The 1,153,433-nt window shown below is 45.4% G+C and overlaps 1 protein-coding gene, 2 long non-coding RNA genes and 2 pseudogenes across 5 annotated transcripts; 3 read left to right on the forward strand and 2 right to left on the reverse strand.

The window, feature by feature from the left end:
• Positions 1-297,580: 297,580 nt before the first annotated feature.
• On the reverse strand, positions 297,581-813,014 carry asic2 (acid-sensing (proton-gated) ion channel 2). Its single transcript, XM_070864453.1, has 10 exons — positions 812,990-813,014; positions 811,120-811,957; positions 499,109-499,259; positions 395,918-396,045; positions 377,928-378,078; positions 368,752-368,808; positions 360,899-361,049; positions 348,792-348,883; positions 340,718-340,797; positions 297,581-298,969 (listed from the first exon to the last, which is right to left on the reverse strand). The coding sequence occupies exons 2-10, from the start codon at positions 811,807-811,809 to the stop codon at positions 298,829-298,831; spliced, it is 1,641 nt and encodes a 546-aa protein (XP_070720554.1). The 5' UTR covers positions 811,810-811,957; positions 812,990-813,014; the 3' UTR covers positions 297,581-298,828.
• On the reverse strand, positions 704,711-705,214 carry LOC139233854 (gem-associated protein 6 pseudogene; annotated as a pseudogene).
• LOC139233855 (uncharacterized) lies at positions 752,976-790,333 on the forward strand. Its single transcript, XR_011588228.1, has 3 exons — positions 752,976-753,057; positions 789,650-789,805; positions 790,117-790,333. It is a non-coding gene; the product is annotated as an uncharacterized lncRNA (long non-coding RNA).
• A 192,870-nt stretch (positions 813,015-1,005,884) lies between the features above and the next one.
• On the forward strand, positions 1,005,885-1,006,122 carry LOC139234244 (U2 spliceosomal RNA; annotated as a pseudogene).
• A 109,174-nt stretch (positions 1,006,123-1,115,296) lies between these two features.
• Positions 1,115,297-1,139,337, forward strand: LOC139233857 (uncharacterized). Of its 3 annotated transcripts, XR_011588230.1 has the most exons (6): positions 1,115,297-1,115,528; positions 1,126,635-1,126,759; positions 1,133,075-1,133,236; positions 1,133,352-1,133,514; positions 1,133,754-1,134,385; positions 1,137,298-1,139,337. It is a non-coding gene; the product is annotated as an uncharacterized lncRNA (long non-coding RNA). The 3 variants fall into 3 exon arrangements; XR_011588229.1 differs by lacking the exon at positions 1,126,635-1,126,759; XR_011588231.1 differs by lacking the exons at positions 1,115,297-1,115,528; positions 1,126,635-1,126,759 and adding an exon at positions 1,126,802-1,126,859.
• Positions 1,139,338-1,153,433: the final 14,096 nt, after the last annotated feature.

Here is a 1,153,433-nt window from a genome sequence, read left to right on the forward strand (position 1 = left end):
ACACATAGCAGGCCAGGCAGAGGTTGATTTGAAGGACCACGATGAAGGATTTAGCTTCTCCCTCGCGTGTGGGCCCAGCTTGTGCAGTACTGATTGCTTTTCTCCAGGCAGGACCCATCAAAGCAGTGACCCTCTCTTCCAAGGGTGTCAGTTGGTGCAGATTTGGCGGGCCTCCTCCTGTTCGATTTCTTTCCCCTTTGTTGAGGGACAATTTCCTCTGCAAAGATGAAAATGCAACTTTTTAGCGAGGATGTCTTTCTGCTGGGTGGGACATATACAGCTGGTCACATTTACAATTGCAATTGCATTGAATAAATGAAAATATTACTTACACTAACTACTTGACCAAGGTCCTGCCATTTCTTTTTACACTGGCTTCCAGATCTCTTGGTGTTCACCAATGCGTAGAAATCTATTACAACTTGCTTCCAGCATTTCTTCATTTCTTTGGGTGGCACTTTTGTGCAACCTCTGCTGGTATCGAGCTCCTGCCATCTGTTCTCAATGACATTAACTTGCATCTCCACTTCGTCATGCAAGAAATTCTTTGTTCTTGGTGCACTTTGCTGCAGCTGCAGCTGCTCTGAGACACTCACAGCACTTTTCCAATGCTCTTAGACACACAGTGATTTTTCCAAACACACAGTCCTTATTTTGCATGCAGCAGTGATTTTTACAAATACAGCACTCCTTCTGACACTTTTGCAGGCATGCAGCACTGATTTTACCAAACAGAGCACTGCTTCTTGAACTCAGGAGTTAATTTCATACCACAGCACTCCTTCTGGCACTGAAACACAAGCAGCTAGCTAGCTCTTTAAAAATGACCGATTGACAACTTTCAGTGCTACTGCGCATGCGCGGAATTCGCCAGCGGACTCCACTGCGCATGTGCAGATGTCCCGGCACAGTTTTCGGCGCAGAACGCTGGCTCCACCCCCGACTCGACTGGCCACGCTGCACGACTACAGGGAAGAGGCCAGACAGCAGCCAAAGCGGGAAGAATATTTTTCGGCGCACCTCGGAACGGAGAAAAGCGGCGCAACTCCGATAAGAGCGCCGAAAAATGGGCTGGGCCAAAATTGAGCCCCTTGTGTGGCCAACAGGGCAGCTGTAGAATAATCCATCATCTGCCTGAGCTTTACTGCAAGCGCCTAGATTTATGTCTGGTTAAAGCAATGCATGGCTGACATTTGGAGGTTGGTTAGTGGCATCATGAGTCAAAGTTTCATAGAATCACAGAATCATAGAAATTTACAGCACGGAAGGAAGCCATTTTGGCCCATTGTGTCCGTGCCGGCCGACCAAGAGCTATCCGGCCTAATCCCACTTTCTAGCTCTTGGTCCATAGCCTTGTAGGCTACGGCACTTTAAATGCACATCCAAGTATCTTTTAAATGTGGTGAGGATTTCTGCCTCTACCACCCTTTCAGGCAGTTAGTTCCAGACCCCCACCACCCTCTGGGTGAAAAAATTTCCCCTCATATCTCCTCTAAACCTCCCCCCAATTACTTTAAATCCATGCTCCCTGGTTGTTGACCCCTCTGCCAAGGGAAATAGGCCTTTTCTATCTACTCTAAGAAAGACCCCTCATCATTTTATACATCGCAATCAGATTTCCCCTCAGCCTCCTCTGTTCCAAAGAAAACAAACCCAGCATCTCCACTCTTTCCTCAAAGCCAAAATTCTCCAGTCCAGGCAACATTCTTGTAAATCTCCTCTGCACCCTTTCCAGTGCAATCACATCTTTCCTGTAATGTGGTGACCAGAACTACACACAGTACTCCAGCTGTGGCCGAACCAGTGTTTTATACAGTAAACATAACCTCCTTGCTCTTGTATTCCATGCCTCGACTAATAAAGGCAAGTATTCCATATACCTTCTTAACTACCTTATCTACCTGGCCTGCTACCTTCAGGGATCTGTGGACCTGCAATCCAAGGTTTCAATGGATAATTATAGTCCTCCAAAAACCTGGCTAAATAAGTGACCAATACACAACTGTTTCATGATGACTACATCATATGTAGAGCATAGCTACATGGCAGACACCTGGAGGATTATTTTCATGGTATCATGGTGGAGATGGGGGCACAGAGTACCTTATGGCTGATACGTGCTGCTAGATTGACTTAGAAGACTCATATCTCCACATAGCTGATCACTCCCAACATCCTGAGAAAGCTAGGATCAGTACAAATCATTGCTACGCCACCAAGTGTTTGTCCTCATTCTCGGTGGAATGAATGAACCTTGTGTCAGCTGTGGCTCAGGAGGTAGCACTCTTGTCTCTTAGTCAGAATGTCATGGGTTCAAGTCCCACTCCAGAGACTTGAGCATGAAAAATCTAGGCTGACATTCCAGTGCAGTGGTGAGGGAGTGCAGTGCACTGTCGGAGGTGCCGTCTTTCAGATGAAACATTAAACCGAGGCCTTGTCTGCTCTCTCAGGTAGATGTAAATGATCCCATGGTACTATTTCGAAGAAGAAGAGCAGGGGAGTTATCCCTGGTGTCCTGGCCAATATTTATCCCTCAATCAACATAACAAAAATAGATTATCTGGTCATTATCAATTTGCTGTTTGTGGGAGCTTGCTGTGTACAAATAGGCTGCCGCATTTCCTACATTACAATAATGACAACACTTCAAAAAGTACTCCATTGGCACGTTGAGATGTCTGGTGGTTGTGAAAGGCGCTATATAAATCCAAGTCTTTCTTTCAACCTTCCGGAAGATTGCATTACTTATTTCCTGAATGTAGGTAGATGTGTATTAACACTAAGCCCAGAGATTCAGATTCCTAGCAAAGAATCTTTTGCTTGAATGCTGAGGTTGAGATGACTTTAACAGCCTAATTCTAGATAATTGGAATCAGATGCCTGAATGCTCTGGATGTCTGATATATCCTGGGAGTTCATTGTGACTGCCAAGCCCTTTCTCTTCAATAATGTTAGTTTCATAAGGCTCAGGTTTCCCCCACCCCCCCCCCGTAAAAATGGCGCACTTCTATCTTCGGCCTCGGCGTGGTGCAGCACATCCAGTGGGGGGGGGCGGTGGAGCCAGGTCCTGGTGCTTAAAACAGTGCCAGGACCTCTGCACATGCGCACTAGAGTGTGCGCGCATGTGCAGTAGCTCCTCGCAGCCCGAATCTCTGTGATGCTCTGCAGGCTGTGTGGGAGGGGCCCGAAGCACGCCGCCCCGAGCCCTGGCCGAATGGGCTCCCTCATCGGCGGCTCGCTGCATTCCCTAAGGTAGGACTTCTATTTTTTATTTGTTATTTATTGATTGATTGATTGCTTATTACTTTGGTCTTGGTGCTTTAGATGCAGGGTTCCTTCTATTTTTTATTTGTTAATTAATTGCTTATTACTTTTTGTGCTTTGTAAGTCTTGGTGCTAGGTGCAGGTCCTCTCAGCTTCCTTGTATTTTTTATTTGTTATCGAATGCTTATTTTTGTGCTCTGTTTAGTGTTTGGTGTTTTAAATGTATTTATGCTTCTTTAATGTTGTTGTGAAGGTGCTTAGTGTTTTGCAAGGTCCTCTCAGTTCCCTCCCCTGCCACTATCTCTGGCTACCTACGCTAATTTCTTAGCTCACCACAATGTTTTTCTGTGCGAACACGTGGCCACATACACTGGCCTAATTTGGTTTGGAGTAACTTTTAGCTGTCTAAACTTGCTTAAAAGACCAAAACAGACATAAGTTGCTGGTAATGCCCCCTTTTGAAAAAAAAAACAAAACTTAAAAAAAAAACCTAACTAACTCACTTACACTGGAGCAACTTAAATGGGCAGAATTGCGATTTTTAAGATACTCCAAAAAAATCTAGTTGCTCCAAAAAAAAACAGAGCAACTCCTGTGGAAACTTGGGCCCTCAATCTCCTTCTCCACGGGCACATTCCAATTTCCTCCTGCTCCTCTGAATCTACAAATATGATTGTCACGTCTGTGAACTTATCTGTATTTTGACCTTCACACTGGAGGATATCAGTCCAGTAGTGGTATTAAATTTCAGTTCCCCTGATGTGCTGGTGCTATAATTGAAAATGACATACATACTTAATTGGATTGGATTTAGCCCTTACTGATTGGCTTAATTATTGTTTATGGCCCACCAATGCTGAGGGCTTACTGCTTCTTTCAATCTACATGGCATCTATACCGCCTATACCAGGAGTGCTATTCTCTGCCTTGCGTTAATCAGCATACCAGCGCTTTGAAAGTGAGATTTCTTCTGGCTTATAGGTAGTGGGAGTTAATTGTTTTTTTCATACACTCACAATAATGCACATCTTCATTCTATGCTAGAAACAAAACAAGAATTCCACAGCAGGCCCATCGCCATCTGCAAAGTGAAAAGACAATTAAGATCAGAACTGTGGGGACACATCATAGGTGGACGTGAGATCTGTTCATCAGGGGTGTACTCGGGTACGGAGAGGTGGGGGAACTGGACAAGATGCGCCTAAACCAAGAGTCAATGTTTCTTTAGATTTCAGAAATTGAGAGAGAGATAAAGGGGAACATCTTTGTAGAATTTGTTTCTGGTTGTGCATCGTGTATTTAGTTGAGTCCCGCCGCCCTCTCTGACTTGTGATCAAAAGCTCAGAAATGTGCAATGTACAACCTGACTGTGTCCTTATTATATCTGATAAAATATGATTTTTTTTTATCGTGGGAGACATCCAACAGAAGGTAAAACAATTGAATGAAAATTCAGTCATGTACTTAACACACAATCATAAAATATAGATCCTTTATATAATAAATACATGCTACCTGCAGCGCACAGCATCTATATTCTTAGAGCAGGGATTTTGAGTCAAATGAAAATATTATACCTGCATCTTTTACTCAGGTTAAATGTATCATGAATATAAAACTACTGTTTGTTATTTTTGGGTTGAATTTGATGAAAAGGTCACCTTTTTAATTAAAAAAATAAATTTGTTCTTGTTATTTCTTTGAGTTCCTTGTTGCTAAGCCATGTGTAATATGTTTGAGTGTGTGGCAAAATATCCTGGGTTCACAAGATGCCCTGGGTTTGTGTTTGCTGTGGGGAATTGCAGGCGACATGAGCTGCTGGCTGGAGAATGAGCTTGAGGACCACATCAGCTGCTGAACCCAAGGATTCTTATGCCACATGGCTTGCGTATTGTTGTGCTCTTAGATGCTCTAGTAATGACTCCACGAGGCAATGTGTTGTACTTGAACCGTGGTGACCTTAGTCCGTTATTTGTTAACTCCAGAGTGAGGATCACACCTGGTGGCCTGCCTTTTATACTAGGCCAGGCACACCTGTACAGGTAACCCACAAGTCTCCCACTGCTGTGTCCTCTGGTGGCACACCTTGAGATAGTACCAACAGTAGTCATGTAGGATACATGACATCACTCTCCCCTGAGCCTTTAATGCAAATCGCCTCTGCATTGACTGTTCTGGGCTTAGCTCTATGTGGGCTCTATCTGGTTGACCCTTGGCAGGTCGTTTCAATCTTGGGTGAGTGGTTGGTACAGTAGAGTGCTGGTGTACAGTGTGTCCCCCTGACCACTCCATTCTCCCCCCACCACACGCACATATAGATTATGTCGGAGGCTCATAGCATTCATATACATTCAAGTTCAGGTGCTGGCAGTGGGAGCCTGGTTGGCTCGAGTTGCCAGCGCTTGGGGCTGTTGCCGTGGTCCCTAGCGTCGGGCCAGTTCACAGATGCCTGTGACCTCTCTGTCCTTTCTTTGTGCCCTGGGTCGCTGCTGCTTCTTGAGGAGCTGTTGCCTAGCAATGCACAGGGGACTGCTGACTTGCTGGCCTGGGCATTGTTTGGTTTGGGATCCTGGCTGGTCCCGGTCCCCTTTGGGGGAACTGTGGCGGTTGACCCTTCGTTTACGGGTATGGCTCTGGTGGCGATGAGGTCTGGGGGCTGCGCCTTAGCACCGTCTGCTCCTTCAGGCTCGTGGCAGTCGGTGCCATCGGGTGCCTGAGAGGTAGAACCAACCAGGAGCATGATATCGATACCGGTGCCATTGCCCTGCTGAGGTCACTTGCTCTGCAGCTCGTGTGTGTTGGCTGCTTGTGGCCACACTCCATGGTGCATGACTCTGGTCCCCGGGATGCAAGCTACAGCATTGGGTAGCTCGCTGGACCTGTGTGCTCCCGACGGGTGTCTGCCCGCTGCATTGGCTGCATGCAGTTGAAATCCTGCATTGCATAACTTTTCCTTACTTATGATGGACACTCTGTGGGTCCGATCGCGATTGCGCGACTTTTCCTCGCTGGTTGCATGTGCACAATTCAGATAATCAATTACACATTTTACATAATCGCGCAACTTTTCCTCACTGGTTGCATGTATACAATTCAGATAATCTGTTACACATTATGGGCCCAAGTTTCCACATGATAAAAAACGGGCGCCCCTCCGAGCTGGGCGCCCGTTTTTCGCGCCTAAAACAGCGCCGGAAAAAAAACGCGTGATTCTGGAGCGCCCTGCAGCTCCTTGTCTGTTTGGCGCGGCGCCCAGGGGGGCGGAGCCTACACTCGCGCCGATTTTGTAAGTGGGAGGGGGCGGGGACCATTTAAATTAGTTTCTTTCCTGCCGGCAACGCTGCGCGTGCGCGTTGGAGCGTTCGCGCACGCGCAGTGTGAAGGAAACATTGGCACTCGGCCATTTTTGTAGTTCTTTGTAGCTGTTTAATTTTTGAACATTTTTTAATAAAAGCACATTTCCATCAGCACTGAGAAGGCTGCAGGAAGCCTCAGAAAGTTGAGGCAGCCATTTCCCTCCCCCCTCCCTGTAGAATTTACCAATATCTCGCAAAGATTCCAGGTACCTTTCCCCTACAGAGGAGAAGAATCCCTTTCTGGGCTTTTAAAATGAGTTTAAAGGGGCAGACGAAGCCTACGGGGGATAAAAGGGGATGCATTCATGGAGACCCCCCCCCACAGTGTTTGGACTCATAGGAAAGGGAATTCAAAATGGACCTAAATTACAGAAGTTTGAGATCCCCTAAACATCTATGGGAAGGAGCATATCAATTTTAAGATTCTACAACATTTTGGCTGCAAAAAGAAAGTTACCAAATACAGGAGGTGGGGCCAAATTCGTGTATTAAAGACCCCAGACTGTCTGGGGGAACTATTCACCCTCTAAGAGATAATCGAATTACCCAATCAAGCACAATGGAAATCATGGTCAAGAAACTGGACAATTCTAAAACAATGCAAAACCAGTGATAACACATTCTCACACCCTAATCGAGTTACTGCTGACAAAGGAGACATTTGAAAATCAGAACAGTTCAAACAGAGCCCAAGAGATTTGATGGGAGATAACGGAGCCTTTTTTTGGAATATATCTATCCCCAGTTTTACAATGAAAGACCAGCAAGGAGCAGCACACAGACTGGAACACAGGCACAGACACAAGCAGCCGGAGCTGGGGAGTGAAGAAATGGAGCAGTGAAGGAAACTACTAGAACTCATCAAGAACTGACCGAGCACGAGGCCCATGAAATGGAAGGTTGTCAGCAACCAAATTAACAAACCCGGGCTACTACAACCAGCGAAACGACCAACCAAAATCAACTCAGCAAAAACTGAAGAATCGACCTTTATTTCCACTCTACAATCTACTTTGGAATGACCAACGGGTGAGAAATTACCAAAAGGGACTAACTAAAACTATTCCTAACCAAAGAAAGTGGGTACTTACCCCATACAACCAAAACGCAACTTACCGCATCAACGGATGCACCCCAACCGAAGACTACGCAGTCCGAAGTCCTCTCCTCCGACCGGGGTACGGCTCGCCTAGAAGGCCAAGTGCAGCGAACCCCGAAACCGCGATTCACCGGCAACTGTCAAAAAGGGGATTGGTGAGCATGGCCCCTGAACCCACAGAGCTATAAGTTAGTTAGTTAGTTAGTTAGGGGAATTGGGGGAGGGAGGCTGGGATAACTTGTGTAAATGTATCTGCATTCTCCTCTTTACCCCATTTAGAGTTTAAGCTGTATTCTTTTCCCCACAGGCTGCAATTTGACATTTTATTCAATGTGTTGCACCCCTCAGTGTGTATTGGTCTGTGTGTGTTATTAAAGGTGTGCCTTTTACTTCTTTTTAAACACAATAAAGCCATACCTGCTTCCTACCTTGAAACCGATTGTCTAAGTCTGTCACAGTCCCTTCATAATTCCAGTGTCTAGAACCAAGGGTGTGGGAGCTATTCGGAACCGCTCATATAAGGTCAGAAGGGAAAGCTGACCCCCTGCAAACCACCCCTTACATCCCCGCCCGCCGTCGGGAACAAACGGCTGCCTCCTCACCCCCCCGCGGGAACGAATGACTTTCTCCTCCCCCCCCGCGGGAACGAACAGCTTTCTCCTCCCCACCCCCGCGGGAACGAACGGCTTTCTCCTCCCCCCCCCACCCCCGTGGGACTGACTTACAGTTACTATTACATTGCTTGAGTGTGTGGAACTGTCCCTTTAATTGTAGTGGGTTGCAGGCCTCCTTTAAGAGAACCTTGCTATCTTTACCCCAATCCGCTTCTCAGTTTGGTGCCACGTGTTGCTCCATCAGCGCTGCATCTCGTGGTCTGGCTGCCGCCATCTTTTTCTTCAGCGCATCACCTCGTGGTTTGGGCGTCATCTTTCCTCCATCCACGATGTCGACTGCGGTGATCCTCTTCTCCCCGGGTTCTGCCTCCGAAGCTGGGAAGTCGCCTCTGGATCCGATTTTCTTCCTCTGGAATCCTGCCACTGGAGCCTGGAAGGTGCGTTCGGGTTGTCTCAGCTGGATCACCTCCATGCAGTCGTGCTGAGCGGTCTGTGCCTTGGGTACTGTGCTGGTCTGCTCTCTGGTGCCGGGTCCACCCTCAGGTGAGGGCTTGCTTTGCCTCTGAGCGCGGAGGACGTCGAGCGCTGGAGGGGTGAAGTCTTCGCACTTCCAATGGATCTTCTCCATCCACCTTCTGTCGAGCAGCATTGGCCCATCACCTGCAACAATCCTCAGAGGTACCTTTACATTTGCACTACCAATGACTGGGATGATTTCATCGGTGTAGGTGCGCAGCTTTGCCTGAAGCGGAATCAACTTGGTTTGTTCAGCTTGATTGTCCCATAGCCTCTCAAAGGCTTCTTGATACTTCACTGACTGGCTCACCCTGTGTCCACTTCCATGAAGACTGAAACGCCATCTATCTCGACTTCCACCTTCAGCGGGGAACATTCGGTGGTGCAGGTAAACATGCTATGTACCGTCCCCTGGGGCTGGGCTGCCTCTCTGCCTATCAATTCATAATCCGCACTGGATTCCTGGCCATCTGCAGACTCTTCATCGACACAGTGAGTCATATTTCTCTTACACATTCACTGGAGGTGGCCCTTTGTGCTGCAGCCTTTACATACACAGTCTTTAAAGCAGCACTGGTGAGCCCTGTGATTCCTTCCGCAATGTCAGCATGGAGCTACTCGTTTAGCTCCCCTCCGCGGACTCTGAGATAAGGAACTCGGGGGCCTGTTCTTTCTTCCCTAAGAGGGTTTGCGGTTTACAGTCCAGCCTCTAAATGGCGCCACTCTGAGCACAGTACCTGCCGGGTTTGAGTCCTGAGGGTGAGTCATCTGCCTAGAGCCACAGGTCGAGGTCGTGAATGCCCGGCTCACAGAGATGGCCTTCTGCAGTGTGACTGTGGTATCCGCCGACAATAGCTTATGAAGAAGGTCCTCATGGCCAATTCCAATGACAAAAATGTCCCGCAGCATTTCGTTGAGATGGTTGCTGAACTCGCACGGTGCCATCAGCCTCCTGAGGTCTGCGGCATACTTTGCGATTTCCTGGCCTTCGGGCCGTCGGTGGGTATAGAACCGGTGTCTGGCTGTGAGGATGCTTTCCTTGGGCTTGAGTTGCTCATGGATCAGAGTTATGAGCTCCTTGTACGTCTTGGTCGTTGTCTTCACTGGTGCCAGCAAGTCCCTGACGAGGCCATAGACAACTGGTTAGCAAGATAGCTCTGCGCTTATCAGCCAGTGTGGCCAGGTTGTCTCCTGCCAGGTCGTTTGCTGTGAAGAAATGTTCCAGCCTCTCCACAAATGCGTCCCAATCATCACCTTCGGCGAACTGCTGCAACGTACCAAGGGTAGGCATTTTCGCATGAAAGTTCGTAATCTTGTCGCCAATTGTTATATCCTTAGATGCTCTAGTAATGACTCCACGAGATAATGTGTTGTACTTGAAATGTAGTGACCTTAGTCCTTTATTCTAAAGAACTAAGAATGAGGATCACACCTAATGGCCTGCCTTTTATACTAGGCCAGGTACACCTGTAGAGGTAACCTACAAGTCTCCCACTACTGTGCCGTCTGGTGGCATACCTTGAGATAGTACCAACAGTAGCCATGTAGGATACATGACACGTATAAGCATAGAATTATAGAATCATAGAAACTTACAGCTATGTAGGAAGCCATTGGGCCCGTCGTGCTTGTGCTGGCCCTTTGAAAGGGCAGTCGTGCTTAGGCCCAGATCTCTGCTTCTTGTCCATAATCCTATAGGTTCCTCATCCTGAAATACCCGTCCAACTCTTTTTTTAAATTATTGATGGAATCAGCTTGCACCACCTTGTCAGGTAGAGCGTTCTAGATTCCGACAACTCTCTGGGTGAAAACATTCTCCTCATCTCCCCTCTAGATCTTTTTCCAATGATTTTGAATCTGTGATCTCTAGTTATTGACCCAGTCGCCAGAGGGAATATTTTTTCCTTACTTTCTCTATCAAAACCTCTCATCATCTTGAAAACCTCTATTAGGTCGCCTCTTAACCTTCTCTGTTCCAACCTCTCCTCATAAATGAAGTCCCTCATCCCTGGTAACATCCTGATAAACCTCCTCTGTACAATTCCTAAAACCTTTACATCTTTCCTGGTGTGGTGCCTAGAATTCTCCATAATACTCCAGCTCCACAGGTCTACCCAGTGATTTATAAAGTTCCAGTATGATCGCTTTGCATTTATATTCTATTCCTCTACCTACAAACCCAAGTAACCCATATGCTTTTTTAACCACCTTATCGACTTGCCCTGCCACCTTTGTGTTTGTGTATATGGACACAAAGGTCTCTCGGCTCATCTACACTTTTCAAAAATTGTACATTTATTGTGTACTGTCTTTCTATATTAGCCCTCCCAAAGTGTGTTACTTCACACTTCTCCACATTAAACTCCATTTGCCATGCTTCTGCCATTTCACCATTCTGTCTATGTCATCCTGAAGTCTGTAACTATTCTAATCACTATCTACTACTTTGCCAAGTTTCGTATTATCTACAAACTTTATTATGCTGGTTCCTACACCCGAGCCTGGGTCATTTATAAAAATTGCAAAGAGTAATGGACCCAAAACTGGCCCATTGGGGAACACCACTGCAAACCACCTCTCAGTATGACTATCTTTGGTAGGTCAACATCAGCATCTCTGATTCATAGTAGTAGGCAGCCTGCATAGTTTAGACCGTTTGTGAAGGAATCCACAACCTGCATCTGTGCAATGTTGCATGACCGCTTGTAGTTGAGCTGCAATCCACCATGGAGAATGTGGTCACTCCAGGGCCCGCTTCAGCAGAGTCCCTTACCTAGGCTGAGGTAGGGAGCTCAGAGGCAGGGATACTGCCACAAATGGTCTAATTGTAGCTCTAGAGTTCTTGAGTTCCAATGTACAGCAATATGTCTACATAGCATAAACTTTACAGCATTTTACAGCACAGAAGGAGGCCATTTGGCCCATCTTGCCTGTGCTGGCTCATTGAAATCACCATCCAATTAGACCCACTCCCTTACTCTTTCCCCAGAGCTCCTGCAAATTCTCTTCCCTTGCACTTTGGGCTTCTCATACTTATGGACAATGAGGCCATCAGTAATCTAATTCAGTGTGTTGGGGAATCAGGTTGAGAAATCCACTGAGCAGGGCTTCAACTTAATTGTTTGCAATGGCCTCTTCTCACACAAATCTCTAGCCATGCTGAGCAAGTGCCCACTCGCAGGAGAATGACAGGACAAGAGGTGTCCTTGAACGTACAGGCCCAGCAAGCACCACATCCTTTGCCACAGTGCCTGCAGTTGTCAGCCCATCTCCTAGCCCAGCACCAGGAGGCACTGAACCACCTCCATCCCTAGCTGCACAAACCAACAGCAAGATTACCATCCACCTCTCTTCCTCCTCCTACTCGGAAAATGCTTAAAAAAGCACATGATTTGCACGTCAAAGCAAACAACTTCACTAAGGGAAGCTCCCGGACAAACATATTGAACAGGCTTGCTGCGTAAAATTTGGATTGAATGAACCTCTAAGCTACCTTGCCAGTTCTTTTCAATGAAGATTTGTTGTGGCAAAATGATGTAACAATTATGGAACTAGCCTTAGGGATAGACACAGTGGAGGGAAGGTTTGATTTAGCCAGGATTATACATCATATCAAATGTTAGAATATACATTGTAGGGTTGTATTTTTGACTTTATACCCCATGTGGGATATCTCGCCTGCTGAGATCACATCAGGAATCAAGGGTGCATTGTTCACGGTTTCATGTAACGTACATCTGACTACAAGGATCACATCTGGAAAATTGGTGTTCAGGTTCTGCATTCGGATAATTAGCCCTCAAGCGTATCTTATTAAACATGGTTGAGTGAAATATAGTGTTGAGCGTGTCAGTAAATATTCATACAGACCTTGATCTGAAAAAAAAGGACCATTCCTCTATAGAGGAAGCTTTAGTAGAATATTGTGAGAATTGATTCCATAACAGTCAGCAGAAAAGACAGAACTAAAAAGGTTTATCAAAAATAAATGGTAAACTGTTCTGCTGAAGCACAATGGAAAAATGGGACTGGGATATTGAGATAACAGAACTAATCATCTCTTCTTTCATGCTTTATTTCTATATCCCTCAGGCCACTATAAAGCCTAACTCCTCCATTTACTTTAGCCTAGTACTCAGCTCCAGCTCGATGGTTTAATTGGCTTTGAGACTCCTCTTCCAGCATCGAAGTTGTAGCAGTGCAGCTCCTTTGACAGTTCACATGATCACATTATTGTGCGGATCAACTTGTGAGACAGAATTAGCAAAAGTCTCCCGGTCCTCAGCTGGGGGGGCGTGGGACTCTGGAGAATCAAGATGTAGTTGCATCACAAAGCTCACCAGAAGAACTCTTATTTATAATGTCAACATGCTTAGTGACTGGAGGAGGCTGTTGCAGATGCAGTTCGCTCCAAATATCGAATTTCTCCAGACAGCCAATTTTGACTATTAACCAATTTGTCAGGAGAAAATTCAGACATACACAAATATCCCTTCTGAAGAGTGTGTGTGTGTTCGATTTCTGCATGGCTAACAGTAAAACAAAGTGTGGCATATTCAAAGTAGCAGTTATTGCTAAATCTGAACTGGGATTCACAAGGCCTTAATGAATAGAAGAGTAAACTATGACTATAGCCATAGGCCAATATCTATAGAGTCTGCTTAATATCTTTTCTTGCTGCGCAGAGCCTCATTTTGCCCCCAGTACTTGGATCAAGCAAGCGGAGCGACAAAGCCTTTGCATTCATCCAGATATTCTATTGCAACTAGCCCCGGGCCCAGGACTGCTTTGTGAGCCTTTCTGAAGCTGAGCGCTTGACACTGAAAGAATAAGCACTGCCTCGACAAGGTGCCTATTCCTAAAACACAAGAGAGCATTAAGATAAGCTGTGAGTTTTTACTTTGACATTTGGATAAGACTGGAAACTCAGAAAATGATTTCAAGTGATAACCCCACCAGCAAAGCTCTGATTTTATTGCAAAGCTCTAAGGACTAATATAATTCTAATTCATGAGTTTTGCCCTCACTGGTACTTTTTATGTTAACTGCATCCATGCATCACATTGTGGCTGTACAGTTCCACAAGGTGCAAAGTACAGGACACCATCACTGTTGAAAAAAAGTAGGAGAGAAGATACTAACCAAGAGGTAATAATTTGGTAATGCCAAGCTCGAATTTTAAAATCCTCTTGATTGTAAAAAGAAAATAATACTGAGAAAAATACACAGATGAAGAGTTCAACAGTATTGCCAACCATATAATTTCACAGTATCAGACATAAACACAAACATTATCACGCCATTGAATGCCCAATCCAGTTGATCTCAAATCCAACTCTCAGTAAGAACCTTTATTACCTCCATTCCTTGTTCCACATGTGGGAGGGGTTGCTGAATTCAAGATTCAGGTTATATTTTCCTCAGGTAGAACTTAAAGGTTTGTGCAATCTCTGCACAGAGGTCAATAACCAGGGGGCATAGATTTCAAGTAATTGGTAGAAGGATTAGAGGGAAGTTGAGGAGAATTTCTTTTACCCAGAGGGTGGTGGGGCATCTGGAACACACTGCCTGAAAGGGTGGTAGAGGCAGAAACCCTCACTGTATTTAAAAAGTATTTGGATATGCACTTGAAATGCCATAACCTGGAAGGCCACGGACCAAAAACTGGAAAGTGGGATTAGGCTGGATAGCTCTTTTTTGGCTGGCATAGATACGATGGGCCGAATGGCCTCCTTCTGTGTCATAAATTCTATAATACTATGAGTAGTCTGAAAGGCCTCTATATAATGGCTTTCACTTTTCAAATAAACTAGTCAATGAAAATGTTCCTGCATTTGTTTACGATGTAGTTGGAGGTGATCATCCCCATTGATGAGTAGATGCAGTTTTGGATGTATAAGGGCTAATTTACCTGCCCCCCCATCCTGACCCCTGCCCTGGTGCTAGATAGGCACAACATGGAAGGATTTCCTACCTAGGGTTGTGTACATCTGCCGGCAATGCTTCCGATCCAGGCCCAGCTCCAGCAGAGCCAACCAACAGCAGTAAGGAGCAAATGTCAGGAGAAGATGCAGGCCTTTGAGGCCTACAGTGATGTGTCTGGCTTTGGTGATCAGTACCTTTAAACTTCTGTCGCTTAACAAACCTAATCCCCTTTATTCCGACAGCACCAGCCTTTTTACTCTGACAAGTTACTTTTGTAAGTGTCTCTTCTGGAAGTAAGACCAAAACCCCAACTTGTTTCCAAACTTATGGTCGAAGAGTTTACCAACCAGTGGAAGTCCCCCCCCCCATAAAGGTTTTAGTTGCAGGGGTGGGGAGGGGGGTCGGGTGCAGGGAGGGATAGTCACACGCTCACACAGCGGGCTATAGTTGGAGTTAGAGGAGGTATTGATCGATTAGAAGCTACACCTCTGTAGTCAGTTGCAGTGTCAGCTGTGGCTCAGTGGCTAGCACTCTCTAGGTGGGAGGGGCTAGGAAACGAGCAGGTGCTGCTGATTACTGCAGGAGTTGGAGTGAGTTTGTAAAAAGTTGGTGGTGGGTTTTTGGGTTGTTTTTTTTCAAATTTTAGGGCCTTTTTGGCCCATAAGCATCAGCCAGATGGCTGCTGAGGGGCCTGGAGTGCCGGGCCCCTCTGAGGACAATGCTCCCAGTATGAATTTAACCAGGGGAGAAAATGTCTTGAGAAAGGAGAATACATGGCCCAAAGATTTGGGCAGGGACCCCAGGAGGTTTGGAACAGAAAACACAATGGTGGTTCACTGCCAGGATAAGGAGATATGAGCTTGGCATATCATACAGGCAGTACACGAGGACTGCGGTGAGGGAAGTTGCTTTGCTTGCTGACCAAAGTCGAATGTTGGATTCGAAGTGACGGTCAGTGGCCGAGAGGAGGTGGAAAAACTTTTACTGAGCCTGAAGGTTGGTGAGAAGTACTTGGATGTATCTTTGCTGTATTCCAAAGAGGTGGTAGTTTCATTCTTAAACCTGCCGGTTTATGTTGTGGACAATGTGCTGATAAAAAAGTTGGAGTCGTGGGACATTAAACTTTGCTTAGTAATAAAGAGGAGAGATTAGCCTGGAACGCAGGTAGCCAATGGAATCCGTTATGTAAAAGTGTGGTTCCCAGAGGGGGTGAAGTCATTATCCTACAGTATGAAATTCAGGACAATTGAAGGAGTGCAGTACTTCTGGGTTCTGCATAATAACCAGGTGAAGGTTTGCTATTATTGTCTTGGGCACGACCATCTTGTAAGAAGCTGTCCAGACCTGTACTGTTATAACTGTGGCAAGTCTGGACACATCGCTCGGAACTGCAAGGCAGAGAGCTGTGCGGTTTGTCACAAAGACCCCACCTGCTGGGAGTATGAGGCAGAAGGAAGCTCCTTGAGCGATGAGGAGATGGGAGAAAGAGCAGCAGGTGTGAGTGGAGTGGCCAGAAGAGCGGAGCAGGCAGAGGACACAGTCGCTGAACAGAATGAGGAAAGAGCGCAAGAAGAGGCAGAAAATTGCAGAGCAGAAAACCGGATGGAGATGGTGGAAAACACACCAAGTATGGTGGAAAAGGACAAAGTCAGTGGAGGACATCATGGGTCAGGGACAGAGTCGAGCCATAATATGCCTTGCCTTCAGTTGTCCGTGGGGGGAGCAGAGGGGGGGTGCGGGGTAAGTGTAAGTACTCCAAAGAAAGATGGGGAGTTGTACACCTTGGGGAGCAGGAGGGAGCAAGACCAGGAGAGGGTGCAAGAGACAGGAGCCTTAAAGGGGCAGCAGGATGGGAGCGGGGAGACAACGACGCCAAAAGGGAGCAAGATGGGTGGAGACGTGCCATTATCCTAGAGAGAGAGAGAAGAAATGGGGAGCAAAGGTCAGCGGTGGAGGTGAGGCCGAAGGGAGTGGCACTGTTGGAGAAACCAGGTTAGCAGGAGGACTCTCTAAGGGAGATTCTGTATCTGACAGAGAACAGGGACGGGAGATTACAGAAGAGCTCGAGAGTGAGGAGTCAGAGGAGGAAGGAGACATGGAATTGAGGTGTGGGGGGCATCATATGGAAAGGGAAAGGTTAGTGAGGGGCAGGAGAAGGGGCAGTTAAATTTAATGTAAGGAAGAGGCTGAAACTGCAGGGAAAGTTCAAACTGGAGGCGAAAAAGAACCGGAGGCTGCAGGAGAAAGCAACAGCGGCCCAAAAGGTTGGGATGGAGCATGAGAGGAGGGTAGAACCAGAGATTTAATGATGATGGGGGGATTATCAGGCGCACTTCTTTTATTAGGAGCAATGATTACATTGGTCTCGGTTAATGTGAATGGACTGAGGGGGGAGAAGAAATTGCAGCAGTTGTTGCAGTGTTTTAACGGCACGGACCTGTTGTGTCTGCAAGAAATTTTTGGGATGAGGAGATCCTAGAAAGAGTTCGGAAGGTTTGGAAGGGAGAAGTGTTTGCAAGTTGCGCAAATAATAACCGTAGAGGGGTGGCTGTTTTTGTGAGTTTGTCCATAAGAGAACATTGCATTGGTGGACAAGGACACTGAGGGGAGATTTTTACAGCTAATGGTACAAATGGATGAACTGAATTGTGAATTCTTTAATATCTATGTGCCGACCATTGCAAGCGTTGTAAGTTTTTTTCGGTGGTTATTCACAGAAGTGGCAGAGGCGGTAAACCCTTGTAAAGTGGGGGATTTAATGTGTTTTTTATCTCGGATGGACATTTCAGCCTAGATGACCTTTAAGGATGATAACTCCAGAGAGATGATTGTAAAAATGATGGCAAATTTAAATTTGAGAGACTTATGGAGGGATCGGAACCACATTAAAAAGGGAGTTCTCTAGAAGAGTTTGTGTGAGTGATGTTTTAAAACAGAGCCAAATAGATTTTATGTTAATGTGGGAAGGGTTAAGTTCTGAGGTGATGGAGATTTATTATAAAAAATATTTTTTAGTGAGCACTCGGCTTTGGTTCTTAAAATTAGGAACAGTAGAGTTAAGATCAGTCCAGGGGTGTGGATTTTAAACAATCAGTATCTGAAATAAATTGCTTTTAAAGAAGGGATTTTAAATATAATAAAGAATGCTTGGAAGGAAACGTTATTCTTGAAAGAAAAAACGAGTTTGGTAGGACAATTTCAAATATGAGGTAAAAGTTTTTTGGTACGTTATGGGAAAGAAAGAGCAACAGCTAACCGGCATCAAGAAGAGAATATAAACAGAAGGTTTACAGGTTGACGGAGGGGATAAGGGAGCAAAGACGAAGTGAAAGGTTTTAAAGGAAGAGTGGGAATTATTGCAAGCTGAAAAATGCAAGGGGATCATTCTTCACGCAAAGGCTAAAGAAGCATTGGTGGGAGAAAGATGCACTAGATATTTTCTAGAGCAAGAGAAGTTACGACAAAGGTTATCATTAAATGGAGAGTTGAAGGTTGGGGAAAAGGTCATTAATGAAAGTGGGGAGATTATGGAAGCGGATAGTAGCTTTTATCAAGAGTTATATACAAAAGAAGACTTTTCCAAATTGATGATGGAGAAGGTTATTGCTTTTATTGAAGAGGGTTTAAAGGAGGATGAGAGAAGCATGTGTGACAAAGAAGTAAGATTAGCGGAAATAAAAGTAGCAATAAGTGGAATGAAGGGAGGGAAAGCCCAGGGTTGATGGACTAAGTGCAGAATTTTATAAATAATTTTTTAGAGGTTTTAAGTCCATTGGTCTTCGAGGTTTTTAAGAAGATTAAAACAGAGGGAAGCCTGGCCCCATCTATGAAGAGAGGTATCATAAGCTTAGCTTATAAAAATAAAGCGATAGAAAGGATCTGAAGAATTGGTGGCTCATCACATTATTAAATGTGGATTATAAGATCTTGGTGAGGGTTATGACAAATCGTATGAAGGAGATGATGCCGCGGATAGTTTTGCTCTCCCAGTCCTATGGAGTCATAGGCCGGGACATCGCAGACTCTGTGGTCTCACTCCGAGATGTGATTGAACTCATGGAAGAGAGTGGGAGGGAAGCTTATGTGCAAAAGATGGATCAAGAGAAAGCCTTTGATAGAATCGCTTATGAGTTTTTATTGATGGTTTTGGAAGCATTTGGTTTGGGGGAAAATTTCATTAAGTGGATAAGGACTTTTTATTCAAACACATTTAGCTGTGTTAAATGTAATAGTTTTGTATACAAGTATTTTCCAATACAGAGATCAGTGAGACAGGGTTGTCCCCTGTCCCCAGTGTTGTACACATTGGTAGCAGAACCATTAGGTTACATGATGCGAAAGGAACAAGGCGTGGTCGGGATTGCGGTTCCCAGTTCCAGGCAGGTGTCGGTGATACACCAATATACAGGTGACATGACTTAACGTTGAGAGATGGGGAGTCATTTGAGGAAAGCGATGGGAGTAGAGGGGGAGTACTGTAGAGCTCCAGGAGCCAGAGTAAATTATACTAGTTGTGGGAAGGAGTAGAGGAGGGAGTGGTTGGAGGAAAGCCCTTTTAAGGCGGTGGAGGCTTTAGAAGTTCTGGGGGTGCATATGGGGTGCAAGAAGGATAGGGATGAAGTAGATCGATTAAATTGGGAACCGAAGGTTATGAAAATTAAAAAGATTTTGAGAAGCTGGGAAAGAAGGTGGCTGAAAGTGTAAGGAAGAACAACAGTGGTGGCAGCTCTCCTTCTATCTAAACTATGGTACTATGGGACCATTTTCCATACCTCGGAAGCCTTTTATCAACAAAAGAAGACATTGATGAGAAGATTCAACAGCTCCTCCAGTGCACCAGCGCAGCCTTCTGCTGCCTGAGGAAAAGAGTGTTCGATAACCAGGCCCTCAAATCTACCATCAAGCTCATGGTCTACAGGGCTATAGTAATACCCACCCTCCTGTATGGCTCAGTGACATGGATCATGTACAGTAGACACCTCAAGTCGCTGGAGAAATACCACCAATGATGCCTCCGCAAGATCCTACAAATCCCCTAGGAGGACAGATGCACCAATATTAGTATACTCATCCAGGCCAACATCCCCAGCATTGAAGAACTGACCACACTTGATCAGCTCCGCTGGGCAGGCCACATTGTCCGCATGCCAGACACGAGACTCCCAAAGCAAGCGCTCTACTCGGAACTCCTTCATGGCAAACGAATCAAAGGTGGACAGAGGAAACGTTACAAGGACCTCCCTGATAAAGTGCAACACCCCCACTGAAACCTGGAAGTCCCTGGCCAAAGACCGCCCTAAGTGGAGGAAGTGTATCCGGGAGGGCGCTGAGCGTCTTGAGTCTCATTGCCGAGTGCATGCAGAAAACAAGCGCAGGCAGTGGAAAGAACATGCGGCAAACCTGTCTCACCCTCCCTTACCCTCAACAACTGTGTAAGGGATAAATTGTAAGAGTTGCAAATAGGTAGTCAGAGTTATGCTGAAGGTAGTGAACTTATCAGTATTAGGATGGTCTGTATAATTGCCTATGTATGTAACATTTGCTTATGTAGGTATAGCATAAATGTATAACGCATTAAGCGGAATCCGTAACCTCTGTAATACTTAAACAGCAAAATCAGCAGTTGTTGATCAGAAGTCTCTGAGGAAGAGATAAGGAAGCCAGTTTAGGCGTCTATTATACTGTAGCAAAGTGCAAGTCATGGAACAACATCATAGAAGATGAGCAATTGCATATACCACTCAGAGACAGTTAAATAAGAGTCGAAAAATCAATGTAACTTCACTGATAGAATTAGACCTATCGAGGATTTTGTAGGAGGGTGCTCCTCTCCAAAACCCGTATAAATTGTATTGCGGAGGTTCTACGGTTGAACCTTCCCGTGCATTGCTCGTAATAAAACCGGTAAACCTGAGGTTTCATTTGTTTACTTCCATGGTCATTATACAGTGGGAAGCCGGGCGAGGTGTCGATTAACTATATCAGTTAGTTCACCTTGAGGGAGAGAAGTCTCCTTTTACCCCAACAGACTGTCTGTCCCACCTGTGGCAGGGACTGTGGTTCTCGTATTGGACTGTTCAGCCCCCTAAGGTCACATTCTAAGAGTGGAAGCTAGTCTTCCTCGATTCCGAGGGACTGCCTATGATGATGGTGACTTATTGACGGTGGAAGAAATTCCTGAGTGGGCAGAAACGTCTATGAGAGGCTTGTGTAAAGTTTTTATGGGAAGGGAAACCAGCCTTGGTTGCTTATATTACCATCATTGGACAGCAAAATCAAGGAGGACTCAATTTCCCAGATATTGATTGGAAGAAAAAATCCTTTAGAATTAAATGGGTGAAGATATTTCTTCAGAAGTCAAATACAAGTTTTTGGAAGAGTTGTTTCCAGCACTTTTTAAAATTAGGTGGGATAGGAGGACAGGGAATATTTTACATGGAATACAACAATATGTTTTTGAAATCAATTAAACCTCTCCCTAGGTTTTATAAGGGGATTGTAGACACTTGGGCCCAATTTTTTTAAAAGGGTGCAGTTTATGTCCAAAGGTGCTGAGGAATTTTTAGAACACCCCTTATTTCTGAACAGGTGGATCAACATTGAAGGAGAGGTATTATTTAATCAAGCTTTTATAAAAGTTGGTATTATATATGTAAAAGATGTATTATATGAGATAATTCCAGGTTGGTTGCCAGAAGCAGTAGTGAGGGATATGGTTTGGGAGGAGGATTGGGAGGTAGAGGTAAAAGCAATTATGATCATGTATAAGAAGATTGTGAGGGCAATGCCACAGGATTGGATGGAAGAAATAAATACGCAAATCTCCAAAGGAGGTATAATGCGTCTCGCTTTTGCAAGCGTTCTGCTGGAGAAAGGGGAGGAGTTGGCCCAACTGTCATACTCGAGATTTTTACGGGGTATTTAGAGAATGGAGATTTAAGACACCTGCTGGTCAGGAGTTTTGGCAGAATATATACCCACAACTGGACTTCAACAGGATTTGAAAGGGAGTGTGGGCATATTTTAAATGTCCAGAGAGGATCGAACTGGATTTCAATTTGCTCATAATTGGATTTTTACCATGATAGTCTTATGTAAGATTGGACGAGTAAAGGTGGCAACTTGCCCAGTGTGTGGCACGTGGGATGAGACTCTGTCCCATTTGCTGGTGTTATTTCCGCAGTTACAGGATTTTAAGTCCTATGCTTGACAGTTGTGTGAGGTTTTCTTGCTGGGTGAGGACCAAAGAGCAAGAATGGGAATCCCGTGGGACTCAATTTTGAGATGGGGATTGTAAGAGTGTCTGTCCAAGTTTAGTGGAGCGGCAAATAATTTAATGTTCAGTTTGGCTAGATTTGTGATTGTGCAAAGAAGGAATGCTTTATTTTTTAAGGGGAGGAGAATAAACCTAAAAAAGTATTTTAAATATAAACTAAAAGATCATTATAAGACGTTGTGGATGTTTTATTCAGAAAAGAATTTAAAGATAGTATTTTATAATCAATTTGTAAAATACAATAGATTATTATATGTTACGGGAGACAAATTAAACTTCAGGTTTTAATGTTAATATGTGTGGGGGAATGGCTGTGCAGAGGGGCGGAATGGATTTGTATGATACAATGGAATGATCACCATGTTATAAATGTTCTTAATATTCAATAAATATTAATTATAAAAAAAAGTGGGTAGCACCCTCGCCTCTGAGTCAGAAGGTTATGGGTTCAAGTCCCACTCCAGGAACTTGAGCACAAAAAAATCTAGGCTGACACTCCAGTGCAGTGCTGAGGGAACGTCACAATGTCAGAGGTGCAGTCTTTCAGATGATTATCCTCCTGGCCAATATTTATCCCTCAATCAACATAACAACAAAAACAGATTAGCTGGTCATTATCACATTGCTGTTTGTGGGAGCTTGCTTGTGTGCAAATTGGTTGCTGCGATTCACACATTACAACAGTGACTACACTCCAAAAATTTTTCATTGGCTTCAAAGCTCTCTCTCTCTCTCTCTCTCTCTCTCTCTGTTTCTCTCTTTTTCTTTTCTTTTCCACAGGCTGTGATTGGAGAGACAAACTCACAGAGGATGGGCTACAGGATTACTGGAGAGTTCCATTATTCTGACAGTTAATTACTTGGCACCGTGTTTTAATGCGAATGTCGGTGAAACGTGAAAGACAATCATTACGAATGTTGCGCTGTCATCAAATAACAGATGGGATTTATTTCGCTCCGTTTTACCATGTTCCATTGAGAATGTACGTTTACATTTCTTTTCTGCATTCAAACTTGAAAAATTTAACAGAATTGCAATTGACAGAATAATGAGGAATATTATTAAAAATGTGGCCTGTGTTTCTGCCAGATAATGGAATGCTCCTTTTATTCACAGCTGTCAGCATGTTTTGAGCGTTGTTTTATACCTATACAGCGGGTACACCAGTGGGTCTATTCTGAAAATGTAACAGCATCAATTAGGCATTCAATGTACTTACAACGCATCACAGCAACATCAAGTCTTATGGGATCAGGACGTTGTAAGTATCCATTGTCAAATTATCATTTAAAAAGAAATATCTTAAAATAGAGACAGAGGCATGTCAGCGTGGTGGTGTGAAGGACTCCTTTGACTATTGCAATGCACTGCTGGCCTCCCACATTTTACCCTATATTGGCTCCCGGTTAAGCAACACCTCGACATCAAAATGATCATCCTTGTTCTCAAGACCCTCCATGGCCTCGCCCCTCCCTATCTTTGTAATCTCCTCCAGCCCCACAACCCCACCTCCCCCCCCCTGCTCCCCGAGATGTCTGCACTCCTCTAACTCTGCCCTTTTGAGCATCCCTGAATATAATCGCTCAACCATTAGTGGCCATGCCATCTGTTGCCTAGGCCCCAAGCTCTGGAATTCCCTGCCTAAATCTCTCCGCCTCTCTACCTCCTTCAAGATGCTTCTTAAAACCTACCTCTTTGACCAAGCTTCCTCCTCATGTGGCTCGGTGTCAAAATTTTTATCTCATTACACTCCTGTAAAAAGCCTTGGGATGTTTCACTACGTTAAAGGTGCTATATAAATACAAGTTGTTGTTGTACGCAGGTGCGATAGCATGACAGGTTGCTAGGGGTAAGAGTGCAATGATCCTCCGTGAGTGGGTGCGATGCTGTAAGGTGTTCCTCACTGTGTGGATGCATTCCTGTAAGGGGCTCTGTACTGGTGAGTGTGTTTGTTTTAATACACGCCATAAAGCATTTGCATTTAAAACCACCTTTCACGTCCTCAGCATGCCCCAAAGTGCTTGCCAGCCAAATGAATTATCACTGCAGCAGCAGCCACAAACAGTAATTAAAGAAAGAAAGACAGGCTTGGATTTATATAGCGCTTTTCACAACCACCAGATGTCTCAAAGCGCTTTACAGCCAATGAAGTACTTTTGGAGCATAGGGCCCAAGTTTCCCCAGGAGTTGCTCCATTTTTTTGGGGGCAACTAGATTTTTTTTGGAGTAACTTAAAAATCACAATTCTCCACATCTAAGTTGCTCCAGTGTAAGTGAGTTAGTTAGGTTTTTTTTTCAAAAGGCGGCGTTACCAACCACTTACCCCTGTTTTGGCCATTTATGCAAGTTTAGACAGTTAAAACTTACTCCAAACTAAGTTAGGCCAGAGTAAGTGTCCAATTGTGTACGTTCTGAAAAACCTTACCTAGAATTAAGAGTTCAGCGCAGGTAGCCAGAGACAGGGGGTGGAAAGCATTAAACACAAAGGACTAAAGCATTAAACACATCACTTTAACCAATAAAGAACCATATAAATCATAACAATTAATAACTAATGTAAAATATAAAATAAATCAAGTAATAATAAGTAAAGAGTCTTACCTTCCCGACTGGAGCACGCTCCGGCAATGTCCTTCGGTCAGGGCTAGGTGCGGGAGCCGACTGCAGCAGCTACCAAGCACCAAACATTGCAAATAAAAGTTGAAATAGCTAAATAAAAATAAAGAACTCAGGTAAACAATTGAATAACAAATAAATAATTGTCGTAAATCTTACCTTGAATTGAACTCGGCCGGGGAAGGCAGCGGGCCGGCCTGTACGGGAGGCCATTTGGCCTGGGAAAGGAGCAGCCGGCAAAGACCAAAGATGCATTTGGAGGCTGAAGGGAAAGGGGGGGGGGGGTGGTGGAGGAAAGGCTGGGCTGGGCTGGCTGGGCTCGGGCGACTCAATTCTCTAATACAAAACAGAAGATCCACTGGATCTGATAAACAATAAGCTGCAAAGTTGCTTTTTGATTCTGTCTGTGGCGGGGGGGGGTAGCGGTGGGCAGTGATTGTTGTTGTGCTTATTGATTTTCCTAACTTCTCCACTAACGGCAGCCCGATTCTACTGCGCATGCGCGATCACGGCAATCCCGATCCGATTGTGCATATCCAGCGTCCCGGCACAGTTTCCAGCGCAGGACATGGGCTCCACCCACAGACCCAGTCACCACGCCATGCCAGCAGCTGGAAGACCCGGGACAGCGGCCAAAATCATCCCGAAGATTTTTGGCACACTTTCACACATGGAAAACGAGCGCACCTCTGGTAAGTACGCTAGAAATCTCTAGTGGCCGAAATTGTAACTTAGGAAACGCGGCAGCCAATTTGCGCACAAGCAAGCTGCCACAAACAGCAATGTGATAATGACCAGATAATCTGTTTTTCTTGGTTATGTTGATTGAGAGATAAATATTGGCCAGGACACCAGGGTTAACTCCCTTGTTCTTCTTCTTAAATAGTGCCATGGGATCGTTTACATCTACTTGAGAGAGCAGACGGGACCTCAGTTTAACATCTCATCCGAAAGACGGCACCTTTGACAGTGCAGCACTCCCTCAGGACTGCACTGGAGTGACGGCCTAGATTTTTCATGCTCAAGTCCCTGGAGTAGGACTAGAACCCACAACATTCTGACCCAGAGGCAAGAGTGCTACCCACTGAGCCACAGCTGACACCATTAGGTAAATAACCAGTGATGCTGGCTGAGGGAGGAATGTTAGAGAGGGCTAGAAGAATGAGAGGTGATCTTATCGAAGCGTATAAGATTATGAAGGGGCTTGACAAGGTGGATGCAGAGAGGATGGGGGAGACTAGATGGGGGAGACTAGAACTAGAGGGCATGATCTTAGAATAAGGGGCCGCCCATTTAAAACTGAGATGAGAAGAAATTTCTTCTCTCAGAGTGTTGTAAATCTGTGGAATTCGCTGCCTCAGAGAGCTGTGGAAGCTGGGACATTGAATAAATTTAAGACAGAAATAGACCGTTTCTTAAACGATAAGGGGATAAGGGGTTATAGGGAGCGGGCAGGGAAGTGGAGCTGAGTCCATGATCGGATCAGCCATGATCGTATTAAATGATGGAGCAGGCTTGAGGGGCCGTATGGCCTACTCCTGCTCCTATTTCATATGTTCTTATGGGATACGGAGAGAATTGTCTTGCTCTTCTTGAAATAGTGCCATGGGCACTACATCTATCGGAACAGCCAAATAAGTCGTCAATTTAACATTTCACCAGAAGGACAATGCAGCACTGTCTCGGTACTGCATTGAAGGAGCAGCCTACGTTACACACTCAAGCTCTAGAATGGGGCTTGAGCCATTAACCTTCTGATTCAGAGGCAAGAGTACTACTACAGAGCCAATCTGTCACTTACATGCAAAAGCAAAATACTGCGGATGCTGGAATCTGAAATAAGAACAGAAAATGCTGGAAATCTCAGCAGGTCAGGAAGTGTCTGTGGAGAGAAAAACAGTTGTTGCTTGGCCTGCTGAGATTACCAGCATTTTCTGTCACTTACATGATTAGATAGGAAAACATGGAACAGGATAGAAAATAGGCTCAATTAGAGAAAGTGAAGGGTGGCTGTGAATGGAGGAGCATTGAAGTGGCAAGGTGGGGTAGCAGACTGATCCGTGCTGGCTCTATTGCTGTTAATAGTGTACATAAAATGATTTGGAACTGGGGACAGAAACAAAGCTGTCTAAATTTGCAGTACATACGGAATTGGATGGAGAAGCGTGAGTTTCAAACATTGAAGAACAAGCAAGCTGAATACAAAGAGATCTAGATAGGTTGGTTATTGAATGGCAAAGGTATTTAATGTGGACAAATGCAAGGTAATGTGATTAGGGGAGGGGAAAAACAGTAACAATATAAATCATCATCATCATAGGAATCGAGGAAGACTTGCTTCCACTCTAAAAATAAGTTCTCAGGTGACTGTACAGTCCAATACGAGAATTATAGTCTCTGTCACAGATGGGACAGACAGTCGTTGAGGGAAAGGGTGGGTGGGATTGGTTTGCTCTTTCCACTGCCTGCGCTTGGTTTCTGCATGCTCTCGGCGATGATACGCGAGGTGCTCAGCGCCATCCCGTATGCACATCCTCCACTTACGGCGTTCTTTGGCCAGGGACTCCCAGATGGCAGTGGGGATGTTGCACTTTATCAAGGAGGCTTTGACGGTGTCCTTGAAACGTTTCCTCTGCCACCTTGGGCTCGTTTGCCAGGAAGGAGTTCCGAGTAGAGTGCTTGCTTTGGGAGTCTTGTGTCAGGCATACGAACAATGTGGCCCGTCCAGTGGAGCTGATCGAGTGTGGTCAGTGCTTCAATACTGGGGATGGTGGACTGGTCGATGACACTAGTGTTGGTGCGTCTGTCCTCCCAGGGGATTTGCAGGATCCTGCGCAGACATCATTGGTGGTATTTATCCAGCGATTTGAGGTGTCTACTGTATATGGTCCATGTCTTTGAGCCATACAGGAGGGCAATATAAATAGCAAGGCTCTCGGCCACAGGATTTAACCAGGAGAGGAACCTGGGGATGTTAATGGATTGTTCACTGATATCAGCAGCACTAAGTTTGTGGCAGTACTAAGGAAAGTTAACTAGATCGTAGGATGTTTAGCCAAAGGAATATAACTTAAGTCCCAGGAGTTGATAATCATTCTGTACAAAGCACTGATACAGCCACACCTGGAGCACTGTGTACATTTCTGGTCATTGGACTACAGTAAGGTGTTGGAGGCAGGGCAGAAAAGGGTAATCAAACCAATATCTAACTTATTATTATTGATTCCAAATAGGACAAAAATTTAATTTTTAAGAAAGCACTTTAGGGTGAAGTAACAATTGCACAGATTTCAAACAATAGGGTAAAGTTTGCATGTCCCCGGCAGGCTCTTGCACGGCCCACGCTATTGGTTTGCTCTTGCATGCCCCAGCTATTGGTTGGCTCTTGCATGCCCCAGCTATTGGTTGGCTCTTGCACGCACCACGCTATTGGTTGGCTCTTGCACGCTCCACGCTATTGGTTGGCTCTTGCATGCCCCATGCTATTGATTGGCTCTTGCATGCTCCACATTATTGGTTGGCTCTTGCAAGCTCCACGCTATTGGCCTGCTCTTGCACGCAGCCAGCGCAGATTGAGAAAATGTGGATGAAAATACATGGGGTTTCAAAAATTCTACCCTCATATCTCAGCAGGTTGCTCCTCCCAAGTGTCTGCAGAGCTTACTGGTGGTCTACACATTTGCTCTGTCCCTTACAGTTCACAGCACTGTTCCTTGATGAGCTTTGGACACTCATTGGGTTCTTGATGGAACTTTGTTGATTTATGTGGCATTAATGTTCCAATCACAGCATGCTTCAATAGAAGGGTTTGATGTCTAGAAATAATATAATTTGTAAAATGTTTTATGAGGATGTGTAAAACCAGTGTGGAGCACTTAGGTTTCAGTTATGTGTCTGCTACTAATACTGTTCTCCATCTGTTACTGGTTTTATGGACTGAATAAAAAAACAAGTCATTAGCACAGGCCAAGTGGGTTAAATCTAATAGGTAAGATCGTAATTGCCATTGATTATCACTGAATTCTTAGTGAAGGTTGCATTTTCTGTTGGTGAAATGTTTGAAGGTGTTGTGGTGGCTAAATCCACACAGAATGCAAGAGAATGAAATGTCAGTGGAATATCTGACAAAAGTACCCACACTGCATGTACCCTACAAAAGTATCATGGAAAATAACCACCAAAAGCACAAAATAAATAAAGTTACATGCAGTGTGAAAGCTGTACCCATCCCATTCCCACCCCACAAACCACTGCGCAAGGAGATTATTCAAAAAGGACTTAGTTAAAATGGAGTCCATGCCAGCCAACAGCTTTCAAATGCATCAACTCTTTACAGTCAGTCGGCACATTAACGGCCATCCACTTTCTAGAAATTCCACATTCAATTCTCCTTCGGCAGTGGAAATATCTTTAATAAACTCAATTAAAGTTGATAAAAGAGCTGGCATTTTGAAAGCCCTCTGCTGTGCTGTCCCTGAACTAATTGGCAATTGTTCCAATTATGTTGGCACATCTGACATCATTGTCAGAGATGGCACTTAATTTTGTTCTTTTTTTCTGTAGGAACAAGAGAGGTAACAATTTTCTTGCTGCCATTCCCTCCAGGACAATACATAATGCCACGTTGAATTTTAACTTTTAAGCTCTCGTATAGCACTTTATTTTACTATCACTTGTGTTTTGTTCTCTCTGCCCTTCATCTTTTTGTATTGTTGATAGTATGGTAGTGGGAAATGTGTGAGCACGCTAGGTCTGTAGTCGCCTTGGGTAATCCTTGCCACTGGACCAAGACCTAGCTCTGTCAAGCCCGTGTGGTGGCTGGTGTGCAACGGCCACCACACGTTAAACAAATCGACGCACAGTCATCTTCCACCCTTCAACATGTCGTTCAGGATCTGGAATATTAGTCCGGGATCTGGAACATTGAAACACCTGTGAACTCATCCCTTTTTGGCGTGGAAGCAAGTCATCCTCGCTTCGAGGGACTGCCTATGATGATGGTGGGAAAGGATTTTCCACTGCGCCAAGAATATTTAGGCAATTTACCACTCCATGCAAACTGAGATTTAGGGCAGGAGTTCAAGTTTGCTCATCACTTCTGTCTCTTCACGATTTGCATTGAGGTAATTCTACATAGTTATGGCTACCAAGAAAGCCCTGAAGAAACAGTCAAACCAATACCAACCGAGCATCTGAAATTCATCCAGTTACTATTTTTCTCATGCAAGGGTCAGTAAATGCAGTGGATTAGAGAAGCTGAGGTTGTTCTTCTTAGAGCAGAGAAGGAGATTTGATAGAGGTGTTCGAAATCATGAGAGTAGATAGAGAGTAACTGTTTCCATTGGCAGAAGGGTTGTGAACCAGAGGACACAGATTTAAAAGTGATTGGCAAAAGAACCAAAGGCGACATGAGGAAAAACTTTTTTACGCAATGAGTGGTTAGGATCTGGAATGCACTGCTTGGGTGGTAGAGGCAGACTCAATCGTGGCTTGGAGCCTGCTTGGAATTTGATAATAAGCCTTGGAATGATATTTAGTTTAACAATTCCAACTCTGCTGAGGAAGGACATGGGCATGAATGACTGCTCTAGACCAGTATACAACAGTTCTCCTGTAGCAAGCAGGAGAACGTAACTCGAAACAGCCTAAAAGGCATGATGTGATGTTAATACCAAGTTATCAGAAACGTACTATCTGAAGTGATTTCCTCATTCAGCGCATGTGTTTTTTTGTGTTAAACTGCTAACCAAAAGTCTGTCAGGACCCTACATCACATTGGAAACCAAGGTCATAGCCTTGGTGGCACATAATAGGATCCCGAATGCACGGAATGAATTGTGATGCTGTGTATTCCATGTGCAATTTAGGGTCTATTGGGCAGTTCCTTAGCAAATTGGGCGATAAATTTAAAAAAATCTATTTAAAAAATCTATAAAAATTTACCCCGAGGCTGTGGGTTGGGCCAAATGGCAGAAAAACAATAAAAATAATTTTTCACAAAACATCACCTAACAAAAATAGAAAAAACATTCCCAAGACAATTTTAAACTAAATAACTACAACAGATTTCTAAAATAATTACTAAAAAAACAATCATTAACCTTTTCCTTGGAGAGCTACTCACCTACCGCCCAGCTCCGCTGATCCTCATAGGCATTTAAAAAAAAAAACTCAGCTACGGGTCACCGCTGAGCCAAATATCGCGCTGGGCGATCTGAGAACAGTGCACACCGACGGTCTGCTCCCCAGCGGGTGCTTCGAAACCGCCGGCGTAACTCAAGGAATTTCTCACTTACCTGATTACCGCCGACAATCATAGAAATTTACAACACGGAAGGAGGCCATTTCGGGCCAATACCGTTCAGAAACCGGGCGGTAAGCCACTGCAAATTCTAGCCCTATGATTTTTGTAGTAAACAAATACAGCTCAGTCTAATGTAGATTGCCCAAAGCCTAGCCAAGTGCATTTGACTTTCACAATCCTGCAATCCGTCCAATCAAAATATATCTCAGCGTTAAGGAAGAGTAACAAACCCAACCCAATATTTTCCGACCTAGGTGGAGTCAAATGGAGGATGTCATGTTTTAAAGTTGATTGCCAAGTGTCATTATAGTGTGCAGGATGTGATTAAGAACTTCAGCTTGTGGTTATTGAGATTCTGCTGTTTTTTGCGATTCTGTTGGCAAAACGTGTTTGACACCAATTGAAAGCTTTCCTGCAGTTATCTGTTACACGATGTAAAATATTTATAAGCTGATAAAAGAAAAGCAGAAATATGGTTGTCATTTGCCCATTTTGAATGGCCACTGATCAATGTGACTTCACTCATCAGTGTATCGCTCTATCCGAAAGGCTGTAAGGAAACAAAGAAAAATCAATGACTGACTCATGAGAATTGGTGAGTGGTACTCCAATGTGACACCATAGTACTCTGAATATAGCATGGCACACAATATGTAACCCTGCGCCTGCCTGCTCAGAATTTGTCAAAGTGATGTGCGCGAGTACTTGGATGATTGATTATTATACCATTATTTATAGAAAAATCCAAGGCGTAGGAGTCACAGCAAATCAGCTGTCGGGAAACAGAGGACATGAGCAGCAGTAGGAATTTGTGAAATACTCTTGACCCCATAATAAGACAGCACATCGGAATCTTTAAAAGAGTACATCGGCTCAATGCTAAGGCCAACCTCACACGGCAGATAACTGTGAGCAAGAATGATACAGAGATTGGTGTGCAATCCAGCTACACGGAATATAGTAAATTAGTGTCAGAAACATAGAAACATAGAAAGTAGATGCAGGAGTAGGCCATTCGGCCCTTTGAGCCAGCACCACCATTCAATATGATCATATGTTCAATATATCTAACGAACTGGCCTCAACAACTTTCTGTGGTAGAGAATTCCACAGGTTCACAATTCTCTGAGTGAAGAAGTTCCTCCTCATCTTGGTCCTAAATTGCTTACCCCTTATCCTTAGACTGTGTGCCCTGGTTCTGGACTTCCCCAACATCGGGAACATTCTTCCTGCATCTAACCTGTCCAATCCTGTCAGAATTTTATATGTTTCTATGAGATCCCCTCTGATTCTTCTAAATTCCAGTGAATATAAGCCTAGTCGATCCAATCTTTCTTCATATGTCAGTCCTACAAACCCAATCATTATTCTGGTGAACCTTCGCTGCACTCCCTCAATAGCAAGAATGTCCTTCCTCAGATTAGGTAACCAAAACTGTACACAATATTTAAGGTGTGGCCTCACCAAGGCCTTGTACAACTGCAATAAGACCTCCCTGCTCCTATACTCAAATCCTCTCGCTATGAAGGCCAACATGCCATTTGCCTTCTTCACCGCCTGCTGTACCTGCATGCCAACTTTCAATGACTGATATACCATGACACCCAGGTCTCATTACACCTCTCTTTTTCCTAATCTGTCACCATTCAGATAATATTCTGCCTTCCTGTTTTTGCCACCAAAGTGGATAATCTCACATTTATCTACATTATACTGCAACTGCCATGCATTTGCCCACTCATCTAATCTATCCAAGTCACCTGCAGCCTCTTAACATCTCCTCACAGCTCACACTGCCACCCAGCTTAATGTCATCTGCAAACTTGGAGATATTACATTCAATTCCTTCGTCTAAATCATTAATGTATATTGTAAATAGCTGGGGCCCCAGAACTGAACTTTGCGGTACCCCACTAGTCACTGCCTGCCATTCTGAAAAGGACCCGTTTATTCCTACTCTTTGCTTCCTGTCTGCCAACCAGTTCTCTATCCATGTCAATACATTACCCCCAATACCATGTGCTTTAATTATGCACACTAATCTCTTGTGTAGGACCTTGTCAAAAGCCTTTTGAAGTCCAAATACACCACATCCACTGATTCTCCCTTGTCCACTCTACTAGTTACATCCTCAAAAAATTCTAGACACTTGCATTTTCTCTCGGCTTGGGTTGTGAGGGAAGAGACTCCTGCAATCAAAATAAACTAGACTAGCTACATGGTCGCAATGGAAAGCAAGGATGCGTTTTCTAGGGTACAAACATCTACAGAGCGAAAGCTTGTTTTCTCCATTAGCCATTGTCATCTTCAGCTCCCAGGATATATCCCCACAAAATATTTAAATCCTTCATTTCACCATTGCATTTGTCTCTATTACAAAAGAAACAATGACTGCACTGTTCCAAATGTGACTTGTCTTTAAACTGGTGAGGGGGGCGGGGAACAGGGAAGGGAGAAGGCGTGGGGGGAGTGCGCCAGTGACTCAGTTGGTAGCACCCTCACCTCTGAGACCTACGCCACAGACTTAGGCACAAAAATCTAGGCTGACATGCCAGTGTAGTGCTGAGGGAGTGCTGCACTGTCGGAGGTGCCATCTTTCAGATGAGATGGTAAACCGAGGCCCCGTCTGCTCTCTCAGGTGGATGTAAAAGATCCCATGGCACTATTTCGAAGAAAAGCAGAGGAGTTATCCCCAGCGTCCTGGCCAATATTTATCCCTCAATCGACATCACTAAAAAATGACACAGATTATCCCATTGCTGTTGGTGGGAACTTGCTGTGCTGCATTTCACATTACAACAGTGACTATAATTCAAAAAAAAAAGTTGTATAATGCTTTGGGATGTCCAGTGGTTATGAAAAGCACTATATAAATGCAAGTCTTTCTTTCTAAAGGAGAAACCAGAATTGTAGCCTTAACAGTCTGAGTTCTAACAAAGAGCTCAGGGAATATGGGTTATTGGAAAACCATCTCTCAACAGGAGGAAGACTGGTATGTCATGTAAGAAGCTGAAGACAAAGAGCAGATGCATTGGAATAAAACTCCAGCTGCTCTGTTTTGTTGTGGGGACCACGTATTGTGAGAGGAAGAATTTCTATCTGCCAATTACATGATGTTTCATCATCCCCTGCTGTCCTGTATGTTTCCATTACTGCATCAAATGCACAAAATGAGGGGGAACTTTTACACTGCTGTGAACTAAACTTCCAACTATCTAACTGGCATTGTCAGGTTGAGAGTTTACTAATTCTAACTGTAAATTCATCACCGCATCAATATACTGAAATATAAGAGCCAGATATCAGCAACTATTATTCCAAGGGCCTAGGAATGATATGTTTTTAACTAGTTACAGTGACTAAAATAACTTTGAGATATTGCTTTGAAGAACACCATTCCATATTTTCTCTCAAGATACACATACATTCCATGCACCCTATCCATTACAGTATACTGTATGCAACCATGTGATAGTAGCAGTCAATGAAAAGTAACTACTGATGATGGCATCACAGCATTGATGGTAGCTGCACAATCTTGTTCCTCTGTATCCCTCAGCCAAGCTTCTTCATCTTCCAGTGATGCCCTCACATATCTTGTTGCCAAAATACTCACTCACCACCTTCAGTGTTTTGATCTGATTTCCATGTAATGTAATATTTGAACTTCTTTAATTCCTCAAAAATATCACAACCCGGATTTTGCAGTCAGCAATGAATGAATGCTGCTTGCTATTCATTACTCATACAGCTGCCCGCACACTTTTGTGGGCTTTTGAGCAGCAACTTATGGTCGTCAGGAGTGTGACAGTGTGGTGCCCTCTTCAGGGGATCTGGGACCTGTGTGAACCAATCTCCAACCAGAGTGAAGAATCCTTACTGAGGCACGCAGAGTCTAAACCAGGCAAGTACAAGTTAGAATATTTAATTCAATGTAAAATCATGTACAGAAAGTGAAATAGATAGAGCAAAAGAAAGATGGGATTAAGAGAGAAATAAAAGAGATAGAAAGAAAAAGTTTAAAAAATATATTTTAATTTTTAATTTAAAAAATCTCCAACAATAATTAAAATCTGACTGAATGAGACTCCACACTTGTAAAAGTAAATTTTCAGTTCCAGAGAGGTTGTTTAGTAGTAATTAAAAATTCACTTACATTAGAATGGACAAGCACTAACATTTTCTGGTGTGTTTAGTGTGTATCTCGTGGGTAAGTACTGCAACTTTACACCTCCATGTGTTTGAATGCAAAGTCTCTCGGCAAAGTACCAGTGCAGTGAAGCTTGTGGATTAGCAGGGTAACTTGGACAGAAACTTCCTGATTTCTGCATTTAACTGTGCATGGCTGAATGCCAAAAGTTGCTGTCTGATTTACTCCTTAACAACAGTGAGAATTGATAGCCTCACCATTGCTAGGATGTATCCAATCACTGATAGGATGCTCCAGCTGCCGGGGTGGTCTTACTGATTACAGTGCAATACTATTATTGGATGTGTGACAGTTAAACATAAACAATGTCCTTTGCTTGTTCCAAACTGGTAGTGATAAATTAGTCCTGGCCCTTGCTAGTCCAGTCATCTCCCTGAGCAAAGTGATGGCAACTTGAGAGACAAATTTATTCTCTGCTGTCTGGAGCATGTCAATATTTGCTCTACTGCAGGCTTGAAATGTGCTGCAGTGAACATTTGTAGGGTGGCAAATCGTATTTTATTTGGAGAGGGAGAGCAAGGTGCCATTTTCGTCAATATGGTGCGATGGGAAAGTAGTACCACGATGTGAATCAGCACAATTTATGATACACACAAAATATGTTGTGCGTTTAAATACAAGGTGAAAAGTAGTTCACCACTTTTTCACAGAGACAGTGTCCATTTTAATATGAATTATGAATACACTGAGGAATGATGTCAAGTACTGTTTCCAATTATAAGTTATATAGCAGGTATTATAACATAGAATTTACAGCGCAGAAACAGGCCATTCATCCCAACTGATCCATGCCAGTGTGCATGCTTTACATAAGCCTCCTCCCACCCTACTTCATCTAACCGCATTAGCATATCCTTCCGTTTGGTAATCTTAACTATTCACTGCTCACATCCCAACAAACTAGGGGATCGAAATTGCTCTATTTAGCAATTCCCATTAGTGCCTCTGAGGGGGGTGGGTGTGCTACCAGCTCCCAAGGAATTGCGTCATCGATGATGTCATCACTGTGCGCGGCGACTCCTTAGCACTGCGTGCCATTCCCTTTCCATCCCACGGCGGACATTGGCCAGCGCGCCGCGAGGCTGTCATGAGCGGTGTCAGTGCCAGCCTCACGGGTCGCGAACCGGGCCGCCATCCGCTCACGGGGCGGGAGTTAAAGGGGAGGTCGGGAACGTCCTGCGCCACCATCTTGGCGGTTTGGCCGACTCACCGGTCGGCTCGACTTCTTCCTCTGTTGCGTGGTCCGGGCCGCCATCGTGCAGCCCAACACTCCATTTTGGGGGCCGGCTGCGGTCTCAGCACCATGCCATCCTCGTGGTCCAGTGGAGGCCATCAGAGGCCCCGCAGAGTGTGCTGCGGCCCTCCCCTTTAAACGAAGGGGAGGGGCATCGAAACGCGTCTGTACTACATGGGGCAGCCATGTCGCGCTGATGAACGTGCCCCAGTAGCGCCCCGGATCCCACCTGAACAGGGAGTGGAGCACGCAAGATTGCACTCCACTTCCTGTGAGGGGCAGTAACCGCAATTCCGCGTCAGGGCGGGGCTTCCGGGCTGAGTGCAGGAAGTCCCACCCCGTAAGGTTACAGTCCCCAAAGCTCTCCACCACTGGAATTTTCTAATGTTAACTCTGGGTCTGTTGTTAGACTAATTGATAGCGATTGATTGCCATGATGAGTGAATAACTGCATTATCATTGTATCATGTGACTACCAGAATGGTAGTAGGTGAACGAGATGAACCGTGGTCTTTTTTCATCTGGCAATTCTTATATTCCGATGTTCCTATAACTTAGACGTCATAGTGCTGTCTGGCTCTTTTCCTCTTGGAGTAGACTCTTACAGTCTTGGAATATTTCACTAAAACATCATACAAGGCCTTACTATATGGCATATGTATTAACTATTGGCTCGCAATATACCATAGCAACAAACAGACCTCACATACAGCATATAGTCTGTCACTAACCAAAGCAGTTCACATATGGAAAGTAACCACACCAGAAGAAAAAAAGAAAGACTTGGATTTATATAGCGCCTTTCATGACCTCAGGATGACCCAAAGTGCTTTACAGCCAATGAAGTAATTTTGAAGTGTAGTCACTGTTGTAATGTAGGAAATGCGGCAGACAATTTACGAACAGCAAGCTCCCACAAACATGATAATGACCAGACGATCTGTTTTTTTAGTGATGTTGATTGAGGGATAAATATTGGCCAGGACATCAGGAATAACTCCCTGGCTCTTCTTCGAAATAGTGCAATGGGATCTTTTACATCTACCTGAGAGATAAGACAGGGCCTTGGTTTAACGTCTCATCTGAAAGGGAGCACCTCCAACAAATCTCTGGAGTGGGACTACGAACCCACAACCTTGTAACTCAAAGGCAAGAGTGCTAACCACTGAGCCATAGCTGACATTAGCAGAATTTGGACGTCGTTATAACATACACGTTTTCTGCAAGAAATAAGGAAAATGCCTGCAATTTATACCATAATCTTTCACTAGATGAGAGATAAAATGTGGGGAATATCAGCAGCTTTAAGTTGGAACAAGTCTGTGGCCCACTGCAGTCACTTGTCATGGGCCCATATTCAGGGCTGTTTCGGAGTTGCCAGCTTTTCTGAAGATGTTTTGGCTTTCCTGAAGCTGTTGGTCAGCACGTGTATAGCAATGTACCACAGCGGCACACAGGCCTCAGTATGGGTTGGCAGCAATCCAGCTCACTGACGGGCAGTATTTCTAAAGCCAACAATGGCCGAGACAGTGGTGACACCAAAGAATTACCATGTTAGCATTTTATTCCACACGACAGACCAGAGCTGACAAATGATTTCTTTAAAAAGCGCAAACCGAGTAATTAGACGGATAGTTGAGTAGGTCAGTAAAGCAGCAGGAATGTTATTATAAAATATACAGACTATTTAAATGACTGATATGTCACTTCCATTTGAAAACGGCTCAAATACTATCTGCTGCAATGCTGTCCTACGAAGTTTAGTTGGCTCCTGGTCACTGTGTAAATACATTTATTTTTAATGAGTCCACTGTCGGAGTTGAATTAGGGAAGCAACATTTCTCGATATAATTAGGAATGACAGTACTGCAACAGGAAAGGACATTTTTCTTTCTGGCAGAATTACGGTGGACCCCATTAAGTTGTATATATTCAGTGAGGCCAAAGTATCTCGTTCTATCCAGAATATAGTCGCAACAACAATTATTACTCCACCATTTACTGGCAAAGTTGAGGCGGGTATGTGTAGTCACTGTTGTAATGTAGGAAATTTCAAGACTTGTCAGCGATGAACTTTGATCACATTTATGGGGGTTGTGTGACGACTATGTCAGTAAAAGCCACATGGGATGGCACTGATCCATACAGATCAGAAAGCTCCCAGGTTCAATCTGTTCTGTCCTGAATTAGATGGATTGGAAGCAAGACCCTGGAAATTATGGCCCCAAGTTTCCACATGATTTGCTCCTGATTTTTAGGAGCAACTGGTGGAGAACGGAGTATCTTAGAAATCGGAATTCTCCACATTTAAGTTTTCTGCAGTTCTAGTCAGGTAGAACAGTTTCACTTTTGAACAGAATTTTTTTTTCAAAAGGGGGCGTGTCCGGCCACTGACGCCTGATTTGAAAGTTTCCACAGTGAAAACGTACTCCAAACTAACTTAGAATGGAGCAAGTGAAGATTTTTGTACGCTTGAAAAAAATCAGGCGCAGGTTACAAATTAGGCGTCGGGAACGAGGTGGGCGGGGGGGGGGGAAGGAAAGTTATTAAATTCTACAATCAATCCTTAGTTATACTTATACAAATATTATACAAATAAATCCAACCTGAATAAAAATTTATAAGCAAAGAAAAGATTAAATAAACCATGCTCCTACCTGTATGAAAGTGCTTCAGGCAGGCCTTTCAGGCAGTGGTGTGGCGTCGGTCCCGACGGCAGGGGCAAGAAGCAGCAAGCAGCCTCAGTGCTGATCCTGGAAGGGCAATGTGGTTTTATTAAAAAATGTTAAAAATTGAACAGCTACAAAGAATTTGAATAGTCTCAAACAAGTGCATGTGTCCCGTTTATCACAGTCTATCTTTAATTACAGAATGAGTGGTGGAGATTGAAACGGTAACGAGTTGTAAAGGCTGAATTAAAATGCACAGTTGCTGCAGTAACACTGGTTAAAGAGCCAACATTAATTCAGCAGGTGATTTATTCAGCAGTGCTGCTAAAAGCACTCCCTCACACACAGAAATATCAAGAAAATTAAAATACAAGCCTTTGCAAGGGTTCAATAAACAAATTTTCACTTTTTCTGCAGCACTTTTTAAAATGGCCGAGTGCCAATGTTTACTTCAGACTGCGCGTGCGCGAACGCTCCAACGCGCACGCGCAGGGTTGCCGGCACCAAAAAAACTCAATTTAAATTGTACCCGCCCCCTCCTACTTACAAAATCGGCGCGAGTGGTAGGCTCCGCCCCCTGTGCGCCGCGCTAAGCCGACATCGAGCTGCAAGGAGCTCGAGAATACCGCGTTTATTTTCAGGCGCCGTTTTCGGCGCGAAAAACAGGCGCCCAGCTCTGAGGGGCGCCTTTTTCACCGCGTGTGGAAACTTGGGGCCATAAGGTCTGTAAGCCTGATATCTACAGAGGAAAAAAAATACTGGCAACTATTACAAGGGAAGCATTTCAAGAGCATGTAGTGAGAGTAAAGGCAATACATCTATGCCAACACGGATTTGGAGAGTCCCACACTGCAATTTGACCCAAACCAATGATTGTTTCATTAAAACTACAAAGATCAAAACACTAGCCAGGAGAAACTGATAGATCAGTAATAATGGACCGTACAAGGTCAGGGAATTGAGAGTCATGGACCAATCAAAGGATAAGGCCCATCCTGACTCTGCAGCACAGTGCAGCCCATTATTACTCGATTATGCAGTGACAAGTATATCTGCAAAGAATGTGGTCCAAAAGATCGAGTTGACTGAGAGCTGATCTCAGTAGGACTGAAGGAGGAGGAATGAGAGAGAGTGCAAGGGCTTGCTCCAATGTGATTTTGCCTCGTTATAATGGAACTGTGTTCCAGTGCAGCAATCCAACCTTGTGTAAAATCCGAACATGCTATTAAAGGCGATGGCTTCTCTACTGCTTTAAAACCTCTAATCAACTCACTGGATTAAAATCAGACCACTGGCCTATAGAATGGCTTCTTTATTGTTAAAGGGCCACTGACTTCATCAGAAATAATTAGTTTACTCACTTCCACCATGATAGCATGGAGCAATGATGCATTACAACACAGCACAAATCAATGTATTGCAAGGAAACAGTTAATTCTCAATATTAACTTTTAGCTTCTGCCTGCTAAGCAAGTTTCTGTTAGAAATATCAATTTCCTTTCCAGTGAAATTGAAAGTTACCAGACAGACTTTAACTGATAAGCTACAAGCATTCTTTGTCCAAACCTCATAGATATCTCAGCTGTCCGCCCAGGGATTAACTCCTCCAAGGGCACATCTGCGCAAGGCAAGTGATACTCACCTATTCGAGAGTCTTGGGTCCCTGAAACTGTCTCCAGTTGAATGACTTAATTGACGGTCCAGACAAGGCGAAGGATTGAGAAGTGTTTCTTGTTAAAACTGAAGTCCAGCTAATTGGATGAGGTAATATTTTGAAACAGGCGGATTCTCATGTAGTCAGAGTGAAAGAAAGGTATAAAAAGACAGGTGTTAGAATCGATATTTCAAAATTAGAATTGGCCAACCGTTCTCCTCGAGCTGGAAACTTATGACCCGATGTATCGGGTACGGTAGCATAGTTATGTCACTGGACTAGTAATCCAATAGGCCTGGACTAATGATCCAGAGACGTGAGTTCAAATCCCACCACGGCAGCTGGGGAATTTAAATTCAGTTAATTAAATAAATCTGGAATAAAAAGTTAGTCTCAGTGATGGTGACCATGAAGCTGCCGGATTGTTGTAAAAAACCATCTGGTTCATGAATGCCCTTTAGGGAAGGAAATCTGCTGTCCTTACCTGCCCTGGCCTATATGTGACTCCAGACCCACAGCAATGTGGTTGACTCTGAACTGCCCCTCTGAAATGGCCTAGCAAGCCACCCAGTTATACCAAACTGCTGCAAAGAAGCATGGGCTGCAGCGGTTCAAGAAGGCAGCTCACTACCACCTTCTCAGGGGCAATTAGGGATGGGCAATAAATGCTGGCCTTGCCAGCAACGCCCACATCCTGTGAGCAAATAAAAAAAAAAATACTTTTGAGGGAAGATAAGAACCCTGAAAATCTTGATTGTGGCTGCTAGCACTTGGGCCTCTGATCTTTTCATATGGATTAGGCTGTCCTACATCATCATCATAGGCAGTCCCTCGGAATCGCGGAAGACTTGCTTCCACTCTTAACATGAGTTCTTAGGTGCCTGTACAGTCCAATACGAGAACCACAGACTCTGTCACAGGTGGGACAGATAGTCGTGAGGGAAGGGGTGGGTGGGACTGGTTTGCCGCACGCTCTTTCCGCTGCCTGTGCTTGATTTCTGCATGCTCTCGGCGACGAGACTCGAGGTGCTCAACGCCCTCCCAGATGCACTTCCTCCATTTAGGGCGGTCTTTGGCCAGGAAATCCCAGGTGTAGCACTGGGGGGATGTAGCACTTTATCAGGGAGGCTTTGAGTGTGTCCTTGTGACGTTTCCGCTGCCCACCTTTGGCTTGTTTGCTGGGCAGGAGTTCCGAGTAGAGCGCTTGCTTTGGGAGTCTCATGTCTGGCATACGAACTATGTGGCCTGCCCAGTGGAGCTGATCGCGTGTGGTCAGTGCTTCGATGTTGGCCTGGTCGAGGACTCTAATGTTGGTGCGTCTGTCCTCCCAGGGGATTTGTAGGATCTTGCAGAGACATTGTTGGTGGTATTTCTCCAATGACTTGAGGTGTCTACTATACATGATCCATGTTTCTGAGCCATACAGGAGGGCGGGTATTACTACAGCCCTGTAGACCATGAGCTTGGTGGCAGTTTTGAGGGCCTGGTCTTCAAACACTCTTTTCCTCAGGCAGCCAAAGGCTGCACTGGCGCACTGGAGGCGGTGTTGGATCTCTTCGTCAATGCCTGCTCTTGTTGATAGGAGGCTCCCGAGATATGGGAAGTGGTCCACCTTGTCCAGGGCCGTGCCGTGGATCTTGATGACTGGGGGTCAGTGCTGTGCGATGAGTACAGGCTGGTGGAGGACCTTTGTCTTGCTGATGTTTAGCGTAAGTCCCGTGCTTTCGTACGCCTCAGTAAATATGTCAACTATGTCCTGGAGTTCAGCGTCTGTATGTGTGCAGACGCAGGCGTCCTGTCCTACAGGAGCCATTAACAATGGCCCTAATTTAGTTCAGAATAAGCAGAGGTTTTATTGGCATTGCACCCCACTTGGCTGCATCTATAGTCATCTGGCTGTTACACTACTGCAGAAATAACCTGAGATTCCCCATCACAGAAGGTGCAGTAAGTAAAGGATTCTGAAACTTCTAAATAAAATAGCTGTGTAACCAATTATTCGGGAACGGGCAGTATTCAAGTTTTGCAGCAGTAACTAAAGAAAATGCAAGTCACAACAACCGTTTATATCTAATAATAAAATAAATGTAAAATATACACACATTTTAACAACATAGTAGCACTTGCTGTATGGTAGTAGTGAGAGTTTGAATGTCTTAGGTCTGAGCTTTCATTTCCTTTTTTTAATGTTAGTTAAAAAAATTCTCATGGTGAAAGCACAGCTATAAATGTAACTGAAATGGTGATCAAATATCAGGCTGCTTCACAATTAAGTCTGTGATTAATTACGACAAAGAATGCAGGACTAAAACATATATAACCCGCTATTGCTTTGAAACAGGGCTTTCTGTTCGTATTATATTAACAACCTAGAAAATTAGTGAGTTCTGGTCATGGTTTTGCAGGAAGCTCGATTGCAGCATCGTCCAATCTGTACAGGTGGCACTGTTGTGATGTGAAGCACCTTAGGATGTTTTACTACATTAAAGGTGGTATGTAGATGCAAGTTATTGATGTGTTCTTTGAGAAAAATATTACCTAGATTTATAGTGATTCAGGAATTGGGACAGTATCAGGGGAGGAAAACATGGAAATAGAGTAATTGTTTATATAGTTAACTCACAGTCTTCAAAACCTGGATTGTAGTAAACCTGTTGGGTAGCCATGGACTTGGACCACAATTAGCTATGTGTACGCTGGATTGGATATTTAATTAAAACCAATGTCCTGCACCTAGATCTGCATACCAATAACTAGACACCTTTTACCTCTTCATTTAAGAATTTATTTAGCTTCTCAACCAAACGTGGTTCATACTTTTGAGTTCTTTGGCCATCAGAAGGTCTTTTACCTCGCCACTACAAAAACAAAGGCCTCAACTTAAACTTGCCCTTCGGCAATCTTTGCTTCATGTAATCAAAGGCACACTGGTTAAAGACCATCACATCTGTAACTATTGGCATTCCAGTCATTTTTTTAGACAATTCTATATAACATCCTTTGTGAGAGTTGGCTTATCTATAAATAATTCATGTGATTTATTGAGCACCAACATAGCAATGTCCAGAATCTAGGCATACAACTATTCACCTTTTCCGCCATACATTAGCTAATCTAAATCCAACCCTTCTCATCTGGTACTTTTCCAGTAACATTTCCAGACTTATTCCTAGTCGCCTCACTGACAGGATCTGAACCCTGAAAGCAAACCAACTCCCTGATCTGAGCATCTCCATATTGTTACATTGTTGGTAGGATGTCGTGTTGATTAGGGAAAAAACTATTTATCTAATTTAATGTTTGGAAGATATGCACTTGGAACTGGAGAACGTATAGGGGAGCTGTCAGTTTTGAAAAAGTACCTCTGCTTTGCTTCATTAAGAGGAAGTTTTTTTCACTGCATTATTTAAGTTTGTGACGATCAAAACTCTTGGATCACCTCATCCACTCCATCAATCAGCAGAGGAAGAGAAACTTGCTCATGACAATGAAAGGTGCCATAGGTAAATGATAAGTTGTAGAGTGCTGACTCTAGTAAAAAGCAAACACAGTATAGCAGAATTCCATTCTCTGCTAAGTCCCTATTTTAATGATTCTGTAGGAAACGAGAGATCTCACCTGGCCTTTAGGCTTATCAGTGTCTGAATGATTGAGAGCAATCGTGCATGGTACTGCTTGTTAGAACTTAATAAGAAAATGGTCTGGTGACCTCGAGGAACAATATGCTTACTTCAGCCAAGCTAAGGGGATTGAAAAGGATGATTGATGCATCAAGTCATCTTTACCCATGTCACAAGTATTGGGAATCCCTGGCCCAAGACCGCTCAAAATGGAGGAGAAGCATCCGAGAAGGTACCGAACAATTCGAGTCTCTTCGCCGGGAGCACGTGAAAGTCAAGTACAAACAGTGGAAGGGGCGGGAATGACAAATCAAGCACCCCACGCACCCGTTCCTCCAACCACTGTCTGCCCCACCTGTGACAGAGACTGTAGATCCTGCATTGGTCTCAGCAGTCACCTGAGAATTGATTTTTAGTGTAGAAGCAAGTGATCCTCGACTCCGGGGGACTGCCTAAGAAGAAGAAATTATAACTGATCATGTACACTAGTTTAGAAATGTAGAATTGCATGTGAATAAGGCGTGATCAGTTCATGCTGAGCATTATAAGGGCCTTATTGATAGAAGCCTAGCTCAGAAAGGTCATTGACCTTAAAACCCGTTACATCTCTAACTTTTTCCAGTTCTGACGAAACGTCATCGACCTGAAACGTTAACTCTGTTTCTTTCTCCACAGATGCTGCCTGACCTGCTGAGTATTTCCAGCATTTCCTGTTTTTATTTCAGATTTCCAGTATTGTGCTTTTGTATCAGAAGTTTAAGCAATGTAATGCGAATTTGGATTTGAAAATTTGATCAACCTGAACACTGAGTTCAGAACTATAATGCATTAGATTCCCCAATCCTTATCGCCTGGTGTGGTTGTAAGTACTATTTTAAGTGTGTGCTCAAGTACTATTGTATATACTTAATAAATTGCTTGACCATAACATTTCAAGAACCTTATTGATTATGATGATTGTTTATGAGGAATAGATAAAACATCTAACTATTAATAATTCAATCCTCTAACAACTGCTTCATCTTGATCCACTTAATATATCCACACGGCCAATCAAATTTACCAATCGCAGATTACAGTTTTGTGTCTGAAGTAACCATAAATGGCATAATCTCAATTCCCCACATGACATGTGACAAAATCTCATCTGTGGTGTCAAAGGACTGGAGAGAACGAAATAAGTGGCAAAATAATTTTGGAAAATGTTCATACACCTCCGAGCAGCTGGCTCGAGGGGCGGGAACAGGTCATCGGGCTTCATGGCATAGGGAGACCTAAGAAGTTGCAAAATATGTTAAAGGTAAGATGATAGATAAATGAATAAAGAACAGCGTCGTTCCTATAAGAGTAAAGTGGGATCTGGGAATTGGAATAAAACAAATCTAAATTTACTACTCATCGGTTATTTAGAAGGCTCTATCACATCTGTCATCAGTCCACACTGCTTGCCCCTTCCAAAAGAAAATGTCCTGCTGATGCCCATGTGTATGTGAACTAAACACACTAATAAACCAATGCAGCTAGTGTACCCAGAAAAAGGGTAGGTCCACCCCAGAGTCCAATTTAATGTTTTCCTGTCAGCAGGAAAAATGAACAGCCTTGCCCAGCTGGAAATGCCTTCAATCTTGCTGTGTTGATGTTAACATAGAAACATAGAAAATAGGTGCAGGAGTAGGCCATTCGGCCCTTCGAGCCTGCACCAGCATTCAACATGCAACTTCAGTACCCCATTCCTGCTTTCTCGCCATACCCCTTGATCCCCCCAGTAGTGAGGACTACATCTAACTCCTTTTTGAATATATTTAGTGAATTGGCCTCAACTACTTTCTGTGGTAGAGAATTCCACAGGTTCACCACACTCTGGGTGAAGAAGTTTCTCCTCATCTCGGTCCTAAATGGCTTACCCCTTATCCTTAGACTGTGACCCCTGGTTCTGGACTTCCCCAACATTGGGAACATTATTCCTGCATCTAACCTGTCTAAACCCATCAGAATTTTAAACGTTTCTATGAGATCCCCTCTCATTCTTCGGAACTCCAGTGAATACAAGCCCAGTTGATCCAGTCTTTCTTGATATGTCAGTCCCGCCATCCCAGGAATCAGTCTGGCGAACCTTCACTGCACTCCCTCAATAGCAAGAATGTGCTTCCTCAAGTTAGGAGACCAAAACTGTACACAATACTCCAGGTGTGGCCTCACCAAGGCCCTGTACAACTGTAGTAACACATCCCTGTCCCTGTACTCAAATCCTCTCGCTATGAAGGCCAACATGTCATTTGCCTTCTTAACCGCCTGCTGTACCTGCATGCCAACCTTCAATGACTGATATACCATGACACCCAGGTCTCGTTGCACCTCCCCTTTTCCTAATCTGTCACCATTCAGATAATAGTCTGTCTCTCTGTTTTTACAACCAAAGTGGATAACCTCACATTTATCCAATTATACTTCATCTGCCATGCATTTGCCCACTCACCTAATCGATCCAAGTCACTCTGCAGCCTCATAGCATACTCCTCGCAGCTCACACTGCCACCCAAGTTAGCGTCATCCGCAAATTTGGAGATACTACATTTAATCCCCTCGTCTAAATCATTAATGTACAAAGTAAACAGCTGGGGCCCCAGTACAGAACCTTGCGGTACCCCACTAGTCACTGTCTGCCATTTACTCCTACTCTTTGCTTCCTATCTGCCAACCAGTTCTCAATCCACGTCAGCACACTACCCCCAATCCCATGTGCTTTAACTTTGCACATTAATCTCTTGTGTGGGACCTTGTCGAAAGCCTTCTGTAAGTCCAAATACACCACATCAACTGGTTCTCCCTTGTCCACTCTACTGGAAACATACTCAAAAAATTCCAGAAGATTTGTCAAGCATGGTTTCCTTTTCACAAATCCATGCTGACTTGGACCTATCACGTCACGTCTTTCCAAATGCACTGCTATGACATCCTTAATAATTGATTCCATCATTTTACCCACTACCGATGTCAGGCTGACCGGTCTATAATTCCCTGTTTTCTCTCTCCCTCCTTTTTTAAAAAATGGGATTGCATTGGCTACCCTCCACTCGATAGGAACTGATCCAGAGTCTATGGAATGTTGGAAAATGATTGTCAATGCATTCGCTATTTCCAAGGCCACCTCCTTAAGTACTCTGGGATGCAGACCATCAGGCCCTGGGGATTTATCGGCCTTCAACCCCATCAATTGCCCCAACACAATTTCCCGACTAATAAGGATTTCCCTCAGTTCCTCCTTCTTACTAGACCCTCTGACCCCTTTTATATCCGGAAGGTTGTTTGTGTCCTCCTTAGTGAATACCGAACCAAAGTACTTGTTCAATTGGTCTGCCATTTCTTTGTTCCCAGTTATGACTTCCCCTGATTCTGACTGCAGGGGACCTATGTTTGTCTTTACTAACCTTTTTCTCTTTACACATCTATAGAAACTTTTGCAGTCCATTTTAATGTTCTCTGCAAGCTTTCTCTCGTACTCTATTTTCCCTGCCCTAATCAAACCCTTTGTCCTCCTCTGCTGAGTTCTAAACTTCTCCCAGTCCCCGGGTTCGCTGCTATTTCTGGCCAATTTGTATGCCACTTCCATAGCTTTAATACTATCCCTGATTTCCCTTGATAGCCACGGTTGAGCCACCTTCCCTTTTTTATTTTCTTACGCCAGACAGGGATGTACAATTGTTGTAGTTCATCCATGCGGTCTCTAAATGTCTGATAACCTTAAATAAAATGGCTGATGATACTTTCCCCTATCTAAATCATGCATCTTATTTTCTCTTATCCTTCCTTCTTCCTAATCTCTGTCAGTATTCTCTTCCTCCAACAAATAAACTTTTAAAAGCAAAAAGATGCTACCTAACCACTATTTCTTGATTTACGTCATCTTGTATGCCTTGGGTTCCAATTGCTATTGAATGCTAGATATTGGAAAGTAAAGGTAAACTCCTGATTACAGGGAACTGGAGGTACCATCAACAAGGTTCACACTGTATACACTATGCTGGCACCACCAGAGGGTGCAACTGGTGGAGGCCCAGAGGTCACCTGTACACCACAGGTACCCAGGTATAAAAGGGAATCCACCATGTGTTATCCTCACTCTGGAGTTATATTAAATGGACTGAGGTCACTACAGTTCAAGTGCAATACTTTGCCTCGTGGAGTCATTATCAGAGCATCTAAAGACATAACATCTAGCCCTGTAACTTTTAGGATTGAAGTGGTTGGCTAGACCATGTGTAATTTATTCACTCATATTGGCTCCTTTCAAAGCATTTGAAGATGGTGTCACATTGAAGAATCGAAGAACAGAGTCTGAGAGGAAGAATTTGGAATCGGATGAAATACAGGAGTTCTTTCAAAGACAAATCACATGGGAAGCACAGCTGCAGAAGTAGCAACAGGATAATTGAACAAGTAGACTGATTGAGATCACTAAATATTTATCCCTGCAAAGCTCCCCTGCTTAGGCATGAGCAAGCATCTCAAGGCTATCATAAGCTTTTAGTGATTTCTTGATAAAGAACAAATGTACCCAGCAGTCAGGCATAAGGGAAGTCTGACACATAAAAGGTAATTTTGAGTTAAAGTACAGAAAGAACAAGCAGAATTCAGAGACGTCCTATGGCAACTACATCAACCATGTGCTATGTTATATGATCAAGAGTCCAAATTGATGTTTATCACCAAGTTTCAAACCAAATCAGAAGAAGCCAATGAAGTGGCTTTGTGTAAAGGTCTGATGTATATGATGATCCTTGACAGCAGGAGGAGGTATTGAACTGACCACTAAAGTAGCTGCATCCATCTTGAGAAGAAGTTAATTCTCCATCTTAATTAGTGCCCTTTTTTAAACTAAGTTACAAGGGGTTGAAAAGAGTAGCATACAAGATGACGTAAATCAAGAAATAGTGGTTAGGTAGCATCTGTTTGCTTTTAAACATTTATTTGTTGGAGGAAGAGAATACTGACAGAGATTAGGAAGAAGGAAGGATAAGAGAAAATAAGATGCATGATTTAGATAGGGGAAAGTATCATCAGCCATTTTATTTAAGGTTATCAGACATTTAGAGACCGCATGGATGAACTACAACAATTGTACATTCCTGTCTGGCATAAGAAAATAAAAAAGGGAAGGTGGCTCAACCGTGGCTATCAAGGGAAATCAGGGATAGTATTAAAGCCAAGGAAGTGGCATACAAATTGGCCAGAAATAGCAGCGAACCCGGGGACTGGGAGAAATTTAGAACTCAGCAGAGGAGGACAAAGGGTTCGATTAGGGCAGGGAAAGTAGAGTACGAGAGGAAGCTTGCAGAGAACATTAAAATGGATTGCAAAAGCTTCTATAGATTTGTAAAGAGAAAAAGGTTAGTAAAGACAAACATAGGTCCCCTGCAGTCAGAATCAGGGGAAGTCATAACACGTCTCCATCTTATGCAACTATACAGTGACTACACAGAGAGTATATCTATAGTATACATATATAACACTAGACTTGCGCCTTCATTGTCGACGATTTTCTCGGCGGTATAGCTGTTTTTTTCACCTGGTGAAAGTTTCCACTTAAGTTTTTTCCTTGGTATCACCCATATCTGACCACGCCCGCTGGGACCAATCTCGCCAGCGTTACTCACCGAACGTTAGTGGTTCTTCTCAGCGGGCAATCAGGCGTTGAGGGGCTTTAGGGAAAGTCTAGCTCACAGTGTGAGATAGTTCTGGCACTGGTCTTTGGAATAGGATTTCTAAGTTTCTGTTGATTAGATTCATTCTAACATACTTTTACTGTGAACTTTAGGACAGTGGTGACAGGAGAGCCTTTTGAGGTTTGTGAACCATGCTGACATTTTCTGCAGCATAGCTACCGAGAAGGACCAGGTTAGATCAAAGTTTAAATAATGGAAGGAGACAAACAAATGTAGGCAATCTGTTTATATACAATCCTCTGACTTGCGTAGGCTGTGCTCTCCCCCATTCTCTCTCTGGATTCTGCTTTAGGTTGATCTGAGCCAACACAACAAGTGATCGGTATCAGCACGCTCGCCCATAAGCGGTCCCTGCGTTCCCTGTAATCAGGAGTTTACCTTTACTTTCCAATATCTAGCATTCAATAGCAATTGGAACCCAAGGCCTCTACAACAGCCATCTGAGTATTCATAAGAGATACTGCCACTGGGTTTTTAGGACCTGTATTAATGGGGCTCTACTGCGGATGACCCAGAAATTGCTGTGCAAGCCATGATTGTCTGATGCAGGCTTGGAAGTACTCATAGAGCAAGTGAGCAGCAGGAAGGATGTTATCTTTCCCTCCAAAGGGCACGAGGTGCCCAGAAAAATGAGGCAGTAGCAATGTAGAATGGTATAAGAGTATATCAATGCTACCAGCATTGTTTCCAGGATCTGGCGGTAGTTTAGGAACATATTTAATGACTTCACCAGGACTACCAAAGTAAGGGACCACTTCATATTGTTCTTTCTCTCTACATTGTTCTGCATTACCTTACTTTAGCCCCAGCACAATTAATCCTTCCCTCTGCTGCTTCCTATGCATCCCCTCCATTCACAATCGGACACTTCACAGCAACCAGTTCTGCTTGCAATCACACCCTCAGGATGTGTGACTACTTTGTTGTGGTAAAAAAATAAACCACTCTCGAGTCTACTGAGTCCAGCAGGTAAAGGGGTTATTCGAGCACATGCAAGGGAGTTCAGTTGCCTGAGATACCACACTCAACAATACAGAGTTTGCAGCATAATTTTATTATACACAAGTTATTGTAATTTGGGTTGTTTTGCAGCAGTCATAAATCAGTACACACTGTATCAACACTTATACTCCATCAATAGAGTTAGTCCAATCCAGCAAGTGTCTCCATAATCTTAACACAAGATAAAAGTTCACAGGGTTGGGGGTAATATATTAGCATGGATAGAGGATTGACTAATTAACAGAAAACAGAGATTCAGGATAAATGGTTCATTCTCTGCTTGACAAACAGTAACGAGTGGGATGCCGTAGGGATCAGTACCGAGACCCGAACTATTTACAATCTGTATTAACGACTTGGAAGAAGGGACTGAGTATAACATAGCCAAGTTTACTGACAATACAAAGATGGGAGGAAAAGCAATGTGTAAGGAGGACACAAAAAATCTGCAAAAGGACATATACAGGCCAAGTAAGTGGGCAAAAATTTGGCAGATGGAGTATAATGTTGAAAAGTGTGAGGTCATGCACTTTGGCAGAAAAAAAATCAAAGAGCAAGTTATTATTTAAATGGAGAAAGATTATAAAGTGCTGCAGTATAGCGGGACCTGGGGGGTACTTGTGCATGAAACACAAAAGGATAGTGTTATATATGTGGACTTGTATTTACTCTGTACAGCCACAGAGGACTCATCCTCTGGAGTCCCAAGGGATCCCATAGTCCCTTGGGAGCACAGGTATTTAAGGAGGCTTCACAGGTTGGAGAGGCACTCTGGAGATCTGCAATAAAAGACTAAGGTCACACTTTACTTTCAGCTCACAGTGTTCAGTCTGATTCTTTCTCCATACACAACAACTGGCGATGAGATACAGATAGTGAACCCAAAGATGCAGAGAACAGTGGGCATCCTGGAGAAATTTTCAGAGCGAGATGATTGGGAAACTTTTGTGGAGCAACTCAACCAATACTTTGTGGCCAACGAGCTAGATGGGGAAGAGAGCGCTGCCAAACAAAGGGCGATCCTCCTCACCATCTGTGGGGCACCAACGTATGGCCTCATGAAGAATCAGCTCACTCCAGCGAAACCCACGGAGAAATCATACAACGATTTGTGCACACTGGTCCGAGAGCATTTGAACCTGAAGGAAAGCGTTCTGATGGCGAGGTACGGTTCTACACCTACAAAAGGTCTGAAGGCCAGGAATTGGCGAGTTATGTTGCCGACCCAAGATGGCTTGCAGGACATTGCGAATTTGAAGGACATTTGGAGCACATGCTCCGAGACTTTTTCGTACTTGGCATTGGCCACGAAACCATACTTCGCAAACATTTGACTGCAGAGATCCCAACCTTGATTAAGGCCATAGCGATAGCCCAGGCATTCATTGCCACCAGTGACAATACGAAGCAAATATCTCAGCACACAAGTGCTACTACAAGTACTGTGAACAAAGTGATGTTGTTTTCGAATCGTAACGCACAGGGCAGGTCACACATACCTGCAGCTGCACGTCCGCAGATGACTCAGAGTCCACCATCAAGGGTGATGAATGCAAGGCCATTAACACCTTGTTGGCGCTGCGGGGGTGATCATCGTTACCATTCATGCCGATTCAAAGAGTACGTTTGAAAGGGCTGTGGAACAATGGGACACCTCCAGCGAGTGTGCAGCCGAGCTGCTAAGCTTGGTAAACCTGCAAACCACCATGTTGCAGAGGAGGACAAATCCACGGAGGATCACAACGAACCAGAACCTCAGATAGAGGAAACAGAGGTACATGGGGTGCATACATTCACCACGAATTGTCCCCCGATACTGCTGAATGTTGAACTAAATGGACTCCCGGTGTCAATGGAGCTGGACACGGGTGCGAGCCAGTCCATCATGGGCAAAAAGACTTTCGAAAGGTTGTGGTGCAACAAGGCCTCAAGACCAGTCTTAACTCCAGTTCGCACAAAACTAAGAACTTACATGAAAGAACTGATTCCTGTAATCGGCAGTGCTACCATAAAGGCTTCCTACGATGGAGCGGTGCACAAGCTACCACTCTGGGTGGTACCAGGCGATAGTCCCACGCTGCTTGGCAGGAGCTGGCTGGGAAAGATACGCTGGAACTGGGACGACGTCCGAGCGCTATTGCCCGCTGATGACACTTCGGGTGCCCAGGTCGCAAACAAATTTCCTTCGCTGTTCGAACCAGGCATCATGAAATTCCAAGGAGCAAAAGTGCAGATGCATCTAATTCCGGGGGCGCGACCCATCCATCACAATGCGAGAGCAGTACCGTACATGATGAGGGAAACGGTAGAGATTGAGCCAAACTGGCTGCAACGAGAGGGCATCATTTCACTGATCGAGTTCATCGAGTGGGCCAGTCCTATTGTCCCAGTCCTCAAGGGAGACAGCACCGGCAGAATCTGTGGCGATTACAAAATAACTATCAATCGTTTCTCCCTGCAGGAAAAATACCCACTACGAAAGGCTGACGACCTCTTTGCAATGCTGGCGGGAGGAAAGTCATTCACGAAGCTGGATCTGACTTCAGCCTACATGAAGCAGGAACTGGAGGAATCATCGAAGGTCCTCATCCGCATCAACACGCACAAGGGTCTTTGTGTTTATAACAGATGCCCGTTTGGAATCCGATCAGTGGTGGCGATATTCCAGAGAAACATGGAAAATTTTCTGAAGTTGGTCCCGCACACCGTGGTCTTCCAGGACGACATCTTGGTCACAGGTCGGAACACAGTTGAGCACCTGCATATCCTGGAGGACGTTCTTAGTCGACTCAACCGAATGGGTTCAGGTTAAAACACTCGAAGTGCATTTTCCTGGTGCCTGAAGTGGAGTTCTTGGGAAGGAGGATTGCGGTGGATGGCATCAGGCCCAACAATGCGAAGACGGAGGCAATCGAGAACGCACCGAGGCCACAGAACGTGACAGAGCTGCGGTCGTTTCTGGGACTCTTGAACTACTTTGGTAACTTCTTACTGGGTCTCAGCACCCTGCTAGAACCATTACATGTCTTACTACGAAAAGAGGGCGAATGGGTTTGGCGCAAAAGCCAAGAAAATGCCTTTGTAAAAGCCAGAAAATTATTATGCTCAAACAAATTGCTTGTGTTGTATGATCCATGTAAGCGTTTGGTACTAGCATGTGATGCGTCGTCATATGGCGTCGGGTGTGTATTGCAACAAACTAATGATTTTGGGAAACTGCAACCGGTTGCTTATGCATCCAGGAGTCTGCCTAAGGCTGAGAGAGCCTACAGCATGATTGAAAAAGAAGCGTTAGCGTGTGTCTATGTGGTAAAGAAAATGCATCAATACCTGTTTGGGCTAAAATTCGAATTGGAAACTGACCATAAGCCACTTATATCCCTGTTTTCCGAGAGTAAAGGGATAAATACCAATGCATCGGCCCGCATCCAGAGATGGGCGCTCACATTGTCCGCATACAACTACGCCATCCGCCACAGGCCAGGCACACAAAACTGCGCCGATGCTCTCAGTAGGCTGCCATTGCCCACCACGGGGGTGGAAATGTCGTAGCCCGCAGATCTAGCCATGGTTATAGAAGCGTTTGAGAGTGAGCAATCAACCCGTTACTGCCCGGCAGATCAAAACATGGACAAGCCAGGACCCCTTATTATCTCTAGTCAAAAGCTGTGTGTTTCACAGGAGTTGGTCCAGTGGAAATGCAGGAAGAGATAAAGCCGTTCCAGCGGCGCAAAGCTGAAATGTCTATACAGGCAGACTGCCTTCTGTGGGGCAATCGAGTAGTGGTCCCCAAGAAGGGCAGAGACACCTTCATCAATGACCTCCACAGTAGCCACCCAGGCATCGTGATGATGAAAGCGATAGCCAGATCCCACGTGCGGTGGCCCGGTATCGATGCGGACTCAGAGTCCTGCCGCTAATTTTATGGTCTTGGCCCTCTAAACCATGGTCCAGGGTACACGTTGACTATGCAGGCCCGTTCTTGAGTAAAATGTTCCCTGTGGTTGTAGATGCATATTCCAAATGGATTGAATGTGAGATAATGTCGGCTACACATCCGCTGCCACTACTGAAAGCCTGTGGGCCGTGTTTGCCACACACGGCTTACCCGATGTCCTGGTGAGCGACAACGGCCATGTTTTACCAGTGCTGAGTTCAAAGAATTCATGACCTGTAATGGGATCAAACATATCACATCTGCCCCATTTAAAGCAGCGTCCAATGGTCAGGCAGAGAGAGCAGTGCAAACCATCAAGGAAGGCTTGAAGAGGGTAACTGAAGGCTCACTGCAGATTCACCTATTCCGAGTCCTGCTTACCTACTGCACGAGACCCCACTCACTCACTGGGATCCCACCTGTTGAAAAGAGCATTTAAGACAAGGCTCTTGTTAGTTCACCCTGATCTACATGAACAGGTAGAGAGCAGACGGCTTCAACAAAGTGCATATCATGAAACTACAAATGTGTCACGCGAGATTGAAATCAATGATCCTGTATTTGTATTAAATTATGGACAAGGTCCCAAGTGGCTTCCCGGCACTGTTGTGGCCAAAGAGGAGAGCAGGGTGTTTCGGGTCAAACTTCCAAATGGACTCATTCACCGGAAGCAATTAGACCAAATCAAACTCAGATTCATGGACTATCCTGAGCAACCCACCTTGGACCCTACCCATTTTGATCCCCCAACATACACACCAGTGGCAACCGGCACCACAGTTGACCACGAAGCAGAACCCATCATCCACAGCAGCCCAGCAGGGCCCAACACACCAGGCAGCCCAGCAAGGCCAACTGCACAGCAGCCCAGCGAGGGCCCAACAAATGATTCAACAACACCAGCTTTCACACCGAGACGATCAACCAGGGCAAGAAGGGCCCCAGATCGACTCACATTGTAAGTAGTTACACTATTGACTTTGCTGGGGAGTGTTATTATATATGTTGACTTGTATTTACTCTGTACAGCCACCAGAGGGCTCATCCCCTGGAGTCCCAAGGGTTCCCATAATCCCTTGGGAGCACAGGTATTTAAGGAGGCTTCACAGGTTGGAGAGGCACTCTGGAGACCTGCAATAAAAGACTAAGGTCACACTTTAGTTTTTCCAAGCTTCTAAATAAACTAGCTGTCTCTAAAGATACCTGTTGTCAAATATCCCAGCATGCCTTGGTGAAGAACCATTACCATCGACAGCGTTTATTTCAAAGATACACTTTACTAACAATTTAAGCATTGTAATAATAATGTTAGCCAAGCCCCACTTGTCCCACTTCAACCCTTACAATTACTTCCACCTCCTATCCACATTTGCTGCTGCTTCCTCTCATTGTGCATACTATGCCAAGCTGCAACAGGCATCTTCAAAACTATTCAGCAGACCAACTTGCGTGGGGTTCTGGCTTATGGCATTTTCAAATAAAAAACGAAATGAATTTTTCACACCTCTCTGAAGTAGCGGAGTCTTTGCTGGGGTACAATTGCACCGGCACTGTCAGCCCTTCAATATCTCATAGCCAAGCATGATCCTGTCCTCATCCCTCATCCACATACTTGTTTCCAGCAATGATTATTGGATGATGATCAGGAACATGACCTCAGCTGATATTTCTCCTGCCCTAAACTATGTGTCTGAGAGCAATTGTAGCACCCCTATCATACGAGTGTAAGCTAGGTCTAAGATAGGTTTACAGTGCATGTGTGTAAACGCACAAAACGTGGTAAATAAGGTTGGTGAGATGCACGCGCAAATAACCACATGGGAATATGATATTGTGGCGATAACGGAGACCTAATTCAAAAAGGACAGGATTGGGTATTAAACATTCCTGGATATAAGGTGTTCAGGAAAGATAGTGAAGGAAAGAAAGGAGGTGGGTTGGCAGTATTGGTAAGGAGAATGTTATAATGCTGGAGAGAGTGAATGTCCTAGAGGGGTCAAGGACAGAATCTATTTGGTTAGAGTTAAGAAATAATAGAGATACCATTACACTACTAGGTGTATTCTATAGGCCGCCAACTAGTGGGAAGGATATAGAGGAGCACATTTGCAGGAAAGTTACAGAGAGGTGCAAGAACAATAGAGTAGTGATTATGGGGGACTTCAACTATCCTAATATAGACTGGGATAGTAATAGTGTAAAAGGCAGAGAGGGGGAAACACTTCTGAAGTGTATTCAGGAGGACTTTCTTGATCAGTATGTTTCTGGCCCAATGAGGAAGGAGGCATTGCTGGATCTGGTTCTGGGGAATGAGTTGGGGCAAGTGGAGCAAATGTCAGTAGCGGAACATTTAGGGAACAGTGATCACCATAATCATCATGTTTAGATAAGCTATGGAAAAGGACAGAGAGAAATCTAGAGTAAAAATACTTAATTGGAGGATGGCCAATTTCAGTGGGTTGAGAACGGATCTGGTCAGGTAAATTGGAATCAAAGATTGGCAGGCAAAATTATAATCAGACAACGAGCTGCCTTTAAAGAGGAGATGGTTCGGGTACAGTGTTAGAAATAACCTCTTTATGGCAATCTCTGGTCATTTTCATTATCTCAGGTTCAAATGCAAATCAATATGGTGGATATATTGTGTTTAATCAGAGTTTAAGATGGAATATAACACATTAGTTATACAGCAAAAATATACGACCGTAACAATAGTTGAAATCGATCCACTTGAACAGAAGGTTGACATACATGAGCAATTCTGTTGTTCCTTTCATCTAGGACTTCCTTCACTCTCTCTCTCTCTTTCTTTGTTTTCTTCCATCTGTGAGTACGAGCTTCCAGGAGGTCACTTTTAACCTATCTTTAGGGGTGGGACTGAACCGGAATATTGACAAGACCTTTTGACCAATAGTGGTCCCCCTAAAAACTTGCTATCCAATAGCTTATCGTGGTCTTTGTCTTCATTCTTGTTTCAAGAACCTGCCCAAAAGATGTCTTACGATTTTGGGAACATGTCATCGTATATACATTCTCGCAGATGCTTTTCTGTGGAATTCCTTCAGTCTCTCTCTGTCCCTATTCTCTCGGGTACAATCAATACAAAGCATGGTGCTCTATCCTTTCAGTTTATGAAGCCAAACCAGAACTTTCTTGTCTTAAAGATACATAAACAAACTGAAGCGTTAACATGAAAACCACAGTTAATGGTTGTCATAGTGCAGAATGCTATAACATCTCAGCAGGGTACCAGAACATTAGCAACTCTAAGCATTTCCTATAATTCTAAGGAGACACCTTGTCTCTAGTTCAAAACAATGATCTAAAACACAGCATTCATATCAGTTTTATACATTTTTAGTTTCTAACAACAGTCGAGGTACATTCCCACGAGGGAGAAAAGTAGGGCAACCAAAGACAGAGCTCCCTGGATGACAATAGAGATAGAGAGTAAGATGAAGCAGAAAAAGAGCATGTATAACAAATGTCAGATTGAGAATATAAGTGAGAATCAGGCTGAATATAAAAAGTTCAGAGCGGAAGTGAAAAAGAAAATAAGAGGGGCAAAGAGAGATTATGGGAATAGATTGGCAGCTAACATAAAGGGGAATCCAAAGTCTTCCATAAATAGGTGCAGGAGATCTTCGAAGTGCTCCTTCCAGCGGGCCCTGACTGCCTCGGTGTCCTTGATGAGTGTTTCCCCGTTCTTGGCCAGCAATGGGGTGGGGCCTTGGGTATTTGGCCCGTAGGTGACCTTGACTGCGATGAAGAATCCTTGCACATCATGGTTGTCGGCCAGCTGCTGTATCTCCTGTGCTTTCTTCATCCACCACCTGTTCTTTACGTCCCAGGTTTTTTGTTGGACCTCAGCCTTGAGCCGTCTGTAATGCTGCTTTGCTGTTCCCGCGTTGGATTGTTGTTTAAGGCTCAGAAATTATCTGCGCTTGCAATCTATTAGCTCTTGGATCTCCTGATCATTCTCATCAAACCAGTCCTGCAGTTTCCTGGTTGAATAACCGAGTGTCTCTTTGCAGGCACTGCTTAAGGAGGCCTGGAGGGCAGACCAAGCGCTGTCTGCGTTTCGGGATCGTGAAGGCACGCCAGGTGGAATTCTGCATTAGGATGGAGAATGAAACAGTAAATTCAGAGACCATGGTCCAGAACTTAAAGAAGGGTAACTTTGAAGGTATGAGGCGTGAATTGGCTAGGGTAGATTGGCGAATGATACTTAGGGGGTTGACTGTGGATGGGCAATGGCAGACATTTAGAGACCGCATTGATGAATTACAACAATTGTACATTCCTGTCTGGCGTAAAAATAAAAAAGGGAAGGTGGCTCAACCGTGGCTATCTAGGGAAATCAGGGATAGTATTAAAGCCAAGGAAGTGGCATACAAATTGGCCAGAAATAGCAGCGAACCTGGGGACTGGGAGAAATTTAGAACTCAGCAGAGGAGGACAAAGGGTTTGATTAGGGCAGGGAAAATGGAGTACGAGAAGAAGCTTGCAGGGAACATTAAGGCGGATTGCAAAAGTTTCTATAGGTATGTAAAGAGAAAAAGGTTAGTAAAGACAAACGTAGGTCCCCTGCAGTCAGAATCAGGGGAAGTCATAACGGGGAACAAAGAAATGGCAGACCAATTGAACAAGTACTTTGGTTCGGTATTCACTAAGGAGGATACAAACAACCTTGCGGATATAAAAGGGGTCAGAGGGTCTAGTAAGGAGGGGGAACTGAGGGAAATCTTTATTAGTCGGGAAATTGTGTTGGGGAAATTGATGGGATTGAAGGCCGATAAATCCCCAGGGCCTGATGGACTGCATCCCAGAGTACTTAAGGAGGTGGCCTTGGAAATAGCGGATGCATTGACAGTCATTTTCCAACATTCCATTGACTCTGGATCAGTTCCTATGGAGTGGAGGGTAGCCAATGTAACCCCACTTTTTAAAAAAGGAGGGAGAGAGAAAACAGGAAATTATAGACCAGTCAGCCTGACCTCAGTAGTGGGTAAAATGATGGAATCAATTATTAAGGATGTCATAGCAGTGCATCTGGAAAATGGTGACATGATAGGTCCAAGTCAGCATGGATTTGTGAAAGGGAAATCATGCTTGACAAATCTTCTGGAATTTTTTGAGGATGTTTCCAGTAAAGTGGACAAAGGAGAACCAGTTGATGTGGTATATTTGGACTTTCAGAAGGCTTTCGACAAGGTCCCACACAAGAGATTAATGTGCAAAGTTAAAGCACATGGGATTGGGGGTAGTGTGCTGACGTGGATTGAGAACTGTTGTCAGACAGGAAGCAAAGAGTAGGAGTAAACGGGTACTTTTCAGAATGGCAGGCAGTGACTAGTGGGGTGCCGCAAGGTTCTGTGCTGGGGCCCCAGCTGTTTACATTGTACATTAATGATTTAGACGAGGGGATTAAATGCAGTATCTCCAAATTTGCGGATGACACTAAGTTGGGTGGCAGTGTGAGCTGCGAGGAGGATGCTATGAGGCTGCAGAGTGACTTGGATAGGTTAGGTGAGTGGGCAAATGCATGGCAGATGAAGTATAATGTGGATAAATGTGAGGTTATCCACTTTGGTGGTAAAAACAGAGAGACAGACTATTATCTGAATGGTGACAGATTAGGAAAAGGGAAGGTGCAACGAGACCTGGGTGTCATGGTACATCAGTCATTGAAGGTTAGCATGCAGGTACAGCAGGCGGTTAAGAAAGCAAATGGCATGTTGGCCTTCATAGCGAGGGGATTTGAATACAGGGGCAGGGAGGTGTTGCTACAGTTGTACAGGGCCTTGGCGAGGCCACACCTGGAGTATTGTGTACAGTTTTGGTCTCCTAACTTGAGGAAGGACATTCTTGCTATTGAGGGAGTGCAGCGAAGATTCACCAGACTGATTCCCGGGATGGCGGGACTGACCTATCAAGAAAGACTGGATCAACTGGGCTTGTATTCACTGGAGTTCAGAAGAATGAGAGGGGACCTCATGGAAACGTTTAAAATTCTGACGGGTTTAGACAGGTTAGATGCAGGAAGAATGTTCCCAATGTTGGGGAAGTCCAGAACCAGGGGTCACAGTCTGAGGATAAGGGGGAAGCCATTTAGGACCGAGATGAGGAGAAACTTCTTCACCCAGAGTGGTGAACCTGTGGAATTCTCTACCACAGAAAGTAGTTGAGGCCAATTCACTAAATATATTCAAAAGGGAGTTAGATGAAGTCCTTACTACTCGGGGATCAAGGGTTATGGCGAGAAAGCAGGAAGGGGGTACTGAAGTTTCATGTTCAGCCATGAACTCATTGAATGGTGGTGCAGGCTAGAAGGGCTGAATGGCCTGCTCCTGCACCTATTTTCTATGTTTCTATGTTTCTATGTTAGCTGTGAGGCGCTGGCTGTATACGGCTCTCTTAGCTGGATCCTTAAGTGCTCCGGCATTGACTTTTTTGCAGCACTGCTTCTGTTGCCCACTCCGCTTTGGGGCTATGTTGATGCCGATGATGGATCGCATTAGGTGGTGATCCGTCCAGCAGTCGTCGGCTCCTGTCATGGTGCGGGTGATGCGCACATCCTTGCAATCCCTGGCTCGGACGATGACATAGTCGATCAGGTGCCAGTGCTCGGAGCAAGCATGTTGCCACGATGCCTCAATCGAGACTGTGCCTTTGACTCGAGTGTTCTCGACTCCATTCCTCAGCATGCTACCCGCCACCACCTCAGTGAGACCCCAACACTGCACAGGTAGAAAAAGCCATAAGACAGCTTATAAACAACAAGGCTACGGGTGCGGACGGAATCCCTGCTGAGGCACTGAAGTACGACAGAGAGGCACTGCTGGCGCGAATACATGACCTCATCTCTCTCATCTGGAGGGAAGAGAGCATGCCGGGAGATCTCAGAGATGCAGTAATCGTGACCATCTTTAAAAAAGGGGACACGTCTGATTGCGCAACCTCAGAGGAATCTCTCTGCTATCAGCCACTGGGAAAGTCGTCGCTAGAGTCCTCCTCAACCGACTTCTTCCTGTGGCCGAGGAGCTTCTCCCGGAGTCACAGTGCGGATTTCATCCCCCTACGGGGCACAACAGACATGATTTTTGTAGCGCGACAGCTACAGGAAAAATACAGGGAGCAGCACCAGCCCTTATACATGGCCTTCTTCGACCTTACAAAGGCCTTTGACACTGTCAATCATGAGGGTCTATGGAGCGCCCTCCCCTGTTTCAGATGCCCCCATAATTTCGTCACCATCCTCCGCCTGCTCCACGATGACATGCAGGCCGTGATCCTTACCAACGCATCCATCGCAGACCCAATCCACTTCCGGACCGGGGTCAAACAGGGCTGCGTCATCGCCCCAACCCTCTTCTCAATCTTTCTCACCGCCATGCTCCAACTCACAGTCAACAAGCTCCCCGCTGGAGTAAAACTAAACTACCGAACCAGTGGGAACCTGTTTGACCTGCGCCGTCTCCAGGCCAGATCCAAGACCACCCCAACCTCTCTCGTCGAGTTACAGTACATGGACGACGTGTGCGTCTGCGCACATACAGAGGCTGCACTCCAGGACATAGATGACGTATTTAGTGAGGCGTACGAAAGCATGGGCCTTACGCTAAACATCCGTAAGACAAAGGTCCTCCACCAGCCTGTCCTCACCGCACAGCACTGCCCCCGAGTCATCAAGATCCACAGCGCGGCCCTGGACACCGTGGACCACTTCCCATATCTCAGGAGCCTCCTATCAACAAGAGCAGGCATCGACGACGAGATCCAACACTGCCTCCAGTGCGCCAGTGCAGCCTTCAGCCACCTGAGGAAAAAAGTGTTTGAAGACCAGGCCCTCAAAACTGCCACCAAGCTCATGGTCTACAGGGCTGTAGTAACACCTGCCCTCCTGTATGGCTCAGAGACATGGACCATGTACAGTAGACATCTCAAATTGCTGGAGAAATTCCACCAATAATGTCCCTGCAAGATCCTAAAATTCCTCTGGGAGGACAGGCGCACCAATATCAGCGTCCTCATTCAGGCTAACATCCCCAGCATTGAAGCACTGACCACACTTGATCAGCTCCGCTCGGCAGGCCACATAATCCGTATGCCAGACATGAGACTCCCAAAGCAAGTGCTCTACTCAGAGCTCCTTCATGGCAAACGAGCCAAAGGTAGGCAACGGAAACGCTACAGGACACCCTCAATGTCTCCCTGATAAAGTGCAACATCCCCACTGACACCTGGGAGTCCCTGGCCCAAGACCGCCCTAAGTGGAGGAAGTGCATCCGAGAGGGCGCTGAGCACCTCGAGTCTCAATGCTGAGAGCATGCAGAAATCAAGCGCAGAAAGCGGAAAGAGCGTGCGACAAACCCCTTCCTTCAATGACTATCTGTCCCACCTGTGACAGTGTCTGTGGCTCTCGTATTGGACTGTTCAGCCACCAAAAAACTCACTTCAGGAGTGGAAGCAAGTTTTCCTCGATTCCAAGGATCTGCCTATGATGATGATGATGGATAAATAGGCATATAAATAGTAAACAGGTAGTAAGAGGAGGGGTGGGGCCGATTAGGGACCAAAATGGAGATCTACGTATGGAAGCACAGGGCATGGCTGAGGTACTAAATAAATACTTTGCATCTGTCTTCACCAAGGAAGAAGATGCCAAAGTCGTAGTGAAAGAGGAGGCACTGGAGAAACTGGATGGGATAAAAATTGGTAAAGAGGAGGTACTATAAATGCTGGTTGTACTTAAAGTAAATAAGTCACCAGGACCAGATGGGATGCATCCTACGATGCTGAGGGAAGTTCAGGTGGAAATTATGGAAATACTGGCCATAATCTTCCAAGCCTCCTTAAGATACAGGTGTGGTGCCAGAGGATTGGAGAATTGCAAATCTTACACCCTTGTTCAAAAAAGGGTGTAAGGCTAAACCTAACTATGACAGGCCAGTCAGTTTAACCTTGGTAGTGGGGAAGTTTTTAGGAATGATAATGCGGGACAAAATTAACAGTCACTTGGACAAGTGGGGATTAATTAAGGAAGCCAGCAGCGATTTGTTAAAGGCAAATCGTGTAACTAATTTGATTGAGTTTTTTGAAAAGATAACAGAAAGGGTTGATGAGGGCAATGCAGTTGATGTGGTGTACATGGACTTCCAAAAAGCATCTGATAAAGTGCCACATAATAGGGTTGCCAGCAAAGTTGAAGCCCATGGAATAAAGGGAACTGTGGCAGCATTGATACGGAATTGGCTCAGTGACAGGAAACAGAGAGTAGTGGTGAACGGTTGTTTTTCGGACTGGAGGAAGATATACAGTGGTGTTCCCCAGGGGTCAGTACTGGGACCACTGCTTTTCTTGATATATGTTAATGACTTGGACTTGGGTGTACAAGGCACAATTTCAAAATTTGCAGATGACACAAAACGTGAAAGTATAGTGAACAGTGAGGAAGATAGTGATAGACTTCAAGAAGACAGACAGGCCGGTGGAATGGGCGGACATGTGGCAAATGAAATTTAATGCCGAAAAGTGCAGTGATACATTTTGGTAGGAAGATCAAGGAGAGGCAATATAGACTACAAGGTACAATCCTAAAGGGAGTTCATGAGCAGAGAGACGTGGGGGTATGTATATGAGCACAAATCGTTGAAGGTGTCAGGGCAGGTTGAGGAAGCAGTTTAAAAAGGCGTACGGGATCCTGGGCTTTGTAAATATACGCAGGGTACAAAAGCAAGGAAGTTATGATGAACCTGTATAAAACACTGGTTCGGCCTGAATTGGAGTATTGTGTCCAATTCTGGGCACCGCACTTTAGGAAGGATGTTAAGGCCTTAGAAAGGGTGCAGAAAAGATTTACGAGATGGCTCCAGGGAGGAGGGACCTCCGTTATGTGACTGGAGAGGCTGGGGTGGCTTTCCTTAGAGCAGAGAAGGTTGAGAAGAGATTTGATAGAGTTGATCAAATCCATGAGGGGTCTAGACAGAGTAGATAGCGAGAAATTGTTCCCGTGGCAGAAGGGGCCAGAACCAGAGGATACAAAATTAATGTGATTGGCAAAAAGACCAAACGCGACATGAGAAAAAACCTTTTTTCGCAGCGAGTGGTTAGGATCTGGAATGCACTGCTGAAAGGGGGGGTTGGAGGCAGATTCAATTGTGGCTTTCAAAAGGGAATTGGATAAGTACCTGAAGGAAAAATATTTGCAGGACTATGGGGAAAGGGCAGTGGAATGGGACGAGCTGAAGTGCTCTTGCAGAGAGCCTACATGGGCTTGATGGGCCGAATGGCCTCCATCTGTATTGTAACTATTCTATGATACCGAGCTGAAATCAGATAACCCTGTGTAGGCCGGGGTTTGAACTTGCTACCTTCCTAACATAATCAGCTAAGCTAATCAGTGCTCCAGCTGAACCATCAGGGAACCACAACTGTATCTTTCTTCAATGAGTTATGTATTCAATGCCATTTTCTGCCTGATGTATGCTGCCACCATATTTTTCAAGGCTTGAACTGTATGTACAGTTCCATTGTATTAACTTGCTCCTAAATGGACTGATGGGCAAGTGCACTCAGCTATACAGAGTAGGAAAGTACGATGTTCAGTCCCTGGTCTTTACTAAGTTATTTAAAATAAAGTGTTAAGGAAGTACCTCAGGTGGCCCCAGCATCCTCGAGCTGGAGGAAATTCAGCCAAGCCTCTTGCTACTGATCACTATCCAGTGATGCTCCTACACGTGTGACATTCAGATAACAACAGGCTCCTATACATATTGAGTGTGATAACTCTTCTTTTCTTTTCTACACAGTTTGACTGTAATAGCTCTGCTCGTTCCCCCACAATCTAGTTTGGTCGTGAAGCCTCTCCTCCCCTCCCCATCTGATTTGCTTTTATGGGATTCCATATGCACACCAACCCCACCACCGCCCAACCCCATTATCAAACAGCCTGTGGATAATCATTGCCTAGACTTATACACGAACAATGTTCCATTCAGGTGCTGAGGTTTTCGGATTGCTGTAGTTGGAGGCAAGAGAAGGACGGAGGGTGGGGGGAGGGAGAAAATTGTAAATAACAATACTACTTCCGAGAATTTTTTTTTCTTCGTTCCTGGGATGTTGGCATCGCATTTATTGCCCATCCCTAATTGCCCTTGAGAAGATGGTGAACTGCTGCAGTCCTCGTGGTGAATATACTCCCACAGTGCTGTTAGGGAAGGAGTTCCAGGATTTTGACCCAGTGACGATAAAGGAACACCGATATATTTACAAGTCAGGATGGTGTGTGACTTGGAGGGGGACGTGGAGGTGGTAGTGATCCCATGCGCCTGCTGCCCTTGTCCTTCTAGGTGGTAAAAGTTGCGGCTTTGGGAGGTGCTGCCGAAGAAGCTTTGGCGATTTGCTGCAGTGCATCCTGCAGCCACAGTGTTTCGGTAGTGGAACGAGTGAATGTTTAAGGTGGTGGACGGAGTGCCAATTAAGAGGCTTGCTTTGTCCTGGATAGTGTTGAGCTTCTTGAGTGTTGTTGGGTCTGCACTCATCCAGGCAAGTGGACACTATTCCATTACACTCCTGACTTGTGCCTTGTAGATGGTGGAAAGGCTCTGGGGAGTCAGGAGGTGAGACACTCACCACAGAATACCCAGCCTCGGACCTGCTCTTGTAGCCACAGTATCTATGTGGCTGGTCCAGTTACGTTTCTGGTCAATGGTGACCCCCAGGATATTGATGGTAGAAGATTTGGTGATTGTAATGCCATTGAATATCAAGGGGCGGTAGTTAGACTCTCAGCTTTTGGAGATAGTAATTGCCTGGCACTTATGTGCCGCGAATGTTACTTGCCACTTACTAGTCCAAGCCTAAATATCGTCCAGGTCTTACTGCATGCAGGCATGGACTGCTCCATTATACGAGAAGTTGTGAATTGAACTGAACACTGTACAATCATCAGCAAATATCACCACTTCTGGCTAAATGAGGGAAGTTCATTGATGAAGCAGCTGAAGATGGTTGGGCCTAGGACACTGCCCTGAGGAACTCCTGCAGTGATGTCCTGGGGCTGCAATGATTGACCCCCAACAACCACAACCATTTTACTTTGTGCTAGGTATGACTCCAGCCAGTGGAGACTTTTCTCCCTGATTTCCATTGACTTCAGTTTTACTAGGGCTCCTTGAAGCCACACTCGGTCAAATGCTGCCTTGATGTCAAAAGCAGTCACTCTCACCTCACCTCTGGAATTCTGTTCTTTTATCCATGTTTGGACCAAAGCTGTAATGAGATCTGGAGCTGAGTGGTCCTGGTGGAATCCAAACTGGGCATCAGTGATCAGGTTATTGATGAATAAATGTCCACGACACCTTCTATCACATGGCTGATGATTGAGAGTAGACTTGTTGTAGGAGGTAGGCACCTTTAGAATATACCAGAATACTAGGCATTAGGCACCTGCTAGATATATCAAAACTCACATAAGCTTAAAATGGACACACACATAAAATGGCTGCCCAGGCATGATGGGAAATCAGGTAGTCAAGCTGTGAACTGTTGAACGTTCAATGACCAAGCAATAACCCTGTGAGGCCCACTGTAGGAATGCCTGGGATGCGGGAAGACAGAGATAAGAAGGAAACCATCTCCTGTGAACAAGGTCATAAACCAATTATTTCTCCCAGATGAAAGAACTAGGGAGAGAACCTATAAAGTCATCGATCAGCCCAAGCTGACAATAACCGAACATATGGTTCCCTGGATACTAGGGGAATTCTATTGGGTTAAAAGAACCTATATGTAATCTATAATCGTTGTGATTGGCTTGTGTCCAGCCGTGATGGGCTGTGTAGCTGTAGTAAACTGTTTTGTAACTGTTGTGAAACATATAAAGGTGCATGTAACCCTTTGTTCGGAGGAGAGAAACCTGGATACGGTCCTGAGTTTTTCCTCCCCGCTGAGCGTAATAAAAGCTGCATCAGCATTGGAACCGACTCTGAGTGTTGAGTGATTCTTCTAAGAAAACACTAACGCTAACAGTGGCGTAGTCGACGGGATTTCCCGGAGTCGCTGGACGCCCTTGGAAAAAACCCGGGTGAGTAAAAAAAAAACAATTTTTAAGTATAAAGGGTGAGGAAGCTGGTTGATCGACATGAGGAGACGGTCTAATATCTCAAACGCCTAGCCTGAGCCTGAATTAAGAGGACTTTTGTCCCACGTGACGGCCAGGAACCAAGTAGGCGTAGGGAACACACTTAGACCGTGGGATCGTGATATCGAGAGACATCTTCCGGACCCAGTAGTGTAATTTGAAATACCCCGGGGTAGAACCAAGCGGTGTACAGCGGCTAACGGAATCCAAACCTGTGAACAGGGTCGGACCAACGGGCCGAGCGGTGGTAGGTAGTCGTTAAGGATACGTAGAGCACTGCGGGAATTGCTTAAACGCGTTTTTAAGAATTGTATAAGTTTGTGTAACAGCAGAACTTGTGACCTGACAGTAGCCAAGAGACAGTTTACTACAAGTCGCGCAAGAAAGAAAGCGGACCTCTGAGAGTAGATTCCTAATGGTACTAGTCCTACCCAGGAATGGCCATGAAAACAAGTAAACTCGAGTGGGGACCAGAAGGGTCGCTTACCCGCCACCTGGCGGAAAAACAAAAGAAGCTAATTGAAAAAATGATTAAAGCAGGGTGGAATCCTCAGGAATTAGTTATGTGAGGAATTATTTAGATAAAACTACGAATTCCCTGAAAGGTGATGGATCCAAAAATAGAGCCGGCCAAAACAAGAAGAGAGACTGTTGTAAATGTCTGATCGTTGAGTGAGAAGTGTCTGTGTGATTTTTGACTGCAGAATGAATTTTTTTATGTTTTCATGTTCCGAAAGCCTGGTTGGAAGAGGAATGCAAGTGTCTGTTTATTTTAGAAACAGAGTGAAAGTCTTTTTTTTAACCCTTTGTAATGTTGTCCTGTATGTGGGAAGTTTTAAGACATTTAAGTTAGAAACGCAGGTGTGGATTTATTCGGATGATAAGTTACGGAGCTAGGAAAATAAACAAATAAAGAATAGGTTTATTGAGCAAAATATTTATTTGACATGCTCACTTACTTGCCGAAAGAAAACATGCAATGATTGATTGGGTTGAAAGACATAAATTTAGTCTCGGAATGAGATAAAGAATGCTTTAAAAAAAAAGAGCTTCTAAAAAAAAAGTTTTAAATAAAGATTGAAATTACAAAGTTTGAATTGGGATTTTGAGATATTCAGAGAAGGCACAGGAAATACTGAGGTGGATTTAAAAAAAAAAGAAAAAGATTAAATTAAATCTGATCAGGTCAAACTCCTGGGCAAGTGGCGAGCTATCTGCGAAGGTGTAAAAGGAACTTTTGGAAAATGTTAAAAAACAGCAAGCTTTAGTAACGACTTTGAAACTGGAGCATTTTGAGATAACGAAAGGCAGCACTCAAACTCTCAAAGCTGGACTCCATTCCAGTTATGGAGAAAAAGAAAAAGATAAAGACGCCACTTTGAAAGTAAACAAATGATTTTAAATTAACAACTTTATGGAGTTACGAACCCTCCGTGTAAAATACAAAACCTAATTTGAAGAAAGGAAAAAAAGATGTAACGGACTAAATGGAAAAAGACATAACTTACTAAATACTAGTTGATGTTTGCTGTGAAAAAGATATTGGTTTAATTAGAAGAGAAAAAAAAAAAATTGGAATAAGTAAAAAACACTCTACATGGATTCGAATTTTCAATTATGAAAAAGTTTCAATGCAGATTGAAAAGATTTCCAAAATGGACAGTGTTTATCAAAAATGTCCCGAACAGTCTAAACAAGCAGGAGGGTTTTGAAGATAACGAGGAGAAAGAGAGAAATAAAAAAAAACAGAATTGAATTTCAGTAAACAAAATTGCTATTGTATGTGTGGTCTTGTTTTAAAACAATTTAAAAAAAAATTCTTTGGCAAGTACTTGAATTAGAAGTTAAGAAAACATTGGAGTTTACTCTAATGATTTATGCTGTTTTTAACGGATTCCTAATTTCGAAGCCAGTTTTGAAGGCACAAAGACTTTTTTTTCAGATGATTACGTGAAGTCACGTAATGACATCAGGTCTTCTTACAAACCTGGAAAGGAGTTAACCCTTTCCATTGACAGCCGTTTTATACTGAACATTATTAATTTGGATTTCTTAATAGGAAAAAAAAAGACTCACCTAACAGAGGAAACAAAAATAAAAACAGAACTAGCTTATGTAATAATACTTGCCTGATACAATAAAGAAATAGATATTCAATAAAACAAATTGAAGAGTTAAAAGCTAAGATAAACAGGTTGGAAGAGATAACAGGACTAGACAGATAGTGCAGTGCGCAGCCATAGCACCATCACCTCTGGCAATAGAGCCAATGTACCCCACGGTGGGTAGGTGTAGTCCACAAACCCAACCTAACGGTAAAGCAGACAGCGATGTTTGGAGGAATAGCTTTGGCCTTGGTCATAGGAGTTTGGGTAATATTTAAGTGGGTAAAGACACGGGCGCACGCCTACAGATTCAGCTCGAAATGGTTCGATTATAACCTTGTCCTTCTGATTTTGCAGGGTGACAGGGACACTCGTAGAGCAAAAAACTTAACCCCTGGTGACGACCAGGCCGTCTGTTTAAAATTACAGATAATACTTACCGGAATGGGAATACGAACGGCGCTACTCGTAATATGGATAGCCCTGCGACATGCACGTACCCTGGGCAACACCGACGGACAGCAGAGCACGCTGGAAATAAACAACTATATGAACTATGGAGTCTTGTTTAATTTAACGGACGGAATGTGCATCCCAGCAGCCAAGGACTGGAGCAAGGACAGGACTTATTTTAATGCATGGTTACAAGTGAATCCTAATAAGAATCCTAATAAGAATAAGAGTATGTGTACAGTGCTCCACAGGTATAAGGAGCAGATGCATTAAACGGAGGGATGTCAAAGGGCCTGATGAATGTACTTTCGGCATAATTTGCACGCCTCCGGGACAATCCCAGCAATCAGTCATCCGCAAGAAGGGAATGGGGCTGTGTGGGTATTACGAGGAGGCGGGGGCGGCTGCAATATCATTGTATGTATGTTTCTCACCCCCTCCGACACCGCGCCCCATAAGAATCACTACATTGCCCGAGGAACTGCCTTGCCCCATAACTACGAAGGGACCAGAGAATGGGATTGTAATGTACAGCGAGGGGGAACTGTTGTATGATAATGTTAGACATGAAATTGTGCCTGTTCTGATCAATATTTCAGGCATCCAGATGCCGGAATACTGTACAGAACAGTCAAGGAAGATGTACAATGTATTAAGTAAAGTTGTAATGCAGCAGGCTGCCGATGCAGTGGGTGCCAGTAGGTTCCGGGGACAGGGGTTAGCCCCCAGGATGAAGAGGGAAATAGTTAATGATGTTGCTATCGTTTTCAATACAGGGACCTCCGTAGTGAACTCGATAGACATACAAGGATTAAATGAGAGGGTGGAACAGCTTAGAGGGGTGATGAAGGGGTTATTGGAGAGGGTGGAGCAAAACCAGGAAGACCAAGCCAACCTAGGAAAGGAGGGTGCCAAAATCCAGCTGGATGGCATCTCAGTCCTGGAAGCTCACGCCAGAACCATCAATCACCTCATTGATAGAGAACAGGAAGATTTAGCTCAGTTGGCTAACCAAAGGGGGACACTGGATAATTGTACTCTGAAGAGACTGACCAGAGTATACCCAGCAATTCCAGATTGCCAGATGGGTAGGACTACCGGGATAGGGACAGTCCTGATGATCCCTATAGCCACGCCGGACTCAGGGCCGTTCCCCCTATACCAACGAGAGAATATCGGAATAATACGGGAAAATGTCTCCATACGCTACTACCTGACCACCACCTCTGCCGTTCGTCGAAACAACATACTTACCGGGATTTCCCTAGCAGATTGCAAGCAAAAGGGGGAAATCACAGTATGTCCTCACCCGGTGGGCAGAGGGGAGCGAGACGAGTGCGGGTTTAACCGAACCGACGGGTGTGTACTAGAAATAGTGCCCGCACACATGCACTTCGCGAGGGCAGGCTACGGAGGGAGGGGAAGATACTGCGTCTCTACCACAGAGCGTTCATACCGGTATAATGACCTGCAGTGCCCTATACCGCAGCCAAACTTTTGCTTTACACCACTACGACCTGTCGCGATCGGGCAAGCGCATATCACCCAGGTTAGGCGCCGGAAGTCCGAAGTTATCGAGGTAACCGATCAGCTCCATGATCATTTACAGGATTATGACGAGCCAGAGCAGGTCCCTATCCCACATCTAACCGAAGTATTACGAGAGTTGAGGCTCAGAGTGGGTCAATCTGTAAAACTATATCACCAACTGCAAACTAAAATCAAAGTACTGGAAGAAGATACCGAGGTAGACTTACAAAGTCAGAGTTGGTGGAGAAAGGTCTGGGACTGGGGAATAAATGTGAACATCCACCCATGGATTCGAATAATTTCACATATACTGGTCGGGATACAATTGATCTTAGCAATAACATGGGGCGTAATGGCCTGCCAGGCATGCAGACACCACGCACAACGAAGACGGACAAATCACCGTTCCCCGGATACTAAACAAGCCTGTTTTATAAGGGGGCAGGAGGATTTGGCCTTTGTCAATTCGATTTAAGCAACCGGGACTCCTGAAACCGCGTGACTGGCCAGCACGTTGAGGCAGGGAGTACCGGGCTGTGCACAAAATCTAATAAAGGTCCAATGGTCGGTTAAAAGGGGACTAGGACTAGTCCCTTTACCGAAAGGGGGAGTTGTTGTAGGAGGTAGGCACCTTTAGAATATACCAGAATACTAGGCATTAGGCACCTGCTAGATATATCAAAACTCACATAAGCTTAAAATGGACACACACATAAAATGGCTGCCCAGGCATGATGGGAAATCAGGTAGTCAAGCTGTGAACTGTTGAACGTTCAATGACCAAGCAATAACCCTGTGAGGCCCACTGTAGGAATGCCTGGGATGCGGGAAGACAGAGATAAGAAGGAAACCATCTCCTGTGAACAAGGTCATAAACCAATTATTTCTCCCAGATGAAAGAACTAGGGAGAGAACCTATAAAGTCATCGATCAGCCCAAGCTGACAATAACCGAACATATGGTTCCCTGGATACTAGGGGAATTCTATTGGGTTAAAAGAACCTATATGTAATCTATAATCGTTGTGATTGGCTTGTGTCCAGCCGTGATGGGCTGTGTAGCTGTAGTAAACTGTTTTGTAACTGTTGTGAAACATATAAAGGTGCATGTAACCCTTTGTTCGGAGGAGAGAAACCTGGATACGGTCCTGAGTTTTTCCTCCCCGCTGAGCGTAATAAAAGCTGCATCAGCATTGGAACCGACTCTGAGTGTTGAGTGATTCTTCTAAGAAAACACTAACGCTAACAGACTGATGGGGCAATAATTGGTCGGATTGAATTTGTCCTCCTTTTTGTGGCCAGCACACACCTGTGCAGTTTTCCACATTGCTGGGAGATGCCAGTGTTGTAGCTGTACTGGAACAGTTTGGCTAGAAGCACAGCTAGTCTTGGAGCACAAGTCTTCTGCACGACAGCCGAGATGTTGTTGAGGCCCATAGCCTTTGTTGTATCCAGTGTAGTCAGACATTTCTTGATATCATGTGGAGTGAATCGAATTGGCTGAAGACTGGCTTCTGTGATGGTGGGGACCTCAGGAGGAGGTCGATATGTATCATTCGCTCGACACGTCTGACTGAAGATGTTTTAAAATGCTTCAGCCTTGTCTTTTTCACACATGGCTGGGCTCCTCCATCATTGAGGACAGGGATATTCATGGAGCCTTCTCCTCCTGTTAGTTCTTTTATTGTCCACCACCATTGACGACTTGATATGGCAGGGCTGCAGAGCTTTGGTCTCATCCGTTGGTTGTGGGATCACTTAGCTTTGTCAATATCATGCTGGTTCCGTTGTTTACCATGCATGTAGTTGCAGCTTCCCCAGGTTGGCACCTCATTTTTAGGTACGCCTGGTACTGCTCTTGGCATGTTCTTCTGCACTCCTAAATGAACCAGGGTTGGTCTCCAAGCTTGATGGTAATGGTAGAGTGAGGGATATGCTGGGCCATGAGGTTAGAGATTGTGGTGGAGTATAATTCTGCTGATAGCCCACAGTACCTCATAGATGAATAGTTTTGCGCTGCTAGATCTGTTCTGAATCTATTCTATTTAGCACGGTTATAGTACCACACAACACGATGGAGGGTGTCCTCAATGTGAAGATGGGACTTTGTCTCCACAATGACTGTGGGGTGGCCACTGCTACCAATGCTGTCATGGACAGATGCATCTGCGACAGGTAGATTGATGATGACGAGGTCAAGTAGGACTTCCCTCTTGTTGGTTCTCTCACCACCTGCCTCAGGCCCAGTCTGGCAGCTATATCATTCAGAACTCAGCCAGCTCGGTCAGTAGTGGTGCTACCGAGCCACTCTTGGTACTGGACATTGAAGTCCCCGACCCAGAGTACATTCTGTGCCCTTGCTACCCTCAGTGCTTCTTCCGTGTGGCGTTCAACGTGGAGGAGTACTGATTCATCAGTTGAGGGAGGGCAATAGCTGGTAATCAGCAGGAGATTTCCTTGGCCATGCTTGATCTGAAGCCCTGGGACTTGATGGGATCTAGAATCAATGTTGAAGGCTGCCAGGGCCTCCGAAGTTCTGATACAATTGAATAACTATTAATCTAGATTCTTAACTAAGAAACTGGAAAACAAACTGTTCTCTATTTAGCGACAGTGACTGCCCTGAGTTCCTGCTCGAATCAATGCAATGTAATGAAGATGTAATAAAAAGATCTCTATTGGATTCCAAGCCTTTAATGATCAGAAGTGAAGCATTCATTAGTTGGGGAGAAATAAATGCTTCTAGCTAGTGGTGCAAAAGCCCATGGAGTAGTTAGTGCCAGTGGGACAATAAATATACATTGCAAAAGCACAGGTGAAAACAGCCACAAGGATCTCTTCCTATCAGACTAGATCAATGAGGAGGCAATAATGTAGCTTTTTATATCATCTTTCTTTCAACAAGCTGCCAGTCCTTTTATTTGGAGAAGAATATGTGGGACATCAGTTGGCTGGGATCTGAGGCACTGGTCATTGTTAGTTTAACTCCTGCATAGCTATTGCCATGCAAAGCCAACACAGCGGCCATTTCTCATGTTAACCTGTGACACAATTTTCAGGTTCTTGTACTCGGTATTCTCTTGGTTTCACTGTCACTGGTCACTCCTGTAATCAGACCTTACATCCCCTACAATCCAAAGTGCGCCCTTTCCTGCTTAATAGTTAGTTAAACAACAACTTGCCTTTATATAGCATCTTTAACGTAATAAAACATCCTAAGGCGCTTCGCAGGAGCGTTATCAAACAAAATCTGATACTGAGCCACCTAAGGAGATATTAGGACAGGTGATCAAAATCTTTGTCAAAGAGGTAGGTTTTAGGGAGCATCTTAGACGAGGAGAGAGAGGTAGAGAGGCGGAGAGGGTTGGAGAGGGAATTCCAGAGTTTAGGGCCTCGGCAGCTGAAAGAATGACCCCAATGGTTGAACGATTATAACCAGGGATGCTCAAGAGGCCAGAATTGGAGGAGCGCAGAGATCTCGGAGGGTTGCAGGGCTGGAGGAGTTTACAGGGATCGGGAGAGGCAAGGCTTTGGAGAAATTTGAAAACAAGGGATGTGAATTTTAAAATTGAGGCATCTCCAGAACAGGAGCAAATGTAGATGGGCGAGCACAGGGTTGAAGGGTGAACAGAACTTGGTACGAGGTAGGATATGGGCAGCAGGGTTTTGGACGAGCTGAAGTTTACATAGGGTAGAACGTGGGAGGCCAGCCAAGAGAGCGTTGGAGTAGTCAAGTCTAGAGGAAGCAAAGGCATGGATGAGGGTTTCAGCAGCAGATGAGCTGAAGCAGAGGCGGAGACGGGCGATGTTATGGAGGAAGAAGTAGGCGGTCTTCGCGATGGTGCGGATATGTGGTCGGAAGCTCATCTCGGGGTCAAATACGACACCAAGCTTGTGATCAGTCTGGTTCAGCCTCAGACAGTTGCCAGGAAGAAGGATGGTGTCAGTGGCTAGGGAATGGAGTTTATGGTGCGGACCGAAGACAATGGTCTTCCCAATATTTAGTTGGGGGAAATTGCAACTCATCCAACAGTGAGTCGCAAAGATTGCAACAGTGAACTCTTGCTTCATTTGCCGGATACTGAAAGGTATCATGTAAATTTTCTTCGCTTTATGGAAACTGGACTGAAAGAGCTCTTCACTGAGATGAGACACAACTTCAAACCATGTACTCATTTATTTTGCATAAAATGTAACTTTTACAGTGAGAACAGGAAACCTTCCTATGCTCCATGGTTATGAAAAATAATAAAGATGCAAATTATGATCTCTATAAACATGGGCTCATTTTACTAGTTTAAATTCTTTGAGCAACATTGCTTCTTTGAAACACAGGCTGCGAGAACACAAATTAGAGATACAACCATTTCAGATAATTGATGTCCCGGACTCTTCCCATTCTTTCAAAGCTGCGGTAACTAGCCTGAGCGAAGAAAGAACTTGCTTTTATATAACGCATTTTACAACCTCAGGATGTCTCTCAACCAATTAAGTATTTTTTTTAAAAGAGAAATCACTGTTGTAGGAAATGCAGCAGCCAGTTTGCGCACAGCAAGTTCCCACAAACAGCAACGTGATAATGATCAGATCATCTGCTTTTGTGACAAAAGTAAAATACTTTGGATACCGGAAATCTGAAATAAAAACAGAAAATGCTGGAAATACTCAGGAGGTAGGCAGCATCTGTGGAGAGAGAAAATGAGAACTGGATGAAGTTTGAGATGGAACCATTTGTAGGCAGTTCAGAGAAGGTTCACTAGGTTGATTCCGAAGATGAGGGGGTTGACGTATGAGGAAAGGTTGAGGAGATTGGACCTCTACTCATTGGAATTTAGAAGAACGAGAGGTGATCTTAGCGAAAAGTATAAGATTATGAGGGGGTTTGACAAGGTGGATGCAGAGAGGATGTTTCCACTGATGGGGGAGACTAGAACTAGAGGGCATAATCTTAGAATAAGGGGCCGCCCATTTAAAACTGAGATGAGGAGGAATTTCTTCTCTCAGAGGGTTGTAAATCTGTGGAATTTGCTGCCTCAGAGAGCTGTGGAAGCTGGATAATTGAATAAATTTAAGACAGAGATAGACAGTTTCTTAACCGATAAGGGAATCAGGGGTTATGGGGAGCGGGCAGGGAAGAGGACCTGAGTCCATGATCGGATCAGCCATGATCGTATTAAGTGGTGGGCATAACCAGTGTCTGCAAGGAGACACTTGGTCACTCAACCAGGAAACATCAGGACTGGTTTGATGAGAATGATCAGGAGATTCAAGAACTAATAGACTGCAAACGCAGGGCATTTCTGAGCCTTAAACAGCAACCCAACTCGGGATCAGCAAAGCAGCATTACAGACGGCTAAAGGCTAAGGTCCAACAAAAAACCCGGGACCTAAAGAACAGGTGGTGGATGGAGAAAGCACAGGAGGTACAGCAGCTGGCCGATAGCCATGATGTGCGAGGATTCTTCACCGCAGTCAAGGCCACATACAAACCAAACTCCCAAGGCCCCACCCCACTCCTGGCCAAGAACAGGGAAACACTCATGAAGGACACCGAGGCAGTCAGGGCCCGCTGGAAGGAACACTACGAAGATCTCCTCAACCGAGACTCTGCCTTTGACTCGAGTGTTCTCGATTCCATTCCGCAGCATGCTACCCACCACCACCTCAGTCAGACCCCAACACTGCATGAGGTAGAAAAAGCCATAAGACAGCTAAAAAACAACAAGGCTACAGGAGTGGATGGAATCCCTGCTGAGGCACTGAAGTATGGCAGAGAGGCACTACTGGTGCGAATACACGACCTCATCTCTCTCATCTGGAGGGAGGAGAGCATGTCGGGGGGATCACAGAGATGCAGTAATCATGATCATCTTTAAAAAAGGGGACAAGTCCGACTGCAGCAACTACAGAGGACTCTCTCTGCTATCAGACACTGGGAAAGTCGTCGCTAGAGTCCTCCTCAACCGTCTTCTCCCTGTGGCCGAGGAGCTTCTCCCGGAGTCGCAGTGCGGATTTCGTCCCCTCCGGGCCACAACGGACATGATTTTTGCAGCGCGGCAGCTGCATGAAAAATGCAGAGAACAGCGCCAGCCCTTATACATGGCCTTCTTCGACCTTACAAAGGCCTTTGACACTGTCAACCGCGAGGGTCTATGGAGCGTCCTCCTCAGTTTCAGATGCCCCCAAAAGTACGTCACCATACTCCGCCTGCTCCACGACGACATGTAAACTGTGATCCTTACCAACGGATCCATCACAGACCCAATCTACGTCCGGACCAGGGTCAAACAGGGCTGCGTCATCGCCCCAACCCTCTTCTCAATCTTCCTCACTGCCATGCTCCACCTCACAGTTGATGAGCTCCCTGCTGGAGTGGAACTAAACTACAGAACCAGTGGGAAGCTGTTCAACCTTCGCCTTCTCCAGGCCAAGTCCAAGACCACTCCAACCTCTGTCTTCGAGCTACAGTACGCGGACGACGCCTGCGTCTGTGCACACACAGAGGCTGAACTCCAGGACATAGTCGATGTATTTACCGAGGTGTATGAAAGCATGGGCCTTATGCTAAACATTAGTAAGACAAAGGTCCTCCACCAGCCTGTCCTCGCCGCACAGCACTGCCCCCCAGTCATCAAGATCCACGGTGTGGCCCTGGACAACGTGGACCACTTCCCCTATCTCGGGAGCCTCCTATCAACAAGAGCAGGCATTGATGATGAGATCCATCATGGCCTCCAGTGTGCCAGTGCAGCCTTCGGCCGCCTGAGGAAAAGAGTGTTTGAAGACCAGTCCCTCAAAACTGTCATCAAGCTCATGGTCTACAGAGCCGTAGTAATACCCGCGCTCCTGTATGGCTCAGAGACGTGGACCATGTACAGTAGACACCTCAAGTCGCTGGAGAAATACCACCAGCGATGTCTCCAAGATCCTGCAAATCCGCTGGGAGGACAGATGCACAAACATTAGCGTCCTCGTCCAGGCCAACATCCCCAGCATTGAAGCACTGACCACACTTGATCAGCTCCGCTGGGCAGGCCACATAGTTCGCATGCCAGACACGAGACTCCCAAAGCAAGCGCTCTACTCCGAACTCGTCCACGGCAAATGAGCCAAAGGCAGGCAGAGGAAACGTTACAAGGACACCCTCAAAGCCTCCCTGATAAAGTGCGACATCCCCACTGACACCTGAGAGTCCTTGGCCATAGACCGCCCCAAGTGGAGAAAGTGCATCTGGGAGGGCGCTGAGCTCCTCGAGTATCGTCGCCGAGAGCATGCAGAAATCAAGCGCAGGCAGCGGAAGGAGTGTGCGGCAAACCAGGCTCCCTGCCCACCCTTTCCTTCAACGACGATCTGTCCCACCTGTGACAGAGACTGTGGTTCTTGAATTGGACTGTTCAGCCACCTAAGAACTCATGCTCAGAGTGGAAGCAACTCTTCCTCGATCCCGAGGGACTGTCTATAATGAAGATGATGAAATGGCGGAGCATGCTCGAGGGGCCGTATGGACTACTCCTTCTCCTATTTCTTATGTAACCGGTTCTGACGAAAAGTCAGCGACCTGAAACATTAACTCTGTTTCTCTCGCCACAGATAAATATTAGCCAACACACTGGGGATAACTGGGGATAACTCTTCTGCAAAATAGTGTCATGGGATCTTTTATATCCACCTGAGAGGGCAAACGGGGCTTCGGTTTAACGTCTCATTCAAAAGACGGCACCTCCGGCAGTACCATTGCTGTCATGTCCAGGATGATGTACCTCATCCCTCTGAGAAACCTCGGGCGATGTATCATAAACCAGTTTTGAACTGATCCGAGTACGACACAAATACAAAGAAAATCCTGCTCAGGTTCCCACTATAGATCATTTCATTTTTGTGAGCTTTCCTTTCTCTTTCAATAACAATGTTACCATGTTTATAATTCAGCTGTACAAAATTCATTACTTGAAGTCTCCAAGAAGTCAGCTTTAGTGAGATTGTAAAATAAAGAATGCAAAGCTTTATCTGTTGACCTTGGGCTAGTTCTGCTGGTTTCCCCGTGTATATTTGCATTTGTTGACCTCATTTGAAAATTATGAATAATGTTTCAATGGAGATGGAGCTATAAATTTTCCATTTAACTTTTGATTTCCTATGACATGGCTGACAGATGGATTGAGGCACGCATTGTTTCTGCTCTGGATTAGGCGAAAGTGAATGATCCACAGAGAGAAAGAACAAATGCCAAACATCTCACGGCACTCGCGCGATATTGCACAGGAGTTAGTGGAAGTGCTAACACAGTAGCGTCGCACCCCGCTACTGATGACATCATCAATGCCGATGCAACTACCGATGACATCATCGCCGTGGACGCTGACCCCTTAGCGTCCCGCGGCGACCCCTTTCCACCCCGCGGCGGAAATTGTCCAGAGCCCTACAAGGCTGCCGCGAGCTGCGTCAGCGCCAGCCTCGCGGGTCGGGAACCGGTCCGACCTCCACTCGCGGGGCGCAAGATAAAGTGTCGGCGTGCTGCGACACGCGCCGCATTTTTTTTCGGCCGACTCACCCGTCAGCCTGTTCTTCTTTGCTGTTGCCTGGTCCGGGCCGCCTTCGTGCAGCCCGGCACTCCGTTTGGGCCTTTTTTTTTGGCCACGGCACCACGCAGCCCTGGTAACCCAGTGGAGGCCATCGGAAGGCGAGGCTTCCCAACAGGAAGTGGAGCATCCCCAACAGGAAGTGGAGTGCACAACATTGCCCTCCACTTCCTGTGAGCGGTGGTAACCACAATTTCGCGGCCGGGATGGGACTTCTGCGCCAGGCACAGGAAATTCCTCCTCCCCTTGGTTACCGCCCATAAACAGGACGTAACCCAATTTCGCCCCCTTTTTGCAGCAACTAACTTACGTACCAGGGAGCAGGGCAGGAAATCGGGAGGAGGGCCGATTGGAGCTGGCAGCAATTGTCAGGAGTGCTGTGTTGTTGGCTCTACAGAAAGGTTTATTAAAAATCGAAAACAAAAACTTGCTTTTAGTTGGTGGTCACTGAGGCTGCTGAAGAATCCCGATCGGGGTAGGCCCCTCATTGCAAACCAATTTCTGTAAAGGGGCCTAAATCAGGCGTTAGATCCCAAGGTTACGGCTGTTTTTGGTGGCCAGCTGGAATGCCTGAAACATGGCCTGACCCAATTTTGAGGGTACAGGATGTCAGTCCCTGAACTTGAGCCACATTGTGCCCATTTTACGCCTATAAGATGATGCCACGAGGTCCAATTTCTACTCCATAGACTTTTAATATTAGGACATTTCTCAATGGCTGATTCCCTGATTGAGCTCTCCCGGTAAGAAGCAACAGGCAAACTGATCAGAAACCTATGGACTTGCAGCCCCAATGTTCCATTTATGAACGAACCTGTGATTTTCCAACCAGCACTCCTTTTCTCGGGACTGCTCAATTGATGAATCAGCCTGACAGAAACGTGATAGATGTTTGAACTATGCAGCCCGAAGTCAGGGGATAGTTGGGATTAGAATAAAATGTCAACTCAATTCCTGTGGCGATCACTGATCTTGCAATCTTGGCACTTACTAGCTTCGGAGATGACTGCTTTCGATCGCCTTGGACCCCTCACTCCTAGGGAAGGTGCACCCTCAACATCTTTGAAGGCAGACACAGATGGCGGCTTTGAGTTGCCACCGGAGCTGACTTCCTCCATCTTTCCCAAACCCTTCCTTCATCATCTGGCCCTCGCTAAGTGCTTGTGCTCAGCTTGAGTCAGTTGAATTTAACCTGTTTTTAGCTTCTGTGCTAGCACCTATTTCATCCAGAACTGTACAAGCACCATCAAGATATGTTCCAACAGTTTTAGACTAATTATTTAATAGATGGCTATAAATTTGACAGCAGATTATCAAGGACTAATGAGCTCAGAGTCATCTTGCCTCACCGGGAAAGCAGTCTGAAAAATGGTTTGTGGCTCATAATGTACCTGTTGCTAGGCAAAAACTAAATTCTGGTAGCCTCATAACTGCATAATTGAACAACACTCCTATGGTTACCAGTAACCAATAAGAACAGGATAGAAGCTGAGACCCTGGTAACAACATCGTTCAAAATCACCAGTGACCAGGGAGACCTGATAGGCAATGCTCACTGAGAGATAAATAAATCTGATAGTCACATAATTCTCATGGACCAGTCAACATTACGAAAAGGTCATACAGCAGATGCTATTTTATCAATGATGGAGATCGACACATCCTGTAAGCCTGTGCTGCTGTGTTTCAATGTGTATTAGCAGCTTATCCCACAGGTTGCAAAGTATCCCTGTCCAAACTGCTCAGTAGCTGGCAGAACACGTCCAGCACACGTGCTGTAGGTTCTCTGAGGATTGGCAATTATCTCTCGCAGTGTCTTCAAATTCGTCATTGTTAATTTTATTTCAATTAAATTTGACCTGTCAAATTTTTGTTGCTGAATTTAAATTCCTTCCATTGTTCTAAATTAGAATCAGACAAGCATGGAGAATTACTATTTTTTAATTTATTCATTCACAGAATGTGGGTGTCGCTGGCCAGGCCAGCATTTATTGCCCATCCCTAATTGTCCTTCAGCAGATGGTGGTGAGCTGTCTTCTTGAGCTGCGGCAGTCCTTGTGGTGAAGGTACTCCCACAGTACTGACTTTGTCATAGCGGGTTGGGACAACTGAGTGGCTTGCTAGGCCATTTCAAAGGGCAATTAAGAGACAATCACATTGCTGTGGGCATATAGGCCAGACCGGGTAAGGACAGCAGATTTCCTTTTCTAAAGGACATTAGTGAACCAGTTAGGTTTTTCTGACAATCCGGTAGTTTCATGGTCACCAATACTAGCTTCTTAATTCCAAATGTATTTAAAGAACTGAATTTAAGTTCCCCATGAGAGGATTTGAACTCACGTCTCTGGATTAGCAGAGGGGTCAATAGCCAGGGGGCATAGATTTATAGTAATTGTTAGGAGGTTTAGAGGGGTTTGTGGAGGAATATTTTCACCCAGAGGGTGATGGGGGTCTGGAACACACTGCCTGAAAGTGTGGTTGAGGCAGAAACCCTCATAGCATTTAAAAAGTATTTGGATATGCACTTGAAGTGCCGTAGTCTACAAGGCCACGAACCAAGAGCTGGAAAGTGAGATTAGGCTGGATAGCTCTTTGTTGGCCGGCATGGACATGGTGAGCCGAATGGCCTCTTTCTGTGCTGTAAATTTCTATGGTTCTATGATTCTATGATCATTAGGTCCAGGTCTGGATTACTGGTGCAGTAACATAACCACTATGCTGCCATACCCTAAGATGAGATTATATGTAATGATTTTTCAAAGTTTCGGATACTGATCTAGATGAATACATTTGATTCCTTCGAAATAAACTTTCCCCTTCCACCCTCTCACCAAAAACAACTGGATAATTCTCACGTATCTTTGTTTTCAGACTGATTGGTAATGTAACTTCATCTGGGTTTAATTGAATTTACACTAGTCTGTAGTCAGGTCAAATGAGTACCAATCAGCATGGATTCGCGCTCAAGATATTCCGTCAGCAGTATTGTATTTCCTCCTTAATTGTGCGGTTATCAAGTTGAAGGATACTGGCCAATAAGTTCCTTAAAAGTAAATGCTGCCTTTTCTCATTTCTTGATTTTAATTTCCCCGATCTTTGAGAGAGAAAAAAGGATAGCATTTTTAAGAAATGGAAATGGTGTAAAATGTTTATCTTATAGTGTTTGAAGTTACTGTGTTTAAAAAAAAAAGAAGACTTTTGATGTTCTTGAAGAGACTGTGAAACTAATGCTGCAAAAGATAAATGAGAAGAGATGCAGCTAACAGCGATGGACGGGGAGCGAAGCAATGAATTAGAACAATCGCTGTGGGCACTGGAATGTCTGAAGAGGGAATGGGTTCAGCTGCTAAGCTTTGATTGTATGAGGGTGGATTTTCTTATCGGGCCTTCAATCAGTTGGCGGTGTGTAATTAGCTCCCACGTAACTACTGGCATGCTGCTTCCAGATGATTTTGTGGAGACCATCCGATTTGCATAGTGTGGGTCTGGATCTGGCATTGCGAGCTCACCGAGGGGGCAGCAAAATCCCGTCCAAGAGACACATGGGCCGCTCGTGAGGGGGCATGGGTTTATTTAACTGGATGCAGCTACTATATGCTATGTAACTGCATAACGGGGATAAGCACGTTGACAGCAACTACAAGGGCCGCTAATACTTTTGACAAGTATTTCAGCCTTTGTAAGAGGTTACTTGAACAACACTAATGTCAGGCAAGACCTAGTGGCACAATATGAGTGGAGGCAGGAAGAGTTTAATGGACCGGTACAATACTCTAACCCCCTGTTTAGTGGCTGGTGAAATGAAGGAGCTGCTGATTGAGGTGGTAGTGAGGAGAGAGGGCTTGGTTTTCTATCCTGGGACATCTCCACCCCAAGGACAGTAGTGCAGCATGCCTTGAAGGAGGTGGAGGAAGGGGATTTGAGGGTGAAGCAGCTACAGCCATCGGCAATGCTACTTCCATAGTGTGTGTTAGCTTCACATGTCTTTGCAACAGGTTCCACGTATATCTGTCTGCAGAAGCAGAGCCCGATTAGCCAGAAAGGTGTGCCTCTACTTGTAAAAGCGGGTACAAAGGTAACTACTTCTACGGGAGCACCTCCCAAACCCACAACCCCCGCTGCCTAGAAGGACAAGGGCAGCAAGTGCACAGGAACACCATCACCTCCAATTTTCCCTTTAAGTCACACACTACCCTGACTTGGATGTATAATCGCTGTTGCTTCATCATCGCTGGGTCAAAGTCCTGGAACTCCCTTCCTAACAGCGCTGTGGGAGCACCTTCACCACACGGACTGCAACGGTTCCAGAAGAAGGCAGCTTACCACCACCTTCTCAAGGGATAGTAGAGATGGGCAATAAATGGTGGCCTTGCTAGTGACGCCCACATCCCGAGAATGAAAAAGAAATGGGTGAGTTCTGGCCTGCCTGGCATCTCCTGTTTTCTTTTTCCTCAAAAAACGTAATTAAAGGAGGCTTCCCCATCGGAAACCCATTGGCAGTACTTGGCACAAAACCTCCAGACCACCGAAGTGGGAAAAACAAGGTCAAAATGAAACAAAAAAAAACTTCAGAATAATCTCAAACTGCTGCTACAAATTTATGTTGGAGGTCTATAAGAACTTAAGAAATAGGAGCAGGAGTAGGCCATCTTGCCCTTCGAGCCTGCCATTCAATAAGATCATGATTGATCTTCGGCCTTAACCTCAATTTCCTGCCTGATCCCCATACCACTTGATTCCCTGAGAGTCCAAAACTCTGTCTATCGCAGCCTCGATTATACTCAGAGACTCAGCATCCACATCCCTTTGGGGTAGAGAAGTCCAAAGATTCACAACCCTCTCTGTTAATTAATTCCTCTTCATCTCGGTCATAAATGGCCGACCCTTCATCCTGAGACTATACCACCCTAGTTCTAGACTCTCCAGCCAGGGGAAACAACCTCTCAGCATCTGCCCTCTCAATCTCCCTCAGAACCTTATATGTTTCAATGAGGTTGCCTCTCATTCTTCTAAACCCCAGAGATTATTTCCATAAACAGCTCACCACAGCAGCCCAGGATGCCGATTTGATAAGGGTGAGTAAATGACTGAGTGCCATATTGGTATAAATACTGGGACATTGCATGTTCAAATATCATCATTAGGGACTGATTTTAATTTAAAAAATCACTGCACACTTGTAGTCCCTTCTGGTGCCAGTACAAAACCTGACTGGCAAATAAGGTGGGGCACAAAATGTGCAGAAATCTGACTGAATGAATCTCTGCCCGTTTTTTCCCACTTGATTACATCCACTATATTCCTATTAGTCAGGCAGAACTAATCACAATCCCTGGCTGTGAGCTTTGGGTTCTGATGCCACCTGAAGCTTTAACCTTTATAAAATGCTAACTAACCTGCTGTGAATTTCCAGCACCTCCTGTCCTTATTTCTGATTACATGTGGTGCTGAGAATGTGTCCAGCATGTAGGGCTGCTGTGGTGAGCTGTTTATGGAAATGATCTCTGGGGTTTAGAAGAATGAGAGGCGATCTCATTGAAACATATACGGTCCTGAGGGGGATTGACAAGGTAGATGCTGAGAGGTTGTTTTCCCTGGCTGGAGAGTCTACAGGCTCGAAATTGGTGAAGCCTCCGCCCGCCCAAGTGCCGATGGCTGCCGCGGTTCCTGATGGTACTTTCGGCGGGATTTTCACCGGAGAGGTCCCTCGAAGGTCGGCGAGTGGCAAATGAGCGACTTACGTTGTCAATCTAGGCGGCAGCCGGCGGGAGATCTTATTCTCGGCGGCAAAGGCGCTTGCCGCCCAAGTGCCGCCGAGGATGGAGTCGGGGCCACGGAGGATCGAAGAGCTGAAAAGTTTTTTAAATCATCTGAAGACCTTCAGGGGACCCCATCCAGGTAAGTACCTGTGAAGAAAAAAAATTACAAAAAATGTACTAACCTTTTTTTGCACCATCTTCTTACCTACCATCGGCGATAGACCAGCCTCCAGCCAGCAGTCCACCCCGGTTCTCCCGCCCGCATCAATGCCGCAGCTCGGTGGGCGGGAGAACAGCTGTGCAACTCGGCCAGCCGCTGACGTTGGCGGCTGGAGCGGGCGGCTCTCAGCTCCCACCCGCTCCAGCCCGCTCCAGCTCGCTCCAGGCCACATCGAAAATGGCACTAAGCGGATGTTGCAGAGGAATGTCGGTGGCAATGGGTGGCAGTCGGCGGTAGGTTCTTCAATTTTGAGCTCTAGAACTATGGGGGTATAGTCTCAGGGTAAAGGGTTGGCCATTTAAGACTGAGATCAAGAGGAATTCATTAATTGACTTTTTTTTTGTTTGTAGCCATTACAATCACTCCATTAAAATGCGGTGAAAAAAGAGCACATTGTCTGGACTCTTTTGTTCCAGTGATCTGTTCAATTTATGTATAACTATTCATGAACTAAGCAAACCTGCAATCCTTGTAGAGCCTGTGTGGACCAGTACCACTTCTGGCCATTGCATACCCTGACCTACCAATTTAAATTGGATGAGCAGAAATTTTCTCCAATTAAATATTGGGAAGACCAAAGCCATTTTCTTCAGTGCCCGCCACAAATTGCTTTCCCTAGCCACTGACTTCATCCCTCTCCCCAACATCTGTCTGAGGCGGAACCAGACAGTTCGCAACCTAAGTGTCATATTTGACCCTGAAACGAGCTATATCCGCGACATAACTAAAACCACCTATTTCCACCTCTGTAACATTGCCCGTCTCCACCCCTGCCTCAGCTCATCTGCTGCTGAAACCTTCATCCATGTCGTTGTTACCTCTCGACTTGACTACTCCAATGCACTCCTGGCTGGCCTCCCACATTCTACTCTACGTAAACTTGAGGTCATCCAAATCTCGGCAGCCCGTGTCCTAACTCGCACCAAGTCCCGCTCACCCATCATCCCTGTGCTCGCTGACCTACATTGGCTGCTGGTTAAGCAACGCCTCAATTTAAAATTTTCTCAACCTTGTTTTCAAATCCTTCCATGGTCTTGCCCCTCCCTATCTCTGAAATCTCCTCCAACCTCACAACCCCCCGAGATATCTGCGCTCCTCAAATTCAGCATCCCTGATTAAAACTGCTCAACCATCGCTGGTCATGTCTTCAGCTGCCTAGGCCCTAAGCTCTGGAACTCCCTCTATAAACCTCTTTGCCTCACTACCTCTCTTTCCTCCTTCAAGACACTTCTTAAAACTTACCTATTTGATCAAACTTTGGTCATCTGCTGTAATTTCTTCTTATCTGGCTCATTGTTAAATTTATTTTTTGTCTTCTAACACTCCTGTGAGGAGCCTTGGGATGTTTTACTACTTTAACGGCGCTATATAAATACAATTTGTTGTTGTTGCCACAACTCAGTCAATGTGCCGTCTTATCTTTTACTTCCTTGGAATCTGGTCTCAAGCATTGGATTTGTGGATTTGGGAAAAAGGTTATAATTGAGTTAATATTTAGGTGTGAACCTGAGATCATGTGTAATTTTGAGGTTGAAAAGAACTCGAGCTTCGGGCAATCAAAATATAATTCTATTTAATATCTTGCAATTAGTCTGTGGAAAATGATAATCTAGTGGACCATATTATGATTGAGCCAATTTTAAAGTTATTTGGAGGAACGGGGCAGGAAAACTAGGCCAGCACGATGGAATACTGTCTGGAGAGGGTGAAACTGGAACAGAGAAAAATGAAGTTATATTAAATTAGATTAAATTAGTTGCTAAGAAAATATTAAGGGTTGAAAATGAAATAAAAAAGAAACCAAACTAATAGGTATCAGGGGAAATAATGAGAGTTCGTTGAGACTGGCAGAACCATTGCTAAGGGATGGCGTAACAGTGAAAGGTGCAGTAATTGCATGCAGGAGGAGGGCAGAGGTGGCAGAAGCAATTTGGGTAGAAATTAGCAGTGATAAGGACAGCAATTCGTAATAAATGCCAACTGCTGCCAACTGTCAGTTCAAGGTGAGCAGGCAGGTAATGAGCTGTTTGGACAAGTAAGAGAGTTTGAAGGAAATTGCAATATAATAGACATGGGAGAATATCAGCTTCGTGGAGGGCAATTCTGGGATAGCCACGAGAGAGAGGTGAAAGCAGAAATAGTTTTATTGAGGTAATGTCATTGCTTCTGAACACAAGTGAAGCTGGGCACAACTGACAGCAATAGAAAGCAGAAGCAGAAGTAATAACTGCTGAAGTTCAGCATACTGCTTATCCTATTTATAAGTGGAATTCCCGACATGAACCTCTCCACCTTTCATTCCTCCTTTTAGATACTACTGAAAACCTACCTCTTTGTCACCCTGTCTTAATGTCTCTTTCTTTGGCTCAGTGCTGACTTTTGTCTAATAACGCTTCTGTGAAGCGCTTTGGGGTGTTTCACCATGGTAAAGGCACTATATAAATGCAAGTTGTTGTTGTAGTCTTCGCCTCGTCTTGACTGCACTGAAGTTTCTTGGAGGAGCAAGAGTGGGTGATTCTTGCATCTGTCCTGGTAGGAGTTAACCTGAAAGTACACTGGGGTCACTGGCATCTCATAACTTAAATTGCTTGTCTATCCATCATTGCATCACTTTTATTGCAGGAGGAATAAAGCTGAAGTAGACAGACGTGTAGTTTGCAGTAGTAGTGCATTTAGACATTACTGAAGAAGGAAATACATTCTGAACATATAAAATGTATTTATTGGGATGGTCTGGGAATATCCCCTCAGAAAATTTTAATTTTTGTCAATTTACTTGATGCATTTTCCAGCATTTTGAAGCCGACATTTTTTCTTTATGTTTCTGCTTGGGTGAGGACTGAAAGTCGATAAATCCACTGGACCAGATGGCGTACATCTGAGGGTTTTGAAAGAGGTGGCTATAGAAATAATGGATGCATTGGTTGTCATCTTCCAAAATTCCATAGATTCTACAATGGTTCCCACCGATTGGAAGTGGCAAATGTAACCCCACTATTTAAGAAAGGAGGGAGAGAGAAAATGTGGCACTGCAGACCAGTTAGCCTGACATCAGCAGTAGGGACAATGCTAGAATCTATTATTAAAGATGTGGGAACAGGGCACTTAGGGCTGGAAATTCCCCAACTTTGCACCGGGTTTTTCGGCGATATTGCGCCATTTTGGGGGAAAGGCGGTGCGGCGGGAAATTCGCTGAAGTCTTACGGCAGCGGTTTTTAAATACCGCTGGGGAGCGGACCACTGGCGTGCAAGACTGGAAAAAGCGCTTTCGCCCGATATTTGGCTCGCAGGGCACCCGTAGATAGGACCAAAAAACCGCCTGGGAAAAACCTGCGTTGCAGCCCTTGGAACGGCGGTAGGGGTGAAGGCCTGCAAAAAAGGTAAGTTAAAGTTTTTATTTTTTAATTCTTTTGCAGCAATTCGATAGAAAAGGGTCTTGTGAATGTTTTGTGATTTTTTAAATTTTTTGTTCTTTGGAATTTTTGGGGGGGTGTTTTCCCCACGGCTCCCTAGGCCCAACGCGCCTTGGAGAAAAGTTGCAGAAAATTTGCGGTTTGCACCGTGAATCCTTGTGCAATGCTGATTTTTACCGCTGGGCGCAGTTTTTACCAAATAGAGCATAAGAACATAAGAATTAGGAACAGGAGTAGGCCATCTAGCCCCTTGAGCCTGCTCCGTCATTCAACAAGGTCATGGCTGATCTGGCCGTGGACTCAGCTCCACTTACCCGCCCGCTCCCCGTAACCCTTAATTCCCTTATTGGTTAAAAATCTATCTATCTGTGATTTGAATACATTCAATGAGCTAGCCTCAACTGCTTCCTTGGGCAGAGAATTCCACAGATTCACAATCCTCTGGGAGAAGAAATTCCTTCTCAACTCGGTTTTAAATTGGCTCCCCCGTATTTTGAGGCTGTGCCCCCTAGTTCTAGTCTCCCCGACCAGTGGAAATAACCTCTCTGCCTCTATTTTGTCTATCTCTTTCATTATTTTAAATGTTTCTATAAGATCACCCCTCATCCTTCTGAACTCCAACGAGTAAAGACCCAGTCTACTCAATCTATCATCATAAGGTAACCCCCTCATCTCCGGAATCAGCCTAGTGAATCGTCTCTGTACCCCCTCCAAAGCTAGTATTTCCTTCCTTAAGTAAGGTGACCAAAACTGCACACAGTACTCCAGGTGTGGCCTCACCAATACCCTGTACAGTTGCAGCAGGACCTCCCTGCTTTTGTACTCCATCCCTCTTGTTCCATTCCATTCACCTTCCTGATTACCTGCTGCACCTGCAAACTAACTTTTTGGGATTCATGCACAAGGACCCCCAGGTCCCTCTGCACCGCAGCATGTTGTAATTTCTCCCCATTCAAATAATATTCCCTTTTACTGTTTTTTTTTCCAAGGTGGATGACCTCACATTTTCCGACATTGTATTCCATCTGCCAAACCTTAGCCCATTCGCTTAACCTATCTAAATCTTTTTGCAGCCTCTCTGTGTCCTCTACACAACCCGCTTTCCCACTAATCTTTGTGTCATCTGCAAATTGTGTTACATTACACTCTGTTAGGCCTTGGAATCATAGCGGAAACATATTTGGTGGAAAAATACCGCTATGACCAAAAATGGAATTTCTAGCCCTTTAGAAAATAATAATAGGATTGGATAGAGTCAACATGGATCATGTTTGACATATCTGTTAGTTTTATGAGGTTGTAACTGGCAGAATAGATAAGGGGGGACAAGTGGATGTGGTGTATTTAGATTTTCAGAAGGCATTCAAAAGACATAAGAACAGAAGAAAAAGGAGCAAGAGTAGATAATTTTGCCCTTTGAGACTGCTCCGTCATTCAATAAGATCATGGCTGATCTGATCTTGGCTTCAACTCCACTTCCCTGCTAGCTCCCCATAACCCTTGACTCTCTTATCATTCAAAAATCTGTCTGACATCAGCAGTAGGGAAAATGCCACACAAGAGGTTATCAAACAAAATTAGAGCTTACGGGATTGGGGATAATATACTAGCATGGATTGAGGATTGGTTAATGGACAGAAAACCGAGAGTAGGAACAAAGGGCCATTTTCAGGTTGGCAGACTGTAAGGATCAGTGCTTGGGGCCTCAGCTATTCACAATCTTTACCAATGATATGGATGAGGGGACCACATGTAATAGGGCCAAAATTCAGGGTCTCAGAAAGACCTGTTGATGTCTGTTTGCGGCGGCCATGCATCAGAATCCCGTGGCTGCCGCTTTGTGGTCAACTGGCCGACCCAACCCAAATTCAGGTCGGGGATTTTTCAGCCTGGACCTGGTACCACCCCGATGCTGATGACCGCCACAAGTGAGTCATCAGAATGTGACCACCGCTTTCCCTCACCTTAAAAATCGTCCGTCTGAAATTTAAGTTGAAAACTCGATCCCCTGCTGCGCGGTGCCCCTGACAGACCTTATCCCCATTGAGTGCGGCCCAGCAGTGCGGCGGCCCTTCAAGGGGAAGGCCCACTGCCGCGGCCACCGCGTAATAATCTTCCCAATCGGCCGGCAAGATAGTACCCACGGATTCGGCCAGGCCGCCAACGGTCAGCCTGGCGCCCCCTCTTGGGTGTCAGGCTGCTGCTGCCTGGCCGAAACCCTTCCTTGGTGGCCCAGTAGCCGAAGATGAAAACTGACAGATTCTCTCCTCTTTAACAAAGGGGAGAGCGCGTGGTGGCGCACATGCACTGTGACATCACCACCGCTCCACCGCTGAGTGACAGCGGCGGAGTCCCGGTCCCGACCCAAAATTTAGTCCCTCAGCCTGCCTTCCTGTCGATCTCCTGCCCCCATTATGACCGATTTCCTTTGGGACTTTGAAAAAATCTCAAATTCCTGAAAATCGATCCTCCGACCACTTCATGGATCCGTGTGGTAAGAACATAAAAAAATCATAGGTGTGCCAGCTTTCTTGCGCTACTAAATTTTGGCCCCAATATATCCAAGTTTGCTGATGATACAAAGCTAGGTGGGAATGTAAGTTTTGAGGAGGGTGCAAAGAGGCTTCAAGGGGATATAGGCTGGCTAAGTGAGCGGGAAAGGACATGGCAAATGGAATATTGGCCTGGATATTCCGGCCTCCCCGGGTCCGTACGGAGTGTGTATGGACCCGGGATGGCATCTCAAATAATCTGCAGTCTAAAAGACCGGGTGGTGTCGTTATTATAGTCACTTGTTTCAGCTGTAACAGAGATATTATTTCCTCCTTGTAAATGCTGCACTTGCATCCATGTCCAATGTGTGCAGTCCAAATATTCCAGTAATGCATTGATACATAGTGCACTGTGCACCAGTGTGAGTGAAATTCCTCATATATATATATCAATATGGTATATACACTCATTTTTTTCTGATTTGTTGTGACACATTTTTTTTTTAAATGACTTCAATCGTGTTGGGTTTGGCTAATTGTGTAGGTGAGGCCTGGACTGTGTCACGTAATGCTGGCAGGGTAAACCATGCAACAGTCCAGAATTTACAGCATAAATTAATTCAGAATTTTCAGTTTAGAATAAGTTAATTGGATGCCCTCAGCAATAATTTTTTTTTAGCCCACTCATTTAAAACCTTTACTGCTGTATTAATCCTACATCAGAGTTTGCAAATTGGCATTTATATCAGCCACTACACTCCTAATGCTTACAGTACTATAATGACAATTATGACACTGCCCTCATATATACCACAATATCTTACTGAGGATTTCTGCCCTCTCTTCAGATTTCATTCTGCAGATAATATATCTCTATGTGATTTGGCTTCTAGTCTTTTCTGCCTTCATAGCTCAAGTAATAATGGCGAGATGCCCTCTCCTTCTAGTCCAACCTTGAACTGCTGTAGGATGATAGTCGAGAATTCCTGATGCTGTTTGTTGTGTCAAAAACATAATCACTGAATACTTAGCAATTGTGCTATCACCCAGAACATCTCAAACCGATGTAGACAGTCCCACGACAGGCCACACTAGAACATAAGAAAAATCAAGGACATGAAAAGGTCATTCAATCCATTCAAGCTCAGCCCTCCAGTATATTAACTCTCCCAGTGCAACATTCAGCCTCTTGAATATTTACCACTGCTATCCTGTTCGACAGAAGATTCCGAGGGGGGGCTGAAATTGCCCTCCGTCCCATTTCGGGTGGATAATTTGAATTATCACCGCCTGGTGGGAGTCAGAGGGAAAATTCAGCTCTTTAACTGCGATACCGCCTCCTAGCATTTTGGGGCGCTGTTTGGGGCGGTGTCGGGGTGGAATTGGGTCGGGAGCAAGGCGGTTAAAGGGGCCTAGTAAGGCCTCCGTGGCGCCCACTGGGCCAGCAGGGAAGGATTCGGGCAGGTCAGTGGCCTGGCACCCAAGAAGGGATGCTGGGCTGCCTGATGGCAGCCTGGCCGAATCTGCTGCCACCATTGTCGGCTGACAATGAAAAGAAAATGGCAGCACCATTGATGCACTCTCCCCTTTAAGAGCAGACGCACCGCCCAGCCAACTGGCAGCTTCCCGCCTGGCAAAGCTGTCAGTGGCACCGAGCGATGGCAGCTGCACTCCCACGGGGCAATTTCCCCCGCCGGGCGCAAAAGGAGTCAGCGCGCAGCCGACAAGGGGTTGGAGGGCCGGGGGTGGAAAGTCAGGTCACAGCCCGGTTCAGGGGCAATTGTGAAAGGGTCGCACCCTCCACCAGCCCCCGGTCGGTAAGTCCTTACCGTCCCGTTACCACTGGTAACGGGCTGTAAAAAGGGGCAATTTTGGCCCCCAAATCTTTAGCACTCCATCTTTCACTAATTTAAATTTATGTCCTCTGTTCCTGGTTTATTTGTAAGTCTGTTTACCATTTCATTTTTTTTTTCTTTCTTCAGTGATGTCCTCCTTAATCTCCTTTCGAGCTTGTGGAATTGAAGCTTCTCTAAGATTCCTAATAGCCCACCCCCGTTATACCTGGGATTGTCTGGATAATCATTTCTCAATCCTTTCAAATGCTTGCATGTATTTTTTTAATTATACCAGAAATGAACACAATACTGAACTGTAGACTAACTGATGTACAGTCCCAATATAAATCTCTGGAGAGTATGCTACTGTTCTGGATACATAGTCCAGCATTTGGATGCTTTTTAAATGCTTTGCCATATTATCCATATATGGAAAGTGATGAATCAATCATTACTTCCAGATCCCTTTCTAAATCTCCTGCTGACTCAATCCTATTCACGGTAAATCTCTGGTGCTCATTCTTACAGCCTATATGCAAATTTTGGATTACATATGTCAAAATTCCTAAAAAAATGCTTTGTAAAAAAAATCACCTTTGATTACATGCTATTCTCAATTATTATCACATCTTTAAACTTCTGTGGCTGAACTTTTCTTTCATGATCACTGTCCCTCACTCCCAGTGTAATTATATTAAACAGGATCAAAATCTATCTGTGGCTATCACCTGGCATTAAGTGCCTATTCAGATCTTTTGTGAGTAACTTATACATAATGGGTTTTACCCTCAAACACATTGGATGTTACGTGGCCATGCATGACCAGAAAAAGATAACAGATAAGAAAAGCCCATTCAACTCATTAAAATTCCCTGTCATATTGGCACATTTAGTGGTGATGCTGTTTCCAGTACAAGAATGACTTGCATTTGCAGCTTATTAGCTCCTGGATCTCCTGGTCATTCTCATTGAACCAGTCTTGATGTTTCCTGGTGGAGTGACCAAGCATCTCTTCACAGGATTGGCACATTTTTAAGACTAATATAGGCCATTTTCCTATACCTTTCTAGAGCACAAAAAATAGATCCTTCGACTCCCTGTCGCATCAGGTAAGTGCCCATTATTTTCTGACGTTTTAAACCAGCTGCATTCACAGCACCAGAGCACCCATCACTTAACAATAAATGAGAAGTAACTTGTTTTTAGGTTTCAATTAGTTTGTTGGTTTATGTCACACCTTCCAGCAGAGGAAGAACCACTGTGCATCCCAGTGAATCCCATCATGATTCAGCAAAACATGGATCATGTTCGCTCCTTGGAGTTCTTTTTTACACTGCTTGCTGATGTAAGACCTGACATTCATGCTACTGAAGACTGAATGGGGGTGACATTTTTCTTGGGCTGAAGCACAGTAGCACATTGGCTTCAATGGAAAAACAAATTGGGCAGGGTGTTGTTTTGTTTCGTTCATGTGGGAGTCGTTGGCAAGGCCTGCATTTATTCCCCATCCCTAATCAAATTACAGCCACCTTGAGAAGGTGGTGGTGAGCTGCCTTCTTGAGCTGCAGAGGGCAGTTAAGAGTCAACCACATTGCTGTGGGTCTGGAGTCATTTGTAGGCCAGACCGTGGAAGGATGGCATTTTTCCTTCCCTAAAGGACACTAGTGAACCAGACGGTTTTTTGTTAATGACAATCCAGAGTTATTTAATTAACAACAGCTTGTTAATTAAATAACTCTGGATTGTCATTTATATACCGCATTTAACGTAGTGAAATGCCCCAAGGCGCTTCACACGAGTATTATGAGACAAACAATTTGACACCGAGCCACATAAGGCGAAATTAGGGCAGGTGATCAAAGGCTTGGTCGAAGAGGTCGGTTTTAAGGAGCACCTTAAAGGAGGAAAGAGAGGTAAAGAGGTTTAGGCAGGGAGTTCCAGAGCTTGAGGCCGAGGCAACAGAAGGCACGGCCACCAATGATGAAACGATTATAATCAGGGATGCTCAAGAGGGCAGAATTAAACGAGCTCAGTTATCTCAGGGGGGTTGTGGGGCTGGAGGAGATTACAGAGTTAGGGAAGGGCAAGGCCATAGAGGGATTTGAAAACAAGAATGAGAAATTTGAAATTGAGCCGTTGCTTAACCAAGCGTCAATGTAGGTCAGTGAGCACAGGGGTGATGGGTGAGCGGGTCTTGGTGTGAGTTAGGACATGGGCAGCCAAGTTTTGGATCACCTCAAGTTTATGTAGGGTAGAATGTGGGAGGCCAGCCAGGAGTGTTTTGGAATAGACAAGTCTAAAGGTAACAAATGAGGGTTTCAGCAGTGGATGAGCTGAGGGAAGGGCGGAGACGGGCGATGTTACAGAGGTGGAAATATGCAGTTTTAATTATGCTGCAGATATGTGGTCGAAAGCTCATTTCAGAGTCAAATATGACACCAAAGTTGCGAACAGTCTGGTTCAACCTCAGACAGAAGTTGGGGAGAGAGATAGAATCAGTGGCCAGGGAATGGAGTTTGTGGTGGGGACCAAAAACAATGGTGTCAGTCTTCCTAATATTTAATTGGAGAAAATTTCTGCTTGTCCGAAACTGGATGTCGGACAAGCAGTCTGTCAATTTAGAGACCGTGGAGGGGTCGAGAGAAGTGGTGGTGATGTAGAGCTGTGTGTCATCAGTGTACATGTGGAAACTGACGTCGTGTTTTTGGATGACGTCACCAAGGGGCAGTATGAAGATGAGAAATAGGAGGGGGCCAAGGATCGATTCATGTGTTCTTTATCGAACTGATTTTGCTGCAAATCTTCCTGCATTGTTGCTTCTTGTGGCAGGATCAAGTCACGTGCTTGTATGGTGCAATTACACCGCGAGTGAGGCACGGTATGTATTGCTTAAGGGACTGTTTCTGTATCAGAGCTTCAAGTATTTCTACCACTGGGTTTAAAGCCCAGGCTGAGGTAGTGGTTAGGGAATGGAGTGGCCAGCTCCTGTTTAAATTTAGCACCTGTGTGATGTTGAAAGGATCATTGTGTGTGCTGCACAACAGCTGACGGCCACAGCTGGCTTGTGCTGGTGCTTTGGACAAAAAACAACTGTGGGAATAAGCCCTTCAAAACATCTCAAAAGAATAAGAAATTGGGAATAATCAAAGAAGAATTATCGTCTGCAACTGCAAATAACAAACGGAGCTTGCAGTGGACCGTTTTACTGATCCAAAACATTTTAGCAGTATCAAGAAGGAACTAAATCATTTGGATAGTTATAATGCAGCATGAAACACAGGCCACAGGAGGGCCAAGTAATTTATACATGGGAACAATTTGCATAATGCTGGCGAGCTGTCACTTCTGCAATCAAAAAAAAACCGAAGCCACTGGTGAAAAGACATTTCTTTAGTTGCATTTAAAGTAAATTTATTCGAGAATGGAGTTGCTATTGGAAAAAAAGTAAGGCATTACTTGGGGGAGAAAAAGACAGTTGACAGACATAGGCTGGGGGATAGTCAGCTATAGGAAAATCAAGAATAATGGTTTTGGAGCAACTCCAAGCAGGCTCGGAACAAAGCATCAAGCATGTCTGATACAGTCAGAAAGCAATTTAAGCTTTATATTGGAAAAGAAGCACTTTGAAGAGGAAAATATGACTAACCGTGAGGGGTCAAAAGTAACAAGAAGCCAGCATCCCTTCCCTGAGTTGTATGGAAAGCAGTGTGAGACGAGACAATTAAGGAAGGATTTTTAAAGAATTTATGGTGGAATGTCAGCTGGAGATTTCTCAGTGCAGAAACCATTGAATTTAATTAACTTTCTGAAGGTAGTCGGTAAAGTAAACAGGGAGCTTTATTGAGAGGATGCAAACCCTGCAATGGTAGAGCACATCGAAATTCTACTATTGCTTTGGACAGACCAGACTGAGCCTTGATAAGAGCACAAATTCACAGACGCAATTACATTTTAAGAAAATAGCTCTGGGAATGCCGTTTACTATAATCACTGATTGCTGTGATAAGCAATAGGTCAGAGCGACTAAACCACTACTTAGAAATAGATTTGTGTCTGATAGGGAACAGTTTTAAAAATTTGTTCATGGGATGTGGGCGTCACTGACAAGGCCAGTATTTATTGCCCATCCATAACTCAGTTATACTAATTCAGAAATCTCTGTAAAGCCATATACATTGTTTTCTGATATTTAGCTATAAATCGTCCTATTCATAAATAACAGAGTTTTGCTGAAGCCTTCGTCATTGTGGATCCATTGCAAAATACTTCCTTTAGCATTCACGGGGAGTCACTCCAACAGAAATTAGTATGCAAGAGCTATTCAGTACACTTTATGGTCTTCCAAAGTAGCACTCTGAAGGGAATCAGATTGCAGCCACCTCTAGTTCTTACTGTTTGCATTGTATTAGTATAAACAATGCGCTGTAATGGGACTGAGTCCACAAAGGAACCAAATTCTTTTTTATATACAATGAACAGATGACAACAAAGTGAGCAACATTAGGAAACAATGCTTCTATCCTCCCAAAAGACTGCTATATCCCTGAGTTATCTTTCAAGAGCAGACAGATACAAGTCATTGGGACATAATGGATAAAGCAGAAAGTGCTTCACATCTGTGAGGATCTTGAAAGAGAATTTTACTTCAATATACTTCATACAGTCCTGCATATGCCTGCACATCAATAAAGAAAGAATGATTGAACGTGGCTCTCGGAGGACATATCTGGCATAATCCAGACATATGTGCTACACTGTTGATCTCAGGTGACTGCTGATTGAGGAACATTTTATTGTCTATAGTTGATTTGGTTAATGGAACACATCCGAGATGACATTTACAAAAGCAAAATACTGCAGAGGCTGGAACCTGGAATAAAAACAGAAAATGCTGGAAATACTCAGCAGGTCAGGCAGCATCTGTGGAGAGAGAGGAAGCAGAGTTAACGTTTTGGGTCGATGACCCTTCGTCAGAACTGGAGAGTGTTCGGAAGGAACAGATTCTTAACAAGCACTGAAAGGGGGAGGGGAAGAAAGAACAAAAGGGAAGGTCTGTGATAGGGTGGAAGGCAGGAGAGATTAGAGAAACAAAAGGGATGATGGCCCAAATTCAAATGCTCATGTCAAGAGTTAGAAAAACATTAATCGAGATAGGGTGTGAATGTTGGGATAATGACCAACTGCCATTAGAGACAAGGAGAAAAAAAGAAAGAAAGAAACAGGCTCTTCATTTACCAACAGGTTTCCCAAATGCAAATGCAAAGGATGCAGTATTTCTTGCTCTTACTAGACAGAATGTCTTTCCCCAGTAGCCTGGGCTGATGTACCATTTTATTCTTCATACACTACTTTAGGAGATCCCACCTTTGCTCAAAGATAGACAGTTTTCAGGATATGGGCATTGCTGACAAGGCCAGCATTTATTGCCCATCCCTAATTGCCCTTAACTGAGTGGCTAGCTAGACGGTCCCGGACTCATAAGTGAGATAAACTCCCACCTTCTCGGGGATCTGGCGGGCAGGGACAGGGGATCGAGGGGGGAGGAGTTTACATTAAACTGATCATCATACCGTCTGATGGTCCAGATTCCATTCTCCGGGCTCAGTCTGACCCAACTCTTCCTCTCCACAGACTCTGTGGCTATTCTCAGACTGCACCACCGATTCCCCGCCACCTCAGTAATGTCTCTCCGATGTGAATCCCTCCGATCCCAGCACACACCACATGTCTGTAAACATCTTCTTGGTGTCAGGGAGATTCCTCCAGGTCCAGGTTCATCGCACACTCTTCAGATCCTCAGACAACTCGAGCCATGGAAGCGCTGTTTTCACATCCAGGGTCACAGACATAATCTATATCCACTTCATCATATCCTTCTAAAGTGCAAAACAGCTGTAGTTCTTTAATGTTTTTATCTTCATTTCTGTGGACCATTATATCAACAGCAATAGCTTGCAACCACCCAGAAAATTACCAGCCAGACATTGACTTTATGGAAAAACTCATTTGATATCTGGATATGGACCTCTCTTTTTTGTGCAAGAAGCGATTTTGCATGAAACATGAAAACTTGTTTACAGAATCACTTGTGACATCAATGTGACTCTGGACAACAATAAGGCCTCTTCAAGAAGACAGGGACTTTGGAAATCTTTGGTTTAAAGGGCTGAATGTTCTTTTTTACGGCCGTGTGGGCTGTAAAACTGGTGGTCGATCCGCTAACGGCTATTTTGTTCCCGGTGGTAAAAGTGAAAATTCACCCCAGAGTGTTTAACGTTCCCTTGCAGGTCACTGTAGTGCCACTCAGCCGGTGCCGGCCTGCAAGACCATCGGCAGCCTGGGGCCATTAGAGGGAGCAGCGTGTGGCAACATACCACTGCAGGGAGCAGCGTGTGCTGCTGTAGGAGGGCAATGGCTGATTGCAGTGCGGGCAGGTACAGCAGGAGCGGCAAGGTTGGGGCAAAGGAGCGGCAAGAGTTCATAGAGGGATGTGATCGGGGCCCAGGAGAGGCAAAGGTTCGGGGCCCAGAAGAGGCGAGGGCCCAGGGCCAGCACGGGCCAGCCCACACTGCAATATGTGTGCGCATGTTAGGTCTGTGCAGCAGAGCTGGTCTCCAGCCATCTTGGGTAATCCTTGTCACTGGAACAAGACCTAGCTCTGTCAAGCCCGTGTGGTGGCTGGTGTGCAACGGCCACCACACGTTAAAAAAATCCACGCACAGGCATCTTCCACCCTTCAACATGTAGTTCGGGATCTGGAATATTAGGTCCTTCAGTGAAACACCTGTGAACTCATCCCTTTTCGGCGTGGAAGCAAGTCATCCTCATTTCAAGGGACTGCCGATGATGATGAGCTAGGCAAATACAGAGGGATGTTAAGAATCAACAACATTGCTGTGGGACTGGAGTCACATATAGGCCAGACCAGGTGAGGACGGCAGATTTCTTTCCCAGATGGGTTTTATGACAATCCGGTAGTTTCATGGGGCCAAAGTTTCGGGCCGTGCCTAGAACGGCGCAGCCCTGACCTGGACGCTCGTTTTTCGCACCACAAAGTGCGCCTAAAAAAACGTACCTATTCTCCGGCTCCCTGCAGGCCCTCTGGAGCTGGGCGCGGCGCAGCACGAGCTGTGGGGGGCGGAGCCAGGTCCCTGCGCTGAAAACAGTACCGGACCTCTGCACATGCACGCTACAGTGGGCGCGCATGTGCAGTAGCTTCAGGCGCCCAAAACTGTGTGGGAGGGGCCTGAAGCACGCAGCCCCTAGCCCTGGCCAAATGGCCTCACTGGGACTGCGTGGAAAAGGCTGCCTCCCACGCCCAGCTCCTGCTTCCTCCCGACCAGACCGGACTCGACTTGACTCCAGCTTTCCCCCCGCCCCCGCTGGACCGGACCCGACACCACCCTCCCCGCAACCCGACCTCCACCCACCCCCCCCGACCCGACCTCCGCTCCCCCCCGCCCCCGGACCGGATCCGACCCTCCCCTCCTCTCCCCCCCGACCCGACCCGAACTCCCCGCCTCTTCCCCAACCCTCCTGACCTCCTCCGACCCAACCTCCGCTCCCGACCTCCCCACCCCGTCGACCTCCGCTCCCGACCTCCGCACCCGACCCCCTCCGACCTCCGCTCCCGACCCCCCCGACCTCCGCTCCCGACCCCCCCCAGACCTCCGCTCCCGACCCCCCCCAGACCTCCGCTCCCGACCCCCCCCAGACCTCCGCTCCCGACCCCCCCCCAGACCTCCGCTCCCGACCGACCACCCGACCTCCGCTCCCCCCCCACCCGACCTCCGCTCCCCCCCCATCCCCCACCCGACCTCCGCTCCACCCCCCCCACCCGACCTCCGCTCCCCCCCCAACCGACCTTCGCTCCCCCTCCTCACCCCCCCGACCTCCGCTCTCCTTCCCCCCCGACCTCCACTCTCCCCCCCCCGACCTCCGCTCTCCCCCCCGACCTATCCCCCCCCGACCTCCGCTCTCCTCCCCCCCGACCTCCGCTCTCCCCCCCCCGACCTCCACTCTCCCCCCCCGACCTCCGCTCTCCCCCCCCCACTCTCTCCCCCCCCGACCTCCGCTCTCCCCCCCCGCTCCCACTCCCCCCCCCGACCCCCACTCCCCCCGACCTACGCTCTCCCCCCCCCGACCTCCGCTCTCCCCGCCCCCCCCGACCTCCGCTCTCCCACCCGGCCTCCGCTCTCCCCCCCCGACCTCCGCTCGGCCCCCGACTCCCGGCCTCCGCTCTCCGCCCCCCACCCGACCACCTCCGCTCTCCCGACCCCACCCGACCCCCGCTCCCGACCCCCTGGACCCCGAACCCCGGACCCGACGCCACCTACCTGTCAATCCGGTAAATCCAAGCCCGAAGTCTTGGGCCCGGCCCGAGCCCGGCCCGTTCAGCTTCCCTCTTCTTTCTTTCTCTCTCTCTCTCTCTCTCTCTCTCCCCCCACACTCTCTCCCTTCTCTCCCCCCTCTCTCCCCCCTCCCCCCTCCCTCCCTTCTCTCCCCCCCTCCCTCCCTTCTCTCCCCCCACTCCCTTCTCTCCCTTCCCTCCCTTCTCTCCCCCCTCCCTCCCTTCTCTCCCCCCTCCCTCCCTTCTCTCCCTCTCTCCCCTCCCTTCTCTCTTCTCTCCCCTCCCTCCCTCCCCTCCCCTCTTCTCTCCCCTCCCTCCCTCCCTTCTCTCCCCTCCCTCCCTTCTTTCCCCTCCCTCTTCTCTCCCTCCCTCCCTCCTCTCCCCTCCCTCCCCTCCCTCATCTCCCCCTCTCCCCTCCCTCCTCTCCCCCTCTCCCCTCCCTCCTCTCCCCCTCTTCCCTCCCTCATCTCCCCCTCTCCCCTCCCTCCTCTCCCCCTTTCCCCTCCCTCCTCTCCCCCTACTCTCCCTCCTCTCCCCCTACCCCTCCCTCCTCTCCCCCTTTCCCCTCCCTCCTCTCCCCCTTTCCCCTCCCTCCTCTTCCCCTTTCCCCTCCCTCCTCTCCCCCTTTCCCCTCCTCCCCTCCCTCCCCCTTTCCACTCCCTCCCCCCCCTTTCCCCTCCCTCCCTTCTCTCCCCTCCCTCCCTTCTCTCCCCTCCCTCCCTTCTCTCCCCTCCCTCCCCTCCCTCCCTTCTCTCCCCTCCCTCCCTTCTCTCCCCTCCCTCCCTTCTCTCCCCTCCCTCCCTTCTCTCCCCTCCCTCCCTTCTCTCCCCCTTTCCCCTCCCTCCCCCCTTTCCCCTCCCTCCCTTCTCTCCCCCCTCCCTCCCTCCCTTCTCTCCCCCCTCCCTCCCTCCCTTCTCTCTCCCCCTCCCTCCCTCCCTTCTCTCCCCCCTCCCTCCCTCCCTTCTCTCCCCCCCTCCCTCCCTCCCTTCTCTCCCCCCCTCCCTCCCTCCCTTCTCTCCCCCCCCTCCCTCCCTCCCTCCCTTCTCTCCCCCCCTCCCTCCCTCCCTTCTCTCCCCCCTCCCTCCCTCCCTTCTCTCCCCCCCTCCCTCCCTCCCTTCTCTCCCCCCTCCCTCCCTCCCTTCTCTCCCCCCTCCCTCCCTCCCTTCTCTCCCCCCCTCCCTCCCTCCCTTCTCTCCCCCCCTCCCTCCCTTCCTTCTCTCCCCCCTCCCTCCCTCCCTTCTCTCCCCCCCTCCCTCCCTCCCTTCTCTCCCCCCTCCCTCCCTCCCTTCTCTCCCCCCCCTCCCTCCCTCCCTCCCTCCCTTCTCTCCCCCCCTCCCTCCCTCCCTTCTCTCCCCCCTCCCTCCCTCCCTCCCTCCCTCCCTCCTTCCCTTCTCTCCCCCCTCTCCCCCCTCCCTCCCTCCCTTCTCTCCCCCCTCTCTCCCTCCCTTCTCTCTCCCCCTCCCTCCCTCACTTCTCTCCCCCCTCCCTCCCTCCCTTCTCTCCCCCCCTCCCTCCCTCCCTTCTCTCCCCCCTCCCTCCCTCCCTTCTCTCCCCCCCTCCCTCCCTCCCTCCCTTCTCTCCCCCCCTCCCTCCCTCCCTTTTCTCCCCCCTCCCTCCCTCCCTTCTCTCCCCCTCCCCTCCCTCCCTTCTCTCCCCCTCCCCTCCCTCCCTTCTCTCCCCCTCCCCCTCCCTCCCTTCTCTCCCCCTCCCCTCCCCCTCCCCTCCCTCCCTTCTCTCCCCCTCCCCTCCCTCCCTTCTCTCCCCCTCCCCTCTCTCCCCCTCCCTTCTCTCCCCCTCCCCTCCCCTCCCTCCCTTCTCTCCCCCTCCCCTCCCTCCCTTCTCTCCCCCTCCCCTCCCTCCCTTCTCTCCTCCTCCCCTCCCTCCCTTCTCTCCCCCTCCCCTCCCTCCCTTCTCTCCCCCTCCCCTCCCTCCCTTCTTTCCCCCTCCCCTCCCTCCCTTCTCTCCCCCTTCCCTCCCTCCCTTCTCTCCCCCCTTCCCTCCCTCCCTTCTCTCCCCCCTTCCCTCCCTCCCTTCTCTCCCCCTTCCCTCCCCCCCTTCTCTCCCCCCTTCCCTCCCTCCCTTCTCTCCCCCCTTCCCTCCCTCCCTTCTCTCCCCCTTCCCTCCCTCCCTTCTCTCCCCCCTTCCCTCCCCCCTTTCCTCCCTCCCTTCTCTCCCTCCTTCCCTCCCTCCCTTCCCTCCCTCCCTTCTCTCCCCCCTTCCCTCCCTCCCTTCTCTCCCCCCTTCCCTCCCTCCCTTCTCTCCCCCTTCCCTCCCTCCTTCCCTCCCTCCCTTCTCTCCCCCCTTCCCTCCCTCCCTTCACTCCCCCTTCCCTCCCTCCCTTCTCTCCCCCCTTCCCTCCCTCCCTTCTCTCCCCTCCCTCCCTTCTCCCTGCCCCCTCTCCCCTCCCTTCTCCCTACCCCCCTCCCCCGCCTCCCTCCCTCCCTCTGCCCCCCCTCCCTCTGCCCTCCTTCCTCCTACCCCCCTCTGCCCCCCTCCTCCCTCCCTCCCTCCCTCTGCCCCCCCCGCTCCTCCTCCACACCCCCTTCCTCCTCTCCCTCACCCCCCTCCTCCCCCTCCCCTCGCTGTCAGAAACACAGACACTGACAGACAGAGCGTGAGAGACACACACAGACAAACAGAGAGATAGAGACACTGACAGAGACACACTGGGGGGGGCCATCCCAGCACGCTGTTGGAGGGCTCCCGGTGCTGCAGTCAGTAAGTAGAAAATGTTTTATTTAATGATTTTTAAAAAAAATTATTATTTATTAATTTTTTTTGATTGATTTATTGGTTGATTTATTGATGTATTTATCATTTATTATTGATGATGGCTCTTTATTTGTAAAACTGAAGTGTTTAATGTTTGTAAACTTCCCTTTAAACACCCCCCCTCCCCCCCATTTCCTATGCCTGATTTGTAACCTACGCCTGATTTTCTAAGTGTAGACAAGGTTTTTCTGAGCGTACAAAAATCTTCACTTACTCCATTCTAAGTTAGTTTGGAGTATGTTTTCACTGCCTAAACTTTCAAAACGGGCGTAAGTGGCTGGACATAGAAACATAGAAACATAGAAAATAGGTGCAGGAGCAGGCCATTCAGCCCTTCTAGCCTGCACCGCCATTCAATGAGTTCATGGCTCCTTTTGAGGTACGCCCCCTTTTGAAAAAAAAAAATCTGTTCCAAACTGAAACTGTTTTAACTGACTAGAACTGGAGCAAACTAAATGCTGAGAATTGCAATTTCTAAGGTACTCCATTCTAAACCAGTTGCTGCAAAAAAACGGGAGCAACTCAGGCCGAAACTTGGCCCCATGGTCACCATTACTGATACTAACTTTTTATTCCAGATTTATTTAATTAACTAAATTTAAATTCCCCAGCTGCCGTGGTGGGATTTGAATTCATGTCTCCAGATCCATTAGAGAGGATTTGAGGGGAAGCTTCTTCACGCAGAGAGTTGTGGAGGCCTGGAACTCACTGCCTGGAAAGATGGTAGAGGCAGAAACCCTCACCACATTAAAAGGTGCTTGGATGGGCACTTGAAGTGCCGTAACCTGCAGGGTTACGGACCTAGGGCTGGTAAGTGGCATTAGACTGGATAACCTCTTGTTGGCTGGCGCAGATATGATGGTAAGTACTTCAGGGAATGTAATACGGCCAGAGTGATCTCCTGGACTAGTTTCGATCGCCTGGATGGGTCGGAGAGGAATTTTCCCAGATTATTTTCCCCAATTGGCCTGAGTTTTTATCTTTTTTTTACCTCTCCCAGGAGATCGCATGGCTCCAGGTGGGGTGGAGTGTAAAATGTTGTCATACATGGGGTAGCACAGTTGTGTGAGGCGGACTGGTTGGGCCGGATGCTCTTTACCTGTGTGCCATTGTTCATTGTTCATAAGTTTATATGTAACCTTCAGGGCTGCTGACCGAGGGCCGCGTGGCTCTTTGTCGGCCGGCCGCGGACACGATGGGCCAAAATGCGTTGTAAATTTCAATGTTTCTATCATTAGTCCAGGCTCCTGCATTACTAGTCCAGTAACATAACCAGTGTGCTACCGTGCCCCCAATGTCAGACCAGCCGCTTACTTTGCTGCCTGGGATTCCAGGGATTCCCAAGAATCGCGAAGGGTCACCTATTGTGAACTGTAACAACTGAAGCCCTGCGTTCCACACCCATCACCAGCATCACCCCCCATCTCCTCCCTTTGTATTAAACTGTCCTTTAACCACTCATCCACCCATTGCACATTCACCCAATGGGTCCCGTCATGTATTGACATTTATCAGGAAACTGAATATCAGGTGGCCGTTCCATTGATGTCCATTTCACTGGCCAAAGAATTCTAAACTGTGAAAGGGAAAAAATTGGGAATAAGAGGAAAATTGCTTTCGACTTTCAAACATTTACCTGCATTTTAATCAAATTCCCTGCTGCCAACTACTCACTTCTCTAATTTGCAGTATTATTCAGATTATCCATTTATTCACTCCCCTGTTAAGACAATTTGCTCTGCCCACCCAGCCAAACACACTTAATAATCTTATCATTGCTTCTCATTTGCAGAAAACTCATTGAAACCACAGAACAGCAATTCATTCCATTAAGCAGCAGAGGAACAAAACATTTTGTCAATATCAAGAGGATTTTCATTAAAATAAACTACAAATGAAGCAATGCTTCTCCATCTGCAATGCTCAATAAAATGTACTGTCAATTTTTCTAATACAGAAATCATTTTATTTGTCTATTGAAGTTTTAGACAGAAGTGTGAGAAGTGGTACCTTTGGTGAGATCACATTGAATATCATTACTTTCGTCATCTGATTGATATTGGCAGTACAGCTCGAACACATCAGTCGGAAATGTGCTAATGTGCAAAATATAATCCATAGTGTTGGAATTCCATTTTTGCATAATTCTGCTTATAGAACATTACATTTCATAGGATATAAGGCACAGAAACAGGCCATTTTGCCCAACCAGTCCTTGCTCCACTTGAGCCTCTTCCTATCTTTCCTCATCTAAATCTATCAACATAACCCGCTATTCCCTTCTCCCTCATATACTTGTCTAGCTTCCCCTTAAATGCATCTATTCTATTCGCCTCAACCACTCCCTGTGGCAGCGGGTTCCACATTCTCACCACTCTTTGGGTAAAGAAGTTTCTTCTGAATTCCCTATTTGATTTATTGGTGATTATCTTATATTGATGGCCTCTAGTTGTGTTCTTCCCCACAAGTGGGAACATTCTCTCTGTATCCACTCTTTCAAAACCTTCCATAATTTTAAACACCTGTATTAGTTCACCCTTCAGCCTTCCTTTTTCAAAAGAAAAGAGACGCAGCTTGTTCATCCTTTCCTAATATGTATACCCTCGCACTTCTAGTATCATCCTTGTAAATCTTCTCAGCACTCTCTCCAGTGCCTCTATATCCTTTTTATAATATGGTGACCAGCACCGAATGCAGTACTCCAAAGGGGCGAAATTGGTCGTCCGCCCATTTCTCGCTGGTATGCCGGTGCTATGTTGTTTCATACCGCCGGGTACCACTGGGACGGAGTGCGCGTGATTTTCGTCATTTTTTCTCGGCGAGTATGCCAAGCAGAGTTCAGCCGGCGGTGTGCAGGCGATGAGTCTTTTTCACTCGGGAATCTACCGGTCCCGAGATGTACGCACGGGCATGCTGCTGCGAAGCTCCGCTCCCCCCGAGAGGCACCGATCAGAATCGACAGAGACTGCCGACCTGAGAGCGATGTGCAGGTATGTGGGGGCGGGGGGGGGGAAATCGCTACTGTGGGGAGAGATCACTGCTTGGGGGTAGATCGCTGTGGGGTGGGGGGGAACAGATCGCTGTGGGGAGCGGGGGTGGGAAGAGACTGGGTGGGGGGGAAGAGATAAACATTATTTTACAGATGCATACCGCCGACTGAAGATCGATTTAAAACCTTTTCCAGGGCGGTCTGCAGGATCGGCGGTATGTTGGGAGTAAGTGATCAATTCGGCAATTTTGAGCGGTATGTTGGCGATGTGCATGGGTAGACAGTATGCATACCACCCGGCGGTATATCGCTGATGAATTTCCCGCCGAGTGGTATGTGGATGATATGCAGGTATTTTTCAATCAATTTGGTGATTTTGGGCGGTATGTCCACCAATTTCAGGCCCCAAATGTGGACTAACCACATAACATAAAAATGTATTGCTTGTCCCATCAAGTGTGCTCTTTTCACAAACCGTACAATCTACTCTTATCATGGCCTTTATCTTTCATTGGTTCTCTTTCATCGAAAACGAACAACTTGAATTTATACAGTATAAATGTCCCAGGCAGTGGAGTAAACATACAAAAATAGATGCCAAGCCAAATAAGGAGAGTTGACCAAAAGCTCGGTCAGAGGGGTGGATTTCAAGGAGGATATTAAAGGAAGAGAGGGAGATGCACTGACAGAGAGGTTTATAGAGGGGATTTCAAGGCATCTCAGGGGAGTATACCAGTGAAGTTGGGGAAAAGACCAACGTGTGATTAAGTAATTAGGGTCGCACCACCAAAATAATGGTTTGGGGTAGTGATTATTGATTGGCTGGCAGTGTCCAAGAACGGTGAACTGGACAACCCAGTGCATTCTAGGCAATGGTCCATACAAATCAAAGACTTTGGAATTCACCTAGATGGCTCACATGCAAATACAAAACAGTATACGAGCTGCAACGTCGCCTAAATCCGATGCACAAGTGCAAAAGTTATGTGTTGTAGCTTTCAGAGAATGTTGCTGGATGTGCACCGTTCTTGCGTACGTGAACACATTTCGTGCATCTGAGCCACATAGTTCAAGTCTCCAATTTCTGCAGAACATTGCCTTGAATGCCTTGGATGAAGGAGAACAACCATTGTCATTCCCAGCGAGGATGACATTGGAACACAGCAGCAGACATTCAGAAGACTTGGCAGCGGTTCACATTTGTGAGTAAACTATCACAATTTATTATTTCTTGCAAGTTTAGGTTCTCCCTAAGAAGGCGGATTAATGGAGCCGACTACAGCAGAGAACAAGGTGGCTTTATACTGCACAGCATCCACTAATGCAAACCCAAGCCTCAAATGCATTTTCAAAAGTTTACCTTTTCTTCCAGCCAAATGCTTATTTAATCACCAACCACTGTAGGGATGGAGTGGAAGGTTTACATAGCCTTTTGATAAAGCTATGGAATTCATACAAAGCCCATCGATGCATTGTCGAATTTATCCAGAGCCCACAGATAAGCCGTGGAATCCTTCAGGAGGATTTCGATATACTGCACGTGGAATATGTGGAAGCATGTGTGTGGAAGCCTTCTGCGGAGTGGCTGAATTCAAAGTGGTCTCGCCACTGAATTTCCATACACAAAGTAGTTTCCCTGTAGTGATAGTGGGCTCAATTTTCTCCAGTTATCTACGCCGATTTTTTGGCGCATGCCGCTTTTTTTTGGCCTAAATTAAAATATCCAAGTTTCCCCAAAGTTTGTACACCAGCATAACTCAGTTAGTTACTATTTTTTAGGGGTTTTTTTAACCCGCTGTCTGCGCCAGTTTTTTCAAATTCATACAAGTTTGGCCAACTTACATTTCTCCAAGGGCGGCATATGTGACCACTCCCAAAAACCCTTCTGTGCACTTAAGAAAATCTAGCGCACATTAAAAAATCGCACAGACAGATGCCATTGTTTTTATACGAAGTTTTGGAGGGAGTCAAGAAGATTTTAAATATGCATCATGAAGCTTAATTTTTTCAAACTTAAAGCGGAGAAAATGGAAGTCGAATGCAATTCTTTAATTTGAAATTTTTTCCAAAGTGCCACGTCACCACCGAACGTCTCCTCACCAGGCTCGAGGCTCAGAGCGTCGGCCGGCAGAATCGTTCCTTCGCCAGGACACAGGAGCTCAGGGCTTTGCTTCAAAAGAAGCCCGGGGAGGGGGGTTGGTGGGGTGGAAGCCGAACTGAAGGCATGAGAAGCCTTACACTATGCAACAGCTTCAAAAGAAGCCCGGGGTGTGGGGTGGACGCCGAGCATACAAGTCCGGGTGAGGGAGCGATTCTGCCGGCCGACCCGGTGAGGGGATGTTCGGTCGATGGTGGGTGGTACTTTGAAAAAAATCTAAAATTAAAGAATTGCATTAGAACATAAGAACATAAGAACATAAGAATTAGGAACAGGAGTAGGCCAGCCAGCCCCTCGAACCTGCTCCGCCATTCAATAAGATCATGGCTGATCTGGCCGTGGACTCAGCTCCACTTACCCGCCCGCTCCCCATAACCCTTAATTCCCTTATTGGTTAAAAATCTATCTATCTGTGACGTGAATATATTCAATGAGCTAGCCTCAACTTCTTCCTTGGGCAGAGAGTTCCACAGATTCACAACCCTCTGGGAGAAGAAATTCCTTCTCAACTCGGTTTTAAATTGGCTCCCCCATATTTTGAGGCTGTGCCCCCTAGTTCTAGTCTCCCCGACCAGTGGAAACAACCTCTCTGCCTCTATTTTGTCGATCTCTTTCATTATTTTAAATGTTTCTATAAGATCACCCCTCATCCTTCTGAACTCCAACGAGTAAAGACCCAGTCTACTCAATCTATCATCATAAGGTAACCCCCTCAACTTCGGAATCAGCCGAGTGAATCGTCTCTGTACCCCCTCCAAGGCTAATATATCCTTCCTTAAGTAAGGTGACCAAAACTGCACGCAGTACTCCAGGTGCGACCTCACCAATACCCTGTACAGTTGCAGCAGGACCTCCCTGCTTTTGTACTCCATCCCTCTCGCAATGAAGGCCAACATTCCATTCGCCTTCCTGATTACCTGCTGCACTTGCAAACTAACTTTTTGGGATTCATGCACAAGGACCCCAGGTCGCTCTGCACCACAGCATGTTGTAATTTCTCCCCATTCAAATAATATTCCCTTTTACTGTTTTTTTTCCAAGGTGGATGACCTCACATTTTCCGACATTGTATTCCATCTGCCAAACCTTAGCCCATTCGCTTAACCTATCTAAATCTCTTTGCAGCCTCTCTGTGTCCTCTACACAACCCGCTTTCCCACTAATCTTTGTGTCATCTGCAAATTTTGTTACACTGCACTCTGTCCCCTCTTCCAGGTCATCTATGTATATTGTAAACAGTTGTGGTCCCAGCACCGATCCCTGAGGCACACCACTAACCACTGATTTCCGACCCGAAAAGGACCCATTTATCCCAACTCTCTGCTTTCTGTTAGCCAGCCAATTCTCGATCCATGTTAATACATTTCCTTTGACTCCGCGTACCTTTATCTTCTGCAGTAACCTTTTGTGTGGCACCTTATCGAATGCCTTTTGGAAATCTAAATACACCACATCCATCGGTACACCTCTATCCACCATGCTCGTTATATCCTCAAAGAATTCCAGTAAATTAGTTAAACATGATTTCCCCTTCATGAATCCATGTTGCGTCTGCTTGATTGCACTATTCCTATCTAGATGTCCCGCTATTTCTTCCTTAATGATAGCTTCAAGCATTTTCCCCACTACAGATGTTAAACTAACCGGCCTATAGTTACCTGCCTTTTGTCTTCCCCCTTTTTTCAACAGGCGTTACATTAGCTGCTTTCCAATCTGCTGGTACCTCCCCAGAGTCCAGAGAATTTTGGTAGATTATAACGAATGCATCTGCTATAACTTCCGCCAACTCCTTTAATACCCTGGGATGCATTTCATCCGGACCAGGGGACTTGTCTACCTTGAGTCCCATTAGCCTGTCCAGCACTACCTCCCTAGTGATAGTGATTGTCTCAAGGTCCTCCCTTCCCATATTCCCGTGACTAGCAATTTTTGTCATAGTTTTTGTGTCTTCCACTGTGAAGACTGAAGCAAAATAATTGTTTAAGGTCTCAGTCATTTCCACATTTCCCATTATTAAATCCCCCTTCTCATCTTCTAAGGGACCAACATTTACTTTAGTCACTCTCTTCCTTTCTATATATCGGTAAAAGCTTTTACTATCTGTTTTTATGTTTTGCGCAAGTTTACTTTCGTAATCTATCTTTCCATTCTTTATTGCTTTCTTACTCATTCTTTGCTGTCGTTTAAAATTTTCCCCATCTTAAAATTAACCTTGGCCACTTTATACGCATTGGTTTTTAATTTGATACTCTCCTTTATTTCCTGGTTATCCACGGCAGGTTATTCCTTCTCTTACCGCCTTTCTTTTTCACTGGAATATATTTTTGTTGAGCACTATGAAAGAGCTCCTTAAAAGTCCTCCACTGTTCCTCAATTGTGTCACCATTCAGTCTGTGTTCCCAGTCTATGTTAGCTGACTCTGCCGTCATCCCACTGTAGTCCCCTTTGTTTAAGCATAGTACGCTCGTTTGAGACACTACTTCCTCACCCTCAATCTGTATTACAAATTCAACCATACCGTGATCACTCATTCCGAGAGGATCTTTTACTAGGAGATCGTTTATTGTTCCTGTCTCATTGCACAGGACCAGATCTAAGATAGCTTGCTCCCTTGTAGGTTCTGTAACATACTGTTCTAAGAAACAATCCCGTATGCATTCTATGAATTCCTCCTCCAGGCTACCCTGTGCGATTTGATTTGACCAATCGATATGTAGGTTAAAATACCCCATGATTACTGGCATTCCTTTTTCACATGCCTCCATTATTCCCTTGATTATTGTCCACCCCACCGTGAAGTTATTATTTGGGGGCCGATAAACTACGCCCACCAGTGACTTTTTCCCTTACTATCTCTAATCTCCACCCACAATGATTCAATATTTTGTTCATTAGAGCCAATATCGTCTCTCACAACTGCCCTGATATCATCCTTTATTAACAGAGCTACCCCACCTCCTTTCCCTTCTTGTCTATCCTTCCGAATCGTCAGATACCCCTGTATGTTTAATTCCCAGTCTTGGCCACCCTGCAACCACGTTTCTGTAATGGCCACAAAATCATACCCATTTGTAGTGATTTGTGCCGTCAACTCATTTACTTTATTTCGAATGCTGCGTGCGTTTAGGTAGAGTGTTTTAATACTAGTTTTTAAACCATGATTTTTAGTTTTGACCCCTCCTGCAGACCCTTTATATTCATACATATTGTCCCTTCCTATCACCTTGTGGTTTACACTTACCCCAGTGCTACTCTGCTCTGTTGCCTCCTGCCTTTTGCATTCTTTCTTGGGGTCCTGTTCATCTGCGCTCTCACCCACTCTAACTAGCTCAGAGCCCTCTCCTGGGTTCCAAATACTCCTCGCATTGAAGCACCGAGCTTTCAGGCTTGCCTTTTTATTACACTTTGACCCTTGAGAATTTTGCTGTACAGTGGCTCTTTTTGATTTTGCCTTGGGTTTCTCTGCCCTCCACTTTTACTCATCTCCTTTCTGTCTTTTGCTTCTGCCTCCGTTTTGTTTCCCTCTGTCTCCCTGCATTGGTTCCCATCCCCCTGCCATATTAGTTTAACTCCTCCCCAACAGCACTAGCAAACACTAGACTTCATTGTCCCAAATGTCCTCATTTGAATGCCTAGCTTCCTGTTCTAAACAAGTCTATTGCGCATGCGCAGACCAGGGTGTGGTCCTTGGGGCGGGCGGGGGGAGAGAGACAGAGAGCAAAGCAGCTTTAACTCCTTGTCCTGCTGTTTGGAGCTTCTTGCAAAGGTGCAATTTAATTATTGGGGCAATATTGACAATGCCATATCTCGTGCAAGCCTTCTGCATGATGATGCTGCGGAGGAGATGATTGATTCGATGCCATTGCATGAGGAACCTCAGAGGGGGGAAAAAAAGCAAAGAAAAGAAAGGAAGAAGTGCTGCTGGATGCTTGCAAGGCATCAGGTGGTTAAGGAAAGCCTCTGAGAAAAGAGAAAATGCTGGAAATACTCAGCAGGTTAGGCAGCATCTGTGGAGAGAGGAACAAAGTTATGGTTTCAGGTCATGACATTGCCTGATGTGCTGAGTATTTCCAGCATTTTCTGCTTTTATTTCAGATTTCCAGCATCCGCTCGCAAAGTGAAGAGGAAGACACAGAAGAGGAAGGTGCAGAAGGAGAGATGCAACCCACACAGCCCCTTTATGGCCACAATATCTGGGATCGAATCATCTGCCTGCAGTACCAGTGACCACAGCCCCAATTCCCCTTTCAACACTTGTGCCACACCTTCCCTTCACTCTGTTACTGACCATTACAGCAGTCTCTTGGCCACACTGCTAAAATAAAAGCCACCACGAAGCAATTATTTCAGTGCAACTTTATAAATCTATCCATCCAACAAGACATCAAGAAACCAACTCATCACCCTTATGCATTTCCTTAGTGACTATCTTGTGTGTGCCTTTGTCACGCTGATGTCACGGACTCCTACCCCAGTGGCAGCAGCATGGTTTGTGGAAGGCTGTTGGCTTTCAGTGCAGACTGACAATGCAAATAGCTTTGCAGGGTGACCTTGAGGAGCTGGGAAGTGGGAGTGATGATGTTTCTTCTTCTTCTTCGCTCTCCTCTCTCTCTTTTTGGCCAACCACTGACTGGGCAGGCTGCATTTCTTGGGTGTGTGAAATGAGGATGGCACAAGGATGGAGTTGTGGTGAGGGGAGGGCGGGAAGTTAAGAGATGCATGCCAGAAGGAGGATAATGTATGAGGCTAGCAGCATCTTGTATCCTTTCAGCCCCAAGAATGGCCAGCACTATCTCCTCCGAGAGGGTGAGGTGAAGCTCGGAAAGGGAAGTGTGTCTCGTGATTGATCGAGATTGTTGGTCGGTGAGTTTTGGGAGGGGTCGTGCATTGATCAGTGTGTGAGGCTGGTGGTGCAGTTGGTAGGAGATGGCTTTTGAAGATGCATTCACTGACCTTAACCAATGGCCTGAGGTCATGAAGCTTTTTTGGGCACTGGAGCCAGGTGGTGAGGGCAACACTGCTGGCACTGATGGCCTCGGTGATCTGGTCCCACGTCGTACTTTCTGTTCTGGAGGCCTCTTGGCCCCTATGGGTAGAGGACCTCTCTTGCAGTACTCACCCCCTAGAGTGCTGCGTGCGAGACTCTGGGTGCCCCTTCCCTGGCTTATTGAGCCATTCGTGTTGGCGCTGAAGCACTTTTACCATTTTTATTAGGTGTGGAAGGAAATTCGGCTTGAAGAGTTGAAGACTGCCATTTGGTAATTATTTTTAATGTTTATTTTTTTCAGAAGGCAGTTGAGCTCTACGATCTAAAATCTGCATATTTTGAAATTATTTTTACTTTTATAATTTTAGAAGGCAGTTCCCCTTTAAGGGACCAACATTGCTTTCTAAAATAACAGGTTAACTTTAAGATAACGCTGTTCTTGCTCCAGGGATGCTATGGCCAATATTGGGCCCGCTGCTGAGAGTAGCACCTAAAAACCAGCCTTGCATGATAAGTTTAGCTCTGCACTAATGTTAAATATCAGACAGCACCAAAATACTAGGCTGCCTGCACTATTAATTCGTGCGGCCGTTAACTGCGCCCACGGTGGAACTGGATGCTTTTCAGCGCACTGGAATTTCTCGGCCTATATTTCTTACTAAATTGATCCCTAAGCACACAGTTCAATGATAACTATTAAGGGTCCATGGAGTGCAATTTTGATAAAGCAGAAATTTTCCTTATTTCTGAAAACTGCTCAATTGGCTCCACAAGAGCAACACACAACCCTTTCAGAAAACATTTTTCAGCTCAAAGTGGGCTTGTACCGATCGCCCAACACATTTCAATCCTTGTAATGTAAAGCCAGCAATCAGAGAAACAATATGATTGATTGGGCCACTGATTGCATGTTGTTCCAGTACATCAACCACGCTATTGGTTCCAAGTTTTACTGTGAAATGTCAGGACACCCGTAGCAGCAGACAGCTGTATCGACTCCATGGTTAGTGTGGCAGTCAATGCTGGTGATGGGTTGCCTGCATTTATGACTTTGTTTCCGAACTGTGAAGTTCAGGCCATAAGCCAAAGGGTTCAATGGTTCCCTGGCTGTTCAGTGATTATTCTCGTTAGCTGTAAATATCTGCGGCTTGAATTCTGCTCCTGTCTGGAGGTGGGGGAGATCTGCCACTTGAGGCATTTTATTTTTACTGTTGGCATTAAGAGCAATTTATAGAGAGCAAAATGATTGCCTGTGATGGTGGCCATTGATTATGTCCACTCAGCGATGGGTGGGCATTAGGGCGTCCCACCTGTGACAGAGTCTGTGGCTCTCGTATTGGACTGTTCAGCCACCAAAGAACTCACTTCAGGAGTGGAAGCGATTCCGAGGGACTGCCTATGCATTGTCCTGGAGTCTCCAGGAATTAATCTCCTGGACACTGCTGTGAACAACCCAAGTATAATGTATGTACTTGTGAGTATGACCACAGGTTGGTAGTTCTGTTGAGTTGGGAGTGGCTTAGCCAGTCACGTGATGTTCACAAGACTCAATAAAACCCCAGCTAGTTGAGTTTGGGGGATCCACGATGAGGCAGGTGGTTGTGAGCCTGGTGGATGAACTGGTAATGTGCTGTGTGATTGTTAAACCTTTGCTAATAAACCAACTAGTTCTTAATAGCAATGTGCTGCTATGAATTCTTAAGCAAAGAACCCGTGAAACAAATACATTACACCAGGATAAAAACATTGGCATAAATTGTAACCCTCCAGGACAGGCGGGGTATGGGTTTAAATTGGGTAAACCGACCCCAACCGGTCGCCAATTCGCTCACTTCGGTTTAAGCGGGGTGGGTGGGGGATCGAGTGATTAGCCAGCTCTGAGAGGCAGGTCATTAATTATTATATTTAAATGAGGTGGTGCACCTCAGATTTTAGCAACCATTTAGATTTAACGGCTGCGGGCCAAGTTTCCCAGGGCTCGGGAAACCTGGGAGCTCAAGGCAGGTGAGAAATGCCGAATTCAGCAGGTAAGTGCTTTTCTAGCACTGTTTGTGGGCCAAGAGGAGTAGGAGTGCTTCCCGCCGGCCCCCAAGCTAACCAAGATCAGCCGAACACCCCCCCCCCTTCCAACAGCCACCATCGTGTTCCAATGTCACCCCCCATGACATCTCCCTCCTCCCTTGTCGATCCCCAGCTGCGGCCTGGTACAGCAAGCTTTTCCATCCAGCAACCAGCCAGCCTCTCAATCTGATTGGCTGCAAACCAAAAGACTGAGTAACTGAGGAAAAAAATGTTCAAATGAGGTCTCACCATAAAATCTCACTATTTGACTGGCTGAATGACCTATTCCTGATCCTATGTTTCCATTCCTCTGTTCCTAAGGCAGCTCCCAAACGCGGGCAGAAATCCTGCTGAGAGTCTGCCACATAAATGCTAAATTATCCTGACACGAGGGAGCACACCAGGGTCACCGCTGGGCCTAGTGTGTGGGCAGAAAGCCCACCTTAACACTTGAAGGGAAGCATCCTGTGAGATATTGGGAAATGGGGATGTAGAGATTATGTGTGATTAGCTTTGATTCTGAGAGGTGGATGTAGTATTTAGGATTTGATGCAGAGAGAAGAATTTACCTAATCTCAATGCCAGACTGGTTTGCCGCACGCTCTTTCCACTGTCTGCGCTTGATTTCTGCATGCTCTTGGCATTGAGACTTGAAGTGCTCAGCGCCCTCCCAGATGCACCGGATCCACTGAGTCAACTGATTTCACACCAAGCAGCTGGTGGTGGGAGTTGTATAATTTGCCCAGGGCTCCGAACCTGGGGGGAGATGTTGGATAGCACCGGCTATTACAAGGACACCCTCAAAGCCTCCCTGATAAAGTGCGACATCACCACTGACACCTGGGAGTCCCTGGCCAAAGACCGCCCTAAGTGGAGAAAGTGCATCTGGGAGGGTGCTGAGCACTTCGAGTCTCAATGCCGAGAGCATGCAGAAATCAAGCGCAGGCAGTGGAAAGAGCATGCGGCAAACCAGTCCCACCCACTCCTTCCCTCAACGACTATCTGTCCCACCTGTGACAGAGTCTGTGGCTCTCGTATTGGACTGTTCAGCCACCAAAGAACTCACTTCAGGAGTGGAAGCGATTCCGAGGGACTGCCTATGATGATGATGACTATACTTTGAACCAATCATGAACAACAAGAGGAAAACCCATGCTTAAATGAGCCAATCACTGGGGCAAACACGGGAATCTCACAAGAAGAATTTGAGCACAAAAGAATGTAAGAACTGACACAATACCTAGTTATTGCAGTCGGTCAGGATAAATGTATACCTGGTCTGATAAAGAGAAGACATCTAAAGATTTCAACAGACTTCAAGTGATTGTTGGTTTTGGCATTGGGCACTTGAAGACTCTAAGACATGCTAAGTTGGGTTCTTATTTAATCCGTGTGTTAGTGGTTAAGTAAAAGATCTCTGGGAGATAATGGCTCTGAAATCCCGGTCCTCTGCTTCACGCGGGTGTTTGACATAAAAAGGTAAAAAAGATGTGCACCTACCTGTTCCTGCTGCGCCCACCAGAGATCCCGGTCCTGAGGCCTCCTCTCCCGACGCATCGGAGCACGTGCTCGTCTGGACGGACATAAAGCTGGAGCTGGAGTCACATGGCACTGGGCAGCCATTCCAGGTACAGTATTTTCTCATTCATAATAATAGGAACTCCGTAAGTAGCAGTTCTCATTATCATGATTGAAAAACACCCCCCAAACACCCAAATACAAATAAAAATAGAAAAAATACATCACATATTTAAGATTAATTTAAATTAAAGTCTTAAAAAATATATATATTTTTCTGATTTTTTGAATTATTGTTTAAAATAAACTTACCTTAGTGGGCAGGGTTTTCAACATTAAAATTTATTTTTAAAATTTTATTTTACTATGTTTTTGTATGTTTTAAAACTCTTATGCTGGTAAAAGTAGGCTACGTGCCTGCTTTTACCAGGCGCAAGAGTTTTCAGGACATATGCTGGGCAATAGATGGGTAAATACCGCAATCTCGCCCATGTGACTGTCCTGTCTGTGGGGATATGGAGGATCTGCCAGAGCTTGATAAATCCGGAAAAGCCAGTTTTCAGCGCATGCGCATTGCGCGCTGAAAACCAACTTTTGCGAAGCCTTCCCGGGTCCATACACATTCCGTACGGACCTGGGGAGGCCGGGATTTCTGCCCCAGTGTATCTGTGGGGTTTTATTTTAAAGTGGATTCAGGCCTACAAACCCTAAACTAATACCTAATGTGAGAGGTGTGAAAGTCATAAATAATTCCTACACATTCAATACCACCCTTTTTGTTTTTAACTTGTTTCACTTGACATTAATCCAGTGACTTCACTTGAAACAATTATAACTGTAAGGGATTAGCCAACAGTACTGCTGATGTTACTTCTGTAGCTCAGTTCATTGATCCATGTTTCTTGTCAGCTTCTAAAAGCAATCTGACTGTTCTTCGCTGAGGCCTTAAACATGAACCTATCATTTTGAGGGCTGTTTATGTCCATGCTCTTCTCATGTTATAAACAGGAAGAGTCTTAAGGCAGACTCTAATTGACAGCTTAAGTGCCTGTTTTGCCTCATGTGTTCAATAAAGTGAACTAAAACACTATCTTCATCATTTCACTTTGCCTTGTAGCAATTGCCGTCTTTCGAATGAGACGTTAAACCGCGGCCCTGTCTCCTTTGTCAGGTGGACATAAAAGACCCCACGGTACTATTTCGAAGAAGAGCAGGGGAATTATCCCCGGTGTCCTGGCCAATATTTATCCCTCAATCAACACAACAAAAACACAGATTATCTGGTCATTATCACATTGCTGTTTGTGGGAGCTTGCTTGTGCACAAATTGGCTGCCGCATTTCCCACATTACAACAGTGACTACACTCCAAAAGTACTTCATTGGCTGTAAAGTGCTTTGAGATGTCCGGTAGTCGTGAAAGGCGCTATATAAATCCATGTCTTTCTTTTCTTTCTGCCATGGCTACCAGTTCATGTTTCTGCTCCTATCTTATTCCAGCCTATCGGAAGTAAACTCTGAGGATACAAGTGACATACAATAAATTCATTTTCTTCCGAATACCATGAGCTCCATATGTGCTCAGTACATTTGTGAAAGTGTATGGTGTATGTATTTTATTACTAAACTGATGCTCCATCAATGTGATTCCCCATTGGTAGGAGTACATATGATGATGGTTGGCTGCTGGGTGTCAATTCATGGCTCTTGGGATGAAACTAGTCCACACCTTCTGCTGGGTCATGAGAGCGTCCTGTAACTGTTGGCACCACAGGTAATACTACAGTGGTTGTCTGGTCCAAACTACTCTCTGGCACAATTTGCAAGTCACATGACTGAAATGGCTGGGGGGGACAGATTCGGTGTTGCCCTGAGAAACAGCTCCATCATCCTTGCCAGTTCCCACCATTCCCTTGCTGTGGGTCATTTGTTCAGCATGTCAAGCAATCCGTGTGGGAGCGGGTATGATAATGTAGTGGTTATTTTATGGGACCAGTAATCCTGAGGAAGGTGAGTTCAAATTCAACCAAGGCAGTTTGAGAATTTGAATTCAGTTTTGTTTTAAAAATTCATGAAGTTAAAAGCTGCTTTCAGTAAAAGTGACCATGAAGCTGATAGAACATAAGAAATAGGAGCAGGAGTAGGCCATACGGCCCCTCGAGTCTGCTCCGCCATTTAATACGATCATGGCTGATCCAATCATGGACTCAGCTCCACTTCCCTGCCCGCCCTCCATAACCCCTTATTCCCTTATCATTTAAGAAACTGTCTATTTCTGTCTTAAATTTATTCAATGTCCCAGCTTCCACAGCTCTCTGAGACAGCGAATTCCACAGATTCACAACCCGCTGAGAGAAAAAATTTCACTTCATCTCTGTTTTAAATGGGCGACCCATTCTAAGATTATGCCCTCTAGTTATAGTCTCCCCTATCAGTGGAAACATCCTCTCTGCATCCACCTTGTCAAGCCCCCTCATAATCTTATACATTTTGATAAGATCACCTCTCATTCTTCTGAATTCTAATGAGTAGAGGCCCAACCTACTCAATCTTTCCTCATAAGTCAACCCCCTCATCTCTGGAATCAACTTTGTGAACCTTCTCTGAACTGCCTCCAAAGCAAGTATATCCTTTCCTAAATATGGAAACCAAAACTGCACGCAGTATTCCAGGTGTGGCCTCACCAATACCTTGTATAACTGTAGCAAGACTCCCTGCTTTTATACTCCATGGATTGCCATAATAACCCAACTGGTTCTCTAATGTCCTTTAGGGAAGGAAATCTACAGCCCTTACTCGATCTGCCCTACCTGTGACTTCAGTCCTGTGTCGACATGGTTGACTGTAAGCTGTCCTCTGAAGTTGCTAAATGTCCTCTTAGCTAGGTACTCGGTTGTATCAAACCGCTAAGCACCACACGGACTGCAGCAGTTCAAGAAGGCTCACCACCACCTTCTCAGGGCAAGTAGGGATGGATAATAAATGCTGGCCTTGCCAGCGATGCTCACATCCTGAAAATGAATTTTGAAAGAGAGCCGGGTAGCAATGGGACTGTTGAAGCTCTGTGCTTTGGCTCTGCCAATCTGACTTCTCACCTTCCCCCTCCCTCTATGTTAAAACCAGACAAGGCACACTGCTGCATATGTGAGCCCAAGGATGTCTATAGTCCCATTCAGAGCAGCTGGTGCAGGTGTCCATAGTTACCTTTGCAATACACTTGACATGCAATGAAACACATGTTCAGATGTGATGTTTCATTTGTAGGCAAGTCCTGTAAAGTCCTATTTCCTGACCAGTAGCTAAACCACTGGTCTTCCAGCCATCAGGTTTCTGGTCCTTCGAGTGAGTGACTGCCCATGATGGTTTACTGGAGTCAGTATGGCGGAGCTCAATATGTTCTACTCATAGAGTGCTACATTGCAGGGTTCTAGTGTGCAATTTCCCTTTTAATGAGTTATTAAACTTCAGTCATGTGACATGGGGGAGATGCCAGGCAAAGACCAAGGAAGGAAAGTCACTCCACGCTGACTTTCTGTACCTCCCAGTGAAGAAAAGAAATAATTTTATCTCTAATGTGCACTCCATGACCTAAGGCTTCATGGCCAATGAATCACTTTGTAAGTGCTGTCATTGGAGGCAAACAAGCAGCCAGTCAGTGCACAGCCAGGTCACACAATACAACAATAAGAGAAATGACCAGCGACTCTGTTTTTTTTGGTGTTATTGATCAATGTTGACTGGAACAGGGACTAATTATTGAATAGGTCAGGTAGAGGTCTCAGAGCGTGGGGGTGGCACATGATACAGAGAGACATTAAAGAGTTGCTGGTGAGAGGGTAAGTTTACCCCTGATCAAAGCATGAGCAATATTTCCTTTCTAATCATTAGAATATTGAGGTCACAATGATGATTAAGATTGGTCATAAAGTTGTCATTAATGAGTAACAGGATTAGTTGAATATTCATAAGAAGCCAGGACCAGATGGAATCCACTCACGAGTATTTCAGGGATGAGAAGGGAAGCAGGAGGGCCGAGATAGGAATGTTTTGAGGCTCACTGGGCAAAGTGCTGCAACCAGGGAAGTGGAAAATAGTGAATATTATTCCAATTTTGCAAAATGTTATGGATGAAATGATACAATGAATGTTAAACTGCTAAATAGAATCAGGAACTTGACCTGAATGTAAAATTTCAACAGCCATTGAAAGTGTTGTCACAGTGGTTGCAATGTCAGGATGTTCAATAGAAATCCAGAAATCATGAAAATGACAGCACACAATGTCATAAAAAGTTTACTGACCTCATCAGAAGAGGCAAGGTAGAATATGTTACTGCGCACCTTAAAGCATTCAGTCCCTCACAATTCTTTTGCAAAATTCTCCTGGCTTCTATCTTCTACAGCTTCCTTGCAAACCATTTATTCCCCTAACGCAACTTTCTCCCTCCCTAACCTGTGTGCCATCTCAACCACACCATCTATTTCCTATTAGCCCAACTCGTTCTTACATGGGTTTGGTGACTGGCACTGCTCACTTCAACCCTATTTTATCTCTTACAGGAGCAAGCAGCCCACAATCAAAGGGAACTTGAGGTGGGCAAGCCTCCATCAAGGAGCTCACCCCCTTTGAGGAGCGAGCCATAACGAGGCAGGGCTACTGCAATCCAGAGGTGGCTAGAGGTGGAAAAGAAGAAGGGTGATTCCCAGATGTTGTACTCTAACACAGTGTGCCAGTGTAGCTTTCGGTCACCTGAGGGAAAGAGTGTTTGAAGACCAAGATCTCAAACCCAGCACCAAGCTCAGGGTCTACAGAGTGATACCTGCCCTCCTATATGCTTCAGAGACATAGACAACGTACAGTAGGCACCTCAAAGCACTGTAGAAATACCACCAACACTGCCTCCACAAAATCCTGCAAATTCATTGGCAGGATAGGTGTACCAACGTCAGTGTTCTCTCTCAGGCCAACATTCCCAGCGTCGAAGCATTGACCATGCTCGATCAGCTTCGATGGATGGGCCACATTGTCTGCATGCCCAATACAAGACTCCCGAAACAAGCGCTCTACACCGAGCTCCGTCACGGGAAGCGGGTCCCAGGAGAAGAGATAAAAATGCTTCGAGTATGCCCTCAAAGCCTCCTTGAAAAAATGTTACATCCCCACCGACACCTGGGAATTCCTGGCCCAAGACCGCTCAATGTGGAGGAGAAGCATTCGAGAAGGCACCGAACATTTTGAATTTCTTCGCCAGGAGCATTCGGAAGCCAAATACAAAGAGCGGAAGGTGCGGACAACAAACCAAGCACCCCACCCACCCCGTCCCCTCGACCACCACCTGCCCCACCTGTGACAGCGCCTGAAGATCCCGCATTGGTCTCATCAGTCACCTTAGAACTCATGGTGTGCAAGCAAGTCATCCTTGACTCTGGGGGACTGCCAAAGAAGAAGACCCCAAGGATTGCAATCTAACATCCCATCAGAAGGACTGTCTCACAATCCTTCCAGAAATGCCTTCTCCAGGCGCAGTCAGGTGTGGACCAGGAAAGCCATACAGGAAGTACAGGTGCAGTGCTACTCAGGCGCTAAATGGGAACATTGGATAATGCTCATTTTTCATCTGCATTGCACCCATTTTACAGGCACTATTTGAGAGCATGCCAATGGAAAATTAACCCTTTCACTCCCATCAGTCTTACCTTCCTCCTCCAATTTATCGGTGTTTAAGACGCACCTAATCACCACCTGTTGATTCACCCCGCATGCGTTCCTCTATTTTTAGACTTCATGGCACCCTTCACTGCGGTTTTGATCCTTGTCAACAAAAAAAACGCAGATTCCATTTTTACATCATTCAGCTATGATTAGAGCTTAAGAAAGCAAATTCAAGTTGCGATAGCAATTGAAACACAAGGTTTAACTGGACTATTCCACAGTCCTGTCATAGTGTCAGTGATTCATTGTACACAAGTGTGCAGGTAGCATCGAGACTGACCTCGTGTGAGTTCACAAGGTCAGCTCATTTTAATAATCATATGGCTGATGAACTGGGAGAGCACTGGCTGTGTGTGGGATATCTGGCAAGCCAGCAGATCTTAAAGGGCCGCTGCTCACTGTTAAAGCTCTGCACAATTCAACAACAACAAAAAATGACGCCTTGCTGCCAGCAGTTAAAGATAGAAGCAAGACAGGACAACAGCAGGGTTGCTCCTTTTGAGAGTGTTGATGTGAAGGTCTTTGTTCAGCCGGTGTTACAAAAGAAGGTTGCTTTCTCACAGCTGAGGGGCACCTGATGAGCAGCTGTAATGTTAGAAATAGCTCGGTGGAGGGGGCCAACTAAGTGAACACATTATTCCATGTCTGGAGATCAGAGGAGCAGATGAGAAAGACATTTTCCAGACTCATGAAGATCGCCAAAGTATGAATGCTAAACTTTGTCTGCTTTTAGTATTTGCCCTTATGGCTCATGGCAACAAGAGTTCGCTCTAACCTTGGTACTGCTTTTGTGGCAGCTGACAAAGCACTCAGGCAAATGCATATGCATGCCCGTGTTGCTGCTGGATGAACTTTATTACTGCTGCATCTATCTAATCGTAGCCAGAGAATCACCTGCAACGGCTTCTCTTTCTCTTCCCATGCCCGCATCGTTACCTCTGGTGTCCTCCAAGGAACTGTCCTTGGCCCCCTCCTATTTAAGAACATAAGAATTAGGAACAGGAGTAGGCCATCTAGCCCCTCGAGCCTGCTCCGCCATTCAATAAGATCATGGCTGATCTGGCCGTGGACTCAGCTCCACTTACCCGCCCGCTCCCCATAACCCTTAATTCCCTTATTGGTTAAAAATCTATCTGTGACTTGAATACATTCAATGAGCTAGCCTCAACTGCTTCCTTGGGCAGAGAATTCCACAGATTCACAACCCTCTGGGAGAAGAAATTCCTTCTCAACTCGGTTTTAAATTGGCTCCCCCGTATTTTGAGGCTGTGCCCCCTCGTTCTAGTCTCCCCGACCAGTGGAAACAACCTCTCTGCCTCTATCTTGTCTATCCCTTTCATGATTTTAAATGTTTCTATAAGATCACTCCTCATCCTTCTGAACTCCAACGAGTAAAGACCCAGTCTACTCAATCTATCATCATAAGGTAACCCCCTCATCTCTGGAATCAGCCAAGTGAATCGTCTCTGTACCCCCTCCAAAGCTAGTGTATCCTTCCTTAAGTAAGGTGACTAAAACTGCACGCAGTACTCCAGGTGCGGTCTCACCAATACCCTGTACAGTTGCAGCAGGACCTCCCTGCTTCTGTACTCCATCCCTCTCGCAATGAAGGCCAACATTCCATTCGCCTTCCTGATTACCTGCTGCACCTGCAAACTAACTTTTTGGGATTCATGCACAAGGACCCCCCAGGTCCCTCTGTACCGCAGCATGTTGTAATTTCTTCCCATTCAAATAATATTCCCTTTTACTGTTTCTCATCTACATGTTGCCCCATGGCAACATCATTTGAAAACACAGCATCAGTTTCCACATGTACGCTGATGACACCCAGCTCTACCTCACTACCGCTTCTCTTGACCCCTCCACAGTCTCCAAATTGTCACACTGCTTTTCCGACATCCAGTTCTGAATGATCAGAAATTTTCTCCAATTCAATATTGGGAAGACCGAAGCCATTGCTTTTGGTCCCTGCCACAAACTCCGTTCCCTAGCCACTCACTCCATCCCTGTCCCCAACTTCTGTTTGAGGCTGAAGCAGACTGTTTGCAACCTTGGTGTCGTATTTGACCCTGAAATGAGCTTTCGACTACATATCCGCAGCATAACTAAGACCACCTTTGTAACATTGCCCGTCTCCGCCCTTGCCTCAGCTCTCTCGCTGCTGAAGCCCTCATCCATGACTTTGTTACCTCTAGACTATTCCAACGCACCCCTGGCTGGCCTCACACATTCTACCCTACATAAACCTGAGGTGATCCAAAACTTGGCTGCCCGTGTCCCAACTCACATCAAGTCCCGTTCACCCATCACCCACTGTGCTCGCTGACCTACATTGGCTTCCGGTTAAGCAACGCCTCAATTTCAAAATTCTCATCCTTATTTTCAAATCCTACCAAGGCCTCACTCCTCCCTATCCCTGTAATCTCCTCCAGTCCCCACAACCCCCCGAGACATCTACGCTCCTCTAATTTTGCCCTCTTCCATCACTGATTGTAATTGCTCAACCATTGATGGCCGTGCCTTCTGTTGCCTAGGTCCCAAGCTCTGGCATTCCCTGCTTAAACCTCTCCGCCTCTCTACCTCTCTTTCCTCCTTCAAGACGCTCCTTAAAACGTACCTCTTTGACCAAGCTTTTGGTCACTTCCGCTAATTTCTATTTATGCGGCTCGTTGTCAAATTTTTTATTTCATAATACTTCTGTAAAGGTGCTATATAAATGCAAGTTGTTGTTGCATGTTCTAAAGACTGAGGGTAGGTCTGTAACAACACCCCAGTATATCAGAAGTATCAAAAGTACAGGTTGAACCTCCCTTACCCAGCACCCTCGGGACCTGGCCTGTGCTGAATGAGGGATTTTGCCAGATGAGGGGAGGTCATCGACCCGAGGGGGGAGGGGGGTGGGGGCAGCCCGGGATGAGGGGGGGAGGGGGGGAAAGAGTTTGGCGGCCCGAGCGGGCCCCGAGAAGTGTCGGTCGATCGGCGGGCCCTGAGAAGTGTCGGTGCATGCGCCACCCGGCGGTCAGAAACAGTGCCGGACGAGGGGTGGTGCCGGATAAGTGAGTCCCGGATAAGAGAGGTTCAACCTGTATTGATAAATCCCGGTCGGCAGTCTATGTTAGTGGAAGACTATTAGATGCCTCTTAATTTCCTCCACCAAAAGCCGGATGAGGGAAGGATTAGATTGGTTTGAATATCTGGTGTTTGGAGTTTTCAGCCTGTGATTTTTCATTTACTTTAATGGGCAGAAAATTGTGGATGAGCAAACATTGAAGCTCCAACCACAATGTTTGAGTTGACTCACTTCAGACTGCTACAGAATCCAGCCCAAATTTATTCATTAATAATCAAACTAAATGAGTCAACAGCAGGACTATAATGTAACTTAAGTCTTACTTGTCAAAGACATTACTGACCAAGATGGGCAGAAAGATGTATTGCTAACACTATGTTAATTAACTACAATTGAAAAGATATGGTCAATGCCACCATGATTAAATATTGGTGATTACCGTACAGGTCAGTTCATACTTAACAATCGTTAACAGAATCCTAATCATCATAAGCATCACAGTAACAATTATAAGCTTCACAGTATCTGATTAGCTAGGTTACTCTCAATAACAATATATTAGAATGATGTTTGATATCCAGTATAGATTAACTGAGTTTCAATGCAAGTGTACTACTGCTGGGGTATCAGTGTCAAAGCTGACATGTTGTGATTTGAGCATGAAAGCATATAAGCTTTCGATGAATAGTAAATTCGTAGTAGCATCGGATAGTACTGCTCTTTTCAGTGATCCTGTAACAAAAAACTAACATCACAAAATATGTTTACTGTGGAAATATCTACCCTAAGATCCTTTGCAATACCATTCACTCAAAGATCTTATTTTAGGCTCAGTGGGTAGCACTCTCGCCTCTGAGTCAGAAAGAGTGGGTCCCACTCCAGGGACTTGAAGCACAATAATATAGGCTGAAACTCCAGTGCAGGGAGGGAGTGCTGCGCTGTCAGAGGTGCCGTCTTTTGGATGAGACATTAAACCGAGGCCCCTTTTGCTCGCACAGTGTGGTCGTAAAAGATCCCATGGCACTATTTCAAAGATTAGCAGGGGAGCTATCCCTGGTGTCCTAGATAATATTTATCCATCAATCAATGTAACAAAAACAGATTATCTGGTCATTATCACATTGCTGTTTGTGGGAGCTTGCTGTGCGCAAATTGGCTGCCGCATTTCCTACATTACAACAGTGACTACACTCTAAAAGTAATTCATTGGCTGTAAAGTGCTTTGGGACATTGGTGCTCTAAAAATGGAAGTGTTTCTTTCTTCCTTTTTATATATGGGTGGTGTATGTGTACCTATATACACAGGTGGTGTGCGTGTGCATATAAAACGTGTTTACTGAATGCACATGAATATTCCAATCATTATAACTGTAAGTTGAGGAAGGATTACAATTTATTCCCTCTAATAAAGAGCCCTATGCCTAAAGTATCGCTTCAGAACTAATGGAAATCCTCGTCCAGGCTAATATCCCCAGCATTGAAGCACTGACCACACTTGATCAGCTTCACTGGGCAGGCCACATAGTTCACATGCCAGACACGAGACTCCCAAAGCAAGTGCTCTATGCGGAGCTCCTTCACGACAAACGAGCCAAAGGTGGTCAGCGGAAACGTTACAAGGACACCCTCAAAGCCTCCCTGATAAAGTGCGACATCACCACTGACACCTGGGAGTCCCTGGCCAAAGACCGCCCAAAGTGGAGAAAGTGCATCCGGGAGGGCGTTGAGCACTTCGAGTCTCAATGCCGAGAATGTGCAGAAACCAAGAGCAGGCAGCGGAAAGAGCGTGCGGCAAACCAGTCCCACCCACCCCTTCCCTCAACGACTATCTGTCCCACCTGTGACAGGGTCTGTGGCTCTCGTATTGGACTGTTCAGCCACCAAAGAACTCACTTCAGGAGTGGAAGCAAGTCTTCCTTGATTCCGAGGGACTGCCTATGATGTTGATGGTGAGATGTTATATTTATGCAAGTACAAAGAAGAGAGTAGCTGAAGATTACGTTTCATGTCAAAGAAACAGCATGAATATGTTTGTAGAAGGGAGCTGTGTGCACTGACCTGTGCTGGTTTGATTTATGGATGAGTACTTGTGCTGAATTATTCATAATTCAGCTGCTTGAACTAAACCAAATGCTCCCTCTTTTGCCCAATTTATCAGTGTCAGTTAATAGCTAATACCTATTTATCTCTTCTCAACTAAGCCACAGGCAGCATGTGAATACCAGCAATGTGTAAAATTAGAATATTAATTCAAATGAATTTAGTTAAAATAAACTCAAGCCAGTTCTTGCTGTTGTAACATTCAGTGGAATTCTTTGTTGAGAAAAGATCTGTCTTAATGATTTGAGAATTCCGAACATTTAATTTATGGGAAATTTATTCTGAAGTTAAATGAAAATCAAATGTATTTTAGGTTGGCTGTACATACCTCACACGGAATGTAGAATCCCAAGCCTTTTGGCCATTAATGCACTGCTTATTAGCTCCATTTTATCTTTTAGTCAGTCCTTTAGAGCTCTTTACTGAACTGATTCTATTGCCCCAACTTTTAACTTCAGCGAGGGCATAATACAAGCGGAAGTGGATTGGCTGCCTGTTAAACACCAATCAAAGGAAAGGAAGATTGTGCCGAGCATCTATGGTTGGCCGATTCATTACTGCCCGTATTACAAGGTTGAAAGTTCCAGCCCAGTGACAGCATCAGATTTGGGGCTGCCCGTTTTACACCCCACCTGATTTTAATTGAAGACAACAGGAAGTAAAATGGTGTCAAACAGGTGGTCGATCTGATCCTGTCCGTTTTCCATCTGTGTCTGCAACAGAACAGCCTGAAAGTATTCCTTGGTCAATGTATCTCTTTAATAGATGAGTCTAAAAGCACTGCTCACTGAGTTGGCCCATCTATCTTTGTGTGCATCTTAGATCTGTTACACTGAGGCCTAAAGGACTCTTGATTAAGCTAACCTCGTGTCTGCAAATATGCTGCCTGAATGAACTGCTTGCTGGCTGGTCCTAATCTGTTGAGCTATATACTTTTATTTGTAGCATTCATACCTCAAAGGGTTGAACATTTTTCATTAAAAGCTACAAGCAATATGTAACCCCTGTTTGCTCACTTTCATTTCTATGATGAATCATCAGCAGTAACTTTGGCCATCCAATCAATTTTGGTTGCAATGATGAAAATTAATGAACTGCTTGGTCTTTGGAAATACATCTAACTCACACCTTCCTCAATTGTCAGGAGTGAAGAAAATGTTTACATAAAAAACCGAAGCATTTTGTGATTTGTTGTGACAGATTAAACAAATTCACATGGTTGCATCGATGGCTTTATTTGTTTTGGTAGAATTTAAGAAGTGTTCTGGTCTGCTATTTATCTGGCATTAATATCCCATCGATGAATTTAGAATTTCTGAATTGAAGTGAAAACGGTTTTAATAATTTGACAATTTTCAACCATGCAATGTTGGGCCAGAATGCACACACCGTTATTAATGTGTAAATCGTCCAGCAATTTGTGAGGCAGAAGAGTTATCCCGCAAGTTACAAATCGCCACAAGTTGTGGGACGATTTGCGCCGGTCCGCCTTTAGCCTCGTGAAAACAGCAGCTCGCCCTCAAGCTCCCCGTGAGTGTCAAGAAGTTGCTGTGTTTGCACATTAATTACCAATTAGGTGCTGACTGGAGAAAGTGTAAGAAGTTGAGAGTGGCAAAGAGTACAAAAGGGAGAGGAACACAAATTTTGAAAGCCTTTATTGAAACATATAAGATTCTGAGGGGGTTTGATAGGGTAGATGTTTTCCCTCGTGGGGGAATCTAGAACTGGGGAGCATAGCTTCAGAATAAGGGGTCGCCCATTTAAGACGGAGATGAGGAGAAATTTCTTCTCTCAGAGGGTCGTGAATCTTTGGAATTCTCTAACCCAGAGGGCTGTGGAGGCTGGGCCATTAAATAAATTCAAGCCGGAGATAGACAGATTTTTGAACAGCAGTGGAGTCAAGGGTTATGGGGAACAGGCAGGAAAGTGGAGTTGAGGCCAAAATTAGATCAGCCATGCTCTAATTGAATGGTAGAGCAGGTTCGAGGGGCCATACGGCCTACACATGCTTCTATTTCTTATGTTCTTAAGAAAGCTTCAAAACGCATCCCAATCCATGAGGAGCCTTTTCCCTTGTTGAAGGGGTCGGGGATTAAGAAGTGGCAAACAAAAATGGAGAGAAAAGAAGGCCCATGTGCAGGTTGGGTCGCAGCTAACTGGTTCTGTCACGGGTTGTGCCAGTCCTGCGGCGTGTTTTAGCGGCAAGTGTCCTTTACAGCATATAGCACAGTTCTGCATCTATTGACCCAGATTCTCTGAAGACACTTACCCATGGCCAACTCCCCACATTCGTTGCCCATTAGCTGTGACAAGCTCTTCAAATATGCTTGGTAGGATCTTGTAAGATGCAGGCAATCAAGCTATGTTGACTGATGATGCCTTCTTGATACAGTACTATGTAAATTCCGCCATGCTGTGATTGGGGTACCTTTGAAGAACCATCTTGCAGCACAGTTGGCCAGGCCTTCACAATCAGGCCTGTTGTCACAGCCTACCTTTAAAGTTAGCGTTTCCACCCGTAATGATTGTGTACCAAAGTGAGGTCACCATGGTGCATGGACCAAAAAAAAAAACAAATCAAGCCAGAAATGGCCTCAAAACTGATGCTAGACTCTTCTTTATGGCCCTTTAAATATCCTTGCCTGTACTGCTTATTGCCTAGCAACCCTGGATGCCCAGTTCTATAAACCATTCATATAACTTGCCAAATGCCTTGCATTAAGGATGCATAAAAATGCAGAATAACACTTCTGCATCATTTTCCTCTAGCTACACCGTCCCCCTCCCACCCACCAGAAAACTGTGCCATACGCAAAAGGGGCAGAGGCCCAGAGTAATGGGTCTCTGTTCCTATTTTATGCTCTGGGTGCATTGGGAATTGACAAGCACGGAGTGCTGAGGCAGGAAAATTGCCTCCTCCAAGTCTGCAACTGAAATTGTTCAGGTCATTGTCCTTTTGCAATTCCAGCATCAGATTCTACTGACAGGGTAATGGTGCGCTCTTCTGTCAAAGATTTCCATCTCACTGCCAGACTGCAAAGATTTTCTGTGACTTATTTGCAGAATGCTTACCAAAAGGGATTACAAGACATAACAAGTAGTTTAATCACAGAAGTGTCATCTTTTTAAATATTTTTATTAGAATCAAAGCTGTTGCGAACAGTCTTGTGGTTAAAAAATAAAATTAAAATAAGTGAATCTTGTCATGTATCCTACATGGTTACTGTTCGTACTATTACAAGGTGTGCCACCAGAGGGCACCGCAGTGGGAGACTTGCAGGTTACCTGTACAGGTGTGCCTGGCCTAGTATAAAAGGCAGACCACCAGGTGTGATCCTCACTCTGGAGTTAAGAATAAAGGACTAAGGTCACTACAGTTCAAGTACAATACATTGCCTCGTGGAGTCATTATCAGAGCATCCAAAGACATAACAATTGGCGACGAGATTACGGACCGTCATGTGAAAATGGCTACCCTTGGTACGTTGCAGCAGTTCGCTGATGGTGATGATTGGGACACCTTTGTGGAGAGGCTTGACCATTTCTTCACAGCAAACGACCTGGCAGGCGACAATCCAGCCACACTGGCTGATAAGCACAGAGCTCTCCTGCTAACCAGTTGTGGGCCCACTGTCTATGGCCTCGTCAGGGACTTGCTGACACCAGCGAAGACAACGACCAAGACGTATGAAGAGCTTGTAATGCTGATCCAAGAGCAACTCAAGCCCAAAGAGAGCATCCTCTCAGCCAGACACCGGTTTTACACCCACCGACAGCCTGAAGGCCAGGAAATCGTGAAATATGCTGCAGACCTCAGGAGGCTGGCGGCATCATGTGATTTTGGCAACCACCTCACCAAAGCACTGCGGGATATCTTTGTCATTGGAATCGGCCATGGGAGCCTTCTTCTTAAGCTACTGTCTGCGGATACCACAGTCACACTGCAGAAAGCCATCTCCGTGAGCCAGGCATTCATGACCTCGACCTGCGGCGCTGGGCAGATGACTCATCCTCAGGAGTCAATCCCAGCAAGTACTGTGCACAGAGTGGCGCCTTTTAGAGGCTGGACTGTAGAATGTGAACCTTCTCAGGGAAGAGAGAACAGGTCCCACGAGTCCTTTATCTCAGAGTCTGCCGAAGGTTGCTAATCGAGTAGCACCATGCTGGCGTTGTGGAGGGAATCACGTGGCTCACCAGTGCCGCTTTAAAGACTATGTGTGTAAAGGCTGCAGCACAAAGGGCCACCTCCAGTGAATGTGCAAAAAAAATATAACTCACTGTGTTGATGAAGAGTCTGCAGATGGCCATGAATCCAGCGCGGATTATGAAGCGACAGTCAGAGAGGCAGCTCAGCCCTACGACGAGGTATATAGCATGTTTACCTGCTCCACCGAGTGTTCCCCATTGAGGATGGAAGTCGAGATAAATGGTGTTCCAGTCTTCATGGAAGTGGACATGGGGGCAAGCCAATCAGTAATGAATCAAGAAGCCTTTGAGAGGCTATGGGACAATCAAACCGAACGACCTAAGTTGGTCCCGGTTCAAGCAAAGCTGCACACCTACACCAATGAATTTATCCCAGTCGTTGGTAGTGCAGATATAAAAGTACTCCATGATGGCGCAGTGCACAAGTTACCACTGTGGATTGTTGCAGGTGATGGACCAACGCTACTCGGAAGTAGGTGGATGAAGAAGATCCATTGGAGTTGGGAAGATTTCACCCCTCCAGCGATCGACGTTCCCCCGTGCTCAGAGGCAAAGCAAGCCCCCACCTGAGGTTGGATCCGGCACCAGAGAGCAGACCAGCACAGCACCCGAGGCACAGACCGCTCAGTACGACTGCGTGGAGATGATCCAGCTGAGATGATCCGAACACACCTTCCAGGCTCCAGTGGCAGGACTCCGGAGGAAGAAAATTGGATCCAAAGGCGACTTCCCAGCTTCGGTGGCAGAACCCGGGGAGAAGAGGTTCACCGCAGTCGACATCGTGGATGGAGGGAAGATGGCGCCCAAACCACGAGGTGATGTGCTGAAGAAAAAGATGGTGGCGGCCAGACCACAAGGTGCAGCGTTGATGGAGCAACATGTGGTACCAAACTGAGAAGAGGATTGGGGTAAAGATAGCAAGGCTCTCTTAAAGGAGGCCTGCAACCCACCACACTTAAAGGGACAGTTCCACATTCTCAATCAATGTAAGAGCAACTGTGAGTTAGATGCAAAATGTGCAATTGATGATCAGAGTTGTGTACATGCAATAAGCAAAGAAAAGGCACGCGATCGCGATTGGAGCTACAGGTTATTTACAATGAGTAATGAAACGTTGTGCGATGTAGGATTTCAATTGTATTCAGTCAATGCAGCGGGCAGACACCCATCGGGAGCACATAGGTCCAGTGAGCTACCCAATGTAGTAGCCTATGTCCCTGGGACCAGAGTTATGCACTATGGTGTGTGGCCACAAGCAGCCAATACATACAAGCTGCAGAGCAAGCGATCTCAGGAGGGCAACGGCACCAGTATCGATACCCTGCCCCTGACCGGCTCCACCTCTCAGGCACCCGATGGCACCAACCGCCACGAGCCTGAAAGAGCAAACTGTGCTAAGGCGCAGCCCCCAAACCCCATCGCCACCAAGGCCATACCCGGGAATGAAGGGTCACCCGCAACAGTTCTCCCAAATGGGACCGGGACCAGCCAGGATCCCAAACCAAATAATGCCCAGGCAAGCGAGTCAGCAGTTCCCTGTGCACTGCTAGACAACTGCTCCTCAGGGAGCGCAAGGAAAGGACAGGGGGGTCACAGGCGTCTGTGAACCTGCCCGACGCTAGGAGCAACAGCAAAAGCCCCGAGAGCAGGCAACTTGAGCCAACCAGGTTCCCACTGCCAGCACTGGGCAGCATGCCACCACCAGACTACCTGGACACCATCCAGCAGTTGTGGTGCTAGTTCGTCCTCACGCACCGGTGCTGACACCTGTACTGATTCCAAGTATGTATCAAAATGTATCTCACCAGTCAAATGTAATGATGTAAATGAAAACTTTTTTTTCTGGACTTGAATGTACATGAATGTAATGAGCCACCGGCGTATTCTATATGTGGGGGGGGGTGGAAGAGAATGGAGTGGTCTGGACACACAAACAGAAACCACCAGCACCTCTACTGCCAATGAAACACCACCTACTCACCCAAGATAGAAACGGCCGGCCAAGGGTCAACCAGATAGAGCTAATGCCAGAGCAGAGTCAATGCAGAGGCGATTTGCACTCAAGGCTAGGGGGAGAGTGATGTCATATATCCTATATGGTTACTGCTTGCACTATTACAAGGTGTGCCACCAGATGGCACCGCAGTGGGAAACTTGCAGATTACCTGTACAGGTGTGCCAGGCCTCGTCTAAAAGGCAGGCCACCAGGTGTGATCCTCACTCTGGAGTTACCAATAAAGGACTAAGGTCACTACAGTTCAAGTACAATACATTGCCTGGTGGAGTCATTATCAGAGCATCCAAAGACATAACAAATCTTGCACTGTTTCCAAACCATGAAAATAGTCTCAAAGCAATTCAGGAAACCACTGCTTACAAAGGGAGTGCTGGAACTTTTAGTTTTAAGGTGACGTGATTTTAGTTTTGGATCCAAAATAAGTGCTTCATGTGCGAAAGCCTGAAGACGTGTTATGTGGATGGTTCTTCAGAAGCAGCCCAGTCACAGTATGTCGTATTTTACATGGTACAGTATGAATGAGCACTTCAACAATGTTTTGATGTGATATCACAAATAAGCCCTGTAATATAAGCAAAGGTAAAGATAAAGGGGGGAGAAATTCACTATCGTCCCATTTGGGTCATTTATTTTTAAAAGTTTGCGCCAAGAGCTAACGATTTCATACTTTAAAAAAATTCGCCGTTTGCATTCCAAGAAAGAAATAGAGTGTTAAACCAAGCTTTCCACTTCCTTCTTCGAGCGCTAATGGCAGCAGGTGGGGCGGAGACATCAGCAGCGCTGCCACATTCAAAGGGCCCTTCCCTCCCTTAAAGGGAAGGGCCATCGCTGCAGGCTCTGCAATATGAAGGGGACCTACCTGAACCACCAAGGGAGTGGCGAAACCAGGCGATCAGCCCTGCACTCAAACAGAGCGCCGGCCTGAATGATCGCGGGCAGGAACCCACGAAAAAAACAGCAACAAGAAATGTACGTTTTTTTTTAAAACTTACCTCGGCTACCTGGCCTTGAATCATCGCCCCCGAAGCGGCTGGTCGCCCAATCCGAACCTCCTGCAGCTGTCGGTGTTCTCGCCCGGTGTTGCAGCGGGGGCGGAAGTCAATTTCGGGTCCGGGACGCTAACGGGGTGATGTGCACAGCGATCACGTCACAATCTCCGGGCGCCGTCGCGAAAACCCCCGCCGAACATGGCGTGAGTCGATGTCAGATCCGTGTCTGGTCGCTAAGCCATTTGCGCCCAGTTAGCGCTCCCCGGGGTTCGCTAACGGGAGGTGCAAAGCACCCAATTTCTCCCCCATGGAATCCCTCTGTGTCTTCGAGTGTATTCGCCCACACTAATACCCGCACTATTGACAGGGCGCGAGGAATCTTTACTTTGAAGTTGGATTACCTCACAGAATATAGCTCCTACTCAACCAACCATGCAGTGAGAGGAGGAACCTGTCCCCAGAAGCTCGACAGAAAAAGTTAAGTAAGTTAACACCGAGGGTATTGGGTCATCAAGCACTCTCGAAGAACTCCTTAGGCTGCAGGAGCTAAGGAATACAGATGAAGCTGAAACGTGCAGGTTGCTGGAGCAGAGATGTATACAATAACACAGATTGGCATAGTGGTAATTCAGGAAACTCTCTGCACTGAAACATAAGAACATAAGAACATAAGAACATAAGAATTAGGAACAGGAGTCGGCCATCTAGCCCCTCGAGCCTGCTCCGCCATTCAATAAGATCATGGCTGAACTGGCCGTGGACTCAGCTCCACTTACCCGCCCTCTCCCCGTAACCCTTAATTCCCTTATTGGTTAAAAATCTATCTATCTGTGACTTGAATACATTCAATGTGCTAGCCTCAACTGCTTCCTTGGGCAGAGAATTCCACAGATTCACAACCCTCTGGGAGAAGAAACATCAGCCACTCAGCAAGTTTTGCAGACTGCCCTCAGCCGGATGGATATTAAACAGCAACATTGTGCACTACTCAATCAAGTATGGAACAAATTATGCCAAAAAATTATAATTTCTGTCCCATGGGATGTGTATAAATTGCGTATGCATCATTTTCAATTTGATGATACCCTTAAACGGATGATGGACTCCAAGTGCTTTTGTAATGGAAGCCCTGAAATGCTTTTTTCTGTGTCAGAGTTTTGTTATAGCATTAACCAAATTGCAGGTTATCTTTTCGGAGATGGGACCTGGATTCTCCTTTTGTTCACAGGCTGCTGGTCCCAATGCCCGTCAATGTGAAACCATCGCAGACCCACTGCTATTTCCTGCCAGAACCCTCCCGAGCCATGCCGGGCAGATTGGAGGTTGTAAAACTGTCCTTTATTGGGCCTGCCACCTCTGGAAGGGAGGGAAAAACAGTTCCGAGGCAGCCTTTAAAAGGCTTCAGCCAGCGAAAGGGACACTTTGCTTTTACAGCACCAGATACTGCGAGACGGCTGAGAAGGCAGCAGTTGACAATGACCAGATAATCTGATTTTTTGATTGAGGGATAAATATTGGCCAGGAGCTCTTCTTCAAAATAGTGCCGTGGATCTTTTACGTCCACCTGAGAGGGCAGACAGGGCCTCGGTTTAACGTCTCACCTGAGGCAGCAGTTTTGGGCATGGCGGCAGTGCTGGGGCATCTGAGGAGGCTGTGCTGTCTGAAGGCAGGAAAGGGAGGGGCTGCCACCATTGAGGGCAGGAATCTCTATGAGTGGTACAAGCTGTCTGTATGGAGGTTGGAGCAGGCAGTCAATGCAACCTCCATCACTCCAAGAATAATCACACAGGGCTGAAATAGCTTTAATGACCTCAATAAAATAAAGATTTGCATTTATATAGCGTCTTTCATGACCTCAGGACGTCCCAAAGCGCTTTACAGCCAATTAAGTACTTTTTGAAGTGTAGTCACTGTTGCAATGTAGGAAATGCAGCAGCCAATTTGCGCACAGCAAGCTCCCACAATCAGCAATGTGACAATGACCAGATAATCTGATTTTTTGATTGAGGGATAAATATTGGCCAGGAGACCAGGGATAACTCCCCAGCTCTTCTTCAAAATAGTGCCGTGGATCTTTTACGTCCACCTGAGAGGGCAGACAGGGCCTCGGTTTAACGTCTCACCTGAAAGAGGAAAATCCAAAAATCACCATCATTGTCATCAGGCTTTAACAGCAGCAAGCTCCTACTCAATCAGCCATGCAGCAGGAGGAGGATTCTTTAAGATAACTTACAAACTCTAAGATCACTTAAAAACTTTAAGATCACTTATAAACCATTAAACTTGTAAATTTACATCACCTACAAAAAACATTTAATTTGAGAACAGTAACAACAATAATAATAACAACAACAACAGCAGCAAAGAAAGGCTGTGTCCATCGCTCCTACACCTTATTCTAAGACCGCCCGCTGCGCTTAGTCTTGGCGACTCCACCCCTGCCCACAGGCGGTGGCGCAGCATTTCTTGGGTTGGTACCAAGCTTATTCTCTCGAACATCTCGGGTAATGCGCACTTCTTGGTGGGGGTGTGGACAGGCGGTAATGTGGAAGGCCCGGCTTGGGCCTCTTCAATGGCTGGTCTGGGAATAGGAGTGGGAGTGGCAGATTCTGTCAATGGGCGAGGGGTCTGGGCTTGTTACCTTATTGCAGCAGCTAACTCCGACATTCCCTCCCTCATGTGCCCTGACAGTGTCTCAACTACCTGCGACATTCCCTCCCTCATGTTCGCCGACAGTGTATTAGCTACCTATGACATTCCCTCCCTCATGTTCACCAATAGTGTGTTAACTACCTGCAACATGCCCTCCCTCATGTTCACTGACAGTGCATCAGCTACCTGCGATATTCCCTCCCTCATGAGCTCGGACAGTGTCCCCATTTCTCGTGAGAGTGTTGTTACTTCTCCCGACAGTCCCGATACCTCATCATCCATCCCACTGATGGTGTCCAGGAGTGATCGTGTAAGGTCAATGCTCTCCGCACTCATTGCCATCATCTGAACCACATCTGTTAGATGCTGCACCTCAGGAGAGCGCGGGCGAGCTCTCCTTCCCCTCCTCGCCGTGGGTGTGGCTTGTTGCATCCCACTGGGAACGGCAGCCTCAGACTGTACGAAACCATGGAATGTCCCACCAACACTCGTACCACTCAGGAAAGGGCCTGGCACTCAATGGGCGGCACCTGCACCTCCTCCAGAGTGAGTACAACAGTGGGGGCTTCATCCATCCCTTCCCCTGCCCCTCCCCCTCATCCCCATGCTCTTGGTCTGGAAGGTGAGATTGGAAGATGTTCTCTGCAGGCTCATCTGTGTGTGAATCTTCTTCTGTATCGGCTTCAGTCTTGTCAGGGTTGGCCTCAAGTTCTGCAAAATATAACAGAGCAGACAAATGGTTAGCAGCAGAGGAGGGGGCAGGGTGGGTGGTACGAGTGGGCTCACACAACGCAGGCAGCAGGCTCATTTGAAGGACCACGATGAATGATAGCACATTGCATCAACTGAAGCGTAACTGACGGAGACATCCCCATGAACCAAAGCATGGCTAGCCCGCGCAGTACTAAATATTTAGCAAAGCCAGAATGTGGAATTTGTAGGACTTACCGTCTCCCTCGAGTGTGGGCCCAGCTTGTGCAGTGGTGGCTACTTTTCTCCAGGCAGGACCCATCAAAGCGACGACCCTCTCTTCAAAGGGTGTCAGTGGGTGCAGCTTTTCCAGGCTTCCTCCTGTTCGAGTTCTTTCCCTTTTGTTATGTGCCACCTTTCTCTGCAAAGGTGAAAATATAACTTTTTAAAGCGGGTAGGCCCAAAATTCACCGTCCCCGAAGGAGTTTGGACGGTCGATTGGAAAAATCGATGGGCCGCCGCAGTCGGGTACTTTTCCCTCCCCGAACCATATTCAGCTCGGGGAGGATTTGAGTGGTGTTCACTTCCGCCTAAAAAGGCGTGGTGAAGCCACAGTAAAGGAAGGTTTCCAGCAGTGAGCTCTGCAGCGTGTGGGCCGCTGGAAAGGGACTTTAGTATGTGCAAGCCTCTAATAATGACTCCCGAGGTAAGGGTATTGTATTTGAACTGTAGTAACCTTAGTCCGTTTATTGTAGCTCCTTGAGTGAGGACTCAATGAGGTGAGCTCGCTTTTATACTGGGTTACCTGCAGTGTGCAGGTGACCTTTAGGTCTCCACCAGTAGCACCCTCTGGTGGTACAGGTATGGTGTATTTATGTGAAGGTACATTCAGTGGTCTAGTGTTACAGTACATACATTATACATACACAACACTCCCCACTAAGTCTTGTGCCACAGGCTTTTGCACTGTCTGCTCTGGCCCTCAACTTGAGTGCCCAAAGCCCTTGCACTTGGGAATGGCTCTCTCCCTCTGGACCCCCAAGTCCTTATTGCCATGACATTGGGAAGTGGTCGGCAGTGGACGGTTGGAGGTTGTAGTGAGGGTTGAGTGGGTTCTGGGTGTGATCCATGTGTCCATGGCTACATACATCCATTTCCCCCCCCACCGTACATAGACCATGTGTGTGGCTCAACACCTGCATTGGCATAGATGTACAGAGAATAAAGAATCAGGTTGGGTATGTCACTATTTTAGAGTTCAGCAGGGGTGGAGCAAGCACATGGTGTTGCGGTCTGGCCCCTGGGGTATGGGTGCAGGTAGGTGAGGACGTTTAGTGGTGGGCAGAGCTACAGGAGCGTGTGGCCTCCTTGTCCTCCTTTGAGGGCTGCAGGGTCTCCTTGCTGCCCTTCAGCGGTGGTGAAAGTCTGGTCATAGAAACACAGAAACATAGAAAATAGGTGCAGGAGTCGGCCATTCGGCCCTTCGAGCCTGCACCACCATTCAATAAGATCATGGCTGATCATTCCCTCAGTACCCCTTTCCTGCTTTCTCTCCATACCCCTTGATCCCTTTAGCCGTAAGGGCCATAAGTAAGTCCCTCTTGAATATATCCAATGAACTGGCATCAACAACTCTCTGCGGCAGGGAATTCCACAGGTTAACAACTCTCTGAGTGAAGAAGTTTCTCCTCATCTCAGTCCTAAATGACCTACCCCTAATCCTAAGATTGTGTCCCCTGGTTCTGGACTTCCAGAACATCGGGAACAATCTACCCGCATCTAACCTGTTCCATCCCATCAGACTCTTGTATGTTTCTATGAGATCCCCTCTCATCCTTCTAAACGCCAATGTATAAAGGCCCAGTCGATCCAGTCTCTCCTCATATGTCAGTCCAGCCATCCCAGGAATCAGTCTGGTGAACCTTCGCTGCACTCCCTCAATAGCAAGAACGTCCTTCCTCAGATTAGGAGACCAAAACTGAACACAATATTCCAGGTCATCCCAGGTTCCGCCGGGAGGGCTGGAGGGTGCTGGCCTCTTGCTCCCGGTGCTGGCCCTGGTAGCCAGTGGGGGTAGGGCCGATCTGGGGCAGGGCGCCAGTGATGGTGCCTGTGCCATCCATTGATCGCTGGCCCTACAGTGGGTATGCTCCCACTGTATGTGTGGCCACTCTCCCTGGGGCATCACATTGGTCCCAGAGGCGCAGGCTGCATGATCGGGTAGCCCGCTGGACCTGGGTGCTTCCCACGAGAGGTTACCTTTGGCTTTGTCGGCGTGCATGTAGAACCCGGCATCATATATCATTTCATCATTAGCATTCATGATACATTGGTTCCAACTGCAATCAGCCGACTCGACATTGTTATTTGACTTTACAGTTTCACATTTGTCAATTACATCACTTTCCTGTGTACTATCAGCATCTCTGTGCAAGGTTACATTTGGATACCTGCATTTGTTAGTTACATTTTTTTCATTCGCATTACCAGCATGACCGTTCAACAGTACATTTATCTACTTGCATTCGTTGATTGTATCTTTTACGTTAGTGTCACTGGCATTGCTGTACCAAGAGTGGAACTGTCCCTTTAATTGTTCTGGGTTGCCGGTCTCCTTTAAAAGGGCCTTGCAATCTTTACCCCAATCCGGTTCGCTGCTCGGCATTACGTGTTGCTCCCTCAACGCTGCCCCTCGTGGTCTGGTCTCGGCTATCTTGGTTTCAGGTGCTTCACCTCATGGTGCGGGCGCCATCTTCTTTCTCTCAACAAGGTAGGCTGCGTTGATCCTTTTCTCCCCAGGTTCTGCCACGGAAGCCTGGAATCTACCTTCTGCGCCGATCTCATTGTGCGAGGCCCCTTGGGGAAGAGTGACCATAATATGGTGGAATTCTGCATTAGGATGGAGAATGAAACAGTAAATTCAGAGACCATGGTCCAGAACTTAAAGAAGGGTAACTTTGAAGGTATGAGGCGTGAATTGGCTAGGATAGATTGGCGAATGATACTTAGGGGGTTGACTGTGGATGGGCAATGGCAGACATTTAGAGACCGCATGGATGAATTACAACAATTGTACATTCCTGTCTGGCGTAAAAATAAAAAAGGGAAGGTGGCTCAACCGTGGCTATCTAGGGAAATCAGGGATAGTATTAAAGCCAAGGAAGTGGCATACAAATTGGCCAGAAATAGCAGCGAACCTGGGGACTGGGAGAAATTTAGAACTCAGCAGAGGAGGACAAAGGGTTTGATTAGGGCAGGGAAAATGGAGTACGAGAAGAAGCTTGCAGGGAACATTAAGGTGGATTGCAAAAGTTTCTATAGGTATGTAAAGAGAAAAAGGTTAGTAAAGACAAACGTAGGTCCCCTGCAGTCAGAATCAGGGGAAGTCATAACGGGGAACAAAGAAATGGCAGAACAATTGAACAAGTACTTTGGTTCGGTATTCACTAAGGAGGATACAAACAACCTTCCGGATATAAAAGGGGTCAGAGGGTCTAGTAAGGAGGGGGAACTGAAGGAAATCTTTATTAGTCGGGAAATTGTGTTGGGGAAATTGATGGGATTGAAGGCCGATAAATCCCCAGGGCCTGATGGACTGCATCCCAGAGTACTTAAGGAGGTGGCCTTGGAAATAGCGGATGCATTGACAGTCATTTTCCAACATTCCATTGACTCTGGATCAGTTCCTATGGAGTGGAGGGTAGCCAATGTAACCCCACTTTTTAAAAAAGGAGGGAGAGAGAAAACAGGGAATTATAGACTGGTCAGCCTGACCTCAGTAGTGGGTAAAATGATGGAATCAATTATTAAGGATGTCATAGCAGTGCATCTGGAAAATGATGACATGATAGGTCCAAGTCAGCATGGATTTGTGAAAGGGAAATCATGCTTGACAAATCTTCTGGAATTTTTTGAGGATGTTTCCAGTAAAGTGGACAAAGGAGAACCAGTTGATGTGGTATATTTGGACTTTCAGAAGGCTTTCGACAAGGTCCCACACAAGAGATTAATGTGCAAAGTTAAAGCACATGGGATTGGGGGTAGTGTGCTGACGTGGATTGAGAACTGGTTGTCAGACAGGAAGCAAAGAGTAGGTGTAAACGGGTACTTTTCAGAATGGCAGGCAGTGACTAGTGGGGTGCCGCAAGGTTCTGTGCTGGGGCCCCAGCTGTTTACATTGTACATTAATGATTTAGACGAGGGGATTAAAAGCAGTATCTCCAAATTTGCGGATGACACTAAGTTGGGTGGCAGTGTGAGCTGCGAGGAGGATGCTATTAGGCTGCAGAGTGACTTGGATAGGTTAGGTGAGTGGGCAAATGCATGGCAGATGAAGTATAATGTGGATAAATGTGAGGCTATCCACTTTGGTGGTAAAAACAGAGAGACAGACTATTATCTGAATGGTGACAGATTAGGAAAAGGGAAGGTGCAACGAGATCTGGGTGTCATGGTACATCAGTCATTGAAGGTTAGCATGCAGGTACAGCAGGCGGTGAAGAAAGCAAATGGCATGTTGGCCTTCATAGCGAGGGGATTTGAATACAGGGGCAGGGAGGTGTTGCTACAGTTGTACAGGGCCTTGGTGAGGCCACACCTGGAGTATTGTGTACAGTTTTGGTCTCCTAACTTGAGGAAGGACATTCTTGCTATTGAGGGAGTGCAGCGAAGATTCACCAGACTGATTCCCGGGATGGCGGGACTGACCTATCAAGAAAGACTGGATCAACTGGGCTTGTATTCACTGGAGTTCAGAAGAATGAGAGGGGACCTCATAGAAACGTTTAAAATTCTGACGGGTTTAGACAGGTTAGATGCAGGAAGAACGTTCCCAATGTTGGGGAAGTCCAGAACCAGGGGTCACAGTCTGAGGATAAGGGGTAAGCCATTTAGGACCGAGATGAGGAGAAACTTCTTCACCCAGAGAGTGGTGAACCTGTGGAATTCTCTACCACAGAAAGTTGTTGAGGCCAATTCACTAAATATATTCAAAAGGGAGTTAGATGAAGTCCTTACTACTCGGGGGATCAAGGGGTATGGCGAGAAAGCAGGAAGGGGGTACTGAAGTTTCATGTTCAGCCATGAACTCATTGAATGGCGGTGCAGGCTAGAAGGGCTGAATGGCCTGCTCCTGCACCTATTTTCTATGTTTCTATGTTTCTTCCCTTGGTGTCTTGCCACTGGAGCCCGGAAGGTGAGGTCTGGTCGTTCAGGTTGGATCATCTCGCCGTTGAGTTGTGCAGTCTGTGTCGTTGCCACGCAGTCGAGTTAGACGGTAGGATTTCCAGGTGCTGAGATGGAACCAAGTTTGGGGCCGCGTAGGAAGTCGATCGCCGGGGCCTGGAGGCTTTCCCAGCTCCAACAGATTTGGATTTGCTTCATCCATCTTCTCCCAGTTGGGCCATCACCAGCAATGATCCAAAAAGGTAGCTTGTGCATCGTGTCGCCATGGGACACTTGGACATCCACGCTGCCAACGACTGGGATGGCGTCTTTTGTGTAAGCGAGCTGCTTCGTCTCGATTGGGAGCATTTTGAGTCGTTTGGCGGGATTGTCCCAGAGTTTCTAGAAGGTCGTCTGATTGATCAGTGATTGGCTTGCCCCTGTGTTGACCTCCATCAAGACTGGAACACCATTGATTTCTACTTCCATTTTCCACGGTGAACTCTCGGTGGAGCAGGTATACACTCTGTACACCTCTTCCAGGGGCTGAGCCGCTCCATAGACTCTCTCTTCATCTTCATCAGCGCTGGAGCCCAGGTGATCGGCCAACTCTTCAGCGACTCGGTGAGTAAAATTCTTTCTACACATTCGGTGGAGATGACCTTTAGTGTTACAGCCTTTGAAAGTATAGTCTTTGTATCGACACTGGTGATTTTCTTCACAGCGCCAGCATAGGGCTAGCCGGTTGGCCCCATGTGGCAGACTTAGGGTTGCGGGACTCGGGGCAGCAGCCTTGCCTCTGAAAGGCACCACTCGGTTCACTGTACTTGTCGGGTTAGAGTCCTGGGGGTGAGTCATCATCCTCTTGGAATCACAGGCCGAGATCATGAACGCCTGGCTCACTTTAATTGCCTTCTGCAGGGTGACCGTAATGTCCGCAGAGAGCAGCTTGTGGAGGAGGCCTTCTTGGCCGATTCCAATAACAAAGATGTCCCTTAGTGCTTCGGTGAGGTGGTCGCCAAAATCACACGGTGCAGCCAATCGTCTCAGGTCTGCAGCATATTTTGCAATTTCTTGGCCTTCGAACCGCCAGTGGGTGTAGAACCGGTGTCTGGCTGTGAGGATGCTCTCTTTAGGTTTGAGCTGTTCCTATATTATTGTTACGAGCTCCGTGTAAGTTTTGGTTGTCATCTTCGCTGGGGCTAGCAGGTCCCTGACGAGGCCATGGACAGTGGGCCCACAACTGCTCAGCAGGATAGCTCTGCGCTTATCAGCCAACGAGGTCGGATCGTCTCCTGCTAGGTCATTTGCAATGAAAAAGTGTTCGAGGCCTTTCCACAAAGGCATCCCAAACTTCCCCATCAGCGAATTGTTGAAAGTTGCGCGTGGAAATTCGTAATCTCATCGCCAGTTGTAGTATATGCAAGCACTCTAATAATGACTCCATGAGGTAAGGGTTTGTACTTGAACTGTAGTGACCTTAGTCCGTTTATTGCAGCTCCTTGAGTGAGGACACAATGAGGTGAGCTCCGTTTTATACTTGGTTATCTGCAGTGTGCAGGTGACCCTTAGGTCTCCACCAGTAGCACCCTCTGGTGGTACAGGTACGGTGTATACAGTGTGAAGGTACATTCAGTGGTCTAGTGTTACAATGCATACATTATACATACACAACAGGGACTACCACAGCGACATTCACTGAGGAAAAGGTAGGACTTTTCCCGGCAGTGAGGTTTTCAATGCGGTGCTCAAATGCAACACCGCTGAGGCCCTTTGGTTGGTAAAAAGTTTTATTACTTATTATTGTTTTTATTTCATTTTCCAGCATGCATCCACAGTATTTTTCTTTTGATATAGTTTTATTAATTATTAGTGTTTTTATTTCATTTCCCAGCATCCGCAATATTTAACTTTTGATATAGTTTTATTAATTATTTTGGCTCCATTAAACCTGCTGAGTGCTGCTCAGAGGTTTGCACACACCCCTGTACTTTTGTACAACTTTCAGGTCTGACTCTTTAGTGGAGCCCTGTGGGCTGCAGAGACCTGCTTGGCAGGGTTCACCCTGAGGATGGGAGAAGTGTTGGGAGGGAGACACCTGGGGTACACCTGGTCAGAAGCAGGGCGGTACGCAGGAGAAGGCGTCGCCGTCAGCACCGTGCAGACAGGCAGCGAGCAAGATAGGCAGCAGCCATGATTTGTTCATTCTATGCCAGACCAGTGTGCCCGTCATCTTCACCGGCCCGAATCAGGATTGTGGTTGGCTGCTTGGGGACAAGGGATATCCCCTGTCCACTTGGCTGCTCATTCCTCTACGGAACCCCAGGACAGCGTCAGAACATGCATACAATGACACTCATTGTGCCACCAGGTGCATCATCGAGCAGTGCATAGGCATCCTTAAGCAGAGGTTCCGGTGCCTGGACGTTCTGGTGGCGCCTTGCAGTACTCTCCTCAATGGGCCTCCATAATCATCGTGGTCTGCTGCATGCTGCACAACCTGGCCATCATGAGGGGACAGCCGCTGGAGGTCAAGCTAGCAGTACCACCTGAAGAGGAGGAAGAGGAAGTGCAGGAGGAGGAGAAGGAAGAGGAGAAGGAGGAGGCGGATCCCTGTCGCCCCAGAGCTAGGAGGCGTCAACCCATTGCCACCCTGAGAGGGCCGGGTGCAAACTGGCCAGCACCCTCCTTGGAGGGTGCGTCCTCACATAAAGGGAGGTGCCTGACACCTCCCTTGCAATCTCCCTCCATGCATTATGTACTACCTGTCTGCCAGATCTCCCCACATCAGGAAAGAGTATTCTTCTTCTGTCCTCCACACCGTCCATCAGTGTCTCCAGCTCCATATCAGTGAACCTGTTGGCTCTCCTTGCACCTCTTACACCAGCCATCCTTCCAACCTCCTTCCCCCCTCAGGGTCTTGCTGCAAACCTTGGCCTTTAAAAAAGGCCAGGGAGCAGCTGCCTCATTAGAAACCCTTACCTGCATGCTGAATTTCTCAGTGGTGATAATGCTCAAATTAAGACAGCAACACCAATGAAAAATCCACTTTGGAAGGGTTCATTAGCACTGGAACCTATTTCTTCACTTTTGAAGCTGAATATGGGGTGGCCCAGCCACTCAAAAGTTTCGGCGCTAATGGCCACAAAAAGGTGAGGGGCAGCACCAGCTTTCCAGCGGTACTGAATTTCAGGCCTGAGATCTTTCTGCTGGGTGGGACATATACAGATGGTCACATTTACAATTGCAATTCCATTGAATAAATTAAAATATTACTTACACTAACTACTTGACCAAGGTCCTGCCACTTTTTGCTCTGGCCTCCAGACCTCAGGGTGATCACTATTGCACAGTAATCTTCCGCAAGTTGGTTCCAGCGTTTTTTCATTTCTTTTGGTGAAACTTTTACGTGACCTCTGCTGATGTCCAGCTCGTGCCATCTGGCCTCAATTAGAGTAACTAATGCCTCCTGTGAGAAATTCTTGGTCCTTGAGCTGCATTGCACATTGTATTGCAGCTCCGATTTTTCCAATGAGATTTAAAGTTCACACACACAACTTGCTCTTTAAAAACGGCCGAATGCAGACCAGGAGGTGTAGTGGGCATGCACGCCCATAGCAGTCAGGTCAAAGACGTCATTTTTTTTCCCCGCGCATGTGCAGAAGGAAGGACATCGTTTTTTTGGCACAGACATTAGGCTCCACCCCCCGAAGCTAAAGGACAGGCTGCACGCCGCCAAATTCAAAAAATAGAACGGGGAAACTGGCTAGTTATTTTTTTGGAGTAATCGGGGCCCAAAAACACTCTTGTAGTACGCCAAAAAACGGCATTGGGGAAAATTGAGCCCATGATTAGCAACTTTAGGATTTCTACTACAAATAAGTTGGTGTTACATATTTGCTTAGTATCTTTAAATGAAAACAAGATCTGATTGGCTGATCTGTTGTCTTTTGAAGACTGGAGAGAGAGCTTGTGGAAACACAAAAATAATTCCAGTAGATTAAAAATAATTGACAAGACTTTTTCTGCTCTGCTGGAAATACTAGGCAGATCAGGCAGCATCTGTGGAGGGAGCAACAGAGTTAACGTTTCAGGTTGGTGACCTTTTGTCACAACTGGAAATGGTTAGAAATGTATCCGCTTTTAAGCAAGTGCAGAGGTGGGGAAAGGGGAGGATAGAAGGAAAAAACAAAAGGGAAGATCTGTGATAGATTGGAAGGCAGGGAATGTTTAAATGACAAAAGGGAGGATGGTACAAGGCAGAAAGGGGTGGCACTGTTATTAATTGATCTTGTATGAGTGCTAACGTGATCCGAGGTGGTTGGAGGTGTAATGTCTGTAAGCTTGTAATGTTTGTAGCTCCACACTGTGGATGTGGACTTATTGTGTACTGCAACTAGAGAGTTAATAATTAAACAGAAGCAGCAGGTTCCGGAGACTTCTGAGAGAGCTGCCTGCCATGTTAGAAAGCTGTGTGTGCTGTGCACTGTGAATATATCATATTTGGTGGCGAGGTGGGATTTTTCGGATGATTTAGAGCTGAAATTTTGTTGGTGAAGGATTCAGCCAGCCGACAGAGAGACTTTGGGAGCTTCTCTGTCTTTGGAAAAAGCTACAAAATTCGAGGTAAAACACAGCACACAGTGTGAACAGCTAGAAATTAAAATGGCAGCACCCACAGGTGTAATGGGACATTTGGGTGAATATAGACACAACCGGGAACGTTTTAAAGTGTATGTGGATCGGCTAGAGATGTATTTCACTGCAAATAACATAATCGAAGTTCCAGACAATGCAGTCCAGAATCAGGCGATATTGGAATGGAAGCGAGCTATCTTCTTATCTGCAGCTGGACCGGAATTGTATGAAACCCTTGTAAATTTGCTTGTGCCTGACGAACCAAAGGATACAATGCTTAAAGAGATTTTAACGAAGCTGGAGCAGCACCATAACCCCAAACCGTTAGAAATTACTGAAAGCTATCGTTTCGGTATACGGGATCAAAGATTGATGAATGTATCAGTGATTACATTGTAGCATTAAAAAAGCTGTAATTTTTGAAACTTTCAAAACTGAGCATTGCGGGATCATTTTGTTTGTGGGCTGAAAAATGATGCGATCAGAAGAAAGTTATTGACGACGGATGACTTGACTTTTGAGCTTGCTTGTCAGACAGCGAGGTCGATGGGCATGGCTGATCAATATTCCCAAGAATTAAATAATAATTACGGTCATCAGTCAACCGAGGTGAATCGCCTGCAGATTCAAGGTAAAAGGTGGTGGCGGCCCAAAGTCTCAGAAACTGGAAATTCTAACAGAGCATCGAAGTTGTGCTATAGGTGCCTGGGACAACACATTGCTCAAAGTTGTCCACATGTGAAAGCAGAGTGTTTCTTCTGCAGAAAGATTGGGCATCTTGCGAAGGTATGCCAACTGAAGGGTAAACCAGCTTTCAAAGCTATGAGTCCAGAGTTCAAACTATGAATAGTAATCCCCAGAGATTACATAGCATGGAAGAACAACAACAGGAAGTGGAGATGTTAGAGTTACACGTCATCAGGAGCACGAGATTAATGGACAGCGATTCGGAAAGTATCACAATCCATATAGATGTTGCGGGATTCAAGATACCAATGGAAATCGACACTGGTGCATCTGTGAGTGTCGTACTGGAGTCGCTGTACCTCGACAAATTGCGTGATTTCCCACTGGAGAAATCCAAGATAGAGCTGCGAGGCTACTCGGGAGAGAAAATTCCTGTGGTAGGTCATATCACCGTACTGGTGAAATATAAGGATCAATTTCAGAGCTTGCCTCTAATAGTAGTGAAAGGAGACAAACCTGCCTTACTAGGAAGAAATTGGTTGAGATCACTGAAGCTGGATTGGAGTGAGATTTTTCGTGTTGAAACAAGATTTTGATCGACAGATGATGTTATCAAGAAGTTTCCGAAGGTGTTCTGCGAAACGGGCAGTCCGATCCAAGGCTTCAAGGTGAGTGTCAGGGTACAGAAGGACGCTAGATCGGTTTACTACAAGCCACGTTCCGTACCATATGCACTCAAGGAGAAAGTTGAGCAAGAACTCAAAAGACTAGAGACTGAGAACATTATTTGTAAGATAGATCGATATAATTGGGCTACACCCATTGTTGTTGTATCTAAGTCCGATGGTAAGGTAAGATTGTGTGGTGATTATAAAGTAGCAATTAATTAAGAAAGTGTAAACCAGGTTCTAGAGGGTAATGTCCCCTATACATTGCCGAATATAGAAGATTTGTTCACAATACTAACAGGTGGTCAGATCTTCTCAAAATGGGATCTTACGAATGCCTACTTACAGCTTGAACGAGATGAGCAGTCCATTTAGGCCTGTATCAATTTAAAAGCTACAGTTTGAAGTATCTTCCGCCCCTGCCATATTCCAAGGGGTGATGAACCAGTTTTTGCAAGATATTGAAGGGATAATATGTTATTTGGATGACATATTAATTTCAGCACCAAATAGGTAAATGCATAATAACATATTGAATGAAGTCCTTAAACAGCTAGAGAAGCACAGAATACGTGTGTCTGCTCGTAAGTGTGAGTTATTTCAAAACTCAGTGGAATACTTAGGGTACAGAGCAGACAAAGATAGTTTACATCCAACCATGGGAAAACTGGATGCAATTAGAAATGCACCCACTCCCAGGAATGTCACTGAACTTCATTAATTTTTGGGTCTTTTGAACTATTATGGGAAGTTCCTACCAAATTTGGCTACAGTATTACATCCACTGAATGAACTATTGAAAAAACAGTTCCATTGGAAGTGGTCATAAGAATGCGATATAGCATTCAAGGAGTGCAAAAGCAAATTGGTAGAGAGCACCATGTTAGTTCACTATGACATATCGAAGGAGATTAAGCTAGCATGTGATGCCTCTTCATATGAAGTTGGGGCAGTGATCTCTCATGTATCATGTAGTGGGGAGGAGATACCAATTGCTTTTGCTTCACGCACTCTCAGTGCCAGTGAGAGTAATTATGCGCAAATCGAAAGGGAAGCCTTGACATTCATTTTTGGGGTCAAGAAGTTTCACAAATACTTGTATGCTCATAAGTTTACCATCGTTACGGACCATAAGCCCCTAACAACAATCCTCCATTCAAAGTCCCCAGGTCCAACATTAGCTGCAGCCCGAATGCAGAAATGGGCTTTGATTTTGTCAGCATATATATTTGATATTGAATATAGACGATCAGCTGATCACAGTCATGCTGATGCTATGTCTAGATTGCCTTCCCCATCACAAGTTGCACCCAATAGGAAAGAAGTGTTTTATTTTTCATACATTGATGAATTGCCAGTCACAGCTGAAGAGATTGGTAGAGCAACCAAACGTGACCCAGTGATGTCAAAGGTGTATGATTATATTGCAAATGGTTGGCCAAACCATGTAACAGACAAAGACACTCATCCGTTCTTCATTCGAAGGAATGAATTATCAGTCGATAAAGATTTTATCATGTGGGGTTGCAAGAGTGGTTATACCAAATAAATTCAGGTCCAAATTATTAGGAGACCTCCATGACTAGCACTTAGGAATGTGCTTGACCAAGAGTTTTGCATGCAGTTTTTTATGGTGGCCAGGTCTTGATAAAGATATAGAGTACATCATGAGTCAGTGTATGACATGTCAATCGGTATGCAAGCAACCACTATCAGTACCATTACAGCCATGGAAATGGCCTCCCAGGGTGTGGCAAAAGCTACATATTTATTTTGCTGAGTTAGAAGGACGACATTGTGATTGATTCCCAATGTGGAAAATAACAAGTAAAACAGTGGACATTTTACGAAGATTATTTTCTTTATTTGGCCTCCCTGAAGAAATTGTTTTGGATAATGGACCACAATTTCGTTCCAAAGAATTTGCACAGTTCACGAGCAAAAATGGGATGACACATACCAAGGTTCCACCATAACACCCTGCTTCAAATGGTGCAGCAGAGCGCACTGTACCAATTGTAAAACGTGCCCTCATAAAACAAATGTTGGATCCAAATCCAAAGAAACGACAGTTGTCATTGGATCACAAATTGGCTAATTTTTTGATTACATTTCGTAATACTCCTCATACAACTACTGGTAGAACACCAGCAGAGTTGTTTCTCAAATGACAGCCACGAACCAGATTCTCGATGTTAAAACCAAATTTGGCACAGTCTGTAGAAGAGACACAATTAAGACAGAAAGAGAATCATGATAGAGGTAGCGTAAAAGAGAGAAGAGTGAAATTAAACCAGAAGGTAAGAGTGAAGAATGGTTAAAGTGGTTACTAGGATGATTGGTGAAGATATGTGGTCCTCGTACATATTTGGTAAAGATGTTTGATAATGGGCAGGTTAGGTTTGTTCATATTGATCATATTTTACCGACAGACATGGAAGGAATTGAAGGTGGGAATGATTGAATTATTTCTGACTCATCAGATAGTTTTGATATACCAGTAGCAAATCCTAAATCCTATGTACTGGAAACAAATCCAGGAGAGATTCAGAATGTAAGTCTGAGTCCAAGTCAGGAAAACAAACAACCTGAAGTGAGAGTGGGTTCAAATGAAAATCAAGGAAATTCCTTGGAGGAAAACGTTCCTCAGGATGAGCCTCGCATGAGTTTAAATTCAACACTATGTTTGGAAGGTTCTGTTCGAGAGCGAAGGTATCTTCTTCGAATCAGAAAACAAGTGGTTAAGTTAAATTTGTAAATATGAAAAAAAAATGTCTATATCCTGTGTTATGTATAAACATGCAAGTTATGTATGATGTTTGTTATAATAACTTCTTCATTAAGGAGGGAGAAGTGTAATGTCTGTAAGCTTGTAATGTTTGTAGTGCCACACTGTGGTAGTGGACATATTGTGTACTGCAACTACAGATTTAATAATTAAACAGAAGCAGCAGGTTCCGGAGACTTCCGAGAGAGCTGCCTGCCATGTTAGACAGCTGTGTGTGCTTGTGCTCTGTGAATATATCACAGGAGGGAGGAATGAATGACAGCTTGAACTGAAGTAAAGAAGGTTGACATAGAACAGGATCCAGGTTGTTCAATGCTGGGAGGCATTCACAGCATGGATGAAAGCAGTCCAATTTATTTCAACTATGTTCCCAGAAGAAGAGGTGGAGTATAAAACTGTCTTGCTTCCAACAAGAAGAGAGATTAGAATGATTTGTTCTCCAATGAAAAGTAGTTATGCGAAATAGATTCCCATCAAAGTAGCTTAATGCCAGATTTATTCACGCCTTTAAAAATAAGCTTGAAGCATTTTTGTTTAAAAAAAACAGCTTCCCTGTTATTGGGCAATTAAGGACACACATGATCAAATACTCTTTAAAAAAAAATCTTAGCTTATATATTTTGAGTGTTGATCATTTTCTTGCCCAAATACTGCAGAGTTGATCATTGCATTTTAGCCAGTATAGTTTATTTTAGTCACTCTGTATATTTGATTATAAGTTCAAACTAGCTGTCAATGATTATTGTTACTGAAGTAAAGACAGCAGTTTAAACAAACATCAGGGGACAGATCACACTTGTTTTAGTTTAACTTCTATTTTCATGTAAATTGAAGGAATGACGCAATCAGCACTGTAAGCAGATACGCCAAAAGGTCGGTGTTTCGGTGTTTTGGAGATCCGGTCTGTGTGCCAAAGTCTGCCAACAAAAATCAGAGTGATGGGACCAGTCTGCCGTCAGTGCTGCACCAACCTGAATCCTGCTGCTAGAGGAAGTGATGCTAGTCATCTGGTGTCTCGGGATCCACGGAGACTCGCACTTTTGGGCCTCTGCGAAGGCCCACGTATCCCAGGGGCGCAGGCGGTCCACAAGCGCCCCTGGGATCACATGGGCCGGCCCAGCCAATGGAAGAAGGAGGGTCCCCATTCATGCTTCTGGGGATTCCGTATGGAATCCCCATAAGCATGAATGAGGATCACATAAAAAAACCACATTTACATACCAAATTTAAAAAAAGCATTACATATTTAAAATTTATTAAAATACCATTTAATTACACATTTAAAACAAAAATTTAATTTTGTGAAAAATAAATGTAACATTTTAGAGGGGCTAAAAATAACCGTAACTTGTTCTAATGTTTAAATAATTTAAAAAAATATATTTTTATATTCATTTAAACTCTTACGTCTGCTTTTACCAGGCTTCAGAATTTTACGGGCATTCGCTCAGCAGTAGTTGGGTAAAAATAGCCCAACTTTCTGCCCGTGGATGTGCTTTTCCCGGGGTTGCTGACGATCTGGCAAGAAGATTTTTGACTGATCGCAAGTTCCGGGTTTTCGCGTGTGCACCCGCAGGCCATTGTATACTGTCGGCAGGAAGCCACACAGGAACAGGAATTGCTGCGAATGGCCAGAATCACTTGCACTGGCAGCAGGACTCGGGCAGGAGGGACAATGAAGTGAGAGGAAAGAGGGGGGCAGGGCGGGGGCTGGAGGATGTGGATGGCAATGAAAGGGGGAGGGAAGGAAGAAATTAATGGGGAGAAGAAAGAGGGGAATGAAACAAAGGAGAGGGAGAATTCATGGCAGTGAAAGGGGAAAGGGAAATGGGCAGGAATGAAAGAAATAGATGCCAATGAAAAGGAGAAGGAAGGGGATGGGAAATGGATGGTGATGATAGGGAAAAGAAATTCAGAAATGAAAGGGGCAGAGAACAGGTGAGAAGCTGAAGCAGTGCTTTGAGGTGGGGATGAGGGAGAGTGCCAGTGTACAGGAGTGGGGAGGCAGCATTAACTGATGGAGGGATGGAGGAGTTCAAGTTTGAACTGCGGTGGTTGGAGGACCATCGGCATGATCTGAGGGGGCTGGAGGGAGAAAAGAGTGGCAGTTTGAATTGAAGGGGAAGAGGCGTACTGGTTTGGATATGATTGCCAGGGGCGGGGAGCGGTGGAAGAAGAGTGCCAATTTGAACAGAGGTGGAGATAGAGAGGAATGTCAGCTTGAACAGGGGGGTGGGTTGGATGAAGAGTGTCATGTTTGAGCTGAGGAGGGAGAGGAAGAAGGGTGCCAGTATGAACTAGGAGGGTTGGAGAACGAGAGAGTAGCTCTGTGAAAAGGTGGGGAGTTGGATGTGGGGTAGTGACTATTGAGCAAAGTTTTGGGAAGTGAGGATCGGGTTGGTCTATTAAAAACCCAACCATGATTGTTTTTCAATTGTGAAGTATAAAATGCTTCAAATTAAGCATAATGCACTATTTTAATGTGAAAATTCAGAATTTCCTTGGGGACCATTCCTCCCGTACTCCATTACAATTTCAGGTCTATTATACATTCCTCCAGGTTCAGTGGTATCAATTGCTTTTGAAAACATTCTGTGCAGATTACTTTGATGGGAGTTGACACACACTGCCTTATATCTACCTGTACAATAGCAGGACCTATGGATGTAACAATACTACCTCCTTGTGACCAGAACCTGATATTCATGTCTTTCACCAATGTACTTCTTCAATCTCTCTGAGGCAGACTGAGTAAACACTTGCTGTGGTGAGGCTTAATTCCAATCGTTAAGAACATAAGAACATAAGAAATAGGGGCAGGCGTAGGCCATACAGCCCCTCGAGCCTGCTCCGTCATTCAATAAGATCATGGCAGATCTGATCATGGACTCAGCTCCACTTCCCTGCCTGCTCCCCATAACCCCTTATCCCCTTATCGTTTAAGAAACTGTCTATTTCTGTCTTAAATTTAATCAATGTCCCAGCTTCCATAGCTCTCAGAGGCAGTGAATTCCACAGATTTACAACCCCCTGAGAGAAGAAATTTCTCCTCAGCTCTGTTTTAAATGGGCGGCCCCTTATTCTAAGATCATGCCCTCTAGTTCTAGTCTCCCCCATCAGTGGAATCATTCTCTCTGCATCCACCTTGTCAAGCCTCCTCATTATCTTATACGTTTCGATAAGATCACCTCTTATTCTTCTGAATTCCAATGAGTAGAGGCCCATCCTACTCAACCTTTCCTCATAAGTCAACCCCCTCATCCCCAGAATCAACCTTGTGAACCTTCTCTGAACTGTCTCCAAAGCAAGTATATCTTTTTGTAAATATGGAAATTAAAACTGTACGCAGTATTCTAGGTGTGGCCTCACCAATACGTTATATAGCTGTAGCCTGCTTTTATACTCCATCCCCTTTGCAATAAAGGCCACGATACCATTGGCCTTCCTGATCACTTGCTGTACCTACATACTATCCTTTTGTGTTTCATGCACAACTACCCCCAGGTCCCGCTGTACAGCGCCACTTTGCAATCTTTCTCCATTTAAATAATAACTTGCTCTTTGATTTTTTTCTGCCAAAGTGCATGACCTCACACTTTCCAAAGATTATAGTCCATCTGCCAAATTTTTACCCACTCATTTAGCCTGTCTATGACTTTTTGCAGGTTTTTTGTGTCTTCCTCACACGCCTTCCAGCAATTTGGACTTTTTGCTAACAGTACTGAAATGGCCCTTATCAAAGTCACAAATAGCATCCTATGTGACTGTCACCGCATAAACTATCCCTCCTCATTCTTCTTGACCTGTCTCCAGTCTTTGATATGTTTGACCACATCATCTTCCCCCAATGTCTTTCTTCTCTTGTCGAGCTGGGTGGGACTGCCCTGTCCTGGTTCCACTCTTACCTATCCAGTCATAGCCAGAGAATCACCTGCAATGGCTTTTCTTCTGGCTCCCGCATCGATACCTCTGGAGTCTCCCAAGGATCTATCCTTGACCCCTTTCCTATTTATCATCTACATGCTTCCCCTTGGTGACATCATCGGAATGGGAACCATCAGGTTCCTCAGGTACGCTGACAACACCCAGCTCTACCTCACCACCATCTCTCCCGACCCCTCCACTGTCTTTTGTCAGACTGCTTGTCTGAGATCCAGTTCTGGATGAGCAGAAACTTCCTCCAACTAAATATTAGGAAGATCGAAGCCATTGTCTTGGGTCCCCATCTCAACCATCGACTCCATCCCTCTTCCTGGTCACTGTCTGAGGCTGAACCAGATAGTTTGCAACCTTGGTGTTGTATTTGACGCTGAGGTGAGCTTCCGACCACATACCAGCTCCCTCACAAAGACTGCCTACTTCCACCTCCGCATCATTAACTGACTCCGCCCCTGTCTCAGCTCATCTGCTGCTGAAACCCTCAACCATTCCCTTATTACCTCTAGACTTGACTATTCCAATGCTCTCCTGGTCGGCCTCCCATCTTCCACCCTCCATAAACTTGAGCACATCCAAAATGCTTCACGCATCGTTCAAAGAACAATCCTGTGCTCGCTGACCTACATTGTCTCCCGGTCCGTTAACACCTCAATTTTAAAATTCCCATCCTTGTTTTGAAATCCCTCCATGGCCTCGCCTCTCTCTATCTCTGCAACCCTCCTCCAGCTCTACAAGCCTCCAAGATATCTGCGCTTCTTCAATTCTGGCCTCCTGAGCACCCCGATTTTAATCATTCCACCATTGGCAGTTGTGCCTTCAGCTGCCTTGACCCTAAGCTCTGGAATTCCCTCCCCAAACCTCCCCGCATCCCAACTCTCTCAACTCTTTCAAGATGCCCATAAAACCTACCTCTTTGACCAAGCTTGGTCATCTGTGAAGTGCCTTGGGACATTTTGCTGAATTTACTGCATTAAAAGGCGCTATATAAATGGAAATTGTTGTTGTTTATGAGCCTGTCTGAAGCTATTGCGGCTCTTTGTTTAATAGACTGACTGAACTCTCAGCCTTCCTGTTTCAACAAACTTGTATGTCAGCCTCTAATCTTTGTTATCTTCCAATGTTCAGGCAGAAAGGGATCAAAGAACTTCCCAACACAGCGGGAGTGATTTTAACCCCCATAAACAGGTGAGTTTGGTTTGGGTAGGTGGTTAAAAGCTAAACATCTGAAATGGAATACAACTTGCCTTAAACACGCCCATTTATGGTCTTAATGGAGACGAGATGCGGGGCGGGTGACAAATTTGCACTCAGGAAGCAGGTTGGTCGCACTGGATGCAGCAAAGGCTTTGGGCCCCGACAGTATCCCGGCTGTCATGATGAAGACTTGTAATCCAGGACCGCGCCTCTTGCCAAACTGTTCCAGTACAGCTGCAACACTGGCATCTATCTAACAATGTGAAAAACTGCCCAGGTATGTCCTGTCCACAAAAAGCAGGACAAATCCAATCCAGCCAATTGCTGACCCATCAGTCTACTTGCAATCATCAGCAAAATGATGGAAGGTGTCGTCGACAGTGCTATGAAGAGGCATTTACTCACCAATAACCTGCTCATCGATGCCCAGTTTGGGTTCCGCCAGGAACACCCAGCTTCAGACCTCATTACAGCCTTGGTCCAATCATGGACTAAAGAGCTGAATTCCAGAGGTGAGGTGAGAGTGACTGCCCTTGACATCAAGGCAGCACTTGACCGAGTGTGGCACCAAGCAGTCCTAGTAAAACTAAAGTCAATGGGAATCAGGGGGAAAACTCTCCACTGGCTCGAATCATACCAAGTCAGTAGAGAGTTTTACCTGATAAGTGGCAAGCAACATTCGTGCCACACAAGTACCAGGCAGTGGCTATCTCCAACAAGTGAGAGTCTAACCACCGCCCCTTGACATTCAACAGCATTACCATCGCCGAATCCCCCATCATCAACATCCTAGGGGTCACCGTTAACCAGAAACTTAACTGGACCATCCACATAAATACTATGGCAACAAGAGCAGGTCAGAGGCTGAGTATTCTGTGGAGAGTGTCTCACCTACTGACTCCCCAAAGCCTTTCCATTATCTACAAGGCACAAGTCAGGAGTGTGATGAATACTCTCCACTTGCCTGGATGAGTGAAGCTCCAACAACACTCAAGAAGCTTGACATCATCCAGGACAAAACAGCCCGCTTGATTGTCACCCCATCCACCACCTTAAACATTCACTCCCTCCACCACCGGCGCACCGTGGCTGCAGTGTGTTCCATCTACAAGATGCACTGCAGCAACTTGCCAAGGCTTCTTTGGCAGCACCTCCCAAACCTGTGACCTCTACACCTAGAAGGACAAGGGCAGCAGGCGCACGGGAACACCACCAGCTCCACGCTCCCCTCCAAGTCACACACCATCCTGACTTGGAAATATATCACCGTTCCTTCATCGTCGCTGAGTCAAAATCCTGAAACTCCCTCCCTAACAGCATTGTGGGAGTATCTTCATCACACAGACTGCAGCGGTTCAAGGAGGCGGCTCACGACCATCATCTCAAGGGCAATTAGGGACGGGCAATAAATGCTGGCCTTGCCAGTGACGCCCATATCCCACAAACGAATAAAAAAAAACATTAAAAATATTTTAATGAGGTTGTGTGCCTTCATTTTAGCAGTGATTATATTTTTAACCACAGTCGGGCGGGTTTCTCTGGCCTGGGGAAACACGGCACGTAAAAGAAGGCGTGATGGGTCGGATCCATAATGTAAATATATTTTTTGCATGGCTTGTGGGCCAGGAGGAGCACGAGTGTTTCCTCCAGGCGCAACAAGTTTATCTCTGACCCCATCCCCCGCGATCGGCCTGCTCCCTCCCACCCTCCGACTACCATCTCGCCTGCGATCTCTCCCGCCTCGGCACTAGGCCTACCTGTTCTCAGCTCTGCTGCGGCCTTGTGCTGCAGGCTTTCCTATCCGACCATTCAGTCTGGCCGTCGGGCAGGAAACCTGCAGAAAAAAATTAAAAGACATCCTGCTTTTAATTAAACACTACGGACGTTCATAAAACCTGTACTTCCAGCACGGACACAATGAGCTGAATGGCCTCCTTCTGCGGAATAATTTTTCTAGGATCCTATGATTGCATTTTCCGTGATCCTAACACCACCCCCACCCCCAAACCGAAAGCGGCCTGAAGATAAGATCGGGGCCAATAGCTCTGATGCATTTTCTGATTACTTAGACAAGCTAACGCATTGCTTATTCTTCTGTCTCCGTGGAAAAGAACTTTCATTTAGTATATTAACCCACTTTCGTTTCAGAGTCTTTTTTTTTTTAAAAGCTTGTGCGAATACACAGTGCTAGACTGGATAGACTGGGAGAGCTGGGGTTGTTCTCCTTAGAGCAGGGAAGGTTGAGAGCAGATTTTATAGAGGTGTTCAAATCATGCGGGGACTAGATAGAATAGATAGAGGGAAACTGTTCCCATTGGCAAAAGGGTCGAGAACCAGAGGACGCAGATTTAAGGTGATTGGCAGAAGTACCACAGGCAGCATGAGGAAATACATTTTGACGCAGCGAGTGGTTAGGATCTGAAGTGCACTGCCTGAGAGGGTGGTGGAGACAGATTCACTCATGGCTTTCAAAAGGGAATTGGATACGTATCTGAAGGAAAATAATTTTCAGGGCTACGGGGAAAGGGCTGGGGAGTGGGACTGGCTGAAGTGCTCTTGCAGAGAGCCAGCATGGGCTCGACGGGCCGAATGGCCTCCTTCTGTGCTGTAACCATTCCATGATTCTAAGTTTAAAGTATCACTTGCTTTCAATTGCTTTCTGTGGAAATACCTGTATGATAGAAAAATTCCGATACCCTTTAAAAATGCACCATCCAACATCCAATACAAGGCATGTTGGGCATACCTACAGTTTATGATACATAAACATGTTCACACGTTATAGCGCTATAATCAGGGCTTTTCCTGAGTCATCAGTGTTTTGGGGCTGCGTCAGCTTTTGCTAGTTCTCTAGCTTGCCATTTAGATGCAAGTTCCAAATAAAACTTGCTGCTTGAGTTCATTATTGCTGCCAGACCAAATCTAATGTTTCCAGGGATTTAGAAAATGTTGCACTAGCAAGCATTTACTATCTCTGCGAGAATGAAGACAAATAGGAAAAGCAAGCCCAGGAGTGACATTTAGGAGTATGCTCTGTCCACAGGAAATGCTGCTTAAGCCAAGGATGAATTCTCTGAGAAACAGCGTGTGAACAAGAATTAAGCTAAATAACAAGGCATTCACACAAACATGCCAAATACAAATTTCAGATTTTGAAAGTGCCTGAGAGTCTCCAATTGCGCCAACTGTGGCTATAAAAAGGCACAGAAAACATTAATTGCTTTTGCCGCAGGTTGTATCAGGCACCAGGAAATCCGGCAGTGGTTCCACTCAAAGCACTACATCCATCTACACCGAGGAGGTGACAGATGCCATGTTCCACAGAGTGGCAGGTACATTGCTTTCTCGAAGTGCGAAGAAACAGGTGGCCACATATCTGGGCTAGAAATTCATTATCGCTGCCGCATACGAGGGGTTCTTCCCTCAATTAAAGGGAAGGGCCCAAGCTGCATACTCTGCATAAGAAGAAATCACCTACCTGGAGCACCGGGGAGCCGAGCGACACACAATCAGCCCAGCACTCAAGCAGAGTGCCAGGCTGAGCGAATGCAGCACCGACCCCATGACCAAAGCACGACCAGAGCAGCAAGGAAAGCAGCAGATGTTTTTCCGCAGCAGCCGGCCACCTCCCCTTTAAATTTCACCACAGTAGTGGCCGGCCGCCCGGGACACATCCCCTGAAACTGTCACTGTTATCGCCCGGCACAGCTTCAGAGGGTGAAACCCAATTTATGGGCCAGGGCGCGAATGGGGCAATGTGCACGCTAATGACGTTACACTCTCTGGGCGCAGGAGATCGGGGCACAATGCTGTAGCACCACCGCCTAAACTCCTGCCAAAGTTAACGGGAGTTGTTAGCGGTGCTGCACCCGGTCACAAATGCACCAAATTTCGCCCCATAGATGTGATATGTTCTCTATGACATCACAAACACATACTTACAAGATGGCTTCAACTCAGGAACTTGTCAGGTGACCTGACCTTTTATTATTCACACCAATGCCTGCATTACCACAGTCGTTCACTAGGTGGAGCAGTAGTCCACTATATGGAGGTATATATTACACTTCTTCCTCCTTAATGAAGAAGTAATTATAACAAAATAATCATTATACATAACTTGCATGGTTATAAATAACAAAAGATATGGTGGCCGATTTGCAGCAAGGCCTCCGCCCACCCAAGTGCCACCCAAAGTGCTGCCTGTCATGTATCTTACATTATTATATATAACTCTATCCTAACATGCTATACATGACTGTAATACGATATGACCTGTAACCACCAGCATACCTTACTTACCACCAGGGGTGCACTTGCAAGAGACAGGTATATAAGGACAGGTCTCAGGCAAGTGCAGCATTCCAGAGCTGTGAAATAAAGGTGCAGGTCCAGAGTGACCTTGACTTCACTATATGCCTCGTGTGAATCTGTACTGAGGGGACAGGACTTTACAGTGGCGACGAGTTACGGGATTACAGAATCCACAGAATGGCGAACAACGGATCAGATGAAAAGTACAATGCGGAAGACAATTGGGAAGACTTTATAGAAAGGCTCCAGCAAAGCTTTGTAACCAAAGACTGGTTAGGCGACGATACGGCAGACAAGAGAAGAGCCCATCTCTTGACCAACTGTGGCTCGAAAACATACGCTTTAATGAAGGACCTGTTGGCACCCGAGAAACTAGCAAGCCAAGTCATTGGAAGAATTGAGCACATTGGTAAGAGGCCACCTGAAGCCAGCGAGCAGCCTACACATGGCCAGACACAGGTTCTACAACTACAGACGCTGTGTGGGCCAGAGCATACCCGACTTCGTGGCGGAACTTCGGAGGTTGGCTAGTTTATGTGGGTTCTCTGATGAACTGAGGAGAGAAATGCTGAGAGACATTTTCATTGAAGGAATAGGCCACGCAGCATATTCCGAAAGCTCATAGAGACCAAGAACCTGACCTTAGAGGCAGCAGCACTGGTTGCACAGACATTCTTGGTAGGGGAAGAAGAAATGAGGTTGATTTACAATGCAGGTACGACAACTAACTAAATAATGGAACAAGAAGTTCACAGCATTAAACAAGCTGCTACCCCCACACACAGACAAAACCGGCAGAACAGGCTTTTGACAGCAAGCAGTGGCAACAGAAGCCATTAAGCGTCACAGGAACGGCCGTTCACACCTTATCAACCCACAATGAGAGCAATCAACTACAAACTGAGAGAAGCTCAAGAGAGATCAGCCAGACGCAGCTCATTCTTTGCAAGCAGTCTGTGCTGGAGGTGTGGGGGTGGGCACTCGTCAAGGGAATGTCGATTTCAGCAGGCTGTTTGCAGGAACTGTGAATATACAGGGCATTTGGCCCGCATGTGCAAAAAAACGGCAGCTCGGCTGGTATACGAATCGGATGGGTCGGAAAGCGGACCAGACAGGACGCCTCCTATAATGATGAGGGTCCTACTCAACGGGATATCTGTCAACATGGAGCCGGATACAGGAGCGAGTCAATCTCTCATGGGCGCTCAACAATTTGAACTGTGGCCGCATAAAAGAGACAGACCAAAACTCACAAGGGTCGACACCAAACTAAGGACCTATACCAAAGAAATCGTACCAGTCCTCGGCAGCACCATGTTCTCTGTCACAGACAAAGGGACAGTGAACCGACTTCCCCTGTGGATTGTCCCCGGAGACTCACCAGCACTGCTGGGGAGAAGCTGGCTGGCAAAACTAAACTGGAAATGGGATGATGTCCATGCCATGTCATTAGAGGAACGGACCTCCTGCTCAACAGTTATAAAGCGATTTGAACATCTCTTTCAGCCAGGTGTGGGCACTTTCAAAGGGGCCAAAGTCAAAATCTACATCACACAGGATGCAAGACCGGTCCATCACAAGGCCAGAGCTGTACCCTATGTGATGAGGGAAAAGATTGAATACGAACTAGACAGGCTTCTGTGGGAAGACATTATATCACCTGTGGAATTTAGCGACTGGGCAAATCCCATCGTCCCAGTCATGAAGCCTGATGGATCAGTACGAATCTGTGGGGACTACAAATCTACCATAAACAGAGTCTCCCTACAGGACCAGTACCCGCTGTCCAGAGCGGAGGACTTATTTGCCACATTAGCTGGAGGTAAACTTTTCTCAAAATTAGACCTTACATCTGCGTATTTGACGCAAGAATTGATCGAGGAATCCAAGCTACTCACCACCATCAACACACATCGAGGCCTTTTCATGTACAATCGATGCCCATTCGGCATCAGGTCGGCAGCTGCCATATTCTAGCGCAACATGGAGAGTCTGCTCAAGTCCATCCCGGTTGTATTTCAAGACAACATACTTATCACGGGCAGGAACACCGACTCCCATCTCCGTAATTTGGAGGAAGTACTAAAGCGGTTGGATCGGGTAGGCCTACGAGTCAAGAAATCCAAGTGCCTGTTTCTCGCACCCGAGGTTGAATTTTTGTGCAGAAGGATTGCCGCTGATGGAATCCGCCCAACAGAGTCCAAAACAGAAGCAATTCGCCTGGCACCCAGGCCCCGGAATGTCTCAGAACTGCGCGCCTTTCTCGGGCTACTCAATTACTTTGGGAACTTTATGCAGAACTTAAGCACGCTGCTGGAGCCTCTCCATGTGCAACTCAGGAAGGGGTGCGATTGGTTTCGGGGGGACGCCCAGGAACGCGCCTTCAATAAGGCACGCAACCGTCTGTGTTCCAACAGTGTTTTGATTTTCTTTGACCCAGGTAAAAAGTTAGTTCTCACATGCGATGCGTCAGCGTATGGGGTCGGGTGCGTTTTGCAACATGTCAATAGTGCGGGCAAATTACAACCCATAGTTTATGCCTCCAGGTCATTTTCGCGGGCGGAGCGCGGGTACGGAATGGTAGAGAAGGAGGCGCTCACATGCGTGTACGGTGTCAAAAAGACGCACTAATACCTTTTCGGGGCCAAGTTCGCGTTAGAAACCGACCACAAGCCCCTCACGTCCCTCCTATCCGAGAGCAAGGCAATAAACGCCAACGCCTCAGCGCGAATTCAACGGTGGGCACTCATGCTGGCGTCCTACGTCTACTGCTAGTTTCCCACTAACCTTGGCCACCTTTTACGCATTGGTTTTTAATTTGATACTCTCCTTTATTTCCTTGGTTATCCACAGCCGGTTATCCCTTATCTTACCGCCCTTCTTTTTCACTGGAATATATTTTTGTTGAGCACTATGAAAGACTCCTTAAAAGTCCTCCACTGTTCCTCAATTGTGCCACCGTTTAGTCCAGTCTACTTTAGCCAACTCTGCCCTCATCCCACTGTAGTCCCTTTTGTTTAAGCATAGTACGCTCGTTTCTGACACAACTTCCTCACCCTCAATCTGTATTACAAATTCAACCATACTGTGATCACTCATTCCGCGAGGATCTTTTACTAGGAGACCGTTTATTTTTCCTGTCTCATTACACAGGACCAGATCTAAGATAGCTTGCTCCCTTGTAGGTTCTGTTCTAAGAAACAATCCCGTATGCATTCTATGAATTCCTCCTCCAGGCTACCCCGTGCGATTTGAGTTGACCAATTGATATGTGGTTAAAATCCCCCATGACTACTGCCGTTCCTTTTATACATGCCTCCATTATTCCCTTGATTATTGCCCACCCCACTGTGAAGTTATTATTTGGGGGCCTATAAAGTATGCCCACCAGTGACTTTTTCCCCTTACTATCTCTAATCTCCACCCACAATGATTCAACATTTTGTTCATTAGAGCCAATATCGTCTCTCACAACTGCCCTGATATCATCCTTTATTAACAGAGCTACCCCACCTCCTTTCCCTTCTTGTCCATCTTTCCGAATTGTCAGATACCCCTGTATGCTTAATTCCCAGTCTTGGCCACCCTGCAACCACGTTTCTGTAATGGCCACCAAATCATACTCATTTGTAATGATTTGTGCCGTCAACTCATTTACTTTATTTCGAATGCTGCGTGCGTTTAGGTAGAGTGTTTTAATCCTAGTTTTTAAACCATGATTTTTAGTTTTGACCCCTCCTGCAGCCCCTTTATATTCAGTGGCCCTTTTTGTTTTTTGCCTTGGGTTTCTCTGCCCTCCACTTTTACTCATCTCCTTTCTGTCTTTTGCTTTTGTCTCCTTTTTGTTTCCCTCTGTCTCCCTGCATTGGTTCCCATCCCCCTGCCATATTAGTTTAACTCCTCCCCAACAGCACTAGCAAACACTCCCCCTAGGACATTAGTTCTGGTCCTGCCCAGGTGCAGACCATCCGGTTTGTACTCGTCCTACCTCCCCCAGAACCGGTTCCAATGCCCCAGGAATTTGAATCTCTCCTTGCTGCACCACTGCTTATGCCACGTATTCATCTGCACTATCCTGCGATTCCTACTCTGACTAGCACGTGGCACTGGTAGCAATCCCGAGATTACTACTTTTGAGGTCCTACTTTTTAATTTAGCTCCTAGCTCCTTAAATTCATCTTGAAGGACCTCATCCCTTTTTTTTACCTATGTCGTTGCTGCCAATGTGCACCACAACAACTGGCTGTTCTCCCTCCCTTTTTAGAATGTCCTGCACCCGCTCCGAGACATCCTTGACCCTTGCACCAGGGAGGAAACATACCATCCTGGAGTCTCGGTTGCGGCCACAGAAATGCCTATCTTTTCCCCTTACAATCGAATCCCCTATCACTGTCGCTCTCCCATTCTTTTTCCTGCCCTCCTGTGCAGCAGAGCCAGCCACGGTGCCATGAACTTGGTTGCTGCTGCCCTCCCCTGATGAGTCATCCCCCTCAACAGTACTCAAAAAGGTGTATCTGTTTTGCAGGGGGATGACCGCAGGGGACTCCTGCACTACCTTCCTTGCACTGCTCTTCCTGCTGGTCTTCCATTCCCTAGCTGGCTGTGGACCCTTCAGCTGTGGTAAGACCAGCTCGCTACACGTGCTACTCACGTCATTTTCAGCATCGTGGATGCTCCAGAGTGAATCCACCCTCAGCTCCAATTCCGCAACGCGGACCGTCAGGAGCTAGAGGCGGACACACTTCCTGCACACGTAGTCATCAGGGACACTGGAAGTATCCCTGAGTTCCTACATGGTACAGGAGGAGCATATCACGTGACCGAGCTCTCCTGCCATGACTTAACCCTTAGATACACTTAAATTGGCAACAACAATGTTAACAAGTTACTTACTGTTATAGGAGAGAAAAAAGAAAAACTACTCACCAATCACCAGCCAATTACTTACCCCCTTGGCTGTGACGTCACCTTTCTGTTTCTTTCCACTTCTTTTTTGCCTTCTCCCTGTAGCTGCACAAGTACGCCTTTTATAGGCCTCACCAACGAACCTCCTCGACGCTGCTACTGAATGAAGAGTCTGCTCAAGTCCATCCCGGGAACGGTTATATTTCAAGATGACATACTTATCACGGGCAGGGACACCGACTCCCATCTCGTAATTTGGAGGAAGTACTAAAGCGGTTGGATTGGGTAGGCCTACGAGTCAAGAAATCCAAGTGCCTGTTTCTCGCACCCGAGGTTGAATTTTTGGGCAAAAGTATTGCCGCTGATGGAATCCGCCCAACAGAGTCCAAAACCGAAGCAATTCGCCTGGTACCCAGGACCCGGAAGGTCTCGGAACTGCGCGCCTTTCTCGGGCTACTCAATTACTTTGGGAACTTTATGCAGAACTTAAGCACGCTGCTGGAACCTCTCCATGTGCTACTCAGGAAGGGGTGCAATTGGTTTTGGGGGGACGCCCAGGAACGTGCCTTCAATAAGGCACGCAACCTTTTGTGTTCCAACAATGTTTTGACATTCTTTGATCCAGGTAAAAAGCTAGTTCTCACATGCGATGCGTCAGCGTATGGGGTTGGGTGCGTTTTGCAGCATGTCAATAGTGCGGGCAAATTACAACCCATGGCTTATGCCTCCAGGTCACTCTTGCGGGCGGAGCGCGGGTACGGAATGGTAGAGAAGGAGGCGCTCGCGTGCGTGTACAGTGTCAAAAAGATGCACCAATACCTTTCCGGGCCAAGTTCACATTAGAAACCGACCACAAGCCCCTCACGTCCCTCCTATCCAAGAGCAAGGCAATAAGCGCCAATGCCTCAGCACGAATTCAACGGTGGGCTCTCATGCTGGCGTCCTATGACTATACCATAAGGCACAGACCAGGCACAGACAACTGTGCTGACGCGCTCAGCAGGCTACCCCTGGCGACCACGGAAGGGTCTGACAAACAGGACTGTGAGATAGTCATGGCAATCAATGCCTTTGAGTCCACAGGTTTGCCCATGACAGCTCGTCAAATCAGAGCCTGGACGGCTAGCGACCCCACGTTATCCTTAGTAAAAAGATGTGTCCTAATCGGTGACTGGGCAGAGGCTCGCGATGCCTGCCCCGAGAAATTAAAACCCTTTCACAGGCACATGCATGAGCTATCACTACAGCAGACTGCCTGATGTGGGGCAGCCGAGTAGTCATGCCTCTGCGAGGCAGAGAGGCATTTGTCTGGGAGCTCCACCGCGAGCACCCGGGAATCGTTTGCATGAAGGCCATTGCCAGATCCCACGTCTGGTGGCCTGGTATTGACGCGGACTTGGAGCTCTGCGTCCGAAGGTGCACCATTTGTGCCCAACTCAGCAATGCCCCCAGGGAGGCTCCACTGAGCCCCTGGCCCTGGCCTACCAAACCGTGGTCGCGGGTGCATGTAGACTATGCCCCATTCAGGGGCAAAATGTTCCTTGTAGTTGTAGATGCATTTTCAAAGTGGATCGAATGCACCATTTTAAACTCGAGCACAACCTTCACCACTGTGGAGAGCCTCGCAACCATGCTTGCAACGCACGGAATCCCTGACATATTGGTCAGTGACAATGGTCCGTGCTTCACCAGCGCAGAATTCCAAGACTTTATAATTGACCACGGCATAAATCACGTCAAGACGGCACCGTTCAAGCCGACCTCCAACGGCCAGGCGGAGAGAGCAGTGCAAATCATTAAACAAGGCATGCTTAAAATCCAAGGTCCCGCGACTGCTGCTGGCATACAGATCTCGTCCGCACTCACTGACTGGGATCCCCCCCCCCCCCGCACAACTGTTGATGAAAAGGACTTTAAAAACAAGGCTCTCATTAATCCTCCCAGACATGCACAAAATCATTGAGGCAAAGCGCCGTAAGCTGACTGAGTACCATGACAGAAATTCGAGGGGGGAGATGGAATGAGATAGGGGACAAAGTGTTTGTACTAAACTATGGCAGGGGTCCCAAATGGCTTGCAGGGACAGTAACGGGCAAGGAAGGAAATAGGCTACTGGTAATACAAATGGACAATGGCAAAACCTGCCGGAGGCATGTAGACCAAGTCAAAAGCAGATTTACCAACAACACTGCGAAACCAGAGGCGGACTACAATGTGGAACTCGCACCACACCTGGTGGACAGAGGGAACAACCTGAGGGAAGGGCAATCTCAACAGACAGCCCAGGCGAGTCAACAACAATCACACCAATCGAAACAGACAGCCCAGGTGAGATACCAGCAACCACACCAAAAGAGAAACAGACACCAAGGCAAACAACTGAACCACAACTCAGATGTTCCACGCGAGAGCGTAGACCACCTGAGAGACTCTACCTATAAAGACAATAAGACCTTGGGGGAGGGTGATGTCATGTATCTTACATTATTATATATAACTGTATCCTAAAATGCTATACATGACTGTAATAAGATATGACCTGTAACCACCAGCATACCTTACCACCAGGGGTGCACTTGCAAGAGACAGGTATATAAAGACAGGTCTCAGGCAAGTGCAGCATTCCAGAGCTGTGAAATAAAGGTGCAGGTCCAGAGTGACCTTGACTTCACTACATGCCTCGTGTGAATCTGTACTGAGGGGACAGGACTTTACACTGCCAATGGCCGCAAATGGACGACGTATGCCGCCAATCTGTGCGACAGCGGGCGGGAGGTAGAATTCTCGGCTGCAGAGGCGCTTGCCGCCTGAGTGCCGCCGAGGATGGAGTTGGGCCCATGGAAGGTAGAAGACCTGTAAAAAAAAACAACAGCAAAAAATTTAAAAAGTATCTGAAGACCTTCAGGGGAGCCCATCCAGGTAAGTCGCTGTTGAAAAAAAAGTATAAAAATGTTCACTTACCTCTTTTTCAGGTTCTTCATACTTACCGTCGGGGACAGACCAGCCTCCAGCCAACGGTCTGCCCCCTGTTCTGCCGCCAAGTCTCGCCCGCAGGAATCTGGGAGTTCGGCAGGCGGGAGCTCAGTTGCACCACTCGGCTGTCTGCTGACGTCAGCAGGCGGTTCCCGGCGGCTCTCCCCTCCCACCTGCTCCAGGCCACCCCAAAAGTGGCACTGGGTGGATCTGCAGGAGGAATATCAGCGGCAGTGGGCGGCAGTCAGCGGTAGCGAGCAGTGAGGTGCTGAAAATCAGCCATATGGACTTATTTTGCCACATTTACAAATCAAACTTAACCATTTGTTTTCTGTTTCAAAGAGATATCTTCACTCTCGAACAGAACGTCCCAAACTTGGTGTCAAACTTAGACTCACTCTAGGCGGAGCCTGAGGAGAATCTTTCTCCAAGGGCAACCCTTGATCGACATTTGAACTCTCTACAGCTTCAGACTGTTTGTCTGCCTGACTCAGACTGAGACTTAAATTCTGTCTTTCTCGCACTTGTTTGTAGTGCGTCTGATGTAGGATTTGCTACTGGTACTCTACTTGTAACAAGACTATCTGATGAGTCAGAAATAATCGAATAATTCCAACTTTCAACACCTTTCATATCTGTAGGTAAAATATGATCAGAGTGCACAAACCTAACCTTTCCATCATCTGACCAAATATGTGCAAGGGCCATATAAGAACATAAGAACATAAGAATTAGGAACAGGAGTAGGCCATCTAGCCCCTCGAGCCTGCTCCGCCATTCAACAAGATCATGGCTGATCTGGCCGTGGACTCAGCTCCACTTACCCGCCCGCTCCCCATAATCCTTAATTCCCTTATTGGTTAAAAATCTATTTATCTGTGATTTGAATTCATTCAATGAGCTAGCCTCAACTGCTTCCTTGGGCAGAGAATTCAACAGATTCACAATCCTCTGGGAGAAGAAATTCCTTCTCAACTCGGTTTTAAATTGGCTTCCCCATATTTTGAGGCTGTGCCCCCTAGTTCTAGTCTCCCCGACCAGTGGAAACAACCTCTCTGCCTCTATCTTGTCTATCCCTTTCATTATTTTAAATGTTTCTATAAGATCACCCCTCATCCTTCCGAACTCCAACGAGTAAAAAGACCCAGTCTATTCAATCTATCATCATAAGGTAAACCCCCTCATCTCCGAAATCAGCCTAGTGAATCGTCTCTGTACCCCCTCCAAGTCTAGTATATCCTTCCTTAAGTAAGGTGACCAAAACTGCATGCAGTACTCCAGGTGCGGCCTCACCAATACCCTGTACAGTTGCAGCAGGACCTCCCTGATTTTGTACTCCATCCCTCTCGCAATGAAGGCCAACATTCCATTCGCCTTCCTGATTACCTGCTGCACCTGCAAACTAACTTTTTGGGATTCATGCACAAGGACCCCCAGGTCCCTCTGCACCGCAGCATGTTGTAATTTCTCCCCATTCAAATAATATTCCCTTTTACTGTTTTTTTTTTCCACGGTGGATGACCTCACATTTTCCGACATTGTATTCCATCTGCCAAACCTTAGCCCATTCGCTCAACCTATCTAAATCTCTTTGCAGCCTCTCTGTGTTCCCTACACAACCCGCTTTCCCACTAATCTTTGTGTCATCTGCAAATTTTGTTACACTACACTCTGTCCCCTCTTCCAGGTCATCTATGTATAATGTAAACAGTTGTGGTCCCAGCACCGATCCCTGTGGCACACAACTAACCACCGATTTCCAAACCGAAAAGAACCATTTATCCCGACTCTCTGCTTTCTGTTAGCCAGCCAATTCTCTAGCCATGCTAATTCATTTCCTCTGACTCCACGTACCTATATTTTCACTTCTCTTCCTGGTCACCACTTTAACCATTTATGGTGATGGTTCTTCACTCTCACCTTCTGATTTAACTTCACACTTCTCTCTCCTACTCTACCTCTATCATGATTCTCTTTCTGTCTCATTTGTTTCTCTTCTACGGACTGTGCCAAGTTTGGCTTTAACAACGAGAACCTGGTTCGTGGCTGTCATTTGAGAAACAACTCTGCTGGTGTTCTACCAGTAGTTGTCTGAGGAGTATTACAATAAGTAATTAGAAAATGTGGTTCAATGAGAACTGCCGTTTATTTGGATTTGGATCCACCATTTGCTGGGTGAGGGCACATTTTATAATTTGAACGGTGCGCTCTGCTGCACCATTTGTAGCAGGGTCGTACGGTGGAACTTTGGTATGTTGCACACCATTTCTGCTCGTGAACTGTGCAAATTATTCTGAACTAAATTGTGGTCCATTATCAGACACAATTTCTTCTGCGAGGCCACATGAAGAAAATAAGCTTCGCAAATGCTTTATTGTTTTATTTGTTATTTTCTGCATTGGGAACACCTCTACCTACTTTGAATGTCTATCAATCACAATGAACAATTACTGTCCGAGCTCAGCAAAATCAATATATAACCTTTGCTACACCCTGGGAGGCCGTTTTATGGCTGTAATGGTACTGATGGTGGTTTCTTGCTTTCTGATTGACATATTGTACACTGACTAAGGATGTACTCTATATCTTTAGAAGATCCTCTATAGAAGATACTCTATAGAAGATTCACTAGGTTGATTCTGGAGTTGAGGGGGTTGACTTATGAGGATCGGTTGAGTAGGTTGGGCCTATACACATTGGAGTTCAGAAGAATGAAAGGTGATCTTATTGAAAGTTGTAAGATAATGAGGAGGCTTGACAAGGTGGATGCAGAGAGGATATTTCCACTCAGAGGGGAAACTAAAACTAGGGGACATAGTCTTTGAATAAGGGGCTGCCCATTTCAAACTGAGATGAGGAGGAATTTCTTCTCTCAGAGGGTTGTAAATCTATGGAATTCTCTTCCCCAGAGAGCTGTGGAGGCTGGGTCATATATTTAAGGCGGAGATAGACAGATTTTTGAGCGATAATGGTTATGGGGAGCGGGCAGGGAAGTGGAGCTGAGTCCATGATCAGATCAGCCATGATCTTATTGAATGGCGGAACAGGCTCAATGGGCCAAATGGCCTACTCCTGCTCCTATTTCTTATGTTTTTATGTTCTTATTTTTATCTAGACCTGGCCACCATAAGTAACTGCAAGCAAAACTCTTGGTCAAGCACATTCCCAGATGCTGGTCATGGAGGTCTCCTAATAGATTGGACCTGAATTTATTTGGAATAACTACTCTTGTACCTCACATGACACAATCTTTATCCACTAATAATTCATTCCTACGAACAAAGTATGGATGAACATCTTTCTCTCATACCTAGTTTGGCCAGCCATTTGTAATGTAATCATACATCTTTGACTTAACTGGGTCACATTTGGTTGCTCTACCAATCACTTCAGCTGTGACTGGCAGTTGATTAATGTATAAAAAATAGAACACTTCTTCCTTATTGGGTGTAACTTGTGATGGGGAAGGCAATCTAGGCATAGCATCGGCATTACTGTGATCAGCTGATCGTCTGTATTCAATATCATATGTATATGCTGACAAAATCAAAGCCCATCTCTGCATTCGGGCTGCAGCTAAGGTTGGAACTGGGGACTTTGGATAGAGGATTGAAGTCAGGGGCTTATGGTCCATAACGGTGGTAAACTTATGACCATAGAAGTATTTGTAGAACTTCTTGACCCCAAAAATTAATGCCAAAGCTTCCCTTTCGATCTGTGCATAATTACACTCACTGGTACTGAGAGTGTGTGAAGTAAAAGCAATTGGCCTCTCCTCCCACTATGTAGTACATGAGAGGTCACTGCCCCAACTCCATATGGAGAGGCATCACATGCTAGCTTGATCTCCTTAGATACGTCATAGTGAACTAACATGGTGTTCGCAACCAACTGGCTTTTGCACTCCTTGAATGCTGCATCGCATTCTTCTGACTACTTCCAATGGAACTGTATTTTCAACAGTTCATTCAGTGGATGTAATACTGCAGCCAAATTTGGTAGGAACTTCCCATAATAGTTCAAAAGACTTAAAATGATCGAAGTTCGGTAACATTCTTGGGAGAGGGTGCATTTCTAATTGCATCCAGCTTTCCCTTGGTTGGATGTAAGCCATCTTTGTTTACTCTGTGCCCTAATACTCCACTGAGTTTTGAAGTAACTCACACCTGTGAGCAGTCACTCGTGCTCTGTGCTTGTCTAACCGTTTAAACACTTCATTCAATATGTTATTATGGATTTGCCTGTTTGGTACTGAAATGAGTATGTCATCTAAATAACATACTACCCCTTCAATGCCTTGCAAAATCTCATTCATCACTCCTTGGAATATGACGGGGGCGGAAGACACCCCAAATGGTAGTCTATTAAATTGATACAGACCAAGATGAGTACTTATAATCAAGCATAACTTGGACTCCTCACCTAGTTCAAGTTGTAAGTTGGCATTTGTAAGATCTAACTTTGAGAAGATCTGACCACCTGTTAGAGTTGTGAACAAATCTTCTATGTTCGGCAATGTATTGGGGAGATTACCCTCTAGAACCTGGTTTACGGTTATTTTATAATCACCACACAACCTTACCTTACCATCTGACTTAGGTACAACAACAATGGGTGTAGCCCAATTACATAGATCTATCTTAGAGATAATGTTCTCAGTCTCTATCTTTTGAGTTCTTACTCAACTCTTTCCTTGAGTGTGTATGGTATGGGACATGGCTTGCAGCAAACCGGTCTAGCGTGCTTCTGTACTCTGACACTCGCCTTGAAGCCTTGGATCGGACTGTCTGTTTCACAGAACATCAGATAATTCTTGATGGCATCAACCTTCAATTCAAATCTCCTTTCAACATGAAAGATCTCATTCCAATCCAGCTTCAGTGATCCCAATCAATTTCTACCTAGTAAGGCAGGCTTGTCTGCTGCCACAGCTAAGAGAAGCAATCTCTGAAATTGATCCTTGTATTTCACCAGTACAGTGATAGTCCTACCACAGGAATTTGCTCTCCTGAGTAGCCTTGCAATTCTATCTTCAACTTTTCCAGTGGAAAATCACTCAACTTGTCGAGATACAGCGAATCCAGTACTATGCTCATGAATGCACGTGTCGATTTCCATGGGTATCTTGGTTCCTGTAACATCTATTTGGATGATGATACTTTTTGAATTGGGTGTTAGATACCTTTGTGCTCCTGATGATGTGTATCTATTCATTCAGTTGCTTTTCTTCTACGATATGTAGTCTCTGAGGATTTCTACTTATAGTCCTTAAAGTTGGTTTACTCTTCAGTCAGGATGCCTTTGCAAGGTGTCCTTTTTTCTTGCAGAAGAAACACTCTGCCTTCACATATGGACAACTTTGAGCAATGTGTTGTCACAGGCACCGATAGCATGACTTCAATGCTCTGTTACTTTGGCCAGTTGCCGAGGCCTTGGGGCTCAGCTGCCTTTTACTTTTAACCTACAGGCGATTCACCTCCGTTGCCTGATGACTGGAAATGGTACGAAATACTTGGGAATATTGGTCGGCCATATCCATTGACATAGCTGACTGACAAGCTAAGTCAAACGTCAAGTTCGGGGTTGTCAACAACTTTCTTCTGATTGCTTCATTTTTCATCCCACAAAGCGTTCACGCAATGCTTGCTCCTGAAAGTTTCTGAAATGGCTACAATGTACTCACTGATACTCTCGTCGGTTAATTGATTTTGTATTCCAAAATGATAACTTTCAGCAATTCCAGGGCTCAGGACTGTAGTGCTGTTAGTTAGAACCTCCGTAAGTGATGTGTCCTTCGGCTTGATAGGAGCAAGCATTTTTTTCAGGATTTCATACACCTCGGGCCTGCTTCAGTCAGGAAAATAGTCCGTTTTCTTTCTAACACCACCTGGTTATGGTTTTCATCATCGGGGATTTTGATTATACTATTCGCGGTGAAAAACATTTCAAGCCACTCCACATATGCTCTGAAAGTCTCGGCCTTGATGGAATTCACCCAAGCACCATATTATTCCCATAGGCACGGCCATCTAGGCTCTGGCAGGTCCACCAAGTTCGGTTGTAATTTACCTTGGATTTTTAGCTATTATGCAACACAAAGGACCTCTCTAGTCTCTCTGGTGTTTGGTTGGAATCATCCACCAACACAAATTTCAGCTAGGTTGTCCAGAAATCCGATCCTTCATCGCCAATGCGGTATATTCTCTACAACATCAGAAACACACACTTACAAGATGACTTCAACTCAGGAACCTGTCAGATGACCTGACCTTTTATTATTTACAGCAATGGCTGCATTATCACAGTAGTCCACTAGGTGGAGTGGCAGTCCACTGGATGGAGCTATATATTACAATAAGCTTTCCTGTCATTTTGGTTGTGGTGCACTATCCTCAGATATAGAAACCAAGAGTAATTTCGATAGTGTTTATCAATCCAAGGGCTTTCATTTTCTCAACAGGCAGGTGATTTTGAATACAGGTATAAAATGTCCTATTCAGCATCAAGTCCCTCAAGTCCAAAGGGTGCAGACTTGTGTGTATCTGGCACACAACTCATTTAACTATCGTGCATCGTGTTTGGATGGACCATATCAAGCACTATCCTCTGCCAAGACTATTTGCTACTCCATGAAAAGTGTACCATGGTCACGGTCTTTGATTGGACTGTTTCAGTGCTGTGGGAAGAGTGGAAGCTGTGGAAGCTGGGACATTGAATAAATATAAGACAGAAATAGACAGTTTCTTAAACGATAAGGGGATAAGGGGTTATGAGGAGCGGGTAGGGAAGTGGAGCTGAGTCTATGATCAGATCAGCCATGATCTTATTAAATGGCGGAGCAGGCTCGAGGGACATTATGGCCTACTCCCGTTCCTATTTCTTATGATCCTCCTGAAAAGCAAAGATAACCTCCAGCTTCTTCTCTGCACTATCAACCATCTCCTTAAACCCCTCTGCCCTGCCACCTCACCCTCACCTCCAGCAAGTGAGGAGCTCATGCACTTCTTTATCACTAAGGTTGAGAGCATCGGTTCAGCTACCTCTACCCCACCCTCCCTTCCCCTTTTCCACCAAACCAAACCTGCCCCAAGGTTCCTCCCTGCCATAGTCTTGAGCCTGTATAATTTTCTAATTTCTCTTCTATCTCCCCGCATGATCGCTCTGAGCTCATCTTGTCCAGGAGACCCATTTCCTGCTCTCTTGTCCCTCACATTCCTCACCCCCGTGCTAGCTGACATTGTAAATGGTTTGCATTCCTTTGGTACTGTCCTCACTTTCAAAACTGCCACCGTCACATTCCTCCTCAAAAAAAGTACCCCTTTGGCCTTGCAAATTACAACCCCTCCCTTTCCTTTCCAAAGTCTTTGAACATGTTGTCACCTCCCAAATTCATACCCAGGTTTCCCACAACTCAATGTTTAATTCTTTCCAATCAGATCTCCACTCCTCCCACAGCACTGAAACAGTCCAATCAAAGTCACAGATGCCATCCTCCTGTGACCGTGACCATGGTGCACTATTCGTTCTTGTCCTTCTCGACTTCCTTGCAACCTTTGACACGGTTGACCATTTTTCTCTAATGCCTCTCGTCCAATTTCCAGCTCACTGGGACTGCCCTCGCTTGGTTCCACTCTTAACTATCTAACTGTAACCGAAGTATCTCCAGCGATGGTTCTATTCTCACCCCCTGAACCAATATCTCTGCCCACCCCCCAAGGAACTATCTTTAGCCCTGTCCTTTTCCTCATCTACATGCTGTCCATGTGTTCACCAGGAGTGTAAAAGTGGAAAATGTACCCTTTAATTCCCATACACACACAAACCCTCCACCCATTGTCAACAGACTAGGCCTGCTAGTGCTTTACTGACCACTTAAAGAAGTCTGTAAGAGTTCTTTTTTGCAATGAATGACACCTTTTATTCTACTAATGATATGCTGTTAACAGGAAAATAAATTGAAATTATTGCTAAGTGTCAAACTTTAATCAGTTACTAACTTTTCAGGCATTTCTGCAATTTTTTGGAGAATTCCATCCGGTACCTTGTCAATAAACTGTCTCCTGTGCCATCACCTTCAATGCAGTCTCCTCATCAATCACTGTTTCAGTGGCAGCCTTGTTTCTTCCTCTGTCCTCGTTTAATACAAATATATTCAGCTCCTAACCATTCATCAGTCATCTGCTGTCAATCTCTCCTTCCATCTGCGATTCATTCATTATTGTGTAAGGAAAAACTACTTGCAGGATGAGGATTGATATGAGATGTCGCTAAACGTATTGCAACTGTTTCCAGTTCACAGACTATAACCCCTTGGTGCACAGTATTCATTATAATCAGCCAATCCAAATTGAATCAAAGGGGGAAAAAAAGAAGTCATCAAGATGTTGCTGGCTGAGCAGTGATCTATCAAGACATGCTTCACAGCTCTCTGATCGGATTTCAAGTTAGACATTTCTCAACTACAAACGTTTTCAATTAACCAGAGGAACCCACGTGGACCAAGTGGATCCCATGAGAAAGTGCATTACATTTAGACCCCATGACATTTCATTTTGCCTTCGTAAGGATTTTCTTCATCATTTTCCTTGCGATTTGTTATTTTATATCAAGTACCATATGTGATGCAACCACTGTGACACCTGGAATACAGGCAAGCATCAGTGACAGTTGAGGGAGAGGAACAAAATAGGTTAGATCAGTTACCAGCCAGGTGAAGAAGAAGCCCTTCCCATGGCACCTTCCTCTGCAAGCGCAGGAGATGTAACACCTTCCGTTTTACCTCCTCCCTTCCCACTGTCCAGGGCCCCAAACACTCCTTCCAGGTGAAACAGCGATTTACTTGTACTTCTTTCAATTTAGCATACTGTTTTTGCTGTTCATGATGTGGTCTCCTCTACATTGGGGATGTTATGTATAGAGAAAGAGTCAGACTGAACACTGTGAGCTCAAAGTAAAGTGTGACCTTAGTCTTTTATTGCAGGTCTCCAGAGTGCCTCTCTAACCTGTGAAGTCTCCTTAAATACCTGTGCTCCCAAGTGATTATGGGATTCCTTGAGATTCCAGGCGATGAGCCCTCTGGTGACTGTACTGAGTAAATACAAATATACATATATAACAACACTCCGCCCCCCCCCCCAAAGTCAATAGTGTAACTATTTACAATGTGAGTCGATCTGGGGCCCTTCTTGCCCTGGTTGATCATCTTGGTGTTGTTGAATCGTTTGTTGGGCCCTTGCTGGGCTGCTGTACAGCTGGCCTTGCTGGGCTGCCTGGTGTGTTGGGCCCTGCTGGGCTGCTGTGGATGATGGGTTCTGCTTCGTGATCAACCATGGTGCCGGTTGACACTGGTGTGGATGTTGGGGGATCAAAAAAGGTAGGGTCCAAGGTGGGTTGCTCAGGATAGTCCATGAATCTGAGTTTGATTTGGTCTAAGTGTTTCCGATGAATGAGTCCATATGAAAGTTTAACCCGAAACACACTGCTCCCCTCTTTGGCCACGACAGTGCCGGGAAGCCACTTGGGACTTTGTCCATAATTTAATACAAATACAGGATCATTGATTTCAATCTCACGTGACACATTTGCGCTATCATGGTATGCACTTTGTTGAAGCCGCCTGCTCTACCTGTTCATGTAGATCAGGGTGAACTAACGAGAGCCTTGTCTTAAGTGCTCTTTTCATGAGCAATTCAGCAGGTGGGATCCCAGTGAGTGAGTGGGGTTTCGTGCAGTGGCTAAGCAGGGCTTGGGATAGGCGAATCTGCAGTGAGCCTTCAGTTACCCTCTTCAAGTCTTCCTTGATGGTTTGCACTGCTCTCTCCGCCTGATCATTGTACTCTGGTTTAAACGGGGTAGTTGTGACATGTTTGATCCCGTTACGGGTCATGAATTCTTTGAACTCAGCACTGGTAAAACATGGCCCGTTGTCGCCCACCAGGACATCGGGTAGGCCGTGTGTGGCAAACATGCCCGCAGACTTTCAGTAGTGGCAACGGATGTGCTAGCCGACATTATCTCACATTCAATCCAGTTGGAGTACACGTCTACAACCACAAGGAACATTTTACCCAAGAACAAGCCTGCATAGCCGATGTGTAGCCTAGTTTGGAGGGCCAAGACCATAAACTTAGCGGCGCCTCCCTGCGAACATGTATTACATCTGTGAACGCAAGACTCTAATTCCGCATTGTTACCGGGTCACCACACGTGGGATCTGCCTATCGCTTTCATCATTACGATGCCTGGGTAGGTACTGTGGAGGTCATTGATGAAGGTGTCTCTGCCCATCTTGGGGACCACTACTCGATTGCCCCACAGAAGGCAGTCTGCCTGTATAGACATTTCATCTTTGCGACGCTGGAACGGCTTTATCTCTTCCTGCATTTCCACTCTGGGATACTGGACCAGCTCCCGTGAAGCACACAGCTTTTGACTAGAGATAATAAGGGGTCCTGACTTGTCCAGGTTTTGATCTGCCGGGCAGTGACCGGTGATTGCTCACTCTCAAATGCTTCCAAAAGCATGGCTAGATCTGCGGGCTGCGCCATTTCCACCCCCGTGGTGGGCAATGGCAGCCTACTAAGAGCATCCACGCAGTTTTCTGTGCCTGACCTGTGGCGGATGGCGTAGTTGTATGCGGACAACATGAGTGCCCATCTCTGGATGCGGGCCGATGCGTTGGTATTCATCCCTTTACTCTCGGAGAACAGGGATATAAGTGGCTTATGGTCAGTTTCCAATTCGAATTTTAGCCCAAACAGGTATTGATGCATTTTCTTTACCCCATAGACACACGCTAACGTTTCTTTCTCAATCATGCTGTAGGCTCTCTCAGCCTTAGACAGACTTCTGGATGCATAAGCAACCGGTTGCAGTTTCCCAGAATCATTAGCTTGTTGCAATACACAACCAACGCCATATGACGATACATCACATGCTAGTACCAAACGCTTACATGGATCATACAACACAAGCAATTTGTTTGAGCATAACAATTTTCTCGCTTTTACAAAGGCATTTTCTTGGCTTTTGCCCCAAACCCATTCGTCCCCTTTTCGTAGCAAGACATGCAGTGGTTCTAACAGTGTGCTGAGACCTGGTAAGAAGTTACCAAAGTAGTTCAGGAGTCACAGAAACGACCGCAGCTCCTTCACGTTCTGTGGGCTTGGTGCGTTCTTGATTGCCTCCGTCTTCGCGTTGGTGGGCCTGATGCCATCCGCCGCAATACTCCTTCCCAGGAACTCCACTTCAGGCACCAGGAAAACGCACATTGAGCGTTTTAACCTGAGCCCCACGCAGTTGAATCGACTAAGAACCTCCTCCAGGTTCTGCAGATGCTCGACTGTGTTCCGACCTGTGACCAAGATGTCATCCTGGAAGACCACGGTGAGCGGGACTGACTTCAGTAAGCTTTCCATGTTTCTCTGGAATATCACCGCCGCCGATTGGATTCCAAACGGCCATCTGTTATAAACAAAAAGACCTTTGTGCGTGTTGATGCAAGTGAGGGCCTTCGATGATTCCTCCAGTTCCTGCGTCATGTAGGCTGAAGTCAGATCCAGCTTCGTGAATGACTTTCCTCCCGCCAGCGTTGCAAAGAGGTCGTCGGCCTTTGGTAGTGGGTATTGGTCCTGCAGGGAGAAACGATTGATAGTTACTTTGTAATCGCCACAGATTCTGATGGTGCTGTCTTCCTTCAGGACTGTGATGATAGGACTGGCCCACTCATTGAACTTGATCAGGGAAATTATGCCCTCCCTTTGCAGCCGGTCCAGCTTGATGTCTACCCTTTCTCTCATCATGTACGGTACTGCTCTCGCTCCTTGAAATTTCCAGATGCCTGGTTCGACCAGCGAAGGAAATTTGTTTAAGACCTGGGCACACGAAGTGTCATCAGCGGGTGATAGCGCTCGGACATCGTCCCAGTTCCAGCGTATCTTTCCCAGCCAGCTCCTGCTGAGCAGCTGGGGCCATTGCCCGGTACCACCCAGATTGGTAGCTTGTGCACCGCTCCATCGTAGGAGACCTTTACTGTAGCACTGCCGATTACAGGAATCAGTTCTTTTGTGTAAGTTCTTAGTTTCGTCTGAACTGTAATTAAGACTGGCCTTGAGGCCTTGTTGCACTACAATCTTTCGAAAGTCTTTTTGCCCATGAGGGACTGGCTTGCGCCCGTGTCCAGCTCCATTGACACCGGGAGTCCATTTAGTTCAACATTCAGCATTATCGGGGACAATTTGTGGTGAATGTGTGCACCCCATGTACCTCTGCCTCCTCGATTTGAGGCTCTGGTTCGTCGTGATCCTCCGTGGATCTGTCCTCCTCTGTAACATGGTGGTTTGCAGGTTTAGCAGGCTTACCAGCTCGCCTGCACACTTGTTGAAGGTGTCCCATTGTTCCACAGCCCTTGCAAACGTACTCTTTGAATCGGCATGAATGGAAACGATGATCACTCCCGCAGCGCCAACAAGGTGTTAATGACCTTGCATTCATTGATGGTGGACTCTGAGACATCTGCAGACGTGTAGCTGCAGGTATGTGTGACCTGCCCTGTACGTTACGATTCGAAAACAACATCACTTTGTTCACAGTACTTGTAGCAGAACTTGTATGCTGAGAGATTTGCTTCGTATTGTCACTGGTGGCAATGAACGCCTGGGCTATCGCTATGGCCTTACTCAAGGTTGAGGTCGCTACAGTCAAAAGTTTGCGAAGTATGGTTTCGTGGCCAATGCCAAGTACGTAAAAGTCTCGGAGCATGTACTCCAAATGTCCTTCAAATTCGCAATGTCCTGCAAGGCGTCTTAGCTCGGCGACATAACTCGCCACTTCCTGGCCTTCAGACCTTTTGTAGGTGTAGATCCGATACCTCGCCATCAGAACACTTTCTTCGGGTTCAAATGTCTCGGACCAGTGTGCACAAATCGTTGTACGATTTCTTCGTGGATTTCGCTGGAGTGAGCAGATTTTTCATGAGGCCATACGTTGGTGCCCCACAGACAGGAGGAGGATCACCCTTCGTTTGGCAGCGCTCTCTTCCCCATCTAGCTCGTTAGCCACGAAGTATTGGTCGAGTTGCTCCACAAAAGTTTCCCAATCATTTCCTACGAGAATTTCTCCAGGATGACGACTGTTCTCTGCATCTTTGGGTTCGCTCTCTGTATCTCGTTGCCAGTTGTAGTGTATGGAGAAAGAGTCGGACTGAACACTGTGAGCTCAAAGTAAAGTGTGACCTTAGTCTTTTATTGCAGGTCTCCAGAGTGCCTCTCCAACCTGTGAAGCCTCCTTAAATATGTGTGCTCTCAAGGGATTATGGGATCGCTTGGGACTCCAGGGGATGAGCCCTCTGGTGTCTGTACAGAGTAAATACAAGTATTCATATATAACGAGGAGACCAAACGCAGGTTGGGGGACCGCTTTGCCCGTAAGTGTTACTCCGAACTTCCGGTTGCCTGTCACATTAATTCTCTGCTCCACTCCCACTCTGACACTGTTCCAACGCATGCTTGAGGAACATAGAAACATAGAAACACAGAAAATAGGTGCAGAAGCAGGCCATTTGGCCCTTTGAACCTGCACCACCATTCAATATGATCATGGCTGATCATGCAACTTCAGTTCCCCATTCCTGCTTTCTCTCCATACTCCTCGATCCCTTTAGCCGTAAGGGCCACATCTAACTCCCTTTTGAATATATCTAACGAACTGGCCTCAACAACTTTCTGTGGTAGAGAATTCCACAGGTTCACAATTCTCTGAGTGAAGAAGTTTCTCCTCATCTCGGTCCTAAATGGCTTACCCCTTATCCTTAGACTGTGACCCCTGGTTCTGGACTTCCCTAACATCTGGACCATTCTTCCTGTCCAATCCCGTCAGAATTTTATATGTTTCTATGAGATCCCCTCCCATTCTTCTGAGTTCCAGTGAATATAAGCCTTGTTGATCCAGTCTTTTTTCATATGTCAGTCCTGCCATCCCGGGATTCAGTCTGGTGAACCTTCGCTGCACTCAGTCAATAGCAAGAATGTCGTTTCTCAGATTAGGAGACCAAAACTGTACACAATATTCAAGGCATAGCCTCACCAAGGCCCTGTACAACTACAGTAAGACCTCCCTACTCCTATACTCAAATCCTCTCGCTATGAAGGCCAACATGCCATTTGCCTTCTTCACCGCCTGCTGCATCTGCATGCCAACAGCACCTTGTCTTTTGCTTTGTCACTTTGCAGCCTTCTGGACTCAACATCGAGTTCAACAATTTCAAAGCATAACCTCTACCCAGATTTTGTTCCCTTTCCTCCCTTATTTTAACCCCTCCACTTTTAATTTTTTTTTCTGTTTCCCATGGCAGCTGGTATTTATTCCGCCATTCATATCCCTATCTAGACTCATCTTTTTTTTCCTAACTTGTGCCATTACCATCTCAATTTGGCCCATCATCCCTTTTGTCTCTCCTGCCTTCCACCTTATCACAGCAGCATGTGGAGGTGCGTCGCTGAGTCGGGAGCAGCGTCGAGGAGGTGCGCGGAGAGGCGTGAGTTCCGGGGTCAGCGAGAGGCCTACAAAAGGCCCAACGCGGCGGCAGTCGGGAGCAGCGTGTGGAGGTGCGTCGCTGAGTCGGGAGCAGCGTGAGGAGGTGCGTGGTGAGGCATGAGATCCGGGGTCGGCGAGAGGCGAGCCGGTGCAGCTACAGGGAGAAGGCAAAAAAGAAGTAGAAAGAAACAGAAAGGTGATGTCACAGCCAAGGGGGTAAGTGATTGGCTGGTGATTGGTGAGTTGTTTTTCGTTTTTCTCTTCTAAAACAGTGAGTAAACTTTAGCATTGTTGTTGCCTATCTAAGGGTTAAGTCATGGCAGGAGAGCTCGGACACGTGATATGCTCCTCCTGTACCATTTGGGAACTCAGGGACGCCTCCAGTGTCCCTGACGACTACATGTGCGGGAATTGTATCCGCCTCCAGCTCCTGACAGATCGCGTTGCGGAGTTGGAGCTGAGGGTGGATTCACTCTCAGGCATTCACGATGCTGAGAATGATGTGAATAGCACGTTTAGTGAGTTGGTCATACAGCAGGTGAAGGGTCCACAGCCAGATAGGGAATGGAAGACCAGCAGGAAGAGCAGTGTAAGGAAGGTAGTGCAGGGGTCCCCTGCGGGCATCCCCCTGCAAAACAGATACACCGTTTTGAGTATGGTTGAGGGGGATGACTCATCAGGGGAGGGCAGCAGCAGCCAAGTTCAAGGCACCATGGCTGGCTTTGCTGCACAGGAGGGCAGGAAAAAGAGTGGGAGAGCGATAGTGATAGGGGATTCGATTGTAAGGGGAATAGATAGGCGTTTCTGCGGCCACAACCGAGACTCCAGGATGGTATGTTGCCTCCTTGGTGCAAGGGTCAAGGATGTCTCGGAGCGGGTGCAGGACATTCTGAAAAGGGAGGGTGAACAGCCAGTTGTCGTGGTGCACATTGGTACCAACAATATAGGTAAAAAAAGGGATGAGGTCCTACGAGATGAATTTAAGGAGCTAGGAGCTAAATTAAAACGTAGGACCTCAAAAGTAGTAATCTCAGGATTGCTACCAGTGCCACGTGCTAGTCAGAGTAGGAATCGCAGGATAGCTCAGATGAATATGTGGCTTGAGCAGTGGTGCAGCAGGGAGGGATTCAAATTCCTGGGGCATTGGAACCGGTTCTGGGGGAGGTAGGACCAGTACAAACCAGACGGTCTGCACCTGGGCAGGACCGGAACCAATGTCCTCGGGGGAGTGTTTGCTAGTGCTGTTGGGGAGGAGTTAAAATAATGTGGCAGGGGGATGGGAACCAATGCAGGGAGACAGAGGGAAACAAAAAGGAGACAAAAGCAAAAGACAGAAAGGAGATGAGTAAAAGTGGAGGGCAGAGAAACCCAAGGCAAAAAACAAAAAGGGCCACTGAATGTAAAGGGGCTGCAGGAGGGGTCAAAACTAAAAATCATGGATTAAAAACTAGTATTAAAACACTCTACCTCAACACACGCAGCATTCGAAATAAAGTAAATGAGTTGACGGCACAAATCATTACAAATGAGCATGATTTGGTGGCCATTACAGAAATGTGGTTGCAGGGTGGCCAAGACTGGGAATTAAACATACAGGGGTATCGGACGATTCGGAAAGATAGACAAGAAGGGAAAGGAGGTGGGGTAGCTTGTTAATAAAGGATGATATCAGGGCAGTTGTGAGAGACGATATTGGCTCTAATGAACAAAATGTTGAATCATTGGGCCCAAGTTTCCACAAGAAAAAAAACGGGCGCCCCTCCGAGCTGGGCGCCCGTTTTTCGCGCCTAAAACGGCGCCTAAAAAAATCCTCGGTATTCTCCACCTACTTACAGGTCCTCTGGCCCTCGGCGCAGCCAGCACGAGCTGTGGGGGGGGGCAGAGCCAGGTCCCGGTGCTGAAAACAGTGCCGGGACCTCTGCACATGCGCGCTACAGTCGGCACGCATGTGTAGTAGCTTCAGGCGCCGAACTGTGTGGGAGGGGCCCGAAGCACGCAGCCCCTAGCCCTGGCTGAATGGCCTCACTGGGGCTGCGTGAATGAGGCTCCTCCCACGGCCAGCTCCTGCTCCCCCCCCGAACGAGACCCGACACTCGCTCCCCCTCCCCCCCCCCGCCGACCAGACCCGACCCGACAATCGCTCCTCCCCCCCGCCCCGACCCGACACCCGCTCCCCACCCCCCCCCCCGCCGACCAGACCCGACCCGACAATCGCTCCTCCCCCCCGCCCCGACCCGACACCCGCTCCCCCCCCCCGCCCCGATCCGAGACCCGACACCCGCTCCCCCCCCCTGCCCCGACCCGACACCCGCTCCCCCGCCCGAGACCCGACACCCGCTCCCCCCCCGACTGACCCGACCCGATCCGCGCTCCTCGACCCGCCACCCCCTCTCTCTTCCCCCCCCTCTCTTCCCCCCTCTCTCCCCCCTTCTCTCTCCCCCCGCTCTCTCTCCCCCCCTCTCTCTCCCCCCATCCCCTCTCTCTCCCCCCCCTCTCTCCCCCCTCTCTCTCCCCCCCTCTCTCTACCCCCCTCTCTCTCCCCCCCCCGCTCTCCCTCTCCCTCCCTCCCTCTCCCTCCCTCCCTCTCTCTCCCTCTCCCTCCCTCTCTCTCTCTCTCTCTCTCTCTCTCTCCCTCCCTCCCTCCCTCCCTCTCTCTCTCTCTCTCTCTCTCCCTCCCTCCCTCCCTCTCTCTCTCTCTCCCTCCCTCTCTCTCTCTCTCTCTCTCTCTCTCCCTCCCTCCCTCTCTCTCTCTCTCTCTCCCCCTCTCTCTCCCTCTCTCCCTCCCTCCCCTCCCTCTCTCTCTCCCTCCCTCCCCCTCCCTCTCTCTCTCTCTCCCCCCCTCCCGCTCAGCGGCACGAACGGCTGCAGAATTCTCCCTGGCTGAAGCACTTTCACACAGGTAGGAAGATGGTTTATTTAATCTTTTCTTGGCTTATAAATGTTTATTCAGGTTGGATTTATTTGTATAATATTTGTAGAAGTATAAATAAGGATTTATTGTCGAATTTAATGAGTTCCCTTCCCACCCCCTCCCCCCCACCTCGTTCTGGACGCCTAATTTGTAACCTGCGCCTGATTTTTTAATGTGTAGAACAGGTTTTTTCAGTTCTACAAAAATCTTCACTGGCTCCATTCTACTTTAGTTTGGAGTACATTTTCACTGTGGAAACTTTCAAATCAGGCGTCAGTGGCCGGACACGCCCCCTTTTGAAGAAAAAATTCTGTTCTAAACTAGAACTGTTCTACCTGACTAGAACTGCAGAAAAAGAAATGTGGAGAATTGCGATTTCTAAAATAGTCCGTTCTCCACCAGTTGCTCCTAAAAATCAGGCGCGAATCATGTGGAAACGTGGGCCCATTGTGGGTGGAGATTAGAGATAGTAAGGGGAAAAAGTCACTTGTGGGCGTAGTTTATAGGCCCCCAAATAATAACTTCACGGTAGGGCGGGCAATAATCAAGGAAATAATGGATGCATGTGAAAAAGGAACGGCAGTAATCATGGGGGATTTTAACCGACATATCGATTGGTCAACTCAAATCGCACGGGATAGCCTGGAGGAAGAATTCATAGAATGCATACGGGATTGTTTCTTAGAACAGTATGTTACAGAACGTACAAGGGAGCAAGCTATCTTAGATCTGGTCCTGTGTAATGAGACAGGAATAATAAACGATCTCCTAGTAAAAGATCCTCTTGGAATGAGTGATCACAGTATGGTTGAATTTGTAATACAGATTGAGGGTGAGGAAGTAGTGTCTCAAACGAGCATACTATGCTTAAACAAAGGGGATTACAGTGGGATGAGGGCATAGTTGGCTAAAGTAGACTGGAAACACAGACTAAACGGTGGCACAATTGCGGAACAGTGGAGGACTTTTAAGGAGCTCTTTCATAGTGCTCAAGAAAAATATATTCCAGTGAAAAAGAAGGGCGGTAAGAGAAGGGATAACCAGCTGTGGATAACCAGGGAAATTAAGGAGAGTATCAAATTAAAAACCAATGCTTATAAGGTGGCCAAGGTTAGTGGGAAAATAGAATATTGGGAACATTTTAAACGACAGCAAAGAATGACTAAGAAAGCAATAAAGAAAGGAAAGATAGATTACGAAGGTAAACCTGTGCAAAACATAAAAACGGATCGTAAAAGCTTTTACAGATATATAAAATGGAAAAGAGTGACTAAAGTAAATGTTGGTCCCTTAGAAGATGAGAAGGATGATTTAATAATGGGAAATGTGGAAATGGCTGAGACCTTAAACAATTATTTTGCTTCGGTCTTCACAGTGGAAGAGACAGAAACCATGCCAGAAATTGCTGGTCACAGGAATGTGGGAAGGGAGGACCTTGAGACAATCACTATCACTAGGGGGGTAGTGCTGGACAGGCTAATGGGACTCAAGGTAGACAAGTCCCCTGGTCCTGATGAAATGCATCCCAGGGTATTAAAAGAGATGGCGGAAGTTATAGCAGATGCATTCGTTATAATCTACCAAAATTCTCTGGACTCTGGGGAGGTACCAGCGGATTGGAAAGCAGCTAATGTAACGCCTCTGTTTAAAAAAGGGGGCAGACAAAAGGCAGGTAATTATAGGCCGGTTAGTTTAACATCTGTAGTGGGGAAAATGCTTGAAACTATCATTAAGGAAGAAATAGCGGGACATCTAGATAGGAATGGTGCAATCAAGCAGACGCAGCATGGATTCATGAAGGTGAAATCATGTTTAACTAATTTACTGGAATTCTGTGAGGATATAACGAGCATGGTGGATAGAGGTGTACCAATGGATGTGGTGTATTTAGATTTTCAAAAGGCATTCGATAAGGTGCCACACAAAAGGTTACTGCAGAAGATAAAGATATGCGGGGTCAGTGGAAATGTATTAGCATGGATAGAGAATTGGCTGGCTAACAGAAAGCAGAGAGTCGGGATAAATGGGTCCTTTTCGGGTTGGAAATCGATGGTTAGTGGTGTGCCACAGGGATCGGTGCTGGGACCACAACTTTTTACAATATACATAGATGACCTGGAAGAGGGGACAGAGTGTAGTGTAACAAAATTTGCAGATGACACAAAGATTAGTGGGAAAGTGGGTTGTGTAGAGGACACAGAGAGGCTGCAAAGAGATTTAGATAGGTTAAGCGAATGGGCTAAGGTTTGGCCGATGGAATACAATGCCAGAAAGTGTGAGGTCATCCACCTTGGGAAAAAAAACAGTAAAAGGGAATATTATTTGGATGGGGAGAAATTAAAACATGCTGCGGTGCAGAGGGACCTGGGGGTCCTTGTGCATGAATCCCAAAAGGTTAGTTTGCAGGTGCAGCAAGTAATCAGGAAGGCGAATGGAATGTTGGCCTTCATTGCGAGAGGGATGGAGTACAAAAGCAGGGAGGTCCTGCTGCAACTGTACAGGGTATTGGTGAGGCCGCACCTGGAGTACTGCGTGCAGTTTTGGTCGCCTTACTTAAGGAAGGATATACTGGCTTTGGAGACGATTCATTAGATTGATTCCGGAGATAAGCGGGTTACCTTACGATGATAGATTGAGTAGACTGGGTCTTTACTCGGTGGAGTTCAGAAGGATGAGGGGTGATCTTATAGAAACATTTAAAATAATGAAAGGGATAGACAAGATAGAGGCAGAGAGGTTGTTTCCACTGGTCGGGGAGACTAGAACTAGGGGGCACAGCCTCAAAATACGGGCGAGCCAATTTAAAACCGAGTTGAGAAGGAATTTCTTCTCCCAGAGGGTTGTGAATCTGTGGAATTCTCTGCCCAAGGAAGCAGTTGAGGCTAGCTCATTGAATATATTCAAGTCACAGATAGATAGATTTTTAACTAATAAGGGAATTAAGGGTTATGGGGAGCGGGCGGGTAAGTGGAGCTGAGTCCACGGCCAGATCAGCCATGATCTTGTTGAATGGCGGAGCAGGCTCGAGGGGCTAGATGGCCTACTCCTGTTCCTAATTCTTATGTTCTTATGTTCTTATGTTCCCTTTTGTTCTTTCCTCCCCTACCCCTTTCACTGCCCCTTGCACTTCCTTAAGAATCTGTTACATTTTGAACTTTTGCCAGTTCTGACGAAAGGTCAGTAACCTGAAACGTTAACTCTGTTTCTCCCCACAGATGCTGCCTGACCCGCTGAGATTTCCAACATTTTCTATTTTTATATTAGTGTAGATATGGTAGATCTGCTGACACTATTAGGCTCTCTTTAGGAAATCTATAAACATAGGATGTTATTATAGACATTCTACAATGTTACTGTGTGAATCTTTAGCATAATGTTACTTGAATATAGGAACAAGTTTACTTGGGATTTATATCTGCTTTCGAGGAAGACCAAGTTTTGAGCGTTAGAAAGGTGTAACCAATTGTAACTAATTGCATTATTGCAAGCATCACATTTGTCTTGAACCTCAGACATCCATTTTGGTCTGCGTGTTTTGATGCTTATCAAGTTAACAAATGTGAATGGTGGGGAACAGAACAATTCTTCGACTTTTACAACACAGTGTCAGTGTAAACACTCCCAGGTCCAATACATCACAACCAAATTCTTTCTGCTCTGTCCTAAATATATGTTTTAACGCTGACCTCAAAAAACACCCCTAAATCATAGAATCATAGACATTTACAGTACAGAAGGAGGCCAGCTGAAAAAGAGCTATCTGGCCTAATCCCACTTGGTCCATAGCCTTGTAGGTTACGGTGCTTCAAGTGCATATCCAAGTACTTTTTTAATGTGATGAGGGTTTCTGCCTCTACCACCCTTTCAGGCAGTGAGTCCCAGAGTCCCACCATTCTCTGGATGAAAAGATTCCCCTCTATTCCTTCTACCAATTACTTTAAATCTATACCCCACTGGTTATTGACCTCTCTGCTAAGGGAAATAGGTCCTTCCTATCCACTCCATCTAGGCACCTCATAAATTTTACACACGAAAAATTCAGTCTCCTCTGTTCTAAAGAAAACAACCCCAGCCTATCCAATCTTTCCTCATAGCTATGCATCTTAATTTCCATTTCTCACACTAGCCATGGTTGTGCACAGAGTCTGTGCATGTTCTAGCCCCAGTCTCAGAGGTCAAACTAGAGGCAGTTTACCATCCAGTCCTGATGTCTTGGCAGTTACTTGATGTATTCTGATGAGGCCAGTACTTGTATACATGTGCTGAAGCTGCTCAGAGCAGTTTCTTCACATATCTACAAAGAGTCAACAACATATTTATACCAACTTGCTAGGTCAACAAATACACTCAGTAATCCCTAAAAAAAATGAGTTCTCCTGATGGCTAAGCCAGTGAATAGCTGAGCCATATAGACCAGAATGATTCCATCTTCAGTGCTCTTTATTTCATTGCAATGTTCTTTCTTTCTTTAGTTAGCTCATCTCAATCATGATGACAATACCAATTGTGCTCAGTATCCTTAAATGAAAGAAGGAAAAGATTGGGCAGGTTAATCACTGTTGGTTATCCGCCAATTGCTGCTGGATATCCATAAACCTCAAATGAGGACAGGATCATGCTAAACTCTGTGGCCTTGTACAATTGATAAGTCTTCCAACAGTCACAGACCATGTTAAACCTTGAAGATGGACATTTGGATGAGGTCTTGCCTGAAGAACTGTATTCTGACAAGGAGTGATCATCTTAAGGGGGGAAATGGTATGAAAATGAGGAAAAAATAATCAAATGAATAATTAAAGCCAACATGACAGCTACTCACACTGTCGGTGACCTATTATGTTGGATTTCTGTACCACATAGACTGGGATGTAATATCGTACACACTGGAATTCCATGTTTAGGAGCAAGGTATGCTTTCACTCGCAGTTTGACTTGAATGCAATTGATATCATTTCATGTGTTTGGGACTTGTTCTGACAGATATGATTAATACTGACATTTTTTTTTGTCATCGTAGTACCTACCAGTAATCTTTCTCATCGGATTACCATCAAACAGCAGCTTTGGCTGTTGCTGCTACTCACGTGGAAGTTTTTCCACAAAGTGCAGTGAGCTGAGTTAAGGCTGAAAATCCGGTTTGCTTCGACTCCCAAAGTTTCACAAGTGAAGGTGGATGAAAATCTCTCGGAAATCAATCCCATGGATTCTCTGCGATGTCACATCGGCTATTCATGAATGCTAATTAATCTCGAGTCTGAAACGATAATGCAGAATTTAATTTCAAAAGGTCACTGTATCATTTTGTAATAGTAATCACAATGAACTGCAATCATCGGAATTTATTTGTCACTGATATTATTTTCTGAAAAAAGCCCAGCACCAGAAAGGTCTGTAAATCAGGGCAGTCTGGCTCAATAAAATATGATTCATCGTTTTCTGCTTCTTCAAGCTGATCTTTAGCTTTCTTCTTTATTTCTTACGGTTTTATACACAGGAAATTGTTGTTTCAAAGAATGTGAGAGCGAACCTCAAGGAGACACAAAGGAGTTGAGAATTGTCCAATGATGCAAAGAAGTCTAAACAGTCTAAGTGATGTCACAATCAAAGTGACTTAATTGTTTCAGATTTTGAAATTTTAAAGGATGCGATTGCTGGCATGCGCAGTTCCAGGGTCTTGTTTGTTTGTTGTCATTGGACTTCCCAAAATGAGGAATAAAAAAAGTGGACTTAGCGAATTCTGTTAGAACCATTAATTTGAAATAAAATTCGAAATGTGAGCTTATTTTTAAAAGTTGTTGTTTGTACAACATGCTGCGGTGCAGAGGGACCTGGGGGTCCTTGTGCATGAATCCCAAAAAGTTAGTTTGCAGGTGCAGCAGGTAATCAGGAAGGCGAATTAAATGTTGGCCTTCATTGCGAGAGGGATGGAGTACAAAAGCAGGGAGGTCCTGCTGCAACTGTACAGGGTATTGGTGAGGCCGCACCTGGAGTACTGCATGCAGTTTTGGTCAGCTTACTTAAGGAAGGATATACTAGCTTTGGAGGGGATACAGAAACGATTCACTAGGCTGATTCCGGAGATGAGGGGGTTACCTTATGATGATAGATTGATTAGACTGGGTCTTTACTCGTTGGAGTTCAGAAGGATGAGAGGTGATCTTATAGAAACATTTCAAATAATGAAAGGGATAGACAAGATAGAGGCAGAGAGGTTGTTTCCACTGGTCGGGGAGACTAGAACTAGGGGGCACAGCCTCAAAATATGGGGGAGCCAATTTAAAACTGAGTTGAGAAGGAATTTCTTCTCCCAGAGGGTTGTGAATCTGTGGAATTCTCTGCCCAAGGAAGCAGTTGAGGCTAGCTCATTGAATGTATTCAAATCACAGATAAATAGATTTTTAACCAATAAGGGAATTAAGGGTTATAGGGAGCGGGCGGGTAAGTGGAGCTGAGTCCACGGCCAGATCAGCCATGATCTTGTTGAATGGCGGAGCAGGCTCGAGGGGCTAGATGGCCTTCTCCTGTTCCTAATTCTTACGTTCTTATGTTCTTATGTATTTCGAGACAGCGGTTCTTAAACCAGAAAAATCACCAGTAACATTAACCCAATCTAGTAACATTAATGAAACTTTATTAGTGAGGTGCTTCAGCGCTTCACAGATCCACCGAACACCTTGAGTCTCTTCGCCGGGAGCACGCGGAAGCCAAGCGCAAACAGCGGAAGGAGCGCACGACAACCCAAGCACCCCACCCACCCGTCCCTCCAACCACCGTCTGCCCCAACTATGACAGAGACTGTCGGCCCCACATTGGACTCATCAGTCACCTGAGAACTCATTAATGTGGAAGCAAATCATCCACGGTTCCGAGGGACTGCTGAAGAGAGAGATCCTCCGTCTGTTGTGGTGAACGTTATTTTTAAAATTTGGGCCCTGACAGTTCTGCACGGAATGCTTCTGGTAGCTTCTGGTAGCTTCCGGTTCATTGGCTCTGAAATTTAAACAGTTTTGCTTCCTGAAATGTCCATTTTGGTTGGGAGTATAATGGCCCATAAATTGCTCGAAAAATAATGGCGAGTTCACAGCGAAAAACCCTGCAGTTCGTGGTGAGGACGAGTTGTGCTGCTCTCCCGTTAGCCTTGCAAAAGCGGGACCTCCCCATGAGTGTCAAGAAATTTCTGGATTTGTGCCGTAACTATGAATGAATCTCACCATGGTTATTTAGGGCTGGTATTTCATGTCATAAGGACCCTATTAATGATGTGATTTATTGTTCTGCGATGAAACTCAACCAGAAAAGGACCAATTGAAACTCCTCCTGCAAGTCTCACTCCTGCAGGTAGCTGTTATATTTTCACAGAGCACAGCACACACAGCTTCCTAAAATGGCAGGCAGCTCTCTCGGAAGTCTCCGGAAATCTGCCTGCTTCTGTTTATTATTAACCCTGCACTTGCAGTACACAATACGTCCACATCCACAGTGTGGCGCTACAAACATTACAAGCTTATAGACATTACACTTCTCCCTCCTTAATGAAGAAGCCATCATAACAAACATCATACATAACTTTCATGTTTATACATAACACAGGATATAAACTTATTTTTTTTTCCATATTTACAAATTTAACTTTACCACTTGTTTTCTATTTCGAAGAGGATACCTTCGCTCTCGAACAGAACCTTCCAAACATGGTGTTGATTTCACACTCATTCGAGGCTCATCCTGAGGAATGTTTTCCTTCACGGAATTTCTTTGATTTTCATTTGAACTCACTCTAACTTCAGGCTCTTTGTTTTCCTGACTCGGACTCAGACTTTCATTCTGATTCTTTCCTGGATTTGTTTCCAGTACATTGGATTTAGGATTTGCTACTGGTGTATCAAAACTATCTGATGAGTCAGAATTAATTGAATCACTCCCACCTTCAACTCCTTCCATGTCTGCAGGTAAAATATGATCAGTATGAACAAACCTAACCTGTCCATTATCAAACATCTTTACCAAATATGTGCGAGGACCACATATCTTCACCACTCTTGCTGGTAACCACTTTAACCATTTATGGTGATGGTTCTTCACTCTCACCTTCTGGTTTAATTTCACTCTTCTCTCTTTTACTCTACCTCTATCATGATTCTCTTTCTGTCTTAATTGTGTCTCTTCTACGGATTGTGCCAAATTTGGTTTTAACATCGAGAATCTGGTTCGTGGCTGTCATTTGAGAAACAACTCTGCTGGTGATCTACCAGTAGTTGTATGAGGAGTATTTCGACATGTAATCAAAAAATTAGCCAATTTGTTTCCTTGGATTTGGATCTAACATTTGTTTTATGAGGGCGCGTTTTACAATTTGTACAGTGCGCTCTGCTGCACCATTCGAAGCAGGATGGTATGGTGGAACCTTGGTATGTTTGACACCAATTTTGCTCATGAATTGTGCAAATTCTTCTGAACGAAATTGTGGTCCATTATCCGAAATAATTTCTTCAGGGAGGCCAAATGAAGAAAATAATTTTCGTAAAATGTCCAATGTTTTACTTGTTGTTATTTTCCACATTGGGAACACCTCAATCCACTTCGAATGGCTATCAATCACAATGAACAATTGTTGTTCTTCTAACTCAGCAAAATCAATATGTAGCCTTTGCCACACCCTGGGAGTCCATTTCCATGGCTGTAATGGTACTGGTGGTGGTTGCTTCCTTACCAATTGACATGTCGTACACTGACTCACGATGTACTCCATATCTTTATCAAGACCTGGACACCATAAATAACTGCGTGCAAAACTCTTGGCCAAGCACATTCGCAGGTGCTGGTCATGGAGATCTCCTAATAATTTGGACCTGAATTTATTTGGTATAACCACTCTTGCACCCCACATGATACAATCTTTATCGATTGATAATTCATTCCTACGAATGAAGAATGAAGAATCTTTGTCTGTTACCTGGTTTTGCCAACCATTTGCAATATAATCATACACCTTTGACATCACTGGGTCACGTTTGGTTGCTCTACCAATCTCTTCAGGTGTGACTGGCAGTTCATCAATGTATGAAAAATAAAACACTTCTTCCCTATTGGGTGTAACTTTTGATGGGGAAGGCAATCTAGACATTGCATCAGCATTACTGTGATCAGCTGATCATCTATATTCAATATCATATGTATATGCTGACAAAATCAAAGCCCATCTCTGCATTCGGGCTGCAGCTAATGTTGGAACTGGGGACTTTGGATGGATAATTGCTGTTAGGGGCGTATGGTCTGTAACGATGGTAAACTTATGAGCATACAAGTATTTGTGAAACTTCTTGACCCCAAAAATTAATGCCAAAGCTTCCCTTTCAATTTGCGCATAATTACTCTCACTGGCACTGAGAGTGCGTGAAGCAAAAGCAATTGGTCTCTCCTCCCCACTACTTAATACATGAGAGATTACTGCCCCAACTCCATACGGAGAAGCATCACATGCTAGCTTAATCTCCTTCGATATGTCATTGTGAACTAACATGGTGCTCCCTACCAATTTGCTTTTACACTCCTTGAATGCTGTATCGCATTCTTTTGACCACTTCCAATGGACCTGTTTTTTCAAAAGTTCATTCAGTGGATGTAATACTGTAGCCAAATTTGGTAGGAACTTCCCATAATAGTTAAAAAGACCCAAGAATGAACGAAGTTCAGTGACATTCCTGGGAGTGCGTGCATTTCTAATTGCATCCAATTTTTCCATAGTTGGATGTAAACCATCTTTGTCTACTCTGTACCCGAAGTACTCCACTGAGTTTTTACATAACTCACACTTATGAGCAGATACTCGTACTCTGTGCTTCTCTAGCCGTTTGAGGACTTCATTCAATATGAATGTTATTATGAATTTGCCTATTTGGTGCTGAAATTAGCATGTCATCCAAATAACATACTACCCCTTCAATACCTTGCAAAATCTGGTTCATCACTCCTTGGAATATGGCAAGGGGGGGAAGATACTCCAAACGGTAGCTTTTAAATTGATACAGGCCTAAATGGACTGCTCATCTCGTTCAAGCTGTAAGTAGGCATTTGTAAGATCCAGTTTTGAGAACATCTGACCACCTGTTAGTATTATGAACAAATCTTCTATATTCGGCAATGTATTGGGGACATTACCCTCTCGAACCTGGTTTACAGTTACTTTATAATCACCACACAATCTTACCTTACCATCGGACTTAGGTACAACAACAATGGGTGTAGCCCAATTACATCGATCTATCTTATAAATAATGTTCTCAGTCTCTAGTCTTTTGAGTTCTTGCTCAACTTTCTCCTTGAGTGCATATGGTACGGAACGTGGCTTGTAGTAAACCGATCTAGCGTCCTGCTGTACCCTGATACTCACCTTGAAGCCTTGGATCGGACTGCCCGTTTCGCAGAACACCTTCGGATACTTCTTGATAACCTCATCTGTTGATGAAAATCTTGATTCAACATGAAAAATCTTACTCCAATCCAGCTTCAGTGAGCTCAACCAATTTCTTCCTAGTAAGGCAGACTTGTCTCCTTTCACTACTATTAGAGGCAAGTTCTGAAATTGATCTTTATATTTCAACGTTACGGTGATACGATCTACCACAGGAATTTTCTCTCCTGAGTAGCCTCGCAGCTCTACCTTGGATTTCTCCAGTTGAAAATCACGCAATTTGTCGCGATATAGTGACTCCGGTACTACATACACGGATGCACCCGTGTCGATTTCCATTGGTATCTTGAATCCCGCAACATCTATGTGGATTTTGATACTTTCCGAATCGCTGTCCGTTAAACTCGTGCTCCTGATGATGTGAAATTCTAACATCTCGTCCTGTTGTTGTTCTTCCATGCTATGTAGTCTCTTTGGATTTCTACTCATAGCTTTGACCGCTGGACTCATAGCTTTTAAAGCTGATTTACCCTTCAGTCGGCATGCCTTCGCAAAATGCCCAGTCTTTCCGCAGAAGAAATACTCTGCCTTCACGTATGGACAACTTTGAGCAATGTGTTGTCCCAGGCACCTATAGCATGACTTCGACGCAATGTAAGAATTTCCAGTTTCTGAGACTTTGGGCCCCCACCGTCTTTTACCTTGAGCCTGCAGGTGATTTACCTCAGTTGACTGATGACCGTAATTATTATTTAATTCTCGGGAATATTGTTCGGCCATGCCCATTGACCTCGCTGTCTGACAAGCAATCTCAAAAGTCAAGTCATCCATCATCAATAACTTCCTTCTGATCGCATCATTTTTCACCCCACAAACAAAACGATCCCATAATGCTCGGTTTTGAAAGTTTCCAAAATTACAGTGCATCGATAGCTTTTTTAATGCTACGAAGTAATCACTGATACTTTCATCAGCCTTTTGATTCCGAATCCCGAAACGATAGCTTTCAGCAATTTCTAACGGTTTGGGGCTATAGTGCTGCTCCAGCTTCATTAAAATCTCTTTAAGCATTGTGTCCTTTGGCTCGTCAGGCACAAGCAGATTTACAAGGGTGTCATACAATGTCGGATCCGCCTCCGATAAGCAGATCGCTTTCTTACGTTCCAACACAGCCCGGTTCTGGACTACATTGTCTGGAACTTCGATTATGTTATTTGCAGTGAAATACATTTCTAGCCGATCCACATACGCTTTAAAATGTTCCTGGTCGTGTCTATATTCCCCCAAATGTTCAATACACCTGCGGGTGCTGCCATTTTAATCTCTAGTTTTTCACACCGTGTGCTGTATTTTACCTCAGATTTTGTAGCTTTTTCCAAAGACAGAAACTTCCAAAGTCTCTCTGTCGGCTGGCTGAATCCTTCACCAACAAAATTTAAGCTTTAAATCATCTGAAAAATCCCATCCTCGCCGCCAAATGTGATCTATTCACAGAGCACAGCACACACAGCTTTCTAACATGGCAGGCAGCTCACTTGGAAGTCTCCGGAAATCTGCCTGGTTCTGTTTATTATTAACCTTGCACTTGCAGTACACAATACGTCCACATCCACAGTGTGGCGCTACAAACATTACAAGCTTACAGACATTACAATAGCAGATTGTTCCGAGAGGTATTATAAATTTAACATTTTAAAGATGGTTTCTTACTATTTCTTTTTCTCTCTCTCTCAATCCATTCTTACATTTCTTCTCTTTATTTCTCTTTCTATATCTAATTCGACTCTAATTCACCCTATTTCCTACTCTGTTGTTCCCTCAGTTTTTTTCTCTATCCTTAAATTTAATTGGTTAAGAAACTAGACCATTGGACCTGACGTTCATGAGATCCCAGATGCCTTGTTGACCTCTCTGCACTGTTTTAACTTGTGTTTCCTGCAATTTTATGTGCAAAAATAATACGACCTGAAGGGTGAGGAAAAAAACAAATTCAAGCCACAGTTCCTCAGTCGATATTTCTTACTGGGTATTATCCACTTTCAACGTAAAAATTAATAAACATCACATTTTAGCTCTTCCCATAGAGATGGCATGTTGTCATAATGCTGTCTGTCTTCAAAAGGTCAACCCTCTCCATCAGGTATTCACTATAGACACAGGAGGCTTTCCAGATCATAAAAGGACTTGAAAATAACTTACAAAATGAGTATAATTCTGTTTTGACTAAGTGGCAAAAACTAAAGAAATATCCACATAAGTTCTTCAGCCAAGCAAGAATACATTCATGACTCATAGGACTTGCTGTGGTTTGAATTGCCAACTTACAAACCATTGTAAATATTTAGGGATTCAACTGACATAGCAAATAAGATGTATCCAAATAAAAGACAATTAGAAGAAATTAGGTTTAAATAGTCAAATTTAATAACCAGTAATGTCTCAATATTTATAGGAAGAGGTGGATTCCAGCTTTGTAACTGCTGAACCTGTTCACAGGAGAACCAGCAACCATTGTAGATTGGGAGAACATCAATCATAGAGCACATAACAAAAAAATCACAAGTTCCTTTCAGACTTCGGCCCCAATATGTACGGGGAGGGAGCGGGGTCAAGTGTCAGCAGCCGGGCAAGCCGGAAATACAGGAAAGGTGGAGGCCCTGGCCAATTTAATGGCAGGACCACTTTTGAATTAATTTTCTCCATTTCCCGCCCGGCAGATGGCCAGATCGAGAGGCTGGCCGGCTGCCTGGCTGGAAGGTTGCAGGTCGCAGCCGGAGATCGGGGACCAGTGATGAGGGAGGGAGTGATCGTGGGGGGGCGGATGAGGGTGGGTGGGGGGAGAGACATCAGATCACTGGGGAGGGAGGGTCAGTTGATCGTGGAGTCAGAATCATATGTTAGCAGGTTTAATTGTGGGGCCGAGGAGGAAGCACTTGCCTGCTGGCTCTCTGGTCGTTTGCGCCTCCCTTGAGCTGCTGGGTTTCCCGAGCCCTGGGAAACCCAGCGCGCAGCCGTTAAATCCACATGGCTGCTAGAATCTGAGGCACCCACCCACATTTAAATATTATAATTAATGACTGCTCTTTTGAGAGCAGATTACTCGCCTGCCCCCAAACCCACCCTGGTTAAACCAGAAGTAGATGGGTTCACCATGGGCTGGGGTCGTGTTTCGCATTTTAAAGAATTTAACAACCACCAACCTTCTCCATAAGCCCTGGGGGAGGTTAAAATTCTCTCTGTAGAGTCTAAAGGTGTGTAAGGTATTTTTGACAACCCTGAATGTTGGCACTATGACAGAGCTTCCTGTAAAGGAACATTTAATACATCCATCATACTTACTGAGGATAAAGAATTGCTCTATCCCTCAAAATACAACGGATATCTGCAGCCTCATGGTTTAGATTCTGTACATATGTCCAAGGACTAGCGACCCACAGGACCTGGTTCTCTGGGCCAATATCGAAGGTTCACCTGACAGAACATTCGGCTGGGGTGGAGTGTTCATATTGTGATACACGAGGTATCACAATTGTGTGGGACAGGCTCAATGGGTCAGAGGGTCTTTACCTGTCTGCCATTGTGCGCATGTCCGTATGTAACTCACAGTGGTTCGATCGCACAGTTTTGTGACAGCAAAAAGGAGAGGGAAATGTGAAAAAATACCAACCAAAGCAGAACATGAAGGAAAAAAATACATTGGCAGGATCTACAACCATCATCATCATCATCATAGGCAGCCCCTCTAAATCGAGAACTTGCTTCCACTCCAATAGTGAGTTCTGAGATGACTAAACAGTCCAATACGGGAATTACAGTCGCTGTCGAAGGTGGGACAGACAGTCATTGAAGGAAAGGGTGGGTGGGATTGGTTTGCCGCACGCTCCTTCCGCTGCCTGCGCTTGATTTCTGCATGCTCTCGGCAACGAGACTCGAGGTGCTCAGCGCCCTCCCGGATGCTCTTCCTCCACTTTGGGCGGTCTTTGGCCAGGGACTCCCAGGTGCCGGTGGGGATGTTGCATTTTTATCAAGGAGGCTTTAGGGTGTCCTTGAAACATTTCCTCTGCCCACCTGGGGCTCGCTTGCCGTGTAGGAGTTCCAAATAGAGCGCTTGTTTTGAGAGTCTTGTGTCAGGCATGCGGACAATGTGGCCCGTCCAACGGAGCTGGTCGAGTGTGGTCAGTGCTTACATGGGCTAAGTGATAATGGCTGTTCAACATGTCTAGGCAAATATGGGCAGACATATGCAAACGGGGTAATAATGATGGGAATGTGTCATACGTCGCAGGGGGAATTTTAAACACCCCGCGCGGCGGGTACAGTGCGAGCGGGGAATTAAGATGGCGGTTCACACGGTCTTCCCGCCACCCATCATTTTAATTAGCTTGAAATCAGGCGCAGGAAGGCCGTCTGCCCCAGAGGAGCAGGGGCCTAAAAGGCTAAGTCATGTTCTGATGATGTCATCGGGCCTCGCACGCCATTTTAACTGCAGGCCTAACTAAGGGCCACAAAGTTGCAAACCCGCCAGAAAAAGATGGCAGCAGGCAGCATCCTGGCCACAGGAGGGCCAGACAAGTTTAATGTTTTTAAATGTGTCCTTTGGACCAGAAGGAACATCCTCACGCCTCTTGGCCCCACAAGGATACCTGGAGTCTCCCTCGTGTCGGGCTAACCCATCCCCCGATCATCAACTCTCCTGATCTGCTTTCACCACCCTATTACTTATTTACTTGCCGTGGATTATTTCCATGGGTTCCTGGCAGTAGCATCCCTCTCCGCCTCCCCCCACCCCCCCACCATGAGCTTTGACAACCTGCCCACTCGCAGTAATATCATTCCCGCCAACTTCGGCCGGGAGTCAGTTTCAGGGCAAACAAATGAGGCCCGGGAGTTAAAATCCCCTTTGGCCCCACCCCCATACCTCCGATTCCCGCCCAGAGTTATAATCAAAGGTTTGTGTTTCCCGACATTACGCAACAGCAATGGACACTGGGCACATCTGCTTCTTCCTGTGTTGCTTTGGCAAGCAAGTGGGTATTTAAATAAACAAAGGTCTGTTTCAGAGCAATCGGTTGCACTTCAGGGCCCTTGTGGAAATTTATTTTTAAAGTTACATTTTCTGTTAAATGTACCCTTTTGTAATAAAACAAAATGGAGTCTCAGTTCTCCCAGAAGACCCTGCAGCATACAGTTTGCTTCTGCATAAACATGCCAACCTTGACTGATAGCTAATTAAAGAAAGGCAGGAGCCATTGTATGAGTGAGGGAACCTTGAATTTACCCTCCCTAACAGAAAGAATGTCCTGTTAGAATTATACTCCCTTGTACTACCTTTGCTATGCTAAACCTCAGAAATACTAGATAAAGATTGTATAGATATGTAAAGAACTAAAACAAGGATGTAATGTTAATTAAGTGATTGAAGAACTCCTTATCTGTATTTGCTGACCGCAAGGGCAGAACTGATACACGTGATGGAACCATAATTTCTTTGTTTGTTCTTCTGTATAAAGATAATATAATTTTGTTCCACTGTAGAAGTCTTCGCTGAGCCTTTGACTTAGTGAGACTTTTCCTTGCAGCAAGTAAAACTATTAAAGGGACACCTACCGAGCTGTTTGTGTCAGAGTTTCATATTTTTTTTAGTTAAATTGAGAGTCGAGATTTCGACACCCTGCACAAGTTTAAAAAATAAGTTTTCATTCCCTTTGAGTTACCCCACAGGCAGCCAACCAGTCCCCGCTGCACTGGTGCAGACATTTTGGGGGTGAAACTAGACATGGGTGGGATCCAAAGCAAGCGCTATTGTATTGGTCACCCGTTAAATGCAAAATATTCAGTTCCATTAACTTCAATATACCTGAATATCAAGCGTGTTGTTTAATTCTCCACAAATCCAATTCCTCTTGTTTTGGGTCCTCCCCCCCCCCCCCCCAGGAGTCGACAGCAGTTATTTTCCCTCCTCTTCCTGAAGCTGGCTCCGTGATCCCGGCGGAAATAGAAAGATAGAAAAGATAGAAAGAAAGAAAAGAAAGAAAGAAGAAAAAGAAAGATAAAAAGAAAGATAAAACGAAAGGTAAAATGAAAGATAGAAAGATAGAAAGAAGGATAGATAGAAGGAAATATAGAAGGAAAGTGGAAAGATGGAAAGATGGAAAGAAGGAAATAAAGACTTGCATTTATATAGCACCTTTCATGACCACCGGACGTCTCAAAGTGCTTTACAGTGAATGAAGTACTTTTGGAGTGTAGTCACTGTTGTAATGTGGGAAACGAGGCAGCCAACTTGCACACAACAAGCTCCCACAAACAGCAATGTGATAGTGACGAGATAATCTGTTTTTGTTATGTTGATTGAGGGATAAATATTGGCCAGTACAGTTTAGTATGACCCTGGAGAATTCACAGTGAACCTGTCAGACGACAACAAAGCATCTCTCCTCCCCTTCCCCGCACGGACACTCTGCTCTGATTCCAGCAAAACAGAAGGTCCCAGGCCTTGCCCAGGCAATGTTGGATACCTGAGATCAGGAAACCAGTGTACTGTGTCAAATCCTAACCGTTTCTTGATATGAAAGTTGTACATGAAGTTAAATATTTACAGATCAAACTGACTTACAGCCTAGAACAGATGATTGTGTCCTACGCTATATAGAGAGACCTCTGTATAAACAGCAGCTGCACACAGTATTCAATTATCATAAAGCTCATAGTGATTGCTCTTCAATCTCATGATTAGACTCCTTCAGGCTGGAAAGTTGGAGGATTTCATCCTCCGGAGCATGACCTGGGGCTCTGCTAACAGAACCCGCGGTGGTTTTTGTCTACCATAGCCTCGTTCAACATTCAACAGACTTATAGCACCAATAGTTCTACAAACACTGAAGATGTTTTCTTTATCCTTGAAGTTTAATTCTGTAGATGTTACATGCCCACCTGCTTACTGACTTTGCCTTGCCATCTCCTATTGTGTTAATGAGCTCCCCCTCCTACTCTGGTCCTGTGCTGCTATAGGCAGACATGTTGTGAATCTCTGATACGGTTTAAATAATTGATTGTTCAATGGCATCACCACTGGACACTGCCTGCTGCTGTGATGGCGCCCAGAATGACTTAAGTACCACACAAACTGCTTCACAACATGTTACATTCCTGCCCTTTAACAATTATAGGAGATAGCACCGACCTTTCACTCTGCTCCCCCCTTCCCTTGGGGAGAATTGTGCTCACATTTATATTAATCGCCGGCACTGTTAACTTTTTAGTTCCTGCTTGTTAGAAGCACTAGTAGGAAAGGTTGTATTAAAGAATCCATTTTATATCAAAGACTCCATTTTGTAAAAAAAAAAGCAAACAGCTTTTACATCTGCTGGCATGAACATTCTGGAAAATGAGCAAAAATCAACTCAGACATTCTAGGCCTTCATAGCTGGTACAGCCGGAGTCGTAAGATTGGGGCCTGTTCTTTGTGCCACTTCAACATGCTTGTAGATAAGCTTATCTGTGCTACTTCTGGTGCCAGTACATACACACAAACTCAAACATACTCCGACTGTCATGCACCTGCGACGGAGCCTGGTCTTTGGATTCCCTTGCCGCTGGATCAAGACCTTGCTCCGTCAAGCCCGTGTGCTGGCTGCTGTGCAACGGTCACCCCATGTGAAAAGAATTCACGCACAGGCATCTTCCACCCTTTAAAATGAGGTCATCAGTCACCTAAGCTACTCGTTTTTAGTGTGGAAGCAAGTCCTCCTCGACCCCGAGGGACTGCCGATGATAATGATGATGATGTTACTTCTGGTCACCATAAGCTTGGATGAGTAAGGCCATAAAACATTCACCCGCTAATACCACAGAAATCAACGGGAGTGAAATTAGACAAAGATGAAAGACGAGTGCGGGCACCGCGATGCGCGATCTGCCCGTGCCCGTTGAAAGGAGTTCGGGCAGCACATCAAATTCAGGCTGCCTGCTACTTTACATGCGTGCTGCTGACAGGCTGTGTGCTTAGCAGGGGGCCGAAGTTCTCACCAATTGTGCGAGGCTAGCTTTACTTAAACCTGGTTTGCTCCTCTTAAAGGCAGTCGGCACCTCTTAAAGGTGAGCTGCCTTCTGGTGATGAAAAATGTTAAAAATGCATTTGCACTCACCCCAATGCCTCAACAGGCCAGGGAGGAGGCACCCGGGGTCTCAGACGCAGCACTCGAGGCCTTTGTGCAGGGGGTGAACACTGAAATTGAGGTCCTCTACCCACAGAGGACCAGGAGGCTCTCCAGAAAGAAGACGGTAATTGCCAGTAGTGTTACCCCCCCCAGGATGTGACTCCAGTGCCCAAATAACCTCAGACCACTGATCGAGGTCAATGAATGCACCTTCAAGAGCTGTCTCCGACCAACTGCATCTCTAGCCTCACACAATGCTCAATGCATGACACCCCCATCACTCACTTACGAACAATCTCTACCAAATACGAGGCACTCCTCACATTCCTAGCTTCACCTCATCCCCTTGGAGGAGATGGTGTTGGGAATTCTTGGCAGGGGCCTGGTTGGAAAGAATAGAAGATGCTGGTATCCTCATATGTTATCCTCCTTCACACATCCCACCTCCCCCTCATCCCACAATATCTTTTGAGTTACAAGCTGCACATGGTGCAATCATGCACCTCTTGCTTTACTCCACCCCCTCCCTTCGCCGCAAACCTAGCCTTGTGTCGTCCTCATTTCACACACCCAAGAAATCCAGCCTGCACAGCCAGTAGTGACCAAGATGATGGAGAGAAGAAAAAGGAGAAAAAAAACAAGTGGGAGGAGCAAGACGGAGGAAGACGAAGAAGAAGAGGGAGAAGGAGAAGAATGAGAAGGAGGAGAAGAAGAACCGTCATTTGATTTGACTCTCCAAGCCACCACCTCCTCAAGGCCGACCTGCGAGGCCATCTGCAGTGTCCCCCACTGAAAGTCAGCAGCCTTCCAGCAGCCTTGCTGCAGCCACTGGGATAGCACTGCATGACATCGGTAGGATAGGCAAAGGCACAGACAAGACAGTCACTGAGGGAATACATAAGGGTGGTGAGTTGAGTTCTTTGTGTCATGTTGGTTGGATAGATATATAAAGTTAGATTGGAAAGTTTGCTTTGTGGTGGCTTTTATTTCAGCACCATTGCCAAGAGGACACTGTGATGGTCAGTAGCAGAGGGAAGGTAAGGTGTGGGACTAATGTTGAAAGGGGAATTGGGGTGATGATCACTGGGAATGCAGACAGATAATTCCATCCTGGATATCCCGACCACAAAGTGGCTGTCTGGGATGCATCCTTCCTGTTGCTTCCTGCTCTTCCGCTTCCGCCTCTTCTCTGTCTTCCTCGTCTCTCTGTGAGCGGATGCTGTAAATCTGAAATGATAGCATAAAATGCTGCAAATACTCAGCTGGTCAGGCAGCATCTTGACCTGAGATGTGAACTCTGTTTCTCTCTCCACGGATGTTGTCTGACCTGCTGAATATTTGCAGCATTTTGTCTTCTTAGAGGCCTTCCTTTACCATCCGAGGCCCTGCAAGCATCCAGCAGCACTCCCTGCACACTTAAAAAAACTTTTAACATCTATTGCAGTAAGCCACTACTTCAATAAAATCCAAAAAAAAACAGTCCAAAAGCTTAAATCTAAACTTACTTAAAAGATGTGCGTGGCCATTTAAGAGATGCTGACATTGCCACTGCTAGTCTGCTTATATGCCAGGTATACCTGTCGTGATTAGTACCCAGCGCTAAATTCAGCACTAAGATTGAGGTTCGGAGTGGTGACGTTAACTTGGCGATGCACGCTCACTGACGTCACCACACTGCCAGTATATTTTTTTACAGTGCTGCCAGTTACATGTAGGGCAAAGGGAGGAAGAAAAATGGCAGCCGTGAGACCCGTTGGCAGCTGGCGAAAGAGCGGCGGCCATCATTTTTTCGCCATTTCATGGCGCTACAGAGTGGTGGTAAGTGGATGAATTTCTAGCCCCTAGTTTTTATTACTGCAGTCGGCCAGGATAAATGTATGCTGGTCTCATGAAGAAAAGACGTCTAAAGATTCCAAAAGTCTTCAAGTGAGCATCGGTTTGGCCAACCAGGCACGAAGACTCTAGGACAGGTTAAGTTGGGTTCCAATTGAATCCATGAGTTAGTGGTTAAATAACAGATCTCTGGAAGATAGTGTATCTGTGTGATTTTGTGTTAAAGTGGATTCAGGTCTACGAACTCTAAACTAACACCGAATGTGAGAGATGCGAAAGTCGCAAATAATTCTTACTGAAGTACACAGCGGTATTTTGTGGAATAATATAATTTGCCTGCGGCACCAAATGTGCTGATTTCACTATTCGGAAAAATCAACTCATAATGAATGCCAAAACACAGCAATGGAGGCAATTTTGACGCACCCCGCCCAACTGGAACGGGGAGGAAGGGGCCTTTAAAATGGAATGATTCGCCTTACCACCCAGTTCCCGTTGGCATCACGCTGGCCACCATTTTAACCGCTCGCTGCAGTTCGGTGGCCGAGGCCCACGGCAGGAGCCACACAGATGTACATAAATCGGGATTGCATTACAACAATGACCACGTAGTATCCCAGGCCTGACCAGGCAAGTCAGCATGGCTTTCCCACCAGGTGCAGGCCCCTCAGCAGCAGTCAGGAGGATGAAGCGGCCCTCTGAGGTAAGCCGAAATCTTTCCCATCATGAGGCTAGGACGAGCAGGAGCGCTTCTCCGGAACCCGCAATAAAAATCGCAGCCTTCCCTGGGCCGCTCTCCTCCTCTTTCCTTTCCACTTACTTGCTTGTCAGCCAGCCTTCCTGTGGTGCTAGCTGGTCTCCAGTCATCTTGGTTAATCCTTGCCACTGAACCAAGACCTCGCTCTGTCAAGCCCGTGTGGTGGCTGGTGTGCAACGGCCACCGCACATGAAAAAAATCCACGCACAGGCATCTTCCACCCTTCGACATGTAGGTCAGGACCTGGAATATTAGGTCCTTCATTGAAACACCTATGAACTCATCCCTTTTTGGCGTGGAAGCAAGTCATCCTCGATACGAGGGACCGCCGATGATGACGATGATGGTGCCAGCTGGCAGCCTCAGGCTGGCTGAACTCCCATGCCTTTCCCGCTGGCCAGCTGACACTTCCTGTCCGTTTCAGGCAGGGAGCTGATTGGCGGCATGCAGATCGTAGTCTGGCAGTTAAAATATCCCAAGCATCAAACCTTAGGCCTGTGAGTGCATGTTTGCACTTGCTCACCAATGACTTCACAATGACAAAACCCTGCAACCAGTCACCAGTGTTGTATATAGTCACCATGGCGATGTGGCTGCTGACAACATCTACCAATTGTTTCTCAAAAATCCCAGGTAAAGCAATTATGTCGTCAGTTTACAAAGTCCTATCATATGTACAATTTTGAGTCTTCCCCGTTTTTGTAACTCTGACCTTCATCACATTTGCCACTGAACTGTATCCATTCTAGAATTTCTCCTTTGCAAGGTGACCGAAATCCATATTTATCTGTTTTAAGACAAAATTATTGCAACCAAAATCCTGTACATAAATAAGTAACTATATTTGCTCAATACATGTAGCCCAAAACAGGAGGTGCCCCGTGCCCATGTGGAACATATACAAGAGATCACAATCTAATCAGAACTCCCCTTGCATTGGCCATCGGCAGTTTCATTTATTTTTAAATAGCTGTGCATCACTCTCATCATCAGCAAGTGCTAGCTGTTACTAGGATACCATCACTGCCCTAAGCATTCTGGAGTCATAACAGTGAAAGAACAAAAGGGATTAAACAAAAACCTTCATGAAAACTGTCACTGACCCACATAATAAACAAATGGATCAAATACTTAACATGCTCCAAAGCTTTTCCAAATATCGAGACGTTATCCATAACGTCTCTGCTCCCAGAAACTGTTTCTAATGATTGCATATTGTTGCTTTAATGCTTCATTTTGATGTGCCTGATTCATTCTTTTATCTAAAGTTGAATTGGCATTTAGCTGGAATCTCTCATAAATGTCTCGTTACACGAAGCTATTAGGAACCTTTCTACTGATTCTTTATTCTTCCAATAAACTGTGACCATTAAAATATTGTATTCTTCTGATTATAAAAGGAAGCTCGGGTCCATTTCAAGCTGTTTCAGATTGTTTCTTCTGAGCTTCTGGAATCGTTCTGCTGGCTAATAGGCGAATGTATTCTCAGCTTCAGCTCTCATCGATATAAGAAAGTATCGCATTTGCTTTATGTATCTTGTTCAATCCAAATATTTGTCTGGACTATATCAATGTGGCAGGCCACCCCTCTGACTCTTCTGGAACATAATTGTCTTCAGTACACATCAAAGTCAAATAGCATCAGTATCGTGGCACGCCCTCCTTTGCTCACATATTTCTCCTACAACTGTCCCTTTCCTTTTTGTCAGTGCACTGTTCCATACATTCAACAAATCTTTGAGTTTGTAGCTCATTGCAGTTGACTCTTTGGGAAGGCCCCAGCTATGACCAATTTGGTGTCTCTGGCTTGACTTACATCATCACATGTTCAACTCTTCAACAACAACAATTTGTATTGATATAGCACCTTTAACAAAGTAAAACATCCCAAGGCGCTTCACAGGAGTATTATAAGACCAAAATTTGACACCGAACCATGTAAGAAGAAATTAGGGTAGATGACCAAAAGCCTGGTCAAAGAGGTAGGTTTTAAGGAGCATCTTGAAGGAGGAAAGAGAGGTAGAGAGGTGGAGAGCTTTAGGCGGGGAGTTCCAGAGCTTAGGGCCAAGGCAACAGAAGGCACGGCCACCTATGGTTGAGCGATTATAATCAGGGATGCTCAGGAGGGCAGAATTAGAGGAGCACAGACATCTCGGGGGGTGTGGGGCTGGAGGAGATAGGGAGGGGGCGAGGCCATGGAGGGATTTGAAAACAAGGATGAGAATTTTGAAATTGAGGCATTGCTTAACTGGGAGCCAATGTAGGTCAGGGAGCACAGGGGTGATGGGTGAACGGAACTTGGTGCATTGGTGCAAGTTAGGAACCTCTTCAGATTTTTCCACGATATTAATCATACGCAACATATTTTAGTTTATTATTTCTCACAGAACTACTTGATCCTTATCAAAGTTCTATTTATATACAATAAATTTTATTTTGTCCCAACCCACAGAGCACAGGTTGATACTCCAGTGCAGTATTGAGAGATCACTGCACTGTTGAAAGTGCCATCTTTAGATGAGATCATAGAAATTACAGGACAAAAGGAAGCTAATCCCATATGTACTGATGGCAGCTCTTCAATTGGATTTATTTAGTCTAATCCACCTTCTTTGCCATATTTTTTATATTCTTTTCAAATATTTATCCCAGTCTCTGCCTCAATAGACCCCTGTGAAAATGAATTCCATGGACTCGTAACACTCCCTGTGAAAAACATTCTTCCAATTTGCCCTTATGGAGATTTTAAACTGAGGTCCTGTTTGCTTGTTCTAGTGCTTCAGATGGATGTTAAATATCCCACAGCATGTTCAAAGCAAAGCAGGGGTTCTCTCAGTGCCCTGGTCATCCCTCCCAGCCAATACCACCGAAAATAAAAGATTATCTGGTCATCTGTCTCATGGTTCTTGGGGAGATGTTATTTCTGCAGAACATTTGCCTACATATCACAAGGTACTGCAGTTCAGAAAAGTAATTTATTGTACAAAGCACTTTGGGATGTTACGATGTGAAAGCCACTTTAAAGTGCAAGTATTATTATCTTTGCAAACCATAATGCTCTATCAGGCTGTACATAACTATTATGAAGCTGTCTACTGACTCCCCTTTTTTCAATTCTCTGGTTAAATTTGCCTCTTCCAAATATCTTCTGATTAAAATATGAAAAAGCTATGAACCTTACACACATTATGTTACTTCTAATTATGAACAGAATTTTAAATCAGATACCACCAGAATGCAGAGCCTGTATTTTTCCAGTGTCATCTTCGTCATCATCATCATAGGCGGTCCCTCAAACGAGGATGACTTGCTTCCACGAGAGTTCACAGACGATTCAATGAAGGACCCGATGTTCCAGTCCTGAACTCCATTTGAGGGGGTGGAAGATGCCTGTGCGTGGATTTTTTTAACGTGTGGTGACCATTGCACACCAGCCACCACACGGGCTCGACAGAGCTAGGTCGTTATCCAGTGGCAAGGGTTAACCAGGACGACTGGGGACCTGCTCTGCTGCACGGACCTAGTGCGCACACATATCGCAGTGTGGGCTGGTCCGTGCTGCCTCTGGGCCCTCGGCTTTTCTGGGCCCCATACCCTCATTCACCGCACCTTTGCCCACGATGTTCCAGGGTCCGGCGCTCCAGCTCTATTTATAGCCCCGACCTGCGGTGGTGTTCTCACACATCGGATTCTTCCAGTGTATGACACAAGGAACTGATGCAGATCACTCTTCCGTTCCCAGTGGATAGCAAGCCTTCTTTCTTTATTCTCACCCAGTTTTAAATAAATGAATGCTTCTCTCCTTCGACAGATTCTCTTTTCTGTCTTTTTCCTTCGGTCTCCAAAACAAACTAATTACACAATACCAAATTCCACACTGACATGGCAAAGTGTGTGTCGGCCTTATCTGCGTCATGGCACATAAAATATCTTCATTTGGTTTGATTCCATTGTATTCCAGAGCTACAGCCTGCTGTTTAATTGATTTCTTATATTTATTCAAATCCAATATTTTTTCCTCTACCAACATCACTAAACTAGATTATCAGGTCATTATCTCATTACATAATAACATAAGAACATAAGAATTAGGAACAGGAGTAGGCCATCTAGCCCCTCGAGCCTGCTCCGCCATTCAACAAAATCATGGCTGATCTGGCCGTGGACTCAGCTCCACTTACCCACCCGCTCCCCATAACCCTTAATTCTCTTATTGGTTAAAAATCTATCCATCTGTGATTTGAATACATTCAATGAGCTAGCCTCAACTGCTTCCTTGGGCAGAGAATTCCACAGATTCACAACCCTCTGGGAGAAGAAATTCCTTCTCAACTCGGTTTTAAATTAGCTCCCCCGTATTTTGAGGCTGTGCCCCCTAGTTCTAGTCTCCCCGACCAGTGGAAACAACCTCTCTGCCACTATCTTGTCTATCCCTTTCATGATTTTAAATGTTTCTATAAGATCACCCCTCATCCTTCTGAACTCCAACGAGTAAAGACCCAGTCTACTCAATCTATCATCATAAGGTAACCCCCTCATCTCCAGAATCAGCCTAGTGAATCATATCTGTACCCCCTCCAAAGCTAGTATATCCTTCCTTAAGAAAGGTGACCAAAACTGCATGCAGTACTCCAGGTGCGGCCTCACCAATACCCTATACAGTTGCAGCAGGACCTCCCTGCTTTTGTATTCCATCCCTCTCGCAATGAAGGCAACATTCCATTTGCCTTCCTGATTACCTGCTGCACCTGCAAACTAACTTTTTGGGATTCATGCACAAGGACCCCCAGGTCCCTCTGCACTGCAGCAGGTTGCAATTTCTCTCCATTCAAATAATATTACCTTTTGTGGGGTTTTTTCCAAGATGGATGACCTCATATTTTCTGACATTGTATTCCATCTGCCAAACCTTAGCCCATTCGCTTAACCTATCTAAATCTCTTTGCAGCCTCTCTGTGTCCTCTACACAACCCGCTTTCCCACTAATCTTTGTGTCATCTGCAAATTTTGTTGCACAATACACTCTGTCCCCTCTTCCAGGTCATCTATGTATATTGTAAACAGTTGTGGTCCCAGCACCAATCCCTGTGGCACACCACTAACCACCGATTTCCAACCCGAAAAGGACCCATTTATCCCGACTCTCTGCTTTCTGTTAGCCAGCCAATTCTCTATCCATGCTAATACATTTCCTCTGACTCCGCGTACCTTTATCTTCTGCAGTAACCTTTTGTGTGGCACCTTATCGAATGCCTTTTGGGAATCTAAATACACCGCATACATCATAGAAACATAGACATAGAAACATAGAAAATAGGTGCAGGAGTAGGCCATTCGGCCCTTCTAGCCTGCACCGCCATTCAATGAGTTCATGGCTGAACATTCAACTTCAGTACCCCATTCCTGCTTTCTCTCCATACCCCTTGATCCCCCTAGTAGTAAGGACCTCATCTAACTCCTTTTTGAATATATTTAGTGAATTGGCCTCAACAACTTTCTGTGGTAGAGAATTCCACAGGTTCACCACTCTCTGGGTGAAGAAGTTCCTCCGCATCTCGGTCCTAAATGGCTTACCCCTTATCCTTAGACTGTGACTTCTGGTTCTGGACTTCCCCAACATTGGGAACATTCTTCCTGCATCTAACCTGTCTAACCCCGTCAGAATTTTAAATGTTTCTATGAGGTCCCCTCTCATTCTTCTGAACTCCAGTGAATACAAGCCCAGTTGATCCAGTCTTTCTTGATAGGTCAGTCCCGCCATCCCGGGAATCAGTCTGGTGAACCTTCGCTGCACTCCCTCAATAGCAAGAATGTCCTTCCTCAGGTTAGGAGACCAAAACTGTACACAATACTCCAGGTGTGGCCTCACCAATGCCCTGTACAACTGTAGCAACACCTCCCTGCCCCTGTACTCAAATCCCCTTGCTATGAAGGCCAACATGCCATTTGCTTTCTTAACCGCCTGCTGCACCTGCATGCCAACCTTCAATGACTGATGTACCATGACACCCAGGTCTCTTTGCACCTCCCCTTTTCCTAATCTGTCACCATTCAGATAATAGTCTGTCTCTCTGTTTTTACCACCAAAGTGGATAACCTCACATTTATCCACATTATACTTCATCTGCCATGCATTTGCCCACTCACCTAACCTATCCAAGTCGCTCTGCAGCCTCACAGCATCCTCCTCGCAGCTCACACTGCCACCCAACTTAGTGTCATCCGCAAATTTGGAGATACTACATTTAATCCCCTCATCTAAATCATTAATGTACAGTGTAAACAGCTGGGGCCCCAGCACAGAACCTTGCGGTACCCCACTAGTCACTGCCTGCCATTCTGAAAAGTACCCATTTACTCCTACTCTTTGCTTCCTGTCTGACAACCAGTTCTCAATCCATGTCAGTACACTACCCCCAATCCCATGTGCTCTAACTTTGCACATCAATCTCTTGTGTGGGACCTTGTCGAACGCCTTCTGAAAGTCCAAATATACCACATCAACTGGTTCTCCCTTATCCACTCTACTGGAAACATCCTCAAAAAATTCCAGAAGATTTGTCAAGCATGATTTCCCTTTCACAAATCCATGCTGACTTGGACCTATCATGTCACCTCTTTCCAAATGCACTGCTATGACATCCTTAATAATTGATTCCATCATTTTACCCACTACCGATGTCAGGCTGACCGGTCTATAATTCCCTGTTTTCTCTCTCCCTCCTTTTTTAAAAAGTGGGGTTACATTGGCTACCCTCCACTCCATAGGAACTGATCCAGAGTCAATGGAATGTTGGAAAATGACTGTCAACGCATCCACTATTTCCAAGGCCACCTCCTTAAGTACTCTGGGATGCAGTCCATCAGGCCCTGGGGATTTATCGACCTTCAATCCCATCAATTTCCCCAACACAATTTCCCGCCTAATAAGGATTTCCCTCAGTTCCTCCTCCTTACTAGACCCCCCGACCCCTTTTATAACCGGAAGGTTTTTCGTGTCCTCCTTCGTGAATACCGAACCAGTACATCGGTACACCTCTATCCACCATGCTCGTTATATCCTCAAAGAATTCCAGTAAATTAGTTAAACATGATTTCCCCTTCATGAATCCATGTTGCGTCTGCTTGATTGCACTATTCCTATCTAGATGTCCCGCTATTTCTCCTTAATGATAGCATCAAGCATTTTCCCCACTACAGATGTTAAACTAACTGACCTATAGTTACCTGCCTTTTGTCTGCCCCCTTTTTTAAACAGGCGTTACATTAGCTGCTTTCCAATCCGCTGGTACCTCCCCAGAGTCCAGAGAATTTTGGTAGATTATAATGAATGCATCTGCTATAACTTCCGCCATCTCTTTTAATACCCTAGGATGCATTTCATCAGGACCAGGGGACTTGTCTACCTCGAGTCCCATGAGCCTGTCCAGCACTACCTCCCTAGTGATAGCGATTATCTCAAGGTCCTCCCTTTCCACATTCCTGTGACCAACAATTTTTGGCATGGTTTTTGTGTCTTCCACTGTGAAGACCGAAGCAAAATAATTGTTTAAGGTCTCAGCCATTTCCACATTTCCCATTATTAAATCCCCCTTCTCATCTTCTTAGGGACCAACATTTACTTTAGTCACTCTTTTCCGTTTTATATATCGGTAAAAGCTTTTACGATCCGTTTTTATGTTTTGCGCAAGTTTACCTTCGTAATCTATCTTTCCTTTCTTTATTGCTTTCTTAATCATTCTTTGCTGTCGTTTAAAATTTTCCCAATCTGCTAGTTTCCCACTAACCTTGGCCACCTTATACGCATTGGTTTTTAATTTGATACTCTCCTTTATTTCCTTGGTTATCCACAGCTCCCTTCTCTTACCGCCCTTCTTTTTCACTGGAATATATTTTTGTTGAGCACTATGAAAGAGCTCCTTAAAAGTCCTCCACTGTTCCTCAATTGTGCCACCGTTTAGTCTGTGTTTCCAGTCTACTTTAGCCAACTCTGCCCTCATCCCACTGTAGTCCCCTTTGTTTAAGCATAGTACGCTCGTTTGAGACACTACTTCCTCACCCTCAATCTGTATTACAAATTCAACCAAACTGTGATCACTCATTCCAAGAGGATCTTTTACTAGGAGATTGTTTATTTTTCCTGTCTCATTACACAGGACCAGATCTAAGATAGCTTGCTCCCTTGTAGGTTCTGTAACATACTGTTCTAAGAAACAATCCCGTATGCATTCTATGAATTCCTCCTCAAGGCTACCCCGTGCGATTTGGTTTGACCAATCGATACGTAGGTTAAAATCCCCCATGATTACTGCCGTTTCTTTTTCACATGCCTCCATTATTCCCTTGATTATTGCCCAACCCACCGTGAATTTATTATTTGGGGGCCTATAAAGTATGCCCACCAGTGACTTTTTCCCCTTACTATCTCTAATCTCCACCCACAATGATTCAACATTTTGTTCATTAGAGCCAATATCGTCTCTCACAACTGCCCTGATATCATCCTTTATTAACAGAGCTACCCCACCTCCTTTCCCTTCTTGTCTATCTTTCCAAATTGTCAGATACCCCTGTATGCTTAATTCCCAGTCTTGGCCACCCTGCAACCACGTTTCTGTAATGGCCACCAAATCATACCCATTTGTAATGATTTGTGCCGTCAACTCATTTACTTTATTTCGAATGCTGCGTGCGTTTAGGTAGAGTGTTATAATACTAGTTTTTAAACCATGATTTTTAGTTTTGACCCCTCCTGCAGCCCCTTTATATTCATACATATTGTCCCTTGTGGGGTTTACACTTACCCCAGTGCTACTCTGCTCTGTTGCCTCCTGCTTTTTGCATTCTTTCTTGGGGTCCTGTTCATCTGAGCTCTCACCCACTCGAACTAGTTCAGAGCCCTCTCCTGGGTTTGTGGGACCTTGCTTTCTGTAAATTGGCTGCCACATTTCCTATATTACAACAGGAAGATAGAAACAGGAGTAGGTCATTCAGCCCCTCGAAAGTACTTCAATGGATGTAAAGCACTTCGGGACATCCTGAGGTTGTGAAAGGCACTATATAAATGCAAGTCTTTCCTTGTTTTTAACATGATTCTCTCCATTAAGCCCCTGTAAAAAGCAAAGCAGTTCCCCAAATAATGCTTACATACTGGTGATCTCCCATGGCATTGCATCACAGGGTGTGAAGCCCACTTGCAGCCTTAACATGAAGTAGGGTTAGAGGATCATTGGATCAGGGTGTGCAGATATAAATCAGTCCCCATTTTAAAGCCTTACATTCTGAGCGTAATTTTATGTAATACTTTGATCTTTTATTTTATAATCAGTCGCTAAATAGCCAAACCTATGACTTTTTGGTAATGCAGAGAAGTTGAGTTGGTTTGAGCCTAGGGCTGGATTTTCGGTTTGTTCATTTCGGGGCAGTAATGGCGGCGGGGCGGGAAAGTTTGCGCCCGGGAACAGTTTGCGCCTCAGTCATCAAAATTTGGCAACTGGGCCCTGAGTGTGGGGCGGAGCGCTAAGGGAGGCGTTGCACACCCCTCTTAGGGTGCGAGGCCGGCTGGGCAAGCGAAAATCCTGAGCTAAACAGCCGGTCTGGGAGCGCTCTAAGAGAGGCCTGGGGAGAATGGAAACCTAAAAAAAAAACAGCAAAAACATTCCCAATAAATAACTCACGCCACCACAACATAAATGGAAAAATAAAAATAAAATAAAATCTTTACCTGAGGTCGCCATAACTTACCACACTGCAGCCGCTACAGATCGGACCTCCCGCTTTCACAGGCGGTCCCAGCAGGGCGCTCTACGGAATGCTACGGATCGGGCGGCAGCCAAAGATCGAGCCGGTGTCGCAACCAGGGACATTGCACAGTGGCTCGCCTCTTCCGGGTGGTAATGCTCCGCGTCCTGCCGAAACCAACACCGAAAGTCCCGACGGGGTGCTGGAAGCTGGCTGCCCGCCCAGAAGAGCCATTGCTACCCTTCCGGGATGAAAACAGAGGCGGCAACAAGCCAATAATCCAGCCCCTATAGGAGTTTCTCTGTAATATGGGCTGAAGAGCTAGCTGGGAGGTGCAAAACTGAGGCCACACCATCTGCACAAACACATGGTTACATCATAAAAACATAGAAACATAGAAAGTAGGTGCAGGAGTAGGCCATTCAGCCCTTCGAGCCTGCACCATCATTCAATATTATCATAGCTGATCAAGCAACTTCAGTACCCCATTCCTGCTTTCTCTCCATACCTCTTGGTCCCTTTAACCATTAGGGCCACATCTAACTCCCATTTGAATATATCTAACGAACTGGACTCCACAACTTTCTGTGGTAGAGAACTCCACAGGTTCACAATTCTCTGAGTGAAGAAGTTTCTCCTCATCTCGGTCCTAAATGGCTTACCCCTTATCCTTAGACTTGGTTCTGGACTTCCCCAACATCGGGAACATTCTTCCTTCATCTAACCTGTCCAATCCTGTCAGAATTTTATATGTTTCTATGAGATCCCCTCTCATTCTTCTAAATTTCAGTGAATATAAGCCTAATCGATCCAATCCTTCTTCATATGTCAGTCTCGCCATCCCGGGAATCAGTCTGGTGGACCTTCGCTGCACTCCCTCAACAGCAAGAACGTCCTTCATCACCACTGGCCAGAGGATTTAATGACAGTTTTTTTTTTCTGAAGATTAGTAACCTTACAGTGTGTCATGTTTATATGGTGTGACATGGACTGGAAAGGAGTTTGGTTTAATTTATACTACGATATTGCAATGATGTTAGATTTAGTTCACAAAAAATTAACTCCCAGAGACGCATAAGCTATTCCGGGACGGGTAGTTCGATCAAATTAGTTAGAAAGCCAAATAAATCAGCCTCAAAGGTGTGTAACCTTGCTACTCCATCCGCTTTGAACCCCTGGGGAGTCATTCAAACACATCCAAGAGTTATTCACACCTGTAGCCCAAGAATGAATTCCATGTCTCGTGAGGGAGCATAGCTAAACAAACAATGTAGTTGCCATGGCCCCTACACCAAGAGAGAGTGTTTTGCATTTGAGATAGTTTTAATGGGCAATTCAGTGAGCCAATTTCTCGCCATAGAGAGCAGAGGGAACAGTCAATGGTCAGTTTTAATCTCTCTAAATCCCTCTCTGGAGAAGTTTGTCTGTAGTTAGAGTCTTTGAAAAGTCAGTGTGAATCAGAGAAGTCTTGTTTTCTAAGGTTAGTGACAATTATTAGAGGGACTGCTCACTTGTAAAGTGAGTCCAACCAATAACGGGCAGGGTCTTAAATTTAATTATTTTAATATTGGTAGGAAATAGATGTAAGAACATAATAAGAACATAAGAAATAGGAACAGGAGTAGGCCATACGGCCCCTCAAACCTGCTCCGCCATTTAATATGATCATGGCTGATCCGATCATAGACTCAGGATCACTTCCCCGCCCACTCGCCATAACCCCTTATCCCCTTATCATTTAAAAAACTGTCTATCTCTGTCTTCAATTTATTCAATGTCCCAGCTTCCACAGCTCTCTGAGACAGCGAATTCTACAGAACCACAGTTCTCTGAGAGAAGAAATTTCTCCTCATCTCAGTTTTAAATGTGCGGCCCCTTATTCTAAGATTATGCCCCCCAATTTTAGTCTCCCCCATCAGTGGAAACATCCTCTCTGCATCCACCTTGTCAAGCCCCCTCATAGAAGACTGCACTTTGTTCATTCATACCTTTTATGCAGAGGTAATTTATTCGTTCACAATTGACCTCATCTCACTAGAATGTTTACCAGTCAACCTTCCAAAAAGATAGGAGAATGCAAGTGGCAACACATGCAAGATCATTGGATCGAATGCATACAATGAGGGATGTTATTGTTTCAATCGCAGGTCATGCCATTACTTAACTAGATATTGGGCAATAAAGGTGCTCTCCAGTTTGTAAGGGACACAAGACCCACTCACGACAGAGACTGCAGATGCAAAACCCTCAAGAAGGTTTACTATAGACCTCTAAATTTGTGGCACAAAATCAGTTTACATCATAAATGTGAACACGGAAATTAATAATGGAAAAAGTTGACACTAAAGCACGACAAAAACGTGACAACAGAAAGTAGGCTTATGTGAACAGAGTGTGCACACAGACATGGGATTTATAATACGTTATAGATAAGAACTACATCAGCCATTCCCAAAAAGTACATATCTTGTCTGCTTTCTAGTTTTTCTTATTTTTTCTGGATTTTAATTTCCATCCACGATTCTCCACCCTCAATATCAGTACCAGAAGGTCAAGGTCATGGGACATGGAGAAAGGGATTCCACTTCGGCGGGGGCACAAAGTGGGTGGTAGTGGATTGGCTGCTCATTATACACCATTCTGCTCCCTCCATTGAGTCTGAAGGATGCCCATTTGAAAAGGGCATCCAGAATTATCAGGGAATCGGTGATGGTCAGAGAAACCACAATCTTTTAGATTTCAGTTACTTTCCAACCATTTTTATTAATTTTGTTGGTTTTATTTCTGCTGGCACTTAGATTCTTATGAGTCTTTGTGCCAATTGTTGTTATTTTAAAAATCCCCCTGCTCACTATTACTTGCACCAATGGGAGGAGGGAGGGAGGGAAGGAAAGGGAAAGGAAGGGAAGGGAAGGCAAGGGAAGGGCAGGGAAGGAAGTAAGGAAGGAAGGAAGGAAGGAAGGAAGGAAGGAAGGAAGGAAGGAAGGAAGGAAGGAAAGAAGATTTGAATTTATATAGCGCCTTTTATGAGGAGTGTTGTCACTGTGGGAAGAAGAATAAGACCTATGGTAGGATGCTAGGCAATTAGCCTGCACAAATCATGCTGTGGCCAGCAGCCGGTGGCAACCCACTGGCATCTACAGAAAGATGAACATATTTCACTTTGGCAGATAATTAGTGCATGCAGAGGCTGCTCATCCCAAATGAAGCTGAGACAGCAGACCCAAAATGAACATTAAGATATGTGGATGCATGACTCACTGTAATGTTAGATGCTTCCTGCTTCCTGGTACTGCACAACAGAAGGCATGTGAAAGCTAATTAGCTACATCCATCAAGATAGCTGCAACATCTCTGCCGTTCCCGGCACATCTACCTGGCAATGACTATGGATACCTCATTTCGCAGGATCCGAGTCACCAGGGAGCAGGTTGAAGAGCTATGCCAACTACTGCAAAGACTCCAGAGTCTACCTTGCTGCATAGGCTTGGAACATCTCGTCACAGTAACAGTCAGCTCAGAGCTGAAACTTGGTTCAAGCTCCTTGCAATGCTGAAGGTGGAGTGATGCAGTGGACCAACATCCTCACAACCACGTCACACAGCACCAGGAGCCATCAAACAGGGGGTGAAGTGCTCTGTTGTTTGGTCACTTGCCTGTGATTTCTGCTTGGGGTTCCTTTCACTTAGCTATTTCCTGTCACTTCTTAGCCCCACCCCTCGTCCCCCTTCAACCGTGGCAAAGGTCACTGATGGTTTCAAATGCCTTTTGACGCTCTCCAAAGACTTGCAGAATTGTTGTCAGCTTATTGTGATACTCCCTTTAATTGTCATCATCCCTCTAAATTTCACTTACCTGCACACACTCATCTGCATTGGCATCTGAAGCTATGTTACAGAGTTGACTTCGGAAACCTGGGTACAAAACTTCCAGTAGAGCCTGTCTCAATCCGGTCAATTTTCATTCGGGGCTAAACTAAACCAACAGAGGAAAATACAGGCAAGGAAGATCCAATGTGTTCTTTATCCCTTCTAAATGTGGTTGTGAAGAATTGTATCCAAGCTGATGTTGACTTCCATCAAGACCTTCAGTGACCAATACAAAAGTTGATTTATTATACACAAAAAGTGAGAAAGACAAAGTGATAGCAACAAGGACCATAGAAGTGAGGAGATAATACAGCAATGAGTCAAGGGCAAACAAAGACAGCACAGAGCACTGTCCTGAGTCAGGGCAAAACTTGGCCATGATGCTTTGGCAGTTAAGGTGCATATTTCCAGTGGGTTTATGAGCCTGTAAGTACCTAGAAGATATGACGGTAACACTTCCAAAAGGGATTCACGCCACATCCTTCAACTTGTTTAGGAAAACAATCTAGCTTCTGTTCTTGCTGTTGTTAAGATTTTATTATTTTGTTCTATTGGGCTTCTACCTATTTGGCTTTTGCTTCAAGATGTGCCACCTTCTGTTGAAAGGGATCGCATCCCTATTTCCAGTGATGACAACTCGAATGCTCAATTTACTGATACCAAGTACATTCCTGTTGTGTTCAGCTCCCATAGGATTATCAATTTTATGCTATTTTGAAACAATTTGTTTTGCATCACCTAATTTCAATAGATTTTAGGCCACTGCATTGAGAAGATGTTCTACTTCTGGGAGCAGAGACTCTGCTTGGTTAAGTTTTTCCATCTTTTTCTGTTTCAGAGGCCCGAGCTGTAGTTATTAAATCAGCCAGCCACCTCAGCTACTGGGCATCAGCACACTTAAAATGCATCCCCTCCTGTTTGCCCCTTTCAGTTGGTATCTAAGGTACACTCAAGTAAACAGAGGTATAGAGAGCTAATAATGTGTAAGCCGAGGAACCAATAACTAATCACCTTAGTAACCAACAATGATTACTTTAGATACCTCTACCTCACTCAGATTTACATCATTTGCATTAGTGATGGACTATTGAAATAAACGCTAATTTATTCTTTCTATAGGTTAGTTATTCAACATTATTCAAACACTTATAGCTCTGTGAATTAATTCAAATATTTATTACATAGTGGTATTACACAGGCCATGTTTTCTGCAGCCGAAGAAACACTGAAGCATTTCCCTCCCCCTCATGTGGCATTCTGAAGATAGTACATACTCCATTTAATGTTGAGTCAGCTCTCCGCATACCAAGCCTTATGAAGGTTTCCCTCTCCTTTCATGGAGCTTCTTCACAGTGACAGTTGAGAATTGTTCCAACAGCATCATCACGGAATGCTAAAGACTGAATTGACAGGCTATCCAGAATATTCTAAACGAACAATTATATGTCAGTCAACACCAATCAATCAACACCACTAAACCTTTAGAAACAGCCACTGACCATTTAAAAACTAGTATGAAAATGTTTTTGAAACCAGGAACTGTAGTGTATGAATAAAGAGTCTGACCAGATACTGTGAGCTCATAGTAAAGTGTGACCGTAGTCTTTTATTGCAGGTCTCCAGAGTGCCTCTTCAGCCTGTGAGGCCTCCTTAAATACAGGTGCTCCCAAGGGATTGTGGGATCCCTTGGGACTCCAGGGGATGAGCCTTCTGGTGGTTAAACAAGGTATTTACAGGTTTACATATATAACAGTAACAAACCACTTTAGCTGCCTGCTTCACTTGTTTACCATTGCAAGTTCAGCTTTTTGAGCTTATTCCAATATTGTGACCTTCACTTGTAACTTTCTACATCATACATAACACATGTGCAATGCAGTACATAATGGCATGTCCAAATTCAGAAGGACCAGTAGAAATACAAGCATGAAGCCAATGTTAGTGGTTTAACACAGAAAAAGGCACAATTTGATTGAGGAGTAGGACTTTCACTAATCAGTGGGGCAACTTCAACATAATGGAGCACTGGAGAAGTACCACCAACGCTGCCTCTGCAAGACCCTGCAAATCCATCAACGTCAGTATTCTCGCTCAGGCCAACATCCTCAGCATCGAAGTATTGACCACACTCGATCAGCTGTGATGGACAGGCCACATCATCCGCATACCCAGTACTAGACTCCCAAAACAAGCGCTCTACTCCGAACTCCAACATGGCAGGCAAGCCCCAGGTGGACAGAGGAAACGCTTCAAGGACACCCTCATAGCCTCCTTGAAAAAGTATAACATCCCCACCAACACCTGGGAATGCCTGGCCCAAGACAACTCAAAATGGAGGAGAAGCATTCGGGAAGGCGCCGAACACCTCAAGTCTCTTCACCATGAATAGGCAGAAACCAAGCGCGAACAGCGGAAGGAGCGCATGACAACCCAAGCATCCCACCCATCCATCCCTCTAACCACCGTCTGCCCTACCTGTGACAGAGACTGTAGGTCCCACATTGGACTCATCAGTCACCTGAGAACTCGTATTAGTGTGGAAGCAAGTCATCCTCGATTCCGAGGGACTGCCGTAGAGAAGTAGACTGTGGGGAAAATTGCAGTTGGAGGCTTCCTTCGTACGAACGCATCTGACCCAAAATATATCTACGAAACTACCTGTTGATCCCAGAGAAACGTAGGATTCCAGAGTCTAAGGCCTTTATTCGCTGTGCAGCACACGGGGACCTGTCTTTCACATGTGGACATCTATGTTACAATCACGTAGGTCTGGACCACCAATCACTAGGTAATATTCTCATTGATAAAAATGGGAACTCCGTTTGTCTGAGTTCCCATTACTATCAATGAGAACCCCCCTCACCCCCCCAAAACACCAAAACACAGCACAATAAATTAAAAAAAACACCTCACCTATTTAAAATTAATTGAAATTAAATGTAATTAAATGATTTAGAAATATTTTTTTTTTCGAAATTTAAAAAAATGTGTTTTAATAGGGTTACAAATAAACTTAACTTAATGGGACAGGGTTTTTAACATAAAAATGAGTGATTAAATTTAATTATTCTATGTTTTAAAAGTTTTACACTGGCAAAAGTAGGCTATGCACCTGCTTTTACCAGGCGTAAAAGTTTAAAGGACATTCGCTGGGCATGAGTTGGGCAAATAGCCCAATCTCTCCCGCCCGGACGTCCTTCTCCCGGAGATGCGGAGGATCTGTCTGAAGAAATTGTAACAGATCGGAAAAGCCGGTTTTCGGTGCATGCGCATTGCGCACCGAGAAGCGGCTTTTGCGAGGCCTCGCCGGGTCCATACACACTTTGTATGCACCCGGAGAGGCTGCAATTTTCAGCCCAATAATGCGTGTCACCAGAAACAGCGGCCCGTAATCTGCGGGCAACGGCGACGCAAAAGCGTTCACCGCTGTCCCCGCAGAAAGCTGCCCGCAAAGGTCTTGCGATCTCTGTGGAGAGAACTTGGGCTTTTTCCACGTGCAGTTGAGATCAGTGCAGTTGAGTGGGAATTCCATGGTGCGCGTTGTTGTGACGTCAACAAGCTGCCTAAGCAGCCAATCACAGAGCATAATTCTCACAGACAGGAAACCAGGAAGTGATAAAAGTGCTTTTATTCAGACTTTAAAAAAGTGTTAGAGAGAGCGAAACAAAAGATTGGAACTCTCACATGGGGAAAGGTAAACCTGAAATAAATATGAACAAACTTAAAAAAATATATATTTTTAAAAAGTTTCTTAAAAATTGTAATTTATATTAAAATGGTGAAATTTGAGGGGGTTGGGAGCCAGTGTCGGAGCAGTGAATAACTGACTGCAAATTCAGGATTTCCACATTCAGGTGCCATTTATTTGCTGTTACTCCCCATTGCAAATTTCGGGCCATTGATTTTTAAAATTAATTCACAGGATGTGGGCGTCACTGACAAGGCCAGCAGTTATTGATTTCTAGAGCATTGCACCAGTTCCTTGTGGCACCTACTAATCCACTATAAGATTATCACAATGTCTACATCACATATAGCACCAACAACTCTATGTTCCACTTTTAGTGCTACACTTATGGTCATATGTGAATGTGGTACCAGAACAGGAGTATTACTGGGGAGTACAAACTGGTCACTGTGGAACGAATCACTCTTGATCGATGATTCAAGTTGACAGGGTGGTTTTGGAGCTAGAAGTTTTGTGAAATGGAAATTAATTTGCAATCCACTTGGACAAATATCTATTGATTGGGAAAGGGTGTAGCCATCAAAGTCTGAGTTCATACTAAACTCCAGTGACTGAGGTGCCTCCTATCGCTGCTCTACAACTTAAGGCTTCATCGGACAAATGCCTTTTTAAAAAATACTACACTTTCATATGTTGCTATTTTATATTATATGATGTCACCTTACATTTAAAATGTTAAAAATAAAAACCTCCTAGCTTTGCGATGGTCTCTTTTAGTTATTAGTCAATTGAAAAATACAAGCAAGGTTTCATCATCATCATAGGCAGTCCCTCGAAATCGAGGAAGACTTGCTTCCACTCTAAAAATGAGATCTTAGGTGACTGAACAGTCCATCACAGGTGGGACAGACAGTCGTTAAGGGAAAGGGTGGGTGGGACTGGTTTGCCGCATGCTCCTTCCGCTGCCTGCACTTGGTTTCTGCGTGCTCCTGGCGATGAGACTCGAGGTGCTCAGCGCCCTCCCCCCCCCCGGATGCACTTCCTCCACTTAGGGCGGTCTTTGGCCAGGGACTCCCAGGTGTCGGTGGGGATGTTGCACTTTATCAGGGAGGCTTTGAGGGTGTCCTCGTAACGTTTCCTTTGCCCACCTTTGGCTCATTTGCCATGAAGGAGTTCTGAGTAGAACGCTTGCTTTGGGAGTCTTGACTCCCAAAGCAAGCAAGGTTTAATGAGCTGTTGGCGACAAGGGATTTTCGTTTTGAGAAAAGTGGCAGTGAGTTTGTTTAGAAGCATCCAGAAGGGTCTTAGCTCCAACATCAATATTGTATTTATAATTTGAAATACTCTCCCAGTGGAACAGATCATATCCGAGCAGTTGTATTGCTTACAAGAGTTTGGAGGATAAAGATAACAGCAAAGAGGGAGAAATCTCTTTCTTTTCTCCTTATATAAGTTATATTTTCTCTCAGTTTTGAGATTTTGCAGTTGACTCACAATCTTCTCAAGCCTGTTACTATCAATACCAGTCACGAGGAAGCATGCGGAAGCAGCACTGATTAATGGCCATGCCTTTCAGTACAAGTCCAGCTTTGCCATGTGCGAGAATTCCAACATCTTCACTACTGTTCCATTGTATCAGTGTGAGTATCCCCGACATCTACACAATGGCTTCAGCCTCTCATTGCGAGCCTCCTCAACATGTTCACCTAGCCTCGCCCTCTCAGTGGAAGTCCTCTCAGTGCAAGTCTTTAGAGCTGGATTTTCCGCTGGTGTCCACCTCTATTTTCACCCCAGAGGGGCAGCAATAGCGGTGGTGAGCACTTCCGGGCGGGCGGCCAGTTTCCAGCGTCCCACCGGGGTTTTCGGGGCCAGTTTCGGCGGGGCACGGAGCATTACCACCCGGAAGAGACTAGTCGGTGTACAATGCCCCTGGCTGCGACATCGGCTCGATTTTTTGGCTGTCGCCCGACCCATAGCACTCCGTAGAGCGCCGTGCTGGGACTGCTTGTGAAAGTGGCCGTTACAAGCTGGAGCGGCTGCAGAGAAGTAAGTACGATCTCAGGTAAGTGTGATTGTTTTTTCACGATTTAAGTTGCGATGCTGTGGGCTATGTTTTGTGAATGTTTTGGTGGGTTTTTTTTCAGGTTTTTTTTCCCTCTCCCCAGAACTCTCACGGAGCAATCCAAGGCCAGCTCTTTAGCTCGGGATTTTCGCATGCTCAGCCAGCCTAGCATCCTAAGAGAGCTGTGCAATGCCTCCCTTAGCACTCTGCCCCACACTAAGGGCCCAGCTGCCCAATTTTGCTGACTGAGGCGCAAACCTTTTCCAGGCGGTATCAGGATCACCCCGCCATCATTAACACCCCGAAATCTTGAAAGCAGAAAATCCAGCCCTTAATATCTTCACTATCAGGACAACATTTTACTGCGAGTTCAATCAATGGGGGTAATTTTGGCTTTGTGCATTCGTGTAAAACGGTAATGGCGATGGTGAGTCGGCTGCCCATTTTGTATCTCTCTTGATTTTTATTTCAATGTAGGTGAGGGCTGAAGGGATGTAGGGTAGGCTGCCGATTCGCTATCAGCTTTTTTACACTATTGCACAAAGTCAAAATTACCCCCACCATTGCACATCATTTTAGTGAAATTAGATCTAGATTTCCTCAATGCTTTGATCACAACCTCTCAATGCCATCTATTTATCAAGATTCTCATTTCAATTTTTTTTGATGTTCTCATGTTCAATAAGTGAGGTGTTCTGTAAATGAACATAGAGCCTTAGAATCATAGAAAAATTATGACACAGAAGGAGGCCATTAGGCACATCGTGTCCATACCGGTCGAAAAAGAGTTAGCCAGCCTAATCCCACCTTCCAGTACTAAGTCCGTAGCCCTGTAGGTTACATGTCTTTAAGTGCACATCCAAGTACTTTTTAAATGTGATGAGGGTTTCTGCATCTACCACACTTTCAGGCAGTGAGTCCCAGACCCCCACCACCCTCTGGATGAAGACATTTTTCTTCATCTCTCCTCTAATCCTTCTACCAACTACTTTAAATCTATGCTCCCTGGTTATTGACCCCTCTGTTAAGGGAAATAGATCCTTCGTACCCACTCTACCTAGGCTCCTCATAATTTTAGACACCTCAATTAGATCTCCCTTCAGCCTCCCTGTTCCCAGGAAAACAATCTCAGCCTATCCAATATTTCCTCATAGCTAAAGTTTTCCAGTCCTGGCAAGATCCTCGTAATTCTCCTCTGCACCCTTTCTAGTGCAATCACATCCTTTCTGTAATGTGGTGACCAGAACTGCACGCAGTACTCCAGCTGTGGTCTAACTAATGTTGTATACAATTCTAGTGTAACTTTCCTGCTCTTGTATTCTAAGCCTCAGCTAATAGAGGAAAGCATTCCCTTTGCCTTTGTATCTACCCTATCGACCTGTTACCTTTAAGGATCTGTGAAGGCCTTCTTCACAGTATTGCTAGAGAAAGGCAGAAGGTAAATCTTTTCAAATACAAACCACAACCATTGTAAGCACTCTGCAATTGTGTAAAATTTCAGCTCAATGTACAACAGCATGCTCTGTGTAACCAGTGAGCTGACCTCCAATCCCCCCACAAAGAATATAAAATGTACTTTTAACATCTGACCCTGAATTGTAAATTAGAATGATTTGAAATACAATTTCTAACTGCTCAGTCGATGCTGATTTGTTTGAGGGGGTCAGAGGGGAGGGGAGCAGATGATGCCAACCTCATAACTGCATCATTTCACTGATGTATTCCTCGGGTCAGAGAGCTCCAGCAGATTATGTCAGTTTGATGCTAAGATTATTTCATTGGTTCGCTAACAGAGAAACTCCATCTACTGCAGCATGAACTTGGTGACCTGTGTGAATGAATTCATTTCAGATCATTCCTCTATATTGCTCAAGTGTACACACATGCATAAACACACCCACACAATAAATGAATGCCCGATAATATATATTTCTATCATATACAAATAAAGGCAACTCTCCATTATCCGGGTCCCTCGGGGATTGGGCTATGCCGGATAAACGATTCCTCCATTCGAGCGAGTTGACATTATAAAGTTAAAACTTCAATGAATAAATACTGTGCAATCAGCTACAAACAGTAACAAGGCAGTTAAGTATGGACATTACCAGCATGCATGCAGGTGGCCTTGAGGAGGAGATTGTCTAGCTCTGGAGTTCCGGAGCGCACTGACTTCCCGGGCCGATAGGACTCCGAACGCACCGGCCTGATGCCTTCCCGGGCCAAAAGGACTCCGACGTCAGCGGTGGCCACGAGAGACAGCGGCTGCAGCAGTGCGCACACACACCGAATTTTAAATGCCGTTACAACAGTTTCCCATTGCATCCGTGTGCGGATAATCGAGAGTTGCCTGTACATATATCGTATGTGTGAACTTTCACTGTATGTAAGCCAGGGTTATTGAGAGCAATGCAGCGTATTGTCTGATGATTTCAGCTTGCCCTTTGGAAGCAAAACTGCAAATGTTGGAAACACTCCAGGTCAATCAACATCTGTGGGGAGAACAAATGGGTTAATGTTTCAAACGTGGACCCTTTGCCATTTGGTATTGTTTCGAATTGTTTTTTTACAGGTGTACATTGCAAACTCCGTCATGGTGCATTCCATTTATACTCAGTGGCTTGGAGAGATAAACATTTGTGTCTTGAATTATGCTATTAACACAATTTTGTGCATCCAAAGAGCATTAGGCAAATTGTGAATCTTTCCAACTGCCTGGAAATCGGTCAGCTATGGCCATGGAGGTTGTCATGTGCGGAGGGATACTCCTGAGGACTTGAGCTGTGAAAAGCTGGCATTGTTGTCCCTCCCATCCCTGAGGAACAGGAGGGAGAAATTAGATGCAGAAGGCAAAATGCAGAAAATTCCAGAGAGAAGACAAAGTTGCTGATTATTCTAAGTTTACTTTGTTCCATATTTACTTTAGAGTGGAAGCAAGTCATTCTTGATTTCGAGGAACTGCCTATGATGATGACTTTGTTCCATATACATATTTGTGGAAAACGTTGCTTATGTCGGTCTACACAATTGCCGCCTGAACGATAAACAATCAATCGGAGAGATGAAGTGCCAACAGTTTTCTACTTGTAAGTTAGGTCTAACCAAGTGACCTTTCAACTCACAAGAACACAAGAAAAAGGAGCAGGAGTAGGTCATTTGATCCCTCGAACCTGCTCCGCCATTTAATAAGATTATGGCTGATCTGATCATGGACTCAGGTCCACTTCCCTGTCCACTCCCCATAACCCTTTATTCCCTTATCGCTCAAAAATCTGTCTATCTCCGTCTTAAATATAACTCAATGACCCAGCCTCCACAGCTCTCTGGGGCAAAGAATTCCACAGATTTACAATCCTCTGAGAGACAAAATTCCTCCTCATTTCAATTTTAAATGGATGGTCCCTTATTCTGAGACTATGTCCCCTAGTTTTAGTTTCCCCCATGAGTGGAAATCTGCTCTCTGCATCCACCTTGTCGAGCCCCCTCATTATCTTATATGTTTCGATAAGATCACCTCTCATTCTTCTGAACTCCAATGAGTATAGACCCAACCTCCTCAACCTATCTTCATAAGCCAGCCCCCTCATCTCCAGAATCAACCTAGTGAACCTTCTCTGAACAGCTTCCAATGCAAGTATGTCCTTCCTTAAATACGGAAATCAAAACTGCACGCAGAACTCCAGGTGAGACCTCACCAATACCCTGTACAGTTGTAGCAGGACTTCTCTGCTTTTATACTCTATTCCCTTGCAATAAAGGCCAACATTCCATTTGCCTTCCTGATTATTTGCTGTAGCTGCATACTAAAATTTTTTTGTTTCACGCACAAGGACCCCCAGGTCCCTCTGTACTGAAGCACTTTGCAATTTTTCTCCATTTAAATTATAATCTGCTTTTCTATTTTTTATGCCAAAGTGGATAACCTCACATTTTCCTACATTATACTCCATCTGCCAAATGTTTGCCCACTCACTTAGCCTGTCTATATCCCTTTGCAGATTTTTTTGCGTCCTCCTCACAATTTGCTTTCCCACCCATCATTGTATCTTCAGCAAACTTGGCTATATTACACTCTGTCCCTGCATCTAAGTTATTAATATAGATTGTAAATAGTTGAGGCCCCAGCACCGATCCCTGCGGCACCCCACTAGTTACTTTTTCCTACCAGAAAATCACCTGTTTATCCCAATTCTCTGTTTTCTGTTAGTTAGCCAATCCTCAATCCATGCTAATATATTACCCCTAACCTGGTGAACTTTTATCTTGTGGCACCTTATTGAATGCCTTTTGGAAATCCAAATACACCACATCCACTGGTTCCCCTTTATCCACTCGTGATGCAGTGGGCAGAAAATTACTTTCACATCAGCAGTAAGGAGCCACCGGAGGAGGATATAGTCACTTACAAATTGCATTTATGGGGGGCTGGACAGAGTAGATAGAGAGAAACTGTTCCCATTGGCGGAAGGGTCGAGAACTAGAGGACAGAGATTTAAGGTGGTTGGCAGAAGAACCAAAGACGACATGAGGGAAAACTTTTTTACGCAGCGAGTGGTTAGGATGTGGAATGCACTGGCTGAAAGGGAGGTGGAGACACATTGAATCGTGGCTTTCAAAAGGGAATTAGATAAGTACCTGAACGAAAATGATTTGCAGGGCTCTGGGGAAAGGGCGGGGATGTGCGACTAGCTGAAGTGCTTTTGCAGAGAGCCGGCACCAGCTCGATGGCTTCCTTCTGTGCTGTAACCATTCTATGATTTTTAGTTTTGTGTCTATATATTTGAACCATTAAAGCTCCTAAAAGTGCAAGTTTTGCTCATTTGTAATGGAATACAAAACCTTTTCCCATGTTTAGAAACAGGAAAATTGTCTGTTGAATTTGTAAAAACTTGCTTTATGATGCAAAGTATTAGATGCAAACATTAAGTAACTGTAGGCTAAAACATGACATTTGAGACATTTTAACATTTAAGGTAAAGGTTTACACAATTTTTGATACATCTGGTACAAACTGGGGGATAGGTAAATGAACTCCATTAATAAGCTAACTTGAGCCCAGGTTGACCTCAATGTATTGAATGATTCTTGTTCTTAGCTTTGTGCAAAGTTAAACCTGCAAGTGATATTTCTGTTAATTTTACTATATACCTATTAAGTGATATGGTGACGAAGGGGAATAAATCAAACTGAGATGAAATTGGGAGAGGTTTGGAACACAACCATAATTGGAATAAGTAAATGCATGGCATGGTGATCTGGCTGTTGTAGGAGGAGAAATTAAATCAATGTTAGGGGGAGCTTCGTTAGGGGCAGTACAGAGAGACCTGGGGGTCCTTGTGCATGAAACAAAAATAGTTAGTATGCAGGTAAAGCAAGTAATCAGGAAGGCAAATGGAATGTTGGCCTTTATTGCAAGGGGAATAGAGTATAAAAGCAGAGAAGTCTTACTACAACTATACAGGGTATTGGTGAGGCCACACCTGGAGTACTGTGTACAGTTTTGGTCTCCATATTTAAGGAAGGATATACTTGCATTGGAGGTTGTTCCGAGAAGGTTCACTAGGTTCATTCCGGAAATTAGGGGGTTGACTTATGAGAATAGGTTGAGTAGGTTGGAAGAAGAATGAAAGGCATCGCCTGAGGAGCTCCTCGGCCAGGTGGCTTGGAGTCAGGAGGGGAAGGGGAAGGGGGAGATGGGGAGGAGAAGCGGGGGTGGGTGGGGAAGGGTTGATTTTTACAGAAATACTGATGATTTCAGACAAATGTTCGGTTTAAATGTTTTTTATTTAACAAGACCTTGTTGTGCATTGGCTCAGATAGCTGCACCGTTACATGCTGGTGATTCCTTAACATCAAAGGGTATAATTACACTTAACTTCAATCAACTTAAACTTTAACTGTCAGTAAGATGATGCCCACCATTGATGTGTGACCTGCATACCCAGCAATGTGTCAGCTTTGTAAATACCACCAACGCTCTTTCAAGCAAAAGCTCATTGATGAGCTCCTGGTTTAAGGCTCTTGCAGCTATCAAGCCATCACGGGCCCTTCCATGCGGTCTAGAGGGGGGTGGGGACATGGCTTCAGAGTCAGCCTGATTGTCTGGGCCATATCAGCGTCTGCCTCCTCATCCTCCTCTTCCTCTCTCTGATGAGATTGACTGTCAGATTCTTCAGATAATTCTTGTCCCCGCCTGATAGCCAAGTTGTGCAGCATGGAGCACACCACCATAAATTGAGCTACCTGCTCAGAGTGGTATTGGAACTTGCCTGCTGAGTGGTCCAGGCATCTAAAGCGCTGCTTAAGCACTCCAATGGTTTTCTCCACGATATTGCAAGTAGCTCTGTGGCTCTCATTGTATCGCCTCTCAGCTTTGGTATGGGTGTCACGCAGAGAGGTCATCAGCCAGGTGGTGAGGCCATATCCTTTGTCACCAAGCATCCAGCATTGACCTTGTGGTTGATTGTTAAACAAGTCAGATACAGTGCTCTCACGCAGGATGTGAGCATCATGGATACTACCCGGGAATTGAGCATTCACTGCCAGTATAATTTGCTGGTGGTCGACAACCAGTTGGACATTCAGGGAGTGGAATCGCTTGCGGTTCCTGAAAACCTCTGCATTCTGAAAAGATGCCCGCATCGCGATGAGCGTACAGTCTATTGCTCCCTGCACCTTGGGGAAGTTTGCAATTCTGGAGAATCCTAGAGCCCTCTCAGTCTGTGCCTCCCTGGTCATAGGGAAGCTGATCAAGTCCCTCTTGCATACGTACAGGGCTTCAGTGACCTGTCTAATGCAGCAACGTGTGGCATGCTGGGACAGACCGCAAATGTCATCTGCTGAGACCTGAAAAGAACCCGACGTGTAGAACGACAGTGCCGCGGTGACTTTAACCTCGACAGACAATGCAGTTCTGATGGTGCTGGTAGGCTACAGATCTCCCCTTATGAGCTGGCATACCTCAGTGATAACCTCCTTGTGGAAGTGCAGTCTCCGAAGACAGGTGGTGTCGGGCAAGTCGAGGTAAAACCGCTTGACCCTGTACTTGCAAGGGTTGTAACGTCTGGTCCTCCTCATCAGTCTGGCACAACTTAAATTGGGCACATAATGCTGTGGAGCGTACTTTTGGCCATCTCGAGTCTGCAGCATGTAATTGGTCATCAAGAGAGGGTGAGAAAGGACAGGTCCCATTGCAATAGCTCTCTGTTTTCCACCGATTGGGCACAAAGAATGAATGTCCTGAAAAAGACACCTATTAAATTCCAACCATTCACAGTATGGTAAAGATGTTTGTTCAGATGTTCACATCACCTCCAAAAACCTCCAGAGTACATATGAACTCCCCCGAGGTTAAAGCAGAGCAGCCTTTTAAATGATGCGACATGTGATGTATAACATGGCGTCCATAATGCTGCGATAAGTTCCGGTTAGTTCCACTTTCTCTGGGCGTTTTTTTAGGCAAGTGATATTGTGGGCGATATGTGTGCAAGGTGGTGAAAGTGATGCTGGGCGATCTCCTGGCTGTTAGTTTCGGCAAATGTGATCTTTATGACAAAAACAGTGGGCGGTCGGTATTATTGAATCTCGGCGTTAATTCCGTGTGGAAATTAACGCTGGGTGATATTATGGGCGTTGATTTCGCACATTCTGATGATTCCGCCCAAAAAAAGTGGGCAGGCAGTATTATTTTTTTCCGGCATTAAGCACATGGGGAAAGTAAGGCTCGGCGTTAAGTTTCCAAAAAATGTCCGTCAGTTTCCATTTTGTGACTAAATGGGCTAAATGGGCTAAATGGGCGTTATATGTCATTTCAGCGGTAAAATGGACGATAAGTGGGCGTTAAGCATGCAAAAAAAGTGGAAAATCTAGCCCAGAGTCTTAGATTAAGGGGCCACCCATTTAAAACTGATATAAAGAGAAATTTCTTCTCTCAGAGGGTTGTAAATCTGTGGAATTCTCTGCCCCAGAGAGCTGTGGAGGCTGGGTCATTGAATATATTTAAGGCGGAGATAGACAGATTATTGAGTGATTGGGGAATAAAGGGTTATGGGGAGCGGGCAGGGACGTGGGGCTGAGTCCATGATCAGATCAGCCATGATCTTATTAAATGGCGGAGCAGGCTAGTGGGACCAAATGGCCTACTCCTGCTCCTATTTCTTATGTTCTTATGTCCTTATTCGCTGAGCAGAAGCTGGGCAAATAGCTCAACTCTCCGCCCATGGATGGCCTTTTCCTGGGGATGCACTGGTTCTGTCAAGATCAAAGTTCTGGGTTTTCACACATAGAAACATAGAAACATAGAAAATAGTTGCAGGAGTAGGCCATTCGGCCCTTCGAGCCTGCACCACCATTCAATAAGATCATGGCTGATCATTCACCTCAGTACCTCTTTCCTGCTTTCTCTCTATACCCCTTGATCCCTTTAGCCATAAGGGCCATATCCAACTCCCTCTTGGATATATCTAATGAACTGGCATCAACAACTCTCTGCGGTAGAGAATTCCACAGGTTAACAACTCTCTGAGTGAAGAAGTTTCTCCTCATCTCGGTCCTAAATGGCTTACCCCTTATCCTTAGACTGTGACCCCTGGTTCTGGACTCCCCCAACATCGGGAACATTCTTCCTGCATCTAACCTGTCCAATCAGGTCAGAATTTTATATGTTTCTGAGATCCCCTCTCATTCTTCTAAACTCCAGTAAATACAGACCCAGTATATCCAGTGTGTCAGTCCAGCCATCCCGGGAATCAGTCTGGTGAACCTTCGCTGCACTCCCTCAATAGCAAGAACGTCCTCCCTCAGATTGAACACAATATTCCAGATGAGGCCTCAGCAAGGCCCTCTACAGCTGCAGCAAGACCTCCTTGTTCCCTACTCAAATCCCCTAGCTATGAAGGCCAACATGCCATTTGCCTTCTTCACTGCCTGCTGCACCTGCATGCCAACCTTCAATGACTGATGTACCATGACACTCAGGTCTCGTTGCACCTCCCCTTTTCCTAATCTGTTGCCGTTGAGATAATATTTTGCCTTCATGTTTTTGCCACCAAAGTGGATAACCTCACATTTATCCACATTATACTGCATCTGCCATGCATTTGCCCACTCACCTAACCTGTCCAGATCATCCTGCAGCCTCTTAGCATCCTCCTCACAGCTCACACCGCCACCCAGCTTAGTGTCATCTGCAAACTTGGAGATATTATCCTCAATTCCTTCATCTAAATCATTGATGTATATTGTAAATAGCTGGAGTCCCAGCACTGAGCCCTGCGGCACCCCACTAGTCACTGCCTGCCATTCTGCTTCCATGCGCTTCACGGAACTTGGACGGTCTTTACGGGCATGAACGCACCTCATATGCGCCCGCAGGGGCTGTAAATTATGGGCCTATGTTTAACAACAATGGAGCACTGTCTCTGAGTGACTGGCCTAATTCGATGTTGGTATATCAGGGAAGGGCAAAGAAAGGTAATTAAACCTCACTGGCTCAAAAGCAACATTTCAATATAAATCATATCCAAATCCTTTCTGCGGAAACATGCTCAAAGGCTCTCAAACGTAATATTGACTGTGAAGAATCAAAGGCCTATAGATTTTACAACCCGAGAAGCCCACAAAGGCCAGGATTTTCAGCTTCTATATAATGTGGATGGAATCCTCACAGGGTGACCTTTGCATCCACCCCTGGCCTCTCCTTCTGACCCCAGTTAACTTTTGGGATATTTTAGACAAGCATCTGTCAAGGAGACAAAAGAAATTGGCTGTGAAAGGCTGTGGTAGATCACAGCCGACTGTGACCCATGCTGAAATGCTGCAGGCACCAAACTAATATAAAAAAAGAGTCCTGCCCACCCCCCCCCCCACCCCAACACGTTAGTTTATGCAATTGATAAGAACATAAGAATATAGTATAGTATTAAGCAGTCCCTCGTATCGAGGATGACCTGCTTCCACACCAAAAAGGGATGATTTCACAGGTATTTCAATGAGGGACCTGACATTCTAGGTCCCAAACTATATAATGAAGGGTGGAAGATGCCTGTTCAGGGATTCTTTTCACGTGGGGTGGCCGTTGCACACCAGCCACCACACGGGCTTGACAGCCACCGCAAGGGTTAACCAAGACGACTGAAAAAACATAAGAACATAAGAAATAGGAGCAGGGGTTGGCCATGCGGCCCTTCGAGCCTGCTCCGCCATTTAATACGATCATGGCTGATCCGATTATTGACTCAGGTCTATTTCCCTGCCCACTCCTCATAACCCTTATTCCCTTATTGGTTAAGATTGCGCAGTAAAGTTAGTAGCCCTGTTGCCTGCCTCAATATTTTAAATATGGTGCAGGCAAAGAATGGGGCGACGCCGTGCCCTGCAGCAGATGGGGAAATTGTTTGATCCCTTGCTGCAGCTAATGCTGCTGGTTGAAGCATTTGACACAAAACTTAAAGGAATGTTTCAAAATTGCTGCTTTTTACTAAGACGTGTTAAAGATACAACCTTTTCAGCAGAAGCAAAGAACAATCACAGTGGGTAAATGGAGCACGTGATTGAGCAATTGGCTAGGAAGAGCCCATATTCAATGGTTGGTTTGTGCTGATTTAGCCAATCATGCAGGACAGCCGTTCGGAAGGTACATTGTCCTTGGCGAAGGAGAGTGTGGGAAACAGCCAGGATTCCCACTCCGCCTATCCAGTGACCAATCCTGGAGAAGCTTCATTGGGAAAGAAAGACCGACATTGCTATATGCCCTATCATGTTGAAAGGCTGCATTAGAGGGAGCAGCGTGCGGCGGCGTGGTCCCGGCCTGCAGGACCATCAGCAGGCCGGGGCCATCAGAGGGAGCGGTGTGCGGTGGCATGCCACTGCAGGAGGGTGACGGCTGCGAAGCCAGGTCGCTGATTGCAGTGCGGGCAGGCACAGCAGGAGGGGGCGAAGGAGCGGCGAGAGTTTGTAGAAGGAAGTGACCGGGGCCCAGGAGAGGCGAGAGTTTGGGGCCCAGAAGAGGCGAGGGCCCTGGGGCAGCACGGGCCCAGCCCACACTGCACTATGTGTGTGCACTAGATCCGTGCAGCAGAGCTGGTCTCCAGTTAGTCTTGGTTAATCCTTGCTACTGGACCAAGACCTAGCTCTGTCAAACCCGTGTGGTGGCTGGTGTGCAACAGCCACCACACATTAAAAAAAATCCAAGCACAGGCATCTTCCACCCGCGAAGATGTAGTTCGGGATCTGGAATATTAGGCCCTTCATTGAAACACTTGTGAACTCATCCCTTTTTGCCGTGGAAGTGGGTCATCCTTGCTTCGAGGGACTGCCTATGATGATCATGTTGAGCTTCCTTCTGTTATAGAGCTCCACCTAGAGGACTACTGATGTAATGCAACTACTGATGTTTAATAATGTCATGTGGCCAGGTCACATGATGACAGTTTCTGTTAAGGAGCCATTCGTTGTGTGTGTGTGCTTGTTAGTGATGTCATAAGGATATAACATCTTCCAGTGTACATATTGTCATTACTGACAGTGGGGCAATCATTAGCAGAGCTTGGCCTACTGTTCTATCTGTTGCATTGGTACACACTCAGGGTACTGTCTCGACTTGCCTCGGTCAGGTGAATGGTCGGGTGGAGGCTGTTCAAGACATCGAATGATAAGGGCCTGACATCAAAGAGAACTGACTGGTCTGTCAGTCCTCGACATGATTATCATTGGAACGACTCCAAAAATATCACAAGTGCTTATAGAGCCCTCCGCATTTCGGCAAAAGCACAAGAGCTACTGCAGCTTTCTGTATTAATTCAAACATTCCTCACAGAGCACTGGAAGTGAAGCTGCAGACTTATTTCTAATTATTTTATTTATTCATGGGATGTGGGCGTTGCTGGCAAGACCAGCATTTATTGCCCACCCTGCGTTGCCCTTGAGAAAGTGGTGATGAGCTGCCTTCTTGAACTGCTGCATTGCAACAACTGAGGTCTTGGATAATCTCTCCAAAACAGTGTCGAGGTGAATCCCAAACTTTATCCATGCTGGCCCTCTCTGATTAGCTCATTTGTCCATATGCTCAGTTACTGACCCTAATAAGAGTTTGTTAACTTTCCCTCAAAAGATGTTTGATTAATAAGCCTATAATTTCCTAGTTTATCTCTCTTACCCTTCTTAGCTAGTGGAGTGATATTGGCAATTTTCCAATCCAATAGGATGATTCCTGAATTGAAAGAATTTTGGAATTCATGATTAATGCATCCACAATTTCTTCTTCTACTTTTAATGCCCTGGGGTGGAAACCATTGGGTCCTGGGATTTGTCGATCTTTAATCTTATTAGTTTCTCCATCACCATTTTTTAAAACTTGTATTAAATCTAGTTAGTTACTCCCTGTAATTTATGTTTTAGCTTTTTTTCTATCTCTGGTATTTTAGTATCATTCGCTACTGTAAAGACTGATACAAAATACAAAGTACACGCAACTCTCGATTATCCGCACACGGATGCAACGGGAAACCGTTGTATCGGCATTTAAAATTCCGTGTGTGCGCGCGCTGGTGCAACCGCGGTCTCTCGCTGACGTCGGAGTCCTATCGGCCCGGGAAGTCAGTGCGGCGAACCCCGGAGCTAGACAATCTCCTCCTCGAGGCCACCTGCATGCATGCTGGTAATGTCCATACTTAACTGCCTTGTTACTGTGTGTAGCTGATTGCACAGTATTTATTCATTGAAGTTTTAACTTTATAATGTCAACTCGCTCTAACGGAGAAATCGTTTACCCGGCATAGCCTAATCCCCAAGGGACCCGGATAATCGAGAGTTGCCTGTAATTATTTAGTAAGTCTGCTATTTCCTGATTTCCAATTACAGGATTATCTGTGTCTGTAATTAAGGGCCCCTCTTGGCCAACTTATTTCTCTTCAAATATTTAGTGTAGTCCTTGATATCGCTCACAAGATTTTTCCATTACTTCCTTTTTGCAGCTCTTATTACTTTTTTTCTGTCCTTTTTTCTGTTTTTTTATATCTCTCACTGTCCGCGGGGTCTCTACTGTTTGTTGCCTTCGAATCAGCCTTTGTAGTTTTATGTTACCTCTCACTTCCCTTGTTGACCATGGTTGTTTAATTACACAAGTAGAGATCGTGCTCTTTAGGGGTATTTATAGGTCTTGTATTCTACCCAATACTTCTTTGAACACCTGCTGTTCATCCACAGTTTTATCAGTGAATAGATCTGCCCAGTCTATTGTGGTCAATTTCTGCTTTATCTCTCTAGATGAGATGTTAAACAGAGGCCTCGTCTCCTCTCTCAGGTGGATGGAAAAGATCCTGTTGTGTATGGAGAAAGAGTCAGACTGAACACCGTCAGCTCAAAGTGAAGTGTGACCTCAGTCCTTTATTGCAGGTCTCCAGAGTGCCTCTCCAACCTATGAAGCCTCCTTAAATACCTGTGGTCCCAAGGGATTATTGGATCCCTTAGGACTCCAGTGGATGAGCCCACTGGTGGCTGTACAGAGTAAATATAAGTTTACATATATAACAACACTCCCCCTCCTCCCAAGTCAATAGTGTAACTATTTACAATGTGAGTCGATCTGGGGCCCTTCTTGCCCTGGTGGATCGTCTCGGTGTGAAAGCTGGTGTTGTTGAATCATTTGTTGGGCCCTCACTGGGCTGCTGTGCAGCTGGCCTTGCTGGGTGCCTTGTGCGTTGGGCCCTGCAGGGCTGCTGTAGATGATGGGTTCTGCTTTGTGGTCAACCGTGGTGCCGGTTGCCACTGGTGTGTATGTTGGGGGATCAAAAAAGGTAGGATCCAAGATGGGTTGCTCAGGATAGTCCGTGAATCTAAATTTGATTGGTCCAAGTGTTTCCGGTGAATGAGTCCATTTGAAAATTTTACCTGAAACACTCTGCACCCCTCTTTGGCCACGACAGTGCCGGGAAGCCACTTGGGACCTTGTCCATAATTTAATACAAATACAGGATCATTGATTTCAATCTCGCGTGACACATTTGCGCTATCATGGTATGTACTTTGTTGAAGCCGTCTGCTCTCTACCTGTTCATGTAGATCAGGGTGAACTAACGAGAGTCTTGTCTTGAGTGCTCTTTTCATGAGCAGTTCAGCAGGTGGGATCAATGTGAGTGAGTGGGGTCTAATGCAGTAGCTAAGCAGAACTCGAGATAGGCGAGTTTGCAGTGAGCCTTCAGTTACCCTCTTCAAGCCTTGCTTGATGGTTTGCACTGCTCTCTCTACCTGTCCATTGGACGCTGGTTTAAACGGGGCAGATGTGACATGTTCAATCGCGTTATGGGTCATGAATTCTTTGAACTCATCACTGGAAAAACATGGCCCGTTGTCGCTCACCAGGACATCGGGTAAGCCGTGAGTGGCAAACATGGCCCGCAGGCTTTCAGTAGTGGCAGCGGACGTGCTACCCGACATTATCTCACATTTAATCCACTTGGAATATGTGTCTACAACCAATTTTATCCAAGAACGGGCCTGCATAGTCGATGTGTACCCTAGACCACAGTATGGAGGGCCAAGACCATAAACTTAGTGGCACCTTCCAGGGTACATTGCTTAACCGCGAGCATGTATAACATCTGTGAACGCAGGACTCTAAGTCTGCATCGATACCAGGCCGCCACACGTGGAATCTGGCTATCGCTTTCATCATTACTATGCCTGGATGGGTACTGTGGAGGTCATTGATGAAGGTGTCACTGCCCTTCTTGGGGACCACTACTCGATTGCCCCACAGAAGGCAGTCTGCCGGTATAGACATTTCATCTTTGCGCCGCTGGAATGCCTTTATCTCTTCCTACATTTCCACTGGGACACTGGACCAGCTCCCGGGAAGCACACAGCTTTTGACGAGAGATAATAAGGGGTCCTGGCTTGTCCATGTTTTGATCTGCCGGGCAGTGACGGGTGATTGCTCACTCTCAAATGCTTCCATAACCATGGCTAGATCTGCGGGCTGCGCCATTTCCACCCCCGTGGTGGGCAATGGCAGCCTACTGAGAGCATCGGCGCAGTTTTCTGTGCCTGGCCTGTGGCAGATGGCGTAGTTGTATGCGGACAATGTGAGCGCGATCTCTGGATGCGGACCAATGCATTGGTATTTATCCCTTTACTCTCGGAAAACAGGGATATAAGTGGCTTATGGTCAGTTTCCAATTCGAATTTTAGCCCAAACAGGTATTGATGCATTTTCTTTACCCCATAGACACACGATAATGCTTCTTTCTCAATCATGCTGTAGGCTCTCTCAGCCTTAGACAGATTCCTGGATGCATAAGCAACCGGTTGCAGTTTCCCAAAATCATTAGCTTGTTGCAATACACACCCGACGCCATATGACGACGCATCACATGCTAGTACCACACGCTTACATGAATCATACAAAACAAGCAATTTGTTTGAGCATAACAATTTTCTCGTTTTTACAAAGGCATTTTCTTGGTTTTTGCCCCAAACCCATTCGCTCCCTTTTCGTAGTAAGACATGCAGTGGTTCTAGCAGTGTGCTGAGACCTGGTAAGAAGTTACCAAAGTAGTTCAGGAGTCCCAGAAACGCCCGCAGCTCCGTCACGTTCTGTGGCCTCGGTGCATTCTCGATTGCCTCCGTCTTCTCGTTGGTGGGCCTGATGCCATCCACCGCAATCCTCCTTCCCAAAAACTCCACTTCGGGTGCTAGGAAAACGCACTTTGAGCATTTTAACCTGAGCCCTACCCGGTTTAGTCGACTAAGAACCTCCTCCAGGTTCTGCAGATGCTTGACTGTGTTCCGACCTGTGACCAAGATGTCGTACTGGAAGACCACGGTGTGCGGGACTGACTTCAGTAAACTTTCCACCTTTCTCTGGAATATCGCCGCCGCTGATCAGATTCCAAACAGGCATCTGTTGTAAACAAAGAGACCTTTGTGCGTGTTGATGCAGGTGAGGGCCTTCGATGATTCCTCCAGTTCCTGCGTCATGTAGGCTGAAGTCAGATCCAGCTTTATGCACGTATTTCCTCCCGCCAGGTCATCGGCCTTTGGTAGTGGGTATTGGTCCTGCAGGGAGAAACGATTGATAGTTACTTTGTAAACGCCACAGATTCTGACGGTGCCGTCTCTCTTGAGGACTGGGACAATAGGACTGGCCCACTCGCTGAACTCAATCGGTGAAATGATGCCCTCTCTTTGCAGCCAGTCTAGCTCAATCACAACCCTTTCTCTCATCATGTACGGTACTACTCTTGCCTTGTGATGGATGGGTCGAGCCCCCGGAATTAGGTGGATGTGCACTTTTGCTCCTTGGAATTTCCCGATGCCTAGTTCAACCAGTGAAGGAAATTTGTTTAAGACCTGGGCACAGGAAGTGTCATCAGCGGGCGTCGTACAAGTTCCAGCGTATCTTTCTCAGCTAGCTCCTGCCGAGCAGCGTGGGACCATCGCCCGGTGCCACCCAGAGTGGTAGCTTGTGCACCGCTCCATCATAGGAGACCTTTACGGTTGCACTGCTGATTACAGGAATCAGTTCCTTTGTGTAAGTTCTTAATTTCGTGCGAACTGGAGTTAAGACTGGCCTTGAGGCCTTATTGCACCACAACCTTTCAAAAGTCTTTTTGCCCATGATGGACTGGCTCGCGCCCGTGTCCAGCTCCATTGACACCAGGAGTCCATTTAGTTCAACATTCAGCATTATCGGGGGACAATTCGTGGTGAATGTGTGCACCCCATGTACCTCTATCTCCTTGATCTGAGGCTCTGGTTCATCATGATCCTCCGTGGATCTGTCCTCCTCTACAACATGGTGGTTTTCAGGTTTAACAGGCTTTGCAGCTCGCTTGCACACTCGTTGGAGGTGTCCCATTGTTCCACAGCCCTTGCAAACATACTGTTTGAATCGGCATGAATGGAAACGATGATCACCCCCGCAGCGGCAACAAGGTGTTAATGGCCTTGCATTCATCACCCTCGATGGTGGACTCTGAAACATCTGAAGATGTGTAGCTGCAGGTATGTGTGACCTGCCATAAGTTACGATTCGAAAACAACATCACTTTGTTTGCAGCACTTGTGTGCTGAGAGATTTGCTTCGTATTGTCGCTGGTGGCAATGAATGCCTGGGCTATCGCTATGGCCTTACTCAAGGTTGGCGTTTCTGCAGTCAAAAGTTTGCGAAGTATGGTTTCGTGGCCAATGCCAAGTATGAAAAAGTCTCTGAGCATGTGCTCCAAATGTTCTTCAAATTCGCAATGTCCTGCAAGGCGTCTTAACTTGGCGACATAACTCGTCACTTCCTGGCCTTCAAACCTTTTGTAGGTGTAGAACCGGTACCTCGCCATCAGAACGCTTTCATTTGGATTCAAATGCTCTCGGACCAGTGTGCACAAATCGTCGTACGATTTTTCAGTGGGTTTCGCTGGAGTGAACAGATTCTTCATGAGGCCATATGTTGGTGCCCCACAGACAGTGAGGAGGATCGCCCTTCGTTTACCAGCACTCTCTTCCCCATCTAGCTCGTTGGCCACGAAGTATTGGTCGAGTCGCTCCACATAGATTCCCAATCATCTCCCTCCGAGAATTTCTCCAGGATGCCCACTGTTCTCTGCATCTTTGGGTTCGCTATCTATATCTCATCGCCAGTTGTAGTGTATGGAGAAAGAGTCAGACTGAACACTGTGAGCTCAAAGTAAAGTGTGACCTTAGTCCTTTATTGCAGGTCTCCAGAGTGCTTCTCCAACCTGTGAAGCCTCCTTAAATATCTGTGCTCCCAAGGGATTATGGAATCCCTTGGGACTCCAGGGGATGAGCCCTGTGGTGTCTGTACAGAGTAAATAAAGTTTACATATATAACAGATCCCATGGCACTATTTCGATGAAGAGCAGGGGAGTTATGCCGTGTGTCCTGGCCAATATTTATCACTCAATGAACATAACAAAAAAACAGATTATCTGCTCATTATCACATTGCTATTTGTGGGAGCTTGCTGTGAGCAAGTTGACTGCTGCATTTCCCACATTACAACAGTGACTACACTCTAAAAGTACTTAAATGGCTGTGAAGCGCTTTGAGACATCCAGTGGTCGTTGAAGGCGCTATATAAATGCAAGTCTTTCTTTTAATGCATACGTTTAATCACAGAGTTAAGCATCATTGTACAGGATGGACACAGAATACCGAATGGGAAATCTGTTGCTTGTTTATATTCCAATACCATATTTTCCAAGCTCCGGGGTCGATTTATAGGCTGTGTATCCTGTATCCAACTGCATTGTGTTGCGGCACTACCTAAAAAGCCTGCCTTGGGCTGGGAAGAGGGAAACTATGGTGACAGGTCATGGGTGAAAAAAATAACATTGGAGTCTGTGATAGATTGCAGTACCCTTCCCTTCCCTTTAAATTTTACAGCTCCCTTTGCTGGTTTTACAACACTGGACACCAGAAATTAAAATGAGTTCTTGCTGCCCAGTGTTGCCAAGGTGCTAACAATGGCAAATATTTTTGGTGAAGCAGTGCCGTCATTAATATTGAATTTGAAATGTGGCCGAGAGTATACAGCTTCCACCATCTCATCCGGTCGGCAAGCCCAGCAATGGCACAGTGGTCAAGGAGCCCAAGGAACAACTCCCCGTCTTATTTCATGACCAGAAGTTGTTCACAAAATCCATGCCAACACATCCCACTTTGCACACTTTTTATGGGACATACTGAAATGCACACTTCACTCAGTCCAGACAAAGAATGCATGCTATTAGCATTCTAAACTTTATTTCAATAGCTGCTCTCTTATTGCACAAAGCATGTATTATTAAAAAATTGAAGTTTGACACTCAAGTGCAGTGCTGAGGGAGCGCTGCACTCAGAGGTGCCGTCTTTCGGATGAGATGTTAAACCGAGTGGATCTCTCAAGTGGACGTAAAAGATCCCATGGCACCATTTCAAAGAAGAGCAGGGGAGTTATCACTGGTGTCCTGGTCAATATTTATCATTCAATGAACACAACAAAAAAACAGATTATCTGGTCATTATCACATTGCTGTTTATGAGAGCTTGCTTGTGCGCAAATTGGCTGCCGCGTTTCTTACATTACAATAGTGACTACACTCCAAAAGTATTTTACTGGCTGTAAAGCGCTTTGAGACATCCGGTGGTCGTGAAAGGCGCTACATAAATCCAAGTCTTCCTTTCTTTACTGCTGGTGGGTCCTGATAGGAGTCTCACCCAACCAGGGCAAACCCAAAATGACCCTGCTGGATTCACTACGACCAGGTACAGGTACTGTGAAGACCAGGTAAACCAGGTAAGCTGCTAGCCTTAACAAATCCAGTAAGGTTACTTTGCAGTTACTGCTGGCTTCCAAAGACACCCTGCATTAGGAGTCAATGGCACGAGAGCCACACCTAACCTAATATAAAAGCAGGTATTAACTCACAATGCAAGTCTACTGAAGATACACGGAAACTTTCCAATTCATGGGTTGGACTTCATTTTAGAATACTGTGCCAGTTTTGGTCGACAGGTATCAAAATGTTTACATGCATTAGAAAAGATACAGAACCTATCAACAGGACAAGTACAAGTGTTAAGGGCAAGAGCGCTGAGGAAAAATTAGAGAAATTTAAGCTTCTCAGTCTGGCGAGATTGAAAGAGGTTAAGTGAACAGTCAACACTGCATTGAAGTATATCAAATAATAAATCGTATAGAGAAGATATTTCTAAAATGTTACCTTGAATTACATCAAGAAAATAGGGCTCATGATAGTAATGGGGATTAGTGAAAAGCACATTTAACACAGATACAGGTTGAACCTCCCTTATCCGGAACCCTCGGAACCTGACCTGTTCTGAATAAGAGATTTTTCCGGATGAGGGGTGGTCACGTTAAATTGGATGCTACAGGTACTGAGCAAGGGGATATCAGGGTTGGCTGGCTAGGGGCTAGGGGCTGGGAGTGCGGCAGAGAGATCATGGGGGGTGAGGGGGGGAGGGGAGAGGACCGCGGGGTGAGGCCAGCGATTGCGGGAGTCGGCAGCGAGGAAGGACTTCAATTTGTTCACGATGGAGCTCTGCGCATGCGCCACCCGGTGGCTGAAAATGGTTCTGGATGAGGGGTGGTTCCGGATAAGGGAGTTCTGGATAAGGGAGGTTCAACCTGTATAAGGAATAGTCCTTTATTCATTGGGCTAGAATTTCCATAAAGTCCGCCCCCGCCGGATTGCCGCCCAAAAGATCGCTAAGATTATTAAATTAGCGCCGGGGAAAAATTGCATGAATAAAGGAAAAAATTCCACCCGGCGAGAAAACTGGGTCTTACACGCATATTCCGGTGGAAAACGCGATCCTGGGCAAATTGGGTGGTTCTAAATCAGAATGGACGGTACTTACTCAAATTTGGACTGAGGCTGCGGGAGGGGGGAAACACAAAAAATATTTTTTCCAAAAAATTTAAAAAGTCAGAGAACATTCTCAGGACCCTTTTCCACTTAAAACATTTTTAAAAGAATTATAAAAAGCACTTCAACTTACCTTTTTTTTTGCAGGGCTGCTTATCTACCACCCAGCTCTGGCAACTTTCTTGTGGCGTTTTTTTTCTACTCCCCTACGGGTCACCGCTGAGCCCAAACTTGGGCGGCAGTGGGTTTTTTCTGCAGTACACGCCGGCGGTCCGCTCTCCAGCGGCATTTCGAAAGCGCCGCGGAACTCTTTGTGGGTTTTCCGCCGAAAATGAGCAGTACCGCCGAGAAACCCGGCGGAATGGAGTAGAAATTCGAGCCCAAATGAGTGCTAAATGTTTGGAATAATCTGCCCAGCAGTATAGTAGAGGCAACAATGTTAGGGTGATTTAAAATAAGGTTGGTTGCTATAATAAGAGTTGGGCTACCAGGGAATGACTGATTTAGATAATTGGCAAAAGAACCAGAGAGGGGATGAGGAGAACTTTTTTTTCTACGCAGTGAGTTGTTATGAGAGTCCGCTCAGGCACGATCGGCCGAAAGGACTGCTTACGTTCTGTATGATTCTATGGGGTAGAAATTCGGCTGCTTTGCACCTCCAGTTAGCCCCTGCAAGGAGCGCTAAAGGACGCTCAGGGATTACCGACTGGGCACGGTGAATTCACTGACGCCCGCGAACTCCCCTGGCGGTTTTGCGCTGGTGCTAACACTTATCGCCTCACTCTGTTGTGCCCCGTGGATCGTGACATCATCCAGTGCGCAGCACCCTGTTACCGCCCCGGATGTGATATTCATTCCCGCCCCCTGCTACATTGCAGGGCGTCAACAACGGCAGCAAAAGGAGGCGTCGTCATCTCGGCCGGCCACTTGGGGAGCGATATTTAAAGGCAGTGGTGGTCAGGTAGGGAAAATGTTATTCTTCGCACCAGTCTGATTCCTCAGCTTTCCACTCTCTTAGAGTGCTTGGGGCTGTAATGAAAGTCGCACAGGCCCCATGGCCCCACAGAAATAATAATAAGAATGTTGCAACCCATCATTCGCCCTTCCCTTTAAGCGTGCGAAGGAGCCTCTAATGCCAACAGCACTGCACTGAACATTCTTCAGCGTCTGCTGCTGCTGTCCCTCTAACTCCCTTACCAGCTCGAAGACAAGTGGTAGCGTTTGATTTAGCGCTCCCATTCCCTCTTGGAGCGCTAAAGTTAAAGTCCCCAGGATGAAAACAGGATTATCGCCTGGTGATACTTTTCTCACTTTTCATAAGTTATCATCCCAGACAGGGCTCAACAGAATTTCTAGCCCTATGATTCTCTGAGTTTTGAAGAGGTAGCCTGCAGAGACTCTACGAAGTGACACTGTCATTTCATAATGAATTATGTTAAACCTGAACATAATTTTTCTATCGAATGTAAGGTGTTACGAACACACTGGAATGAGAATGGATTTGTGAGGAATGGTGATAGTAGATTAGAGCTCCTCCATCAGTCATGCATTTATAGCCTGTGTGACTGCCTGAATGACACTGCTGTGTTTAATCCTGTCGTGTTACATGACATCTGTAATGGAAATTCTAGAAGGCAGTAAAGAGATTAAAAAATGTTTAAAGATGCAAACAGGTTTCCATGGTTTTAAACTTTAATTAATCAGAATTTGAACACCATTGTCTTCACTGCACTTGCGATCCAACCTCCATGAAATTGACAAGAATGAGTCACACACGGATTAGTCTCTTGCATGGGGAAATCTAACTCTGTCAGAAATCTGACATCAACACAGCTTCCTTCTATGCCTCTCTTGGCATTCTCCGAAGGGCCCATCATGGCACTCATCACTGACTCCTCACAAGCAGCAACCCCAACTGTCCCATCCTACTCTCTCACTGACCTTATCGCCCAGCTTGTCCTGGGAAGGTTAACCTTACAAATCTCCGCCCTGTGCCACTCATTCCTCCAACCAATGACTCCAAAAAATTCACGCACAGGCATCTTCCACCCTTCAGGACGTAGTTCGGGTCCTTCATTGAAGCACCTGTAAGCTCATCCTTTTTTTGGCGTGGAAGCAAGTCATCCTTGTTTCGAGGGACTGCCTATGATGATGATGATGTATTCTGGTAGTAGATCAGCCATCACAGATGTTCTCAAAATCTCCTTACAAAATGTCCGTTCACATTCAAACAAGGCCCTTGCCATCCATGACCTTATCATGGATGAATGCATTGACATCATGGCACTGAAGGAAACTTTAATCGAAGCCTCCCCTCCCGGCTTTACCTTCTACCACTTGCCCCGCCCAGACCACCATGGTGGCGGTATAGCTCTCATCGCTAAATCATACCTTGGTCTGGCTCCCTACTCCTCCGGCACTTTCTCATCTTTTGAACATCTCGCCTTATTCCAACCCTCCAACCTCTCATTCAAAATTCTCTTTCTCTACCGCCCACCCAAACATGATAAAAACTTTATCACAGATATATCCTCACTGCTTTCCTCCCTCAGCCTTTGCACCGAGCGACTTTTTATCCTCCGTGATTTCAATCTTCATCTCAATTCATCTTGTTCTCGCTCCTCTGAATTGACTGCCCTCTTGTCCTCCCTTAACCTCTCCCTCCATGTAAATTCCTCAACCCATATTCACGGCCCTCCCCTTGACCTTACAATCTCTCATGGCCTTTCTATTCCAATTGTATCAATTACAGATAAGGCCATCTCTGACCATGTACTTGTATCACTATTGACCCACATTCCCCTTCCCCAATCCAAACATACTTCCTTCTGCATCCGCCCCTGGAAAAAACTCTCTCCAAATTCTATTACAATTGCACTTATCAACTCGAAACTATCCAACCGTTGGCCTTCTTTTAACAATGACATTTCTTCAGTCACCGATTTGCTCAATCACACTCTCACTACCACCTTTGATGCCCTGATCCCTATTAAAATGATTACTCTCTCCCACCCTTACCGGGCCCCCTGGTACAGCCCTCACCTTCGCTCCCTCAAGTAAAAAGTGCGTAGACTTGGACGGATGTGGTGGACAACTGGTTTAACCATTCACCGCCAGATCTGGCTCAAACACATAAAACACTATCGGTTCTTACTCTTGTTTACAAAAGCTGCTCACTATTCCAGGATCATTCTGGATTGCAAAAATAACCCCACGCTACTATTCTCTACTGCTAATAGTCTCCTTAAACTCCTCTCCCCTGTCTCCGCCATACTCACCTCCAGCAAGTGTGAGGAGCTCATGAACTTCTTTGTATCAAAGATTGAGACCATCTGATCAGCCGCCTCTGCGAGTTCCCTTCCTTTACCTAGCCCACAGGGCCAAATTTCATCTGACGCTCCCACCTTCCCTAGCCCTAAACTCACATCTTTCTCTAGTTTCTCTTTAATCTCCCCTCTTAATCTCTCCAAACTCATCTTATCCATGAGCCACTTCCTGCTCTCTTAACCCTATTCCCATTAAACTGCTGACCATCCAGCTTCCTCAGGTACTGTTCCCTCTCCTTCAAATCTGCTGTCATCACCCCGTTCCTCAAAAAAACAACCCTTGACCCCACTTTGCTTGCTAGCTCATCTCCAACCTCCCTTTCCTGTCCAAAGTCCTTGAACATGTTGTTGCCTCCCAAATCCGTGATCATCTTTCCATGAATTCAATGTTTGAATCCCTTCAATCTGGCTTTTGCCCCTGCCACAGTATGAAACTGCTCTCATCAAAGTCAAAAATGACATCCTTTGTGACTGTGACAAAGATAAACTATCCCTCCTCATCCTTCTGGACCTGTCTGCAGCCTTTGACACAGTTGACCACTCCATCTATCTCCAATGCCTCTCCACATTGTCCAGCTAGATGGGACTGCACTCGCCTGGTTCCATTCTTAGCGATCTAATCGTAGCCAGAAAATCTCCAGCAATGGCTTCTCTTCCCACTCCCTCATCGTTAACCTCTGGTGTCCCCCAAGGATCTGTCCTTGGTCCCCTCTTATTTCTCATCTATATGCTGCCCCTTGGTGATATCATCCGAAAACACGGAGTCAGTTTCCACATGTACGCAGACGACACCCAGCTCTACCATGCCACCACTTCTGTCGACCTCTACTTGGTCTCTAAATTGTCAGATTGCTTGTCCGACATCCAATCTGATGAGCAGAAATGTTCTTCAATTAAATATTGGGAAGACCGAAGCCATTATCTTTGGTGCCCACCACAAACTGCGTTCCCTAACCACTGACTCCACCCCTCTCTCTAGCATCAATCTGAGGGTGAACAAGACTATTCACAACCTAGGTGTTATATTTGACGTTGAAATGAGTTTCCAGCCACATATCTGCAGCATAACTAAAATCGCCTTTTTCCACCTCCGTAACATTGCCCACTTCTGCCCCTGCCTCAGCTCGTCTGCTGCTGAAACCCTCATTCATGCTTTTGTTACCTCTAGACTTGACTAATCCTACTCACTCCTGGCCAGCTTTCCACATTCCACACTATGTAAACGTGAAGTAATCAGCAAAACTCAGTAGCCCATGTACTAACCCGCACCAAGTCAAGATCACCCATCACGCCTGTGCTTTCTGACCTGCATTGGCTCCCAGTTAAACAACACCTCAATTTCAAAATTCTCATCCTGGTTTACAAATCACTCCATGGCCTCGCTCCTCCCTATCTCTGTAATCTTTCTCAGCTTCACAATCCCACAAGATGTCTGCGCTCCTCAAATTCTGGCCTGTTGAACATCCCTCATTATAACTGCCCAACCATTGGTGGACATGCCTACAGCTGCCTGGACCCTAAGCTCTGAAATTCCCTCCCTAAACCTCTTTGCCTCTCTACCTCTTTTTCCTCCTTTAAGATGTTCGTTAAAACCTACCTCTTTAACCAAGCATTTAATCATTTGCCTTAATTTCTTCTGTGGCTCGGTGTCAAATGTTATATCCTTAGATGCTCTGATAATGACTCCACGAGGCAAAGTATTGTACTTGAACTGTGGTGACCTTAGTCCATTTAATATAACTCCAGAGTGAAAATACTGTTGTGTATGGAGAAAGAGTCAGACTGAACACTGTGAGCTCAAAGTAAAGTGTGACCTTAGTCTTTTATTGCAGGTCTCCAGAGTGCCTCTCCAACCTGTGAAGCCTCCTTAAATACCTGTGCTTCCAAGGGATTGTGGGATCCCTTGGGACTCCAGGGGACGAGTCGTCTGGTGGCTGTACAGAGTAATTACAAGTCCACATATATAACAACACTCCCCCCCACCCCACCTACCCAAATGTCAATAGTGTAACTATTTACAATGTGAGTCGATCTGGGGCCCTTCTTGCCCTGGTTGATTGTCTCGGTGTGAAAGCTGGTGTTGTTGAATCATTTGTTGGGCCCTCGCTGGGCTGCTGTGCAGCTGGCCTTGCTGGGCTGCCTGGTGTGTTGGGCCCTGCTGGACTGCTGTGGATGATGGGTTCTGCTTCGTGATCAACCGTGGTGCCGGTTGCCACTGGTGTGTATGTTGGGGGATCAAAAAAGGTAGGATCCAAGGTGGGTTGCTCAGGATAGTCCGTGAATCTAAGTTTGATCTGGTCCAATTGTTTCCGGTAATTGAGTCCATTTGAAAGTTTGACCCGAAACACCCTGCTCCCCTCTTTGGCCACGCCAGTGCCGGGAAGCCACTTGGGACCTTGTCCATAATTTAATACAAATACAGGATCATTGATTTCAATCTCGCGTGACACATTTGCGCTATCATGGTATGCACGTTGTTGAAGCCGCCTATTCTCTACCTGTTCATGTAGATCAGGGTGAACTAACGAGAGCCATGTCTTAAGTGCTCTTTTCATGAGCAGTTTAGCAGGTGGGGTCTCGTGCGGTAGCTAAGCAGGACTCATAGAAACATAGAAACATAGAAAATAGGTGCAGGAGCAGGCCATTCAGCCCTTCTAGCCTGCACCGCCATTCAACGAGTTCATGGCTGAACATGAAACTTCAGTACCCACTTCCTGCTTTCACGCCATACCCCTTGATCCCCCGAGTAGTAAGGACTTCATCTAACTCCCTTTTGAATATATTTAGTGAATTGGCCTCAACTACTTCCTGTTGTAGAGAATTCCACAGGTTCACCACTCTCTGGGTGAAGAAGTTTCTCCTCATCTCGGTCCTAAATGGCTTACCCCTTATCCTTAGACTGTGACCCCTGGTTCTGGACTTCCCCAACATTGGGAACATTCTTCCTGCATCTAACCTGTCTGAACCCATCAGAATTTTAAACGTTTCTACGAGGTCCCCTCTCACTCTTCTGAACTCCAGTGAATACAAGCCCAGTTGATTCAGTCTTTCTTGATAGGTCAGTCCCACCATCCCGGGAATCAGTCTGGTGAATCTTCGCTGCACTCCCTCAACAGCAAGTATGTCCTTCCTCAAGTTAGGAGACCAAAACTGTACACAATACTCCAGGTGTGGCCTCACCAAGGCCCTGTACAACTGTAGCAACACCTCCCTGCCCCTGTACTCAAATCCCCTCGCTATGAAGGCCAACATGCCATTTGCTTTCTTAACCGCCTGCTGTACCTGCATGCCAACCTTCAATGACTGATGTACCATGACACCCAGGTCTCGTTGCACCTTCCCTTTTCCTAATCTGTCACCATTCAGATAATAGTCTGTCTCTCTGTTTTTACCACCAAAGTGGATAACCTCACATTTATCCACATTATACTTCATCTGCCACGCATTTGCCCACTCACCTAACCTATCCAAGTCACTCTGTAGCCTCATAGCATCCTCCTCGCAGCTCACACTGCCACCCAACTTAGTGTCATCCGCAAATTTGGAGATACTACATTTAATCCCCTCGTCTAAATCATTAATGTACAATGTAAACAGCTGGGGCCCCAGCACAGAACCCTGCGGTACCCCACTAGTCACTGCCTGCCATTCCGAAAAGTACCCATTTACTCCTACTCTTTGCTTCCTGTCTGACAACCAGTTCTCAATCCACGTCAGCACACTACCCCCAATCCCATGTGCTTTAACTTTGCACATTAATCTCCTGTGTGGGACCTTGTCGAAAGCCTTCTGAAAGTCCAAATATACCACATCAACTGGTACTCCTTTGTCCACTTTATTGGAAACATCCTCAAAAAATTCCAGAAGATTTGTCAAGCATGATCTCCCTTTTACAAATCCATGCTGACTTGGACCTATCATGTCACCATTTTCCAAATGCGCTGCTATGACATCCTTAATAATTGATTCCATCATTTTACCCACTACTGAGGTCAGGCTGACCGGTCTATAATTCCCTGCTTTCTCTCTCCCTCCTTTTTTAAAAAGTGGGGTTACATTGGCTACCCTCCACTCGATAGGAACTGATCCAGAGTCAATGGAATGTTGGAAAATGACTGTCAATGCATCCGCTATTTCCAAGGCCACCTCCTTAAGTACTCTGGGATGCAGTCCATCAGGCCCTGGGGATTTATCGGCCTTCAATCCCATCAATTTCCCCAACACAATTTCCCGACTAATAAAGATTTCCCTCAGTTCCTCCTCCTTAATAGACCCTCTGACCACTTTTATATCCGGAAGGTTGTTTGTGTCCTCCTTAGTGAATACTGAACCAAAGTACTTGTTCAATTGGTCTGCCATTTCTTTGTTCCCCGTTATGACTTCCCCTGATTCTGACTGCAGGGGACCTACGTTTGTCTTTACTAACCTCTTTCTCTTTACATACCTATAGAAACTTTTGCAATCCGCCTTAATGTTCCCTGCAAGCTTCTTCTCGTACTCCATTTTCCCTACCCTAATCAAACCCTTTGTCCTCCTCTGCTGAGTTCTAAATTTCTCCCAGTCCCCAGGTTCGCTGCTATTTCTGGCCAATTTGTATGCCACTTCCTTGGCTTTAATACTATCCCTGATTTCCCTAGATAGCCACGGTTGAGCCACCTTCCCTTTTTTATTTTTACGCCAGACAGGAATGTACAATTGTTGTAATTCATCCATGCGTTCTCTAAATGTCTGCCATTGCCCATCCACAGTCAACCCCTTAAGTATCATTAGCCAATCTATCTTAGCCAATTCATGCCTCATACCTTCAAAGTTACCTTTCTTTAAGTTCTGGACCATGGTCTCTGAATTAACTGTTTCATTCTCCATCCTAATGCAGAATTCCACCATATTATGGTCACTCTTCCCCAAGGGGCCTCGCACAATGAGATTGCTAATTAATCCTCTCTCATTACACAACACCCAGTCTAAGATGGCCTCCCCCCTAGTTGGTTCCTCGACATATTGGTCTAGAAAACCATCCCTTATGCATTCCAGGAAATCCTCCTCCACCGTATTGCTTCCAGTTTGGCTAGCCCAATCTATGTGCATATTAAAGTCACCCATTATAACTGCTGCACCTTTATTGCATGCACTCCTAATTTCCTGTTTGATGCCCTCCCCAACATCACTACTACTGGATAGGCGAGTCTGCAGTGAGCCTTCAGTTACCCTCTTCAAGCCTTGCTTGATGGTTTGCAGTGCTCTCTCTGTCTGACCATTGGACTCTGGTTTAAACATAAGAACATAAGAATTAGGAAAAGGAGTAGGCCATCTAGCCCCTCGAGCCTGCTCCGCCATTCAACAAGATCATGGCTGATCTGGCCGTGGACTTAGCTCCACTTACCCACCCACTCCTCGTAACCCTTAATTCCCTTATTGGTTAAAAATCTATCTATCTGTGACTTGAATACATTCAATGAGCTAGCCTCAACTGCTTCCTTGGGCAGAGCAGATATGACATGTTTGATCCCGTTACGGGTCATGAATTCTTTGAAATCAGCACTGGTAAAACATGGCCCGTTGTCGCTCATCAGGACATCATGTAAGCCATGAGTGGCAAACATGGCCCGCAGGTTTTCAATAGTGGCAGAAGACGTGCTAGCCAACATTATCTTACATTCAATCCACTTGGAGTATGCGTCTACAACCACAAGGAACATTTTACCCAAGAACGGGCCTGCATAGTCGACGTGAACCCTAGACAACGGTTTGGAGGGCCAAGACCATAAACTTAGCGGCGCCTCCCTGGGTACATTGCTTAACTGCGAGCATGTATTACATCTGTGAACGCAGGACTCTAAGTCCGCATCGATACAGGGCCACCACACATGGGATCTCGCTATCGCTTTCATCATTACGATGCCTGGGTGGGTACTGTGGAGGTCATTGATGAAGGTGTCTCTGCCATTCTTGGGGACCACTACTCGATTGCCCCACAGAAGGCAGTCTGCCTGTATAGACAGTTCATCTTTGCACCGCTGGAACGGCTTTATCTCTTCCTGCATTTCCACTGGGACACTGGACCAGTTCCCGTGAAGCACACAGCTTTTGACTAAAGATAATAAGGGGTCCTGGCTTGTCCATGTTTTGATCTGCTGGGCAGTGACGGGTGATTGCTCACTCTCAAATGCTTCCATAACCATGGCTAGATCTGCGGGCTACGCCATTTCCACTCCCGTGGTGGGAAATGGCAGCCTACTGAGAGCATCGGCGCAGTTTTCTGTGCCTGACCTGTGGCAGATGGCATAGTTGTATACGGACAATGTGAGCGCGATCTCTGGATGCGGACCAATGCATTGGTATTTATCCCTTTACTCTCGGAAAACAGGGATATAAGTGGCTTATGGTCAGTTTCAAATTCGAATTTTAGCCCAAACAGGTATTGATGCATTTTCTTTACCCACATTATTGCTTCTTTTTCAATCATGCTCTCTCAGCCTTAGACAGACTCCTGATGCATAAGCAACCGGTTGCAGTTTCCCAAAATCATTAGCTTGGTGCAATACACACCCGACGCCATATGACGATGCATCACATGCTAGTACTAAAAGCTTACATGAATCATACAAAACAAGCAATTTGTTTGAGCATAATAATTTTCTCAAAGGCATGTTCTTGGCTTTTGCCCCAAACCCATTCGCCTCCTTTTCGTAGTAAGACTTGTCGTGGTTCTAGCAGTGTGCTGAGACCCGGTATGAAGTTACCAAAGTAGTTCAAGAGTCCCAGAAACGACCTCAGCTCCATCACGTTCTGTGGCCTCGGTGCATCCTCGATTGCCTCCGTCTTCTCGTTGGTGGGCCTGATGCCGTCCACCGCAATCATCCTTCCCAAAAACTCCACTTCAGGTGCTAGGAAAACGCACTTTGAGTGTTTTAACCTGAGCCCCACCCGGTTTAGTCGACTAAGAACCTCCTCCAACTTCTGCAGATGCTCGACTGTGTTCCGACCTGTGACCAAGATGTCATCCTAGAAGACCACGGTGTGGGGGACCGACTTCAGTAAACTTTCCATGTTTCTCTGGAATATCGCCGCCGCTGATCGGATTCCAAACGGGCATCTGTTATAAACAAAAAGACCTTTGTGCGTGTTGATGCAGGTGAGGGCCTTCGATGATTCCTCCAGTTCCTGCGTCATGTAGGCTGAAGTCAGATCTGGCTTCGTGCACGTCTTTCCTCCCGCCAGCGTTGCAAATTGGTCATCGGCCTTTGGTAGTGGGTATTGGTCCTGTAGGGAGAAACGATTGATAGTTACTTTGTAATCGCCACAGATTCTGACAGTGCCGTCTCCCTTGAGGTCTGGGACAATAGGACTGCCCACTCGTTGAACTCGATCGGTGAAATGATGCCCTCTCTTTGCAGCCGGTCTAGCTCGATCTCTACTCTTTCTTTCATCATGTACGGTACTGCTCTCACCTTGTGATGGATGGGTCGCACCCCCGGGATTAGGTGGATCTGCACTTTTGTTCCTTGGAATTTCCTGATGCCTGGTTTGAACAGCGAAGGAAATTTATTTAAGACCTGGGCACACAGTGTCATCAGCAGGCGATAGTGCTCGGACGTCATCCCAGTTCCAGCGTATCTTTCCCAGCCAGCTCCTGCCGAGCAGCGTGGGACCATTGCTCGGTCCCACCCAGATTGGTAGCTTGTGCACTGCTCCATCGTAGGAGACCTTTACGGTAGCACTGCCGATTACAGGAATCAGTTCTTTTGTGTAAGTTCTTAGTTTCATGTGAACTGGGGTTAAGACTGGCCTTGAGGCCTTGTTGCACCACAACCTTTCAAAAGTCTTTTTGCCCATGATGGACTGGCTCACACCCGTGTCCAGCTTCATTGACACCGGGAATCCATTTAGTTCAACATTCAGCATTATCGTGGTGAATGTGTGCACCCCATGTACCTCTGCCTCCTCGATCTGGGGCTCTGGTTCGTCGTGATCCTCCGTGGATCTGTCCTCCTCTGCAGGTTTGGTGGTTTGCAGGTTTAACAGGCTTAGCAGCTCGTCTGCATACTCGTTGGAGGTGTCCCATTGTTCCACAGCCCTTGCAAATGTACTCTTTGAATTGGCATGAATGGAAACAATGATCACCCCTGCAGCGCCAACCAGCTGTTAATGGCCTTGCATTCATCACCCTTGATGGTGGACTCTGAGACATCTACGGACGTGCAGCTGCAGGTATTTGTGTCCTGCCCTGTATGTTATGAATCGAAAACAACATCACTTTATTCACAGTACTTGTAGCAGAACTTGTATGCTGAGAGATTTGCTTCGTATTGTCACTGGTGGCAGTGAACGCCTGGGCTATCATTATGGCCTTACTCAAGGTTGGGGTCTCTACAGTCAAATGTTTGCGAAGTATGGTTTCGTGGCCAATGCCAAGTATGAAAAAGTCTCTGAGCATGTGCTCCAAATGTCCTTCAAATTCGTAATGTCCTGCAAGGCATCTTAGCTCGGTGACATAACTCACCACTTCCTGGCCTTCAGACCTTTTGTAGGTGTTGAACTGTTAACTCGCCATCAGAACATTTTCTTTTGGGTTCAAATGCTCTTGGACCAGTGTGCACAAGTTGTCGTATGATTTCTCCGTGGGTTTCGCTGGAGTGAGCAGATTCTTCATGAGGCCATACGTTGGTGCCCCACAGACGGCGAGGAGGATCGCCTTTCATTTGGCAGCGCTCTCTTCCCTATCTAGCTCATTGGTCATGAAGTATTGGTCAAGTCGCTCTACAAAAGTTTCCCAATCATCTCCCTCCAAAAATTTCTCCAGGATGCCCACTGTTCTCTGCATCTTTGGGTTCGCTATCTGTATCTCGTCGCCAATTGTTGTGTATGGAGAAAGAGTCAGATTGAATACTATGAGCTCAAAGTAAAGTGTGACCTTAGTCTTTTATTGCACGTCTCCAGAGTGCCTCTCCAATCTGTGCAGCCTCCTTAAATACCTGTACTCCCAAGGAGATGAGCCCTCTGGTGGCTGTACAGAGTAAATACAAGTCTGCATATATAACAGATACCACATGTGGACTCCCTTTTATACCTGGGTACTTGTGGTGTACAGGTGACACCCTGGGCCTCCACCAGTTGCACCCTCTGGTGGTGTCAGCATAGTGTATACAGTGTGAATCTTGTTGATGGTACCTCTGATAAACAAGTCTCCATCTTATGCAATTATACAGTGACCACACAGAGAGTATATCTATAGTATACATATATAACATCACTCTCCCCCAAGTCTTTTGTGCCAATACCTTTGCACTATGTGCTCTGGCTTAGCTCTCCCCAGACTTAAGTGCCAATAGCCCTTGCTCCTTGGCTGTGCTTTTGGCCTGGCTCGCTCCCTGTTAACCCCCAAGTCCTTATTGCCACAACATTGGATAGTGGTTACCTGTTGGGATGGTTCGATGATGCAGTGGAGCTTCAGTGGGTTCTGGGTGTGATCCATGTGTGTGTCCATGGCTACATACATCCATTTTCTCTCCCACATGTAGATCATGCCGGTGGCTCATCACATTCATATATATTCAAGTCCAGAAAAGGAAATTTGCATTTACATCATTGCATTTGTGAGACAAGTACATTTGACTGGTGAGATACATTGATGGGACATCTTTGGGATCAGTGCTGGGGTCAGCACCAGTGAGTGAGGACAAGCTAGTTCCAGACTGCTGGATGGTGTCTTGGTGGCCTGGTGGCGGTGCGTTGCCCGGTGCTGGCAGTGGGAACCTGGTTGGCTCGAGTTGCCTGCTCTCGGGGCCTTTGCCGTTGCTCTAGCGTCGGGCAGGTTCACAGATGCCTGTGAACCCCCTGTCCTCTCCTTACGCCCCGGGTCGCTGCTGCTCCCAGAGGGACAGTCGTCTAGCAGTGCACGGGGAACTGCTAACTCGCTGGCCTGGGCGTTATTTGGTTTGGGATCCTGGCTGGTCCCGGTCCCAATTGGGAGAACCGTTGCAGGTGACCCTTCCCAGTGTGAACATTGTTGATGGTACCTCCGGTAAACAAGTCTCCATCTTATGCAACTATACAGTGACTACACAGAGAATAAATCTATAGTATACATATATAACATAAAATTTATCTGTTTGTCTGTAACATTGTTGTGAAGCGTCTTGGGATGTTTTACTACGCCATATAAATAAAAGTTATTATTATTAACAATGCAATGATCATTGCATGTTTTCCAGTGGAGATGGGTTTGAACAGTTTCGAACCAATGATCATAATGAAAAAGCTTCACAATGGGGAATTTGAACAAACATGAAAACGCACTGCATCCTCAAAAAAGCTGCCGCCATCATATCTTTTCCCCTTCAAAGCAGCCACTGACTGTCAAGGAACTTCTCGCTTACAAGATGTTTTTTTGACAAAATTGCCCACTTAAATTGTCATTTTGGGGGATAGATTATTCTATTATCTGGTCCAAGACAAGCTAAGGCTCATTTCCTTCACGGTGAAAGGATGTTGCTTTTGTGGAGGACACCCGAGCATTATCAAAAACTGTATCAAAGTGATCTTTCCTCTTTAACGCTGAGATCTCTTAGGTCTAATGAAAGAATTACTCAGCATTTCTCCAGTCTTATCAGATCGGTAAATTTAATTGGCGTTGTATTATCCTGATTTAGTGGCCAGGATTTTATGCTCCATCAGAATCCCAGCGTAATCAGCAGGCTGGGCTCTGCCCCTGATTCTGGTCAATATTCTGAGGTCAGGCTACTTTGCATAAAACCAGCAGGCTGCCGATGTGATTCCTGTCTTTGTTTGGGCGTCCATTGTGGGGGAGGGGGGGCGAGGCTAAATAGCAGTGGTTGACAGAAAAACTAGTACAAACTGATTTCTTTTTACTAAGATTCTCCTTCAACCACTTAGGCTGTTACAATACACCCAAATTAGGATGGACATACTTTCTATCCTAGTGACCTCTGGGGACAGTCCCAGAAATGGCAGGGAGAATCGATAGTGGGCAGGACAGCTTTCTGACCAAGAACCCGCCCCCATCTGCTGGAGTTACACCATGTAAGATTATCATCGATTAGTTAGCTTTTAGAATACTTGTTTTCTATCTTCAGTGATATAAACATCAGTAATGGATTTATAATTGTGTGCAAGAATTAAATATAAAAGTCTGTAATCATCAATTGTATGCAATGATAACCTGAATTATTGCTGATATATAAAACAGTATTGCTACAGTCGTATAGTGAGGCTGTGGATGAAAGTTGGATATTAGCCAACAGTAAGATTGAGACATATTATGGACTCAATTTTCCCCAATGTCGTTTTTTGGCATGTTTGAAGAGTTACACCTGTTTTTTTTGGGCCCGACTTCGGCAAAAAATAAAGTTGAAAGTTTCCCCGTTTTAACTTGTGAATGTGGCCCGGCGCACATTGTCCGTAAGCTCTGTGGGTGGAGCCTAAGATGTGCGCCAAAAAGATCGGATTGCCACAGTAACGAGGGACACACTGCGGGCTGAGGCTGGAAAGTGAAAAATACAAGACATTCTGGCCAGCTCACAGCAACCTGCACAAGCTTTGGGGAAAATTGAGTCCATAATATGTCTCAATCTTACTGTTGGCTAATATCCAACTTTCACCCACAGCCTCACTATTCGACTGTAGCAATACTGTTTTACATATCAGCAATAATTCAGGTTATCATTGCATACAATTGATGATTACAGACTTTTATATTTAATTCTTGCACACAATTATAAATCCATTACTGATGCTTATATCACTGAAGATAGAAAACAAGTATTCTAAAAGCTAACTAATCAATGATAATCTTACATGGTGTAACTCCAGCAGATGGGGGCGGGTTCTTGGTCAGGAAACTATCCTGCCCACTATCGACTCTCCCTGCCATTTCTGGGACTTGCAGCTTACTGACATGAAAATATAAAAGAGTCGTTGTACCAAAAGTAAAGTGAATCGGAAAGCCTCCCCCCCACCACCCCGCTGGTGCTCAGAGCCACTCCGAGCCCAGGCTGAAAGGCCTTCCTCCCCTCCCCGGAACCACTCCTAGACAATGCCAGACCCAAAGCCCCAGATTAAAGTTCATTCAAGATTAAAGACAAAAAGGAGATTGTTACAGTACTACAAAACCGATAAGTAAAAGAGGTTATAATTACCCTCTTTCTCTCCCTCTCTGCCGCTGCTGTCCTGGCCGTGGAACTGGATCTCTTACCTGTGCTGATTTTGTTAACTGCCCAGAAGGTTTTTCACAGCGGACACATACGCCGTCTTAAGAAAAATCGCAGTTGGCCAAACTTGTATAAATAGACAGAATTGGCATGGGTGGCAGGTTACACCACCAATAAGGTAAAAAAAAAATCGTAGCCTAAAAAAAAACGAGCCTAAGTGAATTTCGCTGGTGCAGAAACTTTGGGGAAACTTGGAGATTTTCATTTACTCCCCAAAAAATGGTGCATGCCAAAAAAGTGGTGCAGATAATTGGGGAAAATTGAGTCCTATTATAGAGTGCAGCTAGCCTGGGAATCAAGGTCAGGTGAAGCTGCCACTGTGTTGGTATGTTATGATATCTGCAGTGAATTAAAAACAATAGGCTTCTCACAGTGAACAGCAAGGGCATTATGGGGACCTGTTCTGTTTGTGTTGCCATAACTACCCCAGATTTGAGTCTTGATGGTCAAAAACAGATGATGTAAGGGTGGCATAAAACAAGAACCTGCATAAGCCAAGGTGCTGCGTATGTGTCATCTTTATGATTGGATTTTGGGTTTGGGGTGTCAGCCAGTGATTGGTTCAGGAGGACCCCATGTGTTTTGAATGGGAGCAAGGGTATAAGAAGGGGGTCTGAACAGCCACACATTGTTGAAGATTTCAGGAATAGAAGATTTCAGAAAGAGTAGAAGAATTCAGGGAGAATCAAGGAGACACCTGGGAGACAAGGAGAGATGAGACACAAGAGATACATCATCATCATCATCATCATAGGCAGTCCCTCGAAACGAGGATGACTTGCTTCCACGCCGAAAAGGGATGAGTTCACAGGTGCTTCAAAGAAGGACCTAATATTCTGGATCCCGAACTATATTGTGAAGGGTGGAAGATGCCTGTGTGTGGATATTTTTAACTTGTGGTGACTGTTGCACATCAGCCACCACACAGGCTTGACAGAGCTAGGTCTTGGTCCAGTGTCAAGGATTAACCAGGACGACTGGAGACCAGCTCTGCTGCATGGACCTAGTGCGCACACATATCGCAGTGTGGGCTGGCCCATGCTGCCCCCGGGCCCTCGCCTTTTCTGGGCCCTGAAATCTTGCCTCTCCTGAGCCCCGGTCACATCCCTCTGCGAACTCTTGCCGCTCCTTCGCCCCGACGTCGCCACTCCTGCTGTACCTGCCCGCACTGCAGTCAGCCGTCGCCCTCCTGCAGCAGCACGTGCTGCTCCCTGCATTGGTATGCCGCCGCACGCTGCTCCCTCTAATGGCCCCGGCCGGCTGATGGTCTTGCAGGCCGGGACCGCGCCGATTTCCGGGCCGGGCCGCCGCACGCTGCTTCCTTTAAGGACCACGGCCTGTTGTCACAGGGTGCAGCTTATACATGGTTGCGGCTTCTACCCAGATTATGAGAGGTAATATAAGTCTCAATTATACTCTGTAAACTGCTGCTCGAATGTATTAAGTCTTGCTTGTGCTGAATAAAGTGAAATCACTGTCCCCAGTACAGGTCCACCTTGAATCATTTGGAACCAGGACCTCTCGGGGATCTTATAACCACAGGACCAACATAACTCAATGGAAAATCCTTCCCACTATCTCTAATACAATTGCTTCTTCTCCAGCTGCTAAACTATTCCAGAATGACAGTGCACCCAGGGTCTTCTAAAGCTTTCAGTTTTAAAATTATCTCCAAATCTTTTCATGTCGAGCAGTAACAGGTAGGAAACAGTTTGCACCATGTCAAGTTTGATGTTCAGTGGAGGGTTGCTATAGATTAATTTAAATGAATGAATTAGTGCCAAAATTTAGCTGCGTTAGATTGAACAGAACATTTTGCACCTTATTAAGTCTGCTATTGTGTAGACTGTTTGACTAGTTCTGAAAAACACATCTGTTTTTTTTTGGCAAGCCAGATGTCTGACACAAGCAGAAACCCATCATCATGTTTAAGAATTTACAAACTAAACTACACCTTCAAAAATATCTGTTTTCCTGATAGAAAGTGCACACTCTCTCACCATAAAGACACATTCCAATTATCCGGTTCCAGAGGGCTCCTTCTTAGCATGGTCCCGAACGATTGTTCAGGCTGGAGTTTTTATCTGCCAAGGTACTGATATGAATCAACAATTACGATAGAAATTCCTTGTATCTGATAATCAATACCTTTGCGATCTCCTCTTGAGCCATACAAAGCTTTAATACCATATTTGGACACACCCACCCAGCCAACTGATTAGACCACTGTTCCAGATGCTGGGCACAATGCACTTGTTCTCCAGGTGACTTTACCAACAGCACAGTAAGATCTGTGAAAAGGAGACAAGAAAACATTCAGAAATGACTAGAACATACATTCCAAGCTGCTGTTGTCTCTTCCAGGAATGCCCAGCTTCAAGAAGTTCTGCTTTGCTCCCCGACAGGATTTCCGTTTGTCTCTTTGTTAAAACCTGTGTCCTATCTCACTTTGTTAAAACCTGTGTCCTGTCTCACTTTGTTAAAACCTGCGACCTCTCTCACTTTGTTAAAACCTGAGACCTCGCTCACTTTGTTAAAACCTGTGTCCTGTCTCACTTTGTTAAAACCTGTGTCCTGTCTCACTTTGTTAAAACCTGCGTCCTGTCTCACTTTGTTAAAACCTGTGTCCTATCTCACTTTGTTAAAACCTCTGACCTCTCTCACTTTGTTAAAACCTGCGACCTCGCTCACTTTGTTAAAACCTGTGTCCTGTCTCACTTTGTTAAAACCTGTGTTCTATCTCACTTTGTTAAAACCTGTGTCCTGTCTCACTTTGTTAAAACCTGTGTCCTATCTCACTTTGTTAACACCTGCGACTGTCTCACTTTGTTAAAACCTCTGACCTCTCTCATTTTGTTAAAACCTGTGTCCTGTCTCACTTTGTTAAAACCTGCGTCCTATCTCATTTTGTTAAAACCTCTGACCTCTCTCACTTTGTTAAAACCTGCATCCTATCTCACTTTGTTAAAACCTGTATCCTGTCTCACTTTGTTAAAACCTGTGTCCAGTCTCACTTTGTTAAAACCTGTGACCTCTCTCACTTTGTTAAAACCTGTGTCCTATCTCACTTTGTTAAAACCTGTGTCCTCTCTCACTTTGTTAAAACCTGTGACCTCTCTCACTTTGTTAAAACCTGTGTCCTGTCTCACTTTGTTAAAACCTGCGACCTTGCTCACTTTGTTAAAACCTGTGTCCTATCTCACTTTGTTAAAACCTCTGACCTCTCTCACTTTGTTAAAACCTGTGTCCTGTCTCACTTTGTTAAAACCTCTGACCTCTCTCACTTTGTTAAAACCTGTGTCCTATCACACTTTGTTAAAACCTGTGTCCTATCTCACTTTGTTAAAACCTGTGACCTCTCTCACTTTGTTAAAACCTGTGACCTCTCTCACTTTCAGCAGTCTTGGCAAAAGGTCAACAGGATGCTGATACCAAAGCAAAATACTGATGATGCTAGAAATCGAAAATAAAAACAGAAAATGCTGGAAATACTCAGCAGGTCAGGCAGCATCAGTGGAGAGAGACACAGAGTGAACGTTTTTAGGTCGACGATCTTTCGTCAGAACTGGTAAAAGTTAGAGATGTAACAGGTTTTAAGCAAGTACAGGGGCAGGGAAAGTGGGGACGGAAGGAAAGAACAAATGTCTGTGATAGTGATGATGGTGTAAGGCAAAAGGAGATGGTAAAGGGACAGGTAAAGAAACAAAAGATGTGTTTGGAGGAGGTGTCAATGGGAATGGCAGAATCATTATTAGCAATTGGTGTTCAAAAAATGATTATAATCTGAAATTGTTCAACTTAATATTGAGTCCAGAAGACTGTAAAATGTCGAATCGAAAGACAAGGTACTGTTCCTCGAACTTCCGTTGAGCTTCATTGGAACAGTGTAGGAGGCCGAGGACAGAGAGTTCAGAATAGGAGTGCAACGGAGAATTAAAATGACAGGCGACCGGAAGCTCGGGGTCACACTTACAGGGTGAACTGAGGTGTTCCGCAAAGCATTCACCCAATCTGTGTTTGGTCTCCCCGATGTAGAGACCACATCATGAGCTGCGAATCCAGTATACTAAATATACAGTATACCCCATATGCATCCCCAGAACTTCCAAAGCCTCCACCACCTTAAAAGGGCTTTCCTCCAACCACTCTCCCCTACTCCTTCCAGCAACCAGTCATTGCGACTTACTATAATTCACTCTGGCTCGTGAAGATCTACAATACTCCTCCACTACTCCCACAGCTTTCCTCACTGACTCCCCATCTCTCAACATTGTGTCATCTACATATTGGTGTATCACCAACACTTGCCCAGAACTGGGAACCACAATCCCAACTATGCCTTGTTCCTTTCGCATCATGTTATCTAATTGCTTTGCTACCAATGTGTACAATAATGGGGACAGAGGACAACACTATCTCACTGATATCAGTATTGGAAAATACTTGGATAAAAAGCGAACCTTCACCTGATTATTATGCAGTACCCGGAAGTACTGTCTCGAATTTCATGCTGTAGGGTAATGACTTCACCCCCTCTGGGATCCGCACCTTTACATAACAGATTCCATCTGCTACCCATGTTTCTGGATAGTATCTCCTCTTTGTTACTGAGCAAAGTTCAATGTCCCACGACTCCAACTTTTTATCAGCACATCGTCCTCAATATAAACCAGCAGGTTTAAGAATGAGACCATCACCTCTTCAGAATACAGCAGAGATACATCCAAGTACTTCTCACCAACCTTCAGGCTCAGGAAAAGTCTTTCCACCTCCTCTCGGCCACTGACCGTCACTTCGAATCCAACATATGGCTTAGGTTGGCAACTTCCCTCACCACAGTCCTCATGTACTGCCTGGGTGATATCCCAAGCTCGTATCTCCTTATCCAGGCAGTGAACCCCCACCGTGTTTTCTTTTCCAAACCTCCTGGTGTCCCGGCCCAAATCTTTTGGGCCTTTTATTCTCCCTTTTGAAACGTTTTCTCCCCGGTTAAATTCTTCCTGGGAGCATTGTCCTCTGAGGGGCCTGGCACTTTAGGCCCCTCGGCTGCTGTTTATGGGCCAAAAAGACCATAAACTTTGAAAAGGAACAACCCAGAAACCCACCACCAACTTTTTACAAACTCACTCCAACTCCTATCAGCAGCACATGCTCATTCCTATCCCCTCCAGCTAGAGAGTGCTACTCATTGAGCCACAGCTGACACTGTCATGGTTACAGTTGTTGGAACAGTGGAACACTATTATCAATGATTCAGGATTGAATTCTGATTGACTGACCTATTTTCTGCCGGCGCGGTCTTTTATTTTGGTGGAGTAGCTGATTTGGCAGAGGTTGCAAATTTTAAATGTTTACCTTGAAAATGCAAGTTTGTCACCTGCAATTGCTGTTATTTGTCAGTGATGGTTGATCTAATTTCTTTGAATGTTTACATTTGTGCTGACCTGCGAGTGCTCTGCAAAACTGAAAAGTGGCCAGTGTCAGACTTTGTAATGTTTATAGGAGAAGGTTTATCTGATATTTTCCATAATGGTTTTGACAAGACTTCTAATTCTAATGATCAAATAATAAAGCAGCCTGCAATGTAACTGTCAGAAATGCTACACACGATTATCCCAGTAATCGAGAACATGGCTGTCTCTAGGCAGATGTGACCAATTGCTGCCTGTGTTCCCTTATCAAATTTATTTCAATGTTGGGTGGTTCAAAAGAGAGGAAAACAGCTTGGTTGATTTTCTACTTGTGCCAGGGTGAGAATGCACATACAGCTTTAACAGGGACAAACTGGATGTTTTAGCTGCAGACGCAAAGTAGAGAAAACCACAGGATGTATTGTTTTCATGGAACGTAACAAAAGTATTGACAAAGCCCTGATTAAAATGTGGAATATCTATATGGAACTTATATTCATGGCATAAGATTGTTGCTATTCTCAGCTGCATTCTGTTGCTTGAACTCAAGAGATGTTGACCATTTGTAGAAACTTACCCAAAATCGACTATGTCTCCATCAGTACCTCTCTGTATGGTTCCTGATCTTGTACTGTTAAGGATTTACAAACTCGAGTCTGCTAAAATGCATCAACATTATCCTACACAATAAACTCATAATAATATATCCAATAAAATAAGATCCCCAGTTTGATATGCTTAATATATTTTGTAATCAAGCTTTAATACCACAGTTAAACCAAAGTTCTGTGTCCATTCTATGTTTTAACAGAAAACAGATATACTAATTTCAGCTCTTGAAAATGAATCAGATACTGGACAAAATATGTTAGCACGGACTGGGCGGTAGGAAATTAAATTATTTTATCTGTGTCTTTATTATCAGTTGAGATAAATGCTTGAAGGAACACATTTTCAAACCAAGGTTGTCTCGAGTTCTACGGCCGTTTAGTGAGCATCATCAGTTTAATGCTATTGAAGATAATATAAACACGCTAAATATTTAATGGACTGGAATTGTGTTGGCAGATAATGGAAATTTGTCTCTAGCAAGCCAATAATATTGTCTCCCATTGCTGTCTCTTATTCCCTAACCTTCAATCATTGAGAAGTTATTTTTGAATCTTTCGAAGCCTGTGGTAGCCTGGCAGGTAGAATATCAGCCACAATGGGAGCTGAACTTTGACAAGTCTAACCCATGCCCGCCCCCCCCCCCCCCCAGTAGGTAGAATTTCTAAACATTCACTCGGGATGTGGGCATCGCTGGCAAAGATGACATTTATTGACCATTGCTAGCTGTCTTGAGAAGATGGTGGTGGGCCTTCTTGAACTGCAGCCTGTGAGGTGAAGATGCTAGCACAATACTGTTAGGGAGTGGCAGATTTGAGGGCCTGATCTTCGAACACTCTTTTCCTCAGGCGGCCGAAGGCTGCGCTGGCGCACTGGAGGCGGGGTTGAGCCTCGTCATTGGTATCTGCCCTTTTTGATAATAGGCTCTGTAGGGGAGGACGAAAACCCCCTCATTTTACCCAGAAGGAAAAGGGCTGTGGGATCAGTCTGTGCTGTGAATTGAAACCAAGACGGTTTGACCTTGGCAGAGCAGTGATTGGACGGGGGAGGACACCGGAGGGCCAATGGTGAGACAGAGTCAGCCCGAAACATGGGGCTTTCAAGCCAATGGGAGAGCACTTGCTCGAAAACTGGGACTGACTCATACTATCGTCTTCCCCATGTTTACACTATGGAAGGAAATTATGCAGACCTTCAGATAACTAGGGAACCCAAAACAAACCAAGGGCCTACACAATGGCTACAGGAGGCCAACCCAATTAACACCTACTCAAACCTTGAGTAGGTTTGAAAAACTGAATTGGAGGAAAATTATGAAGACCTTCAGAAACCAGGGAACCCAAGACAACCCAAGGGCCTACACAATGGCTACAGGAGGCCAACGCAATCAACACCCGCTCAAACCTTGAGTAGGTTAACATCAGTGGAAAAAATCCGCAATAATCTAAAACTGTTGCATTTTTCAAAATCACAAAGCCCACCAGTGGGAAGAATCGATTTCAGCAGGAGAGGTGGGCTGGATAATCTGGCTATAAAAAAAGGTTTTTGACGTAGTGTGAGTGGTTCCCTGCTCTCGTGATCCAACAACCAGCAAGTCTCTCGACACTGAAGGAAAACCAGTGTCCGAAGACATCGAAGATAGAAGAAACAAACCACCAGACTGTGGAAGGCACAGTAGTGAGTATAACCTCTGGTCCCTGGAACTCCCAACTCAGTTAGGCCAGGAAAGGTGGGAGGTTGGGCATTGTACTGCTAAACTTGTGTAAAGATTTTCGTTATGTCCGTTTAGTGGGATTTAGGGGGATTATTTTGTTGGTGTATTGCTGTTTGTTGAGATACACCTTGTCAAATAAATTGGAAGCCTAAGTTCCTCTTGGAATCACCTTGTCTCAGTTCTATTGTATTACATCTCCTGATCGTGAGTCTTATGTCAGAACAGTGTAAGGGAAGCTAAGAGCGCCTCGAAAACGCTCAACTGTGTGTCACAGGCTAGGGAAGAAGGGGTTAGGAGTGTTTGACACTCACAGGTGCCTCACAGGCTAGGCATAAGCTGTGGGGACGCACGAGTCTCAAAACCCCCTTCATAAGCTGTGGACACAGTCTCTCCAGGGGTGCTCTTGCAGCACTCAGGGTACCTCACAGGCCAGGCATAAGTTGTGAGGGCAGAAGCCCAGAGAGAGACACCCAAGGCACAACAACAATCCCTGAGAACCCCTTACAGCTCCCAAGGTATAGAAAGTGGCCCACGTTGTCCAGAGCCACGCCATGGATCTTGGTGACTGGGGGGGTAATGCTATGTGGCGGGGTCAGGCTGGTGGAGAACCTTTGTCTTATGAATGTTTAGTGTACGCCTCAGTGAAGGTGTTGACTATGACTCATCGCCGAGAGCATACCAGAAACCAAGCGCAGACAGTGGAAGGAGTGTGCAGCAAACCAGACTCCCCATCTACCCTTTCCTTCAGTGACTGTCTGTCCCACCTGTGACAGAGACTGTAATTCCTGTATTGGACTGTCCAGTCATCTAAGAACTTATTTTTAGAGTGGAAGCAAGTCTTCCTCGATTTCGAGGGACTACCTATGATGATAATGTTAGGTAGTTCATTCTTTGTAGCAGTTTTATACAACTGAGTGGACCAATACAGAGGGTAGTTAAGAGTCAACCACATTGGTGTGGGACTGTTGTCACATGTAGGCCAGACCACTAGCTTTCCTTCCTTAAAGGACATCAGTGATTCAGCTGAGTTTTTACAAGAATTGATAGTTTCATGATCACTGATATCAACTTTTTATGTACGATTTTTTAAACTGAATTCAAATTCTCAAACTGGCATGGTGGCATTTGAACTCACGTTCTCTGAATTACAAGTCCAGTAACAAAATCACTACTGTACCCTATTTAGAGTTGAAACTATTAATAACGATTCCATAACATTGTACATTGTGCTTCAGGGGCTTATTTAAATTGCATTTGCATGCGGCGGGTGAGATTGCAGTGAATGCTGTGGGTTGCCTTCACCGGAGTAGAGGAAAATTGCACAGGGTATTGGACTGGCGAGTAATTGGAGCTAGATCTCTCATCCTCATTTTCTTCCACTGCCCACCCAACATCTGCCACAAAACATGTGGTTAATGGGAGGAAAATCGTTGCCCAATATTCTGTTTGTTTTGCTGAAAGGCTGTCGGAATGGAAAACACAACGGCTAGCGAGGAGAATCTGCATGTTGTGTTTGGGAGACACCTCTTTGATCAATGGAACATGCTATTATTCCCACTGCATATCCTGCACAATGTGCTCTTAACCTTCTGTCAGGCAGCCAGGTGCCATCACCAGTGTATTCATGTTAGGGCTGGATTAAAGGCCCGATGGGCCTGGGACAAATTGATCCAAATGGGCCGATAGTTATGTTTGTTCATGTTCATTACATTACGTATGTGATTCTGATTCTGAGTGTGAAAACATAGGCCAGTACATTCAACAATGAAAGCATATAATCTGTATTAAGTAGGTATATATTCTGGTTCTGGTAACATTACGATACTGAATTCCAATACATATAAGCAAATTTCTCTCAATAACATGTGAAATAAAACAGGCTAGTACATATTCTCTTCACAGGTGAAGTGATAATGGGGAACAAAGAAATGGCAGACCAATTGAACAAATACTTTGGTTCTGTCTTCACTAAGGAAGACACAAATAACCTTCCGGAAATACTAGGGGAATGAGGGTCTAGCGAGAAGGAGGAAACAAAGGAAATCCTTATTAGTCAGCAAATTGTGTTGGGGAAATTGATGGGATTGAAGGCCGATAAATCCCCAGGGCCTGATAGTCTGCATCCCAGAGTACTTAAGGAGGTGTCCCTAGAAATAGTGGATGCATTGGTCATCATTTTCCAACATTCTATAGACTCTGGATCAGTTCCTATGGACTGGAGGGTAGCTAATGTAACCCCACTTTTTAAAAAAGAAGGGAGAGAGAAAACATGGAATTATAAACCGGTCAGCCTGACATTGGTGTTGGGGAAAATGTTGGAATCAATTATTAAAGATGCAATAGCAGCGCATTTGGAAAGCAGTGACAGGATTGGTCCAAGTCAGCATGGATTTGTGAAAGGGAAATCATGCTTGACAAATCTTCTAGAATTTTTTGAGGCTATAACTAGTAGAGTGGACAAGGGGGAGCCAGAGAATGTGGTGTATTTAGACTTTCAAAAGGCTTTTGACAAGGTCCCACATAAGAGATTAATGTGCAAAATTAAAGCACATGGTATTTGGGGTAATGTACTGACGTGGATAGAGAACTGGTTGGCAGACAGGAAGCAGAGAGTAGGAATAAATGGGTCCTTTTCAGAATGGCAGGCAGTGACTAGTGGGGTACTGCAAAGTTCAGTGTTGGGACCCCAGCTATTTACAATATATATTAATGATTTAGACGTAGGAATTGCATGTAATATCTCCAAGTTTGCAGATGACACTAAGCTGGGTGGCGGTGTGAGCTGTGAGGAGGATGCTAAGAGGCTGCAGGGTGACTTGGACAGGCTAGGTGAGTGGGCAAATACATGGCAGGTGCAGTATAATGTGGATAAATGTGAGGTTATCCACTTTGGTAGTAAAAACAGGAGGGCTGATTATTATCTGAATGGTGACAGATTGGTAAAGGGGGAGGTACAACGAGACCTGGGTGGCATGGTACATCAGTCATTGAAAGTTGGCATACAGGTGCAGCAGGCAGTGAAGAAGGCAAATAGCATGTTGGTCTTCATAGAGAGAGGATTCGAGTACAGTTGCACAGGGCCTTGGTAAGGCCACACCTTGAAACTTGTGTACAGTTTTGGTCTCCTAATCTGAGGAAGGACATTCTTGCTTTTGAGGGAGTGCAACGAAGGTTTATCAGACTGATTCCCGGGATGACAGGACTGACATATGAAGAAAGACTGGATCGACTTGGCTTGTATTCAATGGAATTTAGAAGAATGAGAGGGGATCTCATAGAAACATATAAAATTCTGACGGGATTGGACAGGTTAGATTTTGGAAGAATGTTCCCAATGTTGGGGAAGTCCAGAACCAGGGTTCATAGTATAAGGATATGGGGTAAGCCATTTAGGACCGAGATGAGGAGAAACTTCTTCACTCAGAGAGTAGTGGCCATGTGGAATGTTCTACCACAGAAAGTTGTTGGGGCCAGTTCATTAGATATATTCAAGAGGAAGTTAGATGTGGCCCTCACAGCTAAAGGGATCATGGGGTATGGAGAGAAAGCAGGAATGGGGTACTGAATGTATGATCAACCATGATCATATTGAATGGTGGTGCAGGCTCGAAGGGCCGAATGGCCTATTCCTGCACCTATTTTCTATGTTTCTATGTTTCTGTATATAGGTACATTAGTGTATCTAGGTACTTCTGTATATCGGTACATTAGTGTATCTAGGTACTTCTGTATAAACAAGTAAATCTATTTTCTTCGGTCTTGTTTGTCCTCTCATTGTCTATTCTATTCAGCCTATTTGGGAGGCCTTATATTTTTTTTGGCCACCGGTCAGTCTATGCCGGTCTTTTTGAGGAACCCCCCTGCCAAAGTACCGTCAGATATCTCAGCGATCTTTTGTGCGGCACTTGGGTGGGCCTTAGCTTTGACCAGGTTCGGGCCCTATATGTCCTCAAGAAGTTGAACTTCAGGACAAATTACAAATGACTATAACCCTTTTCAAATAATAACACACTTTTGTTTTCTGAAATCATGGAACCTTTGAGGACGGAGGCCCTGAATCCCACAGTGTGATATTATTGTGCATACGCTTAATGTGTTTGTGTGGAAGCCCTCCCTTTTATTTTAACAAAGGCACTAAGCTATGTAAAATAAATGAGAAAATAATTTTTGTTTTCAGCCATTCTGTAAGCTCAAGTCACCAAGGTTACCATCCATCTGCTGTACAATCATTGGAAGCGAGGGCCAGTAGCATCATTACCACTAGCTAGGCAGCAACTGCAGTCAACATTAGCACTAGCAAAGCTGGCACAGAGAGCAGCACAGAAAATTGAGCAGCAGCATCAGCAGAATTAACAATATCGGTGCTATATGTGCACTTGCTGAGCACAGTTGAATTACATCCCCAGTGAAGTTCAAACCTATTGCAAATTGCAAGATTTTCAGGCCTCGGTATCACAGGAGGAGGTACTGCATATGGAGATCATAAGTTCACAGGTAGTTAAAGATAATGATCATCTCATTATAGCTCATCCATCTAGAAAGTCCTTGCAGGCCTTGCAATGACATCTATGGGTTTCTTAAATTATTCCATGATCTTTGGCTGCATCAGCCTGCTCAGAAGTCCATTCAAAGCACCAATCATTCTTTGTACTCTCACTATTTAGTTTTAAGTAGTGTTGTGGATCTATCATCTCTATTCGGTTTTCTAGATCAAAAGCAGCTTCACAGGGCAAGAGATTTCTTTCTCTAATAGAATTTGGAAGTAGGCATTTGAAATTTACAGCAAAGTGGGATGCTACATAGATCATTTGGAAGGTTCCATCATTGATTCAACTGGTTGAAATCTATTCTATTGTCAACACTTTGACCAACAGAGGCACTGGTAGAATTAGCTGTGACATTTTTTATATTGTATAGGATGGGAACTGCACTTAATAAACATCAGAACATAAGAAATAGGAGCAGGAGTGGGCCATTCAGCCCCTTGAGCCTGCTTCGCCAATCAATAAGATCATCGCTGATCTTTGATCTTAACTCCACTTTCCTGCACTGTTCCCATATCCCCTGATTCCGTTAATATCAAAAAATCTATCTCTCTGTCTTGAATATACTCAAAGACTGAGCCTCCACAGCCCTCTGGGGTAGAGAATTCCAAAGATTCACCACCCTCTGAATGAAGATATTTCTCCTCATCTCAGTCCTAAATGGCCAACTCCTTATTCTGAGACTGTGACACCTGGTTCTTGACTTGCCATCAAGGGGAAACATCCTCCCTGCATCCACCCTGTAAGAGTTTTGTATGTTTCAATGAGATCACCTCTCATTCCTCTAAACTCTAGAGAATATAGGCTTAGTCTACTCAATCTCATAAACTGAATGATTTCTAATTTTGAATGGGTTTCTAAGTATTTGATTATGCAACATAAGCCTTGATGCAATCCTCTCTGACTATGGCTGTAACTTAGTAACATTCCAAATAGCATTGTGTGCACGATTAGCAAAAACTGGTGAAGGTTTCCAATGCAGGATTGTCAGAATTTAGGGATATTATCCAGCTTAGCCTGAACCATATAAATAATAACTTACCAATGAACAAGCAACATCAGAGAAAACTCAGGACATCAGAGGCAGCACAAAGAAGCTCAAGTGAATAATTTGTTTGGATAACAGAACGATCTATCTTTGGACCAACAGAAGCGTTCCGATTTCCCTGGAAATGATAAAAAGCTGTGTTTGTTCTGAAGATCATTCAACCATGAGTACCACTGATCCCAATCTGATGCCCATGTCACACGATGAAAACCCCAATTTGGAACGAAATACATCCACCACTGGTAGTGGGACCACAGGGCAAAAACCACACAGAGAAATGTGCCCTCAAGTGAGGAGCAGAACCTGGACATTGGAGGTAAAACCAGCCCATCATTTACTATAAATTGTAAATATTGTTCAGTGCAGTGGGACTTTTTTGCTCACAGTGGTCAGAAACTTACCAGCCCTGTGAGTGCGAGTTTGGAGACTGGCCCACTGTCAAAATGGCGGTGATTGATGGCGGGACGGAAGTCTGCTCTGAACCCGCCTCCGTGTGAATTTCCCAAGTGCTGGCCCTGCCTGCGGATTGCAGACCCGGCACTAAGCGGCGTGACAGGCAATTGAGACAGTTAAGAAGCTATTTAAGCAGCATTTTACCAGGTCCTAACCATTTTACCAAGTTTTTCATGAGTTTCGCGTCCCTTGGTGATCAGGTCAGGTAAGTGTGTCGGCCTCTCAACAACTCTCGATTGGTTTGACTAGTTGACAGCTGCAGAAGTGGTATAAAAGCTACTATTTCAAAGCTGTTCAATTTCCAATCTTAGAAGCTGGAGCCTTCAGGATTTGAAGTACACTTTTCAGCTTTAGGGGGGCTTGAAGGGTTTTCAGTGAACTCTCTATCTAGTGATACCAACACATTATCAGAAACATTAGCATTGGCGATAACATTCAAGTAGCCAACTTTGTGTGTTGTTAGTTGGTATGATTGGACAAGGATGAGGGTGAGTGTGAGGGGTGTCTAGTGAGATGGGGATGTGATAACGTAGAGAGAGAGGGATGGGTGGAGGTGTAAGGAGTAGGTAGGGTAGGGAAGGTAGAGTGATTGGGATGTGATGAGAGGCACAGTAGGATAAGGTTGAGTGTAACTTTGCAGTAACGTTTCGTGTTCTACTGAGATCATTGAAAGGTTTGCGTCACTGCAACCAGGTCCTCCTGATGACATCCCTGCTTGTGCCCGCCTGTACAACGTATCCTGGGGAGGTCTCTTCTGCCCATTGGAAGGGAAGAGAACCTCCCTGTTTGCAGCACCTCAGTGCTGCAGAACTCTGACAGCACAAATGTCAAAATGTCCCTTTAGGGAAACTGTTTCATGATGTGGCATCTGATGACATCATCAGACCCGCATCCTTTTAATTGGCCGGGAACCTCGCAGGGCGGGCTTAACAACCTAATCGGGGGAAAGTTGTGGGGAAGCCGACATGGAGCCAGGACTGGGTTTGCAGCCCAGCTCCGATGTCGCCCGCCTCTCTCCTGCCTCAGTGGGAAAAATTGAGCCAGTGGCAGCTGTGACTCAGCTGTGGCACACTGGCCTCTGGGTCAGAAGGTTGTGGTTTCAAGTCCCACTTCAGGGACTTGATCAAATAAATCTAGGCTGACACTGCAGTGCAGTGCTGAAGGTCTGCTGCACTGTCAAGCGATGCTGTCTTTGGGATGAGATGTGAAACTGAGGCCCCATGGCACTATTTCAAAGAAGAGCAGGGGAATTATCCCAGGTGTCCTGGCCAATACTTATCTCTCAATCGACATAATTAAAACAGATTATCTGGTCATTATTACATTGCTGTTTGTAAGAGTTTGCTGTGTGCAAATTGGCTGCTGTGTTTCCTACATTACAACAGTGACTACACTCCAAAAGTAAAGTGCTTTGAGACGTCCGGTGGCCATGAAAGGCGCTATATAAATGTAAGTTGTTCTTACTTTCTTTCATGCAGCATATTTCTTCTTACAGCTCATTTTATTCTGTTACTTGATATTTAGTGGAAAAATATTTAAAACCTGGTTGATTAACACACTTATCCTTTTGCTTTGCTAATTTATTTTGTAAGCATATTTGATTTGTCATAATGCATACAAGGATCTGGCATGCAGACACGTTTGTGCAATGTGTAACTTTCCATGTCAGCAAGAGAGATTCCTAGAGGCTAATTCCTTCAATGAGGATGGCACAAATCTCTCATCAATGCCAGCTCATCACTTCATGTTGCAGGCTGTTGTAGTTGCGTCTCATTTACAGGCAGCGTGTAGATCATTTCTTCAGTGAGCTTACTCTGAAAAGCCAAGTTTTGCTAACTGCAAGGAATCGCCAGTGAAATCAATGCACCGTTACTGTTGCCGAAGCATTCAAAAATTCTTTCAATAATAAATGTTAGGGCTGGCTTTAACTCCCTCCACTGGGCGGACACTAGGTTTTAGCGGTGGACCTACTGGCTCACCTCCTGTCTGCCACCTTATTCCCTCCAGTCATGTGAAGCAGTCATGTGAAACCCTGAGGGGTTGAAATTTGGTCCCGCCATTTTTGAGGTGGTGACATCGGCTGAGTGCTGATTTTAACGTCAGGCGGTAGGTGCCACCTCAAACTGTAAAATTTAGTTCTCCCGCCCAAAGATGAGAGAGCAGCGCTAAAAGTGGCATTCACCCTCACGCCAACGGAGCGGTAGCTCAGGTGGCCTACCGAATTTTCCCACGGTAGGCTGCTGGCATGCGTGATGAACAAAAATGACAAAAAAAAGTTTCCGACAATTTCCCTCACCCACACCCACATTTCCCCACTGGTCCCATTAATACATAAATAGGAAACAAAATAAACATAACCACTTACCTTGATCCCTGGGCGCTATCACCCTGGGATCCCCGATGTCCCACCAGCTTTTCCAGGGTGTACAAACGCCTGCCGGTAAGGCCATCATACTTACCTAATTTTGCAGCCACGGCGTCAAGGTGGCGTTGCACGCTCGATGACATCACCATGTGGATAGCGGCAGAGCGCACAGCGGTACCTCTTGGCGCCGTCCCCACCGCCCAATTAAATTTACCATGAGCCGAGAAACCCGGTCCGCGCCGACGGTAAGCTCTTAGCTGCCCGTTAGCTGCCCCTCTCCGCCGTTAACGGGTGGTGGCAGAAATGGAATTTCGACCCCTGAGTATTTTGGTGGAGGATCATTTTAATACTGAACACAAACCTCTGAACTTGCACTGTGTTGGAAGAGTGGAATTCAGGTCAGCACTTGGTAAGCAGAGAGTTTCCTGTAGAACTGCTGTTTTTCTCAGGCCTAATGTCAAAACATCCTAATTGAAACAATATAGTTGAGTAGAATACATCAGCATGTTGCAGAATGAAACACTTGCAGTTAATATATGGCTTTGAATTACTTCGAATTTACAGCCAGGAACATGCTATTTGGCTCAACTGGTTATGTCGGTCTTTATACTCCACATGAACCTCCTCCCACCCTACTTCATCTAACTCTATTAGCATGTCCTTCTATTCCTTTCTGCCTCATGTACTTATCGAGATTTCCCTTAAATGCATCTATGCTATTCACTCCTTGTGGTCGTAAGTTCCACATTCTAACCACTCTCTGGGTAAAGGTGTTAAGCAATTAATTCCTCATTGGATTTATTAGTGACTATCATATTTATGACCCCTGGTTTTACACTCCGCCACTAGTGGAAACATCTTTGCTACATCTACTCTATCGAGCCCCTTCATAATTTTAAAGACCTCTGTCAGATCACCTCTTATCTGTGCTATACATTCTATGTAATTACCCTTATATTTTCTAGAGAACAGAGCCCCAGCCTGTTCAGTCTTGCCTGATAGTTATAACCTCACAGTTCTTGTCCTTGTATAAAATATTTGCACCTTCTCCAGTGCCTCCATATCCTTTTTGAAATATGGAGACCATAACTGTGCACAGTACCCTAAAAAAGAAAGACTTGCATTTATATAGCGCCCTTCATGACCACCAGCCATCTCGGTGCGCCTTATAGCCAATGAAGTATTTTGGAGTGTAGTCACTGTTGTAATGTGGGAAACGTGTCAGCCAATTTACACACAGTAAGCTCCCACAAACAGCAATGTGATAATGAGCAGATAATCTGTTTTTGTTATGTTGATTGAAGGATAAATATTGACCAGGACACCAGGGATAACTCCCCTGCTCTTCTTCAGAATACTGCCATGGCATCTTTAACTTCCACCTGAGAGAGCAGACAGGGCCTCGGTTAAACGTCTCATCCAAAAGACGGCACCTCTGACAGTGCAGCACTCCCTCAGCACTGCACTAGAGTGTCAGCCTAGATTTATGTGCCATGGAATGGAACTGTGTGGTCTGACCGAGGTTTTATTTAAGTTTAACATAATTTCTCTACTTTCCAATTCTATTCATCTCGAAATGAACCTCTGTGCTTTGTTTGCAATTTTTATAGCCTTGTTAGCCTGCGGCTTTGTGAATGAACTGACTGTGCAGATACTTCAATGTGAATATCCAGTTCCCTTGGTAAACCAGCTCAAGCCTGAAATCTAGATGACTGTCAAAGTCTTTCTGCACACTTCCAGTGGTGAAACTGCCAACTTTCTCTGAACAGTGCATCTCTCACCATCCAAATGCAGATAGGCTTGGTATCATGAACAATGTTACCATTTTACATTCCAGAAAGATCCAGCAACAAACAAAACAAAAGTGGTGCAGTGACTTTCCCAGTCACGCTCGACGTCAGTAAGCAAATACAAAGCCAGAATATATGATTAAATCCCAGTGAATTCTTCCCTGGTGAGTTAATCCAATGTGAGAGATATTGCAGAAATAGCTATTTCACTTCAATGATTTGTCTTATTTTTGAACCTCAAATGCACAGATTGAGCAAATTTGGAAATCCATCTAAGCAACCCTTAAATGATAGTAGGGCTGCTCTGATTAATCTCAGCCATCTCTTCCCAAGTTAAGAAGGGGAAATGCGGCAAATGTTTAAGCTGCTGATTGCTAGAAGTGTGTGCATTCAGGTATCCAGCGAGGAAAAGCTCAGGTGAGATGCCTTCTGCCTTTTGTAATGTACGTACATAAGGTCTGCCCACCACCAGGGGGCACTACCACCTGAGGTCCTAGGGTCATAGGTACATTCGTGTTGGGCCCGGTATATAAGCTGAACTTCACCTTTGTATCTTGACTTCTGGAAGCCATTAAAGACTGATCATGTTACATCTAGCCACTGGCTCACAGTACGGAGTTCATTGTATCATTTCATACTCTACACCTTTCACCTGGTCAAATAGCCTGCTGATATGCACCATTAGGCTTATGTATAAATAATGGCCATTTGAGTACAGCCCAAGGTGTAATGTATGCATCTGTGAGGATGCTCACAGACTGGTAGAGCTGTTGAGTTGTAAAGTGGCTTAGCCAGTCACGTGATGTTCACAAGACTCAATAAAACCCCAGCCAGTTGGGTTCAGGGGGTCCACAATGAGGCAGGTGGTTGTGAGCCTGGTGGATGATCTAATAATCTGTAGTTTGATTCTTAAACCTTTGCTAATAAACCAACTAGTTCTTAATAGCAATGTGTTTCTATGAATTCTTAAGCAAAGAACCCATGAAGCAAATACATGACATAAGGATTACTGATATCTGTGAAACAACAGTCCAGCAACAAATCAACACCTTCAAGAGAGAAGTGGAAAGATAAAACTAACAGAACAAAAAGAGGAAGATGAAAGATAAACAATGCTGATTTCTTCTGTGCTTTTGAGTGGATTTTTAATATATTTTTGTTTTAAACAGCGAGTCCCAGTGACATCAATAGAGATAGTGACTTGAAGGTATTACTTAGATTGGCTGTTAGGGAACTGAAACAACATTAGCAGATACAATCGTAAACCTAGGGATAATAGCGATTTGTCTTCCAAACACTATTGAGCTAAGTAATCCTCTCAAACTGCTGCCCTCAATAGTGTCACCAGAAGTCTCAGCTCAAATAAAAAATGTTAGAAATTGACTGAAATGGATGGAACAGCACTAAAAGATATTAAAGTTCATCAAAGTTTCACTTTTGGGCAATATTTCTCTCTTTAATGGAAAAGGAGCAAAATACAATTTAATGCAACAGAACAATAGACCAGGTTAAAGAAAGTAAGAACCTGCAACTATTTAGTACCTTTCACACCCTCATTGCATCCCACAGTACCTCACAATCAATGGATTACTTTGAAGTCCAGTCACTGTAATGTAAATAAATGTGGCAGTCACTTTGCTCACAGCAAGGACCCAAAAACAAGTGTAATAAAGTGCCAGCTGTGGCTCAGTGGGTAGCACTCTTGCCTCTGAATCAGAAAGTTGTGGGCTCAAGCCCCACTCCAGTGACTTGAGCACAGCAAATCAAGGCTGACATGCCTGAGGGAGTGCTGCACTGTCAGAGATGCTGTCTTTTGGATGAGACATCAAACTGAGGCCCTGTCTGCTCTCTCAGGTGGACATAAAAGATCCTATGGCACTATTTTGAAGAAGAGCAAGGGAGTTATCCCCGTATTCTGACCAATATTTATGCGCAAATTGGCTGCCCCATTACAAGAGTGACTACACTCCACTACACTTCATTGGCTGTAAAGCACTTTGAGACGTCCAGTGGTCATGAAAGGGGCTATATAAATTCAAATCTTTTTTTATAAATAACCATTTCATCTGTTCTAACGCAGAAGAAAGCTGCCAACAGGGATCTCGCGAGAAGTTTTCCTATTTCGACGTTCAATTAATTTCAACGCTCTGCAGTGGGAATTCCCAAGAATGATGATGCTGTGACATCATCATCATCATCATAGGCAGTCCCTCGGAGTCGAGGATGACTTGCTTTCACCCTAAAAATGAGTTCTCAGGTGACTGAGGAGTCCAATGCGGGAGCCACAGTCTCTGGTTGAAGGAAAGGGTGGTCGGGAACACTGGGTTGAAGCATGCTCCTTCCACTGTCTGCGCTTGGCTTCAGCTCGCTCTCGGCGACGAGACTCGAGGTGCTCAGCGCCCTCCCGGATGCTCTTCCTCCACTTTGGGCACTCTTGGGCCAGGGATTCACAGATGTTGGTGGGGATGTTGCACTTTGTCAAGGAGGCTTTGAGGGTGTCCTTGAAGCATTTCCTCCTCCCACCTGGGGCTCGTTTGCCGTGTCAGAGTTCCACAAAGAGCGCTTGCTTTGGGAGTCTCGTGTCGGGCATGCGGATGATGTGGTCCGCCCAACGGAGCTGATCGAGTGTGTTCAATGCTGGGGAAGTTGGCGTGAGCGAGAACACTGACGTTGGTGCATCTATCCTGCCAATGGATTTGCAGGATCTTGCAGGTGGTACTTCTCCAGCGATTTGAGGTGTCTGCTGTATATAGTCCATGTCTCTGAGCCATATAGGAGGGCGCGTATCACTGAATTGTAGAACAGATGGGAATCTATTCAACCTCCGCTGCCTCCAGGCCAGATCCAAGGTCGTCCCATCGTCTGTCATTGAACTACAGTAGGCAGATGCCGCTTGCGTCTGCACACACTCGGAGGCCGAACTCCAAGTCATCGTCAACACCTTCACTGAGGCATACGAGAGCATGGGCCTTACGCTAAACTACGTAAGGCAAAGGTCCTCTACCAACCTGATCCCGCCACACAGCACTGCCCCCCCGATTATCAAAATCCACGATGAGGTCTTGGACAACATGGACCATTTTCCATACCTCGAGAGCCTATTGTCAGTCAGCAAGAGCAGACATCGACGATGAGGTCCAACGCCGCCCCCAGTGCACCAGCTCTGCTTTCAGTCGCCCAAAGAAGAGAGTGTTTGAAGACCAGGACCTCAAACCTGGCACCAAGCTCATGGTCTACAGGGCAGTAGTGATACCCGCCCTCCTGTATGGCTCAGAGACGTGTAACATCAACAAGCTGTCTGAGCAACCAATCACATTGCAGAATTCTCACACACAGGAAACCAAGAAACGAGAAGCTGCTTTTATCCGGACTTTTAAAAAATATTACAGTGAGCGAAACAAAGATTTGGACTCTCTAATGGAGATAAGCTAGAAACTTAAATGTCATGGACAATCTTTAAAAAACAATTAAAAAACATTTTTTTTAAATGGTCATTTTAATCATAATGGAGAAATTTGACATCCACAAATTTAAAAATTTGTTTTACAGAGCCAGAACATTTGTTTAGCAGCCATTGCACTGTTAAAATCCCAGTTACACCTAATCCAACAAGGTTTAACATGTAATGGGATATTTAACAGTGATATTACTGCGGAAAAGCCATGGTTATCGTCAGTTCGCTGATTTCACTGATTGCTGGCTATGGAGGGGGCGGGTTCACAGTGCAGCCCGTGTCGGAGCAGTGAATGATGGGTGCAACGCCAGGATTTCCGCAGTAGGATGCACACGCGCTACATCCTGAAGTTGCGGTCAGTTTCAAAGGGGTGATAACGGCGAACGCTGTTTGTTATTACCACCTCAAATTCCGGCCTATTGTATTTTATTGTTATTTACACAAAAAAATGTTTTTCAAATCATTAGCCCAAACATTAAATAATTTGTAACAGATGCTCGCTTCTGGTAAATGATATGTCCGAGGAACGAGCCTCAGCTGTGCAATGCTGTGTTGGGTTAGATTTAATTGTGTTGAGAGGACTCGCATTGCGTTGGAATGCAGTGGATGTTGTTGTGCTTAGCAGTGTTAGACCTGATGCATAATGTTTGGTTGTGTTGTGTTATTGGGCCAAAAATTGAGGTCAGAGACTTCCTGCGGGCGGATGCCTCTGACCACATTTTTTTACGAAAGTACCTGGTGTTCCCGATGAACAAACACTTGGGCTCCGAGGCCTAGATACGCAGCCCAGCGCAGGGTCCCACGTATCCCAGGAGCGTACGGGCATCCTGGGATCACGTAGGCCCGGGCCACCAATCACAACGTTACATTCTCATTCATAGCGATGGGAGCTCTGAGCTGGAGAATACCCCTAAAATCAAATAAAACTCAAAACATAAATTTTTTAAAAAGCCACTTTTTTAAAATGAATAGAAATTGCATTAAATTAAATGTTTTAGAGAAAATTTTATTTTTTTGAAATTTAAAATTTTTTTTAATAGTGTTAACAATAAACTTACTTTCATGGACAGGGGTTTTTAATATAAAAATAGGTAATAAGATTTTTTTTTCTATCTATTTAAACTGTTACGCTGGTAAAAGAAGGCCGCCTGCTTTTACCAGGCGTAAGAGTTTGAAGGACATTCGCTGGGCAAAAGTTGGGCAAATAGCCCAAATCTCCTCCGGCAAAGGCCCTTCTCCTGGGGATGCGTGCGATCTGTCGAAAGAGATTTGGACAGATCGCAAGTGCCGGATTCGGGCGCATGCGTTAAACCCGTAACTTGCGAGGCCTCTTCGGGCACGTGTGCACATCGTATGCACCCAGAGAGGCCACAATTTCAGGGCCATTGTCTCTGGCTTGATGCAGGTACCTTTTTAATAAAGGGAGAGCTTTACTCAGTCCAGCACATCAATCCACAATTATGATGTTTGGGTTTGGTAGCAATTTCTTTCAAAGGGGCATCAGTCCATGTAGTAACTCTCAAAATCACAGCCAGTCCCTCGAACGAGGATGACTTGCTTCCATATGAGTTCACAGGTGTTTCAATAAAGGTCCCGATGTTCCAGTCCTGAACTCCAGTTGAAAGTGTGGAAGATACCTGTGTGTGGATTTTTTTAACGTGCAGTGGCCATTGCACACCAGCCACCACACGGGCTTGGTCCAGGACGACTGGAGACCTGCTCTGCTGCATGGACCGAGGGCACACACATATCGCAGTGTGGGCTGGCCCTTGCTGCCCCATGGCCCTCAGCTCTCCTGGGCCCCTTTTTTTGGTATCAGTATAAACTCTACATGTTACACGTTGCTAAGCAGTTATGTGGTAATTATTCTTGATTGTTACGGACCTCTACACTAGTTTTAGTTCAGTTCTGGTATGCAAAGCTTTCACTGCAATAATTGCATTTCACTGACCGTTGGAAGGATGAGTTCAGTGAAGGTGACACAAGGATGTTAGTTTTAGGAAATGCCATAATGGCATTTGGGCTCGTTACTGTTGTGCCTGTCCAAAGGAATCCCAGTTAAGTGGGCAAAGTTAACAAACATTCTCCCACACAGCAGAAGAAGGAGATGACTTGGAAATTCAGAGAGACAGCAGTTCCCAAATGTCTTGAGGAAATAAGAACATATGCTTTGTAAATGTCACTGCAAATAGAAAAAAAATCTTTATTTATGGATTGTAAAGCTTTTAGTGCAAAGTTTTTAACAATACATTCTGTGGCATATGAAAACAGATGAATGATATAAATGAGACTATGTCAAAGATAGGAATAAGTACACCTCAAAAGCAATATGCAAGATGAAATATTTGCTTTTGATGTAAATCTCAGAAAGCAGTGTTGGGTTATCAAAGTCACAGACATGTGTGGATTATAACCAGATGGGCAGCATAGCCATTTCTTTTTTCTACTTTTTCTTGCTAATTTAGCCTGGCACCTTGCATCCTTATTATTCTCACCTCAGCTTTCATCCTCAATAGTGAGGAGGGAAAGATTGGCCAGGCTGAGTCCATTTACATGGTTGGTGCTTACACAGCTCACTGATTGATCTGCCTGATATGTGAACGATATAAACAGCAGACTCCCTTATTAGTTATCTATCTTTTCCAACAGACAAATTAGAATGGCAAAGTGATCACTGACAAGTTCAAGTGCAAGTGTTAATTGAGAGCCGAGCTCAGGTTCGCATCGACATTACAATTCTCTGGTGTTATCGGATAGTCTCGGCATACTTATTTCCAAAGGAGGCAAGTTTCTAATCAGAGAGAGTTAATTATCAATTCAATTTGATGACCTTTCAGTAAACCAATTGTAAATTTATAAAGTGAGAATTTAAGATAGAGAGGCAATCAGATGGACAACATAAAATGAATTTATGCAGGCTGATTAAATAGTGTCCGGATGAAGGATTTGAATGAACATACTCATTAGCAATGTTCTAGTAAGACCAAAATATCAGCGTAAAGAGTTCTGTTGTCCAGATGGATAATTAGAAATATCGCCATTAGCAACAGGATTAGTCAATGACTCCTTCTGGTCAGTGATCCAGTGGGAGGCTATTGGCCAAAAGACTAATAATTGCTTGCACTGGCCAGGGGATTGTAGCTACTTCACTATGCAGACAATAAGTGGAAACTATGATCAAAGGTGGACAGAGACAATTCCACTGTCCAGAGCGTTAATGAGTCAGCTTGATTAGTCAGAAAACGAATCAGAAAGATAGAAGAGAGTGATTCATTGGCTTGACAGGCCCATTGGTTTGACGATTAACTTCAAAGATTTGTTGAATCGTTTGTTGATGAAATGTCATATTAAGTATCAGATAACTGACACGCAAATAAAAAAACAACAGCAAAACAAATCACAACAAATCTCAATGTTCAAGTAAAGATTTCTTTGCTCTCTGGTTCATGTGAGTAATTAGCAGGTCCTAAACATATTATTCCCAAAATCTAAATGACAGACAACTTAAGTCAAGTTGCAACTGCCAACCATTTAAAGAAGATTCATTTTCTTAGAATAATTTATGGGCCAGAATAAAATAGCTATCTATCCAGGTATCAAGGTATGGAGCACTGCTGTGACAGGAATTGAAAGCCACTGATCTGATGTGTATATAATCATTTTATATGTGGTGATATAATTGTGGTCCTAAATATCTTTTTTGCCAAATATTGTTACCAGTTTTAGCAGACTTAGTCTAAAAATACTTGTGCTCATATGAAAAAGCCAAAGTGGCACGACCCCAATCTTTAAAGCTTTCAAGACTGCAGCAGAACTCAAAAAGCCTGTAGTCACCGAGGTGATCCATGTAGAGTTTTCCCTTAAGATTGGTATAAATACATGACTTTTGAAACTTGATCAAAGTGTCTGAGGGTTGGGGCTACAGTCTGAGTGATTATAACACCTTTAAACTTAAACCATACCATGACAATGCTTTATGCATAACACCAATGATAACCCTGACCTTACTAAATCTCAAGAGACCAGTCTTCAACTAAAGGTTTTACATGAATATTTTTCTCAAACTTTTCATAGAGCATGTTTTTTTATCATCTGTAAATGACCAGTGATTAATTCCAGTGCCATCTTTGATTTTATCAGCCTGATTTGTCAGCACTGAAAACATCGGACCATATTGTTCTCATAGTGTCAAGCTGTTATGTAAACTCAGTACTGTATCTCATAAAACCACGAACAGCAAAGGACATACCCATTTGAACTACGTTGAATCTCTATTGATGTTTTGCTCTATCTCCAAATAAGATACAGTAAGGGGATAAAATACGGTCACTAAAGTGGAAGTAGACAGACAGACAGATGGTCACTAAAATGGATACTGAAGGTAGTGAATTGATCTGACACATGATCCAGATTGTAGGGCTTATCAGTATTAGGAGGTTCTGAGGAATCGGGAGTTCCTCTACCTCACGGTAGAGATTAATATATCGTAAATTGACCAATGGTATGTAAAACTCACTTATGTATGTAAAGCACGCTTATAACACTCGCTTACAATGGGTTTTAAGAAGGGGAAGCAGCAAAGCTTGCTACACAGCAAAGCTTGATGATTAATGTTAACCTTTGTACAGACGGATGGAAACTTACATTCAGTACAGAACAACTTCCACCAAGGACAGTGGAGAGTCAACAGTATAGAAACATAGATTGTAGCAGCACCTGAATCTCATAGCAAACCCTGGGAGACAAGGTTAATTCACACGTCATGAGGAACTGAGGCAAAGTTGACACCACTGAACAACACTTTGCGGGAGGGTGACATGTGATGGGAGATGGACAGGTGGAGGGAACCACTCAAAGCCAGTCTGATAAGGGCCAACAAATCAATGTAACTTCGCTAATAGCAGTCGGCCAATCGGTGGTTTTGTAGGAGGGTCACACACCTCGAAAAATGTACAGCTGTAGATGTAAAACCACTGTTCTTAGAAGGTTCATCCGAGAACACTTTCCCCACATGCTTGAATAAAAACCGGTTGAACTGAGGTTTCGTCTGAGTGACTCCATGCTCACATTAACGGGCGAGTGTCGATTCCTTATATCAGGGAATCCACCTTGAAGAAAAGTCTGTTTTTCACCCCAACAAATACCACTTGTGGCAGTGAGGAGAGGCACCTACCAGGGCCAAGCACAGGCTTCTGAACCTCAAAACCAAATGGATATCTGAATGGAAAATTTGGTCCATAATCAGATTTCCTCTTGGATTGGGTAGTCTTCTTGGGTTTGCAGTTTTTTTCAATGTAACATCTTTGTGAAAAGAGTTGGTTTCTGCCCTTAATGATACAAAAACACTGCAGTTCTGATTGAATGGGATTCAGAAGCATGTCACAAGCTCTTGGACTCTCTAATTTAGGTCCTCTTTAATTAGGAACCAATGTTCTTTTCATTTGCCTTTCTTAGAGTAAAATAATAATATCACAATTCAAACATGGCCTAAGAATTATGCAATTTATTTTTCAAAATGTTAATTTACTCTTCAACAAGTTGGAGTGTGCAATATTGTTTTCTGACATATGAGGGTAGAAATTCGTTCAGGTCCATTTTTTAGTCCAGAATTGGCCACACAATCTAACCAGGAAGCCCAAAACCAGCCCGAAGTTAGACCTTGGGTCTAATTAACATTAATGTGGGTGAGCTATCACCGCCTGCCACACCTCCAGAGATAACTTGCCTATTTAAAGAAAATGAATTTTGGCCCACTTGCTTTGCTGGCTGTGGCTCGAAGGTAATTCTCAGTGTTGGGGGTGGGGGGAGGGGGTTGGAGCAGTAACGGATCGCTAATCGGGATACTGTGGAGTCAGCGGGGCACTCCTGCTCCTCTTGGCTCTGTGGGAAATCTAGCTCCTGCTTCAAAGCAATTTCTGCCAGGGGGCCTAAACAGGCATTGTGCCCTTCATTTATATATGCAAATGGCCTAACGACTGTTTTAGGTGGCTGCCAGAAATGCCTGAAAAATGGCCCGGCCCAATTTTGGGTCAGATGTTTATCAGGCGTCCTTGGGGCACAAGATGTTAGTCCCCCAAATTGGACCTTATTGCATCCATTTTACACCTGTAAAACAGGCGCAATGAGATCCAATTCTACCCCATGAGGGTTAGAATTGTTCTGGTCACTATATATCATGGCATTGTAACTTTGCTTTCCTCTGGTCATTATTTGTAGCAAAATTGTGAACCAGTTGTTTTTGAAAGTCTTCATAAATTTGTTCAAAATACTAACCATTGGAAAACCTCATGGACACATTTATAATGTTGCTACGTATAGTGACCATAATTCCTACCCTCATTATAACAGATTTCAGTAATAATCATTCCAATAGTCGGTGTAATTTTAGTTAGCATCTTTAATGTCCTGAGCAGAGATAGCAAGTCCAAGGTTTGATGAGTTTTATTTCATTCCAACAGAAGAGATTCTCTCCTTTTAATGCATTTGGTTCTCTGGCAATATTCATGTGATAGATGTTTTTTATTTTCTTTTAAATCATCTTATCCAAGAAAAAACAATTAAGAAAGACATGTTTACTGTGTGATTCTTTGGTAACCAACAGCACAGGCACTCCTCTTAGCTGTAGAATTTATTTTCCATAACATTTCATAGGCTTATCAGAAGCATACATGAAATATTCTGCAGTGCAATCATTTCATGATTTAGAAAGAGCTGTTTTAAGTGCATTGTAAAGCACTTTAAGACAATGGAAAGGGAAGCTCATTTAATGGCTAGATTCTAATTGTTATGAGGTGCATAACTGAAATGGATAAACAGTTTATACCAGTAGAAGAACAATGCTACCATTCTCATCTTCAACAATAATAAAGTATGTCTGCTATGAATAAGGCCATATACTCCAATTGATGAAAAATAACCGCTCATCTCTGTGGAAATTCTGCATTATAATCGCTCAACCATTGGCTCAACCTTTCCGCGAGACCCCCTATGAAAGCACCTCCCTTGCCTGCTTGCTTGTGGCTGGCCTCCCACATTCTACCCTATCTAAACTAGAGCTGATCCAAAACTCGGCTACCTGTGTCCTAACTAGCACCAACTCCTGCTCACCCCTCAACCATTGGTGGCCGTGCCTTCTGTTGCCTAGGCCCCAAGCTCTGGAACTCCCTGCCTAAACCTCCCCACCTCTCTTTCCTCCTTCAAGATGCTCCTTAAAACCTACCTCTTTGCTTTTGGTCTGATTTCTCCTTATGTGGCTCGGTGTCAAATTTTTAATCTCATAATACTCCTGTGAAGCGCCTTGGGATGTTTCACTGCATTAAAGGCGCTATATAAATAAAAGTTGTTGTTGTACCTTTGGTCTGATTATGGATACGAGAAACAATCTGCATGACTATCCATCTCTGTAGGCTGTCTAAAGCATCAGCATACCATAAAAATGGTCACCAAGACTCTCAAAGAAAACATACATATTAAGAAGGTCACTGACGGTGTTCTGTTGATTATAACCATGTCCCTTATCTTGGAACCTGGCAACCAGGAAAAAGAAACAGAAATAGAAATATACCGGAAGAGAAGTAAAGAGAACCGGGAAAGGCAGGAGGAGTGGGAGTGAATGCAAAGATAAACAGCAAGAGTAAAAGCAGAGAGGAAGCAAATGAAACGGCAGAAGGATAAACGAGAAAAGTAAAGAGATTGGGAAAAGACGCAAGGTCACCAGTAACGCGAGAGTAGAAAGTTATAGGTATAATGGTGTAACCCGTGAACCAAAATGTTTTCTTTGCACGAGTGGGAGAACATCAGCAAAAGTGTAAAAATGGTTTAATTGATTTAAAAAATATACACCAGAAAATAACCCCAAATATAATCTTGCTAACGGTTGTGGGGAAACGGTCAAGTTTTTGGGGGAGAAGCGTGGGCGGGGGAGGGAGAAATAAATAAGGAAACTGCATTTTATTATTTTACCAATTTCTGATAAATGCCAATTCCAAGATGATTCAAGCTGAAGGTTTAAAAAAAAATGATGCACTAATATTTTTCTTTCCTCCATTCCCTCCGATTATTTGCTTTCAGTTTCAGTGAAGGGGATTGAGTATATGAGCTATTTATGACTATGAAGACACTGTTTTGTGATTTGGATGAGAAATTGTCCAAATAAATACTGGTGTATTTGTTAATAATTGTTCAGATTAAACTGCCTGAGAGGATAGTGGAGGCAGACTCAATCACAGCTTTCAAAAAGTAGTGGAAAAATGCCTGAACGAATTAAATTTACAGGGCTACGGGGAAAGGGCGGGGGGTGGGACTAGCTGAAGTGCTCTTGCAGAGAGCCAACACGGGCTCAATGGGCTGAAGGACCTCCTTCCATGCTGTAACCATTCTATGATTCAGTGACTATTGGCCAATGTATGTCAATGAGTTAACATGCTAACCACTGACAAATAATTGCATTTTTATTTTGGAAGCATTGACTAACCTCTGTAGATTTTCTAGAGCATTAACATATTAATATGACCACCTCTGTAACACCAACCTCCTCTATCCCTGCCCACGTCCATCAGTTGCTGAAACCCTCATCCATACCCTTGGTACCTCCAGACTCGACTAATCCAATGCTCTCCTCCATAAATGATAGCTTATTCAAAACTCTGCTCATATCCTATCCCGTACCAAGTCCTGCTCACTCATCACCCCTGTATTCACACAGCTACATTAGCTCTTGGTCTTCCAATGCCTCAGATTTACAATTCTCATCCTCATGTTTAATGACCCTCTCTAATCTTTCCCCAACAACCCCCCTATCTCTGCCCCCGATCTCTCCCTGCCCCCCCCCCTGACCTCTCCCCGAACTGTCCCATCTCTGCCCCGATCTCTCACCATCCCCCCTCCCTGTGATCACCCTCCCCGACCCCAATCGTCCACCCATCCCCCTTACCACCCCCACCTCCGTGATCTCTAAACTGATCAGCACAAAACATACCTGCTCCAGGGCTGTGGCCTTTGCTGCAGTGTTCCCCACCCAACAGAGAGCTGAGCTTCTCAACCAGGCTGGCTTCCGGGTGGGGAACCTGGTAAAATAAAACGCACACTGTGGAGTTAAAACTCTACAGCGCTCAGAGTCCAGAACTCCACCATCTCGCCCGCTTGGGAATCCCGCCCCAGTAAATCTCAGAGCATACATGCTTGCTGCAATCAATGGTCATGTTGTGGTCAGTTGTACTTGGTTTTGCCCGAACTGCAGGAGGCTTATGGAACCACAAGTGGTATGGAAATCATTGGCTCCACCATATAAACAGTATTTTCTGGTTTTAACTGTATTTGAAAACCATTGCCCCTGGGTTAGAGATTCTTACTCATGTTGCAGTGGCAACAGAAACCATTTAATATACGCTTTAAAGTCAAATTTTGTCAAAGTTGGCATGATGCCTTTGAAAACCGGGCTCTTTGTGAAACACCAGAAGCTCTTGGAATCTTACGCAGGTTCTACCTTCTACTGAATTATATTTAAAGCCTTTAATTATCTGACCGGCATTTACAAATATACGAACATACAAAAATTATGGGCAGGAAAAGACCAGTTGGTCCATCAATCCTGCCCCACACTCACGATGCCTGGAACACCATGACTAGACACTTTATTTTGTTAACTCTCAGACGATAATAATATTTCTGCACCAAAGTAAAATGGTTAGAAGATGACACAAGCTTAGTAAAAGATTAGCCTACAGCAGAAATTACTGCAGGTGTTATTATCGTATGGACACTTAAAAAGAAATAGATTAACACCTCAATTAAAATAGTGGACAAATTAATACAATACAATCATGTCAAGTGTCAGCATCGTGCACAGTGGTTTCAGGAATAATAGGAATAAAATAAGATTCTTTGCTTCATATGCTCTTCTGTCATTCAGCATTAGAAACATCCCAGAAGTACATTAGAGAATATCTGCATTTTGAATGCTGCGAAGGACAGACACATTTTGGAGTGCTGAAATCTTCATTAGACTGCATCCATTTTATGTATTCTTTATTCAAGACACACATCTACATTTCTTTTAAGTACACGAAGAAATAAATCAGATGAGCAACCGCAGTGCCAGCTAATGTCATCCTCGCAGCTTTCTGTTGAAAGATATCGGTTTATATGGGTGAATGAATTAACAATTTGGAATTAGAGGTTGTATATAGACCAGCAGTCTTGATCTAACTATAACCAGAACATTTCTTTATTATTTGACCAGTACAGTTGTATTTTCATAGAACTAAAAATAAGTCTATACAATATATTCAGTACAAACCTCTGCTTTATTCTTGGCTGCCATTACAGTATAGCTGAATCCGTACTGTGTGAGGAGCCCATAACACTTCACACCACTGCTATTCTATGTGTTATTTTTGTAAATTGTCCACTCTCACAAAGGTCGCTATGGGAAAACCGTATTCCCCAACCATATTAAGGGTGTTGCATGTTCTTCAGATGGGAGATCTCACCACATAGTGCTGCTAAGATTTGATAAAAGCAATTCACACCCTATTCTGGATTTGAGATGATAGGAAATGACTTGGTGCTTAAGTGCAAAGCACTCTCTAGTTGCCATTAGGTTTCTCTGTAATTGAAATCTAAGTGATGTTGCTCATTGAGAACCCTTTCATCCATTTCATGAGTCCATTGCTGTGTTACGATCTCCACCAATTTGGGGGGGGGGGGGTAGAATAAGTTATTTCACTGTCTTAGTGAACTTTGTTAACATTGACGTTTCTCAACAGCAAAACAGCACATAATATGGGAATGGACTGATTGAAGTGGAGCACAAGTTACAAATTAGTGGCTTCTCAGTTTTTATGCTGGTGGATATTACCTCAAAAACGAATTGGTGACAATGTGAAGAATAAAATGATCAACACATATGGTGAAGGCTGGACGGGGTGTTATACTGTGTGGGCAATGCTGGTCTACATTCTGCGCTGCTGGCTACCACCATACCTAACCAAGGAGTTTACTACTATGGGTGCACTCTAAATAAAGCAAAACAAAGCGACATAAGCTCACATGTGATGGAAAGAAACCAAGAAGCGATGTTTTTAGCAAACACCTCCATCACAAACACATCTATTCAGGGTTTTCTTTTAAAAATAGACATACAGTTTACTTAATTAGTAACTTCAATTTTTGGAGCATACAAGGCAATGATTGGCTCATGCCCTGATTGAATGTCAAAATTGCAGACCAGATAACAATGCCCACCAGACAAAAAGGCATTCTTTCTGTGCTTTCCAAATCTGAAAGGCAGCCTCTTCTTGCCTGGGAAGCTTCACAGTATATTATACTTTACAAGGGATATCTTACAAGTCTTTGCAATAAAGTATTAGTTATGCATTCAACGAAATCTGCTTTGTGTATGATAACAACACTGTTTTCGTATAAAGAGTTTGGCAGACATGTGGCACGTTTAGTTCAGCTGGGAAGAGCTCGTGTCCTGTTTGAGCGGCTCATCCAAGTTAACAGAGAGTGTTACCACATTATCATCATGACTTCCTTCTTCCTCTCCTTTCTTGAAACTAGTCAGGTCCGTTAACCTGTCCTTCATGACCTGTCAAAACACAAGCAGGTCCATTAGAACGTTTATTCTGGAATTCCATACCATACCTGCTGACAACCAGCCAAACGCGAATCTCCATATTGATCTTGATTGCAATTTAACCAACTATGATTCAGTTATTTATTTTTCCTCTCTTTTAAAAACAAAATGAACAGTGAGCTCTGTTACTATCATCAAAGAGGATTCAGTGAGTCCAACAGTATTAGAGGGCTTAAGGAACATTAGGAGAGAATCAGCAGGGCTAAGACCAAGGGTACTTCAACAATGATGTCATATCAACTGTAGAATAGTTCTGATGAAGGGTCATCGACCTGAAACTTTAACTCTATTTCTCTCTCCACAGATGCTGCCTGACCCGCTGAGATTTCCAGCATTTATTACAGGATTGTTTATTCAATTCATCCACTGTTGGATTCAGGAGTCCGCCTGGTCAGTTCCTCTGGTGACATTGTCAGAACTCGCTGTTTAAACATAAATATTCCAAAATCAAATGAAATAAACAAAAGACTTTTAATGCTAGTCATAATTATTCAGAGCCGTTTGATTTGTAAACAGGGACATTGTCCTAAGTTACAAGAAATTATGTCATACATCTTGGCATTTACTTGGGGTCAAGGAAAGAGCAAGGGTAAGGGTGGCAGGAGGGTGGGTGTGGAACTGCGGACGTCCCGATGAAATCAACATCAGGACAATGTTTAAAGTTTTTCTGCAGGCTTCCTGCACAAAAGGGCGACCCATCAGGTGTGAAAGTCTGCGTGCAAGGCCACAGCTATGGAGCAGAGAGGAGGGCGGGAAGTAGGGAAAGATCATTGGGGTGGGGGGGGGGTGGTGAAGGGGAGATCACGCAGAGGGGGGGAAGGAAGATCACGGAGTGTTAGAGCGATTGTGTTGGGTGGGGGAGATCGCGGTGGGTGGGGTGATTGCAGGGAATGGAGAGATCGTGGGGGAAGATGGGGTTCAGAGGGGTTCAAGGGGGGGAGGTCGACCGATCGTTGGGTCTGTGAAGGGATTCGCTTGTTGAGCCTGGAGGAAATACTCCTGCTCCTCCTGGCCCACAAGCCATGCTGTAAATATCCCTGGAAACCCAGCCAAAATGACTTAAAAATAAAAATAATGCAAAGATGGAGGCACGCAGCCGCCTTAGAAGATATCAATGATGGACCCTTCCCCTGAGACTGAGAATGGATTGGGCGCCCGCTCCTGGCCCCGCCTCCGTTCAAACTGGAAGTGGGCAGGTTAGAGCCGGGTTTGTAATTGTTACAAATTTTATTTCCCACCAACCCAAACCCACCCGATCTTGGGGGTTAAAATTACCCACCTTGTGTTACATTTTCCAAGCTGTGATTGGGTAAGAGGCAGAGTATACAAACAATATAAAGGTTAGACACTGGCAAAGACAGCATCAACATTTAGCAAAGAAGCTATTACTGTCACCGGGGGAAAATCTTTGGCCCCAATTTTGACTCAAGACACCAATTTGGATTGTTAGCCTCACTCATTTTCAAAGTGTGTAAACACATTGCCATTGTCACTGGCTGAGAATGATACAATCATAGAAATTTACGGCACTGAAGGTGACTATTCGGCCTATCGTGTTTGTGCCAGCTGAAAAAGAGCCATCCAGCCTACTCCCACTTTCCAACCCGAGGTCCACAGCCCTGTAGGTTACGGTATTTCAAGTGCATATCCAAGTAATTTTTAAATGTGATGAGGGTTCTGCCTCTGCCAACCTTTCAGGCCCTCATCACCTTCTAGGTGAAAATAGTTCTCCTCAACTCCCCTCTAATCCTTCTACCAATTACTTTAAATCTATGCCCCGGTTATTGAACTTTCTGCAAAGGAAATAGGTCCTTCCTATCCATTCTATCCAGGCCCCTCAATTTTATAAACCTCAAATAAGGTCTCCCCTCAGCCAAAAAAACAACCCCAGCCTAGCCAATCTTTCCTCATAGCTAAACGTCTCCAGTCCAGGCAACATCTTCGTAAATCTCCTCTATACTCTCTCTCGTGCAATCACATCTTTCCTGTAATGTGATGACCAGAACTGTCTGCAGGACTCTAGCTGTGGCCTAACCAGTTCAAGCATACCCTCCCTGCTTTTATATTCTATTCCTCGGTTAAGTATCCCATATGGCTTCTGAACCACCTTGTCTATCTGTCCTACTACCTTCAAGGATCGGTGAACATACACGCCAAGGTCCCTGTGTTCCACTACACCCCTTAGTATCCTACCATTAATTGTGTATTCCCTTGCTTTAGTAGCCCTCCCAAATGCATTACCTCACACTTCTAAAAAAGGATTTAAAAAAGGAGGCAGACAGAAAACAGGAAACTATAGATCAGTTAGCCTATCATCAGTCCTTGGGAAAATGCTGGAGTCCATTATTAAGGAAACAGTAGCAGGACATTTGAAAAGCATAATTCAAACAAGCAGAGTCAGCATGGTTTTATGAAAGGGAAATCATGTTTGACAAATTTGCTGGAGCTCTTTGAGGATGTAAAAAGCAGGATGGATAAGGGGGAACCAGTGGATGTGGTGTATTTGGATTTCCAGAAGTCATTCGATAAGGTACCACATAAAAGGTTACTGCACAAGATAAAAGTTCACGGGTTGGGAGTAATATAATAGCATGGATAGAGGATTGGCTAACCAACAGAAAACAGAGAGTTGGGATAAATGGGTCATTTTCCAGTTGGCAAACAGTAAGTAGTGGGGTGCCGCAGGGATTGGTACTGGGGCCCCAACTATTTATAATCTATATTAATGACTTGGATGAAGGGACTGAGTGTAACGTCGCCAAGTTTGCTGATGGTACAAGGATGGGTGGGAAAATAAATTGTGAGGAGAACACAAAACATCTGCAAAGGGATATAGACAGGGTAAGTGAGTGGGCAAATACTTGGCAGATGGAATATAATGTGGGAAAATGTGAGGTTATCCACTTTGGTAGAAATAATAGAAAAGCAGATTATAATTTAAATGGAGACAAACTGCAAAGTGCTGCAGTAAAGAGGGACCGAGGGGTCCTTGTGCATTAAACACAAAAGGTTAGTATGTAGGTACAGCAAATAATCAGGAAGGCAAATGGAATGTTGGCCTTGATTGCAAGGGGGATAGAGTATAAAAGCAGAGAAGACCTGCTACAATTGTACAGGGTATTGGTGAGGCCACACCTAGAGTATTGTGTACAGTTTTGGTCTCCGTATTTAAGGAAGGATATACTTGCATTGGAGGCTGTTCAGAGAAGGTTCACTAGGTTGATTCTGGAGATGAGGGGGTTGACTTATGAAGATAGGTTGGGCCTATACTCATTGGAGTTCAGAAGAATGAGGGGTGATCTTATCGAAACATATAAGATAATGAGGGGGCTCGACAAGATAGATGCAGAGAGGATATTTCCAATCATAGGGGAAACTAGAATTAGGGGGCATAGTCTCAGAATAAGGGGCCGCCTATTTAAAACTGAGATGAGAAGGAATTTCTTCTCTCAGGGGGTTGTAAATCTGTGGAATTCTCTGCCCCTGAGAGCTGTGGAGGCTGGGTCATTGAGTATATTTATAGGTGGAAATAGACAGATTTTTGAGCGATAAGGGAATAAAGGGTTCTGAGGAGCAGGCAGGGAAGTGGAGCTGAGTCCATGATCAGATCAGCCATGATCTTATTAAAGGCCTACTCTTGCTCCTATTTCTTATGTTGTTATGTTCTTACTTCTCTGGATTTAATTCCATTTGCCACTTTTCTGCCCACCTGACTGGTCCATTGATATCTTCCTGCAGTCTACAATCTTCTTTCTCACTATCATCCCATGATCAATTTTTGTTTCATCTGAAATCTTCATAATCATGCCAGCGACATTGAAGTCTAAATCATTGATATATACCACAAAAAGCAAGGAACCTAGTACTGAGCACTTCAAAATCCTACTGACCACAAAAATACCCGTCGACTATAACCCTTTGTTTCCTGCCACTGAGTCAATTTTGGATCCAGGTTGCCACTTTCCCTTGGATGCCATTGGCTTTTACTTTTCTGACCAGTTTGACCTTGTCAAAAGCCTTGCTAAAATCTATGTAGACTACATCAAATATGCTGCCCTCATCAGCCCTCCTTGTTACCTCCTCAAAAAATTCAATTAGGTTAGACAGACAGACTAACAAATCCATGCTGACTGTCCTTGATTAATCCGTGCTTTTCTAAACGCCGTTTAATATTGCCCCTCAGAACTGTCTCCAATAATTTTCCCACCACCGAGGTTAGGCTGACTGGCCTGTAATTACTCGGTCTATCCTGAACTTCCTGTTTAAACAACGGTACAACATTAGCAGTCTTCCAGTCCTCCGGCACCACACCTGTAGTCAGAGTGAATTGTAATAGGATGGTCAGAGCCTCCGCTATTTCTTCCTTTGCCTCTCTTAACAGCCTGGGATATATTTCATCCAGGCGTGGCAATTTATCTACTTTCAAATATGCTAAATTGTTCTTAATTCATAATACTGCCATTAGATTAAATTCATATTTAGTTAAACAAAAGATAATAGTTCAATTTATAATATTGACGTTCCTGAATTAACTCTCTGGGGGAGAAGAAGCTGTAATGGGAGCCCACCAGAATATCAGAAGCTCCTTGATTTCTGCACTGGAAGTCCACAGCTAGAGCCTCTGAGATAGGAAACCACTGTTTCCATCCCCATGAGTGGATGGCCCAGATGCCAAATCTGACATCTACATAGGAGGGCCATCAAAGGACTCCCAAAACTCAGCCCCACTGCTGCGAATGGGAGTAAGCTAAGGGGCTGAGCTTTCTAGGAACCTCACAGCAGCAGTTCGGAATGACCTGGTACACTTGAGAGTTTCAGCACATAAAATCAGAGAATAGTTGGAGAATCACCCTAACTAAGGATAGACAGGCAGCGACTGGTAGAAATAATCCAGAGTGAGTAAAAAAGGTCTGAAATTAAATCTAGGGAAATGGGTATTAAGGGGCCTCCGTCAAGGGACCAAACCTGACTTTTGGATTCAGGGAATTGTGCCGTGGATCTGGGCAGCTGCACAGCCCAAAAGTGGGGCAGAGAAGATTCCCAGCCAGGACGGAGGCTGCAGAAGATGGACCGCATCATGATTGTTGGAAGCAAGCAATTAAGGATGCTGAGGTGATTCAGATAGATGTGGTTGCAATCCAAATGGCAGATGCAAGACAGTTGACGGATTATTTGCAGATGGTACCAGACTTTTCATTGCTAATAGGCTTTGTTGGAAACTGTACTCTTATCAATGAATGCAGCAGTGGCGGCTAATAAATATTACCTTCATTTGCAATTCTGACTTGCCCCACGTACATCTGTAGATAGTGATAAAGATGGCCAGTCATCAGGTTGCAGAAAACAGCCTTACAGAGGGATCATAGAAGAGAGGGAAGAAATTTGTTCTAGTTCTTTTACTCAAGTTGAAATTACATATTGTGATTATAATTTTTAAAAAGCAATAAATGGAGTTGCTGATGTTTGTGGCCCATATTTGGGCACTATGGGAAACAGCTTCCTAAAGCACGACTGAATTCTGGGGTAAACATGTGGTTAATACTGGAACTAACATACTTAGACTGATTCTTGTAATTTCTGACGATATATTCTAAATGCACGGGATGAATTCTTCTAATTGCTACCAACTTATAGCATCGGCCTGCCTCTTATAATAGTTTGAAATATCTTGTATATTTACATTTTATAATGGCTGGAAGACCTACTCCAGAGTTGACAACACAATTAAAACTGCACTCGGTTTAGTGATTCTCAATTATAAAGCAAGAACAACTTGCATTTTATATAGCACCTTACATCTCAAAGCACTTTACAGCCAATGAAGTACTTTTGGACTGTGGGAAATATGGCAGCCAATTTGTGCACAGCAAGCTCCCACAAACAGCAATGTGATAATGACCAGATAATCTGATTTGTTATGTTGATTAAGGGACAAATATTGGCCACGACACCGGAGATAACTCCCCTGCCATGAGATTTTTTTTCTATCCACCTGAGAGAGCAGACGAGGCCTCGGTTTAACGTCTCATCCCAAAGACAGCACCACCAACTGTGCAGCGCTCCCTCAATACTGCACTGGAGTGTAAGTGTAGATTTTTGTGCTCAAGTCCCTGGAGTGGGATTTGAGCCCACAACCTTCTGACCCAGAAGCAAGTGTGCTACCCACTGAGCCACAGCTGACACTGTATAAAGTTGTTAAGCTAAACCATGAAGTTTAAAATTTGCTGAAGACACTTCAGCAGCACTGAGAACGATAGTTCTGACACCACCGAGAGAAAGATAGCCTGCATCTGCTTCTATTATTGAATTGGCCCAGGAACCTGAAAACAGCTTCACAACCTGCCATCTTGTATATGTGCCAACTATCAGTCATTCCAACTGTCATCAACTTTACAATCCATGTGTCAGCTTGTCAATGCTTTACAAGAAAACATTCACTTTGTTCACTGCCACTGAAGGTTCATTTGGGAGATGGAATTGAAGAGTATCAGATAGGGAATGGAATCAATCAGATGTAACTTTCTCCCATTGTGTGCTGCACACAAATTTGAGTTAGGAAAATTTGAAATGGGGGTAAAAAATCTCATGTCGCTATTTCGAAGAGCAGGGGAGTTAATCCTGGTGTCCTGGGGCCAATATTTATCCCTTAATCAACATCACGAAAACAAATTATCTGGTCATTATCACATTGCTGTTTGCGGGAGCTTGCTGTGCGCAAATTGGTTGCCAAGTTTCCTACATTACAATAGTAACTACACTTCAAAATTGGCTGTAAATCGCTTTGGGACATGCTGAGGTGGTGAAAGGCGCTATATAAATGCAAGTCTTTCTTTTGCTGGTTTCTTAAAATCCAAGTTATAGAAGTATTTACCCCCAATGTTTCCTACATTACAACACACTTCAAAAATACTTCAACGGCTGTAAAGTGTTTTAGGATGTCTCAAGGTCATGAAAGGCGCTATATAAATGCAAGTCTTTCTTTTTCTTTTCTTTCAAAGACTTTATAGAAACAAATAAACTCTTAACACTGGAAATTGCCCCTCGCCCCAATTGGGGATGGTAATCTTCTGGGTGGGACTTCCAGCGCCTGACCCGGAAGTCCCACCCCTGACGCATAATTGGGCCGTACGACCCTCAAAGGAAGTGGAACGCTGTCTCCGGCATTCCGCTTCCTTTGAGGGGCGCTCCTGGGGCGGTAGCTACTTTACCAGGCGTCATGTCTGTCAACGCTGAACAAACTCAACATGCAGCCATGGATGAGGCAATTTAGGTCATTATGACCTTGTTAAAAGGTTATTAAACACAATTTTGAGGCCAACTTACCATTTCTCCAGTTATTCTACGAGGTTGCCGCTGCTCTCTCCAGTGTCACCTCATTGAAACAACCTCTGTCACCACTGACAGATCGCTTCTGTCATCTCTACTTCACCTGCCATCTATTACATGAGCATCGCTGCCCTTGAAACTATTTCACCTTGGTCCTCAAAATCCCACCACGATCAGCCCCAACACCTGCAACACCGCTCACACCAGCAGCACCAACAACACCAACCTTCGCCACCGTAATCACCAGATGGTGCACTGGACACAGGGAATCAGCACCCAACCACTGGGATGCCAGGGATGGCCTCACCATGGCCACATTTACTTCACTTGGTGCCGTACATCTTAGCTGCCACATGATGCGCCAGGTTGGCACCACCCCACACCAACACCATAAAGCATCCCTACAATGCCCAAGCCATTCCTTTCACACTAATTACCATTGGTGGGGTACCAGAGTGTCTCACCATTCACTGCAACTCACTAAGCCACTTTCAAAGGTGCACACAGATCTGTCCAAGAAAGTAAAGTGTTAAAAATAAAAATGTCAATGTCTGACAACATTTTAACAGAAACTTTACATGAACATTGGCAAAAACACCCAAGTGCCTACTCTTGTGTGTTGTTAATTGATATGCTTGCACTAGGATGAGAGTGAGTGTGAGGGGTGACTAGCGAGATTGGAATGTGATAATATAGATAGAGAGAGACGGATGGGTGGAGGTGCAAGATAAGTTGGTGTGAGTAAGGATGTGCAGGAGTAGGGTAGGTAAGGCAGAGCAATGGGGATGTGATGAGAGGCACAGCAGGATGATGTTGAGTGTGGCTTTGCAGTAACGTTTCGTTATCTACTGAGATCATTTAAAGGTTAGCGCCACTGCAGCCAGGTCCTCCTGATGCCATCCCTGCTTGTGCCCTCCTCTGCAATATGCAACCAGGCTGCGTTGGTCTCCTGTGGTGGTCTCTTCCGCCCATTGGAAGGGAAGAGAACCGCCCTGTGTGCTGTGACTCCCTCCATAAGCATATGGAGGGAGTCATGGGAGAGGCTGGGTGCAGCCGTGCACCTTTGTGCAGTGATTGTCAGTGTTTGCAGCACCTCAATGCTGTAGAACACTGACAGAACAACTGTCAAAATGAATGTGGGCATGGTCCCTTTAAGGAAACTGGCTAATGTTGCATCGTATAATTATGTCATCAGACCTGCTTCCTTTTAATTGGCCATGAACCTGTCTGGGCGGGCTTAACAAGCCTATTCAACTTAAAATCACTTCTATAGAGCGGGATGGAGCCGGGAGTGGGCTCGAACCCCGCTACCGACCCCGGCTGCACCGAACCCGCCTCGGTAGGCGAAACCGCGGCCCTGCCAAGGCTGATGTGTACCTGCATTTGGAGAGACAGGTGATTAACATGGCCCAGTCACACATCCACCTCGGGCAAGGCTTTGTGCTGTAAAAGAGGGCGGAGTGGGCGTGGTGGAGGAGGTCAACACAGCAGTACAGCTACAAGCCTGAGAAGTTTGCAGCCGCGAAAGGGTTTACTTAGCCTCAGTGCCTTTTGGCCGCTGTTGAAGATCAGTCGGCAGGAAGCCTCCTCGCCTGTAACTGCATTGGGTCCTGAAAAGAAAAGTAGAGAACTTACCCTATCAACCATCTTAACTAGCTTTCTGGTTTCCTCGAACTCTCCAAATTTGAGGGGGGGGGAGGTAGTGTCTAAGGACAGGGCAGCCTGCCAGCCTCTCTGTGGAAAAGGGTGCCCCTCTTGAATGTAACCAAGGGAAGTTGAGGTTAGAGGTCTGGAACTATCCCCACCTACCTCATTATTATGTTTGGGTTGAAGCTGCTGATACCTTGAGGGCACCCCCAGAAATCCCAAGGCAATGTAAGGGGTGGGGAGTTTGCGAGGTGGGAGGCCTTTGCTTGACCTTTGCAAATGGGAACAAAAGTCAGGAAAATTGGTTGCCCGATATCAAAAATCAAAAACGTCTGGGGAGAGAACCCTCCATGGAGAATGGTTCTCATGTCTGCAATACTTACTTCCCTTTTCAGTACATTGCAATCACCACTGCTGCTGTCGGTTCTTTCACACATTGCAATAGAAGTGATGAATTCTTAGGTTACGACAAGCCAGGTCCCACTGCACACTCAAACATCTCACCTTCACATCAAGATTCAAAGATGTTGCTGAGCTGACAGCTGTTTCAGGTCTGAGACAGGGTTTTTTTTCTGGAAGCCGATGTTCAGCTTTTGCTAGTATCTAGGTTGACATGTCTGATCTTGGATTCCTTAAAGTAATTCTTCACTTTCAGCCCAGGAGATCAGTAGTGTTGTGTTGTTTGTCACTGTATTCGCAACTTCTTTTAAACCTCCCAGAGAAGTTCGGGTTGAACGTGGTTATGGCTGGTTTTCAGGCGTACAGCCAATGGCTCGCAGATAGCGCGTGTCCAAATCCAGAGGCCTGAGGCTCGCCTTGAATTGGGCCTCGGGCCTCATTTGAATACTTTCGAAAAGCTGTCGGTGCCTGTCGCACTTCCTGTCATGTACGTACTTTAGGGATCACCAGTACTCAGTCTAACAGTTACTGCATACACAACATTTGGCGACGAGGCAACAAGAACCTTTACATGCAAAAATGAGCACAATTGGATTGTTAGAGAGATTCATGGAAGGAGAAGATTGGGCAGACTTTGTGAGCCGTTTGAGCCAGTTTTTCGTGGCCTACAAAATGGTCGGCGACGCAGATCGGCGCTGGGTGAAGTTCCTCACGGCTTGCAGTCCAAAAATTTATGGTCTGATAAAGAATCTACTCCTGCCTGTGAGTCCAACAGAGAAGACGTATGAAGAATTGTGTACACTGGTACAGGACCACCTTAAGCCAGACGAAGGCATCATCATCTCGAGACACAGATTTTACACGCACGTTTACTCAGAGGGCCAGAATGCGGCGGAATTCGTTGCTGACCTGAGACATCTAGCGGTACTGTGTAAGTTCGGGGCTGTGTTGGCAGACATGCTGTGGGACTTCTTTGTAATTGGCATCAACCATGAGATGATCCTACGTAAACTACTGGCGGTGGAGACGTTGGACTTGAACAGGGCCAACACGATCGCTCAGCCATGCATGACGACGGATAGAAGTCTAAAGCAGATATCAGTGAAAAATCAAAACCCGGCAAGTGCTGTAAATATGATTGATTCGGTGTTCAGCAGAGCGGCACATGGCAGGGCCTACCCGACTGCATATGCAAAACCTGTGGCTGCCCAAAGCCCGCCAGCGGGAATGCATCCGATTTCTCCGTGTTGGCGTTGTGAGGGAAATCACCGGCACCAGCAGTACCGATTTAAGCAATATAGTTGCAATGGCTGTCTGAGAGTGGGGCATCTCCAGTGCAAATGTCCGCAGATGAGCAAGCGTGCTGCGACACACCATGTGGAGGATGACGGTCAGACTAGCGCGGATCCGGATACGCAATCCGAGATACCAGAGGAGGAAGTGTATGGACTGTACTCGTTCCTAACTAAAAGCAAACCAATAATGATCATCGTGAAATTTAATGGGGTGCCGGTATCGATGGAACTGGACACGGGGGGGCGAGTCAAATCGATAATGAGCTAGACGGTATTCGACAAGCTGTGGGATACGAAGACTGTGAAGCCCAGGGTGAGTCCAGTCAATGCCAAGTTGTGCATGTACACCAAAGAAGTCATAACGGTGATTGGCAGTGCTACAATTAAAGTGTCGTATGACGGTGCAGTTCACGAGTTACCATTATGGATTGTCCCAGGCAATGGGCCAACGCTGTTCGGCAGGAACTGGCTTGAAAAAATCGGATGCGATTGGAACAACATCAAGGCGTTGTCGTTGGAGAAAGATACATGTGCCCAAGTACTGAGCAAGTTCCCCTCGCTGTTTGAACGAGGCATCGGCAACTTCACGGGAGCCAAGGTGCAGATCCACGTGGACTCGGATGTAAGACCCATCCATCATAAAGCTCGGGCAGTTCCGTATATGATGAGGGAGAAGGTCAAAATCGAACTGGACAGACTCCAACGTGAAGGGATCATATCACCGGTTGAATTTAATGAATGGGCCAGCCCCATTATTCCTGTGCTGAAAAGTGATGGCACAGTCAGAATCTGTGGAGACTACAAGGCTACGATCAACAGGGTTTCGAAACAGGATCATTAGTTATCAAAGGCTGATGACTTGTTTGCAACGTTAGCCGGGGGGAAGTTGTTCACCAAACTGGACTTGACGTCGGCCTACATGATACAGGAGCTGGTTGAGACGTCGAAGAGACTTACGTGCATTAATACGCATAAAGGACTGTTTATTTATCACAGGTGCCCTTTTGGAATTGGCTCGGCTGCAGCAATATTTCAGAGGAACATGGAGAGTCGACTGAAGTCCATTCCTAGAACCGTCGTGTTCCAAGATGACATCCTGATCACAGGTTGTGACTCTGAGGAACATCTGAACAACCTGGAAGAGGTTCTACATCATCTGGACAAAGTGGGACTCAGACTGAAACACTCGAAGTGTGTCTTCATGGCACCAGAGGTCGAATTCCTGGGGAGGAAAATTGCTGCTGACGGCATCAGGCCCACGGATGCAAAAACCAAGGCCATCAAGAATACACGCAAGCCGCAGAATGTGATGGAGCTGCGTTCGTTCCTGGGTCAACTCAACTATTTCAGTAACTTCCTAACTAAATTGAGCACCTTATTAGAACCACTGCACATGCTGCTAAGAAAAGGCGACAACTGGGTGTGGGTTGTGTCTCAAGACAGAGCTTTTGAGAAAGCCACTAATCTGCTTTGCTCTAACAAGCTGCTGGTACATTATGACCCATGTAAACGTTTAGTATTGGCCTGTGATGCTTCGTCATATGGAATTGATTGCGTACTCCAACAAGCTAATGAGTCGGGTAAACTTCAACCAGTCGCGTATGCTTCAAAAAGTTTGTCTAAAGCAGAAAGAACCGACAACATGGTAGAGAAAGAAGCACTAGCCTGTGTGAATGGGGTTAAAAAGATGCATCAGTACCTGTTTGGTCTTCAGTTTGAACTGGAGACAGATCACAAGCCGCTCATTTCACTGTTCTCTGAAAACAAAGGTATCAATACCAATGCTTTATCCTGCATCCAGAGGTGGGCGCTGACATTATCCACTTATGATTATGTAGTTCGCCATAGACCTGGCACCGAGAATAGTGCCGATGCTTTGAGCCGTCTGCCGTTGCCCACACCGGAGGTGGAAACGCCACAACCGGCAGACCTATTGTTAGTTGTGGATGCTTTTGAGAGTGAAAGAACCCCTGTCACGGCTCAACAAGTTAAGACCTGGACCAGCCAGGACCTGATTTTATCAGTGGTGAAGAGTTGCATCCTCAAAGGTGATTGGTCTGCCATACCCAAGCAAATGTGCAAGGACACCAAACCTTTCATTCGTCACAAAGACGAACTGTCTATGCAGTCGGATTGTATGTTGAGGGGCAATCGTGTTGTTATGCCCAAGAAAGGGAGAGAGAAATTTGTACATGAGCTACATAGCACACATCCCGGTATTGTAATGATGAAAGCCATCACCAGGTCTCATGTATGGTGGCCGGGAATTGACTCTGAGCTGGAATCATGTGTGCATCAGTGCAACACTTGCATGCAGCTCAGCAAAGCACCAGTGGAATCGCCGCTGAGTCTTGTGTCGTGGCCATCCAAACCATGGTCCAGGATCCACATAAACTTTGCAGGTCCCTTCCTGGGGAAGATGTTTTTAGTTGTGGTGGATGCATATTCGAAGTGGATAGAGTGTATAATCATATCATCCAGCACATCCACAACTACCATTGAGAATCTCAGTGTCACGTTTGCAACACATGGTCTACCTGACATCATTGTTAGCGACAACGGATCGTGCTTCACCAGTCAGGAGTTTCAAGAGTTCATGAAACTCAATGGTATTAAACATGTAAGGTCAGCACCATTCAAACCTGCATCCAATGGGCAAGCAGAACGTGCTGTCCAAATCATAAAGCAGAGTATGAAGCGAATAACCCAAGGATCACTGCAGACCCGCCTGTCATGCATACTGGTGAGTTACAAGACAAGGCCACACACGCTTACCGGGGTCTCGCCTGCTGAACTAATGATGAGGCGAGGTCTTAAGACCAAGCTATCTCTTGTACACCCTGACTTGAATAATCATGTTGAATATAGAAGACAAAGTCAGCAAGGGTATCATGATCGCGCAGTTATGTCACGCGATATTTCTGTAAATGATCCTGTATATGTTCTGAATTATGGTCAGGGTCCCAAGTGGATCGCTGGTACTGTCATGGCCAAGGAAGGCAACAGAGTATTTATTGTCAAGCTTAAATATGGGCAAACATGCAGGAAAAATATGGATCAGGCAAAGCTGCGGCACACAGACAAACCGAAACAGTCGGAGGAAAAGACAATCGACGACCAACCAACCTACTCCCAATCATCAGAGGACTCAGTGGTCATCAGTGAATTGGGACTTTCAATCACTGACATGTTCAAGGAAAATGGACTTTCAATCCCTGACATGGCCATTGCCAATCCCACCACCCAGCCACCTAGCCGCCAGTCACAACAGACTCTAACACTCATCCAAGGCTGGAGTTGAACTGAGACGGTCAACCCGGGAGCGTAAAACACCGGACCGTCTCAATTTGTAAAAGACTGTGTTAATATCTCAGAGGGGGGTATTGTCATCTATGTACTCTTGGGATCACGAGCCACTAGATGGCGTCACTGTTGGAGGCCATTGGGCTGCACGCAAGTGTGTGCAGCCCAAGTATAAAAGGCCAGCCATTTTGTATATTAGTCATTTTGGCCCTTATTAAAGCAGAGCCAAGGTCATACCTCTTGGAGTTAAACAGTCTAACAGTTATTGCATACACAACACTTCCAAAGGCAGCTCGTCCATTTCCAAGGAAACGATTTTGGCCGCCTGCTGTGATCCTCAGGTCAGTCCCAGCCAGAGCATTGGGAGCGATCGTGGGTGGGTAGCAACCCTCGGCATTGATGTGAAGCTGGGAGGAGCACTCACTTGTGCTCTTCCTGGCTCCACATCAAACTGTATTTTGTTTAAGTGACCTTTATGGTGGAGGCTGCTTGCTAGGAAAACCTGAGAGGTGCAGGCCCGGCACTTGCCCTGCTCAGGGGAGCCCAATTTGGTAGATGGGCCGTAAGACAGGCATTATGCCTCTTCTGAACATATGCAAGGGGCCTAAAACCTGTTTTAGAGGGCCGCCAGGATCGCCTGAAAAACTGCCCGTCCCGATATGGGGTTGAACGTATATCAGGCGTCCTTGGGTAATTGGTACTTTTTTGCCCTCGTTTTCCTTCTGGAAAATGGGCCGAGGACCAATCTCTACCCTTTCAGCTCTGAATCCCGGCATCACAAACTCTCTGTGACAATCTCTATCTATCCTGATCTTGCTCACTCAGGAATTATAACCAAATGACACCCATTGCTTCTGCAGTGATGCCTCTTACATACAACACACTCAGAAACTTCTTTTCTGCCTCAGAGGTTCTTCCATTTCGGTTTTACAGCAACATTGACAGGCTCCGACTGTGTCGAGGAATCAGTGTGTATAGTCATGTATTCAGACTAATGTTTACTATGACATTTTTAATTTCAACAAACAATATCATTAACCGAGGTGCTCTGTATAATTGTAGCCTGTGAACTGAGCAAAATAGTGACACAACATCTTCTCCACAGAAACCAGTATTGTGCTATAACCAATATTTATCACAGCATGTATGGGGTTAGAATGTTGTGGGAAATATCAAAATGGCCAAGTGTTCTGTGGTGATGCTGTTGGTAACTAATAACAGAATCAGAGATTGGTAGCTGCCAGTCTGCAATATTTGAGGACCAGATTAGGGTTGTATTTATATGTAGCTAATTATTTGAGACCAGTACCTGTCCATGGAGACATAGGGCCATGCGACCCGACTTCTACTGCAGATTCTGTGCTGTAGTTCTGGGCACCACATGTTCGGAAGGAGAAATTGGCCTTGGAGGGAGTGCAGCTTAGGCTTACCAGAATGATACCTGGACTTCAAGGGTTAAGTTACGAGGAGAGATTACACAAATTAGGGTGTATTCCCTAGAATTTACAAGTTTAGGGGGTGATCTGATTGAAGTTTTTAAGATATTAAGGGGAGGTAGATAGAGACTGTTTCTGCTGGTTGGGGAGTCGAGGACTAGGGGCATAGTCGAAAAATTAGAGCCAGACCTTTCAGGAGTGAAATGAGGAAACACTTCGACACACAAAGGGTGGTAGAAGTTTGGAACTCTCTTCTGCAAATGGTAATTGATGCTTGGGAGAATTGTTAATTTTAAATCTGAGGTTGCTAGCTTTTTGTTAACCAACAGTATTAAGGGATATAGAAACAAAGAAACATAGAAAATAGGTGCAGGAGTAGGGCCATTCGGCCCTTCGAGCCTGCACCACCATTCAACGAGTTCATGGCTGAACATGCAACTTCAGTACCCCATTCCTGCTTTCTCGCCATACCCCTTGATCCCCCTAGTAGTAAGGACTACATTTAACTCCTTTTTGAATATATTTAGTGAATTGGCCTCAACAACTTTCCGTGGTAGAGAATTCCACAGGTTCACCACTCTCTGGGTGAAGAAGTTGCTCCTCATCTCGGTCCTAAATGGCTTACCCCTTATCCATAGACTGTGACCCCTGGTACTGGACTTCCCCAACATTGGGAACATTCTTCTTGCATCTAACCTGTCTAAACCCGTCATAATTTTAAACGTTTCTATGAGATCCACACTCATTCTTCTGAACTCCAGTGAATACAAGCCCAGTTGATCCAGTCTTTCTTGATATGTCAGTCCTGCCATCCGGGAATCAGTCTGGTGAACCTTCGCTGCACTCCCTCAATAGCAAGAATGTCCTTCCTCAAGTTAGGAGACCAAAACTGTACACAATACTCCAGGTGTGGCCTCACCAAGGCCCTGTACAACTGTAGCAACACCTCCCTGCCCCTGTACTCAAATCCCCTCACTATGAAGGCCAACATGCCATTTGCTTTCTTAACCGCCTGCTGTACCTGCATGCCAACCTTCAGTGACTGATGTACCATGACATCCAGGTCTCGTTGCACCTTCCCTTTTCCTAATCTGTCAGCATTCAGATAATAGTCTGTCTCTCTGTTTTTACAACCAAAGTGGATAACCTCACATTTATCCACATTATACTTCATCTGCCATGCATTTGCCCACTCACCTAACCTATCCAAGTCACTCTGCAGCCTCATAGCATCCTCCTCGCAGCTCACACTGCCACCCAACTTAGTATCATCCGCAAACTTGGAGATACTACATTTAATCCCCTCGTCTAAATCATTAATGTGCAATGTAAACAGCTGGGGCCCCAGCTCAGAACCTTGCGGTACTCCACTAGTCACTGCCTGCCATTCTGAAAAGTACCCATTTACTCCTACTCTTTGCTTCCTGTCTGCCAACTAGTTCTCAATCCACGTCAGCACACTACCGCCAATCCCATGTGCTTTAACTTTGCACATTAATCTCTTGTGTGGGACATAGAAACATAGAAACATAGAAAATAGGTGCAGGAGCAGGCTATTCAGCCCTTCTAGCTTGCACCGCCATTCAATGAGTTCATGGCTGAACATGAAACTTCAGTACCCCCTTCCTGCTTTCTCGCCATACCCCTTGATCCCCCGAGTAGTAAGGACTTCATCGAACTCCCTTTTGAATATATTTAGTGAATTGGCCTCAACTACTTTCTGTGGTAGAGAATTCCACAGGTTCACCACTCTCTGGGTGAAGAAGTTTCTCCTCATCTCGGTCCTAAATGGCTTACCCCTTATCCTTAAACTGTGACCCCTGGTTCTGGACTTTCCCAACATTGGGAACATTCTTCCTGCATCTAACCTGTCTAAACCCGTCAGAATTTTAAAAGTTTCTATGAGGTCCCCTCTCATTCTTCTGAACTCCAGTGAATACAAGCCCAGTTGATCCAGTCTTTCTTGATAGGTCAGTCCCACCATCCCGGGAATCAGTCTGGTGAATCTTCGCTGCACTCCCTCAATAGCAAGAATGTCCTTCCTCAAGTTAGGAGACCAAAACTGTACACAATACTCCAGGTGTGGCCTCACCAAGGCCCTGTACAACTGTAGCAACACCTCCCTGCCCCTGTACTCAAATCCCCTCGCTATGAAGGCCAACATGCCATTTGCTTTCTTAACCGCCTGCTGTACCTGCATGCCAACCTTCAAAGACTGATGTACCATGACACCCAGGTCTTGTTGCACCTTCCCTTTTCCTAATCTGTCACCATTCAGATAATAGTCTTTTTCTCTGTTTTTACCACAAAAGTGGATAACCTCACATTTATCCACATTATACTTCATCTGCCATTCATTTGCCCACTCACCTAACCTATTCAAGTCACTCTGCAGCCTCATAGCATCCTCCTCGCAGCTCACACTGCCACCCAACTTAGTGTCATCCGCAAATTTGGAGATACTACATTTAATCCCCTTGTCTAAATCATTAATGTACAATGTAAACAGCTGGGGCCCCAGCACAGAACCTTGCGGTACTCCACTAGTCACTGCCTGCCATTCTGAAAAGTACCCATTTACTCCTACTCTTTGCTTCCTGTCTGACAACCAGTTCTCAATCCACGTCAGCACACTACCCCCAATCCCATGTGCTTTAACTTTGCACATTAATCTCTTATGTGGGACCTTGTCGAAAGCCTTCTGAAAGTCCAAATATACCACATCAACTGGTTCTCCTTTGTCCACTTTACAGGAAACATCCTCAAAAAATTCCAGAAGATTTGTCAAGCATGATTTCCCTTTCACAAATCCATGCTGACTTGGACCTATCATGTCACCATTTTCCAAATGCGCTGCGATGACACCCTTAATAATTGATTCCATAATTTTACCCACGACTGAGGTCAGGCTGACTGGTCTATAATTCCCTGTTTTCTCTCTCCCTTCTTTTTTAAAAAGTGGGGTTACATTGGCTACCCTCCACTCGATAGGAACTGATCCAGAGTCAATGGAATGTTGGAAAATGACTGTCAATGCAACCGCTATTTCCAAGGCCACCTCCTTAAGTACTCTGGGATGCAGTCCATCAGGCCCTGGTGATTTATCGGCCTTCAATCTCATCAATTTCCCCAACACAATTTCCGGACTAATAAGGATTTCCCTCAGTTCCTCCTTCTTACTCGACCCTCTGACCCCTTTTATATCCGGATGGTTGTTTGTGTCCTCGTTAGTGAATACCGAACCAAAGTACTTGTTCAATTGGTCTGCCATTTATTTGTTCCCAGTTATGACTTCCCCTGATACTGACTGCAGGGGACCTACGTTTGTCTTTACTAACCTTTGTCTCTTTGCATATCTATAGAAGCTTTTGCAGTCCATTTTAATGTTCCTTGCAAGCTTCCTCTCATACTCTATTTTCCCTGCCCTAATCAAACCCTTTGTCCTCCTCTGCTGAGTTCTAAATTTCTCCCAGTCCCCAGGTTCACTGCTATTTCTGGCCAATTTGTATGCTACTTCCTTGACTTTAATACTATCCCTGATTTCCCTTGATAGCCACGGTTGAGCCACCTTCCCTTTTTTATTTTTATGCCAGACAGGGATGTACAATTGTTGTAGTTCATCCATGCGGTCTCTAAATGTCCGCCATTGCCCATCCACTGTCAACCCCTTAAGTATCATTCGCCAATCTATCCTAGCCAATTCACACCTCATACCTTCAAAGTTACCCTTCTTTAAGTTCTGGACCATGGTCTCTGAATTAACTGTTTCATTCTCCATCCTAATATAGAATTCCACCATATTATGGTCACCCTTCCCCAAGGGGCCTCGCACAACGAGATTGCTAATTAATCCTCTCTCATTACACAACACCCAGTCTAAGATGGCCTCCCCCCTAGTTGGTTCCTCGACATATTGGTCTAGAAAACCATCCCTTATGCACTCCAGGAAATCCTCCTCCACCGTATTGTTTCCAGTTTGGTTAGCCCAATCTATATGCATATTAAAGTCACGTATGATAACTGCTGCACCCTTATTGCATGCACCCCTAATTTCCTGTTTGATGCCCTCCCCAACATCACTACTACTGTTTGGAGGTCTGTACACAACTCCCACTAGCGTTTTCTGCCCTTTGGTATTCCATAGCTCCACCCATACCGATTCCACATCATCCAAGCTAATGTCTTTCCTTACAATTGCATTAATTTCCTCTTTAACCAGCAATGCCACCCCGCCTCCTTTTCCTTTTTGTCTATCCTTCCTAAATGTTGAATACCTTTGATGTTGAGTTCCAGCCTTGGTCACCCTGGAGCCATATCTCCGTGATGCCAACCACATCGTATCCGTTAACTGCTATCTGCACAGATATGGGCCAAGGTGGGAATGTGGAATTAGTCGCAGATCAGCCATGAATGGCGGAACAGGCCCGAGGGGCTGAATGGTCTACACCCGTTCCTATGTTCCTGTGCTCCCTTGTCAGGGAAAATAGAGCTCTGTACTTACTGGCATCCAAATGCCAACTAAATGTTGTTTATAGAATCATAAAATGATACAGCGCAGTAGGAGGCCATTCAGCCCAGCGAGCCTGTGCCGGCTCTTTGAAAGAGCGATCGAATTACTCCTACTCTCCTGCCCTTTCGACATGGCAGGCCATCAATTAGCCAGGAGATCATCCATACTGCATAAATAAAGCTGTGACAAAAAAATGAAACCTTTTTGTTTATAAGTCATAGAATCATAACGCGGAAGAAGGCCATTTGGCCCGTCAAGCCCGTGCCGTCATGATACTGGGTTCTTGCCACATATGGGGCTAAGCAACCAATTACACACAAAGAAAATGGCCCAACTTGTTTTACTGCAGTAGCCCAGTGTACAGACCTTGATCTGGATTTTCCTCATTGTTGCTGCTCAATTTTGGGTGACACCTGGGAGATTCCTGTTGATTGTGGCCACTTACACATGACCATACAAAAAAGATTGGCAGATAAAGATCATATCGGGAGCCGAGTGGCTTTGTTACTGGACTAGGAATCCAGAGATCTGGATTAATAATCCGAAGACATGAGCTCAGCTGTGAAATTTAAATTCAATTAAATAAAACTGAAATGAAATTGTAATATCAGTAATGGGGATCACAAAACTACCGGATTGTCGCAAAAACCCATCTGGTTTACTAATGTCCTTTAGGGAAGTTAAATCTGCCGCCCTTACCCGGTCTGGCCTATGTGTAACTTCAAACCCACAGCAATGTGATTGACTATTAACTGCCCTCTGAAATGGCCTAGGAAGCTACTCAGGCGTATTCAAGGTGACTCACCACCACCACCTCGAGGGCAATTGGGGATGGGCAATTAGGGATGGGCAATAAATGCTGGCCTTGCTGACGATGTCTACAACGTGCAAATGAATTTTTTAAAAAGCTGGTCCATCGAGTCTGTCCCTAATCAGCTGTGCTGCAACTACCAACACAACCACCAATTCCCAATTCTCCCCACCCACCAACAGCCATGCAATCACCCAGGAGGGCATCACAACATAGTTTTTTTTTAAACCCAAGCCAGTTCAAGCAAAGAATAAGAATATAAGAAATAGGAGCAGGAGTAGGCCATCTGGCCCCTTGAGCCTGCTCCTCCATTTAATAAGATCATGGCTGATTTGATCATGGACTCAGCTCCGCTTCCCTGCCCACTCCTCATAACTCTTTATTCCCATATCACTCAAAAATCTGTCTATCTCCGCCTTAAGTATATTTAATGACCCGGCCTCCACAGCTGGGGCAAGAATTCCATAGATTTATAACCCTCAGAGAAGAAATTCCTCCTCATCTCAGTTTTAAATGGGCAGCCCATTATTCTAAGACTATGTCCCCTAGGTTTAATTTCCCCTATGAGTGGAAATATCCTCCATCTTGTCTAGCCCCTCATTATCTTTTTTGTTTCGATAAGATCACCTCTCATTCTTCTCCAATGAGTACAGGTCCAACCTACTCAACCTATCTTCATAAGTCAACTCCCTCATCTCCGGAATCAACCTAGTGAACCTTTACTGACAGCCTCCAATACAAGTATATCCTTCCTTAAATATGGAGACCAAAACTGTACACAGTTCTCTAGGTGTGACCGCACCAATACCCTGTACAGTTGTAGCAGGACTTCTCTATCCCCTTTGCAATAAAGGCCAACATTCCATTTGCCTTCCTGATCACTTGCTGTACCTGCATACTAACTTTTTGTGCATCATGCACAAGGACCCCCCAGGTCCCTCTGTACTGCAGCACTTTGCAATTTTTCTCCATTTAAATTATAATTTGCTTTTCTATTTTTTCTGCCAAAGTGGATAATCTCACATTTTCCCACATTATACTCCATCTGCCAAATTTTTGCCCACTCACTGTCTATATCACTTTGCAGATTTTTTTGTGTCTTCCTCACAATTTGCTTTCCCACCCATCTTTGTATCATCAGCAAACTAACTCTGGGAATTTCCCTGTCTGACCCCTGAGGCGATCAAAATGAGTTGCGGGAGATAATAATGACCACAAGATAAGTTACCCAACATCCCACCTAACTTTACTACACAGTAATATCTGCCTCCTCCAGGAACTTGTCTAGCGCCATTATGAATGTTTTACAGTGAATCTGGACCCATTGCACAAGCTGGAAACCTATCCCAAAGGTCAATTGTCCTCGAGGAAACGAGAACCCTCCTGACATCTAACTTAGTTCCATGCTTACATCGCTTAAATGTACATCTCCTGCATTTATCTAATACAAATAATCTGTTCACATGTACACAGTCTAGCCCCTGCACCAATTTAAATACCAATCAAGTCTCTCCAAATTCGATGTTTTCTAGGGTGAAAGGATGCAGCTTACTGATCCTATCTGGATAGCCAAGGATTTTTAATCGAGGTATTAATCTAGTGGGGCTGCTCTGAACTTTTTACAGAGCCTCTCTATCTCCCGCCGTGCTACAGGACCCAAGTGGGTACACTAGGGTAGAGATTCCACTCAGCTGCATCAACTTGCCCGAAATCGGCATACTACGCCATAGATTGCGGAATTTTAAGCACGAATTACATTCAACACGAATCGACTTTCCACGATCTTTTGCGAAGTTTAAAAAACATCGCCCACTCACAGCAACTAGCGATGCCCCAGTATGAATTGATCACCAGTGGGAGTTTCCGCTAATCGCCTTTGTTTGCGGGCCTTCGAGGAGGCTCTAAAAATTAAGCTGGTTCTTTTGGATGCAAGGACACAAAAAGGCAGGTTTTAAAAGCTTTTCAATAGAAACTGACTACTGTACCCCAATATAACTAGAACATGGTTCTGTATATTTTAAAAGTCATTTTCAGTCATTTAAGATCATATTGCTCACAAGTGCTGCACTGACACTGTGATTAAAATGTTTTATTTTTTGTGATAAACCCATTTTCAGCTGTATTAACCAAACTCCATCAAGTTACCACTCTTAAATATATCAAGGAATATTTTTTTAAAGCAAACTTTTTTTTTCAATTACATTTTAAAACGTTGCCCAATTGTGCTGGTTCATGGCAGATTTTGCATTTGGCGATATGCAAATCAGTTTGTGTGGAAACTGCAGTAAAAAAAATCCACTTCAGATAACTAGCGCAATTTGAAGCACAATTTGTGCCTGGATCACCAATTGTGTCTAAAGCAACCAGTATGTTAGATGCAGCCTACGCAAGGTCTTGTATAAGTTCACTATGGTGTTCTTTGTTTTATAATGAATCATCTAAGTTTTACATCCTAAAACCCAATTTATTTTCGCTCTAGTCTATCTGGTTATGAGAGATGTGTGTACTATAACACTCAGGTCTCTTTCCCTCTCAATAGAGTTGAATTCAAAACCCAGCATTGTATGCATGTGTTTGACATTAGCTGGATCTACATCAATCATATTGCACTCATTAACATTAAATATTATCTGCCAAATGCAAGCTCATTCCTCCATCACATTTTGATTAGATTGTTAACTTTATTTCTCCTCAAGGGTTCTGACACCAGCACCGGTCTTTGAGCCTCCGGATAGTACTCTACCCCCGGCGGCTTTCTACAGCTCATTATGAAAAGTGACAGGAGTCCACTTGTAACTGGGGTCCAAGAGGAGTCGCTACCATTAATGACATCTCTCTGTCTACAGCACCGCGACCAACTGCTGAACCAATCCTGGATGCCCTCCAATCCCAAAGGACTATCTTCTTTAACAACCTAATGTGAGGCACCTTGTCAAAAGCTTTTTCAAAATCTAAATAAGCAATATTTACCAGGCTACTTTTATCCATCAACTTAGTAACCTCCTTGAAGAATTCAACTAAGTCTCGTGACCTTCTTTTCCAGAAGCCAAGTCCCGAAGAACCCCAAGGTGGTTGCATGGAGCATCCCTAATGGTCCCCTCTAGCAACTTTCCTGCAACTGACATCACGCTAATGGGCCTATAATTTCCTGGTTCTGACTGTTACCTTTTTCAAATATTGGTTCCCTTCAGGCATCAGTAACAAGCTTAGACTCCAGCAAACCACCTAGCACAGCTCCTATTTATTTAAGCAAACATTCCAGGATTTCCTGCTGGAAAAGGCAGTGGACATATTTTGGTGGGAGTATTCAAAGTAGGTGGCAATGAAGAAGTGATATCGGTGTCCTTTTTTCCATCATTATAGCCATAGTATTGCTCGACACAAGTAATGGCAGAATGGTGCTGGTGTCCAGAGTTGCTAAAATGATGGAAGGGTCATTTTTGAAGACCCACAAGAGAATGGAATTGACCATGGGATAATTGGTTCACCCCTTCTATCTGCAAAATTTAAACTTTGGACTTCAAAAGGCCACTCTCCTTGGCCTAACCTGCACTGACACTGCATCTGAGGCTCCCATCAGCCATTTTTTCACAACCTCCCTCTCCATCCCCATCCCCTTCCATGGCCTTAGTACATCCCAAAGTGCTTTACAGACAAGTAAGTACTTTCGATGTGTTGTCATTGTTGTAATGTAGGAAAATTTAGCAGCATGATCTTATAAATAATAATGAGATAAATGAGCACATCATCAATTTTTTTGGTGTCGGTTGAGGGATGAATATTGGCCAGGACACGAGGAGAACTGCTTTGCTCTAATTCAAATCGTGTCATGACATCTTTTACATTCATGTGAGAGGGCAGCTAGACATTAGTTTGACATCTCATCTGAAAGGCAGTATGGCACTCCCTCAGGGCTGCACTGAAATGTCAGCCTAGATTACATGATAAAATCTCTGGAGTGGGGCATGAACCCACAACCTTCTGACTCAGAAGCACGAATGCTCTCTACTAAATCAACCTTGTAGGAATCAATCTGAATGACAACTGACACTGTCTGATTCTATTAACATATCATCATAGGCAGTTTCTCGGGGTCGAGGATGACTTGCTTCCACACTTAAAATGAGTACATAGGCGACTGATGAACACATTTTAAAGGGTGGAAGATGCCTGTGCGTGAATTCTTTCAACATGGGGTGGCCGTCGCATACCGGCCACCATACGGATTTGACGGAGCAAGGTCTTGGTCCAGTGGCAAGGGGATCCAAGACGACATTTATGGTGTGGATCACTGGTCGTCATTGGGTAGGTTTTCCTCCAGACAGTAATGTGAGTGAATGTTATTGTGAGTATAAAACTGATTTCCACATTTCGTACCCATACTGACCTTATTGTTCATATTAACGAATGGAAGAATATGCACCATCTTGTCTTTTTTCCCCAATATCGCTAGGTGATAGATCCAATATTCCAGAAAGAAATATAGTCTGTATCTTGTTACACGAGTTGATCAATGATGGCGTTGATAAAAGAAATGGAATAGGGCAGAACTAGGAAATCACTAAAACATAAAAACAAAAGCAGTACGCAGGAAAGGAGTGGAAAGTTACAGGTTACGATTTTAACCTTATCTGTTTAGTGGGAACGGGGCGGGGGAGTGGTTCAACTTGTGGGAATCCATTTACGATGGTTGTCAATGGTTGTCAATGGTCAGAATCTTGGGATTTGCAACAGTGGCTGGCTTCTCTCATATACAGGCATGTACCTACCAGGGCATGTACCGACTAGGACACCAGAGGATGAGCCAGGAGAGTATCTCAAGAGGAAGGGCTATCATTGGCTCAATGTCCAATCTGATCACCACTGAAGGATCACTGAGTCTGTGCCAGTTTTGTTGGAGCTGCCACAATGCTTTCATCCTGAGACACTCTTTATATCCCTCCACTAATCCACCCCTCCGGGAATATCAGAGAATGGCTGCTAGGGGCCGAGAGATGTCTGCTATATCAGCATCATCATAGGCAGTCTCTCGAAATCGAAGAAGACTTGCTTCCACTCGAAAAGTGAGTTCTCAGGTGACTGTATAGTCCAATACAGGAATTACAGTCTCTGTCGCAGGTGGGGCAGACAGTCGTTGAAGGAAAGGATGGGTGGGACTGGTTTTCCGCACGCTCCTTCCACTGCATGCAATTGTTTTCTGCAGGCTCTCGGCAACGAGACTCACTACTTGGTTGGTGAGGCAGGATTGGGTGAAGGTGAGGGGGAACTGGAAGGAGGAGCTGCACAATGCCTGGCAGCCAGAAAGGCCAGGGAGCAGTGATGTCACAGCGCTCTCTTTTGTTGACTTCCTCAATCTACCAACCGAAAAAATGACAAAGAGCCCCACTGCACCTAGTTACTCCTTTCACCACTCACTTCATTCTGCATAGCATAAGAACATAAGAAACAGAAGCAGGAGTAAGCCAGTTGGCCCTTCGAGCCTGCTCCGTCATTCAATAGGATCAAGGCTGATCTGATCATGGACTCAGCTCCACTTTCCTGCCCGCTGCCCATAACTGTTGATAACAGAAGAGTCAAACCATTCAGCCAACCTCTATATCAGTGACATTCTGACAATGCAGCAAAACAAAAAGAAACCATACACCAAACTCCCACATGTGAAGAAGGTGATGAATGTATTTACCAGCAGAAGATTGAACCAATTGACATCCAACTGCTCAATTCATAGTGTTTTTCTTAACAGGAGGTCTCCTCACTCTACTACCCCGATAAGGTGCTCCCCCAATTGTTTCAGCAGAGCTGGTGGAAGGCTGCTGTTACTCATGTGGCGAACCTTGAGATGACCATGGCCTGGGTGCTCGAGCCTGAGAGGGCCCGACTGCAGATTGCTGCACTGTAACTTCTGACAGGGCAGTGTGGCCTAGCTGGCTTTCTGGCAATCTACTGGCTATTGGTTGAGGGAATGGCAAGGGAGCAAATGTGTTGAAGACTCATTGAAAGCTCCTACCCTCTTACTCCACCAATTTCTCCAACGTGGACATCTGCCTCTCCAAGACGGAGCACAGGTTTGAGCCCAGAGTCTGCACGGCAGCTATTTGAGCTTCCATAAAAGCTGCAAAGCATTCAATCATGGACTCCTGTAGCGAGGGCCCGGTTACAATGCCCCAGGAAGTGGCCACAATCTCCAAAGTAGACCACTTAGTCCTGATGCCATTCGAGATGACACCGCTCAGGCTGGAAACGGACTCTTCCATATTTTCAGCCATGCTGGTGAAATTCCTTGGTAGGACTTCCAATAGCTCTTCCACTGTTCGAGTGAAGCAAGCAGTTTTCTTCCGAGCCCCTTGAAATCCTCATCTCTGTCCTCCTCAGCAGAGCTCTGAGATGAACACACCCTTCAGTGAGTTACCTTCTGGGCTGTCCCTGCCACCACCACCCTGCTCCTGCACACTAGTGCTGAGCCCATCATCACATGCAGATCTCTCCACCGCACTCTGCAACCCAGCCGCAGAGCTAATATATGCCCTGGTGCCTGGGAGTGATGAGGTGCGTGACGGTACCTCCTCAGAAGGATTCTTTGCCTCTGAGGTGTCTGCTTTGGGCAGATCTGGCTATTGAGGAAGACCTGGAGGAAAGAGAAAAGGGGCAAGATTTAGGATGGCATTGGGTGGCTGCACAGTTGCACAAGACACGTATCACAATGTAATTTGATGTTGTGATGCTGGCTGGCTGTGTGTTTTTCCAGTGCTTAATGAAGGGATACATGTAATGGTTGGAGACCCTGCTCAGTGAGGCCCACAGCCTCGAAATGGATGATGGCACAGCTCTGACAGGCTCACAAATTTCCATGGCTTGCTGCTCCAGCTGGCTCAGGATTGTGACGTTAGCTGGTCCTTCTGAGGTCTTGCTTCTTTCACAATTATTGTGCACCGCTTTGTCCTGTAGAAAGAGAACGAGAGCGAGTTCGGGAAGGGGCCATTGAAACGTTTTGTCCGGCTTATGCTGGCAGTGCATATGCCGAGGAAAAAAAGAATCAAGACGCAAGCAGGATGAGGAGGTGTTGAAAGGGAAGCAGGTCCCTGGAATATGAAGAGAAGGAGTTCTGAGAGATCGTGCTGATTCCACAAAGGCTACCAAGTCAAGGGAGAAAGGAGGGTGTAAATGCGTGTTTGTAATGATAATGAGAAGTAGTGTGGTGTGGCCTTGTACTGGGTGGTGATGGAGGGAAGGGAATGGCTGAGTACTGGGGGATTGGGGTGAAGTGTTCTAGAGTGAGAGGGATAAATAAAGAGCAGTACTCACCTTCGCTGCTCGAGTGAGGTCAGTGAAGCGCTTCAAGTCTTGGGGGAGACACTCCTGGAGCGGAGGACGTCTGAAATCTCTCTGGAAACCCTTCCGCCACTGCTGGGGAACAGGCACTCCCTCTTCACCCTCACCTCTTCCACAAGTATCTCCAGGGAAGCTTCAGAAAGCCTGGGGGCTTGCCTGCGACTCATTTCTGTAAAATTCCTCTTGCAGCAATTAACCAGCGAAACCAGCCAGATGGGAATTCAACCTCCCTTGAGACGCATTGCCATTTTAAATAGGCCTCTGGCTGACCCACTGGATATTGTTCCTCTGAAATGGGGCAGGTTTTAGTCAGGCCAGCCAATTCTGTGGGAATTGTAACGAATCCTGGGAGTTAAAATAGCCCGATGTCTGTTTTTTGGCTGCAATGGGTGAATTTTAAACTGCAACCTGTAATGTATTTGCCATGGGTTCTTTACTTAAGAATTCATAGCAACACATTGCGATTAAGAACTAGAGGTTGAACCTCTCTTAACCGGCACCCTCGGGACCTGGTCTGTGCCGGATAAGAGGATTTGCCGGACTACGGGAGGTCACGCCGACCCTCGATTTACCCGGTCCTGATGACAGCGCTCGTGCACCTGACCGCCTCCGCCACGCTCCGGCTCCAAAACTCCCGCCATGCTAGTTCTCCGCGCTGCCATACTGAACGTTGCTTGGCGTCCTGACTCCGAATCTGGATTTGCGCATGCGCTGCGCAGAAGGCTACTGCGCAGCATTTAGTCTCGATTCACCCACTGCTGACAACGCTGCTGACAACATGTTGTGCAGAAGCCTATTGCGCAGCATTTCGGGCTCAGCGACCATTGGGGGTGGGTGCGGGGGGGGAGGGTGCACCGGAGAGAGGAGGAAAGATTTAAACAGAAAGCGGCTGCTGTATTAAATGTCGACGAAGGGTAATGCTGACAACCAGCTGGCTGCGTTCTGCGCATGCGACCCCGCGCGCACCTCCCCCCCTTCCCCCGGGGCTGGGAATAATGCCGGAAAAGGGAAGTTTCTGGATAAAAGAGTGCCGGTTTTGAGAGGTTCACCCTGTAGTTGGTTTATTAGCAAAGGTTTAACAGTCACACTACACATTACCAGTTCATCCACTAGGCTCACAACCACCTGCCTCATCGTGGATCCCCTGAACCCAACTGGCTGGGGTTTTATTGATTCTTGAGAGCATCATGTGACTGGCTAAGCCACTCCCAACTCAACAAACAGCTCTACAAACCTGTGAGCATACTCACAGGTGCATACATTACAAAACTCAAAACTCACCCCGTCCAAAACTGAGGCAGAGCTAAAATCGGGGCCAGGGATACAGAAAAGAGAAAACTGGAAAAAAAACAAGATGGCAGATCTCACTATCCAATTCTGGTTTATTCGGTTATCGGTCCTGTAGCTATAGACAGGGTTTGTGCAGAGAAAGCTGAGAGCAGAGAAACCAGTACTTTTTAACTGTAGAATGCAAGCGAAAAATGCTAGGTGAAGAGATGATTTTGACAAATCCGATAGCATTAAGACTGTCAGATATGTTCAGAGAGTCAATTCTGTTCTCTGCAGTGTCATTTAAAAACTGCAAGTCTTTCCAAGCATAAAATTACACCCTACAGCAGCATAGTTTGAGTGCACATTAATTTCCCTGTTGACACTTATAAATCAATAATAACTGAGAAGGTAAACAAAGTACTGCACTACTGAGCATGATGCATATGGAATCTTTGTAAATGCATAACCCATGTTCCAACTAATTTTATACAAATATGAGCAACTCTACATAATGAGTCCGATTTGAAATAGAACCGAGCTCCTTGTTTGAAAGACCAGATGATGTTCCTCTGCCAGCTTGGCTCTATTGGTTGTACTTTTTCCCGTGAGTCAGACTATCGCAGATTCCAGCCCCACTCTAGGACCTGATCACATAATTTAGGCTGATACTTTAGTGCAGCACTAAGGGAAGTGCTGCTTTGCTGCAGGTGCTATTTTCTAAATAGCTGGTAACCTTCGAGATGGCTGCCTATTCAGGTGGACGTAAAGAAAAGAATTCATGGGACTATTTGAAGAAGAACAAGAGTTTGCCGGGAGGGCGGTGAGCACCTCGAGTCTTGTCGCCCGAGAGCATGCAGAAAACAAGCGCAGGCAGTGGAAGGAGTGTGCGGCAAACCAGTCTCCCCACCCACCCCTTTCCTTCAACGACTACCTGTCCCACCTGCGACAGAGACTGTCATTCCCGTATCGGACCTGAGAACTCACTTTTAGAGTGGAAGCAAGTCTTCCTCGATTTCGAGGGACTGCCTATGATGATCACTCAACAGTGTTCAGCCTACTTTTACCTACTCAACAGACAAGAAAGAAAGAATTTTCAATTATTTAGCACCTTTCATGATCTCAGGATGTGCTAAAGCACTTCATGGCCAACCAAGTACTATTTAAAATCACTATTGTAATACTGGGAAAAGCAGCAGCCAATTTGTGTATGGCAAGATCCCACAAACAGCATGTTGACAAATGAACAGATTATCTTCTTTTTGTGATGTTAGTTGAGGGATAACTGTTGGACAGGATATTGACAGAGCTCCCCTGCTGTTCTTTGAATAGTATCATGGGATGTTTTATGTCCACCTGAGAGGGTGCATGGTTTAATGTCCCCTCCAAAAGATGGTACCTATGACAGTATAGCACTCTCTCAGTACTGCATTGAAGTGTCAGCCGTGATTATGTGCTCCAGTCCTTGGGGTGGGGCTTGAACCCATGGCCTTCTGACTCAGACACAAGAGTGATACCATTGAGCCAAGGCTGGCATCTAACATTGGGAGAGTACTCTGAATAAAAAGTAGTCCCACAAATTTTTCTTCCCTTTTAATTTTCTTTTGAGAGAAAATACCCTTTAGGAAAGGTTCTTTTCTGCATTGTTCCTTCTTGGATGTTGACCTGCCATGCCTTGCTTTTAATGAACGGCAGGTTACATGACCCCAGACCTCTGCCCAAAGTTATTTAAAACTGGCACTGCGGAGATGCATGAGAGTGGCCGAAGGCTAACTGTTGATCAGAAGTTTCTTCATTCACGGTGGACACATCTTTGGTCTCCACTTGTACTGCCTTTGAGCTTGAGATTGAGAATTTGACAACTGGAGGAGCATGGACCAAAATGTGTGTCTCCTCCACTCCATGAAATGCTTCTTATTTCCCCTTCCTTCTTGTGCCAACATGAGTTACCTTCCTCAGGGCTTGGTGAAAACATGCTCATCTCTAGTGATACTGATCAGCATATCCAGTGATGCTGATATTTCCCTTAAATCGATACAAGGGAGCTAAGTCCAGACAGAAGGTACACTTACCCTTGCTCCACTTGGACCTTGAATGCGATATGTGCGCGCACTGGGTCCATGCAGCAGAGCTGGTCTCCAGTCGTCTTGGTTAATCCTTGCCACAGGATCAAGACCTAGCTCTGTGCAACGGCCACCACATGTTAAAAAAAATCCACGCACAGGCATCTTCCACCCTTCAACATGTAGTTCAGGACCTGGAATATTAGGTCCTTCATTGAAACACCTGTGAACTCATCCCTTTTTGGCGTGGAAGCAAGTCATCCTCGATACGAGGGACTGCCTAAGAGACTTGGACCTTATTTAAAAGTTTCAATCAAGAAATAAACTGCCATGAAAGAGATACTGTCTGTGGTGTACCTGTAGTCCAAGATATAAAGATCTATGTTATAAAGTCAGAAGCTATAATCAGGATTCTGCATTCCTGTAGATAGTACACAAACAGAAGTGATTTTGCGCTATTCACTGTGCTCCTTCAGGCAATCTCATATCTCCCAAAAGAGGACTGAAGGAGTCCTTGAACTATGAGGCTTAGGCAAGAAGAAGCTCTTGTACCTCTGATTAGTCACCTTCAATTGTAGCTGATTACTCTTCATTATCATAAGTAGACACTAAGCAGACAATGTCCCATCATGTCTCACCTTTAAGGAGCGGTATGCTTTAATTATGAAAAGCATAAACAAGTAGACACAACATATAACTTTTACATCCATAGTACCAACACTAGAAATAGCGAGAATACACACAAGTGCAACCCTTATCAATTTGAAGAATTTGAAAAAAGCAGTTTCCTCTTTTGCACTTGGTCATAAATAACCATCTGATTGGAGCCCCTGGAGGAAAGTTGAGTGGGAGGATTGCATGCCTGTAAAGTAATCAAAATGGATGGAACGTGTGCGATCCCTGTCTATTTGCCCAAAGTAGAAAATCTGCCCTAAAAACTTCACCCAGGTGAGAGCAAAATTTCCTAAGGGTTTCTAGTGATTGGCTGCCATAACTTTGGTGCAAAATCGGCAGAAACCACGGAAATGGGGGTTTGTGCTGATCTTCTGCCAAATTTAAGGCAGCCGAACAGGAGAGGCCTGGGGAAAATTCCAGGCACGTGTCTTCTGACTCGGTCAAGGTTTTCCCCAAATTTCCGTCACTTCTTAAGAAAATGTATCTATCCAGTTGACTTGAGGGCAGAAGCACACAGCTGCATCTTCCTGCTCAAGGTGACAGAAGTTAATCTAAACTTCCAATAATCAAAGTAGCCTCACAGAAAACTGTTACTCAAACTGGGAAGAATGGTTCGCATGTTACATCTGCCAATTTCTCCGTGAATGAAGGTCTAGCTCAGAAGGACCAAGAGTAGAAACAGGTGGAAATTACCAATATTTCATTCCTATAATACCTACACCTGAATCCATCATTTGACCTACATTCTTGAAAAAGCCAAATGGTTTTCCGTAAAGGCATTCTAAAGAGAAAATATTACCACCAACGCTTAGAAATGTAAATCAAATTGAACTATAATTAATTTTGACATGTTGTCTTCTATTTCTTTGTGGATATTTATTGTGGACATTTTTGTTTAAATAGCAGACGCTAATGAAATTACAGAAGGATTGTCTTGGTGGAAATTGCTTTGTGCTATGATGGAGCTGAATTTGTATCAGCAGAAATGGTCATTAATTCAGAGGGTTTCAGCAATCATGCAATTTCAACTGTGCATGGTCAGTAACTCTTTAGCCTTGTAAGTGTGAACAGTCCATGTGTGTGTTCACACACTGGAATCTCGGAAGGTGTGTCACAAGCAGCCACGGAAATCGGAGCAAGGAGAGAGCTGCCTTTGCAAGCAGAAAGTTGGCTTGTGAAGTGTTTGTGGTTCAGTAACTTTCATACTTGATTTGTATAGTATGAATGTCTGAATAAAAGACCTGATTCTGCATTTACTACAACTGAGTGTGTGTGTAATTTAACGTTTAAAGCAACAAAGCGAAAAGAGCAAGGCAGCCTTACAACAGAAGTGATCGGTATCCAGGAGAGGTGTGAGTTCGGGGCCAGGGGCCCGGGGCAGCACGAGCCAGCCCACACTGTGATATGTGTGCGCAATAGGTCCGTGCAGCAGAGCAGGTCTCCAGTCATCTTGGATAACCCTTGCCACTGGACCAAGACCTAGCTCTGTCAAGCCCGTGTCGTGGCTGGTGTGCAATGGCCATCACATGTTAAAAAAATCCACACACAGGCATCTTCCACCCTTCAGGATATAGTTCAGGACCTGGAATATTAGGTCCTTCATTGAAACACCTGTGAACTCATCCTTTTTTGGCGTGGAAATAAGTCATCCTTGTTTCGAAGGACTGCCTATGATGAGCCTTGTAATGTATTTACTTCATGGGTTCTTTGCTAAGAATTCATAGCAGCACATTGCTATTAAGAACTAGTTGGTTTATTAACATAGGTTTAATAATTACACTACACATTACCAGTTCATCCACTCAGCTCACAACTGCATTTTCCTACAGATTTTACTACAGATTTTTGAAATATAGTGTAGGTTAATGGACAACACTGAATAGACTGTTGACCAGAGCAGAATTTACTGATGTCCAATTTCTACAAAAAAGTTTAATGGACAGTACCATAAGAAACCCTAGGCATGGTGTTCAAAGGTCCTAGTTAGACTTCAGTGAGTAACTCTGTCATACAGATTAGGAAGATACCATGTTCCATCCCCATAAAAACAAGGTCATCTAATAGAACACCTTGAAATTCAAAACGGTCAGTCGAGCGCTATGGGCTCCCATTTGCTTGGATGGAAGATGAAAAAAATGGAGACAGACTCGAAGGCGGAGAGGATGGCGATAGAGGGGTGGGTGCTGATGTGATTTCTGCATCAATGCCACACAGTGCCACATAAGATGCCCCTTAAAACTTACTTCTTTGACCAAGCTTTTGCTCATTTGTCGTAATTTCTTATGTGGCTCGGTGTCAAATTTATTTGTTTTGTCTTATAACACCCCTGTGAAGCGCCTTGGGATGTTTTATTACGTTAAAGGCGCTATATAAATACAAGTTGTTGTTGTTGCATATCTCATTGTGGATATCCTAGACCCAACTGACTGGGGTTTTATTGAGTCTTGTGAACATCACATGACTGGATAAGCCACTCACAATGTAGCAGGTGCATACATTACAAGTCTCTAAGCCTGTATCTCAGTTATGTTACAAATAATGTTTAAAAAATTGCTAAAAAAACAGAAAAAAGTGGCTCAGTGGAACAGTATTTCTTACATTGATCACTTACTCCCGAAAAAATGTCTATAAAATATACTTCAGTTACATTGATTAAAGGAAACTTCTTTTAATCCTTGATCTATTAATACATTTGCCAGGTCAACCATTTTTACTTTTCAAGTGCTTCACTCTTACTCCAACCTCTCAAGCAGCCAGGAAGCTGTATTTCTAGCATCCCACGTGGGCAAACTTTTAAGGGATGATCCGAGCATGTGACTGTTCTTATATTCAGTGAAAAATGAAGGAACTTCCATTAGCAAAGGTGGAACGGGATCTGGGGTAATTCTTCATTCACTATTAGCATTCACTCAATGTAAAGATGTTGCCAACAAGATTAATCATTTCCTAAAATCTATCTAAGGGCATTCAAACTAAGTTATTGTAACCTTGTATAGATCATTAGTGAGCAAAGTTTAAAGCATCTATCACTGATGCTTGAAGAGTGTGTGTGGAAGGACAGGAATGATTCAGGAATTAGTATTTGAATTATGACCAGACACTCCTATGACTGAACTTATTCTCATTGAAGATAAGTAGTTTAGGAGGAACAGTTAACTTAGATGCATTTATCCTTGGTCTGTTAGTAACGAATGCAATGCAGCAGACTCCTCAAACTACAGTTTCCAACTCTGGGAAAACTTGGGAGATAGTGAGCTCCCTGAAACACACTACTGAATGTTAGGAAAGCCAAAAGGGTTAATATTGATATTCTGGGAAGTCAGGACAAGGGACTGTTCTACACACAAATCGACAGGCCATATATGGCTGGAGTGATGAAGGTTTTCAAACAATCTATTCATCAGCCTGGAAAGCTAATGGACGAGGTTAATTTGTTTGGGAAACCAGCTATGTTGAGTGCAGAGAGAGAAACTGGTTCCACTGGCAGAAGGGTCAGTAACCAGAGGGTTTAAGTTAATTGGTAAAAAAGCCAGTGAAGAGATGAGAATTTTTTATGCAGCAAGTTGTTATGATCTGAAATGTACTCCCTTAAAGGGTGATGGAAACTGATTTAATAGTAACTTTCAAAAGGGACGTGGTTACATACTTTAAAAAGAAACATTTGCAGGGCAATGGGGAAAGAGCAGGGGAGTACAGGCACGATGGGCCGAATGGCCTCCTTCTGTGCTGTCTGATTCTATGTACCAAGGACTTAAAAGCAAATGTAAAAGCCAGTTTTATGGCTCTAGCTGTGGCTAAGTAATGTGGAATGTTGAAGGAGAGAAACACAGACCAGATGGTCTGGACTCTTCAAATCATATACAAATTGACCATCCAGAATTTCTGATACATGTAATCAAAATTGTTTGAAAAATCCAGTTAAACCATAACTGGACATTGAAGTTAGAACCTGGAAAAGGTGTTGGCCGGAGACATTTACAACAACAGTAATAACTTGTATTTATATAGAGCCTTTAACATAAGATTGGAACTCCCTCCCTAATAGCACCATGGGAGTACCTTCACCACACGGACTGCAGCGGTTCAAGAAGGTGGCTCACCACCATCTTCTCAAAGGCAATTAGGGATGGGCAATAAATGATGGCCTTGCCAGCGATGCCCACATCACATGAATGAAAAAAAAATGTTTCCTTGCCGGGGAGCCAGCTTTTAAATTGAAAAAAACGGGCGTGCGTGGAATTTTGAATGGGCCACGTTGCCCGTTAAAGTGGCCGCGTAGGACCCCCATAAAATTACAGAGAACATTGGTACAGCATCTGTGTCTGATAACTCTGGCAAGAGGCAGTTAGCTCTTTTAACTCCATTGTACTGTAATTCTATGTTAATTGGCACAGGTGTAACTATTAAATCACTCTCGACTGGGGATATCACCGTATAAACCTTTAATGTACATGGTAGAAATCAGATCTAATTTATAAACACAAAGATTGATCTGATACCTCTGAATGTCCGCTGTTCCGAGAGCATATTCAGTATATATGTGATGCGCTCAACATCTACACAATCTCTTACAAGGGCGAGATGATACAAGTGCAAAACTAGTCAGCCTTAACAAACATGATTTGTAATTAGAAGGTTTTTTATTTCCCTGCAGAGAAGTAGCTATGTTAACTAGACTCCCAGCTAAAGTAGGAAATGTGTTATTAATACCGTTAAACAAACAGATGGATAGACATCTGGTGAGAAACAGAGCTGATGTTTAGGAGAATATGTACAAATAGAGATAGTCAAATGCTGAGAAATGTAATGGTTCCTGAAGTCCCAACAACAGACCAAGGATGAATAACATAGAATGTAAGATTACACAGATTTCTGCAAATTTATTTGAGTTACTTTCTTTCTGGGAGAGGTTTTGTAGGTACAAACTTTGGAGAATTGGATTTGGAGCATTATAAGCTGGAGTGTATATGGACTGTGGACGGAAGTGGCTAGATGGGCATTTTCTTTCACTGCACATGTTCTTACTCATGGTAGCCTGGAGGTGGGTCATCTGCCCACCCTCTTCACCACATTTGCGGCGTGATCCAAGGAAACCATTGAAGTGGCAAAGAGAAAATCCAAAATGGTTCCATTTTGCTTTCATTGTACTGTCCACGTGTTTACATTCATAAAAGGCTTGTAATTTGGCACACAGTACTGTGAACGCAAGACATAACAGACAGCCAGGCTAAGGGCTCATGTTCAGTACAGGTTGAACCTCCCTTATCCAGAACTCCCTTATCCAGAACCACCCCTCGTCCAGAACCATTTCCGGCCACCGGGTGGCGCATGCGCAGAACTCCGACATGAACAAATTGAAGTCCTTCCTCGCTGCCAACTCCCACAATCGCTGGCCTGACCCTGTGACCCATCACCCATCCCCCAACCCCCAAATGATCTCTCTGCTGCACTCCCAGCCCCAAGCCAACCAGCACTAATATCCCCTTGCGCAGTATCTGTATCATCCAATTTAACGTGACCACCCTTCGTCCGGAAAAATCCCTTATCCAGAACAGGTCAGGTCCCGAGGGTTCCAGATAAGGGAGGTTCAACCTGTACTAACTTCCAAATCCATCCCCCTCCCTAACATTCGATGAAGCTGAACCACACTGTTCGCAACCTTGGTGTTATATTTGACCCTGAAATGAGCTTTGTTCGCGGCATAACAAAGACGGCCTATTTCCATCTCCATAACATTGCCTATTTCCGCCCCTGTCTCAGCACATCCGCTGCTGAAACCCTCATCCATACCTTTGTTACCTCTCGACTTGACTATTCCAGTGCACTGCTGGCTGGCCTCCCACGTTCTACCCTATGCAAACTTGAGGTCATCCAAAATTCGGCTGCCCATGTCCTAACTCGCACCAAGTCCCGTTCACCCATCACCCCTGTGCTCGCTGACCTACATTGGCTCCCGGTTAAGCAAAGCCTCAATTTAAAAATTCTCATCCTTGATTTCAAATCCCTCCCTATCTCTGTAATCTCCTCCGGCCTCCTCACAAACCCCCAATAATTCTTCCTTCTTGAGCATCCCTGAATATAATCGCTCTACCATTGGTGGCCGTTCCTTCTGTTACATTGGCCCTAAGCTATGGAATTTCTTTCTTAAACCTCTGCGCCTCCCTACCTCTCTTTCCTCCTTTAAGACGCTCCTTAGAACCTACCTCACCTGTGCTAATTTCTCCTTATATGGCTCGGTGTCAAATTTTTTTGTCTTATAATACTTCTGTGAAGTGCCTTGGGACGTTTTACTACATTAAAGGTGCTATATAAATACAAGTTGTTGTTGTTAAGCAGATTTTGTCATGTATAGCGCAGCTCTGCAGTGAGACAGTTGCAGGTTTCTCATTGAGCACAGGCATGTTGCAGCAAATCTCACAATGCATCAGGGACTCTCCCAACACATTCAGTCCTGTACAATACACTTTACTGGTAATATGACTAGAAAGGCCAAAAAAGATCCCTGTAAATCTATTTGATGTACGATGGAGCCTACCTAAGGTCGTTATCTGATCCATGGTGTCAAGTGTTGTTGTTTGGGTAACATTTAATAATAACAGTGAGACATGTGTTTGGAGCAATACATCTCATAGCTTTTTATAATCACTGAAAAGGGCATCTTCAAACATATTGCAAACTCATGTCTAAATATCAGTTGTATAACACTGGAGTTGGTAATATTTAATCCCAATAATTTATGCTTGTGTACAAAAAAATTTAATATCATGTAAATGAATGCAAACAAATGCAGAAATGCTTTCAAGTCTTTCTTTTTCCACATGCGCGAAGGTCAGCAGTCAAAGCTTTGCTTCTGATTCACTAATATTGCCATAATGACCACCGTGCCGTTACATATCAAACAGTCGTTAAAACAAGACCAGAAAAGAGACTTTGGCGTAAAGGCCAACCTGTTGACATCACAGAAGCACAGACAGATCTCTCCGCGCATGGTGTGCACTGCAGGGACTATCTTTATTGCTTTCGTTCAGAAAAGGAAAAATGGGCTAGAAATTCATCAGCTGAGCACCACCCGTTAGCGCCCGCTCACCCTTACCGCCCGAACGCCGCGCTGTCAGTGCCTCCCGCGAACTTCAGTGAAGGTTTAGCGGCGGTGCTGACAGTTTGCGCTGCGCTCGCTAGCGCCACCCACATGGTGACATCATCGAGTGTGCAATGCCCCCGTAACGCCGTGGTCGTGAACTTGACTGCATTCGCTTGCCGTATGGCCTGGCGCTACTTGCAACAGGGAATCCAGGCGTCGTGGAAAAGCTGCCGGGACGATAGGTCCCAAGGGGGAGCAGGTGGGCAGTTAAAATGATTTTTTTTTCCCCCATTAATGCATCTCTCCTAAATGCTGGACACTGTTCTTTATAGCTGCCTTGGCTTTTCTTTAACTTTTCTTTAGCTTTAACCTTCCCTTTAGGCGCAAGAATGCCGGTTTCCGAGCGCAGAGCTTCCGCGGCGCTGTCATGATAGCGCCCCAGGAATCAGGGTCAGCGCCCTAAGCGGGGTGTGGAATGCTTCCCTCTTGGGGCGCTAAAAGTGAATATCCCGTTTGGAGGCGCTAAACATTGCCCAGCGCTAAAGTTAGCGACCAGCAGGTGTCACCCCCTCAAACCAGGCGATACTGAATGATTAGCCCACTACGTTTTAACTGCTAATTAACATTTATTAATATGCGGATTGGCACATTTTAACTCCATGTTGTGCTGATACCTGAAATGTCCAGAAATTGTTTTATAAATATGATGAACAGTAATCCAAGTGGAAGATGGGGCAGCTTACAAAGTTATTTGTTGTGTTTTTTTAAATCTGTTCATTCAATGTTTTCACACACTCTTAAACAAAATGCTTGGCATGTTTTGATATTACAACATTAAAAAAAAATAATCACTGTCAGGACCCCTTTTAAATAGTCACAGTGAATTAACAATTACATTTGTTATATACAGGCAACTCTTGATTATCCGGGTCCCTCGGGGATTGGGCTATGCCGCGTAAACGATTTCTCCGCTAGAGCGAGTTAACATTATAAAGTTAAAATTTCAATGAATAAATGCTGTGCAATCAGCTACACACAGTAACAAGGCGGTTAAGTATGGACATTACCAGCATGCATGCAGGTGGCCTCGAGGAGGAGATTGTCTAGCTCCAGGGTTCCGGAGCGTGATGCCTTCCCAGGCCGATAGGACTCCGACGTCAGCGGCGGCCGCGAGAGACAGCGGCTGCACCAGCGCGCACACACTCGGAATTTTAAATGCTGTTACAAGGGTTTCCCGCTGCATCCATGTGCGGATAATCGAGAGTTGCCTGTACATAAATGATTTGGACTCGGGAATTGGAAATACAACTTCAAAATTTGTGGATGACACCAAATTAGGGAGTATAGTTAATACTGAAGAAGACTGTGAGAAAATACACAAAGACATTAATAAACTCGCAGAATGGGCGTGTGATTAGCAAATTAATTTCAACATAGATAAGTGTGAGGTGATGCATTTTGGTGGAAAGAATAAGCATACCTCATACGCCTTGTAAAATAAGAATCTAAATGGGGTGGAGAAGCTAGGGGTACAGGCACACAAATCACTAAAAATAGCGACACAGGTTAAAAAGGCCATAAATAAGCAAACAAAGCACTGGGGCTCATTTCTAGAGTGATAGAACTGAAAAGCACAGTGGTTATGTTAAACAAGATGCACTGCAGCAACTCGCCAAGGCTTCTTCGGCAGCACCTCCCAAACCTGTGACCTCTACCAACCAGAAGGGCAAGGGCAGCAGGTGTATGGGAGCACCACCACCTCCATGTTCCCCTCCAAGTCACACACCATCCTGACATGGAAATATATCGCCCGTTCCTTCAGAGTCGTTGGGTCAAAATCCTGGCACTCCCTCCCTAACAGCACCTTCACCTCGCGGACTGCAGCAGTTCAAGACAACGGTTCACTGCCACCTTCTCACGGGCAACTAGGGGTGGCCAATAAACGCTGGCCTCGTTAAGGGGGTGCAAAGACCAATTGCATGCCAGTGGTGGGACTTCCGGGTGATAAAAGTCCTGGCCCCGGAACATTACTGCCCCGCATCGGAGCATGGGGCAATTTTGGCCCCTCGATTTTTAAACAAGGTGTCTTGATTAGCATATTTTAAATAACTATCGCTTAGAAATTAGGCCGTGCGAGATTAATGTTAAGTAATTTATATTGAGTGGTTTAATGACTCAATTAAAACAGCAAAGTGATGCGGTATATTTGCCACACATAGGCGTCCATGCATTAGGAGAAAGTAATTGCTAGGCTCATTTTCACAGCAACTTACTAATCATTTTAATGCGGCCCCCAATAACTGCCACTAAGAAGTGGGTTTCCTGTTGTAGATTTGTTATTTATCCTTAAATTTATGATTTCATTATAAGTAGCAGAGGAATTCTTCCTGCTAGATGGATAGTGCATGTTTTGAAAGTGTTTGAAAGTAAGCACAAAGGTAATTCATGATATCTGGAGGCAGAGCGAAGGTAAGCAACAGTTTAAGATCACTTTTGTGATGTGATTCGACCTTAAGCAAACCCTGCCAGAACATGCCATCCTTATAGGATTCTTACCTCATACAAGTAATCAAAGAGCTCTAATATCGTTAAAATGCTAGCACCAATAAACAAGCCCATCTGGCCGCCAATGTCACCTGCAAAGGAAAAAACACTGTCAGCAAAAATTATACCTCTGCACAAGAGAGGTTGCGGCTCCCACTTATACATAGCTACAAATATCTCAATAGTAACGCCCCCCTCACCCCTAATCATTGGTGGCTATATGCCTTGCCCAGAGTGCCCTGAACTTTCCAGATGAGGAACATTCCAAGTCCGATGGAACTGCAGTCGGCTTCAGTGCTGCTAAACTATGGAGGGGAAAAATGAGTCAGGGCCCCCAGAGCCCGGTGCTACCCAGTGACCCATGCTGGAAAGGTCGTACGCACAAATGTCAGGTGAAGACAGCATTAGGCTCAGCTGTGGTACTCTCCATATTTGATTAACTATCGACTACTGGCAACTTGAGTGGGCTTCTAGAGGGCTGATAGCAATAGGAGGTTGGCACCTTAGCAAATGCGATGGAGAGATTACACAAATTAGGGTTGTATTCCTTAGAATTTAGAAGGTTGAGGGGCGATCTGATCGAAGTTTTCAGGATAGTAAGGGGAGCAGATAGGGTAGACAGAGAGAAACTATTTCCGCTGGTTGGGGAGTCGAGGACTAGGGGCATAGTCGAAAAATTAGAGCCAGACCTTTCAGGAGTGAAATGAGGAAACACTTCGACACACAAAGGGTGGTAGAAGTTTGGAACTCTCTTCTACAAATGCCAATTGATGCTAGATCAATTGTTAATTTTAAATCAGAGGTTGATAGCTTTTTGTTAACCAACAATTTTAATGGATATGGGCTGAAGATGGGTTTATGGAGTTAGGTTGCAGATCAGCCATGATCTCATTGAATGGCGGAACAGACTCGAGGGGCTGAATGACTTGCTCCTGTTCCTATGTGCCTTCAGAGGAGGAGCAGAGAAAAATGATGGGGGCGGGGGGAAATTCTTAATACACAGGGGTTTATTCAAAATAATATTTCAATGCTAACTCCTTGCAAAAAGGTTCTTAACTTTTTTTTGTTCTACATATTTTTAATTTTAAACGATGCTATACAAAACAAAGATGCTGAACAGCAGTAAACCAGTAAAAAAATATGCCCGTGATCACCAACAGTGATGCACACAACACAGATGGACAGCAGCACAGCCATTGATGCTTTCAGTAATGACCTGAAGTCATGAAATACCTTGCTAGCTTGTGAACTGCACTGCACCTTCATTGCCTGTACTAATTCAAAGTTTGCTCTGCTTGCTGTACCAGCACAAGCTGCAAATCACAACATAAAAAAAATGCAAAGTGCCCCGAGTAAAAGTTCAAGTGATCATTAATATATTTAGTTATGTTGGTTTTGTCAATGTTAGTAACGATTGTAAAAGTAGCAATGCTCGAAATCCTTGGTAGTAATTTCAAGAATGATGCTGATTATCGCAAACATGGTGACAAGTATGGTTAGTAAGGTGAATAATGTGGGCAAGGTTAACTAAGTGTCAGTTGAGAGTGTGGCACCCTTGTCTCTGTGTCAGAAGGTTGTGGGTTCAAGTCCCACTCCAGGGACTAGAGCACAAATGTCTCGGCTAACTCTCTAGTGCAGTTTACTGTCGAGATGCTGTCTTTTGGATGAGATGTTAAACTAGGCCCCGTCTGCTCTCTCAAGTGGATGTAAAAGATCCCATGGCACTATTTCGACGATGACCAGGGGCGTTATCTCTGGTGTCCTGGCCAATATTTATCAATATTGTCAGACAGGAAGCAAAGAGTAGGAGTAAACGGGTACTTTTCAGAATGGCAGGCAGTGACTAGTGGAGTGCCGCAAGGTTCTGTGCTGGGGCCCCAGCTGTTTACATTGTACATTAATGATTTAGACGAGGGGATTAAATGCAGTATCTCCAAATTTGCGGATGATACTAAGTTGGGTGGCAGTGTGAGCTGCGAGGAGGATGCTATTAGGCTGCAGAGTGACTTGGATAGGTTAGGTGAGTGGGCAAATGCATGGCAGATGAAGTATAATGTGGATAAATGTGAGGTTATCCACTTTGGTGGTAAAAACAGAGAGACAGACTATTATCTGAATGGTGACAGATTAGGAAAAGGGAAGGTGCAACGAGACCTGGGTGTCATGGTACATCAGTCATTGAAGGTTGGCATGCAGGTACAGCAGGCGGTTAAGAAAGCAAATGGCATGTTGGCCTTCATAGCGAGGGGATTTGAATACAGGGGCAGGGAGGTGTTGCTACAGTTGTACAGGGCCTTGGTGAGGCCACACCTGGAGTATTGTGTACAGTTTTGGTCTCCTAACTTGAGGAAGGACATTCTTGCTATTGAGGGAGTGCAGCGAAGGTTCACCAGACTGATTCCCGGGATGGCGGGACTGACCTATCAAGAAAGATTGGATCAATTGGGATTGTATTCACTGGAGTTCAGAAGAATGAGAGGGGACCTCATAGAAACGTTTAAAATTCTGACGGGTTTAGACAGGTTAGATGCAGAAAGAATGTTCCCAATGTTGGGGAAGTCCAGAACCAGGGGTCACAGTCTGAGGATAAGGGGTAAGCCATTTAGGACCGAGATGAGGAGAAACTTCTTCACCCAGAGAGTGGTGAACCTGTGGAATTCTCTACCACAGAAAGTAGTTGAGGCCAATTCACTAAATATATTCAAAAGGGAGTTAGATGAAGTCCTTACTACTCGGGGGATCAAGGGTTATGGCGAGAAAGCAGGAAGGGGGTACTGAAGTTTCATGTTCAGCCATGAACTCATTGAATGGCGGTGCAGGCTAGAAGGGCTGAATGGCCTGCTCCTGCACCTATTTTCTATGTTTCTATGTTTCTAATCAACATAACTAAAACAGATTATCTGGTCATTATTATTGTGTTCCTAACACAGATGAGGCTGCACACAGGGAGGTTAAAGTAACAGTGACCTCAGTCTTTAATAAGACACTCCAGAGTGAGGAACAGGCCTTAGGGGCCGACTTATATACAGTGCTCCCAAGGGATGCTGGGATCCCTTGGGACTTCAGGGGATGAGCTCCCTGGTGGCGGAACATGGGAGTGCATGCTTTACAGATACACGACAATGATCACATTGCTGTTTGAGGGAGCTTGCTGTGTGCAATTTGGCTGCTGCGTTTGCTACATTACAACAGTGGCTGCACGCCAAAATTACTTAATTGGCTGTAAAGTGCTTTGAGACATCCGGTGGTTGTGAAAGGCACTATACAAATCCAAGTCTTCCTTTCTTTCTAAATGAATTAAGTTAGAAAGCCATGCAGTACACTTAACTAGATCATGTGTACTGATCTCCGTGTTCCCTTTTTATATTTGCAAAATTTGTGCAATTTAATAATTTTTATGCCAAAATATGTCTTGGATCTCGATAAAAGAACAGGAGGATGCTGGCAATCAAAGACTAACCAAATTCAGATCAGGGCCCTCAGACGGGTTGGGATAAGCTTGCAGCTTGGCGAGGCATACTCAATTGCACTTGAAAGAACCGGTGCTGTGCATCGTAAAATGGAGGCACTGTCGAATAAACTGATTTCTGAGCTAGACAAAATTATGTCCGTAATTATTCACATGAATGAGCAACATGACAGCTAACGGCTTCAACATGATTCAGGCACAGCGGATGTGCCTGTTTTCAACAATTAAATGAAAGATTGGTGTTTAAATCAGCCATGGTTCCAAGAAGCAATTTGGAGATATCTTACGGAGAGAACTGCCAAATTGTACGACATCTGAGGTCCGATTTTGTGTGACACTGCCAGTGGTGTGGAGCCACTGCAGATCTCACTGAGAAACAACCAATGGCAGCTGTGGGCCATGGGCATTTGACGTCCCTTGCCATGCCGCTTTAGCACAATGAAAAGGTTGAAAAGAGCTTGGAAAATACCTCCCAGTCTGCTTTCCCATCTTAGGTTTGGACCATCCTTGATGGACCCCACGATAACTTCGTGCAATAACAAGGAGCATACTTTTTGCATTTTTCTAGATACCAGACAACATACTCCTCGTTTCCAGGCAGGTATTAAGGACAGGAGTGACTGCATGGCCTCAGTTGGCAACCTCCTTGCAACTATATGGGATGGATTTGCCAGTCTTCTGCGCTCCGTTTTCGCCCCGGAGCGGCGACAAGGAGGTCTTCTGGGCAGGCGGTCAGCCTCCAGCGCCCCGCAGCGATCCTTGGGTCCGGTTTTGTGGCAGCGCTGAGCTGCACCGGTGTGCAACGCCCCTGGTTGCAACACCGGCACGAGTTTGAGCTCCTGCCCGACCCGTCCGCCCGGGAAATCAGGGCGGTCCAGCCATGCCATCGGCGAAGAAGTGAGTAATGGACTCCTAAGCTAAGTGTGATTGCTTTTTCTTTTAATTTTTTTTTAGTGATTTATGTTGTGGTGGCATGGGCAATGTTTTTGGAATGTTTTTGTGTGGTTTTATTTAGGTTTCTCCCCCCATCCCGCTCCCCCCCCCCCCCCCCCGACCCGTCTCTCGGAGCGCTCCCGGCCTGGCTCTTTAGCTCGGGTGTTTCCCATCCTTATGCCATGAGAGGTGTACAATGCCTCCTTTAGTGCTGCGCCCCCTGATGCCCAAACTTATCTACTAAAGCGCAAACTATTCCCCACCGTTAACTTTCCCGCCCCGCCACCATTATCGCCCAAAAACATAAAAACCTAAAATCCAGTCCTATATACCTTTACTGTTGGATAGTCATCACTCCTAAACAACAGCTTCCTCTTTAGGTGATTCTCCCACAGCAGGACATCCACCTCTTCAATGTCAAAGCAAGCAGTGTTACCCATATATCTCAGCTGTGGCATTGTCTATTACTCCACTTTTCTATTTCTACCACAACTTCCCCTTTAACAGCAAGCTGCAGCCCTTTAACAGCTGCTGCTTTGAAGGAATTCTGGTCCCCAGCGACACCTGCTACAGGTCAAGCTCTCTGAGCAAGCCTTTCCTGCATTGGTAGTCTAATTAAATTCGGGGGAAGGATTGAAAAACTGCAGGTATAGGCATGTCTATGTATTAAGACAAGTCAAGACCATTTTCCACATTATCGAAACACTGGGGCACTATGACAGATTGGGGGTCGTTGCAGATACTCCCTAAGAGCAACTGAGGTCTGTCTCAGGGGATTCAGAATTGCCTGAGCATCTAAAAGGAAAATAAAAGCATCTCAGATGAATTCTGAAGCTGGTGGTTGAGATGGCAGGAACGTGAGTGGGAGATTCTTGGCAGCCCTTTTCTTCCTCGTATGATGAAAGCTGAAGTTTCATCCAACTTTGGCAGAAAGAAAAGCAAACTCTTTCAGTTAGTTACACAGGATTCTGTGGAATGCAGAATCAAATGCCTTCTTATGGATTGGAGTGTGGTTACCACATACTGGATGAAATTTCAAGCAACTGACAGCATAGGTTAAGTCAGCATGTGAAATACACATCATTGAGCCAAAGCAGGCTTTGTTCTGTCCTTTACAAATGAGAGATATTTGAAGCTTTCAAAGATTAAAGAGCTTTTGAACAAGGATAATTCGGGGCATGTGAAACATTTAACCCTGTAGCAATGATATACGAGGAGAAGCAATTTTCTCAGATATTGAGCTGTATTTTGCATCAACCTTTCGACTTCAATGTCGGGGCATGATTAGGAAGTTTGCAGATGATACAAAAATTGGCCGTGTGGTTGATAGTGAGGAATAAAGCTGTAGATTGCAGGAAGATGTCAATGGACTGGTCAGGTGGGCAGAAAAGTGACAAATGGAATTCACTCCAGAGAAGTGTGAGGTAATGCATTTGGGGAGGGCTAACAATGCAAGGGAATACCTATTAAATGGTAGGACACTGAGAAGTGTAGAGAAACAGAGGGACCTTGGAGTGCATGTCCACAGATCCGTGAAGATTGCAGGACAGGTAGATAAGGTGGTTAAGAAGGCATACAGGATACTTTCCTTTATTAGCCGAGGCATTGAATATAAGAGCAGGGAGGTTATGCTTGAACTGTATAAAACACTGGTTAGGCCACAGCTGGAGTACTGCGTACAGTTCTGGTCATCACATTACAGGAAAGATGTGATTGCACTGGAGAGGATACAGAGGAGATTTACAAGGATGTTCCAGGACTGGAGAATTTTAGCTATGAGGAAAGATTGGATAGACTGAATAGAATATATTAGGAAGGCTAATGGGACATGATGTATATCTCATTTTGTTGTTTTCTTTGGAACAGAGGAGGCTGAGGGGAGATTTAATTGAAGTGTATAAAATTATGACGGGCCTAGATAGAGTGCAGAGGAAGGACCTATTTTCCTTAGCAGAGAGGTCAATAACCAGGAGGCATAGATGAAAAGTAATTGGTAGCAGGATTAGAGGGGAGTTGAGGAGACCTTTTTTCAACCAGAGGGTGGTGTGGATCTGGAACTCACTGCCAAAAGGATGGTAGAGGCAGAAACCCTCTTTGTATTTAAAAAGTACTTGGATAGGCACTTGAAGTGCCTTAACCTACAGGGCTACGGACCAAGAGCTGGAAAGTGGGATTGGGCTGGATAGCACATTTTAAGCCAGCACAGACATGATGGGCCGAATGGCCTCTTTCTGTGCCATAATGCTCTATGATTCTAAATCACCACTTCATTTATGTGTTCTCTGATAAGTTGCGACTTGTGGAAAACCATTAGAATTTGTTTGAGTTTACTGATGGCTTCAGATGGACACAGGTTGGATTAACCTTGATACTTTACTCATTGTGCGAAGGCATCCATCAACATTTCCCCCTCAGTAGTGCAGTGGAGACCACAATGCAGTCGCTAACCTATTGATTATAAAGAAACAAACTCTCAATTATATAGGGCCTTCCATGTCCTCGGAATATCTCAGAGTGATTTAGAACCAATTAAGTACCTTTGAAGTCTGGTCAGCATTGTTATGTAGGCAAATACTGCGGCCAATTTGCGCAAAGCAAGGCCCCACAATCAGATGTGATAAATGATGATTTCATCTGTTTTAGTGGTGTTGATTAAGGAATGGTTGCTGGTTAGAACACTGGGAAAACTTCCTAATCTCCTTCAAATAGTCCCAGAGAATATTTAACATCTATCTGAACAAGCAGATGGAGCCAGTCCCAATTTAACATCTCATCAGACGACCTCAGTGATGACATATGCTGTGGTGCCTCTTGCAATAAATGCCACTTGAATCTCCTTTGCTCCATCCTTTGGTACTCCTCCTCCTCTGTGATATTGGCACCCAAGGGAATGGCATACTGAGAGCTCCCGACTGTGGTTAGAACGTCTGAAAATCTTCCAGTGGTCTGACCCTGTGAGAAGCAGTCAGAGGCAAGCCTAGGTATGTACATGCAGAATGCTTAAAAAAAATCTTTAAAAGTATTTGCCAGATGTAGAAATCTCCAGTCTTTGCTGTGTTAAATACTCCTCAAATTTACCCGTGCCATCCGATCCTGGCAACCACTGCATCTGATATATCTTAGCCTAGCCTACCCAGAGTGCATTAGCAATGTAAGCTCAGGAAACTTGCCACTGCTTTGCCAACGTGCTTCACTTTGACCCATGCGAATGAGGTCAGTGGGCGGTGCCTGATTGTGGGGAGGCTCAAACGTTATGAGGAAACTCAGAGAAGAGTTTTTGTATCGGCGGAAATTGGACAGTAACAGCTTCCACCCAAATTTCTCGCCCCCATGGAATATTTATTTTGTAATGGAGTCAGAATTGGCCATATTGAGAGACAATGCTAAATTGTTCGTGCCATCTTCAAAAAGAAAAGTACATCAATATAGACTTTTGCTGGCGAAAGGGCTAATCCAAACTCTGTGCTTTGCTGCTTCTCAGTGGTCTGTTGGTGCTTTCTAATATCACTTTACCACAAGTTGCTCTAATGCTGCAGGCAAAGAGTAATGTTCTGTGACGGGATTGTATTTATAGCTCGCTAAAAGAGATGGAAGGTGGCCTACGTTGGCTAGGAAGGGCCAATTGCACCTTTTAAGTTGGCACTAATGGGCTCTCAGCACAGCTCATTAAATTGGATCACTCACCAAGTAAACCTGCAACCTCGTATGCTTTCTTCTGCTCAATAGTTTCATAGTTCAGGGCTTCAAAGAATACGTCCAGCACTAAAATATTCTCCCTGCAACAGCAAACAAAAAATACAAAAAGCAAATGAAATGTTTGTTGTGCGAAGGCGTTTGTGTGAGTACACAAGTGTGTCTGTAAATGTCCGGATAAGAATGTCATTGTGAATGCATGAGTACGTGCACATGTATTTAGGTGTGAATGCATTTTGTGTTGGTGCACAGGCTGGTCAATGCTTGAAAATAAAGTGAATCCTATTTGTAACAAAATGTATCTGGATCACATTTCTGATACAGTCCTGTGCCAAACTGCATCACATAACTTGCGTTAGACTGTGCAGCACAAGCGTGCAAGTGTAAATAAGCCAACTGTAAAATGCCTTTGTCAGTGCCTCTGTAATTCTTTTCCATTCATTCCCACAGTGGATGAACTGGTAATGTGTAGTGTGATTGTTAAACCTTTGTTAATAAACCAACTAGTTCTTAATAGCAATGTGTTGCTATGAATTTGTAAGCAAAGAACCCATAAAGCAAATACATTACACCCACCAATTCTGTTAGTGTCGTCCAGACACATCAATTAAAAGGGGCATTATATAACAGAAATGGCCAATTGAAAGATATTTCCTCAAGTGAGTAGGAGACGCATTTATTCTATTTGGGCGAGGTAACAGTCCACTTGGAGCTACTTTTTTTGCAAGTCGCCAACGATTAAAAATATCTGAAATAGCTATATTGGTTCTCCTAATCAGTAACTGGCACCAACAAAAATTGGTGCTAATTTCTCTGTGGTGACAACGCTAAAAAAGCCTGCTGGCGCTACCCATTTGGGGCAATGTACTAATCAAGTGTCTTCATACTGAATTTCATTGTCCACGACTGTCCTGTCAGCATCATAGTCATCAAGGTCACTGGTCTTCACGGAAAACCAGATCGAATCGCAAACCCCCAAATCCTGGAAAAGATCCTGGAATCTCATGCAACATAAACATAATGTGACTTAGTCACCATAAGCATTGGCACTAATTCAAAGTAGTCAGCCCTGTGTAGGAAACTCCACTCTAACCAGTTTATTTAAGTTTTGGCAAAGTAACATGAGAATCGTATATTGTTCGAGTAGTGCAGGTGCAACGCCCCAAATCCAGAACTCCAAAAACCGGAATTGTCCAAACAACTGACATTTTGGCAGAGCTGATGGAGTCGTCCTGAATCTGGAATTATTGTCCGAAAACTGGACATTTTTGAGACAAAACCCAAAATCCGGCACGGATTTGGTCGAGGATTCCGGATTTCAGACAAGAAAACCAAGTCTGAAATCCGGAATGCTTGACTGAATCCGTGTCGGATTTCGGGTTTTGCCGGATTTCAGACCTCGCCGCTCAAAAGCCGGCACAGATTCGCTCGAGGATTCCCGGATTTCAGACTATTGACTTTCTTGTCTGAAATCCGGAAAAAACCCAAAAACCAGAATGGATTAAGTCCCGAGGATTCCGGATTTCAGACATTGTACCTGTATACTCTATGTAATACCATGTGGGATCACAGCGCCTCCTCCACACCTAAAGTAAAAAACTTTTGGGGCATTATTCACAATGGGAGCAGGCATCCTCCTTTTGCTATTTGTAATGGAGCTGAACTTGCGGCTCCTACGGGCATGTACGAAGTGCAGAGGTGCCCGTCGGGGCTGCGCAAGTTCTGGGTTTAAGCATGCGAGGCGCGTGCACCTAAACTGGAACTTGTGATCTTTCAAGAATCCTCCTGACCGATCGCACGCATCCGGAGGAAAAGAGCCTACGCGGGCGGAGAGTTGGGCTATTTGCCCAACTTCTACCCAGCAAATGCCTTTGAAATTCTTACCCCTGGTAAAAGCAACCATTAGGCCTGCTTTTACCAGCGAAGGAGTTTTAAAAAAAAAGAAAAATAAAATGTTATCACTCATTTATATATTAAAAATTCTTTCCATTCAGGGAAATTTATTTTTAGCCCTGTTAAAACATTTTTAAAAATTCAAAAAAATTTATATTTGTATAAAATATTTAATTAAATTGCTTTTTAATTAATTTTAAATATGTAATGTGTTTCTTAAAATGTATTTAATGTGTGTGTGTGTGTTTTTGGGGGTATTCCCATTCATACCTATGGCAGCCCCGTAGAAACAGAACTCAGCATAAGTATGAATGGGAATACTTGGATTGGTTGGGCCGGCCCATGTGATCCCAGGGACGCGTATATAGCCCATACGCTCCTCGAATGCGTGGGTCTCTATGCAGGCCTTCGCATAGAGACCCAGGACAACAAGTCTCCGAACCTCCGGGACCACCAGGTACTCTTGTAGATATTTTTGCGGTCGGAGGCATCCGTCCGCGGGAAGCTTTCGACTACAAATTCTGGGCCAATATAATTGCAAACATCAGTATAAAAATTTATGTAGAATTCAGCTTCACATAGTAAACAAATTAAATTTTCCTCCCCACCAACCCCCAACTCGCATGTCTCACAAATATTTCAATTCCTGCACATTTTCTTCTAATCCCCTGTCTATTGAGATCTGTCAACCACACATTCAGCAGCTGTGGTGTCAATGCATTCTGTTCTGCTAGCTGTGGTAATGGAAGCAGTCCAATTCTGCATTGATAGTCAGAAGGGCAATGACCATCCAACAACAGTATCAAGGTGGATATTATAGCATCCCTGTCCATCGAGCCATCTCTTCCATCAGTTCATTGACTGGCAGAACTTTGTCCTTTCGAGACCTTGGTTCAAATTGAGCCAAACAAGCATTTGGGGGTAGGATTTTTTCCTTGTGTTATTCCACATTCTACTATTACACATTTCAAAATGACTTGGGGGTAGTAGAGCTCATTAAAATTTAACTCATCACTTTCATTTCATTACTGAGTATCCAAGCCGTTCTGTAAAACCCATCCAAGGCTTGTCTCCAATAAACTACTGCAAATCCTGCAAATAAGATCCTGAAAATCCCCTGGAAGGACAGACGCACCAACGTCAGTGTTCTCGACCAGGCCAACATCCCCAGCATCGAAGCACTGACCACACTTGACCAGCTCTGTTGGATGGGCCACAATGTCTGCCTGCCCAACACGAAACTCCTAAAGCAAGCGCTCTACTCGGAACTCCTACACGGCAAGCGAGACCCAGGTGGGCAGAGGAAACGTTTCAAGGACACCTTCAAAGCCTCCTTGATAAAAGTGCAACATCCCCACCGACACCTGGGAGTCCCTGGCTAAAAACCGCCCTAAGTGGAGGAAGAGCATCCGAGAGGGCGCTCAGCACCTCGAGTCTCATCGCCGAGAGCATGCAGAAAACAAGCGCAGGCAGCAGAAGGAGTGTGTGACAACCCAGACTCCCCACCCACCCTTTCCTTCAACGACTGTCTGTCCCACCTGTGACAGAGACTGTAATTCCCGTATTGGACTGTTCAGTCACCTGAGAACTCACTTTTAGAGTGGAAGCAAGTCTTCCTCGATTTCGAGGGACTGCTTATGATGACGATGATATATTTCTATTTTCGCACATGAGCAGACATTGCCATTTATCCAAACTACCAATTATTCAAATGCGATTAGTATCTTTCATTACTTTGCACTCTACCGTATATCACTGCTTCCCACATGGTATTTTTCAACTCTCTGATAGAATGGAGTCAGTAGTGCTTTAGATGATCTCCTTCGACATCTGGGACCTGGGTCTAGCCAAGGGATGAAGGTCTTCTCTGCTTGATAGTGTCGTGCCACAGACTGGTTGGCACATTGGGTTAAGCAACCTCTGTTCAAATCAATCAAAGATAGTGCTGATGAAGGTTTAAAGAGGACTAGGTTAGGAGAGGGGGGTTATTTGCCTCATCATGAAATATATTTGACAATAGATATTGGGGGGGGGGGGGGAAATTCATGTGCACCAACAGAATTGCCGGTGTGGTATCATTGGCATCTCGCTGCTGAAAATGGCCGTAGCGATGCCATAGAAAAATCTGCACTGGGGGTTGGCGATGTGGAGCGCAGCGTTAACTTACCGTGCAACGCCCTCCTGGTGGCATTAATGGAGGCCTCCAACCCCAAGTTCCCGTCCACAGTCGGCGTTACAGCTTCTTACAGCCTGTGAGAGTGAGGCCGTGGAGTTCGCAGGGCATTATGGGCAATTAAAGGGGCTATAAATTAAAGGGGCAATGCATTAAAAAACTAATAAAAATTACAATGCAGTGAAAAAAAATGCAGCTTTCAACCCTTACTGCCTTAAAGACAAAACATTAATATTAAAAAGAAGTCCAAAAGGAGTCGTCAGCACTTAAAGCTGAATTCCCTTCCGAACCTCAAAAAATAGGCAAAGTGCTTCAGCTCCAACAGAAACATTTCAGCAGGCCAGGGAAGGGGCACCCAGGGTCCCTCACACAGCACTCCAGCTATCTGCAGTGTTGACCCCCTCCACAGGGGCCAGGAGGACCTCCAGAAAGAAGGATGTTGGACCAGATCATTGAGGCTGTCATTGCCAGCAGTGCCCAAGGAAGCTTCATGATCTCAGACCACTGGTCAAGGTCAGTGAATGCATCTTCAAAAGCCGTCCCCTGCCAACTGCATCACTAGCCTCACATATTTCTCAATGCAACTCCCCCCATCCCCCACCCCCAATCACTCACCGACCAACAATCTGCACCAATGACGAGTCACATCTCCCATTCTGGCCTCACCTCACCCCCTTGGAGGAGACGGTGCAGGCCATTCTTAGCAGGGGCATGGCTGAACTCTTGGCCAGCGGTGGGGCTGAAAGGATACAAAATGCTGGTATCCTCATACAATAGCCTCCTTCTGGCATGCACCTCTTGCTTTCCTGACCTCCCATCACCACAACTGCACCCTTGCACCTTCCTCATTTCACACACCCAAGAAATGGCAGCGGCCCAGCCAATGACTGGCCACGAAGAGGGAGAGGAGAGTGAAGAAGAAGACGATAACACTTCTAGCCACCAGCTCAAGATCGACCAGCAAGGCCATTTGCAGTGTCCCCCACTGAAAGTCAGCAACCTTGCTGCAGGCAGTCAGTAGGGGAGGCAAAGGCACACAAAAGACAGTCACAAAGAGAATGCGTAAGGGTGTGAGTTGATTTCTTGATATCATATTGCATGGATAGACGTATATAGTTGAATTGCAAAGTTTGCTTTGTGGTGGCATTTATTTCAGCACTGTGGCCAAGAGGATGCTGTGATGGTCAGTAACAGAGGGAAGGTAAGGTGTAGGACTAATGTTGAAAGGAGATTTGGGGTTGTGGTCACTGGGATTGCAGGCAGATGATTCCATCCTGGATATCCCGGCCATAAAGGGGGTGTGTGTGACGCTTCCTTTCATCAGCTTCCTCCTCTTCTTCATCTTCCTCTTCTGTGTTTTCCTCTTCCCTCTACGAGTGGATGAACATAAGAACATAAGAAATAGGAGAGGAGTAGGCCATTTGGCCCCTCGAGCCTGCTCCGCCATTTAATAAGATCATGGCTGATCTGATCATGGACCGCTCCCCATAACCCTTTACTCCCTTATCGCTCAAAAATCTGTCTATCTCCACCTTAAATATATTCAATGACCCAGCCTCCATAGCTCTCTGGGGCAGAGAATTCCATAGATTTGAAGAAATTCCTTCTCGTCTCAGTTTTAAATGGGCGGCCCCTTATTCTGAGACTATGTCCCCTAGTTTTAGTTTTCCCTATGATTGGAAATATCCTCTCTGCATCCACCTTGTTGAGCCCCCTCATTATCTTATAAGTTTCAATAAGATCATCTCTCATTCTTCTGAACTCCAATGAGTATAGGCCCAACCTACTTAACCTATCTTCATAAGTCAACCCCTCATCTCCGGAATCAACCTAGTGAACCTTCTCTGAACATCCTCCAATGCAAGTATATTCAAGTCATTAATATAGATTGTAAATAGTTGAGGCCCCAGCACTGATCCCTGTGGCACCCCAGTAGTTACTGTTTGTCCACCGGAAAATGACCTATTTATCCCAACTCTGTTTTCTGTTAGTTAGCCAATCCTCTATCCATGCTACTATATTATCTTCAACTCTGTGAATGTAAATCTTAAATGACAGATAAAATGCTGGAAATACTCAGCAGGTCAGGCAGCATTTTGACCTGAGACGTGAACTCTGTTTCTCTCTCCACAGATGTTGCCTGATCTGCTGAGTATTTGCAGTATTTTCTGTTTTCTCAGAGGTCCCTTTACCATTCAAGGCCTTGTATGCATTCAGCAGTAATCTCTACACACTTAAAAAGCTTTTAACACCTATTGTAACAAACCACTACTTCAATAAAATAAAAAAAACAGTTCAAAAGCTTAAATGCAAACTTACCTGAAAGATGTATGTGTCTCTTTAAGACAGCGCCTCTGACAGTCTCTTTACAGGTTGTGTCTTCCTGGTGTGGTAACGACCCAGCGATGAACTCAATGCGAGGGTCGAAGGTGGCCGTGGTGACATGAAGTCGGCATTGCATGCTGACTGACGTCGCCAATCCACCAATGGTTTTTGCAGGATGATATACAAGAACATAAGAATTAAGAGTAGGAGTAGGCCATATAGCCCCTCGAGCCTACTCCGCAATTCAGTAAGATCACGGCTGATCATCGTCCTCAACTCTACTTTCCTGCCCGATCTCCATATCCCTTGATTCCCCTAGAGTCCAAAAATATATCAATAATCAGCCTTGAATACCTGTTACCGGCAGCACTACCGGGACGATGAAAATAGAGGACGCCACGGGACCCAACACCCATTGGCGAAAGAACGGCATTTCGCCATTTTCTGACGGCAACGGGTGGCATAAAGCCCCCGAATTTTTCGCCCCGTATGGAGTCTTCAGAAATTGTCAGAGCTGTGGTAATTTACGTATCGATGTGTCTAAATTAGGAGGGCTGCATACAGTCCGCACCTTCTCCCCCGCACCCCCCCCCCTCTCCCCACTCCCCCACCCCCCCACCAGACTTTCTGAGGCCAATACAAATGAGGCAAAACCCTCGCAGAATCGTTTTCTGGTGCAAATTCCGCCCTCAATGGAAAATCCGCCTGAATAATGCCAGTGGGCCTGATGGGGCTTTCATGTCACACATTGGAGCCATCATGACAAATGAAGCTTTGCACTTTGAAATACTGACATTGCTTATGTACTGTCATCTGTTCTAAATGGTTCGAGTAGCTGTATTCCCTCTGCAGATGTGCATCTGCAGATGTGTGAAAGAGCCCCAAAAAGAATCAGTAGAAAACAAGTTAATACGAGCAGAAAAAAGGCCAATATAACAGTGGGAATTCTGAAAAGGCTGTACCACAATTCAGCTCTACAGGGAGGATTTGAATAGAAGTCTTCAATGTTAAACTATTTATTGAAGTAAACCTATTAGTAAGCATTTAGTACTGTTGGAGAAATACACAAAGGAGAAGAAAACGCATAAATTAATTGATTATTCTACAGCCATTTTATTAGTCAATGCTGTGAAAACCTCAAACCTAAATAGATGGGATAGCCTGCTCTTCGGATATTCTGGATGAGAAGCCATTATAATTAATTTCCCTCAGAAAAGATCTGAGGGGGCACGTATTATTGTATTTTTTGTTCTAGCAACAATTATACATACAAGAAACTGGGAGGCAAAATATAAATTTTTAAAGCGGTGTTTGAAATTGAAGCAGAAATAATTTGCTTAAACAGGGAGCTGTAACGTGCCTTGTGTCGCTTAGTTTTCTGTAGTACACATTAGATAAATGTATGTTCTTATATTATATATGTGACTTTTAGTTCCTTGAGAAAGTGACTATTTTATGAATATGAAAAGCTGTGCGTTTGGTATTCCAGGTGGCACTGCTGACATGCCCTCGATAAAAGCGTCTGCTGACTGAATAAAAGCAATTGTTTGAACCAAACCCAGTTGAACCTCGGCTGACAGAAGTGATGGAGAGAGAAGCGGAGAGACAAAAGTGTCTGTGTACTAAAAATAAAATCAAAGAGCTGCCAAAATACAGCACAAAAAGCTGGAAATTCGGTTGAAGGTTTTTTAAGGCGCTAATGTCGGGCGGTCGCTAAACTTAGCGCCGGAAAATGGTTTGTGACGGCAGCCAAGGAATTCAGTGGTTGCGCCCTGAGAGTGGGGCGGAGCGTTAAGGGAAGCGTTCCACACTTCTCTTAGGGCGCTAGGTCGGGTGCGCGACTGAATATTCCCGTGCTGAAGAGCCGGCTTCAGAGCACCCTAAGGGAGGCCTCCCTGCAAAAAAAAAAAGAATCGGAACAAAAAACACAAATTCCATTCCCTATACATTACTCACCCCAAATAAAGTTAAATCGTAAAACAAAAATCAATCACACTTACCTCATTCCTTCCCATAGCGCCCCGGGACAGCTCTGCACGGCACTAGGGGGCGCTACGGGTGCAGCACAACCAAATGTTGCATCCGTGTTGTTACCGGGGGCGTTGCACACCAGCACGACGCTCCCGGGCGAAACTCCTTAGTGCCACCGGTACCAGCACACTGAATTTGCCGAATAGCGTGAATGCTGGTGCCCTGTAGCCCCCCCTAGCAAGTGCGCTATCCAACCGAATTTCTCCCCTAAAGTACCAGTGCAGAAGGGTTAATGTCCACTTTTGTCGTGTCTCCTCCCCTCTGTCACACTGGGAAGTCATTCCATTTTTCCGTGAGTTGAACGCGATAGTGCTCCAAAACACGCCATTGTAAGTTTCTCTATTCTGACTGACACTTTTTTACTTTGCAGTGATCTCTCAGACAGTGGCCCTGCCATCTCTATTCTCGGGTCATTATTCATTTTCAACATATTCAGCTTTCTGCAGGCTAAGTAACTGTAACAATTGAAAGCAAACTGGCTAAACACTTGAAATTTATGAGTTTGGTAGAGACAAATGGCTGATTTGAATGTCAGATTAGCAACCTGACCTCCTTTAAGAAATCTCAATAAATTTAGCTCTTGACGCAATAAATCTGGAAAGATTAGAATCATAGGCCCCGATATTGATGGCCTTACCGCCCACTGCCGCCGACTGCCACCGGGTTTTGCCGCCGGTCTCCCCTCTGTGCCTGTTTCCACTTGGGCTGGAGCGGGCGGGAGGGGAGTACCGCCGGGAACTGCCCGCTGATGGTTACTGGCAGCCAAGTAGCACAAGTGGCCTCCTGCTTGCCGAGCTGCCAGATTGATGTGGGCGGGAGTCGGCACCAGCAGGGGGAAGGACCTCTGCATGAAGGCTGTTCTAACCCCGACGGTAGGTCTGAAGAACGTAAAATAAAGGTTCGTGAACATATTTACATTTTTTTTTTAAACAGCGACTTATCTGGATGGGGTCCCCTGAAGGTGTTCCATTGCTGTTTTTTTTTGTAATGATTTTTATTTTTAGCTCTTTCACCCTCCCTAAGCCACGACTCCATCCTTGGTGTCACTTGGGCGGCAAGAGTCTTTGCCGCCGAGGTTGAGAGCTCCCGCCTGCTGCCTCCCAGATTGACGGCGTAAGCCGTTGTTTTGCCACCAGGCAGTACTGCCACCACTTTTAGTGGAATCTTCCTGGCAAGGTACCGTCCGGTCCCTCGGCGGCCATCGGTGCTCTTTTGGGCGGCACTTGAGCGGCACTTGGGTTTCACCGATTTTGGGCCCATAGAATGGTTACAGCGTAGAAGGAGATCATTCATCCCATCGAGCCCGTGCCGGCTCCCTGCAAGAGCACTTTAGCCTGTACCACTCCCCCACCCTTTCCCCGTAGCCCTGAAATTTTTTCTCCTTCAGGTACTTATCCAATTCCCTCTTGACAGCCACGATTGAATCTTTCTCCCCACCCTTTCAGGCAGTGTATTCCAGATCCTAACCACTCGCTATTTAAGAAAGTTTTTTCCTCATGTTGCCTTTGGTTCTTCTGCCAATCACCTTAAATCTGCATCCTCTGGTTCTCGACAGTTTCTCTCTATCCACTCTGTCTAGACAGCTCATGATTTTGAAAACCTTTATCAAATCTCCTCTCAACCTTCTCTAGGGAGAAAAACCCAAGCTTCTCCAGTCTCTCCATGTAACTAAAGTCCCTCAACCCTCAAAACATTCTTGTATATCTTTTCTGCACCCTCTCCGAAGCCTTCACATCTTTCCTAAAGTGCAGTGCCCAGAATTGGACAGAATATTCCAGTTCAGGCCGAACCAGTGTTTTATAAAGGTTTATCATAACTTTCTTGCTTTTGTACTCTATGCCTCTATTTGTGAAGCTCAGGATCCCGTATGCTCTTTTAACCGCTCTTTCAACCTGCCCTGCCACCTTCAAAGATATTTTCACATATAATTCCAGGTCTCTCTGTTCATGCACCCCCTTTAGAATCGTACCCTTTAGTTTATATTGCCTTTCCTCGTTCTTCCCACCAAAATGCATCAATTTGCAATTTCACCTGCCGCATGTCTGCCCATTCCAGCAGCCTGTCTATATCCTCTGTGAAGTCTATCACTATCCTCATCACTGATTACGACACTTCAACGTTTTGTGTCATCTGCAAATTTTGAAATTGTGCCCTGTACACCCAAGACCAAGTCATTAATATAGATCAAGAAAAGCTACCTCCTCTTTCACTATGACTTTAGAGGATCTTCTTCTTTGGTAAAGACAAATGCAAAATTCTGATTTATTACCTCAGCCCCATGCCCTCTGCCGCCATGCATAGGTCTCCATTTTGGTCCCTAATCGGCCCCACCCCTCCTCTTAATACCCGTTTACTATTTATATGCCTTTAGAAGTCTTTTGGATTCCCTTTTATGTTAGCTGCTGATCTATTCTCATACTCTCTCTTTGCCCCACTTATTTCTTTTTTCACTTCCCCTCTGAACTTTCTATGTTCAGCCTGGTTCTCACTTGTATTCTCAACCGGTCATCTGTCATACATATATTATAAATATAGATCAAAATTGGTTGAACTCACTTGACTTCTATTTGAACAATTTACAAAAGCAGAAGAGGACCAGAGGTTAACTCAACATAAGCAGTGGTAGATAACAAAGAATAGAGTCAAAGGAAAAGGAATTCAATTTGGTTGAGCAGTATGATTTAACAAGCAACAGATAAAAATATGTACCTAAATAGAACTATATCTCTTTCCTCTGTGAAGCATCTGTGGGCATTTTTTATGTTAACATCATCTAAATCTGTGTTAAAGCAAAGTAGGGGCAGGAGGTTCCTAGTATATGTGTTAGGAAAAGCTATGCATGGTTAAAGTTAGAGTGGCAGGAGTATAAATGAGTGCTTCCTGCACTGTGAAATTGGTCTCTTCTCATGTTGGGCAATAAGATCATTTCACCATGTGGGTAGGCTGACTAGGCCTAGTATTCTCATGCAATAGACCAAAATCAGAGCAAACAAAGAATGAGAAGGAAACAGATCTGTTCGAAAGGCAGGTGGGTTTCTGAAAATGGGCAAACTATAACAATAGGCATCCTATAACAATTACACAACGTTCTAAGTGCTGGGCTCGACACCGAGGGGAAGCTGTCAACTGGCACAGTGGGCAAAGCAAGGTGAGGGTGAGAGAGAGAGAATGAAAATACTGGTATCTAATTAATAGATCATTAACCAGTTACAAATGTATTAAATCTGACACATGTATGCAGCAGAGCAACATTTGATGGATATGTACCTTGTCCAGTGAGAATGAAAATACTGCTATCTAATTAATAGATCATTAACCAGTTGGCAATGTATTGTGGAAGTATTTGCAGGTAAATGACACCAGTTCCAATCAGTGTGACCAGTATATTTCTTCTCAGTTTGGGCAAATATAACAGTTTTATTTTTTCTGCATTTTCCTTAGTGGGTCATTACTCTTATTGGGAGGCAGGGATACAGGGAGATTAATGTGTGGAATGCAAAAAAAAGTGCGTAGTATACCCGAAGCAGCTGAACAGCATTGGCGATGTTGCTAAATAGATCCTGATTAAAAGCCAGAACATGAGCGCACTGTCAGACTATGGAACCGATCTCAAATGGCCTTGCCAATTTTTTAAAAAGTCAGCAGGGATGATCAGAGTATCAGAATATATACTCACGAAATGTATTTTTCGGTCTTGTTAAATTTCTTCTCAAGATACTTTGCAGAGGTCCTGCTTGGAATCTTCACCATGGACAGCTCCTTGTTGTAGCGAGTTAGATAACACGGTGTCTTGCAGAGACAGTTATTGTTCGTCTCCGCCAGCAAGGCTGGAAAGTGAAACAGGAAAGAAACATTAGCTCGTCACAGCAGCTGCTTTCTCGGATCTTATTCCTACGCAAATCCAAACTGTGATAAATTTGCCGCTTATTGTGATGTGTGTGCTCATTAAGATGTTGCCAATACTGGAGAACTGAACTGTCTTTGTACTTTGCAGTGACCTCTCCTACTTCACCCATCTTGTCTCTGCCCGATGGTCATTCTCCACATTTTCAGCCAAGATAGCAGACACCCTCGGAAGTTATTAAAACAATGGGCCGTGTGTAAATGAACCCATAACTCTGCTTCGGTGTCCGAAGCATGCTGAAGGTCTGCTGAGCATTATTTTAGGTGTAGTGGTTAAACTGCTAGTGTAAAATTCCTGTGTGTGTCTTTAGCACGGTTTAAAATAAAGAAAGAAAATATGCAGTGAATTTTCGAATCATTGCTAACAGCAGAATGAAGAAGCAATGACACTTGGTACATTGCTAATGTTAAGGCAAAGCCACACTAACACTGCATTGTCGGTGGACATATTAGGGCAGAAATTACTGCCAGCAATATTAAATGAACGCTCACCAAGATACTATCTTTTTTTCTCTCTCTCTAATTTAAAGTAGATGTTTCCTTTGGGTATAAAAATTCTACTTGCCTTTCCTTTTTATTTCTAACTTCCGAACAATTTGCATTTATACAACAGCTCCATGACCCATGGTGAACACAGGATGAAGAACAGTCAAAAATCTTGCATGGATAAACGAGAAACCCCATAGAATCATTTAAAATTATATGTTACTACAATTTATAAAAAGAAAGATTTGCATTTATATAGCACTGTTTTTTCCCACATTACAACAGTGACTACACTCCAAAAGTACTCCATTGACTGTAAAGCGCTTTGAGGCATCCAGTAGTCGTGAAAGGCGCTATATAAATGCAAGTCTTTCTTTTCTTTCTTTCATGACCATCGGACATCTCAATGCGCTTTACAGCCAATGAAGTACTTTTGGAGTGTAGTCACTGTTGTAATGTGGGAAACACGGCAGCGAAATTGCACACAGCAAACTCTCCCAACAGCAATGTGATAATGACAAGATAATCTGTTTTTGTTATGTTGATTGAGGGATAAATATTGGCCAGGACACCGGGAATAACTCCCCTGTTCTTCTTCAAAATAGTGCCATGGCATCTTTTATGTCCACCTGAGAGAGCAGATGGAGCCTCGGTTAAACGTCTCATCCAAAAGACAGCACTTCTGACAGTGCAGCACTCCCTCAGCACAGCACTGGAGTGTCAACCTAGATTTATGTGCTCAAGTCCCTGGAGTGGGACTTGAACCCACAACCTTCTGACTCAGAGGTGAGTGTACTACCCACTGAGCCACAGCTGACACAATATCTGTGTAGAATGTGCCCACGCCTTTACAAAAACCGAACATAAGACACATAAGCACAGGCCTGCTCTATTTTTTTTACCAAAATTTAATGTTGCGTTAAAAAAAATCTGTCTCTTCCTTTTGCCTGGGATTAAGCAGGAAAACAAGATCAAGTTGTTTATAATTCCTTGACACACCATTTATAAAATTACTCCTAGTTGGCCCCCTATCTACCCTGAATCAGAATCAATTGCAAAGCGACCAGTACTTAGACCGTACTATGACCCCTCCGACTGAAATCAAATGGAGCACAGCAAGTAAATTGAAACCAAGCCCATCCCAAAGTGATCATGATTCCCAAAGTACTTCTTGATTCACTGCTATTTCAGGCTTTTAAACCATGTGGCGAGGCATGATGAACTGCCCAACGACCTGCTTCACAGGGAGGCTTGCCACAACATCCAAAATTCAACTGTGAGCAACAAACTTTTGAAAAGTAATAAAAAAAGAGGAATGCCTGTCTCAAAAGAATTTGTAACTACTTTTTCATTGCCTTTGATACAGATAAAGAGACTGTTCATTGAGTGAGTTGTGTGGACCTGCATAACAATTTACATTTTTATTTACTTGTGCCCTTCACAGGTCAGGCAATGTTGCAGAACGAAAAGCCTTTGCTGATCTTGGCTCTGTCAGCCTTTTTCAACAGCACGAAACGAAAAGCATTCAGTCACTCGCTCTCTAGTACTCTCGCTTTCCCCTTTAAGATCATTGCTTAAAAAATAAATTCTCATGAATTTAACATCAGATTCAATCAGGATGCGAGTTGAGACTGGGATGGTTGTAGGTTTATCTTAGAATGTTTCCAGTCATCAGATAGCAAAAATAATGCCCTTGATTTCATTAACCTTTGGGGAAAGGATGCTGTAATTGGGTTTGCAAGGCATTTGTGTCAACACAAGACTTTTGCGTAAGCGTGCCAGCGTAAGGCATCTATTTTTAGTGTTGCTTCATAACCAAGGACTGCAGACATGCAAAAGGGGTGCACTGAGCCAAAGGCATCAAAATAATGACCCAAGTTTGCTCCGGTGGGCAATGCCAACACATGCCCAAACACCCTGGAGAGAATCACTGTCTATGGCTGTGTGTTACCATGACAGCAGGTATCCAATCAGCCCCAAAACTAACATTTAGCAAACTTGTGATTCCAGATCTGAAGTAACAAATAAGAAGTACCCAAGATTTAAATGTCAAATACTTGTCGTAAATCAGAAAATATTTAGTAACACAATTTTCTCAGTCAGAGAAAGAAAAAAAAAGAGGCGCTGAAACATGAATAAACTTGCATTTATATAGTGCTTTATAAATTAATTCATTTCCACCCCAGAGTGTCAACTTAATATAAAGGGATGGATCTGAACCCCAGTGTTGCTTTTAAAACAATACTTTTTGGCGTGGTTATAGCAAGGGGAGGACACACTCACTCCCTTGTCAGTTGGTTATGGTAATGCATTTGCTTAAGAATTCATAGCAACACATTGCTATTTGGAACTAGTTGGTTTATTCGCAAAGGTTTAACAATCACACTACACCTTACCAGTTCATCCACCAGGCTCACAACCACCTGCCTCATCGTGGATCAACTGAACCCAACTGGTTGGGGTTTTATTGAGTCTTGTGAACATCACATGACTGGCTAAGCCACTCCCAACTCAACAGCTCTACAACTATTTTGAGTTGTATCTGTAACACATAAACATTAAATCAAGTGCCCCCTTGTTTTTTTTTTGAGGGCACCAGAAACACAAATTATACAAGTGCCCCCTGGCTAATGGGGGCGGGGGCACTAAAACCGACAAACTTAAACAAATTAACATTTTACATGTGGTTCAAATTAAAATTTGGTTGCTGGGGGTGATGATGCACTCCAGTCCCTCCGGTGCCCATCTCTCGCGGAAGGTCGCGAGCGTATCGGTGGACAACACATGCTCCATCTCCAGGGACACCCTGGCTCGGATGTAAGCGCGGAAGAGAGACAAGCAGTCGGGCTGAACAACCCCCTCGACCGTCCGCTGCCTGGACCGGCGGATGGCCCACTTGGCCGTGCCCAGGAGCAGTCCTACGAGGAGGCCTTCCGACCTGCCCGCTCTCCTCTGCACAGGGTGCCCAAGGATCAGGAGTGTGGGACAGAAGTGCAACCAGAATTTGAGGAGCAGCCCTTTCAGATATTGGATGAGGGACTGCAACCTTGCGCATTCAATAAAAACATGGAACACGGACTCCTCTGGACCGCAGAAATTACAGGCGGCCTGGGAGCTCGTGAACCGGCTTAAAAACTTATTGCATGGGACTGCTCCATGGAACACCCTCCAGGTCAAGTCTCCAATAAATAAGGGGAGGACTCCCGTGTAGTGAGCACTCCATTGGGGAACCCCGCCTCCTCCGGATAACAAGATGGTGCACCATGTCAACAGCTCTACAACTCTTTTTGGGGGGACAAAATACACATTAGATCGAGTGCCCCCCAATCTGGGGGACACTCCAGACACTTTTAACTGCCCTCTTTTTTTTTTAGTTTTTTTTTTGTGATTTTCTTTTGGGCATTAAAATCATATAATTTACAAGTGCCCCCTATAAAAGGGGAGGGGGACACTAAAACCCAGCAATTAAAACAAATTAAACTTTAAAACATATAAAATCAAATTAAAATTTGGTTGCCGGGGGTAACGATGCACTCCAGCCCCTCCGGCGCCCACCTCTCGCGGAAGGCCGCGAGCGTACCGGTGGACACCGTGTGCTCCATCTCCAAGGACACCCTGGCCCGGATGTAGGCGCGGAAGAGAAGCAGGCAGTCAGGCTGAACGACCCCCTCGACCGCCCGCTGCCTGGACCGGCTGATGGCACCCTTGGCCGTGCCCAGGAACAGTCCTACGAGGAGGGCCTTGGACCTACCCGCTCCCCTCCACACAGGGTGCCCAAAGATCAGGAGTGTGGGACTGAAGTGTAACCAGAATTTGAGGAGCAGCCCCTTCAGATATTGGACAAGGGGCTGCAACCTCGCGCATTCAATAAAAACATGAAACACGGACTCCTCTGGACCGCAGAAATTACAGGCGGCCTGGGAGCCCGTGAACCGGCTTAAAAACTTATTGCATGGGACTGCTCCATGGAACACCCTCCAGGTCAAGTCTCCAATAAATAAGGGGAGGACTCCCGTGTAGCGAGCACTCCATTGGGGAACCCCGCCTCCTCCGGATAACAAGATGGTGCACCATGTCAACAGCTCTACAAACCTGTGAGCATAACACAGGTGCATATATTACAGTCACAATGAGTTCGATTTTATGTGTTCAAGAAGACACAAAACTGCAGTGATGTATAAAAGATACAGAGACATTGCTGAAGCCCACAGTGAACTGGGACCATTGAGATCGGGCTCATGTGGAGCATAGCTTCCAACATGCTCACTTCCTGTGTATAATGACTCCACGAGGCAGATGAAATGTATTTAAACTGTGTAGACTGTAGTTCTTTATTTACAGCTCCTCAAGTCAGGATACCAAGCTGTGCGCTCCCTTTTATACTGGGTTACCTGCAGTGTGCAGGTAACCCTTAGGTCTCCAGCAGCAGTACCCTCTCGTGTACAGGTAAAGTGTGTACTGTTTAAGGTACATTCAATGTTACAGACATCATATAACAATACAAGCATGCATACATAACAACGTGGGGTTCATGATATCTCAGGACTTGTTTCTTGCAGAGTACATATTTGATGGAGTACACTATTGACATCTGGTGATAAAAACTAGCATTTGCCAATCTTTATTTTAAGCAATGATCAATTAAAATTAAATTGCAGGCCACAAACAACTTGCAATTAATACACAGATACTCTGCAAGATCTCATTGCAATCTGTATCCGCAGGTACACTACTAGTGAATGACCTAGCTCTATGATGCAACTGTGGTACTGCCTCATGCTCTGCTCATCCCACAAATTGAGAACTATATCCAGTTCTGGTCACGGAGACACAGGAAGATATTGAAATGCTGGAGGTGGTGCAGAGAAGAACCTGGTGTCAAAGCCATTAGTTATTGGGATAATTGGAAGAAATTTGGGCATTTCAGCTTTGAAAGGAGGGTCCTGATATTTACGGGGAGACAGGGAAGGTATGGGGAGACTGAAAACGGCTGAAGAACCCGGCAATGCGAGGTGGTCCTGCCGAACTTAACAGCAGGACCTCATTATCATATAAAGGCTTCCTTGTGAGGCCTGAGGGGAACACTCGGCTCCTCCTGGCCCACAAGGAGTGTTGGAAAAGACACTTACTTTGAAGAGCCAGCAGTTCCCACTTTTCTTTCATTGCTGGGTTTGCCGACCCCTGGGAAATCCGCGCAACAACAGTGGATTTTAAATCGGACTGCCAATTGCACTCTGTGAGCCCGACTTAAATATCTTCATGTGCGTCCCTCTGCTCCACGGTGGGACACTCAGACGCCACCATATCCGCCATTGTAAAAAAAGGCGGTGGGTGCATGCGAGGCCTGTCGGGGGTGCGCTCCCATATTTAAGAATTGCTTGATCCTCTCCCGTTTATCCTGCGGGAGTTAATGTCACGGCCGAAGTGACTGAGAGGTGATCCAATAGAAGCGTTATAAGATATGGAAAAGGTAAATCTATAAAAGTATTTTAAGCTAAATTGTGGGAATAGGACAAAGGGACGTAGGTTCAAAATTGTATAGAGCAAATTCAGCACTGATAGTTGAAGGAAGTCTTTCTTCAGAGAAAGCGTGATCAATATCTGGATTGGACATCCAGATATCGTGCAGGTAAAAGCCTAGAATCAATTAAGAAACAATTGGCTGTTGCATTGGGGGTGGGGCTTTCGGATTTTTCTGGGTGGATGGACTGCAAACTTTCATCATCTGTAATTATCTTGTGATGCTAGAATCGCAGGAATGTTACAAGTGCATAGCGTTTGCTCTTTGGCGCAGGACTCTTACAGGTGACTGGTAATACTCGGTTTCATGAGGTGTCACAGCTCTGTTATCTGTAAGCATAGATACCACTCCATTATTTGCTCGTTGTTAGATCTCATAGATTGAATGAACAGAAAAGTTGCTATATTCACAATTGTGTGTTACTTATTAGTTAATAAAAAAAAGAAAGACTTGCATTTATATAGCGCCTTTTACGATGGATTCATCTACTAGGAAATCAACATTCATAGGTTTCGCACTTTGGATACTTGGTCTGGCACTTTGAAATCTTCATCATACAGATCATTTCTATCTGAAAACAGTGGTCCACATGGCACAAGCTCTGATCCACCTTCCAGCAGGGAAACTAGGCCAGCGGGAGTGACTGGCCCTAAACCTAACAAAGTCAGTGTCCTCAGCCATAGGACCTTTAGTAAGGCAGACAGTCCTGTTCCCATCCTACCCAAGCCCCCCACCGCCACTCTGACTAAACATAAGAACATAAGAACATAAGAAATAGGAGCAGGCGTCGGCCATTTGGCCTCTCGAGCCTGCTCCGCCATTCAATAACATCATGGCTGATCTGATCTTGGCCTCAACTCCACTTTCCTGTCCTCTCCCCATAACCCTTGACTCCCATGTCGTTCAAAAATCTGTCTATCTCCACCTTAAATATATTCAATGACCCAGCCTCCACAGCTCTCTGGGGTAGAGAATTCCAAAGGTTCACGACCCTCAGAGAGAAGAAATTCCTCCTCATCTCCGTTTTAAATGGGCGGCCCCTTATTCTGAAACTATGCCCCTTAGTTCTAGATTCCCCCACGAGGGGAAACATCTTCTCTGCAACTACCCTGTCCAGCCCCCTCAGAATCTTATACATTTCAATAAGATCACCTCCCATTCTTCTAAACTCCATTGAGTATAGGCCCAACCTGCTCAACCTTTTTTCATTAATTATCACTGCCCTCAAATAAGCTCTGTCCCAGCGCAGGCACAACTATATCAAGAAATCCAAACTAATCCTGCTGCAAGCACTGTGCAATTAAAATTGTCGAACAGCTTCACAAATGATGGCGCTGTGTGTCAACACTTGAGAATTTAATTTTCAAAAAAAGGTAAGGAGTGCAGACGCACTCAATTAGGATAATGACTGTGTACTTTCCTGATGTAATCGCTTTTAACTAAAGTGATCAAATGCTAGCAATTGTGAGGGAAGGTTTGACATTTCTGCAATACTTTCATAATCCTACCTTGACATGATTGAGCACATCAAAAATATCAGTGTCCTTTCATCTGGTAATACATGCAGGTAAATAGTGCAGATTGTCCCAGCTCAACAAACTGAGATACAGCCAACTCACCTAATGTGGGCTCTGCACATTCCTTGTACTGTTCAGGGGTACAATAGTGGGCATCACCTGTAATGAAAATCATTGGAAAGTCATCATAGCATCTTGATATGAAACTCTGAATATTGCATGGCGTGACTGATCATTTTAGATAGAGGCAAACCTAAAGCAGCAATTTCTTCAGCGATTTACTTGTACTTCTTTCAATTTACTGTATACGCTGCTCGCGATGTGGTCTCTACATTGGGGAGACCAAACGCAGATTGGGTGATCGCTTTGCGGAACATCTCCGTTCAGTCCGTAAGCGTGACCCCGAGCTTCCGGCCGCCTGTCACTTTAATTCCCCGCTCCACTCCCACTCTGACCTCACTGTCCTCAGCCCCCTACACTGTTCCAAGGAAGCTCAACGCAAGCTCAAGGAGCAGCACCTCATCTTTCGTTTAGGCACTTTACAGCAGTCTGGACTCAACATCGAGCTCAACAATTTCAGACTGTAACCTCTGCCCATATTTTTCCCCTTTTTTTTAACAACCCCCCCTTTTTTTCTCTTTCCCACGGCAGCTGGTGATGATTCCACCATTCACACCCCTTCTAGACTCATTTTTTGTTTCCTAACTTGTGCCATTACCATCTCATTTATGCCCATCCCTTTCGTCTCTCTAATCTCTCCTCCCTTTCACCCTATCACAGACCATCCCTTTTGTTCCCTCCTCCCCTCCCCCTATCACTGCCCCTGCACTGCCTTAAGAATCTGTTACATAGAAACATAGAAAATAGGTGCAGGAGTAGGCCATTCGGCCCTTCTAGCCTGCACCGCCATTCAATGAGTTCATGGCTGAACATGCAACTTCAGTACCCCATTCCTGCTTTCTCACCATACCCCTTGATTCCCCTAGTAGTAAGGACTTCATCTGACTCCTTTTTGAATATATTTAGTGAATTGGCCTCAACAACTTTCTGTGGTAGAGAATTCCACAGGTTCACCACTCTCTGGGTGAAGAAATTCCTCCTCATCTCGGTCCTAAATGGCTTCCCCCTTATCCTTAGACTGTGTCCCCTGGTTCTGGACTTCTCCAACATTGGGAACATTCTTCCTGCATCTAACCTGTCTAACCCCGTCAGAATTTTAAATGTTTCTATGAGGTCCCCTCTCATTCTTCTGAACTCCCGTGAATACAAGCCCAGTTGATCCAGTCTTTCTTGATAGGTCAGTCCCGCCATCCCGGGAATCAGTCTGGTGAACCTTCGCTGCACTCCCTCAATAGCAAGAATGTCCTTCCTCAGGTTAGGAGACCAAAACTGTACACAATACTCCAGGTGTGGCCTCACCAAGGCCCTGTACAATTGTAGCAACACCTCCCTGCCCCTGTACTCAAATCCCCTCGCTATGAAGGCCAACATGCCATTTGCTTTCTTAACCGCCTGCTGTACCTGCATGCCAACCTTCAATGACTGATGTATCATGTCTCTTTGCACCTCCCCTTTTCCTAATCTGTCACCATTCAGATAATAGTCTGTCTCTCTGTTTTTACCACCAAAGTGGATAACCTCACATTTATCCACATTATACTTCATCTGCCATGCATTTGCCCACTCACCTAACCTATCCAAGTCGCTCTGCAGCCTCATAGCATCCTCCTCGCAGATCACACTGCCACCCAACTTAGTGTCATCCGCAAATTTGGAGATACTACATTTAATCCCCTCGTCTAAATTATTAATGTACAGTGTAAACAGCTGGGTCCCCAGCACATAACCTTGCGGTACCCCACTAGTCACTGCCTGCCATTCTGAAAAGTCCCCATTTACTCCTACTCTTTGCTTCCTGTCTGACAACCAGTTCTCAATCCATGTCAGCACACTACCCCCAATCCCATGTGCTTTAACTTTGCACATTAATCTCTTGTGTGGGACCTTGTCGAAAGCCTTCTGAAAGTCCAAATATACCACATCAACTGGTTCTCCCTTGTCCACTCTACTGGAAACATCCTCAAAAAATTCCAGAAGATTTGTCAAGCATGATTTCCCTTTCACAAATCCATGCTGACTTGGACCTATCATATTACCTCTTTCCAAATGAACTGCTATGACATCCTTAATAATTGATTCCATCATTTTACCCACTACCGATGTCAGGCTGACCGGTCTATAATTCCCTGTTTTCTCTCTCCCTCCTTTTTTTAAAAGTGGGGTTACATTGGCTACCCTCCACTCCATAGGAACTGATCCAGAGGCAATGGAATGTTGGAAAATGACTGTCAATGCATCCACTATTTCCAAGGCCACCTCCTTAAGTACTCTGGGATGCAGTCCATCAGGCCCTGGGGATTTATCGGCCTTCAATCCCATCAATTTCCCCAACATAATTTCCCGACTAATAAGGATTTCCCTCAGTTCCTCCTCCTTACTAGACCCTCCGACCCCTTTTATATCCGGAAGGTTGTTTGTGTCCTCCTCAGTGAATACCGAACCAAAGTACTTATTCAATTGGTCCGCCATTTCTTTGTTCCCCGTTATGACTTCCCCTGATTCTGACTGCAGGGGACCTACGTTTGTCTTTACTAACCTTTTTCTCTTTACATATCTATAGAAACTTTTGCAATCCGTTTTAATGTTCCCTGCAAGCTTCTTCTCGTACTCCATTTTCCCTGTCCTAATCAAACCCTTTGTCCTCCTCTGCTGAGTTCTAAATTTCTCCCAGTCCCCGGGTTCGCTGCTATTTCTGGCCAATTTGTATGCCACTTCCTTGGCTTTAATGCTATCCCTGATTTCCCTTGATAGCCACGGTTGAGCCACCTTCCCTTTTTTATTTTTACGCCAGACAGGAATGTACAATTGTTGTAGTTCATCCATGCGGTCTCTAAATGTCTGCCATTGCCCATCCACAGTATCATTCGCCAATCTATCCTAGCCAATTCACGCCTCATACCTTCAAAGTTACCCTTCTTTAAGTTCTGGACTATGGTCTCTGAATTAACTGTTTCATTCTCCATCCTAATGCAGAATTCCACCATATTATGGTCACTCTTCCCCAAGGGGCCTCGCACAACGAGATTGCTAATTAATCCTCTCTCATTACACAACACCCAGTCTAAGATGGCCTCCCCCCTAGTTGGTTCCTCGACATATTGGTCTAAAAAAACATCCCTTATGCACTCCAGGAAATCCTCCTCCACCGTATTGCTTCCAGTTTGGTTAACCCAATCTATGTGCATATTAAAGTCACCCATTATAACTGCTGCACCTTTATTGCACGCACCCCTAATTTCATGTTTGATGCCCTCCCCAACATCACTACTACTGTTTGGAGGTCTGTACACAACTCCCACTAGCGTTTTTTGCCCTTTGGTATTCTGCAGCTCTACCCATATAGATTCCACATCATCCAAGCTAATGTCCTTCCGAACTATTGCCTTAATTTGCTCCTTAACCAGCAATGCTACCCCACCTCCTTTTCCTTTTATTCTATCTTTCCTGAATGTTGAATACCCCTGGATGTTGAGTTCCCAGCCCTGATCATCCTGGAGCCACGTCTCCGTAATCCCAATCACATCATATTTGTTAACATCTATTTGCACAGTTAATTCATCCACCTTATTGCGGATACTCCTTGCATTAACACACAAAGCCTTCAGGCTTGTTTTTTTAACACCCTTTGTCCTTTTAGAATTTTGCTGTACAGTGGCCCTTTTTGTTCTTTGCCTTGGGTTTCTCTGCCCTCCACTTTTCCTCATCTCCTTTCTGTCTTTTGCTTTTGCCTCCTTTTTGTTTCCCTCTGTCTCCCTGCATTGGTTCCCATCCCCCTGCCATATTAGTTTAAATCCTCCCCAACAGCACTAGCAAACACTCCCCCTAGGACATTGGTTCCGGTCCTGCCCAGGTGCAGACCGTCCGGTTTGTACTGGTCCCACCTCCCCCAGAACCGGTTCCAATGCCCCAGGAATTTGAATCCCTCCCTGCTGCACCACTGCTCAAGCCACGTATTCATCTGCGCTATCCTGCGATTCCTACTCTGACTATCACGTGGCACTGGTAGCAATCCCGAGATTACTACTTTTGAGGTCCTACTTTTTAATTTAGCTCCTAGCTCCTTAAATTCGTTTCGTAGGACCTCATCCCTTTTTTTACCTATGTCGTTGGTACCAATGTGCACCACGACAACTGGCTGTTCTCCCTCCCTTTTTAGAATGTCCTGCACCCGCTCCGAGACATCCTTGACCCTTGCACCAGGGAGGCAACATACCATCCTGGAGTCTCGGTTGCGGCCGCAGAAACGCCTATCTATTCCCCTCACCATTGAATCCCCAATCACTATTGCTCCCCCACTCTTTTTCCTGCCCTCCTGTGCAGCAGAGCCAGCCATTGTGCCATGAACTTGGCTGCTGCTGCCCTCCCCTGATGAGTCATCCCCCTCAACAGTACCCAAAGCAGTGTATCTGTTTTGCAGGGGGATGACCACATGGGACTCCTGCACTACCTTCCTTGCACTGCTCTTCCTGTTGGTCTTCCATTCCCTATCTTTCCCTGCGGTACGACCAACTCGCTACACGTGATACTCATGTCATTCTCAGCATCGTGGATGCTCCAGAGTGAATCCACCCTCAGCTCCAACTCCCCAACGCGGACCGTCAGGAGCTTGAGGTGGATACACTTCCTGCAGATATAGTCGTCAGGGACACTGGTGTCGTCCCTGAGTTCCCACATGGTACAGGAGGAGCATAACACCCGACCGAGCTCTCCTGTCATGACTTAACCGTTAGATACACTTAAATTGGCAACAACAATGTTAAAAGTTACTCACTGATATAGAAGAGAAAAAAGAAAAAGTACTCACCAATCACCAGCCAATCACTTACCCTCTTGGCTGTGACGTCACCTTTTGATTTCTTTCTACTTCTTTTTTGCCTTCTCCCTGTAGCTGCACAAGTCCCGCCTTTTATAGGCCTCTCCACGCACCTCCTCGACGCTGCTCCCGACTGCCGCCGACGCTGGGACCCGGACTCCCTGCTGTGCCTTTTATAGGCCTCTCCACGCACCTCCTCGACGCTGCTCCCGACTGCCGCCGACGCTGGGCCCCGGACTCCCTGCTGTGCCTTTTATAGGCCTCTCCACGCACCTCCTCGACGCTGCTCCCGACTGCCGCCGACGCTGGGCCCCGGACTCCCTGCTGTGCCTTTTATAGGCCTCTCCACGCACCTCCTCGACGCTGCTCCCGACTGCCGCCGACGCTGGGCCCCGGACTCCCTGCTGTGCCTTTTATAGGCCTCTCCACGCACCTCCTCGACGCTGCTCCCGACTGCCGCCGACGCTGGGCCCCGGACTCCTTGCTGTGCCTTTTATAGGCCTCTCCACGCACCTCCTCGACGCTGCTCCCGACTGCCGCCGACGCTCATTTGAACTTTTCTAGTTCTGACGAAGGGTCACAGACATGAATCGTTAACTCTGTTTCTCTCCACAGATGCTGCCTGACCCGCTGAGATTTCCAGCATGTTCTGTTTTCATTTCTTCAGATAGTTGTCGTAACAGCGCAGTTTCTTTGTGAATGAAAATGGGCCGAGAACCATCGATTTTTATAGCACTGACGGAGCCCATTTGGCCTGTGATAGCTCTTTACTAGACCAATTCAGAACTGGTCCTATTGCCCTGCTCTCGCGAGAGCTCTGCATCTTCTCTGGCTACAAATATTTATCGACTTTTCCCTTAAGAGATTCAATTATCTCTGCTTCAAAACTTCCCTGTTCTGTTCGCTGAGCTTATGGAATCTGCGTAATAACTGTCATTGTGATTCAAATCCCAGCGGAGCTTGGGAGACAACCAAATCCGCACACTGTAAATGCAATGCCCAAAGCACTGCTGCGGTCCCACCGTACCATGAGATCAAAAGATCCAGGGTCAGTATGGGAAAAAAAAAGACTTGGGTTTATATAGCGCCTTCCCTTACGGGGAGACTGAAAACGGCCGAAGAACCCGGCAATGCGAGGTGGTCTTTGGACTTTCAGAAGGCTTTCGACAAGGTCCCACACAAGAGATTAATGTGCAAAGTTAAAGCACATGGGATTGGGGGTAGTGTGCTGACATGGATTGAGAACTGGTTGTCAGACAGGAAGCAAAGAGTAGGAGTAAATGGGGACTTTTCAGAATGGCAGGCAGTGACTAGTGGGGTACCGCAAGGTTCTGTGCTGGGGCCCCAGCTGTTTACACTGTACATTAATGATTTAGACGAGGGGATTAAATGTAGTATCTCCAAATTTGCGGATGACACTAAGTTGGGTGGCAGTGTGAGCTGCGAGGAGGATGCTATGAGGCTGCAGAGCGACTTGGATAGGTTAGGTGAGTGGGCAAATGCATGGCAGATGAAGTATAATGTGGATAAATGTGAGGTTATCCACTTTGGTGGTAAAAACAGAGAGACAGACTATTATTTGAATGGTGACAGATTAGGAAAAGGGGAGGTGCAAAGAGACCTGGGTGTCATGGTACATCAGTCATTGAAGGTTGGCATGCAGGTACAGCAGGCGGTCAAGAAAGCAAATGGCATGTTGGCCTTCATAGCGAGGGGATTTGAGTACAGGGGCAGGGAGGTGTTGCTACAGTTGTACAGGGCCTTGGTGAGGCCACACCTGGAGTATTGTGTACAGTTTTGGTCTCCTAACCTGAGGAAGGACATTCTTGCTATTGAGGGAGTGCAGCGAAGGTTCACCAGACTGATTCCCGGGATGGCGGGACTGACCTATCAAGAAAGACTGGATCAACTGGGCTTGTATTCACTGGAGTTCAGAAGAATGAGAGGGGACCTCATAGAAACGTTTAAAATTCTGACGGGGTTAGACAGGTTAGATGCAGGAAGAATGTTCCCAATGTTGGGGAAGTCCAGAACCAGGGGACACAGTCTAAGGATAAGGGGGAAGCCATTTAGGACCGAGATGAGGAGGAATTTCTTCACCCAGAGAGTGGTGAACCTGTGGAATTCTCTACCACGGAAAGTTGTTGAGGCCAATTCACTAAATATATTCAAAAAGGAGTTAGATGAAGTCCTGACTACTAGGGGGATCAAGGGGTATGGTGAGAAAGCAGGAATGGGGTACTGAAGTTGCATGTTCAGCCATGAACTCATTGAATGGCGGTGCAGGCTAGAAGGGCCGAATGGCCTACTCCTGCACCTATTTTCTATGTTTCTATGTTTCTATGTTTCGCGACCACCAGACGTCTCAAAGCGCTTTACAGTGAATGCAGTACTTTTGGAGTGTAGTCACTGTTGTAATGTGGGAAACGCGGCAACCAGTTTGCGCACAGCAAGCTCCCACAAACAGCAGTTTGAAAATGACCAGATAATCTGTTTTTTATGTTGATTGAGGTATAAATATTGGCCAGGACACCGGGGATAACTCCCCTGCTCTTCTTCAAAATAGTGCCATGGGATCTTTTACGTCCACCTGAGAGAGCAGAGAGGGCCTCGATTTAACGTCTCATCTGAAAGACGGCAGCGTTCCTTTAGCACTGTACTGGAGTGTCAGCCTAGATATTTTTGTGCTCCAGTCCTAGCATAGGTACAGTATCTGTGAATCCAAAAATATGTATTGGAGGAATGTATTTGGATGTGATGACTCCAACATTAACGACTCCAAGGAACTGAAACACTTTCAAAGCAAGTTGTGGATTTTTAAAAATACATTTTCACAGTAAGTTGCGTAGATGAGTGGGCAGAAAGAGTTCAATGTGAGGTCATCTACTTTGGATATGTGAAAGACAAATTGCAATATTTTCTTAACGGTGATAGACTAGCAGCTGTGGAGGAGCACAGAGATTTGGGTGTCCATGTACACAAATCACTAAAAGCTATTGCACAGGTTCACAAGGCAATCAAAACGGCTAATGGAATGTTGCCTTTATCTCAAGGGGGTTGGAATTCCAAAGGGAGGAATTGATGCATGTGGTTCAGAGCTTTGGTCAGACCTCCATCTAGAATACTACAGTCAGCTTTGGGCCCAAACCTCAGGCAAGATAGATTGGCCTTGAAAGTGAGACAATATAGATTTACCAGAATGATACAAGGGCTTAAAAAGTCTTGCATTCCCTTGAGTTTAGATGGTTGAACGGTGATCCAAACAAAGTATTTAAAATGGTAAAGGGATTTGATATGGTAAAATACAGAAAAAACGATTTCCACTGGTGGGAAAATCGAGGGGCTGAATGGCTGATTCCTGTTCCTGTTCCAGGGGATTCTCACATGAAGAATGATCAAGTGGATACAGAACTTGAGAGCTGTCAGCACTTGTGAAACTCCATCCCAGCATAACCCAGCATCTTCAGGAGAGAAGGAGCGAAACATTTGAAGAAAAACAAATAGATGACTGACCATGTTGGCCTTCATAGCGAGAGGATTTGAGTATAGGAGCAGGGAGGTCTTACAGCAGTTGTACAGGGCCTTGGTGAGGCCACACCTTGAATATTGTGTACAGTTTTGGTCTCCTAATATGAGGAAGGACATTCTTGCTATTGAGGGAGTGCAGCGAAGGTTCACCAGACTGATTTTCGGGATGGCAGGACTGACATATGAAGAAAGACTGGATCGACTAGGCTTGTATTCAATGGAATTTAGAAGAATGAGAGGAGATCTCATAGAAACATATAAAATTCTGACGGGATTGGACAGGTTAGATGCAGGAAGAATGTTCCCGATGTTGGGGAAGTCCAGAACCAGGGGTCACGGTCTAAGGATAAGAGGTAAGCCATTTAGGAATGAGATGAGGAGAAACTTCTTCACTCAGAGAATTGTGAACCTGTGGAATTCTCTACCAAAGAAAGTTGTTGAGGCCAGTTCGTTAGATATATTCAAAAGGGAGTTAGATGTGGCCCTTGCGGCTAAAGGGATCAAGGGGTATGGAGAGAAAGCAGGAAAGGGGTACTGAAGTTGCATGATCAGCTATGATCATATTGAATGGTGGTGCAGGCTCGAAGGGCCGAATGGCCTACTCCTGCACCTATTTTCAATGTTTTCTGTTTTCTATGACCCCTGTGGAATTTGGGCTTGTGATCTTGTTGGGTGGAGAAGGACCCTCACAAATTTCCAATAGAGCCTGCTAAGCTTTACTCATTTTAAATTGTTATTGCAATTCACCTGCTGACTATCGGAATGCCTCCCTACAGACCTCAATACTGTAAGAACAGGAGCTTGGGCCCTTGCTCACCTGGCATGTGCACCATCCGACAGTTGCAGTTCTCCACTAGGTACCTTGTTTCACAGTCAATCCTGCAAGATGTAATGCTGTAGCTTTGGAAAAAGTCAGTGTTGACAGCTGAAGATTGGCAGTCTCCCCAGGGTGGCGGCAGGTATATCAGCTGAAAAACAACAACATTCAGACATTAACCTTCGAAACAGAATCGGAAAACTAAATGGGTCGCATTTCACAATCCACCGACACAACTTTATGCTTAGCATCGTTTTAACACTAATTTATTTTCTGTAAAATGTAACAAGGTTAATAATTCTAGTTGCCTTGGAGAAGGAGGTAAGTCGTAATGTTTGGGGCCAGGGTTGAATTTCAGCGTTTGCCATCAGAAAGACACTGCAAGTTCCAGGTTTCCACATGTGCTGTGCATGCACGAAAAACCCGGAACTTGCGATCTGTCAAGATTCGCCTTAACAGATCTACCACACCGACTCAAAATCATTTTCGCTGATGCAGATTTGCCCAACTACTGCCCACGAAACCCTTATGCCTGACAAAAGCAGGCATAGGACCTGCTCTCACCAGCCTAAGGATTAATATAAATCTTAAATTAATAATTTACAAATAAAAGATCACGCACAAACATTTAAAATTTGTTCATGTAAAATTTGGACCGGATTAAAATGTTTAAAATTATTTTTCAAAAAATTAAATTTTTATTGTATATGCTATATTGAAGGGACTTTTAATTACATTTGAAAATGGAACATTTATTGTTATTCCAGTTGTGTCAATTATTTAATTATTTGGAGATTCCTCTTATGCTTATGCAGATTCTGTTCGTAAATGGAATCCCCATCGCAGATTAGCAATGTTCCATTCTGATTGGAGGATCTGGCCCACGTGATCCCAGGGATGCTTCCGAACCGCCGGGGATCTGTGGGCCATTATGCAGACCTACGCCTGCAGGCTCAGAACCCAAAGTCTCCGAAGCCCAGGAGCATGAAGGTAGGTGCGGATTTAACATAAAAATCTGACCATATGTTTTCAATCTTTGATTTCACCCCGAAACTTCCGTAAACACATGAATGATAAAATAGATTGAACAGGCTGGGGCTCCTTTCTCTAGAAAACAGAAGGCCGAGGGGAGACCTGAAAGGATTTGATAGGGTAGACGTAGAGAAGATGTTTCCACTTGTGGGAGACCAAAACTAGGGGCCATAAATATAAGATAGTCACTAATAAATCCAATCGGGAATTCAGCAGAAACTTTTTTCCCCAGAGAGTGGTTACAATGTGGAACTCGCTACCACAGGGAGAAGTTAAGGCAATTAGCATAGATGTATGTAAGGGGAAGTTGGAGATAAAACATAAGGGTGAAATCAATAGAAGGAAATATTGATAGGGTTAGATAAAGTAGGGTGGTAGAAGGCTCGTGTGGAGCATAAATGGATCAGTTCGGCTAAATGGTCTGTTTCTGTGCTGTACATTCGATGTAATTCTAAAACAAATATACTCTCAGGCATAACATGTTCCATAGACCTTCACCTGTTACTGAGTATACTCGGTACCTAAATGAGTTCATAACATGTTGTCCAACTCTTGAAATATCTGCGTTAGATGCCACCTTTATCTGCCTGTTTGGAGGGTAATATAGTGATCGAATAAAACTTAGGTTTTAACTTCAGAAAATATCAGATGCCAGAGTAAAGCTTACAAATGTGATTTATGCTGTATTTAGCTTTCATTTTAAACAAGGAAGCTGTATGCCTTAATGCACTCCCTTACTCTTTATATGCACACATTAAATGTGTCAAGGAGTATACACATTGTCATCAATTTGGCAGTATTATAAACCATTGGCAGATCTCCCATGGAATTGCTTGTAGTAAGTCAGGGTGGGTGAAAGATGATGGGATGTGGAAGTGGGGAGGAGTGCACACTGAAGGAAGCTGGCAAGGAGTTTGCAAGCGATCTCCCTAGAGACAGTAAAGTCGTTTTGGTTGTTTCCTGAGACTTGAACCCACGACCTTCTGAGTCAAGAGTGCATGGAGACACAGCTGACACCGGACATAAGCACAGGCCACTGACAGAAAACACTGGTATAAGCATTTCAAACACCACAATGCTAGTGCATAAGTAAGTTTAATCATTTCCTTGTAAATGTTTTGGATTTTATGTCACAAGCCTTATTTCCAGTAATAAGGGAAATAGATAGCAACGTGAGATGGATGACAATGAACAAGGCAGGGAAATGGAAGGATGCAAAAGCTGGCACTGGCTCTATGGGGTGAGAGAAAGGAGAGTGTGTTAACTGACAGGAATAGGGAGGAAGACTGACAGCATTAATTGAATTTGAAATGAGGGGGGAAAAAAGTCATGCCAGCATGAACCGGGGATGAGGGGGAGAAAGCTGTAGACACAGACAATGTTCCCTGTAAGCTGCACTTTGTTCTGCGTGGCCTGTTTCTTTTAATGCGCAGTCTCTTTAAATTTCTGCGCACCCGCGGTACTTACAATGTAAAAGCCGGTGAGCACCCTGCGCAGGTTAGAGGGAACATTGAACACAGGGGGACCACTCTGTAGGAGCGCCACAATATGCAAATGAGCACAGAAGTCAGGCACGAGGGCTTTGCACATGGGTAGTTTTTAGTTTCCATTTGCTAACTTTTTGGAATTAAGAAATTAAGACTCATGAAGTATCTTGGTGCTTTTAGGCTTTTTTCTTAAGTTAGCTCTGGCAGCTGACGAGATTGGTGGCCCTTGCTCTTCGCTGATATCCTCATCTTGCTCCAGGTCTTTCTGCTCCTACTTCTTCCTCCCAAGGTGTCTCTAAGGCTTGGCGCTTTTGCAGGGAATAGTTTTGGAGCATGCAGCAGATGATGATGAATCTGTCGACTCTATTGGGGCTGTAGTGCAGAACGCCTCCAGACCCATGCAGGCAGCTTTGTTCCATCAGAGCTCTGGTGGTAACCTGGTTCTGCTTATACTGCTCCTCAGCGTATGTGCTCAGGTTCCTGACAGGAGTTGTGAGTCAAGTGATCAGGAGATTCCACTTGTCCCCAAACAGCCAGCATTGCACCTGATAGACTGGGCAGAAGAGAAGGGCCATTGAGGGCTGGCGCACGATAAAGACATCACGGTTACTCTCAGGAAACAAGAGCCCTGCATACTGCACTGCCTGTCGTCGCAGATGTAATGTATGCACCTGTGAGCATGCTCAGAGGTTTGCAGAGCTGTTGCATTGTGAGTGGCTTAGCCAGTCACATGATGTCCACAAGACTCAATAAAAGCCCAGTCAGTTGGGTCTAGATCATTCACGATGAGGTATGCAGTTGTGAGCCTAGTGGATGAACTGGTAATGTGTAGTGTGATTGTTAAACCTTTGTTAATAAACCAACTAATTCTTAATAGCAATGTGTTGCTATGAATTCTTAAGCAAGAGCCCATGAAGCGAATACATTTCAGCACACTAGCTAGACATTCCGGGAATGGAATCCCTTCCTGTTCATATATTTCTCCGTCTCTTCTCATGGAGCATGTAAAGCAATGTGCATTGGACAAGGTGGTTGGGACAGATCACATCATATAAAAGCAAAGTGGAAAAACAGTTAATGTACAGCCAATGTAATCGCCTGTACTAGTTTCAATTGCCTGGTGGGGTTGGAAAGGAATTTTCAAGATTTTTTTCCTCGCTTACTGGCCTTGGTTCCTGATGTTGGGGAAGTCCAGAACCAGGGGTCACAGTCTAAGGGTAAGGGGTAAGCCATTTAGGACCAAGATGAGGAGAAACTTCTTCACTCAGAGAATTGTGAACCTGTGGAATTCTCGATCACAGAAAGTTGTTGAGGCCAGTTCGTTAGATATATTGAAAAGGGAGTTAGATGTGGTCCTTATGGCTAAAGGGATCAAGGGGTATGGAGAGAAAGCAGGAATGGGGTACTAAAGTTGATCAGCCATGATCATATTGAATGGTGGTGCAGGCTCGAAGGGCCACATGGCCTACTCCTGCACCTATTTTCTATGTTTCTACGTTTCTATGTTTTTGGTCTTTCCCAGAAGATTATATATCTGCGGGGAGGGGTGAAGGGGTGGGGGGGGGAGCGGGGGCAGGTTGGCTAGTAATGGTGCTCCAGGTATCATGAGTTTATGGCAGGCCTGACGGAGCAGTTTGTAAGTTGAGAAAAGATCTGCACAGATCAGGGGCTGGATTTTTGCTATGTTGCCACCTCCATTCGCGCTCTGGAGGGGCAGTAATCGTGGCGGGCGGGCGGCCGGCTTCAGCGCCCAGCCAGCAAATTTGTTGCCAGTTTTGTGGGGGCGCTGAGCAGCACCGCCCGGGAGCGATGAGCCGGTGTGGAACGCCACCGGTTTCGACAAAGCTTCGACTTTAGATTGACTCCTTGCCTCTAGCGCCCCGTAGCGTGCCGTGGTGGGACCGCCTGGAAAAGCAGAGCTATCCCGCCGACAGTGAGTGAAGGAATTACTGAATGAGGTAAGTTTGATTGTTTTATGTTTTATCTTTGCAATTTAGCTTAATGTGGGGTGTTCAAGGTACTGGGAATGTTTTTTGTGTGTTTTGTGTCGATTTTCTTTTTTCCAGGAAAGCTTCTCTTCGGGCGTTCTGAGGCCGACTCTTTAGCAACAGGTTTCCAGTTGCTCAGCTGGCCTTGCACCCCCAAAGAGGCGTAGAATGCCTCTCCTAGCGCTCCGCTCCACACTCACGGCCCAACTGATGAATATTGTGACTGCTGACACAAACCATTTCCTGTCGCAAACTTTACCACCCCGCCGCCATTATCGCCCAAAAGATCCTCCATCCGAAAATCCAGCCCCAGGAATACAAAACTGCATTGCTGGCCCCTCTGTATAGGGTGGCTCAGTGCAGTCATGAGTGCATTAAAGCATGATACACTGCTCCATACATCCATGCTGTAGTGTGCTGGTGCTGCATACCACTATTTAATAGCCTGGACATTACTTATAAATGTACAGCCTTATAGTCAGGTGACTTTGCTGTGAGGTTCTCCACCAACCAATTACAATTATATTCTGCACAGTGCCTGAGCTTCCCTCAGCACACCTTCCTGAGATTTCATAGTGTCATGGATGTACATGCTGTTTGTAGCCACCAGATGGTGTCATTGCTGGAGGCCACTGAGCAGCACGCACATGGTGCTGCTCTGGTATAAAAGGCCAGCCATTTTGTGAGTCAGACACTTTGAGCCAAAATAAAGCACCTTGCTTTACCTTGCTTAGTTAAACAATACTCACTTTGAACCTTTATTGCATACATAACACATAGTACCTTATCCTGCTCTGAGCTGCATTCCTCTCATTCCCACTTTTACACAGAGCTTGCCCTTTGAACCTCCACAATAACTGCTTCAAACATGCCAACTTGCACTGATGCGTGGGCACTTCTGATTCTCACGGTGGAAAATATCAAAAAATCTCTCAGGTTTTATACACTGTTTTGTTGTTGAATACACAATTTTATATTTTCTACAGTAATTTATTTTCCGAAAGGAGATTTGGTCTCACTTCTGGGCCTTTGCAACCACTAATGTTATGTGTCAGAAGGCTGTATGAGAATGCAATAATCGGATTACCACAAAGTTAGTCAAAGATATGCAAGACCTCAGCAATCCAGACCAATAAGCCTGAGGCAAGAAACAAATGATCAGAAAATAGAGTTATTTACGCCCCGACATTGGTGGCCTTACCGCCCACTGCCGCCGAGTTTTGCCGCCGGTTTCCCCTCTGTGCCAGTTTCCACTTGGACTGGAGCGGGCGGGAGGGGAGCACCGGCGGGAACCGCCCGCTGATGGCCAAGTAGCGCAAGTGTCCTCCCGCCCACCGAGCTGCCAGATTGGTGTGGGCGGGAGTCGGTGGCAGCAGTGGGAAGGACCGCTGTGTGGAGGCAGGTCTAAGCCCGACGGTAAGTACGAAGACCGGCAAAAAAAGGTCAGTGAACATCTTTAACCTTTTTTTTTGGACAGGATCTTAGCTGGATGGGGGTCCCCTGAAGGTGGTCCGGTGTTTATTTATTTTTTTCCTAATGGTTTTTATTTTCAGCTCCTCCACCCTCCGTGGACCCAACTCCATCCTCGGCGGCACTTGGACGGCAAGCACATTTGCCGCCGAGATTAAGAGCTCCCGCCCGCTGCCGCCCAGATTGATGGCGTAAACTGTTATTTTGCCGCTGGGCGGTACTGCCACCTCATTTAGAGGGATCTTCCTGGCAAAGTACCACCCGGTCTCTCAGTGGCCATTGGGCAGCACTTGGGCGGGCCTTGTCTTCCACCAAGTTCGGGCCTTCAGACTTTACTTTAATACAGACTAATTTCTTTTGATTGGCTACTTTCTGATTTCTACTAGCTGTCAGCCAGCCTTGGGCCTCATTTTACATTAAAATATCTGTGACAGTGCTCAGACTAAAAGTAGTCCCGATATCTTGTTCAGATTCTCTGGAGATTCTGGCTATGTTCACTAAAATAAGTCGTTCATCCAACAGCACACCTGATCTGTATTGAAGCCTGGGGCTTTTAGTCGCAGTGCAGTAAGTTGGCCTGCCATACGGAATCCAATCCCAGTGCTCAGGATGGGCTGGGTCACACTCTTTCCAGCCCGAGGTGATGAGACACAGCAAGCTGATCTGGCAGCTGACATAAATAATTGAAGTTGGAGCATGCAGTGCCATCCTCGTCATATTCAGCGGAGGCCTCAGGTTATGAGTTGTAACACAGTAAGCCAATCTGCTGTAATCTAATTGGAGTATGCTGTGTAGGGCAGCAGAACTAAGCTGGGGGCTTGCTGCTGTTAACTAGGGCATTAATGAACTACCACAAACAGGTTCACACTTATAGTATTGTGTGTGCTATTCCTGAGGTAGAGATTACCACCCCCCTGCATCCAATATAGTTGCTTGGTTCAACATTCTTCATATTTTACAAAAGCAAAACACTGCGGATGCTGGAATCGAAATAAAAACAGAAAATGTTGGAAATCTCAGCGGGTCAGGCAGCATCTGTGGAGAGAGAAATAGAGTTAATGTTTCAGTCATCGACCTGAAACGTTAACTCTGTTTCTCTCTCCCAGATGACCCTAAGGGTCATCGACCTGAAACGTTAACTCTGTTTCTCTCCCCACAGATGCCGCCTAAGCCACTGAGATTTCCAGCATTTTCTGTTTTCAATCATATTTGACTAATCTCACTGATAGAATACACAATCATCACCGCTACACTGCAGTGTTCCCTATAAAAAAATACTGTTTTATTTTCTTTAAAGACCTCAATAATCTTCTACGTTCTGGTCAAGTCAAGTTTCAGGAACTGATTGGGGGGAATCAGGATTTTCAATTCATGCTGTTTGCTCCTGGTAGTCTTGTGTTTCTGAGATCTCCCGACTGCAAAGACCAGGAAGGAAAACCTTGATTCACAACCTCCAACATTGACAGCACAAGGCGATCCTGACCTAAGCTATCATTTCTTTAACCACCATAAACACAGTGGCTTTCATTCTCTTTTCTGTCACACTGCATGTGAGCTGCATTGCTACTGTAATGGGATACCTCAGTTCACAAAGTCTCCCTTGGGGAGAAGACATTGTCCAGGGTACTATTTACTTCTCTTTTGTGCGTTCAGGCCCTTTGGTTGGTGGAGTTCATTTCAGCTGGGCAGTGCTTCCTAGCATTCGTTGCTTCACGATAACACCAGTCCATTAAAAGAATTCATCAACAACAACAACAACTTGTATTTATATAGCCCCTTTAATGGAGTGAAACACCCAAAGGTGCTTCACAGGATGATTATGCGCAAAAATTTTGACACCGCGCCTCATAAGTAGAAATTAGTGCAGGTGACGAGGTACGTTTCAAGGAGCGTCTTGAAGGAGGAAGAGAAGTAGAGAGGCGGAGAGGTTTAGGCAGGGAGTTCCAGAGCTTGAGGCCCAGGCAACAGAAGGCATGGCCACTAATGTTGAGCGATTATAATCAGGGATGCTCAAGAGGGCAGAATTAGTGGGGGTTTATGGGGCTGGAGGAGATTACAGAGATAGGGAGGGGCGAGGCCATGGAGGGCTTTGAAAATAAGGAGGAGAATTTTGAAATCGAGACGTTGCTTAACTGGAAGCCAATGTAGGTCAGCGAGCACAGGGGTGATGGGTGAGCGGGACTTGGTGCGAGTTAGGACATAGGCAGCCGAGTTTTGGATCATCTCTAGTTTACGTAGGGTAAAATGTGGGAGGCTAGCCAGGAGTGCGTTGGAATAGTCAAATCTAGAGGTAACAAAGGCATGGATGGGGTCTTCAGCAGCGGATGAGCTGAGTCAAGGGTGGAGACGGGCAATGTTACAGAGGTGGAAATAGGCGGTGTTAGTTATGCTGCGGATATGTGGTCAAAAGCGAATTTCATGATCAAATATGAAACCCAGGTTGCAGACCGTCTGGTTCAGCTTCAAACAGAAGTTGGGGAGAGGGATGGCGTCAGTGGCTAAGGAATGGAGTTTGTGACGGGGACCGAAAACAATGGCTTCGGTCTTCCCAATATTCAATTGGAGAAAATTTCTGCTCATCCAGAACTGGATGTCGGTGAAGCAGTCTGATAATTTAGAAATCGTGGAGTGGTCGAGAGAAGTGGTAGTGAGGTAGAGCTGGATGTCATCAGCGTACACGTGGAAACCGATGCTGTGTTTCCGGATGATGTCGCCAAGGGGCAACGTGTAGATGAGAAATAGGAGGGACCAAGGATAGATCCTTCGGGGACACCAGAGGTAACGATGCGGGGGTGGGAAGAGAAGCTGTTTCAGGTGATTCTCTGGCTATGATTAGATAGATAAAAATGGAACCAGGCAAGTGCAGTCCCATCCAGCTGGACTGGTCTTGGAGAGGCCTTGGAGAAGAATGGATGGTCAACCGCGTCAAAGGCTGGAGACAAATCAAGAAGGACGAGGGGCGATATTTTGCCTAGTCACAGTCACAAAGGACTTTGATGAGAGCCATTTCGATATTTTGCCAGGCACGGAAACCGGATTGGAGGGATTCAAACATGGAATTGAGGGAAAGATGGGCATGGATTTGGGAGGTGACAACACGTTCAAAGACTCTGGAGAGGAAAGGGAGGTTGGAGATGGGGAGGTAGTTTGCAAGGATGGAGGGATCGAGGGTTGATTTTTTTGAGAGGGGTGATGATGGCAGATTTGAGGGAGAAGGGACAGTACCTGAGGAGAGCGAACTGTTAACAATGTCAGCTAACATGGGAGCCAGAAAAGGAAGTTGGGTGATCAACAGTTTGGTGGGAATACAGTCAAGGGAGCAGGAAGTGGATTTCATGGACACGATGAGCTTGGAAAGATCATGAGGGGAGATCGGAGAGAAACTGGAGAAAGATACGAGGTCAGGGCTAGGGCAGGGGGCTTCCTTAGAGGAAGTTTGGCCACGTGAGCTAGGGGAAGGGAAGGGAAGAGGCAGCCGAATGGATGGTCTCAATCTTAGAGACAAAAAGTCCATGAGCTTCTCACACTTATTGTTGGAGATGAGGGTGGAGACTAGGGAGAGGGGTTTAAAAAGACATGTGTTTGCCTTGGTAGTGGTAGCCTTCTTACTCAGAGTCAGAAAGTTGTGGGTTCAAGCTCCAGATCAGAGACTTGAACACACAATCTTGGTTGGTACTCCAGTGACATACTGAGGGAGTGGCACACTGTCAGAGGTTCCTTCTTTGAAATAAGACATTATTCAGAGGCTCCAGTGGAAGGTGGCAGGACAAGGCAGGAAAGTGGTTCAAAAGCATACGGGATCCTGGGCTTCAAGAATAGAGGCCTAGAGTACAAAAGCAAGGAAGTTGTGATGGCCCTTTAGAAAACTCTGGTCCGGCCTCAACTGGAGTACTGTGTCCAATTCTGGGCACTGCACTTTAGGAAGGATGTGAAGGCCTTAGAGAGGGTGCAGAAAAGATTTAAAGAATGGTTCCAGAAATGAGAGACTTCAGTTACGTGGATAGACTGGAAAAACTAGGGATGTTCTCCTTAGAGCAGAGAAGGTTGAGAGGAGATTTGATAGAGGTGTTCAAAAGCATGAGGGGTTTAGACCGAGAAGATAGAGAGAAACTGTTCCCATTGGTGGAAAGGTCGAAAACCACAGGACACAGATTTAAGGTGATTGGCAGGAGAACCAAAGGCAACATGAGGAAAAACTTTTTTATGCAGCGAGTGGTTAAGATCTGGAATGCACTGCCTGAGAGGGTGGTGGAGGCAGATTCAATCGTGGCTTTCAAAAGGAAATTGGTTAAGTGCCTGAAGGAAAAATATTGCAGGGCTATGGAGAAAGGGCGGGGGAGTGGGACCATTCTATGATTCCATCTGCCCTCTCAGGTGGATGCACATGATCCCATGGCATTATTTGAAGAGCAGGGGAGCTCTCCCTGTGTTCTGGTCAAATTTGACCTCTCATCGAACATTACTAAAAACAGATTACCTAGTTGTTTATCTCATTGTTGTTTATGAGATCTTGCTGTGAGAAAATTGGCGACTGTGTTTGCCTATATCACAACCTTAAGATGTCACACGGTCATGAAAGGCACGATACAAATCCAACTTATTTCTTTCTTTCATCAGTGAAAGTTTGGTTCAAAATGTGATTTTATGTTTTTCAAGTATTGCTTAAATCCATCTTCGTTAGTCTTTCATATATTGCTATACTGAAGAAAGACTGAGGATGATTAATTACCAATAGCATCATTTCCAACCTCTCAAATTGCCTATTATTATTACATATCATTACATATTGTCACCAGTGGCAAAGCCAAAGTGGCAGCTATTGTTCTCATGATCATCCTGTGATTGATCACATTATTCCCTGCAAGAAGCATGAATACTGGATCACACTGTTTCTGGTGGAGGGGGAAAATTGTAGTCGGAAGCTTCCTTCGGACCAACGGCTCCGACCCGAAATGTTTTTACGAATATACCTGGTGGTCCCGGAGGAAGGCAGGATTCGGGTTGGAGGCCTCCATTCGCTGTGCAGCGTACGGAGAGATGACTTCCCCATACGTACGGAAATGCTGGAGTCACGTGGGCCTGGACCATCAATCACTAACTAGTTTTCACATTGATAAAAATGGGAACGCCGTTTTTACGAGTTCCCATCACTATCAATGAGAAAACCCTCCTAAAACAAAGCATAATAAATTCAAAAAACACCCAACATATTTAAAATTAATTGAAGTTAAATGTAATTAAATGTTTTAGAAAAAGTATATATTTTGGGGAAATATTTTGTATGTGTTTTAATGGGGTTAAAAATAAACTTTTTTTAATGGACAGGGTTTTTAAATATAAAAATGAATGATTAAATGTAATTTTTATATGTTTAAAAAGTGTTACGCTGGTAAAAGTAGACTAGACGCCTGTTTTTACCCAGGCATAAAAGTTTCTCATTGATAGTAAGGGGAACTCGTAAAAACAGAGTTCCCATTTTTATCAATTCGCTGGGCATGAGTTGGGCAAATAGCCCAATCTCTGCCCCGCAGATGTCCTTCTCCTGGGGATGCGTGGATTCTGTCAGAAGACATGTTGACAGATCGGAAAAGTCAGTTCTCGGCACGAGCTTTCTGACTTCTCCCCACATGCTTCAGTTTGATACATTGGTGCTTTAATAACAAGGGGAAAGACTGCACCAAGGAGATGAAAATAACACAAAATAAACCTGGTATTACAATATTTCTTAGTCTTGATGATGGTCCGTGAGTTCCTTTAGATAATGGATGAGCTATGTTCTTGTGTTTGAACACTGATCCTCATCATTATAACCACCTGTACGAGCAGCAAGAATAGAATCTAGACATTGGCCCGTATTATCCGGGGCCTGTGGGTGCATCCGTGCCCGCAAGGGCCCCGCAAGCTCCAGGTTTTCGCATGCGAAGTGCATGCGCGAAAACCCGGAACTTCTGATCTGTCAAGAATCTTCTTGATTCGGAATCCCTATAACCATGAATGGGGATTCCTCCTCCTTTCATTGGTTGGGCCGGCCCACGTGATCCCAGGGGCGCTTGCGAACTGCCCGTGGCTCTGGGATATGTGGGCTTCTACATATATCTACGCCTAGAGGCCCAGGAGCGCGAGTCTCCACGGATCGGCGACCATCAGGTAGGTAGGTGCGTTCATGGGATGTCTCCGACTGCAAATTCAAGCACAATGTTAAATTTGAAGGTCCTTGTTTTAAACGTGTGACTAAAATCGTGCAAAGGAACAGTCAAAAATTGGCACTCTCCCGCATATTAAAGAATATTTTACGATTGTTAACAAACCAATGTGATTAGACTTAGAAATTCCTTTAAATGATTCTTGCTTGGAAAAAGATTTTTATTCCGTATTCTCATCAACTTTGCTCAAGATGTGCTTGTTCTTAAGTCACAGAATCAAATGATAGCAGTGTCTTGTTCCTTGTCGGCTTTCTTGCACAATTTCAAATTCTGACAACATAAATTACTACAGTATAATTCCCAAGTCCTTTTTTGTACATTAAAATGCTCGCTAGTACTTGTAATTCAACATAAGTATTTTCCCGAATTATCCTGTAGATAATTGGATAATGGAGTAGCTCTGCATATTTCCCTGTAAACGCAATGCTCAACTGGAGAAGACATTGATGGAAGACAAAACCAGATTACAGCTGTGTGTTTCCTGAAATGTCACCAACTGATTGGATCACTTACTGTCCCTGTTAGATTGAGTAATGTGGCCGGTGCAATACTTGGCACACAAGTGGAGAGCTGGATTTGTATTTTAAGTTGTGAAAATGGAAGCCTTTCTGAATCCAGAGATTGAATTCATCTAAACACTCTTAGCACAAACATAATTGTGTTTGCAATTCATTTACAGTTCTTTCCACGTAAGGCCCCTAAAACTAGAGGTGATCCAAAACTCGGCTGCCCGTGTCCTAATTCGCACCAAGTCCCGTTCATCCATCACCCCTGTGCTCGCTGACCTACATTGACTTCCGGTTAAGCAACGCCTCAATTTCAAAATTCTCATCCTTATTTTCAAATCCCTCCATGGCCTCGCCCCTCCCTATCCCTGCAATCTCTTCCAACCCCACAAACCCCCGAGATGTCTGCACTCTTCTAATTCTGCCCTCCTGAGCATCCCTGATTATAATCACTCAACCATTGGTGGCCGTGCCTTCCGTTGCCTAAGCCCCAAGCGCTGAAACTCCCTGCCTAAACCTCACTGTCTCTCTACCTCTCTTTCCTCCTTCAAGACGCTCCTTAAAATATACCTCTTTGACCAAGCTTTTGGTCACCTGTCCAGTGGCAGGAATAAGGTTGTCAGGAAAATCTGCCCACTATATCTTTATCTCCCTGTGGCGTACACCATTCTCCAACTAAGAGCGTGGGGCAAGAGACACAAAGGTTCTGCTTGGCTCAGCATGATGTCCTCTTTCCCCTGTCTCCCCATAGGCACCGGTCACATCAGGAGAAACCCAGCTGCAAACTTTTAAGAACATAAGAAATGGGAGCAGGAGTAGGCCATTTGGCCCCTCGAGCCTGCTCCACCATTCAATAAGATTATGGTGGATCTGGTCTTGGCCTCAACTCCACTTTCCTGCCCTCTCCCATGTTGTTCAAAAATCTATTTATCTCCACCTTAAATATATTCAATGACCCAGCCTCCACAGTTCTCTGGGGCAGAGAATTCCAAAGATTCATGACCCTCTGAGAGAAGAAATTCCTTCTCATCTCCATTTTAAATGGGTGACCCCTCATTCTGAAACTATGCCCCCTAGTTCTAGATTCCCCCACGAGGGGAAACATCCTCTCTGCATCTATCCTGTCAAGCCCCCTCAGAATTTTGTATGTTTCAATAAGATCACCTCTAATTCTTCTAAACTCCAATGAGTATAGGCCCAACCTGCTCAACCTTTTTTCTTAAGACAACCCCTTCATCTCAGGAATCAACTGAGTGAACCTTCTCTGAACTGCCTCCAAAGCAAGTATATCCCTGCTTAAATAAGGAGACCAAAACTGTACACAGTACTCCAGGTTTGGTCTCACCAATGGCCTGTACAGTTGTAGCAAGACTTCCCTACTTTTATACTCCATGCCCTTTGCAATAAAGGCCAACATTCTATTTGCCTCTCTAATTACTTGCTGTACCTGCATGCTTACTTTTTGTGCTTCATGTACGAGGACCCCCAGATCCCTCTGCACCACAGCATTCTGTCGTCTCTCCCCATTTAAATTATAATTTGCTTTTTTATTCTTCCTAACAAAGTGATGCCCTATCAATCTGTGGCACAGTCTTTTAGAGCTCCAACGTACTTTGCCACCCAAACAAAAACTACTGCAGCAGAAAAATAACAGGTTGTGTGGCTAAAATAACACAATCTACCTGGAATAGCAAAATCTGCACTGCTGTTAATTTCCCTCTGGCCATAAGTACAAAACAACAGAAGAGATTTTTCTGCTCCTGGCTTTTTATCAAAATCTGCTCCTGCTCATCTTCCAACATCAGCGTGAGTACGCAATTATTCTTCTATGTATTCCTGTACTCCCTGTATTTTTATGTTTATATGCATGCCTGTGAGTGGCACACTAATGCACACAATATATCTTAAGATACATATTCATTTGAATGGAAATGGGTTCCTTAATTATGTGTTTAGCTGACATTGAAAGGTATAATTTGTGGTGCAAACACTCAGTGCACTGAGACCAGATTAAATGACCTTTATTTTCGTTTTTAGTACATCTTTGTAAATGTTAATCTATTAATTTTTCAGCTTGAACACTTCATTTATTCATTAACCTTTGGAATCTCATCGGTCTGAATGTGTACATTTTTAAACTGCTCAATCAGTGGAAATATAAACAAGTACATTTCCAAATGAATATGTCTGTACTGCAGCATATTAAATATCTGTTCCCCAGTATAAATCCTGATCTAACTAGAGTCAGACTGGCCTTGCAGGAACCACCCTCCAGGATTTCCATTTTCATGGCACTAACCAGATAATTTTATTGAACAATATGCAAGGTTAGACCTATACCTGACTGATGAGCAAATGCTCCTGACTCTCATTTAGCCTTTTATTTTAGTTATTGTTTTAAGGAAAGAAAGAGTAGCACAAAAAACAGGTTGCTATCTGTAAACAATCGGAAAGAAAAATTTTTTGAACGTGCATTTATATATACCATTGAATGTAAGTGTCAGCCCAGATTCCTGGGGAGAGGTTTGAACCCATGACTCTTTGACTCAATGTGTGAGCACTGAGTCAAACTGACACTCAATACTGTGCAGATGAAGCTTTGGTTAAAAATTACATTCGGCAAGGAAGAGACATGACTTAAAAGGAGGGGTGGAAAAAAAGGGGGGTTACAGAATAAAGATTGAATAGTACTTTTACCATTCCTATAGCAGAAGCAATGTTTATTTTTTTTGTCAAAAATGTGAGGGCTTTCCCTTCCATACGGCTTCTATAAACTTTCACCTGATTGGGATACTGGTCCATGGGTATTCATGTCAGGCTATGAGCTCTTTCTGTGGATCGGTGGTATGTCTGTTGCCTTTCATTCAGACAAAACAAAGCCAGTTGATGGGGATAGTTAAAGTAGATCATAATTTCATAGAATCAGACAACACAGAAGGAGGCCATTCGGCCCATCATGTCAGTGCCAGTTCTCTGTAAGAGTTATCCAACGAGTCCCACCCCCTCCCTCTTACCCCATAGCCCTGCAAATTTTTCTTTTTCAAGTGCATATCCAATTCCCTTTTGAAAGTTACTATTGATTCTGCTTCCACTGCCCTATCAGGCAGTACATTTCAGATCATTACAACTCACTGTATAAAAATTTGTCTCCTCATCTCCACTCTTGTTCTTTTGTCAATTACATTAAATCTGTATCCTCTAGTTACCAACCCTCCTGCCAGTGGAAACCATTTCAACTTATTTACTCTATTAAAACCTTCATAGTTTTGAACTCCTCTACTAAATCTCCCTTTAACCTTCTCTGCTCGAGGAAGCCAGGAAGCAGATACTTCTGCAGTTAAGGCTTTGTGAACCAGAGCTCATGCGGCAAAACATCAAATAGTTTTCCACTTTCAAGCTTTTGAAGATATTTCACTTTCTTGTGCCTCAGTAATTTACAATATTTTTGGTACCTTACCTTGGATTTCGGATGATTTTCTGAAAATATATTGCTCAAAGACTGTACCCTATTTACAAGGATTTAACATGTAACTCTGTCACTTTAAATGCAAGGGATAATAGGTTGGGCTGAAAGCTGAAGCATATTTGCCTCCACATGTGTTTGGAGCCTTTCTGAGAATAATGTAATTTAGTGCTGACAGAGATTCCATACCTTTGGTAAGCTGCTAATAGGGTCTGTTTGCACTGGGAAATGGCAAGATAATAGACTTCCTGAGCTCTCCTTTGCCATAAAAGACTTTGCAGTTAATCTACAATTGCAGACAAATGGATTTATTATTTCAATAGTCAGGCAATTTTAATTAACAGTTCAATTATTATTCCATTACTTCAACAGATAGGCTCTTAATTGGGCTTTCTTTCTTTAGATGTGGTGATCTAGCTGTGGACTGAGATTTATAACTTCCATAAAACTTGTGTTTTGGTTGGCTGTCATCAATGTAGCAGACAATCTTGTTTGCAATTACATAAGCATATACTTAAAGGAGAACTGAAAACAGTGACACCAAATCAGCAAAAGCATTGGAGTGTTTCTAAAATTAGTGGCATTATCCAGACACAATGAAGAACAGTTTCCTGGTACAAACTGGTTGATTGCTGTTTTACACACACACATATATATATTATTTTCAAGGTCCTATGCATAAATAATGGCTATTCTGCTTGGTGTTCCCCTATCATATGCCTTGGAGTGCTAAAATACAGGTGTCATAAGAACATAAGAAATAGGAGCAGGAGTAGGCCATTCGGCCCCCTCAAGCCTGCTCCATCATTCAATAAGATCATAGCTGATCTTCTACCTCAACTCCACTTTCCTGCACTATCCCCATATCCCTTGCTTCCCTTAATATCCAAAAATCTATTGATCTCAGCCTTGAATATGCTCAACGACTGACCATCCACAGCCCTCTGGGGTAGAGAATTCCAAAGATTCACCACCCTCTGAGTGAAGAAATTTGTCCTCATCTCAGTTCTAAATGGCCGACCCCTTATTCTGAGACTGTGACCCCTGATTCTAGACTCCCCAGCCAGAGGAAACATCCTCTCTGCATTTACTCTGTCAAGCCCTGTAAGAATTTAGTATGTTTCAATGAGATCACCTATCATGCTTCTAAACTCTAGAGAATATAGGCCCAGTCCACTCAATCTCTCCTCAAAGAACAATCCTCCCATCACAGGAATCAGTCTGGTGAACATTTGTTGCACTCCCTCTATGGCAAGTATATCCTTCCTTAGGTAAGGAGACCAAAAACTGTACCCGATACTCCAGGTGTGGTCTCACCAGGTCTTGCCACTGACTCTTGTTGATAGGCTAATGGTCTCGGCTGTGTTGCTAAAGACACCAAGCAGTTGCCAAGTATTTCCACAGTGGAGAGGAACTAGACAGAGAGCAACCCTGGACCTGCCTCTAACCTTCCAGCAGTCAGCATCAGAGCAGCATTAGCAGAGGCTGAGGCACGTATCCTGCCCATCCTCTCAACTGCAGTATGGTGCGTTGCATGGGGACATCTAGAATAGTGGGATGATAGATAGATTTTTGAACGATAAGGGAGTCAAGGGTTATGGGGAGCGAGCGGGGAAGTGGAGTTGGGGCCAGGGTCAGATCAGCCATGATCTTATTGAATGGCGGAGCAGGCTCAAGAGGCTAAATGGCCTACTCTTGCTTCTATGTTCTTATGAAAATGGAGGGAAAACATTTAGAATTTTTGTAAAGAAGAGTTTTACGGATTTGAAGTGCTGCTGAGGATGAAACACTCTGAAGATTAAATGCCAGAGCTTAGCTGAATATCAGAGGAAGTGCAGTACCCGTTGCTCTTGAGTGGAAACAAACGTTTGGAAGCCTGGGGCAACCCCAAATCCCAGCTCGTGTACAAATGGTGGCTCAGACTGAGTGTGGAGCTGTACTCTTATCCCAGCTTCAAATGTAGTGTCTTCTGTAAGAGAGAGGAAACAATTGGAAACATTTAGCAACAGAGGAAACCTGATCAGAAACATGCCCTTACAGCAGACTCAGTGAATCATAGAACCATAGAAATTTACAGTACGGAAGGAGGCCATTTCGGCCCATCACGTCCGTGCTGGTCGACAAAGAGCGATCCAGTCTAATCCCACTTTCCAGCTCTTGGTCCGTAGCCTTGTAGGTTTACGGCACTTCAAGTGCACATCCAAGTACTTTTTAAATGTGGTGAGGATTACGACCTTGACCATCCTTTCAGGCAGTGAGTTCCGGACCCCCACCACCCTCTGGGTGAATTTTTCCCCTCTCACCTCTCCTCTAAACCTCCTACCAATTACTTTAAATCTATGCCCCCTGGTTATTGACCCCTCTGCTAAGGGAAATAGGTGCTTCCTATCCACTCTATCTAGGCCCCTCAATAAGATCTCCCCTCAGCCTCCTCTGTTCCAAGGAAAACAAACCCAGCCTATCCAATCTTTCCTCACAACTAAAATTCTCCAGTCCAGCCAACATCCTTGTAAATCTCCTCTGTACCCTCTCTAGTGCAATCACATTGTTCCTGTAATGTGGTGACCAGAACTGCACGCAGTACTCTAGCTATGGCCTAACTAGTGTTTTATACAGTTCAAGCATAACCTGTATTCTATGCGTCGGCTAATAAAGGCAACTATTCCTTATGCCTTCTTATCAGTTGCAATTTCTGCATAGATTTTTGTCCAGTAACTAATAGGGTGCAACTTATACATAAAAACGCTGCGGAACAAGAGCCCAATATTAACTAAAACATTGCTCGTCATACATCCCAAAACACACATGCACAAAATAAACATGTGCTGTAAATGGTGGTGGACAATTAAACAACTGATGGGAGGAGGAGGCTCCATGAACATTCTCCATCCTCAATGATGGCGGAGCCCAGCATCTGAGTGCAAATGACAAGGCTGAAACATTCACAACCGTCTTCAGCCAGACGTGCCGAGTGGATGATCCATCTCGGTCTCCTCCTGATGTCCCCACCATCGCAGAAGCTAGTCTTCAGCCAATTTGATTCACTCCACATGATATCAAGAAACGGCTGAACGCACTGGATACAGCAAAGGCTATGGGCCCCAACAACATCACAGCTGTAGTGCTGAAGACTTGTGCTCCAGAACTAGCCGCGCCTCCAGCCAAGCTGTTTCAGTACAGCTACAATACTGGCATCTAGCCGACAAAGTGGAAAGTTGCCCAGGTATGTCCTGTCCACAAAAAAAAAGGATCAGACAGTACTTACCCAACAGTAACCTACTCCCTGATGCTCAGCTTGGGTTCTACCCAGACCTCTCGGCTCCAGACTTCATTGCAGCCTTAGTCCAAACACGGACAAAAGAGCTGAATTCCAGAGGTGAGGTCAGAGTGACTGCCCTTGATATCAAAGCAACATTTGACCGAGTGTGGTGTGGGAGCGAAAGTTCGCATTACCCAAGTACCTCAAATATTCATTCTGGGACGTCTATGGAATTAGCACATGTTGTAAATTGTGTAAACAGAGCTAAAAGGAAGGACATCTTCACAGGAAAGCAAAGTAGTAGAACGTGCAAGAGTCATTCAGCCAGATCTGTAATGTGTCAGCTTGGTCAATTGTGTTTTGGGGATGGTAAGAGTTTATGACGGAAATTAGGTCACTTCTGGTCATGGCAATAATATAATTAGAAGAGTTAAAGTGCATGTTTGTTATTCAGTTGGCATTTGTATGTATCTTTGATGTACTATGATTTATTGGAAACATGCACGGAATGTAGTAATCAAAGGTGAAATTTGGTTTAAGAGATGTGAGTGATCCATTATTTAGCAGCTCATATTGGAATGGTGAAGTGTGATGTCTCACAGAGCTGTCATACTGGTTCTGTGAAGTATGAAGTTTCAGTAAAGTCCTGATGCTGCTTTACTACAACTGAGTGTGTGTAATCTGTCGTTCAAAGTAACAAGATGAAAAAGAACAACAAAGCAGTCCAACATGTGGTGTCAAGAAGCCCGAGTAAAACTGAAGTCAATGGGGATCAGGGCAAACTCTTCACTGGCTGGAGTCATACCTAGCACAAAGGAAGATGGTTGTAGTTGTTGGAGGCCAAACATCTCAGTCCCAGGACATCGCTGCAGGATTTTCTCCGGACAGTGTCCTAGGCCCAACCATCTTCAGCTGCTTCATCCATGACCTTCATAAGGTCAGAGATGGGGATGTTTGCTGATGATTGCACAGTGTTCAGTTCCATTCTCAATTCCTCAGATAATGAAGCAGTCCATGCCCGCATGCAGCAAGACCTGGACAACATCCATGCTTGGGTTGACAAGTGGCAAGTAACGTTTGCGCTACACAAATGCCAGGCAATGACTATCTCCAACAATAGAGAGCCTAACCACATCCTCTTGACATGCAATGGCATTACCATCATTGCATCCCCCACCATCAACATCATGGGGTCACCATTGACAGAAACTTAACTGGACCAGTCACATAAATACTGTGGCTACAAGATCAGGTCAGAGGCTGGGTATTCTGCAACGAATGACTCATTTCCTGATTCCCCAAAGCCTTTCCACCATCTACATGGCACAAGTCAGGAGTGTGATGGAATACTCTCCACTTGCCTGGATGAGTGCAGCTCCAACAACACTCAAGAAACTCGACACCATCCAGGACAAAGCAGCCCGCTTGATTGATACCCCATCTACCACCTTAAACATTCACTCCCTCCACCACCGGTGCACTGTGGCTGCAGTGTGCACCCTCTGCAAGATGCACTGCATCAACTAGCCAAGGCTTCTTTGACAACACTTCCAAAACGCGCAATCTCTATCATTTAAAAGGACAAGGGCAGCAGGTGCATGGGAGCACCATTACCTGCAAGTTCCCCTCCAAGACACACACCACCTTAACTTGGAAATATATTGCTGTTCCTTCATCATCGCTGTGTCAAAATTCTGGAACTCCCTCCCTAACAACACTGTGGGAGTACCTTCACCACACAGACTGCAGCGGTTCAAGAAGGCGGCTCACCACCATCTTCTCAAGGGCAATTGGAGATGGGCAATAAATGCTGGCCTTGCTTGCGACGCCCACATCAGTGAATGAATAAAAAAACACACTTCACACACACACAGACCATATAAACACACATCGCATACATGAACACACCACACACATAAGCATCACATACACACACACAGTGACTACACTTCAAAAGCACTTTATTGGCTATAAAGCGCTTGTGGATGTCCTGAGGTTGTGAAAGGCACTACATAAATGAAAATCTTTCTTTCTTTCTCATACACGCACCATATACACACACATACCTCATAGACAACGCCATATTCACACACACACCACATACACACACGCATCACATACACTACATACACACCTTATGCACACACATGCACCTCATACAGTCACATTACACACACGCACAACTCACATGCACCACATATCTGCACACATAAATGCCCATGTTTTTAATTTACAGAAAATATGTAAATTACATTTATTTTTTATGTCTTTTCTCCACCAGTTGTTGCTTTCATGCATCTTTAATCATAGTACATTTATTTGAATCTTTGATCACATTTCTTAGAAAAATTGTAAAATTCACAACACAATAATATATCACTGACAAATACACTTTTGCTCAGTGTCTTCTGCATTATAAAGACCTTTTCAGAAAAGCAGATTAGGGAGGTGCATTTCCTCAGGTTCGAACAGTAAACAGGAGACAGATAATGCTTATAACAATTACACTTAAGCTGACATTCTGAGAAAGCCTCTGAGTGATCGTAAATATTGTCAAGAACATCCATCGATTTGTGTCATATGCACTGAACAATGTAGCATGTTTAATGGCTCATTTATATTGTGAAAATACCTCAAGTAACACACTGCAATAACGCCTCTGGGTACCAGTATTATGGAAACTGCTCCATTCACAGTGCAGGGATGTAATGAATGCAATGACTCACAAGACTTGTTACTGTAAATTGCCTCAGGTGTAAACCTGATCCAACTTTATTCGCGCCCAAAGTAACCCGCGTGACATAGTACCTGCGCTTATATACCAGTGACCGCGCACGAGCGTGTACAGCCCAATGACCTCCAACAGTGGCGTCTCCTAGTGTCTGGTGACCCCAAGCATAAATACATAACATCCCCTTTCAAGATCTTAATATCAGTCTTTTTACAAATTAAGATGGTCTGGGACTTTCCGCTCACGAGTTGATCGTCTCAGTTCAACTTCAGTTCTGGGCGAGCGTTCTGAGTCAATAGTGACTGAAGGCTGAGTAACCGATCTGATGGGAGTGGTAATGACCACATCAAAGACTGGAGGTCCAGTTTCAATAATGACAGCAAAATCCTCTGATGAATGAACATTGGTTGGTTGGTCACTGACTGCATCTTCCTCAAGCGGTTCCAGTTCATCCGTGTGCCGCAATTTTATCTGATCAACATGTTTCCTGCATGTTTGCCCATTCCTGAGCACGACAATAAACACTCTGTTACCCTCCTTGGCTGTAACAGTACCGGCAATCCACTTTGGACCTTGACCATAGTTCAGTACATTAACCGGATCGGTGACAGAGATGTCATGTGACACAGCAGCACGATCATGATACCCTTGCTGACTTTGACATCTGTTTTCAACACGATCATTCAAATCGGGATGAACAAAACAGAGAGCTTGGTCTTGAGACTTCTCTTCATCAATAGTTCAGCAGGGGAGACCCCAGTAAGTATTTGAGGTCTGGTCCTGTAACTGAGCAGTATACAGGACAAATGAGTCTGCAGTGAACCTGTTTCATACTCTGCTTGATCGTTTGAACAGCACGCTCTGCTTGACCATTAGAAGCAGGTTTGAATGGGGCTGACCTCACCTGTTTAATACCATTGAGTTTCATGAACTCTTGAATCTCCAGACTTGTGAAGCAATATCCGTCATCGCTCACAACAATGTCAGGCAAACCATGAGTAGCAAATATGACACAAAGGCTCTCAATAGTAGCTGTAGACGTACTGAATGATATAATAATACACTCTATCCACTTTGAATATGCATCCATCACAACAAAAAACATCTTTCCCAGGAAAGGGCCCGCAAAATCGATGTGGATCCTCGACCATGGTTTAGATGGCCACAACCAAAGATTCAGCGGAGATTCCGCTGGTACTTTACTTAGCTGCATGCAAGTATCGCACTGATGCACGTATGATTCCAGATCAGAGTCAATTCCAGGCCACCATACATGAGTCCTAGCAATGGCTTTCATCATGACAATACCAGGATGAGTACTGTGTAGTTCACGTACAAATGTATCTCTACCTTTCTTCGGCATGACAACACGATTGCCCCACAGTAAACAATCTGACTGAATGGACAGGTCATCTTTGCAACGGTTGTAAGGTTTAGTCTCATCACACATTTCCATAGGTATTGCAGACCAATCACCACTGAGGACACAACGTTTCACAACCGATAAAATAAGGTCATGGCTGGTCCAGATCCTAACTTGTTGAGCAGTGACAGGATTTCCTTCACTTTCAAAAGCATCCATTACTAACAGTAGATCTGCAGGTTGAGGTGTGGGCAACGGCAGATGACTCAGTGCAGCGGCACAATTCTCAGTGCCAGGTCTATGACGAATAATATAATCATAGGCAGACAATGTCAATGCCCACTTCTGGATACGGGACGATGCATTGGTATTAATCCCATTGTTTTCCGAAAACAATGAAATGAGTGGCTTGTGATCCGTTTTGAGTTCAAAACGAAGACCAAACAGATACTGTTGCATCTTTTTGACCCCATACACACAGGCCAAAGCTTCTTTTTCTACCATGCTGAAAGCTCTTTCCGCCTTTGACAAACTTCTCGAAGCATACGCAACAGGTTGTAGCTTACCCGACTCATTTGCTTGTTGGAGTACACAGCCAATCCCATATGATGAAGCATCACAGGCCAATACAAGACACTTACATGGATCATAATGAACAAGCAACTTGTTTGAACAGAGCACATTCTTAGCTTTCTAGCAGGCTTTATCTTGAGACATACCCCAGACCCATTTGTTGCCTTTTCTGAGTAGCACGTGCAGTGGCTCTAACAAAGTGCTCAATCTGGGTAAGAAATTAAGAAAGTAGTTGAGTAGCCCAAGGAATGAACACAGCTCCATCACATTCTGAGGCCTGGGTGCATTTTTGATGGCCTTGGTTTTCAAATCAGTAGGCCTGATGCCATCAGCAGCAATCTTCCTCCCAAGGAATTCAACTTCAGGTGCCATGAAGACACACTTCGAACGTTTCAGCCTGAGTCCCACTTTGTTCAGATGATGTAGGACTTCTTCAAGATTGTTCAGATGTTCAGTAGTGTTGCGACCTGTGACTAGAATGTCATCTTGAAACACGACAGTTCTAGGAACGGACTTCAGTAGACTCTCCATATTCCTCTGAAATATGGCTGCAGCCGAACGAATTCCAAAAGGACACCTGTTATAGACAAACTGTCCTTTATGGGCGTTGATGCAGGTGAGTTTCTTCGAAGTGTCGACAAGCTCCTGTGTTATATAGGCTGATGTCAGATTCAGTTTAGTGAACGACTTTCCACAAGCTAGCATGGCGAACAGGTCATCAGCCTTCGGTAACGGGTACTGATCCTGTTTCAAAAATCAGTTAATCGTAATCTTGTAGTCTCCCCAAATCCTGACAGTACCATCACTCTTCAACACAGGAACAATAGGACTGGCCCACTCATTAAACTCGACCGATGATATATGACCTCTTCACGTTGGAGTCTGTCAAGCTCAATTTCAACCTTTTCCCTCGTCATTTAGGGAACAAACCGAGCATTATGATAGACAGGCCTTGCATCTGAATCCAGGTGAATCTGCACCTTGGCTCAGTAAAATTACCACTGCCCAGTTCAAACAAAGAAGGAAACTTCTTCAACACTTGAGCACATGAAGTGTCATCCACCGATGACAACGCTTTGAGATCATTCCAATTCCACTTGATTTTCTTGAGCCAATTCCTGCCGAACAGCGTTGGACCATTACCTGGGACGATCCATAATGGTAGATCATGAACCACACCATCATATGACACCTTGACGACTGCACTGCCAATCACCGGTATGAGTTCCTTAGTGTAAGTACGCAACTTGGCATTGACTGGACTCAGCTTATGTTTCAAGCTTCAGCGTCCCACAGCTTGTCGAATGTCCTTTGGCTCATTATCGACTGACTCGCACCCGTGTCCAGCTCCATTGATACAGGCACGCCATTCCGCTTCACATTAACGATTATCAGCTGGCTCTTTCCCAAGAACGAATACAGACCATACACTTCCTCCTCGGGTGGTGTATCCAGGCCAGCATTGGACTGGTCATCATCAGCAATGTGATGAGCGGCAGCACGCTTGCTCAGTTCTGGGCACATTCTCTGAAGATGCCCCACTTTCAAACAGCCATTACAGGAGTACTGTTTAAATCAACACTGATGAGGCTGATGATTGCTCCCACAACGCCAACAGGGTGAAATCGGATTCGTACCGGTTGGCGGACTTTGAGCAGTTACAGGTTTCACATAAGCAGTCGAGTAGGCCCTGCCTTAAGCTGCCAGACGATGACACAATCTTGTTTACAGTACTTGCCGTGGAGCTCCAACTCTTTGATGATATCTGCCTCAAATTATCATCAGTCGCCATGCATGCCTGGGCAGTCGCGATGGCCTTGCTCAAATCCAGCTTCTCTTTGGCCAATAACTTCCGAAGAATCACATCATGGTTGATGCCTATCACGAAGAAATCTCACAGTATGTCCTCCAACACGTTCCCAAACTTACACGGCTTAGCAAGACGACGCAGGTCAGTGACGAATCCCGATACATCCTGGCCCTCAGCACGAACATGCGTGTAGAAGCGATAGTGTGAGATGATGATCCCCTTTTTTGGCTTAAGATGGTCACGCAACAAAGCACACAAATCCCCATATTCTTTGTCGTTGGACGTCAAGGCGAGAGAAGAATTTTCATGAGGCCATAAATTTTTGGACCACAAATGGTGAGGAAAACTGCCAAACTGTGTCAGCATCTCCCTCCATTTTGTTGGCCACAAAATACTGATCCAGGCAGTCGATAAAATCCGCCCAATCCTCACACTCCGCGAATCTCTCCAGAATTCCAATAGTGCCCATTGTACATGCGAAGGTTCTAAAGTTACTTCGTTGCCAAATGTAATGAATGCAATAACTCACAAGACTTGTTACTGTAAACTGCCTCAAGTGTAAACCTGATCCAACTTTATTCGCGCCCAAAGTAACCCGCGTGACATGGTACCCGCGCTTATATCCAGTGACCGCGCATGCGTGCGTACAGCCCAATGACCTCCGACAGTGGCGCTCCCTGGTGTCCGGTGACCCCAAGCATAAATACATAACAAGGGAGGACTGCACAACAGCCAGAACAACAGAAAATTAAGTGGACACAAGACAAAGATTTTAAGTTGTGAATCACAACATTTCTTTCGAGGCTCTGTACACTCTACACCGACCTGGCAAGGCTCACATAAATAGGTGAGCAAAAAACAGATTCATTAGCCCATTCTGAGCTGCACAGCCTGCTGTTAATCAGGAAAAAATAATTGTCTCTACTTCTGACTGCAATGTGTATATTTTCACTGAAGGTGGCTCTGTCTCTCAGGGCACCCCCAAGAAACACCTCTTTCTATGGGTCTCAAATCTTGCGAAGGCATCAGCAAGGCAAGGGGGAGGTGGGACCAGTACAAACCGGACAGTCTGCACCTGGGCAGGACCGGAACCAATGTCCGAGGGGGGTGTTTGCTAGTGCTGTTGGGGAGGATTTAAACTAATATGGCAGGGGAATGGGTACCAATGCAGGGAGACAGAGGGAAACAAAAAGGAGGCAAAAGGAAAAGACAGAAAGGAGATGAGGAGAAGTGGAGGGCAGAGAAACCCAAGGCAAAGAACAAAAAGAGCCATTGTACAGCAAAATTCTAAAAGGACAAAGGGTGTTAAAAAAACAAGCCTGAAGGCTTTGTGTGTTAATGCAAGGAGTATCCGCAATAAGGTGGATGAATTAACTGTGCAAATAGATGTTAACAAATATGATGTGATTGGGATTACGGAGACGTGGCTCCAGGATGATCAGGGCTGGGAACTCAACATCCAGGGGTATTCAACATTCAGGAAAGATAGAATAAAAGGAAAAGGAGGTGGGGTAGCATTGCTGGTTAAGGAGGAAATTAAGGCAATAGTTCGTAAGGACATTAGCTTGGACGATGTGGAATCTATATGGGTAGAGCTGCAGAATACCAAAGGGCAAAAAACGTTAGTGGGAGTTGTGTGCAGACCTCCAAACAGTAGTAGTGATGTTGGGGAGGGCATCAAACATGAAATTAGGGGTGCGTGCAATAAAGGTGCAGCAGTTATAATGGGTGACTTTAATATGCACATAGATTGGGTTAACCAAACTGGAAGCAATACGGTGGAGGAGGATTTCCTGGAGTGCATAAGGGATGGTTTTTTAGACCAATATGTCGAGGAACCAAGTAGGGGGGGAGGCCATCTTAGACTGGGTGTTGTGTAATGAGAGAGGATTAATTAGCAATCTCGTTGTGCGAGGCCCCTTGGGGAAGAGTGACCATAATATGGTGGAATTCTGCATTAGGATGGAGAATGAAACAGTTAATTCAGAGACCATGGTCCAGAACTTAAAGAAGGGTAACTTTGAAGGTATGAGGCGTGATTGGCTAGGATAGATTGGCGAATGATACTGAAGGGGTTGACTGTGGATGGGCAATGGCAGACATTTAGAGACCTCATGGATGAACTACAACAATTGTACATTCCTGTCTGGCGTAAAAATAAAAAAGGGAAGGTGGCTCAACCGTGGCTATCAAGGGAAATCAGTGATAGTATTAAAGCCAAGGAAGTGGATACAAATTGGCCAGAAATAGCAGCGGACCCGGAGACTGGGAGAAATTTAGAACTCAGCAGAGGAGGACAAAGGGTTTGATTAGGGCAGGGAAAATGGAGTACGAGAAGAAGCTTGCAGGGAACATTAAGACGGATTGCAAAAGTTTCTATCGATATGTAAAGAGAAAAAGGCTAGTAAAGACAAACGTAGGTCCCCTGCAGTCAGAATCAGGAGAAGTCATAACGGGGAACAAAGAAATGGCGGACCAATTGAACAAATACTTTGGTTCGGTATTCACTGAGGAGGACACAAACAACCTTCCGGATATAAAAGGGGTCGGAGGGTCTAGTAAGGAGGAGGAACTGAGGGAAATCCTTATTAGTCGGGAAATTGTGTTGGGGAAACTGATGGGATTGAAGGTCGATAAATCCCCAGGGCCTGATGGACTGCATCCCAGAGTATTTAAGGAAGTGGCCTTGGAAATAGTGGATGCATTGACAGTCATTTTCCAACATTCCATTGCCTCTGGATCAGTTCCTATGGAGTGGAGGGTAGCCAATGTAACCCCACTTTTTAAAAAAGGAGGGAGAGAGAAAACAGGGAATTATAGACCGGTCAGCCTGACATCGGTAGTGGGTAAAATGATGGAATCAATTATTAAGGATGTCATAGCAGTGCATTTGGAAAGAGGTGATATGATAGGTCCAAGTCAGCATGGATTTGTGAAAGGGAAATCATGCTTGACAAATCTTCTGAAATGTTTTGAGGATGTTTCCAGTAGAGTGGACAAGGGAGAACCAGTTGATGTGGTATATTTGGACTTTCAGAAGGCTTTCGACAAGGTCCCACACAAGAGATTAATGTGCAAAGTTAAAGCACATGGGATTGGGGGTAGTGTGCTGACATGGATTGAGAACTGGTTGTCAGACAGGAAGCAAAGAGTAGGAGTAAATGGGGACTTTTCAGAATGGCAGGCAGTGACTAGTGGGGTACCGCAAGGTTCTGTGCTGGGGCCCCAGCTGTTTACACTGTACATTAATGATTTAGACGAGGGGATTAAATGTAGTATCTCCAAATTTGCGGATGACACTAAGTTGGGTGGCAGTGTGAGCTGCGAGGAGGATGCTATGAGGCTGCAGAGCGACTTGGATAGGTTAGGTGAGTGGGCAAATGCATGGCAGATGAAGTATAATGTGGATAAATGTGAGGTTATCCACTTTGGTGGTAAAAACAGAGAAACAGACTATTATCTGAATGGTGACAGATTAGGAAAAGGGGAGGTGCAAAGAGACATCAGTCATTGAAGGTTGGTATGCAGGTACAGCAGACGGTTAAGAAAGCAAATGGCATGTTGGCCTTCATAGCGAGGGGATTTGAGTACAGGGGCAGGGAGGTATTGCTACAGTTGTACAGGGCCTTGATGAGGCCACACCTGGAGTATTGTGTACAGTTTTGGTCTCCTAACCTGAGGAAGGACATTCTTGCTATTGAGGGAGTGCAGCGAAGGTTCACCAGACTGATTCCCGGGATGGCGGGACTGACCTATCAAGAAAGACTGGATCAACTGGGCTTGTATTCACTGGAGTTCAGAAGAATGAGAGGGGACCTCATAGAAACGTTTAAAATTCTGACAGGGTTAGACAGGTTAGATGCAGGAAGAATGTTCCCAATGTTGGGGAAGTCCAGAACCAGGGGACACAGTCTAAGGATAAGGGGTAAGCCATTTAGGACCGAGATGAAGAGGAATTTCTTCACCCAGAGAGTGGTGAACCTGTGGAATTCGCTACCACAGAAAGTTGTTGAGGCCAGTTCACTGAATATATTCAAAAAGGAGTTAGATGAAGTCCTTACTACTAGGGGAATCAAGGGGTATGGTGAGAAAGCAGGAATGGGGTACTGAAGTTGCATGTTCAGCCATGAACTCATTGAATGGCGGTGCAGGCTAGAAGGGCCGAATGGCCTACTCCTGCACCTATTTTCTATGTTTTTATATGTTTCTATACTTCTACCTTAATTGCTCTGTGTTATAAATAAAGAAAGACTTGCTTATATATAGCACCTTTCATGACCACCGGATGTCTCAAAGTGCGTTACAGCCAATGAAGTACTTTTGGAGTGCAGTCACTGTTGTAATGTGGGAAACGTGGCAGCTAATTTGCGCACAGCAAGCTCCCACAAAGGGCAATGTGATAAAGACCAGATAATCTGTTTTTTGTCATGAGGAATAAATATTGGCCAGGACACTGGGGATAATTTCCTTGCTCTTCTTTGAAATAATGCCATGAGATCTTTTATATCCACCTGAGAGGGCAGACGAGGCCTTAGTTTAATGTCTCATCTGAAAGACGGCACCTCGAACAGTGCAGCACTGCCTCAGCACTGCACTGGAGTATCAGCCTAAATTTTTGTGCTTAAGTCCTTTAAGTGAGACTTAAACCCATAACCTTCTGACTCAGAGGCGAGGGTGCTACCCACGGAGCCACAGCTGGCACGATAGATCCTCAACTAACTCTTTTTGCCATCGAGTCCCAGCTAGCTTTGTATTCCATTGGCTTCTGGTGAAGGGTCCCAAATAAAATTTAATGGCCTAGAAATTAGGCCATGTAGTGCCCATCTTTCAGGCACTTTGTGGCCTTTATGTCCCCAAAATGGCGGGCAGGAAGCGTACGCACAAACGTCTGACCAGGCAAAATTGGACTGGACAGAATTTCTAGGCCGACCTGTCCTCTTCGTTCACTGTATTTCCAGATTCTTCGGTTTTTATTTCAGATTTGCAGCAATTGCAGTTTTTCATTTCTCTGCTATTTGTAATCCATTGGTTTAGAAAATGTTGAACTTAGTTAAAAATGAGTGCTGCTACCATCAAGACAATTTGGCGTGGTGTAGTTATCACGCCTGATGGAGCAAGAGTGCTTCCCCGCAGCCCACCTAGCTACCTGTAAACCACTCCCGCGATCGTCCTGCACCCCCCTTCACCACCCCCGAGATCAGATCCCCCTTTCCCCGACCTTTCCGATCTCCCCCACCCCCGACCTTTCCAATCTCCCCCTCCTGCCTCCCACCCCTAACCTTTCCGATCTCCCCCTCCCCTGACCTTTCCGATCTCCCCCTCCCCTGATCTTTCCGATCTCCCCTGACCTTTCCGATCTCCCCCTCCCCTGGTCTTTCCGATTTCCCCCACCCCTGGTCTTTCCAATCTCCCCTGACCTTTCCGATCTCCCCCTCCCCTGGCCTTTCCGATTTCCCCCTCCCCTGGCCTTTCCGATCTCCCCCTCCCCTGGCCTTTCCGATCTCCCCCTCCCCTTGCCTTCCCAATCTCCCCCACACCTAGCCTTTCCGATCTCCCCTGACCTTTCCGATCTCCCCCTCCCCTGGCCTTTCCGATCTCCCCCTCCCCTGATCTTTCCGATCTCCCCCTCCCCTGGCCTTTTCGATCTTCCCTGACCTTTCCGATCTCCCCCACGCCTGGCCTTTCCGATCTCCCCCACCCCTGGCCTTTCCGATCTCCCCCACCCCTGGCCTTTCCGATCTCCCCCTCCCCTGGCCTTTCCGATCTCCCCCTCCCCTGATCTTTCCGATCTCCCCCTCCCCTGGCCTTCCCGATCTCCCCTGACCTTTCCGATCTCCCCCTCCCCTGGCCTTTCTGATCTCCTCCCCCGCCTCCCCCACTACCCCTCAGCCTTTCGGATTTCCCCTCCCCGCCTCCGGCCTTTCTGATCTCCGCCTGGCCTTTCCGATCTCCCCACCTCGACCTTTCCAACTCCTCCGTCTTTCCTCTCCCCTCCCCGGCTGTGGCCTGGTGCGGAAGGCCTACCAGCCCTAACAGCCAGCCAGAAACAGGCAAAACATGTTAACCAGGTCCTGGCCTGAGGGAAACCCGTTCTTCCGCAAAACTGAGCACCCCACCATCCCCCCCGGCTCTGCCCAGGCTTTCTTCCCACCTCCCCATAAATATCGGGGTCAGTGATTCAGCCACAGTTTCACAGACATTGGCATCACTCCAAGCAGGATTATACGATGGCTGCACATACAGCACAATGTGTAACCGAATCACGGAGGTCAGATTATCATTGTGCATTGGAACATTCTTTGACCTAGAAGTGCTATAGCCATCTGATTGTTGGACAGTGTGTAGAATTTTATATTTAGAATACAATTTTGCAAGCCTCCAGTGCCTGTTGCCATTTTCAGCGCTGCTCTGCTTGGCATTAAGCTTCTTTATATCATTATATAACTGGTTGTGTTCCAGAGGAAGTTGATGCACGGTATACTATGTCCAGAATTATTCAGGTCAGCGGTGATTTACAGTCACAGCCGGTCCTGGGCTGGGTTTGTGATAGACGGTACATTTGCGGCAGTCACACATGTGCAAATAACCATTTCCAGTTATGAGTGGCACCCTTGAATAAAGTGCTTGCTGAATGCTCGATTTTAATTGGATACACTGAATTGAGAATCTTTCCTAATAATACAAAATGGTTCTGTGCGGCTTTTAATTAGCCGGCCTAAATTTTTAATTTGGCATTTTGTATTCGCGCCACAGGGCAGCATTCGAAACAAGCCTGGAGCAGAGTGGAGTTCTGTTCCTTCAATCTATACTTCAATGGTTTTTAACTGCTTCACTGAAAGAGGAATTGCATACCAGCCCTGAGTCAACCAGGGACCCCCTGCTTGTCTGGAATTCATTCCTCACCATCTGTTTGCTTCCACCTTCTCTCCTTTCCTGGGTGAGGGGGGGATGCGGGCATGTTTGGGTGTGTTTGCTGCAACACGGACACTTTTAAAGAAAAATGAGGGCGCGGGTCCAAGTCATTTTTTTTCGATTGTCTATCAGTACCCCGAATAGACAGACTGCAGCTTTTCTGCATCACAGGATGGAACGGTAGAATGTGACAGCACAGAAACTGGCTGCTTGGCTCTAAATTTTGCACCAGTTTTTTCTCTCTCTGCATAAGCCATGTCATCTGATTCATACCAGATACCGAGGGGTGGAAATTCAGTATCACCTGGTTTGAGGGGGTGACACCTGCTGGTCGCTAACTTTAGCGCCGGGCGATGTTTACCGCCTCCAACCAGGATATTCGCTTTTAGCGCCCCAAGAGGGCAGTGGCGCGCTAAGGGAACTGTTCCCCACCCCTCTTACACAGCTGACCCTGATTCCTGGGGCGCTAACGTGGGAGCGCTGCTGAAATTCTGGCGCTAGGAAACTGGCATCCCAGCGCCTAAAGGGGAGGTCAGCTGGACCACCCAAAAGGTTAAAGAAAAGCCAAGGCAGCTAAACAGTGTCCAGCATCGCGGAAAGATGTATTAATGGGAAGAAGGAGATAAATGCAAATTAAAGGGAGCGTGAATTTAGACCTTATTTGTGGCCCCTGAGACTATGAGGTTCACACTGTGTATTATAAAACTTCTCTGCGTTATTATAAATGCAGGATAGTATGGTAAAATGTTATACATCTACGCTGCCCTTGAAGTCTTGGACAGCTCTAGCCTATAGCACAAAGCAGCCCCTAATTGGCACTATCATTCAGACAGCTCTAAGACTTGTGGTTGGTGGTTACAGAGGCCACATATGTGTAAATCAGATAGAGGATTGGTAATCACAGGGACCTGTGCAATTAAATGTAATATTTGGATTGCGAGCAGCATGGTTGAACTAATGCTTGTGGCAGCAGTAACATTGAATTGATCTGTTCAAGCATCCAAGCACAGTTAACATTTCAACTGGTCACTGAGAAACATTCCCAAATCTCTCAACTGGCTCGGCTGTTATTATAGAAACAAAGGTTGATGCTGTATTGAGATTCTGTCAACTGCATATTTAGTAAATACTAAATGTCATGTCTAAACATCGTCACATCGTATTTACAGTTTATGCTAAAGGCATTTAAAGGAAGATTATTGCTACTGTAAATAGTTTCTTTCTCTATTTTGAGCTCGCCAGTTGAATAATTGATTTGGTAGGCAGGATGGACTCCTAATTTCACAATATGTCCATGATTATCTTTAAAATTATGGAAGATATACAAGTTGTATGACAGCAGATATTGCAAAGCAATGTTTGACAGGGCTGCGAGGCAACCTCTCATATGACTGATAATGAACTGCTCGTGATGTGTGAGTTTCAAATCGATGTCTAAGTTTTAGAAACAGCTTTATTTTTTATAATTAGATGGAAGCTATCAAATTGCTGGGAGACAGCAGTCTCTTCGCAGCAACACTTCTGTCAAAACACTCCGTTCTGACTGTTCACGCCAAACATTAGAAGAATTTCGGAATAAAACTTTGCAAATGATGCTTTATTGTCACAATGTGAATGTTGGTGAAATTCAAGCAATAATCTGCTGTCAATATGATATACCATGCAGTGTTCCAACTGGCTGTTGCTGGGAAGGATGGGATTAATATTTTAACAGTTTACAAAAGCATTGGAATATGAAATAAGATTTACACAACAATAGGATTAGAAAACCCCTGTCTTTCACTGTGGAACTTTCTTTGGGTGATTAATAAAATGGTTACACATATTTAATATTTTCAATCCAATCTGAAGGAAAACAACTAGATGTGAGCAGACTGGTGTGGCAGCCATCTTGGAGTTGACACAGGTTAAATTATGCTGAGATTTGTAATTCACGCTTCCAATACAAATACTCTAAGGATGTTAAATTAGAAGTACTACAACATCTATTGATTCTTTGTACTGATCTGGCAATTAAGTTTCACATAAGGGTCTCCAATGTTCATTTCACATTACGGGCACCAATACACTAAATCAGGCTGACTATTCCACTGCCAATACACAAGGTAGCACAGTTGTGTGGGATAGACTGGAAGGACCAGGGGGTCCTTCCCTGCCCGTCATTGTTCGTGTGTTTGTAAACCACTTCAAATTCGATTAAATAATTTTCGGTGATGAAGTAATTTCATTATAGAAAGACTAACATAAGATTAACTTTAACTGAATTACTTGCAAGAGGAAATACATTGACAAAATGAAGCATTTTTGTCTAAGATTTAGCTTGGTATTGGCTTCCTTAAACCAGTCAGCGTATATCAGAGATTAAAAACCAGATTCATACTCAGAAGGACGTTTCCCAAACATATTGTTACTTTTATATTGTAAAAATCTGTTGGTTTTCAGAAAATAAATTGTTGGGGAAGGGGACAAGGCGAATATAAAGAACAGTCAGAACAGATTTCAAAAGGGAAGGCCATGCGTGACCAAATTATTATTGAATTCTTTGAAGAAGTAACAGAAGAGTAAAAAAGGGTAATGCAGTGGATGTCACAAACATGGACTTTCAAAAGGCCTTTGATAAGGTGCTGCATTGTAGACTCATGACTAAGGTCAGAGCATGTGGAATCAAGGGAAAGGAGCAGCATGGATAGCAAACTGGCTACCAAACAGACAAGAGAGTAGGGGTTAAAGTTGGGCTAAAGGATTGGTGGGATCAATGTTGTTTACCATTTACACTAATGATTTGGATTCTGGAATCGGAAATTGAATATCAAAATTTGTGGATGATACCAATTTGGGGGATATAGTTAATCATAGAATCATAGATGTTTACAGCACAGAAGGAGGCCATTTTGGCCCATCATGTCTGTGCTGGCCAGCAAGAGGCTATCCAGCCTAATCCCACTTTCCAGCTCCAAGTCGTTTTTAAATGTGGTGAAGGTTTCTATCCGAATCACTGCAAAAGAATTCAAAAATAAAAACTTTAATACTGAGGAAGACTGTGACAAAATTCAAGAAGACATTAACACATTGCATAATGGATGTGTAAATGACAAATAAATTTCACTATAGATATGCAATTTGGTAGGAGGAATAAGGAGGCCACCGACTCCGTGGAAAATAAGAGTTTGGGATATAGGGGTACAGTTTACAAATTATTAAAAAGAGCAACACAAGTTAACAAAGACATAAAGAGGGCAAACAGAATTCAAAAGCAGAGAAGTTATGTTAAACTTATATAGAACCTTGGTTAGACCAAGGATGATACCAGAATTGAGAGGCTGAAATGGCTGGGGCTTGTTTCTCTAGAAAAGAGAAGGCTGAGAAGTGGCTTGATAGAAGTCTTTAAAATTACAAAGGGGCTTGATAGAGTAGATATAGTGAGATGTTTTCACTTGTGGGTGAGCCCAAAACTAGGGCTATAAATATACTCACTAATAAACCCAAAAAAGAGTTCAGGAGAAAAGTTTTTATTCAAAGAGTGGTAAGAATGTGGAACACGCTACCACATGGAGTGATTGCAGCGATTAGCATAAATCCATTTAAGGGGAAGCTGGATAAGTACATGAGATAGAAAGAATAGAAGGATATGTTGAGAGCGTAAAATGAGCAAGGCAGGAGGAGGCTCGTGTGGAGCATGAACACTGACGTAGACCAGTTGGACTGAATGGCCTGCTTCTTTTTTTTTATTCGTTCCTGGGATGTGGGCGTCGCTGGCAAGCCCAGCATTTATTGCCCATCCCTAATTGCCCTTGAGAAGGTGGTGGTGAGCCTTGATCCGCTGCAGTCCGTGTGGTGAAGGTGTTCCCACAGTGCTATTAGGGAGGGTGTTCCAGGATTTTGACCCAGTGATGATGAAGGAACGGCGATACATCTCCAAGTCAGGATGGTGTGTAACTTGGAGGGGAACTTGCAGGTGATGGTGTTCCCTTGCGGCAATTGCCCTTGTCTTTCTAGTTGGTAGAGGTTGCAGGTTTGGGAGGTGCTATCGAAGAAGCCTTGGCGAGTTGCTGCAGTGCAACTTGTAGGTGGTACACACTGCAGCCACGGTGCGCCGGTGGTGGAGGGAGTGAATGTTTAAGGTGGTGGATGGGGTGTCGATCATGCGGGCTGATTTGTTCTGGATGGTGTCGAGCTTCTTGAGTGTTGTTGGAGCTGTACTCATCCAGGCAAGTGGAGAGTATTGCATCACCCTCCTGACTTGTGCTTTGTACAATGGCTTTAGGATGTCAGGATGTGAGACACTTGCCGCAGAATACCCAGCCTCTGACCTGCTCTTGTAGCCACATATATTTATGTGGCCGCTCCAGTTACGTTTCTGGTCAATGGTGAACCCAGGATGTTTATGGTGGGGGATTCGGTGATGGTAATGCCATTGAATGACAAGAGGTGGTGGATAGACTCGCTCTTGTTGGAGATGGTCATTGCCTGGCACTTGTGTGGCGTGAATGTTACTTGCCACTTATCAGCCTGAGCCTGAATGCTGTCCAGATCTTGCTGCATGCGGGCATGGACTGCTTCTTTATGTGAGGAGTTGTGAATGGAACAGAACACTGTGCAATCATCAGTGAACATCCCACTTCTGACCTTATGATGGAGGGAAGATCATTGATGAAGCAGCTAAAGATGGTTGGGTCTAGGACACTGCCTGGAGGTACTCCTCCAGCGATGTCCTGGAACTCAGATGAATGACTTCCAACAACCAACTTCCTTTGTACTAGGTATTACTTCAGTCAGTGGAAAGTTTTCCCCTGATTCCCACTAATTTTGATGCCATACTCGGTTAAATGCTGCATTGAGGGCAGTCACTCTCACCTCACTGTATGGCTCAGAGACAATGACCATGTACAGCAGCCACCTCAAGTTGCTGGATAGATACCACCAACGACGTCTCCGCAAGATCCTACAAATCCCCTAAGAGGACAAACGCATCAACATCAGCGTCCTCGACCAGGCCAACATCCCCAGCATTGAAGCACTGACCACATCTGATCAGCTCCGCTGGGCAGGCCACATTGTTCGCATGCCTGACACAAGACTCCCAAAGCAAGCGCTCTACTCGGAACTCCTTCATGACAAACGAGCCAAAGGTAGGCAGAGGAAACGTTGCAAAAACCTCCCTGATAAAGTGCAACATCCCCACTGACACCTGGGAGTCCCTGGCTAAAAACCGCCCTAAGTGGAGGAAGAGCATCCGAGAGGGTGCTGAGCACCTCGAGTCTCATCGCCGAGAGCATGCAGAAAACAATCGCAGGCAGCGGAAAGAGTGTGCGGCAAACCAGTCCCACCCACCCCTTCCCTCAATCTGTCCCACCTGTGACAGAAACTGTGGTTCTCGTATTGAACTGTTCAGCCACCTAAGAACTCATGCTAAGAGTAGAAGCAAGTCTTCCTTGATTCCGAGGGACTGTCTATGATGATGACCTCTGGAATTCAGCTCCTTTGTCCATGTTTGAACCAAAGCTGAAATGAGGTCTGGAGCCGAGTGCTCCTGGCAGAACCCAAACTGAGCATTGATGAGCAGGTTATTGGCGCATAAGTGCCGCTTGATAGCACTGTCGACAATGCCTTCGATCACTTTGCTGATGAGTCAGAGTAGACTGATGGAGCGGTGATTGGCGAGATTGGATTTGTCCTGTTTTTTGTAGACAGAACATATCTTGATAGTTTTGCACATTGTCAGGTAGATGCCAGTGTTGTAACTGTAATGTAACAGCTTGGTTAGAGGAGTATCTAGTTATGGAGCAAAAGTCTTCAGCATGACAGTTGGGATACTGTCGGGGCCCATAGCCTTTGCTGTATCCAGTGCACTCAGCTGTTTCTTGATATCATGTGAAGTGAATTGAATTAGCTGAAGACTGGCTTCTGTGATGGTGGGGAGCTCAGGAGGTGTCTGAGATGGATCATCCACTTGGCACTTCTGCCTGTAGATGCTTGCAAACGCTTCAGCCTTGTCTTTTGCACTCGCATGCTGGGCTCCACCCAGGACGCAGATGTTCATGCAGCCTCCTCCTCCCGTCAGTTGTTTAATGGTCCACCACCATTCACGACTGGATGTGGCAGGACTGCAGAGCTTTGATCTGATCCGTTGGTTGTGGGATCGATTCGCTCGATCTATAGCATGCTGCTTCTGTTGCAGCTTCCCCAGGTTGGCATCACATTTTTAGGAATGCTGGGTATTGCTCCTGGCATGCTCTTCTACACTCTTCATTGAACCTGGCTTGATAATGGTAGAGTGAGTGAGGGATATGCTGGGCCATGAGGTTACAGATTGCGTTTGAATACAATTCTGCTGGTGCTGATGGCCCATACCACCTCATAGATGTTCAGTTGTTAGCCGCTAGATCTGTTCTGAATCTATCCATTTAACATGGTGGTAGTGACACACAACACAATGGAGGGTGGCTTCAGTGTCTGCACAAGGACGGTGTGGTCATCATTGTTACGAATACAGTCATGACCAGATGCATCTGCGATAGGTAAGATTGGTGAGGATGAGGTCAAGTAGGTTTTTCCCTCATGTTGGTTCTCTCACCACCTGCTGCAGGCCCAGTCTGGCAACTATGCCCTCAGGACTCGGCCATCTCGGTCTGTAATGGTGCCAATCTTGGTGATGGACACTGAAGTCCCCCACCCAGAGTACATTCTGTGCCCTTGCTACCCTCAGTGCTTCTTCCAAGTGGTGTTCAACATGGAGGAGTACCAATTCATCAGCTGAGGGAGGGCAGTCGGTGGCAATTAGGAGGAGGTTTTCTTGCCCTTCTACACTATAAAATTCAGTGTAAAACTAATGAGCACTCATCTGCTCATGCATGAAGTGGCTTCCTGCTTGCACCTTCCGAGGAAAGCACGGTTGTCAGAAATGAACTCCCAGATTAGGTATAGCATGTCCCGATGCAGCGTTAAATCTCTGACAGCAGTGGTGTCCTCGGGAGCTGGCAACATGTAGCAGAAATCCAGTGGGACATGGATGAGACAATTGGTCATTAATTTTCTCCAAGTGAAGCAACCTTCCCAGATGTTCAGCTTCGAACTGATATGAGCTTTTGAAAATCCTCACATTATCCTTTATGGAGATAACTAATTGGGATTGTAATGAAGTCAGACAATTCGAGTTGATGAATATTATTTAAAGACATCGGGCTAGAAATAAGGTGCTAATATCAGGTGGTTGCTAAATTTAGTGCCGGGAAATGGTTTGCAAGTGGAGCCACAAAATTCAGTGGTTGTGCCCTGAGAGTGAAGCGGAGAGCTAAGGGAAGTGTTCCACAATTCTCCGAGGGCGCTAGGCTGGGTGAGCAACTGAATATTCCTGTGCTAAAGAGCCGGCTTTGTAGTGGCCTAAGAGAGGCCTTCCTGCAAAAAAAAGAATCGGCATAAAAAACATTCCCTATACATTACTCACCCAAAATAAAGTTAAATCGCAAAAAAAAAAATTATATCAATAACACTTACCTCAGGCCATCATTCCTTCCCTTCGCTCCCCGGGACAGCTCTGCATGCCAGCTTTCTCTGGCGGTGTCACTAGGGGGCGCTACGGGTGCAGCGCAGACCAAGTTTTGCTTCCCTGTCGATACCGGGGGCATTGCACACCGACGCGACACTCCCGGGTGATACGCCTCAGCGCCGCCGGCACACTGAATTTGCCGAGCGGCACGAATGCCGGTGCTCGTGGCTGCAAACCCTTTAGCACCCCAGTTATCCAACTGAATTTACCCTCTTTATTTTCGTATGTTCATCCCTAAATTTGGTGTCAGTAAACCAACACTGATATCAATGCCTACATCAACAACAGTGCCACCAGCTTCTGTAGATGACCAGGGGTATGAAGGTGGGTGTCAACAGTGTGGATGTGGCAGGCATTAAACCTATCCTGCCAATCAGCCAGGCTGTGGGGTCCTCATTTCTGATGATATGTGAATGATTGTATATTTCTCTACCCTATCCATCTCTCTAACAACAGGCCACATTATAAGTATCAAAAACAAAGAGTGCTATTTTCAACATCAACATGCCATTCACATACTGCAGCACAGGATAGCTATTAATACCATTAAGAATGATTAAGGAATGGCAGGTTACTTTCTCACTACTGCAGATTCAAGTCAATTAAATTGGCAACTGGTACGCAATTAGGTTAGCAGAGAAAACATAAAACTAGCTTTGACACCCAGTCAGGAATGGAAGTAGATGGTATTATGTTCAGAATAACTCCACAAGACTGTATAACTGTAAGTTCAAACTGTTGTGACCTCGGTCTCCTTAATGTAACTCCAGAGTGAGGAAGCAGCATGGTAGACTGCCTTTATACCTGCTTGCCTGGGGTGCAGGTGACCATTGGGTCTCCAACAGGTAGCACCCCCTGGTGGCAAGTCTTACACACTAGTAAAGTTTACAAACATAACATCACTCCCCCCCAAAGTGTTACATAGAAGTTATTTACAAGTTGAGGTGATCCAGGGCTCTACGTTCCCGGGTCGATCGCCTGAGTTGAAGTCCTGGCATGGGTGAGTTGGTCGGGCCATTGCTGCACTGTAGCGCGGCTGGTCTGATTGGACTGTTGGGCATGGTGGGTTCATCTTGTGGTTGACAGCGAGATCGGTTGCTGGTTGGGTGTGTGTTGGTGGATCAATGATGGCAATGTCCTCTTCAAACTGTTCTTGGTTGTCAGTGAATCGCAGTTTGGTCTGATCCAAATGCTTTCTGCACGTTTGTCCATTCACAAGTTTGACAACAAACAATCTATTCCCCTCCTTGGCTAAAATAGTGCCAGCAACCCATTTGGGACCATGCCCGCAATTAAGAACAAACACAGGGTGGTTAACCTCAATGTCACGCGATATAGCCGCGCGTTCGTGGTACACGTTATGCAAGTGGCGCCGGGTTTCTACATGATCATTGAGGTCTGGGTGGACTAAGAAGAGCCTGGTTTTGAGCACTCTCTTCATTAACAATTCTGCAGAGGGAACACCAGTAAGCGAGTGGGATCACGTGCGGTAGCTGAGCAGAACCTGAGATAATTGGGTCTGCAGGGAACCGTCTGTCATGTGTTTCAAGCTCTGCTTGAGAGTTTGGACTGTCCGTTCCGCTTGACAATTGGATGCAGGCTTAAACGGGGCAGACCTGACATGCTTGATGCCATTGCGGGTCATGAACTCGTTGAATTCCGAGCTGGTGAAACATGGTCCATTGTCACTAACAAGGACGTCAGGCAAACCATGGATGGCGAACATAGCCCGGAGGCTTTCAATGGTGGCAGTGGACGTATATGATGACATTATTATACATTCAATCCATTTAGAGTAAGCGTCCACTGCTACAAGGAACATCTTTCCTAGAAAGCGGCCAGTGAAATCTACGTGGACCTGGACCACGGTTTGGAGGGCCATGACCACAGACTCAGTGGAGCCTCCCTTGGTGCATTGCTCAACTGTGAGTAAGTGTTACATTGGTGTATGCATGACTTGAATTCTGAGTCAATGCCGGGCCACCAAACGTGTGACTTGGCGATAGTCTTCATCATGACTATGCCTGGGTCGGTACTGTGTAGGTCGCGTATAAACGTTTCCCTGCCATTTTTTTGGCAAAACCACGTGATTCCCCCATAGGAGACAATCCGAATGGATGGACATTTCATCCTTGCGTCAGTAAAATGGCTTAATTTCGTCTTGCATTTCCCCAGGAACAGCCGACCAGCTCCCATTAAGGACGCAGCTTTTTACGAGTGATAGCACAGGGTCCTGGCTAGTCCAGGTCCTGACCTCTCAAAAACATCCATTACAAGAAGCAAGTACATGAAATGGTTGCACCATTTCCACCCCGGTGGTGGGCAATGATAGTCGACTGAGGGCATCAGCACAGTTCTCAGTGCCTGATCTGTGGCGGATTACATAGTCATACGCAGATAATGTTAGTGCCCATCTTTGGATGCGGGATGAAGCATTGGTGTTAATACCTTTTGATAGAGAATTCAAACAGGCTGCATTTAGACAGGCTGTGAAAATTCACAGACAACAAGTCAGAGATGCTACGTGAGTGGTAGCATGTTGCATTAAGTCATCAATCAATTTGACATTTTAGGACCCTTGGGTAGCGAGCCAATTAAAAGGTTAAAAGACTATTAATTGAGCCAATAAGGTCAAAGAAGGCGAGTTCTTTTCTGTAAATTGATCCAGGTATAAGTACAGTCATTTTGACCATGTGGTCTCAGAAGGACAAAGACCTGGCTTTCTGCTGTCTGCCTGAAATAAAGTTACATTAAAACTACAATCGGAGTTCGTATTTCATTGGAAATTAAGAGATCTAACAATTTTGGCGTCACGAACAGGATCGCTGAGGAAAGAAACTGAATTTTGGACATCGGACCTACATATTGAGGTAAGGACTCCTCTTTATAAAAGTCCTCGGTCAAAAGTCTAAATTCGCTCTCCTTCTACGCGATTCCGATAGCCTCCGGTTTGCGAACCCTCTGGTTGGTAGTTGGCTCGAGGTCCCATAGACGTCTAAACTTTGGCAGTGTGTTAGTTAATTAATCACCGACCTATTGATCGGCTGGAAAGCCTACGACTTGAGACCCCAGTAAAGAAATCAGTATTATGGCAGCAGGAGATAAGAGCAAAGAATTGCCTACAACTGTTAAAGGTGGGCAGGCACCACCTGCAATTTCGCCAGATTTAATTCTCGAACAATTGAAAGAATACATAGAGCAACAATTCAATTTATCTAAAACCTATATTAAGATCGAACAAAAGTACGGACCTCCAAAGGACAATGGTCCTTGGACGAGATTAAAAAGGTCTGGGGAAAAACGACCCGTATGAAAAATAAAGAGCGAACTAGATGGTCCCTAGCTGTTATGGGAAAGATCCGAAACCGGAATGAAATTATAATGCGTTCCCAACATGATCGAGAACTGACCAGTACAAAGGATCAATCGCAGCTGCGACAGAAAAAGCTTGAACTTGAAAAGCTGGAAGCGGAAGTTAAAGATCTTTAAGGTGAAATTAAAGAATGGAAAAAATCATTCGGTCAAGAGACAGTAATAGGAAAAGGAAAATGTATTGGTCAATTCCCAGGGTACCCATGTTTGGATAAATTAAAAGCGCAAACCCGAAGACACGACCAAGGAATAGATACGAATTCTGAATCCTCCGACGATACAGGATCCGAGGATGACGAATTAGGGGTGCGCTTTGCCCCATTTAAAAAAAGACGAGTTGTAGTCAAATCAGAAGAGACTGCGAATGAGGGCGGAACCAGAAAAACGAGGAAAAGGGTGTACAAAAAATACTTAGTTCATGATCCGGCAGACCCAGAGAAAATTGATAAATGGTCCAAGGAATTGCCCAATCCAAAGAAAGGGTGAGTAAAAACGTGGGATCAATTGGACCGCTTAAGAAATATATTTCAACTTTATCCCTGGGACGGAGTGCAAATTTTGACCATAATGGTGCCAAAAACACAGGGAAGAAAATTGCACGACAAGGTAGAAGAAGCTTTGGGGCGGGATGAGCAAGAATTAGACGCAGGATGGGAGGCTGCAAGCCTTCAGTCCAGGTAAGATAGACTGGGGAAAAATTGCAGCCTGCCAACAGAAAGGAACAGAGGAGGTCCTGGAGTATGACGAGCGGTTTAGATGCACGTGGCTAGAACATTCGGGTATGAATAATACGGATGAGGAAATGGATGAACAAGTGTTTGGACCCCTGAAAGCAGCTTTCGTGGCAGGTCTAAAGCCAGAACTGTCCAAAATGCTTAAGGTAGTGTTATTGGACTGGGAAGGTAGAGGAACTACCTTTGCAACATTGGTGGATCGATGTAACCAATTAGATCGGGATATAGGAGCTAAAGTCCGAGCTGTACAGGCTATGGGATGGAAATCCCAGGATTCCGATAAACAGTTATTAGGAAAATTACCCGGAAAATGTCATTATTGTGGGAAAGAAGGTCACTGGGCCAAGACGTGCAGGGCAAAACAGAAAGGTCGCGGCTGGGGAAGAGGATGCAGCCAGGGATACAATTCAGCCAACAAGCCAGGCTTGTCACAAGATAACGACCTCATAGAAGCATTTAAGCGAGTGACAATACAACAACAGAAGGAGTTACTTGGGATAGAAAAAAACGGTTAGAGCCCACCCTGGCCCTCCTCCTCGCACTAATACAACAGAGGGGAGATGGGCTATATATAACTGTGAGGGTGGGCGATAAGGATGTGGACTGTCTTTTAGACACAGGGGCGGAATTAACATGCTTACCCCTACAATATGGAGACTTTTTGCCGTTGGATGGTAGGGCACGTACAGCCTATGGAGTTGGGGGCCATAAAATGGAAATTAAAAGGACAACACCGGTACTTATAGGGCTGGGTCCACATGAACTAACCACGCCGGTCTGGATAGGCCCAGTAGATCAACCTCTTTTGGGAATGGACATTCTAATCCAAATAGATTCATCGTTGCATTTCGAGGATGGTCGGGTGACATGGTCAATTAGAACTTTGAAGAAAGAAGAATTGAAGGAACACCCGATATGGGCTAAAGATAAGAACGATTGTGGCCTACTCCAGATGGAGCCTGCGTCATTTACCGGGACCAAGCCTCCATGCACTAAACAGTATCCCATCAGTCCAACTGCCATCGCGGGAATCTTACCGGTTATTCAGCAATTGGAGAAACAAGGGGTGCTTATTAAAACGCATAGCTCCTCCAATAGCCCCGTGTGGCCGGTACAGAAATCTAATGAGACTTGGCATTTGACTGTCGATTATAGGAAAGCTAACCAGTGTATTGATCCAAAAGCTCCTTTGGTCGCAGATCCCTCCACCATTTTTAATGCCCTCAAATCGGAACATAAATATTTCTCGGTTATAGATACGGCCAACGGATTTTGGTCGGTGCCTCTGGCACCGGAGGTTCGACAGTGGTTTGCTTTCATGGTCCAAGGACAACAGTACACTTGGACCCGGTTACCGCAGGGTTTCCACAACAGCCCTACGGTATTCCACATGGCTTTACTAAGCCATTTGCGAGAATTCATCCAATATGTAGACGATATCCTGCTAGCTTCAAACACGGAAGACCTGCATGAACAAGATTTACGAGCTTTGCTGGACCACCTTCGGCTGAAAGGACATAAAGCCAGCATCGACAAAGCACAAATATCCCAAGAAGAGGTTGTATACCTGGCACAAAAGATTTCACAAGGAAAGAGAGAACTTACCCAGGATAGAACTGTAGCCATTCGGGCTGCTAAAAAAAACACCACTATTCAGGAACTAAGGTCTTTTTTGGGATTGTGTAACTTTAACAGAAATTGGATTGACTCCTTCACACAGCTTGCTCAGCCACTGAATGATATTTTAAAGGGGAAACGTGCCTCGAAAGAAGCCATCACCCTCACTAAAGAACAGCAAGAGGCCTTCCCGAGTTTGAAAAATGCTTTGTGTTCGGCACCGGCTCTGGGAATCCCTGACAGTGGTAAGCCATTTACCCTGTTTGTCCATGAGAAAGAAGGATATATGACAGCTATACTGACACAAGAACATGGGGATCGGCAAAGACCTATTGGCTATTATTCGGCAAAACTGGATGCGGTAGCCCTTGGATGGGGAAGTTGCCTAAGGGCCATGGAAGCTACATATCGAGCGGTAATGACCACTGCGGGTCTAGTCCTCGACCAAAAGCTGATTGTCAAGTGTCCCCACACCATATACACTTTGCTGTCTATGACTAGAATGTCTCAGGTGACGGCAGCAAGATGGACCCGCTGGACAGCAGTTTGCGCCAGCCCGGTTAATCCTGCAACTATGCTCCCGATGTCAGAATCGAGAGGAGCAAGAGGGGAGAGAATGTGAAGAGCATGACTGCGTGGAGATTTTAAAAGAAACAGAAGAAGCAGCCTTAGCAGCAGAGGAGCCTCTGCACAACCCAGACCCCATCCTGTTTACAGATGGTTCCTCCTTTGTTGACAAGCAGGATGGGCAGTTACAACCTTATATGAGGTAGTGGCAAAAGGATGTTTACCCTCAGGAACGTCAGCACAACAGGCCGAGTTACGGGCCAAGTCAGAAGCATGTCGAATAGCAGAAGGACAGACAGCTAATGTCTACACAGATTCGCGTTATGCTTTTGGAGTCGTTCATGACTTTGGTCTGTTATGGCGGAAAAGAGGATTCCTCACTGCTGCTGGTACACCTATCCGAAATGGAAAAGAAGTCCGAGACTTACTGGAGGCCATACAATTACCTCAGGAAGTGTCCATCCTGAAGTGTAAGGCCCATACCAAGGAAAATACCACAGAAGCACAGGGAAATGCCCTAGCCGACCAGGCAGCTAAAGATGCCGCCTCACAGGGCGTTCCTCCAGAAGAACCAACACAGATGTGCAGATTGACATGAGACCTTCAAACAATGCAAGGCGAGTGCTCCCGAGAGGAAAAATGGGCATGGATTGAGGCAGGAATTAAGCTATGTGAAGATGGTGTCTGGAGACAAAGAGTTACCGACAAGCCAGTCGCGCCACAAGCGCTTATGCCTTTTTTAGCCCAACAGATCCACTCGTGGGGACACTTGGCCTCACAACAGATGACGGCACGGTTCCAGAAAAGCTGGTGGGGTCGGGGATTTAAAAAACATGCCTAGCTGGTAACAGACCGCTGTGTGGTCTGCCAGAAAAATAATTCTGGACCCATCACGGTAATGCCCCAACTGAGGCCCCCTGCCCCTGTAGCACCATTCCAGCATCTGCAGGTTGACTATATATCTCTTTCTTCATGCCAAGGATACACTAACATTCTTGTCATGGTCAACAGATTCTCTAGATGGGTAGAAGCTGTCCCAACTAAAAGAGCCACAGCCAATCATACTGCAAAGGTCTTGTGTAAGGATTACATTCCACGATGGGGAGTCCCGAGTAGCATTGACTCAGATCAGGGAACACACTTCACAGGTGCTGTCTGTCAAGAAGTCTGTAGGTTAATGAACATTATGTGGGATTTACACTGTCCTTATCATCCACAATCATCAGGACAAGTAAAACGAATGAATCGAACTCTGAAACAATGGCTTGCCAAATATCACCAAGAAGGAACACCATGGCCCCAGGCACTACCAATAGTGCTATGTAGCATTAGGGCAACCCCGAACAGAACTACAGGTCTAAGCCCATTTGAAATTATAACAGGAAGACCCATGTCGCTGCCAGGAACTATCGATTTACGGAAAGCTGATGTTCACTTAATGAGTGACACTTTGTTATCATACTGTCAGAACTTAACCAATGCTATTCGTTCTGTTTCCCGACAGGTATCGGCAGCTTGGGGTAATCCACCCAAAGGAGGACCCGACATCATCCCGGGAGTCTGGGTGTATGTGAAAAAGTTGCATAAAGAACCTTTGGGTGCCAAGTGGGAGGGACCTTATCAAGTGTTATTGACCACCCAGGCAGTTGTTAAAGTCCAAGGAAAGAAAGCCTGGATCCATGCTTCACACGTTAAACGAGCACCCGTAACTGAAGCTGAAATCTAATAAGGACAATTTCTTTTAGCGAAAATGTATAAATTTACTGTATTATTGATTGTAGGTATTCTAGGCATAGGCCTACTTCTTACTAGCCGACCCTCGGTACCAAAGGGAAATAGTAGAGCAGCAAGGGAATTACATGTAAATACCTTTTTATATATGTCATACATTTATGCCAAACAAGGTAACATTTCTAGTTGTTGGGTGTGTGCGCATATTCCTAGTCACTCAAAGGGAGGGATTCCCTTGAGGCCAGTTCCCTTGAATATCTCGGAAATGGCTGAGTGGATAATTAATCAAAACAAAACAGGCAATGCGTTTCAGGATATGGAAAACTGGGCACGTAAATGGAAGTCAGCAGGTTACAATCTGACTACCTTTGAAGGGGGATACAAACCGTGCAACAATAATTCCAAACTGCCCCCATTTTTTGTTATCACTAATACAACGGGAATAGGAAGACCGGGGGAATCGGTCTGTCTGATTAGAAACATCAAAGGAGGCCAAAATATGGGGTATAGTAACTGCCCCCGGAATTAGAATATAATCAAGCCACGGAACCGTCCAAACTGGGCCGATGTGGGAATTTTTAACGTAACGGGGATTCTGAATAAAACAGATGGAAAAACCTGGACAGGCTCCGGAGTGTTGCTGACAAAGAAACAACTAACCTTCATTGCCTATAATGGCACCTATTGGGTGTGTGGCCACAAGGCCTACCCTTGGCTGCCCTAGAATTGGACGGTATCCTGCTATTTAGCCTACATTGTGCCTTATATGTATCATATAAAGTCACTGTCGAAACATTTGCACTGTCCTAAGAGAGCTATCACAGGAACAGAGAGGTTCTTTGCCATTCTGATCCCCAGGTATGGGACCGCCAGACTGGCAAGGGAATCCATTAACATGGCATCTGTTGTGGAACGGGTAGCCAATGATACCTCAGAGGCCCTAGTTAAAATCAATGCAGAAATGGTAGCAATCCGCACAGTAGCCCTACAGAATAGACTGGCCCTTGATTACATCCTGGCTGAAAAGGGAGATACTTGCGCCCTACTCGGAACTGAGTGTTGCACATATATCCCAGATAGCTCTGAAGAAATTACCCACTTAGCGGAGCATATCCAAAAGGAGATAGAAAAACTTAAGCAACCCCCATCATTCACTTTGTGGAGTGGAGCTACTGAATGGCTAGGTTCAATAGGAACTTCATTGGTGGAAGGTTTAATTCTATTTGTTGTAATTGTTTTACTTTTATATTGTTTGTTTATGTTGATTAAATGTTGTTGCGACCAGGCGGCTGTAGCTGCTGTCCCGCATGTGAGACACCTTGCAGGTCCCAGCAGACTGTCTGTACGTGGCACAGGGGTATGTTATGCTTAAGGGAAGGTTGTTTACTGGTTGAACTAAGATATTGATTTGGATTAAATTGGAATAAGGTTAACTAACCTACTAAAACCAGACTTCCATTGTGGCCACGATGGAACTCGGGTTGGTGTAAATTTGTGTGGAAGCTACTAATCCGGACATGTGGCGAAATACATCAACAAATTTTAGAAGGAAACTATATTAACATGTATGAAATTATTTTGTAGAATGTTTAACCAGTGATACCTGATGTTTTATGATTCAGTTTGTGAAAGAATCAAAGGGGGGATTGATAGAGAATTTAAACAGGCTGCATTTAGACAGGCTGTGAAAATTCACAGACAAGAAGTCAGAGATGCTACGTGAGTGGTAGCATGTTGCATTAAGTCATCAATCAACTTGACATTTTAGGACCCTTGGGTAGCGAGCCAATTAAAAGGTTAAAAGACTATTAATTGAGTCAATAAGGTCAAAGAAGGTGAGTTCTTTTCTGTAAATTAATCCAGGTATAAGTACAGCCATTTTGACCATGTGGTCTCAGAAGGACAAAGCTTGTTGCTGTCTGCCAGAAATAAAGTTACATTAAAACTACAATCGGAGTTCGTATTCATTGGAAATTAAGAGATCTAACACCTTTGCTTTCTGAGAACAGCGAAATGAACGGTTTGTGGTCAGTTTCAAGCTCGAACCGGAGTCCAAATAGGTATTGGTGCATTTTCTTAACCCTGTATACGCTAATGCTTCTTTCTCAACCATACTGTAGGCTCTTTCAGCCTTAGATAAACTTCTGGACGCATATGCAACCGGTTGCAGTTTGTCTGACACATTGGCTTGCTGTAACACACAACCGACCCCGTACGGAGATGCATCATAAGCTGGTACTAAACGTTTACACGGGTCATATAATATAAGTAACTTGTTAGAATATAACAGGTTTCTGGCCTTATTAAAGGCTGTCTCTTGAGATTTACTCCAAATCCAGTCGTCACCCTTGTGTAGCAATAAATGCAAAGGTTCCAGCAAAGTGCTCAACCCTGATAGAAAGTTACCAAAATAGTTGAGAAGTCCCAGGAACAAACACAGCTCCGTCACATTCTGTGGTCTGGGTGCATTCGTGATGGCCTCCGTCTTGGAGTCTGTGGATCTGATGCCATCCGCCGCAATCTTTCTCCCCAAAAATTTGACCTCTGGTGCCAGGAAAACACACTTCAGCCTGAGTCCCACTCTGTCCAGTCGCTTTAGAACCTCTTCCAGGTTGTGCAAGTGTTCGGTGGTGTTGCGACCAGTGATCAGGATGTTGTCCTGAAACACCACAGTGCGCGGAACCGATTTCAGCAGACTCTCCATGTTCGTCTGGAAGATGGCCGCAGCCGAGCGAATCCCAAAAGGGCATCTGTGGTATATGAAGTCCTTTGTGAGCGTTGATGCACGTCAATTTTTTCGAAGGTTCAGCCAGCTCCTGTGTCATGTAAGCAGAAGTTAGATGCAGCTTGGTGAACAACATCCCCCCTGCTAGCATTGCGAACAGGTCATCTGCTTTGGGTAGTGGGTACTGGTCCTGTAACGAGACTCGGTTGATCGTTACCTTGTAGTCCCCGCAGATTCTGACCGTCCCATCGCTTTTCAATACCGGAACAATTGGACTGGCCCACTCATTGAACTCGACTGGCGATATGATTCCCTCTCATTGAAGTCTGTTAGCTCGATCTCGTCTTTCTCTTGCATCATATATGGAGCCGCTCGGGTCTTGTGATGAACGGGCCGTGCATCAGGGACTAGATGGATCTGCGCTTTGGCACCTGTGAAGTTGCCAATGCCTGGCTCAAATAACGACGGGAATTTGTTTAGCACTTGGGCGCACGAGGCGTCATCCACCAAAGACAGTGCTTTGAAGTCGTCCCAGTTCCATCGGATCTTTCCTAGCCAGTTTCTGCCGAACAGCATTGGGTCATCGCCTGGTACAATCCATAGTGATAAATCATGCACAGTTCCATCGTACGATACCTTCACTGCCGCACTGCCAATGACTGGTATGAGCTCTTTGGTGTAAGTGCACAGCTTTGGGTGAATCGGGCTTAGTTTTGGCCTTTGTGCCTTGTTGCCCCACAGTTTCTCAAAAGCCTTGTGGCTCATAATTGACTGAGTCACCCCCATGTCCAATTCCATGGAAACTGGAATGCCGTTTAAATTGACTTTCAACATTATCGGAGGGCTTTTGGTGGTGAAGGTATGTACCCCATACACTTCCTCTTCAGCCTCGGTTGAGTTGCCTCTCTGACTCGTTCAATGTGATTCACGCCGGATTGGCCATCTTCTGTCGACTCTGCCACGGGGTGAGTCGCAGTACATTTGCACATTCGCTGGAGGTGCCCCATTGTTCCACAGCCCTTGCACACGTAGTGCTTGAATCGACATTGATGGGCCCAATGATTACTCCCTCAGCGCCAACATGGTGCTAATGGATTCACATTCATGCCCCACAGCGGACTCTGAGTCATCTTAGGTCTGGCCTCTGCAGGCGTGTAGACCCTGCCATGTACAGTTCTGCCTGCTGAAGGCATTATTTTATGCACAGTACTTGCCGGTGAGCTTCGATGCTGCAAAGATATCTGTTTAGTGTTATCGTTCGTGGACATGAAAGCCTGGGCTATCGTGATGGCCTTGCTCAGATCTAGGGATTCGGCAGACAGCAGTTTGCGAAGAATGACCTCGTGGCCGATTCTAAGCACGAAAAAGTCCTGCAACATTTCCCCCAAAAATCCAGCAAATACGCATGGTCCCGCAAGGCGTCTTAGGTTGGCGACATAGCTCGCCACGTCCTGGCCCTCGGAGCGGTGGTGCATATAAAAGCAATACCTGGCCATTAAGATGCTCTCCTTCGGCTTGAGGTGTTCCCGAACCAGCGTGAACAACACTGCATATGTCTTGCCCATTGATTTCATTGGTGCTAGCAGATTTTTGACGAGGCCATATATCGTGGACCCACAAACGGTGAGGAGAAACGCCTTGCGCTTGACCGCTGTATCTTCAGTATCCAGCTCGTTGGCCACGAAGTACTGGTCAAGCCGCTCAACAAAGGCTTCCCAATCATCACCCTCAACAAATCTCTCAAGAATACCAACGGCAGCTATAACCGCGTGAAAGTTCGTGATCTGTTACTCGTCACCAATTGTTATGTTCAGAATAACTCCACAAGACTGTATACTATAAGCTCAAACTATCGTGACCTCGGTCTCTTTAATGTAACTCCAGAGTGAGGAAGCAGCATGGTAGACTGCCTTTTATACCTGCTTGCCCGGGGTGTGCAGGTGACCCTCGGGTCTCCAACAGGTGCACCCCCTGGTAGCAAGTCTTACACATTTGTAAAGTTTACATACATAACAGATGGGACACTTCGAAAATGCAGACCTCTGCCAAGCTGTACCTTAAGAATACTATCCCACCATCAATTTCATCTGGCCAGTTCACTCTTGAAGGTAATAATGGCACAGGAATGGGTTTACAGTTATGAAGAATGAAACATTACATGACATAAATAACAAAACTGTCGCTTGCCGCACAAAGCAGATTGTCAGGTGTTGTTGATCATCTCAGGTTCCAGCCCTACACCATTACTTGGGGCACCATCTAGTAGAAGTGCAAGCCACCATTCAGACCAATCTCTGCGTTACACAGTATCCTTCCTCTGTACTATTTCTCATATAATGGTTATCCAACAAGTTATCCAACCAACTAACGTGTCATCCACCCCACCCCCATCCATCCATCCACCCCACGACCCATCCTACCACCCCACAAGCCATCCATCCACCGCACAGGCCATCCACCCCACCCCACGGGCCATCCACCCCACCCCTCACCCATCCAACCACCCCACGACCCATCCAGCCACGGAACAAGCCATCTAACCACCTGCCGAGCTAGTGAAACTGAAAGAAGCCACAGCGACCAAAAGTACCACCACTGAAACAAGCGAAATCCTCTAAAACTAAACCCAAACCACCAGTGATCACAGCCTGATTAGTTCATTCAAGGTGAAGGGGCGCCATCTTTAAAAATCACAGAGCCTGGCAAGCCATTTTATTTTTATGTGTTTAGTCTTGTAAACATCATCATTATATCATAGGCAGTCCCTCGGGATCGAGGAAGACTTGCTTCCACTCCTGAAGTGAGTTCTTTGGTGGCTGAACAGTCCAAAGCCACAGACTCTGTTACAGGTGGGACAGGTAGTCATTGAGGGGAGGGGTGGGTGGGACTCTTTCCGCTGCCTGTGCTTGATTTCTCAGCGTTTAGACTCGAGGTGCTCAGCGCCCTCTCGGATGCACTTCCTCCACTTAGGACAGTCTAGGGCCAAGGACTCCCAGGTGTCAGTGGAGATGTCACACTTTATCAGGGAGGCTTTGAGGGTGTCCTTGCAGAGTTTCCGCTGCCCACCTTCGGCTCGTTTGCCGTGAAGGAACAATGATCGAAACCTCCTCGAAATACATCACCACATCAATGGTACTTCATTGATGTTGAACATTACGTGGCTCTACTTGCTTTCCAAATAAAAATAGTTTGTCAAAGAAATTTTCATGATGACAATATCTATTGAAAATTACTGAGATTTGTTTAATTCATTCCAAGTCTTTGGGCTCAATTTTCCCCAATGCCATTTTTTGGCGTATTTCAAGAGTTACGCCCGTTTTTTGTGGCCCCGACTACTCCAAAAAAATAACTTGCAAGTTTCCCCGTTCTAATTTTTAAAATTGGCACCATGCAGTCTGTCCTTTAGCTTTGCAGGGTGGAGTCTAAGTCTGTGCCGAAAAAACAATGCTTCCCCCGCCCCCGCTTCTGCACAGGCGCAACAAAAAAAATGATGTTTTTTACGTGACTACTGTGGGCGCGCATGCCCAATAGATCTCCCGGTCTGCATTCGACCATTTTTAAAGAGCCAGTTGTGTGTGAGAACTTTGAGTGCTGTGTGAGAACTTTAATTCTCAATGGAAAAATCAGAGCTGCAATATGCAACGTGGCTCAAGGACCAAGAATTTCTCACAAGACGAAGTGGAGGCACTGGTTACTGTAATTGAGGTCAGATGGTACGAGCTGGACACCAGCAGAGGTCACGTAAAAGTTTCACCAAAAGAAATGAAGAATTGCTGGAACCTACCTGCAGAAGATTACTGTGCAATGGTGACCACCCCGAGGTCTGGAGGCCAGTGCAAAAAGAACTGGCAGGACCTTGGTCAACTAGTTAACTGTAAGTAATATTTTCATTTATTCACTGGAATTGCAATTGTAAATGTGACCATCCAGCAGAAAGACACCCTCTCAATTAAATTATATTTTTTTCTTTGCAGAGGAAGGTGGCACACAACAACAGGAAAAGAACTCGAACATGAGGCGGCCCGGCCAATCTGCAGCCACTGACACCCTTGGAAGAGAGGGTCACTGCTTTGATGGGTCCTGCCTGGAGAAAAGCAACCACCACTGCACAAGTTGGGCCCACATGCGAGGGAAACATAGAAACATAGAAAATAGGTGCAGGAGTAGGCCATTCAGCCCTTCGAGCCTGGACCACCATTCAATAAGATCATGGCTGATCATTCCCTCAGTACCCCTTTCCTGCTTTCTCTCCATACCCCTTGATCCCTTTAGCCATAAGGGCCACATCTAACTCCCTCTTGAATATATCCAATGAACTGGCATCAACAACTCTCTGTGGCAGGGAATTTCACAGGTTAACAACTCTCTGAGTGAAGAAGTTTCTCCTCATCTCAGTCCTACCCCTTATGCTAAGTCTGTGTCCCCTGGTTCTGGACTTCCCCAACATCGGGAACATTCTACCTGCATCTAACCTGTCCCGTCCCGTCAGAATCTTATATGTTTCTATGAGATCCCCTCTCATCCTTCTAAACTCCAATGTATAAAGGCCCAGTTGATCCAGTCTCTCCTCATATGTCAGTCCAGTCATCCCGGGAATCAGTCTAGTGAACCTTCACTGCACTCCCTCAATAGCAAGAATGTCCTTCCTCAGATTAGGAGACCAAAACTGAACACAATATTCTAGGTGAGGCCTCACCAAGATCCTGTACAACTGCAGTAAGACCTCCCTGCTCCTATACTCAAATCCCCTAGCTATGAACGGCAACATACCATTTGCCTTCTTCACTGCCTGCTGTACCTGTATGCCAACTTTCAATGACTGATGAACCATGACACCCAGGTCTTGTTGCACCTCCCCTTTTCCTAATCTGCCACCATTCAGATAATATTCTGTCTTCGCGTTTGTGCCCCCAAAGTGGATAACCTCACATTTATCCACATTACACTGCATCTGCCATGCATTTGCCCACTCACCTAACCTGTCCAAGTCACCCTGCAGCCTCTTAGCATTCCCCTCACAGCTCACACCACCACCCAGTTTAGTGTCATCTGCAAACTTGGAGATATTACACTCAATTCCTTCATCTAAATCATTGATGTATATTGTAAAGAGCTGGGGTCCCAGCACTGAGCCCTGCAACACTCCACTAGTCACTGCCTGCCATTCTGAAAAGGACCCGTTTATCCCGACTCTCTGCTTCCTGTCTGCCAACCAGTTCTCTATCCATGTCAGTATATTACCCCCAATACCATGTGCTTTGATTTTGCACACCAATCTCTTGTGTGGGACCTTGTCAAAAGCCTTTTGAACGTCCAAATACACCACATCCACTGGTTCTCCCTTGTCCACTCTGCTAGTTACATCTCAAAAAATTCCAGAAGATTTGTGAAGCATGATTTCCCTTCATAAATCCATGCTGACTTGGACCGATCCTGTCACTGCTTTCCAAATGCGCTGCTATTTCATCCTTAATAATTGATTCCAACATTTTCCCCACTACTGATGTCAGGCTAACCGGTCTATAATTACCCGCTTTCTCTCTCCCTCCCTTTTCAAAAAGTGGTGTTACCTTAGCTACCCTCCAGTCCATAGGAATTGACCCAGAGTTGATAGAGTGTTGGAAAATGATCACCAATGCATCCACTATTTCTAGGGCCACTTCCTTAAGTACTCTTGGATGCAGACTATCAGGCCCCAGGGATTTATCAGCCTTCAATCCCATCAATTTCCTTAACACAATTTCCCGCCTGATAAGGATATCCTTCAGTTCCTCCTTCTCACTAGACCCTCGGTCCCCTAGTACTTCTGGAAGGTTATTTGTATCTTCCTTTGTGAAGACAGAACCAAAGTATTTGTTCAATTGGTCTGCCATTTCTTTGTTCCCCATTATAAATTCACCTGAATCTGACTGCAAGGGACCTACGTTTGTCTTCATTAATCTTTTTCTTTTCACATATCTATAGATGCTTTTGCAGTCAGTTTTTATGTTCCCGCCAAGCTTCTTCTCGTACTCTATTTTTCCCCTCCTAATTAAACCCTTTGTCCTCCTCTGCTGAATTCTAAATTTCTCCCAGTCCTCAGGTTGCTGCTTTTTCTGGCCAATTTATATGCCTCTTCCTTGGATTTAATTCTATCCTTAATTTCCTTTGTTAGCCATGGTTGAGCCACCTTCCCGGTTTCATTTTTACTCCAGACAGGGATGTACAATTGCTGAAGTTATCCATGTGATCTTTAAATGTTTGCCATTGCCTATCCACCGTCAACCCTTTAAGTATCATTTGCCAGTCTATTCTAGCCAATTCACACCTCAAACCATCAAAGTTACCTTTCCTTAAGTTCAGGACCTTAGTTTCTGAATTAACTGTGTCACTCTCCATCTTAATAAAGAATTCTACCATGTTATGGTCACTCTTCCCCAAGGGGCCTCACACAACAAGATTGCTAATTCGTCCTTTCTCATTACACATCACCCAGTCTAGGATGGCCAGCTGCCTAGTTGGTTCCTCGACATATTGGTCTAGAAAACCATCCCTAATACATTCCAGGAAATCCTCCTCCACCGTATTGCTACCAGTTTGGTTAGCCCAATCAATATGTAGGTTAAAGTCACCCATGATAACTGCTGTACCTTTATTGCATGCATCCCTAATTTCTTGTTTGATGCTGTCCCCAACCTCACTACTACCATTTGGTGGTCTGTACACAACTCCCATTAGCGTTTTCTGCCCTTTGGTATTCTGTAGCTCCACCCATACAGATTCCACATCATCCAAGCTAATGTCCTTTCTTACTATTGCATTAATTTCCTCTTTAACTAGCAATGCCACCGTGCCTCCTTTTCCTTTCTGTCTATCCTTCCTAAATGCTGAATACCCCTGGATGTTGCGTTCCCAACCTTGGTCACCCTGGAGCCATGTCTCCGTGATGCCAATTACATCATACCCATTAACTGCTATCTGCGCAGTTAATTTGTACACCTTATTCTGAATTCCCCTCGCATTGAGGCACAGAGCCTTCAGGCTTGTCTTTCTAACACACTTTGCCCCTTTAGAATTTTGCTGTAATGTGACCCTTTTTGCTTTTTGCCTTAGGTTTGTCTGCCCTTCACTTTTACTTTTCTTCTTTCTATCTTTTGCTTCTGTCCCCATTCAACTTCCCTCTATCTCCCTGCAGAGGTTTCCATCCCCCTGCCATATTAGTTTAACTGTTCCCCACTAGCACGAGCAAACACTCCCCCTAGGACATTGATTCCGGTCCTGCCCAGGTGTAGACCGTCCGGTTTGTACTGGTCTCACCTCCCCCAGAACCGGTTCCAATGTCCCAGGAATTTGAATCCCTCCCTTCGGCACCACCCCTCAAGCCACGTATTCATCTGAGCTGTCCTGCGAATTCTACTCTGACTAGCACGTTCCACTGGTAGCAATCCTGAGATTACTACTTTTGAGGTCCTACTTTTTAAGGTAAGGGAGAGGGTAAGTCCTGCAAATTCCAGTCTGGCTTTGCTAAATGTTAAGTACTGTGCGGGCTGGCCATGCTTCAGTTCATGGGGATGTCTCTGTCAGCTACGCTTCGGTTGATGCAAGGTGTTATCATTCATCGTGGTCCTTCAAATGAGCCTGCTGCCTGCGCTGTGTGAGCCTACTCATGCCACCCTGCCCCCTCCTCTGCTGCTACCCATTTGTCTGTTCTGTTATATTTTGCAGAACTCGAGGGCAGCCCTGACGAGGCTGAAGCCGATACAGATGATGATTCAGACACGGATCAGCCTGAAGAGGAGAATATCTTCCAATCTCACCTTCCAGACCAAGAGCATGAGGGTGAGGGGGAGTGGCAGGGGGAGGGGGAGGATGAAACCCCCATTGTTGTACTCACTCTGGAGGAGGTGCAGATGCCGCCCATTGAGGTGCCAGCCCCTTTCCTGAGTGATACGAATGTTGGGATAGTCCATGGTCTCACACAGTCCGAGGCTGCGGATTCCAGTAGGTTGCAGTCACGCATACCCAGGGCCCCACAGTCCGAGGCTGCAGGTCCCAGTGGGATGCAGCGAGCCACACCCAGGGTGAGAAGGGGAAGGAGAGCTCGACAGTGCTCTCCTGAGGTGCAGGATGTAACAGATGTGGTTCAGATGATGGAAATGACTGCAGAGAGCATTGACCTTACACGATCACGCCTGGACACCATCAGTCGGGTGTGTGATGAGGTATCGAGACTATCGGGAAAAGTAACAACACTCTCATGAGAAATGGGAACACTGTCCGAGCTCATGAGGGAGGGAATGTCGCAGGTAGCTGATACACTGTCGATGAACATGAGGGAGGGAGTGTTGCAGGTAGTTGAGACACTGTCAGGACACATGAGGGAGGGAATGTTGGAGTTTGCTGCTGCAATAAGGGAACACGCACAGACCCCGCACCCATTGACGGAATCAACTGCCACTCCCACTCCAATCCCCAGACAAGCATCTGAAGAGGTCCAAGCTGGGCCTTCCACATTACCGCCTGCCCACGGCCCCCTCCCCCCACCCCCCACCCCCCCCCCATCAAGAAGTGCGCATTACCCGAGATGCTTGAAAGAACAAGCTTGGTAGCAACCCGAGAACTGCTGCGCCACCGCCTGTGGACACAGGTGGAGTCACCAAGACCAAGTGCAGTGAGCGGTCTTAGAATAAGGTGGAGGAGCGATGGGCGCAGCCTTTCTTTGCTGCTGCTGTTGTTGTTGTTGTTATTATTGTTGTAACTGTTCTCAAATTAAAAGTTTTTTGTAAGTGATGTAAATTTACAAGTTTAAAAGTTTGTAAGTGATCTTAAAGTTTTTAAGTGATCTTAAAGTTTTTAAGTGATCTTAAAGTTTATGTGATCTTGTGAAAACTTTAAAGTTTGATAAAAGAAATGTTTTAATTAAATTTAAGTTAAGTACAAACAAGTGTTAAACTTTTGAATAAAATATATTTTAAATAATAACTGAATCCTTTCCATTATTTGTTCCATTATTACAACTTTTTGCACTAAAGAAGAATCATTTCCATTATTTGTTCCATTAACACAACACAACATTATGGGACAGGTCCAAACAGTAAACATGGTCCACTTGGAATAGTTGCCGCTGAGCCATCAGGCAGCAAAACATTCATGGATGAGCTGCTGGCGCAAGGCTCGAGCAATCGCTAAAGGGGCATGACGGCTCGCCCTCCTCCGCCATCGTACTCCGGGTTCAGGTAGTTGCATGGCTCCCTCCTCCTCCTCCTCCTCCTCGTCATCTGCATCTTCCTCCGCATCGTCAGCTACTCTCTCCTCAGATGGGTCTTCTACTACCAGCTGCTGCTGCCTCATGATGGTTAAGTTGTGCAGCGTGCAGCACACAACAGTAAACTGACTGACAATCTCAGAAGAATATTGCAAATAGCCTCCGGAATGGTCCAGGTATCGGAAACGCTGTTTCAAGATGCCACTGGTCCTCTCTATTATGCTGCGCGTTGCAATGTGCGACATGTTGTATTCCCGGTCAGCTTCCGTCTAGGTGACGCGGAGGGGTGTCATGAGCCAAGTGGCGCGGCTGCACCCTTTGTCTCCCAGCAGCCAGCTCTGCCCTTTTGTACATGGCACATACAGCGCTCTCGCGTAGGATGAATGCATCATGGGTACTCCTAGGGTATCTTGCATCAACTGCCATGATGCAATGCATGTCATCATAGACGAGCTGCACATTCACAGAGTGGAAGCCTTTTCTGTTCCTGTGCATCTCGGAATCCTTCAAAGTTTCTCGCAAGGCAATGTGGGTAAAATCAATGCAGTCCTATACCTTTGGGAAGCCAGCAATCCTGGAGAAGCCCACAGCCCTTTCACGCATTGCCTGGGCGGTCATGGGGAACTTTATGTAGTCATTCCTCCGGACATATGGTGCAGCAGTCACCTGCCAAATGCAGATATGTGTTGCATGTTAAGAAATGGCGCACACATCCCTAGTTGTGGCCTGGAATGATCCAGATGCATAAAATTAAAGTGCAGCTGTAACCTTTACGTCAACTGTAAGTTGGCCAAACTTGCTAAAATATGAAAAACTGCCGCAGATATCAGGTTACACCCCCTATGACGCAAGAAAATACTAACCTAAAAATATCGTACCTAACTGAGTTATGCTGGCGCAGAAACTTTGGGGAAACTGGGAGATTTTAATTTACGCCAAAAAAAGTGGTGGTCGCCCAAAAAACAGCACAGATAACTGGGGGAAATGGAGCCCTTTCTTTCATTATTAGATTATATTGATTTTTTGATGTTAGAAACACACATATTTTTAACATTGATTACAGATTCCAACATTAAATATGCTTATCTGAGTATTTCAATTAGAGTTAAAAGGGTTTCAAGCTTCTTAATGTAGACGTTTCAACTATTAGAGCCTCTTTACATTGTTGTCCAACCCTTACCTAAGCTCTGAACAATAGAGAGGTAATAGTGAAAATGTCTTTGGTGTTTGTCATTAATTACTACCTTCATAATCCAAAATTGTGGCTTGTAAAAGTGTAAAAAAGCTGCTTATGTTTGACTTTGTTTGGAGCTAACTTGTTTGTATTAATACTTTCTCCCCGGTGTAGAGGGGTCCAACCTATGGTCCCAGTGCTCTATGCAGCTCCAGAGTCCTGGCAATACTGTCCCCAAACCTCAGGCAGCTCTTTTTGTGCAATTTTTGGGTTGGATTATACCAACCTTGGTGGGTCCGGGGCAGGCGATGTCCTTGGTGAGTCCCGACCTCACAGCTGTGTTGATCCGGGCCTTCGACAAGATTTTACCTTGATTGGGCTTGTTAAGCACGTCCTGCAAGGTTCCCGGCCAATTAAAAGGAAGCGGTTCTGATTACATCAACTGATGATGCGTCATCAGCCGGTTTCATTAAAGGGACCATGCCCACATACATTTTGACAGTTGTGCTGTCAGTGTTCTGCAGCATTGAGGTGCTGCAAACACTAACAAACATGGCACAAAGGCACATGACTGCACCCAGGCACTCTCATCACTCCCTGCAGATGCTTATGGAGGGAGTCACAGCACGCAGGGAGGTTCGCTTCCCTTCCAGTGGGCAGAAGCAACCTCCCCAGGACACCAATGCAGCCTGGTTGCACATTGCACAGGAGGGCACAAGCAGAGATGTCACCAGGTGGACCTGGCTGCAGCGGTGTAAACCTTTCAATTAACTCAGTGGATGACAAAAAGTTACTGCAAAGCCACACTCACCTTCATCCTGCTGTGCCATTCACCCCCATCACTCTACCTTCTCTACCCTACTCCTACACATACTTAATCACATCAACTTATCTTGCACCTCCACTTATTCCGATGTCTCTATCTACATTACCACATCCCCATCTCACTAGTCACCCCTCACACTCATCCTTGTCCAATCGTATCAACCAACAATGATGCTGGTGTGCCTAGTGATCGTCGTCAGATTCTCAGGATCAAGGAGAGATTTTTTTCAAGGGCACCGATGCTGATGGAACAGATGGCAACTGAAGTTGAGATGCCAGAAGCGATCTGTCAATGGTGAGAGAAGTTGCTCCAAGGAGGTGACGTTGGAGAGTTCACTGCAAACCCTTCAAGCCTCCATAAAGCTGAAAAGTGTATTCGAAATGCTGAAGGCTCCAGCTTCTTTGATTGGAAATTGAACAGCTGTGAAATGGTAGCTTTTATACAACTTCTGCAGCTGTCAACTAGTCAAACCAATCCAGTTGAGAACCCGACACACTTACCTGATCTGATACCTGAGGGACGTGAACCTTGTAAAAGACTTGGAAAAAACTTTGGACCTGTTAATATGCTGCGTAAATAGCTTTAAGCAGCTTCTTCACTGTCTCAATTGCCTGACACGTCGCTTAGTTCCAGGTCTGCAATCCGCAGGCAGGGCCGGCACTTGGGAAATTCACAAAGAGGCGGGTTCAGAGCGGACTTCCGTCCCGCTGTTAATCACGGCCATTTTGACAGCGGGCCCGCTTCTAAACTCACACTCACTGGGCTGGTAAGACAGTCTACCCCTGACAATCCAAGGTTCTGTTTTAGCACTAAACATATCTGTATTATCCAGCAACTGAAATTAAGCGACTTTGAATCATTTGGGATAGACTATTGCTTATTTTGTGGGCCCGTCGATTTGGAAAGTGCTACATTTAGTGTTGTTGCCTCGTTAATGGCAAAATCCTCATTTAGAACATTGAGATTTATATTCAAATTAATGTGAACACGGAGATTAACTTTATATAAGCCGCTTGTGAGGCTCCATGGTATGTACCAATGTGGCCCACAAAGACAAAAGCTCAGATACCCCTGGAGTAATGTACTGTATCTTGTGGACAATATAATGCAGTACAGAAGGAGGCCATTTGGCCCATCGAGTCTGTCTGAGACCAGTCCAGTTAGTCGCTCTTTCCCCATATCCCTGCAATATGGATGGGATGTTGGGGTGGATACTGATATGCTGAAGATATGGAGGAGGTTCTTGGACACACAGCATGAGCCTTCACTTAATTTTCAAAAAGATTATGTTTCACAAGTTCAGGAGCGAGAGGTGCTCAATAAAATAGATGAGTTCAGGTTGGTTAATGATAAGTAGGATGAGGATTGGTTATTCAAGTAGGTAGGTCGGGCTTCTTGAAACTGTGGACCAAGCCTAGTTGCAAACCACCACACACTTCTCACATTCATAGAAAGGTAGATGGAAACAATGACAGCAATGGCACTGTTGGATGGAGTTTCGCTCTGGACCGCATGACGATGAAAGTGCATCAGATGTGCATCTCTGGTATGTAATGAGGTGAGGCTCAAGTTGAATGTCAGAGCTGCCTTTTACCCTGTGAACGCACAAAAGTTGACCTTAATTCTTAATGAAGGGATGAGGGCAGCCTGAGCACTGCCCACTCACCTCGTGATTGTCCGGCCAGTGACCATTCACAAACATTTCTTCGAGGATTTGCTCACATCCAAAATTAACTAAAAGGTAGCTGCTTCTATTTTATGTTGGACATGACCACATTAATTGCTCGTACTGTTGCTGCTCACAGCTGTGGTTTGGGAACTTTATATATAATTGAATATTGCAATATTAAAAGGATTAAATTTCAGTGGCAATATCTGAAAGATATGTTTTTGGGTACTAAAATATTCCATCTTACATTATTCATAACTGATTTTGATTTAATAAATATTTGAAGAGAACTGTCAGCAAGAACTCAATTCCCAGTTTGAACCTTTGTAACCATGTGGCAGAGACCGACAGCAAAAAGACAAACACAAATGTTCAATTTTGAAATGACTCCAAAACCATCTGAGCAACAGTGTGTCTTTTGTATGTATCATGCTGTAACAGTTAGTGCAATTTGGGGGAGCAATATAGATGGAGAAGGGGTACTGGGTTGGATTCAGTGGGTTATGACCAATGTTCCCCTAAAGCTGTGTGGCCGTGCAGTGCTCTACAGCTCCCATGTAGCCGGTTCACCGGCTTTGAAATAGGAAAAAACACGCATGCGCAGATTTGTGAATAGGCCACGCAGCCCCATAAAAATTAAATGGCACATTTGAGAATTGGGTTTGAAAAATGTCTTCTTTCAGTTCGAAGGGTCATATATTAAATGGTTTTGGAATAATGTCAACTCAGTTTCGAGTAGGTTTCTAGTCCACGAAGCAAAAATGCCCTCAATTCATCACAAATTGACAATTTCGCTCAGAATGGTAATGATGATAAATGAGGATGTTTTTGTTCTGACCCAATACTAAGCTGTGGATGAATCTACTGCAGAGACAAAGCAAGAGTTTTGCTTTCTGTATATTTGACCAAATCTATATGATAATTAAGCTTTCCAAAAAATCAAACCATGACAAAGCATCCATACATATGACAAAGATGCAATATGTTTTAAAAGACTTTCATTATATGTTAATTAATATTAATTATATAATATATAATGAGAAAATCCTAGACGGTTATAAACAAAGTAATTGGGCTGGTTTCATAAAATGATGAAAACTCACTGGAATCTTTAGGCTCTGTGTTCTATAATGTGAGAGCTTTACCTCAGACCAACTTTTTCTCCTTGGGCTCACATCGCTTCATAGCTCGACAATATTTTTGTTGAACTCTATATTTTGCCTGTCCATTTGATGTCCACATCTGATTCACTTCCTGCAAGATTGCTTGCAACTTTAGAAACTTTACAAACATTAGTTTTTAACCTCAGTGTATCAAGTATAGCATTGCCCGTCACAGAAATGAGCCGCTGCAAAGTGTGTAATCAATGCTGTGAGGGCTGCAGTTGAATACATTGGGCCCAAAATTGGTCGATGCATAAGGTCTGCCCATTTCTCGGTGATATGCCAACGGCGCGTCGTTTCAAGCCGCCGGCGTACCGCCGAGTCCAAAGAGGACAAAATGGTCAAAATGTTTTCGCCGTTATGTCGGCGGTATGTCAGCGGTCTGCAGCGGGCGGTATGTAACCTAGTAGTCGATCCAGATCGACTTTCTGTTCGATGGAAGGTGCGGCACTGAGCTGCGCATGTGCAATTTTTTTTTCTGTTTTTTTTACAGAAGTGTTTCATCCACGATTTGGGAGCGGGGGGGGGGGGGGGTCAGGGGTCACCTGCACATGCACAGTGACTCGAAGAGGAGGGAGAGAGAGTGAGAAGGAGCAGCAAGCTAGTCGATGGGCAGTTACTTTAAAAACACATTGCAGAGTTTAAAAATATTCCTAACAACTAATAATTCTAGAGTTTGAAGAATAAGACATATTTTACAAAGCAAAAATCATAACAACAGAAATAATAAGGAAATGTTCAAAAACAAATCCAAGCGCAGGAACATCGAGAAGGACGGGAGGTTGAGGGCGCTCGCCTTCGACGAGACAGAGTTACCTGCCCTTCTCGAACATATAACAGAAAGGTACTCTGAGCTAACGAAGGGTGGTCGTGGAAAGCCCCCGCTAAAGGAGTACAACAGGATATGGGACAAGATCGGGAGGCTGTATCCTCCACAAGTACCATGGTACGCACCGGGAAAAGGTGCCGTAAGAGGTGGAATGACCTGGTGAGGGTCACAAAAGTAATGATTTTATTTATGCACCCCCCATGTGCCATGTACCATGTAAATGTAGGTTCCGTGTCACATGTAATTTATCTTAAGGTTATGGCGATGTATTCGTGCTTTCAGGCAATGACAAGAGGATCAACGCAGTGTTTTTTTTATGTGTGTGTGTGTGTGACCCTGTGTGTGTGTATGTGTGTTTGTGTGTGTGTGTGACCCTGCGTGTCTGCAATGTTAAATGGATTGAAGATTTTTACTTTCATTTACTTTACTTTCTGCAGAAGAAGACATCTGCAATAGTAGCTGATCAGCGGCGTACGGGGGTGGGGGGGGGGGGGGGGAGAGGCGGGGACCCACAATCCAGGAGCCTCTGACTGACATCGAGATCCGTGCCCTGTCCCTGGTCGGGGATAGCAACCGTGCCACCACCGGCATTGGAGCTGACCCACTCACACAAGATGGTAAGTTGAATAAAATGCAGTCTGTGTTGCAGTCCTCTCATGTCATGTAATGTAACTGTAACTGTAATGTTGGCCTGATGTAATGAACTGTAAGTTTATTGCACTGTAATGTTGGCCTCGTGTGATGTACTGCAATGTTGGGGGCATGTAACGCATGTATGTATTGTCTGTCTGTGATGTAATGCAGTACTGCAGCAGTGGTGGACATTTAAGACAGACTGCGATAAGTCACTGTACTATGTACTCATGTAACCCTGACCCCTCCCCTGGTGCCAAGCTTTTTAAAATGTTGTTTTGTACTTCCAGACTCGGATGATTCAGACCAAACCGACACAAACGACAGACCCACTGCCTCCACCTCTGGCGTCACCCAGCCCTCTCCTGACTTCACCACTGGCAGAAATGAGGAAGGTTAAGAGGACCAGGAAGAGAAAGAGCCGCTGATCCTGCAGACAGTGGAGATGGGGGTGGACACGGAGGAGGATACACCAGCTCCTTGTGGAACATCCTCCACCACGGAGTCAGTATTCAGGGGATTCCCCCATGGCTCCTCTGATTCGGCGGGACCAAGCCGTGTGCAACAATGCACCCCCAGTGTTGCAACGCCTTTGCTGCAGCGACAGAGGTTGGTGCAGGCAAGGTCGGTTGCTGTAGGTGTGTACCAGGACATAGTGCGACTGTCACAGGCCAGCATCGACATAGGTCGAGAGCTGCTCAAGGCCATGACTACAATAGCCGCAAACATCGCGGCTCTATTAGAGCAGCAGTCGGAGGATATGTCGCGTATGATCACCGCGATGGAGCAATCGACGGGATCGGGACATGGCGTGGAACCCCCCCCGTGCCATAGTAGTCAGGTCGACAGTACTTGAGAGTAGGGAGCTGACAACATCTTCCAGCCCTGAAGCCAAGCCTTCCACATCGCGAGCTTCTCCTGAGGCCCCATTCATTGCGCCTGCAATGTCTGACTCCCAACAACAGCAACAGCACTCGGGGTGTAGTGCTGCACGCTGGCTTGGTACCAGCACAGGGAGGTCCAGGCTCAGGGGCGCTGGGAAAGGGAAGGGCGGGTGTAAGAAAAGGGGGAGAATAGTCCCAAGGGTGGCGTAGCATGCGGTCGAGGCAGGACGAGGTTATGGCCGAGGACAGTAAAGGGTTTTTTTGTTGTACTTGTGCATTGAATAATTTAAAAGTTTATTAAAGTTGTTAAAGTTCTGTTAAAGTGGTTATTAAAGTTGTTAACTTTGAAAGAGTTGTTTTTTGTTCTAAGTTTTACAAAGTTTTAAATTTGTTGTATATTTTTGAGATTTTTACATAAATGTTTGAATTTAATTTAAGCACTCTTGTACAGTGTCACACTTTTGGGGTAACAGTCATCAGGGTAAGGGTCCCCTCCTCCTCCTCATCAGTCTGCGACCCCCTCCTCCATTACCCTTATAACTCTGCTCAATAAACCTCCTCACATCTGGTTCCTCCATTAGGCAGATTGTTAGCAATACAGGCTGAGATAGTACATTCTTTTTAAATCTCCACACTATTTTTCGATGAAAAAAATATAACTAAATTGCCTTCTATCTTAATAAGTTACTCAGTAACAATAAAAATACCTTTCCCACTGTAAATCGCACTGTAAAACCACTGTTCACCTCTGAAATACAGAGGTGCTGCTTTAGCTGACTGTTCCCGATTTCCAAAATGGTGGCTCCGAGCACTACCGCCCATTCCCGCCCAGTTAACATCGCGTAAAACCACTTTTTCCAGGATGGTATGTAGCTCCGGTGGTATGTCGGTGGTATGCGATGAAGCTCGGAGTTTTTGGGCGGTATGCGGGCAGTCCTGCACGGTGGTATGTCAATGATAAATATTCTGCCAAGCGGTATGTTGGTGGTCTGCCAATGTTTTTTGACCAAAATCGCATTTGCGGGCGGTATGTCGACCAATTTCGGGCCCACTGTACTCAGGGTTCCATTATGTAGCTGCTCCACCACTCCACATTGGCGGAGTGGTTGAATTATAATGTGAATTCTGATTGGATGACTTTTCTCCAATGGAGCACTTGTTGTTGTTGATTATGACAGCAGAAGACGCCTGTACATTGCTTCCTGATAATTAGTCACAAATTGTCCGAAACCATCTTTCTCCTTGCAACTTGGATGAACCTGCTAGTTGATTTTGCCAACAAATGTCTCTGTCGTAGATTAAAAGTGCACCTTCATTATTCCTCCTAAAGACAGCGGGGCCGAAATTCGGTACCGCCCCATAACCGTGGCGAGGCGGGACTTCCTGTGCAAGGTACGGAGGTCCTGCCGCAGCAACGAAATTGGGGTTACCGCTTCCGCAATGTCTCGCGTTCCACATCCTCTTGGGAACAGCACTGGGGCGCTAACCGCGGGAATTTATTGGTGCTACGCGAAGAGCCGCTTCTTTTAAAGGGGAGGGTGGCTGCGGGCTCTGCAATGGGGAGAAGGGGCCACCACTTCGCCATCGGGGAGCGGGGTACCATGGCAGCAGCCCGACACAGAAGCGGTGTGCCGGGCTGCAACATCGCGGCATGGACACCTGCAAATTCCACAAGGCCAGGCCACGGACGGAAAGTCGGCCGTGGAAAAAAAATTGCGCGTCGCACCTCCCCTTTAATTCTCGCCCCACGAGCGGAGTGCGATCCGGTTCACCGCCTGTGAAGCTGACATGGGCATCGCCTGCAGCGGCCTCGCTGGCGCTACCGAAGTTTCGCTCCGGGACGAAAATAGGTCAGTGCGCACGGCGCTGATGTTGTCATCGGTGGCGCAGCAGCCCAGGGCGGTACAGCTTGCGCCTCAACTAACTCCCGCGGAATGCGGCAGGAGACTGTAGTGGCCCCGGGCGCGAAGTCGTTTGTGCATCATTAGCGCACTGGAGGCGCAAACGACGCAATTTCTCCCCCAGCATGTGGAAAATCTGCTCACTATTAAAAGTTGATGCTAATCAGCGAGGATATTCAACCCAAAACAGTATGGGCATAGCCTCCAATGCAGCAGTAGCAGAAACCTGATTCAACACGTACATGATAAGAACATAAAAATTAGGAACAGGAGTAGGCCATCTAGCCCCTCGAGCCTGCTCCGCCATTCAAAAAGATCATGGCTGATCTGGCCGTGGACTCAGCTCCACTTACCCGCCCACTCCCCATAACCCTTAATTCCCTTATTGGTTAAAAATCTATCTATCTGCGATTTGAATACATTCAATGAGCTAGCCTCAACTGCTTCCCTGTGCAGAGAATTCCACAGATTCACAACCCTCTGAGAGAAGAAATTCCTTCTCAACTTGGTTTTAAATTGGCTCCCCTGTATTTTGAGGCTGTGCCCCCTAGTTCTAGTCTCCCCGACCAGTGGAAACAACCTCTCTGCCTCTATCTTGTCTATCCCTTTCATTATTTTAAATGTTTCTATAAGATCACCCCTCATCCTTCTGAACTCCAACGAGTAAAGACCCAGTTTACTCAATCTATCATCATAAGGTAACCCCCTCATCAACCTAGTGAATCGTCTCTGTAGCCCCTCCAAAGCTAGTATATCCTTCCTTAAGTAAGGTGACCAAAACTGCACGCAGTGCTCCAGGTGCGGCCTTACCAATACCCTGTACAGTTGCAGCAGGACCTCCCTGCTTTTGTACTCCATCCCTCTCGCAATGAAGGCCAACATTCCATTCGCCTTCCTGATTACCTGCTGCACCTGCAAACTAATTTTTTGGGATTCATGCACAAGGACCCCCAGGTCCCTCTGCACCGCAGCATGTTGTAATTTCTCCCCATTCAAATAATATTCCCTTTTACTGTTTTTTTTTCCAAGGTGGATGACCTCACATTTTCCGACATTGTATTCCATCTGCCAAACCTTAGCCCATTCGCTTAACCTATCTAAATCTCTTTGCAGCCTCTCTGTGTCCTCTACACAACCTGCTTTCCCACTAATCTTTGTGTCATCTGCAAATTTTGTTACACTACACTCTGTCCCCTCTTCCAGGTCATCTATGTATATTGTAAACAGTTGTGGTCCCAGCACCGATCCCTGTGGCACACCACTAACCACCGATTTCCAACCCGAAAAGGACCCATTTATCCCGACTCTCTGCTTTCTGTTAACCAGCCAATTCTCGATCCATGCTAATACATTTCCTCCGACTCCGTGTACCTTTATCTTCTGCAGTAACCTTTTGTGTGGCACCTTATCAAATGCCTTTTGGAAATCTAAATACACCACATCCATCGGTACACCTCTATCCACCATGCTCGTTATATCCTCAAAGAATTCCAGTAAATTAGTTAAACATGATTTCCCCTTCATGAATCCATGTTGCGTCTGCTTGATTGCACTATTCCTATCTAAATGTCCCGCTATTTCTTCCTTAATGATAGCTTCAAGCATTTTCCCCACGACAGATGTTAAACTAACCGGCCTATAGTTACCTGCCTTTTGTCTGCCCCCTTTTTTAAACAGAGGCGTTACATTAGCTGCTTTCCAATCCGATGGTACCTCCCCAGAGTCCAGATAATTTTGGTAGATTATAATGAATGCATCTGCTATAACTTCTGCCATCTCTTTTAATACCCTGGGATGCATTTCATCAGGACCAGGGGACTTGTCTACCTTGAGATCCATTAGCCTGTCCAGCACTACCCCCCTAGTGATAGTGATTGTCTCAAGGTCCTCCCTTCCCACATTCCTGTGACCAGCAATGATAGGCCTACACGTGCTCAGCAAGCAATGATCTAAGGGCAATTTGGAGAAAAGTTACAAGTTTGGAAAGAAGCTCTCAGAAACTTCCACATCAACGTATAATGGCAGATGCGGTATAATGTGGATAAATGTGAGGTTATCCACTTTGGTGGTAAAAACAGGAGGGCTGATTATTATCTGAATGGTGACAGATTGTTAAAGGGGGAGGTGCAACGAGACCTGGGTGTCATGGTACATCAGTCATTGAAGGTTGGCATACAGGTACAACAGGCGGTGAAGAAGGCAAATGGCATGTTGGCCTTCATAGCGAGAGGATTTGAGTATAGGAGCAGGGAAGTCTTACTGCAGTTGTACAGGGCCTTGGTAAGGCCACACATTGAATATTGTGCACAGTTTTGGTCTCCTAACTTGAGGAAGGACATTCTTGCTATTGAGGGAGTGCAGCGAAGATTCACCAGACTGATTCCCGGATGACAGGACTGACATATTAAGAAAGACTGGATCGACTAGGCTTGTATTCAGTGGAATTTAGAAGAATGAGAGGGAGTCTCATAAAAACATATAACATTTTGAAGGGACTGGACAGGTTAGATGCAGGAAGAATTTTCCCGATGTTGGGGAAGTCCAGAACCAGGGGTCATAGTTAAAGGATAAGGGGTAAGCCATTTCGGAGCAAGATGAGGAGAAACTTCTTTAATCAGAGAGTTGTGGGCATGTGAAATTCTCTACCACAGAAAGTTGTTGGGGCCATCTCGTTAGATATATTCAAAAGGGAGTTAGATGTTGCCCTCACGGCTAAAAGGATCAAGGGGTATGGAGAGAAAGCAGGAATGGGGTACTGAAATGCATGATCAGCCATGATCATATTGAATGGTGGTGCAGGCTCGAAGGGCCAAATGGCCTGCTGCTAAACCTATTTTCTACGTTTCTATGTATCAATCATGAAGCGAAGGCAGTCTGTTATGCACAGCTGCACACCAAGAAACACAGCAGTTCTCTGGTGAGTGCACCATTGCTGATTAAGTGGGGCTGTGTATAGAAACTGAATATGAAATGTGAGCTCGTTACAGTCCAACACCATTGCCTCTTGTTGCAGTGATGCATTCCGTTATGCTTACAGTGGCAGTTTTAGTTTTGTTGCTCAGTCCAGAATCTAGACATGGTTGATGCTGAAACAGTTTTCTTCGTGCATGAAAAAAATCAGCTTTAAATCTCCAATACTTCAGTTAGATAGGATGACACCAAAGAATATTTTATTTGCTGCCTACTTCGCAAATGAACAAGTTAATGATCATAAGATGACGAACGTTCAGCTTACAGACAATGTACTGGCCAATTAGGAAAGCTGATTGTACCGAACTGATAATTTTTTGCTTTTAATTGCTTCAGCTTGAGACCCTGCATTGTGACAAGTGAGAGAAATCAATGCTTAACCTCTTTGTTCACTATTGTCATTCTTCAGAGATTTTGACATTAATAAGGTTTCTCATACACATTTAATTATATTTGGCATACAGAGGCTTATTTTCATTGTGTCTCAGTTACCAGCATCGTCACTTGTATTATATACTTACACTGCCATTTTCCTGGCTGTCTGAGTCTTCTATTCTGGTATTCAGAGTAAATTTTTGTTTCCTGATGAAGACTGTGTTACGCTCATAATAAAGGATGAAACTGAGTACTGTAAGCAATGAGTAAGTGTGACCTCAGCTCCTTTAATTAGACTCCAGAGTGTAGGTACCTGCTTATATACAGTGCTTCCAAGGGATGCTGGGATCCCTTGGGACTCCAACAAGTAGGCCCTCTGCTGATGGTGTGGTAAGGCTTGCCAAGGGTTAAATACATAACATCACTCCCTCGTAAAGTCAATAGTACACTTACTTACAGGGTGAGATGATCTGGGGCTTTTCGCTCCCTTGTCGATCGTCTCGGTACAAATGCAGGTGTGGGTGAGTTGGTTAGTTCTTCACTGGGCTGCTGGGCAGCTGGCCTTGCTGGGCTGCTGGGGATGGTGAGTTCGGCTTCGTGGTCAACCATGATGTCAGTTGCCACTTGTGTGTGTGTTTGATGGTCGAAGTTGGTGGGGCCCTCTTCGGGTTGCTTGTAGCTGTTCGTGAACCGCAATTTGATTTGGTCCAAATGCTTTCTGCACGTTCGTCCATTGGCGAATTTGACCTGAAACACCCTACTCCCTTCTTTGGCTATGACCATGCCAGCGAGCCATTTGGGACCATATCCATAATTGAGTACAAACACAGGATCATTGACCTCAATATCACGTGACAGAATTACGCAATCATGGTACATACTTTGTTGATGCCGCCTGCCCACAACGTGATCAGGGTGGACAAGAGGGAGCCTTGTTTTGAGCGCACTTTTCATGAGCAGCTCGGCTGGGGGAACCCCGGTGAGCGAGTGGGGTCTGGTGCGGTAGCTGAGCAGAACTCGGGACAGTCGGGTCTGCAGAGAGCCTTCCGACACGTGTTTCAAGCTTTTCTTGATGGTCTGAACTGCCCGTTCTGCCTGGCCGTTGGATGCGGGCTTGAACGGGGCAGATGTGACGTGCTTGATCCCATTGCGGATCATGAATTCCTTGAATTCAACACTGGTGAAACATGGCCCAGTGTCGCTGACTAGGATATCAGGCAGGCCGTGTGTGGTAAAAATGGCTCGTAGGCTTTCGATGGTGGCGGTGGACATGTTTACAGATATCATCACACATTCAATCCATTTTGAATAAGCATCCACGACAACCAAGAACATTTTGCCTAGAAATGGGACCGCATAGTCAACGTGGATCCTAGACCACGGTTTGGAGGGCCACGACCACAAACTTTGCGGTGCCTCTCTGGGTGCATTGCTCAGATGAGAGCAAGTGTTTAACTGGCGCACGCATGATTCTAAATCTGAGTCGATGCCAGGCCACCACACATGGGATCTGGCTATGGCTTTCATCTTTACAATGCCTGGATGGGTGTTGTGTAGGTCACAAATGAACATTTCTCTGCCTTTCTTGGGCAAGACCATGCGATTACCCCACAAAAGACAGTCCGCCTGCAAGGACATTTCATCTTTGCGCCTGTGGAACGGCTTAATCGCCTTCCGCATCTCCGCTGGACACTGGACCAGCTCCCATGGAGGACACAGCTTTTTACCAGGGACAGTAAAGGATCCTGGCTGGTCCAGGTCCTGATCTGGCGGGCCATAATGGGTGACTTTTTGTTTTCGAATGCATCCATCACCAAGAGCAAGTCTGCAGGCTGTGCCATTTCCACCCCGGTGGGCAATGGTAACCGACTGAGAGCATCAGTGCAGTTCTCTGTGCCCGGTCTGTGGCGGATTACATAGTTGTATGCCGACAGCGTGAGCGCCCATATTTGGATGTGGGCAGAGGCATTGGTGTTAATCCCTTTGCTCTCTGAGAATAGCAATATGGTCAGTTTCATGCTCAAACGTGAGGCCAATACTGGTACATTTATATCACCCCATAAATGCACGCCAGAGCTTCTATTGCAATCATGCTGTAGGCCCTTTCAGCCTTGGACAGACATCTGGACGCAATAAGCAACCGGTTGCAAAATCTCCGATAGCCTGTTGTAACACACACCCGACCCCGTATGTGCAGTGAGAAGGGACTAATTAGCAATCTTGTTGTGCGAGGCCCCTTGGGGAAGAGTGTCCATAATATGGTAGAATTCTTTATTAAGATGGACAGTGACACAGTTAATTCGGAAACTAGGGTCCTGAACTTAAGGAAAGGTAACTTCGACGGTATGAGGCGTGAATTGGCAAGAATAGACTGGCAAAAGATACTTAAAGGGTTGACAGCGGATAAGCAATGGCAAACATTTAAAGATCACATGGATGAACTTCAGCAATTGTACATCACTGTCTGGAGTAAAAACAAAACGGGGAAGGTGGCTCAACAGTGGTGAACAAGGGAAATTAAGGATAGTGTTAAAACCAAGGAAGAGGCATATAAATTGGCTAGAAAAAGCAACAAACCTGAGGACTGGGAGAAATTTAGAATTCAACAGAGGTGGACAAAGGGTTTAATTAAGAGGAGGAAAATAGAGTACGAGAGGAAGCTTGCAGGGAACATAAAAACTGACTGCAAAAGCTTCTATAAATATGAGAATAGAAAAAGATTAGTGAAGACAAACGTAGGTCCCTTGCAGTCAGATTCAGGCGAATTTATAATGGGGAACAAAGAAATGGCAGACCAATTGAACAAATACTTCGGTGCTGTCTTCACGAAAGAACACACAAATAACCTTCCGGAAGTACTAGGCGACCGAGGGTCTAGTGAGAAGGAGGAATTGAAGGATATCCTTATCAGGCGGGAAATTGTGTTAAGGAAATTGATGGGATTGAAGGCCGATAAATCCCCAGGGCCTGATTGTCTGCATCCCTGAGTACTTAAGGAAGTAGTCCGAGAAATATTGGATGCATTGGTGATCATTTTACAACAGTCTATTGACTCTGGATCAGTTCCTATGGACTGGAGGGTAGCTAATGTAACATCACTTTTCAAAAAGGGAGGGAGAGAGAAAACGGGTAATTATAGATCGGTTAGCCTATAGTAGTGGGGAAAATGTTGGAATCAATCATTAAGGATGAAATAGCAGCGCATTTGGAAAGCAGTGACAGGATCGGTCCAAGTCAGCATGGATTTATGAAGGGGAAATCCTGCTTGACAAATCTTCTGGAATTTTTTGAAGATGTAACTATGCAGAGTGGACAAGGGAGAACCAGTGGATGTGGTGTATTTGGACTTTCAAAAGGCTTTTGACAAGGTCCCGCACAAGAGATTGGTGTGCAAAATCAAAGCGCATGGTATTGGGGCTAATGTACTGACATGGATCGAGAACTGGTTGGCAGACAGGAAGCAGAGAGTCGGGATACACAGGTCCTTTTCAGAATGGCAGGCAGTGACTAGTGGAGTGCCGCAGGGCTCAGTGCTTGGACCCCAGCTCTTTACAATGTACATTAACGATTTAGATGAAGGAATTGAGTGTAATATCTCCAAGTTTGCAGATGACACTAAACTGCGTAGCAGTGTGAGCTGTGAGGAGGATGCTGAGAGGCTGCAGGGTGACTTGGACAAGTTAGGTGAGTGGGCAAATGCATGGCAGATGCAGTATAATGTGGATAAATGTGAGGTTATCCATTTTGGGGGCAAAAACACGAAGGCAGAATATTATCTGAATGGTGGCAGATTAGGAAAAGGGGAGGTGCAATGAGACCTGGGTGTCATGGTTCATCAGACAATGAAAGTTCGTATGCAGGTACAGCAGGTGGTGAAAAAGGCAAATGGTATGTTGGCCCTCATAGCTAGGGGATTTGATTTTAGGAGCAAGGAGGTCTTACTGCAGCTGTACAGGGCCTTAGTGAGGCCTCAACTGGAATATTGTGTTCAGTTTTGGTCTCCTAATTTGAAGAAGGATGTTCTTGCTATTGAGGGAGTGCAGCGAAGGTTCACCAGACTGATTCCAGGGATGGCTGTTCTGTCATATGAGGAGAGACTGGATCAACTGGGCCTTTATTCATTGGCGTTTAGAAGGATGAGAGGGGATCTCATAGAAACGTATAAGATTCTGATGGGTCGGGACAGGTTAGATGCGGGAAGAATGTTCCCGAAGTTGGGGAAGTCCAGAACCAGGGACATAGTCTTAGGATAATCGGTAGGCCATTTAGGACTGAGATGAGGAGAAACTTCTTCACTCAGAGAGTTGTTAAGCTGTGGAATTCCCTGCCGTAGAGAGTTGTTGATGCCAGTTCATTGGATATATTCAAGAGGGAGTTAGATATGGTCCTTACGGCTAAAGGGATCGAGGGGTATGGAGAGAAAGCAGGAAAGGGGTACTGAGGGGATGATCAGCCATGATGTTATTGAATGGCGGTCCAGGCTCGAAGGGCCGAATGGCCTACTCCTGCACCTATTTTCTATGTTTCTATGTTTCTATGATGACACAGCGCAAGCTCGCACTAATCGTTTACATGGATTATACAGAACAAGCAGTTTGCTTGCATGTAACAGATTTTTGGCTTTCTCAAAGGCAGGCTCTTATGAATTAACCCATACCTAGTCATATCTCTTGCGCAGTAGCACATGTAGGAGTTCTAGCAAGGTGCTTAACCCTGGTAGGAAATTACCAAAATAGTTGAGGAGTCCCAGGAACGACTGCAGCTCCATCACGTTCTGTGGTCTCGGCGCATTCTTGATGGCCTCCGTCTTGGCGTCGGTGGGTCTGATGCTGGTTGCTACGATTCTTCTTCCCAAGAACTTGACCTCCGGCGCCAGGAAAACACACTTCGAGCGATGCAACCTGAGTCCCATGCGATCTAGCCAACTTAGAACCTCTTCCAGATTCTTCAAGTGTTCAATGGTGTCCTGACCTGTAACCAGCATGTTGTCCTGGAAAACCACAGTGTGAGGAACCGACTTTAGCATGCTCTCCATATTCCGTTGGAAAATTGCCGCGGCCGACCGAATCCCGAACGGGCATCTGTTATAGATGAACAGACCTTTGTGCGTGTTGTTACAGGTGAGGCCTTTCAAAGATTCCTCCAGCTCCTGCATCATGTAGGCCGAGGTCAGGTCCAACTTGGTGAACGTCTTTCCTCCAGACCGGGTTGTAAATAGGTCGTCTGCCTTGGGTAGCGGATATTTGTCCTGTAGCGAAAAATGGTTAATCGTTACTTTATAGTCCCCACAAATTCTGACTGTGCCATCACGTTTAAGTACCGGGACAATCAGATTGGCTCACTCATTGAATTCCACCGATGCGATGATGCCTTCTCGCTGCAGCCTGTCCAGCTTAATTTCCACTTTCTCACGCATCATGTACGGTACCGCCCGTGCCTTGTGGTGAATGGGTCGTGTACCGGGAACCAAATGGATCTGCACTTTCACCCCCGAGAAACTTCCAATGCCTGGCTCCAACAACGATGGAAATCTGCTCAGAACCTGGGCACGTGAGGCGTCGTCGACGGACGAAAGCGCTCGGATGTCATCCCAGTTCCAGCGGATTTTTCCCAGCCAGCTTCTGCAGAACAGTGGCCATCCCCTGGCACGATCCATAGTGGGAGTTTGTGCACTGCTCCATCATAAGAGACTTTGACTTCTACACTGCCAATTACTGTGATCAGTTCTTTGGTGTAAGTTCTTAGTTTGGTGTGAATGGGGCTGAGCTTGGGCCTGTGTGCCCTGTTGCACCACAGCCTGTTGAAGGCCTTTTAGCTCATTATGGACTGATTCACACCCATGTCCAGTTCCATGGATACTGGAATTCCATTCAGTTCAACTTTTAACATTATTGGTGGACATTTCGTGGTGAATGTTTGTACCCCATACGCTTCTGCCTCCTCGGTTCGAGTCTCTAGTTCAGCCTGATCCACCGTGGATCGATCTACCTCTGCAACGTGGTAGTTTGCAGGGTTTGCAGGGTTTGCAGCTCGCCCGCACATTCGCTGGAGGTGTCCCATTGTTCTGCAGCCATTGCATGCATAGTGCTTGATGAGCCCGATGATCACCTCCACAACAAGGTGTTAACTGCCTCGCATTAATGATTGATGGCAGACTCTGGGTAATCTGAGGTCGTGCAGCAGCCAGCATATACATTTTGCCATGTATATTCCTGCTCGAAAACGGCGATACTTTGTGCACAGTACTTGCGAAAACCTCTTTATGCTGCAAAATTTGTTTGGTGTTATCGCTGGTGGACATAAATGCCTGGGCTATCGTTATGGCTTTGCTCAGATTTGGTGTTTCAACAATCAATAGTTTGCGAAGGATTACCTCATGGCCAATGCCAAGTACAAAAAAGTCTCTCAGCATTTGTTCTAGGAATCCATCAAATTCGCAATGTCCTGCGAGGCGCCTTAGTTCGGTGACACAGCTCACCACTTACTGGCCTTCCGACCGTTGACACGTGTAGAACCAATACCTCGCCATCAAAACGCTTTTCTTAGGATTTAGGTGCTCCCGGACCAGCGTACACAATTCTTCATAGGATTTGGTTGTTGGTTTTACCGGAGCTAGAAGATTCTTCATGAGGCCATAGGTTGTTGCCCCACAGACAGTAAGGAGGATCGCCCTTCCTTTGGCAGTGTTCTCGTCCCCTTCCAGCTCATTGGCCACGAAGTATTGGTCGAGTCTCTCCACGAAGGCCTCCCAATCGTCCCCTCCTGAGAACTTCTCCAGGATGCCAAGTGTTCTTTGCATTTTCGCACAGTTGTTCGTTATCTCGTCGCCAATTGTTATGCTCATAATAAAGGATGAAACTGAGTACTGTAAGCAATGAATAAGTGTGACTTTAGCTCCTTTAATTAGACTCCAGAGTGCAGATACCTCGTGGGTGGCCTGCTTATATACAGTGCTCCCAAGGGAGACTGGGATCCCTTGGGACTCCAACAGATAGGCCCTCTGGTGGTTGTGTGATACAGGTTGCCAAGGGTTAAATACATAACAGACTGAAACATTTTTCAAGTCTTCCTGATAACATAAAGTCAGATCAAAATGGAATCTGCTACTGAAATCACCTATCCCTTTGCTGAAATTGACATGTTTTTCATTTCTATGTGTGTACCTGCATGTGTATATGTATGTGTGTTGGTACTCATGTATGCATATATATGTGGGCTGAATTTTAATGGGGAACGCGGGTTGGGAACGGGGGTGTTCTGGAGCAATCGGGAAATCCGAGCGGCAGAGATTGGGGGCCGAAGGAGCGGGGGTGGGGGTGTGAAGGTGTCAGCAAAGAGCGGCAGCCAGAGGAGCGGGGGGGAGGGGGGGAGAAGAAATGAGGGGAAGGAGGTCACGTGAGGGGAGGGTTGTGTCCAATTGAGGGAGGTGGTTGAGGCAGTGACGCCAGACTCACACGGTTAAGTGTAAAGGCACTTACCTCCTGGAGCGAGGAGTCCTCGCCTTGCATTAGCTGGCAGGTTTCACAAGGCCTGCAAAACCCGACTAGTGACAGATAAATTCAAAATGGAGGATAAACCAGAGGCTTCCAGCCTCATTATAATATTTAAATAGACGACCCAAGCAGATTGGCTGCCCCCCTCCATCCCGCTTCCATTAAAACCTAAAGTGGGCGGGTTAGAGGCGGGGTCAGGTCGGGATTAAGATTTTTAACACTTTAACTTCTAACACGCCCCTAACCCACCTGTTTCTTTAGGTTTAATTCCCTCTCCCCCCATGTGTGACCTTTTAGTGTGTGTTGGTTTGTATTGCTGTGTTTTAGTGTGTGTTGGTGTGTTTTAGTGTGTGTTGGTTGTTTTAGTGTGTGTTGGTGTGTTTTAGTGTGTGTTGGTTTGTTTTAGTGTGTGTTGGCGTGTGTGTGTGTTGGTGCATGTGTATGAGTTTTAGTGTGTGTGTTGGTGTGCTGTAGTGTGTGTGTGTGGGTGTGTGGTGTGTATGTGGGTGTGTGGTGTGTATGTGGGTGTGTGGTGTGTGTGGGTATGTGATGTGTTGGGGTTTGTGTGTGTTAGTGCATGTGTGTGAGTTTTAGAGTGTGTGTTGGTGCGTGTTGGTGTGACTTTGGGTTTTAGTGTGTATTGGTGTATATGTGTGTTGCTGTGCGTGTGTGTTAGCGTGTGAGTGTATATCTATTTTCACTAATGATAAGATTATTGATTTGATCATGTGACATTTGATCACATGGCATTCAATCACATGATACCACTCGTGATGCTTAATCATATGACATTTGATCATGTGACATTTACCCACTCTTTGCAAATGTTATTGCATTTATATTAGTTGAGTGTCTCTGTACCACCAAGCTCCGAATAAAATATCTGACTTTTTGTTCCATAGGGACATGAATAACATCATTTATAATTTAAAGAAAGAACACAAAAGAATAGATTTATGGACAAGTATGTCTAAATAAAATCTATTTCCGTGATGTTTCTATAGTATCGACCACAATGAGAAATACCAAGTAAATACCGCTCATTAAACAAAATCATCGGTATAAGTAACTTCATACAACTTTATGACTTTTTACAACACACAGCAAGTTATAAAAATAATAAATAACCAAAACCAAACCTAATTCCCACAACCCATGACGGAATCCTAGATTCAAGGAGGTGAGGCTCAGTCCTCAGAGAGAAGCACTGAAGCTGCCTGACTCCCAGAACAAAACACATTATACAACGGCGTACATCGCAGGCTGACATGAACTCCCCCTCACTCTGATGTGTGTTTCTCTCTCTCCCTCTCCCAGTTGCTCTCTCAGGGCTCACAGGGTTTCCAGATGTTTTCCTTTTGCCATCATCCTCACAAGCTGCAATGAAGCAGTGCTTTCCGAAGAGCGGGGTGACCAGCAGGGTCCAAACAAGGGCAGTGCGGTGGTGAGCAGGCTGGAGGGGCAGAAGTGGAGGCCAGACACAGTCTCCGCCACTGTCAGTCATCAGCCTGGCGCTGATGATGTCATGAGGCGTGTGCATCACCACATCGCTGTCCTTCATTTAATGGGGGCAACCGCTGCGAGCTCTGCGATTATTTCAGTTAGGTCCACTGGGGCCACCAGAGAAGGTTTCGGCCAGGTCAAGAGGGAGAGCAGGCTGCCTGTTGGTGGCCCGGCCGAACCCGGGGGCATAACTGTCGGGCCGACCTAGCAGTCGGCCGACAAAAAAAAATAAAATGGCGGCCGCGGCAGTGACAGTGCGCCCTCCCCTTGAATGGCCACTTCACGGCCATCTTGCACACACTGAAAACATGGTGCACTGACAGAAACAGCTGTCGGGGGCACCGCTCGGCGGCCCGAAGACTTTTGTAGCTGAACTTCGGTGGAGGTGCAGGAGATCGGCGGTGCGATCTTTGGTGATGCACTTAGGACGATCGGCACCAGCGGAGCGGAAGTGGGGGCAGCTGGAAAAAGCTCCGAGGTGAATTTAGATGGCGCCGGACATGAGACTCCAAATCGGCGGCCACTGGATTCTGCCACTTGGCTGCCGTTTTCTGGCAGTATGAGGCCTTTTCGGGAGGCTGAATTTCGTCCCTGTTATCTTTAACCTGAGGTCCTTTCGGCCCACGGAGATGGACGTAAAAGATCCCATGGGACTATTCAAAAAAAAGGGGGACTTCTACAGGTCTCCTGGGCCACCATTAATATTGCAGCAAACATTACCAAAACAGTTTAATTGGTCCTTTATCATTGCTTTTTGTGGGACCTGGCGATGCACAAATTGGTTGCCAAGTTTCCCTACGTTACAACAGTGATTACACTTCAAATGAAGTACTTTATTGGCTGTGAAGCACATTAGGATGTTTTGAAAGGAGCTATATAAATGCAAGTTCTTCCTTTCTTAATATTTGAGGAACTGTGTTCTTTTCAACATTGCAGTGTGTGAGTTGAAAACTAACAAAACTGTTTTGTTCCAAGGAGACAGGAGCTCCCCATAACCTGCCAGTAATCTAACAGCTAATATAGCAGTAGCCAATGCACTGAGTGATATGACTACATTGCTGATGACAAGACGGCCACGGATAGGCCATCCATTGATCAAACGTGAGCTTTAGAAGCTTTCCTAATGGTTTGTAGCATGGCACCATACTGAGCCACATCGATCACGATTCAATCCCTGATGTGTGCTGAGCTTGCAACCTCAGCTGTGGCACTACAATTTGCCTCAGTATCCCTGAATCACAGAATCTTAGAAATTTACAGCACAGAAGGAGGCCATTTGGCTCATCGTGTCCACGCCGGCCAACAAAGAGCTAGCCAGCCTAATCCCACTTTCCAGCTCTTGGTCCGTAGCCCTATAGGTTATGGTACTTCAAGTGTAGATCCAAGTACTTTTTAAATGTGGTGAGGGTTTCTGCCTCTACCACCCTTTCAGGCAGTGAGTCCCAGACCCCCGCTGCCCCTTGCACTAAGAAAAAGAAAAAAAAAGTCAAGTTTGCATTTGCAATCACTATTCAGTCACCTCTGCTGGAAGCTGAACATGCGAATGCCAGCTGGAGAGAAGATTGGGCTCTGCTCACACACTATCCACATTAATGACCCAATCACTTGGGGCAGGTACTGGACGCATGAGTTACCAGCTTCCAGAGATGATGGGTGAAGGTGGTGGGAAAGAACAAAGTTAATTTGAGGAGAAAAAAAATGCAGCAAAGTCAATAAATGACAATTCACCATTAGCATGGTAACCAGATCTTTTTGAAAACTCGGCTGGCTGAGATGAAGCTGAGGGCGAGATTGGAGTGAAGATACACTGGACTCATTAAGCGGATCTGCAAGTTGCACTGGTCGCAATATCTTATTTACAGATGGCATTATTTGGGACAACGCTTGTGGAAAACATGCCTTTGACTAAACAAACTCATTAGCATATTAGGTCATCGACCTGAAACGATGGCCCACAAATTGCCGTCGGAGGTTCCCCACAGGCGGATGTCTCCGACCCTCACAATAATGACGAACACACCTGGTGGTCCCGGAGGAACAAACACTCCGAGGCTTAGATGCACAGCGCAGCACAGAGGCATTCGTTGGGCAGGAGTTGGGCAAATAGCCCAACTCTCCGCCCGCGGAGGCCCTTTACTTACGCATTCGTATGATCTGTCAAAAGAAATGTTGCCGGATCGCAAGTGCCAGGTTTAGGCACATCCGCAGCGTACGCCAAAACCCCGAACTTGCGAGGCCTCTTCGGGCACGTGCGCACATCGTACGCAGCTGGAGAGGCCGCAATTTACGGTCCGTTAACTCTGTTTCTCTTGCCACAGATGCTGCCTGACCTGCTGAGTGTTTCCAGCATTTTCTGTTTTAGTTTCAGATTTCCAGCATCCGCAGTATTTTGCTTTTGTCATTAGCCTATTCGTTTGGATCAGTTACTACAGGATAGTATGCAAATGGAAATTACAATGCTTCAGTTACTTAATTTGCCTCTGGCTTATTTCATTTGCCTTTAGGGAATATAATCTGAACCAGGCTGGTATTCATGTCACGGCGTGTGTCTCATGCAAATGTTTCTGTTAAGAAAAATTATTCCTGTACCTGTTCCCCGCAGACAATCTGACAGGACCAACAGATAAGGCTCAAGTTGGCCTAAATATGGAGGTTTCAGAATCTCCTGCGGCAGGTTGAATTCCCACATATAATAATAAGAATCTCCTTTAGGAAGCAGCTATAGTCTGTAAACACTCCATCCTCCTCATTTATTGTCTGATCTTAGAGGGCATCTTGTTTCTCTTGGGCAGGGTTCCTTTTGGTGACATGAGCTAATCTTGCACAGTGGACCATCTCTTTCTATATATTATGTCAAGCTCTCCCTGACCCTTTGTTGGATGTCTATGCTACTTGGCTTCAGACAACACTTTTGAATTTTTTGGGCAGATTTTCGGTTATGTGGAGAGACTGGAGAAGCTTGAATTGGTCCTCTTAGAGCAGAGAAGGTTGAAAGGAGATCTGATAGAGGTGTTCAAAATCATGAAGGGGTCAAGACAGAGTGGATAGAGAGAAACTGTTCCCATTGGCAGAAGGGTCGAGAACCAGAGGACGTAGATTTAAGGTGATTGGCAAAAGAACCAAAGGCATCATAAGGAAAAACTTTTTTATGCAGGCGGTCTGCACAGAGCGACATTGAACGGAGTGACTAAACAGAATGTTTTATTTGGAAATTTGGAAAGAGTTGGAATTTGGAGAGGCAGGGGAAGGAGTTGCTGATTTTTGCCCACACTGCTTGTAGAGCTTTGTGTTACAGGTAGATATCTAATTTCATTACCCATAGCTTAATCTAGATCAAGTAAGTAGTCAAGAAACTAAGCTGTAAATTACATTACTTAAATATGTTACCTGGTACTTATGTGATGCATATATTACCTGCTATTTATCAGCCCAAGCCTTGATGTTGTCCAGGTCCTGCTATAGGCTGACATGGAATGATTCATTGTCAAAAGTGTGAATGGAGCTGAATCCTATGGAACCGTCAATGAACAGCCAAACCCCTGCCCTTATAATGAAGGGAAGGACATTGATGAAGTAGTTGAATATGGTTGGGTGCATTCCTGAGGTACTCCTGTATCAATATCTGGAGCTACAACGATTGGCAATCATCACCTTCTTCCTCTGTGGCAGGTATGACTCCTGCTACTGGAAGGTTTGTGCTTTTTCCAAGTCGGATTGTCCATTGAGGACTTTTGGCTGATGACGCTTGAAAACAATTCCGCTTTGTCTCTTGCACTTGCGTGCTGGGCTCCGCCTCGTGGCTGAGGATAGAAATGTTCACTGAGCCTTCTCGTCCTGTTATTATTGTGATTTAACATCATGACTATCTTAATGGAGCACTAACTTGATAAAGCACAGTTGGCAAACCTTTTTCATTTGTTCACAGACAATTTTTACATGAAGGTGATGCCTCTTTAAATCTTGGCTGCAATAAATAGTTGAAGTCAGTCAGTCACAGTCATGCTTTTGTGCTGGTCTGTGAATGCTGATTTACCCAAAGACTGCATTATCCTGTCCTGCAGGCGAATTCAGTACAATTGTCTCACAAAATGCTGATGTAGATGTTTGAAATAATTCCAATCGCTGAAAGAAAACACAATGCACAAGGCAAAACTTCCCCTCCTTCACAAACCTCTGCTGTAAGATACTGGCCATGAATTTGCCTGGTGGTCCGGGAAGTACGGAGATTCACGGTCCTGGGCCTATCCAAGTACCCGGGGGTAGAAGCCCACGTATCCCAGGGGTGCACGCAGTTCGCAAGCATCCCTGGGATCATGTGGGCTGACCCAACCAATGAAAGAAGGGAATACCCATTCATGCTTATGGGGATTCCATACATACAGAAACCCCATAAATATGAATGGGACTACCCCCAAAAAACATCTAGCCATCAAATAAATGTTTTTTAAAAAACCATCACATATTTTAAATTAATAAAAATGGCATTTAATTAAATGTTTAAAACAAAAGTTACATTTTTTGAAAAATAAATTGACATGTTCACAGGTTTTTAAATCGATAACATTTAATTTTTCTGTTTTTTAAACTTTTATGCTGGAGTAAGAATTTCACGGGCATTCGCCGAGCACATACCCCAACTCTTTGCCAGCGGATGTCCTGTCCCCGGGATTCGTGCGATCTGTCTAGAAAATTCTTGACAGATCGCAAGTTCCGAGCAGCGCATGCGCAGCGTGTGCCTAAACCTGGAACTTGCGCGGGTTTGTGAGATGCAGTCGCAAGCATGGCCATCATTTATTGCTCATCCCTGATTACCCTTGAGACGCTTGCTGGGCCATTTCAGGGGGAAGTTAAGAGTCAACCACATTGCTGTGGGTCTGGAGTCACATATAGGCCAGGCCAGATAAGATTTCTTTCTGTAAACATTAATGAACAGATGGGCTTTTACAACAATCCAGTAGTTTCATGATCTCCATTACTAACCTTATGTTCCAGATTTACTTAACAAACTGAATTTAAATTGCTGTGGTGAGATTTGAACTCATGTCTGTGGACCATAAGTCCAGGCCACTGAATTATTAGCCCAGTAACATTACCACTGTGCTACTGTTCCCTTGGTAGGCTGGCAATCTGGGTACTTAGATGACCTTTCTTGAAACCACAATATAAAGCTGCTCTACGCAGCTGCCTTATTTCGATTGGGGCCTGTGTTCAGATTGGTCACCATTTTATCTTCAAAAACAAGAACTGCCGAGAAGAAAAAATAAGAAATAGGAGCAGGAGTAGGCCATTTGGCCCCTCGAGCCTGCTCCACCATTCAATAAGATCATACCTGATCTGATCCTGGTCTCAACTCCACTTCCCTGCCCGCTCCCCATAACCCTTGACTCCTTTATCATTCAAAAATCCAACTCCACCTTATATAATTATAAAGATCCAGCCTCCACAGCTCTCTGGGGTAGAGAATGCCAAAGATTTACGATCCTCTGAGAGAAGAAATTCCTCCTCATTTCTGTTTTAAATGGGCGACCCCTTATTCTGAAACTGTGACCCCTAGTTCTAGATTCCTCCTTGAGGGAAACCATCCTCTCTACATCTATCCTGTCAAGCCCCCTCAGAATTTTATATGTTTCAATAAGATCATCTCTCATTCTTCTAAACTCCAAGGAATATGCTCAATCTGCTCAACCTTCCTTCATATGACAACACCTTCATCTCAGGAATCAACCTCGTGAACCTTCTCTAAACTGCCTCCAATGTAATATAGCCTTCCTTAAATAAAGAGACCAAAACTGTAAGAAGTATTCCAGGTGTGGTCTTACCAATGCCCTGTACAGTTGGAGCAGGACTTCTCTACTTTTATACTCCATCCCCTTTGCAATAATGGCCAGCATTCCATTTGCCTTCTGATTACTTGCTATACCTGCATGCTAACTTGTTGCGTTTCATGCACAAGAACCCCCAGATCTCTCTGTACTACAGCATTTTGTAATCGCTCCCCATTTAAATAATAATTTGCTTTTTTATTTTTCCAACCAAAAATAGGATAACCTCATATTTTCCCACATTATAGTCCATCTGCCAAATGTTTGCCCACTCACTGAGCCTATCTATATCCCTTTGTAGATTCTTTGCGTCATCCTCACAACTTGCTTTCCCACCTCATCATCATCATCATAGGCAGTTCCTCGAAATCGAGGAAGACTTGCTTCCACTCTAAAAGTGAGTTCTCAGGTGGCTGCACAGTCCAATATGGGAATTACAGTCTCTGTCACAGGTGGAACAGACAGTCGTTGAAGGAAAGGGTGGGTGGATAGTCTGGTTTGCCGCACGCTCCTTCCGCTGTCTGCGTTTGGTTTCTGCGTGCTCTCGGTGACGAGATTCGAGGTGCTCAGCGCCCTCCCGGATGCTCTTCCTCCACTTAGGGCGGTCTAGGGCCAGGAATTCCCAGGTGCCGGTGGAGATGTTGCACTTTATCAAGGAGACTTTGAGGGTGTCCTTGAAATGTTTCCTCTGCCCACCTGGGGCTCGCTTGTCATGTAGGAGTTCTGAGTAGAGCGATCTTAAATTTGGCTATATTACACTCGGTCCTTTCATCAAAGTCATTAATGGTAGATTGTAAATAGTTCAGGCCCCAGCACTGATCCCTGTGGCACCCCACTAGTTACAGTTTGCCAACCTGAAAATGACCCATTTATCCTGACTCTCTGTTTTCTGTTTGTTAGCCAATCCTCTATCGACGCTAATATATTACCCCCAACCCCGTGAGCTCTTATCTTGCGCAGTAGCCTTTTGTGTAGCACCTTATCGAAATTCTCCAATGTTATGATCACTTTTCCCAAGAGGATCCTTCACTACAGGATCATTAATTAATCCAGACTCATTACACATTACCAGATCTAAAATAGCTTGCTCCCTGGTTGGTCCCACAATGTATTATTCCAAGAAACCATCCCGCATACACTCTATAAACTCTTCCTCAAGGTTACCATTGCCAATTTGATTTGTCCAATCAATATGAAGATTAAAATCACCCATGATTATTGCTGTACCTTTATTACAGGCCTCCATTATTTCTTGATTTATACTCTGTGCCACAGAATGGCTACTGTTTGAGGGCCTGTAGACCACTCCCACCAGTGGCTTATTTCCCTTATTACTTCTTATCTCCACCCAAACTGATTCTACATCTTGATCTTCTGAGCCAACATAATTTCTTACTACTGCACTGATCTCATCTTTTATTAACAGAGCGACTCCACTTTTTTTTCCTTTCTGCCTATCCTTACGAAATGGCAAATACCTCATAATATTTGATTCCCAGCTTTGGTCACCTTACAATCACATCTCTGTAATGGCAATGCGATCATACCCATTTATTTCTATTTGTGCCGTCAACTCATTGATCTTGTTACGAATGTTTCGTGCGTTCAGATATAGAGCTTTTAATTTTGTCTTATGTGTATGTGCTCTGTTCCAACTTGGCCCACTCTGGTTATCATTACCCCTATCGCTACCCTGCACTTTCATGCTAACAATTCTGTTAAAAGCAGAGTGATAAGGAATTGTCACCATGAATCTGGCAGCAAATCTATTGGAATTCTTTGCAAAGGGAATTAGTTTGGTTGCTGAGTACAATCTAGTGGATCTAAACTATTTGAATTTTCAGAAAGCATTTGATAAAGTTTCATATATGAGGCTTTAAGAAGATTAATGCACTGAATTAAAAGAATATTAGTTAATTGGATTGAAAGCTGGCTATTAATATACAGAGTGATTATTTGCACTCGTTTTTGTGTCCTTCTGCGCATGCACGCATTGGACTCTGCCCCCTTTTTGCACATGGACGCTCAATTCGGTCTAACATGTACAGTGCGACATGCGAGGGAGCCGGAAATGGGGCCAAGCCACGTGGCATTCACTGCCGCTGGAGCTACTGCTAGCTTTTGGAATATCTTCAGGACTTTTGCCTAGAATATCATTGTGATTATCTACACAAACATTTTCGCGGCCTTCTGTGGGAGAGAAAATATTGGCGGTGGGAGAGAGAGACGGGGGTAGAGAGAGAGAGAGAGACTGGGGGAGAGAGAGGACTGGGGGAGAGAGAGACTGGGGGAAGGAGAGAGAGAGAGAGACTGGGGGGAGAAAGAGACTGAGGAGAGAGAGAGAGACTGAGGGAGAGAGAGAGGGAGACTGGTGGGAAGGAGATAGAGAGACTGGGGGGAGGGAAAGAGAGAGACTGGGGAGAGAGAGACTGGGGGGAGAGAGAGAGAGAGAGAGAGAGAGAGAGACTGGGGAGAGAGAGAGATTGGGGGAGAGAAAGCTTGGGATAGAGCGAGAGACTGGTGGAGAGAGAGAGGGAGACTGGAGGGAGGGAGAGAGAGAGACTGGGAGAGATTAAGAGAGAGATGGGGAGAAAGAGTCTGGGGGGGATAGAGAAAGAGATTGGGAGCAGAGTGATGGAGACTGGGGGGGGGGGGGGGAGAGACTGGAGAGACACAGTTAATTCAGAGACTAGGGTCCTGAACTTAAGGAAAGGTAACTTAGACAGTATGAGGCGCGAATGGGCTAGAATAGACTGGCGAATGATACTTAAAGGGTTGACGGTGGATAGGCAATGGCAAACATTTAAAGATCACATGGATGAACTTCAACAATTGTACATCCCTGCCTGAAGTAAAAATAAAATGGGGAAGGTGGATCAACAGTGGCTAACAGGAAAATTAAGGATAGTGTTAAATCCAAGGAAGAGGCATATAAATAGGCCAGAAAAAGCAGCAAACCTGAGGATTAGGAGATTTTTATAATTCAGCAGAGGAGGATAAAAGGTTTAATTTGGAGGGGAAAAATAGAGTATGAGAGGAAGCTTGCTGGGAACATAAAAACTGACTGCAAAAGCTTCTATAGATATGTGAAGAGAAAAAGATTAGTGAAGACAAACATAGGTCCCTTGCAGTCAGATTCAGGTGAATTTATAATGGGGAACAAAGAAATGGCAGATCAATTGAACAAATACTTTGGTTCTGCCTTCACGAAGGAACACACAAACAACCTTCCAGAAATATTGACCGAGGGTCAAGTGAGAAGGAGGAACTGAAGAAAATCCTTACTAGGTGGGAAATTGTGTTCGGGAAATTGATGGGATTGAAGGCCGATAAATCCTCGGGGCCTGATAGTCTGCATCCCAGAGTACTTAAGGAAGTGGCCCTAGAAATAGTGGAAGCATTAGTGATCATTTTCCAACAGTCTATCGACTCTGGATCAGTTCCTATGGACTAGAGGGTAGCTAATGTAACACCACTTTTTAAGAAAGGAGGGAGAGAGAAAATGGGTAATTATAGACCGGTTGGCCTGACATCTGTAAGGTTCGAAAATCCACGACCGCATTTTATTGGAACACCCTAAGGACAAGAAATCCAAGATGGGATCGTCCTATACATTTTAAATGAACATTTTTGGCCAAGTAAAATCCTCAGACCAGGCAGGCTGGGAAACATGTGGGCGGATACAGACATTGTGGAGTCTGGCTCAGAAGCAAGACAGAGGCACTGGCCAATGGGGGAAAAGTGCATTCTGGCAGGCCAATCAGGGGTTGAGTCGGGCCTGAAGCGGGGAAATCCTCAACCAATGGGGACTACCCAGCCCAGTTCGAAAATATGACTCACCCCTAATCAAATTATGAATGTGGACCATCATCTACCTCATTAATATGGACAGTGGATAATAGTCCTGAGATCACTGTGGTGATGGCCCATCAAAGGGGAGGCCCAAACTGATTGACTCCCAGGACTGTTACAATGGACCAGCAGACTTTGAGGCACCAATGTGCACTGAAACAATACCCCTGTCCTCACACCTACCTGTACCTGTGACATCTTCTGATTAAATATTCAAAGCTATGGACCACCAACTGAGTTTGGGCGTGAAAAGGCCAGAACTAAATTGGATACAAATATAGGACCTACAGAACCACCAGGGGAGAAGCAGCTGGAGCAGTAGGAGAAGGAGTCGAGGAGCAGTAGCAGTCACAGACAGACAGAAACCAAGTGCGAACGGAGACGGACTGTTACCGGCTGGGAAACCTACCATCGAACGGGCCCTGGACTCAACTTGTGTGCAGAATATACAACCCAACTACCGAGAGGCCCAATATCGTCTCAAGAAGCCGAGCCGCACACCGAACAACGCTCCGAGGCCAACCAGCTGAAGAACCGAAGACCGAAGTAACTGGGAAAGGCAACATTCACTCCAGCTACCCCGTAAACCAACCATCCTAAGGCTGAAAAAAATAACTGTCAAAAGGGATCGTAAGTATTATCCTGGGGTTTCTTTTCCCAACTGTCAGCCTAGGTCAGTCAGGTAAAAAGGGGGGTGGGGGTGGTGTTGGAACTGTCTTGTAAAGATAAAATTGTGTAAGGTTTTCGTTGTGTCCGTTTCTTCCCATCGATTTTCATAGTTTATAAGTGTGTGTCAGATGTGTTTTGATGAAGTTTGATCTTGTTGGAAACTTACCGTGGTTAATAAATTGGACTTACCCGTTTTTTTTTCGTTCCAAGGACCACTTGTCTCTGAGTGTTTTGTTTTCCCTTGTGGAAGCTCATAATCCACCAAAATTCTGAGGTTAGAACCAGATAGGCGTGCAAGAGTGCTTCGAAACCGCCAGTTTAGTGGTCAGCGAGCCATAAACTGCTAGACCGTCCCCTAGAAGGGACAGAGAGGCCCAATACACCAACAGCCACCAATGACCCCCGTAATTGGGCAGAGCAAAAACCCCCTACAGATCAGTAGTGGGGAAAATGTTGGAATCAATTATTAAAGATGAAATAGCAGCGCATTTGGAAAGCAGCGACAGGATCGGTCCAAGTCAGCATGGATTTATTAAAGAGAAATCATGCTTGACAAATCTTCTAGAATCTTTTGAGGATATAACTGGTAGAGTGGACAAGGGAGAACCAGTGGATGTGCTGTATTTGGACTTTCAAGAGGTTTTTGACTAGGTCCCACACAAGAGATTGGTGTGCAAAATCAAAGCGCATTGTATTGAGGGTAATGTACTGACGGGATAGCGAACTGGTTGGCAGACAGGAAGCAGAGAGTCAGGATAAACGGGTCCTTTTTAGAATGGCAGGCAGTGACTAGTGGGGTGCCACAGGGCTCAGTGCTGGGACCCCAGCTATTTACAATATAAATGATTTGGATGAAGGAATTGAGTGTAATATCTCCAAGTTTGCAGATGACGCTAAGCTGGTTGATAGTGTGAGCTGCGAGGAGGATGCGAAGAGGCTTCAGGGTGACTTGGACAAGTTAGGTGAATGGGCAAACGCATGGCAGATGCAGTATAATGTGGATAAATGTGAGGTTATCCACTTTGATGGCAAAAGCACGAAGGCAGAATATTATCTGAATGGTGGCAGATTAGGAAAAGGGGAGGTGCAACGAGACCTGGGTGTCATGGTTCATCAGTCATTGAAAGTTGGCGTGCAGGTACAGCAGGCGGTGAAGAAGGCAAATGGTATGTTGGCCTTCATAGCTACGGGATTTGAGTATAGGAGCAGGGAGATCTTACTGCAGTTGAAGAGGGCCTTAGTGAGGCCCCACCTGGAAAATTGTGTTCAGTTTTGGTCTCCAAATCTGAGGAAGGACATTCTTGCTATTGAGGGAGTGCAGCAAAGGTTCACCAGACTGATTCCCGGGATGGCAGGACTGACATATGAGGAGAGACTTGATCGACTGGGCCTTTATTCACTGGAGTTTAGAAGGATGAGAGGGGATCTCATGGAAACATATAAGATTCTGATGGGACCGGACAGGTTAGATGCAGGAAGAATGTTCCCGATATTGGGGAAGTCCAGAATCAGGGGACATAGTCTAAGGATAAGGGGTAAGCCATTTAGGACCGAGATGAGGAGAAACTTCTTCACTCAGAGAGTTGTTAACCTGTGGAATTCCCTGCCGCATAGAGTTGTTGATGCCAGTTCATTGTATATATTCAAGAGGGAGTTAGATATGGCCCTTACAGCTAAAGGGATCAAGGGGTATGGAGAGAAAGCAGGAAAGGGGTACTGAGGTGAATGATCAGCCATGATCTTATTGAATGGTGGTGCAGGTTCGAAGGGCCGAATGGCCTACTCCAGCACCTATTTTCTATGTTTCTATGTTTCCATGATTGTGAGAGAGACTGGGGCAGAGTGAGAGAATGGGGCAGAGAGAGAGAGGGAGAGAATGGAGCAGAGGCAGAGAGAGAGATGGGTGGGGGGGGGGGGGGGGGGGGAGAGAGACTGAATAGAGAGAGGGGATCAGAGGGGAGAGAGGTAATTCAGAGAAGACGAATCACGTTTTTCCAGCCCTACTCCGTTAGACACACACCTGATTTATCGGAAAGGTCAGTGCATGTGTGACAAGGGACATCGTTGGCGTGGATGAAATCCGGAAGTCACGACACTGTCACTATTCACTTCATATCCAATAAACTTGTTAACAATCCATGATCCACACACAATGCCCCATCTATGGTATGGCAGGGGGGTAAGGTCAGGAAATTGGGCTGGGATGGGGCAGGAACTTGGTCTGCGGTGGCGGGGGGGGGAACTGGAGCTGAGATGGAGCATGAAATTGGGCTGGAATGGAGCAGGAGCTTGGGCTGGGGGTGTCAGGAACTTGGGCTGGGGGATGGGGCAGAATCTTGGGTAGGGAGGAGGGAGCTCCCTCCTGTCTGGAGTCAGCAGTCAGAATCACGCAAAGTACACTTTGCAAAGTCACTGAGAACTTGGGCTGGGCGGTTCTAATTACACATTTAAGAAAAACTGCTGGGTGTGTCTTATCCTCCAAGGAGACCAATCATCAATCAGGTCATATGATCAAGGGGACCCAATCAGAGCATTTTTCTGTTGCAAATAACTACGTCCATTAATATAAACAGAAGTGACAAAAAAATGGAAAAATCTCTGACTGGGACAGTGAGTAGTAGAAGTCCACAGGATCTTGCTGTTAAAGCTATTCATAAATAAGATACATAATAATATTATAAAAATTGCTGATAACACAAAGATGTGCGGCCAAGTGATGAGTGTAAGAGTGATTGAAAGTGGTCAAAGGGATGTGAATAAATTTACTGGATAAGCTAAGGAATGGCATGTATAGCAAAGCTGGAAAGAAAGGATTTGGGTATAATAACTCACCATTCACTGAAAGTATTCAATCAGTGAAAAGTTGCTGTGAAAAAGAAAAATGAACAAATGCATCTGAAGGATGTTTGTTTGTAAAGTAGATTGAAATAGTTAAATAGATTAGCTTAATTTGTATGGGGTGTTGATTGGGTGAATGTCAAGAAAAATGATGGGGAAGGTTGGGAACACTTGCCTCATTAATATAAATATTCTGGGCCTGACCCTCGACTGCCCCAGGATCAGTTATACACATTGTTGGAGCCCCACCAAACCTCAGCCAGATGAAAAGGGTGAGAGAGTTGACATAATTGGTCTCCTTTTTCCCGCTGCTCCATGTACAGTGACTCTGCAGGAAGAACCCCCCTGCTGTGTTACATGTGTTTCAGCGTATGAGTGTGGGACAGCGAGCGAGTGGAGATCCATCTCCGAGAGTGTGCAGAAAACAAGCGCAGGCAGCGGAAGGAACGTGCGGCAAACCAGACTCCCCACCCACCCGTTCCTTCAGCGACTGCCTGTCCCACCTGTGACAGAGACTGTAATTCCTGTATTGGACTGTTCAGTCACCTGAGAACTCACTTTTAGAGTGGAAGCAAGTCTTTCCTCAATTTCGAGGGACTGACTGTGATGATGATGATGATGATGGTGTGAGAAGATCACGAGAAGGATAGTTTTCATCCTGAGCGAGGGGAAAGCTTTCAACTTTGACCTCCCCTCTATACCCAATAAACTGCAAGGTTGCATCTTCAAATGCAGTCAAGGGCTTGATGTTATGTGGTCCTTTGAATCCACATTTATCTGTTCTGCAGTGCATTGACCCTCAAAGGGTTGAGAGGTTCGAAATGTTAGGAGCATATAATCATATCTGAGTGGTCTTGCTGCAGCCAATCGTGTGTTATTGTACATGCATCATATAGATTGATTTTTTTTTGCAATAAAGCCCTTTGAAGATATAAAGTTAGAAAGAACTGCATTTATATAGCACCTTTCATGATCACTGGACATCCCAAAGCACTTTACAGCCAATGAAGTATTTTTTAAAGTGTCGTCGCTGTTGCAATGTAGGAAACGATGTGGATGTGAGAACAGTCACAGATATAACTTCCTGTTGCAAAGTGTGCCCTGCTACAGAATAGGCATGCATGATAAGTATTCAGCGTAAGATAGTGTGATGAGAAAGAAACCAGTGTGGAATACATACTTTCCCCAATCAATGAGTATAATGGAACAGTGGGTACTCTTATCTTAGTTAATCTGGTCACGTCTCTGAACTTTATCCATCCTGTAGTCATGGCTTAAGGGTGACAGATTGTTAACATGCAATCTGTGCAGCTCACATATGTGGACAGTGCATATAGAACAAGAAGAACCCTCCTGTGCTGTGCTATAGCTCCTCTAGCAGCATCTCTAGAGATGTGTCAGTGAACCTTACCTGCTCTGTTAGGCCTCTATTCTATTTTCCTCATTCCGCGTAGATTTGTTCATTCAAAGGCTGTTCCTGCGGCTCTTGAAATCCCTGCAGCAACACTGAATCCTGCCCCCAAATAGTGAGCTCCCAAGGCATCCTGCGTTCCAGTGGTGTCAAATCCCACTTGACTCCATTCCCTCTCATTCCACAATGATCACAAGGGAATCGCTATATAATGGCCTTCAGAATAATCTTAGAAACATAATTGAGGTGACAGATTATTGAATGAGTCCTTTTGCCCAACTAGTTAAGTAGCTTTCATTGAAAATATCACCTTCTCGTTGCCATTGTGTTGATTCGACACTGTTCTTAGTTATTAACCTACCTCCACCAGATTTTTCCTTCCAAAACATTTTCAAGAATATTATAATACATATTCTATTTATATTTATATATGTTATACAGACACACACTCCACAGAGCAAAGCACGGTTTTCTGTGCTGTCAGTCTATCTGTCAAGTAATGCACCTGTTCTGCAGCAGTACATTCTTTCTCCTGTTGTTCCTACAGTAAATAGGTATTTCAATTTGTCCTCTTTTTCTCACGTGTTTGCTGCGCAGATACCTTACTTGGCCTGGTTGCTACTTATATCCTTTTCTTTCCATTTTCTCCTGTTAATTACTTTGAACAGAAATGTTACAGGACATAGGCAAACACAGATGGACTGGGCAGCAGAGAGATAACGAGCGGGTAGAATAATGGATCTGCAATAAGTGGATGAATTAATAAATTATTGGAAACAATAAAGAAGATAAGGAACAATGAAGGTTGAGCAAAAAGCAACTAAACTAGGAAGAAGGTCCAACTGTCTCCAGACTGCACTGAGTAGATGCTGCCTCCTAGCTCTAAGGCCAATGCTAATTCTGACCTACCTTCAAAGACTTCAGGGTAATGTAAAAGAAAGACTTACATTTATATAGTGGCTTTCACTACCTCAGGATGTCCCAAAGCACTTTACAGCCAATAAAGTACTTTTTGAAGTGTAGTCATCTCCCTGCTGGAGTGGAACTAATCTACAGAACAATCAGGGAATTGTTCAACCTTCATTGCCTCCAGTCCAGATCCAAAGTCATCCCATCCTGTGTCATTGAATTACAGCATGCAGACGATGCTTGTGTCTGCGCACACTTGGAGGTCGAACTCCAAACCATCATCAACACCTTCACTGAAGCGTATGAGAGCATGGGCCTTACTCTAAACATCCACAAGACAAAGGTCCGCTAACAACCTGCCCCCGCAACACAGTACTGCCCCCCCGATTATCAAAATCCATGATGAGGCCTTGGACAACATGGACCATTTTCCATACCTCGGGAAGCAACTGTCAACAAGGGCAGTCGTCGATGATGAAATCCAACACCATCTTTGTTGTGCCAGTGAAGCCTTCAGTCGCGTGAGGAAGAGATTGTTTGAAGACCAGGACCTCAAACCCGGCACCAAGTTCATGGTATACAGAGCAGTAGTGATACCCATCCTCCTATGTGCTTCAGAGACATGGACTATATACAGAAGACACCTAAAAGCTCTGGAGAAGTACCACCAACACTGCCTCTACAAGATCTTGCAAATCCATTGGCAGGATGGGTGCACCAACTTCAGTGTTCTCGCTCAGGCCAACATCCCCAGCATCTTAGCATTGAGCACGCTCGATCAGCTCCGATGGACGGGCCACATCGGCCGCATGTCCGATACGAGACTCCCAAAACAAGCGCTCTACTCGGAGCTCCAACACGGCAAGCGAGCCCCAGGTGGGCCGAGGAAACGCTTCAAGAACACCCTCAAAGCCTCCTTGAAAAAGTGCAACATCCCCACCGACACCTGGGAATCCCTGGCCGAAGACCGCCCAAAGTGGAGGAGAAGCATCCGGGAAGGCGCTGAACGCCTCGAGTCTCTTCGCCGGGAGCACGCGGAAGCCAAGCGCAAACAGCGCACGGAGTGCACGACAATCCAAGCACCCCACTCACTCGTCCCTCCAACCAACGTCTGCCCCACCTGTGACAGAGACTGTAGGTCCCCCATTAGACTCATCAATCACCTGAGAACTCATATTAATGTGGAAGCAAGTCATCCTCGACTCCGAGGGACTGTCTAAAAGAAAAATATAGGAAATGTGGCAGCCAATTTGCGCATAGCAAGGTCCTACTAACAGCAATGTGATGATGACCAGATAATCTGCTTTAGTGATGCTGATTAAGGGATAAATATTGGCCTGGTCACCAGAGACAACTTCCCTGCTCTTCTTCAAAATAGTTCCATAGGATCTTTTATGTTCACCTAAGAAAGCAGACAGGGCTTCAGTTCAATGTCTTAACCGAAAGGCGGCACCTCCGACATTGCAGCACTCCCTCAGTACTGCACTGGAGTGTCAGCCTAGATTTTTGTATGTAAGTCTCTGTAAGTCAATGTATGTTAAGTTTATTTAGGTGGGAGTTGTCCCATTCAGTGAAATACCCAAAGCTTTCTTTAGAGACTTACATTCATTCAAATGCACCTGGGATGAAAACAAGTGAATGATGATGTTACACTACAGATGGCTCCTGCCATTCCATCCCAAATATCAGACCCCATTTAAATCATGTCAGTCTCCTTAGAAAGCTTTGGCTATTTCACTGAATGGAGCAACTGCCACATATAGGAGCTTCAAAACCATTGGCCCTGAAATTGCAGTCGGAGGCTTCCAACCACAATAATCTTTCCAAAATACCTGGTAATCCTGGAGGTTCAGCGACTTGCGGTCCTGGGGCTCTACGCGAAGGCCAGAGGAGGGGCCCACGTATCCCAGGATCGTACGGGTTTTGTACGGATCTCTGGGATCACGTGGGCCGGCCCAACCTATCAGAATAGGGGGATCCCCGTTCATACTTATGGTAATTCTGTATGTACGGAGCTGCCATAAGTATGAATGGGAATATCCCCAAAACACACAATCACTGAAAATACATTTTTAAAAACACATTACATATTTAAAATGAAATAAAAATGCAATTTAATTAAATATTTTATACAAAAATATATTTTTTTGATTTTAAAAAAAATATGTTTTAACAGGGCTAAAAATAAACTTACCTTAACGGACAAGGTTTTTAATATATAAATGAGTGATAACATTTAATTCTTCTATTTTTAAAACTGTTACGCTGGTAAAAGTAAGCCTTATGGCTGCTTTTACCAGCATAAGAATTTGAAGGACATTCGCTGGGTACGAGTTGGACAACTCTCCGCCTGCTGGGGCCCTTTTCCTTCGCATGCGTGCGATCTGTCAAAATCTCAAGTGCCGGGTTTAGGCGCATGTGCTTCGCATGCCTACACCAGGAACTTGTGGGGACCCCACGGGCACATGCACACCTTGCATGGGGAGCCCATTTCAGGCCCATTGTTCTAAAGTCTTTGAAGGTGAAAATTAAGGAAAGAGGAGACAGCTCACTAACAAGATGCTTTGTTGCTATTTCTGAAGTTTCCACCTATGAGGTTGTGGGAGGAAGAGCCCTGTGTTTCTACTTACGTGCCAAATTGTTTTATCTCATAATACTCGTGCGAGGCGTCTTGGGACGTTTCACTATGTCAAAGGCGCTTTATAAATGCAAGTTGTTGTTGTATTATAGCCCGAGCAATTCAACCAAGCAATGTCTTTGTCACAGATAAAGCAACATTGAAATGCGAAGACACCTGTTAGAAGGTATACCATATATTACAGGATTCTTTTTGAATGATTGCCATGTAAAATATTCTTTGCAAATGATTTTGGAACATGATTATCCCCCCCGCCATTTACACACGTTCATGTCCAAAGAAGCAGGACGCAAGACTGGCCATGCAGGTAGGACAGTGAGTTACTGCATGTGCAGAGCTGGGAAGAATACCTGAGATACACTGTGCAAAGAAAAATAATGAAATCAAGGCTCTGTGCTTATCACTCCAGACAACGAGCGCAAACTGATGACAAATCCATGCCACATTACAAAACAAAATCTGACGATGAATGCCCCGGAGGACATGCAGAGAGATCGACAGTTTCCAATTAGAGGATTTGATGCTGCCACGCACACAATAACTTGTGATTCATTTTCTCTCCACAGGTAACCGTGATAACTATCAGATGGAAAAATGCACAGGCTGTGCTGAAAGAAGCCTCAGAAAGCATTGCTTTTAACCATTTTTGACTTACACACATATTTGTGGCACTTTTTCCAGCATCATGCAGGGAAATAAATTTGCACACCCCACTGCACTTGGACCCATGATGGCTCAGGAAAAATGTGTTAGGCAGCAGACTGCTCTTATTAGGATTTTGCCGGATGCAAGATGCCAGCCTTTTTTGAGCTGTCCAGCCTAATAAACAATATCCACCGACTCTCTTGTAAAGTATTATCTTAGAGTATTAACTCCTTGCTCCCAGAAGTAAAAACAAACCAAATTTCAGTGAAACAAAGGAATTTAAGAGGACAAAGTCTCCTTGAGATTGAAATGTGCCAAGAAATTAAGTAGAATCTTTTTACATTTGCTGGAGACTGAGACAATGGCCGTCCCCTTCTCACTGGGACTCAGTACTTATGTCCACTCTGAACAGCCAGTCCACTCATATCGATACACAATCATCCTCAGCATGTTTGATTGCTCAGGTGATGGGCAGATGTGTTCTGCCCTATATGCAAGTGTTAACATTGCTTTTCCACAGCACACAATTTGCTGTTTAATTAAAATCATTGCATTTGATTGTTTTTGTGTCTTGTGGAGGTTTTGCAGAGTATGTGGCCAGTCTGCCCACTTATTGCAATTTCCCTTCATTTTTTTTAACGTGCTGATTCATAAGTGACTGATATAGAGGAAGAGAGTGGAGCATAATGTGTACCGGTTTTGGTAAATGATTGAATTTGATCACTGAATTTTACTTCTTTACTGAACTGGCCTGACAAAAGCACTTAAGACTAGACGGAGCATGCAATGAAATGGAACTCCTCCAACTGGTTACAGAAAGCAGGGGCGACATTTTAGGCATGAAAGAAGCGGAACCGTGTTGTTTGTATGGTTGTTAAGATTTCAAATGTTGCATAATTTTTACATTGTTTTACATGGTGCCAAGCCAATAACACCAGTTGCTCCTGTCCACAGATTACACTCAGTTGAGGAATCCCTTCAAGTTTTTTATACTTAACTGCTTGACTTGCTGTTGGACTGCTCACAGCAAGTTGAGGGATATGGATTTGTTTAAGGAAGTGGATGTTCTATATAAGATTACATAGGATATACGGCACAGAAATAGGCCATTTGGCCCAGCCAGTCCATGCCGACATTTATGCTCCACTCGAGCCTCCTCCCATCTTTCCTCATCTAAATCTATCCACATAAACCTCTTTCCCCTTCTCCCTCATATTCTTGTTCAGCCTCCCCATAAATGCATCGATACTATTCGCTTCAACCACTCCCTGTGGTAGCAAGTTCCACATTTTCACCACTCTTTGGTTAAATAAGTTTCTTCTGAATTCTCTATTGGATTTCTTGGTGACTATCTTATACTGATGGCCTCTAGTTATGCTCTTCCCCACAAGTGGAAACATTCTCCCTGTACCCACTCCATCAAAACCTTTCAGAATTTTAAAGACCTCGATTAGGTCACCTCTTCTGCCTTCTTTTTTCAAGAGAGTGGTTTTGTTTACATCGAGTTGGAGAATACAGTCTTTTTCGTGAAGCAAAGCAAATTACATTATCAGAGCCACTGCTTTAGTGTGGCTGAATAAGTGAAATTATGTAGGCTGTAGTCGAACTGAGATAGGGGTTGTGGGGTCTAGCAGTACTATAGTGGGGTGGTTATGATTTGACAGAATGATGGGGTCTCTTGGAGCACTTGGGGTTGGGAGTTCTGGGTGGAGCACAGTAGGGTGTGGTAGCATTAGGTCTCTCACGGTGCCAGAGAATACACTAATACCTGATGTTTTGAGTTTGGCAGTGATTAGAAAGTAAGTGACATTTATAGGAAGTGGGCATGATATGCTAACTTTTTAATATATTCCCAGTGGATCCCCTATGCCCCTATGGAGTTGCTTATAGTAAATTGAAGGGTAGCATCCATGAATTCCTTTATATCTGCTGTGTGTCTGTGTCTCTGATCTATCACTCTCTGTACTGATGTTTTTGTGATGTGTTCTGCTTCTGTCTCTCTGACATTTCCCTTTTTTGAGGTGTCTCTCTTTCCTTGATGTTTCTCTTTCAACGAGTTGATCTGACTCTCTCTGTCCTATATCTGTCTCTCGCTATTTCTTTCTGCCTGATGTTGCTATCATTAGTCTTTCCCTTGATCTCTATTGCTTATGTAAATGCATGCCCCTATAGTAATTCCTCTTTGTAGCCTGTTTGGCATCTTCTGTGCACTTTTCCCCATGTGCGTGGAGCTGGATGCAACTCTTGTAGCTCAGATCTGTTGCCCTCGCTGGTGATGTGCGTGGCGCTTTAACTGGGCAGTGTGGCTGAACAAGGAAATAGTCAAAGACCCAGGCCTTGAATTTAATTGCCGGACATGTAGGCCGTAGAGCGAGAGGCGTGCCTGGCCAGGAACAGCAGCGGGTGGGCGAGGCTGGTTTTAACGACCAGGCCTCATTTGCATGCCGCTTGCCAACCTCCCGGCCAAAACTGATGGGAAATTGGTGGGAAACCAAACGTTAAATTTGTGCCAGTCGGAGGCAACCGCCAGGAATCAGAGGATCCAGTCCCAGGCACTAAGGCAAGTAGATAGACAGGGCGGGGGGAGATCCCAGAACAGTAAATGCCCAAAGTTTCTTTGTGGGGCCTGGAGAAGCATTCTTAATTGCTAATTCTTAAAACTAGAAAAAAATAACTGAACTTATTGGCCTCTCCTGGCCCTGGCTGCTGTTCCCGGCACGTTTGGTGTTATCGGAGCCTGATTTGCATATTTGAAAGGACCCAGTCAGCTTTCAGTGGGGGCTCTTGCCGCCAATGTTCCTGCTAAACGCGCGGCTGCACAGTGGTCCGGAGGTCCACTCACCGGCTTTACAATGGAAATAACCGCGCATGTGTGAAAAATTGAATGTGCCACGCAGCCAGTTAAATTACAGCGAACACTGCTTGCCGCCTGCAATTTAAAATTGCGGTCACCCAGATTGGTGAAGGAAACAAGTGGGTGAGCCTCTGCTGCATTTTAACTGCCGTAAACCAGGCCAGGGGCATTAAAATCGAGGCCTCTAGCCAGTAGGGCCACAGACGTGGGATTGTACGGACTACCACGGGTGACAGCAATGGATGGGTGGTGTATTTTGGTAGCGGATGCCTAAAAGGCAGAGGAACACGCGGGGGACTTATTGAGAGCGGAGGGCAGAGTCCAAGGAGCGAGAAAGTGGGGCAGAGCCTGGAACAGCAGCAAGAAAGGATGAGAGAGGCATTGGCTGAGTGTGAGGGTAGGACCAATAGCAGCGGGATAAGGCCAGAAGAGACAGGCACCAAGTTGGGCGAGACCACAGAGACCAGAGGTGCACTGGAGGCAACAGCAATGGGTGCTGCAAAAGGCTGAAATGATGCAAAGTAAATGTGTAAGGTTAAAAATAAAAATAAGAGGTAACGACAAAAGCAAAATTTATCTCCGGCCTGGGGCGGTACTGTCGGAAGCGAGGCGTTACCGGTTTGGCGCCTCAGCTGGACTCCTGCACAATTTAACGGGAGTCGTTAGCGGCACCGTGCCCGGGCGCTAAGTTGTTTGCACCCCGTTAGCGCCCCAATGGGAGGTGAAAACGACCCCAATTTCTCCCCTTTGTTTTAATTGGAGTACAGTTAAAATTGCTAGCACTTAATCGTTTAAATTAAAAATGCATGGCCTCATTTCAAATCAATTTGAATGTTTACGAAGCACAGTTACTGCAAGCCCGAGACCAGCTAATGTGATTGACTCTCTCCCACCCGCTAAGGTTTTGGCAAGAAAGTAGTAATCAGAAATTGTAAATTAGGTTGGGAGAAAAAGGATAGATTTGGCTCTGATTAAATAAAACAAGGAGAGAGGGACAACTTTTGAAAAGCCCGAGTTTGGTGCCACTGGCTGTGGGTCCGATCTTTTTTCTCTGCTGCGTAGAGTGTTAAAGGTTTTTGTTTCAATGTGAAAGCTAACCTTTTCTTCAGCTATATTCAATACTTGTACAGTCATTTGGAAATGCGCCTGAAGAGAAAAAAAACAAGAAGACGATTTACTTTTCTTTTTTGAATATTTTATCTGTTCGGTATTATGTTTAGCTAATAAAATATTGACCTGAATTAAGTTAGAATTAGAGAGGTTGACGGACATATTACATTGTGAAAACTCGACTTTCATTGTGGTCACAGTGAAATCCTGGCTATTGTAAATGAGATTATCAGATATATAAAAATTGGCAGTGTTGAATTTATTGTTAAATGTACGATGATTTGAATTGAAATGTTGGAATATTTGAGGCGATTCTGCTTGTTAACTGACCGATGGTACTAGAAAGCATGTAGAAAAAGAGGGAATGCTAGTGACATAACGATCTGGAGACTATTGCAGTTGTTTTATATTACTGAATTGTCTAACAGAATGTTTAAAGTTAATAGTGGCATGGCTAATTTATGCTGTTTTAACTTATTTTTAATTCCTGGGGATCGATAACATTTCTGTGCCTTCGTGGCTTATGCTTTGAAAAATTGGAAGTAAAAGAGAAGCTGAAATTTATTTCTGAATTTAACAGTATCAGGAAAGTTTGTGTACATTTGAAAAGGTACAAAGACTGGAAGAAAAAAAGTATAAAGAGAGTTTTGGTTCTTTTCATTCGAACGTGAAGTGAGGCAATTGCGTGCGTCCGATGATGTTTTGCTCCGCCTTCTTATAGACCCGCAAAGGAGTTCACCCTTTCCACTGACAGCTGTTTTGTAAAAGAAAATTCACCAACCAACAACTTCTGTGCTGCTGAATGTAAATTTATATATCGGGCATTATTAAATTTAAATTTCCTAATTTTAAGTGGATATTTCTGCATGGTGACAGAAGGAATTTTATGGATTGACAAATGAACCCCTCTGAACCAGAACCACAATGGATTCACCATGTTTCTTTTCTTTTAAATAGGTGGCTATCACATGGATACTGATGGTGCAGCAAGAGATCCAGCAGTTTTAAGAATTTAAGAACTTATCTGCAGACATCGGCAGATATCAAATGTCACAGCACAATTTAGACGTAAGATTTTGCCTTTCAAGGGCTCGGATATAACCCATTCAGTGTCATGTTTTACCTTCCGAAACATAGTGCTATGGAAGTTACCTCCAAATTAATTGCAAACAAGGGGTATGGAGAGAAAGCAGGAATGGGGTACTGAAGTTGCATGATCAGCCATGATCATATTGAATGGCGGTGCAGGCTCGAAGGGCCGAATGGCCTTTTCCTGCACCTATTTTCTATGTTTCTATGTCTCTAATGTAAAACCTCCAAGCCTGGGCGTCATTTGTTTCTGAAACTGGAATTGATAAAAAATAACATTTATATGAGTTGCTGTTTCAAGCACTCGAGAATGGAAAATTTACCTGAAGGTTAAGGGGATAATACAATATTCATTAAAAGGAGAGGAGAGCGGTATAGGTGGTTCCTTTGCATCAAGGAAGAAAGTTATTTTCCAGGGGGAATAAAATTGAACATTGCCAAAACCTATCAGTCAAACAATACTGCTATTGGATCTGGGGTCATTGGAACTGACAAGGTGGACTCAGGCACAATATTTTGGAAATGAAAAGGTCCAAGAAGAGATTTGGTTAAGTTAAATTAAAACCTGGACCAAGTGGAACCATTTGATCTATGTTTTAAAGATATTATGAGAATATTGTATTGGACAGTAAAGTTCCTCCAGGGCTCATTAATGAGATAGAAATTAATTGTTCTCTCAGCTCCAACCACAACATCGTTACTAAACCTGTTTGCAAGGGTAGTGCTCTTGTTGTTTGATGAGCCAACCTCGACCTTGTGGAGGCTGACGCCAACTCACTAGCTTCCTCCTGCCTCCACCGGACCATGATCCAACTACCGAACATCAAGCCAGTGTTTCCAAGACTGCCACTGACCTCATCGCCTCTGGAGAGCTTCTCTCCACAACCAGAAGAACTTTAAAACAAAAGAGAATTTAAATGATGGCCAAACCAGATTAAATTGCAAGCTGAAAAACGTGGAATATGGAGGAACATTTTATCTGACATTTATCTTGTCAGACAAAGGCAACAACAACAACAACCTGTATTTAAATAGCGCCTTTAACATAGTGAAACATCCCAAGGTGCTTCACAGGAGTATTGTGAGATAAAAAGATTGACACTGAGTCGCCGAAGTAGAAATTAGTGCAGGTGACCATAAGCTTGGCCAAAGAGGTATGTTTTAAGGAGGAAAGAGAGGTAGCGAGGCGGAGAGGTTTAGACAGGGAGTTCCAGAGCTTGGGGCCTAGGCAACAGAAGGCATGGCCACCAATGGATGAGCGATTATAATCAGGGATGTTCAAGAGGGCAGAATTAGAGGAGCTTGTAACCAAGGACAAATCTGGGGCTGCTGTGGGATCATCAGAACTGGTTGGTACTGTCTTGAGATAAAACCCCCACTAAACTTCAACAAGTGACATGCAAGATGAAGTAACCCCACTAAACTTTGCACCAACCATGAACAACAAGTAGAATAGCCACGCTTGAAGGAACCAATCATTGAGATGGGTGTGTGAAAATCACAAGGGAAGTCTGGGCACTATAGCCTAGAAATTTGAACCCTTAGTGCCAGCCATTAAGGGCAGTTTTAAAGAAAAATTGGTGGCCGGTTTGCTTCCGCCCACTTCTGGCACGGAACACAGCAGCCGCCATATTGGGCAGGTCAGCGGCGCTGCTATTGCCTGGGCTCACCGCAAGTATTTTTAATTACCGGGAGCGTGACGTTAATCAGTGTGCAATGCTGAATTGATGCACGCTTATTGATTTTGGATGTCGCCACTCCCTTTACCGCCCTCTCTAAAGCACGCCCATGCAGCAACCCTTGACAGCGCGTAGACCCGGGAGAGAGCGGCGGTGTACTATAACCCTTGCAGAGAACGACTGCTAAGACTATGGAGAGCTCAGACTGAGTAATTGCAGTGAAAACTGTTCCCAGTGAGATGCATCAAGTCTCTCCACACCACCCCGCCCGCCCCAGGTCAGTGAAACATTGCAGGAGGTAAATACTGTAAAACTGCACTACCGTTGTAAGAATCTGAGGGAAAAAAATCAAAGCCGCATTTCCTTAAATTTTATAAATTGGGTTTTCCAGTTTAGAAACTCATAAAAAGTTTTGAAGTCTGCTTTTAAAAATCCAAAAATTAAGGAAGGTTCAATACCCTATTGTCATCAAGAGTTCTTCAAAAGTCTGCTGTTGTTAAAAATGCAACGGAACTCTCTTCTGCACGATTTACCCCACCCAGTAAACTGGTGACCAGAAGGCTCATGTTTCCCTTTTTAAAAAAATTATTTCAATTGATTTATCATGAAACGATTTAACAACATCTATGCCACCGTCTTTTTGTGGTGTTCACCATCACAGTCCCAATGGTTCGGAGCCTGTGCTTTAAGATCTACTCACCGGGGAGTGAATCTCCGATGTGATATGCAGGCGAGTGCACTGTCACTGCTAGCTGAAAGACGATACATCCCCAGCCCCCTTCCCCTTCAGCACCAAGGTGCACCACAAACCTCCACACAGCAAGCATCTGGGTGAAATGTCCATGGACCTATGGCAGTCAGCAAAGGTGAGAGTACCAGGCAGTCCAATGCCCATTTGTGGGCCCCACACAAGACCCAGACAAATGTCCGAGAAAGTAAGAGGGGAGCCGTGGACAAACACATCCCTCCTAATGTGCCACAACCGACAATGCTCCAGCCCTACAGGCCATCATTGGACTCGATGCCTCCTGACCCAGCAAAAGCCAGGAACCGCCACAAAATGATCCCAAACAGCACTGTCAGTAGGTAACTGCCCGAGAATGCCGCCCCAATCCTCAGACCCGACCTTCAACCTCCTGCTGATGTAACCGCTGGAAAGAGGGCATTGCATAGAAGATTCTGCACTATGCCCATTTAAATCAGCGGGCAGCACCAAAGTACCAGCGCTGCCTGTTCTCTTCTTTCAGGCGGCCGTTAACCCTAGCCCGCGGTAGCACCACCCGTTTTCAGGCTTAATCGAATTTCTAGGCCAAAAAATATAAGGACATAACATTGCCTAGCTCCTTTACTGCAGTCGGCGAGGACAAAGGTGTCCTGGAAGAAAACGTCTAAAGATTTCAACACATTTCGGGTGATCGGCGGTTTGGCAACCAGGCACTTGAAGACTCCTGGACAGGTCTAAACACTTACAACACAGAAGGCAGCCATTCGGCCTGGCATGCTTGTGCTGGCAAGTTGTGTTCTTTATTTAATCCGTGTGTTCATGGTTAAATAAAAGATCTCTGTGAGAGATAGTGTATCTGTGGGTTTCTGTTAAGGCGGATTCAGGTCTATGTACCCCACTCTAACACCCAGGGTGTGATTTCGCCTACCCAGGTGGGCCCAGTACGGATGGAGTAGTTGGCGGCTTGTGACTCCGCACCCTGCTCCCTCCCGTTCTGTGAGAAAAATCTTCCGTTGATGAGGCTTGTTAAGCCCGCCCTGCGAGGTTTCCGCCCAAGTAAAAGGAAGCGGGTCTGATGATGTCATTCGATGATGCATCATCAGCCGGTTTCTTTAAAGGGACCATGCCCACATTCATTTTGACAGTTGTTCTGTCAGTGTTCTGCAGCATTGAGCTGCTGCAAACACTGACAATCACTGCACAGAGGGGCACAGCTGCACCCAGCCTCTCCCATCACTCCCTCCAGATGCTTATGGAGGGAGTCACAGCACACAGGGAGGTTCTCTTTCCTTCCAATGGGCGGAAGAGACCTCCTCAGGACACCAACGCAGCCTGGATGTATATTGCACAGGAGGGCACAAGCAGGGATGTCATTAGGAGGACCAGGCTACAATGGCGCAAACCTTTCAATGATCTCAGTAGATCGCAAAACGCTACTGCAAAGCCACGCTCAACCTGATCCTGCTGTGCCACTCATCATATCCCCATCACTCTACCTTCCCTACTCTACTCCTGCACATCCTTACTCACACCAACTTACCTTGCATCTCCCATCATCCTTCTCTATCTATCTACATTATCACTTCCCCATCTCACTAGCCACACCTCACACTCACCCTCATCTTTGTCCAACCATACCAACTAACAGCACACAAGGGTAGGTACTTCGGTCTTTTAGACAATGTTCATGTAAAGTTTCTGTTGATGAGTTGCCAAACATTGAAATCTTTAGTTTCAACACTTTGCATTCTTGAACAGATTTGTGTGCTCCTTTGGAAGTGGCTTAGTGAGTTGTAGTGAATGATGAGACATAAGGGTACCCCCGCAATGGTGATGTTTGTGAAAGGAATGGATTGGATATTGCAGGGATGCTTTCTGGTGCTAGCGTAGGGTGGTGCCAACCTGGTGCATCATGTGGCAGCCAGGGTGTACAGCATTAAGTGAAGTAAATCTGGCCGTGGTGAGGCCATCCCTGGCATCCCAGGCAGCAATGTGGTCAGGTGCTGATGCCCTGTGTCCTGTGCAGCATCAGGTGATTGCGGAGTAGGTTGGTGTTGTTGTTGGTGACGTTGGTGTTGGGGCTGATCGTGGTGGGATTCTGAGGACCAAGGTGAGATTTTTTCAAGGTCACCAATACTGATGGAATAGATGGCAGCTGAAGTTGAGATGACAGAAGCGATCTGTCAATGGTGAGAGAGGTTGTTCCAATGAGGTGAGAGTGGATAGAGAGTTTACTCCTAAGGCTGAAAAGTGTATTCCAAATCCTGAAGGCTCCAGCGTCTAATATTGGAAAGTGAACAGTTGTGAAATGGTAGCTTTTATACTACTAGCTGTCACCTATTGAGAGGAATGGAGAGTCATTGAGAACCCGACCTACTTACCTGACATGATCCCCGAGTGCCGGGAACCTGGTGAAAAAGCTGGAAAAATGGTAAGTCGATGGTAAAGTGCTGTTTAAGTGCCTTTTAACAAGCTCTTAACAATGTCAATTGGCTCCCCCCCGCTGCTTGGTGTCGGGTCTGTAAAGCGCTGACAGACCTGGCACTTGGGAAACTGACATGGGGGTGGGTTGACAGCGGGGTGTCGATCCACTGTCAATCTTTTATATTTTGACAACATTTCTACCCCAATCCAGGAGGTGTGAAAGTCATAGATAATTCCTACAAGTTTGAACTGCTGCCCACATTTTGCAGATCCATCATCAGCCTAGGTGCTGGTGCAAGGCCATAGCTGGGCTGGGAGCTTATGCTAAGTAGTAAAATAAGCTGGCTCTGCTAAACTGGGTACAGCCACCTCAGTGCGCTGGCTTGGCCCAGGCAGCCAGCCATCCCAGGCACAGATTCTGTCCATCTCACATAATCCGGATTTTGAGACCAAACTGGACCCCTGGTTTTAGCCTTGAGTCTTTCAGAGTGAGTATTATAATATGCGCGTGTGTGCATGTCTGCATTTGTGTGCATGTTTTCTCAGCACAGGTGAAGATCCATTAAGAGGGTTATATTCTCTCTTTTACTCTACTGTATTACCTTTTTCCTGTAGGCGGGATACGTCGCATCATTATCTTGCTAAGTGTGGACAAAATTATATAATTGGGAAGTCACAGGTTCAGATATTTCACATTTCACTGGAAAAAAACAGTTGCTCATTTATTTTATGTCAAGACAACTCGGGTAAACTAAGTCAACAAGAAGAGCCTGCTCTCATTAGTAGTAATGAAATCATGAAGATAGTAGTCATGTGATTAGAGCACTGGGTTCAGTATGAAGCTCGTTCCCCTTGTAATGGGCAGGATTTTATTGACAAATGCTTATCCCTCCTGGACCCAATGCTGTCACATTATATCAAACAGTTTGGTTGCTCTGTCAGCTCCATTCAGATTTTCAACACCCTGACAAAAATCTTGTAGCAGTGTAGCTATGAACCCTGCAGGCACCCATACCATAGCTCAGTTCAACTAGTGTTCACTAAGCAGCTACCCTGACAATGACATGTACACAATATCCCCCGCAGCGCTGATCTGAGATTGCACAGTAATAGTGACGGCGATAAGAGAAACACAAAGACACCTAAGATTTCCTGAGAGAAATACAAAAGAGGGACCAACAAGTAAATGATTTTTATATTTTGAAATTGTCAAAAATGTATCTTAAAAGTGAGGATCACAAGATTAACAACATCTTCTACTTTGGGTGAGGGTCGCGCGTTGATTGTCTGAGAAAGACCAGAGGACACGGATTTAAGATGATTGACAAAAGAACCAGATGCAATATGAGGAACTATTTTTCAGAGTTGTGTGACCTGGAATGCACAGCCTGAAAGGGCGGTGGAAGCTTCAATTGTAACATTCAGAAGAGAATTGGATAAATATTTGGAAGGTGAAATTAAATTATAGGGTTATGGGGAAAGAGCAGGGAAGTAGGATTAATTGGATAGCACTACCAAAGTGCTGGCACAAGTACAATGTGCTGAATGATCTCCTTCTATGCTGTATCATAGATTTAAAGTAATTGGTAGAAGGTTCAGAGGGGATTTGAGGGGACATTTCTTCACCCAGAGGGTGGTGGGGGTCTGGAACTCACTGCCTGAAAGGGTGGTAGAGGCAGAAACCTTCACCACATTTAAAAAGTACACTTGAAGTGCCGTAACCTACAGGGCTACGGATCAAGAGCTGGAAAGTGGGATTAGGCTGGATAGCTCTTTGTTGGCCGGCACGGACATAATGGGCTGAAATGGCCTCCTTCCGTGCTGTAAATCTCTATGATTTGCTGACTCTATGATCATTCTGTGATTCTATGACCACTGATGATATGATTCTATGACCACGAACCTGTTTCGATAATATACAAAGTAGATTATTGACTTTCAGCTGTAGCAGTTATCATTATCTGAATGAATATTAGATTATACATGCTGACAGATGCTGTGATAGGCAATTAGCAAAATCAAAGAAAAATCTGCCTCGAAGCACTTCCAGACAGGGGTCGCATGATCTGTCTTTCACAGAATCATAGAATGGTTCAAGCACAGAAGGAGGCCATTCGGCCCGTCGAGCTCTCTGCAAGAGCGCTCCAGCCAGTCCCACTCCCGCGCCCTTTCCCCGTGGCCCTGCAATTTCTTTTCCCTTCAGCAACTTATCCAACTCCCTTTTGAAAGCCATGATTGAATCTGTCCTCACCACCCTTTCAGGCAGTGCTTTCCAGATCCTAACCACTCGCGGCGTAAAAAGGTTTTCCCACATATCGCCTTTGGTTCTTCCGCCAATCACCTTAAATCTGGTTCTCGACCCTTCCACCAATGGGAACAGTTTCTCTCGATCTGCGCTGTCCAGACCCCTCAGGTTTTGAACACCTCTATCAAATCTCCTCTCATCCTTCTCTGCTCTAAGGAGAACAACCTCAGCTTCTCCAGTCTATCCATGTAACTGAAAACCTGCCAAAATAATTCAACAGTGTTGTCTGAAGCCATGTATTACCATTGAGCCAAGACTGACAATTACATTCGGTGCAAAACCGGGTAATAACAACAATGACCTCTTTTGAATGTAAATATGTTACAGACAGATTATTCTCTGAGGACATCATGCAGTGAAACAACCACTTGTATTTATATCGAACTCCTGATGCAGAAGATTGTGTCAGCATGGCTCGATCGAAGAGCAGTCCATAGTCACACTCCCCCGCTCTTTCCTCACATCCCTGCAATTGTTTCTCCTTCAAGCATTTATTCAATTCCCTTTTGAAGGCTACTATTAGAATCTGTAACCATCATCCTATCAAGCAGTGCATTCCAAATCCTAACCACTCGCTGCATCAAAAGGTTTTCCCTCGTGTCACCTCTGGTTCTTTTGTCAATCATCTTAAATCTGTGCCCTCTGGTTATCAACCCTTCAGCCATTGGAATTTCCCTTTATTTATTCTATCTACACCCTTCATGATTTTAAACCCCTCGATCAAATCTCCTCTCAACCTTCTCTGCTCCAAGGAGAACAACCCCAGCTTCTCCAGTCTATCCATGTCACTGTAGTCCCACATCCCCGGAACCATTCTTGTAAATCTTTTCTGCACCCTCTTGAAGGCCTTCACATCCTTCCTAAAGTGCGGTGCCCAAAATTGGACACAATACTCCAGTTCAGGCCGAACCAGTGTTTTATGAAGGTTCATCATAACTTCCTTGCTTTTGTACTCTATGCCTCTATTTATGAAGCCCAGGATCCCGTACGCTTTTTTAAACCGCTTTCTCAACCTGCCCTGCCACTTTCAACGATTTGTGCACATATACCCCCAGGTCTCTCTGTTCCTGCACCCCCTTTAGAACTGTACCCTTTAGGTTATAATGCCTTTTCTCATTCTTTCTTCCAAAATCTATCACTTCACCCTTTTCTGCATTAAATTTCATCTGCCACATATCCGCCCATTCCACCAGCCTGACTATGTCTTCTTGAAGTCTATCACTACCCTCCTCACTGTTCATTATACATGTACAGGTTGAACCTCTCTTATCCGGGACCCCCTTATCCGGCACCACCCTTCGTCCGGCACCATTCCCGGCCGGGGGTCGGGTCTGTGTGTGAAAGCAGCGGGAGCTGCTGCAGCATCGAATGCGGGATAGCCGGTGATCCGGAGAATCCGTGCCGGCCTCCTCCTCTCCTTCACCGACTCCCCCGACACTCACACCCACAGCCCCCAAGAGAGAGAGAGAGAGAGAGAGACAGCCCAACACTCACACAGACAACTGCAGCCATCGAGCTGCATGGCGCCTGCCATTTTGCAGCATTCCGGCATCGGCAGACCCGACCTGGGTGGAAGCAGCCAGGTCTCTTGGTGCGAGGTCGAGCCCAGTGGTGGTGTCGGGGCCCAGAAGAGGTCAGCGAGCAGAGGGAGGTGAGGGGTCGGCGAGCAGTGGGAGGTCGGAGAGCAGCGGGAGGTGAGGAGGTCGGCCTGAGGACTCAGCATGGGTGTTATTGGTGCCCCAGGTCAGCAGTACCCGGTAAGTCTGGGGAGGTTCGGCGTGACGTCCCGTTGTCCGGCAAAATCCTTTATCCGGTACAGGCCAGGCCACGAGGGTGCAGGATAAGGGAGGTTCAACCTGTAGTCCCAAGCTTTGTGTTATCTGCAAATTTTGAAATTGTGCCCTGTACACTCAAGGCCAAGTCATTAGTATAAATATATATACATCAAGAAAAGCAGTGGTCCCAGTACCAACCCTGGGTAACATCAATGTGTAACTTCCTCCAGTCCGATAAATAACCGTTTACCACTGCTCTCTGTTTCATGTTACTTCACCAATTTTGTATCTATGTTGCCCCTTTTATTCCATTGGCTTCAATTTAGCTTTAATAGGCTGGCAAGATCAGACCCTCCCTGGGTTGGCATCAAAGAAAGCACCTTAGTCAAAGATTGTGGGACTAGATCCTTTATGGAATAATTATAAGAATCATTAACTTTTATCTATTGGTTTAAACTGCTGAGAAAAAAAATCATCAAAAATATGAAAGTGTTGAGAGAATAGATAATGTAGATACAAAAAATTATTTAACCTGCACTGTGAGCACAGGACTAGAGTACATGAATACAGGCTATCAAACCTCAAAGAAGAGTTGAAAAAAGAAAGTAATTTTTTCCCCCAAGGGAGCAATGGTTATATGGATTCATCATCATAGGCGGTCCCTCGAACAAGGATGACTTGCTTCCACGAGAGTTCACAGATGTTTCAATAAAGGACCCGATATTCCAGTCCTGAACTCCAATTGAGGGGGTGGAAGATGCCTGTGCGTGAATTTTTTTAACGTGTGGTGACCATTGCACATCAGCCACCTCACGGGCTTGACAGAGCTAGGTCTTGGTCCAGTGGCAAGGATTAACCAGGACAAATGGAGACCTGCTCTGCTGCATGGACCCAGTGCGCACACATATCGCAGTGTGGGCTGGCCCGTGCTGCCCCTGGGCCCTCGCCTCTTCTGGGCCCCGCACCCTCATTCGACGCACTTCCGCCACGATGTTCCAGGGCCCGGCACCCAGTTAAAGCACTTACGGGGAACAATTCAGTATTGCCCCATTTAGGGGCGGTAACAGTCAGCAGGCGTGAGACTTCGTGCCAGGAGCTGAAGTTTCGAACCTCTCCAGAAATTCGGGTTGCCGCCCTGGGAAGGAAGTGGAGCGCTTCAAGCACTCCACTTCAGTCCTGGAGCACTAACAGGGCGGACACATCAGCAGCGCTGATCGCTGGGCCGTGCAGCACTGCCGTGTTCGAGGGGCCCCTCCCTCACTTAAAGGGAAAGGCCCACGCTGCCGACTCTGATAAAGAAAAAGGGTCGGACCTGGACCACTGGGGAATGAGGGTGCAGTGCGATCAGCCCAGTGCTCAGGCAGAGTGCCGGGCTGAGCGATCGCAGCCGGGACCCTGGATCAGGAGAGGGAAGGTTTTTTAAAAAATTTTGACTCGGCCACCTCGCCTTTGATTTTCATCCCGGTAGCGGCCGGCTGTGTGAGACACGCTTCCTGCAGCTGCAGTCGCCAGTGCTTTCGCCCGGCGCTGCAGCAGGGGGCGAAAGTCAATTTTGGGGCCTGGGCGCTATCGGGGCGATGCACTCAGCGATGACGTCACGCACTCCGGGTGCAGGAGAGTGGACGCAAAGCCGTAGCACCACCGCTAAACTCTTGCCCAATATGGCGAGAGTTGTTAACGGGAGGTGCAAATGAGTTGAATTTCGAGCCCGACAGAGGCAAAATTGCCCCTTTTTATAGCCCCGTTAGCGCCGCCGGATGGCGATAATGAGGAGCAAGGTCGCTTTCACCCAGGGAGGAGGACGCTTGTCATCATCTAGATACAGGGCAGCAAAGATTGCACTCCTGATCGTCGGAGCGATAAGGTCCACTTACTGGAGTGGCAGGTGATATATAGTCTAAAAACCCCACTGCAGGACTCCCCGTTAATCAGCGCCCAGGGAGCAGATGTCCGCCAGCTTCGTGACCCACGGGGCAATTTCCTCCACAGGGCGTTAAGGTGTCGGTGCGGGGCAGTGAGGAGTCACCGCGCACCGGGGCTCTAAAAGTGGGGTGCTGCACTGTCAACAACACCCCCCCAAACCTCCGGGCAATTTCATCCAGGCATCTGGGCTGGGCGATAAAGATCCTGGCCCCGGTAGCTTACCACCCCCAATCGGGGCGCGGGGCAATTTCTCCCCCTATATGTTCTGTTAAATACCACCTTTAAAGTGAACGAACTGGCTGAATATCTGGTTAGGCATGGGACTGAAGTTTATAATGATAACTACTCTCATGTTTTGGGGTTTTGACAGTAGATATTTTCATGGGTGCAGCATCATCAGCCACTCCTGTAAGTGGATTTTATAGCTCCTATGATCTGGAGTGCAATCTTTGCTGCCCAGTATTTAGATGAATGACAGCGAGGCCTAGGGGTTAAATCACAGAAATCCTTACTCTGTACACAGGTTACTGGAATGCATCAAATTCCAACCTGTGGATTTTCCTCTCTCTCAGAAAATAAACAAAATATATACTCCTAGCAAAGTGAGATGCAGGCTTTGGACAAATAAGTGGTAATGGTTACATAAAGCAGATGAATGACTGTCAGTGCTTCGATGCTGGGGATGTTGGCCTTGTCGAGGACGCCAACGTTGGTGCGTCTGTCCTCCCAGGGGATTTGCAGGATCTTGCGACGACATCATTGGTGGTATTTCTCCAGCGACTTGAGGTGTCTACTGTACATGGCCCATGTCTCTGAGCCATACAGAAGGGCGGGTATTACTACAGCCCTGTAGACCATGAACTTGGTGGCAGATTTGCGGGCCTGGTCTTTGAACATTCTTTTCCTCAGGCGGCCAAAGGCTGCACTGGCGCACTGGAGACGGTGTTGAATCTCATCGTCAATGCTTGCTCTTGTTGATAAGAAGCTCCAGAGGTATGGGAAATGGCCACATTGTTCGCATACCTGACATGAGACTCCCAAAGCAAGCGCTCTACTCGGACTCCTTCACGACAAGCAAGCCCCAGGTGGGCAGAGGAAATGTTACAAGGACACCCTCAAAGCCTCCTTGATGAAGTACAACATCCCCACCGACACCTGGGAGTCCCTGGCCAAAGACCGCCCTAAGTGGAGGAAGTGCATCCGGGAGGGTGCTGAGCACCTCGAGTCTCGTCGTCGAAAGCACGCAGAAATCAAGCGCAGGCAGTGGAAAGAGCGTGCGGCAAATCTGTCCCACCCACCCTTTTCTTCAACGACTGTCTGTCCCACCTGTGACAGGGACTGTGGTTCTCGTATTGGACTGTTCAGTCACCTAAGAGCTCATTTTTAGAGTGGAAGCAAGTCTTCCTCGATTCCGAGGGACTGCCTATGATGATGATGAATGACAGTAACCAGTATAACACAACATATAGAATTTCTATACACCTGTAAAACGACAAAGAAGCCACATATTTCCTTTATAATCATGGATCTTTTAAAAAAAATGGTTTCTTGCCGTAACTGCATTTCCCGGCTTGGTTGGAACTATTTCTTAAAACACAAACATGCTCTCTGACTGTTGACCATGAGGTTCATCAATGATGGCTCACTGAAACTGTGGCCTATGTAATTCTGTAGCTGGAAGACTCTGAGGACGTGCTGTCAATCACAGAAGGCTCTGGCCAACCAACGTGCCCGGTCCACTTATCAAAAGGTCACAGAAACAGCTGGCAATCAATGCCAGTGCCCCAGGCTGGCATAACCTTTGACCTGTGACCAGATGACTTGTCAACACCCTCTCTGAGAGTGGAATAACAACAAATGACTGTATTTCTTATAAATACATTAGAACAAGAGCCATTCATCAATAATGAAGGAAGGTTATCCTTGGCAACGGCAAAGATGCCTGTCATTGAATGCAAATGTCCCAGCCAATTGCCATCTGGCATTTATATTATCCTCAGTCTTATCAATTTGGACTGACGAAGAACAGTATAGTCAACTGATCTGAAACTGAACAGATGTTTTATCTTATTCTTGTGCCATTCTGCTTTAACCCTTAAGTGCTGATTCCAGCGATCCAAACTATAAGTTAACAAAAGATAAAACAAGATGGGAGGAAAAGCAATGTGTGAGGAGGACACAAAAAATCTTCAAAAGGACATAGACAGGCTAATTGAGTGGGCAAAAATTTGGCAGATGGAGTATAATGTTGGAAAGTGCAAGGTCATACACTCTGGCAGAAAAAAAATCAAAGAGCAAGTTATTATTTAAATGGAGAAAGATTGCAAAGTGCCGCAGTACAGCGGGACCTGAGGGTACTTGTGCATGAAACACAAAAGGATAGTATGCAGGTACAGCAAGTGATCAGGAAGACCAATGGTATCTTGGCCTTTATTGCAATGGGGATGGAGTATAAAAGCGGGGAAGTCTTGTTACAGCTGTACAGGGTATTGGTGAGGCCACACTTGGAATACTGCGTGCAGTTTTGGTTTCCATATTTACGAACGGATATACTTGCTTTGGAGGCAGTTTAGAGAAGGTTCACTACGGAGATTGATTACGGAGATCAGGGGGTTGATTTATGAGGAAAGGTTGAGTAGGTTGGGCCTCTACTCATTGGAATTCAGAAGAATGAGAGGTGATCTTATCGAAACGTTTAAGATTATGAGGGGGCTTGACAAGGTGGATGCAGGGAGGATGTTTCCTATGATGGGGGAGACTAGAACTAGGGGGCATGATCTTAGAATAAGGGGCCGCCCATTAAAAACTGAGATGAGGAGAAATTTCTTCTCTCAGAGGGTTGTAAATCTGTGGAATTCACTGCCTCAGAGAGCTATGGAAGCTGGGACATTGAATAAATTTAAGACAGAAATAGACAGTTTCTTAAACGATAAGGGGATAAGGGGTTATGGGGAGCGGGCAGGGAAGTGGAGCTGAGTCCATGATCAGATCAGCCATGATCTTATTGAATGATGGAGCAGGCTCGAGGGGCCGTATGGCCTACTCCTGCTCCTATTTCTTATGTTCTTATGTTCTTATAATGGGCCTGAATTTGCGCGCCCCACGGGTTCCGGGTTTAAGCAAGCACTGCGCATGCACAAGAATCCTCTTAACAGATTGCATGCTTCCAAAGGGAAAGGGGCTCCGTGGGTGAAGAGTTAAGCTATTTGCACAACTCCTGCCCAGCAAATATTCTTCAAATTTTTACGACTGATAAAAGCAGGTGTAAGGCCTGCTTTTGTCAGCGTAAGGCTTTTAAAGCACAGAATAATACAATTTTTTTCAATAATTTAAGCATTTCAAATCCTATTAAATAAGGTAAGTTTATTTTTGGATCCATTAAAATATGTAAATTTATTTTTCAAAAAATTAAATTTTTGTTTTAAATGGTGAATTAAATTCCATTTTGATTCATTTTAAATATGTGATGTTTTAAAAAAATGTTCCTTAAGTGCTTGTGTGTTTTGGCAGGTATGCCCATTCATAATTATGGTAATTGGAATCACCATTAAGTATGAATGGGGATGCCCCTACTCTGATAGGTTGGGCTGGCCCACGTTATCCCAGTGATGTATACGAAGCGCTTACGCTGCAGGGACATGTGGCCCGCTACGCAGGCCTTCGCATCGAGTTCCAGGATCAGAAGTCTCCGAAACTCCGGGAGCAACAGGTACTTTCGTAGAAGCCTCCGACCCCAAATTCTGGGCCAATGTTCCTGAACTGTCGAGACTTATAAATGTCATGTCTAGTAAACTAGTCAAGGAAAAATAATATAGATGTATCGCTTTGCATTTGCTTCATCCATATTTCAACTTACTTATTCAATGCAAGTGTAACCAAATAAAGGACAGCTTAGTTATTTTTCTGACCTAGAAGTCAAAAACTTCTAACAAAATCACTATTGAAATTATGGATTAGGGCAGTGGGCGGGCACTGCCTCTTCAAATTACTCATAACTGTAACACTCGCTACTGCGGTGAAGGTTCACCAGACTGATTCCCAGAATGGCAGGACTGACATATGAGGAGAGACTGGATTGACTGGGCCTGTATTCACTGGAGTTTAGAAGAATGAGAGAGGATCTCATAGAAACATATAAAATTCTGACAGGACTGGACAGGTTAGATGCAGGAAGAATGTTCCCCATGTTGGGGAAGTCCAGAACCAGGAGACATAGTCTAAAGATAAGGGGTAAGCCATTTAGGACTGAGATGAGGAGAAACTTCTTCACTCAGAGAGTTGTTAACCTGTGGAATTCTCTACTGCAGAGAGTTGTTGATGCCAGTTTGTTGGATATATTCAAGAGGGAGTTAGATATGGCCCTTATGGCTAAAGGGATCAAGGGGTATGGAGAGAAAGCAGGAAAGGGGTACTGAGGTGAATGATCAGCCATGATCTTATTGAATGGTAATGAGGCTCGAAGGGCCGAATGGCCTACTCCTGCACCTATTTTCTATGTTTCTATGTTTCACCATTGCACTTTAAACAAAGTTTTGGCACAGTTACAAATGAACTTGCAGGTATTTTTTGACAATAGTTTTTGAGAATTACAGTACTACAGTGGTAGAATTGGAAATATTGCGATAATGGTGGAAAAAATAGTGCCGCTAAACATTTAAGTAAAAATAAGTGAAATATAAAATTATTGCTTTACATCATCTCTGGCAGTCACTTTTCTCTCAGTTCTACAATTCTGTTTTAATAGGAGGGAATAATTCTTACCAGCTTCACCCCAGACCGGCAAGTAGTCATCCTGCTGAATGTCCAACATAATCTCGAGGCCATTACCTGTCCCACCCTGCACGGTGGTCAGTAAAGGCTTGTCATCACTTCCTGAGTTAAACATGTAGCACTTCCCATATCTGGTAAAAACCTAAGGGAAAGACGAAAAGACATATATAAATAATACAGGCTATGCATAAGATAGCTCTCCAATATTTGATATTTATATTGCTCTCAGTACAGTCATAAGAACATAAGAAATAGGAACAGGAGTAGGCCATAAGGCCTCTCGAGCCCGTTCCGCCATTTAATACCATCATGGCTGATCCGATCATGGACTCAGCTCCACTTCCCCACCCGCTCCCCATTATTCCCTTAGCGATTAAGAAACTGTCTATCTCTGTCTTAAATTTATTCAATGACCCAGCTTCTACAAATCCCTGAGGCAGCGAATTCCACAGATTTACAACCCTCTGAGAGAAGAAATTCCTCCTCATCTCAGTTTTAAATGGGCGGCCCCTTATTCTAAGATTATGCCCTCTAGTTCTAGTCTCCCCTATCAGTGGAAACATCCTCTCTGTAATCAATTTGTACTGATGAAGAACACTATAATCAACTCATTTGAAGGGATGTTTTCTTTTCCTTCTACAATATTTGACAAGAACTGAGGTGATTATACTCTAATCTGCTCTGCCTAATATATATAAAGAACTTTCATTAATATTACATAGGATATATGGTACAGAAACAGGCCATTCGGCCCAACCAATCCATGCCGGCATTTATGCTCCACTCGAGCCTCCTCTCGTCTTTCCTCATCTAAATCTATCAGCAGAACCCTCTATTCCCTTCTCCTTCATATGATTGTCCAGCCTCCCCTTAAATGCATCGATACAATTCGCCTCAATCACTCCCTGTGGTCGCAAGTTTCACATTCTCACCACTCTCTGGGTAAAAAAGTTTCTTCTGAATTCCCTATTGGATTTCTTGGTGACTATCTATAGGACCTTTAACGTGGTAAAACATCTCAAGGTGCTTCACAGGTGCATAATCAGACACACGGACCCAAAGAAGGAGACCTTTGGACAGGCAACCAAAAGCTTGCTCAAAGAGGTAGGTGGAGAGACGGAGAGGTGTAGGGAAGGAATTCTAGTGCTTAGGGCCTAGGCAGCTGAAAACACAGCCACTAGCAGTGGGGGGTGAAGGAATTCGGGAATGCAGATGGTACAGTATTGGAGGAACACAAGAGCTCATGGAGGGTTGTAGGGCTGGAGGAGGTTCCAGAGAAATGGATATAGTAATTTGTGCCATTCTCAAAGATCAAGGGTTTGTACACTTTTGCGCACTTGGATAAAGGTCTATCAAATTTGTCAATACAGTACTGCATAATCATACCTCACTTATAATCCATTGCTCCTATTCACCTGCGCTTTACAAATAATAACTCATTACTGCTGTTCACTTAAAAAATTCAAGTTGGCAAGATGATAATGATTCAGCATACAATACATATTTTACATAAATACTATCATTCAGAAATTAACTTCTACAAAAGGCCACCCAAGTTCCTGACTTGCTCAACATAAGTGCGAGGAAAAGGTCCTCATCTTTCAATTATGGATGCAGCTATTTGCACTCGTAAAAAGCTCTGATTGTCTCTGATAGGCTCACATGATCACATGACCTGATTGATGATTGGTCCCCTTGGAGCATAAGCCACACCCAGAAGTTTCTCTGCAATGTGTAATTAGAATCGCCCAGCCCAAGTTCTGAGTGACTTTGCAAAGTGTAATTCGAGCCATTCTGACTTCAGACCCCAGACAGGATAGAGCTCTCCCATCCCAGAACAATTTACTGACTCCCCCAGCCCAAGTTCATGCCCCCCAGCCTAAGTTCATGCCCCCCAGCCTACGTTCCTTACCCACACCCCCTGCCCAAGTTCCTGACTCCTCTCAATCCAAGTTCATGCCCCTCCAGCCGGTTTCTTCTCTTATCTTATTAAGTTCCTTACCCTGCCCCCCCCCCCAGCCCAAGTTCCTGACTCCCCCCAGTCCAAGTTCATGACCCCACCCCAGCCGAAGTTCCTTACCACACCCAGCCCAAGATCCTGATCTTACCCTCCTCCCTGCCCCGCTGCGCAATAGATGGGGCATTGCGTGTGGGTCACAGATTGTTAACAGGTTTATTGGGCATGAAGTGAATAGTGACAGTGTTGTGACTTCCAGATTTCATCCACTCCAACAATGTCCCTTGTCACACAAGCACCGAGCTGTCCGAGAAATTGAGTGTGGGTATAAAGGGGGTTAGAAGAACGTGATCCGCCTTCTCCGAGTTCCCTCTCTCCTCTCCGATTCCCCTCATGCTTCCCCTCTCTCCCCCAGTCTCTGTATCTCTCCCTCCCCAGTCTCTCCCTCCCCATTCCCCATAGCCGGTGCAGGCTAGAAGGGCTGAATGGCCTACTCCTGCACCTATTTTCTAATGTTTCCCCCCCAGCCTCTCTCTCCCTCTTCCCCCACAGTCCCTCTCTCTCCCCCCCCAGTCTCTCACTCTCAGCTCAGTCTCTCACTCTCCCTCCCCAGTTTCTCTCTCTCCCTCTCCAGTCTGTCTCTCTTCCTCCCCAGTCTCTCTCTCGTCTTCCCCAGTCTCTCCCCATTCTCTCTCTCTCCCCCTTCCCAGTCTCTCTCTCTCTCTCTCTCTCTCTCTCTCCCTCCCTCCCCAGTCTCTCTCTCTCTCCCTCCCAGTCTCTCTGTCTCTCCCCCTCCCCAGTCTGTCTCTCTCCCTTCCCAGTCTCTCTCTCCCCCTCCCCAATCTCTCTCTCTCTCTCTCCCTCCCCAGTCTCTCTCTCGCCCTTCCTTAGTCTTTCTCTCTCTCTCCCTCCTCCATCTCTTTCTCTCTCTCCAACAGAAGGCCACGAAAATGTTCCAAATAATCCAAAAGCTAGAAGCAGCTCCAGTTGTATGGCCCGACTTCTGACTTGCCCGTATGTCGAACTGCGCATGCACGACCGAATTGAGGGCCCATGCTCAAAAGGGGGGCGGAGTCCAATGCGCGCATGCACAGAATGACACAAAAAAACTAGTGCAAATAGTCACTCTGTTCAATTGTAGCCTCAACTTGAGTTCAACAACTTTAGATCATAACCACTGCTGACGTTTTCACAGACAGCAGGTGCTGGTAATGGTTCTGCTATTGCCATTTACACCTCCTCTAGACACATCTTTTGTTTGTTTACTTGTCCCATTACCGCCCTCTTTTGTCATTTAATCACTCCTGCCCTCCGCCCTATCTGACCTTACCCTTTGTTCTTTCCTTTCTCCCATTAACCCTATCTCTGTCTCTGGACTTGCTTAGACACTGAAATCCCAAACTTCCTTCGCTTCTGATGGAAGGTCATCGACCTGAAACGTTGGGGCCGAAATTCAGTGCAGCCAGAAAGCTGGTGGTGTTAAGGCATTTTTCCTCGATTAGTGAAGCAAAGTTTGCGCCGACCATTGGATCCAAATTCAGCTGTTTGACTACAAAAATGTGTTCCAGTCTTATTAGCCCTTCAAACCTGAAAGTTTGCATTCTTAATTGGGGCGTTATTCCCACGGGAAATTCACCCTTAGAGTGATGTGGCAGCTGCCATTACAGCACAAGCGCGAGGAAACGAGCGTATTGGTGCTGCTTTGGAGAGGATGGCCTCAGCTCTGCAAGAGTCGACGGAGCATCTAAGTGCTGTTGTAGCTGGTGGCTTTCAGACTGTGGTTGTTCACATGCAGTCTCAGCTGGATGCCCCCAGAGACCTCAGTGTTGCTGGGTCCACCACGGGCCACGGGGGACCTTCCGGTGTGGTGCCGCAGCACCGACCTGAGCTCCCTCGGATTGGTGGTGGTGGTATTGTGCCGCCCCCGGTGAGTGACTCAGGCTCCTCGGGCCAGGATACGGATGATTCACTCTCTCCGGCTCGCGGCATTCCTGGCCCCAGACCTGTCACTCCGCCAGTGCCTCCACGCATGGCCTCGCCCCGAGCAAAGTCAGACTCAACCCTCCCAGTCTCCAGCCGGCCCTTCCAGGCCCAAAGCTGCTCGAGGGCGTCCTAGAAGGACATCTGCAGCTTCCACACAGGGACCACAGCAGCCTTCCCAGATCCATGAGGCAGCCACAGGGGAGACACTGAGACGAAGTCACAGGTTAGGCACGTGTAAGATCATCATAGGCAGTCCCTTGAAGTCGAGGTTGACTTGCTTCCCAGGTCTCAGGTGGCAGAACAGTCTAATATGGGAATTACAGTCTCTGTCACAGGTGGGGCAGTCAGTGGTTGAAGGAAAGGGTGGGTGGGGAGCCTGGTTTGCCGCACGCTCCTTCCGCTGTCTGCGTTTATTTTCTGCATGCTCTCGGTGACAAGACCCGAGGAGCTCAGCGCCCTCCCGGATGCTTTTCCTCCATTTTAGGCGGTCTTGGGCCAGGGACTCCCAGGTGCCAGTGGGGATGTTGCATCTTATCAAGGAGGCTTTGAGGGTAGCCTTGAAGCATTTCCTCTGCCCACCTGGGACTTGCTTGCCATGTCGAGGATCCGAGAAGAGCGCTTGATTTGGGAGTCTCGTGTCAGGCATGCGGACAATGTGGCCCGCCCAAGGGAGCTGATTGAGCGTGGTCAGTGCTTCGATGCTGGGGATGTTGGCCTGAGTGAGAACACTGACGTTGGTGTGTCTGTCCTCCCAATGGATTTGCAGCATCTTGCGGAGGAAGCGTTGGTGGTATTTCTCCAGTGCTTTGAGGTGTCTGTTGGAAATAGTCCACCTGTGAGCCATATAGGAGGGCGGGAATCACTACTGCCCTGTAGACCATAAGCTTGGTGCCAGATTTGAGGTCCTGGTCTTCAAACACTCTCTTCCTCAAGCGACCGAAGACTGCACTGGCACACTGGAGGCAGTGTTGGACATCGTCATCGATGTCTGCCCTTGCTGACAGTAGGCTCCCGAGGTATAGAAAATGGTCCACATTGTCCAAGGCCTCACCGTGGATTTTGATAACCGGGGGGGCATTGCTGTGTGGCGGGGTCAGGTTGGCGGAGGACCTTTGTCTTACGGATGTTTAGTGTAAGGCCCATGCTTTTCTACACCTAGGTGAAGGTGTTGACGATGGTTTGGAGTTTGGCCTCCAAGTATGCACAGATGCAAGCATCGTCTGCGTACTGTAGTTCGATGATGGAGGATGGGACGGCCTTGGATCTAGCCTGGAGGCAGCGGCGGTTGAACAGATTCCCATTTGTTACCGGGCGGACTGCTGAGCTGGGCGACGTTTCCAGTCTGAGCCCCTGGATTGAGATTTCAGTTTTCTTTCTGTGAATCTCGGGATCTCTATTTCTCTCTCTTTCTCTCTCTAGTTTTTTTTCCCCTTTTCTCTTTCTTTATTCCTATTTCTCTATTTCTCTCTCTCTCAATCAAATTTTCTCATTCTGTCTCTCATTCCCTTTCCACACTTCTATCTCTTTCTCCTTTCTCTTTTGCTCCCTTCCCCCTCTCTCTCTCACCCTCTCTCCTTCTCTTTCTCTCTCACCCTCTCTCTCTCTCTTTCTCTCTCTCTTTCTCTGTCTTGCTCTCTCTCTTTCACCCTCTCTCTCTCTCTCTCTCTCTCACCCTCTCTCTCTCTTTCTCTTTCCCTGTCTCGCTCCCTCTCTCTTTCACCCTCTCTCTCTCTCTCTCTCTCTCTCACCCTCTCTCTCTCTTTCTCTCTCTCTCTTTCTCTTTCCCTGTCTTGCTCCCTCTCTCTTTCACCCTCTCTCTCTCTCTCACGCTCTCTCTTTTCCTCCCCCTCCCTCTCTCTCTCCCTCTCATTCTTTCACCCTCTCTCTCTCGCCTTGAGTGTGGATTCTGTGCCGAACATCCTCAGGTTTGGATCTTACCTTCTTGTCTCTCTCTGCCCCCATGGCTCCGTGATCTCTGCCACTCTGCAGCAGCCCTAAAAGCTGGCAGGGGCACCGTCAGCTGAAGGACCGGCTTTTTCACGCTGAAAATGGGTCCGGGGCGGAGCGGCAGCAGTGCGCACTTTTAGCACATCGCTACTGCCGCAAGACCCGCACCGCCACGAGAGTCGCCGGTGGCCCAGACCACTGCAAGACCTTCCGGGCTGAATCTATGTCGGGGCAGCCAGTTGAGCCCAAAGCGGCAGTCATTCGATTTGATGAATAGCCGCTGCAAACGGGCAGTAACGGTCCTTCCCGGGACTATGAATTTCAGGGCCGTTAACTCTGTTTCTCTCTCCACATTTGCTGCTTGACCTGCTGGGTGGTTCCACCATTTTCTGTATTTATTGCAAGTTCCAGTTTTTCCCAGAGAATAATACTTATTCCACACTTAAATAAAACACACTCTAGTGCAATCCTAACATAATTAACACCAACTTCATACATGTTTGTGGAAAGGTGTTGCTAATGAGGTTGATTAAGATGTGCCTCCAAAAACTCGAGATCCAAACATTCCATTTTCTTTCTGTGAAGTACTTTGCCCAATCAAAAACCTTCCATTATTGAACTAATCAGCTGAATTTTCAACCAGCTGTACAACATTTGTAGCCCTCATAAAATAAATTGTCAGCCTTTATAGAGCAGAAAATGCATACTTTTCCAACAATTTGTCACCCAAAACTGACAAGAGATTGGATTATGCCACCCATCATTAGCAAAATTGCAGAAACCTTGTCTTACCATATCAGTGGTTGAATCTAGCAGCCTCAGAACTTTCAAAATTCTCCTTGATTATTAGCACAATAGCACATGGAACCAAAGAAGATAGGAACAGGAATAGGCCATTCAGCGCATCGAGCCTGTTTTACCATTCAATTAGATCATAGTTGATCAATACCTCACTGTACAAAAGAAAATTCACACTGTTCGTCACAGATCATGTCAAGGCAGCATTTGACCGCGTGTAGCATCAAGGAGCCTGATTAACACTGAAGTCAATGGGAATCAGGGGGAAAACTCTCCACTGGCTGGAATCATACCTAGCACAAAGGAAGATGGTTGTGGTTGTTGGAGGTCAATCATCTCAGCCCCAGGACTTCGCTGCATGAGTTCCTCAGGGCAGTGTCCTAGGCCCAACCATCAGCTGCTTCATCAATGACCTTCCCTCCATCATAAGGTCAGAAGTGGGGATGTCACTGATGATTGCACAATGTTCAGTTCCATTCGCAACTTCTCAGATAATGAAGCAGTCCATGCCTACATACAGCAAGACATGGGCAACATTCAGGTTTGGGCTGATAAGTGGCAAGTTACATTCGTGTCACACAAGTGCTAGGCAATGACCATTTCCAACAAGTAAGAGTCTAACCATCTCCCCTTGATATTCAACGGCATTACCATCATTGAATCCCCCAGCATCAACATCCTGGGGGTCACCATTGACCAGAAACTTAACTGGACCAGCTACATAAATACTGTGGCAACAAGAACGGGTCAGAGGCTGGGTATTCTGCAGCAAGTGTCTCACCTTCTGACTCCACCATCTACAAGGCACAAGTCAGGAGTGCGATGGAATACTCTCCGCTTGCCTGGATGCGGCAACTCCAACAACACTCAAGAAGCTCGACACCATCCAGCATATTTGATCGACACCCCATCCACTACCTTGAACATTCACTCCCTCCACCATTCATTCCCTCCATCTACAAGATGCACTGCAGCAAGTCCATGGTTCCTTCGGTAGCACCTCCCAAACCCATGACCTCTACCACCTAGAAGGGCAAGGGCAGCGGGTGCATGGGAACACCTGCAAGTTCTCCTGCAAGTTACACACCATCTTAACTTGGAAATATATCGGCATTCCTTCATCGCCACTGGGTCAAACTCCTGGAGCTCCCTCCCTGACAGCACCGTGAGAGTTACTTGAGCACAAGGACTGCAGCGGTTTAAGGCGGTGGCTCACCACCACCTTCTCAAGGGCAATTAGGGATGGGCAATAAATGCTGGCCTTGGTCCCCAGAATCCCACCATGATCAGCCCCAACACTAACAGCACTAGGCACACCAGCATCAGCAACAACAACACCACCCCACACCAACAGCATAAAGCATTCTGACAATATCCAAGCCATTCCTTTTACACTCATCACCTCTGCGGGTGGTACTGTTATGTCTCACCATTCACTGCAACTCACTTAGCTACTTCCAAAGCTGCACACTGATCTGTCCAAGAAGGCAATGTGTTGAAAATAAAGATTTCAATGTTTGACAACATGTTAGTAGAATCTTTACATCAGCATTGTCGATAACACCCAAGTGCCTACCCTTGTGTGTTGTTAGTTGCTATGATTGGCCAAGGATGAGGGTGAGTGTGAGGTGTGGCTAGTGAGATGGAGATTTGATAATGTAGATAGAGAGGGATGGGTAAGTTGGTGTGAGTAAGGATGTGCAGGAGTAGCGTAGGAAAGGCAGAGTGATGGGGATGTGATGAGTGTCACAGCAGGATGAGGTTGAGTGTGGCTTTGCAGTAACGTTTCGTGATCTACTGAGATCATTGAAAGCTTTGTGCCACAGCAGCCAGGTCCTCCTGATCACATCCCTGCTTGTGCCCTCCTGTGCAATGTGCAACTAGGCTACGTTGGTGTCTTGGGGAGGTCTCTTCCACCCACGGGAAGGGACGATAACCTCCCTGCATGCTGTGACTCCCTCCATATGCTTTTGGAGGGAGTGATGGGAGAGCCTGGGTGCAGTTGTGCGCCTTTGTGCATTGACTGTCAGTGTTTGCAGCACCTCGATGCTGCAGAACACTGACAGCACAACTGTCAAAATGTATGTGGCCATGGTCCCTTTAAGGAAACTGGCTGATGGCGCGCCATCAGATGACATTATCAGACCTCATTGCTTTTAATTGGCCAGAAACCTCGCAGGGCGGGCTTAACAAGCCCCATCAGGGGAAAATTGTGAGGGAAACTGAAATGGAGCCAGGAGCGGGGTCACAGCCTGCCTTGGAAGTCGACGGCCTCTCTCCCGCCAGCCCACACTGCGATATGTGTGCGCACTAAGTCCGTGCAGCAGAGCAGGTCTCCAGTCGTCCTGGTAAACCCTTGCCACTGGATAAAGGCCAATTCTGTCAAGCCCGTGTGGTGCTGATGTGCAACGGCCACCACACATTAAAAAAATCCATGCACAGTCATCTTCCACCTCTGGAGTTCAGGACTGGAAAATCGGGTCCTTTATTGAAACATCTGTGAACTCATCCCTTTTGGTGTGGAAGCAAGTCATCCTCGTTCGAGGGACCGCCTATGATGATGCTGAGTGTGTGTTTGAGAGAGTGTGTAAGTGAGTGTGTGTCTGTGTGTGTGTTTGAGTGTGTATGTGTGCGTGTGCATGTGTGAGTATGAGAGAGAGTGTGTGTGTGAGTGTGTAGGTGTGAGTGTGAGAGTGTGTGAGAGAAAGTATGTGTGTGTGTGTGAGAGAGAGAGTGTGTGTGAGAGAGAGTATGTGTGTGTGAGTGTGTGTGAGTGTGTAGGTATGAGTGTGAGAGAGAGAGTGTGTGAGAGAGAATGTGTGAGTGAGAGTTTGTAAGTAAAATCAATTCCAAGTTTTGAAAACAGAAATAATGTTTAAACTGAAAATTTAAGCTTTAAAACTTGTGTACCTTGTCTAATTACATAGTTTGCTTTGAAAATGTATTTTAATTAATTTCTTGATTAACTTTGGTCGACGTAGGAATAAGTAAGTCTTCAATTTTCCACAGAAGACAATGAAACATCCTGTGAGCAATATGCTGGGGCTTTTAAGCTGTTTACTGCTTATCTGTTTACAGTGCCTATGGATAGAGCGCTGTTCAGCTTTTTCTTAAGTGCTGGTAAGCCCCGCCGCAGTGAATGGTTTGAAAGCTCTGAACAGCAGCTACAGACTGTGTGCTTAAACTCTAGAGGAGCCTGCGGTCTTGGCCAGCTGGCTCTCGCCAACAGCCAGACGATACCAGTTATTTTAACGGCAGTAGCAAATCCTCTGTTCAGCGGAGACGCTGCCAAATAGTCTCGCTGCTCTGTTGCTGAATTACATCCAATGTTACCTAATCTGTTGAATTTTCCCTCGTCGACAACTGCGATATCATTCTCGAAAAGCTCATTAACAAGGCCTCAGCATGCAACAGCCGATTTTTCAAGAAACTATTTTGCTACAGAATTAACCCCCTGATTTATGCTTGGAAATTCAGGGCTTGTGCAGAAAAAAAGAGGGGGAAAAACATTGGTACTTCAGCTTATCTCAAGGATTTCCATCAGAGAATTAACATTTGTCTCCATTGCTGTTGGATGATGGTGGAAAACATCTCCATTTCTAGTTTAGTATTGTACCTTTTTTTTGGAATACTACTCATGTAGTATATGGGACTGATTTTGAACCGGTTACCACTCCGAGTTTGATGGGATTGGGGTAACAAGATCAAAACTGCTTTAAAGACCCGCTGAGCACAACCCGCTTCGATTTCAGTCCAGGCTGGGAAACAGGTGGCCAAATCTCCTGCCGGAAGCAGATGCAGCTTAACCAGGTTGCTCCAAAAGCATTAAAGATAAGTTTGTTTTTTAAAAATTAGCCTTGTCCACTGCCGAACCCTCTACAGCACCACGAAAACTTCCCACCACCTTCATTAGAAACAGTCGGCTCGGCTCTTCACAGAAACCAGTTGATTTCCTGCCTTTGCCGTTTCCCCCCCCCCCGGCCCCAATGAGCTGCCCAGCAGCGCCCCAAACGCACAGGCTACTCGCCATGAATATTAAATTAAAGCCTGGAGTAACGTGTTTGCTTCATGGGCTCTTTGATTAAGAATTCATAGCAACACATTGCTATTACGAACTAGTTGCTTTATTAACAAAGGTTTCACACGACACATTACCAGTTCATCCATTAGGCTTGCAACTGCATGCCTCATCGTGGATGACCTGGACCCAACTGACTGGGGTTTTATTGAGGTTTGTGAACATCACGTGACTGGCTAAGCCACTCACAATTCAACAGCTCTACAACTATTTTGTTGCACCTGTAAAAACAAATGTAAATCAAATGCCCCCTTATTAAAGGTGCACTAAAACCGACAAATTAAACTTTGGATGCAAAACAAATCAAATTAAAATTTGGCTGCCGGGGATGATGATGCTCTCCAGTCCCTCTGGTGCCCAACTCTCACGGAAGGCCAGGAATGTACCGGTGGACACCGCATGCTCCATCTCCAGGGACTCCAGGATGTAGCAAAAGCTCTACAACTATTTTTGTTACATCTCTAAACAAGTGCCCCCTGGTTAAAGGGGGGGGAGGGTGTCACACTCCACAAACTTTCAATCAAGTGCCCTCTTGTTTCTTGGTTTTTTTTTTTGAGGGCATTAAAACACAAATGATACAAGTGCCTCCTAGCTAAAAGGGGGGGGGGGGGGCGGAGGAACTAAAACCGACAAACTTAAACAAATTAAACTTTAGACACGTGGTTCAAATCAAAATTTGGTTGCCAGGGGTTATGATGCACTCCATTCCCTCCGGTGCCCACCTCTCGCGGAAGGCCATGAGTTTACGGGTGGACACCGCATGCTCCATCTCCAGGGACACCCTGGCTCGGATGTAGCAACAGCTCTACAAACCTGTGAGCATACTCACAGATGCATACATTACACCCGGCTATGAAAATGGTTGTGCTGAAGAAGTTTATCTGGCAGCCATTGGGCTCACTCCACCCATTACGCCCCCTGCCCTGCCCCGCACCCCCCAACCCCCCACCACCAACAAAAGTACAGAAGTGTAGTAGTGTAGTGGTTATGTTACTGGACTAGTAATCCAGAGTGCCTGGACTAATGCTCCAGAGACATGAGTTCATAATCCCACTTACAGCAGCTAGGGAATTTAAATTCAGTTAATTAAATAAATCTAGACACCGTCTGTCCCACTTCCTTTATTTGGCCAGCAAGCGCACTGGGCACGCTCAACAAGCCCAATCGAGGAAAATCATTTTGGACAGCGGGCTGGATCCAACAGCGAGGCCAGGACTTGTCACCAACATTGCCCGCCACAGACTTGCCGAGGTTGGTAAAATTCAGCAACATGAGTTCCAATCCCACCACGGTAGCTGGGGAATTTAAATTTGGTTAATTAAATAAATCTGGAATAAAAAACTAGTATCAGTAATGGTGACCATGAAACTACCAGATTGTCGTAAAATCCCATCTGGTTCACTAATGTCCTTTAGGGAAGGAAATCTTCCGTCCTCACCCGGTCTGGCCTATATGCGACTCCAGACCCACAGCAATATGGTTCACTCTTAACCGCCCTGTGAAATGGCTCAGCGAGCCACTCAGTTGTACCAAACCGCTACAAAGAACAATGTTTCAATAAGGCACCTCACCACCAAGTTCTCAAGGGTTATTAGGGTTGGGCAAGAATTACTGGCCTTGCCAGCGACACCCACATCGTGTGAACGAATAAAAGAAAGAAAGACTTGCATTTATATAGCACCTTTCACAACCACCGGACATCTCAAAGCACTTTACAGCCAATGAAGTATTTTTGGAGTGTAGTCACTGTTGTAATGTTGGAAAGAAAGAGGTCACATGACAAATCAACCCCTATAAATTAATACAGATCCTATACTGGAATTAATATTAATGGCACTCTATACTGTAAATTAGTATTAACAGTGTAACTGGTTAGTAGAAAACAAAAGAATTTGCTTTCCATCCTCCAGACTCTGAATTTCGCACTAAATTCATTGAATGAGGATCATTAGTGGTATACCAGGCCAGTGGTGTTTAATGTCTTTCATCATAAATCATCCCTCTCTCCTCACACAGCTTGTGATCCTGAACTCTTGCGAGTTACTTCCGCAGTGGTTCATCTGTAGAAACCCAGAGAAACGCCATTAATGGTGTTTACACAGTTTCTCTGGGGTTTCTGTGGATCTTTCAGCAAAGTTCTGGCGGATGTTGGAAGAACCTTTGCAGAAAGTCAACCCCTCTCAGTCTATAACATCATCCAGCAAACAACACTGCTTAATAATCTCTTGTCGTGCATCAATTGCCTAATCCAAAATATTTTATCTGAACCAATTTATTCATGATGTTAGCAACAAATTCAGTGCGAGTTAAAAGCATGATGTTGCTGGAAAATAGTAACAGACCATCTGAGCCGAAAGTTGGTTAATGACTGTTAGCAAAAAGCAAGAGAACTGCCCATTTTGTTTGTTAATGGCATTAATAAGGAACTTGTGTAGCTTTTCTCAGCTACAGAAGTAAATATTTACACCCTATCTTAACTCATCTTTTGTTTCTTAACTTGTCCCATTACCATCTCCTTTTGTCTTGCACCATCATCCCTTTTGTCTCTTAATCTCTCCTGCCTTCCATCCTATCACAGACCTTCCCTTTTGTTCTTTCCTCCCCTCCCCTCTTTCCCTGCTCCTGCACTTCCTTAAAAACCTGTTACATCTCTAACTTTTTTGAGTTCTGACGAAGGGTCACTGACCTGAAACGTTAACTCTCCTCAGATGCTGCCTGACCTGTTGAGTATTTCCAGCATTTTCTGTTTTTATTTCAGATTTCAACGTCTGCATATTTTCCTTTTGTTTTAGTATATAATTAGGGTTGTATTCCCTAGAATTTAGAAGGCTTAGGGGTGATCTGATCGAAGCTTTTAGGATATTAAGGGGAACAGATAGGGTAGATAGAGAGGGACTATTTCCGCTGGTTGGAGAGTCTAGGACTAGGGGGCATAGTCTTAAAATTAGAGCCAGACCTTTCAGGAGTCCGTGTTCCACATCTATGTTGAATGTGTGAAGTTGCAGCCCCTCTCCAATATTTGAAGGGTCTGCTCCTCAAATTCTGGTTGCACTTCAGTCCCACACTCCTGATCTTTGGGCACCCTGTGCGGAGGGGAGCGGACGGGTCAGAAGGCCTCTTCATAGGACTGCTCCTGGGCATGGCCAAGGGGGCCATCAGCCGGTCCAGGCAGCGGGCGGTCGAGGGGGTCGTTCAGCCTGACTGCCTGCCTCTCTTCCACAGTTACGTCCGAGCCAGGGTGTACCTGGAGATGGAGCACGTGGTGTCCACCGGTATGCTCACGGCCTTCCAGAGGGACTGGAATACATTATCACCCTCAGCAACCAAATTTTAATTTGAACCATTATTGTTAAAAGTTAATTTGTTTAATGTGTCAGTTTTGGAACACCCCCAACCCCCCTTTAATCAGGGTGCACCAGATTTACTTTTGATTTACAGGTGCAACTAAAATAGTTGTCGAGCTGTTGAACCTCCCTCAGGTGCCGGCATCTCACAACTTGCGCCGCCTCTGGAAAATCCCCTCCGTGCCTTTCAGTTCTGCGTGGAGGGGATACCTGTATGGGCTGCTCTTGCACACTTTCCATTTTGCCATCCTCGTCTGCCATCCGGACACCATCTTGCCTTGCAGAGGAGGCGGGAGTCCCCAATGGAGTGCTCTCTATACGGGAGTTCTCCCTCTATTTATTGGGGACTTGGACTGGAGGGTGTTGCACGGGGCAGTCCCGTGCAATCATTTTTAAGTCGGTTCACGGACTTGCAGGCCGCCTGTAATTTCTACGATCTAGAAGAGTCCGTGTTCCATGTTTATATGGCGTGTGTCAGGTTGCAGCCCCGTTCCAATATTTGAAGGGGCTGCTCCTTAAATTCTGGTTGCACTTCAGTACCAAGCTCCTGATCTTTGGGTATCCTGTGCAGAGGGGAGCGGGCAGGGCGGATGGCCTCCTCGTTGGACTGCTCCTGGGCCTGGCCAAGGTGACCATTAACTGGTCCAGGCAGCGGGTGGTCGAGTGGGTTGTTCAGCCTGACTGCGTGCCTCTCGTCCATGGTTACGTTCGGGCCAGGGTGTCCTTGGAGATGGAGCACGCGGTGGATGCTGCGGAGGGACTGGAGTGCATCATCAGCCCCGGCAACCACATTTTAATTTGATCCATTAATGTTAAAAGTTTAATTTGTTTAATTTGTCGGTTTTAGTGCCCCTTTAATAAGGGGGCATTTGATTTATAGGTTCAACAAAATAGTTGTAGAGCTGTTGTGAGTGGCTTAGCCAGTCACATGATGTTCACAAGACTCAATAAAACCCCATCCAGTTGGGTCGAGGTCATCCACGCTGAGCTTTGCAGTTGTGAGCCTAATGGATGAACTGGTAATGCGTAGTATGATTGTTAAACCTTTGTTAATAAACCAACTAGTTCCTGATAGCAATGTGTTGCTATGAATTCTTAAGCAAAGAACCCATGAAGAAATACAGTACAAAAGCATTCTGTTAACCAAAGATATTAAGGGATATGGACCAAAGGCGTTATCTGGAGTTAGATCGCAGATGAGCCACGATCTCATTGAATGGCAGAACAGGCTCGAGAGGCTGAATGGCCTACTCCTGCTCCTATGTTGCTATGTTTATTCCAGGCCATTCCTGGCTTTACCACAACAGTGACAAAAGTGAATAGCGCAGAGCCAATTCACTTTGACTCTTTCCCTGATCATCTGATCTGCTCAGACTCTGAGGGTTGCAGAGAAAGAAATTAAACAATTTATTATTGGTTGCTGTTTTCCATAGTTTAAAGGGAAATGTAAAAAACTAGCTGTCGAGCGATTAAAAATTGCTTTGTATAATAAGCAGCAGTCGCAAAGAAGCCATATATTTGGTAAACAGTCCTGAAAAATGTGTGTTCCCACAGCTTATTTAATCAAAAATAATCTGCCAAGGAATCTGATAGGAGTTGTGAATGCATTTATTTTGATTTTTAAAACAAAATGTTTTCTTTTCTACTTTGATTATCGAGAAAGAGTAATCGAAAAACAACACCCATAAGACATCCACTATGGCTCAACTTTAAAATTAGCAGAATCAGGCACTGGGAGAGAGTAACGTCATTGGAAAACAAGGCACCAGCTGAATCCTGATCATGGATTACAGAGAGAACATAAACGGAACAAAACTTATAAAATGTGGACCACCCGCACCCTTAGAAATACATTTTTTCTTAAATAAAATTGCCAGATATTTTAAGTTCATGATATAGGTTTTTTATAAACAAAAATTTTAAATTAGAATATATTCTTTATTTAATCATATTTCCTTATGCTGGGTCGACTGGATCCTTAACCAATGTAGGTGAATAAAACATAACTTACACTTTAAGGCTATGAGTGGTATAAATAATGATATCATGACTCTAATTACTGTAAAATATAATTCAACAGAACAAAAGTTTGAATATTCTTTATTTAACTTGTTTTATTCAACGGAATTACTAGTGTGTTTTATTACATTGCAAATGAATAATGAAGTAAGATTAATTTCGATCCATGATTTAACAGGAATTCATTGCTTTAATGATGCAGGTCATTTTGATTAGTTTGTTTAAAAAAAATGGTGTCACTGATTCGTATTAACCCTATGGGTGTAATATTTTGCCTTCTGTGCACAGGTGGTAATCTGGATTGGTTGCCTGTTATTGAACACATACGATTTTCATTCTACTGAAAGGAATGGAATGAAAATTGGACAGATTCTACAATAGGCAGGGCTATAATGGGCAGGACTATAATGGGCAGGTGTATAATGGGCAGGTGTATAATGTGCAGGTGTATAATGGGCAGGTGTATAATGGGCAGGTCTATAATGGACAGGTCTATAATGTGCAGGTGTATAATGGGCAGGTCTATAATGGGCAAGTGTATAATGGGCAGGTGTATAATGGGCAGGTGTATAATGTGCAGGTGTATAATGGGCAGGTGTATAATAGGCAGGTGTATAATGGGAAGCTCTATAATGGGCAGGTGTATAATGGGCGGATGTATAATGGGCGGGTCTATAATGGGCAGGTCTGTAATGGGCGGGTCTGTAATGGGCGGGTCTGTAATGGGCGGATCTATAATGGGCGGGTCTATAATGGGCGGGTCTATAATGGGCGGGTCTATAATGGGCAAGTCTATAACGGGCAGGTGTATAATGTGCAGGTGTATAATGTGCAGGTGTATAATGGGCAGGTGTATAATGGGCAGGTGTATAATGGGCAAGTCAAAAATGGGCGGGTCTATAATGGGCGGGTCTGTAATGGGTGGGTCTGTAATGGGCGGGTCTATAATGGGCGGGTCTATAATGGGCGGGTCTGTAATGGGCGGATCTATAATGGGCGGGTCTATAATGGGCGGGTCTGTAATGGGCGGGTCTGTAATGGGTGGGCCTATAATGGGCGGGTCTGTAATGGGCAGGTCTATAATGGACGGGTCTGTAATGGGCGGGTCTGTAATGTGCGGATCTGTAATGGGCGTGTCTATAATGGGTGGGTCTGTAATGGGCGGGTCTATAATGGGCGCGTCCATAATGGGCGGGTCTATAATGGGCGGCCTATAATGGGCGGGTCTATAATGGGCGGGTCTATAATAGGCAGGTCTATAATAGGCAGGTCTATAATGGGCAGGTCTATATTGGGCGGGTCTATAATGGGCGGGTCTATAATGGGTGAGTCTATAATGGGCAGGCCGATAATGGGCAGGCCTGTAATGGGCAGGTCTATAATGGGTGGGTCTATAATGGGTAGGTCTATAATGGGCAGGTCGATAATGGGCAGGTCTATAATGGGCGGGTCTATAATGGGTGGGTCTATAATAGGCGGGTCTATAATGGGTGAGTCTATAATGGGCAGGCCGATAATGGGCAGGTCTGTAATGGGCAGGTCTATAATGGGTGGGTCTATAATGGGTAGGTCTATAATGGGCAGGTCGATAATGGGCAGGTCTATATTGGGCGGGTCTATAATGGGCGGGTCTATAATGGGCGGGTCTATAATGGGCAGGTCGATAATGGGCAGGTCTGTAATGGGCAGGTGTATAATGTGCAGGTGTATAATGGGCAGATCTATAATGGGCGGGTCTATAATGGGCAAGTCTATAACGGGCAGGTGTATAATGTGCAGGTGTATAATGGGCAGGTCTGTAATGGGTGGGTCTGTAATGGGCGGGTCTGTAATGGGCGGGTCTGTAATGGGCGGGTCTGTAATGGGTGGCTCTGTAATGGGCGGGTCTGTAATGGGCGGGTCTATAATGCGCGGGTCTGTAATGGGCGGGTCTGTAATGGGCGGGTCTATAATGGGCAGGTCTGTAATAGGCGGGTCTATAATGGGTGGGTCTGTAATGGGCGGATCTATAATGGGCAGGTCCATAATGGGCGGGTCCATAATGGGCGGCTCTATAATGGGCGGGTCTATAATGGGCAGGTCTATAATGTGCAGGTCTATAATGGGCAGGTCTATATTGGGCAGGTCTATAATGGGCGGGTCTATAATGGGCGGGTCTATAATGGGTGGGTCTATAATGGGCAGGTCGATAATGGGCAGGTCTATATTGGGCAGGTCTATAATGGGCGGGTCTATAATGGGCGGGTCTATAATGGGTGGGTCTATAACGGGCAGGTCGATAATGGGCAGGTATGTAATTGGCAGGTCTATAATGGGCAGGTCTATAATGGGTAGGTCTATAATGGGCGGGTCTATAATGGGTGGGTCTATAATGGGCAGGTCGATAATGGGCAGGTATGTAATCGGCAGGTCTATAATGGGCAGGTCTATAATGGGTAGGTCTATAATGGGCGGGTCTATAATGGGTGGGTCTATAATGGGCAGGTCGATAATGGGCAGGTATGTAATCGGCAGGTCTATAATGGGCAGGTCTATAATGGGTAGGTCTATAATGGTCAGGTCGATAATGTGCAGTTCTGTAATGGGCAGGTCTATAATGGGTGGGTCTATAATGGGTGGGTCTATAATGGGCAGGTCGATAATGGGCAGGTCTGTAATGGGCAGGTCTATAATGGGCGGGTCGATAATGGGCAGGTTGATAATGGGCAGGTCTGTAATGGCAGGTCTATAATGGGCAAGTCTATAATGGGCGGGTCTATAATGGGTGGGTCTATAATGGGTAGGTCTATAATGGGCATGTCTGTAATGGGCAGGTCTGTAATGGGCAGGTCTGTAATGGGCAGGTCTATAATGGGCAGGTCTATAATGGGCGGGTCTATAATGGGTGGGTCTATAATGGGTGGGTCTATAATGGGCAGGTCTATAATGGGCAGGTCTATAATGGGCAGGTCTATAATGGGTGGGTCTATAATGGGCAGGTCTATAATGGGCAGGTCTATAATGGGTGGGTCTATAATGGGTAGGTCTATAATGGGCAGGTCTATAATGGGTGGGTCTATAATGGGTGGGTCTATAACGGGTAGGTTTATAATGGGCGGGTCTATAATGGGTGGGTCTATAATGGGTAGGTCTATAATGGGCAGGCTCTGTAATGTCCAGGTTCTAAAATGGGCAGCTGATTCATTTTGCCAAACGAAAAATGATCACATTGTGTCATCCGATCCCATTTTCTCCTCTAATTTAAAATCAATTATCGCACTGATTTAGGAGGTGATGTATAGATGATGAGGAGCTGGTGATAAGGTCTAACACACAGTCATCAGGAGCACTAATTGATAATGTCACCATAGGCAGAAGTGTTAGCTACGCAGAGGAAGGACTGGACAAACTTAAACTTGAATAAGCAGTACAGTAGAGGGCCAATATAGGCCAGGATAGCTCCGTTCATTCCGCAAGTGTGACTCTGAGCTTCCGGTCGCCTGTCATTTTAATTCTCCACTCCACTGCCACTCTGGCCTGTCCGTCCTCGGTCTCCTACATTAAATTCCAACGAAGCTCAATGCAAGCTCGAGGAACAGCATCTCATCTTTCATTTAGGCACTTTACAGCCTTCTGGACTCAACATTGATTTCAACAATTTCAGAGCGTAACCGCTGCCAATCTTTGGCTCCCTTCTTCCCTCTGGGCATATTTCTTTTTTTCTCCTTGCCCCTAATGACAGTTGGTCATTATCCCGCCATTCACACCCTATCTTGACTAATGTTTTTCTAACTCCTGGCATTACCATTTCAATTTGCGCCATCATCCCTTTTGTTTCTCTAATCTCTCCTGCCTTCTATCCTGTCACAGAACTTCCATTTTGTTCTTTCTTCCCCTCCCCCTTTCAGTGCTTGTTAAGAATGTGTTCTTTCCGAACACTCTCCAGTTCTGACCAAGGGTCGTCGACCCGAAATGTTAACTCTGCTTCCTCTCCAGTTTTTAGGCCAGGACAGTTCTTAAGCAGGACAGACAGAACTGCGGCAAGGCGTCTAAACACTTGCAGGCTCTTGTAGATAAAACAGGATTATTTCAATTTGAGTTGAGCCATTACACATAGCTACCAACTCCACTGCTGCATTAAGTTATATAGTTTGTTAACTGCCTCAGGCGTATTAAAGGATCATTGGTATAACTGCATTGTGGTTAATAGCTTCTTGTTACCACTAAATAAATGTTGTTCTCAGGAAGTGCACGTATGCATGGAAGTAATCCAAAAAGGTATTAAGGGATATGCGCCAAAGACAGGTATATGGAGTTAGGTCGCAGAGCAGCCATGATCTCATTGAATGGCGCAACAGGCTGGAGGGGCTGAATGGCCTCCTCCTGTTCCTGTGTTACAGGCTCGAGGGGCTGAATGGCCTACTCCTGTTCCTGTGTAACAGGCTCGAGGGGCTGAATGGCCTACTCCTGTTCCTGTGTAACAGGCTCGAGAGGCTGAATGGCCTACTCATGTTCCTGTGTAACAGGTTCGAGGGGCTGAATGGCCTCCTCCTATTGCTGTGTAACAGGCTCGAGGGGCTGAATGGCCTCCTCTTGTTCCTGTGTAACAGGCTCGAGGGGCAGAATGGCTTCCTCCTGTACTTGTGTAACAGGCTCTTGGGCCTGAATGGCCTACTCCTCTACCTGTGTAACAGGCTCGAGGGGCTGAATGGCCTCCTCCTGTTCCTGTGTAAAAGGTTCGAGGGGCTGAATGGCCTCCTCCTGTTCCTGTGTAACAGGCTCGAGGGGCTGAATGGCCTACTCCTGGTCCTGTGTAACAGGCTCGAGGGGCTGAATGGCCTCCTCCTGTTCCTGTGTAACAGGCTTGAGGGGCTGAATGGCCTACTCCTGGTCCTGTGTAACAGGCTCGAGGGGCTGAATGGCCTCCTCCTGTTCCGGTGTAACAAGCTCAAGGGGCTGAATGGCCTCCTCCTGTTCTTAAGTTCCCACAAGTGTGTTAGCAAGTTTGTAAATTATTATAACAAAATAGGTCCTAAGTTATTTATTGTTTGTCATTCTCCTTGGTAACACTCTAATTACAGTTGCTTTCCTGTCTTACTGATGAGGTAATTATAGTTCCAGACCAACCTGGTCAGCCCATTTGTAACACTTTTACAGGAGCTGTGGAACATAACATTTGGGATTTTTAGATTTATACATATATGTATTATATATATTATATATAAATTATCTGAAAATAAACAGCACTAAAATCCATACGTAGAGACTTTATGGATACCAAACCAAATTGTGCAAAGATTGAAAAACATGTGGTCTTGAGTTAAATATCTTTCCCTCATTTCTCAGCACATCACAGGCAGCAGTCAATGCATCCATTATTATTTAATTTGAGATGTCAGTGTGGATAAGTCCTCAGACTCTTGCTGTATGAGTAAAGTCATTATAATATACAGACCATAAAAACTGCCTGCTCCACCAGCCAAAAAATGTCCGTACATAGTTGGTGGGCAGTTGCTGGGCACTTAGCCCAACTCTGTGCCAGCTTGGGCTTTCGGTGGTACATGGTGACAGACCACAAGTTCGGGATTTCGCCCATGTGCTTGAACTTGCGATGGATTTCAAAGGTGGTATGATGGTGTACTCTGAGAGTAAGCCGTCATACTCACTACAAAATCCGAGCCATTTTTTTAAACCGTTCAAGACGTGTGTGGTTTGTAATATCATCCGAATCACAGAGTCCCTTGTAATTACAGCGACACTGATTATACCGTCGCACAGTGCAGCAACTATTGTAGCACCATTGCTGCTGAATACCTTCAGCTTCTATGTTGCGATTCTCCTTAATTATCTATCACTTACTTTACTAACAAGATTTGGAATTGTTTACCAAAATATAGTACTGCAATGTAACAAAACAAACTTTACACTGCACAAGATGAAGAACAACGTGTCTGGCAGTGGTTTGAATGCAATTTGATCTCAGGAGGCTCGTGATTGTAATAAATGGCTCAAACTTCACTTTTGTATTTTATGAGATTATCAGAATCACTTAACTGAGTTACTGCTCTATACCTCCCTACATTGCCAGCCATCCATCATTCTCTATATAATTCACAGTTACCCAATATCCACTATATAATTCACTCTCCATCTTCTCTTGTGTGCTCTGTGTAACTTGCCTCACTTGTGTAATTCACAGCCAGCTTTCTATTATCATCCATTAATTAATCTTGTGAGTTATTGGTCACAGACAAAAATGTTAAGAATCATCGAGTTACATTGAGTCTACAGCACAGAAACAGGCCATTCGACCCAATTGGTTTATGCTTCATACTAGCCTCCTCCCACTTGTCTCCATCTAATCATGTCAGCATAACCTTCTATTGCTTTCTCCCTCATGTGCTTATCTAGCTTCTCCTTGAATGCATCTCTGCTACTTGCCTCAACTACTTCTTGTGGTAGCAAGTTCCACATTCGTACCGCTCTTTGAAAAGAAAGACTTGGATTTATATAGCGCCTTTCACGACCACCGGGCGTTTCAAAGCACTTTACAGCCAATTAAGTACTTTTGGAGTGTCATCACTGTTGTAATGTAGAAAATGCGGCAGCCAATTTGCGCACAGCAAGCTCCCACAAACAGCAATGTGATAATGACCAGATAATCTGTTTTTTTGTTATGTTGATTGAGGGATAAATATTGGCCAAAACACCAGGGATAACTCCACTGCTCTACTTCAAAATAGTGCCATGGGATTTTTTACACCCACTTGAGAGAGCAGACAGGACCTTGGTTTAGCATCTCCTCTAAAAGACAGCAACTCCAACACTCCTCTGGAGTGTCAACCCAGATTTTTTTTTGTGTTCAAGTCCCTGGAGTAAGACTTGAACCCACAACCTTCTGCTTCAGAGGCAAGTGTGCTATCCACTGAGCCACAGCTGACTTTAGATAAAGAAGTTTCTCCTGAATTCTCTACTGGAGATATTAATGACTATCTTACATTTATGGCCTCTAATTTTGTTTTCCCCCATAAGTGGCAACATTTTCTCCACGTCGATCCTATCAAACCTTGGTCACCCCTCACTCTTCTCTTGTTTTAGTTCAGTCTTTCCTGATAGTTATAACCTCTCAGTTCTGGTATTATCCTTGTTAATCTGTTTTGCACCTGAACTAATGCCTCTATATCCTTTTTTATAATATGGAGACTAGAACTGTTCACATTACTCCAAGTATGGTATTATTAAGGTTCTATATAAGTTTAACATAACTTCCCTGCTTTTCAATTCTATCCCTCTTGAAATGAACCTTGGTTTGAGTTTTTTATGACATTAACCTACGTCGCTACTTTTAGTGATTTGTGTGTCTGTATCCTTAGACCCCTTTCTATAATGGGGACATTTATTATCCAAGCAGTCTGTGGCCTTCTTATTTTACCTACTAAAATACATCACCTCACACACATCTATATTGAAATTCATTTTGCCAATTAAATGCCCATTCTGCAAGTTTATTAATGTCTTCTTGTATTTTGTATAATTTTTCTTTGTACCCCTCCCCCATTTGCAGTTGTTTGCAGATTTAGAAATGTTACTTCCGATTCCCGAGTCCAAATCATTAATGTAAATTGTGAACAACAGTAATCCTAGCACCGATCGCTGTGGAACACCGCTTCCCAGTCTGAGTAGCTAACCTTAACCCCACTCTCTGTTTTCTGTTTTGTAGCCAGCTGGCTATCCATTCTGCTACCTGTCCCTTGACTCCGCATGCTCTGATATTAATCATGTCAGGATATTTAGATATTTAGTGTATGTATATATACACTAGGTTAGGTTACGTGAGTGGGCAAATGCATGGCAGATGCAGTATTATGTGGATAAATGTGAAGTTATCCACTTTGGTGGCAAAAACATGAAGGCAGAATATTATCTGAATGGCAGCAGATTAGGAAAAGGGGAGGTGCAACGAGACCTGTGTGTCATGGTACATCAGTCATTGAAGGTTGGCATGCAGGTGCAGCAGGCAGTGAAGAAGGCAAATGGGATGTTGGCCTTCATAGCTAGGGGATTTGAGTATAGGAGCAGGGAGGACTTACTGCAGTTGTGCAGGGCCTTGGTGAGACCTCACCTGGAATATTGTGTTCAGTTTTGGTCTCCTAATCTGAGGAAGGACGTTCTTGCTTTTGATGGAGTGCAGCGAAGGTTCACCAGACTGATTCCCGGGATGGCAGGATTGACATATGAGAAGAAACTGGATTGACTGGGCCTGTATTCAAAGGAGTTTAGATGAATGAGCGGGGATCTCATAGAAACATATAAAATTCTGACGGGACTGGATAGGTTAGATGCAGGAAGAATATTCCCAATGTTGGGGAAGTCCAGAACCAGGGTCACCGTTTAAGGATCAGGGGTAAGCCATTTAGGACCGAGATGAGGAGAAACTTCTTCACTCAGAGAGTTGTTAACCTGTGGAATTCGCTACCGCACAGAGTTGTTGATGCCAGTTTGTTAGATATATTCAACAGGGAGTTGGATATGGCCCTTGCGGCTAAAGGGATCAAGGGGTATGGAGAGAAAGCAGGAAAGGGGTACTGAGGTGAATGATCAGCCATGATCTTATTGAATGGTGGTGCAGGCTCGAAGGGCCTACTCCTGTACCTATTTTCTATGTTTCTGTGTATATATATAAATATTTGTATTGTTTCTGCTATCCTATTACTCACCTGCCTTTACTACATATTGGTATTATATTTCTACGTATCTCCTTTCCCAATTTATGTTCCACTTATTAATCATAACACATTGTTGAAGTAACCTTTCGAATAGTCTAATAAAAGTCTGTTGAAACTGCTCCATGATGTCACCTTATCACTATGATGCCATTCCTGGTTATGTTCGCATGGTTACTACAGAGCAATGGAAGACGAGATTTTTCAGTAGCATTTTTCCACCACTCAACAATACAAAACAGTGCATACCATGGACACAGGCGCTTGGTTACTGCAGCACGGCGGCCCTGAGCTGCGAGAGATCATCAGCGGCAGGTCGGGCCATAAAAGGAGTGGCGAGCGGTGGACAGGGGCAGCGTGGTGGTGTAGCACTGTAGGATACAGCGCGAGCTGGTGTAGGAGAGCGACGGCAGCAGAGAGGGACGTCATCAAGGTTCAGGTCGGTGATTGGAGCGTGGGCAGATACAGCAGGAGTGGCGGGAGCTTGTAGCGGGACGTAATCGGGGCCCAGGAGAGGCATAAGTTCGGGCCCAGAAGAGGCGAGGGCCCAGGGGCAGCACGGGTCAGTCCACACTGCGGTATGTGTGCGCGCACTAGGTCCGAGCAGCAGAGCAGGTCTCCAGTTGTCTTGATTAACCCTTGCCACTGGACCACTCTGTCAAGCCCGTGTGGTGGCTGGTGTGCAACGGTCACCTCACGTTAAAAAAATCCATGCACAGGCAGCTTCCACCCTTCAGGATGTAGTTCAGGACCTAAACTATTAGTTCCTTCATTGAAACACCTGTGAACTCATCCTTTTTTGGCGTGGAAGCAAGTCATCCTCGTTTCGAGGGGCTGCCTATGATGATGACGACCAGCGAAAATAAGGTCATGACTAAACAAACAGAAACCCTACCTTGGGGCATGAACTGCCTTTACCATTAATGGTCCAGAGCCCTATCGCTTACCCACTTAACAATCAGGCCACTTACATGCTTAGTTAGCTATTGAGACTGTCGGAAAGCAACAGAAACAGAATAAACACATGATCACTATTGGTCAATGAGATTACTTAAAAGTGACACTAATATGTGAAAAATCAAGCGATCACTATTGTGCAATGGGATTCCTAAAAAATCGTGCCCAGAACTGTAAAAGTCACATTAGCATTGACCAATGAGATTGCTGAAAAAGCATACAGAATATTTTTTAAATTATCTTCTATGTAATCTTGCTCCCCTTTAGTCTCATGTAGCCAATAATTGACTATTCCACAGCTTTATGTTGATCCAGCTCAGAAGAGTTAAGAAAGAAGTCTGTTGCATTTATATAATGCCTGTCATGACCTTTTATGAGCAAAGTGCGTCACAGACAATGAAGTATATTTTTTTTAAAGAGTAGTTACTGTTGTAACATAAGCAAATATAGCAGTCAATTTGTGCAAAGCTAGGTCCTACAAACAGCAATGAAATAAATGACTAGAATTTGTTTGTTTTTCAGTAATGTTGGTTGAGGGATAAATATTGGCCAGGACACTGGGAGAACTCCCCTGCTCTTCTTCAAATAGTGCCATGGGATCATTTACATCCACTGGAGAGGGCAGACAGAGTCTTAAATTAACATCTCATCTGAAAGACAGCAGCCCTCAGTGCTGCACTGAAGTGTCAGCCTACGTTCCACGCCCAATTGTCTGGAGTAGAGTTTGAAGCTACGATTTTCTGACTTCGAAGTCAAAAGTGACATACATAAATTGGAGAGGGTGGAGAGAAGAGCAACAAAAATTATTCCAAGTGTTTAGAGGATCAGCTTGGAGGAAAAGATTAGACAAGCTTAACCTCTACTTCTCTAGAGAGAGAGAGAGAGAGTTAAGCAAGGACCTTATCAATATGTCAGTATTAAACAGTATAGTTGAGATGTACCCTGAAAATTACTTCAAGATATGTCAAGCTAGCAGCATCAGGAGATGTAAATTTAAATTGGTGAAAACAAATTTAAATCAGATATAGTGCAAAAAAAACTTTGAAATAGTTCACCAGGTTGGGTAGTAAAGAGATTAAGGGCATTCAAAATGCAGTTGCCTCAACACTTGCATCATCATCATCATCATCATAGGCAGTCCCTCGAAATCGAGGAAGACTTGCTTCCACTCTAAAAGTGAGTTTTCAGGTGACTGTACAGTCCAATACGGGAATTACAGTCTCTGTCACAGGTGGGACAGTCATTGAAGGAAAGGGTGGGTGGGGAGCCTGGTTTGTTGTACATTCTTTCCGTTGTCTGTGCTTGGTTTCTGCATGCTCTCGGCGATGAGACTCGAGGTGCTCAGTGCCCTCCCGGATGCTCTTCCTCCACTTCAGGTGATCTTGGGCCAGGGACTCCCAGGTGTCGGTGGGGATGTTGCACTTAATCAAGGAGGCTTTGTGGGTGCCCTTGAAACGTTTCCTCTGCCCACCTGGAGCTCGCTTGCCGTGTAGAAGTTCTGAGTAGAGTGCTTGCTTTGTGAGTCTCATGCCGGGCTTGCGAACAATGTGGCCTGTCCAGTGGAGCTGGTCATATGTGGTCAGTGGTTTGAGGCTGGGGATGTTGGCCTGATCAAAAACACTGACGTTGGTGCGTCTATCCTCCCAGTGGATTTGCAGAATCTTGCGGAGGCAGTGCTGGTGGTATTTTTCCTGTGCTTTGAGGTGTCATATGGTCCACGTCTCTGAGCCATATAGGAGGGTGGGTATCACTACTACCTTATAGACCATAAGCTTAGTGCCAGATTTGAATTCCTGGTCTTCAAACACTCTTCCTCAAGTGATTGAAGGCTGCACTGGCACACTGGAGGCAGTGTTGGACATCGTCATCGATGTCTGCCCTTGCTGATAGTAGGCTCCCGATGTATGGAAAATGGTCCACGTTGTCCAAGGCCGCGCCATGGATTTTAATCACTGGGGGACTGTGCTGTGTGGTGGAGTCAGGTTGGTGAGGACTTTTGTCTTATGCGTGTTTAGTGTAAGGCCCATCCTTTTGTACGCCTCGATGAAGATGGTGACAATAGCTTGGAGTTTAACCGCTGAATGTGCGCAGACGCAAGCATCTTGCATTCTCCCAGCAGCCCCGGGACCACATTCCCCACAACATTCAATCATCTCTGTAATTATCCTTATAGCCCAACCTCTCATAACCAGATATTGATCGAGCTCTTTTTAGAGTGTTAATCACGAAGTATTACATGCATCCACTAGACTGTTGTAGAAAACCTGTTTCCGTGAGCTGGCTTTCTGAATGAAGTTGATATCAGGAAATTTCAGATGCACCCCACAATTTTGCATCCATTAATTTTAATTGCAAGTCTTGCTTGATGTTTGTTAAGTTTGCACTGATATCCTTTAATTCTAAGCTCATTTATCCAAATTAAATAACGTGCTTGCATCTACATACCTGAGGATTAAACTTGTAAAACAGAAGCACCCAGTCTCGGTCTTACTTACACAGACAGCTGTTAGAGAATGGAGCACATTGCCACAGGGAGTTGTGAAGACAGAAGCCATTGTATCTTTTAAGAGACAAGTGGATAAACATTCGAAACAGAAGAAAATACCAGGCTATGGGGAGAGAGCAGAGAATGGGATTAGTTTTGGATTGCTCTGGCACCAAAATGATGCAAGATGGAGGAAGCAAAAGACAGCTCTATGGCTTTTTTAATGTATTCATTCTGCGGATGTAGGCGCTGCTGGCAAGGACAGCATTTATTGCCCATCCCTAATTGCCCTTGAGAAGGTGGTGGTGAGCCGCCTTTTTGAACCGCTGCAGTCCGTGTGGTGAAGGTGCTCCCACAGTGCTGTTAAGGAGGGGGTTCCACGATTTTGACCCAGCGACGATGAAGGAACGGCGATATATTTCCAAGTCAAGCTGGTATGCGACTTGAAAGAGAACTTGGAGGTGGTGGTGCTCCCACGCACCTGCTACCTTTGTCCTTCTAGGCGGTAGAGGTCGCGGGTTTCTGAGGTGCTGTCGAAGAAGCCTTGACGAATTGCTGCTGTGCATCTTGTAGATGGTACACATTGCAGCCTTGTTGCGCCAATGGTGGAGGGAGTGAATGTTTACGTTGGTGGATGGAGTGCCGATCAAGCTGGCTGCTTTGTCCTGGATGGTGTCGAGCTTCTTCAGATGATGAAGCTGCACTCATCCAGGCAAGTGGAGAGTATTCCATCACACTCCTTACTTGTGCCTTGTAGATGGTGGAAGACCTTTGGGGAGTCAGGAGGTGAGACATTCTCCGCAGAATACCCAGCCTCTGACCTACTCTTGTAGCCATGGTATTTATGTAGCTGGTCCAGTTAAGTTTCTGGTCAATGGTGATCCTCAGGATGTTGATGCTGGTGAGTTCGACAATGGTAATGCCACTGAATGTCAAGGGGAGGTGGCTAGATTCTCTCTTGTTAGAGATGGTCATTGCCTGGCATGTGTGTGGCACAAATATTACTTGCCACTGATCAGCCCAAGCCTGCATGCTGTCCAGGTCTTTCTGCATGTGGGCATGGACTGCTTCATTATCTGAAGAATTGTGAATGGGACTGAACACTGTGCAATCATCAGCGAACATCCCCATTTCTGACCTGATGATGAAAGGAAGGTCATTGATGAACCAGCTTAAAATGGTTGGATCTGGGACAATGCCCTATGAATACCTTGGGGCTGAGATGATTGGCCTCCAACAATCACAACCATTCATTTGTGCTAGGTATGACTCCAGCCAGTGGAAAGTTTTCCCCCTGATTCCCACTGACTTCAATTTTACTAGAGCTCCTTGATGCCTCACTCGGTCATGTCAAGAGCTGTCACTCTCACCTTACCTCTAGAATTCAGCTCTTTTGTCCATGTTTGGACCAAGGCTGTAACAATGTCTGGAGCTGAGTATTCCTGGCGGAACCCAAACTGAGCAATTTTTCACTTTGTCGGGTAGATTTCAGTGTTCTAGCTGTACCGGAACAGCTTGGCTAGATATGCGGCTCGTTCTGGAGCACAAGTCTTCAGCACTACAGCCGGGATGTTGTTGAGGCCCATTGCCTTTGCTGTATCCAATGCACTCAGCCATTTCTTGATATCATGTGGAGTGAATTGAATTGGCCGAAGGCTGGCATCCGTGATGATGGGGGCCTCAGGAGGAGGCTGAGATGGATCATCCACTTGGCACATCTGACTGAAGATGGTTGTGAAAGCTCATACTTCCACTCACGTGCTGGACTCTGACATCTCTGAGGATGAGAATGTTTATGGAGCCCCCTCCCGTTAGTTGTTTAATTGTCTACCGTCATTCACGACTGGATGTGGCAGGACTGCGGTGCTTTGATGTGATCCGTTGGTTGTAGGATCGCACAGCTCTGCCTATAGCATGTTGCTTCCACTGTATTTCTCAGTAAATGGGAAAAAAAACAAGGCAAACAGACCTGGGCCTGGGACTGCTCCAAGTGAAGCAAGTTGGGGGGAATTCATGCTTGAGAGACACTTACTTCTCAACCATCTGGGCGAGTGAGTCACTCCGCTGTGAAGCATTTTATTAAAAATAAAAACCTAATTTGTATAAAAGGTGCATTTTGTTATAAGGCATCACAGCCAAAATGTTAAAAGAGAATGTGATTAGCGAAATAGTCCAACAAAATTAACAGATTTAATGGGATTTACATTTTTTCATGCATCAAAGAAGCTTTATTGAATATTCCATTGTAAAAGTGGAGATGTCCCTGAGCAAAATGACAAGAAATTAAGCTTCTATTTATCTGGTTTAAGCTACCTACTCGTATTGCAGGGATGTATATGTATTATCTTTCCACATAGATTGAATGTTAAATTGGCTAAAGTCAGCGTTCTAGCAGAGTTGTTTGAGACTTTGAATAAGGATCCAAGCACACTTGGCGCAGACGTCGTACAGATGTGCTGTTAGCCCTCAGTAATCGCAAAGATTACAGAGTGTGGTATTAAAATCTCATCGTTCCTTTAAGCAGAACATTGCCATATGCACATCCAACAACTGAATGCCCAGAATGCTATTACACTGCAATTACTTCATCCGGATTACCAATTACAAGATGTGTTGAGCCTCACATTTCCTCTCTTATGACAATTCTCCAACTTATCTCATGCATTATAAATCTGACTCCAACCTTGAATGATGCCTATAGCCACACTTCACTTTTTAAAATTTCATGCATAATGAATTGTTCTGACCTTGCAATACATGCAATGCAAAGTAACCCCCGTGCTGCAGAATCTGACAGTTATTGCATGTGTAGGGAGGAAGAAAAATAATTTGTTTTATAGTCTCAATGACAACATTCGTTTCATTAACTGCCAGAAATCTTGTCTACTTAATGGGCTTCTGTGCGTGTTTTAATCAAAGGGCACCAAGTAAGATCAAGCCTGCTCTTTTAGTCACCTAGATACATCTTCCTATTGCAACTCACCTTGTCTGGCACCTCCATTCCCAACTGAGTGGCATAAACCCTACTGCAAAACAGAATTGTGGTTGCTGGTGTTGTTCGAGAAAGGTGCAGAGAGAAGAATGGCAGAAATAGAGTGCTTGCTTAGAGTGCCAACATCAAAATTATCCTGACCCTCATCCATACTTCTCATCACTGACAAACTGCAATAAGAGAGCAGATATGGGGATCAGACTGGAAAGTGGGAGTTGAAGTCGATGATCAGCCATGATCTTATTGAATGGCGGAACAGGCTCGAGGGACCGTATGGCCGACTCCTGCTCCTATTTCTTATGTTCTTATGCAGAGGGCTGGTTGATTTTCTGAGATCTGTTTTTCCTTTATCCTGCCATTGAGGTTACTGCTGGGAGGGATTGAGGCCTGTCCCAAACATGGCAGATCTCCTGGTCATAACCTCTTTGATAATCAGGCACCATTAGACTGGCATTCTTTTTCCTGGTGTTGTGGTTGACATTTTCTGATCAGCTCTGCTGCTTAAGCCCCACACAGTGACCTAGGAAGTACATGCTCAATTTCCTGCTTGCTTAGCTTCTAAACGGTTATCAGTGGATGAATGTGTGCCTTAGCGTACTGTGTCTCAGAATATTCCTAATTGGGTTTAAGCCAACTATGATTCTGTAACATGCCACTGCAAAACTGTCCAAAGTGCCATTATACCCAACATAGCTGGGGTGAAACTGGGCAGCGTACCCATTTTTTGGTCAGAAATACGTGTTGTGTAGTCAAATTTTGGGTGGCGACATCTTGTGCCTAATCTCCTCCCAAAGAGTGCTGGCTGCTAAATTGGAAATGGGTGATTTCCTAGTTTGCAGACACCCACCTGAAACAGGCTGTAGGGCCTTTGGAAATGCAAATCGGAGTACAAATAACAGCAGTGTTACATGGTTAATTGCCCCACATGGATGATGTGGTTTTCTTTTTGTTGGATACACCCTCATTGTGATATGAGCTACAACTTGCTTAAAAATCACATGGCTCCAGTTGGGGTGGAGTGTAGAATGTTGTAGTGCATGGGGTGTCGCAGTTGTGTGGGGCGGACTAGTTGGGCCGGATGCTCTTTACCTTTCCGCCATTGCTCAATGTTCATAGGTTTATATGTAACCTTCAGGGCTGCTGACCGAGGGCCGTGTGGTTCTTTGTCGGCCGGCATGGACACAATGGGCCAAAATGGCCTCCTTCTGCGCTGTAGATTTCTATGTTTCTAATTAATTTCTTGACAGTGACCTTTGGCTCATTTACCACACCTTCTGCTTTGCTTACTGATAACTCAATTGACCACTTAATTCAGATCATGTTGTTTCTCTAAAGTGCCAGCCGTGGCTCTGTGGGTAGCACCCTCGCCTCTGAGTCAGAAAGTTGTGTGCTCAAGACCCACTCCATGAGACTTGAGCACACAAATCTAGACTGACACTCCAGTGTAGTGCTGACAAGGTGCCGCACTGTCGGAGGTGCCGTCTTTCGGATGAGACATTAAACCGAGGCCCCTTCCTGCTCTCTCAGGTGGATCTAAACGAGCCCATGGCATTAATTCAAAGAAGAGCAGAGGCGTTATCTCTGGTATCCTGGCCAATATTTATCCCTCAATCAACATAACAAAAAAATACAGATTATCTGGTCATTCACATTGCTATTTGTGGGAGCTTGCTGTGTGTAAATTGGCTGCAGCCCTTCCTACATTGCAACAATGACTACACTTCAAACAGTACTTCATTGGCTGTAAAGTGCCAATGAGAGCGTCTGGTGGTCATGAAAGGCACTATATGAATGCAAGTCTTTCTTTTTGATGCCAATCGACAGAACTGCTTTGCAGTGCAACATTTGACATTATGGTTGGTGTTTAATTTATGTTCTGGAATACACACTTCACTGCTAAGTGTGATAGTCATATATAAAGCAGATCCTCCTCCTCTATTTTTAATTGAGCCAATATAGGAGATTATTTTGTAGCTTGTTTTCTTGTGTGTAAAATGATTAATTAATGCCATTCTTACACTGTTGAATTCATCACTTTTCTTGGTATTAATCACACGATTAAAAATGCATTGAAACACCTCCTCATTGTAAGGACCTTTGCACTCAGATTCAATAACATTATATTCAATCATTGCCATTTCGGATTTCATTCAGTCAATCATAACTGAGGACGTTTCCAAATATGTGTCTAGTACAGACAGGATAGACATTGTTGAGGTCATATACTTGTCAGCAGATTCACAGACTATTCAAGCTAAATCTATTTTCTTCCAACATTTTTTTCCTTCCAAGCAATTTTTTACCGATCGTGGCTTTGTTTTACCAACACCAGCATTTATTGCCCATCCCTACTTGCCCTTGAGAAAGTGGTGGTGAGCCATCTTCTTGAACCGCTGCAGTCCTTGTGGTGAAAAAACTCCCACAGTGCTGTTAGGCAGGGAGTTTCAGGATTTTGACGATGAAGGAACGGTGATATATTTTCCAAGTTAGGATGATGCGTAACTTGGAGGGAAACATGCAGGTGATGGTGTTCCCATGCGCTGCTGCCCTTGTCCTCCCAGGTGGTAGAGGTCGCAGGTTTGGGAGGTGCTGCCGAAGAAACCTTGGCGAGTTGCTGCAGTGCATCTTGTAGATGGTACACACTGCAGCCACGGTGCACCGGAGGGAGTGAATGTTGAAGGTGGTGGATGGCGTGCCAATCAAACGGGCTGCTTTGTCCTGGATGGTAATGAACTTTTTGAGTGTTGTTGGAGCTACACTCATCCAGACAAGTGTATAATATTGAAGATTAATGTATTTTTACTCAAAAGCAAGTTTTAATGTGTTGATCCTCCAACCACCAAAAGAAGAACATTATCTCCAGTGCAAGGTTCCCTCTTCTGGATACATTTAAAAGTAATTACATAATGGCTTTTTAAAATTAGAGAGATCTTCGATTGTAACATTGATGGTAAATCATTAATTTTAAAAGAGCACCTTTGACATTACGGTTGGAAAATCTTCAGCCTACAGTGGCATCCAGCTATAAAGAACACTTATCTAAACTACTAACCTATGTAGAGCCAATCAAGCTATTCAGACCCTCCCCTCTGTTGTCAATGTGAGATTCAAATGTACTTATAGTAGAAACGTACAATAGCACAGGTTGGTTCCTGGCCAATTATTCCGTCATGACTAAACTTCCTTGTAACTTTCAGCTTCAGTCTAGGCTTTTCAGTTGAACTTGACCATTAAGTAAAGCACACACTGGGAAAGGCACTGTGATTACACTGTAATTTGTTGAAGTTAGACAGAATAATAATCCTGTAAATCACCTCAGTGTATTTGGCGAATCCATCAGTGTCCATGGTTACAGTATCAACTCTCCAGTGGCATCTTTTTTTAATGAGATACTTTCAGTCCATTGCTAAGATGGAAACAAAATTATATTTTATGTTTGCATTACTACTTTTGACTGCTTTATTGTAACAAGTCTGTCAAAGCCTTGCAGTAGCAGATAAGAAATACAATGCTCCAGTTTTATAATCCCTCTGCAGCTTGAATAAAAAAAGTGGTTTGCTTACAATAACGAAAGGTTCTTCTCAGGACTTGGCTGTCTCATGACCCAATAGGTGCTTGAAGGACTTCCGCCTCATGAGTTTGCCTCAGTTGGTCATACATACTCTCACCTAATTCACAGGTTGTGGATTGACACCCCACTTTAAGGCTTGTGTTTAAAATCCCTACCGATAATTGTGTGCAGTACTGAAGGAATGTTGCTGTATTGCCAGAGGTGTTGTCCTATGGATGAGATGTCTCTCTCGCTCTCTCTCAGGCAGTCCCTCGGAGTCGAGGGTGACTTGCTTCCAAACTAATGAGTTCTCAGGTGACTGATGAGTCCAATGCGGGACCAGCAGATTCTGTCACAGGTGGGGCAGACGGGGTGGTTGAAGGAACGGGTGGGTGGGTGGGGTGCTTGGGTTGTCGTGCGCTCCTTCCGCTGTTTGCGCTTGGCTTCTGTCTCCTCTCGGCAAAGAGACTCAAGGTATTCGCCAGGTGTCGGTGGGGATGTTGCACTTTTTCAAAGAGGCTTTGAGTGTGTCCTTGAAGTGTTTCCTCTGCCCAGCTGGGACTCACTTGCCATGACGGAGCTCTGAGTAGAGCGATTGTTTTGGGAGTCTCGTATTGGGCATGCGGACGATGTGGCCCGTACATCGAAGTTGATCGAGCGCGGTCAGTGCTTCAATGCTGGGGATGTTGGCATGAGCGAGAACATTGACATTGGGGCACCTATCCTGCCAATGGATTTGCAGGATCTTGCAGAGGCAGCGTTGGTGGTACTTCTCCAGTGCTTTGAGCAGCCTGCTTTACATAGTCCATGTCTCTGAAGCATATAGGAGGGTGGGTATCACTACTGCTCTGTAGACCATGAGCTTGGTGCCGGGTTTGAGATCCTGGTCTTCAAACACTCTCTTCCTCAGGCAACCGAAGACTGCATTGGCACACTGAAGGCAGCGTTGGACGTCATCACAGACGTCTGCCCTTGTTGACAGTAGGCTCCCGAGGTATGGAAAATGGTCCACATAGCCCAAGGCCTCGTTGTGGATTTTGATAATTGACAGACAGTATTGTGTGGCAGAGGCAGGTTAGAGGACCTTTGTTTTCTGGATGTTTCGTCTAGTACGCTTCCGTGAAGGTGTTGACGATGAGATGTACTTGTCTGGTGATTTGAGTGTATATTTCGATTCCATTCCAATATCCTTAGTAGAACTGAAAATTCTCTGGATGTCCTGGCTAACATTGCTCCTTCATCCGATAGCACTAAAAATAGATGAACTAGTCAATCATTTCACTGCAATCTGTGTAACTTTTCTATGTTCAAAATGGCTGCTATGTTTACCTACACAATAACAATGACCACACTTCAAAGCAATGCATGTGAAGCATTTTGGGATGTTTTTTGAGAGATGTGATAATGTTTTTGTGTAAATGATTATTCTTTTTTTCTTTCAAGGTTGCATTCAGTTAAATGTGACAGTGAACATTCCAATGACTTGTAACTATAAGGAGATTCTACTTATTCTGTAGAGTAACGGTCATTTATTGTGTAACTCTAATGTGTTTTGTATATTCAGCATAGTCACTGTTACTCATTGGACAGAGTTGCTGTTTATTCAGCACAGTTTTCTTATTCGTTCCTGGGATGTAGGCATCGCTGGCAAGGCCAGGATTCATTGGCCATCCCTAGTTGCGCTTGGGAAGGTGGTAGTGAGCTGCTTTCTTGAACCGTGAAGGTGCTCCCACAGTGCTGTTAAGGAGGAGTTCCAGGATTTTTAATCAGCGACAGTGAAGGAAAGGCGATATATTTCTAGGTCAGGATCGTGTGTAACTTGGAGGGGAAATTGAGGGTAATGGTGTTCCCATGCGCCTGCTGCCCTTGTCCTTCTCAGTAGTAGTGATCGCAGGTTTGGGAGGTGCTCCGAAGATGCCTTGGAGAGTTGCTGCAGTGCATCTTGGAGATGATACAACCTGCAGCCATGGTGCAGCGGTGATGCAGGGAGTGAATGTTGAAGGTGGTGGATGGGGCGCCAATCAAGCGGGCTGCTTTGGTCCTGGATGGTATCAAACTTCGAGTGTTGTTGGAGCTGAACTTAACCAGGCAAGTGAAGAGTATTCCATCACACCCCTGACTTGTGCCTTGTAGATGGTGGAAAGGCTTTAGGAAGTCAGGAGGTGAGACACTCGCTGCAGAATAGCAGCCCCTGATCCTCTCTTGTTGCCACAGTATTTATGTGGCTGGTCCAGTTAAGTTTCTGGTCAATGGTGACCTCCAGGATGTTGATGGTGGGGGATTCAGTGATGGTAATGCCATTAAATGTCAAGGGGTGGTGATGAGACTCTTGCTCAATAGTCAATAGTAATTGCCTGGCACTTGTGTGGCGCGAGTGTTACTTGCCACTTATCGTCGTGAATGCCATCCAGGTCTTGCTGCATGCGGGCGTGGACTGCATCATTATCTGAGGATTTGTGAATGGAACTGAATACTGTGCAATCATCAGCGAACATCCCCACTTCTGACCTTATGATGGAGGGACAGTCATTGATGAAGCAGTTGAAGATGATTGAGCCTAGGACACTATCCTGAGGAACTCCTGCAGAAATATCTTGGGGCTGTGATGATTGACCAGTAAAGGTTACTATCTGTATGGAAAACTTCCTGTGTTTGATGTGGACCAAAATAGTAAAGATATATTTTACAAATTGGTTAATGATTTTAGTACGCATAACACAGAGGAAAATTTTCCCTTTTGTAACTGTATGGAGGTCCTGTTTATTCGGCAGAGTTATGGTCATTAACGATATAACTACAGAGTTCCTCTTTATTCCACAAGTTAAGGATTAACCACTGTGCAATTTTGAAACTTTCCTGTTACACACCATTATGAGATTTATTTTATATGATTTCTTTTACAAGCAATAGCACATGCATCATAAGTCTCACTGCTCGCAAATAGTCCTTTCACTTCTGTTAGCATTCCAAATCCGATATTAATATATATTCTTCGCTGGAGAATGGATTAAGACACTTATTTTATCTATATTGCAAAACTACGGCCCAGAAATTCGACTTGGACAGTGGCGTAAAACGGGCGGTATTGGAGAGGCTGCTCATTATACGCAGCGCCTGGTATTCTGTTCCACTGCAGTCATAAATGGAAAGTACTTAAAAACTAAAATAGAAAGCACTGATAATGTAAGGCACTATAGGCAAAAATGAAGTTATCAAACCATTGTGTATATAAAGAATTTCACAAGTCCTAGTGTGATTCCATATTTACAGCACTAATGTTATATTATCACTTCCGTGGATAAATTGCCAGATTCACTTGGGTGAATGTGGTTTCATGCTGAGTCTTGTGTAGTACCTACTATATACCAGATGGGGCACCTCTGTCACCAGAGTGGGCGTGAGACGGAGAATTAAAATGACAGGTGGTTATAATTCTCCGCTCCACTCCCACTGACCTCGGCATTCTACACTGTTCCAATGAAGCTCGAGGAACAGCACCTCATCTTTCTATTAGGCACTTTACAGCCTTCCAGACTCAACATGGAGTTCAAGAATTTCAGATCATAACTTCTGCCCCTATTTTTTCAGACGGCAGTTGTCGCTGATGCTATTCCCATTTACACCTCCTCCAGCCCCATCTTTTGTTTCTTTATTTGTCCCATTATCATCTCCTTTCATCTTGCACCATCATCCCATTTGTCCTTAAATCTCTCCTGCCTTCCACCCTGTCACAGACCTTCCATTTTGTTCTTTTCTCCCCTCCCCTCCCACCCTTTCCCTGCCTCGTTACTTGTTAAAAACCTGTTACGTCTCTAACTTTGTCCAGTTCTGACAAAAGATCTGAAATGTTAAGTCTGTGCTTCTCTCTCTACAGATGCTGCCTGGCCTGCTGAGTATTTCCAGCATTTTCTGTTTCTGTTATTGCTGTGCTTCCCCAATGCTCAACAGGTCAGTCAGCATCGATGGACAGAACAGATAAATTAACGGAGTGACAATTTGTCCTAACTCGCTTCTGTGCATGTGTCTCCCGACTCCGCCCCCACCGTGTGCAATTTCCATGAACCATTTTCTGTGCATGTGCCCTTTCCCCCGCCTCCCCCGATCCGGAACTGGAACCGACCCTGAACACCATGTTGCCTCCACTGTGTCGACTGAGACTTCGATCATCCGCAGCGCAGATCCGCCAAGCCTCCGATCCCTCAGGCCCCGAGCGCCGAGCAGCAGCGGGGAGAGAGAGTGAGGCAGGGTGGTGGGGAGAGAGAGAGAGAGAGAGAAGCGGGGTGGCAGGGAGAGAGAGGAGCAGGGTGGCAGGGAGAGAGAGGAGCAGGGTGGAGGGGAGAGAGAGAAGCGAGGTGGCGGGGGGAGAGAGAAGCGAGGTGGCGGGGGGAGAGAGAGAGAAGTGGGGCGACGGGGAGCAGTTCGTTTCTCAGTTTCAGTGAAGAGTCAAGCGGCGCTGTAAAGTGCTCCGTGATGAGTGAGATGGGTGGGGAGGAGAGAGTTTGTAGGGAGAGAGAGTGAGAGCCTGGGGTGGGGGGGAAGAGAGCCTTGGAGGGTGGAGAGAGAGAGCTTGGGGAGAGGCGCAGGGGGTTGAGAGAGAGCCTAAGGGGGGTGGGGGGGTAGGGGGGTGGTAGAGAGAGAGATCCTGAGGGTGGGGTGATATAGAGCCTGGAGGGGTAGGGGGTGGAGAGAGAGAGCTTGGGGGGGGGGGGCGGTGATGAGAGAGAGCCTGGGGGGGGGGGGGGGATCGGAGGGGAGAGAGGGAACTCAGGGAAGACAGATCACATTCTTCCAACCCCCGAGAGCGTGCAAGCTCGGTGCGTGCGTTACAAGGGGCATCGTTGGGTGGATGAAATCCAGAAGTCACAATACTATCACTATTCACATCATACCCAATAAACCTGTTAATAATCCACACACAATGCCCCATCTATGGTGGGGGGGGGGGGGGGGGTAGGTGAGGTCATGCACTTGCGTTGGGGTAATGGACTTTGGCTGGGGGAGGCAGTACTTGGTGGTATGGAACTTGGTGGCTTTTGAGGAGATCTATCCTGCGTTCTTTCTAAAGTCAAAATGGATTGAATTACAAATTGGAAAGTTAGTCAGCACTTGGGCTGAGCAGTTCCAGTTACACATTCCAGAGGCACTTCAGGGAGTGGCTTATCCTCCAAGGGAACCAATTAGCAATAGGTCAATGTGATAATAGAGAACCAATCAGAGAAATGGCTGCAATTCAATTAGTACAAATAAATGCATCCATAAATTAATTGGACGTGACTGTTGCCAATGAACCAAAAGTAGTTGCGCGTGTGCAATTCCAGTGTTCTTTATTCTCACTGGACTTCCCACAGGTTGGTGAGAGAGAAAGATGAGGGTGAAAATTTCAGGTATTGTGAGGTCTGTAATGTGACTTGAAGATGATATTAGGATGTTGTCAGCTTATGAGAATTTTATTGTACTCTCGCAGAGTGTGTTTATCCTTATCAGGTGTAAGGGTTACACATTTCATGATCAAGGCACCGCAAGAGGCCACGGAATAAAATGGTTCAAATAAAGCCTGTGGGATTGTTGAGATGGAGAAAGAGTGGCAGCCTGGGGCAGGTGGTGACTCATAACTTAAGAATGCAATTTCTGTGGTCAGAAGCGAGACCCGATTAACATCGAGATAAAAGGTTTTGGTACAATCAAGCAGAGGAGCCATGGATTAATTGGCTGGAGGGGAAAACCAGTTCCCTATGAAGACTACAAGTCTGCGAAAACCCAGAACAACAAAGCATCCCACAAGGCGGCATTTTTGGATAACGGGGCACAAAAGATAAGGAGTTATTTTTTGCCCTGCCAATTCCATGCACCGAAGAAGGTGTGAATTGTGGCCATCCAAACAGATCCAGATCCATCATCACAGCCATCGAGACTCATCCAGACGCAGTAAATGAAAGCAGCCCAGTAGGAGATGTGTATAATCAAATGGATATATATGTAAGAGCTGAGAACAAGATCTCGGAACAACAGGAAGGGCTCAGAGAAATAACAGCTCAGAGGAACAGGTCGAAGGAACAATGACCACGAAGGAAGCAGCGGGGACCCAACACCTCCCTAGCTCCACGGGTCTACAATCGACAACAGCAGCAACTGGCTGGATGGGTGATTGTATGTCTTCGATCAATCTCTAAGAAGTCTTGTTCTGTAATTTTTAGTTGTTTTTTGTGTAATTAACCAACAGTTGGGTTTAAGCCTAAACTTTGCGTTACGTGGAGTCCTTCCTGTAATTCCCGAGGTCTATGAATCAAAGTAGAAAAAGAACACCCTGCCCAGGTCCTCCGTCTGTTGTGGTTTGAACACGCGGCTGGAGAGCAGAATGCAGGTACAGGATGTTCCGATTTATTCGGCTGGGAAAAGGATCAGTGAGAAAGAGAGAGTAGAGCCATTGTGAAGAGATGGAGAGAGCAGCGCTAGGCAAAGAGACTGCGGAGGAAAACGAGAGGGAGGGCAGAGAAGGAATGCACGAAGAGAGTGGCAGCGATGTGATTCATTCATCAGAATGAACTGCTAAAACTTCCAGTATAATTTAAGGAGGATGTTGTCAGATTGAGGGAGTTTCATTGTACTCTCGCCGAGTGTGCTTATCGCTATCAGCTCCTTCGTCTGTTGTGGTGAAATTAATTTTTCAAGTTTGGGACCTGTCATTTATGTGCAGAATGCCTCTGCGTAGCTTTTGGTTCGTTAGCAGCTGTCACTCCAAAATTAATTTCAGACCGACGCTTCATTAGAACTACATCTCCACCTGAAGCGCCAACTTATCTGTTCTCTCCAAGGTGCTGATTGACCAGCTGGATATTTCCAGTATTTTCTGCTTTTTGATTCAGATTTTCAGTATCTGAAGTTTTTTGCTTTTTGTTAATGCTGTGTGCATCAGAGTCGGAGTCCGCTGTGATAATAGGTGGGTTCTATCTTTATTTCAAATGGTGTTTTAAAACTGCGAGATTTCAAATAGAAACTGCACTCTCCTCATCAACGTTGAAAATGGACAATGGGCTTCCTATGGGAACCAGTTCTGGCAATTAATCAGGATAGTTGGGCTTTTCTCCAGGAATTCAAATCTTGAGTTGTACATTTGCAAGACCTTAGAAGTAGTTGAGGCTCGAACACAGTGTGATATATTGCTCATTAAGAACAATCCTTATTCATTATGTCTTTGCTCATGAGTGACTGACAACAATGTTCTCGGATACTCTTTAAACTTTCTGAAAATTGTTATTCTCCTACAGATTTTAGTTTTAGAAAGTGCTCAGAACTGTGTGGATGAAATTTAATTCAAGCCAGCCACGTACAACATCACATCTGGGAGGTTGACTGAGACAAATCTGATTATTTCATCCAATGGTCCTGTTGCTTATAAGCTATGAAGTATGCTGTAAGAACAAGAGTAGGCCCCTTGAGTCATGGATTCATGAAAGGGAAATCATGTTTAACTAACTCACTGGAATTCTTTGAGGATATAACGAGCATGGTGGATAGAGGTGTACCGATGGATGTGGTGTATTTAGATTTCCAAAAGGCATTCGATAAGGTGCCACACAAAAGGTTACTGCAGAAGATAAAGGTACGCGGAGTCAGTGGAAATGTATTAGCATGGATAGAGAATTGGCTGGCGAACAGAAAGCAGAGAGTCGGGATAAATGGGTCCTTTTCCGGTTGGAAATCAGTGGTTAGTGGTGTGCCACAGGGATCAGTGCTGGGACCACAACTGTTTACAATATACATAGATGATCTAGAAGAGGGGACAGAATGTAGTGCAACAAAATTTGCTAAGATTAGTGGGAAAGGGGGTTGTGTAGAGGACTCAGAGAGGCTGCAAGGAGATTTGGATAGGTTAAGCGAATGGGCTAAGGTTTGGCAGATGGAATACAATGTCGGAAAGTGTGAGGTCATCCACCTTGGGGAAAAAAAACAGTAAAAGGGAATATTATTTGAATGGGGAGAAATTACAACATGCTGTGGTGCAGAGGGACCTGGGGGTCCTTGTGCATGAATCCCAAAAGGTTAGTTTGCAGGTGCAGTAGGTAATCAGGAAGGCGAGTGGAATATTGGCCTTCATTGTGAGAGGGATGGAGTACAAAAGCAGGGAGGTCTTGCTGCAACTGTATAAGGTATTGGTAAGGCCGCACCTGGAGTACTGCGTGCAGTTTTGGTCACCTTACTTAAGGAAGGATATACTAGCTTTGGAAGGGGTACAGAGACGATTCACTAGGCTGATTCCAGAAATGAGGGGGTTACCTTATGATGATAGATTGAGTAGACTGGGTCTTTACTCGTTGGAGTTCAGAAGGATGAGGGGTGATCTTATAGAAACATTTAAAATAATGAAAGGGATAGACAAGATAGAGGCAGAGAGGTTGTTTCCACTGGTCGGGGAGACTAGAACTAGGGGGCACAGCCTCAAAATACGGAGGAGCCAATTTAAAACCGAGTTGAGAAAGAATTTCTTCTCCCAGAGGGTTGTGAATCTGTGGAATTCTCTGCCCAAGGAAGCAGTTAAGGCTAGCTCATTGAATGTTTTCAAGTCAAAGATCGATAGATTTTTAACCAATAAGGGAATTAAGGGTTACGGGGAGAGGGTGGGTAAGTGGAGCTGAGTCCACGACCAGATCAGCCATGATCTTATTGAATGGCGGAGCAGGCTCGAGGGGCTAGATGGCCGACTCCTGTTCCTAATTCTTATGTTCTTATGTTCTTATGAGTCTATTCCATCATTCAATTAGATCATGACTGATCTGCACCACACTATCCCCACCAGAGGAAATAGTTTCTCTGTATCTACGCCATTGAAACCCGTTATCACTTTAAATGCGTAAATTCGATCCCTCAATCTCCTACACTCAAGGGAATCCAAACCAATGTCTGCAACCTGTCCTCATAAACCCTTTAAGCCCTGAAAGCAATCTGGTGAATCTGCACTGAACCCCCCCATGGTCAATATACCTTTCCTGAGGTTCGGTGCCCACATCTGAACACGGCATTGGGAGAGATGTATAAAGGGCAGCGGAATCAATAGCGTCCATTTTACACTATCACCCAAAGTCAAAATGACCCCCATTCTGTTTGTATTGCTTTTAAAGCCCCATTTTTAACCCGGGTTGGGAATCGTGTGGGGGAGCTGCGATGGGAGGCAAGCGGTCTTAACCTCGGCAGCAGGAGGACCGGGAGACTTTTTTGTGGGGGCCTGGAATATTAGAGAAATGTAAAAGTGCTTTCCTTGGTGGGGCTCCTCTGGCCCAGACTCCTCTAGGTTGGTCTGGCGGGAAGTGCACAATCATTTACATGCTCAGGCCCACAGTTAAACGAGGAGTCAGGCCCCGATGACGGAATCGAAACCCGATATGCACACTTCAAGAAGGACCCTGCCGGTTCTCAGCAGATGTCCCTGTCTCCTGCACAAAGGAACAGGTGAAAATCCTAGCCTGTGGGCTTGATGTTGGGACATTGGTGGCCAAGTCCCACAGGCAAATTTAACTGGTTACTGGTGAGCGGGCAGGGTTAAAATCACTCCTTAAGTATTGTGCTGCTTCAGTATCTTGCTGAGGCGTTCAATCTGATCACAAAACACCCGAGATCTCTGCGCTCCTCTAATTCTGCCCTCTTGAGCATCCCTGATTATAATCGCTCAACCATTGGTGGCCGTGCCTTCTGTTGCCTCGGCCACAAGCTCTGGAACTCCGTGCTTAAATCTCTCCAACGCTCTAACTCTCTCTTCTATTAAGATGCTCCTTAAAACCTACCGCTTTGACCAGGCTTTTGGTTACCCGCTCTAATTTCTCCATGTGTGGCTCGGTGTCAAATTTTTTGACTTATCGTACTCCTGCGAAGCATCTTGGGACATTTTACTACATTAAAGGCACTTCACAGGAGTATTATATGACAAAAGAATTGACACTGAGCCACATAAGGAGATATTAGGGCAGATGACCACAAGCTTGGTAAAAAAAGGTAGGTTTTAAGGAGCGTCTTAAAGGAGGAAAGAGAGATCGAGGTGAAGAGGTTTAGGAAGGAAAAACCAGAGCTTGGGGCCTAGGCAGCTGAAGGCACGACCACCATGTAAATCCCTAAGTTTATTGTCTTTAATTACTGCAACCTCTACACTATTCTGTATGTGTAATATTAGCCATATATGCACTTCATTGAATATGTTTATAATACATACAATATATTTATATACGTGGGCCATTGACACTCCAGCATTCTGTGCCGCAGCAAGAGGGGAATATTTATCGAGCTGCCACAACTGCAATGTGACCGATGAATAGAAGACCAAAATAAACCAATTTAAATACTGTCTTCAGTTAAATTCAAGAAAGCCAAATTTTTGTGCATGTTTTATCGCATATTTGATACAAGATGACATAATACACAGCATGAATTATGCAGCCTTGACTCTCGCATCTGGGTTCAAATCCCATTCCAGGACTTGAGCACATCATCTAGGTTGACATTTCAGACTTCAATGCAGGACTGAACGATTGTCGAAGGTGATATCTTTCAGATAAGACTGAATTTGAGTTTCTGTCTGGCCTCTCAGCTGGAAATAAAATGATTCCATGACACTATTTGAGGGAAAGCAGGGGAATGCTCTTGGTGTCCTGGCCAACACTTGTCCCTCAGCCAACACCACTAAAAACAAATAACTGGTTGTGCATCTCACTGCTGTTTGTGGGACTTGCTGTTCGCAACTTGGCTGCGTGTTTACCTACAAAACAACAGTGCCTACACTTCAATAGGAATGCATTTGATGTAATGAGCTTTGGATGTCTTGAGCTTTCAAAGCGAAGGCAGATACTTTTTTGTTAGGAAAAGATATTAAGGGATATGGAGCAATGGAGGTGAGATACAGATCAGCCATGATTTAATTGAATGGCGGAGCAGGCTCGAGGGACTATGTTCCTATGTTCCTATGTTGAGAATGTATAAAATGCAAGTTCTTTCTCTTTTATGGTATATTTATAATAATATAGCATGCATTACAATTGTTGAGCATATATAATAAACAGTATTGGTGATACGGAATCACAGAATGATACAGCAGTGAAGGAGGCCATTCAGCCCATCGTGCCTGTGCCTTTGGTGCAGCTATCCAATTAACCCCACTCTTCTGCTCTTCACCCATAAGCCCTGTCATTTTTTCCCTTCCAGTAATTATCCAATTCTCTTTCGAATTGCATGTATTTTTTTTTATTCGTTCTGGGATGTGGGCGTCCAGCATTCATTGCCCATCCCTATCTATCTGCTCTATTTAATACACAAATATTAACGGCTTTGTGTTTTTCATTTCAAAAATGCTGCAGCGATGAGAAACAGTTGGCAAGAGAACCCCCCCTTTAATCTGACCATCCTGGGCACATGGGCACACAAAGAGCCTCAACTGTGGAGAGAACAGAATAAAGTGCATTCAGGTCACGTCCCAGGACCCCACTGTGAAGCAAATAGACTTTGGTTAATGGATTATTCAACCAGCCGTGACCCCTGATGAGAACACGAAGCAGTTACATTACCCTTGATTGTGTCATATGCAGTTATGCTTGTAGAAAGAGATGCACACCTGCCACTTGCCCTTGCATGTAGAGTATTTAATTTCCGTAAGCCAAAACCACAGAGGAATGTTTATTGGTGTTTATGTAATGTGTCTGACTGTTTGTAAAAAGAAATCTTAACTGCAGAAAATAAAGTTGAAAAACATTGCATTTATAAAACGTGCACCTTAGCACTGTTTTGTGAATCTGGAAGTTCTTGTATAAAACAGTATTTCATTCCGAGAGTTGCTATTTACCGACACTGGAGTACAGTGAACTGTGCTGAGGAACTGAGGCTTGTCAGCTTGGATGCGCTAAACCATATCCAAATGCAATCCAGCCACGTCCACTCAAACAGACCATGGTAAAACCTATTGGGGGAGAAGTTCGGGTCGTTTGCGACTCCCGTTAGCGCTCCCACCAGCACTTTGCACCTCTCCGCATAGCGTTGAAAAATTCCCGATGTTACCGCCTCAGTCCCAGCGTTAACGGGAGGAGCTGACGATGCAAATTTCTCCCCCTGGATCTTTTACGGCAAAATTGCGGAAAATATTAGGAGCAAACATAAATTGACAAACATTTTTTTGCTGAAGATAGTGTTCCTTTAAAAATAGTCCCACTGTTTGCTTATATGCTTCTACCTTTATGCTTCTGCAATTTAGAGAGCGGAGCTTCTGCCGTGAACACTTCATAGGCACAGGAGTCGGCCAATTAGCACCTCAAGCTCATTCAATTATATTATGGCTGATTTGTACCTTAACTTCATCTACCCACCTTAGTTCCGTGATCCTTATTACCCTTGTCTAACAAAAATCAATCTGAATTTTGCCATTTTCAATTGACCTAGCCTCAACAGCTGAGAATTCCAGATTTCCACTCACCTTTGTGTGAAGAAGTGCTTCCTGAAACCATCCCTGATTGGCCTCGCTCTAATTTTATGGTTATGCCCCCGTGTTCTGTACTCCACTACCAGAGGGAATAGTTTCTCTCTACCCTTTAATCATTAGACACCTCAATTAGATCGCCCCTTAATCTTCTATACGCAAAGGAATACAAGCCTAGGCATACTTTGCTCATTAAAACCTGGCAGTCAGGAGGAAGAGACCCCAAAAGAGGTAAGACTGAAATTATTTTTGTGGGCCATGGGCCCATTTTTCTGCCAGCCAAGTTGGCCTCTAACCCGCCCAATATTGGACTGGCTCCAAGCTGTAGCGAGATGCCTGTTGGAGGTGTGCGGCTCACCACCAACAACAACTTGTATTTATATAGTGCCTTTAACATAGTGAAACGTCCCAAGATGCTTCACAGGAGTATTATGAGATAAAAATGTGACATCGAGCCGCATAAGTAGAAATTAGCGCAGATGACCAAAAGCTTGGTCAAAGAGGTAGGTTTTAAGGAGCGTCTTGAAGGAGGAAGGAAAGGTAGAGAAGCGGAGAGGTTTAGGCAGGGAGTTCCAGAGCTTGGGGCCTAGGCAACAGAAGGCATGGCCACCAATGGTTGAGCGAATATAATCAGAGATGCTCAAGAGGGCAGAATTAGAGGAGCACAGACATCTCAGAGGGGGGTTGTGGGGCTGGAGGAGATTACAGAGATATAGAGGGGTGAGTCAATGGAGAGACTTGAAAATAAGGATAAGAATTTTGAAATCGAGGCGTTGTTTAACTGGAAGCCAATGTAGGTCAGTGAGCACAGGGATGATAAGCAGCTATATATTAATGAGACCCGGCCTTGGGTCGTCTGAAAGTTAAAGTCTAATCTTGAAAGTGACATTATTTTTAGCATAGCGTTAGTTGGTGATCTCCCTCAGGTACGAAGTCAGGGGTTAGGTCATGGACAGCTGGCATTAACCTGGACAGCCAAGAAAACATAGCTCCGGCATTGATCTGTGACAGCTGTGTGTTTGAAGAACTCCTTTGAAGTCTGTTGCAAAAATCCATTCCTTTCTGAGAATCTGGCTGACCATACTCTTGCCCTCGGGGCACGGCTGTTCTGAAGTGGCTTCAACTGTTGCTGACAATCTCTTGAAGGGTCAATGGCCAGTTCCATAGTGTTTCTTTGGTTGTCAGATCTCCCTAATAAACCTTATGGATTATTCATATTAATATTATTGATATTGACAGGAGGAGAGAGAAGTTGCAAGTTAAAAATAAAAAAAAACGCAAGAGCAAACAAGTTTCTCTGGCTTTTACACAGATTTACACAGAATACACGGCACAGAAACAGGCCACAGGCCATGCGGCCTAACTGGTCCGTGCTGCCGTATATGCTCCACACGAGCCTCCTCCCACCCATCGTCATCTGACCCTATCAGCATAACCTTCTTTCTGACAGGACCAGTGTGAACTAGCTTGCAAACTTTCGAGCTGAATCCACTAAGCCCCTGGTACAACCAGGCACCAAGAAATACCGGCACTGATTCAAGCACGTTGCTGTCAGGATTGAGTGTTGCTCAGAAATTTCTCGAACATTTGAATTCATACCCAAGAACAGTGAGAAAGTATTTGGATGCCAGCTGCTGAGATGAAATACAGGATCACGCTCCCTTTCTGCTTCAGGTTTGATAGTTCACCCCTCAGCTACAATAATCTACCAGCACTAAAAGAACATTTGAAATAGGAAATAAAGGCAGAAGTAGGTCATGCGGCCCATAAATTTGATAAGAGTCTCATTTAAACTGGACTGCAATATTTATGTCAGCCTGGATTGTGACCTTTTGCCATATTTTCATGGGCTCGGCCCTGCAGATTTCAGCAGTAAGAACAGAAATTGTTGGAAATACACTGCAGGTCCTTCATTATCTGTAAACAGAAAAGTCAAGTTGACCTTCACTGGAAGCCTCACAAAGGCTCATTGCTCAAAACATTAACCCAGCTTCTCTTTTCACAGATGCCAGTGGACTTGTGTATTTTCTGCACCTTCTGTTTTATTTGAATCTTCTGTATTTTCAATGTTTATGCTTATGTTGCCACAGGTTTTAGAATTGATGAAAAACGAACATGGAAAATCAATTAATTTTTTTCCTGTTGGTTACAATACTGCCCTTTCAAATCTGGGATCCGGATTTGGATCCTGCACAGTATCATTGGATGGCAATCTCCTCTCTCTGCTGACCATGAAGATGACATGATCACTTGAAGTGCCGTAACCTGCCAGGCTACGGAGCAAGAGCTGGAAAGTGGGATTAGGCTGGATAGCACTTTGTTGACAAGCGCAGGCACATTGGGCCGAATGGCCTAATTCTGTGCCATAAATCTCATTCTATACATGTCAATCAGTTTGGATAATCTAACTGTCCCTTCCCCTACCCCGCCACCCACCACCGGCTGCCCCGGCCCCCCAGTTACTAGTCTGCATGAGTTCATAGGATGAAAACAGTTAACAATTCAACACCGTAATCTAGCATTCTCATTTAACAGAAGCCATAAGCATGGCTGGTGTGGGAAACCGAAAGGTCACACTGGTGCAGTTGGTATGGTCTTTTGAAGATGAAGTTAAGGCACGTTATTAGAGCAGCATAATGGAAGTGTTATTCTTCATCTAACCCATGTTTCACTTGATGAGGGAATGCTTCTTGTTGACACTGGGGTGCGCCAAAATTGTCCAGCGTCCCGTCCGGGGGCGGTAACCTTCCAGGCTCAGGTAAGTTATCACCCAGGTGGGAAGTCCTGCTCCCGGCATGGAATTGCCCTTTGTGCCCCTCAAACGAGATGAATGAAGCGCTGTCTCAGGCACTCCACATCGTTGGAGGAGCGCTCCCGAGGCGTCGGCGTGGCATTGAAGCCAGCGTGGAAGCTCCGCTTGGCGCTGTCACACAACTGACCCTTCAGTTAAAGGGGGGGTCGCTGCAGACTCTGCAGGCCCTTTGGTGTCGAGCGCTGGGCACCCAAAGAGGACTGCCAGGCTGCACAATGGCGACTCGGTTTAGATGAGGGCGGGGCTGCCCGGGGCACACACGGCTTCCCCTTTAAGTGGCGTCCTGGGCGGATGCCTAGCGCCCTGCGAACTGGACGCGGACATCGGCCCGCGCCAACCTCGCGTCCCGCACTGCAATCGCCAAGTGCACATCGGCACGAAGCACAAATCGCAGGGCACGGCGCCAACTTCAAATTGCCACCAAAATCCCGGGAGCAATTTCGCCAAGGCTCAGCGGCTGCCCTCCCCCAGGGCAAAAAGAGAATTGCGCCTCGTTAGTACCTAACAAGAAACATAAAAGGGTCCATTTAGGCCCTCGGGTACGCAACTATGCACATGCCCAATTTCTTAGCACAAAGTCAGCACAAAAAAAACCAAGAAAATAATTAATGTTGTGAGAGAGCTAAGTATGAAGTGGTTGCGTGTAGTGGGATATTCCAAGATGAGGATCAACCTCACTGCTCAGGAGCATCAGCCCAGTTACCCTCCCCAGTGAAATATGAATGGACATCTACTCAAATACCCATCAAATACTGACACATTCCAGTGCATTTCAATCGCTACCCAATATAATCCAATATGTCCCTGTGTGTTTTTATTTCTATTAAAGGTATTGATCCCTTATTGAAGTTGAACTGACAGCTTGTGTGAAAAAAAATGAATTAATGTGAAATCTTATTTTCAAACTCAATTTTGTCAGGTTTCCCTCTCTCCAGAAAATTGTAGAACGGTCTCAGAGACACACGAAGAATCTCTTCAATCTCGACTTTTACTCCAAAATGAATAATTAACCTTTGCTCTGATTATATCTTTATTCAGAAGCTGTCAATTTAATGGAAATACACTAGCTGCTTTCATGGTTTTCTTTTGTTACAGTCGGTACTGCATCTCAAGCAGTCCAATGAATGAACAAACCTTTGATATTTTCAGGCGAGGAATGTATTAAACTAATTAGAACTGGAAGAAAGAAAGAATCGCCTGGGAAATTGTCAAAATACATAATGTGTGCAAAAAGCCATTATGACTATGCTGAAAGACGAGGTAATAACTTGGACATTGACAATTCCATTTACAAAGAAAAACTGCATTAAAGCTATTAATATTCAATTCTCAGCACAAGTCTCAAATATTTCCAAAGAGTTCCTTCGCGAGCAAAGACACAACTCCATTCTATACCTGGCTGTCAGTCAGTCAGTGGAGGCTTGCTTGCAATCCACTAACTAAATATATCACACTTTTCATTATCTATAATGGTAAAACCTGTTGGCAAATCTAACACCGCACGTTTTATTAATTAGAAAGAAGGACCCATATTGATTTGCTTATAGCAGCCTGCCATTACACCCAGAGGCTCTGTCATGTTATCATTGGATCATTCTGATTTATCTGGTGTTGCTGTTCATTTGAACGTCAATCACACAAGCCAATCCAGATCGTCATAGTACAAGCTGGTTCTGGAACTCTGGATCACACAACTGCTGGTGAGATTAACCTCCAGATCGCTCCTTTATCTCTTGCCATTGGAATTTCAACTTCAAACAGCTACAAACCCACTAAAGCTGATGCTATTTTGGTATTAATATTTTATGCCATATTATTTAATGTTTCCCATATAATTATCAATTGGAAAAAATATTTCATAGAATGTAGCAAATGGTTATTATAACCTTGCCGACATTATCCTCACATGGAGGCTAAAATGTCTCTCGCATTACATTATTCTAATCAACCATAACCTATTCTGAAGGTATCGTCGACAGTGCTATCAAGCGGAATTTATTCACCAATAACTTGCTCACCGATGCTCAGTTTGGGTTCCATCAGGACCACTCAGCTCCAAACCTCATTACAGCCTTGGTCCAAACATGGACAATAGAGCTGAATTCAAGAGACGAGGGGAAAGTGACTGCCTTTGACATCAAGACAGCATTTGACCAAGTGTAACACCAAGGAGCCATACTTAAACTGAAATCAATTGGAATAAAGGGGAAAACTCTCCACTGGTTGGAGTCATATCTAGCACAAAGGAAAATAACTGTGGTTGTTTGAGGCCAATCACTACAGCCCCAGGACATCACCACAGTGGTTCAAGAAGGCGGCTCACCACCACTTTCTCAAGGGCAATTTAAAAACATTCGTTCACAGGATGTGGGCATCACTGGAAAGGCCTGTATTTATTGCCCATCCCTAACTGCCCTTGAGTAGCTTGCTCGGCCATTTCAGAGGGCAGTTAAGAGTCAACCACATTGCTGTGGGTCTGGAGTCACATATAGGCAAGACCGGGTAAGGGCAGCAGATTTCCTCTCCTAAAGGTCATTAGTGAACCAGATGGGATTTTACAACAATCCAGATGTCTCATTCCTTTTTGTTCCAGATTGATTTAAGTAAGGGGATTTAAATTCCCCAGCTGCCGTGGTGGGATTTGAACTCTTGTCTCTGGATTACTAGTCGAGTAACATTAACACGATGCTACCGTTCCCGTAGGATGGGCAATAAATGCTGGCCTTGCCAGTGACACTCACATACTGTGTTTGAATAAAATAACAATGTTGACATTTCAGACATAGCCTTTCAACAGACTGATTTTGTTTCAGAATTCCAGCATTTGCAGTATTTTGTTTTTTTAATTGAGGTGTCACCACAATATTTGCATGAGAGTAATTACTCTACTGAGCAGCAATGCAAAATTATTTCTCACTGATATGGGGGTCATACAGTTTATATTATGAATATTATACTTAGATTAACAAGTTAATACTAAAAACGAAAGATATGGGCCACACACACACAAGTTTTTCAGAAGGAAATGCACTTTCCTCCTGATCCTTTATTGATCTGCTCCCTTCTCCATATTAAGAGTAAACATTTTAGAATTAAGTCTCTAAGCAAGTAGGGCGATTTCATCTTGCATGTGTTACAATGCTCTGGTAACCTATATTCTCATTCAGGTTGCTAAAAGCAGTTCCTGCTGCAAGAAACTATTTTCATCTCATGCCTCTGTGAGGCACCTCAACATGTTTTTCTATGTAAAGGTGCTTTACAAAAGTAAGTAGCTCTTATGTATTTTCCAGGCACAGACCAGTGATAAGGGGCTAGAACCTTCACTTTTGTGCTTATCTCCCAAAAATGGGCGTTATTTCTGGCGTGGGCGGTAAAAAAGGGTTTTCAGATCGCCGGCATTTTGCCCATTCTCAAAACACCAAGTTTACATTTTTGAAAATGGGCGTTACCGCGAGCGATATCAAATGGGCGGTAGCATTACATTTTTTTGACCTTCTGCTGTAAAGTGTGGCTGTCCTTAGCAACGGCATGGCAATGCTCGATTCTCGCGATTCAGGAGGTCAAGGGTCATCATGACATGCGCAGAAGAGGAGAGAGAGAGAGAGAGGGAGCTCAGAGGCACTGAAAGTGTGTGTGGTTGTGGTGTATGCTTGTTTGGCTGTTGTGGGAGTAACAACAGAGATTCACCAGCAGCAAAAAGTCTACTAAGCACCAAGAACATAGTTGGCACCGAGTTTTTGTCCAACAAATAAGAAATAACATGGAAGGGATGGAGGAGGCCCTGGAGCTGGTAGCCAGGAACACTGGTGGCAGAGGGCTCCCAATGGTCCCGGAGCACGGCATTGCACCCCAAGGTGACGCAGCCCCCATTGCCAACCACACGAGAGCTGGCAGCAACATCTTGCTTCTGGTTCGGAGCACGTTCCCACGTTGGGACCGTCCTCTCCCGTATCCATCCAAGCAGCGCTTCAGCCGTCACCACTCCCCCCCGCCCCATGAAGCATCGCCTGAGAACCTCCTCGGCCAGGCGGCTTGGAGTCAGGAGGGAAAGGGGAAGGGGTAGAGGTGTGGAGGAGAAGCGGGGCGGGGGGGAGGGTTGGTTTGTACAGAAATACGGATGATTTCAGACTAATGTTCGGTTTAAATGTTTTTTATTTAACAAAACCTTGTAGCACATTGGCTCAGATAGCTGCACCATTACACGCTGGTGATTCCTTAACATCAAAAGGTATAATTACACTTAACTTCAAGCAACTTAAACTTTCACTGTCACCAAGGTGATGCCCACCATTGATGTATGACCTGCACACCCAGCAGTGTGTAAGCTGGGTGTGCAGGTCATACATCAATGGTGGGTACCACGTTCTTTCAGGCAAAGCGATCAATGATGAGCTCCTTACGTAAGGTTCTTGCAGCTATCATGCCACCATGGGCCCTTTCATGCGGTCTACAGTGGGGCGGGGCATGGCTTCAGCGTCAGCCTGATTATCTGGGCCGATGTTAGTGTCCGCCTCCTCGTCCTCCTCTTCCTCTCTCTGGTGAGGTAGACTGTCAGACTCATCAGGCAATTCTTGTCCCCTCCTGATAGCCAAGTTGTGTAGCATGGAGCACATCTCCACGAATTGAGCTACCTGCTCAGGGTGGTATTGGAGCTCACCTCCTGAGCGGTCCAGGCATCTAAAGTGCTGCTTCAGCACTCCAATGGTTTTCTCCACGATATTATGAGTTGCTCTGTAGGTCTCGTTGTATCGCCTCTCGGCCTCGGTGTGGGTGTCACGCAGGAGGGGGGTCATCAGCCAGGTGGCGAGGCCATATCCTTTGTCACCAAGCATCCAGCATTGACCTTGTGGCTCATTGTTAAACAAGTCAGATACAGTGCTCTCATGCAGGATGTGAGCATCATGGATGCTGCCCGGAAATTGAGCATTCACTGCCAGTATAATTTGCTGGTGGTCGACAATCAGTTGGACATTCAGGGAGTGGAATCGCTTGTAGTTCCTGAAAACCTCAGCATCCTGAAAAAGTGCTCGCATCGCGATGTGCGTACAGTCTATTGCTCCCTGCACCTTGGGGAAGTTTGCAATTCTGGAGAATTCTACAGCCCTCTCACTCAGTGCCTCCCTGGTCATAGGGAAGCCGATCAAGTCCCTTCTGCGTGTGTACAGGGCTTCAGTGACCTGTCTAATGCAGCGATGTGTGGCATGCTGAGAAAGTCTGCAAATGTTTCCAGCTGTGGCCTGCAAAGAACCCGAGGCATAGAACGACTTTGACCTTGACGGACAGTGCAGTACTGATGGTGCTGGCAGGCTGCAGATCTGCCCTTATCAGCTGGCATACCTCAGTGATAACCTCTTTGTGGAAGCGCAGTTTCCGAAGGCAGGTGGTATTGGGCAAGTCGAAGTAAGAATACTTCTCCTTATATTTGCGGGGGCTGTAACGTCTGATCCTCCTCATCTGTCTGTCACTTCGTACATTGGGCACATAATGCAGTGGAGCGTTCCTTTGGCGATGTCGAGTCTGCTGCATGTATTTGGTCACCAAGAGAGGGTGAGAAAGGACAGGCCCCATTGCAGTAGCTCTCTGTTTTCCATCGATTTGTCACAAACAAGGAATGTCCCAACGAACACATCTCTTCAATTCCAATCGGTCACAGTGTGTCACGATGTTTTTAGAGATGTTCACATCAACTCCAATGACCTGCAGAGTACATCCGAATTCCGCCGAAGTTGAAGCACAGCAGCCTTTTTAAGGACGCGACATGTGATCTACAACATGGCGTCCATAACATTGTGATTTGTTCCGGTTAGTTCCACATTTTGTGGGCGTTTTTTTTGAATGAGCGATATTGTGGGCGATATGTGTGCGAGGTGGTGAAATTGACGATGGGCGATCTCCATGGCCTCTAGTTTGGGTAAATATGCTCTTTACGACAAAAAACAGTGGGTGGGCATTAATATTGAATCTCGCCGTTAATTCCGTGCGGAAAGTAACGCTGGGCGATATTATGGGCGTTGAATTCGCCATTCTGCTGATTCCGCCCCAAAAAAGGGCGGGCGGTAATATTCTTTCTTGCCATTAAGCACATGGGGAAAGTAACGCTCAGCGGTAAGTTTCCGAAAAATGCCCGCCAGTTTCCATTTTGTGCCAAAATGGGCGATATATGGGCGTTATATGTCATTTCAGCGGTAAAATGGGCGTTAAGTGGTCATTAAGCATGGGAGAAAAGTGGAGGTTCGAGCCCGAGGAATCTTAGCTCCCACCAGCACTCATCTGACAATTGTAGTTTCAGTGCTGCAATTCTCTGAAATGTGTTGGTGGCTAGAGAAGTTCCTCAATTGTTCGGATACGCTTGAAAAAAAAACTCAGCTTATGTGTAAACATTCCTGCGATTCCGGCAGGTTTCTCTGTCGGTGCACCATCTCGGCACTGAGTGCGGCCCGGCAGCGCGGCCGCCCTTAAAGGGGAGGGCCCACTGCTGCGGCTGTAATGCAAACATTTTTGCCGGCCGACTTGCCGATCAGCCGGCAAAATACTGTCCCTGGGTTCGGTTGGGCCGCCAATAGGCAGGCTGGCATCCCTTCTTGGGTGGCCCCGCTGAAACCCTCCCTGGTGGCTCAATGACCAAAGTTAAAAATTGTCGAATCTCTCCCCTTTAACGGAGGGGAGAGGGCGTGGCGACGCACACGCGCTGTGATGTCACCACGTTGACTGACAACGGCGGATGGCCCAAACGACCCATTTTCAGCCAGTCAGCCTGGATTTGAGGCTAAGGCCCATTATGATCCATTTCCTGTCGGACTTTGAAAAAAATTCAAAGTCCTGAAAATGGATCTATTCACCGAACCAAGAGTTCCAGCCCCAGCACTGTATCCTGTGCCCCAAACAAAGTGCCATAACCAAAACTTCAGAAAAATCACATTTTCAAAATATATCAAAAGTGTTTCTCGTAACTTATTTTCAGAATGTAGATGACGGAATGTATCGAGGTGGGATTGGGGGTGTGGGGTGCATATGGGATGAGTGTGTGGTGTGGGGTAGCTTTCAGGGTGAGTTTACGGGTATGGGGTGGGTATCGGGGTGTTGTGGTATTGGGATGGGTTTGGGTATTGGGGTATGGTGTGTGTATCGGGGTGGGTAACCATCCTGATATCTACCCCACATCTCAAACCTGCCCCAATAGCCACCCCACGCCCCCAATCCCACCCCACCCCCAAACCTGCCCCAATCCCCACCCTAAACCCCCAATCCCACCCCGATACCGACCCCACACTCCAAACTCACCCTGATACCCACCTCATATCCCCAAACTGATCATTAGTCCCGGTTGCTTCCCTCACCTTTCAGCCCCAGGGCCCAATTTCCACCCCACCCCCAGTCAATCCCCAAACATCCGAATGACCCCTCACACCTTTAAGGATTTTAAAGTGAATAAAGTGAAGTGGGTATCGGGGTGGTTTTGGGGGCCGGCTTCGTGGTGGGGTGTGGGTATCGAGGTGGGTTTGGAGTGTGGGATGGGTATCAGGGTAGTTTTGGCGGTTGGGTGTGGGTATCGGGCTGTGTTTGGGTGTGTGGGGTGTGTAGCATGGTGGTTTTAGGGTTTGGGTGTGGGTATTGGGCTATGGGGTGTGTTTCAAGGTGGGTTTGGGGTATGGGTGGGTATTGAGATGAGTTTAGGGGTGTGGGGTGGGTTTGGGGTATGGGGTGAGTAAGGTGGGTGGGTTTGGGGATGTGGGGTGGGTATCGGGGTAGGTTTGGGATGTGGGGTGGGTTCGGGGTGTGGGGTGGGATTGGGGTGTGGGATGGGGGGTGGGTTTGGGCTGTGGGGTGTGTTTGGGGCTGTGGGATGGCTATCGAGGAGGGTTTGGGGTGTGGGGTGGGTTTGGGGTATGGGGAGGTGGGTTTAGGGGTGTGGGGTGTGTTCGAGGTGGGTTTGGGGTGTGGGGTGGGTTTGGGGTATGTGGGGGTGGGTTTGGTGCTGTGGGATGGCTATCGAGGAGGGTTTGGGGTGTGGGGTGGGTTTGGGGTATGGGGGGGTGGGTTTGGGGGTGTGGGGTGTGTTCGAGGTGGGTTTAGTGGTTGGGTGTGGGTTTGGGGTGTTGGATGGGTATGGAGTCACTCTGTTGTAGCAAAGGGAGGATTTTGAACTGGACTGCACCGCTGCTGTTGCTACTGCACCGGAAACAGCTTCAGATTTGAATCCAACTGACCCCCATCTCACCCCATTTTTTTATTTCCAATTACGTCAATGGGAGAGATGAAAACGTGCTCCCGACTCGCTATCACCCGGTTTACACCATGGCACAATGTCATAAATCTACCCCAATGAACCAGAACTGCCCTCTCACAACCCAGATTTGGCCGAGGATTGGGGAGGGCTGTCCACTCTCTCGCTCTCTCTCTCAGACTGTCTATCACTCTCTGTCTCTCTCTCAGTCTCTCTCTGTCCATCTCTCTCTTGCCTCACTCTCTCTATCTCTATCTGTCGCTCTTAGTCGCTCTCAATCTGTCACGCCCTATGGATGGGATTGGGAACTTGTTCCCTGGGGTCATTGGCCAAGCACTTGTGCCAAAACAATTCAGTGATGCCTCTGTACCCCAGTGCACACTGGCATGGTGCCAATTTCCTCATGGTAATGCTTCATCAGTAATGCCAACTCTCGGGAATTAATCGTGGGACATGCGATTGTTAATGAAAATTTACCCCAACTCATGGAAGGGTTGTAAAAACGGGTAGGATTTTTGTAAAGGTTTTTTGTAAAGCATTTTCGGATGCAGTAATATAGATTTTGTAAAGAGCTGTGACCGGTTAAAGATTAAATAAAGCCACTAGAGGTTTATAAACCAAAAAATACCAACATGATTTTTTACCAAAGTTCATGATTTTTAAGAGTTTGCCTCATGATTTATGAGATGGTGGTGTTGCTATTACTGCATTGCGGCAATGGAGCTGCGGGTGGATGAACTCTGGAGCATCACGATGCTAAGAATGACGTGAATAGCACGTTTAGTGAGTTGGTCTTACCGCAGGAATAGGGTACACAGTCACATAGGGGATGGGTGGCCAACAGGAAGAGCAGTGGAAGGAAGGTAGTGCAGGGGTCTCCTGCGGTCATCCCCCTGCAAAACAGATACACCGTTTTGGGTACTGTTGGGGGGGGATGACTCAACAGGGGAGGGCAGCAGCAGCCAAGTTCATGGCACCGTGGGTGGCTCTGCTGCATAGGAGGGCAGGAAAAAGAGTGAGAGAGCTATAGTGATAGGGGATTCAATTGTAAGGGGAATAGATAGAAGTTTCTGCGGTCGCAACCGAGACTCCAGGATGGTATGTTGCCTCCCTGGTGCAAGGGTCAAGGATGTCTCGGAGCGGGTGCAGGGCATTCTGAAAAGGGAGGTTGAACAGCCAGTTGTCGTGGTGCATATAGGTAGCAAAGATATAGGTAAAAATAGGGATGAGGTTTTACAAGACGAATTTAGGGAGCTAGGAGCTAAATTAAAAAGTAGGACCTCAAAAGTAGTAATCTCAGGATTGCTACCAGTGCCACGTGTTAGTCAGAGTAGGAATCACAGGATAGCTCAGATGAATACATGGCTTGAGGAGTGGTGCAGCAGGGAGGGATTCAAATTCTTGGGACATTGGAACCGGTTCTGGGGGAGGTGGGACCAGTACAAACTGGACAGTCTGCACCTGGGCAGGACCGGAACCAATGTCCTAGGGGGAGTGTTTGCTAGTGCTGTTGGGGAGGAGTTAAACTAATGTGGCAGGGGGATGGGAACCTATGCAGGGAGACAGAGGGAAGTAGAATGGGGGCAGAAGCAAAAGATAGAAAGAAGAAAAGTGAAAGTGGAGGGCAGAGAAACCTAAGGCAAAAAGCAAAAAGGGCCACATTACAGCAAAATTATAAAGGGGCAAAGTTAGAAAGACAAGCCTGAAGGCTCTGTGCCTCAATGCGAGGAGTATTCGGAATAAGGTGGATGAATTAACTTTGCAGATAGCAGTTAATGGGTATGATCTAATTGGCATCACGGAGACATGGCTCTAGGGTGACCAAGGCTGGGAACTCAACATCCAGGGGTATTCAACATGTAGGAAGGATAGACAGAAAGGAAAAGGAGGCGGAGTGGCATTGCTGGTTAAAGAGGAAATTAATGCAATAGTAAGAAAGGACATTAGCTTGGATGATGTGGAATTGGCATGGGTGGAGCTGCAGAATACCAAAGGGCAGAAAACGCTAATGGAAATTGTGTACAGACCACCAAACAGTAGTAATAAGGTTGAGGACAGCATCAAACAAGAAATTAGGGATACATGCAATAAAGGTACAGCAGTTAGCATGGGTACTTTAATCTACATATTGATTGGGCTAACCAAACTGGTAGCAATGCGGTGGAGGAGGATTTCCTGGAGTGTATTAGGGATGGTTTTCTGGAACAATATGTCGAGGAACCAACCAGGGAGCTGCCATCCTAGACTGGGTGATGTGTAATGAGAAAGGACTAATTAGTAATCTTGTTGTGCGAGACCCCTTGGGGAAGAGTGACCATAACATGGTCGAATTCTTTATTAGGATGGAGAGTGACACAGTTAATTCAGAAACTAGGATCCTGAACTTAAGGAAAGGTAACTTCAATGGTTTGAGGCATGAATTGGCTAGAGTAGACTGGCAAATGATACTTAAAGGGTTGACGGTGGATAGGCAATGGCAAACATTTAAAGATCACATGGATGAACTTCAGCAATTGTACATCCCTGTCTGGAGTAAAAATAAAATGGGGAACGTGGCTAACAAGGGAAATTAAGGATAGTGTTAAATCCAAGGAAGAGGCATATAAATTGGCCAGAAACAGCAGCAAACCTGAGGACTGGGAGAAATTTAGAATTCAGCAGAGGAGGACAAAGGGTTTAATTAGGAGGGGGAAAATAGAGTACGAGAAGAAGCTTGCCAGGAACATAAAAACTGACTGCAAAAGCTTCTATAGATATGTGAAGAGAAAAAGATTAGTGAAGACAAACATAGGCCCCTTGCAGTCAGATTCAGGTGAATTTATAATGGAGAACAAAGAAATGGCAGACCAATTGAACAAGTACTTTGGTTCTGTCTTCATGAAGGAAGACACAAATAACCTTCTGGAAGTACTAGGGGACCGAGAAGGAGGAACTGAAGGATATCTTTATTAGGCGGGAAATTGTTAGGGAAATTGATGGGATTGAAGGCAGGGAAATCCCCGGGGCCTGATAGTCAGCATCCCAGAGTACTTAAGGAAGTGTCCCTAGAAATAGTGGATGCATTGGTGGTCATTTTGCAACATCCTACAGGCTCTGGATCAGTTCCTATGGATTTGAAGGTAGCTAATGTAACCCCACTTTTTTAAAAAGGAGGGAGAGAGAAAACAGGGAATTATAGGCCGGATAGCCTGACATCGGGAATGGGGAAAATGTTGGAATCAATTATTAAAGATGAAATAACAGCACATTTGGAAAGCAGTGACAGGATCGGTCCAAGTCAGCATGGATATATGAAGGGGAAATCATGCTTGACAAATCTTCTGGAATTTTTTGAGCATGTAACTAGTAGAGTGGATATGGGAGAAGCAGTGGATGTGGTGTATTTGGACTTTGACAAGGTCCCACACAAGAGATTGGTGTGCAAAATCAAAGCACATGGTATTGGAGGTAATATACTGACATGGATAGAGAACTGGTTGGCAGACAGGAAGCAGAGAGTCGGGATAAACGGGTCCTTGTCAGAATGGCAGGCAGTGACTAGTGGAGTGCTGCAGGGCTCAGTGCTGGGACCCCAGCTCTTTACAATATACATCAATGATTTAGATGAAGGAATTGAGTGTAATATCTCCAAGTTTGCAGATAACACTAAACTGGCTGGCAGTGTGAGCTGTGAGGGGGATGCTAAGAGGCTGCAGGGTGACTTGACAGGTTAGGTGAGTGGGCAAATGCATGGCAGATGCAGTATTATATGGATAAATGTGAGGTTATCCACTTTGGGGGCAAAAACGCAAAGACAGAATATTATCTGAATGGTGGCAGATTAGGAAAAGGGAAGGTGCAACATGACCTGGGTGTCATGGTTCATCAGTCATTGAAAGTTAGCATACAGGTACAGCAGGCAGTAAAGAAGACAAATGGTATGTTGGCCCTCATAGCTAGGGGATTTGAGTATAGGAGCAGGGAAGTCTTACTGCAGTTGTACAGGGCCTTGGTGAGGCCTCACCTGGAATATTGTGTTCAGTTTTGGTCTCCTAATCTGAGGAAGGACATTCTTGTTATTGAGGGAGTGCAGCGAAGGTTCACCAGACTGATTCCAGGGATGGCTGGACTGATATATGAGGAGAGACTGGATCAACTGGGCCTTTATACATTGGAGTTGAGAAGGATGAGAGGGGATCTCATAGAAACATCCAAGATTTTGACGGGACAGGACAGGTTAGATGCGGGTAGATTGTTCCTGATGTTGGGGAAGTCCAGAACCAGGGGACACAGTCTTAGGATAATCAGTAGGCCATTTAGGACTGAGATGAGGAGAAACTTCTTCACTCAGAGAGTTGTTAACCTGTGGAATTCCCTGCCGCAGAGTTATTGATGCCAGTTCATTGAATATATTCAAGAGGGAGTTAGATATGGCCCTTACGGCTAAGGGGATCCATTGGTATGGAGAGAAAACAGGAAAGGGGTACTGAGGGAATGATCAGCCATGATCTTATTGAATGGTGGTGCAGGCTCGAAGGGCCGAATGGCCTACTCCTGCACCTATTTTCTATGTTTCTATGTATCCTGTGCTGCTACTTTACTGTGATATTGTCCGGAATCTTTATCTTGGAGTCGGGTTGCGTGCGTGCGGGGATCCTGATGTTGTGAACAGCATGTGCTTCAGTGCGACTTCTACTTAGTGGCCTCAATTAAACCAGTCATCTGCGTTTCCTGGCCCAATTAAATGGAGCGGGGCTGATCACCAATAACTCGTTTACTGCGGCAATATTTAAAGCAGTCTTGCACACATCTCATTTGAAGGTTGGTTTGGAATGAACAGGTTGGTATCTGGAGTCTGAGTAGTGTTATAAAGTCGATAAAAGTGTGGGTCATGGGTCCACAAAGGCAGAGGGTCACACCAAGATTTAACAATGCCCACCCCCCTGGATGTTCTGGTACAGGCAGTAAGAGCACGCAGGGAGGTGCTCTTCGCTGGTGATAGACGCAAAAGACCAACCAAGGACACAAAAAGGGCGTAGCTGGAGATTGCAGAGGAGGTCAGCAGCAGGGATGTGGTCAGGAGGATGTGGATCCAGGGCAGGAAAAGCTTCAATGATCTCATGAGGTCAGGAAAGGTGCGTGCAAAGCCACACTCACCGACATCCTGATGTGCCTGACATCATATCCCCATCAATCTGCCTTCCCAAGCCTACTCCTGCACATCACTCCTCACACCAACCTACCTTGCAGGCCCACCTATCCCTCTCTGTCTATGTACCAACTCATATCCCCATCTGACTAACCACCGCTGACATACACTCTCATCCTAATGCAATCATAGCAAGTAACACCACAGAAGGAGGCCATTTGGCAATGTCACGCCACTCCCTCATAGTCACCATCTACAAATGTAGCTCATCCATTCGTTATGCTCATTCCATCACTCTCACTCAAAGTTCTCTTCTTTCCCTCCTTACAGGAGAAGAGAACCCTCAATAGGAAGAGGCAGAGAACTGGAGGAGAGGAGGAGGCCCTGGAGATGTTTGGAGCTGCAGAGCTGCTGGCGGTGGGGGACAGAGAGAGGGGGATATCCCAGCAACCTGGTGAAAGAATTACATCTCATACAGCCACATGTCAGCAGCCAGTGACATGTCATCACGTGCATAATGGTAATGCACCCTGTTGTTATTATAACACATAATTAATATCTTTACTCTCCTACAGGTCCATCCAGTGCCCCCGACTGTCCAGTCGGGAGGAGGGAGACGTTTCTTCAGGAGGAAGCTCCAGCCTCTAAGGGTGCAGCATCAGCAGACCCAAGCGCAGCCAGCACCAGCGTAGATACACACACCCCAGTGGGTCCTGTGCGAGATAGAGTAGGGTTGACACCTGGTGTCTGTAACATCACAAGTGGGCAAGAGCAGATGGTATTGACAGGGATAGCAGTGGAGACTCCTCACCAGAGGACATAGGATGCTCCAAGCTTTGCTGAGCTGCATGCAGATGCTGAGCCTCGAGGGTTATTGAGAAAGAGGGTGATCTTGGAGGGGCAGCAACAATTTCATGACGATCTGGCAGCTTTTGCAGTTGCGATGTGTGCAAATGTGCAGAGAATGGAGGAGCCCATCTCCAACATGGGCACCACCATCTCGCAGGTGATGGCAACGATATGCTCCTCCATGGAAAGGATGGCCACCTGCATGGAGCAGCTAATGCGCCACTCACATGAGAACATGCTAGCTGTGGACAACTGGTGGCAGACACTCATGGACCTCATCTTGAGGCGGGATGTAAACGTTGACTTGGGCGTTCATCGCCGCACTGATGTGCAGCAAGGTGCTCTCCAGCTCCTTGCTAGTTGGGACGTGCGGGTGGCCCATGAGAGGGATGATGGTGAGAGGTGACATGGAAGTGGGGTATCTTCTCCCCCATTGCCTACCCTCAGACAGAGCCCCACATGCTTCATCAGATCACGATGGTCAAGTTTGCCCATGCACAGTCGCAGGAGCAGCAGTCTTTGACGAGGTCATTACAGGCTCCAAAACCCAGAGGATGTCTGCAAAAAGTGTCTAAGCAGTCACAGCAGGGATATGCGTACTCAAGGGCTACTCCAGATCTGCCTCTACCTATGCTGAAGCCATTGGGCTTGCACCTTGTAGAAGCACTCAGAAAAGAAAAAGGCACATTCGTAGATGCACAAGGGTATGTACATGGGTGTGTTCCAAAATGTTAATGATAAGTTTCAGTTATATTTAGGACACAGATAAACGTACTTCTCTGCACCACTTTCTAGTTTTGTCCATTTTTGCCTGCCACCTGGGAAGTGGCCTTGTCACTGGGAGTGAATGGTGAGACATTACTTAACCTCGAGCAATGGGGGTTTCAGTGAGAGGAATGGCTTGATCATTGTAGGGCTGCTTTATGGTGTTGTTGGGGGCAACTTAGTACAATATGTGGCAGCATTGGAGAAAGTTAAGTAAATCTGGCCATTATAAGGCCATCCCGGGCAGCAATGTACACCGCTGCTGGTGCCTTCTCCATGTCAGGTTCCTCCTCCTCTTCATCTTCCACCTGTTCCTCCTCCTCATCCTCATTCTCTGAAGAGGCTGTGCGCTCTGTGCCTTTCTCCTTCTGTAGCTCTCTGTTGTACAGTGCGCATGATTCTGGAGACCCTGGCTAGTGCGTACTGAAGGGCTCCTCCAGATCAAGGCATCTGAAGTGCATCTTCCGCATGTTGAATGTTTGCTCTAGGACACATCTCGTGGTCATCTGGCTCTCGTTATAATGCTCCTGGGCCTCAGTACTTGATCTCCTCAAGGGTGTCATCAGCCATGTCTTTAGTGGATAGCCCTTGTCTCCAAGCAGCCAGCCGGTAAGTCAGTTTGGAGGAGCGAAGAGCTGAGGGAGGGTGGATTGGCGTAAGAAGATAGAATCATGACCGCTGCGATGGAATCTGGCACACACACATGCACGATGATCTTTTTATGGTTGCAGACGAGCTGCACATTGAGGGAGTGGAAGCCTTTGCGGTTCACAAACACTCCTGGGTGATGTGGGGGGGTGCCCTGCTGGCCACATGTATGCAGTCGATGGCGCCCTGCAGCTGGGGGAAGCCAGCCAGAGCTGCAAAGATGAGCACCCGCTCAGTAACCACTGGCTCCATCAGTGGCAAAGTTGATATAATTGGCTGACTTGTCAAACAGAGCATCGGTCACCTGGGTGCTGCATCTGTGGGTGGCCGACTGCAAATGGTCTGCTGCAGATCCCTGGAAGGAGCCTCAGGTGAAGAAGTGGAGGGTGGTGATGACTTTGGAAGCCATTGGTAAAGAATGTTCACCAGGTCCTCTGGGCAGCAGGTCTTGTTCCAGCACGCTTCAAATGTTGGCGACGACCCGGCGTGATAGGTGGAGCCTCCTGAAGCACTGCTACTCAGTCATGTCCAGGAAACTCATCCTCTGCCTGTCTCCCCTGTGTTGGGCAATGCAGTCCTGCGCTGACTCCCTCTCTCCTGTGCAGCATCAAGTCGTTGAGGAGGCTGCTGTTGTGGGACCAACATCAGTGTCCTCGCCCAGGCTAACATCCCCAGCATTGAAGCACTGACCACGTTTGATCAGCTTCGCTGGGCAGGCCACATAGTTCGCACGCCAGATACGAGACTCCTCAAGCAAATGCTTTATGCGGAGCTCCTTCAAGGTAAACGAGCCAAAGGTGGGCAGCGGAAACGTTACAAGGACACCCTCAAAGCCTCCCTGGTAAAGTGTGACATCACCACTGACACCTGGGAGATCCTGGCCAAAGATCGCCCAAGGTGGAGAAAGTGCATCCGGGAGGGCGTTGAGCTCTTCGAGTCTCAAAGCAAAGAGGGTGAGGAGGTCAGGTGCAGGCGGCATACCAGCCCCACTGACCCCTTCCCTCAACGAATGTCTGGCCCACCTGTAACAGGGTCTATGGCTCTCGTATTGGACTGTTCAGCCACCAGGGAACTCACTTTGGGAGTGGAAGCAAGTCTTCCTCTATTCCGAGCGACTGCCTATGATGATGATGATGTTGTGGTTGCTAGTGTTGTGGCTGTTGCTGCTGGTTTTGTTGGTGCTGGGACTCAGCTTGGTCCGATTCTGAGGTCCAAGGTGAGACAGCATAAGCGGCACCCATGCTGATTTAACAGATGGCGGGCAAATTGGAGATCAGAAGCCCAACCCCCTCAACATTATGATAGTGACACAGGCAAGGTTCCCGAGGCTTGTGCATCCCGTGCTCCAGAAGTTAAAGCCTAAAGCTACCGATAAAAACCCTCTTAAGGATCTCTCCACAAGCTTTTTAAGTGCCTCAATGAGGTCGCCTGCCTCGTCCGAGTGGGTCCGTGGGGCGTCTCCAAACGTGCCCGAGTTAAATGCAGAAGTCGGATGGTGACAAGTTCCCGGCGCACTGTCAATTTCCGCGAATTTAACTGCCGACCCTCCCTTGAACCGCACGCTCGACAACAGGAAAATTGCAGCCATCGTGTCTTAGCCTTGCTTTAAGTCCAGGAACTTCCTCTGGACCTCCTGACAGGACCTCCCAGTCATTGATACAGTGTTGAATCTTGTGTGAGGGTTGTGCTTCCCCACAATAATCTGCTCATGCTATTCCTCAGCAGAGCTGCTACTGTGCCCAGATCCTGGCTGCTGAAACAGACACTTCCCAACTGTGGCTGAGCCAGCCTCTTCCAAAACTGCACACTCCACCGACGCATTGATGAATTTTGCAATGTTTATATATTGGTTACATGGCTCAGTAGCTGCTGGAGCAACATTAAATGATCGTTATTACAGGAGCTTCGCTATTGTTGCGCAGTCACAACAATAGAAAGAAAAGCAAGATGTGCTGTTTGAAACGTACGGCTGCGGGAAACGTTTCACCTTTTTATCAACGCGAGGAAGATCCGGCCCTCAGTCAGAGATCACTTTCACAGATCAAATCATGGCCAGATGGGTTGAATTAATCAGTCACACATTACGGGAGATGATAGACCGTCAGAGAAAAAAGCCAAGGGAGGCCATGGCAGAGGTGGGTCGATTGTACCCAGGAAGGCTGTGAGGCCGGGTGTTTGAATACCAAGAGGCCAGAGGCTGGCACAGAACCCGAACAGATGGAACAAGCTGCTTAATCAAGGCTTAAGAGGAAGAGCCAGGGAGAAATGAAGAAAAACTGTGTGTGTAAACACAGCTCCACTAAAATGAGCAGAGGGACTTGTTAGGTTCTGCATGATGATGTCATTATTTGTTCTTCAAAGTTCCATCCACTTTTCAATTCCCCCACGGTATGGAAGAAAAATTAATTGCTATGTCACTCCAGGCAGCAGATAAAGCTTTTCTATCCTTTTAATTTCTGCAGACCTTCCAAATGAAATCCCAAAGGAAAGATTCGGTTATGTCCAGATATAGCTATTAAATCAGATGCATTTGAAAAATAATTGTACAAAAAAAAAATTGCATTCATTCTGAGTGCAGAGGTGACTAGAGAGAAGCAGCTATAAGGTTGAAAGTGCACTTATTTATTTTGCACGCATCTGATTTTGTTCTCTGAGCAATACTATATTTCTATTAAAAAAACATTGAGGTCAAAATCTATTATTCCCTTTGAAATGTTGTACATATTTGTTCTACACGTTTCCTTTTTTAACCTTCTGCTACTGCTCTTCACCTCAGTGATTTCCACTGTAGCCGCAATGGTAGGATAGTGTGGGTTCTAGCCTGCAACCTTCCAACAACTTGATTCGTCACTGTTCACGAGAATAGGATAATATAGGCTGCACCCTCCTGACGGCATGCCTAGTTCCTCAGTCAAGAAGGCTACACAGATTGGGCTGCAGATCTCTGGCCATTTATAATTTTGCCCAATGACTGGTGAACATGTGGAGAATTCCAATGGGGACAGTGCCTTGTCCATGAGTTTGTCCTTTTTCAGGCTTGGTCGGCTCTGCTGCAGTGAGGGATGTGATTCGATCTTGTAACTGCTCAACCATCGGTGGCCGTGCCTTCAGCTGCTTGGACCCTAAGCTCTGGAACTCGTTCCCTAAACCTCTCCGCCTCACTATCTCTCTTTCCTCCTTTAAGACGCTCCTTAAAAACCTACCTCTTTGACCCTTTGGTCATCTGCCGTAATTTCTTCTTATGTGGCTCGGTGTCAAATGTATCTGTTTTGTCTCATAACACAGCTGTGAAATGCCTTGGGACATGCTACTACATTAAAGGCGCTATAGAAATAAAAGTTGTTGTTGGTGTTGTTGTAGTCCCCTGTCTACAATCTACTGAAAGCTGTGCTTTGAGGACAGACAAGTGAGATTGGGATTAGAAAGCATGATCCCTTGTGCAGGTTGAACCTCCTTTATCCAGAACCCTCGAGACCTGGCCTGTTCTGGATAAGGTATTTTTCCAGACAGGGGTGGTCACGTTAAATTGGATAGTGCAGGTACTGAGCAAGGGGATATCGGGGCTGGCTGGCTTGGGGCCGGGAGTGTGGCAGAGATATCATGGGCGGCGGGCGGTGGATCGCGGGGTCAGGCCAACAATTACAGGAGTCAGCAGCGAGGAAGGACTTCAATTTGTTCATGTCGGAATTCTGCGCATGCGCCACCCGGTGGCCGGGAATGGTTCTGGACGAGGGGTGGTTCTGGATAAGGGAGTTCAAGATAAGGAAGGTTCAACCTGTACTTAATTGCATATCACTTTATATTGTGCCTCTTTAACATTGCCAGCAGACAGAGGCAGTAGCCCAAAATCATTGACAACACCAAAGGGAGGGGGCGGGGGGGGAAATTGGCAGATGCTATCATCCAACTGTCAACTCAGAAAAAGCATTAGCATTTTGATTGCCTGCCCTTTCAGTTGGACATTTCAGTTGGACAACTGTGTGTGACTTAGAGGGTAGAATAGGGTGATCATGGAGAGGGCACAGGTTGTGCTGATTAGTTTCAGCTAGGCAAAGTCGCATTTGACTTCCAACAGTTCATTCCTGCTCTTCGAAGTAGAAATTCTGCCTTGCTTCATCATTTCAGGAATGATTTTGCCAGTAGATGTTGTGCAACACATTGGCAGTATAACCGATTTGAATAGATTGATTAATGGGACCAGTGTAATGTATGCACCTGTGAGTATGCTCACAGGTTTTTACAAGTGCAACTAAAATAGTTATAGAGCTGTTGAGTTGGGAATGGCTTAGCCAGTCACGTGATGTTCACAAGACTCAATAAAACCCCAGCCAGTTGAGTTCGGGGATCCACGAGTAGGCAGGTGGTTGTGAGCCTGGTAAATGAACGGGTAATGCGTAGTGTGATTGTTAAACCTTTTGCTAATAAACCAACTAGTTCTTAATAGTTCTTAATAGTAATGTGTTGCTATGAATTCTTAAGCAAAGAACCCATGAAGCAAATACATTACAACCACCAAATTAGATTTTATGGCAACTGAAGCATTTACGTTTGAACCTGTGAAAACAGAGATCCTGGATCTGACCCCGCATAGGTGATCATTGACCCATTTCAGAGTAAGTACAGAGGAACAGGATTAGGCCAGTCAGGTTCTTAAGCCTATTCCGCCATTCAATTAAATCATGGCAGATCTGGATTTCAACACCATTTACCTGCCTTTGTTCTATATCCCTTGATACCCTTACCTAACAAAAAAAATCAATACAAAAGCAAAATACTGCAGCTGCTGGAATCTGAAATAAAAACAGAAAATGCTGGAAACACTCAGCGGGTCAGGCAGCATCTGTGGAGAGAAAAACAGAGTTAACGTTTCAGGTCGATGACCCTTCGTCAGAACTGGAAAATGTTAGAGATGTAACAGGATTTTAAGGAAGTGCAGGGGCAGGGAATAGGGGAGGGGAGGAAAGAACAAAAGGGAAGGTCTGTGATATGGTGGAAGGCAGGAGAGATTAAGAGATAAAAGGGATAATGTTGCAAAACAAAAGGAGATGGTAATGGGGCAAGTTAAGAAACAAAAGATGAGTCTAGATAGGATGTAAATGGAAATGGCAGAATCACCAACAGCTGCTGTGGAAAAGAGAGATAAACAACAGAATTTTTTTTTTTAATCTCAGTTTTGAAAATTTCACTTGACCCAGCATCCACCGTTTTTTTCGGGGAGCGAGTTTTAGATTTCCATTACACTTTGTGTCAAAAAGTGCATCCTGATTTCATTCTTAAAAGGCATGGCTCTAATTTTAAGATTATGCCCTCTTGTTCTGGATTCACCCACCAGAGGAACAATTTTCTCTGCAGCTACACTTTGAATCCCTTAATTATTTAAAATACTTCAATTAGATCATCTCTCGACCTTCTTAACTCAAGGAGATACAAAACAAGTTTATGCAACCTGTTCTCGTAATTTAACCCTTTAAGCCCTGCTATAATTCTGGTATAGTGCAGGTACAATAGTGCAGGCCGATATATCTTGCCTTAGGCTTAGTACCGAAAACAGAATGCAGTACGCCAGATGAGATCTGACCAAGGATCTGTACAACTGAAGCATCACTTCTTCATTTTAGAATTACAGTCCCCTTGAGATAAAGGCCAACATTCCATTGGGATTTTTCATTACTTTTCGTAACTGTGCAATAGCTTTTAATGATTTGTATACATGGACACCCAAATCCCTTGCGACCTCCACAGCACCTAGTATATCACCATTAAGAAAATGTTCCAATTTGTTTTTCTCAGCTTCAAAATGGATGACCTCACACTTCCTTACATTGGACTTCATCTGCTGCAGTTTTGCCCACCCACTTAGGCTACATCCCTTTGCAAATTCCTGCACACATTTACACAACTAATGTGCCTCCTGATTTAGCGACATCTGCAAACTCTATCCCTTCAACTAAGTTATTAATGTATATGGTAAAAAAAACCTGAGGCCCCAGTACAGATCCCTGTGGAACACCACTTGTCGCATTCTGTCAATCAGAGTACATTTCTTGCTACTCGCGATCTCCTACCTCCCAACCCATGGCTCAAATTTGCCTCCAATTCAGTGTACTCTTAGGGGGTGAACTCCAGTACTGCCCCGGAGGCGGGGGGGGGGGGGGGGGTCGGTAACAGTCACGAGGTGGGAGTTCCTGCAGCAGGCGCCAAAGTCCCGCCCCGCCAGCTATATTGGGCTTACCGCTCCCGAGAGGAACTTCAGTGCAAAACCTCGCGCCGCACTTCCTGCCGGGAGTGGGACCAGGATGCGAAGTTTCCAGCGCTTTGCGGTGAGACGCCGCGCGCCGGAGGATAGACATGGCCCTCCCCTTCCATTAAAGCTGCCGTCTCTGCGGGTGGGAAACGGGGCCCACCGCTCCACCAGCAGGGAGCGTGGAGCTGTGGCAGCAGCCCAGCACACATGCAGAGTGCCGGCCCGGGCTGCAAGATCATGGCACGGACACTGCGATCTACAATCAAGGCGGCCGCCACCGGTAAGTCGGCCTTTTCTCTTTTACTGCCGTACCTCCCCTTTAATTTTCGCCCCGTGAGCAGCCGATGCTCAGTACGCGCCCGCGAAGCTGTCGCGTGCATCGCTCCCGAATTTTCGCTCCGGGCCAAAAACGTGCTAAAAATAAAACTTGAGTTAAAATGGAGGCACGCAGCCTGCTTAAAAGATTTTAGTGACCAACCCACCTCCTAAGAGCAAATTTGTCGCTCACCCACTGACCCGTCTTCGATTCAAGTAGGGCTTGAAAGAAAATGCAAAGAAACGACATGGGAGATTTCTAAATTTGCAGTAATATTCACCATAATGAACTTACCATTTCCTCCATGCAGCCCGTTGAGCCTGCTCCGCCATTCAATAAGGTCATGGCTAATCTTCGAACACAACTCCATTTTCCCACCCGATCCCCATGTCACTCGATTCCCCTCGAGTCCAAGAATCTATCTCAACCTTGAATATACTCAACAATTCAGCATCCACAGCCCTTTCAGGTTAAGAATTCCAAGGATTCATAACCGTCTGAGTAAAGAAATTCCTCCTCATCTCAGTCTTAAACAGCCGACCCCTTATCCTGAGACTATGCCCCCTAGTTCTAGACACTCCAGCCAGGTGAAATAACCGCCTCGCATCTACCCGGTCAATCCCCCTCAGAATCTTATATGTTTCAATTAGATCACCTCATTCTTCTAAACTCCAGAGCGTATGGCCTCAATCTACTCAATCTCTCCTCATAGGACAACCCTCTCACCCCAGGGATCAATCTAGTCATTGCACCACCTCTAAGGTATATATGTCCTTTCTCAGATAATTGTGCTCCAAAAATGAATTAATAACACAGATCTTTCATATATTTCAAACAACAAGGACTATATCTTTGGTACCATAGGTGGAAACAATGGGGTCAAGTTTCGGCCTGAGTTGCTCCTATTTTTTAGAATGGAGTATCTTAGAAATTGCAATTCTTGGCATTTAGTTTGCTCCAGTTCGAGTGAGTTAGAACAGTTTCATTTTAGAACAGATTTTTTTTTTCAAAAGGACGCGTGTCCAGCCACTTACGCCTGTTTTGCAAGTTTAGGCAGCGAAAACTGACTCCAAACTAACTTAGAATGGAGTAAGTGCAGATTTTTGTACGCTCAGAAAAACCTTGCATACACTTATAAATCAGGCATAAGGAAGAGAGATGGGGAGGGGAAGGGAAGTTTATAAACATGAAACACATCACTTTTACAAATAAAGAGCCATCATCAATAATAAATTATAAATAAATCAATAAATCAACCAATAAATCAAAAAATATTAAAAAATTAAAAATATAAAAAATAATTAAAAAATCAATAAATAAAAAATGACGTTTCTACTCACCGACTGCAGCACCGGGAGCCCTCCAACAGTGTGCTGGGATGGGGCCCCCCCAGTGTGTCTCTCTCTCTGTCTCTGTCAGTGTCTCTCTCTCTCTGTCTGTCTGTCTGTCAGTGTCTCTCTGTGTCTGTCTGTGTCTCTGTGTTTCTGACAGCGAGGGATGGGAGGAGGGAGGGGGGGAGGAAGAGGAGGGGAGGAAGGAGGGGAGGAAGGGGGAGGGGGAGGGGAGAGGAGAGGGAGTGGGGGAGAGGAGAGGGAGGGGGGAGAGGAGAGGGGAGAGGAGAGGGATGGGGGGAGAGGAGAGGGATGAGGGGAGAGGAGAGTGGGGGGGGGAGAGGAGAGGGAGGGGGGGAGAGGAGAGGGAGGGGGAAGAGAGGAGAGGGGGGGAGAGGAGAGAGGGAGAGGAGACAGAGGGGGGGGGCAGAAGAGAGGGAGGGAGGGGGAGAAGAGAGGGAGAGGGAGGAGGGGGTGAGGAGAGGGAGAGGGAGAGGGGAGAGGAGAGGGGGGAGAGAAGAGGGAGAGGGGATAGAGGAGAGGGGGGTGCGAGAGGAGATGGAGGGAGGGGGGAGATGAGAGGGAGAGGGAGGGGGGAGAGGAGAGGGAGAGGGAGGGGGGAGAGGAGGGGGGGGAGAAGAGGGAGAGAGGGGAGAGGAGAGGGGGGGGGCGAGAGGAGGGGGGGGGGGGAAACAGAAGGCTGAACGGGCCCGGCCGACGAGAAGAAGCTGAGCCGAAGACTTCGGGCAGGGCCCACCCCCGGCAAGATGCCGGGCAGGCGGACCCCGCCGAAGCCGTGGTGAGGAAGAGCAGAGCGGACCGGACCTGAAGCGGCGGGGGGGGAGCCTGAGTGGAGCGGGAGCTGGGGGGGCGGGGTGGAGCGGCAGGCAGCGGAGCAGGAGGGGGGGGGGGCGGTGCGGGACAGAGCCATAGCCGGACCCAGAGCGGGAGCTGGGGGCGGAGGCGGGGGTGGGGATGCAGGAGAGAGCCGGAAAGCGCGGGAACTGAATGGGGAGGAGGGGAGCAGGGGGGAGCTGGAGCCGGAGCTGGAGCTTGAGGAGGGAGGTCCAGTCGATCTTCACCGCCCCAGTGAGCCCATTTGGCGGTGTGCTTCGGGCCCCTCCCACACAGTTTCGGGCGCCTGGAGCTACTGCACATGTGCGCAAACTGTAGCGCGCATGTGCAGAGGTCCCAGCACTGTTTTCAGCACCGGGACCTGGCTCCGCCTCCCACAGCTTGTGCTGCACTGCGCCAAGGACCTGGATTGACCTGAGGGAGGGAGAATACCGAGGAAAGTTTTAGGCGCAGTATTGAGCGCGGAAATCAGGCGTGGCTCGCGGGGCTGCGCCGTTCTAGGCGCGGCCCGAAACTTGACCCCAATGGTACACTGTACCATTCTGTGATTCTGAGCTAGCCTAATTTTAGGTGTAAAGACAGAATTGTTATTACTGACATTACATGTAATTAAGGAATCATGCAAGTTTATTTGAACAAGCACTTGATTTAAATATTTAATCCGAACACAGAGCAAATGACTCACTGAACGTGTTATTTTCAATTAATACAATTAAATTGAACTCAATTGCTTTAAAGTCCATTCTTTACATACAAGATGAATTTGGAAATTTGTACTTAAATCTGATTGTCTTGATCATATTAAAATGACACAAGGAATTAAATCATCATTACATTTAGATTATTAACAAGCAGAGATTGATAGAAATATGTTGCAAATAAGTCACATTTTAGTGTTCTGAATACCTTTCGGATTCTTACTTTTTGCGGTGATTTTGTTATTAAATCATTTGCAAGTGTTTAGATGTTATCGAATAGATCATCCAAACCCCAACCATATCACATTTTATTGATGTTTCTCAGTTAATTTGGTTATATACATGACAATACGTGTAAGCAATTATTCCCCGGGGAGCAGAACATTTCTGTCTCTTATTCTGAAACTTAACATCCGTATTTTCTTCTCCAGCCAAGAGGATAGGAAAGTTTGAGCCATGGATGGTCTGATTAGCAACCATGTCTGTCAGATTTCAGCTGTATTGAGAGAATCAGGGACAGACACCTTAGGGTGGATCACAGGCAAAATGAATTATGCGAATGGAGTGACATTGAGGTATATGGATTAGAGGGACAGGCACCTTAAAGCAGCTGGATTGGAGTGGCTGGCAGCCTGGAGACTGAAGTGTCAGACGAGATTATGTGCTCACATGTCTGGAATGGGGCTTGAACTACGACCTTCTGACTGACATGTATTACCGTTGAGCCAAGGCTGACACTTGCATTCGGTGCAAAACCAGGTAATAACAACAATGACCTCTTTTGAATGTAAATATGTTACAGACAGATTATTCTCTGAGGACATCATGCAGTGAAACAACCACTTGTATTTATATCGAACTCCTGATGCAGAAGATTGTGTCAGCAGGGCTCGATCGAAGAGCAGTCCATAGTCCCACTCCCCCGCTCTTTCCTCACATCCCTGCAATTGTTTCTCCTTCAAGTATTTATTCAATTCCCTTTTGAAAGCTACTATTAGAATCTGTAACCATCATCCTATCAGGCAGTGCATTCCAAATCCTAACCACTCGCTGCATCAAAAGGTTTTCCCTCGTGTCACCTCTGGTTCTTTTGCCAATCATCTTAAATCTGTGCCCTCTGGTTATCAACCCTTCAGCCATTGGAATTTCCCTTTATTTATTCTATCTACACCCCTCATGATTTTAAACACCTCGATCAAATCTCCTCTTAGTCTTCTCTGCTCTATGGAGAACAACCCCAGCTTCTCCAGTCTACCCACATAACTGTAATCCCTCATATGTACAGCCACCTGAGAACTCACTTTTACAGTACCGGCCCGGAAATCGGTGCGGTCCCTCAAGACCATCAGCAGGCCGGGGCCATTGGAGGGAGCAGCGTGCGGTGGCATACCACTGCAGGGAGCAGCGCGTGCTGCCTGCAGGAGGGCGACGGCTGCGAAGCCAGGTCGCTGATTGCAGCGCGGGCAGGCACAGCAGGAGGGGGCGAAGGAGCGGCAAGAGTTTGTCGAGGGAAGTGACTGGGGCCCAGGAGAGGCGAGGGCCCAGGGGCAGCATGGGCCAGCCCACATTGCGATATGTGTGCACGCTAGGTCTGGTCTCCAGTTGTCCTGGTTAACCCTTGCCGCTGGACCAAGACCTAGCTCTGTCAAACCCGTGTGGTGGCTGGTGTGCAACAGTCACCACACGTAAAAGAAATCCACGCACGGGCATCTTCCACTCTTCAATATGTAGTTCGGGATCTGGAATATTAGGTCCTTCATTGAAACACCTGTGAACTCATCCCTTTTTGGCGTGGAAGCAAGTCATCCTCGCTTCGAGGGATTGCCTATGATGATGATGAATCCCTCATCCTTGGAACCATTCCAGTAAATCTCTTCTGTACCCTCTCCAAAGACTTCACATCCTTCCTAAAGTGTGGTGCCCAGAATTGGACATAGTAGTCCGGCTAAGGCCAAATTAGTGTTTTATATAGGTTTAGCATAACTTCCTGGGGGCTTTTGTACTCTATGCCTCTATTTATAAAGCCCAGGGTCCCTTTTGCTTTGTTAACCTGCCTTGCCACCATCAAAGGGTTGAGTAAAGAAGGTGACCATCAAGCAATTCAGAAGTAGAGGGAAACGATGGTGTGGGCAAGGATGAATTGCCGGAAGAGAATATTCAAACAGATTGCACTGAGGCGTTTAAAAATTAGGTCAAGAATGATGAATTCCTGCGTGCAGTCAGTGGAGGGGGACAAGGATGAAAGCCTCAGAAATCCGTTAGCTGAAGATTGTGGAGGATGGAGGTGGTGAGGAGAGCATCGGAGAAATCAACTGTGGAAAAACGAGCTAATCTGAATGGATATCAAACAGCAATGAAACCTCCATGGTGCACAGGTCACACATAGTTAATGTATCTACATTAAAACCAGGACAGAAGTGGTAACTCTTCTCATTTCATTCTTGCCAGAGTCAGCATCACATTTGACCTAGCCTTATCAACAAGATGGTTACCGGCTAGTGAAGATGTCAGCCGCAATTACACACTGCGGTGGCTAACAACTCAGCTCTGAAATTGCAGAAACTATCATTAATACGGAAGGAAGAAAAGCAGCCAAGGATGAGCGAACAATAATTCAATTATTGTCAGTGGCACGTCTCAGAAGAAAAGTTCATATAACTTGCATTCCATAATTACTTTTCTTTCTAAAGTTGGCTTGAGAATATTAACTTCTGAATGATTTCGCTTTTCATTCTCCCATTCAAAGTTCTGTCAACTTAATCAGATTGCACTCTGTTGTATTGATGAAGACTCCTCTGCACGGTTACAGCATTAGGACATCAGATCAGGTCTCCATTCAGAACTGTTCCACTTGAACCATTTAAACTAACAACACCCTTGACTCGGCAGTGACAGCATGAAGATGTATAACTGGGAATACCCCAAAGAACACCTCAAGACATTAAATAAATTAAAAAAAACACCATTATATATTTAAAATTGATTAAAATGGAATTTAAAACAAAAATTAAATTTTTTGAAAAATAAATTAGCATGTTTTAACGGGGCTAAAAATAACTTAACTTATCATACAGGGTTTTTAATGTATAAATGATTGGTAAAATTGTTATGTTTATTTTAAACTCTTACGTAAGAATTTCACGTGCGGTCGCTGGGCAGAAGTTGGGCAAATAGCCCAACACAGCGCCCATGGAAGCTCTTTACTTTCAGATGCGTGCGATCTGTTAAGACAATTCTTGACAGATCGCAAGTTCCAGATTTTAGTGCATGCACACCGCTTGCCTAAACCTGGAACCTATGCGGCACCTAAGGGTGCACGCGCACCTCATATCCCCTCATACGGGCCGCAAATTAGGGTCCATAGTTTGAGTTATATTCTTAAGTTGAATGAAAGGCTACTATATTTTCAAATGGTCTTACATGGAGACCCAGATCAGTTAGAACTGGCACAGGCCCCAGCTCATCAAAGACTGGCATTAGACCTAGCACCCGGGTACTTGCAGATGGCAGCACAAGAACAGGTTTTAGACTAAATACTGCGCTTGGATTGAAAAAAATTAAATTATTGGAAATCCTTTGAAGCAACCCAAATGCGAAATGAAAGACTGCATGAAAGGAAATACCTTTCAAAAGGATCCAGATTAAACTGTCCCTCATCTTTAGGATCAAAGAGATAACAGATACAAGAAAACTAGGCCGGAGTCAGTTAATTGCTTTCAAACAGCATTCTTGATATCAGTATTTCAGCTTGTGATGTCAGTGTTAGCGTCGCAGGCAATACCAGCATTTATTGCCCAACACTAATTGCCTTCGAGATGGTGAGCCAATTTATACAACTGAGTAGTTTGCTAGGCCATTTAGAGACAATTAAGAGACAACCACATTGCTGTGTGTCTGGAGTCACATAAAGGCCAGACCGGGTAAGGACGGCAGCTTTCCTTCCCTAAAGTGTATTAGTGAAGCCGATGGATTTGTGCAAGAATCCAGTAGTTTCGTGATCACTATTGCTGATACTAGCTTTTTATTCCAGATTTATTTAATTGAGATAATGCTATTTTATAATTTTCACAGTACAGTTCAGAGTAAATCAGATTTAAAATTTTATAGGAGAAAGCGAAAAATATTAGCAGCTTCAGCATACAGAAGCTAATTTCAGCAGCCATTTATTGTCATCCTGCCATGGTGTGATTTGAACTCGTGGCTCTGGATCATTACTTCAGAGCCTTAAGATTACTAATCCAGTAACCTAACCACTCCACTACCATACTCAGTCAGTTGCTATACCTTAGAAAGACACTATAATTAGCATTGTGCATTGATACTCTCACACATTCAATCATATTAATGCACAATCTGCTTTGGCACACTTAAGATCGCCCATATTATCAGCTTTAGAAGGTGCAAACACAGGCCACTTCCATACTCTCAGGGAAGGCAAATTAGATGGAGAATCAGCCCAAGCCACTCTCAAATACCTGTTAGCAGACAGAAATGATGCTGATGGAGCCTTGGCAGGAGACTGTCACCTTGAATGTTTTGCGGTATAGAAACAGCAAGAGGGAAAAATAGGGGGAAAAACTCGTTGGTAAATCAGCTGCTAGTTATTTAAATTTTAAATCTGGTTTGCTCTGAACTGTACTGCAAAAAAATTAAAATGGCATAAAGGACTATCGAACAGATTGGAGTAACAGATTGCACGAAACCAAGCTGAGAGTTCTCAGTGTCAAAATGTTTCCTGGCAGCTCGGGAAGCAATATGGTACAAGGTGAAATTTGACTGTCCAAACTGGCAGGCAGTCTTAAAACCAACAACCAACCGGACAAGTCATGGGGGCCGAAATTCAGAAATTGTGGGGGCGGGAGTCTGGCCGATAAGGCAGGCTGAGGGGCGGAAGCTGGGGCGGGACCGGGACTCACGGCGGAGCGGTGGTGACACCACAACGTGTGTGCGTCACCGCGTCTCTCCCCTCCGTAAAAGGGGAGAGAAGCAGGCATTTTTTGTCTTCGGCCACTGGGCCACCAGGGAGAGTTTTGGCCGGGCCAGCGGCTGTTGGCACCCAAGAGGCCGAACCCACGGGCACTATTTTGCCGGCCAAGTGGGAAGTCGGCCGGCAAAAATAAAGACATGGCGGCCGCGGCAGTGGGCCCTCTCCTTGAAGGCCCGCCGTGCTGCCGGGCCGCACACAGTGAGGAGAAGGTGCACCAACAGAGAAAGCTGTCGGGGGCACCACGTGGCAGGGGAACAATGTTTTGCAGTGAATTTGGGTCGGTGTATTCTGTCGATGCGCTTTGATGACGCGCTTGCGGCGGTCATCAGCAGTGGGGCGGAATTGGGGACAGGTGGAAAAATCCCCGACCTGAATTTGGGTTGGGGCGGCCATTGGATTGAAACACGGCGCCCACTCGATTCCGCCGCATGGCCGCTGCTAAACGGCGGAAACAGGCCTTACGCAGACCCTGAATTTCAGCCCCATGGAGTTGCAACTCGCAAAGCTGATTCATTCTCAAAATTGGCACTGGTTGCCTGACTTCCAGGTTTCACGTTTCCAGCAGTGCAGTGGGTGTGTCATACCCGCATGGCGTGATCTCAACTCTAATTAAAGGGACATGGTGGAAATGGAATTTGGAGGAGCCAGGAGGTGTTTAGGGTGAATGCACAGGTTGATGATCACAAAAATAAGGAGAAGACGGTGGAATCTGGAATTAAGGACAAGGGAACAAGGATTTTCAAGTTTGTATGCTGAGTGATGGGGAACCAATAAGAATCGGTGGGTATGTGAGTGACAGAATTCTGGGTGAGCTGAAGTTTTTAAAAGTTAGACTGTGGGAAGTTAGTGACCGACACTTTGTGAAAATTAAGCCGAAGTAAGAATGCGTGAATGAGTATTTCCTCAGCAGCAGGGGTGGGGTGAAAATGTTGTGCTGGTGCAGTTAGGTTGTCTTGTTAATGGACTTGATATGGGTTTGAAACTCAGCTCAAGGTTAATCAGGACAATGGAAGAGGCACTTGTGTGGTCAATTGTTTTGAAAGCCACTGAAAATCAGGAGGATAAGGGATAACACGCCATGATTGAATTGGTACATTCATCAGTAAGCTCACACAGCATGATTTCAACCCTATGGCCTAATACGCCTGCATTGCCAACAGTAGTATCATCGAGCAAAGGGTTGAGCCGAGCTACAGATCTGATGTGCAGTGTTCACAACTGTTCCATTCCAGAGAAGAATCTCACATGTTCGGATAAGAGTCCAATGTGTTGCTCTCTCACTTGGTTCACTGAATCGCACCAAATTTTCATCCAGGATGTTATTTGAAGCTGAGCCCATTGTGATATTGATTCATTGCTTCCCCTTGATGCGGTGATGAAAGGTTTTGTTGTTGCAAACTAAACATATCTTCCAGGCACTGGCAGTTCAGCAGAGATTAGACCCAGTACAAAGAGTTACTATGATGCAAATCCACTGACATCCCTGTTATCAAACAACTTTTGATTACTTCAAGCTTTTGAAACCCACGTGTACCACAAAGGTTGCATTAATCAAGTGAAAGGTATTGCCCTAGAACCCAAATAATGTTATAAATTAAACAAATGCGCCCACGTACTACTTTCTAATTTAATTGCATTAAGTTGCTCCTGAATTCAAACCAGGCATCATTTCCTCTCTACGTGATCAGTTTGTATGAAAATGTAACTTTTTAGATGCATAATGTGCATTTATGTGATTATCAGATTTCAGAGTTTTAGCTCAGTAAAAATCTCTTGTTAATCACAATACACAGGCGGAGGGGTGGTGGGGGGTTTTGCGATGGGAGGAGAGGTAAGGATGGTTACACTTTGATGAGAGCCTCTAAGCAAAGAGAGTCTTTTTGAGGTCTACAGCCATTTCTCATCATAAACAACATTACAACAGCAGCAGTTCATCATCGTCATAGGCAGCCCCTCGAAACGAGGATGACTTGCTTCCACGCCAAAAAAAGATGAGTTCACAGGTGTTTCAATGAAGGACCTAATATTCCAGCTCCTGAACTACATCCTGAAGGATGGAAGATGCCTGTGCGTGGATTTTATTAACGTGTGGTGGCCATTACCAGCAACTGTTACCAGGTCCATGAATTTACTTTTTTTTAAAAGGAACAATTCCTGTCAGTCTCTACTACTGGAGGCTGTGGTGTGAAAAGAGTTTGTAAACATACTCAGCATATTATATATTTACACATTCTGTTTTAACTACACAGCTGTCTCCAGAGAATACAACCGCTACACCAGCAAAGAATGCCGATCCAGGCCAACTTGAACAACCTACCGCCAAATCTAGAAGGCCATTTTCGACCGTCGCCGAAGCCCTTCAGCGATCTCCCCTCAGTCTTGATGACCGATGGCGAAATGCTTGGAAGAACTGCGACGTACGGAATGGATTCCTTACAGAGGACCCCACAGTACAACCTGAAGGATCACACCTTCCTCACAAACAGTGGACAACCATCAACTGCCTCAGAACCGGTCATGGTCGATGCTGCCACCTTCTCCATAGGTGGAAGATTAAAGCCTCCCCATCATGTGACTGTGGAGCTCATAATCAGACCCTGGAGCACTCAGAGGAAATTCGCAGGCAGCCTACAAGATATCCACGCTGTTACACCAGAAGCTTTGGCCTGGATAACCAATGTAGATATTGACATTTGATTTGCTTTGCTACGACCATATGAAAGAAGACTACACAGCTGTTAGATTTTGGGGTCTTTTCTGCCCTTCCTACTTCTAGATATTTAGATTTCTGTATTTTAGACAATTCTTACAGGTGTCTTAGCACCTACAGCCCTGAGAGTACCTTCACTGGATCTAATGTCCAGGTAAATTTTGATAACAAAGAGGCCAGTCTTGGTTCTCCTGCATCACAAAGGAAAGGCCTCTTCGTTCTTTTCACCAGCTGCCAACCTGCTTCAGCCTGGCAGGGCAGTTCAAGCCCCAGTAAAAATTCCATTGGGGTCCCAGAGGACACTGATTAGCATTTATGCATGAGGGTTCCCCTGAGTTTGGTGGGCTCCTTATCCATCAGCCAAAACCTGTCGTGTTGAAATCGGAGATTGGCAAGAACGGAGTGGGAAATGGAACAGCTCCATTTGAGCCTCTCACCAGCTCCGTTCCCGCTCGGTGGGGTTACTTTAAAACATTTTTTATAATTCATTTTTTATACACGTATCGGGGGAGAAATTCCCCAGTGTCCCGATTGGGGGCGGTAAACGGCTCGGGGGCGGGCCTGTGCCCGGCGTGGAAGTCCCACCCCGGCCGTGAAATTGCGGTTACCGCCACGCACAGGAAGTTGAGCGCAATCTCGGGGTACTCCATTTCCTGATGGGGCGGGTTCCGGGGCTAATATGGCGTGATCGACACCGCTGTGTGGATGATGCGCGCAGCACTGACGCAGTTCAACGCCCCTTCCCTTCGCTTAAAGGGGAGGGCCGCTGAGCACTCTGTGGGGCCTCTGACGGCCTCCACTGGGCCACCAGGGTGGCATGGTGCTAAGGCCGCAGCCCGGCACCCAAAATGGAGTGTGATGGCTGCCCGGACTATTGCCAGAGAAGTAAAGAAGGGGCCGACCGGTGAGTCGGGCAAACAAGTAAGATGGCGGCGCGAGGCACTCCTGACCTCCCCTATAACTTCCACCCCGTGAGTGGATATCGGCCCGATTCGCGACCCGCGAGGCTGGCACTGACACTGCTCGTGGCAATATCTGCCGCGGGGCGCAAAGGGGTCGGCGTGTGGTGCTAAGGGTTCGCTGGGCATGGCGATGATGTCATTGCCGGTTGCGCGGCGGCCCGGGGCGCTAACGGTGGGGCGTGGCACTACTGCGGCAGTGCCTCCGCTAACACTCGCGCAATTTCGCGGGAGCCGGTAGCTCCCCCTTTGGGCGAAAACTCTTTTGCGCCTCATTAGCTCCTCCCGGAGGCGCTAACGGGTGTCACAAAAAGGGGCAATTTCTACCCCATTGTTTTCGTTTCGTGATCCTACCAACTAAGAGGCCTAACTGGACTGTAGTCTCTTTAAAACTTCCAAATCAATTCAGTCTGATTTGAACAATCCCTCAAGAAGTCGCTTTGTGAACTTGAATAACTGTCACCTAAATTCAAAAGAAGTTGCCTGTCTTATATACATATAAACAATGTTTGAATGGCTTGGCTCCTCCCTCAAGCTATCTGCTCAGAGACTAAAATGAGCAGCCTCTGTTTTAATATTGCATTGAACCAGACTGAAATTCTGAATGCAACTGTTTATTTACCTCCTTATGTATTGTGACTGAATTAAGGAACCCAGGAGCAAATTAAAACTAGACAAAGAAGCTTCATTTCTGTCACAACTAAAGGATAGCAGGACAATTTGCATTGGGCTTAAATAGAGACCACAACAGAGGATAAAGCACATATTCATACAAGCAGCTCTTAAAGGGCCGCTGCTCAAATTCATCTTTAAGGAGCATTTGAATACACAGAGCACATTAATCCACAAAACATACGATTGTATAGAACACGTGAATACATAAACAATGCAAAATTGGACCTATCAGACAGTTCGAACCCTATTGAAACATTTGGGGATCTGGATTGGAATCCTCTGATATTTACGCTGCTCGAAGTGCTAACATTAAGATCACATCTTTTGGAAAATATTTATGTCTCCTGTAATTTCTCATCTTTTGATGATCAAGACCACTTCTTTAACCGAGATAGAATGGTCATTGCAGTAGGTGTTCATTTAAATATGTTAGCATCAAATCTAGGGACTCAATGTTGCTAAGGCATGGAAATGGGCGCAATTAATTTAGTTCACACAACCCAACAGGCAGCAAAATTGCAGCCCATTAAGGAGCATGGTGCCTGCTCTCCCAATCCCGTGATCCTCCGCACCTCCTGTGTGCCTGTTCTCTCACTGCGGATTCTATCCTCTTGAAAGGGCATCTCCTCTCTGACACCTATTAAACACCCTACGAGACCCGGGCAGTTATTCTCTTTTTCAGAGGTGACGCAGGCAAAATTCCAGTGAAGCAACAAGGAAGAGACATGTACGCCTGGACACAAAGTGGTTGAATTTGCACTTTTGGTATTATCAAGTTTGATAAAAAACAGATTTGTATTCTGACGATGGGAATAACTGGCATCTCTACAGGTCCTTAGACATGCTTGACTGCTTTGCTTTAACCTTCGGGAAGCACTCAGATGGGCATAATTTCTAAAAGCTGTCGTTGCCTTAAAATAGCATTTTTAATTTGTCAGTTCCATATTGTTGCTTAAAACTGATGATCCCAAACATATTGCTCCCTATACCTCACTGTCATTAAGAAAGATGGATAGTAAAAGGAGGGGGGCAGGCTGGGTCTTAACTCCATGTATCTGCCAGGTAAGATTATGTATGATTGGAGTTCTATTTGCTGGAGATTTTCACAGCTAATTTAGATAAAAAATCATTTCCTTCCTTGCACTGCACAATACTAATTGGGTGTGATCAGAGCATGCGGCATTTTTTTGTGTTTTTTCAGCTGTGTGCCTTGCTATGACTACTTTTTATCTTTCTGTATCTCTCTGCTTGGCCTGGGGATTAACAGGGGCGGGTTACGTAGGCGGGGAAGCGTTTCAGATGGGGAAACCCGACATCCCGCGTGCTGTGGAGGTCTCCACAGTGTGTGTCTTTTGTACTTCCGCCCGAGAAGTCAGCATAATTGACAGGTTTGGCTTCCAGTTGGGCGAGGAGGTCTCCACGGCAGGCCCTGGGACCAGGTAAGTCTGATCCACGATCCCGGGGAGGACAGGTCCGATCCCGCAGGGTGTCTGTTCCCTGACCCAGGAGTGGGGGGGGGGGGGGGGGGTTCTAATGGGGGTGATGAGCTTGGGGAGATCAATCTCAGGCCGCTTGCCTCGCTAGCAGGTGCCGTCAGGTAAGTCTCGGGAAGTGGGAGTTTGTGTGGGCTATTGGGGGTTGGGGCCACTCCTGCTCCTCCGGCTCCACAGAAAGAATTCTACATACTTTTTGTTGGTGGCTGGAGGGGCTGCTGAAGAATCCTGAGTGGGGCAGGCCCAATGCCATCGGTAACATCGGTAAAAAAATCTCTTAATGGGTCCTTCAGCAGGCCTTTGGCCGCTAATTTACATATTTAAGGGGACAACCCCCTGATTTAGGCATCTGCCTGGGTGCAGGCCGTCCCTCTGCTAAATTGCTAGTCAGCCAGTGCGTAGTCTCAGTCGGCAAGCGAGCCCCAGGTGGGCAGAGGAAACGTCACAAGGACACCCTCAAAGCCTCCTCGATAAAGTGCAACATCCCCAACGAAACCTGGGAATCACTGGCCAAAGACCGCCCTAAGTGGAGGAAGAGCATCTGGGAGGGCGCTGAGCACCTCGAGTCTCGTCGCCGAGAGCATGCAGAAATCAAGTGCAGGCAGCGGAAGGAGGATGCGGCAAACCAGTCCCACCCATCCTTTCGCTCAGCGACTGTCTGTCCCACCTGTGACAGAGACTATAATTCTCGTATTGGACTGTTCAGTCAGCTGAGAACTCACTTTTAGAGTGGAAGCAAGTCTTCCTCGATTTCGAGGGACTGCCTACGATGATGAGCAGTGTCGCCTCTGAATCAGAAGTTTTGGGTTCAAGTCCCACTCCATGAGGCTTGAGCACAAAAATTTAGGCTGCCACTCCAGTGCAGTGCTGAGAAAGTGCTGCACTGTCGGCGGTGCCGTCTTTCGGATGAGATGTTAAACTGCGGCCCCGTCTGCTCTCTCAGGTGGATGTAAAAGATCCCAGAGCACTATTTCGAAGAAGAGCAGGGGAGTTAACCCCGGTGTCCTGGCCAATATTTATCCCTCAATCAACATCACAAAAACAGATTATCTGGTCATTATCACATCGCTGTTTGTGGGAGCTTGCTGTGCGCGTTTCCTACATTGCAACAGTGACTATACTTCAAAAAATACTTCTTTGACTGTAGAGCGCTTTGGGACATCCTGAGGTTGTGAAAGGCGCTATATAAATGCAAGTCTTTCTTTCTTTATTGCCAATGCTTTGCCCTTGTTTAATGCCCGAAAAACGGCCAGACCAATTTCTCACCCAGTACCTCATGCAGCACGTCCCACCAAGCAACTTAGACTTGGCTCTTCTTCACATCAGGGAGAGTGCACGCTCATCCATGCGCTGACCTCTTGAGACAATGCATGACTTGTCTCCTCCACCTGAGTGGACACCGCTGGGAGGCATAGGCAACACGGGTGAAAATATTATTATTTAATTTTATTAGTTTCCTTTGTTTTTGATGAGTAGTTTTCTATTAATTGTGGCCCTTTAAAACGGGGCACTTCGGTTTGTTCTTGTTTGATGACACTGGGGCAGTTATAGTTTAATTGAAGAAAAGGCATACTTGTACTTTGAATTCAGACATAATGGATGATAAGTACATTTTGTACTTCTTCCTGCAAGCCATTGAGTATAAATGTACTCAGGTCTTTCAAAAGTACTTAAAAGAAGCTTTGTGTGACAAGTGGATAGAGTAAGATCACTGTCTGGTGGCTGTGGGCTCCTCTGAAGTATCTCACTAAGTTAAGTCAGCCATTGCCAAAGAAAAGGTGCTTTTTGATGTTTTCGGAGTATAGATTGATTTTTAAAAGAAAAACTAAGATAAAAGCAGCAGAACAGTTCAAGTATGGCATGAAACGAGGAGGACGTTCTGAAAACTACACATCGATAGTTGCTGATTCCTTGACTGGTTTAACACTTTGATGGCTGGAGCAGAATCCTTGCAACAGTAGGGGAAAAAAACTGTGATGAGAATATGATCGGCTTCAGAGACCCAGTGGTGCAGTTTCCTGTCACTTCTGGGATCTGCACTCAAATCATGTGGAAACTGGTGGGTGAAAAACTTGGTCTTGCTGCTCATTGTAAGGGTCCTAAGTAAAATTAGTTTACGCATGTTCAATTATGGTGCTAGTGAGAATGAAATCTCAGCATTCTGCACGGCTCATAATTTGGTACAATTTGGCATTAAGTTGTCAATTTCACTTGGACAAGCCATAAGAATAACTGATGCAGGAAATGGAAATGCCACTAAGGTGCAGTAGAATTGCTTTTCTGAGAGTCTTGGTGCCAAACCCTCAGTAAAATGTATCTAGAAAAGTGACACGGCATAATATGGACAATGCTGCATTGAAAATAACGCTCTTTAATCAATTTGTTTCACCTCCCGATTGCACAAAATGGGTAGCAGTTAAATTTCAATCGCTTTCCTCCAAATGGGAAGCGGTGCCAAGATAGGTGACAAAATAAGTTAGAAACTACAAGACACGACCCGTAGAGTATGCTGAGTGGTGAAGCTAAGGCACTCACCGCTGGCCTCGAAGAAAGTTGCACGCAGAAATCTCGCGATCTCTGTGGCGAGTTTCCCTTTCTTGATGCGTAATTGATTGTAGCGCTGTGTAATGGGAATCCCCAGTGAAGAGCTGCTGTGATGTCAACAAGCTGCCTAAGCAGCCAATCACATTGAAGAATTCTCACAGAGAGCAAACCAAGAAATGAACAGCACTTTTGGTCATCTGGCCTAATTTCTTCTTATGTGGCTCGGTAGCAAAAATATTTTTTTGTCTTGAACACTCCTGTGAAGCGCATTGGGACGTTTTGCTACATTGAAGGTGCTATATAAATACAAGTTGTTGTTGTTGTGGAGATGAGGAGGAATTTTTTCTCTCAGAGGGTCGTGAATCTTTGGAATTCTCTGCCCCAGAGAGCTGTGGAGGCTGGGTCATTGAATATATTCAAGGCTGAGATAGACAGATTCTTGAGCTACAGGGAAGTGAAGGGTTATGGGAAATGGGCAGGGACGTGGAGTTGAGACTAAGATCAGATCAGCCATGATCTTATAAAATGGCGGAGCAGGTTCGAGGGGCCATATGGCCTACCCCTGCTCCTATTTCTTATGTTCTTATGCATACCAGACTCCTAGATCTGTTGAGCCACTGCAGAATCCGGAGGTGGGGACTTTTTAAAAACCCGGAAGGTACAGACTGTGTTTTACAGAGGAGCCCAGACTCGGTGTGACAGTACTAAAGAAGAGTTGATGAAAGCACTTACTCGATGCTCATGTGAAGACTCAGCTGCTGTGCTGCCAGTTAAATTTGATTTGAAGAACTGAGTCACTCCTTATAATGAAGGGGGTTTCAATTGAACCACAGCTATATTCCTGGAGAGACTTAATAAGCACTCAATCAGCTCCGCTGGATGGACCACATCGTTCACATGCCTGACACGAGACTCGCAAAACAAACGCTCGACTCTGAGCTCCAACACGGCAAGCGAGCCCCAGGTGGAGAGGAAATATTTCAAGGACATCCACAAAGCCTCCTTGAAAAAATGCAATATCCCCCCTTGACACCTGGGAATCCCTGGCCCAAGACCGCCCAAAGTGGAGGAAAAGCATCCGGGAAGGCGCTGAATACCTCGAGTCTCGTTGCCGAGAGCAAGCTGAAACCAAACGTCGACAGCAGGAAGGAGCAGGCAGCAACCCAGGCACCCCAGCCTCCCGTTCCTCCAACCACCGTCTGCCCCACTTGTGACAGAGACTGTAGGTCCCGCATTGGATTCTTCAGTCACCTGAGGACTCATCTTTAGTGTGGAAGCAAGTCATCCTCGAGGGACTGCCTAAGAAGAGAAGACACCAAGTACAGCCTGTCCTAGCAGTGAATATAGACGATGTAAGAGGAAGATATAGGGGCCGAAATTGGTGCAAACCAATGGTCCGCCCATTTCTCGCCGGTATGCCAATGGTATGTTGTTTCATACCGCCGGGTATCGCTGGGGCGGAGTGCGCGCGATTTTCGTCATTTTTTCTCGGCGGTATGCCGAGCGGAATGCAGCGGGCGGTCAGTCATTTTCACTCGGGAATCTTCGGGACCCGAGTTGTGCGCATGCGCATGCTGCTGCAAAGCTCCGCCCCCCCCCCCCACCCCCCCGCTCCCCGAGAGGCCAGAGACTGCTGGCCTGAGAGCGATGTGCAGGTATGTGGTGGGTTGGGGGTGGGGGGGGTTGGGAGGGGATCGCTGCTGTGGGGGGAGATGACTACTTGGAGTGAGATCGCTGTTGGTGGGTGCGGGGGGGGGGGGGGTGGGGGTGAGAGATTTTGAAGATTGACTTAAAACCACCTTTTCCAGGGCAGTCTGCAGGGTCGGCGGTATGTCGGTGGTAAGTGATCAATTTTGCGATTTTGGGCGGTATGTTGGCGGTCCATGGGCAGTACGTCCACCAATTCCGGCCCCATAAGCTGAAACTACATTTAAGCAAAAGTATATGATAAGGCATCCTGTACCTGCACAGAATAGGATAGTCAATCAAGACGAGGGAGGATAGACTGCCTGAATGCCAGATGAGATTGCACATTACATCCTTCGACAGACTGCCACCTGATCACAGATTACTGCTCAGATTGATGATATCAAGTGCTTTGGAGAAGCTGGCTGTCTGTGGCTTTTGAAACACTACTGGCCTCATCCTTGCCTGGGAACAATGCAGGGTGCGCGCAAGCTATCTTATCCTATTTCTGCAATGGTCTTCCGCCCTGCTATCAGACCTGCACCACCTTCTTTTCTGATGTAGAATATGGTACTCCCTCCCCACTAGAGTTGGATTAAAAACTCTTGGGGTCCATTCCTGAGCACCAAGAACATTCGGGGCTGCAGGAAATACAGGTCTAGATATTCGAGCGCCCAAAAATGGGAGCGCAGGGGACGCAGGAAACGACCCACCCTCCGCCTCCATGTGAATGGATGGTCCCAAGGCACACGTGACATTGGTTACTAATAGGAGTCACCAGGCAGCTCGCTGGTGAGGAGGAATTGAAGATCAGGCCTCAGGTACGTTGTTAAAGGGGGACCATGAAGTACGACGACTTGGTTGGGAGGGAGGGCGATCGGGCCGGGAAAGGGTCGGGTCAGTAGTGTAGCGGAGGCCGGAAGGTGGTGGGTATTGGTGATTGGGAAGGGAAGGGCAGAGGCTGGGATCGGGGTTTTTTAAATTCATGGAATGTGGGCATCGCTAGCAAGGCCAGCGTTTATTGGGGTGCGAGGGGGGGGAAGGGAGCAGCGCCCGGCAGCCTCCCCAAGTGGTTTGAGTGGGTGTTGGGAAGAGCAATTCTGCTTCTCCCAGCTCCACAGTATACGTTAAACACTTACATTGGTTGTGGCCTGCAGAGGACCCTTTAAGGACCTGACATAACATATTCATTAATTAAGCAACCCATCTAATTACTTGCGCATTGTTTCATCACGTTCCCCCAGATTGTCTCCATGCCAATCCTATTCCATACAGCTGGAACCCCACGTGCTCCTACAGCTGTCCATTCACCTAAATCTCTCTATACTCTTGAACCGTCAGCGCTTTCGTGACTTGGCATCAAAAGAGGCCGGAGTTCAACTAAATCTCATCCCGAATTTCGCTTGTTAAAATCGTGCACCATTTCTCTAATCACTGCCTGCTAAAAAATCTACATACATTCAATTCCATTAATCAGGAAGCAAAGAGAGAGAGGAAACATTTAACAGAGTAGGAACTCTCAAATCGCAACTCATTCTGCAAAGTTCATGTGTGTCCATGACTACAAGTCTGCTTCCAGAAGGTGAGAGCACTGTGCCTGCTTTTCACTTGAGTTTCCCAGTTCATGGTTATATTTGACTCAACCTTAGCTTGCAAGTTAAATCCACAGGCTCCATTAGTAAATGCGTGCATGTATATTTTATATTAAGAAAAGCTTACTATGGCTGGTACCTGGTACCGGTACTTGCAAACTGATTGAAATCTTTCAATTTCGGACGATTAATCGAGCAAATCCCTCATTCCAGTTTAAGTCTCTTCGAATCATTGACATGATTGCAGGATTACAGGAGAGGGATATTAAATATAACTCTCTTGGGTTGTAGAGAGATGTTGCTGCAGGTCAACAAGGTTGGAGTTGTGTGGCGTTGTCTGAAAATGTCGCAAGAGTCTGACCTCTGCGATATACTGTTATTGTTGTTTCATACGTCACAATGAGAAAGTGCACGAGATGAAGATGGAGTAAATGACAAGGCCGTGCACCCATGCACTGTCGAAACTATCTCTGCTATTTTATCAAACTGTTCTCTCAAATCAGAAATTGGGTTTCTCTAATTTGCTTCAGGTACTCTTGACATCTGCAAGAACCTTTTCAGCAGTTCTACCTGTAATGTATTTGCTTCATGGTTCTTTGCTTAAGAATTCCTAAAAATACATTGCTATTAAGAACTAGTTGGTTTATTAACAAAGGTTTAACATCATCATCATCATCATCATCATCATCATAGGCAGTCCCTCGAAGCGAGGATGACTTGCTTTCACACCAAAAAGGGATGAGTTCACAGGTGTTTCAATGAAGGACCTAATATTCCAGATCCCAAACTACATCTTGAAGGATGGAAGATGACTGTGCGTGGATTTTTTTAACGTGCGATGGCAATCACACGACACATTACCAGTTCATCCACTCGGCTCACAACCGCATGCCTCAGTGTGGATCCCCTAAACCCAACTGACTGGGGTTTTATTGAGTTTTGTGAACATCACGTGACTGGCTAAGCTACTCAGAATTTAACAGCTCTACAAACCTGTGAGCATACTCACAGATCAAACCCTTACACTACCCTTACATCCTCATCACCAGGAACAATTAATGTTATGTACTTAACCCTTTGCAACCTGTATCACACCACCACCAGAGGGCCTATCTGTTGGAGTCCCAAGGAATCTCAGCATCCCTTGGGAGCACTGTATATAAGCAGGCCACCCACGAGGTACCTGCACTCTGGAGTCTTATTAAAGGAGCTAAGGTCACACTTGCTCATTGTTCACAGTACTCAGTTTCATCCTTTATTATGAGCTTATCAACTGGCGATGAGGTAACGAACAACTGCGCGAAAATGCAAAGAACAGTTGGTATCCTGGAGAAGTTCTCAGAGGGGGACGATTGGGAGGCCTTCGTGGAGAGACTCGACCAATACGTTGTGGCCAACGAGCTGGAAGGGGACGAGAACGCTGCCAAACGAAAGGCGATCCTCCTTACTGTCTGTGGGGCAACAACCTATGGCCTCATGAAGAATCTTCTAGCTCCGGTAAAACCAACAACTAAATCCTATGAAGAATTGTGTACGCTGGTCCGGGAGCACCTAAATCCTAAGGAAAGCATTTTGATGGCGAGGTATTGGTTCTACACGTGTCAACGGTCGGAGGGCCAGTAAGTGGCGAGCTATGTCGCCGAACTAAGGCACCTCGCAGCAGGACATTGCGAATTTGAGGGATTCCTACAACAAATGCTTCGAGACTTTTTTGTACTGGGCATTGGCCATGAGGTAATCTTTCGCAAACTGTTGACTGTTGAAACTCCGAATCTAAGCAAAGCCATAATGATAGCTCAGGCATTTATGTCCACCAGCGACAACACCAAACAGATTTCGCAGAGTAAAGAGGTTTCGGCCAAAGTGCACAAAGTAACGCCGTTTGCGAGCAGGAATATACATGGCAGAATGTACACGCCGACTGCTGCTGCACGACCTCAGATGACCCAGAGTCCGCCATCAATCATTAATGCGAGGCAATTACTACCTTGTTGCCGTTGTGGAGGTGATCATCGGGCCCATCAATGCCGCTTCAAGCACTATGCGTGCAACGGCTGCAGAACAATGGGACACCTCCAGCGAATGTGCAGGCGAGCTGCAAACCCTGCAAACCACCATGTTGCAGAGGAAGACCGATCCACTGTGGATCAGGCTGAATTGGAGGCTCGTACCGAGGAGGCAGAAGTGTACAGGGTACACACATTTACCACGAACTGTCCACCAATAATGTTGAAAGTTGAACTGAACGGAATTCCAGCGTCTATGGAACTGGACACGGGTGCGAGTCTGTCCATAATGAGCAAAAAGGCCTTCGACAGGCTGTGGTGCAACAAGGCACACAGGCCCAAGCTCAGCCCCATTCACACCAAACTAAGTACTTATACCAAGGAACTAATCCCTGTAATTGGCAGTGCAGAAGTCAAAGTCTCCTATGATGGAGCAGTACATGAACTCCCGCTGTGGATCGTGCTAGGGGATGGCCCCACACTGTTTGGCAGAGGCTGGCTGGGGAAAATCTGCTGGAACTGGGATGACATCCGAGCGCTTTCGTCCGTCGACGATGTCTCATGTGCCCAGGTTCTGAGCAGATTTCCATCGTTGTTCAAGTCAGGTATTGGAAGCTCCTTGGGGACGCAAGTGCAGATCCATTTGGTTCCCAGTACGCGGCCCATCCCCACAAGGCACGGATGGCATATGATGCGTGAGAAAGTGGAAATTGAGCTGGACAGGCTGCAGCTATGGTGGTATTCAACGAATGGGCCAGTCTGATTGTCCCGGTACTTAAAGAGGACGGAACGGTCAGAATTTATGGGGACTATAAAGTAATGATAAACCGATTTTCACGACAGGACCAGTACCAGCTACCCAAGGCAGACGACCTATTTGTGACCCTGGCTGGAGAGGAGACGTTCACCAAGTTGGACCTGACCTCGGCCTACATGACGCAGGAGCTGGAGGAGTCCTCGAAAGACCTCACCTGCATCAACACGCACAAAGGTCTGTTCATCTATAACAGATGCCCGTTCGGGATTTGGTCGGCCGCAGCAATCTTCCAACGGAACATGGAGAGCCTGCTAAAGTCGATTCCTCACACCGTGGTTTTCCAGGACGACATACTGGTCACAGGTCGGGACACCATTGAGCACTTGAAGAATCTGGAAGAGGTTCTTAGTCGGTTGGATCGCGTGGGACTCAGGTTGAAATGCTCAAAGTGTGTTTTCCTGGTGCCGGAAGTCGAGTTCTTGGGAAGAAGAATCGCAGCAGACGGCATCAGACCCATCGACGCCAAGACGGATGCCATCAAGAATGCACCGAGGCCACAGAACATGACAGAGCTGCAGTCGTTCCTGGGACTCCTTAACTATTTAGGTAATTTCCTACCAAGGTTAAGCACCCTGCTAGAACCCCTACATGTGCTACTGCGCAAGGAAGACGACTGGGTAAGGGGAATTCACAAGAGGCTGCTTTTGAGAAAGCCAGAAATATGTTGTGTTCAAACAAACAGCTTGTCCTGTAAACTGTGTAAACGATTAGTGCTAGCTTGCGATGTGTCGTCATACGGGGTCGGGTGTGTGTTATAACAGGCTAATGAATTGGGGATTTTGCAACTGGTTGCTTATGCATCCAGGAGCTGTCCATGGCCGAAAGGGCCTACAGCTTGATTGAAAAAGAGGCTCTGGCGTGCCTTTAAGGGGTAAAAAAAAATGCACCAGTACTTGTTTGGCCTCAAGTTTGAGCTTGAAACTGGCCACAAGCCGCTCATATCGCTGTTCTCTGAGAGCAAAGGGATTAACACCAATGCCTCTGCCCGCATCCAAAGATGGGGGCTCATGCTGTCGTCATACAACTATGCAATTTGCCACAGACCGGGCACAGAGAACGGCGCTGATGCTCTCAGTCGGTTACCATTGCCCACCACCGGGGTGGAAATGGCACAGCCTACGGACTTACTCATGGTAATGGATGCATTCGAAAATGAAAAGTCACCCGTTACGGCTCGCCAAATCAGGACCTGGACCAGCCAGGATCCTTTGCTGTCCTTGGTGGCAAAAAACTGTGTCCTCCATGGGAGCTAGTCCAGCGTTCCAGCAGAGATGCAGGAGGCGATTAAGGCGTTCCACAGGCGCAAAGATGAATTGTCCTTGCAGGCAGACTGTCGGTTGTGGGATAAGAAAGGCAGAGACACATTCATTTGTGAGCTGCACAACACCCACCCAGGCATTGTAATGATGAAAGCCATAGCCAGATCCCATGTGTGGTGGCCCGGCATCCACTCAGATTTAGAGTCATGCGTGCGCCAGTGCAACACTTGTTCTCAGTTGAGCAATGCACCCAGAGAGGCACCGCTAAGTTTGTGGTCGTGGCCCTCCAAACCATGGTCGAGGATCCACGTGGACTATGCGGGTCCATTTCTAGTCAAAATGTTTTTAATTGTCGTGGACGCTTATTCTAAATGGATTGAAAGTGCAATAATGTCTGTAAGCACATCCACCGCCACCATTGAAGGCCTACGAGCCATGTTTGCCACACACGGCCTGCCTGATGTCCTAGTCAGCGACAATAGGCCGTGTTTCACCAGTGCTGAATTCAAGGAATTCACCCGCAATGGGATCAAGCACATCACATCTGCCCCGTTCAAGCCCGCATCCAATGGCCAGGCAGAACGGGCAGTTCAGACCATCAAGCAAAGCTTGAAACACGTGTCGGAAGGCTCCCTGCAGACCCGACTGTCTCGAGTGTTGCTCACCTACCGCACCAGACCACATTTACTCACCGGGGTTCCTCCAGCCAAGCTGCTCATGAAAAGGACGCTCAAAACAAGGCTCCCTCTTGTCCACCCTGATCGCCATGATCACGTGAAGGGCAGGCGGCATCAACAAAGTATATACCATGATCACGCAAATTTGTCACACAATATTGAGGTTAATGACCCTGTGTTTGTACTCAATTATGGACATGGTCCCAAATGGCTCTCTGGCATGGTCACAGCCAAAGAGGGGAGTAGAGTGTTTCAGGTCAAATTGGCCAATGGACTAACGTGCAGAAAGCATTTGGACCAAATCAAATTGCGGTTCACCAACAGCTACGAACAACCCGAAGAAGACACCACCAACCTTGACACTCCAACACACACACAAGTGGCAACCGACATCATGGTTGACCACGAAGTCAAACTCACCATCCCCAGCAACCCGGCAAGGCCAGCTGCCCAACAGCCCAGTGAACTCACCCTCACCCGCTTTTGTACTGAGACGATCGACAAGGGAGCGAAAAGCCCCAGATCGTCTCACCCTGTAAATAAGTGTACTATCAACTTTACGAGGGAGTGATGTTATATATTTAACCCTTTGCAACCTGTATCACACCACCACCAGAGGGCCTACCTGTTGGAGTCCCAAGGGATTTGGAGCATTTATATAAGCAGGTCACCCACAAGGTACCTGCACTCTGGAAGGTCACACTTGCTCATTGTTCACAGTACTCAGTTTCATCCTTTATTATGAGTGTATCAGTTAACATCTGGAGACAAGTGATAGGCGGGGAGGAGGTGTGAGGGATTAAATTCTTTTAACAAAGAGACAAATTGGAGAATGCTTCTTCTCTGTAATTAACAATCCCCCAATGAAATGGCAGGAACATGTGACTTGAAATGTCAGATTTCTGACAAATATATTTCATTAACTAGTCATCAATCATGGAGCAATATGGGCATGTTTCTGTTTTGTTTTGTTTTGTTTTGTTAAAACACTCTCAACCCCTGGAGAAGTGCTGGACATGTAGGACTGTCAATCATCATGTAACCAATCTGATGTAATTCCCTTTCCATTATTCATTGTGTTTTTGTGGTGTTCACGGTACAGTATATAATCAGTCAGGAATGTCTGTCCAGGTCCACAGGAACCTTCCTGTGAGAGTTGTCAGGACCTGCAGTAGGGGCACTACGCAATGTGTCTCGGGGCTGGATTTTTGGTTTTCTGCCAACCCTGTTAACACCCCAGTGGGGCAGCTTCCAGCGCCCCGCCGGGACCATTGGGGCCGGTTTCGGTGGGGCGCGGAGAATTACCACCCGGAAGAGGCGAGTCGGGGTGCAATGTCCCTGGTTGCGACACCGGCAAGATTTTTGGCTGCTGCCCAATCCGTAGTGCCCCGTAGCGTGCCGTGCTGGGATGGCCTGTGGAAGTGGGCGATCCGAGGTGTAGCGGCCGCAGTGAGGTAAGTAATGTCCACCTCAGGTGAGTGTGATTGTTTTTTTTGGCAATGTATGTTGTGGTGGCGTGAGAATGTTTATTGGGGATGTTTTTAGTGTTTTTCTTTCTCCCAGCCCTCTCTCAGAGCGCTCCGAGGCCGGCTGTTTAGCTCGGGATTTTCCCGTGCTCAGCTGGCCCAGTGCCCCGAGAGAGGTGTGCAAGCCTCCCTTAGCGCTCCGCCCCACACTCAGGGCCCAGCTGCCCAATTTTGCTGACTAAGGCGCAAACTTTACCACCCCGCTGCCATTACCACCCTGAAATGAGCATAGCCGAAAATCCAGCCATCAGTATTTGCAGCTCTCGACATTCTTGATCTGAAGGATCTGATTGCCATCAACATCTTTCAGCTCCGAAATGTATTTATGTTCCTGCACCGTCCTCCCCAGGAAATTAGCACTGCTCCCTCTTACTCTCATTTTTCCTGTGTGGCAGATGTTGAGCAGGGAGATTCACCACTCTGCTGTCACTAATTGCACATAATCTAGGCTGACATCTCAATGGAGTACTGAGGGAGTGCTGCACCTTCCGAGGTGCCATTTTTCGATGAGACATTAGACTGACCTCAGGTGGATGAAAAAGAACCCTTGGCACTGTTCAAAGAAGAGCGGGGGGAGTTCTCATGATGTCTTGGCCAACATTTATCCTTCAACCAACACCCAAATCATGATCTGGTCATTTATTTAATTGCTGTTTGTGGGACCATACTGTGTGCAAATTGGTTGCCGTGTTTTGTACGTTACAACAGCAACTGGACTTCAAAAGTATTTCATTGTCTGTAAAACGCTTTGGGATGTCCTGAGGTCATGAAAGGCGCTATATAAATGCAAGTCTTTCTTTCTGACATTAATCAGGAGGAATGAGGATGATGCTGAGGTAGTGAATCAATGATCAGTCTGTAAATTATGTGAGAAATGAGGCTTGAGATAAAGCATTAAAGTAAATAAATATGGCCAATGATAAAATCTATTATAAATTGAATTTGCTATCTATGGAGCACATTCCCCACCTCCCGATTTGAGCATCTCCATTTCTGCCGTGCCTCTAGTTGACACCTCGATAGTGTTTCTCATTATTAAGTGTGCGGCTACTTGTAATCACGTGTTCCCAGTCACACCTACTTCTGCCAACGGATCATGCTTCAGAAACTCCAATTCCCAAGATCTCGACCACTATTGCACAGTAACAACAAGTTCACAGCTCCAGCAAGCTCCACCATTTTTAACCTCCCTTCTTGATAGCAGTAGGTTGCTCTCATTGGTTGAGTTTCGCTGCAATATTTTTTTTCCCAGTTTGTTTGTTAAATGTCTTGGCCGCCATTCCAGGTTGGGCCTTCATGGCCCCCCTCCCCCCAGACTTTCCAGAGAAATATTGGGGGGAATCTCGATTTTGGGTGACAGTGTGTAACGGGCGACAGCGAGTCACCTCTACTTTTGCGTGTCAAGACATTTACCATAACTAGAAATAAGGGATCGGCAAAATCCCGTCAAATCATTTGTAATTCACTGCGTGTCTCGGTGAAATTGGTCCTGGTTTGCCTTTTGGATTTGTCCGAGCAAGAGCAGTTCTGGATTTACCTCCACTTCAGTTGGAATGATAATCAGTTGCTCATGTCTCAAAGTGACGACTAAACGCCAAATGTTTCCAGTATGTTTACACTGGTGGATGGTTCTAATGTTTTGACAACATATAACTGCTTCCACTTTCTTTGCACAGTGCTGATCAATAAGCACTTACTTCACTGTCTCTGACCCCATCTCTCAAAACCTCTTTCCAAATCCATTCACTCATCTTCAGTCCCATGACACACCACCCACTGCTTGTAACAGTGTAACTTTCAACTCACCACGAGCAACGTCACAGAAATCCATCAGTATATATAAAAATGTCTATCATCCAGCACCTCCATCATTTTCTTTCATAACACAAAGTCTGTACCACGCTTCCAACCGATTAGGTCAAATATCACACCCCAAAAAACAGCAGCAAATCATACTTGGATAAATAGAAAACCCAGCCATGAACAAGTAGCAAGTAGAAATTTAAAATACCAACCAAAAAGAATAAGCAGCATCAACCAATCAATAATCAGTAATCAACAAACAGGTACCAATAAATAAATTAGCAAAGAGGATAAGGAGAACCAGCAAAAACAATTTTTGAAAATTCTTTCAGCAGAGAACATAATCCTCACAATAAGTATTCCAACAGACCATTAAAAAATTACTCACACCATCAATAAACTTACCTTAGAGTTGTCTTTTCCATGTTTGAAATATCTCCATTGATGTTCCCTCTTGGAGCTCTGTCTCAAGGAGATGATTTTAACTCATTCACTCAGCCGGAACCTGGCGGGTGGGCAGTTAAAATCGCCCCTGGCTCTTACCTGTCCGAAAGCCCCCATGATTGCAACATCTGCAATTATAACCTCCTCTCCTGAGCAGGCAGTAAGGACGCGTGCTCGGAGCCAACAGGGTCCTACTTTACATATGCATGTTGCAACCTGATTAAATCATTGGGACTCGACTGTAATTTTAACTCAGGCCTGAGTAGTGAATCCACTCGGAGTTAAAATCAGGGCCGAGTCTCAGAAGCCAGGGGCTTTGTCAGTGTGTGCAATTGCCCCGTGCCCCGATTGGGGCAGGGGGGAGGTAACCTTACGGGGCTGGGACTTTTAGCGCACGGCATGGAAGTGGCTGAATTGGGCTTGCCGCCCCTTAAAGGATGCGGAATGCAATCTCTGCTGCTCCACTTGCTTTGGGGCCAGGTCCCGGGGCGCTATAGGGGTGAAAGTTTTAGCGCTATACGGATGCTCCGTGTGGTGGTGGCACGCTTCAATGCCCCTCCCCTTTGATTAAAGGGGAGGGCCGCTGCACATTCTGCATGGCTTCTGATGGCCACCACTGGGCTGCCAGGGCACCAGAAGCCTGACACCCAAAACGGAGTGCCAGGCTGCACGATGGCGGCCTGGACCACACAAGGGCCGCCATGGTCGAGCCCACCCGAGAGTCGGCCGACAAAAAAAGATGGTGGCCTGGGGTGCAGGCGCCCTCCCCTTTAATCACCGCCCCAAGAGCGGATGCTGGCCAGCTTTGCGACCCGCGATGACGTTATTGTTGGTTGCATGGCTGCCCAGGACGCTAACCACGGGGCATGGCGCTGCTTTGCCAGCGCCATTGCAACCTCCCGGAATGCAGTAGCACCTCCCTCCCCCAGGCGACAACTGTCTTATGCCCCGTTAGCGCCCCTCGGAGGCGCTAATGGAGCTATAAAAAGGGGCAATTCCGCCCCCTTAGTTTGTTTTTAACAGTGTTCCCACAGCTGAATTATTTTCTCTGGGATATCTCTCTCAATCTTGGTCCAATGCCTCTCTTCATGATCGCCCTTGCTGTAGTACAATCAATTGATCAATCCATTGCTATCAGACACTCGCCTAACCATTGGTGCTAGACCCCAACTCTCCTAGTGACACTTCATCACTTTCCGACTAGAAAGAGATTGCAACCCTTTTTTTCGACATGTTCCCATGCTCCAGGCATTCTATAATAAGACTGGCCAGACCACTAGGCCCCAGACAGCCTACTGAACTCCCAACACCACTCATGGGCCTTCTAATTGCTCCCAACGAGACAGCATTGCCCAACTTTGACCCAGTACCTAATGGTTTCCATCTTGTCATTCACTGTGGTTTAACAAAAGTAATAGCTAGAAACTGAGTGCATGTATTAGCCAGAGGGAAGAGGGAGGAACATAGGGAAGGAAAGATTTACACAAAGACTCAATGAAAGCAAAACAAAAAAGTTGAACACAAACAGGAAGGAACAGACAACAAAGAAAAACTTGTGACAGCCATACACAGAGAACTACAGAAACACAGAAAAAGCAACATAGAAAGAATCAGACAATGAGAAAGACACATATGTGGCTTGAGTGGGCTTTGGGTGAGTGAGCGGTGTAATGTATATACCTCTCACAGGTTGGTTGAGCTGTTGAGTTGGGAGTGGCTAAGCTAAACACGTGATGTTCACAAGACTCAATAAAACCCCAGCCAGTTGGGTTCAGGGGGTCCATGATGAGGCAGGTGATTGTGAGCCTGGTGGATGAATGGGTAATGTGTAGTGTGATTGTTAAACCTTTGCTGATAAACCAACTAGTTCTTAATAGCAAAGTGTTGCTATGAATTCTTAAGCAAAGAACCCATGAAGCAAATACATTACAAGCAGCAAGATCGCTTGCTGCTCCAGAAATGAGGCCTGGGCTACTTAAACTCCCAGGCCTCACTTAAATCCGACTCCTACTCCTCCTTGTTCTCTTCAGGGGCTGATCCTCTTCTGATCGTCTTTGGCCACAGTAGCTTTCCCACTCAAGCCTGAGTTAAAATTGCAGTCGGGTCCCGATGGCGTCATCGGGATCTGACATGCATGTGTAAAGAAACATCCCTCAGGAGAGCAGGTTAAAATTGTGGAGGGTGCAATCCTGGTGGCTTTTCAGCAGGTAAGTAACCTGGGCCATTTTATCTGCCCAGTCTGTCTGGTTTCCGCCAGGACGGTGGGTTTAAAATCTCTCCCCCCCCCCCCCCCCCAAATCTTCCTAGGTTTCAGCAAGAGAGAGACATTTCTTTTTCTCTACAACCAATGTCTTGAGAGATTAAATTATTAACCGATAACAAAGTGAGTATTGCTGCATATAAAGGGCACGTACGGTAGCATTGTGGTTATATTACTGAACCAGTAATCCAGAGGCCTGGTCTAATGATCTGGGGACGTGAGTTCAAATCCCACCACAGCAGCTGGGGAATTTAAATTTAGTTAAATAAATAAATAAAAATCTGGAATAGAAAGCTAGTATCAGTTATGGTGACCATTAATCTACCGGATTGTCATAAAAACCTATCTGGTTCACTAATGTTCTTATCTGGTCGGCCTATATGTGACTCTCAACATGATTGACTCTAAAATGGCCGAGCAAGTCACTCAGTTGTATAAGGCGACTCACCACCGCCTTCTCAAGGGTAATTAGGGATGGGCAACAAATACTGGCCTTGCCAGCGACACCCACATCCCTATGAACGAATAAGTAATTTTTTAAAAAAGCTCCGATATATCATCATAAAATAATGCATCTACTTTATAGGGTAAAACATCTCTGTCGTTATAAAACAGCAAATCCTCCAACTAGTAATGGGCAAGACCATGGGAGATCTACTCGTACTTTATAATAACTGCACCATGTTGTTTTTGTCAAACTATTTACAAATCTGAGGCATGATGACAAAGCCTCAGGCAAGTGCCTGTAAAGCTGTGCTCTTGGAATGAGGCAGTGGTGCATGAAATCAGACTGAATTTAAAAGAAGGAATAATTCAGATTGCTTCACCCCACACTGACTGAGGGTGATTGACCAAACCTGTGCACATTTTGTTCCCTTTCACATTGATGACTTCCCTACTAAAACTGGATTATTTATACTGCTGTGGATCCATTACTTGTGGCATAGATGAATAGCCAAAGTCTGTTATTGATCCACAGCGAAAACATTTGCTTTCACAGCTCGACAATAAAGTCACCTATTCTGCCTTTGGATACTTCACCAGGTATTCAGATTTAACTGACTGCACACTGCCCGCGTCACTATTGGGCCATCAATTCATTTCAGAGTCTCGCGGCTTGCAATGCATGTTAATATGTGTACAGCCTTTGAAATTGGCACCAGCTCCTTCAAACATTTCAAGCAATCTATTTGTTTCAAAAAATGTACTTGGGAGTGTTCAATCGTTTGTTTCCTGCTCGCAGTAACCAGCGATTAGAAGCTCGCAGAGATGTTGAATTCAACCATCAGGAAAGCAAGACTGAAAGCCAGTGATAAATTTAAGAAAATGGGAAAATGTCAATTAAGTGAAATTCAAATTTAAAAATATATATATTTTCTCTGTCTGCATTTATGTTACATAATCTAATCTGTCTTTTGACTTATTAGTTACAAATGAATTCACTTGCACTCAAGCTGCTTCTAATGCATTACTGTAGGGAGAATGGTCTTTAAAGTATAATATTTCCACGTCAAATGCCACTGCACTCCTTAAATCCCCCCACACAAACATTCTCCCTTATCTTTCAGGCTTACACTCTGCATAATCCCTGCACATATACACGTGTATATAAGTAAAAACAATTCCTTGTTCAATGTTTGGTGCTTTTGTCCACATAATGGCCCCCAATATTTACTGGGGCGGGTTTTGTGAGCGGGGACGGGGGAGGGGAGTTATGGGTCCCTGCATGCTGTGCTGTTTTGACTCCATAGCGTGCGGCTTTTTTTCCCCAGCAAGTTCCCTGCCCTGATTGACTGGCTTGGTTCCCAGTCAGGCGGGGATCGCTCCGGAGGAGGTCACCGGACACGAACAGGTGGGGAGTCTGCAGCTGGGTTAATGGTAGCTTGCGGGGGGAGAGGTGGAGGGAGGTCTGGCTCTTTGGGGGTGGGATAGTCACCGATCCCAGGCGGAGGGGGGAATAATCTCCAAACCTGGGGGGGGGGGGGGGGTCCGATCTCTGATTCTGGGATGGGTGGGTGGGTCCAATTTCCGATCTGGGCGGGGGGAAATGGTGTGTTCGACCTCTTATCCCAGGTGGATGGGGTCCAGCGGCGGGCAGGGAAGATGATAAGCTTGGTGGGCTGGGAGGAAACACTCCTGCCTGCTTTTACTGGCTCTCAAGCAGTGCTGTAAAGCCACTTAGCTTTTCCATGAAGCAGTCCACATATCCCTTTAGCTGATGGGGCCCGGGAGACTCATCCGCCAAGGGTTAAAACTGTAAAACAGGTTAAATCTGAGGCACGCAGCCTCATTATAATATTTAAATGACCAACCCATCTCCATTAAAACCAGAAAGTTTGGAGGCGGGTTGGGGTCGAGTTTGAGATATTTTAACATTTTCACATCTCACCCAATCCCAAACCCACCCATTTTGAGGGGATAAAATTCCACCCCAATGTGTTTGGAAGTCTCTTGCATCTTGTGTTTATCAATGACCAGCCTGGCCTTAATAGTTCAAGGATGCTACATTGACTGTATGGAGATGGTACAGAAGCGATTCACTATGATGATACCAGAGAATGAGAGGCTTTAGTTATGAGGAGAGACTAAACAAACTTTGAAGCCAATAAAGTCACTGGAAAACTGGGCGGAGTGTAAAATGGGCTGATAATGGACTATCCCCGTATTACCCCAGATGAAATTCACCCCCATACAACAAATATATTTTGCTGAATTCTCTGAGTGGTCCTACTTCACACTTAATAATTCTATTTCACTCCGATGCGGAAGATAACAAGAACATTAGACAACTTGCGAAGATTATTTTTTTCATATAGCCTCCCAGAAGAAATTGTGTCTGATAATGTACCACAATTTTGTTCAGAAGAATTTGCAGAATTCACGAGCAAAAATGGTGTGAAACATACCAAAGTTCCACCATACCATCCTGCTTCAAATGGTGCAGTAGAGCGCACAGTACAAATTGTAAAATCTGCTCACATCAAACAAATGTTGAATCCAAATCCAAAGAAATGACAGTTGTCATTGGACCACAAATTGGCTAATTTTCTGATTATTTATCGTAATACTCCTCATACAACTATTGGTAGAACACCAGCAGAGTTGCTTCTCAAACGACAGCCATGAACCAGATTCTTGTTGTTAAAACCAAACCTGGCACAGTCAGTAGAAGAGAACCAATTAAGACAGAAAGAGAATCATGATACAGGTAGAGTAAAAGAGAGAAGTGTGAAATTAAATCAGAAGGTGAGAGTGAAAAACCATGACCATAAATGGTTAAAGAGACTACCAGGAAGAGTGGTGAAGATATGTGGTCCTCGCACATATTTGGTCAAGATGTTTGATCATGGACAGGTTAGATTTGTTCACATTGATTATATTTTGTTTACAGATGAGGAAAGAGTTGAAAGTTGGAATGATTCGATTATTTCTGACTCATCAGACAGTCTTATTACAAGTACTGTACCAGTAGCATATCCTACACCAAATGTATTAGAAACAAGACCAAGAGGAAGTCAGAATTAAAGTCTGAGTCTGAATCATGCAGACAAACAGTCTGAAGTTGTAGAGAGTTCAAATGTAGATCAAGGGTTGCCCTTGGAGGAAAACGTTCCTTGGATCAGCCTAGAATGAGTCTAAGTTCAACAACATGTTCTGTTTGAGTGCGAAGATATCGTTTTTGAAACAAAAAACAAGTGGTTAAGTTTGATTTGTAAATATGGCAAAATAAGTCCATATCTTTTGTTATGTATAACCTTGCAAGTTATATATGATGATTGTTATAATTACTTCTTCATTAAGGAGGGAAAAGTGTAATATAGTTCCACCTATTGGACTACTGCTCCACCTAGTGGACTACTGTGGTAATGCAACAAGTAAAATACCACTCCAGGGAGACATGATTTAAGGAGTAACGTGCAGATCAAGCCTATATGCAATTGTTGGTGAGTTAAGATAGATAGCTGTCAGGAAAATCATAGCATTGTTTATTTGGAATGAACAATTGCCCCACAGGACTGTAAATCACCAATGGGATTTTTTTCAAAAAGATTGCAAAGTTGCAGAATAAATATATACCATTTCAAAAAAAAAACTCAAGTTCTAGAATGCTGTGAATTAATAAAAAGTTTAGAATCAAACTCAGAGAAGAAAAGGGCATGTGGGCTATATAGTTATGCTAAAAAAATAATAGAGAATATGAGAAAATAAAGAGGTTAAGTGAGGGATAAGGAACGTCAGGAGTCAGTACAAGGAGAAAATCTTTCCCTCTCAAAATTGAAAAGCTAATTGTTTATTTATGCTGTTAGATTTGCATCTTCTCAATTTTTTGGTTTTATTAAAAAAATTTCCTTCGCCTGGATTTATCTTGAAACGGTTTCCTTCTACCACGGCCAAGTTGAATATCTGTATTCTTAATTAGGTATTGTTGGTGGTACGTACTATAATAATATATCGCATTATACCACCAGCACAAAGCCAGTTGAACGTTTTAGCACGTATTGATCACTGTAAAGCTAATGTCGAACAGATCTGATGAGCAGATGGTACTTCCCACTAACTGGCAGTGCGATTCCTTCGCCAAGCAGCAGATGGCGCTGTGCCAGATACAAGAGCCTTTCAATGTCATTCAGGCTGATCTCGATGAATTCAGATCTCGCTGTATTCGGGAAGTTGCAAATGAGTTAATTTATTTTTAAGTAAATATTTAATGAAGAGATAATGGTGCTCTTAGTACAATTTTCCAATTATATTTTTCCTTTTCTTACTGCCGTACAGTTTTACTGGTATTGGCGCTTCACCGAAGTGACCATTCTTCATGCGCAGTGAATTTATCAGCCAGGCATTTGACTCATCCAATGTCAACACATGAACTCTCCAACAAGTTTCTTGGCGAATATTATTTTCCCTCCCTGGGATGTTGAGGCCAATTGGAGAATCCCTACCAGCACATGTGAACATATGAAGTAGGACAGTTAAAGACCAGCAAGTTCATCCAACGTCACTGCAACTAGGGTCATCTAAATCAGCAGGGAGCAGGGATTGAACCTGTAATCCTTCTGCTCAATGTGGCCCAACATAGTACACATCCTGACCACACCATTTTCACGTTACTTTGAAATAGAAATTTGGTTGGAGGGTTCTTAAGGCACTAATGTCAGGTGGTCGCTAAATTTAGCGATGGAAAATAAAACAAAATTCAGTGGTTGCGCCCTGACAGTGGATTAGAGCGATAAGGGAAGCGTTACACACTTCTTTTAGGGCGCTAGGCTGGGTGAGCAACTAAATATCCCATGCTAAAGAGCCGGCTTCGTAGCACCCTAAGAGAAGCCTCCCTGCAAAAAAATGGAATCAGAACAAAAAACATTTCCTATAAATTATTCACCCCAAATAAAGTTAAATCGCAAAAAAATTCTATCACACTTACCTCATGCAGTCATTCCTTTCCTTAGCGCCCCAGGACAGCTCTGCATGTCAGCTTTCTCTGGCAGAGTCACTAAGGGGTGCTATGGGTGCAGCGAAAACCAAATATTGCTTCCGTGTGGATACTGGGGGCATTGCACACTGGCACAACGCTCCCGGGCTACTCCTCAGCGCCGCCGGTACCGGTACACTGAATTTGCCGAGCAGCGCGAATAGAAACATAGAAAGATAGAAAAATAGGTGCAGGAGTAGGCCATTCGGCCCTTCGAGCCTGCACCGCCATTCAATAAGATCATGGCTGATCATCCCCTCAGTACCCCTTTCCTGCTTTCTCTGCATACCCCTTGATCCCTTTAGCCGTAAGGGCCATATCTAACTCCCTCTTGAATATATCCAATGAACTGGCATCAACAACTCTCTGCAGCAGGGAATTCCACAGGTTAACAACTCTCTGAATGAAGAAGTTTCTCCTCATCTCAGCCCTAAATGGCCTACCCCTTATCCTAAGACTATGTCCCCTGGTTCTGGACTTCCCCAACATCGAGAACATTCTGCCCGCATCTAACCTGTCCAGTCCCGTCAGAATCTTATACGTTTCTATGAGATCCCCTCTCATCCTTCTAAACTCCAGTGAATAAAGGCCCAGTTGATCCAGTCTCTCCTCATATGTCAGTCCAGCCATCCCTGGAATCAGTCTGGTGAACCTTCGCTGCACTCCCTCAATAGCAAGAACATCCTTCCTCAGATTAGGAGACCAAAACTGAACACAATATTCCAGGTGAGGCCTCACCAAGGCTCTGTACAACTGCAGTAAGACCTCCCTGCTCCTATACTCAAATCCGTTAGCGATGAAGGCCAACATACCATTTGCCTTCTTCACTGCCTGCTGCACCTATATGCCAACTTTCAATGACTGATGAACCATGACACCCAGGTCTCGTTGCACCTCCCCTTTTCCTAATCTGCCGCCATTCAGATAATATTCTGCCTTCGTGTTTTTGCCCCCAAAATGGATAACCTCACATTTATTCACATTATACTGCATCTGCCATGCATTTGCCCACTCACCTAACCTGTCCAAGTCACCCTGCAGCCTCTTAGCGTCCTCCTCACAGCTCACACCACCACCCAGTTTAGTGTCATCTGCAAACTTGGAGATATTACACTCAATTCCTTCATCTAAATCGTTAATGTATATTGTAAAAAGCTGAGGTCCCAGCACTGAGCCCTGTGGCACTCCACTAATCACTGCCTGCCATTCTGAAAAGGACCTGTTTATCCCGACTCTCTGCTTCCTGTCTGCCAACCAGTTCTCTATCCACATCAGTACATTACCCCCAATACCATGTACTTTGATTTTGCACACTATCTCTTGTGTGGGACCTTGTCAAAAGCCAGCACTCATGGCTGCAAACCCTCTAGTGCCCCTGTAGTGCTCCTCGTGAGGGGTGCTATCCAACCGAATTTCTCCCCCAAAAGTGTTGCACAAGAGAATCTTAAAATAATTCAGTACCTGAAGAAGGAAAGGTTAGTGTGTAGCTGAGCTGATGTGGGCTGAACGAAACAGGCCACTAATGGAGATTTCCGCTCTTTTTAAAAAAGCCTTGCTTTAGATTTTTTTTCAAAGTGTAAGATGAACAGAAAACTAATAATGACATGGTCAGAATAACTGAATAATCATCTAGTAATACTTCAGAGTGCATGGACAGAGGTGTGATTGAACCACATTTCCAATTTGAATCATGCTGCGAGGAATATCAACATGTGAAAGGTATCTTTGCAGCACAAAATTAGGTTTAAGCACAAATACGATGCTTTTAAATTATTTTTTGTTTGTTTATCTCAATGTCAATGATGGAAGCATTCTACAGATCCAGTACCAGCATTTTCTGCAAGGTCACACCTAGGTCTAGGAATTAGTTTGCACCAGCCTGCCAGTGATCCCGGCACCCGAATGGGTCGGCCCGACATCGAAAGCCATTGAAGACCCTGAACTCACTTCACCATTTTCTCCACATTTATTGCAATCTATTTCCCTCTTCCAAGGTTCGACCATATAATTTGGTACTTAAATGCTATTATTGCACTTTGTATGCCCCTTATTAATGACCAACCTTGGGACCGAGGCTATTCCGGGTTTCGGGTATTTCTAGATTTCGGAACATATTTCCGACATCCCGAATCCGGAAACGCCCGGGCTGAGGTTCGGGTTTTTCGGAACCGTTCAGCTGGCCATATTCTGGGCGAAAAAAGACACCCGATAAAAACCTGCATTGCAGCCCCGAGAACAGCGGTAGGTATAAAGACCTGTAAAAAAGTTAAGTTCAAATTTTTATTTTGTAATTTTTGTGCAGCGAGGACCATTGGACCGCTGCCAATCCTCGTGCAATGCCGATTTTTACCGCTGGCCGCAGTTTTTAACAAAACTTATACCTTTAAAGAATAGCGGTGTGATAAGTGGTATTTTTGGCGAAAAATGCTGAAAAAATAACATTATCACCAAAAAACCAATTTCTAGCCCATGTACGTCGTTTACAAAAATGTCCGGATTTCGGAACATTCCGGATTTTGGACCTCTGGATTTGGGAGATTGAACCTGTAGCCCCTTACCAATTTGTGATATTCTTGCACTATTGCCCTTCATACATTGAGACCTCATTTTTGCACATAGAAAGAAAGACTTGCATTTATAAAGTGCCTTTCACGACCACCGGATGTCTCAAAGTGCTTTACAGCCAATGAAGCACTTTTGAAGTGTAGTCACTGTTGTAATGTGGGAAACATGCAGTCAATTTGCACACAGCATGCTCCCACAAACAGCAATGTGATAATGACCAGATGAACTGTTTGTGTTATGTTGATTGAGGGATAAATATTTGCTCCAGGATACTGGGGATGACTCTCCTGCTCTTCTTCGAAATAATGCCATGGAATCTTTTACGTCCACCTGACAGAGCAGAAGGAGTTCTTGGTTTAACATCTCATCCGAAAGACGGCACCTCCGACAGCACTCCCTCAACATTGCACTGGAGTGACAGCCTAGATTTATGTGCTCAAGTCCCTGGAGTGGGACTTGAACACACAACCTTCTGACTCAGAGGAGAGAGTGCTGCCCACTGAGCCACAGTTGACATAATCCCTCATGAGGCACTTTATCAAAAGCTTTTTGGAAATCCAAGTGGAGGTTTCTGCAACTGGATCATGTTGTCAAACCTGACTTGTTTTCTAAAGCTGGTCTGGGGGAACACCAATCAACACTGATCATTAAGCGATAAGGGGATAAGGGCGGAGAAGTGGAGCTGAGTCCATGATCAGATCAGCCTTGATCTTATTAAATGGTGGAGCAGGCTCGAGGGGCCGTATGGTCTACTCCTGTTCCTATTTCTTATGTTCTTATTCACAGGATCTCATGATTCTGCCCCAAATGGTAAATTCTGGTCTAGAGTTTGAAGGATTTTATGCTAATCCTTTTTTAAGTGTGGACGGCGGACTGTGAAGCAATATTCACCATATCAAAGAGAGTTCGGGCATAACTGCAAGAGTGGCTGAGATCAGAGGGCTATCTGTAGATTGGCAGCTGCTTATAAATCTATGGCAGTTTCCCAATGTCAGAAACTGCAGCATTGCTAATCCCACAGGTACTTATCTCTGAAAGGACGGAGAATGGAAGAATAGTAAAAATACATCTTGGATACTGTAGGAAAGAAAGAACTTGCATTTATATACAACCTCAGAACATCCCAAAGAATTTACAGCCAATAAAGTACTGTAGTCACCAATTTGCACCCAGCAAGGACCCACAGCCATGAGATAATGACCAGATAATCTATTTGAGTAATATTGGCCAGGACACCAGGGAGTAATCCCTTTAAATAGTGTGATGGGATCTTTCAGATTCATCCGAGAAGAAAGACGGGGCCTCAGTTTAACATCTCATCTGAAAGACAGCACCTCCGACAGTGCAGCACTGCCTCAGTACTGCATTGAATTATGTGCTCAAGTCTCTGAAGTTGGACTTGAACTCACAAACTTCTGAATCAGAGGCGAGAGTGCTACCACTGAGGCAAAGCTGACACCTACTTCAAGGGTATAATAGCCGAGTGGTTATGTTACTGGACTAGACATGAGTTGAATTCCCACCATGGCAGCTGCAGAATTTCAATTCAGTTAATTAAATACGTTTGGAATAAAAAAGCTAGCATCAGTAATGGTGACTGTGAATCTACCGGATTGTCGTGAAAACCCATCTGGTTCACGAATGTCCTTTAGGGAAGGGAATCTTCTGTCCTTACCCGGTCTGGCCTGTATGTGACTCCAGACCCACAGCAATGTGGTTCACTCTTAACTGCCCTGTGAAATGGCCCAGCGAGACACTCAGTTGTAACAAAATCGCTACACAGAAGACAGACTGCAGCGGTTCAAGAAGACGGCTCACCACCACGGCCATTAGTGATCGGCAATAAGTGCTGGCCTTGCCAATAATACCCACATCCCGCGAACGAATAAAAAACAACATTCCATCCAATATTTGGCTGGAGGGGCAACACATATTGCCCTCTGATCTCAACCACTCTTGCAGTACGCAGTAAGTTTAGTTTTTTTTTTTTATTCGGTCATGGTATGTGGGCGTTGCTAGCAAGGCCAGCATTTTTTGCCCATCCCTAATTGCTCTTGAACAATTGAATGGCTTGCTAGGCCATTTCAGAGGGCAGTTAAGAGTCAACCACATTGCTGTAGGTCTGGAGTCACATATAGGCCAGACTAGGTAAGGACGGCAGATTTCCTTCCATAAAGGACATTAGTGAACCAGATGTATTTTTTTACAACAATCCAGTAGTTTCATGGTCACCATCACTGATATTAGCTTTTTATTCCATTTATTTAATTAACTGAATTTAAATTCTCCAGCTGCCGCAGTGGGATTTGAACTCTTGTCTTCAGATCTCGGAATTACTACTCCACTAACATAACCACTATGTTACCGTATCCTATATTGTTTATGGTGAACCACAGTGCAGGGAACTGATTACCAATGTTATATGTATTAATAACGTGCAGTGCCGAAGGTCAGAGTTTGAAAAGCTATCTACTGAAGATCTGAATCAGCTTTGGTTCTATTACATACATCTGAAAGCCAATACTGCCACTGAAGACTAATGCAGATGAGAAGAAAGTGGTGGCCATGGACTCAGACCTTTGACAGAACGTGTTAAATAGAAGAATTATTCTAAGAAAACAACCATACGTGGACATCCTGCAGAGGTTCATTTTTGATGACTATTATAAAGTCTGTGTTTAATTAAAAAAATATTTGGGCTGAAAGCAGTTCATCACTGTTATACAATCTTAGATTTTATTTTTATTTTTTATTTTTAAAGATGAGGCAACACTTATTAAATTATATCAATGGTGTTTATTTGTGCCGTTAATCCTAGCAACATTGATGCCTTGTTTTAATCTCTGCATAAAACTTAATTGTTGATGCATCTTTTGGAAGTTATGTATCTGCAATGTCACCATTAATGAATCTTATGAATATTAATAAGAGGCAGTAGTTAATTAAACAATAAACCGAGCAAATCTAAAGTTCACGAGGCAGTAAATAGCTCACAAATGCAAATTAAAAGGCAAGAACAGAGTATCATTTCACATGAACATCGGACAGCTTTGGAAAAGTAATTCTACTGATTTTATCAGAATATATCAAAGCAGCAAACTTCAGATGCTGCTGTACTTGGTACTAGTGTAAAATCATAATACATGAAATCTTTTCCTATTCAGTCCTATTTCATAGCATCCAAATGAATGTGTCTTCTTTCTGTTACACCATCAAACCCCATCTCATTTACTCCCATTATACTGAATCACAATGGAACGAACACTTTCTCATGTATTGCCATTGTAAACAATCCAAATAGATCTATTCACTTTTTACTTCTACCAGAAAAAAAGTTCTCAAAATACTGAAATTTGAGTTTCCTTTTAACATAGCTTCAAGCTCACGGCTGGGATTTAAAAAAAATTAATTTACGGTATGTGGGCATCACTGGCAAGGCCAGCATTTATTGCCCATCACTAATTGCCCTTGAGAATGTGGTGGTGCGCTGCCTTCTTGAACCGCTGCAGTCCGTGTGGTGAAGATACTCCCACAGTGCTGTTAGGGAGGGAGTTCCAGGATTTTGACCCAGCGATGATGAAGGAATGGTGATATATTTCCAAGTCAGGATGGTGTGTGACTGACAGAGGAACTTGGAGGTGGTGGTGTTCCCATGCGCCTGCTGCCCTTGCCCTTCTAGGTGGTAGAGGTCACAGGTGTGGGAGGTGCTGTTGAAGAAGCCTTTGCGAGTTGCTGCAGTGCAGCTTATAGATAGTACACACTGCAGCCACGGTGCGCCAGTGGTGGAGGGAGTGAATGTTTAAGGTGGTCGATGGGGTGGCGATCAAGCGGACTGCTTTGTCCTGGATGGTGCCGAGCTTCTTGAGTATTGTTGGAGCTGCACTCATTCAGGCAAGTGGAGAGTATTCCATCACACTCCTGACTTGTGCCTTGCAGATACTGAGCATTGGTGAGCAGGTGGAAAGGTTTTGGGGAGCCAGGTGGTGAGATGCTCACTGCAGAATACCCGGCCTCTGATCTGCGCTTGCAGCCACCATATTTATGTGGCTGGTCCAGTTAAGTTTCTGGTCAATGGTGACCCCCAGGATGTTGATGGAGGGAGATTTGATAATGGTAATGTCATTGAATGTCAAGGGGCGGTGGTTAGACTCTCTCCTGTTGGAGATGTAATTGCCAGGCACATGTGTGGGGTAAATGTTACTTGCCATTTATCAGCCCAAGCCTGAATGTTGACCAGGTCTTGCTGCATACGGGCACGGACTGCTTCATTATCTGAGGAATTATAAATGAAACTAAACACTGCAATCATCAGCAAACATCCCCACTTCTCACCTTACAATGGAGGGACGGTCATTGATGAAGCAACTGAAGATAATTGGGGCTAGGACACTGCCCTGAGGAACTCCTGGGGCTGAGTTGATTGGTCTCCAACAACCACAACTATTTTCCTTTGTGCTAGGTATGACTTCAGCCAGTAGAGAATTTCCCTCTGATCCCCATTGACTTCGATTTTACTAGGGCTCCTAGATCCCACATTCAGTCAAATGCTACCTTGATGTCAAGGGAAGATACACTCACCTCATTCTGGAATTCAGCTCTTTTATCCATGTTTGGACTAAGACTGTAATGAGGTCTAGAGCCGAGTGGTTTTGGCGAAACTCAAACTGAGCATTGGTGAGTAGGTTATTGGTATGAAGTGCTGCTTGATAAGCATAGCTGGGCAATTGTCCACTCTGTCGGGTAGATGCCAGTGTTGCGGCTGTACAGGAACAGCTTGACTAGAGGTGCGGCTAGTTCTGGAGCACAAGTCTTCAGCACTACATCCGGGATGTTGTTGGGGCCCATAGCCTTTGCCGTATCCAGTGCGCTCAGCCATTTCTTGATATCACATGGAGTGAATCGAATTGGCTGAAGACTGGCATCAGTGATGGTGGGGACTTCAGGGGAAGCCAATATGGAACTTACACTTGGCACTTCTGGCTGAAGATGATTGTGAACACTTCAGCCTTGCCATTTGGACTCAAGTGCTGGGCTCCTCCATCACCGAGGAGCGTCCCCCTCCCATTGTTTGTTTAATGGTCCACCACCATTGACAACTGGATGTGGCTGGACTGCAGAGCTTTGATTTGATCCATCGGTTGTGAGATTGCTTAGCTCTGTCCGCTGTTTAGCGTGCATGTAGTCCTGTGCTGTAGCTGCACCAGGTTGGCACCTCCTTTTTAGGTATGCCTGTTGTTGCTCCTGGAATACTCTTCTGCACTCCTCATGAACCAGGGTCGGTTGCCTAATTTGATGGTAATGGTAGAGTGGGGGATATGCTGGGCTATAAGGTTTGTGGTGGAATACAATGCTGCTGCTGCTGATGGCCTACAGCACCTCATGGATGCCCAGTTTTGAGCTGCTAATTTGTTGTGGAAGCAATGCAACTGCTGGTCCCTGGGATTCTTGTTTTCAAAATAACACTGAGCAGAAATAACCCAATCCACTCTTTAGCAAAAACATAGGCTGACCTGAGACAAGCTTAATACTTCCCCTTTTTTCTCTCCCCCTCCCCCCCCCCCACTTTCCCTGTTATATCTCTAACTTTTTCCAGTTCTGACGAAGGGTCATCGACCTGAAATGTTAACTCTGTTTCTCTCTCCACAGATGCTGCTTGACCTGCTGAATATTTCCAGCATTTTCTGTTTTTATATAAGCTTAACACTGTTGCCTTCAGGCATTTTAGGCAGTGTACAGCATTATGAGTAGCAATGTACAAGTGCATTTTGGCTCCCACATAAATCAAAACAGAAACTGCTGGAAATACTCAGCGGGTCCGGCAGCAGCTGTGGAGAGAGGAGCAGCGTTAGCGTTTCAGGCCGATGAACCTTCGTCAGAACTGGAAAAAGTTAGAACTGGAAAAAGTTAGAGATGTAACAGATTTTAAGCAAGTGCAGGGGGCAGGGAAACAGGGGAAGGGAGGAAAGAACAAAAGGGAAGGACAGGAGCGATTAATAAGAGATTAAATAACAAAAGGTGTGATAGTTCAAAGGAAATGGAGATGGTAATGAGACAAGTAAAGAAACAAAAGATGGGCCGAGAGAGGTGTAAGTGTGAGTAGCAGAACCTTCAACAGCTGCCATCTGAACAAATATGGGCAGAGGTTATGGTCTGAAATTGTTGAACTCGATGTTGAGTCCAGAAGGCTGTAAAGTGCCGAATCGAAAGATGAGGCCCTGTTCCTCGAGTTTACATTGAGCTTTGTTGGAACAGTGTAAGAGGCCAAGGACAGAGAGTGGGAATGGAACGGAGAATTAAAGGGCCAGGAAGCTCAGAGTCATGCTTGCGGACTGAATGAAGGTGTTCCGCAAAGCGGTCACCCAATCTGCGTTTGGTCTCCTCAACGTAGAGGAGACCACGTCATTAGCAGCGAATGCAGTATACTGTTGCTGTTTCACCTGGCTCCCATCATGATGTGTACCTTGGGCATCAATAGAAATAGAAATTGAATACATCAGTAAAGGAACTTAAAAAGAAAGAAAAAATTGCATTTATATAGCACCTTTCACAATCTCAGAGTGTCCCAAAGTTCTTGGCAGCCAATTAACTACTTCTGTTTGTAAGTGTAGTCATTGTTATAATGTAGGAAATGCGGGAGCCAAATGCGCACAGCATGGTCCCACAAACAGCAGCGTGATAATGAGCAGATAATCTGTTCTTGTGATGCATAGGAGTGAGAGAAATTGAGGGTAATTCTGGGTAACTTTAGCATCATACTAGAATACTGGCCAGTTGTGAGAGCAGTGGTTTCCTGCTGGTTGAGCTGGACTCCCTGACTAGCCCACAAAGGCAACAAGTTTGAATATTCATACAGAAAGATTTAATCTTCCGTTCCGCTTGAAAATTCAGCCCCATCACACAGAATTCTCAACCAAGCATAAAACATTCACAAATTAATATAGATCATGGTGAATAAAATCAATCAGCAGGCAAATACCACCCATAGACAACAGTGCATTAAGGATTATTTTTCTGTGCAAGTTTGTGTTATGTTTTCCGCTTTTCTTTTGATTAATCACTGAATGGGATGAAAAAATAAGCTCTAAAGGAAAAAGTGTCAATTGGTTGCATTTATCTGCAGTTGTAGTAAATCTGAAAGTAGGATTTTATAGCAGATTAGTTTCCCGTTGATCACAATTCGACTGTGTGTAATGAGTTAGACAGAATGCAGAGGCATGCTTTGGAAAAAGTTACTGTCAGTTTCCATCTCAATAGTTTATGTGCTAATGTTTAAATTGTATTTCAATAGATTGATATTAACAGTGGCACATTGATTCAGCATGTTGGTGCTCAAACACACTGTGCCACTGAATGACAAGATGCATGTTTGAGTCTGTGGATGGAGACAAGTCTCAGAAATGCTGTCATGCAATCGTCCATAGAGAAAGGAAAATCACTCCCTACCCATTCAAAATCTAAAGGCCAGATCAAGAATCAAAGAGAGCAATGGATCACCCCATCTTCTCTCCAAAGTGGGAGAGAATAAAATAACATTAAATTTAGACAAGAAAAAAAACATATTTATGGGCTGGATTTTCGGCTTGTTGCCGCCTCTGTTTTCGCCCCAGAGGGGTGGTAATGGCAGCGGTGAGCTCTTCTGGGCGGGCGGGCAGCTTCCAGCACCCCGCCGGGATTTTCGGTGCTGGTTCCGGTGGGGTGCGGGGTATGTAACACCTCCCTTAGCGCTCCGCCCCACACTCAGGGCCCAGCTACCCAATTTTGCTGACTGAGGCGCAAACTGTTCCCGGGCGTAAACTTTACCGCCCCGTCGCCATTACCGCCCCGAAATGAGCAAAGCCAAAACTCCAGCCCTAAATAGAGTCGAAGAGAGTAGAAGAAAGTAGAGTTAAAGCCAGAAATTGTGCTTTAGGCTCCACATGTAAAGGGAAAACTAAAAGATGCAAAGCGATTAAACCAGGAGGGAAAAATAAGAAACAAGTGAGAAAAATATTAGAGCTGAAGGACACTGTATTCTACATGGAATTTAAGAAATAAACTGAATGAACTGCAGGCGCAAATTCAAACTGGAGTTTATGATGTTGTCACCATTACTGAGACTTGTCTGCAAGCAGTCAGGACTGGGAACTAAATATACCATGTTATACGGTCTACAGGAAAAATGGGGAAAATGGCAGAGGGAAAGGAGTAGCCTCAATGATTAACGATGAAATCACTTCAATGATAAGGGAGGATGTAACAAGAGGTAAGCAGGCAGTGGCGACATTATGGGTAGAATTAGGAAATAGGAAAGAATTTAAGACTGCGGTGGGAGGTGGGTATAGGTCCCCTGTGTGCTGTGACGTGCTAGATTGCAATCTAGTAGCTGTGATGAGCTAGGTTGTACAAATGCAGAAATTAGACAGGCATGTTAGCAAAGACAGAGTGGTTTTAATGGGGGATTTTAACTTTCATATCGATTGGGATAAGCAGACTAGCACCTGTCAGAAAGATAGTAAATTTCTTGAGTGTTTCCGGGATAGTTTTCTACAACAATATGTCCTGGTGGCAACAAGGGGGCAAGCCATATTAGATTTAGTAATGCGTGATGAGCCAAATTTAGTTAACATTTATTCAATAGCGATCATAACATGATCGAGTTCAACATAGCATTTGAAAGAAAGAAATGGGAAACAGCTACAAAGATTCTGGATTTGGGTAATGCCGACTTCAATGGGATGAGACAGAGACTGTCCACACTAAACTGGGAAAATTTGTTCAGGCGTAAAATGACAGAAGATCAGTGGGAGATGTTCAGAAAAGAATTTACGGTGATACAGAACCAGTTTATACCCTCTGAGGGGCAAGAGCTCTACTTGCCAAAATAAACAGCCATGGACGACTATAAAGGTAAGAGTCAGCATAAAACTAAAAGATAAAGCATACAAAAATGCAAAAAATAGCACAGATCCTGGTGACTGGGAGAGATACAACGAACAGCAGAGGGTCACAAAACAGGTAGTAAGATCTACAAAAAGAGCGTATGAAAAGAAACTTGCAAGGGATATCAAAATCAACACAAAATCTTTTACAATAATATTAGGAAAAAGAGAGCAGTCAGGAGCAATGTTGGCCCTTTAAAAACTGAAAGTGGTGATATTGTCAGTGATAATAAGGAAATGGCGGATATGTTGAATAATTACTTTGCATCAGTATTTACAGTAGAGAAAGAGGATAGCATGCCAGAAATCTCAAGGAAACTAATATTGAATCTGCCACAGGGACTCAATAAAACTAAGTAAGTAAAATAACAGTAATGAAAAAATTAATGGCACTAAAGAGTGACAAATACCCCAGGACTAGATGGTTTCCATCCCAGGGTTTTAAAGGAAGTAGGTGAGCACAATGCAGTTGCCCTAACTATAATCTTCCAAAGTTCTCTCGATTCAGCAACAGTACCGTTAGATTGGAAAATTGCACATGTCACTCCACTATTTAAGAATGGCAAGAGAGGGAAACCAGGGAATTCGAGACCAGTTAGCCTAACATCTGTTGTCGGGAAATTGCTAGTCTATAATTAAGGACAGGGTGATTGAACACTTCGAAATTTTTCAGTTGATTAGAGAGAGCCAGCATGGATTTGTGAAAGGTAGGTCTTGCCTGACAAACCTGATTGAATTTTTTGAGGAGGTCACGAAAGTAGTGAACAGGGGAATGTCTACGAATGTGTTTTAAATGGACTTCCCGAAGGCATTTGATTAGGTCCCACATAAGATACTGTTAATTAAGGTAGAATTCCATGGAATTGAGGGAAAATTATTGACCTGGTTAGGAAATTGACTGAGCGGCAGGGGACAGGCAGTAGGGATAATGGATAGGTACTCAAATTTGGCAGGATGTGACTAATGGTGTCCTGCAGGGATCTGTGTTGGGGCCTCCAGTATTCACAGTATTTATTAACGACTTAGATGATGGCATAGAAAGTTATATAATCCAAATTTGCCGATGACAGAAAGATAGGTGACATTGTAGGCAGTGTAGACGAAAGCATACAATTACAAAGGGATATTGATAGATTAAGTGAATGGGCAAAACTGTGGCAAATAAATTTCAATGTAGGCAAATGTGAGGTCATCCACATTGGACCTAAAAAGGGTAGAACAGGGTCTTAACTGGTGAAAAGCTAAAAACAGTGGAGGTCCAAAGAGACTTAGCGGTCCAGGTACACAGATCATTAAATTGTTATGAACAGGTACTTAATATACTCAAAAAGGCCAATGGGATGCTGTCCTTTATAACTATAGAACTAGAATACAAGTGGGTAGAAGTTATGCTCCAGCTATACAAAACCCTGGTTAGACAACACCTGGAGCACTGTGAGCTGTTCTGGGCACCACACCTTAGGAAGGATGAATTGGCCTTGGTGGGACTGCAGCATAGATTTACCAGAATGATACCCAGACTTCAAGGGTTAAATTACGAGGAGAGATTACACAAATTAGGGTTATATTCCCTAGAATTTAGAAGGTTAAGGGTTGATCTGATCAATGTTTTCAGGATAGTAAGGGGAACAGATAGGGTAGGTAGAGAGAAACAATTTCTGCTGGTTGGGGATTCTAGGACTAGGGGGCATAGTCTGAAAATTAGAGCCAGACCTTTCAGGAGTGAAATTAAGAAGCACTTCTACACACAAAAGGTGGTAGAGGTTTGGACCTCTCTTCCGCAAATGGCAATTGATGCTAGAGCAATTGTTAATTTTACATCGGAGGTTGATAGCTTTTTGTTAACCAAAGGTATTAAGGGATATGGGCCAAAGGCGGGTAGATGGAGTTTGGTCACAGATTGGCCATGATCTCATTGAATGGCAGAACTGGGTCGAGGGGCTCAATGGCCTACTCATGTTCCTACGTTGCTATTTATTGATAACTTTGAACTTATGAAGCTCAACATAAGCTCCAGGAACAGCACCTCATCTTTCTATTTGGCACTTCACAGTCTTTCGGACTAAACACTGAGTTCGATAATTTCAGATTATAACCTCTGCCACCATTTTCTCGGAAGCCAGTTGTTGCTGATGATTCTGATATTCCTGGTTACACCTCTTCCAGACCCATCCTTTACTTGTCCCATTACCATTTCCTTTCACCTTGCACCATCATCCCTGCCTCCCATCCTATCACATACCTTTCCTTTTGTTTTACCCCCTCCCGCTGCATCTGTACTTGCTCAAAAACCTGTTACATCGCTAACTTTTTCCAGTTCTGACAAAAGGTCATCGACCAGAAACGTTAACTCTTTTTCTCTCCCCATTGATGTTGCCTGACCTGCTGAGTATTTCCACCATTTTCTGTTTTTATATCGCTAACTTTGCTTGACCAAAGTGTTTTGTAGTTTGTTTATAATCTGAACGTAATACATGTGCTATATAAACCCCAACTGAAGCCGATGAAGATCGGGCAGCCAAGTGCCCGCTAGGCCAGTAGTCAGGTAAGTCACGGGGAGGGTTCGGGAGATTTTCTCGGGTGGATGAGCTCGAGGTGGCAGTGGCTCAAACTTTGTGTGTGGAACATTCCTCCTCCTCCTCCGGGTTCCACGAAGATATGTTTTACACTTGCCTGACAGGGCCTCCCCCTGTGTGCATCCATTAGGACCACAATTTTCATACATTCCTGAGGCTTCTGCCCGAGTCACCCAAGAAAATAGGGGGGTTAACATAGCTGCGGGTCAGAGAACGAGCAAAGAGTGTACCGTTCAACGAATCGTCCTCAGACATTTCCGCCACCTCCAGCGTGTTCCCACCACCAATCACATCTTCCCCTCCCCCTCCCCTCTCAGCGTTCCGAAGGGACTGCTCCCTCCTCGACACCCTGGTCCATTCCGCAGTCATGCCCAGCACCCCCTCCTCCCCTTCCCATGGCACCTTTCCGTGCAAGCGCAGGAGATGCTTCCTCCCTTCCCACTATCCAAGGCCCCAAATATTCCTTCCAGGTGAAGCAACAATTTAATTGTACTTCTTTCAATGTAGTATACTGTATTCGCTACTCACGATATGGGTCTCCTCTACATTGGGGAGACCAAGCACAGATTGGGTGACCGCTTTGCAGAGCACCTCCGTTCAGTTCGCAAGTGTGACCCTGAGTTTCCGATGGCCTGTCACTTTAATTCTCCGCTCCACTCCCACTCTGACATCTACTTCCTCGGTCTCCTACACTATTCCAATGAAGCTCAACGCAAGCTCGAGGAACAACACCTCATCTTTCGTTTAAACACTTTACAACCTTCTGGACTCAACATCGAGTTCAACAATTTCAGAGCGTAACCGCTGCCAATCTTTGGCTCCCTTCCCATTCCCCCTCGCCACCCCCTCAGCCCCCCTCGCATGTTTCTTTCTTTCTTTTTTTCCCCTTGTCTCTAATGGCAGCTGGTCATTATCCCGCCATTCACACCCTATCTTGCCTAATGTTTTTCTAACACCTGGCATTACCATTTGATTTTGGCCCATCATCCCTCTTGTGTCTCTAATCTCTCCTGCCTTCCACCCTATCAGACCTTCTCTTTTGTTCTTTCTTCCCCTCCCCCTTTCAGTGCTTGTTAAGAATCTGTTCTTTCCGAACACGCTCCAGTTCTGACGAAGGGTCATCGACCCAAAACGTTAACTCTACTTCCTCTCCACAGATGCTGCCTGACCCGCTGAGATTTACAGCATTTTCTGTTTTTAATCCAGCTTCCAGCATCTGCAGTGTTTTGCTTTGGAATGAGTGTACCACTTGGATTTTAATTCCGCCTGGATGTGAAGGAGTCAAAATTCTTTCTTTGGTGTTTAGATAAAGCGCCTTGAGATTCTGTTGTTTATCAACCATCTATGCCAAGCGCAATCATTTCTACTCAGTGGAATTTAGAAAGTGGTAATTTAATAATGAATGGTATTTACTTGAGAGTCCTGTTCTACCACTGAACTCTCAGAACATGTTTTCTGCACTCCAATACAAATGCAATCTAATCCCACAGTCAAGTCGACAAGAGAATTGGCACTTTTTCTAAACAGAATTTGAACAATGAACATGTGGTGCTTTATGCATGACTTGATGCCTGTAACTTTCATCATCCCCAAGATTCAATGTAGTAACAGAGGGAGAACCAAGAGTACTAGTCAGGGTCCTGTTTAGTTAATTGATCCTTATTTATTGATTTTGAGAAACATCCTTTTTAAGAAAGGAGGGATAGAGAAAAAACGGGTAATTATAGACCAGTTAGCCTGACATCAGTAGTGGGGAAAATGTTGGAATCAATTATTAAAGACAAAATAGCAGCGCATTTGGAAAGCAGTGACAGGATCGGTCCAAGTCAGCATGGATTTATGAAAGGGAAATCATGCTTGACAAATAATCTAGAATTTTTTGAGGATGTAACTAGTAGAGTGGACAAGGGAGAACCAGTGGATGTGGTGTATTTGGACTTTCAAAAGGCTTTTGACAAGGTCCCACACAAGAGATTGGTGTGCAAAATTAAGGCACATGGTACTGGGGGTAATATACTGACGTGGATAGAGAACTGGTTGGCAGACAGGAAACAGAGTTGGGATAAAAGGGTCCTTTTCAAAATAGCAGGCAGTGATTAGTGGGATGCCGCAGGGCTCAGTGCTGGGACCCCAACTATTTACAATATACATTAATGATTTGGATGAAGGAATTGAGTGTAATATCTCCAAGTTTGCAGACAACACGAAGCTGGGTGGTGGTGTGAGCTGTGAGGAGGATGCCAAGAGGCTGCAGGGTGACTTGGACAGGTTAGGCAAGTGGGCAAACGCATGGCAGATGCAGTATAATGTGGATAAATGTGAGGTTATCCACTTTGGTGGCAAAAACACGAAGGCAGAATATTATCTGAATAGCGGCAGGTTAGGAAAAGGGGAGGTGCAACGAGACCTGGGTGTCATGGTACATCAGTCATTGAAAGTTGACATGCAGGCACAGCAGGCGGTGAAGAAGGCAAATAGTATGTTGGCCTTCATAGCTAGGGGATTTGAGCATGGAAGCAGGGAGGTCTTACTGCAGTTGTACAGGGCCTTAGTGAGGCCTCACCTGGAATATTGTGTTCAGTTTTGGTCTCCAAATCTGAGGAAGGACATTCTTGCTATTGAGAGAGTGCAGTGAAGATTCACCAGACTGATTCCCGTGATGGCAGGATTGACATATGAGGAGAGACTGGATCGACTGGGCCTGTATTCACTGGAGTTTAGAAGGATGAGAGGGGATCTCATAGAAACATATAAAATTCTGATGGGACTGGACAGGTTAGATGCAGGAATAATATTCCTGATGTTGGGAAGTCCAGAACCAGGGGACATAGTCTAAGGATAAGGGGTAAGCCATTTAGGACTGAGATGAGGAGAAACTTCTTCACTCAGAGAGTTGTTAACCTGTGGAATTCTCTACTGCAGAGAGTTGTTGATGCCAGTTTGTTGGATATATTCAAGAGGGAGTTAGATATGGCCCTTACGGCTAAAGGAATCAAGGGGTATGGATAGAAAGCAGGAAAGGGGTACTGAGGTGAATGATCAGCCATGATCGTATTGAATGGTGGTGCAGGCTCGAAGGGCCGAATGGCCTACTCCTGCACCTATTTTCTATGTTTCTATGTTTCTAAATGCAATAAGAGACAATATTGATATTCAGTAAAAAGATACAAGGTTTGCCCTTCTTTGTGACATCCTGCGAAATATAAAAGCAAAATGAGGTGCATTAAAGAAAGAAAGACTTGCATTATATAGCGCCTTTCACGGTCACCAGACGTCCCAAAGTGCTTTACAGCCAATGAAGTACTTTTGGAGTATAGTCACTGTTGTTATGTGGGAAACACAGCAGTGCACAACAAGCTCCCACAAACAGTAATGTGATATTGACCAGATAATTTGTCTTTGCTATGTTGATTGAGGGATAAATATTAGCCAGAACAGCGGGGATAACTCCCCTGCTCTTCTTCGACAAAGTGCTATGGGATCTTTTAAATCCACCTGAGTGAGCTGACGGGGCCTCAGTTTAACGTCTCATCCAAAAGACGGCACCTCCGACAGTGCAGCGTCCCTCAGCACGGCACTGGAGTGTCAGCCTAGATTTAATGTGTTCAAGTACCTGGAGTGGGATTGAACCCACAATTTCAGACTCCGAGGCAAGTGTGCTACCCACCGAGCCACAGATGACACTGTGGCATTGCAATCACAGTTTAAATCACATCCATTGCTGTTGTTCTACTGAACACCAACTTCGCTCAGTCTTATTATGTTAGAACAGTAGGAAATAAATGGCATGGTGCGAACTGCGAGGACTAGGGATTGGATTTTTCGCTGCTGTCCGCCTCTGTTTTCGCCCCGGAGGGTCGGCGGTGGGCTCTTCCGGGTGGGCGGCCAGCTTCCTGCGCCCCGCCGGGATTTTCGGGGCCTGTTTCGGCTGGGGCGCAGAGCATTACCACTCGGAAGAGGTGTGCAACACCCTTGGTTGTGACACCGGCTTGATTGTTCGTTCCCGCCCGATCTATAGCATCCGTAGAGCGCCGTGCTGGGACCGCCTGGGAAAGCTGGCGGTCCGAGCAGTAGCGGCAGCAGTGAGGTAAGTAATGTTGACCTGAGGTAAGTACAATTGCTTTTAATTTATTTTTTTGCGATTTATGTTGTGGTGGAGTGAGTTATTTACTGGGAATGTTGTTGGTGTTTTTTTTCAGGTTTTGTTTTCTCCCCGGGCCTCTCTTTGGGCACTCCGAAGCCAGCTCTTTAGCTCGGGATTTTCGCATCCTCAGCCGGCCTAGCGCCCTAAGAGAGGTGTGCATCATCATCATCGTCATAGGCAGTCCCTCGAAATCAAGGAAGACTTGCTTCCACTGTAAAAGTGAATTCTCAGGTGACTGAACAGTCCAATGCGGGCATTACAGTCTCTGTCACAGGTGGGACAGACAGTGGTTGGAGGAAAGGGTGGGTGGGGCTGCTTTGCCGCACATTCTTTCCACTCCCTGCGCTTACCTTTTGCATGCTCTCGGCGATGAGACTCGAGGTGCTCAGCGCCCTCCCGGATGATGATGACTCCACACTCAGGGCCCAGCTGTTGAATTTTGCTGACTGAGGCGCAAGCTCTTCCCGGCGCAAACTTTACTGCCCCGTCGTCATTATTGCCCTGAAATGAGCAAAGCCGAATGTCCAGCTAGGTCACTGGAGAATAAGTTGACATCAGCAAGTGTAGTACTGGGGTAGACCCTCAAACCTACATTTATTGCATGGGCAGTTCTTTCCTTAGTGATGACGTCACCCCCTACAGCAGTTATAAAACACCAACATCCTGTTATCATGCAACTGGCAGCATCATGAAGAAAAACCTCGAACTGAATCAAACTCTTTGACTTAATTAATAGCATAGCAGATGCATCCTTATACAATTTGACTGAACACCATATTGAATCATGGCCCAATTGCAGGGGTACTGAAGCCGCAGTAAAGACAAGAACTGTGGAATTAAAAATTCATACCTGGCTCGCATCAGTGGATAGTAATTTGGTGTTCACACATGTATCAGAACTATTATGGAGGGACCTCTGTGTCATTTTGTACATCACAGCACAGACAACACTTTCTTTATGATGTCATAATATCTTTAGAAAACATAGAAAACATAGAAAATAGGTGCAGGAGTAGGCCATTCGGCCCTTCTAGCCTGCACCGCCATTCAATGAGTTCATGGCTGAACATTCAACTTCAGTACCCCATTCCTGCTTTCTCGCCATACCCCTTGATCCCCCTAGCAGTAAGGACCTCATCTAACTCCTTTTTGAATATATTTAGTGAATTGGCCTCAACAACTTTCTGTGGTAGAGAATTCCACAGGTTCACCACTCTCTGGGTGAAGAAGTCCCTCCGCATCTCGGTCCTAAATGGCTTACCCCTTATCCTTAGACTGTGACCCCTGGTTCTGGACTTCCCCAACATTGGGAACATTCTTCCTGCATCTAACCTGTCTAACCCCGTCAGAATTTTATATGTTTCTATGAGGTCCCCTCTCATTCTTCTGAACTCCAGTGAATACAAGCCCAGTTGATCCAGTCTTTCTTGATAGGTCAGTCCCGCCATCCCGGGAATCAGTCTGGTGAACCTTCGCTGCACTCCCTCAATAGCAAGAATGTCCTTCCTCAGGTTAGGAGACCAAAACTGTACACAATACTCCAGGTGTGGCCTCACCAATGCCCTGTACAACTGTAGCAACACCTCCCTGCCCCTGTACTCAAATCCCCTTGCTATGAAGGCCAACATGCCATTTGCTTTCTTAACCGCCTGCTGCACCTGCATGCCAACCTTCAATGACTGATGTACCATGACACCCAGGTCTCTTTGCACCTCCCCTTTTCCTAATACCCTGAGATGATGATACAGGGTATAGCCAAAATACTTTTAAAACTTTTTCAACAAAAATACAAAAGGTAGGTATGGATGAGGAAGACCACTACATGATACCTATCTGGTACCTATTAGAAATTACCAAGCTTTTCCACCGTAATGTTGCTGGGAATCTATTTAAAATTAATGGGTTCCTGCCGCCTTTGGAAAATCTAGTCTGATACTTATGAAGCAGGCAGACTCGACCAGACAGACCACAAGTAACAAAGTTTTACTAGTTTCCACAAAGTCACCTGTCATGTATTCAACCAGCATTGTAACCCATGTATAAACTGACAAGTTGTACACTGTGAGAACAATGACCACTAGGTGGTGAACTTTTGGGAGACACTACACAACGTGTAGTCGAGCCCAGAGGGGGAGTTCGACAGAGACAATGGCTAGCTAAATGGCGACTCACGCCATTGCAAGGGGCAATGCGGCCAGTAATGGGCCATCAACACCTGTTAATGGAGCACTTAAGGACAGTCACAGAGGCAGTCAGAGACGATCGACTGGCAAGGGACATGTTGTTTCCAACAACAGCTCATGTTGGAGGCGTGGAGGCACACACTCAGCCGGAGTTTGCAGAGATGAGCAAAATACCTGCAGAAATTGCAGAAATCGCTGGAAGCTGAAGTTCAGCGAGTTCATGTGGAGCACGTATACAGTTCATACACCAGGACGCCACCGATAATGATGAAAGTGCTCCTCAATGGCATCCCAGTATCAATGGAGCTAGACACGGGGGCCAGCCAGTCCCTGATGTGTATCAAACAGTTCGAAAAGTTGTGGGCGTCCAAGGCCAGGAGGCCAAAATTATCGGCGATTGACGCACAGCTACGGACTTACACAAAGGAGATAATTCCGGTGCTAGGCAGCGCCACGGTAGTCGGAACCCACAAAGATTCGGAGAACAGGTTGCCACTCTGGATTGTCCCGGGGGACGGTCCCGCACTACTGGGGAGGAGTTGGCTTGCTGTCATGAACTGGAAATGGGGCGATGTCAATGCAATTTCCTCTGTGGAGCGAGTATCATGCTCACAGATCCTGGGCAAATTTGACTCACTGTTTCAACCCGGCATTGGCACTTTCATGGGGGCCAAGGTAGTGATTCACATAAACCCGGAAGCCAGGCCAGTACACCACAAGGCCAGAGTGGTGCCGTACGTGATGCGGGAAAAGATAGAAGGCGAATTGGACTGCCTGCTGAGGGAAGGCATCATTTTGCCAGTCGAATTCAGTGACTGGGCGAGCCCGATTGTGCCGGTGCTCAAGGTGGATGGGTCGGTCAGGATTTGTGGTGATTACAAGGCCACCATCAATCAGGTGTCATTCCAAGACCAGTACCCGCTACCAAGAACGGAGGACCTCTTTGTGACGCTATCCGGTGGCAAACATTTTTCAAAATTGGACCTGACCTCAGCTTACATGACCTAGGAGCTGGCGAGTGAGTCGAAGAAGCTGACCACCATCACGACACACAAAGGGTTGTTTGAGTACAACAGATGTCTGTTCGGGATTCGCTCGGCCGCCGTGATCTTCCAACGAAATATGGAAAGCCTCCAAGTCGATTCCAGGGACAGTGGTTTTTCAAGACGACATCCTCATCATGGGTTGCGATACTGAAGAACACCTCCACAACCTGGAGGAGGTGCTACGCAGACTGGACCGGGTAGGACTGCGACTGAAAAAGGCGAAGTGCGTCTTCCTAGCTCCAGAGGTAGAATTCCTGGGGATGAGGGTAGCAGCAGACAGGATCAGCCCTACTGCGTCCAAGACAGAAGCGATCCAGAGAGCACGCAGACCTCGTAACATGACAGAGCTGCGTTCGTTCCTGGGGCTCCTGAACTATTTTGGTAACTTTCTTCCCAAATTGAGCACGCTGCTAGAGCCACTACACGTGCTCCTACGCAAAGGTCGCGAATGGGTCTGGGGGACAACCAGGAAAGGGCTTTTGATAGAGCACGCAATTTGTTATGCTCCAACAATCTGTTAACGCTATACGACCCATGTAAGAAACTTGTGTTAACGTGCGATGCGTCGTCCTATGGGGTGGGGTTTGTGTTGCAGCATGTCAATGCCAAGGGTCAGTTACAGCCGGTAGCTTATGCCTCCAGAAGTCTGTCCCAGGCAGAAAGGGGCTACGGGATGGTAGAAAAGGAGGCGCTTGCATGTGTATATGCGGTAAAGAAAATGCACCAGTACCTGTTTGGCAGGAAATTTGAGCTGGAGACAGATCACAAACCCCTAACGTCCCTTTTGGCCGACAACAAGGCCATAAATGCAAAAGCATCGGCCCGCATACAGAGGTGGGCACTCACGTTAGCCACCTATGACTATACAATTCGGCACAGACTGGCCACCGAAAACTGCGCCAATGCACTTAGCAGGCTCCCACTAGCCACCAGTGAGGGGGCTACCGAGCATGCTGCTGAGATGGTCATGGCTGTTGAAGCTTTTGGAAGCGAAGGCTCACCCGTGACAACCAGTCAGATTAAAGTCTGGACAAATAGAGACCTGTTATTGTCTGTAGTCAAGAAATGTGTCCTGAATGGGGACTGGGCAGCCACGTACGGGGCATGCCCTGAGGAATTTAAACCATTTCACAGGCGCAGGAATGAACTCTCGATTCAGGCCGATTGCCTACTGTGGGGAAACCACATAGTCATGCCCCAGATGGGCAGAGAGGTGTTCATCAGAGAACTCCACAATGAGCACCCGGGCATTGTCATGATGAAGGCAATTGCCAGGTCACACGTTTGGTGGCCAGCGATAGACGCAGATCTGGAACTTTGTGTTCGCAGGTGCAACACGTGTGCCCAGCTGGGCAATGCGCCCAGGGAAGCCCCCCTTAGCCCTTGGTCCTGGCCCGCCAAGCCTTGGTCACGCATCCATGTGGACTACGCAGGTCCTTTCATGGGAAAAATGCTTTTGGTTGTAGTAGACGCCTACTCCAAATGGATCGAGTGTGACATTTTAAATTCAAGCACATCCTCTGCCACGGTAGAAAGTCTACGGCAATGTTCGGCGCCCACTGTCTACCGGATATCTTGGTCAGCGACAATGGCCTGTGCTTTACAAGCACTGAATTCCAGGACTTCATGGCAGGCAATGGAATTAACCATGTCAGAACAGCACCACTCAAGCCGACCTCAAACGGCCAGGCAGAACGAGCAGTGCAGATAATCAAACAGGGGATGCTCAAACTCCAAAGGGGTTCCCTATAAAGACGCTTATTACGCTTCCTGTTGGTCTACAGATCCAGACCACACTCGCTCACAGGGGTTCCACCCGCAGAGCTGCTAATGAAAAGGATGCTCAAAACCCGGTTATCCCTTAGACACCCCTCCATGAAAGAAATTGTCAAGAGCAGGCGCCAGTCACAATGTGACTACCATGACAGGAATGCGAGGGCACGATGCATAGATGTAAATGACCCTGTCTTTGTCCTCAACTACGCTGCAGGGCCCAAATGGCTCGTAGGCACCGTGATTGCAAAAGAGGGGAATAGGATTCTGGTCGTTAAACTTACCAATGTACAAATCTGCCGCAAACACATGGATCAAACAAAAAGGAGGTTCAGCAACCCCATAGAGGAAGCAGAGGAAGAACATGATGTAGAGTTCACTCCACCACAGGTGACCGAACACCGGAACCAAAGGGAGGAGAGCCCAGTCACTGTGGGCAGTCCGGACAGGCCTGAGGCACCGCAAACAGACACTCAGGCCAGCGCCCAACAACCGGAGCCCCAACTCAGGCGCTCTACAAGAGAGCGTAAACCACCAGAGAGACTCAAGCTGTGATCCCAATAAGACTTTGGGGGGAGGTGATGTCATGTATTCAACCAGCATTGTAACCCATGTATAAACTGACAAGTTGTACACTGTGAGAACAATGACCACTAGGTGGTGAACTTTTGGGAGACACTCCTAACCAGGTATAAAAGGGGAAGCTCCACCCACCTTCATCACTTGAGTGCTGTGGAATAAAGGACAGGTCACAGACTGACCTTCTCTCAAGCATGGGCCTCGTATGCATTTATACTGTATAGTAAGGACGTATCATCACCAATGCTTAATTATGTAGGGTTTATCTGTTCAATAAACATTGTATGGTGGTAGTTCTTATATTTTCCCCTTAGCAAAAATAAAGCTACTCTATAAAGTGCATGCAGCGGTTCACCCATGTTCAGGAGCAGAGGACGGACTGTTCTCCTTTCTGAAGGTGAAACATGGCTCAACAGAATAGTTTCCCATACACTAGTAGTTAAGGGTAAATTGATCTGTCATAATAACGGGAATTAAAATGAGGAAACCTGACATTTATTTAATCAGTGCAGCCAAAATTGTTTGGATGCGTTTCAAATTGGCCTTTACCATTAGTGAAGCTGTGCTACAAAGGCTGAGACAGCAACTCTGGCTGCACCAATATGATATGGCAAACAGAACTTTGGGATGTGTGATTCATGATCCCTAACAATTGAGGCTGAATGGGGCTGACAACAATGTCACAATCAATCTCAAAACTGCAAAAGATAGCCCATTAACTCCTGCAGAGTGGCCGATATCATTTGAAACAAAACAGTGATATTACATTCGACACCATTCAGCTTCTGGTCTTCTAAAGTTTATTGTCCTGTGTTTACACATGCACTGTATGTCTATCGAAAGATATCGATGCGAAGCCAAAATGCAAATTGTGTGCAAAGATTGCTGGCTTGATGCCAGATTTAGTGCGAAGCTGTAGATGTGTTTTGTGGTTTACTACAAAGTACCTGACTTATTTTAAGAACATAAGAACATAAGGAAGAGGAGCAGGAATAGGCTATATGGACCCTCGAGCCTGATCCATAATTCAATAAGGTCATGGCTGATCATCAACCTCAACTCCACTTTCCCACCCAATCTCCCTATCCCTTGATTACCCTAGACTCCAAAAATCTATCGATCTCAGCCTTGAATATATTCAGAGAACAGCATCTACAGCCCTCTGGGGCAAAGAATTCCAAAGATTCACAACTCTCTTGAAGAAATTCCTTCTCGTCTCGGTCTTAAATGGCCTACCCCTTATCCTGAGACTGTACCCCTTAGTTCTAGACACTCCTGCCAGGGGAAACAACCTCTCAACATCTACCCTGTCAATCCCTTTCAGAATCTTGAATGTTTCAATGAGATCACCTCTCATTCTACGAGACCTGGGTGCCATGGTACATCAGTCATTGAAAGTTGGCATGCAGGTACAGCAGGCGGTGAAGAAGGCGAATGGCATGTTGGCCTTTATAGCGAGGGGATTTGAGTATAGGCGCAGGGAAGTCTTAGTGCAGTTGTACAGGGCCTTGGTGAGGCCTCACCTAGAATATTGTGTTCAGTTTTGGTCTCCGAATTTGAGGAAGGGCGTTCTTGCTATTGAGGGAGTGCAGTGAAGGTTCACCAGGCTGATTCCTGGGATGGCAGGACAGACATATGAGGAGAGACTGGAGTTTAGAAGAATGAGAGGGGATCTCATAAAGACATATAAAATTCTGACGGGACTGGACAGGTTAGATGCAGGAAGAATGTTCCCGATTTTGGGGAAGTCCAGAATCAGGGGTCACAGTCTAAGGATAAGGGGTATGCTATTTAGGACCGAGATGAGGAGAAACTTCTTCACTCAGAGAATTGTTAACCTGTGGAATTCTCTACCGCAGAGAGTTGTTGATGACAGTTCATTAAATATATTCAAGAGTGAGTTAGATATGGCCCTTACGGCTAAAGGGATCAAGAGGTATGGAGAAAAAGCAGGAAAGGGGTACTGAGGTGAATGATCAGCCATGATCTTATTGAATGGTGATGCAGGCTCAAAGGGCCGAATGGCCTACTCCTTCACCTATTTTCTATGTTTCTATATCTATGTTTCTTCTAAACTCCAGAGAGTATAGGCCCATTCTACACAAGCTCTCATTATAAGACAGCCCTCTCATCCCAGGAATCAATCTAGTGAACCTTCGTTGCACCGCCTCCAAGGCAAGTATATCCTTCCTTAGCACAGTACTCCAGGTATGGTCTCACCAAGGCCCTGTACAATTGTAGCAAGACTTTCTTATTCATAAACTCCAACCCCCTTGCAATAAAGGACAACATGCCATTTGCCTTCCTTATTGCTTGCTGCACCTGCATGTTAGCTTTCTGTGTTTCATGCACAAGGACACCCAACTCTCTCAAAACACCAACATTGAAAAGTTTCTCACCATTTAAAAAATATTATGTTTTTCTATTCTTCCTACCAAAGTAAATAACCTCACATTTCCCCACATTCTAAGAACATAAGAAATAGAAACAGGAGCAGGCCATACGGCCCCTCGAGCCGGCTCCGCCATTCAAAAAGATCATGGCTGATCTGATCATGGACTCAGCTCCACTTCCCCGCCCGCTCCCCATAACCCCTTATCCCCTTATCATTTAAGAAACTGTCTATTTCTGTCTTAGATTTATTCAATGTCCCAGCTTCCACAGCTCTCTGAAGCAGTGAATTCCACAGATTTACAACCGCTTTGAGAGAAGAAATTTCTCCTCATCTCTATTTTAAATGAGCGGCCCCTTATTCTAAGATCATGCCCTCTAGTTCTAGTCTCCCCCATCAGTGGAAACATCCTCTCTGCATCCACCTTGTCAAGCCCCCTCATAATCGTAGTACTTCCCCATAATAGCTGGTATGCACAGACCAGTAATGCAGTTGACTTGTTGAGGCCTTGTGTGTACCCTGTTTGGGGCAGGTCAATGGTCAGAAAACAAAAGGTAAAAACTTGATTTAAACAACTCACCCTTCAGCTCGACAAGTTTTCGCCCTCCTCGTTGCTGGAAGTGCGAGCTGGAACGCACTGCCTGAAAGGGTGGTCGAGGCAGAAACCCTTGCCACGTTTAAAAAGTACTTGGATATGCACTTGAAGTGCCGCACCCTACAATGCTACGGACCAAGAGGTGGAAGGTGGGATTCGGCTGGATAGCTCTTTGTCGCCCGGCACGGATACGGTGAGCCGAATAGACTCTTTCCGGGCTGTAAATTTTTAAGATTCTATGATAACATCGCGTGAGGGCAACGGGGCATCTGGGACTAAAAATCCATCTCATTAACCAATGAAATTGAAAGACTGAGAAAGAAACAGAGGAATGAGCGAGAGAGAAATAGTGTGAATTAGAGTCAAATCAGATACAGAAAGAGAAATCAAGAGAGGGAAAGAAATATTGGATTAAGAGAGAGAGAAAGAGACAGAAAGGAAAAGTAAATTACTAGCAGCAGGAATGAGACTCCACAGTCTAAATGATCGCTATCTGTGCCTGAGCGGTTGATTGGCATTGCAGGAACATAAATCTCCTCATTATTAAAAAGTACTTACGATGTTAAGTAGCAGCCTTAACTTTCTACAGTGAGTTTAATTGGCAATTAATGTGCAAATGCAGCAACTTCATGAAACTCACAGGGAGGTTGAAGGTGCGCTGCCGTTTTTGCGATGGTAATGGCGATGCTGCATAACTCATCCAGCAATTTGTGGCGATTTGCAATTCACGGGCATCTGTTCCTCACCACACGTTGTTGGTCAACTTACACATCAATAAGGGCGTGCATCGTTAAACGCCCTTATTTTGGCAGCAATATCTGGGCCCACATCATTCTTAGTGTACCATTGTACCGTTGTTTAAAAAACTTGAAAGGGATAGACCGAGTAATTACAGGCCAGTTAGCCTAACCTCGGTGGTGGGAAAATTATTGGAAAAAATTCTGAGGGAGGGGATCAATCTTCATTTAGAAAGACACGTATTAATCAAGGACAGTCAGCATGGATTTGTTAATGGAAGGTCGTGTCTGACTAACTTGATTGAATTTTTGAGGAGATATCGATGAGGGTAGTGCGTTTGATGGAGGGTATATGGAATTTAGCAAAGCTTTTGATAAGGTCCTCCAGTCACGAAAGTAAAAGCCCATGGGATCCAAGGCAAAGTGGCAAGTTGGATCCAAAATTGGCTCAGAGGTAGGAAGCAAAGTGTAATGGTCAATGGGTGTTTTTGTGACTGGATGGTTGTTTCCAGTGGGGTTCCGCAGGGCTCAGTATTAGGTCTCTTACTTTTTGTGATATATATCAATGATTTGGACTTGAATGTAGGGGGTATGATTAAGAAGTTTGCAGATGTTATAAAAATTGGCCATGTGGTTGATAATGAAGATAAAGCTGTAGACTGCAGGAAGATATCAATGGACTGGTCAGGGGGGCAGAACAGTGGCAAATGGAATTCAATCCGGAGAAGTGTGAGGTAATGCATTTGGGGAGGGCTAACAAGGTAAGGGAATACACAATAAATGGTAGGACGCTGAGAAGTGTAGAGGAACAGAGGGATCTTGGAGTGCAGGTTGTCAGATTCCTGAAGGTAGCAGGACAGGTAGATAAGGTGAGTGAAAAGGCATATGGGATACTTGCCTTTATTAGCCAAGGCATAGAGTATAAGAGCAGGGGGGTTATGCTTGAATTGTAGCTAGGCCACAGTTCTAGTCACCAGATTACAGGAAGGATGTGATTGCACTAGAAAAGGTACAGAGGAGATTTACAAGGATGTTGCCCGCACTGGAGAATTTTAGCTATGAGGAAAGATTTGATAGGCTGGCGTTGTTTTCTTTGGAACAAAAGAGGCTGAAGGGAGACCTAATTGAGGTGTATAAAATTATGAGGGGCCGAGATAGAGTGGATAGGAAGGATCGATTTCCCTTAGCAGAGAGGTAAATAACCAGGGGGCATAGATTTAAAGTAAGCGGTAGGAGGTTTAGAGGGGATTTGAGGAGAATTCTTTTCACCCAGAGGGTGGTAGGGGTCTGGAACTCACTGCCTGAAAGTGTGGTAAAGGCAGAAACCCTCATAGCATTTAAAAGGTACTTGGATATGAATTTGAAGTGCCCTAACCTACAAAACTACGGATCAAGAGCTGGAAAATGGGATTGGACAGGATAGCTCTTTATCAGGCGGCACGGACATGACGGGCCGAATGGCCTCCTTCTGTGCTGTAAATTTCTATGATTCTATGGTGCAGCAGAGCAGCCTCCAAGCATGTACCGGAGACAAATAATGTCACACAACATGTGAATTTAGGATTTACTGCAGTGAGAGGCTAGATGGATTTTCACAAATTGATAAAGGAGACCAAAATAAAGGAAAGATATGATTGTGAAAATGACAACAAAGAACAAATGTGGAGGTGAAGGACATATTTGAAAATCAAGTTGAGTTGTCGTTGTCCCATGTGTTTCCCATGATTCCCGTGTGTTTCCCATGATTCCTGTGTGTTTCCTGTGATTCCCGTGTGTGTTTCCCATGATTCTTGTGTGTGTCCCATGATTCCTCTATGTCTTTCCCATGATTCCCCTGTGTGTTTCCCATGATTCCTCTGTGTGTTTCCCATGATTCCCCTGTTTCCCATGATTCCTCTGTGTGTTTCCCATGATTCCCCTGTGTGTTTCCCATGATTCCCCTGTGTCTTTCCCATGTTCACCCTGTATGTGTGTTTTAGAAACTCTTTGACAAGATTCCACATTAGTAATTAATGGCCAAGGTAGGAAGCCATTGAGATATGAAGCAAAGTTAGGTGCTCGATAGAAAGTTTCCTTAAAAGTAGAAAATAGAGGGGGAGAAATTTGCATGGTTTGCGCCTCCCATTATGGGGCCCAAACGATTTCCCGCCCGCAAAGTTCCACCCTGCTCCTGCCGGTAGCTCCAGGCCGCTGCCCCGGCGATGAGGATGTCATCGACATGCGCTGCGATCCATTTTCGTCTTGGAAAGGAAATTCGGTAGCACCCCGTGAGACCACCGCGGATGATGTTCACACCAGCCTCATGGGTCGGGAACCGGGCCGCAATCCTCTTGCGGTGCAAAAATTAAAGGGGAGGTGTGTGGTGCTATTTTTAATGGCTGACTAACCAGATGTGGAATTGTGTTGACAATTTTGCAGAGTCCATGCCGCCATGTTGCAGCCCGGCACTCCGCTTCTGTTCTGGGATGCTGCCACAGCACCCCGCTCCCCAGTGGAGAAGTGGTGGTCCCTCGTCCCATTGCAGAGCTTGCAGTGTGCCCTGCCCTTTAACGGAAGGGGAGGGTCCTGTGCTCACACTAGCGCTACCCACCTCTCCGCATAGCGCTGAAAAATCCCCACGTTTACCGTCCCGAGAGGAAGTGGAGCTTCCGACATTGCGCTTCACTTCCTCTCGGGGGCGGTAACCCCATTTTCACGGCTGGGGCGGAACCTCCAAGCCGGATGCAGGAAGTCCCACCTTGCCTATGTTACCGCACCCAAAATGACTTTCGGCCTCAGTATGAGAAATTCAATGGGAACTTTCCAGGCTAGAAAGAAATGATGGGGTTGGTTTTGTAAAGAGCATAAATCGGGTAGGCAGTGTGGGGAGAGCGGGGGGTGTGGGTTGTCCGCTACACCTGCTTGATGATGTCGTTGGGAGGACAGTCAATTTTGGTGGTCAGGTCTCATTAAATAGCACAGGCAGGCTTCGCAGCACGAATCACACTGCTTACAGTCAGCTTGCTGATCAGGTGAATGGGGATATCCAGTGCGTCCTGTCACTGAGCCAATTTTGTATCCATATCGCTACTTTCCTCTTAATACCATGGGCTTCCACCTTCTTAATAAGCCTACTGTGTGGCACTTTGTCAAATGCCTTTCAAAAGTCCATATGTACAAGACCCACTGCACTACCTTTGTCATGTATCTTACATTATTATATATAACTGTATCCTAACATGCTATACATAACTGTAATAAGATATGACCTGTAATCACCAGCATACCTTATCACCAAGGGTGCACTTGCAAGAGACAGGTGTATAAGGACAGGTCTCAGGCAAGTGCATCATTCCAGAGCTGTGAAATAAAGGTGCAGGTCCAGAGTGACCTTGACTTCACTATATGCCTCATGTGAATCTGTACTGAGGGGACAGGACTTTACAGTGGCAACGAGTAACGGGATTACAGAATCCACAGAATGGTGAACAAAGGATCAGATGAAAAGTACAATGTGGGAGACAATTGGGAGGACTTTATAGAAAGGCTCCAGCAAAGCTTTGTAACCAAAGACTGGTTAGGCGACGATAAGGCAGACAAGAGAAGAGCCCATCTCTTGACCAGCTGTGGCTCAAAAACATACGCTTTAATGAAGGATCTGTTGGCACCCGAGAAACCAGCAAGCAAGTCGTTTGAAGAATTGAGCACACTGGCAAGAGACCACCTGAAGCCAGCGAGCAGCCTACACATGGCCAGACACAGGTTCTACAACAATAGACGCTGTGTGGGCCAGAGCATACCCGACTTTGTGGCGGAACTTCGGAGGTTGGCTAGTTTATGAGTTCTCCGATGAACTGAGGAGAGAAATGCTGAGAGACTTTTTCATTGAAGGAATAGGCCATGCAGGCATATTCCGAAAGCTCATAGAGACCAAGAACCTGACCTTAGAGGCAGCAGCACTGGTTGCACAGACATTCTTGGTAGGGGAAGAAGAAACAAGGTTGATTTACAATGCAGGTACGACAACTAACAAAATATCAGATCAAGAAGTTCACAGCACTAAACAAGCTGCTAACCCCACACACAGACAAAACCGGGAGAACAGGCTCTCGACAGCAGGCAGAAGCCATCAAGGGCCACAGGAACGGCCGTTCACATCTCATCAACCCACAATGCGAGCAATCAACTACAAACTGAGGGAAGCTCAAGAGAGATCAGCCAGACGCAGCTCATTCTTTGGAAACACTTTGAACAATGGAACAGGTCTGTGCTGGAGGTATGGGGGTCGATTTCAGCAGGCTGTTTGCAGAAATTGTGAATATACATGGCATTTGGCCCACATGTGCAAAAAAACAGCAGCTCGGCTGTATACGAATCGGATGGGTCGGAAAGCGGACCAGAAGATGGTGGGGACAGTACCCGGACACCGATGTACAGCGGGTCAACACAATCAATGGCCGCTGCTCCAACAACAGGACGCCTCCTATAATGATGAGGGTCCTACTCAACGGGATATCTTTCAACATGGAGCTGGATAGGGGAGCGAGTCAATCTCTCATGGGCGCTCAACAATTTGAACAACTGTGGCCGCATAAAAGAGACAGACCAAAACTCACAAGGGTCGACACCAAACTAAGGACCTATACCAAAGAAATCGTACCAGTCCTCGGCAGCGCCATGCCCTCTGTCACACACAAAGGGTCAGTGAACCGACTTCCCCTGTGGATTGTCCCCGGAGATGCCCCAGCACTGCTGGGGAGAAGCTGGCTGGCAAAACTAAACTGAAAATGGGATGATGTCCATGCCATGTCATTAGAGGAACGGACCTCCTGCTCAACAGTTATAAAGCGATTTGAACATCTCTTTCAGCCAGGTGTGGGCACTTTCAAAGGGGCCAAAGTCATAATCTACATCACACAGGATGCTAGACCGGTCCATCACAAGGCCAGAGCTGTACCCTATGTGATAAGAGAAAAGATTGAGCACGAACTAGATAGGCTTCTGCGGGAAGGTATTATATCACCTGTGGAATTTAGCGACTGGGCAAGTCCCATCATCCCAGTCATGAAGCCTGATGGATCCGTACGAATCTGTGGGGACTACAAATCTGCCATAAACAGAGTCTCCCTACAGGACCAGTACCCGCTGCCCAAAACGGAGGACTTATTTGCCACATTGGCTGGAGGTAAACTTTTCTCAAAACTAGACCTCACATCTGCGTATATAACGCAAGAATTGACCGAAGAATCCAAGCTACTCACCACCATCAACACACATCGAGGCCTTTTCATGTACAATCGATGCCCATTCAGCATCAGGTCGGCAGCTGCCATATTCCAGTGCAACATGGAGAGTCTGCTCGAGTCCATCCCAGGGACGGTTGTATTTCAAGACGACATACTTATCACGGGCAGGGACACCGACTCCATCTCCGTAATTTGGAGGAAGTACTAAAGCGGTTGGATCAGGTAGGCCTACGAGTCACGAAATCCAAGTGCCTGTTTCTCGCACCTGAAGTTGAATTTTTGGGCAGAAGGATTGCCGCTGATGGAATCCGCCCAACAGAGTCCAAAACAGAAGCAATTCGCCTGCCACCCAGGCCCCGGAATGTCTCAGAACTGCGCACCTTTCTTGGGCTACTCAATTACTTTGAGAACTTTATGCAGAACTTAAGTACGCTGCTGGAGCCTCTCCACGTGCTACTCAGGAAGGGGTGCGATTGGTTTTGGGGAGACGCCCAGGAACGCGCCTTCAATAAGGCACGCAACCTTCTGTGTTCCAACGGTGTTTTGACTTTCTTTGACCCAGGTAAAAAGCTAGTTCTCACATGCGATGCGTCAGCGTATGGGGTCAGGTGCATTTTGCAACATGTCAATAGTGCGGGCAAATTACAACCCATAGCTTATGCCTCCAGGTCACTTTCGCGGGCAGAGCGCGGGTACGGAATGGTAGAGAAGGAGGCGCTCGCGTGCATGTACGGTGTCAAAAAGATGCACCAATACCTTTTCGGGGCCAAGTTTGCATTAGAAACCAACCACAAGCCCCTCACGTCCCTCCTATCCGAGAGCAAGGCAATAAACGCCAACGCCTCGGCGCGAATTCAACGGTGGGCACTCATGCTGGCGTCCTACGACTATACCTAAGGCACAGACCAGGCACAGACAACTGTGCCGACGTGCTCAGCAGGCTACCCCTGGCAACCATGGAAGGGTCTGACGAACAGGACTGAGATAGTCATGGCAATCAATGCCTTTGAGTCCACAGGTTCGCCCATGACAGCTCGCCAAATCAGAGCCTGGACGGCCAGCGGCCCCACGTTATCCTTAGTAAAAAGATGTGTCCTAACAGGTGACTGGGCAGAGGCTCGCGATGCCTGCCCCGAGGAATTAAAACCCTTTCACAGGCGCATGCATGAGCTATCACTACAAGCAGACTGCCTGATGTGGGGCAGCCGAGTAGTCATGCCTCTGCGAGGCAGAGAGGCATTTGTCCGGGAGCTCCACCGCGAGCACCCGGGGATCGTTCTCATGAAGGCCATAGCCAGATCCCACGTCTGGTGGCATGGTATTGACGCAGACTTGGAGCTCTGCGTCCGAAGGTGCACCATTTGTGCCCAACTCAGCAATGCCCCCAGGGAGGCTCCACTGAGCCCCTGGCCTACCAAATCGTGGTCGCGGGTGCACGTAGACTATGCGGGCCCATTCATGGGCAAAATGTTCCTCGTAGTTGTAGATGCATTTTCAAAGTGGATCGAATGCACCATTTTAAACTCGAGCGCAACCTCCACCACTGTGGAGAGCCTCGCAACCATGTTTGCAACGCACGGAATCCCTGACATATTGGTCAGTGACAATGGTCCGTGCTTCACCAGCGCAGAATTCCAAGACTTTATAATTGACCACGGCATAAATCACGTCAAGACGGCACCGTTCAAGCCGGCCTCCAATGGCCAGGCGGAGAGAGCAGTGCAAATCATTAAACAAGGCATGCTTAAAATCCAAGGTCCCACGCTGCAAGGTCACCTGTCGCGACTGCTGCTGGCATACAGACCTCGTCCGCATTCATTGACTGGGATCCCCCCCGCACAACTATTGATGAAAAGGACTTTAAAAACAAAGCTCTCATTAATCCTCCCAGACATGCATGAAATCGTTGAGGCAAAGTGCTGTAAGCTGACTGAGTACCATGACAGAAATTCGAGGGGGAGATGGAATGAGATAAGGGACAAAGTGTTTGTACTAAACTATGGCAGGGGTCCCAAATGGCTTGCAGGGACAGTAACGGGCAAGGAAGGAAACAGGCTACTGGTAGTACAAATGGACAATGGCAAAACCTGCCGGAGGCATGTAGACCAAGTCAAAAGCAGATTTACCAACAACACTGCAGAACCAGAGGCAGACTACAATGTGGAACTCGCACCACACCTGGTGGACAGTTAGAGGGAACAACCTGAGGAAAGGGCAATCCCAACAGACAGCCCAGGCGACTCAACAACAATCACACCAATCGAAACAGACAGCCCAGGCGAGATACCAGCAACCACACCCAAAGAAAAACAGACACCAAGGCAAACAACTGAACCACAACTCAGACGCTCCACGCGAGAGTATAGCCCACCTGAGAGACTGAACCTATAAAGACAATAAGACCTTGGGGGAGGGTGATGTCATGTATCTTACATTATTATATATAACTGTATCCTAACATGCTATACATGACTGTAATAAGATATGACCTGTAACCACCAGCATACCTTACCACCAGGGGTGCACTTGCAAGAGACAGGTATATCAGGACAGGTCTCAGGCAAGTGCAGCATTCCAGAGCTGTGAAATAAAGGTGCAGGTCCAGAGTGACCTTGACTTCACTACATGCCTCGTGTGAATCTGTACTGAGGGAACAGGATTTTACAACCTTGATCTACCATCTCCAGCAGGATGTTACCAGGGATGAATAACTTCAGGTATAAGGAGAGGTTGGAAATGTTAGGACTGTTCTCCTCGGAATAGAGAAAGTTAAGTAGCTGACCTAATAGAGGTTTTCGTTATGGTGAGAGGTTTTGATAGAGAAAGTAGGGAAAAACAAATTCGCTCTGGCGATTGGGTCAATAACTAGAGGTCACAGATTCAAAATTATTGGCAAAAGATCGAGAGGGGAGATGAGAAGACAATTTTTTCATTCAGAGAGTTGTCGATATCTGGAATGCTCGACCTGAAATGGTGGTGGAAGCCGATTCCAGCAATAATTTTAAAAGGGAGTTGGACAGATACTTGAGGATGAGACACTGACAGGGTTATGGACAAAAAGCGGTGATGTGGGACGAAGCAAGACTGCTCTTTCAAAGAGGCAGCTCAGGAATGATGGGCCAAATGGCCTCCTTCTTTGCTGGACGTTAATGTTCCTATTGTGTAATAGAGTTAAAACTTATATCACCAGGGAAGGTCCTGGAATTAGGCAGTAAAACGTTTACAAGACAAAAAACTCTGGAAACAAGTTAACTATCTGAGTAAAACTATATTTCTGCCCAAAAGCGAATTTAAGAAACTCTGTAATATTCTGTCATCAATGGTATATTTTAACAACTGGGCAGTTCTCATTTCAAGTATTTCAACTGAGTAACTGTGAGGTGCAACGAGTAATGGCAGACATATGATCAAGATGGATTTTGCTGCAATCCAGTGCATGGGCCACAGCAATTGCATCTAGAAATACAGCTAGTTTCAAGGGGCTCCATTTTCTCCAGTGCCGTTTTTTGGCGTATTGCAAGAGTTACGCCCATTTTTTTTGGCCCCGACTACTCCAAAAAATAACTTGCAAGTTTCCCCGTTCTATTTTTTGAAATTGACGCCGCGAAGCCTGTCTTTTAGCTTCGGGGGGATGGAGCCTAATGTCTGCGCCGACAAAACGATGCTCCCCCTTCTGTGCATGCGCGGAAAAAAAAGGACGTTTTTTACATGACTGCGCTGGGCGCGCATGCCCACTACACCTCCCAGTCTGCATTCGGCCATTTTTAAAGAGCCAGTTGCATGTGAGATCTTTAATTCTCAGTGGTAAAATCGGAGCTGCAATACAATATGCAACGCGGCTCAAGGACCAAGAATTTCTCACAGGATGAAGTGGAGGCACTGGTTACTGTAATTGAGGACAGATGGCATAAGTTGGACACCAGCAGAGATCACACAAAAGTTTCACCAAAAGAAAAGAAGAAATGCTGGAACCAACCTGCAAAAGATTACTGTGCAATGGTGACCAGCCCAAGGTCTGGAGTCCAGTGCAAAAAGAAGTGGCAGGACCTTGGTCAAGTAGTTAGTGTAAGTAATATTTTCATTTATTCACTAGAATTGCAACCTGTGTATGTCCCACCCAGCAGAAAGTTATATTTCCCACCCTCTCTAAAAAGTTATATTTTCATCTTTGCAGAGGAAAGTGGCACACAACAAAAAGGGAAAGAACTCGAACAGGAGGAGGCCCGGAAAATCTGAACCCACTGACACCCTTGGAAGGCCGGGTCGCTGCTTTGATGGGTCCTGCCTGGAAAAAAACAACCACCACTGCACAAGCTGGGCCCACACTCAAGGGAGAGGGTAAGTCCTGCAAATTCCACAGCCTGGCTTTGCTAAAAGTCAAGTACTGCGCGGGCTAGCCAGGCTTCGGTTCATGTCTCCGTCAGCTACGCTTCGGTTGATGCAATGTGCTATCATTCATCATGGTCCTTGAAATGAGCCTGCTGCCTGTGTTGTGCGAGTCGAGTCATGCCACCTATCCTGCCCCCTCCTCTGCTGCTAACCATTTGTCGGTTCTGTTATATTTTGCAGAACTTGAGGCCTGATGAGGCTGAAGCCAATGCAGAAGAAGATTCAGACGTGGACGAGCATGAAGAGAACATCTTCCAATCCCACCTTCCAGACCAAGAGCATGGGGGTGAGTGGGAGGGGCAGGGGAGGTGATGGATGAAGCCCACACTCTTATACTCTTATCTGGAGGAGGTGCAGGTGCCGCCTATTGAGGTGCCAGCCCCTTTCCTGATTGGTACGAGTGTTGGGACATTCCATGGTTTCTCACAGTCTGAGGCTGGGGATTCCAGTCAGATGTAGCAAGGCACACCCAGGGCCTCATCGTCCAAGGCTGCGGGTCCCAGTGGGATGCAGCGAGCCACACCCAGGGTGAGGAGGGGAAGGAGAGCTCGACCATGCTCTCCTGAGGTGCAGGATCTAACAGATATGGTTGAGATGATGGCAATGAGTGCGGAGAGCATTGACCTTACGCGATCACTCCTGGACACCATCAGTGGGGTGGGTGATGAGGTATCAGGACTGTCGGGAGAAGTAACAACACTCTCACGAGAAATGGGAGCACAGTCCGGGGACATGAGGGAGGGAATGTCACAGGTCGTTGATACACTATCAGGGCACATGAGGGAGGGAATGTTGCAGTTAGCTGCTGCAATAAGGTAACACGCCCAGACCCCGCAGCCTTTGACAGAATCAATTGCCACGCCCACTCCAATCCTCAGACTAGCCTCTGAAGCCAGACCTTCCAAATTACCGCCTGCCCATGCCCCCCATCAAGAAGTGCGCATTACCCGAGATGCTCGAAAGAATAAGTTTGATACCAACCCGAGAAACACTGCACCACTGCCTGCTGACAGGGGTGGAGTCAACAAAACCAAGCACAGCGGGCGGTCTTAGAATAAGGTGGAGGAGAGATGGGTGCAGCCTTTCTTTGCTGCTGTTGTTGTTGTTATTATTTTTGTTACTGTTGTAACTGTTTTCAAATTAAAAGTTTTTTGTAAGTTATGTAAATTCACAAGTTTAAAAGTTTGTAAGTGATCCTAAAGTTTGTAAGTGATCTTAACTGAAAACTTTAAAGTTTGATACAAGAATATTTTTATTAAAGTTAAGTTAAATACAAACAAGTGTTAAACTTCCATTATGTGTTCCATTATTAACACAACTTTTTGAACTATAGAAGAACCATTCCCATTATTTGTTCCACTAACACAACACAACATTATGGAACAGGTCCAAAAAGTAAACATGGTCCATTTGGAATAGTTGCCGCTGAGCCTTCAGGCAGCAAAGTTTTCACGGATGAGCTGCTGGCACAAGGCTCAAGCAATCGTTAAAGGGGCATGACGGCCCGCCCTCCTCTGCCGTCGTGCTCCGGGTTCAGGTAGTTGCATGGCTTCCTCGTCCTCCTCCTCATCATCATCTGCATCTTCCTCTCATCATCAGCCACTCTCACCTCAGATGGGTCTTCTACTACGAGTTGCTGCTGCCTCATGATGGCTAAGTTATGCAGCATGCAGCACACAACAGTGAACTGACCGACAATCTCAGGGGAGTATTGCAAGTAGCCTCCGGAATGGCTCAGGCATCGGAAACGCTGTTTCAAGATGCCAATGGTCCTCTCTATTATGCTGCGTGTTGCAATGTGCGACATGTTGTATTTCCGGTCAGCTGCCATCCAGGCTACGCGTAGGGGTGTCATGAGCCAAGTGGCGAGGCCGTACTCTTTGTCTTCCAGCAGACAGCTCTGCCCTTCTGGCTGCTTCTGAAACATGCTCTGCGTAGGATGAACGCATCATGTCATCACACACGGGCTGCACATTCCCGGAGTGTAAGCCTTTTCTGTTCCTGTACATCTCGGAATCATCAAAAGGTGCTCACAAGGCGATGTGGATACAATCAATGCAGCCCTGTACCTTTGGGAAGCCAGCAATCCTGGAGAAGCCCACATCCCATCACGCATTGCCTGGGCGGTCATGGGGAACTTTATGTCGTCATTTCTGAGGGCATATAGTGCAGCAGTCACCTGCTGAATGCAGATACGTGTTGCATGTTGAGAAATGGCGCACACATCCCCAGTTGTGGCCTGGAACGATCCAGATACATAGAATGAAAGTGCAGCTGTAACCTTCACTTCAACTGACAAAGCAGTCCTCCTGACACTTCTAGGTTGCAGGTCTGCTTTTACTAACCCACGGATCTCAGTTACAACTTCTTTGCAGAAATGCAGCCTTCTGACACAGTCTGCATCACACGGGTGCAGTAATGAACGCGTGTCTCAATATACACGATGTGGGTAAAGGCCTCCTGCCCATCATCCTATGTGCTCTGAGGTTCCTCATGCGATGACGTCGAATCAATTGTGTCCTCCACAGCACCATCATGCAGAAGGCTTGCATGAGGTATGGCATTGTCAATATTGCCCCCATAATTAAATTGTACCTTTGCAAGAAGTTCAAAACAGCAGGACAAGGAGTTACATAGAAACAAAGAAACATAGAAAATAGGTGCAGGAGCAGGCCATTCAGCCCTTCGAGCCTGCACCGCCATTCAATGAGTTCATGGCTGAACATGCAACTTCAGTACCCCATTCCTGCTTTCTCGCCATACCCCTTGATCCCCTGAGTAGTAAGGACTTCATCTAACTCCCTTTTGAATATATTTAGTGAATTGGCCTCAACTACTTTCTGTGGTAGAGAATTCCACAGGTTCACCACTCTCTGGGTGAAGAAGTTTCTCCTCATCTCGGTCCTAAATGGCTTACCCCTTATCCTTAGACTGTGACCCCTGGTTCTGGACTTCCCCAACATTGGGAACATTCTTCCTGCATCTAACCTCTCTAAACCCGTCAGAATTTTAAACGTTTCGATGAGGTCCCCTCTCATTCTTCTGAACTCCAGTGAATACAAGCCCAGTTGATCCAGTCTTTCTTGATAGGTCAGTCCCACCATCCCGGGAATCAGTCTGGTGAATCTTCGCTGCACTCCCTCAATAGCAAGAATGTCCTTCCTCAAGTTAGGAGACCAAAACTGTACACAATACTCCAGGTGTGGCCTCACCAAGGCCCTGTACAACTGTAGCAACACCTCCCTGCCCCTGTACTCAAATCCCCTCGCTATGAAGGCCAACATGCCATTTGCTTTCTTAACCGCCTGCTGTACCTGCATGCCAACCTTCAATGACTGATGTACCATGACACCCAGGTCTCTTTGCACCTCCCCTTTTCCTAATCTGTCACCATTCAGATAATAGTCTGTCTCTCTGTTTTTACCACCAAAGTGGATAACCTCACATTTATCCACATTATACTTCATCTGCCATGCATTTGTCCACTCACCTAACCTATCCAAGTCACTCTTCAGCCTCATAGCATCCTCCTCGCAGCTCTCACTGCCACCCAACTTAGTGTCATCCGCAAATTTGGAGATACTACATTTAATCCCCTCGTCTAAATCATTAATGTACAATGTAAACAGCTGGGGCCCCAGAGCAGAACCTTGCGGTACCCCACTAGTCACTGCCTGCCATTCTGAAAAGTACCCATTTACTCCTACTCTTTGCTTCCTGTCTGACAACCAGTTCTCAATCCACGTCAGCACACTACCCCCAATCCCATGTGCTTTAACTTTGCACATTAATCTCTTGTGTGGGACCTTGTCGAAAGCCTTCTGAAAGTCCAAATATACCACATCAACTGGTTCTCCCTTGTCCACTTTACTGGAAACACCCTCAAAAAATTCCAGAAGATTTGTCAAGCATGATTTCCCTTTCACAGTTAAAGCTACTCTCCTCTCTCTCTCTCCCCAAGGTCAACGCCAAATGTGGCACTCTGAAAAAAATCCAAAATTAAAGAATTGTATTTGACTTCCATTTTGTCCCTGATGACTTTGAAAAAAATGAAGCTTCATGATGCATAATATTTGTGTTCTTGACTCCCTCCAAAACTTTGCACAAAAACAATGGCGTCTTTCTGCGCCGATTTTTTTACTGTGCGCTGGTTTTTCTTAAGTGCCCAGAAGGTTTTTTTGGGAGTGGTCACACACACCATCTTAGGAAAAATGTAAGTTGGCCAAACTTGCATAATTGTGAAAAACTGGTGCAGACATCACGCAAAAAAATACTCACCTAAAATAACCGTAACTAACCGAGTTACGCTGGCGCAGAAACTTTGGGGAAACTGGGAAATTTTATTTTGCGCCAAAAAAAAGCGGCATGTGCCAAAAAATGTGGCGCAGATAACTGGGGGAAATTGAGCCCAAGGTGACAGTCTGGCGCCATTATTGCCAAAGCCGGTGATATACGCCAGTGTCCATCAGAATATGACAGAGATCGTGGGAAAGAATAAACTGTAATTACAAATGAGAGCGAGTACCTGGTGTCATAGGGTTGGTTGCCGTGCAACATGAGAAGCGCCTGCAATGTCTTCACGCATCGCTTTGCCCAATTCCAATATGTAACCACTCCAAAAATTGGTCAATAACAGCTTAACTGCATATTGTTCCTTTCACTTTTTCCAGCCAGGAAAATGTTAGGATCTGCCATACTTAATAATGTTTCTAATGTGATCACTTCCATGGAAAATAATTTACTTGCAAAGAATAACTATTTATTGGTATAAAAATATCTAATTTCATCTAATCTCTCGCCTTTTATATTTTGAAAAGTTAGATCAGCGAAATTACTGAATCTAGGCTGACATTCCAGTGCAGTGCTGAGGGAGTGCTGCACTGTCGGAGGTGCCGTCTTTCGGATGAGACGTTAAACCGAGGCCCCGTCTGCTCTCTCGGGTGGACGTAAAAGATCCCATGGCACTATTTTGAAGCAGAGCATTGGAGTTATCCCCAGTGTCCTGGCCAATATTTCTCCCTCAATCAACATAACAAAACAGATTATCTGGTCATTATCACGTTGCTGTTTGTGGGAGCTTGCTGAGCGCAAATTGTCTGCCGCGTTTCTCACATTATAACAGTGACTGACACTCAAAGTACTTTATTGGCTGTAAAGCGCTTTGGGACATCCGGTGGTCATGAAAGACGCTATATAAATGCAAGTCTTTCTTTTATTTTACGTGTACCGTTTCCTAAGGAACTGAGAGGATGATTTTAACCTTACCTGCCCGGCAGAATCCGGGCGGGGGGGCTGTAAGTAACACGAGGAGATGACTTACAAGCTCAGATGCCGATCAATTCTGTCCGTTTGTGATGTTAACCTGCAAGATTTTACAGGCGGATGAGGCACCTGCCTAAAGCAGGCAGGGGCCTCAGAACTTTGCATAAATCGAGGTCCTTTTATGTCAATAGGACTCCAACGTGATTATAACCAGGGCCTGAGTGGGGAGTCTGTCACTCGATCGTGATGCTTTTAGCAGCCAAATAGCCTTTTGATAACCACTGTTCAAACTCGCATCTGAATGGGTGGCTGACCAAGCGAGTGCAACTAGTTACTGTGGAATTCTGGCCAAGCAAAAGTAGTTTCTTTGTGTGGGAGTTGTTTTGCGGGGGGCGGGCGGGGGGGGGAGGTGGGGGGGGGGCGGGTGGGCGGAGGGGGGGAGGCGGGGGGGGCGGGCGGGAGTAGGGGGAGGTGGGGGTGGTGGTATCTTCGCAACACAAATGTTGATGGCAACACAAATCTGACCAAAACTTAATTTTTAAAAAGTCTGCATTCAATTTTGTGTTTGAATGGCATGTTGGATCACCAAGGAGCAGTGGCGGTATGTGATTTAGTGCCTGAACTTTCCACTATTTCCCTGCTGTGATTAGTGCGCATATTGGGGGCAATTATGAATAAGGGAAGAGAATGACATTGTTTTTCTGAGGGGAGAAGTTGTCCATTTTCAGTAATGTTTGCGAGGGTGTTGCTGAAAGGGGATAATTTCTATCCTCACAGAGACAGTCATTTTCTTCCATTATGGTGGTGATTCCACAGGAACTGGCAGCCCAGTTGCAAAGAAAGATTTTGGATGCCTGCAGTACTTTTCACGACATCAGGACATCCTAAGGCGCTTTACAGCCAATGAAGTACTTTTGAAGTGCAGTCACTGTTGTAACATAGGAAAGCACTGCGATATGTGTGTGCGCACTCGGTCCGTGCAGCAGAGCTGGTCTCCAGTCGTCTTGGGTAATCCTTGCCACTGGACCAAGACCTAGCTCTGTCAAGCCCGTGTGGTGGCTGGTGTACAACGGCCACCCCACGTTAAAAAAATCCACACACAGGCATCTTCCACCCTTGGGGATGTAGTTTGGGTCCTTCATTGAAACACCTGTGAACTCATCCTTTTTTTGGCGTGGAAGCAAGTCATCCTCGTTTCGAGGGACGGCCTATGCTGTCATGAGTTGCCTGGTAGGCAAGACAGATCTCCAGCTGATCTGATAACAGACGAGGTCTTTCTGCTAAGTGTAAATCTTTACTTTGTAGGACCTATAAAGAAAGTTGCAGCCTCCCCTGCCTAGAATCCCCATCCCTACCCTCCTGTGAGACCCTCCCGAAAACCCCTCCCTACCATTTACCTGGAAACGAGCGAGCAGCCTCGGGCAACTGCCCTGCACCTTTCCGGGCAGAAGTGGATCAGCGGCAGTTAAATGGTTTATCACCAGTTAAACCTATTGTGCTAATCTAGCTGGTTGTGAATTGTGAAAGGAATAATATTAGAGATATGCATTCCCCATTTAAACTTGCGTCCAGTTAATCAAAGAAAACAAGAGAAATGAATGTCTTATTTGTAAAAAGGAAAACATGGCCGTAAAAAGTAATGCAGAGTAGAATCATAGACTGGTTACAGCATAGAAGGAGGCCATTCGGCCAGTCGAGCCCGTGCCGGCTCTTTGCAAGAGCACTTCAGCTAGTCCCACTCCCCTGTCCTTTCCCCAAAGCAATATTTTTCCTTCAGGTACTTAGCTAATTCCCTTTTGTAAGCCACAGTTGAGTCTACCTCCACCACCCTTTCAGGCAGCGCATTCCAGATTCTGACCACTCGTTGCACAATAAAGTTTTTCCTCATGTCACCTTTGGTTCTTCTGCCAATCACCTTAAATCTGTGTCCTCTGGTTCTCGGCCCTTCCGCCAATTGGAACAGTTTCTCTCCAGCTACTCTCTCTGGACCCCTCATGACTTTGAACACCTCTATCAAATCTCCTCTCAACCTGTGATCTGCACAGAGAGGTCTTAAACGGAGTGGAGTTAAACAGAGTGGTTTATCCGGGAATTTGGAAAGAGTGGGAATTCGGAGTAGAGGGGAAGATTAAAATCAATTAAACAAAGTAAAAATAGGTAAGTGATATTTCACTAGCTGCTGGATTGATCAGTTTGGTCAGTTTTTCTCTCTTTTCTTGGGCATTGGTTTAAATTAAGAGCTGGGATTATAAACTAAATGTTCAAAACTTCAAATCTTAACTACATGAAAACATTAGGGATGGCAGGGCAAGTGGTGTGTTTCTGCTGTTGCATGTGAGAGCTGGTGGACCCCATTGAGGTCCACGGTGACCACATCTGCAGCAAGTGTCTGTAGCTCGAGGAACTTTGGCTCCGTGTTGATGAGCTGGAATCCGATCTGCAGACACTACGACACATCAGGGAGGGGGAGAGTTACGTGGACGTCACGATCCAGGAGCTAGTCACACCAATTAGATTAATTAATTCAAATTTGATCTGTGGTCAGGGACAGGAGGGTGTGACTATGAGTGAGGAAGGTATGGGGACTCAGGATCTGGTGATGGAGGAGCCTCGGCCCTTGCTCTTGTCCAACAGGTTCGAGGCTCTTACTCCCTGTGTGGACGAGAGCAGGGACTGCAGGGAGGATGAGCAAACTGACCACAGCACCGTGGTACAGGGGGCCATTCAAGTGGGGGGAGTAAAAAGAAACATTGTAAAGTAGGGGACAGTATCATTAGGGGGATAGATAGTGTTCTCTGCAGCCAAGAGCACGAGTCCCAAAGGCTGTGTTGCCTACCCGGTGCCAGGGTTAAGGACATCTCCTCTGGGCTGGAGAGGAACTTGGAGTGGGAGGTGGAAGATCCAGTTGTTGTGGTCCAGATGGTTACCAATGACATAGATAGGACAAAGAAAGAGGTTCTGCGCAGGGATTATGAGCAGCTAGGGGAAAAATTAAAAAGCAGAACCACCAAGCTAATAATTTCTGGATTGCTACCTGAGCCACGAGCAAATTTGCATAGAGTAAATAAAATCAGAGAGTTAAACACGTGGCTCAAAGACTGGTTTGGGAGAAATGGGTTTTGGTTGGTGGGACACTGGCATTAGTACTGGGGTAAGTTGGGACGGGTTCCACTTTGACCGTGCTGGGATTAGGGTTCTGGCGAATCAATTAACTAGCGCTGTAGAGAGGGCTTTAAACTAATTAGTAGGGCGGGGGAGGGTTCAGGTGAGCAGAAATTTAAAAAGTCAAAGAATAAGGAGAAGGCAATAGATCAGGATAGCACTGGGGAAAATGAAAACCAGAGCATGCCAGGAAGGGACAGAATGTATAAACATAAAAGTGAATCAGAAAGTGGAGTCAAAGCAAGAAAAAAGGGTAAAAAAACAAATTTAAAAGCTCTTTATCTGAATGCATGCAGCATTCATAACAGAATAGATGAGCTGAAGGCACAAATAGATACAAATGGGTAGAATCTGATAGCCATTACAGAGACATGGTTGCAAGGAGACCAGAACTGGGAACAAAATATTCAGGGGTATTTGACAATTAGGAAGGACAGAAAAAAAGGAAAAGGAGGTCAGGTAGCTCTGTTAATAAAGGATGAGATCAGTGCATTTGTGAGAAATGATATTGGCTCAGAAGATCAAGATATTGAATCAGTTTGGGTGGCACAAATGAATAATAAGGGGAAAAAGTCACTGGTGGGCATCGTCTATAGGCCCCCTAACAGTAGCTACACTGTTGGACGGAGTATAAATCAAAAAAATAATGGAGGCTTGTAAAAAAGGAACGGCAATAATCGTGGGCGATTTTAACCTTCATATTGATTGGACAAATCAAATTGGCCAGGGTAGCCTTGAGGAAGAGGTCATAGAGTGTATCTGGGATAGTTTCTTTGAACAGTACATTGCGGAACCAACCAAGGAGCAGGCTATCAGATCTGGTAATGTGTAATGAGATAGGATTAATAAACGATCTCCTGGTGAAGGATCCTCCAGGAATGAACGACCATAACATGGTTGAATTTCAAATTCAGTTGGAGGGTGAGAAAGTTGGATCTCAAACCAGTGTCTTAAGCTTAAACAAAGGAGACTACAAAGGTGTGAAGGCAGAGTTGGCTAAAGTGGACTGGGGAAATAGATTAAAGTGGGTGATGAGCAGTGGCAGACATTTAAAGAGATATTTCATAACTCTCAGCAAAAATATATTCTAATGAGAAGGAAAGACTGTAAGAGAAGGGATAATCATCCATGGCTAACTAAGGAAATAAGGGATGATATCAAATTGAAAACAAGGGCATACAAAGTGGCCAAGACTAGTGGGAGGCAAGAGGATTGGGAAACTTGTAAAAGCCAGCAAAGAAAAACTAAAAAAATAATAGAGGGAAGATAGATTATGAAAGCAAATAGCATGAAATATAAAGTGTTGGGGGTAATATAATAGCTTGGATAGAGGATTGCCTAACTAACAGAAAACAGAGAGTCGGGATAAATGGCTCATTTTCCGGTTAGCAAACAGTAACTAGTGGGGTGCCACAGGGATCGGTGCTAGGGCCTCAATTATTTACAATTTACATTAGTAACTTGGATGAAGGGACTGAGTGTAATCCAGCCAAGTTTGTTGATGATACAAAGATGGGTGGAGAGCAAATTGTGAGGAGGACACAAAAAATCTGCAAAGGGATATAAACAGGCTAAGTGACTGGGCAAAAATTTGGCAGATGGAGTATAATGTGGGAAATGTGAGCTTATCCACTTTGGCAGAAACAAATAGAAAAGCAAATTATAATTTAAATGGAGAAAAATTGCAAAGTGCTGCAGTACAGAGGGACCTGGGGGTCCTTGTGCATGAAACATAAAAAGTTAGTATTCAGGCACAGCGAGTAATTAGGAAGGCAAATGGAATGTTGGCCTTTATTGCAAAGGGGATGGAGTATAAAAGCAGAGAAGTCCTGTTACAAATGTACAAGGTATTGGTGAGGCCACACCTAGAGTACCGTGTACAGTTTTGGTCTCCATATTTAAGGAAGGATAGACTTGCATTGAAGGCTGTTCAGAGAGGGTTCACCAGGCTGATTCCGGAGAAGAGGGGGTTGACATATGAAGATAGATTGAGTATGTTGGGCCTATACACATTGAGTTCAGAAGAATGAGGGGTGATCTTATCGAAACATATAAGATAATGAGGGGGCTCGACAAAGTGGATGCAGAGAGGATATTTCCACTCACAGGGGAAACTAAAACTAGGGGGTATAGACTCAGAATAAGGGGCTGTCCATTAAAAAGTCAGAGGGTTGTAAATCTGTGGAATTCTCTGCCCCAGAGGGCTGTGGAGGCTGGGTCATTGAATATATTTAAGGCGGAGATAGACAGACTTTTGAGCGATAAAGGAATAAAGGGTTATGGGGAGCGGGCAGTGAAATGGAGCTGAGCTGATGATCAGATCTGCCATGATCTTATTGAATGGAGGAGCAGGCTCGAGGGGCCAAATAGCTTACTCCTGTTCCTATTTCTTATGTTCTTATGTTCTTATGTTCTTCTCTGCTCTAAGGGGAACAACCACAGCTTCTCCAGTCTCTCCACATAACTGAAGTCCCTCATCCCTGGAACCATTCTTGTAAATCTCTTCTGCACCCTCGCTAAGGCCTTCACATCCTTCCTAAATTGTGGGCATAATACACCAGTTGAGGCCGAACCAGTGTGTCATAAAGGTTCATCATAACTTCCTTGTTTTTGTACTCTATGCCTCTATTTATGACAGTATATTATGGGTAAGTTACTAAAGTGGACAGGGCTGCTAGATCTTGCTTATTTCTTTGTTTAGTATTAATCTGTTTGTACAAGAACACAAAGTAAGGAGAAGTGCAGAAGACTTCATCCTTCTTGTTGATTTTGATGTTTGCTGGCGACTGGCTCCCGAGTATTTCACATAAAATGTCTCTGAATTGCAAGATGTAATTGGTCCCCTTAAGGTAGTAACTGAAATATCTAGTTTTAGACATTGGGTTTCCTCATATTGATTCCTCACTTTTATTATTGCTGAATTCCTTTTGTCCTGCTTTGTGACCATGGAATATCACAATTTGGACACTGGGCACAGATAACATTCGGAATATTCAGGGCCGCACCTCATAAAATATTTATTCAAATGTGTTGGTGCAAAAGTGTCCCATTTTGTGTTTATTCTTCATTCCCTTGTTTTTTGTTTACTAATTGTTTCTTCATTATTATCCGCGAAGTTGCATTTGAGAGGAAGGTGATTCAAATTAGAGGAGTCAGAGGTAACAAAATATTTCATCTAATTACAAATTGAGCCCATCCACTGCAGGCAGTGTGATGACCTTAGGTGATGACCACTCCCAATTGCCATCTTTTATTTTTACCTTTTAGCAACCCACGTGAAAGATGGCCCACTGTGCAGCCACAGTTGCATCTGACTGTTCATAGAATGGACCCATATTTGAGCACAGCATGACTGACTGAATGCTGTGTATTTCCAGCATTGCTTTCATTTTAATGAGCCTCTTATTACATTAATTTCAGGTCTGATTCCTACATTATCGGGGGTAAAATTGGTCTTCTATGGTGGTAGCGCAAAGCAGGTGATAACAAATCGCTAGCCTGTTTTAAACCCTGCTTGATTCACGAAAAAGAAAAATCGGGCAGGGTGTTGTCATGTTTGTAACCTTCACATAACTGTAACCTTTATGTAACAACACTGTACACTATATACACCTGAGAAATGCATACCTTGACCACAGAGGGTGAACTTGTGGGAGACACTCCTCACCTGGTCATCCAGGTATATAAAGGGAGGTCCCACACAGGATCAAGACTTGTTGGTCTGGGGAATAAAGGTTCAGGTCACAGTGGCCTTGTCTGCAGTACATGCCTCATGTGATTCTATAGTAAGGTGTAAGGACACTACATTTGGCGATGAGAAACGGGAATCAATGACCCACGAGGATGGCCACTGGTAGCACAGGGGAATGGTACTGTGTTGGTGAGGACTGGGACAATTTCATTGAGAGGCTCCAGCAGAACTTTGTCATGAAGAACTGGCTGGGAGAGGAAGCAGCTGGCAAGCAGAGGGCGCATCTACTGAGCTGTGGATCCAAGACGTATGCGCTGATGAAAGACCTGCTCGCACCCGAGAAGCCGGCGGACAAGTCCTTTGAAGAGCTCAGCACACTGATCGATGAGCACCTCAAACCGGCGAGCAGTATACACATGGCCCGGCACCGGTTCTATACACACCGGCATCGGGAGGGATAAAGCATATCGGACTTCGTTGCGGACCTTCGGTGTTTGGCCAGCCTCTGTAAGTTCACAGATGCCTGCAGGGGGGAGATGTTAAGGGATTTCTTCATTGAGGGCATTGGTCATGCCGGGATTTTCGGGAAGCTTATTGAGACCAAGGACTTGACTTTGGAAAGGGCAGGATTGATAGCTCAGACCTTCATGGCAGGGGAAGAGGAGACCAAGATATGTTACGCCCGCAGCCCTGGTTCCAATGTGGCGATGGACCAGGGAGTTAACATTGTAAACGCGACTCATAACCCAGCAGGCAGGCAAGGGCAATTCGACACCGTCCAGGCAACAACAGACTCTAGGGTGGGCCAGCAACAGAGACAATGGCAGGGGGATCGGCAATTCACGCCATCACAAGGGACAATGCGTCCCGGGATGGGACCATTGACACTCACCAACAGAGTGCTCAGGAGTAATCAAAGAGACAATCAGAGAGGAATGCCTGGTAACAGTTCCTTTGGTCACAACAATCTCAGCTCATGATGGAGGTGCGGGGGCAGACATGCTGCGAAAACCTGTAGGTTTCAACAATTTATCTGTAGAAACTGTAACTTCAGTGGATATTTGGCCAGAATGTGCAGAAAGCCCATAGTGAGGCTAGTTTACGAGGCAGAGGAACCAGACGAGGGGTCTGCAAGGCAGGTTGATGCTTGGGGCAAAGCTACGGACGCTGAAGTCCAGCGGGTTCATGTGGCAGACATCCACAGCTCGTATACCAAAACGCCACCTATGATGATGAAAGTCCGATTAAATGACATCCCGGTATTCATGGAGCTGGACACAGGAGCCAGCCAGTCACTTATGAGTGCCCAACAATTTGCAAAACTATGGCCACTCAAAGCTAACAGGCCCAAACTGGAACGCATTGACATGCAGTTACAGACGTACACCAGAGAGATCATCCCAGTGCTAGGCAGTGCAAACTTGGTGGTCACACACAATGGATCGGAGAACCGGCTGCCACTCTGGATTGTCCCGGGGAATGGTCCCGCGCTCTTGGGGAGGAGCTGGTTAGCCGAGATGAACTGGAAATGGGGGGATGTGCACGCCATTTCATCTGTGGAGCGAAGTTCATGCTCACAGGTCCTACAGAAATTCGAGTCACTTTTTCAACCAGGTGTCGGGATTTTAAGAGCACCAAAGTAGTGATACGCATCACCCCGGACGCCAGACCAGTGCACCACAAAGCCAGAGCCATGCCGTATGTGATGCGTGAGACAATTGAGAGTGAGTTGGACAGGCTGCTAAGCGAGGGCATCATTTCGCCTGTTGAATTCAGTGACTGGGCAAGCCCCAGTGTTCCTGTCCTTAAAGCAGATGGCTCGGTCAGGATCTGTGGTGACTACAAGGCCACCATCAACCGAGTGTCACTACAGGACAATACCCACTTCCGAGGGCGGAGGACCTTTTTGCCACGCTGGCAGGTGGCAAGCTGTTCACCAAGTTGGACCTCACTTTAGCCTACATGACTCAGGAACTGGCTGAAGAATCCAAGCTTCTGACCACCATCACTACACACAAGGGACTATTTGTTTACAACAGGTGTCCGTTTGGCATTCGTTCAACGGCCGCTATCTTCCAGACGAACATGGAAAGCATGTTTAAATCCATTCGTGGAACAATCGTATTCCAAGATGACATCCTAATCACGGTAGAGACACAGGGGAACACCTCCAAACCTGGAGGAGGTGCTACGCCGACTGGACCGGGTAGGCTTGCGACTAAAGAAGTCCAAGTGTGTGTTTTTGGCTCCAGAGGTCGAGTTTTTGGGCAGGAGGGTTGCTGGAGACGGGATCCGGCCTACTGAATCCAAAACGGAGGCGATCCATCGTGCGCCCAGGCCCGGCAACACATCGGCGTTGCGGTCATTCCTGGGACTCTTGAACTACTTCGGGAACTTTCTGCCGAATTTAAGCACATTGTTGGAGCCGTTACACATGCTCCTGCGTAAGGGTTGTGAATGGTTTTGGGGGGACTGTCAAGAACGGGCTTTCAATCGGGCGTGGAACCTGCTTTGTTCTAACAAGCTGTTGACCATGTACAACCCCTGTAAGAAACTGGTTTTAACATGTGATGCATCATCCTATGGGGTTGGGTGCGTGTTGCAGTAGAGTAATGATGAGGGCCAACTCCAACCTGTGGCTTATGCCTCCAGGTCGCTCTCCCAGGCAGAACGGGGATATGGGATGGTTGAAAAGGAAGCACTCGCATGTGTCTATGGGGTGAAAAAGATGCACCAGTACCTTTTCGGCAGAAGGTTCGAGTTAGAAATGGACCAAAAGCCGTTGACATCCCTGTTGTCCAACAGCAAGGTGGTGGGCCCTCACACTGGTTGCGTATGACTACACCATACGGCACCGGCCAGGCACCGAAAATTGCGCTAACGCGCTCAGCAGGCTCCCACTGGCGACCACTGAGGGGGCGTCGGAGCAAAGCGCGGAGGTGGTCATGGCCGTTGAGGCTTTCGACACTGCAGGCTCTCCCATCACAGTCCACCAGATCAAAATCTGGACTAACATAGATCCCCTCCTATCCCTGATAAAGAAATGTGTCCTGACTGGGGATTGGGCGTCCGCACACAGAGCGTGCCCCGAAGATTTCTGGTCGTTTCACAGACGGATGGATGAGCTCTCCATCCAAGCCGACTGCCTGTTCTGGGGCAGCCGGGTAGTCATGCCCCAGAAAGGAAGGGAAGCATTCATCAAGGAACTCCACAACGAGCACCCAGGCATCGTGCGAATGGAGGCCATTGCCCGGTCACATGTATGGTGGCCGGGAATTGACTCAGACCTGGAACACTGGGTTCGCAGGTGCACAACGTGTGCCCAGCTGGGAAATGCCCCCAGGGAGGCCCCACTCAGCCCGTGGCCCTGGCCCACCAGGCCATGGTCGCGTATTCACGTAGACTACGCGGGCCCGTTCATGGGAAAAATGTTCCTGAGCGTTATCGATGCATATTCGAAATGGATCGAGTGCATCATACTGAATTCGTGCACGACATCCACCACTGTGGAGAGTCTGCGTACGGTCTTTGCAATCCACGGCTTGCCGGACATCCTGGTTAGCGACAATGGCCCATGTTTCACTAGCTATGAATTCCAGAAGTTTATGTCGGGTAATGGTATTAAACACGTCAGGACAGCAACGTTCAAGCCGGCTTCCAATGGCCAGGCGGAACGTACGGTTCAAATCATAAAACAGAGCATGCTCCAGATTCAAGGACCCGCCCTTCAGTACCGCCTATCGCGCCTACTGCTGACCTATAGGTCCCGCCCGCATTCGCTCACGTGAGTCCCGCCCGCGGAACTACTCATGAAATGCACGCTTAAAACGCGGCTGTCCCTCATTCATCCAGCCCTATCAGACATTGTTGAGGGCAAGCGCCAGTCCCAAATCGAGTGCCATGATCGCAAGTCAGTCGGGAGATGCATAGAAATCGATGATCCTTTATTCGTTCTCAATCATGCTTTGGGACCCAAGTGGCTTGAGGGTACTGTAATTGGCAAAGGGGGGAATAGGGTCATAGTGGTCAGACTTAACAATGGTCAGACTTAACAATGGGCAGATATGCCGCAAACATAGAAACATAGAAACATAGAAAATAGGTGCAGGAGTCGGCCATTCGGCCCTTCGAGCCTGCACCGCCATTCAATGAGTTCATGGCTGATCATGCAACTTCAGTACCCCATTCCTGCTTTCTCGCCATACCCCTTGATCCCCCTAGTAGTAAGGACTACATCTAACTCATTTTTGAATATATTTAGTGAATTGGCCTCAACAACTTCCTGTGGTAGAGAATTCCACAGGTTCACCACTCTCTGGGTGAAGAAGTTTCTCCTCATCTCGGTTCTAAATGGCTTACCCCTTATCATTAGACTGTGACCCCTGGTTCTGGACTTCCCCAACATTGGGCACATTCTTCCTGCATCTAACCTGTCTAAACCCATCAGAATTTTAAATGTTTCTATGAGATCCCCTCTCATTCTTCTGAACTCCAGTGAATACAAGCCCAGTTGATCCAGTCTTTCTTGATAGGTCAGTCCCGCCATCCCGGGAATCAGTCTGGTGAACCTTCGCTGCATTCCCTCAATAGCAAGAATGTCCTTCCTCAAGTTAGGAGACCAAAACTGTACACAATACTCCAGGTGTGGCCTCACCAAGACCCTGTACAACTGTAGTAACACCTCCCTGCCCCTGTACTCAAATCCCCTCGCTATGAAGGCCAACATGCCATTTGCTTTCTTAACTGCCTGCTGTACCTGCATGCCAACCTTCAATGACTGATGTACCATGACACCCAGGTCTCGTTGCACCTCCCCTTTTCCTAATCTGTCACCATTCAGATAATAGTCTGTCTCTCTGTTTAACCTCACATTTATCCACATTATACTTCATCTGCCATGCATTTGCCCACTCACCTAACCTATCCAAGTCATTCTGCAGCCTCATAGCATCCTCCTCGCAGCTCACACTGCCACCCAACTTAGTGTCATCCGCAAATTTGGAGATACTACATTTAATCCCCCCATCTAGATCATTAATGTACAATGTAAACAGCTGGGGCCCCAGCACAGAACCTTGTGGTACCCCACTAGTCACTGCCTGTCATTCTGAAAAGTACCCATTTACTCCTTCTCTTTGCTTCCTGTCTGCCAACCAGTTCTCAATCCACGTCAGCACACTACCCCCAATCCCATGTGCTTTAACTTTGCACATTAATCTCTTGTGTGGGACCTTGTCGAAGGCCTTCTGAAAGTCCAAATACACCACATCAACTGGTTCTCCCTTGTCCACTCTACTGGAAATATCCTCAAAATATTCCAGAAGATTTGTCAAGCTTGATTTCCCTTTCACAAATCCATGCTGACTTGGACCTATCATTTCACCTCTTTCCAAATGCACTGCTATGACATCCTTAATAATTGATTTCATCATTTTACCCACTACTGATGTCAGGCTGACCGGTCTATAATTCCCTGTTTTCTCTCTCCCTCCTTTTTTAAAAAGTGGAGTTACATTGGCTACCCTCCACTCCATAGGAACTGATCCAGAGTCTATGGAATGTTGAAAAATGACTGTCAATGCATCCACTATTTCCAAGGTCACCTCCTTAAGTACTCTGGGATGCAGTCCATCAGGCCCTGGGGATTTATCGACCTTCAATCCCATCAATTTCCCCAACACAATTTCCCGACCATTAAGGGTCTCCCTCAGTTCCTCCTTCTTACTAGACCTCTGACCCCTTTTATATCCGGAAGGTTGTTTGTGTCCTCCTTAATGAATACCAAACCAAAGTACTTGTTCAATTGGTCTGCCATTTCTTTGTTCCCCATTATGACGTCCCCTGATTCTGACTGCAGGGGACCTACGTTTTTCTTTACTGACCTTTTTCTCTTTACATATCTATAGAAGCTTTTGCAGTCCATTTTAATGTTCCCTGCAAGCTTCCTCTCGTACTCTATTTTCCCTGCCCTAATCAAACCCTTTGTCCTCCTCTGCTGAGTTCTAAATTTCTCCCGGGTTCGCTGCTATTTCTGGCCAACTTGTTTGCCACTTCCTTGGCTTTAATACTATCCCTGATTTCGCTTGATAGCCACGGTTGAGCCACCTTCCCTTTTTTATTTTTACGCCAGACAGGGATCTAAATATCTGCCATTGCCCATCCACTGTCAGCCCCTTAAGTATCATTCGCCAATCTATCCTAGCCAATTCATGCCTCATACCTTCAAGGTTACCCTTCTTTAAGTTCTGGACCATGGTCTCTGAATTAACTGTTTCATTCTACATCCTAATGCAGAATTCCACCATATTATGGTCACTCTTCCCCAAGGAGCCTCGCACAATGAGATTGCTCATTAATCCCTCTCATTACACAACACCCAGTCTAAGATGGTCTCCTCCCTAGTTGGTTCCTTGACATATTGGTCTAGAAAACCATCCCTTATGCATTCCAGGAAATCCTCCTCCGCCGTATTGCTTCCAGTTTGGTTAGCCCAATCTATATGCATATTAAAGTCACCCATGATAACTGCTGCACTTTTATTGCATGCACCCCTAACTTCCTGTTTGATGCCCTCCCCAACATCACTACTAATGTTTGGAGGTCTGTACACAACTCCCACTAATGTTTTTTGCCCTTTGGTGTTCTGCAGCTCTACCCATATAGATTCCACATCATCCAAGCTAATATCCTTCCTAACTCTTGCATTAATCTCCTCTTTAACCAGCAATGCTACCCCACCTCCTTTTCCTATTATTCTATCCTTCCTGAATGTTGAATACCCTTGGATGTTGAGTTCCCAGCCCTGATCATCCTGGAGCCACGTCTCTGTAATCCCAATCACATCATATCTGTTAACATCTATTTACACAGTTAATTCATCCACCTTATTACGGATACTCCTTGCATTAAGACACAAAGCCTTCAGGCTTGTTTTTTTAACACCCTTTGTCCTTTTAGAATTTTGTTGTACAGTGGCCCTTTTTGTTCTTTGTCTTGCGTTTCTCTGCCCTCCACTTTTTCTTATCTTTGTTTACTCGGTCTTCCACTATTGCTTTTTACCTTTCTACCATCTGTTTCTGACTCCATATTACTTCACCCTATCTCGCTGCATAGGTTCCCATCCCCCTGCCATATTAGTTTAAACACTCCCGAACTGCATTAGCAAATGTTACCCCCAGGACATCAGTTCCAGTCCTGCCCAAGTGCAAACCGTCCCTTTTATACAGGTCCCACTTCCCCCAGAACTGGTTCCAATGTCCCAGGAATTTGAATCCCTCCCTGTTGCACCACTGCTCAAGCCACGTATTTATTCTAACTATCCTGCTCCCTCTACTCTGATTAGCACGTGGCACTGGTAGCAATCCAGAGATTACTACCTTTGAGGTCTTATTTTTTAATTTAACTCCTAGCTCCCTAAATTCAGCTCCCGCTTCTTACCTATATCGTTGGCACCTACATGTACCACGACAACTGGCTGTTCACCCTCCCTCTCCAGAATGCTCTGCAGCCGCTCCGAGACATCCTTGACCCTTGCATCAGGGAGGCAACATACCATCCTGGAGTCTCGGTTGCGGCCACAGAAACTCCTATCTATTCCCCTTACATCTGGACCAAGTAAAGAAAAGGTTCAGCATGGACACTGAGGAACCTGAGGAAGATCATGAGATGTTACCCACACCACTGCCAGTGAACGAGCAACAAGGACATTCACCAGCATGCACAGTCCCTGGGCCAGCCCAGACAGGCCGGAATCACCTCAGGCGACAGAGACGCGTGCTGAGGCTCAACCACCAGAGCCCCAACTGCGGCGCTCCACGAGAGAGCGTCGACCGCCTGAAAGACTCAATCTTTGACCCAAAGACGTCGGGGGGAGGTGATATCATGTTTGTAACTTTCACATAACTGTAACCTTTATGTAACAACACTGTACACTGTATACACCTGAGAAATGCACACCTTGACCACAGGGGGTGAACTTGTGAGAGACACTCCTCACCTGGTCATCCAGGTATATAAAGGGAGGTCCCACGCAGGGTCACGACTTGTTGATCCTGGGAATAAAGATTCAGGTCACGTAGTGACCTTGTCTGCAGTACATGCCTCGTGTGATTCTATAGTAAGGTGTAAGGACACTACAGGTGTAAAACAGGCTGCCAATTCCTTATTGCGCTCTAGGCGATGACCAATTTCGCCCCCCGTGCTGTTCTGCATCAGTACATTTACCGCGTGGCATGTTGTTCATTCAGTAATCTGAAAAGGATTTCATTTTAGGCTAGGAGGAAACTTTTGAAGGCCTTGGTAATCACAGCAGGTAGCTGCACCTATTTGTAAACTGATCTTCGGATACTGTTTCATCATCATGGCACACCATGCTGCAAGCTACTTTTAATGCGTCCCATCCATCAGAGCTCTCTGGAAAGCCTACTTTTAGTTCACCCATTTCGGCTACGAGCACACCATAAAGCATTCTGTCAGGCTGCCACATTGTGGCGAATAACGAGCCACAAAGCATGCTGCATTACTTTGTTTTTTTTCATTAATAGTATGAATGATTTTGCAGCTTCTCATCAGTCTTTCTCAATCTCTTTGAGTTCAAGCTTTTTTTCATGTTAAAAAATCTTCCAACAGTGGCATGTCAAAACTAGGGAATTTCGGAAAATAATCCCGCAGTTGTTTGACTGTTGCGATAGCTTGTCATAAATAAATGAGACCGCTGATTACTACAAAGGGAGACTTAGATTAGGTGATTGAGGGAAAGGGGAATAAAATGATATGGGCAAACAGATAGGATTGGGACGACTGCATAAGGAGGATAAACAGCGACGTGGACTAGTTGGACCGAACGGTCTGTTTCCATGTTGTAATTTCTACGTAATTCTACGTAATGCGAGAGCTTTGACTACAAATGAATCCATACAACATTTCTATTTCGTGGGCTCCATCTCTCATAAAGCAACAACAGACATTAAATATTATATAATAGCGGGGCCTGAATTCGCGGCCCCTATAGGCACGTACGAGGTGGGCACGCGCCCGTGCGGGCCCCGCAAGTTCGGGGTTTAAGCATGTGAAGCGCATGTGCCTAAACCCGGAACTTGCGATCTGTCAAGAATCCTTTTGACACATCGCAGGCATGTGAAGATAAAGGACCTCCGCGGGCGGAGAGTTGAACTATTTGCCAACCCCTGCCCAGCGAATCCCCTTGAAATTCTTACGACTGATAAATAATTTAAACATTTAAAATACTTTTAGATAAGGTAAGTTTATTCTTAGGCCCTTTAAAATATGTACATTTATTTTTCAAAAAATAAAATTTTTGTTTTAAATAATTAATTAAATTCCATTTTGATTAATTTGAAATATGTATTTTTTTTTAATTTATTAAAGTGTTTTTGGTTCCAAACCACCATAACTATGAATGGGGATCCCCTACTCTGATAGGTTGGGCCGACCCACGTGATCCTAGTGACGTGTACCAAGTCCATACGCTCCTTGGGGTACGTGGGCCCCGACGCTGGCCTTCGCACTGAGACCCAGGACCACAAGTCACCGCACCTGTGGGACCACCAGGTACTTTCGGAGATATGTTTCCGGTTGAAGGCATCCGCCCGCTAATTCTAGGCCACTATTTCAATACAAAAGCACGCTCGCTTCTGAGTCAGAAGGTCGTGGGTTCAACTCCCACTCCAGAGGCTTGTGCACATAATCTAGGCTGGCATTCCAGTGCAGTGCTGAGACAGCGCAACACCGTTGGAGGTGTCGTCTTTCGGATAAGACATTAAATCGAGGCCATGGCACTATTCAAAGAAGAGCTGAGGAGTTCTCTCGGTCTCCTGGGCAACATTTATTGCACAGCTAATACCTAAAACAGCACTGAGGTAAATGTCACCATACGTTAAAAAAATCCAAGCACGAGCATCTTCTACCCTTCAAGATTTAGTTCGGGATCTGGAATATTAGGCCCTTCATTGAAATGCCTGTGAACTTTCTGGCATGGAAGCAAGTCATCCTCGACTCAAGGGACTGCCTATGATGATGATAAAATGACCAGACCATAAATTATCTGGTCATTCAGCTCATTGATGCTTGTGGGAGCTGGCTGTATGTGAATTAGCTGCTGCATTTCCTTCATTGCAACAGTGACGACACTTCAAAGGTACTTAATTAGCTGTAAAACGCTTTGGGATCTCCTGAGGTCATGAAAGGCGCTATATAAATTAAAGTTCTTTCTTTTCTATTTATGTTTTATTTGTAGAATGTATGAAGGTCCTAAGAGATGAATATTGTAAATACCACTGGTGTGAAGGATCAAACTCAAAACATGCAGATCTTAAATATACAGCAAAATATTCAAATGTTGGGAAACTAGGAACAGCAGCATTGCTCTTGAACACTCAACTACAGAGTTATTCAGTGATGACATGTGTCTTTAAAATACTCTGGATATGGACAGAGGAACATTTTAAGTAATTTAAATTTGCAGAAAACAAAGTGAAAAGCTCTGGTGAAGACTGCAACTGATACACCAGAAATGGCCACTCGTTTATAGTGTAGGACTGTTTAGGGTTCAGTGGAGAATCACAGTTATTTGTGACATACCCTTCTGCAGTATTCATGAAGAATTGTCCAAGCACATATGACATTCCCTCCATCTGGCCCCGATGGAAAGTGGCTGATGGACTTGCACTAATTTATCTGCAGTGCTTATTGGAAATCTCTCTTGACAATTCCTTAAATGCTATTAATGGTCGAGACATTAAACTAACATCAGCCTTCTTACGGGTTCATTATTACAGCAATTGGCTATTCTTACCTCTTGTTAGAGAAATTACCAAAAGAGCTAAATTTAGATCACCTTTCGAGACAAGAGGCACCCAACGGTAATACATCAGCTTTGAATAACAGATCTGAGAGCAGATGACTTCAACTTCCATTGTCCTCAAGTATCATTATGTGCTTCTTCAAACATAACGCGAATCTGAAAGATGACGTCAACTATCTTTAGAGTGCAGTCTGGTTTCTTTCTCCTGCAGTATAGTATCTGAAAACCATGTCAGCCATGTCCCAGGTGTGCTTGTTAAGTGGTATTTGAATGTTTCGAGCAGTTGGTATTCCATGCCGTTGAGTCATATTTTCATAATCATAAGTAATGCAAGAGAACATGATGGAAAACCTCATATAATTATGCTGCTGATAATGGCCAGATACAGTCAGATCATGTTAAGGTTATCTTCGGCACTGCATTCATGAAAACTGCAATTTTGGAGATGGTATTGAAATAGTTTACCATTATCCTGCTTTATTTGAGCACTGCTCGGAGGATGGTAGGAGGAGGACTGCTTCCTTGATGAAATTACTAAGCTTACTAGTTCCTTATCTCAAAATCAGATAACCATACTGTAAAGTCCTGTCCCCTCAGTACAAATTCACACGAGGCATGTAGTGAAGTCAAGGTCACTCTGGACCTGCACATTTATTTCACAGTTCTGGAATGCTGTCCTGAGACCTGTCCTTATATACCTGTCTCTTGCAAGTGCACCCCTGGTGGTAAGGTATGCTGGTGGTTACAGGTCATATCTTATTACAGTCATGTATAGCATGTTAGGATACAGTTATATATAATAATGTAAGATACATGACATCACCCTCCCCCAAGGTCTTATTGTCTTTATAGGTTCAGTCTCTCAGGTGGTCTATACTCTCACGTGGAGCGTCTGAGTTGTGGTTCAGTTGTTTGCCTTGGTGTCTGTTTTTCTTTGGGCGTGGTTGCTGGTATCTTTCCTGGGCCGTCTGTTTCGATTGGTGTGATTGTTGTTGACTCGCCTTGGCTGTTGTTATATAACTGTTGGGATTGCCCTTTCCTCAGGTTGTTCCCTCTGTCTGTCCACCAGGTGTGGTGCGAGTTCCACATTGTAGTCTGCCTCTGGTTCCGCAGTGTTGTTGGTAAATCTGCTTTTGACTTGGTCTACATGCCTCCGGCAGGTTTTGCCATTGTCCATTTGTACTACCAGTAGCCTGTTTCCTTCTTTGCCCGTTACTGTCCCTGCAAGCCATTTGGGATCCCTGCCATAGTTTAGTACAAACACTTTGTCCCCTATCTCATTCCATCTCCCCCTCGAATTTCTGTCATGATACTCAGTCAGCTTACGGCGCTTTTCCTCAACGATTTCGAGCATGTCTGGGAGGATTAATGAGAGCCTTGTTTTTAAAGTCCTTTTCATCAACAGTTGCGCGGGGGAGATCCCAGTCAATGAGTGTGGATGAGATCTGTATGCCAGCAGCAGTCGCGACAGGGACCTTGGATTTTAAGCATGTCTTGTTTAATGATTTGCATTGCTCTCTCCGCCTGGCCATTGGAGGCTGGCTTAAACGGTGCCGTCTTGACGTGATTTATGCCGTGGTCAATTATAAAGTCTTGGAATTCTGCGCTGGTGAAGCACGGACCATTGTCACTGACCAATATGTCAGGGATTCCGTGCGTTGCAAACATGGTTGCGAGGCTCTCCACAGTGGTGGAGGTTGTGCTCGAGTTTAAAATGGTGCATTCGATCCACTTTGAAAATGCATCTACAACGACGAGGATGGGCTCGCATAGTCTACGTGCACCCGCGACCACGGTTTGGTAGGCCAGGGCCAGGGGCTCAGTGGAGCCTTCCTGGGGGCATTGCTGAGTTGGGCACAAATGCTGCACCTTCGGACGCAGAGCTCCAAGTCCGCGTCAATGCCATGCCACCAGACTTGGGATCTGGTTATGGCCTTCATGAGAACGATCCTCGGGTGCTCGCGGTGGAGCTCCCGGACAAATGCCTCTCTGCCTCGCAGAGGCATGACTACTCGGCTGCCCCACATCAGGCAGTCTGCTTGTAGTGATAGCTCATGCATGCGCCTGTGAAAGGGTTTTAATTCCTCGGGGCAGGCATCGCGAGCCTCTGCCCAGTCACCTGTTAGGACACATCTTTTTACTAAGGATAACGTGGGGTCACTGGCCGTCCAGGTTCTGATTTGGCGAGCCGTCATGGGCAAACCTGTGGACTCAAAGGCATTGATTGCCATGACTATCTCACAGTCCTGTTCATCAGATCCTTCCGTGGTCGCCAGGGGTAGCCTGCTGAGCGCGTCGGCATAATTGTCTGTGCCTGGTCTGTGTCTTATGGTATAGTCGTAGGACGCCAGCATGAGTGCCCACCGTTGAATTCGCACCGAGGCGTTGGCGTTTATTGCCTTGCTCTCAGATAGGAGGGACGTGAGAGGCTTGTGGTCGGTTTCTAACGTGAACTTGGCCCCGAAAAGGTATTGGTGCATCTTTTTGACACCGTACACGTACGTGAGCGCCTCCTTCTCTACCATTACGTACCCGCGCTCCGCCCGCGAAAGTGACCTGGAGGCATAAGCTATAGGTTGTAATTTGCCCGCACTATTGACATGTTGCAAAACGCACCCGACCCCATACGCTGTCGCATCGCATGTGAGAACTAGCTTTTTACCTGGGTCAAAGAAAGTCAAAACATTGTTGGAACACAGAAGGTTGCGTGCCTTATTAAAGGCGCGTTCCTGGGCGTCCCCCCAAAACCAATTGCACCCCTTCCTGAGTAGCACGTGGAGAGGCTCCAGCAGCATGCTTAAGTTCTGCATAAAGTTCCCAAAGTAATTGAGTAACCCGAGAAAGACGCGCAGTTCTGAGACATTCCGGGGCCTGGGTGCCAGGCGAATTGCTTCTGTTTTAGACTCTGTTGGGCGGATTCCATCCTTCTGCCCAAAAATTCAACCTAGGGTGCGAGAAACAGGCACTTGGATTTCTTGACTCGTAGGCCTACCTGATCCAACCGCTTTAGTACTTCCTCCAAATTACGGAGATGGGAGTCGGTGTCCCTGCCCGTGATAATTATGTCGTCTTGAAATACAACCGTCCCCGGGATGGACTTGAGCAGACTCTCCATGTTGCGCTGGAATTTGACAGCTGCCGACCTGATGCCGAATGGGCATCGATTGTACATGAAAAGGCCTCGATGTGTGTTGATGGTGGTGAGTAGCTTGGATTCCTCGGTCAATTCTTGCATCATATACGCAGGTGTGAGGTCTAATTTTGAGAAAGGTTTACCTCCAGCCAATGTGGCAAATAAGTCCTCCACTCTGGGCAGCGGGTACTGGTCCTGTCGGGAGACTCTGTTTTTGGTAGATTTGTAGTCCCCACAGATTCGTACGGATCCATCAGGCTTCATGACTGGGACGATGGGACTTGCCCAGTCGCTAAATTCCACAGGTGATATAATGCCTTCCCGCAGAAGTCTGTCTAGTTCGTGTTCAATCTTTTCCCTCATCACATAGGGTACAGCTCTGGCCTTGTGATGGACTGGTCTAGCATCCTGTGTGATATAGATTTTGACTTTGGCCCCTTTGAAAGTGCCCACACCTGGCTGAAAGAGATGTTCAAATCACTTTATAACTGTTGAGCAGGAGGTCCGTTCCTCTAATGACATGGCATGGACATCATCCCATTTCCAGTTTAGTTTTGCCAGCCAGCTTCTCCCCAGCAGTGCTGGGAAATCTCTGGGGACAATCCACAGGGGAAGTCAGTTCACTGTCCCTTTGTGTGTGACAGAGAGCATGGCGTTGCCGAGGACTGGTACAATTTCTTTGGTATAGGTCCTTAGTTTGGTGTTGACCCTTGTGAGTTTTGGTCTGTCTCTTTTATGCGGCCACAATTGTTCAAATTGTTGAGCGCCCATGAGAGATTGACTCGCTCCCGTATCCATGTTGACAGATATCCCATTGAGTAGGACCCTCATCATTATAGGAGGCGTCGTGTTGTAGGAGCAGCGGCCATTGATCATGTTGACCCGCTGTACATCGGTGTCCCGGGTACTGTCCCCACCGTCTTCTGGTCCGCTTTCTGACCTATCCGATTCGTATTCCAGCCGAGCTGCCATTTTTTTGCACTTGCGGGCCAAATGCCCTGTATTTTCACAATTTCTGCAAACAGCCTACTGAAATCAACATCCCCTTGACAAGTGCCCACCCCCACACCTCCAGCACAGACCTGTTCCATTGTTCAAAGTGTTCCCAAAGAATGAGCTGCGTCTGGCTGATCTCTCTTGAGCTTCTCTCAGTTTATAGTTCATTGCTCGCATTGTGGGTTGATGAGATGTGAACGGCCGTTCCTGTGGCTCTTGATGGCTCTGCCTGCTGTCGAGAGCCTGTTCTCCCGGTTTTGTCTGTGTGTGGGGGCAGCAGTTTGTTTAGTGCTGTGAACTCCTTGTTCCGATATTTTGTTAGTTGTCGTACCTGCATTGTAAATCAACCTTGTTTCTTCTTCCCCTACCAAGAATGTCTTTGCAACCAGTGCTGCTGCCTCTAAGGTCAGGTTCTTGGTCTCTATGAACTTTTGGAATATGCCTGCATGGCCTATTCCTTCAATGAAAAAGTCTCTCAGCATCTCTCTCCTCAGTTCATCGAAGAACTCACATAAACTAGCCAACCTCCGAAGTTCTGCCACAAAGTCGGGTATGCTCTGGACCACACAGCGTCTGTATTTGTAGAACCTATGTCTGGCCATGTGTAGGCTGCTCGCTGGCTTCAGGTGGTCTCTTACCAGTGTGTTCAATTCTTCAAACGACTTGCTTGCTGGTTTCTCGGGTGCCAACAGATCCTTCATTAAAGCGTATGTTTTCGAGCCACAGCTGGTCAAGAAATGGGTTCTTCTCTTGTTGGCCTTATCGTCGCCTAACCAGTCTTTGGTTACAAAGCTTTGCTGGAGCATTTCTATAAAGTCCTCCCAATTGTCTCCTGCATTGTACTTTTCATCTGATCCGTTGTTCGCCATTCTGTGGATTCTGTAATCCCGTAACTCGTCGCCACTGTAAAGTCTTGTCCCCTCAGTACAGATTCGCATGAGGCATATAGTGAAGTCAAGGTCACTCTGGACCTGCACCTTTATTTCACAGCTCTGGAATGCTGCACTTGCCTGAGATCTGTCCTTATATACCTGTCTCTTGCAAGTGCACCCCTGGTGGTAAGGTATGCTGGTGGTTACAGGTCATATCTTATTACAGTCGTGTATAGCATGTTAGGATACAGTTATATATAATAATGTAAGATACATGACACATAGAATGATGCAGCACAGGAGGAGGCAATTCAGCCCCCCGTGCGTGTGCCGGTTTTTTGGTAGAGCTATCCGATTAAGCCCACTGCCCTGGTCTCTCTCCATAGCCCTGGACATTTTTTCCCTTCAAGTATTTATCCAATTCTGTTTTGAATGTTACTATTGAATCTGCTTTCACCACCCTTTCAGGCAGTGCATTCCAGATCGCAACATTTTGCGGTTTAAAAAAAGTTTTCTCGTGTTGTTTCTGGTTCTATTGCCATCATCTTAAATCTGTGTTTTCTGGTTAACAACCTTCCTGTCACTGGAAACAGTTTTTTTTTAATTACTCTATCAAAACAATTCATGATTTTTAACACCTCTACCAAATCTCCTCTTAATATTCTCTGCTTTAAAGAGAACAACCCCAGCTTCTCCAAGTAACTGAAGTCCCTCATCCCTGGTACCTTTCTCGAAAATTATTTAGAAATCCACAGAATTTACAACAGAAAAACAGCATATTCAGCCCAACCATTCCATGTTAGTGTTTACGCTCCATTCGAGCAAACGGTCCTAATCACATTGACCGCTCCTGAACCCATATCCCTTCATCCTCTTTTCTTCATCCAACTATCCAAACTAATCTTGAATGTTGATATAGTTTCTGCTTCAACCACTAACCATGGAATTGAATTCCACAGTCTTACAACTTCCTATTCTAAATCCCTTACATTTCATTTAATCTTGTATCTGTGGCCCATTGTTCTAGACCTCTTAACTGCTCGAATCAGTTTGCTTCTACCTACCATGTTCCATTGTCATAATTTAAAAAACATTCTAGCATATCGCCTCATAATCTGTATTATTCTAATGAGACAAAACTCACATTTTTCAAGTCTTTCTTTGTATTTTCTCATATCAGGCAGGATCCTAGTGAATCGGCATTGCACCCTCTCCAAAGCCTCAATATCTTTCTAGCATAACGTCCAATTGGCTTTATGTTTGGCTTAATGTGCCACACAGGGCACAAAAACAGAATCCAGTGCTAAAACAAGGGCGGGCCTATGCCTTTGGAAAGTAGGTGAACAGATTAGAGGGGAGTTGAGGAGAACCTTTTTTCACCCAGAGGGTGGTGGGGGTCGGGAACTCACTGCCTGAAAGGATGGTAGAGGCAGAAACCGTTATCGCATTTAAAAAGTACTTGGATATGCACTTGAAGTGTCGTAACCTACAGGGCTACGGACCAAGTGCTGGAAAGTGGGATTCGGCTGGATTGCTCTCTGTCGGCCGGCACAGACACGATGGGCCGAATGGCCTCCAACTGTACCATAATTTCTCTGGTTCCAACAGTTGCCATTGTCGTGTGCATTGTCCCTCTGTGACGCTCCACCAATTTTACAGGGGAATGTGCTTTCAAGATGCATGGGAAGATGTCAAATTAAGCAAAGTTTAAGCTCCATATCCTGGCAACTTTCTGGGAGATCAGACAATTCCTTCCTGCGCTAGTCCTAGGATTTGGTCACAGGGCAGCACAAAGCAACAGATGCTACAGCACCCAAAAGCAGCTCTCCACAGCAGAGAGATTGCATTATCGGCCCCTATGTTCTCTTACTTTCTGTCTGTGTTTTGGTTGCCATGGTGTAATAGAAATTAAAAAAGCTGAGTAGCTGCATTAAGTGGCACTTATGTTGAATAGAAATAAACTTCAGATAGAATTATGAGCTTCAAGTGGTTAAAATGGACCAAAATGGAAGTATTCATTAAAAAACTGAACTTTCAAGTAGATAATTGTTTTCCAAACAAAATGCTTAAACAGAAAGGGACAAACTATGAAGGCAAGTTCAGCATTTTATGCTCTTGGTGGGGAGCTGTGCTCGATGGAAATGTGAGTTTGTGAGAAGCTACAAAAAAGTAGCATCAATTCTCCAACCGATACTACACTTTGAATGTGGCTCCCTACTGGGCGTGTGGGGTCACTGAATTTGCCTTAGAAGGTCTATTGATTAGGGAGTGGTACCTCCAACTTTCTGGCAAATCAGAAGTCATCCATGCTGAGTGGGTTCTTCATACACTAAGCATGTTGCCCTTAGCATTGTGATGTCCTTACTGCTGTTAATCCCTTTGGCATAAGTCAATAAGGAAGAAATAGTTATGTCTCAAGGTCTATAACCCTGAAAATGTTTACATTTGATTAAGAAAATGCAAGATACACTGTTTTACAATGACAGGGACGCCATGATATGTAATATTCTACAGCTATGACCAGAAAATCTAACTAAGTAAATGGGCATTTTCTGAGCTAATTGCCATTGCTGAAGGAAGTCAACAGACTGGCAGATGTTTGTAAATTCCTGGCTCTGGGTCATCTGAATACCTTTGATATCTGGGCCTGGAATCTCCTGGATCGTGCTTACGCAGAAATCACGTTGGTATCTGTGGCCATCTTGACAGTGCAACCTATGGCCCAAATTTCCTGCGGTGCTCAATAGGGAAGGGTAGGAGTGGGGGTGACAGCCCGAGCTGGCAATGGCCCACTCTATTTTTGTGGAGCCAGAAGGAGAACCCCTCCACTTTCCTGCTCCACAACAGTCTGACTTTCAAAAGGTTATGTGGTCTTTTCTTGGACAGCCTCCAGCAGTCCCATTTGTATCTAAATTACGTAGGATTACACAGGATATATGGTACAGAAACAGGCTAGTCGGCCCAACCAGTCCATGCCGGCGTTTATGCTCCACCCGAGCCTCCTCCTGTCTTTCCTCATCTAAATCTATCAGTATAACTCTCTATTCCCTTCTCCCTCATATGCTTGTCTAGCCTCCCCTTAAATGCATTTATACTATTTGCCTCAACTACTCCCTGTGGTAGCGAGTTCCACATTCTCACCACCCTCTATGTAAAGAAGTTTCTTCTGAATTCCCTATTCATAACTTAGAACTCTATTAGGTCACCCTTCACCCTTCTTTTTTCAAGCGAAAGGAGACCCAGCCTGTTCATCCTTTTCTGATAGGGAAATTTTGCATTGGAGTCCAACATCTGCCACAGGACCTGAATTTGTATCATAAAGTGGTCTTACACCTATTATTGGCCTACCTGAATATGGCATCAGCTGGCCTTTGAGAGTTAGTTAGGGGCCCCACAATTCTCAATTCCTAGTTGCCTATTCTTCAAGCTCAAGATGGACAGCTGTGAGTTGAATTGTTCCACCAATATCTTTGGATAAAAGTATGGCCTGGAAATTGACCTCCTTTGTTCCTCCCGTTATCGCCTCCAGGGGGCGATAATGGGATGCTAACGACTTACCGACCGGGCGCGGCGAAAGAAACGATTCCCGCTAAATTGACAGAGAGGCTAGCGGCGGAGGTAACACCTTGCACCACGATCTCCTGCGCCCAGAGATTGTGATGTAATTGTCCTTGGCATCACCCCGGACCCAAACTTCGGTTCCGCACCCGGCTGCATCGCCGGGTAACAACACCGAGAGCTGCAGGAGGCGTTGCTCAGGAGGCCAGCAGAGCAAGATAAAGGGGAGGTTCGTGCTGTAAGTAAAAGAAAAATTGTTCGAATGCATAATGTCAATTTTTTCCATTTGTCTTCGGCCGTGATCGATCAGCTCGGCACTCTGCTGCTGTGCGTGGGGCTGATCGGGCCGGATCGTGGCTGCCTTTGGGGACCAGCTAACTGGGCCCAATGCAAAGCCTACAGCGATGGCCCTTCCCTTTAAGGGAGGGAAGGAGCCTCAGATTGCGGTGGCGCTGCACGGGACATTGTGCAGCGCTGCACTGCTACCGCCGCTGCTGCATGGTTTAGCGCTCCAATGGAAATGGTAGTTCTTGATTTAGCGGTGCACTTCCTTCCTGGAGCACTAACACCAAATTCAGAGACAGTTGAGAATCATTAGCGCCTGCTGCTCATTTTTTCAGCTTTCAAAAGTTAGCGCCCCAAAACGGTGGCTCCCGAATTTCTCCCCCTGTGTGCTTTACAGATGTATAAATAGGTCCTTATTGAAGAGTTCATTAAGAGTCGGAGCAGTAAGGTTATAAAACAGAGAATAATGTAACCCACTCTGTAATTCTATTACTGTGACTGCAGATTAATTGTTCTTTCCAGTCTCTGGCACTACTATAATAATGGGAATTTATACATTTGTCCTCGTTGTAAAGCTGTGTGACATTTAAGGATTAAGAAGCCACTCACGGCAGATGTCATCGCTCTTTGTGATTAAGAGCCGGAGGCATTCTGACAATGGAGGAAGTTACACTTATCTTGGGTCTAATTTCATGCCTTCCTGACATTCTGACATTCACAGCCAAATGCAGCAACACTTCTCGCATCAGCCTGAATCAACCTCACTTACTTGTTAAAACTCACCGGGCTGATTCTTAATACAGTTTTTAATCCATGTATTATCAGTATCAGTTTGGGGGGACTGGAACACACAACCGCCAGCCTCAAATGCCAGAGTGTTATCAAGTGAGCCACCCTGACATTTGAGGCATCTCCACGAGAAGAATAGCATTGTGGTTATGTTACTGGATAGTAATCCAGTAGTTCACCACTGCAGCTGTGGAATTTAAATTTAATTAAAAATAAATCTGTAATAAAAAGCTAATATCAGTAATGGGGACCATTAAACTACTGGATTATCGTTAAAAACCCATCTTGTTCACTAATGTTCTTTAAGGAAGGAAATCTGCCGTCCTTACCCGGTCTGGCCTATATGTGAGTCCAGACCCACAGCAATGTGGTTGACTCTTAACTGCCCTCTGACATGGCCCAGCAAGCCACTCAGTCATATTCAAGAAGGCGGCTCACCACACCTTTTCAAGGGTGATTAGGGATGGGCAATAAATGCTGGCCTTGCCGATGATGTCCACATCTCGTGAATGAATTAAAAAAAACATTTATAGCATGTATTTGTAAAATCAGTCCTTACATGTTATTGATTCTGCGAAAACATTTGATATTAACTTCTTTACGTCATCTCCATACCGTTCTTTCACGTCTCAGTCAAAGATTTATCTCCCCTTAGTATTCTGTAGTTGTCTCGAAGACTATTAGCCAAAAACACACTGCTCGTGTGCTGAAACAAGTCAGCCTATGAATATATACAAGTTCGAGACCATTTCCTCTGGCAGAGCTGCTTCATAGCAGTTTCATTGCTGACAGCAGATGCCTTTTGCAAATTGTTTGTACTGTTGTTTTGCTTATTGATATAATTAAGTGTGTAACCGAGCGGGATATAGTGTTGCATCTGCACAACATTCCCCAAACCTTAATTGTGTTTATTTTAAGCAGAAACAACCGGTGTTTGTTAGTCATTAATTCTCTTTATTTTAATCACACTTAATGTCAAAACCTCTGAATAGAAATGCTCTCCAGTCAACTTTGGAATAAGAATGAGTTGTACTATTCCATTACAGTGTCTCAAACTCCACAGTAGCAAACCATTGCTGAAATATGGTGCCGCAGAGCACAATTAACACAAATCTAACCAGTTGCACTCTGCAGATGGTATTCAACCTGTCCCAATATAAATTGAACCATAGGATCATTGAAGTACATCTAATGAGAACAAGTTTAATTCTTTCGCCATATTTTAGTCATAAGTTATGGGTTTATGTCTGAAAATCACAATCACTTAAGGCACGCCTCTTATATCATCATCATCATAGGCAGTCCCTTGAAATCGAGGAAGACTTGCTTCCACTCTAAAAATGAGTTCTTAGGTGACTGAACAGTCCAATACGGGAATTACAGTCTCTGTCACAGGTGGAACAGACAGTCATTGAAGGAAAGGGTGGGTGGGGAGTCTGGTTTGCCGCACGCTCCTTCCACTGCCTGCGCTTGGTTTCTGCATGCTCTCGCGATGAGACTCGAGGTGCTCGGCGCCCTCCCAGATGCACTTCTTATAGCACAATTGATGGACACTTTTCAGTATTGTAGGTATACTAGTAATAGGGTAGAATATTTTACATAGTATCGACAGCACAGAATTGGCCCATTTGGCCTGTAATGTATGCACCTGTGCGTACCCAGTCACGTGATGTTCACAAGACTCAATAAAACCCCAGCCAGTTGGGTTCTGGGAATCCACGATGAGGCAGGTGGTTGTGAGCCTGGTGGATGAACTGGTAATGTGTAGTGTGATTGTTAAACCTTTGGTGATAAACCAACTCGTTCTTAATAGCAATGTGTTGCTATGAATTCTTAAGCAAAGAACCCATGAAGCAAATACATTACATGGCCCAAATGGTCTATGCTCCACACATTCCTCCTCCCATTCATAATTACTTCTCCTCAACTTGCCCCCTTATCCCTCTATTCCCTCCTGCTCCCTTTATGCACTGAACTGTACTGAGTTAGCAAGTGGAAGTAAATGAACGACACCTGACCAAAATCACCACAGGAAAGTCAACAGGCAAATAGAATAAAAACAGAAAATGCTGGAAATACTCAGGTCAGGCAGCATCTGTGGAGAGAGAACAGAGTTAGCGTTTCAGGTCGATGACCTTTTGTCAGAACAGTTCTGATGAAAGGTCATCGATCTGAAATGTTGGCCACGATTTTGCTCACCTCGGCGGGTCTGTGGCGGGTGATGTGGGTGGGGGGTCCCGACCCCGCAGCTGGGTCCATCCCACTCTGTAGAATGAATTTCCCTTGATGGGCATTGTTAGGCCCGCTCAGCACGTTTCCCGGCCATTTAGAGGAAGCGGATCTGATGATGTCATTTGATGCCATGTCATCAGCCAGTTTCCTTAAAGGGACCATGCCCAAATTTATTGTGAACTTTGTGTTGTCAGTGTTCAACAGCATGAGGTGCTGCAAACACTGACAATCACTGCACAAAGGCACAGGGCTACACCCAGGCTTTCCCATGACTCCCTCCATGAGTCACAGCATGCAGGAAGGTCTTCTTCCCTTCAGCTAGGCAGAAGAGACTTCCCCAGGAGACCGAAACAAATTGGTTGCACATTGCAGAAAAGGGCACAATCAGGGATGTGGTCAGGATGACATGGGTGCAGTGCCGCAAACAAATGAAGATGGTTTTGGTTAGTTAATTCACAACTCCTCAGATAATGAAGCAGTCCATGCCAGCATGCAACAAGACTTGGATGACATTCAGGCTTGGGCTGATAAGTGGCAAGTAACATTCGTGTTACACAAGTGCCAGGCAATGACCATCTCCAACAAATGCGAGTCTAACCACCTCCAATTGATATTCAAAGGCATTACCATCATCACATCCCCCACCATCAACATCCTGGGGGTCACCATTGACCAAAAATTTCATTGGACCAGACATATAAATACCATGGCAATAAGAGCAGGTCAGAGGCTGGGTATTCTGCGGTGAGTATCTCACCTCCCGACTCCCCAAAGTTTTTCCACCATCTATAAGGCACAAGTCAGGAGTGTGATGGAATACTCTCCACTTGCCTGGATGAGTGCAGCTCTAACAACACTCAAGAAGCTTGACACCATCCAGGACAAAGCAGACGGCTTGATTGGCACCCCATCCGCCACCTTAACCATTCACCCCCTCCACCACCGGTGCACTGTGGCTACAGTTTGTACCATCTACAAGATGCACTGCAACAACTCGCCAAGGCTTCTTCGGCAGCACCTCCCAAACCTTGGAAGCATCATCACTTGCAAGTTCCCTTCCAAGTTACACACCATCCTGACTTGGAAATATATCACCGTTTCGTCATCGTTGCTGGGTCAAAATCCTGGAACTCCCTCCCTAACAACATTGTTGGAGCACCTTTACCACACGGACTGCAACGGTTCAAGAAAGTGGCTCACCACCACCTTCTCAAGGGCAATTAGGGATAGGCAATAAATGCTGGCCTTGCCAGCGATGCCCACATCCCGGAACGGATAGTTAAAGTAAAATGAAGGTGAAATTGATACATATCTAGAAGAGGAGCAAATAATTAGAAGAAGCCAACAACGGATTTCAGAAAGGAAGATCGTGCTGGACAAACCTGGTAGAGTTGAGGAAGTGATAGATCTGGTGGATGGTGGAAATTCAGTGGATATGGTGTACATGGACTTTCAGAAAGCCTTTGACAAAGTACCAGACAGGAGACTATTGGAAAAGATTAAGGGGTACAGAATTCATAGGCAGTCCCTCGAAATCGAGGAAGACTTGCTTCCACTCTAAAAATGAGTTCTCAGGTGACTGAACAGTCCAATACAGGAATTACAGTCTCTGTCACAGGTGGGACAGACAGTCGTTAAAGGAAAGAGTGGGTGGGGAGTCTGGTTTGCCACACACTCTTTCCGTTGCCTGTGCTTGCTTTCTGCATGCTCTCGGCGATGAGATTCAAGGTGCTCAGCGCCCTCCCGGATGCTCTTCCTCCACTTATGGCGGTCTTTGGCCAGGGATTCCCAGGTGTCGATGGGGATGTTGCATTTAATCAAGGAGACTTTGAGGGTGTCCTTGAAACGCTTCCTCTGCCCACCTGGGGATCGCTTGCATTGTAGGAGTTCCGAGTAGAGCACTTGCTTTGGAAGTCTTGTGTCAGGCATGCGGACAATGTGGCCCACCCAACAGAATTAGGAAAAAGGTAGCAAATGGATTAAAAACTGATTAGAAGGGAGGAAATGGTAGGAGTAGGAACTAATGGCATTTTCATAGTGGTTGGAAATGGGTAGCAGTGTCCCACAGGGTTCTGTGGTGAGACTGCTTCAGCTCACTGTGGACTGTAGTCAATGATTTGTATCTAGGGCTAGAGGGAATGGTGGCCAAATTTGCAGATGATATTAAAATAGGAGGCATTGTAAGTAATTCTGAGAATCAAAGGTAGCAGCAACGTGCTACTGATAAGATGATAGAATGGGCAATAAAGTGGCAGATTCAATGTCAATAAATGTGAGGTGGTATATTTTGATATAAAAAAAATAATAATCATACTGTGAATGGGGGTAGGCTGGGTGATGTTGAAGAGCAGAGGCATTTGAGGGTTTAAGTTCACAATTAAAAGTAGGACCTGAAGTTGATGGCATAAAAAAAATGAATGGAATATTGGGTTTATGGCAAAAGGTATAAAATAGACATGTTGAGAGGAGCCTTAGTGAGACCACAATTGGAGCACTGTAAGCAGTTTTGGGCTCCACACTGTCAGAAGGATGTTGTGGCAACAGAGAGGGTACCGTGCAGATTCACTAGGGTGTTGCCTGCTATGACGAAATACAAATACAAAGGAATAATTGAAAAATTGGGATTGTTTTCATTAGGCCAGAGGAGATTACATGGTGATTTTATACAGCTGTTTATAATGATGAGGGGATGGGACACAGTAGATAGAAACATACTGTTGCTGGTGATTGAGGGGTGTCGAATGAGGGGACGTAGATATAAGATTAAATACCGGAGAGCAGAGAGCAGGAGAAATATTCTTACACAGAGTTGAGAGGCTGGCGAATGCACTACCAGAATTAGTGATGCAGCCGAGACCATGTCAACATTTAAGAATAGGTTAGAAAGCTGGTTGAATGAAAGGAGGATGTAGAGATCTGGTGGGTACATGGGATTAATACTACCGTTTATCTGGAGGAAATTTACCAACATGGGCTGGTTAGTCCAAACTACTTTTTCCATATTGTAGCTTCTATATCTAATTATTATTATAAATTAGTCACATAAAGCCAACTATAAACAGAGAAAAAATAATGCCCGACAAACAAGACATTTAAAAAAGGTGTTATATTATCGCAAAAAAACTGCAGAGTTCAGAACAGTGGTGATCTAAATGTAACGCCAAGGAAAAAAAATGCATAATCCAATTGGAGTGGTGTGAACAGCCTCTTTGTTTAATTTACAGACATCTTACATGGTCACAAGGGTTTCCCGGGAAATAGCACTCGGAGACCCGTAACCTCCATGTGTCTCACTCCCTTATTCATCTTACTTCTGCATGTCCCTTCAAGCTGTGAGAACTACTGAAAGGAGTACCCAAATCAAACCCTTGGAGTATATCTATGCCCTACCATGCACATCATAAATGTTTGCATCCGCTGAAGGGTGGAGACTTGCAATTCTGATGCCTGAAATTGGAAACCTAATGTCAACTCACGAGACCAAAAAAATCTCATCTCCAGAAGTTAGGTCCTTTACATTGAAGAGCTCTGCTGACCACAGCACCATGGGTCTGTTGTAGACTGTTGTCCTTCAATGGAAAGGACCTTCAGAAGTTTTTTGAGTGCTGATGAGAATGCATACTGAACATGGATATTAAATGTATACAGACATTAAAGTCGAGAAGTTGAGAATTATATATGGACAGTATAAGCTAACAAAGAATTCATGGAGGAATAGCCATGAAAATCTCAGACTCGAGACTGCAAAATGTTACAATACTAGCACAGCTTGAAAAAAAATCCACAGCTTGCAAAAAACCTCAAGGTCTTATTAGATCATGTTATTAACCTGAAACATTAACAGAAGGTCTTTGTTTAAAATCAGACCATACTTAGGTCGGCTTATGAGTGGACAAAGGGAAAGAGGGATCAAAGAGGATAGGCTGAACTAGGATGTCACTCTAATTGTATCTTGTTATCTTTTACCGAAAATATATAACCGTCGTCCCTTTACAATGTAACGTCACTTTGTCCGTAGGAAGTGGGTGCGATCTATCAGGAAGCATTCCTTCTGTCTGATAAGGTCCCCGATCGGGATTTGCTTTTTAAATAAAAGCTTGCTTTGTTTAAAGCACAATCGGTATTCGACTCAGTGATTTCACTGAACCAGATTGAGGGAAAAGAATCCAGAAATCAACATTTGGTGTCAGAAGTGGGATCTCAATGGACGACTGCCGAAAACTTGCGAATTAAGAGCCAGACTAGCCTTGGATGAGACGAGGGGAAAGTGGCCACTGGAGTAAGTATACTTTCAATACTGCTCCAGTTTCCCCCGGTTTCAAAAGTCTGAGGAAAGTTTAGCCACTCGCTGGTTCTCAGATAGTGTCTGAATGAGATCCAGGACAATCTGGTGAATACCTTTCAAACTTAGAATAGAGATAGAGAGAGGGAAATTGCGCGGTGACGCAAACCAAGCGGCGACTCGGAAAGATAGGTTAGAATAGGTAAGTCTGCCTGGGTTCGAGGCCCAGAGCCTGCCTGGGTTCGAGGCCCAGTGTCTGTGTGGGTTCGAGGCCCAAGTAAAACCGCGCGGCAACGCGGAGAGAGAGAGAATCGCGCGAACCGCGTAGGGAAACGCGGAGGTTAGGGAATTACGTAAAATTAAGCCGCGGGACTGTGTAAATTTTAAATTGTACTTACGCCAGGTACGGCATCGATCTTGTATATCACTTGATCCACCTAGGCTCTGGGTAAGATAACTGAAACCATCACGGGGCGACGTGGGGGCAATCAGGATTAATTAGGACCCGGATCCAACGCGGGGCGTCGCAGAGGATTGGGATTAATTAGGACATCCTACGCGGGGCGACACGGGGATGGGTAATCATATAGATAGAACCACGAATACCGGTAGCCCACTACAAAAGCTATGTGAGGAATTCCCTGAAAAAGCTGAGCAATTGAGACTGTTATCTGGAACTTTGAACTAGATAAAGCTACGAATTCCCTGAAAGGTCATGGATCCAAAAATAGAGCCGGCAAAAACAATTAATAGGAAAGAAGAGAGACTCTTGTGAACGTCTGTTTTAAATGAGAAATGCTTGTGTGATTTTTACTGTGGGAAACCGGGGAGTTGTGGTTTGTTTTAGCTCCACCCACTTTTTCAAACAGAATGAAAGTTTTTTTAACCCTTCGTAGTGTTGTCCTGTATGTGGGAAGTTTAAGAGTGTGAACCTTATTGAATTACAAAGTTTGAATCGGGATTTTGAGATATTCAGAGAAGGCACAGAAAATACTGAGATGGATTCAAAAGGATTCAAAAAAAATTATTATTATATTAAATCTGCAGTTTAGAAGAGATAGTATAACACGACCTTGAGGTTGGAACAATTGAGATAACGAAAAGCAGTCCACAGCCTACGTGCCAGACTTCCCTCTAGTTATGGAAAAGACAAAAAAAAAGACGTAACATACTAAATAGGTGCTGAAAGAAAAAAAAATGTTCTGAGATTTTAAATTATGAGAAAAGTTCCATTGTAGTCTGGAAAAAAAAATGCATCACTCCTGTCGAGTTGGCAGAAAAACTCCATTAAATTAGGACTTTTATTGACAGAAGGAGGACATATTAAAAACCGTAGACGTCTTTAAAAAAAAGAGTGCACCCACGAGAAACGTACTAAGAGTTCCAATGGGACCTCTGAGAAAGGTATCGATAGACTACGCAGTTAAAATGGTTGGCTTTGCATTGACCGAGGCTGATGACGAAATTGAATTTCAGTAAACAAATAGCTATTAAAAATGTGTGGTCTTGTTTTAAATCAATTTAAAAAATATATTTGGCAAGTACTTGAATAAGAAGTTAAAAAAATATTGGAGTTTAATCAAATGCTGCCTTTCCTGATGAAGATTTTTTTTTCAGATGGTTACGTGAAGTCATGTAATGACATCAGGTCTTCTTACAAACCTGTAAAGGAGTTAACCCTTTCCATTGACAGCCATTTCATACTGAACATTATCAATTTGGATTTCTTAATAGAAAAAAGACTCACCTAACAGAGGAAATGGTGCGATAGTCAGAATAAAAAATAACAACAGAATTAGCTTATGTAATAATACTTGCCTGATACAATAAAGAAATAGATACTCAAACAAAACGAATTGAAGAGTTAAAAGGCTAAGATAAATAAGCTGAAAGGGATCCACTAACCCAACTTAATCCTGACCTCCGATTTCATGGAGTGACCTCGACATGCATGGATATAATGCAGAATCAAGGGACATGTGGGCCCTGGTAAAGCAAACCCTGAGCCCAACTGAGCATGCCCGATTTCTAACTCACCTAGGACGTGCTACTCATGATGCATTGTTGGTTGCTCACCCTAACGATGTCCAGGATCGCCTAAACGCTATCTTTAATGCTCTCACCACGACCCTTCAGAAGCCCATCAGTATGGCCGCAGTATTAGAAACTAAACCCAAACAAGAAGAAACTGCCGATTAATTCATGGAAAGATTTATTGAAATATACGGAAGTCAATCAGGAGATAATGCCTTCAGGGCAGGAGAGGATTCTCCTCAATTCTGCGCTATCCTACTTCAGTGCCTGCCCTATTCGATTGCTCACGCTATCCGGACAAATAATATGAATTGGGCAGATAACAGTAAAGCCCAGATGGAAAGGGCGGTTAAATATTATTGGCAGGAAAAGAAAGGAGAGGGGGGAGGTGCGCCCCCAGCCCGGGTCAAGACTGAATACATGACTAGAAAGGAAGAGCCGTCTCGGGTGGAAGGACCAAAACCCAACCCAAGGGGGTACCAGATGGAACCGCAATATTGCATGCAGGGTTGGGTGGATAAGCAAGGATACGGTTATACTAAACACCCAAACGGCCCGGGCCCTGCTAATTACGGACCGCCCTATTGTCCCCGGCCTGGTATGGGAAGAGGTCGGGGCTGGGTAAGAGGAAATGAATGCTTTATTTGTGGGTAAGAAGGACATTGGAATAGAAATTGTCCCTCCCGTCAGCACGAAAAAGGAAGAGGAGGGGGGCAAGGGGGGAGAGGACGGGGATCTTACACTAACTTCTCCCAGAACAACCCCTTTGGCCAATCGTCCCCCGATTATTCGTACTGACTACGTAGCTTGACTGTACAAGGCCTTTCCTCGGATAAGGAACCAATGATATCGCTAAAAATTCTAAATGAGTGGCAACCCTTCTTAATAGATACGGGAGCTTCCATGTCCTCTGTGCAATCGAAGTTTAAACTCCCCGCCTCCACCGAGACACAGGGACTGTCAGGGTTCCTGGGACAAGTCTCAACATTAATCCCAACAAACACCAAGATCTTTGCTATAATAGACCTTCAACATGGGATACATAGTTTCCCCATCAAAGGTCAAAATTGGCCAGTCTCAAGTCAAATTTCTTGGGATCATTTTATCAGGCACCCACGGAGCCTTGGAGGCTAGTCGAATCGAACTCATCTGCCAGTTTCCAGTCCCTAGCACGGCTAGACAAATGCGACAGTGGTTGGGGATGATCAATTACTGCAGATCCTGGATCCCTAATGTTGCCCTGATGACTAAGCACCTCACACCGTATACAAATAAGGAAGACAGCTTTGAAATAGAAACCGCAGACGTCCAAGCCTTTAAGGAACTAAAGACAGCCCTGCTGCAAGCTCCGGCTTTGGGCCGGCCCCTCTATGACCGGCCCTTTCAACTGTATTGTACAATCCTGAAAGACTGTGCTACTGCTGTGTTAACTCAGAAACACGGGGATAAGCATAGGCCTGTTGCCTACTACTCTTCCAAAATAGACCCCATTGCCTTGGGACACCCTGTATGCACTCAAATATTAACTGCCATCTACAATAGCCTTCAATCCGCTGCCAACATCACCCTCCAGCAGGATATTGTTGTGTACACCTCTCACTCCGTAGCTGCCCTCCTGGGCCAACTGCAGACTCAACACCTTACCATGGCCAGGCAAAGCAGATATGAGATCTACTTACTAAACAATCCTAAGCTAACCTTTCGGCACTGTACTGCAATTAATCCGGCCTGTTTTCTTACTGAGCCACCCCAAGATGAGGAAGAACCCAGTCATGATTGTTTATCTTTAATTCAAGAGGCCTCATCAGTCAGGGAAGATTTAGTTGATGTACCAATGGAAGATCCAGACTGTATTATGTATGTTGATGGAAGTTCTTCTATTAATCCAGAAGGTACACGAATCTCAGGATACGCCATAGTAAAACAGGAGAATCAGGTCTTGGAATCTACCACCTTTGAAACCGCCTATTCTGCCCAACAAGCTGAACTATTCGCCCTCACCTGAGCCTGTATGTTGGCCAAAGACCTCAATATCTATACCGACTCTAGGTATGCCTTTGGGGTGGCCCATGATTTCGGACAATATAGGGAACCACTGTGCTGACGAAGAGGCCAAACAGGCCTCTCGTGACCAACAGATGGTAGTGCCCAAAATGATGAGTCAGGCTAAAAATCCTGCGAAGGATAAGTTAGCCTCGGAAAAACCAATGCCAACCATCCAAGATGTTATTAAAGCACAGGGGGACGCTCCTGAAAAAGAAAAACTGTTGTGAAAAAATTATAGATGTACTTATGACAATGTTTCTAAACTCTGGACCACTCCCGCGGAACAGACTTGCATGTCTGACGAGTTGGCTCTATGGGTTATTGAATGTATGCATTTTGCTACTCATTGTGGAGCAAGGACCACGAGTGACACACTTTTGGCTACTTGGTGGCAACCTAGACTCCAGGCGCTCGCCCAGAACATCAGTAGTCGTTGCCTGGTTTGCCAGCAACATAATCCAGGGAAGGGAGTACCCTGTGATTGGGGTAAAATGTCCCTACCAGAAGGTCCCTTTGAGACCTTGCAGTTGGACTACATTGAGTTGCAAAGGGTTCAGTGTTACAAATATGTGTTAGTAATAGTGGATGTGTTCAGCAAATGGATCGAAGCTTACCCTACCCTGGACAATAAGGCTCAAACTGTTGTTAAAGTATTAATGAGGGAAATTGTTCCTAGATATGGTATCCCTGCTCGACTGAGTTCCGATAATGGCCCTCACTTTATTGGCCAAGTTAACAAAGAATTCTGTTCCCAGATGCGTATTAACCAGCAGCTGCATTGTCCTACCGACCCCAAGCTGCGGGATTAGTTGAACGTGCTAATCAAACTCTTAAAACCAAGCTTGCAAAACTGGTAGCATCAACTGGACTCAATTGGCTTAAACTCCTTCCCATAGCCCTATTCCAGATTCGCACTACTCCTACTGGCAAGGCTAGGCTGACCCCCGCTGAGGTCATTTATGGTAGACCCCTTAGGACCCCCTGGAATCAGAATGTCCCGTCCACTGTCCAGTTCCACCACATGACTGAGGAGATGACCACCTATATTCTTTCCTTGACTCAGGCTCTGCGAATAGCCCACAACCAGGTTCGAGATGCTCACCTTGACCTCCCAGTTTCGCCCGAATTGTCCCTCGTGGCACCAGGGAGGTATGTCCTGATTAAGAAATGGATTCGGAAGGGATTAGAGCCACGATGGGAGGGGCCTTTTCAGGTGATACTCACTACCCCCACTGCAGCCAAGGTTGAGGGGAAAAGTGCCTGGGTTCACCTGCACCACCCTCTAACGAACCTATTTTACTGGTTATTTTAATTCCTGTTTCTGTTCCAGATTTCCTCTTCTCCATAGCTGAACAAGACCATTGGCATCCTAATTGGAACATGGGTCCCGAGGAGACGAGTTTGAACTTCTACCCGTAGTGATAGACAACCAGCTACACCGACGATGACCTGAGAAGAGAGACGAGAAAACCGAACTCTTTTAATCAGCAAAATATCCTAAGGGTTATCATGGAATGATAAAAGGGGGGAATGAGAATGCATACTGAACATGAATATTAAATGTATACAGACATTAAAGTCGAGAAGTTGAGAACGTGGGAATTATATATGGACAGTATAAGCTAACAAAGAATTCATGGAGGAATAGCCATGAAAATCTCAGACTCGAGACTGCAAAATGTTACAATACTAACACAGCTTGAAAAAAAAAACAAAGCTTGCAAAAAACCTCAAGGTCTTATTCGATCATGTTATTAACCTGAAACATTAACAGAAGGTCTTTGTTTAAAATCAGACCATACTTAGGTCGGCTTATGAGTGGACAAAGGGAAAGAGGGATCAAAGAGGATAGGCTGAACTAGGATGCCACTCTAATTGTATCTTGTTATCTTTTACCGAAAATGTATAACCGTCGTCCCTTTACAATGTAACATCACTTTGTCCGGAGGAAGTGGGTGCGATCTATCAGGAAGCATTCCTTCTGTCTGATAAGGTCCCTGATCGGGATTTGCTTTTTAAATAAAAGCTTGCTTTGTTTAAAGCACAATCGGTATTCGACTCAGTGATTTCACTGAACCAGATTGAGGGAAAATAATCCAGAAATCAACTCTGATGACTGTTGTTGAGGCCTTGACATAAATAATTGTAAGTGAGGGAATATCCCCCTTGCTTCAGGTATGGGGGAAGGGCATATGGCTTCAAGCTAAATGGAGATTGGCTCAATGCTGAGTTGCAACATGAGGAATTATAATGTTGCACATCATCAATATTTAGACAGGACCCAGAAGGAAATTCCTTGCAGCAGTCTTTAAGCAACTGGAAGAAATCCTGGAATAGATTCAAAAAACTGCACTTCAAAACTTCAAGAAACTTTTCTTGGAAGATTGATAAATAGAAATCTACCCAAGTTGCATGAGGAAAATATCCTGAATTTACGCAGTGCAGCATCAAATAAAAATCAAAGCTATTGTACATAAAATCTACAATGCAGTTTTTAAATTGCTTTTGTAGGTGCTGTCATTTAGGACAGCTCAGGTTGTTAATGTAGTGTTGTGAGAAAATATTACAAGTTACTGCACCCACCAGATGGGTCCTTCAATTCCATCTTTAATCAGCTCAAGTAGCCCTTCAGCTTAGGTGCGTGCATCTTTAAATCACTGTTATTACATTAAATGGGTACTACCAAAGCTCTGGATGGAAAACAGCAGCGTTATGGCAATTTTCAGCTTGCAAAACAAGCAATCTCTGAGCTGATTTAATCGCTGCCAGTTGTTGAGTGTTTATGACTGTCGTTGAGGCCTTGGCATATTAAGTGAGGGAATATCCCCCAAGGCTTCAGGCATGGGGGAAGGACATATGGCTAAACGGAGATTGGCTCAATGTTGAGTTGCAACGTGAGGAATTCTAATGTTGTACCTCATCAATATTGAGACAGGACCCAGCTTAAAATCCACCTCAAGGCTTCAGTGCATTTCTGTACTGCTATCAATTTTTATTTGCCACTGTTCATCATCAAGAACTGTCTCCTATGCTGATTGGGATGCTGATTGCACCTGTAGTAATGAGAGTCATGTGGCATCATTTTCACTTTCTTGATCTGTGAATCCTTTGCCGCCAAGAACTAGTTCCTGGAGAAGCTTTTATAAATTGCACTACTTTGCATGGATGTGCTGACTATACCCACACCACTTTTGACTCCAAAGTTGTTGCTGTATCATCCAACTGCCTGTCTCGCAGCAAGTAAAACTCCTGCAGTTCATCGTTGGCAACACCAAAGCCATTCTGTTTGATTTTGGTCAGCACCCGCATGCCTTTGGTTTAGACTTCATCAACTACCCTGGCTCAGGTTACAGCTCATAGTGCACAATCTCTGGCATTTGTTCAAAACCACATCTAGTCCATTGATAACACTGAAATGTATTTGCTTCATGGGCTTTTTGCTTAAGAATTCATAGCAACACATTGCTATTAAGAACTAGTTGGTTTATTAACAAAGGTTTAACAATCACACTACACATTACCAGTTCATCCATAGTGGATGAATACTGCATACCTCATCGTGGATGACCTGGACCCAACTGGCTGGGGTTTTATTGAGTCTTGTGAACATCACGTGACTGGCTAAGCCACTCACAATGCAACAGCTCCACAAACCTATGAGCATACTCACAGATGCATACATCACACACACCACCTTCTTCCATCTCTGTAACATGGCCCACTTACACTCGTTCTCTCATCCCTTTACTGCTGAATCTCTTATCCGAGCCTTAGTCATCTGGAAATACTGATTAACATTCGTCTCTCTATCTCCACCATTCATAAGCTTCAACGGATCTAGAACTCTGCAACCCAACGGCTCTCCAACACATCCACTGCCCAAGGTCCCCACACAGCCTCTAATATGTCTTGGTAACTAAATTTCATGATTCTCTTCTTTGTTTGTCAATCACACCAAAGCCTTGGCCATATGCACTTCAGTCTCTCCCCTCCTCCTCCCAATAACATTTCTTTACTTTCTACTTAGCATCCACATCTATCCCTTGTAACATAACCTGCGATGCTGTTCTATGTGAGAAAATCTATGAAAATATATATTTTTTAATTGTTGCAGTAGATGAATCAAGTGACAAGCAGCCCTGACACCCGAGGTGTGGCTGGCACTGCAGGATTAAACTTATTTGCTATACTACCTCAACACATCTCTGTAATCAGTTCTCACTTTCTGATATTCTCAGCAATTTCATTGTATCATACCTCCGCATCTCTAATTCTCTCTCCTTCTTTAAGGCGCATCTTGAAACCTACATCTTTCACTGAGCTTTTGGTACCCCAGCCTAATATCCCCATATATGGCTTGGTGTCAAATTTTGTTTGATAATGCTCCTATGAAGTGCCTTGGGAAGTTTTATTACATTAAAGGTGCTATATAAATGCAAGTTGTTGTTATTGTAATGTGTCCACACATACTTCCTTTTTTATTTGTTCTTGGGCTGTGGGTTAAACTGGAAAGTCAGCGTTTGTTCCCATTCTAGTTACCCTGAAAGCTTTAACGGGTCGAAATTTAGTCTGGTCGTTTTTGAGGCGTTGTCACCGCCCGAGTGCTGAGTTTAGCGCCGGGCGTTAGGTGCAGCCTCAAAATGCCAAATTCAGTTTTTATGGCCAAAGGTGAGAGAGCAACGCTAAAAGTGGCATTTCACACTCATCCTCAACGCCAACGGGGCGGGAGCTCAGGAGGCCCACTCAATCTCCCGAAGTGAAGCTGCCAGCAGGCGAGCTGGAAAAACGAGTTAAAAGAAACGAAAACTTCTCCGAACCACACACACACACTTCCCCATTGGTACAACTAGTAAATAAAAGATGAAATAAAGAAAGAAAAAAAAAAAAACTTACCTTGATCTCTGCGCGATGTTCCCGTCACTTTTTCTTGGCTGTACGGATGCCTGGCCATTGGGCTTCCGTACAAACCATATATCGCGGCAGCGGTGCCAAGGGGTTTTGTACATTGGGTGACGCCACCATATGGGTGGCGTTAGAGGGTGCAGCTTTACCTCTTGGTGCCTCCACCAATGACCAACTCAATTCCACGGAGGCGTGGATGGTGCTCACCGCCAGCGGTAGGTCTTTGCCGCACGTTAGTCGGCAGCTGCCGGCGTTAATGGTTGGAGTTATCAAGGGAATTTCGGCCCCCAAGAGTCAGCTGTGTAGTGTTTGACGGAACTCCTATGCAAGCCACAACAAGGAAGGCTGACAAGTAGTTCCCCTGTCGGACATTTGTGGTTTTACATCAATCCATGATCATTTTTTCAAGTACCAGGCCACAAATGACCATTTATTGAATTTAATTTCATATCTTGCCATTTTGCAATTTGGATTTGGGGTGATCTGATCGAAGTTTTCAGGATATTAAGGGGAACAGATAGGGTAGATAGAGACCCACTATTTCTGCTGATTGGGGATTCTAGGATTGGGCCAGGGGGGGGCATAGTCTAAAAATTAGAGGCAGACATTTCAGAAGTGAAATTAGAAACACTTCTACACACAAAGGGTGATCGAAGTTTGGAACTCTCTTTCGTAAATGGCAATTGATGCTAGATCAATTGTTAATTTTAAATTGGAGATTGCTAGCTAGCTTTTTGTTAACCAAAGGTGTTAAGGGATATGGGCCAAAGGCAGGTATATGGAATTAGGTCGCAGAGGGGCTGAATGGCCTACTCCTGTTCCTATGTTCTTATGCATGCACAATCTCAAATTGCTAGTCTAGTACCATAAGCAGTTGGTGATCATACCCAACATTGTGATTACATGCACAACTGTGTTGTGCACAATGACAACATAGCACTCAAAGGGTTAAGTAGATATACATATTTACTCATATTTATCAGCTTCTCTTTTCACAGCGCAAGAATTGTGTCACTTTCCAGTTGAATCAGAAGACTAGCACTCACCAGCGTGGCCAGGCAGCCCACTCTTTTGTACTAGAGCCACTGCTCAGGGCCACACCTATTTTAATAAATTTACATGAAATCCACTCATTTAATTAGCCTCCCACGCCTTGGGCTAGAGCTCACGTTGCACACTTGTATGTCCCGATGGAAACAATTGTGAGATTAGACTCGAGTGTGATTCAGACACCAACAGCCTATTCGTCGAATTTCCCAGTCCTCTGCATCCATTGTGCTCCAGTGCAACAGGCAATTATTATTGGAATTTCTACTCCATACCTACATACATGATTGTACAGATGCTAAGTGCTGCACCCACATGGGTTACTGTACTTACACGCTGAATTTATACACTCTAATACACCTACACCAAAGTATCCATGCACATTGCTTGAACCTGCCTCCCACTGATAGGGCACTCATGGTAGGAACATTCCCTGAGGTATCAATGTGTTATATTTGCTCTTTCCCAAAGTATCTATCTATCAAAAATATGCAATGGGGAACACATATAAGGCTGAATAATGGCTTCCCATACTATCAGGCATGGAAGACTGAGGCCCACAGTCTGATTTATTTAGCTATGCAGATTCGGCAAATAATTCCAGCCACCTTTGGAGTATTGCCATCAACAGCATGCAAAGCGCATAGGCCCCCAAATTATTTAGTTAATGGGCATGGCTCAACGATGTGGGACATGGCTTGTATTTGTAGGCCCTCTTTCAGATGAGACGACTGCTCTCTCAGGTGAACGTAAAAGATCCCATGGCACTATTTCAAGGAAGAGCAAGGGAGTCCTGGCCAATATTTATTCCTCAATCAACATCACCAAAACAGACTATCTGGTCGTTATCACCTTGCTGTTTGTGGGAGCTTGCTGTGTGCAAATTGGCTACCGCGTTTTCACATTACAACAGTGACTACACTTCAAAAAGTATTTCATTGGCTGTAAAGCACTTTGGAACATCTGGTGGTTGTGAAAGGCGCTATATAAATGCATGTCTTTCGTTCCTTCATTTGCTGCAAGGCCATTTGTTGTCATTGTGAAGGCCCTAACTGTGAAGATTTGAGGTGCACTGTCTCCGTCCAATTCGAAAGCGGTTAAGACGCACTTAACTACGTTGCGGCCAGTTGAATGTTGATTGACGGTCGGAGATGAAGTGCCAATTTATAGGAGCATCTGCTGTCCACTTTACAGGCCAGCAAAGTGGTAAGGAAAAGTCGAACGAATTAGAAAAAGTCAAGGGTGTCTCGAAGAGGGCTACTCCATTGGTGGATAGAATAACTCTGTTGGTGGATAGAATAAATCAAAGTGACTTGGCAGCATGATTTTGTCACAAAGCCTATTCACCAATTTTACTAATGCATCTGAACCATGAAGAACTGGATGAGTTATGGTGCAGAGGACTGGTAACCATGGAAGGGCAGTCAAGCACAAAGTGCCTGACACAAGACACATAGTAGCATGCAGCTGAGTACCCAGCATCTTAGTGTGCAGTGAGCGAGCCCGAACAGGAATGGAATATTGCACAACTGAATAGCAGAGTGCGTGCCGGAATGAGCTTAAAGTGGAGGCGTTTGCTCCCTGTGCAGAACCGACAGCTTGGCGATTGGGTTATTGCAGGTTTTGACTTCCTCAGCAGTTTTTTAATAGATGGGTTTGTGTAGGTTAGTGAGCAGTTGAGGGTGACCTGATGTGCTAAGGGCGCAGCAATCTGGTCAACCAGCGCATATTCCATACTGGGAGTCTGCGCAGAAACTGGGTGCCGAGCTCATTAAGGCTTGGGATTTATTTGAATGAGGCCCAAGTCCTATAAAGCAGCTGAAGCGTCTGAGCAGGTGATACAAGTGAAGGCCAAAGGAAGTGTTTTCTTAATTCAATTTTTAGCTGTCTAGCCCTGTAGGAAAATTGGGACTTTCTGGGCACAATGCAGGCAGTCTGACAAAACTACAAGGGTTAATCCTTTCATTCTGGGAAATCGGACACACAGACAAAGGACTTAAACATTCTAGGATTGCCAGATTTCCAATTAAGACTCAATTACGTTTCAACTGGGGTCTGAACTAGACCTGTCATGCTTGCAGTACAATGGACTGATTAATGTGCTACGGGTCACGGAAAGACAAGAGAAACGAGTTAGCACGAGCCTTGTGAAATCCTGTTATCAGAAAAGATGTCGGTCTTATTAGGATTTAATTTCGGAACAGCGGAATAAGATAAGACACTTAATTGGAAGTCCATTCATTGTCAAATGAAGTAAGTACAAACAATTATAGCTCCTGGCACATGTATGTCCAATTGAATGAGATCTTGGAGACAGGTGAATGAACTGAGCATCCTGGTTGATCATTAATGGTTACTTCCCTTAAGTGAGATTTCCTTAGTGATTGTTTACATTATTTCAGGTGCTTCTTTGCCCAGCCAAATCAATTGAACTGAAAATGAGACAGTTTCTACAACAGTCGGCTGACTCGCGACATCAGTTTTAAGACCGTGTGGTAAGTGGAAAATCTACCCAATACTTTATACAGGCTTGAGCATTCATTTATCTTACTGCCCTGTTCTTCCAAAAGGATGACATTGAATTCTTCTCTTTGTTTGTTGGCATCCAAAGGGTACTTGTATGAAAAGGTTATTGTGCCCCAAACAGCAAGTGGAGTCAAAAAGAAATGGAGTCCTGATTGCATTGAAATTCCAATCACCACAACCTCACATCCCTCCCAGAGCATCATGCTTGTACAACCAGCTTTCCATAGCCACCAATTCCATCCCCCTCCCCGGACACAGTCTCAGGCTTAACCAGACTGTTGGGCAACCTTGCCGTCCTGTTTTACTCTGAGCTGAGTTTCCACCTCGATATTTTCGTCATCACCAAAACCGCCTAGTTCCACCTCCGTAATATCGCCAGTGTCCACCCCTGCCTCAATTCATTTGCTGCTGAAACCCTCATCCCATGTCTCCATTACCTCCAGACGCGACCATTTCAATTCATACTGAAAACAAGTTACTGACCCTGAAACAACAGTACCACAAGGTATCACAAGCCATTTTTCTTGTCTCTGTTCACCCCTCCCCCCACGCCACCACCTCCCCCACACTTACAGTATTGGCTCACTGGTCCAAGGGGTCCGTGTAACTGTTTCCATCGTAAGTGCTATTCATTGGTTTTAACTGCTGATATTAGTCCATGGGAACAAGGTGACAGGAAAATCTCATTTATTGTTGGGCAGCTGCTAATTTATCCCTGGTAACCATGTTACCATGTTACCGTAACAACAGACGGCATCACAATGACAAGTGATATCAGTGAGCAGCTTCAACAGATTTGAGGATCCCTTCAAAAAGATATTACCAAGCTCAGAACGGGAATATAAATTGGAAAGGGAGCGGTACACATTTTCTTCCCGTATTTATTATAAAATTTTAGTCACGGTATGTGTAGTCGTTGTGGAGTAATAGAATAGAAGGAACTATATAGTGCAATATAAATAATAAATAAACCTTAAAAAAAAGGTCCATCAGCAAAACCACAGGTGATCCACCAGTGATTTAAAAACAGTAAAAATACAATGTTTCCATTTTTATAACAGGGCATGGTTGTATTGAGACAACCAGCTCTCAATTCGCACCCACACAATGGGATTGTGAGGAGTTAGTGTGGGCTAAACTCTCACATAATAATACCGTCTCAGAGAATTAAATGTATCTGTTCAACATCACAAAGTTAGATGAGAATACACATTCAACAGAGCAACATGACTCCAGGGGCTTTGAGGAATGGTCAGTCTCAAATGCAAGACTCAACTCTTTATTTGATCATTTCTGGTCATTCATTAATCCTGGCAATTTCCAAATTATTCAGGTCTTCAGACAAAGCATAAAGCATAAGAAAACGAACAATAAGCCCAAATCCCAACTATCAACGTGTTTTATCTATCCGTAAATACTTCTTTTTTTAAGATCATTCATAAATAAATATCTTGGATAGATTTTATGCAAGGAGAAATGAAAAGAGGGATGGAAGGTAATGGGAACAGCAGGGGGGGAAACGCACAGGCATTAAAGCAACAGAAAAGTAAAGTGAGAGAAAACAGTAAGTTACTAAAATGTAATTTTGTGGCAATTTTTCCCCAGGATGCACATGAGCAAAAACAAACCAAGAAGATACAGGAGCAATTTGACTGCTTTCATACACTTTATATATTAGCCATTATGTTTATACAGCTTGAACCTTCCTTATCCGGAACTCTCGGGACCTGGCCTGTTCTGGATAAGGGATTTTTCCGGACGAAGGGTGGTCACGTTAAATTGGATGGTACAGGTACTGAGCAAGGGGATGTCGGGGCTGGCTGGCTTAGGGCTGGGAGTGCGGCAGAGAGATCATGTGGCGGTCGGGGGGGGAGGGGGGGGCGGTGGATAGCGGGGTCAGGCCAGCAATTGTGGGAGGTGGCAGCGAGGAAGGACTTCAATTTGTTCATGTCGGAGTTCTGCGCATGCACCACCCGGTGGCCGGGAATGGTTCTGGAGGATGGATGGTTCTGGATAAGGGAATTCTGGATAAGGGAGGTTCAACTTGTACACAGAAAAATATACATCCAGAAGATGAAGGGAAAAAGCCTAAATCAGGATATAGAAACAGCTATTGTGATATTGCTATTTTACTCTGACAGTTCATTACATAGAAATCACATGATCTTCAGCAACTGACCTTAATCTCACTTCCAAAGGAAAGCAGTCTCCAAAACTCCCTTAAGAACATATGAACATAAGAATTAGGAACAGGAGTAGGCATCTAGCCCCTCGAGCCTGCTCCGCCATTCAACAAGATCATGGCTGATCTGGCCGTGGACTCAGCTCCACTTACCCGTCCACTCCCCATAACCCTTAATTCCCTTATTGGTTAAAAATCTATCGATCTGTGATTTGAATACATTCAATGAGCTAGCCTCAACTGCTTCCTTGGGCAGAGAATTCCACAGATTCACAGCTCTCTGGGAGAAGAAATTCCTTCTCAACTCGGTTTTAAATTGGCTCCCCTGTATTTTGAGGCTGTGCCCCCTAGTTCTAGTCTCCCCGACCAGTGGAAACAACCTCTCTGCCTCTATCTTGTCTATCCCTTTCATTATTTTAAATGTTTCTATAAGATCACCCCTCATCCTTCTGAACTCCAACGAGTAAAGACCCAGTCTACTAAATCTGTCATCATAAGGTAACCCCCTCATCTCCGGAATCAGCCTAGTGAATCGTCTCTGTACCCCCTCCAAAGCTCGTATATCCTTCCTTAAGTAAGGTAACCAAAACTGCACACAGTACTCCAGGTGTGACCTCACCAATACCCTGTACAGTTGCAGCAGGACCTCCCTGCTTTTGTACTCCATCCTTCTCGCAATGAAGGCCAACATTCCATTCGCCTTCCTGATTACCTATTGCACCTGCAAATTAACTTTTTGGGATTCATGCACAAGGACCCCCAGGTCCCTCTGCACCACAGCATGTTGTAATTTCTCCCCATTCAAATAATATTCCCTTTTACTGTTTTTTCTTCCAAGGTGAAAGAGTTTCATGCACAAGGACCCCCAGGTCCCTCTGCACCACAGCATGTTGTAATTTCTCCCCATTCAAATAATATTCCCTTTTACTGTTTTTTCTTCCAAGGTGGATGACCTCACATTTTCCGACATTGGATTCCATCTGCCAAACCTTAGCCCATTCGCTTAACCTATCTAAATCTCTTTGCAGCCTCTCGGTGTCCTCTACACAACCCATTTTACCACGAGTCTTTGTGTCATCTGCAAATTTTGTTACACTACACTCTGTCCCCTCTTCCAGGTCATCTATGTATATTGTAAACAGTTGTGGTCCCAGCACCGATCCCTGTGGCACACCACTAATCACCGATTTCCAACCCGAAAAGGACGCATTTATCCCGACTCTCTGCTTTCTGTTGGCCAGTCAATTCTCGATCCATGCTAATACATTTCCTCTGACTCCGCGTACCTTTATCTTCTGCAGTAACCTTTTGTATGGCACCTTATCGAATGCCTTTTGGAAAGCTAAATACACTACATCCATCGGTACACCTCTATCCACCATGCTCGTTATATCCTCAAAGAATTCCAATAAATTAGTTAAATATGATTTCCCCTTCATGAATCCATGTTGCGTCTGCTTGATTGCACTATTCCTATCTCGATGTCCCGCTATTTCTTCCTTAATGATAGCTTCAAGCATTTTCCCCACTACAGATGTTAAACTAACCGGCCTATAGTTACCTGCCTTTTGTCTGCCCCCTTTTTTAAACATTAGCTGCTTTCCAATCCGCTGGTACCTCCCCAGAGTCCAGAGAATTTTGGTAGATTATAACGAATGCATCTGCTATAACTTTCACCATCTCTTTTAATACCCTGGGATGCATTTCATCAGGACCAGGGGACTTGTCTACCTTGAGTCCCATTAGCCTGTCCAGCACTACTCCCCTAGTGATAGTGATTGTCTCAAGGTCCTCCCTTCCCACATTCCTGTGACCAGCAATTTTTGGCATGGTTTTTGTGTCTTCCACTGTGAAGACCGAAGCAAAATAATTGTTTAAGGTCTTAGCCATTTCCACATTTCCCATTATTAAATCCCCCTTTTCATCTTCTAAGTGACCAACATTTACTTTAGTCACTCTTTTCCGTTTTAAATATCGGTAAAAGCTTTTACTATCTGTTTTTATGTTTTGTGCAAGTTTACTTTCATAATCTATCTTTCCTTTCTTTATTGCTTTCTTAGTCATTCTTTGCTGTCGTTTAAAATTTTCCCAATCTTCTAGTTTCCCACTAACCTTGGCCACCTTATACGCATTGGTTTTTAATTTGATACTCTCCTTTATTTCCTGGTTATCCACGGCAGGTTATTCCTTCTCTTACCGCCTTTCTTTTTCACTGGAATATATTTTTGTTGAGCACTATGAAAGAGCTCCTTAAAAGTCCTCCACTGTTCCTCAATTATGCCACCGTTTAGTCTGTGTTTCCAGTCTACTTTAGCCAACTCTGCCCTCATCCCACTGTAGTCCCCTTTGTTTAAGCATAGTACGCTCGTTTGAGACATTACTTCCTCACCCTCAATCTGTATTACAAATTCAACCACACTGTGATCACTCATTCCGAGAGGATCTTTTACTCAGAGATCGTTTATTATTCCTGTCTCATTACACAGGACCATATCTAAGATAGCTTGCTCCCTTGTAGGTTCTGTAACATACTGATCTAAGAAACAATTCCGTATGCATTCTATGAATTCCTCCTCAAGGCTACCCCGTGCGATTTGATTTGACCAATCGATATGTAGGTTAAAATCCCCCATGATTACTGCCGTTCCTTTTTCACATGCCTCCATTATTCCCTTGATTATTATCCGCCCCACCGTGAAGTTATTATTTGGGAGCCTATAAACTACGCCCACCAGTGACTTTTTCCCCTTACTATCACTAATCTCCACCCAAATTATTCAATATTTTGTTCATTAGAGCCAATATCATCTCGAACAACTGCCCTGATATCATCCTTTATTAACAGAGCTACCCCACCTCCTTTCCCTTCTTCTCTATCTTTCCGAATTGTCAGATACCCCTGTATGTTTAATTCCCAGTCTTGGCCACCCTGCAACCACGTTTCTGTAATGGCCACCAAATCATACCCATTTGTAATGATTTGTGCCGTCAACTCATTAACAGTTAGCAAATTATGCTGTGCCTGCTCCCAAGAGAGATGCTCAACTTCCTTGTCTATTTCTTACTATAAAACTGAAACACAATTTAAACATCTCACTCAGTGGCCGGAATTTTCATTACCAGGGCGGGCCAGGTGCGGACGGTTGGTGTGGCAGCTTGGAACCCTGTTCTCCTCTTCACCCTGCTCCACAGAACGACTTTCCCTTAATGCTGCCTTTTAAGGCAGGCCTGCGCATTACCCAGCCCCATTAAATAGTGCAGTTCTGAAGATGTCATCGATGACTCAATTCCAGACGGGATATTTAAAGCAGCCTTGGCCACATTGCATTTGAAGGTTCATCTAGGAGTGTGTAGACAGCACATATCACCATCTGGTTATTGCTGAGCAATGCACAGATGACTTTGCAGAGACACAGGTCTGCACCCAGGTTCTCAGATTGCTCCCTACATATTCTTGTGGAGGGAGTCAGAGCAGGCAGGGAGGTCCTCTTCCCTTCAGATAGGCGCAAGAGACCTCCCAAGGAGACGAAAAGAGCCTGGCTGCAAATTGCAGAGGAGGTCAACAGCAGGGGTGTGGTGAGGCAGACCTGGGTGCAGTGCTGCAAACACTTCCGATGATCTCATGAGATCAGGAAAAGTTGAGTGCTAAGCCACACTCAACTTCATCCTGCTTTGCTCATCATCACATCCCCATCACTCTGCCTTCCCAACCCTGCTCCTGCACATCATTACTCACACCAACATACCATCCCTCTCTCTCTCTCTACATATGCACATCCCCATCTGACTAACCACCCCTCACATTCACCCTCACCCTAATGCAATCATACCAAGTAACACCACACAAGGCGGCCACTTGCCACTTTGGCATTGGCACCCCACTCCCTCGCAGTCACCCTCTAAAGATGTAACCCACACATTCCTTACACTCATGCCATCACTCTCACTCAAACATTCCTTCCTTCCCTCCTTGCAGGAGAAGCGAGCCCACAATAAGGAGGGAGAGAACCGAAGGTGGCCCTCCACCATTCACCACATTGCTTCCACCAGAGGAGGTCGTCTGGAGGTCTCAGGAGTTGCAGAGCAGCTGACGCTAGGAGACGGAAAGAGGGGGGCATCTCAGCAACCTGGTGACAGAATTACATCTCATACAGCCACAAGGCAAACAGCATTCACTCATATGGTGACTGATGTCAGCAGCCAGTGAATGTTCATAGCATGCATAATGGTAACGTAACGTAGTCTTGACATTACATTTCTAAATCATCTCTTTACTCTCCCACAGATCCATCAAGAGAGCAGCTCCCCCACTCCCCCCAGACCCCCCCCCCCCTAACGACGTCCAGGAAGACAACTCCTCAGAGGAGCCTCCAGCCTCCGAGGGCGCACCGTCACCAGACCTAAGAGCAATCAGCATCCGTGCATACATGCACATCTCGGTGGGTCCGACACGAGATAGAGTAGTGTTGTTAACTGGTGTCTCACATGTCACAGGCGAGCAAGAGCAGATGGTGGCGACAGGGACAGCAGTGGAGACTCCTCGTCGAAGGGTGCAGGACACTCCCAGCTCTGCTCAGCTGTAAGCAGACGCTGAGCCTCGGGGGACATTGAGAAAGAGGCCGATCCTGGAGGAGCAGCAAGAAGTGCAGGAGGCTCTGACAGGTTTTGTGACCACAATGTCTGCAAATGTGCAAAGAATGGAGGAGTCCATCTCCAATATGAGCACCACCGTGTCGCAGGCAATAGCGAGTGTAGGCTCTTCCATGGACTGGATGGCCACCTGCATGGCACAGAAGTAGATGCACCAGGGTAAACCCGTGTGTGTTTAAAGAACTGTTTCTGTTAAGGTTCCGTTACTCTTTGTAGCATATAAAACAATTTATTTTCACCACTTTCCGGTCATGTCCATTTTTGTCTGCTACTTTGGAAGTGGTTCAGTGAGTTGGAGTGAATGGTGAGACATAACGTTACCACCAGCAAAGGTAGTCTGTGTGAACTGTAGGGATGCTTTTTGGTGTTGTTTGGGGGCGGACCTGGCACAGCATGTGGCAGCAATATGGTTGTAATACAGGAAGTTTTATAAATCTGGCCATGATGAGGCCACCCCTGGCCTCCTGGGCAGCAATGGGCTCGGTGCTGGTGGCATCTGGACCTCAGGTACCTCCTGCTCCTCCTCATCTTCCAGATGAAGCTTAAACTAGAGTTCAGAAGAATGAGAGGGGATCTCAATGAAATGTATAAAATTCTGATGGGGTTGGATAGACTGGATGCGGGATGGATGTTTCCCCAGGCTGGGAAGTCTAGAACAAGGGGCCACAGTCTCAAATTACGGGGTAGAAAATTTAGGACCGAGATGAGGAGAAATTTTTTCACTCAGAAGGTGGTGAACCTGTGGAATTCTCTACCACAGAAGGTTGTGGAGGCCCAGTCACTGAATATATTTAAGAGGGAGATAGATTTCTAGATACAAAAGGCATCAAGGGATATGGGGGTAAAGTGGGAATATGGTGTTGAGATAGAGGATCAGCCATGTTCATCTTGAATGGCGGTGAAGGCTCGAAGGGCCGAATGGCCTACTACTGCTCCTATTTTCTATGTTTCTATACTCCTCCTCCGAAGAGGCTGTGTGGTCTGCACCTTGCTCCTCAGGCAGTACTAATCCTCGCTACTGCGCGATGTTTGGCAGAGCGCAGCTGACCACAACGATTCTGGAGATCCTGGCTGGCGTGTACTGAAGGGCTCCTCCAGATCTTTCAATGCATAATCACCTTTTTATGGTTGCAGATGAGCTGCACATTGAGGGAGTGGAAGAGCCTTTGCGTTTCACAAGCACTCCTGGGTGATGATGGGGTGCCCTGATGGCCACATGTGTGCAGTCGATAAAGCCCTGCACCCATGGGAAGCCAGCCAGAGCAGCAAAGGCCAGCAAATGCTCAGAAACACTGGCTTCATCAGTGGCAAAGTTGACTTGAGTGATGCATCTGTGGGCGGCCGACTTTGAGATGCCGCAAATGTCTGCTGCAAATCCCTGGAAGGAGCTTGAGGCGAAGCGGTCGAGGGCGCTTGGTGAGCTTGACAGTCACTGGTGACCACCAGGTCCTCTGGGTTGCAGGTCTGGTTCCAGTAAGCTGCAAATGTCTGCGATGACCTGGCGCAATAGCCTGAGCCTCCTCTGGCACAGCTGCTCAGTCATGTTGAGGAAGCTCATCCTCTGCTTGTATACCCTGTGTTGGAGATATCGCCTCCGGCGTGGTGCAGCTCTACACTGATGCCCTCTGTCCTGTGGAGCATCAGGTCGTTGGGGAGAAGGTTGGTAGTATTATTGTTGCTGCTGCTGGTGTTGGGGCTTATCCTGGTCCGATTGTGAGGACCAAGGTGCGACAGTAAAAATGGCACCCATGCTGATGGCAGGTCAAGTAGAGATCAGAGGACCAATCTGTCAATGGTATCATAGGGAGTAGCAATAAGGTGAGAGTGGCTTCCGAATTTGCAGATAAGGCTTGCAAACTGTAGACATCTAAATCTGAGCTCGAAATGCCCTCAGCAAGAGCCTTTTTTTGAACGAGAAGAAATATATATTTAATAATTTAACATGAGTAACTATTCCCCCCCTCAATCATTTTTGTGATCAGCATCTGGATTACAGTTGATGAGGCTTTGAACGCTGGATAAGATAATTTCATTGGAGCTATTGCAGTCTTCTGGATTGTATGATGGAGATACTGTCAATACCCCAGCCACACACAGCACCTTGCGTTGACCCCCCTGCTCTGTAACAGGAATCCGATTTTTCTCTAGCCAAGATTTAAGACTGGATTTCCATTGTTCAAGCTCCTCGTTGCTGTAGACCCTGGCAGCTACAGGCATAAACAAGGCAGAGAGCCTCTCAGTCGTGTTGTTTTCCCCTTCATTGATCTGTTCCACTGTTTAGATCGCGTGGCCCATAATGGTCACGACAGACACCTTCCCTGCATCTATGAAGTTCACCAGAACAATGCTTTCCGATACGGGGTCGACAGTGAAGGCCCAGTCTTAGTATGCATTTTTTTCATCTGCAGTGACTTTCGCTTCTTTGTTCAGATATTTCTCCCATTCCAAAGGTTTTTTTGTATTCATTCATGTTCACTATATAATTGCTTTCCCAATCTGACTTGCGGTGAAGATGTGCAACATGGAGGGGTCTGTGTGCAGAGACACAGCGGCATCATTTCACCCGTACTGTCCTGAAATACACGTGGTCCGATACAACATCTGACCCAGCATTGGCATCGCGGGCCCTCAATCCGAGAGACCGCTTTTATTGCTGAGAAATGTAAAGGTGCCACTGCACTGCACTGCACTCACTTCCTCCTTTCCCTTAGGCACATGAGCAGGTGACAGGGTTTATTGTGCTTGCCATGTTCTGCGGCAATGACCTCGATCAATGGCCACTGAACTTCTGCCTCAGCTTGACAGGTGTGGTTCCTGATCTGTGTGATTCCTTGGGCATCCAGTGGGTCTGGTTCAAAGCACTGGTAAGGGTCTGACAACAAGATATTAACAAAGTAAATTCGGTCGCCCACCTCTGCCGTTCGGGTACGTGCTGCACTGGGAAACGGAACCGAATTAGAGGTGCGATGACGACGCGTTCACGACCCGCTCCCATTTTGTGCACATTTTACTCCCGACCCGCCTCCAATCCCACACGCACGGCAGCATGAAAATTCCGGCCAGTGAGTCAAGCAATCCTGCACCATTTTATCAATGGGAATAGAGTAAAGATATGATTGGTTAGTTGCAAGATTGACAGTGAGTGCAGCACAGCCAGTATGAACTAAATACATGTATCTGGGAAAGGATTACAATTGCTTGCAATCTATGCTTATCCTGGCTTTAGTGCATTATCCTAACCGCTGTACACTCATTTTGCCTTGTGCCAGAAAAGCTGTGTGTGCTAATCACGTACTTTGTACTTCAGTATTCCCCCGTTGCTCTGCATTTATGCTGTCAGTAATACAGCATATTAGAGTAGAGCACCGAGCCTGAATTCCTCTACATGACAAACCTGCAAGTATGAGGACATCCACTTTAGACCGAAGAAAGATAAATCAAAGTATTTTCTTAATGATGAGAAACTAGAAACTGTAGAGGAGCAGAGAGTTTTTGGGGCGGTCCAAATATATCATTTAAAGCTAATAGACAGGTACAAAAAGCAATAACAAGGCTCATGGAATGTTGGCCTTTATCTCAAGGGGCTAGAATACAAAGGGGAAGAGGTTATGCTCCAGTTGTATAGAGCCTTTGTCAGATGCCACTTTGAGTGCTGCACTCAGTACTCGGCACCACACCTCAGGAGCATATATTGGTCATGGAGGAACTGCAGAGCAGATTCACCGGAACGATACACGGGGCTTAGAGGGTTACATTATGAGGGCAAGTTGCATAAACGTGGCTTATATTCCCTTGAGTGCAGTAGAATGAGAGGTGATCTAATTGAGGAGTTTAAAATGTTCAATACAGTAGATGGAGAAAAACGATTTCCTTTGATGAGGAATCAAGAACAAGGGTACATGATCTTAAATTTAGAGCCAGACCATTTAGGAGGGAAATCAGGAAGCAGGTAGTCGAAATCTGAAATTCCCTCACCAAAATGCTGTGGATGCTGGGCCAATTGGAGCTTTCAAGACTGGGATCAATCGGGTTTGTTAGGCAAGGGTCAAGGGATGTAGAGCTAAGGTGGGTAAATAGAGTTGGCCCAAACATTATAATACCCAAAGATTCCTCCAAAATGAGGTTCAGCATTTGTTTGTTCATTATGATTACCTTACCTGAACAATAAAATTCAATTTCAGAGTGAGCGTTCTTCAATAATCAAAAAACAACATTAATTAACATGGAGTTGAGATTAGCCATGATCTAATTGGATGGCTCGAGGGGCTGAATGGCCTATTCCTGTTCCTATGGATGCAACACCCATCATCTGTAAAACCATTTCCATTATTGGTTTCAATTCTTGGTCTTTCTGCTAATGAATAACGTGTTCATTGGTGACGTGGCATTGAGCAATGACCCCGCTCCAACACGCTGTGATGCGGAATGGCGGGTGGGCATCTAAAGTTCCACACAACACGCTCTTGATCAAGCGCATCAAGCTGGGTCCAGGTTCTCCATTACAGGGGACAAGTGAAACCAATATGTTGAGGACAGATGGGTTATTCAAAGGGCCCTGCAGCCATTGATTAATGTCAGTTTCATTACACAGCAATTCGCACTCCCATGGTCATGAAGCTGCTAAGCCCCAAATGACAAATGTAACATCCAAAAACTCTGCTAAAATGAGGTTCAGCATTCATTTGATCATTATGATTACTTTATTTGAACAATAAAATTCAATTTCAGAGTGAGCGGTCTTCGTTAATCAAGGAAAAATATTAATTAACATGCAGAGATTGGCAACAGCACTTCTGCCTGCTAAGCATGTTGAACTCATTGTCTCAAATTGAAGCGTTCTCTGACTTTAACATTAATTTTTCTTTCTCTCTCCCCAGAATGTGGGATGTGCACCGAAAGTATCTCTTTGTTCAACCACTGAAGAACTATTTCTCGACACTTTACGACATTCTTCTCAGCCTAATTTCCTGTTTTTTTTTCCAACATCGCAAAATGTGACATCATCGAGAAGGATATTTTCCTCCCTTTGTTAGTTTTTGTGAAAAAGTAAACATACGCCCTAATTGAGAGAATACTGCATGTCTATTTTCACTATAAAAATATCCCTCGCTGGTGATAAAAGGCTTCCAAACATCTCCCCACAGTGATCAGTGACTGCGATCAACAAACACAGACACGGACACTTTGAAAGTTTTCTTTTTCCAGTGTGGGTGAAATAATAAGAATGAATCAATGCTGAGAATGAGACATTAGAAGAGTGTCTACACAATATATACAAGTTGTTTGGAGTTTGGAACTTGATATTAATTAACCTGCAGTGACTGGTTGACTTATTCCAATGGTGCTGCTGCATGCAGACAATCCTTCAAATAAATTGAGATACTCAATCCTCACTGCTGGAGAGAAATGATCTTTCAGGTAAATTCAGGTCTGGTGCTCTGCTCCCCATTCATTACAGCCACTGGTGCCCCATTCATTTGGTATTGCTCGCCTTGTCATTTAATGTCCTGCTTATTGTTTTCCTCTTTGGTCTCCACACTCACTAGAAGGGAAGAACTGCTCCTGTTGTCATGTGTAATAAAATTGTAAATATGTTCTTTAACGTCACAGGTTCAATCTCCTCTCCTGGGCTTCAGCGCACTGTCTAGGCTGACACCGTACTGCAGTACTGAGGGAGTGCTGTGGCTTTGGAGATGCTGGCTGGAATTTTAAGTGGGAGATGGGCTGGGAGCGGAGACGGGGCGGGCTCAGAAACGGTCGGGAAATCCTGGAGAACGCATTTAATGGAGAGACTGGCTGGCTGCGGGAAGGTAGGCCTGAGGTACTAGGCCACAGAGGGGAGGGAAGGGTTGAAAACATCGGGGGAGAGGGGGTGCCACAGTTTGATCAGGTGTGGGGAAAGGAGAAAGGAGAGAACATCGGGGGAAGTGTCTGATCGGGAGGGGAGGAAGAAAACATCGGGGAGGGCTTGAAGACCATCGGTAGGTGGGGTGGAGAGACCAGGAAAGTGATCGGAGGTTTCCTGTGGGTGGGGCAGGGGGAGGTGACCAATGGCCTGGGAGGGGTGGTCGGAGGCCTTGTGGGGGGTCTCCGATCACGGGGTTGGTTAGTCAGGGACACTGGATCAAGGAGTTAAGTGTAAAGCCACTTACCTCCTGAATCCAACAATCGAGTTCCCCGAGGCCTGCGAAACCCAACCAGCTACAGTTAAATTTGCAACGCTGGTTAAATCGGAGACACGCAAGGCTCATTCTAATATTTAAATTGGAGATCCGCCTACTGGGAGGGGGTTAACTGCCTGCCTCCCGTCCCGCCTCCGTTAAAACCGGAAGAGAGCGAGTTGGAGGCGGTTTCTGGCCGGGATGAGATTTTTTAACACTTTAATTTCGAAACCGACCCCGACCCCCCACCCCCCCACCCCCCCAACTCCCCAACTCCCGCTGTCTTTCAGCTGAAACCTTAAACTGGGACCCTGTGTGCCTCTTAAGGTGGACGTAAAAGATCCCATGGCATTACTGGATGAAAAGGAGGCAAGCTTTCCTGGTGCCCTGTCCAACATTTATCTCTCGAGCAACATTTCCAAAACCAGATTAAGTAGTTATTTATCTCAGTGCTATTTATTGGATCTTGCTGTGTGCCAATTGACTGCTATGTTTGCCTACGAAACAGTGATTATGGTCCCAAGTTTCCACATGATTTGCTCCTGATTTTTAGGAGCAACTGGTGGAGAACGGACTATCTTAGAAATCGCAATTCTCCACATTTAAGTTTTCTGCCGTTCTAGTCCGGTAGAACAGTTTCACTTTTGAACAGAATTTTTTTTCCAAAAGGGGGCGTGTCCGGCCACTGACGTCTGATTTGAAAGTTTCCACAGTGAAAACGTACTCCAAACTAACTTAGAATGGAGCAAGCGAAGATTTTTGTCGGCTTGAAAAAACCTTGTCTACACATTAAAAAATCAGGTGCAGGTTACAAATTAGGCGTCGGGAACGAGGTGGGGGGGAGGGGGGGAAGGGAAGTCATTAAATTCTACAATCAATCCTTAGTTATACTTATACAAATATTATACAAATAAATCCAACCTGAATAAAAATTTATAAGCAAAGAAAAGATTAAATAAACCATGCTCCTATCTGTGTGAAAGTGCTTCAGCCAGGCCTTTCAGGCAGCAGTTTGCCCATCGGGACCGACAGACGGCAGGGGGAGAAAGCTGGAAGAAGCCTCAGTGCTGATCATGGAAGGGCAATGTGGTTTTAATAAAAAATGTTAAAAATTGAACAGCTACAAAAAATTTGAATAGTCTCAAACAAGTGCATGTGTCCCGTTTATCAGTCTATCTTTAATTACAGAATGCACTCCCTCACACACAGAAATATCAAGAAAATTAAAATGCAAGCCTTTGCAAGGGTTCAATAAACAAATTTTCACTTTTTCTGCAGCACTTTTTAAAATGGCCAAGTGCCAATGTTTCCTTCACACGCGCACGCGCAGGGTTGCCAGCACCAAAAAAACTCAGTTAAATTGTACCCACCCCCTCCTACTTACAAAATCGGCGTGAGTGGCAGGCTCCGCCCCCTGTGCGCCGCGCCAAGCTGACATCGAGCTGCTAGGCGCTCGAGAATACCGCGTTTTTTTCAGGCGCCGTTTTCGGCGCGAAAAACGGGCGCCCAGCTCGGCGGGGCGCCTGTTTTGCCACATGTGGAAACTTGGGGCCACAGTTTCAAAAACAATTCATTGGCTATTGTAATGTATTTACTTCATGGGTTTTTTACTTAAGAATTCAGAGCAACACATTGCTATTATGAACTAGTTGGTTTATTAGCAAAGGTTTAACAATCAAACTACACAGTTTATCCACCAGGCTGACAACCACCTGCCTCATCGTGGATCCCCCGAACCCAACTGGCTGGGGTTTTATTGAGTCTTGTGAATATCACGTGGCTGGCTAATCCACTCCCAACCCAACAGCTCCACATCTCTTTTGGAGTAAACAATATTAAACATTAAATCATGCCCTCCCGATCTGGGGGACACTCCAAACATTTCCCAAGGCCCTTTTTTTTTGTATTTTTGTAGTTTTTTTTGTGTTTTTTTTGGGGCTGTAAAACCATAATTTACAAATGTCCCCTATAAAAGGGGAGGGGGCACTCAACAGCTCCACAAACTCACAGGTACATACATTCTGCTATGAAGGGCTTTGGGATGTCCAAGGCCTGAATGGTGCTACACAAATGCAAGTTAATTTCATTTCAACTGCATTCACAATGTCATGACACATATCAGCCAGTGTAATTCTTCACACTACCTGTGCTGCTAAGTTCACTGTTCACTGAATATTAGTATAATCAGCAGCTTAGATTTCTTGCATATTTGCTCATAATTATTTTTTTTAATGGGATGTACGCACCGTTAAACTGCTTCATAATCCTATATATATTACAGTATATAAAAGGAGATCCCTTCACACTTACTGGTGTCCTCAGTCACCTTGGTTACTTTAAAAAGAAAGGAAAGAAAGAACTTGCATTTTTTTTATATAGCACCTTTTACAACTGCAGGACCTCCCAAAGCACTTTACAGCCAATGAAGACGGTTGAAGTTCAGGCACTGTCATAATGTAGGAAACGTGGGAGCCAATTCGTGTACAGCAAGCTCCCACAAACCGCAGTTAGACAATGGCCAGGTAATCTGTATTTTTTGTGATGTTGAATGAGGGATAAATAGGACACCAGGGAAAACTCCCTTGCCCTTCTTAGAATAGTGCCAAGGGATCTTTTACTTGCACCCGAGAAGGCAGACGGGGCCTTGTTTTAATGTCTCATTGATGTAAATTAGAAACAGTAGTGCTCCCAACACTGAGCCCTGGGGCACCTCACCCAGTACTTTCCCAGACTCTATCCCTCTACCCAGTACCCATTGTATTAGTATAAGGCAGTCCCTCGTATCGAGGATGACCGGCCTCCACACCACAGGTGCTTCAATGAGGGACCTGACATTCTAGGTCCAGAACTACTTACTGAAGGGTGGAAGATGCCTGTGCATGTATTATGTTAACATGGGGTGGCCGTTACACACCAAACACCACACGAGCTTGATAGAGCTTGGTCTTAATCCAGTGGCGAGGGTTAACCAAGACGACTGGAGACCAAGCTCTGCTGCACGGACCTAATGCGCACACATGCTCCTACTAGCCATAGATTGCAGTGTGGGCTGGCCCATTGTGCTCTACAGTTCAGCCAGTTTTTAATCGATTCTCAAGTTTTTCCCTAAATCCCCACACTTAGTTAGTAATCTTTTCTGTGGAACTTTATCGAATGCTTTCTGGAAGTCCAAGTACAGTATTGTAGGTGTAATGTATGCATCTGTGAGTGTACTCAGAGATTTGTGAAGCTGTTGCATTGTGAGTGGCTTAGCCAGTCACGTGTTGTTTACAAGACTCAATAAAACCCCAGCCAGTTGAGTCGAGGTCATCCACGATGAGCAGTTGTGAGCCTGGTGGATGAACTGGTAATGTGTAGTGTGATTATTAAACCTTTGTTAATAAACCAACTAGTTCTTAACAGCAATGTGTTGCTATGAATTATTAAGTAAGAACCCATGAAGCAAATACATTACAGTCGGGTTTACCACAGTCAACTTGGGCTGTCATTTGCTCAGGAAATCAAACAGGTTGGTCAGGCAGTAGATTCATCATCTAAAGCCTTGTTGACTGCTGCTTACTAGGTTGTTGCAATACACATCTCCCTCCTAATCGACGCCATTATTTTATACGCAATTGGTTGATTCCATTATTTTATACATAACTGATGTAAAATTAATGGATCTGTTGCTGCCTGTTTCTGTCACCTTTATCAAATACGATGACTGCATTAGCAGGCATCCAATCCACTAGTACTTCCCATCGTCCAGAATCCTTCATAATGATTATCACTGCTAATATGTCCTTACTATACAGTATAAATGCACACGAGGCCCATACTTGAGAGAAGGTCACTCTGTGACCAGTAACGTTTATTAGCCAGCACTGAAGTGATGAAGGTGGGTGGAGCTTCCCCTTTTATACCTGAAAGTCCAGGTTAGGAGTGTCTTCCACACGTTCACCACCTAGTGGTCAATGTTCTCACGGTGTACAACTTAGGTCAGTTTATACATGGGTGACAATACTGGTTGAATACATGACATCATCTCCCCCCCAAAGTCTTATTGGGATCACAGGTTAAGTCTCTCTGGTGGTTTATGCTCCCTTGCAGAGCGCCTGAGTTGGGGCTCCGGTTGTTGAGCGCTGGCCTGAGTGTCTGCTGTTTGCAGTGCCTCAGGCCTGTCCGGACTGCCCACAGTGACTGGGCTCTCCTCCGCTTGGTTCCGGTGTTCGGTCACCTGTGGAGGAGTGAACTCGACATCGTGTTCTTCCTCTGCTTCTTCTATGGGGTTGCTGAACCTCCTTTTTGTTTGATCCACGTGTTTGGGGCAGATTTGTCCATTGGTAAGTTTAACTATCAGAATTCTATTACCCTCTTTGGCAATCACAGTGCCTACGAGCCATTTGGGCCCTGCAGCGTAGTTGAGGACAAAGACAGGGTCATTGACATCAATACATCGCGCCCTCGCATTCCCGTCATGGTAGTCACATTGTGACCGATGCCTGCTCTCAACAATTTCTTTCATGGTGGGGTGTATAAGGGATAGCCGGGTTTTGAGCGTCCTTTTCATTAGCAGCTCTGCGGGTGGGACCCCTGTGAGCGAGTGTGGTCGGGATCTATTGGCCAACAGGAGGCGTGATAAGCGGCTTTGTCGGGAACCCCCTTGGATTCTGAGCATCCCCTGTTTTATTATCTGCACTGCTCATTCGGCCTGGCCGTTTGAGGCCGGCTTGAACAGTGCCGTTCTGACATGGTTGATGCCATTTCCTGCCATGAAGTCCTGGAATTCAGTGCTTGTCAAGCACGGGCCATTGTCACTGACCAAGACGTCCAGTAGACCATGGGCGGCGAACATTGCCCGTAGACTTTCTACCGTGGCAGAGGATGTGCTTGAATTGAGAATGTCACACTCGATCCATTTGGAATAGGCGTCTACTACAACCAAAAACATTTTTCCCATGAAAGGACCTGCGTAGTCCACATGGATGCGTGACCATGGCTTGGCGGGCCAGGACCAGGGGCTAAGGGGGGTTTCCCTGGGCGCATTGCCCAGCTGGGCACACGTGTTGCACCTGCGAACACAAAGTTCCAGGTCTGCATCTATCCCTGGTCACCAAACGTGTGACATGGCAATTGTCTTCATCATCATGACAATGCCCGGGTGCTCATTGTGGAATTCTCTGATGAACATCTCTCTGCCCATCTGGGGCATGACTGCTCGGTTTCCCCATTGTAGGCAATCGGCCTGAATCGAGAGTTCATCCTTGTGCCTGTGAAATGGTTTGAATTCCTCAGGGCATGCCCCGAACATGGCTGTTCAGTCCCCATTCAGGACACATTTCTTAACGAAAGACAGTAGCGGGTCTCTATTTGTCCAGACTTTGATCTGACGGGCTGTCACAGGTGAGCCTTCGCTTTCGAAAGCTTCAACAGCCATGACCATCTCAGTGCAGTTTTCAGTGCCCGGTCTGTGCCGAATTGTATAGTCATAGGCAGTTAACATGAGTGCCCACCTCTGTATGCGGGCCGATGCATTTGCATTTATGGCCTTGTTGTCGACCAAAAGGGACGTTAGGGGTTTGTGATCTCTCTCCAGCTCAAATTTCCTGTCAAACAGGTACTGGTGCATTCTTTTTACAGCATATACACATGCGAGCGCCTCCTTTTTGACCATCCCGTAGCCCCTTTCTGCCTGGGACAGACTTCTGGAGGCATAAGCTACCGGCTGTAACTGACCCTTGCCATTAACATGCTGCAACACACACCCGACCCCATAGGACGACGCGTCGCACGTTAAAACAAGTTTCTTACATGGGTCATATAGCGTTAACAGATTGTTGGAGCACAACAAATTTCATGCTCGATCAAATGCCCTTTCCTGGCTGTCCCCCCAGGCCCATTCGCGACCTTTGTGTAGAAGCACATGTAGCGGCTCTAACAACGTGCTCAATTTGGGAAGAAAGTTACCAAAATAGTTCAGGAGCCCCAGGAACGAACGCAGCTCCGTCGTGTTATGGGGTCTGGGTGCTCGCTGGATCGCTTCTGTTTTGGACGCAGTAGGTCTGATCCCGTCTGCTGCTACCCTCATCCCCAGGAATTCTACCTCTGGAGCTAGGAAGACACACTTAGCCTTTTTCAGTTGCAGACCTACTCAGTCCAGTCTGCCTAGCACCTCCTCCAGGTTGTGGAGGTGTTCTTCAGTGTCACAACCTGTGATGAAGATGTCGTCTTGAAAAACCACTGTCCTTGGAATCGACTTGAGGAGGCTTTCCATATTTCGTTGAAAGATCGCGACGGCTGAGCGAATCCCAAACGGACATCCGCTGTACTCAAACAACCCCTTGTGTGTCGTGATGGTGGTCAGCTTCTTCGACTCACTTGCCAGCTCCTGGGTCATGTAAGCTGAGGTCAGGTCCAATTTTGAAAAGAGTTTGCCACCAGATAGCGTCGCAAAGAGGTCCTCCACTCTCGGTAGTGGGTACTGGTCTTGGAGTGACACCCAATTGATGGTGGCCTTGTAATCACCACATATCCTGACCGACCCATCCGCCTTGAGCACCGGCACAATCGGGCTCGCCCAGTCACTGAATTCGGCTGGCGAGATGATGCCTTCCCTCAGCAGGCGGTCCAATTCGCCTTCTATCTTTTCCCGCATCACGTACGGCACCGCTCTGGCCTTGTGGTGTACTGGCCTGGCGTCTGGGTTTATGTGAATTATTATCTTGGCCCCCATGAAAGTGCCAATGCCGGGTTGAAATAGTGAGTCAAATTTGTCCAGGACCTGTGAGCATGATATTCGTTCCACGGAAGAAATTGCATTGACATCGCCCCATTTCCAGTTCATGACAGCCAGCCAACTCCTCCCCAGCAGTGCGGGACCGTCCCCCGGGACAATCCAGAGTGGCAACCTGTTTTCCGAATCTTTGTGGGTCACGACTACCGTGGCGCTGCCTAGCACCGGAATGATCTCCTTTGTATATGTCCGTAGCTGTGTGTCAATTGGCAATAATTTTGGCCTCCTGACCTTGGACGCCCACAACTTGTCGAACTGCTTGATACTCATCAGGGACTGGCTGGCCCCCGTGTCTAGCTCCATTAATACTGGGATGCCATTGAGGAGCACTTTCATCATTATTGATGGTGTCCTGGTGTATGAACTGTATTTGTGCTCCACATGAACTTGCTGAACTTCAGCTTCCAGCGATTTCCCCCAGTTGGCCTCGTAGGGCTTACATCGTCCCCATCCTCCTCGTACATCAACCTGGCTGCAGGCTTCCTGCACATACACGCCAAGTGACCGCTGATGTTGCAGTTTCTGCAGGTATATTTCTGATATCTGCATGCTGCTCGCTGTGTGTTTGCCGCCACACCTCCAACATGAGCCGTTGTTGGAAACAAAAGGTCCATTACCAGTCGATCGTCACTGACTGTCTCTGTAACTGTCGTTAAGCGCATCATTAACAGGTGTTGATGGCCCCATTACTGGCCGCATTAACCATTGTCTCTGTTGAATTCCCCCTTTGGGTTCGACTACATGCTCGGGCATGTCTGACTGCCCCTTTCTGCCTGGAGAACTGTGTGCCGCGTTAACAATGTTGACTCCCTGTCCATTTGCTGCATTTAAACCAAGATTTTTGTCAAACATTATTCTGGTCTCTTCCTCCCCTGAGATAAACGTCTGGGCCATCAAAGCCACCGTTTCCAGGGTCAAGTCTTTGGTCTCCTGAAAACCCCAGCGTGCCCGATGCCCTTAATAAAAAAGTCTCGCAGCATCTCTGCTCTGCATGCATCTGGGAATTAACATAGGCTCGCCAGTCGCCGGAGGTCTGCCACGAAGTCTGGAACGCTTTGCCCTTCTCGCCGCCAGTGCGTGTAAAACCGTTGTCTCGCCATGTGCATGCTGCTAGCCGGTTTAAAGTGTTCCCTGATCAACATACTGAGCTCTTCAAAAGTCTTGTCCGCCGGCTTCTCTGGCAGTAGAAGGTCTTTCATCAGGGAGTACGTCCTGGATCCACAAACTGTCAGATGAGCCCTGCGTTTGTCGGCCGAATCCTGTCCCAGCCATTCCTTAGTGACGAAACTTTGCTGTAGTCTCTCAATAAAATCGTCCCAATCCTCACCAACACAGTACCTCTCACCTGTGCTGCTAGTGGCCATGCTCACATGGTTTAAATCCCAGTTTCTCGTCGCCAATAATATGTCCTTACTATACAGTATAAATGCACACGAGAGGAGGTCACTCTGTGACCAGTAACCTTTATTAGCCAGCACTGAAGTGATGAAGGTGGGTGGAGCTTCCCCTTTTATACCTGAAAGTCCAGGTTAGGAGTGTCTCCCACAAGTTCACCACCTAGTGGTCAATGTTCTCACGGTGTACAACTTAGGTCAGTTTATACATGGGTTACAATGACAGTTGAATACATGACAACTGTCTCATAAATCGCCTTGCTAGTTACTCTCAACACTCTCGGACATATACCACCTAACCCTGGGGATCTATTTGTTTTCAATCATTTTTATTAAGCTTGTCTCGGTTCTCTTTCTCATTTATATTAGGTCTTGAATTATGCCTGGTGCTCTTTTGTTGAGAAGGCATGTTGTTTGTGTCTTCCCTGTGAATACTTTGAGGAAGTAATAATTTTAAGTATTTATGACCTTGCACGCTCATCGTCAGTTTCAAGCCCATTTGTATTTTTTTGTTAAGTGTTCTCGCCTCTTCTCAACAACAACAACTTGTATTTATATAGTGCCTTTAACATAGTGAAACATCCCAAAGCGCTTCACAGGAGTATTATGCGATAACAATATGACACCAAGCCGCATAAGTAGAAATTAGCGCAGGTGACCAAAAGCTTGGTCAAAGAAGTATGTTTTAAGGAGCGTCTTGAAGGATGAAAGAGAGGTAGAGAGGCGGAGGGGTTTAGGCAGGGAGTTCCAGAACTTGGGGCCTAGGCAACAGAAGGCACAGCCACTAATGGTTGAGCATTTACAATCGGGGATGCTCAGGAGGGCAGAATTAGAGCTGGCAGTCTTTTTGCCATTACAGTACTGATTTTTTGATTGTTATGTTAAGGTGTGAGCCTTGGATCAGTGATTGTACTCCTGCCTCAGCCGAGTCAGAAGGCATGGGTTCAAGCCACACTGCAGAAACTTAAGCACCTAATCTAGGCTCACACTTCAGTGCAGTGGTGAGGGAATGCTGCAATGTAGGAGGTGCCATCTTTCCGATGAGATGCTAAACCAAGGTCCTGCTCACCCTCTCAGATGGATATAAAAGATCCCATGCCACTATTTGAAGAAGGCCAGAAGAGTTCTTCTGGTGTCCTGGTCAATATTCATCCCTCAGCCAATATCACTAAAACAGATTATCTGGCCATTTATCTCATTGCTGTTTGTGGGACCTTGCTGCATGCAAATTGGCTGCTGTGTTCTCCTACGTTACAACAGGGAATGAATTCAGAACGTTCTTTATTGAATGCGAAGTGCTTTGGAACAGCCTGAGGTTGTGAAAGGTGCTATTTCTGTGTATTTTGCTTCTGTTGCTGTGCTTTTTTTGGTAGATCTCACTTAGACCGTCTGATTAGCCTTTAACTTGATACTAAAGGGTACAATCCTAAAGGGAGTGCACGAACAGAGAGACCTGGGGGGTATATGTGCACAAATCATTAAAGGGAGCAGGGCAGGTTGAGAAAGCGTTAAAAAGGCATAGGAGACCCCGGGCTTTATAAATAGAGGCATAGAGTACAAAAAGCAAGGGAGTTGTGATAAACCTTTATAAAACACGGGTTGGCCTCAACTGGAATATTGGGGCAGATTTTCGGGCCTTCTGCGCTCCGTTTTTCACCCCGGAGCAGAGGCAATGGTGGCGGTGAGGTCTTCTGGGTGAGTGGTCAGCCTCTGGCGTCCCGCAGCGATCCTCGGGTCCGGTTTTGTGGCAGCACGGAATAGCATTGCCCAGAAGAGCTGCATCGGACACCAGCCTGGGTTTGACTTCAGCCCAACCCACAGGGAATGCCTAGGAAATCTGACGGTCCAACGATACTGACTGCAGAGAGGGAAGTAATGGACTCCTAAGGTAAGTGTGATTGTGTTTTCTTTTAATTTCTTTTGTGATTTATGTTGTGGAGGAGTGGGCAATGTTTTCGGAATGTTTTTGTGAATTTTTGTTTAGTTATTTTTTCGCCCCAGGTGTCTCTCGGAGCGCTCCCGGCCGGCTCTTTAGCTCGGGATTTTCCCATGCTAGCACCCAGGAGAGGTGTACAATCCCTCGCAGCCCGACTCGGGGCCCAGCTGCCCAATTTTACTTACTAAGATGCAAACTGTTCACGGGCGCAAACTTTACCACTCCGCTGCTATTACCGCCCTGAAATTATCAAAACCAAAAATCCAGCCCCTTGTGTCCAATTCTGGGCAACCCACTTTAGGAAGGATGTGAAGGCCTTAGAGAAGGTGCAGAAAAGAGCTACAAGAATAGTTCCAGGCATGAGGGACGTCAGTTACATGGATAGACTGGAGAAGCTGGGATTGTTCTCCTTAGAGAAGGTTGAGAGGAGATTTGATAGAAGTGTTCAAAATCATGTGTGGTCTGGACAGAGTAGATGGAGAGAAACTGTTCCCATTGGCGGAAGGGTCGAGAACCAGAGGACACAGATTTAAGGTCCAAAGGTGACATGAGGGAAAACATTTTTTACGCAGTGAGTGGTTAGGATCTGGAATGCGCTGTCTGAAAGGGTGGTGGAGGTAGATTCACTCATGGCTTTCGAAAGGGAATTGGATAAGTACCTGAAGGAAAAAGAATTGCAGGGCTCTGGGGAAAGGGCGGGGGAGTGGGACTAGCTGACGTGCTCTTGCAGAGAGCCGGCACGGGCTCGACCAGCCGAATGGCCTCCTTCTGTGCTGTAACCATTCCATGATTCTATATTAATTGCAATGAGCCATTTCTCCTTTCTCCCTGCAGGATTTATACAGCTAATTCTTCATTCTTTTTCTGTTATTTAGTGACCGACATATTGCTACTGTGCTCCTTTTAAACTTTCTGTGGGCTCTGTCAATGTCGATGTGGGTGCAGTGTCCAGGGCAGAGATATGTAATAAGAGGCCGAGAATGAGGAGCGCGAGAGAAGTTGGCTCTTAATGGCCCTGAAGGAAGTACTCCACCTGTAGGTACCTGAACACATCCTACTGAGGAACATGGAATTTTTCCATCAATTACTGAAAGGGCAAGATCTCACTTCTATGAAGAAACTTACCAAGTTTGATGATGCAATTCTTCAGGCCAGGTTCTGAATCCACTTGTAGCTAATGCAGATAGGAGTTCTCTATTGGTTCAGGTTAGTGAGAAGGCTGGTAGTAAGTTCTGTTGGTTCTGTCATGCAAATCCCTCCTTCCAGCTTGACAGAATTAGTGAAAATGTAGAAAACTTGCTTATTCCCACTGGCCCCTTGTAAGATGAATGGTTGACCCTCACCAAAATTTCTGTTCCCTTGCCTTTGACTTCATCCCACTTGCTGGATACTCACTGAGGCTAACGCTCATGATGTGCAATCTTGACGTCTTGTTTGATCCTGACCCCATATCCTATCCATCACCAAGACCATTTATCTTGCTACTAATGCTATTGAAGCCCCTGTCCATGCTTTCAATGAATGCTTCTCCAACGCTCTGCTTGCTGACCTCCCAAACAACTCATCTGAAATTCTTTTATCCATAACCTGTCCCGCACTAAATCCTGCCCATCAACTTGTCCGCCCTCACCTCTACTGGCTCGAGATTGCATTGAATTCAATTGAATTGGCATTGTTTTCCCCTTTGCTCACATTTTCTTACCTCTCCCTCTTTCTCTCCCTCCTTCTACTCCCCGGACCCCCATCCCTATTTAGCAGCATCATTGCCGATCTCTCTCAATTCTCCGAGTGAGATTTTTCAATGAGTCATCAGTTAGGGCTGAATCGCAGGCCGCGATTCTGCCAATGGCTATGCCCACCGAGACTGAAAAGAGTCAAAGCTTTTCATTAATTAATTACTTACAAATTCATTATTGGATCTATAGTATTGGACTTTAAGCGCCTTGGTAGAGATTGATTTCACAACTACACAGAAGGTTGTTTCTCTTTTAAATATGATTTGTCTCTGTTAAAATCTTTCTCTAATCTCAACACTTTTTTTTATCCACTCAACAATTTTCAGAACATTATAAAAATTCCAAACCAACTTCTAAGATCCATTTATTATGTGTTCAAATCATTTTGAATTACTTTGAACAGAGAAAAGGAATGTGTCAGATATAACACGGCAAATGCTAATTCTAACAATACATGCAATCATATCATCATAGGCAGTCCCTCGGAATCGAGGAAGACTTGTTTCCACTCCTGAAGTGAGTTCTCTGGTGGCTAAACAGTCCAATACGAGAGCCACAGACTCTGTCACAGGTGGGACAGGTAGTTGTTGAGGGAAGGGATGGGTGGGCTAAGTTCCTGGGCAACAATGGTGGTGCGGCATTCCGGCCTGTCGCTGTTGGGGTTGTCCATGAGGGTCCTGACATTCCAGGTCCCGAACTTCATGTCAACGGAGTGGAAGATGTCTGTGCGTGAGTTCTTTTAATGTGGGGTGGTCGTTGCACACCGGCTACCACAGGGGCTTAGCTGAGCAAGGTCTTGATCCAGTGGCAAGGGGATCCAAGACAACTGGAGTACAGGCATTGCTATATGGGCCTAGCTGCCTACGGCGTTGGCCGCAGGCTCGGTACTGGGTAGCGCCCTTGGTGGTAGGTAGTCCGAGGCCTGGTTGGGGGCAGGCATTGGGAGGGTCAGTGGCCCACCTGGGTTCAGGGTGGGAGGGCGGGGGGGGGGCACAGACATGGAACTCACCACGTGTTGGAGGTGGAGAAGAAGTCAGGTCGCCAGTGGGGAAGGAGAGCTCCAGTCGTCGCTGAAGGAGGAGGGGAGGCCAGTCGCCGACGCGGGAGATGGGGACCCGGTCGTCGTTGAGGAGAAGATCGTCTGTCACCACGGGAGGTCCAGCCGTCATCGAAATTGCCCACACTCTGTCGTGGAGGAGGCCCATTTGCCGTCGCTGGAGGTGTACACGGCTGGGGGAGTGGAGGCCCGACAGCCAGATCCAGGTTGAAGACGCCGCCTCCGGAGGTCGGGGGTCGCCGGCGGACGTCGGAGGTTGCCAGAAGTCACTGGGGGTCGCCTGAGGTCATCGGGGTCGCTGGAGGTCGTCGGGGATCGCCGATGGGTGATTTGGTGGGAAGCCTGCGGTAGGCCAAATGGCAACACAAAATCAGTACAGCAACAACACCAGTACTGACCAGCACAGAAACACCAGGACTGACCAGCACAGAAACACCAGGACTGACCAGGGCAGAAACACCAGGACTGACCAGCACAGAAACACCAGGACTGACCACCACAGAAACACTAGAACTGACCAGGGCAGGAACACCAGGACTGACCAGCACAGAAATACCAGTACTGACCAATACAGAAACACCAGGACTGACCAGGGCAGAAACACCAGGACTGACCAGGACAGAAACACCAGTACTGACCAGGGCAGAAACACCAGTACTGACCAATACAGAAACACCAGGACTGACCAGGGCAGAAACACCAGTACTGACCAGGGCAGGAACACCAGTACTGACCAGGGCGGGAACACCAGTACTGACCAGGGCAGGAACACCAAGACTGACCAGGGCAGGAACACCAGGACTGACCAGGGCAGGAACACCAGGACTGACCAGCGCAGAAACACCAGGACTGACCAGCGCAGAAATACCAGGACTGACCAGGGTAGGAACACCAGGACTGATCAGGGCAGGAACACCAGGACTTACCAGGACAGAAACACCAGGACTGACCAGCACAGAAACACCAGAACTGACCAGGGCAGGAACACCAGGACTGACCAGGGCAGGAACACCAGGACTGACCAGGGCAGAAACACCAGTACTGACCAGGACAGGAACACCAGGACTGACCAGGGCAGGAACTCCAGGACTGACCAGGGCAGGAACACCAGGACTGACCAGGGCAGGAACACCAGGACTGACCAGGGCAGAAACACCAGGACTGACCAGGGCAGAAACACCAGTACTGACCAGGGCAGGAACACCAGTACTGACCAGGGCAGGAACACCAGGACTGACTAGCACAGAAACACCAGGACTAACCAGGACAAGAACACCAGGACTGACCAGGGCAGAAACACCAGTACTGATCAGCACAGAAACACCAGGACTGACCAGGGCAGAAACACCAGGACTGACCAGCACAGAAACACCAGGACTGACCAGGGCAGAAACACCAGTACTGACCAGGGCAGGAACACCAGTACTGACCAGGGCAGGAACACCAGTACTGACCAGGGCAGGAACACCAGGACTGACCAGAGCAGGAACACCAGTACTGACCAGAGCAGAAACACCAGGACTGACCAGAGCAGGAACACCAGGACTGACCAGGGCAGAAACACCAGGACTGACCAGCACAGGAACACCAGGACTGACCAGAGCAGGAACACCAGGACTGACCAGAGCAGGAACACCAGGACTGACCAGCACAGGAACACCAGGACTGACCAGAGCAGGAACACCAGGACTGACCAGAGCAGGAACACCAGGACTGACCAGGGCAGGAACAATGCCAGGCAGATCTAAACAGGAACATTGGGGGATTTCCTGGCGTTGCAGATATCGGCAGTTTTCATCTTCAACTAACCCAGTATCTGCTCATATTCTTGAAGACCATCAACAGGGCTTGTATTTTTTTTGATATTTTTAAAGCATAATTTATTTTTGTTCTAAAGCAGGACCCGTGATATCAGGGTCCCACGGCCCTTCTGGGTCGATGAATCCTGAGCCCGCAGTCAGTGTTTGCCCCCTCACCTTCCACCTCGGCTCCACCTCCGTGCATCAGCCTGTGTGCTCCCGGTCTGATTCACTTTCTGATGTCTTTGGCCTCGTGCTTGGTAAGGAGAGGGCGGGTGACAGTGTGTGTGATGTTGTGCTGGGAGGGACAGATGCAGAAAGGCCTTCCTCTTCTGCTTTATTTGTTGTGATGTCCAGAGAGGAGAGGACGAGAAGTTACAATGGGCTGCTGTGGAGTAGAGTTCACATGCGGTTTTATGATGGTTTTTTTTTTCTGGCGAGTTATGTGTCCTTTAGAAGGAAGAGAAGCATCATATTGCGATGTACCTGAAACATACAGCTACCCTCTGAATTTGCTCAGTCCAATTCTCTCCACTCTCTGCCTCCCAAGTATCTCAAATGCTATTTGCTTGTTGGGCTGAGAGGTTGGAAGTGGGGATCCACCATTTGTGGCCAAGCTCTCTTAGCTGTCATGGGCTGTCTTCTCGTTTAAGAAGAATGCCAAAAATGAGAGTGTCCTTTGGTTGCCATGAGATGGAGTGAAATCCAAAGCTTCGATACAGACAATGGTGTCAGGCTTTTGTTATATATGCAGACTATAGATATACTCTCTGTGTAGTCACTGTATAGTTGCAGCAGATGGAGACTTGTTACCTGATGTACTATCAATAAGGTTTACACTGTGTGTTTACTATGCTGGCACCACTAGAGGGTGCAACTGGTGGAGACCGGGGTTTCCTGCCCCTGTGGCAGAGGCTGTCCACTACAGGGCACTGCGGTGGGAGACCTGAGGGTCACCTGAACAGCTGTGCAGGGCCCAGTAAAAAAAGGCTGTCCACCATGCTTGTGCCTCACTCTGGAGTTACGAATAAAGGACCAAGGTCACTACAGTTTGAGTACAACACATTGCCTGGTGGAGTCATTAATAAATGCATTACAGACATAACAGCTTTTTGTGGGTTCCATACATTTAAGAGTGAAGGAATTTCAGCAGGTGAAACCTGAAGGTATGAAGGGCCCTGCAAAACTTTTGGACATTGACGACAAGTTCCTGACGCACTTCAGCACAATAAGGGACAGGTAGGTGCAAGTGGCAAATGTGCCTACTACAATGCATTCTTTAGAAGTTTGGCTGCTTCCTTTAACTTGAAGTGATCTATTCAGGTCAATGTTTTGCAGCACTGAACTGCCATGTGGAGAGATTTTGGAGGTGGCTTATACTGCCATAGCCACCTCCCTCCACTGTTACTTCTCACTTTCCTTGTGTGGCCTTCTGCCTTCCATCCCACGTAGGGCCTTGTTCCTCATCCTTTTAGCAGCCACTGCTGCCGCTAAAAACTTAGAGGCTCTATGCCCTGCAGCAGAATTCTAAGAAATAGTGCCATGATTTTCAATCTTGCTGCTCAACAAAAAGATGGTTCCTGAGATTTCCTAACTCTTTAAGTTGCTGTCGGCATGTAACGTTGGCAGCAGCACGCCATCCCATCCCCCACCCACCACACAAGTGACAAGACAGAATTACCGCTAAGAGTCCGTCTTAATTATTCAAAGATGAGCCTGGGAAAACTCATGTGAATTCAATTGGGATGATAAATATTCAAATCCATGAGCAATCCTGCCAGAGATTAAAATCTAGACTTGTGTATTTTCTCAGTTCAAATAAATGCTGGTGTTTCTAGACATGCAGGGCCAGAAAATAACCTGGGAACACACTCTGCCGCCCATGCACCACCCCTATTTTCCGCTCCCCAGGTCCAACTGCGGATTATACAATCCAGGAAAATGTGTCCTCCAACATCTTTCCCGTGATCTGCTGGTTTGGACACACCATTAGACCCAGGCATTATTGTAGACGGAGTGACTGCTGCCAACGAACCAGAAGCTGATGCCAATGACCGGAAGAAGTGTTCTGCGCATTAATCTGGAAGTATCAATCATTTTTATGCTTTTTAGCCCCCCCACAGAGTCCGTGAGTCCCAAAGACCCACTCCTTGTTCCTGGTATTTTTCCCCCAGGCCCGCTCCATCTTCTCAGCACTTTTTCCCCAGGCTCCGTGAGTCCCGAGCGAACAACCCCAAAAAACCACAGGCAGCACACACGCAACTACTTCCGGTTCGTTGGCAGCAGTCGCGCCCTATTATAAAGATTGGTGGGGCGGGCAGGGAGGGGGGGCAGAGATTTGTTTTGTTTTGTGAATCCAGAGTTCATTGACCATAGCCTTACACAAGCCAAAGAGGGCATCAAAAGTTTTTCCAAACATTTTCTGCAGGCTGACTGTACCCCCACACAATGGAGGTCTTTGAGGCCCACTGCAGCAAAACTTCATGCCAGTCTGGAATGATTCACTGGCACAGATGAAAGAAGGCACAATTCATTGGCACAGGTGAAGGAAGGCACGATTCACTGGCATAGGTGAAGGAAGGCACGATTCACTGGCACAGGTGAAGGAAGGCACGATTCACTGGCATAGGTGAAGGAAGGCACGATTCACTGGCATAGGTGAAGGAAGGCACGATTCACTGGCATAGGTGAAGGAAGGCACGATTCATTGGCACAGGCGAAGGAACTTACTTCCAAAATGCTGATGGCCAGAAGTTCAGTCAGCATCAGGGGTGCATTAGTGTGGTGAGCAAAAGCCCCATTCCTCGAAGATGCACCCTAACTGAAGGAGTGTGGAAAATCCCAGCCAGTGCTCTTCAGACAGCGAGATAAAAATGACTTGTCAATAATCGATGGCCCAGTGATGCATGTCATCATAGTTCAATAACTCTAAATCTGTAGCAACAAATGTGATGAGTTTACCATTAATGATTAATAGGATTGGGATCCTTAAGCTGATCTGGAAGTCATCTTGGGAAATAGATTACAACAGCAAGATTAAATTTCATATTAAATCAGATTGGGCTATTTGAATCCCAAATTCCATTAAATTCCCTGTAGTTCAGTATATATTACTTTCTTATTCATGTGATCTTGTCCTGTGACTTTGCACTCATCCAGAACTGAGAAACACCAAAAGCACAAGTTTAAGAAACAAGTTGCAGTACACTGCCCCCATGGTGAAACAGTTTATTTGCTATTTTGAGAAACATCGTTCCCCTGTGTAATGTATGCACCTGAGAGTATGCGCACAGGTTTGTAGAGCTATTGAGAAACCTCCCTCGAGAGCCAGTGCCTCACAACTTGAGCCTCCTCCGGGAAATCCCCTCCGTGCCTTTCAGTTCTGCGCAGAGGAGTTTCCTGTACGGGCTGCTCCTGCACACTCTCCACCTTGCCATCCTCGTCTGCCGTCCGGACACGCCATGGCGTACCATCTTGCCGTCCGGAGGAGGTGGGGGTCCCCAATGGAGTGCACTCTACGCAGTAGTCCTCCCACTATCGGGGACTTGGCCTGGAGGGTGGTACACGGAGCAGTCTCGTGCAATAAATTTTTAAGCCGTTTCAGGGGCTCCCAGGCCGCCTGCAATTTCTGCGGTCTGGAAGAGTCCGTGTTCCATGTTTTTATGGAGTGTGCAAGGTTGCAGCCCCTGTTTCATTATTTAAAGGGGCTGCTCCTCAATTTCTGGTTGCACTTCAGTCCCACACTCCTGATCTTTGGGCACCCTGTGCGGAGGGGAGCGGGTAGGTCCGAGGGCCTCCTCGTAGGACTGCTCTTGGGCACGGCCAAGGGTACCATCAGCTGGTCCAGGCAGCGGGCGGTCGAGGGGGTCGTTCAGCCTGACTGCCTGCCTCTCTTCCGCGGTTATATCCGAGCCACGGTGTCCCTAGAGATGGAGCATGCGGTGTTCACCGGTACGCTCGCGGCCTTCCGCGAGAGGTGGGCACCGGAGGGACTGGAGTGCATCATCACCCCCGGCAACCAAATTTTAATTTGATTTTATATGGTTTAAAGTTTAATTTGTTTTAATTGCCGGGTTTTAGTGTCCTTCTCCCCTTTTATAGGGGGCACTTGTGTATATATATATATGTGTGTTTTAGCGCCAAATAAAAACTACAAAAAATACAAAAAAAAACAAAAAGAAACAAAAAAGGACCTGGAAAAATGGTTGGAGTGTCCTCCAGATTGGGGGGCACTTGATTTAACTGGTTAATTTTGTTTACCTCAAAAGAGTTGTAGAGCTATTGAGAAACCTCCCTCGAGAGCCAGCGCCTCACAACTTGAGCCTCCTCCGGGAAATCCCCTCCGTGCCTTTCAGTTCTGCACGGAGGGGAGTCCTATACAGGCTGCTCTTGCACACTCTCGGCCTTGCCATCCTCGTCTGCCGTCCGGACACGCCATGGTGCACCATCTTGCCATCCGGAGGAGGCGGAGGTCCCCAATGGAATGCTCGCTACGCGGGAGTCCTCCCTTTATTTATTGGGGACTTGGCCTGGAGGGTGGTGCATAGAGCAGTCCCGTGCAATAAGTTTTTAAAGTCGGTTCACGGGCTCCCAGGCCGCCTGTAATTTCTGCGGTCTAGAGGAGTCCATGTATATGTTGAGTGTGCGAGGTTGCAGCCCCTCTTCCAATATCTGAAGGGGCTGCTCCTCAAATTCTGGTTGCACTTCAGTCCCACACTCCTGATCTTTGGGCACCCTGTGTGGAGGGTAGCAGGCGGGTCGGAAGGCCTCCTCGTAGGACTGCTCCTGGGCATGGCCAAGGGGGCCATCACCCGGTCCAGGCAGCAGGCGATCGAGGGGGTCATTCAGCCCGACTGCCTGCCTCTCTTCCACGGTTACATCCGAGCCAGGGTGTCCCTGGAGATGGAGCACGCGGTGTCCACCGGTACGCTCGCGGCCTTCTGAGAGAGGTGGGCACCGGAGGGACTGAGTGCATCATCACTCCTGGCAATCAAATTTTAATTTGAATCACAATATCTGAAGTTTAATTTGTTTAAGTTTATCAGTTTTAATGTACCCTGCCCCTTTTAGCCAGGGGGCATTTGTATAATTTGTGTTTTTAGTGCCCTCAGAAAAAAAACAAGGGGGCATTTGATTGAAAGTTTTTGGAGTGTGACCCCCCCTTTAACCAGGGGGCACTTGTTTACAGATACAACAAAAATAGTTGTCGAACTGTTAAGTTGGGAGTGGCTTAGCCAGTCTCATGATGTTCACAAGACTCAATAAAACCCCAGCCAGTTGGGTTCAGGGGATCCAGGATGAGGCCGGTGGTTGCGAGACTGGTGGATGAACTGATAATGTAGAGGTAGGCGCTGGAGGGACTGGAGTGCATCATCACCCCTGGCAACCAAATTTTAATTTGATCATTTAAGTTTAAAGTTTAATTTGCTGGTTTTAGTGCTTCCTCCCTTTTAGCCAGGGGGCACTTGTATAATTTCTGTTTTTAGTACCCTAAAAAAAAAACACCCCCCCCCCCCCCCCAAAAAAAAGGAGCACTGGAAAAAAATGTATTTTGGAATGTGACACCCCCTTGCAGGGGACATTTGTTTAAAATGCACAACTAAAATAGTTGAACTGATAATGTGTAATGTGATTGTTAAACCTTTGCTAATAAACCAACTAGTTCTTAATAGCAATGTGCTTTTTCATCTCAGGAATCAACCTCATGAACCTTCTCCGAATTGCCTCCAATGCAAAGATTCGCGACTCTCAGAAAAGAAATTCCTCATTTCCGTTTTAAATGGACGACCCCTTATTCTGAAATATATTGGATAGTCTGCACTTTTCTACATTCAGAAAAAGAAAAAAAAAATCACAATACATTGAAATTATTACATTTCATTTATGAAGACTATTTCTCCACACTGGTAAAGTTGTATCTGAAATTGATTTTTGTGTACAGTTCTGATAATTCAGCCTCATTAGCGATCACAGCGGTTCTGTTTAAGTCATCTTATTAAAAATATTAACGAAGGGCTTCAACCAACCAGATGCAACTGGGAAATGTCGCTGTGATCCAGAGTTCAAGCTGGTGAACATAATGAGTGAATGTTTCATGACAGTGCAACAGGGAAGCCATGAAAGAACAGGCACATTGGGCGTAATAATGGAAGGGGACCCAGATAACATACAGGGGATGGAAGCCGCAACAACCTTAGACGACAGTGACCACAGAATTAGCAGAAGTCTGACAGCATCTGGGATCAGCAATAGCAGGAAATCAAGAGCCAGGAATACCATTTTAAACAGGCCAACTTTAAAGAAAGTGGGAAGAGCTCCAACAAATTGATTTGTTGATTGCTTACTAGCACTCTTCAGCATGAGGATAAATCAAATATCTTCAAAGGTAGCCTGCTGACCACACAAAATAAATACATATTCAGGATTAGCAAGTGTTGTCCAATCAAAACAAAATTTTGCAGGGAGAAAGGGGAATAAGAAAACTAAATTGCGATGGCCCACAGCGCCTCATGCCTGCCCAGATTTGAGCTGCGAGATCTGTTGTTAATCTATCCCATTTAGCACAATTGTGGTGCCGGACCACACGATGGAGGATGTTCTCAGTGTGAAAATGGGACTTGGTCTCCACAAGGTCTGTGCGGTGGTCACTCCTACCAATACGGTCATGGACAGAGACATCTGTGACAGCTAGGTTGGTGTGGACAAGGTCAAGTAGGTTACTTCCTCATGTTGGTTCTCTCACCCCCTGCCCCAATCTGGCAGCTATGATCTTCTGGACTCTGACACCTTGGTCAGCGATGGTACCACCAAGACACTGAAGTCTCCATCCAGTGTACATTCTGTGCCCTTGCTACCCTCACTGCTTCCTCCAAGTGGTGTTGAACATGGATGAGTACTGATTCATCAGCCAAGGGAGGGCAATAAGTGGTAATCAGCAGGAAGTTTTGTTGCCCATACTTGACCTGATGCCATGAGACATGGGGTACGGAGTCAGTGTTGAGGACTCCCAGGGCTACTCCTATCCGACAGTATACCACTGTTGCCCCACCTCTGATGGGTCTGTCCTATGTATGAACACACTTAAAGCAATTTAATCAGTTTTAGTAGCAGAGAGTACAAATACACATGAGGTGTAGGGGCCGATTTTCATCACCTCACCACCCACTGCCGCCGACGGCCGCTGACATTCCTCCTGCAGATCCACCCAGTGCCACTTTCAAGGTAGCCTGGAGCGGGCGGGAGGGGAGAGCCACCGGGAACCACCCGCTGACGTCAGCAGACGGCCGAGTGGCGGAACTGAGCTCCCGCCTGCCGAGCTCCCAGATTCCTGTGGGCGGGAGTCGGCAGGACTCGGCGGCAGAACGGGGGTGGACCACTGGCTGGAGGCAGGTCTGTCCCCAACGGTGAGTCTGACCAACCTGAAAAAAAGGCAAGTGAACATTTGAATACTTTTTTTCCAACAGCGACTTACCTGGATGGGGTCCCCTGAAGGTCTCGTATACTTTTTTTTATTTTTTGCTGTTGGTCTTTTTTCAGGTCTTCGACCCTCCGTGAGCCCGACTCCATCCTCAGCGGCACTTGGGCGGCAAGCGCCTCTGCTGCCGAGAATGAGACCTCCTGGGCGCTGCCACCCAGATTGGCGGCGTGCGTCGTCCATTTGCCGCCCGCCGAACTTCGAGGGACCTCGGCCATGAATATCCCGCCCAAAGTGCCGTCTGGTAATTCGGTGGCCATCGGCGGCACTTTGGGCAGCACTTGGGCCGGCGGAGGCCTTGATCAAAATCAGCCCCATAGTCTAAAACATCTCTGCAAGAAATGAGGACAAATCCGCAATATCTTCTTCACAATCTTCAACAATACAAGTGATGACATAATGGGCAAATCTGCATCTTAAGTTGACAGGTCCATGGCCCACGGCATTTTCAGTATAATTACTTGTCGCAGACCTATATCCAAGGCTGTTTTTAAGTTGTCAGTTTTTGTGAAGCTGATTTGCTAGTTTCCAAGGTTAGTATGTATGTTGTTATCATTATCTGCTCCTAATTACATATCTGTGTAATATTAAGTAAAAGAACAGTTTTTAAAAGTATGTTGGCCTTTATTACAAGAGGATTTGAACAGTAAAGATGTCATACTGTAATTATATAGGGCCCTGGTGAGGCCACACCTGGAGTATTGTGCACAGTTTTGGTTTCCTTACCTAAGGAAGGATTTACTTGCCATAGAGAGAGTGCAACAAAGGTTCACCAGACTGATTTCTGGGAGGGGGAATTATCCTACGAGGTACGATTGAGTAGACTGGGGCCTATATCCTCTAAAGTTTAGAGAAATGAGAGGTGATCTCATTGAAACATACAAAATTCTTACAGGGCTTGAAAGGGTGCAGGGAGAATGTGCCCCCTGGCTGTGGAGTCTAGAACCAGGGGTCACAGTCACAGAATAATAAGGGGTCAGCCATTTAGGACTGAGGTGAGAAATTTCTTTGCTCAGAGGGTGGTAAATCTTGGAATTCTCTACCCCAGAGGGCTGTGAAGGCTCAGTCTTTGAGTATATTCAAGATAGAGATCAATACATTTTTGAATATTAAGGGAATCAAGGGATATGGGGATAGTGCAGGAAAGTGGAGTTGAGGTAGAAGATCAGCCATGATCTTATTGAATGGCGGAGCAGGCTCGAGGGGCCGAATGGCCGACTCGTGCTCCTATTTCTTTAAGTTCTTATGTTCTTCACAGCCTGCCAGACTGAGCCTAAATGCCTGGTAATGACTCAACATCAGACTCTTGCATTATTTTATTGGTCATTAATGACTGATTAGATCAATAAACATCAAATCTATTCAGAAGAAGTGGACTTAAATGAAGCAGCAAATTGTCACATTACGCTCAATTGACCTCTAATGGATTGATGAATCAATTTAATCAAGGTCAATGCAGACATGGAGGGAGTTTAAAGCAGCACTGTCACTATAGTAACAGATTACAGAGGTGGTGTCACAATGGCAAAATATCACAACGGATGGGATAGGTGGGAGGGAGGAATAATTTGGTTACTGTCCGTATTTGCCTCAAAATGTGTTTAACTCAACTCCTAATAGCAACATCTATGATCACGTAGAATGCAACCCTTGCTGAATCTTCACTGCACAGTTAGACCGATGGATTATTGATAAACATCAGAAGTGGTTATCTTTAAATGATAAGTAGGACGTCGCTCACAATGACAGTCACCAGGTTGCTGATCCAGGTAAGAATCTAGATTGCCTTTTACACACCCACACATGCAAAGTAACACCATTTCTTATCTGCATTTATCACTGTTTCCTCACTCTTGTAGTCCAGATGTACCTTTGTGACTTGGCCTGCGTCCTTTTCCTCTGCAGCTTTGTTCTGTATCTTTCAGACTCATTCTTCGGCAGCACCTCCCAAACCCGTGACCTCCACCACCTCGAGGGACAAGGGCAGCAGGCGCACGGGAATCTCCAGGTTCCCTTCCAAGTCAAACACCATCCTGACTTGGAAATATATCGGCTGTTCCTTCATCGTCGCTGGATCAAAATCCTGGAACTCCCTCCCTAACAGCACTGTGTGGGAGTACCTTCACCACATGGTCTGCGGCGGTTCAAGAGAGTGGCTCACCACCACCTTCTCAGGGGCAATTAGGGATGGGCAATAAATGCTGGCTTTGCCAGCGACACGCACATCCCATTTACGAATAAATTTTTAAAAACTGCGGCAAGAACCATCGCCTTCGTATTTAACCATCGGTAATCAGGCCCCTTCTTATACAAAAGCAGGATATCTCCAGTCAAGACGAAACTAATTTTCATTTGCTTCACTAGGATGGGCAGGCTGGCTGCACCGTCTTAACTCGGAGTCGTTGGCTGGAATTTTCCCATCAAAAAACAGGTGAGTTTGGAGCGCGGGGGGCAGTTAAATTGCTAAAAATGTGATTCCGACCTGATCCCGCTTCTAACCCGCCCACTTCCAGTTTTCCAGGGGCCGGGATAGCGATAGGCGGGCAACCAGCCTGCTGCCGGGGGTCGTTCCCTCAAATTAAATATTGTAATGAATTTAACTGCCTGTGGACGTGTTTCACGCAATTCATTAAACCCAACAGTTAAACCCGAGGTGGGGACTGCTGCATCCAGAAGGTAAGTGGCTCTATACTTACCTCCTGGATCCAGGGACCCTATCTAACCCACTCCGTGATCGAAGACCCCATCCATGAGGCCTCCGACCACATTCCCAGGCCTCCCCTCCCTGCCCCCAACGATGATGATGATGATGATGAGGGCAGCCACGATCCTCCAGCCCCCCGCTGTCGATCCTTCCCCCCCCCCCCGCCCTGATCCCTGGCCGATCACCGCCCCCCCCCCGATCCCTGATCTCCCCCCCTGCCCCCCACTGTCCCGCGATCCCCGCTTGCCTGCTGATCCCTGATCTCCCCCCATCCCGACCACCCCTTATTGCCTGCCGTTCCTGCAACCCCACCTTCTGACTGCCAACCCCCTCCCGATTGCCCACCTCTGCCGATCCTCTCTTCTCCCCCCGCCCCCCCCGATTTCTCTCCCCCACAACCGATCCTCTCCCCCCACCCCCACTCCTGATTGCCGACCCCCCCCCCCCACCTGCTGATCCCGACCACCCCCTCTCCCTCCCGCCGATCCCTCCCCCGCCCCACATAACCGAGGCCTAGCCAGCCTCTCAAGCCTGCTGGCTGCTGGGCGGGAAACCGCGGCCTCACATTCAAATCAGGCCCTGCCGTTAATGTCAGCAGGGCTTGCGGGAAACCCAGCTTCCCGGGCTTCCCACCCACCTACCTCGGAGCCAGCCTGTCCCCAACCCGCCTCTCTTGCCCGAGCAAAATTCTGGCCATTATCTCAGTGCGAGAAGGGGAAAACAGACGTGATAGGAGTCGATTTAATTCACACCAACTAAATGTGCTTCCTCTGCAATTGGACGTAATGTAGTCATGGGCTTGTGGGGCGGGGGAGGGATCGGCGGGAGGGAGAGGGGGGGGTCGGGATCAGCAGGTGGGGGGGGAGAAGCGGGAGTTCCTGGCGTTGGTGAGGCCTATAAAGGCTCAGCGGCAGCGAGAGGCGGCGGTAACGAGAGGCGGCGGTAACGAGAGGCGTGCTTGTGCAGCTGCGGCGGTAACGAGAGGCGGCGGTAACGAGAGGCGTGCTTGTGCAGCTGCGGCGGGGAGAGAAGGCAAAAAAGAAGTAGAAAGCAATCAAAAGGTGACGTCACAGCCAAGGGGGTAAGTGATTGCCTGGTGATTGGTGAGTAGTTTTTCTTTTTTCTCTTCTATAACAGTGAGTAAACTTTAACATTGTTGTTGCCAATTTAAGTGTATCTAAGGGTTAAGTCATGGCAGGAGAGCTCGGTCGGGTGTTATGCTCCTGCTGTACCATGTGGGAACTCAGGGACGACTCCAGTGTCCCTGACGACTATGTGTGCGGGAAGTGTATCCACCTCCAGCTCCTGACGGTCTGCGTTGCGGAGTTGGAGCTGAGGGTGGATTCACCCTGGAGCATCCACGATGCTGAGAATGACGTGAGTATCACGTGTAGCGAGTTGGTCTTACCGCAGGGAAAGGGTCCACAGCCAGATAGGGAATGGAAGACCAACAGGAAGAGCAATGCAAGGAAGGTAGTGCAGGAGTCCCCTGTGGTCATCCCCCTGCAAAACAGATACACTGCTTTGGGTACTGTTGAGGGAGATGACTCATTAGGGGAGGGCAGCAGCAGCCAAGTTCATGGCACCATGGCTGGCTCTGTTGCACAGGAGGGCAGGAAAAAGAGTGGGAGAGCGATAGTGATAGGGGATTCAATTGTAAGGGGAATAGATAGGCGTTTCTGCGGCCGCAACCGAGACTCCAGGATGGTATGTTGCCTCCCTGGTGCAAGGGTCAAGGATGTCTCGGAGTGGGTGCAGGACATTCTAAAAAGGGAGGGAGATCAGCCAGTTGTCGTGGTGCACATTGGTACCAACGACATAGGTTAAAAAAAGGGATGAGGTCCTAAGAAACGAATTTAAGGAGCTAGGAGCTAAATTAAAAAGTAGGACCTCAAAAGTAGTAATCTCGGGATTGCTACCAGTGCCACGTGCTAGTCAGAGTAGGAATCGCAGGATAGCGCAGATGAATACGTGGCTTGAGCAGTGGTGCAGCAGGGAGGGATTCAAATTCCTGGGGCATTGGAACCGGTTCTGGGGGAGGTGGGACCAGTACAAACCGGACGGTCTGCACCTGGGCAGGACCGGAACCAATATCCTAGGGGGAGTGTTTGCTAGTGCTGTTGGGGAGGAGTTAAACTAATATGGCAGGGGAATGGGAACCAATGCAGGGAGACAGAGGGAAACAAAAAGGAGGCAAAAGCAAAAGACAGAAAGGAGACGAGGAAAAGTGGAGGGCAGAGAAACCCAAGGCAAAGAACAAAAAGGGCCATTGTACAGCAAAATTCTAAAAGGACAAAGGGTGTTAAAAAACAAGCCTGAAGGCTTTGTGTCTTAATGCAAGGAGTATCCGCAATAAAGTGGATGAATTAACTGTGCAAATAGATGTTAACAAATATGATGTGATTGGGATTACGGAGACGTGGCTCCAGGATGATCAGGGCTGGGAACTCAACATCCAGGGGTATTCAACATTCAGGAAAGATAGAATAAAAGGAAAAGGAGGTGGGGTGGCATTGCTGGTTAAGGAGGAAATTAAGGCAATAGTTCGGAAGGACATTAGCTTGGATGATGTGGAATCTATATGGGTAGAGCTGCAGAACACCAAAGGGCAAAAAACTTTAGTGGGAGTTGTGTACAGACCTCCAAACAGTAGTAGTGATGTTGGGGAGGGCATCAAACAGGAAATTAGGGGTGCGTGCAATAAAGGTGCAGCTATTATAATGGGTGACTTTAATATGCACATAGATTGGGTTAACCAAACTGGAAGCAATACGGTGGAGGAAGATTTCCTGGAGTGCATAAGGGATGGCTTTCTAGACCAATATGTCGAGGAACCAACTAGGGGGGAGGCCATCTTGGACTGGGTGTTGTGTAATGAGAGAGGATTAATTAGCATTCTCGTTGTGCGAGGCCCCTTGGGGAAGAGTGACCATAATATGGTGGAATTCTGCATTAGGATGGAGAATGAAACAGTTAATTCAGATACCATGGTCCAGAACTTAAAGAAGGGTAACTTTGAAGGTATGAGGCATGAATTGGCTAGGATAGATTGGCGAATGATACTTAAGGGGTTGACTGTGGATGGGCAATGGCAGACATTTAGAGACCGCATGGATGAACTACAACAATTGTACATTCCTGTCTGGCGTAAAAATAAAAAAGGGAAGGTGGCTCAACCGTGGCTATCAAGGGAAATCAGGGATAGTATTAAAGCCAAGGAAGTGGCATACAAATTGGCCAGAAATAGCAGCGAACCCGGGGACTGGAGAGATTTAGAACTCAGCAGAGGAGGACAAAGGGTTTGATTAGGGCAGGGAAAATGGAGTACGAGAAGAAGCTTGCAGGGAACATTAAGACGGATTGCAAAATTTTCTATAGATATGTAAAGAGAAAAAGGTTAGTAAAGACAAACGTAGGTCTCCTGCAGTCAGAATCAGGGGAAGTCATAACGGGGAACAAAGAAATGGCGGACCAATTGAACAAGTACTTTGGTTCGGTATTCACTAAGGAGGACACAAACAACCTTCCGGATATAAAAGGGGCCGGAGGGTCTCGTAAGGAGGAGGAACTGAGGGAAATCCTTATTAGTCGGGAAATTGTGTTGGGGAAATTGAAGGGATTGAAGGCCGATAAATCCCCAGGGCCTGATGGACTGCATCCCAGAGTACTTAAGGAGGTGGCCTTGGAAATAGTGGATGCATTGACAGTCATTTTCCAACATTCCATTGACTCTGGATCAGTTCTTATGGAGTGGAGGGTAGCCAATGTAACCCCATTTTTTAAAAAAGGAGAGATAACAGGGAATTATAGACCGGTCAGCCTGACATCGATAGTGGGTAAAATGATGGAATCAATTATTAAGGATGTCATAGCAGTGCATTTGGAAAGAGGTCCAAGTCAGCATGGATTTGTGAAAGGGAAATCATGCTTGACAAATCTTCTGGAATTTTTTGAGGATGTTTCCAGTAGAGTGGACAAGGGAGAACCAGTTGATGTGGTATATTTGGACTTTCAGAAGGCTTTTGACAAGGTCCCACACTTATTAAGAGATTAATGTGCAAAGTTAAAGCACATGGGATTGGGGGTAGTGTGCTGACATGGATTGAGAACTGGTTGTCAGACAGGAAGCAAAGAGTAGGAGTAAATGGGGACTTTTCAGAATGGCAGGCAGTGACTAGTGGGGTACCGCAAGGTTCTGTGCTGGGGCCCCAGCTGTTTACACTGTACATTAATGATTTAGACGAGGGGATTAAATGTAGTATCTCCAAATTTGCGGATGACACTAAGTTGGGTGGCAGTGTGAGCTGCAAGGAGGATGCTATGAGGCTGCAGAGCGACTTGGATAGGTTAGGTGAGTGGGCAAATGCATGGCAGATGAAGTATAATGTGGATAAATGTGAGGTTATCCACTTTGGTGGTAAAAACAGAGAGACAGACTATTATCTGAATGGTGACATATTAGGAAAAGGGGAGGTGCAAAGAGACCTGGGTGTCATGGTACATCAGTCATTGAAGGTTGGCATGCAGGTACAGCAGGCGGTTAAGAAAGAAAATGGTATGTTGGCCTTCATAGCGAGGGGATTTGAGTACAGGGGCAGGGAGGTGTTGCTACAGTTGTACAGGGCCTTGGTGAGGCCATACCTGGAGTATTGTGTACAGTTTTGGTCGCCTAACCTGAGGAAGGACATTCTTGCTATTGAGGGAGTGCAGCGAAGGTTCACCAGACTGATTCCCGGGATGGCGGGACTGACCTATCAAGAAAGACTGGATCAACTGGGCTTGTATTCACTGGAGTTCAGAAGAATGAGAGGGGACCTCATAGAAACGTTTAAAATTCTGACGGGGTTAGACAGGTTAGATGCAGGAAGAATGTTCCCAATGTTGGGGAAGTCCAGAACCAGGGGACACAGTCTAAGGATAAGGGGTAAGCCATTTAGGACCGAGATGAGGAGAAACTTCTTCACCCAGAGAGTGGTGAACCTGTGGAATTCTCTACCACAGTAAGTTGTTGAGGCAAATTCACTAAATATATTCAGAAAGGAGTTAGATGAAGTCCTTACTACTAGAGGGATCAAGGGGTATGGTGAGAAAGCAGGAATGGGGTAATGAAGTTGCATGTTCAGCCATGAACTCATTGAATGGCGGTGCAGGCTAGAAGGGCCGAATGGCCTACTCCTGCACCTATTTTCTATGTTTCTATGTCATATAGTTTGCACACTATTCTGCTGACAGGTTACAGATGTAAAAGGTTTCCCCATTCATCACCGCAGGTTTAATGGAAATAGCGTCAATTATTTATCACCTGGGCCAAAAGCAGACAATTTTATGTTAGAAAATAAATATATTGTGGAAAGAACAGCATTTAAGTTTAGTATTTCATGTGTTGTATTTGCATTTTGCTTGTGGTTACTAAGGACAGCAATGCGGAATTACATTCTCTCTGCTGACATCAGATTTTATTTTATTATTCAGAGTATTTGTCAGATCGTTTTTTTTTACAATGGCATTCCTTCATCATTGTAACTGTTACTGTGTAACATTGGGGTAGATTTTAACTATTTGGCCGTCTGGAACCTTGATACTGGCAGCGGAAAGCACGGTCAGTTTAAGAATCCGTGCCTCTACAACACGTATACAGTCAGTGCCGTATAGGTGGTGTGTTGGCTCGGGGCCAGAGAGACTGGCCTGAACTTTAGTAGTTTGGCGGATTGTGAGCGGGCAGGCTCGGAAGCCGCCGGGAAACCCAGGGGAAAGGGCTTCTTCGCAGGCCCTGCCGAACTTAATGGCAAGGCCTGATTTGCATTTGAAACCCGTTTGAGAGGCTGGCTGGCTGTGGACAGGTGGGCCTGTGGCACTAGCGAGGAGGGAGGGATTGGGTGGAGGCCGGCGGGGGTTGGTCTAAGGGGGCAATTGAGGGAGGCTGAGGAGCACGGTGGGGGGGGGGGGGGGGGCGGCAGAGGGAGGTGGGGGGGGGGGGGGGAAGGCCAGGAGCACATCAGAGGCCCAGAAGAGTACGGGGGCAGGGGGAGAAGGGGAGGAGGGAGTGGGGGCTGGAGCAACTGATCAGGGGTGGGGGGTCCGAAGTGACTGATTGGAGGGCCAGAGGAGCTCATCAGACGGCCGTGGGCGAGGCCTCTTGGGGTGATCAGAGGCCTCGTGGCGGGGGGGGCGGGGGAGGGAGGCTTGGTTGGGCAGGGACGTTGGATTCAGGAGCTAAGTGTAAAGGCAATTACCTCCTGGATCCAGCAGTGCTCACTTTCCATTAGCTGGCAGGTTTCACGAGCTAAAGCCAATCAGCTACAGTTACATTGAAAATGGTGGTTAAATCTGAGGCAGACCAGCCTCATTATAATATTTAAATGGTCAACCCGCCTCCTGGAAGCTGGTTGCCTGCCCGCCTCCCAGCCTGCCCACATTAAAACCCGGACATGGGAGGTGGAGGTTTGGAGGCGGATTCTGGTCGGGATTCAGATTTTTAACACTTTCACTTCCCACCCTGACCCGACTCAACCCACCTGCTTTTTTGGGTTAAAATTCCCCCCACTGTGACAGATTTTCCCTTTCTGCATTTGGGTGTAAGCAATCACCTGCACAGAGTGCATTGTGTGGGAATGATTGCTCTTCCAATTTTCCTTGCATCAAGTAAAGTGGGCATAAAATTGGGCTGGTTCCACGACAGATGTTCAATGCCTCCGTGCTGGATTTTTCTTCTTTGTGCTCAGGTGAATATTTCCATCCAAGTGCAAAAGAGATCAGTTACCAGGTCTGACAGTGTGACGAAGCAGAATGATCAGTTGAGATATTCATGAACATCAGCTGCCAGGGGAAGGAGATATCAAGCTCGATAGTGTGAGAAACCTGAACTATCAGTAAAACTATATACGGTCTGTGAGGAATTCCTGCGCATGACAGCATCAAGATGCTCGATCAATATGTGGCATCAAAAATGTACTCAAAAAGAACATATTTACAATGTCAGTACATACAGTAACCAGAACAATTCTTCCCCCATTTATCTCTACAACATTCAGGCTCTTCACACAGTTAGTCTCAAAAACTCACCCTGCCAGTTTGCCCTGTAAATGTCACTGGCATTCAGCTGCCAAAGGCCTAAGCTCTGGAAGTCCCTCTCTAAACCTCTCCGCCTCCCTACCTCTTTTCTCCTTTAAGATGCTCCTTAAAACCTACCTCTTTGACCAAGGTTTCTGCCCTAATATCTCTTTGTGTGGCGCGGTGTCCAGTTTAGTTTGGTAACACTCTTGTGAAGCGTCTGGGGACATTTTACAACGTTAAAGGCGCTATATAAATGCAAGTTGTTGTTGTTATTTAAACTGATCTATTCAAATAGAACAATTCAAACAAAAGTCATCAGAAACAGACTAAACAAATCAACAAAGAATATTTATTAGCACTACTTAGCAATTGTCTGATATTTAATAAGGGTTCTGAGAGGATGGACAGGAGGTGCTAGATTTTGTGTAGCTCATCTCATCGCATTGTTGCAAGGATGCTGCATTCGGAGAGGGGGGTTTGGAGATATTTTAAAAGCTAAACATAACATCTATTGTTGATCCAGAATTCCAGTCAACTATTCACTTTCTGTGCCCTTAGGCACAAGTGGAGACTGTAAAGTCTAGTTTATGCAGTCAATATTTAATTCATTCATACTATTAAAAATTTAAAAGAGATATAATTGTGTTTTATTTTTGAAGTGAAGGATTATCTTTTTGACACTCAGTACTTTTACAATCCATTATTGGAGTTGTGAGTGCGCTGGGCTCCGAGTAAATACTGTGAGGGGTGCCGGGGGGTGGGGGGGGGGGGGGGGTGCGGGGATGGTGTCCTGCGTCAGTCCCGGGAACTGTGGTAAAAGAGGGCAAATGAGGGTACGGGGCCCAGAAGAGGCAAGGGCCCGGGGGCAGCACGGGCCAGCCCACACTGCAATATGTGTACGCACTAGGTCCGTGCAGCAGAGCAGGTCTCCAGTCGTTCTGGTTAACCCTTGTCACTGGATAAAGGCCTAGCTCTGTCAAGCCCATGTGGTGGCTGATGTGCACGTTAAAAAAATCCACGCACAGGCATCTTCCACCCCTGGAGTTCAGGACTGGAATATCGGGTCCTTCATTGAAACATCTATGAACTCATCCCTTTTGGTGTGGAAGCAAATCATCCTCGTTCAAGGGACCGCCTCTGATGATGATGATGATGGTAAAAGACATCACTATGCAACAAGAAGAAATAGGCAGTCCAATTTCTCAGATGCATACCAAACATTAAAATGCGCAGTGAGCGCAAATATTGGTTTACATGTAAATTTGAGTGAGCAGACTTTAATAGATCAGTGTAAATCGGAGTCCTAGACACAGAGCACTCTGCACCATCATGGCAAGCAGGAGCCTTGACACACGAGCAGTTGTTAATTGATCAAACCAAGACACTTCATAAAAGAGCAAGCTGAGGTCGAAGACACTAATACATCAGAGTAAGCCACAGCCCATGACACTGAGCAATCGGAACAGATCAGAGCAGTTTCATTTCGCTGGAAGTAGGACTCTCGTTCACTGTCGGCTTAATGCCGCCCGGTGTAAATTGGGTTTTGAAAATAATAACCTTGCAAATATAAATTAGTAGATTAATGGATTCACTGAGAACTCATGGTGAGCTGTCCTTATATAATTGCAATAGTTCATGCATGAAGTCAAATGCCTTTTCTCATGAGCTTCGTGTATCTGCAGGATGTGTCTCCCAATTTGCTGCACCTTGCAAAAATTCTCTCAAAGCTGTCACTGTGTACAGCCTGTAGCTTACTCTCTCCCACTCCAGGGACTTGAGTACATAAATCTAGGCCGACACTTCAGTGCAGTGCTGAGGGAGTGCTGCACTGTCGGTATTATGTCTGTAATGTACTTATGAATGACTCCACGATGCAATGTGTTGTACTCAAACTGTAGTGACCTTGGTCCTTTATTCGTAACTCCAGAGTGAGGCAGCCACATGGTGGCTCCCCTTTTATACAGCCCCTGCCACCAGAGCAGGAACCCACAGTCTCCACCAATTGCACCCTCTAGTGGTGCCAGTATGTATACACACAGTGTAAACCTTTTTGATAGTACATCAGGTAAACAAGTCTCCAACTTCTGCAACTATACATTGACTACACAGAGAGTATATCTATAGTCTGCATATATAACAGTCGGAGGTGCCTGCCCTCTCAGGTGGACGTAAAAGATCCCATGGCACTATTTTGTAGAAGAGCAGGAGAGTTATGCCCAGTGTCCTGGCCAATATTTATCCCTCAATCAACATTGCTAAAACAGTTTATCTGGTCATTATCACATTGCTGTTTGTGGGAGCTTGCTGTGCGCAAATTGGCTGCCGCGTTCCCCACGTTCCAACAGTGACTACACTCCAAAAGTACTTCATTGGCTGTAAAGCGCTGAGATGCCCAGTGATCATGAAAGGCGCTATATAAATGCAAGTCTTTCTTTCTTTCTCTGTGCCAACAGTAGCTTGACAGAACAAAATGGAATAGAGTCAAGAAGAATAGGACAGAGTGGAGTAGACCGTAACAGAAGGGATCAGAAGAAATTGAAACAAAGGTTATTTTATGGACAGGAGAGGAAATCTGGGCAGAAAAGTGCTACGCAGAAATATCTGGAACAGAAGTGAAGAGATTGAACCAGTCAGATAAAGCAGCTTGGATAAATAAATAGCAATAAAAAGAATGATAGATGTCTACTATGCTCGGTGATAAGCCCCGATATTAACTCTGAGGCACATTACTGTGTGGGAAATCTGGAAGTAATTTCAGTGCATCTGTCAGGCATTTTAACGCAGGCATCTCATTATAATTTTACTTCCAGGTTTGGCGCTGAATGCATGGCAGTGGGCGTGAAGAGGACCCGCATAAGCCAATCGCAACTCGAGTATTTGAAAGGCCAATCCAAAGATGGAATTTGGAGGAGTTGCTAGGTTTGCCGCCATTACAGCAATGGCAGAATATGGACTCTTGACACTCAAAGGCTGTGCCCTGCTTTATTGAGGCCTCCTTTGATATACTGCTGGGGGCAGTGAGGAGACGGAAAGAGATATTCTTCCCCAGTGAAGGGAGGAAGAAACATGCTACTGCTACAAAGAAGGCAACGTAACAACATAACAACATAAGAAATAGGAGCAGGAGTAGGCCATTGGCCCCTTGAGCCTGCTCTGCCATTCAATAAGATCATGGCTGATCTGATCATGGACTCAGCTCCACTTCCCTGCCCGCTCCCCATAACCCTTTACTCCCTCATCGCTCAAAAATCTGCCTGTCTCCATCTTACATTTATTCGATGACCCAGCCTCCACAGCTCTCTGGGGCAGAGAATTCCATAGATTTACAACCCTCTGAGAGAAGAAATTCCTCCTCATCTCAGTTTTAAATGGGCAGCCCTTTATTCTGAGACTATGTCCCCTTGTTTTAGTTTCCCCTATGAGTGCAAATATCCTCTCTGCATCCACCTTGTCGAGCCCCCTCATTAGCTTATAAGTTTCAATAAGATCACCTCTCATTCTTATGAACTCCAATGAGTATAGGCCCAACCTACGAATAAGTCAACCCCCTCATCTCCAGAGTCAACTTAGTGAATCTGGAGATGGCCCAGGAGGTCAAAAGCAGGAGCATTGTGTCACACTCCTGGCTTCAGTGCAGGAAGTACTTTAGTACAGTTGCACATTCACCTACATCCTGTTGTGCTCATCACCACCATCCCCCCCTCCTCACTCTGCCTCGTCACGCCTACTCCATCACATCACTCCTCACACCCAATTACTTTGCATGCGCACCCATGTTCTCTTTCTATTCACTTCCTCACATTCCCATTTAGCCATCCACCACTGCTGCTCACCCTGATCCTTATGCAACTTGATGCCTCTCCCTGCTAGTCACCCTCACCAAATATAATGTATCCATCAGTTGAACTCCAGCCATTACAGTCACTCAGAGGTCTGTTTCCTCCCCCCGTTCCAGGACAACGCAAAATACAAGAGAGAGGGAGAGAATCAGAGGTGGTTCTCCACAGATCTCATAAGAACATAAGAAATAGGAGCAGGAGTAGGTCATTTGGCCCCTCGAGCCTGCTCCGCCATTCAAAAAGATCATGGCTGATCTGGTCTTGGCCTCAACTCCACTTTCCTGCCCGCTCTCCATAATCCTCGACTCCCTTATCATTCAAAAATCTGTCTATCTCCACCTTAAATATATTCAATGACCCAGCCTCCACAGCTCTCTGGGGTGGAGAATTCCAAAGATTCACGGCTGACAACCGCAGAGGAGGAAGCGCTGGAGATCAGTGGTGTCTTGGTGACCCTGACCATGGACACGAGGACCTCCCAGCTACTTGGTGACAGAATTAAATATTGGCCCACATGTGACTTGATTTCATGATGGCAAGTTGCAACATTCATACCTACCCAGGGCCTTCACGTGCGCAGCAAGATTTGATGGTGCCCCCAGACGATGAATCCTCAGATTCCTTCTGCGAGTGCACTGTCACAGGACTCATGCCCGACTCGGGCATGCACCAGCACAGATACTTGCACTTCGATGGGTCCAGTTAGACAGATAGTTGGTGGCTCACAGGTCACAAGTGAGCAAGAGCAGGCAGTGGTGGCAGGGACGGCTGGGGCGAGTCTGCGTCAGACGGTGCAGCCATCTCCGGTCTCTGCTCATCTGGACACAGATGCTGTACCCCGGGAGCTGTCGACGAAAAGGATCATTTATGCAGCGTTTCTGTAATATACTGAGAGGTCTTCCACCCACGCTGTCCATGACTGTTGAGAGCATGGGGGAAGCCCAACTCAAGCATGAGTGGTTTAGTGTTGCAGGGCATTGCGAGGATGTCTTCGTCCATGGACTCCGTGGAGCATCGATCGCGGCAATCAAATGAGTCCATGCAGGCCTTGACTACGGCCCTGGATACCAACATGTCTGGCGCCTCCAATACGGTGACAGAATCCTCAGCTTTGGCCTTACAGTGCAACACCGACACATGACAAACTGCTCTCCAGTAGAGAGGTAGGAGCAGAGTGCAGCTGGCCCATGAGTGGGATGGTGGCGAAAGGGGACACGGAATTGGGGACTTACTCAAAGCTCTCCCACTTCTCACCCGTTGCCCACCCCACCCCCACCCCATCAGTCAATTACCCGACACGCTGCTTCCTCTCCCCGTGGCCCAGTCTGCCTCTTCACAGGTGCAGGTGAAGCAGTCTTTGGCAGGACCCTCAAGGAACCACAGCTGATATGTGTTCAGTGCCTTGTTCCTCCTGCAGCCCCAATCCTTGCTGCTGTGCAATGTTGTGCATCGCGCTACGATCATTCTGCAGACTCTGGCTGGTGAGTAATGAAGGCTGCCTCCAGATCTGTCCAGGCACCTGAAGCGCATCTTCAGCATGCCGATTGCTTGCTCAATGACACATCTGGTTGTCGTATGGCTTTCGTTGTACCACTCTTGGGCTTCATTGCTAGGATTCTTCACGGATGTCATCAGCCAAGTTTGAAGTGGGTGTCCCTTGTCTCCTAGCAACCACCTGTTAAGTCTGCTTGCAGGTCCAAAGAGCTGAGGGACCCTGGACTGCTGCAGGATGAAAGCATGATGGCAGCTCCCCGGGAATCTAGCACACACCTATATAAACGTTCTCTTGTGCACATTGATGGAGGGGAACCCATTCCATTTTTTGAATACACCTGGTTGATCTGAGGTGGGTGGGGGGGGGGGGGGGATGCGGACTGCCAACTGTGTGCAACCAATGACACCTTGCGCCTGTGGGAAGCCAGCCAGTGACACAAGCTGAGCACCCACACATTGTGACTGGCGTCCTCCAGAAGAAGTTGACATCATTGCTGGGCTTAGCAAACATCTCATCGGTCACCTCCCTAATGCATTTGTGGGCTGCCGACTGGAAGACCCTGGATATGTCCCTGCCAGAACCTTGGAAGGATCCAGAGGCAAAAATGTTGAGGGCAGTGGTCACTTTTACAGCCACTAAAATGCGTGGTCACCAGGTCCAACAGGGAGCAGGTCTTCGTCTCAGAGGCTGCAGATGTCGGCCACCATCCGACGGGAAAACCTCAGCCTCCGGAAGCACCGCTCTTCCGAGAGGTCTAGGAAGCTGAGCCTCTGCCTCTACACTCTGTTCCTGGTGTGAGCTCAACCCACTGCTGCTCCCCTCTCTGCTTCTGCTCCCAATTCTGCTCACCACCCACAGGTCTCTGCACAGCTGCCTGTTGATCATCTTGCTTCTTGCCCGAGGTCCAATCAAAGGCAGCCAATGTACCCTCCCGTCCTAATCTGAGTCTCAAAATCTGCAAAGTGTAGAAACTAACCTCTCACCACAAGGACTCTGAACAAACACTTTCCCAGTGGTACGAAAGCAGCTATGAGCACCGAGTATTTATTGCAGTTTTTACCTGGCATTTAATGAGCCCCATGAATAGTGGTTGTGTTCTCTCCTTGGTTTCAATGGCAAGATTCAGGAAGCCCGGGAAACTTGTGGATGCACTATTAAATTCGAATATAGATAAATATTGCTACAATGGAGCAATTACCATACTTAAATTGCTAACTTGCCTCTCCCAAGGGAGTTAAGCTGAACATGCCCGAGTTAAACTTGGAAATCGATGCATTGGAGCCGGCGTCCGGATGCTAATGCCCCCCCCCGCGCCCCTCCCCCCCCCCAACCAAACCTCACCTAAACCCATGTACTGCGCCACATTCAAAGTCCCTTCATAGATTTAGGGGCAAAAATTCGGATCTTTGCTACTGCCACAGCACCGCACTACCTGATGGTCTAGCGATGGCCCCTTCTGCCTCCCACAGAGTTGACAGCTTAGCCCTCCCCTTTAATGGAAGGGGGGACCCTGTCCTCCCACCAAGGCATAGCGCTGGAAAATTCACATCTCTTTGAGCCCCGGTCCCGTCCCCGAGAGGAAGTGCAGCACGAGACCTAGCACTCCACTTCCTCTCGGGGGGGGGGGGGGCGGTAAACCCAATAAAGCTCTCAGGGTGGGACATTTGCCTCTGTCACAGGAACTCCCGCTTCGTGGCTGGTACCAAGGAGCGGTACCGAATCTTTGACTGTTAGATTTTGGGGTCAGTGGGTGGAACCTCCTCCCATTATGAGATGGAGCCCGACCCCAAATGTCCTTCTGGTATCAGGGTTTTCACATACAGGAGGTGGGCATGTTGACCTTTCCTGGGGCGGAGCCAGTAGAGATTATCATTGAAATGGGGGCGGAGATTGCTGCAACAATTTCTCTACTTTCCTGCCACACTCAAAAGAGAAACTCAAAATTGTGCATTAAAGATTGGTTGGACAGAAATAAACTAAAAGAGGCAGAGATTAAATACATAAACAGTTAAAGAATCGACGTATGGGTTGCTCTATGTGGATAGATCTACGCTAAATGGAAATACATTAGATTAGGTAGATGATTGTATAAACGGATACGAGCTAAAATAGACAAATTTATATCGGTATCTAGATGAACAGAGATATGGTTTGATAGCAATATGAATGGATGAATATGAATGGGTAGATTTACATGGGTTGAACGAGTGAAAGTTATCGATATAGATATAGATATACATGTAAAAGTTCAATATAGGTCCAATAGTAATGGAGACATATCTGTAGGAATAGATAATGGAATCTTGGCATGGTGCCATCAGGCACTGATTGCATCTGTACCACAATAATGCAAGGTTAGTTTATTTAAATATTTGTGTAGTATTCCCAGTACATAATGCATTACAAGCGAGGAGTGTCATGAGGGTCAGATGCTGGGATGCTGGCTGCCCTTTAAGCATCACTATGGTTTCAAAATCCTTTGGGGTGCAAAGACCCCTTTGAAGAATTGGTAGCTGGAGGCCAAGTACATCCACTGGCGTAAGTGCAGGATGGATCAATTCCAAGGCGAGATTGCTCAGGGACAACACTAAAACTAAACTCTGAGTGATGGAGCACTGCTCAGGCACTCCCGATAGCTTCATTAGACTTTGGCCTCATTTGAAGAAAAATCGTGGCCTTAATGAGCCTTGTGCACGGTTGCTATGCCGACTGCTTATGCACTTGGTCCTTCCCAGCCGCATTGCCCTCCTTGATCACATTGGGCATGGAGTAGGCATCAGATCTTTGTACCCAATAATATGGAACACCAGTGGCTACCACTCTTCAGCACTTTTCATTGCCTTATTGACCCCATATAAATAGATCTAGATCAATGCTGCTAGAGCTTGATATGGATTTGATTTACAGATTATACCAATCCAGGGAGAATTATAGATTAATATAAAATGCTAAACAGGTAGGTGTACAGCAATTGCACTGACAGTTGGGTATATGTCGAGGGACATAGTTAGATAGTTTAGTACAAAAACAAGAGAGAAGTAGAGAGAAATGTGGAAGGGAGAAGGGCAAAGAGGTAGATTCTCAAAGAAATTCATATCATTAAAAGACAAATACTAGCACAGACATTCTGCGATTCAATGCCTCAGCCAGACTAATCAAAAACACTCTCAGTTAACTAACAGTGCTTTTATGTGGTTTGGCACAGAGCAAGCAAAATTTATTGCCACAAATAGTTAGTTTATATTAATACAAAAGCAAAATACTGCAGATGCTGGAAATCTGAACTAGAAACAGAAACTGCGAGAAATACTCAGCAGGTCAGGCAGCATCTGTGGAGAGAGAAACAGAGTTAACGTTTCAGGTCCATGACCTTTTCAGTTCTGAGTATTTCCAGCATTTTCTGTTTCGATGTTAATTTAGATTACTTTAACTTCTATTTGTAGTTTGGAACATAGTGCTTTTGCTCATTTAAATTCTGCAGAAATATCAAAGAGAAAAACAAGGCTACATGGGCACAGACGTTTACACGTGCAACTCAGTACAGTCTTAGACATGGAGAGGGACACTGTATGCCTTGGAGATTGAATAGGTAACTGTGATTATATAATTCAGCAGAGTTTAATGCTAAGTTGCTTTTATTTCCTCCAAAGTCATTTATCATCAAACTCTATGAAAAGCTGAGCTGGTGCTGTTCTTGTGGCAGGAGATATTGTTTCGGACAGCTGCTGTTTGATTTATGGAGGCTTGAAGGATTTCACGTAAAAAAAAAATGCTTTTTTGTTGGCTTTCAGATGTAAAAGCTTGTCATCTCGAGGCCCCACTGTGCGTGTGAGGAAGACTGATTATCTTAGCTCAGAGTACACAACTTAAAATGACTTCTAGAGTAAAAGTAGTTGCAGAATGTCTCCTGACTTTCCAAATGCTTTACAACCAGTAAAGTACTTTTGAAGTGCAGTCGCAGTGTAATATAGGAAACAAAGCACCCAATTTGCACACAGCAAGCTCTTATCATTTCTCGCCTCTGAGATCGTCTGTTTTAGGTGCTGTTAAGAGATAGAATGTTGGCCTGAACACCGTGTGAAACTCTCCTGCACTTCTTCGAATACTGCTGCGGTATCTTTCACGTCCACCTGAGAGGGCAGACGGGGCCTCGGTACAAGACCTGAAAGATGCCACCTCCCACAACGCAGCACTCCCGCAGCACTGCACTCAGGTATCTATCTGCCTAGAGTTATGTGCTCAAGTCTCTGGAGTGGGACTTGAACTCCCCCACAACCTTCAGACTCAGAAATGTGAATGCTACCACTGAGCCACAGCTGACATTTACAGATAACTCTGTTGCAAATAGTATGTGTGTCAGACCAGACTGCTCGACACTGTGCACCAACCCTGTAAGTGCTATGTGTCCCTTCCCAGTGCACTGGTGCTAACATCAGACTGGTAGGGTTCCCAGAGCTTAAAAACTGGTGTGCTCAGGAATAAACACCCCTTTCCCCAAAATCCAGGTGATTCGTCTCTTGATTAAAGCACGACAAGTTGGGAAGAATAGCTGCATGCGATCTGGAATAGTGGTCTTTCTTCAGCACTACCGAGATGTGGATAATTACTAACTGTGAATGAAACAGAACTTTATTAGGCTGTGTTTAGTTTGACAGTGCACTGGAAATGTAGATAAAACAACATTTAGGGAAGATCTTCACTATTCACTATTTGGAACAAAATCATAAAAGCATGTATGAAGAATGCAGTTGTGATTCAGCCATTTCTAGAGAACAGTAGGTCCCCTTGAAGTTACACTTTTGGTAAGGGACTAGTCAGGGGCCAGGGGGCCTGCATTCTTTCTCAGCACAATACCAGAGGCAGAATATATTGCCATTTTGGAGGTAGCAAGAGGCACGGACTGCACTGCTTGATACTGGGTATAAAAGGGAAACATGTTTCATCTCCTACAAAGCAAAATATTGCGGATGCTGGAAATCTAAATGTTTCATCTCCTGACTGGATCAGCACAATACCTTCAAGCAGACACGACTCTGGAGGTATGTTTTCCACCCTTTGGCAATTTTATTAAGAAGTATACCTGAGGTATAACATGAGAAAATCCATTCAATATAGATGTTCGCAAAAGCAGGGAACTTGCTTTCTGGATACAAACATTTTCTAAAACAGAGTTTGAACTTTTAGCAAAATTATTGGCCCAGAAACTGCTGGAATGGCTCATCTCATGGCGAACAACCTGAATTTCTTTTTATTCAGTCCTGGGATGTGGGCGTCGCTGGCAAGGCCAGCATTTATTGCCCATTCCTAATTGGCCTTGAGAAGGTGGTGGTGAACCACCTTCATGAACCATTGCAGTCCGTGTGGTGAAGGTACTCCCACGGTGCTGTTAGGAAGGGAGTTCCAGGATTTTGACCCAGTAACGATGAAGGAAAGGAGATATATTTACAAGTCAGGATGGGGTGTGACTTGGAGGAGAACTTGAACTTTTTACCTCACCCTTCAGATCACACGATATACACCGCACATTGCTAGAAATGCGAATTGATAAAGGCGCAGAGATGTCAACGTCACATCAGGGACTGCATGAATGTCATGGCCAGTCGACTATCTCCTTAACCAATGAAACAAAAGGATAGAGAAACACAGCGGATGACGGAGAAGGAAATTAGTCAAATTAGTGACAGAAAGAGAAATAAAGAGAGGGAAAGAAAAAGAGAGAGAAAGAGAGAGAGAGAAGAGGCAGAAAGAAAAAGCAAGATATTTTAAAGAACAAGCAGACGAAGAGGACATTGTAAACCAGTTGTGTTTGGGAATTATTGTAGAAGTTATGAGTGAATGGTAGGGTCGGTATGCGAAATATACAAACATTCTTTAACCATGCATGATCAGGAACAATGGGCCCAAGTTTCGGATGGAGTTGCTCCTATTTTTTTGTTTAATTTGGAGTATCTTAGAAATCGCAATTCTCGGCATTTAGTTTGCTCCAGTTCTAATGAGTTAGTTTAGTTTTGTTTTAGTTCCCTTTTTTTTCCAAAAGTGGGTGTTACCAGCAACTTACGCCTGTTTTGCAAGTTTAGGCAGCGAAAAGTTACTCCAAACTAACTTAGAACGGAGTAAGTGTCGACTTTTGTATGCTCAGAAAAACCTTTAGAAATTAGGCGCAGGTAGCCAAAGATGGGGGCGGGGAGGGGAGGGCGGAGGAAGGCAAGTTAGAGGGAAGTTAGGGGATTTTCCAAAGCATTAAACACTTCACTTTTAGCAATAAAGAGCCATCATCAATAATAAATGAGAAGTAAATCAATAAGTCAACCAATAAATCGATCAATAAATAAGAAATTAAAAGTTTCTACTCACCTACTGCAGCACCTGTCTGTTCAGGAGCACTGGGAGCCCTCCAACAGCACACACAGCCCTGCCTGCCGAAGAGCTGGTCCGGGCCGGCCCCACAGCCGAGGAGGTGTTCGGGCGGGGCCCGCCACCAGGGAGGAGTTTGGGCGGGCCCCGCCGCCGAGGAGATGATCGGGTGGACCCCGCCGAAGAGCTGGTCAGGCTGCCTCATCACAGACGTGGAGTTTGGGTGGGCCGACGAGGAGGTCTCGAGGTAAGGGCAGTGGCGACGAGGCGAGGTAAAGGACGGTGAGGCAGGCAGGCCACTCGGCCCGGGATAGGGGCGGCGAACATCACAACGTCCCTTCGGCCAGGGATAGGGTCGCCCAGAGACAGGACGCGCTGGGAGGGCCAGGAGCTACTGCGCACGCGCACAGACTCCACTGCGCACGCGTGCAGCTGCCGGCACTCTTTTCGGCACAGGGCTGTAGCTCTGCCCCCAGCTGCTTGTGCTGTGCCGCGCCGACTGCTAACAGGCCTGCTGAACACCGAGAATTGCGAGGTAAGTTTTAGGCGCGCTTTTAATTACACAAAATAGGCGGGCCTCTCGAAGATGCGCTGTTCTGCGGGACAGCTGAAACTTGGGCCCAATAGAACTGCTGCCATTGGAACATAGGAATTGCTAGAAGAAAAAGACTAAGATGCATCTAGTCTACCTTCTACCATCCTGGTAGTCACATGACAAAACAATAATGGAGTTGCTGACTAATCATAATAATCATTCTCAATGAATTAGTCTGCAACACACCCAGACATGAGGTGAGGAAAACCCCAATTGCGGAGAGTTTTGGGAACCATAGGTCCAAATTCAACTTTTTCTTGCCGATCACACTAAACTTACCATGCGTGTCTCAAATGTTATATTCTGAACAAAATCTATCCAATCTATAATTCTGAATGGTTGAAACTGCTTTGCATCCTGAAAATGATTACCTTCCAATGCAAATAGGAGTGTTGATGGCAAGACTGGCACAAAACTACTGCCAGGACAAATGAAAAGCTTTGAAATAAAACCTCTAGGAACAATTTACTAACTGTGGGAGTGAGACTTTACCGCTTCATTGTTGTCTATCTGGGTCTCCAAAGTTGAGTGTCATGTCAGGACCATAAATCACATCATGAACAGGGTCCTTACCACATGAAGTACCAGCCCTAAATAGCTGTGGAGAGATTAATTTGCATTAATAACGTAAATGCACCAATTTCATGACACGCAATGAACTTCAATGGGGAGGCTCCGAACGAGGTTTAATTTTTTTTGGTTCTGTCAAGACCAAAGGCAAATCATCCAGGAATTTGCGGAGAATCGAAACACATGGCGTATCTCCTCTTCACCACAAATCGCTGGATCTATTACGAATTAATAGTAGATAGCTCCGTGAATGCTTCATTATTTTCTCCAGCAATTTCTGGGCCAATCATTTTTTAAATTTTTTTTAAGTGCCACAGAAGAGATACTCCAGCACACTAGCGGTGATTGGAGTCATACAGGGGAATACGCAGCAAATTCCTCAAAATTCTTTTCAGAGTGAGGGATGAAGCCATTGATCCGTGAAAAGTCTTGAAGTCTGGACTCAGACAAGTCCTAAGTGATTGGAGCCCTTCGCTTCCTAATGCTTTCGACTCAAATACAAAAACAACAGGGGTAAAGATGCTGTCAGTGTTCCAGTGCTTGTCTGATTGAAAGGTTTTGGCGAGAGATGCCACCTGTCACAAGTAGTTATCATTAGAGCCCTCCATAGCTTACTCAATCGGTCTCTGGAGTATTAGTATATCTTGCTTTCACCGGATTCATTTTAAAAACAGCACGTCTTGTCATATGAGAGTAATCCTCCAGCTGGTGTAGGTAGAAGCCAACAATCTGGACAGGGTACTGTACCTGCTCGTTTTGAAGGTGAATAAATAACTAATCTTATTAAAATCTCAGATGTAGATTGACGCAAGCAGTTTTGTGTCAAAATATTTCTGTCCTTTAAGCCAAGAGGAGAAAGCGAAGGAAAAAGATAATATCTTACTTTATACAAGGCAGTAAAAGTGTGGAGCACTTACAGGTTGGATGCAGCACCAAATTGTCTCCAAGGTTACTGACCAAGAGCTGGAAAATGGGATTAAACCGGATAGCTCTTTGTCGCTGGCAAGGACACAATGGGCCGAAATGGCCGCCTTCCGTGCTGTAAATTTCTATGTTTCTATGATTTATATAGTACATCCATGCATTACACTATAAGATTAACACTGGTGCACAGTTGTTTTGGCTTGGCATCAGTGTTAAATTTGTGGCATGTAGATCAGGTGTCAAGGGTTGAACTGACACCAAAAGCAAAAGGAGGAGCGAGACTACCTCCTCCAGGGAATCTCACACCACTTAGGCCAGGATCTGGTCAGGTTTAGTTTGAATTTATACCATAATTGCAGCTTTACACCCATGCTAAAATTATTGTTCTTGACTCCAGAGCAAGAACCAACTTACTCAATGAAAATACCCGTGACATAATAGCACATACTGGGACCTAATTTACATTCAGAAGTCATGGTAAATTGGCACCACAATGCAATTTTAGCTCAGAAAATCGAGAGGTACAAATGGGGCCAAGCCCGACGTCCAGACTTGGCGGGAGTCAGCAGAGTGGCCAGAAGAGGCCAAGGTGTGTATTTTTATTTAACTTTTTTGAAGATTCCTTGTATGAGTGTTACCCTCGGCCCCACAAGGATTCCTTGGGCCTTCTCAGCCCCAGCCTTGCTTCTCTGTTCCAGCTCCAGCCAGCACGAACTGCCATTCCCTTAGGTCCCCTGTGCTGTTGGGCTCCCGCCCGAATTTCCATTCCCACCCGCCAGCCTTGACATCACACCTGCCGGGTCTGGGCAGGAGACAGCTCGGACAAATGATAACCAGGCCCCGGGTGTTCAAACGGTCCATGGCCACCCGTACAACTCTTCACAGGGGACTCCCAGCCGCCAGGACCCTTCCCAGGATTGCCCTGCACCGATTCAAAAATCAAGGGCTAAAGATATTTGTGGACCTTTCACGTTCTGACTTGTACGCGAATAGTCTCATTAAACCGTCGTCAACATTGTCAGCAGCTGGGTAAAGTATTCTCGTTTTTCAATACTCCAAGAAGAGAATTCATAAAATGATCCTCCGTTCAAATCCAAAGATTTTAGGTCGGATTTTAAAACCCCCACGCCAGATGAGAAGAGGAGATTAAAATATCTTCAGCGTGGTACTCATCTTGTGCATGCTGTACTCGTGCCCCATGATATTTTAACAGGCACATTTTAGGCAGCTTCTGCCCCCGGCATGTGGCAGCCTTGTTGAGAAAGAATGAAGGACTTGCATTTATATAGTGCCTTTTATGGCCACTGGACATCTCAGAGTGCTCCACAGCCAATGAAGTACTTTTGAAGCGTAGTCACTGTTTTAATGTGGGAGACGCAGCAGTCAACTTGCGCACAGCAAGCTCCCACAAACAACATTGTGACAATGACCAGATAATCTGTTTCTGTTATGTTGATTGAGCGATAAATGTTGGCCAGGACACCGGGGATAACTCCCCTGTTCTTCTTCAAAATACTGTCATGGGATCTTTTACGTCCACCCAAGAGAGCAAACAGGGCCTCGGTTTAACATCTCAACCAAAAGAATACACCTCCGACAGTGCAGCACTCCCTCAGCACTGCACTGGAGTGTCAGCCTGGATTTATGTGCTCAAGTCTGCAGAGTGGGACTTGAGCCCACAACCTTCCGACTCAGAGATGGGTGTGCTATCCACTGAGCCACGGCTAAGATGCAAAAGTCGAGGTCGGATGACGTTATTGAGACATTGATGTTATTTTAACCCCATGTTAGCGTGGCTGACAGATAAAGCCAACCACGCCATTTAAAGACTACCATCACCCTGCGTCGTGTCTGCCTGAGCGTATCAACTCCAACTGCGGAGGGCTGCTTTTATCTTGCTCCGTGTGTAAGATGGAGGAAGAAGAGAAGAAGGGTCGGAGACAAGCAAATGGATTGGGTCCATTGAAGCTCATCCCTCTAGCACTCCAACTTTCCCATCTCAGCATCCAATTGCATTTTGAATAATCTCTCCCTCGCGCCCTGCAAGGCAGATTATTCCAATTTACTGAGTAAAGATATTCTTAATATCGGTTTTACGCTTACTTTTCACCAATTTAATGTCTTACCGTCTTGCTTTACTCTGAAATAACAGGCCTAGCTTACCTAACCTATATCATTTAATATTTTGTACACCCGAACTTCCTTGACAGACAGAAGGAACGGACGCCCATCTCAATGTGGTTATGGAAAATATGCACCGCTCTCTGAAATGGCTTCAACCAGATGGTTTACAGCTTGACTCGGTGACTGGGAACAAAAGATTAAGGAGGTTGGATCACTGGTTTGTTAACTCACTCTATTCATTTCCCCTCAAATGCCCTTGCCCATCAACTTCAGGCACACTGTCACTCAGAGACCTTTCCAAGACATCATATGACCGAACTGCAGGGCATGTCCGAGCAATCTCTTGGCTCACTGCAACAAAAGATCCCCACGACATTGAGGCAGACCATTTTCAGCTTCCCAGCTCGTATCCTTTTAACCCACAGTTCAAGAGCGGTTTGCCTCTGTAAGGAATTTGTTGGTATTTTAAAATCATATTTTACCTTTGTCCAAAAAGATAACTTTTCGGAAGCGTACTCCCCATTTTCCTTTTTTATCTGCTCATAAATCTAAATCAAAATTCTCTTCATTCGTGAAAGGGTTGCAAGCTGTGAGATGTTTCATCAGGCACATTGCTTTTACTTCCAATGTTGAAGCCAGGCACATGAGACATGCCTGTTCACAAGTAAATATGATTGACTGAATGAAGCTACTTCATTGGTGTAAAATATCTGGATGGAATCAACAACTCAAAAGCGAATGGGGTGCTATCTCGTTATAAGGACTCATGAAATATTCATTCACTGTGCTGTTCTTTATAGATCGTATTTTCCAATCGTCAGCTAGGTCTACATGCCTAAGGCCCCAAACTTCAAGAGTAGTTTCTTCATGTTGCTGTGTGAAATTGTAGTCTCTTTCTCCTGTGATTTGCGTGAGTAATTTGAGCAGGTTATGGAGGCAGAATTGCCCCCTTTTATAGCTCCCGTTAGTGCCTCTGAGGATTTTAGCCTGGGGGAGGGGGGGCGCTACCGCCGCCCTGTAAATTACCGTGGAGGTTTGGGAGGTGCTGTCCCCCATAATTAGCGCCCTGAGCCAGCGCGCAACCGGTGATGACGTCAGCGCCGTGCGCACCGACCCTTTTCTGCCCCACGAAGGAAAATGCCCCGCGGGTCGCGAGGCTGGCGTGGGCGGATGTCAAAGCCGGCTTCGCGGGTTGCAAAGTTAGTGGACATCCGCTGCCGGGGCGCCCCTTAAAGGGGAGAGGCCTGTAGCACCCCGGGCCGCCATCTTTATTTGTCGGCCGACTCTAGAGTCAGCCGGACAATGGCGGCCCTCGCGCCGACAGGGCCACCATCGTGCAGCCCGGCACTTCGTTTTGGGCGCCAGTTCACTGGCCCCGTCAGTCGTGTCCCTCGTGGCCCGGTGGGGGCCAACATGGGGCCTGCAGAGTGCGCAGCGGCCCTCCCCTTTAATGGAAGTGCCACGCTACCATCCTGGGAGCGCCTCTCAAAGGGGGCGGAGTGTCGGACTCAGCGCTCAGTTTCCTTTCAGAGGCATACGGCCCAATTCCATGTCGGGGTCGGGGGCGGAACTTCCCGGCCGGGGGCAGGAAGTCCTGGCACCATAAGGTTACCGCCCCCAATCGGGGCGAGGGGCATTTTCTCGCCCTATGATTCTGTGCCTCTTCATATGGCTGCTCTGAAATGAATTCCAACTGCAACTTAGACGAATTGCTAGCAGTGTTCCACTGTCTTGCGTTTGAAATTTCAAACAACAAAATTCCCTCTGTTCCACTGCACTCATTTAAAAATTAATTACCGTTTTGATGCGAAATATTGCGATTAGCTATAAACACTAAAAGACTTTATTCCACATGGGATTTTACTGGTCCCAAAGTTGTGTTACCACTGACAGAGAACTTGCTCTGATGCGAATGCTAATAGGAAAGACTAGTTTTTAAACAGACAATCCTTTAATTAGTGTCATTTAATTTTGGGAAACAGTAGAACTAGCTAAACGTGTGCTTCAGGGGCAATGCGTGGTATTACATACTGCAAGCACAGTGCACGTCTCCTATTTGTATAAGCAAGTTTCCACAATCTAAGGTTACATAGAATAACACAGAGTCTACAGCACACAAATCGGCCATTCGACCCAACTTGTCTATGCTGATGCTTATACTCCACACGAACGATGTACAGTAGACACCTCAAGTTGCTGGAGAAATACCACCAACGATGCCTCCGCAAGATCCTACAAATCCCCTGGGAGGACAGACGGACCAACATTAGCGTCCTCGACAGGCCAACATCCCCAGCATTGAAGCACTGACCACACTTGATCAGTTCCAATGGGTAGGCCACATTGTCCGCATGCCAGACATGAGACTCCCAAAGCAAGCGCTCTACTCGGAACTCCTTCACGGCAAACGAGCCAAAGGTGGGTAGAGGAAACGTTACAGGGACACCCTCAAAGCCTCCCTGAAAAAGTGCAACATCCCCATTGACACCTGGGAGTCCCTGGCCAAAGACCGCCCAATAAATGGAGGAAGTGCATCGGGAGGGCGCTGAGCATGCTGTCTGCCATGCTGCTTCAGCACTCTGGAGTTTGATTAAAGAGACTAAGGTCACACCAGTTTGAGCTTACAGCACACAGTCTTGTGAGGTTATTCTGAACATAACAGAGAGCATGCAGAAATCAAGTGCAGGCAGCAGAAAGAGCATGTGGCAAACCTGTCCCACCCACCCTTTCCCTCAACGACTATCTGTCCCACCTGTGACAGGGACTGTGGCTCTCGTATTGGACTGGTCAACCATCTAAGAGTAGAAGCAAGTCTTCCTTGATTCTGAGGGACTGCCTATGATGATGATGATGATGATGACGACTCCACACGAGCCTCCACCCACTCTAATTACCTCTTGCCACCCTGGACCCATATCCCTCTATTTCCTTCTCCCTCATGTATGCACCAGCCTCCGCTTAAATGCATCAATTCAATCTGCTTCAATCACTACATTCGGTAGCGAATTCCACATTTTCGGTGTAGAGAAATTCCTCCCAAATTATTTGCTTAATCTGTCAGTAGCTATCTTATATGAATGCCCCTTGTACCCACAAGTGGATACAAGTTTCCCCATGTACACTTATCGAACCTCTTCATAAATTTCAAGGCAACTATTTCCACTTAGGCTTCTCTTTTCCAGAGGCTGGCTGACATCCGCTCCCGAGGTGCTGTTTAAGGGGAGTCCTGCAGCGCCCCGGGCCGCCATCTTTTGTTAGTGGGTCAACTCTCGGGTCGGCTCGACCATGGCGGCCCTGATGTGGACCGGCCGCCATCGTGCAGCCCGGCACTCCGTCCGCTGGCCCGGCCTCGCACGCCCCTGGCGGCCCAATGGCGGCCACCAAACGGCCATGCAGAGTGCGCCGTGGCCCCTCCCCTTTAATGGAAGGGGAGGGACGTTGAAGCACATCTCAGTGGCACGCTACCACCCCAACACCGCCCCCCTACCGCTGAGGGGCGTAAGGCTCAATTCCGCGTCGGGCGCGGTACAACCCTCTGAGTGAAGAAATTGCTCCTTAGCTCAGTCTTAAATGGACGACCCCTTATCCTGAGACTATGTCTCGACTCTCCAGCCGGGGGAAACAACCTCTCACCATCTATCCTGTCAATCCGCCTCAGACTCTTATATGTTTCAATGAGATCACCTCTCATTCATCTAAACTACAGAGATTATAGGTAGATTTAAAGCATTATACTTTTGGAATGGGACACCTTAGAAAGACTTGGGGCCATTTAGGAGAATTCTCCATTTTGGAGGAGTCTTACCTATTGGCAGGGCATATTAGAAAATCACCTCCATTATCTAGTCCCAGGCATATGAAATACAAGATGAATTGATTCAATAAGATGAAATGCAGATTAGCATCAATAATGATGAAAGTAGGGCTATAGATTCTTAAAATTTTAGCAGATCCCTTTAAGTTAAATTGTTCCTTTGGTTAGTGAGAGCTCAATTGCATTGTACAGATACAGTAATGGAGAGGTCAATTAGAGTTAAATAGCTTTTCTGGCTGCAAGCAACAACCCAGGATGAAATATATGATTTCCTTTCTCTCAAGTATAATTGTCAAGATATTTTATTAAGTTAAAGACTATGGGAGAGAAACTTGCCTCCTTTGTGCCTCCGGTTAGTGCCTCCGTGGGGCGATAACGGGGCACTAACGGCTTACCGACCGGGCGTGGCAAAAGTACCGACATCCGCGAACTTCCTTTGCAGGTTAGCGCTGGTGGTATTTAAAGGGATTGGTGGTCAGGTAGACCAAAAAATCATTCTCGCCTCTCTCTGCTTGTTTTTGTTTTTTTCTCCTGCCGTGATTGATCGGCCCGGCACTCTGTTCGAGTGCTTATGGCTGATCGTCGCGGATCACAGGTGCTGTCGCCGAGCAGTCTATTTTTTTCCTTGCAGAGCCCTCAGCAATGGTCTTTCCCTTAAAGGAAGGGAAGGAGCCTGTGATTCTGATAGTGCATTATGTAGCGCTTTGCCTCTTGCCTCGTTTTACGCTGCAAGGGAAGTGGTAACGCTTGATTTAGCGCTCCACTTCTCTCCTGAAGCGCTAAACCGGAAGTTCGTGTCCACTGGAATTGGTTCTCTGCACTCCCACAAAAGTTATCGCCCCAAGCGGGGCACTACGCAATTTCTAGCCCTATAGATTTTCTGACTCCTGTGTTAATGAGGTTTCTTTTTTAAATGGCAGGGGAATTTCTCTGTACATTCCAAATTAATTCATTTTTTTGAAGATTGCTGGAATCAATTTTCATGTGAGCAAAATAACATTTGCCTTGAATACATTTATATATAATTAAGTGTGACTAGGAAGTGTAATGCAGGAAGTGTGATGCAGTGGATAGGGAAAAGCATTTGCATATAATGTTTTTATTACATTAATATTTTATGGATACCTGTGTGGTATGAAATATACATATGATTCTGATTATTAGATATGAAGGGGGAAGGGGGGAAGGGAAGGGGGGGAAAGGGAAAGGGAAAGAAGGAAGGAAGGAAAAGCACCGGATGTCTCAAAGCACTTTACAGCCAATGAAGTACTTTTGGAGTGTAGTCACTGTTGTAATGTAGGAAACGCAGCAGCCAAATTGTGTACAGCAAGCTCCCACAAACAGCAGTGTGATAATAACCAGATAATCTCTTTTTTTTTTGACATGTTGATTGAGGGATAAATATTGGCCAGCACAGTGGGGGATAACTCCCCTGCTCTTCTTCAAAATAGTGCCATGGGATCTTTTACGTCCACCTGAGAGAGCAGATGGGGTATCAGTTTAAAATCTCATCCGACAATGCAGTGGTTGATGGCTGGGAATCAGTGAGGGGTGGATCAGAGGTCAGGGAAGGGGGTCTGACAGTCAGAGGTTGTCTTTTCAGGTGGGAGAGGGGCTGATGGATGGGAATAGGTCAGGTGACATGGCAAGCAAGTATTGGGCTGTAGTGCACTGGGCAGGGATGGGTTTCAAAGATCATATTCTGTCGCTATCTCACACTTTGTCTTTCTCTTTTTCCTTCACGCTGTGTCTCTTTTTATTCCCCTTCATATTCTATTGGTGTGTCTTTCATACTCTCCCTCTCTTTCATACACACCCTCTCTTTCTCTCACCTCCTTCTTTTCCTGATCCTTCCCTTCTGTCTCCTCTTACGTTTAGCTCTATTTTCGGTTCTATCTTAGTCCTTGTTCTCCCTCTCTCTCCTCTTTTATTTTCTTCTCTCTCTCTGACTCTGCAGTGGTGCTTCATAGAAACATAGAAAATAGGTGCAGGAGCAGGCCATTCGGCCCCTCGCGCCTGCACCGCCATTCAATAAGATCTTGGCTGATCATTCCCTCAGTACCCCTTTCCTGCTTTCTCTCCATGCCCCTTGATCTCTTTAGCTGTAAGGGTCATAGCGAACTCTCTCTTGAATATATCCAATGAACTGGCATCAACAACTCTCTGCGGTAGGGAATTCCACAGGTTAACAACTCTCTGAGTGAAGAAGTTTCTCCTCATCTCAGTCCTAAATGGCCTATCCCTTATCCTAAGACTATGTCCCCTGGTTCTGGACTTCCCCAATATCGGGAACATTCTTCCCGCATCTAACCTGTCCAGTCCCATCAGAATCTTATACGTTTCTATGAGATCCCCTCTCATCCTTCTAAATTCCAGTCAATAAAGGCCCAGTTGATTCAGTCTCTCCTCATATGTCAGTCCAGCTATACCTTGAATCAGTCTGGTGAACCTTCGCTGCACTCCCTCAATAGCAAGAACGTCCTTCCTCAGATTGGGAGACCAAAACTGAACACAATATTCCAGGTGAGGCCTCACCAAGACCCTGTACAACTGCAGCAAGACCTCCCTGCTCCTATACTCAAATTCCCTAGCTATGAAGGCCAACATACCATTTGCCATCTTCACCGCCTGCTGTACCTGCATGCCAACTTTCAATGACTGATGAACCATGACACCCAGGTCACGTTGCACATCCCCTTTTCCTAATCTGCCGCCATTCAGATAATATTCTGCCTTCATGTTTTTGCCCCCAAAATGGATAGCCTCACATTTATCCACATTATACTGTATCTGCCATGCATTTGCCCACTCACCTAACCTGTCCAAGTCATCCTACAGCCTCCTAGCGTCCTCCTCACAGCTCACACTGCCACCCAGTTTAGTGTCATCTGCAAACTTGGAGATATTACACTCAATTCCTTCATCTAAATCGTTAATGTATATTGTAAAGAGCTGGGGTCCCAGCACTGAGCCCTGCGGCACTCTACTAGTCACTGGCTGCCATTCTGAAAAGGACCCTTTTATCCCGACTCTCTGCTTCCTGTCTGCCAAACAGTTCTCTATCCACGTCAGTACATTATCCCCAGTACCATGTGCTTTGATTTTGCACACCAATCTCTTGTGCGGGACCTTGTCAAAAGCCTTTTGAAAGTCCAAATACACCACATCCACTGGTTCTCCCTTGTCCACTTTGCTCGTTCCATCCTCAAAATATTCCAGAAGATTCGTCAAGCATGATTTCCTTTCATAAATCCATGCTGACTTGGACCGATCCTGTCACTGCTTTCCAAATGCGCTGCTATTTCATCCTTAATGATTGATTCCAACATTTTCCCCACTAATGATGTCAGGCTAACCAGTCTTTAAATACCCGTTTTCTCTCTCCTTCCTTTTTTAAAAAGTGGTGTTACATTAGCTACCCTCCAGTCCATAGGAACTGATCCAGAGTTGATAGACTGTTGGAAAATGATCACTAATGCTTCCACTATTTCTAGGGCCACTTCCTTAAGTACTCTGGGATGCAGACTATCAGGCCCCGGGGATTTATCGGCCTTCAATCCCATCAATTTCCCTAACACAATTTCCCGCCTAATAAGGATATCCTTCAGTTCCTCCTTCTCACTAGACCCACTGTTCCCAAGTACATCCGGAAGGTTATTTGTGTCTTCCTTCGTGAAGACAGAACCGAAGTATTTGTTCAATTGGTCTGCCATTTCTTTGTTTCCCATTATAAATTCACCTGAATCTGACTGCAAGGGACCTACGTTTGTCTTCACTAATCTTTTTCTCTTCACATATTTATAGAAGCTTTAGCAGTCAGTTTTTATGTTCCCTGCAAGCTTCCTCTCGTACTCTATTTTCCTCCTCTTAATTAAACCCTTAGTCCTCCTCTGTTGAATTCTAAATTTCTCCCAGTCCTGTTGCTTTTTCTAGCCAATTTATATGCCTCTTCCTTGGTTTTAACACTATCCGTAATTTCCCTTGTTAGCCACGGTTGAGCCACCTTTCCCATTTTATTTTTACTCCAGACAGGATGTACAATTTCTGAAGTTCATCCATGTGATCTTTAAATGTTTGCCATTGCTTATCCACTGTCAACCCTTTAAGTATTCTTTGCCAGTCTATTCTCGCCAATTCACGCCTCATACCGTCGAAGTTACCTTTCCTTAAGTTCAGGACCTAGTTTCTGAATTAACTGTGTCACTCTCCATCTTAATAAAGAAATCTACCATATTATGATCACTCTTCCCCAAGGGGACTCATACAACAAGATTGCTAATTAGTCCCTTCTCATTACACATCACCCAGTCTAGCATGGCCAGCTCTCTAGTTGGTTTCTCGACATATTGGTCTAGAAAACCATCCCTAATACACTACAGGAAATCCTCCTCCATCGCATTGCTACCAGTTTGGTTAGCCCAATCAATATGTAGATTAAAGTCGCCCATGATAACTGCTATACCTTTATTGCACACACCCCTTATTTCTTGTTTGATGCTGTCCCCAACCTCACTACTACTGTTTGGTGGTCTGTACACAACTCCCACTAGCATTTTCTGCCCTTTGGTATTCCGCAGCTCCACCCATACAGATTCCACATCATCCAGGCGAATGTCCCTCCTTACTATTGCATTAATTTTCTCTTTAACGCCACCCCGCCTCCTTTTCCTCTCTGTCTATCCTTCCTAAATGATGAATACCCCGGATGTTGAGTTCCCAGCCTTGGTCACCCTGGAGCCATGTCTCCGTGATGCCAATTACATCATATCCGTTAACAGGAAGCTGAAAGGAATTCTCTGGGCTGCATGCTTACATAGGATTACAGAGGATATATGGCACAGAAACAGGTCATTCGGCCCAAGCAGTCCATGCTCCACTTGAGCCAGTATGGTAGGAGGAGACTGGATTGCAGACTGGAGCTTCAAGGATGGGAATGTATTAGTCAAGGTTGCAAGACCAGAATTAGAATTAATTTGTGGGACCAGGACTGGGCAATGAGCCTTCAAAAAAAAGAGCAGGATTTTTAAGAAAATCAGAAACAAAAAACAGCAGGCTCTGGAAGTTGAAAAAAAAGAGCCTGAGGAAAGTTAAAACACATGACCGGGAACAGAGGCTTGAAAAAAAAAAGTAACAAGGAATGGGTTTTGAAAATAATGCCACAGGCAACTCAGCTTCAAATAAAAAATGTTGGAGTACAAAAGAAAACAGCAAAAATAAACCATGTTAGAGCCCTATCTCTGTAACTTCCTCCAGCCTTATAAAGCCTTTGCGCTCGCAGCACTCTTCCAACTCTGGCCTCTTGCACATCCCTGATTTTAATTGCTCCAGCACGGGTGGCCGTGCAGTCAGCTACCTCGGCCCGTAACTCTGGAATTTCCTCTCTGTATGTCTAGCTCTCTCCTCCTTTAAGCTATACCTCTTTGATCAAACTTTTGGACACCGCTCCTCATATGGCTCGTGTCAAATTTTGTTTAATAACACTCCTGTGAAGCACCTTGGGACGTTTTACTCTGCTAAAGCTGCTATATAAATGCAAGTTGCTGTTTTTGTTGCTGGAGTTCGACCTACAGAAGTGGAATGGAGTTAGGAGTTGCAGCTTGGAGAACCAAGGCTGACCAAGATAAAGTTGATTACATGATAGAGTCAGCCAATTAGGGGTATGTTTAATCAAGACAATAGTGCCACCTAGCTTAGAGACTTAAATAGGAGCAGGAGTAGGCCATTCGGTCCCTCGAGCCTGCTCCACCATTCAATAAGATCATGGCTGATCTTCGACCTCAACTCCACCTTTCTGCCCGACCTCCATATCCCTGGATTCCCTTAATATCCAAACTCAATTACAACTCAATAAAATATGAAAATTAAATTGCGACAGAAAAATCATGACAAAAGTTTGACACTTAAATGACGTGTGCGCAAAACTTTTAATATACTATAGATTATACAGTTAACTGGAAATGATCATTTGATGATGATTTAAATGAAGATTATCTGATCATTACACAATATTAGATTTCATTGTTCAAAACAATGAAGCTAACTTAAATACTGTGCCTTTTTCAGTCTACTCAGCAGGTGTCAGCAATGGAAGCATATTTTGTGGCTGATGAAGTGAGGAAGCTATTTCCATTTCAAAGCTGTTCATTAACATCATGAAAATATGTTCAAAAAGGTATCTGATAAAAGACTTCTCATGTAATGCATGAGGGAAAATAAATAATTCTCAACAACAGAAAATGTGAAATTCGACGCAGTGGGATTTTATCAAAGGATGCCATTTAATGTAATAAATGATATTTATATTTAGATTGCACTTCGACAATGTGTGAGCGTTGCTGGTGCTCTGAATCTGCCCTGAAGTCAGAATACTAGCAGCAACAATAAAGCAATCTTGCATTCTCAGCTTGAGCTCTTTAGCCCTGGACTTTCTCTGATATTGTGGAAGATCAGTCCAGGCGGCAGTGAAGAGACTGGCCAGTGCCATCATCAGAAACCATTCATGTTTACCACCATAGTGCGTGACCTCCATTGATGATAGGGGAAACCACTTAGTTCAACAGAAACCCAGATGTATGGCTGTGCTATAAATGTAAGCAAGGCATCGATTCCCACCTCGTTTTGGTGGTCTGTGTACACACTTCCACAGCCAGCAATCCCCGTGATGGAGAGTATAAATATAGAGGCCGAGTTTTCTGTCTGCCAAGGAGCTGAGGCAGCACTCAAGCCAGTAGAGGCCCCGCCATTTAAAATTGGCCACATTTAAAATCGGGCAAACTCTTACCCATTACGATTATTGTCAATTACAACATGTTAGGCGCATCGGCTATTTTGGGCAGAAATCGGTGTCTGGTGACTATTTCGCACCTCGTTGAGGCGCAATTATCTATCATACTTCTCGCCTATGTAGCCACAAGGCAAATTCAACTGAACATACTGAGGCAGGGTTAACTGATCTCTGCAGACAACATCAGTGTGGAAGCAAGCGCAAGTGAGGAGGCTCCTGGCTCTTTCTCGTCAGTGTGAGAATCGCGCAGAGCGTTACGCAATAACTATGGGGCATATTGCACCAGAGAAAGGCACGAGTGGGCCAGAATTATAAAGCGCAGAGTTCAATTAGTGTCTCCCAGGTCGCTGATTAGCACAGGATAGTTCAGGTCTAGTCATCGACAGGGGAGATTAACAGGCACTACTGCTCCTGCTGTAATATAGTTTAATGCTCACTGCATCTACCTTCCTAGCCATGAGGGAAAGTCTGTTTTCACGGTTCTACATACACAAATTAGTCCCAGAATGAAAAAAAATGCAAACACAGCATTGATCTTATTCCAATTACTTGTACAAAAGCTTAGCTGGCTCAGTATATAGCGAATGCACACTGCAGAGTCAAGGGTAATAGTCTCACCTTGTTCTATGCTATTAAGTAACTCTGGCCCTGAAATTCCGGCCTTGCTGGGTCCGTACGGAATACGTACAGACTCGGTGAGGCCTCGCAAAAGCCGGTTTTTGGTGCACAATTGCATGCGTCGAAAACCAGCTTTTCCGATCGGTCAAGGTATCTTTTGACAGATCCTCCGCATCCCCGGGAGAAGGACATCCGCGCAGGCGAGATTGGGCTATTTGCCCACCTCATGCCCAGAAAATGTCCTTCAATCTCTTATGCCTGGTAAAAGCAGGCGCATAGCTTACTTTTAGCAGAGTAAGAGTTTTAAAACATAAAAAATAAAATTTAAATACAAATTTTTATTTTAAAAACCCTGTCCACTAAGGTAAGTTTATTTTAAACCCTAATAAAACACATTAAAAAAAATCCCCCAAATATATATTTTTTCCAATTAATTTTAATTATGTGTGGTTTTTTATTATTTATTATTATGTTGTGTTTGGGTGTTTTAGGGAGTTATTCTCATTGATAGTAATGGGAACTCATAAAATCGGAGTTCCCATTGCTATCAATGAGAATACGGTCCTGTGATTGGTTGTCCAGGCCCACGTGACTCCAGTTTCCCCGAAACTAGAAGACATGGATGCGCTATGAAGCGTGTGGAAAGAAGGCCTCCGACCGGAATCCAAGGAACTTCCGGGACCACCAGGTACATTCGGAGAGAAATTTCAAGTCGGAGGCGTTCGTCCGAAGGAAGTCACCAATCCAGAATCTCAGGGCCATTGTTTATCTAAGAAGCCCAATGTAACACTTAATGTAATTACTTGCCAACACTTGTATGTGGGTACCATAATTGAAACAAGATTAAAACTACGACAAAGAGAAACTGAAACAGTTTAACACTAAATTATTGAAAAATAAGCACAATACTATTATAAAAGCAAAACACTGCGGATGCTGGAATCTGAAATAAAAACAGAAAGTGCTGGAAATCTCAGCGGGTCAGGCAGCATCTGTGGAGAGAAAAACAGAGTTAATGTTTCGGGTCGACGAATGGTCTCTTCGTGGGAGCTTGCTGTGCGCAAATTGGCTGCCGCATTTCCTGCATTACAACAGTCATCATCGATCCAACGAAGGGTCGTCGACCCGAAATGTTAACTCTGTTTTTCTCTTCCACGCAGAATATTATTTTGTAAGGGCACTGTCATGTGAATGCATCAAAATTCATCAGATATTCATGTATCTATTCGAACAACTGGTGATGAGATTCTGGGTTGCATCCAGTCTCATTCTATCTTTTTTGCTGAACACCATAATCTGGATCATCATGCATATCCTGCAGTAGTTTAAGGTCAGAAGAGCAGAGAGTATAATTGCATATAAGATATGCAGCACAGAAACAGACCATTCGGCCCAACCAGTCCATGCCGGCATTGATGTGCCTTGTCAGCCTCCTCCCATCCTCCCTCATCCAACTCGATCAGCATCTCTATTCCCTTCTCCCTCATATGCTTATTGCATAATCCTTAAATGCATAATGACGCACAACCAATAGTCAATGAGGGGAATCAAGTGACACTAGAATCTATTCCAACTTGGTTCCACTCATCTGTTCTAGTAGAATTTGGGGATTTAACTAGTGCAAAGCCATCTCTGAGTTATTTAAGCTTTATATTAGTGAAAAAAAAGACTTGCATTTATATAGCACCTTACTCTGAATGCCTTCATGGCAAACAAGCCAAAGGAGGAAACGTTTCAAGGACACCCTCAAAGCCTCCCTGATCAAGTGCAACATCCCCACCGACACCTGGGAGTCCCTGGCCAAAGATCGCCCTGAGTGGAGGAAGCGCATCCGGGAGGGCATTGAGCACCTTGAGTCTTGTCACCGATAGCATGCAGAAACCAAGTGCAGGCAGCAGAAAGAGCGTGTGGCAAACCTGTCCCACCCACCCTTTCCCTCAACGACTGTCTGTCTCACCTGTGACAGGGACTGTGGCTCTCATATTGGACTGTTCAGCCACCTAAGGAACTCATTTTAAGAGTGGAAGCAAGTCTTCCTCGATTCCAAGGGACTGCTATGATTCATGACCACCAGACATCCCAAAGCACTTGACAGCCAATGAAGTACTGTTTTGAAGTGTGGTCACTGTTGTAATGTAGGAAACGTGGCAGCCTATTTGCGCACAGCAAGCTCCCACAAAAAGCAGTGTGATAATGCCGAGATAATCTGTTTTTTGAGGGATAAATATTAGCCAGTACACCAGGGATAGCTACCCTGCTCTTCTTTGAAATACTGCCTTAGGATCTTTTACATCCATCTGAGAGAGCAGGCAGGCCCCACGTTTAACATCTCATCCGACAGGGCATCACTCCCTCAGTATTGCACTGGAGTGGCAGCCTAGATTTTTGTGCTCAAGTCCCTGGAGTGGGACTCGAACCCACAACCTTCTGATTCAGAGGCGAGGGTACTGCCCACTGAAATGGAATGAAATGGAATGAGCAAACAACAAAACATGGGTCTAGAAATTCCAGAGGACCTGCTCCACTGCCCACTCATTTGTCCTCAGCATGACTCCTTTCCAAATCCAAGAAGAGGAATTGTTTAAACAATGGGGCAACACCCACACCAACACCAGTGGGACTGAGACACCTGCCCTGCAAATTTGGCAGGGCTTCAGCAATAAATCTTGCCATTCTGTTGGGGGAAGGGAGGGGAAGCACTGGCTGGTCTGGCCAACGATCCAATGGACCCAAGTTTGCATTTCCGCTGCTCCTTCACTGGTGAGCTGCAAATCTTAACAAGCAATCTATCTCTCTTGGGTCAAGTGCTATTTGGATATGGCACTATGGGGCCCACATACAACCCTGTTGGGCAAGTATGCGTCATGCAAGCTACTTATCACCAGCTTTAAAAAACTGGTGGGATTTCCCAGTCCTACCTCCAAAAATGATGTCAGGACAGAGGGGGAGCAGCCAGATAAAGCACCTACCTCTCCTCACCATGCCCAACCCCTTCTCCCATCCCCCCCCCCCCCCCGACCAGAATTTCTCCAGAGCCAGAAAGGGGCAAAACCCCAGCAGAAACTGGTTCTGTCCAATCTTCTGCACCTCCATCACACCAGGCTGCCACCCCCAAAATTGGCCGAATTTCCAGGCTAAAGTGTTTCTTTGAACAGAGAAAGAGAGACTTTGGGGGTAGAAATGTTGTCGCAGCGGTGACGAAAAGTGGAGGGTATCCGATCGGTTGTCCTTTATATGCAGCTCCTGGTATTCAGTGTCATTAACTGCAAAGGAACGCAGTATCAGGCGCTGCCTAGAACAGGCGGCCGATCCAATACTACCCCTTTTGCGCCACTGCCCGAGACAAATTTCTAGGCCTGAGCCTCTAAAGGAGTACAGTTGTAATGAAAAAAACTTTTGTTCTCTTAGGAGACACATTTAAGCAAATCTCTTCGAAGCAAATCGTTATGTCCCTTGCACATGTTCAAAATGAGTCATATCCATTCTTACTTTTCTCATCTCTAAATATATTTACCAGTGTCTGTATGTAAAGCCTGAAATTTCTGCAACTTTAGCACAATACTGCCAAAAGGATAGTCCATGTCGACAGTACTACTTGTTACAGTTGGCTAGAAGTATGGTACCATTCAGTAGATGGTGGCTCCCAACAGACTGCACTTCGGAGGTGTAGCTTTGAAAAACAAGGACATTGTGGTATTTCTTATCCTGGTTTCCTAAAGTTATTTTCAGGAAATTGTCACCTGTTTTGATATTTCTTCTTAGTCAATCCCTCGTATCGAGGATGACTTGCTTCCACGCCGAAAAGGGATGAGTTCACAGGTGTTTCAATGAAGGGCCTGATATTTCAGGTCGCGAACAACATGTTGAAGGGTGGAAGATGCCTGTGCGTGGATTTTTTTAACATGGGGTGGCCATTGCACACCAGCCACCACACGGGCTTGACAGAGCTAGGTCTTGGTCCAGTGGCAAGGGTTGACCAAGACGACCGGAGACCAGCTCTGCTGCACGGATCTAGTGCGCACACATATCGCACTGTGGGCTGGCCCGTGGTGCCAGACACTGACGTTTTGAGTGTATTTATTTACATTACAACTTCGATATCAAATGTTTGGTTGTAGCAAACAGTTCGGGAAATGTGTCAAGATCCAACTTCCTTCGAAATCAGCCTTTTTTTGTGCGTCATGGTCGAGAATGACAACTTAGAACAGAAGCTAATTTACCACCTGTAATAGTCTGACTGAAGATTCAACAGTAATGTTCCCTGTGACAGGACACAAGCTGTGCTTCCAAAAAACATTTCACATTCTGGACTCAAAGCAATTTTTTGACACAGAACACTTTGTTGGGTTGGATAGAAACAGCACAAGTCTCCGTAACATAGTAATAACTAACCGATCAACATCCCCTGAATTAGGGATGGAGTACAAAAGCAGGGAAGTCCTTCTGCAACTGTACAGGGTATTGGTGAGGCCACACCTGGAGTACTGCATGCAGTTTTGGTCACCTTACTTTAGGAAGGATATACTAGCTTTGGAGGGGTTACAGAGACGATTCACTAGGCTGATTCCGGAGATGAGGGGGTTACCTTATGATGAGAGATTGAGTAGACTGGGTCTTTACTCGTTGGAGTTCAGAAGGATGAGGGGTGATCTTATAGAAACATTTAAAATAATGAAAGGGATCGACAAGATAGAGGCAGAGAGGTTGTTTCCACTGGTCGGGGAGACTAGAACTAGGGGGGCACAGCCTCAAAATACGGGGGAGCCAATTTAAAACCGAGTTGAGAAGGAATTTCTTCTCCCAGAGGGTTGTGAATCTGTGGAATTCTCTGCCCAAGGAAGCAGTTGAGGCTAGCTCATTGAATGTATTCAAGTCACAGACAGATAGATTTTTAACCAATAAGGGAATTAAGGGTTACGGGGAGTGGGCGGGTAAGTGGAGCTGAGTCCACGGCCAGATCAGCCATGATCTTGTTGAATGGCGGAGCAGGCTCGAGGGGCTAGATGGCCTACTCCTGTTCCTAATTCTTATGTTCTTATGAATGGCATCAAACTTTTCCTTCAATTCCTGGCATTATTTATCCCTCAATCAACATAACAAAAAAACAGATTATCTGGTCATTATCATATTGCTGTTTGTGGGAGCTTGCTGTGCGCAAATTGGCTGCCGCGTTTTCTACATTACAACAGTGACTACACTTCAAAAGTACTTCATTGGCTGTAAAGCACTTTGAAATGTCCAATGGTCATGAAAGGCGCTATATAAATGCAAGTCTTTCTTTCATGTTACTGCCCAGTCCATTGTGTACTTCAACTAGCATCAAGAACATCTTCATACAGACATTAAAGTAGCCTGAGAGTTGAGTTTTGTGTACTGTGCTAGTACAAACCAGGGCTATGAATATATTATAATATGGAACAAAGATCAGTACAGATGAGGGAGGCTATTCAGCCCATCTAACCAATCCTTCATTCAAAATCAAATGACCCCCTCATCACAGTAACGAAGAGCTTACTGAATGACTCCAGAGTTTTTCCTTCCACATTCCCACCTGGAAAACCATCCCAGATATTAATCTGTGTGAAAGAGAAATCCTTCTCGAATTCAGTGTTGAAATTGCTTTCTACTAGTTTGTGTCTATGTCCACTTGCCCTATAGTAATGGTTTAACTTGAAATAGTGCTCAAGATTAACTGTAGTATTTCACTTAGTATCTTTTATACTTCTATAAGGTCTTCTTTCATTTGTCTCCTTTCAAGGGTGACGAGTTTGGGCTAAATTTTAACAATCAAATGGCCAACCGGCAGGGCATTCTGAGGGCCGAGCCTCATTGCCATGACGCCGGCGGGCTGTTGCTCGCTGGCTCCAGGCTGACACATGATCGACTCGGTCTCATTTAAATGGAAGTGACGAGCTGCAGGTGCTAAATGATCATCTCGATGCAGCTCGCTGGTCGGGGCCTACCGATTACTGCCCGACTCCAACGCCGAGCTGGCCTGCAGGTAGGCCTGGGTAGGGGATGGAGGAGGGAGAGAGCCCGGAGTGGCAGCGGCCCACATTATTCATTTGGATCCTGGAGGAGAATTCTTCCTCCTTCAGCTCCCACTAAAATAATTTTAAAACTTTCTTTTTCGGTTCTCTTCTGCTCTACCGCCAGGTTTTACTGAGTGGAGCGTCCAAGGTGCATGCTCAGCCCCAGCAGGCCACTAACATTGCATTGGGCTCTCATGTATGTTACTATACCCCAATTTCAACACCAACAACTTGTATTTATATAGCGCTTTTAACATAGTGAAATGTCCCAAGGCATTTCGCAGGAGTATTAGAAGATCAAAAATTTGACATCGAGCCGCATAAGTGGAAATTAGCTCGTGACCAAAAGCTTGGTCAAAGAGGTAGTTTTAAGGAGCGTCTTGAAGGAGGAGAGAGGGGTAGAGAGAATGAAAGGTTTCGGCAGAGACATTGAACAAATATTTTGTATCGGTCTTTACGGTAGAAGACATTAAAAACATCTCAATAGTGGATAATCAAGGGGTTATAATGAAGTAGAACTTGGTAAAATATTGGGACTAAAGGTGGACAAGTCCCCTTGACCTGATAGCTTACATCCTAGGGTCTTAAAAGAAGTGGCTGCAGAGATAGTGGAGGCATTGGTTGTAATCTACAAAATTCCCTGGATTCTGGGGTGGTCCCAGCAGATTGGAAAACAACAAATGTAACGCCCCTATTTAAAAAAGGAGGTAAACAGAAAGCAGGAAACTGTAGACCAGTTAGCTTAACATCTGTTATTGAGAAAATGCTGGAGTTCATTATTAAGGAAGCAGTCGTGGGACATTTGGAAAAGCATAATTCAATCAAGCAGAGTCAGCATGGTTTTATGAAAGGGAAATCATGTTTGACAAATTTGCTGGAGTTCTTTGAGGATTTAACGAGTAGGGTGGATAAGGTGGAACCCGTGGATGTGGTGTATTTGGATTTCCAGAAGGCATTCGATAAGGCGCCACATAAAAGGTTACTACACAAGATAAAAGTTCACGGGGTTGGGGGTAATATATTAGCATGGATAGAGGATTGGTTAACTAACAGAAAACAGAGAGTCGGGATAAATGGGTCATTTTCCGGTTGGCAAACAGTGACTAGTGGGGTGCCGCAGGGATCGGTGCTGGGCCCTCAACTATTTACAATCTATATTAATGACTTGGATGAAGGGATCGAGTGTAATGTAGCCTAGTTTGCTGATGATACACAGATGGATGGGAAAGCAAATTGTGAGGAGGACGCAAAAAATCTGCAAAGGGATATAGACAGGCTAAGTTAGTGGACAAAAATTTGGCAGATGGAGTATAATGTGGGAAAATGTGAGGTTATCCACTTTGACAGTAAAAATAGAAAAGCAAATTGTAATTTTTCTCCATTTAAATTATAAAGTGCTGCAGTACAGAGGGACCTGGGGGTCCTTGTACATGAAACACAAAGTTAGTATGCAGCTACAGCAAGTGATCAGGAAGGCAAATAGGATGTTGGCCTTTATTGCAAGGAGGATGGAGTATAAAAGCAGAGAAGTCCTGCTACAACTGTACAGGATAGTGGTGAGGCCACACCTAGAGTACTGAGTACAGTTTTGATCTCCGTATATAAAGAAGGATATACTTGCATTGGAGGCTGTTCAGAGAAGGTCCACCAGGTTAATTCCAAAGATGAGGGGGTTGACTTATGAAGATAGGTTGAGTAGGTTGGGCCTATACACATTGGAGTTCAGAAGCATGAGAAATGATCTTATGGAAACATACAAGATAATGAGGGGACTTGACAAGGTAGATGCAGAGAGGATATTTTCACTCATAGGGAAAACTAAAACTAGGGGACATTGTCTCAGAATAAGGGGCCACCCATTTAAAACTGAGATGAGGAGGAATTTCTTCTCTCACAGAGGGTTGCAAATCTGTGGAATTCTCTGCCCCAGAGCGCTGTGGAGGCTGGGTCATTGAATATATTTAAAGCGGGATAGACAGATTTTTGAGTGATGTGAATAAAGGATTATGGGGAGCAGGCAGGGAAGTGGAGCTGAGTTCATGATCAGATCAGCCATCATCTTATTAACTGGCGGAGCAGGCTCGAGGTGACAGGAGGCCTACTCCTGCTCCTATTTCTTATGTTCCTATGTTCTAACAATGGAAAATTCGATGTCTGTGACAAATATTTTGTGCTGAAATATTGACTGGAACATGTGTCACTATTATGCAGATTTGATTCTTTGTGTCTATACTTGTCAGAAATCATCAGTTGATCTATGGGCTATTATTTACGTCAATCACTACGACACATTAGGAACGGCACCTTTAGGCAAGCAGTCAGTCACCTTGGACACGTAGAGAGAGATTTAACCATCTGGGCTAACTAGGATTAGGGCTTTCCTAAGGTACACAATTGTGATATGTAATTCTTAAACATTCTATGTGACTAAGTGTCATGTATATACTTTTGGGATCATTAGGCACTTGATGGCGTCACTGTTGAAGGCCATTTATGTGCACAGATGGATGTGTGTGCAGCCCAAGTATAAAAGGCCAGCCATTTTGTATATTAGTCACTTTGAGCAGAGCCGAGGTCATACCTCTTAGAGTTAAACAGTACTCAGTCTAACAGTTACTGCATACACAACATTTGGCGACGAGGCAACAAGAACCTTTGCATGAAAAAATGAGCACAATTGGATTGTTGGAGCAATTCATGGAAGGAGAAGATTGGGCAGACTTTGTCAGCCATTTGAGCCAGTTCTTCGTGGCCAACAAAATGGTGGAGATTGGCGACGCAGATCGACGCTGGGCAGTGTTCCTCACGGTTTGCGTTCAAAAATTTATGGTCTGATAAAGAATCTACTCCTGCCTGTGAGTCCAACCGAGAAGACCTATGAAAAATTGTGTACACTGGTACAGGACCACCTTAAGCCAGACGAAGGCATCATCATCTCGAGATACAAATTTTATACACACATTCGCTTAGAGGGCCAGAATGCAGTGGAATTTCTTGCTGACCTGAGACGTCTAGCGGGATCGTGTAAGTTCGGGGCTGTGTTGGCAGACATGCTGTGGAACTTCTTTGTAATCGGCATCAACCACGAGGTGATACTGGCAGTGGAGACATTGGACTTGAACAGGACCATCACGATCGCTCAGTCATGCATGACGATGGAAAGAAGTCTAAAGCAGATATGAAAAATCAAAACTCGGCAAGTAATGCAAATATGATGCATTCGGCACAGCGGCACATGGCAGGGCCTACCCGACTGTGTACGCGAAACCTGTGGCTGCCCAAAGTCTGCCAGCGGGAATGCATCCGATTTATCCACGTTGGTGTTGTGGGAGAAATCACCGGCACCAGCTGTGCCGATTTAAGCAATATAGTTGCAAAGGCTGTCTGAGAGTGAGACATCTCCAGCGCAAGTGTCCGCAGATGAGCAAGCGTGCTGCGACACACCACGTGGAGGATGATGGTCAGACTAGCGCGGATCCGGATACGCAATTCAAGATACCAGAGGAGGAAGTGTATGGACTGTACTCGTTCCTAACTAAGAAAAAACCGATAATGATCAACGTGAAATTTAATGGGGTGCCGGTATCGATGGAACTGGACACGGGGGTGAGTCAATCGCTAATGAGCCAGAGGGCATTTGACAAGCTTTGGGATACTAAGGTCGTGAGGCCCAGGGTGAGTCCAGTCAATGCCAAGTTGCACACGTACACCAAATAACTCATAACGGTGATTGGCAGTGCCACAATTAAAATGTCGTATGACAGTCAGTTCACGAGTTACCGCTATGGATTGTCCCAGGCAATGGCACAACACTGTTTGGCAGGAACTGGCTTGAAAAAAATCAGATGCGATTGGAACAACATCAAGGCGTTGTCATCCGAGAAAGATACATGTGCCCAAGTACTGAGCAAGTTCCCCTTGTTGTTCAAACCAGGCATTGTCAGCTTCACGGGAGCCAAGCTGCAGATCCACGTGAACTCGGATGCAAGACCCATTCATCATAAAGCTCGGGCAGTTCCGTATATGATGAGGGAGAAGGTTGAAATCGAACTGGACAGACTCCAGCGTGAAGGGATCATATCACCGGTTGAATTTAATGAATGGGCCAGCCCCATTGTTCCTGTGCTGAAAAGTGATGGCACAGTCAGAATCTGTGGAGACTACAAGGCTATGATCAACAGGATTTCGAAACAGGATCAGTACCTGTTACCGAAGGCTGATGACTTTTAATGCTAGCTGGGGGGGGAAGTCGTTCACCAAACTGGATTTGACGTCAGCCTACATGACACAGGAGCTGGTCGATACGTCGAAGAAACTTACGTGCATTAACACGCATAAAGGACTGTTTATTTATCACAGGTGCCCTTTTGGGATCCGCTCGGCTGCAGCAATATTTCAGAGGAACATGGAGAGTCGACTGAAGTCCGTTCCTAGAACCGTTATGTTCCAAGATGACATTCTGATCACAGGGCGTGACTCCAAGGAACATCTGAACAACCTGGAAGAGGTTCTACATCGTCTGGACAAAGTGGGACTCAGACTGAAACGCTCGAAGTGTGTCTTCATGGCACCAGAGGTCGAATTCCTGGAGAGGAAAATTGCTGCTGACGGCATCAGACCCACGGATGTGAAAACCAAGGCCATTAAGAATACACCCAAGCTGCAGAATGTGATGGAGCTGCGTTCGTTCCTGGGTCTACTCAACTATTTTGGTTACTTCCTAACTAAATTGAGCACCTTATTAGAACCACTGCACATGCTGCTAAGAAAAGACGACAACTGGGTGTGGGTTGCGTCTCAAGACAGAGCTTTTGAGAAAGTTACCAATCTGCTTTGCTCTAACAAGCTGCTGGTACATTATGACCCATGTAAACGTTTAGTATTGACCTGTGATACTTCGTCATATGGAATTGGTTGCGTACTCCAACAAGCTAATGAGTCGGGTAAACTTCAACCAGTCGCATATGCTTCAAAAAGTTTGTCTAAAGCAGAAAGAGCCTACAGCATGGTAGAGAAAGAAGCACTAGCCTGTGTGTATATGGTTAAAAACATGCATCAGTACCTGTTTGGTCTTCGGTTTGAACTGGAGACAGATCACAAGCCACTCATTTCACAGTTCTCTGAAAACAAAGGTATCAATACCAATGCTTCATCCTGCATCCAGAGGTGGGCGCTGACATTATCCACTTATGATTATGTCATTCGCCATAGACTTGGCACCGAGAATTGTGCCGATGCTTTGAGCCGTCTGCCGTTGCCCACACTGGAGGTGGAAACGCCACAACTGGCGGACCTATTGTTAGTTGTGGATGCTTTTGAGAGTGAAAGAACCCCTGTCACGGCTCAACAAGTTAAGATCTGGACCAGCCAGGACCTGATTTTATTGGTGGTGAAGAGTTGCATCCTCAAAGGTGATTGGTCTGCTATACCCAAGCAAATGTGCAAGGAGACCAACCTTTCATTCGTCACAAAGACAAACTGTCTATTCAGTGGATTGTATACAGTGGGGCAATCATGTTGTTATGCCCAAGAAAGGGAAAGAGAAATTTGTAAGTGAGCCACATAGCACATATTGCTATGTGGCTCGGCATTGTAATGATGAAAGCCATCGCCAGGTCTCATGTATGGTGGCCGGGAATTGACTCTGAGCTGGAATCATGTGTGCATCAGTGCCACACTTGCATGCAGCTCAGCAAAGCACCAGTAGAATCGCCGCTGAGTCTGTGGTTGTGGCCGTCCAAACCATGATCCAGGATCCACATAGACTTTGCAGGTCCCTTCCTGGGGAAAATGGTTTTTAGTTGTGGTGGATGCATATTCGAAGTGGATAGAGTGTATAATCATGTCATCCAGCACATCCACAGATACCATTGAGAATCTCAGTGTCATGTTCGCGACACATGGTCTGCCTGACATCATTGTTAGCGACAACAAATTGTGCTTCATCAGTCAGGAGTTTCAAGAGTTCATGAAACTCAATGGTATCAAATATGTAAGGTTAGCACTGTTCAAACCTGCATCCAAATGGCAAGCAGAATGTGCTGTCCAAATCATAAAGCAGAGTATGAAGCGAGTAACTCAAGGGTCACTGCAGACCCGCCTCATGCATACTGCTGAGTTACAGGACAAGACCACACACGCTTACCGGGGTCTCGCCTGGTGAACTAATGATGGAGAGGTCTTAAGACGAAGCTATCTCTTATACACCCCGACTTGAATAATCATGTTGAATATAGAAGGCAAAGTCAGCAAGGGTATCACGATCGTGCAGCTGTGTCACGCGATATTTCTGTAAATGATCCTCAATATGTTCTGAATTATGGTCAGGGTCCCAAGTGGATCGCTGGTACTGTCATGGCCAAGGAGGGCAACAAAGTATTTATTATCAAGCTCAAAAAAGGGCAAACATGCAGGAAACATATGGATCAGACAAAGCAGCGGCACACAGAGGGACCGGAACAGTCGGAGGAAGAGACAATCGACGACCAACCAACCTACCTCCAGTCATCAGAGGATTCAGTGGTCATCAGTGAATCGGGACTTTCAATCACTGACAAGTTCAATGAAAATGGACTTTCAATCCCTGACATGGCCATTGCCACTCCCACCAGGTCAGTCACCCAGCCACCAGTCACAACAGACTCTGAACACTCACCCAAGGCTGGAGTTGAACTGAGACGGTCAACCCGGGAGCGTAAAACACCGGACCGTCTCAATTTGTAAAAGATTGTGTTAATATCTCAGAGAGGGGTATTGTCATGTATTGTCATTGTCACGTGTGTGCAGCCCAAGTATAAAAGGCCAACCATTTTGTCTATTTGTCACTTTAGGGCCTTACTAAAACAGAGCCAAGGTCATACCTCTTGGAGTTAAACAGTACACATTCTAACAGTTATTGCATACACAACACTAAGCATGTGTTTCAGCATTTTAGACACTGCAGGAGCAGTTGCGTAGTATCTTTGCTTACTGCTGGTGTACTTAGGCACCAAACGGCACAGTTACAATAATCAAAGCCCTGCCCCTAAAACAAGAAGTTGGAGATATGGTTATTCCCAACAAATCACTGGGCAGTAAATTATACTGGCACAGATAAAGTTGCACATTAAGTAACTGAAACAAAGGAGATCCACAGTGTGATGAGAGCAGTGGACCAAATGGCTGTAACTTGCGTGGAACAGGACAACTCACCATGATATATTGACATTAGTGAGTACTACTGAACTCTCCACTGTCTCCCATGTCACAAACTGAAACCCGGTTGGATGTGACATCTTCCATCATCAATACCTGTTTTGCAAGGCGAGTTGTTTTTGGGTCACGAGTTAAGACGAGGTAAAACAACAAACTGATCATTCTAATTACACAGTGAGAGAACACACAACAGCGCTCTTAAGATGACATTGTCAAAAACCTTTCAACTTATTACTGGAAACTACAAAATATTTATATATTAATATTTCCTATAGGACAGTTTGACAGATTGCCTAACTATTTAGAATATATGTTAAGAACCAAAGAACATGCCGTCCAAAAAGAGTTTGCCCCAGCCAACTTCACACCAAGTTACAACTAGGTCATAAAGAAAATATTTCATTTTTAACTTCTGACTCTATTGCTGTTAAAATACTGACTCTTGCCAAGTGAAAGGGGAGAAATATTTCACAACGTTGGCTGTAAAGAACTGATTGAAAACAACCTCCTACAAAGGCGCTCGGACAAGTCTCAAAATAGAGAGAACTCGAACGGCCTCTGTAACCACATGGTATGGCACACAGATGGACATACCTCCAGAGGATCTGACATTCACTAGAGGATACACACGTACCATGGTCTGAATATAAATGTGTTCGACCAACAAACGGATTAGAGAATGAGTGTACCAGTAAACTGCCTTGGGGCAAAGCAGTAAAGAACAAAATCCAGGAACATAGCCAATTCTCAGTCTAAGAGGAGCCTACTACAAATAATCAGAATTAAATATCTAGAGTATAATTAAAGTATTGATCCCTACACTCCACATCCCACTGTACAAAATCTCCAAAATGAATTGTTTCAGGATATTATTACTGCTCGTTGTCTTCTTGGGCAACTTGATTCAAAATCTGCCCATATTCTGTATGAAGTCCCTCCACCATACTGGACCCTTCCTCTACATGCCCCAATGTAGACACTCACTCACACACATACACACTTGCCCAAGTATATTAACACACCTACATAGACACATGCAGTGCTTTACTGCTGCAGTCTACCCCACATCTAGTTTCACCTCTTCGCTGCCACAGATTTTTCTATGCAGGCAATCATCTCAGCCCCAGGGCATCGCTGCAGAAATTCCTCAGGGCAATGTCATAGGCCAAACTATCTTCAGCTGCTTCATCAATGACCTTCCCTCCATCATAAGGTCAGAGGTGGGGATGTTCGCTGATGATTGCACAGTGTCCAGTTCCATTCGCAACTCCTCAGATAATGAAGCAGTCCATACCCGAATGCAGCAAGATCTGGATGACATTCAGGCTTGGGCTGATACGTGGCAAGTAACATTTATGACACCCAAGTGCCAGGCAATGACTATCTCCAACAAGAAAGAGTCTAACCACTGCCCCTTGATATTCTACAGCATTACCATCACAGAATCCCCCACCATCAACATCCTGGGGGGTCACCATTGACCAGAAGCTTTACTGGAACAGCCACATAAATATTGTGACTACAAGAGCAGATCAGAGACTGGGTATTCTGCATGGTGTCTCACTTCCTGACTCCCCAAAACCTTTCTACCATTTCCAAGGCACAAGTCAGGAGTGTGATGAAATAATCTCCACTTGCCTGGATGAGTGCAGCTCCAACAGCACTCAAGAAGCTCGACAGCATCCAAGACAAAGCAGCCTGCTTGATTGACACCCCATCCACTACCTTCAACATTCACTCCCTCCACCACCGGCGCACCGTGGCTGCAGTGTGTTCCATCTACAAGATGCACTGCAGCAACTCGCCAAGGCTTGTTCAGCAGCACCTCCCAAACCCGTGACCTCTACCACCTAGAAGGATAAGGGCAGCAGGCGCATGAGAACACCATCACTTGCAAGTTCTCCTCCAAGTTACACACCATCCTGACTTGGAAAAGTATCATGGTTCCTTCATCGTTGCTGGGTCAAAATCCTGGAACTCGCTCCCTAACAGCACTGTGGGAGTACCTTCACCACACGGACTGCAGCGGTTCAAGGCGGCGGCTCACCACCACCTTCTAAAGGGAAATTAGGGATGGGCAATAAATGCTGGCCGTGCCGGTGATGCCCACATTCCAGGAATGAATACATTTTAAAAAAAGACAGAAGATGCAGCTGAAATCCACGAATTTTCTTCATAGTTGATTCACACATATATGATTTACAATGCCATTGCAATACAATCAGACCTTGTTAATACAAACGTACAGTCGTTCCAAGTTTTTTTCAACATCTTTTCGTAGCTACGAAGGAGATTCTGGGCTCCCATTATAGTTCAGTATATAATTGCACTGCTCAGTGTCGAACAGAGGCCAAGGAAGATCACAAATACACTCCCTGGTCTGTGCTCGGTTAGGTTGTGCTGATGTGCTCTGACACAGTAACATATTTAGCAACTGTGTAAAGGTCCATCTCTCCATTTAGGTGAAAGTGCCAAGCTTAACAGAGTCGTACTGCAGCAGAGCAAAAGACAAATTCGTGAGCCTTCAAGGCCCAAGGTGTCACGGGAATTCCTGTGTGCACAGAAAAGCTTTACTTAAAATCTGCTCTGCCTAACCTTTCCCTCCCACTTCCATTTTGCACTCACGATGGCTTTGTGGCTAAAATTAATATTTCCCAAAGTGTTTTTGAGTTATATGGGTTTTTCACACACAAGATGATGTTAGAAGCTACATCAGACCAATGAAAAGCTAGGAGCCGGTCACACAAAATCTGGCATTGCAGGGAAGGTACAGCAGGTTAAGCAGTTATCACATCTGCCAAACAAAAATAATGACTGTTGCATTATGTTTTCTGTAGCTTTTTTTTCACTCTGAATTTGCCGAATTGTAATAATGGAAAGTTAGTGTGTCATAAAACAATGTAATTATTAATTTCATACACAACATTTCATCTCGTTATCTGAAGCTGAAGTGATTTCATAAGCTCGGAGGGTTTGCTACTTGCTTATAAAATGAATGACTAGAATTAAAGCATCTGTTATTATTCTGCGCTGGCTCAGTCAGATATAATAGATGTCGAACACCTGCTTCAGTCTTTGAAAAGTACAAAATGTCTCACGCCTTGTCACATGCTGAGATTGTGAAGCTCGCATCCGGCTGGGAGATGACTGACGCAGAAAATCTTTATACGAGTTTGCTGTCTTGACCGTTTAGCCAAGCAGCTGGCGAACATCTCTTGTACTTATTGACACTTTCATTACGACTTCCTGATGAACCTGCGGAGCACTGAGGCTCCGTTGTGTCTTCCCCGCAGTGCTCGGACAGCTTCTGACAGAATTGCACAGTGGGAAGCTACACAATCTTGCATATTAAAGCAATGTTGGGAATTTAAGAGCGATGCATTTAAATGGGATGTGCTAAGATAAGGCTCTATAATAAACGGATCAAATGCATCACTGAAAAATTACATACATCACATTTGAAAAAAATACACTCAATGAATTGTATTTTTCTTCACAATTTACAACTTTGCAGCTGGGATGCTCATCAGTTCCATCATCCTTGCCTGTGGCTCACTAGGCAGCACCCTCGCTCTCTGTGGGTTCAAGTCCCACTCCAGGAACTTGAGCACAAAAAAAAAGGATCTAAGCTGACACTGCAGTGCTGAGGGAGCGCTGCACTGTTGGAGGTGCCGTCTTTCAGATGAGACGTTAAACCGAGGCCCCGTCTGCTCTCTCAGGTGGACATAAAAGATCCCATAGCACTATTTTGAAGAACAGCAGGGGAGTTATCCCTGGTGTTCTGGCCAATATTTATCCCTAAACCAACATAACAAAAAAACAGATTATCCGGTCAATATCATATTGTTGATTGAGGGAGCTTGCTTGTGCGCAAGTTGGCTGCTACGTTTCCTACATTACAACAGTGACTACACTCCAAAAGTACTTAATTGGCTGTAAAGCACTTTGAGACATCCGGTGAAAGGCGCTATATAAATGCAAGTCTTTTATGTTTCTGAGGCTTGCTTCGAAAAACAACATTTTTGGCTTATGATATCAGTTCCCAGCATCCTCTCTTTCCCTGTTGAGTTAAAAGTGTTGGATAGAGGAGGTGCTGGAAGATTCGGTTGAACATAGAAACATTATGGCCCCGATTTTATCTGCCCCACCTGGCGGGTGGGTGTGTGGGGGCAGTTCAATTAACAGGTGTCAGTTACCCCCAGCGATCCCATGTCGTTCCCGGCCTGTCCCAATATTAACCTGTTTTTTTGAACAGGCGAGCGGGATACCTGCAGGAAGGAAGTGGGGTCCTGTTTTCACGAACAAAAACAGAAAATGCTGGAAAGATTCAGCTGGTCAGGCAGCATCCGTGGATAGAGAAACAGAGTTATCGTTTCAGGTCTGTGACCCTTCGTCAGGACTGGAAAAAGTTGAGAGATGTTACAGATTTAAACAGGTGCAGAGGCAGGGAAAGGGGGGGATGGGAGGAAAAAATAAAAGGGATGGTCTGCGATAGGGTGGAAGACAAGAGAGACTAAACATTGTAAATGGGCACGGCAGAATCATAAACAGCTTCCACCTGAAAAATAGTGGCAGAGGTTATGGTCTAAAATTGTTGAACTGGATGGTGAGTCCAGAAGGCTATAAAGTGCTGAATCGAACGATCTGGTGCTGTTCCTCGAGCTTGTGTTGAGCTTCATTGGATCAGTGCAAGAAGCCGAAGACGGAGAGCTCAGAGTGGGAGTGGAGCTGGGAATTAAAGTGACAGGCGACCGGAAGCTCAGGGTCATCCTATCGGACTGAACGGAGGTGTTCCGCAAAGCGCTCACCCAATCGACGTTTGGTCTCCCCTCTGCACGTGGTTAAACTCTGTTACAGCTGTAACTTTTCCAGTTCTGACGAAGGGTCACAGACCTGAAACGTTAACTCTCTTTCTCTCTCCACAGATGCTGCCTGACCTGCTGAGTATTTCCAGCACTATCTGTTTTTGTTTCGGATTCCAGCACCCGCAGTATTTTGCCATTGTTCTGTTTTAAGGAGGTCAATCAGGTCCGATGAAGTCATCAGGACCCGATCAGTGATATTAACCAGAGGCCTGAGCAGGGGAGGGGGCCAGTGGTGGCTACCTCTCAGGTAAAGCCAGCTGGGAGCCAGATCCTGGGTTCAAAGAGGGCCAGCAGATAAGATTAACATTAATTTTTCAGGTTTTCTTATGGGCCAGGAATGGCAGACGTGCTCCTCCGGGCCTCACTTGAACCCAGCTTCCCCACCCCCACTCCGCCCAATCGAGCAAAGGAACACCCCTGCCCCCCTCCCCAGCTCCCCCTCGCCACAGCCCAAATCTCCAGTCTCTCCCCACCCCACCACAGCCCCGATCTCCAATCTCTCCCCACCCCACCACAGCCCCAATCTCCAGTCTCCCTCCCACAGTCCCAATCTCTAGCCCCCAGCCCCAATCTCCAGCTTCTCCCCCAGCCCCAATCTCCCTCCCCCAGCCCCGATCTCCATCCCCCAGCCCCGATCTCCATCCCCCAGCCCCGATCTCCATCCCCCAGCCCCGATCTCCATCCCCCAGCCCCAATCTCCATCCCCCAGCCCCGATCTCTAGCCCCCAGCCCCAATCTCCCTCCCCCAGCCCCAATCTCCCTCCCCCAGCCCCGATCTCCAGCCTCCCCTCCCCCCCCTGCCCCCTGCCCCGATCTCCAGCCTCTTCACCCTAGCCCCAATCTCCAGCTTCTCCCCGTTCTCCCCCCTTCCCACCCCCCCCAAAACTCCCGATTGCAAGCCTGGAGCTAATGATTCCTTCCGAGTGCCGTGGACCACCTCACAGAACAAACTGGTTAAATGACTTCCTTGAATAGTGCACACAGGAATTTGACATGAAAGCATGAAGCAGTGCTAAAAATAAGTGCAGAGAGGAATTTCAACTCCCAAAAATTAAATGACTAAATAACACTCCATTCACTATATTACTCCAGTTATTCTCAATTCAATTACGAGGAACATTTTGAAGGTGTTTTTATTTTCCTGACCATCCATCAATCCACCAGCGTTTTCTTTCCTGGTTACTCCAGGCACAGCCTCGTTAGCCGCTATGGTGTTCACTCTTAAGTAGCAACGCTGTCATTTTGAGAGAGAAGGACTGTATCGGGACCTGCTACCTATCGAAAAATAAAACTGGATCATTGTCATTCAGAAATCAGAATTGATGAGAAAGCACATATGAATGGAATGGAAACAGATTCACCACTACAGTCTATTTTCCCTTTAAGACCATCACATAAAGTATACACTAAGGCCTAGCTATCAGCAAAGCAACTCTTGGAATAGTTTATCCAAAACTGACTCCAGCCAAACAAAATTAATCTCAGACTGGAAGGAGTCAGACTATAACAAACCTCAGCCCATTGACTGAAAACTCATTAGAACCAAATATGCTGTAGCTTATCAATTGCACCACTGGGCTCCAACACCCAGTGCTCTCAAGTGCAAACATGACATGGGATGTGTTAAGTATGGAAGAACTCCACAAGACTGAGTACTGTGAGCTAAAACTGATGTGACCCTAGTCTCTTTCATACAACTCCAGAGTGCCTAAGCAGCCTGGCAGACAAGCTTTTATACTCCCTTGCACAAGGTATGCAGGTGTCCCTTGGGCCCTCAACAATTGCGCCCTCTGGTGGCAAGTCTTACACAGTTACAATGTTTACATACATAACAGGATGCACCTTTTGGTTAAGGTTTAGTCTTAGTAATGAGCTTTCCTTCCCAGTACCCAGCAGCAACCTACGGGTGGTCTTTGAAGAGTAAATTATATTTAATCAAAGTGTGAAGTATATAGATTCTGGCCATGCAAGAAAAATATCTGCATTATAATCGTCATACAATCTACCTTCTAAGACAACCCTAATTCCCCAAATACCTGCCTGTACAGATAAGCCCTTCCCACACACGTTGTGTGTCCTGGTGAGTCTTGCACATGTTACAGTTTTTTATTGCAAATTTATTCCAGTGAACCAGGTTAAACTGTCCAATCTCAAGCAAACACTTTCCCGCATATATAGTATTAACAGCAGCATTCAAAGATATGCAAAATAGCTGCTAGACAGACTATTGAAGCTTTCAAATCCTCATTATTTTAGAGTAGATACTTCAATGCAAGGTGGGTGGTTCATAGTTAACAGTATTCCGTTGTCATATTGTAAGTGCATTGCCTAGAGATTTCTGACTGATAGCAACCAATGAATACTGCCTCAAAAAAAAGTAAAAATTATCGCTGAGAGCTGCTTAGAAGGAATAGATGCAGGATACACGATGGGGACTAGGGATCCAACTGGAATACACATTGCATGTTAGGTGTAAAGGGATAAACAATGATAAATTCCCTATACAGGCAATACTTAACGGGGAATAGAACGTCTAACAATAGGAAACAATGACATGTAGCTTCCATTCTGGGCAACAATATAATATATATGAAGGGGTGAAATTTCCCACCGCCCGAAACGAGTCGCACCTACCGCTCTTGGGGCCCGAAATTGGTCGATGCATTAAGTCCACCCATTTCTCAGCGGTTTGCCGGCAGTGTGTCGTTTCAAACCGCCGAGACCGAAGAGGACAAAATTGGTCGATTTTTTTTCGGCGGTATGTCGGCGGTATGCCAGCGGTCTGCAGCGGGCGGTACGTAACCTATTAGCCGATCCAGATCGACTTTCTGTTCGATTGCCGGTGCAGCACAGAACTGCACATAGGCGATTTTTTTTTTCTCGTTTTTTTTTAAACAGAGCGTTTTACCCGAGATTTCGGGGGTCAGGAGTCACCTACGCATGCGCAGTGAGTAGAAGAGGAGAGAGAGAGAGTGAGAGTGAGAAGGAGCAGCAAGCTAGCCGACGGGCAGTTACTTTAAAAACACATTGCAGAGTTAAAAAATATTCATAACAACTAATAAGTCTACAGTTTGAAGAATAAGACATATTTTACAAAGCAAAAATCATAACAACAGAAATATTATGGAAATGTTAAAAAAGAAATCCAAGCGCAGGAACATTGAGAAGGACAGGAGTTTGAGGGCGCTCGCCTTCGATGAGATGGAGTTACCTGCCCTTCTCGAGCATATCACCGAGAGATACTCCGAGCTAACGCAGGGTGGTCGTGGAAAGCCACCCACCCCCCCAAAGGAATACAACATAATATGGGATGAGATCAGTGTCCTCCACAAGTACCATGGTACATACTGGGGAAAGGTGCCGTAAGAGGTGGAATGACCTGGTGAGGGTTGCAAAAGTAATGATTTTATTTATGCACCCCCCATGTACCATGTAAATGTAGGTTCAGTGTCACATGGATGATGTTATTTATCTTAAGGTTACAGTGATGTATTTGTGCTTTCAGGCAATGACATGTGTGGTGTGTGGGTATGTGTGTGTGTGTGTGTGTGTGTGTGATGTTAAATGGATTGAAGATTTTTACTTTCATTTACTTTACTTTCTGCAGAAGAAGACATCTGCAATAGCAGCCAATCAGCAGCGTACGGGGGTGGACCCACAACCCATGAGCCTCTGACTGACATTGAGATCCGTGCCCTGTCCCTGGTCGGGGATAGCAACCGTGCCACCACCGGCATTGGAGCTGACCCACTCACACAAGATGGTAAGTTGAATAAAATGCAGTCTGTGTTGCGGTCCTCTCATGTCATGTAATGTAACTGTAACTGTAATGTTGGCCTGATGTAATGAAATGTAAGTTTATTGCACTGTAATGTTGGCCTCGTGTGATGTACTGCAATGTTGGGGGCATGTAATGCAATGCATGTATGTATTGTCTGTCTGCGATGTAATGCAGTACTGCAGCAGTGGCGGACATTTAAGACAGACTGTGATAAGTCACTGTACTGTGTACTAATGTAACCCTGACCCCTCCTCTGGTGCCAAGCTTTTTTAAATGTTGTTTTGTACTTCCAGACTCGGATGATTCAGACCACACCGACACAAACGACAGACCCACTGCCTCCACCTCTGGCATCACCTAGCCCTCTCCTGACTTCACCACTGGCAGAGATGAGGAAGATGAAGAGGAAGAGGAAGAGCTGGTGATCCTGCAGCCAGTGGAGGTGGAGGTGGGGGTGGAGATGGAGGAGGTTACACCAGCTCCATGTGGGACAGCTGGAACATCCTCCACCACCGAGTCAGTATTCAGGGGATTCCCCCATGGCTCCTCTGATTCGGTGGGACCAAGCCGTGTGCAGCAAGGCACCCCCAGTGTTGCAACGCCTTTGCTGCAGCGACAGAGGTTGGTGCAGGAAAAGTCGGTTGCTGTAGGCATGTACCAGGACATGATGCATCTGTCACAGGCCGGCATCGACATAGGTCGAGAGCTGCTCAAGGCCATGACTGCGATAGCCGCAAACATCGCGGCTCTATCAGAGCGGCATTCGGAGGATATGTTGCATCTGATCACCGCGATGGAGCAAACCGCCGACTCCGTCGATGCAATGCGGTAATCGACGGGATCGGGACATGGCGTGGATCCCACCCCCCCTCCCCATGCCATAGTAGTCAGGTCGACAGCACCAGAGGGTGGGGAGCGGACAACATCTTCCAGCGCTGAAACCACGCCTTCCACATCGCGAGCTTCTCCTGAGCCCTATTTATATTGCGCCTGCAATGTCTGACCCCCAACAACAGCAACAGCACTTGGGGTGCGGTGCTGCACGCCGGCTTGGTACCAGCACGGAGAGGTCCGGGCTCAGAGGCACTGGGAAAGGGAAGGGCGGGAGTAAGAAACAGGGGGATGAGGGGGAAATAGTCCCAAGGGTGGTGTAGCACATGGTCGAGGCCGGGGGCGAGGTCATGGTCGAGGACAGTAAAATGTCTTTTGTTGTACATGTTTGTTGAATAATTTAAGTTTGATTTGTAAAAGTTTATTTAAGTTGTAAAAATGTTGTTATTAAAGTTGTTACAGTTGTTTTATATTTATAAGTTTCACAAAGTTTTAAAATTGTTGCATATTTTTGACATTTTTACATAAACATTTGAATTGAATTTAAGCACTCTTGTACACTGTCAAACTTTTGGGGTAACAGTCATCAGGGTCTCAAAACGCAGCTCTCCACATTCAAGCAAAGCGTTCATTTATAAACTTTCTCTATTAGACAGGTTGTCAGCAACACAGGCTGAGATCGTGCAGGCCCCATTCTTTTTAAATCTCGACAATATTTTTCAATGAAAAAAATGTAACTAAAATGCCTTCCATCTTAATAAGTTACTCAGTAACAATAAAGATACCCTTTCCACTCTAAATCGCACTGTAACGTCGCTGCTCATCTCTGAAATACAGAGGTGCTGCTTTAGCTGACAGTTCCCGAGTTCCAAATGGCGGCTCCGTGCACTCCGCCCATTCCCGCCAACTTAACATTGCGTAAAACCACCTTTTCCAGGACCGTATGCAGCTCCGGTGGTATGTTGGCGGTACGCGATGAAAATCGGACATTTTGGGCGATATGCGCTTGGTCCTGCACGGCGGACGGTGTGCATACCGCTTGGTATGTCAATGATGAATATTCCGCTGAGCGGTATGTAGCTGTTTTTTGACCAAAATCGCATTTTTGGCCGGTAGTGGTCGGTATGTCGACCAATTTCGGGCCCTTTAAGTGTTTCGTCAACAATGCGGAGAAATTCAGCACTTTGTGGGGTTTTTTGCAGCGGGGCGGAAGTGCCCTCATCATCGGGGTGGAAGCGCGGTCGGGTTGCAGTAGCCGTCACTAGCGGGGTGGGTCAGTGACCGACGCTGCAAATCATTAGCGCGCACTGATGATGTCATCGCTCTGGCGCGTCACAACGTCCCTCCCCATCAGTTAAAGGGGAAGGGCCACTGCGAACTCTGCAGCCGCTTTAGTGGCAAACACTGGCAGCCGCTTTAGTGGCAAACACTGGGCCCCAGGGAGGGTTTCGGTTGGGCCAGTGGACTGGCACCCATGCCAGGCTACCTGTTGACGGCCCGGCCGAACCCGCGGCCATAATTGCCCGCCCGACCTGGAAGTCGGCCGGGGAAAAAAAATAACATGGCGTAGCCGGCAACACCACCTCCCCTTTAAGGGTGGCCGTGCCGCCAAGCCATTGAGAATGCACCGACAGAAAATGCTGGGGCAATTCCGAAAAGTGGCAATTTCCCATGGGACAATTTCGTGTAGGGGTCAGCGGGTGCATGGCAGGGCGGGAAAACGTGGAGGGGGGGCGGGGGGGAGCGGTCCCCTACACCGCTCCAAACCTGAGGAAGAGACATTTCTAAAATGGTGGCACCTCCGCGGAGACTTGGAGGCCAATCCGCACCGACCCGTGGTCACCACTTTCAGGCGGCCACAGGCCTTGTAGAAAGGGCCAATTTTGGCCCCAGAGTATATACACTGGAGAACAATTATATTTAGTGATGTAATACTGGAAGACTTAAGCTGGGAACAGTTCGATAGGGAGCTTGAACATAAAGGAACAGTGGAATGTGAACAGAACACAGGAATGGAGAGATTATGGTCTGGGAAAAATGCAAAAGAGAGGTTGCACACAAAATTAGACAGAATACGCAGAGGGAAATGTGGACTGTTGACTTTATTGTACAAAAAGGTTAATCATGAAGGGCATTCAGAGTAAAACAGACATTGCTGGAAAGAAACGGGGCTCTATAGCGCTTGTTCTTTTAGGCGCCACCCGGTATCCTAACGGTCAAAAATGGCGACCGAGATGTGCATGCAGACTTCCAATAGGAAGTGTGCCGAACGCCAGCTTGGTGAAGTGTTCGCGCACGCACCTGGTGACCATCGACAATATGCAGAGCAGATAGATGGTGATGTCAATCGGTGTGCAGGGTTGATTTGACACCGGTGCTGCCATTTTCGAATGCCACGCTCCAACCTGTGCTGTGTCTTAACCTGACACAGCTGAACATGACGTTAAACAGCACGAAGGATCCACCACCAGTGCTACGTAAAGGGGTCAAAACATGTTTACAGGTTAGTTGCTTATTTCTTTTGGCTGCTGGTGCAATTGCATGCATTTTTGAAGTCAGTGGCTCAGTGGGTAGTACATTCGCCACTGAGTCAGAAGGTTGTGGGTTCAAGTCCCACTCCAGTACTTTGGCGCAAAAATCTAGGCTGAGACTCCAGTGCAGTACCGAGGGAGTGCTGCATTGTCGGAGGTGCCATCTTTCGGATGAGACATTAAACTGAGGCCCCATCTGGCCTCTCAGGTGGACGGAAAAGATTCCATGGCACCATTTCGAAGAAGAGAAAGGGGTTTTTCCCCCGGTGTCCTGGCCAATCTTTATCACTCAATCAACATCACTAAAGCAGATTATCTGGGCATTATCACATTGCTGTTTGTGGGAGCTTGCTGTGCGCAAATTGGCTGCTGTGTTTACTACATGACAACATTGACTACCCTTCTTCAATTGAACAGTGGATAAGGCTAGTGGTGCAGTTGGTAGGATGTGCAATTTGAAGATGAGCTCACTGGGTTAAAAATTCAGTATGGCACTGTTTGAGGCAGTGACACCCCCGATCGCTAATTTAGCATCGGGCGCTGATTACCGCCTCCAACCGGGATATTCACTTTTAGCGCCCCGAGAGGGGAATGGAGCTCTAACTGAAGTGTTCCACACCTCTCTTGGGGCGCTAACGGGGTGGTAGCGATGGAGCGCTACTGAAGTTGAGGCGTTAGGATACCGGTATCCTAGCGCCTAAAGAAGAAGTGAGGTGGAACAGGGAAAAACTCAAGGAAATGGAACAAACATTAGCAACAGTCTTCTAGAGGTCAGCAAGGTCAGTAACTGTAAATAAAATGCAATGTGAACACTTACCGGGTCAGTCCTTCAGCTATCATCCCGGATCCTCTGCGCATCAACGGATTTCCCCGTCAGGAGTAGCGGCAGGCGCTACGGCAGGCGAAAGCAGTCAAGTTGGTGAACGCGGTGCTAAGAGGGCATTGCCCACGCGTGATGTCACCAAATGGGTGGCATTAGAGTGCGCAGAGTTCAATGACAGCGCCGCCACTAAACCAACAGGCTCTCATAGCGCGGCGCTCGGCTGGTAGGCGCTTAGCGGCCGGTTAGCGCCCCGCCTGGGCACTAACGGGTAACGCTAAGCCAATGAATTTCCAGCCCACTGACCTTGACAATCCATGCAAGTTCATTAAACTTTTCCCGCACTGCATCCATGTTGTTGGAGCAACACTCCTCGCATTGATCTCCGGCCCTGCTTCTTGACGCTGACTCCTGAGCATGCGTCTGGAGGGCCCCCTGCCCCCTTGCAGATACAGGACATCTCTCCTCCTTTCCACTAAGACCTCCAGTGCAGGGTCTGAAAACGGTGCACGCTCTCTCGCATGTTCAGCCATCGCTCAAAATATCAGAGCACAGAATCGGGAAGGAAGGGATCGGTTGGTCTCAATCTTTGAGACAAAGAAGTCCATGAGTTCCTCACACTTTTTGTTGGAGGCGAGTGTGGTGGAGACAGGGGAGAGGGGTTTAAGGAGATGGTTAGCAGCAGAGAATAGTAGCAGGGTGTCATCTTTGCATTCCAGAATGATCCTGGAATAGTGAGCAGTTTTTGCAGACAAGAGTAGGACCCGATAATGCTTTTTGTAGTCGAGCATGTGGCAAAGGGTAAGTAGCATCCAGCCATGTTCTGAATGGAGAGCAGGGGTGGGTCTGCCCCGTCCCATGAAAGAAAAATAGGTAAAGGATTGATTGGATTTGTAAATGGATAGATTTGACACAAGAAAACGAGAAACAGCAACAGTTTCTGTGAATAGTTTTTTGGAGAGCTGATTGATGTGCCAATCAAAAAGGTTCAGATCGGGCGAAAGTTGAATAGAAATTTCACAATGAATGGGAAATTCCGTTCCCCGTTGTGTGCCAAGAAGCCACTTTTCCATTTGTGCACAAAGTAATTTACTGAGACCAAGGTGGATAATCTAAAGTAACATTTTTGAGCACGCACATTCTGAATGATAGAAAATTTTCAATCAGTTTTCAGAAACGAGACAGGGGAGAGGGGTTTAAGGAGATGGTTAGCAGCAGAGAATAGTAGCAGGGTGTCATCTTTGCATTCCAGAATGATCCTGGAATAGTGAGCAGTTTTTGCAGACAAGAGTAGGACCCGATAATGCTTTTTGTAGTCGAGCATGTGGCAAAGGGTAAGTAGCATCCAGCCATGTTCTGAATGGAGAGCAGGGGTGGGTCTGCCCCGTCCCATGAAATCCACTCTCAATCAGCAGGAATTGGTACTGAAACAATTGTTCTTGTCTTCGGAACTTAGAACTTTGGCCAGTTACAAAACTGCTGGGATTCTGGTGCAGAAAAATAAAGTGTTATCTGATGGAGAGACGGTGAACGAGAGTATGCCGATAGTCATGGATACTTTACTGGACAGCAATGCACCATAAATCAAAAAACTAAATGGTGCAGAAAATTCAAGAGCTGCAGTTGAGTCACCAGACAGTTTTTCATTGCTTTCCGCTTCTGTCTGGCAGCATCAAAGCTCAGCAGAAAGTTGGGCTGGAAGATTCGCTTGCAATTTTCTCTTGCAATGGATAAATCCTGCAACATTCGTGGCAATGCTCGGTGCGATTTGTTCAGCTAAACTTTGAACTAAGAAGAGCTACTGGCGTTTACAGGACGGAAATACCTCAACATGTGGTTCTGACATTTTGGCTGCTGCAAAACCGATTGGAGTGAACCTGGACAATGTGGTCTCAGCTCACCACTGATGGTCCATATGCCAGGATTGGTCAAAATTCTGCTTTATGGTGTTGTGAAAATCTCGGAGTGATCAGAAGCACAGAGCAGTCCCTGGTCACCTTCCACTGTACAATTCACCAAGAGACATTCTGCATTCAGATGGCGGCTGATGATTGGTTGAAAGCTGTGATGGAAACTGTATATAGACATGGTCAATTTTACAAAATCCAATGTGCTAAATCATCGGCAGTTTATCGAAAGAAACTAATGCCCCATATTCAGAAATTGTGAACTTTGCTAAGATGCGCTGGCTAAATCAGGGCAACCCATTGGAAAGGTTCGTCAAACTGCTGCACAATCGGAAACTTTCTACTTATACGGCTCGGTGTCAAATGTTTATCTCATAATACTCCTGTGAAACGCCTTGGGACGTTTCACTACGTTAAAGACGCTATATAAAAACAAGTTGTTGTTGTTGTTGAGAAAGGCAAACTGGACAATTTCTTGCAAATCAAAAATGTAGCTTGGACGTGTGATCGGTCCTTTCTCGCCGATATCTCCTGACTGATCAGAATGTGAAACTCTCAGGGAAAAGGAAAGATACTACGCTCTGGAATTTCAGGCAAAGCCGAAACTGTTCATTCAGCAAATTGGAAGAGCAAAACTTTGCTCACTTCCAAAATTGGCAGCGGCACACAGTTGACCATGATTTTGAGCGAGATTACCATGCTTTGAAAAAATTTAAGAAGGCATTTGGCGATTTTGACGGTTTCAGTCTGGCCTTTCAGGTCATGAAAGATCCATTCTGCTTTGGCATCAGGAACTCGTGCAAACTACTGGGACTGCTCTCTGGACAGACATGGCTTGGAGATAGACCTACTGATACATGACCGAGACCAACTCTATCCTTGAAATGCCCCGACTGTGGAAGAATATCTGGTTCTGAGAATTGCTGCCACAAAACTGTGCTCTATGTTTGGCTCAACTTGGTTGTGCGAGTCAACATTCCCAGCAATCACTAATGAAGTACTGCTCGCAACTGCTCGCAACTTCTCGACAAAAACCGAGAAGCTGCACTAAGATGTGTTGGGCCTGGAAATTACTTTTCAGAATTCCAAACGTTGGTTTAGAAGAAGAACGGCAAAGTTTCGCACTGCACGGTGGCAGATGTTTGTGAAGTACTTAACTGTGTTGCGTGAGTGTACGTAAGGCGTTTTCTACTAAAATCAGTGCATGTGGTTGAAACAATGGTGCCCTAGCCATTGTGGACAATACTTTGTTAACACTGCGTCAATGTGTCAACTGTGGCTCAGTTGTCAGCACTCTCGCCTCGGAGTCAGAAGGTTGTGGGTTCAAGATCCATTCCAGAGATTTGAGCGCAAAATCTGGGCTGACCGAGGGAGTGCTATATTGTCGGAGGCGCCGTCTTTCGGATCAGTTGTTAAACCGAGGCCCGTCTGCTCTCTCAGGTAGACGTCAAAGATCACGTGAAAGTATTTCGAAGCAAAGTAGGGAAGTTTTCCCAGGTGTCCTGCCCAATATTAATCCCTCTACCAACAGCATCAAAACAGATGATTTGTTCATTTATCACATTGCTGTTCATGGGATTTCGCTGTCGCATTTCATACATGACAACAGTGATTACATTTCAAAAGTACTTCATTGGCTGTAAAGCACTTTGCAACATCCTGAGGTTGTGAAAGGCGCTATATAAATGCAAGTCTTTCTAACATACTTGCAACTAGATTGCCATTGATTATTGGATTACTACTGCGCTATTGTCTTCACATCTGGGATGCACACATGCATTTGACTAGTATACTGCATTTATCAAGGCCTATACATGTAAGTTCGGAAAAATAAGTTACCTTCTTTGGAAGTTCTATATCTTTAAACAGAAAGACCGAATTACTATTTAGATTTTTTAAAGTACCAAAAGTGGCTTTTTACAATTCTCATCACTTGCAGTGTGGGGTTTTTGTGCCATTTCATTTGCGAAAAATTGCAAACTAATGTAAGGTTAACTTGATGTTTGTGACGCAAAAGTGAGGGAAAGTGTAAGACACCTTTTAATAAATGGGAACAGCTGCTGAACATTAATGTTTGACTACCAAGGCAGACGCAGGCCAGCATGCTAGTTTTGAAATCCAGTTAATTGCAAACCTGATTGTAGCAACTCCATCTTGGAGAAGCTTTAAAATCCACAAAGCTGAGTCTCTGCAGAGTAACCAGGGTTGTATTATATTAGAAATTAAAATGGAATAAATAGCGTTTCCCAATTGGAACGGTGCCAGAAAGTTAGTTAAATCGACATGGTTTCTCAATAACCTGAACCAGGATCAATATCTCACTTCATCTGTCACACCATAACGTAGATAAACGAATCAGTCAACTAATCAAATGCACACTCTGTAAACTAGGTCACCCTTTCATAACTATGTATATTATACAGATTGCTTCTCACACAGAAGCAGAGGTAATGTGGTAACATCAGTGATGAGTGAAGTATTGTTACACTAATGATGCCTCCCACCTAGACTCTGCCTGCAGCTTATTAAGTAATTCACCGATCTGCAGCATCCGAGTCAATTTCCCTTGAGAGGGTGGTGGTGAGCTGCGTTCTTAACAACCGAGTGGCTTGCTAGGCTCTCTCAGAGGGCAGTTAAGAGTCAACCGCATTGCTGTGGCTCTAGAGTCACACATAGGCCAGCCGGGTAAGGACAGCAGATTTCCCCAAAGGACATCGGTGAACCAGTTGGGTTTTTAACAATAATCCGGTAACTTCATGATCACCATTACTGATGCTGGCTTTTTATTTAATTAACTGAATTTAAATTCCCCCAGCTGCCGTGGTGGGATTTGAACTCACGTCTCCGGATCATTCGTCCATGTCTCTGGATTACTAGCCCTGTAACATAACCATTATGCCACGGTTCCCACTTTAGGGCAATAAATGCTGGTTTTGCCAGCAACGCCCACATCCCATGAGCGAATAATTAAAAAAAATAGTTGGAACTGATATTCTGAGAGAATTTATGATTACTTGCATAAATTGGGAACACTGAACAGATATTGGATGCTTTCATTTTTTTTAAATCAGTACTGTAAAGTGCATATTTTAAACATGATTTGTATCGACAAATCTTCCCAGAACATAAATACCAATTTTCTTCAGTAATTTAAAAAGTCTAGCCTATAAATAGTTGAAACCTTGTCCCTCCTACAGTGTGTAGTTAACCAAAAAGATACTGCTCGCTCACATTAACTTTCAACGGCAAAAATCCACTTTTTCCAATATGGATTTAACTGCCTCGCACACAACTCAACAGGATGATCAGAACAATAATGACTGGAAAATTACTCTCAACATCCGTACATTGTCCTACAGCGATTGATTTATCCAAGCATAGTTTTATTTTTCAAAGAGCACCTTTGGAAAGTCGGTTGGAAGGGAAGCCCAAGCAACGCACTGTAAGAAAGCACAGAGAGGCTCCCTGGACTTTCGAGATCACCTTGCAGTCAGAGCCACGGTGAGTTTGAACTCAAACCAGTGCGAGGCAAAGTCCTTTGTATGTCAAAAGCAAAATACTGCGGATGCTAGAAATCTGAAATAAAAACGGAAAATGCTGGAAATACTCAGCAAGTCAGGCAGCATCTGTGGAGAGAGACACAGAGTTAAGGAAAGGTAATCGACCCAAAACGTTACTATAAAAACAGATCTTTGTGGGCCCTTGCTCTGCGCAAATCTGCTGCTGTGTTTCCCTACATTACAACAGTGACTACCCTTCAAAAGTGCTTCATTGGATGTTAAAGCATTTTGGCACATCCTGAGGTCATGATAGATTGAGTAGACTGGGTCTTTACTCGTTGGAGTTCAGAAGGATGAGGGGTGATCTTATAGAAACATTTAAAATCATGAAAGGGATAGACAAGATAGAGGCAGAGAGGTTGTTTCCACTGGTCGGGGAGACTAGACCTAGGGGGCACAGGCTCAAAATACGGGGGAGCCAATTTAAAATCGAGTTGAGAAGGAATTTCTTCTCCCAGAGGGTTGTGAATCTGTGGAATTCTCTGCCCAAGGAAGCAGTTGAGGCTAGCTCATTGAATGTATTCAAATCACAGATAGATAGATTTTTAACCAATAAGGGAATTAAGGGTTATGGGGAGCGGGCGGGTAAGTGGAGCTGAGTCCACGGCCAGATCAGCCATGATATTTTTGAATGGCGGAGCAGGCTCGAGGGGCCAGATGGCCTACTCCTGTTCCTAATTCTTATGTTCTTATGTTATATTCTTATGAAAGGCGCTATATAAATGCAAGTCTTTCTTTCTTATATTGCCACTTTTGCACTGATGAACACCCAAAATCACTTAGCATCAATTCAAAACTGTCATTTTAACAAATGATATATAGCATCCCACACGTAACCACCCATGGAGTATATGTCAATAATCCTATGACAATAACAAGCAAAGGGAAAATTGGAATAGTTCACTTTAAAATTCATGGATGGTTAGATTAACAGGTTAAAACAGTTTCTAAAAATCAAATTTAGGGCAGGATAGAGAGACACTTGTAACTATCTTCATGACACTCTTTAAAGGATCTGTGGCATCTGGCAAGGCGTTTCACTCCATTTGTTACATGATGTTTGCAAACTGCCCATGGGTTGTACGGTTATTCCTTTATTGATTAATAGCTTATTTCAATAAATCATTTTACAGTTCACAATGTTAAAGGCCGCTAAGTCCGCTCACCCTTGGACAATAAAGCATCATAACATTTCATTAAATTTGATCCTCTGTTTTGATGCAGCAAGAGAGTGCATTATTTATTTGTCAGTGCCAAGACTTGGTAAATCAAGTAAAATGCCAACTTACTTGTAAGATTCTATGAATGCTTCCTCACATTCCACATTGAATGAAAGGGAGATTTACCAAGATCCATGCAAATTGTGTAACCTGAGGAGCTCATTTTTTGCATAATCCTTTGGAACAATCAGGCTCTTTGTGTTTACGTTTTTCAGGATTCGATGTTTATAGTTACCTTTTGTTCTGTTTCATCTAATTTGGCATGTTAACTTTTTTCCATTTATCAGAAATCAAAATCAGTGTAAAATTGGGTGGAAAAAGATTTCACTCACTGATGTAATGGCCCTTTGTGGTCAGTGGTGAAGGATCGGCGTGCGTCATTCACCATCGACATTTTGCGAGCTTTTGAGTGGCAATTTGCTGTCATCGGATATCTGACAGGGGATCTGTGGCGTGTGTTAGCAGGGAAAGCAACAGTGTGGCTCTTCAGCCAATCAGATTGAAGAATTCTCACTGAGCCATGCAGAGTCTAAACCAGGAAGTATAAATTAGATTCAATTCATTATAAAATCATGTACAGGCAGTGAAATAAGAAAGAGAGGGAAAGAAGGTGGGATTAAGAGAGAAAGATAAAAGAAATAGAAAGAAAAAGATTTAAAAGTATATACATTTTTAAATCGCCAACACTAATTAAATTCTGAAGGACTGAGTCTCCACACTTGTAAAATTAATTTTTCAGTGCCAGAGAGGTTGCTTGGCAATCATTATGACTTATCATGCCAGTAAAAATTCACTTACACGCAAATGCACCAGCCCTAACTTTTTCTGTCATGTTTAGTGGGTAACTAGTGGGTAAGTACTGCAACTTCACATCATTACATGGATTTCAATGCCGAGTCTATTGGTGAGGTGCTGGTACAGTGCAGTCTGTGAAAGAGTAGGATTAGTTGGACAGCAACTTCTGGATTTCAGCATTTAACTGGGGACTCCGAAAGTCACTATCCGATTTACTCCATAACAGTGAATACTGTTCGCTGATAGAAACAGTACAAAACAGGGAGCCGAAAACCATGGGACAGGAAGTAAATTAAATTGGGTATCCTTTATTTAATGTAAAAGTTGTGCCCCCCCCCCCCCAGTCTGTTTGTTGTTCGCACCTCCTGGGCACTGACATATTGTATACCTGCCAATCCTTTTAAATAAAGTACATCCTGAAAGTTAATTAGAACAAAGCTTCCTTGGTTGTTTAATCATTTCATGTGTAATGAATTTGTCTACAGCTCACAAACTTTAACATTTGCCAGAAATCGAAACCATTCCTATGACTGATTGGGTAATTCCCATGTAGAATTCAGCTTACCCCATTGTACTTCAAAGGACTATTACTTTGATCAGCACTTAAAAGCTTTCGCATTTTGATTGATTTGTGTATCAAACTACAGGAGCTGCATCTCACAGATAGTCTAACTCAAATCTCTATTTTGCTGCTAAGTAAGTAAAGTTAGGTTTCATCACAATTCCATTTATTTCAAAACATCTTAACATAAAATTTAGAAAGGTTTCCTATTTGACAGAGAATGAAAGCTCCATTTTCATCATAACTGGCAAAATAGTAAAAAGGTATTTTCTGCCCGTGTTTTCAAACATCGCACCACCACACCTACGCCGCGAATATTGAGTCTCCAGAGAATACAACCTACGCCGCGAATATTGAGTCTCCAGAGAATACAACCGTTACACCAGCAAAGACATGCCGATCCAGGCTGACTTGAACAACCTACCACCAACCCGTCTCAAATCTCAAAAGCTATTTTGGACCGTCGGTAAAGCCCTTCAGCGATCTCCCCTCAGCCTTGATGACCAATGGTGAAATGCTTGGAAGAACTGTGACATACGGAATGGATTCCTCAGAGAGAACCCCACAGTACAACCTGAAGGATCAAACCTTCCTCGCAAACAGTGGATAACCATCAACTGCCTCAGAACCGGTCATGGTCGATGCTGCCACCTTCTCCATAGGTGGAAGATTAACACGTCTCCCATCATGCAACTTAATCAGACCCAGGAGCACATCATTGAGCACTGCCCTCAGAGGAAATTCGCAGGCAGCCTACAAGATATCCACATTGTTAAATAAGAAATAGGTGCAGGAGTAGGCCATTCGGCCCCTCGAGCCTGCTCCGCCATTCAATAAGATCATGGCTGATCTGATCTTGGCATCAACTCCACTTCCCTGCCCACTCCCCATAACCCTTGACTCCCTTATCATTCAAAAATCTGCCCATCTCCACCTTAAATATATTCAGTTGTTACACCGGAAGCTTTGGCCTGGATATCTGACTTAGATTTTGACATCTGATTTGATTTGCTACCATACGGAAAAGGAAGTTAAAACAGTAAGCACTGAAATAGTGGAACTCTCTCCGTCTCATTTGAAATGAGTCACTGCTCAAAAATTAACTAAATCGTGTTGTTTCCTTAGACATTCTAGTCCCCTTTTTTGACCATTAAAGATTTTCATCTTGGACTTTTTGACATTGACACTGGATACTGTCAAGGCCAAAATAGTAATAAACAATAATCTAACAAGTCAGGGCAGTGTCATGCTTTCCTTGCAAATGCTGATTGACGATGATCCTTGCCTGCAGGGATGAACAGGAAGGTATTCTGTGAAGATCATGTTAGAGTCATTAAAATGCTCCAAAATCAGCATGTAACCTTCAAAGTTTTGCCCTTGATGCATACCAGAGCAATGCTTTGTCTACTTCAAAATTGTGTAACATTACCATTTATCATGTCTGATGGTCAAAGTAATCTCTAAAGCCGACATCAAAGTTACATTGCTTGCTGAATGGCAGCACACCCACAATCTGAAAACTCCTTCCCATCTTACTTTCAATTACAATGATGGCACCATCCCTAACTATATTAAGTAACTTGTGGATAGAAGTATTCTCAGATTCCAGTTTTTCATTATTCCCACAAATATGTTACTCTTTGCTTCAGTCTCACAACTGTTAAATGGTGCTTCACAGTTTTCCTCTTTACTTCTGTTGAGGGCTAGCCGGCTATAAATGATATGTTAATTGTCTCAATAACGAAATACCATCAGTTCAGTGTCGCAGTTCGGGTGATAGTTGAATTAATTTCCATTGAGTAGAAAAACGCAATGTCACGTGCACACTTAAACGTGTCATCAGAGTGAATGAGAGCACAACACATGACTTCAGAGTTGGCCTATGAATGACCATCAAATAAATCGCATTGCTCATGGATTTGAAAAGGATTAACCTCTGGCTTAGTCATCTGTAAATCATCGTGCAATATAGCACACAGTCATCACAAAGGCAGACATTATTTACCATCTTCTGGGGCAGGGAAGGGTTCCGAGACTCAACGACTTCTAGGTCAGCCATGATGGTCCATCTGACTCTTCCAGCAGTTTTGTCTACAAATATTGAGAGTCCAACAATTACTGTGTCCCTATACATAGCGAGAGTTTTATCAATTGTCACAGAAAGCTGCACACCTCTTAAATATTGGCTAAAGCAGTCTGATATTTCAGGCAGATAGTTATCATTCACTTAGGAGGATTTCAGTGAAACCTTGACATTAGGAGCGTTTTTCCAGAAAAGCTCACAAATGGGACCATCAATCTGATTTCGACTGTACCAACAACTTTATTATCTTCACCTTTTAATGAATATCTCAACAGATATCACTCACCACATGTTTACTTAGTAATGAATTGTTAAGTCTGTCATGCATGTGTGATTTCAAGTGTTCATATGGTAACGCCTCTGTATTAAAACTTTATCACCTCTCATATCCTCAATAATAAAATAAGAGTCAACTCTAACATAATCTGCAGAAGTTTTGCATCTGAGTGAAATCTTTGGACAGAGTTTTGGTACTTTGAGGTGTGTGTGTAGGTAGGGTGGGGGAGTCTTTTGGTCTCCTGCCAGAGTTACATCAGAAGACCAGGAGATCCCTGTAAAATTTAATCATCATGAGAAGACAGTGCGTAAAAGGTGCGACCACCTGCAACTTCTGATGCTGCTTGCCCTATTGAATCATAGGGAAGTACCAGACCAGTAAAAGACTGCAGATTATACTCAAACTGAACCAAAGAATTTCCTCGGACTTTCATAAAAACATAGAAAATAGGTGCAGGAGTAGGCCATTTGGCCCTTCGAGCCTGCACCACCATTCAATAAGATCATGGCTGATTTCTGCCACTGAGTTGTCGTAACTTCACCAGAAATGCAGTGGAAACTCCGTTTTTGCATGTATATGAGATTTCAGCTGCACCTCCGATGATGTTACAGCAATACAGTGGCAGAAAGTGCAGGGAAATTCAAGACCAATCTCTCTTATGCCAACAAGGAATGAATTCTTAATTAACATTCAGTCCAAAGCACATTCACTTATGTTGTGAAACGCTCCTGAACTTTGCACCTGTCTATGATGCAAATATAAGACCGGAGTTCAAAATCAACCACTGAACAATACTTGCAAATTCATTTTGTTCCAATGACTCAATGGCAATGGGCTCAAATAATTACCTGTTCTATTTATCTGAATATCTGCCAATACAATTGTGCAAAGTTCAAATATAATTGTTCATGCACACAGAAACCTCTTGGGAGTTTTAGTGAATGTTTTTGTCCCATTATTAAGTGTTTTTTCCCTTCCTATTTCTGTGTCTTCATAAATGCTACTCAAGCGAGATAGAGGGCTGGTAACAAGAAGACACCCTCTCATTTTCCCTCGGTTCCTCCCGATGGGAAGGTTAATGGCCTCACACATACTCTCTCCTTGGTGAGGCTGTTGAGATCAGGATTTGTGGGTGGAGGGGGGGGGCGCAAATCTTTGTCCAATCAATTTGTGGTACTGCCCAATTTCGCTCCAGGGCACTTTGCCAGCATGTTACAACAGACTTGCTTTGAACCAAAAGTTCTGTGGCCCTGTGCACCATAACATCCAGAGCCATCTATTTGACCAAAATACATGTAATGTATGCACCTGTGAGTAGGTTCACAGGTTTGAAGAGCTGGAGGTCAAAATCACCTCTCGTCTAGGGTGCTGGACAGGACTGCTCTGAATGCTGTCCTATAGGGGTCGAGTGCTAGTCATAAACCAGCTGGTGGCCGCTATGCTGTGGTACCGGCTGGTCACTTTGACCCCTCCCCCTGTGTTTGTTACCAAGATACAGAAGAAACTGGTGGACCTCTTCTTGAACGCCAGGACGCATTGGGTCTCTGCTGCGGCTCTGAGACCCCTGCTAAGGGAGGGCGGTCAGGCGTTGGTGTGCGGGAGAGCCCCGGCTGTGACTTTCCATCTTCAGACCCTGCAGAGATACCTGTATGCGAGCATCCTCCAAGATGGCGTTCGCTGGCGACGTATTTCTTCTGCCAGCAGTACTGCCTCAATTATGACACACAGCTCCTGTTTACAAACCTGGGAAGCGTTCGGACCGACATGCGGGGGCTGCCTGTCTTTTACCAGGAATTCATTAGGGTCTGGAACAAAATCGCCACCAAGCGCAGTTCTTCCCCGTCTGGAATGGCAGCTGTCCTGCAGGAGCCGCTGCTCAGGAATCCGTACCTCTACGAGCGCGGTTTTAGGTGGCAGGCGGACGAGAGGGCTGTGTTTGGCACGGTGACCAGGGTCAGGGACCTGCTGGATGGCGGAGGAGCGGGCTGGATGGCACCGGAAGAGCTGGCAAGGCGCCTATCCTGGGCCGATGTTCGGCGCACGGCCAATGCCATCGAGTCACTAAAAACGACACTGGGCCCTGACTCCATTAGGTGCATCGGGGAGGCTCAAGCGCGTGGGGCGATCCCGTCCGAACTGACCCCCATCCGGACGGAATTCCTCATCGGCACCAAGCCCTGAAACCTCCCTCAGGAGCCGGCGCCTCACAACTTGAGCCTCGTCAGGAAAATCCCCTCCGTGCCTTTCAGTTCTGCACGGAGGGGATTCCTGTACGGGCTGCTCTTGCACACTCTCCACGTTGCCATCCTTGTCTGCTGTACGGACACGCCATGGCGCACCATCTTGCCATCCGGAGGAGGTGAGAGTCCCCAATGGAGTGCTCTCTATGCAGGTGTCCTCCCTTTATTTATTGGGGACTTGGCCTGGACAGTATTGCATGGGGCAGTTCCGTGCAATTGGTTTTTAAGTCGGTTCGCGGACTCCCAGGCCGCCTGCAATTTCTGCATTCTGGACGAGTCCATGTTCCATGTTTATGTCGAGTGTGTCAGGTTGCAGCCCCTGTTCCAATACTTGAAGGGGCTGCTCCTCAAATTCTGGTTGCACTTCAGTCCCACGCTCCTGATCTTTGGGTATCCTGTGCAGAGGGGAGCGGGCAGGTCAGAAGGCCTCCTTGTATGACTGCTCCTGGGCCATTAACCGGTCCAGGCAGCGGGCGGTCGAAGGGGTGGTTCAGCCTGACTGCCTGCCTCTCTTCTGCGGTTACATTTGAGCCAGGATGTCCCTGGAGATGGAGCACGTGGTGTCCACCGGTATGCTTGCGGCCTTCCGCGAGAGATGGGCGCCGGTGGGACTGGAGTGCATCATCACCCCGGCAACCAAATTTTACTAATTTGAACCATTATTGTAAAAAGTTCATTTGTTTAATTTGTATGTTCTAGTGCCCCTTTTAAGGGAGGGCACTTGATTTATTGTTTCAACTTAAAATAGTTGTAGAGCTGTTGAACTGTAAGTGGCTTAGTCAGTCACGTGATGTTCACAAGACTCAATAAAACCCCAGCCTGTTAGATTTAGGGGATCCGCAATGAGGCATGTGGTTGTGAACTTGGTGGATGAACTAGTAAGATGTAGTGTGATTATTAAACCTTTGCTAATAAACCAACTACTTCTTAAGAGTATAACTTTGCAGACTGCTACTTGTGTACTGGAGCTGTGAGATAGAACTGTCTACAGAGGACACTGAACTAAGTTTTCAGACTAAGTTATATCAGAAATTGCACACATATCAAACCTCTTCAGTTGGGCAAAACTACTACTTTTTATATACAGTTTCAGTCCAAGGATAATATAAATCTGAACATCTACATTATTACACTTTGACCAACGATCCATCTATAATTGAGTATACTATTATTCCATCATTTTTTTCTCATCACTCTTCTTTTTGACAGTGTCAATTCATGTTAGTGTATGGTTTCTGGGTAATTAAAGCTTCAGTAAGTTGCCCAAGTTGACATTTTTCATTTGTTTGGTTGGAAACAGAGTGGTGATCAGCTATCTCGGCTGTGGAGACCATCACTGCCAAATCTGCGCTTGTCATTACTGACAGTCGACACATACAGACTTCTAGTAGAAGCACCTAGATAGCAATTATTGGCAATCCCAGTTTTGCTGTGGCTGAGACTCTAATGAAGTACCTGGCCATGCCAATTGTAACACAATAACTGTTAGCCAGCATGTGACTGTACACTATTATACAGTTTGAGAATCAAACAAGTTACAACTGCTTAATCAGCCTCTAGCCCACAGCTCTGTAAATACTGACAATCAAGTCAACAACCGATAAACCTGTAAATGAACAAAAAAACATTTAAAGGAACCTTACGATGATGCACCCCAGTCTCTCCTGTACACTATTATATAATGAACACTCATTCACAATTGATTGTCTATCTTGTTACATAATCGTTGTTGGATTAAATATTTGTGTTGATAATTATACAAGAGGTATTTGTCTGAGTGACAGCTTACAGCACCTACTCTACATTTTTAAGACAATGGCAGTAATGTGTGTGTGATTATTTTACTTCAACACAACTGTTGCGTCTATAAATGTCACATTTTATGCTGTAACATAATGCCACTAGTCCGAGCGTTACTTTTGACTACTACAGAAGTTGCTAATCTGTGACTAATTGTCATTATTATGCTATAGCTACTAATGTGTCAGTCATCATTTCCTGGTTTGCAAAGTCCATTGTTCTACATATGACCAAGTTACAGTCCACATGTGACAACTCACAGCACAGCCAATCCCAGTGCGACCATGTGTGCTGTTCTACAACACTGCCGGCAGCAGGATCATTTAGAAATTTCAGAATGCTGCTAATTGTGTGACCATTTATAGTGTAACACACCAGTCCTAGTGACCAGTTATAGTGTTACACACAGACCCAGTGACCATTTATAGTGTGACACACCAGTCCCAGTGACCATTTATAGTGTAACACACCAGTCCCAGTGACCAGTTATAGTGTTACACACAGACCCAGTGACCATTTATAGTGTGACACACCAGTCCCAGTGACCAGTTATAGTGTTACACACAGACCCAGTGACTAGTTATAGTGTTACACACAATCCCAGTGACCATTTATAGTGTAACACACCAGTCCCAGTGACCAGTTATAGTGTTACACACAGACCCAGTGACCATTTATAGTGTGACACACCAGTCCCAGTGACCATTTATAGTGTGACACACAGTCCCAGTATCCATTTATAGTGACACACCAGTCCCAGTGACCATTTATAGTGTTACACACAGTCCCAGTGACCAGTTATAGTGTTACACACAGACCCAGTAACCATTTATAGTGACACACCAGTCCTAGTGACCATTTATAGTGTGACACACCAGTCCCAGTGACCATTTATAATGTTACTCACAGTCCCAGTATCCATTTATAGTGTTACACACAGTCCCAGTGACCATTTATCGTGTTACTCACAGTCCCAGTGACCATTTATAGTGTGACACACCAGCCCCAGTGTCACATCTACACTGTTACACAATAGTCCCACTGTAATCATTTGCGCTGTTGTACACCACCAAACCAGTGTAACCATTTATGGTGTTAAACAGCATCAATCCAATGTGACTATTTATGCTGTTCCGCAAACTCATTTCTAGTGTTTATTTTTCTCTTATTATTGCCAATATTTCTTAGTATCATACTTTTTACTACATGGGAAAACAGACAGTGAAGTTCCCTTTGCATTATTGTCAACATGTCCTCACCTCAATCAGAAGAGCACCCTCTGCTGCATCAGTGGGATATTTCCATTTGCTCTACCAGGCACCTCGATGGTCAGTTCTCTTTCCCCCTCAATGGGTCCGCTAAGATATGCTAAAGCAGCCCAAACCTCATATTGTATAGAAGCCTTAAACTGACAGAGAGGAAACTTACACCCCATCATTCTGAACCAGATGTGAATATGAATCAGAGTTATGGCTGCACTATCCACTGCCTCAGCCAGTAATAGACTTTATGGAAACTAGACTGTGCAAAAATATCACTGGAAAGTTAACACATTTGTATCAAGTTCATTAATCTGCTATTTTAATGGCAACATGAAGCATTTGAAACATGCCAGAGGTATTGGATACAAATGTGTTAACCATGCGTTCAATAATATCAAACAGTGCAATCGCCATCCTAATATATTTTATGTTGGAAATAGAAACATATCTACATTTATAGCTTCACAATGACATCATGCTGCTAGCCTGACTTGCCATCTATATCACACATCTACTCCTTGTCTAACAGTGCGAGGTGTCAAGAGTACATTTTAAGATGGTATCAAATATTGGTATGCTAGTTGTGTGACTGGGATGTTACTGTAACAGTTGTTTGCAATGACCTGAAATGGCATCTGACACCACAAGCTGTGTCCACATAAAAATATCATTTTTAAAATCCATATTCATTAATAACGCAAGAACATCACAACAGTTTAAATCTGCTGCAACCTCGGCTTTTTTAAAAACTCAGACAACATGGAAATTTAGCAACAGTGAGCTGTTTTCATTTTCCTCTAGTGACCATGCCTCTTTAAGGACTTGGATCACAAGAAGTTGATGAGAAATCATGACAAGTAAATGTGATTTGTTTGGGATGTCCACATTGATCCCAGGAATCCAGCTAATGGTTCAATTGCCATTGATTGCACCGCCTAGCAATTCCCAATAGTAAAGTGGAATGAACGAGTTCAGGAAATGCATCCCAACAACTCTCCAGTTACCTGGAGTGATCTTCTTGGAACACCGACACGTTCGGATATATCTACACGACACATTATTTTTTTTTTAAATCATGTCCTTATTCACCTTAAAGATACATCCTACATTTTATCGAACCATGCACACACACACACACACACACACACGAGTATTGCTTTGTATGTACTACTCTGTAATGTTTAGTACAGTCACATGGCGAGTAATTACATCACCAGTGACATCGGGGTTGTGGCAGGTCATCAGTTATGTAATTTCAATTATGTTTCATAATTCATTCGTAGACTATTAAAAAAAATGCACACATCATAACAAAAAACAAATTTGTGTTGAAGTAAGTCGAAAGAGCAATATAAAAAATGTCCAAAGAAAGTTTTTAAAAAGAAAAGTTAGAAATGGCAAGACTCACTGAGGTAAAGTTCTGCGGGCCGCACATGTCCCCTCGGTATTTGCAAGACAGCAGCATGTCCTCCAACTGATGGCCCAAGCGGTCCATGAAATTCAGGCTGATCCCTTCAAAACTCCGGGGCGGCAGAAAGAGGCGGAAATCGGAAAGTTTCTGAAACCATTGTTGCCGGTCCTCTTTGATGAGCTCGATGACCAGGGGCCGGGCGGTGCGGTTCTCTGTCAGCAGCCCCAGCCACTGCCCCGCGTAGTACAGGTCACTTTTGGTCAACTGGTAGAAACGGATGGGGTTGTTGTTGCAGATGGTGAGGGCGGGGAAGTTCAGCTCCTTGGTCCACTCCATGTGAAAGCGGGTGTGGGACGGGAAGGAGAGCAAGTAGAGGAAGCGATTGGAGGACCAGGAGATCAGGAACCCCAGGGAGGTGCAGAAGGCCAGGAACCACAGCAGCCGGTGGTGCAGCGAGTAGTGCTGCGAACAGATGTGCCTCATCCCGTGGAGCTTCGCCTGCTTGACGAAGGTGTGAGTTATTTGCTGGATGCTGGGCGGCCGGCCTTCCTCCTGCGCTGCCACCTTCTTGCGGTTGGCACGGGGGCCTCTGGCCTCTTGTGCGCCCTCCGAGGCCATGGCTCCCCAATGGCTCACTCCGACAGAAGCGACTTCCTCAAGGCAAAACGGGAAACTGCCTCCCCACATTCAGTCACCCGGGCTGGACTGAGTGGCTACAGGATCAAAACATCGAAGTCCAGGCAGCTCCTCACACACACACACGAAGGTGATCTCACTACAACTCTTGCCACAAACCGGCTTGGCAAGTCTTCATTTTAGATCTTGCGAGTTTCATCTAGAAGAAAGAAATCCCTTTGTATTTCATCAACTTTAACAAACGGTGTTGCATTGAGCTTGGGCCAGTACTTTGCCAAGAATTGCCTGATACACTCTCCCCCTCACCCCCACACACACATATACATGGGTGTCTGTCCTCATATACTACCCCCTCACCCCCCCCATACACACACCCCCACACACACATATAGATGGGTGTCTGCCCTCATATACTACCCCCTCACCCCCCCCCATACACACACCCCCACACACACATATACATGGGTGTCTGCCCTCATATACTACCCCCTCACCCACCCCCCCCACACACACACACACACACATATACATGGGTGTCTGCCCTTATATACTACCCTCTCACCCACCCCCCCCCCACACACACACACACACATATACATGGGTGTCTGCCCTTATATACTACCCTCTCACCCACCCACACACATACACACACACACATATACATGGGTGTCTGCCCTCATATACTACCCCCTCACCCCCCCACACACACATTTACATGAGTGTCTGTCCTCATATACTACCCCCTCAACCACCCCCACCCCCACACACACACACATATACATGGGTGTCTGCCCTCATATACTACCCCCTCACCCACACACACACACATACACACACACACCACCCACCTACACACACACTTATACATGGGCTATAGTCTGCCCTCATATACTACCCACACACCCACACACAGCACCCACCCACACATATACATGGGGTGTCTGTCCTCATATACTACCCACACACCCACCCACACACACATACATGGGCTATACATGGGATAGTAGACTGCCCTCATATACTACCCCCTCCACCCCCACCCCCCCCCCCCCCCACACACACACACACACATAGACATGGTTAATACTCTGCCAGGAATCCCCTGATATACTCCCCCCACCCACACACATAGGATAGTAGACTGCCCTCACACATATATACGAGAGATGGGCTACAGTCTGCCCTCATATACCACCCTCGCACACATACACACATATATACATGTACTCACACGGACTCATGCTGCTGACTCCAGTGGTCCAGAAACTGCCTGGTGTTCATCGTTTGAAGAGGAATCCATGGCTTTAAAAGATCTGCTCAGTATCCCATCACTCTCGTCTGTTGCGCCCTGCTAGATTTCAGAAGTAACGGACAGCACACTTTACTTCTCCTTGATGCGCTGTTCCAGCCTGGAGACTCCACTGCCGCTCAGAGCGCCCGAGCCTTCCGCGCCGGCTCCAAATTCTCAGCCCTGATGTGCCAGCGGCGGCCGGCTGGCTTCACTGGTTCCCATGCCGACAGCACTCACTCTCTCTCTCACACACTCTCTTTTCCCGTTGCCTCCTCCAACCCCGAGGTGCCGATTGCCGGCAGAAGTCTCCTTCACTTTGAAGAGCTCATTCTAATGAAGGACCCAGGTTTCAGCCAAATGGGTAGCGGGGCTAGCAGCCAATTGTGAGAAAGGGCAGGGAGCGCTCTCGCCAATAGGCTGCAAGTGAGTAATGATTAATTCATAGTCAGGCATCTCTTCAAAAATAAAGCAACGGTCATGTTAACCTTTTCAGCGCTTGGTTATCCTTGTGGGTTTTACAGCAGAGAGAAAGATACACATTTGATCACCGTGCAGACTGGTATTTAGTGAGGTGGTGATGAGGAAGAGAAGGTGAAACAGCCCAGAGAGGCACAGTGCTGATCTCACTGCGCTGCACTCTCTCTGCAGCCTCTAGCTAACCCTCCCACCATCCCACCCAGCACACAAGCAAGGGCAGGGTTTAAGCGGCCACCCCACTCCCTCCCCAGTCCTCAAGTTGCATGTCCCGTCCCTTGTGCTGAAAATCGCTCTGCAACGCTGTCGGAATGACTGTGTGTGTGCGTTTGTTTGTTTTTTGCGCTTCTCTGATGAATGAAGATTGAATTCGGGTCCCACTGCATCTCAACCTTTCGGTTCTTAGCCGGGGCTTTCTTGTAGACCGGTGCTCGGGAAAATTGATAAGACTTTGCCTGAAAAGGCTGCTTCACATCAGCTTTGGCTCTCCTGTCATCCTGACGCGAAGCTGTTTTGCCCCGGGGGGTCAGTTAAATAAATGTGGCGTGTTTGGGTCTTCAGGCTGCATTGGACCATTGACTAGAAATGCAAGCTCCTTTCAACTTGGCTTCAACCCTTCTTTGCTCAACCCTCATCTCTCTGCCTCATTCCAAGTGTGAGATCAAAATAAACTCAAGGCAATCCTGTTAGGATTCCAGCTAATTCATTGACACTCAAGCCTGGCTGTTTAATATAACGCTGCTGATGCTATCAAAAGATGAAAACAATCCCACACTAGTCAAGATTTAAGTTTTTGTAATTCATTGCTTCCCTTGAAATTTCCGATGGGCGGTAGCTTTAAGAGGTTTACAGTGCCACGTTAAGACTGTATCCCCCCCTAATTAATGTTATACAGGAGATTGCTGAGCAGCGAGAGCTGAATGGCTATTTTAGGACTGTTCACACAGCTCTCTGTGGCTCTAAATCAACTCCTCTGCCTCTATTCCATGCGTTGCCGTGCTTTACAAAAACGGTAAATGTAGACATTTGAATCTGTCAGCATGAAGCCCTCCATGCAGTTTAGCCTCCGTCACATGTTTATGCACAAATTGCTTTGATTATACAAAGTTACAACAACAAAATTCAACACAAAATAGACCAAGCATAATGTACTGTACATCTCAGGTTTTACACCACTGGTTGTTGCAACGGGGATAATCAGAACATCTGCCATGATATGAGGCTATGGAGGATTCCTGGAAGCAGATTCAATATGAACTTTCCCCCCCAAAAATGGATATATACTTGTAAAGGAGAAATGTAGCGCGACTCTGAAGGGAGAGTAGGGGTGGGGACTGATTGGATAGCACTTTCAGTCACGATGGGCTGAATGGCCTCCTTCTGTGCTGAATGATTCTATAATTTTGAGCCAAGAGACATTTTTGCTAAGCAAGTGCTGTAATTTATGGAAAGTTTCATTGAGTGACTGTGTGGCATTGTGATTATAGAATATGGGGTTCCATCCAGATGCAAAGAGGAAAAACATGTTCTTTCTCGGATAGTCTGCTGTGCTGCACACTGTCCTAGATCACAGTTCTTCCTACGATCGTGCACTGGGTTACACCAGATATTAAGAAACTGTTTGTTCACCTTTGAAACTTAGGATAGATCATGCTGAAACATGGGATGAAGTTCTTTCTGTAGAACTCTCACTAAAATCATAGAATGGTTACAGCACAGAAGGAGGCCATTGGGTCCACCTCACTGTAAAAACACTTCAGCTAGTCCCACTCCCCCACTCTTTCCCCTACAAATGCTTTTCCTTCAGGTACTTATCCAATTCCCTTTTGAAAGCCATGATTGTATCTGCCTCCACCACCCTTTCAGGCAGTGCATGCCGGATCCTAACCATTCACTGCATAAAATAGTTGTTCCTCACGGCGCCTTTGGTTCTTCTGCCAATCACCTTAAATCTGCGTCCTCTGGTTCTCGACCCTTCTACCAATAGGATGTTTCTCTCTATCTATTCTGTCTAGACCCCTCATGATTTTGAACGCCCCTCTTCTCAACCTTCTCTGTTCTAAGGAGAACAACCCTAGCTTCTCCAGTCTATCCATCATCATCATAGGCAATTCCTCGAAATCGAGAAAGACTTGCTTCCATTCTAAAAGTGAGTTCTCAGATGACTGTACAGTCCAATATGGGAATTACAGTCTCTATCACAGGTGGGACAAACAGTCGATGGAGGAAAGGGTGGGCGGGGAGTCTGGTTTGCCGCACGTTCCTTCCGCTGCCTGCGCTTGTTTTCTGCAAGCTCTCGATGACGAGACTAGAGGTGCTCAGCGCCCTCCTGGATGCTTTTCCTCCACGTAGGGTGGTCTTTAGCCAGGGACTCCCAGGTGTTGGTGGGGATAGCCAGGGACTCCCAGGTGTCGGTAGGGATATTACACTTTATCGAGGAGACTTTGAGGGTGTCCTTGAAACGTTTCCTCTGCCCACCTGGGGCTCGCTTGGCGTGTAGGATTTCTGAGTAGAGCGCTTGCTTTGGGAGTCTTGTGTTGGGCATGCGAACAATGTGGCCCGTCCAACGGAGCTGGTCGAGTGTGGTCAATGCTTCGATGCTGGGGATGTTGGCCTGATTGAGAACACTAACATTGGTGCGTCTATCCTCCCAGGGGATTTACAGGATCTTGCAGAGACATCGTTGGTGGTATTTCTCCAGCGATTTGAGGTATCTACTGTATATGGTCCACATCTCTGAGCCATACAGGAGGGCGGGTATCACGACAGCCCTGAAGACCAAAAGCTTGATGCCAGATTTGATGGCCTGATCTTTGAACACTCTCTTCCTCAGGCGGCCGAAGGCTAAGCTGGTGCACTGGAGGCAGTGTTGAACTTTGTCGTCGACGTCTACCCTTGCTGATAATAGGCTCCCGAGGTATGGAAAGTGGTGTACATTGTCCAGAGTCGTGCCGTGGATCTTGGTGACTGGGGGGGCGTGCTGTCTGGTGGGGTTAGGTTGGTGCAGGACCTTTGTCTTATGGATGTTTAGCATAAGGACCATGGTTTCGTATGCCTCGGTGAAGATGTTGAAGATGCAACATGAGGAAAAACTATTTTACGCAGCGAGTGGTTAGGATCTGGAATGTGCTGCCTGAGAGGGTGGTGGAGGCAGACCCAATCGTGGCTTTCAAAAGGGAATTGTATAAGTACCTGAAGGAATAAAATTTGTAGGGGAATGTGCGCAGACACAAACGTAACTGAACTGAAGTCCCTCATTCCTGGAACCATTCTTGTAAATCTTTTCTGCATGCCCTCTAAGAGCTTCACTTCCTTCCTAAAGTGCGGTGCCCAGAATTGGACACAGTGCTCCAGGCAAGGCCGAACCTTTGGCTCTCATCGTTAAGGACAACTTTTTTTGAAAACTGTTTTTGCATCCTCCACTACTTAAATGGTTCATATATACTCACCATCTTGTTCATCTGCCTCTACAAGATACAGCTGTTTCTTCGCCTTATACTTGGCAACAAAACGATTTTTAAAGTGCACTTGTTACATGCAGATCTATCTCAATGATTCTTACCTTTGGCATTTTCAGTAAAAATGACAATCCGTTTATCTCTGTTCATCATTTGTTCGCTAGGTCTCCTATCAGGCATTTTGTTCTTGGTACTTGAATTTTTCCCAACTGCATGGATAGTTTTATCTGAGGCTGTTTAATGTCACTTGCTCTTATCACATCTGCAGCTTTTAAGTTCAAGCTCAGGATCTCTCACATAGCTGCATCTCGACACAATCACAGCTCCTTCATAAATAATCGACTCCTTCAGTTCATCAATATCACAAGTCTCTGAAAGTAATTTCTCCAACTTTGGAACATAGTAATCAATCACTTCCCCAAGCTTAATTTCTTGAATTGGAAACATATCTCTCCTATGTAGCATTCTGCCTTGGCTAGCAAAGCAATTAAAGTTTCATTACAATTTTGTGTTTTCTTTTCATTTCCCAGCATTTCCAGTATAAACATGTCATTCATCATCGGTTCAATCACTAATCACAAAAAGTACATTGCGACCCTTAAATCATATTTCTCTACAACACCTATAGTTAACTCACCATATATGTGCACTTTCGCTTAAACTTCTTCCAGTTCTGTGCTGGGTTTCCGGTGGCAGTGATAATACTTGCACAACTATTTTAGTCAGGAACTTTTACCATTTTTGAGACCATGTAATGATGTTTCTTATTCATAGCACACTCAGTATGTTTTTTACAGAAAAATATCTATTTCTGATAGGCTGCTTTGCAAAACACACAATCTAAATCACTGTTGGCCCCACAATTCCAGAGCCTACCAACCATTACTTCAGCAGGAGACCGGCGTAAAGTGGCAGGGGTCTAGTTGTGCCAGAACTTCCACCTGCTTCAAATATAGTCAGGGGCGGAGCCGGGGGGGGTGGGGCAACACCCTATCCTAGGATTTCTCACTTCCCTGGCTCCATCGGTGTTGGTACATGAGGGAGATACCCTAACCTAGAAACAGTCGCGAGAGAGAGAAAGAATTACAGATCACCCTAGCAACAGCCAGTGTTGAAGATTGAAGTAAGGTCTTGGGATGCTTATAATGGTGCCACAATAGAATGTTTAGATTATAACTGTTATGGTCACAACAACAAGGGCACTGCAACTTATGTGAAATGTTGCTGATGTACATATGTTGTAGAGAAACATAAACTAATGTGAGTCAGAATCAACTGAAGGACTGTGCATTGACCAGAGCCTATCATATAGGGCAGTGCCAGTTCCAATTTGATAAGGAGAAAAAAATAAGTTTTAATGTAAGTTTAGAAGTGAGAAACATACGAGGATAAGCAACTACCTACTTTCAAATCTGCTGACAAAACTGCACTTGTAAATTGCGTTACACTCTGAAGAAATCATACTCTGCTTTTAGATTGTCTTTAATGTTAAAGTAGAAAAAAATAAAGTGATTATAACCATAAGACTGAATTCGCTACTGCTCAAGTGACCAACAGAAGATTGTTTAAAACAACAATTGAGACCTGGCATAGTACTGCAGGCCAGTATGCTCAGTGCGATGAAGTGTACTGACCTACAAATTGGCAGCAGTGCACCCTATCATGGGGGTTCTAGGCCCCCGACAAACCCTAAAGCATGTCCTGACAATTAACAAAGAAGCAAATGGAGTTGGACCCCCTTCTACAGGGGGCCAATGGACGTCTGCATGGAATCTGAGGAGTGGTTTTAGCAACAACCCCACCGCCCCCCCCCCCCCGCCCTCCCAGGTGCTGCATTTTCGAAAAGCTTGGGGTAGGTGGGCACTGCCAATATACCTGCAGTGGCACTTACACCTGTCTGTCCCATGAAAATCAGCTGCCCTCCCTTTAACCCCATGAACTCTGGCTAAGTACGTTGCTGGAGGGCATTGATGCGGACAATACCATCCGGTGGATCTTTACAGCCTGTTTCTGTAAGACCAGTTCAAATGAACAGCTGTAATTAGATAGGAGCATATATTGCATGGGGTTCTTTACTCAGGTACTCCAGATACACCAGAATAAATATGGGGCTGCAACTAGACATCTTTAAATTAACAATCAGCAATTACATTAATGGAAAGCTCCTGTTACTAAACTGCCATTCAACACATGTTATAGGTGCTACTGTGTTATATGCAGTTTAAGAGATTTATGAACATTGCAGTATTAACTGGGATGCACTCAAGTAGTAAATGGAGCAGTTCCTTTCGACCTACACTGTTCTGGTCAGTAATGCAATACTTCATAGGCGGGTTTGAAATTGGTTGGGATGTAGGAGACAGAGAGTGAGGATAAAAGGTCATGTGCTCTGATTGGCAGGATGTGACAAGTATTCCCCAGGGATCTGTTCTGGGGGCATCAACTTTTCATCATAAGCATTAATGACTTGGATGAAGGAATGGAGAGTTGTATATCCACATTTTCTGATGGCACTAAATTAGAAGGGAAATTAGTATGCAGAAGTGAGCAGAAAGTTTTAAAGGGACACATTAAGTGACAGGGAAAAATCTAATGCAGATGGAGTTTAACATGGGCAAGTGTGATATCATCCAATTTGGAACTAAGAAAGATAAATTGTAGTATTTTACAAATGGTAAAACATTTAGAACTGTAAAGGAGCAAAGAGATTTGGGAGTTCAAGTACACCAATTATTCAAAACTAGTAGGTAAAAAGGAAATCAAAAAGGCTAATGGAATGTTGATCTTTATCTCAAGGTGGCTGGATTACAAAGGCGAGGAAGTCATGCTTCAGTTGTATAATTGATCAGACTTCATCTGGACACTGCATTCAGTTTTGGGCACCGCATATTGGCCTTGGAGGGGCTGCAGTGCAGATTTCCCAGAATGATACCGGACCTTAGAGGGTTGAATTAAACTTGACGTATTCTCTCAAGCATAGAAGACTGAGGGGTGATCTGACCAAGGTGTATAAAATGTTAAAAGGATACAATAGGGTAGATACGGAGAAAGTATTTCCCCTGATAGGGTAATCAAGAATGAGGAGACATAACTTTAATTTTAGGGCCAGGCCATTTAGGAGAGAAATCAGGGTAGTAGAAATCACACAAAGTGGAGTAGAAATCCAGAATTCTTTTCCCAAAAAGGCTGTGAATGTTGGGACATTTGGAGCACTCAAGATGGAGATCGATACATTTCTAAGTAAGAATATCAAGGGATATAAAGCTAAGGTGGGTAACTGGAGTTGAGGTACAGATCAGCCCTGATCTAATAGGAGCGGCTGAACGACCAACTCCTGCTCTGATGTTGCTAAGGAACAGGGTTGCTAGTCTTTAGGAGCAATAAGGAGGGAGGTTCCATGATATGAGAACACTGGACCACTCATGGTCAAGTGTCTGGGATAGTATCCTAGGGTTTGGCAGGACAGACAGGGAAACTCCAGAGTTTTGAAACCCCGGGAAGGCTATCCTGAGTGATAGGAGTAAGGAGCAGGGAGTCCAGCAGTCCAAGAGGACGACGAAGGGGATTTCTGGACTGCAGGAGCATTTTCAAGAAAGCAGGGCCTAGCAATATTAAGTGGAGTGCTCGGGTCTGGCAGTTTTAAGGGGTATACTAAGGTCTATTTGTCTTCAAGATGGCGGGGGGGGGGGGTCGGGGTTTGGGTGCCTGACTTGTCTTTGGCTCCTTTAGGACCACTATGGCAGCTTCTTTTCACTGTGATCCGACCCATCAGTCTCCTCCACCAGTCTGCAGCAACGATCCACTGCATTGTTAGCTGTCAAAGTGATTGCTGCCTTTGAGGTTGTTTTCAGTACTTGGTACACGATTAGTGCGTTTGCCAATTTAAGCAATCTTTACTGAACATAAATTTCTATGATAAAAATGACACCATAAAATGCTTAGAAGTTAATTGCTGATGCAGTTTTAAAAGTTTTTAATCATTAAAAAAAGTAATTAGGCCAGAAAATCCTGGGTCCTGCACTGCTGCAGAACTTCGGGCTACATTGTGCTGTGCCCTGATCCTGTACCAAATCCTGCGGGGTGTGGGGGGGGGGGGGGCGTGTTGTGGGCGTGCAGACGCGGCCATTCGTGGCATTACTGGACCATCGGCCTCAGCGGCAACAGGAATTTCAGAGCGTCGTGCCACAATTATTAGCGTTGCGAGCAATGGAGGCAGAACTGGCAGCACTTTTGATGGATGGCATCATCTCACCAGTCCAAATTCTTCTTCTGACGTGTACATGGAAGGAGACATTTCTGTCAGAATTTGGCAACTTAAAGCAAGGGATGGAAGCCTGGTGGAACCAGGTCCCGCCCCAAATTCTGGCCTGCCCACCCTAAATGTACGCCCAGGCCCAGTAATTTGGGGTCCTTTTTGTTTACCCGTAAGCCTTAAAAATTGTTTTCTTTTTGTGCTGTCAGAAATTTTCAATCTTTTGGAAAGAGGCTTGCAAACATTCAATTCTGGTATGTTCTCAACTGCCAGTCTTGCTGTCAATCAGGAGTATTTCTAGAATATTCCTTAAATAAACTTTACTTACCTCAGAAAAAAATCCCAGAATTCATGGTTTATGTTTTTCCAAGTTTTTGTACAAAAAAAAATCCAGTTACCTCACAATGTTCTGAATTTTTTCACTGCTACAAAGAAAGAATAAAGAAAAATGCTTACAAACAGATGGCTGTACACAGTTAGTACGTGCTTAATTGTCTCAAAAGAGAAAATCGTTAACCAAGTTTGGAGCCAAAATGAAGAGTTCAGGGGCTGGATTTTCCCTATGTTGCCGCCTCTGTTCGTGCCCCAGAGGGGCGGTAATGGCGGCGGGGATGGTTTCCGGGCGAGCGGCCAGCTCCCAGCCCCCCGCCAGGAAATTAGTTGCTATGTTTGCATGGGGCGCTGACCAGCATCGTCTGGGAGCATCGGGCTGGTGTGGCACGCCACCGGTTTCAACAGCACATCGATTTTTGATTGACGCTGACCCTCTAGTGTCCCGTAGCGCGCCGCGGTGGGACCGCCTGGAAAACCAGGTGTCAGAACTGTCCCAGCGGCGGTGAGTGAAGTTAGTAATGAATGAGGGAAGTTTTATTGTTTTGTTTATTTTTATCTTTGCAATTTATCCTAATGTGGGGTGGGCAAGGTATTAGGAATGTGTTTTGTGTGTTTTGTGGGGTGTTTTTTATTCCCACGGAAGCCTTTCTTAGGGCGCTCTGAGGCTGACTCTTTAGCAACGGATTTCCAGTTGCCCAACTGGCCTTGCGCCCTAAAAGAGGTGTGTAACGCCTCCCTTAGTGCTCTGCCCCACACTCAGAGCCCAGGTGGCAAATTTTGTGACCGAGGCGCAAACCATTTCCCGGCGCAAACTTTACTGCCCCGCCGCCATTACCGCCCCAAAATGACCAGAACCAAAAATCGAGCCCCAGGGGATATAGTCATGATTCATTTGGAAAGCAACCAATGAGGAAGAACTCAATATTTCAAATTTATTTTCCAAAGTGGGCTAGAAATTCGGTATCACCCTGGTTGGGGCACTAACTTTGGAGAAGTTGGACATTTAGCACCAGGCGCTAATCAATCTTGCTACCCACTAAATTCAGTCTCAGCATTCAAAGAATGCAGGGGGGGGGCGCTAATGGCGTAGGTGAGTGGCGTTAGGCTCCAAGCGATAACGAATATGAGGTGTTGTGTAATCGGGAGTGAGCATTGGCGAAGGCACCTTCCAGCCATTAAAAGGGAGGGTCACTGGAGTCTGCACACCTGCCCCCAGTGATTCGGGGAGTGCAGAAAGGCGATATGCTGTGGGATGAAATGCGAATGTCTTTGACAGGCCAAAACATTTTGGGGACTAAGCAGCATTAATTTGGCTGCAGATACATCCTGTGCTCTCTGGCATAACTGACCTTTGCAACAGAAGTACTGGAGTGAATCCATTTAAGGCGCGCCCCGCCAGCTGCCAGCCGGCTGGTTCACGCCTCCACTCCCTGGCGCTGTTGGTGCAAGGCGATAAGGCGGGGGGTGGGGTGGCGCTACTGAAGTTTGCAGATTGGGCACCCAGCGAGCATTGCACGTTCACTGATGTCACGAACTGCACGGCGAAAGGTGCCGAGGTGCTAACTGTTAGCCGGTGAATTTGCCGTGCAGCCGCGGGATTTGCCCTGCTGCGCGCTACTATCTGAGCGCTCCGTTAACGCCCCCACCAAGCGCTAACTGGGGGCACTAACATGCCGAATTTCTCCCCCTAAATCTCTTGGTAAAATGAATTGAAATATTTTCTGGCTTTTCTCGCTGAGAAAGATAAATAAATTTTCTTTTGTTTTCTACATGACAACAAAAAAAAATACAGGTGCCGTCTTTAAGGTTAAAAAATAAGTATTTCACAATATTTTAAATGTGAAATAAAGCTTGGAAGATTCTATTTCAAGTTTGTTTTCAAGTTTTTTGAAAAAGCAAAGAAATTCAGAAATCCTCACAGGATAAGCCCAGCAAACTAGTCAGTTTTACCAAACCGTAAAAAGAAATATACTAAAAATAAAACCAGACAGACCTCCTGGCATTGACCTAGGCACCGGACACAACAACGGCACACCCAGCCCCGTCGACCCTGCAAAGTCCTCCTCATTAACATCTGGGGACTTGTGCCAAAATTGGGAGACTTGTCCCACAGACTAGTCAAGCAACAGCCTAACATGGTCATACTAATCGAATCGTACATTTCAGCCAACGTCCCAGACTCCTCCATCATCATCCCTGGGTATGTCCTGTCCCACTGGCAGGACAGTAGTATACGGTCGGGAGGGAGTGGCCCTGGGTGTCCTCAACATTAACTCCGGACCCCATGAAGACTCTTAGCATCAGGTCAAACATGGGCAAGGAAACGTCCTGCTGATTACCACCCTCCCTCAGCTGATGAATTGGTATTCCTCCATGTTGAATATCACTTGGAAGAAGCACTGAGGGTAGCAAGGGCAGAGAATGTACTCTGGGTGGGGGACTTTAATGCAAACCAGCTCAGTAGCACCACTCCTGACCAAGCTAGCCTGAAGGGCATAGCTACCACCCTTTGGCGGGTGGTGAGAGAGCCAACACGAGGGGAAAAAACGACATGACCTCATCCTCACCAGTCGACCTTTTGCTGATGCATCTGTCTATGACAGTATTGGTAAGAGTCACCATCACTCAGTCCTTGTGGAGATGAAACCCCATCTTCACACAGAGGACACCCTCCATCGTGTTGTGTGTTACTACCACTGTGATAAATCGGATAGATTCAGAACAGATCTAACAGCTCAAAACTGGGCACCCATGAGGCACTGTGGGTCATCAGCAGAATTTTATCAAACCACAATCTGTAACCTCATGTCCCGGCATAGCAATCACTCACCATTACTATCAAGCCAGTGGGCCAATTCTTGTTCAATGAAGAGTGTAAAAGAATAAGCCAGGAGCAGCACCAGGTGCTAAAAGTGAGGTGCCAACCTGGGGAAGCTGCAACACAGGACTATATGCATGCTAAACAGCGAAAGCAGCATGCCTTAAACAGAGCTAAGCGATACCACCACCAACGGATCAGATCAAAACTCTGCAGTCCTGCCACATCCAGTCATGAACATTGGTGGACAATTAAACAACCAATGGGAGGAGGCGGCTCTATGAGCATCCCCATCCTCAATGATGGAGGAGCCCAGTACGTGAGTGCAAAAGACAAGGCTAAAGTGTCCACAAACATCTCCAGCCAGAAGTGCTGGTCCCTACCAGCACAGAAACCAATTTTCAGTCAATTTGGTTCACTCCACATGATATTAAGAAATGGTTGAGGGCACTGGATACAAAAGAGCTGAATTCCAGCAGTGAGGTGAGAGTGACTGCCCTTGACATCAAGGCAGCATTTGACCGAGTGTGGCATCAGGGAGCCCGAGTAAAATTGAAGTCAATGGGGATCAGAGGGAAAACGCTCCACTGATTGGAGTTATACCCAACACAAAGAAAGATGGTTGTGGTTGTTGCAAGCCAATCATCTCAGTCCCAGAACATTGCTGCAAGAGTTCCTCAAGGCAGTGTCCCAGGCCCAACCATCTTCAGCTGCTTCGACCTTCCCTCCATCATAAGGTCAGAAATGGAAATGTTCACTGATGATTGCAGTGTTCAGTTCCATTCACAACTCCTCAGATAATGGAGCAGTCCATGCAGCAACACCTGGATGACATTCAGGCTTGGGCTGACAAGTGGCAAGTAACATTCGTGACACACAAGTACCAGTCAATAACTATCTCCAACAAGAAAAAGTCTAACCACCACCCCTTGACATTCGATAGCATTACCATCACCGAATCCCCCATCATCAACATCCTGGGGGTGGGGGTCACCATTGACCAGAAACGTAACTGGACCAGCCATATAAATACTGTGGCTACAAAAGCAGGTCAGAGGCTAGGTATTCTGTGGTGAGTGTCTCACCTCTTGATTCCCCAAAGCCTTTCCACCATCTTCAAGGCACAAGTCAGAGTTTGATGGATTATTCTCCACTTGCCTGGATGAGTGCAGCTCCAACAACATCAAGAAGTTTAACACCATCCAGGACAAAGCAGGCCACTTAATTGGCATCCCATCCACCACCTTCAACATTCACTCCCTCCACCACCAGTGCACCGTGGCTGCAGTGTGTACCATCTACGAGATGCATTGCAGCAACTCGCCAAGGCTTGTTCAGCAGCACCTCCCAAACCCGTGACCACTACTGCCTAGAAGAACAAGGGCAGCTGGAGCACGGGAACAACATCGCCCTCAAGTTCCCCTCCAAGTCACACACAATCCTGACTTGGAAATATATCAGCGTCCCTTCATTGTCGCTGGGTCAAAATCCTGGAAAACTCTCCCGAACAGCACTGTGGGAGTAACTTCAGCAAATGGTCTGCAGCGGTTCAAGAAGGTGGCTCACCACCACCTTATCAAGGGCAATTAGGGATGGGCAGTAAATGCTGGCCTTGCCAGTGATGCCCACATCCCAGGAACAAATAAAAAAGACACCTTTACTTCCTTCTGTTTTATGCCGTGAAATTCACCAAAACTGCTCATGTTCAGACTGCAAAGGATTGGCTCGAAAGTCATAACTGCCCTCAACTTGTCGAGGGAAAATCTCCAGTTGATATTTTGAGACAGCCTGAGACCTTGAAACAAAAGCTTTAATTTATAGGTTACATGACACAAAAGCAATTCTACGGGTGACTTTTTTATTGTGAAATACAGGTACAGGTGAAATAGGTGAGTGGGCAAATACATGGCAGATGCAGTATAATGCGGATAAAAGTGAGGTTATCCACTTTGGTGGTAAAAACAGGAAAGCAGATTATTATCTGAATGGTGACAGATTGGTAAAGGGGAGGTGCAACGAGACCTGGGTGTCATGGTACATCAGTCATTGAAGGTTGGCATACAGGTGCAGCAGATGGTGAAGAAGGCAAATGGCATGTTGGCCTTCATAGCGAGAGGATTCGAGTATAGGAGCAGGGAGGTCTTACTACAGTTGTACAGGGCCTTGGTAAGGCCACATCTTGAAAATTGTGTACAGTTTTGGTCTCCAATCTGAGGAAGGACATTCTTGCTATTGAGGGATTGCAGTAAAGGTTCATCAGACTGATTCCCGGGATGACAGGACTGACATACGAAGAAAGACTGGATCGACTAGGCTTGTATTCAATGGAATTTAGAAGAATGAGAGGGGATCTCATAGAAACATATAAAATTCTGACGGGAGTGGACAGATTAGATGCAGGAAGAATGTACCCGATGTTGGGGAAGTCCAGAACCAGGGGTCACAGTCTAAGGATAAGGAATTAAGCCATTTAGGACTGAGATGAGGAGAAACTTCTTCACTCAGAGAGTTGTGGGCATGTGGAATTCTCTACCACAGAAAGTTGTTGAGGTCAGTTCATTAGATACATTCAAAAGGGAGTTAGATGTGGCCCTTACAGCTAAAGGGATCAAGGGGTATGGAGAGAAAGCAGGAATGGGGTACTGAAGTTGCATGATCAGCCATGATCATATTGAATGGTGGTGCAGGCGTGAAGGGCCGAATAGCCTACTCCTGCACCTATTTTCTATGTTTCTATGTAACATCTCAAATCCTGCAACCTCGGGACCGAGACTGTGCTGATTTTCGGATTTTTCTGGATTTCGGTCAAGAAAATCAAGAGCGTACGTAAGCTACTGAGACAGACAAAGTACTAATGGTGGTGTGGGTCGGGTCGGGTCAAGGGTCATTCGGCAAGGCTCTGACCGATCGCACGCCATTTAAAACATAGCAGCGAAGCTGATAACTAGTCCAGCCCGAAGGTTTTTGGACAATAATTCTGGGTTTTATTTTACTGAATATTAAATGGGATTTTCTCAAAAATGTCCAGTTTTCAGACAATCCCGATTTCGGACAGCCGGATTTGAGACGTTGTACCTGTATATAATTTTGGGGTGATTTAATTTGTTTAAAAATCTTATTTTGAACATTAGAAATTTCAGAAAAAAAACGGCAGAATAATCAACTTGAAAACTATTTATTTGAATGGTTCCATTAGAAGACTTGTTCAATAAAATACTAGCAGTGAAACTGTAAGCACGTCGCTATGTCGCTGAAAGAAATTAACTGAAGTTGGCATAATTGATATCAACTGCAAGAAATGTGGATAAATCATATGATTTATAAAGTAAATTTGCCGGGATGAATGAACCAAAGGTAAGTCGAAAAAAAAGAGCAAAAATCATGACAAAGTATGACAGAAAAAGTGTAATGGAAGACAAAATGATTAGAAAGTGTTGCATGTACAGGAATTGTTACATGTGCAGTAATTGTGCTGCATGCAATGCTTTTAATATGTTACTAGCAGATCCCCCGTGGTGTCGTCAAGGTGAGTTGGAGAATGTACAATGAGGTGGATCATATACTAGAGGAGGCAAGTGTGACAGTTACAGGAAGTGTATGCTAAATGAATGTGTAAATATGTTGACTATGGCTTGGAGTTCAGCCTCTGAATGTGCGCAGACCCAAGCGTCGTCCGCATACAGTAGCTCGATCTGTTGACCATGACCACCGACACCTGGGAGTCGCTGGCCAAAGACCGCCCTAAGTGGAGGAAGTGCATCCAGGAGGGCGCTGAGAACCTCGAGTCTCGTCGCCGAGAGCATGCAGAAACCAAGCGCAGGCAGTGGAAAGAGCATGTGGCAAACCTGTCCCATTCACCCCATCCCTCAACTACTGTCTGTCCCACCTGTGGCAGAGACTGTGGTTCTCATATTGGACTGTTCAATCACGTAAGCACTGATTTTTAGAGTGGAAGCAAGTCTTCCTCGATTCCGAGGGACTGCCTATGATGATGATGCTAAATGGAAGATATTTAATTATAAGTATATTATAAAAAGCAGAGTTAACATGTACTACTTCCAATAATAAAATAAGTAAATGTTATTAAAATATAATCAATAGCTAATCTTTAATATAGACCTTTTTTTTGCCGTTTAAGGCAGTCTTTACAAGGAAATCCTCAAACTTGCACAATAAAGTTTCACACACGACTTCGCCAGTGGTTAACTGAATATTGATTCGCCCAGTGCGATCCTGTGCCTAAGCACCCTGAGGCTATCGCAGATAGAACAGCTGATGGCAGCAGATGCTCAATTTGTGGAGCAAGCTGCTGATTTTCATTGTGGAGGGGTGCAGTGTTGGTGAAGGCTGATACAACATGTATTCCTGTGGCTGCTTGCATCATTTTATTTTATCGCTGATCATTTTCCACAACTTCAGCGCCAAGAATCATCTTCCTTTTTGTTGCTTTAAGCTCAATTGTCGACTTGCTTTGGCAAGAATCACGGCTGTAATATACAAACGTTGTTCAGATTGTCAGCCAATGAGCAGTAGCAGTCAGCCCCAGGCACATCATAGGTTTTGCTTTTACTTGAGTCTGAAGCCTAGGGGGCACGAAATTGACGCTTTTTCATAGTGGGTTAGGTTTAAAGCCAACAAGCTTAAAAAAAAATATTTTTCCAATAACTCCACTGCAACAGGTCAGAGGTCAATGTGCATGGTTTGTCTACACATAATGTGGAACTTTGATGTATGTGTCTGCCAATCACAGAACCAGAAAAAAAAGTGTATTACAGGGGACACAGGCAAAAGTGAGGTATAGCCGCCATTGTGTTTTTTTTTTATTCAGTCACGGGATGTGGGCCGACATTTATTGTCCATCCCTACTTGCCCTGGAAAAGGTGCTGGTGAGCCGCCTTCTTGAAGCGCTGCAGTCCGTGCCGTGATATTTCTTTGTAGCAGTTTGGTACAACTCGGAACGCAGTTAAGAGTCAACCACATTGCGGTGGGTCTGGAGTCACATATAGGCCAGACCGGGTAAGGACGGCAGATTTCCTTCCCTAAAGAGCATGAGTGAACCAGATGGGTTTTTAATGACAATCTGATAATTTCACCGTCACCATTGCTGATACCAGCTTTCCATTCCAGATTTATGTAATTAACTGAATTTAAATTCCCCAGCTGCCATGATGGGATCATTAGGCCTCTGGATTACTAGCCCAGTAACATAACTGCTATACTACCGTACAGCAGAGGAATGCAACTTTTGTGAATTTCTTTCAAGTTGGCTGTTGGATCTGCCAGTCGGCAATGCAGCACTGCATACATTAAGGCAGTAATGTATTTAAGACAAAAGCAACAGCAAAAGAGGACTCTTCACTTTTTCAGTGTGGCTGGCTTCCCAAGAGTGCAGAGCCTCATCGATGAAAACCATATCTGCTCCTTGTACCAATACTATCACAATGAATAATAAGAATGTATCGCCATCTAAGTTTGATGTGACGATCCCAATTACATCGTGTAGTGGATGTCAGGTACTCTGGAAGTAGCCACAACATATTTATTCTATACCAGCTTGCAGCCCTACCATTACTTAAAGGTATTTTTGTTCTAGAAAGATAGGCTTTGGGCCACCAGAGATATCCTGATGATACAAGTGTGGAATCCAAAATCTGCAGCAAAAAGAACATATAATGAAAGACGTGACTCCACAGGAGTACCAATAGAGCATATAATAAGATAGGTTGAAACAAAAATTATGCTGTGTGGCAAGGTCCCGAGGTCTGCAGTACAATCCCGATAAGGACTCTAAAATGGCAGTGATGTTATGTATGCTGCATCATTATGATGTTGTCAGGAGAAGAATAACCATGCAGCAGATGTAGGAGATGGTTCAGGGAGAGGCCGAAGACAGAGTCAAACAGCCTGAGGCCAAACAGGTGTTAGCTGCGCTAGCGAAAGATAAACCTGACGACATCTAATTGACAACAACTTCAATTAAAAATTGAAGACACCCCAGCACGGTCACGGCAGAATCAATGTTCCCAGCGAAACGGCTGCACTAAACCATACACACCATTGTCCTCCACCTGACCTCACGTGCCATGTATGTGCATCCATTCATTCAGAAATGTATAGCAGTACAAGTGAACACACCACACAAAGTTAAAATCCCAATCACTTATTTCTCGATTAGTGTATTATCAATTTTTTTTACCCTATGCTTTCCCTGAGTGGCAGTTTGGTATAAGTGTCTCCCAACATCTTAATCTAGTTTTCCTATAGGCCCTCCCTTGTAAGAAAAGGAACAAAGGTGGCTGGCTATTGGATGGACTTGAGGGTTTCCTGGCATTATGATGGCTCTATACCTAATTCCTCAGGGTGATAAGATTGCTCTGCCACTGCAGGTGCCACATCGGATACGAAGCTATTAAACTGTTTTGCATCTGAGGTGCTGATCAGTGACTTGCTCTGCCACCTTTACTCAAGCAGCCAGATAGCGTCCCTTGGAAGAGTGTGCCCTCTGGGCCAAAGGCAAGTGCCAGCTGTGGCTCAGTGGGTGGCACACTCGCCTCTGAGTCAGAAGGTTGTGGGTTCAAGTCCCACTCCAGGAACTTGAGCGCATAAATCTCGTCTAACTCTCCAGTGTAGTGCTGAGGGAGTGCTGCACTATCAGAGGTGCTGTCTTTCGGATGAGACGTTAAACCAAGGCGTCTGCCCTCTCAGATGGACAAATCCCATGGCACTATTTCGAAGAAGAGCAGGGGGGTTATCCTCACTGTCCTGGCCAATATTTATTCCTCAATCAACAAAACAAAAACAGATCATCTGGTCATGATCACATTGCTGTTTGTGGGAGCTTGCTGTGTGCAAGTTGGCTGCTGTGTTTCCCACATTACAACAGTGACTACACTCCAAAAAGTACTTAATTGGCTGTAAAGTGTTTTGAGACGTACGGTGGTCGTGAAAGGGGCTATATAAATGCAAGTCTTTCTTTCTTTCCAATTCCCTCAATGTTACGTGACGGGCAGCCAATAATGACAGTTATCCTGTGCACTTCTGATGGTAATTCCAAACTTCTTGGCTATGCCACGTTTTTATAAAGTTTCACTCCCCCCACTCGTAACATTAAAACAAACACTATTATTACAGTAATACCCATGCTCAAATCTCAGGGGTAGTTTATTACTCAACAATAATAACTTGTATTTAGATAGTGCCTTTAACCTCCCAAGGCAATTCAAAGGGGTGTTATAAAACTGAATTTGACATTGAGACACATAAGGAGATCTTATGGCAGATAACCAAAAGCCTGGTCAAAGAGTTAGGTTTTAAGGGACGTCTTATAGGAGGAAAGAGAGGTAGAGAAGCAGAGAGGTTTAGGGAGGGAATTCCAGAACTTAGGGCCATGGCAGCTGAAGGCACGGCCACCAATGGTGGAGCGATTAAATTGGAGATGCTCAAGAGACCATAATTGGAAGAGCGCAGATGTCTCGGAGGGTTTTAGGGCTGGAGGAGATTACTGAGATAGGGAGGGGCGAGGCCATCGAGGCAACGTTCCCTCTAAACTGCATGGCTGCACACCCCCCAAAAAATTAGGGCGAACATTGCATGGAGGAAATTGAAAACAATGATGAGAATTTTAATATCAAGGCGTTGTTAGTACACAGGCAGCAGAATTTTGGATGGCCTCAAGTTTATGGTAGAATGTGGGAGGCTGGCCAGGAGTGCATTGGAATAGTCAAGTCTGCTGAAACATTAATTTAATACAGATAAAATCATATGGCACATCCAGAAACTCAACACTATTTGTTTAAAAGTCTTCAAACTAAGTCATGCAGAAATTCATACAGGTCGAGTTTCTGTTTGACCAATAAGGATTCCACAATCTTTCTCTGTTACGACACATCCCACTTAACTGAGCCCAGAAAACTTATAGATAGCGAAGATTGGCCAATCATCAACAGTGCCCCGGAGTACAGTTCACCTGCCTGGGTCAGCTATCGATTGCCCAGTCTCCCGTAGCGGGTTGACTACTTTATGAACTGTGAACTTTGGTTGTGAACTTTAATTGCTAGGCATGCCATCTTGGAGCCACCTTGACCCCCCAAAGGGATCTATTGTTTTCTCCTTAGATGAATAGTCACTAGTTTATTATTAGACAACAGATAAATGTGGATTTGAGCCTTCGCCAGGTGAACTGCAGGCACCAGTAACTCCTCATGAATGGCAAGATGAGCAGCAGAACTCAACATAAAAATTGCAAGTGTATTTCAACCAACCTCCTGACCACAGCACAGACAGACTGTACTCCATTTAATGCTTGCAGCAGCCGTATTTTTTAATGTAAAAATTTTAAATATGCCACCTACAGCCCTGACTAGAATTATACTGTTGTCAATAAAGCTGGGTTCAAATTCCTGTGTGCGGCTGGTATTTTTTTCTAATTGAAACCCTTTTTCTCTCAGTAATGATTACCTGCTTCAAGTGGGAGGTATGAGCTGTAATATATAAAAAGATTGAATTCCAAAATTCCGAATGGGGAATAGTATTCAATAAAATAAGGCGAATGACCTTTCTTTTTTGATTAAAAAAATCAATGCTCATCTTCATTGTGGACTCCAAAATAATGAAATAAAACGTCTAGGTCAAATTTTCTGAGGGGCCCTGGAAAATAAACCTTGCCCCCTCAACATTTGTATCACTTTCAGGTTTTCATGTTATTTATGGTTTATTTTTACCAACACAGTAAAAGAATGATTGACATATCTATAGCCTAATTTACAAGCCCGTGTCCCACTGCACTTTCACTGCAATTATTTGTGTTCATATATTCAAGATCAATTTTCAATGGCAATTGCTATCAATCTAATCATAGCCAGAGAATTTCCCACAACGGCTTCTCTTCCTGCCCCCACATCATTACTGTGAAGGGTCGAAAATCCAGTGCTACAAAAAAAAGGCACCCGGTAACAAGGAAACAGAGCACGGGATCATCCCATACACCCTTTTAATCGAACTTTGGCCAAGGCAAGCCGCAGGAAGAAAGGCAGGCTGGGAAGGATGTCTGTGGCCAGACACTATGTGAATTCGGGGGCCACAGGCAGGCTGAGAAGCCAGCCAATCCCGGGAAAGTGCATCCTGGGCCGGCCAATCAGTGAATCGAGCCGGGCCAGAAGCAGGAAAATCCTCGACCAATGGGGAATACCCGGCCCATTTTGTAAGGGACAGCTTACCTGGATCCAATCAAGGAGAAGGGCCCATCACCAGCCCATTATCCATGTCCATAAAGACAATAGGAAAGGCCAACACCTCGGTGCATCCCGACCCTGACACAATAGCCAGCCACACTATCGGGCACCGAGATGCACAAGAAACAATGCTTTACCTTAACACCTCATCCCCACCTCGACTCAAACAATGAGACACTGATTCAGTTTGGACGCGAAAAAGGCCGGAACCGAACCGGGTATAAATGTGAGAGCTGGCAGCACTTGAAGAACACAGACAAGGGAACCTGACGACACCTCGAAGGAAGAGAGAGGGACTCAGCCTCGCAAAAGAACGACCCAGGCTGAAGAACTTCGGAGCGGCCAAAGACAACTGCCACCAGCGGACCTAGACTCCATTTCGTGTGCTGAACCAGCGACCGAAAACCAAGGAAGAGAAAAAGGGGCTGGGCTCAACCTTGCCCTAAGCAACCAAGCCGCACACCAGGACCGCGCTCCGAGGCCCACCGACTGGACAACCGATGACCGAGGTGACCAGGGGAGGCAACATTCACCCCAGTCCACACCGACAACTCACCCGGCCGAAAAGAAACACAACTGCGAGCCCATACAACCTCCGAGGATAACTGGAGCAAATCCGATTTAAGGTGGGACCCACTATACCCCGTCAAAGGAAACTGTGAGTATCACCCTGGAGTCTTCTCCCAACTGTCAGCTTAGGCTAGTTAGGTGTAAAGGAGGGGGTGGGTGATAGAGTGGGTATAAGGATTTTAAACTTGTGTAGAATTTCATTGTGTCCATTCCTTCCATAAACCTTTTTTTTTTCCTTAGTTCAAAGTGGTTCAACAAGCCAGTGCGTCGACCTTGTATTTCACTTGGTCCACACTTTGGGGGCTCGCACCAATTTTATTATGTGTGTATTAGTTTTGTGTTGTCTTTAGCAACTTAACCTTGTTTAAACGCTCACCTGGGTTTTAATAAAGTAGGTCTTACCTGACCTTTCCAGGAACATTTCTTTTGCATCTCTGAGTGTTTTATTGTGGGAAGCTCATTATCCACTGAGGTCAGAACCAGATAGGGGTGCAGGACGCCTCCAAACGTCAAGGTTGCGATTGGGTATAAGCAGCCTCAGACCTATTGGTGGTATCAAATATATCACTAAGCTGTAATTGGGTATAAGCAGCCTCAGACCTATTGGTGGTATCAAACATATCACTAAGCTGTAATTGGGTATAAGCAGCTTCAGACCTATTGGTGGTATCAAACATATCACTAAGCTGTAATTGGGTATAAGCAGCCTCAGACATATTGGTGGTAGCAAACATATCGCTAAGCTGTAATTGGGTATAAGCAGCTTCAGACCTATTGGTGTTATCAAACATATCACTAAGCTGTAATTGGGTATAAGCAGAAAAGGGGTCCACTAGTGATAGTAACTTAAATCACCATAGTCTGAAGGTTGCGCCCGGTCACAAGCAACAGTAGAAGGAAAAACCCCTACATTACCTCTGGTGTCCCCCAAGGATCTATCCTTGGCCCCCTCCTATTTCTCTTCTACATGTTACCCCTTGGCGACATCATCTGGAAACACAGCATGAGTTTCCACATGTATGCTGATGACCCCCAGCTCTACCTCACTACCAGTTCTCCTGACCCCGCCACGATCTCTAAATCGTCAGACTGCTTGTCCAACATCCAGTTTTGGATGAGCAGAAATTTTCCTCAATTGAATGTCGGGAAGACCAAAGCCATTGTTTTTGGTCGCTGCCACAAACTCCGTTCCCTAGCCACTGACTCCAGCCCTCTTCCCAACCTCTGTCTGAAGCTGAACCAGATTGTTCGCAACCTTGGCATCATATTTGACCCTGAAATTAGATTTAGATCACATGTCCACATCATAATTCAGACCGCCTATTTCCACCTCCATAACATTGCCTGTCACCGCCCTTGCCTCAGCTCATTCGCTGCTGAAGCACTCATCCATGCCTTTGTTACCCCTAGACTTGACTATTCCAATGCATTCCTGACTGGCCTCCCACATTCTACCCTACGTAAACTAGAAGTGATCCAAAACTCGGCTAACTTGCACCAAATCCTGCTCACGCATCACCCCTGTTCTCGTTGACCTGCTTCCGGTTAACCAACATCTCGATTTCAAAATTCTCATCCTTATTTTCAAATCCCTCCATGGCTTTGCCCCTCTCTATCTCTGTAATCTCCTCCAGCCCCACAACCCCCCGAGATGTCTGCGCTCCTCTAATTCTGCCCTCATGAGCATCCCTGATTATAATCGGTCAACCATTGGTGGCCGTGCCTTCTGTTGCCTGGGCCCGGGGTCTGGAACTCCCTGCCTAAACGTCTCCGCCTGTCTACCTCTCTTTCCTCCTTCAAGACGCTCCTTAAAACCTACCTCTTTGACCAAGCTTTTGGTCATCTGCGCTAATTTCTACTTATGCGGCTCGGTGTCAATTAAAAGAAAATATCATAATACTCCTGTGAAGCACCTTGGGTCATTTCACTTTGTTAAAGGTGCTATATAAATACAAGTTGTTGTTGTTGCTAGCTGTTTTTAGCTGTGTCGCCCTTTCTTGAAGCCGCTGCATAACATTTACAAGTTTACCGAGGTTGTATCAATGTGGAGGAAAGGGACACTGGAGTCAACTGTTTTACTTGGATCAGGAATTAAGTGATTTGATCTATTGGAGTGCTGCACAATAAGAATGAATAGGAAACATTTGGTCCATTGGGATTTCATGGAGTGAGAGTGAAAGGGGGGTTGGTTTTACACTATTGGAATTATGTGGCAATGAATGGGGAGGAGATTTGGTCCATTATCTACAGAGAAGGAGAGAATTGGAAGATGTTTGCTTCATCGGATTTCTGTTTGGATCAGAAATGTGCTCCCTTATTTAATGGCTGTATTGTTTCATGTTCTGAGATAACCTTTCACATTTGCAGGCAGAGACAAAACAATAGAGCTTTGTGTTCTGCATGTTATAAACAGTGGAGTAATTCAAGATGAGCTTGCTAAAAACTCATAGAGAATCTGCTTAATGAAGCATAATAGACAAAAAGGTTCACTTCAGTATCAAAAACACATTAAAAGGAAATGTTGGCTATTTGATAAAAAGTGCGATCAAAACCTTTTATTACTTGAAGCAGCTGAGAAAATCTGCAGAGAGAGTCAGTGAAGTACATCAGCCGAGACGTTCGAACTGAATGTTAAATGCATGCAACAGTTCTGTTTCGAATGAGAGACGGAACAGCAAAATTCTTTGTGTTCAGTACTGGTGCATTTGATTTTTTTGCGTGATGGTTTGCATGGAATAAGAAAGTTAAATCTAAAATAGTTACTACCCTTTTAGAACTTTCTCATTTTCATAAATAAAACTTTTTTTTATTCATTCACAGGATGTGGGTGTCGCCGGCAAAGCCAGCATTTATTGCGCATTCCTAATTGACCTCGAGAAGGTGGCGGTGAGCATTTCAGAGGGCAGATAAGAGTCAACCACATTGCTGTGGGTCTGGTGTCACATTTAGGCCAGACCGGGTAAGGACGGCAGATTTCCTTCTCTAAAGAACATTAGTGAACCAGATGGGTTTTTATGCCAATCCTGTCACCCGTTTCATGATCACCATTACTGATACTAGCTTTTCATTCCAGATTCAATTAATTAACTGAATTCAAATCCCCAGCTGCCGTGGTGGGATTGGAACTCATGTCTCTGGATCATTGGTCCAGGTCTCTGGATTACTCATCCCACTCTTAATCACGCTGCTTAATGTCTGAGAGTAGATGACTGATGAAAAGCCATGTTTTATTGCATTTCACTTGAGTGAGGAAGAAATATAGCACTCCTAGCTGATTGGCAGATAGTTAATTACGTTCCTACATCATAGGAAATCAGCTTACTTGATGAGCCATTTCAATACAGTAATGCTGAACAACAAACTGTGATAAGCAATGATGGAATGTTCATCTGGCACAAACATTGTAACACAACAGGTAACATAGCCATGTTCAAATTGTGAAATATAGATCCAAATTATTAAACCACAAGGAGAACCTGGTAAGATTGGCGCAAGTGGCTCAGACGTCAGGCGGCTAAAGGGATCAAGGGGTATGGAGAGAAAGCAGGAATGGGGTACTGAAGTTGCATGATCAGCCATGATCATATTGAATGGTGGTGCAGACTTGAAGGGCCGATTGGCATACTCCTACACCTATTTTCTATGTTTCTATATTTCATGCCTCCAACTTTACAGTTCTAGCTAAACCTCACAGATGTCAGGAGAAGGTCCATACAGGCAGCAATGATCTGACAGGCTGCAGTGCTAGTGGCTTGTAGGCATTTACTTTTGCCACTGCCAGCATTCTGGCTAGAGGAATATACAGTGCCCAATCTATGTTACAGTCCTACCTGAGGAAACAGTGCTGGAATATAAATAGTGTCATAACGAGGCATTCATCTAGAATGGACAATGGCTCCATTGATCTGGAAAGGGTATATTCATAACAATTCTAAAATATCAGTTTATCTTCAGTGGAATTTGAATTGGTTTGTAGTTCAGCCGCATTGTTTAATGAATCCTAGCTGTAACCATCTTCCAAATATTCTTTTTATGCCAACAGCATGAAGAACCCTTGACAGCCACCTTCAAAGCTATTAACTTTTGAAGTTTATTGAAGCATTTCCTAAATTACATAAGAATGCACACGAGACTGTGTGAATTTTATGTTAATTATGTTCAGTAAATGAAAGAATGTCAGGGAGCATCAGTATCTTAATCCAATGAAATTAAGGATGTAATTGTGCTTGAAAACATCAACAGCCAACTGACACCATTTACTGAGCCAATTAATGTGTAAATCTTCAACATTGCATGTCCGACTTGAATAAACTGCAACAGATCACTCCAGTGCTGTATGTCCAACTGACTGAGGACCTGCTTGAACTGTGGGAATACCTTCAGTGTGGAATGAAATATCTTTACAGAGCCAGTGTCTGTGCCCCTGGCACAGTTCACTTTGTGTCAGCCTTGGCTCAGTGGGTAGCACAAAAATCTAGGCTGACATTCCTGTGCACTACTGAGGGAGCACTGCGCTGTCGGAGGTGCCGTCTTTTGGATGAAATGTTAAACCGGGGCCCCGTCTGCTCTCTCAGGTGTATTTAAAAGATCCCATGGCACTATTCGAAGAAGAGCACGAGAGTTATCCCCGGTGTCTGGGCCAATATTTATCCCTCAATCAACATCACACAAAAAAAATGATCTGGTCATTATTACATTGCAGGTTGTAGCACAATTGCTGTGCACAAATTGGCTGCCATGTTTTCTAACATTATAACAGTGACTACACTTCAAAAAGTACTTAATTGGCTGTAAAATGCTTTGGGATGTTCTGAGGATGTGAAAGGCACTACATAAATGTAAATCTTTCTTTTATACGACAGACATTGCAAACTTGGTGGTCAATATTATATAAACAAACAGGCTGTAGGATCTGTTCCTCCGCCCCCAACCACGCACCCCATCCCCCCCGCCCCACCCCACCCTCAACGGCAAAAATTGTACTATTGAATATAAAAACTCAGAACTGTGTCCAAGCCTGCAAAAAGAGCTGGGCAGGAAAGGGTTAATTCTTACATTACAGCCAAACCATCAGACATCACGAAGGACTGGATATCTGCCATCGACCTAAATCACCAGACAATGGCAGCTGAACAGAGACATTCACACCTTCAATGGTTTCCTGCCTGAAAAGATGCAGGAACATTTATATATTCAGTTACTTTAAGGGGTTACATTGTTTAAAGAACGTACCCGGGACTTTGGCTCCAGAAAGGCTGGAATCCAGGTAGGCACAGACACTGGAGCAGACCCTGAGCCACGCGGATATGAATACTAGAAAATACTAGATATGAATATGAATAGAAAACCAGCCTTGTAAAGGACCACATAACAATCATGAACAATGATTCGCGATGGGGAACAATTAGCCATCAAGAATTCACATTTGATGAGGCCATCATGTTAAATCTGTTCCAAGATTGCAAGTTGGTGTTTGGTATAAAGCAGACCCACTTTTGAAGGGACGCAGCAGCAGAACACTGCAGTCTAGAAGCACTACAGGAGCAGCAACAGAAGCCAGCCAGTCTTCGAGACACAAGCTGCAATCAAGGGAAGGGCCGACAGTCAATCTCAGAAGACAGCCAAGGAATTGGTGATTGTATGTTTTGTTCCAGCCAAATCAGAGAAGGGTTTTGTGATTGGGTTTTGGTAACTTTCTGTGTAACAGCTGATACGTCCTTACTATACAGTATAAATGCACACGAGGCCCATGCTTGAGAGAAGGTCAGTCTGTGACCTGTCCTTTATTCCTTAGCACTCACGTGATGGAAGTGGGTGGAGCTTCCACTTTTATATCTGAAGGTCCAGGTTAGGAGTGTCTCCCACAAGTTCACCACCTAGTGGTCATTGTTCTCACAGTGTACAAATTAGGTCAGATCATACATGGGTTATTATGCTGGTTGAATACATGACAACAGCCAAATAGCGTATGAGTTTAATTTTGTCAAGTTGTGCTGATGTAAATGACCTTTTCATAGGGGTTTGTATTCAGGGTTTGTTAGTCCCACATAGATCGTAGTGATTTATACTGGGGCGGTAGTTGTGTGTATGTTCAATAGAATGTACGAATCTTGGTTGAGCCAAAACCCTGTGCCGTGTGTAATTTTGTTCTTAGAAAACCTGACATCAAGAACAGTGTGACAGGGATTAGGCATTTAGTCATCATCATCATCATAGGCAGTCCCTCGGAATCCAGGAAGACTTGCTTTCACTCTTAGCCTGAGTTCTTAGGTGGCTGAACAGTCCAATACGAGAGCCACAGTCTCTGTCACAGGTGAGACAGATAGTCGTTGAGGGAAAGGGTGGGCCTTTCCCTTACAAGGCAGACAATATTGCATACAAAAAGTATGGATCTGACGAAAGATCATCGACCTGAAACATTAACTTTGTTTCTTTCTTCACAAATGTTGCCTGACCTGCTGAGTATTTCCAACATTTTCTGTTTTTACATACCAACCAGGTGAATATTCATTGTTATTTATCTCCGCCTCTTTACCTCTTTCCTCCTTTAAGATACTCCTTAAAACTGACTGAAATGTATTTCCTTCATGGGTTCTTTGCTTAAGAATTCATAGCAACACATTGCTGTTAAGAACTAGTTGGTTTATTAACAAAAGTTCAATAATCACACTACACTTTGCCAGTTCATCCACCAAGCTCACAACTGCATACCTCATCGTGGATCACCTAGACCCAACTGACTGGAGTTTTATTGAGTCCTGTGAACATCACGTGACTGGCTAAGCCACTCACAATTCAACAGCTCGACAAACCTGTGAGCATACTCACCGGTGCGTACATTACACCTACCTCTTTGACCAAACATTTGGTCATCTGCCCTAATTTCTCCTTATGTAGCTTGGTGTCAAATTTTGTTTTATACACTTATGTGAAGCACCTTGAGATGTTTTACTACGTTAAAGGCGCTATATAAATAAAAGTTGTTGTTGGTAGGAATTTGGCAGGCAATGCCACACTATCAAAGATAATGTTAAGTTATCAGCTTCATGAGGGGCAATATTAACAGCTATAGACAGTTTCACACTCTGAGTTCTGCAATACTGTTATATCACTAACCAAACACATGGATCATATTGCGATATTTGGCAGTAAAAGCCAATTCTCATTAACCTGCACACTGCTTTAAAGTGATTTTTCAGAAATCTCAGCGATAGCATAAATCTGGGATCCAAAGATAAGAGTTCTAATTTTTTTTGCAGCTAAATAAAGAATGGATTACACTGATGTAAATCAAATCCTTTGGTTGTAATTTATTTACAGCACTGCAGTCACGGGAGTGTAAGAATACTACTTGCTCCCACAGGCAATTTTTTATGTCCGGATTATAAATAACCTTCATTCAATTCTAAATGAAATGTGACAAACTGGAACCAATCTAAGACCAGAGAAAATGTGTTTTTCCACGCCACAGATAACTCAATTCCATAACTCTGTTCCCTTGGCAGGCAGGTACATTTCAAACTACACAGAATACTTCTCAACCAGTCGACATTTCTCTATTCCAGAAATGAGCATATAAATATTCAAAATTCCTCTCTGTCACACCAGACGCCATTCCACTTCTCTCTAATTCATCTTTTGACACCTCTTCTTCTCCTTTTTAGTCCTACATCTTACAGCTCCATTCTATCTTCTTCTTAGGCAGTCCCCCACAGTCAAGGATGACTTGCTTCCACACTAAAATGAGTTCGAAGGTGACTGATGCGACAATGTGGGATCTACAGTCTCTGTCACAGGTGGGGCAGGTGGTAGTTGAAGGGACGGGTGGGTGGGGTGCTTGATTTGTCATACGCTTCTTCCGCTGTTTGTATTTGGCTTCTGTTTACTCCCATTCACCCTCAAAGCCTCCCTGATAAAGTGCAACATCCCCACTGACACCTGGGAGTCCCTGGCCCAAGACCACCCTAAGTAGAGGAAGTGCATCCAGGAGGGCGCTGAGCACCTCGAGTCTCAATGCCGAGAGCGTGCAGAAATCAAGCGCAGGCAGTGGAAAGAGCATGCGGCGGACCAGTCCCACCCACCCCTTCCCTCAACGACTATCTGTCCCACCTGTGACAGAGTGTGGCTCTCGTATTGGACTGTTGAGCCACCAAAGAACTCACTTCAGGAGCGGAAGCAAGTCTTCCTCGATTCTGAGGGACTGCCTATGATTGAGTGACTCCCCGCTAAGAGAGTCGAAGTGTTCGGCGTCTTCTCGAATGCTTTTCCTCCACTTTGGGCGGTCTTGGGACAGGGGTTCCCAGATGTCGGTAGGGATGTTACATTTTTTCAACGAGGTGTTTGAGGGTGTCCTTGAAGCATTTTCTCTGCCCCCCTGGGGCTCACCCACCGTGACGTAGCTTGGAGGCTAGTATCAGACATGCGGACAATGTGGCCCGCCCATTGAAGCTGATCGAGCATGGTCAATGCTACACTACAATGCACAACAGGCACATCTATCGCTCACCACTCTATTCCTAAATAAGCCACTTTCATTCCACAGTTCTCTATTCTGTTCCAAGACACATCCAACCCACAACTTTCAACTACCCAGTTTAGATACATCTGTTGCTATTTCTCTATACCTACTTCCAACTCTTCCATTCAACGATGCTCTGCTTCCAGACCATGCAGTGCCCATGCTCTCTACTCTCACAATGGACATCTCTATCACTATTCCACTCTCATCTCCATTCCAACACTTTGCATCCACACCAGATACCACCATAACACCTCTTTTATATCTTTCTAGTGTAATCACACATTCCTGTTGGACACCCCCACCCCTATACTGCCACCCAGGATAGCTTAATTCCTGCCCAATCTGCTTCTCCAGCAGAAACCTTTTTCAGTGCATCGTTACTCCCTCAACAGACATCTACATTCTACAAATCTCTACTCCCATAGTAGATACAGAAATAATGCACTGTTGTGGATTCTTTGTAATTATCGGTAGGTTTAAAAAAAACAGGTTTACATCAGAACTGAGCGACCTACACCCTTCCCACTGAGTGATGCTTAGGTTCCCCACTCCCCACCACCCCCGCCACTCCCACCCCCAGACTGCAGTTGATCGCCATGACACACAAACAGAAACTAGTCTGCACTTCAGCTGCTGAGCACAACCTTCACTCTGCACCAGTTCAAGAATAGCCAAGAGCCTAGAGATTACAAGTTTGTTTCTGGAGCTAGCAACTTGTCAAACTGGTGCAGTATAACACAACTTCATGAATCCTGCCCTGTTTTCACTCCCTGCCGCACATTTTCATGGAGGACTTTGTTTATTGCTAACTGGTACCATCTTCAGTGAGAGATACAGACAGTGCAACCATTATCCGATGAAACACATTATTTAGACAAGCATGTACAAAAACAGATTGGGATGTAACGCAAACAGAGATATGTATGAAACTCCAGTCGGTTTCATTTACTGACTTGTTTTAACAAATTGCCTTCTAATCGGATGACATGTTATCTTAAGTCGGTCTACTCCAAAAGTAAATTCATCTAATTTATGATCAGTTTATGCCTTAGTGCAGTTTGATTTGGCTTAGCTCAGTTTGACATTTATACCAGATACATTTTCTAGTCTCAGCTGACATGATAAGACACACCAGATAGCTAACAGTTTGTGTTAAGAAAAAACTACTCTAATGCTAGCATTCTTTCTATCTGCAATTGCTGGAACACCCCCCAAGATACCCAAAACACTGATGATTTTATAAAATGCACAACAAAATAGTATATATTGGAGTAGAGATGGATTAGCTTCAGTGCCCCGGCAATTTTCTAAGCCTGAAACAATCTTGGATCATCTTGCTTGTAAAAGATATATGATCACGTCACAGGAAATTTGAGTTGGGATGGTCCAGTGAACCCGAATGGGTCCCGAAGCCCCAAACCTCCATCACTCTGAGTGCCAGTAAGGCAATGCCAGTGTGCACCAAATGGATGGCTGTCCCCAAACCAACTGCTGTTTGTGAGTAAAAGTGTTACGGTGGAGACTCCAATAAAAATAAAAAAAATTTCTTCTCCACTTAATATTTTTCACAGCACATAACAACCGCAGACATTGTTCTACCATCTTCTTTTGTACTCTGTATTTTTTCCATTCCTTTTACACTTTAATTAACCTTTGTTCTTGACAGGGAGAAAAAATGGCAGTGATTTGGCACTCACTTGTCAGCATCAAGCATTTTCAAATAGAATGAGTTAAATGCATGACAGAGTTTAGTGACAAAAATGAAGCTTTTTAAAAAAATCTTGTTTTGCTTTGCCGACTGTTCCTTGAAATTCTGGGAGAAATGCGGTCAATTCAGAGTCCATAGTCATTGCCATTGATGTCATCGTCATAGGCAGCTCCTCGAAGCGAGGATGACTTGCTTCCACGCCAAAAAGAGATGAGTTCACAGGTGTTTCAATGAAGGACCTAATATTCCAGATCCCGAACTACATCTTGGAGGGTGGAAGATGCCTGTGCTTGGATTTTATTTAACGTGTGGTGGCCGCTGCACACCAGCCACCACACGGGCTTGACAGAGCTAGGTCTTGGTCCAGTGGCAACGATTAACCACGACGACTGGAGACCAGCTCTGCTGCACGGACCGAGCGCGCACACATCGCAGTGTGGGCTGGCCCGTGCTGCCCCTGGGCCCTTGCCCCTTCTGGGCCCAGACTCACGCCTCTCCTGGGCCCCGGTCACTTTCCTCTATGGACTCTTGCCGCTCCTTCGCCCTTCCTGCTGTGCCTGCCCGCACTGCAATCAGTGACCTGACTTCGCAGCCGTCACCCTCCTGCAGTGGTATGCCGCTGTAGATTGATGTAGATCCCCAAGAATGACAAGACAGTGTGGTTTTGTATGATTATTGTAAACTGAATGACTTCACACAGGACGACACCTAGCTGATGCCTTTGATGGAGTAGATCCTGCAGAGGCTATCGAGTAGCAAATATCTACCAACTCTGAGGGTAGGATTTGGAACGCACGGCCTGATAGAGTGGTAGATACAGATTCAATAGTAGCCTTCAAGAGGGAATTGGATAAAAAGTTGAAGGAGAAAAAATTGCAGGGATATGGGGAAAGAGCGAGGGAGTGGTACTAAGTGGATTCCTATTTGAAAGAGCTGGCGTAGACTCGATCAGCCAAATGGCCTCCTTCTGTGCTGTACTTTTCTACGATAGGTGTCACTTAGCGTAAAAATCCAATTACACTGTCTGGGCGATATAAATTTAAAGTCATGGCTTTTAGATTGAAAAATGCAGCTGCCACATTCAAATGACTGGTAGGTTTTGTTCTGAGACCAGCATATATTGATGATATAGCCACTATTAGTTAGAGGAACAACTCACTTGTGTTACTAACTTGTCAATCCAATTAAGCAAAGAGGGATGATAGTTTGGGTTATAATATTGGTATGACAGATTTTGCCCTTGGTCACTGTGCGGGTGTGGTACAGAGATCTGATCAGGAGATGGTGGACTCCATCATCCACAGGTTCCACCCCATGACAAGGAACAAGTAGGACATTCCTCAGATTTGCCAAATTTTATTGCAAGTTCAGTCAACAGAGAATCCTTTTGAAATGCTGAAAAACACTGCCATACTAGCTTATCCTGGTTATTCTTAACCCTTCATACTGCACACTGACACCTCACACAGAAGCATTGGTGTGGGAAAGCCAATGCTCTGTCCAGTCAGACATGTATGCTGTTCTAATCCTCATAAGCAGCGGTCAGCAGTATTCACAAGTACAGAATCCAAAAGGGACATAAATGAAACAAAAAGTTTTCTCTGTCTAATTGTCCTTTTAAACATTCTTTTTGAATTCCTGGCTCCCCAAAGCCTCTCCACCACCTACAAGGCACAATTCAGGAGTGCAATGGAATATTCTCCACTTGCCTGGATGGGTGCAGCTGCAACAACACAAGAAACACAATGCCATCCAGGACAAAGCAGTCCACTTGATCGGCAGCCCATCTACCATCTTAATGATCCACTGCACCTTGGCTGCAGTGTGTACTATCTACAGGATGCACTGCAGTAACTCGCCAAGGCTTCCTCAAAAGCATTTCGCAAACCCACAACCTCCACCACCTAGAAGGACAAGGGCAGCAGGTGCATGGGAGCACCATGCAAGTTTCCCTTCAAGTCACACGCCATCCCTACTTGGAGATATATCGCCATTCTTTCATCATCACGGGGCCAACATTCTGTAACTCTCTACCCTACAGCACTGTGGGATCACCTTCACCACATGGACCACAGCTGGTCAAGAAGGCCCAGCACCATCATCACAATTACCCCTAAAGATGGGCAATAAATGCCGGCCTTGCTAGCAACATCCATATCCCGAGAATGAATGTTTAAAAATCCAGTTACAATACACATGTAGATTAAGAGCCAGAATCTTGTACCACACTTAACTGTCGAGGAATCAACAAGGGAACAGATTATTTTAGATCTAGTATTGTGTAATGAGACAGGGTTAATTAGTAATCTTATATTAAAGGATCCTCTGGGGAAGAGTGATCATAACATGATAACATTTCATATTAAGTTTGAGAGTGATGTGGTTAAGTCCAAAACTAGGGTCTTAAATTTAAACAAATCCAATTACGGAGATATGAGTGGTGAGTTGGCTCAGGTAGGTTGGGAAATTAGATTAAAAGATATGACTAGATAAGCAGTGGTAAACATTTAAAGAAATACTTCATATATCTCAACAAATATACATTCCCTTGAGGAATAAAAACTCCACTGGAAAACTGTACAACCATGGGTAACTCAAGAAGTTAAGGATAGTAATAGATTAAAAGAAGAGGCTCACAATGTTGCGAAAAAGAGAAGTAAGCCTGAGGATTAGGAGGGGCTCAAAATCAGCAAATAATTGATTAAGAGAGCGAAAATAGAATATGAGAGTAAACTAGCAAGAAATATAAAAACAGATTGTAAAAGCTTTTTCAAGTATGCAAACAGGAAGAAATTAGCAAAAGTAAATGTGGGTTTCTTAGAGCAGAGACAGGGGAAATTATAATGGGGAATAAGGAAATGACAGAGACGGTAAACAAATATTTCATATCTGTCTTCACAGTAGAAGACGCGAAGAACATACCAAAAATTGTGGGGAAACAAGGGTCTAATGAGAGTGAGAAACTTAAAGTAATTAATATTAGTGAAGTAAAAGTACTGGAGAAATTAATGGGACTAAAAGCCGACAAATCCCCTAGACCTGATTGCTTACATCCTACAGCTTTAAAAGAGGTGGCTGCAAAGATAGTGGATGCATTGGTTTTAATCTTCTAGCATTTACTAGATTCTAGAAGGGTACCTGTGGACTGGAAGGTAACAAATGTAACACCGCTGTTCAAGAAAGGATGTAGAGAGAAAACAGGAAACTATAGGCCAGTTAACCTGATGAAAGTAGTAGGGAAATTGCTAGAATATATTATCAAGGATGTGGTAATAGGGCACTTAGAAAATCAAAATGTGATTAGGCACAGTCAACATGGTTTTATGAAAGGGAAATTGTGGGCCAAAAATTCCGGCATCTCTGGGTGCGAACGAAGTGTGCACAGATCCGGCAAGGCCACGCAAAAGCCGATTTTCAGGATGCGATGTGCATGCGCTGAAAACCGGCTTTTCGGCTCTGTCAAGATTTCTCTTGACAGATCCTCTGCATCTCTGGGAGAAGGACATTCATGCGGGAGAGATTGGTCTATTTGCCCAATTCATGCCCTTCCAACTTTTACGCCTGGTAAAAGCAGGCACATAACTTACTTTTACCAGCATAAGAGTTTTAAAACATATAAAAATTAAATATAAACACTCATTTTTATATTAAAAACCCTGTCCAATAAGGTAAGTTTATATTTAACACTGTTAAACCACATTTAAAAAAAATGCACCCCCAAATCTTTTTTTTGAAAACATTTAATTCCAATTACTTTTAAACACAGAGGTGGTTTATTTATTTATTATGCTGTGTTTCTGTGTTTTAGGGTTTTTTCTCATTGATAGTAATGGGAGCCCGTACAAACAGAGCTCCCATTTTTATCAATGAGAATACTGCAAAGTGATTGGTGGTCCAGGCCCACGTGACTCCATCTTGTAAGTAAATACCTGAAAGGCATCTTCCCATGCACTGCACAGCAAATCTCGGCCTCCGACCGGGATTCTATGTTCCTCTAGGACCACCAGGTACTTTTGTAGATTTTTTTCGGGTCGGAAGTGTTCGTACGAAGGACGCTTCCGACCGCAATTTCCCTCCCTATGTTTTACAAATCTATTAGGGTTTTTTGAGGGTGTAACTAGTATAGTAGATAAGGAGGGACCTGTGGATGTAATATATTTGGATTTTCATAAGGCATTTAATAAAATGCCCCACAAGAGATTATTATACAAAATGCCTCACAAGAGGTTATTACACAAAATTAAGACTTGGGATTGGGGAAATATATTGGCATTGAGGATTGGCTAATGGACAGCAAACAGGGAGTAGGAATAAACAGGTCATTTTCAGGTGGGGAGGTGTAACTAGTAGAGTGCCGCAAGGATTAGTGTTTGGGCCTCAGTTATTTACAATCTATATCAATAGCTTAGATGAGGAGACCAAGTTTCCTGATGATACAAAGCTAGGTGGAAAAGTAAGCTGTGAGGAGAATGCAAAGTTGCTGCAAAGGGATTAAGACCATTTAAGTGATTGGGCAAGAAGGTAGATGGAGAATAATATAGGGAAGTGTGAAATTATCCACTTTGGTCGGAAGAATTGAAGAGCAGAATGTTTTTTTTTAAAAGGTGAGAGTCTAGTAAATGTTGGTGTTCAAAAGGATTTTGGTGTCCTTATACACAAATCACAGAAAGTTAACATGCAGGAACAGCAAGCAATTAGGAAGGCAAATGAAATGTTACCTTTTATTGCAAGAGCGTTGGAGTACAAGAGTAAGGAAGTTTTGCTGCAATTATATGGAACTTCGGTGAGACCATGTACCATGTACACTTTTGGTCTCCTTACCTAAAGAAGGATATACTTGCCTTAGAAGAAGGGGGTTCACTAGACTCATCCCCTGGGGTGAGAGAGCTGTCCTATGAGGAGAAATTGATTAGAATGTGCTTACATTCGCTGGAGTTTAGAAGAATGAGACAGGATCTCATTGAAATGTATAAAACTCTTATAGGGCTTGACAGGTTAGATAGATGCTTGAGAGGCTGTATCCCCTGATTGAAGAGTCTAGAACTAGACTCAGGCAAGGGGATCGGTCAATATGCACTGAGAGGAGGAGAAATTTCTTCACTCAGAGGTTGTGAATCTTTGGAATTCTCTACCCCAGAGGGCTGTAGATGCTCAGTTGATGAATATATTCAAGACTGAGATCGATAGATCTTTGGGCACTAAGGAAATCAAGGGGGGTGTGGATAGTGCAAGACAGTAGACTTGATGCAGAAGCGCAGCTATGATTTTATTGAATGGCGGAACAATTTACTGAGAAACCTGAGGGAGGAACTAAGGTATTTTTGAACAACCACAGATTGTGCAATTTGTTCAGTTTCATGTATGATATGACAGAATGTTATTGGCAGTTTGTTATGAAATGGAGGACAGTTAAGCAGATATTTCATTACTTTCAACAAAAATATATTCCAGTGAGAAGGAAAGACTTTAAGAGAAGAGAGACCATCCATGGTTAACTCAGGAAGTAAAGGAAGATATCAAATCGAAAAAAATGGCACACAAAATTGCCAACATTAGTGGGAGACCATAGGTTTGGGAAATATTTAAAAATCAGCGAAGGATGATTAAAATAATTATAAAGAGAGAAGATAGAGTATGAGAGTAAACTAGCACGAGATATAAAAATGGGTAGAAAGAGCTTCTACAGGTATATAAAAAGGAAGAGAGTGGCTAAACATTGGTACCTTAGAGGGTGAGACTGGGGAATTAATAATGGGGAACAGGGAAATGGCAGAGACTTTGAACAAATATTTTGTATCGGTCTTCATGGTAGAAGACACTAAAAACATCCCAATAATAGATAATCCAGTGTCTATAGGGTGGGAAGAACTTAAAGCAATCACTATCACTAAAGAAAAAGTACTCGGTAAAATAATGGGACTAAAGGTGGACAAGTCCCCTGGTCCTGATGGCCTGCATTTTAGGATTTTAAAAGAAGTGTCTGCAGAGATAGTGAATGCCTTGGCTATAATCTACCAAAATTCCCTTGATTCTGGAGAGGTCCCAGTGGTTTGGAAAACCGCAAATGTAACACCCCTATTTAAAAAAGGAGGAAGACAGAAAGCAGGAAACTATAGACCAGTTAGCCTAACCACCATTGTTGGTAAAATATTGGAATCCATTATTAAGGAAGCAGTATTTGGACATTTGGAAAAGCATAATACAGTCAAGCAGAGTCAGCATGGTTTTATGAAAGGGAATTCAGGTTTGACAAATTTGCTGCAGTTCTTTGAGAATGTAACGATCAGGGAAGATAAGGGGGAACCAGTGGATGTGGTGTATTTGGATTTCCAGAAGGCATTCAATAAGGTGCCACATAAAAGGTTAATGCACAAGATTAGAGCTCAGGGGGTTTGGGGTAATATATCAGCATGGATAGAGGATTGGCTAACTAACAGAAAACAGAGAGTGGGGATAAATGGGTCATTTTCTGGTTGGCAAACGGTAACTAGTGGGGTGCTGCAGGGATCGGTGCTGGGGTCTCAACTATTTACAATCTATATTAATGACTTGGATGAAGGGACCAAGTGTAATGTAGCCAAGTTTGCTGATGATACAAAGATAGATGCGAAAGCAAGTTGTGAGGAGGACACAGAAAATCTGCAAAGGGATATAGACAGGCTAAGTAAGAGGGCAAACATTTGGCAGATGGAGTATAATGTGGAAAAGTGTGAGGTTATCCATTTTGACAGGAAAAATCAAAAAGCCAATTATTATGTAAATGGAGAGAAACTACAAAATGCTGCAGTACAGAAGGACCTGGGGGTCCAGTGCATGAAACACAAAAAGTTAGTATGCAGGTACAGCAAGTGATCAGGAAGGCAAATGGAATGTTGGCCTTTATTGCAAGGGGGAGAGAGTATAAAAGCAGGGAAGTTCTGCTACAACTATACAGGATATTGGTGAGACCACATCTGGAGTACTGTGTACAGTTTTGGTCTCCTTATTTAAGGAAGGATATATTTGCATTGGAGACAGTTCAGAGAAGGTTCACTAGGTTGATTTCGGAGATGAGGGGTTTGACATGAAGAAAGTTTGATCATTGGAGTTGAGAAGAATGAGAGGTGATCATTGAAACATATAAGATACTGAGGGGGCTCGACAAGGTAGATGCAGAGATGATATTTCCACTCGTGGTGGAATCCAGAACTAGGGGGCATACTTTAAGAATAAGGGGTCGCCCATTTAGAACTGAGATGAAGAGGAATTTCTTTTCTCAGAGAGTCATGAATCTGTGGAATTTTCTGCCCTAGGGAGCTGTGGAGGATTGGTCATTGAACATACTTAAGGTGGAGATGGACAGATTTTTGAGCGATAAGGGGGTGAAGGGTTATGGGGAGCGGGCAGGGAAGTGGAGCTGAGCCCAAGATCAGATCAGCCCAGATCTTATTAAATGGCGGAGCAGGCTCGAGGGGTCAAATGGCCTACTCCTGCTCCAAATTCTTATGTTCTTATGAATTCGGGTCTGCAGTAGATATCATCTTGAGTTCAGTGCTTTCAATTGCTCCTGTGAGCAGTCTGAGTTGTACTTTTGTGGACGATTTAGACTACCCTACTTGTACAATAACTATACCCAGGGATTTAAAAAAATTTGTTCCAAGATGTTGGCGTCACTGGCAAAGCCGGCATTTATTGCCCATCCTTAATTGCCCTTGAGAAGGTGGTGGTGAGCCGTCTTCTTGAACCGCTGCAGTCCGTGTGGTGAAGGTACTCCCACAGTGCTGTTAGGGAGGGAATTTCAGGATTTAGACCCAGTGACAATGAAGGAACGGCAATATATTTCCAGGTCAAGATGGTGTGTGTAACTTGGAGGGGAACTTGGAGGTGGTGATGCTCCCATGCGCCTGCTGCCCTTGTCTATCTAGATGGTAGAGGTTGCGGGTTTGGGAGGTGCTGCCGAAGAAGCCTTGGTGAGTTGCTGCAGTGCATCTTGTAGAGGGATATAACCATGAAATCCTCGCGTGACCTGAGCTAGGTAACCACATCTTTTGCCGCATCGAGTCAAACTTGGGTTTTAATCAGTAAGCTGTTTATTCTACAGTAAAGTGAAGATAACAATACAATAGTTATAAATAGATTTGATTCCTCCTACTGATGAATTAAACTTAGCTCACTTCAATGGATTATCTTGTTTGACGTAAACAAAGTACATTCTCTACATCCTGTCCTACTTACAGGAATGACCTAATTCGAAATCTATAGCAGATTCAAATTTGAAATTGCAATCTGGGTGCTAAGTACGTCATCGGAGCCTGAATTGCATATTACAAATTGCCTCCTGCCTGAAAAAGGTAGGTACATCGGCTGCCCAGCTCTGGCCAGATTGCCAATGTAAATGGAGAGGCAAATGATCCAACACCATTTTTGGGCTGCCCCATTTATCCCCGGTGAAGGAAGTTAAAATTGGCCTATCTGTATATATCCTGCAAAATAATCGCTTGCCAGTAGATTATCATTCTGTACTGTTTTCCTTTTGAGGAGCGCGGTAACAGTATTTCTATTGTAAATATATCAACATATTATATTATTCATGTCATAATTCTTTGTAAAATAAATTCACTTAATTACTGATGCATAAAACAAGGACTGAAGATGTGATGTTCTGTGGCTTATTGAAAGTGAGAGAGAGGTCCCCTGGAGGCAAAGGAAAATCCCAGTCGCTCAAGGCAAACCACTGAAAAATGGTTCTGTTCATTATCCAGGGCATATTACCAAAGGCTGACCTCAAAATCAACGCTGCTGAAGATACTTTTGAATGTATAAAGGAATTGGAACTCCCATATTAAACTTATCTAAAATTCAGAAGCCAAAATATTTAGAGTAAGAAGGGCAGAAAAAACTCAGAAATGAAACACTCCCAACAATGTGTTTTAAGCTTTTTTTCTCAGAAGAGGACATTCGTTTCTTGAATGTGACATTTCGATTTCCTACACCAGCCATACCTAGGTGGGATACTGATTTTTATTTAATTATATTTGGTGTTGTGCTGTAGATTTCTGTTTAAGACTGAAAAATTGATTTGATGTCACACCACAATAACTGGTGATGGAGGAGAACTCCATCCCATCAGTTGGATACATACTGTGATTTGCTGCAATCAATTGTTTTATAGTGTCCTTTAGGCCATACAACACTCTCTATAATCATGTTGGCTGTGATATTTACTGGTGCGGGATTTCAGAGTGGGGTGAGGAGTTATGGTTGGGAAACCCGGAAGGGTGGGACTCCCCGAACTCCTTGAAGTTTTAACTCAAGGCCATGCATGTTGTTTTCAAACAGATTTCCCGACTGAAAGCCGGCCTGATTAACAGGCTTGGCTGCCTATTGGGCGAGGAAGGCTCCAGCTTAGGTCACAGCCCTGGATCAGCTAATTTTTGTGGTTATTGTGGGTGGGGAGGGGTGAAGAGTGAGGGGGAGGGGGTGGGTAGAGCATGGTTGTGGTGGGTCTGGGCTGATCGCGGGGGGTTCGGTCTGTTATATATGTATTCTATAGATATACTCTCTGTGTAGTCACTGTATGGTTGCAAAAGATGGAGACTTGTTTACCGGAGGTACCATCAACAATGTTCACACTGTATACATTATGCTGGCACCACCAGAGGGTGCAACTGGTGGAGGCCCAGGGGTCACCTGTACACCACAGGTACCCAGGTATAAAAGGGAGTCCACCATGTGGTATCCTCACTCTGGAGTTATATTAAATGGACTAAGGTCACTACAGTTCAAGTGCAATACTTTGCCTCGTGGAGTCATTATCAGAGCATCTAAAGACATAACACGGTCAATCACGGTGGGGGAGGGGGGAGTTGGGTAAATGGAGGGTGGGATTTGCATATCAGCTTGCTGGGCCTGGAGGAAACATTCCTGTTCCTCCTCACCCACAAGCAATGCTGTAAAGGCACTTACCTGATGGATCCAGCACTTCTCGCCTCCTTTCACCTGCCAAGTTTCCCGAGGCGCTTGGCCAATGTTTCGCAGTTGCGCGGTGATCTGAAGGTCCCGTGCAGGCTGCTTGCCAGCTTCACAATGGAAAAACCATGCATGCGCTGGAATTCGAATGGGCTGCGCAGCCCGTTAAAGGGGCTGTGCACCCAAATAAAATTAAAGGGGCCATTACACTCAGCCTACAATGGTTAACAACAGAAATCTTGTTATAATGGAAGTACGCAGCGCCCTTAAAAGATTTCAATGACCAACTCACTTCCTGAGAGCAGATTGGTCGCCCGCCACTGCCACTCCGCCCGTCATCCAGTCGGCCCAGACTGCCGCCACCCAACCTGAGGTGGTGCAGTCTACAACCGAGCTTTCCAGGTCCAGATCTGGTCGAGGACGTCCTGCAAGGCCATCTGTAGTCTCTGGTCCTGACACACAGCTACCTTCCACCAACCATGCTGCAGCCACAGGGGACACACTGCGGAGAAGTATTAGAATACTCCTCTGAAAGAGGGGTATAAGGAAATGCACAAGGATGTTGAATAAATGAATTTATATATTTTATTGTTGTTTTATAAATGTTGATTGGAATGTTTAATTTTGCTGTTGTCTCCCATTTCAGTTTCGGGGCTTTGGTATGGAAGAGCAAATTGATGTGGTGATGGGGATGTCCACAGGAACCGGGAAGTGGGATGGAAATCAGTGGAAACGAGCTCTGATGTTACGGTCGATGACCTCCCTTGCAGGATCGCGATGGAGTCGCTGCTTCCTCCATCGTGGGTGTTGCTTCTCCTCCTCGACCTCCTCCTCCTCCTCCTCCTGAGGTGGTGCAGCTATGCCTGGTGGCAATGGCGGTACTCTCATGATGGCCAGGTTATGCAGCATGCAGCAGATGATGACGAATAGGGACACCTGCTCTGGCGAGTACTGGAGGACTCCACCCAAGCGGTCAAGGCAGCGGAACCATTGCCTGAACACTCCGATGGTCTGCTCAATGATGTTCCTGGTGGTGGCATGGCTCTCCATTGTACGACAGCTGGGTAGGACTGGTGGGGTTACGGAGGGACGTCATGAGCCAGATGGAAAGCGGATAGCCCTTGTTTCCAAGCAGCCAACTTGATGTGGTGGCTGGAAGAGAGCAGGCACACCAGTCTGGAGCAGGATGAAGGCATTGTGGCTGCTTCTAGGATAGTGGGCATTGACGGTGAGCATTTGGCCTGTGTCACCATCATCATCATCATAGCCAGTCCCTCGGAATTGAGGAAGACTTGCTTCCACTCTTAGAATTAATCCTTAGGTGGCTGAACAGTCCAATACAAGAGCCACAGTCCCTGCCAAAGGTGGGACAGGTAGTCGTTGAGGGTAAGGTGGCCTGTGTGATCACACACCAACTGCGTATTCTGTGAGTGGAAGCTTCTGCAGTTACGGAATACCTCAGGATTGTTATGCGGTGCCCGCAAACAACGTGGGTGCAGTCAATAGCGCCCTGCACCGTGGGGAAACCCGCTATCCTGGCAAAGCCACATGCACACTCCAGCTATTTTTCTGGCCACGGGGAAGGAAAGGTAGTTCCTTCTCCTTCTGTTAAGAACATCTGTGACCTCATGGATGGAGCAATGATCAGCAAACTGAAGATGTTGGAGATGCTGCTGCACACTGTAAGGATCATTGGTGTAGAAATTGAGCTCGATGGTGACCTTGACTGCCACTGAGAGAGCTGTCTTCACCTTGGTCTGAGGCTTGAGGTCTGGTTGCAGGAGATGGCAGAGCTCTGGGATCACGTCCTTGCTGAAGTGCAGCCTTTGAACACACTGCTCCTCTGAAATTGATGAAGGAGAACTGCTGCTGGAAAACCCTGGGAGGGTAAGGTCTCTTGTTGCACCTTCTCCCTCTGCCATATCTTGCTGTCCTTGTAACTGTCTTTTTCCCTCTCTCTCTTTTTGCCTTTCTTCTTGTCTTTCCCCCTGTCTCTCTGCCTTTCTCGCTCTCTCTCTCTGCCTTTCTCCTTCTTGCTCTGTGCCTTTCTCCTCTCTCTCTCACTCTGTACCTTTCTCCCTCTCTCTCTCTCTCTGCCTTTCTCCCTGTGTCTCTCTTTGCCATTTTCCTTGTATTGCTGCATATCCTTCTCCCTGTCTTTCTCTTTGTATTGCTGCCTCTCCTATGCTTTCTCTCTGCCTTTGTCTTCACCTAAATAACCTCCGACCGTCTCAGTAGGAGGTGGTGCCAACACAACCCCATGAAACAAGATAAATGTTGCAGAGTCAAATCTGCCCTGAATTAAACAAAGCAATGCTTAAGAGCCAGGACAGTCCTGGAGGTGAAAACCGTTACAATCCTTGCAACAGGCACTCTGCCTATCTGTCAGCAAGCTGGAAATAATAATGGCCAACAGAAGAGTTTTCAACAAGATGCCGCCTTTGAATAGCGCTTCTCCAGCCGCCTCCCACCTGCAACTCGACAGCTGAAGCTGCCATTGTCAGCGCCAGGCGGTAACCGAGGGGGTGAGGCTGAATTTATGGGTCAGAATCTGCAGCATTGAGCATTTATAACCAGAAAGCCATGCTTTTATAGGACAGTGCTTGTCCCCGAGTAAGACTTTTCTGCCTCAGATGAAATGGATGTTGACAAATCCATTAACTGCATTAGGCTTTGTTACTTTATATGGGGAGAAGTGTAATGTAGTTTAAATTAACTTGGGAGTTATGAATCTAACTGTAATATACCCAAATGGAACAATTTAAACCGAACAAATGGTTACATTTCCATTTATATTGTGTTCTGTGCTCGAACTATAAGCATAGCAAGTAGAGGAACTGTACTATGACTCTTTACAGATATCGTTTCATATTTCTCCTGAGTAGACTTTCTGCAATTTTAATAGACCTCCACCTTTTGCATAATGCAAAGTGAAAGAAACATAGAAAAAAGGCAATTTTTTAGTTGAATTGTTGGGCTTTGTTGTGAATTTTTTTACGGTAACTTTTTATGAGACTTATAGAATTCTATGTCTGTCTCTTCTGCAGTTTCTATTCCTAGATATCCCCCTTTTATGGAAACCCACTTAAATTGTAGGTATTCAAACACCTTTTCACCAGGGAACATATAAGATATATGACTACTATTAACTCAGTTCTTCTATGCATCGCTGAGGACATTTTGACTATCACTGCTCTACATGATGGCAGAATAATCTGAAGATTAATTCACAGGTGAAATATAGTACCGTGTGTCAAAGCTTTCATATTAGGATGAATGCGCACTAATGCGTGAAACTGCTTAGAGCATTTAGCAGGGGACGGGAGGAGCCAAGAGCTTCAAAAGCAAAATGCAAGACCCACAAAAAAACCCGATGTTGTCAGAATGAATCTTGAGTTGTTTTTTTTTGCACTATTTTAATGCTGTAATTTTAATTGCCCATTAAAATAAATGAGTTAATGATTGTATTAAAATAGCCACACGGGAACTTTACACAAATCTATTAGCCAATATGCTACAAGAGAAGTTGAAATTCCCCAGAAAGAAAAGGTCCAGCTCACAAACTAGCAACTGGAGGAGCTATGGCTCTGACAGGGTAGGAAGCTCCTGAGGCCCGTGCAGCTATTCAGACACAGAAAATGACTGATGTCAGATTTGATGATTGCACCTTTGGTCAGTGACAACCCCCGGTTACATCTGAACATGATTACATCTGACAGAACTAGAAAGCCTAGTGCATTCACCATCTCTTGAGACCATTTCAGCAGATAAAATACCATATAGTTAACAAATGAAATAACCTAGGTTCATTCCCATTTTGGATACTGTATGGCCTAATCTCACTCAGATGGATGTCAGGCGTCTCTAAAGCCCTTCCATCGGCACTTCCTATGAATGCATCTTCAACATTGCAGCTAGCCAACTGTTAGAAATCAGGGGTATCTAGAACGTGTATGGTTATGCTGTGTTTACATGATTGTATTAGAACTTGACACAAAAGTCTCTTCAGACTAGTATTAGAATCATTAGATAGATGTTTAGAAATCTGTTTATATTTTTGGATCCCTGCGGATGATATAGCATTTTGCACTATGATGGTCATATATGACCTTGTTTCCAGGCTAGCTATTTGCCTGGAAACAAGGTCATATATAATATATCTTTAATTTGACCAATGCCTATGTTTCGTCCATTACTGTTAATAATCATGTTATATTGCTAAGTTAGGATTTTGAGTTTGTTTAACAAAACTGCTTTAAAATGCATAAATTAATCAGTGTATGAGAATAGAATAGAAGATATCTTTGGGAATTTAATGATTGATTCCAAGGTACAATAGTCTGATAATGGATTGAAATAGTTCATTTTGCAAAGCTAATGCTACTTGAACAGCGTGAACATAAATAATTGATAACAAGCTGGTACGAACATCTGAAGGCAGTGAATGGCAAGTCTGACTCCAAACTTGGGAGGATAGGAACAAGGGAGATAAAAGAAATTCCAATGGAGGAAGCTTCAGGATGGTTAAACAAGAAATACAAAGAACATGAGATCCCTTTAGGGGAGGGCTTCCATCCAAGCATTGAGACGAAGAACTCAACATGCCATTGGGCACTGAGTTTTTAAGGGAATCTCTGTAGGTTAAATGGTCCTGTCCATCTTCTACCCCAGGCCCACCACTAAAAAGAGAATAAAAGAAAGACCTCGAGAGCTATTTAGCATAAACAGCGAAGGAGAGAGCCAAACAGGAGTTGGGCTGGTTGAACGGTCTTTGGAGAGTGGAGCCATACGGACCTAAATTAACACTCTTGGAGGTTCCAGATGAGAGGAAGAGAGGCCGTAAGCCGAAGAACTGTTTGTGCCACCAACCGTCTGTCCAATCGGGACCAGTATCAGCTGCTTGTCATGGTCATATGTTTTTGCTGTATAATTAGTGTGTTATATTCTGTCTTAAACTCTGAATAAACACAATATACCCACTATATTGGTTTGCAGTCGATTCTGATAATTTGAAAGACCAGAGATAAGCTAATATCAACAAATTGGCTAATATCTACCTAACATATAGTTATCTCTTAGAAAAATAGTTAGAAATAGTGTGCGCAAAAATAAAACTGGCAGGCCGAAATTGCCCCCCGACTAAGAGTGGGCGCACTTACCGATCTTTACGATTTTTCTCCGCCCAATCCACATTCACCTCTCTGTTTTGTATTTCCACTCGGGGCGGTGTTGAGGGACAGAAATGCCCTTGGACCGGGTCGGCCGCCTCAACGAGTCATCGGCGCTGTCGGTGCGACACGCACGTGCCGCGCCACAACGTCCCTCCCCTTCAGTTAAAGGGAAGGGCCGCTGCAAGCTCTGCTGTAAGTTTATTTAGGCCTGCTGAGTCACCAGGAAGGGTTTCAGCTGGGCTAGTGGCTGGTACCCCCAAGAGGGGGCTGCCAGGCTGCCTATTGGCGACTGTAGTGTTCACACTCTATTTGTTTGTTACACCTCATAGAACGGGCATTAGGACCCTGCGGGAGCTATTCACAGTTGCTGTACTCAAGCTGGTTCATGCCGGTTTGGGGACTCCATTTTGGGTTGTTGTATAAAACACACGGTTTAAGTTACTTTACCCCTGGCTCAGTTTGTCAGTTATTTACGCGTACACAACAGCGGCCTGGCCGAACCCGTGGCCACCATTGTTGGGCCGACCTCACAGTTGGCCGACAATTAAAATAAAATGGAGGTGCCGGCAGCGCGCCCTTCCCTTTAAAGGCGGACGGAAGCTCTCAGTGGCAAGCGACCGGCTGCGGCTCCGCTCCTGTGGGGCAATTCCCCACAGGGGTCTCGGAAAGGGGGTCGCCATTGGGCGGGCGGTGTGGGCTTGGCGAGTGCCCGACAAGCAGCAGCACCGGCGGTAATAGAGCTTAAGGCGGAGGGCAATTTCAGCCCGCTGGTCCTTACAAATATATTCGGTTGTTGTTTCAATATGATTATGAGGTGACAGGGTGAGACAACGGCCTTGACATTCATTAGTTACACTGGAGTCACACCCGCTGATCATTGCCTACACTGACCCGGCTGGAGTTTGACGGGGTCAGAGGGAAGACACCTTATTTGTGTGGGCGAGCGCAGGTGGCTCTTCGAGTGCATCTTTGCTGCCCACCTGCCCCACGCCAGAATAAATTTGGTCAACCAGCCACCTGTGAGGAAGGAGGGATGCCTAGGCTGCCCCCACTCAATTAAAAAATACATTTCTTTAGGGGTCCAAGCCCACCAACTGGTGGGGCCAACATGTGCCCCCTGTGGACGCTGGTCTGCCTCACCTTTCTTGGAGTATCAGCCAACAGTAATTCATTGGGCCCACAGCAATAATCAGGAGTGGGAATTCTGATGCAGGGAACTCCTGGCTCTGTCCCACCTTATCATTTACCAGCCCGTGCAAGGCCACCAGGTTTAGCGAGTCTCCCACTGAAGTAACGGTGAGAGAGACTGGTACAACCCTTTTGTGGACTCAGGGCCAACCTGTCTGTTGCTGAACTGAACTAGCATGATGGGAGATTACCCTAACTGCCCATCAAACTTGACTTCATGCACTCACGAATGTTTATCTACCATTAGCGCAACCTACACTCTGCCAGACTGCGTCTATTTTTGATCCATCATCATCATCATCATAGGCAGTCCCTCGGAATCGAGGAAGACTTGCTTCCACTCTTAGTATGAGTTCTTAAGTGGCTGTGCAGTCCAATACGAGACTCTATCGCAGGTGGGACAGATAGTCGTTGAGGGAAAGGGTGAGCAGAGAGCCTGGTTTGCCGCACGCTCTTTCCGCTGCCTGCGCTTGATTTCTGCATGCTCTCGGCGACGACACTCGAGAAGCATAGCGCCCTCCCGAATGCACTTCCTCCACTTCGGGCGGTCTATGGCCAGGGACTCCCAGGTGTCAGTGGGGATGTCGCACTTTATCAGGGAGGCTTTGAGGGTGTCCTTGTAACGTTTCCTCTGCCCGCCTTTGGCTCGTTTTCCGTGGACGAGTTCTGAGTAGAGTGCTTGCTTTGGGAGTCTCGTGTCTGGGTTGTGAACTATGTGGCCTGCTCAGCGGAGCTGATCAAGTGTGGTCAGTGCTTCAATGCTGGGGTTGTTAGCCTGGACAAGGACGCTGATGTTGGTGCGTCTGTCCTCCCAGGGGATTTGTAGGATCTTGCGGAGACATCGCTGGTGGTATTTCTCCAGCGACTTGAGGTGTCTACTGTACATGGTCCACGTCTCTGAGTCATATAAGTGGGCGGGTAGATCACAATCAGCATGTTGGCAGGGAGAGGGCAAATCTAAGACTGGGACACAAACAGAAGTGGACCAATCTTTTGATGCATGTGGGAGACTGTTTCCAGCGTTCAGTAAGCAGTCAAGGATGGACAGCTGTGTCTCGGCTTCATAGACCAAAACACACTAATTTTTTTTAGCAGGCTTTCAGGCATACAGGACTAGTTCAGGTTCTGCTTCAAAGAATTACATTTTCCTTGGCAGCCTGCTCAAAATGTCAACTTTTGATTTGCATTATTTGCCTGTCATGCATTAAAATAGTCAACAGTGGAAGAAAGGTTGCTTTATAGATTTACTTCTGTTACTTAACAAAGTAAGTGGAACAGTGCCATAGCTTTGATATAGCATTAACAGAGCAAGCATTTAGTCTCATTTCTTAATATTTTTCAGGACCAAACAAGAGAAGAATGTTTTTTTTTAATGTGCCTATGCACCATTTCACCTGTTTTTTCTATCCAATTCTTCCCTTCTCTCATTTTATCTTCTGAAGGAGATGACTCTTGCTGGAGTGTAGTTCTAAACTTGCCAGTAGTTCTCAATGGATCTCACTCAATTCTTCAAGTGTGAAGCCAGGCTATAAAATCTTACATTGTGTCAGCCATGGCTCAGTGCGTAGTACACTCGGCTCTGAGCCAGAAGGTTGTGGGCTCAAGTCCTACTCCAGGGACTTGAGCACGTAAATCTAGGCTGACAATCCAGTGCAGTGCTTGGGAAGTGCTGCACTGTTGGAGGTGCAGTCTTTCGGATGAGACGTTAAACTGAGGCCACGTCTGCCCTCTCAGGTGGACTTAAAAGGTCCCATGGCACTATTTCGAAGAAGAGCAGGGGAGTTATCCCCGGTGTCTTGGCCAATATTCATCCCTCAATCAACATAACAAAAACAGCTTATTTGGTCATTATCACAATGCTCTTTGTGGGAGCTTGCTGTGCACAAATTGGCTGCCGCGTTTCCCACATTACAAAAGTGACTACACTCCAAAAGTACTTCATTGGCTGTAAAGTGCTTTGAGACGTCCGGTGGTCGTGTAAGGCGCTATTTTTTTTACATTCTTATATAGTGCTCCTTACAAACTGAGGGACATCTCAGAACAGCTTACAGGGCAGTGGGCAATAACTGCGCATTGAGCAAAAGGGAGAACAGAAAGACAGGGGATGGGAGGCGGAAAGCAGTTTATGGAGGTCGGACATGGAGATGCCTGCAAGGACAGCATTAGAGAAACCCAATCTCGTGGTGATAAAAGTGAGGATTGGGGTTTCAGTGACAGAGGGGAAGGGATGGAGCAGAGGGAGGCAATGTCTTGGGCGTGAAAGAAAGCTAGATTGGATATGAGGGAGAAAGCTGAGCTCGGGGATCAAATAGAATGTCAAGTTTCTGCAGCTTTGGATTAGACAGAGGTGGCAACTGGAGGTTGATAGTAGGTGCTTGTCGAAGCCAAAGAGATGGGTTTTGGTTTTTGCTAATAGTAAACTGAAGGAAGTTTTAACACATCCAGGTCTTAATATTGGATAGGTAATTGAAAAAAAGGGGCAACTGCTTTGGTAGTGATGGCAAAGGCACGAGGTGGAGCTGAGTGTCAACGGTTTACATGTGAAAGTTGACCCAATGCTGCTGAATGGTAGAAGAAGTGATTAAGGATGGAACACTGCGTCCACCAGACCAGGAGGTTACAGGAGGAAAAACCACTGGAGGTAATGTAGTGTTACAATGCAACAAGAATGACACTGAGTATTGGATTGTTGTTCAACAGTTAAGGGATTATTGTTCAACAACTAAGGGTGCATTACAGCTGATCATGACCCGATCTTTACGCAACGTCCACATACACACATCAACTGGAGTCACTGGATAGTGCACAGGGGTGGAAATCATGATTGATTTCCCTTTGCCTAGTACAGGCCTGCTGTCTCAGTGCTGGTCCAGGGTAGCATCAGCCAAGGATCAAACCAAGGGCTTTCAAGTTCTGTAAGGCCCAGTTCTGAACCTTTGGTTTGTCTCCACTGAGCCAGGGAGGGCGAATGAAGACACAAATTAGGTGGGGGAAGAGGAGGGCACAATTTTTAATGTTCAACGTTTCCTTCTTGATGTGGTTTCTTGAGAAACAGCTAATACACACATGGTTGCTGAATAACAATTGTGCATAGCACATGGTTTTTATTGTGGTTACATCAGTAGTCCACTAGGTGGAACCGTCAACTAGGGAGCTCAAAGAGACGTGATTGGCAGAATGATGTCCGCCACCAGAAACCCTGCCAATTCTGCCTTTACTGCTGCTGATTTGAAGTATGCCTTTGTGAAGCAGGTGCTCTTACTGCACCAATGTGTTATTTGGGACCTAATGCTGATTTCCCCACGGCAATCAATCACAGAGCGTCAACAGGAAAACACCAACAGTGCAAGCGAGTAACATACTTAGCTTGTCTTCCCAACCCTCATCCAGCCCTCCCCCAACACCAGACAGAACAGCAAGCAGCCATTCTAATTTTCCCGATCCCCTGGGGAGTGCCCACAAGGTACCATATGGGGCACAGACATCTAGCCCTTTTATACTAATTGGAGCCTAAGGTGGCCAGAGGAAACGTTACAAGGACACCTGCAAAGCCTCCCTGAAAAAGTGCAACATCCCCACTGACACCCGGGAGTCCCTCGCCAAAGACCGCCTTAAGTGGAGGAAGTGCATCTGGGAGGGCGCTGAGCACCTCGAGTCTCATCACCGAGAGCATGCAGAAACCAAGCGCAGGCAGCAGAAAGAGCATGTGGCAAACCTGTCCCACCCACCCTTTCCCTCAACGACTATCTGTCCCACCTGTGGCAGGGCCTGTGGTTCTCGTATTGGACTGTTCAGCGACCTAAGGACTCATTTTAAGAGTGGAAGCAAATCTTCCTCGATTCCGAGGGGCTGCCTATGATGATGACTAATTGGCTCAGCCCCTCAATTTGAGACTGGCTCAATGCTGAGCTAGACTGACAGCTGGAAGTCCTGTCCCACTATACTTCCAGCGGCAAAGTGGGACTGGAGAAACTCCAGCCTCGATATGTTCAAGTCGGCTCAGATCATCGCTGACCAGGAAATTTCAAAATGTGGGATGGTCCCATGAATATTGGCAGATGTCTGCAGTCATTACATGGAGACTAACATTGCAGGGAGACTAACTAATCTTGTTGGGATGCACATTCTGTGAAAGTAACTATTAGTCCAATTTGAACAGCGAATATTTTGCTCCTATATCTATAATAAAAGCCTTTTGTTTACGTTCGGTATAAATGCTTCCTATTTCTGCAGCAGCAATGCATCGATAACTTGTTCTCCGCTAAGTGTAATGGGAACCAACTGCGTGCTGATTAAAGAGCTGGTGATTACAGGGCTGTACCGGTTACTTGTAAACATGCTGTTTGAGAACTGCAGGTTCCTAATTCAACTAATCTGTTATACGCAGGCACTGGTTACAACAACATTTTTCTTAGCATCGTGGTCAAAATCCATTGATTTTTCAAGGAGCTTGAGTTGGCACCAAGAAGACTTTTGTTAAATGGTTTGAACTGAGGTTATGAGGTTTTGTTTGTGCAATTTTACTTCCCCATCCAATTTAACTCTGAATCCAGGACTATTATGAATATATACAGGTAAAAATGTCCGAAATCCGGAATCCTCGGGACTGAATCTGTTCCAGTTTTTGGGTTTTTCTGGGTTTCAGACAAGAAAACCAATAGTCTAAAATCCGTAATCCTCGATCGATTCCATGCCGGGTTTTGAGCAGCGAGGTCCGAAATCTGGCAAAACCCGAAATCCGGCACAGATTCGGTCGAGGATTCCCGATTTCAGACTTGATTTTCTCGTCTGAAATCCGGAATCCTTGACCTAACCCATGCCGGATTTTGGGTTTTGCCTCAAAAATGTCTGGTTTTTGGACAATATTTCCGAATTCCGGATGACTCCATCAGCTATGTGCAAAATGTCCGGTTTTCGGACAATTCCGGTTTTCAGAGTTCTGGATTCGGGACGTTATACCTGTACTTGAAAAGGAAAATATTTAAGGGCTGTGGGGAGAGAACAGAGCAGAGGGACAAATTGGATAGCTCTTTCAAAAAGGCAGCACAGGCACGATGGACCAAATGTGCTGTATGATTCTATGATATTATGACTGGTGTGAGTTATGTGCTGTGCTTGTTTTTCATCCTCTCATCACGTAATGTCCCTGTTTGCACTTTTAACTATGGGGAATTACACTCAGCTGCAGGAATGTAGGAACTGCCATTCCACAAACTGACCAAGTGCAGCAACACCATTCACAACAGTTATTTAGTCCCATCTCAGCAAGATTGTGCTGGGAATTCACCACCATCCCCCTACCCACCCCACAAGTGCATGGCCTTATTAATAAACAGCATTGCTTATGGAATTAAGTGGTATTTTCGTAACTCGGAGAAGTGATTCTGAGAAAAGAGCTCTGTTCTTTCCTCCCCTTCCCCCTTTGCCTGCCTCTGTATTTGCTTAAGACCTGTTCCATCTCTAACTTTTTCCGGTTCTGATCAAAGGTCATCCTCCTGAAACGTTAACTCTGTTTTTCTTTCTCCACAGATGCTGCCTGACCTGCTGAGCATTTCCAGCACTTTCTGTTTTGACCTTAAGTCCAGGGGCCGAAATAGGCCACCGCCCGAAACGAGTTGCACCTACCGCTCTTGAAGTGTTCCGGCAGCACCCAATGCATGGGGTGACCAAACCGGAGAAAATCAGCACTTCGGGGTTTTTTTTGGAGTGGGGTGGAAGTGGACTCATCATCAGGGGGGAAGTAGGGGTGGGGCAGAGTAGCCGCCACTCTAAGTCATCGGTGCCGCGCTGATGATGTCATCGCGCTGGCGCGTCACAATGTCCCTCCCATCAGTTAGAGGCGGCCATTCCGCACCGACCAGTGGCTGCCGCTTTCAGGTGGCCAGAGGCCTTATAGAAAGGGGCAATTTGGGCCCCCTAATGTCTGGCAGCCCATTGGTGATTATGTGCATATTTCCCGCTGAGGGTCTGGCTGACAGATCAGGATCTAATCTTTGTCTTCTGGTTTCTGAATGTCCAGAGTTAAGGGCGTCTGCAGCTGAGTTGCAGTTTCCACTACTGCACTGCTATTTATTATCAAAGGCAAGCAGGGATCAGTAGCACTGAGGTTAAGTTACGGGATTAGTAATTCAGAGGCCTGGACTAATGATCCATGAAACATGAGTTCAAATCCCACCATGGGAGCTTTGGAATTTAAATTCAGTTAATTAAATAAATCTGGACTGACTCAGTAACGGTGACCATGAACTACTGAATTGTTGTAAAACCCCGGATGGTTCACTAACATCCTTTAGGGAAGGAAATCTGTTGTCCTTACCCAGTCTGGCCTATGTGTGACTCCAGACCCACAGCAATGTGGTTAATTCTAGCAAGTCACGAAGGCTGCTCACCACCTAGAGATGGGTAATAAATGGTGGGTTTTCATTGTGACCAAACCAAAACTAGTCACTTCTGTCACTGGAAACAATTGCAAATGATGAAAGACCTGTGGCCTTCGTGAGTTATGTTTATGAAAAGATGGAAAAAAAAAAGACCCTAATGCCCATTAATGCTGACCATCTCCATTAGATGATGCAACTTAATTTCGCTATCTAGTAAAGGAAAGCAATGAAAAGAAAAACCTGTGGTCAATTTCAGGAAACATGCTGAGAAATTCCTCCCCTACTCTAAGGCAATCATAGAAGTTCCAGGAAACTATAGTCACCCATGCATCTGTTGCAGAATACAGAGCAGATCCAGGAAAACAACAATGCTGGTTCAACTGATTGTACTAAAAAACCTTTGTTAATAATCTAATAAATAGAGGCATGGCAGGGCAGCTCTGTCCCATGGAATGCACAACCCGTGTCATGTGAGAAGCCCTGCATGCTACTCGTGGCCTGGATGACCACGTGTGCAGGATGAGTAGCTACCTAGACCAGCTTGAGCGGCGGCTGGAGTCACTGCTGTGCATCCGTGAGGCTGAGAAATTCATGGACAGCACGTTTCTAGAGATGGTCACCCTCGCAGCTTAACAATGTTCATGCAGAGAGGGAATGGGTGACTGCCAGACATGGAGGACCAGGCAGGTAGGGCAGGAGTCCCCTGAGTGCGTCTCACTCATGAACCGGTTTACAGTTCCGGACAATGGCTCCTCTGGGGAATGCAGCCAGAGCCAAGGCCACAGTACTACGGATGGCTCAGCTGCACAGCAGGGGGAATGGTGTGAGGAAGAAAGAAGACTGGAAGAGCAATAGTTGTAGGGGATTCAGTAGTTAGGGGAACAGACAGTCATTTCTGCAGCCGCAGACATGACTCCAGGATGGTATGTTGCCTCCCTGATGCCAGGGTCAAGGATGTCACTGAATGGCTGCAGGGCATTCTGAGGGAGGAGCCAGAGATCTTTGTCCATATCAGTACCAACGACATAGGTAGAAAGAGGGATGAGGAAGTGGGCGGGAGCTCTCAATCTCAGCGCCAAATGAGCTTGCCGCCCAATTGCTGTCGAGGATGGAGTCGGGCCCAGGGAGGGGGAACTCTGAAAAGTTAAAAACATTACCAAAAAAAACCCACCGGAACACCTTCAGGGGATCCCATCCAGGTAACTTGCTGTGTAAAAAAAAATTTCAAAGATGTTCACTAACCTTTTCTTTCAGGTCTTCAGACCTACCGTTGGGGACAGATCAGCCTCCTCACAGGTCCTTCCCCCTGCTGGCGCCAACTCCCGCCTGCACCAATCTGGCAGCTCGGCGGGCAGAAGGCCACTTACGCGACTTGGCCGTCAGCGGGCGGTTCCCGGAGGTACTACCTGTCATGTATTCAACTATCATTGTAACCCATGTGTAAGCTGACCTAAGTTGTACACCTTGAGAACATTGACCACAAGGGGCGAACTTGTGGGAGACACTCCTAACCTGGACTTTCAGATATAAAAAGGGAAGCTCCACCCACCTTCATCACTTGAGGTTTTGGTAATAAAGGTTACTGGTCACAGAGTGACCTTCTCTCAAGTATGGGCCTCGTGTGCATTTATACTGTACAGTAAGGACATATCATTGGCGATGAGAAACTGGGATTTAAACCACGCAAGCATGGCCACTAGCAGCACAGAGAGAGGTACTGTGTTGGTGATGATTGGGACGACTTTATTGAGAGATTACAGCAAAGTTTTGTCACTAAGGAATTGTTGGGACAGGATTCGGCTGACAAACGCAGGGCTCATCTCCTGACAGGTTGTGGATCCAGAACGTACTCCCTGATGAAGGACCTTCTAGCGCTAGAGAAGCCGGTGGACAAGACGTTCAAAGAGCTCAGTAAGTTGATTGGGGAACACCTTAAACCGGCGAGCAGCATGCACATGGCGAGACACCGGTTTTACACGCACCGGCGGTGAGAAGGGCAAAGCATTCCAGACTTCGTGGCAGATCTCCGGCAACTGGCGAGCCTATGTAAGTTCCCAGATGCATGCAGAGCTGAGATCCTGCGAGACATTTTTATTGAGGGCATCGGGCACGCTGGGATTTTCAGGAAACTGATTGAGACCAAAGACTTGACCTTGGAAGCGGCGGCTCTGATAGCCCACACATTTATCTCAGGGGAGGAAGAGACCAGAATGATGTATGACAAAAATCTTGGCTCAAATGTAGCAAACGACCAGGGAGTCAACATTGTTAACGCAGCACACAGTTCTCTAGGCAGACAAGGGCAGTCGGACATACCCCAGCATGTAGTCGAACCCAAAGGGGGAAGTCAACAGAGACAATGGCTAGCTGAATGGCGATTCATGCCATCGCAATGGACAATGTGGCCAGTAACGGGGCCATCAACACCTGTTAATGGTGCGCTTAAGGACAGTTACAGAGACAGTCAGAGACGATTGACTGGTAATGGACCTTTCGTTTCCAACAACGAGGCCTCCAGCTCATGCTGGAGGTGTGGAGGCAAACACCCAGCCAGAGCTTGCAGGTATCAACAATATACCTGCAGAAACTGCAACGTCAGCGGTCACTTGTCGTGTATGTGCAGGAAGCCTGCAGCCAGGTTGGTGTACGAGGAGGATGGACCTGATGTAAGCCCTACGAGGCCAAATGAATACTGGGGCAAATCGCTGGAAGCTGAAGTTCAGCGAGTTCACGTGGAGCATATATACAGTTCTTATACCAGGATGCCACCGATAATGATGAAAGTGCTCCTCAATGGCATCCCAGTGTTAATGGAGCTAGACATGGGGGCCAGCAAGTCCTGATGAGTATCAAACAGTTCGAAAGGTTATGGGTATCCAAGGCCAGGAGTCCTAAATTATTGCCGATTTACGAACGGCTACGGACATAGACAAAGGAGATCATTCCGGTGCTAGGCAGCACCACGGTAGTCGTGACCCACAAAGACCCACAAAGATTCGGAGAACAGGTTGCCATTCTGGATTGTCCCCGGGGCTGGTCCCGCACTACTGGGGAGGAGTTGGCTTGCTGTCATGAACTGGAAATGGGGCGATGCCAATGTAATTTCTTCTGTGGAGCGAGTATCATGCTCACAGATCATGGACAAATTTGACTCATTATTTCAACCGGGCATTGGCACTTTCATGGGGGCCAAGGTAGTGATTCACATAAACCCGGACGCCAGGCCAGTACACCACAAGACCAGAGCGGTGCCATACGTGATGCGGGAAAAGATAGAATGCGAATTGGACCACCTGCTGAGGGAAGGTATCATCTCGCCAGTCGAATTCAGTGACTGGGTGAGCCCGATCATGCCGGTGCTCAAGGCGAATGGGTCGGTCAGGATATGTGGCGATTACAAGACCACCATCAATCGGGTGTCACTCCAAGGCCAGTACCCGCTACCGAGAGCGAAGGACCTCTTTGCGACGCTATCCGGTGGAAAACATTTTTCAAAATTGGGAACTGACCTCAACTTACATGACCCAGGAGCTGGCGAGTGAGTCAAAGAAGCTGACCACCATCACGACACACAAGGGGTTGTTTGAGTATAACAGATGTCCATTCGGGATTCGTTTGGCCGCGATCTTTCAGCGAAATATGGAAAGCCTCCTCAAGTCGATCCCAAGGACGGTGGTTTTTCAAGACGACATCTTCATCACGGGTCGCGATACTGAAGAACACCTCCACAACTTGAAGGAGGTGCTACGCAGACTGGACCAGGTAGGGCTGCGACTGAAAAAGACGAAGTGTGTCTTCTTAGCTCCAGAGGTAGAATTCCTGGGGAGGAGGGTAGCAGCAGACGGGATCAGATCCACTGTGTCCAAAACGGAAGTGATCCAGAGAGCACCCATACCCCATAACACGACAGAGCTGCGTTCGTTCCTGGGGCTCCTGAACTATTTTGGTAACTTTCTTCCCAAATTGAGCACGCTGCTAGAGCCGCTACACGTGCTCCTATGCAAAGGTCGCAATTGGGTCTGGCGGGACAGCCAGGAAAGGGCTTTTGATAAAGCACGCAATTTGTTATGCTCCAACAAACTGTTAACGTTAGATGACCCGTGTAAAAAACTTGTTTTAACGTGCGATGCGTCGTCCTATGGGGTCGGGTGCGTGTTGCAGCATGTGAATGCCAATGGTCAGTTACAGCCGGTAGCTTATGCCTCCAGAAGTCTGTCCCAGGCAGAAAGGGGCTATGGGATGGTAGAAAAGGAAGCACTAGCATGTGTATATGCAGTAAAAAAAATGCACCAGTACCTGTTTGGCAGGAAATTTGAGCTGGAGACAGATCATAAACCCCTAATGTCCCTTTTGGCCAACAACAAGGCCATAAATGCAAATGCATCGGCCCGCATACAGAGGTGGGGACTTACGTTAGCTGCCTATGACTACACAATTCGGCACAGACCAGGCACCGAAAACTGCGCCGATGCACTCAGCAGGCTCCCACTAGCCACCACTGAGGGGGAAACTGGGCATGATGCTGAGATGGTCATGGCTGTTGAAGCTTTCGAAAGCGAAGGCTCACCCGTGACAGCCCGTCAGATCAAAGTCTGGACAAATATAGAGGCCTGCTCCTGTCTTTAGTTAAGAAATGTGTCCTGAATGAGGACTGGGCAGCCACGTATGGGGCATGCCCTGAGGAATTTAAACCATTTCATAGGCGCACGGATGAACTCTCGATTCAGGCCGATTGCCTACTGTGGGGAAACCGAGTAGTCATGCCCCAGATGGGCAGAGAGGTGTTTATCAGAGAATTTCACAATGAGCACCCGGGCATTGTCATGATGAAGGCTATTGCCAGGTCACACGTTTGGTGGCCCGGGATAGATGCAGACCTGGAACTTTGTGTTTGCAGGTGCAACACGTGTGCTCAGCTGGGCAACGCACCTATGGAAGCCCCCCTTAGCCCCTGGTTCTGGCCCGCCAAGCCATGGTCATGCATCCATGTGGACTACGCAGCTCCTTTCGTGGGAAAAATGTTTTTGGTTGTAGTAGACGCCTACTCCAAATGGATTGAGTGTGCCATTTTAAATTCAAGCACATCCTCTGCCATGGGAGAAAGTCTAAGGGCAATGTTCGCCACCCATGATCGACCAGATGTCTTGGTCAGCGACAATGGCCCGTGCTTCACAAGCACTGAATTCCAGGACTTCATGGCAGGCAATAGAATCAACCATGTCAGAACGGCACCGTTCAAGCCGGCCTCAAATGGCCAGGCGGAACGAGCAGTGCAGATAATCAAACAGGGGATGCTCAGAATCCAAGGGGGTTCTCTACAAAGCCGCTTATCATGCCTTCTGTTGGCCAATAGATCCCGACCACACTCGTTCACAGGGGTTCCACCCGCAAAGCTGCTAATGAAAAGGACGCTCAAAACCAGGTTATCCCTTATACACCCTACTATGAAAGAAATTGTTGAGAGCAGGCGTCAGTCACAATGTGACTACCATGACAGGAATGCGAGGGCGCGATGTATTGATGTCAATTACCCTGTTTTTGTCCTTAATTACGCTGCAGGGCCCAAATGGCTTGCAGGCACTGTGATTGCCAAAGAGGGGAATCGGGTTTTGGTAGTTAAACTTACCAATGGACAAATCTGCTGCAAACACGTGGATCAAACTAAAAGGAGGTTCAGCAACCCCATGGAAGAAGCAGAGGAAGAACACGACATACAGTTTACTCCACCACAGGTGGCCGAACACCGGAACCAAGTGGAGGAGAGCTCAGTCACTGTGGGCAGTCCGGACAGGCCTGAGGCACCACAACAGCAGACACTCAGGCCACCGCCCCAAAACCGGAGTCCCAACTCAGGCGCTCTACAAGGGAGCGTAAACCACCAGAGAGACTTAACCTGTGATCCCAATAAGACTTTGGGGGGGAGGTGATGTCATGTATTCAGCTATCATTGTAACCCATGTATAAGCTGACCTAAGTTGTGCACCTTGAGAACATTGACCACAAGGGGCGAACTTGTGGGAGACACTCCTAACCTGGACTTTCAGGTATAAAAGGGGAAGCTCCACCCACCTTCATCACTTGAGGTCTTGGTAATAAAGGTAACTGGTCACAGAGTGACCTTCTCTCAAGTATGGGCCTCGTGTGCATATAAGGACATATCACTCCCCTCCCGTGTAAAGTCCTTACACTACAGCATGAAACCACACGAGGCACATTCCAGGGACAAGGCCACTCTTGGCCTTAGCTCTTTATTGCAGGACTCCAGAAGTGATGACTCTGCGTGGGACCTCCCTTTATATACCTGTGTGATCAGGTAAGGAATGTCTCCTATATGTTCACCCCTTGTGGTCAAGGTGTGCATCTAAGTTGAGTGTATACAGTAATACAGTGGTGTTACATTGTACTTACAAACATGACATCACCTACCCACCCCCCCCAAAGTCTTATTGGGATCATAGGTTTAGTCTTTCAGGTGGTCTACGCTCCCTCATGGAGCGCCGCAGTTGGGGCTCTGGTTGTTGGACACTGACGTGAGTGTCTGTCACCTGTGGTGATTCCGGCCTGTCCGGGCTGACCTCAGGGACTGTGCATTCTTCCGATTGCTTTTGTTGCATGTTCGCTGGCGGTAGTGTGAGCTCCATCTCATGGTCTTCTTCAGGTTCCTCCGTGTCCATGTTGAACCTTTTTTTACTTGATCCAGATGCTTACGGCATATCTGGCCATTGTTGAGTTTTACCATGATGATCCTATTCCCCTCTTTGCCAATTACAGTACCCTCAGCCATTTGAACCCCATGGCGTGATTGAGGACGAATACAGGATCATTTATTTCTATACATCTCCCCCTTGAATTACGGTCATGGTATTCATTTTGTGACTTGCACTTGCCCTCAACTATGTCGGTCAGGATTGGGTGGATGAGGGACAACAGAGTTTTGAGTGTCCGTTTCATGAGTAGCTCTGTGGGCGGGACCTCCGTGAGCAAGTGCGGCCGGGATCTATAGGCCAGCAGGAGGCGCGATAGGCGGCATTGTAGGGAGGGTCCTTGAATCCTGAGCATCCCTTGCTTAATGATTTGGACTGCCCGTTCCGCCTGGCCATTGGAGGCTGGCTTGAATGGCGCAGTCCTGACGTGGTTGATGCCATTGCCCGACATAAGCTCCCGGAATTCATAGCTCGTGAAACACGGGCCATTGTCACTAACCAGGATGTCCGGCAAGTCATGGGTTGCAAAGAACGCATGTAGGCTTTCCGCGGTGGTGGATGACGTGCATGAATTCAGGATGATGCACTCGATCCATTTCAAGTACGTATCTACTACAATGAGGAACATCTTCCCCATGAATGGGCCCGCGTAGTCAACGTGAATGCGTGACCATGGCTTGGTGGGCCAGGGCCATGGACTGAGCGGGGCCTCCCTGGGGACATTACCCAGCTGGGCACAGGTTGTGCACCTGTGAACACAGTGTTCCAGGTCTGAATCAATTCCAGGCCACCAAACGTGTGTCCGGGCAAAGGCCTTCATCAGCACGATGCCTGGGTGCTCGCTGTGGAGTTCCCTGATGAATGCCTCCCTGCCCTTCTGGGGCATGACTACCCGGCTGCCCCATAGTAGGCAGTCAGCTTGGATGGAGAGCTCATCCATCTGCCTGTGGAACGGTCTGACCTACTCAGGGCATGCTCTGTGTGCAGGCGCCCAATCCCCAGGCAGGACACATTTCTTAATCAAGGATAGGAGGGGATCTCTGTTTGTCCAGATTTTGATCTGGTGGGCTGTGATGGGGGAGCTTGCACTGTCAAAGGCATCGACAGCCATGACCATCTCCACGCTTTGCTCAGCTGTCCCCTCAGTGGTGGCCAGTGGGAGCCTGCTGAGTGTGTCGGCGCAGTTTTCAGTGCCGGGCCAGTGCCGGATGGAGTAGTCATAAGCAGCTAGCGTGAGGGCCCACCGCTGTATGCGAGCTGATGCGTTGGCATTGACAGCCTTGCTGTCTGACAACAGGGATGTGAGTGGCTTGTGGTCCGTCTCTAATTCAAACTTCCTACTGAAGAGGTACTGATGCATTTTTTTTACACCATAGACACATGCAAGCGCTTCCTTCTCGAACATGCATGCCATATCCCCGTTCTGCTTGAGAGAGCAACCTGGAGGCATAAGCCACAGTTTGTAGGTGACCCTCAGCATTATCCTGCTGCAACACGCACCCAACCCCATAGGACGATGCACCACAAGTCAGAACTAAACATTTACAGGGGTCGTCCAGGGTCAACAATTTGTTTGAACAAAGTAGGTTTCGCGCCCGATCAAAAGCCCGTTCCTGACAGTCCCCCCAAAACCAACCCTTACGCAGGAGCATGTGTAGCAGTTCCAACAACATGCTCAAGTTTGGCAGAAAGTTCCCGAAATAGTTCAACAGTCCCAGGAATGAACGCAACTCCGATGTGTTGCAGGGCCTGGGTGCTCGTCGAAACGCCTCTGTTTTGGATTTGGTGGGCTGAATTCCATCTGCAACAACCCTCCTGCCCAGAAACTCAACCTCAGGGGCTAAAAATACACATTTAGACTTCTTGAGTCGCAGGCCTACTCGGTCCAGTCGGCGTAGCACCTCCTCCAGGTTGTGGAGGTGTTCCTCGGTATCTCGGCCCGTGATGAGGATGTCGTCCTGGAATACAATTGTTCCAGGAATGGATTTAAGCAGGCTTTCCATGTTACGTTGAAAAATCGCGGCTGCTGATCAAATGCCAAACGGGCACCTGTTATACGCAAACAGTCCCTTGTGCATGGTGATGGTGGTCAGTAGTTTGGATTCGTCGGCCAGTTCCTGGGTCATATAGGCTGAAGTAAGGTCCAACTTGGTGAACAGCTTGCCGCCTGCCAGCATGGCGAAGAGGCCCTCCGCTCTTGGGAGTGGGTATTGGTCTTGTAGGGACACTCGATTGATGGTGGCGTTGTAGTCACCACAGATCCTGACAGAGCCATCCGCTTTTAGGATGGGAATGATGGGGCTCGCCCAGTCGCTGAATTCAACAGACGAGATGATGCCCTCTCGCAACAGCCGGTCCAATTAGCTCTCGATTTTTTCCCGCATCACATACGGTACCGCTCTGGCTTTGTGGTGCACTGGCCTAGCGTCCGGGGTGATGTGTATCACTACTTTAGTGCCTTTGAAAGTCCCAATGCCCGGATGCAATAGTGACTCGAATTGTTGTAGGACTTGTGAGCACGAACTTCGCTCCACCGAGGACATTGCGTGAACATCCCCCCATTTCCAGTTCATCTCGGCTAACCAGCTCCTCCCCAACAGAGCAGGACCATTGCCCAGGACAATCTAGAGTGGCAGCCGGTTCACTAGCCCATTGTGTATGACAGCCATCATTGCACTGCCTAGCACCGGAATGATTTCCTTGGCGTAAGTCCGTAATTGTGTCTCAATACGTTTTAATTTGGGTCTATTGGCTTTGAGTGGCCATAGCTTCTCAATTGCTGAACGCCTATGAGTGACTGGCTGGCCCCAGTATTCAGCTCCGTGTGTACTGGGATGCCGTTCAACAAAACCCGCATCATCATTGGTGGCGTTTTGGTGTATGAGCTGTGAATATTCGCCACATGGACCCGCTGAACCTTGGTGTCCAACGATTTGCCCCAACAGTCACCTTACTTCACAGAACCCTCTTCTGGTCCCTCTGTCTCATATATCAGTCTGGTTGCATGTGTCTACACATTCGAGCTAAATGGCCACTGAGATTGCAGATTCTGCAGACAAAGTGTTGGAATCTGCAAGATCTGGCTGAGTGATTTCCCCCACACCTCCAGCATGAGTTAAAGTTTCCATTGTTGGGGACAAAGAGACTATGTCCAGGAATTCCGCCCTGACTGTCCCTTCGACTGCTCTTAAGTATCCTATTAGTGGGTGTCAATGGCCCCATCCCGGGCCGCATTGTCCACTGTGATGGCGTGAACGTCCGTTCAGCCTGCCATTGTCTCTGTTGAGATCCTGCTCTGGGATCTATTGCTGCCTGGTAAATGTCGGACTGCTCCTGCCTGCCTGCGGGGCTCTGAGTAGCATTTATGATGTTGACTCCCAGATCCATCGCTGCGTTAGAGGCAGAATTGCGCGCGTAAATCATTCTCGTCTCTTCCTCCCCCGCCATGAAAGTTTGAGCTAACAATGCCGCCGCTTCCAAAGTCAAGTCCTTGGTCTCAATTAACTTGCGAAAAATTCCCGCATGACCAATACCCTCGATGAAGAAGTCCCTTAGCATCTCCCTCATGCAGGCATCTGTGAACTTACAGAGGCTGGCCAAATGCCGGAGGTCCGCTACAAAGTCCGGTATGCTCTGTCCTTCATGACGTCGGTGGGTGTAGAATCTGTGTCGAGCCATGTGTATGCCAGTTTGAGGTGCTCCCCGATTAATTTGCTGAGCTCTTCAAAGGTTTTGTCCGACAGCTTTTCAGGTGCCAGTAAGTCCTTCATGAGCGCGTAAGTCTTTGGCCCGCAGCTGGTCAGGAGATGAACCCGTCGCTTGTCGGCCACTGCATCCCCCAGCCAGTCTTTAGTTACGAAGCTTTGCTGAAGCCTCTCGACAAAATCGTCCCAGTCTTCCCCAACACAGTACCATTCCTTTGTGCTACTGGTGGCCATTCTCGTGGGTCGTGAATTCCCGTTTCTTGTCGCCAATGTAAAGTCCTTACTCTGCAGCATGAAACCACACGAGGCACATTCCAGGGACAAGGCCACTCTGTGACCTTAACTCTTTATTGGAGGACTCCAGAAGTGATGACCCTGCGTGGGACCTCCCTTTATATACCTGTGTGATCAGGTAAGGAGTGTCTCCCACAAGTTCACCCCCTGTGGTCAAGGTGTGCATCTAAGTTGAATCTATACAGTAATACAGTGGTGTTACATTGTAGTTACAAACATGACATCCCGCCCGCTACAGCCCAAGTGGAAACTGGGAGAGAGAGGAAAACGGCAGCAAAACTCGGTGGCAGTGTGTGGTAAGGTCACCAATATTGGGACCGAGGATCTATGAATCAGCATGGTTTCTGTAATTAATAGGCTAAAACACTTCTGGTATAGAAAGTGCAATGCAAGAAAATAAATCTTTCACGGGGTAAGAGGTTTTGCCAAATTTAACCAAAATCTTTTAGAATAATTTTTCACAATTTATTCCAGTGAACCCTAACCCTCCTAATAAACCCGTTTTCAAATGAACTCCAACTTAAGTGATAATTAAGTGATACTAGCTTACCTTGCGCATTATAGAAGACATTCAAGCTGTGTTCCTGGAATTTACCCTCACTGTTAAAAAACGGGCAGCTGGACACATGAATTGCATTATGTGGCGAGTCAGTGTACCTTACTCCCCTAGTATTACATTACAGTGATGCATCTAGCATCAGATGTATTTTGACTGCTTGAAGTTCTTTAAAATTGAATTCACCTTTTTTGCTTCTGTGATTCAGCTTCACTAACAGCTCTTTATAGTATTAATGTACCATTGACATGTTAGTCTGATTGCTTTTGTTGGCTCCATTGTAAGCACAGCCTCTTATTGGTAATATCTGTCATCATCATTGGCAGTCCCTCGTATTGAGGATGACTTGCTTCCATGCCAAAAAGGGATGAGTTCACAGGTGTTTCAATGAAGGACCTAATATTCCAGGTCTCGAACTACATGAAGGGTGGAAGATGCCTATGCATGGAATTTTTTTAACGTGTGGTGGCTGCTGCACACCAGCCACCACACGGGCTTGACAGAGCTAGGTCTTGGTCCAGTGGCAAGGATTAACCAAGACGACTGGAGACCAGCTCTGCTGCATGGGCCTAGTGCGCACACATATCACAGTGTGGACTGGTCCGTGCTGCCTCTGGGCCCTCACCTCTTCTGGGCTCCAAACTCACGCCTCTCCTGGGCTCCAATTACGTCGCTCCACGATCGCTTGCCGCTCCTGCGCCCCAACCTCGCCGCTCCTTCGCCCCGACATCGCCACTCCAGCTGTACTTGCCCGAACTCCAATCAGCGACCTGGATTTGGGTGATGTCAAATCCAGTCGCCCTCTTCACAGCCGTCGCCCGCCTGCAGCAGCATGGCTGCGCTGCTCCCTGCAGTGGCATGCCACTGCACGTTGCTCCCTCTAATGGCCCCGGCCTGCTGATGGTCTTGCAGGCCGGGACTGCATCGATTTCTGGTCCAGGCCGTTTCACGTTGCTCCCTTGTATTGTATTGATTGTATGTGTGGTGTATGTAGCACACAAATCACTGACTCCACACGGTCTGGTGTAAATCTAACTGCTGTGACCTTTGTCCTTTATTGTTCAGCTCCAGCGTGCCTCTCAGGTGTGGTGGTCAGCCTTTTATAGTGCCTGTTGCAGGTACTTCCAGGTTTCCCACCACAGCGCCCTCTGTGGTGTACCATTGTGCTTACATTACATTTAAGGTACCAGGACGATACACACATCAATACATAACATCACACTTGTCCAACGGAAGGCAGGTAGGCATAGACAGTGCGTTAGTATGGTACATGTTATCTGGTACATTAACTAGTTATTGACTGGTAACGGATCCCTGATTTCCTTGTTAGCCCTTATCATTAATTGTACTTCATATCCATTATTTTACACAAATACAGTGGCCATTTAGCATAAAAAAATTAATTCTTATTATAAATTCGCCACTCACATTAACATAGCTTATTTTAGACTCGCTCTGCCTTACAGAAGTCCTTTGTGGAGACCACCACATGGTAAGGCCCTTTTAAGACTCCTGGGTGCATTTCCTTTTTAAGGCGCCATCTTTGATGCAGGAGGATTCCACGAGGGTTCTCCTTGGGCGTCGCCATCTTTGATGCTCTGGACCGAGGCCGCCGCCATCTTGCTCTCCGCCGCTCCGGCTGCCCTCCGCCGCCGCAGCCTCCGCTCCCCTCCGCTGCCACCTGACTAGCCGCCTCCCCTGCGGCCGTCGTGGCCTCTCCAGCGGCCGCACTTGCCGCCTCCCCCGCGGCCTCCGTGGTGGCCTCCCCTACGGCCGCCGTGGCTGCCGACCTCCAGCTGCTGCCGCTGCTCGACTCTCCCTCTGCGTGGGCCCCTCCGATCCGCCGGCCATCCTGGATTCTTCACACCCCGCCCACAGCGCCCCGCCGGCTCACCCCCCCCCCCCACCACTAGGCCCCTCTCTGCAGGGCTGCTTACCTGTGGGGGCTGAGGCTGCAGGATCTCTGTGTGAGGTCCGGGCCTGGGGCTTGCTTGTGGGTGGATTGAGGCTGCAGCTCCAGCTCGGTCGGCGCTGCTCTCTGGGGACCCGGGGCACGGCAGCACCCCGGGGAGCAGCACCCCGGGGAGTGGTGAAGTCTTCCCAGCTCCCACAGACTGTCCCCATCCACCTCCGGCCGAGGAGTGTCGGCCCATCGCCTGCAACGACCCACAAAGGTAAACCATGCGTCTCGTCCCCATGGGATACCTGCACCATCGCTCTGCCAAGAACAGGTATTAGTTCCCTGGTGTAGGTACACAGCTTCGCCGTGACCGGGACCAGCTTGGGTCGTGCAGCTGGGTTAATCCACAATTTATCAAAAGTTCTCCAACTCATCAACGATGGACCCGAACCCGTGTCCACTTCCATACTCACTGGGACTCCGTTGATTTTTACTTCCCTTATCACTGGGGGCGAATCGTCGGTGCACGTGTACAGTCCCAACACCTCATCATCATCTACCTGCTCCTCGCTGAACAGTAGATCATCCCCCATCTCCTCAGCCACATGGTGAGTCCGATTTCTTTTACACATACGCTGAAGGTGGCCTTTAACGTGGCAGGTATTGCACGTGTACTCCGCAAACCTGCACCGGTGAGCCCCATGGCTTCCTGCACAAAGCCAGCATGGTACTGCTTAATTGGCCCCCCTCAGCGAACTCTGAGTTCCAGGACCCCGAGGTCCGTGCTCTCTGCCCCGGGCAGAGCCACGTTCTGCAGTTTTGTCCGTGGTGGGCGCTATCCTGTGGACAGTGCCTGCTGGGTTCGAGACTGTGTGAATTATTTGCTTGGTGCTGCAAGTCGAGGTCATATGTGCCCAGCTGATGGTGATGGCCTTTGTCAGAGTGACTGTGGGTTCCGTGGCTAACAGCTTGTGAAGGAGGCCCTCGTGGCCAATCCACATAACGAAAACGTCCCGTAACGCCTCGTCAAGGTGTGCCCCAAAATCACACGGCGCCACGAGTCTCCTGAGGTCTGCAGCATATTTGATGACATCCTGGCCCTCAGGTCTGCAGTGATGGTAAAATTTGTATCTGGCCGTGAGGATGCTCTCCTTCGGTTTCAACTGGTCACGAATGAGTTCAGTCAGCTCCTCGTATGACTTGTCCCTGGCGCTCCCGGGTGCCAGCAAATCCCTGACGAGACAGTAAACCTCATCTCCACAACTGGAGAGCAATATCGCTTTACGCTTATCTCTCATTGTGTCCGTGTCCTCCGTCAGGTCGTTTGCTGTGAAGTAGTACTTGAGCCTTTCCATGAAGGCCTCCCAATCATTGCCCACGGTAAAATCCTTTAGCGAGCCCAGAGTAGCCATGGTTGCGTGGAGTTCGTCCGCTTCCTTGTCGCCAATGTGGTGTATGTAACATACAAATCACTGACTCCACACGGTCTGGTGTAAGTCTAACTGCTGTGACCTTCGTCCTTTATTGTTCAGCTCCAGAGTGCCTCTCAGGTATGGTGGTCAGCCTTTTATAGTGCCTGTTGCAGGTACTTCCAGGTTTCCCACCACAGCGCCCTCTGTGGTGTAGCATTGTGCTTACATTACATTTAAGGTACCAGGACGATACACACATCAATACATAACAGTATGGCATATAAGTAATACCTTTACGTCCTACATTGCTAAGTTTCTAAACTATATCTGTTTACTAAGAGCCTATTCGTTCAGCAGAAGTCAACTGTGCCTTGGCCAAACACCCATTTTGTAAATGTGACAATATGGAAACGTGCCAATTCATGAAGCAACCACCTCAGACAGCCTGCCAGGAGATTAATGTTAATCTACTTATTTTAGCACCTACTGGTGGGTTAATAAGCACACTTTGTGCTTTACATAACAGTCCTTTCAATCAATGGTTGTTGGTAGGCTGCATACAGATGAACACCTCTCACCAGTGGTGGGGCAGCAGTGGGTGAGCACGATATACATGGCAGATGCCTGCACTAATTAGATAGCAACAGGAAAACAATACAAATATATTTATTGCATGCCTCCTGGCTGATTGTTATTCTCTCCCTGATACAGCTTTACCATGTTGAATATTTATAGCCAGAAATTAATTATTTGTGATTGTATGGCATTATAATTTCGGCACAATAAATGATTCTCTTTGTTATGTTCAGCGATGGAAGAATATGGGACCAAGAAATATGTTTTACTTTTGTGTAACAAGATGATGACAAAGTGCTGTGTACATTAGATCAGAGGTGTCTAAATCTTTTGTCTTGGTGGACAATTTAGCCATGTGCCAGGTGGACAATATAGAGACAATTACAATGCAAGAAAGGGTGAATTCAAGGAATAATGTGAATTCTTAAAAACTCAATTTTATAAAGTTCGACATGAGAATTTTATATTACCTAATACACTTTGTCCTTTCTAGTCATTTTACTCGAAGAATTTCACAGTAATTTGAGAAATTAATCAGCTTATATTTCTGTACACATTTATGCATCAAAATATATTACGTTTTAAATTGTACTAAGGTTCATTTGTGCAATTGTGATTACACAAAAGGGAAAAAAAAACAGGACTTATAAGAAAGTGGTTATGCCTCCTCCTCTAACTCCTTTTTCTATCCACCTTTTTGTTCTTGTTCTATTGTGTTGCGATAGTGTACAAGATCAGTGTCAAGCTATAAAGAACAACACTGTATTTGTACAGTGACTAGTGCTTGCTACCCTGGTATTCATGAGAGTTCTTTCCAGAATTCCAGTGAGATCTCATTCAGTTCAAAACAATGATATATTATTCACTCCGGCATTATTTCTGCTTCTTTTGGAGGTCATTCTAAACTCTGAATAAGATACAGCATTGGTATCCCATGTGCTATTGCTACTCACTTTAAGATAGAAATCAAAGCAGGAGATAAAAATCCTTTCAACTGTGTCACATTTACATTTCTTCCCAAGCCTCTTGCATTGAACTAACTTTCTCTAACCTCTTATTTATTCCAATGTCACTGAACTGACAAGACACATTCCTAAATGCATCAAAAAGTTACTGTAACTCCTTTCTCTATCCATCTTTTTGTTCTTGTACCAGCTGTGTTGAAACAGCAGACACGATCAATGTCAAGATATAAAGAACACTGCATTTGTACAATGACTCGTGCTTGCTACCCTGGTATTCATGAGAGATCCTTCCAGAATTCTGTTGGGCAATCCCTCTCTTACCTCAAGCCTCCACAACTTGTCACACTTCTTACTTCTCTCTATTTTATCAATATTGCAGTCAATGCCCCCTATACTTCCCTCCCTTCTTCCTTCTAAGCTCCATTTATGCAAGGTTAGAAGCTATTCCTCTTCACTGCATCTTCACTGTGTTGAAATCAAAGATGCAGACCATCACTCTTTCTAAAGAACTCAAAACTGTGAGCCCCCCTAACCTGCCAGAGTCTCCCCCTTCTTCCTACAGTCTTTAGGATTTTAAAACCTAAACCTCCCAGTCCATCTTAGCTTCTCTTTTACCCAGAAGAATGAGAGGTGATCTTATCGAAACGTATAAGATTATGAGGGGGCTTGACAAGGTGGATGCAGAGAGGATGTTTCTACTGATGGGGGAGACTAGAATGAGAGGGCATGATCTGAGAATAAGGGGCCGCCCATTTAAAACAGAGATGAGGAGGAATTTCTTCTCTCAGAGGGTTGTAAATCTGTGGAATTCGCTGCCTCAGAGAGCTGTGGAAGCTGGGACATTGAATAAATTTAAGACAGAGATAGACAGTTTCTTAACCAATAAGGGAATAAGGGGTTATGGGGAGCGGGCGGGGAAGTGGACCTGAGTCCATGATTGGATCAGCCATGATCGTATTAAATGGTGGAGCAGGCTCGAGGAGCCGTATGGCCTACTCCTGCTTCTATTTCTTATGTTCTTATGTTCTTAGCAATCTTGGTGGTGTACTGCACTGTGGGCCTTGGTTTCTCAATAAGACTTAAAACTCTGCTATAAGCTTACACAAAAAAAATTGTCACTCAAAAGAGAGGTTGTGATTTTCTCCTTTACCTGTGGTGACATGTTCATCTCAACTCAGGGAGTGCCAAAGAACGGGAAAAAAAATCTCACAACTCCTTCATAAGAGAAAATAAAAGACTCCGATGTAAAGTTTCGAAAAAAGTCACAGTCTGCAGTAAACAAATCGCAAATGTAGAAAACCAAAGACAGTATTTTGCGGTCAGCAGCGAAGGAACGGTGCTTGCCGTTCACCTCGGAAAAAGCTGCCCACAAAGTTTTAGCGGGCTCTAGAGCATAGACATCTTCTTTTACAATGTCATTTTGAATTTGCTGCCTTCTACAGGGAATCTGTGGCATCCAGCAGCAGGGAAAGCTGCAGGCAGGCTGATCAGCCAATCAGATTGAAGAATTCTCACCGATGACAAAACAGGAAGTAACAAACAGGAAATAAAAAATACACTTAAATCATTGTGCCTAGTTGAAAGTGGAATAAAGATTTGGACATACACATGGGATTAAGGGAGAAACTTAAATAGTAAAACACAAACTTTAAAAAATACACACCTTTAAAATTATTTTTTCAGGGCCAGAGAGGTTGATCAGCAATAATTGTGACTTAGTATGCTGTTAAAAACTCAGTTACTCCTGATTGAACAAGGCTTAAGTTTTTGCACAGGTCTTTTCAGCGAGAATAGTGGATAATTTGTTTAAGTTCGCACCTTAACAATGATTTCTGTTGATTCCATCAGGGAGCACTGCAACAGCGCACCCTGTGGTCGTGCAGGGTATCACCAACAGCAACTTTCGCATTTCTGTGTTTAACTGCACATGTGAGGAAGCCAGAAGTGTAGCACCCTCGCTGTTAATACTATCAGCCAATGTTCCAGACTCCTCCATCACCATCCCTGGGAATGTCCTCTCCCACCAGCAGGACAGACCCACCAGAGGTGGTGGCACAGTGGTCCACAGTCAGGAGGGAGTGGCCCTGGAAGTCATCAACATTCACTCCGGACCCCATGAAGACTCAGGGCTTCAGATCAAGCATGTGCAAGGAAACATTCTGCTGACTAACACCCTCCCTCAGCTGATGAATCCATACTCCTCCATGTTGAACACCACTTGGAAGAAGCACTAAGGGTAGCAAGGACACAGAATATACTCTGGATGGGGACTTCAAAATCCATCACAAAAAGTGGCTCGGTAGCATCACTACTGATCGAGCTGGCCAAATCCTAAAGGATATAGCTGCCAGACTGGGCCTGTGGCAGGTGGTGAGAGAACCTACACAAGGGGAAAACCTATTTGACCTCGTCCTCACCAATCTAGATGCATCTGTCCATGACAATATTTGTAGTAGTGACCATGGCACAGTCCTTGTGGAGATGAAGTACCGTCTTCACACTGAGGGCACCTTCCATCGTGCTAAATGGGATAGATTCCGAACAGATCTAACAGCTCCAAACTGGGCATCCATGAGGGCCAGCAGAATTGTATTCCACCACAATCTGTAACCTCTTGGCCTGGCATAGCCCTCACTCTACCAGCACCATCAAGCCAGGGACCAACTGTGGTTCAATGAGGAGTGTAGAAGAGCAATCCAGGAGCAGCACCAGACGTACCTAAAAATTAGGTGCCAACCTGGGGATGTTGCAACACAGGACTACATGCATGTTAAACAGTGGAAGCAGCAGGCTGTACACAGAGCTAAGCGATCTCACAATCAATAGATCAAATCAAAGCTCTGCAGTCCTGTGGCATCCAGTCGTGAATGGTGATGGATAATTAACGGGAGGAGGAGGCTCCGTAAATAACCCATCCTCAACGATGACGGAGCCCAGTATGCAAGTACAAAAGACAAGGCTGAAGCTCGAAGTGCCGAGTGGATGATCCATATCAGCCTCCTCCTGAGAGACCCACCATTCTTCAGCTAATTTGATTCACTCATGTGATATCAAAAAATGGCTGAGCGCACTGGATACAGCAAAGGCTATGGACCCCAACAACATGCTGAAGACTTATGCTCCAGAACTAGCTGCGCCTCTAGCCAAGTTATTCCAGTACAGCTACAACACTGGCATCCACCGACAATGTGGAAAACTGCCAAGGTATATCCTGTCCACAAAGAGCAGGACAAATCCAATCCGGCTAATTACCGCCCCATCAATCATCAGCAAAGTGATGAAAGGTGTCGTCAACATTGCTATCAAGCAGCACTTACTCACCAATAACCTGCTCATTGATGCTCAGTTTGAGTTCCACCAGGAACCTCGGCTCCAGACCTCATTGAACCCTTGGTCCAAAATTGAACAAAAGAGCTGAATTCCAGAGGTGAGGTGAGAGAGTGACTGCCCTTGTTATCAAGGCAGCACTTGACTGCGTGTGGCATCAAGGAGCCCTAGTATAATTGAAGTAAATGGGAATCAGGGGGAAAACTCTCCACTGGCTGGAGTCATACCTAGCACAAAGAAAGATGGTTGCAGTTGTTGGAGGTCAATCATCTCAGCCCAGGACATCGCTGCAGGAGTTCCTCAGGGCAGTGTCCTAGGCCCAACCATCTTCAGTTGCTTCATCAATGACCTTCCCTCCATCAGAAATGGGGATGTTCCCTGATGATTGCACAGTGTTCAGTTCCATTCGCAACTCCTCAGATAATGAAGCAGTCCCTGCCCACATGCAGCAAGACCTGGACGACATTTGGGGTTGGGCTGATAAGTGGCAAGTAACATTCACGCCACACAAGTGCCAGGCAATGACTATCTCCAACAAGCAAGAGTCTAACGACTGCCCCTTGACATTCAACATCATTACCATCGCCAAATCCCAACCATCAACATCCTGGGGGGGGTCACCATTGACCAGAAACTTTACTGGACCAACCACATAAATACTGTGGCAACAAGAGCAGGTCAGAGGCTGGGTATTCTGCAGCAAGTCTCTCACCTCCTGACTCCTCAAAGCCTTTCTTGTGCCATCTACAAGGCACAAGTCGGGAGTGTGAAGGAATATTCTGCACTTGCCTAGATGAGTGCTGCCTCAACAACACTCAAGAAACTCGACACCATCCTGGATAAAGCAGCCCACTTGATTGGCAGCCCATCAACTACCTCAAAAAACATTCACTCCCTGAACACCGTGGCTGCAGTATGTAGCATCTACAGGATGCACTGCAGCAACTTGCCACGGCTTCTTCAGCAGCACCTCCCAAACCGCGACCTCTACCATCTAAAAGGACAAAGACAGCAGGTGCATGGGAGCACCACCACCTGCAAGTGCTTCTCCACGTTACACACCATTCTGACTTGGAAATATATCGGCCACTCCTTCATCGTCGCTGGGTTAAAATCCTAGAACTCCCTCCCTAACAGCACTGTGAGAGTATCTTCACCACACGGACTGCAGCGGTTCAAGAAGGCAACTCACCACCACCTTCTCAAGGGCAATAAATGCTGGTCTTGCCAGTGATGCACACATCCCAGGAATGAAAATAAGAAACAAAATTCCAGGCTAATATAGTCATACCAGTCACTTGTGAAAAGGAAACTGGTCTGATGTACATTGGGCAATCTAATAAAGATCAAGATTATACTTTCAAACGTACATTTTCCCAAATAGGCTATTAGTTGGAAACATATTTCTTGCAATAAAAAAGGTATAAACCCATCAGACTTTCGCGCTCTAATTACACACCAAAGGCATAAGATTATTGGGTTTTTTCTATCATTTGCAGAAATCTTGTTCCAACAAGAGTATAATAAACCTACATTTTCTAATCAGTGTTATTTTTAATACCAGATTAATCTATTCATTTTAAATGGGTTGAAGTAATCTTCATCAGAAAATCTAGGCTATTGTGTTTGATTGCAATTAATGTAGCAGGGCCAGAAGGTTAAAAACCGAAAGCACAGCCCAGTAAAGCTACAAGGAGTGAATGGTTTAATATAAATTCTAATGTGAAAGTGTGACTCAGTATAGATTCGAATGAGGGGCCAGCTTGGTATTCATTGGCGTGAGAGGGATTTACAGCAATTGTTTTTTGAAATACCTGGCTCTCCATTTATTTTTCACATGACTTCAAGCTTCTTGTCTCCTTCAGGGAACAAAGACTGAGATGAGGAGAAACTTCTGTACTCAGAGGGTGGTGAATCTCTGCAATTCTCTACCCCAGAGGGCTGTGAAGGCTCAGTCATTGAGTATATCCAAGACAGAGATCGATAGATTTTTGGATATTAAGTGGATCAAGGGTTATATGGGGATAGTGCAGGAAAGTGGAGTTGAGGTAGAAGATCAGCCATGATCTTATTGAATGGCGGAGCAGGCTCGAGGGACCGAAGGGCCGAAAGCTCTGTAGTGTTACAGTGGTCTTTAGTGGGTGCAGAATACAGATTTTATTTCCTCGGGGGTAGGGCTCAACAAAATAAAGGGCAATTTGGAGTCGATTTTTAATATATATTTTCCAATGTGTTTACTAATTCATGTGAGAATGCACTACACTGAGCTGGACTGAAAACAATAACATTGAATCATGTAGATTGTGGTAACCTATTAACAAAATAATCTGCTTGTTTCTTCCTGAATTATTATACTTTTTTGAACCTGAAATGAAAATATTCATCTCAGATTTCTCAGTTTACTATTTTAAGACAGATGTTAATCCAACTATTTTAGCAGATTATAAAGACATGTTTTATGAATGTATGAAGCATCTGTTAATATTATCGGGGTAAGTTTGTGCTTTGAGTGCAATCAGGAAATTGGGCACAAATTGCGCTGGTGAGGTCACCGTTCCAGTTTCGCTCAAATTTATTTGCATAATAGAAACATAGAAACAGAAATTAACAGCGCAGAAGGAGGCCATTTCGGCCCATCGTGTCCACGCTGGCCAACAAAGAGCCACACGGCCCTCAGTCAGCAGCCCTGAAGGTTACATATAAACCTATGAACGATGAACAGTGGCGGAAAGGTAAAGAGCATCGGGCCCAACCAGTCCGCCCCACACAACTGCGACACCCCTTGCACCACAACATTCCACACTCCACTCCAACTGGAGCCATGTGATCACAAATGTAATATCTTCCATGAACCATCGCAAACGGTCAGTGTCATTGAACGTAGTCATTTTTTTTCACTGCATTAAAAAATATTCCTTGATATATTTAAAAGCGGTAACGGAGCAGCTTTATTAATACAGCTGAAAATGGGTTTATCACATAAAATAAGCATTTTAGTAAGAGTGTCCAGTCCAGCGCCTGTGAGTAACCTGATTTTCAATCACTGAAAATGAATGATAAAAAACGATATTGAACCATTGACTACAATTTTCATTGGTGCACACTAGTCAGTTTCCTCATAAATTAAATATTTTTTAATATATGGAAACTTTTAAAATGTACCTGTGTGCCTAGGAAAATGAGTTTAATTTCAAAGCCCTCCCCGAATGGCCGCAAACAGGTGGAGTTGGCGGACACTCGCCATACTCATTTTTCCGAGGGCGTGGCCAGTTCTGTGATGTGGGTTGGGGGGAGGCGGGAGTGGTGGCTTCGAGCGAAATGATTTTTAAACCATCATTAAAGATCGCGGAAACTCGATTTACACATGACATAACTAATGTTTAAAATTGCCCCATCTTTTGCTCTGATTCAGCCGATTTGAGCCGGGTTGCGCTGCTAAAACTAGCGCAAACTAGCGCAAACTAGCGCAAACTAGCGCAAACTCTATCCCACATGTATTTTGAGGCTTTTGTTTCAGTGTTTTTTTTAGGCTTTTGTTTCCAAATCAATTACCAATACCAAAATATTATATTAGAAAAATAGAGTTTCCTTCGACTGACTGCTGCAGTGTTTTACAATCTTCATCAGAAGATATCTGTCCATATAGTCTTGACCTTGTGTTATTTGCCAAACTGTGTTTTTGCAGCCAGGGTGCGTTTCTTTGGATCCTATATGGGAAACGATTGTCCATTCAGGTTCATAATTTGAAACATAGACCCAAATTTACTCAAAATGATTTACACTGCTTTTGCACCTCTAAAATGCATCTGCCGGTCGCCTCTAGAAGGAGGTACAAATAGGCTTCCTGGGTTGGCTCATTGGCATTCCCATTGGTGCAGGCATTGGTGTAACGCAGGTGGCAACAGCTGAACTGGAAACTTCTATGCAGCCTTTAAAAGGATGGTAAGACAGTGTTTAACTCTTGCCCTTCCCTCTCGAATAATATCACTACATTTCTCAGGCATATTTGTAATACAGAATTATCACCATGCAAGCACCACAGGGCAGCAGGGTATGCCACTAAACCAAAAAAGAAAATCACTCGTTCAAACTTTCAAGCCATCCTGGGACACAACAACAACAACTTGTATTTATAGAGCGACTTTGACGTAGTGAAACATTCCAAGGCTATTATGAGACAAGAAAAATTGACACCGAGCCACAAAAAGAGAAATTAGGAGAGGTGACCAAACGCTTGGTCAACAAGGTAGATTTTAAGGAGCGTCTTGAAGGAGGAAAGAGAGGTAGAGAGGTGGAGAGGTTTAGGGAGGGAGTTCCAGAGCTTGGGTCCGAGGCAACAGAAGGCACGGCCACCAATGGTTGAGCGAATATAATCGGGGATGCTCAAGAGGGCAGAATTAGAGGAGCGCAGAGATCGTGGGGGGCTTGTGGGGCTGGAGGAGATTACAGAGATAGGGAGGGGCGAGTTCATGGAGGGATTTGAAAATAAGGATGAGAATTTTGAAATCAAGGCATTGCTTAACCGGAAGCCAATGTAGGCCAGTGAGCACAGGGGTGATGGGTGAGCGGGATTTGGTGCGATTTACGACACGGGCAGCCAAGTTTTGGATCACCTCTAGTTTATGTAGGGTAGAACGTGGGAGGCCAGCTACAGTGCGTTGAATAGTCAAGTCTAGAGGTAACAATGGCATGGATGAGGGCTTCAGCAGTGGATAAGCTGAGGCAAGGACGGAGACAGTTGAAGGCAGGATAAACAAAGCGTCACATAGAGGAAGGTGCCACTGATTACCAACTCCTTCGCTCCCAGGACTGCAGAACAGCGCCGCAAAAAAACTAATATCCTCAGTAGAGCAGGCAAGGCAGCACACTGCACTGAACCCACGCGTTCGTCACACTCTTAAAGCAACAGTTGCTCAACAAATCTCTTTTTCCACTTGAACAGCTTCATCGCTCCCCATTTCTCATTTCACCTCTCCCACACCATTTGGCACACCCTGTGCAACGGCTAGCCTTAGCAGCATTCCCTCAATCTTCTTGCAGGACAACATTGGTGCACAATGCCCATCAAAGGCAGGCCACCAGTGGAGCATCCCTGTATGTATACTAGCCTTCAGATTGTTGACACGTGTAGAACCGATGCCTCGCCATCAAAACGCTTTCCTTCGGATTTAGGTGCTCCCGGCCCAGCGTACACAGTTCTTCATAGGATTTGGTTGTTGGTTTCACCGGAGCTAGAAGATTCTTCATGAGGCCATAGGTTGTTGCCCCCACAGACGGTAAGGAGGATCGCCCTTCATTTGGCAGTGTTCTCGTCCCCTTCCAGCTCGTTGGCCACGAAGTATTGGTCAAGTCGCTTCATGAAGGCCTCCAAAACTCGGCTGCCCGTGTCCTAACTCGCACCAAATCCCGTTCACCCATCATCCCTGTGCTCGTTGGCTTACATTGGCTTCCGGTTAAGCAATGCCTCGATTTCAAAGTTCTCATCCTTATTTTCAAATCCCTCCATGGACTCGCCCCTCCCTATCTCTGCAACCTATATCACACCACCACCAGAGGGCCTACCTGTTGGAGTCCCAAGGGATCCCTTGGGAGCACTGTCTATAAGCAGGCCGCCCATGCTGTATGATCACTCTGGAGTTTAATTAAAGGAGCTAAGGTCTCACACTTACTCATTGCATACAGCAGTCAGTCATATCACTTTATTATGAGCATGACAACTGGCGATGAGATAACGAACAACTACGCGAAAATGCAAAGAATTGTTGGTATCCTGGAGAAATTCTCAGAAGGGGACGATTGGGAGGGCTTCGTGGACTCAACCAATACTTTGTGGCCAACGAGCTGGAAGGGGACAAGAACGCTGTCAAATGAAGGGCAATCATCCTTACTGTCTGTGGGGCAACAACTTATGGGCTCATGAAGAATCTTCTAGCTCCGGTGAAACCAACAACCAAATCCTATGAAGAACTGTGTAGGCTGGTCCGGGAGCACCTAAATCCGAAGGAAAGCGTTTTGATGGCGAGGTATCGGTTCTACACGTGTCAATGTTCTGAAGGCCAGGAAGTGGCGAGCTACGTCGCCGAACTAAGGCGCTTTGCAGGACATTGCGAATTTGATGGATTCCTTGAACAAATGCGAAGGAATTCTTTTGTGCTTAGCATTGGCCATGAGGTTATCCTTCGCAAACTATTGACTGTTGAAACACCGAATCTGAGCAAAGCCACAACGATAGCCCAGGCATTTATGTCCACCAGCGATAACACCAAACCAGTTTTGCAGCATAAAGAGGTTTCGGCTAGTACTGTACACAAAGTAACGTCGTTTTCAAGCAGGAATGCGTATGGCAGAACGTACACGCCGGCAGCTGCATGACCTCAGATGACACAGAGTCTGCCATCAATTGTTAATGCGAGGCAGTTAACATAGAAACATAGAAAATAGGTGCTGGAGTAGGCCACTCGGCCCTTCGAGCCTGCACCGCCATTCAATGATTTCATGGCTGAACATGCAACTTCAGTACCCCATTCCTGCTATCTCGCCATAACCCTTGATCCCCCTAGTAGTAAGGACTACATCTAACTCCTTTTTGAGTATATTTAGTGAATTGGCCTCAACAACTTTCTGTGGTAGAGAATTCCACAGGTTCACCACTCTCTGGGTGAAGAAGTTTCTCCTCATCTCGGTCCTAAATGGCTTACCCCTTATTCTTAGACTGTGACCCCTGGTTCTGGACCTCCCCAACATTAATAAGAACATAAGAACATAAGAATTAGGAACAGGAGTAGGCCATCTAGCCCCTCGAGCCTGCTCCGCCATTCAATAAGATCATGGCTGATCTGGCCATGGACTCAGCTCCACTTACCCACCCGCTCCCCATAACCCTTAATTCCCTTATTGGTTAAAAATCTATCTATCTGTGATTTGAATACATTCAATGAGCTAGCCTCAACTGCTTCCTTGGGCAGAGAATTCCACAGATTCACAACCCTCTGCAAGAAGAAATTCCTTCTCAACTCGGTTTTAAATTGGCTCTCCCGTATTTTGAGGCTGTGCCCCCTAGTTCTAGTCTCCCCGACCAGTGGAAACAACCTCTCTGCCTCTATCTTGTCTATCCCTTTCATTATTTTAAATGTTCCTATAAGATCACCTCTCATCCTTCTGAACTCCAACGAGTAAAGACCCAGTCTACTCAATCTATCATCATAAGGTAACCCTCTCATCTCCGGAATCAGCCTAGTGAATCGTCTCTGTACCCCTTCCAAAGCTAGTATATCCTTCCTTAAGTAAGGTGACCAAAACTGCACGCAGTACTCCAGGTGCGGCCTCACCAATACCCTGTACAGTTGCAGCAGGACCTCCCTGCTTTTGTACTCCATCCCTCTCGCAATGAAGGCCAACATTCCATTCGCCTTCCTGATTACCTGCTGCACCTGCAAACTAATTTTTGGGGATTCATGTACAAGGACCCCCAGGTCCCTCTGCACCGCAGCATGTTGTAATTTCTCCCCATTCAAATAATATTCCCTTTTACTGTTTTTTTTTCCAAGGTGGATGACCTCAACATCTTGTTGGCGCTGTGGAGGTGATCATTGGGCCCATCAATGCCACTTCAAATACTATGCATGCAAAGGCTGCAGAACAATGGGACACCTCCAGCAAATGTGCAGATGAGCTGCAAACCTTGCAAACCACCACATTGCAGAGGAAGATCGATCCATGGTGGATTAGGCTGAACTAGAGATTCGAAGCAACGAGGCAGAAGTGTACGGGGTACACAACTTCACTATGAAATGTCCACCAATCATGTTAAAAGTTAAACTAAACGGAATTCCAGTATCCATGGAACTGGACATGAGTGCGAGTCAGTCTATAATGAGCAAAAAGGCCTTCGACAGGCTGTGGAGCAACAAGGCACACAGGCCCAAGCTTAGCCCCATTCACACCAAGCTACGAACTTACACCAAAGAGCCGATCCCTGTTATTGGCAGCGCAGCAGTAAAAGTCTCCTATGATGGAGCAGTGCATGAACTCCCGCTATAGATTGTGCCGGAGATGGCCCCACACTGTTCGGCAGAAGCTGGCTGGGAAAAATCTGGGTTAACATCCGAGCGCTTTTGTCCATCAATGATGCCTCATGTGCCCAGGTTCTGAGCAAGTTCCTGTTGTTATTTGAGCCAGGCATTGGAAGTTTCTTGGGGGAGAAGGTGCAGATCCACTTGGTTCCCGGTACACGGACCATTCACCACAAGGCAAGGACGGTGCCATATATGATGTGAGAGAAAGTGGAAATTGAGCTGGACAGGCTGCAGCGAGAAGGCATCATCGCGCCAGTGGAGTTCAACAAGTGGGCCAGTCCAATTGTTCCGGTTCTCAAAGGCGACGGCACGGTCAGAATTTGTGGGGACTATAAAGTAACGATTAACCGTTTTTCGCTACAGGACCAGTACCTGCTACCCAAGGCAGATGACCTATTTGCGACCCTGGCTGGAGGAAAGACGTTCACCAAGTTGGACCTGACCTCGGTCTACATGACACAGGAGCTGGAGGAATCTTCGAAAGGCCTCACCTGAATCAACACGCACAAAGGTCTGTTTATCTACTACAGATGCCCATTTGGGTTTTGTTCGGCTGCGGCAATTTTCCAACGGAACATGGAGAGCCTGCTAAAGTCGGTTCCGTGCACCGTGGTTTTCCAGGACGACATACTGGTCTCAGGTCTGGACCCCATCGAACATTTGCGGAACCTGGAAGAGGTTCTATTTCAGCTAGATTGCGTGATACTCAGGTTGAAACATTCAAAGTGTGTTTTCCTGGCACCAAAGATCAAGTTCTTAAGAAGAAGAATTGTGGCAGATGGCATCAGACCCACCGATGCCAAGACGGAGGCCATCAAGAACACGCCGAGACCCCAGAACGTGACGGAGCTGCGGTCATTCCTGGGACTCCCCAACTATTTAGGTAATTTCCTACCCGGGTTAAGCACCTTGCTAGAACCCCTACATGTGCTATTGCGCAAGAGAGATGACTGGGTATGGGGGAAATCACAAGAGGCTGCTTTTGAGAAAGCCAGAAATCTGTTGTGTTCAAACAAACTGCTTGTCCTGTATAACCCATGTAAATGATTAGTACTATCTTGCGATGCGTCGTCATACGGGGTCGGGTGTGTGTTACAACAGGCTAACGAATCGGAAACATTGCAACCAGTCGCCTATGCATCCAGGAGTTTGTCCAAGGCCGAAAGGGTCTCCAGCATGATTGAAAAAGAAGCTCTGGTGTGCATTTACGGGGTGAAAAAAATGCATCAGTATCTGTTTGGTCTCAAGTTTGAGCTAGAAACTGACCATAATCCGCTCATATTGCTATTCTCAGAGAGCAAAGGGATTAACGCCAATGCCTCTGCCTGCATCCAAAGATGGGCACTCATGCTGTCTGCATACAACTATGTAATCCGCCACAGACCAAGTCATAGAGAACTGCACTGATGCTCTCAGTCGGCTACCATTGCCCACCGGGATGAAAATGGCACAGCCTGCAGACTTGCTATTGGTGATGGATGCATTCGAAAACGAAAAGTCACCTGTTACGGCCCGCCAGATCAGGACCTGGACCAGCCAGGATCCTTTACTGTCCCTGGTAAAAAAACTGTGTCCTCCATGGGAGCTGGTCCAGCGTGTCAGCAGAGATGCAGCAAGTGATCAAGCCGTTCCAGAGGCGCAAAGACAAAATGTCCATACAGGAGGACTGTCTTTTGTGCGGTAATCGTGTGGTTTTGCCGAAGAAAGGCAGGGAAACATTCATATGCGACCTACACAATATCCACCCAGGCATAGTAATGATGAAAGCCATAGCCGGATCCCATGTGTGGTGGCCCAGCATCGACTCAGACTTAAGAGCCATGCATGCGCCAATGCAACACTTGCTCTCAACTGTGCAATACACCCAGAGAGGCATCGCTAAGTTTGTGGTCATGGCCTTCCAAACCGTGATCTAGATGACTTTGCAGGCCCATTCCTAGGCAAAATGTTCTTGGTTGTTGTGGATGCTTATTCAAAATGGATTGAATGTGTAATAATATCTGTAAGCACATCCACTGCCACCATCGAAAGCCTACGAGCCATGTTTGGCACACACTGCCTGCCAGACGTCCTTGTCAGCAACAATGGTCGTGTTTCACCAGTGCTGAATTCAAGGAATTCATGACCCGCAATGGGATCAAGCAAATCACATCTGCCCCGGTCAAGCCCGCATCCAACGGCCAGGCAGAACGGGCAGTCCAAACCATCAAGCAAAGCTTGAAACGAGTGTCGGAAGGCTCCCTGCAGACCCGCCTGTCCCGAGTCCTGCTCAGCTACCGCATCAGACCCCACTCGCTCACCGGGGTTCCCTCAGCCGAGCTGCTCATGAAAAGGGCGCTCAAAACAAGGCTCTCTCTTGTCCACCCTGATCTCCATGATCACGTCGAGGGCAGGCGGCATCAACAAAGCATGTACCATGATCGTGCAAATTTGTCACGCGATATTGAAGTCAATGATCCTGTATTTGTACTGAACTATGGACATGGTCCCAAATGGCTTGCTGGCACAGTCATAGCCAAAGAAGGGAGTAGGGTGTTTCAGGTCAAATTGGCCAATGGACTAAAGTGCAGAAAGGATTTGGACCAAACCAAATTGTGATTCACAAACAGCCACGAGCAACCCGAAGAGGACACCATCAACTTCGACTCTCCACAACACACACAAATGGCAACCGACATCATGGTTGACCACAAAGCTGAACTCACCATCCCCAGCAGCCCAGCGAAGGCCAGCTGCCCAGCAGCCCAGCAAAGAACCAACCAGCTCACCCACACCCACAATTGTACTGAGACAATTGACAAGGGAGCGAAAAGCCCCAGATTGTCTCACCCTGTAAATAAGTGTACTATTGACTTTGGGAGGGAGTGATGTTATGTATGGCAACCTGTATCAAACCACCACCAGAGGGCCGACCTGTTGGAGTCCCAAGAGATCCCAGCAACCCTTGGGAGCACTGTATATAAGCAGGCCACCCATGCTCTATGAGTACTGTGGAGTTTAATTAAAGGAGCTAAGGTCACACTTACTCATTGCATACAGTACTCAGTCGTATCACTTTATTATGAGCACAACAATCCCTACCTTTAAAACTCTTACCCCAGATTACCAACTGAGCACCTGCACTGTTGCACTGGCTTGGTGTCCAATTTTTTATCTCATAATATCCCCGTGAAGCGCCTTGGGACGTTTCACTACGTGCAAGGTGCTATATAAATATAAGTTGTTGCTTTTGTTGTTGGCATCCCAGTGAAGCACCTGACAGACACAAGCTTCCACCCTCGTCGCTGTCTCCTTAACCTGGATTTAAAAAGGACCATCCAGATGTATGATGATGGACAGGAATCTAAAGCAAATAGCGGTGAAGAACCGAACCTCGGCAAGTACTGAAAACGCGATTGATCCGGCGATCCGGCTGCGTTCACAAAACCTGTGGCTGCCCAAAGTCCGCCAGCGGGAATGATCCGACTTCTCTGTGTTGGCGTTGTGGGGGAAATCATCGACACCAGCAGTGCTGATTTAAGCAATGTAGTTGCAAAGGCTATCTGAGAGTGGGGCATCTCCAGCGCAGGTGTCTGCAGACAAGCAAGCGAGCTGCGACACACCACGTGAAGGATGAGATTCAGACTAGCGCGGATCCAGATACGCAATCCGAGATGCCAGAGGAGGAAGTATATAGACTGTACTCCTTCATAACCAAGAGTAAACCAATTTTGATTAATGTGAAGTTTAATGGGATACCGGTATCGATGGAACTAGACAAGGGGGCGAGTCAATCGATCATGAACGAGAGGGCATTTAATAAGCTGAGCCCTGTTAACATAGAAAAATAGAAACATAGAAAATAGGTGCAGGAGTAGGCCATTCAGCCCTTCTAGCCTGCACCGCCATTCAATGAGATCATGGCTGAACATGCAACTTCAGTACCCCATTCCTGCTTTCTCGCCATACTCCTTGATCCCCCTAGTAGTAAGGACTTCATCTAACTCCCTTTTGAATATATTTAGTGAATTGGCCTCAACTACTTTCTGTGGTAGAGAATTCCACAGGTTCACCACTCTCTGGGTGAAGAAGTTTCTCCTCATCTTGGTCCTAAATGGCTTACCCCTTATCCTTAGACTGTGACCCCTGGTTCTGGACTTCCCCAACATTGGGAACATTCTTCCTGCATCTAACCTGTCTAAACCCGTCAGAATTTTAAACGTTTCTATGAGGTCCCCTCTCATTCTTCTGAATTCCAGTGAATACAAGCCCAGTTGATCCAGTCTTTCTTGATAGGTCAGTCCCACCATCCTGGGAATCAGTCTGGTGAATCTTCGCTGCACTCCCTCAATAGCAAGAATGTCCTTCCTCAAGTTAGGAGACCAAAACTGTACACAATACTCCAGGTGTGGCCTCACCAAGGCCCTGTACAACTGTAGCAACACCTCCCAGCCCCTGTACTCAAATCCCCTCGCTATGAAGGCCAACATGCCATTTGTTTTCTTAACCGCCTGCTGTACCTGCATGCCAACCTTCAATGACTGATGTACCATGACACCCAGATCTCGTTGCACCTCCCCTTTTCCTAATCTGTCACCATTCAGATAATAGTCTGTCTCTCTGTTTTTACCACCAAAGTGGATAACCTCACATTTATCCACATTATACTTCATCTGCCATTCATTTGCCCACTCACCTAACCTATCCAAGTCACTCTGCAGCCTCATAGCATCCTCCTCGCAGCTCACACTGCCACCCAACTTAGTGTCATCCACAAATTTGGAGATACTACATTTAATCCCCTCGTCTAAATCATTAATGTACAATGTAAACAGCTGGGGCCCCAGCACAAAACCTTGCGGTACCCCACTAGTCACTGCCTGCCATTCTGAAAAGTACCCATTTACTCCTACTCTTTGCTTCCTGTCTGACAACCAGTTCTCAATCCACGTCAGCACACTACCCCCAATCCCATGTGCTTTAACTTTGCACATTAATCTCTTGTGTGGGACCTTGTCGAAAGCCTTCTGAAAGTCCAAATATACCACATCAACTGGTTCTCCCTTGTCCACTTGACTGGAAACATCCTCAAAAAATTCCAGAAGATTTGTCAAGCATGATTTCCCTTTCACAAATCCATGCTGACTTGGACCTATCATGTCACCTTTTTCCAAATGCGCTGCTATGACATCCTTTATAATTGATTCCATCATTTTACCCACTACTGAGGTCAGGTTGACCGGTCTATAATTCCCTGTTTTCTCTCTCCCTCCTTTTTTAAAAAGTGGGGTTACATTGGCTACCCTCCACTCGATAGGAACTGATCCAGAGTCAATGGAATATTGGAAAATGACTGTCAATGCATCCGCTATTTCTAAGGCCACCTCCTTAAGTACTCTGGGATGCAGTCCATCAGGCCCTGGGGATTTATCGGCCTTCAATCCCATCAATTTCCCCAACACAATTTCCCGACTAATAAAGATTTCCCTCAGTTCCTCCTCCTTACTAGACCCTCTGACCCCTTTTATATCCGGAAGGTTGTTTGTGTCCTCCTTAGTGAATACCGAACCAAAGTACTTGTTCAATTGGTCTGCCATTTCTTTGTTCCCCGTTATGACTTCCCCCGATTCTGACTGCAGGGGACCTACATTTGTCTTTACTAACCTTTTTCTCTTTACATATCTATAGAAACTTTTGCAATCCGCCTTAATGTTCCCTGCAAGCTTCTTCTCGTACTCCATTTTCCCTGCCCTAATCAAACCGTTTGTCCTCCTCTGCTGAGTTCTAAATTTTTCCCAGTCCCCGGGTTCGCTGCTATTTCTGGCCAATTTGTATGCCACTTCCTTGGCTTTAATATTATCCCTGATTTCCCTTGATAGCCACGGTTGAGCCACCTTCCCTTTTTTATTTTTACGCCAGACAGGAATGTACAATTGTTGTAGTTCATCCATGCGGTCTCTAAATGTCTGCCATTGCCCATCCACAGTCAACCCCTTAAGTATCATTCGCCAATCTATCCTAGCCAATTCACGCCTCATACCTTCAAAGTTACCCTTCTTTAAGTTCTGGACCATGGTCTCTGAATTAACTGTTTCATTCTCCATCCTAATGCAGAATTCCACCATATTATGGTCACTCTTCCCCAAGGGGCCTCGCACAACGAGATTGATAATTAATCCTCTCTCATTACACAACACCCAGTCTAAGATGGCCTCCCCCCTAGTTGGTTCCTCGACATATTGGTCTCGAAAACCATCCCTTATGCACTCCAGGAAATCCTCCTCCACCGTATTGCTTCCAGTTTGGCTAGCCCAATCTATGTGCATATTAAAGTCACCCATTATAACTGCTGCACCTTTATTGCATGCACCCCTAATTTCCTGTTTGATGCCCTCCCCAACATCACTACTACTGTTTGGAGGTCTGTACACAACTCCCACTAACGTTTTTTGCCCTTTGGTGTTCTGCAGCTCTACCCATATAGATTCCACATCATCCAAGCTAATGTCTTTCCTAACTATTGCTTTAATCTCCTCTTTAACCAGCAATGCTACCCCAACTCATTTTCCTTTTATTCTATCCTTCCTGAATGTTGAATACCCCTGTTAATGCCAAGCTGCGCACGTACACCAAAGAACTGATAAAGGTGATTGGCAGTGCACAAATTAACGTGTCATGTAACGGTGTGGTTCACGAGTTACCGCTGTGGATTGTTCCAGGCAATGGCCCAACGCTGCTCGGCAGGAGCTGGTTAGAGAAAATCAGATGCGACTGGAATGACATAAAGGTGTTGTCATCGGAGGAAGATACATGTGCCCAAGTATTGAGCAAGTTCCCCTCGCTGTTCGAACCAGGTATCGGCAACTTCACGGGAGCCAAGGTGCAGAGCCACGTAGACTCAGATGTAAGAGCCGTCCATCATAAAGCTTGGGCGATGTGAAGGGGGGGGGGGGGGTGCAAAATTCACAAGAACCCCCCCAGTGTTTGGGCTCATTCGAAAGGAAATTTAATTTGGGACTACCTACCGAAAAGTTTGGAACCCTAAAGTGCTTATGGAAGAAACTACGAACTGTAATCGAATTTTGGATTTTAAAAGACAAATTCAAGGCTGTGGGCGAGCCTAAAGAACTAGCAGGAGACAACCTGATTAAGAGAGATTACCTGGGTGTGAGGACTAAGTTAACCTGTCTGGAGAAATAAACATTCAAGAATCCTTCTCCACAAGAGACATTAACATCACAAAATCACCCAGAGATAGCTCCCCATCAACATGGGTCTGGAAAACCATTCCAGCATATACTTCACAAAGAGGCCCAATCCAGCCTGTATGCGAAAAACTAAGCACAAAAGGACATTGCAATTACCAAACTAATATTTCCATCAGGAAACAGTTTTCAAACATCAACCCACCCAAGACATATCAACTTTTAACGAGCCCGACAAAATATTACAAATAAGAACCAAGCCCGCCAAATTTAAACAAAGAATTCTGAACAGATTTAGCGCCAAGATTAGAACCACTTAAATCGCAGTGGGGAAAATGCTTGAAGCTATCATTAAGGAAGAAATAGCGGGACATCGAGATAGGAATAGTGCAATCAAGCAGACACAACATGGATTCATGAAGGGGAAATCATGTTTAACTAATTTACTGGAATTCTTTGAGGATATAACGAGCATGGTGGATAGAGGTGTACCGATGGATGTGGTGTATTTAGATTTCCAAAAGGCATTCGATAAGGTGCCACACAAAAGGTTACTGCAGAAGATAAAGATACGCGGAGTCAGAGGAAATGTATTAGCATGGATCGAGAATTGACTGGCTAACAGAAAGCAGAGAGTCGGGATAAATGGGTCCTTTTCGGGTTGGAAATCGGTGGTTAGTGGTGTGCCACAGGGATCGGTGCTGGGACCACAACTGTTTACAATATACATAGATGACCTGGAAGAAGGGACAGAGTGTACTGTAACAAAATTTGCAGATGACACAAAGATTAGTGGGAAAGTGGGTTGTGTAGAGGACACAGAGAGGCTGCAAAGAGATTTAGATAGGCTAAGTGAATGGGCTAAGGTTTGGCAGATGGAATACAATGTCAGAAGGTGTGAGGTCATCCAGCTTGGAAAAAAAAACAGTAAAAGGGAATATTATTTGAATGGGGAGAAATTACAACATGCTGCGGTGCAGAGGGACTTGGGGGTCCTTGTGCACGAATCCCAAAAAGTTAGTTTGCAGGTGCAGCAGGTAATCAGGAAGGCGAATGGAATGTTGGCCTTCATTGCGAGAGGGATGGAGTACAAAAGCAGGGAGGTCCTGCTGCAACTGTACAGGGTATTGGTGAGGCCGCACCTGGAGTACTGCGTGCAGTTTTGGTCACCTTACTTAAGGAAGGATATACTACTTTTGGAGGGGGTACAGAGACAATTCACTAGGCTGATTCCGGAGATGAGGGGGTTACCTTATGATGATAGATTGAGTAGACTAGGTCTTTACTCGTTGAAGTTCAGAAGGATGAGGGGTGATCTTATAGAAACATTAAAATAATGAAAGGGATGGACAAGATCGAGGCAGAGAGGTTGTTTCCACTAGTCGGGGAGACTAGAACTAGGGGGCACAGCCTCAAAATACAGGGGAGCCAATTTAAAACCGAGTTGAGAAGGAATTTCTTCTCCCAGAGGGTTGTGAATCTGTGGAATTATCTGCCCAAGGAAGCAGTTGAGGCTAGCTCATTGAATGTATTCAAATCACAGATAGATAGATTTTTAACCAATAAGGGAATTAAGGGTTATGGGGAGCGGGCGGGTAAGTGGAGCAGAGTCCACGGCCAGATCAGCCATGATCTTGTTAAATGGCGGAGTAGGCTCGAGGGGCTAGATGGACTACTCCTGTTCCTAATTCTTATGTTCTTATGTATAACTGGCACCTGTTTCCAACAGAGGATATGACACACTTTGCCATACAACCGAGGCCAAGCTGATGTCATCAAGACAAGGAAAGAAACCAACATGACAGTTGTAAACTAACTTCTCCAGCCTCGAAGTTCTGAAGTCCTGAAGGAAGGAAGAACATCACCATCGCGGCAGCCACCGACCATAGTCAACGTGATATCAACGGAAAACCACCGCGATCGACCAAACTCGAACAAAACTCCAACGGGAAAAAAAAACGAAGATTCGAAAAGTTTCCACTCTACAATCTAACCCTGACCTACCAACAGGTAAAACATTACCTAAAAGACTGTAGAAACCTATTTCTAACCAAAGAAAACGGGTACTTACCCCATAGATCCAAACGCGCCTTACCGCATCAGCGGACTCAACCCAACTGAAGATTGCGCAGCAAAAAGTCTTCTCCGACGTTCGGGGTACGGTAAGCAGACCCTACCACATCCAGCAAACCCCGAAACCGTGATCTACCGTTAACTGTCAAAAGGATTGGTAAGCATAGTCCCTGCCTGCCCTGGAGTATAACCTAGCTAGAATTAGGTATTGGGAGATGGAAGGTATAATTTTACGTAACCCCCTTTGAATATATAGTGTATGGTTCTTTATTAGAGTGATTAGAAATTTGACCTTGTACCTTTCCTTGTATTGTCCCTTATTAGAATGATTGTAAGTTTGGCCTTGTATTCTATTACTCGAGTAATAAGCTTGTATTTCCTTGGCTATAATAAAATCAAAGTTCTTTTGCATCAAACCAGTGTCTTTATTCACCCCCCCCAAATAAATCCGGAGTCTAGAACTCAAGGGAGTGGGAGCGATTCAACCACTCAAGTTGGTCAGAAGGGAACCTGACGCCTCGTAGAGACCACCCCGTTACAAGTGCAGTAGATGATGAAGGAGAATGTCGAAATTGAACTGGACAGACTCCAGCATGAAGGGATCATATCACCGGTCGAATTTAATGAATGGGCCAGCCCCATTATTCCTGTGCTGAAAAGTGATGGCACAGTCAGAATCTGTGGAGACTACAAGGCTACGATCAACAGGGTTTTGAAACAAGGTCAGTACCCGTTACCAAAGGCTGATGACTTGTTTGCGACGCTAGCCAGAGGGAAGTCCTTTACAAAACTAGACTTGACATCAGCCTATATGATACAGGAGTTGGTCGGGAAGTCGAAGAGACTTACGTGCATTAACACGCACAAAGGACTGCTTATTTACCACAGGTGCCCTTTCGGAATTCGTTTGGCTGCAGCAATATTCCAGAGGAATATGGAAAGTTTACTGAAGTCCGCTCCCAGTACCGTCACGTTCCAAGATGACATCCTGATCACCGGTCGTGACTCCAAGGAACATCTGAACAACCTGGAAGAGGTTCTACTGCATTTGGACAGAGTGGGACTCAGACTGAAATGCTCAAAATGCGTCTTCATGGCACCGGAGGTCGAATTCCTCGGGAGGAAAATCACCGCTGATGGCACCAGACCAACTGATATGAAAACCAAGGTCATCAAGAATGCACCCAAGCTGCAGAATGTGATGGAGCTGCATTCGTTCCTGAGTCTACTCAACTACTTTGCTAACTTCCTACCAAAATTGAGCACCTTACTAGAACCACTGAAACTGGGTGTGGGGCGCATCGCAAGACAGAGCTTTCGAGAAAGCCACCAATCTGCTTTGCTCGAACAAGCTGCTGGTACATTATGACCCATGTAAACATTTAGTTTTGGCATATGACGCATCGTCATATGGAATTGATTGCGTACTCCAACAAGCCAATGAGTCGGGGAAACGTCAACCTGTTGCGTATGCATTCAAAAGTTTGTCTAAAGCAGACAGAGCCTACAGCATGGTAGAAAAAGAAGCTTTAGCGTATGTGTACGGTGTTAAAAAGATGCATCAATACCTATTCGGTCTGCGGTTCGAATTAGAGACTGATCACAAGCCGCTCATTTTATTGTTTTCCAAGAGCAAAGGTATTGTGAATGTTTAAAAATGTATAGAGACATTGAAGTTGAGAACATGGGAATTGTATCGGGACAGTATAAGCTAACAAAGAATTCATGGAGGAATAGCCATGACATCTCAGACTCGAGACTGCGAAATGTTACAACACTAACACATATTGAAACAAAACCCACAGCTTGCAGAAAAACCTCAAGGTCTTATTAAATCATGTTATTAACCTGAAACATTAACAGAAGGTCTTTGTTTAAAATCAGACCATACTTAGGTCGGCTTATGAGTGGACAAAGGGAAAGAGGGATCAAAAGGGATAGGCTGAACTAGGATGTCACTCTAATTGTATCTTGTTATCTTTTGCCGAAAATGTATAACCGTCGTCCCTTTACAATGTAACGTCACTTTGTCCGTAGGACGTGAGTGCGTTCTATCAGAGTTGCATTCCTTCTGTCTGATAAGGTCCCCGATCGGGATTTGCTTTTTAAATAAAAGCTTGCTTTGTTTAAAGCACAAACGGTATTCGTTTCAGTAATTTTGCTGAACCAGATTGAGGGAAAAAAATCCACATTTAAATTTGGTGTCAGAAGTGGGATCTCAACGGACGACTGCCGAAAACTTGCGAATTAAGAGCCAGACTAGCCTTGAACGAGACGAGGGGAAAGTGGCCACTGGAGTGAGTATGATTTCAATACTGTTCTAGTTTCCCCCAGATTCAAAAGTCTGAGGAAAGTTTAGCCACTCGCTGGTTCTCAGGTAGTGTCTGAACGAGATCCAGGACAATCTGGTGAATACCTTTCAAACTTAGAATAGGGATAGAGATAGGGAAATTGCGCGGTGACGCAAACCAAGCGGCGACTTGGAAAGATAGGTTAGAATAGGTAAGTCTTGCGCGGTGACGCAAACCAAGCGGCGACTTGGAAAGATAGGTTAGAATAGGTAAGTCTGCCTGGGTTCGAGGCCCAGAGCCTGCCTGGGTTCGAGGCCCAGTGTTTGTGTGGGTTCGAGGCCCAAGTAGATCCGTGCGGCGACACGGAAAGTAGGGATAGTTAGAGCTAGATAGGGATAGATGATCAATCATGGATCCAAAAATTAATAGGAAAGAAAAGAGACTCTTGTGAACGTCTGTTTTAAATGAGAAATGCTTGTGTGATTTTTACTGTAAAAAAAAAGCCGGGGAGTTGTGGTTTGTTTTAGCTCCACCCACTTTTTCAAACAGAATGAAAGTTTTTTTAATCCTTCGTAGTGTTGTCCTGTATGTGGGAAGTTTAAGAGTGTGAACCTTATTGAATTACGTATATTCGGATGATAAGTTACGGAGCCAGGAAATGCACAAAGGATAGGTTTGTTGAGTAAAAAAAAAAAGAAAAAAATACATGGTCCCGGTGGTTAAATAAAAGGATTTGACATGTTCACTTACTTGTCGAAAGAAAACATTCAGAGAAGGCACAGCAAAACAACTGAGATGGATTCAAAAGGATTCAAAAAAAATATTATATTAAATAACATGACCTTGAGGCTGGAACAATTGAGATAACGAAAAGCAATCCACAGCCTACGTGCCAGACTTCCCTCTAGTTATGGAAAAGACAAAAAAAAAGTAACGTACTAAATAGGTGCTGAAAGAAAAAAAAAATGTTCTGAGATTTTAAACTATGAGAAAAATTCCACTGCAGTCTCAAAAAAAAATCACTCCTGTCGAGTTGGCAGATAAACTCCATTAAATTAGGGCTTTCATTGACAGAAGGAGGACATATTAAAAACCGTAGACATCTTAAAGAAAGAGTGCGCGCACAAGAAACGTACTCAGAGTTCCACTGGGACCTCTGAGAAATGTATCGATAGACGACTTAGTTAAAATGGCTGGCTTTGCATTGACCGAAGCTGATGACGAAATTGAATTTCAGTAAACAAATGTGTGGTCTCGTTTTAAATCAATTAAAAAATATATCTTTGGCAAGTACTTGAATAAGAAGTTAAAAAATATTGGAGTTTAATCAAATGCTGCCTTTCCTGATGAAAAGATTTTTTTTTTCAGATGGTTACGTGAAGTCACGTAATGACATCAGGTCTTCTTACAAACCTGTAAAGGAGTTAACCCTTTCCATTGACAGCCGTTTCATACTGAACATTATCAATTTGGATTTCTTAATAGAAAAAAGACTCACCTAACAGAGGAATGGTGCGATAGTCAGAATAAAAATAAAAATAAAAACAGAACTAGCTTATGTAATAATACTTGCCTGATACAATAAAGAAATAGATACTCAAACAAAACAAATTGAAGAGTTAAAAGGCTAAGATAAATAAGCTGAAAGCGATCCACAAACCCAACTTAACCCTGACCTCCGATTTCATGGAGTGACCTCGACATGCATGGATATAATGCAGAATCAAGGGACATGTGGGCCCTGGTAAAGCAAACCCTGAGCCCAACTGAGCATGCCCGATTTCTAACTCACCTGGGACGTGCTACTCATGATGCATTGTTGGTTGCTCACCCTAACGATGTCCAGGATCGCCTAAACGCTATCTTTAATGCTCTCACCACGACCCTTCAGAAGCCCATCAGTATGGCCGCAGTATTAGAAACTAAACCCAAACAAGAAGAAACTGCCGATGAATTCATGGAAAGATTTATTGAAATATACGGGAGTCAATCAGGAGATAATGCCTTCAGGGCAGGAGAGGATTCTCCTCAATTCTGCGCTATTCTACTTCAGTGCCTGCCCTATTCGATTGCTCGCGCTATCCGGACAAATAATATGAATTGGGCAGATAACAGTAAAGCCCAAATGGAAAGGGCGGTTAAATATTATTGGCAGGAAAAGAAAGGAGAGGGGGGGCGGTGCGCCCCCAACCCAGGTCAAGACTGAATACGTGACTAGAAAGGAAGAGCCGCCTCAGGTGGAAAGACCAAAACCTGACCCAAGGGGATACCAGATGGAACCGCAGTATTGCGTGCAGGGTTGGGTGGATAAACAGGGGTACGGTTATATCAAACACCCAAATGGCCTGGGCCCTGCTAATTACGGACCGCCCTACTGTCTCCAGCCTGGTATGGGAAGAGGTCGGGGCTGGGAAAGACGAGATGGATGCTTTATTTGTGGGCAAGAAGGACATTGGAATAGAAATTGTCCCTCCCGTCAGCATGAAAAAGGAAGAGGAGGAAGAGGAGGAAGAGGAGGGGGGCAAGGGGGGAGAGGACGGGGATCTTACACTAACTTCTCCCAGAATAACCCCTTTGGCCAACCGGCCCCCGATTCGTATCGAGTACGCAGCTTGATTGTGCAGGGACCCTCCCCGGATGATGAACCGATGATATTGTTAAAAATTCGGAATGAGTGGCAACCCTTCTTGATAGATACGGGAGCCTTCATGTCTTCTGTACAATCAAAACTTAAACTCCCCGCCTTCACTGAAACACAGGGGCTGTCAGGATTCCTGGGACAAGTCTCTACATTCCCGGTGTCAGAACCGGTTAAAATGGGTTACCAGGAAGAATCGGTGGAACATCGATTTGTTATCACAACCAATCTGGACTGTAACTTGATGGCTAGAGACCTCCTCTGCAACTTCCAGTTGCATTTGGAGTGTGGAGATGATGGGATTATTGTAAAACAGGGAACCCTTAAACGGCAGTATTATACCACTCGAACCCCACAGTGGTGGTCTCTGGACCTGCCGCAGGCACCCTATCACATGACCCTAGCATACGATCCCAGCGGAAAGAATCAGGACCTGCAGAACTTTTATCAGGATCACGACGGGGAAGTGAAGGAAATTCTATTAAGGGCTAGAGTGACTGGACCGGAAGGGAAGGCAGATTTTGTGGAAATGGACAGTCCCCAACGGTGGCACCACATATTACTTGAAGTATTACCTCCCCACCACGCTAAAGATTTGGAAGTTATGGTGCGCCAGGCTATAGACAAGGCTGACCCTACCAGCCGGGATGTGCAAATTGTAAAACATGGCCGAACAGTCCAATTCCACGGGGACCCCGAGAAGGTCTTAACGACTCTGCAGCATCATACTGGCTCTGGCATACCTGACTATGTGGACCCTCATGTGTGGGCAGAGGACCCCTCCCAAGTGGGTTTTACTCCCATTGATCCGATTGAGATCCCAGTGCAGGGCAATGTGGACTGGCCCTCTATCCGACAGAACCCACTGAAATCACAGGCAATCCTAAACTGACCTTTCGGCACTGTACTGCAATTAATCCGGCCTGTTTTCTTACTGAGCCACCCCAAGATGAGGAAGAACCCAGTCATGATTGTTTATCTTTAATTAAAGAGGCCACATCAGTCAGGGAAGATTTAGTTGATGTACCAATTGAAGATCCAGACTGTATTATGTATGTTGATGGAAGTTCTTCTATTAATCCAGAAGGTACACGAATCTCAGGATACGCCATAGTAAACCAGGAGAATCAGGTCTTGGAATCTGCCGCTTTTGAAACCGCCTATTCTGCCCAACAAGCTGAACTATTCGCCCTCACCCGAGCCTGTATCTTGGCCAAAGACCTCAAAGTCAATATCTATACCGACTCTAGGTATGCCTTTGGGGTGGCCCATGATTTAGGACAATTATGGAAAAATAGGCAACTAGTATCTGATTTGTTGCAAGCCCTCATGCTCCCCAAGCACATTGCCATTGTTAAATGTACCGCCCACACCACCGGAAAATCCCCGGTTGATATAGGGAACCACTGTGCTGACAAAGAGGCTAAACAGACCTCTCGTGACCAACAGATGGTAGTGCCCAAAATGATGAGTCAGACTAAAAATCCTGCGAAGGATAAGTTAGCCTCGGAAAAACCAATGCCAACCATCCAAGATGTTATAAAAGCACAGGAGGACGCTCCTGAAAAAGATAAACTGTTGTGGAAATATTATGCATGTACTTATGACAATGTCTCTAACTCTGGACCACTCCCGCGGAACAGACTTGCATGTATGACGAGTTGGCTCTATGGGTTATTGAATGTATGCATTTTGCTACTCATTGTGGAGCAAGGACCACGAGTGATACACTTTTGGCTACTTGGTGGCACCCTAGACTCCAGGCGCTCACCCAGAACATCAGTAGTCGTTGCCTGGTTTGCCAGCAACATAATCCAGGGAAGTGAGTCCCCTGTGATTGGGGTAAAACGCCCCTACCCGAAGGTCCCTTTGAGACATTTCAGTTGGACTACATTGAGTTGCAAAAAAGTTCAGTGTTACAAATATGTGTTAGTAATCGTGGATGTGTTTAGCAGATGGATTGAAGCCTACCCTACCCTGGACAATAAGGCTCAAACTGTTGTTAAGGTGTTAATGAGGGAAATTGTTCCTAGATATGGTATCTCAGCTCGACTGATGACCACCTGTTCTTTCTCTGACTCAGGCTCTGCGACTAGCTCACAACCAGGTTCGAGAGGCTCACCTCGACCTCCCAGTTTTACCCGAATTGTCCCTCGTGGTACCTGGGAAGTATGTCCTGATTAAGAGGTAGATTCGGAAGGGATTGGAGCCACGATGGGAGGGGCCTTTTCAGGTGTTGCTCGCTACCCCCACTGCAGCCAAGGTTGAGGGGAGGGGTGCCTGGGTTCACCTGCACCACTGCAAGCTCACCACCCTCTAACGAACCTATTTTACTGGTTATTCTAATTCCTGTTTCTGTTCCAGATTTCCTCTTCTCCATAGCTGAACAAGGCCGTTGACATATGTGGACCAGTTTGAACTTTTACCCGTAGTGATAGACAGCCAGCTACACTGACGGTGACCTAAGAGGAGAGACGGGACAACCGAACTCTTTTAATCAGCAAAATAATTGGACTATTTATCTGAATCCTGAGCCATAAGATGAAACTGTGTCTGTATGCCACAGTCTGTATAATATGACAGTTTCGACGCATGGGAGGGGAGACAGAGACGAGAGCTCCATGTAAACACCTTTTTGTACATGTCTTATGTTTATCGCAAAATGGGCACTTTTCTAGATGTTGGGTGTGTTCACATTCCCTATACATTTCCCTATACATTCCAAAGGGGGGATTTCCTTTGCACCCCGTTCCACTGACCCTAACTGAGACTGTCAGATGGATTCAGAGCCAAACTATCACGAGAGGAGAGGGGTCAATACAAATACGAGAGAGGAAAGGCGGGTCAAAAGAGGGATCACGGAAATCAGGAGGAGTATCATACCATTACCACATGAATGACCACGGGGAGGTCACCAAGTGGGAGAGTGCTGGAGACCCCATTAGTCAGACGTTCCAGGGATGGTAACAACCAACCTACGACCGTGGAAAGGAACCCCCATTCTTAGCCCTGACCAATACCTCGGGGATTGGGAGGCCAACCGGGGACATATGTCTAACCCGAAATGACACCAGTAACAAGGGACATATCATAGGGTACAGCAAATGCCCAAACAGTCTCAACATCACCACAGGTGCACGAGTCACCATCCTCTCTCACCTTCCAAATAAAACAGGTGGAGGTTTGTGGGCCCAGTCCTGGGACCCGGAAGATGGACAGGGTCCTGTTATCTGGGATATGTGGTGCCATTTGTGCGGCAAGTACGTACCCTGGCGGAAGCACAATTCTCCAGCCGATACAAGCGAGCCATCACCCCCGCCGACAAGTTCTTTGGGGTCATGATGTTCCCAATCAGGATAGGACGTCTCATGGATGAAGTACAGAACCTAGAGACGATATTGGAACAGATAGCTAACAATACTGCTGAAGCCCTGGAGGGCATCACAGCTGAAATGGTAGCAATAAGGACTGTAGCATTACAAAACCGAATGGCCCTCGATTACCTGTTAGCTGAGAAAGGAGGAACGTGTGCCCTGATAGGATCTGAATGTTGCACTTACATTCCTGATAGGTCAGAAAACATAACCAATCTCGCTGATCACATAAGAAGGGAGGTGAAGAAGTTATCCACACCAGCAGAAGGATCTAGCTGGTTTGATTGGCTATCAGATGGATCTTGGAGATCCTATCTAATTGTTGGTTGCCTTAACCTTTGTTGTAAAGTAATGATGGCAAGGTTAGCAAACCCTCTTGTGGTCAAGGGCTCCCGAGTTATGATCCAACGAACGAAAGAACTACTCGACAATAACAACAATATGGATCAGGAAAGAGAGTGCGAACGGCTGAATGCGATACTCCTGGAATAGTCACCAGGGTTATCATGGAATGATAAAAGGGGGGAATGTGAATGTTTAAAAATGTATAGAGACATAGAAGTTGAGAACGTGGGAATTGTATCGGGACAGTATAAGCTAACAAAGAATTCATGGAGGAATAGCCATGACATCTCAGACTCGAGACTGCGAAATGTTACAATACTAACACATATTGAAACAAAACCCACAGCTTGCAGAAAAACCTCAAGGTCTTATTAAATCATGTTATTAACCTGAAACATTAACAGAAGGTCTTTGTTTAAAATCAGACCATACTTAGGTCGGTTTATGAGTGGACAAAGGGAAAGAGGGATCAAATGGGATAGGCTGAACTAGGATGTCACTCTGGCCCTATCTTGTTATCTTTTGCCGAAAATGTATAACCGTCGTCCCTTTACAATGTAACGTCACTTTGTCCGTAGGAAGTGAGTGCGTTCTATCAGAGTTGCATTCCTTCTGTCTGATAAGGTCCCCGATCGGGATTTGCTTTTTAAATAAAAGCTTGCTTTGTTTAAAACACAAACGGTATTCGTTTTAGTAATTTTGCTGAACCAGATTGAGGGAAAAGAATCCACATTTACATTATCAATACCAACGCTTCATCCCGCATCCAAAGGTGGGCGCTGACACTATCTGCCTATGATTATGTCATTCGGCACAGATCTGGCACAGAGAATTGTGCCGATGTTTTGAGCTGGTTGGCGTTGCCCACACCGGAGGTGGAAATGCCACAACCGACGGATCTAATGTTAATCATGGATGCTTTTGCGAGTGAAGGAACCCCTGTCATGGCTCAACAAGTTAAGACCAGGACCAGCCAGGACCTGATTTTATCGGTGGTAAAGGGTTGCATCCTCTAGGGGATTGGTCTGCCATACTTAAGCAAATGTGCGAGGAGGCCAAACCATACACTCATCGCATATTGCATATTGTGGGGCAATCGCGTTGTAATGCCCAAGAAAGGGAGAGAGAAGTTCGTGCGTGAGTTACACAGCACACATCCCGGTACAGTGATGATGAAGAACATCGCCAGGTCCCATGTACGGTGGCCAGGAATTGATTCTGAGCTGGAAGCATGCATGCATCAGTGCAACACTTGCATACAGCATAGCAAAACACCAGCGGAATCGCCGCTAAGTCTGTGGTCGTGGCCATCCAAACCTTGGTCCAGGATCCATGTAGATTTTGCAGGTTCCTCCTGGGCAAGATCTTTTTAGAGGTGGTGGATGCTTATTCGAAATGGATCGAATGCATAATCATGTCATCCAGCACGTCCACGGCAACCATAGAGAATCTCAATGTCATGTTCGCGACACATGGTCTGCGACATAGAGGTGAGCGACAATGGGACATGCTTCACCAGTCAGGAGTTTCAGGAGTTTGTGAAACTTAATGGCATAAAACATGTAAGGTCAGCATCATTCATGCCTGCGCCCAACGGGCAAGCAGAAAGTGCAGTACAAATTATCAAGCAAAGCATGAGGAGAGTAACCCAAGGGTCACTGCAGACCCGCTTGTCTTGCATACTGCTGAGTTACAGGACCCCACACACTCACAGGGGTCTCGCCTGCCGAACTCATGATGAAAAGAGGCTTTAAGACCAAGCTATCTCTGGTACACCCGGATTTAAATAATTATGTTGAATACAGAAGACAAAGTCAACAAGGGTACCACGATTGTGCAACTGTGTCACGCGAGATTTCTGTTAATGATCCTGTATATGTGTTGAACTATGATCAGCATCCCAAATGGATCACTGGTACGGTCATGGCCAAGGAGGGCAACGGAGTATTCGTTATTAAGCTCAAGAATGGGCAAACTTGTAGGAAACACATGGCTCAGACAAAGCTGAGGCACACAGACAAGCCAGAACAATCGGACGAAGAAACCATCGACGACCAAACAACCTATCAGCAGGACTCAAGGTTCATCAGTGAACCGGAATTTCCATCATGGACCTGTTCAATAAAAATGGACTTGCAATTCCTGATATGGCCACTGTCACCCCCAACAAGTCAGTCATCAGCTACAACAGACCCCGCACACTCACCCAAGGCTGGAATCTAACTGAGATGGTCAACCTGGGAGCGCAAAGCACCGGACCATCTCAACCTGTGAAAGACTGTGATAAGATCTCAGAGGGGGGTACTGTCATGTATGTACATTCTGTTTGTAGCCACCAGATGGCGTCCTTGTTGGAGGCCACTGAGCAGCACGCACACGGTGCTGCTCAGGTATAAAAGGCCAGCCATTTTGAGAGTCAGGTACTTTGGGTCTAAATAAAGCAGAGCCAAGGTTGTAGCTTGCTTAGTTAAACAGTATTCAGTTTGAACCTTTATTGCATACATAACATTTCTCATCATATATTTATTCTATCCCTTCATTAATATGCAACTCTACAAGCTCATGGCCTGATCTGAATTAGAATTGGATCAATGAGTTTGCTAAGCTATCTCAGTTCATCTGAAAAATATCTTATTTGCCTTCCAAGTATACAGTCAAGGATGAGATGGATCGAAACCAGTAATCAGATATCAGCAATGGGGTTGAGGGCGGAGGAAGGATACATCCATTTATCGGCACCAAAGAATTCAGAATTATCTATTTAATAACAGGTTGGAATTTTTTTTACTAAACTGCACCAACAAAAAATGTGAAAATATTGGATATATATAAGTATGAGAATTAATCATTATAAAAAGTAAATATAATCAGTAGAAGCCAAAAAGTGATTATACTCTTGCTTTCAAAATTAATCAGTGGGTTTATTCAGTATACTTTCCTACATCCTCACCTACATCATGGGGTTCTTCAATGCCATCTTTGGCATTTCGTAATTCGACAACTCTGTTTCACGCATCAACGACTGGATTTTCCATGACTCCCAGCTCAGGTTCCCGGGTTGGTGAGGATGATTGATGGAGGAGAGCCGGCAACGGGCATCCCTGGCAGTAAGAGGTGAGCCGCGGTGGGACCGCCACTGTCGCCCCCCCGAAGAGTTGAAGATTACTGGGCAGCTTTCATGTGAGCTCGGACTGAGCCAAGGCCGAACAAAGGGAAGGTTTGCGGGCCTAAGGGGAGGGAAAGGTGCCCACTATTTTAGTGCCAGCCAGTGGCTCAGTGGGCAGCAGTCGCGCCTCTGAGTCAGAAGGTTGCGGGTTCAAGTCCCACTCCAGGGACTTGAATAAATCGAAGCTGCCACTCCAGTGCAGTGCTGAGGGAGTACTGCACTGTTGGAGGTGCCGTTTTTCAGATGAGACGTTAAACTGAGTCTCTCAAGTGGACGTAAAAAATCCCAAAGCACTATTTCGAAGAAGAGCTGGGGATTTATCCCCGGTGTCTTGGCCAATATTTACCCCTCAATCAACATAACAAAAAACAATGCAGTTCAGAGGCGATGATAAAAAAAAAATGAATTGAAATGCTTCATTGAGATGGAATCTTGTGATTAAAATGATGTGCTGGTTTATGGCTTATCTTCCTCCGCAAAGAACAAATGCCTCACTACACAATGTATTGGGGGAAATAGTGTCCCTTTAAGACTGCATGAGTGAGGAGAATTCCAACGCAATTCATTCACTATACTGAGATTCACTATATGCTGTAAAATTTGCAGTCTATTAGCCATCAGGAATGGAAATGAAAATGTGTGGGTGTCGTGCAAATGGGCATATTTACAGGGATTACTCATGTCTAGGAGGAAATCAGGAAATGTTGAGAAATTGTTTCGATAGTAATTTTTTAGAACAAATGCCTCCGTGAGATTTTGGAGAACGAGGTCCTCAGTGAAGCTAAGTGATGATAAAAACACAGAGGGAATGCATCTGCAACATACAGAACATGATCGCATACAAGGCAATGCCTTAATTACATTCTAAGCTTACGTTCTGTCCATGGCAATGCATATCTTCTGTACAGAACACACGTCTGATACAGAGCAATATATATATATATATAGCACATATCAAACATAACAAAATATATTACTATGTACCAAAGCACTTCCATTGTATAATAAATTAATTCCTCTACATATTTGCTGGAATACTCCTTAAGAAAATGAGTGGGTTTCGAGTTTGGAGTGTGGAGGCAGTTAAATTGTTAAACGTGGGATTCCCAACATGATCCCACCTTCAATCCGCCCACTTCCAGTTTTAATGGAGGCGGGACGGAGGGAGTGGGGGATGGGGGCGGGGCGGGGGGGGGAGGGGGAGAGCAACCAATCCGCTCCCAGGGGGAAGAATGTCAATTTAAATACTTTTCTCCATCCATTTTGTGTTTAACTGCCTGTGGAAGGATTTCATGCAATTCGTGAAACCCGACAGTTACAGCAAGGTGGGGACTGCTGCTTCCAAGAGCTGAGTGGCTTTATACCCACTTCCTGGATCTAGGGCCCCTGCCTAACCCACCCACCGTGATCGGAGACCCCTTGATCGCCATCCCAGACCTCTGATTCTCCACCATGAGGCCCCCCTCCCCACCGCCCCCCCCCCACCCCCACCGATGATGCTGAAGCTAGTCACAATCCTCCGAAGATCGGCCCCGATCCTCTAATGCAACCCCCCCCCCCCGCCCCTGCTGATCCTCGATCCCCGGATCCCTGGCCGACCCCCACCAACCCCCGATCCTGCCCCCCCCGCTGATCCCCCACCCCCCAATCCTCCCCTGCCGATCCCCACCCCCCCAATCATCTACTACCAATCCCGCACCCCGCTGATCCCCCACCCCCCCCCCCCGATCATCTCCTGCCGATCCCTGACTACCCCCCACCCCAATCCCATGTGATCTGGGAGAGGCAAAAAAAAGATTTTAAAATCTCAGGCCAATTTGGGGGAAAAATTCCTCTCTGAACCATCTCGCCGATCGAAACTAGTCCAGGAAATCACTCTGGCCATTAAATTCCCTGCAGTACCTACCTTCTGTAAGAGGTGATCTCCACCGCAGCCAGAAACAAATCCAGCTTTTGCTTGAAGGAATTCAGTGAGTCTGCATCCACCACATGAAACGGCAGCTTGTTCCAGGGGTCTACTATTCTCTGGGGAAAGAACCACCTCCTGACATCTAACCTAGATCTAGCCCTATACAACTTAAATTTGTGCCCCCTGGTCCTACCTAACCTATTTAATTGTAATAAACTGTCAGCTGGAACACTATCTATTCCCTTCATTATCTCAATCATATCCCCCCCTAAGCCTACGCTGCTCTAAGGTGAAGAGTCCCAGCTCTTATAACTTATCGATAACTAAGATGCTTTAGACTTGGAATGAGTCTAGTGACCCTCTTCTGCACCCCTTCCAGAGCCTCAATATCACCCATCATGTGAGGAGACCAAAACTGGACATAGTATTCCAAGTGCGGCCTGACTAAGTTCTTGTACAAGGACAAGACAGTATGCCTCATCTTATACCCAATTGTCCTATGGATACACCCCAGTACCCTATTTGCTCCAGCTATCACTGCACAGCATTGCTCGTGTACCTTTAAGGATGTATGCAGTAGAATGCCCAAATCTCTCTCTATCTCCACCATCTTTAATGCCTTTCCCTGGAGGGTGTATGAATGTTGAGCATTTGCGCTGCCCACATGCTTAACACTGCACTAAGTTATGCATCATTTTCCAGTCTTGAGCCCAGCCTCCCAACACATCTGCCTGAATCAGACGAGCCTTTACTATAGTTCCAGCTCTTGCACAGATCTTGGTATCATTTGCAAATTAGGCCGGTAAGCCCTGAATCCAGATCATTAATAAAAATAGCAAAAAGCAGCAGTCCCAACACTGCGGGACACCACACAGATACAAATCCATCGATAACTATTCTTCGCCTGCGTCCTGCCAGCCAGTTCTGAATCCAGCTCAATATATTTCCACTAATACCAGAGGCTCCGATCTTATAGACAAGCCTCTTATGCGGTATCTTGTCAAAAGCTTTTGGGGAATCTAAGTAGACAATGTTTACTGAGCTTCCCTCATCCATCAACTTTGTAACTTTTTCAAAAAATACAATTATATTTGTGAGACATGACCTCTTTTATATGGATGCGTTTATTTGTACGAACTGAATTGCAGCCGTTTCTCTGATTGGCTCTCCATTATCACATGACCTATTTATGATTGGTCCCCTTGGAGGATAAGCCACACCCTGAAGTTTCTCTGGAATGTGTAAATGGAACCACCCAGCTTAACTTTGCACATTGTAGCATGATCCATTCAGACTTCAAAAGTCAGAAAGGACACATCCCTCCCCCAGCCGAAGTCCCTTACCCAAGTGCATGACATTAACCCCGTCCCCGCCACAGATGGGGCATTGTGTGTGGATTGTTATTGGGTATGAAATGTCAGTGTCGTGTCTTCTGGATTTCATCCACTCCAACGATGTCGGGTGTGGGTGTAAAGTGGGTTGGAAGAACATGATTTTTCTTCTCTGAGTTCTCTCTCTTCCCCTCCCACCAGCCACCCCCCCCCCCCCCCCCGCCCCCTTAAACCAGGCTCTCTCTCCCCACCCCTCAATCAGGCTCTCTTGCTCTCCCCCAACCAGGCTCTCTCTCCCCCTCCCCAATCAGGCTCTCTCTCCCCCTCCCCAACCAGGCTCTCTCTCCCCCTCCCCAATCAGGCTCTCTCTCCCCCTCCCCAACCAGGCTCTCTCTCTCTCCCCCCGGTCTCCTGCCGGGTTTCTCTGCCCGCCGCTCTCCCCCCGATTCAGGGCTTGGTGGCCGGCAAGCAGTAGGGAGCTCGGGGCTCGTGGTCCAGCAGGGGGCTCGGGACCCAGCTGGAGGCTTGGAGCCTAGTGAGGGGCGGGGAGTTCAGGGCCCAGCGGGGGGTCTTGGGGCCCAGCGAGGAGCTCGGGGCTCAGGTCTCGGGGCTCAGCAGGGGGCTTGGAACTCGGCAGCCGGTGACTCAGCAGGCAACGTGGTGTTCGGAGCCGGTTCCGACGCATGTGCAGAAAAGGGTTAGTGTAAATTGCGCTGCGCTTGGGGCGGGGGGGGGGTGCGGAGTCAGACACTATTTGTCCTAACTCTCGCTTCTGCGCATGCTTCGGGAGACGAATGCACAAAAGCACGAGTTAGGACAAATAGTAACTCCGCTTTTTTATGAAGGCAAGTTAGGTGTCCCTAATATGTCCCTCCGTATCCAAGTATTCATGTGATTCTTTCAAGCATCTTACCTATTACTGATGTTAAACTGATGGGCCTATAGTTACCCGGGTCTGCCTCAACTTGTTTAACTTCGTGCAAGAGATTAAATAACCACAGGTAGAAATTTGAAGAAGATGTTTCCCTGAATTATCAAATGAAGATTACAACCTAAACACTGACAGCTGCATTTCATAGAACTTTTGTAGGAGAATATGTACCAAAATGGTCCTTGAGCTTTCGGTTGTCTGTCTTTAAAATCTTCCATCCTGCTTTTAACTTAATGCACATCCAGTTCCTCTTTAAATGATTAATCATAATTGTATGAAATGCTTTTGATGGGAGCCTACTCTCCACCTTTTTTTTTCAATTCATTCACAAGATGTGGGCATCATTGGCAAGAGCAGCATTTATTGCCCATCCTCTAATTGCCCTTGAACAAGTGACTTCTGGAAGTGAAGAGTCAACCAAATTGCTATGGGTCTGGCAGATCTCCTTCCTGAAAGGTCATGAACCAGATGGGTTTTTATAGCAAGTTTCATGATCAATATTACTGGCACTAGCCTTTTTAAATTCCAGATTTATTTAAATTCCCCAGCTGCCGTGATGAGATTTGAACTCATGTCCCCAGGATCATTAGTCCAAGCCTCTGGATTCCTAGTCCAGTAACATGACCTCTATGCTACCATTCCCTTCCACTGTGTTCAAAGGAATGCATTCTTGTTTCTGACATTGTTTGCTGCCTATTCATTTTGTACTTCTGTCTCCAACTCTGCAAGCACATGCATTATATATTATCCATATATTATTTAGCCTCTCAAGAGTGACTGCAGAAACCCAGAGATGATTGTTTTGCTTATCCCATATTCAAACATGTAAACACGTTTGAGATCATCATAATTCTGTAGTACATACTACATTACATTTTTTTTTGGCAAATGGCTCTCAATAGCAGCATGCGACACATGAGGCTTACTGTCTCTGCATACAGCACTAGCCTGACATTGTCTGAGTAAGTACCTTTGCTTTGGAGCTATTATGAACTGCCAGGGGACAACTTGAAATTAATATGAATAATGTAGTAATGAATGTATTACACAGGGCAAGTAGCTATGATAAAACAGGTCTTTCTACCAACTACCTTTAATATTTTTGTGATGAAAGTGCATTTGCTCCTTCACTGTCTTTATGGCCTAATTGAATTTCTGGGCCATAATCTTTTGCTATTTTGTGAACTGAGGAGATTGGAATTAAATCTTGTAATGTTGTGGGCTGTGCTGTGTTGATCTTTTCTAGTTACATTTAAGAAACCGCAGTTATAAAGTCTCATAGTCTGATAGAATAATTGCTCTTCCATTATCTGACAACGAAGAGGACGTTAGGGGTCGCCGGTCATGTCTGGTGAGCAAACGACAATAATCAAAATCTTCTGTTTGACCCTGGGCAACACTGCATTACCAAATATTGTGCATACAGGGTCAAATTTCCCACAGGTCAGAGACCAAGAGCTCGCTTGAGGGAGTGGTCCTTTATCTTGAGTATTCGAGAAATATTTGGAGACAACCCAAAAATCATGACAGCATGTTCCAGCAACACAAAGCAACATGTGATGGCTAAATCTATATTATGAAAATGAGAGAAATGCCTTTGGCTCATCTGGCTGCAGAGTACATAGGAACAGGAGTAGGCCATTCAGCCCCTCGAGCCTGTTTCCACATTCAATTAGATATTGGTTGATCTCTACCTCAACTCCATTTAACCTGCCCTTGTTCTATATCCCTTGATGCATGTACTTAACAAAAATCTTGCCATCTCAGACTTTAACATTTTAATTAGCCCAGCATCCACAGCCTTTATGGAGAGCAATTTCCAGATTTCCATCAGCCTTTGTGTGAAAAGATGCTTCTTGACTTCGCTCTTTAATGGCCGAGCACTAAATTTAAGATTTTGTCTTCTTGTTCTGGATTCCCCTGCCCAGAGAAGTAGTTTCTCTGGGCTCAATTTTCCGCCGTAATTTGCGTTTTTTTTTTGAGCAGGCTGCTTTTTCTGACCTAACTTAAAAATACACAGTTTCCCCAATCCATTTGCACCAGTGTAACTCATTTGTCACGATTTTTTTAGGTACTTTTTTTTTCATCCAAAGGGGGCATAACCAGCCACCTACACCAATTCTGGCCATTTAGGGAACTTTGGCCAGCTGATAGTTACTCCATTTCTGCTTAGGTCAGTGTATGTGGCCTCTCCAGAAAACCCTTGCGGAGAGTTAAAGAAATCGGCGCAGGTAAGTAAACCGGAAGAGGCCATTCGGCCTGGGCTAGGGTCGGGGAGCGGATAGGGAGGGCACTCGAGGCCAGGGTCGGCGGGTGGAGGGACCGGACAGACCGGCAAGCACTTCGGCCTGAGCCGGCAAGCAGACCGGGAGGGCACTTGGGGCCATGGTCGGTGGGGGAGGGAGTGGGAGACAGCCAATCAGAAGGCTTGGTGCCTCCCGATGGTGTCTGGCTAAGACTGTGAAGCATCATTTCCTCACTTTTGAATTCCACCTCTCTTGAAATAAAGGACAACATTCCACTGGCCTTTTTTTTAATAATGTTTTGTGCCTGTGCACTAGCTTGCAGTAATTTGTGTACATGGACACCTAAAGCCCTTTACTCCTCCACAGATCCTGGACTCTCACCACTAAGTAAATATTCCAATTTGTCTTTTTCAGCTCCAAAGTGAATAACCTCCCACTTCTGCACATTGAATTTTGTCTACCATAGTTTTACCCACTCATTTAATCTGTCTATGTCCTTTTTGTAGCTTCTTGCTCCTATCAACATGAAACTTGCTGTGCCTCCTAACTTAGTGTCATCCGCAAACTTGGATATACAACTCTCTTTTCTTTTATCCAAGTCATTAATATATATATTTATATATACACACACACACATATATACATATATATACATACATATACATATACACATACATACACATATATATATATGCATACATACATATATATATATACATATGTATGTATATATATGCATGTGTATATATCTGTGTGTGTATATATGCATATATGTATGTATATATATGTATATATACATGTATATATGTATATATAATATATGTATGTATGTACGTGTGTGTACATACATATATATACATACACACATATATACATATATATATAGTGAGAAACTGATGCCCCGGTATAGATTCCTGGGGAACAGCACTTGCCACTTTCATCCAATCAGAGAATGAACCCTTTATTCCCTACTCTCTGTCTCCTGCCATCCAAACAATTACCTCCAATTCTGTATGCTCTCATTCTTGCTAATAATCTCTTGTGTGGAACTTTACCAAATGCATTCTGGAAGCCCATATAGACAACATCCATAGCCATTCCCCTATCCACCATTCTAGTGACCTCCTCAAAAATTCAACTACCCAGCATAAATATCAGATACTCTGATATTCAATAGAGGTCCTCCCAGTCTCTCCCAGTCTCTGCAGCAGGAGAGCAGCGGAATTCCCCAAAATGGCGGAGACCTGCCATAACGAGTTTCCACCATTTTGTGAGGATTCTGCCCGTCTCCTGCCGGAATTAGGATGCGAGACCAGGGAGAACCCCCATAATCTTGTCCCGTTATGTCCACGATATCATCTGTATCCAACATTAGTTAGATACGCTACACAGTGCAAAATAAGGAAGAATATTTTAGAAATTAAATTCCAAACACATCCACCAAATCCAGTGTTCCACTTACATTGTGCAATATTATAAATCTGTCTTTGGAACTGTTTCATTAGGGATAATTAATTAAGCAAAGCGACACAGAAAGGCTGCCGGCAAGGTTTAAATGCTTGTGACTGTGAGATTTCCTAAGGTCTTCACCTCCAGAATGAATTACCCAGCATTGTAACATTGGTCTCGGGAAGTAAATGGCACTTACTTCATTGGTAATAATCATTTTAATACCGCCCTCAGTTCGCCACGTTTTCTGACAAGAATTTCAAGCAGCAGTAAATGTTTACTGCTAATGAACTAAAGATGTATACGGGACCAATATTAGCAGTCAGATCACGTTAAATACAGCTCACCTGCCAGTGTCTAATGGCTTAACTGATTTCTAGCACCTGTGTCGTAAGTCACAATGCAACCAGGTTTTATTGCCATGGAAACAAAAACAATGTTTGAAATAATCGAACGGATCTGACAGGTTAATGATTTAGGTGGAGAACCTTTGCCCAGCTCTGACTCCAAACAATAAGCTGTCTTTTCTCTTTCAGTGGCTGTGTTATTTCCAGTATTTTCTGTTTTCATTTCATATTTTTATCTTTTCTTTCTTTATTACCAATAAAAGTCGAGCCAATGGGGTCCTAAAATTTCTCGGTTATACTGGGAGCGCACCAGCTGGAGTTTGTAGAGTCAGTAGAAGAGCCATCCAGCCTAATCCCACTTTCCAACTCTTGGTCCGTAGCCCTGTAGGTTACGGCACTTTAAGTGCACATCCAAGTATCTTTTAAATGTGGTGAGGCTTTCTGCTTATTCCACCGTTTCAGGCAGTGAGTTCCAGACCCCCACCACCCTTTGGATGAAGAAATTTCCCCTCATATCTCCTCTTAACCTCCACACAATTACTTTAAATCTATGCCCCCTGGTTGTTGACCCCTCTGCCAAGGGAAACAGGTCCTTCCTATCCACTCTATCAATGCCCCTCATAATTTTATACACTTCAATCAGGTCTCCCCTCAGCCTCCTCTGTTCCAAAGAAAACAGATTCAGCATCTCCAATCTTTCCTCATAGCCAAAATTCTCCAGTCCAGGCAACATTCCTGTAAATCTCCTCTGCACCCTTTCCAGTGCAGTCACATCTTTCTTGTAATGTGGTGACCAGAACTGCACACAGTACTCCAGCTGCGGCCTAACCAGTGTTTTATACAGTTCAAGCATAACCTCCCTGCTCTTGTATTCTGTGCCTTGACTAATAAAGGCAAATATTCCATATGGCTTCTTAACCACCTTATCTACCTGGCCTGCTACCTTCAGGGATCTGTGGACCTGCACTCCAAGGTCCCTTTATTCCTCTAAACTTTTCAGTGCTATACCATTTAATGTGTATTCCCTTGACTTGTTAGACCTCCCCAAATGTATTACCTCAAACTTATCCGGATTGAATTCCATTTGCTACTGTTCTGTTCACCTGACTAGTACATTGATATCTTCCTGCAGCTTTCTTCTTCATTATCAACCACACAGCCTATTTTAGTATCATCTGCAAACTTCTTAATCATACCCCCAACATTCAGGTCCAAATCATTGATATATACCACAAAAAGCAAGGGACCCACTGTCTTCTGCCTCCACACACAGATTTCTTTTATAGTCTCTAATAGGCCCCACTCTGTCTCTAGTTATCCTCTTGCTCTTAATGTATTTATAAAACATCTTTAGATTTTCCCTGATTTTACTTGCCAATATTCTTTCATGCTGTCTCTTTGCTTTCCTGATATCTTTTTTAATTGCACCCCTGCACTTTTTATACTCCTCTAGAGTTTCTGCAGTATTGAGTTCTCGGTATCTATCATAAGCTTCCCTTTTTTTCTTTATCTTGCCCTGCATGTCCCTTAACATCCAAAGGACTCTAGATTTGTTAGCACCATCTTTTCTTTAAGGGAACATACTTGCTCTGTACCCTCAGGATCTCCTCCTTAAATGCCTCCCACTGTTCTGACACTGATTTACCATCAAGTAGCCATTTCCAGTCCACTTTGGCCAAATCCCATCTCAGCTCACCAAAATTGGCTTTACCCTAATTGAGAACTTTTTTTCCTGGTGCACCTTTGTCCTTTTCCATAACTACCCTAAATCTTACTGAATTATTATCACAAGCACCAAAATGTTCTCCTACTGACACCCCTTCCACCTGCCTCTCTTCATTCCCCAAAACCAAGACCAGAACCGCTACCTTCCTTTGCAGGGCTTGTTATATACTGGCTAAAGAATTCTCCTGAATGTATTTTAGGAATTCGTACTCTCTGTACCATTCACATTACAATTTTCCCAGTTAATATTAGGGTAGTTGATTTCTCCATTATGATAAAAATTAAATTTTTTTTAAAAACTTTAAAAAAAAAGTTTGTTGATGATATTTCAGCTTCCATCTCATCTCCACATCAGATCCTAATCTTTGTTTCGCTCTCTAACATTTTTTTTTAAAGTCCAGATAAAAGCAGCTTCGCATTTCCACGTTTCCTATCTGTGAGAATTCTGCAATGTGATTGGCTGCTTAGACAGGTAGTTGACATCACTGCAACATCGCACTAGGGAATTCCCACTACAAAGCGCTGAAATCAATCGAACGTCGAAAAAGGCAAACTTCTCACCATAGAGATCAGGAGATCTCTGTGGGCAGCTTTATTCTGCGGCGAGTGCCTTTGCGTGACCGCTGATCACACAAACTACGGCCCATTGACTTCAACGGAAATGAAAAATCGGATGAGGTATAAAACGGGCAGGCGATGCAATCTTATCGGTTTCCCACCAGGCAGGTAAAGTTAGAATTAACCCCCATATCTTTCAATTAGTTGTGTAACATTATTATCTCATGTTAGTAGTGGGACATATTTCTTCAAGATATTGCTGCATTACAGTACTGGGGAACGCTGTCACATTTATAGAAACATAGAAAATAGGTGCAGGAGTAGGCCATTCGGCCCTTCGAGCCTGCACCGCCATTCAATTGATCACCTCATCTCGGTCCTAAATAGCTTACCCCTTATCCTTAGACTGTGACCCCTGGTTCTGGACTTCCCCAACATTGGGAACATTCTTCCTGCATCTAGCCTGTCTAAACCCATCAGAATTTTAAACGTTTCTATGAGATCCACTCTCATTCTTCTGAACTCCAGTGAATACAATCCCAGTTGATCCAGTCTTTCTTGATATGTCAGTCCCGACATCCCGGGAATCAGTCTGGTGAACCTTCGCTGCACTCCCTCAATAGCAAGAATGTCCTTCCTCAAGTTATACAGCAGCAGGACCACAGATGCTGGACCGGCTACAAACAATGCCATGGGAGATCTTTTCTTTATTCATCCATGGGATGTGGGCATCTCTGGCAAGGCCAGCACTTATTATCCATCCCTAATTGCCCTCGATAAGGTGATGGTGAGCCACCTTATACAATGGCTTGCTCAGCCATTTCAGAGGGCAGTTAAAGTCAACCACATTGCTGTGGGTCTGGAGTCATATGTAGGCCAGACCAGGTAAGGGCGGCGTGATTTCCTTCCCTAAAGGACATTACTGAACCAGATTTTACAACAATCCGTTAGTTTCATGGTCACCATTACTGATACTAGCTTTTTATTCCAGATTTATTTAATTAATTGAATTTAAATTCCACAGCTGCCGAGGGGGGAATTAAACTCATGTCTCCAGACCAATCACCCAGGCATCTGGATTACTGGTCCAGTAAGATAACCACTATGATATCATAACCGTTTGAAATTAAATAACTAAAAAACACTAGAGCTCTTATTTCAAAAAAACAATTCACCAAATTTCAAACAGTAATCAATTTTCTAGAACTGTATGCATATCATCTGCTTAAACAGCTTACAAAGAATTTCGAGAATACCCATTACAGGTTCACATTTGAGATGAATTTGCAAATCAGCCACAATCTTGACAAGGCAACTTGGAAATGCCCACTGGATGGCCTCAACAGGATTCAATAGAGCTCTGAGCTAAGGAGCCAGATTGCTCCATCAATTATACGTATTGTACGTCAAGCACCTTCTGAGAGATGCTGTATTTAATGCAAATACCTTATTTTTTGAAGTTAAATGCTGAATATTTCAATATTGATTCTGACTTATCACAATTCTGGTCTGACATAGCCTCTATGTCACACTGTCGACCTTGATGTACCCTTGATATAGCGTTACTGGCATTGTCATAACCTCTATTTTACATCGATGGCCCCCTCATATCCTATATATCATGCTGTCAACTCTCACATAAAGTATTTCTCAGGTTGGCAGTGTGATAGAGAGAGTATGTCAGGGTCAATGCTGTAGTGCAGAGAATATGTCCCAAAGCACTTTACAGCCATTGAAGTACTTTTTGAAGTGTTGTCACTGTTGTAATGTAGGAAACGTGGCAGTCAACTTTTGCACACAGCAAGCTCCCACAAACAGCAATATGATAATGACCAGATAATATGTTTTAGTGATGTTGATTGAGGGATAAATATTGGCCAGACCACTAGGGATAACTCTCCTGCTCTTCATAGAAATAGTGCCATAGGATCTTTTACTTCCACCTGAGAGGGGAGACTGGGCCTCGGTTTAACGTCTCATCCTATAAATGACACCTCCAACAGTGTAGTACTGGAGTGTCAACCTAGATTTCTGCACCCATAAGCTTCTGACTCAGAGGCGAGGGTGCTACACTGAGCCACGGTTGATACTTATGGGTCAAAATTGCCGGCCTTGATTTACAACAATAACTTGTATCTATATAGCACTTTTAAGTATGAGAGGAAGCTTGCAGGGAACATAAAAACTGACTGCAAAAGCTTCTATAGATAGGTGAAGAGAAAAAGATTAGTGAAGACTAATGTAGGTCCCTTGCAGTCAGAATCATATGAATTCATAATGGGAACAAGGAAATGGCAGACCAATTGAACAAATACTTTAGTTCTATCTTCACTAAGGAAGACACAAATAACCTCCTGAAAATACTAGGGGACCAAAGGTCTAGCGAGAAGGAGGAACTGAGAGAACTGAGGGAAATCCTTATTAGTCAGGAAATGGTGTTAGGGAAATTGATGGAATTGAAGGCCGATAAATCCCCAGGGCCTGATAGTCTGCATCCCAGAGTACTTAAGGAAGTGGCCCTAGAAATAGTAGATGCATTGGTGTTCATTTTCCAACATTCCATGGACTCTGGATCAGTTCCTATGGGTTGGAGGGCAGCTAACGTAACCCCATTTTTTAAAAAAGGAGGGAGAGCGAAAACGGAATTATAGGCCGGTTAGCCTGACATCGGTAGTGGGGAAAATGCTGGAATCAATTACTAAAGCTATAATAGCAGCGCAGTTAGAAAGCAGTGACAGGATCGATCCAAGTCAGCATGGATTTATGAATCATGGCTTGACAAATCTTCTAGAGTTTTTTGAGGATGTAACTAGTAGAGTGGCTAAGGGAGAACCAGTGGATGTGGTGTATTTGGGCTTTCAAAAGGCTTTTGACAAGGTCCCACACAGAGATTAGTGTGCAAAATTAAGGCACATGGTATGGGGGCAATGTATTGATGTGGATAGAGAACTGGTTGGCAGACAGGAAGCAAAGAGTGGCAATAAACGGGTCCTTTTCAGAATGGCAGGCAGTGACTAGTGGGGTACTGCAAAGTTCAGTGTTGGGACCCCAGCTATTTACAATATATATTAATGATTTAGATGTAGGAATTGAATGTAATATCTCCAAGTTTGCAGATGACACTAAGCTGGGTGGCAGTGTGAGCTGTGAGGAGGATGCTAAGAGGCTGCAGGGTGACTTGGACAGGTTAGGTGAGTGGCCAAATGCATGGCAGATGAAGTATAATGTGGATAAATGTGAGGTTATCCACTTTAGTGGCAAAAAAACAGGAAGGCAGATTATTATCTGAATGGTGATAGATTAGTAAAAGGGGAGGTGCAACGAGACCTGGGTGCCATGGTTCATCAGTCACTGAAAGTAGGCATGCAGGTACAGCAGGCAATAAGGAAAGCAAATGGCATGTTGGCCTTCATAGCGAGAGGATTTGAGTATAGGAGCAGGGAGATCTTACTGCAGTTGTACAGGGCCTTGGTGAGACCACACCTTGAGTATTGTGTGCAGTTTTGGTCTCCTAATCTGAGGAACGACATTCTTGCTATTGAGGGAGTGCAGCGAAGGTTCACCAGACTGATTCCCGGGATGGCAGGACTGACATATAAAGAAAGACTGGATCAACTAGGCTTATATTCACTGGAATTTAGAAGAATTAGAGGGGATCTCATAGAAGCATATAAAATTCTGACGGGATTGGACAGATTAGATGCAGCAAGAATGTTCCCGATGTTGGGGAAGTCCAGAACCAGGGGTCACAGTCGAAGGATAAGGAGTACGCCATCGAGGACCGAGATGAGGAGAAACCTTTTCACTCAGAGAATTGTGAACCTGTGGAATTCTCTACCACAGAAAGTTGTTGAGTCTAGTTCATTGGATATATTCAAAAGAGAGTTAGATGTGGCCCTTACGGCTAAAGGGATCAGGGAGTATGGAGAGAAGGCAGGAATGGGGTACTGAAGTTGCATGATCAGCCATGATCATATTGAATGGTGTTGCAGGCTCGAAGGGCCGAATGGCCTGTTCCTGCACCTATTTTATATGTTTCTATGTTTCTATGTTAACATAGTAAACCATCCCAAGTCGCTTCATGGAAGCGTTATCAGACAAAAGTAGACACCAAATCAAAAAAGGCGATACTACTCTCTGGATTACAAACAATGGGATGCTGCAATCAGCATAGGGCTCGGATTTACATGGGGACCTGCCTGTGCTGGGTGGGAGCGCAACTAATTCCCACTGAGTGAGCATCAGACAGCCAAGAGGCAGGTGATTTAAAAAAAAATTCTACTGTCAGCCACCCCTTTGCCAGCACAAATGGAGTGGGCAGCAAATGCAAATTTCACTTATGATCCTTACCTGGAAGACATTACGAGCAGTCTTTATTTCAACCAACAGGATTAGTTATCTGCAGGCACAGAGATTAGGGCATACCTGTCAAACCCTCTATCACACTGGTAGCTTTAACCTATTTACATCACAGTACTATCCCACAAATCCCTTCCATATTGAATTACTGCCCCTGCCGTACTCTGTAAAGAAAGAACTTGCATTTGTACAGCGCCTTTCATGACCTCATAAGAACATAAGAAATAGGAGCAGGAGTAGGGCATATGGCCCCTTGAGCCTGCTCCATCATTCAATGTCATGGCTGATCTGATCTTGGCCTCAACTCCACTTTCCTGCCTGTTCCCCATAACCCTTGACTACCCTATAGTTCAAGATCTCAGCAAGTCCCAGAGAATTGTGAACCTGTGGAATTCTTTACCACAGAAGTTGTTAAGTCCAGTTCGTTGTATATATTCAATAGGGAGTTCGATGTGGCTAAAGGGATCAAGGGGTATGGAGAGAAAGCAGGAATTGGGTACTGAAGTTGCATGATCAGCCATGATCTTATTGAATGGTGGTGCAGGCTCGAAGGGCCGAATGGCCTACTCCTGCACCTATTTTCTATGTTCCAAAGCGCTTTCCAGCCAATGATGTAGTCACTCCTATCACTGTCATATGCATATATCACATTATCTGTCCCATTATAGATATTGCATATATTTTTATATCATATTTTCAGCCCCAACATGCACTCTATATCACAGTACCAGCCATGACATATCCCCTATATCAGAGATAGCCTGACATATCTTCTATGTCAAACTGCCTTTGCTGACATACCTTTTTTATCACACGGCCTTGTCCTCTGGCTACTCTCATCATCAGGGTATGCCAGGGCCTCCAAAGTGACCTAAAGTGAATGGCAAGGTCAGCATACCTGCCCTAAAAAAACCCTCAACGTCCTTTTGCCAACCGGGAGATCTCCACACATCACATTGTCATCACTGCTATGTCTTTTACATGACATTGAACCTTTTAAATTCTAGGGAATACAAACTAGATTTGTGTAATCTCTCCTCGTAATATAGCCCGCATCCTTATCTCATTAATGATCCCCATGTACCTTTACTTTGATGTATAAGACAGTGCTGGCCCTGACATAGGCTCTGCACCACATTGCCTGTTCTCATACAAGTTATTTCACCTTACTGGCCTTGGCACACCCTAGTCATCACACTGTCAACACTGGCATATCTTCTGTATCACACAGCTAGTTTTGGCATAGGCTCTATATCACACTGCTAACTCAGATATAAACTCCGTATAATTGCAAACAATTGCGGAATAGAAACATAGAAAGATAGAAAATAGGTGCAGGAGTAGGCCATTCGGCCCTTCGAGCCTGCACCACCATTCAATAATATCATGGCTGATCCTTCCCTCAGTACCCCTTTCCTGCTTTCTCTCCATACCCCTTGATCCCCTTAGCCATAAGGGCCATATCTAACTCCCTGCTTTCTGTCTGCAACCAGTTCTCTATCCACGTCAGTACATTACCCCCAATACAATGCGCTTTGATTTTGCACACCAATCTCTTGTGTGGAACCTTGTCAAAAGCCTTTTGAAAGTCCAAATACACCACATCCACTGGTTCTCCCTTGTCCACTCTACTAGTTACATCCTCAAAAAATTCCAGAACATTTGTCAAGCATGATTTCCCTTTCATAAATCCATGCTGACTTGGACCAATCCTGTCACTGCTTTCCAAATGCGCTGCTATTTCATCCTTAATGATTGATTCCAACATTTTCCCCACTACTGATGTCAGGCTAACTGGTCTATAATTACCCGTTTTTCTCTCCCTCCTTTTTTAAAAAGTGGTGTTACATTAGCAACCCTCCAGTCCATAGGAACTGATCCAGAGTCGATAGAGTGTTGGAAAATGATCACCAATGCATCCACTATTTCTAGGGCCACTTCCTTAAGTACTCTGAGATGTAGACTATCAGGCCCTGGGGATTTATTGGCCTTCAATCCCATCAATTTCCCTAACACCATTTCCTGACTAATAAGCATATCCTTCAGTTCCTCCTTCTCACTAGACCCTCGGTCCCCTAGTACATCCGGAAGGTTACTTGTATCTTCCTTCGTGAAGACAGAACCAAAGTATTTGTTCAATTGGCCTGCCATATCTTTGTTCCCCATTATAAATTCACCCGAATCCGACTGCAAGGGACCTATGTTTGTCTTCACCAATCTTTTTCTCTTCACATATCTATAGAAGCTTTTGCAGTCAGTTTTTATGTTCCCGGCAAGCTTCCTCTCGTACTCTATTTTCCCCATCTTAATTAAACTCTTTGTCCTCCTCTGCTGAATTCTAAATTTCTCCCAGTCCTCAGGTTTGCTGCTTTTTCTGGCTAATTTATATGCCTCTTCCTTGGATTTAACACTATCCTTAATTTCCCTTGTTAGCCACGGTTGAGCCACCTTCCCCATTTTATTTTTACTCCAGACAGGAATATATGATTGTTGAAGGTCATCCATATGATCTTTAAAGGCTTGCCATTGTCTATCCACCGTCAACCCTTTAAGCATCATTTGCCAGTCTAATCTAGCCCATTCGCGCCTCATACTGTCTAAGTTACCTTTCCTTAAGTTCAGGACCCTAGTTTCTGAATTAACTGTGTCACTCTCCATCTTAATAAAGAATTCTACCATATTATGGTCACTCTTCCCCAAGGGGCCTTGCACAGCAAGATTGCTAATTAGTCCCTTTTTATTACACATCACCCAGTCTAGGATGGTCAGCTCTCTAGTTGGTTCCTCGACATATTGGTCTCGAAAACCATCCCTAATGCACTCCAGGAAATCCTTCTCCACCGCATTGCTACCAGTTAGGTTAGCCCAATCAATATGTAGATTAAAGTCGCCCATGATAACTGCTGCACCTTTATTGCACACATCCCTTATTTCTTGTTTGATGCTGTCCCCAACCTCAGTACTACTATTTGGTGGCCTGTCCACAACTCCCACTTGCGTTTTCTGCCCTTTCGTATTCCGTAGCTCCATCCATTCTGATTCCACATCATCCAAGCTAATATCCTTCCTTACAATTGCATTAATTTCCTCTTTAACCAGCAACGCCACTCCGCCTCCTTTTTCTTTCCACCTATCCTTCTTAAATGCTGAATACCCCTGGATGTTGAGTTCCCAGCCTTGGTCACCCTGGAGCCATGTCTCCGTGATGCCAATCACATCGTATCCGTTAACTGCTATCTGCGCAGTTAATTCGTCCACCTTGTTCCGAATACTCCTCGCATTGAGGCACAGAGCTTTCAGGCTTGTCTTAACATACTTTGCCCCTTTAGAATTTTGCCGTAATGTGGCCTTTTTTGTTTTTTGCCTTGTGTTTCTCTGCCCTCCACTTTTACTATTCTCCTTTCTATCTTTTGCTTCTGACTTCATTTTATTTCCCTCTGTCTCCCTGCATAGGTTCCCATCCCCCTGCCATATAAGTTTAACTCCTCCCCAACAGCACTAGGAAACATTGCCCCTCGGACATTGGTTCCGGTCCTGCCCAGGTGCAGACCATCCGGTTTGTACTGGTCCCACCTCCCCCAGAACCAGTTCCAATGCCCCAGGAATTTGAATCCCTCCCTTCTGCACCACTGCTCAAGCCATGTATTCATCTGAGCTATCCTGCGGTTCCTACTCTGACTAGCACATGACACTGGTAGCAATCCTGAGATTACTACTTTTGAGGTCCTACTTTTAAATTTAGCTCCTAGCTCCCTAAATTCATCTCGTAGGACCTCATCCCGTTTTTTACCTATGTCATTAGTACCTATATGCACCACGACAACTGGTTGTTCACCCTCCCTTTTTGGAATGTCCTGCACCCGCTCCGAGACATTCTTCACCCTTGCACCAGGGAGGCAACATACCATCCTGGAGTCTCGGTTGCGGCCGCAGAAACGCCTATCTATTCCCCTTACAATTGAATCCCCTATCACTATAGCTCTCCCACTCTTTTTCCTGCCCTCCTGTGCAGCAGAGCCGCCCATAGTGCCATGAGCTTGGCTGCTGCTGCCCTCCCCTGATGAGTCATCCCCCTCAACAGTACCCAAAGCGGTGTATCTGTTTCACTAATGTCACACTAATGATTCTGCCATGCAGTTGATGGTTCTATAAACTTGTTTCCTCTTTGCCAGTGTAGCCTCTGCCACAGGCACTGAAATCCCTTAAGTTCTCGATGCCCTGTTCAACTGCGCAGGAATGGAAGACGGGCAAAATACCTTTAAAGAAAGACTTGCATTTATATAGCGCCTTTCACGACCACTGGGCATCCCAATGTGCTTTACAGCCAATTAAGTCTTTTTGGAATGCAGTCACTGTTGCAATGTAGGAAATGCGGCAGCCAATAACAGGAAAGGGCAGCCTTAAACCTAACCACACAGAAAAGGAGATGTCAGAGCCACACTGTTGAAACTCTTCCTATAAAATATTTGATAAGTGGACATTTGATCTAATTTTTCCTGTGCACAGCAATTGATTTCCTTAGTGCTGCAATCATGACTTACGACAATCAAGAACTGCTGTGACAGAAATTTCTATAATGAAATGCCTTGATGCAGATGGACATTTGCCATAGATAATTATTGACCTAAATTAACCACTGGGAGAAAGTCATGCATAAGATTAAGCAGCATTAACTGCCATTCCATAATAGTCATGCATCAGGCTGGGGGGCTGGGTTAAGGTGAGTGATTCCTGAAAATACACATTACTTAAAATGGAATCATTTGAAGAATTTAAAGTGTTTTAATCAATGCTAAACACTATCGCTTTCTTGCAGAGTGCAATCACGTTCTTCTGCTGCCCACCATCTGCTGTTTGTCCCTCTGTACTTCAAGCTTGACACACGGTTATCTCGTCATTTCCAACTCTTAACCTATTCATTTCAAGGCATAAATTCTGAGCTAAGTGACACGTAGTGTCTTGTTGCAGTCATCCCAATGCAGACGTACTGCCAGGGGTGGATTAACACTGGGGCGGATGTAGGAAAAAAAAATCATCATCATAGGCAGTCCCTCGGAATCGAGGAAGACTTGCTTCCACTCGAAAAATGAGTCCTTAGGTGGCTGAATACAAGAACCAAAGAACCTGTCACAGGTGGGACAGATAGTTGTTGAAGGTAAGGGAGGGTGGGACAGGCTTGCCACACGCTCTTTCCGCTTCCTGCATGCTCTCGGCGATGAGACTCGAGGCGCTCTGTGCCCTCCCGGATACACTTACTCTACTTAGAGCAGTCTTTGGTCAGGGACTCAAAGGTGTCAGTGAGGATGTTGCACTTTATCAGGGAGGCTTTGAGAGTGACCTTGTAACGTTTCCTCTGCCCACCTTTGGCTCGCTTGTCGTGAAGGAGTTCCGAGTAGAGCGCTTGCTTTGGGAGCCTTGTGTCTGGCATACGGACAATGTGGCCTGCCCAGCGGAGCTGATCAAGTGTGGTCAGTGCTTCAATGCTGGGGATGTTGGATCTCGTCGTCAATGTCTGCTCTTGTTGATCAGAGTCTCCCGAAGTATGGGAAATGGTGCACGTTGTCCAGGGCCACGCCGTGGATCTTGATGAATGGGGAGGGGGGGGGCGGGTGGTGTGTAGTGCTGTGCGGCGAGGACAGGCTGGTGGAGGACCTTTGTCTTACGGATGTTTAGCGTAAGGCCCATGCTTTCGTATGCCTCAGTAAATACGTTGACTATGACCTTGGAGTTCAGCCTCTGTATGTGCGCAGACGCAGGCGTCGTCCGCGTACTGTAGCTCGACGACAGACGTTAGGGTGGTCTTGGATCTGGCCTGGATGCGGCGAAGGTTGAACAGCTTCCCACTGGTTCTGTAGTTTAGTTCCACTCCAGCGGTGAGCTTGTTGACTGTGAGGTGGTGCATGGCAGCGAGGAAGATTGAGAAGAGGGTTGGGGCGATGACACAGCCCTGTTTGACGCTGGTCCAGACGTGGATTGGGTCTGTAATGGATCTGTTGGTAAGGATCATGGCCTGCATGTCGTCGTGGAGCAGGCGGAGGATGGTGCCAAACTTTTGGGGGCATCCGAAACAGAGGAGGACGCTCGACAGGCCCTCGCGGTTGACAGTGTCAAATGCCTTTGTAAGGTCGAAGAAGGCCATGTATAAGGACTGGTGCTGCTCCCTGCACTCCCAGGGGTGTATTAACCATGGTGCTGCAGCCCCAGGCCCACCAAAGAACATGGACCCACCAAATAAATGTAGGAAAAAAAATATAAGACCTCCCAAATAGGCTGTATAGGAATCTAGTATTGCAATGTTACCAGAACCAGAATATATACCTAACTAAAATGCTGGAAATCTCAGCGGGTCAGGCAGCATCTGTGGAGAGAAGCAGAGTTCACATTTCGATTGACCCAGTCATCGACCTGAAACGTTAACTCGGTTTCTCTCCATAGATGCTGCTGATCCACTGAGATTTCCAGCATTTTCTGTTTTTATATCAGATTCCAGCATCCGCAGTATTTTTCTTTTGCAGAATATTTACCTACTTGTTACAGAATATATGCTTTCATTGTTGAATATACTGGCCTATGTTTTCATACTCAGAATCAGAATCATATACGTAAATATAATGAACATGAATAAACATAACTATTGGCCCATTTGGATCAGTTTGCACCAGGCCCATCAGGCCCTTAATCCCCCACCACTCCACAACAAATCCAATCAGTAGACCATCAAATAATTCATCAAAATTATTAGGGCTGGGTTTTCGGTTTTGCTCATTTCAGGGCAGTAATGGCGGCAGGGTGGTCCTGATAGTACCCAGGGACAGTTTGCGCCTCAGTCAGCAAAATTGGGCAGCTGGGCCCTGAGTGTGGGGTGGAACGCTAAGGGAGGCGCTAGGCTGGCTGAACAAGTGAAAATCCCAAGCTAAACAGCTGGCCTCAGAACTCTCCAAGAGATGCCTGGGGAGAAAAAAATCTGCAAAAAAAACCCACCAAAAACATTCCCAATACATAACTCACACTACCACAACATAAATTGCAAAAAGAAAACCCAATCACAATTGGAAATTACTTGCCTCATTGCAGCCGCTACAGCTCGGACCACCCACGTTCACAGCCGGTCGCACCAGGGCGTGCTGCGGGATGTTATGGAGTGGGAGGGAAAAATTGAGCCGGTGTCACAACCAGGGGCATTGCACACCGGCTCGCCTCTTCCGGGCGGTAATGCTCCACGCCCCGCCGAAACCGGCACCTAAAACCCCGGCGGGGCGCTAGAAGCTGGACGCCCGCCGGGAAGAGCTCACCGCCGCCATTGCCGACCCTCTGGGGCGGAAACAGAGGCGGCAACTGGCCAAAAATCCAGCCCTTGGTCTTTGTCTTGAGAAAAAAAATGAAAGGGAAAAATTAAATACGAAACAAGGGAATCCTGCCCCACTTACATTGGAGGAATATTGTTACAAATTTATGATTTGTGGAAGATATTTTCTTGGGCTAAAGATTACTGATCTCCGCCATAAATGAGCCCCATGTCCCCTAGGATCAGGAGTTTACTTTCACTGCCCAATATCTAGACATACCATTACCTTGGGATGTAACAATGAGACCCTCTTGCTTATCTGGACTGGATACCATACTTCTCTGCATGTGTCCTCATACATGCTTCCCCAATCTTCTGAAAGGCAGACTGAAATTAGGCTGAAACAAGTCGACAAATTAATTTAGTTTGCAATTGTTAAGTGAACAAAATAGAGGAAATTTGAAATAAATCTCACAATGTGACTTCATTCTGTGTCCCTCCTCGTAACAAATAAAATAATGAAACATGCCACACCGACCCTTTTAGTAGGGCAAAACATTTTGTTGGACTGGTTTTACTCTAAAATCTGATTAGCCATCTCAGCCTCGGCTTCTTTTCTCAGTAAAATTGCCTCCCTGCCTCACTTGGCAGTCATTTTCGAACTGACCATGTTTCTGATCCCAATTCTTTTCTTTCTCCATTGATACGAATTTGAAGGGGTTGACTCTGACCCTCTCTGTGTTCGGGGCTGCCCCCTGAATGGATGCCTCCAACAACTAATCCTGCTATTTTCAAAACAACGACAACAGCAACTGTATTTATATAATGCCTTTAACGTAGTAAAACGAAGGACAATAAGCACAATAAGCCCACACAGATCAGGGGAAAGACTTCACGATCCTTACTGTTTAATCAGAAAACAAGCAACATTCCATTGAGCAGCCCTTGGCTTGAATACCCATCACTCCCCTGCCTCAGCTCTGGCTACAAGGTAGATTTTAAACCTCTGTGAACTCACTTTGACTTAAAAAATAACACTTCAATGTAAACGACACCCAGACCTTGCCATGGAAAAACAATTAAACATCCCAGAATGTGACAAATATTGGATGTCAAAATCTTACGATCTCTGTACAAATGAGTCAATTTATGAACTGTCAGCTCAGCAGGATTACAAAAACAGATACTTCTTTTTCAAAACCATCTTCTGGAGCATGACTGATATACGCTAGTATAGAATCATACAATCTTACAGCACAGAATGAGGCCATTCGGCCTCCCTGTGCCGATGCCAGTTCTTTGAAAGAACTGTCCAAGTTAGCCCTACGCCCCAACCTTTTCACCTTTACCCTGTAAGTTAGTATGATATTAATATATAAGAAATATATTATATAGTTTATTTTGGTCATGATTTAATGACTGAAAGTCTAAAAGGGACCTTGTGTACCTGCCTAGGATTCTGACAACTGCACTGTTGGGTGCTTAATGCAGAGAGAGAGAACTCTTTGCGTCTGAGTGAAATAGGAAAGGTTTGGGCTTCTCAGTCTTCTCTATCAGTGCTGTAAAGTCCCAGCATTCTTACTGGAACATGCTTTCAGGGGTACGTCAGCATAGTAGTAATCCAGGACCAGTAATCCAGGACTGGACTAGTAATCCAGTAGCCTGGAGTAATAATCCGGAGACGTGAGTTCAAATCCCACCACGGCAGCTGGGAAATTTAAACTCAGTTAATTTTTTTAAAATCTGGAATTAAAAAGCTAGTATCAGTATTGGTGGCTATGAAACTACCGGATTGTTGTAAAATATCCTTTAGAGAAGGAAATCTGCCATCCTTACCTGGCCTGGACTATATGTGACTCTTAACTGCCCTCTGAAATGGCTCAGCAAGCCACTCAGTTGCACCAAACCACCGCGACACAGTCAGCACTGTGGGAGTACCTTCACCACAGGACTGCAGTGGTTCAAGAAGGCAGCTCACGTGCACCTTCAGAGCAATAAATGCCAGCCTTACCAACGACGCCCACATCCTGTAAACAAATAAATCAACAACATAAAATATGTGTCTCCTGCAGGCTATGATTTGATGCTGTCTGACTGGTTCTGTTCAGTAACAGCTGTGCACCTATTTATTAATTTTGTTATTCTGCTTTCTGAACTCAGGCCTAAATATCATCAACCTCTGGCTTTTCTCTGCCAGATCTCGACCCTGGACTATTTTTGGGAAGGGGAGGGTAAAAGATATGCAATGACCTCATACATCCAGCACACTTTCGATTCGATCACGGTCTTTCTTCAGACAGCCTGAAAGTGGTGTCAAAAAGAGCACTTTATTTCATGACTAATGAGATTCAGACAGTTTTTATTTGATTTCAAAGATTCAAAATCCTTCCAACCTTGGCATTTGCAGGTTATTAGAGAAGGTCAAGGTTTATGTTATCTATGCCTGATTATATCAAAGCTATTTTTGTCATTCCGAGCGAACATAATGACAGAAATCTGAACAGATAAGGGAACAGGGTATGATTTCGGAGTGTGATTATTTCATATGCTTTTTCCTCCATCAGGATTCAAGCTTGTAGTAAATAAACAAATCAACATTCTGCACAAGTGTTCCTCCAAGCAAAGGCACATCATGTTGTCAGTGACTGCTCAGTATTACGGGGGAGTAATCAACAAATGAAGTGATCATCAAGTATACATGAAGACGCTGCTCGTTCTCAGAAAATGGGTGATTCGCAACATGGCTCATATACCTTTGTTCCACTTCACAGGCAAATTTAAACCGGGGAGGAGTTTAAACCAGGGCCCATTATCAGTCTCTGTCAATTAATTTTAAATCAGTGACAGGTTCATCACTAACTGCAGCATCTAGTTGCCAGAGGCAGCTGCAGTTTAAAGCTGAAAATGTCAGTACCTGATTCGGATTAGAGTATATTAGATACAGAGGAAAAAAACCTGACCACCTATTAGTGAAAGAGGGCACATTAGCTAGGTTGTTTCAAGTACCACGTAACAACAACAATTTGTATTTATATAGTGCCTTCAACATAGTGAAACGTCCTAAGGTGCTTTACAGGAGTATTATGCAATAAAATTTGACACCGAGCAACATAAGTAGAAATTAGCACAGGAGACCAAAAGCTTGGTCAAAGAGACATGTTTTAAGGAGTGTCTTGAAGGAGAAAAGAGAGGTAGAGAGGCGGAGAGGTTTAGGGAGGGAGTTCCAGAGCTCAGAGCCTAGGCAACAGAAGACACAGCCACCAATGGTGGAGCGATTATAATCAGGGATGCTCAGGAAGGTAGAATTAGAGGAGCGCAGACATCTCGGAGGATTGTGGGGCTGGAGGAGATTACAGAGATAGGGAGGGGTGAGGTCATGGAGGGATTTGAAAATAAGGATGAGAATTTTGAAATCGAGGCGTTGCTTAATCGGAAGTCAATGTAGGTCAGCGAGCACAGGGGTGATGGGTGAGCGGGACTTGGTGCGAGTTAGGACACGGGCAGCCGAGTTTTGGAACACCTCTAGTTTACGTAGGGTAGAATATGGGAGGTCAGCCAGGAGTGTGTTGGAGTAGTCAAGCGTAGAGGTAAACAAAGGCATGGATGAGGGCTTCAGCAGCAGATGAGCTGAGGCAAGGGTGGAGACGGGCAATGTTACGGAGGTGGAAATAGGCGGTCTTAGTTATGCTGCGGCTATGTGGTTGAAAGCTCATTTCAGGGTTAAATATGACACCAAGGTTACGAACAGTCTAGTTCAGCCTCAGGCAGGAGTTGGGGAGAGGGATGGAGTTTTTATGGCAGAAATAATGCTATGTAGAATTAAGCGGAATGTGGCTGCATGGATAAAGAAGATGGTTGGAGTGCAAAAAGTGAAGGATCGGAAAATGGGGAGTTTTTCAGACCAGAACAATGTGGTAAGTGACAGTTCACAGGTTGCTCTGAATGTGTGGGAATCGTAGTGTAGTGATTATGTAACTGGACTAATAAACAAGAGAATGCGATTTCAAATCTGACCGTGGCACTTTGAGAATTTAGTATCAGTAAAAGAGACCATGAAGCTGTTGGATTGCAGTAAAAATATAACAGCTTCACTAATGAGACAAAGACGAACTATGGAATTAAATTATCAAGGAACATAAAATAAAATATTTTACAGGCACATAAATTTAAATAAAGGAAGATTGGGTTAGGAATAGGACCGCAAAGGGATGGACAGAATAATACCACAGGTAGCAATGGAGAGATGGCAGAAATATTCAATAATTACTTTGCTTCAGTATTTACCAAGGTGATAGAACAGGTGGACATGACATCTGATAATGAGATTATTAATGAATAACTGCATTAAAAATTTAAAAAATAGAAGATATATATAATAAACTAATCAAACTCAAAGAGGATAAAACTCCTGGTCTGGATGGATTACATCCGCACATTTCAACAGAAACCAGGGAGGAAATACCAGAGGCATTACTACACATATTTAATAATTCGTTAGAACAAGGTGAAGTGCCAGGGTACTGGCAGAGAGCTAACATAACACCTATATTTAAGAAAGGAGATAGAACATGTCCAGGGAACTATAGACCAGTCAGCTTAATATCGGTGGTAGGAAAAATAATGGAATCCCTACTAAAGGAGAAAATAAAAGAACATCTAAAAAACAAAATTAAAATAATGAATAGTCAGCATGGATTTCAAAAGGGAAAGGCTTGCTTGCCAACATTGAATTTTTTGAAGAGGTAAAAAAGAGAGTAGACAATGGTAATGCTGTACACATAATGGGCACAAGTTTCCACATGATTTGCGCCTGATTTTTAGGAGCAACTGGTGGAGAACGGACTATCTTAGAAATCGCAATTCTCCACATTTTTATTTCTGCAGTTCTAGTCAGTTAGAACAGTTTCACTTTGGAACAAAATTTTTTCTTCAAAAGGGGGCGTGTCCGGCCACTGACGCCTGATTTCAAAGTTTCCACAGTGAAAACGTACTCCAAACTAACTTAGAATGGAGCAAGTGAAGATTTTTGTAGAACTGAAAAAACCTTGTCTACACATTAAAAAATCAGGTGCAGGTTACAAATTAGGCGTCCAGAACGAGGTGGGGGGGGGAGGGGGGGGAAGGGAAGTCATTAAATTCTACAATAAATCCTTATTTATACTTATACAAATATTATACAAATAAATCCAACCTGAATAAACATTTATAAGCAAAGAAAAGATTAAATAAACCATCTTCCTACCTGTGTGAAAGTGCTTCAGTCAGCTCAGCGGTGTGGCGTCGTTCCCGCGAACGGGAGGGAGGGAGGGAGGGGCAGTAAGCAGGCATTTGTGCAGCCTTCCACTTGAGGTGGAAGCCTTACAGTCAGCTCAGCGGTGTGGCGTCGTTCCCGTGAACGGGAGGGAGGGAGGAGGCAGCTGTTCCCGACGGCGGGCGGGGGGGGAAGGAGGCAGTGAGAAGGCTGCAGGAAGCCTCAGAAGTTGAGCAGCCATTCCCGACGGCAGGGGGGGAGAGGCCGTCGGGAAACAGCTGCCTCAACTTCTGAGGCTTCCTGCAGCCTTCTCACTGCTGCAAGAAGCCTCAGTGCTGATCATAGAAGGGCAATGTGCTTTTATTAAAAAATGTTAAAAAATTAAACAGCTACAAAGAACTACAAAAATGGCCGAGTGCCAATGTTTCCTTCACACTGCGCGTGCGCGAACGCTCCAACATGCACGCGCAGCGTTGCCGGCACGAAAAAAACTAATTTAAATGGTACCCGCCCCCTCCCACTTACAAAATCAACGCGAGTGGTAGGCTCCGCCCCCCTGGGCGCCGCGCCAAGCAGACATGGAGCTGCAGGGCGCTCCAGAATCGCGCGTTTTTTTTCAGGCGCCGTTTTTGGTGCGAAAAACGGGCGCCCAGCTTGGAGCGGGGCCCATTTTGTAACGTGTGGAAACTTGGGGCCAAAGTATCTAGATTTTCAAAAGGCCTTCAATAAGGTACATAAGAACATAAGAAATAGGAGCAGGAGTAGGCCATTTGGGCCCTCGAGCCTGCTCCACCATTCAATAAAATCATGGCTGATCTGATCATGGACTCGGCACCACTTCCCTGCCCACTCCCCATAACCCTTTACTCCTTATCGCTCAAAAATCTGTCTATCTCTGTCTTAAATATATTCAATGACCCAGCCTCCACAGCTCTCTGAGGTAGAGAATTCCATAGAATTACAACCATCTGAGAGAAGAAATTCCTCCTCATCTCAGTTTTGAATGGGCGGCCCCTTATTCTGAGATTATGTTCCCTAGTTTTAGTTTCCCCTATGTGGAAATATCCTCTCTGCATCCACCTTGTCGAGCCCCCTCATTATCTTATTGTTTTGATAAGATCACCTCTCATTCTTCTGAACTCCAATGAGTATAGACTCAACCTATCATCATAAGTCAATCCCCTCATCTCCGGAATCAACAATGTGAACCTTCTCTGAACAGCCTCCAATGCAAGTATATCCTTTCTTAAAAACTGAGACCAAAAATGCACGCAGTACTCCAGGTGTGGCCTCACCAATACCCTGTACAGTTGTAGCATGACTTCTCTGCTTTTATACTCTATCCCCCTTGCAATAAAGGCCAACATTCCATTTGCCTTCCTGATTACTTGCTATCATCATCATAGGCAGTCCCTCGGAATTGAGGAAGACTTGCTTCCACTCTTAGAATGAGTCCTTAGGTGGCTGAACAGTCCAATACGAGAGCCACAGTCTCTGCCACAGGTGGGACAGACAGTCGTTGAGGGTAAGGGAGGGTGGGACAGGTTTGCCGTACGTTCTTTCCACTGCCTGCGCTTGATTTCTGCATGCTCTCGGCGATGAGACTTGAGGCACTCAGCGCCCCCCCCCGGATGCAATTCCTCCACTTAGGGTGGTCTTTGGCCAGGGACTCCCAGGTGTCAATGGGTATATTGCATTTTATCAGGGAGGCTTTGAGAGTGTCCTTATGATGTTTCCTCTGTCCACCTTTGGCTCCTTTGCCATGAAGGAGTTCCAAGTAGAGCGCTTGCTTTGGGAGTCTCGTGTCTGGCATGCGGACAATGTGGCCTGCCCAGTGGAGCTGATCAAGTGTGGTCAGTGCTTCAATGCTGGCTTGGATGAGGATGTTAATGTTGGTGCACCTGTCCTCCCAGGAGATTTGTACAATATTGCGGAGGCATCGTTGGTGGTATTTCTGCTGCGACTTGAGGTGTTTACTATACATGGTCCATGTCTCTGAGCCGTACAGGAGGGCAGGTATCACTGCAGCCCTGTAGACCATGAGCTTGGTGGTAGATTTGAGGGCCTGGACTTCAAACACTGTTTTCCTCAGGCAGCCAAAGGCTGCGCTGGTTCAATGGAGGCAGTGTTGAATCTCCTCATCAATGTCTGATTTTATTGATAAAAAATACTTGCTGAACCTGCATACTAACTCTGTAGTGCAGCACTTCGCCATTTTTCTCCATTTAAATTATAATTTGCTTTTCTATTTTTTCTGCCAAAGTGGATAACCTCACATTTTGCCACATTATAATCCATCTGCCAAATTTTTGCCCACTCACTTAGCCTGTCTAAATCCCTTTGCAGATATTTTGTGTTCTCCTCACAATTTTCTTTCTCAACCATCTTTGTATCATCAGCAAACTTGGCTACAATGCACTCTGTCCCTTCATCCAAGTAATTAATATAGATTGTAAATAGTTGAGGACCCAGCACCGATCCCTGCGGCACCCCACCAGTCACTGTTTGCCAACTGGAAAATGACCCATTTATCCCGACTCTTTTTTCTGTCAGTTAGCCAATCCTCTATCCATATATTACCCCCAACCCCATGAGCTTTTAACTTGTGCAGTAACCTCTTATGTGGCACCTTATCGAATGCCTTCTGGAAATCCAAATACACCACATCTACTGGTTCCCCCTTATCCACCCTACTCATTACATCCTCAAAGAACTCCAGCAAATTTGCCAAACATGATTTCCCTTTCATAAAACCATGCTGACTCTGCTTGATTGAATCGTGCTTTTCCAAATGTCCCGCTACTGCTTCCTTAATAATGGACTATAGCATTTTCCAATCACAGATGTTAGGCTAACTGGTCTATAGTTTCCTGCTTTTTGCCTGCCTCCTTTTTTAAATAGGGGCATTACATTTGCCATTTTCCAATCCGCTGGGACCGCCCCAAAATCCAGGGAATTTTGGTAGATTACAATCAAGCATCCTCCAACTCTGCAGCCACTTCTTTTAAGACCCTAGAATGTAACTCATCAGGTCCAGGTGACTTGTCCACCTTTAGTCCCATTATTTTACCAAATACTACTTCATTAGTGATAGTGATTGTATTAAGTTCCTCCCTCCCTATAGCCCCTTGATTATCCACTATTGGGATGTTTTTAGTGTCTTCTACCGTGAAGACCGATACAAAATATTTGTTCAAAGTCTCTGCCATTTCCCTGTTCCCCATTATTAATTCCCCAGTCTCATCCTCTTGGGGACCAACATTTAGCCACTCTTTTCCTTTTTATGTACCTGTAGAAACTCTTACTATTTGTTTTTATATTTTGTACTAGTTTACTTTCATAATCTATCTTCCCTCTCTTTATCATTTTTTTAGTCGTCCTTTGCTGGCTTTAAAACATTTCCCAATCCTCTGACCTTCTACTCGTCTTGGCCACGTTGTGTGCCCTTGTTTTCAATTGGATGCCATCCCTTATTTCCTTAGTTAGCCACGGATGGTTATCCCTTCTCTTACAGTCTTTCCTTCTCATTGGGATGTATTTTTGTTGCGAGTTGTGATGAATGTCTTGTTCTAAATCAGGAAAGGTACTGTTAACAAACCCTTAATTTAATGCAGCAGGAAGTCAAAGGGCTTCTGCAGGTTGTAGCTCCACCGTGACAATCTGTAGCTTTTCCGTCTCCTGCAGCAGGAGTACAGACAAAGGTCAATTGGGCGGGTGTACAACGAGCAGACATCCCACGACCACCAGGGTTCCACCCACACCCAAAATGAAAGTTACCCCCAATGTCCTTGCATACAACCTTCTACGGCTCCTAATGGTGTGTCAGTCTGTTCACTGCTCATTCTAACATTTGGCTGGAATTTCCCTCTAAATAAGCGGATGGATTTGGAGCATGGAGGCAGTTAAATTGTTAAAAATGGGATTCCCGACCTGAACCCGCCTCCAACCCGCCCACTTCCGGTTTTGACGGAGGCGGGACAGGGGAGAGAGACCAACTCGTTCCCAGGGAGCCGAACCATAATTTAAATATTGTAATGAGGCTGGAAGCCTCTTTTTCCCCGTCCATTTTGAATGTAACTGCCTGTGGACGGGTTTCATACAATTCAGGAAACCCAGCAGTGAAACCGAGGTGGGGACTGCTGGATCCAGGAGGTAAGTGGCTTAACACCTACCTCCTGGATCCAGGGTCTCTGCCGAGCCCACCCACCGTGATCAGAGACCCCCTCACGAGACCTCCGATTACCCCCCGAGGCCTACAATCCCCACATTCTTCCTGGTGGCTGGCCTCGATCCTCTCTCCCCCTCCGCGCCCGACCACCTCAACCCTCACCCCCCCCCCCGCGCCCCCCCCCCCAGGTAACCCCTCCCCCCTCCCCCCTCTGCGATACCCAATGCCGACTCTCTGATCCCCGATTCCGATCCCTCACCGCACCCCCTGGACTGACCCCTCTCATCTGCAGGCCTATCTGCCCGCAGCCAGTTAGCCTCTCAATCTGGGAATCCAAGGCCTCACATGCAAATCATGCCCTGCCATTAAAGTCGGTAGGGCCTGCGGGAAACCCGGCTCTCTGGGCTTCCCGCCAACCTCGGAGGTCCGCCCCCGCCCCACCCCACCACCCCCCAAACAGCCTCCCTGGAGAAAATTGCGGCCAATGTCTCTGGGTCAAACACAGCAGGAAGGAGTAAAGGAGGAGATGGAAAACCTTTCAGGCATCTCTGTCTCAAGCCATGCTATTAGACCCTCCCCAATACCTCATTCATCCACCTTGTGCCCTCTTAAGGATGGCCACCTCAGTCCCAAGAGGCTCATGGTCCTATTTTGCAGGTAGCTTCCCCTTGCACCTTGGCCCTCTGGCAGTATCCAGAAGGACTACCTCATTCTGCTTAAGCACACCAAGGAGAAACACTATTCACAAAACTATGCTGGGGGGTGCTGAAAATAAACTTTTGGCTAGTTTGTAAAGGTGCATTGCTTTGGTGCGATGTTGTTTGCTTGTTGACTCTGAGATTTCAGATTCGATATGCTGTAGTTGGCAGATTGATACAGTACTGTATTCAGGATAGTGTGAGTTTGCAAGTGAGGGCCAGGGAATGGTGCACTCATTTCCCATAGGTATGGAATTAGCTTGTTTTAATGTGTAGAGAAGGTGTCGATGATAAATTGTCTGTGAGGGCTTTGGCAGCTATGAGTTGTTCGTCTGCTTCTTCTTTGTGCTGCTATCTCTCAGGAGGACATTAAACACCAACTGCCTTTCCTTTCTCCATGAGGATACCAATTAGTAAGCCTTTCTGCAGGGTGAAATTGTGTAGAATGCAGCATGCAACTACAGCGGTGCCAGGTGTATACCGGAGAGCACCTACAGATGAATCCAAGCACCTCAATCTGTCCTTCAGCATCTTAATCATAGGCTTTATGAGAATACAGCGAGCAGCATGAGGCTCATTTCAATGCTGCCATGACATAAACCTCCCTAAACTTCTCCACCTCTCCAACTCCCTCTCCTCCAAGATGCTCCTTAAAACTGACATTTTTGACCAAGCTCAGGGATGGTTGCACAGTGGTCATGTTACTAGACAAGTAATCCCAGAGGCCTGCACTACTGATCTGGGGACATGAGTTCAAATCCCACCATGGCTGCTGGGTAATTTAAATTCAGTTAATTAAATTTAAAACAATCTGGAATAGAAAGCGAGGGGCCGAAAGTCAGGCCCGCCATGAAAGCTGACGCGCTTACATTTTCTAAGTGCTTTTTACCGCCGTCTCGGAAGAGGTCGACTCTTGATCAATATTCTGGTCTTCGGCTTTTCTTTGCCGAGCGGACCGGAAGCCGGTCATAATGGGGGCAGAAGTGCAGCGGTAAGTGCCGGTGAGGGGGAGGAAGTGGGGGCGGGATGGATTCTCCGCTGTGGTGACATCATTGCGCGTGTGCGTCACCACGTCTCTCCCCTGCTTTAAAGAGAGATAATCAGTGACAATTCAGTGGGGAGGGGGTTCCCAGCTGCCTGTTGGCAGCCACGCCGAACCCAGGGGCACAATAGTCCGGCCGACATGGAAGTTGGCTGAGAAAAAAATAAAATGGCGGCCGCGGCAGTGGCCCCTTACCTTTAATGGCCGCCGCGCAGCCAGGGCTCCTGGTGAGACGAGAAGGTGCACCGACAGAAAAAGCTGGCCGGAGCCACCACTCGGCGAGGATTCAATTTTTTGGTCTGAATATGGATGGAGGTAGGTGATCCCGGCCGGGCGCGCATTTATGACACACTTACTGCCGCTCGGCAGAGGCGGGGCGGAAGTGGGGACCGCCAGAAAAAAAACCCTGCCGAATTTAGCTTGCGGCGACCATTCGACCAGACATTGCCGGCCATTGGATTCCGCCGCATGGCTGCTGCAATACAGCGGTAACGGGCTTTATCTGGACAATGAATTTCAGCCCCCTAGTATTAGTAATGGTGACAATGAACCCTACTGGTTCACAAATGTCATTTAGGGAAGGAAATCTGCCGTCCTTACCTGATCTGGCCTATATGTGACTCTAGACACACAGCAATATGGTTGATTCTTAACTGCCCTTTGAAATGGCCTAGCAAGTCACTCAGTTGTATAAGGCGGCTCACCACCGCCTTCTCAACGGCAATTAGGGATGGGCAATAAATGTCGGCTTTGCCAATGATGTCCACATCCCATGAATAAATTTTATAAAGCTATTATTCACCTGCCCTAATAATGTATTCCTTAGCTTGGTGTCAATTTTTGTCTGATTAAACTCCTGTGATGTGTCTTGGGAAGTTTTGCTACGTTAAAGGTGCTATATAAATGCAAGTTGTTGTTGTTCCATACTATGAACAGTGCAGGTATAATGAATCACGGTAGCAGTGGGTATCACTCAGTAGCCTGTAATTTCCCCACATCCACACAGTGGGCAGGGCGCCTCTAGTGCCCACCCAAAGTTACCATAGAATTTCTGCCACACATAAAAAGGGATGGAAGCCCATCACTGGCAAATCTTGACCCAAATTCCTGCCCATTCAGATGGCATTATGTTCACGACCTTCACCACAGAGGAATTCCAGGGGCATAATGTCTAACATATATGGTAATGTTCCTTTAAGGTTGTTGTGTGAATGTTAAATATTGGCCCGGATCTTCCAGGGCCAATGACTGCGTACGTGGTGTGTACACGGTCATAAGAGCCCCGCAAGTTATGGGTTTCCGCCTATGTGAAAACCCGGGACTTGTGATCTGTCAACGCATGCATCTGGAGGAAATGGGCCTCCGTGGGCGGAGAGTTGGGCTATTTGCCCAGCGAATGCCCTTGAAATTCTTACGTCTGGTAAAAGCGGGCGTATGGTCTGCTTTTACCAGTGTAAGAGTTTAAAAAAATAGAAAAATAAAATGTTATATGTCCTGTTAAAATTCAAAAGATAAATTTTTGAATTTTGTTAAAATTCAATAGATACAATTAAACATAAAGTATTTAATTAAATTGTGTTTTAATTAATTTTAAATATGTAATATGTTTTTTAAAATTTATTTAAATGTGTTTGTGTTTTGGGGGGTATTCCCATTCATATTATGGCAGCTCTGTAGAAACGGAACACACCATAAGTGTGAATGGGAATACCCCTACTTGGATTGGTTGGGCCGGCCCATGTGATCCTAGGGACAGGGACATAGCCCATACGCTCCTGGAATACATGGGTCTCTACGCAGGCCTTTGCGTAGAGCCCCAGGACAACAAGTCTCCGAAACTCCGGGACCACCAGGTACTTTCGTAGAAATTTTTGTGCTTGGAGGCATCTGCCCTCGGGAAGCCTCTGCCCGCACATACTGGCCCATTGTCTATTTTGGCCCTGAATTCATGCGTTCGAGGTGCGCCTCGCCCATCGGGTCCCGCAAGTTCCAGGTTTAGACATGCACTGCACATGCACCTAAACCCGGAACTTGCGATCTGTCAAACATCTGGAAGAAAAAGGCCTCCGCGGGCAGAGAGTTGGGGCTATTTGCCCAACTTCTGCCCAGCGAATGCCCGTGAATTTCTTATGACTGATTAAAGCAGGCGTAAAGCGTAAAACTTTTAAAGGATAGAAAAATCAATTTTTTTTCAAAAATTTAAACATTTAAAAACCTGTGAAATGATAAATTTATTTTTAGACCGTTTAAAATATGTAAATTTATTTTTCAAAAAATTACATTTTTGTTTTAAATAATTAATTAAATTCTATCTGGATTAATTTTAAATATGTGATTTAAAAAAAAATGTTTAGTGCCTGTGTATTTTTTGGGGTATTCCCATTCATACTTATGGTGATTCCATACATACGGAACTCCCCACAGGTATTAATGGGAATACCCCTACTTTGGTTGGTTGGGCTGGCCCACGTGATCCTAGGGACGCTTGCGAAGCACCTACTTCCCCGGGATACGCAGGCCTTCACGTAGAGGCCCAGGACTGCAAGTCTCCGAACCTACCGGACCACCAGGTAAGAACATAAGAAATAGGAACAGGAGTAGGCCATTTGGCCCCTCGCGCCTACACCGCCATTTCATACGATCATGGCTGATCCAATCATGGACTCAGGTCCACTTCCCTATCTGCTCCCCATAATCCCTTATCCCTCATCAGTTCAGAAACTGTCCATCTCTGTCTTAAATTTATTCAATGACCCAGCTTCCACAGCTCTCTAAGGCAGCGAATTCCTGTTCGTCGATATTTCTCAGGTCAAAAGCCTCCGAGCACAATTTCTGCACCAATGAGTTTCTCTAATCCACTGTGGAGAATGTTACTGCACTGGTTGTGACTGCTGGGCGTGACTGAAGCGGATATTGCTATGCTGTGTGTGACTCTAGTGAATGATACAGTGCTGCAATTACCGGACAGAATATTACTATTCTGAATATTACTGTGATCAATTTTGTTCCTTCCATGAATCATGTGCTTAAGGATGTGAAGTATGAAACAGAGAGATGACACAAAACATTTAGGAATAGAAGAATTAAGGCTCAGTGCTGCATCAAGTCTTTTGTTAATATTCTGAAGGTTACTGGATTGAATTTTACCATGGTGATCATTACCGCTGAGAAAATGCATTTTAATTCCATGAGTGCAAAGGTCACTTGTGGTTTATAGAGAAATCCATTTTATAATTAAATCTATTTTTCTGGTTGTCACTTAATATTGAGTGAAGTGCGATTCCCACAATGTAGCATACATTTCATTTGGTTCACAAATTCTATTACATATTCTTGGCACCGTAAGAATATTCAAAATGTATTTTTAATCAACTTCTAACAAGGTTTTGCATCATCAGTAAAGAGTCAGGGAGGAATGGATGGACAAAAGTAGAGTACGTTGAAATAAATTTTCATCCGTTCATGATTTGATGTTTAATTATAACCGCCGATATAAAGAATGTGTATCTGATTTTGCTACAAATAATGAACAATTAAAATCTTCCCCCAGATCTCCCAACCAAAGGATTTTTTTGAACAACTGAAAATTCTGATGAGAAAATAAAATGCTAAGTCTGGCCAGAGAACCTGTCTTGGTATTATAATCTCGGTCATTAGCATGGTTGCACATGGAGCTAGCAAGCTCTGACACCCCCCCCAATTTTTTTTCTATGAACGTAACATAAGAACATAAGAAATAGGAGCAGGATTAGGCCATTCGGTGCCTCAAGCCTGCTCCACCATTCATTATGACCATGGCTGATCTCCTACCTCGACTCCACTTTCCTGCACTATCCCCATATCCCTTTATTCCCTTAATATGAACATAAGAACATAATAGGAGAAGGAGTTGGCCACTTGGCCCCTCGAGCCTGCTCCACCATTTAATAAGATCATGGCTGACTTGATCATGGACTCAGCTCCACTTTCCTGCCCGCACCCCATAACCCTTTGCTCCCTTATCGCTCAAAAATCTGTCTATCTCCGCCTTTAATATATTCAATGACCCAGCCTCCACAGCTCTCTGGGGCAGAGAATTCCAAAGATTCACAACCCTCTGAGAGAAGAAATTCCTCCTCATCCCAGTTTTAAATGGGCGGCCCCTTATTATGTCCCCTAGTTTTAGTTTCCCCTATGAGTGGAAATATCTTCTTTGCATCCACCTCATCGAGCCCCCTCATTATCTTATAAGTTTCAATAAGATCATCTCTCATTCTTCTAAAATCCAATGTGTATAGGCCCAACCTACTCAACCTATCCTCGTAAGTCAACCCCCTCATCTCTGGAATCAACCTAATAAACCTTCTCTGAACAGCCTCCAATGCAAGTATATCCTTCCTTAAATACGGAGATTGTCATGTATTCAACCAGCATTGTAACCCATGTATAATCTGACCCATGTTGTACACTGTGAGAACACTGACCACTAGGTGGTGAACTTGTGGGAGACACTCCTAACCTAGACCTTCAGATCTAAAAGGGGAAGCTCCACCCACTTCCTCCACTTGAGTGCAATGAAATAAAGGACAGGTCACAGACTGACCTTCTCTCAAGCATGGGCCTCGTGTGCATTTATATTGTATAGTAAGGACGTATTAATGGCGACAAGAAACTGGGATTTAAACCACGCGAGCATGGCCACTAGCAGAACATTCGAGAGGTACAGTGTTAAGGAATGGTTGGGACAGAGATTCAACATTGTTAAAGCAGCACACAGTTCTCCAGGCAGACAAGGGCAATCGGGCATGCCCCAACATGTAGTCGAACCCAGAGGGGGAGTTCAACAGAGACAATGGCAAGCTGAACAGCGATTCACGCCATTACAAGGGACAATGCGGCCAGTAATGGGGCCATCAACACCTGTTAATGGTGCACTCAAGGGCAATAACAGGGGCAGTCAGAGACGATCGACCTTTTGTTTCAAACAGCAGCTCATGCTGGAGGCGTGGAGGCACGCACTCAGCCGGAGTTTGCAGAGGTGAGCAAAATACCTGCAGAAATTGCAGAAATGAATGCTGGGGGAAATCGCTGGAAGCTGAAGTTCAGCGAGTTCATGTGAAGCATGTATACAGTTCATACACCAGGACGCCACCGATAATGATGAAAGTGCTCCTCAATGGCATCCCAGTATCAATGGAGCTAGACACGGGGGCCAGCCAACCGCATAGTCATGCCCCAGATGGGCAGAGAGGTGTTCATCAGAGGACTCCACAATGAGCACCCGGGCATTGTCACGATGAAAGCAATTGCCAGGTCACACGTTTGGTGGCCAGGGATAGACGCAGATCTGGAACTTTGTGTTCGCAGGTGCAACACGTGTGCCCAGCTGGGCAATGCACCCAGGGAAGCCCCCCCTTAGCCCCTGGTCACGCATCCATGTGGACTATGCAGGTCCTTTCATGGGAAAAATGTTTTTGGTTGTAGTAGACGCCTACTCCAAATGGATCGAGTGTGACATTTTAAATTCAAGCACATCCTCTGCCACGGTAGAAAGTCTACGGGCAATGTTCGCCGCCCACGGTCTACCGGACATCTTGGTCAGCGACAATGGGCCGTGCTTCACAAGCACTGAATTCCAGGACTTCATGGCAGGCAATGGAATTAACCATGTTAGAACGGCACTGTTCAAGCCGGGCTCAAACGGCCAGGCAGAACGAGCAGTGCAGATAATCAAACAGGGGATGCTCAGAATCCAAGGGGGTTCCCTACAATGCCGCTTATCACGCCTCCTGTTGGCCTATAGATCCCGACCACACTCGCTCACAGGGGTTCCACCCACAGAGCTGCTAATGAAAAGGATGCTCAAAACCCGGTTATCCCTTATACACCCCACCATGAAAGAAATTGTCGAGAGCAGGCGCCAGTCACAATATGACTACCATGACAGGAATGCGAGGGCGCGATGTATTGATGTAAATGACCCTGTTTTTTTCCTCAACTACGCTGCAGGGCCCAAATGGCTCGCAGGCACTGTGGTTGCCAAAGAGGGAAATAGGATTCTGGTAGTTAAACTTACCGATGGACAAATCTGCCGCAAACATGTGGATCAAACAAAAAGGAGGTTCAGCAACCCCATAGAAGAAGCAGAGGAAGAACATGAGGTAGAGTTCACTCCACCAGAGGTGACCGAACACCGGAACCAAAGGGAGGAGAGCCCAGTCACTGTGGGCAGTCCGGACAGGCCTGAGGCACCGCGTCCAACAACCGGAGCCCCAACTCAGGCGCTCTACAAGGGAGCATAAACCACCAGAGAGACTTAACCTGTCATTCCAATAAGACTTTGGGGGAGGAGGTGATGTCATGTATTCAACCAGCATTGTAACCCATGTATAATCTGACCTAAGTTGTACACTGTGAGAACACTGACCACTAGGTGGTGAACTTGTGGGAGACACTCCTAACCTGGACCTTCAGATATAAAAGGGGAAGCTCCACCCACTTCCTGCACTTGAGTGCTATGAAATAAAGGACAGGTCACAGACTGACCTTCTCTCAAGCATGGGCCTCGTGTGCATTTATACTGTATAGTAAGGATGTATTAGAGACCAAAACTGCACGCAGTACTCCAGGTGTGGCCTCACCAATATCCTGTACAGTTGTAGCAGGACTTCTCTGCTGTTACACTCTATCTCCCCCTTGCAATAAAGGTCAACATTCAAAAAAACTATCAATCTCTGTCTTGAATATACTCAACGACTGAGCATCCACAGCCCTCTGGGGTAGAGAATTCCAAGATTCACCACCCTCTGAGTGAAGAAATTTCTCCTCATCTCAGTCCTAAATGGCAGACCCCTTATGAAAGAGATAATAATCTAAAAATGATTAAATAACTGTTGGAAATTGTGGAGCTGGAACATTGAGGTGCCCCCTGCTACTGCACTTCCTCCCAGCCTCCCCTGTAAATATCAGGACCATTGAGTTCACTCAATCCAAAATTTAATGAAGTCTTTTTGAGGCATTTTCAGAGTCCCTCTTTTGATTCAGCAGCAAACTGCGCTAGTTAAATGCCGTATAAAATAACGCAGTTAAAGGAATGCAGAATGATGATCGCTCATTTAACAAAAACTTACAATAGTATCTGCAAAAGCTTGGTTGCTTGCAACTGTCTCTGTCAAAGTCATAAGGTTTATAGAGCGTCAGCTTTACCTAGCGGCAGTTCATTTAATATGAATTTCACCGAGCATTAGTTGGCTCAGTGTTAGTTTAACCAAATATTGGCTTCACCATCACTTCACATAGTGTGAGCTTAACTTAACTGCCGCTGTCTGCCTCTTCTCTGTTGTGACTGACGTATTTCAGCAAATGTAACAGCCATTAAAATGACATTTTAAATTTGCCTCTTTGACCTCTCTGAACGATATTGCCAATTAACAGAAAATTAGAGGCAGTTTAGCCATTACGAGCTGTTTTGAGACTGTCCAATTCATTTCACAAGAGACAGCCCAGCCGAAGGAGCCAGCGGTACTCCTTTCAGTCTGAATTGGTTACAAACAGAGCTCCCAGAGGCAAAAGGACAGCGTGCTAATTTGTTATCCATCAAATCCCCGGGAATTCTTTTTTCAAAACAGAATTTCAGAATGTACTGACCATTGATTGATATGCAAACATATAAAGTGAGTAATTCAGTATTGTTTATCAGGTGAATGACTTGATGAGCCCTTTCGTGTTATCTGACAACTGCTTGAGAAATTTCCTGAATGTATCTCGACCCCAGCGGTTGTGCAGTGTAGAATGTTGGCTCATGCCAACGTCCCCAGCACTGAAGCACTGACCACGCTTGATCAGCTCCGATAGACAGGCCACATCGTCCACATGCCCGAGATGAGACTCCCAAAACAAGCGCACGACTCCGAGCTCCGACACGGCAAGTGAGCCCCAGGTGGGCAGAGGAAACACTTCAAGGATACTCTCAAAGCCTCCTTGGAAAAAGTGCAACATCCCCACCGCCACCTGGGAATCCCTGGCCCAAGACCGCTCAAAATGGAGGAGAAGCATCCGGGAAGGCGCCAAACACTTCGAGTCTCTTTGCCGGGAACACGCGGAAGACAAGTGCAAACAGCGCATGGAGCGCACAACAACCCAAGCACTCCACCCACCTGTCCCTCCAACCACCGTCTGCCCCACCTGTGAAAGAGACTGTAGGTCCTGCATTGGACTCATCAGTCACCTGGGAACGCATATTAGTGCGGAGGCAAGTCATCCTCGATTTCCGAGGGACTGGCAAAGAGAGACAGAGAGAGAGAGAGAGAGAGAGAGAATAGTTTTACTTGACTGCATAATATACTGGAGATACAATCCAACCCGATTCCTTTAAAAACAGCTAGCAGTTTTTAATATAGTCAGAGAACGTAAATGCTTACAAAATATTCCATAGTTTGTTCAACTCTTATTTATGGAGATGATTTCAGCAGGATGACCACAGATTGCAAATTTAAGGAGTAGTGTCGTACTCTCTGTGCATTCTAAGAAATTATTGATGCCGTTTTGCTTGGTGCAATGTTATATTTATGCTTTGGAATTCTTTGTGCATTTTGTATTTGGCATCAGTCTGTCTATACTCTGTCTACTATAGGCTCAGTTATATTCATTCATTTCTCTCTCCAGTTTTCCTGGCTCACCTCCTTTCCTGAAAGTGTCGACTCCCTCACTATGATACAACGGTCATGGCTAGGATCACCTTCAGCTATCGAGTCCAAGTCACCATTATTCCTGTGTCACCTTTGACAGTGAGCATCAACGAGCTATCAGACTGTGGAGTGAAGTGCTTTGGGATATTTTGACTTGAAAAGGTGCTATATTTTCTACATTGCAACAGTGATTACACTTCAGAATGTACTTCATTGGCTGTAAAGCGCTTTGGGATGTCCGATGGTCGTGAAAGGTGCTATATAAATGCAAGTCTTTCTATATGAATGTATTTTTTGAAATAACATAACATTTTATATATTGAAAGTAACATCTAAAATATGGTTATGGTTTCCAGATTATTAGATTTCCCAGAAGGTGGCTGTTCCCCAGTCTGTATGATTCAGAGAAATGAATTTACCACTGAGCCACTGGGGGAACTCAGCCTCATTGTTAAATAGCTTGTTGACACACAGCCCCCGACAGCACAACTTTATTAAAGACAATATTTATTCTCTTATTGAATTTTTGACAGAAATATAAAAGTCTTTTTTATTAATGTTGAAGTGGAATCGGGAAAATATTATTTTAATATACTATAGCACCTCTCAGCGGCAGATGTCTCAAATTATACAGTTATATAAAGAAATGTGGGCAGATAGAAGTTGCATGTGGGAGCAGGAGAGATTTCATTCGGTCCACTTGTGGTTTGCTAGTTTATGAACTCCTTCCTTGTATCTGGTTCTGGTTACTGTTGTGAGGTGTAATTTTTATTCCTTAATTATATTTTGCTGCCTTTGTGTCAAGTTTAATATCCGACAAGCGCATCCAATTAAGGGTAGAGACTGGACACTGACAGCATGGAGAGCTGGCAAAGGGAACAAACGTCTTCTGGGAAATCCAATAATCAACAAACCATCACCATATCTTAAGATAGTACTTTCAATACGTGAAATGTCATAAATTTCAAAGTTATTTCAAAAAATACATTCATATAGCACCTTATTAAGTCAAAATCTCCCAAAACATTACACAGAATGAATTAGTTTTTGCAGTTTTGCGGTGCATGTTATATCAGAGAATCTTTGATTTGAAAAAAAAATTGTTCATGGGATGTGGGCGTCGCCGGCAAGGCCAGCATTTATTGCCCATTCCTAACTGCCCTTGAGAAGGTGGTGGTGAGCCGCCTTCTTGAACCGCTGCAGTCCGTGTAGTGAAACCAGTGATGTCTGCCGTCAGTTCCTCTACACTTGTACGCCCAGACTGGACAATTTGTTTTGTCGGGGTGGGGGGGCGAAATTAAAGTTATTTATTTCCATTTCAGTTGTTGATACCCACGATACCACACGCGAATGAGGTGGTGAAAATGTGGGGAGTGGAAAGGTCAGCAAGATTAGTTTTTAACTGCTCCAGCAGTTAGCAGGCATAGCCATGATGCCTCCAGTGCGCCAGTGCAGCCTTCGGCCGCCTGAGGAAAAGAGTGTTTGAAGACCAGGCCCTCAAATCTGCCACCAAGCTCATGGTCTACAGGGCTGTAGTAATACCCGCCCTCCTGTATGGCTCAGAGGCATGGACCATGTACAGTAGACGCCTCAAGTCGCTGGAGAATTACCACCAACGATGTCGCTGCAAGATCCTACAAACCCCCTGGGAGGACAGACACACCAACATTAGCGTCCTCGACTAGGCCAACATCCCCAGCATTGAAGCACTGACCACACTCGATCAGCTCCGCTGGGCAGTCCAAATTGTCCGCATGTCAGACACGAGACTCCCAAAGCAAGCACCCTACTCGGAACTCCTTCACGGCAAACGAGCCAAAGGTGGGCAGAGGAAACATTACAAGGACACCCTCAAAGCCTCCCTGATAAAGTGCAACATCCCCATTGACACCTGGGAATCCCTGGCCAAAAACCGCCCTAAGTGGAGGAAGTGCATCCGGGAGGGCGCTGAGCACCTCGAGTCTCAACGCCGAGAGCATGCAGAAACCAAGCGCAGGCAGCGGAAAGAGCAAACCAATCCCACCCACCCTTTCCCTCAAAAACTATCTGTCCCACCTGTGACAGGGACTGTGGATCTCGTATTGGACTTTTCAGCCACCTAAGGACACATTTTTAGAGTGGAAGCAAGTCTTCCTCGATTCCGAGGGACTGCTGATGATGATAATGATGATGATGCCTATAGATTGGCTTCCTTGTGTACTGCAAGTTTCTGTGGTTCTCTGTCAGTAGCACTGCTGTTGCCAGAAGATGTATAATTGACCACAGATCATTCATCCCTCAATCTTGTTTTCCTCTCGTGTGAGGGAATCTTTCTTTGATTCAGAGTTCCTCTCTAAAGAGTGCAGGCTGTGATCGAAAACCCAACATGTGGGGAGTTGAGGGTCATTGTGCAGTATGTATGTTGGTGTACCAGCACACCTCGCCACTATGCTACCCTGGGCTGTGCATTTTCCTATCTACCTGACCCATAACAACTACAACTTTATAAAACAAACACATCTGCAAAATATTGGACACATTCAGGTTTGGTTTTAAATACTGTGCACGATTAAAAAAAACATGATGAATCCTAGTCTATCCTGGTAAAATTGTTAGCAGTATTACTTATCACATTTTAATTTAATCACCTTACATACAATGCGGGTAAAGACTGCCTGCCCCAGCGACTGAAATAAGTCTCCCTGATGGTCTCGGGTGAAGTGCTGCCCTTAACTACATCTGCCCTTAACTATAAGTGGAGCAATTACAAATGCATTACAAAAGAAATGAACCTTTATCCCTATGGCTATATTTCTGCACTGGGAAAAGATTGGTGCTTATTTAGAGAACATTATGATTATAAAAACTCTACTGCTGCCAGTCTCCCTGCTTCGCCTTTACAAAATCCTGCTCTGATAATTATACACCATCGCTTTCCAGTATTAAAATTCATGAATCTATTGAAAGCTGCGGTAGCAAACCCTGAGCAAGATTGACAGGAGAGTGCTCGGTTATTGCTTAGGCCAGTTGAAGATAAAATGAACGGAGCCTTACCTTAATAATAAAGAAATGTTTACATTCATATACTGTCTTACCAGGTCACTGAAATATCTCAAAGTGCCTCACACAATGAATTAATTTTGAGGTGCACTAGTTATCATGCAGGTAAATATAACAGCGATCCTGCCCTGCCAACAATAATGGGATGAATGATCTGTTTTAGTGGTATTGGTTGCGGGAGGATGATTGGTCAAGAAACTGGGGAAGGGTGGGGGAGGGGTGACATATCTGTATTTGTCACATAGTTCCATGGGATCTTTGGAAACGTTCAGCGGGCCAGGCAGCATCCGTAGAAAGAGAAACAGTTAACGTTTCAGGTTTTGATTCGGATTCCAGCATCCACAGTATTTTGCTATTGTGCCATGGGATCTTTACTATGCACTTGACCAGACAGGCAGGACCTAAATTTAAAGCCTAAGTCATTGGATACCGCTCCCTCGGCCAAGAATATGTGCTCAAACCCACAGACTTATTGACTCAAAGGTGAAGGCGAGTAAACTGAGCCAAGGTACTAATGTAGTCCTGCAGAGAATGAGGGACATTTGACCTTTGGTGAATAGATAAGATTCACTCCCTGAGGGCAACAGGTCATTCACTGTCACATTAAGGGCCATCCTAGGTGTCTGTTTTGCAGCTGTGATCAGCCAAGGAATATTGTGGAGTTGACATCAAATCCATACAAGCTAAAGGGAGCACATTCTTTCTTGTTAAGGGCAACACTTGGCTGGATTAGGCACAGCCTTGAGGAATTGAGCTCTGATGCTGTTGACGTTGCTTCGTATTACAAATTTTGGATTGACACAGCTAATTTCCTTTACTAATTAATGAATCAAAGAAAGAGCTTGTAATACTTATTAAATAATGGATTCAGTTTGTATAATTTAAAAAAGCTATATTATAACCCCATAGAATTTTCTGCTTAGCTGATTTTATGACCATTAACACTGAGCATTGCATTTATTTTAAAGGCTAGAGAGAGATTTATTTTTTCAATTTTTTATTTCAAGTCAAAGAATAATCACAGGCTGTAATAAGTTACATTAAGACACTATGGGCTGGATTTTCGTTTTGATTGCCCCTCTGTTAGTGCCCCGGAGTTGCGGGAATGGGTCTGGAAATGGTTTCCGCCCCGGAGGCCAGCTTCCAGCGCTCACCGGGAAATTTACTGCCGGTTTCTCGGTGGCGCTGAGCAGTACCGCCCAGAAGCGTCGTGCCGGTGTGCAACGCCGCCGGTTTCGACAGCGATGCGATATTTGGTTGGAGCGCAACCCATAGCGCCCTCTAGTGAGACCGTCAAGGAAAGCTGGTGGTCCGAGCTGTCCCAGCGGCGGTGAGGAAAGGAATGACTGCGTGAGGTCATTATGACTGCTTTATTTTTCTTTTAGCAATTTATCTTTATTTGGGGTCAGTAATATATTGACAAGGTTTTCTCTGTTTTGTGTGCCGATTTTATTTTTGCAGCGAGGCCTCTCTCAGGGCGCGCCGAGTCCGGCTCTTTACCAACAGATTTCCAGTTGCTCAGCCGGCCTAGCGCCCCGAGAGAGGTGCGGAACACCTCCCATAGCGCTCCGCTCCAGACTCAGGGTCTAGCTGCCGAATTTTGTGGCTGCTAACGCAAACCATTTCCCGGCGCAATATGTACCGCCCCACCACCATTAGTGCCCTAAAAAACCTCCAACCAAAAATCCAGCCCAATGGGTCCTATTTTAAGACTTGTGGGTGTAAGTAATTTTGAGCAGTAACTGAGTGTTAACCTCTTTTAGTTACTGCCAAGACAGATTGGGCTAAAAATTGGAGAATTGTTGGAAACTTGTCGGTAACAGAGGTGGCCAAGGTTAACGGCACTGGCCGAGAGAGTGCAGGCAGTATCGGCACTTTAGTACTGCCTGCTCATTAATTTGTTTCTCTAACACACTCTTTGCAGCTCTAATCTCAGAAGGAGGCCAAAGGTCGCCTCTAGGAATATAAGAAGTAGGAGCAAGAGTAGGCCACCTGGCCCCTCGAGCCTGCTCCGCCATTTAATAAGATCATGGTTGATCTGATCATGGACTCAGCTCCACTTCCCTGCCCGCGCCCCATAACCCTTCATACCCTTATTGCTCAAAAATCTGTCTATCATCACCTTAAATATATTCAATGACCCAGACTCCACAGCTCTCTGGGGCAGAGAATTCCATAGATTTAAACCCTCTGAGAGAAGAAATTCCTCCTCATCTCAGTTTTAAATGGGCGGCTCCTTATTCTGAGACTATGTCTCCTAGTTTTAGTTTCCCCTATGAGTGGAAATATCCTCTCTGCATCCACTTTGTCAAGCCACCTCATTATCTGATATGTTTCGATAAGATCGCCTCTCATTCTTCTGAACTCCAATGTGTATAGGCCCAACCTATAAGTAAACCCCCTCATCTCCAAAATCAATCTAGAGAACCTCCTCTGAACAAGTATATCCTTTCTTAAATACAGAGATCAAAACTGTACGCAGTACTCTAGGTGTCAGTTTTTATACTCTATCCCCTTGCAATAAACACCAACGTTCCATTTGCCTTCCTGATTACTTGCTGTACCTGCATACTAACTTTTTGTGTTTCATGCACAAGGACTCCCAGGTCCCTCTGTACTGCAGCACTTTGCAATTTTTCTCCATTTAAATTATAATTTGCTTTTCTATTATTTCTGCCAAAGTGGATAACTTCACATTTTCCCACATTATACTCCATCCGCCAAATTTTTGCCCACTCACTTAGCCTGTCTATATCCCGTTGCAGATTTTTTGTGTCCTCCTCACAATTTGCTTTCCCACCCATCTCTGTCTCCTGCTTGCAGTGTAGGGGAACGGGGAGGAAAGCAGCGACACAAACAGTTGCCATCCTTGCTCCAAAAATATTAACCGCCAACTGATATTTGTGGATTTTGTAATAGTTTATGAAATGAATGCATCTGCGTTCTCTGTAACACTAATCTTTCCCCCAGTGCTTACTCTTGAAAGTATTTAATGTGTAGTCATCGTGGCAGCTTTTAGTGGGTCTTGCATCCTTGACACAAAATAATTATTTGATAAATAATTGGTTATGGAATTTTGAATAGATTATTTATAACTCCTTAAAATCTTCAGCAGTTGAGTTCAGGTTTGCTCAGGGTGATGTTCTGGTGACGCTATCATAAAGATAAAAGACATATTTTCAAAGATCATCTTTAATCGTTGCAATGGAGTTCCCCGTTGATTAAGTGACGCACAAACACTGTAGAACTCCCGGAAAACTGCCAGAAAATGCAACCTGCCCATCCCCACCCACCTCCCGCCGCTGATGGGCAAAAAATAACAGTTTCAAAGAAGAACCTTGGCAAAGGAGGCGTCTGACCTTCCGGCATCCATCTGAGGTGTTTACAACTGATCAGCGTCCATCCTCATAAGTCCTGCCAGACTCCTCGTGGTCTTTACCCCCTGTTAGCCGCAGCATGCACTGGCGTGATTTAGTGTGAGTGGCAATGGGAGCAGCGAGCTCCAAAATAGATAAACAGGCGTCAACTCAGCATCGCAAGCTGATTGGAGAGTGACGTCAATGCATTAAAATACTCTCACCAATCGCATGCAACAGCAACACTGCTAACTGGCTGAAAATGGCGGCCGTCGCAGGACCTGCCACCACCTGGCATAAGAGCACCGGCTGCTATTTTTTTGCCATTTCATGGTGGTAACGGATGGCACAAACCACCTGAATTTCTAGGCCAAAGTACTTGTTTTCTGGTCCACCTTAATTTGCCACTAGCACCAAGTTAAATATCAAGGGCACCGGCAATAATCACCATCAACTATCACAATGAGCTTGAACTTAGACCCCCAAGTGACAGCTGTACTGTTGAGAAAATAGTGTAACTGAAACAATCAGAAAGCCCCAATTCACAGGACAGAGAACTCTTCCTAATAGAGGAGGCAATCCCCAAAAGGGCTTTCTCAAGTCCTGGAATATCACATTCTGGAGAGATGTTGGACACAATAGCTTAGATTTCCCCATTGCTTTAATGCTGCCAGTAACCCATTCCAAAGACATTAATCGAGATAAAAAAAACACCAATCAAAAATAGGAACAGGAGTAGGCCATTCAGCCCCTTGAGCCTGTTCCGCTATTAATTTATTCATTGGATGTGGGCGTTGCCAGCAAGGCCAGCATTTATTGCCCTCGAGAAGGTGGTGGTGAACCGCCTTCTTGAATCCCTGTTCTTTGTAGTGGCTTGGTACAACTTTGGCTCGCCAGGCCATTTCAGAGGGCAGTTAAGAGTCAACCACATTTCTGTGGATCTGGAGTCACATATAGGCCAGACCTGGTGAGAACATTAGTGAACTAGTTGGATGTTTCCAACAACCTGGTAGTTCCATGGTCACCATGACTGATTCTAGTTTTTTATTCCAGATTTATTTAATTAACTGAATTTAAATTCCCCAGCTGCCGTGGTGGGATTTGAACTTATGTCACTGGATCATTAGCCCAGGGTCTGGATTATTAGTCCAGTAACATAACCACTATGTTACCATTCCCTATTCAATGAGATCATACCAATTCTGTATTTCCATTTACGTGTATTGGTTCCATATCCCTAAATACCTTAACTTTAACAAAAATCTATTACTCGCAGTTTTGTTAAAGCTAGACTAATCTGACGTAATAAATGGAGCCAGCCTGATATTGGGACACAGCTTGAAGATGTTAAAAAAAACTTGAGAAGATTTCACTCAACTTCCAAGTTCGAAGAACAACTGGATGAGGATCCTAATCAGAGAAGCAGCAGATTGACTGATGGCGCTTGTAGCTATAGATACAGTCCATCACACCTGGCACTCTGGGAAATCATGCAATGGCATAAAATCTTTGCTGTGTGGCCAACTGTTCGGCCTCCTAGATAAAGAAATTAATTAACCTGCCAGCACTCTGGAGCAGTGCATTAATCATCTTTTAAATGCAGATGGGTAGACATCGAGCGCGATTTCACTGCAATCGGCTCCAAGTGCCAGGAACGACCCGTACCAAAAATAAACATTAATGACTGTTGTGACTGCCACAGCAGCAAGAGAGCAGTAGGAGTCACTGAGATGTCTCCAAATTACCACTTTGGTTAACATACCTTCTTACACAACGCTCCTCAGACAAGGCTGGATGATTCAACTATGCCTCACTTTTGCTGCTCCTTTCCAGAGAGAATTATGACTACTTCTGCAGCAAGGAAAAACATATTGCAGCTGGCTAGAAACAGTCTGCTTAAAGAGTGGTTGGATTTGGACTTGTAGCTCTGGGAGTGTTGAGTTTCAAAAATCAGAAAATGACAGATTTAACTAAGGTCAACATATCCACCCCCTACTAATTGGCTTAATTCGTGGTTTAAGTTTGGATGCAATAATCACAATTACATTTTCAATCTGCATTGGAAAATTTGGGATTGCAATAATATTGTGTGAAGTACTCTTAAGGACCTAAAGCAAATTTTCCATTTGCTGTCAAATCGGCAGTGAATATACTGGCAATCGATAAATACAAATGTTCACTGGGTGCAAAAATGATCAGCTACACACAGCAGATTCATTCTTAATAACCCATGAATAATGATTCCACAATGCTAGTCCTTTCAGTTACCATAAATCATGGCCAAATCAGGCCAGGGACAAAAAGTGACCAGAGGACAAGCTCATATCAAACTCAAATAGTAGGCAAACCACAATAGATACCAAGCAGTAATTACAAGGCAACAATGAATCCCAGTGTTTAGAGGATAGGCAAATTGAGTTTCAAATCCCCTGGGAATACATTGGATGTGTCACATTTTGTGAAATTTTGAGGGGAATTCCATTGTTTCCCAATTCACCCACATGGGAAATCTTGCCAATATTAAGCTAAACTATTCAATTGCCATAAATAATCACAGTTAAGTAATACATTAACTCCAAAATGATCCTCTTAAACCTCAGATGATGGTGGAATTGTGCCAACAATGCTCATTCAAAATATTAATGTAGAACATTAAAGGTGCCTGAGAAACGTAGAATTTAGAGAGCAAGAATTGAGTTTTGGCAATGGAAATGAAAGCTTCCAATTTTGGGACCACAAAAATAATCCCAGAGTAAGAAACATAGAAGCATAGAAAATAGGTGCAGGAGTAGGCCATTCGGCCCTTCTAGCCTGCACCGCCATTCAATGAGTTCATGGCTGAACATGCAACTTCAGTGTCCCATTCCTGCTTTCTTGCCATACCCCTTGATCCCCCTAGTAGTAAGTACTACATCTAACTCCTTTTTGAATATATTTAGTGAATTGGCCTCAACAACTTTCTGTGGTAGAGAATTCCACAGGTTCACCACTCTCTGGGTGAAGAAGTTTCTCCTCATCCCGGTCCTAAATGGCTTACCCCTTATCCTCAGACTGTGACCCCTGGTTCTGGACTTCCCCAACATTGTGAACATTCTTCCTGCATCTAACCTGTCTAAACCCATCAGAATTTTAAACGTTTCTATGAGGTCCCCTCTCATTCTTCTGAACTCCAGTGAATACAAGCCCAGTTGATCCAGTCTTTCTTGATAGGTCAGTCCCGCCATCCCGGGAATCAGTCTGGTGAACCTTCGCTGCACTCCCTCAATAACAAGAATGTCCTTCCTCAGGTTAGGAGACCAAAACTGTACACAATACTCCAGGTGTGGCCTCACCAAGGCTCTGTACAACTGTAGCAACACCTCCCTGCCCCTATACTCAAATCCCCTCGCTATGAAGGCCAACATGCCATTTGCTTTCTTAACCGCCTGCTGTACCTGCATGCCAACCTTCAATGACTGATGTACCATGACACCCAGGTCTCGTTGCACCTCCCCTTTTCCTAATCTGTCACCATTTAGATAATAGTCTGTCTCTCTGTTTTTACCACCAAAGTGAACAACCTCACATTTATCCACATTATACTTCATCTGCCATGCATTTGCCCACTCACCTAACCTATCCAAGTCGCTCTGCAGCCTCATAGCATCCTCCTCGCAGCTCACACTGCCACCTAACTTAGTGTCATCCGCAAATTTGGAGATACTACATTTAATCCCCTCGTCTAAATCATTAATATACAGTGTAAACAGCTGGGGCACCAGCACAGAACCTTGCGGTACCCCACTACTCACCGCCTGCCATTCTGGAAAGTACCCATTTACTCCTACTCTTTGCTTCCTGTCTGACAACCATTTCTCAATCCATGTCAGCACACTACCCCCAATCCCATGTGCTTTAACTTTGCACATTAATCTCTTGTGTGGAACCTTGTCGAAAGCCTTCTGAAAGTCCAAATATACCACATCAAATGGTTCTCCCCTGTCCACTCTACTGGAAACATCCTCAAAAAATTCCAGAAGATTTGTCAAGCATAATTTCCCTTTCACAAATCTATGCTGACTTGGACCTATCATGTCACCTCTTTCCAAATGCGCTGCTATGACAAGAACTGCTATGTAAGAACTCCTCTGATAGGGTAAATACGTTGGTGAAGATCTCCTCTGTTCATTGTCTTTAAGAATATCTTTTAGACCAATTTTAGAATTTAATGAAAAATATCAATGGTAATCTGCATGAATCCATATCCAATGCAACTACCCATATTGACCACAAGAAATCTGACTGCTGGATCTCAAGGCAAAGAGACACGAGATGATATATCTCACTGGTTGAATACAATACTTGCAACAAGAAGTTATCAAAATAGCATAGAGTTGTCAAAGAGAAAGATAACCTGGCCGTGTAATGAGATACTGAATATTTCTGGCTGTATGTGAGGAATATATATGTTGTAGAATAATAACGCCCGGAATTTGTGGTCAACAGCAAAGCGAAGGCGTGGAAAGTATGCTTCCCACAAGGATCTTGTGATCTCTGTGTTGGGAACTTCAGATTTTCTGACGTTCAATTCAAATTAACGGAGTACAGTGGGGATCCCTTAGTGCGAACTGCTGTGACGTCAACAAGCTAGCCAAGCAGCTGATCAAAAGGCAGAATTCTCACAGACAGCGAACAAGGAAGTGGGTAAGCTCTTAAAATGCTAACTTTTAAAAAATGTTAGAGAGCGCAATACAAAGATTAGGCCCCCGCATGGGGTAAAGGCAAACTTGAAATAAGGCTGAACAAACATTTAAAAAATATATATCTTTTTTAAGTTTCTTAAAAATGTTAATTTTTAGTAAAAATAGATACATTTGACACTGTACAAAATTAAAAATGAGTTTTTCAGGCCCATAACCTTAGTTTAGCAGTCATCATTATCATTATAGGCAGTCTCTCGAATCGAGGATGTCTTGCTTCCATGTCAAAAAGTTCACAGGTGTTTCAATGAAGGACCTAATATTCCGGATCCCGAACTACATGTTGAAGGGTGGAAGATGCCTGTGCATTGATTTTTTTATCGTGGGGTGGCCGTTGCACACCAGCCACCACACAGGTTTGACAGAGCGAGGTCTTGATCCAGTGGCAAGGATTAACCAAGACAACTGGAGACTAGCTCTGCTGCATGGACCTAGTGCGCACAAGTTTAGCAGTCAATATATTATTAATACCCCAGTTACACCCAATACAGGGCCTTGGTGAGGCCACTCCTGGAGTGTTGTGTACAGTTTTGTATTCTAACTTGAGGAAGGACATTCTTGCTATTGAGGGAGTTCAGCGAAGGTTCACCAGACTGATTCCCGGGATGGCGGGACTGACTTATCAAGAAAGACTGGATCAACTGGGCTTATATTCACTGGAGTTCAGAAGAATGAGAGGGGATCTCATAGAAACGTTTACAATTCTGACGGGTTCAGACAGGTTAGATGCAGGAAGAATGTTCCCAATGTTGGGGAAGTCCAGAACCAGGGGTCACAATCTAAGGATAAGGGGGAAGCCATTTAGGACTGAGATGAGGAGAAACTTCTTCACCCAGAGAGTGGTGAACCTGTGGAATTCTCTACCACAGGAAGTTGTTGAGGCCAATTCACTAAATATATTCAAAAAGGAGTGAGATGTAGTCCTTACTACTCGGGGGATCAAGGGGTATGGCAAGAAAGCAGGAATGGGGTACTGAAGTTGCATGTTCAGCCATGCATTGAATGGCGGTGCAGGCTCGAAGGGCTGAATGGCTGTACTCCTGCACCTATTTTCTATATTTCTATGTAAACACTTTGGGCTAGAAATTAGCCAGCCTAATGCATGTTTTAACATGATTTTTTTTGCGTTAAATCTGCTTTTTTTGTTCTTAAAACGAAGTGCACAAAATTCCCCAAAGTCTAAGAATGGCGTTTTCAAAATATCGCCGAAAAGCGAATTGTCCTGGTGCAAGGCAAAAAAATATCGCACCGCCTAAATAGGCCATTCGACGAACCCGCACTCAGGTGAAAAAAAATGCATGAGAAAAGCCTGCGTTGCAGCCTCAGAAATGTCGGTAAGTATGAAGCCCTGCATAAAAGGTAAGTTAAAGTTTTTATTTTTTGTTTTTTGCAATTTTTTTTTGTGTGTTTTCTCCCCTCCCAGGCCTGTATTTTTGGCGTTGATAGGCCTCGGGCTAAAGTTGGCAAGATCGCGGTTTCCACCGCGAATCCTCTTGCAATGCTGTTTTTTTAACAACAGGCGTATTTTGTGGCCAAATTTACCTCGTTAAAAATGGCCACATTTTTATTCTTATTTCTTCACAAAAATAACATTATTTATCAAAAAAAATGACAGGCTGGGGAAGTTCTAGCCTTAGGGGTCTAACGTTTTAGTGGGAAATTTAACAGCGTCATTACTGCGGAAGAGCTAAAATTGTCATCAGTGAATTGAGTGATTACACTGATTGCTGGCTCTGTGGTGGTGGGCGGGGAGGGGGGGGCAGGATTTCCAGATGCACATGCGTCAAATCGGGAAGTTGCAGTCAATGAAAAAGGTGGAATGACGGCGAATGCTGCCAGTTCACCGTCACCCGGAACACAAATTCCAGGCCATGATTCCTTTGTAAAATGCAATGGATAGGGTATCCACAATTCTATGTTATTTAATGTTACATGGTGATTATAAGTGCCCAATTTGTGTCTTATGTCGAGTAAATGATAAAAAAAGTAAATAGGACTGAAGTGGACTTGAGGGAGTTCATTGACTTTTTATTTCATGTTTATGTTATCCGTGAGGATTTGAAGATCTGATGTGATACGTCCTTACTATGCAGTATAAATGCACACGAGGCCCATGCTTGAGAGAAGGTCAGTCTGTGACCTGTCCTTTATTCCTTAGCACTCAAGTGATGAAGGTGAGTGGAGCTTCCCCTTTTATACCTGAAGGTCCAGGTTAGGAGTGTCTCATTGGGATCACAGATTGAGTCTCTCTGGTGGTTTACGCTCTCTTGTAGAGCGCCTGAGTTGGGGCTCTGGTTGTTGGGCGCTGGCCTGAGTGTCTGCTGTTTGCGGTGCCTCAGGCCTATCCAGACTGCCCACAGTGATTGGGCTCTCCTCCCTTTGGTTCCAGTGTGCGGTCACCTGTGGTGGAGTGAACTCTACATTGTGTTCTTCCTCTGCTTCTTCTATGGGATTGCTGAACCTCCTTTTTGTTTGATCCAAGTGTTTGCGGCAGATTTGTCCATTGGTAAGTTTAACTACCAGAATCCTATTTCCCTCTTTGGCAATCACAGTGCCTGCGAGCCATTTGGGCCCTGCAGCGTAGTTGAGGACAAAAACAGGATTATTTACATCAATACATCGCACCCTCACATTCCTGTCATGGTAGTCATATTGTGGCTGGCGCCTGCTCTCGACAATTTCTTTCATGGTGGGGTGTATAAGGATAGCCGGGTTTTGAGCGTCCTTTTCATTAGCAGCTCTGCGGGTGGAACCCCTGTGAGCGAGTGTGGTCAGGATCTATAGGCCAACAAGAGGCATGAGTTAACCAATTGTAAATATATTTAGCCTTCCCTTCGCCCCCCCCCCCCCCTCCCATCACTTACTGTATTAAACTGTACAGTACTTTCGACTTGGCCAGGGAGGAGGTGGTGCACAGGCCTTTTGGCACCTGCTTTGGCGGGGGTTGGGGAGGGGAAGAGGAGCACACGTTGGGGGAGGGGGAAGAGGTGCCTGTTTTTATGTGTCATTGAGCGGGGGCAAAGCTGCCCGATTTCTGATTTCCCTTTGGTGTTTGATGCTAGGGTTTCTTCCAGCGTGTCGATTTATGATCGATATTGAAAGCGCATTCTTCTAGGTTGACTAAATGTCTTTCAAATGGTTATTTAAAATCGCGTGCAGATCCGACCATGCTAATTACCAGTCGTGCAGTCATTTGTTCCATTTTATGTGCCTCTTCCCATTTTATTGCTGTGTCTGTAAATTCCTGGATTCTTTTACCTCAATCTGGTTCAGTAAAATTACTGAGTCGAATACCTCTTGTGCTTTGAACAAAGCAGTCTTTATTACCGGCCAGTAAGACCTATCAGACAGAAGATATACTCTCTGGATAGAGCGTACACACTCCCTACTGATGTTCTGGGTGAGCGCCTGGAGTCTAGGGTGCCACCAAGTAGCCAAAAGCGTATCACTTGTTGCCCTTGCTCCACAATGAGTAGCAAAATGCCGACATTCTATAACCCATGAGGCCAACTCGTCAGACATGCAAGTCTGTTCCGCGGGAGTGGTCCAGAGTTTAGAAACATTGTCATAAGTACATGCATAATATTTCCACAACAGTTTATCTTTTTCAGGAGCGTCCTCCTGTGCTTTTATAACATCTTGGATGGTTGGCATTGGTTTTTCCGAGGCTAACTTATCCTTCGCAGGATTTTTAGTCTGACTCATAATTTTGGGCACTACCATCTGTTGGTCACGAGAGGCCTGTTTGGCCTCTTGGTCAGGACAATGATTCCCTATATCAACCAGAGAATTTCCGGTAGTATGGGCGGTACATTTGACAATGGCAATGCGTTTGGGGAACATGAGGGCTTGCAACAAATCAGATACTAACTGTTTATGAGATATCTCATTCCACTATGAGGTTAGGAATCCCCTATTTTTCCATAATTGTCCGAAATCATGGACCACCCCAAAGACATACCTAGAGTCGGTATAGATATTGACTTTGAGATCTTTGGCCAAGATACAGGCTCGGGTGAGGGCAAATAGTTCAGCTTGTTGGGCAGAATAGGCGGTTTCAAAGCGGCAGATTCCAAGACCTGATTCTCCTGGTTTACTATGGCGTATCCTGAGATTCGTGTATCTTCTGGATTAATAGAAGTACTTCCGTCAACATACATAAACAATCATGACTGGGTTCTTCCTCATCTTGGGGTGGCTCAGTAAGAATACAGTCTGGATCTTCCATCAACTAAATCTTCCCTGACTGATGTGGCCTCTTAAATTAAAGATAAGCAATCATGACTGGGTTCTTCCTCATCTTGGGGTGGCTCAGTAAGAAAACAGGCTGGATTAATTGCAGTACAGTGCCGAAAGGTCAGTTTAGGATTGCCTGTGATTTCAGTGGGTTCTGTCGGATAGAGGGCCAGTCCACATTGCCCTGCACTGGGATCTCAATTAATGGGAGTATAACCCACTTGGGAGGGGTCCTCTGCCCACAAATGAGGATCCACATAGTCAGGTATGTCCGAGCCAGTATGATGCTGTAGAGTCGTTAAGACCTTCTCGGGGTCCCCATGAAATTGGACTGTTCGGCCATGTTTTACGATTTGCACATCCCGGCTGGTAGGGTCAGCCTCATCTATGGCCTTGCGTACCATAACTCCCAAATCTTTAGCATGGTGAGGGGCTAATACTTCACGAGCAATATGCGGTGCCATTGTTAGGGGCTGTTTCCACAGATTCTTATCCACTTCCACAAAATCTGCCTCTCTTTCCAGTCCAGTCACTCTAGCCCTTAATAGAATTCCCTTCACTTCCCCTTCGTGATCCTGATAAAAGTTCTGCAGGTCCTGATTCTTTCCACTGGGATCGTATGCTAGGGTCACGTGATAGGGTGCCTGCGGCAGGTCCAGAGACCACCACTGAGGGGTTCTAGTGGTATAATACTGCTTAAGGGTTTCCTGTTTTACAATAATCCCATTATCTCCATACTCCAAATGCAACTGGAATTTGCAAAGGAGGTCTCTAGCCATCAAGTTACAGTCCAGATTGGTTGTGATAACAACTCGATGTTCCACCGATTCTTCCTGGTAACCCATTTTAACCGGTTCTGACACTGGGAATGTCGAGATTTGTCCCAGGAATCCTGAAAGTTCCTGTGTTTCAGTAGAGGCAGGGAGTTTAAGCTTTGACTGTACAGAAGACACGAAGGCTCCCGCATCTATCAAAAAGGGTTGCCACTCATGGGTTCGTCCTCCGGGGAGGATCCCTGCACAATCAAGCTGCGCAGTCAATCGGGGGACAACTGACCAAAGGGGTTGTTCTGGGAGAAGTTAGTGTAAGATCCTCCTCTCCCCCCTTGCCCCCCCCCTCCTCTTCCTCCTCTTCCTTTTCCATGCTGACGGTAGGGGCAATTTTTATTCCAATGTCCTTCCTGCCCACAATTAAAACAGTCAATTCCTCTTACCCAGTCCCTGCCTCTTCCCATACCATGCCGGGGACAATAGGGAGGTTTATTAGCAGGGCTCGGGCCGTTTGGTTGTTTAGTATAACCGTATCCTTGCTTATCCATCCAATCCTGTATGCCACACTACGGTTCTATTGATCCTTCCTCCCGAGATGGCTCTTCCTTTCTAGTCACGTATTCAGTCTTGACCCGGGTTGGGGGCGCACCTCCCCCCTCCCCTTTCTTTTCCTGCCAATAATATCTAACTGCCCTTTCCATCTGTCCGGATAGCGTGAGCAATCAAATAGTTGTTTGAAGATCACAGACATCTATAGAGAGGTGGTCTGCAGCTTGTTGTGCATCAGGGTTTGGCATTGGTCTGACAGGGAATTGGTGTCGGGACTTTGGGATCTTGGAAATCATTTCTAGGCCGGAGGATGTTTCAGAGCTGTCTGACTGCTTGACAGTTCTGCGTCTCGATCGGCGGGGGTGTTTGCTATGTCTTTCACAACTTGGACTGGTAGATTGACTAGAAGATTTACGGGACTGTCTGTGATGTCGAGATATAGTTCTGCCCTTTCGAGTGTGAGATCTGGTCCTTTCGGCTATATTGCTTGTAAACTGGGGATCCGAATCGCTGTCAGAGGATGAGGAGTCAGTTTGGGTTTGTTGCTTTAGTGGTATGGGGTTATTTTTAACTCCTCTTTTTACCAGAGTGTTAGGTGGAGGGTGTTGGGAAGAGGACTGGAGCAAGAGGCCAGGGGGTGCGGGAGGCGCCGTTGGGCGCTGAGTCAGTGGCCACTCATCAATTTTATCATCAGCCTCGGTTAACACAATGCCAGCCATTTTAACTCGTAGTTGATCAATACCTTTCTCAGAGGTCCCAGAGGATCTCTTAGCAAGTTTCTCGTGCGCACATTCTCTTTTTTTTTAAGACGTCTACAGTTTTAACATGTGTTCCCTCTGTCAATGCAAGTCCTAATTTAATAGCATTTGTTTGCCAACTCGATAGAAGTGATGCATCTTTTAATTTCTGACAATAATGTCGCCAGGTTGCAATTAAATTTTTATCCCCTTTTCCTCGTCCCCTTCTCCAAATTAATCCCTGTGCTTTTTTTGCTACCTCTAAGCTTCTAGTCTCACCTAGAGGCCACTGGTCATCCCCTAATAATTTATTCAGGGCTCCTGATAATTTTCTAAAGTCTTCAGCTCTTTCAGGGAATTCCTCACATAGCTTTTGTAGCGGACTATCCGCATCCGTGGTTTTATCTAACTGATTACCCATTTTCACACTGCTCCTCGTATTACTGTGTCGCTACGCGTTCGTGTTGTCATGCAATTTAAACAAACTTAAAAATAGACACAGACTTTACAGAAACTAACACTGACTTTAACTAACTTCAAATAACCAAACTTTACTAATGCTAACACTTACCCGCGTCGCCGCGCGGTTCGCGTCGCCGCGCGATTTAGGATACTAAAACTACCACGTCGCCTCGCAGTTCACGTCGCCGCGCAATCCGCGTTGCCTCGCAGTTCACGTCGCCGCGCAATCCGCATCGACCCGTGGCTCGCATCGCCGCGTGAGTTAAGATACTTAAAAATTTAAAAGATAAACAAGGACTTCTAACACTTACCCGCATCGCCGCGCGGTTCGCGTTGCCGCGCGATTTCAATACAAAATAGACAAAGACTTCTAACACTTACCCGCGTCGCCACGCGGTTCGTGTCGCCGCGCGATTTAGGATACTTAAAACTTTACTTAAAACTTTACTTAAAACTCTAAACACTGAAGACTTACAAAGACTTACTAACATTAGCACTGACTTTCGTGATTCGCGTTGCTGCGCCTCTGCGTCACTACGCGTCGGTGTCACTGCGCGTTTACGTCACCGCGCGTCTACGTCACTGCGCGTTCGCTTCACTGCGCGTTTACGTCACTGCGCGTTCGCGTCGGCCCTACCTTCCGAGTTGCTGCGGGGGTTTTTAAAAAAAAAAAATTCAACCAGAGCCTAGACGGGCCAAGTGATATTCAAGGTCCCTTCGTCGTACCTGAGTTGAACACCTATCCTCTATTTAAATCCCCACTTTATTCCCTGTGAGCCTAATTTTCTAATTTTGATTTCTTATGAGCCTCAATTAATTTCTTTCAGTCTCCAAATTTCCCTATCCTTTCGCGTTACTGCGCAGTTTAAATTCAATCAGTCAATGAAAGCCCTAATTTAATGGAGTTTTTCTGCCAATTGGACAGGAGTGATTTTTTTTTACTGCAGTGGAATTTTTTCCATAATTTAAAATCTCAGAACATTTTTTTTTTAGCACCTATTTAGTACGTTACTTTTTTTTGTATAACTAGAGAGAAGTCTGGCACGTAGGCTGTGGACTGCTTTTCGTTATCTCAATTGTTCCAGCCTCAAGGTCGTGTTATTTAATATAATTTTTTTTTTTTAATCCTTTTGAATCCATCTCAGTTGTTTTGCTGTGCCTTCTCTGAATGTTTTCTTTCAACAAGTTTTTCTCTTTTTTTTAACCACCGGGACCATATAATTTTTTCTTTTTTTTTAACAAACCTATCCTTTGTGCATTTCCTGGCTCCGTAACTTATCATCCGAATATACGTAATTCAATAAGGTTCACACTCTTAAACTTCCCACATACAGGACAACACTACGAAGGGTTAAAACAAACTTTCATTCTGTTTGAGATAAAACAAACCACAACTCCCCGGCTTTTTTTTTTACAGTAAAAATCACAGAAGCATTTCTCATTTAAACAGACATTCACAAGAGTCTCTTTTCTTTCCTATTAATTTTTTTTGGATCCATGATTGATCATCTATCCCTATCTAGCTCTAACTATCTTTCCAAGTCGTCGCTTGGTTTGCGTCATCGCGCAATTTCCCTATCTCTATCCCTATTCTAAGTTTGAAAGGTATTCACCAGATTGTCCTGGATCTCGTTCAGACACTACCTGAGAACCAGCGAGTGGCTAAACTTTCCTCAGACTTTTGAAACCGGGGGAAACTGGAGCAGTATTGAAATCATACTCACTCCAGTGGCCATTTTCCCCTCGTCTCGTCCAAGGCTAGTCTGGCTCTTAATTCGCAAGTCGTCCGTTGAGATCCCTCTTCTGACACCAAATGTAAATTCCTGGATTCTTTTACCTCAATCTGGTTCAGTAAAATTACTGAGTCGAATACCTCTTGTGCTTTGAACAAAGCAGTCTTTATTACCGGCCAGTAAGACCTATCAGACAGAAGATATACTCTCTGGATAGAGCGTACACACTCCCTACGGATAGGTGACGTTACATCGTAAAGCGTTAACAGTTATACAGTTTTGAAATCAGATAACAAAATACAAATGGATTGACAGTCTAACTCAGACTAACTCATTAGTCAATCTATATGAGATGTTCTTCTTGAAAGCTCAAGCATTGCCTCTAAATGTTTCAATCTAATGGTGTGACTATTAACTGAGACCTTGCAATTCTGCAGATGTATTTCATGTTACAATTATATATTATTGGCAGGATTAGTGACGTGAAACCTTGAGACAGACTGTTAGCTATGCTGATGTTGCACTATTTGCAATCTGACATTCTCCCAGCTATTCTTCCATGGCTTATACATTTTCATATATCCCGTTTACTTTACTGTCCTTAATTCCATATATTCCGTTCAGATATCCACATGTCTTATTTCTCAGCTGTTTCATGCTCCCCTTGTCTAAGCACATTGTGCTCACTCGTATAGACCACAAGGGTTGCTTTGCCTCAATGCTTGTCTCCTGGTAACAATAATGTACATGATGAATTCTGAATACTTTTGATTTAACTAGCTGGAGGAAACACGGGTTCTTTAGTCTTGAGCAGAAGCAACTGAGAAGGGAACCTTCTATAGATATAGATGTTGAAACAGATAGACATAGAGAAGATGTTTTGACTTGTGGGGGAGGACAAAACGAGTGACTGTAAATATAAGATAGTCACTAATAAATCCAATCGGGAATTCGGGAGAAACATCTTTACCTAGAGCGTGGTTAGAATGTGGAACTTGCTACCACAGGGAGTAGTTGAGGCAAATAGTACAGATGCATTTAAGGGAAATTTGGATAAGTACATAAGGGAGAAAGGAATAGAAGGGTATGCTGATAGGGTTAGATGAAGTAGGGTGGGAGGAGGCTCATGTGGAGCATAAACACCAGCATGGACTGGTTGGGCAGAATGGCCTGTTTCTGTGCTGTACATTCTGTGTAAAAGTTTAGATAATGCAAACCTGGGCTGCTATTTTAAGATAAACCGCAATAGTAAGATGAGGGAGAGTAGATGCAAACTGATGAAATGCAGATTTCAGACTGATGTCGGGAAGGTTTTCACTCGAAGAGTGATCATCAAACATTCAAAAAGGAGCTAGATGTAGTCCTTACTACTAGGGGGATCAAGGGGTATGGCGAGAAAGCAGGAATGGGGTACAGAAGTTGCATGTTCAGCCATGAACTCATTGAATGGCGGTGCAGGCTCGAAGGGTCGAATGGCCTACTCCTGCACCTATTTTCTATGTTTCTATGTTTCTATGATAAGCGCCTTTGTAGGGAACCCCCTTGGATTCTGAGCATCCTCTGTTTGATTATCTGCACTGCTCGTTCTGCCTGGCCGTTTGAGGCCGGCTTGAACGGTGCCGTTCTGACATGGTTAATTCCATTGCCTGCCATGAAGTCCTGGAATTCAGTGCTTGTGAAGCACGGGCCACTGTCGCTGACCAAGACGTCCGGTAGACCGTGGGTGGCGAACATTGCCCGTAGACTTTCTACCGTGGCAGAGGATGTGCTTGAATTTAAAATGTCACACTCGATCCATTTGGAGTAGGCGTCTACGACAACCAAAAACATTTTTCCCATGAAAGGACCTGCGTAGTCCACATGGATGCGTGACCAAGGCTTGGCAGGCCATGGCCAACACAAAGTTCCAGATCTGCGTCTATCCCTGGCCACCAAACGTGTGATCTGGCAATAGCCTTCATCATGACAATGTCCGGGTGCTCATTGTGGAGTTCTCTGATGAACACCTCTCTGCCCATCTGGGGCATGACTACGCAGTTTCCCCACAGTAGGCAATTGGCATGAATCGAGAGTTCATCCCTGCGCCTGTGAAATGGTTTAAATTCCTCAGGGCATGCCCTGTACGTGGCTATTCAGGACACATTTCTTGACTAGAGACAATAGCGGGTCTCTATTTGTCCAGACTTTAATCTGACGGGCTGTCATGGGTGAGTCTTTGCTTCCGAATGCTTCAACAGCCATGTCCATCTCAGCAGCATGCTCGGTAGCCCCCTTACAGGTGGCTAGTGGGAGCCTGCTGAGTGCATCGGCGCAGTTTTCGGTGCCCGGTCTGTGCCGAATTGTATAGTCATAGGCGGCTAACGTGAGTGCCCACCTCTGTATGCGGGCCGATGCATTTGCATTTATGGCCTTGTTGTTGGCCAAAAGGGATGTTAGGGGTTTGTGATCTGTCTCCAGCTCAAATTTCCTGCCAAACAGGTACTGGTGCATTTTCTTTACCGCATATACACTTGCGAGCGCCTCCTTTTCTACCATCCCGTAACCCCTTTCTGCCTGGGACAGACTCCTGGAGGCATAAGCTACCGGCTGTAACTGACCCTTGACATTGACATGCTGCAACACACACCTGACACCATAGGACGACGCATCGCACGTTAACACAAGTTTCTTACATGGGTCGTATAGTGTTAACAGATTGTTGGAACGTAACAAATTGTGTGCTCTATTAAAAGCCCTTTCCTGGCTGTCCCCCCAGACCCATTCGTGACCTTTGCATAGGATCACATGTAGCGGCTCTAGCAGCGTGCTCAATTTGGGAAGAAAGTTACCAAAATAGTTCAGGAGCCCCAGGAACGAACGCAGCTCCGTCGTGTTACGGGGTCTGGGTGCTCTCTGGATCACTTCCGTCTTGGACGCAGTAGGGCTGATCCTGTCTGCTGCTACCCTCATCCCCAGGAATTCTACCTCTGGAGCTAGGAAGACGCACTTCGCCTTTTTCAGTCGCAGCCCTACCCGGTCCAGTCTGCGTAGCATCTCCTCCAGGTTGTGGAGGTGTTCTTCAGTATCGTAACCCGTGATGAGGATGTCGTCCTGAAAAACCACCGTCCCTGGAATCGACTTGAGGAGGCTTTCCATATTTCGTTGGAAGATCGCGGCGGCCGAGCGAATCCCGAACGGACATCTGTTGTACTCAAACAACCCCTTGTGTGTTGTGATGGTGGTCAGTTTCTTTGACTCACTCGCCAGCTCCTGGGTCATGTAAGCTGAGGTCAGGTCCAATTTTGAAAAAAGTTTGCCACCGGATATTGTCGCAAAGAGGTCCTCCGCTCTCGGTAGCGGGTACTGGTCTTGGAGTGACACCCAATTGATGGTGGCCTTGTAATCACCACATATCCTGACCGACCCATCCGCCTTGAGCACCGGCACGATCGGGCTCGCCCAGTCACTGAATTCGACTGGCGAGATGATGCTTTCCCTCAGCAGGCGGTCCAATTCACTTTCTATCTTTTTCCGCATCATGTACGGCACCGCTCTGGCCTTGTGGTGTACTGGCCTGGCGTCCGGGTTTATGTGAATCACTACCTTGGCCCCCATGAAAGTGCCGATGCTGGGTTGAAATAATGAGTCAAATTTGTCCAGGATCTGTGAGCATGATACTCGCTCCACAGAGGAAATTGCATTGATATCGCCCCATTTCCAGTTCATGACAGCAAGCCAACTCCTCCCCAGTCATACGGTACCGTCCCCTGGGACAATCCAGAGTGGCAACCTGTTCTCCGCATCTTTGTGGGTCATGACTACCGTGGCGCTGCCTAGCACCGGAATGATCTGCTTTGTGTAAGTCCGTAGCTGTGCGTCAATCGGCGATAATTTTGGCCTCCTGCCCTTGGACGCCCACAACTTTTTGAACTGTTTGATACCCATCAGGGACTGGCTGGCCCCCGTATCTAGCTCCATTGATAGTGGGATGCCATTGAGGAGCACTTTCATCATTATCGGTGGCGTCCTGGTGTATGAACTGTATACATGCTCCACATGAACTCGCTGAACTTCAGCTTCCAGCGATTTCCCCCAGCATTCATTTCTGCAATTTCTGCCAGTATTTTGCTCACCTCTGCAAACTCCACGCCTCCAACATGAGCTGCTGTTGGAAACAAAAGGTCCCTTGCCAGTCGATCGTCCCTGACTGCCCCTGTGACTGTCCTTGGGTGCGCCATTAACAGATGTTGATGGCCCCATTACTGGCCGCATTGTCCCTTGCAATGGCGTGAATCGCCGTTCAACTTGCCATTGTCTCTGTCGAACTCCCCCTCTGGGTTCGACTACATGTTGGGGCATGCTCGACTGCCCTTGTCTGCCTGGAGAACTGTGTGCTGCTTTAACAATGTTGAATCTCTATCCCAACCATTCCTTAACACAGTACCTCTCATCTGTTCTGCTAGTGGCCATGCTCGTGTGGTTTAAATCCCAGTTTCTCGTCGCCATTGATACGTCCTTACTATACAGTATAAATGCACACGAGGCCCATGCTTGAGAGAAGGTCAGTCTGTGACCTGTCCTTTATTCCTTAGCACTCAAGTGATGAAGGTGGGTGGAGCTTCCCCTTTTATACCTGAATGTCCAGGTTAGGAGTGTCTCCCACCTAGTGGTCATTGTTCTCACAGTGTACAACTTAGGTCAGATTATACATGGGTTACAATGCTGGTTGAATACATGACATGATGTTGCAACCTTTACTTCTGTAATGTATGCATCTGTGAGTATGCTCACAGGTTTTGTAGAGCTGTTGAATTGTGAGTGGCTCAGCCAGTCATGTGATGTTCACAAGTCTCAATTAAACCCCAGCCAGTTGGGTTTAAGGGATCCATGATGAGGTATGCAGTTGTGAGCCGAGTGGATGAACTGGTAATGTGTAGTGTGATTGTTAAACCTTTGTTAACAAACCTAATAGCAATGTGTTGCTGTGAATGCTTAAGCAAAGAACCCATGAAGCAAATACATTACAACTTCCAACTTCATTGCCTTCTCTCCATAGTTGTGTCTGGACCTTCTACCTTAATCACAACACAGAAATCACCAACACCAGCTGAACTATCTGAGCCAAAAACTCAAACTGGGATTACCAGCATCCCTACAACTTCAGCTTCAATCCAAACATTGATCAGATGCCTTGCACTTGAGCAGCAGAATTTGTTCAACCTTGATTGACAAGTACTTTTGTTGAGAACATGCTAATCTTAGCAATATAAAAAAATCAGATGCAAGTCAAAGTATCTTATGGCCAATTAACAGTGAACATAATTGGAGTATTTTCTCCAAAATAAATAGACTGGCTTTATCCTGAATGCTAAGATACACTGCTTATAGGTAAGTGGAATACAAGGGTGATAGTTGGCCTTCATAAGTGATGATGAGAAGTAATTAAGACTATAGGGCCTAGTAAGGAACCTTCTTTACCATCTACCCTTGACACCCTGGTGAATTGACATATATTTGTTTCATAGCATTGTTATATTTTTAATATTTAAGGTTAATTCTAGGAATATACAGAGATGTTGTGTATTTTCAGTTGCTGAACATTTTGCCCGACCCGACAGTTTGTAAACCCCTCATTGTTATCCCGTCAATGAAAGTTTGAACTTCAAGGCGCCTTACAATTCCCAAAGCAAAACATAATGATCATTCATGCCTGATTGCTTCTATAAGTTTATACATTTGCACGGATATAAATGTTATTTGCAAAACAAATAAACAAGAGTAAATGAAAGTTCTTTACGCTTCACCGCAAAACATTACCATCATTGTAAAACAAATGGCTTAATTCAATTACCTCACAATAAAGAGAGAAACTTCATCATGAAGACAAAATGCCATGTGGCGATTCAGGAGCTCCACTGTAAGGTTGTGGCTAGAACGTCCCCTGAAACCTCATGAACAAACTTTTAAATTTAAAGTAGCCAATCAGTATTCATAAGGTAATCTACCAATTGGGGCCTGACATCACCTCCGTCCACCAATTTGGAAATTCTGAATTAGATTCCTGTGCGATCATATTGCACCTTTGCCAACACATCAACACCTCACCACATTTAACAAGTACTTGGGTGTGCACTTGAAGTGCCGTAACCTAAAGGGCTATGGACCAAGAGCTGGAAAGTGGGATTTGGCTGGATAGCTCTTGTTGGCCGGCGCGGACACGATGGGCCGAAATGGCCTCCTTCCGGGAAATTTCTATAATTCAATGTGTACTCTTTATAGTAAGTTTCAGTTACTTCCATAGGACCAGTTAGGTCACCAGCCTCAGGTGGGGGAAGAAGGAAGGCATCAGAAGCCAAATGCAATTGATTTCTCTAAACAAGGCCATCCTTTAAATTTGAGCACCGCACACTGCCTTAGCAATGCTGGATGATATTAATGCAAGGTATTCCTGACATACAGCATTAATGACGGGAAAGCCATTGGATAACATGTACCCGTCATTATCGTCTGTTTAATAACTACCTAAATATGGGCGGATGTATCCAATCCCCATTGTCATTTCTTCCAGACATTGAGGAAGTGGAATTCCTAGCATCCCAAATCTCAGAGTTTCCACAATCAGCGATATGATAGACCTCTGCCTTCAATATGGTGCAAGGACCTGCACAGGGCAGCTTGCAACCAGCCAACACATCAACAACTGCTTAATTCATGCCTTCATGTGAGGACCTTTTGGTAAAAAGGGCTGTCTGGAGACGGACTATCCCTCCAGGAAATTCAGTGGCAGGATGGCATTGGGCAGTGCCTACCTTCCCTGCAATGAGAGCAAACTTATGTGACGCCTTACCTACAAAAAAGTCCTCCAGTTTCTTGATGGTTCATTCTACAGTGACAATCTATGAGCATTGACTCAGCTGCTACTGAAAAGTTTTGCATACTCCACAGCTGAGCAAGTGACATTTTCTTCATTTGTATTCATTAGTAGTGGCAGGTTAGCTGCTTGAGAAGTGTGAAAAGACAATTATCCCAGGTTTTGCCATGAATGGCTGGTTTTCCAACATTCCCATTAACAAAATTGGCCGCAGCGAAAAAGCTCGCACCCAGAATTTTGATTATCGCTTGCTAAAATTTTGCTCATTTTACTGCCAGGCAGATAGGGTTATTACAACTCAAGATTGCATGATATCTCCCAGAACTGTAACTTAGTATCCGCATATTTTAAACACAGTACATTGCACTAGACTTTACTCTTCCAACGCATTCTTGGCTGGCCTCCCACATTCTACCCTCTGTAAACTTGAGGTCATCCAAAACTCGGCTGCCCGTCTCTTAACTCACACCAAGTCCTGTTCACCCATCACCCATGTGCTCGCTGACCTACATTGGTTCCGGTTAAACAATGCCTCGATTTCAAAGTTCTCATCCTGGTTTTCAAATCCTTCCATAGCCTCACCCCTCCCTATCTCTATAATGTCCTCCAGCCCAACAACCCTCTGAGATATCTGTCCTTCTCCAATTCTGGCCTCTTGCGCATCCACCAATGGTGGCCATGCCTTCAGCTGCCATGGCCCTAAGCTCTGGAACTCCTTCCCTAAACCTCTCCACCTCTCTACCACACTTTCCTCCTTTAAGACGCTCCTTAAAACCTACCCCTTAGACCAAGCTTTTGGTCATCTGCCCTAATATCTCCTTGTGGCACAGTGTCTAATTTTGTCTGATAACGCTCCTGTGAAACGCCTTGAGACATTTTACTACGTTAAAGGCACTAGATAAATACAAATTGTAGTTGATGATGTTGTTGTATCATGGAGAGATATTGACAATTGTGAAAGCATCATCACTCCTGAGATGTTATGATGAGGCAGATGATATATAGATTTACTATATTGAGGTAAAGAAAACTGACAGGTCAGTAAATCATGGGAAACAAAATGTGTTAAATTATTGTTATATTATTTTAAAAACAGTAAGCTTTTTTTTTGCTTATTTCAGTTCTGAAGCATGTGACTACTAACATATTTAATACACCCCAGGGTATTATGCTGTTAAAATCAATGTAATTGCCAAATAGACAGAAAAACAATGCATTTTTCATTAAATGTTGGCAAGGATCCCAGTCCTTGTTGAGGAAAGCATTCAAATTGTAAATTGTTACAACACAGGCAGTCTGTGGCATTCGGGAGCCAATAACCTAGTGAGCTCTTTGACACTCTTGGCCAAACATTCCCCTCTGTATAGCTTTAAAAAAAAAGGACAAGCTGTTGGTTTTATTGAGCGCATTGCTCACTCTCAATGCTGCAGAGTTTTCTACTTGTTCCTATGTTACAACAGTGACTACACTTCAAAAGTACTTCATTGGCTGTAAACTGTGTCAACTATGGCTCAGTGGGTAGCACACTCGCATCAGAATCAGAAGGTTGTGGGTTCCACTCCAGAGACTTGTGCACATAAATCTAGGCTGACACTCCCAATGCAGTACTGAGGGAGTGCTGCGCTGTTGGAGGTACCGTCTTTCGGATGAGACATTAAAACCGAGGCCCTCTCAGGTGGATGTAAAAGATCCCATAGCACTATTTCTAAGAAGAGCAGGGGAGATATCCCTGGTGTCCTAGCCAATATTTATTCCTCAACAAACAGATTATCTGGTCATTACCACATTGCTGTTTGTGGGAGCTTGCTGTGTACAAATTGGTTGCTATGTTTCCTACATTACAGCAGTGACTACTATAGAACAGGGAAATAGAATCAGCAACTGGAGGAGTTAACAGGATTGTCTGAAGTGTTAAAGGCAAGATTTTACTAGGTGGACTTTCTTGGTATAACCCAGATTTAGGCTGCAGTATGTTATGCTCTTCCACCCACTGTGATAGTCTCATATCAACTATTTTTTGTTGCAGATATGAATAACGTAGAAGAGAGTGCTTCAGTGCTATTGAAGATGAGTCACATACCTGTATCAGGACCCAAGTGTACAACAGGGATACCTTTCCAGCTTTGAAACCTCTCACTTTCCCTTATCTAGAAATTGTTTTTGTACCGTATCAGATATCTCGTTCGGGGACTCACCATTGATAACTTGAAATGATGGTACTGTAGCTTTCATTATATAATTACTTCAGCTCAGATGAAAAGTTCACTCTGCCTCACTTGTTTTTTCATTGTATATATAGATCAAAATAACTGTCACCAGTTCTCCCTGTCCTTGGATGCTTGAATTAGTGGTCAGAGAAATCCTATTATGTGCCAAATCCAGATGCCCTCTCTTTTGCATCAAAAAGATAGGTGGGTCATATTACACCAAGTTTAAAAATAAAGGGCCAATTTTGGCCATGACTTGCTCCAATTTTTTTGAAGTTGATTTTTCTGGTGTAAGTTGAAAAACGTCATTTGCCCCAATAAACTTGCTCCAGAGTAACTTAGTTAGGTCCGATTTTTTTTAGTTCAGTTTTTTTTCAAAAGGGGGCATTCCCAGCCACTTATGCCAGTTTTGGCCATTTATGCCACTTTGGCCAGCTAACACTTATTCCAAATCGACTTAGTTCAGCGTATGTGGCCAGCTCTGAAAAATACTGCGGGCAGTGAAGAAAGCAGCGCACATTAATATATCAGCGGACATTAGGGCAGGGATGGGGGGGGGAAAGGAATTGGGTGCAGGGGGGGGGGGGGCGAGAAACAAAGCAGTACATTTGCACCAAGCACAAAAAATAATAAGCAATTAATTAACAAATAAAAAATAGAAGGAACCCTGCACCTAAAGCACCAAGACCAAAGTAATAAGCAATCAATCAACCAATAAATAACAAATAAAAAATAGAAGTCCTACCTTAGGGAACGCAACGGACCGCCGATGAGGGAGCCCATTCGGCCAGGGCTAGGGACGGCATGCTTCGGGCCCCTCCTACACGCCCTGCAGTGCGTACTCACAGATTCAGCCTGCCAGGAGCTACTGCACATGCGTGCAGACTCTAGCGCGCATGTGCAGAGGTCCCGGCACTGTTTCAGCGTCGGGACCTGGCTCCGTCCCCAATCCATTGGGCCACGCTACGCCACGACAGAGGAGTGGCTGGGGAACGACCAGAATCGGGAGGAAGATTTTCGGCGCGCTTGGAGGCGGGCAAAAGCGGCGCACCTCAGGTGAGGGCGCCAGAAAAAGGGGTTAGGGAAATTTGAGCCCATTGAGTGGTTAATTGTGCATATAAACTGCAGAGTTCAAAATAGGTTTGACACTTATCTCTGTATTATTAATTTAGCACATTCATTTACAACCATAGCTTGGGAGTTGTGATGCTGTTAATTAAATTGGTAGTATTCTTGGGTGGCCCTACCAGCTGCATTTCAGAACTCTTTACAATTCAATATTTAATTCATTAAGCATCGACATCATAGAGTTCTATACCCATATTTTTGGAGAAATCCAGTACTGCTACGGCAGCTGCAGACATACTCAGCTCAATTGTCCCTTTTGCTATTCTTATTTCAACAGTTAAAATAACATTTTGACATACTGTATTCAAGAATCAAAAAGAAGCCATTCTGATACTATTGCTCTGCAACAGAAAATGGTTACAAGGCCCCAGAATTTCCTGGCAATTTGCACTATTGCAATGACGCATCTACATCACAGGGACCGATTCACAGCGCCAAAGTCTCAGGCAATTACGGAGCAACTACCTTCAGCCATTACTTATACCACTCCCTAATTTCCTGAGACTCTGTCCTCCATTATAAGTAACAACAACATTTAGCTTGCTGAATTAACACCACTGTTGTAGTGTATTTGTTTCATGGGTTCTTTGCTTAAGAATTCATAGCTACACATTTGCCATAAAGAACGAGATGGTTTATTAGCAAAGGTTTAACAATCAAACTGAACCCTACCAGTTAACCATCTACCAGGCTCACAACTGCAGGCCTCATCGTGGAGAACCTGAACTCAATTAACTGGGGTTTTATTGAGTCTTGTGAACATTATGTGACTGGCTAAGCCACTCACAGTGTAACAGCTCCACAACTATTTTATTGAAAACTATAAATCAAGTGCCCCCTTATTAAAGGGGCATTAAAACTGACAAATTAAACAAATTAAACTTTTAACATTAAATGGATCAAATTAAAGTTTAGTTGCTGGGGGGGGGTGATGATGCACTCCAGTCCCTCAGGCGCCCACCTCTCGCGGAAGGCCGCAAGCGTACCGGTGAACACCGCGTGCTCCATCTCCAGGGACTCCCTAGCTTGGACGTAACCATGGAAGAGTGGCAGGCAGTCGGGCTGAATGACCCCCTCGATCACCCGCTGCCTAGACTGGTTAATGGCCACCTTGGCCATGCCCAGGAACAGTCCCACGAGAAGTCCTTCCGACCTGCCCGCTCCCCTCCACACAGGGTGCCTAATGATCAGGAGCGTGGAACTAAAGTGCAACCAGAATTTGAGGAGCAGCCCCTTCAAATATTGGAACAGGGGCTGCAACCTGACACACTCCACATAAACATGGAACACGGACTCTTCCAGACCGTAGAAATTGCAGGCGGCCTGGGAGTCCATGAACTAACTTAAAAACTGAGTGCACGGGACTGCCCCATGCAACACCCTCCAGGCCAAGTCCCCAATAAATAAAGGGAGGACTCCCATGTAGAGTGCTCTCCATTGGGGACCCCCGCCTCCTCCGGACGGCAAGATGGTGCGCCATGCCGTGTCTGGACGGTAGACGAGGACGGCAAAGTGAAGAGTGTGCAAGAGCAGCCCGTACAGGAATACCCTCCGTGCAGAACTGAAAGGCACGGAGCGGATTTCCCGGAGGAACCTCAAGTTGTGAGGCGGCGGCACCCGAGGGAGGTTTCGGGGCTTGGCGCCGATGAGGAATTCCGTCTGGACGGGGGCCAGTTCAGATCGGCCTATGTGTTTGAACCTCTTCGACGCACCTAATGGAGTCAGGGCCCAGTGCCATTTTTAGTGACTTGATGGCATTGGCCGCGCGCCGGACATTGGCCCAGGATAGGCGCCGTGCCAGCTCTTCAGGCGCCATCCAGCCCGCTCCTCCACCATCCAGTAGGTCCCTGACCCTGGTCACCTTGCCAAACACAGCGCCCCCCTCGTCCGCCTGCCACCTAAAACCGAGCTCATAAAGGTACGGATTCCTGAGGAGCGACTCCTGAAGGACAGCCGCCTCTCCAGATGAAGGAGCAACAGCACCACAAGTCTGTGAGCATGCTTACAGGTGCATACATTACTGTGATATCCGTTGTCACTTTTACTGTTGCAGAATGACACTGGTGGATTCAGTGTATGTGTGGTGTAATCACAGGAATTGTAGTTTACTGTTTACATTAAGAAATAATTGTGTCGCCCTCATTGGGTGCTTTATCAAAAATTATTTAGTATTGCCGTTATGGCAGTGCCTAGGGTCATCGGTGCAAAGCAACACATAAATTGTATATATCTGGGGGGGGAGCAGGCTGCTGGTTCCTAGCCTTGATCTACCACCTGAATGTGACTTTTTAAAATATCTAATTTAGATTATTAATTCTATGTGTTGTGAATGTGGTTGACATGGTCATAATTTGCCCTTAATTTGCTCAAGAGTTAGCCACAGCTCAGTGGGTAGCACCCCTGCCTCTGGGTCAGAAGGTTGTGGGTTCAAGTTCCACTCCAGAGACTTGAGCACATAAATCTAGGCTGATACTCCAGTGCAGTACTGAGGGGGCGCTGCACAGTCAGAGCTGCCGTCTTTTGGATGAGACATTAAACTGAGGCCTCATCTGCCCCTCTCAGGTGGAGGTAAAAGATCCTATGGCACTTTTCCAAAGAAGAGCAGGGGAGTTATCCATGGTATCCCAGCCAATATTTATCCCTCAACCAACATTACTATAACAGATTATCTATTTAGTGGGAGCTTGCTGTGCACAAATTGGTTGCTGTGTTTCCTACATTACAGCAGTGACTATACTTCAAAAAATACTTAATTGGTTGTAAAGTGCTTTGGGATGTCTGGTGGTCATGAAGGGCGCTATATAAATGCAAGTGTTTTTCATTTCATTTACTTTTTATTGCAATCCAAGTAGCAAGTCAGAAATAGCACTGGGATTACAGAGTGCCTGAGCTACTAAAGGCTAAAAACCTCTGCTTCGCATCTTGTTCGTACAACCTCAATGGGAAGATATTCATCTCGTTAACTAACCAGACAGATATAAAAACAGTCATTAAGGCGAATTGGCTATGTATAATTTACATTTGTGCTTGTTTCTGCCCATCAGTTCAACCTTTAAGCATCTATTTTAAACACTTCTGGGCCAGAGTAGCATCACATCGCCATGGGTTATTACTTTGGCCATTGGCCACGCCTCTGCTGTTTCGCTGCGGTGAATTCTAATCAGAGTTCCAATAATGTTTGAAGTAAATTCGTCACTGGAGGATCGGGGCACACAGCAGTCTCTTTATAGTGTTCATCGCCAATATCGGCCTCACACTGATTTCTGCGGCCATAGGTTTAACATTGATACCATTCTAGCCTTAGCCAGTGGCTCAGTTGGTAGCACACTCGCTTCTGAGTCAGAAGGTTGTGGGTTTAAGCCCCACTCCGGAGTCTAGGCTGACACTCCAGTGTAGTGCAGAGGGAGTGCTGCACTGTCGGAGGTGCCGTCTTTTGCATGAGATGTTAACTGAGGCCCCGTCTGCCCTCTCAGATGGATGTAAAAGATCCCATGAAGAGCAGGGGTCTTGGCCAGTATTTATCCCTCAATCAACATCACTAAAAACAGATTTCTGGTCATTATCACATTGCTGTTGTGGAAGCTTGCTGTACACAAATTGGCTGCCGTATTTCCTACATTAGAAAAGTGACTACTCTTCAAAAAATACTTCATTGGCTGTAAAGCGCTTTGGGATGTCCGGTGGTCATGAAAGGCGCTATATAAATGCAATCTTTCTTTCTTTCTACGTATAATGTGTTTATTTAAAACTTACATCCCACCCCCATACACAGACTTCTGCCACGTTTTCTTTCATTGTACTACCTGTATTGTTACAGCCTCCTCCAGTTAAGAGACCAAAGGCTAGAAATACTATTGCCGTTGGCTGTGTTATCTGGTGGTTTACAGGTCAGTAGTATTGGGAATGTGGAGTAATGCACATCTCCCGACCATTTATCGCATGTTGACAAACTGCTGCTCAGGGTAACTGGATTCCATGAGCTACAGCACTGAAGACATTTAATATTCTAGTTTCATTGTTTTTTGCCAAAATAATAGGTACTTAAGGGAGAAGTGCAGCATTTTTCAAGGTTGCAACATTGTACGTAGTGAGTTCCTATTGTCCATATCAATCAGGCATTGTAGCAGCGGCAGAATACTGTTTGTTAGCAGTCACGGGTGAAAAATTGACCTTCAAGGTAATGTAATCAAACTATGATGGGTAGTGCATCAAGTGCTCCCCAGCCACTACATTTGACTAAGGAGCGCCAGAAATAGCTAACAAGGGTTGCCAGTGATGTCAGATGACAGGAATCTCTGGATCTACTGTCCTAGCTACAGTTATCTGGGAATGACTGAAGAGCCTTAGGAGGCTGAGGCTAAGCAGGGAGGTAGTCACAAGTTGTACCATCAGCTTTAAGAAGACCTCCAAGAAATATCTAACAGACAACACTGACAATGCTCTTCAAAGTCACCACAACCCTTAATATGTAGGTGTCTGGCTCTTCCCAGGCCAACAGCATTGAGGCGCCAATATCAGCCTGTTGTTTTGTACAAAGCAGAATCAAGGTGACAGATACATTCTCTAGCAGGGCCAACATTGTCATTGTATTCGCCACTGATAAGCAACAGCAGCACAAGAAGGTTGCACCATTCTAAAGGTCTGCGATTGCATGAGGTAATTGATTCCAAACACTTGGGCCGAAAATTGCGTCCTCTCTGGGTCCGTACAAAGCACACATGGACCTGGCAAGGCCTCGCAAAAGCTGCTTCTCGGGGCGCGATGCGCATGCGCTGAAAACCGGCTTTTCCGATCAGTCAAAATTTCTTTAGACAGATGCTCCGCATCCCCACAGGAAGGACATCCGGGCGGGAGAGGTTGGGCTATTTGCCCAACTCATGCCCAGCGAATGTCCTTCAAATGTTTGCGCCTGGTAAAAGCAGGCACATAGCTTACTGTTACCAGCATAACACTTTTAAAACATAGAAAAATTCAATGTAATCACTCATTTTTATGTTAAAAACCCTGTCCTAATGGATTTTTAACCCTATTAAAACATATAAAAAAATTCCAAAAAATATATTTTTTTCGAATACATTTATATAAATTTAATTTCAATTAATTTTCAATATGTGAGGTGTTTTATTTATTATTGTGTTGTGTTTCGGTGTTTTAGGGGGTACTCTCATTGATAGTAATGGGAACTCGGACAAACGGAGTTCCCATTTTTATCAATGAGAATACTGCAAAGCGATTGGTGGTCCAGGCCCATGAGATTGCAACATAGAGATGGGGAAGACAGATCCTCGTGCACTGCGCAGTGACTGAAGCCTCAGACTGGAATCGTATGTTTCTCCGGGACCACCAGGTAGTTTGGGAGATTTTTTTCGGATCGGAATCGTTCGCACGAAGGAAGCCTCCGACCGCAATCTTCCCTCCATTTTGTGCATTATACAGTACCCTAGATAATCAGTGGGCAGCTAATCTGTGACCATCAGGAAACAATTGTCACTAAGTGCCCATGCCTGAAGCAGGAGATAAGAGGCCTAACGCCTGTTTTAAGTTCCCCACTGCAAGATTGGTTTGCCCTGAGGCAGCCTGCTTTCTTTAAACAGAGCGATTATTTGCAACAGTTTTCTGTGTCCCCTTCTGCGCACGACCGCCCTGGACTCCGCCCCCTCCTCCGTCCCGCACATGCGCAGACTCCTCGAACCCGAAACCAGAAGTGGGGCCTGTATCGTGGGCAGCTGTGTTGCTGCTGACGGCGTTGCTTTGCTAGTCCCACCCCAGAGTTGCGGCCGACCCCGTCAATAAATTTCATGACATTTTTTAACATTACTTCCATGTCGTGTGTTTGATTCATCCTGCATCATTTGGGTCAGTGACTATTGCCAGCTACTAGGGCTTTTGGGTTAGCTTTTGAAAAACAACGAACCTGGGCTGGGATGGGGCATGAACTTGGGCTGGGGGGTGGTGTCAGGAACTTGGGCTGGGGGGCTGCGGTCAGGAACTTGGGCTGAGGGGGAGGCCAGGAACTTGGACTTGGTGGGATCAGGGATCAGGAACTTGGGCTGGGCTGGGGCTTATCAGGAACTTGGGCTTGGGGATGGGGCAGCAACTTGGGCAGGGAAGGGTGAGCTCTCTCCTGTCTGGAGTCGGCAGTCAGATTGGCTCGAATTACACTTTGCAAAGCCACTGAGAATTTGGGCTGGACGGTTCTAATTACACATTCCAGAGAAACAGCTGGGTGTGTCTTATGCTCCAAGGGGACCAATCAGCAATCAGGTTATGTGATCAAGGGGACCCAGAGCATTTTTCTGTTGCAAGTAAGCATGTCCTTTTTTAAATGTGGGGTGGGTGGGGTACTCCTATTAGTCTCGGCTCCACATTCAGCTAAGTCATTTTGAAAAACATCTTTTTGGTAGCAGGCAGTCCCAAAGTCTGGATTTACTGAGTGTAACCAATGCCGGCTGCCTCAGGGCAAACCAATCTTGCAGTCGGGTGCTTAGAATAGGCCTTAGGCATCTTATTTGCAAAGAGCCCAATGGCGGTTTCAGGCATGGGCACTGGGTGACAATTTATTTTTACTTTTCCAATGTGGCAGGTGGAAATGTGCTTCCTGCCCACTATATTGGGGGCTTTGTAGGCCTGTTAGCACCTTGGTCATCAAGACCCAGGTCACCGTTTGGAGTGTGGGCAGGAACATCGGCCGGGCCTAGGTGCAGCAGAGGAGTGGGAAGGTCGTGGCGGAGGTTTCGGCGAATGTTTTTGTGGTGGAGGAGCGGCGAGAGATCGTGGCGGAGATGCGGCGAGAGATCGTGGCGGAGGTGTAGCAAATGAGGGTACGGGGCCCAGAAGAGCCGAGGGCCCAGGGGCAGCACAGGACAGCCCACACTGTGATATGTGTACGCACTAGGTCCGTGCAGCAGAGCAGGTCTCCAGTCATCCTGGTTAACCCTTGCCACTGGATAAAGGCCTAGCTCTGTCAAGCCCATGTGGTGGCTGATGTGCAACGGTCACCACACGTTAAAAAAATCCACGCACAGGCATCTTCCACCCCTTCAACTGGAGTTCAGGACTGAAATATCGGGTCCTTCATTGAAACATCTGTGAACCTATGTGGAAGCAAGTCATCCTCGTTCGAGGGACCACCTATGATGATGATGAGCACCTGTAAAACGAGCACTGCACGCTCAAGTTTATAAGCCCTACTGTCTGTTGAACAGGGATCTGTGATGGGCCATCGTGTTGCCAGGTAGCTGCCTCATTTGTCGCAGACCACCGGGCCCTTAGCATGTCCACTGATCTGTCTGAGTGCAGAACTCTAAACAGCTTTGAGGTCCGTAACTTGCTGCCATAAAGCCTCTCATCAGAGATGATCCCATTGTGCCTCTGATGTGTGCAATGGAAGATTTCACATCAGATGCCAGAAGGGTTGCCAAATGCTCCATGGCAGACTGTAGTGCAGATAGTCATTCATCCATGACTGCAGTGATTCAGGATAATGGACTCCTGCATATTCCTCCCAGACCCTCCCAGGCCTAGCAGGTGTTTTGCTAGGACACAAGTAGATGATTCTGGTCGGCACCAATCTTTGTTTATAGGCAGGTAGGCTTTATGAGGTCTGCATCCGGAAGTGCTGCTGCAGAAATATAAACCATGCTGGAATCTGGCCGTTACCACCACTTGTTCCTCCTCATCCATGCTATTTCCTCAACCGTACTATGAAAGTCTTCCAATGTATTTAGTTATGCTGGTGCTTGGCAGAAATAGCGACAGCGATACAAGGTGGGCACGTTTAATGGGCAGACACGTGGTAGATGAAATTTAACACAGAAAAGTGCAAAGTGATACATTTTGGTAGGAAGAACGAGGAGAGACAATATAAACTAAAGGGTACAATCCTAAGGGGTGTGCATGAACAGAGAGACCTGGGGTTATATGTACACAAATCGCTGAAGGTGGCTGGACAGGTTGAGAAAGTGGTTAAAATAGCATATAGGATCCTGGGCTTCATAAATAGAGGCATAGAGTACAAAATCAAGGAGGTTATGATGAACCTATATAAAACACTGGTTCGGCCTCAACTGGAGTATTGTGTCCAATTCTGGGCACCGCACTTTAGGAAGGATGTGAAGGCCTTAGAGAGGGTGCAGAAAAGATTTACGATAATGGTTTCAGGGATGAGGGACTTCAGTTACGTGGATAGACTGTAGAAGCTGGGGTTGTTCTCCTTGCAGCAGAGAAGTTTGAGATGAGATTTGATAGAGATGTTCAAAATCATGAGAGGTCTAGACAGAGTAGATAGAGAGAAACTGTTCCCGTTGGTGGAAGGGTCGAGAACCAGAGGACACAGATTTAGGGTGATGGGGAAAGGAACGAAATGCGACATGAGGATAAAAGAAATTACACAGCGAGTGGTTGGGATCTGGAATGCACGGCCTGAGAGGGTGGTGGAGGCAGACTCAATCGTGGCTTTCAAAAGGGAATTGGATAAGTATCTGAAGGAAAAGAAATTGCAGGGCTGTGGGGAAATGGCGGGGAGTGGGACTAGCTGAAGTGCTCTTGCAGAGAGCCAGCATGGGCTCGACGGGCTGAATGGCCTCCTTCTGTGCTGTAACCATTCTATGATTCCAGGTGCTGACTTACCGTGGCAGCGGTGGATCCTTCCATTCTTACATAAAAGAGCAATCAAAATTCTACACGCAAGGAGCACCGCTTTCATTGCATGAAAACATTGTGGGCCGCCCCGACCTGTGAGAACACCACCGCAGGTCGGGACTATAAATAGAGCTGGAGCGCCGGGCCCTGGAACATCGTGGGCGAAGGTGCGGCGAATGAGGGTACAGGGCCCAGAAGATCCGAGGGCCATGGGGCCGCACGGGACAGCCTCCACTGCGATATGTGTATGCACTAGGTCCGTGCAGTAGAGCAGGTCCTGATTCAATCCTTGCCACTGGATAAAGGCCTAGCTCTGTCGAGCCCGTGTGGTGGCTGATGTGCAACGGTCACCACACGTTAAAAATTCCACGCACAGGCATCTTCCAGCCCCTCAATTGGAGTTCGGGACTGGAACATTGGGTCCTTCATTGAAACATCTGTGAACTCGTGTGGAAGCAAGTCATCCTCATTCGAGGGACCGCCTATGACGATGATGACATTGCATGAGCGTGTTTGTGGTCAATTTAAGGTGTGCTCCTATGTGATAATCATTTAGAAGCACAACATGATCATCATTTCTGTGACCCTTTGAAAGGAGTCAATGGGTTTCAAATGTTTAAGCTACATCCCATACAGCTGTGGTCCTGACAAATTCCGGGTCCTGTGAGAGTAACAGTAGCTCAGATATATTGAAAGTACAGAGAGCAGTAAAAATGTAATCCAGCTGCAGGGGTTCAGGCACATACTGCGCGTTGCAAATGAACGCGATATTTCTGCTATGAAAGTTCTTTATAAATTGTTGTGGTGCTCAGAGGTTGCCATCAGCATTTCAATTGTCAGTAAACACATTAGAATCTGCATTTATACAAAGCATTCCATGGACTGGGTCTGTTGCCAGAACTGAATCTGGATAGCCTATTGTTCCTTCGTATTTCCTGCATGGAAAAATAAAAATATTGGCAGGCATGACTTCTGTCCATGTCTACTTGTCGGGAATTGGATAAGTACCTGAAGGAAAATAAATTGCAGGGCTACGGAGAACCTTTGAGGGCCACAACCATTTATAAAGCACATTCATACCAGAAATATCGCATTCATTTGTAATGTGCCTGAACCCCTGCGGCTATATTGCATTTTCTCTGCTCTCTGTAGTTTCAATATATCTGTGCTGCTGTGCCCATCATGTATAACAGCAGCATTGACTTACCTCAGTATATCTCTTCACATCGCTTACTCCATCATCTCATCTATGAACCTTGCTTTGCTCTGTCTGGAAGGGAGCATTTTATTGAGAAAAAGTTGCACTAAAACCCCTGCATTTGTCGTCCTTGTTCCTTATGCCAGGTGTTTAAATGGATGTTTGGTGCACTTAATTGCCACATGCAGTACTAATTAATGTGCCTCCCTAATGGATAATCTGTTGTGTGGCAGTAAAAGCGTCTTTTAGTGCACTTACTAAAATTAGTAAAATCATGTATTAATTGGTACCATTCAAAAGCCCACAGCAGCCTTCAGTTAACCCATGATTGACGCACCTACAGTAATTTTCAGGTTCAAATTTGTCAATGGTATGAATAGCCAAAAGACCACAATGCCAGTCCGTGGCACTGCAGGAAAGATGGGCTCAATTGGATTTCTGTAAGACTGTAGCATCAGTAATCACAAAGCTGATGTCACTGCCCAGAGTATATTATTCACACTGTCCACAGCAATGTCTATGAGTATACTCTGTCAATGCACTGCCCAGAGTATGGCATTCACTCTCTATGTGGCACTGCCCAGAGTATAGTATTCACTGTGTCTATGGCACGGGAATGGTAGCATAGTGCTTATGTAATCCTGGACTAGTAAGCCAGAGGCCTGGACTTAATGATCTGGAGATATGACTTCAAATCCCACCATGGCAGCTTAGGAATTTTGGGCTCAATTTTCCCCGGTCATTTGCGCCGTTTTTTTGGCGCGCGCCATTTTATTTAACGTTTTTTTTCCAAGTTTCCCCTGCGATCTGCGCTGGCGTATATTACTTAATTACGATTTTTCTAGGCCAGTTTTTTTTGATGTTCCCTCATGTCTGCGCCGATTTTTATCATTTTTCGCAGTTTGGCCAACATTTTTTCCTCCTAGGTCGGTGTATCTGGCCACTCCCGAAAAACCTTCTGGGCAGTTAAGAAAATTAGTGCACATTGACAAATTGGCACTGAAAGATGCCATTGTTTTTAAACCGAAGATTTTGGAGGAAATCAAGAACACTCTAAAAAATCAATAATAAAGTGCAACTTTTTTTACCTGTCAATATAGCAAATGTAAACATGTTGGATTTCAGAAGTTTTCTCATTTTGTTACTCACTCACCATCATTGAACATCTTGAAATAGGGCTGGAGGATCGTCGCTTTGGCCGGCAGAATCAGCCCCGTGCCCAGACACAGGGGCTCGGGGCTCAACTAGAAATCAAGCCATGGGAAGGGGGGAGGAGAGGGAGCGAGAGCGAGGTGCCGATCGGAAGGCTTTGAGCCCGGGAAGCAAGGTGCCAATTGGAAGCCTTCTGCACTGAGGCCAGGGAGTGAGGTGTCAATTGGAGGCTTCTGAAGACTGCAATGAATTGTGGGGTGGGGGGGGGGGGGGGGGTGGAGAAGTCACAAGACTACAATTAGTTAAGGGAGGGGGGTAAGAGAGAAGTCGCAAAACCTTGAGTGTGGTCCATCCATACAGACCTTGGGGAGAGAGAGAACTGCGAACCTGTCCTGCTTTCCAACAATTTAGAGCTTCTTTCAAAGGTTAAATTTAAGTATAGGGGCAATACTGACAATGCCATACCTTGTGCGAGCCTTCTGCATCATGGTGCTACAAAGGAGACAATTGATTCAACGTCACCGTATCAGGAACATAAGAGCCCGTAGGGTACTGGGCAGGAGGCCTTACCCACCTTGGGTATATCGAGACAGGCGTTCATACTGCCACCTGAGTGATGCAGACTGTGTCAGAAGGCTGCGTTTCCACAAAGAAGCTGTAACTGAGATCTGTAAGTTGGTCAAAGCAGACCTGCACCTTAGAAGCATCAGGAGGACTGCTTTGTTAGTTGAAATGAAAGCTACAGCTGCACTTTCATTCTATGCCTCCAAATCGTTTCAAGCTACAACTGGGGATGTGTGTACCATCGCTCAACATGCAACACATGTCTGCATTCACCAGGTGATGGCTGCATTGTGTGCGTGGAGGAATGACTTCATAAAGTTCCCCATGACGCCCAAGCAATCCATGACAGGGCTGTGGGCTTCTCCAGGATTGCTGGTTTCCCAAAGGTACAGGGCTACATTGAGTGTACCCACATCGCCTTGCGAGCACCTTTGGAGGATTCCGAGACAGGAACAGAAAAGGCTTCCACTCCATTAATGAACAGCTCGTGGGTGATGACATGCATCACATCATGTCAGTCGATGCAAGATACCCTGGCAGCACCCATGATGCGTTCATCCTAAGTGACAGCGTTATATCTGCCATGTTTCTGCAGCAGCAGCCAGAAGGGCAGAGCTGGCTGTTGGAAAACAAAGGGTACAGCTTCGCCACCTGGCTCATGACGCCCCGACGTGTAACCCGGACGGAAGCTGACCATCAATACAACATGTCGCACATTGCGACGCGCAGCATCATAGAGAGGACCATTGGCATATTGAAACAGCGTTTCTGATGCCTGGACCATTCCGGAGGCTACTTGCAATACTCTCCTGAGATTGTCGGTCAGTTCACTGTTGTGTGCTGCATGCTGCATAACTTAGCCATCATGAGGCAGCAGCACCTGGTAGTGGAAGACCCACCTGGGGTGAGAGTGGCTGATAATGATGTGGAAGATGCAGGTGACGAGCAGGAGGAGGACAACGAGGATGAGGAAGTGAGGAAGCCATTCAAGTGCCTGAGGGCGGAGCACGACGGCAGAGGAGGGCGTGCCCCTTTAACAATTGCTCGAGCCTTGTGCCAGCAGCTCATCCGTGAATGCTTTACTGTTGCCTGAGGGCTCAGCGACAACTATTCCACATGGACATGTTTATTGTTTGGAGCTGTTCCGTAATGTTATGTTGTGTTAATAGATCATGATTCAGTTTTAATGTAAAATATATTTTATTCAAAAGTTTAACAGATTTTTTGTACTTAACTTTAATAAAATTACTCTTGTATCAAACTTTACTTTAAGATCACTCACAAACTTTTAAACTTGTAGATTTACATAACTTACAAAAAAACTTTTAACTTGAAAACAGTTACAACAGTAACAACAATAATAATAACAACAACAACAACAGCAAAGAAAGGCTGCACCCATCTCTCCTCCACCTTATTCTAAGACCGCCTGCTGCGCTTGGTCTTGGTGACTCCATCATCCCTGTCCGCACGTGGTGGCACAGTGTTTCTGGTCTTGGTACCAAGCTTGTTATTTCTAAGTTCTCGGGTACTGCGCATCTGTTGTGGGGGGGGGGGGGGGGGGGAAGCGTCGGCAGCAGGCAGCAAGTTGGAGGGCCCGGCTTTGGGCTCTTCAGAGGCTGTGTGGGGATTGGAGTAGGAGTGACAGTTGATTCTGTCAATGAGCGTGGGGTCTGGGTGTGTTCCCCTATTGCAGCAGCTAACTCCAACGTGCCGTCCCTCATGCACCCTGACAGTGTCTCAACTACCTGCAACATTCCCTCCCTCGTGGTCAGTGACAGTGTTTGCACTATCTCTGACATTCCCTCCCTGATGGTCACTGACAGCGCATTAGCTACCTCTGACATTCCCTCCCTCATGGCCACTATTCCCTCACTGATGGTACCGAACATCGTTCGCATTTCTCGTGTCATTGCTGTTACTTCTCCTGACAGTCCTGCTACCTCATCATTCACCCCACTGATGGTCATCCAGGAGTGATCGGGTAAGGTCAATGCTCTCCGCACTCAATGACATCATCTGAACCACATCTGTTAGATCCTGTACCTCAGGAGGGCACGGTCGAGCTCTCCTTCCCTTCCTCCCCATGGGTGTGCCTTGCTGCACCCCACCACTGGGACCCGTAACCTCGGAGGGTGGGAAACCATGGAATGTCCCACCAGCACTCAAACCACAAGTCATGGAAGAGGCTATCGCCGCAATGTGCGGCACCTCCTCCAATGTCAGTAAAGCAGTGGGAGCTTCATCAAGCTCCATCCCCTCCCCCTCACCCCCATGTTCTTGGTTTGAATCTTCTTCTGCATCGTCGGGGTTGGCCTCAAGTTCTGCAAATGGTTAGCAGCTGAGGAGGGGGCAGGGTGGGTGGCAGGAGTAAGCTCACACATCGCAGGGCCAGACAGCAGGCTGACTTGAAGGAACATGATGAATTTGCAGGACTTCTCCCTCGAGTGTGGGGCAGCTTGTGCAGTGGTGGTTGCTTTTCTCCAGGCAGGACCCATCAAAGCAGCGACCCTGTCTTCCAAGGGTGTCAGTGGGTGCAGATTTGCCGGGCCTCCTCCTGTTCGAGTTCTTTCCCTTTTATTATGTACCACCTTCCTCTGCAAAGATGAAAATCTAACTTTTTAAAGAGGGTGTCTTTCTGTTGGGTGGGACATACAGATGGTCACATTTACAATTGCAATTCCATTGAATAAATGAAAATATTACTTACACTAACTACTTGACCAAGATCCTGTCACTTCTTTTTACACAAGCCTCCAGATCTCGTGGTGATCACCATTGTGCAGTAATCTTCTGCAAGTTAGTTCCAGTGTTTCTTCAATTTTTGGGTGGAACTTTTATGTGACCTCTGCTGGTGTCCAGCTCCTGCCATCTGGTCTCAACCACAGTAACTAGTGCCTCCACTTCTTCCTGTAAGCAATTCTTGGTCCTTGCACTGCGTTGCATCTTGTATTGCTGCAGATCCGATTTTTCCAATGCTCTCATTCAGCACTCCTTCTCACACAACTGGCTCTTTAAAAATGGCCAATTGCCAACTCGGAGCTATACCAAGCGTGCGCGTCCATTGCAATGTTGTCAGAAACTTCACTTTTTTTTCCCGCGCATGCGCAGAAGGTATGGCATCATTTTTCGACGCAAACAGCAGGCTCCACCCCCCTGAGGCGACTGGACACGCTGCGCGCCGCCAAATTTGAATTATACATCGGGGAAACTTTGGCAAATTATTTCCGACTCATTTCTGGCCTAGAAAAACGGGCGTAACTCTGGCAATACGCCAGAAAACAGGCTTGGGCAAAATTGAGTCCATTGTCTCTTTCTTTCCCTCTTTCCTTTGATAGTATTTTTACACTATTTATTTCAGTGAAGCATTCTGCTTCTATTTTAACAGCATTATTAATCCTGTTCTCTTATTCTCAAAGTGTTGATGATATTCGTCAGTTGTGAAAGCTTAATTATGATTATTGCAAGAGATATTAACTTCCTTGCCGCCTTTAAGATGCAACAGAAAACAACATATTACAAGAACGGCCGAAAGTATTGGGTAACAACATTAATGTTAAAAGATGGCAACAGAAAATCTGTGGAATTAAAGAACGCAGTGAACTGGCAACTAAAATAACAACAATGCACAATGGTGCACATCGAAACCCCGTTGCCACAGTGTTATGCACTGAAACAAATAGAAGAAGTGGAATTTAACCCTTTGATGTTAACATGAAAATCAGAAGAGAATAATGTCTCAGTGTATGCAAATTACAAGGATATCATTTTCAAAAAATCCTAAGAGGGTCCTCTCATATATATAATGTTAACCTGCAGTTTTATGACTCATTTGGATCAGTAGTGGAGCTGATACTGTTTCGGTGATGCAGTGGGCAGGGAATAGCATCACATTAGGATTGTACAGCACATGGTCCAAGGTGGCCTGGTATTGTAGCCCAAAGAGGATAGGGCGTACATTTCCAAGCACTATCTTGATTCACCTCATTGAACATCTCAATTACAATGAAAAGAAGGGTAAGGCTGCATGAAATTTACACTCTGACAAATATGACATTAATCTTAGTTCACTCCTGCATTAATATCACAAATCTCATTTCAAAGGAACATTGAGCCCATAGAAACATAGAAAATAGGTGCAGGAGTAGGTCATTCGGCCCTTCGAGCCTGCACCACCATTCAATAAGATCATGGCTGATCCCGGCTATGGCCCGCCCATTTCTCGGCAGCCCCCGGGCGGGAGGTCCGTTTTTGCCGCCCGCTGTTGCCGGGTCCCGTCGGGAGCCATTTTCGGCTCCGTTGTGTGGGGCAGCAGCTGGAGCGGCAGTTGGCGGCGGGGAGCGGGACTCAGTGGCCGCGTCACTACTGTGCGCCAGTTGGAGGCCTCTCCACTCGGGGATCTTCAGAGGGCCTTCATTGCGCATGCGCGAGATTTCGGGTTTTGTTTTTTTTGTAGTTTGCTTGATCCGATGTGTCGACCTTTTGTGGTCCTTGGAGGCTGATTGAGGAACTGTGCATGCACATAAAAGTGCACTTTATTTCACCGGTGAATGTGAGAGTTAATTAAACGAATCTGGATTAAAAAGCTGGTATCAGTAATCGGATTGTCGTAAGAACCCTTCTGGTTCACTAATGTCCTTTTGGGAAGGAAAGTTGTCACCCTTACCCGGTCTGGCCTACATGTGACCCACAGCAATGTCGTTAACTTTTAACTGCCCTCTGAAGTAGCTTAGCAAGCAACTCAGTTGCAACAAACCGTGACGAGAAACAATAAGGAGAATAAAACCGGACAGACTACCCAGCATCGACCCTGACACCGGCTTAAGACACGACAACAGCACACCTAGCCCAGTTGACCCTGCAAAGTTCTCCTCACTAACATCTGGGGAATTGTGCCAAAATTGGGAGAGCTATCCCACGGACTAGTCTGACTAATCTGTGGGACAGCCTGGCATAGTCATACTCACAGAATCATACCTTCAGCCAATGTCCTAGACTCCTCCATCACCATCCCTGGTGTTCAGTCAGGATGGAGTGCCCCTGGGAGTCCTCAACATTGACTCATAATGTCTCATGGCTTCAGGTCAAGCATGGGCAAGGAAACCTCCTGCTGATTACCACCTACTGCCCTCCCTCAACTGATGAATCAGTACTCCTCCATGTTGAAAACCACATGGACGACGAACTGAGCTTAGCAAGGGCACAGAATGTACTCTGTATGGGGGACTTCAATGTCCATCACCAAGATTGGCTCGGTAGCACCACTACTGACTGAGCTGGCCGCGCTCTGAAGGACATAGCTGCCAGACTGGGCTGCAGCAGGTGGTGAGAGAACCAACATGAGGGAAAAACCTAATTGACCTTGTCCTCACCAATCTACCTGTCGCAGATGCATCTGTCCATGACAGCATTAGTAGCAGTGACTACCAGTCATTGTGGAGAAGAAGTCCCGTCTTCAATCAATCAATGGATCAGATCAAAGGTCTGCTGTCCTGCCACATCCAGTTATGAATGTGGTGGACAATTAAACAACTAATGGGAAGAAGAGGCTCTATGAATATCCCCATCCTCAATGATGGTGGAGCCCAATACGCAAGTGCAAAAACCTTGAGGTGTTTGCAACCAACTTTAGCCAGAGCTGCCAAATGTGAGATCCATATCACCCTCCTCCTGAGGTCCCCACCATCACAGAAGCCAGTCTTCAGCCAATTCAATTCACTCTATGTGATATCAAGAAATGGCTGAGCGCACTGGATACAGCGGATACAGCAAGGCTATGAGCCTTGACAACATCCCGGCTGAAGACTTGGGCTCCAGAATTAGTCGCACCTCTAGCCAAGCTGTTCCACTACAGATCATCATCATCAAAGGCAGTCCCTCGAAATCGAGGAAGACTTGCTTCCACTAAAAGTGTTCGCAGGTGGCTGTACAGTCCAATGCAGGAATTACAGTCTCTGTCACAGACAGCGGTTGAAGGATAGGGTGGGTGGGGAGTCTGGTTTGCCGCACGCTCCTTCCGCTGTCTGCGTTTGATTTCTGCATGCTCTCGGCGATGAGACTCGAGGTGCTCGGCGCCCTCCCAGATGCTCTTGGGCCAGGGATTCCCAAGTGACGGTAGGGATGTTGCATTTTATCAAGGAGACTTTGAGGGTGCTCTTGAAACGGTTCCTTTGCCCGCCTTCCAAGTAGAGCGATTGCTTCGGGAATCTCATGTCGGGCATGCAAACAATGTGGCCCACCCAACGGAGCTGGTTGAGCGTGGTCAGTGCTTCGATGCTGGGAATATTGGCCTGAGCGAGAACACGGACATTGGCGTGTCTATCCTCCCAGTGGATTTTGCAGAATCTTGTGGTACTTCTCCAGCGCTTTGAGATGTCTGCTGTATGGCCCATGTCTCTGAGCCATATAGGAGCAGGGGTATCACAACTGCCCTGTAGACCATAAGCTTGGTGCCAGATTTGAGGTCCTGGTCTTCAAACAGTCTCTTCCTCAGGTGACCGAAGGCTGTGCTGGCACACTGGAGGCGGTATCCAGTACAGATACAACATTGGTATCTACCTGACAATGTGGAAAACTGTCCAGGTATGTTCTGTCCACAAAAAGTAGGACAAATCCAATCCGGCCAATACCGTCCCATCAGTCTACTCTGAATCATCAGCAAAGTGATGGAAGGTGTTGTCGACAGCGCTATCAAGAGGCACTTATTCACCAATAATCTGCTTGGTGATGCTCAGTTTGGGTTCTGCCAGGACCACTCTGCTCCAGGTTTCATTACAGCCTTGATCCAAAGATGGTTAAAGGAGCTGAATTCCAGAGGTGAGATGAGAGTGACTGCCCTTGACAACAAGGCAGCATTTGACTGAGTGTGGCATCAAGGCGCTTCTCAGCCTTTTGGCTAAGATCATGCGTAACTGACCTGACAGGGGAGTAACCATGACCCCAACGTGGTTCTCCCTGGATCAGGAAGGTGATTCTCCTATGCTTTTTGGAAATAGGAGGTGGGTGGGGTGGCTTGACCCATCCATCTCCATGGAGGTGTGTGGGGGGCCTGACCCATCCACCTCCATGGCACGAACCTGGTATTGCAGTACTTCCAGGAACGGTGCAGTGGCTCTAGGCCTTTTGGCTAAGAGCATTGGCGCAGAGTGATCCTTGATGTGTGCAAGGTGACCTCTGGCATTTGTAATCTGACAAAGAATTGGAAAGATTGGCAACGAATAAAAAATTAAAAAAAATCAAGGAGCCCGAGTAAAATTGAAGTCAATGGGAATCAAAGGGAAAACTCTCCACTGCCTGGAGTCATACCCAGCACAAAGGAAGATATTGTGGTTGTTGCAGGCCAATCAACTCAGCCCCAGGACATTGCTGCAGGAGTTCCTTAGGGCAGTGTTCAAGGCCCAACCATCTTCAACTGCTTCATCAATGACCTTCCTTCTATCATAAGGTCAGAAGTGGGGATGTTTACTGATGATTGCATAATGTTCAGTTCCATTTGCAATTCCTCAGAAAATGAAGCAGTCCATGCCCGAATGCAGTAAGACCTGGGCAATATTTAGGCTTGGGCTGATAAATGGCAAGTAACATTTGTGCCACATAAGTGGCAGGGAATGGCTATCTCCAGCAAATTAGAATCTAACCACCGCCCCTTGACATTCAACGGTGTTACCGTCACAGAATCCTCCACCATCAACATCCTGGCGGGTCACCATTGACCAGAAACTTCACTGGACCAGTCACATAAATACTGCGGCTACAAGAGCAGGTCAGATGCTGGGTATCCTGCGGCGAGTGTCTCACCTCCTGACTCCGCAAAGCCTTTCCACCATCTATAAGGCACAAGGAGTGTGATGGAATACTTTCCACTCTCCTGGCTGAGTGCAGCTCCAACAACATTCAAGAAGCTCGACTTCATCCAAGACAAAGCAGCCCACTTGATTGGCACCCCATCCACCACCTTAAACATTTACTCCCTCCACCACCAGCAGACTGTGGCTGCAGTGTGTACCATCTACAAGATGCACTGCAGCAACTCGCCAAGGCTTCTTCGGCAGCATCTCCAAAACCCACGACCTCTACCACCTAGAAGGACATGGGTTATACACCATCCTGACTTGGAAATATATCGCCGTTCCTTCATCTTCACTGAGTCAAAATCTTGGAACTCCCTCCCGAACAGCACTGTTGGAGCACCTTCACCACACGGACTGCAGCGGTTCAAAAAGGTGGCTCACCACCACCTTCTCAGGGGCAATAAGGGATGGACAATAGATGGTGGCCTTGCCAGCGACGCCCTCATCCCATGATTGATTAAAAAAACCTGCCCAGCGTATGGTATTCACTCTGTCTATGGCACTGGGCAACAGCGGGGCCATTTGAAGAGAACCAGAAGTTAATGGTAAAAATTGTAAGTCCATCACAACTTTTGCAATGTTGAAAATTTACTTTGTGTCAGTCTTCACTGCAGAGGAAGAGGATAGTTTACCTGACATTGCTGGATCAAGGACTGGGACTCACTAAAGTTAAAGTAAACAAAAACAAAGTATTAGAAAATATAATGGCACTAAAGACTGACAATTCCCCAGGACCTGATGGTTTCCATCCTAGGATTTTAAAGGAAATAGGTAAAGAAATTGCAGATGCTTCAGCATTAATCTGCCAAAACTCTCTCGATTCAGGAACTGTCATTTTAGATTGGAAATTTGCAAATATAACTCCATTATTTAAGAAACGGAAGAGAGAGAAACCATGACACTATAGAATTGTTAGTCTAACATCTGTTGTGGGGAAGCCAGTGTAATCTATAATTAAGGACAAAGTGACTGAGCACTTAGGGAAATTTGAGCTGATTAGAGAGAGCCAACATGGATTTATAAAGTGTAGGTCCTGTCTAACGAACCTAACTGAAAGTATTTGCCTGCCAGTGCTTGCAATAAAATATATTTGTACCAAAGACTCAAGTAAGATAGCAGCCATCCTAATTTTCTAAAATGTTTACCTTGTTTTGTTTAACTTTAAAAAAAAAATCACTTGTGGGTAAATTCACCAGTCCTGCGCTCTGAGCAGCGAATCCAGCCTATGGTGACGTTTCCTAAAAATACTCTCCCTTTGAGTGCAGCAAGGCCACCATTTATTGCTCATCCCTAATTGCCCCTGAGAAGGTGGTGGTGAGACACATTCTTGAACCGCCGCAGTCCGTGTGGTGAAGGTGCTCCCACAGTGCTGTTAGGGAGGGAGTTCCAGGATTTTGATCCAGTGAAGATGAAGGAACAGCGATATATTTCCAAGTCAGGATGGTCTATAACCCATGTCCTTCTAGGTGGTAGAGGTCGTGGGTTTGGGAGATGCTGCCGAAGAAGCCTTGACGAGTTACTCCAGTGCATCTTGTAGATGGTACACACTGCGGTGAGTTCTAAAGAGGATCTTGAAGGCAAGGAGGGAGGTGAAATGGCAGAGCTATTGAAATGGGGAGGGAATTCCAGAGGGCAGTGCATTATATTTAAAGGGGTGGCCACCAAGATGGAGTGGAAGGAGCAGGGAAGAAAGAGACGGCCAACGTCAGAGCAGCAGCGAGTGTGTGCAAGGACGTGTAGCTGGAGGAGATCACTGAGGCAGTGTTTGCTGAGGCCATGGAGGAATTGGTGAGGATGAGGATCCGATAATCAATTTGCTGCGGCAAGGGCAGGACTTCAAGCCTTGGTGTGGGTAAGGATGTGGGCTGCAGTATTTAGGATGAGCCACAGTTGACAGTTTCGAACTTCTGCGTGTTGTACCTTATATGAGAGTACACCTGTGGAACTTCTGATCTCAGCCATACACTGGGGGAAGCACTGAGAGAAGGTCGGTAATTTTGAGAAGGTCAGAGACCTCCTGTGTCTCTTGTAGGATAATTAGTACAGGTAAATGGTTTTGGAGTGGCCTGGTTCTATGTTTGTCTTCTTCGCTAAAGTCATCATCATCATAGACAGTCCCTCGGAGTCGAGGATGACTTGCTTCCACTCTAAAAGTGAGTTCTCAGGTGACTGAGGAGTCCAATACGAGACCTACAGTTCCTGTCACAGGTGGGGCAGACAGTGGTTGAAGGAAAGGGTGCCTGGGGAGCCTGGGATGACACATGCTCCTTCCGCTGTCTACGCTTGGTTTCTGCTTGTTCTCAGCGATGGGACTCGAGGTGCTCAGTGCCCTCCCGAATGCTCTTCCTCCATTTTGGGCGGTCGTGGGCCGGGGATTCCCAGGAGTCGGTGGGGATGTTGCACTTTATCAAGGAGGCTTTGAGGGCGTCCTTGAAGCATTTCCTCTGCCCACCTGGGGCTCGCCTGCCGTGCCGAAGCTCCGCGTAGAGCGTTAAAGTATGCAGCACCACTAGGGACGCCGTGTGATGCATCAGGAGGAAAAATATAAACTATTTCACAAAGTCACAACAAGCCTGTCCCTGATGGTAAATGCGAAACTGAGCCTCACAAGATAAGAAGATTCGAGTTGTGATCCCTGGTCGATACTGTGTTAGGCTTCAGAAGCCTCGGGCTAAGGAGGATAGTCAGCCAGGGATTCCGGCTCTGAATTGCAATCCAGTGACCTCTGCCAGAAAGTGAACGTCGAGTGAGAGAGCAGGACTGGGCTTGGCTGAGATGTCCCCAGTAATTGAATAGTCTGCCAATATTCGCACTGCAGATTTGCACCTGAAGACTGGCGACTTGGGCAAAGTGCTGGCAAACAGCCGCACATGTCAAACCTGTAGCCCAGCATCAATTAACGCCTTCAGGAATTAGAGGGAAAAGTTAAACAGATAGGAAATTTAAACAATATAAACATTGCTGAGATGTTGAATACATACTCAGGGCCTGAATGGAAACAATTTGTATTTTTTTTTTCACTGCTGCATTCAGAATGTTGTGCATGCATCTTAAAGTATATTTTGAAATTTTAAAAAATGCATCTTAAAGTACATAGAATCCTGTGAGGATTGCAATAGCGTTCACACATCAAACCAAACTGAGCAAAAAGGTAACAGTGCAATTACTTTTTCTGTCCGATGGCTCCGAAAATTGTCAGAGAGGCAAAAAGGAACCACTTGTTGTCGGGAACCTCTGGTGGAAAGCGCACATTCTCACTGCAGCAATGGAAAAAGTCAGTGCTCAAAGGGACGCTGCACGCTCTGTCAACAAAGGCAGCGATTTAATGGATCGAGACTATTTTTGAAAAGCCGACTGAAAGCCCATTTTTGTTGCTGTCGGCTTACGTTGTTTATAGTATGGTTTCCACATGACAGGCGGGTTGGCACCACCTCAGGATAATGCACGAGGGTCCGTCAACAAATAGTACATAACCAAGATACAAAGCAGAAAGAATAAAGGAACAAAGATGAATCGTTATACGCAGAAGAAAGAAACAGAAACAAGTCAAACAGCAATCCACAACCCCAAAGCAATTACTTTACGACAAATGAAAACAGTGCTCGAAGCATTCATATTTCAGTTGTTATATTTGTTATTGTGTTTATTGTCCGAGCCCCTAAACACTTACTTGTGTATGATTCTCTTCTCTAGCTCGCAATGATGTTTGGAATCTGGCCTCACTGAGGTTTCGAGCACACATCTTGAGGCCTCAGTGGCTCATCCGCACTCCCCTCATGGGGAATTGTTTGCCTTCAATTTGGGTACCTCTCCCTGACAACACGGTTAGGATCTGGAGTCTAACACGCAGAAGTCATGAATATAAACCTGGCATATTACCCATTATATCACGCTATGCCTTTAAAAAGAAATATGTTGAAAAAATATGATTTCACAAATATTATACATTAATTCCATCTCTATTGGTGTATTCTCATCATTATTTTCAAATCCCTCCATGCCCTCGCCCCTCCCTATCCCTGTAATCTCCTCCAGCCTCAAAACCCCCCCGAGATGTCTGTGCTCCTCTAATTCTGCCCTCCTGAGCAGCCCTGATTGTAAGTGCTCAACCATTGGTAGCCGTGCCTTCTGTTGCTGAGGGACTGTCTATGATGATGATGCCTAGACCCCAAGCTCTGGAACTCCCTGCCTAAATCTCTCCGCCTCTCTACCTCTCTTTCCTCCTTCAAGACACTCCCTAAAACCTACCTCTTTGGCTAAGCTTTTGGTCACCTGCGCTAATTTCTACCTATGCGGCTCGGTGTCAAATTCTTTATCTCATAATACTCCTGTGAAGCGCCTTGGGACTTTTCACTACGTTAAAGGTGCTATATAAATACAAGTTGTTGGTGTTGTTGTTGTTTACATAGACTATTTTATTTAAATGAGTATAATTGATACTCATTTAAACTGAGAGTAGGAACATTATGCGCTATCCTTCAGAGCTGATAAAGTAATTTTGGGAAGAGAGGAACATTTACTAGATCATTAGTTTGAAACTTAAGCCAAATGATTCCTCTTGTAAGCATCCCCATTTGCTGGAACTGAAAATCCTTCATTAATGGTGTACTTCTCACAAGGAGAAAGAGACTGAAATCATTTGATATTGCAAAAGTTGATTCGGCCAATAATTGAAAGAATCTACCTGACGACACTGAACTAGAATATATTGTAAAATTTACATGAGTCAATATTCGGAAAAAGTGAAGTGGTTGCTGCGATGCATCGCTCTGTGTGTAATTAAAGCTAAATCATCTGAATTAAAATATAACCATCACATCAGATTCAAAATACAGTGTCATCCTTCATAAAAACCCAGGACATTTTGTTCCAATCATAAAAAGCAAGAACACGTTAAATCTATTAAGATATGAACACACTAAAACGCTGATAGGCATCTCAAAATAGTCTACCTCATTATATTCTCAGCGTCAATCACTGAAAAGCTTCAATCTACAGAGGAAGTAGCTGGCCTGAAGTCAAATGCGCTTTGCAATATGGTTGATGGCACTTAATAAGGACAGGGTCCATGACATTCTATTGTATGGGAAATTCTCTAAGGCGCCAGTTGGTTCTGAGTATATTTAGGCTGGTTTTAATGTCAGTAACTGAGTCACCATTAATATGTTCACAGTAATATTTTAATACGCTGTCCGCTGACAGCTCTTCATGTTAGTTTTGCGAGTGCTTTTCTTTGCATTTTTCCCTCTGGGAAGCCTTAAAGTTACTGATCGGCCTGATGGACTGTTTTAATGAAGAGGCTGTGAAATGGTTTAAGGGCAAAATGTCTGCTTCTGTGCTCACCAGGAGTGCAGATCAGGAAATGGTAAAAACACGGCCCCAGATTGCCATCCATGTGGACAAAGAATCCAGAACTGTACGATTCTCCGACAGGAGTTACCAGCGGTCGAGGGTTAGCGCCAGAGCGGCAGAAGTAGAAAATTAACCCTTTAGTCTCCATGGGGACAAACCAAGATAGAGGCCTGAACTGTAAAGAACTGTTAAGCTTTTCAGACTTGAAATATCTTTACATGATTTAGGGTAGGTAAAGAGAGAAGGTTTCAAATCAGTTGTCAAATTTATCACCTTACAATGAGGCGGTAAAAGAACCAGTGCTGACTTTTTTCACTGATTGGCAGTTGATAGCTTGCCATTTGCAGGAGTTGATGGAAATTTTTAAAGGTAACAACAAGTTTCATTTATATAGCGCCTTTAACATTGTAAAATTTCCCATGGCGTTCCTAGGAGCATTATCAAACAAAATTTGACATTGAGCCACATAAGGCGATATTAGGTGACCAAAAGCTTAGTCAATAAGGACATTTTTAAAGGAGGAGAGGTCGAAATGCAAAGAGGCTTAGGGAAGGGAATTCCCGAATTTAGGACCTAGGTAGCTGAAGACACGACTACCAATGGTGAAGCGATGCGCAAGAGGTCAGAATTGGAGGAGAGCAAAGATCTCGGAGGGTTGTAGGGCTGGAAGAGGTTACAGAGATACGGTAGGTCGAGACCATGGAGGGAATTTGCGAGCAAGGATGAGAATTTAAAATAACATCTGAGCAAGCAATATATACTGGTCATTCAAAGATCATCCCCATCACTGCAAGTCAAACATCCACCTGTCTTTGGGATGAGACGTTAAACCGAGGCCTCGTCTGCTCTCTCAGATGGGTGTAAAAGATCCCATGGCACTATTTTGAAGAAGAGCAGGGGGAGTTATCCCCGGTGTCCTGGGGCCAATATTTATCCCTCAATCAACATAACAAAAACAGATTGTCTGGTCATTATCACATTGCTGTTTGTGTGAGCTTGCTGTGTGCAAATTGGCTGCCAATTTACAACATTGGCTGTAAAGTGCTTTGGGTCATGAAAGGCGCTATATAAATGCAAGTCTTTCTTTTTAAAAGAGATGCATCTTCCACCGTTCTCCTGCCACAGAAATGCCAAATGTCCAGCAACAAATTAAATCCTCATTCCCTCAATGTAACTTCCCCATTATTATGATTATTTAATAATACCATTATTTATGTGTCGAATGAAGAGTTGGACTCAGCCGTAGCTGTGGGGAACAATAGCTTTGATTAAAATTCATGGAAACATAAAGTTCGATTGATTGATTAAAATTATATATCATTATGCAGAACAACAGCTTACATTTATATGAAGCCTTTAATGTGGTAAATGTCCCAAGGTGCTTCCCAGAATATTTTTTTCCTAGAAAATTAGATCTACCTAATCTTGAAAGATTCACTTTAATCATCAAAAAACAACCAAGAAAGAAACTGGCACATTAGTGAGTATACGTTCATGAATAATATATTTTTTAAAACAAATGTTTTTCAAAATTCTGTGCAAAACCCTTTGCTTTAATGACATACAAACATACAAACTTGACAGGCAGGGAAAGACCAGCTGGTCCATCAAGTCTGCCTCACAACATGATGGTCAAAGCATCATATCTAAAAACTTCTACCCTTCTCATTCCCCCCCCCCCACTCCCCCCACCTCCAAACTCTCCCCTCCCCCCCACCTCCACTCTCTCCCCTCCCCCCCCCACCACCTCCACTCTCTTCCCTCCCCCCCACCTCCACGCTCTCCGTGGGCCCCTCCGATCCGCTGGCCATCCTGGATCCCTCGCACCCCCCCCCCCCACCCCCACTAGGCCCTGTCTGCAGGGCTGCTTGCCTGTGGGGGCTGAGGCTGCAGGATCTCTGTGTGAGGTCCGGGGCTGGGGCTTGCTCTGCTTGTCTGTGGGGGCTGAGGCTGCAGGATCTCTGTGTGGGGTCCGGGCCTGGGGCTTGCCTGTGGGGGAATTGAGGATGCAGCTCCAGCTCGGTCGGCGCTGCTCTCTGAGGACCCGGGGCACGGCAGCATCCCTGGGAGCAGCGGCTTGTGGAGTGGTGAAGTCTTCCCAGCTCCCACGGACCGTCCCCATCCATCTCCGGCCGAGGAGTGTCGGCCCATCGCCTGCAATGACCCACAAAGGTTAACCATGCGTCTTGTCCCCGTGGGATGCCTGCACCATCGCTCTGCCAAGAACAGGTATTAGTTCCCTGGTGTAGGTACGCAGCTTCACCGTGACCAGGACCAGCTTGGGTCGTGCAGCTGGGTTAATCCACAGTTTATCAAAAGTTCTCCGACTCATCAATGACGGACCCGAGCCCGTGTCCACTTCCATACTCACAGGGACTCCATTGATTTTTACTTCCCTTATCACTGGGGACGAATCATCGGTCCATGTGTACAGTCCCAACACCTCATCATCTTCTGCTTGCTCCTCGCTGGATGGTGGATCATCCCCCATCTCCTCAGCTACATGGTGAGTCTGATTTCTTTTACACATACGCTGAAGGTGGCCTTTCGTGTGGCAGGTATTGCACGTGTACTCCGCAAACCTGCACCGGTGAGCCCCATGGCTTCCTCCACAGCGCCAGCATGGTGCTGCTTGATTAGCCCCCCTCAGCGGACTCTGAGTTCCAGGACCCCGAGGTCCGTGCTCTCTGTCCCGGGCAGAGCCACGTTCTGCAGTTTTGTCCGTGGTTGGCACTATCCTGTGGACAGTGCCTGCCGGGTTCGAGACTGTGTGGATTATTTGCTTTTGCTGCAAGTCAAGGTCATATATGCCCGGCTGATGGCGATGGCCTTTGTCAGGGTGACTGTGGGTTCCGTGGCTAGCAGCTTGTGAAGGAGGCCCTCGTGGCCAATCCCCATAACGAAAACGTCCTGCAAAGCCTCGTCAAGGTGTGCGCCAAAATCACACGACGCCACGAGTCTCCTGAGGTCCGCAGCATATTTGGTGACATCCTGGCCCTCGGGTCTGCAGTGGTGGTAAAATTTGTATCTGGCCGTGAGGATGCTCTCCTTCGCTTTCAACTGGTCACGAGTGAGTTCAGTCAGCTCCTCGTATGACTTGTCCCTGGCGCTCCCGGGTGCCAGCAAATCCGTGACGAGACAGTAAACCTCATCTCCACAACTGGAGAGCAATATCGCCTTACACTTATCTCTCATTGCGTCCGTGTCCTCCGTCAGGTCGTTTGCTGTGAGGTAGTACTCGAGCCTTTCCATAAAGGCCTCCCAATCATTGCCCACGGTAAAATCCTTTAGCGAGCCCAGAGTAGCCATGGTTGCGTGGAGTTCGTCCGCTTCCTTGTCGCCAATGTGGTGTATGTAGAACACAAATCACTGACTCCACACGGTCTGGTGTTAATCTAACAGCTGTGACCTTCATCCTTTATTGTTCAGCTCCAGAGTGCCTCTCAAGTGTGGTGGTCAGCCTTTTATAGTGCCTGTTGCAGGTACTTCCAGGTTTCCCACCACAGCGCCCTCTGTGGTGTACCATTGTGCTTATATTATGTTTAAGGTACCAGGACAATACACACATCAATACATAACAATAATGACCAGATAATCTGTTTTTGTTATGTTGATTGAGGGATAAATATTGGCCAGGATACCAGGGATAACTTCCCTGCTCATCTTCAAAATAGTGCCATGGGATCTTTTACATCCACTTGAGGGGGCAGACAGGGCCTTGGTTTAACATCTCATCTGAAAGACAGCACCTCCAACAATGTAGCATTCTCTCAGCACTGCACTGGTGTGTTAGCTTAGATTTATATCCTTAAGTTCCTAGAGTAGGATTTGAACCTACAACCTTCTGACCTAAAGGCAAGGGTGCTACCCACTGAGCCACAACTGACACTAGGAATAAGGGAAAAAATCCTCTGACAAATCCTCAATGACTCCATCAAGGGATCAAAACCAGAGCAGCAGATCACATGGGCCAAGGTAACTGTTGTATATGGAGAAAGAGTCAGACTGAACACTGTGAGCTCAAAGTAAAGTGTGACCTTAGTCTTTTATTGCAGGTCTCCAGAGTGCCTTTCCAACCTGTGAAGCCTTCTTAAATACCTGTGTTCCCAAGGGATTATGGGATACCTTGGGACTCCGGGGAATGGGCCCTCTAGTGGCTGTACAGAGTAAATACAAGTCCACATATATAACAGTAACAATATATAATAAAAATATATATAAGATAACAATAAGCAACCGGGCACACAGTTCAAAGGATGGGGGTGACTGCAGAAGGGCCCCCGTGTATTAATGTGAAATAACATTGTTCACTCATGAAACTGTGAAATTGCTCACTAACATCACTGTGGGAGAGTCCTGCCAACTCATACTACTGAGGGAAATACACATCCCTCTTTCACATGACTGCTAAATAACAACACTTCCCTCACACCATCAAAAACAAGCTGGTTGACCGCCTCAAAGACTCCCCCTGCGGGGTTAACGAACACCTTATGATTCTTCGACTCGCCCTATCCCGGAACCAATGCACCACAGTCATCAGTGCGTGCACCCCAACACTCGATGCAACGGATGAGATCAAAGCGGGTTTTTACTCCAACCTCGAAAAGTCACTGTCCCGCGTCCTCGCGGGCGACAAACTGATCCTCCTCGATGACTTCAACACCAGGTACGGCAAAGACACAGCCCTCTGGGGAGTCGTGATTGGCAGAGAGGGGCTAGGGAAAGCCAACTCCAGCAGTACCCTACTCCTGACAAGATGTCTAGAACGTGAACTTCTCATCACCAACACCTTGTTCCGCCAGAGGGACAAATACAAGGCATCGTGGCAACACCCTCGCTCCAAACACTGGCACCGGCTCGACTATGTCATCGTCCGAGCCAGGGATCACCTGAGCCATGACAGGAGTTGACGACTGCTGGACGGACCACTGCCTAATCCAATAAGAACATAAGAACATAAGAATTAGGAACAGGAATAGGCCATCTAGCCCCTTGAGCCTGCTCCGCCATTCAACAAGATCATGGCTGATCTGGCCGTGGACTCAGCTCGACATCGACATAGACATTAACATAGCCCCAAAGTGGAGGGTACAGCAAAACTCTGCTGCAAAAAAGTCAATGCCGGGGTACTTAAAGACCCAGCCAAGAGCGTCCTATACAGCCAGCGCCTCACAGCTAACCTGGCGTGCCTTGATGACCCTGAGATGCAGAATGCCCACAGCGCTTGGTCTGCCCTCCAGGCCTCCATAACCAGTGCCTGCGAAGAGACACTTGGTCACTCAACCAGAAAACACCAGGACTGGTTTGATGAGAATGATCCAAGAACTAATAGATCACAAGTGCAGAGCATTTCTTAAGCAACAACCCAACTCGGGTGCAGCAAAGCAGCATTACAGGTGGCTCAAGGCTGTGGTCCAACAAAAAACCCGGGACCTAAAGAACAGGTGGTGGATGGAGAAAGCACAGGAGATGCAACAACTGGCCGACAGCCATGATGTGTGAGGCTTCTTCATCGCAGTCAAGGCCACCAATGGTCCAAACTTCCAAGGCCCCACCTCACTGCTGGCCAAGAACGGGGAAACACTCGTCAAGGACACCGAGGCAGTCAGGGCCCGCTGAAAGGAGCACTTTGAAGATCTCCTCAATCAAGACTCTGCCTTTGACTCGAGTGTTCTCGACTCCATCCCGCAGCATGCGACCCGCTACCACCTCAGTGAAACCCCAACGTTACACGAGGTAGGAAAAGCCATAAGACAGCTCAAGAACAACAAGGCTATAGGAGTGGATGGAATCCCTGCTGAGGCACTAAAGTATGGTGGAGAGACGCTGTTGGCATGGATACATGACCTCATCTCTCTCATCTGGAGGGAGAAGAACATGCCGGGAGATCTCAGAGATGCAGTCTCAATCTTCCCCTCTGCCATGCTCCACCTCACAGTCAACAAGCTCCCCGCTGGAGTGGAGCTAAACTACAGAACTAGTGGGAAGCTGTTTAAACCTTTGCTGTCTCCAGGCCAGGTCCAAGACCACCTGAACCTCTGTCGTCAAGCTACAGTACGCGGACGACGCCTGCATCTGCGCACGTTCAGAGGCTGAATTCCAGGACATAGTCAACGTATTTAATGAGGCATACAAAAGCCTGGGCCTTACGCTAAACATCCGTAAGACAAAGATCCTCCACCAGCCTGTCCTCGCCGCACAGCACTGCCCTCCAATCATCAAAATTCACGGCGCGGCCCTGGACAACATGGACCATTTCCCATACCTCGGGAGCCTCTTATCAACAAAGGCAGACATTGATGAGGAGATTCAACACCGCCTCCAGTGCACCAGTGCAGCCTTCGGCCGCCTGAGGAAAAGAGTGTTCAAAGACCAGGCCCTCAAATCTATCATGAAGCTCATGATCTACAGGGCTGTAGTAATACCCGCCCTCCTGTATGGCTCAGAGGCATAGACCATGTAAGGTAGACACCTTTAGTCGCTGGAGAAATACCCATCAACGATGCCTCCGCGAGATCCTACAAATCCCCTGGAAGAACAGACGCACCAACATTAGCGTCCTCAACCAGGCCAACATCCCCACACGATCAGCTCCGCTGGGCAGGCCACACTGTCCGCATGCCAGACACGGGACGTCCAAAGCAAGTGCTCTACTTGGAATTCCTTCATGGCAAACAAGCCAAGGGTGGACAGAGGAAATGTTACAAGGACACCCTCAAAGCCTCCCTGATAAAGTGCGGCATCCCCACTGACATTTGGGAGTCCCTGGCCAAAGGCCGCCCTGAGTGGAGGAAGTGCATTCGGGAGGGCGCTGAGCGCCTCGAGTCTCATCGTCGAGCGCATGCAAAAAACAAGCGCAGGCAGCGGAAGGAATGCACGGCAAACCAGACTCACCACCCTCCCTTACCCTCAACGACTGTCTGTCCCAGCTGTAGCAGGTATTGCGACTCTCGTATTGGGCTGTTCAGCCACCTAAGGACTCATTCTAAGTCTTCCTCGATTCTGAGGGACTGCCTATGATGATGATGGACTGACAAACCTCACTCACACCACTGTGGAATAAATCATTCACTGACTCACCACCAAGGACTTCATGCTGTGCAATACCACTATAGAATATCATTATCAACTTATTTGCAGTCTAATGGATGAGCATTTCTCCGTCATGATTTACTAGCTCCAGACTGACAGCACACTAATCTGGGATTCATGGCTTATGGGCTTCTGGACTGACAACTTGTTGATCTCTGAATTGCAAGCTCGCTACGTATCCAATTCACAGCTCATTAACCTCCACCTCCAATCTCACTCATCTCAGACTGGCAACTGATTGACCTTCAGATGCACAGCTTACTGTCCTCTGGACTGATGGATCATTGAACTTACAGCCTGATAACTTATGGAATATCATCGCACAAGTGATTGATTCTCACACTTACAGTTCATTGACACTGCACTTTCAACTCTTGACCTGCAGAATCACAAAATTTATTCCTCATGACTGAACCAGCAGTGGTTTATAAGGCTGTAATGCTATCGTAATGCAGCATTAAACCAGTATTTTGGGAGCAGTGCAAGTTGTCAATCATGGTTACATTGTCCATTCATATCCTTATGGGGTGGGGGGAGAGACAGACCTCTGTGCAAACCTATTCAAACACATGTAAGCATCACTACTTATTGGCCTCTGACGCAGGGGGCTGGATTTTTGGCTTTGCTCATTTTGGGGCAGTAATGGAGGCGGGGCAGTAAAGTTTACGCCCAGGAACAGTTTGCGCCTCAGTCAGCAAAATTGGGCAGCTGGGCCCTGAGTGTGGGGTGGGGCGCTAAGGGAGGCGTTACACACCTCGCTCAGAGCGCTAGGCCAGCTGAGCACGGGAAAATCCCGAGCTAAAGAGCTGGCCTCGGAACACGCTGAGAGAGGCCTGGGGAGAAAAAAACCCTGAAAAAAACCCACCAAAAACATTCCCAATAAGCAACTCTCATCACCACAGCATCCATCATCATAGGAATTCCCTTGGAATTGAGGAAGACTTGCTTCCACTCTAAAAATGAGTTCTGAGGTGACTGAACAGTCCAATACGAGAACCACAATTCCTGTCACAGGTGGGACAGACAGTCATTGAGGGAAGGGGTGGGTGGGACTGGTTTGCCGCACGCTCTTTCCGCTGCCTGCGCTTGCTTTCTGCATGCTCTCGGCGATGAGACTCGAGGTGCTCACTGCCCTCCCGGATGCATTTCCTCCACTTAGGGCGGTCTTTGGCCAGGGACTCCCAGGTGTTGGTGGGGATGTCGCACTTTATCAAGGAGGCTTTGAGGGTGTCCTTGTAATGTTTCCTCTGCCCACCTTTGGCTCGCTTGCAGTGAAGGAATTCCGAGTAGAGCGCTTGCTTTGGGAGCCTCGTGTCTGGCATGCGGACAATGTGGCCTGCCCAGCGGAGCTGATCAGGTGCGGTCAGTGCTTCAATGCTGGGGATGTTGGCCTGGTCGAGGTCGCTAACGTTGCTGCGTCAGTCCTCCCAGGGGATTTGTAGGATCTTGCGGAGACATCGTTCGTGATATTTCTCCAGCGAGTTCTCACCACAACATAAATCGCAAAAGAAAACCAATCACACTTACCTGAGGTGGACATTACGTACCTCACTGCGGCCACGGCAGCTCGGACCGTCCGTTTCCACAGGCGGTCCCAGCACGGCGCTCTGCGCAGCGCGATGGATCAGGCTGGAGCCAAAAATCGAGCCGGTGTCGCAACCAGGGGCGTTGCACACCGGCTCGCCTCTTCTGGGCGGTAATGCTCCGCGACCCACCGAAACCAGCACCGAAAACCCCGGCGGGGCGCTGGAAGCTGGCCACTTGCCCGGAATAGCTCACCGCCGCCATTGTCACCACTCCTCCGTGGCGAAAACAGAGGCGGCAACAAACTGAAAATCCAGCCCAAGGTGTTTCTATTGATTGAGTCGTGGCTATTAGAATTTGAGTGAGATCACTTCTCCGAGGCTCACTCTGTCTGGGCTCTGCAAACAGCTCTATACTGCTTTCCTGGCTGCAGGAGAGTGATGGCTGTGAAGCCAGATCACTGATTGCAGTGCAGGCAGGCACAGCAGGAGGGGCAAAGGAGCGGCAAGAGTTTGCAGATGGAGGTGACCTGGACCCAGGAGAGGCGCGAGTTGGGGGCTCAGAAGAGGCAAGGGCCCAGGGACAGCACGGGCCAGCCCACACTGCGATATGTGTACACACTGGGTCAGTGCAGCAGAGCTGGTCTCCAGTCATCTTGGTTAACCCTTGCTACTGGACCAACCCCCCGTGTGGTGGCTGGTGTGCAATGGCCACCCCACATTAAAAAAATCCACGCACAGGCATCTTCCACCCTCCAAGATGTAGTTCAGGTTCTGGAATATTAGGCCCTTCATTTAAACACCTGTGAACTCATCCCTTTTTGGCATGGAAGCAAGTCATCCTCACTTCGAGGGACTGCCTATGATGGTGATGATGATGAGGAGGTTTTCCTGGCACCAGCACATTTAAAATTGTGGTGTATTTAGGCACCTTTAGTAATGACTCCATGAGGCAGGGTGTGATACTTAAACTGTGTAGACCTGTAGTCCTTTATTTGCAGCTCCTGAGTGTGGACAACAAGCTGTGTGTTCCTTTTTATACTGGGTTACCTGCAGTGTGCAGGCAACCTTTAGGTCTCCTGCAGCAGCACCCCCTGGTGTACAGGCAAGGTATATACAGTGTAAGGATACATTCAGTGTTGCATAACAGTGTTCCAGACATCACACAGTAAACAGGCATGCATACACAACAAAAATGAAAACACAATGACCAAATTAAATACTCAGCTTTACTCGATTGATGCAAATTGACAACAATGAGGAGAAGTATTTAACGTCAAACAACTCATCTTAAAACCATTAATGGCAAATACAGCTTTCATTAATCGTTCTATTCAGGCAGAACATTATATTCAAGTTTCATTTAAAAACCTTTCTGCCATTTGCCTTTCTATACAAAATGATTGATGACTGTTTGAAACTAATCTTTGATTAAACCAACAAACGAACTTGTAACTCCCATGGAACGAAACATATGGAGCTATGCTAATTCTCAAAGCATTCTGTAAAGCTGGAATTTGTTATTGTATCAGGAATTGGTCCAATAGAATTGATGCTCATTAATGCAGATTCAACGTATTGCAATTTGTTAACTTTTGTCAAATCCTAAGGAAGTATAATCCTTGAAGTTAAACAATTCTGAAAATGAGTCTCTTAACTGGATTGATTTGAGTTTTTTGGTGTTCTTTTATGGGGGATTATATTTGCATACTGTATTCCAAAAGCAGAGATCACGAGGTACAGTGATGGGCCGAGTGCAATCATTCCCTCTGTCTTTCAATGGTACATTTCAAACAAAAATCCCTGAATAGCATTCATCATCACTTAACCAGCAGTACTTGATTTATCCTACCTTGTCTCCTACCTTTTTTTTTTACCTTGCTAGTTGTCACAAGCAGTGACCGTTTCCCCAGGTTTTCCTGTAAAAAACCCCCTATTTTTTAGTGTTACACGACTATCAACCAGGTTTGAGTGAAATTTTAATATGCCATTTGTTTCCTTCTTGTTGCCATGCCTTCAACTGCCTTCAGCTCTGGAATTCCCTCAACAACAACTTGTATTTATATAGCGCCTTTAACATAGTGAAACACCCCAAGGCACTTCACAGGAGTATTATAAGTCAAATATTTGACACCGAGCCGCATTAGGAGAAATTAGGGCAGACTTGGTCAAAGAGGTAGGTTTTAAAGATCGTCTTAAAGGAGGAAATATAGGTAGAGAGTTAGCGAGGTTTAGGGAGGGAATTCCAGAGCTTGGGGTCCAGTCATCTGAAAGCATGGCCACCAATGGTCGAGCGATTAAAATCAGGGATGCTCAAGAGGGCAGAATTAGAGGAACATAAATATCTCTGGGTGGGAGGGGAGGAGGGTTGTGGGCTGGAGAGTTCACAGAGATAGGGAGGGGCGAAGCCATGGAGGGATTTGAAAACAGAGATGATAATTTTAAAATTGAGGCGTTGCTTAACCAGGAGCCAATGTTGATGAGCACAGGGGTGATGTGTGAATGGGACTTGGTGCAAGTTAGGACACGGGCAGCCGAGTTTTGGATGACCTCAAGTTTACGTAGGGTAGAATGTGGGAGGCTGGCCAGGAGTGCCCTCCCGAAACCTTCCCACCTCTGTTTCTTCCGTTAAGACGCTCCTTAAAACCTACCTCTTTGACCAAGCTTTCAGTCACCTGCCCTAATTTCTCCTTAGGTAGCTCGGTGTCAAATTTTGTTTGATAACGCTCCTGTGAAGCAACTTTAACAACATTAAAGGCTTATATAAATATAAGTTGTTGTTCCTGTACAAGGTGGCTGAGTATCATGATGATGCAAAGTGCTTTATGTCGCTAAATGACTTTGCATTGCGTTGCACAATGGCTTTGGGTTATTCAGTTAACTGTGTGCTCTTGTCAATGACATAAAACCATGCACTATAACGCAGCTCAGTGATTTGGTGGGAGGCATCATGACTGAAGCAAATATACACCAGCTTCATTTACTGGTCTGCATTTACACAACATTTTACAGAAAGTAAAAATAAATTGCGTTGCTGGTCAATTTCCCAAAAGGAATTGCAAGCAAACGTAATTTTAATCTTTGGAATTGCAGCATCAGCTAGAGAAGTATTACGGCTATTGAAAATTTCAGCCAGTTATTTGCCATCAAATACTATTTCAGACAATCCTTAAATGATTGTCATGATTTCCCACACTTTACAATGTATTCCCTTGCTCCTTTCAGTCTGTCTCAGTGAGTGCGGACTTATATTGAAATAGGTATTAAAACACACCTCACACTGGTTGCAAAATTCATGCTGTCGGATTCCACTTCAGAAGATGTAATCTCGCCTGTCAGCGCTCCCATTCTTAGCAGAATACCCACAGCCATCAGCACACAAACAGAACCTCTAACAAATGACTTGCAGAGGGTTTTTGACAGCTTTGAATGTATTCAGTCGTCAGAAATCACAGGATGTGAGTGAGCTCCATTTGAGACCACGGAAGTCTATGGCCTTAGCAGAAAGCCAAATAACCAGAAACAGTTTTGAGTTTTGCTCAGCTATTTCTCTCATGCTCGCTGCCAAAGAACACCCCGGTGAGTCTTCACTCCCATTGAACCCGAGGGTGATTTTATATATATGTCAAGTAATACATGAAGTCCAGGGGGTGGAAATTCGATCTTCTGCCGCCCCTCTTGGTTCCCCGGAGGGGGCGGCAATGGCGACGGAAAGCAGGTGTGCCGGGGTGGCCAGCTTCCAGCGACCCCGCCGAGACATTCGGTGCCGGTATCGATGGGGAGCGGAGCAGTGCCGTTCGGGAGAGGCGTGTCAGTGTGCAACACCCCTCATTACAACACCGACTCGAAGTTTGGAACATGCCCGAACCTTAGCACTCTGTAGAGCGCTCCCTGGTGGGAGTGCCTGTGAAAGCGGGCAGTCCGAGCTGTAGAGGCCACAGTGAGGTAAGTTATGGCGACCTCAGGTAAGTGTGATTGGGTTTTTTGGCGATTTATGTTGTGGTGGCGTGAGCTATATGTTGGGAATGTTTTTGTTGTTTTTTTTTCTGGGCTTTTTTCCTCCTCCAGGCTGGTTCTTTAGCTCGGGATTTTCAGTTGCTCAGACGGCCTAGCGCCCTAAAAGAGGAGTGCAACGCCTCTCTTAGCGCCCGCTCCAAACTCGGGGCCCAGCTGGTGAATTTTGCGGCAGTAGACGCAAACCATTTGCCGATGCAAACTTTACCTGCTGCGAGGTTGGCTTTCAAACCCTCTTTGATGACACGGTTAAATCGCTCAACACCTCCGTTGCTTTGAGGATTGTACCGAGCAGTAAGGCAATGCTCAATACCATGACGAGTGAGGTAATCCGCGAACTGGTCGGACACAAACTGTGGTCCATTGTCAGTGATTATGACCTCTGAGAGGCCCCACTTTGTGAACATATGCTGCAGGATATTGATGGTCGTTGATGAGGTCACTGAATTTGTTGTAGCGATTTCTGGCCATTTGGAGTGTAGGTCATGTACTTCAACAAGGAAACACCGGTGCTGTGGAGCTACTTCAACTGGACCGGAGATATCCAGCTGAAGTTGTTGCCATGGTCTTTGTGGCCATGGAATGGGCTTCATTGGCTCTGGTCGGCTGTTGTGGCCTTTTCATTCAGACTGCAAGCTTTGCAATGTGAGAAATCTCCTCGATGTGAGTGTCAATCCCAGGCCACCTTACTGAATCGTGACATCTCTGCTCCATGCGGACAATGCCAGGGTGTCCATCGTGTGCCTATGAGAGAACGTGCTGTTGAAGGGACTTGGGAATTACTGCTCTATCACTGGGCAACCATCATTCCAAACGGAAAATTCATCGCAAAGTCTGGAATGTTTTCAGCTCTTCCAAAATTTTCTCAGGCCACTCAGTCTGGAGGAAGTTAGTTTGCAGGTGCAGCAGGTAATCAGGAAGGCGAATGGAATGTTGGCCTTTATTGCGAGAGGGATGGAGTACAAAAGTAGGGAGGTCCTACTGCAACTGTACAGGGTATTGGTGAGGCCGCACCTGGAGTACTGCGTGCAGTTTTGGTCACCTTACTTAAGGAAGGATATACTAGCTTTGGAGGGGGTACAGAGATGATTCATTAGGCTGATTCCGGAGATGAGAGGGTTACCTTATGATGATAGATTGAGTAGACTGGGTCTTTACTCGTTGGAGTTCAGAAGGATGAGGGGTGATCTTATAGAAACATTTAAAATAATGAAAGGGATAGACAAGATAGAGGCAGAGAGGTTGTTTCCACTGGTCGGGGAGACTAGAACTAGGGGGCACAGCCTCAAAATACGGGAGAGCCAATTTAAAACCGAGTTGAGAAGGAATTTCTTCTCCCAGAGGGTTGTGAATCTGTGGAATTCTCTGCCCGGGGAAGCAGTTGAGGCTAGCTCATTGAATGTATTCAAATCACAGATAGATAGATTTTTAACCAATAAGGGAATTAAGGGTTATGGGGAGCGGGTGGGTAAGTGGAGCTGAGTCCACGGCCAGATCAGCCATGATCTTGTTGAGTGGCGGAGCAGGCTCGAGGGGCTAGATGGCCTACTCCGGTTCTTAATTCTTATGTTCTTATGAAGAAGCATACGTGCTGGAGCGTAGCATCATGCTGTGATTTGGTTTTGAGTTCGTAGCAGGAGACAAGGTTTCTGATGGACTGAGTGATGATCGACGTGACATATGTGTCCTCATCTGTGAACAGGTCTGCACCTCGCGCACTTTGATCCGAATGCCACTACGTACGTCACCACAGATGCATCAGGCACCGCCATGGGTGCTGTGCTCTTGCAATGGATTGATGGCCTGGAGCACCCAGTCGCCTTCACGTCTCGCACTCTCTCATCTGCATAACGTAAATACGCGTTCCCCTGTAAAGTGCGCGAGGATAGGAGGGGATGTGATTTTCTCCTTAAGCATGGTGAATGCCTGAGTCTTGGAATCTGTCCATTCTCAAGTGACGTCCTTGTGCAGCAAGTGGTTCGGCAATGTGCGCGTAGTGCGGGATGAACTTCAGATAGAAGTTGCAAGTGCTGAGGAATGATGAAAGTTTTTTGACATTGGTAGCCTCAATGTTGACCTTGTGCTGTGACTCTATAGCCCGGAAAGTTTATTTCTCCAGCAGCGAATGTACATTATTGGCATTAAATAATGTTATGTGTAGCAAGTTTAGCCATAACTGCATGCAGTCGCTGGTCATGTTCTTCCATTGTCTGTCCATAGACGACAATATCGTCAAACAGATTGAGGCATAGTAGTGACAATCTTCTGAAATGCACTTGGTGCAGAAGATAGTCCATAGGACATGCGTCGATACTGATACAAACCATCATGAATGCCGTGAACGGTTTGCTGTCCTCCGCTAGTGGTATTTGCAGGTAACTGTGGCGTATGTCGAGTTTCGTAAAAACTACTGAGTCATGGAATTGTGAAGACAGTTCGTCGATGGTAGGAAGAGGGTCAGGGATGATGGCCTTGCTGACCTCTTTCAGATCGTGCATAGGCGGATCTCCCCATTTTTACGCCAAGCAATGACTAAGTTCAAGATCCAGGGTGAGGAGTCGATGCTCTCAATGATTCCCTGAGATTCGAGTCGCGTTAATTCTGCAGATATTTGGTCGCGAACCGCGAATGGGAGATGGCAAAGTCGCTTGGTAACCGTTTTGACGGAAGGGTCAATGCGGGGACGATGGCAGAATTTTGTTGTCACTCCAAACGCTGTGAAGATTGAAGGATACTGCTTGTCAAAGTCCACCGTGTGCCAGTTGGGTCGTAAACTTTGAACCCAAGCTTGTCAAAAAGGTCAACACCCATGAGGCTTCGCCCCTTCGCGACATGAAAGGAAAAGTTCTCCAATGTTATGACCTTGTGGTACATCAGGACAGATGTAACCTGTATCTCAATTTTGGAGTCAGAGTACGCATGTAGAGTGGAAGTTGCGGGCTGCAGCTGACAGTGCATGAAGTGGGCTTTGTACACAGCCTCGCTCAATATGGAGACTTTGGCTCCAAGGTCAATGAGGCGGCAGATGGGCGTGCCGTCAATGTTTAAATCACAGTCCTTGAATTTGCCCAAACTGATGTGTGAAATGTCACTAACGGTGTAAACCATACTGGGTTCATCATTATCGGGGTTGTACACATGTTGAATATGCTGCGATGAGCGACAAACATTAGCAAAATGGTTCATTTTACCACATGCAGGGCAGTTAGGACTCTTTGCTGAATGTGATTTGTCCCCACAGTTAAAGCAGTGGAAGTTAAACCCAAGATCCGTAGTGGGTGGCTTATTGCTAGCCCTGGGTCTCTGCTGTGATTTCCGCTTTGGACGAATGCCTTGCACATGAGTTGTAGCAGCAGTCTGCTGCACAGGGGGAGCAGGGGATCTGATTGTTTTTGAATCAGAAAGCGCTGATTCGATTTGGATGGCCAAATTAGTTGCTTTATCCATTGTCAATTTGTCATCCTCCATTAGCAAGTGTTCCCGAATGCAGGGGATCGTTGTTTTCTCAATGTTTTGTTGCCTGATCATTTCCTCTGTGAGTGCTCCAAAGTTACACGTAGCGGCCAGTTCAGTTAAAGAAATGATGTCCTGTTTGATTGGTTCACCGATCCCTGGTCCCCTTTGATGAAATTGGTATCTCTCCATCACGATACTTTTCTATGGCCCAAAATATTTCTCTAGGGCGCTTTCCGTTTTGTCATAGGACTCCGTTTCTTCGATTTGGCCAAAAATGCATTGGCCTTTGGTGCCGAGGCAGTGGATAAGTATTGCACGGCAGCGAGCTGGTGTTACGTTGTCGCCATCTAACCCACTCGCCGTGATGTATGTAGAAAAACTTTTTATCCATCTCGGTCACTGAATTGGAGGGTCTCCGGGTGTGGAGAGGAAAGGCGGGGCGGGGGTGGGGGGTGTTGCTTGGGAGGTTAATTTGATTCATCCTCATTGCCAAATTATGTTGTGTACGTAAATAAACAGACTAACTGAGCTTGACATAAAGTAACTTAACTGTGTCCTTTATAACTACTCCCAAAATGGTGTTCCAAAACCAGCAGAAACCAGCATGTTTACAGCAGTGTGTGAATAGCTCCCGCAGGGTCCTAATGCCTCTTTAGTGTCCTGTAACAAACAAATTGAGGATGAACACAACACCTTTCATGACCTCATGATGTCCAAAAGTGCTTTACAGCCAATGAAGTACATTTGAAGTGTAGTCACTATTGTAATGTAGGAAACACAGTAGCCAATTTGCGCACAGCAAGGTCCCACAAACAGCAAAGTGATAAAGACTAGATAATCTGTTTTTGGGATATTGATTGAGGAGGGACAAATATTGACTAGCACACCTGAGATAGCTCCCCGCTCTTCTTCGAAATGGTGCCGTGGGATCTGAGAGAGCAGACAGAGCCTCGCTTTAACGTTTCATCTGGTCAGAAGCTGGGTATTCTGTGGCAAGTGACTCACCTCCCGAGTCCCCAAAGCCTTTCCATCATCTACATCTTGCCTGGATGAGAGCAGCTCTAACAGCAATCAAGAAGTTTGACACCATCCAGGACAAAGCAGCCCGCTTGATTGGCACCCCATCCACCACCTTCAACATTCACTCCCTCCACCACCGATGCACCGTGGCTGCAGTGTGCACCATCTACAAGATGCACTGCAGCAACTCGCCAAGGCTTCTTTGGCAGCACCTCCCAAATCCATGACCTCTACCACCCAGAAGGACAAGGGCAGCAGGCGCATGGGAACTCCACCACCTCCAAGTTCCCCTCCGAGTCACACACCATCCTTACTTGGAAATATATCGCTGTTCCTTCATCGCCTCTGGGTCAAAATCACAGCAATGTGGGAGCACCTTCACCACACGGACCACAACAGTTCAAGAAGGTGGCTCACCACCACCTTCTCAAGGGCAATTGGGGATGGGCAATAAATGACGCCCACATCCCATGAATGAATAAAAAAAGAGAAGGAAACCTGCGGTCCTTACGTGATTTGGCCTATGTGTAACTCCAGTACCACACTAACGAAGTGGACTCTTAACTGCCCTCAGGGGTGGGCGAGCAAACCATTTAGTTGTCTCAAATTGCTACCAGCTGTTTATGAAGGTGGCCCCCCCCACCACCTTCTCAGGACAACTAGGAATGGGCAATAAATACCAGCCTTGCCAAAGATGCCCAATTTTGAGAATGAATAATAAAAATAATGAAAGGATCACTGTTGCTTCCTGGGTATTAGTCATTGGTGTCCATATTGATGTAACCAAATAACTCAATATGAATTGAACGGAAACCTTTTCTGATCATGGTCTTGATATAAGGTATACTGATTCCATAATGCTCTTAAAATAACCCTGCCATCTCGTGAAAGCTGTGCATTCTGTCCAGCAGTTGCTTCCTTTCCACAGGGAAGTGATGAGGGTGTTGTCCCTTGCACAGCATTTGTGCATTGCAACTGGCCAATATGGTAGATGTTCTCTGAGTTGGCTTGGAATAACTATTGTAAACATCACTGCTACAGGAAGAGCATTCTCTGTTCTGGACACTGTATGCAGACCATCATGCAGCTCAACTCTGGGACAGCCTGCCTTGAAAGCGGAGGCAGCGAAGATATGTCCAGACACATGTAGCAGTGAATCCCAAGGTGGTGATGACTGCTGACAAAATGCACCCAGTATCATTGCAGTTGTTCTCACTTGTGAACTCAGCTTCCTCACTGAAATCATGCAAGGCTATTGACACTCCCAAAGGAATTCCCATTCTCATCGCTTTGTGTTGTGCTATCTAAATGCCTAATTATTGGATCTTCAAGACTGAGTGCTAATTCCTGAAGAAACTCAAATTCACATTCCAATGGGGGATTGTTAACCCACCCCACCTGGCGGCAATGGGGCAGGTGTGCAGTTAAAAAAGCTGGGCCAGATGTTTCTGCAGTTAAAGGCATACCGCCCCAATGCCCACTGCTGCCATTGTAACTGGGCCCTTTTTTAGGTGAGGTAGGTGAGGTGCCAGCCTGTCGGGAGGGAGCCTCATACGCTAATTGGAGTCTTTTGATGTCAGCAGGACCATGGTGCCATTCTAACAGCCTACTGAGAGGGCCGCCTGCCATTCAGTAAAACCTGGCTGAGAAGAAGAGGGGGCCCCTTTAAAGCAAGTGAGGAAACTTCCCTTACTGGGGCCAATGCAAAGTTTGCATGGACCTTTGACACTTTGGCTTCCCACCCGCAGAACAGCCCTAGTCCGCCCCCCCCCATCCACCATCCAACCACTTGATTTGGTGCCAGCATGCAGTCCCCAGGTCCCACAATTTTAACCTGCCTTTTTGGGCTGTAAATTTAGGCCTTGGGGGTTAAAATAACCTGGGCCTAAAACTGATGACGTCAGAGGTGAAGGCATTAATGTTCCCCATTCTCCCATCTACCTGAAACCTGCTTGGAGTTAAAATCTCTCCGCCCGCCCCACCCCCCTCCCCAGGTCATGCAACTACAGATATAAATGTGCCATCATAAGTAGCCAATCAGAAGTGGTGACACAAATGACAAAATACATCAGAAAATATGTAAGCTAAAATGAAGAGAATGTAATCAGACTGTGAGAGGAACACTAGGGATTTGGGAATCATGTTTGAGACTCATATAACCCAGCACTATTACAAGTAGGTTATGTATGGGAGACATTTATATGCTAATACATTAAACTATTAGTATTTTAAACAATTCTTGAACAATTTTATCACAAAATTATTGCTCGGATATTGAACAGGATGTCTGATGCAAGAATGTTTCTAATCTGCACTGCCTGTCATCCTACAAGCTATTTCTTTGACGTCTCAGGCAGAATAATATTTAATTAAAACTGAGCTATTTCTAGTATGCAATGGAAACATAGAGAAGGCTTTGAAATAAAGCCCTGACCTCTCTGTTCATGCCACTAAATATTTAATTGTTCATCATTATTGTATTTGTCCTTGGGAACCATTCAGTTCTTTAATTTAAATACTAAAAGGTAGCCGGTCAAAAAAAAAATCCCATTAAGGATCACTTACGTGATTCCCATTGCGATCATCATTTAACATAAATAGAAATTAGCCATTTTTCCATCGATTGTCCCTGAACAAAGCGACAAAACGGACATATTAACCTTGGCAATACTTCTTCCTGGCCACACGTAGATGCTGTCAGATATATGGAGAACCTCAGCATTTCAGCATTGAAGTTAGCATTTCAAATGCAAATATGAACATACGAAAAATGACGGATAGGTAAAGACCATTTGGTCCATCAAGCGTGTCCCACACAATTGGGATACCTTGTGTATCACAACATATACATGCCACCCTAACCATGTGATCTCCTGGGAGAGGCAAAAAAACAGATTAAAAACCCAGACCAATTTGGGGGAAAAAATTCTGGGAAATTCCTCTCTGACCCATCTGGGCGATTGAAACTAGTCCAGGAGATCACTAAATAAAACTCTTTGGCCCAGAAATTCGGGAGTTCCCATTGTTGGGTATGTGCAGAACGAAGGGTGAATACCCTGTGCCAGCAACAACCTGTCGGTGAAAACTGGAGCAATTGCCGCAGCATCTCAGGTAGGTGGTCTGTGGGCTGAGTCTGGAACGGGGGACAGAGGGGGTGGGTGCCAGGGATCAGGAAGCCTGCCGTTGCAAGGGGTGGGGGTTGCCTATGCAAAGGGCCAAATGACTGCTTCAGGAATGGATAAAGGACACCTTTTGTCTGCCCTTTCCCAATATGGTGGACAGCGTCCTTCGGGACGGAAATGTGCGCGTGTTTCTTGCCCGCTATTTTAGGACCATAGGTATACCATTTTTTGGGCCCTGCACGATGCCACTTCTAGGCCGCAATTTATTTCAGAAGATCAGTTCAGAAGCTCAACTGAGCACGATTTCAAACTATGGAAAATCGTTTGATGACTACCTGTCATTCAGCCTCATTTGCATCACTTGAGTGTCTCACAGTGATTAGATGTGCCATGCAGTGAAGGGTGAAGGCAGACATGACATCACTCAGATTGCACTACTAGAATCACTCTGCCTGCTAGAGGGCTATGGAATATTCTTGGTGACAGTCAAAAAGAACAAAAGAAAGACTTCCATTATATAGCGCCTTTCACGACCACTGGACGTCCCAAAGCGCTTTACAGCCAATGAAGTAGTATTTTGTAAAGTGTAGTCACTGTTGTAATGTGGGAAACGTGGCAGCCAATTTGCCCACAGCAAGCTCCCACAAACATCAATGTGATAATGACCAGAAATTTGTTTTTAGTAATGTTGATTCAGGGATAAATATTGGCCAATACACCGCAGATAACTCCCCTTCTCTTCTTCGAAATAGTGTCATTTTCTGCACTGGCAACTCATTAACTCATTTCTGTCACAGTAACTCAGTAACCAATTTCTGTATTGGCAACTCGTAACCAATTTCAGTCATAGTAACTCATTAACCAATTTCAAGTGCGGCAAATCTGTTGGAGCACTGATTAGAATATGCCGCGGCAAAACAGAAGAGGCGTGGCCAATGGCCTAAATGAAAACCCATGGCGATGTGATGCTACTCCGGCCCAGAAGTGTTTAAAATAGATGCTTAAAGGTTCAACTGATGGGCAGAAACAAACACAAGTGTAAATTATAGATAGCCGATTCACCTTAATGACTGTTGTTATATCTGTCTGATTAGTTCACGAGATGAATAGTGACAACCCCCCACCACCCCTTCCCATTGAGGTTGTACAAACAAGATGGAAAGCAGAGGTTTTTAGCTTTCAGTTGCTCAGGCACTCTGTAATCCCAGTGCTATTTCTGACTTGCTACTTGGATTGCAATAAAAAGTAAATGAAAAGAAAAAGGAATCCAGGCCAAGCAAGCAGCCATGGCCTTAAAGGAAGTGCATTTTTTAAAAAAGACTTGCATTTCTAAAACGCTTTTCATGACCAACGGACGTCCCAAAGCACTTTACAGCCAATTAAGTACTTTTTAAAGTGTAGTCACTGTTGTAATGTAGGAAATGCGGCAGCCAACTTGCATACAGCAAACTCCCACAAACAGCCATGTGATAATGATCAGATAATCTGTTTTTTTTTTGTTATGTTGATTGAGGGATAAATATTGGCCAGGACACCGGGGATAATTCCCCTGCTTTTCTTCAAAATAGTGTCCTGGGATCTTTTATGGCCACCTGACGGCACCTCCAACAGTGCAGCACTCCCTCAGCACCGCACTGGGAGTGTCAGCCTAGACTACTGTGCGCAAGTCTCTGGTGTGGGACTTGCACCCACAATATTCTGACTCAGAGGCGAGGATGCCACCAACTGACCTACAGCTGACACAGTCGTAGGAAGTTGAAGTCCACTTCCTCCTGCTTTCCCAATCTGAGGAGATTGTTAAAAAGAGTCTCATGAAAGATGCTTTCCCATTTCAAAAAGAGAGAAAATATGTGGTGAGGAGCAGCAGCCAAAGAAAAAGACCACGACTTAGTTTCACAGCCGGAGGTTCAACTGAACAGCAGACAAGACAAACTAATGGTATCATTTATATTAAAGAGGTGGTAGCTTTTGACCTTGCAATTTCTAAATGATCCATAACTTACAATCCTGATAATTAGATCTTTGTATACCCTAGAGCAGCCATTTTCACTTCCATCTAATAGTTCTCGGGGATCACCAACCATCAATTCTTGGTTAATACCCTGTCCGTCAAAAGCTATCATCGTGTTCCATACAGAGGGGCCAGATTGCGCTGGTTTTCTCCTAATATTCAGCCAATATCAGCGTAATCGCGCAAGAGATCGCGGACTTTTAAGCACAAATTGCGTTCAGCGCAACTCGAGTTTCCACAATCTTTTATGCTAGTCTTCAAAACATCGCGCTAGAAGATGGCCCCGCCCACAAAACGGCCACGTAGCCCAGGGTGAATTAATCACCATTGGGAGTTTCCGCTAATTGCGCTCGTTTGCGGGCTTTCGAGGGGGCTCCAATAATTAAGCTGGTTCTTTTGAGCGCAAGGACACCAACAGGCATGTTTTGAAAAAAATAATTTACTGAGGATCTGACTACTGTACTCCAATCTAACTAGAAGATCATTTTGTATATTTTTAAAAGACATTTTCGGTAATTAAACATGTGTTACTCACAGGTGAAGGATTGATACTGTGCTTTAAAATGCTTATTTATTGTATTAATCAAACTTTACCAAGTTATCACTCTTAAATATATCAAGATTTTTTTTGAACAAAAATATATATTTTTTAACTACATAGGATTACATAAGATGTACAACACAGAAACAGGCCATTCGGCCCAACCAGTCCATGCTGGTGTTTATGCACCACTCGAGCCTCTTCCCGTTTTTCCTCAACTAACTCTATCAGCATAACCCTCTATTCCCTTCTCCCTCATATGCTTGTCTAGTCTCCCCTTAAATGCATCAATACTATTCGCTTCAACCACTCCCTGTGGTTGCAAGTTCCACATTCTCACCGCTCTTTGAGTAAAGAAGTTTCTACTGAATTCCCCATTGGATTTCTTGGTGACTATCTTATGTTGATGGCCTCTAGTTATATACTCTTTCCACAAGTGGAAATATTGTCTCTGTATCGACTCTATCAAAACCTTTCATAATTTTAAAGACCTCTATTAGGTCACCCCTAGTTCAAAAGAAAAAAGACCAGCCTTTGTTCGTTTTTTTTCCAAAAATATACTTCATTCATATAAAATTTTCACAATACATTGGAAAATAGTTCAGTACCTTGCAGTCAGCAATTCCATACAATTCGTTGGGATGCTGACAGCAGTTCCATACAATGCACTAGCGTGCATTTCATTTCAAGGTACAGTTTAGTACAATCCGTAAATCACGTTACATGTAGTACTGTGCAAATAAGGGTATTACATGGAGCAGATGAGAACAGGTTTACATTACATTCCAGGATACATTTCAATAGCGATCACGAATTACGTTACATGTAGCATTATGCAGATGAAAGCAGTACACGGACTGGATGAGAATACACTTACATTTCTTTACAAGTTACTAAACAGTGCAGAGACTTTCATTATACATAGCACAACACAGGTGTTTTTCAGTACATGGTGCTCCATGTATACAAGCAGGTGAACAAGTACAGCCCGAGGGGAGTTTTATACTGATTCCAGCCCCTGGGTTACCATGGCGGTAGGGCCTTAAACTGTGGCTCTTCCCCCACCGTGCCTTCGCGGCGACTGCACCAATCTTTAGTGCGTCCCTCAGCACGGACTCCTGGACCTTGGATTGCACCAGTCTGCAGCACTCGGCCGTGGATGTCTCCTTGCTCTGGAAGACCAGCAAGTTTCAGGAAGACCAAAGTGCGTCTTTCACCGAGTTGATGGCTCTCCAGCAGCAGATAATGTCTGTCTCGCTCTGCGTCCCTGGGAACAGTCCGCAGAGCACAGAGTCCTGTGTTACAGAGCTGTTTGGGATGAACCTCGACAGCAACCACTGCATCTCCTTCCAGACCTACCCGAAGGAGATGGATGACAGTCTCGTCCGCACCACAGCCAACTCGGGGGCAGAGTGCCGTGTTTCTGAAACCCCGGCTGTGCATGAAGGATCTGACAGGTAGGGCCCTCCTCACCGCCAACCAAGCTACGTCTTGGTGCTTGTGTGAAAGCTCTGGAGATGAGACATTCTGCCAAACAAGTTCGACAGTCTGCTCGGGGAACCGTCCGACAGAATCCATCATCTCCTTCTTTTGTAGGGCGTCCAGGACCTTGCATGCCGACCACTGCTTTATGGCCTTGTGGTCAAAGGTGTTTTTCTTGAAAAACGTTTCCACGAAGGACAGGTGGACAGGCATGGTGCAACTGGTTGGAACGTCTATGCACAGCTTGATGCAGCCGCACACAAAGGTGGTCATCAGGATGAGGGCCACGTTCGGAACGTCCTTTCCCCCCTTGTCCAGAGATTTGTACATTGTGTCTCTGCGGACACGGTCCATTTTCAATCTCCAGACGAAATGGAAGACGGCTCGGGTGACTACCACGGCACAGGAGCTGGATATGGACCAGACCTGCGCCGCGTACAACAACAGCGAGAGCACCTCACTCCTGAGGACCAGGTCCTTTCCTGCAATGGAGAGTGAGCGCAGCTTCCACCATCCCAGTTTATGTTTGGCTTTAGCGATATGCTCCTTCCAGTTTTTGACACACGCCCCGTCCGCTCCGAACCATATTCCCAACACCTTCAGGTAATCTGACTTCACGGTGAAGGGAATAAAGGATCGGTCGGACCAGCTTCCAAAGAAAATGGCCTCGTTTTTGCTGCGATTTACCTTCACCCCGAGGCCAGTTCAAACTGGTCACAGATTGTGAGCAATCCGCAGCCCGACTGCGGATCCGAGCAAAAGACAGTGATGCTGTCCATGTACAGGGAGGTCTTGACCTGAGCGCCTCCACTGCCTGGGATTGTCACCCCCCCCTAATGTTCGCATCCTTCCTGATGGACTCGGCAAAGGGCTCGATACAACACACAAACAAGACAGAGGAGAGGGGACAGCCTTGCCTGACTCCAGATCTGATCGGAAAGCTTTCAGTTTCCCACCCGTTGATTAGAACTGTGCTACTGATGTCTGTGTAGAGCAGTTGGATCGAATTGCGGATACACTCCCAAAACCCCATCATGGAGAGCACGTCCATCAGGTACGTGTGCGATATCCTGTCAAAGGCCTTCTCCTGGTCCAAGCTGATTGAAGAGGTGTCCACCCTCCTGTTCAGCCTGTTCATTTTTTTTATCCCCAAAAATATACTTTATTCATATAAAATTTTCATAATACTTTGGAAAATAGCTGAGTACCTTGCGGTTAGCAATTCCATACAATTCGTTTGGATGCTGACAGCAGTTCCATACAATGCACTAGCGTGCATTTCATTTCAAGGTACAGTTTAGTACAATTCGTAAATCACGTTACATGTAGTACTGTGCAAATGAGGGTATTACATGGAGCAGATGAGAACAGGTTTACATTAGATTCCGGGATACATTTCAATGCCGATCACGAATCATGTTACATGTAGCACTATGCAGATGAAAGCAGTACACGGAACGGATGAGAATACATTTACATTTCTTTACAAATTACTAAACAGTGCAGAGACTTTCATTATACATGGTACAACACAGGTGTTTTTCAGTACATGGTGCTCTATGTATACAAGCAGATTAACAAGTACAGCCCGACGGGGGTCTGGTTCTATCCCCTGGGTTTACCGTGGCTGAAGGGCCTTAAACTGTGGCTCTTCCCCACCGTGCCTTTGCGGCGACTGCACCAATATTTAGCACGTACTCCTGGACCTTGGATTGTGCCAGTCTGCAACACTCGGCCTTGGACATCTCCTTGCTCTGGACGACCAGCAAGTTTCGGGAAGACCAAAGTGCGTCTTTCACCGAGTTGACGGCTCTCCAGCAGCAGATGATGTCTGTCTCACTGTGCATCCCTGGGAACAGTCCGCAGAGCACAGCCTGTCCATCCTTTCCTGATATATATACCCTCGCATTTCGGGTATCGTCCTTGTAAATCTTCTCTGCAACACTTCAGTGCCTCTATATCCTTTTTATAATATGGCGACCAGAACTGTATACAGTGCTCCAAGTGTAGTCTAACCAAGGTTTGATTCTAGTTCAGCATAACTTCACTACTTTTCAATTCTATCACTCTAGAAATAAACCCTAGTGCTTAGTTTGCTTTTTTATGGCCTTGTTACCCTGTGTCGCTGCTTTTAGCAATTTGTGTATTTGTACTCCGAGATCCCTTTGTTCCTCTACCCCACCCAAACTCTCACCCTCCAAGTAATACGTGACCTCCCTATTCTTCCTACCATAATGTAATATCTCACATTTATCTGTGTTGATCTTCATTTGCCAATTATATGCCTGTGTTGCATGTTTATTAACACCGTCCTGTAATTTGTTGCAGTCTTCCTCAGTATTAACTATCCCCCCAATTTTATGTCATTTGCAAATTTAGAAATAGTGTCCTTGATTCCAGAATCACCGATTGTGCCCAAACAGGAAACTCTATCCCTGGGTGTATAGGATTTGTGTCTTTTTTGGTAATCTTCACAAATTTCACCTTTTAAAAAAAAATTGAAGATCTTGAATACATTTTTGATATTTAGTATGTTGTACAAATCTATGCAACATATTTTATTAATAAAGCAGCTACAGCACCCTCCGCCCCCAGCTCATCATCTAGTTTCAGCTGTATTGAAACCATGATAATACTTTTCTGCACCTTTCCTCTGAACCAGTACCCTGTCTTTGAAGTGTTTTGCACTCTTCACTAAATTTATTTCAGTGACAATGTCCAAAACTACAGTCCAAGCTCCCTCTCTTCAAAAACACTGACGATGCAGTGATTGACTTATAAAGCATAATCCAGAGTAAACCTTTGAGAAGGATCCAGTTGCAGGTGATGTTTATATTATGTATTTAACCCCTTGTAACCTGCATCACACCTGTCCACCAGAGGGCCTATCTGTTGGAGTACCAAGGGATCCCAGCATCCCTTGGGAGTACAGTATATAAGCAGGCCACCCACGTGGTACCTACACTTTGGAACCACAATAAAGGAGCTAAGGTCACACTTGCCCATTACACACAGTACTCGGTCTGACCATTTATTATGAGTATAACAGTTTACTTCAGCCATTCGGCAAGAATACACATCTATCCAGGCCCTAGATTCTCCATGCTTTTTTGTTGTTCATTTCAGCTAATGAGAGATGTTCATGTCTGCACCCAAGCTGCATTCACTATCAACTGTAATTTCCTCTGAGTGGGGAATGTGGTAGACTCAATTGTGAAAGCTTAAACTTTGAAGTCTACATGGATGAGAGGGTTGTCCTATGGGGAGAGATTGAGTAGATTGGGTCTATATTCTCTGGAGTTTAGAAGAATGAGAGGAGATCTAATTGAATGATACAAGATTCAGAGGGGGATTGACAGGGTAGATGCCGAGAGGTTATTTCCCCCGGCTGGGGAGTGTAGAACTAAAGGGCTTGGTGCTTAACTTTCGCCACCAGTGGGCACTGTTTTTTTCGTGTCTGCTGATTTTATTTGAGCAATCTTCATTTTGTGACTGTCCTCAAGGTTTGTAAGCTAGCGGCATCTGTCAGTGCTGGAGCTTTTGTACGCCAGCTCTTTTGGCGCAGGTCTGGGTGAAAACTGGTTTCTGCACGTTTTTTGGCTGTTTTTGGCCATTTAAGCGATTTTCCCCAACAACAATTTTTTTTAAGGACGGCGCAGAGCGGCCTGAAGTAACGATACGAAAAACCCTACGTTAAGGAAATTGGCGCTCAGGTCTGTATCGGAGCTGTTTCTCTGCAGTTTTGTCTTGTTCATAAAGAAAGTTTATAATGATCATGTTTAGTATGTTCCTTGCATCTCTTTACATTAAAGATTACATACTTGTTCTGGCGTTGGCCCCCCGCTCCCTGCCCCGTTGCAATCCCGGGCCGAATACCACCCCCCCCCCACCCCCACCATTCAATCCCAGGCCGATTGATCCTCCCGCTCCCAGCCCCGCTGCAATCCCAGGCTGAATGCTCTTCCCCCCCACCTCCTGGCCCCGCTTTAATCCCGGGCCGGATGCTGCCACTCCCGGTCCGCTGCAATCCCAGGCTGATTGCCTGCCCCCGCCCCCCCCCCCGCCCCCCAACCACCATGCAATCCCAGGCCGATTGGACCACCGTTCCCGGTCTGCTTCAATCCCGGGCCAAATGTCCCGTCCCCGCTCCCGGCCCTGCTTTAATCCCGGGCCAAATGACTCCCCGCCCCCCTTGGTCCTGCTGCAATCCCGGGCAATCCCCCGCCCTCCTGCCGCTGCAAGCCCTGGCCTTGGAACTTTAACTCGCAGGGGGAGCTTCCAGCCCGCACTGTGTCTCTTGTTACCCTGGCATCCTCAGCTCTTGGCGCAGACTTGAAGCTCCACCCCCAGATTTAACTTCGGGTACCGCAGCGCCAAAATGACATCTTACTTTGGCGAAAGTTCCACCTTTTTTTTTTTCTCACCGCAATCGGGCACAAAAAAAATCGGCCGTTAATCATCCTGGGTGCCAAAAATCGGCACACAGGAGGATTGAGCCCTAGTCTCAGCATAAGGGATCGGCCATTTAAGACCGAGATGAGGAATTTCTTCACTCAGAGTTGCAAATCCTTGAAATTCTGTACGACAAAGGGCTGCGGATGATGAATCGTTGAGTATATTCAAGGCTGAGATATGAGGATCGGGTGGGAAAGTGGAGTTGAGGTCGAAGATTAGCCACGATCTTGTTGAATGATGGAGCAGGCCCATTGAATAATGGACCATATGGCCCACTCCTGCTCCTAGTTATTATGTTCTTATTTGTGATGTGCTGACAGTTATATTATTGCCATAGAAAACAAGTTTTTAAATTATTTGCTTGAATGAGGAAACACACAGACCATGATTAATTGAGTATGTACATGACCTTCCAACATGCTGTTAATATGTATGAAACAAACAACTTTGTAAACTTTGCAATATAGATACACATTTATAATCTAAAACCTGTAAATGATTCAACACTTGCCAGTTTCCATTGCAGCCTCAGAGGATTAGGTAATGTTGTAATTCTTCAGTAGGAATATCTACAATATGATTTTCTCTGGCATTGTTAGCGATGTTTACTTGGTAATCTTTTGCTGCTTAATGGTGGTTTTCTTGTGCACCAATTTACGCTGGTCGTTTTGTTGTGCACCAATTTACGTTTGGCAGGGTTGTCAAAGTTGGTGATTCTTTTGCAATGGTTGTAGGTATTTCCACATAATAAAAAGCAGCGATTCACCCTTCAAACCATGACTTAGCGTTGTCAGGTGAGAACAAATTCTACATTCTTGAACTCCCAGTGGAAGGAACTGTGGAAGAAAGACTTGCATTTATATAGCACCTTTCATGACCACCGGACGTCTCAAAGCGCTTTACAGCCAATGAAGTACTTTTTGGAGTGTAGTCACTGTTGCAATGTGGGGAAAGCGGCAACCAATTTGCACACAGCAAGCTCCCACAAACAGCAATATGATGTTGATTCAGGGATAAATATTGGCTAGAACACCAGAGATAACTCCCCTGCTCTTCTTCAAAATAGTGCCACGGGATCTTTTACATCCACTTGAGAGAGCAGACGGGGTCTCAATTTAACATCTCATCATGGCAACTCCGACAGTGCAGCACTCCCTCAGTACTGCACTGGGAGTGTCAGCCTAGGTTATTGTGCTCAAGTCCCTGGCGTGGGACTGGAACCCACAACCTTCTGACTCAGAGGCAAGTGTGCTACCCACTGAGTCACGGCTGACACTGAGAAGTGGCGTACAATGTTGTAGCCACGTGTCCGGCCCGCACTCCCTTCAAACATGGTTCCCCTCTGAGAGCACGGAATTTAGCATATCGCGTGTCTGGCAGCTAGCAAACAGTCATCTATATTTCCATTCCTGAGAAACAATGCATAAAAATTGTATTTCATCAAAGTGCAGCCTTCTGCGATGAATTTGTTATCCAACATATTGGGGTAAATTTTCAGCTTCCTTCCAGTAAAGTGGCAGAATAGATCAATGTATAGTCGGGTTACCCCACTTTACAGCCCAAGCAGCGAAAGTGAAAGTCCATCCTGTTATGTTTTTCCATAACTGTTGTACAAGTTACCATTTATGCACCTTTTGCGGCTCCTTTGCATAGTACACATAATGAATTCGTATGACAGCAACTGATTGAAGTTTTTCTGCAAGCATGATGAGGTCCAGAGAGAGGGAAATAGGGCCCAATGGGGTAGAAAATGGGCCCCAGTGCACCCATTTTATGGGCACCAAGGAAGCCTGAAAAATGTACGAAATTGGGTGGGCCATCTTTCAGGCGTCCCTGGTGGCCACCTAAAGCAGGCATTAGGCCCCTTACAAAAGCAAAATACTGCAGATGCTGGAAATCTGAAATAAAAACAGAAAATACTAGAAATATTCAGCAGGTCAGGCAGCATCTGTGGAGAGAGAAACCGAGTTAACATTTCAGGTCGATGACTTTCCGTCAGAACTTGAAAATGTTCGAGATGTAACAGGTTTTAAGCAAATGTAGGGGCAGGGAAAGGGGGAGGGGAGGAAAGAACAAAAGGGCCGGTCTGTGATAGGGTGGAAGGCAGGAGAGATTAAAAAACAAAAGGGATGATGCTGCGAGATAAAAGGAGATGGCGATGGGACAAGTAAAGAATCAAAAAATGGGTCTAGAAGAGGTGTAAGTGGGAATAGCAGAATCAGCTGTCCGAAAAAAGGGACCTTGCATATTTAAATGAGGGGGGTCTAATACCTGTTTGAGGTCCCAGTCCTGAAATTGGAGCGGGGCAAGAGCCTGCGTTTTTTCTCTCAAGATTCTTCCGTGGCTTTACAAGAAAAATCCTGGATCTTAGGAACCAATTGCATCAGCTAGGGGATAAAACCAGGGGCCGAAATTGGTGAAAACCAATGGTCCGCCCATTTCTCGGTGGTATGCCGGTGGTATATAATTTCATATCGCCGGGTACCGCTGGGGCGGAGTGCGCGCGATTTTCATCATTTTTTCTTGGCGGTATTCCGAGCAGAGTGCAACGGGCGGTGATTCATTTTCACTCAGGAATCTTCGGGACCCGAGTTGTGCGCACGCGCATGCTGCTTCGAAGCTCCGCCCCCCCCCCACCCCCCCGAACGGCACCGACCAGAATCGACAGAGACTGCAGGCCTGAGAGCGATATGCAGGCATGTGGGGGCGGGGGTGGAATCGCTGCTGTGAGGGGAGATGACAACTTGGAGTGAGAGGACTACTTGGAGGGAGATCGCAACTTGGAGGGAGATCGCTGTGGGTGGGGGAGAAGAGACTGGGGAGTGGGAGAGACTGGGGGTGAGAGATAAAACATTTTTCACAGGTAAAGATGCATACCACCGACTGAAGGTTGGCTGAAAACCACCTGTTCCAGGGCGGTGTGCAGGGTCAGCGGTATGTCAGTGGTAAGTGATCAATTTGGTCATTTTGGGCGGTATGTCGGCAGTGTGCATGGGCGGACGGTATGCAAACCACCTGACGATATGTCGCTGATGAATTTCCCACCGGGCGGCATGTGGGCGGTATTTTTTGATCAATTTCGCGATTTGGGGCGATATGTCAGCGGTCCGCGGGCAGTATGTCCACCAATTTCTGCCCCCAGATGTTTATTTCAATACACAAATTGATGAGGAAAAGCTGACCTGCAAGTTTCTGAGAGTCACAGTTATTTTTATTTGTCAATTGCCTATAAAGAAGTTCCATATAACAAATAAGCTGCTACAATATAAGAGCAGGGAGCTTATGTTTGAACTGTATAAAACACTAGTTAGGCCACAGCTAGAGTACCGCATACAGTTCTAGTCACCGTATTACAGGAAAGATGTTGTTGCACTAGAGAGGGTACAGCAGAGATTTATGAGGATGTTGCCAGGACTGGAGAATTTTAGCTATGAGGAAACATTGGAGAGACTGGGGGTGGTTTCCTTGGAACAGAAGATGCTGAGGGGAGACTTAATTGAGGCCTAGATAGAGTGGATAGGAAGGACCTATTTCCCTTAGCACAGAGGTCAATAACCAGGGAGCATAGATTTAAAATAATTGGTAGAAGGATTAGAGGGGAGTTGAGGAGAATCTTTTTCACCCAGAGGGTGGTGAGGGTCTGGAACTCGCTGCCTGAAAGGGTGGTAGAGGCCTCACCAGTTAAAAAAGCACCTGGATATGCACTTGAAGTGTCGGAACCTACAAAGCATGGACCAAGAGCTGGAAAGTGGGATTCGGCTGGATAGCTCTTTGTCGGCCGGCACAGACATGATGGGTCAAATGGCCTCTTTCTGTGCTGTAAATTTCTATGATTCTATAATGCAGCTTTTAAAAACTTTAATTTTTTTTCTCAAACTTTCTACCGCATGTTTGGCTGTTGCTCTCTTTGACATTTTGTTTTCATCAAATCTCGTTGGAACGCTCTTTTTGAGCTAAGTGGGTGTTTCCTGATGTGAAAGCATTTAATGCCTTTATTGATCATTCCTTATCACTGTACTGCTGAAATTGCCAGTTTTAGAAACTGAGAGAAGGGCAGAAGAGGCGATGAGCTTGACATCATTTAAACAAATTAGAATAAGATTCCCATATTTGGAATCTCTGTACAGTGCACTGCTGTGCAATCTGGATTACTGGCTTGCTTGTTGGAGAACCACAGTGCCTGGTTAAGTTCTGTAACTTACCTGTTTTGAATTTGTTTACGTGCAAAATAAAAAAAAGACTTGCATTTATATAGCGCCTTTCACAAACACCGGACGCCTCAAAGCGCTTTACAGCCAATGAAGTACTGTTGGAGTATAGTCACTGTTGTAATGTGGGAAAATGGTTGCAATTCCTTTGTTATCCCACAGTAACCGGGAAAAAAGCCTGCACCACCTGTATTACAGCAATCAAATCTCATGGAAAAACAAAAATGGCGACATTAATAATCAATGAGTATAGTAGATTGCCATCCCAGCAATGGAGGCAGTCAGTCAGGTGTGCTTGAGAGTACAACATTATTTTGAGTAGGAGATAATAAACCTTTTCAACAGGTGGAAAAGAGAAACATGGGCTAGAAATTTCTGTTGCAGATAACGGATGAATGCTTAATGCAATCATAAAACATTCCTCGAGCTGTTATTTTTACAGAGGCTGTTGACCCATTTTTTTTTAAACTTTCATCCATCCGGTGAAATAATGTATCCTTTGATCAGATGGTGGGTGTACTTGCAATATAAGTTATTGCCCCAAGTCCTGCTGCACTTTGAGTGCAATCCCTCATTTTCACGCGCTTATACGGCCTTTTCTCAGTGCTGTTTTGGGGCAGACGGCTTTTCTGAAGCTGGTGATCAGATTTCGCTAGTTTTCTAGGTTGGCAAATGTGCGTCGTTGCCTGTTTCTGCTCCTCGTCCCTCTTGTCATTATTTTTTGGACCAGGCCCTTCGTATTGAGCAACTGCCACAAAATAAGGCCTGAAAACATGCTTCCCATTAAAAATAACATTCAATTGGAATGAAGCTTGCACACTGGGAGTTGCTGCCTCCGGGTAATACCAGACTCCCACTGGGGAGAACATAAAATTCTGAATAATTTATTAAAAAAATTATTGACAAAAGTAATCTTTTGAAAGCAGTGTTAATTTTAGAGGTAATCGTGCGTTAATAAATTATGCTAAATAGACCTAATTTATACATGCTAAATGGATTTACAATATAAACTTTCTCCTATAACTCAGAAACTGGAAGGTTATCTTATTGAGTCTTTGGGGGAATAATCCAGTGCCATTCAAGATAATATACTTGCATTTATGCAAATTATACATATTTTTGTATGCATATTAGAATTAGAAACCCCATTAGCTCAGACTTCACATCTTATACTTATGAACCTTGGAGGGTGTGCTCACTTTGTTATGAAGGATTAGGTATTAATTGTGCTAATTCATCCTGATTGATAGCTGGATGCTGGAAAATAGACTTTCATTTTAACTGCAAATTAAATCTTCAACAGTAAGCAATGCTGTTAAATTGGGTCCTTTGAGCATTACCTTGACATGTTTCTCCACTACTTTAAACAGTCAGAACAGATGTTGAAACAATGGGACACAGCTCACAAAAGTTTTTTTTTGAGGAGGTAGCTAAATAATTAATCAGCGATACCCAGTATAAACTCAGGTCTCCAGAAGATATTTGATGTAAGTCCACAACTGAAATTTTTTTAAAGGAGATTAAGGTTCAGGGAATCAATAGCAACGTTGCTCATGGAACTAGAAATTGGCTTAGCAACAGAAGGCAAACGGTAATGATAAATGGACAAAGCTGTATCTTGGGAGCAGTGGTTAATGGAATTCCACAGGGGTCTGTTCATGGAATCATGCAGCACAGAAAGTGGCCATTCGGCCCATCGTGCCTGTGCCAGCTCTTTGAAAGAGCTAATCTGAGGAAGGACGTTCTTGCTATTGAGGGAGTGCAGCTAAGGTTCACCAGACTGATTCTCGGGATGGCAGGACTGATATATGAGGAGAGACTGGATCGACTGGGCCTGTATTCATTGGAGTTTAGAAGGATGAGAGGGGATCTCATAGAAACATATAAAATTCTGACGGGACTGGACAGGTTAGATGCAGGAATAAATATTCCCGATGTTGGGGAAATCCAGAACCAGGGGACACAGTCTAAGGATAAAGGGTAAGCCATTTAGGACTGAGATGAGAAACTTCTTCACTCAGAGGGTTGTTAACCTGTGGAATTCCCTGCCGCAGAGAGTTGTTGATACCAGTTCATTGGATATATTCAAGAGGGAGTTAGATATGGCCCTTATGGCTAAAGGAATCAAGGGCTATGGAGAGAAAGCAGGAAAGAGGTACTGAGGTGAATGATCAGCCATGATCTTATTGAATGGTGGTGCAGGCTCGAAGGGCCGAATGGCCTGCTCCTGCACCTATTTTCTATGTTTCTATCCAATTAGTCCCATTCCTCGCTCTTTCCCCACAGCCCTGCAAATGTTTCCTTTTCAAGTATATATCCAATTCCCTTTTGAATGTTACGACTGAATCTACTTTGACCATCCTTTCAAGCAGTGCATTCCAGCTGCTCTGCTCCATTTACGTTATTCAGAAATTATATAAAGAAAGGTGCATTTTGTAGCATTAGAAAATTTGCTGGTACACAAGCTGTGTGGTCAGGTGTCCGGAATTGGAGAGATTGATGACTTTCAAAAGGAATTTGGACAAATGAAGTAGACGGCCTACAGAATGGCAGCTGGATTATCACAAGGCACATTACATGACAGCACAGGGTGCAGAGTCCATCGTACTCTGTTCTCTGGAGATGTGGTATTGTTGGATCAAGCTCCACAATACCACACATCACTATTATAAATGGAATCATTGGTAATTGTAACCATTACAATTCCAATAACTGCCAGGGACTACTTTTATTCAATAGATAGAAAGTTACTTCCTCTGAAGACCAATTATATATTCTCTGTAAAGCAGGTGTTCATCCATGAAGAACATAAGAACATAAGAAATAAGAGCAGGAGAAGGTCATTCGGCCCCTCGAGCTTGCTCTGCCATTCACTTAAGATCATGGCTGATCTTCTATCACTTGCTTGCACTATCACCATATCCCTTGATTCCTTTAATATTCAAAAATCTATCGATTTCTGTCTTGAATATACTCAACAACTGTGTCTCCACAGCCCTCTGGGGTAGAGAATTGCAAAGATTCACCACCCTCTGAGTGAAGACATTTCTCGTCATCTCAGTCCTAAATGGCCAACCTCTTATTCTGAGACTGTGACCTCTGGTTCTAGACTCCCCAGCCAGAGGAAACATCCTCCCTGCATCAACCCTATCAAGCCCCCCACCCCCACCCCCCCCCCCACCCCACCTCGTTTCAATGATTTTTATCGCAGTTGTGGTTGAGCTCGCCACTTGAGCGAAATTCCGCTTTTTTTCCTTCGGATCTGGAAGTCGCACTTAATGGGGATGGTGAGTACACTTGAGAGGTGGAAGTTGGGGGGCGGGTGCGGAGTAACCACTGCGATGATGTCATCACGGCACCCAAGAGGGGGTGCCAGGCTGCCTGTTAGCGACCCGGTCGAACCCTGGGGTGGGGGGGCATAATTGTAAGGCCGGCCTGGAAGTCGGCCGACATTAAAAAAAACATGGCAGCAGCACATCCTCCCCTTTAAGGGAAGCTGTACCGTCATTGCAGAAGGCCACAGCCTCACTGGACCACCGCGAAAAAGCTTGTTTTGGCACTGCCGGGTTGGTCGAAGATTTTCAGAGGGGAATGTCGCCGTCGGGGGTAGATCGGTGCTGACGTACTTAAGACGGATCGGCGGGGGCGGGGGGGATCAGGGCACCGCCGGGAAACCTCGGAAGGGCAATTGGGCTATCAGCGGCCATTCCATGTAAAGTCGGCGGCCACTCCACTCCACAGTGTGGCCGCCGATTTGCGGTGGTAAAAGGCCTTAATGAGAGGGGAAATTTCAGCCCCCTTTACTCTTATACACAAATCCTCTTGTAATAAAGGCCAACATACCATTTGCTTTCTTAATTGCTTGCTGTAGCTGCAAGTTAACTTTTACTGATTCGCGTACAAGGACGCCCAGGTCCCTCTGAACACCAACATTTCCCAATCTCTTACCACTTAAAAAATACTCTGCTTTTTTTATTTTTCCTACCAAAGTAGATAAGTTCACATTTCTCCACATTATCTTCCATTTGCCATGTTCTTGCCCACTCACTTAGCCTGTCTATATCCCCTTGAAGCCTCTTTGTATCCTCCTCACAACTTGCATTCCCACCTAGCTTTGTATCATCAGCAAACTTGGACATATTACATTTGATCCCCTCATCTATATCATTGACATAGATTGTGAATAGCTGAACCCCAAGCACTGATCCTTGCGGCACCCCACTAGTTACAGCCTGCCAACCCAAAAATGACCTGTTTATTCCTACTCTCTGTTTTCTTTCCATTACCAACCCTCAATCCATACTAGTAAATTACCCCCAATCCCATGAGCCCTAATTTTGTTTAATAACCTCTTGACTATTTCAATGTGTTTCACTCTGTGTTCTCATTGGCATTTTTATTGTTTTTTGTTGGCAGGACTGCAGAATATTCTTCTGGTGACTTCAGTTACGTGGATAGACTGGAGAAGCTGGGGTTGTTCTCCTTAGAGCAGACAGTGTTGAGAGGAGATTTGATGGAGATGCTCAAAATCATGAGGGGGTCTAGACAGTATAGATAGAGAGAAATTGTTCCCATTGGCAGAAGGGTCATGGGAATAAAGGGTTAAGGAGAGCAGGCAGGGAAGTGGACCCGAGTCCATGATCGAATCAGGCCGGATGGCCTACTCCTGCTCCTATTTCTTATGTTCTTAACCAGAGGACACAGATTTAAGGTGATTGGCAGAAGAACCAAAGGCGACATGAAGAAAAACTTTTTTTACACAATGAGTGGTTCGGATCTGGAATGCAGACTCAATTGTGGCTTTCAAAAGAAAATTAGATAAGTGCCTGAAAGAAAAGAAATGGCAGGGCTATGGAGAAAGAGCAGGGGAGTGGGACTAGCTAAAGTACTCTTGCAGTGAGCCGGCACGGGCTCGACGGGCCAAATGGTCTCCTTCTGTGCAGTATGATTCTATGGTGTCAGAATGTACAAGTCAGGCAGGACTGGCACAAGCCTCATTCAAACAAAAAACATGTATAGAGCAAAGTAAAATCATCAATTTCTGCCCTCCCTTCCCTCCTTGTAAGAACCATCAGCATCACAATGTTATTCATAACTGGAGAAAATGGAAAATGACCCCTGACTCAAGTCATAATGAGTACATAATGTGCAGGGCAGGCTATGCCTTAAGTTTCCCTGACAGCTATGACAGGATGAAAATAGGCTTTTATATTCCAGCAGGCAGTAAACTCGTGCAGATCAATCAACCTTTAAAGATGCAGTTACAAGAAAGCAATTCTTCATTTTGTTCCAAAATAAATAAACTCAATACATTATTAGCTGAGCTAGGGGGAATTGAATAGAGAAAGATGTGCAAAGGTCACTTGTTGGCATCAGGATTTTCACTCTGAAGTCATTTCGGGCCCCATTTTTACTGTTTTTACAAAAAACTCAGAAAAATGAATATATTGCAAATAAACTATCCTGGCCAATATTTATCCTTCAATCAACATAACAATAAAACAGATTATCTGGTCATTATTTCATTGCTGTTTGTGGGAGTTTGCTTGTTCGCAAATTGGCTGCTGCGATTCCTACATTACAACAGTGACTACACGCCAAAAGTACTTCATTGGCTGTAAAGCGCATTGAGATGTCCCGTGGTCATGAAAGGCATTGTATAAATCCAAGTCTTTTTTTAAAACTCAATGGCTATTTATGCCCACAAAACCAATCAAATGATTTTGTCAAATCTAGAACCATGAATATTGTACTCTTTAAAACAACACTTTAAAAAATATTCAAAGTTTAAGGAGTAACTCTCACTGAAGCCTACAAGAATATCTCAGTCGCAGTGAAACTCTGCACAAAGTTTCATTCCCACTGACCTTAGAGCTGCTTGTTGTACAGTTCACTGGAACATAACCCACTCAGATGGCTGTAAAATGTGATGTGTTATGTAGCCTCCGGATTGCCCTACAGTGTGATATGCTGTATATACACAACGGCCTGTGTTATATACCTCATAGATTCCTGTACTATATGAACCATTGTATATCCTCCAATTTGCTGTTTATTGGAGTGTGCTATATGCTCCTAACATTGTTGACTAATGGGGTGTGTTGTATACCCCTGACATACAGTAGGGCATGTTGCATACATCTCACATTTCTCTATAATGGGGGATATTATATATATGTTATGTTGCTTAATAATGGGTAGTGTTATATATCCTTCACATTACTATATAAGAGGGTGGGTTCTCTGTACCTGATAGCACTGAAAAATGGGCATGTTGTAAAGCTTTACATTGCTAGTTAGTGGGACATGTGGTACACTTAAGAATTACATAGAATTTACAGTACAGAAACAAGCCATTCAGCCCAACTGATCTATGCCCAACGTGAGTCTCCTCCCACCCTACTTTATCGAACCCAATCAGCATACCCTTCTGTTCCACTCTCCCTCATGTACTTACTCATGTACTTACCTAGCTTCCCCTTAAATGCATCACTCTTCCATAACATACAACATTTTTACAGGGCTTGACAGGGTAGATGCAGGGAGGATGTTTCCTCTGGCTGTGGAGTCTAGAACCAGGGGTCACAGAATAAAGGGTCGGCCATTTAAGACTGAGATGAGGAGAAACTTTTTCACTCAGAGGGTGGTGAATCTTTGGAATTCTCTACCCCAGAGGGCTGTGAAGGCTCGGTCTTTGAGTATATTCAAGACAGAGATCGATAGATTTTTGGATATTAAGGGAATCAAGGGATATGGGGATAGTGCAGGAAAGTGGAGTTGAGGTAGAAGATCAGCCATGATCTCATTAAACGGCGGAGCAGGTTCGAGGGGCCGAATGGCCTACTCCCGCTCCTAATTCTTATGTCCTATGTTCTTATATGAGGTGTTTTGTATATGAAGTGATATTCAGGCATATCAATCTGAAATCATTGTGAAGGAACTCTTTTTATATTTAATTCCGTCCTAACAAAATGCTCACAATTCTTAAATGAGCAAATTATTTTGTTAGCATAGATGAGAAAAATGAGCCAATCATACACAATTTGCATGTAATAGTGATCCTTTAACACTCCTTAAGCAACTAAAGAGACATGTAACTGTTATAAAGAATAAAACGTTTGAAGATCCAGCTACAGAGCCCACAGTGCTTTTGCAAAGTGACTGAGTGGCAAGGTGTGTTTCCCAACAACAATTTGCATTTTTGTAGCACCTTTAACATAGTAAAATATTTCAAGGTGCTTCACAGGAGCGTCATCGAACAAAATTTACCACCGATATACATACGGTGATATGGGGACAGATGACCAAAAGCTTGAAAAGAAGTTGGTTTTAAAGAGCGTCTCTTAAAGGGGCAGAGAGAGGTCGAGAGGCGCAGAGGTTCAGGGAGGGAATTCCAGTGCTTAGGGCCAAGGCAGCTGAAGGCACGGCCGCCAGTACTGTGTTATCCTTAAATAAAAATCTTAACTGTTACCAATATAGAGTCAGCTTCAAATGATTGGACAGACAATGCACAGAGATTATAAAAGATTATACTCTCTCCCGAAGACACAGATGCAAGAAATATGAAGATGTGTTATGGAGCATGTGGATTTGCTGCCCATTCTTCAGAAGACAAAGTGGGAGGTCCAGAAATTGTTGCACAACAAAAAGAGCAGAATGGTAAAGAAATAATGGGCCAGAATTTGCGGTGGGTACGACGGTGTACTCTCAGAGTACGCCGTCATACCGCATTTGAAATGGAATACAAGTTCAAGATTTCCGCATGTGCTTGCACACGGGCTAAAGCCCGAACTTGCGATCTGTCAACTTGACAGATGATCCACACCGACGGGGAAATCCTCATTTCCCATCAACTACCCAGCAATTACATATAAAAATCTTACTGCTGCTGCAAACAGGCTCAGGGCCGGTCTGCATCAGTGTAAGGATAACCATAAAGACTCCAAAGCATCATTCGGCATGTTTTAACATCTTTTCCATCTCAGATCGTTAGGTTATCTAGGAGGGAAATAGTGCGATTGTATTTGTTCCCCTATTGAATTCCATAAAATGTCCGAGATTTTGTACGCAGGTCTGTGCCTAATGCAAAGGGACCATTATTAAATAAGAGGCGGTCGGCACCATACGTGAATATATTCTTCGCAGTTGGACTGTTTAATTTTCTGTGATCTGAGTGTACCATTTGAGGTGAATTGAATTGATCCATAGATTGCCATCCCCATTCATAACTCAACTTCGTTAATTGAACAAATGTTTATATACATTTATATCCCGGAAGGCTCCAGTAATGAGGTTTAAATGAATGTATGTTTCATTAATGATGTTCAGTTATGAATGGAGATGGCGATCTATGATAATTGAAGCATCAGCCCCATGTGATTCCAGGTACACTACTGCACCCGCTGCACCCCTGGGATCTGTGGGCCATTCTGCTGCCCTCCAGTATTCAAATAGCAAAGTGGGTCCCCATCAGGTAAGTTCGTATTCTCATCATCATAGGCAGTCCCTCGAAATCGAGGAAGACTTGCTTCCACGCTAAAAGTGAGTTCTCAGGTGACTGTACAGATGGGACAGACAGTTGTTGAAGGAAAGGGTGGGTGGGGAGTCTGGTTTGCTGCACGCTCCTTCCACTGTCTGTGCTACTTTCTGCCTGCTCTCAGCGACAAGACTTGAGGTGCTCAGCGCCCTCCCGGATGCTCTTCCTCCACTTAGGGCGGTCTTTGGCCAGGGACTCCCAGGTATCAATGGGGTTGTTGCACTTTATCAAGGAGGCTTCTATTCTATTCTATTCTATTCTATTCGGATGCTGGCAGCGTACTCTGTAGGTACGCCTCCACCCGCTAAATCTGCCCCAATATTATTGTGAATTAGCAATGGGGAACATACATGGACATAAAAGAAAGTCAGAAATGTTTTTTAAAAACATGCCAAAAATGCAGTACTGATGCAGAAAAATGTTAACAAAGGCATAGCCAAGAAGGGTTATGCAATACTTTCTTCTACTTCTCAGGCAGTACTCTGGAGTCGAGGATGACTTGCTTCCACACTAAAATGAGTTCTAAGGTGACTAATGAGACCAATGCAGGATCTACAGTCTCTGTCACAGGTAGGGGTTGGTGTGTGGGTGGTGGGATGGTTGGGTGGGGGGCTCCTGGCGAAGTGACTCGAAGTGTGCGCCACCTTACCGTACGCTCCTCCTCCACTTTGAGCGGTCTTAGGCCAGGGATTCCCAAGAGTTAGTAGGGATGTTACATTTTTTCAAGGAGACTTTGAGGGTGTCCTTGAAGCATTTTCTCAGCCCCCCTGGAGCTCGCCTGCTGTGGCGTAGCTCAGAATAGAGCGCTTGATTCGGGAGTCTAGTATTGGGCATGCGGACAATGTGGCCCGCCCACTGGAGCTGATTGAGCGTGGTCAGTGCCTGGATGTTGGGGATGTTGGCCTGAGAGAGAACGAGGAGGTTGGTGTGCCTTTCCTGCGGAGATAGCGTTGGTGGTACTTTTCCACTGCTTTGAGGTGCCTACTATACATAGTCCATGTCTCTGAGGCATATAGGAGGGCAGGTATCACTACTGCTCTGTAGACCATGAGCTTGGTGCCAGGTTTGAGATCCTGGTTTTCGAACACTCTTTTCCTCAGGCGGCCGGAAGGTGGTGATAGACTTTGTCATCGATTTCTGTCCTTACAGATTGTAGGTTCCCGAGGTATGGGAAGTGTTGCACATTGTCCAAGGTCTCGTCATGGATCTTGATAATCGGGGTGCAGTACTGTATGGCGGGGGCAGATTGGTAGAGATGTTCAAAGTAAAGCCCAGACTCTCATACGCTTCAGTGAAGGTGTCAAAAATGGTTTGGAGTTCAGACTCCACATTACACATGCTGTGATGGTGAGGAAAGTGTACTGCACAAAGCAATTTCATGGGCCAAATCACCCTTAATTTATATTGCTGCTTTGTTTAAAACAAATTTCACATGCATTAGCAGCATGAATTGGAACCGGTGGTTGAACAAACGAGCAGAGAACTTCACAGAATATGGAGAGATTGTGATTTTTTGAGCGAGGTAGACTCTTGGAGGTGTGGGCTGAGGAGATCAGAGGAGTTCACAGAACAACTGGGAAATATAATATTAGTCCTATCTTTTATAATTCACAAAATATGTTGCATCAATGTGTGAATACACGCTGATTGTACAAGTGCATTTTACTAATACAGTAAAAAGACTTGCATTTATATAGTGCCTTTCACGACCACAGGACATCTCAAAGCACTTTATAGCCAATGAAGTACTTTTGAAGTGTAGTCACTGTTGTAATGTAGGAATTGCGGCAGTCAATTTGCGCACAGTAAGCTCCCACAAACATCAATTTGATAATGAGCAGATAATCTGTTTTAGATGTTAGTTGAGTACTAAATATTAGCCATGACACTGGGAACTCCCCTGCTTTTCTTCCAAATAGTGCCAAGAGATCTTTAACATCCACTTGAGAGCAAACGGGGCCTCTGTTTAACGTCTCATCCAAAAAATGGCACCTCCGATAGTGCAGCGCTCCCTCAGCACTGCACTGGAGTGTCAGCTAGATTTATGTTGGATTTGAGCTCACAGTACCCAAATAGACCAATGTTTCATTGGCTCTCTTCAGAACCAAGGAGTCTTCAAGATGTGTCTGAAGTTGAACAGTTGCCCCAGTAATACCCATCACCATCTACATTCGTATTAAGGACCAGAATAGATAGACTCTTCATGATATTAAGGTAGTCATCACAGGCACTCCCTCGGAATCGAGGAAGACTTGCTTCCACTCTTAACATGAGTTCTTAGGTGGCTGTATGAGAGCCACAGTCTCTGTCACAGGTGGGACAGATAGTCGTTGAGAGAAAGGGAGGGAGGGACTGGTTTGCCGCATGCTCTTTCCGCAGCCTGCGCTTGATTTCTGCATGCTCTCAGTGATGAGACTCGAGGTGCTCAGCGCCCTCCCAGATGCACTTTCTCCACTTAGGGCGGTCCTTGACCAGGGACTCCCAGGTGTCAGCGGGGATGTTGCACTTTATCAGGGAGGCTTTGAAGGTGTCCTTGTAACATTTCCGCTGCCCACCTTTGGCTCGTTTGCCGTGAAGGAGTTCCGAGTAGAGCGCTTGCTTTGGGAGTCTCATGTCTGGCATGCGAACTATGTGGCCTGCCCAGCGGAGCTGATCAAGTGTGGTCAGTGCTTCAATGTTGGGGATGTTCGCCTGGACATACAGAGGCTGAACTCCAGGACATAGTCGACGTATTTACTGAGGCGTACGAAAGCATGTGCCTTACGCTAAACATCCGTAAAACAAAGCTCCTCCACCAGCCTGCCCTCGTCGGACAGCACTGCCCCACAGTCATCAAGATCCACGGCGCGGCCCTGGACAAGGTGGACCACTTCCATTAACTCGGGAGCCTCCTATCAACAAGAGCAGGCATTGACGATGAGATCCAACACTGCCTCCAGTGCACCAGTGCAGCCTTCGGCCGCCTGAGGAAGAGTGTTCGAAGACCAGGCCCTCAAAGCTGTCACCAAGCTCATGGTCTACAAGAAACTTGTCGAGTTGTTGGATATGTTCCCATGTACCTGTTGACTCCAAAGTGAGTATTCCCCTGAGATCTGTCCCCTTTAACGAATCAGAAATGGTAGAATGGTTGATAGTGCAAAATAGGACACACCTAACCAAGGTGTCAGAAACGAAAGAGCAAACAGAATGGAGGTCAGCAGGGTATAAACTTACAGCCTTCCAGGGATGGTACCAGCCCAATTATAATAATAACCGTCAGCCTCCCTTCCTAAGCATTACTCCCAGAATAGGAAATCCTGAAAGTATAATATGCCTAGTGAGTAATGAGACTAAAGGACCAGAAGTGGGATGTAGCAAGTGTTCCCAAATGACTAAATGGCAAGCCACAACTAATCCCACTGATGGGAGAAAGATAGCAACCGTTGGCTAGACAATGGTCCATAACAAAGCCCCAGGTGAAGGATGGGAAGGTGAGACCACTCGAGTATGGATGGCGCGAAAGGACCAGGAGCTGACATCCTATAATTGCACCTACTTTATTTGTGGCCATAAAGCCTACCCATGGTTACCAGGGTCCTGTTACTTAGGATATGTGGTACCCTTTATCAGATAAGGACTCTAAGGGATGCCTATGGAAGTCATAGATTTAAACAGAATTTGACATGGCTAAATGGAATATTCAAGGTAATGGTGCCACCCTATGGAATAGCATCAACCAGATGGCAGTTACGGGAACTGGCTAACTTAGTCGAATCAGTAGCCAACGCAACTTCCCAAGCCTTTGAAGGGGTGAATGATGAAATGGTAGCTATTCGAACAATGGCTCTCCAAAATCGTATGGCCTTAGATTATCTCCTAGCCAAGGAAGGAGGGACATACGCATTAATAGGTGAAGAATGCTGTACGTATATCCCGGATAAATCAGAAGAAATTGGCAGTCTAGCTGAATACATTAGGAAAAAGGTAATAGAGTATAAACACACAGTTGGCCAGGACGGTATCACCTTGTGGGGTTGTGCATCGGGATGGTTGGATCCCTAGGGAGATCTGTGGTACAGGGTTTGATCATATTCCTGCTGATAGTCTTCACCCTATATCTATTATTTGTCTTGGGTAAGTGTTGCTGTGCCAGGGTGGGAAAAACCATGTTACCTACCGAGACCACGGCTAGAGTTATGGTAGCAACAACTACTGAAGGCTCTTGTGTGGAAATGGAAATGGAAAGACTGTACAAGATCAGAATGGATTAAGTTGTCCTTGTGAAGGACAAAATGGGGGAATGTGGAAATGTATTTTTATCTAAACTGATACCACACGGTATTTTTGTGCCCTTTGCAATATATAACACAATGGAGTCCTGGTCCTTCCAGAAATTTCTGCATAAAGCAGTCAGCTTGCATAAACAGCTAAACCTGGCTTGAAATGGCTGATAGCCACCAGACTAGGAGACAAGTCCTGCTGAAGACAAGTACCACCCATGGTGCTCTCCTATTGTCTATACGACACCAGTTCCACTCCACCCCACCCTTTTCAAAGTACTTAAACCACCAGCCATTATCTCTTGTAGAGACCTCATCCATTTGATGCAAAAAGATAACTGATCAGGAAACTGGACCATCCTGACACAATGCAAGGCAGGTAATAGCTCATTACCACACTCTCATCGAGTAATGGCCGGCTGGCCAACTAATAACCCTGACAAAAGGAAATATCTGGAAACCATGTCAGGACAAGGATGTAGTAATTAACTCTTTATCTGTATTCACTGACTGCGAGACAGAGCCAATACACAGGGAGAGGCCATAACTTGGGTTTTACTGTATAAATATCTCGTGAAATTGTACCCTTGCGGAGGTGTTCACTTAGCCATTGACTGAGTGTGACCTTTCCCTTGCTAGAAAGTAAATTAAAGAAACTTCTGCCGGAGCTGGAGGTGTCTGAGTCGTTTATCGGGAGTCGAGATTTCGACAGTTACTTTTTGGAGGTTCCACCGAGATGCATACTCTCTGCCCCGTGAGTAAAACGGATACGGGCATAGTGCCTCTCCAGTGAAAGGTTTCAGTGGCCAAAACAAGGTGAGCCTTTTGCTCACAAGAGGTTTCTTCACTGTTGAATCGCATATGTATCTGTTGTCCACAAGGGAGGTACTGCAATCTACGAGACTCAACATTTAAAAGCTAAAGTTATTTTTATGATCATTTCTTTCTCAGCTCGCAGGCAGAAGAGATCTGGTTCTGGAAATATCTTGAAACAGCCCGGGGAAGTTTTCAGTAGGTAATGTAAAAACAGCGCGAGTCGATCGAAGGTTCTTATGTGATAAGATTAGAAAAAAAAAAGGTTCTTATGTGATAAGATTAGGGAAAAAAAGCGCTAATCGATCGAAGGTTCTTATGTGATAAGAGTTAATTCGGAAAACAGTTCTTATGTGATAAGATTCAAAAAAAAAGCGCTAATCGATCGAAGGTTCTTATGTGATAAGAGTTAAGGTAATAGGACCATAGGTTTTATAAGTTTTATTATGATAAGTTAAGTACTCGGTCTGCAGTGGCGTACAACACAGACTGAGAATTGACTATTTGTTTAGATAGAGTTTAAGGTTATGATTTGTGTACTCGCGTGAATGTTGTTTGTCCTAGTTGTCCTTGTTATACTGTTGTGTGCAATACCTTTGTGCGACATTGCAATTAGAGAAACGGGAAGAGTCACTAGGGAAAATTGTGATTTGGAAAAACAAGGATTGATTAAGAGAAGAAACAGTAACTGATTGATCAACTACGGTTGGTTCAACATCTCTCACACACCCAGACTGAGCCCGAATTAAGAGCCTTTTCAGGCCACGTAACGGCCAGGAGAAGTGGGCGTAGAGAATTGGTTGGCCGAAAGGATTGTGAGATCAGAAACTGTGGAAAATCTTAATCATCCAGAATGGGTGCCGGAGCAAGTTAAAACACCACAAAGGCACACCAGCCTATGTCTTGCTCCAGAATTGTGGTCAGTCTTCAATTGACCAAAGAAAAATGGGTCATTTCCACCCGATGGTTCATTTAATTTAGAGAGAACATGTCTAGAGGAGTGTCTTATAAACAGAGATCCAGGTAGAAGAGGTAAAGAAAAAAAAAAAGGAAAGTAATAGAAAAGGCCTGGGTTCCAATTCTTCAAGCCCATGTAAAATTAACAGAGGAAGTAAATCAATATGTAAAAAAAAAAGAGAACCTGATAGTGACTTATGGATTCAAAAAAAAAATAAAGCTGGCCAACAGAAAATTGAATGAAGAGACACTTTTGTGAATGTCTGTCTTTGAATGAGAGTGCTTCTGTGTTTTTTTTCTCTCGTGTCTGGAAACCTGTTTGGAAAGGTGGTGCAACTGCCTGTTTGTTTTAGCTCCACCCACTTTTTCAAACAGAGTGAAGTTTTTTTTTAACCCTTCGTAGTGTTGTCCTGTATGTGGGAAGTTTAAGACATTTTAAGTTGGAAACGCAGGTGTGGATTTATTCAGATGAGAAGTTACGGAGCTAGGAAATGCACAAAGGATAGGTTTGTTGAGACATGGTCCCGGTTTAAAAAAAAGAGAATTTATTTGACACGCTCACTTACTTGTCGAAAGAAGACATAAATCATTGATTACATTGGGTTTAAAGACATAAGGAGTAAGATAAAGAACGGGAAAGGGAAGTTGTAATGCCTTGGGAAGTTGTAATGCCTTTTTTTAAAAAAAGCCTTTGTGGGTCTCTCGAGGCTGCAGGCTGGGGGAGTACGCTCCCATTGTCCTTAGTGTAAAATCTTGATGCGAAAGCTTCTAGCTCAGTAAGAGGATTTATTTTTTTGATAAAGAGTGGCAGTACAATATTTGAATTGGGATTTTGAGATATTTCAGGTGATCTCCTTGATCAACATTTTGGGTGTATTGGAAAAATCTTGGGTTTGGAAGCCTTTTAATAAAATTATAAAACAAATACTTTACATTCTGTGATCTGTGAATCACTATAAGCATAAATGAGAAGTCCGTGTAACACACCGATTCTTCAGGTTCAGAAGCCCAATAGTGACAAATGGAGGCTTGTCCAAGATCAACGAGCTGTGAATGAATCTACTATATTCCCACAATGCTTAAAGAAGGATTTGGAATGAATTATCCCGGAATGCTTTCCAGAGTCTTAAGCAGTTCCTCACTTCAGCACCAGCCTTGGGATTATCAGATTACACTAAGACATTCAACTTATTTGTTCATCACAAGTCGGGTTTTGCACAACCTGTTTTGACACAGTTACATGGGGACAGGCAGCGACCGATAGCGTATTTCAGTGCCCAACTAGACACAGTGGCAGGCGGACTACCAGGATGTCTCCCTTCATTGGCAGCAGCTTATTATGCTATACAACAGGCTCAGACAATAACTCTAAATCATCAAACCGTTTTATATATTCCACACTCTGTCGAGATTTTACTTACTAAATGTGCCACCCAACACCTAACTTCTGCAAGAACCACTAAATATGAAGTTGAACTGTTATCATATCCGAACCTTATCATTAAAAGATGTACTACCTTAAATCCAGCCAATCTACTCCCCACGGAAGAAGACGGCAAACGTCATTCATGTGAAATGGTAACCGAATTAGTGACGAAACCAAGTATCAATTTAACAGATGTACCAATGTGTAACCCTGATCTAGTGTACTATGTTGACAGATCAGCCTTACGAAATGATAGGGGCCAACCTAGAGCGGCTCATGCAATTGTAACCCAGTTTAATGTTGTCAAAACAGCCTCTCTTCCAGACTCCTTTTCAGCCCAACAAGCCGAATTGTATGCGTTAACTCGAGCCTGTATTCTGGCTGAAGGACAAACAGTTAATATCTACACCGACTCCAGGTATGCTTTTGGGGCATCACATGACTATGGACAAATTTGGAAGATTCGCGGGTACCTGACTTCTTCAGGAACCACTATCAAAAATGCAGAACAAGTGGAAAATCTCCTGCGAGCCATTCAATGCCCCTTGAAACTTGCCATTATCAAATGCCAAGCACATTGAACCAGTCGAATGAGGTGGCATTTGGGAACGCCAGAGCCGATAATGCTGCTAAGTCAGCAGCTCTGTCAAAAGGGGGAATGCAGGTGTCATTGTTCCCACTAAGGAAAAATAATTGCTCAGACCCGCTACCCACTATTAATGACATGCTGGTGATGCGTGAGTCCGGGGATCAACAGAGGCCTATAAAAGGCCGCGAGAGGCGTCGGGAGTTCGTTGGTGAGGCGTGAGTCCGGGGATCAGCAGAGGCCTATAAAAGGCCGCGAGAGGCGTCAGGAGTTCGTTGGTGAGGCGTGAGTCCGGGGATCAGCAGAGGCCTATAAAAGGCCGCGAGAGGCGTTGGGAGTTCGTTGGTGAGGCGTGAGTCCGGGGATCAGCAGAGGCCTATAAAAGGCCGCGAGAGGCGTCGGGAGTTCGTTGGTGAGGCGTGAGTCCGGGGATCAGCAGAGGCCTATAAAAGGCGTACTTGTGCAGCTACAAGGAGAAGGCAAAAAAGAAGTAGACAGAAACATAAATATGACGTCACAGCCTAGGGGGTAAGTGATTGGCTGGTGATTGGTGAGTAGTTTTTTTTTTCTTTTTTATATCAGTCAGTAACTTTTAGCATTGTTGTTGCCAATTTAAGTGTATCTAAGGGTTAAGTCATGGCAGGAGAGCTCGGTCGGGTGTTATGCTCCTCCTGTACCATGTGGGAACTCAGGGACACTTCCGGTGTCCCTGACGACTACGTGTGCGGGAAGTGTATCCACCTCGAGCTCCTGACAGTCCACGTTGCGGAATTGGAGCTGAGGGTGCATTCACTCTGGAGCATCCACGATGCTGAGAATGACGTGAGTATCACGTGTAGTGAGTTGGTCTTACCGCAGGAGAAGGGTTCTCAGCCAGATAGCGAATGGAAGACCAGCAGGAAGAGTAGTGCAAGGAAGGTAGTGCAGGGGTCCCCTGTAGTCATCCCCCTGCAAAACAGATACACCGCTTTGAGTACTGTTGGGGGGGGATGACTCATCAGGGGAGGGCAGCAGCAGCCAAGTTCATGGCACCGTGGCTGGCTCTGCTGCACAGGAGGGCAGGAAAAAGAGTGGGAGCACGATAGTGATAGGGGATTCAATGGTGAGGGGAATAGATGGGCGTTTCTGCGGCCGCAACCGAGACTCCAGGATGGTATGTTGCCTCCCTGGTGCAAGGGTCAAGGATGTCTCGGAGCAGGTGCAGGACATTCTGAAATGGGAGGGAGAACAGCCAGTTGTCGTGGTGCACATTTGGTACCAACGACATAAATAAAAAAAGGGATGAGGTCCTACGAAACGAATTTAAGGAGCTAGGAGCTAAATTAAAAAGTAGGACCTCAAAAGTAGTAATCTCGGGATTGCTACCAGTGCCACGTGCTAGTCAGAGTAGGAATCACAGGATAGCGCAGATGAATACGTGGCTTGAGCAGTGGTGCAGCAGGGAGGGATTCAAATTCCTGGGGCATTGGAACCGGTTCTGGGGGAGGTGGGACCAGTACAAACCGGACGGTCTGCACCTGGGCAGGACCGGAACCAATGTCCTAGGGGGAGTGTTTGCTAGTGCTGTTGGGGAGGAGTTAAACTAATATGGCAGGGGGATGGGAACCAATGCAGGGAGACAGAGGGAGACAAAAAGGAGGCAAAAGCAAAAGACAGAAAGGAGATGAGGAAAAGTGGAGAGCATAGAAACCCAAGGCAAAGAACAAAAAGGGCCACTGTACAGCAAAATTCTAAAAGGACAAAGGGTGTTAAAAAAACAAGCCTGAAGGCTTTGTGTCTTAATGCAAGGAGTATCCGCAATAAGGTGGATGGAATTAACTGTGCAAATAGATGTTAACAAATATGATGTGATTGGGATTATGGAGACGTGGCTCCAGGATGATCAGGGCTGGGAACTCAACATCCAGGGGTATTCAACATTCAGGAAGGATAGAATAAAAGGAAAAGGAGGTGGGATAGCATTGCTGGTTAAAGAGGAGATTAATGCAATAGTTAGGAAAGACATTAGCTTGGATGATGTGGAATCTATATGGGTGGAGCTGCAGAACACCAAAGGGAAAAAAACGTTAGTGGGAGTTGTGTACAGACCTCCAAATAGTAGTAGTGATGTTGGGGAGGGCATCAAACAGGAAATTAGGGGTGCATGCAATAAAGGTGCAGCAGTTATAATGGGTGACTTTAATATGCACATAGATTGGGCTAGCCAAACTGGAAGCAATACGGTGGAGGAGGATTTCCTGGAGTGCATAAGGGATGGTTTTCTAGACCAATATGTCGAGGAACCAACTAGGGGGGAGGCCATCTTAGACTGGGTGTTCTGTAATGAGAGAGGATTAATTAGCAATCTCATTGTGCGAGGCTCCTTGGGAAAGAGTGACCATAATATGGTGGAATTCTGCATTAGGATGGAGAATGAAACAGTTAATTCAGAGACCATGGTCCAGAACTTAAAGAAGGGTAACTTTGAAGGTATGCGGCGTGAATTGGCTAGGACAGATTGGCGAATGATACTTAAGGGGTTGACTGTGGATGGGCAATGGCAGACATTTAGAGACCGCATGGATGAATTACAACAATTGTACATTCCTGTCTGGCGTAAAAATAAACAAGGGAAGGTGGCTCAACCGTGGCTATCTAGGGAAATCAGGGATAGTATTAAAGCCAAGGAAGTGGCATACAAATTGGCCAGAAATAGCAGCGAACTCGGGGACTGGGAGAAATTTAGAACTCAGCAGAGGAGGACAAAGGGTTTGATTAGGGCAGGGAAAATGGAGTACGAGAAGAAGCTTGCAGGGAACATTAAGGTGGATTGCAAAAGTTTCAATAGATATGTAAAGAGAAAAAGGTTAGTAAAGACAAATGTAGGTCCCCTACAGTCAGAATCAGGGGAAGTCATAATGGGGAACAAAGAAATGGCAGACCAATTGAACAAGTACTTTGGTTCGGTATTCACTAAGGAGGACACAAACAACCTTCCAGATATAAAAGGGGTCAGAGGGTCTCGTAAGGAGGAGGAACTGAGGGAAATCTTTATTAGTCGGGAAATTGTGTTGGGGACATTGATGGGATTGAAGGCCGATAAATCCCCAGGGCCTGATGGACTGCATCCCAGAGTACTTAAGGAGGTGGCCTTGGAAATAGCGGATGCATTGACAGTCATTTTCCAACATTCCATTGACTCTGGATCAGTTCCTATCAAGTGGAGGGTAGCCAATGTAACCCCACTTTTTAAAAAAGGAGGGAGAGAGAAAACAGGGAATTATAGACCGGTCAGCCTGACCTGGAATTTTTTGAGGATGTTTCCAGTAAAGTGGACAAAGGAGAACCAGTTGATGTGGTATATTTGGACTTTCAGAAGGCTTTCGACAAAGTCCCACACATGAGATTAATGTGCAAATTTAAAGCACATGGGAATGGGATTGGGGGTAGTGTGCTGACGTGGATTGAGAACTGGTTGTCAGACAGGAAGCAAAGAGTAGGAGTAAATGGGTACTTTTCAGAATGGCAGGCAGTGACTAGTGGGGTACCGCAAGGTTCTGTGCTGGGGCCCCAGCTGTTTACATTGTACATTAATGATTTAGACGAGGGGATTAAATGTAGTATCTCCAAATTTGCGGATGACACTAAGTTGGGTGGCAGTGTGAGCTGCGAGGAGGATGCTATGAGGCTGCAGAGTGACTTGGATAGGTTAGGTGAGTGGGCAAATGAATGGCAGATGAAGTATAATGTGGATAAATGTGAGGTTATCCACTTTGGTGGTAAAAACAGAGAGACAGACTATTATCTGAATGGTGACAGATTAGGAAAAGGGGAGGTGCAAAGAGACCTGGGTGTCATGGTACATCAGTCATTGAAGGTTGGCATGCAGGTACAGCAGGCGGTTAAGAAAGCAAATGGCATGTTGGCCTTCATAGCGAGGGGATTTGAGTACAGGGGCAGGGAGGTGTTGCTACAGTTGTACAGGGCCTTGGTGAGGCCACACCTGGAGTATTGTGTACAGTTTGGTCTCCTAACTTGAGGAAGGACATTCTTGCTATTGAGGGAGTGCAGCGAAGATTCACCAGACTGATTCCCGGGATGGTGGGACTGACCTATCAAGAAAGATTGGATCAACTGGGCTTGTATTCACTGGATTTCAGAAGAATGAGGGGGGACCTCATAGAAACGTTTAAAATTCTGACGGGTTTAGACAGGTTAGATGCAGGAAGAATGTTCACAATGTTGGGGAAGTCCAGAACCAGGGGTCACAGTCTAAGGATAAGGGGTAAGCCATTTAGGACCGAGATGAGGAGAAACTTCTTCACCCAGAGAGTGGTGAACCTGTGGAATTCTCTACCACAGAAAGTAGTTGAGGCCAATTCACTAAATATATTCAAAAGGGAGTTAGATGAAGTCCTTACTACTCGGGAGATCAAGGGGTATGGCGAGAAAGCAGGAAGGGGGTACTGAAGTTTCATGTTCAGCCATGAACTCATTGAATGGTGGTGCAGGCTAGAAGGGCTGAATGGCATGCTCCTGCACCTATATTCTATGTTTCTATGTTTCTATGCTGGCCTTTCAGACACAGGCCAGTACGGAGGAGGTGGTGACCTGGATGAAGGATCAATGTTATAAAAATCCAGAAGGAATATGGGTTCACCACGACGGCCGCGTGGTGGTGCCCAAATCCTTACTTCCATGGATTGCCCGATGTGTTCATTCATTCACACATGCAGGCAAAGGGGGATGGCAGATTATATTTTGGCAACTTGGTATGCACCAGGTATTTCGGCAATTGCAAAACAAATCTGTGAAAATTGTGTTTCCTGTCAGACAATGAATCCAGGTAAGGCGGAAAAAGTAGAATCTCCCTCCCACCCAAATCCAGTGGGGCCTTTTGTACATTTACAAATGGATTTTATTGAATTACCTATGTGTATGGGATTCAAGTATGTATTAGTTATTGTAGATGTGTTCTCTAGATGGATTGAAGCGTTTCCATGTAAAAAGGCCGATGCCACTACTGTTGCTAAATGTTTGTTAAAAGAAATCGTACCGCGCTTCAGAATCACTGCTAAGTTTTCTAGTGATAACGGGTCACATTTCACGGGAACTGTTATAAGAGAAATGTGTAAAGCTTTACAGATTAATCAACGTTTTCATTGCAGTTATCATCCACAATCAGCTGGACCTGTTGAAAGATATAATGGATGCTTAAAAATAAGCTGGCAAAATTATGCAATGACACTGGACTGAAATGGACAGAACTGCTGCCCTTAGCTTTGATGGTAATGCGATCCGCAACCAACACAACAACAGGCCTGTCACCGCATGAGATAGTTATGGGACGTCCCCAACGACTACCTTTTGCAGCACCATTTACTGCAAAACAAATGGACATCCACAAAATGGAGGAAAATATGTTGAATTATTGTATCGCACTAACCAAATGTATTTCCAGCTTTCATTCACAGGTAAAGGAAGCTCAAGTCAAGCCAGTGGAAGGGAAGTGTCATTACCTGGAGCCCGGGTAATTCGTTTACATCAAAATCTTTAAAAGAAAAAACAGTCTGCAGCCAAGATTTGAAGGACCATACCAGGTCTTGCTGGCGACTAATACTGCAATCAAGGTAAAGGAAAGACCAACATGGATCCATGCGTCCCATTGCAAAAGGGCACCCGACCAGGAGGAAGGGAAGAAGAAACCAGAGGAACAGGAAAAGGAAGACTGAATAAGGAACTGTATGGACTATGGGGACTGATGGTGCTGGGCTTGACAGGGTTTTACTTTGCATTATTGATTACACCAGGGGTACAGACACGCCACCGAAGGGAACTGCAAGTAAACGTATTTATGACACTGAGTCATAAGTATGCTCAAGAAAGAAACTTGTCGAGTTGTTGGATATGTTCCCATGTACCTGTCGACTCCAAAGTGGGTATTCCCCTGAGATCTGTCCCCTTTAACGAATCAGAAATGGTAGAATGGTTGATAGTGCAAAATAGGACACACCTAACCAAGGTGTCAGAAACGAAAGAGCAATCAGAATGGAGGTCAGCAGGGTATAAACTTACAGCCTTCCAGGGATGGTACCAGCCCAATTATAATAATAACCGTCAGCTTCCCTTCCTAAGCATTACTCCCAGAATAGGAAATCCTGAAGGTATAATATGCCTAGTGAGTAATGAGACTAAAGGACCAGAAGTGGGATGTAGCAAGTGTTCCCAAATGACTAAATGGCAAGCCACAACTTATCCCACTGATGGGAGAAAGATAGCAACCGTTGGCTGGACAATGGTCCATAACAAAGCCCCAGGTGAAGGGTGGGAAGGTGAGACCACTCGAGTATGGATGGCGCGAAAGGACCAGGAGCTGACATCCTATCATTGCACCTACTTTATTTGTGGCCATAAAGCCTATCCATGGTTACCAGCCAACTGGACAGGGTCCTGATACTTAGGATATGTGGTACCCTTTATCAGATAAAGACTCTAAGGGATGCCTATGGAAGTCATAGATTTAAACAGAATTTGACATGGCTAAATGGAATATTCAAGGTAATGGTGCCACCCTATGGAATAGCATCAACCGGATGGCAGTTACGGGAACTGGCTAACTTAGTCGAATCAGTAGCCAACGCAACTTCCCAAGCCTCTGAAGGGATGAATGATGAAATGGTAGCTATTTGAACAGTGGCTCTTCAAAATCGTATGGCCTTAGATTATCTCCTAGCCAAGGAAGGAGGGACATACGCATTAATAGGTGGAGAATGCTGTATGTATATCCCAGATAAATCAGAAGAAATCGGCAGTCTAGCTGAATACATTAGGAAAAAGGTAATAGAGTATAAACACACAGTTGGCCAGGATGGTATCACCTTGTGGGGTTGTGCATCGGGATGGTTGGGATCCTTAGGGAGATCTGTGGGACAGGGTTTGATCATATTCCTGCTGATAGTCTTCGCCCTGCATCTATTATTTGTCTTGGGTAAGTGTTGCTGTGCCGGGGTGGGAAAAACCATGTTACCTACTGAGACCACGGCTAGAGTTATGGTAGCAATAACTACTGAAGGCTCTTGTGTGGAAATGGAAATGGAAAGACTGTACAAGATCAAAATGGATTAAGTTGTGCTTGTGAAGGACAAAATGGGGGAATGTGGAAATGTATTTTTATCTAAACTGATACCACACGGTATTTTTGTGCCCTTTGCAATATATAACACAATGGAGTCCTGGTCCTTCCAGAAATTTCTGCATAAAGCAGTCGGCTTGCATAAACAGCTAAACTTGGCTTGAAATGGCTGATGGCCACCAGACAGCTAGGAGACAAATCCTGCTGAAGACAAGTACCACCCATGGTGCTCTCCTATTGTCTATACGACACAAGTTCCACTCCACCCCACCCTTTTCAAAGTACTTAAACCACCAGCCATTATCTCTTGTAGAGACCTCATCCATTTGATGCAAAAAGATAACTGACCAGGAAACTGGACCATCCTGACACAATGCAAGGCAGGTAATAGCTCATTACCACACTCTCATCGAGTAATGGCCGGTTGGCCAACTAATAACCCTGACAAAAGGAAATATCTGGAAACCATGTCAGGACAAGGATGTAGTAATTAACTCTTTATCTGTATTCACTGACTGCGAGTCAGAGCCAATACACAGGGAGAGGCCATAACTTGGGTTTTACTGTATAAAGATACAGTAATTTTACCCTTGCGGAGGTGTTCACTTAGCCATTGACTGAGTGTGACCTTTCCCTTGCTAGCAAGTAAATTAAAGAAACTTCTGCCGGCGCTGAAGGTGTCTTGAGTCGTTTATTGGTGGTCGAGATTTCGACAGTCTACAGAGCCGCCCTCCTGTGTGGCTCAGAAACATGGATCATGTGCAGTAGACACCTCAAGTCGCTGGAGAAATACCCACAATGATGTCTCCGCAAGATCCTACAAATCCCCTGGGAGGACAGACGCATCAACATTAGCGTCCTCGACCAGGCCCACTAAGGTAGTATTGTGGCTATGGAAGCACAAGACACAGTACGGGGCCCTGGTGATGAAGGGGTACGATGGTGGGGGCTAATGAAAGGACAATAGATACAAAGCAAAAGTCCAATGCACAGATTGTCTGAGGTTACAGACCTTAAAAGGTCTGTTTTCCAATGGAAGATGTAAGAACAAATGGCGTGTGTCGAAAACGTGGCCATTTGCTCCCTGTGCACCTTAGCATATGTGAAATGACTCTGCAGATTGGAGTGCAGTATCACCTAGGGCACATGGATAAAAAACTAATTTTGACAGACAGAAAAGTATGGAATGCTATAAAATGTGCCAATTTCCACAGTGAGTTCTAAATTTGTGGAAACAATCCAATTCCATTGAACAGGCTAAAGGGTACCTCCGAACAGGCCTTTTTCTTGGTTTATCATCCATTGAAAATAAAAGCAGAGCAGACACATAGATTAATATTGAAATTAGAACTAGGGGGCATAGTTCAGAATAAGGGATCACCCATTTAAGAAATTAAGAACATAAGAATTAGGGGCCCAAATTTCCCCATGAGTTGCACTGTTTTTTTTGGTGTAACTTGATTTTTCTGGTGTATTTTTTTAGTTGCAAATATGGCCATTTAATTTGCGCCAGTGTAAGTGAGTTAGTTAGGTTTTTTGTTCGGTCAATTTTTTTTTCAAAAGGGGGCGTTCCCAGCCACTTACACCATTTATGCCAATTTGGCGAGGAAAAAGTTGTACTAAACTAACTTAGGGCAGTGTATGTGTCCACTTTTCTCCGCACAGAAAGACCTTACTTACAGTTAAGGAATCGGCGCATGTAACTACATTTAAAGCACCACCACAAAAAGTAATAAGCAATTAATTAACAAAATAGAAGGAACCCTGCACCTAAAGCACCAAGACCAAAGTAATAAGCAATCAATAAATAAAAAATAAAAAAAATAGAAGGAACCCTGCACCTAAACAACATTTCAAGCACCACCAAGCATCAAACAAAGCATAAGCAGTAATAACCATTCAATAAAAACTAAAGAACTGAAGTAAATAATTAAATTGGCAAATAAAGAGCTAAAGTAAATCCTACCTAAACGCAGCAGCAGCTGGCCGTGCAGGTGTCCCTTCGGCCTGGGATAGGGGAGGGAGAACGCAGTTGCCGACCCACCGACTTTCAACCCTTTTCGGGCTGGAATTTTTTCCCTTTTTGCCCATTTTTCGGGTTTTTGGTCGGGCTTTAAAAACGGCAGCCTGAAACCTGGCAAGCGCTTGGGTCGTTCGTTCCCTTGTGTGAGGGACCGCAGATGACTCCATTTAGCCCCGACAGGAGTTCAGAAATTGGACTGACTTGGGCGCACGCTCAATGGTCGGCAAGTGTGCTCGAGCCAGGGGGGCCATGTGTGGAAGGACACCGAGGTTCAACGCAACACAAGGCACTATGATTCTAAACATCTTTGCACACTGACATCTTCAAAGAGCTTCACACATAAATTATTTGTAATACAACCTAACTGCATGTTGCTGGTTATTTATTGATACACAGGATGGGATGTAGGTTAAGCACAAGGCTGTCACTGTATATGTGCTTCTTTAACATGACAAGACTGCCACCCAACCAAACGAACGCAAAGCCAGTCCAGCATGGCAAGCGACGTCGCTACACGACAAGCTATCCTTGGTCCAAACCACTAGACTGCAGCCAAAGACGACCAACCTCTCTCGCCCCGATCAAAACTCAGTCGCACCAACCTGTTTCTTGCAGATCTCAGTGGCCGGCCTGTGCGGCAGGCCATTCGGCCTGGGATAAAGGCTGGACGCATTTTGCAGGCATCATCATCACAATCATGGGACGGAGCTACTGCGCCTGTGCGACCTCTCTACTGCGCACGTGCGCAGCTGCCGGCACTGTTTTCGGTGCAGGGCTGTAACTCCACTCCCCCACTCCACGAGGAGCGCAGCGCCAGAACCTGGGACACACAGCAGAGCGGCCAGAATTGGGAGTAAGTTTTTCGGCGCTATTTCCAGCTCACAAAGTCGGCGCATCTCGGGAGAGTGCACCGAAAAAAGGGGTTGGGGAAATTTGGGCCCCGGGAGCGGGAGTAGGCCATTCGGCCACTCGAGCCTGCTCTGCCATTCAATGAGATCATGGCTGATCTCCTACCTCAACTCCACCTTTCTGCACTATTCCCATAGCCCTTGATTCCTGTAACGTCCAAACAGAGATGAGGAGGAATTTCTTCTCAGAGGGTTGTGAATCTTTGGCATTCTCTATCCCAGAGAGCTGTGGAGGCTGGGTCATTGAATATATTCATGGCTGAGATAGACAGATTCTTCAACTGCAGGAGAATCAAGGTTTATGGGGCACAGGTAGCAAAGTGGAGTTGAAGCCAAGATCAGATCTGCCTGATCTTATTGAATGGCGGAGCAGACTCGAGGAGCCTTAAGGTCTACTCCTGCTCCTATTTCTTATGTTATGATTACAGCAAAAGCAAAATGTCTCTTCCTCAGTGCTATTGTACATTTCAATGGTAAATTCTTCAGCACAGCAGATGTGGACATGTAACATACACACGAGGTGAATACAATTTGCTGAGCCTGATTTACATTACACAACTGATGGACTGCCACACAAATCTTTCGATTCAAAACAAATAAAGACTAGAATGGTCAGTAGTCAGTAGCCTAGAATGGTAAGAATACTGATATGTTTTTACATTGCTTTTGTTTTAATAGCGACTAAACTATAATATGGAATGGATTTGTTTAAATCATGTTCTTGAAAAAGCCTGCTTTTCCCCGTCATGTTCTCAAAAGCTCTTCTCAAAACTGCTGATAAGAAAAGCTTTTGAAACCCAGGCTTTCTTTTTCAGGCTTTTTTTTTTCCACAGGCATACAATTTTATTCAGCTTTACAAAATCTTCATGGTAAACAGGTAAGGAAGTGAAAGGAAGCAAGATATAGTTCGAATTTCTATAGCATCTGCCTTGACCTCAGGATCTCTCAAAGTGTTTCACAGCCAACAAAGTAATTTTTGCAATGCAGTCAATGTTGTAATGCAAACAAGCATTCAGATAAATGACCAGTTAATCAGTTTTTTGGTGATCACAGCAGGGGTGTTACAGGTGCATACATCGGAGGATTATTTACATCGGAGACTAGATTAAGGAGGCAATTAATAAGAGGGGACACTTTGGTGTGACTAGGATAGGATTGAGGCCGCTCATCTCTGTTTGGTAAATGATTTTACCCAGGAGGGCAGAGAAAACGCTTCAAGGACACCGTCAAAGCCTCCTTGAAAAAATGTAACATCCCCACTGACTCTTGGGAATCCCTGACCCAAGACCGCTCAAAGTGGAGGAGAAGCATCCGAGAAGGCGCCGAACACTTCGGTGCTCTTTGTCGGGAGCACGCAGAAGCCAAGCACAAACAGCGGAAGGAGCGTCTGACAACCCAAGCATCCCACCCACCCATCCCTCCAGCTGCCATCTGCCCCACCTGTGACAGAGACTGTAGGTCCTTCAATAGTCTCATCAGTCACCTGAGAACTCACGTTAGTGTAGAAGCAAGTCATCCTCGACTCCGGGGGACTGCCTAAGAAGAAGAATCATAGAATCATAGAAATTTACAGCACGGAAGGAGGCCATTTTGGCCTATCATGTCCGCACCGGCCGACCAAGAGCTATCCAGCCTAATCCCACTTTCCAACTCTTGGTCCATAGCCCTGTAGGTTACGGCACTTTTAAGTGCACATTCAAGTATTTTTAAAATATGGTGAGGGTTTCTGCCTCTACCACCCTTTCAGGCAGTGAGTTCCAGACCCCCACCTCTGGGTGAAGAAATGTCCCCTCATATCTCCTCTAAACCTCCCCCCAATTACTTTAAATCGATGTCCCCTGGTTGTTGACCCCATCTGCCAAGGGAAACAGATCCTTCCTATCCATTCTATCCAGGCCCCTCATAATTTTATACACCTCAATCAGGTCTCCCCTCAGCCTCCTCTGTTCCATAAGGAAACAGACCCAGCATCTCCAATCTTTCCTTATTGCTAAAATTCTCCAATCCAAGCAACATTCTTGTAAAGCTCCTCTACATCCTTTCCAGTGCAATCACATCTTTCCTGTATTGTGGTGACCAGAACTGCATGCAGTACTCCAGCTGCAGAAAACTTGAAACATATGGGCAGTTGTAAAACATGAGTTAAGGCTTGCATTACATGGGAACAGAACCATAAATCAAAACAGAATCAGAGACAGATGCCATTTTTACATTAGTTAGAGAAGGGTGACAAGAAACGAAAGGAAGGAAACCCTGGGAGGCTGGGAGAAGCCATCTTCATGATTTCTCGTTAAGTCTATGCACTGTAAGTTTTGGACGCGGGGCTAACATGCGCTATTCTGTATGGTGCCAGCTGTGGCTTAGTGGGTAGTGTTATATATGCAGACCATAAATATACTCTCTGTGTAGTCACTGTATAGTTGCATAAGATGGAGACGTGTTTACCTGATATACTATCAATAAGGTTTACACTGTGTATATGCCATGCTGGCACCACTAGAGGGTGCAACTGGTGGAGACCGGGGTTTCCTGCCCTGGTGGGAGGGGCTGTATAGAAGGGCAGCCACTCTGGAGTTACGAATAAAGGACCAAGGTCACTACAGTTTGAGTACAACACATTGCCTCATAAGCACATTACAGACATAATAGGTAGCACCCTCGCATCTAAGTCAGAAGGCTGTGGGTTCAAGTCCCACTCCAGAGACTTGAGCACAAAAATCTAGGCTGACACTCCAGTGCAGTGCTGAGGGAGTGCTGCACTGTCAGAGGTGCCGTCTTTCAGATGAGACATTAAACCGAGGCCCTGTCTGCTCTCTCAGGTGGATGTAAAAGATACCATAGCACCATTTTGAAGAAGAGCAGGAGAGCTCTTCCCGGTGCCCTGGCCAATATTTATCCCTCAATCAACATAACAAAAACAGATTATCTTGTCATTATCACATTTCTGTCTGTGGGAGCTTGCTGTGCACAATTTCGCTGCCGCGTGTCCTACAATACAACAGTGACTACACTCCAAAAGTACTGCATTGGCTGTAAAGTGCTTTGGGATGTCCGGTGGTCATGAAAGGTGCTATATAAATGCAAGTCTTGTTTCTTCCTTCCATGCTTGGTTAGAGTGTTTTACATTAATGTTTTGTTGGTTAGCATGTTTTAGGTTCATGGTTTGTCAGTAATAAATGACGCGAATTATCAAACATATCACTGAATTTAATTGTACGAATCCGCGTAAAAGGTAAGGAAGGAGTTATCCAACTCCTTCAGTTTTTTGTTTCTTCCATCATAATATTCAAAGCCTGTTTTTATTAAAGTTACAATAATTGGTTCAAGATACAATTTTGCAGTCCTGGGGTGTACAACAATCTGACAAAATTTGTAGGGGCGCTGAAGAAACCAATTACTTTTTTCACAAAGCACTCTTGAAAATCTGTCGCTGTCTGAGTGCGATGACTCATGGTGGCACAACAGGATTATATAATATTGTGCATTTATTGGTCTCGAAATTGGACTTAAAAAGTGCAACAGCTACAAACAAGATAACTGCTTCGCTACAGGATTCGAAGGACCACTTTCAGTGAAGTCACTTGCCTCTTCAACGCACACCAGTGCAAGTACTTTCGACGTTTGTCGGTCTTTGTCCTGTGTAATGCTTTTTTCAATATTGTGATCTTGCTCCACTTAACAATGAAGATGGGATATTGGAAATTTAACAGAAGACAACTGCAGCTGCAAAATCTTTTAATTAAAAGTCTCTCATCTGTCAAACCTTTTTTTAAGAGAAAAGAAGACGGAGACTAAACTCCATTTGCTTGCTGTGACTGGCTTATAAATCAGCCAGAAGTTGATCTATTTATCGCTCCTTACAGCGCAGACACATCTTTAACCTGTCAGTCAGGCCTTTGTGCTGCAAACTAAAAGTTTGAGCATGTAGTAATCATAGATATAATTAAAGTAATTAAATGTTAATGCATTGTAAAGCAAGACAAAAAAAAGACAAATTATTGTACTGCAACAGCAGCAGCAACACAAGTTAAAAAAGTACAAAGACAGCTCAACAAAAAAAGTCTGGATGGCTTTTACGGCCTAGATTTTAAATTAAAATTAAACCCATTTCACTCTGTCTTTTACAAAGACTATCTATGTGTTGCCTTTATCTAACTGTATGGCAGCTGAGAAAATACATGTCAAAATTTCAAATTTCCTCCTTAGGACGCCATCAGATTTTAGTGTTGGGTATTTTGTATATAGAAGGCACTCCATGTAAACAGATACACAGGCCAAACATAATCATGCTCTTATTGTTTGTTGTTTGCCATTTGACCCAAGCATATAGAATTCAACGACCCAAACCAATTCCCCTTCAATCTTGCTGTGTAGACTCACTGAATAGAATTTTAATGGATAACCCGCTTATCTATTCACTTCCAGTGTACAACATTGCAATGAACTAGATCGTCTTTCACTGTCCAGAAATCCAATGAACCAATCCAATTATCAGTCATAAGAACATAAGGAATATTAGGAATAGGCAAAGACCTTTGGGTCAAACAAGCGCATCCCTTTTTGAAGGTCCATTAATGTCATTTAGAGAGGGAAATCTGACATCCTTACCTGGTCTGGTCTAGATGTGACTCCAGACCCACAGCAATATGGTTGACACTTGACTGTTCTCTGGAATGGCCTTGCAAGCCACTCAGTTGTATCAAAACCGCTACAAAAAACTATAAGAAATTCCCTCCCTAACAGCACTGTGGGAGCACCTTCACCACACGGATTGCAACGGTTCAAGAAGGTGACTCACCACCAACTTCTCAAGGGCAATTAGGGATGAGCAATAAATGCCGGCCTTGCCAGAGATGCTCACATAAGATAAGAACATAAGAATTAGGAACAGGAGTAGGCCATCGAGCCCCTCGAGCCTGCTCCGCCATTCAACAAGATCATGGCTGATCTGGCCGTGGACTCAGCTCCACTTACCCGCCCGCTCCCCATAACCCTTAATTCCCTTATTGGTTAAAAATCTATCTATCTGTGATTTGAATACATTCAATGAGCTAGCCTCAACTGCTTCCTTGGGCAGAGAATTCCACAGATTCACAACCCTCTGGGAGAAGAAATTCCTTCTCAACTCGGTTTTGAATTGGCTCCCCCGTATTTTGAGGCTGTGCCCCCTAGTTCTAGTCTCCCTGACTAGTGGAAACAACCTCTCTGCCTCTATCTTGTCTATTCCTTTCATTATTTTAAATGTTTCCATAAGATCACCCCTCATCCTTCTGAACTCCAGCGAGTAAAGACCCAGTCTACTCAATCTATCATCATAAGGTAACCCCCTCATCTCCGGAATCAGCCTAGTGAATCGTCTCTGTAACCCCTCCAAAGCTAGTATATCCTTCCTTAAGTAAGGTGACCAAAACTGCACGCAGTACTCCAGATGCGGCCTCACCAATACCCTATACAATTGCAGCAGGACCTCTCGCAATGAAGGCCAACATTCCATTCGCCTTCCTGATTACCTGCTGCACCTGCAAACTAAATTTTTGGGATTCATGCACAAGGACCCCCAGGTCCTTTTCCGACATTGTATTCCATCTGCCAAACCTTAGCCCATTCGCTTAACCTATCTAAATCTCTTTGCAGCCTCTCTGTGTCCTCTACACAACCCGCTTTCCCACTAATCTTTGTGTCATCTGCAAATTTTGTTACACTACACTCTGTCCCCTCTCTCAGGTCATCTATGTATATTGTAAACAGTTGTGGTCCCAGCACCGATCCCTGTGGCACACCACTAACCACTGATTTCCAACCTGAAAAGGACCCATTTATCCCGACTCTCTGCTTTCTGTTCATTTGCCAATTCTCTATCCATGCTAATACATTTCCTCTGACTCCGCATACCTCTATCTTCTGCAGTAACCTTTTGTGTGGCACCTTATCGAATGCCTTTTGGAAATCTAAATACACCACATCCATCGGTACACCTCTATCCACCATGCTCATTATATCCTCAAAGAATTCCAGTAAATAAGTTAAACATGATTTCCCCTTCATGAATCCATGTTGCATCTGCTTGATTGCACTATTCCTATCTAGATGTCCCGCTATTTCTTCCTTAATGATAGCTTCAAGCATTTTCCCCACAACAGATGTTAAACTAACCGGCCTATAGTTACCTGCCTTTTGTCTGCCCCCTTTTTTAAACAGAGGCGTCACATTAGCTGCTTTCCAATCCGATGGTACCTCCCCAGAGTCCAGAGAATTTTGGTAGATTATAATGAATGCATCTGCTATAACTTCTGCCATCTCTTTTAATACCCTGGGATGCATTTCATCAGGACCAGTGGACTTGTCTACCTTGAGTCCTATTAGCCTGTCCAGCACTACCCCCCTAGTGATAGTGATTATCTCAAGGTCCTCCCTTCCCACATTCCCATGACCAGCAATTTTTGGCATGGTTTTTCTTTCCCATCCCAGGAATGAATTTTTAAAAAGTGATCTCACTCCCAGACATTTGCTCTCTTTACTCCCAGTGCAAAATTTATCTGGATCAACTTTGTCAATACATTTCATAACCTGATAAATGTTTTTAAGCCACCTCAGTTAAAGAAAGAAAGCCAGTATCCTTAACATTCCTAATAACCTAGGGCCGCGTTACCTGATGACTTAATCTTTCTTGTTCTGTGAGGACGTGAAGGGCAATAATATTCCTCCTACGATTATCAGAATTGCACACGGTGCTCCAACGGATTCTGACCGATACCAGACACAGCAACAATAAGACTTATTTTGACTTGTACGCTATGCTTTTGCTAATCCATGATTACTTTATTTGCCTTTTTCGCTACAGCCAAGCAGTGGGCTGATGGTTTTGTAGATTTATGAAGAATAACTCCTAGATTTCTTTCCCAATCAGTAGACCATACGACTGCTTCATTTAACAGTAACTGTGAGTCATTTTCAACTTCGACAGGGTGGATAACTGGTGGCATGAAATCCACTGCCCGTTATATATTCTGCCCACGTTTCCTATCCATTGACTTCTCTTTAGGTTGCTTGCTCCCATACTACTTTCCATTTACCCACATCAAAGTGCATTTGCTCCCTACCAACCCAGGTACTTAAAGGAGCCAAGTCTTTCTTTATCTCCTTGATAAAGATATTCATTCATGGGGTGTGGGCGTCACTGGCAAGGACGGCATTTATTGCCCATCCCTAATTGCCCCTTGAGAAGGTGGTGGTGAGCCGCCTTCTTGAACCGCTGCAGTCCGTGTGGTGAAGGTGCTCCCACAGTGCTGTTAGGGACGGAATTTCTAGTCCTCATTATTTGCACTTCCACCTGCTTTGACATCATTTGAAAAACGTTAAGATTTTGCTTATAACACCCTTGTGTCTAAATTATAAATATATGCTAGTTGATTTCCTGTAGTGTTGCTCACATGAAGTAGTTGAGGCAAATAGCATTTAAGGAGAAGTTAGAGGTAATCTGAGCATTTTATTTTGACTCTGGGGCTCGGGCTGCACAGGGTAATGTTGACTAAGCTCCTTCACATGTGGTTACATGAGGGAGAAAGGAATGCAAGGATATGCTGATAGGGTGAGATCAAGAGGGTTGGGAGGAGGCTTGTGTGGAGCATAAACACCGGCATCGATAAGTTGGGCCGAATGGCCCATTTCTGTACTATATATTCGATGTATTCTATGCCACTGCAAGGTACAGCGCGAGCTGGTGGGAGGGTAATGGCAGCGAAGAGGGCGACTGGATTGAATGTAATCAAGGTCCAGGTCAGTGATTGGAGCGTGGGCAGGTACAGCAGGAGCGGCAAGGTCGGGGCGAAGGAGCGGCAAGAGTTCGTGGAGCAACGTGTTCGGAGCCCAGGAGAGGCGAGAGTTTGGGGCCCAGAAGAGGCAAGGGCCCGGGGGCAGCACGGGCCAGCCCACACTGCAATATGTGTGCGCACTAGGCCCGTGCAGCTGAGCTGGTCTCCAGTCGTCTTGGTTATTCCTTGCCACTGGACCAAGGCCTAGCTCTGTCAAGCCTGTGTGGTGGCTAGTGTGCAACGGCCACCACACGTTCAAAAAATCCACGCACAGGCATCTTCCATCCTTCAATATGTAGTTCGGAACCTGGAATATTCGGTCCCTCACTGAAACATCTGTCAACTCATCCTTTTTTGGCATGGAAGCAAGTCATCCTCATTTCGAGGGACTGCCTATGATGATGATGCATAAAGTATCAACCATACTGTGAATGGAGCATCTTGGATATAAACCATACAATAAAGTATTTTGGGAATGTTATCCGTGGCGGTTTCTTCTTTGATTGAAATGGAAGTGTGAAGCTGAAGAAATGACAATGGCGGGGGTCGTCTGAGGAATAACACCTCAGTGCTGTGGAGGTTTGGAGCATTGGAGAAGGAAAGAGCAGGACACAGTTGGGTTATGCAGAAGCTGGAGGTCATGAGTGCAAAACACATAGTGGTGGTAAATGTTGAGTAATGGGAAGTGTTGAAAAATTGGAGAAGGAAAGGCAGGCATTTGAGAGAATTTAGTGATAGCAAATGGTGAGCACAGTGGAATGAGGTCAAAGCATGAAAGATGGCATCAGGGCAGTTATGGTGAAGAGAAAAATTGGGAGTGAAGCTGCAGTTAAAAATAGAAACTGTGTGTGGAAATAAACAAAAACCACAACAGGGCCGAAATTGGTTGATGGATAAGGTCCGCCCATTTCTCGGCGATATGCCGACGGTGCGTCGTTTTAAACCGAAGAGGACAAAATTGGTCAAAATGTTTTCGCTGTTATGTCGGCGGTATGCCAGTGGTCTGCAGTGGGCGGTATGTAACCTATTTGTCGATCCAGATCAACTTTCTCTTTGATGGATGGTGCGGCACTGAACTGAGCATGTGCGATTTTTTTTTTCCCTTTTTTTTTTACAGAAGCGTTTTTACCCGCGATTTAGAAACATAAAAACATAGAAATTAGGTGCAGGAGTAGGCCATTTGGCCCTTCGAGCCTGCACCGCCATTCAATAAGATCATGGCTGATCATTCAACCTCAGTACCCCTTTCCTGCTTTCTCTCCATACCCATTGATCCCTTTGGCCGTAAGGGCCATATCTAACTGCCTTGTGAATATATCTAATGAACTGGCCTCAACAATTTTCTGCGGTAGAGAATTCCACAGGTTAACCACTCTCTGAGTGAAGAAGTTTCTCCTCATCTCGGTCCTAAATGGCTTACCCCTTATTCTTAGACTGTGACCCCTAGTTCTGGAACTCCCCAGCAACGGGAACATTCTTCCTGCCTCTAACCTGTTCAATCCCGTCAGAATTTTATATGTTTCTATGAGATCCCCTCTCATTCTTCTAAACTCCAGTGATATTTCAGGGGTCAGGGGTCACCCGTGCATGCGGAGTGAATTGAGCATGAGGGAGAGAGAGTGAGAAGGAGCAGCAAGCTAGTCAACGGGCAGTTACTTGAAAAACACATTGCAGAGTTAAAAAATATTGCTAACAACTAATAATTCTACAGTTTGAAAAATAAGACATATTTTACAAAGCAAAAATCATAACAGAAATATTATAGAAATGTAAAAAAAAAATCAAAGCACAAGAACATCGAGAAGGACGGGAGATTGAGGGCACCCACCTTCGACGAGATGGAGCTACCTGCCCTGCTGGAGAATATCACGGAGAGATACTCCGACATAACGAAGGGTGGTCATGGAAAGCCCCCCTCAAAGGAGTAAAAGAGGATATGGGACGAGATCGGGGAGGCTGTGTCCTCCACAAGTACCACGGTACATACCGGGGAAAGGTGCCGTAAGAGGTGGAATGACCTGGTGAGGGTCGCAAGAGTAAGTAATAATTTTATTTATGCACCCCCCATGTGTCATGTACCATGTAAATGTAGGTTCCGTGTCACACGGATGATGTTATTTATCTTAAGGTTACAGCGATGTATTTGTGCTTTCAGGCAATGACAAGAGGATCAATGCAGGGTTTTTTTTAATGTGTGTGTGTGTGTGCAATGTTAAATGGATTGAAGATTTTTACTTTCATTTACTTTACTTTCTGCAGAAGAAGACATCCGCAGTAGCAACTGATCAGCAGCGTATGGGGGGAGGACCCACAGCCCAGGAATCTCTGACTGACATCGAGCTCCGTGCCCTGTCCCTGGTCGGGGATAGCAACCGAGCCACCACCGGCATTGGAGCTGACCCACTCACACAAGATGGTAAGTTGAATAAAATGCAGTCTGTGTTGCGGTCCTCTCATGTCATGCAATTTAACTGTAACTGTAAAGTTGGCCTCATGTGATGTAATGCAATGTTGGGGGCATGTAATACAATGCATATATGTATTGTCTGTCTGCAATATGTAATGCAGTACTGCAGCAGTGGTGGACATTTAAGACAGACTGTGATAAGTCACTGTACTATGTAATCATCTAACCCTGACCCCTCCCCTAGTGCCAAGCTTTTTTAAATGTTGTTTTGTACTTCCAGACTCGGATGATTCAGACCACACCGACATAGACAACAAACCCACTGCCTCCACCTCTGGCATCACCCAGCCCTCTCCCAACTTCATCACTGGCAGAGATGAGGAAGACGAAGAGGACCAGGAAGAGGAAGAGCTGCTGATCCTGCAGCCAGTGGAGGTGGAGGTGGGGGCGGAGACAGAGGAAGATTCTGTAATGTATGTACATAAGGTCTGCACACCATTGGAGGTTCTAGGGTCATAGAAACAGAAACATAAAAACATTCAGCCCTTCAAGCCTGCACCACCATTCAATAAGATCATGGCTGATCATTCACCTCAGTACCCCTTTCCTGCTTTCTCTCCATACCCCTTGATCCCTTTAGCCGTCAGGAGCATATCTAACTCCCTCTTGAATATATATAACGAATTGACATCAACAACACACTGCAGTAGAGAATTCCACAGGTTAACAGCTCTCTGAGTGAAGAAGTTTCTCCTCATCTTGGTCCTAAATGGCTTACCTCTTATCCATAGACTGTGACCACTGGTTGTTGACTTCCCAAACATCGGGAACATTCTTCCTGCATCTAACCTGTCCAGTCCCGTCAGAATTTTATATGTTTCTATGAGATCCCCTCTCATTCTTCGAAACACCAGTGAATACAGGCCCAGTCGATCCAGTCTCTCCTCATATGTCAGTACCGCCATCGCGGGAATCAGTCTGGTGAACATTCGCTGCACTCCCTCAATAGCAAGAACGTCTTTCCTCAGATTAGGAGACCAAAACTGAACATAATATTCCAGGTGTGGTCTCACCAAGGCCCTGTACAACTGCATTAAGACCTCCCTGCTCCTATACTCAAATCCCCTCGCTATGAAGGCCAACATGCCATTTCCCTTCTTCACCGCCTGCTGTACCTGAATGCCAACTTTCAATAACTGATGAACCATGACACCCAGGTCTCGCTGCAACTCCCCTTTTCCTAATCTGCCGCCATTCAGATAATATTCTGCCTTCGCGTTTTTGCCCCCAAAGTAGATAACCTCACATTTATCCACATTATACTGCATCTGCCATGCATTTGCCCACTCACCTAACCTGTCCAAGTCACCCTGCAGCCGCTTAGCATCTTTCTCACAGCTCACACCGCCACCCAGCTTAGTGTCATCTGCAAACTTGGAGATTTTACACTCAATTCCTTCATCGAAATCATTAATGTATATTGTAAATAGCTGGAGTCCCAGCACTGAGCCCTGCAGCACCCCACTAGTCACTGCCTGTCATTCTGAGAAGGACCCGTTTATCCCTACTCTCTGCTTCCTGTCTGCCAACCAGTTCTCTAACCACGTCAATACATTACCCCCAATACCATGTGCTTTAATTTTGCACACTAATTTCTTGTGTGGGACCTTGTCAAAAGCCTTTTGAAAGACCAAATACACCACATCCACTGGTTCTCCCTTGTCCACTCTACTCGTTACATCCTTAATAAATTCCAGAAGATTTGTCAAGCAGGATTTCCCTTTCATAAATCCATGCTGACTTAGACCGATCCTGTCACTGCTTTCCAAATGCGCTGCTATTTCATCTTTAATAATTGATTCCAACATTTTCCCCACTACTGATGTCAGGCTAACCGGTCTATAATTCTGCGTTTTCTCTCTCCCTCCTTTTTAAAAAAGTGGTGTTACATTAACCACCCTCCAGATCATAGGAACTGATCCAGAGTCGATAGACTGTTGGAAAATGATCACCAATGCATTCACTATTTCTAGGGCCACTTCCTTAAGTACTCTGGGATGCAGACTATCAGGCCCTGGGGATTTATCAGCCTTCAATCCCATCAATTTCTCTAACACAATTTCCTAACTAATAAGGATTTCCTTCAGTTCCTCCTTCTCACTAGACCCTCAGTCCCCTAATATTTCCGGAAGGTTATATGTGTCTTCCTTCGTGAAGACAGAACCAAATTATTTGTTCAATTGGTCTTCCATTTCTTTGTTCCCCATTATAAATTCACCGGATTCTGACTGCAAGGGACCTACGTTTTTGTCTTCACTAATCTTTTTCTCTTCTCATATCCATAGAAGCTTTTGCAGTCAGTTTTTAGATTGCTCCCAGCAAGCTTCCTCTCATACTCTATTTTCCCCCTCCTAATTAAACCCTTTGTACTCCTCTGCTGAATTCTAAATTTCTCCCAGTCCGCAGGTTTGCTGTTTTTTCTGGCCAATGCCTCTTCCTTGGATTTAACACTATCCCTAATTCTCCTTGTTAGCCACGGTTGAGCCACCTTCCACGTTTTGTTTTTACTCCAGACAGAGATATACAATTGTTGAAGTTCATCCATGTGATCTTTAAATGTTTGCCATTGCCTATCCACCATCAACCCTTTAAGTATCATTCGCCAGTCTATTCTAGCCAATCCACGTCTCATGAAGTTACCTTTCCTTAAGTTCAGGACCCTAGTCTCTGAATTAACAGTGTCACTCTCCATCTTAATAAAGAACACTACCATATTATGATCACTCTTCCCCAAGGGGCCTCGCACAACAAGATTGTTAATTAGTCCTTTCTCATTACACATCACCCAGTCTAGGATGGCCAGCCCTCTAGTTGGTTCCTCAATATATTGGTCTAGAAAACCATCGCAAATACACTCCAGGAAATCTTCCTCCACCATATTGCTACCAGTTTGGTTAGCCCAATCTATATGTAGCTTAAAGTCATCTATGATAACTGCTGTACCTTTATTGCACGCATCCCTAATTTCTTGTTTGATGCTGTCCCCATCCTCACTGCCACTGTTTGGTAGTCTGTACACAACTCCCACTCGCATTTTCTGCCCTTAGGTATTCCGCAGCTCTACCCATACAGATTCTACATCATCCAAGCTAATGTCCTTCTTTACTATTGCGTTAATTTCCTTTTTAACCAGCAACGCTACCATACCTCCTTTTGCTGTAATGTGGTCCTTTTTGATTTTTGCCTTGGGTTTCTCTGCCTCTTCTTTTACTTTTCTTCTTTCTATCTTTTGCTTCTGCACCCATTTTACTTCCCTCTGTCTCCCTGCATAGGTTCCCATCCCCCTGCCATATTAGTTTAACTCCTCCCCAACAGCACTAGCAAACACTCCCCCTAGAACATTGGTTCCGGTCCTGCCCAGGTGCAGACCGTCTGGTTTGTACTGGTCCCACCTCCCCCAGAACCAGTTCCAATGTCCCAGGAATTTGTATCCCTCCCTCCTGCACCTCTCCTCAAGCCATGTATTCATCTTAGCTATCCTGCCGTTCCTACTCTGACTAGCACGTGTCACTGGTAGCAATCCTGAGATTACTACCTTTGAGGTCCTAATTTTTAATTTAACTCCTAGCTCCCTAAACTCAGCTTGTAGGACCTCATCCCATTTATTACCTATATCGTTGGTACCCTATATGTACCACGACAGTTGGCTGTTCATCCTCCCTCTCCAGAATACGCTGCACCTGCTCCGAGACATCCTTGATCCTTGCACCAGGGAGGCAACATGCCATCCTGGAGTCTCGTTTGCGGCTGCAGAAACGCCTATCTTTTCCACTTACAATAGATTCCCCTATCACAATAGCTCGCCTACTCTTTTTCCTGCCCTCCTGTGCAGCAGAGCTTCCCCTAGTGTCATGGATTTGGCTGCTGCTGCCTTCCCCTAATGAGTCATCTCCCCCAACCGTATCCAAAGTGGTATATCTGTTTTGGAGGGGAAGACCACAGGGGACACCTGCACTACTTCCTTCCACTGCTCTTCCTGATCATCATCCATTCCCTATCTGCCTGAGTAACCTTTACCTGCAGTGTGACCAACTCACTAAATGTGCTATTCATGACATCCTCAGCATCGCGGATGCTCCAGAGTGAATCCATGCGCAGCTCCAGTACTGCAATGTGGTCTGTCAGGAGCTGCAGCTGGATACACTTCCCGCACATGTGGTCGTCAGGGACACTGGAACTGGTACACTCGTGCTGAGCCCAGTATATAACCTGAATTTCACCTTGGTACCTTCACTTCTGGAAGCCATTAAAGACTGACCAGGTTACACCTAGTCACTGGCTCACAGTACGGAATTCATTGTATCATTTCATACACTACAACTGGCGACGAGGCAAATACAAACCCATGCAAAAGTATGATGAGCACAGCACGATCGAGTACTGTTGGAATTCTCAAGAGATTCAATGAGGGAGAGGATTGGGGAGATTTCACGGATTGTCTTGACCAGTATTTTGTGGCAAACGACCTAAACAAAGACAAGGATGCAGAGAAGTGCAGGGCTGTTCTTCTCACCGTCTGTGGCCCCACGATCTATGCACTCATCAAGAATCTGCTCTCACCCTACAGTAAAGGATTACAAAGAACTGTATGCTCTAGTTTGGGAACACCTTAAACCCACGGAAGGAATCCTCATATCCAGATATCGCTTCTATACGCACGTTCATCCAGAAGGCCAGGACGTAGCGGCATTTGTTGCTGACGTCTTGCAGGGCCTTGCAAATTTGGGCCTGTGTTGGAAGACATGCTGCGTGACTTTTTCATGATCGGGGTCAACCACGAGGCAATCTTAAGTAAGCTGCTGACTGCGGAGATGCTGGACCTCAGCAAGGTCATCACCATCACCCAGGCTTGCATGTCCACACAGAAAAGCACGAAGCAGATATCGCGACAAAACAGGAACTCCGCAGCAAGTACTTTGAACAAAAGTGTATCGATAGCCGGCAGAGCTCCACATGGCAGGGCCTACTTGACTGCGTATGCAAGAACAGGAGCCACTCAAAGTTCACCATCGAGGGCCTACTCGACTGCGTATGCAAGAATGGGAGCCGCTCAAAGCCCGCCATCGGGCGCAAATCCGAGCTCAACGTGTTGGCACTGCGGGGGCAACCCCAATCAGTGCCACTTCAGGCAGTATGTATGCAGAGGGTGTGCGAAGACGGGGCATCTTCAGCGGACGTGTCCGCAGCAGAGCAAGCTAGCTGCGACACACCACGTGGATGATGACCAATTCAGCGTGGATCTGGCGATGCAGCCCGAGGCATTTGAGAGCTCCGAGGAGGAAGTGTATAGCATATGTGCGTTCCTAACAAAGTGCCAACCGATAATGATGGAGGTAAAATTAAACGGCGTGCCGGTATCTGTGGAATTAGACATGGGTGCGAGTCAATCGATAATGAGCCAGAGGACTTTCGAAAAGCTGTGGGAGACCAAGGCAGAGAGACCCAAGCTGAGTCCGATAAATGCGAAGTTGCGTACCGACACCAAAGAGCTTATACCAGTGATCGGTAGTGCAGCAGTAAGAGTGTCGTACGAGGGAGTGGTTCATGATCTACCATTATGGATTATCCCGTGCAACGGCCCATTGTTTTTCGGCAGGAGTTGGCTCGAGAAAATGAAATGGAAATGGTATGATATCAAAGATTTGTTGTCAGCAGATGATGATTTGTGTACTCAAGTGCTGAGCAAATTTCCCTCACTGTTTGAACCGGGAATTGGCAGCTTCAAGGGAGCCAAGATGCAGATTCACCTAGGCCCAGACGCAAGGCCCATCCATCACAAAGCCAGGCTGTCCCGCACATGATGAGAGAAAAGGTCGAGCTCGAATTGGACAGGCTACAACGCGAGGGGGTCATCTCACCGATCGAATTTAATGAATGAGCCAGCCCCATTGTTCCGGTGTTAAAGAGCGATGGCATGGTCAGGTTTTGAGGAGACTGCAAGGTTACGATCAACCAAGTTTCGAAACAAGATCAGTACCCGCTACTGAAAGCTGATGACCTGTTTGCAATGCTAGCCGGGGGAAAATCATCACCAAACTGGATCTAACGTCGGCCTACATGACACAGGAAATGGTTGAATCATCAAAGAAATTTACGTGCATCAACACGCACAAAGGACTGTTTATTTACAACAGGCGCCCTTTTGACATTCGTTCAGCGGCAGCCATATTTCACAGAAATATCGAGAGCCTATTGAAATCCGTCCCCAGGACCATGGTATTCCAAGAAGACATCCTAGTCACAGGTCGTGACACCGCCGAGCACCTGCACAATCTGGAAGAGATTCTGCGCCATCTGCACAAAGTGGGACTCAGGCTGAAACGTTCGAAGTGTGTTTTCATGGCACCAGAGGTCGAATTCCTTGGACAAAAGATTGCTGCAGGTGAAATCAGGCCTACAGACACGAAAATAGAGGCCATCAAAAATGCGCCCAGGTCCCAGAATGTGACGGAGCTGCATTCGTTCCGAGGTCTTCTCAACTACTTCGGTAACATCTTACCCAAATTGAGCACAGTATTAGAGCCTTTGTACAAGCTGCTCAGGAAAGGAGATGACTGGGTGTGGGGTGAACTTCAAGATAAAGCCTTTGAAAAAACTAGAAATCTGTTGTGTCACAAGCTACTGGTACTGTATGACCCATGCAAGCGTCTAGTTTTGACCTGTGATGCGTCGTCCTATGGGTCGGCTGCGTACTCCAGCAAGCCAATGAGTCAGGCAAACTACAACCAGTTGCATATGCGTCTCGAAGCCTGTCCAAGGCAGAAAGAACCTAAAGCATGGTAGAGAAAGAGGCTTTAGCATGTGTTTATGGGGTAAAAAAAATGCACCAGTGCCTGTTTGGGCTTCGCTTCGAGCTGGAAACCAATCACAAGCCGCTTATATCGTTGTTCTCGGAACATAAAGGTATCAATAACAACACGCCGTCCCGCATCCAGAGGCGGGCACTGACATTATCTGCCTATAATTATGTCATTCGCCATAGACCAGGCACCGACAACTGTGCTGATGCATTGAGCCGGTTACCGTTGCCCACACCAGAGGTGGAAAAGCCAATATACCGCAGAGCTACTCATGGTCATGGATGCCTTTGAGAGTGAAGGGTTGCCTGTCACTGCTCAACAAGTTAAGACCTGGACCAGCCAGGATCCGACCCTATCGGTTGTAAAAGGTTCTGTTCTTAACGGGGACTGGTCGATCATCCCGAAGGAAATGGGTGATGAAACCAAACCATACAGCCGTCGCAAAGATGAGCTTTCCATCCAGTCTGACTGTTTACTGTGAGGTAATCGTGTTGTAATGCCCAAGAAAGGCAGGACAAGATTTGTATGGGAGTTACATAGTACATAGTACGCATAGTATGGTATTGTCATGATGAAGGCCATCGCCAGGTTCCATGTTTGGTGGCCTGTCAGTGACTGTCAGTGCAGCACTTGCATGCAGTTAAGCAATGCCCCAAAGGAAGCTCTACTCGGTCTGTGGTCATGGCCATCCAAACCGTGGTCTAGAATCCAGATCGACCCCTTCCTCGGTAAAATGTTTTTTGTGATGGTGGATGCATACTCCAAATGGATAGAATGTGTGATCATGTCATCCAGCACTTCCACTGCCACCATTGAGAACCTGAGAGCCATGTTTGCCACACATGGTCTGCCAGACATCATTGTCAGCGACAATGGACTGTGTTTCATGAGCCTGGAGTTTCAAGAGTTCATGAAACGCAACGGCATAAAATACGTGAGGTCAGCCCTGTTCAAACCCACGTCCAATGGTAAAGCAGAGTGGACAGTTCAAACCATCAAGCAAAGCCTGAAATGCGTAACTCATGGTTCCTTGCAGACATGCCTGTCACGCATACTGCTCAGTTACAGGACATGGCCTCACACGCTCACCGGGCCGCCTGCAGAACTATTGATGAAGAGAAGCCTCAAAACCAGGCTCTCTCTAGTCCATCCTGACCTTAACAATCACGTCAAAACCCGACGTCAACGCCAGCAGTCGTATCACGACCGCGCCGCAGTGTCACGCGACATATCTGTAAATGACTCAGTGTATGTAGTTAACCATGGTCAAGGGCTCAAGTGGCTCCCGGGCAATGTTACGGATAAGGAGGGTAACCGGGTGTATATGGTTAAAGCTCAAGAATGAGCAGATGTGCAGGAAACACATTGATCAAATTAAGCTAAGACACACTGACGAACTGGAACAGTTGGAAGAAGACACCGCGAGCTTAGACAACCAACCAACTCACGGCCAGCCATCAAAAGAACCCACGGTGGTCAACGCCCAGCCCCAAGTCGTGAGAGATTCGGAAAGCACTGGGATTGTACTGAGACAGTCAACCAGGGAGCAAAGGGCTCTGGACTGTCTGAACTTGTAATATGGACTTGTGCCAAGAACTGGTAGTGGGGGGAATTATGTAACGTATGTACATAAGGTCTGCCCACCAATAGGGGGCACTACAGTCGTAGGTCCTACGGTCATAGGTACACGTGTGCTGGGCCCGGTATATAACCTGAACGTCACCTTTGTATCTGCACTTCTGGAAGCCATTAAAGACTGACCAGGTAACGCCTAGTCACTGGCTCACAGTACGGAGTTCATTGTGTCATTTCATATTCTACAGATACACCAGCTCCATGTGGGACAGCTGGAACATCCTCCACCACGGATTCCCCTATGGCTCCTCTGATTCTGCGGGATCATGCCGTGCGCAGCAAGGCACCCCCAGTGTTGCAGCGCCTTTGCCACAGTGACAGAGGCTATGCAGAAAAGATCGGTTGCTGTAGGTGTGTATCAGGACATGGTGCGTCTGTCACAGGCCAGCATTGACGTAGGTCGAGAGCTGCTCAAGGCCATGACAACAATAGCCGCAAACTTCGCGGTTCTATCAGAGCGGCAGTCGGAGGATATGTCGCGAAAGATCATCGCGATGGAACAGGCCGCCGATGCCGTCGAAGCCGTGCAGCAATCGACAGGATCGGGACATGGCGCAGAAACCGCCCCCCGTGCCATAGTAGTCAGGTCGACAGCACCTGAGGGTGGGGAGCTGACATCATCTTCCAGCCCTGAAGCCGCGTCTTCCACAACTTTTACAAATCAAACTTCAAATTCTCCTCCCAATCAGCTGTTCTCTATCTCTCTTTCCTCCCTCAAGGCGCTCCTTAAAACCTATCTCTTTGACCAAGCTTTTGGTCACCTGCCCTAATTTCTCCTTATGCGGCTCGGTGTCAAATTTTGTATCTCATAATACTCCTGTGAAGCGCCTTGGGATGTTTCACTACGTGTAAGGTGCTATATAAATACCAGTTGTTGTTGTTGTTCGGACACTTAATTGAAACACGTCTGCACAGTTTCTAGTGCCCATTGAACAAGAATACGCAGGATAAAATTGTCATAATACTCAGCCTATTTGTACGACACTCTACGCAAGAGGAGTTGTACGAATAGAGTGGGTAATAAAGATCACAACAGTGGCAGATCTGCTATGATGAGGCTTATTGTAGGTCGAATGTAGCAAGTTCTCTGCTTCTTTCCTATCCTGTGCTGTCCCTGGTTTGTCGGTGCTTGACACTACTGTTTATTTCCACAACACTGCGGGCCATAGTTTTGGAGACTGAAAGAATCACTAAAATCTCAATATTTCACGGTAATATGTTCAACAGCTGCCTTTGGAATGAAAGCCCGAGAATGAATGGCTGAGATGCAGTCATCAAGAACAGTGGCACACCGAGGGAGACAGCAGCTTATGATTTGCATTTTTTTTAAGTAGATTCTGAATCTTCAATTTGCGATCTTCCCGCTGTGTTTAATTTTCTTTTACGCAATCAAACAGGGAAACAGCTGTGGAGACTGTTTTCTATTAAAAAAACAACAGGGATTTTCGGCACATGAGGCAAGCACAAAGACAGTTTCCCTCAGAAGCAACGGTGTACTGAATCAAGGAGAAAACTACAGAACGATCAGTGGCTTGATAGCAAAATTATTAGAGAAGCAATATCATTGTTTTAGAGAGCCTTTCAGGTACATTTAATGTCTTAAACAGCTGGAAATTACACACACTAAAATCATTAACCACTCCAGATAACAGATCCTATTATGATTCAACCACAAGGACAGACCCAGTCCAAACGTAATCAGTAATCTGCCACATTGACATAGCCATTGGTCTTAATGGGATCTGTTTTACGCTAGAGTGGACAATGGCCAAAGTATATTGTAGAGGAGCCCCAGCCCAATCCTGGAGCCTGAAGCCAATCTTCAAAATTCCGATCGTATGCTCCCGGTTGTCTCCAGTGCCACAATAGTCTTCATTGTATTCGTGCTCAGCCTGTGTCCTGGGCAAGAGCACAGATGTCATCAAGTATGGCTGTACCGGGTAGCCTTAATCTCCCAGGAACAACTCAGAGATTTCACTTTCTTCGTGAAAGAATGACTATGGAATTGGGTCGAGGGAGGGCGATCAGAATGTGTCCCACAGAACAAAGCACAAAGCAACAGTGAGGAGTGGAAAACAAAAATGAAAATATGAACATGGTTCAGAAATGGGACATTTAAATTGAGTTTCACTTGTACTTCACTGCCGAGCAATAGTGGACGATGTAATGCAGGCATGATTTACATACATCATTAGTGCGCTGACAATGGTGGGAAATGGAACGTATGACATCAGCATAGCATTATCACCTTATTTAAATATGATCACCTATTTTAAGGTGGGGTTTACTAGTGGTGAGCGGACATGATGTTGGAAAATTGAGAAGGGATCTGGTGTGATTGCCCTCTGCACCATTTTTCACCCGCCTGCCTGAGTACCATTCAAAAATCAAGTGGTGAACATTGGACTATTCTGCCGAATGTGTCTTGTCAGTAAACAAACACAGGGTCAAACTATTGACAAGAATACCAAATAGATCTCTACTGTTGCCAAACACTTACCATTGATACCAACTATCCAGAATCTACCCAGGCAATGATACAAGAATATAATCGACCTTCAAGATCCACAAACACCAGACATCAAGTGAGGTGAGGCATAAATCATAAAAATAAACAATGGAAACTCTCTGAATAACATACAATCCAATTTAGTAAAACTCACAGTACATGCTTTCTACCTGGCCTATCGGGTGCCTACGATGGCTGCGATGGCGTATACAGCAATTCCCTCCATATTCTAACTCCAAAGGTTGTGACCATTTGAATTAATCAAATTGTGTAGCATTTCACTGCTGTGGACATATGTTAGTTTTGAATGGCTCAGGCATTGGAATTGAGAAGTAAATTGTACTTGTGTCCAAAACATTATGTTCGGGGCTTTAAACAATAATCCAGCCAATACTGTAATGTATGCACCTGTGAGCATGCTCATAGGCTTGCAGAGCTGTTGCACTGTGAGTGGCTTAGCCAGTCACATGATGTTCACAAGATTCAATAAAACCCCAGTTAGTTGAGTTCAGGTTCTCCACGATGAAGTGTGCAGTTCTGAGCCCAGTGGATGAACTGATAGTTTTCAGTTTCATTGTTAAATCTTTGCTAATAAACTAGCTAGTTCTTTGCAGCATATGTGTAGCTATGAATTCTTAACATAAGAACATAAGAAATAGGAGCAGGAGGCGGCCATTTGACTCCTCGAGCTTGCTCCGCCATTCAATAAAATCATGGCTGATCTGATCATGGCCTCAACACTTCCCTGCCTGCTGCCCATAATCCTTGACTCCCTTATTAAGCAAAGAACCCATGAAGCAAATACAGGACAAATACATTGGTCAGACTTGACAGGCCTTTCTCGTGAAGTTGAGAACTTTTCCTCGAATAAAGTGCACAGAAAGGCATTTGGACTCCAGCCACATCAGGCACTATCTGTAGACCCATCATAATCGTATTCTGTTAATCGAGAAATCAATGCAATTGTATTTATTATATAGACTAATTAAATCTAATTTTAATTCTCATTACCAGAGCTTGCTTCCAGGACAGATCAATTCAAAGTGAATTCACTTTGCAGAGGAAAATTAATCCAGGTCTCTAAACGAAAATGGCTATAAATCAGTTTATGTGCATATGCATCACTGAAATTAATGAATAAGCTGTTCAAAACATATTTTGGATATTTTTTGGGGCCAAAAATAAAAGATTTCAAAGAAATTTTATACTTTGTCTTTTGGAAAGCAGTAACTTTTAACTGCCTTATTCTTATCTCTTTTAATACAGAACATAAAAATAATATAAGGGCAATATTGTAATAAGGAAAAGCATTGTTCTAATTGCTTCAGCCATTCTAAAAAGCAAGTATTTAGCTGTACAAAGTCTCTCATATTGGTAGGACTCTGGAATAATTTCCCAATCCAAAATGGTCTGAAGTGAATAATTCAGATTTATTAGAATTTGTGCAGTTTATATCACTCTTGAGTTTCGCCTCCCAATTTGCCTAGTCATGTAATGCATGAATAAATGAACATCCTTAGCCTTCAAGGGTCTGATAATATGATGGGCAGAGGCCGACAGCATGCCAGAGGGATCCAGTGGATCCCATTGTAGATCCCAAAGAGGACTGGGAGCCTGTACACAAGCTGTACACGAGGTTCAGTGGTCCTCTGACACCTGTGGCTCAGTTGGTAGTACCCTTGTCTCTGAGTCAGAAGGTTATGGGTTCAAGTCTCACTCCAGAGACTTGAGCACAAAAATCTAGGCAGTGCTGAGGGAGTGCTGCATTGTCTGAGGTGCTGTTTTTCAGATGAGACATCTGCTCTTTCAGGTGGATGTAAAACATCCCATGGCACTATTTTGAGGAAGAGTAGAGGAGTTCTCCCCAGTGTCCTGGCCAACATTTATCCCTTAACCAACACTGAAAACAGATTATCTGGTCATTATCACATTGCTGTTTGTGGGAGCTTGTTGTACGCAAACAACAGTGGCTACACTTCAAAAGTACTTCATTGGCTGTCAAGCGCTTTGGGACCACCTGAGGTTGTGAAAGATGCCATATAAATGTAAGTTCAATATTGCTTTAAAAACTGTATTTTGTCTTGACTCCCCATGTGTCATTCCACAGGAGATTAACTAGTACAAACATAAATGTTTTGCAATAACAGAGTTTAATTTGCCTTGGGAAGTCCTGCTTTTGACTGCAGTGGTTGGATTACAGTACATACATTTTTATCATTTCTGTTAGATAGTGTTTGCGTGAAATCAATATTTAATTATGAAATCAAAGTGGTTTCAGCACACTCAAAATGTTTTCTGGTTCCAGTTCTAATATATGGTGTAGAACTCAGGTAAACAGCATAATTCCCATCATGTGCACTAGGCCACCATGAGGTAAGCAAATGGAAAAGGCAGACAGATCACTATTTTCGCCATGCACTTTGAAACCGCCCATGACTGCATTTGGACTTTGGACCTCAAAGCCTCCATAGCAGCTATGGGAGCATTCAGGATCGTGTGGAGGCAGCGTTGGTGGTACTTCCCCGCAAGATCCTGCAAATCCATTGGAAGGATGGGCACACCAACATCAGTGTTCTCGCTCAGGCCAACATGCTCGATCAGTTCCGAATGATGGGCCACATCGTCCGCATGCCCGATATTAAGACTCCCAAAACAAGCGCTCTACTCAGAGCTCCGACACGGCGAGCAAGCACCAGGTGGGCAGAGGAAACGCTTTAAGGACACTCTCAAAGCCTCCTTGAAAAAGTGCAACATCCCCACCGACACCTGGGAATCCCTGGTCCAAGACCGCTCAAAGTGGAGGAGAAGCATTCGGGAAGGCGCTGAACACCTTGAGTCTCTTCGCCGGGAGCACGCGGAAGCCAAGCGCAAACAGCGGAAGGAGCGCACGACAACCTAAGCACCCCACCCACCCGTCCCTCCAACCAACGTCTGCCCCACCTGTGACAGAGGCTGTAGGTCCCGCATTGGTCTAATCAGTCACCTGAGAACTCATATTAGTGTGGAAGCAAGTCATCCTCGACTCCGAGGGACTGCCTAAAAAAGCAGAAGGGAGCGTTCCCAAAAGATGCTCCCTTATATCATCCCAATTTCTTTCGACCCCAATGAACAGTAGCTTCAGAGAACTTCTCTCAATTTCTTTCCTTGCATTTCTATTTCAAAAACCCACATCGGTGCCAAACCACCCTTTATTCGGCCATGACGCTGGTCAGCGGAGAAGTATAATATGCAAGTCAACAACTATTCATTTATTTGACTGAATTTGCTTATTTGTTGAAAACAGGTCAGCAGTTTGACGGTGCTTCGCAAGGGAAATGTGCGCTGTGCTAACATTCAATTACATCAAGTAAAACCTTATTGTGCACCAAATTATGTGAGCCCCTGAGCTAGTCTAAATGGACTGTCCACACTGCTAAAATGATTTATTAGAGGCTCCACGATCCCGACAGTTAAGTTTAAAAGCCGCCATCACAGGGCAGTTTTATACAGAGACTGCGACAAACAGGCTGGGTAATAATTCTATATACCTTCCCCCACTGGCAAGATGCAACATTGACTTATTCATGACAGGACATCATTTGGTGTCACTGCCAACTTTGTTCCCTGCTCCCAGGCAAAGGAACACATCGAGGCAGAGTTTCCATGTTGGGCGCAATTGGAGATCCGGGCGCAAACTGCGCTAGTTTTGAGAAGTGTTTTTCTATTCCCTTGTTTCTGCATAGTGCTGAATGCAAATTCTGCCATGAACCAGTGCAATAAGGCAGCCTTTGAGAATGTAATTTTTTTTAACATTTTGATTTGAAAATATTGCTTGCTATATTTAAGAGTGGTAACTTGGTGCAGTTTGATTAATACAGCTGAAAATGGGTTTATCACAAAAAAATAAACATTTTAATCAGAGTGTCGTCCACCACCCATGAGTAACCTGATTTTAAATAACTGAAATTAACTAAAAACAAATATACAGAACCATTTGTTAATTATACTGGGTTACAGTTGTCAGTTTCTTTGTAATTTAAAAAATATTACAGTCAAAAGCTATAAAATTGTGTCTATTAGTGTCCTTGCTCCCAAAAGAACCAGCTTAATTATCAGAGCCTCCTCAAAGTCCTGCAAACGAGCGCCATTAGCAGAAACTCCCACTGGTGATTAATTCATCCTTGGGGGCGGCTCCAGTTCTGTGGGCGGAGCCAGCCTCTAACGCAATGTTTTTTGAACTAGCGCAAAAGATCGCGGAAACTCGAGTTGTGCCGAACGTAATTTGCGGTTAAAATTCCGCAATCTTATGCACTGGTTTCGACGAATTCGGGTGAATTGCATCGAAAAAACCAATGCAACTGAGCAGAAACTCCAGGCCAGGGTGTTATTAGTGCAGCTGTACACAACGAAGGAGAGTTCAAACTGATTTGAAAAGGCTCGCAGATCAATCATTTAATCATAAATTCAATTCTCTTTCCAATTTTCTGATCTATACACTGCAGAGTGGTGGAGAGATTTTCTCCCTCGCAAGTGCATATTGTAATAACTAAACAGAATGCAAGAAAGATGTGCCTTCATACAGCGCCTTTCACAACCAAAGCGCTTTACTGTTTTGAAGTGTAATGTAGGAAACGTGACAGCCAATTTGCACACAGCAAGTTCCCACAAACGGCAATGTGATAAGACCAAATAATCTCTTTTAGTGCTGTTGGTCTGACAGAAAAAAATTGGCGAGGATACCGGGGAGAACTCCCTTGCTCTTCTTCGAAATAGATGGCTGGATGGAACAATGGATGGGGGGAGGATGGAAAGATGGGAGGATGGATGGAAGGAAGGATGGGAGGATGGAAGGAAAGAAGGGAAGAATAAAGAGAAAAAGGAAGGAAGGAAAAAAAGGTATCTTTTATGTCCACCTGAGAGGGCAGAAGGAGCCTTGGTTGATTGTCTCACCCAAAAGACAGCACCTCCAACAGTGCAGCACTCCCTCAGAACTGCACTGGGGTGTCAGCCTAGATTTTTGTGCTCAAGTCTCTGGAGTGGGACTTGAACCCACAACCATCTGACTAAGAGGTGAGTGTGTTACCCACTGAGCCACAACTGGCACGACATTATTTAATTGAGATAAAGACAAAATGTTAAAATGTGAATGTTTAAAAATGTATAGAGACATTGAAGTTGAGAATGTGGGAATTGTATAGGGACAGTATAAGCTAACAAAGAATTCATGGAGGAATAGCCATGACATCTCAGACTCGAGACTGCGAAATGTTACAACACTAACACGTATTGAAACAAAACCCACAGCTTGCAGAAAAACCTCAAGGTCTTATTAAATCATGTTATTAACCTGAAACATTAACAGAAGGTCTTTGTTTAAAATCAGACCATACTTAGGTCGGCTTATGAGTGGACAAAGGGAAAGAGGGATCTAAGAGGATAGGCTGGACTAGGATGTCACTCTAGCCCTATCTTGTTATCTTTCGCCGAAAATGTATAACCATCGTGCCTTTACAATGTAACGTCACTTTGTCCGTAGGAAGTGACTTCGTTCGAACAGACTTGCATTCCTTCTGTCTGATAAAGCCCCGATCGGGATTTGCTTTTAAATAAAAGCTTGCTTTGTTTAAAGCACAAACGGTATTCGTTTCAGTAATTTTGCTGAACCAGATTGAGAGAAAAGAATCTACATTTACATTTGGTGTCAGAAGTGGGATCTCAACGGACGACTGCTGAAAACTTGCGAATTAAGAGCCAGACTAGCCTTGGACGAGACGAGGGGAAAGTGGCCACTGGAGTGAGTAAGATTTCAATACTGCTCCAGTTTCCCCCGGTTTCAAAAGTCTGATGAAAGTTTAGCCACTCGCTGGTTCTCAGGTAGTGTCTGAACAAGATCAAGGACAATCTGGTGAATACCTTTCAAACTTAGAATAGGGATAGAGATAGGGAAATTGCGCGATGACGCAAATCAAGCGGCGACTTGGAAAGATAGATTATAGTTAGAGCTAGATAGGGATAGATGATCAATCATGGATCCAAAAATTAATAGGAAAGAAAAGAGACTCTTGTGAACGTCTGTTTAAATGAGAAATGCTTCTGTGATTTTTACTGTATAAAAAAAGCCGGGGAGTTGTGGTTTGTTTTAGCTCCACCTACTTTTTCAAACAGAATGAAAGTTTTTTTAACCCTTCGTAGTGTTGTCCTGTATGTGGGAAGTTTAAGAGTGTGAACCTTATTGAATTACGTATATTCGGATGATAAGTTACGGAGCCAGGAAATGCACAAAGGATAGGTTTGTTGAGTAAAAAAAAAAAAATACATGGTTCCGGTGGTTAAAAAAAAAGGATTTAACATGCTCACTTACTTGTCGAAAGAAAACATTCAGAGAAGGCACAGCAAAACAACTGAGATGGATTCAAAAGGATTCAAAAAATATATATATTAAATAACACGACCATGAGGCTGGAACAATTGAGATAACGAAAAACAGTCCACAGCCTACGTGCCAGACTTCTCTCTAGTTATGGAAAAAAAAAAGTAACGTACTAAATAGGTGCTGAAAAAAAAAATGTTCTGAGATTTTAAATTATGAGAAAAATTCCACTGCAGTCTAAAAAAAAATCACCCCTGTCCAGTTGGCAGAAAAACTCCATTAAATTAGGGCTTTCATTGACTGATTAGATTTAAACTGTGCAGTGACGCGAAAGGATAAGGAAATTTGGAGACTAAAAGAAATTAAATAAGGCTCATAAGAAATCAAATTTAGAAACTTAGGCTCACAGGAAATTAAATAAGGCTCATAAGAAATCAAATTTAGAAAATTAGGCTCACAGGGAATTAAGTAAGGCTTATGGGGAATTAAATAGAGGATAGGTGTTCAAGTCAGGTGTGACGTCGACCTCATATATCACTTGGCCCGTCTAGGCACTGATTGAATTTAAATCACGCAGCAACTTGAAAGGTAGGGCCGACGCGGATGCGCAGCAGCGCGAATGCGCAGCGACGCGAGACGTGCGGCTGAGTGAAGGAGGGCTGACGCAGACGCGCAGCAGCATGGAACGCGTAGCGACGCGAGACGTGCGGCGGCGCGAGCGTGCGGCCGAGTGAAGGAGGGCTGACGCAGACGCGCAGCAGCGTGGAACGCGTGGCGGCGCGGGACGTGCAGCGGCGCGAGCGCGCGGCCGAGTGAACGTGGGACGACGCGAATGCACGGCAATGTGAACCGCGGGGTGATATCAAAGTCAGTGCTGGTGTCAGTAAGTCTTTGTTTATTTTAAGTGTTTTAAATCGCGCGGCGACACGAACCGCGGGGCGACGCAGATCAGTGTTAGATTTAGTAAAGTCTGTTTATTTTGAGTTTGTTCAAAGTCAGTGTTAGTTTCAGTAAAGTCTGTGTTTATTTTAAGTTTGTTCAAATTGCACGACGACACGAACGCGTAACGACACGGTAATACGAGGGGCAGCGTGAAAATGGGTAATCAGTTGGATAAAACAATGGATGCGGATAGTCCGCTACAAAAGTTACATGAGGAATTCCCTGAAAGAGCTGAAGACTTTAGAAAATTATCAGGAGCCCTGAACAAATTATTAGGAGATGACCAGTGGCCTCTAGGTGGCACTAGAAGCGTAGAGGTAGCAAAAAAAGCACAGGGATTGTCAAAAATTAAAAGATGCATCACTTCTGTCAAGTTGGCAAATAAATGCTATTAAATTAGGACTTTCATTGACAGAGGGAACACATGTTAAAACTGTAGACGTCTTAAAAAAAAAGAATGTGCGCACGAGAAACTTACTAAGAGATCCTCTGGGATCTCTGAGAAAGGTATTGACCGACTACGTAGTAAAAATGGCTGGCTTTGTGTTAACCGAGGCTGATGATGAAATTGATGAGTGGACACTGACTCAGTGCCCAACGGCGCCTCCCGCACCCCCTGGCCCCTTGCTCCAGTCCTCTTCCCAACACCCTCCACCTTACACTCCGGCGAGAGGAGTTAAAAATAACCCCATACCACCAAAGCAACAAACCCAAACTGACTCCTCATCCTCTGATAGTGATTCGGATCCCCAGTTCACAAGCAATATAGCCGAAAGGACCAGATCTCACACTCGAAAGGGCAGAACTATATCTCGATATCACAGACAGTCCCGTAAATCTTCTCGTCAATCTACCAGTCCAAGTTGTGAAAGACATAGCAAACACCCCCGCCGAGCGAGACGCAGAACTGTCAAGCAGTCAGACAGCTCCGAAACATCCTCCGACCTAGGAATGATTTCCAAGATCCCAAAGTCCCGACACCAATTCCCTGTCAGACCAATGCCAAACCCTGATGCACAACAAGCTGCAGACCACCCCACTATATGAATTGGGCAGATAACAGTAAAGCCCAGATGGAAAGGGCGGTTAGATATTATTGGCAGGAAAAGAAAGGGGAGGGGGGAGGTGCGCCCCCAACCCGGGTCAAGACTGAATACGTGACTAGAAAGGAAGAGCCATCTCGGGAGGAAGGATCAATAGAACCGCAGTGTTGCATACAGGATTGGATGGATAAGCAAGGATACGGTTATACTAAACAACCAAATGGCCCGAGCCCTGCTAATAAACCTCCCAACTGTCCCCGGCCTGGTATGGGAAGAGGTCGGGGCTGGGAAAGACGAGATGGATGCTTTATTTGTGGGCAAGAAAGAAATTGGAATAGAAATTGTCCCTCCCGTCAGCACGAAAAAGGAAGAGGAGGAAGAGGAGGGGGGCAAGTGGGGAGAGGACGGGGATCTTACACTAACTTCTCCCAGAACAACCCCTTTGGCCAACCGTCCCCCGATTCATATTGACTACGCAGGGACCCTCCCCGGATGACGAACCGATGATATTGTTAAAAATTCAGAATGAGTGGCAACCCTTTTTGATAGATATGGGAGCCTTCATGTCTTCTGTACAATCAAAGCTTAAACTCCCTGTCTCTACTGAAACACAGGAACTTTCAGGATTCCTGGGACAAATCTCGACATTTCCGGTGTCAGAATCGGTTAAAATGGGTTACCAGGAAGAATCGGTGGAACATTTGCATTTGGAGTGTGGAGATGATGGGATTATTGTAAAACAGGGAACCCTTAAGCGGTAGTATTATACCACTAGAACCCCTCAGTGGTGGTCTCTGGACCTGCCGCAGGCACGTGACCCTAGCATACGATCCCAGTGGAAATGGGAAGACCTCTTCACTCCAGCAATCGATGTCCCCCATGCTCAGAGGCAGAGCAAAACCTCACCTTTGCTTGGGCCAGGCACCAGAGAACAGACCAGTGCAGCACTTGAGGCACAGACCATCCATCACGACTGCGTGGCAATGATCCGACTGGAACGATCTAAAAATACCTTCCCAGCTCCAGTGGCAGGACTCCTGGGGAAGAAGATCAATTTCATAGGTACCCTTCCAGCGGTTGTGGCAGAATCGCGGGAGAGAAGGATCAAGGCAGCCGACCTCGAGGACAGAGGCAAGATGGCATTCCTGCTGCAGCGAGGGGCAGCGCGGTTGAAAAAAGAGCCCCACCACGCTAAAGATTTGGAAGTTATGGTGTGCCAGGCTATAGACGAGGCTGACCCTACCAGCCGGGATGTGCAAATTGTAAAACATGGCCAAACAGTCCAATTCCACGGGGACCCCGAGAAGGTCTTAACGACTCTGCAGCATCATACTGGCTCTGGCATACCTGACTATGTGGATCCTCATGTGTGGGCAGAGGACCCCTCCCAAGTGGGTTTTACTCCCATTGATCCGATTGAGATCCCAGTGCAGGGCAATGTGGACTGGCCCTCTATCCGACAGAACCCACTGAAATCACAGGCAATCCTAAACTGACCTTTCGGCACTGTACTGCAATTAATCCGGCCTGTTTTCTTACTGAGCCACCCCAAGATGAGGAAGAACCCAGTCATGATTGTTTATCTTAATTTAAGAGGCCACATCAGTCAGGGAAGATTTAGTTGATGTACCAATTGAAGATCCAGACTGTATTATGTATGTTGACGGAATTAATCCAGAAGGTACACGAATCTCAGGATACGCCATAGTAAACCAGGAGAATCAGGTCTTGGAATCTGCCGCTTTTGAAACCGCCTATTCTGCCCAACAAGCTGAACTATTCGTCCTCACCCGAGCCTGTATCTTGGCCAAAGATCTCAAAGTCAATATCTATACCGACTCTAGGTATGCCTTTGGGGTGGCCCATGATTTAGGACAATTATGGAAAAATAGGGGATTCCTAACCTCGCAGGGGAATGAGATATCCCATAAGCAAATAGTATCTGATTTGTTGCAAGCCCTCAAGCTCCCCAAGCACATTGCCGTTGTTAAATGTACCGCCCACACTACCGGAAAATCCCCGGTTGATATAGGGAACCACTGTGCTGACAAAGAGGCTAAACAGGCCTCTCGTGACCAACAGGTGGTAGTGCCCAAAATGATGAGTCAGACTAAAAATCCTGCGAAGGATAAGTTAGCCTCGGAAAAACCAATGCCAACCATCCAAGATGTTATAAAAGCACAGGAGGACGCTCCTGAAAAAGATAAACTGTTGTGGAAATATTATGCATGTACTTATGACAATGTTTCTAAACTCTGGACCACTCCCGCGGAACAGACTTGCATGTCTGACAAGTTGGCTCTATGGGTTATTGATTGTATGCATTTTGCTACTCATTGTGGAGCAAGAACCACGAGTGATACACTTTTGGCTACTTGGTGGCACCCTAGACTCCAGGCGCTCACCCAGAACATCAGTAGTCGTTGCCTGGTTTGCCAGCAACATAATCCAGGGAAGGGTGTCCCCTGTGATTGGGGTAAAACGCCCCTACCCGAAGGTCCCTTTGAGACATTTCAGTTGGACTACATTGAGTTGCAAAAAGTTCAGTGTTACAAATATGTGTTAGTAATAGTAGATGTGTTTAGCAGATGGATTGAAGCCTACCCTACCCTGGACAATAAGGCTCAAACTGTTGTTAAGGTGTTAATGAGGGAAATTGTTCCTAGATATGGTATCTCAGCTCGACTGATGACCACCTATGTTCTTTCTCTGACTCAGGCTCTGCGACGAGCTCACAACCAGGTTCAAGATGCTCACCTCGACCTCCCAGTTTTACCCGAATTGTCCCTCGTGGCACCAGGGAAGTATGGATTCGGAAGGGATTAGAGCCACAATGGGAGGGGCCTTTTCAGGTGTTACTCACTACCCTCACTGCAGCCAAGGTTGAGGGGAAAAGTGCCTGGGTTCACCTGCACCACTGCAAGCTCACCACCCTCTAACAAACCTATTTTACTGGTTATTCTAACTCCTGTTTCTGTTCCAGACTTCCTCTTCTCCATAGCTGAACAAGGCCATTGGCATCCTAATTGGAACGTGGACCAGTTTGAACTTTTACCCGTAGTGATAGACAGCCAGCTACACCGACGGTGACCTGAGAAGAGAGACGGGAAAACTGAACTCTTTTAATCAGCAAAATAATTGGACTATTTATCTGAATCCTGAGCCATAAGATGAAACTGTCTGTATGCCACAGTCTGTATAATAGTGTTGATACATGACAGTTTCGGCGCATGGGAGGGGAGACAGAGACGAGAGCTCCATGTAAACACCTTTTTGTACATGTCTTATGTTTATGCGCAAAATGGGAACTTTTCTAGATGTTGGGTGTGTTCACATTCCCTATACATTCCAAAGGGGGAATTCCTTTGCACCCCGTTCCACTAACCCTAACTGAGACTGTCAGATGGATTCAGAGCCAAACTATCACGAGAGGAGGGGGGCCAATACAATACTGCTGAAGCTCTGGAGGGCATCACAGCTGAAATGGTAGCAATAAGGACCGTAGCATTACAAAACCGAATGGCCCTCAATTACCTGTTAGCTGAGAAAGGGGGAACGTGTGCCCTGATAGGATCTGAATGTTGCACTTACATTCCTGATAGTTCAGAAAACATAACCAATCTCGCTGATCACATAAGAAGGAAGGTGAAGAAATTATCCACACCAGCAGAAGGATCTAGCTGGTTTGATTGGCTATCAGATGGATCTTGGAGATCCTATCTAATTGTTGGTTGCCTTAACCTTTGTTGTAAAGTAATGATGGCAAGGTTAGCAAACCCTCTTGTGGTCAAGGGCTCCTGAGTTATGATTCAACGAACTAAAGAACTACTCGACACTAACAACAATATGATTCAGGAAATAGAGTGTGAACGGATGAATGCGATACTCCTAGAATGATCCTAAGTGTTATCATGGAATGATAAAAGGGGGGAATGTGAATGTTTAAAAATGTATAGAGACATTGAAGTTGAGAATGTGGGAATTGTATAGGGACAGTATAAGCTAACAAAGAATTCATGGAGGAATAGCCATGACATCTCAGACTCGAGACTGCGAAATGTTACAACACTAACACGTATTGAAACAAAACCCACAGCTTGCAGAAAAACCTCAAGGTCTTATTAAATCATGTTATTAACCTGAAACATTAACAGAAGGTCTTTGTTTAAAATCAGACCATACTTAGGTCGGCTTATGAGTGGACAAAGGGAAAGAGGGATCTAAGAGGATAGGCTGGACTAGGATGTCACTCTAGCCCTATCTTGTTATCTTTCGCCGAAAATGTATAACCATCGTGCCTTTACAATGTAACGTCACTTTGTCCGTAGGAAGTGAGTGCGTTCGAACAGACTTGCATTCCTTCTGTCTGATAAAGTCCCCGATCGGGATTTGCTTTTTAAATAAAAGCTTGCTTTGTTTAAAGCACAAACGGTATTCGTTTCAGTAATTTTGCTGAACCAGATTGAGAGAAAAGAATCTACATTTACAAATTCAAAAGCCATCGGGTGATGTGTTTCAGTGCAAAATAGCCAGTCGACTGAAAACAATACTTCAATATGCGATGAAAGAGAAATAAAGTCAGTTTGTCCCCACCCCACAAACAGAAATCTCTTTTTACTTGGAGGTCAGCAGAGATTATGAGCACAAAGGCAGTCTGTTATTTTACTTCAGGTGCTTGCTCAGAATTCAGACCAGTAAGAAGAAAATATCAGAACTCACATCAGCTTTTCTAAAAGAGCAGGCAAGGGGCACAGGATGATTTTTGCAAGAAAACCTGAACTCCACTAACTTTAACATTGCAGCGAATTCTCCTCTGAGGACCTTTTTAAAACAAACTATTTTATTGATCTAGCAGGAGACAGAGTGTAGGATCAGCAATAATTACCAGACCCGTTCGACGTTAAGTTTGAGATATAAATTTTTGCCGGTTCAGATAATTTTTTGGAACTGTTAACTTTTACAGCACAAAAAAAAGGTCATTTGGCCCATTGTGCCTGTGTTAATATGGATTTTTTTTCCCTCGATCTGTTTCAGCGAATACACTGACACACGAACACCAAAGCAGCTTATAACAAAGCAGTCTTTATTAATTGTTTCACCGGCCGGGACTTATCAGAACAAAGGAACGCTCTCCCTCAGAGTGCACCCACTTCCCTCGGACAAGCCCCATTACAATGTAGGGGTGCAACGGTTATACACTTTCAGTACGTAATACAATTGAGGGACATTCAGTTCACCCTATTCTTTTGTGATCCCTCCTTCCCTTTGTCCACTCATGAGCCGACACCTGTCCTTCCTTGCCCAATTAAATAGCAACTGCTTTGCACAAAGAGCTTTTTCACCCATTGCTTGTTATTGCTACAATTTTACTGGCGTGACTAGTAACCAAGACCTTGAGCAAGTCTGTTATTTGTGCTGATGTTGTAACATTTGCAGTCTGACATTCTTTTAGTTATCCTGCCATGATTCCTTTGTCCACTTCACTGTCTCTATTGCTATACATACATTTTCGCACATTCTCATTCCCCCCTTTTATCATTCCATGATAACCCTGGTGACTATTCCAGGAGTATCGCATTTAGCCGTTCGCACTCTCTTTCCTGATCCTCCTTGTCGAGTAGGTCTTTAGTTTGCTGGATCATAACCCGGGAGCCCATGGCCACAAGAGGGTTTGCTAACCTTGCCATCATGACTTTGCAACAAAGGTTAAAGCAACCAATAATCAAGCAACAGGTAATTATTACTAAGATGAGAATAATTGCTCCATGCATTAGATACGATCACCAGGATCCACCTAACAGCCAATCAAACCAGCTAGATCCTCCTGCTTGCGTGGATAACTTCTTTACCTCCCTTCTTATGTGATCAGCGAGATTGGCTATGTTTTCTGAACTATCGGGGATGTAAGTGCAACATTCAGATCCTATCAGTGCTCACGTTCCCCCTTTGTCAGCTAACAGATAATCGAGGGCCATTCGGTTTTGTAGTGCCACGGTCCGTATTGCTATCATTTCGGCCGTGATGCCCTCCAGAGCTTCAGTAGTATAGTTAGCTATCTGTTCCAATACCCTCTCTAGGTTCTGTACTTCATCCATGGTGCGTCCTATCCCGAATGGGAACATCATGACCCCAAAGAACCTCTCGACGGGGGTGAGGGCTCGCCTGTGTCGGCTGGAGGCATGTGCTTCCGCCAGGGTACGTGTTTGCCGCAAAAATGGCACCACATATCCCAAGTAGCAGGACCCTGTCCATCGCCTAGGTAACCAGGGATATGCCCTATGCCCGCACACAAAATACATGCCGTTATACGCTGCCTTTTTATATATTATGTTGGGGTCCCAAGACTGGGCCCACAGACCTCCACCTGTTTTATTCGGAAGGTGAGAGAGGATAGTGACTCGTGCACCTGTTGTGATGTTGAGGTTGTGTGGGCAATCGCTGTACCCTATGATATGTCCCTTTCTGCTGGTGTCATTTCGGGTTAAACATATGGTCCCGCTTCGCCTCCCAATCCCCGAGGTATTGGTCAGGACCAAGAATGGGGGTTCCTTTTTATGGTCATAGGGTGGTTGGTACCATCCCTGGAACGTTTGACTAATGGGGTACCCAGCACTCTCCCACTCGGTGACATCCCCGTGGTTGTCCACGCGGTAATGGTATAATGCTCCTCCTGCCCTCCGTGATCCCTCTCTTAACCCGCCTTTCATCTTTCGTATTTGTATTGGCCCCCCTCCTCTCATGCTAGTCTGGCTCAGAAGCCACTTGACAGTCTCAGTTAGGGTCAGTGGAACGGGACGCAAAGGAATTCCCCCTTTGGAATGTATAGGGATATGTGAGCACACCCAGCAACTAGAAAAGTTCCCATTTCGCGCATAAACATAAGACATATACAAAAAGGTGTTTACATGAAGCTCTCGCTTCAGTCTCGCTTCCCACGCGCCGCACTTGACGTACACCAATGCTACTATACAGACTGTGGCACACAGACACAGTTTCATCTTATCGCTCTAGGTTAACAATTACTCAAGAACAAAATGTTTCTTGTAGCGTCTCTATGGACAAGGATAAATAGTCCGAATATTTTGCTGATTCAAAGAGTTTGGTTTTCTCGCCTCTCTTCTCAGGTCACCGTTGGTGTAGCTGGTTGTCTATCACTACGGGCAGGGGTTCAAACTGTTCTCCTCGGGACCCACACGGTTAGTCGGGATGCTCCTAGGAATGACCTTATTCAGCTATGGAGAAGAGGAAGTCTGGAACAGAAACAGGGGTTAGGACAACCAGTAAAATAGGTTCGTTATGGGGTGACAAGTTTACAGTGGTGCAGGTGAACCCAGGCGCTTCTCCCCTCAACCTTAGCTGCAGAGGGGGTAGTAAGTAACACCTGAAAAGGCCCCTCCCATCGTGGCTCTAATCCCTTTCGAATCCATTTCTTAATCAGGACATACTTTCCTGGTGCCACGAGAGATGATTCGGGTAAAACTGGGAGGTCGAGGTGAGCATCTCGAACCTGGTTGTGGGCTATTCGCAGAGCCTGAGTCAGGGCAAGAACGTAGGTGGTCATTTCCTCAGTCATGTGGTAGAATTGGATAGTAGAGGGGACATTCTGATTCCATGGGGTCCTAAGGGGTCTACCATAAATGACCTCCGCGGGGGTCAGTCTAGCCTTGCTGGTGGGAGTAGTGCGGATCTGGAATAGGGCTATGGGAAAGAGTTTAAGCCAATTAAGTCCGGTTGATGCTACCAGTTTTGCAAGCTTGGTTTTGAGAGTTTGATTAGCACGTTCAACTAATCCCGCAGCTTGGGGTCGGTAGGCACAAAGCAGCTGCTGGTTAATGCGCATCTGGGAACAGAATTCTTTGTTAACTTGGCCAATAAAGTGAGGGCCATTATCGGAACTCAGTCGAGCTGGGATACATATCTAGGAACAATTTCCCTCATTAACACTTTATAACAACAGTTTGAGCCTTATTGTCCAGGGTAGGGTAAGCTTCGATCCATTTGCTAAACACATCCACGATTACTAACACATATTTGTTACACTGAACTCTTTGCAACTCAATGTAGTCCAACTGCAAGGTCTCAAAGGGACCTTCTTGTAGGGGCATCCTACCCCAATCACAAGGGACTCCCTTCCCTGGATTATGCTGTTGGCAAACAAGGCAGCGACTACTGATGTTCTGGGCGAGCGCCTGGAGTCTAGGGTGCCACCAAGTGGCCAAAAGCGTGTCACTTGTTGTCCTTGCTCCACAATGAGTAGCAAAGTGCATACATTCAATAACCCATAGGGCCAACTCGTCAGACATGCAAGTCTGTTCCGCGGGAGTGATCCAGAGTTTAGAGACATTGTCATAAGTACATCCATAATCTTTTCCACAACAGTTTATCTTTTTCAGGAGCATCCTCCTGTGCTTTAATGACATCTTGGATGGTTGGCATTGGTTTTTCCGAGGCTAACTTATCCTTTGCAATGTTTTAGCCTGACTCATCTTTTATCCATGCATGTCGAGGTCACTCCGTGAAATCGGAGGTCAGGGTTCGGTTGGGTTTGTGCACTCCCCACCGTGGGGTACATTGGCTCTTTTGCCACAGGTGATGGTGCTATGGCTGTGCATTGTACTATCTGTCTCTGTCTGGTCCCGTTTTTTAAAAAATCTCTTTCAGCTTATTTATCTTAGTCTTTTAACTCTTGAATTTGTTTTGTTTGAGTATCTATTTCTTTATTGTATCAGGCAAGTATTATTACATAAGCTAGTTCTATTTTATTCTGACTATCCCACCATTTCCTTTATCTGTCAGGTGAGTCTTTATTCTGTTAAGAAATCCAAATTAATAATGTTCAGTATAAAACGACTGTCAATGGAAAGGGTTAACTCCTTTGCAGATTTGTAAGAAGAGCTGATGTCATTACGTGACTTCACGTAATCATCTGAAAAAAAGTCTTTGTGCCTTCAAAACTTGCTTAGAAATTAGGAATCCGTTAAACAGCAGAAATCATTAGTAAAGCTGTCATAATAAAAGTCTTCTCATCAGGAAAGGCAGCATTTTAGATTAAACTCCAATTTAAAAAAAAAATTCTAATTCAAGTACTTGCCAAAGATTTTTTTTAAAATTGATTTAAAACGAGACCACACATTTTTAATAGCTATTTGTTTACTGAAATTCAATTTTGTCATCAGCCTCGGTCAATGCAAAGCCAACCATTTGACTACGTAGTCGGTCAATATCTTTCTCAGAGGTCCCAGTGGAACTCTTAAAACGTTTTTCGTGTGCACACTCTTTTTTTTAAGACGTCTACGGTTTTAACATGTCCTCCTTCTGTCAATGAGAATCCTAATTTAGTGGCGTTCTCCTGCCAACTTGACAGAAGTGATGCATCTTTTCAAACTGCAGTGGAACTTTCTCATAATTTAAAATCATTGTCAATGGAGAGTGTCTTTTACCTCTTCCAAAATTTTTCAATTAAGCCAATATCTTTTTCACAGCAAATATCAGCTAGTATTTAGTAAGTTATGTCCTTTTCCATCTCAGAACACTTTTTTTTCCCTTTCAGCACCTATTTAGTACGTTACGTTTTTTTTAAGATCTCCTTTCTTCAAATTAGGTTTTGTATTTGTTTTCTTTCAAGGTTGCGTCTTTTTTTCCCATCTTTTCCATAACTAGAGGGAAGTCTGGCACGTAGGCTGAGAGGGCTGCATTTCGTTATCTCAATTGTTCCAGTTTCAAGATCGTTACCATGTCTCTTCTAAACTGCTAAAGCTTGCTGTTTTTAACATTTTTCAAAAGTCCCTTTTACACCTTCGCAGATAGCTCGCCACTCGCCCAGGAGTTTGACATGATCCCTGAAGGTATTTCTAGATTGTTTCCAAACCTTTTAGTTTTATATCTCCTATTTTCTTTAAGAGATCAGATTTAATATAATAATTGTTTTTGAATCCACCTCAGTATTTTGCTGTGCTTTCTCTGAATATCTCAAAATCCCAATTCAAACTTTGTAATTTCAATCTTTATTTAAAACCTTTTTTTTTTAAACTTAGAAGCTTTTTTTAAAAGGCATTCTTTATCTCATTCCGAGACTAAATTTACGTCTTTCAACCCAATGTAATCAATCATTGCATGTCTTCTTTCGACAAGTAAGTGAGCGTGTCAAATAAATTCTTTTTTTTTCAACCACCGGGACCATGTATTTTTTTATCTTTTACTCAACAAACCTATCCTTTGTGCATTTCCTAGCTCTGTAACTTATCATCCGAATATATCCACACCTGCGTTCCTAACTTAAAATGTAATTCAATAAGGTTCACATTCTTAAACTTCCCACATACAGGACAACACTACGAAGGGTTAAAAAAAACTTTCACTCGGTTTGAAAAAGTGGGTGGAGCTAAAACAAACCACAACTCCCCAGTTTCCCAAACAGGCTTTCATTCTGCAGTCAAAATCACACAAGTACTTCTCATTCAAAACAGACGTTCACAAAAAGTCTCTCTTCTTTCCTATTAATTGTTTTGGCCGACTCTATTTTTGGATCCATGATCTTTCAGGGAATTCGTAGTATTATCTAAATTACCCATCCTCGCATCGCCCCGCGTAGGATCAGGGTCCTAATTAGTCCTGATTGTCCCCGCGTCATCCCGCGGTGGAATAAGTTATCTTATCCAGAGCCTAGGCGGATCAAGTGATATACAAGATCGACGCCGTACCTGGCATAAGTACAATTTTAAATTTACACAGTCCCGCGTTGCCCCGCGGCTTAATTTTACGTAATTCCCTAACCTCCATGTCGCCGCACGTTTTTTAAAAATCCTCCGCGTCACTACGCAGTTCACGTCGCCACGCGATTTAATCTAGCCCTATCTAACCTAGCCCTATCCTCCGCGTCGCCGTGTGATTTAACCTAGCCCTATCTAACCTAGCCCTATCCTCCACATCGCCACATGATTTAACCTAGCCCTATCTAACCTAGCCCTATCCTCCGTGTCGCCGCGCGGTTCACGTCGCCGTGCGATTTGAATCCAATCAGTGCCTAGACGGGCCAAGTGATATACAAGGTCGACGTCACACCTAACTTGGACACTTATTCCCTATCCTCCGTGTCACCGCGCGGTTCACATCGCCACGCGATTTCCCTAATTCTCTATCCTCCGCGTCACCACGCGGTTCGCGTCACCGCGCGATTTAAATCCAATCAGTCCCTAGACGGGCCAAGTGATATACAAGATCGATGTCACACCTGACTTGGACACTTATTTCCTAAGTTTAGAAAGTATTCGCCAGATTGACCTGGATCCCGTTCAGACACTACCTGAGAACCAGCGAGTGGGCAAACTTTCCTCAGACTTTTGGAACCGAAGGAAACTGAAGTGGTATTTTAAAGGGTACTCACTCCAGTGGCCACTTTCCTCCCGTCTCGTCCAAGGCTAGTCTGGCTCTTAATTTGCAAGTTTTCGGCAGTCGTCTGTTGAGATCCCACTTCTGACACCAAATGTTAATACGGATTCTTTTTCCCTCAATCTGTTTCAGCGAGTACACTGACACACGAACACCAAAGCAGCTTATAACAAAGCAATCTTTATTAATTGTTTCACCGGCCGGGACTTATCAGAACAAAGGAACGCTCTCCCTCAGAGTGCGCCCACTTCCCTCGGACAAGCCCCGTTACAATGTAGGGGCGCAACAGTTATACACTTTCAGGACGCAATACAATTGAGGGACATTCAGTTCACCCTATCCTTTTGTGATCCCTCCTTCCCTTTGTCCACTCATGAGCCGACACCTGTCCTTCCTTGCCCAATTAAATAGCAACTGTTTTGCACAAAGAGCTTTTTCACCCATTGCTTGTTATTGCTACAATTTTACTGGCGTGACTAGTAACCAAGACCTTGAGCAAGTCTGTTATTTGTGCTGATGTTGTAACATTTGCAGTCTAACATTCTTTTAGTTATCCTTCCATGATTCCTTTGTTCACTTCACTGTCTCTATTGCTGTACATACATTTTCGCACATTCTCAACAACTCTCTGAAAGAACGACCCACTTAGATTCATTCCACTGTCCAAGGCCTTAAAATGTTTCTTTTGCAAATATTTATCCACTTCCCTTTTAAAATTTATGAGCCAATCTTCTGTGCCGTTGTACATTAGAGGATGGGGTGGGGGCAGGGTGGGGCCTAATTTTAACTTGGGCCAATAGTGCAAAACGGGTAATATTGAATCAGCTGGCCGTTGTGCACCTCAACTTAAGTATGTGCCCTGGTGGTTCAACCAAGCAGCAAGCACGGATTGCTATACTCTCCTATCCTCCTGAAAATAATATGATAAAATCTTACTGTGAATTGAATCAGGGCAGTCTTAATTTTTCTTAGCAGGACACTCAACCACAGTATAATAACGAGCCCATTACGGCACTTAATTGGTAATCAGAGGTGCAGTGAATAGAAATGTCAGGCTACAGTGAACTTTGGAGCTTTATTAAAAAGTAATGAAAAAGTTCCAGCATTCTAGGTTATTTTGTAAATCCATGAAGATTTATTTTAATAATTTTAGGACCATTTCTGTAATTTCCATTCAGTAGAATCGTAAAAGGAACAAACATTACTTATAGCATTCCCAGAGCTGGAGTTGTTCAGAGCTCCCTGCAATCTTATTATAGAAATATAGCGGTTTAAAAAAAAATGTTAATGAATTTTTAAAGATACTTTTACGATGTGACACATTTCAGATAAATTGTATTCTCAAAGCAACGTTGTAAATCAATTGTAAATCTCAGTGATAGACTCATGAAAAGAAGCCTAAAAAATATAGGCCTTAATATTTATAGGGAGGTGATGAGTGTGCGGGGAGCATATTAGTGGGGGAGAAACACAGTAAGGCCGGGGACGAGAGGGTCCAACTGAATTTAACAGCAGGACCGCATTATAATTTTTTTTCTTCAGTTTCTCGCCCAGCAGCCTGCCAAATTGATAAGTTGGCCGGCCGCCGGGCAGGAAAAATAGTGGCAGAAGCCTCTATTAGGTACCCGGTAATCGCGAGGCAGCCAGAAATTGGGGGTTGGGGGAAGAGGAGAGGTCGATTGCGCAGAAGGCCAGAGATCGGGCATTGGAAGAGGAGGTCAATCATCTGCGGGGGAGGGGAAGGGGTGATAGAGACCGAAGGTTTGCTTGAGGTACTGAGGGAAGCACTCCTACTCCTCCTGGTGCACAAGGAGTGCTATATAAAGCACTTACCTTCTGGAGTCGCCAGCTCCCGCCTCCCTTTCGCTGTCGGGTTTCCCAATCCCTGGGAAACCAGGTCGGCAGCTGTTACATTTAAGGCAGGCTCCCAATTATACTATGTGAGCCTTATTTACATAGGATTACATAGCTTATACGGCACAGAAACAGGCCATTCGGCCCAAACAGTCCATGCCGGCGTTTATGCTCCACTCGAGCCTGCTCCCATCTTTCCTCGTCTAAATCTATCAGCATAACCCTCTATTCCCTTCTCCCTCATATGCTTATCTAACCACCCCTTAAATGCATCAATACTATTCACCTCAACCATTCCCTGTGATAGTGAGTCCTGCATTCTCATCACTCTCTGGGTAAAGAAGTTTCTTCTGAATTCGCTATTTGATTCCTTGGTGACTGTCTTATATTGATGGCCTCTAGTTTTATTCTTCCCCACAAGTGGAAACATTCTCTCACAACCCGCCGCTGTAAAAACGGCAAGGGGTGCGTACATGGTAGGCTGTGGGCATGTTCCCCCATTTTATAGGGTTTAACCTCCGCACTCCTCCCCCCTGACCTGCTCCCGCCTGCCGTGGGGGATTAATATCAATCCCATAGATTTCCTTCCACAGGCTAATAAAATCACTTTGACCCCAAAAATTAACAAAGCTGTAAATTTTCCTCCCACATCTAAACAGTTAATAAAAAAACAGATTGTACTCGAGGGTGGTGAAATGCTGTACTTTTGGGTCCTCTCCGCACTGTTTTGCGCCCTGGAGCGGTGAGGTGTTCTGGACGGGCAGTCAGCCTCCAGCATCCCGCAGCGATCCTCGGGTCCGGTTTTGCGGTAGCGTGGAGCAGCACCGCCCGGAAGTGCTGCGCCGGTGTGCAACGCCCCTGGTTGCAACACCACCGCGAGTTTTGACTCTTGCGCAACCCGTACGCCCCGCGGCACGCCTCGCGCTGACCGCCTGGGAAATCAGGGCAGCCCAACCATCCCGTTGGCGAAGAGGTGAGTAAGGCAAGTGTGATTGCTTTTTCTTTAAATTGTTTTTGCGATTTGTGTTGTGGTGGCGTGGGCAATGTTTTGGGAATGTTGTGTGGGGTTTTATTTCGGTTCCCCCTCCCCCCTCAACCCTAGGCGCCTCTCGGAGCACTCTCGGCCCGGCTCTTTAGCTCGGGAGTTTCTCATGATAGTGATCAAGAGAGGTGTACACTGTGCCCCCTGACTCAGGGCCCAACTGCCCAAACTTACCTACCGAGGTGCAAACTATTCCCGGCCGCTAACTTTACCGCCCTGTCGCCATTATCGCCCCAAAAACATCAAAGCCGAAAATCCAGCCCATAATCTTTAAAATCTATCAAAAACACATAAGAGATCAGATTTCCCTCTTCTTTGCATCTGAGAAGCATTTAGTTCCTCTGTGCATCAAAGTGGACAAAGGACCGGAGACTTACTATTTGTGGTCTCCACAATGATGATTCAGGCTTTCTTGGCCTTTCCCTAGTACTGTGGAACATTATAATGGTAATGAGGCAGGAAAGGACATTCCGCCTCAATTTCCTGCTTACCAGCCTATGGAGCACCCAAGCATCCAAAGAAACCCGCTGTATGGCTTCCCACTGGGACCACCATGCAACCCCCCCCCACCCCCACACCAAGAGATCTGTGGAGATCCTGGAGGCAGTCCACCAATTCTTCCACCCCCCTTCCCCCACTCGGGCAATCTTCAGACTTTGGGGACTTCTGGCTATTACATAGAAACATAGAAAATAGGTGCAGGAGTAGGCCATTCGGCCCTTCGAGCCCGCACCACCATTCAATAAGATCATGGCTGATCATTCACCTCAGTACCCCTTTCCTGCTTTCTCTCCAAACCCCTTGATCCCTTTAGCCGTAAGGTGTTGTTCTCCAGCCTGTTGGGCACCCAGCAGGAGGCCTTGGTGGGAAATCTACCCTTAACTATTTTAGCGCTGGATAATTGCAATAAATGTTTAAGTGCAATAAATGTGTGTGTCTCGAAACAATGTACTGCATTATCCTTTTCCACCGTAGAGATGTAAATCACTGAGCTGCACTTGTGAAAATATCTAATCTTACAGTACTACTGTATTTTTCATTGACAAGAAATTTAAACAAGGTTATTTATAAATAGTTCTGGCACTGCCAGTGAATGAAGAGATGTTACATTTTCTTGAATTACCAGGAATAAAGCCATCAGCTCTCGGACACTGTTAATTCTGCAAAGATGCTCCAATATCCATGGGTAGACCCCTTTTTAACTCTCTCTTTCCCCCATCGAATCTCTATCATAATTAAAATCATTCTCTGTACTTTATATTTTCTTCCCCACCATTTCAGTTTCATCCTAGATTCTTCTCCTTTCCCTTGCTGTCCTTTTATTCGTACTTAATTCTCTTACCCACTCCAGTGCGGTGCTGAGGGAGTGCTGCACTGTCAGAGGTGCCGTCTTTTAGATGAAAGGTTAAACCGAGGCCTTGTCTGCTCTCTCAGGTGGACGTAAATGATCCCATGGCACTATTTCGAAGAACAGCAGGGGAGTTATCCCTGGTATCCTGGCCGATATTTATCCCTCAATCCACATACCAAAAACAGATTATCTGGTCTTGATCACATTGCTGTTTGTGGGAGCTTGCTTGTGCACAAATTGGCTGCCGTGTTTCCCACATTACAACAGTGACTATACTCCAAAAGTACTTTGTTGGCTGTAAAGCGCTCTGAGACGTCCGGTGGTCGTGAAAGGCGCTATATAAATGCAAGTCTTTCTTTCTGTAACATGTTTTCCCTGCATCCTCACTGCATTGAGGCTGATCACACTGAAACTCAGCCATTCTCATGATGTCAAGACTTTAAAGTGACTTCTCTTGAAGTTCCTTTCCTAAATCCAGAGGTTTTTAAAACCCATGCTTGGACATCATCCAACCATTCTCAATTTGTCTGAACTTCTGCTTGTTTTACCTTCACTAAGGGCTTGAGCGTTTACCTACCCTTCTCAACATGGCTAAAGTAAATGTACGGGGTTCACTAGTTTGCGATGAAGGTCTCGCAGATCTGACTTGCATCCAATCAAGGGACTCAACAAAAGGATTGTGGTGACTTCCTTGGACCAAACGTTATCTATAAAGACCTTCTTTATGATGAGATCTCTACCTCATCAAGAACTGGACAAGCTCCCTTGGCACGATTTTGAAGAGCAGCAGGGGAGTTACCCCCGGAGTCCTAGCCAATATTTATCCCTCAATCCACATAACAAAAACAGATTATCTGGTCTTCATCAGCATGCAAAATCAGCAGCCAGCACACCCGCGACATATAACTCAGAGACATATAAAAAAAGAGTACGGGAGATATTCAGCAAACAGAGGAAAGGAGAGATGTCTGGAGAGAGGGAGAGAGGAAAAGTAAGAATAAGAATGAGTGATAAATGGAGATCTGTAAAGACAATACTGAAGAGGAATTCAGAAAAAGAGAGAGAAGAGCTGGGCAGATATAGTGGCAGACAGAAATAAATAAATAGAAACATTGAAGCAGAAACTTGGGTACAGGAAGACAGACAATATATTTGCATTCTTGTATGTGAACAATGCCACAGAAGATCAACTATTGTGTTATCAAATCTTAAATGTGCATACATCGATCCTGTGAGTTAATTGCATTATTGTCCTATAATACATGGCATCACTTCAACTAAGGTTCAGCACTTGCCAAAACTAATTCTCTGCATTGAATTGTAATTATGGATGTCAACAGGAGTTCACATGGCTGCGGGCGGGGGCAGGAGAGAGAGGTTGGGGGGGGGTGGTGGCGTAAGGATAAGCAAGTGTTTAGTCCTGATGTTCCAGCCATGGTAAATTGCCCCGAATACATTTGAATGAGATGCTCAGTATTTAACTCTGGATCACATTTCATCAGAAAGATTTGTTGTGATTCATGTCTTCATTGCAGCAATATTTTCAATTTCAACTGACAGAGCACTGTGAGAAAATGTTGACATCCATAATTACACCAGCATTTTTGTCTACTAATGAATGAAGTGCAGCATCAAAAGATGGAACCTTTTTTAATTCTGTAAGTCTGTCACTGCAGCGTTGCCTTCAAACATCCACTGAAGTGCAACACTAGTATCTGTAGAGATTAAATAGTGTTCTTATTGTAGAGATTTGCCTTTATGATCATCTGTGGTGATCGTTGCTTAAAATAAATTGAAGGCAGCTCTACATCTGACAGTGGGACTCTCTCATGAACAGAAATCAAAACAAACAGCAAAACGCGGGAACATGCTGCGGGAATCAGGTGTCAATGAAACAGTCGAGCTTCAGAGAGTGAGTGGAAGAATTGGTAGTGCAGTAGTATGGTTTCTGACTCGGAGCAGACAGAATAAATCCAATGGAGAACGCAGTGTTATTATGGGTTTGGGAACCATTTCAACCCAGTGTCAGCTGTGGCTCAGTGGGTAACACTCTTGCCTCTGGGTCTGCAGTTTGAGGGTTCAAGTCCCACTCCAGGAACTTGAGCAGATAAAAAAAAAAGTCTAGGCTGACACTCCTGTGCAGTGCTGCACTGTCAGAGGTGCCGTCTTTCAGATGAGATGTTAAACTGAGGCCCTGTCTGCTCTCTCAGGTGGACATAAAAGATCTCATGACACTATTTCAAAGAGCAGGGGGAGTTATCCTGGGTGCCCTGGCCAATGTTTAGCCATCAATCAACATAACAAAAATATTATCCATCATCACCATCGGCTGTCCCTTGAACTAGGATGACTTGCTTCCATGAGTTCACAGATGTTTCAATGAAGGACCTGATGTTCCAGTCCTGAGCTCCAATTGAGAGGGTGGAAGATCCCTGTTTGTGGAGTTTTTTAACGTGTGGTGACTGTTGCACATGGGCCTGACAGAACTAGGCCTTTGTCCAGTGGCAAGGGTTGAACCAGGACGACTAGAAACCTGCTCTGCTGCACTGACCGAATGTACACACATATCGCAGCATGGTCATTATTATTGTGTTCCTAACACAGATGAGGCTGCACACAGGGAGGTTAAAGTAACAGTGACCTCAGTCTTTAATAAGACATTCCAGAGTGAGGAACGGGCCTTAGGGGCCGGCTTATATACAGTGCTCCCAAGGGATGCTGGGATCCCTTGGGACTTCAGGGGATGAGCTCCCTGGTGGCGGAACATGGGAGTGCATGCTTTACAGATACACAACAATTATCACACTGCTGTTTGTAAGAGTTTACTGTGCGCAAGTTGGCGTTTCCCACATTACAACAGTGACTATACTCCAAAAGTACTTCTTTGGCTGTAAAGCGCTTTGACATGTCCGGTGTTCGTGAAAGGCGCAATATAAATGCAAGTCTTTCTTTGCGTGAACATAGTTGTCCACTGATGTGGCCCCTCCAAACATTAGATTTTCCTTTCCCATGCATAGAACCTTCTTCTAAACCCTGCTGGATTTGCATATAATTCAGTTATAGATAGGCACTGTTTGACCTAAAAGTTGATCTGCACAACATACTTCAATGACTATGAAAACATAACAGGAGCTGTTGTTTTGCTGCATGAAACCCAGATTGACAATTTTTCACTCAGGACAAATGGCATGTTTCAGAAATCAGTGTGAAAAGAGACTGTTTTACAGACTCTGTCATGGAGTACATATGTTGTGACATCAATCTCTTGATAGAGCACAGTCCAAATACAATTGCTTTAATCGAGCCAGTCCTGTTTGATCAGCATGAACATGAATGCAGTTCATCTCCGCAAAAACAATTCACATCTAATTAGAAATGCAGGGTCAATAAAATGGTTTGGATCCTAATGTGAGCAGCTGGAATGGTCTTCAAATGGGTTTACAGCCAGCAGTAAGTAGTTAAGTTTATGGCTCCAGGAATTTTGTGCTGCCATATTTTAAATATTTAACGAGCTTAGTGCTGGTGTCCAAGGTTTGTAGCAATGGAAAAATACTACACAATGGAAAAAGAAGCCCAGAGGTAAAATGGGGTAAGGATTACCCTAACGCCCCCAATATATGAATAAGCAGCCCACCAAACGTCAAGAATCCACTCATCCTTTGAGTCTATCTGGATAGAAAATACTGCTGTGCAGATGTGACATTCATCCATATAGGAAGCAATGGCGTTGCTAATAATTGAAATCACATTCTTCTTGAATTATGTCACATTTCCAAAGCAGCAGAAAATGTACGTCACAGTCAACAGGCGAATATATCTGCATCTCAAACACTACTACAAAGGTCTCCAATGTAACTGGGAAAATACCCCCAAAATTGCATTAGGATTGCAAATAATTTTTCTGATTAAATCACATTCTGGTTGCATCCCAGCCAGTATGCCAACCCAGCTAGGCTACGGAACTACGGCAGCGTTTTAGTACGGGATATATAAGAACATCATAAGAAATAGGAGCAGGAGTAGGCCACTTGGCCTCTCGAGCCTGCTCCGCCATTCAATAAGATCATGGCTGATCTGATCATGGACTCAGCTCCACTTCCCTGCTGTTCCCCATAACCCTTTATTCCCTTATTGCTCAAATATCTGTCTAGCTCCGCCTTAAATATATTCAATGATCCAGCCTCCACAGCTCTCTGGGGCAGAGAATTCCATAGATTTACAACCCTCTGAGAGAAGAAATTCCTCCTCATCTCAGTTTTAAATGAGCAGCCCCTTATTCTGAGACTATGTCCCCTAGTTTTAGTTTCCCCTATGAGTGGAAATATCCTCTCTGCATCCACCTTGTCGAGTCCCCTCATTATCTTATATGTTTCGATAAGATCACCACTCATTCTTCTGAAGTCCAATGTATATAGGCCCAACCTACTCAACCTATCTTCATAAGTCAACTCCCTTATCTCCGGAATCAATCTAGTGAACCTTCTGAACAGCCTCCAATATCACATCTTTATTTCAGTAACATCTAATCAGATGTTACCCGGGTAGAATTGGCCTTAAAATAGTGTGCCAGAACTTGCTGCAAAATAACTGCGTGCAAACAATGCATGCCATTATTGATGGGCAAAACGGCCAGCATGTTCAGGGGAATAAGTGAGACGCCATGCGTTGTGAATCTCCAGAGCTTGCTGGTTGATTTACGCCACTCCAACATTTGCTTCACCTAAACGGCATCTTACCCTTAGCCTCGTTATTTTTTTTTTTAAGAACTTGCTATACTTGCACATTAATTGCCCATTGAACTCACGGCAGAAAGTTAAATCGAGTAAACAATAGCACAAGTAGCCTTTTAACGATGTGATCATTAGTAATGACTGCCAATCAACCTCTCTGGCCCAGAAAGTGAACAATTTAAACTGTGGAGTCTCATTCCTTCAGGTAGTGAATTGCTATTGGAGATTTTAAATGTCAATTTTAAAAAAAATCTTACTTTTCCTTTCTGTTTTAATCCAATATTTCTTTCCTTCTCTTTATTTCTCTTTCTGTACCTGATTTGACTCGAACTAGCCCTTCTTCTCCATCCTTCCTCTGTTTATTTCTCAATCCTTGAATCTGGTTAAGGAGAAAATGGTTAAGGAGATACACTGTTGATCCCGCCAGTCACAAAGATCCCAGATACCCCATTGCCATTGCCACACCGTTATCAGCTCACACTTCCAGCAAGTTGGCCGTAAAAATGTTTGAGCTGAAAGGTGCAGGAAAAAGTCTAACTAAGTCTAATCTAAAACTAGGGGAGCATAGTTTAAGAATAAGGGGTCGCCCATTTAGAACTGAGATGAGGAGGTATTTTTTTCTCTCAGACGGTCGTAAATCTATGGAATTCTCTGCCCCGGAGAGCTGTGGAAGCTGGATCATTGAATATATTTAAGGTGGAGATATACAGATTTTTAAACGATAAGGGAGTAAAGGGTTATGGGGAGCAAGCAGGGAAATGAAGCTGAGGCCAAGATCAGATCAGCCATGATCTTATTGAATGGCGGAGCAGGCTCGAGGTGCCAAATGGCCTACTCCTGCTCCTATTTCTTAAGTTCTTATGTTCTAACGGCAGAAGCCGTGAGATGCCTCGCTCTGGCATGTTTTGGCCCGGTGTCTTGACGTATCTAGCCGCACGATTAGACTGCATGTATTAGGTGGACTACATCCTAGATAGTTGCACGTTCCTTCAGGGTCTGTTTGTGAATATAATTACAAGCCTCTCAGAACTGTTTTCACTTCATTATAATACAGCTCCACTCACTGAGTTAGAGTGAGAGGAGTAATTTAATCGAGCTGTCACCATTGAGTGATGATAGTAATAAAAAAATACTAAAAATCTCAGTGCACTGCAACCCATCACAGACCAGTGTTACATTTTGCAAAAGTGCTTCAATTTGATAAGAAATTTCACAAATATATGATACAAATGATCATATGTGTTGTACACAATAATTTTGCCAGACATATATAAATGATGCATGCGTTGAAAATCTGTCAGTGCATTGATGAAATACACAAGCAAGTGTGAAATAAGCAGGAGCTCTGTAGTCAGCCTGTGACTCGTCACTCATTCACAATGGAAACTCACACATCACTGACACACTTCAGGAAACTGTATAGATATAATCTTACGCTTAGCTCTGTCCCCTATGCACCGTAACCCCCGTGACACGATATCCTGTTGCCTCACCTTTTCACCTATCGCATATATTCATACATCCTACACCCCCCCCCCCGCCCCACACCCGGCTACTTGTTTACTTATATAATGGACAGGCTTGATGGACCAGCTGGTCTTTTCCTGCCCATTGATTTCATATATTCGTAGGTTCGTAATAACAGTCACTCCACCACAAGGTCATTCAGTGCAAGCGCATCAGAGCAAGATTTCTTTTATTCTGTCTGATAGGTCCTTACTATACAGTATAAATGCACACGAGGCCCATGCTTGAGAGAAGGTCAGTCTGTGACCTGTCCTTTATTCCTTAGCACTCAAGTGATGAAGGTGGGTGGAGCTTCCCCTATTGTACCTGAAGGTCCAGGTTAGGAGTGTCTCCCACTTAGTGGTCATTGTTCTCACAGTGTACAATTTAGGTCAGATTATACATGGGTTACAATGCTGGTTCAATACACGACACTGTCCATTCCAGCTGCTAAAACCAATAACAATAGACCAAAGAGCCACTTGCTTGCAGTGTGTACAACATCAAGTAGTGCACAGTTGAAAAGGCTGTGTGTGGCGCTGGGGTGCATTACGGTTACCAAAATAGGCTTATGGGGGTGAAATTGGTCGTGGGCAGTGGCGCAAAATGAGCAATAGCGAATTGGCAGCCGTTTTACTTCAATGGAAAGAAAAGTAGACAGGGTGCAGTACATGCTGCCGATTGGCTATCGCCATCGTGCCCGCGACCAATTTCACCTCATACATACCACTGCTCTGCTCTGTGTGCATTTCAGTCAGTAACTATACTGTCTGCACTGTGCCGCATTGTGTATCGTTGTGCTGGACACCTGCTGGACTAGGCACCACTGAGCTACACCACGGGATACTGCCATACTGCACATCACCAAGCTGCTTTGTGAGATGCTTTGATGCACCGCATTATGTGTAACTGAACTGCTGTTCAAGTCATTACACTGAGCAACTAGTCATTTGAACTGTAACATTTGCATCAATGTTCCAGTGCCTCTCTGGGGATGAAAAACCTGACTTGTGCATACCCGAACTAGAAGAGCTTCCAGGACTATATCTGCTTTGTGCTGTTTTCTGTTGTCATTACCTACCATCTAGTGGAGCAGGCTGGTAAAACATGCACATGTTTCAAATGGTACAGCAAACTGAACTCTGGCACACTGTCACAAATTAATTTCCATGCGTTTTATAGATCAAGAGAGTTGGCCAGACTTTGCTGAAAAAATAATGACGTTTGAACGATGCACTCTATTATTAATGCGCAAATCGGCCAGCAACTTGTGGCAAGAAAGAGATATCCTGTGAATTGTAAATTGTCACAGGTTGCTGGTCAATTTGTGCCTCTCCACTGTTAGCTTTGCGAAACTTAATCTCTCATGAAGTTGCTGCATTTGCACATTAATTGCTCATTAAGCTCACCACAGAAAGTTAAGTCTAGTAATTAACAACGTAAGTAGCCTTTTAACAACATGATCATTGTTACTAACTGCCAGTCAACCTCTCTTGCCCAGAAAATGAACAATTATAAATGCAGGGTTTCATTCCTTCAAGTTGTGAATTGCATTTGGAGATTTAAAAAATGTCCAAAAAATGTTTTTTATTTTCCTTTCTGTCTCTTTTCTCTCTCTCTCTCTCGCTCTTAATCCAATTTTTCTTTCCCTCTCTTTATTTTTCTTTTTGTACCTGATTTGACATTGAAGTCACCCACTAATTCACCCTCCTTCGCAGTCCTTCCTCGATTTATTTCTCAATCCTTAAATCTCATTGGTTCAGGAGTTACTTGGTTTGTCCCGTTGTGCACCAGGGTCCCAGAGGCCCCGTTACCCTTGCTGCGCAGTTATCAGCACGCACTTCCAGCAACTTTGTGGCAAAACATGTTAGACCTGTTCGTGCATGTTTAGGTTTAACTAACGGGGCACGGTACAAGATACTCCGCTCCAGTAAAATCAGGTCCAGTAACTCCAGCTTAGATTGCACTAGAACTGTCTAGAAATATTTTTTTAAGTGATTCCTCCAGAGTGAACAATACTAACGTAATATTTGGTTGAGAAGTGGAAATACACATGAATAAACAATCGCTTTGCAAACCATATGATGGCTTCTAGAATTCACTTCATAACCACAGTTTGAGGGACTGCTCGCTTCCAATATAATCTATAGAACTGAAATCATGAAACATATAATATTCTGAGGGGGCTCGACAAGGTAGATGCAGAGAGGATGTTTCTCCTCGTGGGAGAAGCTAGAACGATGGGGCATAGTTTCAGAATAAGGGGCCGCCCATTTAAAAGGCTGCAGGGTGACTTGGACAGGCTAGGTGAGTGGGCAAATGCATGGCAGATGCAGTACAATGTGGATAAATGTGAGGTTATCCACTTTGGGGGCAAAAACACGAAGGCAGAATATTATCTGAATGGCGGCAGATTAGGAAAAGAGGAGGTGCAACGAGACCTGGGTGTCATGGTACATCAGTCATTAAAAGTTGGCATACAGGTACAGCAGGTGGTGAAGAAGGCAAATGGTATGTTGGCCTTCATAGCTAGCAGTTTTGAGTATAGGAGCAGGGGGGTCTTACTGCAGTTGTACAGGGCCTTGGTGAGGCCTCACCTGGAATATTGTGTTCAGTTTTGGTCTCCTAATCTGAGGACGGATGTTCTTGCTATTGAGGGAGTACAGCGAAGGTTCAGCAGACTGATTCCCGGAATGGCTGGACTGACATATGAGGAGAGACTGGATCGACTGGGCCTTTCTTCACTGGAGTTTAGAAGGATGAGAGGGGATGAAACGTATAAAATTCTGACGGGGCTGGACAGGTTAGATGCAGGAAGAATGCTCCCGATGTTGGGGAAGTCCAGAACCAGGGGACAAGGGGTAAGCCATTTAGGACTGTGATGAGAAGAAACTTCTTCACTAAGAGAGTTGTTAACCTGTGGAATTCCCTACTGCAGAGAGTTGTTGATGCCAGTTCATTGGATATATTCAAGAGGGAGTTAGATATGGGCCTTACGGCGAAAGGGATCAAGGGGCATGGAGAGAAAGCAGGAAAGGGGGTACTGAGGTGAATGATCAGCCATGATCTTATTGAATGGTGGTGCAGACTTGAAGGGCCGAATGGCCTACTCCTGCACCTATTTTCTATCTTTCTATGTAAAATGGAGATAAGGAGGAATTTCTTCTCTCAGAGGGTCATGAATCTTTGGAATTCTCTGCTCCAGAGAGCTGTGGAAGTTGAGTCATTGAATATATTCAAGGTGGAGATAGACAGATTCTTGATCTATAGGGGAATCAAGAGTTATGGGGAACAGACAGGGAAGTGGAATTGAGACCAAGATCAGATCAGCCATGATCTTATTGAATGGCGGAGCAGGCTCACGGGGCCGTGTGGTCTATTCCTGCTCCTATTTCTTATGTAATCACAGTAAATCCTGTTCAATTCACTAACATGGCCCTTCAACGGCAGGTCGGGGCTAGAAAAGGAGCAGCGAGCAGCGACCATGGGCAGCGTGGAGGCATACCACTAAAGGGTGCAGTGCGAGCTGGTGCAGGAGGGCGGCGGCTGTGAAAAGTGACGTCATCAAGATCCAGGTCGGTGATTGGAGCGTGGGCAGATACAACAGGAGCAGCGAGGTCGGGGCAAAGGAGCGGCAAGAGACTGTGAAGGGATGTGATTGGGGCCCAGGGAGACGTAAGTTCGGGGCCAGGGGCCCAGAGGCAGCACGGGCCAGCCCACACTGCGATATGTGTGCGCACTGGGTCCGTGCAGTAGAGCTGGTCTCCGGTTGTCTTGGGTAATCCTTGCCACTGGACCAAGACCTAGCTCTGTCAAGTCCGTGTGGTGGCTGGTGTGCAACGGCCACTCCACGTTAAAAAAAATTCACGCACAGGCATCTTCCACCCTTCAGGATGTATTTCGGGTCCTTCGTTGAAACACCTGTGAACTCGTCCTTTTTTTGGCGTGGAAGCAAGTCATCCTCGTTTCGAGGGACTGTCTATGATTGATGATTTCTTATGTTCTTATGTTTTTATGAACTGCACTGTCCCTCACTAATGCTCATCATTTCTAACACGTATTTGGAGAAATAATAGTGAAGAAAAGGCAAATATTTGCAGGCAGCAATAATGCTGCAATATCAGCTGACGACACAAAGCCATTTCATTTGGCTTCCCACACATGAAGAGGTTTGGCATTGAAAAATGTTGTTGGGCACGGGTATTAAAGGTTTGGGACCAAGGTTAGTAGATGGAATTAAGATAGAGATCAGTCATGATCTAATTGAATGGCAGAACAGGCTCGAGGGTCGGAATGGCCTCCTGTTCCTATGTTCCTTCCTTCCTAGGCTCGTTTTTCAGTTGAGAACCTACAACTGAATTACAACAATTGTACATCCCTGTCTGGCGTAAAAATAAAAAAGGGAAGGTGGCTCAACCGTGGCTATCTAGGGAAATCAGGGATAGTATTAAAGCCAAGGAAGCGGCATACAAATTGGCCAGAAATAGCAGCGAACCTGGGGACTGGGAGAAATTTAGAACTCAGCAGAGGAGGACAAAGGGTTTGATTAGGGCAGGGAAAATGGAGTACGAGAAGAAGCTTGCAGGGAACATTAAGGCGGATTGCAAAAGTTTCTATAGGTATGTAAAGAGAAAAAGGTTAGTAAAGACAAACGTAGGTCCCCTGCAGTCAGAATCAGGGGAAGTCATAACGGGGAACAAAGAAATGGCAGACCAATTGAACAAGTACTTTGGTTCAGTATTCACTAAGGAGGACACAAACAACCTTCCGGATATAAAAGGGGTCAGAGGGTCTAGTAGGGAGGAGGAACTGAGGGAAATCTTAATTAGTCGGGAAATTGTGTTGGGGAAATTGATGGGATTGAAGGCCGATAAATCCCCAGGGCCTGATGGACTGCATCCCAGGGTACTTAAGGAGGTGGCCTTGGAAATAGCGGATGCATTGACAGTCATTTTCCAACATTCCATTGACTCTGGATCAGTTCCTATCGAGTGGAGGGTAGCCAATGTAACCCCACTTTTTAAAAAAGGAGGGAGAGAGAAAGCAGGGAATTATAGACCGGTCAGCCTGACCTCAGTAGTGGGTAAAATGATGGAATCAATTATTAAGGATGTCACAGCAGCGCATTTGGAAAATGGTGACATGATAGGTCCAAGTCAGCATGGATTTGTGAAGAGGAAATCATGCTTGACAAATCTTCTGGAATTTTTTGAGGATGTTTCCAGTAAAGTGGACAAAGGAGAACCAGTTGATGTGGTATATTTGGACTTTCAGAAGGCTTTCGACAAGGTCCCACACAAGAGATTAATGTGCAAAGTTAAAGCACATGGAATTGGGGGTAGTGTGCTGACGTGGATTGGGAACTGGTGTCAGACAGGAAGCAAAGAGTGGGAGTGAATGGGTACTTTTCAGAATGGCAGGCAGTGACTAATGGGGTACCGCAAGGTTCTGTGCTGGGCCCCCAGCTGTTTACATTGTACATTAATGATTTAGACGAGGGGATTAAATGTAGTATCTCCAAATTTGCGGATGACACTAAGTTGGGTGGCAGTGTGAGCTGCAAGGAGGATGCTATGAGGCTGCAGAGTGACTTGGATAGGTTAGGTGAGTGGGCAAATGCATGGCAGATGAAGTATAATGTGGATAAATGTGAGGTTATCCACTTTGGTGGTAAAAACAGAGAGACAGACTATTATCTGAATGGTGACAGATTAGGAAAAGGGAAGGTGCAACGAGACCTGGGTGTCATGGTACATCAGTCATTGAAGGTTGGCATGCAGGTACAGCAGGCGGTTAAGAAAGCAAATGGCATGTTGGCCTTCAAAGCGAGGGGATTTGAGTACAGGGGCAGGGAGGTGTTGCTACAGTTGTACAGGGCCTTGGTGAGGCCACACCTGGAGTATTGTGTACAATTTTGGTCTCCTAACTTGAGGAAGGACATTCTTGCTATTGAGGGAGTGCAGCGAAGATTCACCAGACTGATTCCCGGGATGGTGGGACTGACCTATCAAGAAAGACTGGATCAACTGGGCTTGTATTCACTGGAGTTCAGAAGAATGAGAGGGGACCTCATAGAAACGTTTAAAATTCTGACGGGTTTAGACAGGTTAGATGCAGGAAGAATGTTCCCAATGTTGGGGAAGTCCAGAACCAGGGTCACAGTCTAAGGATAAGGGGTAAGCCATTTAGGACTGAGATGAGGAGAGACTTCTTTACCCAGAGGGTGGTGAACCTGTGGAATTCTCTGCCACAGAAAGTGGTTGGGGCCAATTCACTAAATATATTCAAAAGGGAGTTAGATGAAGTCCTTACTACTCGGGGGATCAAGGGGTATGGCGAGAAAGCAGGAAGGGGGTACTGAAGTTTCATGTTCAGCCATGAACTCATTGAATGGCGGTGCAGGCTAGAAGGGCTGAATGGCCTGCTCCTGCACCTATTTTCTATGTTTCTATAAGTGTTAAAAGTAGAATTATATGGGGTTGAATTTGCGCTGGGGTTCTCCTGATCACCTGCCGTAACTTCAGTGGAAGAGCTGGAAGAACACTGGGGGAATAAATGGCATCAATACGCCGGTTTCCCAAGGTTTCCGCAGCTCATCCACTGAGCAGAAGGTGACCCGTGGTAATTCACCCCCACCCCCGCCCCCATGTCTTCCCCGAGTTAGCTCCTCTCATATTGGGTGGGGAGGGGAAGCCGGTCAGGGATCCCATCCAGGGAACGCCTGCTGGAAAGTGGCCATGTGTGAAGGTCAGAGCAGAAATGCACTCATAACTGAGATTTGCCAAACAGTCAAATTGCTCACCATCAATCGATGCTCCAGCTTACACATGAAGAGCCGTTAGGGTTGAATGGTGAAATACTGCAGCTGTTTGTGGAACCCTATCACATTACATGTCATTAACTTCAGGATTAAAGAGAAGGAAAAAAGAAAATGAGAAAAAATTATGCAATACATCATGAATAATATAATAAACAACCGCACTTTGGAGAGTGACTGTAACCCATTTAATGTCCTGTCACTCATCAATTATCTAATTTGCTTTACGTGTGCAGATATTTATCCTTTTATGAGATATATCACATTACCAGTCCGGATATATTCCAGGAGGTTGTTTTTAAGAATACTTGCAATTCAGTGAAAAATTCTACACGTTTAGATCTTAAAACACATAAAATCATGCACTTAAATATTCAAATTCCTCTCATCACTGATATCAGAGTAGTCGTGGTTGCACCTGAGTGTCTGGCTATACATGATAGACCACCTGAAGTGTTTAGTGGAGCAAAGTAAGTAGCTGGGATGGTTTGGTTTACAGTACGCAGATGAAACACTTTTCCTTCCGTTGAATAATGATGATGTCCAAGAATTTGATTGAACGATATTGCAGATTTTCTAGCTTTAGTTGACTGTGGGATGTGTGCTAAATATTTTCTTGGAAACAGTAGTTAATTTTGTCCTTCAGTGCACGAGATGAATTCCCCTTTCATGTAATATAGTAAATTGCTGCACTGAAGTAGCTACAGCTAGCTGAGATATAGGGTTCATTTTCCAATGCCAGCAAAAAAGGGCTTATAGTGGAAGAAATCTTAGGCATCAGCTACCAATAGCATGGGCAGGTGGGCTGCACCCAGTATTCACTTATAAGCTCTGTCTCTATTCTTACTAGGCTACAGGAGCGTTTGGCTTGTAGTACACTTGGCTCATAACGTTGGGTGCAGGAGCAGCTCTTAAAGGGCTTCAGCACACCTTAAAAGAAAAAGTTATGGGATAGGAAGAAAAGTTTCCTAATTGTTCATAATAGTATAGTGAAGATGTGGGAAACACAGTTTCCTTCGATGCTAAGTGTTAGAAGATCCTTCTGCAGATGGTGGACCTAAGGAGTGTGGTCCTGTTTAGAACTCTACACCACCATTCAATAAAAGCACAGCTGCAAGCTAAATGGTAGCTGGTCAATGCCCAGGTTGCCGCAGTTATCCAGTTGCCTTGTACTTGGCTCCACACAAAGATGAAATGTCCTGCTCTCAGAGCAAGGCAAAGGATAGTGCACTCCTCACTTTAGCATACATTACTTGGGAAACCCATCAACACAAGTACATAAGAAATAGGAGCAGGAGTAGGCCATTTGGCCTCTCGAGCCTGCTCCACCATTCAATAAGATCATGGCTGATCTGATCATGGACTCAGCTCCACTTCCCTGCCTGCTCCCCATAACTCTTGGCTCCCTTATCAGTCAAAAATCTGTCTATCTCCACCTTAAATATATTCAATGACCCAGCCTCCACAGCTCTCTGGGGTAGAGAATGCCTAAGATTCACGACCCTCAGAGAAGAAATGCCCCATTTTCATTTTAAATGGGCGACCCCTTATACTGAAACTATGCCCTTCAGTTCTAGATTTCCCCATCAAGCATGGCGCAAGCCTAAACTGGAAACATAGCAACCCTCTAGGAGGTACAATTCAAGCATGAGGACAACCACTGTCCAATCTAAAGAATAAAACCAGGAACTCTATTTGTACAATACTAAATGAACTGAATATTCACCCATGATTTCTGCTATGATATCATTTTGATGATGCCACAACTGTAACTAAACTACATAACAAATGTAATCATAGCAGCAGCATGTCATGACCAAGTTATGTTTTATACTTTTTATTGTTTGACTTTACTTCCATGATCTAAAAGCCAATCATAATTTCCATTTGCCACCAACCGTTCAACCTCCATGCAAATATGAGATCAGCATGATAAAAATGGATAGGAGAAAGTAAAGTGAGAATCAAAATTCCTTTGAGAACATGTTCCACGGTGGGCCAGGTGCTGTTCCTCTGAAGTGCTGCTGAGAAGACTCATTATGGACCAGCTCCACTCTCTTTTCTCCCATCATTAGTAGCAGATCTCCTTGCATTCTTTCTTTAAAGTTAGTTTTGTTACGTGTGATATTCGATTTCCATGCAGATAATATGTAAAGTCACTTGGGGATTGTTGACAATTTTGTCAGAAAAATTGCTAAATTTTGCAAACTGAAGAATAGAAAGACACAACTTGTTGGTAAATATATCCAACATTAATCAGAGCTGATATTTCATGTCATTAATAAAGCCATTAAAAAAAAATATCTAGCGACTGCACTCACATGGGTCAAACCATTAAGAATATATCATGTTGCTGCCTCTGGTTCATCTGCACTAACAAATAGCAGGCCAAAATACATAGTTTTCATCACACTGCTGCAGTGATAAATCCCCTGTACTACAGTGGCACCCTGACATTCACCTGCATCACATAGACATGCCTGTTGAAGTCATAATGCAAGCAAGCAAGACCATATTCTCTATGGCACTCATGTCCCATCAATCTACAGTTTGTACTATGTTTACAAAAACAAGTCTGCATGCATTTTCTGTTAACTTTATAAATTCTTATCTCCACATTTAGGGCTCAATTTTGCCCAAGCCTATTTTCTGGCGTACTGCCAGAGTTACGCCTGTTTTTCTAGGCCAGAAATGCAACAGAAATCTTTTGCCAAAATTTCCCCGATGTATAATTCAAATTTGGCGTCGTGCAGCGTGTGCAGTTGCCTCGGGGGGTGGGTGGGCGGTGGGGGGGTGGAGCCTGCTCTCTGCGCCGAAAAAACGATGCCGCACCTTCTGCGCATGCCTGACAAAATAAGTGCCGTTTTTGACATTATTTCAATGGGCGCGCATGCACAGTACAGCTCCGGGTTGGCAATCGGTCATTTTTAAAGAGCCAGTTGTGTGAGAAGGAGTGCTGTGTGAGAGCATTGGAAAAATCGGATCTGCAGCAAAACAAGATGCAATGTTGTGCAAGGACCAAGAATTTTGTCCAGGATGAAGTGGAGGCACTAATTACTGTGATTGATTCCAGATGGCAGGAGCTGGACACCAGCGGAGGTCACATAAAAGTTCCACCCAAAGAAATGAAGAAACACTGGAACCAAGTTGCAGAAGATTACTGCGCAATGATGACCACCACGAGATCTGAAGGCCAATGTAAAAAGAAGTGGCAGGGCTAGGTCAAGTAGTTAGTGTAAGTAATATTTTCATTTATTCAATGAAATTGCAATTGTAAATGTGACCAGCTGTGTATGTCCCATCCAGCAGAAAGACACCCTCTCGAAAAAGTTGCATTTTCATCTTTGCAGAGAAAGGTGGCACATAATAAAGGGCAAGAACTCGAACAGGAGGAGGCCCGGCAAAATCTGCAGCCACTGACACCCTTAGAAGATAGGGTCGCTGCTTTGATGGGTACTGCCTGGAGAAAAGCAACCACCACCGCACAAGTTTGGCCCACACTTGAGGGAGAGGGTAAGTCCTGCAAATTCCACAGTCTGGTTTTGCTAAAAGTTAAGTACTGTGTGGGCTAGCCATGCTTCGGTTCATGGGGATGTCTCCGTCAGCTACGCTTCGGTTGATGCAATGTTTTATCATTCATCGTGGTCCTTCAAATCAGCCTGTTTCCTGCGCTGTGTGAGCCTACTCATGCCACCCACCCTGCCCCCTCCTCTGCTGCTAACCATTTGTCTGTGTTCTGTTATATTTTACAGAACTTGAGGTCAACCCTGATGATGCAGAAGAAGATTCAGACGAGGACGAGCCTGAAGAGGAGAACATCTTCAAATCCCACCCTCCAGACCAAGAAAATGGGGCTGAGGGGGAGGGGGAGGGGATGGAGATGGATTAAGCCCCTACTGTTTTACTGACTTTGGTGGAGGTGCAAGTGCCGCTCATTGAGGTGCCAGCCCCTTCCGTGACTAATGGTTTGAGTGGTGGTGGGACATTCCATAGTTTCCTAATGTCCAAGGCTGCGGGTTCTAGTGGTGTAGTGCAGCAAGGCACAGCCAGGGCCCCACCTTCCAAGGCTGCGGGTCCCAGCGGGATGCAGCTAGGCACAGCCAGGGCCCCAACTTCCAAGGCTGCGGGTCCCAATGGAATGCAGCGAGCCACACCCGTGGAGAGGAGGGGAAGGAGAGCTTGACCGCGTTCTCCTGAGGTGCAGGATCGAACAGATGTAGTTCGGATGATGGCAATGAGTGGGGAGAGCATTGACCTTACGTGATCACTCCTGGACACCATCAGTGGGGTGAATGAATAGGTAGCAGGACTGTCGAGAGAAGTAACAGCAATCTCACGAGAAATGGGAATGATGTCAGTGAGCATGAGGGAGGGAATGTCACAGGTAGGTGATGCGCTGTCAATGAACATCGGGGTGGGGGGGGGAATGTCAGAGATGGTGCAAACACTATCACTGAACATGAGGGAGGGAATGTCACAGGTAGTTGAGACAGTTTTGCTCAACATGAGGGAGGGAATGTTGCAGATCATTGAGACACTGTCAGGGCGCATGAGGGATGGAATGTTGCAGGTCATTGAGACACTGTCAGGGCGCATGAGGGATGGAATGTTGCAGGTCATTGAGACACTGTCAGGGCGCATGAGGGATGGAATGTTGGAGTTAGCTGCTGCAATAAGGGAACATGCCCAGATCCCGCGCCCATTGACGGAATCAACTGCCACTACCACTGCAATCCCCACACCAGCCTCTGAAGAGCCCCAAGCCGGGCCCTCCACATTGCCGCCTGCCCTCCCCCCCCCCCCACAACAGGTGCACACTACCCAAGATTTTAGAAAGATAAGCTTGGTACCAACCCCTGAGAATCTGTATCACTGTTTAAGATAAACTACCTTTACCGCGGGGCGACGCGAGAGGGATTGTGTAAAGTTAACTTGTACTTATGCCAGGTATGGTGTCGACCTTGTATATCACTTGGCCCGGCTAGGCTCTGGATAAGATAAACTACCTTTTTACCGCAGGGTGACGCGAGAATGGGCAATCACTAAGACAGTACTACGGATGCAGGCAGCCCAATACAAAAGTTATGTGAAGAATTCGCCAAGAAGGCTGAGCAATTTAGACAGTTATCTGGAGCCTTGAACAAATTGTCAAAAACTAAAAGATGAATCACTTCTGTCAAGTTGGCAGGAAAATGCCACTAAGTTAGGATTCTCATTAATGGAAGGAGGACATGTTAAACTCCTAGATGTATTAAAGAAAGAGTGCGCGCATGAAAAACGTACCAAGAGCTCCACTCGGACCTCTGAAAAGGGTATTGATATACTACGTAGTCAAATGGTTGGCCTTGCATTGACCGAGGCTGATGACAAAACTGAATTTCAATAAACAAAATAGCTATTAAAAATGTGTGGTCTCGTTTTAAATCAATTAAAAAAATGCCTTTGGCAAGTACTTGAATTAGAAGTTAAGAAAAAATTGGAGTTTAATCTAAAATGCTGTCTTTCCTGATGAGAAGACTTTTATTATGACGGCTTTACTAATGATTTCTGCTGTTTTAACGGATTCCCAATTTCTAAGCAAGTTTTGAAGGCACAAAGACTTAAAAAAAAAAGATTTTTTTTCAGATGATTACGCAAAGTCACGTAATGACATCGGCTCTTCTTACAAACCTGCAAAGGAGTTAACCCTTTCCATTGACAGCCGTTTTATACTGGACATTATTAATTTGGATTTCTTAATAGAATAAAGACTCACCTGACAGATAAAGGAAATGGTGGGATAGTCAGAATAAAATAGAACTAGCTTATGTAATAATACTTGCCTGATACAAGAAAGAAATAGATACTCAAACAAAACAAATTCAAGTGTTAAAGGCTAAGATAAATAAGCTGAAAGAGATTTTTTTAAAAACAGGACCAGACAGAGACAGATAGTACAGTGCACAGCCATAGCACCATCACCTGTGGCAAAAGAGCCAATGTACCCCACGGTGGGGAATCCACAAACCCAACCTAACCCTGACCTCCGATTTCACAGAGTGACCTCGACATGCATGGATAAAAGATGAGTCAGACTAAAAACGTTGTAAAGGATAAGTCAGCCTCGGAAAAACCAATGCCAACCATCCAAGATGTCATTAAAGCACAGGAGATGCTCCTGAAAAAGATAAACTGTTGTGGAAAGATTATGGATGTACTTATGACAATGTTTCTAAACTCTGGACCACTCCCACGGAACAGACTTGCATGTCTGACGAGTTGGCCCTATGGGTTATTGAATGTATGCACTTTGCTACTCATTGTGGAGCAAGGACAACAAGTGACACGCTTTTGGCCACTTGGTGGCACCCTAGACTCCAAGCGCTGGCCCAGAACATTAGTAGTCGCTGCCTTGTTTGCCAACAGCATAATCCGGGGAAAGGAGTCCCCTGTGATTGGGGTAAGACACCCGACCAGAAAGTCCCTTTGAGACCTTGCAGTTGGACTACATTGAGCTGCAAAGAGTTCAGTATTATAAATATATGTTAGTAATAGTGGATGTGTTTAGCAAATGGATCGAGGCTTACCCTACCCTGGACAATAAGGCTCAAACTGTTGTTAAGGTGATAATGAGGGAAATCGTTCCCAGATATGGTATCCCAGCTCGACTGAGTTCCGATAATGGCCCTCACTTTATTGGCCAAGTTAACAAGGAATTCTGTTCCCAGATGTGCATTAACCAGCAGCTGCATTGTGCCTACCGACCCCAAGCTGCGGGATTAGTTGAGCGTGCTAATCAAACTCTTAAAACCAAGCTTGCGAAACTGGTAGCATCAACCAGACTCGATTGGCTCAAACTCCTTCCCATAGCCCTATTCCAGATCCGAACTACACCCACCGGTAAGGCTAGACTGACCCCCGCTGAGGTCATTTATGGTAGGCCCTTTAGGACCCCATGGAATCAGAACGTCCCCTCCACTGTCCAATTCCACCATATGACTGAGGAGATGACTACCGATGTTCTTGCCTTGACTCAGGCTCTGCGAATAGCCCACAACCAGGTCCGAGATGCTCACCTCGACCTCCCAGTCTTACCTGAATCGTCTCTCGTGGCACCAGGAAAGTATGCCCTGATTAAGAAATGGATTCGGAAGGGATTTGAACCTCGATGGGAGGGGCCTTTTCAGGTGTTGCTTACCACCCCACCGCCACCAAGGTCGAAGGAAGGAGCGCCTGGGTTCACCTGCACCACTGTAAACTTATCACCCTATAATGAACCCATTTTACTGGCTTTCCTAACCCTTATTTCTATTCCAGACTTCCTCTTCTCCATAGCTGAATAAGGACCTTCTTCGAGGCATTCCGATTGGCAAAGTGAATCCCGAGGAAGACAGTTTGGATCCCCGCCCGGCATAATAGACGAGCATTTGTACCGACAATAGACTAAAGAGAAAAAAAAAAATCTAACTCTTGAACTCGGCAAAATGTTCGGACTAATTTTCCTTGGGGGTCTGGCCCTACCCCTCTGCAATATGGAGCTACATGTGAATACGTTCTTGTACATGGCATATAGTTACGCCAAGGAAGCTAACATCTCTAGCTGTTGGATATGTGCGCATGTACCCACTCACTCGAAAGGGGGAATTCCCTTGAGACCGGTTCCTCTCAGTGATTCCGAATCGGCAGAGTGATTCTTCTGCCAGAACCGTACAACCAAGGATAGGACCAATAGTCTAGGGGAGGACGTCAACTCCCCAAAGGCTGAATGGCACTCGGCAGGGTATGGGTTAAACACCTTTCTGGAGTGGTACCAGCCCCCATATAATCAGACCTTGAATCCCCCATTCCTGGCCCTTACTAACACTTCGGGGGCAGGAAGGCCCCAGGGATGAGTGTGCTTAAATCAAAAATCAGACCGGAGGGCAGGGAATGGGAAATAGTATGTGTAACCAAAACGTAAATATGACCAAAAGGAGCGTGCAGAGCTTTCTGAAATTCGCAAACAAAACCAATCCGGGCCAGAACTTCAACCAGGGATGGGTAACGATTGGGGGTGACCGCCATTCCCTGTACAATGGTACCTATTTTATATGCGGCCATAAAGCCTACCCCTGGCTCCCACAGAATTGGGTGGGATCCTGCTACTTGGGATATGTGGTACCATATATCCATCACTTGCCCTCGCTAGCAGACCATCACCATTACCGACCCAAACGAGCGATAACAGAAACCGAGCGATTCTTTGCTATCCTATTCCCTGGGTATGGCACAGCTAGGGCAATCAAGGAAATAAGACTAGTCACCTCCATTCTGGAAAAAGTGGCCAACGACACCGCTGAGGCCATGAGTGAACTTAACGCTGAAATGGTAGCCATCCGTACAGTGGCCCTGCAAAATAGAATGGCCCTAGACTATTTGTTAGCTGAAAAAGGGGGGACATGTGCCCTGATAAGATCTGAGGGCTGCACCTATACCCTGACAACTCTGAGGAAATAAATGACTTGGTAGGGCACATCCGAAAGGAAGTTGAGAAATTAAAGAAAACGGATTATTGGAGCCAATGGGGTTTTGGTGGCTGGTACGATTGGGGGGTCAACATGGCAATGTACCTCGGCATTGGAATCCTTTGTATCTTTATATGCTTAACCCTTGTAAAATGTCTCCTCGCCAAAATGGGAGACTCCCTTAATAACATAGGCACCCTGTGGATGATTCTGACCAAGGGGAATGGAGACTCTACTGGAAATAAGGATTATGATCACGTGGAACAAGAATGTGAAAGATTAAATGCAATACTCCTGGATTAGCCACCAGAGTTATCATGAAATGATAAAAGTGGGGAATGAGAATCTGTATCACTGTAGCTATCAACTTTATATGTATTATCCGTACTAATTTCAAATATATTAACTCTTTCTAAAATGGCCGCTCATGGTCATTGCTGACTCTTTAGATCTCACTGTAGGGGAAAACAATGAGTGACTTTGTTAAACAACCTTGAGGGACCGTATATGTGAATGTAGCAACAGATGTAGGAATAGTCAGAGAAGCAGAACTATGCGTGCCTTCCTTGTCTGCAAAACAAGGATAAGCTGGAGATGACTTAATCTTCTCTCATGATTAGGGACATTGCTTAATTAACTGTGTAAATGACTAATTTAGCTTGTATCTATGCCACAGTAGCTGATGTGATAGGACAATGAAAAGGGGTTGTACCATTCATGAACTGTATAAATGTATTGATTTTGTAATGATTTTTGCTTGCTCTGGTGGATTCGACAGACTCATGGAGTCGATGCCCCTTTATCAGAGCAAGACCTCATCGATGAAGCCTGAATAAAGTTAGTCTGAACTAAACTTTAAAGTGTTCGAGTCAGTGTATTCGCTGAAACAGATTGAGGGAAAAGAATCCGTATCAACACCCCAGAAACACTGCGCCAGTGCCTGTGGGCAGGAGTGGAGTCACCAAGAAGAAGCGTGGCGGGCAGTCTTAGAATACGGTGGAGGAGAGATGGGTGCAGCCTTTCTTTGTTGCTGTTGTTGTTATTAGTATTGTTACTGTTGTAACTGTTGTTCTCAAAACTTTAGAGTTTGATACAAGAATAATTTTATTAAAGTTAAGTACTAAAAACTGTTTGTTAAACTTTTGAATAAAATATATTTTACATTAAATCTGAATCAGTTTCATTCTTTGTTCCATTAGTAACACAGCAGGCAGGACAGGTTCTTTGTTCTCTCTCCCCAAGGTTTGTATGGATGGACTTCTCTCTACCACCCCCCTCCCCAACTCATTGCAGTCTTGTGCCTAGGGCAGCAGCCTCCCAATCGCCACCTCCCTCCCCGGGCTCAGTGCAGAAGCCTTCCGATTGCCACCTCTTCCCCCCCTCCCCCCCCCCGGGCTTGTTTTCCAGTCGAGCCCCGAGTCCCTGTATCTGGGCGCGGGGCCGATTCTGACGGACAACGCTACAACCCCTCCAGCCCTGCTTGAAGACGTTCGGTGGTGGCGTGTGAGTAAAAAACAAATGAAAACTTCAGAAATCCAAGAAACTTCCATGTACTCTGTTGAAAGGTAAAAAAAGTTGAACTTTATTATGGATATTTCAAGTGTTCGAGACTCCCTCCAAAAACTTAGATGAATAACAATGGCATCTTTCAGCGCCGATTTTTCAATGTGCGCTGCTTTCCGTTAACTCCAGAAGGTTTTTCAGGAGTGGCCAGATACACGCGACCTAAGATAAAAAAATTTCAGGCAAACTGCGAAAAATGCTGAAAACTGGCAGACATGAGGGAACATCAAAAAAACCTAACCTAGAAAAATCGTTACTAAAGCAGTTACGCCGGTGCAGATTCCAGGGGGAAACTTTGAATTCAATAATTATGCCAGAAAAAATGACGCGTGTCAAAAACACGGCGTAAATGACCTGGGAAAATTGAGCGCACAGAATTGAAACTTCCATTGTAAAACTTGTCGAACTGCGATTCCAACCTGCCCCCTAGAGGAGAGGGTGCAGTATTACAACTCGCTGGAGGTTTCAAATACACTGTAAATTTACATCGACAGTTTCTATTATACACGTGGACATGATATTTCTAATAGAAATACAAACATAAGGACTGAATATATGACTTTAAAATAGGTACTGTTTATAGATTCTAAATCACATGCTGACCAAACCATGCGAGGCTGAAATTTCTCTGAGCTATATTTAGCACACACAAGAATTGGTCATTAACCAGTGCATTTAATATAACAATACAGAGGCATTTTAACCCATTGCTGTTCAGAAAAATGACCAAGATAAGTTAAGGAAGCCCATATAAGTTGTATGTTTTTATTATTTTTCCTGTTCACGAGAAAGGTTCTGTAGTTACTGAAATTTGATTACATCTGTCATTCTCTGGATTCACTTGCTGTCTTTAATATAAAACAGCTTAACAACTTGCATCTGACCTCACCTCTTTAAGTGTTTCAGTCCACCTTGAGAAAGATTGGAGAATTTCTCATGTGAAAGTCACAACATCCAGCTCAGATCATAAAGGGACCTGTTGTTACACTCCTGGGTTACACTATATTATAATGAGATATTGGACAGGACAAGCAGACTCCCGAGTGCAAAAGGCTCAAACCACTTACGGGAGTGAGTAACACCACTATACTGGGAGGACAGACGCACCAACATCATCGTCCTCGACCAGGCCAACATCCCCAGCATTGAAGCACTGACCACACTCGATCAGCTCCGATGGGCAGGCCACACTGTTCGCATGCCAGACACGTGACTCCCAAAGCAAGCACTCTACTCGGAACTCCTTCACGGCAAACGAGCCAAAGGTGGGCAGCGGAAACGTTTCAAGGACACCCTCAAAGCCTCCCTGAAAAAGTGCAACATCCCCACTGACACCTGTGAGTCCCTGGCCAAAGACCGCCCTAAGTGGAGGAAGTGCATCCGGGAGGGCGCTGAGCTCCTCAAGTCCCATCGCCGAGAGCATGCAGAAATCAAGCACAGGCAGCGGAAGAAGCATGCAGCAAACCAGTTCCACCCTCCCTTTCCCTCAACGACTACCTGTCCCACCTGTGACAGGGTCTGTAGTTCTCATATTGGACTGTTCAGCCACCGAAGGACTCATTTTTAGAGTGGAAGCAAGTCTTCCTCGATTCCGGGGGACTGCCTATGATGATGATGATGAAGGCTGTTAAAAAGCATACGAGTTCCTGGGCTTTATAAATTGAGGCATAGAGTACAAAAAACAAATAGGTTTTACTAAACCTTTATAATTCATTGGTTAGGCCTCGGCCAGAGTATTGTGTCAAATTCTCAGCACCACACTTTAGGAAGGGTGTCAAGGCCTTGGAGAGGGTGCAGGGGAGATTTACTGGAATGGTTCCAGGGATGAAGGACTTCAGTTATGTGGAGAGATGAGAGATGAGAGAAGCTGGGATTGTTCTCCTTGGAGCACAGAAGATTAAAGAGAGATTTAATAGAGGTATTCAAATTTATGAAGGGTTTTGATAGAGTAAATAAGGATAAACTGTTTCCACTGGCAGGACAGCTGGTAACCAAAGGTCATAGATTTAAGATAATTGGTAAAAATAACAGAGGGAAGATGAGGAGAATTTTTTGGTTACACAGCGAGTTGTTATGAGCTGGAAATCATTGTCTGAAAGGGTGGTGGAAGCAGATTCAATAGTAACTTTCAAAAGGGAATTGGATATTTAGTTGTAAAGGAAAGGTTTGCAGAGCTATGAGGAATGAGCAAAGGAGTGGGGCTAATTGGATAGCTCTGTCAAAGAGCCAGCAAAGGCATGTTGGGCTGTATGGCCTCTTTCTGTGCTGTAACATTCTATGATTATATGATAAATATACGCACACATTTATTCGTTCATCGCCGGCAAGGCCGGCATTTATTGCTCATCAAGAATTGCCCTCGAGAAGATGGAGGTGAGCCACCATTTCAGAGGGTAGTTAAGTGTCAACCACATTGCTGTGGGTCTGGAGTCACATATAGGACAGACAGCAGATTTCCTTCCCTACAGGACATTAGTGAACCAGATGGGTTTTTATGACAATCCAGTAGTTTCACGTGGTCACCATTACTGATACTAGCTTTGTTTTTCAATTGCAAATTTTATTTAATGAATTGAACTTAATTCCCCCAGCTGCCGTGGTGGGATTTGTACCCTTCTCTCCAGATCATTAGTCCAAGCCTCAGGATTACTAGTCCAGTCACATAACCACCATGCTACCATTGCCATTCATTCACTCATATGTGGGACACACATTCGATCACATCTATGCTCCTCTGCTGCTGAGCCAACAGTCAAATTCTGACATATATATGGATTATGAAAGCTATTAGACCAAGACTGAGACAAGTAGGCAACTTCACAGCCCTTCAAAAATATGAGCATCAGAGAGCTAACAAGCTCAAACACATGCATAGCGTGCCACTCACTGCTTCTTGCACTGTGGTGAATTTTTTTTTTCATTGTGAAGAGCTGATGGTAGGAAAAAAAAATATTTTTAAGGATTAGGAATCGGCCATACAGTCCCTCGAGCCTGCTCCACAATTCAATAAGATCACAGCTGATCTTTGACCTCAACTCCACTTTTCCGCCCAATCTCCATATCCCTTGATTCTCCTAGACTCCAAAAATCTATCTATCTCAGCCTTGAATATATTCAAAGACTCAGTATCCACAGCCCTCTGGGGTAGAGAATTCCAAAGATTTACAACCCTCTGAGTGAAGAAGATCCTCCTCATCTCAGTCTTAAATGACCGACCTCTTATTCTGAGACTGTGCCCCTTAGTTCTAGACACTCCAGCCAGGGGAAACAACCTCTCAGCATCTACCCTGTCAATCCCTTTCAGAATCTTGTGTTTCAATAAGATCACCTTTCATTCTTCTAAAGCTCAAAGAGTATAGGCCCATTCTACACAACCTCTCATCATAAGACAGCCCTCTCATCCCAGGAATCAATCTGGTGAACCTTCGTTGCGCCGCCTCTAAGGCAAATATATCCTTCCTTAGGTAAGGAGACCAAAACTGTGCACAGACATCCAGGTATGGTCTCACCAAGGCCCTGTACAATTGTAGCAAGACTTCCTTACTCTTGTACTCCATCCCCCTTGCAATAAAGGACAACATGCCATTTGTCTTCCTTATTGCTTGGTATACCTGCATGCTAACTTTCTGTGTATCATGCACAAGGACACCCAAATCTCTCCAAACACCAACATTTAAAAGTTTCTCACCATTTAAAAAATACTATTTTTCTATTCATCCTACCAAAGTGAATAATCTCATATTTGCCCACATTATACTCCATCTGTCACCTTACTGCCCACTCACTTAGTCTATCTATATTCCCTTTGCAGACGCTTTGTGTTCTCTCACAGCTTACTGTCCCACCTAGCTTTGTATCGTCAGCAAACTTGGATACATTACACTCGGCCCCTTCATGTAGGTCATTAGTATAGATTGTAAATAGCTGAGGCCCCAGCACTGATCCTTGCGGCAGCCTGCCAACTTGAAAAAGACCCAAAATAGGCTGACGCTACAGAAGCCAGCTAAAAATAGCAAATGTTCACTGGGAGCAGGCAGCCTAATACAAAACAGTACAATGCCATACAACTACTTGCAATCAATATATCCTCGCAATTTTGTACTGTACTTTTCATGTTCACTTCACAAAAATCTCTGCCTAGTCGCAGCAAGAAAAGTGCAATATAATTCTAAGATCAGGTTGACTGTCCGATATAGATGAGTGAAAGCTGTTAACTCCTCGCTAAAATCCTGGTGCAGGCTTAGCGATATAGGTGAGCACTCTGGAGCAGGTTGAAATGTACAGGTGTGAGTTGTGGACTTGCTGTCATATCAAGTTGAGAGCTTGGGGACAGCCTTTCGGATACCACTGACAACTGCTGGCCAGCCTGCTAAGTACAGGTATGAGGTCTCAGACTAGCTGCGACAGCAGATTATGGGATACTGACAGCAGTGGGCATTCTCATTTCAGCGGAGAAACACCTGCGTGTTAGACATCAACTTCACTCTGAAGCCAAGCTCGCTGCCAAACTAAAGCTGTCGACGGAGAGTCTCTCTCAACTGCTCAGTTGGCTGAAGGAAGTAAGCTCTTCATACAAAGCGTACATGTATGCAATTTCTACAGTGCCTGTGGGCAGGAGCAGTCATGATCCTCCTCGGCCCCAAAAATATCCCGTGAGATCAACATTATAATAAAGGGACATTGGGCTAGATTTTCAGCTTTGCTGATTTTGGGGCGATAAAATTTGCGCCCAGGAACAGTTTGTGCCTCAGTCATCAAAATTGGGCAGCTGGGCGCTAAGTGTGGGGCGGAGCGCTAAGGGAGGCATTACACACCTTTCTTAGGGCGCTAGGCCGGCTGAGCATGGGAAAATCCTGAGCTAAAGAGCCAGCCCAGGAGCACTCTAAGGGAGGCCTGGGGAGAAAATCAAACTTGAGAAAAAAACACCAAAAATATTTCCAATCCATAGACCACACTACCGCATAAATCGCAAAAAAAAAATAAAAAACAAACACACTTACCTGAGATAGACATTACATACTTCACTGCGGGCAGTATAGGTTGGACCGCCCGGTTTTTCAGACGGTCCCAGCAGGGCACGCTGCGGGGCATATGGGTCGGGCGGGAGTTCAAAAGCGAGCCGGTGTTGCAACCAGGGGCATTAATGCTCTGTGCCCCGAAAACCCCCTAGGGACACTGGAAGCTGATCGCCCACACAGAAGAGCTCACCGCCACCACTGCCGCCCCTCCGGGGCGAAAACAGAGGCAGACATCACAGGAAAATCCAGCCGATTGCATCTGAAAGAGATCAGTGCATCCTAAGCACACTATTATACTAACTATCTGAGTCCCTTGGGCAGGGTTTCATTGCCTGGGAATAAAAATGTCTGATGCTCTGTGCTCCTCGATGGACAACACTTGGGATTATCCAATATCACTTCTCTAGTTCCTGGGCAAATCACCTCAGGTCCACATCATTTTCTGTGTAAAGCAAATCAGCCCAAACTTTGAGCTGCAGTGATGCATACAGGGGCGGATTAACCATGGGGCGGATTAACCGTGGGGCAGATTAACCACGGGGCAGATTAATCGTGGGGTGGATTAACCGCAGGGCTGATTAACCGCAGGGCTGATTAACCACAGGGCTGATTAACCGTGGGGCAGATTAACCGTGGGGCAGATTAACCATGGGGCGGATTAACCGCGGGGCGGATTAACCATGGGGCGGATTAACCGTGGGGCAGATGAACCGCGGGGCGGATTAACCACGGGGCAGATTAACCACGGGGCAGATTAACCGTGGGGCGGATGGTACTGCAGCCTCAGGCCCACCAAATAAATATAGGAAAAAATATATAAGGTCTCCCAAATAGGCTGAATAGAATAGACAATAAGAGAGGAAAAACAAGACCGAGGAAAATAGATTCACTTGTTTATACCTATATACAGAAGTACCTATATACACTAATGTACCGACATACAGAACAGAATATGTACTAGCCTGTTTTATTTCACATGTTATTGAGAGAAATTTGCATATATGTATAAGAATCTAGTATTGCAATGTTACCAGAATCAGAATAATGAGCCAAAGGTGGGCAGAGGAAACGTTACAAGGACACCCTCAAAGCCTCCCTGATAAAGTGCAACATCTCCACTGACACCTGGGAGTCCCTGGCCAAAGACCGCCCTAAGTGGAGGAGGTGCATCCGGGAGGGCGCTGAGCACCTCAAGTCTCATCGCCAAGAGCATGCAGAAATCAAGCACAGGCAGTGGAAAGAGCATGCGGCAAATCTGTCCCACCCACCCTTTGCCTCAACGACTGTCTGTCCCACCTGTGACAGGGACTGTAGTTCTCGTATTGGACTGTTCAGTCAACTAAGGACTCATTTTTGGAGTGGAAGTAAGTCTTCCTCGATTCCGAGGGACTGCCTATGATATACCTACTTGATACGGAATATATACTTTCATTGTTGAATATACTGGCCTATGTTTTCATACCCAGAATCAGAATCATATACGTAATGTAATGAACATGAACAAACATAACTATAGGCCCATTTGGATCAGTTTGCCTCTGGCCCACCAAGCCCTTAATCTGGCTCTGGGTGTCTAACAACAGTGGACAATGCTGAGATCCTGCAAGTGGAAACAGGATTTGAATCAGAGAACTCCACTGACACACGGGAGAAACAGTGTGAAGTTTGTAACTCAGAATTTCTAAATGAAGAGAGGTGTAAAGGACAAATTATATGAAAGATAGAAATATGAAAAAGCACCATTTATATTCACTGTATACAGCCACCAGATGGCTCTCTGTACAGACAATAGGTGTTCATGATAGTAGTAGCATTGTGACAAATAATGTCTCAATGATTCAGGCTTTTATAACATTATAACATTCATGCATGATATTATTTTGAGAGACTAATGTTGTTTGTTAAATTGCATCATTTGACCAATGTTTCACACGACTGCTGTCAATCTTATGAGAGCCAAATTTGAATTAAAAAACTAGAGTATGTGGAGGGAGAAAGCACAACTTTTTTGTAAATAAAATGCACTGCAATAAATGAAATTAATGTATTGGAAAAAGTCCTCATAGATAGAGGGAAACAAATCAAAGGTCATTTCAATCCATTCATCCAAATCTCAGTGCTGCCCAAAGCATTCTTCAGTCTACCAGGTTCACCAGGACACTAGATCAGCAACAGCACAGCTGAAATGCCCATATTATAGTCCTCAGCTTTAGACCCACCTGCTCCATAGCCTCCGGAATTTCCACAGCCAGTGTATGCCTTTCTGGAGAGGGAATGGATAGAGGGATATGATGTTGGAGAGTTGAACTGTTAACCCAAATGATAGACTTGTTTGGATTCAATTGCTTTTTTCTGCGTAATTGAATATATTTAAGGTGGAGATAGACAGATTTTTGAGCGATAAGGGAGTAAAGAGCTATGGGGAGCAGGCAGGGAAGTGGAGCTGAGCCCATGATCAGATCAACTATGATCTTATTGAATGGCGGAGCAGGCTCCTATTTCTTATATTTTTATGTTCATTCGACAGTTATGTAGTGCTAATTATCTTCACTTACTGCAAAGGCAAGTGTGATGTATGCACCTGTGAGTATGCTCACAGGTTTGTAGAGCTATTGACGCGGGAGTCCTCCCACTATTTATCGGGGACTTGGCCTGGAGGGTGGTGCACGGAGCAGTCCCGTGCAATAACTTTTTAAGCCGACTCACGGACTCCCAGGCCGCCTGCAATTTCTGCGGTCTGGAAGAGTCCGTGTTCCATGTTTTTATTGAATGCACAATGTTGCAGCCCCTGTTCCAATATTTAAAGGGGCTGCTCCTGAAATTCTGGTTGCACTTCAGTCCCACACTCCTGATCTTTGGGCACCCTGTGCGGAGGGGAGCGGGTAGGTCCGAGGGCCTCCTCGTAGGACTGCTCCTGGGCACGGCCAAGGGTGCCATCAGCCAGTCCAGGCAGCGGGCGGTCGAGGGGGTCGTTCGGCCCGACTGCCTGCCTCTCTTCCGTGCGTACATCCAGGCCAGGGTGTCCTTGGAGATGGAGCATGCGGTGTCCTCCGGTACGCTCGCGGCCTTCCGCGAGGGTGGGCACCGGAGGGACTGGAGTGCATCATCACCCCCAGCAACCAAATTTTAATTTGATTTTATGATTTAAAGTTCAATTTGTTTTAATTGCCGGGGTTTTTAGTGTCCCCCTCCACTTTTGTAGGGGGCACTTGTAAAATATATAATTTTAATGCCCTAAAAAAAAAACACAAAAAAAACCTACAAAAATACAAAAAAAAAAAAAAAAAAAGGGGGCCTTGGGAAATGTTTGTAGTGTCCTCCAGATCGGGGGGGCATTTGATGTAATGATTGCTTTGTTTACTTTAAAAGAGTTGGAGAGCTATTGACGCGGGAGTCCTCCCACTATTTATCGGGGACTTGGCCTGGAGGGTGGTGCACGGAGCAGTCCCGTGCAATAAATTTTTAAGCCGGTTCACGGACTCCCAGGCCGCCTGCAATTTCTGCGGTCTGGAAGAGTCCGTGTTCCATGTTTTTATTGAGTGTGCGAGGTTGCAGCCCCTGTTTCATTATTTAAAGGGACTGCTCCTCAATTTCTGGTTGCACTTCAGTCCCACACTCCTGATCTTTGGGCACCCTGTGCGGAGGGGAGTGGGTAGGTCCGAGGGCCTCCTCGTAGGACTGCTCCTGGGCACGGCGGTCGAGGGGGTCGTTCAGCCTGACTGCCTGCCTCTCTTCCGCGCCTACATCCGGGCCAGGGTGTCCTTCGAGATGGAGCACGCGGTGTCCACCGGTACGCTCGCGGCCTTCCGCAAGAGGTGGGCGCTGGAGGGACTGGAGTGCATCATCACCCCCGGCAACCAAATTTTAATTTGATTTTATGATTTAAAGTTCAATTTGTTTTAATTGTCGGGGTTTTTAGTGTCCCCCTCCACTTTTGTAGGGGGCACTTGTAAAATATTAAATTTTAGTGCCCTAAAAAAAAACACAAAAAAACCCTACAAAAATACAAAAAAACACAAACAAAAAAAAGGGGGGCCTTGGGAAATGTTTGTAGTGTCCCCCAGATCGGGGGGGCACTTCATGTAATGTTTGCTTTGTTTACTTTAAAAGAGTTGGAGAGCTATTGACGCGGGAGTCCTCCCACTATTTATTGGGGACTTGGCCTGGAGGGTGGTGCACGGAGCAGTCCCGTGCAATAACTTTTTAAGCCGGTTCACGGACTCCCAGGCCGCCTGCAATTTCTGCGGTCTGGAAGAGTCCGTGTTCCATGTTTTTATGGAGTGTGCGAGGTTGCAGCCCCTGTTTCATTATTTAAAGGGGTTGCTCCTCAATTTCTGGCTGCACTTCAGTCCCACACTCCTGATCTTTGGGCACCCTGTGCGGAGGGGAGCGGGTAGGTCCGAGGGCTTCCTCGTAGGACTACTCCTGGGCGCGGCCAAGGGGGCCATCAGCCGGTCCAGGCAGCGGGCGGTCGAGGGGGTCATTCAGCCCGACTGCCTGCCTCGCTTCCGTGCGTACATCCGGGCCAGGGTGCCCTTAGAGATGGAGCAAGCAGTGTCCACCGGTACACTCGCGGCCTTCCGTGAGAGGTGGGCGCCGGAGGAACTGGAGTGCATCGTTACCCCCGGCAACCAAATTTTAAATTGATTTTATATGTTTTAAAGTATAATTTGCTTTAATTGCCGGATTTTTAATGTCCCCCTCCCCTTTTATAGGGGGCACTTGTAAAATATATGCTTTTAATGCCCCAAAAAAATAACAAAAAAACCCCCACAAAAAAAAACATTTATTAGAAAAAGGGGCAGTTAAGTGTCTGGAGTGTCCCCCAGATCAGGGGGCACTTGATCTAATGTTTATTTTGTTCCCCAAAAAGAGTTGTGGAGCTGTAATGTTTATTTTGTTCCCCCCCGCAAAAGAGTTGTAGAGCTATTGACGCGGGAGTCCTCCCACTATTTATCAGGGACTTGGCCTGGAGGGTGGTGCACGGAGCAGTCCCGTGCAATAAATTTTTAAGCCGGTTCACGGGCTCCCAGGCCGCCTGCAATTTCTGCAGTCTGGAAGAGTCCGTGTTCCACGTTTTTATCGAACGTACGAGGTTGCAGCCCCTGTTTCATTATTTAAAGAGGCTGCTCCTCAATTTCTGGCTGCACTTCAGTCCCACACTCCTGATCTTTGGGCACCCTGTGCGGAGGGAAGCGGGTAGGTCTGAGGGCCTCCTCGTAGGACTGCTCCTGGGCACGGCCAAGGGTGCCATCAGCTGGTCCAGGCAGCGGGCGGTTGAGGGGGTCATTCTGAGAATGCATACTGAACATGGATATTAAATGTATACAGACATTTAAGTCGAGAAGTTTAGAACATGGGAATTATATATGGACAGTATAAGCTAACAAAGAATTCATGGCGGAATAGCCATGACATCTCAGACTCGAGACTGCAAAATGCTACAACACTAACACATATTGAAACAAAACCCACAGCTTGCAGAAAAACCTCAAGGTCTTATTAAATCATGTTATTAACCTGAAACATTAACAGAAGGTCTTTGTTTAAAATCAGACCATACTTAGGTCGGCTTTTGAGTGGACAAAGGGAAAGAGGGATCAAAAGGGATAGGTTGAACTAGGATGTTACTCTAGCCCTATCTTGTTATCTTTTACTGAAAATGTATAACCTTCGTTCCTTTACAATGTAAACTCACTTTGTCCGTAGGAAGTGAGTGCGATCTATCAGAGTTGCATTCCTTCTGTCTGATAAGGTCCCCGATCGGGATTTGCTTTTTAAATAAAAGCTTGCTTTGTTTAAAGCACAATCGTTATTCGACTCAGTGATTTCACTGAACCAGATTGAGGGAAAAGAATCCAGAAATCAACATTTGGTGTCAGAAGTGGGATCTCAACAGACGACTGCCGAAAACTTGCGAATTAAGAGCCAGACTAGCCTTGGACGAGACGAGGGGAAAGTTGCCACTGGAGTAAGTATACTTTCAATACTGCTCCAGTTTCCCCCGGTTTCAAAAGTCTGAGGAAAGTTTAGCCATTCACTGGTTCTCAGGTAGTGTCTGAACGAGATCCAGGACAATCTGGTGAATACCTTTCAAACTTAGAATAGGGATAGAGATAGGGAAATTGCGCGGTGACGCAAACCAAGCGGCGACTTGGAAAGATAGGTTGGAATAGGTACGTCTGCCTGGGTTCAAGGCCCAGAGCCTGTCTGGGTTCGAGGCCCAGTGTCTGTGTGGGTTCGAGGCCCAAGTAAAACCGCGCGGCAACGCGGAGAGAGAGAGAATTGCGCGAACCGCGTAGGGAAATGCGGAGGTTAGGGAATTACATAAAATTAAGCCGCGGGACCGTGTAGATTTTAAATTCTACTTGCGTCAGGTACGGCGTCTATCTTGTACGTCACTTGATCCACCTAGGCTCTGGGTAAGATAACTGAAACCACCACGGGGCGACGTGGGGACAATCAGGATTAATTAGGACCCTGATCTAACGTGCGGCGACACAGGATGGGTAATTTAGATAAAACTACGAATTCCCTGAAAGGTCATGGATCCAAAAATAGAGTTGGCCAAAACAATTAATAGGAAAGAAGAGAGACTCTTGTGAACATCTATTTTAAATGAGAAATGCTTGTGTGATTTTTACTGTAAAAAAAAAGCCGGGGAGTTGTGGTTTGTTTTAGCTCCACCCACTTTTTCAAACAGAATGAAAGTTTTTTTTAACCCTTCGTAGTGTTGTCCTGTATGTGGGAAGTTTAAGAGTGTGAACCTTATTGAATTATGTATATTCGGATGATAAGTTACGGAGCCAGGAAATGCACAAAGGATAGGTTTGTTGAGTAAAAAAAAAGAAAATACATGGTCCTGGTGGTTAAAAAAGGATTTGACATGCTCACTTACTTGTCGAAAGAAAACATTCAGAGAAGGCAGAGCAAAACAACTGAGATGGATTCAAAAGGATTCAAAAAAAATATCATATTAAATAACACGACCTTGAGGCTGGAACAATTGAGATAACGAAAAGCAGTCCACAGCCTACGTGCCAGACTTCCCTCTAGTTATGGAAAAGACAAAAAAAAGAAGTAACATACTAAATAGGTGCTGAAAGAAAAAAAAAATGTTCTGAGATTTTAAATTATGAGAAAAGTTCCATTGCAGTCTGAAAAAAAAAATGCATCACTCCTGTCGAGTTGGCAGAAAAACTCCATTAAATTAGGGCTTTCATTGACAGAAGGAGGACATATTAAAAACCATAGACATCTTAAAGAGTGCATGCACGAGAAACGTACTCAGAGTTCCACTGGGACCTCTGAGAAAGGTATCGATAGACTACGTAGTTAAAATGGTTGGCTTTGCATTGACCGAGGCTGATGACGAAATTGAATTTCAGTAAAAAAATAGCGATTAAAAATGTGTGGTCTCGTTTTAAATCAATTAAAAAATATATCTTTGGCAAGTACTTGAATAAGAAGTTAAAAAATATTGGAGTTTAATCAAATGCTGCCTTTCCTGATGAAAAGATTTTTTTTTCAGAAGGTTACGTGAAGTCACGTAATGACATCAGGTCTTCTTACAAACCTGTAAAGGAGTTAACCCTTTCCATTGACAGCCGTTTCATACTGAACATTATTAATTTGGATTTCTTAATAGAAAAAAGACTCACCTAACAGAGGAATGGTGCGATAGTCAGAATAAAAATAAAAACAGAACTAGCTTATGTAATAATACTTGCCTGATACAATAAAGAAATAGATACTCAAACAAAACAAATTGAAGAGTTAAAAAGCTAAGATAAATAAGCTGAAAGAGATCCACAAACCCAACTTAACCCTGACCTCCGATTTCACGGAGTGACCTTGACATGCATGGATATAATGCAGAATCAAGGGACATGTGGGCCCTGGTAAAGCAAACCCTGAGCCCAACTGAGCATGCCTGATTTCTAACTCACCTAGGACGTGCTACTCATGATGCATTGGTGGTTGCTCACCCTAACGATGTCCAGGATCGCCTAAACGCTATCTTTAATGCTCTCACCACAACCCTTCAGAAGCCCATCAGTATGGCCGCAGTATTAGAAACTAAACCCAAACGAGAAGAAACTGCCGATGAATTCATGGAAAGATTTATTGAAATGTACGGAAGTCAATCAGGAGATAATGCCTTCAGGACAGGAGAGGATTCTCCTCAATTCTGCGCTATCCTACTTCAGTGCCTGCCCTATTCGATTGCTCACGCTATCCGGACAAATAATATGAATTGGGCAGATAACAGTAAGATGGAAAGGGCGGTTAAATATTATTGGCAGGAAAAGAAAGGAGAGGGGGGAGGTGCGCCCCCAACCCGGGTCAAGACTGAATACGTGACTAG

This window comes from Pristiophorus japonicus, chromosome 21 (genome assembly GCF_044704955.1).
Source record: "Pristiophorus japonicus isolate sPriJap1 chromosome 21, sPriJap1.hap1, whole genome shotgun sequence".
Taxonomy (NCBI): Eukaryota; Metazoa; Chordata; class Chondrichthyes; family Pristiophoridae; genus Pristiophorus; species Pristiophorus japonicus.

Excerpts from the sequence above, each read along its gene's own strand:
- asic2 (XM_070864453.1), bottom strand. The coding sequence starts at position 811,809 with ATGTGGGGAGGCAGTTTCCCGTTTTGCCTTGAGGAAGTCGCTTCTGTC. Across the intron at positions 499,260-811,119 it reads GCCCGCAGAACTTTACCTCA|GTTTTTACCAGATATGGGAA; the intron begins GTGAGTCTTGCC and ends TCTTTCCCTTAG. Across the intron at positions 378,079-395,917 it reads TTTCCACTCAAGAGCAACGG|CTGATATACCTGCCGCCACC; the intron begins GTACTGCACTTC and ends GTTGTTTTTCAG.